General features: G+C 40.0%; 10 protein-coding genes and 1 long non-coding RNA gene across 41 annotated transcripts; 6 read left to right on the top strand and 5 right to left on the bottom strand.

Annotated features, from left to right (window-relative positions):
* The first annotated feature begins 260 nt into the window (after positions 1 to 260).
* LOC120500565 lies at positions 261 to 13,570 on the top strand. The gene is made up of 4 exons (XM_039705634.1): positions 261 to 474; positions 5,478 to 6,016; positions 7,304 to 7,370; positions 12,051 to 13,570. The coding sequence occupies exons 1-4, from the start codon at positions 261 to 263 to the stop codon at positions 13,568 to 13,570; spliced, it is 2,340 nt and encodes a 779-aa protein (XP_039561568.1).
* A 35,512-nt stretch (positions 13,571 to 49,082) lies between these two features.
* GAD2 (glutamate decarboxylase 2) lies at positions 49,083 to 88,353 on the bottom strand. Its single transcript, XM_039709242.1, has 16 exons — positions 88,151 to 88,353; positions 87,842 to 87,901; positions 87,544 to 87,696; positions 86,324 to 86,557; positions 81,472 to 81,562; positions 80,526 to 80,638; positions 76,704 to 76,819; positions 65,407 to 65,486; positions 63,547 to 63,601; positions 61,992 to 62,108; positions 60,833 to 60,897; positions 57,007 to 57,085; positions 55,179 to 55,328; positions 53,338 to 53,445; positions 52,313 to 52,402; positions 49,083 to 51,677 (listed from the first exon to the last, which is right to left on the bottom strand). Exons 1-16 carry the CDS (start codon positions 88,224 to 88,226, stop codon positions 51,504 to 51,506), a joined length of 1,761 nt encoding a protein of 586 aa, XP_039565176.1. The 5' UTR covers positions 88,227 to 88,353; the 3' UTR covers positions 49,083 to 51,503.
* Positions 88,176 to 91,078, top strand: LOC120502136. 2 transcript variants are annotated; one of them, XR_005627462.1, is made up of 3 exons: positions 88,176 to 88,300; positions 89,448 to 89,503; positions 89,586 to 91,078. It is a non-coding gene; the product is annotated as an uncharacterized LOC120502136 (long non-coding RNA). The 2 variants fall into 2 exon arrangements; XR_005627464.1 differs by having other exon boundaries at positions 88,192 to 88,315; positions 89,586 to 89,727.
* Positions 91,079 to 91,159: 81 nt separating this feature from the next.
* Positions 91,160 to 205,286, bottom strand: MYO3A (myosin IIIA). The gene is made up of 35 exons (XM_039709230.1): positions 205,194 to 205,286; positions 197,188 to 197,370; positions 192,163 to 192,297; positions 174,077 to 174,181; positions 173,207 to 173,306; positions 158,978 to 159,054; positions 157,421 to 157,566; positions 155,644 to 155,709; positions 155,094 to 155,249; positions 145,746 to 145,845; positions 143,022 to 143,138; positions 142,164 to 142,268; positions 142,000 to 142,083; positions 141,059 to 141,261; positions 139,177 to 139,275; positions 138,962 to 139,076; positions 135,455 to 135,581; positions 134,511 to 134,721; positions 132,549 to 132,696; positions 125,080 to 125,233; positions 123,777 to 123,865; positions 121,909 to 122,038; positions 119,466 to 119,545; positions 118,781 to 118,858; positions 115,671 to 115,876; positions 113,487 to 113,598; positions 112,701 to 112,863; positions 111,975 to 112,061; positions 108,741 to 108,864; positions 107,010 to 107,922; positions 106,209 to 106,347; positions 97,777 to 97,886; positions 94,990 to 95,030; positions 93,150 to 93,290; positions 91,160 to 91,282 (listed from the first exon to the last, which is right to left on the bottom strand). The coding sequence occupies exons 2-35, from the start codon at positions 197,353 to 197,355 to the stop codon at positions 91,168 to 91,170; spliced, it is 4,944 nt and encodes a 1,647-aa protein (XP_039565164.1). The 5' UTR covers positions 197,356 to 197,370; positions 205,194 to 205,286; the 3' UTR covers positions 91,160 to 91,167.
* A 92,542-nt stretch (positions 205,287 to 297,828) lies between these two features.
* Positions 297,829 to 487,851, bottom strand: GPR158 (G protein-coupled receptor 158). Of its 2 annotated transcripts, XM_039712117.1 has the most exons (12): positions 486,676 to 487,851; positions 472,336 to 472,441; positions 408,811 to 408,913; positions 401,425 to 401,642; positions 383,945 to 384,013; positions 351,709 to 351,818; positions 321,624 to 321,862; positions 310,379 to 310,517; positions 306,350 to 306,455; positions 304,244 to 304,390; positions 302,670 to 303,492; positions 297,829 to 302,543 (listed from the first exon to the last, which is right to left on the bottom strand). In XM_039712117.1, the coding sequence occupies exons 1-12, from the start codon at positions 487,545 to 487,547 to the stop codon at positions 302,044 to 302,046; spliced, it is 3,432 nt and encodes a 1,143-aa protein (XP_039568051.1). In that variant the 5' UTR covers positions 487,548 to 487,851; the 3' UTR covers positions 297,829 to 302,043. The 2 variants fall into 2 exon arrangements, with proteins under 2 accessions (XP_039568051.1, XP_039568042.1); XM_039712108.1 differs by having other exon boundaries at positions 297,829 to 303,492; positions 486,676 to 487,547.
* Positions 487,852 to 539,352: 51,501 nt separating this feature from the next.
* On the bottom strand, positions 539,353 to 551,408 carry THNSL1 (threonine synthase like 1). 4 transcript variants are annotated; one of them, XM_039708832.1, is made up of 3 exons: positions 551,379 to 551,408; positions 549,800 to 549,892; positions 539,353 to 549,304 (listed from the first exon to the last, which is right to left on the bottom strand). In XM_039708832.1, exon 3 carries the CDS (start codon positions 549,246 to 549,248, stop codon positions 547,023 to 547,025), a length of 2,226 nt encoding a protein of 741 aa, XP_039564766.1. In that variant the 5' UTR covers positions 549,249 to 549,304; positions 549,800 to 549,892; positions 551,379 to 551,408; the 3' UTR covers positions 539,353 to 547,022. The 4 variants fall into 4 exon arrangements, with proteins under 4 accessions (XP_039564766.1, XP_039564785.1, XP_039564774.1 ...); XM_039708851.1 differs by having other exon boundaries at positions 549,800 to 549,887; positions 551,379 to 551,398; XM_039708840.1 differs by lacking the exon at positions 551,379 to 551,408 and adding an exon at positions 551,002 to 551,281.
* Positions 551,409 to 563,495, top strand: ENKUR (enkurin, TRPC channel interacting protein). Its single transcript, XM_039708877.1, has 5 exons — positions 551,409 to 551,654; positions 555,072 to 555,217; positions 556,379 to 556,599; positions 558,339 to 558,485; positions 561,970 to 563,495. The coding sequence occupies exons 1-5, from the start codon at positions 551,581 to 551,583 to the stop codon at positions 562,141 to 562,143; spliced, it is 762 nt and encodes a 253-aa protein (XP_039564811.1). The 5' UTR covers positions 551,409 to 551,580; the 3' UTR covers positions 562,144 to 563,495.
* Positions 563,496 to 571,696: 8,201 nt separating this feature from the next.
* Positions 571,697 to 615,020, top strand: PRTFDC1 (phosphoribosyl transferase domain containing 1). Of its 6 annotated transcripts, XR_005627653.1 has the most exons (10): positions 571,697 to 572,400; positions 575,449 to 575,555; positions 577,508 to 577,691; positions 594,227 to 594,292; positions 609,089 to 609,106; positions 610,539 to 610,621; positions 611,031 to 611,077; positions 611,732 to 611,847; positions 613,042 to 613,118; positions 613,759 to 613,815. XR_005627653.1 is itself a non-coding variant. In XM_039711196.1 (9 exons), the coding sequence occupies exons 2-9, from the start codon at positions 575,507 to 575,509 to the stop codon at positions 613,804 to 613,806; spliced, it is 567 nt and encodes a 188-aa protein (XP_039567130.1). In that variant the 5' UTR covers positions 571,697 to 572,400; positions 575,449 to 575,506; the 3' UTR covers positions 613,807 to 615,020. The 6 variants fall into 6 exon arrangements, 5 of the variants coding, with proteins under 5 accessions (XP_039567130.1, XP_039567098.1, XP_039567106.1 ...); XM_039711196.1 differs by lacking the exon at positions 611,732 to 611,847 and having other exon boundaries at positions 577,513 to 577,691; positions 613,759 to 615,020; XM_039711164.1 differs by lacking the exon at positions 611,732 to 611,847 and having other exon boundaries at positions 613,759 to 615,020.
* Positions 615,021 to 640,688: 25,668 nt separating this feature from the next.
* ARHGAP21 (Rho GTPase activating protein 21) lies at positions 640,689 to 754,943 on the top strand. 6 transcript variants are annotated; one of them, XM_039704649.1, is made up of 26 exons: positions 640,689 to 641,156; positions 642,407 to 642,725; positions 687,729 to 687,911; positions 693,790 to 693,814; positions 704,929 to 705,021; positions 708,085 to 708,163; positions 713,975 to 714,029; positions 721,888 to 721,917; positions 723,423 to 725,376; positions 740,019 to 740,177; positions 740,333 to 740,435; positions 740,520 to 740,556; positions 741,054 to 741,179; positions 741,925 to 742,209; positions 743,299 to 743,363; positions 743,445 to 743,593; positions 745,090 to 745,232; positions 745,317 to 745,472; positions 745,580 to 745,658; positions 746,112 to 746,185; positions 746,271 to 746,360; positions 748,268 to 748,393; positions 748,586 to 748,627; positions 748,955 to 749,060; positions 750,804 to 750,835; positions 752,364 to 754,094. In XM_039704649.1, exons 2-26 carry the CDS (start codon positions 642,639 to 642,641, stop codon positions 754,092 to 754,094), a joined length of 6,009 nt encoding a protein of 2,002 aa, XP_039560583.1. In that variant the 5' UTR covers positions 640,689 to 641,156; positions 642,407 to 642,638. The 6 variants fall into 6 exon arrangements, with proteins under 6 accessions (XP_039560583.1, XP_039560574.1, XP_039560607.1 ...); XM_039704640.1 differs by lacking the exon at positions 640,689 to 641,156 and adding an exon at positions 641,865 to 642,314; XM_039704630.1 differs by lacking the exon at positions 640,689 to 641,156 and having other exon boundaries at positions 641,866 to 642,725; positions 752,364 to 754,943.
* A 4,853-nt stretch (positions 754,944 to 759,796) lies between these two features.
* On the bottom strand, positions 759,797 to 1,114,568 carry KIAA1217 (KIAA1217 ortholog). Of its 16 annotated transcripts, XM_039703559.1 has the most exons (23): positions 1,114,452 to 1,114,568; positions 1,093,404 to 1,093,501; positions 929,927 to 930,213; positions 862,685 to 862,765; positions 853,096 to 853,291; positions 838,287 to 838,485; positions 833,786 to 833,879; positions 809,639 to 810,471; positions 801,572 to 801,676; positions 801,093 to 801,142; positions 792,719 to 792,876; positions 786,100 to 786,275; positions 779,666 to 779,796; positions 779,279 to 779,426; positions 777,254 to 777,737; positions 776,281 to 776,461; positions 771,687 to 771,841; positions 770,936 to 771,082; positions 767,441 to 767,560; positions 764,467 to 764,544; positions 762,676 to 764,358; positions 762,099 to 762,221; positions 759,797 to 761,405 (listed from the first exon to the last, which is right to left on the bottom strand). In XM_039703559.1, the coding sequence occupies exons 2-23, from the start codon at positions 1,093,465 to 1,093,467 to the stop codon at positions 760,911 to 760,913; spliced, it is 5,988 nt and encodes a 1,995-aa protein (XP_039559493.1). In that variant the 5' UTR covers positions 1,093,468 to 1,093,501; positions 1,114,452 to 1,114,568; the 3' UTR covers positions 759,797 to 760,910. The 16 variants fall into 16 exon arrangements, with proteins under 16 accessions (XP_039559493.1, XP_039559450.1, XP_039559484.1 ...); XM_039703516.1 differs by lacking the exons at positions 1,093,404 to 1,093,501; positions 1,114,452 to 1,114,568 and adding an exon at positions 988,579 to 988,593; XM_039703550.1 differs by lacking the exons at positions 1,093,404 to 1,093,501; positions 1,114,452 to 1,114,568 and adding an exon at positions 935,229 to 935,467.
* On the top strand, positions 1,113,220 to 1,114,978 carry LOC120500560 (formin-like protein 5). The gene is made up of 2 exons (XM_039705622.1): positions 1,113,220 to 1,113,242; positions 1,114,426 to 1,114,978. Exons 1-2 carry the CDS (start codon positions 1,113,220 to 1,113,222, stop codon positions 1,114,976 to 1,114,978), a joined length of 576 nt encoding a protein of 191 aa, XP_039561556.1.
* The last annotated feature ends 38,455 nt before the right edge of the window (positions 1,114,979 to 1,153,433 follow it).

Genomic DNA, 1,153,433 nt, shown 5'->3' with positions numbered 1-1,153,433 from the left:
GGCAGCCGCTCCGAGGAGCACAGCCCGAGGCCGCACTTGCACCGTCCCGCAGGTTACGCCGGGAGACTCCGGGAAGGGACGGGACGGGGTGAAAAGTTTTTTCTGGATTTGGGATGCTGTGACGGTACCTGCACAACGGAGGGAGAGAGGGGCGTGGGGGGCGGGGTTGTCCGGCTCTGCGCACCCCGGGCTAGGGCGGAGGGAGAGGGGCATCGCCCTGACCCGCCGCGGCCTCTCTTCTCTTGCAGGCGCGGCCGGAGATGCCGGGGAGACGGCTGTGGTGGGCGCGCTGCTGGCTCGGCGTCTGCCTCTCGCTGCTGGGCGCGGGGGGCGGCTCGGCCGAGCCCTGCCCAGGCCCCCCGTGCGAGGCCGGCGACAGAGCCGCCCAGTTCGCGGGGGACGAGTTGGCCCACGCCGCTGCCGAGCGAGGCGGCGGCGCCCCGGGGGTGCAGCTCACCTGCGACGTCAAGCCAGGTGCGGGCCGGCGTGAGGGGGCCGGGGCGGGAGGGCGCCACGCACACCCCACAGCAGCACCGCCCTCCGTGGCACGCAGGGTTCCGCGGCCCGCGGAGCTCGGTGTGGTCACGGAGAGCCGCAGGTGCTGGGTCTCCTCCACCGGGCAGGTGTCCGCTGGGCCAGGGGGCTTCAGCAGCTCTGAGAGACCGGATGCAGGGACACCTGAGCGACTGCTCCAGAGCTCCTTGTTCTGGGAGAGTTAGGAAGAAAATCCAGCGCTGGTCTTCACACTATGTGAAGGAATTACTGCCGTGGCTCCTCTCTCTGCTCCCCTTCATCTCCCCTTCTTAAACACTTGCACTTAGGAGACCCAGAGCTGAGTAAACGTGGCGGAATCTTTTGTAGTGCAGTTTTTAAACAAGTTTAAGTCTCTCTTCGCAGTCTGGTACTTCTGGTATTCTTAATTTATAGCAATATCTCAAAAGATTTCCACGGAGTGTGTCCCATACCCAGACTGGTGCCATTGGTAAGAAACATGTTATTTGTGCCAGCCTGTCTCGCTGTCATAGCCAGGGGGAAAAATGGTAAAGTGTCTCTTGCAGTGCATTGTTCAGAACACTTGCCTGTCCATTGACCAGCGCAGCTCTGGTGAATTTGGTATCCATGTAGGAAGCCAGTACATCTGTGGTTACACTCGTAGGTCAGGAGAAGGTGTCTCTAATGGTCAGGGATTTGTGGATTTACCAACATGAAGAGCACCAACAGGTCTTTAATAACCACAACACAGTTTAGATTCTGGTTTAGTGCCTTGTCTGAAAGATAGCAAATATATTAGAAGAGTGATTTATTTCCCATTGATGTTAAAAAAGCTAATGAAAAAGCATGAAGAAGGTAATTTAAGCTTAGTCACTCATTTGCTTGACAAATGAGTGCTATGGCTGCTTCAGACACCAGAGCACATGCTAAGCCAAAAGTTACCAAGGTCTGCCTAGAGAAGTGACATCTCCTCCAAAGGAAGTTTCTGTACTTGGTAATTCCAGCCCCAGGACTGATGTTTAAGCTTCCCTGTCATAATGCAGTGACACTGTCTACCTTCATCTTGCCTGAAACTGTTCCCAGATGTCTTGGAGAACCTCTGTGACCAAAGGTGGACAGAAAACGAGTCAGTATGGTTAATTTCACTTTTCTCTGCTTCTGTGCATACTCTTCTTCATACCTTCATCATAAATGCCATGTCTCTGTTTTTCCAAAGAACCCAGGATATTTGCATTTTCTTTGTCCATACCAAAGTCCTTGTCTGTGTTATACAAGCCTCAGCAAATAGCAAGAGCATTCTGCTTGTACAGAGAAGCATAATACTTTTGGATGGTGCTGAAAACAGATATGTTGTGTCTCCATTCAAGTCTTACAAAGAGCATCCAGCTTGGCATAACCTCTTTCTCCAAACATTATCTTATTCTTTGGCTGTCTCTGGTCAGTCTGTGCTGCCCAGTCTCCAACACCATCAGCAGTTACAGCTAACATGGTGAGTTACATGCACCTCTCATCTCTGGGCTCTTAGGCTTGGGTCCTTTGTCACCTCTGATGTGCGTCAGAGGAATTAAAGCTAAAGGGTCAGAGGGTGAAAATGTTTGGAGACTCAGAGTTCGCTCTTTCAATTTTATGCTCTTTGCAGGCCTCATGCTGGGTGAAATCTTGGAGGAAGAGAAGTGTGGTTAGAAGTTGCCCTTAACAAAATCCTTGGATGCATCAAGAATGGCTTATGGGCAATGATGATCATGGACCTGTGCATTCGTCTTCCTGTGGCAAAGAGAAGTGTCTTATATATTGGAGAGAAAGCAGTGTGCAACACTGCCCACTAAACCATGTAATCTCATGGAAGGCACTGTCGACACGGAGCACACAGCAAGCAAACCTCTGATAACTCACAAGGTTCTGTGTGAGTTTTTAGATGAGGACCACTGCACCCCCGAAAATTCTCCTCTTGTGCTGCTCTCGCCTTATGCCTGCTGCTGCAGTTGGTGTGAATGAGTTGTGCTGTAGACATGCTTTTGTCCACACTGGACAGAGGACATATATACATGTTTTCCCCATTCCAAAGACAGGACCCAACCCAGACCTTCATAAGGCAGCTTTCTCTCCTAGGAGTGGAAGAGCAGCATACTGAATTCATCAAGATCTAGCAGAAATTCCATGTATTTGGCATCAGGAACAAAAATTAAGGCATGCTGACTGTCTTTGGTTTCCTTCAAGTCAGGGTATAGGCAAGCATCCAGCGTTCTGCTCTGCTTGTGGCCTCTGACATTCTCTGTGTTTCTCTGAGACCTTCTTTTAAGCATAGGTCAGTGGGTTTCCTACAGTAGCGCAGAGCAATCCCCACTGGCAGCTGGAGTCAAATCTTGCAAATGAGCATGGTTTGTATAGCAATTCCAGTATGGCTTGTCTACTGAAACAAACAGAACAAATAATGTGATAATCAGATCTCTAATCAGGAGAAATGCATTGACAGTAGTCTGGGGAGAGCTGCAACTCAAACACGTGTAATGTCCATGACAATTTGGACTTCCAACTTAAAAGCGAGTAGGTGTAGATAAGATATTAGGAAACAATTCTTTACTGTGAGGGTGGTGAGGCACTGAACAGGTTGTCCAGAGAGTTCACGGATGCCCCACTCCTGGAAATATTCAGGGCCAAGTTGGATAGTGCTTTGAGCAACCTGGTCTAGTGCAGGGTGTCCCTGCCCCTGGCAGGGGATTGGAACTGGATGTGCTGTTAGTCCATCTTCATTGGAAGATTAACTCTTCCAATGAAGAGTGTATCCATTGCAAGCCATTATTCAGTGATTCAAGAGACAGGTCAGTGACTGTTCCTGTCTTTCTGGGTTTTTAGAGGAACATTTCTGTCAAGGTACCACTTCAGCACATCACTAATACCAGCTGAATGGGATGTTCCTTTGCTGTTGACCTCTCCTCAGACAGCAGGAGAGCTAGAATATACTGCCTAGGTGACCCAAAGGCCATTTTTCTACTGCATTAATTCCCTATGCACAGGTGGAGACCGAGTGGCCCATCCCAGTCTATGTCTGCCAGCTTTGTGACGGTGCCTGAGTAGATTTGCAGTGATTCTTCAGTAATTAAAATATCCCTGCTCCAGTAAAATCCAGTAAAATCTCCTGCTGGAAAAAACTGTGTTCTGGTGAACCGAGTAGACTGTTGTTCAGCCTGTTAAAAAGCCCCATTCATATGGGGTTCAGTCTACTGAGATGCTTGCTGAGGGCCATGCCTGATGCCAGCCCTCCAAGGTACAGGCCAGTACCAGGGACTCAAGCTGATTCCCAGCGTGGTGTCCGTGTTTGCAGGCTCATGTGCGTGAGGCAGCTGCTTGTCACAGCCAGCACAGCCTGTCTGCAGGGTTACACAGACCTGCTGTCTGGAAGACTCCTGCCAGCTGCAGCTGAAGCACCACTTATTTTGGCCAGGTGAAGATGCTGGTGTGCAGGCTTGCAGTCCCATTTCACATCAGATGAGCCCATTGTCCCTGCTATTTCTCAGCAGCACCGTGGGTGCGCCTTACTTCAGATGAAACACTGGCATCCCAAAAGAAGGAATGCACAGAAACTGGGTTTTGTTTTCTTATCCTGGTTTTTGTTTTCTCAAATCCAGTATACTGCAAACTACCCTAATATTTAAGTTAGTGCTGAAAAATAGAAATTAATGTGTGCCTTATGCTGTGAGTAAAACTAACCAAACAGCAAAATATTTTGGGGACTCTAAACAAGAACTGGATATGGTCTTTGTTCATTGTGTCATCCTTCATGTTCTGTGCATGTAAGAATAAAAATCAGTGCTGCTTAAGAACAGATTATATGGATTGAGGATTCTCTCTGGCAGTATCCAGCAGCAGATATTGTAGAAAGTACAACACAATGTTTTCATAGATAATTTTCCCAGCTCCAACAGTTTGTTACTTAGATTTCCTGAATCTGATCAATGTCTATCTTTAAGCCCCAGATTGATTTTATTTTGAAGTTTTAGTGTGTATGGAACTGCTGCCTTCATTTAATGTCCTTTAATTCTTGTATTGGAAGAAAGAAGAGTCATTCCACATTTACTTGCTCTAGGATACCTGTAATATAGCACAGTTTGGTTTCTTTATTTTTTTTTCTTCCGATCCTGAAAAGTCTTACCTACTTTCTCATATTGCAGCAGTATCATATGTTAGATTTTCCTTGCTGCCCTTTTTGTGAACTTGTGACTCCTTCTATACTCCGTCTTGAGGTGGGGAGCCAGGACTGCATTCTGTATTCAGATGCTCTGTTGATTAATGTAATGTCATAGTGATATATTATGTTCTGTTTTATGTTCTTCTTCTAATTAGTCCCAGCATTTTATTTGCCTTTCTGAACTCTGTTGGGCATTGAACTGATGATTACGTGGCTCTGTAGCCCAACATCTATATCTAGATATATTACTTCAAGACCATTTTCAAGGAGTAATAATAATCTATAAGTATGACATTTGATCTAAAAAAAATTGGATTTTTTTTTCAGTGAGAACCTCAATTCACCTTTATCTCCTCTGAACTTCTTTTTTTGTCATTTTATTGCTGCTGCTCAGTATCATAGACTCCTTTTGCAGCTCTTTGCAATTGACCCTTACTTTTACTACCCTTAATAGCTCAGTATTCGCCACAAGTTTTATCACTTCATTTTATCACTTCTACAGTGAAAATTGGCCATTTACTCTTTACTGTGTTTGAACATGTACATAGGAATGATTAATCTGTTATTGATGCGGTGATTAATTTATACCCTGAAGCAGGGGCAAATGATGATTTCATAAGCTGCTTATGAAATGGAAAACCTTGTGGTTCCATGAAGGGGCTACAAAGATAGTGAAGGAAACTCACCTTATAATGATGACTTGAATTTAGTGAGACTTTTCATTAATTTGCTAAACTGTGTATGCCTTTGAAGAGACAATACAACAAGCTTGGACAATAATAAATCATTTGTATTTCAGGAGAAAATGAAGTTCCATCTGAAGATGCCCTAATACTACAGCTGCACCTTGCAAAAGGGCACGAGAAATTCACTGAAATGCTGAAAAGCCAACAGCAGATCATTGTTGATTTGCAGCAAAAACTTGCTGAACAGCAGCATGTGTTGGTTAGCCAGCAACAGGAGATTCTTGAACAGCAAAGAAAAATGTATGAGCAAATGGATCTGATCAAAGTCCAGTATGGAATGCTTTTTGATACAGTGAAACAAATGTCATTTCAGAGTTTGCAAGAAGATATTCAAAATTATTTTGAAAGTCATCTTCATGGACTTCAGAACCAGGTCAGAAATCATCTCCAGAAGTCATACTCTGTGCACAAAGTAGAAGTGGATGCAAAAGTGATTAATGTTGGGGAGTCTTTGCTGGACTGTGGCCTTTGTGAAAGTGATGAATTTTGCAATTTCCAAAAGACGCCTTCACATTGTGAAAAGTGCACATTGTGTCCTGCTGGTTTTTTCCAAATGGCTGAGTGTTCTGCAAACTCTGATCGGATTTGCCAGGTGAAACATAATTCTGTATCTTTCAGTTATTGCTTATGAAGTATTGTGTTGGACATATCGGGATAACATTCTGGAAATAACTACTTGGAGAGCTAGAGAAATCCAGTTTGAACCATGTTTTACTGAATAGGTCTATGCCAGAAGGTTTTTTTGTGTGTTTCTCTTTAACGTTTAGTCTTCTAAATGAGGCATTGGTTTGTACCTGTTGGGTGTGACACTTTCCCAAACCTGACAGCTGGCAGGACTTTGAGTCTTTTCGTCATGGTAGGAAAAGACATCCTAAGACATTTAGACTTACACATGCTAAATTTGTTTATTTAATTCCATTACAGTCTACAGGAGCTTCTAGACATCTCTGAAAGTGCAGGAAAGCTTTATTAAGCATAAGTCAGACATTTCTTTCAAAGTTTGGAAACAGAATGTTAAAACAAATGTAAGAGCTAGCTCCTTCTTAAACATAACATACAAACAAACATACAAAATATAATAACATACACAAATATAGAACATGGATACTTGTATTGTTAAATACATTTTATTGTAAAATACATTTTATTATACAACACAAAACTACACATGCAAGCAAAATAAGATTGTTCTTTGTTTGCTTTCTGTCCTTTAGAAGTCCTAAGATATATGGGTAACTTGATATTTAAAGCAGTATTTTGTTTGCTAAGGGTTGCTCCGGTTCTTAGCTTAGCGTGAGCCTGACCAGCTGGACCAAATACTGAGAACCTGAATGTGTCTGTCCAGTTCCCTCTCTGCTAACCTCAATTTTCTTTAAAGCTAGCATTTAAAGGCAAATGTAGGCTGTTTTTCTTTCCCCTCTGCCTGCTGTAAAGTGAAACGAGAGTTTGTTGACAGGGAATATTACTTTCTAATTTACTTTTCATGTGTGTTTTGGTTAGCAGCTTCCTATCAGATTAAATGTCCTTAAAAGCCTTTCCTAACACTGTCTCAATTGTTGCAATGTCCTTAAGATGAATTGATTGATGCCCCCTCTTGGGGATGTGCATCATAATGAGTGTTACATGTGCAACCCCTCTGTTCAGCTCATCTGCACACTGCTTGCTTTCTATGGCATCACACAGTGGTTTTGGATGCCTGGTTAAAACAAGGAACAAATCTAAATCAAAATTGTCCTGCTCTAACATGCTTACGGGATCAACCTGTTCTCCAGCCCTACATACACCTTTCATGGACGGAGGGATGTCACAGCCTGAAATGCCTGTTTCAAATTTAAGTTGTCATGTTAAACTGTTTCAGTATGATTCTTGTGATTTACAGGACAGAGATGAGTGCACTGAATCTCCAGGCATTTGTGGTGAGAGGATAAAATGCCTCAATACTCCAGGTAAGTTATATTCTCTGATAATTAGAGAATGAGAATAATTAGATCATCAGGAACAGGCCACAAAAATAGATAAGGACTCAGGCTTGTATGTTAGTGAGTAGTGACATGCACAGCTTGCTGGGTTTAAAAACCACTAATCTGTAAGTTGATAGCAGCTCTTGTGGACAATGAGCTATTTAGGACATTAATATCCCTTAGAGGCATTGGATGGTCCCTTTATTTTCATGGGGGTTTATATCCCCTTATTTTCATGGGGGTTTATATGCTTTGTTTTTTATTTTCTCTTATGACCAGACTTTCTTCTTGTTTATGCTGGTGCAAATAGGGCCCAAATCAAAGACATCGTTCCTGTTGGAGAAAAATAGTTGTCATTTTCCTTCTGATTTGATCCAATGAAGACTCTTATAAGACCTCCCTCCATTAATATTATTCTCCTTAGCAACAATATTGTCAAATACTGAGGAAAGATCAACAGTTTCCATCATTTTGGGATGCTTTGGGAGACTTTTTCAGACATTTAAGAGCAAATCTCCCTGGTGTTTTGCACTGCAGACTTCATTATTTTATTACATTCTCATGGCTTAATTTTTGGTCATCCAAAAAACCTTGAAAGGAACTGTGTGATCAAGCAGAGCATTTCACCAGTTGTGACCTGTACGTGAGGTCTCACAGTCAAACAGCCCAGGAAGGCCTTCATTAGATGCTATGGTTTTCCTCCTCTAGGCTTCTAGACTTGTAAGAAGGAGTGGCCTCTTTTGAGGGGCAAGGGCTGTTTTCAGCTGATTGTGAATGATTTTGTGCCTTTTTTACCCAGTCACTGGTGGAGAACAATATGGGAGCCTAGGAAAGGATTAAAAGAACATGTGGGTTTTCTTACTTTGCCCTTACTTGCTCTGGACAGGAGCTGTGTTGCGTTGGATGGAGTTACTACAAACACTGCAGTAAACTGGAAATAACTTGAGGAAGAGGGCACTTAGTGTTGCCTTGTGTGGTAAATGCTGCACACGAGGTACCATCAGTCTTACAAAAGAAGAGGGAAGGCATTTTTGGAGAGTCTTAGAGATGGACAGTTGGAGGCAAGACAGTTTAGAGCACAAAATTTGAGCCAGAGCATCGGAAAGGTGTAAGGCTTTGCCTTGTCTTTAATGAGACATTGTGTTGGCTCCTGTTTGTGTTTTGTTGGTTGGAAGCCCACAAGGCCTCAGCCCTAGGAAAGGAGAGCCACCAATGTGGTAGTAATTTGGTGTTGCTCTAGTCTGTGGCTTGGAAAAGGAAGGCTGTAATTAATTTATTCAGTGGGTTCCGTGGAGGGGAACCAGACCAAAAAAGGGTCTGTACAACTGCCGGAGGATCGTAAGTGAGGGCAGAACACTGCCAAGAAACAGATGGGTAGTGATGGTGTGTCAGACCACAGAAAGGCAGTAGCAATGTATTTGGAAGAAAAGGAATCTTCCCTCTCTTCCTCTTCTCCCAGTTTTAATAGTGGTGTGTAGAAAGCAAGTTATTACCCATCACCTGCACAGGAATCAATGTCTTGTCAATGTTGTTCTCATCTGTCATGGAAGAGAGAGTGTTCCTGTTATTTTTTGTTAGAGGTGACTTTCAGCCTCTCTGTTCATGGTAGCTCATTATCTTTCCAAGTGCAATTGACGTGTCAAAAGAAAGGCTGAAATGGAATGTCTGTTTTGGGTAAAGAAGGGAAGAAGAGGATGTGATGTGACATATGAGTTCCAGATGTTGCATGTGGTTTCTCAAGCTGCACGCAAAGGTTGTAGCATCTGTAGCAACTCTTGTTCAATGTGCAGTGTGAGGGGAGACAGAGCAAATAACAGTAAAGAATCATGTAACTAGGAGCCTCTCTTTCTTCACTCTTTCACTTTCCTCTACATCATACCTTCTTCCTCTGCTGCTTTTTTCACTTCTATATGGGATGAGAATTGTTGATTTATTTGATTAAAGGCTAGTCATTAAGTCATTAGTCATTCAGTGATAATTAAGGGTATGTAATCAGTGAAAATAGGGTTTGGTACATAATTTCCTTCTTAGACAACCATGGGAGAGTAGTCAGATTGTTTATCAAACAAATAGAATCAACCAAAGGCACTCTCCCTGGAAAGCTATGCAAAATAAAGGACTTCCTGTGGGATGCAGGGGGAAGAGGAATGAAAACCTTGACAGATAGTCCTGATTTGTAATGAACCATATTGATATGTGATGATCCAAATTTGACATAGAATGTTTAAAAAGAGAAGGATTCCCATACTTAATCTGCCCAAATGTAACCTTTGTGTCAGGCAGTTGTGAGTAGTAGCAGCAGAAAAATACATGTGTAGCTTACTGTAATTGCCTTGCAATTACCTGGCCTCTGTGAGTGGCAAGGGCTGGGGAATGTGCTGCAGAAAGACTCAATTTCACAAAGCCAGGTTGAGGACAGCTGTGCTGCTCACTGTGAAACCAGGTGCAGCAGTGCTCAGAGTAAGGAGCCAGGAAGAGGTGGCAGAGGCTGTAAAGTGGTAAGGAGCAGTAGCAAGCAGTCCCAGCATGCTGCTGTGGTGGTTTCTGATGGTTGGCTATCATTTGCTGCTGGGCCCCTTCTGGGCAAAGGGAAGGGTGCTACTTTTGCAGCTGTGGCTGCAGCAAGGAGCAGTCTGTGTGCTGCTTTGAAGTCACCTGTTTGAGTAAACCCAGGGGGAACACCTGCTGCAGTTCTAACCAATAAAGGACTAGACAAGTAAATTAGTGCATATAGCCATCACAAGTATTTGTGAAACATGATATTAGTAAGCACTCAAATATACACTAAAATGTTTGTAGAAACAAAAAGCATAAAAAGTGCTCCTAGGCACCACTGACGATTTTCTCTGCTGTGTGAACCGGCTGTATGTGTGTACTTAGTTCACCCAGTATTTCTCAGTGATGGTGGAGCTAGTGATATGAGAAGCAGAAGTGGTTAAGAAATGTCATGTGAGTAGATACATCATGGTTAGAACTGATTTCAAAGGGAAAGATTATCTGGGACTTTTCTCTGTACTCCCTCTAGAATGTTTTTGGTTGAAAAAAATGTAATCTTATTTATTTGGCTTTCGTTTCTCATAAAAAATCAAGACACTTTCAGAGAGGAACAAAGTGTTAAGTTTCTCTTGACTTTTTTTCAGATGGAAAAAATCTTACTGTTTTGCAGTGAACTCTTGATAAAATGGTACCTGATCTTAGAAGGAATATTCTCACATCATAAATTGTAGAGTCCTACATATCGATGTTGATGGAGGATCATCACTTAAGTAAATGAAGTATAAATAGACAAAGTGATAGGAAGGTGAATATATGAAGCCTGTATAAATTAACACAGTGTCTGGTGTTCTCTGCTGAATAATGCAGTATCAGAAGTGAATTCTAGCCAACATTCTGACCTCCCCTGAGGGCCAGGTTTGTGTGTACTTGCAGTTTGCAGCAAGTGTGGTGAGCTTTTCTGTCTGCATCGGGGGTTAGCATAGCCAGCCACACCCTGGGCTAGCAAGGGAGAATCCACTGTTGGGATCCATGCAAGTGCTTGTCCCAGTCTTAGAGCAAATCCAGCCAAGGTACAGGAAGTTTCCACCTAAAGAATAATGCAAGTGTATGACATAGGATCTAGATATGAAAGGATATTTAAGAAGTTCTATTAGAAAGATGATTATTGAGTTTTGATCATGGTGGTAAAAAAGCATAAATGACTGCATTAGTGATTAAGTTTTGAGGCACAAACTGCAGGTGGTTATTCTTTAGGATGCCTCAGATCTTGTCTGTTGATTCAAATCCTGAAATCTCCATGTACAAAGGTTTTGGGTTCTGGTTGCTCCAGGTGGAAGCACTGGCAGCTGGTGGGGCTCTTGGAAAGTTGCCACAGAAAATTACAGGCTGTTTTTAAAACCTGTTTTTTTGGTGTACATTCTTTGATCCACTGAGGTCATGGTGTACCATTTAACAGCACAAAATTGCTTTATGTCAAACAAAGTCATTTCAAACAGCACATGTATATTCTCCTCACTGTTTGCAGCAGTGCTTTAATTTAGCTTGATCACAGCCACTGGTGTCCTGTGTCATAGGGCAGTGGTTTTCCACTTTTTAAATGCATGGTCTACTGCATAATGATTTTAAGCCTCCTGTTTACAGTTTTGATTTTTCTATTTGTCCCTTGCAGGTTTTTAAAAAACAGCATACGGAGTAAGTGCCAGGGGTCCTTGTCCCTTGGGTTGCAAAGCACTGCTTTAGCAATCACAGTGACAGCAGGGCTGCCCTGTAGCATGGCTGGGCAGGCAGTGCACATTTCTCCCTGTGGAGGGGAACTCTCCATTAGCTGAAAGGAGCTGCTCAGTGTACCAGTCACCATGCCTTTTACATCAGAGAAGGAGCAATATCATTGTATCTGATAGATTACAGATTTTGGTTAGAGTTGCCCTCATGTAGCTTCTTTTTCACTCCTAACCATTGTGCTTTGCTTGGACAAGGTGAGTTATGCCTAATATTTCCTCTGAAATCTATCAAGGTTCCTTTAATAGCATAAAGTGATCTAACATCATAGATGTTTTCTCACTTATGATTAGGTATATATCAAAGATACTTGATATGTGGAGCTGTAGAGTTCTTATTGTTAGTATTTTAAAGGTATGACAATAAAAAGAGTCCATTTCCTATGAACAGGTGGTTTCCGATGCCTTGGAATTGCTGAGAAGGATGCAGCTTTGGGAATGTGTGGAGAGGAGTATTTCTTTAATAAGGAAATGCAGGAATGCCAAGCATGTTTAAAGTGTGAAGATGGAATGGTGGCTGTCCCTTGTTCCACTGTCAGTGACACGGTTTGTTCAGCAGCCAGTGAAAACAAACTCTCGGAGTCTTGGGCCGCAAACATCGTTCTACCCTCTGTAAAGTCTGGCATCTCTCAGGTCTACTCTGGCTTGAACTTGAAGATAAAAGGGAAGCTTCCCTGTGATATCCTGTCCACTGAAGAGAACAGCCTGGTATTCAGACAACATGGTCTGTTGTGGACTGACCTAAATTTTGCAGTAAAGCACAACTGCAGGAACTTTTTGCAGCTTTCCTTAAAGCTTAATGGCAGCGAGGAAGACTATGAACTGAGTGGTGTTCGGATCGAGCAGCCAGAAGGAAAGTATTTCCAGAGCACTAGTTTAAGCAGTGCTGCTGAAGTGGAGCCCAGCCAAACTCTTTCTGTGTATTTGAGGAGCCCTAATCAATTCTGTAATCAAAGCAAAGACTTAAATATTTATGATCTTAATACCCCACTCAGTTTGTTTTGGTTGTCCCACGACACAGGTGCTGTGGCACTCAGTGCACAGATGTCAACAGCCATGCATTACCAAACCAACTATCGACCTACCTTTAAAATAATTTCTGTTTCTGACCCTTATATGCTAAGTTTATCTCATGATGGTAGAGCTATAAAGTTCACTGAAACTGGTGTTGTCAAATTTGTGTTTCATCAAGCATTGTATTCCATGGGTCATACGTGTGTCCGGGAGGGCTTCTCCTTAATTTCTTATATCAATAGGAATGGTACCAACAGAGAATTAATGAATGTATTTAAATCTGGGGTAAATTACAGGGACACATCTATATCTGCTTCTGGGGCCACAAAGGTTGGTGCTGGAGACCTGGTTAGCTTTGAGATACTTTCTCCTGCACAGTGTAATGTTCGGTATTTTGGAGATAGTTCTGGAATTAGTATGTTCAGCCTCATCTGGATCCCTTCAGGGGTTTCTAGTGCTATATCAGCCACAGTTTCTGTTACAGGTCTGCCTACTGGAGCAGTGAGAAACAAACTACTGGATTTCACCCAGGTCTCATCCAATGAGAAACAGATACAGCTGGTTTCTTCTGGACAGCTTGCTCAGAAGTATTTCATTTTTACTGAAAAGGGAGTTGCCAGCATTGCATTTAACTTAAAGCTAATCCATTCGTGCAATGTGCTCAAAGTGACTCTCAATCAGTTGACCATGGATCACATGCAACCCACAGCAGTTGCTCAGCAGATTGGAGGTCAGATGCCAGAGGGCAGCATATGGACCAGTGTGTCCCTCCGTGCGTCTTTTGAAGTGCATAATGGAACATTGATATCAATTTCTCTTGACTGTGTGCGTGGAAGGATCAACCAGATCACTCATGAACATGGAACCAGTATATCTATTTTATGGATTTCATCTTAATTTCTGCCCAGTGAAGTTTGCATGGAATTGGGGTTTCAATTGTATATGGTTCTACTCTGATTCTATATATATTTGACACTATCCTGTGCTGACTTGAGCAGGTCATCCCACAAAATGCTCTCAATTTTAGGAATATTTAAATGTAATCTTAACTGAATGATCACTATTTAAAGAAAACAAGAGCTTTCAGTCAAGATTTTAATTCTGTTACCATCTTCAGACAGGGGAATGTGGAATTCAGATCAAATTCCCTTATTTTAATAAAATCTCCTCTTAAAATTGGTTATTTCTGAACCACAAAAAAATTGCAGGGTAAATAGCATTTAGTACTGTAACTGAAAGCAGCACAGTCAAATAGTTGAAACCTGCTTTAATTTGTTTTGTGCAACAGGCAAATAAAAAGACTAAACGTACTTTGGGGCTAATTTGTCTACATCTTACAAAATGTTGTGATTTCCATAAATTGAGAGAACATGCCTCAAATAGGTGATAATGTGGCAACACTGGAGTATAGATGCTTAATATTGTGGAAAGGGACTGGGTCAAAAATAGAATATTATTTTTACAATAAAAACAGTGGAACTCATGACTGCTCTAATTTCATTTGGAAGTAATCTGCATTTAAGTAAATTAGGAAGGCTTTTCTCTGTTTTTAGTTTTGCCAGTGAAAGGTTGCAGAATGAGAAGGAAGGAAGTCTCTTCCAACAAGGAAGAGCACATAGGTAAAAAGAAACAAGTATTAAAAGAATGTCCTAAAAATTAGACTTCTGAAAATTAAGCAAATTTTTATTCCATTATTTTTGAACAGCAAAATATTTTTCTGATCAAAATTTCCCATTATTCACAAGTCTGTTTATTTTGCCAAACAGGTACTTACATTTAAAAGGCTTTTTTTTTTGTTTTTAATCAAATCAGTCAGTTAATTAAACAAAATGGTGTATTCATTGACACTAATTTTTATCTTCTTCCAGCTCTTCCATCAAATGAATTCTTTCTTTTTCTACACTATATAGACTGTTTTATCCCATTTTCTCTCTCCTCTACAAATGCTTTTTCAATCTCCTTTCTCATTTCTTTTTGTTAGGAGTAAATGATGTACCTTTTCACATCTCTTTCCAGCTTCCTTTCAGCATTCCTACAAAAGGATACATGTTTGTGTCACAGATGTAACTACAGAAGAGGGATGTTACCAATGCACTTGCAGGCTGCCTTAAATTAACCCTACTGAAAAGAAATATTATGCACTATATAACTTTCATGTGTTTGCCTGAGTATGTATAGCTAAAATATATGTACATTACTGTGTTTTAATCTGTTTTGGCATTTGTTACACTGTTTCTGCTGTATAATGGCCTCCTATAATTTTCTGTAATAGAATGAACCCAAGTGCAAGACTTCCATCTGGTCATTGATTTAACTTGTGACATTATAACTGTGTCCTTAACATCTGAAGTTATCTTTCCATCACCGTTGTTTTCTTCAAGAATGCTCAAGGATTCAGGCTTTTGACAAACTGCTCTCCTCCTCCAAATGGAGAACAGTAGTTTTTCTTGCTTTCAGCTGCAAAATCTAAGCAGCCTGTCAGAGGACACCTCACTGGGCACTGTGTGGCAGCCAGTGTATGTACACAAACCAGTAATCCTGGTGTCCCCAAAGTCTGTCAGTGACAGAGATCTTAGTGCCTGTGTGTAGCCTGCCTCTCATTCATTCTTGCAAGGTCATGAGGAGGGATGAATTAAAACTACTATTGAAGGTATTCAACATTTGCACAATACTGTTATCATTACAGAGGGCATTTTGTAGTGGTAGAGAAGGACTTCTGGAATGAAAAGCATCTGTATCTGTTGTGTGCAGAAGAGCTGTGTTACCTGAGAGCAGAGCAGTTTTTCTGGGAACTTCACTCTTGGAGTCTGCTGAGACTGAACAAAGATTAAATGGCACAGGAGTAAAAGTTCTTCTGACACACCCATTCTTCTTTCTGTACTAGGGTGTATGTGATGTAGGAGAAGCTCTACAGAGAGCACACCTGAGTATTTTTATGGTAAGAGTTGAGGGAGAGACAATGTTAGAGAAGGGTAGAAATTATAGGCTTATGTTTTTGTTCTAGAAGAAGTTAAGAAAGCCACTTCCTCACAAACAGAGCCCCTCATTATCCTTTGCTGGTTTGTGCTGTGCAGTTCTGTTGAAGATTGTCACTCACCAGAATGACAGACTTAAGACTTTCTGTATTTAAACCTGTGTAGCAGAGATCAGAATCTGGTGTTAGAAATAACCTGGTGCATCTTTAGCAAAGTGCAGATGTTACTTGAATAGAAATAACATTTGTCTATATGTGGCATGTAGAAAATCAAATTGCATGATTTGTACGAATATGCTTTATTTGAGGGAGATTGTGAGATCAGTGGAGTTAAACAGGGAAGGGAATGATGCTGCAGTCCTGTGTTATGCATGCTGGTGGTACTTGCGTTTAAATGCACTATTATTAAAGGATACTGAAGGTATAAGGAAGGTACAAGTTATTACATTACAAGTTATTACATTATTACAACTGAGAGAAGTTCCAGAGAATAGATTCTTCAATGTAGTAAAACTTTTTGGACGATTCTGTGGGGAGTGCCCATAATTTCTCTTAAATTCAGAGTAAGTTTTTAGATGCACAGTGGCAGAAACATAGTAGTTGGCATCCATCTGGTAGTGGTAATGCATCTAGTAATGTTTTACTCATGTCATCTGAGATAAGGCACTCAGAGAGTGGAAAAAAAGTCTTATCCCATATGTATTATTGGTTGCAATTTACAGCAAGATTAGCTTTATTTCAAGCAAGAGAAGACTGATCATTGAGCCTCTTTTGAATCTCTCCCTTTCAAAAAAAGAAAAGCCTGGATCTGTCGTTGAGGGCACTCACTGACCTTGGTTATAGCAACAAGAATTTTAGTATGTTGGAATCAGTATAGATTTATGATAGCCTAATTAATGGCATAGTATATAGCCTTTGCATCTGTGAAAATTATATATATTGCCTCATACCATGCAACATTAAGTGGTGCACTATGTCCTGAATAAGATAGAGTTCAAGAAGAATCGATGCTCAATGAATGCTAATCTTATGGCACTTATCCCATTTGCTGTAATAAACTGCATGTTTTATTGACAGGTATCTTATTAATTATATTGACAAATTTAGAACTTTTTTATTATTTTTTCCATATTTTTTCTATTAATAGTACAATATAATATTGTGGAGTACGGAATTCATTTAAAAACTTTTATTTTGCATCTTTTGATGCCACTTTCATGAATATAGTTAAAATAGCTGGAGACAGGCTCTTCAATCTTTTCTGCCAGAGAGTGTTTCTAAAGGAAGGAGTCACAAAGTAACAGAGTAAGTATGAGGCTGGTAGATTCTACCTGTACAGAATTAGTTTAAGTTAATACATACAGGAAAGCAGGTGGTTATTTCACTGTGTTATGAAGATAATGGACAACTTGTTATAGAAAACTTGACCATTACAGGAGGAAAAGAATTTAGATTCTATAGTGCTACTTATACGAAAGAAAAAAAGATTTGGCTTACAAAACCTGCATTGATTTGTATTGGGAAACATTTTGCAAGTTTAAAGGTTTTACCTGAATATATTTATTACCTATGCAAATTTTTTATGCTTTCTGTCAAGTCAAAACTGGGAAGAATATGTGAAGTCTATTTTAATATTGTGGATATTCCTCTGTTCTGTGGTCTCTGCAGATTGCAGTACACTGTGAAAACAGTACTATTTTCTAGTGGTGCTTTTAAAAAAATTTTCTGTTTTGAAATATTACCTTGTTTTAAAAATACTGTTTAGATACTTTCCTCTGTTAATATTATATTGTAATAAGTTTTAAGAGAACTTCACTGAGATAAATAAAATGATAAAACTTCATTGGTATTCTTGTTCTGTTCTGAGGAAGACTAATGGTGGCTCTTATGTTTTTTTACCAATGATTCTCCTGGGGTCAGCATTTCACAGATGTTGTCTGAGTCAGTCACCTGTGCCTGCTGAAGTGGCACTAAACAGGAACAGTTACAGTGGACATTTCTAGAGATCTGCCTGCCTTCTGTTCCCATGGTTGTAATAGCAAGAAAGATGAAAATTGTCATTACAGCAGTGCAGTTTATCCTGGTCATGGCTAGTGCCCCACTAACAAAAGAAGAGAAGAAACAAAATTGTCCTGCCTTGGTGCTTCATAGGGTCTCTGTTACATGTGAAAGCTTTTATGGTGGTTTGGGGGGGATCCACATCAGACTGGTGCAGTAGCACAGCTGTGCTTCTGTCAGGGCCTGGCCAAGTTAAAACTCGTGTGTTCTCAGTAGAAACTTTACAAGTGTTTTAGATTGCACATCTGTTTCTTCTTTTTGGGGATGCTGTTGTTTATTGGATGTGAACGGAAAGAGAGGTGCTGTCAAAAAGGGATTACAGACATCATTAATGTACTCTAAATTACCCAAAGATAACATTCAGAGAAAAGAGGAAAGAAGTATTTGTGAAATACTTCCATTGAAAGTAGGACCATCCTCCTCCAGGCTGCATCAAAACTGCCTCTTCTCTCCTGGCCTTCAGCAGCTGACAGTGTTGAAGCCCTTTCCCTAACAGCCCAAACCATCTTGGTGTTTGTCTGCTGCCCATGATGGCTCTCTCAGGATCACCTTACATTTCTGTTCAGGGGCCTGGCGTTCCCTTGTACAACATCCACATGTGCAGGTCCAAAAGCACACTGTGCCACGAGCCTGGTGTCCCTTCCTCTGCTTGGAGGGTTTGCCTCCTCTGAAGATATTAACTGTGTTAGTGGCAGTGCCCTTTATGCTTTTGCTGTGCTGCCTGGAAGAAATAAGCAGTGAATGGGCTCCAAAACAGCTGAGTTGCCCATCTGCTGGACCTCAGCATCTCCCTGTCTGTATCTGTCTTTCCACTGGCTGGTTCTGGTTGTATGAAAGCCAAATAACTGTAAAAGAGGGATCCAAGAAACTTGTTTGCATTAAATAATAAAATTGCTATTGCTAAAACAGAGTTTCTTGTCCAGCTGCAGTTTGCACAGCTTTCCTCAGCCCTTCCTTGGAGCTCTGCATGCACATCCTGACCTGCAGGACTGCATCTTTTGTTCACAGGCTCTTCAAGGGGAAACGAGCTGCTCTCCAGACATTCTAGTGCAATCCAGTTAAATGGCATCTCTTGGAAGTAGCCTTTAAAGGCTGGATGTGATTTCCTGGCTGGAAGGGTGTTAATACCTGACTTTAGCAGAACTTTGAAGTAAAAGCCTGTCATGGTTATATACATACATACATACATACATACATGTATGTATGTATATATAATCATCTTGGTCTCAGTTAAATAACATTTTTTGTAAAAGAAGAACTGTGGAAAAGCAGTTTCGTAAGTTCCTGCATCTTCTTATAAAATTAATGTCTTCAACTTTCCCCTTTGCTGTTTTTTCACTGGAAAAATACAGGAATGAAAGAGAAATTAAAAAGAGAATATTAGGGGAATGGAGATAGAAGGGGAGAAAAGTGAAAGAAGGAAAAAGCAATCTCCATTGTTTAAGTAATTTCATGTATAAGAATTTAAACTAGTTTTTGTCAGAACTCCTTGGGCTTTCAATCAGTTGTATTTAAACATTTGTTCAATCACATGTGGCTTCTTTTCTGTCTCTTCTTTGAAGCATTTCCCACCCACCAACTTTTGTAAACCAAAGTAGTATTAGAGTATCCTGAATATGTTAAAGTACTTTACTCAGCTGGAACATTACGTTGGGTAATTTGGTTAATTAAATACCAGTTTATATTGGGAATTCTCTAGATATATTTGTAGGTTTTGGCATAGAAACCACAGTTTTCATCATTACCTCTTAACTATGTTTATATTGGGAACTGCTTCTCATTAGATAAATGAGCCTTCTCTGAGCTCCACGTTATCATCACTTGACTGCTAATGGTACCTTTAATTGTCCTTTGGGTATTTTTCTATTATATTGCAGTCAATAATCTAGACATGCACTAAGTGTCTTCAGGAGCTCTGTGCATGTGGAATGTTGACAGAGTGTCCTGGTCACAGTTAGTTCTTCCTGACTTGCTTCATTGTTTTAAATCACAAGTTGTGTTCAGTTCAGAAGTCCATGTGACAGACATGGGCTTTCAAAGCAAGTTTGGCCTGGTGAGTGATTTAGACTGGTAATCACAGCTGAGTTGCATGATTGCAGCCTTCTCTTGCAGAGTATACAAAAAATCTGAGAACACTCACAGATTAAATGCAGGTGTCTTGAGTAAAGAGCCAGAGGTTCTTTATATCAAACTCAAATAAAAGCCTCATACTCTACTCAGGAGGTAAAAATTTTTTAAAAAAACTTAGTATATGCTGTAAAATACACTGTTTGTTGAAGGAGAAGTACATTTGTTGGTTTTATTAGGAGAGGAGAATGAAAATGTGTTCTTTATACCAAGTAGAGAAGACAAATTGCTTAAGATGCCTTTATGCCTGAAAATGCTCTATATTTCATTTCTTCTTGAACAAGTACCTAGATTTCTTTAAACCTTTGCTTCAAACTAGTGCCACATCAATAACTTTAATACAGGCTTGATTTGTGCTAAAACCTTTGAGGATATTTTTTCCCCATGTGCCAGACAAATGTAATATGTTTTAAACAGCACTGAGCAGTCCTTGAAAAATAGTGTCGAATACTGCAAGTCTCCAAACAGGTACAAGCTCTGCTGTCTCAGGCAACAGTTTTTATCCTCACCTGCTTCAGCCTCCTGAAGCCCTTGTCCCAGGGTGGTCAAGCTTTTCCCCACCTTTTGTCTTTGCTAGAGGTGTGCAGTGACAGCTGTATTGGGTAGGAAGCTGCAGATAACTGGGTTTGCTTGCCATAATTGTTTTTTCCTTCTTATTTGTCCATTCTGCCTTTCATCCTCCTTTCGTGGTTAGCCATAAGGCTGAAAATCCACTGTTCCCACATCTCCACCCCTGATGGGCCCCTGCACATCTGCTCTCTCAGGTTTTGGTGTGTGACAGGGGTTTCAGTTCGTGGTTTGTTGTCAGCAGGCTTCCTTCTCATGCTCATCTGTGAAGCACCACATAAAAGTATCTGAAAGCTGAGATACTGCATAACCAGAGGTGATTTGTCCTGTTTGGACCTGTACAGCCCTAGGAGACAGGGAGGTGGCATTTTCATACCTAGAGAAGACCTGTTTCCATGACAGGGCTCTTGCAGCATTTCATGCTTTTGGTGTCACCCCTTGCTCTTGAGCTATTGATGTGCTTGAAAACTTCTCTCAGGTTCTGTGTTTGCACACGCCCTTGAGAATTCACTTATATCCTGGGAGGACAGGAAATGCCTCTTTTTGTCTTACCTTTGCAATTACTCCCAAAGCCAACTGTATGGAAAAGATCTGCTTTCATCCAGTCTTCCTGGCATTTGGTTTCCAGAGGCCAGAACACAAAGTGTGTTTTCTACCTTGAATATAGGATAGTAAATACCTCCAGTGTTATTGGTGTACTACTGATAAAGTATGTTTCAGAGCTGACAATCTCAGAATTTGGCCACCTCTGCAGGCATATTTAAATTAAAATGCAGGTATCAAAGTCTTTGAAGATTTGTTTCTGTCCAGGCTGGGCACAATATTCTTTGATAAGAAACAGGTTGGAGAGCACATGGAAATACTGATTAAACAGGCCATGATGGCTGTGGGCGAGGGACCCCTCCTGAAGCTCAGGAGCTGGCATGACTGAGGGTCCTGCTGCAGCCCAGCCCTCACAGAAGCAGGAGTTTGGGACCTGAGCACTCCCCAGGACATGCCAAAGTTTAGGAATGGCTGGGGTGTGTTGAGGTTATTTTGCTATTGTAGCATTTTTGTTGCTCATTGCTGTACTCCTAAATAATACTTTCCTTGGAAGGCTGCCTGTATTCAGTATCTAACAGCGACTTAAGGGAAATTTGTTCCAGAAGATATTGGTTTGAATATCTGAACAAAATGCCTAGAAGTTGCAGGTGATGAGGCATGGAGGTCTTCATGAAATGGGCTGAGTTTTCACAGATCAGTAGGAGCACAGGACACATCACTTGATAATAGAGACTTGATAATAGGCTGGAACTGTAACAGTTGCCCTTAGGTTTTGTGCTTTCAAAACATGCTAAACCCAATGCAAGTATCCAGCTAAGGTGTATATTAGGGATTGGGGTATTCTTATGGGTAGTTCCTGGCTGATAAATAAAAACTATTTCTGACTTAACTCAAAGAAGGCTTCCTTCTGTCTGAGCTGTAGTTCACCTCATCTGTATCCATATCACAGTGCCTCCCAGGAAACCAGCAGATACAAATTCACTGGACTTGACACTGATGGTGAAGTGTTGAGGGCTCTTGGTCACGTGTATCTGGATTTATGGAGTGAAATGTGAAATCTCCTCTGCAATTATTTCTTCCAGCTATCTGAAAGATCCACATGGATCTGCTCTCTTCTAATAAATAACCACTGTGAAACAGGGATTTGAATGACACTATTTTTGGTAAATTGAAAATCCTTACTTCATCAGTGCTGTGGTTACTGACAAGATACATCACTGAGGTCTGGATCAGGGAGCAGATAGTCTGTATTCAAGCTCCCAGTCCAGACTTTAAGACTAGAATACCCTTACCCATCACCAAAGGAGCACTGTAGCCCTGCTAACAGCAGTCTCTGGAGCTGAGCAGTGGCAGTGGCTGTTTCTACACCAGGAGGATGCTCCAGGCCCATCCCACCCAGAACACCTGGTGTTCCCATTCAGAAGCAGAAACTCACACACAACACTGACATTTCCTCTGCTACAGCAGCCCCAGCCCGTGTTGAGGAGCATCTCTCCAAACTTCACATCCTCACAAACAAGCCAGGCTGGGGCTGCAGCATGTGCCCAGGTAGAGGGGTTTCCTGCAAGCAGGAAAGGCTTGGATGGGGCTGCTGGAGCCTATTGAGGAACAGAGAAAAGAAGGAATTTTTCTGGTTCCAGGGCCATTAAATTCTGATTGTGTTCATGTTGCCCTTGAGGTGTTTCTGTGCCCTTCAAGCTGCTGGTAGAGGTTTGTCTGCTAGAGAGGACTTTTTTTTGTTTTGTTCCAGTAAAATACTCTGAGCAGGGCAAGGACTTATTTATCACTGCCTCGGCTGAGCAGTCATAAAAGTGGCAATAATAGTTAGTTGATAGGAGCAGGAAAAAGGCAGGTCTCCAGCCCTGGGGAAGGTTTTGACAAATGACTGCTCGCTGGATTGGAGGTGCTGCTGGCTTGGAGACAGATGGGCTCATCAGCTGTGTGCAGGTAATGCTACAGGTAAATGAGAGAAATTACTGTAGGTGTGGTTGAGGTCATTACAGAAACCTCTTTATCTGCCATTGGCACCTTTTTCCTTCATAGCTAACTCATTTTTCTTTGAAGGAGTGAGGGATGAATGAACTCTCTAGGCACAAAGAAAAGGATGTCTCTTGATCTTGGTGCCATGCATTAAACAGGTGTGTTTGTGACAAATATTTGCCCCAATCTGTTTTGTTGCAAGTTACATGGGCTCCTGACTTGCAATCAGTTAATGACAGATTTAGTCCTTTAAAAAATTTTAGTCTTTTCTATTTTCTTAAGCGTATCTCAATAGGTATCAGCTAGTATTAACTGTAATAATTTGCAAAAAATTTCTTTACAGATTTTTGTTGCAAGTTACACGGGCTCCCAACTTGCAATCAGTTAATGACAGATTTAGTCCTTTTAAATATTTTTGTCTTTTCTATTTCCTTAAGCGTATCACAATAGGTATCAGCTGGTATCAACTGTAATCATTTGCTAAAAAATTTCTGTACAGATTTAGGTGAGTGGTAATTGAATGTTAAACCCCCATAAAGTCCCTTTCAAGAGGAGACAAACAGTCTGTAGCTTGCCTTGTACAAGGTTTTGAGCAGTACAGATTTATGTTTCTCCTCTCATATTTCTGAATGAGCAAATAATTGTAAAAATAAATGTAATGTTTCAGGTAGGTATTTTGGGGGCTGGAGTCTATTTCTTAATGCGAGATCTATGCTGATGTGCCTTGGATGCTCTGAGGTCAAGTGAAGTCTTCAAAGACTAAATTAACCTGACAAAAGAAAATCCTCAGAGCAGAAGCTGTAAGAATGAAAACAGAGAAGGTCACAGTCACTCCCTTTCCTCATTTTCTGTGGATTCCAGCAAAACCTAAGTTTTATTTGATGCAACAGGATGTGTTGGTACTTTATTAGAAAGAAAAACATTATGGGGGGGAAGAAATCTGGGAATTCCTACATCAAAGACCTTGGAAATGTCTTTTGACTTAAGTTTTAATGGTAGAAATATTTAAGAGTGTTTCTAAAGGCAGATTGGATGGGATTCTGTACTCTTGGTATTCAATTTCTTTTTGCAGCTTGTTCATGTTTTAAATTTGAGAAAAAAAATTGAGAAAAATATTTCTCATGAGCAGATGAAGAAATTTCTTAAAGAAAGCAGGCAGTATAGATTTTCAAAGATTTTTTTAGCAAACTTGAGAAATATTTAAGAGTGTTTCTAAAGGCAGATTGGATGGGATTCTGTACTCTTGGTACTCATTTTGATTTCTTTTTACAGCTTGTTCATATTTTAAATTTGAGAAAAAAAAGAGAAAAATATTTCTCATGAGCAGATGAAGAAATTTCTTAAAGAAAGCAGGCAGTAGAGATTTTCAAAAATTTTTTTAGTACACTCATATTTTTTCCTTTTTGAGAACTATTGAAACAAGGTCTGTATCAATAAAGACAAATGTGTAATCTTCAAACATCTAAGTGAATTAATGGCCAGTTGCCTATTTTGTCAGACCAGACAGTCAAAAAGGAAGCAGCACTTTTGACAACCCAGCCAAAGAGTGGCAGGACAGGAGGTGTCATTTCCCCCTTGCCACTCCTCACCCTGTGCTATTGAGCCACAGTTTAGAGAACCCCCTGTTTTGGAGAAAGGCTGTTGCCCAGCTTTTGGAGGTTTTCAGAACAGGTTCTGACACTCAGAGCTCAGAACAGAGACACTGAACCCATCACACAGCCTGGAATCACTATGGACTACTCCATGCACTGTGGATGATTATTTGGCTCTTATTGGTGCTCTCAGTAGTTATCTCCAGATTTCTTAAAAAGGACTGAAAGCCCATTACCACAGCCTGTGTTTTCAGTGCATTTCCTGTCATTCACAGCTTGTCCTGGGAGTCCTGTGCTCTTTCTTCTTTAGAAATCTAAAAATTGTTTGTCTCAGCATAGCAATTTCTACTATAAGAGTAATGAGTTCTAATTGTTTCTTTGTTCTAAAGAGAACAAAATTTGCTGGAAATGTGATAGACTAGAAAAGAAAATTGAAATACAGAGCAAGGAAAATACAGCCTGAGCACTGGGTAGATATCAGATGGCCTCTTTCCATATAATTGGGCCATTCCTTCATCTTCCCTAAATTGAGAAGACTTTACCCTTCCTTCTCTTCCAAGTTTACAGGAAGCTGTGCTGGTTTGAGGGCAGAAGTGAACAGAGCTTGATAAAATGTCAGACTTTTATCGGTAATGTCTGCTCATTTCCTTATCTCTACCTTTCCAATTTTGTAATAAAGCTACTGATACGCAGATGAGAAGAGATTTTTCATATACCCTTACTTGACAGAGCCTTGAACTACATCCATGCTTCCCTGCTACATTCTGAGAAGGAAGTCTTGGAAATGAACACGGAACAATTCCTTGGCAGTGGAATGTATCACAAGCTGGGGTTTTGTTACCTTTACATTCTTCCCTGGCAGTTTGTTGTTGAACCACATAAAAGTCATGGCACTGGCTGGATCATGACTACAAATGCTGTTCTTGTTTAGATTTCACGGATCTTACCACAGACTGCTGGGATGACTGGGCTGGTGGCTCAATCTATTTGCTTTTGCTACTTTAAAAATGGGATAAAGGACCACTGCACCGCTGCAGGGGTGTTATGAGGGTAAAATGTATTCCTAATGGCTGTGAGGCATTCAGATGCAGTGGTAATGAGGCTATATGGATGTCTGGAGTGTGTGCTTCACTGCACATCTGAAGCAAAACACGTCTGTTTCCTTGGCAACACCTCTGCATCTGCAGCTGCTCTCCACTGGATGTGGAAATATCAAGCATCATCACTGAATCGCACTCACATTTTACCCCATCCATATTCTGCTATTAAAAAAATTCTGTTTGTTACACTGACACTGTGGGCTCTGAATGGTGCAGGCCCATTCCTCTGTCTCCCTTCCCTGTCTCCCTGCACCTCCCTCCCTCCAGCCCCTCTTTTCCTCAGCTTAGCCCTCTCTTCTGCTTACAGCAGAAGACTCGAGGTCAGCCCACCTTTGGTGGGAAGCAGCAGCACTTCTCTAAGCAGTGCATAAATAGGGTAATATGGAAACACATCATGTACATGTCCACGCACTGCCCTTGAGGAAATTATGACAACATGAACTTGCTGAACAACAATTAGTGCTGCCATCTGTTACTGTCAGCAGATGTACGTGATAACCTTGTGTTCACTTTCTTGGAAAGAGCTGTGTGTAGTTCACTTATGTTATCCATAAAATCTTTTCCTTTTTGCCATATAGAGGCATGTGATATTATCTAGCAGTTTTATCCTGAAGTGTTGTGGTTGTATGAATGCCTTTACATAAAACAAATATCACAGAGATCTGCAGCTCTGAGCTGTATGCAGTCACTGCTTCCAGGCCAGTGAGAGTTTGTATCCCATGGGAGCCCAAGGACTGCTCCTGTGAGGAGGTGCTCACCAGAGCCTGGAGCCTGTGCAGCCTCATCCTCCTAATACCACCAGTGTCTGTCCTCCTTCGAGCTGCTGTGTGTTAAGATGAGTGGTGGTTGCCCAAGATCCAATCCTACGTGTGGAGAAAGGCAAATGTGTTGTGTTTAAACAGTTGTCACCAATTCAAAATAAAAACGTCAGGTTTTAGGGTTCTTCTCGCTGTCAATCTATCCCAATTACTGTGTAAAGATAAAAGGGAAATACAGGAAAAAAGAAGTGTTGAAAACACACCTAAGTTCAAATTCTCATGCTCTGCTTATTCTCAGCACCTGCATCTCTTCCACTCAATTTCTCTGGGATCCATTGCTCTGAGCACTACTTCACTTGTCTTCACCTCTGCTCATGAACAGGTTTGCAGCTCTGTACATTTGTGCTGGGTAATGTACCGTGAAAAAATGCCTAACAAAAGGGTTAAGGTGTTGCAAGCCTGAACATAAGAATCAATTTCTGCTTAAGAAATGGAAAAGGAAGAACAGAATGTGGGCCACAAAGCCTGTTCTGTGAATCTGCCCAGTCATTCAGTGCTTATCTGAGCATGATATTACCACCATTGTATCTTTAGTGTGAGTGAGACCTCCATCCATTTTCTAAAGGCTGGAATGTGAATATATACAAAAGAAATGAGAATCTTCCTTATTTCTGACAAGCACTGAAGACAGATGAAGGAGACTTTTCTCTGTGAGATCTAGGAAAATCATCCTAGCAGTTCCTCCTTACAGGTTAATATTTATACATCTCCTTTTGCATAAAATAGGTTCGTCTCTACTAAACTCTGTTTTCTAGAGCAATATCTGCTGCAAATTAAGACATAAGGAATTGTTCTACAGTATCCTGGGAGACCATTTTCCATTTTAAAATCAATGCTAATTAAGTGTACGTATTTTAATGCTGATATAAATCAGTTCCAAATTTACATGCTGCCAATACCTTACAAAACATCATTTACTTGATTCTAATGAGCTCTTACCTCAGTGTATTTTGTGTGAGTAAATTAATGGCCTTTGTTTTTACATAAACATAGATATTCACACATATAGTATCTACATATGAAGAGGAGTAAAAAAAATGGGGATTTAGGTCTTTTGGCCAGATTTTATTGAAATTCCCCTTAGCTGTAAGACTACTTTGAAACCAAGTCTTCTAAAACATTCTAAGTAGGTTGTTGGGTAAAATCAGAAATCTCATTGTGTGTTTTTGTGAGAAGGCACTAACATAGATATCTAATTCTGGCAGAGTAGTCACTTTCTGCAGCCCTCCTGTAAGAATTCAAATTCCTGGAAGAAATAGAACTTCTCCCCACTTCTTACTATTTCATGCAATTAGATGTACTAATTTTTGTTAGCAAGTTCTATTTGTCTGAAAATTGTTAAAGGATTTGAGCATTTTCCCAGCAGGTATTTTAAATAGCTGATCATGGACACAGCAGCAGAGCTGTACTATAGGAAGTGTACAGAGAACAGCAGAGTGTTCTTTGCATTTGAGTAGGTAGCAAGAAAGCTTTGGCTATGTGACAAAGAGATTTTATGGTACACATGTCTGCTTTAATGAGGGGCAGGGTAGGAGAACATATACACATATACAAATGTGTGTGTATATATATACATACAGACAAAAATATACCCCAGAAATATGGGAGCCATATGGGGGAACAGAGTAATTCCCTGTACTGGGAAAAAGGCTCAAGTGTGACAGAAATCTCAGTGAAAATAAACTGCAGGATTCAGTAGGCACTTCTGCAAGGGATTAACAGAGCAAATGTAGACTTGCCTCTAACAAGAAACAGAGTCCCACATTCAATAAAAAGCAATTAGACCATTATATTTAGGTCATGGTAAAACTGTGAGAACCAAGGAAGCACACCCTTTCATATTATAGGTCATATTATAGTTGTGCACCACATTTCACATGGATTGGACTTCTAGATTGCCTCCAACTTAAAAAAAGCCCAGGTTTCTTGATTGTATGGTGCCTAATGGACTGCATTTCTGCAGGGAATCAAGTCAAGCCTGTGTGCTGCCTTCAGTGGCAAAGCTGGTTTAAGAAACTCCTTTCTTCCTTCATAACAGCCTTGAACAAGAATTGTAAAGCTCTGCCAAAGTTTACCACCTCCAAGGTGTGAAGGTAGGCCTGGTTTTGAGGCCAGGCTGTAAACCAGGTCACTGAAATGTTTAAAATAGCCACCAGAAGCTCCAGGGCAGATGGATTTGAAGGCAGCTTTGTCATCACCACTGGCACTGCATAACTGCTCAAAAAATGTCATAGCTGAGTCCAACTCCACAAAAGAAACATGGAAATCCATGGAAGCCTTTCCTTTCCTTCCAGCTGCCTGGTGAGCAGCTACTGGGCACAGCTGCACAGAGGAAAAGAAGCAGCATCCAGACCTTGGTTTAATGTGCAGCACCTCTGATCACACATTATTGGGAGCTACAGATTTGTTAGCAACCTGCAGTTGTTTCAGAGTTTCATCTTGACTTTTAGAGTTGTTGGTGGGAAAAGCCCCTGTGTGATTATTCTCAGGATGCTCTTTTCTGACTATTCCTGAATGGAATGTTAATTTTTATTAAAAGGTATTTTAATTAATTAAATTTATTTTAATAAATTAAAATGCTTCTTTCAATTTATTTAAAATTAAGAAGAACCAGCAAATTTAAAATTACTTTACATCTAAAAAGGTGTTTAATTTTATCCCAGTTTATCTTCACCCTTCTGCTGATAGACTTTGGCAATTGTTTTGAGAAGGAGTGGCTTAAAAACAGATGTAGAATCGTTTATGGACCCCAATGATTGTTCTTTCAGAAAACTGCCCTCTTGCAAATCCAGCAGTGATCTTTAATACATTGATTTATACTTTGACCTATGATTTCAGCATCTTCTAAACAATAATCTGGAATAGGAACCTTCTTGTTGGCAGCCCTCAAATGCTTCTGTAGGATTAAGGAACGTAGTCTTTGTGTCCAGATCTCTGATTTTGCAGATTTTGCCAAGCTGCTAGAAATGTACCCTGGAAGCAGCTTTGGGACATTCTCACTTGAGTTCCTGCCCCTACAAGCAGATCTGGAGCATGGAAGTTAAAAATCTCTATCATCCTTCAGAACAAGGATCACTTAGCACAATCTCAGTGGGGACGTGCCATAAGACACAATGTTCAATCTCTGTGTGCAGGCATTACCTTGGACCAGAACTAATTTTAAAGGTGCAATAATGCAGCAGTAACACAAGTCCTTTGCTGCTGGTGGGGCTACAAACCACTTCATGTATCCAAGAGATTTCAGTGGGTGTGATGAAGGTGAGATTTGGGCTGTTCAGGTCACTGTCAGTGTGCCTGGTTACAATGTTAGGTCATCACAGGCACACTGAAAATGGAAATTTAACCATGTGTCAAGAGGTATTGCCTTCAGCTTATGTTTTCCATAAGTTCATCTTCTTTTTCAGTGACTGTCACGTGTTATAATCTGTCAGTTTGAAAAATATTATTCCTTTGAGTCTATTCTTAAAGAGAATATTCTTAAAGAGAATCCATTCCAGTGGGCTGAAAGAGTTTAACACCATCATCTGCTCTATTCCTGGCTCACTGTGTGTGGGTAATTGCCTGGAATCCCAGCCTTTCCCATCTGCTTTCACTAAAGGACAGTGTATCTCTGCCTTTAGGAGATTGAAACCAGACACTTACTATTTGGGCTGTGACCATCAGGCATCAGAAGGAGACAACACTGAAATTTTGTTTGAAACAAACTAAGTGTAACAGAAGCTTTCTTCAGCTGAGTTGCAGAGTCTGTGCATGTTTAACACATAAATGAAGCTTTATGCTTCACCAAAGCCAAACCTCCAAAATATTAATTGCATTTTCTCTGCTTGAAATTGTCTCTGGAGAAGTACCCTAAAAATTCTAGTGGGAGGGGTGTAAATGCTATTTTTCTTTTCTTCGAAGACAAAGACTGAGCTTTCCTGGGGACAAGTCTGAAAATAGACAGTCATGAAGAGTTTCAGTTTGGGTGTTTCTTCAATCAATTTGTCTAAATTTGGCACAGAGCAGTAAGGAGGTTAAATGCCCAGTCATGTAGCATCCCAAACAACACAGGACACACACATTCACAGATACAAACACAAAGAGCCCTAACAAGAGTGGTAACAGGGAAGAAAGCAAAATGCACACCCAAAATATTATCTGCATGACTTGATGCACTGCTGGAAAATGTCCAGATTCAATGGTGTTACAGGAATACACAGCATATTGTTTTAACTTTTTGTTCTGCTTTGTTTTGTTTTGTTTTTTTTTTTTAACCACACAAACTACGTTTTTCTTGTATGTATGGATTTGTACTTATCCTTTGTAGTCCAAGTCTTCTTGCATTCAGATAGAGGCAACTGTCTTCATTCACCTAAAAGGCAACTGCATTAGGGCACAGAAGTACCTGAAAGAACTATTGAAATCTCTGAGCCTGAAGACTTGCAGGACAGTCCTGTGGATATCCTTGTGGACAGTCCTGTGGATATCCTTGTGGACAGTCCTGTGGATATCCTTGTGGATAGTCCTGTGTTTCCACCTGCCTTTACTTCTGACTGGTCCTGTTCAGTCTGACCTCCAGGAGCCTCGCATGCCTCAGAGGCACAGCTGTGCTTGCCTGCCATTCTCCTCACACTTGCATTTTCTGCTTCCCAAAGCTTCCTCAGGGTACCTTTGTAAAGTAGTGGATGGTGGTAGTTTCATAGACTTCAAATACTGTGATGAGAGACTTGTTTTATAAAAAGATTTTAGTTTTCTTCAATAAGTTTTGAAAGAGGTGTTAAAACAAATTGGTAATTAGTCATTCACAAGGAAGATAGTGCAACATTAAAAGTTTAATTCTGCTTCCAGCAAAACCAGTGGCAAAGTTCCCACCGACTACACTGGGGCAGAATCTGACATTTGGTACTTGACCTTCTGTCTTCTAAAGGCAAAGAGTTTTTCAGTGAACACAATGAACACAAAGATAACCACTAGAATAGCTGCACAACATTCAGGAACTAAGAAATTCAATACTCCTTGTACTTAAGAAAAAAAAATTACATGTCATTTGCTCTGCTCAAAGGAGAATCAGATTAAATTGTATCTTCTGAAAGCTTTTCTTAGAATAATGACTCAAATATCATTGTTCAATGAAATTGAATTACCAATATTGCTACTGTTTCTGTTTGTTGTACTCCAAAGGGTAACATGGGTAAGCAAATGCAAGAAGGCTGTCAATACATGTATCTATTCAGTACAGTACAAGCTCTAGGTGCAGCTGTGTGTAGAGATGAACCATGTGTGTATATATATTAAAATAACATGTGAATGAAAAGACATAAGCATTTGCTAATTATCTTTAGGAAATGGGCACACTCATACACATCACTCTGAACTAGAAGAAAACATATTTCCCCCCAGGATAGATATACCTTTGTGGAGTGAGGCTCACTAACATTGTTTTACTCAAAACCCTTATATTTTTTCAGGGGAAAAAAATAAAAGAAAAAGGGTCCAACAATAAGCACCTAAAAATAATAGTCCAATGTACATTTCCTTGAAGTATGAGATGGAATTAACTGAAGCAGAGGAGACAATGAAATGCTGTTGCCCCATCTCTGATGGAAAAAAAAAAAAAGGTAAAGGGTCCAACAATAAGCACCTAAAAATTATAGTGCAATGTACATTTCCTTGAGCTATGAGATTGAATTAACTGAAGCAGAGGAGACAATGAAATGCTGTTGCCCCATCTCTGATGGGGGATGCCTGGATAAAAGACAGAACAGCACCTCCAAGACTATGTCTGGCTTTGGCATGTGAAGGAAATCTGTGGGAGGGGTCTATGGAAGAGATAGTAGAGAAATCCAGTTTGTTGTGCAGAAAGGACTGCCCTGAGTGAGGCCCTGCCCTGCACAGCCACACCAACATGCAGCTCCATGAGCCATGCCCAGGACACCCAGACTGGTCACACTGAGGACCTGTGTGCCTCAGAGTCTCTCTTGTCTCAAGGCTGCAGATTTTGAGGCTTTATTAATGTTTTGATCTAGTTGGCTTTGTCCCAAGCTTCAGTCCAAATTAAGCCTCTAGTTTGCAATGCTGAACTGGCCACAGAAGTATTTCTGTTCAACTGTCTAGACATTAGGAATCATACTGGTGTTTTGAGATACACAGATTTCAAATGCTGATTGTTGTTACAACAACTAAATATACAAATATCCCTGACACTTTTTCACAAAAAAAACCCCCCAATCTCTTAGAGTTCTTACCACGTCGTGAATGTCTAGACATGACAGGTTTTTGCTTTATAAATATCCCTGACACTTTTTCACAAAAAAAACCCCAATCTCTTAGAGTTCTTACCATATCATGAGTGTCTAGGCATGGTAGGTTTTTGCTTTATAGGTGTTAAGAACAATATGGTTTTGCAGTGATTATCCAATATATCCCCTTGAAGAAAAGCACAGTTTAAGCAGCTGTTGCTGGCAGGCTTGTGGATGCACAGAGACCCTGGAATAAGAACAATTAATTAAGAATTAATTAATTAATTAATAATCAATAGAGCTTGTGGTGAGAAAGTAGAATGTTTTATGTTGCCCTTTCTCACAACTTTTCTAACCCTACATTTTTTCATTGGTGAGAATTTCTTGGTGCCCCTCTGACTCCAACTTGCTGCTGAAGCAGAACAGGAGCACAAGAAGCAATGTCCTTCTACATGCATAAATAACAACATGGAAGAGGAGAAAGCTCAGCCCAAAATATCATTTGCATATTAGTATACTTAAGAAGAGTTTGCAGTGAATAATCTCCTTGGCTTTTTTTTTGTATAATTTTGGATTGATTTTTTTTAAAGAAAAAATTACTTGCAAAATTTTCCAAACCAAAACCCATCAATTTTTCCCAAGGTAATTTTTTTTTGTTGGTAGAAACGTATCATTACCTTTGGCAGAGTCTGAGTATGCTCACACTTGCCTTTGCACAGCTACTTGAGCTTTCTACAGCAGTAGCAGGTAAGATGAGGGTCAGTAACCAGAAATTGGGGTCAGTTTTCCAGATATCACATTACATAGCTCAATCACTATCTCTCTCTAGAATGTTTCATCTAAAGACAATAAAGTTGATCTGCCTTTTAAAGCAAGGTCACTCAGTTCCTCCTGATTCAATCTCCATTCTGTGACTTTTTACACAAAGACCCAAGTAAGACTTGCTCACAGCTGTTTAGCATGTGAGTGGCTGTAGTTTGATGGGAGCTGATTTGGGTATATACAGAAAGTGGAAACAATGCTGAGTTAGTGCTCCAGTGCAGTGTCTTAATTTAAAGGAAAGGAAATTAAACCTGAAAAAAAGCTGCAACATCACAGCACGATTTCTCCTGTGGGAATTTTGCATACAGGTCCCAATAAATGTGTGCAATTCAGAAGCATATTTTCCTGCTGTCAGGTGGGAGAGATCGATGCATGAAGCAATTGGATGATGAATAAAGCAGCAGCAAAGAAACACTTGTTCAAGTGTTGTGAAGCTGCAGGGAAAACAGAACTTTCCCTGCTGTGCTGTAATGTTTGAGTTTTCCCTTGGGGAATTCCCAAGCCCTGGCCCTGACCCTCATGGAGAATGGCAGAGAGCTCCATCGGGAGCTGCTGCACAGGGAGCTGTGCAGCCAGCCAGGGGTGAAGGGCACAGGCAAAGACAGGGCTGAAATATCCCTGAGACCGACTCAGAGAGGACCCATGCAGCCAGCTCCTGTTCATTTGCATGCTAGTCTTCAATGCTAGTCAGCATTTTTCACAGAAGTTGTATAATGATGGAGCCCTGAAATACAGTCATTTGGTGACATCAGAGCAGTGAGATACAGCTCCTTGCCATTGCTGTCCAGATGATTTGTGCTTTTCATTACAGCAGTATAATAATAAAATCAGAGTCTGGAGAAGGAAAATGACAGACAAAAACAGACGCTTGCCAGTAGTGTGGTATGACAAAGTCCCTTGTTCTGTCTGGAAATATAATCCTTTTACATTTAGAAAGCTATTTAGTTCATTCTCATTAAATTTATTGGTAGGGTGACTTTATATAGTTTTGACAGAATGATTTGGTAAAGCTGGCAACTGCATTTTTCTAGGTGTCTTTTGTTCTAACTCTGAAATAGCCCACCAGGAAGCAAGCCTGGCTTTAGTGGTCAACTTCAGCAATTAGTGGGAGAAAATAGCCAGAAGATGCTGAGGTCTGCAAATTAATTCCTTTATCAGTTAATCACACCTTTATGGAAAGACACTGAAAGTCTGAGGATGTGCTACCGCAGGATCCAAGCTCCAGTACTTTTCTCTGTGTGTTTAAGGATCTATACTAGATAAACAAGAACACAAGAAAAAAAAGTCACATGATTGTATGGTTTGGGTAGAGGGAAGAGGCTTGACCATTGCTTAAAACAGAATAGTAAGAAACTGAAATTTAGAAAGGTTTTGATTTATTTTTTTTTTTCCAGTAGAAAAAAGCTGATGTCCAGATCACAGCAATTTGTCACATTCATTTGCAGGAAAATACATGAGTGAAAATCAGAGTAGGGGTAAAACTGCAAGAGGCTTGAGAGGGATGTTTAAGGAAAGGGGGATATCTTCAGAAGCAGAAACAGAAGATAGCCCCCTTAGGTAAACATTTATAATGCAACAGAGTTTTAGCTCAGGAGCCAGGGCCAGGCTGCTCATGGTTTTACACTGCACATGATGGAAACAGACCTTACAGACTCTGCAGCACAGCAGGGACAACAGGGCTGCTCAAACCCTGTGGCACTTCAGCCCCAGCAGGGATTCCAGGGAGCAGTAGGATGGCCCAGCCTGGCCTCACTCCAGCCCTTGGCTGTTCCCAGATATTGCTTTTCTTGCTCACTGATCCATGTCTGTGCCCAGATCTTAAGGGACATTTGTTCCAACAGGAAAGCCTGTCCTTTTGAGAAGAAATAGCTTTTCTGGTTGATATCCTGAAATGAGCAACAGTGCTGGTGACTATGCAAGGCTGAGAGAGGGAGCACACACCTGAGCATGGGCCACAGCACCTGTTAGAGCACCCACAGATACTGCAGCAGTACCCAGAGTAAGTCCAGAAGCAAAGACTGAGCTAAGTTAATGCTGGATAATTTCTTGCTACATATTAAAATGTCCCATTTAATTTAATGTTCAGTGTGTTGTGGGTTTAGGGCTTGGCAGAGGAAAGCCAGGAGAAGCATCAATAGTGTTGTGCTGTAGGTTGGGGCATGGTGCTGCATGTTGTCATTTAAACATTTGGCCACTTGTACTGAAAGGAAAGCAGAAGTACCTGCTTGCTATTTGAAGAAGAATATTAAAGACTATGAAGCACCAGATAGAAAATAAGGACTATGCTCAGAACACACTAGGCATTATTATCTAATGGTCACATGATTACTCAAGTGTTCAGTTTTGCAAGATTTTGTTTCTGGCGCTTTATTCAAATAAGAAGTAGGTGAAAAATACAGTAGGGTATGTTGGAAAATAGGGGTGGATCTGAAAATGAATCCTTATCTTTCACCATTTCATGATAATTTTATTTACAAAGAACATTAAACAAAATGAAATCTATTAAAAAATAATGAGCATATGTCTAAGAAATTACTCATACTAGAATCAGACTAACAAAATAGTTTCCATTTGATTCGGCATATGCAGCCATATCTCTGTAATTTTCATAGTAATCTGAAAACTGAGTCATGACCACTTCAGAAATATCTTTGTCTTCACTGAGTTTACAAAAAACTATTATGAGTTTAAGAACACAAGTTAAAAACTGAAACACATGGTTTTTTTTTGGTTTTTTTTTTTTTTTTTTTCAGAATACTGGAACTGGGAGGTAGTTAAAACTACAGTTCTTGTTTTTGTTTGTTTTTTTTCCCCCATTTAATCTCTGTGTAGTATGGCCTGTTGCTTACTAAATATTATGACTAAAGACAGCTGTGTTTATTTATTTTTTAAGAAAGTAGCAGCAAAAAAAAATTCTTGTTCTCTTTTAATTCACACTTAGAAAATGTAGTGATATCCTTGTAATTTTAGTACCTCATAAAGAGAAAGAAATCTGCAGCATATTTCTAAGCACTTTCCAAGTTATTTTGATACAGAGAAAAGTAGCAGATCAGCCACTGGCCATGAAAAGCAGCTTACTGGAGCGTGTTTAAATGCTAACAATCATTAATGCCTGTTAAATAATAGGGCACACATTAATAATCCACTTTTTCTATACATGAAGACACATAGACTAATGTCTACTCCGAGGTTTTCATCACCCTGGTTAATCTTCTCTTGATCCCTGTCCTTCTGCTTAAAACATCTCAGGCACATTCCATCTAAAGTTCTTCTAACAGAAAACATCAGCTTGGGGTAATGAATGAAGGACAGTGCTTCATTGACCCTGGCAGAGTTACTTTACTTCCATTTACTTTCAACAAACACTTGATTTCCATATATATGTTTTGTATATATATCTTGGGCTCTGAGCAGTGCTGTTACCTATTCATGAAACATTTTCAAAAGACTTCTGTTACCCCTGCATTATGGAACTTTGTAGGAAATAAACCACCCTGCAGAATTTACAGAAAATGTAATCCTGGCCACAGGAACCTTTATGGGGCTTCAAAAAACACAGGCAGGACCTCACAGTCTCCCATAAATGCTTTAGTTTCTAGGTTTTTTTTAATATAGCAGTGCAGTGCTTCTGTATTTACTGAATTTTCCAAAAGCTTTTTAAAACATTAGAGAGTCATCATTTTATAAGTAATTTAAAGGCATTTCATGCACTCTTCTCATATTCAGAAACACAATCTTCCTTGTTTAATTTTTGGTGAAGAATTATTTTGTCACAGTACAGTCCACCCAGAATAAGGGGCAGTGGCTCACTGTATTGCCCAGGGGCTGGGCAAACTTACACAGTTCAAATTCTTGTTTCTCTTTGCCTTCCTTGGAGAATAAATCAGCATCCAGCTTTTTGGAGAGTGGCTGGCAGTCCTCTCAGCCTTTGCCCTGGAGCATGGACCTCCAATTTGTCCATCTCTGTGCTTGCCTGCAGGTTTGCACCCATCACTCTGCCTGGGAGCAGAAGGTTGGAAGCAGTTAATTTTACAGCCTCAGCTCCTTTCTATCCTTTATGCATGCCCAGGATGGCTTTAAAGTTGAGTTCTAAAAAGCCAAATTGCCAGCCTGTGGCAAGCCTGTCCTCTTGACAAGTACAGGGTCGGGGTGGGCTCCACATTACCCACTGCCAAACGCAGCCACTCTGTCACTGGGGCTTGAGACCATGTGAAAACACCCATGCAGCTCTGGGGCCACCAAGCAGCAGAGACTGGCTATTGGGTCCTGGGACTTCTGGAGTCAGCAGCACTTCAGTCTCTGACTTCAACACAATCAGAATTTCAACCACCCATCAAATTAGACAAGTTGTAGGAACTTACTCATCTGGAGTTAGATTGAAAGCACCTCCTATACTTGCAATTTTAAATTTTAACATCATCTTGTGACATACACTGTCTTGATCTAGAGGAAAGCATTGCCCTAACAGCCAGCTCTGTGGTGTGCTGGGATGCTCAGCTGTGCTGCAGCCCAGCCCCACTTTGCTGCCTGTGGTACTTGCAGCAGAAGGCTTTGCTGGAGGTGGTGGGACTGCGCTCTCCTCATTCCAGCACAGCATCCTCACATGCCTTGACTTTTAAAAAACCTTCTCACAGGCTTAATTTTTATTGGAGTGGAGTTGAGAAATAAAATTATGAGAAATTTCTCTTTGTTAGTCTCCACCAAAATTAGCACTCCTCCTATGCTTCAGCCACTCCTTCTTAGCAGGCAATTAATGCCTGGATTGTGAAAGCTTGACTTCATGCCCTGCCTCAATCTCTCTGACTCACTCATCCCCAAACCAGTCCATGTACCTATGCTTTGAGCTTTTCTTTTTTAAGCTTCATTATGTAAAATATCTTCTACGGAAAATAAAATGTTTCTGGGCAGAAAGTTAACTGCAAAGTTCAGCTAAGGTGTCTTTTATTAACAGCATAGTATATTTAATTCCACATTGCTATTCATCTCTGTTGTGTGCCTCATTGATAAAAACATTATATTTGTAGACATACGGTAGTAAAATGTGGATGAACTATGATATAAGAGGAAAAATAAATACAAGAAAATTAGGTACTGATTTTCATAGTGCATGAAAAAGTGACTAGGAAAAAAAATTAGGAATCACTGTAATCATATATAAAATAGTGTTTTATTGTACCAGCAGCTTTCTCCAAATAGCCAGCAATGAAGAGTGAAGTATATCTCAGCTGTTACCAATATATTATTAGTCTGCTTACAAATGTAACAATTTAATTATAGAGTCCTGCATCAGCTTGTCTCTTTTAAAAATAATGACATTGAAGGTGAGAATGAAACAAATAATTTAATGTTAAATTATTCACCATCACTGCAAAACTCTAAGGTCTCCTGAATATAACAGAAATGCAGAGAAACTACAGGAAAGACTAACAGAGAACTACATCTTAATCATGTCACATTTAGTGGCCCTCCTGCATGGGTACCAGTGTGTCAGGTAAATCCTTCAGCTCTTCTAGGCCAGTGGAGCTCTGCGTTACTGATGTCTGGTGCTTACATCAGCTTTCTGTCCCTTCTCCTGTGAAATCCAGGCTTCTATTAAGCAGTCAAACCTGCCACTCACTGAAGGCCTTCTTCTTGTGAGAAGAAGAACCAGATCACAATCGTGTGTAGATAACAACTACCTAGTCTGAAAACATTGTGCTTTCCATGGAGAAAAACCCATCAAGCTCAGAAGGGCCAGCACATGATACCTTTTATTTCCCTCTGCACCCTAGTGCTGCAAACACATGACAATTGCTACCATTTGTCTCAGTGCACAGTTCAAAAATGCTTTACAGTCTGCAGTTGTGAGGGGAGGACTTTTTTCTTCCATGGTAAATGACTGATCTCAGCATAATGTGATATTGCAGCATTTTTTATGTAATATGAGCTTTTCCTCCTACTCCTTCAGCCAAATTCTTAAAAGAAGTCAGTGGAAGACACCTGCAGAAAATTAGACAACTTCCCCCCCTACCCTTTCCCCAATTTAGAAGCAAATTACAGCAAGTTAAAAACACATGAACAAGTGGCAGTGGGAGTGCCTGATTCCCCCTCCCCTGTCTCCTCCCATGGTTGTGTCTTGTGTCTGCACTGTGCATTTCAGCTCTTACCTCTGCTCTCTTCTACTCACTGATGTTTTGAAATTAACCATTTGGTTAACTTGGTCATCTTTCTCTCACTTCTTTTCAGCCACAGAGAGCTGTCCCTGGTCTCCAGGGTCGGAGTGGAGGGAAGGCTGCGTGGTCAGAGTGACTTCACTGCTTCACCAAATCATGTGTGTGATGCAGCACAGCGTCCAGGCTGCCTCCACCTCTGCAAATTCACCTCCAAGGAAACTCACACAGGGTGAGAAACAAGCTTATGACTTGATGAGACTGAAAGGAGGGAATTTGCACTGAGGAAAAGCCACACCCATTGCAGAGTTCTCCAGACTCAGCTTTAGTCGCTGTGCAGTGGCTGATGGGTGGGCAGGCTTAAGCTGCCTTACCCTCACCAAATTGTCACAGGCAAAAAGGTACAAAAGGACAGAGCTGATTCAATTTGCTGTATTCAGTGCACAAACAAGGCCCCATCAAGAGGCAGTGTGAGAGCACCTCAATCTCCAGCTGCCTCTTAGCTGGCTGTGACGGACCCTTTCCCAGGGGCGAGCACCTCAATCTCCAGCTGCCTCTTAGCAGGGGGTTGGCAAGTGCCTGGGGCAAAGGAGGAACTCTTCTAGAAATGAAGTGAGGTATGGTGGGAGAAAAGGGCCGAGTGGACTCCAAATACAACTTGGATCAAATCAACTTTGATTGATCTTCTAGCTATGCTAGACAGAAGTGTGGTTACAATCTCAACATGTTTGGGATATGTAATTTCTGAGATGAATATGGGCCATTACTTCTCAATTTTTTATTGTGAATCTTACCTGTGTAGAAAAATGACAAGTTCAATAGACTAAATAGTCCCCAGAAAAAGTACATTAGTTTTAACATTATTTGGTTGGTCAGAAATGAAATTGTGGAGGGACACAAATATAGTTTTTGTTTCCTCAACACAAGTTCATTCAAGTCAACTTGAATAGATTAAAAAAAAATATTTTGCATATCATGGAACTGAAAATCCATTATTCCTCATCTAAGTCTCTTCATTTTTAAAATTTCTTTTCTTCTTCATTTTTTAAATGAAGTTGGTATGTTTTCTTATTTGGACTGTTAGAGCATAGTAGTTACCCAGTTCCTGGTGCCTATTTTAATGTATGATAGTCACATCTACAAACTGAAATTTGCCTCCAAAAATGTGTGCAAGTCAGAAACCCTTTCATTATTCCTGTAGTCATTTGTAATGGTTTGGCAGCACCTTATCTATCTATAAAGCAGACAAATATCCAACACTGGGCACCACCTGCCACAGGGCATCAGGACCTAGCAGGATACTGCAAGGATGGGCAGTAGCTGCTTCCTCCCACTCCAGCTGACTCCAAAAGCAACTCCCTGTTTGGGCAACCCCTTGGCTGGGAGGTGAAAAGTGAACATGTGAGTTCTGCCCTGGGAGAGTTCCCTAAAAAATGGCTGTGGCTGTAGAGGTGCTTTGCATCAGCAGTGACAATCCAGGTTTCTACCTGGCATTTGCCTGTCAGGCCTTGCCTCGTCTCTGGGCTCAGCTGATTTGTTAGGTGCCACAGATGGCATTGAAACAAGTGGACATTAGTTCAGGCAGCCAAGACATCCTGTAAATCATGTCTCTCATAAACTCTGTCCAAGTCCATTTGCAGTCAGTAGGAATTTTGCCACAGATTTGGGCAGGGCTGGATGAAACTCAGCTTCTGTGGGTGGAGAGGGGTGAGATTCACAGCCACCTTCCTTCAACATATATCTGTCAGCAGCTGGGACTACAGGGGTATTTTATCACCTGTTCACAACTGCCCTGGGTTAATTTTCAAGGTGAGTCAGGGTGAGAGAGCATCCAAGATCATCCAGCTGGAAATATGAATTGGAGTCACCACCAGCAGGATCTGGCTTCTGTATTTCATCCAAGACTAGACCAAGGCTGTGCTTTGATGTGCAGCATCAGTGTCTGTCTTCCTTCTCCAGACACAAGGGAAATTGTACCCCCTGTCCTGCTGCCTTGGTCCTACACCCATCCCTACCCTCTCTCTCCCAGTGCCCTGAAGCCAATGCAGGGAGACTGTCAACTCCATGACCTGTTTTATCTGCTTAAAATTTTATAATATATATGTAAAGGAATTATTAGTGTGGTCAGAATACATAGGCAAGACAAACCAACAAATCTGAAACAAATTCAGAAGACTGAGTTTGTTTTCCTACTCCTGGTTTTAAGGAGTCAAAATGAGCACCCAGGCTACTCCTCCACCAGAACTGCTGGGAGTGAACTCAAACTCACCCGCTTCTCTCCCTCTTCTGCTTTTTATTTTGTTACATTCAAATTTCAGTCAAAATCTGGATTTCTGGTTCTGACCTGTCTCGTGATACTGAAATTTGAGAATTTTTTAGGACATTCCTGCTGCGTTTTGCAACAGTTAATGATCTAGAAGACAACCAACTCTATGGTTAAGGCAGGGTAGCAGCAGTCTGGGGAGCTGGCAGGTCAGCAGGCAGATCAGCCTTTGCCAAAGGAGGGCAATAAATACAGCTCCTTACATCTGCTATAAAACTGATTATCTGAGATCTCTACAGCTTTCTTGCTACAGTGGATTTCCAAAAAAATTACTTCCTGCTGATCCACAGCACAGACAGTCTTGAAAACTGTCACTGAAAGGCACTGCAGGCAGTCACAGATCAACCCAGGGCTGCTGCCTTGAGCCACAGAAAAATACAGCAGGAGGGTCTCAAAGAGAGTCCCTGGTCCTTGCCTCTGCTTCAAGTGGGGTCATTTGTTTCTTGCTTAACCTTTGTCCACCCTGTTCTGAAGACCTCCAGCATCCTGTGGTTTCCCAAGGTAATCTGTTTTCAGGCTTTTTTAGCTTTAACACCAAAAAGCTGTTTCTAGTATTGATTTGCATCATTCCTGATGCAGTTTGAACATGATGTTTCTTTTCTAAGCCTTCGTGACTACAAAGAAATAATCCCTTCCTCTCTACAGCAGTCTTCTAGATATTAGAGGACTTTAATAATAAATTTGACATGGTTTTTAGGCAGACAGTTCAGCTTTCCCTATTTCCTTGAAGATTATATGTTTTTAGATTGCTAATAACTATTGCTCTCTTCTTAACACCTTCCTGGAAGTGTGATGCCTAAAACTGAGTATTATGTCCTTGTTGAAGCTGTAGCAGTCCTCACTGTTGACTAGGTCTGAAGGATGACTCAGTCTGTGGTGCAAGCCATTTTCCCACTCATATATTCCAGGCTGACTCTATACTTTTTCTCTCTGATAAAACATTGTTCAGCAATAATTGAGACCCTTTTTTGAAAGGCTGTTACATAAAGCACCTTCAATCTATGACTGTGATTACTGGCAAGGTCTTGGTAGTGGGGGAGCTACAGGGGTGGCTTCTGTAAGAAGCGGCTAGAAGCTTCTCCACGTCTCACAGAGCCAATGTCAGCTGGCTCCAAGAGGAACCCACCACTGCCCAAGTCTGAGACCATCAGTGGGGGTGGTAGAGCCTCTGGGAGAAGATATTTAAGAAGGGGAAAAACAATGGTGGAGAGAGGAGTGAGAATATGTGAGAGCAGCAGCTCTGCAGACACAAGGCCAGTGCAGAAGGAGGGGCAGGAGCTGAGGCAGGAGCCAGAGGAGATTCCTCTGCCCCGTGGTGAGGCCGTAGTGAGGAGCTGTGACCCTGCAGCCCATGGAGGGCCACGGGGGAGCAGAGATCCCCCACAGCCTGTGAGGACCCCACCCTGGAGCAGGGGGATGCACCTGAAGGAGGCTGTGACCCTGTGGGAAGCCAGTGCTGGGTCAGACTCCTGCCAGAACCTGCTGACTTGCGGAGAGGAGCCCACCATGGAGCAGGTTTGCTGGCAGGATTTATGATCCTGTGGGACACTCACCCTGGAGCAGCCTTTTCCTGAAGGACTGCACCCCTTGGCAGGGACCCACACTGGAGCACTTAGTGAAGAACCATAGCATGTGGGAAGGACTCAAATTGCAACCCCACAGTGGAGCAGGGGAAGAGTGTGAGGAATTCTCTCTGCCCTGAGAAGGAAGGAATGGCAGAGACAACATGATGAACTGACTGAAGCTCCCCACCCCACTGTGCTACCACAGGGAGGAGGTAGAGCAGATCTGAAGCAAAGCCCAGGAAGAAGGGAAGGTGGAGGGGAAGGTGTTTTAAGGTTAAGTTTTTACTTTCTCATTATCCTACTCTGATTTGATTGGTAATAATTAAGGTAGTTTTCTCCAACGTATGTTTGTTTTGCCAGTGATAGTAACTGGTGGGTGATCTCTCCCCATCCTTATCTCAATCCATGAGCCTTTTGTTAAATTCTCTGTCCCCTGCCCAGCTGAGGAGGGGAGTGCTAGAGTGGCTTTAGAGGCCAGTGTCCAGCCAGGGTCAACTCACCACAGTCCTGCTTGAAGTGACACCCCTCACTTGTGTTTATTGAAACCCAACCTAGTTTTTCATCCTATTTTTCCAGGTTGTCAAGGTTGATTTGAATTCACCTGTTACCTTTCCTCTGTTCTTCCCAGACTTCTGCCCCTCCTTGCACCACACCATCAAGTCACTTGATAGAGTCTGTATTTCATAGTCTGAGTCATTAGTGAGCAGCTAGACAAAATCAGGTTTTGGACAGACTTATGCAGAGCTGTTCTCTGTGCCACCTACAGAAAACTCTCTGGCTACATTTATTAACCAGTTTTGTGCCAACCCCGTCACAGTTTCACTCAGATTACATGTCCACAGAAGGGATTAAGAGCATTTCTTGCACCTGTATGTACCGATGAGCACTTGGTTGGAGTGCTGGTGTGGGTTTAAATCTCATTTGACAAAATTAGGTTTGGACCTGAGACCTCATGATGTTATTTCTGAAAGTCCCAACCACCAAAACACAGAATGAGAGAGAAGACCTTCTCTGTGAGCCTTCCTTATCTTCAGACTATTTTTTCTGCTGTACCTCTTCTTCATGAGCATCAAATTAGTTCATGTTCAGTGACTATGCAGTAATACAGCTGAGGACGATGGACAACACAGTGCTCTGTCTTGGGGTCATGGTCTAGTGGTGGACTTGGCTGTGTGAGGTGAATTGTTGGAATAAATGATCTTAAAGGTCTTTTCCAATCAAAACAAGAGTACCTAGAGGGCTCTGTTACAGCCTGCAGAATGCTGTCATTGTGCATTACTCCAGGGTATTTTTTGTGTACCCCAGAGAGACCAGGAGTATTTTTTAATTACAATGTCCTCTGTGATGTAGAAGTCCAACTTGCTGCAGTATTGGTGCTGTCTGCTTAGATTAGACCCTGTGGTGACCTCTCCTGCCAAATGTGTCCAGTTTTCCATAGAAGTGGTTTAATTGGTTCCCTCTAAAAACCAGCCTGGAAGCAAGTGAGGCTGCCTACAATGTAGGCAAAGAGGAGGCTTTCTGTGCAGAAAATGTGAAGGCTAGTGATCAATAGCTGCAATTCATGTAAGAGTTACTGCCCTTAAATTGCTTTCAAGGACTGTAATACATCAGTAATTTCAGCTGTGTTACAACTGAGGCATCTGCAATCAGCTCCAATCACTGTGAGGCTTTTTGAGTTTGATAATTTTTATCTCTTCTTTCATAATGATTGTAGCTAAGCTAGCAGAAGAAAAGGAGAAAGTGTTTGCAAATTGTCATCTGTAGAAGACAAAGTCTGTCACAGGGACAAAAAAAGGGCAGGCTGTTTCAGAACCAATGGCAAAGAGGGGAGATGATCTGTGCATACCTCGTGGGTGCCAGTGTCATTTCAACAACACGTGATTCGCTTGTAGATTTTTCTGCAACACCAGCTCATATAAACATGAAATAAGAGAAATGCAAAGGGAGAAATGATTCAACACAAACTGAACTGTGATATCCACAAACAAGGCCCTAAGTGTGTACCTGAACAGAAAATTTTGACCACTACCATAAATTGTACGTATTTTGTATTTCACTTCAGTATGATTATTTCTTTCAATTACTGACATCTATTGAAATTTTAGTAAATGTGGGATGCAATCTGTTTGGTTAAGCAAGGAAAACACTTCTGTAGTAGCCAGTATTGCAACTCATTTGTATTGAAGGTAAAAAACAGAGTGAGAGATGGAGGCACTTTCACTATATCATAAAGCTGCCATTTGTCATTTGCTGTTGGATATGAATTCCTGAGGCACTTTATTGGGTCTGTAGTCTTAAAACAGGAAACAATTTTTTAAAATCCAAAGTTATTACAGAAAATAACACAATGATAAACTTCCAGTCTAAAAATTTCTATTAAAGAATCTACTCAGAACTGTCATGAATTTCACTGAGTAGCAGGATATTACTTATGGCATTTTGCATTGTATTAGCATCCTGCTCATTAGTATCACTATTAATACAGTTTAATTCTCAGTCTCCCAAATTTAAAATAGATAGACTTGTTTGGAGTAGCAGCCTAAAGTGTCGGTGCAAGAGTCAATAACCATAAGGGTTATAAGAGAGGGATAAGGGGATTCATAAGGATAAGGGGATTCATAAGGATAAAGGGATTCATAAGTCATTTCCGTGTGTTCTGATCCCAGCAGTGATGTGCCTGCTGCAGAAGGAAGGTGCACAGTCCCCCCTGCCCCAGGAGTCCTCTCTGCAGGCTCTGTGCAGGGCTGTTGTCCCTGTTTCTCTGAGCTTTCTGCAGCCAGGAGAATTTATCATGCTGGTGAAACATGCTGGTGGGAGCTGTCATGCATCTGGGAACTGGTGAAAAGAAACTACCTATGTCCCAAAGTCAATTTTATTGAAAGAGGAATCCAAACAGAGAATCACCTAAAAATTTTACATTTTATTTCCAGAATCTCTATTGGTCAGAAGGCAATACTGGTGAAAGAGAAAAATCATCATGTGAGACAAAGTCCTGGGAAAAGTTCTGTGCCCCAAGTCCTTTCCATGCTTTCCAGACTGGAGCTGACAGTGTTACAGCTTTTACTGCTGCCAGGTTTGGGCTTCCACTGCCTGCCAGTGCAATACAAACAGCAGGGGCTCATCTGAATGGGGAAATTAGCTGGAGCTGCTTGGCAGGGACTGCTGTGGAATCACTTTCCATGGTGGGCATTGCCTCCCAACAAAGGAGCACCTGGGGAGCTCTGCTGAGCAGTCCTGGTGTGTGCAATCCCCAACCACACGGCCCCATCCCTCTGTATAGACTGCCTTTAAAGAGCTGAGGGCTGCAGCTGACCCTTTTAATGCAAGTAATTTCCTTTTAGTTTCTCAGAGCAACAAAAACATGTTTACATCAAGTCCCAACCATCTCTTCTTCCAGAACCACTATCATTACTGGGGCAGAGGAGGATGGGTAGGAAAATAGAAGTTCAACAACAGGAGTGTAGAGGTGGGAGAAAATGGAATTTGAGTGATACAGGATTATATAAAATAATAACATTTTCCAGGGTAATGGGACAAATTAAGTACACTTACTCTTACACTCCCTGTCCTGCTTGTTAGTTTAATGTTTGTATCTTTCTGTTGCTATATAATTAAAATCTGACATGGTTTTAATGTCCAGTGCAGGTCAGATGTCAGTAACACACTAGATCCTGTTACTTGTAATGTGAAATCTAGAGTTTTAGAAACAATTCCTTGCTATGGAAGGTGAGGACTCCTTTAGAAATTTCACATACTGCAGAGCAGTGAATTGAACTTGTCCTTCCTGACCGTTGGTCACAGGCCTATGGAAAATTATCCCTGGGGCATTACAGGTCACAGGCTGAAAGTGAGTACTCTACAGGACTGGGATTAAGCAATCTGGGTTAACATCATTTAAAGTTAGATATTGGAATGCTTTTGGGATTCTCAGCATTACCTCTCAGAAAGAGGTAAATATTCCTTTTCTTCTAATCTCAGACCAAATTTCTTGCTCCAAAGTACAGTGTAAAATCTATACACCTGCAACCTACAGTGCTGTAATGAGCAGTGCCATGACTTTTAGGTGTTCTGTCTTTTCAGTGAAGAGTAAAGTCAGGCCTGTAATTCTTTCAGCTGCAGCACTTGGCTTCCCTTGATGGCTGAATTAGTCACTTTACTTAGGCTGGCCAGGTAGAAACATGATGGTTCAGACACTGTAGGACTCAGACATTAGCACATTAAAGACAGAGTTTCCTGGCTTTGTATGGGGCTTGCTTTCTATCTAGAATGAATTTCTTCTTGGCAGTTAGCCTGGCTAAGTCAGATAAAAGACCCACATCTTCTTGAGCTCTGTCTTGCTTTGTTCCTTCCTTAGCCATGCTGACACATGAGTCAAGTACAACTAACCTGATACTTAACCCTGCCTTCCTTGGAGATGCAGGCTGTTGGGCAGGCAAGGGGTTCTCCCTGGGTCCTGCCTGGAGGCCACTTGCAGAATGAGCAGCATCCATGAGGAGCCAAAGTCACCAAGAGCCAAGGACCACATCAGCCACATCCTTGGGTGGTCCATCATGCCTTATCAGACTAACAACTCAGTTGGGCTGACAACTTACTCAGCCTCTCATCTGTCCCTCAGCCACTGTCATAGCTGACAATACGGCACCAGGGCCAAGGATTTGCAGGGGCTGCACAAGTGCCCACCTACACTGGTTTTATCTGCATTAACTCCCCAGAAATTAACCACTGGGTATTGAGGCAAGCCAGTCACTTTTACAAGCCCAAGTTTCATCCACTCCTGTGAGGGTAGTGCTCAAAAAGGCTAAACCAGTGCTCCCCTTCCCAGTGCCTAATGGAGAGCTTCACTGAGATGGGGACAGTAACTTATCCCCACAAGCTCTCCCTCTATTTCCTTACAGATCTCCTAGCTGGGCTCTGTGCAAATATTCAGCACAGGTGTTAATCTTAAATCTGCTAGAGACTTAAAGAAATGGTAGAAAAAAATCCCATTTCAGACACGAGCTTCCAGACTGCTGTGGCTTTAACAGCACAGTTTAATTCTCTGCTGCTGGTATTGCACTGGGCAGCACTGCAGAGGGTGGAAGAGAAATAGAGCAGATTGGTGGCAGATTTTGAAGGGAGGAGGCCTTGGGCTAGGAAAAATCTAAAGATTAAATCTTAAGTTTTTATGTTGTTTTGTCTTTTTTACTTCATAGCCATTTTAAATTGTTACCATTGTATAGTCTGTGCTGTCCTGGCAAGTGCCCTGACTGCTTTCACTGATGTCCTGAAGGCTGATTTGAGTCTATGGTTAATTTGGGGATAAGTACTTGTGAAATAAAAAGACAAAAACAGAGCACAAAAAAAATTGAGGCTGTCTGAGGAGAAAGAAGCGACTAAATCTATCTTGGAAAGACAAGGTACAGGAATATCAGAGGGCAGATTTACCCTTGTATGCTGGTGCTGAGTATTGCCTCCAAAACAGGTCTGGAGTACCGACTCAGAAAAGGTCTGGTGGTGGAGTTGGTATTTTTATGTTACACTAGTGATCAGAATGCATCTTGTAATGAAAAAATCCAGCAGGAGACATAAAAAGGTCCAATTAAACATTCTCTTTATTGGGGCCTTGCTCTGAAATGGCACAAGTGATAAACGCTTAGAGTGCTCATCAGTGCTGCTAATGAAAAGACCCAGAGTCACGTGTTACACTTTTATTTGGATTTAGATCAACACCACAGATAAGATACTTTGGTCAAACACAAGAACAGATTGCTATGCCGCTCCTTCCTGGCTGCAATAAGTACAGTAATGTGTAAAAAAAATATGCTGGTTCTCCTGGAACACCAAATGTAAATCTTGGATTGGCACATACATCTAATAAATAAGCTGTTTGCACTTAGCACTTTAAAACGTAATTGCACATGCAAGATGTAACCAGGCTACTGATCACCTTTGTCATTGTCCCTGTCCTATTTTTACTTCATAAGTTCTTTGCTTGCCTTTTTCCTAGCAAGAAAAAAGAATATAATTTGCTGCTCTACTCAGTATTTCAGTGATTAATCTGCTGATTTTGACATGTTTAGCAGAGGTCACATTGAGGCCTTCCTGACAGAATTGGTATCTCCTCTACAGCTTGGCTTGACACACAGTGCAGGTGGCAATGGAAGTCCACTGAGGTGAGGAGAGGTGAGGGGCGTGCCCAGAAGCTGACGAGGAGAGGTTAACACCAAGCAAAGATACGGCAGAGGACAGCGTGAATGCAGTTCTTACAATATCAAGAGTCAATACTACTACCGCACAAATAATGACATATCAATAATATATTGTACAAGCTTATACAGCAACACATGTTGATTTGCAACATTGTACAGTTTAAATCTAAAGTGCACAGCCTCAATCTGAGGTGACAAAACAGTACTATCAATATAATAAAGGCAACACAATTACAGACACTATTTATTTCCTCTTACTTAATGTCCTCATATTACATTGAATCGATACTCCATTTATCTATTTTAGATGAAATTAAACCCACATTGCACTTCTTTTTTTGTCTTCAAGTATTTTAGAGACAGCAAAACCATATTGCTTTTCAAACACAAGTTGGCCATTTAGGCAAAGTTAAAACCAAAACTTTAGTAGGGTTATAAGTAGACAGGTCTAAGCTGCAGAACTCTTACCAACATTTCCATATGTTTGGGGGAGAAAAGATAAATTTAAGTTTCCATGCCAGAGACACCTCTAAAGCTAAGGAATGATGCAGCAAATAATTTCTGCAAGAGCTGTGCCCATGGTTTCTAAAGAGGTTGTGAGGCTCTGTAGGGATTGTTCTTTGGCAGATGTAGCCATATCTTGACTTCACTGTAGACAAGGATGGAGTCCAGCACTGTGAAAATCCTTTGACAAACCGGTCTGTACTGAGACCCCATCCCTGTCCCTCAGATTACAGTCAGATTTAATTTAGGCTTTGTCTTGCAGACCCTTGCATAAGAAATCTTCACCTTCTTAATGTAGCTGTGAGGTTTTCAATGTAATTTGGGACTGCTCACAGCAGAAATAGTTTTGAGATAAGAATTTACTCAGACGTGACCTTTTTTTTAAAAATAGGCTTTTAAAACACAGAACACAGAAACCATCCAAATACAACCTTATTTCAGTCTTGGTTAGCACTGTATATTGATTGTGCGTCTGCTTAGGCCACGTGGGAAACATAATTAGGAATAATAGCATCCTATTGTTGTACTGTAATTGATCTTATTAAGTGGTTGTAAGAGCTGCAGTCCTCTTGAGGTTTTTCAGTAACCAACCCTGGAGATGTACAATCCATATGACATGGAGAAAGAATGTATTACGTGGGCTTGTCTTTTAAAATAAGCAGTAATAAATATTCGAGGCACCTCCACCAAAAGAAAAAGAATCCCGGTTAATTTTCAGCTTCTGTACTTGCGGTTTTATAACCCATAAAAAATAAAAATATATAGTTTACAAAATAGGATTTTTTATATATATATATATTTCCTTTTGTAAAACTATACTTATTTAAATACATTTGAAATGTTGCTATAGGTAAATTAGAAATTCTGTTCTACTACTACGAAAAAGGCAAAATCCTTTCACTTTTAAACATACAGCATGTATATTCTGCATCTCACCACCCCCTCCCACATCCCCCAGTCTGATTTTGTCATAATTTTGGGCAACTTTGGCATCATTCAGCCTGATTGCTGTTAATTTAAAGTAATTACTGTGTTAAAATTAGGGGTAAAATTTTAAGTATTTCTGGTCTTCCTTATTTGTTTCAATGAAGCTTTTTTGTGCAGCTAATTATTAAGGAGGCATTCTAAAACTCAGGAAAGGACTTTAAAGGAGCCATGTTTCTTGATTTTAAACTGTACTCTACTCCAACGCCACAATATAGAAATAGATTTACTTTGGAACAAACTACAAATACATTCGCACAGTTTGTGACAACTTAATTGTCTACTTAGAGGTCCAGGAACAGGCTGTCACAGCAGTTATTATAAATCTTGTCCCAGGCGCTCTATTTCGTCGATCAGGAAGTCGATGTCTTGGTGAGTGGCCGCAGGGTTGGAGATGACCATCCTGAAGAAGTTCACTTTGTCTCCCAGGGGCTGGTAGCTCACCATGGTCGTGCCATACTCCATCATCCTGGCTTTTATCACTGGTGCCACCTGCAGAGCAACAGAGAGTAGGTGGTGATGACGATGGCTATTATTATTGTCATTATTATCATTATTTTCATTATGGTAATCAACCTCATTGTTATTAAAACAGAGTATACGTCCTTGTTTTTATAGAGGATGGAGAGCTACAAGCAGCTGAAATGAAATTACATCCAATATTAAAAAAAAACATTAACCTCCAGTAAGGAATAAATGTCACACTGAAAAGGCATTCAATTTATCTTGTTTCCTTGTCGTGCTCTTTAAATGTCTGGAGAAATTTCCCTCTGCTACTTCCTCAATATTGCTGACAGGGACACAGCAGCTGTTTTTTGTACTGTTCACAACACGGCTACAATTGTTTTCATAAGCCGGGGTGCTGTAGCACTGCTGAGCTTTTGCTGCCCTTGCTGTGTTTTGTGACTGCAGCTGACAGTACCTCCAGCGCGCAGACATGGAGCAAATCCGGGCTCTGGACATCGGGCACAGCCAGGGAACACCACACCTGGGGACTGGGGCAAGGTGGTGCCAGACTGGCCTGCAGTGAAAGGACCGTGGAGCTGTCATTTGCCAGATCCTCCCTTGCCCTGTGCCCTGGGAGATCACTGTGGGGATTGCCTGCCTGCAAGGGTTTCACTGCTCACCTTCATCAGGCGGCTCGTTCTCTCCTCGCTGTCCTCCACACCACGCAAGCTGGGAGGTATGTACCAGAAGCAGACGTTGGTGTGCTGAGGCTAGGCACAGAATAATAATGGTTTATGTTGTAAGAAATGCTCATAATATCTCAATTGAAATTAAGTTCATGCCTTCCCTCCCTGTCATACATCATCTTGTGACAGCAGTCAATGGTTTTCATTATTGTGGTCCACCGAGAGTCATCATCATTATTAATGCAGAAAAGATAATTTTAAGCAATTTATTCCCAGGGTGTCAGATGCAGAAACACATCATCCAGCTGGGCAAATATATTTATGCCTTTCTGAAAGGCATCTGGATTTTGCAGCTCCTGTCCCCTCCAGGGGCTGAAGGGATCTGTGGCTAAGGCAAGAGTCTATTACAGATAATTTAGAGGTGAGGACCGTGTCATTTACTTTTATTACATGACAGAATAATACAGAATCTGATTCTGTAAACAGGAGCCACAGGTGCTGCATAAGATAGTCTAAGATTTTCTTACATTTAATGAAATTTATTACTTCTCAATTTGATTCAGTTAGTTGCTGTATGCAGCAGCACAGCATCTTAGCTCATTTAACAACTTTGGGACCACTAAGCAAAACGGCATAAAGTGAGAACTAATTGACATTTTTTGTGCATTTTGTGGAGTACTGTACACCCACTCCTAACAGACCCTGCTATTAGGAAACTGCAACTTGTTTTTATAACAAAAGAGCTGGTTCTCATTGTGCCTCTGTGGGTTGTGTTACACTGAGATACTGGTGTTTGTTTCAGAAGAATTAAACAGAACAAACTGAACACTCATGCACAGCTGCCTCATCTTCCTTGTCCCTGCATTCCATGAGGAAGAGAGGAACTGGCACAAGAGGTTTTGTTACAAGGGTCCCTCCTTTCTGTCTCATGCTGTTTGATTTGTCCTGTTGGTAGCATCCCAATAGGTAATGCAGCAGACACTGTTGACCAACTGAGAAAAAGAAGTTACACTACATACCTTTCCATCAAACACCATTTCATACCCTTCTCTGTTCTTTATTTTATTGTATAGGTATTCAGCAAGTTCCAAGCACTTATCAATCTGTGCTTCAAATCCTGTGGTTCCCTTTACAGAGAGATGAAGAAAAGAAATTATGTAAATATCTGACCTATGAATTAAAAGGGCAAAAGGACCATGCAATACTTGCCAACTCATCAGCAAAAGTCACCTCTCGGAAGTCTCTGTGAGATCAAGGATCTGATTCTGTGCAATGAAGGGCACTTTGATAAGCAGAGCTCATTTGTCTCTTGCTCTTGCCACTGACACCCCCATAGCCAACTCCGCAAAATAAGCATCAGGTACTTGCTTGGTTCTCAGGAATATTTTGCTGAGAACCTGAATAGCACCTCAAAGGGTGCCTTTGGCAGATTTTGCAGAGAGGCTGAGGGTGGTTTTGGACAGCTTGGACTGGCACAGAGGGGGGTCTTCAGGAGGTGTTGAGTTCCAGACATGGGGAGTCTCCCATTATTTTCAGGATAGGGGATTTTCATCTTCCACTAATGATATGCTGGGGACTTTCCAAGAATATTTTTTTCTTTTTTTAGTTAAGCACAGAATGGGTAGATACAGTTTTAGAGCCCAGTCTAATGCCTGTGGAAATGCACACTTTGTTTAGATACTACCCTGCCTCTGTGGTGTTCTCTCTTCTTTTCTAACAGATACCATACAAACTCAGAAGCTGTGTTTTTAAGAGCTGCAGAAAAGCCTTCTTTTTGTTCCCTGGCAGAAGTAATAATACTCTCTGTGACATCATAATTGTTCCTGCAATCACCAACTGTGATGCCTCAAACAAAGGATGCAGCTTCAAGAGGGAGAAGGGGAATAAACAGCTGGAATAGATAAACTCCTTAAGAAACACACACCCTGTTTTGTAATGTTAATATTACAAGCAGAGTGTGAGAAGAGAAAAAGCAGTACAAGGCATATTGAAAAAATGGGCTTTAGGAGAAATGTCTCTGAGTAAAGGATGCATGTCTCTGCTAAATCTGTTCTGGCAGTGCAGAACTGACTTAAAAAGCCCATGTCATTATCCCTCTGTGTATAAAGATTTCAAAACAGAATAAAGGTAGCCCTGGGAGAAAGGCTTGGAGTAAAAGAGACATGTGGCTAAAATCACCTGCCACTCTGCAGACCCCAGCTAGCACTACAGCTATTGCATCCTCCTTTACAGACTCCCACACCTCCTCAGAGGTTTAATGAAGCACATGAGAATCTTTAAGGCTTTCTGGAAATGAAAACAGTGATGTCATCTCCTCAGAACCAACCTTAGGCAACCTGACACAATAGATAAAATAAATACACACAAGAACTTATTTAGCAACATAGATAATCATTAGAGCTAGTGTTCACAGATGAACACAGTGAAGACTTTTTGATAAGTTTTCCTCTACTCCTTCAAAAGATTACTTCACATCTACTGCATGCAATGAAACCAAGTATTCCAGTCTTGATTTGCCATGTATAATTTCTGAATATAATTAAAACATCTTTTTATTTCCAGAAATCCTCGTAACAACATTCCTAGGTATATGATTTATGCTGTTAGACTCCTACAGTTACACAAGGCAAATGCTATGCAAAGCCATACAGTTCAAGTTTCAAAATCATGTGTGCTGCTTTGAAGCTCCATCCTTAAAAGTATAAAACCCCCAGAAAATAATAATGTTCTTTCTTTCATGTTACATATGTGAAATTCAGGTCAGGTATTTTCTAAAATTGTGATTACAGGAAAAAAACCCCTCAAGTGTATCTGGTGTGCATTATTTTAATACAAACAAATGTGTAGCAGGCAGTCCTACCTTTGCCCTCCACATCAGCCATAGCTTGAAGACATCAACGTGCCGTCCACACTGCAAAGCCTTGTCCCCCGTGTCGTAGGACAGGTCGTAGTGCTTGTCTTGTTGAAAGAGGTAGGAAGCATGCATCTGATTGCAACTCTGCATCAATCCCTATGGACACAAGCACACAGGCACAGGCATGTCAGCACAGATCTGACTGCTGCTTTGAGGGTTGCTTTGGGTGAAAAATTACAAACACCCAAATTCAGATGAATATATGTCCAAGCGCAAAAGGAAGATCAAAAAACCCCACAAAACCAGACTCAGCTGATCAATGGATTAATCCCTATCAGTGCCCAAGATGCCTTGGTACCTGATCCAGTCAATGTGTAATCCACTCCCAGATCCACATAATTTTTAAAAAGCTGGACATTGTGCTTCCTAGTATTCTTATGCTTAATTTTATTTTTGAATCTTGCCTTTTATTCTTTGTTCTGGTTTCTTTTCCTCCTTTCCTTTGAAGGCTTCTTTTCTGAGTCAGACCAAGACAATTGGTGACTAATCTAAAGAATATCACAGCACTTTTCAATTGCTTTGGTCTCTAAAATTCTTTCTTTGTAGGAACAGTTCTTTTCTGCAAAGCCCTCAGCTGTAGATTGAATGCTTAAGCAAAGGTATAGAAAGCTTTGAAAAGACAGAAGAGCATATAGCCTTTAAAAACCCAGCTAGACCTATTTCTGGGCTGCAACATACCATTCTAAGAGGTAACTTTGTGGGAGGGACAGAAGCCAACAAGGTGAGGAAACCTGGCTCATGAAAGCATGAGGTTTCCTTTTTAGCTTTTTAAATAAAATGCAGAGTTCTGGCCACGTTCTGGCTCTAGTTAAGATCTCAACCAAGTTTATGGTATACCTTAGGGCTGTTGCCTAAAATGGCAATTTCCAGTCCAAGAAGAATCATAACATGGCTGTTTATCATCAAGTCTGATCTTTACGTGTAACTCAAAACTGAGATAGCAAAATGAGAGGGGGAAAAAGAATTGACTTTCTCCTAATCTGAACCATCTGTTCTCACTAGAAGTCAGGGATGGTACTGACTTCAGCTGGGCAGGCTTTGTCTTGGGGAACTGACCCAGAGGGCAAATAAAAGCCAGCTTCTCTCTTCCTAAGTGCAATCACTTTGTATACAATCTGTTGTACAGCTGTTAGCAAAACAGCAACCAGCTTTTTGATAGCTGGTCTATTAAGTGGTGGCTGTACAGCAGCTGTCCCAGTCAGTGATGGTTATATGAAAATTACAGGCTTGAAGGGTAATTCAAATTCTAGCACTAAATGAAACATTTACTTTTTATTCCAAGTGCACTTAGTGTTCCATTTTTACTTCCATGTGCCTCGAAGTGGATATATAGATCAAAGCTGGGTAGGAATACTATAAAAGTCTAGAAAGTGTAATGATGCCTCGATTCTGGACCAAATGTTGTGCTGCATGTAAACCATAACTTTCACCCCAAGAGGACCAGAGTTCACCTGCAGTTACATCTTCTGCTACACAGCAACCAGTGGGGTTACACTGTCATGCAGCCACAACTTAACCATGGACATTTAGAATGGAACATCACAAAACTCTGTACAGATATTGCCATTGATTGCCTCATTTTTGCTAGACATCTGCTTTAATTCCTTCTGCAGTCATGGCTGAAGCATATAAACAGAGATCTTTTCTCAGTTGCTGTTATAATCCTCATCACATTAGCAAGTATTAGCTATGGCACAGTTATGAAGAAAATATCCAGGATTTTCAGAAGTAAAATGCCAGAAAGAAGCAGAGAAGCACGAATATTGTGACTTACCTCTTCTCTTACTAGCAGGGCTGAACACTGCAGCGGGACGCCCATCATCTTGTGAGGGTTCCAGGTTACTGAGTTAGCCCTGGGATAGAAAACCACACGAAACTCAGACATTGTACTATGTGATGAAACCCCAGAGGCATTAGAAATAATTAGAATGATACTGAACATGTAGCAATACTTTTTTCCTTTTTCTGAGCAACCAAAGCTGAAAATAATCATGGCTGATATTAGGAAAGCAATGCCTTCACAGGGGACCTAATACACTCCAGTTGGCTTTTGGATGACAATCCTGGCAAATTACCACAGGATAATTGCTCTATCCACTAAATTTAATCAGCATTAAACTTTCTGGGGAGTCATCTATACTTTACAAACATAGGGCAAACTTCCTAAAAACACGCACTTGACTGATGAACTTTCTAAAATTGCACAGTCAATTAAAGAGGCAGATAAGAAGCTGGCAATCCAGCAGATCTCCCTCCCTCTGAGTCCAGTTTCATCAAGATTTTAGTAACTAGCTCACACAAGCATTTAAAAAAATTCCTTGAAATACTTCTGGGTATCACTAAGTCTCTGAGTAACCTGGAAAAGCTGGCCCAAAGTAATTTCTCTTGTTGCTCTGATGACGGTAAAATTTCATAGCTCCCTAATTTTTGCTTAGCTACAGCAATTCACACAACTACAGTGATAAGCATGGAACTGACCCATCTTGCCAGAAAAGAGTCTGATTCTGCCTCCCTTCAGGACACGTGTTGGAAAAACTTCTGTCAGCCTAGGTTTTGGGAACAAATGGAGGCCTGACACGATACAGTCTAGAGAAGAGGCATTTGGGACTGTGGTGAGGGTGGAATGGAAGATTGTCCAGTTGTTTATTATTTTAATTTTGTGTTATGCTCGACTGGCTATTTTATAATTATTATTGTTACATATGATGAGTTAGCTGATAAATGTATATATTTGCAACCTATTTGGCAAGCTGTCAAGGACACATAGTGCATTGACATTATCTAGTGCAGTGATTTGTATTTTGATGGTATAAATTGTTATAAATCAGTCAGCTGAGGCATAGGAATACTTAAAGGACCCAGGAGACACTTGCAGGTAACATTGATGTGAACAGAGGTGAGCAGGTTAGAACTAGCAGTGTTTTCCTTTGTAGGACCTGGAGACAGTGCTAGAGGTTTATGCACCTCCTGCCAAATTGCTTCCACTCCTTCAAAGCAAGTGACTTCAAAATTCACATGGACATCAGGCAGTACTTCTGTGCTTTCTTCTTTGCTATTTAAATGGGACTGTGCAAGTGCCTGATGCAAAATCTGTAGGGAACAGTCTTCCACAAGCAACATCTGGCCACTTGGCTTGGCTTTTTGAGTATTTGGCAGCTTTTAATCAGCTCAGTCAGTCATCTGATTACAACACCAAAGCTAATGGTTCTGAACATTCACTCAGGTCCATGAATTTCCCTTGATACGATACTTTTAAATTTTATTTGTGCCTATGCAAAATCAGATGGAAATTCTTTAAGAGACTTCTAAGTAACAATAGTGGTATGCATTTTCTCAAGAAAAAGGGTTACTTACTGACAACAGCCAGATGGGAATTATCTGTCTAAAACATTTAATTTACCCTACAGTCACTTATTTACCTAATTACATACCAATTGCATGCAGAAAAAGAATTAATTATGTAAAATAAAAATCCACCATTTTTCATTTGTTATCAGTTATTTTGGGCTTCTGTCATCAGTATGCATTTGAAGAAATTGCTGACCAAGACAAAAAGTAAAAAAATCTACAGGAATCCACAGATGTTTTCCAAAAGCATCTCATGTTTGCCCAAATAACTGAGCACCAAGAACCTATGGGATTTTTTGGCTATGGGTCAAAGATAGGAAGAAAAGGTTTTCCTTTACAGATTTCAAATGGATGACAGGAGAGATTAATGACTGGCAGAATTTGGTCCTGAGCCATCATGAAATACAGACTGATGCAGTCACTGACCAGCCACAGCCCCAGGAAGGATGCCCAGACCCTCTAAGGAGCACTCACTCACTGCACACAATGCAGCTGAGACCCCTGCCTGAGCCTCTGCACAGGGACACCAGGCTGGAACTCCTGATGCTGGCCAGACCTGTCTGCTCCACACACTGGGGCTTGTTGTTCCTTCAGGGCTCCTCCCAGCACCTTGACATCTGCCCTGGGGAGACTGGAGGGCATGGTAAGGACAGTCCTGCAACTCGTCCTCCTGTGGCAGGAGAATTTCTGCTGGGCTGACTGTTACCAGAAGGATGTGAGTACTCAGGGCACAGTGTGCTGCAGTAAATGTTCCCTCTCCCATCAAATATGAGTAACAGCTTCAGTTCTCTTCTACTCAGACCCGTGATGACTCCATTATCTACCATGAAAGGTGCTTAAAATGTCTGCTCTAAAGGTTCCCACACTTATGATTTGGACAAGCTGAAATGAACCACTGTTTCCAGCAAGGAGAGGAACAGCATTCAAAATACCAAATTTCCTTAATTCACTGCCAAGCATATTGAGATGGTACCTATCAAAGCACTTAATAAAATCCAGTGGAGTTCTGTATCTAAAGCTATTATGTGGAAAATGCTCCAAAGTAGATTAAACCTGAACTTCTTATTCCAGCACAATTTGGACAGCAATTTGAGAGGCAAACCCTTTGTTTCATACTCTGCCCTCAAAGACAATGAGGTAGATTTTTGCTTGCTCGATATTTGTCCTTTTAATGCATGATATATAAATCTGGAGTACTGTAGGCAGTCTTAACTAAATGAAATCATAGAATCAGTGAGTGCTTTCCAAATTTTACATGAGAGATGTATAAGAAAAGAACTGAATCATCAAGGTATCCTCCTAATCTCCAGGATCAGGATGAGGAAGTTGTTTGTGATTTTAATTGGCAAGGGACAGCAATTTGATTTAGTGATAAAGAAGGAAGGGAGTAATGCATTACTCTCAAATATCATGAGTTTCAGTAAATACAGAAATGCAAGTGACTCCATCCAGCCCAGTATACTGCCTCTAGAAAGTGGACTAAATAGGTGACTGGGAAGAATAAAAAACAGGGCTAGCACCTTTGAAATTTCTCTAAATACTCTCTGAGCTTCCACTCATTCGTGACTCACCGAAATCCTGAATGGTTTTTGTCTTTCCTTGAATGTAGATAAATCTCAACATCCTGTAGAAAGGATTTCCACAGCTTAACTAAATGTTTCTGACTAACCAGCTGTTTTTAAGTTTAAGCACAGTCCTTCCATCCTGGACTAGCATCACTTATGTTCATCTGCATTATCTGCAATGTTTATGAGATCCTGACTACAACTGTGTATATATTCAGGCACAGATTTACTGAAGACATCGATAACACAGTCTGGAGAGGGCTATTCTCTCCAGAAGAGACAGAACAGGACATCTGTCCTAACTGCAGGTGTACCCACATTTTATTCTTGAAGTTTTATACAAGTTTTGTACAAGACTTACAAGATTCACTTCTTAGAGAAATGAAATTGCTAATTCGTGTTGGATGCTGAATCAGAGAAAGCTGCAGAAACTATTCTGGACCAGTGAGTGTATGGTGGGAGAAGAGAGAAACAAGCATGAAATGTCTGCTGTTTATACTTCAAAACAAATGGTCACACAGACACTCTGCAATGCTGCTTCAACTGGAAGGACAGTTTATATGATTTCTCTCAACTGTATCTCAGAGCTAACACTGAGCCTTGATTTTTACAGACACTGCTACGGTAATCACAAGTATGTTAAAATGCATTTAATAAATGTCTTTTATTGATTCTAATAAACCATACCTTTCGACGCCGTTTAACTTCCATTTGTGTTTCCTTGACATCAGGAGCCCACCACCCCATGCTCCCTGGAAGGCAAGACAAATCATCTTAATGAGAGCTCTGCCTTCCTCCGTGATGACATCTGTGCCTTCCCATCAGTTTGGGACCCTTTTTATCTCACTGATGTGGCACATTCCAAAATGACCAGGCAGATGGGGCCTGAGGCATGAGCTGTGACAACAATTTTTTTGCAGTAGCTTGGAAGCAGCAGTTAATAGCCCTAATCCAGGCTCCAACCCTCATCATCTGCAAACCCTCACTCGCCCCCTCCTCTGACACTGGCACAGGGGCTGCCCCGTGCTGTAATTAACAACCTGCAGATCTGCTCCTTGGTCAGCTGCCTTTTCTCTTATAGTCACTAACTTATAATAACAAACCAGGCTGGGATCTCAGCTGCTATGGGGGATTTTCATCATGTTTTGGACCCACTACTGCTTGCTCTCTACTCATTTACTTTCGTCACAGAGATCTGGGACAAGCAGGCATTTCACATGACTGAGAAGTATTTAAGGTAAATACAAATTCTTCCTTTGAATGGACTGATTTTGGCTGACACAGTAATTCAAAATCAAGACTCCCAAACATACGGGAAGTCAATTACCAAGCCTTTTTGGAGAAAGGATTTGCAAAAATGACATAGAAGATATTCTAGGGCTGAAAGATGATCCTTCAGAAAGATTTCTTGGCAAGAGCCTGAATAAAGCTAAGAAGCCAATCTGATAAATTTCCCTAGCACTTGCATTAACCTGATCAGCAATTTGCAGTACTTTATTCCAGACAAATGTATCCTCTTCCTTATGTATTTATTTTGCAGCTGCTGCAGAAGCTGAGCCAGTGCTCAGTATAATTCTTACGTATTTCTTCACTAATGGCATTTAAAGATAAAGCTGAAAGCCAAAAGCACTCAAACTAGGTCAACTTAAGTGTCCCAGTTGCTACAAGTACAACTACAGTCAGAGCTCCTAAAATACCCCCCCTGACCTGAGCCTTTCAGAGGAGTGGGAAGTTAGTGCTTGAATGTTAGACTTAATTACAGGAACAAAATACAATGGCTTTTGTACAAGGTAAAATTAATAAATTAGTGTTAATACACCAGCCCTCCACGTATGATGGTACTTACATCCACGTGCATCCAGATTTTGTACTTCTTGCAGATGTCTGCAATAGCTATGAGAGGATCAAATGCCCCATACACTGTTGTCCCAGCTGTGGCACTCACCAGAAAAGGAACAAATCCCTGCAAGAAAGCAGAGGGATGTTATGCAGGGTCAGATGCTGCAGCCCCCTCATCCTGTGGCAGCCCCAACTCCCCTTGTGCTGCCCCACAGTGACCCCCACAAGTGTCTGCCAGAGGCCAGCCCTGCTCTGTTACACTGATTTTCTCCACGTTTAGACGCCAGCGATATTATAGTTTCTACCTTAAGGTGGCAGCAAACTTCCAAACCAGTATCCTCCATTTATTAGGATGCATGAGACAGGTAAGGGCTCACCAGAACAATTCTGCTTCACACCACCTGCCTGAAACAAGAAAGTCTGCACTGCAGGATGTCACATAAACAAACCTCAACCAGGCACCACGGTGAGAGCGGCGTTTCTGGGGGCTGTGCCCTGGGCTGCACTGCAATTATCCCAGTGAACGTCTGGCCATGCCGTGCCCCAGTTTTGTCAGTGGGAACATCGTGTCTGAGGCAGTCTCCAGTGTGCAGGCAGGTGTGGGGCTCCAGCCCCATGCCCAACACAGAGCAGGGATGCAGCTCTTCTAAGGTAAAGCAGCAGCCTCCAGAGGCCAGGGACTATCTCCCAAACTCCCTCTGCTAAATGCTGTGCCTCACAGCAGAGCACTCACCAGCCATCACTTCTGCACTATGGGGTCTGCTAAAATTTATAGAAATCTTTAATTTTAATTTCATTTTTACTTATGTTGATTTTATAAGGAGTACTTAGAGGTCAAGAGTGACTTTTTTTTTTTTTTTTTTTTTTTTTGGCAGAACTGGGGCTCAAACTATCAAAAAAGTCCAAACTTCCTTCTGCAACAGTCAGTAGGTTTGAGCGGCACTCTATCACCATTTTGCCTTATTTTTATTTATCTACTGTATTGCTTTTATTGGAAAAAAATGTGCTTTTGATGAAGATTTTTGTTATTAATCAGGTTTGCCTCCTGCGTGTCTAGTGAATATAAATGCTGAAAGCACAGGGCTGAGTTCATTGCATACTTTAATCGGATGTTTTAATTCTAGCTTCTCTCAGTGAACAAATACAAAAGTGTGTGCATTTTTAGAGATATGTGGATTTTAGTTTACCTTACATTGATTTGGTGAGTCTATGAAAAGTATTTTCAATTCATTAGAATAAAACAAATTCCCCAAAATGACGACTCAGGTTATGACAATATTCAGCTGAGAAGCTGCATCATAGGCTGATAATACAGAAGAGAAGGATGTTATGCAAAACATCATATAAAAAAGAAAGCCAAATAGCTCATGGATATTATAAAGTAGTTCTAAACCTATTTTCTTAGCAACTCTTGCCTCATTAATTGTCAGGCTACATTTCTAAGAAATAAATCAAAGCTTAATGGGCAGGCCTGTGTTGTTTTACCAAGGAAAGGAAACAACTGGCTTTACCATTCTTTGGGGGTTTTTCATCTTTGGAAGCAGAAAAGCTGGTAAACTTACTTTTTGTTTGGCTTCAACAATTCTTCTTTCAAGGTCTGATGGGATCATTTTCCCTCTGGAGCAAGAGAGAGCTATATCAGTAACTTGATCTTGAAATCAACTTTTGCTGCTACTTCTTCACTTAATAGGAAACCCAAAGAAGGAGCAAAGTAACTTTTTTTGGCCAAGATTTATGCTGCAGAAAGACTCTGTCCATCAGTCTGAGTTTTTACCCTATTTATTTAGTCAATATATTTGCATCAGTATAGTGATGGTAACTGAGAGAAAGAATATTGTGGCCACCCCATTAGAGGCTGATGCTGCTCCTTGGAGCCTCTTGGTCCTGTCTGAAGTTACAGTCCTGGGAATAAGCTTCAGTCTCCCAGGGGGAAGCTCAGCCCAGTGTCCCAAGAAGTTCACTGGGTGCCAAATCCCATGGTCCTCTCTCAGCAGGCACAGAAAATGCCAGAAGAGCTGCACAGCCTTGAGCAGCACAACTCAGTGGTGCTGTCAGCAGCTGTCTCTGTGCTCCCTTCCCAGGCATGAGCACCTCTCAGGGTGCCTTTCCCACGCTTTGGTGAATTACATGTTTGCATTTCCTGGAAGCAGGGTGTGAGAAGCTGCCAGTCTAGACTTGCTAAATGCACTGCCAGGCTCCTTGCACTGATGTATTTGCAACACCTCCAGTATGAACCATCTACTTCAGATTTAGTCGGGTAAGGTTTTAAGGCTAATTTAGGAAATCCTGTAAATTAACTAGGTGCAAGATAAAACGGTGATGATACTGAATATTAAGGCTATGGTTTTCTTTGCTTTGGACACAAGCAAATAACACAATAAAAGAAGAGGCACTGTGAATACCAGCAATACAAACATGATAGATTCTCATGTTACAGAAATAAAGTCTTCACCGGCTTTAAATGTTGTACATTGAGAATGCTATAAATTTTTAAAGATTTCTAAAACACTTTTTAAGGATTTTTCAGATTTTTTCTTTCACTAGGCCCTTATTTCCCACTGCTATAAAAAAAAGAACCTTAAAATGAAGTGGAAACTAATAAACATATTAGTTTCAGTTTTCTTTTGCATATAAACCCTTGAACTGTTTTAATGACATTTGGATGCATGTCCTTTTTAAAAATTATTAATTTATTGTAATTAAATACTATTGATTTTTAAGTTTCCATCCTCACAGAGCTTACAGTAAGATGGTATTTATTTAAGTAGAAATGGGTTTATACTTCTGAGTTGTTTTTTTTTTTGTGAAATCTCCCCTGCATATCCAAAACAGTAAAATATAAGAACGACTAAAAATATAAAGCTCTAAAAATTAACCCAAATTTTTCTTGCAGAAGTGCAAGGAAGGTCTAAAGAGTGTTCAGCTCCTCTTAAGCTCCTCCCAGACACATGTACATGATCAGAGAAAAGCAGCAGTAGTCTAATGCTCCAAAAATGTTCCTGGGATCATTAGAGGAATGAAGAAAATAAAACCATGTTAAAGGAGGGCAATGAGTTCCTCTTCAAAATATAATTTAGATGTTGATCGTTAATAGTTTCTGATTTAGTGAGACTGTGGTAGAAACATACACAGAACTGGGCAGATGCTTTCACCGCCCAAAATTTTTACCAAAGCAAGCGATTATCCAGCCCCATGTCACATCAACTAGATGCAGGATTTCATGAACTCCAAAAATGGGCCCATAAAGAAGCTACTAACAGAGCCAGTTCCTCTAGTGGGATAAATTAGTGTAAAGCTGATGAAGATGACAGTGCCATGACAAATAGCACTGCTGTCCACATCCTACATACTCTCTGAGATGAGCACCTGATGATCCTCTGTTATGCACCACAATAAAAGGAGAATTTGACATCTTTACTTACCTTTCATCACATCTAATCAAAATCACACTATCTGTACCAATACCCAAGGCTGCAGCTCCTTTCTTCACAGAAAAGTGACTCTGAAAAAATAAATTTATTATTATTTATTTCTTTTATTATTTCATTTAATATATTGCTCTTGCAAATCCTTCAGCAAGAAGTCCCATGAGACAGTAATTACATTCAGAGTCCTTTTGGAAACTGATCACTGTAATTTGAGGCCTCAAAGCAGGTCACTACCATCAACTGGAGGAACAACAAAATCACTCTAATCTGGAATATTACAGACACAACTGTGGTCCATGCTGGACCTTGGTGCATACCTGCAGCTTCTATTGCGTGTACAGATTCAGCTGTGACCTTGATTTACTGAAAGAAAATAGTCTTCCCTAGAGAATTCATTTAGTGTGTGATGCCCAGAGTCGTGTACTATAGTGTATCTTCTGCCCAGAGAAAAATAGAGAAACGAATACAGGAATCCTAATTGTGATGTCATGCCAGTAAAAGCCAGTAATAATTCCTACTAATAAACAGTGCTACTGAAGTTTAAAATCAGAATAGGGCTATTATTATTATTATAGTAAGACTATTAGTTAATCTCTATGTACAAAATAAAACGTGTAAGTTATATACTGGAGTGCATGTCAGCCTAATTTTCTCTTGCTTATAGGTCTTAACTCCCAAGCCAGTGTTGGTGATTCAATCCTGAATTGAATCCCAGTGACTATGATAATGCAACAGTTTTATATCAAATTATAGCCCCAAGAATCTGATTTTGTATTAACTCAAGCCCAGCTGTTAACAATATTGTCTAAAGTAATTTTAACTACAGTTTATTAAACATTGAAAAAATGGAAATTCTTTAGATACTACAGTATCATTAGCTTAGGATGTAACACTATAAAAAAATCCAGAAGACAAAAACCTAACAAGGCTTTTTAAGTGTTCAGAGTGTTAACGAAGGAAGGAAGACCTAGTTTGCAGCTCACGAAGGAAAGAAGTAATCACTATGGCTTTGTCAAGGGAGTATTTGCAAGCAGCAGAGAGCAGTAGGGGAGAGACTGGCACAATGTTACACATGTGGACTTCACCTAAAGGCCATGAGGGCACAGATTCACTGCATGCTAAAGGATTCTATGCATAATGAACACTTTGAAAATTACAGTAATTCTAAACCAACTTCATGAAGGAGGAAGAAGAGTAGAAGAACTGCAACATGTACATCCAACTTCAGAAATAAAAAACCTCTGTGTTAAAAAAATTGCTCAGGGAGTAGTTTTCATAGAGGCTTGACTGCTATGGTTAAGATTGCTATGGTTAAGAATTTCCAGTACAAACTCCTTTTTTTATATCCCTGTATTCTCACCGTTTTGGCTGAAATTCTTAATGTTTTCATTATGTCTGCTGACTTTTTCAATATCCAGAAGTAAGGAAGTTACTGAACTTTAAAGAAGTTCAGATTGCTCTTAAGACATGTTTCACTGATGATATATGGACAATTTGAAAATGCTTTCTCAGGTAAATATTTTTAATACTAGATTTATTTTTTAAATGCACTGGGTTGGTACAGCTTTTCCCTGTGGGACATGGCTGCAGTGCATGAACAATGTGTATTGAGCAGCCACTGAACACATTGCCTAGATGTAAAATCAGTTTTTGAAGTACTAGCACAGCAAACCACCCCAGTCCCTGAACTAAGCACACTCTGAAAAGTCAACATACACACACTGGACTGACTCTCACATGAACTGATGATAAATGAAAGGCATACTCATCACTTAGATGAGCCACAGGGGATTTGTGCCTGTCCCTTGCAGGTAGCCTAAGCAAGCTGACATCATCAAGCAGGCTTCCTCTACACTCAGGGGCAAACAGGCACCTCCAGGCAAAGATTCATCCCGAGTAAGGGTGGCTGGTTTGGAGGGGGTGCTGAATGACATCAGGTGAAGAAGTTTCTCCCCCTTCTCTCTGAACAAAGTCCTGTGATATCTGCTGTGAGAATGGGGAATGTACAGCATCTGCAGCCACCAGCACTCCAGACACTGCAGATGTTTAACACCCAGACATCATCCAGCCTATTGAAGCCGCTGCTCACTGGTATGTCCATCTTGGAATTTGCTCTGTTGTTTCTCTAGCTGGGAGTCACAAGGTGCTAGGAAGTATTTATACGCTGAACATCACAGCTCAGCTCTCACACTGACATTTTATATGGCATGTTATTTCCTTCACAAAACTGAATTTTGGAACAAATGCATTTCTATGAGTTTCATCAGCTTCAGTAAATTCAGTGGACTTTTTCCCAGCACAAATTAACTATAGATGACGGCTTGGATTGTGACCAATTCAAAAACCTCTAAACATCAAAGATACAAAAGTCTGTTCCCAGCCCTGTGGGGCTCCCTGAGCCCTATGGGGCAGCAGTGCAACTTTGTGAGAGCTGGGAGAAGAGCCCATGAAATGGTTATTGGCAGGAGGAGGCTTATAAAAAATTCCAGGTTTAGGAAAGTATCTTGGAACTTTGCAAAAATTGAAAACAGAGCAAAAATATTGCCAGTAAGGACAGTTCACAGATATTCTATATGAAGATAGACCTGAATTAATATACTTAAAAAAAAAAAAAATCTGTTTTTTATTCATGCATTACACAAACTGATGTGCACATACTGGGTGGTGTAAATATATAAATGCAGGTAGAAATTTAGGAGTGAAGAGGCACAGATATATTTCACTGGGGTTTAAGTCAATGACATTACATTCATTAATTTTGCTCCTTACTTCACCCTAGTTAAAAAAGATTTACTGTTGCAATTTGTTTTTCTACTAAAAAACCAGAACTATTCAAAGTGCCTTAAAAAGAAAAGACAGATTTAAATGGTCTACTATGAGGAAGGAAATTAAGCCCATGTGCTCAAAGGCATCTATTGGAATATGGCCAAGCACAGCTGCCTCGCTAAGAAGTCTCATGGCATTGCTAAAAGAGCACTGGGGGAAAAAAATGAATGTAGTGCTGATAGCTCAGTTGCCTGAAGGCTTTTTAAAGACTGAAGGGAATTCAGTGGTCAGAAACCAAAACTGGTTTACAAATAAATTGGGAGGAAATACAGAAGTCTGTGCACAGAAGGGCAAATGCAATTGCAATTACAATTACAAACTCTGAATAAGAAATAGCTCAATCTATGTATACAGTCACAGATATATGACTGCTGTTATGTTTTCGTGTTTTAGGGCAAGACCACAGGAATTACTTCAAGTGCTTGAGAGGCTCTGAAAGACCAAGGATGAAAGCAAAATGGCAAAAATATAGTTGCAGAACCAAAGAAAACTTCCACAATGGTAAGTATTAAACTTTGGTTTATTATTCCTGTGATGGTGCTGAAAGTTTGGTCGTCTGTGTAATATAACGGTAAACACAGAAAACTATAAAGGTCAAAGAGATGAAAAGGTTTGCAGAAATAAACCTGATCAGACAGAACTATTCACAGATGATTTAACTGGGCTAACAAGGAAGGACATTAAATGTGACCCCTTTGCAAATACCAGGGCTACAGACTCTTCAGACACACCAAGAAGGGAGCCTGAACACCACCTTTCAAAACACAGCTGTGTAAGGGTTACATGGATCTGAAGCCTTATGGTGGGAGAACCAGGGAGCAAAGGGAGGACAGGTGCAGGCTGCCTGATGCCTGAAGGAAAAACCAGGCTTGGGGGCGCTGGAAGTCGGGAGTTTCACCACTGTCCTGGGCTTGCAGACAGAGGAGGACACACAGGTGGGAACGGGCTGTCACTTCGGCCTCCTGGCTTCCTCCTTCCCTCTCTTCACACTCTGCAAAGGGTGCAGGGAAGACTGCAAATACATCCCCAGTAGAGAGGAACCTCATTTGTATAATTAAAGCAATGTGGTGAAGGAGAAGGAATGGATATCAGTGACTAAGAGCGTACTGACAGTCAGAAAAAAAAAATCGGTGATTCTGAGCCAGGGGAATTTTCCCTTTATCTAAAATTTCAAATGCTGTTAGGTATAGGTTTGCTCCCCAGATAGCCATTTTTACATGGTTAGCTTTGTAAGGTAGAGACAGTGTAAATGTATTACATGTGCAATAATGAATAGGCCCCCTGAAAAATGGAAGAATAATTAAAAATGCTATGATGCTGAAAAGTACAGCATTGTTATCTAAAGTGCTTCAATATACAGATGCTTCTATTTTTATAGCTTGCTAAATTACTTGCTCATCATCTGGCATGGTTGAAGCTGTCATGAACAACCATCCTAATGCCATGAGCCCCACAGGGCATGGCTGTTTTTTCAGATTGCTGCTTCTCCTTGCTTACATAAATCCAGAGTGGCATGAGCTTTGTGGAAGTGGCTTATCAGTAACCAGTTCCCAAATGCTGAGCAAGCTAAGACAGACATCCAGCAGCTGAAACCCCCCTGAAGGTCTGTCACAGGCAGCCTAGTGCCCAGGAGATCTGGACCCCCAGCCTCACCTTATCACCTACCCACCAGCAAAGAAGAACACACTTTCCTATTCACTTCTCTTGGGATTTAAGCATTGTGCAATCCCTGGATGTGTAGGCTGAGTTATTTCTCTCTTAATAATCTGAAAATGTGTTGCTAGTTTAGGCTTGCTGTTTGGGCTGCCACAAAGGTGGGGAAGAAAAGGTACCTCCAGAAGGCACTGATCTCTTAAGGCTTTGGCACCTGCTTTAAGACTTCTGTAGATCTTGCTCTTTTTTACTGGCCATAGAAAGTGTATGGACTAACTCGGATTAAATGTTTACACTTCAGGCAATTAACATTAAGCAACACAAATCCTATCTTTATCATCTGATTTCAAGCTACAGCTTCTCCTTCAATTACCTACAAAAAGAGCATAGTGTGTCCCACTCAAATTTTAAATACACAGCAATGTGAGATATATTTTCTATGGCTTCATTTACCTACTGCTATTCAATTTTTAAAGCTACTTGCTAGTACCAGGTGAGAAATGAGGATATTAATGTTCCTAAACATACTAATATGCACATCTTTAGCATTTTTCAAACACACAACTTCATGCTGCTTTTCTAATCGGAAGGACTCATTTGTTTTGTTTTTTTTTTAGTGCAGATAGTTTTGCAGCATTGTGTGTGATTAGAAATGTTGCCCTGAGTTCAGGAGGATACTGTGGCACTGTAAAAGCCATGAGGGATTTTGGTCAATACCAGATGAAGGATTAGACCCAAATGATGATTTTCTCCTTTAGGACTGACTGCACTAGAGCACTACTTTTCCAGAAAACGCTTTTGATTTGATTTGAATGGTGCTACCTGAGTTAAGTTGTTCCTCAAATAAGACCAAATTTTCAGTTTTCCCTGGCTTCAAATACCATAAAAAATAATTTTCTAGTTATTATGCAGTAAGTAATGCAAAGAAAAAAATGTGTGAGTCCACCAGTTTGATTTTAAGTTTCCTTAGGTGGAAACAAATCTAATTCCTACTTACTCTCTGCCCAGAGTGTAATTTACAGCTTTGTAGCCTATGCTACAAAATAGAAAACAGGACTTTCAGGCTCGTCAAATCTTCCTCTGGAAGCAGCACCTCACACAACACCCCTTGGACTGCTTTTGGCAGGTGCAAGTTCTGTGTTGCAGGGACAGAGGGCAACACTACATATCATGGAAGTGGTAGATTAGAGATCAGATTTTCATTCATTCCAAACAAAAACCAAGCCAAAATCTCCCACAGCCTATGTGAAATGGCCTATCAAGCTAAAGACACAGAATTCATTTTTTAATTTCCTTCTGCATCAGCACCAAGAAGCTCCATAGTAGGCTTCTGGAACTGTTCAGATAAAAACTGCCCAAAGCCACTCTTCTCCCACAGATACTGGAATCGTTTGACACATTCGCTGCAGCTAATGGGGATTATCCACAAAGGGAAAGCAGCATGCCTGAAGCTGAAGAGGTGATTTATTGCTAACTGCCTGCTCTGAACCAGCTGCAGTGTGGATGCCAAGTGCACTGTTGCTGGGAGGGTGCTCACCTCCCACCCCAGACAAGCCACCTCTCCTTCAGTGCTCACCCAGAGGATGAGGTTCCTCATCCTCATCCTCCAAGTGTGTCCAGCTCTCTGCAGTGGATACCTGGAGAGCCAACAGACCCCCCTTCAGTCAGCACACACCAGAGCTGCACTCCCAGTGAAGTCTTCAGGAGCAGCTACTTCAACACAGGAGCAGAGCAGATGGAAAGATGCTAGAGGCAAGGAGATTCTCCTCCGTGTCCTCTGTGATCTCTAACAGGGTGAAGAGGTCCCTTATTGTCAGATCAGATTGAATCACCTGCCAGTTCTTAGCTCTGCACTTGGTTTTTTAAACCTATGATAAGAAGAGTGTTGCTATTCCCTCACTGAGCACTGACAAGATGTTCCTTCTTAGGGGGCTTCTAGATGAGTGGGAAAGTAAGAAAGCTGTTGTGAACTACATGAGAACAGTTCTTGCTGGGTTGAAGAACAGAGAAGATGAAAAAATTTCTGTCTTTCCAAATATGAACAGCCTTTTTTTCATTCTCTGAACTGTGGATTAAGCCTATACAGTCCCTAATTAATCAAGCCCACAGAAATTCTGCAATCCTCTTTAAGCTATTTTCCTACTAGCAATGAAAAGGGCCAAAAGCTGTTTTGTGACTTGAACCCACCTAGTTCTCTCCAGCTAAACTTCCCCTTTGCACACTTTTCCTCCTCAGGGCAGCATGACTCTGTCCTTTTGCCTCCTAGGTGTAATTCCCGCTCCATACAATTCCCAGATAGTATTGGATACTCTTTAAGACAGTGCTGGCTGGGCAGGTCAAAATCACAACAGGGAATTGGTTAAAATTTAACAGGTCTTGCCTCATGGACAAATGGAACAACTAAAAGATTCTGAGAAGGCAGCTATCCCTTTCAGCAGCTTTCTCCATGCTGAGAAAGGGATGGACTCCTCTGAACAGTTACAGCAGCCTAAAGTTGATATGTTGGAACACAGGAGGAGGCCTTCACTTTAGATTTTTCATTGTGTTTGAAATGATAGACTGAAATAGGTTTTTACAAGTGGCATCCATCACTTTTTTTCCCCTCTGAGTCAAGGTCTCTTGCATCATGTGCAGTCCAGAACAGCTGCCCTGAAGGACATCACTGCTCCTGCAACAGTGCAAATGAAAGAAGACTGATGATGCCCTGATAAATACAGAGGACTGAAAGAAATCCTGAGTGCAAGGGTGTCTCATGAAATTAAACCTGAGGAAGACCTACCCAAGTAGTTGCAAAGTACTTCACCATCACTGGTGAAACAGAAACAAGCAGCACCAGAGTGTGCTAAGTGGTGGGTTGGGGAAAATTTGCCGGCTGGGAACGTGCACAGTTGGAATAATAACATAACCTATTTTAGGCACCAAAAGTGGGTTGTGTATATGAGGAGGCTCTTTATGGCCAGTGCACAGAAGTAGGTGAAGCCCTCCCAAAGGTGATTTAGAACATTTAAATTCAGGAATATTTAGGTTCCTAATTTGGATGCTCTGAGTTTCTCTCCAGAGGTACTTCTCTTCACTGTGCAGAGAGTGAGGCTCCTAATTTTGGAACATGATGCACTCCTAAATTAGGGAAGTAATTACTTAAAAGCTGTGAATTACTCCTCCTTTCCCTTCTCCCCCACTGGCAGCTGAACCTATAATGGCATCAGACTGAGCCGTATTCTGATTACAGTAGTAGTGGTGGCAACTGTGACACAACCTCATTCATTTATAGTACAGGAAACTCCAGATAGTAGTAGTAGTGAAAATAGAGTCTCATCTGGGATGCTGAAATTCTTCTCTGAGAATTGCTGATATTAAAATCATCTGACTGATAATTTCAAAACCAAAATCTCTGAGTTTCTAAACACACACAGTTACTTTAAGCTTTGTTTACTATCACACCATGCATGCAGAGCACGGGGAAATGATACTATGGATCTGCTGCTCCAGCTACATCCCTACAAATCTGTGGCGCCTGATCCCTACAAATCTACTGGACCTGAATTTTCAAACAGCTGGCTGAAGTCATCACAAAGCCTTTCTCACTGATTTTTGAGAGGTCTTGGGAATCTGGAGAGGTCCCAGCTTATTGGAAGCTGGGGAACATCATCCCAACTTCTAAGAAGGGCAAGAAGAAGGACCCCAGAAACTACAACCCTGTTTTTTTCACTTCAGTAGCTGACAAATTCACAGGAAGGATAATTCTGGGAAGTACTGAAACACAACACCTGGAGGACAATGCAGTCATTGGTCAGAGCCAGCACAGGTTCATGAAGGAAAGTCCTGCTTGTCCAACCTGATTTCCTTCTATGACAGGGTAACCCACTGATCTAGGAAACCAACAGATGTAAGCCTTCTGGACTTCAGCAAAGTTTTTGGTACTGTCTCTCACAGTGTCCTTCTGAAGAAAGCATCCAGCTCACAGCTGGACAACCCTGTTACCCAATGGGTGACCAACTGGATCATGGGCACAAAGGGTTACAGTGAATGGGGTGACCTCAGACTGGTGACCTGACACTACTGGGGTTCCACAGAACTATGTCCTCACCCCTGTGCACTTCAACACCTTCACTGGACACAGGACTTACCTGGTACTATGTACATTTGCTGATGACATTAAACTGGGGAGAGCTATTGACTCCCTCAAGGGCAGAGAGAGCCTGCAGAGAGACCTCAGTCAATTAAGAGGACTGGGCAATAACCAACCATATGAAGTTCAACAAGGGAAGTGCCAGATTATTCACCTGGGATGGGACAACCCTAGTTGTGGGCAGAGTGTGGGGAATGAAATGGAGAGCAGTGTCATGGAAAGGGACCTGGGGGTCCTGGTCCATGGCAAGCTGAACCTGAGCCAGCAGTGCCCTGGCAGCCAGGAGGGCCAACCCTGTCCTGGGGGCATCAGGCACAGCATGGCCAGCAGGGCAAGGGAGGGGATTGTCCCTCTCTGCTCTGCTCTGGGACTGCCTCCCCTTGGATATTATGTGCAGTTATGGGTGCCACAATATCAAAAAGACATTAAGCTGCTAGAGGGTGTCCAAGGAGAGCCTCCAAGGATGGTGCAGGGTCTGGAGGGGAATCCATATGAGGAGGTCCCTTAGTCTGTTCAGCCTGGAGGACAGACTGAAGGGAGACCTCAGTGTGGTCTTCAACAACTTCATTAGGGGAGGCAGAGGAGCAAGTACTGATCTCTTCACTCTTGTAATCAGTGACAGGACACGAGGGAAGGCATGAAGCTGAGTTAAGGAAGGCTTAAAAAAAAGTCCTTCACCCAGAAAGTGGTTGAGCACTATAACAGGTCTCCAGTGAGGTGGTCACTAGCACCAAGCCTGACAGAGTTCAAGAAGCTTTTGGACAACACTCTCAGGCACATGGTGTGGTTTCTGGGGTGTTCTGCACAGGAACTGGACTTGATGATCCTGATGGATCCCTACCAACTCTTAGTTTGCTTGTTCCATAGCCACTGTCTTTCAAGAGCATCCAACTGTGGCAATGAGAAACCTCAGTCAGGCCAAGGAGTCTTAAAGTAGGTAGATCATCAGCATGATGTGATAAATTAGACAAATGACATTTGCACATCTTAAGTGTCTGTTCAGGTCCTGCATGACACTTCCTATCCTAAAAAGGACGGTACTTCTAGGCCTCTGTATTTTCTGTAACAGCTTCTGCTGTTTTGAGGGTTAAACCAAGATCCCATATTCTTTGGGCAATTAAGGGTTAAAGAGTCCTGTCTTCACATAGTGCAGTTTCTTGACTTCTCCAGAAGATGAGAATATACTTTTTATAAAGCTTGATTGAGGAAGGGACAAAACTGCAATTTAAAGATACTTTTAAATTATAATGGATTTCAGATGCCATCCTATGAATTCTCTAGTATGTTTGATTTCTGAATGTTTAATTTGCTAAGGGAACTGCTTCTTCCCTGGCATGAAAACACAATTATTAAAGCTCATTTCATTATTTTGAGACTGTTAGCACAATTTGGGTCATTGTTTAACACTCCATTGCTATGAAAACAATGAAATACTCTAATGATTAATAGGATTTGTTACTTTAAATAATCATGTTGAACCTCATTTGCACGACTTAGGCTTGTTAATTCCATGTGGCTATTGTATCTCTAGCTGTACATCCAGCTTTGGAAAGTTGCTACTCATCTGTAGACTGTCCTCTTTAACTGCTATGGGGACAATAATTCTGCAACATGGAGTCCACAGCTATGTATCACATCTCATCCCATCCTACTGCTATGAAAGGCATCGTCTGAGAGATTTCCTCCTGCACTTCTGTGATAACTTTTAGGGTATTTTGCTCTTCACACTTGCACAGAATGGAAGCACATTCTATGCTAAGTCCAAAGAGACAGCAGGAGGACTTTGTTAGCGAACATGGACAGTATCCTGCTGAGCCTCAGCCACAAATGAGTCCTTTCTGGCTGAGCCCACACAGCTGGAGAGAAATTTAGAAGTGGACAACAAAGCCTGAAAGCAGCTCACAGCCCCTCCTGGGGATAAACCTTCCTCTTTTCTTTCCTTCTGCACCCACATTCTCCACTCTAAGCTGCAAGGAGTTCCAAATGGTCGCAAAGCCAAAAACAACCCTCACAACAGAGACTTCTGTATGGCTGTACAAAGAACTCTCCCACAAGGACTGCTCCTGTTTCTCTTGTGCCCACCTCCCCTTGTCCCTGGCACTGCCAGGTCCCAGCAGTGCCTGTGATGAGCCCCTGTGTGCTGAAGCTTTTGCTCACAGGCAGAAACTCACAGTGAAGCCCAGTTGCCCAACAAATACTGCAGCTGTTCTGCTGCACACACACACAGCATTGTCATATGACTGTCTTCATGTATGTTATCACCTTCTCATTAAATAACAGCAGGAGTGGTTTCAGCTGGAAAGATTTTGACTCAAAAGAATTTTCTGTTGCCCCAGAGTGACCCAAACAGATGACATTCCTGGCAGAAAGTGCTGAAGCCCAATGATGAGCTCTCCTCGTTTGATGTGGTCCTTACCACTCACATCAACATTTATATGGACACAAGTGAGAGCAAAGAAATAACAGTGGTTTGTAGAGACTGCTCTGCCTGGATTTCAGCCACAGAGAAGTGCAGAGAACATCTCTCTATAGATAAAAAGGTCAGCCTCTTCCCACGGTTTTATTCCCAGCGAAGGAATAACAGAAATGAAGACAGTTGTCAACAAATTCTTGTTCAGCTGTTTTCTTCATCATAAGTTCATACAAGCAGATGTAACAGATAGGAAAAAACAGAAACACCTACATGTTCCGATGTGAAGGCAACCAGTCTGGGAATAGCTGCCATTCCTTTTTCTTTAACTTCTGGGAACATCTTGAAACGTGCAATCAACATAGCATACATGTTAGATATGGCACCACCTGGAGTCCACAGTAATATACTGTTACTTTTTCTATTCATTGTAATATCATTTCAGAACAAACAAGTCTTGCTACAGTTTTTCTATATACATGTCTCTGCCTTGTGGCAGAAACACAGATTCTTCTTCCTGATGCTCCTCACAACTGGGCTGTGTAATAACAGGATCTACTACACACAAAAAAACACTTATGCAAAAAGTACCATTGCAAAAAGTGACTGGTGCTTCCTTTCATCCTCATTCTAACTACCATCTCTCCTTCAGGCCCCAGTCTTAGCTTTCCATGTGCCATCAACACATAATCCCCACTCTATTCCATCTCCTAAGCAGATGCCCCCACAAGGCAACTTCCTAAGGGATTTCAAAGTGTGACCTAATCTCTGCTCTCCCCTCCTAAACCAGGGTAGTATTTCATGCCCCAGCTTTGAGCAAACCCACCCACCAGCCACTATCTTCTGGATAAGTAGAATGGGAAGAGGGAAGAGAAAGGAAAAAGGGTCTTTCTATCAAATATTTTTCATTTTAATTGTCCTCTGATGGGAACAAGAGGAAAAGATTAAATGTCCCTAACACTTGCCTTAAAATCACTGGCATACATTCACTTAAAATAGCCATTTCAAGATAGGAATTTGACCCACTTCAAGATGGGTATCAGATCTACAGCTCTGCAGTGGTCTGCTTCTCCTTTTTGAGATTTTTTACAAACCAAGTCTCTGTGTCTAAAGTGGAGCAATGTTTGGCTTTACAGTAATGCTGCATGAGCACTATGGGAATATAATGCAGTACTTGAGGCAGATGCTGAGAATTTTTACATTTGTATGCACACAAACACACAAACAAACAGACATGTATACATGAAATCCATCAGGTTTATCCCATATATATATGTGTGTATATATATACACACACACAGATTGATTGTATATCCATGTTTATGCACATATGTTTATATAAAGCAAAAGTTTTAAATGAACAGGTTGAAATGCTGGTGAGGGAGAGTTCAACTATTGCAAAATTCATTCATCTAAAACTGGAGTGAAGAGCACAAGATGTGCATCTCCAGAGGATGGTTCAGCTCATCCTATGGCAGCTGTTTGTGGTAGGTGGATCTTGCCCTGCAGACACATCCCCACTCTCCCTGTAACTAGCCCAGGGTAGACACCCAATGCTTGGACAACCTAAGTGAGATAAGATAAAATCCATGCTTTGAGATGAAGGAAGCACTGCTGGTTATCTGTACTGGCAAATTAACATTGTTTGACTTTTGTAAGATTTGTTTTAATCTCAGTAGAGATATATACTGTTCCACAGCCCACACAACTGTGCCCTTCATGTCTAAGCAGCATCCTAGCTCTGCTCTTGCAGCGAGGCTGCCCTGCTGTGGGCTCTCCCTGACCTCACTGGCCCTCCTGTGAATCCAAGGGAAAATGCCACAGAAGAATGGCATTGCTGGCATATAGGTCAGTACAGATTGGGGTTTTTCTTTCCCTTTCAACTATCTTGAGAGATATGAACCTATTTCAACATCTTTCTTTAGAAATGACAAAACAAGAAATGGAGAGATTAAGAGGAAATGCTCAGGTACCTGTCCCTAAAAAATGCAGATGCCATGCAAGAGCTGCTATTGATGATTTAGGTGGCTGAACTAAGTTGAAGCAATTTGGTCTATCTTGTCCAAAGTCATTGGCTCAGTGTCAAAAGAATCAAGACTGAAATGTTAAGTTTCTTCAATACCAGGGTTTCCTATTAGTATTTATTACTCAGTCATTTAACCTTAGTTTACTCATAATCCTGCATTCTCCTTTTAATCCTGTAGTTGTGTTCACATCCACAGTTAATTGCAGCTAACAAAACACACCTACAGAATTTGAAAAAAATTCTGAGAAAATAGTCAGGCTTTTATGCTTCACATGTATTGATATTGTATATTTCATTCCAGAGAATTCAGAGAGAAAGAACCTTTTCTTTGCAACAGTAAGGTCTTCAGCTAAAGCCATGAAGTGAGAAGACAGCACAGAAATTATTTTAATTATTGCCTAAAAAAGCAGAATCTGCACACTGAGTATTGCTGCCTTAACAGAGAAAATTACAAAGATGCACTTTGCACAAACCAGAAATTGCAGAGAAAGAAAGACAGAAAGAATGAGAGGGGGCAGCCCTGCCAATGCCAGCACAGGTACATGCCTGCCAGAGAGCCCGTCCCCACACAGGTTTCAGCTCGATGAAGTGAGCTCTGACACACCAGCAACACCCTGGCCCCGTGCCAGGCAGCCCTGGCAGGGCCAGCAGCTCCTCCTGAGGCACACACCTTTCCTGACTCACGCTGTCTCTCCCGGAGTGTGCCAGACTCGAGCAGATCCGGCACACGCGCTCCAGCCTTTCCTTTCACCCAGCCCGCTGCCCTCAGAGCCGGCTGCCATCGCTCTTCTCCCACCCTGCAGCCCAGGGGGAAGGTGAGGAACTGAGGACAGCTGTACCCAGTCAGGTCAGGGTTGGTAACCAACCACCACTCAGTTTCCAAAAGCTTTCACTTTGGTCCTGGGCTCGTGAGACACTCTTAGATGCCAGGTGTGATGTAGGCCAAGGCTTTCAGGGGGATCTCTAAGCACCACAGTAAAAGCTGTCAGAGCTTTTGCTGTCAGGCTTTTTAACTAAGAACTCATGAAAAAGCAAAGTCAGCTCTTCTCATCTATTTCTCTACATCTGTGGAAAGGGCCAGAATAAAACTCCCACACCACTTTCCACATATGCATTCAGATGTGAGAAGCTGAAGACGAGCCTTGCCTGACCTTCATGGCCTTGGAGAGCCAAATGTCCTGGGCTGTTATCAGTGAGGCCTTCCCTCTACTCAAGAGTGCACTTTTTCTCTCTCCATTAGGTCAACTGACTTCCCTTCCAGAAAGGCTCCTGCAACAGCTAACAGTCTGTTCTCTTTTGACACGCCAAGATATTATACCCAATGTAAATTTCTTCATTATTTTGCAATTTCGTAAGATAGACAAGCCAAAATTTTTGAGGAATGAAATTACAGAGTCAGAGAAGAGGTGACAAAGAGTATAAATCAAAAGACTAAGTGGAATGATTAAAAAAATAAAAAAGCCTTAACAATGTTTGTCAATGACTTTTCTACACTAACTTTTTTGCCTTACTGACATGCCCTGACGAAAGCAGGTTTCTAAGCCTTTAAGCACTCAGATTAACTAAGCACCCAAGTACCCCACTGAGAAAAACAGGTCAGCTTCACATGGAAAGCTAACAGCATGCTCTAATGCTGGCAGGGTCTTCCTGACTCTACTAAAATTGCTGGAAGGTATGCTACGTCTTTCCCTGTTTGCTCCAATTTCTCCTGCGGTGATGGAGAGCTTTGTTGTGTTTCTTCCCTCTGTTATTAATAAAACAGCCTTTTTATTTCATGGATTCCATAAAAAGTGGGGGCAAAGCAAAACTGCAAGGCAAATGTCTCTTCTCATTATGTTTCCCATGTGCCATTACAGCTGCTCATCATGCAGTGCAATTTGCTCAAACAGACCCTCATAATCACATCCCTGAAATTCATAAACATGCAACACTTTATCTCAAAGAGGCCACTGGTGTTTACTAGCAAGTGTCCTCTCAAACATGCATATTTAATTATATTTACTCTTTAGCTGCAGGGGATGTCATATACCACAGTCTGAAAAATAGAGAAAGCTTGAAATATCATGTACCAGGTGAAAATATCCCATCGCCACAGCCCCCTGGCCAGCCAACCATCTCTCTCATTTTCCTTAGTGTGACATATTCCAAAAGTACAAACACTGGAGCAATTTCATAGGTGAACCTGAAATGTAGTAATGTCCATATTTAATGCTTTCATCTACAAAACTAACACATCTTTTTCCAATATTACATTACATTATAGCCACAATATACTCTATCTTATACTGGGTAGATTTCTGTTTCACAATACTTTCCACAGTCTTCTTTCTGATTTGACATCACACGTCTAAAAGAAGAAATGCACAGAGCACTGAAGAATCCATTTCCACCCACTTCAGTGAATAAAATCTTGCCCACCTCTTCCAGGCTCAAGGCTTTGCCCTTTGTCCAAGAGATGCTGGGCAGAGCCCCTTTGCCTTGCACAAACCCATGTGCATGTCTAGAGGCACATGTCAGCATTCCTATTCATAATGGCCAGACAGTGCATGAAGCTAAGCAAGTACACAAAAATGCTTTCCAATCCCAAAGTGAAAAAAACCCCATACTTTAAATTCCACATCTCTTTCTTACAAAAAGCAATGGCTTTCTGCTCCAGGTATGGATTGTACATAACCCCTCTACACGAATGCAACTGCTCACTCAGTACCCCTTTCATTTCACATATTTATGCATGCAAAATGCTGATCTGTATATATTTTTCGTGTGCTTTTGGGAGGCAGCACAACCATCATCGTATCACAATGATGAAATTTTGTAAATGATAGCCTACAGGACAACACTGAAAGTCTTTCTATAAATAACTGTTGCAACCATTTAAAAAAACAGATTATTTTTTCCCCAGCAATTTTAATATAAAATTATTCTTTCACTCAGATACAAGAACTAGTATTTTAGAGTATAACTGTGAAATTACATTAAATACCTATATATTAAATAAAAAAATCTTCTACTTACATATTAGTATTTGCTGCTGATGTCAGCCAGTCTGCCGCCAATCCAACCATGTCCAACCCAGTTGAAAGTTGATTAAAATATCTAGGGTGCCCTGCATAAGATGGAAAATGTTATCAAAAGGCTGATGGCTCTGAATGAAACTATTCAGTGCTGAACAGTGTATTTACCTCCATATTTCTATAGAGAAGGAAGCGCTTTCAAGGTATGAAACAAAGCAAATGGCAGTAAATACACTTCTTGAAAAAGGCAGGATAATTTCTCTTCTTTCTCATTCCAGAGTCAGTAAAATCAGAGTAATTATACTCAACACAGAATAATGAATTCCAACATTCCCTATTATCCTTTCAATATGCCTCGAAAATTAGCACATTGCTGCCTCACAAAAATAGCTGTTTGCTCCCGTTAGTGTGTCACATGTTGTCACTGGATATGGTTTTGCCTGACTAGGTTTGAAAGGCACACATGAGACACCATCTGAAAAGCTTGCCAGGACATATAACATCAGTGATGAATGGCTAATGATTGCAATAGACAGGGCGAAATGAGAAAATGGAATATTTTGGTGACTGCTTTGCACATGACTCAAAGGCTGATGATTGTACGAAGATGGCAGGGAAGGTGGTGGTCCTTGTCATTTCTTCACTGTCAGAGTGCAATTACAAATAGCCTGGCTACATGCAACTGTGATTTTAATCAAACACTATAAAAACAAGCACTGCTACCCCAGCAGAATGATGCACAGGACTATATTCAGTGAGCTGATAGTCTTTTTACTTGGTTAGTCTAATTGGCTCCTGTTTTTTTTTTTTTAAATCATCCTAGAGATTTTCCTTAAAAATGTGCCTAGAGCCTTTAAACACAGGAGGCATTAAAATTCCATTTTTGCTACTTACTTCCCGCAAGCCCTTGATAAGTGGCATAATTACTGGTACAAATTATGAATAGTCCACAATTACTTAAATGCCATCCAACTCGAAGGACGGAAGGCTCTGCTTGGAAAACACCTGTCCTGACCCTTAGATGATGCACTGTTATTGCCATCAGAGAAAACAAAAGATAGAGCAAGATGATTGAGGAAATGCAGACCCAGCACTGAGAGAAAACTTATCTTCGGTCTCCTGTGGCCTCTTATCAGGCGTGGACACATGGCTGGCAGAGCAGCACAGGGAATTGCTCCCCAGCTCCCACCCTGCAGCACACAAAGGCAGAGTAATCAAGCTGAGCAGGCAGATCAGAGCTGAGGATCTGGGGCAGGGGACACACGCACAAATTCCATTTGCCTGCAGCCTTAACCCGAGACCGGCCCTGTGCTATTGCCATCCAGCCTGATCGCATCTTGCACGGAGCTCCTGCTCTCACTGACAGGAACTGCCACCTCTCCCTGGTCTGTGCCGCCAAAGACAGGCAGCCAAAGCCCCTGAGCAGCAAGGAATGACACTCAGATCCAGCAAAATGAACTGCATCTTGCTCCCTGCTCTTCACGCTCTTGAGTGGGGTTGGTGGACCTAGGACACACACGCACCCTATCACCACCACCACAGCCTCTGCCATCCTGCTCCAAGGTCTCTGCCTGCACCTCCCCTGACAGAGGGATCTTGAAGGAGATTTCCATAATTTTAGCTTAGTTTCCATATCACAGCTGGACAAATTTCACCTGAAAGCAACAGCAAATTAGGAGCTAAATGCCTTTAGTGGATCGGGACTACAGGAAGACTCAAAGAAGGTTACAAACATTCCTGTTTTGGAAATAAATCCACACCAAAAAGCTGGGGAATAGCAGAATTTGCATCTGCAGCTGCAGTGTCTCAGCGGCTCTCTGTCAGCCCCACAGCCAGCCCAAGGCGACAGCCCTGTTGTCACTGCTGGTTTCTTCAAGCACACCTCCCAGCACAGCACCTGCCCTGGCAGCGCCGCGGAACAGGCCCGGGCAGCCGTGCCCCGGAGCGAGCGCGGTGGAGGGAGCATGGAGAGAGAGATGTCCGGACAGAGAGAGCAGCAGCTGCTGCTGCCGGGAGAGCCCCCAGCAGCCACACCGTGACACTGCCCCTCCAGCCGTGCCCTTCCCTTCTGCAGCGCGGCTGTAACGCGGAGGGGCAGGGAATGCACTGCCCCAGCCCGACCCCTGCCCCAGCTCCAGGGGCTGCCTGTCCGTGTCACAGCTCCCCGCCTGAGCTCCCTTCCCTTGGCTGGATGGAAAACTGAGGCTTTGCTTGAATACAGGCTCCACTGGCCAGGGAAGAAGAGTTTGTGAGAGCTGCTCAAAAATCTCTACCCGGGTGCCTCTGCCTGAAATAAACATCCTTTGTTGAAGTTGTTCCTGAACAAAGAGATACCGGAAAAGAGACCGGCAGGGTGAAGAACTGGTCGACAGGTGAAGATAGGAGGTTATTACTTAATGGTTTAGCAATACACAATTCATTCACAGATATCCCAGAGTAAACCCGGAGATGATGGCCAAGAACCAGGGCCAAGGCACAGGGACACCCGAGGCCGGGCTTTCCCCACTGAGGGCGTTGCCTGTGCCCCACACACCCTCCCGAACACACTCCCGGCTTGAGGCACGGGCATGCCCAGCGGGAACACCCGGCCTCCACAGCCCCCACAGGGAGGCGACGAGAAGGGCTGGGCACGGCTGGCAGCACGGATGAAGGCACGGCTGGCAGCATGATGGAGGCACGGCTGGCAGCAGAGTCTGGCCGTGCTCGCAGCACTGCCAGCGCCGGCGCCTGCCAGGGAGCAAGGCTGGGCCAGAACCGGCTCCTCGCACTCTTCCTGGAGTTTCCAAGCCATTTTAAAAAGCTCGTATTTCAATTCCCCGGCTCATTTTCAATTGTCCAGAGCACAGTAACTGAATTTCACACCCATCTTTCCCTGCATTCACAGTCACTGCCTTTTACATCCTCTCAGAAGAATGCTGTCTCTGCTGCTAAGGGGGCACAAAGCGTGGCTTCCCCGGGCACCCCAGTGAGCCGTGGCACGCAGGCAACACCTAGGAGCAACCCACACCTGCCCCTCGGCCGAAAAATCAGCCATCTGCCTCGCCGAATCCCTGGACCTGGGTATCCAGCTGCGAGGCTAATGCAATACAATTTATTTTTCAATCAGCCTCCCGGGCCGCTGCAGCCAAACGCCGCCCAGGAGGGACCGTGTCCGAGGGCGTCTGCGGCAGGAGAGGAGGCAAAAGCTGCCGCCAGAAACCTCACCTTCCTCGGAGGGTAATTCCAGTGTTTTACCCCGAAGCACATGCGGGAGGGCTCCAGGTGTAAGCCCCACGCATTTCGTGAACCCCCTCCCAGGCTGGGGCTGTCACCCCAGGGTGCTGAGGAGCAGCAGCAGCCAAGCGAGGTGGCTCTGCACCCCCTGGGCTGAACCCCGCCACGCCACCACATTTCACAACACCCCCCAGCACCCGTTTTCAGACTTCAAAAACATCATTTTCATCAAAACAAACTATAAAATGCCAAGATGGGAAAGCCTCCGATATTTATAGAGAGGAAGAGAAATGGCAACATTGTTTTGAAGGGTCTTTTTTTGGATACACAAAATTAAATGGGTCTGTTATGTGAAAACAGGCTATAACAAAAAACGATTAATGAAAAACAGCTAAGAAATCCTATTTTTTGATTTCCCAGAATCACGGATCCCACATTCTTCATCATTCTGTGCAAACACATTTCCTACGCCCTATCCAGACTGATCGACTTTGCTCCTCTGGCTATCATTTACCTAACTATTTAATCCACAATTTTACAAACATCTTGACAGCACCCGACCCATGCATCAAAACATGCGGATGGTCATTTCCACCCCTAAACGAGGAGGATTACACAGATCCCTCACAACCTTTACCAGGATCAGTCTGTTCTGTTCTCTTCTCAAAACCTGAGCTTTTTTTGTTTTCCTCTCAACCTCTAGTCACAAATCAGCCTTTTGTCTCTTTCAGTAAACTGCTTCATATTTATTTTAAGCAATTTCTCAGTATTTCAAATTCCCACTAAGAGCTCTCCAGACCCCCTATTATTTCCCAATGACAGCCGTAATTGCGGCTCCGCTTTCTGCCCGCTCCGCCGCAGTTTAAGGTGGCCCCGCTGCGGAGTCGGGCGCTTCCCCACGCCTGGGCGAGCCCCACGCTGCCCTCCTTCCCTCCACAAAGCCCACAGGGGGGCACGACTAACGGGGGATCCCAGGCAGGGAGGAGTCAACCCATCGCTGCTTTCCCCAGTGAAAAACAACAAATGCCTGTTAAAACAAATCGGACTTTGGTTTTATTGCTTGAGCCTAAAGTTGAGACTGAATCCTCGATATTTCTGTGTAAGGTTCTGCTAAATTCTCTTTTTATTTTATGTCTTGCAGGCGAAGTGACACACGGCAAATGGCCGCTCGGAGTTCGAATTTACAGGCCCTTTTGCTGTGATTTCGGCTGCTAAAGGGGCCGGTCCCTGCTGCCCCCGTGCATGGAGTCCCCCCGCCCCGAGCTCCGCGCCCGCCGCACCCCGCTCTGCAGGGAGCAAGAGGCAGTCGCGGGGCACCGCACGTGAAATGATGAAAAGGAACGGCAGAAAGTGGTGAAGGTGGTGCAAAGTCTGCTCAGTGGCACACTCGGCAACTCCGACGCACAGACGCATTAATTTTAAATCGGAAAGGGTGTGCGAGGCTGCACTGACAGCTACAGAGATGGAGCTGCTGGAGTGCTTTATCATTTTGGAAAACGATTTCTGCCTCTGCTAGAAATTGCTTGGAGCTGACAAAATACAGTCGCTGCTTCAATCTTTATCGTTTCAAGCTAAATTGAAATGACACCTTTAATCAATGGATGAGACCATACAGAGTAGAAAATGAGCATTGCTATTACCTGTTTTAATTGCATACTTCAGAGTTGTTCTGCAGTTCAATAAAATTTCTTCCAAGGTCTGTGGCTGGTCTGCCAGTTCCCAGTTATATTCCTGGAGCAGCTCATTTGGGTAATGGAAATCAATAACTTTTGTTGATCTATCAAAACTTTTCACCACATACTGAAGTAAAATGTCCACAACGTCTTGTAGGAAAGACATAGTAGTTATTTCTCCATTGCATGTCGGCAGAAGATCTGGGAATGGAGAAATTTAAAAGTTAACTTCGTTTTATGACCACATGCATAGATTCTGAACAAAGCCTTCTCCCATTTATGTTTACAAAATCTTTACAGTGTAGTCAATAAAAATGGGGTTTGTTTTAATTTGATAACTGAACTAGTAAGGTTGTATTTTGAGGATAACAAGATTTAACATCCTATCTAAATTCACCATTTCTGTCCACAGTATATTTCAGACTAATTTTTAAGACAGTGAGAGCAGAGAAACAAGACAAAAGAGAAAACGAATCTCACAGGAAATAAAGATTGAGCAACAAATGCTACAAGCAGTACCCTTAAAACTGTAATTTGCCTTGCAATAAAATACCTTCTTGGCGACTCTCCTATGCAAGTGACTTGTTGATAATTTAATGCTTTTTTCTGAGACAGTGCTGCACGGGGTCTTGGTGTACACAGAGCTTTTGTTTAAGTGCGATGGCTCAGTCAAAGCCAGTGGAAGCCCCTAATTTGGGGTCCCGGGCTGCCGAGCAAACGGGAGAATCCTTGGCTAGCACATGCCGGCGGGGAGCTGGGATCTATTCACTGGAGGAGACGATACCCCCAAGGTCAGAAAAGATGAAGTGCAAAAATATCTCGAATTAAAGCAAATGAGTAGGAGAGCGCTCTATCTCCCTCCTCCCCTCCAACCTTAATTACATCGCAGGGTCTTCAATGAGAGGTCGATGCTTTCAGTGCTCCTTAGAAAGAAAAAGCTGCTGGCTTCAATACGCGTGATTTTACTGCTTTGGGGTTTTCTTTTCGGGATTTTTTGTTGTTTGCGTGATTTTTCGCAGATTTGAGAAATGCCCGGCGGGGGCCAGGGCTGAGGGCGCAGAGCTCCGCCGCGCACCGCCGGACCTCCCCCGCCTCCGCGCAACGCGGGCGGGGGCGATTTCCCGACCGAACCGCTGGTTTTTTCTTGTTAGTTTTAGAGCAGCAGCCTGCCCCGGGAGCGCCGTTACCTGTTGAGTGCAGAAAGGCGTAATTCACGTCCGCTTTTTGACAGCCGCATGGTTTTTTGTCGCAGGTGCAGGTCGGCCTCGGCTCCGCTACCCCCGGGGCTGCTGCCCTGGCGCCGGTTTCCATAGGCTTCTCGGCATCTCCGTAGAGCAGGGCTTGACAGCGACACGGACACACGGCCTCATTACCGGGGCACCGACCCTCGTCCCCCGCCCCCCCGGCCCGGGGCAGGTCCCGCGGCGCTCCGAGGGCGCGCAGCCGCGCCCCCGCCGCGGGCTACCGGGGCCTCCCCGCCCTTACCGCAGAGTTTGTTTCCGATCCCTCCCGTGAACTTCTGGGCAACCTGACACCAAGCTCTGGCTGGAAGAGAAAATCGAGCGGAGGGTCCGCGGGGCGGGAGTGGGCTGAGGGCGTCTCGCCCGACCCCCGGCCCCGCTCCCCAGGAACCGCGTGCCCCGCAGAGCCCCGCGGCGCTGGCCCGGGCTCCAGTCGCCGTCGGTCCCCGCCGCCCGCACCGCTTCGTCCCGCCGGTGGAGCGGGGAGCTCCGGCGCCCGGGCAGCGCTGTCACGGCGGCTCCGTCGGGCCGGTCCCGCTCGGCGTCCTCCTACCTGTGCCGGGGGTCTCGGCGGCTGCGGAGCCCTCCTCGGCTCCGAAGGGCCAGAAGCCGGAGCCAGGGCTTGCCATGGCGGAGGCGAACCGGCGGGGCGGGCGAGGAGCGGCGATCTGCAGCCCAGGCGGCCCGAGCGAGTGCGCGGAGTGTGAGTGCGCGGTGTGTAAGTGCGCGGCTGCGCCAGGCGGCGGCAGGCGGAGGGGCGGGAGCGCCCCGGGCACGCGTGGGTGGGTGGGAGCGTCTCCCGTGGGCGCCCCCGGGGCGCGCTCCGCCGAGCGGCTGCGGCCGCGCCCCGCAGCGCTGCCGCCCGGGACGGGGCGGGCGGCTCCACGGCAAGAGGTGCCCGCTGAGGCGGCCAGCGGCGACGGCTGTGCTAAGGCGTGTCCGCAGCCTGCTGCATCGGAGGAGCGAGGGCGGCGGTGGGAGGACGGTTGCTCTCGGGGCTATAGGAGCTGCTTGAGCTGGGGCTGCAGCTGCCGTGGGGGGCGAAGGCGAGCCAGGGTGCCTGTGCCGTGTTCACCCTACCGACCGTCCGTGCGGCCGCATCCCGGCGGGGCGGGCGGAGAGGGCTGAGCCGCCCGGTGCCGCCCAGCGCTGAGCGGAATGGTAGTTTTCCAGGTCTTGGCGTAGGTGGCCGCCGTGGTCCAGCCTGGTACCTCGAGGGGAAGGTTGGGACTACGGGGAAGTGTCCTCAGTCCTTTAAGATGCAAAGCGAAGTGAAATCCCCCCACTACACCTCCTACTTTTGCACCGGGGCACCTCTGCACTTGCGACCGGGACGCTCCTGGGCGGCGGCACCGAGGCCGGGCCAGTCGGTGCCCCGGGCGGTCCCGGGGTCGGGAAGGGACAGCCCCCGAACCCCCGTCCCATCGGCCCGGCCACAGCCACCGGCGGGGGCCCCGTCGGGCCGGGCCGCCGCGGAAAAGGCGCCGTGGCGGGGCCCGCAGGGGGCTGGGATCCCGCTGTCCCTCCTGCTCCCGGGCAGGCAGGGGCGTCCTGGCTCCTACGGACGTGCTGGAGGAGCCCTGCGCGACCCCGCGGCTGCCCCCGCGCGTCCCCGGGGCGCTCCCGGGGGCTTCCTGCGACATTCCGGCTTGGGGACCCTGGTGGAACTGCCATCCTGGCTCCAGCCCCGATGGAGAGGCAGAGGGCCCGGCGGCCAGGCGGGAAGAGCACGAGAACAACTATTCCTGTTCCCTTCACGACGTCTCTAAAGACAACCAAACCTCGCTTTTTTCCACCCCGCCGGGTCTTCGCGGGAGCGTTTCCCTAACGCAGCTGCCTCTCCTCTGCAGGCACAGGAGGGATTTCGAGCCCTGGCCTTGGAGGGAGGAAGGCGGGACCACACCAGGTGAGAATGTGGCTCTGCCGGGATAGCTGGTCACGCAGCCAGGCCCTGTGTTCAGCCCGCGGCATCTCTCTGTGTTTTGTAGGCACACACACGGTTATGAGAAGTGCCCAACATGAGACCTCACAGAAATGGCTCCATGCTTTAAAACACTGCTGTGGTGGGAAAGCAGAAGAAAACCAGTCCAGGCATCTCTTCGTGTGAAATTACGGTCTGTTCCAGTTGCTGCATCACACTGGCTTGCACGTAGACAATAACTCCAGCTTTCCACGGCCAGAGGCTGCTGCGAGCCCTTCCCTGCCTTGCTCACTCATGCCCCAGTCCACAGTGTTTTGTCGGTTCTGGATGTAATTCAGACACAATCAGCCATATCACTGCTTTGTACATTTTTATTTACCGTTTCATTAATACATGACAAAGCAACTTTAGACCAGATTTCAAAATTTTAACAATTTATAGCAAATTTTACATTGCTGTACGTTTTAATCCGGTGCACAGCCTTGTAACTAGTTACAGATCAGGAAGCAATGGTTATCTGTCTCTGGGGAAAAGGCCAAAACCCAGCCCCTGTGGCTGACTGCTGCCACCAATTGTCACATTTAGGAGGGCTGAGGAACCGAGTAGGATCAGGCCTTTATGCTGGCATCATGAAATTTGCCTTCTCTTGCTTTGCAGCTGGGAACATGCAATTATGAATCCTGAAAGGAAGTGCTGCAATTATCTGTGTGGTTTCTGTGAAATAAGGTCTTTTGAATACGGAATCAGGGGGAAATTTGAACACTGGGGCTATTGCTTTTATTTTCATTTAATTTCTAGTGGAACTGATTAAGAATGATCATTACATTTCAGCAGCAATCAACCAGAGCGTGTATTTCTATTCCTTTCTTGGTACCCCAGAGATTAAGATTCCTAAAAATCTAATGCAAATGAGAACAAAGCAAACATGATTTAGAAGTTCATCACTTAGTCACAAAGCTCAGAGGCAGAGGAGAGGGCTGGATATAGTTCCCTAAATGGACATCTCCAACATAAAGATTATACATACAATATTGACCTTTAAAACTGGCTACTAGCTTTACAGTAAAGTCAATAATGAAATAAATTGCCATAGTATGCTATCCGATTAATTGTATATGTTTTCATTAGAGGGACACTTGACACAAACAGGTCATCCTAAAATTTAAGCAATGTAAACTAAAATAAGCCGAAATTCCCCCATGGTGTTCTTGTAATATTTTTTTTTCTTGTAAAACAATTTATTAGAAACAATAACTAAGGTTTTCTGAAGCTGAATATGGAAATTAGAAAGCTTAGCTAGGGAACTATAAAGTAAATTATTATTTTGATTGGATGAGACTGATGAAATGGAAAAAATAAATATGCACTGCTAAAAGTAAACTAGACTTAAGCTATTATAATAATTTTAAGATGTAGCAATGGTACATGAAAGAAAGCTGATTTTTTTTATTAGGGAAGAACAGGATATGTGACTGACAGTGTCCCTTTGCGATGGTGTTGGGCTGTAAACCACAGTAATTCATATTCACATGAACACACACATAAACTTGAAACATTGAAGATTAAAAAAAAAAAGGAAACACATGGTATAAAATGATAAAAAAATTATGCTAATAAAAGCCAAATGGCAGCAGGAACAGCAGCAGCAGCTAGAACTGCTGGATAAGGCGCCGGCGCTGTGAGGTCTTCCGCAGCAGTCGTCTGTAGTCATAGGGATTATCTTCAGCTTTGCTCTCTTCCAGGGGTCTTTCTGCAACCCTCGACCTAGGGATTAAGCACAGAAGTGTTTTAGAAATTAAAGTCAAAACATTTACCTTGGCAAACACTCCTAATCGACTGCTTAACCTCCACCCTTGTGGGGGAAAAATAAAAGGAGAAAGAAAAGAAATCAGCTGACTTTGCTAGGCCTCTTCCTGTGCTGCACAAAACAGGCACCTTGGAACAAACACATTATATGCTAGAAGCAGATGAACACAGAAGAACAACATGTTCTCCCATGAAGGGGACATAATGAAAGGACATAAAAACATTGAGAGCATGGGGATGCTTTGCAGTAGCATTTGCCTGATGGTTACTGCACCAGATTTTCAGCTGGCATAAATTTGTTTGCTCTGTATTTAACCTGCCTGTGGAGTTCACTGTAAGTGTCCATGTAATTTCATTTTATTTTCAGATGGCAGGATGCATTTTGGATGCCACCTCTGACAGGCTGGAATAGTGATGTGGCATCAGCTGTTACCATGGAGCAAGATTAAAAATAAAAGACAGTTATTTAAAAAGTAAATTACTCTGAAATAATTACAAACATTTGTAGTGTTCTATACTTAAGATGCCCTCACTACTGGTCCTATGCCAATGTCATAGGTAAACTGCTAAATAAAAAGTACTCAATGCTTCACTTCTTTAAGTAGATTGAAATGGCTGTATAGTCTTTATATCCTGGTGACCCTATTCAAGAGATACTGAAGTGCAGAAGTGTTTATTAATTGCATTCATCTGCCCTCTGAGGTAACTGTAAATTTAGAAGTTACACATATTTTGTTTCACTATGGCTTCTTAGGCTGCAATTAGAACAACAAACATTAAAGGGTAAGAAATTTCTTTTAGTAAACTCAGTAGCAGAACTTTGGCTCACCTAAGCCAGACCTCAGGGTGACAGATTTGGTGCAATTAACCACCTTAGAAATGCAACATTTTCTCATGGTTGTAAACTATAAGGTAATTCCCTGATATTACTACTTTTAATTACATGTCTTCACTTTCCTGAAACTAATTTAGATCCTACATGAAAAAAACGCCAGAAATGAAATACATAATGTGCACAAAACATTCTAAATTGTGAATGTTCCACAAACATTTCCTCTATTACTACAGATGCGTTTTCAAATTCAGCGCTCATCCCAGGCTTAGCATTTCTCTTAAGACTTTGACCTAGATAGTTCCCCAAGCTTCTCTTACATTTAGGAACATGCAAGAAGATACAGTTATATTAAGATACACAGATATGTGTTTGCATGTGCAGTGTGTGTGAGTGCACTGGCAAGAGTGAGAATAGTTCCTTAGTCTGGCAGTGGTCACCCTCTATGAAGTCTATGTGGGAAGAGAGGAGGTTGAACAAACCCTCCCTTTGGGGTTTTTCTCCTGGCTGTCCACCTTGGCAAGGTGCATGCAGGCTACAGAAACCTCTGCTGCTACAGGACAGCAGGAGAAGGAGGCAGTCAAGCTGGAGTCCTACCTGCAGAAAACATTAAGAAGGTCTTGTGCACGTCCATCCTGTTTAAATCCTAACTAATCAGAAATACAGTTTTTAGGTTCTGCTTCAGTTTAATTTTATTTTAGATCAGAGATGCGGAATGTCTGTCCATCTGGCCCTTGGGAAGCCAAAAACTGGCAGGTAGGCTGAACACCAATCATACTGGAATTTATCCCTCTTGCATGGGGAATATGTCAGATATTCCCATTTTGAGATGGGAAATTTTAGCTGTATTTTTTGTAAGATAGTTCAGCAAAATTTCATATCTAAAATAATAGATTTATGTGTAATTTGAAAGCATGTTTCTTTTTATTAATATTTTGAATATGTCAACAGGATAATATTTATTTTTTCCTATTAATATTTTGTCTGAATTACCTCTCAGTAGCTCGTAAAATGGAAGTCCTGCGCTCAACTGGGTATCTCTTCCTTCTTGTGGTAGTACTGCTGTCCTTGGAGCTCGAGTCAGTAGATGAAATTTCTTGGTAGTAGATATCTAAATCTAGCACTTTGCTCAGACTGTCAATAAATAAGAACACTAAGTTAACAGTTTCACTTTCCAATGCTGTATATTTTCAGCATACAAACCCAAGGTAGCCAAATACCATTATTCTGTTTATGTGTTGAGGATCTAAGGAAAAATATATAAAGGCACAAAAAATCCGTCTCTGAAGTGTGGCTGCTGTACAACAGATATTGAGATTTTTGAAATGCTAAATACTTGTATATATTTATAAAGGAGACACAACAGAAATTTTTGGGGTTTGCCATTAGACTCAGTGGAGAGGCATTTTTATGGTATAATTATTCTGGTCTATTTTAGATATTTCCTTGAGGAAGAGATGAATAATTTTCCTAAATGTTTCCCTATGTTTTTCTCTGAGTACAAGAAGACAGTGTAAATCAACTGGTTCAGATATGGGTGTCAATAATGTAGATATCTGTTATTTTGTTAAGCGAATGCTATCCAGGGTATTATACATACAGAAAAAAAATCAATCCCAACATCCATTTTAGAATGGCTAAGGAAAGAAATAATATCCTAAAAAGAAACTGAATAGAGAAGTTCCGAATTCAATCCTCACGTTGTTAGAATCCAGAAGTAATTAATTGATTTCACTTGCTGTGTTCCACTAATACAGAGTCAGCACATGAGAGAAGACGCAGTCAGGGAACTGGTTAACTTGATTTAAGATGAGTGAAACTAACTGAAGCTAACTGAGGCAAATGAGGGAAAACACTTTTTTCCCCTAGACTGGATTCAATAGGTGCGAAATTTTTTTAGGATCCAAATGACATGAGAAAAAAAGCTGAAAGAGACCAAACGTGGGGGACATGGACATAGGGACAATCCTTTAAGCTGCGGCACAATCAAGTGCAATTTAAACTGTGCTTGAATAGAGCTCAATGCTGTAAGCATATTTTATATAAATGTAATATCATGCAACATCCTCTAAGATACATATTTTAGCCACAGAATTTGTATTCTGCAACAGTTTGTACTGAGCCGAGGACAGTGCAGAGAGCCCGTTCATCTGGCAGCTCTGAGCAGGCTGCCATCGCACACGTGCTGCCACAGCAGTGCCTCAGTATAGAAACACAAATAAAATAAAACTAGGATGTATGTCAGGAGCTGCAAACCACATCTGCAGCACACATAAGGATCTAAGATATGGAAGGACAGAATACACCTATTGCTTCCTTATTTTCTGCAGAGATCCATCAAAATAGCCTAGTTACATTGGGAAGAAAACACTTCTGGTTCAAATTTCAAGGGCTACTCTTCTTTAGCTGTTATTCATAGTGATTGTCTTAATTTTTTATTATCTATTTCCAGACACTCATATATTTTTAGGAGAAAATTTTGACAGTCTTTTTATCTTAGCTAACAAAAAAGAACTGGTTGCCCATTTGCTTTGACTAGAATTCTAAGCACCTTCAATTATTTTCTGTGTCAGAACTATCTTTGATGTGGACCTTATCTTATTATAATGCCTGTGTTACCATGGTAAAGGACCATGTTTTAGGAAAACTGAATGGCTGAATTCTATAATGGATTTTAGTCAATGAAAATTGCATTTTAACTTTGTATACATGTCCCCCTGTGAATCACCAAATTACCATTCTTTTTTCAATGCTTTATTCTCCTGGTTGAAGTACAGCTAAAAACTATTCTAGAGTACTGGAGTGACAATAGTGAAAAAATGAAAAAAATTACCTTTCTTTTCTTGGTTTCCGTTTTTCATCTTGTATTGATTTCTAAGAAAATAAAAAATAATTAAAATACTAAAAGGAAAGCTTATGCAAACATACAATTAATCGGTGTTAGGTAGGAGAATGTTGTATATTTTTCAGTAAAAGAAATGATAGAAAATGAGCAAATGTCCCAGAAAACCCTATTTTAAGAACCTTTAAGACTACGAACGAGATTACCATTGTTGCTCCCAAATTTGTTGCCATACTGTGAAAAAAAAAAGCCGATGTAATGATGATCAGAACAGAAAAAGGAGATCTAAAACTTTCAAATAGCTATAACTGTTTTAATGAAGTTGACAACACTATTTCACTGAGGGGAATTTACTGTGATGCCATGAGAATTTCCATGAATAGTAGCAATGCAGTGGGAAGAGGAATAATCCTATTCTCATTAATGCCAACGTAGTCTTCACACAGGTTTAGTAGAATAAAATGGACAAAGGCCCCATTTGAAAACAATATAATAGGTGACAAAAGAACCTTTAGGATAAAAGATTTCTAAAATGTAGAGGAGAGAAGATTTATAGGGAATGTGAGTAATTTCTTATCTCTAATAGAGTTCTATCCCTACAGCCAAAACAATGCTATATTGCATCACCTTATTCTTGTTAATGCCAACGTAGTCTTCACACAGGTTTAGTAGAATAAAATGGACAAAGGCCCCATTTGAAAACAATATAATAGGTGACAAAAGAACCTTTAGGATAAAAGATTTCTAAAAATGTAGAGGAGAGAAGATTTATAGGGAATGTGAGTAATTTCTTATCTCTAATAGAGTTCTATCCCTACAGCCAAAACAATGCTATGTTGCAGCACCTAACACATCATACTTCAAAGGCAGTATTTTTTAGTGCAGAGTGTGGTCTTAATTGTGTTTTTAGCAAATGAGTGAAAGTGTATTAGAACTAGGGACTGTAAAGTCACTGAGAATCAGAAATCCTGATGGACTTCAGTATGCAGGCAAATGAACATGGCATATAATTACAAATGACAGGCTGATTTAAAGAAATATACCCCAAAATAAAATTCTCAGGTCTTATATGAACAGTGGGCTATTGTCAAGCTTCATTTATACCTGTATACCCCTGCAGGTCATCTGATATGCAAGGAGATGTGTGAGAATGTAAGGTGTCTAATTAATGTCTGTAGCACGATGTGAGAGAAACACCTGATTTTGCAAAAGATAGAGAATTTTTTTTTTTAATGCACTCATATTGTGTTTCTTCACCTTTATATGATCTGGCTTGATAATAATCTGTGAATGACCTCTGAAGGTCACAGACATTTTTAATAAGGTAGAAAATCTGTAATAGCTGGGAAAGCTGACTGCCCTCTAAAGCTGACTATCATCTAAAGTTAGAGCTTAATGACTTACCCAGGGTCTAAGAATTTAACAACTGGTAGGTCTCCTTTCTAAGCTTCAGTGTATAGATATTTATCTTGAACCTTTCCCTGACCAGTGAACTTCATGTCAGAAAGATATGTTTCTTTTTTTCACACCTTCTTGAAAATACGACTCATCAAAGGTAATATTGATTAATACCTTGAAAAACTGCTGCTAAAAAATTGATTAAAAATCTCCTGGCACTATTGCAGGTTTTGTTTGCACTGGTGCCATGGCTGTTTTCTGGTACGGAGCTGGCCATGTAACAGCTTAGCTCACAGAAAATACTATATTCCTGAATTTATGGTCTTAATTTCCTAAATAGGCATTTACTTCAGAATTGTGCTTCTCAAAAATTTCTGAATACAGATTGTGTCATGCCTTTCAATTCAGTCCTTTATCTCACCAATCTTGCTTTCACAAAACAAATTTTATTCTTACGTGCAAGTTTATTTTTAAGAATGCAGCTTCTTTTCAGAATATCACCGTTCCAAAGCTGTGTTATTTCAAAGTCCCAGAATAAAACATAGCTGTATTTGTATTTTTTTGGTATGCCAGACACAACCATCCCTACAGGCCCTGGTGACACCTTCTGTTGAAAGGAGAAGCAATTGCTATGGTTAGTTTATTAGCTGGGTTCTCACTGGCTGTTAAAATAGGTCACTAAGATACAGGCACCTCGAGCAAATCAGTTTAATTGCTTTTTTTGTTGGAAGTGCTTTCTGAGCTGCTTTTACATTTTCACTCTTTCTGCTTACTTTCTCGCCTTTTTTCTATATTTAAGGGCAGTGAAGTCAAGAGGGGAAAGCAGCACTCGGTATCTGAACTTGGACCAAAGGCTATATATAGAAACACTCAAATCCATTAGTCCTCTGAGCTGTTGGTATTTGCCAATGCCTTCATAATCACAATCTGACACATTTGTAAAGGAAGTTACAGTGTGCATACTAATACAACTTATTTTAGTATTTGCTCTCTCTGCAAGATCAAGTACTAATTTAGATGCTCAAAATAGCTCCAAACAAACGTGTGCCTCTCCTGGTTCTCTCCTGTGACTTACAAAGAAACGATGGAGACAGGGCACTTGATTTGGGTATTGAAAATGCAAATGCTACTTATGTCTATAATGAAAGTGTGTTTAGGTACAAAAGTAAATACTAGTCTGACACAGCTCCCCAGTCTGGGTAACTCTGTACTTCCATTTCAAGTCTCGTTTGAAATTTGAAGTTTGTGGCCTGCCTCTGTTCAGCAGGGCACGAGTTTTATGCTGCATTAGAAAAGAATAATGGGAATTGGGCAATTAGAAAGATAGTTTAGGTGGGAATTATCTGACAGTTTTAGCCCAGAAAAGCTTCTTAAACTCACATGTATTAGAGTGTAGTAGGTGGAGTCTTCTGGATTATTTAATGTCTTGGGCTTCCGCGGCCGTCTGGGGGGTCTCTGCATTGGGCGAGAGTCTTCTACTTTGGCCATGACTGTAAAAAAGCAGAAGACAGCAATGCTCATTTCTTCACAGAACTGAAGGCCTTTGGAAAAAATAGGAGAGAATTTCACCAAAGGGAGAAAAAAAATCCACATAGCCACTTTTACTTCTTGCAGTAATTCAAGTAAGCAACTGGTTTGGACATTTTCATCAGCAGAGAATGGGTTTATCCATTTGAGTCCTGACTGCCCACAGGGACAAATGCCACATAATGAATGCCAGGCTGGAACAGCCCAGAGGTCTGCCTGGCACAGCCTCTCCTTCTGAAGAGGGCTGATGCTCCACATTCAGAAAAGGGCTCTGAAGGGAAATGGCTACTGTGAGCCTTGTAATGGGGACCTGTGTGGCAGGGCTGATGTTTTTTTCAGACTTGAGTCAATCTTTAAGATGCTGAATGAGGGAGCTAGCATTAGGCTCTGTTTCAGAGGTCGTCCTCTACATTATCACAGTGAAGATTTTCCTCCAGGTGTCCTGCTGAGGCTTTTCATTTCAAGCCAAATCATGTGTCACTGGGCAACACAGCATGACCATGTCCATCACATCCAATGTTAGTGTACTCAAATTCTGGTCTCTATTTCTACAAAAAACTTTCTACAAACATGTGAAAAATGCCTTCACTCTAATAGAAATTAAATCAAGATTTTAACACAAAATGTAACTACTGTCCCCGGCAGTCTCCTAATTCAGAGTTGGACACTGACTTGCAGATTACATTGGCTAGCACATAGAGAACTATAAAAATATCTTGGGTACTTGCTTGTTGAAAATCTATATGCAATTCTGACAGTGCTAAGATACAGAGCTGCTTGGGCTCATAGGTAGTTTGTCACAGAGACAACAGTGAGTGCAGGGTTCCTAATGCCTAGAAAGACCACAGAACTGGCTCTGGAGGGACAAGAGATCTCAAATGTGCAGCCTGGTAAGCCTGGTCTCTTTCCCTTCAGCTTCAGCTATGGAAACGTTAACGGTGACAGCAATTCCTTCATGAGGAGGGAGAAGGGGATGCACAGCAGCAGAACACCAGTGGCAGAGATGGGTCATGGGATGGTGAATGAAGTCACAGCACAGAGAACAAACAGAGTGCCTAAGGTATCTTGCATTATCCAGTGAGGTTTGATCTTGTCCTAGTCCCATCACAAATATACTAAAGACAGTCCAGGAGAAAAAATGTCTCCTCATTCATAAATGAATATAGTGTGGGGTTGGAATGGGGATCTAGATCCCAGTAAATGACTAAAATGTGTTTTGCTGATATAATCAACTTCCACATGAAGTGACTTTAACACTATTTTGTTCCCCTGTGACCATCAAAAACCCTTTTACATGAAAGAAATAAAAACTCTCCCATGTACAGCAGGCATATTTTTAATTAAGGGTAAGGTAGCACAATAATTTAAAATGAGAAATGATCAGTAATACATCAGTGTTGACTCCGGCAAAATTAGCTGTTTAAGTTTTTTGTTATGTGTGATAAATAAAGGCTTGTAAAGGTCAAGGGTGTACAGAGAAGCCAGAATGAATAATGTTAATTTAAATTGTAGTTGGGTAATGATTACATTTACTGATTTAGTTTCTTATCTGAAATGCAGACTGCTTCTTCTATAATGAATGAACAAGCATCTTTTAAAAATTTTGCACCTAAGAGAACAATGGTGTTTTTCTAAGCCAGGTTACAGATAATACATGTTAAACAATGAATTTTTTCATTGCAATAAATTCATTTCAGTAACCTGTATTAAATATAAGTGTGATTCCTTGATTTCAATAGGTACAGCAAGCTTGACTGGGCTGTTAATGTAGGTTGTTGCTACCTTGCTGTATTTCAAATGGGCCACCTGGAGTTATCTGGCTTTCCATTTGTTTGAGAGAAGAGGCATATCTTCCCATTTTATTTTTAAACACAACAGGAGTCCAAAGTGGAAACACTACCTTAAAAAAATCCCTTAAAATTCAATGCTGTTGAATAGAAGCACCTAACTCCCTGTCTGTAGGACATTCAAAAATTTTGTCAGAGATCATGACTGCATGAAAATCTGAAAAAAGAAATGAAGCCAATTTGGGGGCTCTAGGAAAATCCCAATGAAAAGGCTCTCATTATGCCTTAAGAGTTTTTACTGTCCCCTAAGAATTCATCATTGTGTATGCTGTTACATTATTTAATTCATCAATGTCAAAGAGATAAAGCATTATTGTATTCAGATTACATTTATTCCAACTCAAATTACTTGTATACTTCTCGTGTGTGTGCTCTGCAAAGAAGACTGCTTTAAACATTCAAAAAATACCATTTTGACAATGATAAAGGTTTCACTAAAAAAAAAGCTTTTCATCTCAGCTCTTGTGTTGTACATATGTGTAAGCTGTGCAAAAGAACTGAGGAGAAAGAAATGCCATGTCGGGGCAGGCAGCCTTCTAAGCTTGGACCTCCATCATTCCTTTTTAAAACTGAATATAGGACTGAAAATGCATTTCTGAGTTTTGCCTGCAAATTACACAGTAAGGTTTTGCTTTCTTTGTTTCGCTAGAAAAGTGAAGCTGTGAGTTACTTTTTCCCTTAGATTTGCATATTCAGGGCTACTGAAATTCAGCAGATGTGGTAGCTACTTGCATGGTAGCTGTTGATGTGCTTTGGAAGAGCCAGGTTGGCACTACCACCCCAATCCTATTAGAAGGGTAAATAAGATGCACAAAGATAAATGGAGACTTGCTTAAGGCCACATCCTAGTTAGTCATTAGCAGAGCTAAGGACTGGAGGACTGTGCTGAGACTTCCATCTCTGCTGCCAGCACACACCTTGCTGTTGTACCACCTGAAGAGGTGCTGTCAGTGCTGGGACACACCCCTTAGGAGCAATGTGTAGGAGAAACTGGAAACTTTGATGTGACACAGACATTCCCTAAAGGTTAATCAGGAGGAAGACAGATTGAATAGCAGGTTGAAATGGGGGGTTTTCCTGCTCAGACTTTCCAAGTGCATCGAGTCAGTACTTGGTTAGAAAAAAACCCAAACTAAACCAGTGATGATAATAAAAGTTGATGTTCTCCATAAGAATAAATGAAATACAGAGTTATGGGTTTAGGAAAGGCATGTGAACAGTGTGGCTGTCAGATAACATTCAAGAAGGTTTAGTAAATCTAAGAAAAATTCTTTATTCATGTCAATATCTCAGCTAGCTCATTTAGCACTACCACAAAGGTTCCTACATAAGTTGCACACACACTCAATTCTACAACAAATTAATGCTTTCATACTCAGCCCTCACTGAAAGCTCCGAACAGGCTGAAATGTGTATACAATATGTATGTGTATCCTGAACACCACCACAAACTACATGAACTGAGGAGAGCTGCATGTGCTTGAAACGTTCAAGGATGAGCAAAAAATGTTTGAATAAAGATGAGTCAGTATCAAGAGCCCTTTAGGTTGAACTGTCTGTACATTCTGACATACAATGATAAGCTTGGAAGACAGCAATCTCGAGGAATCAACATCTGTGGAGGCTAAGGTAAATTAACTATTGCTTACAACAGATTTCATACTGAAGACTGGATAAATAGTGGTTACAGCTGTGATAAATATCTAAGGTCTCTATTTATTAAACCACCTGGAGGAACAGACAAAGCCATCTTCATGTCATTTAAGTGAAATGTTACATGCTTGACTTAGAACTGTTCCACATCTTATGGAGACAGAAGTATAAAGCCAGGCTCAGAATTAAGCAGGAAGGAAAACAAAAGGAAAAACAGTAATTGTATAGGTTTTGTACAGGGAGTTGAAAGTAATCAGTAAAAATGAAAATACAGCAACTGGAATTCCAGGACTTGATAACGAGAAGCTAATAGTTATTACTGCTTACAACATTTATGTGCATACCTTTTTACTGTTCTATTTGTACACAGCATGAGGATGCAACTACTCAAGTTTGGAATTTTCACTAAGAAAAGCACTGCTTTTCAACATTTTAGTTAGTAACTTTAGGTATTTTTAATTGATGGGATGTTTAACACAGCCAGATTTGCAAATTACAGCTGATGGATGCAAATTCTTAGCAATCTGGAAAAAAACAGAGGGATTACTCTGGCACAGACCTAGAAGTAGAAACTGCAAGAGACTGAGAACTTTCAGATTGTGTGCAGCAGAGGTTGGCAGTGTTTGATCTCTCACACCTAAGTGCCACAGCCCCACTGAGGGAAGCAGTTTCAGTCTCTGGCTGACACTAATACAGAATGACAGAATAATAAACATTGGAAAAGACCTCTAAGATCATCAAGTCCAGCCTTGACCACCTTGCCAGGTAGACCATGGCATGAAGTACCATGTCCTGCTGCTTCTTAAGCACCTCCAAGGGTGGTGACTCCACCACTTCCCTGGGAAATCCATTCCAATGCTTAACAACCCTTTTGGTGAAGAAATTCCTCCTGATGTCCAGCCTGAACCTGCACCAACCTGGTGCAGCTGGAGGCCATATCTTCTTGTCCTGCCTCCAGCTGCCTGGGAGAAGAGCCCAATTCCCCCTGGCTGCATCCTCCTTTCAGGCAGTTGTAGAGAGTGATAAGGTCACCCCTGAGCCTCCTCTTCTCCAGGCTAAACTCCCCCAGCTCCCTCAGCTTCTCCTTATTGGACTTGTGCTCCAGACCCTTCATCAGCTTTGTTGCCCTCCTCTGGACTTGCTTCAGCACCTCTCATTTCTCAGAGTCTGGTGACCTGGGATTACTGCTTTTTAAGAGAGGACATTTAATGGAAATGGCTGTATTCCACTTTCACAATCCCCCAGATCTTGTGCTCTGCCATGGATCTGAACAACTCCCAACACAGATCTTCTACATCCTGGCTGTGTGGTGCCCAAAGGACCATTCCTGTAGCTGAGAGCCACCAACCAGCAGTGCTTGCCTACCATTTTTCTCCAGTCCCACATCTCAGGGCTTCCTGGCTGACTACTCACTTGCAAGGACAGAAGTCTGGCTGGTGAATACTGCTCTGCTCAGCCAGTGCTACACATGCTCCCTTTCCCTTGCAAAGCCTGCCCCTTAAATTCCTGTAAATAATGCTTTGACAGCCTGCAGCAGGAGGAATTCTGGATGAAAACCCTGCTTGTCTCATTGCCTCATTTATGTGAAAATGTTCTCAGCTGCATCGGGGTTCCTCATACCATGTAAATTTAATTCTAAATATAGAAAATTCTCTTCCTGAGATTTTGTACTTGAACTGTCATTTAATAAGTAGAGGGATGAGCACTATGATTCATCTGGAAAAAAAAAGGAAAAAATTCCCTCCCATAATGATCAAATTCTCCTCACTTCAGGCTTTGATCTCAAAAAACTTGACAGCAGCCATTTGTGCATCTGTTCTGACACCACAGCAACCCAAGGCTCACTAGCAGTCCAAGGGTGCAGTTCTGGGGTGCAGCCATTACATTTGGCTGAAAGCATGTAAGAAGCAAATGTAACCTACTCAGAGATTCTAGTCACAGGGAGTTTTGTTTTTTCCAGGAACCTTGTGTGGCTTGCTTTCTGCACTTTATAAAAACAAAGAAACTCATTTAAGAACAACTTAACCTTGTGGATTTAAGATTAAATTAACCTTTTGCTCAGATGTTCTTTGAACTGCAAGCTTTGCATTTTTATTAAAAACAAACAAACAAGCAAACCATTTAAAAAATGTGACCATTTGTCACAGTATGCCATCAGCTGTCCCCTCAGTTCCTCCCCTTCTATGGGTAGCAGATGTAATAAAATATTTTATCAGGGGAAGTGGTAAATTGTGTTGCTGTACAATGGCCACCTACCCACAGACAAAGGCAGCCAAGCTCTCCTACCTAGCTATAAAATACAATTCATGTGCAATTTATTCTCTAAAAGAACACATATAACTAGTGAATCTGCTGAAAAAGTGTAAATAAATGTAAATTATCAGTGTAATTACAAATAGGTAAATACCATATGATTTAAAGAACACCTAAAGCTCAACAATCCCTGCCTTCATAAGAGTAGGACAGCAAAAGCAGCCATAGAGGGAAAGCTGCAGTAAAAGCATATCCTTCTGTAAATGAGTGTGTATAAATCCTACTGTAACACATAATGTCGGCAGGTGGACAGGAAGGTTCCTCCCTGTTAATAAGGCAGTGGATCACCTCATCTACCTGCTTCACTTTAGTATGACCATCTGCAGGATCTTACTTCAAATCTTTGGGGGTTTTGTAGATATTTTACTGTATTGCATAGAGGAAGAAAATACGATATCCAGAATGCTGGTATCTCCTGTGTTTGAACAGTACAACTTAAATGAACCCAACAGGCATATTGTTACTTAAATATTCTCTGCATCTAGTTAGATCATGTTTGCTATAATAAACATCTCCTTAAGACAATGCAGCTTTGTGATAAAGCCAGTTTCCAACTGGCTTAGAGTCAAACTGTGGAATTACTGTCTTCACTATCTTGTGCATTGGTCATAGCTGGAAAAGAAACAGTTTGCCTGTCATGTGAATTGCGTTCAAGTGTAGAAAAAGAAAGTTCACATTTCACACCAAGAAAGGTTTTTCAGTGGACAGGTTAGCACACTTTACCTCTTGAAAGCTTCTGCACTGGGACACTGCAGCGTGGCATTTTCAGTGATAAAGGGTAGTGAAGTGGCTGACTGGTCACCCCTTCAGGCAGGGTTGGAATGCACAGGTGACAAACCCTGGCAAGCTTTTCTCTCCTGTAAAGCTACTTAAATTAATAGCAGTATGAAGGGTAGGCTTCACTGCATTTTGCACATGGCAGGAATATACTGGTACATTTTCACCTGGTTCACTCGTGCAAGTGATGAGATTTTTAACTGATAAAGCAAGGATTTCTATATTCCCTATCCCTCTATCTACCACTTTTCTCTAGCTTCTGTTGGAAAATGTGTTAGAACCAAGAGGTATTCTCCTAAGCATACATTTTTAATTTCTCAGATTTATCTTGTCAAAAAATCAGCAGTATTTAGTAGAAAACTCAATATAAGACCATTAATGGCAATCACAAACCTTGCTCTGTCTTTAATGAAAGATCATGGCACTTAGTTTTCCATTTCCCATTTCTTTTCTCTTGCAGACTTTAGTCTTGGAAACAGGCAGAACTGCACAGATTACCTACCAGCAGCCGGTTTACACTTAGAGGTGCAAACACCAAGCCCTCATTTTAGCAGCTTGCCCATTTGAGAGGACTCCAAAGCGGGATTGAAGTACTTTTAAGATCGTTTCAATGTAGTCATGGGAACAGAAAGAAGTTTCATCACACATGACAACTGAATCCACAATGTTATAATGAAAATAGCACAACTAGCTCTGGGCAGTGAGAGACAGTTCTAGATCTTATCCCAGCTCTTCCCCAGAGGCAGTGCAGCGAACTCACACAAGCCCTGCCACACAAATGGAGACGCAGCCAGTTATCTGCCACATCTGCCCTCATCCTCCACATCTGCAGGCCAGGACATGAACTGAGAAAATTCCCTGTTACATCTATTCCAATAGAAGAGATCTGAGCAGCTCAGTCATTCTTTTGGGTCCTTTTGGTGGAACTCAGGTCTTAATGATCCGCATGCTTAGAATCCCGTGTCCTCTTTATTCTCCCAGTACTCTTCCCCACTGCCACCCAAGCTGCTCCAAGCATGTTGGCATTTTGGGAACCTTCACTGCCCATGTTAACCAGAACAGAAATAATTCTGGAGTGTATTTCTAGAGATCATACCCTCTTAAATGTGTGAGTTAAATGGATGCTGAATATTAAGAAAACTTTACATGCAATTACAATTCATGCAATACATGCAACACACCCACTAACATGGGTAGGAGTTACAGGTCTTGAATAACCTCAGTTGTATCTGTGGATAGCTAAAAATTCACTCAGCATATATGTCATAAACTTTAGTAAATTGTTTGACATATTACCTAAAAACCTGTTGTGTTTTGAAAGCATAGTCCCATATCATAGCAATAGCATACACAGTTGAGAGTTAAATGAGTTAACAAGAGCCAATATGGAATTTTACCAAATAAAAGTATTCCTAGAGATTGTGTGTCTAGATTCATTCAGCAATCCTAAGCAGCACTGAAACAAAAGACCAAAAATAAAAGGTAAATACATAAATCCCAACCAGATTTGGGTATTTCTCTGGAAACTGTGTTCCAGACATGTACTGATATGGGGCTGAGTACAAAAACATACAGCCAGAGTAATATGAGAAGCTGGAATTAACTCATCTACTTGTTCCCTGACATGACTAGGAGTAGCTTCTTGTCAGTCCTGTTTACAAATGAAATTCTGCCAACAGTAAGGTTAAACATTACCTGACTGACAAACATGAGAAGAAAGCCGGCCATTAGCTTGCTTATCTTTGGGCATCATCACAGGTCTCAGCTGATGGGACAATATCATTTCATTCAGTTTTTGCTGCAATGCTAAGTAATCCTCAGATAATTTTGATATCTGAAAAATATATTTTTACATTATTATAGAAATAAGTATACATGTTCCAAGGTAATCAAAGGTAAAATAGTGGACTAGAGAATTAATTTAAAAGGTATTGCTCCACTGATTGCAGTGCACACCCCTACCACATTTACCTCCTCATTTCTTAAAAAAATGAAGATGGGGAAAAAAAGACACACAGGAAACTCTACACTGCAGTCCAATCCTACAGCTACTTCTCATTGGTTCACACACGTGGGCAGATGGTGCCTTGCTGATGCAAGACTGCTTCTACAGCTGTAGGCATACTTCTCTGCATGTGTGCAAGTCTCTGACACTGGCACAGCAACTTTAGTTTCATTTACAGGGACATTTCACAAGTGCACTGAATTGTAGGGACCTTGATGGGTAAACAAACATTTGAAAGGCAAAGCTTCTGCATTTAACTTAAATCAGATTAACATTATTTTTGCCAGTACTCTTTAACTTTTATTCCTTCCTGAAAAGGCTGTTTTCTCTTGCAACCCAAAATATGCGTTTTCATAGAACACACATTGCAAAATCTCTGTCTTAGTTGAGAGACCAAAACCTTGGTGCCACAGAAGTCAGTAAAATAACTTTGCCATTCTGTCACTGCTCAGAGTATTATGCTCCACCTACATTGCTTACAAGCTTCTTACCTGTCTTGAAAAGGCTGCCAAATCACAGGCCTCTTTCTCTGAGTCTCCCTTCAGTGTCTTAGAGTCTTCAGCCTCTGTACTGGTTCTTTCCCTACCTTTCGTTGTTTGGGGATTGTTATTTTGAACATGTATTGCTTCTGTTGGCTCCTTTATTGTTTTCTCTTGACTTTTGCAAGGTAGTTTCCCTTCTTTTCTGAGTTGTCCTCTCCTTCTGTAACCCCGGTAATTGCTCTGAATTACCACTGCTGCCTTCTCTTTGTCTTCAGAACCTTGCTTTTCTGCCTCAGCTTGCTTCCATGAGCTTCTTCTTAGTGACTCTTTTCTTGTGATTCCTTTACCTCCTGTAGGCATTGCTGCTTCATGCTTTAGGTAGTTTCTTTCCACATCCCTGTCAGTCCTGGGCTGGACCACAGCAGATTCTTGATTTTGCCAGTCTGCACTGAGTGTGTCTTGATTATCTTGCTGGGGTCTAGGTTCAGCTGAGGTTTTGACAGAAGATTTTCTGGGTAACTCTTCCAAAGAGTCCTGTTCTTCACCTTCACTAACCTCTTCTACTGCCAGATTCTGCTTCACAGAAGCTGCCTCTCCTTCAGTAGATGTTTGCTGTTGCTCCTCTCCATTCCCTGTGTCACTGTACCTGGAGCACTTGCTGTCAGTGACAGCACCAGGTTCATCTTGAATCTCCTCACTCTCCACTTCTTCCAGTGTATCATTTTGAGCTGGCTGCAGTTGTGCTTCCAGGAATTCCACAGCAGATAATTCATCCTCTGCTATGGCAGCTGCTTCTTCTTCTGTTCTAGGGAGGGCACCTTCCACTTCAGTTGGACTTTCCTCGGGATCTTGAAGTTCTTCATCATTTTCCTTCTTGCTAATGGTTGCTGCATTTTCAATTTCTTGCATTCTAAGTGATTCCCTGAATGGAACAGAGTTTTGGGCAAAAATTACAGCTGAAGGAGATGAAGAATAGAGACAACTTTACAACTACCTTTGGTGGTCTTTGTGTACTAACTGGCAATTTGATACATTGCAACATGGGAAAGATTTAGTGCATATAGCTGAAATTAAAGATAGCAATTTCTGTTGTTGTTGTTGTTATTATTATTATTATTATTTTATCTCTTAAAGTAAAAAGGGATAATATTATTATCATCAACATCATCGTCTCTTAAGTTAAAAGGGATATCCCTGTTAAACTTCACAGAAAACTGATTGCCAGGAAGACAATCTAGGTTGTGTGAGTGCTGACAAAACAATAAAGAATTAATTTAAATGTTAACAAAAACATAAGGCATAAACCTCTTAGCATTTCAATAATATATATATACACAATCCTAAAGGTATTCTATGTTTCCTCTGTCATCACCTTTGCTTATCTGGAACAGTGACTTAAAATGAGAACAGTTCCTTGCAGATATCTATCTCATTCTTGTCGGAACATTTTTTTATTATGTGCTAATTCCAAAAAGAGACTCATCTCTAGGTTACATTAGCATTACAGGTAGGTACAGTATTGTTGCTCTTTCTCCTAAATTTGCCTTTATTCCTTGGGCTTGAAAAGATAAGAAAATGGGCTACTACCATAAAAAAACCTTCACATAAATATACATTACTTCTGCATACATATCTAGAATAATTCCAATTTTCTTCACTCATATCTTATAATGTTGTTATTCAGTGCTGTAATTACTGGAAAGGGAAACGTTTGAGTGACATAAGAGAAAATAACACTACCTCCTGCTTTTGAAGACCTTCCTCTCCTTATATCCCCTGTAGTGAGACTGAATTGTTATTGCTGCTTTGTTTCTTGTTTCAGTTAGTTCTTTTCTCTTCTTCCTGAGTAAGTATCCTCTGGCAACTGATACAAATTGTAATGCAAAACAACCTTAGGCAACAAGCAATGGGTGCCACACACATTTCAGACAGTCAAATACTAACAGCATTAAACAAAAGCTAATAAGGAAATACAGACCAGGGTGCCTATTATGATTATGTTTCATCTGAAATAATTCCCATAAAACATTTTTGAGATTTCAGAAAGCTGTACTCATTCTACATGAGGATACAAACAAGCTCTTTCTTCATATTTTGTTGGACTAAAGAAAATATAGGAAGATGCAGAATAAAACAGAAGCACAGAGCTACACAAGTGCCCCTAGAACACAGTACTCTGAGCTTAATGTACCTGCTTTGTCTGATTCAGGCAATTGATTTGACTCTATCTTTCATTATCATGGGAAATGCCTGATTATCAGCCTATAGAGATTACCAGGCTGTCGACTGGCAGAGGCTTGGAATTAGCTGAACATTCAATAGATCAGAGAGAAACTGAGAATTTTACAGCTCAGCAGTTGCAGAAGACTTAGCTCATGCTCCTTCTGCAAAGACTGATTATTCAAAATGAAAAGGCTCAGCATGAAAGATGTGCTAAGCTCCACAGTAACCAGGTGCACTGTGGCAGAGAAATTCCCTGCCTGTGCTTTGTGGGAGGCACAAGGTTAATTTTCTGGTCTGAACCAGAAATAAGGACTCAAACATGGGCCTTCCCTGGGCCATGTAGCTGCTGACACTGGGGCCTTGATGCAGTTGCCAGCATGTTGGTATCTGCTGCCATCTGAAGTGCTCAAGGACAGCAAAGCATCCACATGGAGCTGGCGGAAAGAACAGGACAGATGGGACTTTCTGGACAGGAAAAGTTGGGTATACCAGGTGAAAGAAAGCTGGAGGCCAGACCAGATAACCAGGGCATCTCGAATGACACTAGATACCAGTATGAGGGCAAATGAGCTGAGCATTTGCTGATTTTGAATAAAATTATTCAAACCTTAGGCTCTACTGACTATAACAGCAGTTTAGACACCTATATCCCATTTAGAAACATCTACACTGAAGTGTACTAATCAGAAACTGAATTGCATTCAGAATCTTGCTTCAAAAACTTTTGAACTTGCAAATAATTTCCTAATGGGAGCTGGCACAATCTCCACAGTGCTGTGATTTGGGCAAATCTGCAGTTCCAGGAAATCAGCACAAATCTGCTACTCCCTGGCAAAATAAAAATAACATAATGTTTTGTCAAAATATTTCTGTTGAACTTTAATTCTAAATGCAGTACCAAGAGTATGGGGATAGTGGATTCAGGTGACTTGAATGGTATATATGGACATGGTATATATGGGACTCTTTCTTCAACTCTGTTGAGAGTGTTTTGCATCACAGTGAAAAGGTCAAGTTCACTTGAAAATAAGAAGGGAGCATTAGCAGTCTGTTCCAACACATTCATATAACTTAGTGCTAAGTTTTATGTGCTTTAGCATTCCCCACTCATAACTTAGACCAGCTTGGGCTCCACTAGGTGCAGTCAATCAATGCAAGAAGCACCATATAAAACGGGCATAAATCACACCTTGGTAACTGGATATAGGATAAAGAAACACAAATACTTATTGGAAGTAGCACAATTGGATTTTATATTGCAATCTGACAGAGTCTTAGATAAGTGGAAATTGTAAAGCACTTGGAATAATTCTTGAGTTTCTTGGGCTTCTGAGACAATTCTCTTTCTATTTCCATATAAAAGTAATTCAACAGGAGTAGTTTTGAAACAAATCAAGTTATCAATGGGCATGGCAATATAAGCTGCATCTGGTCTTTTCAGACTATTCTGGTTCACTTCTGAGGTTTTCTGAGAAGTTTGTAATGATATAGTTTATGCTTTGTTTTCAAACTGGAAGAGGAGTTTTGTACTGCTTTAGAAATAAATGGGGGGAAAATGGAGAGAGCTAAGTAAAAATGGACTTTTGTCTGGAGTTTTGGCTTCTTGTGCACTGAAAAATTTGAAATGCAACTGCAGACATGACAGAGAAGGAAAAAAGAAACATTCGGGATATTAACAGAGTGGTGGTAAGTTTATATTTTTGCATTTGCTAAATATCCCTATATAATTGGCTGTGTTCAGATGTGTAATACTTTTTGGCACATTACTGGATGTTATGCTGGTTTTAGATTGTTTTCTACACTGAAGTTCTGCCAACTGCAGTGAAGTGATCTTCAGTACACACTGGTCCAGTGCAATTAACGAATGCATCTGACAATGATTAAAAGCAACACTGGTGGTGGTATATACTCATGAAGGCATATCTGAGGTTGTTTAAATCTAGATAGTCTGGGTACTGGCAACACTAGCTTATATTTGGGTTGCCACCTTTGCAATTATTGAAAATGCTGTGCAGATTTGTGCCAGCTGTTTTTATAGAATCATAAAATCACAGAATGGTTTGAGGTGGAAGGGATTCTAAAGATCATCTAGTTCCAACCCGGCTGCCATTGCAGAGACACCTTCCACTAGATAAGGTTGCTCAGAGTCCCATCCAACATGGCCTTCAGTCCTGTATCTCTCCAGCTGTACTGCTCCTGATTTCAGAGCTGCCTAGACTGTGTCTAGCTTGGGGATGTCTCTGCAGGGACAGGGAAAAACAAAGCAGGGAGGAAAAAGGGGTGTCCCATAGCAACACCTGGGCCCAGGGTCATTACGGCTGCAAAAGAGAAACAAAGCAATGGCAAAAAAGAAGTAGAGACATGAGTGAATTTACAGCTTGCAGTCTTCCCAAATATAACCATTACTGATACACAACAAACCCAATTCCTAACTGAGCAGCAATACACACATGATATGCAGACAGTGTTGTGTGGGTTTCAACAGTACTGTAGTAGTAGTACTCAGACTAGGAGTGACAAGGTTTGCTATGGCATTTGAGCATCCCACTTCATTAAGGTGGAAAATGCCTAAATCACTCTGAAGTACAGGTAACAGAATAGAGTCAACTATTTCAGCCATATAGACATATAATAGATAAGTTATACCTCAGAACATGCAAATGAGCATAGTCAATCAGTGTAGTGAGAATCTGGGTCAACATACTGTGTATGGATAACACGTTAAAAGCCAAGAAAGCAAACAATTCTTACTTGCTTGAAATTTGGTCATACATTCTTCCACTTTCTTATTATGCTTTGCATTTTTGTATTCTTTACGAGCAACAAACCCCCTGTAAGCTGAAAAGAGATGTTAAAAACTAGGTAATCCACTAGGTACAAAAAAGGATAAAAATACTCTGGAATTACTTCTATTAAAATGTTCATAAATATTTTGTAGGCTTTATGTCTCAAAAAACATGGCAAACAATCACAAATAGTAAATCCACATAAAAATACATTTTCTGGTTAATAAAGTTATTATGAAATAAATTAATATAAAACACAAGATAATCAGAATGTAAAATAAGATTATGTTTGAAAGTATTAAAAAAATCCATTGATGCCTCCATCAACAGGGTAATTTGCCTTATTATCTAGGACAGTTAATATATTTTGTTTTCATTATTACATTATACAATCTTGTCAGTGCATGCCAGAATATTATTAATATGAGTATCATCTGTGTAATCACATCCTTACATTCTTAAAATTGCCTTTTAAATATAACACTGATAAATGTCATTTCAGTAAAGAGATTGTCATAACCTGGTTAAAAGAAATTTTTTTTCATAAGAACAGATATGACCAAGTATAAGATATTTTGTCAAATGTAACAGCAGGAAAAGAGCAAAATCCATATCCAGCATGCACATTCATCTATCAACTGTACACATGCACTAGGTTTAAGCAAAATGGTAAATGTTTTAAAGCTATTACCTGACTGTATTTTAATAGCACTTTGTTCCCTTTGTTCCTTTATCTTTTTGTATCTCCTCGAACCCAGCCACCCTCTGACATAAGCTTGAATCAAAATGATCATGTCAACTGTCTCCTTCCGCATTAAATTCAGCTGCTCCACATGATAGTATTTGAGGAATACCTTAAAAAGAGAAACAAACAAAAGTTTTAGTTACTTTCCCAGCCCTTTATTCACTCAATCCATTTAACATCAGCAAGAGTTACAAGTTGGTTTCAAATGATGAACAGACCCTTCACTTCTAGTACCTAAAGGATAATTCTTAGAGATAAGTTTTCATTGTTTGGGATATTAGTTTACCTTACTCTTCTCTTCAGCATCTTTAGTCTGCTTATTAATTTTTTATGGCAAGATTTTTTAAAGTTTCAGTGCAAACCTTTGGTTTGTAACTATAAATCTGTTTTCAAAACTACAAGGCTGACAGTTTTGTAAACCTCACAAATCTAATGTACGTTACATAAACATGTTCCAAATCTGGAACCTTCAATTTCTCTGTTTCCCAGTTTTAAACCTAAAGCATAGTTTATTTACTAAATTGCTTTTATCAAGCATGAAACTCACATAAACCCTGAAAAATGAATCCAGCACAAGGGTAGACAACACATTCCTGGTGTATATTAAGGACTTTGCTTTTTAAAAAGAGTAGAGACCAAGAGCTACTCCAACCAAATGGGTGAGAAAACAAATTGTTTAATGTTAACAATGGCATACTGGAATGAAGAAGATACAGTATATTAAAAAATTACTTTCGTTTTTCCAAGAACCCAGTTGTCAAGGTGGGCTTTTTCCAAGATGGCAGCACAGGTCTCCGGGCTGACTGGAGGATCATCATTTGTTTTGTAACAGATGAGGTAATACCTAAAGACAAATGCATGATTCTTTATTTGATTAATGGAGGATAATACATGCAAATACATTTAAACCATTCTTTTAAGTAATAAAAACAATTGCATGAAAGAAAACATAGCACTGAAAAAACCAAAACAGCATATGAAAGAAAGTGCAGTTATTTATATACAGTACTAAGAAACTCAATCAAAAGTGGATGAGTGACATATTGCACACCCTGGAGGGTTTTTTAATTCTATACCAACACCAGAAGGTTTTTAAAAGAATTCAACCCAAGTAGAATAGTGCACCATTTCTTTCCTGCTCACTACATTCTGTGAAAGTGATTTCAGTGACACTATAAAAATAAATTTAAAGTGTTTTAAAAGCTTTTCTGCCTCAATTATATTATTTCATATTTAGAAATGTCATGAAAATATCCTGTCTTGTCTCATGTGATAGACCTTTGAGATACTTAATATCTCAATAGATGCTGAGATGCATTCCAGCTCTTGTTAGCTCCTTGGAATCAGTTTTTCAGATCCTTTTGGAATGTGTAAGTGCCATTGTGACACATCATCTGTAAGCACTTAATCTGGCAAACTCATTACTCAGAATTAATTCTGACTAGGAAAAGAGGTCACGATGCTCACTCATAAAAATTACCTGTGATACACCAGCTCAGCTGCTGGATAGAAACTACTTGTTTGTTCCAGGACTTTCCAAAATGCTCTATAACAAAATGAACCATATCTATCTTGGCTTTTTAATTTAAGAAAATTACATTAATTATGTGTCCTTCCTGACAGTACATTCTGGTTTTTTTTCTTGTTTTTCAGCCTTTAAACACAAAGCCTGGGTTTACCAGCTTTAAACAGTTTGCTCATGGAATAATAAAAAAAGAGACAATGCTGATTTCTTCATTATCACCTACAGTTCCCTTTTTTTTTTCTTTTTGTAAAACACAATGAATTGGTTTATTTTTATTACAACCAAACAATGATGCCATTATCTCAGGTCTACCTGTAACTCTCAACTATTAAAAAACCCCAAATCCAAAATAAGACATACATTTAGTAAAAATTCTTTTTCCTTTGAGGGCCACATCCTCAGTGCCAGAGATTTGTACAGCCTCACTGTAATCACAGGCACAGTCTCTAGAGAGCTACCCCGTTTTGTTTACTGCTTTTATCTATGTTACTTGAACAGTTAAGTTTGGTTGTTTCTTTTTTAAAATAAAATCTGTTGCCAAAAGCTACAGTACATCTTGTAGTGATAACTATCTCTTTCCATGCTGCACTCTTCTAAAAGCTTCATTCTTCTAAAACAGCAACAGTTCCACGATTATTTTTTCCAGAAACAGGGCTTTAAAAACATCCCTTTGCTATTCCCCTCTCATCCAATACACCTGCAGCACTCTGCTACTAGCTCTCTCTTTCTAGTGCACTATTTCTTTTAAGTGCTTCTGTCCAAATAGGTGATGCTTGCTTCTTCCCAGTTTTGATCTCCATTCCACACAAATTTGTTCTGATTGAGACAAATGCTCAGTGTCTTTATTTTTAAGAGAGAAGTAGAGATTTTTGGGGTGGAGGAAGAAGGTAGCTAAAGGAATAATGCAACCACACTGAGTTCATTACTCTGCTTCTTAACAGAAGTTACTAATACTTACAAATTATATTTTAAACAACACAATGTACTCAATGAACTTTTCAGCCCTAGACCAGGAATCCCAAATCATCATCTACCCTTGCACAAGAAGATATTGCACAGTGCTGAAGCTTAGAAGCTGGAGAAACTGTGATATTCCTTGGATGCTGTGGCTGCAAATTCTTGGCTTTAATTTGAAGTAATGCATTTCTAATACTCAAGTCCATGAAGCCTGAAAAACCATTCTGTGATTCATCATCTTCCCCTACTCATCAAAAACAGGTTACTAATCCTGTGCCTGAACTACTCTTGGTCATTCTGTCTATAACCTTCTTTGTCACAGGAAATGTCCTTGTATTTTTTTTCAAAGACCATGCCAAAAAACAATGCTGGTGCTTAACAAGCACTGGATGGCAACTGAAGGAGAGAAAAGAGCTTCTTCATGTTGATGTTACCGTTTTATGAAGTTAGCGAAGAGTATACGATGTGAATAACCCTGTCTTCGAATCCGTGCTGTCTCCAGAATTCCCGTGTAACGCAGCTGAACCAACACTTTTTCTTTGTCAAACTTGTTTGCCTGCCGGTCGTTGTTTGGCTTGATGCACCTGACAAAATGGGGCTGGCCAACGACCATTTTGGATAACAAATCCATCAGAGAATACTGCAAAAAAAGTAGCAAGAGATCTGTCATGAGGATACTTATCAAACTGGTATATAGGTCCATGTGTAGCTGAAATTTTACATAATATGATCAGAATCATGTCCAAAACCATTTACATGTCATTAAGCTGATACTTTAAGAGTAGATGACCCCCAAAAAATTCTAGCTTTTCTAAGCTACTAGTTTACAATACTTGTGAGAAACATTGATTCCAAATAAATGTACCAAATTTCATCCAGGACATTCTCACAGATTTCCATGATGTCCAACATATGACAGAACACTTACACTCCTTACATTTACTTGCTTATCTTGGAGCTTTGCTAGGTAATTACAGCCATTTTTCTTTTTATTGTTGTCACCTATTTAAAGACCCTTGTTCTCCCAGAGAGTTAATCATCCATCTATGGATGGGAAGTGCAACAGCAGCAAGCCAGTAAATATTTCAATTCCTTCATTAGGCTGGAGGAAAGGAAGGCTACCCCAGAAGAAGAGCTGATTGAACTGCTCTGATCTTGGTGCGTCCTGTTCATTGCATAGACTGATGGTGATCTTATAACTGCCCTGCCAAGAGGAAACTTCTGAGGAGGGCAAAGCTAGATGATCACAATTCCAAAGTTGCATTTTTTCCACCTCACCAGAGTACCAGGCTAGCAGACAGGATGCAGCCTGTAGCTCCCCATGCCAGCTGAGGGGAATCCGACTGCAAACAACCTTGACTGGTGTTTTAAAAAATTGCTTCATGGGAGGATCTTATTAAAACACAAATTTAACCTGACTCAACAGAAAGAGGTAGCCAGGAGGTAATGCAGCTCAGCAGTAGGCTGGTTACATGAAACCAGTGTAGGACGTCAAGAGCCATATGTTTCCTATTAAAATGTGCAATTCCCTTCTGGATAGAAGCTGCACCATACAGCAAAGTGCTTAATTAGCTCCATCACCAGTGTGCCAATTGAACACAAACAAGTAGGACACACTAATGGATATCTGTTTTTCCATGCAGTCTGAGGTGGCATATGCTTTTCTCAGTCACCCATAGATTTCTGTGTATGAGTAAACCAGTGGGGCTGAAGGTGGATTTTCAGTTAAGAGCATTAGCTATCATGATCTGAACAAGGATGTCCACCGCAGAAAATAGTATCAGAAAAGTGTAAACATAATTAACTCATTTGCAGCCTCTGATGCTAGAAGTGTTGATAATAGCATTGAATCATAGACATTAATTTGAATGAGATTCAGTATTTTTTTCCATCTAGAATATTCGAACAGTATATAGCTTTGGACCACTGTGGTACCTAAACTGAAATTATCCTTCACAGTCCACAAAGCTGTGTATCTAAAAAAGAGAGATCTGGCCTCTCATTGTTCTGACATAGATGTAAGTGAACTCCTACAGGTCATAAAATCATAGAATATATTGACTTGGAAGGAACTCATCAGGATCACCAAGTCCAACTCCTGGCCCTGTGGAGGACACCCCAAGAATCATACCATGTGCCAGAGAGTATTGTGCAAATGCTCCTGGAACTCTGCCAGGCTGGTGCTATGACCATTTCCTTGGAGAGCCAGTTCCAGGGCCCAGCCATTCTCTGGTTGAAGAACTTTTTCCTAATATTCAACATAAACCTTCCCTGATTCAGCTTCGTGCCTTTCCCTTATGTCCTGTCACTGGTCACAAGGGTGAAGAGATCAGTGTTTGCCCTTCCTCTTCCTCTCATGAGGATGTTGAAGGTCACAATGAGGTCTCCCCTCAGCCTCCCCTTCTCCAGGCTGGACAGACCAGGTGAGTTCAGCTGCATCTCATATGGCTCTCCTCCAGACCCTTCACCATCCTCATGGCCCTCCTGTGGACACTCTCTAGCAGTTTAATCTCTTTCTTACACTGTGGCACCCAGAAGTGCCCCCAACACTTGAGGTGAGGCCACTCCAGTGCAGAGCAGAGCAGGACGATCCCCCCCTTGCCCTGCTGGCCATGCTGTGCCAGATGCTCCCTAGGACAGGGTTGGCCCTTCTGGCTGCCAGGGCACTGCTGGCTCAGGTTCAGCTTGCCATGGACCAGGACCCCCATGTCCCTTTCCGTGGCACTGCTCACCAGCCTCTCATTGCCCAGTCTTTACACACAACCAGGGCTGCCCCATCCCAAGTGCAGAATTTGACCATTGTCTTTCTGAATTGTCATATGGTTGGTGATTGCCCACCCCTCTGATTTGTTGAGGTCTCTCTGCAGGGCCTCTCTGCTCTCAAGAAGCTGACAGCTCCTCTCAATTTAGTGTCATAAGCAAACTTGGTATTCCTTTGAGCTGTGTGCTGAATTCATCATGAACATTCCCTCAGCCACTTTATGGTTTGCTGGGAGAGATAACTAAACAAGAGTTGGAAATTCAGAGCAGAACCAACTCTGTGCACCATTTCAGATGCTCTTCACTGTTATTTGCTCTTTTAAGACCAGCAGCACAGCCAGTGCTTGGGAAGGTCCAGGGCACTGCTGAAGGATCCACAAGGATGAACCCTGGGCAGCCTCTGTGCAGTGACCATCAAGAACTTTCTCTGGAGCTCCTGCTTCCAATTGACTTTGCCTTCTTTCTTAAACTCTTAAGGAAATGCTATACCACTAATATCTCCCTTTATCTTCTTTGCTGGAAAAACAAGCAAGTGAAAGATTAATACTGATCGTCATACAATCAATGATGACAGCAATGTGGCTGTGTAATCAAGTACAGTTAAAGATGAAACATCACAATCTTCTCGAGACATTTGTACTGCACAGACTGCTGCACCATATATGCAGTTCACAAACTTAAATGGACCACTACTGATTCTAACTCAACAGGTGCATTTCAAAAAGTAAAAGAATAAACATTTCTTGTACTGTAGAAATATGTATTAAAAGATCTGACATCTTACTCTAAAATAAGAAGCAACTGTCTGTGTTTTCATGCTGGTTGTTTCTCTTGGATGATGTCCAGTATCTCCTGCTTCATTCTATAAAGATGAAGAAAAAAAATTACACTTTTAATCTAGTTTATCTGCAGTGCCCTTTCCAATGCCCCAAGAAAGCACCCCTCAGAGAACATAAGTAATTTTAAAAGTATTCTAAACAGCAAAAGTTACAGCATGATCACTAGCACAAATCAGTTACACCAACACTTTGCTACAGAATACACGAACATTCACACACACAAAGGGCACAGATTGGTAACAGAGCATCTAATAACTGCCACAAATAACAACAATGTCTGAGGTCCTCTTTGTTATTTCATCATCACTGTTAATTTCTAAGGAACGTAGCTATACTCCACAACAATATTTTAATTCGTCTTTTTGCTACAATACAGCTGGGAAATAGTATTTTTTTCCCCCTAAAGTTGTTATAAAACTATAGCCAGAAAGAAGCGAAATGTTAGGTTTTTACCTCACGGAAGGAATATGAATTGCACAACACAAAGATATCCAGCTAAACAGAAAAGAAAATGGAAGAGGGAGAAAAACCAAGCAAGGGGTTACTCGCTTACTTTCAATACCAAAACAGCTACTGCCTTTGTAGTTTAAATTAGGTTTCAGTGCAGAATCACAAAATCAGTTTTCTTACCTTTGTATGACTGATTGATTTCTGGGAGGTCCACATTTGATAACTGATTGTAGTTTTGCTTTTGGTGTGTGCCAGGTTACCTACAGGAAGATGAAAGAAAGTAACCTACCAAAGTGCTTACACCTCATCTAAACTAAGAATGATCCTGAACCACCTTATTCATGCCTCCAGTGTAACCATATAATTACAAAGGTCATTGCCTTTTTCAGAGTGTCCTCATTTCCCCTTTAACCCTTGGGATGGAATGAGCTCTGAAGAAGTTGCATAAACACAGAACATGATGTTTTTTCTCCTTCAACTCATATGTCATCTACTAGATAAAAAAAGAAACAAACAGACTGCTGTTTATAGAACGTAAAATAGATACATCTTAGAGCATCCATGTGGTTTTACCCTAAGAATGTTAGTGTACTATTCTAGTTCTAATGCTACATATTAGTTTAAAAAAAAAAAGAGTGCTAATACCCTTCTCTGGCCCTGAGGAAAAGTGATGTGGCATGACTCAAGTTTATACACCTAAATTCTACTCTTCACTACTCTTTCAACCGCCGGTAAAAATAAGGTTGTATCTTTCCACAGAACTTGCTGGAAACCATCACTGACCTCTCCTTTCTCTGAAATGTGGCTGGGTGTTTCTGGGTGTCTACTAGCTGACAGGGACCAAAACTGTCCCAGGGAGGCAGTCTAACCATTAATCAGAATGAGCAGCCCTGTGGGAATGTTTCAGCTACTGTTCACTGGCTGTGTTTGGTTTACTAGCACAGACAAAGTCTTAAGGCTCTAACTCTAGAATTCTAAGCCAAGCAATACCTTCATTATGATGACTTTGAAGGACTAGGTGTATTGACATGCTTTACATAGACACTGGTCTTTTCAAGGAAGAATGAAAATTCTGCTGAGCTTTCCATCATATCTCTCTGTGTTGATAAACTCTAAACATTGCTACATGCTGCCACTGCTTCTGCTAATAACATAACACCTCTGGGATCTCCCTCTCCACTGGGAGAGCCTGTATCTCTCAGTGCTCAGCTACTATCAGGAAGAGGTGGATAAGAGTTGGAATAACAGCTGCAAATATGTGTCATGGTAATGCATCTGGTATTATGTGATGATATCAAGGCCTAAACCTCCCTGGGGTTCAGATGAATATCACAGGGTGGGAAGGAAAAAGAGAGGATTATTCACAGCTAACTTTAGCTATCTGAAAGTGAGGTGTCTACAGGATCCCTGCTGTATTCAGTGGAGAGCGACACTTTCAGAGGAGATTTTTCCCATCCCAAGAGAAACACCTGAGATAGGCAGGATGGGTTGTGCTTTTAGTTTGCTATAGCTGGAAGGTTTGAGTCAGTTTTGAAACGCTACATGTAGTGTTTCACAATATTTAACAAGAAGACTAAAACAACCATCAGAGTTATCTTGCAAAACATGAAGACTTGGGATCAGTTCTTGGAACCATTTGGATGCTTACTTGGACTCTATGGAAATTATAGTTAAGTATATTAGCAGATATCAACAAGTCAAAAAGTTCAGGCTACAGCATTGAGCTCTGCACTTTCCCATGAACACTCACTTAAAATAAAATTCCAAGACTAAGTTTTGCATTCTAATAACAAAGCTCCCTTTGTAAAGAATAGAAGCCTTGCCAAAACCTCAGCTTCTGTAAGTTATGATAACATTTTAATTTCCATTAGGCTCTTCCAATTTAGCTTTTCTGTTCTGCTAGAAATATGTCTCCCATGTAATTGTACAAGAAAGTAATGTTGTAAAGTACTTACTGTATGGCATCAATGCCATCACACAGGGAGTACTACAACACAATAACAAACTGGTTGTAAGGAGACTTACCCATCATCCTGCAGTGGAAGGCAGGACACTTTGCAAGGACATAGTTCAAACCAGATGCAATTTAGGAGTAATTTCTGTAGAGCCAGTTTTATTCCTCCACCTCTACTTACGAATTTCTTCAGGAAGAGCTTATTACAAGGACTTTACAAGACTTATTACAGCTTATTTCTAAGACTGAAAATAGGGGAGTGTCTTCTCAGTCTTTGCAGCAGATGTTAGGAGCCCCAACCTTTGTTCTCTACCACCTAGAGATAAATTGCACTGCAGAAATTTATATATGCCCTGTCCAAAACAGGCCATTGACTTACCTGATCCTTCCTGTTCAGTCCCCAGCTCAAGAGATGTACTCCACTCCCTGTCTTGATCCCCTACCCTGAAGACAGGACCCTGAAAGAAGTCTCTACCACTTCCTTACCACTTGACCAGACCAATATCTCCCCTACAGCTTGAGATGGCTGCAGCTCCATTCCGTATAGATTCCATGGTTGGAAAGTGAAGTCACAAAGTGTCTAATGTCATCAGTCAGTGGTTATATGAAATTTAGCAGTGGTCATCACGAAGGCAGGAGAAAACTAAGAAGGTCACCACAAAGCAATACCTGTTTTTGTAAGAGGGTGAGTTACCAGCTGGCGTGTCAGGTTGTTTTCAGATGATCGCAGCAGCAGCACAATATCAGCTGGCAGAGTATCTCTATTTTTGGCTAGGAATCCACTTGCATTATATAGAACCTGTTTAAAAAGTACATTTATACATCTTGGACTTTGAAATGTAATTGTAAATTTAAGCTTTCTGGAATAGGGTTTTTACTTTAACAAGATATACAAATAGTTTTTCAGCCATCAGGCTCACTCTCACTTCTAGTCTTCTTTTTTGATCACTGAAAATTCTATCTTTTCAATACTGAGATATGATTCAAATCACTAAAAGCAAATCTATAATTCCAAAGTAGCTTGAGACATTTATTTTTTCTAATGCAGCTAGTAGTTTTAACCTGTGTGGACTTATCACCAGGACAAGCGTATTGCAGTCTTCCTTTACAGCTGTACAAGTGCTAGTGCACAATTAACCGTGCACTTGATTTCAACCACATCACACAGGATTACCTATATGACTGTACAGTCTTCCTGTGCTATTTATGTTATGCTGTGCTGGACCCAGAACTTAACATTCTTCCTAGGGATCTCTGTATTAATTGTAGAGGAAGTTTGCAGAACCACAAACTGCATATTGGCAACTGAAATCTCTCTAAAAATTCCAAGAATGGTGTATCTAAATCAAAAGGTAGCTTCAGGGTTCTATCTTGATGGTCTAAGAGATTCACAAGAAAACTTGACCTGTCAGGAAGGGTAGAAGATACTGGGACATATCATTTAGAAAAACCCATTACAGAACAACTCAGCAACAGTCTTAAATGATGAAAAAGACATGTAAAAGAGGAAATAAATTGCTCTCCAGTTCCACAGTAAGCTGGACTAGGGGTAATGAATTTACATGGCAACAATAGAGACATAAGTTAGACAGCAGAAGGAACTTCCTAATGTAAGAATTTTTTGAACACTGATGGGGCACTGGTGTAATTCCCCATCTTCAGTGGCTGGTAACAAGAATGGTAGAGGGAGACCTGGCTTTGCACTCCTTGCACTGAAGTATGCTATGCTGGTGAAATGCAACTCAGCTGGAGAGGAGGGTCAGAGGAGTTACAAGTGGCTCTTTAGCTGGCTGTCTTACTCCAGGGGTAAGGTATTTCCATCAGCTGACGGGCAGTATTTGTCTCTTCCCAGGCCAGCTGCTCCAGCACTGCACAGATCTAACTCGGTTTTTTTCCCATGACATGAGTGCTCACTCACTCTGTACTCTTCAGAAGAGCTCAGAGGGAGGTGGGAGCTCCTGCTTTCCCAAGGTAGGTTCAGGTGCCCAGTGCCCTCCTGCTGCAACAGCAGCTCCTCCTGTGTTTACTGAAGGAAGGAAGGAAGGAAGGAAGGAAGGAAGGAAGGAAGGAAGGAAAGAAACTGCTCCTCACTGAATGAAGCAGGAAGCAGGGCCTGCACTTTCTGTCTGGCTGATGACAAAGAACAGAACTAAGAAAGGCTTATGGTGTGTTGGAGGCAGTAGAAAGAATGGAGCTGGGTCCTGGTTACAAACAGTGGGAGCAAGCATGGTGCAGGACTTTGAGGAACTAAGGGGAAGAGCACTGAGTTGCATTACATACCAGTTATGTTTTGGGTCTTCTATAATACAGTCAATTCATTTACCTGTGACATTTAAGAGAAATACACTCCTGCTATTGTTTTTTTTTTAAATGAGGGATAAAAACTTTTCAATTTACTTTTGATATGTAAAGCACTGACAACATTCCCATGTCTGGACTGAAGAGACAACTGTTGAGAATCAACCCAGATGACCTCTTCTACTTCCTTCCAGCCCTGTCATTCCACAATCTCAAACTAACATCATCAGGTGTCTTACCTTTCCTGCATAATGATAAATTCCAAAGGTTAGATCTACTCTTTTGGGTCTCCAAAAATATTTTGATTTCAAATTATCTTCAAATTTTTCTGAAAGGAAACACATAGTTTATCTTACTGGAGTTACTGTACAATCATTCTCTTCTGAAGCCGTATCCCTCCAAGGAGATTTCCTGACTTCTCAGCCAATTCAGAGGCACAAAACAGACACTGGTGTTTTGAAGGACAGAGATACCATAATGGTCTTGTATCAAAAGACACTGGATAGAGGATATAGGAGCTCTTGGACAAGTTACTTACTTTGTTCCAATTTTTTAATGTGTGATCTCAGAAAATCATGGAATCATAGAATAATTAAGGTAGGAAAAGAAGTCTAAAATCATTTAGTTCAACCCTTAATCCAGCATCACCCTGTTCACCACTAAGCCATGTCCCCAGGTGCTACATCCACATGTTTTGAACACTTCCAGGGCTTGCCTTTCCAAGATTTTTATCTACATAAATGAAAAAATGCAGAAATTGTTCCGAACAATTCCTTGAGGAGTTGTGAAGAAACTTTCACGGATTGAGTGCTTCTGTACTGTAGACTAAAAAGCATGAGGATAAAAGAACAAGTTCATATAGTTGCTTTAACATGGGCATTGTTACTGGATACTATTATGTTTTCTGATTGGGTGTTGGCTAAAACTCTAATTTGACATTCTGCACATTCAAAAATGAGTAAAACCAGGATTTATCTGCACAGAAATACCACTGAAATAATGAAGTCGATACTAATTACAACTACTCAACAGCACTGAAATATTCAGGATCTGAATTACAATGACTTTAGGTGTTTTAATTTTAATTTGTGAATAGAAAACTCTCAGAAAGCATAATTTGCTGAAAGGCACTGAAGCATGTTTTCAGTCATTACTCTTAAAAAGTCTTAAGCTTCTTGTTCAGATACTGCTCATCAAAAATCTCAGAGCTAAGCATGACTGAACTTTGCAAACAGTGTTCTTGGTCTATGAACCTAGGGTTTTAACTCAGTTTGATCTTTACTCTTCAAGCTCTGCAGCAAAAGATTCCTGAAGGTGGGAGAACTTTAAACCTGGATCAGCAGCTTAGGTTCATTTGTACTCACCCTGTTTCTCTACTTCAAGGACACAACCATCCCAGCATGCATGTCTCCCTCAAACACACTGTGACACTGAAATGGGGGCTCACTAAAAGCATAACTAGCATGTAGTCTGAACTGTATGTGCCAAACAGAAATGGAAAAGAAGACAAGCTGTAAAACTGTGAAATGCACACATACTCACCTACAAGTGTCTGATCTGTTGCTTGTGGGAATCGACTTTCCTCATCCAGCAGAGACAATAAACCCATTGGTTTCTGCAGGAACATATCTAGGAGGGGCCTGTTGTCCTCATATTCTATAACTCTAGCATCAACACCTTCATAAAGGTATTCATTCTGCAGCAAGAAACAGAAGGCTTGCTTGGTCTGTGTACCCAGAACCACTTCAGAAAATAATTCACAAACTGTCAATTGCAGCAAATTAAAACTGCATTGAGAAAGTATGCCTCAGGGCTAATGCCGTCAAGGTTTTGCAGAAACAAATGTCAGCTGGGATTTCAGTTTTGAACATGTAAGTTCAATACTCACTCCTATGGCATATTTGGTTAAGTAAGATACTTTACAGGAATAGCAAGAATTAAAGAAATAGAGTTGAAGAAGATAAAGTATATTGTTTGCAAATAGAGACCTCAGGGTCTATTTATTTCCCTGAAATGTAGAAATTTCCTAACCATTTTGAGCTATATTTACATTCCCAACTCATTGTCCAGATCCAAGTGATGGCTAAGATCTACAGAAGTAGCTACAGGTTCCAGTGGCTTTACTTGTTCAATCACCCTCCTCAAACACCTGGAAAAATTCTTAATTGGAGAAAAAAGGTGCACATACTTTCTAAAAATTAAAGAATTGTGTACATACTTCCTAAGAATTAAATACATTGCCTCAGATTTGCTTCTAACACATTTTCATTCCTTTTAAGGACCTAGGGAAAGGTATTCCCCAAGATTTAAAAACAAGAGAAAAGCTGATGGCGTGGACTTCTTTGTTTGCTTTCTTTGTTTGGTTTGGTCTGGCTGTTTTTTTCCTGAAGACTGCAAATATCTGGATTTCTCCCAGACTAAGGAAAAAACAAAACCCAGATGTGTCTACAGTGCGTTGCGATGGTTTTATCTTGACTATAATTTAGATTATAGCTGGAGAATACAAGAATGACTTCCCTTAATCATTTAGCAAGGCAGAGGACAGCTGCAGATTTACCAAGAGAAGGTTGCTCTAGGGACTACCACCCCCCATTATTTTTGCTTGAATTAGGTAAAGCAATAGCAGTTTTCTACCACACGATGCTCCTGTTTGTGCCAAGGATGCCTTCAGTCCTGTGCAGGCTGTACTGTGAAACACAGAGCTTTCGATCTACTTTAAAATCATCCCTCTGCCAAAGGATAGGACTTAATAAGTGTTGTATTCATGTATGGTGTTAACATCGCAGTTTTGCCATCCTGAATTCATTGTGAGAAGAATGTCACAAAAATGAATGATGGCTAATATTAATGAGTTCAAAGACCTCTAACCTTGGAGGACCTCTCCTTATGTGTCATTCACTTGAGTCTGAGTGAGTGAAGGCAACACATTGAGCATTTAAAAAAAGAAGATCACTTTCATATACAACAGAAAAGCACCTATTTCATACCTCTTAATCTCAGAGAAACAACAAAAGGCATAAAATCAATAAGACTGGTCTAAAAATACAGGCACAAATAAAAAGTTTGATCCATTTGAAAGAGGACACAAAATATATACCTAAACCCTTCCAGTATCCAGATTGATGTAATTTCCCAGGACACTCTTCACTCTAAGGATAGGTTATAATTCAGTTTATATGCCACACAAGGGTATAATCAGTAAGAATCTCGCCTACAGCCCCATGAGGACTCCTCATTTGAGACAAATAACATTAACCTCATTCGTGTCAGAAGCAGTGGACGGGTGGAGTTTTGCTTTTTAATTTAATCAATGACCTGAGTAGCAGGACAAGACAGGAGAGTAACAAATGTATCACTGATACAGGCGAGAAGTTAATTATATACCTGTAGGAGCTGGTGGCAGAAAGGGAGTGAGTCTGTGTTATCTCCCAGAGATAACATGGGAGTAGGGGCAGGTTAACTGAGGGCTACAGCTACACAACATCTGACACACAGATGTTCATGGAACCAGCTGTTACTGTTTAGGATTATCTAGACTACCCTTATCAAGGAGGCAAGGGGAAGAGACTGCTCAGGATGGATCTATCAGAGGAGAGTGTTTCTGTGACACTCGGACTTCTTCAAACAAGCTCTCACAGCCAACCTGTCTAATCATAAACCTTTTCCAACTTCAAATGCTTGTGAGAGAGGCTGGTTTAGAGAGCTGATAAAAGTGTTCTCCTTGAAAAAGAAAGGAACTCTTAGAAGCTGTACTACTATGCTAAAACAGCAACACCTGCTCCCCTCCCTGCCCGGGCAGCACACAGGGCCTGACCTCCCAGCCTGCAGTGACCAGTCTGTGTCCTTTGTGTCTCACAACTGAACAAGTGTCAGCACTGACAGCTTTGGAGATGCTGCCAGCTTCCCAGCAGCATATGAAGGAGTTCACTCCATCATTTCCCACAAGCTCCTGAAGGACAGCTGATGACCAAGCCAGGCACCAGTGTGACAGATGACTCAGAAATTATCTGTACTACATTTTCTGATGTAGTGCTGGTTTCAACCACATCATTAGAATATAAGCAGCAAGTATAAAAGCTTTAATAATGGACATCATAAAACTGTAATGAAACAAGTCTTATTTGAATTAATAAGATGAATCAGCTACAGGATTTTGTAATCCTCTCCACAAGAAAGCTCCACAAAATATCTACTTCTTGAAATTCTAAATCATAATCCATTAGAAAGTATTCCTGTGGATGGGATGTCAAAAGGAATAATTGAGTTAGACTATTAACTGGGCTCCCATCTCGTCTTAGTATTACATGCTATCTTTCCTATGATCAAAACTATGTAACAATAGCTTGTACCACCTGGTTTCAATGGTAACAAAAGAATTACAAAATGCATTAGGACATGGTCTTCATGTTTAATAAAGTAATGCCATTTCACCAAGAACATTTTATGATGACACTTGGGTTTAAATGGGGACACCAGGGACTTACTCAGAAGGAACCTTTTCCAGCTGAAACTAGAAGATTAAGTTGTCATGGGAATGTAAAATAAACATAGCATACATTTAATGCAAAAAGTATAATCCTTCTAACTGACAGCAAACTTGCTACTTTCCAAAGTGTTTCAGCTATCTGCCATTACACTTTTTACTTCTTATGGGGGAATGACAAATGAGAGAGAAATAAGAAGGCTGTTTTGCTGAACATTGTGACCTGCAGATCATGGAGCTGACAGAAAGTAACTTATATCATTATCTAATATGTAAGGGGAATACCTTGAAGGACAGGACTGAAAGTCCAAAAATTGTACTTCACTTTATAGTGACCAAAAAAACCCCCTTGTGCTAGCAAAACAAAAAGCAGTGACTAAGTTGAGAGGCCACATTCTCTCCCCAGTCAGTTCCATTGACTAGTGGGAATTACACTATCTTAATCTTAAACTATATACCCATTTCAGTCTTTCTGTTAAATTAGTGAAAGGAGATTGCATTCAGGCCTAAAAGCCTTTATTCTTAAATGAAAATATTAATTCAACAATAAAGAATAAATTCTCTTAGTTTTGACTTGAGTTGTCCATGTTGGCCCACAGACACTCCATTCCAGCTGACACCCTGAGCCTCAGGTTGTGATAGTACCACTGCTCCTTTCTTCTACCCCTGTCACTACTGTGGCCTTTTTATTTTTGTGGGCCACACTTCTAAGGAAAGAAAAACTGTGAATGCTTCTCAGATTCAGAAACAGAAAAAAGACCACTGGCAATGATAAAACAATGTCACCTGCAACACTGAAAGTACAATTCAGCCTCATGAGTGTATTTACTATTTGGCTTCATTGGTCAAGTTGCCAAAATATGATTCACCTTCTCTGATGACATAATCACTACTTAATTCTAGGTGAACATGAGCTGATGACAAACTAGAGTGTAATCAACTGATTAGGCCTCAGCTTCCCACAGATCCGTCAAATTTCACCAAATTGCACGTGATGTGATATTGAACAGGGCAAAATAGGGAGAGGATGAAAAAACAATGGATTTGTACATTTTATGTCTCTTGAGGGAAGTATAAAAGAACTTAAATTCTTCAGGCTTTCTTCCTTGGGTAGATCTACAGGGTTCACTGCAGTGTTGTGTTACAGATTTCTGAGGGCAGATTTCAGGGCAATCTGACATGTCTGCCTGGCACTGCACAGGGCAGGCTTTCTTCCTTGGGTAGATCTACAGGGTTCAGTGCAGTGTCGTGTTACAGATTTCTGAGGTAGCACAGGACAATCTGACATTTCTGCCTGGCACTGCACAGGGATGTGAAGAGACACTAGCCTGGGTTCCCAGTGACAGGACAGCTCCAGCAGCACAACAGTCAGGGCTAAGGGAAAGCCAACAAAGATCTTGGTGACTTCTGGCATCAGCCTTCTTGTAAACATAACTTCTGTCTTTTAGAGTCTGTGACACAAACCCTTGCATATAAAGTCATTTGTAAAGTCAAGTAGGTACATCAGCAAAGAGCAGAGGTCATCCTAGTGTTTGTTTTACATCAGTGATATTTTTAATTTTAGTTTACAATTAATGTACATTACTGGTGTCAGCATAGCAGAGTCCTTACAGTGAACAGGAAAGTGAATAGGAAAGATTCTGGAGCCACCTGCTTTCTCAAAGGCTGTTTTTGTGATGTAAAACTGGGACAACCATGTAATAAATAAATGAAAAGTAATGTCTTATAATGACTATGAATCATACCACAAATCATTCTGTGCCACTGGGTTGTAATGCAGAATAACACATTTCTCATTTCCCGTCTCTGAAAGGAGCAGATTTATACTTGCATGAACTTAATCTGTATAGCTCCTTCTGAACTTCTGTAGTAATATCTTTAGAGACTGCTACAAGGTACTATAATGAAATTTGGTATAATCTGATGTAGTGGTTTGATGCAAATTAAGGTAGACAGTCACTTGGTTGGTATTACAGGCTGGATGTGGACACTTGTAATAGAAATATTAGAACTGGTATAAATGAAATATGAATGGGAATGTGAATATAAGCACCAGAAAAAATAGTCTTAAAAGAATAGCTGTGTGATAGCCTGTGATTTGAATGAAGAACATTTGTTCATAACAATAAAACCGAGGAAAGAGTCCCTTACAAGAACAGAAGGCCCTCACTTACATAAAAACACAGTGCAGAGAGTTAGTGAGCGGAACACTCTCTAAACCTGACAGCAGGAGCATGACTGCGAGGTTATAGCACATCACACACAATTTTCTTACGAGCCCACCAAGGAAATGGACTGTAGCCATAAAAATATATATGTTCCAAACAAGTAAAGCCAGATAATGACCTTGCCTAAAGGTTATGGATGCTGAAGTAAATAAGGGTTTGAGGGAAAGAATGATTGCTAAAGGCTGTAAAAGATATGTCCAGAAGCTATTTCAGCAAGAAGAACTTAACAGACATGATGAAGACTTGCCAGCTGCTGTCCATTATTCTATATGTCACTCAGAAATTTTCTTGGCCAGACCATTTGAACACAGACACCCCCCACCCCCCCCCGCCACACACCACGGTGCATTTTATGTATCTGTGAGTCAATGAAATCTGTGAGAGAATGAATGGAAATGGGTAAAATTGATGTACTTAGAGATTCTGTAAATAAAGATTACTTTTCCCTTCTATAGGGTCTGTAGCTGTACTAACTTCCTACAGGGAGAAATGGGCAAACTATATATTGTCAAAATAAGAAGTTAATTTTCCCCCCTATGTGCTCAGTAACAGAATAACCACCCTGACCATGGTACAGCAAAGCACACGCAGGGAGAAAACTGTTCCTACTGCACGGTGACACTACAAACCTATGCAATAATATAGGTCTGGCCAAAAAGTTCTGTAAGAGGATACCTAGAAACAAGTGAAGACAGATTACACTAACTTGACTCTAATTAAAAAAGAGAAGGAACATTTAAACAATATTAGGTGTACAGGAATAGGGATAAGAACACCAAGGCTGGTCTCTCAGCAACAAAAGGCAGCTAGGGAGAATGTGGTCCTGCTGCTGAACAAGTTTGTGGATGACGTGGAAAAGGCTGAGATATTCAATGCCTTCTTTGCATTGGTCTTGACTGATAATTCCAGGTCCCTGAGACCAGGGGAAAAGTCTGCAACAAGGAAGACTTAAACTTAGCATTTAAGCAAAGTGGACATATGCAAGTCCATGGGATCTGGTCAGTGCTTGGTTTTGACAGGAATAAATATTGTTGCTGCAGTCTGTGCTATTTCCATCTCCCAGCTGTTAGAAACAGCAATATCCAAGTGCCCTTCTTTTGTGAACTTCGGAAAGAAGATGCCCAAGTAATTACAGTAGATCTAGTTAAATTTTCTCTGGATTTTAGATTATATTAAAACCAAGGAAACACTTCTGTTGGTACTCTTGCACATAAATCTATAAAAACAACTACAAGATACATGACTGCAAGACAACATTTCCTGAAATAATCGGGAAGAGAATAAAACACTGAGCCACAAAAAAAAAATTGTCATATTACACATAAATATATACACCTCTAGACTGACACATGCATGTACATGCATGTACACACCTGCATACATAGACACATTCCAAACTTGTATCTGTCTTACATTAAAACAAACAGTGATTAACACTGACAAAACACTCTGTTTCTACTAACAATTAAAATCACAATTCAGGAGAATTTTCATATGTGTATCATAAACCAAATAATTTTAGTAAAAAAACAAAAATATAATTTCACCTATGGTTTGAATTCTGATTGTTCTGCCATAGAGAATTCTGAAATATTTAAATTTTCACCAAGATCTTTTTTTTTCCCCCTAAAAATGTTATTTCTTAAAATAACAATATTGAATCATGATTAATTCTCCTGAATTTATTTACAAAGTTGAGATGATTTTTTTTAGGTTTTTTCCCTCTCCAAATTAATAAACTTTTATATTTACAATGTTATTAATTTTCTCTGCTTTAAAGTAAATTATTTAGATTAAATCCATCATTGTTTAGCTGAGATGATCTAGTTTCTCAAGACGAAAAAATAATTGTGAGATTTGCAGTTTTTAATAATGGAATTTCAGTGTTCATTAAGTTTATTAGTAAACTATTATGAACCCTGCACTTTCAAAATTTTGTTACCACTCATTTACTGTTTTACTAGAGAATCATACATTACAATACTCATTATTCCTCAAGAAAACAACATAACATTTGCATCAATCAGATTATCCCAGTGCACAGTGTTATGTTGCTTAGTTACTGTAAATTTCAAGTTTAATGCATTTTATGTTGGCATTTTACTTGCAAATAGCAAGAACTGCTTCATGGAAAACATACTTAAAAAACATTTTTTATGATCTGCTATTTACAAGCTATCATGGAGAAGGAACAATGTAGTTTCTTGAGACAAGGTTTTATACATTCAGTAATACTGAAAGCTTTATATGTTTCATGTGTTTAGTAATACTAAAGTTTCATCAAAATAACCAACACATACCTGTTCCCAGGCAAAGACATGTTGATTGAAGTAGAACTGAATTTGTTCATTGGCAATGTTGATACACAGTTGTTCAAAAGAATTTTTTTTGAAGTTCTCAAAGCCAAAGATATCAAGAATTCCAATATTCAAGCCATCATCATTTTCACTGCAAAGATGAAATATACTTTTCATTGTTGTATCTTTTTTTTTCATTAACCACATTCATTACTACTTCACAAAGGGAAATCATGGGCCAAATCTGTACACCAGTTAGACAGGATAAGTTCTGCTGAACCAGATCTCTTTTAAAATGACAATAATTGTTTGAGATACATAAGTGCAGATCAATTCAAAGATTACTGCAATGCAGACCAGATACACAACAACCAAGTCAACTGATAAGTGAATAGGGGATGTACAATTTTAATTTTACACTAATATTTGTAAGTAATTATTCTAAAAAGCTGACTATAGTACAAAAACAACATGCAGTTCTTTTTGTTTCTCTTGGAATAACACCAGCTTTACTCACCAGCATCCTGAAGTTAAAGACTGTTGTCATTAAATATTATTTGTTCATATTACTTACTCATAACAATTAAAACTGTTTTGTTTAACATTAAAGTAAAAAGAATTACTAGCTAGACCTTTTATGTAGCTAAATAACTATTTTATGCACTGGGATGTGTTATGAATTTAAATCACCAATATTTTAAGTAGGGCATACTCAAGATATGCGATCACTTGTGCAACTGGAAGAAAACTCTAATACTTATTTGCTGAAGCAAAAAATTAAGAGGATATAATTTTATAACAAACTAAGGCTGACATTAGTGACCTTTGTAGGCAAGTAAAATATAAATCACATTCTTTCTATAAAACCTCTTTGAGGGGCTATCTGTAACCATTTTAAAATAAAAATTTAGGAAATCATAAATTAAGATTAAATCATAAATTAAGAATCAGCCTCAAGACACTCATGAATAGCACTTAAACCTCTTTGTGAAGTCCATCTCAAAAACGGAAGTTTTCATTGTGGAGAGATCTGAATTTGGTGACTATTTAATCTGTCTCAAAATTACATTTTTGATGAATAGACTGCTAAAATTTATCTGCCCCATTTCTTTTTCAGAGCTAATTACATAAAAACAGAAAATGCAAACTATTTTACTACCACAAAATCAAGCAAAATTTGTTTGGGTTTTTTTACAGTGAGCATTTCAGGTTGAATTTTCTCCCTCTTCACCAGCATAATAAGTAAGTATTCAGTTTGAAAAGGGCTCTGTACAGACAACTGAGAGAGGTACACAGGCTAGAAGTGCTGCCCCATCTACCATGGATTTCATCCTATCACTTACTGATTAAAGTTCTGTTTATTGTTGCTCTGTTATAACCAAATACTTAAAAGTTTAGACAAATTTTAGGATTGCAACCTTGGCTCTTCTCTGATGTTTAAGAAGAAAAAATCCAGGAAATTCAGATCTCCAAAGCTATTTGCTATTGATATGGTGTTTAAAATGTCACTTTTTAAGTGTGAAGTGGACAATACCTCCAATAAATGCGTTTAAAAACTATTCCCACACATGTATGAAACCATGCTTATACCAACAGTGACAACAGCATCAGTGTAAATAAGAGCAGAATTTGACCTGTGTAATCAACATGATGAATATCAAAATTTTACTCTGAAAAACATACAAAAGAAAAAGGGCAAACAGTTTAAAGGGTTAAAAATACAAAAGGAAAAAAAAAAGGGTTAAATCAGTAAAGATCAACAGGAAAACACCAGATGCTTTTGCCAACCATATCTACTGTATTTTCACTATATCCTGTGAAAGGGACAAACCCTTTTCAACATGGTGGGGTCATAAACAAAAAAGCAGCAGAGGAAAAGAACTTAATTACACTAAATGCTCTAGTGAAAGACAATATTATTACCACAGAAAGAATATCTCTTTATTCTACAAAATCTCCTTTTACCTTAAATGTTTGTCAGGTTTGAGTAAAGTGTTGATGCGATTGACTATCCAGCTGAAGAGGCGCCCGTACAGTGCTTTGGCCATGGCATCTCTGACATCAGTGGCTTTTTCCACAGTGTTGGGACGAATAATTGTTTCTCCTCGAGTCACTACACAGTGAGAGGTGAGGGCCTCTTGCAGTTCATCTGCCTGAATACACAGCAGGGATGCACCTGGGAAGGAATGTCACAGGCATAGCTCAGAGACAGATTTTGGAAGGTGACCATGTTAGAAGTACCCAAGTTGTGAGGTGTGAATACCCCTCTCAGTTATAACCCACTCATACAAGTCACTGCTGTTCTCCTTTGCTCCAAAAAAAGGGTGCTTCTTTCCCCGTTTCATAATATTTTTCTAAGGCAAGAAAACATGCAAGAAGATAGAGTGAAGACTTCATTATCTCCCCAGGTGTAATTACTGAGAAAGTGCAGCAAATTTCTGGAGAACCTTTGTCCCTTTGCCTCTTCTACCTCCTAGCAGCTTATAGTGTAAGGCATCCCTTCCAAAGAATTAGTGAGCCATAATTCCACAGGCAGATGTGGGGAACAAGAAATGAGCAGCTGAGAAAGAAACTGGGAAAAAAATATTCAATGTGTTAATGAGGTTCTCCATCAAATGTTCAAATAACCTTGGAAAAATACTAAGGATTTTTTCAGGCATCTGCAGTATTAGTCATGTTTCCTGTATGCCAGTGGACTGGTTAGTCAAATAAGAGGCATAACATGGAAATATTTTTTCTTTTTTGCATTTGAATTCAGGTGGGCTTAGAATTAATCTACCTTCAGTTTTTAATTATTCTTGCAAAATTTCTAAGTGAATACAGTTTTCATTGATACCTCTTACAATAAAATAAATTTGATATGAAAACACTAAAGAAAAACAATGTTAAATGAAGAAAAAAACACTCACAGTTCTCAAGGGCTACTGGATTGGAAATGTTGCTCTTGTCAATCATATGTTCAGATACTACTGCAGAAAATTCAATGTTACCCACGTTTAAAATGGCAGCCAGGACACTGTACACACTTCCAAGTTCCTGAAAAGTACATTAAAAGAATGCAATACTTAATAGCCAGGTAATTTTTCTCTGTGGTTTGTGCCGTGGGTATATGCATGTCTGCTGTTTCCTGCTGTTTGCCATGTGCCCACTACTTCTAGGAGTGCTGTTCTCAGCAATTATTCCCATTCTGTACTTAGCAAAGTCTTCAAAGAGTAAGACAGTCAAAGAGGGCAAGACAAACCATAGCCTAACCTCTCTTCTGTACTTATTGACAGGAAGTAATGAAAGCAAAAACAGTTGTGTGCTTACCCTCTTACATAGAAAGAATTCAGAGGTTATTTATATCTACCCTTCACTGTGTCTGTAGGTGCAAACATGTCTAAAGATTTAATATCTAGTTTAACAAAAAGTAGAAAAAAATCTGTATTGATGTTTCTTGCATCATGGAAACAAAGGTACTTCAAATAATAGGTCTATATCAACTCCCACCAATGTCATCAGAAACAGTTTCACTGAGGGAAGAGTGAGGCCTCACCTCTCCGACTTGGTAAAGCACTTTATCCTTCAAAATGTCAGATAGGAACTCACCAAAGCATCTTAATATGGACTTTGCTTAAACACATTTAGATTTCAAATTATTTAGGAGGTTCTGCCATGGTTTAGTTGGTAAGGTGGTGTTAGGTTATGGCTTGGACTTCATGATCTCAAAGGTCTTTTCAACCTAGTTAATTCTGTGATTCTGTGAAAATGGACTCTGTCACGGAAAAGGCTGTTATTACTCTGGACAGTGAAGTGATAGATACAGTAAATTCAGTACCTATACAAGAATACATACATTTCAAATAATATTTGGAATTAGTAAAATAATGCTTTCATTGCAGGTTGGACTTAGATTTTAACTTAAATTTTCATCTGAATAGTGAATGTTTATCATTATACCTGATGATCTGAGTGTTTTTTACTCAGAAAGATGTAGGTGTACCTGTAAAGCATACTAACAGTCTGTGACACTGTGTATTTTGAGGCATACAGTAATAGTATGTTTTGTAAATAGCAGGTTGAAAACTTTTGTAGCAGTTTTATAAGAAGCAGTTTTGAAAATCTGATTGGTATTTTATAACTAAGAACTTTTTATAATTGCACAGCATTTTATCCATATTATTCAATACTTTGCTGGTACCATGTCAGGCATCATTTACTCAGATAAAATCTCTAATTGCTCTAGAATACTTGAGCTTGTTTTCAACACTTTCAGAAGTTAATCTAGTAGTTAATAAATAATGATTCCAGTGACAGCAAGACAAACTGGGTAAGCTCACTCTAAAAAATTATGCTGAGGATAATTGGCACACAGTTTACTTAGGATTAACTACTCATTTTCATTTTAAGCTTAAGGACACAGTTGAAATGCAAAGAAATGGATAGCTTAACTTCTGCCATCATGCTGTACAATATGTATAGCTGCTGACATTTTCCTGCCCTTTTCCAGTGTGTTTGAAATCTGGCTTGATCTGTCTCATACAACATAATTATTGTTCCCCTCAGGCAGTCCTTTCTTACTAATTTTGCTGTGCAGCCTGAAATAAAACTGTGATTTTAAGACAGGGAGTACTGACAGTAGTTACTTTTAAAGCCTGTCAGTCAGTTAAAAGCAAATTTCAAAGAAATAAAGCTTTGTTTAGGTTTCAGTTTTAACTGAAGATTTTTTTCTGTCCATGGCTTTTTGCTAATAAAACACTGAACATGCTTATATAGAAATTCCTCTGTGCACTGGGACGAATGTCAAAGCTTAAGGCTGCATTACTAAAAAGTGAACTTGGGAAAGGAATTCAATGTACTACAGGATATTTTTTTCACTGAAAAAAAATTGTGTTTGCACATGTATCTGATATCAGAACATCAGTGGGGGAAGAAGACTCTTCCTTCACTCCTGCAAGCACAGCCTCAGACAGGTTAATTCACCCTGAGGAGGATGCAAGGCAGGCTGACATGGCTGGGGGTCACAAGTAGCCACAAGCAGATTGCCTATGGCACTCAGCCTGCTTCTGAAACTGCAGGGTTCTACAGGTACATAATTCTTCACAGATTCAGCTCCCAGTGGCTTGCTGAGTTAATCAAGTGAAGATCCATGCTAGAACTGCACAATGCAGCCAGTGACCTGGCTCTAACTGCATCTTCAATGTACATGGAAGGCCTCTTCTGGATGATCAAGATTATTGTTTCCACCCATCCAAGTGAACAAAAGAACTGGAAACAAAACCAGACTTGCTGCTTTTCATGCTTTGAATTAGGATTTATCAAGGTCTCTGGTGCTGTGACAAAACTGCTATCAGTGCTGAAACATGAATGTCCTTTCATGCTGCTTCTGGATAGGTGAAAGCACAAGTGAAAGGATGTGACACTACAGCTGTGATATTACTAAAAGCAGCTGCGAATAACATGTAGAGGAGAAAGAGACTGTGAACACCTTTGCTACGACAACCTAATGCAAAGTGACTCTGGAAGAACAAAATAGGTGAATACATATGTTCTGCTGCCTATTTCAAATATTTACATTGAGGGAAGCCAGGAAACATCAACTGAAGTGAGCAATTTTCTGTGAAAAGCTTCTTACCACATACAGTTTTGTCAGGGGAATGAAAACATACGTCCATTCTGAAGCACTAGTGCTATATTTCACAGATACTGTATGGATCATACCTTTACTATTTATATTGTTTATAAATAAAGAGATAAATGACACCTGTGATGCACCACTTCTCATAAGGAAAAACTAGGTCACAGGATGGGATTTCTTTCCTTTATCAATCCAGTCCTTTTTTAAAATTCAATTCTACCAAAGACAGACTGAGGAGAGGGGTTTAACAGCTAGCTGAGCAATTATATGAGATCATAAAGAAAAAATGGGTTCAGTTACTGTTTAGTGATGAGATTCATCTCCAAAGGGATTTAAGAACTTCATTCAACTTTATCCCCAGAGTTGTGAAAATGTATTGAGTTCATCAATACCCAGATCAGCTCAATGAATTTTTAGAACTTTCACCATGGACTTCATCTTAAAACTGAGATGAGGCTCATATTCACAGGCCTAAAATTATTGGCTAATAAACAGTTACAACATAATTTTCTATGCATTAAATTTGTTAAAATCTCTCTCTCCCCCCCACAAATTACTCAGCTGTGCTGTGTTCACTGATTTCAAAGCCTTGTTGGCTAATATAATTTTATTGGTTTACCAATGCCTTGAAACTTTAAAAATTTAAATGTTACTATATAACAGTAAGTTGACCATACAAGATCCTAAACAGAAACACAATATGCTAAAGGAAAAAGGGAGATTTGAATGCTTTATATAAGTTTTTCCTGATTAAAGTAGCTGGTGAAGCTCACAAAGGAAAAGGGTTATCAGCACTCACCTCCAGTGTAAAACCTATGACTTTGAAGCACTGTTCTATTAATTCAAACTGAGACTTATAAAAGCTATTGTTCATGAAATCTTGCACTATTCTGAAATGATCATTTTGCAGATATCTGAAAGAGTTGATGGATACAAAGTTAGAATGCAAATGAGGCTGAGAATTCAACACTGTGTTTCTTAGTAATCAATTTATGCAAAAATAAACTGCATTACCTGGGAGGTCTATATTCTGGCAGTTTATAATGTGCCAGTTTTTTCTTTTCTGCGAGACCAGCATAAATATAATAAAAAATATGGAAATTTTTCTCTCCTCTGAAACAACAGAAACAACAAACTGATTTAGTAATATAACCATGCTACATTTATTAATGACACACATACTATTACTAAATGTTATTTTAATAACAGGCACGACTCACACAAAGTGACAGAGGATTCTGAAAGAAGTTTTATTTGCTGTGAACACCCTTTTCATGCCATTCTGTTTTTGTCCTGACACTGCCAGGGTGGCTGCTCAGTGCTAAAGCAGCTCAGTGCTGCTCTGCCCCTGATGCAATTGGTAGATCCTGTGTGAGATCTTGCATGTTCCTCACCCACCCACACTGAATGGGTTGCTTAACTCCAGTTATTTTAAAAAAACCTTCTGACTGTGGGAGAGGTATACACTCTTGGTTCACTGAATGCAGTAGGTCTATTGTGTCTTTTAGTCCTGAACCAAGAAGCAGACATTCAGCAAAAGGGCCTTATGACTTGGCATGCTTTCCCTAGAAGCTAGATGCCCAAACCTAGGACAGAGGTTTATTATATATTCAAAGCTCCCATGCTCCTTATGAGAAAGAACTAGGTGAAAATTTGCAACCATGACTGAGCCCTGAGATGCCAGTCAGTCACTACTGAATGGCAAAAAGTAATCACGTTCAAACCCCTGCTTTGTGCAAGAACTTAGGTCTATGTCTCAGGAGCACCATTAGATCACAGAAACATAGAATGGCTTGGGCTGGGAGGGACCTTAAGGATCATCTAGTTTCAACTCCCCTGTCATGGGCAGGGACACCTTTCACTAGATTGGGTTGCTCAGAGACCCATCTAGCCTGGCTTTGAACACTTCCAGGGATGAGGCATCCTTAGCTTTCCTGGGCAACTTATTTGGGTGCCTCACCACCCTCACACTAAAGAATTTTTTTCTAAAATCTAATCTAAACCTACTCTCACTCAGTTTAAATCTATTGCCCCTTATCCCACCACTACATGATCTTGCAAAAAAGTCTCAATCTTTCTCACAGGCTCCCTTCAGCTGGGAGGTGGCTGTTTGGTCACCCCAAAGCCTTCTCTTCTCCAATTTTCTCAGCAGAGAAAAATTTCTCATAGCAGATGTGCTCCATCCCTCTAATAATCTTGGTGACCTTCTGTGGAATTTCTTCAACAGATCCACATATTTCCTGTAGTGGGGACCCAGAGCTGACCTGCAACACTGCAGGTGGGGTCTCACCAGAGCAGGGTAGAGGGGCAGATTCCCCCCCCGACCATCTGCCCACGCTGCTTTTGATGCAGCCCAGTGCACATTTGGCTTTCTGGGCTGGGAGGGCACATGGCTGGACCATGTCCAGCCTCTCACCCATCAGTACCCCCAAGCCCTTCTTGGCAGGGATCTTTGACCCCTAATCCCCTATAAACAAATCCTACTAGATGTTCCAAAACTGAAAACAACCAAACAAACAAAGAAATAAGCTACAATACTACATGAAATTTAGAGGAAGTAAATCCAAGTGATACACTTAACACAATACTCCAAAATCCCACAATGAAAAGTGTGTCTGAAATATTAGTAAGTTTGTAATTCTTTGCACATTCTTATTTTATATATCACATGGGCATTTTTATAAGATTTGTTTAAATAAACCAGGAGGCAATGAAAAAAAAAACTCTGGAGTAGTTTTCAGCTAGTGTACAGATTCATAAGCTATTCATATACAACCTTTAAGGAAAAAAATCCAGGTACCTCATTCACCTTTGTGTTTTGAACCAAAGTGATTTCCTGCATTATAGGCCTAGTCTGTAGCCCCCAAATTAGGTCAAATACAATTTTCATACTTACACTGCCTGGTGGACAACTCTGGATTTTTCAAGGAGGTACTCTGAAATCTGAGCTCCTACTACAGTGCCACCACAAGTGAATTTCATTTCCAAATATTTTCCAAATCTGCTTGAATTATCATTGATGATAGTGCCTGCATTCCCAAATGCTTCTACAAGGTTGTTCACCTGGAGAATCTTCTCCTGCAGAGTCCTGTTATTAGCCTGGATATGAAAAAGATAATTGCTTCCAATTATCAGTGATTATTCAAATTCATGCATTTTTAGGTGTTCCTTTAATCTTCTCATTGGTATTGTGAAGTGTGACATAATCAGGGCAGCTATTCCCATGGAAATTATATGGAGAAAAAGGCATATATATATATATAAAATTAACGCTGTCTAGAAGAAATTACACACATAATGATAACAACACTATAAATTAATTTCTACAGTTTCTGTGGTTTTGTGGCTCTGAGATGACCAATCTGCTTTTAGGATCCTTGTTAGCATCTGGTTACTGCTCCATTTCACCCTACCAATCCATCAGCTTGCTTTCCTCTCACCTCGGGCATGCTAAAAATGGCATTTCACTCAGACAGTTATGGCGGCCACTTCCCAGAAAGACTGTGTCCCACTGACAGCAATCTGGTTGTGGAAGAATGATAAACTAGAGGAGGATTTTATTTAGTACTGCTTGGGTGACTTGAAGGTACTCTAAACAGGGATCTAAGTCACAGCCCTCATTGCAGTGGGTACTTTTCATTGTAGAAACCCCAGCATATTTCCAAGTGACCCTAGGAGGGAGGAAGGAGTAGACAGATCAGCATCACGTTCTAATGTTCTTTGGAAAATGTGTAACAGTCTCAGCCCACAACCAATGCCCTGCCCATAGGTTCAGCCCTTTATAGCCAGGATAGCAAAGCCTTAAAGCCTTACAGAGACATCCCCTCTGCCACTTACCTTGCCGAGGACAGTGAGCTGCTGAACCAGCAGATGGGCACTTTGCGTCTTGCCAGCTCCACTTTCTCCAGAAATAACAATACACTGCAGAGAACAGAGCAGGACTGAGCTCATCACATATCTCTTAGCCTGGCAGAGGATGTAATTATACACCTCAGCCATACCTGATCAGAGTTGTATGTCACCATGGACTGATAGCCTATGTCAGCAACAGCAAAAATGTGAGGAGGGTTGGCAGTCCGTTTGGCTCCAATGTACAGTTTGGAATGCTAAGTGTAAGAAAAATAAAATCATTATCACTGTCCTTTAAAAACTTTTTTTTTTTAAGTTTGGTTTTATTTTTAGATTAGTGTATAGCATGCTGAGGCTTTCTGAGGGAGCTGTTACTGCACTCACTATACCATGAATCTGTATCTACTTAGGACTATAAGAACTGCTAAAAAGTGGAGTGCAATTTTCTATGATTTTAGCCCTGATTACATTATGAAACTCATTTTATTAGAAGAAAATTTGCTGTTGTCAGACATCACAGTTCCAACTTATTTAAATTTATTTGTGTTCCCTTCCTATTAGTATCTCTGCATGGTATTGATGTTAAAACTTGAGATCTTTTCTGTACCTGCAGTATCTGATAATTAATAACCCCAAATTATTGTATTATCTGACTTTAATATCTTTCCCCTTTTGTGTAATAGGGAGACAAATTCCCTTTTGTATAATAAGGAGACAGATTCACAGAAGTTAACATTTTACAGGATTGCTTTGTGTATGATCTACACTGCAGACATAAAGACACTAGAAAGTAATTATTTTGGAGTTTCTCATTTCTGTGCTGAAATTCAGCAAGTGTTAAGAATTTGTGTCAATGCGCACTTGAAAGAACATCTCTACTGGTAATTCTGTTTTTTCAGAGTAAGCTAAAATAAATCTCAAGAATGGTCTTACTTTATACTTAACACAAATATTTATATTTTAGTGGAATTTGGTGCTAGTTTAAAATAGCAAAACCTAAATTTTCACACCTGTGAAGAATAAATATCTATGTTCCGAAATGGATTGACAGCGATGAGAATGTCCCCAACGTATGTGTAGATCTGGTCCTTGGCATAACCCTTCTGCAACTGTTCCGTTACTGTATTCTGATGGAGAGGGAACAGGAACCATAAGTCACATGGAGGAAAAAGAATGTTAGGAAAATGTATAAAATATTTATATAGTTTCAATGGGTGAGGATGGGGAGGGAAGGTATTTATAGTCAGGAGTACAATGGATCATCATCAAAAGTGAGTAATATTTTCAAACACACCGGCATTTCTGATATTTTGTCTTACTTTGAACAGTACATACTTACGGATCCTCAAATGGCTGTAGCAAAAGGAGTTAATAAGTACTGCTTTCATTCAGTTCATCAGATGTTTCCATGAGACAGTCTTGTCTACATTTCTACTACTGAAGTTTCATGTAACTTATCAAGCAAGGGCCATTTGATTGAGTCCATAAGTGCCATTACAGCTGCTCTAACACTACTCTCAGTTATGATACAACACAGATGTTCAACTGCTTTGTTCCAATTAATGTAAACAATGGGGCATCTTTCCCTATTAACAAGCAGTCTCTGCTGTGATTGTTCTTTGCTGTTGCAGAGCCAGTTCCCCTGAACCAAGGGAAAAAAGGGCCCATTAGTGGCATTCAAATTTCTTGATATAATTTCCCTCATCTTCTTCTGCGTACACAGCTGGGTATATAAAGTGCCTGGTTAGGTTTCCAATCAAAACAGGCCACAGAGCTGAATGAAGAAATTCAAACCAGCCTTGAGACTAATCTGGGGTACATGTGAAAATATTTAAGCTGCATACCCACTGGAACAGACCAACCAACTGGCAGCAGAGGTCTACAGAAGGAATTGCTTTCCTTCCTCATCTATCTATTCCGTGTTGTACACTGTGTCCTGTTTAATACACTTACAAGACAAATTCTCAACAGCTGCAGAGGCTGTATTTCCTTCATGAGAAAACATAAGGAGAAAATCTTGGTTTTTCATTGCCTTGATAAACTTTTTGGTTTTGAATGCTCTCTTTCCTTTTTTGCCAGAACCAGATTCACGTTACAGAATTATTTTAGGGGAACTTCTGCCCTTTCTGAAATTATTTCTTGCACCAATAGAAAGAAGGTCTCTTGTCTTGCTCTGATGATGGGGCTATCTAAACTAGAAGAAAAATTTGAATGGAAGAAAGAATACAGTTCTGAGAAGCTGCCATTCATATGTGAAAGTAGTTTTAAACTGGATTTGATTTAGTAACACTACATAGTCAAACAATGCATTTAGACAGAGGCTTCCTTAGGACTTCCATGAGAACGCTCCATCTCTGAGGATATGGGACATATTCCAGTCAGTCTGGGGTTTTATTGTGTAATAAAATCTCTTTAGCTTGGATTGTTTATATGCATCATGGTAAAAAAAATTTAAAAAAAATCCCTACAACAGTGTTACTCTTCCCAATACTAAAAAAATGGTTAAACCTGAACTTTGTCCAGTAGATGAATTTTGGGTTAGTTCAATTACAATTAATTAAAGTTCAAGCTACTATAAAAAAAGCTCCTGAATAGATGGAAGATGTTCTGTGAGCTGTCAGCCTGATACAGTTTACCAGCTGAAGTGCCACAATGAATATTCTGGACTGACAAAGGTACAATATACCAGAGAAGTTTTACAGATAAGATAATGTGAATTATAGTCTATGCAGAGCCCAGTAGATGAAAAATGGCAGTTTGTTAACAACCACTGATGGCCTCCAAGACCTGCAGATAATGTACTGCAGCCTGATTCTAAAAAAATGGTTAAACCTGAACTTTGTCCAGTAGATGAATTTTGGGTTAGTTCAATTACAATTAATTAAAGTTCAAGCTACTATAAAAAAAGCTCCTGAATAGATGGAAGATGTTCTGTGAGCTGTCAGCCTGATACAGTTTACCAGCTGAAGTGCCACAATGAATATTCTGGACTGACAAAGGTACAATATACCAGAGAAGTTTTACAGATAAGATAATGTGAATTATAGTCTATGCAGAGCCCAGTAGATGAAAAATGGCAGTTTGTTAACAACCACTGATGGCCTCCAAGACCTGCAGATAATGTGCTGCAGCCTGATTCTTTCTGGTTTTGAAGCTTAAAGCATAAACACAGCAGACCTCCTCCCTCCCTCACGGACTAACTTTAGAACTTTGACAAACCAGTGGCATTTGTATCAGTTAATTTGGTCAAAGGCTCACCAGCAGGCATTGACAGATGAGAGGCTCAGCTGACACAAAATTGACCCTCATGCATTTCCCCACCAAAATAAGTCAGTGAGAACCTAGTCTGGGAGAGTATGGTGAGCTAGTTTAAGACAACTCTTGGTGCTCAAGCAACAGGGACAGATGGTCTTGGACCTAAACCAATTTCAAGTTAACACACTATTGCAAAATGGATACTTAGCTGTAATAAAATGCAGTGATATAAATCCCGTTTAGTCAAATACTGTTTGGTCAATGCCTGTAACTCCAGAGATTGTTTTAGCTTTGAGTTGGAACCTTTCTGACACAGTAAATCTTGTCTAAAATATTTGGCATGAAGTGGTGAAATGTCATTGTACAATTACACAACTGAAGTGTGACAATACAGTTGAATTTGAAAATCAACAGCAAACCATTGTGATTTAATATGCGATTGCTCCTCTTCAGGAAAACATGAAAAAAGAGGTTCTTACCTCATCCAGTACCTCCAAGGTTGCTAAATCATCTACTTCTTCTTGGTTTGAAACTAGTGACTTACTGTAGTTCCCTTTCTTTGTGTGAATACGTTCAAATCTAGAAAAGAAAGAGAGACAATCTCCTGACGTAAGGAAACACAGAGCAGATCTTGCATCTGTAACCATCTTGAAGGCAAAAACATTCTAGCTTTTCATTGCTCTGAATTTAAACACACAAATGTTTGAATAGCAATACAGAAGTCAACTTCTTGGTACAGCACAGCTGTACCAGACAGTTCAAATGCTATGATTTGATTCCAGAACTGCTACCATGAAAAACTTTGTCACTATAGATCCCTGCTTAGATCACACCCCTACATCAGCTGTAAGGCAGGAGCTTGGCAATACAAGTAAAGAAAAAAGAACATTTTTATAAAGCATGCAGGAGTGAAACTCTGGCACCAACATGCAAAAAGATCCTGCCAACAGTTATGTATAGGACATCATACCAGGGGGGTATGATGAAATAGTACAGCAAAGATGATGCAGACAAAGCACTCAGGACAGAAACACTTCTAGCTTAGTAATGACAGTACTCTAAAGTCTGGCTGAGATGACCTCACTATAGAGAAAAGTGCTATAGAAACAGAACCAGTGGGGTAAGTGAAATACATCTTGACCAAATTTTCTTGGACTTGCTAGGAGAGTAAGTTATACATGAGAAGAAAACAAAATTTCAAATATCTTTCTCACGACCAAACCATAAACCCAACTTTATGCAGCCTTATTTTAATTAGCAAGAAAATTCCCAGAGACTTGGATCATTCTTTATCCAAGAGTAAAGGCATTGCTAACTAGAGCAAACACAGCAGAGAATGCAAGGTTTACAATTCATATTAGTTATACTTGTGTTATGAGATGAGGGAAAATAAGGGAAACTGGATAAGTAACAGCAGAGTTCACAAACTAAATCAAGCTCAGATATGTAATAAGGCACAAGCACAGGAAAACTATTAAGTAAATCTGATCTCCTGATATGACCTCACTCCCTTTGACGCCACTGATGGGCAGGCACCTCTCAAACACAAGAAACATTTACCTTGGTAAACTCAGACAGCCAGGAAACTGTTGTGTGAAGCACTCACTCTTTACCTTGATCCCAGACAAGACCAGGGAAATTCTTTATTTAATTTTGATATTTGGATATATGGCATAGATAAAAGCAGGCAAGAATTTTGATGTACAGTGAACAGATGACAGAAGAAAGAGTGTAGTCTCACCAAGATGGAAAGTTAGAGTGAGTGAACATCACACTGATGAGGAAAGCTGAACACCCACAGATTTACTGCATATTTAATGGACTGTACCTGTTCCTTGAACATCACCTAGTTCATGAGTGCTGCTTCAGGTCATGCTGGCTGTGCCCTGATGAGGGATGTAGATGCAGAAACTCAAGCAGGCACCAATTTGGTGCAATAAGTATCTGCCAGGATTGAAAAGGGACTGGAAGAAATGGGCAAATTATGCCCTCCCAAACTCTAAGTGCCCTCACAATCTGGTTGATGGAAATCCAGACCAGAGTGCACTTCATCTATCACTTTCAATTTCTCTTTCAATTATTGTCTCTAACAATAATTCCCTGAGGATGACAGAATGGCCTGTCTTCATCCTGGTGCCAGTTTCTTCCTCCTTTACACAGATGCCTGATACCACGAGACGTTTTTAATTGTCCACAATGCAAAGACAGGTGCTTCACACTCACAGCTGACTAATTCTGCAACTTTAATATCAAGGCACAAACATGTAGGACTTCCCTGCAAGAGCTACCATAGTTTCACAGTTGCTGTGTCAACATCACAGCACAGTATCCAGTGAGGAGGCTAAGTGACCAGGAAGCAAAATGAACCAAAGGATTGACAGGATCTACATTATCCTAGGTTTGACCTATTCTTAGTTTTTCTTTGGAATCCAGTTTTAACATGAGAGCTCTCCTGATAGTACTTGCAAAAACAGTATGAGACCACTTCTGGTAGCATGTACCCCAGGTAGTATTAAAGAGCAGGTGGTAATACAAAGATTTAAATTAACTCCTCAGCCTTGCATAATCTGCTGCTGTTTGATTTGCATTTAGTAGCTAAAGGACGTTTCTAAATCCAAAGTCAGAGGTGCAAACAATATCCTACCCTCTCAATAGAAATCCATCCCCTCTATAATTCACACTCCTATTTACACCTCTTTGTAAAAGTTTCATTTGAAAAAAGTTAAATTTGGACAGCTGAAACAATTTATCCTTTGCACCTGTATGAAGGTCATTTTGTGTCCAGAAGATGCATCTAATACTAGTGTGACTTTGAGAGAGAGCTATCAATATGCACACAAGGGAAAGATGTGGGGATTCCAGGACTATGTCAAGCTCTACTGCTCTATTTTTCCGTTGCTGAAGAAGACCCAAAACAAAGCATCTGTCAAGCTTTGCTTTCCATTTCTGGTGGAGCTGTTACACATTGAACACATTTTTTTTTAATATGTTAGATCCTTAAATGTTACTGCAGATCAGTGAGAGAGTGGTATTTCCCAGGATTAGTTTCAATTATCATTTTTCGTTTAATATAAGAAACTAACAATTGCTGTGCAGGAAGGGAGGAGAATGCTCCAGTCATGGGCATTTTTCTTTTTCTATTTTTTTTTTCCTTTAAGGAAACAGATCTCTGTGTATGCCAGGGAAGTTTAATTACATAAAATCGACCCTCCTGTAATCCTCCTCAGCTGACATTATGAGCACACTAGCGCTTGTTGGGCTAGATTATATTCTCCATTCTCCAGAGTACACAAGAGTGGCAGATTTGCAGAACACAATATTTTCCACTTTGCTGTCAAAGGGCACAGACCCCTCAAGGGCAGTTATACTGCTTCACTTCAACTTAAAAAACCCCACATCAGTGCTGTTGACAGCAGTGCTGAAGTTTCATTAAGATCATGCACATAGACATTGTGAACTGAAATAACCATGGATCTCTGTTCTGCTCAAAAATATATTGGAGGCATTGGATTTTACAAGCATGCCCGACAAGCAATTCAGGCAGCTAAAGGCCAGAAACTTCAATGCAGTAAGGACAAGAAAATGAGTCAAGGTAGCATTGTTTCTGTGCATTCTCTTTCACATCAATGCTCGCCTCCCCCTACCTTATCTTTCAAGATTCAGTTAAATCAAAATGAGGCAACTGCAGCTTTTCTTCTTCAAATTGTCAGAATGTATTTAAAAGATTTCTGATAGTTCCAAAAATACCATGAAAAGGAAAGTGTGACTCATGATGCCCTGCTGAACTCTCTGCCTAAACTGGTTGGAGAATCATCTACGACTAAGAAGTGACAGTAAAAGGGCTGGCCTTAGCCTGAGTGTTCAGAAGAAACTAAAAATAATGAAGTTTTTGTAAGGTGAAGGTGGAAACAGCTGTCTACCTCCCAGCAGTTACAAACAGCAGCAAAATGACAAAGAAGCAACACAGAGAAACCTCTACAGGGTCTGTCATTGCTGGTGATTCTATTTCTCTGGAGGTTGAACAAAGCAGTATTAATTCACACTTAAAATCAAATTTTTTTCTTCACAGATATATCTTGTGAAATCTGTTAAATAAAACTAGTCTGCTATCTATGAAAAATCTGTACCTGACTTTAGAAAATGTAACACTTCAGTGATAAGCCTCCAGCTGCATCTGCACAATGCTTTGCAGATAAACCTAGGTTCCCCTCAGTATTTAAATGATTGACAGCACTGAGACTACAGGCTGCAGTCTCAGGGAGCTGTGCTGCAGCTTATGCAATGTTCCTGACAGCACACTGTTGCCCTGCAGAGCTATGGGGCTTTTGATTCAGAGGTGGCCTGTGCCCAGCTCTGCACAATCTGTTTGACAAAGCTTGTGCTGATTTCCATGTCCTGTAAACAAAGCAGATTATTATTCCTTCACAACAGCCTCAAGAAATAGCTGTATCCCTCACAAATTTCAGGGAGAAGTATGTGTTCTTAAGTGAGCAAATAGGAGATCTCTAAAAGGACTCTTTGGGATTAGCTCCTCATGAGTCAGGCCCAGGCCCTGTGCTCAGAGCCATATCGAGACGATAAAGGGGAAACTCCATGGGTATGAAAAGCCTGAAGTGTCCCACCTTCAGGAGAAATGAGTTGCTGAGCAAGTGGACTGGCACAACAGTAAAGTACCACTTGCAGAGCATTTCTCCTGAGGAGTTCTGAATGCAGGAGGAACATCTTCCTCCTGTTTTCTTCAGAAGGTAAACTATTCTTCATTCAGGCATTGCTGTTGTCCATTGTGTTATAAAGAAGAACATGATTCAGATTTAGAGAATTGTTTTAGCTATGTCACAAGATCTGCTTAGTCTAAGGCCTTTGCTCCCAGAACTCCCTACTGCTTCTACAGCTTGAGAGAAGTCTGCAGCACAGCCATCCTACGTAGGAGTGTCCTCAATGCAGAAGCACACACTTCTTGGTATAACAAAGCCCACACTGAGCTCCAGGAGAGGAAGAACTGGCCTGAAGGGATCAAAGATTGAACTGGAATTCCAAAGCCCCCCATTTAAGCCACTACGCCCATTCAAATGTCATCTGGAGACCTTGCCCAAGACAGCAGTGGACTCTGTGTGTACTGTCTTGTACTGCTCCTCATATTGATTTTGTCAAGTCAGCATGGTGATCTCCTACCCTCTCCTACAGCCTGCCCTGCAATCCCTGAGCTTCAAGGATTGCTGTCAGCTGCTTTCCACTGGCAGGATGAGTCAGAGAGATTGGGACAGAGTGAACATCCAGAAAATGGGTGACACAAGTCTGTGCAATCAGGAAAAGTCACGAAAGGAAACTTTATGGCACTCCCTGCTTTTAATAGGTGTCAATAAATTGATAACCACCTTTGTGCATGTTGTACATGAACTTCTGTGAAATTATCTCCATGGCCTTTCCAAACACTTAAATAGAGCAACTGTTTAGTACGCTGTTACTGATTTCAGTGCCAACGCAGGAGGACAAACTCCTAAGAAAATAACGCAGCTCACCCTATTCTATTTGCAGTAGAATAGGTCTCTTTCCTATAATTACTCAGAGAGTATATAAAGATAATTCTTAATCTGGGGACCAGAGGAATTTTCTGAAATCTAGGTGCACTGAATACCCCTCATATGTACAGCTCATTTCTGGAATGACTCACAATCCCCAGGAAATACACAATGTACTAATCACTGCATATTTCTACAGAGATTATTGTAAAAGCAGTCAAGAAGAAGACAGCCAAACAATTCAAGATAAAAGTCTTACAAGCCTGACTGTCAGGAGTAGATGCGACAGTTCTGAAGGTTGTTTCAAAGACAGCTATTTCTGTTGCAGAGTAAAATTCTTTACAATGCAGGGATATTTTCCCTCTTTTGGACTAGCAAGAAGTGTATTTTTAGAAGTGTTTTGGGGTATATGCTGCAGTACTAATTTTTAATAACTATTTTCATCATTATTTATAAATTTTAACAGCTATACTGCTATACTAAAAGCCTTTGTCAAGCTCAGGGCCCCTGTCCTGAAAGTGACTCTCCTCACAAAAAAACCACGAAAAATAATTACACTTATTATGCAACTTTGCCTGCTTCACCTCTTCTCTAAGGTGAATTTAGCCCATATAGCATATCTCATATAGCACATTTTACATATAGTTCATATATCATTCCCAACAACAGATTTTAAAGATGTTACAGTCAGGATGCTATGGGAAAATGTTAATGTATCAAGGGATATTTTCTCCTGCTATTCCTATTGTCATTTCAACTGAGTTCTGAGCTAGGAAAGGTTAAGTTGCAAATAGATATTTTTAGCATAAAAAATATGATGATTTTAGAGAAAAATGTACTGCATTTGCTCAAAGTAAAAAAGTGGAATTTTAAATGAAACTCATTGTTAGTATTCATGCTTTCTTGAGTCTCGAGTAGCACAAGATATTCTAGTGCTAGAACACTGCTCAAAGGCTACTGAAAAACCACTATTACCTTCTGTCACTTCAATGAAACCTGGAGCCAGGCTGTGGCAAATTGCCATCTAGTTTTATCAGTGATAATTGAGATTTCTCTGATTACTCTGGTGGTTGGTGGGCTCTCTCCCTCTTGTTGTTTCTTTTTCCGTCTCTTGAGAGGATGCAGTACAATGCACGACCTAAACCTTGGTTCCTCTTCACTAGAATAACAACACTGGGAAGGTTCTGAGGGCCCTCATGACTCAGTGACTCCTCAGTGCTAGAAAATACCTCAGGAACAATGGTGCCAATGGGAGGGACTTCAGAGTGGCTCCACTCTGTGCCTAGAGATTTCCCATCCTTCCTGAGCACACACAGTGCACAAGAATTGGATCTGAGGGTAAGGCCCTCTGCAAAAAACCCATGAGAACATGACACAATGTAATGAGCTTTTCTTTTTGAGCTGTATCAACTGCACATCCAGCAAACAGCAAGGTAAGATCACAAGCACATCAACAGACTACTGCTGCAGAAAGCAGTCAGAAAATTGTACCTCAGCCCAATGGGCTAAGAAGGTGACTTGATTTTGAGTGAAAACAGAAATGGTGCACATAATAAAAGCTAGTGGCTGGACCTCAGCTATTTTTTTTTTCTTTTTAAATATAAAACTACAATTAATGAATTAAATTTGATGAGGAGAGTAAACACATACAAAGAAAATAACCACATTCTTAATTTTCAGCTTTAACTCAACATTACCAAGTTTATTGACCTTATATTCCAATGCCCATTGGAACACAATACAGGTAGCAGGATTTCTTCCCTCAGTAGAAGGAAAAAATCTTTAATCCCTTAAGCTACCTGCCTCCCACTGTTGCTCCCATTGTCAAGAAGGAGGAGAGTTATGCCTTCAAATTAGGGACAGAGAGAGTGTGAGCTTCAGATCAGGAAGAAGTTTTACAAGGAAAGTTGCCAGCAGCTGCTGAAAGTTCAGAAATTTCACAGTAGGACCCTAACAGATCAGTGTAAAACAGTGCCAGAATAGCATAAACAAGAAAAGAGCAGCTCTTCCAGAGGACTTGTCACTATAACGCTAATGTCTTGATTCTAAATCAGATTTACATGGTACTTCTGTACAGACATTGCTTTTAACATAATTTGCTTTGTGCAGATTAAAGGTCAGAAGATACATATGATTAGTAATAAAAGACTTTTAAAAAAGCATGACTATGGAATTTAAAGGTCCTTGCATAATCTCTTATCATTCACAGCAGAAAAAAAAAATACAGATGCTGTTCTGCAGTCAAACAGTGTATTTCACAAAATTGCACAATCACAAAATCATTTAGGTTAGAAATACTACTTGTTAGTATTTTAAACTGCTATACTGAAATATGGGATATGCTCAGTTTAACCCTGCCATTTAAATTACACTCTGAATTAAATAAGTACATTATTTTGTACAGATTCAGAGAACAAATTATGTAATTTTAAAAACTTTATTATTATTTTGAAAGAGAAAATTCTGTTTTCCTTTGGGAAATTTGACATAAAAGTTACACTTGATCAACTATAAAAGCATTGGTAACTTCATCACATGGTAATATATTCCCTTAAATTCTAGTTCTCATGAAGAGCCATCAGCTTGTAAAACACAGTTTTAACAGGACAGAGAAAATACCAGTATATCATCCTGTTCTTGTACCACTTGACTGCTGTGTACACATGCAAATTGGGCCACTTTCTTTATGTTTGTATTGTACAGGAAACAAAAAAAGTTCATGTAGTTTGCTTTATGTAGCATTTACATGAAAAAAAATAAAGGATTTGAAAGAAAATAATATGAAAACAAAAGTGAGTTCTCTAAAATGGGTAAAAAAGGACACAATATCTAATTGACTAGAAGCTTGATTTTTTTCAAAATTATTTAGGTTTTAAAAGGACTAATATCACAAGAGTTAACAAGATTTTAATTAATATAACCTAGTGGTTTGGACTTTTTTTACCACATATAATTTCCCTCTGTTTTTTAAATAAATGCTATTTAAAGCCTGGATTATGCTGCTGGTTTAGTGTTCAGCATTGACTTCTAGTAAGCTTATTTGAATACAAGAATCTTTCTTGATTAAGCAAATGTCAAGTCTGCAATATATAGAGCGCATAAATCCAGTCTGAAGCTTAAATGTAAGCCAAATGCATAGTTTTATACTGTGATGTCAGAAAAGAGAAAGCACTACTCCTCCCATATCCAGTTAAAGTTGAAAAAACTTCAGTGTCATAATTATTTAGAAATATATTTTTACTATCACCTTCAAAGCATAGAGTATTCTCCAGAACTAGAACTGAAGACTGCTGTATATGTTGTTACTCTAAATGTGTGAAAGGAAATGTGGCAGATTTTAACAAGCTTTTTCCACACAAATGATAATGCCAAAATGTATTTTAAATTTTCATGTTCATGTTCCATAAAAACAAACAAAAAAAAAGATAAAAGCATTGTGCTTTTCCTTGAAGCAGGAGCAGTCATACCAGTAGTACATCAATACTATTCTACAACATTTCACATCTGATACATGCATGTACTGTATAGAGTTTTTTCAATTGTAAAACTGAGCCAAGACATTTTAAGTATTTTAAATAAAAGCCGTAAGGTGTTAAGTGATTTGTTCAGAATTTATATCACTTAGATGCTAGTTGAAGAAAGAAACTTTCCATTCAAGAAGACATAATGTTTGAAGTTTGCAAAACATGGTCTGCTAGGACTATCACTTATTTCAGTCAGAAACATCCAACTCCTGCAGGAACCTGACTAGCTGGTTTTAGCATACTTGCTCAAACAAAACAATAGCTGACCATACAAATGTATGAAAATGCCAAACATTGATTTCACCTACCCTTGGCTTTCTAAAAACTGGGGTCTAAGACTATATCTTGAGTCACAGAAGAAAGGGGAGGCACTTCTAAATATTGTTTTATCCCACATGAGAATTATGACACCTCTCTCCACTGGCAGTACATGGGACCCTCAAGTTTTAGCATACTTGCTCAAACAGAACAATAGCTGACCATACAAATGTATGAAAATGCCAAACATTGATTTCACCTACCCTTGGCTTTCTAAAAACTGGGGTCTAAGACTATATCTTGAGTCACAGAAGAAAGGGGAGGCACTTCTAAAGATTGTTTTATCCCACATGAGAATTATGACACCTCTCTCTTTCCATTGGCAGTACATGGGACCCCCACTATTAAACTTTCCATTTTTTCCATCTAAAGTTATAAGGGTTGAATCTCTCTCTGAGTGCTAGTCATTCTGAAACAGTGGAAGTATCAAAATTGACCCAGCTGGTCTACTCTTTAGCTACTTTACCTTGCCTTTTCAGTGACTCCCATTTGTTGATGAACATCAATAAATTCCATGAGTTGCCTTTGTAGCACGTTTTCTTTTCCTTCAATTTGCTTAATAAAATCATGCTGCAAAAGAGTAGATACTGTTGGACGCTTCTCATAATCTTTAGTCAAGCACCTGTGCTGGCAGAAAAAAACATATGATCATTGAGGATTCACAGTTAAGTTTTGGAATGCTTGTCTGGAGTTCATTCATGACTCCATAATAAATGTATCTGTCTTAATCAAAACAGCTCTGCACTGAAAACTGACATGACTTCACAGAATTGATGAGCCCAAAAAGTTAAAATTATTGCATTTTAAAACTAAGTATTTTTTACTTAGAAAATGTCAAGGGTGTTGAAATGCTATTTCATGTATAATTACAGAGCCTCACTTGGAAGTCAAATGGATTTATTAACTAGCCTTTTAAGGGAGAGTATTAGTTGCAACAGATTTTGACAAAAGATATTTTACACATGACATTTACACATGTTCCATATTCAAGCAGAGTGGTCTCAGTTGTTACTCACTTGTTAATGAAGTCATTGAATTCAGGTGACCACAGTTCAGGCTGCTGTAGCGTTGGAGGAGGATTCCTGCAAAGGTCAGTGTGGTGATAAGTTAATAAGCTACTCACTTGACAAAAACAATGTGTGAAGCCGGACTGAGTAATGAGTTTTAGAAGGCCACCGAAAAAAGATATTGATTTCCACTGGTAAAAAGAGCATGGGTAGATGATGCAATGCCTTATTGGTTCTCCTACTTTACATAACTAATAAGGAGAAATAGCGTTGAGATAATCTACCAAGTGTAGCTAAGAAACACTGTGATTTTTTTCAATCAAATCAATAAAAATAAATTAAACTAACAACCCATTATTCACTATTCACTTGTAATGTCAAGTTCCTTTTTCCAAGCCTGAAACAATATACTTTCTTAGGAGAAATTTTAAAAAGCAATTCTATTTTAAGTTTTCTCAGAAAAACTGAATTCATCAACTTCCTGAACAAAGTGTCCAAAGGAATTGGTTCTTTATTAATCATTCCTCATTCATCAGAAGATAATCAGAAGTGAAGGTTTAAATACAGATCTATTGTAAATGCATATACTGCTTTCTTTTCTATTGTTAGAGCTGTTTACTCTAGGTGTTATTTTAGCTGAAATGGTCTTGACAGTCTTCTTCCATTCAAAGATGCCATTTTCACTGAATAAGGTCGTGAAGACAAAAGGAATGGCCAGCCAATAGACAAGGTGACTTACTGTCTCTTTTCAATCAGCCATAACTGCTTTTCTGAAGTGCTGCTTAATGTTTACTCTATTGCTCTCAGGTTTTACTAAACAGAATGAAAGATTATGGATCTTATATTTGCTCTAGGGCAGAAAGGTGACCAGTACTTGAAAGAGTATAAGCCAGAAGCTTTTTTGAAGTCCTAGCTCCAGTGATTGACCACAATAGTTTGCAACTGCTTTTTCAATAGCAAGCAAAGGTAGGAAGACCATTCATACTCTGCTTCAGTGCCAAGTCAGTTAAGATTTCTTAAAACTAAAGGTAATTTAAACTAATTTGGGTGTCTTGGCTGAAAAGTACTCTAAGCACTTACATATGCTATGTGGGACTCAGCTGTTGTGGTACTGCTCCAATTCTTAGGATGAAATCCAGAAAATACTACTGTATGATCATTACCTGCAGACTCGGAGATTGATGTTCTTTGAAATGCCATAAGTGGCACATTGGTTACTTATATTTTCAGCTTCAAAGCAAAAAACACAAAAGAAGTTGCTATTTGCACTGCCCAAGGACAGCAACACTGGAACTGCCAGAAGCAGCACAAGCTAATGAAAAGCTTGTGCTAAATGTAGCCTAAATGTATGTGAGTGGGGGAACAACCTCTACTTCAAAGGATAGAAGATAAATATGGGACCTGTTCACCCCAGTGGCATATTCAGACTCTGTATTTCTACCATATGTCATTCTTTGTAACAGAATATATGAGACTCAAGCAAGCCCTGCATTCATGTGGCAGCAGCTCACTCAGGAGAAGGCCCTATGACTTTTTCTAAAATGCAGCTAAAAGTCAGCTCTGAACTTGTCAATGCGTACACATGGTTAAAGCAGAGCCTGCAGAAAATACAACTGGGCAAGGTATTTTAAGCCTACCTCCTAGTATAAATAATATAAAGTCCACAAACATACATGGTCTAAGTGTGAAGAAAGCAAACTTTTGGGAAGCAAAAACTTTTGGAAAGCAAACTTTAGGAAAAAAGTTCAGTCTAACCCATCAACAAACAAAGACATCAAGCTATTACCTTGGTATTTTGAAGAGTGCCCTCATGGGATGCAAATCAGCAAGAGGTGGATCTCCATCTCCCAGCTCTATTGCAGTAATACCCAGAGACCATGCATCACATCTAGCATCATAGGAGCTATCTAGCTGCTGCTCACAGGCAATCACCTGTTGGAGAAAAAGACAGGGATGGTTAAATGTCCACATTTAAGAGCACACCCACAGGTGGAGGAATCTCTTACAGATTACTCAGTGAAATAAACAGATATGCACATATTTAGAAAGCTAAAGCATCCATCCAATTGCTGAAAACCCCCCAATGTTTCAGCTAGAGAAAGAAGGTATCCATGAACACGAACACATTCTCCAGCCAGATGTTCTCTGATTTGGAGAAAGGGTACAAATCCATGGCTTTTTCAGCTGGATAAATTGCATCCCACAACAGAGGAAGTAGAAGTAAACTCAGCAACCCTACAACTCTTTATATGGATTATTCTTGCTAAGTAATTATGTAACTATACTGCTCTCTCTATGAAGTGAAACCATCAGGAAAGCAGAAGCTGGATTCACTATCTCTTACTGTGTCCTTATTCAACCAAATCAGCCAATTTCCAGTCAAGTGGATCTGGACAAAGTTCATTAGATCACAGCAAAGTATTTACCTTCAAATACATTTCAGCTTATCCATAATGCTGGATAAATCTAGAATTTTTCATCCCATTACTGCAGATCTAAACCAACATGCATACCATAAGTTATATGGATATAGCTACGTTTATGAACAGAGTGTATTGATAAAAATAAATATTTATAAACAGATGTACTTGCATGTGTTTGTGTGCACACAAATACTCGAAGTAGATAAGCTCATTTATAAGGAAATATTTTTCCTGTCTCAGCTTAAAATGTACCTGTATATTCTTCAATTTCAGTCAGGAAAAATCTCCACAGAATCATAGTGCATCTTCATTCATAATAACCTTTTCCATTTCTTGCTGAAGCAAGTATGGATATATAGTATTAACATTTTTTCAGGTGCAGAAGTCAAAAAATAGAAGCTATAATGTGTCACAGTACCATCCTGAGCTCCTTCCCTCCATGGGGAGATATCTATAGTTTCAGAGCTTGAAAGGCCGGGAAGTACCAATAGTAGCACTCTATATTCTTCAACATTTTAGTAAGGATTTCAGTCTTGCTCCCTGCCTCTAATCTTGTAATTTCAAAAACAAATCTAAAGCTATAATGTGTCACAGTACCATCCTGAGCTCCTTCCCTCCATGGGGAGACATCTATAGTTTCAGAGCTTGAAAGGCTGGAAAGTACCAACAGTAGCACTCTATATTCTTCAGTATTTTAGTAAGCATTTCAGAGTCTTGCTCCCTGCCTCTAATCTTGTACTTTCAAAAACAAACCTGATTTTAACTTAATTCTTGCAAACATGTAAGACAGAAAGGTTTAAAACACTTTTTAAAAGGACATTGCTGTTTCATTTGGTGAAAGGACCAGGAAGAAAGACAAAGAGCAGAAATGCAGAATACAGCAGCTCGAGTACCAGTGACAAAATGTTCTGAAAGCTGACCTCTGGAGCCATCCAGAACGGGGTGCCCACGGAGGTGTTCCGACGGAGACGAGTGCTGGTCAGCTGAGCAGACACACCTGGAAGAACGAGGGGAAGCCATCATCAGAGCAGTTTCCATCCAAGACAGCCCTTCTGAAGGGACATCCTTGTCTTGTCAAGCTACAACTTCCTGCACAGGTGAATCTCAGATACATCTTTCCAGTTCTCTGGAAAGAGAGGCCCAGTCCTGAAAGGTTCTCTGCATCCTTTTTTCCAATGGCTTCAGCAGGACCGGGACTTAGTCCCAAATGAGCATTTGATTAGCAATCTGACTCCATATATTTTGACTGGTTAATTAAAGGTTTTCTACATCCTGTTTCAAGAGAGCAGTAAAACACCTTAGGGAGGGTGGAAAAGTACTGTACCTTCCACGCCTTCTAATGATCCCTACTGACACTAACCCTCTGTTTAATTAAAAAAAAAATAAAAAAATATATATATTTCATGTTAACACTATAAAAGATACCTATTCTCCTCTCTTAACTGCTCTGCCATAAAAAAGAAACAACAAAACAGAAACAACAAAACAGTGAAACCTCAAAAATTCTTACAAAAGCAGAAGTCTCTCCATGCTCAAAGCACATTCTCAAAGCAACAATCCTGTAAATCAGCTTTGCAATATGAGCTGTAGTTTAGGGAATTAACTATTTCAGGCCAAGGGTTGGAAAGTGAACTCTGAAGTTCAAAGATTCCTGCAGTTTTGAGTTAAAAGACACTGAAATATTAGAAATTCAAGTGGGCTACAGCACAATTCTGAGCGGCCTGCCACCAATTTCCTTCCTTAAAAAACAAGGGAATTGGTTGGAAATTGCTCTAGTGCATGCAAAGGGGACAGTACAACACAGAAAAAACTGCCTCTCAGCCAGCATGCCCTAAACTATTATGGATTTATGAATCACAAATAATGGTGAAGTCCACACATGGAGAAAAACAGCCCTTCAGCTAGCAAGTCCTAAACTATTATGGGTTTGAGTAATAGCCAACAGTGAGGTCCACCAGGGGCATATTCTGAAGAGCTGATGCCATGGGTGGCCAGCTCTACATACACATGCTCCAGCCTCAGTCTGACTAACACTGGAGTTCACTTATTTTGCCTTCATACATACATTTGCCTTTTCTTTAAAATGTAAAATGACTTGGTTTCACTCTGTGAGCTCCATTTCATTGTTCTGAAACACATGAAGCTCCAGTGAGCACCACTGTCCAGTTTCAACTCTGTATTGTCTGGTTTGGAAATGCTTGACCTTCTCTTCCCTGAAAAGCCTGCAGACAGTTCATAACAAGAGCAATTCACTTTAGCTATCCAATGGGAATATTAACGAAACCTCTCTCTGGGCAGGGTTTAGCTGTTTTGGGGATTTTTCAGTATAGGTAAGAAACCATAGAGAACTTGATCTGTTTTTTCACTCTAAAGCTACATGTTCAGCTCTGATTCACTAAATATCTGCATTTGCCTCTCACAGAGAAGTATGCAACATCTGAAAATAAAAACTGCAAGAAATACCCTGCCTGTTCCATTGAGATAAATGCAACCAGTGTAGCTGCCTCCCTCTAGTCTAAACCAGCCTTGAGAAAGTTCCATCTTTTTCTCTCTTTATGTCTGCAGAAAGTCCACTACACAGTGTTATGCATCATGGAAAGCAGGACAATGTGAGTCTTAGCACAAAGTCCATCAATCCTACTTCTACTCAGCTAAGCAGGGGCTTTGTTTTTGCCATCTCAAGGAGTTGTCTGAGATCCAGCTTCCGGCTCACAGAGTCTGTGGCTGTTCTGAGCTCTCAGAAAAACATGTCACACATCACCTCAGCTCTGAAACCACTGCAGGGATGCCAATAGACATTATTATGTGAGATCCTTGTTTTCAGAGGGAGTTGAGGCTACTCTCCCTTCCTCCATATTGTGGGAGTCCCCTGTGCAAAGCTCTTTTTTTTCAGTTTTGGACAAGGATATGAGATTCTGATCTGCAGACAAAGAAAAAACACTCACTATATGTTTATGATTCCAGTGTCAGATTTTATAAATAATCATAACTTTCTGTAGAGATAAGGAACAAAATATAAAAGGTACATTAGTGTGTTCAATCTTCTCTGTCTATGCACTGTTGGTTTTTTTGCCTCTTCAAACTGTAATTATTAAATGAACTGAAGATTTTTTTCCTCCTCACCCTTCTTTCATTTCAGTAAAAAACTGATTTAATTTGAATTGTTCACCACTTTCTTTAGGCTCTTGGGGGTTTTGTGTGCTTTTTGTTTGTTTGGTTTTTTTAATCCTTTTGCTCTCAGCATTAAAGTGGCATTTTAGATTATGCAGCGTAGGTCTTATGACAAATGATATTTCCTTGGGCTTTTTCTGTGTATAGAGGAAAGATGATGTAATTCCACACTTAGTAACATTTCTTCCAGCATTTCAGTAACCAGTCAAGCATATAGCTGGCCACTTTTTTTAACCTACATATTTTCAAACAAAACCATCTTGCTCCTCCCCTCCACATTTACTACTGTTTTGTTGCAAAATGAGTCAAATATTATCCTAAGAAAATCTAAATTATGTCAAAAAATGATGTTTTATTACATATGAGTTATTTTTTCTTATGAAAGTTAAGAGCTTTATAAATATGTGCATTAGTAGTACCAAAGCACACCACCAAAAAGAAAATATTGTGCATACAGCTGTATTTCTTATTATTTTTTCAAGCACCATTTTACTACTAAAAACTGAAAATCAGGACACTTACACTATGAGTATACTATGAGTATTTTTCAAGGTTTTCATTGTGAAAACAGGCATATTGAAATAACCTTGCAAGTAAAGCCACCTGCTTCTGACCTTAGCACTCAATAAAAGAAAAACAGGGCAGAAATTAGTTCCCTATTATTAGGAAAGACTTGTCTCACAGTGCCCAATCTGAGCAGACATTACTATCTAAACTGGGAGGCTGTACAACATCCCTCTGTGATGATGTCCTGAGACAGCAGTATGCCCATTTTAGTGCCTGATGCTAAGGAAGGAAGGGCCAGCCCTAGTGAATTGTACTAATCTCCCATTTGACACAAAGCAGGGAGACTGCATTTATACAGAACAACCTTGACCTTACTCCCAAGGGCTTTCACTCCCTTAGTTTTCTTCATTCTTTATTTGTGCCTTCAGTGTACACTTCACTACCAAGCATCCTCATTGTGATCTTCTGCAGATTAAGAACACCATTAACTCCATCATTCCTCCAGATAGTGTCTGGGCTAAAAACGGCTCACACTCTTAACCCTACAGATCAAAACAGGCCAAAATGCTTTGAGTTATTTCCTAATATTTTTTTTATCTCCTAGGGAAACAGATGTAAAACAGCAGCAGTGTTTCACACTGCATTCACCTTAAGCTCTCTGGCAGGTATGTTTTGTCATTCTTGTTCCATGTCATATGATGCAAAAAGTGGCCTCTCCTTCCACAACTCTTTGTCCGAAGGTGTGACACCAGTATTTTATAAATCACTCAATTCCACCTTTTTTAGTAGATATGGAGGCACCATGTCCTAATGGTCCCAGGTTTTCCTTTATCACCTTAAGCTTCACTTTGAGAAGAAGCTACTATTCCTGTCAGGATGCAGACAGGGAAGTAGCTACTTCCCTCTCAACAGTGGTGGAGTTATAAACCAATTCCTCTGTAATTGCTGATACCCTTGACACTAATTTCTTTGTTTGCTTATTTCAGGTTGTATTGGTGAGGTTTTTCTTAGCATTTTGTATACATTTCAGATCAGCTGAATGTATACAAAATGCTAAGAAAAACTTCAATCATGCAATTCCTTCATACTACGAAATGACAAAAGACAACTGGGAAAGAACAATATTAAACCAAGGCAATTCTGGTAATCCAAATGGCAAACATCACAACACACCAGATATGTAACTATGTGCAACCACATATAGTGGCATCCCCACTAAGACTGTAAAAGGAGATCAAAAAGCTTCTCCCAGGTGTAATTACTTATCATGAATAGAAAGATATTTAATAGAAAATGTTAACAGACCATAAGGACACAAATGGTGGGTTTTATGACTTTACAAGAGATGATTCAGAACCTTTTTGAAACAATTTGATTTCTTATTTCAATATTCAAAATTCCTTATGGATTCTAAACTGAATCCAAAAGTAAACTTTGAAATTAAAAGAGCACAGAGGCTATACAGCTCAATAGTGAGCTGTTGTGAGAAAAGTATGCTTGATAACTGCTCAGTGATAAGGGCTCAATTTAAGTCTAGAACTAAAAATCAGATTCTGACCTATAAGATGGAAAAAAAGAAATAAGAAACAAAGTTGAAATGATGAGTCAAAAGTATTAGAATTTTCAGCACTATTTTATGTTTGAAAGTGTTATGTTATAAGGAAGCATGACTTGCTTTTCACAAATCCATGTCACCTCCTCCCAATCACCTTCTTGTCTGTCATAGTTTAGAAATTATTCCCAGGATTATTGGCTCCATCACCTTCTGTGATGTGACTGACCAGACTGTATTTCTCTGAAACCTCCTTCTTGCCTTTCTTGAAGATTGGAATGAAAATAATTTTCTTCATTGCTTCAGGAATCTCTTCCAATCTCCAAGATGTTTCAAAGATTATTGGCAGTGACCTTGCAATGACATCAGCCATTTCCCTCAGCACTCCTGGGTGCATCCCAACAGGCCCCACGGACTTGTGTTCACCCAATTCTTTTAAATGCTCTCTAACCGGATCCCTCTTTACTGAAGGTACATTTGCCTTGCTCCAGACTTCCCCACTGGTCTCAGGGATCTGGAATTACAAGTTAAGACAAAGTGGCAAAGAAGAGATTCAGTGCTCCACCTTTTCCATATCCTTTGTCCACATTCTCTATCTTTCTGTATTATTTTGATGTACATAGTGTTTTACTGTTGAAAACTAGTGTTTCCCAAACCCTCAGGAAAACACACACTGTAGATGCAAATTTTAAACTGAAATAGAAATATCCAAAGGGCAACCAAAAGGTCCAGAAAAATCAAAAGCTTAGTATTCAGGAAGACTATATATATAAACTGTCTTGGATATGACAAATCCATGGCATTTACTACAAAACCAAGAGACATGGAGTAAAAGGGGATAAAAAAGTTAATCTGTGCTATCAAATACAGGGTGTATTAAATATAAATGGACCTTAACGAAATGAAAGTCCAGTGGCTTTCATGCTAAACTCACCACAAGGTTTCAAGACAAAGAAAAGATATTTTAAGAATACAAGAAAAGTAACTTAAATCCTAAATCTGATACAGAATCATTAAGAGGTACATACTGATAATAAAGTGACAAACAGTGCCCTAAATAAAAGGCAGAATATTCAATACATTTCTGAGATATATAATCTTTTTTTTAAACAAAAGGGTTTAATACAACTTCTTTCTTTAATAAATCCAAGATCTTTCATTTTACAGACTGGCCTCCAGTAGAGCAGGTGACCAGACTCCCCTCCACATGCTCCTGCCAGCTCAGTGCATCACACCACCAATGATTCTAATCAAATCTCATGCTTCAGGGCTTCAGCTGGTTTCCTAAAAGGGATGCACAGGAACATTTGTTGTCCTGTTGCACAATTGGCCAGATGCACTTGGATAGGAGAACTACTCTTCTCTAGAGCCTCAGGGACTTGTACAGCTACACACAATCTGGTGCAGTATGATGATGAGGAAATTCCTCCTTCTCAGATGCTGCCTTTCTTATACTTTCATTTCAAACTGACTGTTGCTTTGACACCCAAAAAGGATGTTTTTTTCCCTCTGTATGGCTAGCAAAACTCTGGAGATTTTTCTCATTGTTCTATGACATGGTTTTCCTGTTATGATAAGCTGGAAACATCTATGCTGTTGGAACAGAATATTTAAAATACCTTGGGACTGGAATACTCCAGTATAAATAAGTCACTGGGTTCCATCTTCAGGTAAAAAATGAACGGATTTTAGTATACACAGATGAGACCAGAGAGTTTCTAATAACCTCAAAAGATGACTGTTTTGTGACCCATGACAAAACCAAGTGGAAGTCTTTGCTGGCCAGAAAGAGCTATTTTCTCACTTCATGTGTCTCTGCCATCTGACACTAGCTTTCAGCACCAAGCGTCTTTAATGCTTAAGCCACCAGTGACATCCTTATGTAAATTAACAGAAGAAAATATTTGAAAGACCAAGTGAACAGCTTATCCTGGATATAGCATTTGGCCACATGATTTCTGTTTTTTATTACTGGACAGCACAAAGGTTTTCATTCAAACATGGCCCCACCAAAAAATTTTCAGGACTAAGCCTTCAACAAAGAATTAAACATTCAACAATGAAAAAGCTCCACAGCTCAAGTCAATGCAATCCATCTTATCCCTGCTAACCCTGGGCTGAAAAATTTGGAATTATTACTTTGATTGTGTTCAAAGCAGTTTGACAAGCTGCTCATGAAGAAAGCTTTCTTTAAAGTCTTTTACTTTTATTAGCTTCTGCCATGTCTCCTGCTGCATTTTAACAGTAACATGTGAATGTCATGCTATATGGTATGCAGAAATGACAACACAATAACAGCCTGGTTTTGATCTGAACCAGTGAAGCAGACAGCTTTATTATGGTTGTATGCTAGAATGACTAAGACAAATACAAGTCTTGCTATGACTCACTGCTTAAAGTAAGCTAAAGGCAGAAAGAAAATTATTTTATTTTTGAATACTTTCAAATTAAATTATTTTAATTAATTGTTTCATTTTTGCAGAATGATTCAGACAGCATTTATAGCTAATGCAGGGCAAGCACAAAAGGACACACTAGGATATTCTGACTACTCCAGAATAAGTCATCTACAAAAGTTTGGAACACTACTCAAGGTCATGCTGAGCTCCTCTTCAGTGTCAGTAGGACATGTAAAGCTGGGAATGATGATATATATTAAAAGGGACAGAAACCAAAATGCCCCAACATTCAAACTTGGATCACTCACAACTGACTTCTCAACCTATTCTCTGGGCACAAGGTGGCTCTAGACTCCCTCCGTTGCAGCCCGACCTGTGCCACGTGCCATCTGAGCACAGTCCTTGGAGCCTTCTTGGCCTCTGCAATGCCACATGGCCCAGACACTTGCCAGGCTGAGCTGTGATCAGCCAACAAACCGCCTCTAACAAGGCTATTTGTGGTCATTTAGGTCATGTTAGGAATGGCCATAGCACTGTGTCACAGCAAGACAACACGAGAGCCAGTGATGTGTCACGGTGAAAGGATGACACCCAGTGCCAGGGTTCCTGCCCAACCTCTGACCAGAGATTTCAGCTGCTTTTTCCCCCACCAGACCAGCAGAAAGCTCCTTCATGCATCAGAAAACCAGGACAGCTGAACAATTAAAGAGATGGAATTATCAAGATGCAGTTGTACCATGGACTCATTATTCCATGGAGACTGTGCCCATTGTTTTGGACATGCTGTACAGGGTAACTGATTTTACTCCCCTTGTGTTGTCATTATAGCAGCTGCTGGCTCTACACTGCAAAAATTCAACCTTTTTAGTACATTCACAGAATTTGAAATATTTTGGCCTGTATTTCTGTATCAGAATAAGCATAAATATCATGGAACAATAGTTAAGAGAAACACCTGTACATTCTAACTCATCTTGATCAATTGTAATTGATTTCTAGTAGTGGTAAAGCACTACTAACAATCCGTAATTTGTGAGTAAGAGTGGTACACCACTGAGACAATACACAATGTTGGCAGAATAACTCTTTCTAGAGGAAAAAAAACCCCAGTGAATTTATTTTAATTACTCAATTGAATTATGAAATTAATACTTGCATTTAGTATTGCCCAAATGAAATTATGTATACATTTTAAAGTAAACATAGAATGAATTTAAAAATACACTACCAAAACAGTGTCTTGCCATTAAGTAGTTTCACCAACTTGAAATTTTGAATAATAATAATAAGGCCATGTAGGAATGCCAGTATTAAGATTTCTTTCTTTCCTTAACTTTTTGAAAGTTTTGAAAGACTTCAAATAGCTTTAAAGGAAGAATAATCATTCTCTCCATAGCAAAATAATAACCCAATTACATTCCAAACACAAAAGCTGACCTCTGTCTACGTGCAGCTTCCAAACTACAAAGAAGTAATAGTTCAAGTATTAAACAAAGCAATATCAGTATGTCTAAATAGAGCAATATATATTCCCTTCCCCAGTTCATTCTTCCCCCAATGAGTTGTATTCAGGGTAAATCTGTAGCTGATCCTGGCTACTGTCCACGACAAAACTGTGCTAGCTATATGCAAAGTGGGATATCTGAAACGGTATTTGGAATGCAATATTCACAGTCACACACAGCTTCTACATCCAACACTAATACAAAAGCAGAAAAATGCAAACTAAGTATGTTTAAAGTATGAAAATCACCCTACCTTCACTATATATTCCATTACTATTACAATACATATTTTAATTATGCAACCTATTTATCCACAGTTCTAAAGGAACACTTGAAGACATTCCATTAACTGCAGCACCACAGCTTGTATTTTTCCACCATCTCCCAGCAACAGTGAGATTGCATTACCTTTTTTCCATGTTTTCCACTGGAACCTCCTTTACATATTAAAAAAACATAGATCTTTCCTATGTATTGCTTATCCAGAGCCTCTAGTGATAGAGAGTTTTAGGTAGTATTAACAAAACACCTAAAAAGAAACTGAAAATGGACAGTGCCAACCCTTTTCAATATCCCCTTCCCCACAGTTACATTACTGGGCAAACTATGAGGAATCATGGAATCTCTTATGTCTCAAAGTAGGTTTGAATTCTAAAGATTTAATGAGTCCATCCACATTTTATTTTCCTTACGGGTACTTGAATATTTCTAATACCCATCTAGATGTCTGACTTTTTTTCCCAGTGACCTTTCCTGGTAATAACAGCAAAAGTCTAATTACATGTGGTATGAAAATATGTTTGATGCATAGACAGGCATGGCCTTCAGAAAGAAACAGTGCTGCTGGATAAATATGCGTTTCTTAAGTGGGGAAGTATAATTTATATTTTTTCTGGGCATTTCCAAGGCAACAGCTGCTCATCCTGAGACATTTCTAGTCTGGGAGAGCAGGTTTCAGTAGTCCTGAAGAAGTATGAGCTACCTGTGCTCCTGGTAAAGACTATCAGCCTAAAGGTCAATCCTCAAAAATATAGCTAAAGAGAAGTTTTCCATCAGCATTACAGTCCCCTCTTTTTAGCTAAAAGAATCACTTTGCCATGTGACTGTAGGTGTTTCACATAGCTTTTAGTGGAAAAATGGTTCTTTTCTCCATGGTTTTTGAGACATCAGCAACTTGTCTAGTTTGCTGATAGGGAGTTTTGTCCTCTAGGATCCTCTTTGTTAAAAAAAAATAAATATAAGCATGAAAACCTCTGGCTTTTGAGCTCCAGAAGCACTGAAATGGCAGGGGATTTCAGAAATAATTTCAAATAATTTCAAACTATAAGCATGAAAACCTCTGGCTTTTGAGCTCCAGAAGCACTGAAATAATTTCAAATAATTTCAAATGAAATGTCACTCAGACTTTTTCAGACAAAAGTTAAAGTAATAACAACAAAAATATTAATAATATATTATTTATCTTCTCCCATTTTCAAACAGCACATTATAAAGTTGTGGCTTAGATTGAAATTAATACATGAAAGGCTCTGTGCAGCATCCTGATTTCAAGAAAAGAAACTGAATTGAGAGGGACTATTCAAAGAAGCAAGTATTTGTCAGCAGAAGCAGATGTTACACCTTTAGTGTCCCATGAAATTGGTTGCAGATGAATGTATTAATTATTACCACAGATGAGGTGTGCTATGTGTTCAAATGACTCCAGGCCAGTTTTTTAACTGATGAAAAAAGATCAGACACTTAGATATTTAGGCAGCAAAGGCTGCAGATAAATTTGTCACATGACTTTCAAAACGTAGCTGGCATTAAATTAATTTCTTTAAATTTCATTACATTAATTTCCTGCACCTTTAGAGGCTAAAATTTTATTTGAAATCTGTCCTTTTAACATCAATCTGCTGTGTGCCACCAAAGTTCTGAAACAGATGTAAAAGACTTTCTTCACAGAATGGTAATAAGAAACTGGTATGGTAACAAGAATATAATTAGGAATATTTATCAAAAAAATAATTTAATTCACACCTTACTTGCCTCCAGTTCTTTCTATGCAACAAATTACATAGCAGTCACTTTTGAAAGTGCTACAAAGAATTTAATGTAAATGTATATTTTCCTATCAAATCTCTATCTTTTACTGAAAACATAGCAGCTTGAATGTAATACAACGATATAATGTGGTAGAGGCTATTCCTTGCTTGAAGTCTAATTGCTGCAATTCTCAGGCAGAACATCCTACCTCAAAGTTTTTCTATCAGAACAGCTTAGAAGCTAATTCCCACAAATGTTCAGGTAGGGAAACTGCCTTCAGTCAGCCTTCTCTTACTAAGAAAATATGGACTATTAATGTATTTAGAATTTTAATGACTTTATAGACTGAATCTGTGATCAGAGGACATTCTCACAGTAGATCCCTTTGGCTGGTACTCATTTCTGTAAAAAATAAAAATAATTTTGTTTCTTCCTGCTGATCTAAATTATCATACCAGATGGATGCAAGGCCAGAGGATGCATCCCTGGTAACAGTATTTCAAAATTTTTGTAGCTTAGACAGTTTAAACTAAAACTTTATCTGACAGCTCCTTGATAAGCAACTGAGTTCCAGAAGCATTGCTGTGGGATGTTACAGAATGGCCTGGGTTGCAAGTGGTCTTAAAGATCATCTAGCTCAAACTCATCTTCCACAGCAGGGACATTGTTCACCAGACCAGAGGTGAACAATGTCCCTGCTGTGGACATTGTGTCCCTCTGTTTCTCAGAGGCCCATCCAGCCTGGCCGTGAACACTTCCAGGGATGGGGCATCCACAACTTCTCTGGGCAAACTGCTCTAGTGCCTCACCACCCTCACTGCAAAGATTTTTTTCTCCCAATATCTAATCTAAACTTACTCTTTTTCAGTTTGAAGCCATTCCCTGTTGTCCTGTCCCTACATGCTCTTGTAAATAGTTTCTCTCCAACTTTCTTATAGGCTTCCTTTAGGTATTTGACTTGATTTAAGCATTAATCTATATTGGGATTGGTGTTTCTTAGATACCTGAATGTTACTGGGGTGATTAAACAATATTGCAGCATAATTTTAAGGGAAAACAAAAATTTCACTCTTCAGAGCAATCTGAGTGAGGCATGGCTGTGGGGCTGTGGTATTCTTTCGAAGTCTATCTCTTTAACTGCCAGTACCTCTAGAAAGACAAACTATTCAGAGAGCCTGGATTTTGGAAGAGATTTTCCCTACATTTTCAGTGTTACCTCAAGCAACTCAGTCTCTCAAAGTTTCAGATCCCCCACTGCTAACTGGGAATTAAAGTAATTTACTTCTCCATAAGGGTATTGTGATGGTTATCCATTACAGATTGTGCAGTGTTCAGAAACTATGGTCCCAGCATACATAAATACCTATGATACAATGACCACAAAGCAATGTGTATAAATTATGTCACAAAATGAAGCTTCTGAAAAGTTTGTACTGCTGTGCAAGGAAGGACTCACTATGGCAGAACACTACACCAAGCTCAAAGAGTACAAAAGCAATGAAGGAAAAAAAAAGCCATTTTCAAACATGATTTAATTCACTAGAAGGTATATTTTTTCACTTATGACTCTTAAAATGTTCCTAAATATACTTTAAAAAGAGGACAAAAAAGTGAAATGATTGCACAGCACACACAGACTAAGAATAGGTCTTTTTCTAGTTTCGTGTTCCGTAAGGCACTTCACAAGGCTGTGTTTCAGACACAGGGTTTATGTTTAGAAGAAAACCACCATAAATAGTATCAGGGGAGGACAGCAAAGGCTTCTTCAGGAACCTCTCATCAGCATCCAGCATGCAGGAGGATGGTGCAGATAAAGTTGTCTTGGGAAAGGCTCACTTCCTTAGTCATGTGTGTTTGGTGGTTGAAGGAGTCCTTGGCTCCCTGCCTCTGTTCCCCTCTCCACACAGAAAAGCTGTGTGCATGTTAGAAAGGGGGATGTGATTATTTGGGTTGGGATTTTTGTGTTTGTTTGCCCCATGTAAAAATTGGTTCAGCCTAAATCAAAAATTTTGCTTCTCCTGAGTATTTTGTGGGTGAAAAGGAAACTATACCTCCATGTCTATCTCATTCCGTAGCCTGTCAATTTTATAAGCTTGTATAATAAAAGATGTCTGAGTTTAAGTCCCTGATCCAATAAATGCTTGTGTACAACAGTCTGTAGCACGCCAACATGAGAGATTTTCATCAACTCACATTCCCGGCTCAAAAAAATTATCTTGGAATCTGATTAATGTGGGATTAAATCCCCTTAAGTAGAAGACACAAATCCCACAAATCCCAGCTGAATACCTTAAGCAGCGGCCTGCATGGTGAATGGTACATCTTCCATGATGATTTTATGAAGACTATAAATTTATTCCTCTGAAACTATTCATTATTGGCTTCAGATTGTTTTTCTTCCTGAGGAGGTGGGGGAAAGCCAGGGAAAATATCAATCTACTCTGAAGTAAAAGTGCCATTTGTATATTCCTTTGAGAGGATGGACTGAAGCTATTCCAGGACCCTTTTGAGTCCACATAAATGTGTGTGTATGTATATTTGTTTCTTGTGCATGTTCTAACCTGTATTTTGGCATCACAATTTTCCCCCAATAATTTAAGATTATTTTTCAATTACAGCCTTATCAGGAGATTGCAGTAACTGGGGAATAAAGAATTCAGGTCCTCATCCCTACAGCTTGTACGTTTTGATATCTGCATAAATGATTTAATTTTCAGAAGCATTGATCCTCTAATTGCCTCCAGCACCTTAAAATTTTTTTCCACTACAAATTAAAAGCCTGTGTGCAAAAATACTGGTTTTTGCCTCACAATAAACTTCCAGACTATCAGAAAATACTAGTAAGTATATTGCAGATGATTTAGGAAATACAAAGATTCTCCAATAGAAGATTTTATGTGAGGAATATAAAAGAAATACATGACATTTCAAAAGAATTACTAACCCTGACAGTTTTGGGAATTTGTGTGTCAAGTCATGAGAGTTCCATAAATACAACCTACTGGCCAGAAGATACTATACTGAAGACAGTTAAAATCCCAAGATTAGTTTAAACAATTGTTATATAGCAGTTGAATCAGAATCATTAACAAAATAGAAGGCCAAAGGAAAAACAAAGATTTTCCATCTGCTGAATTATATATATTTACAATTGTCTGCTGTGCTGTGAATAGTGACCAATAAATTTACTTTTAACATAAGAAGGCAGTGTTCTACCTGAACATAATCGTTCATAACAACAAGCACTGCAAATGCCCTTATATGAAACAAGAGTCAAACCTAATCTTTTAGGCAAATGACTGTGGTATTGCTGATAAATAACAGGTTGCATCCACTTATCCATGTCTCTCCTCTTCCCTTTTGGTGGTGACATCAAAGATGGGAGCATCCAAGACTGCTTTTAGGCCTAACAGGCTTCAACTGACCCTTTTAATGCCAATTCTCAGATTCAGATTTGCCAAAATCTGTCTTCCCCGATTTTAGAAAGTGGGGATTACCTATATAATATTTCCTCCTCTACTGCCTTCAAATACCTGTTGTTTTGTTTTAAATCAAATAAAGAAGTATATGCATCTGAGGTGGAGCTCTCCCATTCTTCACAATATCTATTCAGTTTTAAACACTGTCATTTAAAGCATGAAGCTTTTTACTATCAGCTCCTAATTTCACTGAACCAGTGTATGGTTCCTGGAGGAACTGAACACCAACCTTATTTTAAATCCTATTTTCTCACTTTGCCATTTCACTTACTCTGTGCCTCAAAGCACTTACTACCACCATATTATAATTTCTGATTTTTAGCCATGCTATTGAAACAGCTTTACCAAAATTACTAAAATTTCCATCAAGTTAACAAAAGTAATATTGGTTATCCAAGTGATTTTTAACAAAAAATTAACACAGTTCATATTTTCTGGTTTATTTACTCTATTCTATTTTCCATACCTCAGGTGTAAAACATTGTGTATATAAGTAAACATAACATACCAAAATCCACAAGCTTGACTCCTCCTTCAGTGGTCAAAAGGATATTATTTCCCTTAATATCACGGTGGATTGTTTTGTTTTCATGCAAGTGCTGAAGTCCCTGGAAGGCAAGATGTAAACATGAACTTTTAATAAAAGCTCTGTCCTCCCTATTACATTTGCAGAAACAACAAAGTAGTGGAAAAGTATGAAAAATACTTGAAACTTTTTTTTAATCCAAAACCACAGGGATGTCATTCTTATTGCAAAACCACTTGCCACATGATAAGGAAAAAATATTCTTTCATTGCCCCACTTTATGACAAATAGAAAATTTATAACGAAAGCAGAAAAATATCACTATAAATCTACATATAATACCTTCAGAGCATAAACTCAAAGAAAACTACTAAGATCTAAATTACACCAGAAAAGGTAAAATTTCATTATAAGAAAATTATAAATAAAGACAGTTGATCCTAATGAGCAGAACCAAATTCTTGTAACAGGGTTTGAATTTGCTGGATATTTGGATTATTTTACTATAAAAATACTTTGGATCCAAAAATAGGAGGCTGAACAGTATTTTGATGGTATTTCTGCTACTTCTTAAAAGAAAAGCAATTTTGATGCTGAGCTGTATTTACTAGGAAAATTGATCAATGGTCAGAAATCAATTTTCATTCTCTTAATAGTGAAATGAACAGATTACCTGCTATTTACCTTGCTTGCTTAAAAAGAACCATCCTAATTATACATTCCCCTCATTTCATTAAACACTGCTATAAAACAAGATAGTGAGCTGTGTTAGTGGGGACATGATCTTCATTCATCTAAAGAAAAAAGTATGAGCTGAATATTGACTGTCCTTTCATTGAAAGCCTATCTTACCATCAGAGCTTCGCGTAAAATGTAAGCAATTATAAGTTCATTCATCCTTTCGCCTCTCTTCAGAAATCCTTTCACAAGATCAGTCACAGATCCACCATTGCACAGCTACAAAACATAAGGGGAATATAAAAAGGAATTAAGGAGTGTTAGAGTAGCCACCTGGTTTTCATTTTCAGTATTTTTTTTGTATCTGTAGCCAAATGAGATTCTACTAAACTGAAAAAACACATATTTGTCCTTAACTCTACTATTTATACAAACAACATACACAGCAATTTTTGCCAATTATTTTTCACTACTTTCTGCATTTATTCTTCTTGTCCAAACACAAGTATAGTAGTGTATCTCTTTGTTTTCCTATATCCATGATTGCTTTTCACTGAAACAGAAGTAGATTACAATGCAATAAATTAGCTGTGAAGACATGTTTTGTGGGGCATACAAATTGCTTCTTATATTCATCTTGTGGAACTCACTACCAATGCAGATTATTACAGCATCAATTCTCAGGTACAAAAGCTATGTACAGTTAAAAATGGATTTAAGGCATCAGAAGACAGGCAGCAGAGAAATTTCCTCAGCATGAAACCTACCAAGGGTAAAGCTGCCCTTTTTGCCAAGCAGCACTTAACTCCTAGCACAGGGAGAAGTGATACGTAAGTCATGGGCATTGTGGAATATGATGAAAGCACTGAGGAAAGAAAGGTCTCCCACTGAAACAAGGTGTGCTGTGGGTGTAGAATTAATTATAGCCCCTTTTGCATCAACCCTGTCAGCTCCTTGTTCCAGATGTAGAGCCACAGTCTGCTCTGGTCAATCCTCTGCCACTATCCAGAGGAGAGAGCCCAGCCAGACTCCTGCAAACCCCTGTCCTGTCCCATTTATGTGAGGAAAAGAGACCTGGCCTTGCTTTCTAGAAATGATAGTGAGCACACATTACCAGCAGATTGGTTTAGACTGCAGTACTCCTTATGTTCATTTTTATAATTTACAATTTTTCTGCTGGAGGAAGCAACAATGTAACTTTAGTGGGTACTTACTACTGTAGGAGTTACACGTCTGCAAAGATGAAATAGGCACTTAAGCCCCTAAACTATCCATAATGCACCTGACAATACTCATTGATTGAAGAGCCATTTGCCTCTGTAAAGGAGTAGGTGCTTCCAATAAAACAGTAAAATAAACTTTAATTCTTACACCATATTATCATCTAGTAGCTTTTCACACGAAACTAAATTTCCATGTAAGATATTTTAACAATGAAGCACAAAACAGCAATTCCTTTGCACTACATTTGAAGTATATTCAAATCAAGAACATCATTTACCAGAAAAACCTTTCAACTGTGGAATTCTAGACATCAGATTCTTTTGTATATATGTATTTTTCATCTGTTTTTCTATACCCCTTCATTTTTTTTCTGTGCTGCAATTAAAAAAGACTTGCATCTTACAGTAAAAAGCATGTTTTATCCCTTTGTACCCAAACATAACAATAATTCTCAGACTACCTTTGAAACCTCTAGGCTGCACTGAACTTGTACCACAGGAATGCCTACAGAAATGCCATTCAATACATAACTCTTGCTGCAAGATGTGTCCCTCACCAGGACAGCAAAAGCTCTGGTCTGACAGGGGCTGAGCTCTATGGCAACTGTCTTGGAACTCACTTAACCTCACCCTTACCTAAGTGGGACAATTTGGATGCTTAGAGAGGGAAGAACTCATATGCTTAAATGATGGGATTAAATGCTTTGCTGGATAAGGATCAGATTCCCAAGCAGGATTTCCATTTATTGTCATTAGCCATGCTGGTCTGCCTTCAACACTGACTTTTTCAAGTTCGTTGTTTTTTCATAATGATATTTTCTTTTCAGGGTTTCTATCATTTTAACTTTGGCACATCACTGACATATTTAATCAAATCAAAAGGATTATGACAATTCTGGTTAATTTAAAGAACTTGAATTCAGAGCACTGAAACTGTCTGACAAATAAAAAACCACGTGAAATACATTACACATATGATATTCTTCAAATTATTTTTCTTCATTATCTCATATTATATTTTGCTTCTTACAGATGGATCTTTTTTCTTTACAGAGTTGTATACCCCTTCAATGTAAAGAAAACCAATGCAGAAAGAAATATATTATTTTTATAGGCAGAAGAAGGGAAAACTACACCTCAGAAATCACCCTCTTTAAGGCTTAGGCAGTAAAGCCAATACTGAACTTATTTGCCTGGGTCAGCTATGTTAATTTTCACTTTCTTCAGCATGTTGCTGTAACTAATTTTTCTACTACTCTTGTAAGATATAAATCCTCATAATGAGATAAATATCTGCATTGCAAGATAAAACTTACTTAAAATATCAGGTAATATAAGATACTAAAACTGTGATTATTTTAGACCAAGCAAACACTGAACCTGGGTATCTAAAGAGGCCAGATAAACAGGTCTTGAAATAAAGAATCCAGAAGTCAGCCCTACCACCATGGAAACCCTCCAACTCCCAAGGCAGGGTGGCTGCTTACACAGAGTTCAGCTGAGGATGTTATAGACACAGGTTCTTGCACACACACTGGACAACTTTTCTTTTGTTACTTCTGTGTCAAAGAGCTGTACTTTCACTTACATCAGACAAGAAATATTTTTCTGAGACTGCCAGCATAGGAGGAAGAGGGGGAAAACAGCTGGGTGTTAGAATCCAAGCAGCTATAAGGAGGAAAAGGGATTATTGGAATACCACCACAATTAGAAAAGGAGATTATGGCAGACACTGCCTGTGTGTGCTCTACACTGTGTGGGTGGGAGGGGGAATGATGACGACAACGATGACACAGGTTAGTATTAACTTTGTTCTATTTTTATCATCATGAGTAAAATCTTGTATATCTGCCCTAATTCCCTGTCTCTAATGTGCATTTTTTGGAGGTGAAGCAGCCACATGTCTCTAATCCTGCACATAACTAAAGCTGAATGGTAATTCTTTCTCCTGACTCAGGCTATCAAGCTGCATGTGTACTCAATCCAGAAGAATCATACACACCCCAGAAAGTCCCTCTTCTAATGGGTCCAGCTCTTCTATCTCAAAACAAGAAGCTACAGAAAGTTACAATATTCCTGCCCAATATGGTGATGGACCATGCTTGCTTGGGAATTTGAGTAGAAAGGAAATAAATTATCCTTGGGGATGTTGATCAAGGTCTAGTCCATAGAAACTTAGGAGTAAAAAACCCTGAATCATTAAAAAAATCACATAACCTTGATTTATACAATCCTTTAATGAGAGATTATGGGATAAACATTATTTAGCAGTACTGCTAGACAGAAAGTTTCCTGGGGTGTTGTTAAATACTGCAGCTTATAATTATGATATCTGCTGCATCTTAGTAGCATGCTGTCCACAGTAAAAACACTGTTAAGCCTCTTAGCAAAGCTGCTCAGTTCAAGTTAAGTCAACTGAGATGCTTGGATGTCAAGAAATCATGAAGGCAACAGAGATAATGTTTTAAAAAGATCTTTCCAGTTTTCAGTGAAGCATCTAGAGAAGGGAGCTATTACTTTGTTGCAAACATTGCAAACTTATATGACCAAATAGCTGATCAGTCTGTGACATTTGCTCTACAGCATTTGGTAAAATCTCCTCAGAACAACTTGATGACAGGGACTAAGCAAAGAACAACAAATGCACAGAGAACTTAGAACAGCCATACAGCAGGAGCTACGTGTCTGAGCTCTGCCCCAGGGTAGGGCTGCTCCCTATCCTGAAGGTCAAAGCAACTCTCCAGATCAAATGACCTTTCACCTGTCATGAGACATGACCTCTTCTGGGAGGAGAGGATCATAACTCTATTTTTCTGACTCACACTAGAAACCCACACACATTCTCTTGCATACACAGAAACATTTATTGTTTCTATATCAGCTGAAAGCCCCCATTTAGCTTTGACTATATGCAGCTTAAAAGGACAAACTCCTGGAAAGTCCAGCCTGTGAGACACAGGAAGGGAAGATATTTGTGATTATCCCACAGGGAAGTAACTTAGAAATTTCAGAACAGGGGCAATTTCCATCAAATTAATATTAGTCACTTATTCTATTGTCCCCTTGTGATTTAGAGGTATTTTCCTTACCAGCAGTTTTTTTCAGTGCCTGCATTGATAGAATGCAAATATTATGTGCAAAAACAAGCAATTAAAAGGAAGGTAAACTGAAGCCTTGAGGCTGCCTAAAATGGGGTGGAGAAGACAGACAGAATCTTCCTAGCGTCACACAGCAAAGGATGAGAGGCAAAACCCCCCCACTGCAAGACAAGAGATTCCTTCCTACTGGACATAAATGAAAAATATTCCCACTCAGTGAGTCTGTGTTACATCCATCCTTGGATGGATTCAAACTTAAATTGAAAAGACAAACCTGTAACATTTCAGTTAATAGTCTTTGAGCAAGGGGTTGCTTCCAATAACTTCCAGCCTCCATGCTGTACTTTTATATGGTTCAGAATATATGAATTTTACAATATTCAGTTCCTAGTCTGGATTTTCAGACAGCAGAAAGAGTGGGAAAGGATGAAGGAAATCTTGCATACTTAAACCAATGGAAAGAAAAATTTAATAGAAAGCTTGATTAATATAAAAGTCTGCCTTAAAGAGCTGTAGCTCTGATGGCCATGCATAGCTGTACCAAAAGAGGTGCTTAGGAATCTTCTAAAGTGGTAGAAAAGAGCTCCTCCCTTATGATTTTCTGGCACTCAAAAAGGCAAAGACTCATACTGAGATGACATGCAGTTCTCCACCCACCCATCTGCCACAACCATGTGCCACTGTAATTGAGCTATTAGTATGCTAAGCTATCTTCAGCAAAAAAAAAATATAGAAAAGTATGATCCTAAGCTCATGAAATGTCACTTGGAATTTCCATCACATCACAGTCATGCAGATGTTCTTTTTAGGTCTTAGTCACTCTTTACCTGACCCAGTTACACATTTCTCCTCTTCAGCTCCTTTCGATTCTTATGCCCATTGAGGATTGACTATCAGCTCCCCTTTTAAGAAAACCATCAGTTGCACTTTTGCTAGGGCCATTAGAGCCTTTAATCATCCAGCTGCTCCTGATTTATGCACCTGTACCAAGCTGTCAGGTACTGTTTGCTTGCATCCTGTAGTTGTCAAGGTGCTTTCATCTTACTTCAGTAGATTGGATGCAAACAATGGGATAACTACAATTACTTCCTTCCCTATCTTTACAGTCTGCTCAGACATAAATGACTGGGCAGCATGTCATGCATGCATAATTTATGTCATGAATGAATTACAGTTATGAAAAAAGTCCAACCTTGCTTTAACGGTATCACACACAGGAATGCTAAAACATCACAGGCATAAATCTCTATTTTTTCCCCTGTTCTTAGAATAGATCAACAACCTGACCTCTCCTAAGCAGCACTGCCAGTCTCTGAGCTTACTGCACCTTTCTTTCAAGACTGACTGCTTGAAAGTCTGTTCTGTAAGAACAGAAGATTCTTAGTTGTTGCTGGTTTGTAATCATAAAATTACAGAAGCAGAGGAGTAAAAGGGATCTCAAGAAATCACTTAGTCCACCTCATATGCACTGTGTAGAGACCTGGTACTTTCAGATATGGCAGATATATGTCTAACCTGCTCCTAAAATCTCCCTTTGAGGAAGATTCCAGTCTTTCTAAGTAGCCTGTTTCTGTGTTTCTCTAGCCTGATAGAGCACTTTTCCTGCTATCCAGCCTGAATCCTTTTTGCTTCCAACAAAACTGCATTACTTTTGCCCTTCCTTTCAGCAGTATCTCATAATAAATTATCATTATTTTCTTTTTCCATGTCTGTCAGACTACTGTCATGATACACCCTTTTTTTTTCCTTTTGTAGTCTGTACAATGTTAATTGTTGTTAAACCTTTTGAAATTCTCCACATTTTCCCAACTTGGACTGCTTCAATTTGCCACTGATGTTTGTCTCATATTTTGCCCAAACTGCATACAGAACTCCTTGGAAGTCTTCTCTTTGCTGAGAAAAGCTGAGCAGAACATAATTTCCACAGATTCTCCACTTTACAGAGAATCCCTTTCTGCAGAACCACAGCCTGGTCAGGTATGTCCCATTTCTTCTTCCTATGGATAGCAGTATTTTGCATGAATCTCTCTTCTGTGATTCAAAAAAATTCTCTGCTATTCACAACTGTGAATCTGGTGCTATTCCCCAATGTGTCTGTAATTAAACTAGGTATCTACTTCAATTTTTTATGTGGACTTTTTTCATCATTCAAGTTACTACTGAATGGAAACAGACCAAAAGTAGATGCCCACTTGAATTCTCTCAGCCTAAAAGTGAACTAAATCCAGTTTTGTGAAAAAGAGGTAATTTGTTTTATTGTTTTTGTGAAAGTTATGTATTTCCACATTTTCCTCACAAGCATGTCAAATGGGATCACATAAAATCCTCACACACTTATTGTGTTAAAAGATTACATTGAATTAATATAATTTGTTCTGGTCCAGTACAAATTGACCACTTATGTAATTGGGTTCTGCATGTTCTACAGTGGTTTCTATTAATTTTTTTTCTGGAACCATTGTGTGTATCAAAGTTAAGAAGATTGGTCTGTATTTCCCTAGGACATGATTTTTCCTCACTTTGTAAAGACATATATTAAGTATTCCTATATCTCATTTCTCTAGTAACATTTTCTTTGCCACTCTCCACATTAGACCCTCTGAACTTGTCTTTAAATGCTTTAGTTAGCATTTTTGTTTCTCCTATTGGAAGTCATTCTGAAATTGCATTCTTACTAGTCTCTTACTGTGCTTCTATTCTTCTGTGTACCAGCTAATTCCTTATTGTATTTTTAATGTGTTTAAAGAAATGCCAGCTACCCTGGTATTTTCCTGTGTTTTTACATTATTTTTCGTAAGTACAGGTACCCACCAGCTCCTGAAGCCAGCTAAAGCATACTCTAAGCTCATTATCTTTGCCTTGCTGCCATTTTTACCATCCTTTCTTTTCCTAGGTGAGTGAAAGCAACTATTTTGGGGCCTTTTCCTCCCATCTCTTTTCAAAAGAGATCTTCTCTCTTAGAACAGAACAGAATCTACCTCATAGAGCCATTTCCAGAGTCACTTTCTTTGCCTTCTCTCTCCAAATAAGAGCTCCATGGGCTGTCCATCTCTCGGCTCAGCTGTGACCAGTAATTCTTACTCTCTGCCTACAGTGAGACACGTTTTCATAATTATTACTGCCAAAGAGCACATTCCACTGACAGCACTTAACACCTACCACCCCTACTTGAAGGTTCTTGTGAAAACTTACAGGAAACTAAATCAGTTTCTTCAATGGGCTGAATGGTTCAGTACACAGCTCCTGTCTGTGAAGCAGAGTTTTAATTTCATCTCAAATGGAAGAAAGATGTGCACTGTAGCTCCTCTTTTTCCTAACTGGGCATAACAACCCATAACCAAAAGAAACCACAGCAATGGTTTCTCTATGCTTTTAGACAAAGTTGATTGCTTTCAATTTAGCATGGACAAAATGTATCACTGAAACAGGCATCTTTCCTGAATTACTTTGCTCCAGTGATCAAAAACCATGGGGTATTTATGATTTTGCTATCTTATATCATCTAGCACCTCCAGGGCTGTGTTAGTCACAGCCTCACGGGTGTCTGTTGCTTCTGATTTCTTTCCTTTCAGCTTGGTTTTTAACTTCTCATTTTCTTTGCCATGCACATGCACTGACAAGACAGCCAGCCAGAGGAAAAGTTTGCCTGTTTCATCTTATGCAATGCTGGCCTTCACAAACTAATTTCTCAGACAGATCACAGATATCTTCACATCATGGACAAAATGGAAAAGCCTCAACTATGCAATTATTGCCTAAATTTCTTCTTTCAAACTCAGCATAATTGAATGAAGCCAAGCAGGCTTTACATAAACAAGAAGAAAAAAAAAAAACAACACTAATCCCCAAAAGAAGGATTTTTCTGTTCTAAAACATTTGTAATATTGTGAAAAAAGTAAGAAGATGACAGTGTTATTACAAGGTTTAATGGATAGGGCCCCACTCAATTCCCCTTCTAGCTCATCCCAACACAAACTTTACATTACACCATCCCATATTTTATAATCTTTATGTTGTATTTACATCCCCATCAAGTTGATAATGAAGAAATCAATGTATCACCTGTCCACATCTTTTCAAAAGATTATACACATGAGGTGGTACCAAGTTTATTTCAAGCAATTTTCTGTAAAGCAACTAGGAGTGAAATATATTTAAAACAGAAATTCTGAATGAAATTCTACTATAGCTTCATGGCCTGGCAACACCATAGCACAGCTGCAATTTTTTATTAATCAAATAAATGGATTTTGCAAAAGAAGAGCTAACCTAACTACAAAACTGAGAGGCACTGGTCAGTAAAAAGCCAGGATTTTCTGAGCCAATACAAGAGGCAGCTTGCCAAGAAAGAAGATTTTGATAAAGCAAACTTAGTGCAAATCATCATTTTATCATACACAAAGAGCAGTGGTAAAATAACATTTAAAGGGCAGAACCATTCCCTTGCCTAGGGAGAAAAAACAGGGACTAACTTTGGGATCCATAATGACAGAAGTATTTCTACTGACTGCTGCCAACCTTAGCTGAGGCTCTAGAAAACACACAGAACTCCCTAAGCAAAGAGGGCAGCCCATGGTAACAGGAGGCATTTCACTGCTTTTATTTCCTGCTCAGAGCTGCATTACTTTTGTTCACTCTTCATCAGCTAAGAAACAGTTCAAAGCACCTTCCTTTTCTGTAGCAGAATTTCTATATTATTCAGGGTTCAGACAGTAGTTCCAAGTACTGCCATGTCCACACTACTCATAATCCATTTATGTGTGTTTCTACATGAAGACAGTAATTTAGTCTAATTCACTGTAATTTAAATTACTGCACTATAAATCTTCCCTATTGAGTTTGAAATCGTGGCTGGGGAAGAACAGATCCAAACAATGGGGCTTGCCTAAAGGCCACTTTTACAAAAGGAATGAAGCCAAAACCCACTCATCCCTAAGGCAATTTGTCTCCTCATGGGAGAGTGTGGGACATGAAAGCAGCTAGAGGACTCTGTCACAGGAGCCTATTAAGCAAGCACATTCTGAAGGATGTTCTTAAAGTAATTTTATAAGGCTAAACTCAAAAGCCATATTTTTCTTTTTTTCATATTTTAATGAACTACTGGAATGATTAACTCAAGAGACACTAGATTGGAAAGAACTTATAAGGCTAAACTCAAAAGCCATATTTTTCTTCTTTTTTTCATATTTTAATGAGCTACTGGAATGATTAACTCGGAGACACTAGATTGGAAAGAATTGAAATGAAAGTGTTTTGTGAGTCAATCTCTCCCTGCTCACTGTGTATGTATAAGGTCCCTGCTTCCAGGCTTTGATTTCAGTGAAGTCAGCAGCAACAAATGCTGGCATTATTTCTGGAGCCCAGGAAACCTTTCATCACCACTGATACCTGTCTTGCTAACCTCCCATCTCCTTGTTCCTTGCTATAGTACTTTTCTTCCTTAGTCAGCAGCTTTCATCCACCTCTGCCTGACAAAGAATGAGGAGGAGACCCCTCTCCCTACCACTGGAGTGCCTTCAGTTACTCCCTTTATAAAGAGACCCAGCACATAAACTGAGTGCAAAAGCAGCAAAATTGTTCTGTCTATCACACTTGAATGTAAGCACCTAACCATCAGGTGTCAGTGAGCAAACCCTCAAAGAAGGAAAAACCAACTCTTAGTCCAAGCATTCTTTCAATGAATGATGCTATTCCACATTACAGGTAAAGGAGGTCTGGTTATCTTGGATCTAATAAAAAACTACACAAATGTGGGTTTTGGTGTTTTGTTTCATTTTGTTTTTAAATTACTCTCCATCTTTGGTAAAAATTGTGTTCAAAAATAAAATGCACAGAAAGCAAAGTGATGTTAAATATTAGAATGTGAGAGGCATATTATTCCTATGCTACTGAATTAAATAGTGGTATTGTAAAACTATTTTCTGGGCTTCTGCTTTACTGAATGGTGGCAAAAATTGTTAGAGGTTACTGAGAACCAGTTTTTTGCATGTGAGTATTCTCCAGCAAGGTGGGCCACAACCAGTTTAAAAGATGCAAACTATGCAAAACAAAATGTATTATGAAATATTCATTATGCAGAAAAATTATGAGTATTTAGTAAAAGTTTGAAGCATCAAATGATAGTTATAGCCACACATCTTTGGTCTTGAAAAAATAGGATATTATTCCAGAATGAAAAATTGCTATAGTTGGGAAGCAAAGAGGGACATTAGAAATGGAGAACTCAAGCCCAATTCAGGCATGTAATGGATCAAAACATTCAGTGTTGGTCTGAATAGAGCAATTATAACCAAAGACATTTCTGAAAAATGACCTGTGTTAAGAAATATGAAAAAGCAATTTTCAATTGTTTAATTTTTCTGCTATATATGACATTTGAAAATAGCTAATAATATTTAGGCAAATGACAGCTTCCTGCCCTTCACTCAGCCTTTTATGAAACCTAAATGGACTTGTTATTTTCCACTATACTAATTGCCTGAAACATTACTGTTTTACAGCAAATACCACACACCAGAAACAGCTGCATATCTGTTTTCTTATTATAACTCTTATTATATATTCCATTAAACAGAACAATTTCCATTCAAAGCTTTTTTTTGAAATCCATAAACTTGGAGATGGAAACACATCTGCATACAGTAACTCCTATATCTAAAAAAAGCACACTGAAAACATGCCAAAGGAAAATCCTAAATAAATTATTAAATTGTCCATACCACAGGGTTCTCTATTTCATGCAAAAGAGAAGTAACTGATACAGTGATGTCTCTAGTTCATCTCAAGTAGGCTCATCTTTTTAGAGGTTAAAGAGAGTCTGGTCTTTCTTCAAGGCACCCCCAAAATTCCTGTGGGGCTGACTCCAGCCACTTCTCATTACTCAGGGAGGCCTCACCAAAAGAATCAGGTGACTGAATTTGGATTTTCCCACTCTTGCTAAACTGTCACAGCAATAAAAACAACACCAGTTTCTATACTTCTACCCATTCCTTATAGAATCATAGAATATTCTGAGTTGGAAGGGACCCACAAGGATCATTGAGACCAGCTCCCGGCCCTGTACAGGACAAACCCAAGACTCACACCATGTGTCTGACAGTGTTGCCCAAATGCTTCTTGATTCATTATAATTGTATGATTTTTTACAGAAAAAAATCTTCAGTCAAACGGAATTCAACAACTGAAGTCCCAACACCTCCAACAGCATGAATTTGTTTGCTGAAATTTTGCACGACCAGCGACTTCCCAGGCTCTGTGCTTTCCCTGCAGGCTGCAGAACCCGGGGCTGTGAATATTTTTAGCCAAATATTTTTGCACATCTAGGACAAGAATTAGTTGCTTTACAACACTGACGACTCTCTTCCTCTTCCATGCACAGAGAGGTGCCATGAAGAGTGACTACACCATTAGCTGAGAAAGGAAAAAGATCAAGCTAATGGAGAGAAAATGCTTTACTGCTGGCCTTCAGGACTTTTACACAGCACTGGAAATTTCAGCAAGAGAGAAGGGCAGAACTACTCATCCTGCTCTGAGTTTTGCTTTTTTGTGCCCAGCCTGCTTGGGCATAAACAGCTCCCTGAAGAGGTAGCCAGTGCCCGGAAAAGGAGCAGGGGATGGATATGGTTCTGGTAGGGAGAGTGTGCTGCCACCCCCACATGGCGAACAGAACAAGACCCTTCACAAGCCACTATTACATACATGCTGCAGGACTCTTTGCCCATTTACACTGGGATATGGGAATGAGGTGAAAGCATCACAAGCTTGGTCTAGGAAGATTATCTAGACAAACGGTTATTTTAAAAAATATGGATCTATTTACCTAGCACAGAGAAGTCATCAGTCTCCCAATATAGCTTAGAAAATCAAAATTAATGTGTCAAAATTAAATGAGTAAATATATTGCCATCAACTGCAAAAATTGAGGTGATTGTAAAAGTCAAAGAACCTGTCGTGGTTGGTTTGGGTTTGTTTTGCTTCATTGAGTTTTTTTGGCGATGATGGGGAGCAGGGTGGTATTTGGTTTTTTACAGTTTATTGTCTTTGTTTATATTTTACATCACCCAGACTTCTAGCTCTCAAACAGCTGAAGCCTCATTCAAGTTAAGGTATGTAACAGCAGTGATTTTTATTTTTATTTTTTTATAAAAATACCAATAACTGGATCTTTGGACAGTTGTTGCTCCTCTTTCGTAGAAACCACACTGCAACCTAAAATTGCACTAACATGTTAACTCCAAAGTAGGGAAAAAAAACTCCCATCCTCTCAGCAACTGGACTTGCTGAGACTGTTATTTCTTTACATGAACATACTCCATAGATAGGACATTATATAACAAAGCAGAGGATTGTTGTTGTTGCTGCTGCTGATGTTCAAATAAGGAGGATGCACTTCTGTGAGTTTCCCCATCTATTAGAATTGCAATGTTTAAAAGGCAACATGAACAGAAGCTCTTTCACATACAGTGGATCAGTGAAGGATCCAAGACTATTAACCATACAAAATTTGGGGATTAATTATACTCATTTTTCTCTGACAAAAATGCAAATTGTGCTGTCACTGTTCATTTATGAATCTGTGAGGAAAGTTTATAAATATTACATGAACTCTAAGGCTCTCTTTGTGACCACAGTTAGATTTGCAAACATCTGGAAGTATCTGATTTGCTAAATTTCTCTCTCCAAAAGAGCAGATACAACAGTGCAACAGCATTGCAGACTCACTCCAGGCCAGATGCAGCAGTGTACACATATTTTACAGCACTCTTAATTTTATATAGGAGTTCTTACAACATCTTCTGTTGGCTTTAACGAGTACTTATCCCTAACAAGCCATCTCCAACCATGCCATTATTCCTCTGAACCCTCACACTGGCTGCCCTTTCTCAATCACATCAAACATGAGCTGGATGCTTTACCTGTCAAAGCCCACAGCAGTGCTAATACCATATCTTATGGAAAAAAAGATCTATTTCTATCCTTGGTCAGCTCAGAGTAGTATCCATTACTGCGTATCTGAAGGCATAACGTGTTTTCCACTCTGCTTTGAAGGAGCAGCTAAACCAGAAAACCATAGCACCATCCTCCTTCAAATCCTCCTTAATAACTCTCCCGTACAACAGTGCTGACAAATGCTTTCTGCTGATTGGGATCACAACTGACTTCTGTTATCCATTCAGCTCTCCTTTTCCAAAGCTATTTGTTCTATTGGCTTAAACCTTTGAAGAAAGCTCTCTGCTATGAAGAGTCATTTTCTGACAGGAAAGGAGTGAATAACTGATACTCTACACATTGTGCTGGGTTCTTCATCTCTAGGCAAACTCAAGAATGGTAGGTCTTCTAAATGATCTCCACAAAACCAGAAAGGAGTTCTATGAGGGATCTGAGCTTGTTACATTCTCATTTCATTTAAACACCTCACCAAAAGCAACTGCCCTTGTGTTTGGTAAGTGGGCAGGAGCTGCACTGGTGGGCTACTGTGCGCCCGAAACACAGCAACAGTCTGCAGGCTGGTTCTCTCTCAGCTCTTACCCTGTTGCAAGCACTTTGGCAAGCTTTACTGGAAGTAAAGTAATAGTAATGGACCAACATAACCCTGGTATAGCAGGCTGGCAGTTTGATATACTGGCATTTTATTCCTTTTTTCCATATGGTGCTACATTTACAATTGTTACAATGTCCATACTCTGATTAACCATGGGTTTTCACTTTGTCTATGTTTGCAGAAAGAGTGGCAGGGGAACTGACGTACCAGTCTTCTGTATTTTAGTTTAATTCAAAGTCCTGAGAGCTTCTACTTACTGGGTGTAAGATTTTTTTCTTCTTTCTGAAAAACCCCATCACAAATAAAAGCATCCCAAGGACTTAAAAAGATCATTTAGACATTTGTACATTTCACTTTTTTTCCTCTTAATTTTAACTTTAAATGATCAAAGGTAAGTAAAAAATCTGAATCAATTCAGGCAAATTATAAATCAGCAAACATAGCTGCCAACTGAATCACAATAATCCATCATGACAATATTACTTCTGAGTTATCAGTGTCTGGTTAGCAGGTTCAATTAACATCAAGAAAAACATTTAGACAATGAAACTCAAAGTATACCACTTTGCAAAAAATCCAGAATTACACAAATTATCAATTTCTTCACTGATTTCTTCCACTAAAAGGTTGAGGGAAAGGCTAAAAAGACACCTCTTCAGAGAAACAGATTCCAAGCAGAAGCTACTCTACACTCCCAGATGATTTTTCTGGTGAAGATTACACTACATCAACAAAAGGTTCCACATGAGAACAAGGATAAATCAGATTCACTCAGTCTGGACTGTGCGCCTGTATAACTTGCATCAACTCCTCTGCAGGTACTTTTCAACAACAGAGCTGGCTAGAAAATAGAGCCTGCAATCCACTGGAAACTATAACATATTCTCCCTTCTCATATGAGCAGGAGTTTAAATTTCTTCACACTGAAATATAATTAGAATTAGAAACATTTTTGCCATGTTGGAAGCATTACATTCTACTACGTGGAATATTATTCAAATAGAAATCAGCATGTAATAGTGATACAAAAATTCACCTTGTATGCTCATAAGGGGAGATTATAGAGTATGCCTGCATCAGTATCAGGTTTAGTGTGTCCATAAATGCATACTAAATGGCATAGTCTGGGATGTAGTCTGTAATAGTCTATAATACAGAAATCATGGTTGCTGGAAAGCATGAGGGAAATGGGCTGCAAAAACGACAACAAACTCTTCCTAAATAGCATCTTCTAGTGCCACCACAGCACACAGAAAGTTGAGCTACAAGGACCATTGGCCTAACTCAGCAGGACACTGCAAATGTTCTTGAAATGTTCATGTACACACTTCAAGAAAAAAAGCAAACCACCTAAAAAGAATATTTTGTTAGTCTTCTTGACATTCAGCAGAGAGAAAGGAATGTGTTACTGTAACACCTGGCAATTCCCTCTACCTCTCCAGAAGTGAGAAGTGTCCATAATACTTCTTTGATATTACAAAACTGTATTTTTGGGTGGAAACTCATTCCTTCCAAAATTTTTCCCCTACCAAGATAAGTTTTAGTCCATTAAATAAGTTTGGTGGGTTTTTTTACTGTATAAATAATGCATGCTTCCTCTATTACCTATACAAATATATTGATGAGTATAAAATACACTAGCATACTTATGTGACTCAAATTCAATCAAATTCATCTCAAATAGGGTATGCATAACTTTGCATCTTTTGAAAATAGACTGAGATGCTTCTTAAAAGTTCTACTTGATCTCTGTAGGAAGTGAACTACAGAAATATGTTGCATTATGATTCTGGTTTACAGCAGCAAGTAAAAGCTGTGTAATACCTACCACTTACCTTGCTACGGCCTTTCAGCCTTCACTCTGTCTTGCCTCGGTTGTTCTTTGCACCAGGCAAGGCCTGTGCCATGTGCTCTCCCCACCTGTCTCAGACCTACACGCCCACCTGTAGGGGCCTCACACAATTCTTCTCTGCTCCATCTTCTGTCAGATGATTTCCAGCTATCTCAGATGTTTTCCATTCTGAATTAACATCCAGAGCAGAAAGAAATGGGCTGCAGCACACTCTGCCTCAGCTGTGTCATCATGCTGCTGTCTGCTGACATCAAACTGCTAAGCTGATTCATCCCAAATATGAGATTTCTTTCCAACACAGACTCAGTAGGACAGTTCCTCCTGCCTGAGTCTCTGGAAACACACGGCAAAGCTTAATGCACTCGGCAGGAATCCTCCTTCCTGCAACATTCTGTATTATAAATGTGATTAGAACAGCATTCAAGGAGGAGCAGATGCTCAGCTTATCTGAGTGCAGCCTACAGTGAGAAAGGCATTTCTGAACTGAGAGTCAAGAGTACTGTCATTCTGTACAGATGTTTTCTTGTTTCACTTTCATTCCCATAGGTAGTTATCTTAAAAATACATTGCATGGGACACATCTTAAAAAGCTGAAGATTTTTTCTTCTAGGAAAAAAAAAAAACCAAACCCAAACATCAAAATATATGTATTCAAACACTCCAGTGAATAAGATTTTTGGTAACATGCAGTGGTGATTCTAAATTCATTACTAAATGCTGAGTTTTACCATCTATCACAACCCATTCCTAGTTGTGAATTTGGGATTTGAGAAACTTTCTCTCCAAATAGTCTCGCCCATATATCCCACCAAAGAACAGAAAATGAAGATGATTGAGTTTTACCATCTATCACAACCCATTCCTAGTGGGATTTGAGAAACTTTCTCTCCAAATCGTCTTGCTCATATATCCCATCAAAAACCAGAAAATGAAGATGACGAAAAGATACTCATTCTTATAAACTGCAGGATACCTTAATTGCTGCTGTGAAAAGCAAACTGCAGCTGTAAAGGTGCACACAAGCTGATAAGAAGATGCCAGTTGAACAGAGCTTATAAACTGCAGGATACCTTAATTGCTGCTGTGAAAAGCAAACTGCAACTGCAAAGCTGCACACAAGCTGATAAGAAGATGCCAGTTGAACAGAGAAATCTGTTTCATGACAGTTTTCTTTCACATACACTATTATTAATAGGAAAGCTTCACCGAAGTCAATATTGAATTTTTTTTTACTGCTTATGCATATCTACACCTACCAGCTGAAATCCATTGCATTCACAGATTTGCATGTGCAGTGACAGGAAAGACTGTTCTACACAGTCCAAAGTTGCATATGTACAGCTTGGCTTAAAAAGAGTAAATATAAAACATAATCTACATGGAGGCTCATGTTTTTCACATAAAGAACATAATTCCATGTGAAATATAAAAGTTCAAATATGAACACTTGACTGTTTCCTCCCAGCTTCAGCCTGGCTGTTTGGCATCCATCCTTTACAGAGCAGAAGTTTCACAGATGGGAGTTTCCAATGCCCAGCAGACATAATGGACATCAGATTTTCCAAGATGCTCACTTCACAAAGACCTGATACGTTTTGATGTCAATCTAACCTAATAATTTGTTATGATTTGCAATGTAAACCATTGTTAAAAACATCTTCCAATGGAGCACATAAGAATTTGGAAGAGATTTTTTTAGACCTTACACATTGCTGATAGCTTGTTTCTAGAATTTGGTACCATTGTATCATTGAGATATTTGGAAGGAGATTTGTATTTACTCAGCTGACAAATCATAAAATACAACCAATTCTTCAATCTTAACCTTATCAAACTCTGATCAAATGACAGCAAAAGTCTTGATTCCTAGGAAAAGCACACCATTGGTCAGAAATATTCTTCATTTTCCTTTGGATGCAAGAGGAAGTTTTTACAGAACAGGCTGTGAATCTATAGAAACTGTAATGATCAAGAACCTTTGCTCACAGATTACTCAAAACTAAAGACAAACACATCTTGCTCTGAACTTAATTTGAGGAAAATTAAGTGCTCTTCTCCTGCTGCTGTCAACAGCATTTGGGCAGAAGCTGCTTTTATTGGCTTACTTATCTATTTGTGCATTTACCTCCCACAGAAAAAAAAAATTCAGTTAAATAATTTCTATAATTTCATTTGGAAAAAAAAAATCACTGTGTATTCTTTAACTACTATGTCATATGTTACTGATATTTAAAGAAATGCTACTACAAGAAGATTCCCATGGCAAGCCTTTCACCAAAGAAAGATTTTAGGTAGCAAATCCTAAGAGTTTATTAGAATTTATATCCTAATTATGAAGGCACAGGACTATCAGTGTAATATCAAGATAAGAACACCGAGCAATTTAATCAGAACAGTAAAAAGACTAAACAGCAGCTTTTATCACTTTGCATGCAACTACTCTTTAAAAAAAACATTACACAAATGACTTGCATCTCATTTATTGAGTTTATACTCAACAAGGAATACCAACTGGAATAAACCTCCTTTTTTTCTATATTATTTACCTCAAGAACTAGCCAAAGCTGGTCTCCATTTTTCACATCTTTCTTATAGTACATGCCGTAGAATTTGACTACATTGGGATGATCAGAGAGAGCTTTCAAAATGTTGTACTCAGCTTCAATTTCTTCATCAATATCCTAGTGTCACAAATGAGAAATACATAGCAGTTAACAAATAAATAACGATAGCCAACCACAAAGTATTTTCTGTCAATTCAAATGTAGTTTTGAAATTATGCAAAGAAAAAAAAAACAAACAAAAAACAAATAGAACACAAATATACCATTTATAAAACCAGAAAGCCTGGTTCTGTTTAGTGAATACAAAACAGTTATTTTTTAAAATTTTATTTTGTCTTTATTAATTTTGACTAATGAACATGTAGGGTATGACAGAGCAGCCCTCAGGAAGGAGCAAGGGTCAGGGAGAACAACAAGTTGTCCATGAGCCATCAGTGGGGTCCAAGAAGGCTGATGGGATCCTCAGCTGTATTGGGAAAAGCATTGCCAACAGGTTGAGGGAGGTGATCCTGCCCCTCTACTCAGCCCTGGTGAGGCCACACCAGAAATGCTGTGTCCAGTTCTGGGCTCCTCAGTGCAAGAAAGACATGGAGCTAATGGAGTGGGTCCAGAGGAGAGATATGAAAATGATGAAGGGATTGGAACATGTCTCTTATAAGGAAAAGCTGAGGGAACTGGGCCTGTTCAGCTTCAAGAAGAGAAAACTGAGAGGAACCTCAACAGTCTCCAGAAGTGTCTAAAGGGAGGCTGTTAAGAAGATGGATTCAGGCACTTCTCAGTGGTGACAAGCAACAGGATGAGTGGCAAGGGGCAGAAACTGATGCACAGGAAGTTCCACCTGAATATGAGGAAAAAATTCTTTATTGCATGGGTGACAGAACACTGGAACAGGTTGCCCAGAGAGGTTGTGAAGTGTCCCTCTTTGGAGAGATTCAAGAACTCTCCAGATATAATCCTATGCCATGTGCTCTAGCAAGACCCTGCTTGAGCAGGGAGGTTAGATCATATGACCCCATCACTGGTCCTTTCCAACCTTAACTGCTCAGTGATGTCAAGGCAAAGCCAGAGCAATCCACAAGCAGGTAGGTATGCAGATGCCTTGTGAAAGTACATGTTACTGTTTCAGTCTTAATGGTAACCCCAGCTAGAAATGGTGCAGCTGGGACTACCTCTCTGTCTCGTTGTGCATGAACAAGTATGACCGCAGCCACATCTTATTCATTAGCCATCCCACTTTCCAGAATTATCTGGGAATTCTTCTCATTTTCTGCTGTCACAGAAGCTGGTGACATCCATGATCTTTCTGGGTTCTCCTACTGGACTATAATAATCATGGTTTTTTGTCATACTCTCATTACAGACCTTGGGTTTCTTAGTGAGGGAAATCCCTTTGCAGGTGAGATATGAGGACCCGTTTTGCCAACAGATGCACTGGGAGCTGTGCAAATCTCTTCAGGCCAAAAATGGACACAGGCATTGGCAGGCTTTAGAAGGCATTGGATGACTCAGGTAAACCTTGCCTACGTGTGCACTGGAATTGCTCTTTGAGGGATGATGATTGCACTGCATTTGAGTCATGCTGACAAAATATTCAATCCCTCCTGACAACAGATAAAGGCAAATATCTGCAGCCATTTTCCCCTCATTGTTTAGATCTCAAAAAAAAAAAGGTTAACACACATGTTTCAGACTTAAAACATTTTCCAATACAGTTTGCTATTGACAATTACACAAAAAAGACGTGAAAAATCCATTCTAGAAGGCTCCCTTATGAACTGCACTATCCATATTAATGGATTTCATATCAGTGAAAAGCTCTACTCAGTGCCAAAATCCTGCCTCAGCAGGGCCAAATAGAAGGGACCGCAGCAGAGAAAGGGGATGTTCTGTATTCCCAATGAATGATGCTCCTTCTCATTCTCTTCAACACACCTGCCTCAAGAGCACTGTGCTCACTTGTTTCTTATACAGGTCTCCCCTATCCTATTCAAGTTCCTCACAGCAGCCTTTTGTCTTGAGACCAACTTGACTGTTCTCCAAGAACTTCCTCTGTCACCAGTATCTTCATGAATCAGACCATTAAACTTTCAAATTAAGATTACCAGGATAAGTCTTCTCACAAGGAAGGATTTTAGAAGTCTTGTTATTGGAACAACTGAAAAACAGCAGGAATTTTCCTCTTTCTAAAAAAGGAGAAACTCATTTTAAGGTATTTTTCCCTAGCACAACACAGAATACAGAAAAAGAAATACAAGGAAGGAAGAAAGAACCAAAATACTGAAGATAGCAGCGAATGGAAAAAGAAAGAAACAGGGATGAAGACAGAAAACACATGTGGCAAAAACAAAAGAAATAAAAACAAATACAGTCAAAAGCCAAAAATTAAAAACAAAGCATACAATAGTTTTGACTGCCTTGGGGAAATTGGAAGAGAATCAGCCCACTGTCCTACTGTGAATTCATAGAGGTTTCTATCTCCTGAGGGCTACTGAGATTTCATGAGATTTTTACAATTATAAGGAGAAATTAAATGACAGAATATTCATTCTGTGCCTACCAAAATGAAAATTAATCCTCGGTTTTTTATGAAGGAAAAAACTTGAAATATTTTGTTGAATTTAGCATAAAATTTACCTTTATAAAAAAAACTATTAGAAATGGCAGACTGAAAATTTTCATCCTATATATAGGATAATTTGGCTAAGAGTTCTAAAGTACAATGGTATTTACTTATCGTCCTAAGGACAAGCCTAAGCCTTCTCAGTTCCATCTTCATAAATTCTCATTTCAACACCTTTGCTTTCCAGTTTCAGTTTTAAAAAGCTGAGCTGTTATCCAGCAAAAAGAGTTTGTGCACTAAAGCATTAAACATTAAAAGCTTATTTCAGTCTTATATCACCCATGATAATGTAGGTTCCCAGTTTAATTTCAAAACATCAGTTAAATCAAACCATGTTTCTTCTGCTTTGTTTCCTGTCTACCTCTCAAGAGGCACGATTTTGAAACAATCTCCAAAGAAAAAGAATTGTAAAATGTAAAGAAGAAAATACATAAAGTATCTCTTCCTTTATTGCAATGGCTCCCTCTGCAGCCATTATTAATACTTTCAGTTTAAATAAAAAGAACTCATTTATTGCTTTCTCTTTATTTCCAATATAGGATTGTCATTTTAGCAGTAACATGGAGGTACAGCAGCTACTCCAGACACCCTGTAAATAGAAGAGGGCAAAGAAGAATAGTGTTCTTAGAGTAAAAAACATTTAGTTAAGAGTCAAGTCTTAGAAAACTGATGTTGACTGCACTACTGCCATTTTTTCATTAAAATCAGGAACCTGTTTTCATCAGTTATACATTTGCTCACCTTCAATTTCTTATATTGCATCTTTATCCATCCTATTTCTTTCATCTCTATTACATCCTATTTCTTTTTCCTACTTAATCTATTTCTCTTTCCTCTAGCATCAGCTTTACTGTTTCTTTTTTCTTCCTATCATCATCCTTTAATCTTTTTCTGCAACCTCCAAAGTGTACAGATCATTGAAAGTTTCACTGATTTCCTCAGGAATTCCTGCCATAGCCAGCTGCCACTTAAGAATCACTCCTGAACACTTCTGAAGCACAGGAAAGCAAAAGCATTTCCTGCCAAACAAGCATTTAGATGAACACCAATCACAAGGAAGTCATGCCTATTTATTGTAAGCACAAGAACCTTGTTTACAGAAAGCAATAGAGGCAAAAATAGTTTCCAATACATTTGAACTCATCAAGATGCTTATCACTTGGCAAGTTATGTTTACTTTGGAAGAGGTTGTGGTATTGAATTGAGATGAGCACCCTTTTGTTGCTTTGAAAGCATGCTGAAATAAAAAGCAGATCAGCAAGAAACACAGAATAGATAACAGAAGACATTATGTTTGAGATGAGCACCCTTTTGTTGCTTTGAAAGCATGCTGAAAAAAAAAAGCAGATCAGCAAGAAAGACAGCATAGATAACAGAAGACATTATGTTTTCACCAATGTATTTCACAGACTTTTGTGTCTGTGGGATCATAATCTGACAGTGTGTGATGTGCATAGGTAGAAGAGCCCCATGTGGCTGTGCAGCTCCAGACCTGTAGGGTCCACAGAGCATGGCATGCTCACCCATTTCTGCCCAGAGGTCATGCCACAGAAGCACACACCTCACAAACCTCCACTGGGAGTGCAGAAGATGAGCTTAAAAGGGCCTCTGAAATATGAACAGCTGCTTTCCCGTGTTTTGGTCTCAAGAACAGTCCCAAGCCACATGCAGCACCACTGAAGTCAATGGGGTGTGCCTGTACAAACCAGGCTAGTGTTCTTCCTTATTCTTTGAGCATTAATCTGCCACCCAACATATGTCAGTTACTGAGAACAAAACTGTGCTCTACGACTTCATAATTTCACCTCCCAGTTGCCTGGTGCTTTGTGTGTAGAGCTAATCCCTTTGCATTTTCCATTTGAAAAGATGGATTCCTCTGTGAAACCTACTTATTTTGGCACATTATGAAAACATAGAATGAACAATAACAATAAAGTATGCTATTTTATGTTCGAAGCATGTAACTCAGCTACAAGCGTGCACTCAGATGCTTGAAGGTACAACTTAAGTACTTAGAAGTACCTAACTTCCTTACTGGCCAGTATGTCAAAAACTTTTAAAAAGGAAAGGTAACAACAATAAAAATAGAATAAGCTAGGACTCCTAATATTGGAAAGGAAAATAATCAGCTCTGCTTCCGAAAACAAGAGAGAAGGGGTAACAAAATAAAAGCGAAAAAGTTTAGGTATATTTCTGGCTTTTACCAAAAGCAACCACTTCCAAGATCACTTATGTTAAGAAAAATGCACTGACAGCTAGCCTGATACATAGCAGGTGGAAATAGTTTATTTCACTGTCACTTCTAATACAAATTATCTACAAAGATTAAGAGAAAAAAAAAAAGACTACATAAACCTACTATTAACCAAGTAATTAAAGGAACTTACATGAACAGGATCCAAAATTTTGACTGCTGCTTTGCTGCCATTTTTCTTATTTAACACCTTGAAAACTTTTCCATAAGTTCCTTTGCCGATAGTCTCAATTATTTCCCAGGTATCTGAAGGATCTGGAAAGCTATCAAATATTATTGTTTTCCCAGACAACGGAAGCATCTCAAATGATGGCTCCTAGGAAAAAGAGATGGCAGTGTACACTCAACAAATGGTTCATAGCAATTCGCTTCCTAGAAATGGGAAGAGAAATACACATCCTAGCCTCAAACACTAGAAATGTTTTTGTATATAGTGTGCATGCACAGATAGCATAATGAATAAGAACTGATGCACTTGAATTTCCCTTCATTTGATATCATGTTGACTGCACAATATCAAATGAAGGTATGTGCAGTGAACACAGGATCAAATGAAGGGAAATTCAAATGATAATTTGAACGAAAATCAAGTTTGAGTGAAGCCAGTTACCCATGCACTTCAATGAATATATATTGTAATTCTGAGATCTTTGGAGGGAAAGGGGAATGACAGTCAAATTCATAAAATTCCAAAGGATTTAGGTCCATTACCAAGAATCAGGCAAGAAGTGGAAAGAAACCCACACAAAACATCTTAAATAGGTTAATTGAAACTTTTACAGCAAACAATCACTTTTACAAGCCAACTCTTAGGATGTGAATTATGACAGAGATCTCAAAAGGCCAAGCAGATCTAAGTGACAGATCTTTTCACTAAGCTATCATCTTCTGACAGTCAAGCACTCTCAGTCATGGAAAACGTGCTTACCAATGTACATCCTTTAACAACTGGTTTACATACTGTAAAGGAAACACCTTTTACAATGATTGAATTGCATCCATCACTGACCAGGTTGCCCCAACACCCTGGTCCATGACAGATACAATTCACCAGGAAACCTGCAGCAGTCTGTTGGTACTGCAGCCAGTACTGGCCCAGCTCCTGGACTCCAAATACTGTGGGAACACAATGACCCAATTTTACCTGATCCAATGAAATCTCTCTTAACACTGCTCCAGGTTGAGGTCAAAGTAAAAGATCAAAATTCAGAGACATACAGCTGTAATAAGTATAGTCTCAGAATCATTCCAGATTCAAAACTGGCTTCTTTCTTCTGTCCCACAGGATTCAGAAAGACTCGACTCAGGACACTGACTGTAGTCTCTTCCTAAGGCATGACCTTATGCCTAGTCTTTATCCATGCTTTGGGAGCTTCACCACATTCAGGCAAAGCCATTTCCTCCCCCAAAAAAGAACAAAAATGAGTCACAACTTTCTTTTTCTTTGCCTTTAAAGCAGTGTTCAAATACAATAATTCTGTTGGCATTTTTTATTCACTTCATGCATAAATGCTTTGTAATTAGCTTTTGCACTCTGCGGTAATTAGGAGACTACACCAAACAATAACTAAATTTAGGATGATAAAGGGATGAGGATTCATAATCTCAAACCCTTGCTTTGAGGGTTTCATTAATGATGGCATTTCAAAATTTCTCATTCTAAGCTTTAGTTTTTTTAATTGAGGCTAACTATTTGTTTAAGATCTTACTGGATACTGCTAAACCTGTAACTAGTGAGTTCTTTTTATAAGAGAAATAAAAATAAAAAGTTATCAAGAACTGAGGCATCCAAACCATATTGAAGCCTGTCTACATACAGACTATTTTCTACAGAATATGTAATTTTCCATTGAAATCTAGAGCCTGCTGTGTCTCACATGACAAGAAAACACAGCAGCTCCTGACCCAGGCAGTAGGAGATATGCAGCACTGAAGAAAGGAAGATTTATTTCTTCCCTTTCAAAGATGAGCACTTCTGACACAGGAGGTCACAGAACATTTCACATATTTAGACTGTGCCAGAACCAAGCTGGGCACTCTGATACCTTGAATCTTCAAATATGCTAAGGACCACCCTGCTGCAGGGATATTTTAAATGAAGCAGAACTTTCCAAGAAGTAACATTCCAACCTGATGCTTCAGACAGCCTCCCAGGCTTCATTAACTCCCTAAACATTGACAGAATGAAGCTGAAATTCATTGACTCCCAGTATCAATTGCTTATTTGTCTGCACAGACTGGTACAATGAGAACTGTTAAAGGGCTAAGGAAATGTGATCCTGCAGGTGTTATTTGGCTACCAGAGAAAAAGTGCTAGAGAAATTGCCATGTGCTTCTGTTTTCTTTTGAAAATCACAACAGTTGCACATCACCTAGTCTTAAGAAAAGTCACCACACACTTAAAAAATATGCATTCAGTAGCTGTTATATTTAGTTCAATAATTTAAGAGTGCTATTCCAGAAAAAATTATTCACCCTAGTTCTTTATTTTGATTTGCAGCTTCAAAATGATAACTTGAATAAATGATAATGAATACCATGTTTCCTCACTTTCACCAAGTTTAAGAACAAGTCCCTGCAGATAAATTGTTTATTTTTCACTTCTACTATTAAAAATACATTAAATAGAATGATTTCAAGTGTTCTATTCTGGATGATGGATAATATTTTATTACATCTCAGTGAAGCTGTCAAACTGATAATGATTTAACCTCATATTTCAGCAATAAATTGGACTGGTCCTGGAATATGTCTGAATGTCCAACCAACTAGATAATTTATCATACCCTTCATCATTAAAAATTTACTTAAAAGCCACCACAATTTATAACTTGATCCAAACCTCTAAGCTGGGAATGTACCCTTGAACTGCTAGAAAAAAAAAGAACTTTTAAAAATATTTCTGGTATGTTCAGTGTGACAGTTCACTCACCCTCTGCTCAGATTTTGGCTAACCTGCTGGTGAGGCCTGATGGATGCTGGGCACAGTGCCAGTAAGTCAATGCAAGAGCACCAAGTAGGCAGACAGGTGGCCTGAAAGAGCTCAAGAGCCATTCTGAGCATTATGCACCATTATCACTGGCAAATCTCTGTCTCCTGTCATCTTTCCTGTTGCAGTTTCTCCAGAATCTGCTCACTTATAAAAAATGGTGTAGGTCAAACCTTCAAGCTGGAAGGTATAAAATATCAGCTTACCCAAAAAGCTTTAGAAGCAAATCCAACAGGAGCTGGACTCCTGAGGCCTTCCTGCTACTTGGTGTGATAAAGGGAACACTTGTACTGTGACAGAGGAGAAGGGATAAGCAGTCTCTTACCCCCAGCTAGGATTTACTTTTTTGGTTTCACTTAGAGGTGTACCAATTAAGAGTTATAGGTTATAAATTACAAAACCTTATGGCTTGCATGGTACATAAATAAATTCACACGATAGACTGACCTAGGCAAAAGGGGATTGAGCCCCTCTTTGTCATGTTAGTTATAGTTCTTAATGAGTTCACGAAACAAAGTTTAAATCACAGAGTACATTGTCCTGTAAGTTTGAGAGAGCCAAACAGACTGACACAGCAATTAAATTCAGAATATTCAAGCCAAGGAAAAAATAGATTTGGAGTTCCAACAAAACAAGGTTTGGGGTTTTTTGGTTTGTTGGTTGGTGGTTTTTTTTTATCTGAGAGGGGGATCTGGTGCCAGTCATAAGAACAAACTGGTTGAGAATTATTTTGCACCATTCCTATGTGACTTTTTGCTTCACATCAAACATATGCACCTTACACAGAGGACTTCAGGCCAAATATCAGAGATACCCAGAGATGCCCTGTTCAGCAGCTGTGCTGACAGACCACTGCATTCTCCATCATTTTCAGTATCTAATCAGTTTGCAGAGGGAAGGAGAAGCCTGCTAAAGAACACAGTATATCTCCTCTGGACTATCCCATTGCTGGCAAGGCAACTCAATGAAGTACATTTATCACACCCAAAGCTTCAGACACAAACCAACTGCCCTGTGGAAGGCTTTTTAGTCAAGGCCACCGAACACTAGAGACAACACAGTCACATGGGAATAAGCAGTTGGTTTTGCTTCTGCCGGCAATGGAGCCTGAAATTCACATAGACTATTATGTGTTAATCCAATATTTTCACCACTGTTTCATACCACTTAACTGCGTAACTTTCTAAAAACTTCCCCCCCCAACAGTTTCCAAACAGACCTTCATCTCTCTTGGATGAAAACATACCCATTTCCTCCATAAAGAGCCAATAAAATGAGAGCTCCTTGCCTCGTGTCACTCATCTTCCTCCACACACGGAGCCTACAGGATTAGCAAAGCAGACATCTATTCACATCTAATGACAATGAATGCAGCCTTTAGGCTCCCATCAGCACCTTGTCTCCTGGCTACCACAACTTCCTGGTCTTGAAAACTGGAGCCAGGACCTCATCAGTTCACTTCAAAACACACCTACTGAGGTTGTCTTCTGGTTTATTTACTCCCATCCCTCTCTCCTTGACATTGTAAACATTCCTTGTGTTTAACCAGACAGCTCCTGCACACATCCTACCCTGAAATGTGCCAGACATCTTCCTCTATGTCACGACTGGCAGATGTCAGGTGCCAAGAACACTGGCACACATGGCATATCACGTCTGTTACCTCTCTGAAGGTGACACAATGCATTCCCTCAGACTGTGAAACTTCAGCCTCTTGCCTAATGTATGCCAGAAAAGTAATCACCCTATCACAACCAAAACAAACAAAAATAGACAGCTTATCATATCAAATAAAAAACTCCATCTCACCTCACTTTTTCACCCCCTTTATTACTTTATTCAATATCTAATTTGGAAGTTCTTTGGTCTGGCACTGATCACAAGGCACAGTGGGGCCTTCAAATACTTAATGCAATGGCACAATGAAATCCCAAACCACATTTCTTCTTATTTCATGAGTTATGCCACACTGACAAGTACTTAATAAGAAAGTTAAAAGCTGCCACACGGAATTCTCACAAGCCAAAAAGCATGAGGCTATAATATGCCCTTCATTGTACTAGCACCTAGCAATTTCTGGATAAATAATTTGATTATTCAGCTAAGAGCATGGACTGCAGCTTAGATTCTCAGCTAGAGCTATAATGAATCGTTTATACAGTATATTATCTTAGCCATCATTCAAAGAGTAAGTTTTGCTCTGGAAATTCAAATATCACCCCCATTCAATTCTCAGGGAATATCTGGCCTCTGATTTCAACAGTGATGCAACCTATATCTGAATGGGAACTATACTCAAATCTAAGCTTGGTGTGAGCAGATTATCTAGCTTGGCCATTAGTTAAAGATGTGTTTGGAGACTTGCAGGCTGTTTTTTGTTTTGGGTTTTTTTTGTTTTTTTCTTTTTACTTCATTTGTCAAAAGCTGAATGCACTTAGGATTATAATTTCACTCTAAAACAACAGATTTGCATAATTACACAATTTTTTTACTTTCCATATGTCTAGACAAATTATCCTCTTCAACTGGATATTAATTTGCTTACTACTTTCTACTCTATATACTCCCCATTGCTTTCAACTGTCCTTCCTGTCTGCAAGAAACATTCCAGAGGGAAAAAAGATCTCTTTAGTCCCAGCTATGGTAGATGAAGAATAAAAATCAACAACTTTCTCTAACAGTCAGTCCATGTCTTTTGCTGTTGTGTGCTTGCACCAGTAAGAAAGACACAAGACATCAATTTAGGTCGGCTTCACCTAAGCTGATGTGCAGGATACACCTATAGGAACCTAAGTTATATGTTATAATTCCATTTCAAAGAAATAAAAAATTGATTCACCAAACCTGGTTAGCATTTATCTTAGCATAAGACAGCTCAGTCTCCAGACACTGCTGATTCTACTGGCTAAGGTTCTGCCTACAACAGGAGCCCCGTTACACTGCTTCAGATGTTAAGGTAAATTAATTCTATCTACTTAAATGCTGGAAATAAAAAGTTTTAGCTTGGCAACTGACAAAATGAGTATCAGCTCCATACTACAGACAGGAAAACTGCAAGCCAGCCACATCTCATCACCTGAAAACTGTGAGGCAGCTTGGCCATTGTCTGAAGGCAAACACCATGCAATGACACTGCCAAGCAAACTTTGAATCCAGCAACCAAACCCTAAATTAATATAACGCAGGAATAAATGGTAATGTAAAGCATTTGGACGCAAGCTGTGGTGATCAATTTAGGCAATATATCTCCTGGGCACAATTCAAAGTACATACACCAATCTTCAGGCTGTTCATGGAAGAAACTGACCTGGTTTTGAGGCCACTTTTTAATGTTTACTCTCTGAAAGGCTGGGTAACTGCTTCTTCTGTTTCTAAAAACACTTTTTTTCTTCAGTGAGTGTTATCCAGTGACAACTTTCCCAACAAAGCAAGACAGCTTCGAGAGACATTTGATGCCTGTGGACTCCTTGACCTTTGTAAAACTTCTACACGCGGTAGAGAAGCAGTACTGTGTGGTATCAGTACCTGATCTCCTGCTATTGATAAATGCATATTGGGTGTCCACACTGACATTTCATCTGTGGATTATTATTCAGCTGATCTTGACATTTTGACTTGCTGCAGACTCAACTGGCCAGCCCTGCTCACAGGAGGCTCCAGATCTTTGCTCTCTGAATGTTCTCAGAGTAGATGTAAGGATCTACTTCAGTTCTAGGTTCCACCTTGGTTTCCATCCTTTCCCTGCCATGCCCCACAACAGTGAAAGTCACACGGCACGCTGAGGCTTACAGTTCTAAGGTAACTCCATCGGAGGAGGGGATTTTTAAGCAACAGATTAAAGAATCAGTGAGTGCTTAAGCATCCAATCTATTCTCATGCATAGGGGCTACCCACTAGATTGCAATCCTTCAGAGTTTAAACATGATACAAGTACACACCCCAAACCTTTTTAAAAGCCAATCTTTAGTTAAAGAAAGAGGCTATGAAAAGAACAAGGAAACAAAACGCTAAATTTAATTACTGTCATTAATTTTAAAAGGCCTGATGTTTTGGAAACAAATGATATCTAAAGATTTTGGTAGCAATTGTCCAACAGACAATATTTTTGCAGAGGCATTACAATCATGAAAGAAGATTAATAATGGTAGGGGGAATTGTCATATTATATTTGGACTTTGTGTCACCAGAAGTAATGAACTGACATTAGCAATCCATGGACTGAATTATACCCAGCTAATTTTGTGGCTCCTAGAAGAGAGGCACTGCAAATGATGAGGATAATTTTTCAGTGACTAAACACTAGATCAATATATTAGCAAATAACTTGGTTTTCAAAGCTAAAGCATCACTTAATTTTCCTATTTTAACACAGTAAACCTTATAAAACCATAAAAGCCAATACCGCTCACTTAATATTTCTCAGAACTTCTAACAAAAGTGGCAACACAAACTTAATTTGGCTGCTGTATCAATGAGCTCTGTCAGGGCTTGAAATTAAAGTGATACAGTAACTTGATAGCAAGGTAAGGAAGACATTGCAAACAAGCAAACTTGCTAGCACGTCGCATTAGCCGAAGAAGTTGCGGGGTGTGAGCGCACAGCGGGCACGGCAGGGCTGCCCACGCGTCCTGCCGAGCCCACGGTCACGCCGTGCCCCGCTCCGGGAGCGCCCGGCGGGCCAGGCGCCTCCCCCGGCTCCTCCGCACGCGTTTCTCATCCAGAAACTCACTCACAAAGGGAAAAAAAAACAAAGCAAAACAACCAAAACCAACAACAAACCACCAAAACAAAACAAAACGGAGGGGAGGGAAAAAAAAAAAAGAAAAAGTGTAAAAAAGCAGGATTCATCTGAATGAGAGACCGCAAGAGCCAACCCGCACAATCCCCGGTGCCGGGAGCTCCCGGCTCCGAGCAGCCCCCGCCCCGCCGCCGCTGCCGTCCCGTCAGCTCCGGGGCTGCGGCGGGAGGCACCGGCCCGGCCCGGCCCGCGCCACCCCCGGGGGCCGGGCCACCCTCCCGCGGGGGCCGCCCCGAAGCCCCTCGGCGAGGCGTGGCCGCCGGGCAGAGCAGATCCGCCAAGAGCCCCCTCTCAGGCACCGGTGTCGGGACTCGCCCCGGTGCCCTGCCCGCCGCTCCCGGTCGGGGATTACCCGCAGCGAAACCTCCGGTCCCCTCAGAGCCAGCCCCGCCGAGGGGGCAGGGGCCGCGCCACCTCCGGCCTCCGTGCTTCGGCTTCGCCCTCCTCCTCCTGCGGACGGCCCCGGCCCGGCTGCGGTCCCGCCTCGGGGTCAGCGGCGGATGAGCGCTTTGCCCCGCTAATCCCCCGCAGGCGCCGGCAAAGCCGGCAGGGCTGGCCCGCCCCGGCGGGGCGCGGCGGGGGCGCCGGGGCGGCCCAGGCTCCCTCCCGGCGGGACAGCCGCGGCCGCTGGGCATCCCGGGCCGGTCGCCCCCGGAGCCGGGGCACAGCCCCGCGCCCTGATCCGCCCCGCGGGGATTACACGGCGCTGGGCGGCCGCCGAGCCCCGGCGAGGCTGCTGGCCTGGCAAGGGAGAGCTGCGCTGCTTGAGGGCTGCCCATGGCTGCTCCTCGGGGCTGCCCATGGCTGCGCTGCCCTGAGGAACCTAATGGACCGACCTGGCGACCTGGCCCTCTAAAATAATTCACATCTGATGCCTGCCCCGAGCTCACGTTAGCACCTGTTGCAGAGAGGTGACCGCACCGCAACAGCACAACACAATTGTAATAACGTAATACCAGGGTGAAGCTGCAAGACAAAGTACTCAAAAGTTGGAAATGGATGATTTTAGAAGTACAGCTGCTATATGGTACATGAACCAGGTTTTAATTATGCTGGTTACGTTTTCTTTGCAAGATCCCTAACAAATTCACTGCGAAGAAGCAGCAAAACTCTGTCAGCACTGGGTACCCTGTACCTCCATCAGAGACTATATCTGTTGATTTTGTCTCCTTTAATTTTTCGGACAATATTTGAACGTGGTTTTTGTTTTCAGACAGGTTTGATGCAAGGGGAACTGTTTCAGAGCTATGTTTTACATCTTTCTCAAAAGGAGAGTCGACAGCAGGTAGCTCCCCCTCCCTGAGCAAAGCTCTCATTGCTTTCAGTTGTGCTTGGGGAGTGCCTGGCACCCCACTGTCTTTGGGCTACGTGTCTAGTGGATGGCAAGTCATATGCAGAAGCATGACAGTCTAATCCTCTGATCATGCAGAAGCTTGGCCAGAGTGCACCATCAGAAAAAGGCTAGAAGTCTTTCAGTCAGGTGCAAAAAGGAGTGATGGGTACTCATAGCTCTTCTAGAAAGAGCTTGCATGCATCCAAGACCTGAAACAAGGAGCTGAGAAGTGTTTAGACACAATCACAGGAATCAGAAAAGACAGCAACATCAGTGATTAGCTGATATGTTCCTTTCTACTTCTACCAGTGCTGTCTTAAAGCCACTGCTGCCCACCTCGTCTAACTCTCAGTGTGTGCCAATGTTATCATCCCTTAGCTCTGAAGATACAAAATTCTCTATGAGCGCTCCCTCTGTCAAAGGGACCTTAAAGGCAAAACCCCATGACAGGGCTCAGATAAACCACTTGAAGTATTGAACACATTATGTCTTCTGCATTAATTAATTTTTCAGGTGAACTGTGAAACTCCAAAAAACTCGTATCTGTTTCATTTAGGTAATCCTGAACGATATATAAGTAATGGCAGCCTGTTGCTGCAGAAAGGGTCCTAGTTTAAACCAGATAAAGTTTAAAGACCAGTGTCCAGGGCCTATAGAGCTAGGCACTGTTGAAACAAACAGGGAATTTATGCCCTTAGGGAATCTGTGTGTCAGATGCACACAGACAATGCTGGAAAATTTAGTCATGAAATGATTACATGACAGTGTCATGCAGCCCAGCCACATTCCTCCTTTATTTTCACTCCTTGTGTGTTCTTTTTCTATCTCAATCTGCCTTGGCTGTTGCCCCTCATTTTACCAAAAAATTACTGCTTTGCTTTTATCTAGGAAACCTTTCAGATGAGATTTCAGGGTTCTAGAGTAAATATGGGTATATTCTCTGCCCCAAAATAAATTTGAAAGAATTAAGGACAAATAATATGTATTGACAATATCCATATATATATATATATATATATCTTAAAAGATAAATGAAGTGTGATCATCTCCAGCTGTACCTGGTCACAAGACACCATCTATACTACACTCTCTTTTTAACAGATTGTGATTAATTAGTTTCAGACTTTCTCCTTGCCTTTCAACATGGTTTTTACCTTCATTAGAAGCATTGTGTGTGCAAGTCTGAAAACTATTTTTAAATTACAATGTGACAAATATGAAAACAGTATGAACATACAATCTTTGAAAGCATCTTCAGCATTAAATTACATTAGGGAGTTGCTTTTAGAATGTCATACTCTTTGTTTTTAAAATGTAATGGACCCTTAAGACAGATAAGTATAATAGACATCTTTTACTGCAGAACTGACTCATTCAGATTTCTACATTCTTAGATACTTCTAATAACAAAAAGGGGTGAGGGGGTGGGAAAGATGCCCTCGTGATTAAGGCACCAAATTAAGGCTATAATTTACTTAAAATAATATTTAATATACTGTGAAAGATCATGCTACATCCAAATAAAGTGAGGATGCAGATGGGCAGGACACGGTGGACCCTCCCTAGAAAAGAAGGTCCTTGGCTGCTAGGCTCCACATCCTGGGCAGAGTTCAGCCATAGAGAGTTTGTGGGACTTAAGACATATATTCCTGCTTTTCATCTCTTTTTCTCTTTATAATTGATCTTTTAATAGTATTCTACTCAAGAGGAGTTGTTTTGATAACTAATGAAGTACATATGCAAATAGCAAGTGATACACAAAAAGATCAGGAGGTATATAAATGATAACTTAAGAAAATAAATAAGCATGCTTAACTAGCAGAAGACCAGCACTATAAGAATTAAAAAACTTACCTCTCTGGGGAAGTGCTTTTTGACCTCTCTGGCTGCTTAACTGAGCACAGCCTGTAGCAAATATAGGGAACTCCTCCCCTTTGGTGTTTATTACAGAGAAGCAGTACTTCCTGCAACACCTGAGTAAATATCCTCTAGGAAAACCACCACAGAGTTGGTCTACGTCTAGCTTAGTATTCTTTTGATCATTAATACCATCTACCATAATGAATTATCAAGGATGTCCAAAAACATAAGTTATTTATTGAATGCATAGTTTTCTCTAAAGCAATCCTGAGCTTTGCCAGATATTTTCTTTAGTTGATCAAAAGAGCTCTGTAACCCCTTTTGAAGGTCTTAGATGTGTGATCCTTGTAATCACATTTAAGGGGCTGGTTAGCTCAGGAGATTGTTAATAGGATACAAAACCTTTAACATCCAACCCAGATCATTGCAGATGAAAAGCTGTGACTATCCAACAGCTTTTTCATGTCCCATGACCTATCTTAGTTCCTAAAGGAGAAACATTTGTATTCCTCCAAATTTACAGAATGTGCTTTTCAGACTTGTTTTTAACTGCACATGTAATATGTTCCATTTGACAAATGGGAAAATAGCTCAGTGGCAACTAATGAATCCAATTAAATCTGCAGTCAAAAGAATTTTGAAATTTCCCATTTTAAAACTGTCTCCACAGTCTCAACAAGCCCATAAGTGCAGAAATTGCCAGAAAGTGCCAGTGGTTTAGGAAGCTGACAGTTCTTCATTAAAATGTGTCTCTGTAAGTCCCTGTCATTAGACCCAGGAGCTGCACATCTAGCACAAAAGTGTTACCTTTGAATGGTGATAGCCTAACTCATGCTTATTGATTCATATCCCATAGAGAAAAAAAAAATGTTACAAGTAAAATGTGCAAAGCATTGTATTGAAATTTCACAGCTGTTTCTATTTCGCAGGGTTTGAAGAAGCAAAGTTTTAGGGTTTTGCAAGTGTTGTTTTCCATCTAAGAAAGTCCTAAGTTAGACACAGCTTGAACTCATGTCTCAAATTCATTTTTAAAAAGTGCTCTTAATTTTTTCAAACAAAATACTGGAAAAAGATGCATTGGAAATTTTGAGATATAAAACCTTTTACAGTTCTGAAAAATTGCAGTAGAGAAGCTCAGGGACCAAGTGATAACTGCTGAGAAGTATGCTGTAAAATGTGTCCTGGCCTTTACTTACTTAGTACCCTTATCCTTTTCTTGGAACACACTGATCACTAAAATAACATTAAAGGATTTTGCTTACGTGCAGTGATGTCAGCCAGTAAGAAGCTGTTGGGACATCTGAGGATTGCTGCTTTCTGCATACCTGGAGGTAATAGAAAGTGCCAATCTAGAAAATGTGCAGGTAAATATCTGGGGTTGTGGTACTGCCATTTCCTAGTGTGCATAACATATCCCTCAGTCATGAAGCTGTCTTAAAAATTGTGGGATTGAAAATTTAAACAAAGCAAAAAACAACGCCAGTAACATGAAAATATTAGTCACATGGGTCATCTTGTTGGTCATCTTGTTAATACAGCAGTTCCCAAACTAACTGCTTAGAGATTTCAGGTTTGGTTTTTATAGGTTTTTTTTGCAACATTTTCTTGAATCAGTTGTGCAGAGCTTCTCACTTGTATCCTGGAATAGCAGTGCTTATCTTATGAGGTGTTATGTGCATTTTTTCAGAGTTGTTGTTCTTCCCAGCCCTTGAAAGTTTTGGTGATCAGCAGGTAAAATACCTATTAAACAAATACCACTATTGACACTACTAAACACAAGTGTACATAAATAGGACTGTGAACGAGCATCAGGGTATTGATAACTGAAGCAGTTAAACTGATTTTTGATATGTGCATCTAATTAACATCTAGCATTCATTTTCTTCAATTCATTGCCTTCCAGGTCCAGCTATTTAACCATTTTTTAATGGGGCAAAGAGAGGTTATAATAGAAGACTCCGTGTTGAACAAGTGTACTTTTTCTTCTGTCTCTGAAGGGGCAACAGTGCACAAATGGAAGAGTTAGCCAGCAATGATAGATGCCATTTTGTACAAATCAGATGGAGAGACAATTTTGCTAGTTTGGTAGCCAGAGCACACACATTTCTGTGCAGGCACTAAAGACATTATGGTTTATCTAACACCAACTTCTCTCAAGACTGTATCAGTTCCAATAGTCCTGCCAAGAGTCACAAGGCACCAGATCCTTATCTGTGGATTAAATGGATGTTGAGGTTACCATTTGGAAAAATTATACTACTAATCCTCATAGTAAGGAACTGTAAAATGTAATTTAGGTATTCAGCAACAAGATGGAAAAGAATGGTAACCTAAGCAATTTCATGAGCTTTATTTGGCTATACCTTCTTTTAAATAATATTTTTTTTAAAGCAACTACCTTGATTTTGAATGGGAATTACTTGTGAGGTTTGCAAATTTGAGGCTCAAAATACTGTTCTTGGACAATTTGAAGTTTGGCATATCACATAATGTCCAGAATACTTCCAATGGATTAACAGAATGTGTCCAACATTCATTGTTTTCCACATTATTTTCCCCTGTTTCAGACATACCAGTAGCTTGCTGTCAGTCTATTCCTTCCCTTGGAGGCAACCATCACACTGCCAGACTTCACACACTTCACAAACACATGCTTCATTAATCCCAAAGAGTTACAAAAAATAAATAAAACCTAGAAAATTATTTTTCTTTCAAGCAAAAATGAAACAGACACAAAAAGAGAATGACAACATAATCTGAGAATAACCTGGAAAGCTTGTTCTGGAGTTTTTTTCCATTATTCTATCCATACTATTTTGAGGTCCTCAGCCTCCTAATCTAGAGGCATGCCACAAATGAGTTTTTATAAACAGGCTATTTGTGAGCCTGTCATTAATCTCTGATAATGTTCCAAAGATAGCCCTTGGAGGATTTGGATTTGTCTTCTTTTTCTTTTTAATCCAGTTAGGGAGTATAGCAAACAGTGACACAAACAGGATTACGTTTGGAAGGGTTCTGTGCCTGGTTATGTGAGTGGTGCACAGACACAGACACACTGAGTTCTGCTTTTCTGCTCTGCAGTTTGTTGTCTTCCCAGCTGCTCCTCCTCTTTTCTGGTTGATTGTAAACACATTTGAAAAAAACCATATATTTTATTTTAAAAATCAGATTAAAAAAAAATAAAGGAGGAGGAGGGAAGCTGTGTGCCATCCTGGTTTTAAACTTATCTGTCTTTGTTACCACATTTGTGTCCCAGTGCTCTCCTGAATGATGAGACAGCCTTGTAATCTCGTCTGGTAGCAGGAGCAGAACCTGAGGTCCTCTGCTCCCACAGAATACTTCCAACATTTCTGTGGTGATGGTTTTTAGAAGCAAATTGTCATTAGGATTTTGTAGGTAGCAAGTATTTTTTGAAATAAAAACATGAATTTTTAAACACTGAGGATGACTTAAAACACTGAAATGAAATACAGAAGGTACCAGTATATTGTCCACTTCAGATCACCTTCAAATCAAGGCAAAGAATTTAAAACAATGAAAAACTGTTAAAGCATCAATAATTCTATGTTCCTAGAAGTAATAATTGCATATTGATTATGGCAGCTGGTGTGCTAAATCTTCCAATTGCTCTATCTACGATAATGTCTCTCCATTATTTGTAAGTCCCTCAATTTCTGACATTAGCTGCAAACTGTATCAGAAAATAATTTTGCCTCCCAGCTATTGTCAGGAATAAAATTATTTGGGAGACAGAGTGATACAGACTTCCATTAAAAACATGCCTGGTTTTGAATGGTTTTTAATCTCTTAAGATTTTGAAACCTACATGTAGCCAGATTCAAGTCTATCAAATGGTGATGGACTGACTTTGTAGATTCTTAGGACTAACAGATGATATCTAGAGTGACTGGCTTTGGTATTTCATGTAAGTTGTTATAGGTAGCAAGGGTTCACATTTAAGAAGATACCTGATAATATATTCTGTCAAAACCACTCATAAGACAATCAAGATAAACTTAATAACCTCTTGTGTTTTTCTGACTAGAAACTTCGTTTTTAAATATACCGTATCTCTATGTTATGGTTTGCATTAAAGTCACAGAATGCATTTTTTAGGAAGTTTATGTAACGTTAGGTAGTATTGATTCTGCTGCTGTACACTTATACTTCAGATGGTATCTGACATGATTCAATATGAATTATGAGTCACAACAACATGGCAGTGTTAGTCGTCCAAATTAGCTCTGAAGGTTTCAATAAACAAGATATAAATTAAATGAAAAAGCCAATATTCAAAACCTCAAAACCAACAGTCAGTAAAAGTCAAGTAAAATTTTTTCTCCTTCACATTTTCTAGATAAGAAGGAAGACTGTACTCTGTGTGTTTGTTAAATAATACACCTTTGCAAAGCTGAGGTAAACTTATCTGGCTGTTCTTTAAAACATTTAAGTTGCAATTAGTATAATGGTCCAGCAGTTTCTGTGTCTAGCTGCCTTTCCAGTGCCAGAGTTAGAGCTTCAGTCTGCCTTTTAAAATGTCTTTTTAAAAGGGATTGTTAAGGAAACCTGAAAATGAGCTGTAATGGATCTAACCCTGTGGAAGTTTTCGGTACTGAAAGTGAAAATGGTCTTTATGAAAGTGCTGTAAGGCACAGGTTGAGTGGCATAAATTATGTTCCTCAAACTCAGCAGCCTTTGCAACTGCTAATGCTGAAGTCTCAGAGGAATGGATCACGCAAAGTTAAATTTAATTTCAATCCACCCAAGTTATAAGTATCATGTAATCAGCACCAAACAAATCAGGTGATGGGTTTTCCCTTACAGAGTCCTATGTGAACTGGACTTTGAACTAGTTTTCACACCATAACACAGTGTCTCAAGGGATGAGAGAGTGGGGTTGAAAGTGTGTTGCTGGAAGTAAAGGTAGGGCTGTTTCACCCCCCATTACAAAGGTAGCACTGAGAAGAAGAACTGTTTCTAAGATATGATCTGGCCTCACTCACAGGCAGTCTGAAGCACAGTCTATTCTTGACTCTGTGACCATAGTAATATTCTCTTCATCTAAGCTCTGTATTTAATACTATATATAATAGAGATATATAATAATCTATAATAACTAATGTTCTTTTCACCTTCTTGACCTGTCCTTACACAACTGGGAATCCACACACTATTTAGAAAGACCAGACCATAAATCCTTATTCCCAATGTCAAGCCAGTCCCAAATGAAGAATTAGGATGAGACATTTCATATGGGGTTGTCTTATCCCATCTCTGCCTGTTACAACTCTTCATGCACCTTTCTTTGATAGAGCTAAAATTGCTCACTGATGAAGGTCCAACCCTAGACTGGGTAGCCCACAGGTTTGGTTCACAGCTGTGAAAATGTGGTGTTCCTGCTGCAGCCTCTTGACCTCAGGATTAGGGTGTTTTCCTACCCTGTTGTTGCCTTACACAATCTCCTGTGGAGAACATCCTCAGAACAAGCCAAGACTGTTTGCTTTATCTCTTTTAGCTAAAACATACTAGTTAGTCATTGTTTTCACACACAATTGAGACAACAATGATTTTTGACTTTTGATAAGTCATGCAGAGGTCAGGGCTGCTGTGTGCACTGCCATCCTCAATCAGCCTGTCTACTGCAGAAAGGTTGTTCTCGGAGATGGTTTCGTGTCCTGAGGTTCTGACTTTGATTGTGGCAGCTGCCTTGCTTAGCAGGCACGGTGGGATGCAGAGGGAAAGCAAATCAGAGCAGCAGGGGAGGCTGGTGCTCACAGTGAAGAGCAGGGCCACCCACCGCTCCCCTGCTGCCATCTGACAATTGAGCTCGGATTTCTACCTTCAGGTCTGCTTGAATCCAAAGAAAGGAGCCATGTGTAGCAGCAAATTGCATACAAACTTTCTGCAAATACAAACTTCTTTTTTGTTTGTTTGTGTTGGTTTGGTTTGGGGTTCTTTGTTAAAACAGACTTCATCTTAGGAGAAATTCCAAATGTCACCTAGGAGAGCTTTGTGTGCATTTGCCATGCAATGCAAGCTTCCTGCCTGCTCTGTTTGGGAGTCCTGGAAGGACAGTGAGCCTGACTCTGTGTTCCCTGGGCCTGTCTGACTCAAGAAACTCCCAGATTTGTTATGTGAAATCTGTGTCCTCTGGTTTCATGTTCAGAATGCAACTGCATGAAGTATCGAATAGCAAATTACTGTGGTTGTGTGAGGGAGTTCACTATGGCAGTGTTTTCTGACTGGGGGAGCACGTGTGTGTTTCTGATTATCAGATGCACCTACTAAGATTTGCATTCTTAACCCCAATGCCATTCAAGCAAACAGTAAAACTTGTGTGGGTTTGGAATGGGCTGGGGACTGACACTTGACAAGCAATACTTTTAAAAGAAAATTAGTTATTTCCCTTATTGCTTTTTAGATGTAAGACAACAATAAGGAGCAATACTTTACACTATCTGGTACTGTTTATTCCTAGAATTTATTAATATGCTGCAGTCCACATGCACATCATCAGCCCATTGCCAAAGGTGTTGAAGTAGGCAGTAAAAATCTCCATGCTCACAGGCAGCAGGCAAGATTTTGCTTTTGAAATGTGATAGAGAAGACCCACTGCACAGAAAGCATCAGAGATCTCGGATGGCTGTCTCAGAAGGAGCAAGGTGCAGGATATGATGTGTTTTGCACCTGTTATGCAACAGAGAACAATTTGCCAATTAATTCAGGTAGAAGAGATAACATGTCTTGGATTTCCTGCTCTTAATTTATTGAACAGCTAAGCCCTTGGGACTAATAAAAAGTATTTCATCCGCCTGCAGGAGGTTTACAGTTTCTGATAAAATAGAAAAATACCAGCTCTCAGAATGGCAAAGTATCTTTAACTGATGCAGACTTTGCATTGAGAGCATTTGTGGTGGGCTAATTAAATAAATGTTCTACCTTACCTTCAAACTGTACTCCCTGATGGGCAAAATGATAAACAACAAGGTACATGGGTAAGCATTTCCTTATTTTCTTACCATTGTTTCTTGACCAGCCTTGAGAAAACAAGGTAGGAAATAGCCTTTCCATCTTCCACTTTTTTTCTGGCGCATAGGTGATGGGAGACTTGAATTTCGTAGGCATTTTTTACATAGGATTGCATCCTAGGACCTAGATGACAAGCTCAAGTGTTTTAGGTACTAAACCACGACTGAGAGAATATGAATACAAAGGACTCTATGTGTTCACTTAGGAAATAACTGAAAATAACTCATAAAAGATTAATTCACTAGCCAGTTTCTTCTTCTCTGCAGCTTCATTATACAAATTGGAAGAACAGGTAATACAATAGAAAGTCTTCTGGCTTGACAACAAATTCCCAGAATCTTCTCACTTTCAAACTAATAAATAAATCAAATGTTCCTTATTCATGAAGATGCCAGTACCGTCTTACAATGCTTGCTGTGATGCCAGGTGCAGTTTAACTAAAACATAGGGCCTTTTTGTTTTTCACTTGAGGACAGAGGGCTTATTGAGGTCACCGGCTGCTCTAAAAGTGATAACATTTTTTTGCAAAAAAGCCATTAAAAAAATCAATGTTGAGTTAATGTTCTTCAAAGAATTGGGATTTTTAAAACTAATTCTTGTTTGTACCACATTTATTGAACTTCTTCTGGAGGGTCTGTACCAAATCTCATATGATTATGCATCTCCTGCTTTGTGGTCTTCTTGCGCAGTTATGATAGGATTTATTTATCAAAGTGCCAGTGGAGTTATGATCAGATAGACTAATGAACCACTGTCTTGCCTCTTTTAGTATATCCATTCTCTTTTTCTCTCTTTTCAAAATAGGCATCTCTCTCATCTCAGTAGTTTTGAGGACACATCCTCAGTTGGTAAATTCTGTTTCAAAATGTAGTGAGGTTCAGTCTCAGTTTTATCATGAGATTCATGACTGAAAGCTTCAAACCAAACTGCAGACATGTCTGTTTTTTTAGTTAAAATAGTTGTACTTTCTTCCACAGACGGGAGGCTGTATCCACTGAGATGTGAGACATCACACATGAGATTCATATTACAGAAAACTGAGAACCAAACAAAACCTGTTTAGTTTGCAAAGTAGCTGAGGTTGTAGTCTGTAAAAGCCACCCGCACTGAAGTGCCTGGTGGTGAAGTCCCCCAACACAGAATGAAGTGCTTACAGTCAAAGACATGGGAGTTTCACGTCCAATTTCCAGCTTTCAAAGAGCTTCTGAGAAGCCAAAGTCATTCATGTGTCTTCCAGGTAAACCTCACTGGCAACACCTTCTTACAATTCTGACCGGAGCTGCTCAAAAAATTAATTTCAGTTTCTTTCAGTCTTCTTTGAGTCTCCATTGTGTTGGTCACCCTAAGTCAGGTTTGTTGTCATCCAGGTTGGTTGTCTTGGATGTCCTTGCCAGTACCTCAAAGGCTGTTCACATAATAAGGGCCTATGCTTCTGTTCTCTGGATAGCTTTAAATAATTTTTCTTCTCATGTATCATATATTCTGCAGTTTCTAAATCTAACTAGGTGAAGTGGGATGATCAGTCACTTTAACTATTGTTTATAATTTTGCCTCTGTAACTTGAGCAGATTCCTATTCAAGTAGAGAAACAAGAAAGTTACATTAGATGCTCAGCAGAAATCTTTGTCCAGTTATACATAACACTGAGATTTTTTTTCTGTCTTTTTATACAATGAAATCTTTCTCAAAGGGAAAAGTAGTAATGGAATGGTTTTATTTACTATTTTCTTCCTGTTTGCTGTTTTTTACATGTTTACTATGTACTATTCTCTGTATTTGCTATTTCTCCATATCTCTGGATCTCTGGGTTGAGGTGTTGTTTGTTTCATTGTTTTTTAAAGAGACAAAGACAAAAATGTGGAGTACAAAATTCAAGACTCGTTATTTTAGAGAATGCTCCTCAGTGCCAATACAGCGTCACTCTCATTTCTTCAACAGGGTGACTTGCAAAGAATCCAACACAGCACACTCAGGCTGCAACATCCTTTTTTATTCATTTCACACAGATCTGTAGACAGCATCCAGCTTCCTCCAGAACAGAATTAGGTCTGCATTGCTACTGCATGACCTGGCTAAACGTCATCAAAATATTTTTGCAATAGCTCCTATTAATGCTATTAGGAATGTGACATATTAATCTCTCATGTGCAGGGGAGAGAACAAATCCATTCAGTTGCAGAATAAAAATACTGTTAGTGTTTGAGGAACTATAAAAACCTGAACCATTTAATAACAGCAACAATCATCAGAACAATAATTTTGGCTAGTTAGAACCATGCAGTACAGTACAAATCAGTACAGGTACAAAGATCATGCAGTGAGTCCCCCTACTCTTCCACCTCTCCTGAGATGTTTTTTATTGTTCTGTCATATTTTTAAATTGCAACAGCATTATTCCAGCTTCTAAGAAAACCTGGGAATGCATAATATAATTATTTAGCCCATTGTCAAGGCAGAACTGAAGAGAAGACAATGAAAAAAAACTAAGGTAAAAAAAATAGGTCTTGATTACCTTAGTTTTGGTAAAACAAATTAATTTTGCATTGATTTGTTTAAGCAGGTATTTTCATCCTATATTCGTGTGTGCTTATCTGAAGTAATCAGCAAGTTACTCGTCAGCTATTTTCTGGTTTTATAGTGTGATTTCATACCTTTTTCCCAATAAATATTATTTGTTTATGGGAGCTCAACCATAATCCAAATAAAGCAAAATTAGTCTGAAATCCTGTGTCTTTACTTTTATCTCAGAACCAGTCTTACCTGTGTATCTTTTAAATTTCTAGCTCCACTGTTTAAAAATGTTAACTCTAAAAGAGAACATTATAGGGATAACTGTGAGGAAGATTCAAATCTGTTGACTGGTTAGTAGAGGACACGTAGGTATCTAAACCAGAAAAAAGAGTAAAATCAAATGTTGGGAGACATCTGAAGGTGCTTTAAGGACGGATTAAATTCTGGGTCATAGATGTTTAAATGTTTTGTATGGGCTTCTAAGAGACAAAAGTTTTTTGTCCTGTTCTGCCACTTGTATATTCATGAGTAAATTGCCACATTATGAGAATGTGTCTGATGTTGTGAACCAGCACAAACCTCTCAGAGGCACATTGGGTGGCTTCTGAATGTCATCCTCTCCTGGATATATCTGCCCAGTGAAGGGGACTAGAATGTCTTGCCCAGGAGAGATCCTAGGAATGCCTTGCTGTCTACAGGTGACATATGGAGTTGAACAGGCTCACAGGGGACTCAGACTGGCTGGGGGCACTGCAAGGATCCGCTGCTCCTCAGGTTTCTCCCTACCAGTGCAGTGGGAGCATGTAAAAAACATCCCAGAGGCATCCTATGGACTGAACAGGAGGACTTGGGAAGGCCCTTCAAGGGCCCTTTTGCCTTCCAGTGGACATGCAGCCTTGCCTGGCTGGCACACTGGCAGCACTTCTTGCTGGGAATGGGAGCTAACCAACTCAGGCAGTTTTTCTGCATACATTTGAATGCCAAATATAGTTCTGATTGCAACAGCATTTGCTAAATATATAAAATATAACTTACGGCTGTAGCCAAATTCAAAGCCAATCAAGAAGACACTAGAAAAGACACCAGCTAAGACAAGTCTCCTCTGGTGCACTGAAATAAAATTGAGCCCTGTGCAAAGCAGTGGGTTCCTTGGTGGTCTGCTTTGATGCTGGCTGGTGTTGAGTCAAGGGACACATCTGAAGAGCTCTGTCCTGCTGTCTGAACTGAGTATTGCCAGTGGGGTGAAGTTCGGAGTGTCTCCTCACTGGCTGGTGTTGAGTCAAGGGACACATCTGAAGAGCTCTGTCCTGCTGTCTGAACGGAGAATATTGCCAGTGGGGTGAAGTTCAGAGTGTCTCCTCGATGTTTGGAGACCTACCTTATGCAGCCTATGGATGCCTTGGAGGTCTTCCAAGAAGCTGAGGATCCCAGACAACAAAAACAAGTAATTTCTTGAGGAAATGAAAGAAGATAGCTCATAAGGGAAGAGCTGGCCAACCACACTTGAAGAAAATCTTCAGGCACTAAAATAATGTAACCCTCCTACACTTCCTGTCACTGCTACAGCTGCATGAAATTTACTTCTGTTTATACAATTTAGCATACAAGCCTGTGTTGTTTTTGCATGGCATGGCTCTTGGTAGTGGGGGGTGCGGGGGAGCAGGGTTGCTTCATTTACCAAAAAGTGTAGTCTGGCCCCCCTAGAGGATATATGAACACTTGTGAACTCTTTCCAAAAAATAGTTTCAAAATGACAGTTCATCTTTCCCCTACATCAAGTTCATTTACTATAGTTTTCAAACCTGTAAAAGACATTTTTCTTGTGATTTATACTGAACATTTGTTTGGCTCCCCTAATTTGTCTTCTGGCCTGCAATTCCAGCCGCATCCATCATGCAGTTCTTTGGCTAGACCTGAATCTTGGCACTCTAGGAGTTTTGTGGTTTACCATGACCCTGTTATGGTAACATTCCATTCTGGAACCAAGAGCAGGGCAGCTTCTGGGGCTAAATTCATAGACTCCCTTCTTGCTTTAAAACATCCAAAATGGAATTTCTAGATTTTGGCTACAAAATGTAAGCTCCCACCTGTCTTTCTGGATGTGATCTGATGCCTCACAGACAGTTTTTTTACTATTAAAAAATGGGTGGTCATGCACGTGGATTCAACACCACGTCTGCGAGTTATCTGAATCATTCTTGTTAGCCTAAGTAACTCTCCTTATAAAGGTCTCAGCTGATCTCATGTGTACATAAGAGACAGGCATTTGCATCCAGCTGGTGGCTGCTGTGGGGTGCTTTTTCTGTGGCTTTGATCTCCTCACCAGCATCTCAGACTTCTGGCAGGATCAGAGCCTCTGCTTTAGGAAGGAGGGAGGAGGTTGCTGCAAGGTGCTTCATCTGTCACTCTGGCTGGTGGTTCAGTAATTTATTTTCTTCCCCTTTAATCTATGTCCTATAGAAGGTCTAGAAACTTTATTTTCTCACTTCTGCCTTGAAGCTGCCCTCTGTCACTATGAGCTGCTAGGATAATTTCTTTAAAACTGCAGAAATGGGAAGAGGACTTTGTAATAATCTCAGATCTATTTTGTCACATTAGCCTTGGGCTTATATTTGCATTTGAGGCCAACCTCCCAATTTTTCCTGCTCTCCCAGTTTTGACACTCTGTCTTGAGTATGAAGTGAGCCAAGTAAGCCAAGAAACAGCAAAGCATTGGAGGATACAGTCGGCTGAAGCTCAGCCCATGTCTTGACAGGGCCCATGGCCATAACCATCTTTGACAAAGTCCTGTGAGGTTCTCTACTCAGCACTGGATTAAAAGGAAATAGCAACTTATCCACTTTAGAATACCAAAACAAAATTGATGGAAATGGTGATGTTTTAGGAGAAAAATGTTGTGCCAAGACAGTGCAGTTTTACAGCCAGAGACCTGGCCTAGGGAACGAGTCTGGAACATTCATGGTGTGTGTTTGTCATCAAGTAAGAAATGTTATCTAAGAAAAGCTGTCAGAGACTGAGATATCCTTTAATGAAATCCAAAGGAAATACAGAGGGAAAATTGTATAAGGATTGTCCAATCATACATTCATTTCTGTTTGTATAACCAGAAACTCCTTTTGAGTGGAGACTAGCTAATCACATGGGTTTAGACAGTCACACACCACAGGCTGTGGTGTGACGGAGCTTGAGCTGCAGTGTGCTCACTCAGCATGACTTTCCAGATCACTGAAAAACACCGAACAGCCATGGCCATGGCTCCAGTCACTACTACAATTTCCTTTGCTTCATCAGCTGATAGCATATATCTACATCTGCCTGTGTGCAGTCACATGGGATGGCAGGAAGTCCAGAGCAAAGCAGTAAAGTGTATTTCACAACTAAGGCAGCCCAACAGATATGTGTATAGGGTAATGTGAGAAATATGCTTGGCAACTTTTGATGGAAATCATCAGAGGCAAAGGTCCAAACATCCACATGTTTGGTGGGTGAGAGACAAAAGGCCCTGGGGTAGTTAAAAGAGCCATGATATGTCAGGAAACTAAGACAGCAGAAACTGCTATGAGACTGTCTAATAAACATCCTGCTGCCACCAAGAAAGAAAATTTGGCTGTGGAGACAAGATAGAGAACTGCACCAATGCTACAAACAGGAGAGACTGCTGAGCCTGCAGGAAAAACAGAAAGCATCTTTTTGATTTCTATCTGGAAGTGCTTCATCTTTATAGGAACAGTGCAGGCTCACCCAGCCAGCTGGGACTGTGAAATAGCCATCAGAGTAACAGGCTCTGTGAGACAGAATGAGCTATTTGGTCTTTCTGTTTTGTGAATAAAAATAAGCATTTAAAATTTATGATGACACCCAGTGTTAGTACCTAGTATACTCAGTGTCCCCCCTTTTACAGTAGCTCTGCACAGTATTCCCCCTTAACTCCATGTTGTTGGATTCTTGGACAATTGAATAATATAATTCAGGCAAATGACTTCTACTAAATTTTTAACAATTTTTAAAAATTTTATTTTAATTGCTATGTTACAGTCACAAATCAATGAGTTGCCAGGCTGCTAATGAACATTCAATGAAAATATAGGGCAGTCCCTCATCTACAAAGGATAAAACCATCTACCTATGGTGTCCATTCTCACATCCCCACAGTTAACCAGGTGGTAAACAAAACATAAGGGTTTATCAGCACTACTAGGTACATTGTGCTGTCTGTGCAGGAAGGAGTCAAGTGTTATTTAATTCCACATCCCAAGCATAACAAAAGAGGCTTTTGAAACCAAACTTTGTATTTAAAAGTACAGATGTGTAGATATACTGCAGGTGGATGGGTGGTGGTTTGTAACTCAGGATGGCATTAACCAAAGCAATACCTTCTGTCCAGGAAAGATCATACATAATGAACCATAGGAAGAAATATTCAAAAGCAGTAGAGTACCACAGAGTGCTTTGAGCAAGTCTCTCTAGAACACCAAAGGACAGAAAATCCAAGGATCAGCTTTTAATCAATGAATTAATATGTTGTCAAAGGTCTGATCACTGCTAACGTGTTTTGTATGGAAGAGAAACCTCGGCACCTTTTATCTCACTCCATGAGCACTGACTCATCTCTTCTGCCTACATTAAATATCTACTGAACTAATACAAACCTTCTGTAAATGTCTCTCTTCCTTAAAAGAAAGGGGTTTTCTGTATTAGATCTGGCTGCATTTTTATGAACCAAGATAAATGAGACTTGTTAAGACACTCTTCAAGCACTTATTCCGGTTTTCAGACTTGAAAAATCAAGCTAAGTACATCAGTAACAGGACGCATTCAGCACACACAGCACCTCTGTCACTGGATCATTATTCCTCCCCTCTGGGATTAAATTCCGTGGACCTTGTCCTGCAAGTCTTACAGAAGGTAATTAATGAAGAGAGGCTATATGAAAAGATAAAATTTTGTATAAGAATGAAAGATCACATACAGAGGACCAATATGTCTCTTGATTCCTCTCATATTTGCCTCGTAATTGCTTGCTGAAGTGTTAGGATATGAGGAAGTCCAGGTGGTCTGTTAGCTCTGCCTTTTCTCTAAGTGCTCAGCTAAACTTTTCTTCAGTCTGATCCAACCCCTTTCTGGAATCAAAACTCTATGACTTTAAGCAGCTTTATAAGGTCATTAAAACTTTAACTACTGCTTGTAAAGAAAATTCCAATTTTCTTATGTGCAAGAGATTTAGTTTTCCAAATTATATCTGCGTATGTGTATATAGATGTTTTCTGATACTGTATTGGATTTGTGTGGCTGGGTTTTGGTAATGGTGGGGGGAGAGGGCGACAGACTACAGACGTGGCTTCTTTGAGAGTCTGCTAAAAGCTTCCTCCATGTTTGACAGAGGCAATTCCAGCTGGCTCCAGGACAAGCCTGGAGCTGGCCAACCCGAGCCCATCAGCCATGGTGGCAGCGCCTCTTCGATAATGTGTTTAAGAAGAAGAGAAAAAGAAGGTTGTGCTCAGAAGCAATTGTAGCCAGAGAAGAGAGGAGTGAGAATATGAACCACAAATGATTCTGCAGACACCAAGGTCAGTGGAGAACGAGGGGACAGATGTGCTTCAGGCACCAGGGCTGAGCTTGCACTATGACAGGTGATGAAGGACATGGTGAGGCACCTGTGCCTCTGCAGCCCATGGAGGAGCCCCGCAATGGAGCAGGTGGGTGCCCAAAGGGCTGTGACCCTGTGGGAAGCCCATGGGGAGCAGGTTTGCTGGCAGGACTTGTGGCCCCATGGGGAGCCCACGCTGGAGCATCCTGTTCCTGAAGGACTGCAGCCCATGGAATGGACCCACACGGGAGCAGGTCAAGAAGCACTGGTGCATGTGGGAAGGACTCATGTTGGAAAATATCATGGAGAATTGTCCTGTGGTAAGCATCCCCTTCCCCAGACTGGAGATGGGGAAGAACTGCTCTCCCATCAGAGGAAGCAGAGACAAAACCAATGTAATTAACTGACTGTAAACCCCATCCTGAGAATCAGGAATAAAAGTTATTCCCGATTCTCAGAATGGGGAATAAAAGGAAGGAGAAAGGAGGGGGAAGAAGGATCTGTTTTATTTTCATTATCATACTCTGATTTTGATTAGCAATGAATTCAGCTAACTTTCCCAAATCAAGTCTGTTTTTTTCATGATGGCCACTGGTGGGTGATCTCTTCCTGCTCTTATCTCAACTTATGAGCCTTTTGTTATATTTTAACTCCCCTATTCAGTTGTGGAAGGGAGTGATGGAGTGGCTTTGGTGAGGCCCTGGCCTCCAGTCAGGGTCAAAGCACCACAGATATACAGGCAAGTTGTCCTTCAAAACAGTCAGTGGGTCGGTTTGGACATTGCTTGACTACTTGGAGTCTTGTGGTTCATGCCTGGGACAGAGTACACACTTGTTCAGTGAGTGATTAATTTTCCCCTATTAAGGTTCACCTTGAAATTTCAGTCAATAATACAGTAAAGCAGAACTGCAAATGCTCTAATCAGCTGTATCAGCACCAATATTTGCAAAGAGTATCATAAGGGACTTGATTGTGTTGCTGTGTGCAGTAAACTGCTCCAGTAAAATGCTCTGCATTAGGGGCAGGTTACAGCTAACACCTGGCAAATGGTGTGAACCAGGCTGGAAACTGTAATGATCATACAGTAGCATGTGTGTCGTATTTCAAGAAATTACTTCTGTCCACCCACAATATTGTTTTAAGTAAAGTACTAAATGAGCCCATAGCTCAATAGGTCTGTGTGAAATATTTTAACAGTCTAACTGTTCCAGAGGAGGCAAGGCTAAGGGCGAGTTGCAATGTCCATATGTGCAAGAAAAATCACTTCAGCCACATCTGAAATTGAGTTTGCCAGTGTAACTCCTGGAGGCTGATTACAGTTCATACTGAGGCACACAGCAGATTACCATGACCAGGTGAAATTGCAGGGGGCATTTTACTACAACAGGACACAATCATGCGAAGACAAAATGGGAAGTTGAGCCTAATGATCCTTTCATATGCCAAAGGTATATGTGGTAAGAAATCACAGACAACCCCAAATTTCTACAGTGCCAGAAGTATCTCTCCTCGTTTTGTAAAACTAAAGGGATAGTAATATGGTGTTCCTAAACTATTCTAAGGTGCCACATCAGACTGACAGCGAAGGAAGAATGCTACCTGCTGCTTTTTTGAAGGATCCAGGCCTCCTTCACTCAGTCACTAACCCAGGCTGGCCATATTTATATTAGAACTGATACAGTCACAACCTATGCAGGCAAGTCTGGAGAAACAGCCCAGGCAGCTAGAGATAATGCCACAGATCATAAATATAAAACAATTATTATATAAAGTCTCTGAAAACACCTGAAGCTAAAAAGTGGCTATGACCATTTAGTGACTACATAGGTTTTGTCATCACTAGGGACATGCCAGTGGCATCCCAGACTACATAAAAAATAGTGTGGTCAGCAGGACCAAGGAAATGTTTCTCCCTCTGTACTCAGCACTGCTGCTCAAGTTGTGGGTCCAGTTCTGGGTCCCTCATCACAAAAAAGACATTGAGGTGCTGGAGCATGTCCAGAGATGGGCAGTGAAGCTGGTAGAGGGTCTAGAGAGTGAGTTGTATGAGGAGAATCTGAGGGAGCTGGGGGTGCTTAGCTTGGTGAAAGGGGGGCTCAAGGAACCTTATTGCTCTCTATAACTGCCTGAAAGGAGGGTGTGGCTACATAGGGTCAGTCTCATCTCCCAGGTAACCAGAAATGGGACAAGAGGACGGCCTCAAGCTGTGCCAGGGGAGGTTCTTGGACATCAGGAAGAATTTTTTCACTGAAAGGCAGGTTAAGCATTGGAATGGGATCTTCAGGGAGGTGACGGAATCACCATCCCTGAAAGTGTTCAAGAAACAACTGGATGTGTCTATCGGTGCTTTGGTTTTGTTGACGTGGTGGTGTTTGGTCAAAGGTTGGACTTGATGACCCTGGAGATCTTTTCCAACCTCAATGATTTTATGATTCTCAGAGGGCATGGCAGGCTGTGAAGTGCCTGGACTTTCCCTGTCAAACCCTCTTTGCTTTTTTTCCAGTGAGTAGAAGAAAGAAGAGTCAAGACCTAAAGAGTCTTTCCTACAATGAAAGGCAGCCCTGCTTTAGAAATCACTAGGAATCATTTTTCAGACAAGGACCATCGAGATGGCAAGAGAGCTAATGGGCAATGGTGAGTAGGGAGCAATGATTTTTCTGGGTCCTTATGCAGGGAGCCCAGCTTGCCATGGCCCAGCAGAGGGCAATCCCAGTAAACAGGAATCAGTACTGTTGCTGGGGTTCAATTTCACAGCAAAAATAAAAGGTTGAAAAAATAATAGAGCCACAGATACCCAGCTGCTTGTGCCCTGGCCCCTGCCACTCAGCCTGTGAGTGAGTGTGAGGTGGGAGCTGGGAGCATGGAATCTGAGGAAATGGCCCCATTTCTGCCAATTTTGGGTCAGCTGGTGACCTCAGGAAGTGTGCCCCTTTCAAAGATTTAATGGGATCATGCCCTGCTGGAAAGAAGAATTCTGAAAAGCAGCCAAATTCTGCAGACATATGTATATGGAAAAATCTAGGAAGAACTGTGCTACACCTTGGGTTTGCCTCTCTTTTTTTCTCACTTGTAAAACGTCAAAACTTTTCTAGGTCTGCTTGGAAGCATATTTGCAAGTAAAAGAAAATCAGAGCAGCTTAGTAGTCAGACAATTTCTGGGTGCTTATTTCCACTAATAAATGAAGTGACTCACTTCTAAGCCTCTGAGTACACTGAGTTTACTTTCCTATGCGCTGGCATCAGCAAACGTTTTCACCGTAAAGCATATTAGCTAGTCATAAGCTTTTTTGCCTGTAATTTGATGCAATGTGTGCAAACCCCTGCTCATCTACATAGGTACTTGTTTGTTATTCTAGGCAGTTGATTAGCACTGAAAGCCAGAGACACCACAGAAATCACACAATATCAATGTGTGCAAACCCCTGCTCATCTACATAGGTACTTGTTTGTTATTCTAGGCAGTTGATTAGCACTGAAAGCCTGTGTGAAATATTGTGTGATTTCTGTGAGACACCACAGAAATCACACAATACCAAGAGTCACTACACCACTTTTCCAAATAGAAGGGAACCTAATTGTTCTTAGCAGTATAAACGTACACGAGAGAGATCATGGAAAAAAACACATACCTATTTGAGCTAATGTTGCAAGAAGGCTTTTGATGTTCCCTCCATCAGCAGCACTGCTCAGTGAAGGACCTAAACAGTTGCACTACGGTAGACAGACCTGGCAGAGACAGAGTCATGGATGAATGCTGTGAGGTCTGCAGTTTCTTGGCCAGCCAAAGGTGATTAACACAGCAGAGACCTGTGTACTGCTCCTTAAAAGCTGCTGCAGGAAAGCAGGCTGGACGGGACAGAGATAATTCCAGGAAGCACCATTAAGTGGAGATCTATAGCATCTGGAGAGGGGTCTCTTCTAGGGCCACCTCTTGTTCCATGCAAGGAGGAAGAAATTGCCTGGGATGTCTTGTGGCTTTCACATAGGCTGTCATTTATCCTACACTACCAATGGGTTCAGAAGGAATGGCCTCGGAGGTACATGTTCAGATATTTTCTCTCTGACTTTTAGATCTTATCTCTTTTAGATAAGATCCACAAAATCCCTCAACAAAGGAATACAATTGCTGAACTCATCTCTTCATCCCATCCTTGGAGAAAATCTGCTAAAATGCAAGTCTTCATGAAATTATTTACTCCAACACTCCTAAAAATATATATTTATTTATGTATGCAAATAGATATAGATATAGATTATACAGACTAATAAATTATACTTATAAAAATTATATATACATGTATATATAAATAAATATATGTATATATAAAAAATGTATGCATTCCATACCATTTCCCTAAGCATCCTGATGCACTATGTCTTATCTATGCTCATCAATGCATAGTCAATTAAAATGTCAATGAGATTTAAGAATTGTTTAAAACTTGGCTGGCTCATACAGAAATACTCCTTCATTTCATAGTCAGCCTAATGTGGGTTAGAAAATCATATCAAATCATCAAGTTTATCTCATAAGCCCTATAGAGAAGGAAATAATCACTAGAGAACCAATTTGACATCAGCTGACTATTGAATTAATTAGTAGAACAAGAAAGATGAGTATAAAATTTCTACTAGAAATAATTTCTACAGAAATCAATAATATCACTAATACACTGATCATAAAAGGAAGCTTGGTTTTATGAACACTGCACTGCTTGTTTCATTTGAAAACTTCTTCAAAACATTTTTTCAAGCAATTAAGCAAATATTTTTGCTTCATGTGACAGCTTGTTATTAGGAAACACAAAAGTCGAATGCTGTCAATGATACAGTGAAATGACTGCATCATTTTGAAATATAAATGTAATACAAGCATGCCCTTTCAAACCATTTTAGTTAGGCCCTGTGTGTGCCATTCTGAGTGCAGTGACTTTTGCTGAGGACTTTGAACTCAGCTAGAAAATATTTTGGCCACATATGTAAGCATGGAAGGCATGGAAATATGTACTAACATTTTGGTTGTATCTATCATTCTCTACTGAAAGAACAAGAAAGAAAATATTGTCATTTTCTCATTTGAAGGAAAGTGATGGAAAGAACATACCAAAACAGACCAGAAACAGACAGATTATTGAAAGTGTGATGATAAGAAGGTTCACTGATGATAAGAGAACTGCAGAGATGGATGATTTCTACTGTCACATTTAAAAATCAGATACTAAAATTATAGTTGTGTAAATGAATTGATGTTGTTCTGATACCAGTGCAAAAGTGAATACATAAATAAAACCCCCACCATTTTGAGTTTATCTCTTATAGTTTTTCAGGCTATTTTTTTCTGGTGTTTTTTAATTGTACAAATGTACTGGGTTGCGGCCAACCATTATCTATTCACAGAACTGATGATTGGCACCTGCCTGCCCCCTTCTCATGTGGAATTGCCCATTCCCCAGCCCAGTGTAGTCAAAATGCTCTTTTTTTTCTGATGTGTCCCCAGCTCCTTCATATTAATCACAGTGGAGCTTGTGACAGTGGTTCATGTCATGCCAGGCCAGAAGAAACTCCTTGCCATCAAGTCCTGTATGCCTTGTGCAATGCAGAGGTCTGGTGGATGTGCTGACCCTGGAGATGTGCTGTGTCTGAGGCTGTGCCAGGGGAGGTCAGCTGCTTTAAAACACATGCACATCTGAGGCTGAGGGGTTGGCCCTGAAGTGCTTCATGTTATTGTACAAAATAGCCCCACAGCAAATGGGGCCTGCAGCAATAACCCACAGTGCTGACAAAGTGTGTAAGATAGGGCAGATCACAGAAAAAAGTTAATGTACGGGCTGTGGTAGTAATCTGTTACTGAGAATATCTGCTCAAGGCATTTGCAATTTAAAGATATCCTGGCTTCTGGGAGCTTTTCTCTTTACACTCTTGAGTGTCCTCTCCTTCCAGAAACTTTGGTCACTACCCTCTATTTTGTCCTTTTCCTCTGAGCTGTCAAAGTACCTTCAAGAAAAGAAACATTAACAAAAGTTCCTCCAAGGGATTCAGTTCAGGAGAATTCAGTCCCTTATGTCTAGGGCAGAGCATGTCAGTCCCAGCATTTCCATCCTCCTCTCTGGTCATCCTGTGTCTATTTTAAACTTTGCATCACTTCATGTAATGTCTTCTGGGGTTCTTACTGGTGCTGAGAGGGTGATCATTAAACTTCAATTTCAATATATGATGTGCTCTGGTATGTGTGCATCTCCTCAAAATCTCAGCAATCGGATCCTCCAGCCCAGTTCAGCTAGGGACACATCCAAGGGGGAGTGTGAACACCTCCTCCACAAGGGCTAGCTCTGCCCTCAGGGCAGTTGCCACATAGACAGCAGACTCATGACACAGTTCAGGTGGTGTTTACTGTACCAGGGAGATAGATACCCAGAGTCAGGAAGGAAAGGTCCAAACTTGAAGAGGATGACTGCTCAGAAAGGGCAATGCAAACAACACAGGAATGGTGAGTTTGGACCATTGTAGAGGGAAAGGAGGGGCAAAAAAAAAAAGATAAGTGAAATGGCATGAGTGGAAACACTGACTTTCCCGTGGAGTATGGAAATGTCATGGCTGATCCAGATAAAAGTTACAAATATTAATTAAAAAATAATCTTTGTGCAACTGCACAAGCAACTTTGTGCAGAGTAAGAGGTTCCAATGCTTTGTATCAGGTGATGATGTCACTCTTGTTATGAGCATGTTTTTTCACTGGAAGGAAACACTGAGTATTTCATACTGCCACTAAGCCTGAGAACAGTTATTGCAGTACACTGGAACAGGCATGGAAACATTTAGGCAAAAACCTCTGTTAGTTTTATACAGTCAAATACTTAAAGTCTCTACTAGAATCTGGTTGACTCCCTGGTTTTCACACAGGGCTTACCCACAGGCAGTGAATCAGACTCAGTGTTTTGCAGTTGCATTCTACCTTTGAACTTGGTAATTCTCTCATCTCTTAATCTCCTTTTCTGTAGGAACTGGCAGCCTGCCTGGCTTTAAGCAGAAGCTCAGGCAATGATTTTGCATTTTTTGTGTGTGTGGCTTTTTTTTTCCCCATTTTTAGGACACGGCTCAATCTTGAGTTTTGGATCTCCCTACTGATATTCAGTTGCAATGACAGATATAGGAAAGAAAACAAGTTACAGTCAGTCCAGTCTGTCTCACAGACAGGTGCAGTTATTCCCCAGATTCCCATGAATTGTATGATTTCTTTGATTGGCATTTGGTAAAAACAACAGTGACAGCTATATATCACAACTATCTATTGTGGCATGGTGAACAGTTATTTCCAAGGACCACAGCTGATCCCTGAGACATTGCATACAAGAATCAAGGTATCTGTCCTCTGATTAGATGTTGTGCTCTGCTTCCTCCTGCACAGAGGTGGCAGACACAGGTCAGATATATCCATCTCACATTTGGGCTGTCCTTCAGGTTCTCACTCCGTGTTATAGCATAAGTTTTTGGTGGCAGGTTTTTAAGTGTGTATTTTGAGATGTAAGAGACAATCTGGAACATCTGAAAGTTAAATCAGAATTGAGATCTTCCTTACTGAAGGCAGCAGTTTTTGAACAGTAAAACCATGGGTTTTGTTAGGGAAGTTCATTTTTTTCCCTCAGACATCTGGGCTCATAATACTTTCCCCAGACTATTAAAAAAGAGGAAGACATCTTTTATCACTCTTCCAGTGTGGCCTCTGAAGGACTTTGGCACATTGCTGTTAGATAAAATCTGTCTGATTCCTGAAATACATCCTGACTCCGATGTGGTTCCTGATTCCATCCATCCAGTAAGGTTTCTACCTGATCCTCTTCCAAGCAGTGCAGAGGAGAATTTTCAAGGGTATGAAGAACATCTACATCACTCCTGCAGCATCACATGAAGTACACTCTTAACAGAAATATTGTGGATGAAAATAGCAATGACTCTATGATGACAACAGTGCTTTTGACCTTGGGATTTACTTTCCTAGTCTTTAATGTTCCTTTTTATCCTTTAAAGTGATAAAACTGTACAAAATCCTTCACTATTTTTTGTTTCTCCTTTTTTTAACAGAATCAGCCACATATAAATGGTGGGCAGAAAAGACATCTAAGGAACTGAAATGTCAATCTCTTTTTTTTTATTGCTGACTCTTCATTATATGAATTATTAATCAACAGCTTGAGGCTTGAGGATGTACAGTGAAGAGATAACAGAAGTTGCTTAGTAAGAATTAGGTTGGATCCTTGTCCACTTGGAAACCTGGAATTTTCACTGTGATGGATAAAGATGTTGAACAAAACTAGCCCAGAACTGGTCCACACTTCTCCTCATCTTAGAAAGGGGCTGTGAAACACTAGTGCTTGCTTCTTGCTCCTTATTCAGCTTTCAATGTGTAAGGCCTTCACTCTAATCCTTTCTTTAATATTTTAGTGAACAAACCCAGACAATACAAACTGTCCAGATGCTGGGACTGATGGGTGGAAGCCTGTGCCCTGGTGTGGCTGGTTCTTCTAAAAAATTTGTGTCTTGTAGTGATGCATGTCTTGCCAAGTGCCAGGTAACCCCAGCACAGCAGGATATTAAATGCTGTTTTTGTTGTGAAGAAATGAAAGAGGGCCAGTGACACAACAGAGGAGACCCTAATTGAGAAGAAGAAAACTTTAGCTGACATTCAGAAAAGGAATGAAATGGGCAAAGAAAACTGTGGGGTTGGAAGGTGCAGCATGTAAAGTGAGTTAGAAAAGCAGCTGCCATCAGTACCAGTGACTGATGTACAGGTTCCAGTCAGCTGTGAGCATTGAGATGTCCAGTCTGCCTCTCTGGCACTGTCTGAGGAACCCGTAAGGAGCAGTAGATCAGCGGAATTTGTGCACTCTGTAAGAAACAAAAATAGTTATTAAGAACATTTTTCCTTTGAAATGTTCAAAGCCTTAATGCTGTGTTAGCTTCAATGGGGCATCACCTTCAGATAGAGACATATCCTACCAACAAAGCAAACAATCCTCCAAAATCGTAACTCCAGATATTAGATCTTTGATTTTTTTTTTTTTTGGCTATGCTAATTGCAGCCAAAATAAAGCAGGTCATCAGTGAGAGATGGCCTGAATACCCTTTCTCTGAAAAGGGTAAGCAGAGATTTAGCCAAACAGAGTGATTTTTTTGAAAGAAGCAGATGTAGAAGGAGGCTGACATTGATAAGTCTTTATCACACACATCTGCATAGATTCATAAAATATGAAAAATGGTGAAAAAATAAGTCAAAAGCAAAAGTCTATGAGATTCATTAATCAATGATAAGGAGTGAAACGATATAAGAAATGAAAAAGCACAGAATAATGACTTTGACACTTTATCACATAAGACTGGTGTATTATTTCATAGTAAGCAAAAAAAGAGAAAAAAAAACAAAGGAAAGGTTTATATTAGCACAGTTGACTCCTTCTTCATAAACTGTGAGGACTGAAATAACTATTCCTACAAGAGAAAATGAGGCTGTTACTGGTGACTGAGTGGGCAACAGTGGAAATCTCCCAGCATGTGCAGATTTGTTATGTAGTAGCCAAGAAAGGCAGAGATAGAGAAATACATAAGAGTAAGTATTGTTCTGTAGTTTCCATAGGGTAATTGCTGCCAGCCTAGAGAGGAAATTGAAATTATGTGTGGCTCAAAAGATGGTTGTTTCAAGAAAAAATATTAGTCAAGGCTTTGAAAAGTTGTGTGAGAGAAATAGAATGAACAAAAGGTGTGTGTTAGAATACTCCTACGCCTGTGAAGAAGTTTCCAATGGGTTGGTACTTCTGCCCAGATGGCAGATTGCAAATGAAATTATGTGTTTTAAAAGTAGAAAGAGATCACCAGTCCTTTAGTTATGACTTCTTGAATAATGTAGCTGCAGACTTTCATTCAAGAGGACTTTCTTTGAAAAACTAGTATCTTAAGATTTCAAATTGAGAAACCACTACCTTTCTTTTCCATTTACCTGAATTATTAACTGGCACATACCATGAAGGGCACATACAACATAATAAGGACATGGATTTACTGGAACAAGTCCAGAGAAGGGCCACAAAGGTGATCAGAGGCTGGAAGCACCTCTCCTATGAGGACATGCTGAGAGAGTTGGGGATGTTGAGCTTGAAGAAGAAAAGGGTCCCAGGATATCACAGAGCAGCCTGCAAGTACCTCGGGGGGCTATGAGGAAGATGGAGAGGGACCTTCGACAGGGGCATGAAGTGAGAGGACAATGAGGAATGGCTTTAAACTGAAGAACACTAGGTTTAGATTAGATTTGAGGAAGAAATTCTGTACTGTGATGGTGGGGAAACACTGGACCAGGCTGTGGATGCTCCATCCCTGGAAGTGTTCAAGGCCAGGTTGGATGAGGTTTTGGCAACCTGGTCTAATGGGAAGTGTCTCTGATCATTGCAGGGGGATTGAGTTAGGTAATCTATGAGGTCTTTTCCAACACAAACCATTCTATAGTTTGACAAGTTGACATTGTCCAGTTCTAATTTCTCTCTATTTGTGGTATTGCCTCTGTGTAATATGACAGTTTGACTAAATACTTTTATTTCCTGAAAAAAATGAACCTGTGCTCATCCGCTCCAGATGCTTACTGACAGGAGGCAAGTCATATTCAGTGGTATATAAAAGTTAACAAAAACATTTCTTAAATATTACTGTTCCACATTGTTGTATTTGATAACTTAGTTGACAGTGTTCAGTTCCTTCAGATCAAATAGCTTTTCTCTCTTACTTCTTCTTTTTCTCTTACATAAGTTCTCTCTTGGCCTCCTATCCAGACTTACCTTATAGAAAAGAAAAAGAAAAAACAAACCAAAAATAGTTTATTAGTGCATCATCTTGTCAATATGTGGTGAAAATTGCCTTTTGTCTACATGTGACATGTCAAATGGGTGACATTTCTCTCAGTCTGTAACAGTGCACCAACAAAACATTTCTACCTAGGATGCATGATATGAGTACACTTTCAATGCAGAAAGAGTAAAGAGAGTGTTGTCTAAAGTAAAGTAAAATAGGTTTCTAGATCTCTAATTCTACTCTGCCTTTTCTGGAAGCATCTTCTCCCCAGCTTGTAGTATCCATTAGAGTTGCAATCAAACAAGTCAGCAAACCTCTCACTGATTATCTTCTCTGACTCTTTAGAAACATGAACCACAGAAATATTATATTATATTATATTATATTATATTATATTATATTATATTACCCTGTACCAACTTTCTCTGCCTGCCCTGTCTTGCACAGGGCACACGTGCCTCTCAAATCACCTGCCATCACACCCTCCCACTGATGCCCAAGTGCTGAAAACACACCTTCCTTCACAGCCAGCACCGCCCTGATCCTTCCCTCTTCATCCCCCATCTCCCTCTGCCCTGCACCACAGCTAACTCTGGCCCCAGCCCCTTCACACCTTGGTCCCTTGCTACTGAAATTCCTCTTTGAAACTACAGGCTCTGGAGAAATTTTGTCAGGTAATAATAGTACCTATGTAGCTACGTGGATTAAAGTTATATCTTATTGCTATTAATGTCTTATTCATATTTGAAAAATACCTAGACCAATCAGAAAAGGAAACCTGCCTTTGTGATATGGCCTTTGCTGGCAAGGCTATTCTTCTGCATAGTCTCAAGGATTGAAGGTAATTCCATAGAGGGGGAGTTCAGACAAATCCTATCCCTCAAACAGGAATCACCTTAAAGGTCTAAATAGTAAAAAGATTTATTTAGAAGACAATCTCAGAATGAATATATAATAATAGAATACATAAGGAAGAACTTTCAAAAAGTGTATTACAAGGAAAATATCTGCATTTGGATTACAGGTTAAGAACGCAGTTTATTATTCAGTGTAATTTAATTGCTTTGTTACTAGGGGACACCCAGTCATAAAAATGCCCCAAAGCAGCTCTTTACAGGGGGAGGGTATAAATATGATCATGCAGCTGAACTCTTCCATTTGCTGATGGATGCCCAGATACTAAAAAAGGGAACCACAAACCCTACTTGACACACAAGCCCCTTCTGGTAGAGGAAAGCCCTTGTTTATGTAAATACCCCTTTCTAGCAATTTGGAAGCAGCTGCTAACCACAAGTGTTTTAATTGCCACCACACTATTTCAATTACTAATTTTTGAATTGTTCCCATCTCTCTATGGATGTGTTGCAAATTATTGTAATTTATTATGATGGACAGCATTAGAATGGCATCTATTAGCACTTCTATAGATGAAAGACCTTCCTAATGTCTATTAGCAGCCCCTGCAGGTGATGACAATGATGGAGGGGAGGCACACCATCCTACATCTACTGTGAGTAGTAATTCAGCCGCGGAGTTCTGAATAATTACTTCTTTCAATTTGTCTGGGTTTTTTTCCCCTTTTGTTTGTCTCTCTTCCAGACATAAATATTGAAATGTGTAAGTAAACTCAGTCATCCTAAAATTCCAGTAGAAAGAGTCTGCAGTACTTTACTACATTCAAAATTATTTTAAAATCAAGCATTTTACAGAAAATGAGCTCCTCATATACTTAATGCTAATTTTTGACAGTTTGTTTCGAATATTAAAAGAGAGCAAGTTAGGTTTCTAAAAGGTAGCAGGAGGCCTATTACACAGTGGGTGGCAACACAGAATGGCATAGGGGAGAGACAGCTTCTCTACAACCTTAGTGACCCCTGCAAGCTGTAAAAATCAATAAGAGAATCCAACCAATTAAGGGGTACTGAGAAGTTTACAGAGGCTGAAAATGGAACTGAGGGATACAGCCATTGATTTATTGTCATAGTGTGTTCCCAAATAATAGATTTATAATTCCGTTGTTTGCCACTGGATTCTTTTTCTTCTTTAAAGTAATCAAATACAAGGCCCTCTTCTGATGCAGGTGCGTTAGGTAATTATCCTTGTGAAAGGTGGTTTTGTCCTCCTTGCTCTTTAAAATACTTGAAGATTCACTTAGACAAAAAAAAAGACTGGAAACAGCATATGGCTCAGTAGATGAGAGCATAATTCTCACTCCATTTCTGTGGGTGGAGGAAACATAAATGCTTTTTAAGGAAAAAAAAAATTGCAAGAAATGGGTTTCCTGCTATCACTCCTTTGCTAGACATAAATACTTCAGAGAGTATTCTCCTGAAAATTGTTATGGTCTTGGATCCATGCAGAGGATGGCACCAAACCTTGCTCACTTCGATGACATGTCTGTTCTCCTAATGACCCAGCAAGTGTCACACCTCATCCCTCAGCTGCTCTGTGCTCCTGCTCCCTCACAAGACTCCTTTTTCCTTCTATGTACCCAAAGAAGATTGTTTCACTCTAAACCAAAGGGAGCATCCTGCAGCAAAGCAGGGGTGAGGCTTTCAGGGCTCTCTAATGACAGCAATACAGGACCAATGACTTCCTGCAGGTGTACTGCTCCAGGGCCCTGGCTGGCTGATGTTCAGTTCAACAGCACTGCTGCAGGGCTTTCTGTCCTCTGTGTGTTTGGCTTCACACTGCAGAAATCTGACTGCTTCAGTTTTGATGTTAAATAGATACACACTTGAATGAAGAGGTCCTTGCCTTGGTGTCACAGCAGGAGTGATAGATGCTTGCAATCAAGGTATTGCAGCCAACACACAAAGCAGCTGCCTCAGTTTGCTTTGAAATACATCCACATTCTGGGGAAATAATCCAGAATTATCTTATGTTTTAACCTCTCTGGCATCCCTCCTGGCTGGTCTTTCTCATTTCTTGGACAGTGGAATGCTTCAGCCCAGTGCAGGTACTTTCCTTAGATGGGAATTTATGTGCAGCCCTCATTGTATTTCCAAACTTGAAGATGCTATGGGAAACAACTGAGTAATTCAGGATCACTTTGGGAAATGAATGGGTCCATTGTTTGAAAAAGTATTTTTCTCCACTTTGTATTTCATTAGAAATGTCTAGTTCTACCAAAGAAGTAAGACACAATTGTGTAATTCATGTCTTACTGCCCTCTTTATTCTGGCATACAATCAGGGGGCTCTGAACCTACAACAAAATGCAATTTCTACTCTGATTTTTTTCTGAACTCTGTTCCTTCTGCTGCCCTGCCCATGTCCTTTTTCTTCCCAAACAAGATCTATTTGTGGAATGCAATGTCTCTGTCTTGCTAGCACAAGCACAGGGTGCATCTAGAATGAAATACACCTTAGCTGACAATCTCAGTACAGGCAAATTTAATTATTTAATCCTCCTTTATGAAAGAGGGGCTATGAAGCTATTGGAGAAGCAACAGAATGAGGATAAGGCTGGGTTTAAGAATGAGGAAAGAGGAACAGTGAAAGGTCCTTAGCACAACTATTCTGCTGCTGCTGGTATGTGAAAGAGGGCAGTAAGTGCTTCTGGGAAAATATATCCAGATCATCTGAAAGTAACTGCTTTCTCTGCTGGTGTTCACATCTCCCTTCCTCAATGCCAGCAGTTGCCATGCAGGGCTGCAGGGCTCAGCACAGTCAGAGCAGGCAGCAGGGCCATGGCTGGGTGACAGCCTCACAGTACCACAGGTAATTGCTTGCCTTGTCTTTGTGGGTCCTGAAAGCTGCTCCTAAGGACACAGAAAGTTCAACTGGAACTTTTGTGTGTGGAGATATCACCCTACTTAAAGCAGTTTTCTCTAAAAATCAATCTGAGCTGCTTGCAGACCCTTAAATTTTTCCAAATACATGCAAATTCTGTCTTAAGGGTCTAGAAATCACTTTAAATTTCTTTGGTTATATATGATGGAAAGTGGTGAAGATTACTTAGTTAATCTTTGCAAACACTTTAAAGATAAAAAGTGTCAATTTTTGTGGTAGTAGCAAAAAATACACCCTTATGTTATTCATTTCAGTAGACATACCTGCACTTCAGAGAAAGCTGAGAAAGTAAAGGGGAGGGAGCACCATTGGACGCATTGCTATCAATTGCACTCCACTGCTTTGCATTTAGTTAGCTGAGATTTGTTTATTCATCTGTTTGCTGATTTAACTATGTGACTCTCCCAAAGCCAAATAAAATTCTGATGCATTTTCCTGACTAACTTATCCTTAAATTGCTTCTTTATCATTTACTGAAATATAACCATGCAGAGTCAGTTCACTGATCCCAGTGACACTGAGGAGTTTCAGCCTTGCTAGCAGCTAAGTGGCACTAATGTGATACTGAATTTGGGAAGCAACTTATTTGCATGGAAGAGCTCTTTGCTCAGCTGTAGTTTGTAGTCTGTGGAAATTCAGCAGCATCTACTGGATGTAGAGGCCCATGAGCTTTGTATTTTTTAAAATTTTCACAAAAGGGCTAAAATAGTTGCTATATACCAAATGGTTTCACAAAGCCTTTGTCCAGCATTGGCATAATCCTGTTTATAAAAAGACAAATATATTTGGTGTTTTGTAACATACAAATGAACAGAAAAAGGTAAAGTATCCCACATTCTCCCAAACACACAGAAAGGATTAAAACCACCTATTGAAATGCAGATATTTTACAAAAAATTGTGCTACTTCTTGTTAAAGCAGTTCAGGGTTATGACTCTGCCCAGTGATATTATACAAAATGAACAGGCATAGCATATTCTTGGTGATTAACCATTTATTTTTTTGCTAGATACTAATAATGGAATACATTTTTCCAATTAAAATGATAATAGCTATTAATTTAAAACTGTCTTAACATGACTGATGCAATTTCATATTGGCTAATAATTTTCCTCCATTTGTCTCTCACCTATTTCTGTGTTGCCACTTAGTGTTAGTGAAGCGTGACCCTGCCAGATGTGCCTGCAGAACTGAAATGAATGCATAGCAGCAGTGAAAGCCTTGCAAGCCCTTCAGCTAATTGACATTATTATGTGTACAGGAGGATGCAGGAGGAACAGCAGAACAGCAGTTTGTTTCTCCACCAGACTTCCACAGCCATGTCATCCTGCCAGACTGAAATGCCTTTGTCAGGAGATATTCCCACTGGTTTAGTGTGAACTTTTAAAGATTCAAATTCTATATTGACAAGAGGATCTTAATCTTTACTATATTTACATGTTTTATTAGAATCCAAGCAATTGTCCTGGGTGGGATTATGCAATTTAACTTTATTTGGATACAAATTTTGAAATCCAGGGCATAAGAACGACACTTTCCTACCTCCACACATCCCTCCTCATTCAAGGGCCACCTAATGGGAGAAAATGTCAAGTAAGACACAATATTTTTAAACCAGTATAACACACACTTGTCTAACTTACGTTTTGGGGTTTTTTAATCTCTTAGATACAGAGCTGCCCTTTACTTTACAAATATCTGTGGATGCTGATGCTAAAGTTCAGAGGGATTATTTACTTTAGGCAGCAGCTCCTCACAGAGGCAGCCCTCAGTTCCAAGGCTGAGATGGGTCTGAGTCCATGAGTCTGAGAATTTGGTGGTAGCACCTGGAAAACAAATTCCTTTACTACATGCATTGCTTTGCTCCAGATATCTAGACCAACAATGCCTCAAGGATACCCCACTGGTGAACCAGCTGGGAAATTGTCTAGTGACCTGCAGAGAAAACACATTGCCTTTTCTCTTGCTGTGGTGCTCAGGGAAAGGAGCCTAATCCTCGGACTACTTCCTTTCTCCTCAAAAGCTTTCTGTGTTGCATGTGGCAGGGACAGCAAAGATCAGGAGTGCAGCAACAGCCGGTGTCCGAACTTGGCTGGGAGCCATGGAGAGGATGAGTTGGATGAAGCATTGGCTGGACATGGATGGGGCAGCCTCAACAAGACAGTCCTGCAGCAATCCAGGATGAGCTGACTGCTGCACAGATGTAAAAGTGAGCAACTGAAGCTCAGCAAACTGAGCAGTTTTGGAATCAAACCTTTTTAAGTAGGGAGAGTAATAAGCCATGGAACAAATCTTTATATATAAAGTGTCCTTGCTGCCACCACTTGAAAATGTAAAATAATGGGTTTCTTTTTAAAAAATATGCTCTGCTTCCTCCAGCTTTTGCAGGTGTAATGACTGGGTAGTTCAGACAATGATGGGAGGGATCCTTCTCCTTTGCAATATACAACAGTGAACACAGCAGTCTCTGCCCTTACAATAGACTGGCCTGTGTGTCCTGTGGCTCCTACCAGTTACATCTCAAAATACCTTCAGTTTCTCATCTAGCAACATTTTCCTGAAACGGGGAATAAGTAGATAACTTCTCTCTTTGTTGGCAGGAAGAATGGCATGACAGAAGCAGTGGGTGCTGAGGGCCAGATTTCCATGCTGCCCACAATTGGTGACCACTTTGGGCAGTCTCCAAATGCCCAGGGCTGATCAAAGCACCTGAGGTGCTCCTGCAGAGCCCAGCTTCTGCTCTGTTTCATTCCTGCAGCGCCCAGCTTCTGCTCTGCTTCATCCTAAAGGGAGACACTTTGCAGGCTCTCAGATTACCCTGCATGACAGGTGGTAATGGTTTCCTTAAACTGCAGTCTCATGGTCAAACCACAGTGGTGATGTGGACACACAACCACTAGCCTGGCACAGAAATACCCCAGTCCAGGAGAAGCCTTGACTCTGATAATAACCAGCACTGGGTCCTCAAGAAGCAGGAAAAATTGCATCTTGTGATTCTCATAGCCAATAGCATGACATTTTGATATGGACTTTGACTTAATCAGTTTTGAGATGATAGCAGAATCTGGCTAATCTCTAGAACATATGGTTTAAGTCAGTTATGTAAAAAGAAAAATATTTACAACACTAGAAATGCTGAAACATATGGAATATTATTTCTAACAACATGAAATACAAAGTTGCTCAATAGCAGTTCTTGTCTTCTCTTTAGCAAGGCTATTCTTAGTCTTCATTTGTTTTCCAAATGACATTATTATTCAGTAAATAGAATATGAAGCCAAGGAATTTAAATTGCTCAGTTCCTGGCAAACTTTATTCTCATCTTGCTCAATAATCATGATTATAATGATTTTATTCATAAGTCACATTAAGTTTTTCCCTATGGTAAAATTAAATGCAATAGGAATTGAATGATCTGTTCCCTAAATGCAATACTTCTTACTCTTACATGAAGCAACTATATTTATGCTCTGGATAGTCAATGACTGAATCAGAAATAGCTATTCTGATGAACACTGGCATTCAATTCTTCCTTTTATTTTTGTTTCATAGCAGAAGAAAATGTCAGTCTAATAAATTAGAGCATTGATATCTCTATCTATGGAGATCCCAGAATGCCAGAAAGATTGATACTAGATGGCTGGATGCAGAGTAATCAGTGCCATCTGGGAGATCAGAATCCAGAAGTCAAACATGACACTGAACAGATTGATTTGTGTCATGTTTTATTATAGAACACATGCCATCAGCTCTTTACATTTCCATCAGACTGAAGGGGACCAACTTTAGGACTAACTTTGGAGTGAACATTTTGTTGAATTGGGATCTCCTATAAAACCAAAGGCTGGACATAATTTGCTGAGATTTTGGTTTAGTAGAAAGTAATTTCTTACAATTGGACAGAAACTCTAAAAACCATACACCCAAAGAAAGTACCTGGGGTCTGAGGTTAGCATGCAAAATGGAAAAGTCACATCCTCTCAGTTCACTATTGCCTAGTGAAGGTATATTGGGATGTGCCAGGACACCTTCTGAAGGAAGCAGGCTAACTGCATGAAAGCCAAAATAGTCTTTTCCCTTTAAGTGAAGCAGATGATTTTTGGAAGTGTAGGGCAAGCAGAGCACATTCACTCTGGCAAAGAAGACAGAGAACAAGCAGTAGGAAGAGCTGCAATAACTTAAATCAAAAACTTGCAGCCTTGGGAGATGAATGACTGATGTGTTTGCAAAAGGCATTGCAATGTTTTTATATTTGCTTGGCATTTATGAAGGGTCAGTCTTCCAGGTTTATACTTGTCACATACAGTAAACTGTGAAGATTTGAGGGAAGAAAACTTAATAAATCTGCTAAGGATCTATGAGTATAAAAGATTCTGTCATACAGTGGCAGAATTTACCAGAGATATCTGCATTATTCTGGAGAAATGCTCCCACAAAATTTATGGTTATGATGTTCAGCAGCTCACCAAACCTAAAGCAAGTTTGATAATGGTATAATATTGTATATTGCTTTAATTGAGGCTATGGCTGTCCATGACACAAGTCTTGGAGAACAAATGTCCCCACCAGCATTTTGAAAGCAAAATTAGTTAAATGCACAGGATCACTGAGCATAAGGAGGTTGTTTTGTCCTATCCAGGTGTTGTGGTTTGACCCCAGTCAGCAACCACGCACATGCAGCTACTCACTCCCCCACCAGGGATTGGGGAGAGAAGTGAGAGGGTAAAAGCTACAAAACTTGGGGGTTAATATAAAGACAGTTTAATAGGGAAAGCAAAAGCTGTGCACACAAAGAAAGCAAGGAATTAATTCACTTCTTCCCATGGGCAGGCAGGTGTGCAGCCATCTGCAGGAGCGCAGGGCCCCGTCATGTGCAATGGTTACTTGGGAAGAAAAATGCCATAATTTCAAATGTTCCCCTCTTCCTCTTTCTTCCCAACAGCTGTATATACTGAGCATGATGTCATGTGGTTTGGAGTATCCTTTTGGTCAACTTGGGTCCCCTGTCCCAGCTGTGTCGTCTTCCATCTTTCCATTCACCCCTAACTTCCTTGTCAGTGCAAGCCTGCTCAACAATAACAAAAACATCTCTCTATTATCAACTCTGTGTTCAGCACAAATCTAAAACACAACCCTGTACCAGCTGCTGTGAAGAAGATTAACTCCACCCCATCCCAAACCAGCACACCAGGTTACCATAACACAATAATAAAAGTTTACTGGAGAGTAAAGCAATGTAGCTAGACTTGCTACATTGTGTCTGCCTCACAAAGCATATTTTATGTTGTATGCAGAATTTTCCTAAAGTTTTGCCACGGAGGTCCTTTTCAGGATTCCCTTTTGACAGCTTGGAAAAATTGATGCCCATTTCCTTGGGTAGATTGAGACAGGGGGACTTATTAGGCACAGGAGCACAGCACCACATCACCTGGCTCTCCTATCAGTGAACAGAAGGCAGTGGGCAGAAGCAACTCTGACAAGGCAGATGTAGACCAGCCCCATCTGAGATGTGTGGGGCTAAGGCCACACTGAACCCCTAGGGGCTGAAATGCCCAGGGTAGGCACATTGGGCACTAAGCAGTCCTCCAAAAACAATAGTTTGGTTTGCTCAGGACTCTGTCTTTTGAACGTAAACCTAAGCAAATAATGACACCTATTACTTTACTAATTTCTCTCTCATTTAAAGTACAGTAGATATCAAGAATCCATGCCTGTCTAGTTTACCAAGAATCCATGCCTGTCTAGTTTACCAAGAATCCACGCCTGTCTAGTTTATGCTGAACATACAGCCAAAGGAAAATGTGATCAGTGTTGAAACCATATTCCCCCAAATAACAGAACTAATCCCATAATTCAACAAGAGCACCATGGAAGCAGCACATTTAAAAGAAAAATAAGGCTTTTTAAACTTATTTCTGCATACTACATACACACATGTATTTGCATGCATGTGTGTATGTAGTGTGCAGAAAAGCTTTGTACATGCAGCACATTTAAAAGAAAAATAAGGCTTTTTAAACTTATTTTGGTGTATTTGCATGCATGTGTGTATGTAGTATGCAGAAAAGCTTTGTACATACCTGTGGAGTGCCAGATACTCCCTTATAGGAGTCCTCTTTTTTTGCCATGAATTTACCTCTTGAACTACAGATGGAATAACATTAAGATTTACAAAGCTATTACAAATGACATTAAATTTCATGGGGATATGTATTTTAATTGATAGCCATAAAAGCAGTGCAGTAAAGGTTATCTTGCAACTATATTTGGAAATCAATTTCATAACATCACTTAATTCCTCTAGAAGATATCTTTAATCAAAGAAAATCTCTGATGATATTTTTACATTTTATCTGAAAGTGACCCTATTTTGTCTTGTTGTGACCTTCTCTTATGCATGATTCAACAAGAATGGGAACTCATTTACTTCCCACAGATCCTTTTGCTTCATATATACTGCATAGATTTTTACCCCCAAATAGACCAATGCAAGAATATGAACACTGTCTATGATTTTTAAACTTATTTTGGTGTATTTGCATGCATGTGTGTATGTAGTGTGCAGAAAAGCTTTGTACATACCTGTGGAGTGCCAGATACTCCCTTATAGGAGTCCTCTTTTTTTGCCATGAATTTACCTCTTGAACTACAGATGGAATAACATTAAGATTTACAAAGCTATTACAAATGACATTAAATTTCATGGGGATATGTATTTTAATTGATAGCCATAAAAGCAGTGCAGTAAAGGTTATCTTGCAACTATATTTGGAAATCAATTTCATAACATCACTTAATTCCTCTAGAAGATATCTTTAATCAAAGAAAATCTCTGCTGATATTTTTACATTTATTTTATCTGAAAGTGACCCTATTTTGTCTTGTTGTGACCTTCTCTTATGCATGATTCAACAAGAATGGGAACTCATTTATTTCCCACAGATCCTTTTGCTTCATATATCCTGCATAGATTTTTACCCCCAAATAGACCAATGCAAGAATATGAACACTGGCTATGATATACAAAAATCCCTGCTTAAAAAAGGGCTGGCATGTAATGGTGCAGCTGATTGCAAAGTGTTGGAAAACTGTGACAGAAGGCTCACTTTTTTCCTTCCCATTTTTTTGTAAAATAAAGGCTTTATGGGGGAAATGTGTGTTGACAGAAAACAAAAATAATGTTGTAGTGTTGTTTACTACAAATAACATAAAATTGTTTTTGCCATTAAAAACAGAAGAAAATAAAGACTGTGCTATTTAGCTTGTAACTCTGCGTCATGTCTCTCCCCAGCTGCCACTGGACAACCCACATTTTGCCATCAGCACAGTCTGTCCCTCTCTGCTATCAGGTATCCACAACCTGAATAAAGGTATTGTGAGAAATACCAATTTAAAAATCTCCCTAGGCTGTGTAAGAGCATCACCATTTCAGGGAAGTGTAGCAGCTCGGAGGGTGATTTGACTGGCAGTGGTTGTTGCAGTTTCAGTCTGTGTTTTCCCTTCTCCCATATTAAAACACACTGTCTGTTCAGCTGTGTGTGGTTTTGGGAAGGCTGGGTCATACAAGGCTGCAGGGCTGTCTGTAAGGGTGTCTGCAGGGTGGCTGTGATGGTGCCTGTGGGGATGTCTACAAACATGACACCTTTTTCCTTTTTTCAACATGACAGTTACCGTATTCATTAAATAACTTACCCAGTAGTCAACAATGAACAAGTGTGCGTTAGGAAATGTATCCATATTGTTCATGGAAGCGCAAGTGTTAGAAGCACTTTCAAACATGAGAAAGGTGTGAAATGAGAGCCCTGGTAAAGCTCATGTTGTTTTACCTTCAGTGCTCTTGCCCAGCATGTGCCCCAGCCCACCTGTGCTCCAGGTCCAGGCTGGAGACATCGGGCTGTGCTAGTGACACCCAGTTACAAATACCTGTGCAAAAACATGAGTTTGCCAGTGAGCAAAGTTATGGAGCAAATATGGACAAAGCCAACTGCAACAACTTGATAAGATCAGATAATTTCCAGCCAGCATCAAGAGATCTAGACATTGACATACATGGTGTCGTGAATTTAGACAGCCAAAAGTTCTTGGATGACTACTGAACAGTGGGCTTGTCAAAGTAGTTCAGCTGCAAGGGAGAAAGAAAGATGGCTCTGGCCGGAACATTTTCATTGGTTTCAAGGTACAAAAAAGAGAATAAGTGACCAGTTTTAAAAGCAGAGGTGATTACGAGCGGGGTGAATGGTGCAGTGTAATCATAGACAACCTGGAAATGGAATGAGCAGGGAGGAGATGTGGTCTGCTGATGACACAGAGTTATTCAGAAAGAAAATACTAGGACTGGTTATTAAGAGCAGCAGAAGAACTGTGCAAAAAAAAAAAAAAAAAAAAAAGGAAATTAGATTGAATTCAGATAAACATAAAGCACAATGAAAACTTGTTTGACCTGACCATTTGCTTAACAAAAAAGGAAAGAGTTACTCTCTAGGAGCACAAATGTCCTGGACAAGGTGAACATAACAGCAAGGAAAGAGTAGATGAACTTCAGAGGAAAAATTCATAGGCCCAAAGCAAATCAAATAAGGGGTTTTTCCCCCCATGATGTAGAGTAAAACTGCTATTCCTTGCTGCAGAATTATGTTTTCTAAGTGTCATTTCCACAGGATCAATGAAATAAATTCCACAAAGAAAAATCCACTGACAAAAGTGAAATATATATTTATTTCTCTCTCAAAAAGTGTCAGAGGTGTAATTTTTCAGAGGCTGGAATGGTAGAGCTTATTCCAAGCTTGCCCTGTGCTTTTACTGCTCTCTAGCTGCTGGGTACTGCTCAGAGCAAGGCCCTGGGCTGACTGGGGCCGTGATCTGGCCACTGCTACCACTCTTGTCAGAAATGTGTTGAGCAATAAATACACTTTCCCATGTTTTTTAGTAATTATTTAAATGCAAATAAAATTAAATATAAGAAAATAATCGAAAATAGTAGTGACAAATTTCTGATCACTCAGTAGTGGATCCTGTGGTAGCTGCTGTCCCACTAGGGTCTGTATGGGAGATACATATCTTCATATTTTGTCCATCTGTCCTAGGCTTGAACCTTTTGACCAATGATCAGACTGACCAAACAGGGACTTTCTGTGAAGTTAACCTGCAGTGTTCAGCCTGACAAAGAGGTCAGAACTGGTATTTTATAACTGACCCAGCTCTGCAGCTCTACTCTGCCAGCACAGAATTGATTGGAACCTGGAGGACCATCATGTTCATATTAATTTACCAGCTAGAATAAATGAAAAAAATTTGCTTGTATAAGATAACCAAATTAAATAATTGCTGGCCTTTATACTACTGTTTGCAGTATAAAGGCCTTTATACTACTTATTTGCTTGTATAAGATAACCAAATTAAATAATTGCTGGCCTTTATGCTACTGTTTGCAGAAAGCGCACTGGGGCTTTGTTATTCTTCTGTTATTTCTTAGAATTAATTCAGATTAATTTGAAAGCTCCTGAAACCTTTGCACAGTATTAATGAGATCATGCCAGTTCATCAGCAACTTCAGTCAAGTTTTTTGAATGCATAACAGGTATATACCCTTCCACTAACCCCTTTGAGAGCTATACTTCCAGTGAATTAAACACAGAGTCTGAAAGAGTCAGAAAAGAAGAGATGGGGAAAGAGAAAACAAACAAAATTGAGTGCCAGCTTAGTGACTTCAGAAGCACGTAATCTCCCTTTGGTCCCTGGTTAAAGGCCAGACAGCCTTGGTGAAAACACATCTGACTCAAAAAGAGGAACCTGAACGCTGGTGTACAGAAAAACACAAAGCATTGTGACACACCCTTTGGGGGGAAAGTGCGTGGATTAAATATGAAGAAACAAGTGTTCTCCTGAGGCTGATGTTTTTAGTCATCTTCTGGAACCACATACTGTGTGATATATTTAGCATATATGTTATCTCACAGTTCTGCATTCAAAAATCCTATAAAAACACATCCTACTAAATTCTGGTGTCCTTTTCCAGAAAATAATTATATCTTGGTGTATGTCTTCTTTAAAGGTTTGTGGTTGACTAAAGGTTCCTTCTTCAAAAACCAGACATTGAGAATACAGCACTGCCAAGAAATCCTAATCAAGATTTAGAACAGCCTGTTGCTATGGAAATATCCATGGCATCCAATATGACTTCTGCTGGGCTAAAAATAGGTTGAAAAAACAGGAAAGTCTGGCCTGAGTAAAAAAAAGCAACAGAGTAAGCAAATTGAGTGAATTACATCAACAATACATTAATGGTGAAAGTTTAGGCTTTATTAGTTATACTTTCATTGGCTCATTTTTGCCTGCAGGCAGAGGAACTGCCTCCCACCAGCCTGGGTGAGTACAACAGAGAGGAATTACTTGCCCCCAAGTACCCAAAATGAGTTCACTATTTTGCTGAGTATATGTTTAGTTGGAGTGGTTGTTTCTGCTCTCACTCAGCAGTGCTGACACTAAGGGTTGGGAAAGCAGGACTTAAGTCTGCAAAAAATAATGTAGTTTCTGGAGAGAAAAGGCTCCCTGCTCTGGGGGACTGAGTGAACGGGGACTGCAGTCAGGGCTACTGATTATTCTCATGGGTTGGCAGGGCCCCATAAGGTCTCAGCCCCACAGAAAGCCTGTAGCAGTTTATTCTACATCCCAAATTAAACCAGGTGCACTGCACCAGTATCTTTTCAGCCCCATCAAACTCCAAGACATGGTAGGCTGCATCTCCAGTCCGCCCATCTGACAACCCTCCTCTGACAGTTCTGTCCTTTCAGCTCCATCACATCCCATCCATTGACCTAATTTTGACCTTCTAATATTCAACAGCTGTGCCACTTAAATTGATACAAAGCAGCATGCTGCAAGGAAAAAATTGACCACAAGTTCAGGAGTAGCAGGGTCTGATCCCAAGTCTATTACAACATCAATTCTTGAGACTCTTGAGCCCTTCTTTGTTTAGTTTGATCCCTAGTTAAAAGATTACTGAAGATTCAAATTGTCATTTGTGCCTGGAGAGTTAATGTCCTTGCAAGTGAATCAGGATGATTTGTACCTCCTTCTGGTCCTGGCTGTGGATATTTGCCATTCCAGGTAGATCTCATCACTTTGACAATGCTCAAGAATGTGGAATCAATTTAAAGATGAAAGCTCAGATGATGGAACAGGAGCTGAGTGGCTCGTGACAAGGATGATGTGTAGCACATCCATTTTGGGGCTGTTCATGGACATATGGAGACTGTGGGTACAATGGGGACTGAATTCTTTACAGCAGTGGCTTTACAGCACTTCCACATGCTGGGCAGGATTGCCTCATACATGTATAGTGCAGCTGCATGTACAAAGTGCAAATGCTGCTTTTCTGTGTCCCCTGCACCTGGATATCTGATTTTAGATATTGCAATCACCTGGCTGCTGTATGTTTTTGGAGAAAAATGTGATATTTGATGTACAACATGGAAAAACCATATTATACAGGGTGCTTAAACCTAGTGTTGGCAGATGGATCTTGGAAGTCTTTGGACTGTGCATTATGAATCTAAATGTTAATATCCAGCTGATCCAATGCAGCTCCTTCTAAGCCATCTTATGCCAGTGATGACCACAGTGAAACTACTTTTACAAACTAGAACAAAATTGTCTAGTATTTCAACTTAAATTTCCACCTTTTAATTTAACCTGATATGGCCTCAGGATCAAAAAAAGAAACAGGAAGAATTAAGTCCAATATTGGTAGAAGGACATGCTCTAAAAGCCTGATTATCCAGATGGAACAGATAAATCTGTTACTCTTTCTCTAAATATCAACACTGCATAATTAGCAGCTGCTAAAATAATGGAAGCCAATTGAAGAAAAACATGGTATACTCTACATTCATTTATTAAATACCTTATGTTTCCAAACAGAGCTTTCGATATTTGCTGCAAAACTCAGTAGCTTCAAGCTTTACACAGCTGAGCAAAGATGACAGCACTGAAATGAGCTATTACTATTTCCATCAGGAAGATATGGGGAACTAGTCTGTGTCTTTGAGGTGAAAATATATATTCATCAAATGGAAAAGCTTTAAAAAGCAGCACTATCTAAGATATCAGCATCCCGTCTCCCTTGGAGACAGCTAAACCCCATATTTATCTAAATTATCTTGGTAATATGACAGAGTGATTGCTCACTAATGGTCAGTAACAGTTTTCTTTGTCATTTTCCTAGTCATTACCTCCTCAGAATGAACTCCAGAATAAACTGCTGATGCATCGTGACTAGAATATAAAGCTTATCATCACAACAGAAACCATTTCTATTAAACTCACAAACCTGTACATTGGACTTCTGACATTTTCATTTAAAAAAAATAATACCCCTCTATTACAAACTCTAGAGATGAGCTCTAGATGAGCTTAGAGATAAGGTATAATAAGATATCTTATTCTTAAAACAGAAGTAAAGTAATATTTATTTTGCACAGGTGTCTTCTATTTTCTTTCTTTTCTCCTCACAGCTATTCATGCACAGGAGCCACATTCTCTGCAGAGAGCACAGCTCACACCAGGCTAGTTTTGTAGGTACTGTATTTCATAGCCCATTCAGCTGCATGTTTTAATTTGGATGTTTCAGTCTATTTGCCCTTTTTCAGGAGCTGGAAAGAATCACTGATTACACAGTCTGCCTGAATCTCATTTTCCCTGCTGAGTCTGAGAAAAGCCCTCACAGAAGGCTTGTGCACATGGCAGCTGCTTGACTCCTTCTTCTCCTCTCAAAGACTGGAAATTTTCAGTGCTAACATCCATTGTCTTTATTTCAAATTAAATGGGGCCGATTTTTTGAGCTGCCAAGATGGAGGGGACAAAAAACTCAATCAGAAGAAGCCAAAGTGCTGCCATCTGAGGCTGCCTGACTTTGACATGGTGCATCAGCCTAGAAAAACAGCACCAGGGTGACCATAAAGCAGGATTGTATCTTCCCCAGTGTTACAACAAATGGATGTATACTGATCCTTCAGGGAGTCCGAAAGGCCAAAGTGCTGGGGAAATGCTGTGGAGCTTCTTTCTACCCTGCACTGTCTGACTTCCTTTTCTACAAGACCCAATCCTGTCTGGTGAGCAAATGGTCACTGGCACCATGGGCAGCCAGAATGACAGAGGTGCTTCCTCTTGTGAGCTGTCAAATGCTCTTCTTGCAAAAAAAATTGCACAAGCTATACATATAAAAAGCTATCAGTGCTACTTATAAGCTCTACTGTAATTAGAGGGAGGAGAGAATCGCAGCACACTCTGACTCCTAAGGAAGTGAGACCCACCTGGAAAGTCTGATATTTCTAAGTCATTAGGGCACAAGGAATCAAAGAGATCAAATTTTTATTTCTCTTATAACAGGCTACCAAGCCACATGATTTCCCTTGAAGTAAAGAAAATTCTGTTTATCTTTGCTCCAATGCTTTGGGGGATAGGAGCATTTGTGATGTTATCAGACAGCACTTTTTGGAAAAACTTGGATGCATTAATCACTGCCTATTCTTGGGGTCAGCTATGAAAGGCACCTCAGGAAGCTCTGTCCCTCTTTTTGTTTTGCAAACTGTGCACCTGTGGATTAGCTAAACTGAGCAATGACCTGAACTCCATGGTCATGAACTCCAACAATCTGACCTGAACTCCGTGGTCTAGCTAGGTTAGCAGACAGCTCAGGGAGGAGCAGCCCTGGGCTGGGCTTCTCTGCTGAGAATCCTGGGGCTGTGCAGTGCTCCCCTCACCAGGCTTTGGGCTTGCTCGTGACAGTGGATGATGCAAAACACTTACTGCCAGCAGCTTTCAGGCACAACTTTGCAAGAAACACAGATGTATTCTTTCTTTTTTAAAGGGAGGGGAAAGACATGAATCTGAAGTCTGACCATGATTAGATTTTTCAAGTCGGGGTTGCTTCATTCCTCTTGCTTTCCCTGGAAGGAGTGGTGAAGGTTTGCACATTTCTGTCTGTGTGCAAAGAGCAGATCTCCTTGGCAGGCAGTGTATTTGCCTGATAGTGAAGGACTGGCACAGAAAGGAAACATTTTTCCCTGCCAAAGTGTTGGTGCATGTCTATTCAACTTCTGTTTTCTTATTTTCAAAAAGCCATCTACCATCTGAGTGTAATCAGTCTCCTTGAGGGCTAAGAAACAAAAAGGTGAATCTGCTTCACTTGCTGAATGGGCCATGAGGGTAGGGCTAGGGAGCTGTGCTGAGCTTATGTGTCCTGCCCCCATGGAGTGAGGGAGTCGTGCCTTCAGCGTCTACAGGGAGAATTCCCACTACATCCATGGATTAGCATAAACTTGTTATCTATTAATCTGAAACTAGATTAATTTTCTATAAGAAACACAATAGGAACCTGAGAGTGTAAAACCCAACAGGCTGAGCTGGACAAAAGCTGAAGTGAGCTCATTGCCATATCTCCAGTGCCCAGCACTGCATAAGTATCCACATCTGACATTTGCTGGCAGCAACTGATTCCACAGTTTCATTATGGATTCTGTAGCAAATTGCTTCATCTTTTGAGACTTGCTGGAAATGTCATTTGACATCCTTTAGTTGCCTTTTAGTGAAAAACAGTCACTACCTTTTCACCTTCTCTATATGTCTCTTTCCCAAGTCAGGACTTTTAATCTGATTTTATATGGAAAATATTCCCACAGACAAGATTTGAATGTTAAATGACTAATTTGCAAATCAAGTAACGTAATGAAATGTTTTTAAATAAAGCTAATATGCCTCAGAAGAATACCTATTTTAAGATGGAGATCAGTTCAGATTGCACTGAGATAGGTAAGATTATTTTCACTGTTTGATCCTTTGCTCTTGGGACAAATTAAAACACTCAAATATTTGAAAATATATATATTGCAATAAAGAAGCAGTAAAAATATCAGCAGGAACCACCTAAGTATGTGTGGGAGAAGTGAGAGGAGGCAGGAGGAAAGGGTGTAGGAGTTTAACCTAGCATAGAAAATTCCCTCCCCAAAATAATTTGAATGAAAAAATAAATTAATCTATTCTACATATTTCCCATTATAATGAGTTGTTTTTGCTTCAGGCTGCCAGTCATTTCTGCTGACAAGGACTCCAAACATTCAGATGTCTTGCATCATGCTATATTGCATGAACTAAAATTAAATGTAAAAGATGGTTAAAAATAGATACTGAAATTTTTGCTAAATTTATCAACTAGAAAAGTGGCAAGGGCTAATTTATAAGAAAATAATTTCATTCTCCAAGGTGATTTAGTCTATCTTTCATGACTGTGTCTAAGAAATTATCAGGCCATGTCAGCAAAATAGCTCTTTTCAAAACGTGCAGTAGATCTGCAGACAGATGTTTTGCAGGAGATTTTAATGCATGTTTGCACAACCCTGAACCCAAGTTTGAGGTGGCCTTGCTGGGGGAAAAACAAGGTAGAGGAAATAGGAATACATGACAGAAATACCACTATCCCAAACTGGTGAAAGGAGAAGTCTCATAAGATGCCAGCCCCATGCCTGGGATATGCCCTGCTGGTGACACCAGGGTGCCAAAGGGGATTATCACCCAGGAATGAAGGCTGGGGGTTCCTCAGGGCATCCCCTCTGGCAGTGAGAGCACACAGCAATCACTGCTGAGCACATGGGGTGCTTCCCTTATCAGCAAGGACTCTGAAATGGAGAAAATATATCCTAACTTTCATCATCATCATCATAATTATTATTATTGTTATTATTATTATTATGTACAGGGAGAAAACATTATTAGGAAAAGAAGTTTTGTTATTTTAAAAATGAATGGGAGGTCTTTTTGACCTTAAACGACATGCACAATTCTCTAATCCTCTCAGAAGCAGCCTCATCACGCCACACAAACCATTTAGAGGAACTCCGGGCCACTCTAAAATCAGGGGGCATATGATTAGCATTAAACCAAAAAGCATTTTAATCCTGCTGCAAGATTAAAAGGGTGCTGAAAAACAAAGTGGTGTTCCTGTTTCCCTCTGAACAAAACATTTCATAGCAGCAGGAAGCTCTAGAGAGAAACACCTGCACATTGAGGATGATGAGCATGTGGCTGGAGGAATTTTCCAGCTTTTATCCATCCAGATATTAACTCCAGGGCAGTTGCTCCAAATCTGCATCAGCCTCACTGGAAACCAGCTCTGGTCTCCAGCCATCAGACCTTGCTCAGTTCTCAAATGGCTTATCTGTAACTCCCTAATAGAGAGGCTTACAAATAAGTGGCTCAGCTTGGTAAAAGCCACTTTATAAGCTGCCTGCTACAATACAAAGCTTCCTTCTTTGATTAAAAGGTACTAAATTTATGGGAAGACAGCAGTGATACACCTTCCTGACTCTTATTGGGAAGAACCTGATTTATGAGCACAGAGAATCCAATAAAAATATATAGATTGAGTCAAAACCTTTTTGGTGGAGCTAAAAAATATGCTTTTAGATATTTGTAAATTATAAACTGCTTCCTGGACTTAGAGACACAAACTGAACACTTTTAAAAATCTCTCCCTACCTAAAAACTGTAAACAGGGGACTGAAATGATCCTATTTAATTATAACACCTGGCTGACCATCAGCATCCTGGGCTATCTCTTGGTGCAATGGGATCAGAAATGCTCTGAAGGTGACTATTTCTTTACTCAGGACTGAGGGATCCAGGGTGATCAGGCTTCTATTTTTTACAATGCACAAAAATACCTCAAGCTCCTAAATCCATGCCATAGGCTGAAAATGTAAGGAGGCATTACTGCCATGTTGCCATTCCTTTGTTGTTCTATATGTTGAATTTGGTCTTGAACCAAGACTGGATAGGGATTTGCCCTTATTATGCATCAGTTTGTTCAGTATCTATAATATATGCCATGATAAGAAACAAAATCCAGAGTGCTGTGCTAAGATGGAGTACCTATATTTATTCTCTTATCCATTTTCCATTGTTCATGGCAAATTTCCACTCCAGCTAGTGGAAATTATAGTATATTGATGGAAGATGATTCAAAATCTGGAGAGAGAGCAGACAGAAAAATCAAAGGGAAACTTCTGCAGGTTCAGCATCTTTATTACAATATAATAGTATCAGAGTGTATATTTTCTTTTGAAGACATTCCATTAACATGTCACTTGCTTAGGATTCTTGGATTTAAGAAAAAAGATCTTAACCAGCACTTGATGGAAAATGTGCTGTAGGAGAGCCTGGTGCTATGGTAACAGAGCTGCATGCCCCTGTGAGCTGCACTGAAGCAGGAACCATCAAACACCAGCTCTGCTCCCATCCAGTTCCACTGGAACAGCCACTGTCATTTCAAGCATCATGAAATCACTCCTTTTGTTTCTGTGTCAATGCAGGATCGTCTTTCTCCAGACAATTTCCCTTCAACATAAAATTTTTAAGGAAGCATGCATAGAAATTATGTCAGTTAAAACTGAAAATTTCTTTGAAAATACTCAGGGTTGAACACCCAGGTACCTACTTCTGCATCTTAGATTTACTCATGCTTTTATTACCCTACTTCGCAAATTGCTCATGAAATACAAGGAACTAAATGTCTATGCCAAAGATCTGAAAACAACAGACACACTTTGCCCTGTATTTACCAAGCAGCCAGTGGCCTCACAAGTCTACATGTTTGAGGTCTGGTTTCAGGCATCATAGTAGGTGTGTGCAGGCAGATAGCAATTCCTTCATATAAACCTCAATGACCATTAGATGTTTCTGAAGATGTAAGCTGCTGACTGTTCAAATGGAAGTGGTGGTGGGATCAGGGTGCAGTGGTGATTGAAAACAGGTATTTCTAAACAGCCCCAAATCCCTAAGGAGATCGCCTGACTTCAACCATAAACCTCTGCAATTATTTCTTAATTTGCACTTACTTTCAGACCCTTGGATAGTTTCATTGATAACCAACAAACAAACAGACTGAAGTTGCTAATTTTAAATTGATTGCAAATGCAGCAGTAAAACCAATTAAGCCTAGTGTTCTAACTCGATAAATTGGTCACAACAGAGAAGGGAAGGGTATCTGGCAGCTCTGTGTTTCTAGGGCACATGTGAGGTAGACCTATCTTCACTTTAGGAGTTTAATTTGGCTGCTGTGTCCTCAGAACTCTTGTTGGCTCTCCCAGCTTCTGTATCCCATGGAGAAAGGTTCTGTAGGTAAAGACATGTCCCATCCCATGTGAGAGCCTGACTCCCTGCATTGACATCTTGGGGAGGCCTGAGGGACCAGGGTGCATCCCAAAGAAGTCTGCAGAGGAGGCAGCTGTTCTCTGTTCCCAGCCTGGCATGCTTCTCATTCATCCACGAGACCATGGAATCTGGGAAGCTGAGACCACAGGCCCAGCAGAGGTGAGCAGGGGATAAAGCACAGCTATAACACATCTTGTTAAAGAGAAACAGCCTTTCCATTTATGATTTAAAAACTGTTCTAGAAGCCTGCTTTCATCTTTTACCAGACAAGACAATAGTGCTCATTTTTCCCCTTTGAAAGAAGAAAAATGGAGACTGCAAATAACACTGTAACCCTTAAAAAATAACGGCACAAACACTGAACAAATGTACTGAACAGCACTTCAGTAAAGACCTCCAAGTACATGAATACCAGACCTAGATGATGTAAGAGACGGTTAAGAAACAGGATTCATCTCTCTCATAGAATCTTTTTTGCAAAGAAATTACTTTCTTTTTGTTTGCAAATTGCTCCTCAGAAAGTTGTGCCTAGAACTGCAGACAGCTCAGGTTGCTATTGCAGCAGTTTCCTCACAAGTGAGGCATACCTTGAGAGCAAGTGTTTACACATTCAATGTGCAACGCAGCAAGTATCAATGCAGAGGTGCAGAACCATAATAGGATATTGCTTGTCCAACTTCCTTCAAGTGTTTTTGAATGCTATTAGGTCCTGGTGGGACTTGCCATTTGATAAAAGTTAAGTAAGTGCATGGATTATAGCAAGAAGTGGGCCCATGTCATTATAAGAACACTACAGGACATCTTGAAGATATTTATAGTGACTTTCAACCTGCCCATGTTTACAACAGGGTGCTACCCTTGCTGTCCTCTTATCTCTCTCCAGTTTCCTCCTGCAGTGCTCAGGCAGCCATTGCCCTCCTGGCTCTGAAGGGTGGAAACCCAGAGCAGTGATTGTGGGCAGCAGCACAGAGCTACTTCAAAAACTCACTCAGAGACAGAGCAGCTGAAAGCAAGCTCCCATCAGCCAAATCTGTGTCTGATGTGCAGGTCTAAAAATAACCCTGCACTGTCTGTGAGAGGTGAGAGCCCATTGCAACCTCCCCCTTGCCTTTGCCCAGTGCATCCTCACAAGGCACAGAGCAGTGGAGCTGACCAGGGTGAGCCTGCCCATGCCCCCCCGAGGAAAACAAGCAGCCACTGAAAAATGAAGGCAGATCCTTGTGCGTGGTGGTTCAGTGCAAATAGTTGTCCAGGCAGCAGCCTAAGACAAATCAATATCTGTAATAAGGCTCATCATGCTCCAATAACCGCTGCAATCTGCATAGGAAGACTCATGCTGGATGAAGGGGAAATGTATGTTCCTCAGGGAAAAGGCACTTAAGAGTAAATTCTCATTAAGTGAAAATTATTTGCTGATGAAAGATTAGGCCAGTTGGCAACTGGACAAAAGATGGGTGTATGGCAGGGAAAGAGCACATAATGTTTTCTAATAGAATCAGCTGAGGTTTGTGGTGGTGATATTCAGTGTAAGCTGCACTAAAAACTGCAGCTTTGCTCCCAAGCATAGCTACTTTTTAATTCCTTTTTAAGAATTTTCCTAATATTTTCACAGAAGGAAGCCAAGACAGATCTATCGGAAAATAGCTGGAGAGACTATTTTTATATCTTTAATTAAATATTATAAAGAAGTACACTTCTGAGAAAAAAAAAATGTTATAGTGTGGGGTTTCTTTGCCAAATGTGTGGTTAGGCTGTTAGAGATAAGAGCATTTATGATTTTCCATATAGATCTGATGAAACAGCTTCTTCATTTACATTTCAAGGAAGGAATTGGATGGGTGAATTATGCAAGAAAGGAAAATAAGACAGAAGAAAAAGAAAGAAATCAAAAGTGAAAGGAACATCATGCAGCTACAAATACCTCCTGGAGTTACCCTGGAAAGAAGAGCATTCACAGCTCGCTGTAGCTTCACGCCTGACAAACAAATGTTGACCATTTTACTCTGGAAACAAGAGCATGCATTGTGGTTCAGGGGCGAGGGGGAGGGTTTCAAATGCTTTTGTTACTGAGCATTGGCTTCACACCACTAGTTAATGGCTCTTTAGATGTGCCCTGGCAAATAACTCTTCCTCGACAAAGCCGAGGAGGGACACAGCCACGCAGAGAGCGCCTGGCTGCCATCAGTGTCCATGGGAGGCTGGAGCATCCCTGGGGATGCTGCCGATCCCATGTCTGTGGCACTGCACCCAGCGGAGCCGGCACCGAGACCGGCACAGAGGAAAGATTTGCTCTCCCACCATTTTCTCCGGGCACAAGTAAATGAGTGAAGCCCAGGCTGGGGAGGGTGTGTGGCCCTGCCTCCTGCCACCTGACCTCGCAGCCATCCAGCCCTTCCTTCCCTCCCTTCCCAGGAGCAGCAGGGAGAGCCAGCAAACCCAGCTGGGAAGGGAGCAGCGTGGCCGAGACAAAGTGAGTACGATGATTTAAACGGAGCGAGCTGGACAGTTGTCAGTGGAAAGGAAATTAGTTGGAATCTAAATCTAACTAAAAGAAACGACCCAGATTACTGACACTGTAAATTGGATTAAAATGAAATCCTACGGGAAAATCGATGGGAAGCGATAAGTGAGCAAGTCAAAATGACAGCAGAAAGAGGCAGACGCTCCCTGAGAGCTTATTCAAGAGAACCAGTCACAAGTAGAAAAGAAAATTTAATTGAGACAATCCAAATCTAAATGGCAGAAAAATAAGGGGAAATTGGAAGAGATTAGAGAGAAAGCCCAAGGAAAATATTTTTTAAGAAGGTTATAAATCAGTACACAAAACAGAAAATGGGAGGGAAATTAAAGAAAGGGAAAAGGCAATTTTAATTATGTCTTAAAGTAAGTGAAATTAAGTGCCTGGGAGTAGGTTTTTATAGGATGCATTTGTTTACGTGGAAGTAGACTTTAATTGACATGAAGATGTTGTTTTTCTGAAAACAAGCTGTGTTTTTTTTTTACCTCTGTGTGCTGTTACAAAGCCTTTGAAATGTGTCCTCACTCCGTGCTCTGAAAAACACCGGGGTTTTTTCTCTCTCTTTTCCTTTGCAGGTTCATCCCTTACAGAGGAGCGGCTCAAGGCAGTGGGCAGCTGGAGCTGCCAGTCTTCTGCCAGCTCCCACGAGGGGCAGAGAGCCTGTCCCAGGGTGAAAAGCTTTACCTTTCCTTGGCTACACCTACAGAACCACTAGATGTCACTGTTGTTTCATAAAAGACAAAAATCTTACTGCGATCTTTTTGACAGATAATGTTTAGTACATAAATATATACATCTTTCCCACAATTTTCTGCACAAGGATTGAAATTACAGAAAGTCTGTGCAGCCTCCTGGCTCTCACTCACATTTTTGATGACTATTTTTATAGAGACTCTGTTTATAGGTCCTTTTGTGGCACTCCAAGAGGCATCTCTTCCATAAAGGATTGCTTTCTGCTGTGGTAGATGTAGAGTGTGGCAGAGCTGCCACAATAGATTTCAGTTGTTTTGGGGTTTCTTTTCTTCCATTTAGTTTATTTCCAGGGAATTATTTTAACTCACCTTGGCTGGGCTGATTGCAGAGGTGTGAGCTGCCTGTGGAGCAGCAGCATCTGGAGCTGTCTGTGTGGAGCCCAGAGAGCTGGGCACTGCCAGGGCAGTGCTGCCCATAAATCAGGATTACCCTGGAGGTGTCTGCTTCCCTCCCCTGTTACAGAGTGTGCAGAGCCTGACCCTAAATCTCCTCTACTGAGAGTCAGTGAGAAACTCAGACCCTATTCCTTACAGAGGGAAAAGCTCTTTTTTCTTCCCCTTTGGTTGCCTGGGGTTATATTTAGCTGGCCAAATGAAGACAAATAACTCTCTTTAGAGTCAGTGAAGAGGAACAGGCCATTCCAGGAAAGTGATTCATCCCATCTGAAAGAACACTTGTAACAGACAGGTGAGGTAGGTAAAGGCTTTTAGGCATCTGTGTCTGCCGAGTAACACCGCAGAAACCTTCAGTGACCAGTCACACACGATTCCTACCCATTGTTCCTGGTATAGGCACTTCTACGGCAAGTTTTTTGTGAACCAGTAGGCAGACCTTTTCTACATAATCTCCACTTCATTATTAATCATCTTTGAGGCAACCTTCTACATATTTCCCTAATGCTGAACATGCCAGAAAAGGCCCACGATGCCCAGTGACTCACCCCAAACTGCCCATCAGGAGCTCTGCTATGCCCATCCAGGGACTGGGAATGAATCAGGAGAGCCCTCAATAGCCCTACTGAAACACACCAGGAGCTGACCCAACAATTTGGGTCAGCACTGCTGTGCCCAACAAGGCTTCTGGTGCTATTTCATAATCAGTGCTGCAGCTTAGGGGAAAAAAATAAATCTGTTGGTGGCAGCTACATAGACTTCTGTTTCAGTCCCCAGCTCCCAGAGGTTTATCTGGTACACTGAGGACAGCAAAACTGTTGTTACCTATGACAGGACATGAAATGCAGTGCTGAGAAAGTGTTCCTCTATTTGCATGAAAAAAGCTCAGCTCTGTAAACTGTTCTCCCTCTCACATCCATTTCAAGCAACAGTGTTATAGACTTCTTTAAGACATCATCAACCACCCCCAGCATGACTGGTCCATGCAATGAGATAGCAACTGTGGACTTCGGTACAGAAGCAAAGTGTGAGGCTCCAGCTCCTCTTAAGGTGCTCTTAAGAGGTCATGCAAGCTTAAACAGAGTAAATAAGGAGAATAAGAAATTTCTGACAGTTGCCTGTATGGGAGAAAATTAAAAGAAGAGACAAAGATTAAGAATAAATGCCTAATTCCAGTGAGGAGTTAACATATTTGGGGCTAAAGGTCATGAATGCAGACTGACCTAAGAGATTTGCCAATTTTAATTAAAAATTATGCTAAATCAACAAGGAGGAATAATGTGTGCTGTGCAAATTGAACAGGAGACTCTTAAGTCCCGACTGTTTCTAGCAGCACTCTTCTAATTTCCTATCCATAAATAGAGGAGTGTGGAAAGACTGCTGTCATTTAATACAGCACAAGCAAAATGTCTGAATCATGCAAAGTTACTTTTAGGGAATTGAAATGATAAGACATTTCTAAAAATAAGGCTTTATAGAGTAACTGCTCAGAGTGGGGCTCCCCTGGGGTGTGATAGGCAATTCCTCCACTTCTCCACGGCACAACCCTCTGCCACCACCTGCATCTCTGGGCTGCTGCTACCTACAGTGACAAAGGCAGGAAACCTGTCTCCGCAGTGTGTGCACACGCACTTTGCTGCACCGTCTAGGTCTTATTTTGATGGCCTCCAGGAGGTTTGTACCTGCCTGGCAGCCCGGGGCACTCCTTGGGGGTGCGCAGTGCCCGGGGCTCAGCCCGGGCTCCCCAGAGCACCCCGCTCTCCTTCGGGGGCTGCCGAGGAGCCGGGGCTGCCGTGCTGCCTGCCCGGCCACGGCCCGAGTGCCGACAGCCAGAGCTGCAGGCACATCATGTGCATGGAATGGAGCAGCCTGCAGTGCCCAGAGCGATGTGAGAGATGCGGGGCAGGGTGAGATCCCACCGCGCTGCCTCCCCAGCGCAGGGAGCAGAGTAACACCCCTGCAGCCTCACTTCGTCCCCAGCTCCGCGGCTCCTCAGGACACAGGGCAACACTAAAAATATCAGGTTTTCTGTATTTGTCACTGTATGAATTTCCCCCTAATTTGGTGCTATTATTCCCATCACTCAAAATCTGACTACAGAAGGTGGAACAAGCCTGATCCTTCTCTCATGTGTTTGCTTCCCAAGCTGTTTCACGGTTCCCGTGGCAGTCGTGGAGATCTAACCTGCTTCACGCTCGTGGCTCGGGCACTCGGAGATTGTCACGGGCTGGGAGCCTTTGTCCCTCCATGCTGCACAGCCCAGGGAGGCTGGAACAGACACGGGCCCGTGGCTGGCCCTGCGCGGGGACTCAGCCGAGGCGGGAGCTCCTCCTCGCGGCTCCGAATGGGGAGCCCCATTCCCGCTGGGAGCGCTTCGGAGCGGGGAAGCGGCACCCCGGGAGCGGGAAGCTGACAGCATCCCTGTGCAGCATCGTTTTAGAAAGCTTTTTGCATTTGCTCTTATCTCCACGAGTCATATGTATGCAAATTAAACACGGCTGGTAGCAGCTAAATAGGTATTTCTTGCCAGAAATACCTGCTCTCTGGGGTTTCCATCCTCTTGCGTTTGCAAACTGCATCAGATGCCGCATAAGACATCCTCCAAAATGTGCTGACACTCATACCAGTATCAGGCAAGAAGTTCCCATCCCTCCTCACTTTTCCCCTTTAATCTTCTTCTTTTTTTTTTTTTTCTTTCTCCGCCATGATTTTAGGTTTTTACTTTTACATTTCTAAGCAATTAATTTTTTGGCTTCCATGTAGGATCAACAGGTGTGGAACGACTGATACGCTCCATCTGGTTGCTGCTGATAAGGTAATCCTGGGAGTTGAGGGCAATATCTCCAATAAGCTTAAACCGCAGCAGCCTAATCTATCTGCAAGGGAGAACAAGCCCGGCAGCCAATATTGTTATTTCACAGGAACAACTGGGCACAGACAGTGCTTTCACAGGAGAGGTAGGAGGGTTTTCACCCTCCTATTTTTCCCCTGGGAGTGATGATTCACTCGGTGTTGTCGTACCCCCGCTTAGAAAAAGGAAAAGCTTTGCTTTGAAATTTGCCCCCCAGACCCATGATTCCTGAATCAAATAATCGCTTTGCTGCTTTTCATCCCACTCATGGGTCCTTATTTAATCTTCCCCAAGGCAATGGGAAACTGTTGGCTTTGGGTTGATAATAAATACTATTTTCTGTAACTTCCATAAACTACTATAGCTGTTGAGTTCTGATGTGGGGTGTGATGAGAGCAACGGGGTGTGCTTGGGGTGCCCCCTGCAGATGAAGGGCACTGCCATCTCCGCTCAGGTTGGGGTTTGTGGTGGTGACAGACAGTCCTGACTGTCACCACAGGCAGGAACACTGTGAACGGTGTCGCCTGCCCTTCGGGTGCTGTCCCGGGCTATGGCACGAACCCGGCAGTGCCGTGCCGCCAGCATCACAAACCTACGCCTGCGCCTTTCCTGGCGCCCATTTAATGGGATTTCAGCCAACAGCTTTGCGGTTTATGTATCGATGATTTCTGTTCTTAGCTTTCACTGTGTGCTTACCCTGTTCAAATACCTCCTCTAGTTTTTCCCCGAGCCAAACTCGTGCTGCGGGTCAGCATCCGCGCCGACAGCAGCCAGAGGCCGCGCCGCTTCCCGGGGAGCCACGGCAAGGAGCAGCGTGTTCCTCCTCCCCAGGGCATTTTTAAGCCGGTTCTCAGAGAACAAGCGGGCAGGGCTGTGGCAGACACGATTCCCGAGGGCAGGACGGGGTGATCCCGCCCCGTCACCCAAGGGCGCTGCTGACGGAGGCTCCCGGCTGCGGGGCTCCAGCCGTGAGCACCAGCGCTGCTCCTGCAAGCACGGCGCTGCTGGCGTCCGCGGGAGCCTCGGCATCATCACACCGCACAGTTTTGTCTTTGCTTCTGTCAGCCACACGACATTACAGCGCCTGATTCAGACAGCGAACGCGCTCCTCTGTATCCGAGCGGGCACAGCCGGCAGCAAGCCCTCAGACTGGGGGCGGAGGGGAAGCGGGGAGCATCCGGGCTCTCCTTCATGAATAGTTAAGCTTTTCCTGGTTTATACCTCGAGCTGATGCTGGTGTCAGACATTACCCCATCTGCTGGTGAGCAAAGCAAGAAGCTCGCAGCAAGCAGGGGGAGTTTCTGCATCTTGCTCCCCCTGCCGTGGACAGGGGTCTCGGCCTTTCTGGTACCCCAAAAGTACTGGGAGCCTGGTCCTGCCAACCCACTGTGGCGAATCCCTCTGCCTCCACCCACTGCTCGAAACCAAACACACTTTTCCTGCCCCCTGGCAAGGTTTATGTCATTCCTGGAGTTACCGGTTGAAAAGTTAAGATTAAACATACATAGTTGATTCTCCAGAGAGAGCTTCATCTCTGTCATCTCCCTTCTAAATCCCCAAGGACATCAGGACACAGAGACAAGACTTTCAGCTCCCAGGTAAAGAAACAGGGTTGCCTCTGCCAGCACTTTTAAAATTGACTCTTCAGAGAAGTGGCTCTTTCCCCTCCCTGTTGTCCTCCTGCCCAGCCGAGGTCAACCCCAGCAGGAGGACTCCAGCTGCACCCAACTCAGCATCCCAGTTTTTCCATGACCCTGCTGACTCTGCCACCAGTGAGCTCATACTGGGTGCTCAGCTGAGCTGCTCCTCTTTGCAGCAGACAGCAAGTGAGGAAGGAGTGAGTTTCAGTAATTACATGGAACAGCTCACGTGATGCTCACACACATGCCTTTTGGGACAAGCACAGGACACAGAGGTGATGGGAGGGGTCTGTGTACTGTCAACCCATCTCAGAATAAATGAATGAATAAAGCCAAAATTCTGATTACTTTTGCACCTGGGTAGCTTTACTGGGTGTTAATTACATAGTGGAAATGGAGCATCCATATAAGCAAGATTCAAATCAGTCACTGATACTTAGCTCTGCTTCAGGTCCTCTCTATAGTGTTGCTTCTGCTGAAGTGAAGAATGAAACAAAGAAGGGAAAACCTAAATAGTCATTAATGAAGAACAGTCCTTATTTAATCACAGCTTTCAATTCAGACTTTGCAATTTAAACTTCAGCAATTGTCTTCACAATTTTGGCATCTGCTCATCTCAGCCTACACACTATCTCTGAACTAACAGCACAGCTTATCTTTGCAATTAGGCATTCAATGTAGCAACAAATCTTCAATTTGGTGTGAGTCACTCAGCTGCTAAATCAAACAATGTGTCACTAAACAAACCAGTTTCCTCCTGACCTCACAGGATGATAATAATGACTTGTGAAACCATCTTGAGATTTCCTTGGTATAATTTGCTGGTACTTTCTGACACATTCCTTTTCATAAATATAAAATGGGTTCTGCATTAGAAACAAACAACTGAGAGTTGTTAATACCATGGAAATGTAAAAAACTTATCTTAATACCAGTTGCTAAAAAAGCAAAATAATTTCCTGCTAAGTAAGAGCTGTAAGTACAGAGTGAGCCAAAGTTACAACTGCATTGGCCTCAGCAGTGCTGGCTGGACAGGGTAGGCACTCCTGGTGAAAACAGGAGCTCCATGCCTCCATATGCCTGACACATACCTGCTGCTCTGCATCACAAGTCTTTGTATGTGCAGTCCATTAATAGAAATAATCCATAATCTTCATCGCAATGTAGTCAAGATGACATTTGGCGCCATAAAGTACCTAGAAAGTGCACTTCTGCACTCAAGAGAACACCAATGCTGGGGTTGTTGTCGTGTGCAGTCCCAGGGCAGGCTGGGCTCCCAAAATTCTCACCACTATTTCAGACAGGTGAAATTTCTGAGAATCTGGATTTGGAGTCATGGTGGATGCAGGTGGTTGCTTACATTATCATTGCAGGATAGATCACAATCATTGCAGAAAAGGCAATTACTTAGAGAGACCCTGAAAGGATGACAAATCTCATTTGTTTTGCTTATGTGCATTATAAAAGTTTGATTTTGCAAACCTTCTCTATCATTAGTACCACAAGCTTCACCAGCTTCACTTAAGCAGCCCAGCCTTTTCTGGAACAGAGTCCCCTCCCAGTTGTTCTGAGCCTGAAAATGCTGCAAAGTTTGTGAACCATCTCATTAACAGACAAAAATGAAAACGAACTGACTCCCTTTACAGTGGAAGCATGATGGGTATTTTCAATTTTTCCTCCTCGACTTTTTCCTCTGCCTTTGCATCATCTGTGAGCTTAGTTTCGGCATCTTTTGGTCCTTTGCACTATACTTCATGTAATCCTGGCCCATTTTCTTGCAGTCTCTAAATTTGCGAATTTTCTTTTTTCTTTTCCTCAGCAACCATGCCCTGCTTTTCATATGTTCCCCTCCAAGTTTTGTCTCCCTCCTCGACTTTTTGCCCTGCCTTTGCAGCATCTCTGAGCTTAGTTTTGGCATCTTTTGGTCCTTCGCACTGCACCACATTTCCTCCCGCACCATTTCCTTGAAGTCCCTAAATGTCCCAATTTTCTGGTTTTTGTGATTTCTTCAGCTGCATTTCGTTTGATCATATCTCCTTTCCAGAGCGTTTGTAAGCCTTTCTTTTCAGGGTCGCAAGATTTCGTTTCCCTTCCCGAAAGGAAATTTCATTTCCTTTCGGGAAGGGAAACGAAATCTTGCGATTTCAATGGCAATCAACTGGGCAATCTTTGGAGCAAGTCCCAGCGCTTGAAAGCATCCCATGCCTTTGGATGGCTTTGGGTTTGGTGAAGATTTTTTTTTTCTTTTTCCCCTGTATCCATGCCATGGCTCTCCTACTTCCCCTCCAAGTTGTGTCTCCCTCCTCGACCCTTTGCCCTGCCTTAGCTGCATCTGTGAGCTTAGTTTTGGCATCCTTTGGTGGATGAGATGAGGATGAGACCATATGTTTCAATACCTAACTTTCAAAATATTTACTGATGCTACAGAAAAGACTGAAATGCTCAAATGTTGTGACTTACATGTCAAGTATGAGTTTTATGTGCTGGATGGCATATACAGCCTTGTGCAAGTTTTAGTCTATTTCTAACTAATCTGTAATAAGTAACTGCCATACCACTGGTAATTTTCTCTCCTTTGGAGTTTTTAATTATCCTAAAGTTCTCTTAGTTTGGAAAGCATCCATTAAGTGCAGTCAGCATTGAAATGAAGAAGATGAGCCTGAGAGTACCCTCATTTATACCAATAATTTACAATTTTTATTTCTTTTTCAGAGTGAAATGAAGTTTTCTGTAAATCATGACCAGCCTGTGATGATTAGCTGAGTGAAAATCCACAACTTATAAAACCTGTATTATTAGGTAACTGAGTTAAGTGCCTCTGTGCTGGTGGATGGTCTCACGGCTGCTCAGAGGCAGTACTGCCCTTGCCCCAGGGCACATGTCCGTGGCTGGTGGGGCAGTGTCACTCTGACAGCTCTGCTGGGTGCTGCAGCAGGTACAAATGGTCTTTCAAACCACACAGTTCACATCTCTTCCCAAGCCTGAGGGGAAGGAGAATTGGCACCTTCATGAGTGGTTATAACTGCAGTTGGCTCTGCTTTCCTCCCTTTGCATCCACAAGCCTGAAGCAAAATGCCCTGGATATGGTGGGCAGGTAGATGCTGCTTAAATATCAGCAGATACTGCCTTGTTTAAGAAGAGAAAGTTTGTTGAGCTTTGTGTGATTATCACCATTTTCACTGCTCAGGAATCCAAAAGCATGTGTATAATGTGACCAAGCTCTCACAGGTTTTTTGTGATAAGCCTTTGGCCAAGGAGTAAACAGGTAAATGCCATCAGAACAGTGACAGCACACAGCAAGGGCCATGCTTATACTACTGCTGGTGGAGTACAAGAAGGAAACCAAAATGCATCATAAATCTGCATTGTAGAGTTGCAAGGCACCCATGCTCACAGCTGGCACAGTTCAGGATGTTGAATTGCTCAGACTGGATACCCATAAGGATAAGCAAACTGGTGATTACAGCACCTGATTTGGACTGTCACCATGCCACATGTCCTAGAACATTTTAGTCACCTACTTTGCATTTGTACAGAGATGCACCAGTTTTAGGAACAAACATTTAAGGTGGAGCTTTTTAAATTAATATTCTTAAATGAGGCACAGGACAGCAGACAGTATTTCTGTTTGGGGCTTTGACACAGCCTGTCAAAAGGAAAAGCTAACAAGGCTGGCTCCATTGTGGTGATAGCACAAAACATATTTAAGATGTGAGATAGAATTTAATATCTTGGGGGGCTACTTTAAAAAGATAATCTAACAGCCAGCTAGTCTATTTTGCAGCTGGGATCACTTACACTCACTTGGCAACAGTGTTATGGCCATGCTGGCATCTCCTCAGTGTAGCAGCCTGCCTTCATTTCATTTTTTTTTTCTGCAGCCTTTTCATGAGGCAACCAATTGCAATTTGGGTTGTGGGTGCAGGTGCATCAAGGAGAAGGTCAGCCAAGGAGAAGGGCTCATCCTGCTGTCTTCTGACAGTCACACACCATTGGGAGTAGGTCAGTATGCACTGTGTGCATGGTATCCCAGTGCTGGGTGGAGCAATCATGATCAGACTTGTGCTGTGCAAGGGAGAAAACAAATGGCATAGTCCTCTAGATTTCCTTGATGCAGAAAGAAACTGCTTTGTTTATTCTTAGTTTGTGGGAAAATAAAAAAGCCTCACAGCTCTAAGAAGAGTTTCCCCATCTTTTACGATTTTGTTACATTAAGCTGTTCCAGTTATCCTCTCCTAAATTTGCAAGTAGCTGGAAGTCAGTGGCTTGGTTGTCTTTGACTACCTGTGTCTTTGCGTGTGGTTGAATTCAGCATGACAGTAATCCACATCTGTATTCACATGTCTGTGAGCTAAGCATGTAACCCACATGACAGCAGCAGAGTGGGCAGCAGAAGTCAATAATGTTGGTGAAGTGTAGGGTGTGACTGAGGCTGTCACAGATTTGGTTTCCCTGGCAGAGTGGGCTCCATCCCTCTCAGGCTCCAAGAGCCCAAATGAGCAGAGCCATGTTGGTTGGTTGGGAATCTGGCCATGGAACTGGGTCAGGCACCTCTGCTCTCCCTCATCCTGATGCAGCTGAAATTAGTGGAGCCCAGATCTCACTGGCTACAACTACATTTCAATGACTCGGACAAAAGCAGACTCCCACTCTGGATGATGTTCCCCCTTGTCTGGAAACCTTGCAGGGCCTGGATTTTACAAACACTGCTCTGTTGTGCCTCCACCTGGGGCTGTAACTGACCAGTATCCCCCGAGGACCAAGATATTCCTGGGCATCCCTGCTGACTTCCCTGGCTCAGTGGGGGCTTCTGGCCTTGCACTGGTTAAAGGAAGGCTTTGTGCTTGCCTGAGGCTGCATCTGAGCCCCAAGTGCAGTTATCTTTAAATGAGCATGTACATGATTAGTTGGGTAGCTTTAGCATTTAGCAAGCAAAATCTTATGCTGAAAACAACTGGTTAATAGTTTAAACATCAGGCAGAGAAAATGCTGCTAAAGCAAAATTATATAATTTTCAGTCTTTTACTGAACTTTGCCATCTACTGTGGTGCTTTCACAGGGAGTCACCCTTCTGCCTCCTGGCTTTTGTAGAATACTATATTTTTTTTAAGGAGCCTTCAAAAACTGTGTAATTAACATTGTTTTCTGTTTTCCTGACATTTATTTATCTCTTTTGTCAGTAACCAACTGGCAGTGAAGTGGCCTGGACTCAATTTCTAAGTATTCCAATGGAAATTATTGAATTGATACCAGTTTAAGACTCCATCTGGTCTCCAGGGAAGCCTGCAGTGCATTGTCCACATATCACAGAAGAACAGTGGTGCTCACTCACCAGCAAAGGGCTCCCAGTGTGCACACAGCTGGACTGGGTGTGCATTTGCTGGGCCATCATGGGTCTGCTGCTGCTCACTCCAAGAACACCAGCCGTCCCCTCCCACCAGTGATCTGATCACTGCTGTGCTGGGATGGCATAAATACCTGTCTGGTTCTGAGAAGTCATGTAAAGCAGGAATGTTTTCTCCAAAAAGGCTATATGGATTGTACCTGATAGCAGGCAGCTTCCAATATCCATGACCTTATACATGGGATTGAATGTCAGTTTTCAGGGCAGCTTATATTTACTACCAGAATAGGCTAAATGCCTCCTAGCTAATTTGGTTTATTCTATCAGTAAATTTGCCTACACTCCTGAGGAAGTAACGCTGAGCTGGCCAGACTGGCTTTCTGCATGACAGATCAAGATCCATATACTACCTCTGAGTTTGTGACTGTTCAGAGCAGTCAATGTAGGAAGATGTGGTGTAGTTCATTTCTCAGGGGCCATGCTAAGTTTTCAAAGGAAGCAAAATGTCTATATAATGTTGTCATTGATTGTTATGAGGGGGGGTTTATATGAAACAATTCCAGTTTTGGATTAGGGGAGCAACCGATGGAGCAATTTCATTGCTTGTCTATTACAGAATGCCACAGGAGGGCAACCTGCAAATTGTAATTTGTGCTGAGTGATGGTAATAGAAGTGTGAATTATCATCCATAAATAGGGACTGTAGGTATCACAAAGGTCCTCTCTGTGTGTACTGATTTTGTCTGGGATGGAGTTTATTTCCTGTGTGGCAGTCCAGATTTGTGGACTGTGCTTTGGACTTGTGACCAAAGCAGTGTTGACAATATACCAATGTTTTGGTTGCTTCTTAATAGTGAGTGCTTGCAAAAAATGCATACTTTCTATACCTGTTCCTTATGTCATGCTCCTCCTTCAGCAAATATGGTGGCAGTGGCCAAGAAGCTGGGCAGGGATAGAGCTGACCCCAGCTGACCAGAGGGATATCTCATACTGAATTAAATAGTACTCAGCAATAAAACGTGGAGGTAAAAAATAAGAAAAGGGGGATATTTGGTGCTTGCCTTCTCAAATAACCATTATGTGTGATGGAGCCCTGCTTTTCTGGAAATGAGAAATTTTGACTCTGGGATCTAGGTATCAGGTGCAGGAATTGCTGATCTGATAGTAAAAGAGAAAGATGTGCTCTGTATCTCAGAAGAATGCACTCACAAGGGTCTATTTTCCAAACAAAGCAAAACTTCTCATCTCCATCCACATCTACGCCTCAAAAAGATGAAGTCAGAAAATGCATAGAAGCTTGAGCTCTTTAACCCTGCTGACAACAGAGGGTGCTGGATGGATTTCTGTGCTGGGATATAAGTGAGCTCAAGCAGCAATGCCAAACAACGTTTGTACAGTGGTTTGTGGACATATTGTGATCTACTTGTTTCTGTGTCATTCAAAGTAATTTCTTTACAGTGTCAAAGATACTTCTTTACATTGTCACTGATTTCTTTGCTCCTGTGAAAAAGCCAGTGAGTTGGATTTGATGGGGATTGCAGAAAACACAGAACTGGCTGTTTTCCTTCAGGAAAGTCCCTGGCAGGACTGACTCTGAATTGCCAATGTGAGCAGCCGTAGCAGAAAGAATGGCCAGAGCCCTGTCCCCTTCATGGCCACACAAACTCCTCTGCCTTCCCTCCTCACTCTGCCCCTGCCTCTTGGACACAGGATTATTTATGTTTTCTCAGACATTAGGATGGATCTTTCTTTGAGTGGACCAAAATGTGAGCGATTGCATCTTTTTGATAAAGTCTAGTTTCTGATATGGGCTGAGTGTTAATCTTGACAGAAATTAAAAGTATAGAAATAAAATAGAGTCAGTGTCAGTAAAGAGTATGTTTGTACTGCTATTGTTACAGGAATACTGAAGCCTGTTTTAACTTATGTTAGAGAAAGACAAGAAATAGTCTAGAGTCTTGAACTTTAAGCCGTTGTCTGCATCTGTCCAGTCATCCTTGGTATTTCTGTCATGTCCATGTCTGTTCCTGTGCTGTTCTCTGTCTGTTCTTGAGATTTCTCTTGTCTGATTTAAGAAAATTAAAACGTAAATATTTCAGCTGAAATAATTACCTCAGTGAAAAATCAGTGGCTTAAGACAGTCCTTAAGAATTCACTCCCACCTAAGGCAGGCATTTGCAGAGCAGAGGTAGCTAACCCCTCACCACAGAGGCTTCGAGGTGCCACTCATTGTCCTGATGGGGTTTCCTCTCTCCTCCACAGCTTTCTCTGCTGACCCACTTTCACTCATGTTTTAGTTCCTTAAGGGTGGCTCTGGGGAGGACAGGAGGGAGGCAGGGTTTCCCAGTGCTGTCTCCTGGCTGCTGGAGCCCCATGGCTGCAATGCCACCTTGGGGTGTCAGCCCAGAGTCACAGCAAGTCTGGGGACCTGACAGACGCTCTGTCATTTACAATGTTCCGATCACAGCAGCAGGAGGAGAAGTAACATTCCTGCAGGGAGGAAGAAGGTGGAAGATGTGCTACCAAAACACATTGCCATCTCCTTATGAGAGTGATGTTCACCTGAGATGACAAGAATGAAGGAGGCAAGGTCACATGTTATTATTATAAAACCATGTCAGATTTGGTCAGACTTTACCTTCTAAACTAGAATTTTGTGCTATTTGAATGCTGTTTTGCCCCCACTACTGAAATGGGAGGGAGCAGAAGATGGCACATAACTGTGTCATGATTTTCCCCAGATCCAGAGTAGAAGTATTTCACATTTCAAATGTAAATTAAAGAGGCATCAGGGAGATGCTGCAGCTGCCAAAGCAGAGCCTGCCCTGGCATCCACATCCCTTCCCCTGGCAGATGCTCTGTGATTCTCTCCCATGTCAGAGCAGAGGGAAAGCCTGCACTGGGCACCCAGGTACCCAGCACGTGTGTCAGAGCACAACTTGTTTCACTCACTTTTCTCCCCATGGACCAATGGAGACTGTTTTTAGGGAACACCTCACACTCTCCTGGGCAGTCACATACATCTGCAGTGCTTGCCCTGTCACATAACTGCTTGTCTCTGTAGCTGTCATGTGGAGGTTTAGTGGCCTTTTAAAATTGTTATATCCCAAGTATTCTTGTTTGGCATCCCAATTTATAAGGGTGAAATATGAAGTTAAGAAATTGGGGTTTGGACTAATCTCAGTCTGGCCGCTTATTGAACTCTCAGCTGAATGTCTCGTAGTGAAAGCTTTCTTTCAACTCACTGAAAGATGCTGTGATCTGCCTTGGCAACATCTTATTAGAATGCCAAGAACAAGATCAACAGCTGTGCTGTGATTTCCATTCCTGGGCTGTAAGTGTCTGACATTTGCTCACTCCAGCCCTCCTGCCACCACACATTGGACTTCTGAAGGTCCCTTCCAGCCTAAATGAGGCTCTGGTTTTATGGCTGCTCAAGCACAGATTTCCATGCACAGCTCTGCAGCTTGAACTGAATTACTCCAAATGAGGGCATTTGTTAAACATGTCCTTTTAGGGTATGTCAATGCTTTCTGGTTTCTTTCCATAGATCTTTCCTTGAATAAAATATCTGACAATCTTTTTTCTAGTTACGTAAAAGATTTATTAATCTCTTTTTCTGAGTAAATAGAGGTATTCTTTATGAAAGAGGGGGAGTGATGCTTAATATGTTTCCTGTTTTGTACATTGAAATTAAATCTAATAAGTATTTTTTTTTAATTACTATATTGCCTTCTAAATTACATGTGCATGGAAAATTTAGAGACCTTTGCCACTCGGTATCTCATTTCTTCCTTCCCAGAAACAAACACATTATTATTATTGATATTGATATTTCCATTGCTCTTTACCCACCACAAAAAAAAACAACAAAAAAACAACAAAAAAAAAACTTATACAATTTTAACCACATTTTGGTGCCTCTTTTTCATGATATGGTTTACAACAACTCAAGGTCAGGCGGCAATTTTTCATAGGGAGGCACACTGACTGAAGGAGGAAGAATTGGTATGCTTAGAACAACTTACTTTGCAACAAAGCAAATCTGGAGTATTACTAAGAGGGCAGACTGAAGAAAAAGGAATATTCCTTATAAATTTTCTGTGGAAATCCAACTTCAGAGGTGACTGGATGAACTTGTCCTAAGCCAACTTCTCTCCCTCAAAGCATGACTGAAATGCACATTGTCTCATGCTCTTTGCACAAAGATAAAAATTTGAAGCTCTAAGAAATACCATTCCCTGATCATCTGGAACCTCACTGAACTCTCTGGCTCCTTTTGCCTTCCTGCAAAGGTTGTGGGCTTCCCTGTCACCTCACGTGCCATCCCCACTCAAAATGTGTTTTAGTTCCTCCTTGTGCACAGCTCAGCCAACAGCAGCCCTGCAGATCTGCCAGGGCCCCTCTGCCACCCAAACCTGCCCAGCTCCATTTTATATAGCCTCAAAAACATTCCCATTTTGCTAATTTCATAGTAAGTGCATGTTTTGAAACTGAGGCAGAAAGAGGATGTAATAGCTGTGAGAGAAACAGCTGCCACTATGAAAAATGGTGCCAAATCCACAGGTTGAATTTCAAACATGAAGAAAATACGTGTGACTCCAAGGGTTTTGGCCATGGGGAGGAGCAACGGCTGCTGCTCCACTCTCCTGTGCTCTTGTTCCCACAATGGGTGAATATTTTTTTTTTTTAAGACTTCATTTTAAGTCTTTTGTGTAAAAATTTTGCAGAGTGACGCCCAGCTGTTGTAGGTGGAGCCCTGCTGAATAACTGCTCACCTGGTAAAAGCTGTCACTTTTAAATTGTTCTAGTGATTCTTCCTTTGATCATAATGTTTTCAGTGATATCCTCTTCAAACAGTAGCTGCTACCTACACTGATAATCTTAAAGAATACCTATGCTTTCATAGTGTGGGGAAAGAAAGTGGCTCCAAATTTTACAGTATTTACACTGTGGCATTGGCACTTTTAGTTACTACTCTCCTGCTGTTAATTCCTGAATATTTAATTTTCCTCTTTGGCTGCTATCAGGAGTAGAGTTGAAGTTTTCTAGGATTCTGAGAAGTTTTTCTGACTTAATCAGGGGCCATTTACCATTTGCAGTTTGTATATTGTCTCCTGCTCACTTGCCATTCCTGCAGCAAGGGTAAGGCATGGCCACCTGTATGACCTGAGAGGATTATGGGGGCCCCAGCAAGGTCTGGCACCTCAGTGCCATCAACATCCTGGCATTAAAACTTTGGCTATTTATTTAAAATTAAATTCCCCGTTTTTCAATCCTGAATTTGTGCTCACTAACTTGTAGGCTAAATGCCCTCTTGGAGTAAGAGGATGAGTATGGAAGTGATAAGGGACTGATGTATCCCAGCTGTTACATCCCCACTGTCTCTGCTCTACTTTTTGTTCCTTCACCCTGTGCATTTTCACAAAAACCAGCTTCTGTTTTTAAGATGTGAGACCCCAGAGCTGCACATAATGCTCAGGTAGATACTGTGCCTTTTCCCTCTGCATCCACTCTTGTTTGAGAAGATGATTTTATGGGGGTGGAAAGTGTGGTGCTTGTTAGCCCATACCTTAGACTTGGTTAAATAGTCCCATCCTCACATTGCCTATAACCAATGTGACTTTATGTCTGTTTGCAGACACATTATTCTAAATATTAAACTTTTGCTGTCATTCTTTACTTACAGGATCTCAAAAGTACCAGAACATGAGCTACAGATGCTATGGTTTTGTTCTGTATTATGAAGTCCCTTGAGCCTCACGTGCCTTGCACCCAAGCAGAGCCCAAGGAGTCCACAGAGTTGCTCACAGGACAAAGAGTATTTTAAGCCCCCACCTTTGCTTTTTGCCCTGTTCTTTACCCTTTGTTGTCCAGTGCTTGCAAACCCAGAAGTAGGCTGTGGTGACTTGCTCTTCCCATCCCATGCCTGCTCAGAGGGGGCTGCCCATGGCTGTGACCGTGCTGCTCACACAGTTCTCTGCTCTCAGTGCCTGTGCCCGCCCTCTGCAGCCTGGGTAAGGGCAGCCCTCGGGGAGGGTGCTCCACCTGCACTCTCACCGCCTAAAACCCAGGTGCAAAACACCTGTCCTGGAAGCACAGGCAGTTCCTTTTATTCTGATTACCAAAATGTCTCCTGGAAATAACTGGGCAATACAGTGAAGAGGAGGAGAGGCATAAATACTGTGTAGCATCCTTATATATTCACTTACTTACCTTGCCTCTCTCCTTTCTATTGTTTTGTAACCATCATATAAAGAAAGGATTTTTTCCTTCCACTGCCATCTGTGTCTTTTACTTTATGTTGCAATAGATTTGGAAACCACTTGGGGGAACTTTTCCCATTGCAGTTAATTACAGGTAAAAACTGTATTATCAAAAATATGTACTGATCTGACTCAGCTGCTTTTATAATCACTGCATATCACAGAAACCCAGCAGATTTCACTTAGAAATGTCAAATACTTAGGACATTTGCAGATAAACCATTATTTAGATTTGTTACTCTGATCTTATAGTTTGGGAAAGTTTGATTTTGAATGAGTGCCTAATTAAGCATTGAAATGGCACTGAAAGACCGCTTTCAAATTCTTGAACTGTATCAGGACCTCACAAATGGGGAGATATTATTTAGTTGCAAAATAGGACTTGATGAACAGTTAGGGTAATGTCACGATAGAAACTGCTCGTCACATATTCAGTGTAGCTCTGGCATGGATTTTCCCGCTCACAACTGCTTTATTTAAACAGCGTTCGGGCCCTCCCGGGCAGAAGGGGCGGGCGCAGGGAGCGCAAGGAGCGCGGAGGGGTGCGGAGCGGCCGCGCCGCCACCAGGGGGCGCGCTGCCCCGCCGCCAGCCTGGAAACAATCCCGAAATTCCCGAAATTCCCGGAATTCCCGAGATTCCGCCTGCCGCGCGGGACCGCGCCTCCTGCGCGCTCCGGGCGCCGCCAGCCTGGAAACAATCCCGAAATTCCCGAAATTCCCGAGATTCCGCCTCCTGCGCGCTCCGGAGGCCTCCAGGAAGGGCCTCCGCGCTCAGTGCTGAATGGCTCCGCGGCGCTGCGCGGGCAGTGCCCCGGGCCCGGCCCCGCAGCCCTTCCCTGCCGGTCAGTGCCGCTCCCGCGCTCCCGCGTCCAGCCCGGCTGAGGGAACCCGGCGCTGCCCCCGTGTCTTTCACCCACAGTTCAGTTCTGCCCCTCGGATGTGCCCGTCTCCTGCCCGCCCTGCTGCCGTGGGCAGCCTTGCCCGGCCAGGCTGCCCAGAGTCTCGTGTCTTTCACCCACAGTTCAGTTCTGCCCCTCGGATGTGCCCGTCTCCTGCCCGGCCAGGCTGCCTAGAGTCAGGTATCCCTGCATTTCTTGGGCACCGGGATCACAGCGTTTCTCATGCTGTAATTTTCCCCCAACACTCCAACACAGTAGTCCAATACGCTTCTAACAACGGCAGGAATCATACTCAGTATGAGGCCCAGTCACGTCCCTTTATGCCTCCAACTACACCTAAGTCCAGGAACAACCTTACTTAAATGATAAATTTAGGCCTCAATTTATGGATTTTTACAAATATCTATATACTTTTACCTGTGGCAAATCATGGAAATATCTGAAACTAGTGGAGCTAGGTCCATGGCTGAGGTTAAGCATGCAGGTGATTGCTATCCAGGACTGGGGCCCTGACCTCTTAGTCTTCGTCTTCATCTTCATCTTTGTCTTCCTCCTCACCTCATGGGGCCATGAGGGGAAACGCTCTGAGCAGAATTTTTATTTGTGAGGATGTTGAATTCTGTGGCAGAGGCACCAGTGTCAGCCCCTGGGCCAGTGCCCAGCGTGCAAGTGACTGGAAGAAACTGATGGATCTGTGTGAGAGGGAAAAAAGAGAGAAGATGCAAGGTGAGCAGGAGAGAGGGAGAGAGGGACAGCAGGAGAGAGAGGAGAGGAGAGGAGAGGAGAGGAGAGGAGAGGAGAGGAACACATATATGCAAAGATAATTTCAGCGTTTAGTTTTCATTTCCCTTTTTAGGTGAGAGAAAGAGAGAGAGAGAGAGGAGAGGAGAGGAGAGGAGAGGAGAACACATATATGCAAAGATAAATCCAGCGTTTAGTTTTCATTTCCGTTTTTAGGTAAAGGAAGTCTGATGTTCACTTGCACAAATCATTGCTCCCCTGGGAATTGGGTACCTGCAGTGTAGCTGCGACATTTCATGGTCTTGTGTTGTTGAACCTGAGGCACACTGTGGTGCCTAAGTGCTGTTGAATAATCTGGGGGTGTTGTATCAGCTTTTTAAAGGCAGAAAAGCATTTCTTTAGGCTGTGATGAAAGGCTTTAAACCACAGCCACCAATGCTAAAGAGACTTACTAGACCTCACTGACAGCCACAAGTGGGGGAAAGGCTCCCCAGAGGGAGCAGGCTGGGCATCAGCAAGCACACATATCCTTGTAGAGAAGGGAAGGTTGGAGGCTGGGAGGAGGAGCATCTGTCACTTTGCTGCTATTTTAGCACTCTGCATCCAGCAGCCAAGCTGATCAGAAGCAATCAGGACAGGGGTTTGATGGCCTGAACTGCTGCTTCTGTGGAAAGTGGATTTCATCTAGGTCTCCCAACTGCCCAGCCATGGGAGATGCTCTGAGAGGGGCATGCACACAATCACCATGGAATACTTGGCCCTCCAGACTACTGCTTTCCTTGCTGAAGCCATGGCAGCACTGTTCTTTGCACTTCCCACAACAGAGACAGCACTCCCCAGAAAGGGAGAGCAGCACAAGGAGTGCCTTGACTTCTCAGTTTAGCCACCTTTTGAACCATGACCAGTGCTGATGGTCCTTTCCTCTGGCTTCTTCTTCCAAGATACATATATATATACATTTAGTTATTTTTAAGGTTGGGGGTTTTTTGTAATAAATATGGTTTTGTGGTCTCTGTCAGGTCCTTGGATAAATCTCAGGGAGCCAGGGCAAAGCTGGGTTTACAAAGCCCACCCCCCTTGGTGGAAGTTTATGATTTGGATTAGCAGAAATTTGCACTCCTCAGGGAGCCAGGGCAAAGCTGGGTTTACAAAGCCCACCCTCCCTTGGTGGAAGGTTATGATTTGGATTAGCAGAAATTTGTACTGTAAAGACTTGGCTTTGACTGGACTATCAGGGGATTTCTGCCCAGGAAAAACAACAGATTGGCATTTGGTATCTCCCTGGTATGACTTTATAGTTAACAGGAATCAAAAGAAATTACCATACTGGAGCTCAGAGGCCCAGAGCTGTCTGACCAGCTCTTGATAGGATTCCAGTTGCTCAGCAGCATTGGGAGAGCTAAAGAAACTCCTGAGCTTCTAACTGGGACATCTTGAGCTTGAGGATTTATATCACCATTTGAAATGTTTGAGTCACAGCAAACATTATTTCTATTATGACAAATTTTTGAATAGAGATTGAAATGATAATTTTTCTTCTTGCTGTAGGAGTACACGTTTTCCTTTGCCTCCTTGTCTAGAGGCTTAGGGTTGCCTGGTTACTCTGACTCAGAAACTCTGTAAGGTGTCTCTTGGTGAAGGAGCAGATACAATTTGGCAATTAGAGAAGCTTGATTTGTCATCTAAATGTAGAAATCCTTAGGAAAAAATAACCATTTGAGGAGCAGTTGCACAGAATCCACAGTGAGAGAACTCTCAGAGCATACATTGGTACCGAACATTGCTGGTTTGCTTATTGTAGAAGCATGAAGGTCGTTAATAATATATGCAATAATTAGGAATGTTTTTCAGTGTTCAATTAATAGAATCCTGTTCTTAGCATATATGAATTGCAAATGTGATCAGAAAAGCATTTTTGTTGAAGAATTTCCCCATGGACTGGTGCTATAAAAAGACTCCATTCAGCCAGCAATCTGTTCATCTCGGGCTGGAGTTAAAGGTACATGATACATTCAGGTGAGGGCCCCAGCACAGCCAGGTAAAGCCTGTCTTCTCTGCTTGAGTGTGCACGTGGCTACATTTATATTTTTATATGGTACATGTGTGCCTATAAATGTGGGCAGATATTCTTACAATTATGTATTTGTGCTGATTTGGAAATTTGTGATGGTAGGAATGATTTTACTTTGTGAAGTTCCTTTAGGACTGAAGCCATGTTGTTTCAAGAGTTGCTCCATAGATAGATGCCCCTTGGTTGTATGCATTTTGATGCATCAGAAAACACTTCAAGAACACAGAGGGTTATTTAATGGTCAGGAAGGTGAGGAATGTTTGATGAAAGTCAGATCTGTGGGCCAACAGTTTTGCTATCCAGGGACCAGAAAGGCTCAGCTAGCATAAACTCTAAAAGGTCAGAATTTGATTTAATGAACTGAACTTTCAAGACAAGCAGTGTTTTTCATACAGGATATCCCCTCAGGCTTGCTTTATTCAGATAGCAAAAAAATGCAGAACAAATAGACTGACAAAAATGTCCTGGTTTGTATATCTTGCATGTTTTTAATCAAGTATCACCACTATACACTTAACGGTTAAATTTTGGATACCTCATGCTGTATTTAGTAGGGGTAGGGCATTACCTGTTTCCCTCATAGCCTTGTGTTATGCTCAGTACTGTGTCCTACATCAGCAGGATCTGAATCATTGTCTGCAACTTGTGCACCACGTCTGCTCACAGTTTCACTTTGGACACAGCCCAGTTGCAGTGGGCTTAAACACCTCCATGCTGTCGGGATCTCCCACTTCTCAGTTGCCTTTTTTCAGCTCTTGAAATGCAGTGGCGGCTGTAGCAGGGAAAGAGAAAGCCACATTGTTATTAACAAATAGGGATAACTCAGGAAAAACATACATCACCCAAGGTTATTTTCAGAGTTATATAACTCACTGTAACAATAATTTTAAATGTGAAATGGTGAAACTGTTAGGTAGTCATGGTATCAGGAGGTTCTTGCCAGAACTTTGATAAAGAAAATTGATGGCTGTCTTATGAAAGTTTGTTGGATTTTTGTGGTTTGGATTTATTTATTTTTTTTTTACCAGAGTCAATTGCAGTTAATGAAACAATCAGAATACATATATATTCAGCCAGGCACAAGGTAAACCCTACAATATTCTCTACAGGAATGGTATGTAATCTGCTTACTAAGTACTGTGGGAAAAGTACAATAAAATGAGATCATTTGCAGATAACACTGCCCTCCAAAAATAATTACATTAAAATATAAGAAATGCAGAACAGTTCAGGAAGCCTTACTGCAGCAAAATTAAATGAGTAATGAGGTGGGATATGCCTTGCAGAGAGTGTTGGTTGGCAGGAATAATTGCAGTTTATGTTAATCTGAATTAGTTCTGCTAGTTAAAAACTTAAAAACCTGGTTTGCAGTCCAGGAGCTTGAGGGGGATCATGGGCAGCTCCTCTGCTGTGCTCCCTGAGGGTCCCTCCAGGCTGCACAGCCTCCCAGGACAGGCAGGGCCCCAAGCTTGGCAGTGCCTTTCCTACCCCTCAGCATGCAGTGGCAGCAGGGAAGGGAACAGGGAAAATTAGATTAGGAAGAATCATAGAATGGAAAAGAAAATGGCCTAGGAGCTTGCACTGGGAGTTTGGTTTTGCAGATCACAAATCGTCAATCCGTGACCAGAAAAATTAAACTCTGGTCACCACAACAATGCAGGATTTAACAACAGGAGAATGAACATAAGGATACAGATATTGTGAGTGGGGGCTACCTGCTGACAGGCTGCTTGTTCTGTAATGACCCATGAAAGCAATGATGACCTGTTTGTGTTCTCCCTCTAGATTCCTTTCTGAGAACTTTCAGTCAGAGGTGTATTTATGTTTCTATATTAAGGTTCACTCATGTTAAACATCATTATTCCAACCCCTATTATAGTTTTGACTGGTATATCTCATGTTCTATTTTCTGAAGACAATATCCATGTTAACTCTTGGAGTCATAAAATAGAAGGAATTTCATCAATCTATTTTGTATGTTTTCACTGACTTCATGTGTGCAATGTAATTTGTCTATACAGATAGTATATTTAGGAGGACTTAAAAGAGAAAACTGCATATCAGAGATACATTATATTTTTATTCCTGTCTGTAAAAATTATTTATTTATTTATTAAGAATTACACTTCTCTTGAGTGAGAAAATGGTCTCACATCTTTTACCAGTCACATTTTGACTTACAGTAATTGCCATAGTAAGGAGAGAAATTGCATTTCCAGATTGTCTTTCTCCAGCAAATGACCCAAACATGGCATTCACAGAATTTTGGTGCTCCCTATTGAAGAGGAGGAAGGAAGCGATAACTCCCAAGTGGAAAGCCCAAGGATAAGAAGGATCTATTTCTACCGCAAATTTCTGAGAGCATCAAATGCTTCTTTGTAACATGGTGCTTTGTATCATGGTGCTCCAGGAAGACTCATTTAACAAAACCACCTGAAATATACACAAACCCCATACAGAAAAAAAAAAATCAGATTCAAACTTGGATGTAAAAAATTTACAGAGAAATAAAGAAAACACAGTGGAGAGGGGGCTCGTTTCTCAAGCCCTGAGAGACTGACAGTCTCCCATCAAGATGAGGTAAATAATTATATTATTTTTAAAATTACAAATTATTTAAAAATACACTTGCCTCAGCGTTGGCCTAAACTGCAGCCCTTGGAACAATCAGGCTGGTGGCAAGCTGCTCTTTCCTGCATTTCTGATTTAATTTTAATACGAGAAAAGGGATTTTATTATTGCTATTTCTTGCCTAATGAATAATCAAAGTTTTTCACATCTTTGGATGGAAACATGCTGGGACTGATTTTTTTCCCTAGTTTATGCCCACTATTAATGCATTCACATATGAATGCATTCACAGCCTCATAGGGGGGTAACATTAGTTGAGGCTCAGAGAAAGTATAAATAAATTAATAAGAGACAGCTGCAAATACACATCCATATACATAGCTGTGAGGTTCTGGCCTCATAATTGGAGATCCTTTTTACAGATTTATCCATGGCCTGGTACACTTCTGGCTTCCTACTGTGAATTAGTTTACCCTTTCTTAAAAGTCACTTTGTTACCTATCTGGTGCATAATATTAATGATGTTCTCAGCAAATGAGGAGAATTATAAACACCAGTGATGACGGAGAAATAATCAAGGATCAGGAAGTTTCTAATGGGAAAATGGAGCCTCCCACAGAGAATTCTGCTTAAAATATCATCTCTTACTAATTGATATAGTCACTGGTGTTGGAGATATTGTTGTTTTGCACCTGATTTAAACAGAGTTCAATGAATACTTTAATCAGACTAGGAATCTGAAGTGTTTATTGTGGGTTTTTTTTCCTGAAAGAATGTTGTAAAAAGAGTATTTTAGAGATGCTGAAAACTCAGCAGCTAACATCAGTAATGCCCCAGCTGTGTGGGAAAGGGCTGGAGCAATGTAGTTTCATATTATTAGGCAGCCTAGATACTCACCCAGGTATATCCACCTTTGCAAGAAAGAAAGATTTTGATGATTGTCTGAATTGTTACTTCCCAGAGACCAGTGCTACTGGAAAAGGTGGAGGAGATGAGAAGAATTAACTCACCAGTGCAGTGAAGGGGTCCTTATGAAACCTGCAGTGGGGTGGGCATGGATTTGTAAGATTTCTGAAATGTAGCAAAGTCCAGGCTGAGTTTCCCAGGCTCCTGTAAAGGATTAAGGGCACATTGCAGTGGATTTTCTTGTGTGTGAAGCTGTGAATGCAGAGTGACAATATTCACACAGGACCCCTGGGACCCTGGAATCCATTCCTGACAAAAAGTAGGCTGCATCTATGTGTTGCTGCATGTAGGAGTTAGCTGCTTCTCTGCCGTGGAAATATCCTCCTCAAAGTTATTTTTGTATAGCCACTCTTTCTCTCAGTATGTGCAAAGCCTAAAGTTTTAATTGCCTCTGATGTTTGAGCCTTTAGGATTCATGGTTTTATGCTCCTCCTTGCAGCTATTTATTTCATACAAATTCATGTAAACAAAAGCTGATATTTTTCCAATTAATAAAGTCCCTTCATTTAAGTAAGGAAATTAAAGATACACATTTCTATCAAGGAACTATTTATTTCAAATGTCTTCCTGCATTATTACTTAAGGGTGTAGGAGGAGAAGGAGAGGGAAGGAATGCATTTCTCTCTGATTCAACCACAGAGGTGCAAAACCTAAGTGAAGCCGCCCCTCCAGCTCCCTTCCTAGCAAACAATGGTTCTTGGACACAGTTTTAAGATCACTTTTTCATCTTATTGTTGACTTTCTCAGCATTGTTGACTTCCTCAGCACTAAGTTTGAGGAAGAGAAGTAATGCCACACAGAGATGTGGCTTAGTGGGAGATGGCAGCAATAGCTACAGGAAGCTTTTTTATGCCTTTCTGAAAGCAGCATATCAAAGGGTAAAAGCTGAGCTACAGAGGATGCTTATTGTGCCAGGACAATAGCACAGACACCCTCACTTGAGATGGTTAAGGTTTATTTTTCATGAAGCCTTTCATACTGCTGCTGGAAAATGCCATCCCATTGAATGTTTTGATGACAATGTACTGCTGTACCTTTCCTCAGCAGGAGCTTCTTGAATTCATAATGTACACGTGGTCAAACAAGAGATGGCAACGCTCCAGGATGCTGCCATGATTTCCAAGCTGCAGTCACTCTTTTTAAAATTAAGATTTTTTAAAATTAAGCTTGAAAAAAAAACCCCAACAAATAAGCATAATGACACTCTCCATAGAACAGGGTTTTTATTTCTGCAGCTCTCCTTAGTCCATCTCTAAAGTCAACACATCTCGGAGAAGCTCTGTCAGAAAGAAGGAAGTTGGATTGCTGTTGCTAGAGGGGCAGAGCTGGGGTTTCCAAGGTGTTTTATCTATCTTTAATCTAAAGCATTGCTTTGCTTTCAAAAATACTCGTGTTTTAGATTTCAAAAAGAGGCTGGATTCATAAGTTGCTACAGGTTTTCTTGTAACTTAAACATTTTAGTTCTCCAGGCTGCTGCCACATATGATGAACCTTAACCATGTTCAGTACAAGCCTAAGCATACAGTATATTGCCAGCATCAATCAGGACTAGAGCTGCAATACCAGACTCATCTACAATAATCATGCACACATGTACATGCATTTTGTACACTGGTAACCTCTGAATGGGAAAGTCAACACCATCAGAACCTTCGTCTGCTCTGGAAAAAAACACTGCCAGATGTGACCAAATAAACTGAGACAGAAGCCCACTTGGATTAGCATCTCTTGCCAGAGTACTTTGGAGTAGATAGGCTTCTTTTTACATTAAAGGATTTCTAGAACAAGGCTGATGTTTCAGAGCTTCTGATATTTCAGTCTCTTGTCTAAAGGTCTGCCTGCAAAAAGCAGCAGTTCACTCCATAGTGACTCACTTTAGTGGATAGAAAACCTCCCCAACAGCACTTCATTCTGAGTCACAGTTTTCCAAAGTAGCATTTATTCAATGTACATGGACTGACTGTCATCTTACTCGATCAATTAAATTCTGGAGCATTGCGTAAACATCTCTGAAGAAAGGTGCAGTCTGATGGATTTGCAGCTACAGTGGTGATAGGATACATCTGCATAACAAGAAAGTTACCATGCAGTACCAGCCTCCTGCTTTTAGAGCTTTTGGTTGGAATTTTTTTAAAATGACTGCTGTTATATGTCAGGGTCTTTAGGCAGCACCTAGGAGATAAATCAGGGATAGCTGGATATAGTTGTATATGATTCTTTGTCTGCCCATCTGTGTATTTAAATGCATATATATATATATGTATAGATACACCATACACAGACATATACATACATGTATATACATGATATATATAACCACATGCACAATCCATTTTTCCACAAAAATTGCTGACCATTTTGGTTGGCTATTCCTGAAAGTATAAAAAAAAAAAAAAAAAGAGAGTGAGCTTGAAGACTCCAGGCAGAATTGTGATCCACTTCTGGCCACCTACTGTCAATTCTCCCAGATGCATTCTGGCTGAAATCAAAGCAGCTTTCTTGGGGCAGGAGAGCACAGCACAGTGAAGAGCCCAGGGTGGCCAGGAGGCAGGTGAGCGACTGCAGGCACAGGGACAGCACAAAGAATAATGACTTCACTCACTTACTGATAGCAAACTAATTGCATTGGTGCAAACTTGAGACTCCCACAAACTTCTGTAAAGTGTTACAAGCATATTCAAAATAAGATGAAAATGGATAATTATCATTCTGGAATATTGGGGGGAAAATTACAGCATACCCATTAAAGTTCTATGAAACTTAGCAATTACAGTTACTGACAAACCTGACATACAAAGGAGTTTTTACTCATAATTAAGTACTAATCCTCCTTAGCAGCAATCTGGGAAGAAAATGTGGCTTTCTAAGTAAACACAACAGTGGGGTTTTTACCCCAATTAGCTTTTAGACTGGCATGTAATCAGCATTGTTTCTTGAACTTGAACCTTGACATCCTTCATGTGCAAGAGAGAAATTAATACCATCACAGAATCATTTAGGAAAAGATCCTTAGGATCAAGTCCAGCTGTTGACCCAACACTGCCAAGTCCACCACTAGGCCCTGTCCCTAAGCACCACATCTACACATCTTCTAAATACCTCCAGGAATGGTGACTCAGCCACCTTCCTGGGCAGCCTGTTCCAATGCTTTGCAAGAAATTTTGGGGGCTGTTTTATTTGATGTCTTAGATATGGGGTTTAAGAGGAGACTGATTGTGTCCGACTCCATCAACTTTACTGATTTTATGTCTGTAAAGGGGACCCAGGGAGACTCACAGAGATGGCTCTTACTCAGTGGATACTATTTTGGGGAGTCTTTGCAAAGTAAGTTGATGATACTTCCCAGTTCCCTCCCTCATCCTTCCTACACATCTTTCATGGTGGAGTTCTCTGTCTTGCTACTTTTTTCCCCAACATGGGCAGTACATGAAAATCATGGCTCCTCTTGGTTCCCAGCACAGATTTGGCTGGAATGTGGTGTGAAGGGTGGTTCTCTCAGTGACCCACTGCAATCTGTACAGTAGGTTTGACAGAAAGCTCCATTTCACCTGCCTGCACTGGGCTCAGCCCCTTCACCAAGCCATGATGCCAACCCCTCCCACATTAGATGTGCTGAAGAGGTGAGAGAAGCCTCTCTGTGCACTGTGATGACAGAGCACATCCCAAGCTGTGGAGTCCTGCTGCCATTCAGAAACATTTGGAGCCATTATTGTATTCCTGAATGAAGACATGGGCACAGGAGAGCTGTCCTTGCACATTTAAGCAGGGTTAAATAGAGAGTTTTAGTGTTTGGAAGAAGGTCAGGTCTCATCTGTGTGTGGTGGCTCTGGTGTCTGTTTCTTGAGTCAATGAGGTCATTGGGGGAATATGGAATCATGGTGCTTGACCAAGGTGCATTACTGATGTAAATAGTTTACTACACTGATGGTTGCTATGGACTGCACCTATAATGCAGGGCAAACCACAGCATTCATGCTCAGAGAAATGTATGGATATTCATTTCTCAGAGAAAGAATGTTGTTTTGTTGAGTGGTGTAGAAGATTGGCTTCAACAGCAAGCAGACCAGCTATGTATCTTGGGAGGTGTGATCACACTGCATATATCACACTTGTGCTATGGCATATAAGTTTCTGAGGAAGAGAAAGAACTGAAATGGCTAAGTAGATGTGCTGATTTACCTCAGTGATAAGTGACATTTCAGGGGCAGAACAAAGGGGTGGTTGGATCTCTGAGTGGGTTGGAGTATGATGTACCATTTTTACCCTCACCATTAATACAGTGAATCTCAGCTGCTCCTCATAACTTCACACTAACTGTCCAGCTTTCTGCACTTGTTTGTGCATGGAGCATCTTTAAAGCCTCACCTTGTATTAAGCATGACCTGCCACAACATTAGCATTATGACCCATAAACTTTGTGGATGTCCATTCTCACTGTCATACAGATTTTCAACTGCGGCAAATTGTAGACCATAAATTCATCGTATCCACATTTAATTGTTTCCAGTGCTGGAATAATACTGTACTACCTAACACTTTATACCTATGATTAATAGCCTTACTATTCATCTCACTATACACATACATTTTACTTGATACTGATAGTATGCTGACTCCCTTAATTTAGAGTGTTATTCCAATGTTTAAAAACTATATCAATTTCAAGTGAAATTACAATCCACATATTATTTAAATAATTTTAAGCTTCCAGTCACTTTACATGACATCATTTCAATTACATCCTTGATCAATATAGAGAGCATTTAGTCATAAAAGAGAATGAGTTAGTCAGATGTACAGAGTTTTCAAGGTCACTGTATTGTTAATAAAACTTGTTAACTGACACAGGCATTAGTCATAAAGCTGAGTAAATGTAATGATTAAGCCACTCACAGCTCCTCACCATTCTGTTATATCCTGTTTTCTAAAGAGAGAATTTTTATTGTGGGGCCTAATTTAAACCTACTTAAGTCAGTGGAAAAACTGCCTGTGGCTTTGCTGGGCTTCTATCAGACTGCCACTAAATAACAGAAGCACACTCATGAAAGGAGCAGACAACAGGCTGGTAACTCAGGCAGACTCCTACACATCAGCTCCTGGCACAGTCTTTAGCTGTAACGTTCATCTCAGCAAGACAGATGGAGCTTGACCAAGCTCTAGGTGGAACTGTAATTACATTTTATTCCTTCAGACAACTCTTGCTGCAGAAAGCACAACATTTTCCCTGCTGCAGAAAAAGGAGAATAATTACTGTTTGAACTTATTGGGGGGTTTGGTGATCCCCCAAGGGTAGGCTGGTGTCCACTTGCTGGGTGCAAGGGACCAAATGAGAGTACACATACAACATGCAACCACACAAGGTGTGCAATAAACAGAGTGAGCAGTATCCAAATGGACAGACTTCAGTTTAATGAAAAAAACCCTATTCAGCTCCTGGGAGAGATCACAAAAGATAGAGCTCCCTTTTAATGATAAGAAGTGCATTATTTCTGTGTACATGATCACTCTGTACTGAATACTGTCAGGTACAATGGGTTCTGTTTAAAAGTGAAGGATTTTTTCTGGCCTGTGTCTATTCTGCCTTACTCAGACAGTAACCAGTGATGTAAGATCAGGCATTTGAATTATCCTTGCCTGATGAAAAGTTGGGAGGCTGGAAAGAAGTTTAAGGCATTGGCAGTGCCAATATATACAATACAGGATGAATCACATCCTATGTAGGATCCCACATCTCACCTAGAATGAGACATCTTGGATACCTCTAAATCTGAGACAGTCATCCTAATCTCCCTCAGAAAATGGATAGATGGCAACTACCTCCTGTAGGCACTGTCTTTAGTGTGAAAGGAATGACACCACTGAATGCATGGAATATACTGAATAAGTCTCCATTGACCATGCAAGGGTCCAAAGCAGCATCACCTACATGTAGGTTTCTACATGGGGAGGTTCATTCAAGGCAGTCCCAAACACCCAAAAGCATCTGCTGTTGGGTACCACAAGGCAAGAGAAACATCAAGTTGCCAGTACACAGTGCCACCAAAATGGGCAGAATCCCTCCTTGGTGATGCCAAACCACGACATTCACCCCTGAGGAAGCTGAGTCTGCCACAGACTCTGAGGGAGCACAAAACCCTTCAGTGAGTAGACTGTACACTGCAGTCCATGTCAAAGCCCCCTGCAGGGCTGTGTGCAAGAGAGAATGTCCAGTTAAATGGGCAGCTTGCTAACCAGAACCGTCCTTACATGACATGTATAAAAGGTGTCTACTGACTCCAAAGAGCAGGGCATTAAATTCACTGCAAAGTAGCAGGAAACAGGCAGTACCTCATCCAGAAAGCTGATCTGGTTAGGAGCAACAAGGCAGAGAAGTCTGGCAGGGCTGGGAACAGCAGAGTGTATGAACAGTATCATCAGAACATCCCACAGCAGAGGGACAACAGCAGCAAGGTCAAAGGACTCCTCCTCCTGGTAGTAAGAGTAACAAAGGAGCATTCAATACTAAATCCAAGACACTCAAAGGATGTATCTGGAAGGTACAGCTAAACACCAGCAGAGACTTTGTCCTTCAGCGTGATTAATTTACCAGAACCACAGCCCCTGCTACAGCCAGCTGCCACTGAAACAGCTGTTTCTAAACACAGCAAATCCTAATCCAGCATGGTCCAAAGAAAGGAAAATCATGGGTTGGGAGCTGGACCTGAAAAAACAGCAGTCTGCACATGGCTACATTGCTGTCAGCAAAGCATTTAGAAAAAGGAATTAAATCCAAAATCAATACAAAAATCAATCAATACAAAATTCTCTTAAGAATCTGTTGTTTATGTAAGGAAACAAGTATGGAGCCTTCCTACATTATTGTAGAATTCCTGGTTCATGAATCAGTACCAATACATGCAGAATTTAGTTTCATCAACAGAATTATTTTAATAATTTTAAATTATTTTTATCTCTTTTGTATTCTACTTTTCCCTGAAAAATACCCTTTATGGATCTTTAACAATATCTTAATAGGCAAATATAGCTGAAAAACTGTGGAATATTTTTTTTTAGTGTCAGTGATGTGTTCATTATACTCACGTGACAGTCATCCCTCTGCCTCTTTTGCTTTTGTCTTTGTCTTCCCATAATCGTAGGCTGTAAAGACTAAAAAAAGAATAAAATTGGCACTTAATTTTGCATGTGCATTTTTGTACAGTTCCCAACTCAACCTAAATGTATTCAATGATGCTGTCACTCCTGCCTGTGCTGCTCAGGGAATTCAGAAAGGCTGGGGAGGATGAGGCAGAGGGGGGTTTGCTCAGGTGGGCAGCAGTGTCTGGAGCAAAACACGTGTCCATGGGGAGAAGAGAATTCCGAGCAAATGTCAGGGAGAGGGGTGATGAATGTTTGGGATATCAGAATGGAGCACATGGGTTTTGCTGGTGGCAATTATTTTGAAGCTGGAAGAATAGAAGAAAATAGGGGGCTTTAGCAAAGGCACAAGCACAGACCCAGTGGAAAAGGCAGAGGAAAACTGTAACACAAAGTTTCTGTGTCTCATGGAGAAGCTGAGGATAAAAGACAAGGAAGCACGTGGGAGAGATGGGGTAAATAAGATTTTTGAGAACACCTGAATTCTTAGGGCTTCTAAGTGTCTCTTGCTTTCAGTGTCCTACTTGGAAGCAACAGGTTGAGCTGACAATACCCCTGAAGGAGAAGAGTTCTAATCAGGCTGAGCAAGTGCTGGACATCAGGCATGAGAAAGGGGTTACAAAAGAAAAATGCAAGTGCAGGAGACATCTGTGCATCTGAGGCAGTGTTGGTACATGAGCTCCTTGTGATCACTCTTTGTAAGAGAAGAGGGGGAGAAAATGCAGCCCTTGAGGAAGATCTGTAGAGAATACTAGAAAGGAGGATCAGGAAATGCAACTAAAGCTTTCTTCAACATCTGACTTACTATGCATGAAAGTTGTCACAGTGACATTAAACACAAACAAACTGGCTGCCTACAACAGATTTGATCTCCACATTGTGCCACAACTTGCTTTTCTTCTGAGCAGAGTCAGCTCTGTTTAACATAGCCCAGCTATTTTAGTTAAGAATGGAAAGAGGAAGCCTTTGATATAATTTATTTGAGTTTACCTGTCTCCGTGGAATTGAATAGAGGTGAAGACTTGCTGAAATTAAACAGACATATAGAACTGTACCAGATGTACCAGAGACACGAACACCCAAGATCCTCCCTGTGACATTTGGATAGTATTTGAAGAAGCAGGGAGTATTTTTAATTTGCTCTTCATGTGTACACAGGAATGCTGCAATAGCACCAGCAAGCTGTGCAGGTGGGCAGGGAATTCTGGAAAACTTGCCTGCACTTCTGCTAAAACCAACAAGTATTCATTTCCCACATCTAAACAACTCAGGAGACTGTATTAATTTTCATATAGGAAAAGGTCAGGTCACTTCAGCTTTGAGTTCATCTGGGTTTTATCTCTTTTGCTAAGAAAAAATGCAAATTATTAAAGAGCCAAGAAGAAATTTCACACAGTGCAAAATGGCTTTCTATAACCAAGCTTGCATAATCTGAAAGTTGCTTCATGAATGACCTTTTACTGTCATTCAACACTATATACTCCTTTCTCATGGAGAAGGTGAGGAGCAGGATCATACATGAGTTTCTTAATGCTGTCAAAAGTACCTGAAGACTGTAAGATTCTATCTGCATCCTTTTTCCCATGAGTAGGAAGCAGTCAGGTCTTCTTCACACAAAGATAGAAAATCAAAGCACAGGGGGACTGGGAGCCAGACCAGTATCTGTGTAAAAAAAGTGCCCTTTATTGGTTTGCCAAATATTACATTGGGAATTTACAGCTAGGCAGAAAGGTGGATATGTGTGGCTTTGTCCTGGTTTGGGACAGGGGTGAAGTATTTCACAAGGATGGCCTTAGTCTGTATGAGAGCATGATTTTTTTTAACATAAAGTGGAATGTTTGAAGGAAATGAGAATAATAGTGCTGCCATCTGCCCAGGACTTGAGCTGGGGAAAGTGATTAAAGGGAGCTGAAGGGAGCTGAACAGCCAGGAGAAAAAGCTGAAAAGAGCTTTAGTTTGCAGCACAATGCTTCTGGCCTCTGGCTGAAAAGAGAGCAGAAGCAAGCATAAGCCGCTGCGACATTTCCAATGAAAAGACAAACCTTTTGTACTACCTGCAGGGGACAAAGGGCAGTAAGCACCTGGTGGGACCACCAGCTGGAAAGCAGGGAAGTGAAGGGGCAGTGGCAGCTCTTGGAATGATGAATGCTTTTTTGTTCCTTAAGAGTTTTGTATCAGGTGGATTGCTGACAGCAAGTTTCTGTTTCCCTGGTATGAATATGAACCAGATCCTGACTTAACACAGGCCAGCTTATTCACTGGCCTAGTTTGTATAGCCTGTGGACTCTCCATCCCAGTCTGGCTGAAAAGGTGTTTATGCTGTCAAAAGTCTTCTTTCCTGTTTGGCTCTAATGACTCATTCCTGGTAATGCAAAATTAATTCTGGATATTTTCAATGCATGGTCCTGTGTGTTGTTACCAGCAGTTTCCCATGCCAAGAGTCCACCTGGCTTCCCACCAGCTTGTTTCTCCAAGGAGCTGTACAAGGGAATGGACTCTGTTGCTGACTTTGCAGATTTGTTATTGCCATTTGTAAAGATTCAGCATGGCATCAAAACCAATAATCTAGTCTGTCAGACTGGAGTTTTCAAGAAGTCACTGAATTCAGAGAGAACTGGAGACTAAATTCCTTCTCTGGTGGCTTTGAAAATCAGTAATTTCTGTGCTAAGAATTAACTTTTAGTTTGCCTCTCATTCAGTAACTGATAATATCTTTGTCCTCTAGGTCTTCTTTTGGGTCATATTAAGTTACAGTAGAAAATATGTTTTCCATGTGAGGAGACAACAAATGAGCAGAGAAAAGTGGGAGCTCTGCCTAAGCAGCCCCTAAAATGCTGCAGTGCTTTTTTTATGTAAATGTATTTCCTTTTATAACCTACCTGCTTGACACTTCAAACATGCACTCACTTTTGAAGAAACGATATCCAAGTAATTTAATTCCAGAAAAAAGGCAATTTCCTGCAAGGTAAAAGCAGGAACAGCATAAAATAGTGTATAAAACCCAAAAATCTTAAGCAGGCATGGAACTTATACATATGTGGTTTCTGCATCCTCTGTTGAAATCCCTCCCCACTGGGTAATTTTTTTCCTTAGTAAAAATTGAGTTTGGGGCAAGAACTACAAGATGCATACTTCTTTCAGCTGAAATCACAGGTATTTTTAGTAGATGGAATGCACAGAGCAGTATTTGATCAATTGTCAGAAATGTACAAGTTTTCTCTAAGCTCCTTAATACTCTAATAATTGGTTCTGAATGTGAAAGTAATAAATAAAATCCTCATTGTTTTGTTCTGTTTTCTTCCCCAGAGAGGCCAAGGTTTTCACATTTTCACACTCACATTCTCAACAAAATAAAGACTATGCAGTTTTATCTCAACAATTTTTGATTGTTACCTGCCTGCCCATTATATTGAATTGTAATGTTGTTCCCAAGGAATTAAGAATACTATCTACATTTACCACGCAATGAATAAAACACCAAAGCAAGTAGTTTAGCAAGTAGTTTAGCTTGTGTGTAAAAATTATTGTCATACATGAATGGGATGGCAAATCCAAAACACCCAATCCCTTTCTAGGCAATGATTGTTTGTAACAGGACTTTGCAATTCTAGTTGTAATGTAGACAACAAGCAGATGCATGGAAAGGTCATGCAACTGCAATCTACAATTCATCTTAAATCCTAGAAGGAAAAATGCATCTAAATTATACCTAGAAAGTAAAGAATGTAGCTTTATGTTACCAATTCTTACTTACTGCAATTTTGTTGGTCATGAAAACAGAATAAATAATTAACCAGAATAAAAATAATGAAATCAGTATTTTATAATATTTAACTATTTCTGAAGGAAAATTCCATGAATTGTGAAACTATTCTTTCTGACTTCAAATACAAAAAATTTTGTGGGGATAAAGCTGGCCTTGCAATGGAGCCACTAAGATACCAATCAAGTTTGTTAGCAAGTTCCTGTAAAATAATAAAAAAATCATCAGTGATAACAAAACTGCTGTAAACAAAGTGAAACCTAAATGTTGTGAACCAAAAGCACTAAAGTGAATATAAACATAAAATACATTGCATAGAGAGTAGCACAAGCCAGTTTTGCTGGCTTACACAAATGCTGTGCATTTGCCAAGGGTGTCATAAAACATGATGTGGGAACAGGGCTGGACAGGTAGCTTCTCCAGTGCTGCTGTGATTTTCCTTTGATGATGTCTCCAGGATGACTGCTTTGGAACTACACTGTTCTTACCCCCCTGCAGATTAAAAAAAACTTTCGACAAAGACATCATTATATGATTCTATTTTTAGCACTGAAGTATGTCAAACCAGCCTGGTTTTTATCTGTAGTACTGCAGCCAGTCTAAGCTCCCTGCCAGCATCATCTGTCAAGCAGTACCACTAATAGTGCTCAGAGTCAGGCAGCCTCCACCCTGCCCTGCTCTGGCAGCCCTGCAGCATCCAGACCCACCTCATGGGCACTGCTCTTGTCACCTCTGCAGAGCAGCAGGGGAGAAGGTGCTGCAGGGAGTGCTGGGGGTTTGCCCAGCAGATCAGCCAAACCCAGGTTTTTAAGTCTACTCCATGATTCAGCATCATTAAAAAAAAGGGCACAGCAGGTGAACTGTAAGCAGGAGAGCAAGAGGTCACACATGTGGGCATGGCAGCCCACGCTGTGGTGGGACCAGAGAGACATCTGCCTTTGCTCCTCCTCTGAACATCTCCCCAGCAGCCAAGAAGCAAAGGCAAGCCCTAACTTCACACACGTTTTATACCCAAAGATCCAAACAACACCCAGCAGTTTGCATTTCATTAAAAGACTCCCATTATGCAGGCTTAGCAATTTTCTCTTTTAATTGCTTCTAAAAGCAGATACTTGTCTACTGGAAAACCTTGCCTTCTGCAGCTACAAGGCTGCAGGGATGATTCTGTGCCTTCTATATAAGATATGTATATCTATATTACACAGAATACCATAAATTCACATTTCAAATATATATATGGCTATTTTGGGTACAATGTAATGTTCTTTTCATGCTTTGACACAATGCAAAATTCAACCTAATTCATATATATCCAGAAATCTAAAATCCACTAATTTTGTGGTAAAATGTCCAGGGTTCAGTTTGTTTGTACACTTTCAGAGACTAAAAGGGCTAGCTCATAAATAAATGAAACAGAAAAAAAGAAATATCATCTGCATAAATGGAGAGACAATGTTTAATCTTCCAGGAGTTAAAAGAACCACAAGATTGAATATTGCAACATGATGACAGCCTGCCAACCCAGTGAAATAATCAGTATCTTTTACTAAATTTCAAGCATTGCTAAAGCTAATTTCCAAGATGATGAAAAATCTCCTACAGAATTGGAAAAAAGTTGGCTTCAGCCTGTCAGAAATTCTGTTTTATTGTAAAGATGCAGATTCAGCTTGAAATAACTTCTCTGCAGACAGACAGAGACTCTGAAACCCCGTAACCCTGAATCAAATCAACTGCCTTTTTGAAGAATTGCATTCACAAAATGCCCCAAAATTTAGAATTTCTTTAATGGTTCCTTCAGAATCCAATCCAGCACTGACATTAAAAAAATTCCTCAATTTGTTAGGGGAAAAACATTACCATTTTTATAGGCTTTCTTTCAACTGTGCACCAGCTCAAATACTCACTAAACACAGGCAGGAAAACTTCTTCCCAACCAGCTCTAAACAAAAATTATTTTCCTCATCACTTTGTTACCATGGTAACTCTGGGCTGTGGGGTCAGAGGAAAAGCCAAATGCCTTTTTATTTCAGCAGCTGGTGTTTGTTAGGAGGGCTTGCCCAGAGGTATGTATGGTATAAATGAATGTGTGTCCTGTGCTTCTGGGCAGAAGCTGGAGCTGCCTGGTATCTGCCTACAGGCTTTCCAGAGGATGATGGAAGAGTAAGTTCTGGTAGTGAACACTCTCCGTAGCATGATGGGCTCATTCAGGAGGTCTCCAATCCAACCTGCTGCCCAAAGCTACAAGATCAGGGCTTTATCCAAGAAAAGCTCAGAGGATGGGAATGGCACAACCTTTGAGTAACCCTCTCCACTGTTTGACTTCTCATGGTGAAAAAGATTTCTGAGTATTCATTCTGAGCCTCTTGCTCAAGCCTGTATCTCTCTTCACCATCACCCCTGTGAAGTGCCCATCTCTCCTCTCCAAACCCTGTCCCTGGGTGCCAGGCTGACGATGGGACACCCCCCACCCCAGCCTCTCACGGCTGTGCAGGTGCAGCCACATGAAATTCCTCTCATGAAATATAACAGGAGAAGCAAGAGGGTGTGTGAAAATACATCTCTGGATGATTCCAAAGCCACAAAACTGTGTAAATAATTTCCTTACTTATTAAAACCAGTGAAAACTTTAGAAGTGGGGCTCAAAAGGCACCCATCACTTGAGAGAGCAAAGCTGCCCTCAGTTTGAGCTGAACACCCTGAGGTAGTACAGTGAAAAATCTCCAGGCCTTAATTTTCTGGTATCTGGACTTCTTGCTTTCAAAGCACTTGTATACAGTTCATTTAAAGAACATAAGTAATTCCTTCCCTTCTTTCCATCTCATGTTTCCATGACACCTGACAGCTTGGCTCAAACTGTTATCCAAATGGCAGCTTTCCAACCCAGGAGGCCCTGGGACATGTGAACACATACATATGCCTGTGCAGGAACCTACCTGGACTTGTACCTCAATAATCAGTCATTAAAAACCACCAGGATGACAACTGAAAATAAACTAAGTGAGCCTAAACTATCTGTATTTATGCAGACATAAGAATGTACAGAGGTTGTGCTGGATGAAATGTTCATGTGGCACCATATTGAGCAGTGGGTGATTAAGGTAAGAGAACTGGGTGATTATGCAAAGAGAATTATACTACTTATCAGCCATCTAGAGGTTAGGGATTTAAGAATTTCTTATCCACCATGTTCAGGGATCTTGATGGATTTGTCTTCCATGACTTCTCCAATGCTTTTTGAACCCATGATATGCACAGTGATCTATTAAAATAAGCTCCACAATTTATTTATGACATATGCAGAAGAAAACTTCATTTGTTTTAAACTGCTGCATGATGGCCACCCTGGGTGTTCTACAGCTCCTGCACAACAAAATCCAACAAATTCCAGACTCCTAATTACCTTTGAATCATTCACAATTTTTTATAGGTCTCGTCCCTCTTTCTGAGTCATCTCTCTCCCAAGGTAAACAAGTTACACAGCTGCCATTCTCTGTCTCTCATATTTTTTGTTCCCTTTCTTTGTATCTTTCCTATACCTGTTAGACAGATATTTGAGACAAGGAACTCAGGCATGTACACACATAGTACAGATGAGCTATAGGATTTTACAATGACATCATTAAATGTGGTCTATTTATTTCCCCTTGTTTTCTAATGTTGTAGTTACCATTAAATTCAAAAGAACATAGAATGGACTCTACAATTTTGACCTGAAAATTGCAACCACTGAGAAAACAGAGCTCTTTCCCTAACATGAAATCCTGAACATAGTACATATCTGCTCCGATGAAAATATAAGGAAAAATCCAGAAAATGATAATGGTATGATTTGATCATAGAAGCTGTAAAGTTAGTTACTTTACCAGTTTGATGGCAAACCCATTCAGTTTGGATCAACTTCAGAAAATCACAACACAAAAGTCTGCGAACAGATTTAATATAAATGTGCTTTATTGCAGAGAAGTTACATTATTTACATGCTGCAACACATTACAACATAAATCTATCAAGTATTTCATGGTGGATGCTGTTGGTTGCCAGATAACATTGTCATAAGAACCACATTATAAAGTGAAGAGACTTACAGCTTTATATACTCTACAACTTGGAGTAGCTAAAATTTTAAAAGTCAAAGGCAGTGTTTGCTCAGGCCTGCCTGTTGTCATATGCATGCAAAAGCCTAAGGAGAGCAAATATAAATGTCTTGTCTGGTTTCAGGTCTATGATGCCACCAAAGCTGATGATAAGTGTGTACTGATTTATATTTTAAAGCGCATAATCTTGCATAAATTATACAAGTCTAATAAGATTGGTATAAATCTAATTACTTATAAACCATGACTTAGAAATGAAGGAGAAATGCAGCTTGCACATGCAGTTAGAAGGACAACCTAGCAAATGTTTGTGACCTTCATGTTTATTGTCTTTTCTCTTAACAGATCTGCTAGAGAATATCTTTATAACATCTTTACTCTAGAGTTGCACTTCTCTTTGCTAAACAATGACAATGAAATTCCAGAAAAAGACATCTAAGCAATCTAGTCAATATATGCTGGTGGACAAAAATCTATGAAATACAAACCATTATTTATGTCTAACTTAGTATGTCTTCATTAAGCAATGCTTCTAGCAGCATCATAGTGAAATAGGATAGTTGAGTGAAGTTTGGCCCCTCATTTCTTAAATGTGAAATAATTTAAGTCCCAATTGAATCTGTAGCCCAAAGAGCAGTTGCTTAATAAACCGGGGAAAGCTTTTTTTGTTTTCTAAAGGAAAGTTTTCCAATTGTGTCAGGAGACGGGACTAAAATGAGCCTAAAGAACCACAACAGACAGTTTTTAAGAAGTGAGGGAAAGGGTCAGGACGAAAGAAATCTAAACCAAATGAGAATATACAAGCCAATGCCTTCCCTGGTTAACCAGCCTTTGCTTTTTGCTTTCTGTGCAGCTGGGCTGTTTTACACCAGCCAAGGAGTGGGCTTTGTTTCTGTGTTTCTAATGAAGTTATCTTTCCAAACAGAAAGAAAGGGAAAGGAAACCAAGCAAGTACAGATATACAGCGGTGGCACAGACACAGTCATGCACGAAGGGCTCGATCCTGCCAGGAACACAAGGGGCAGTGGTACTGGGGGGACACTTTGCCGATGTGGAGCCCCCCGTCCTCGGTGCACAAGGCACCCTACACGGCTCCTGCAGGGCAGTGTGGCCTTGCTCAGCTCCGAGGTAAAGGATGGAGGGCCAGATGAGCAAGGGCACGAGGGCTGGTGCCTGTTCCTTGCAACCATCTGTCTCCAAGAGGCAGTGAGTACGTACAAAGATCTCCTTCCATGATCCCTCTGTGGATGTCCACTTCTAACCTCACAGTCAGGCCCCCCTAAAGGAGCCAGGGCAGCCTGCCATAAGCTGTGCCCCCGTCCCAGTCCCCAAAACCACTGCTGAGGCTGCAGAACTTCCCTTCAAGGACAGGAGAGGTGTAAGATTGTCACCATTTCAGCAGGTGTATTTAAAATTGTGTGTTTCTCTGCACACAGGGTCAGTGTGCTCCTGGAGGCCTCCCAAAAAGCTCTGTTCCTAGGAAAGACTTCTCCTGGAAATTCAGGGTTATTTTCCAGAAAAGCTGATCAAGTCCCACTGAAGCTGACATGACAAGTTACAGACAAATCCCACGAGTGTCTGGGACTGGGAAGGAAGAATCTGAGCACACCAGCTCTAATCTCAACTCTTTTCCACACCAAGGACAGAGCTGGATTTGGGCTGCACATAGGATGCCAGTGGTGCTGTGTGTACAAAGTGGGTGCACTGATGTCCAAAGCACCCAGACTCATATGCCTGACTCCCTTTCATGGGTAGAACAGGGATTCTGGGTTGAAGGGTCCCAGTCAGATCTCCTAGACCATAATTATGCCCTACAAAAAGAGGGATGGGAGAGTCAGACAAGCCCAGGGTAGTAAAGACCTAAGCCAGCACATCCCCATGGTGGAACTGAGCACTATCCTGGATAACCAGGTTGGCTGGGGCTGTTCAGTCACTTAATCTGGAGCTAATGAGCAGAATTTATAAGTGAGGTAACGTGTTTAGACAGCACCAAGACCTGAGTCACCTGAGCTGGCTCAGGTGTTGGCACATGTCAGGTTTGGGCTTAGCAGCGGCAGTAGGAAAATCAGATCCATCTTGATCTGTCAGTCTAGACATGCCCATAGAATCCTCTCCTTTTTAAAGGATAGAAAAATCCTCATGCCCAGGTTGTCTAAATCCCTCTGCTCATTGCATTTTTTCTTAAGCCACTTTTTCTATGATGCCACAAAAATCAGTTTATACTACATACGTGTATGTGCATGTGTGTATTAGATATGACATTTATATATATATATTAAACATATATAAATATCTATTTTTATATATATTATATATATTAAACAACACATTCTATTCAATCATCCACATTTCATGTTCTTCCACCAAATCCCATCACTTCTCTCAAATTGCACAAGTTCTTTAGGACTGAGCTGTCTTTGTTTTGGAGTACACTACGTACAGCCAATTCCTGTGAACAGCACTTTACTGGTACTGCATTGAGATGGCTGGGGCTGTTTAATTACTGCTGATACTCCTCAGAAGAGTTCAGCATGTCCTCAGGCCCTGATGGTGAACTGTCACTAAGCCTCATTGTTGTGAATGGGCCACCTATGAATTAAGCTCATATGCACGATGAGGACTGTAGCTATTGCTGAAAAGTAGCACTGTATCAAACACCAACTTTTACTGTAAATGTACATATAAATGTAAAAAAAGTCAAAGCATTTTGGACACTTGGAGAGAGATGCCATCATTTTCATTCCCAGTATCGCTTACATTTGCATGTATGGGGCAAGAGTAATATTTTGGAGTTCTCACTCCAAGAGCCAATTTTTTGAGGTTTGCCAACAGGGGTAAACAGTACAGGGTTGTTCCATAAATAAAATATCTTCCAGAGCTGTCTGGTATTAGTAAAACATGTGATCATTTCTGGGGTATATTCATTGTCATTCTTGCTTGTCTTATTTAACAGGATAGGTTCAGTATGAAATACTGAACAAGATCATCACCATCGTGTTTAAAGTAAGATTTCTCGTCTCTGAGATGATATTTTCCAATTAGTAACAAAAAACCCAGATTAGTTGTCCTACCAGCTAAGACAACTGAATTTCCACCATTAACAAAGTCTATGAGCATTAATAGGGAAGTGCATAACTTACTGCATATAAAACCCCTGAATAATACAGTATCAAACTATAAATATAAATAACAGAGAGTAAACAAACAAACAAAAAAACCACTATATAAATTACAGGAAAGAAAAAAAAATCTCCAAAGCCCAGAAGAATTTCCCAATATGAATTATGACTTACATAGCCAGTGAAAGATTACTGCAATTCTATATATAAACAAAAAGGTCTACAGCAGGTATTTTAACTTGGAATTAGAAGACAGTATCTGCAGATTGCATAAATATGTTGTTGTGTCACATAATATCAAAGTTATTTGCAAAAAATTATACAATCTGGAATGCTTTAATATGAGACACAACAATGTACTTAAACACACAGTAATAAGAAAATGAAAGTAATAATTTTACAAAATATTCTTGGGATGCATTGAGTTATCAGTGCTATTTAGATTAAATATGTAAAGTGAAAAGTCGTCACTTTAATAAGCTGCTCGTTGGTACCCCTTTTTGTCATCAGGACATTTTCTGTGTTCCACTTCTGCTGGATCTTTAAAGTCCCAAGGGCAATTTACAGCCAGTTACATCATCCAGAAATAATTTGGTTAAGATCTACACTGTGCGTTTGTTATCATCTTATTATTTTTTCTTTTAAAAGAAAATTGATTTCACAAAGGCAGATTTCTTTCATTGACACAGTAAAATCCTTGGAGCAGGGACCATATTCTGGGCACTGCTAATCACATTGTTGGCACTCAACATATAAATAATAACAACAATAACGATAATTTACTTTGCTTAACTCCTACATATTTGTAGTGCTGATTCCCTTGATTTAAGTGATGCTCCTTAGGAATTTTCAGATCCTTTTAGCCTAAGTCCTCCCTCTGTCTTTCCTGTTGTCTTCTCAATGTTGCTACTCTCCTCAGTCCAAAAGCCTCTTATTTTCGAGGTGCTGCTGTTTTATTTGCACTTATAGCAGAGGTGTTCAATAAAGCTACACTTCTTTCTGCATTTGGTAAATCTGCTGTATCATACTCCCAAGGGCAGACTTCAGCTCGAGATGCTAAAGGTTGCTGAACGTAACTACTTGGCTTATGGGAGTTAGATGAAAGCACATTTCCCTCAGAAGAGGCAATTTTTTTCTGTTCAGCCAATTTATTGAGGTTTTCCTTTTCTGCTGTTTTCTGGGGCAGCTCCTCCCGCTCTCCAGCACGGGTGTTAGGTGTATGCCTATTAACATTCTCACACTTCAGCCCAGGAGAGACCTGGGAATTTGACTGATTTTTCTCATTTTCAAAGATCTGCTGCTCTTGTGTCTCCTGAGTGGCTGCTTCTGCCTTCTCTGAGCTCTTTTGATTTGACTGTTGGTGCCCCTCAGGTGTCTTCAGCTTATGATGAGTCTTCCCCTTTGGCTGGGAAGGGTGGTTTTTCTCTGGCTCTGAGGAAGCAATAGACACATGTTTTTGAGCTTTAGAGTCAAAAGGCACAGGACCAGGAACTTGGTCATAGATCTCCCAAGGACAAACTTCTCCTATGTTGAAATTGTCCTTGTGCAGAGACTTACCTGGGCCTGTGTCTGGATTTGCAGGTGTTTGACCAACCCTTTGCTGTTTAATAATTCCAGATTTATGGGTTTTCTTTGTTTCCTCAGACTGGGTAGAGTTTTTCCGGTGGGAATCCTTATGTTCCCCTTTATCGGAGGCTGAGTGCTTTTTGCTGGCCTCCTTACCCTTCTGCTGAGATTTATGAGATTTAGTGCTTTCTTCTAGACTTTGCGTTTTACCCGTGAGTCCCAGAGTCTTTTCCTTGGCACTAGCAATAACACTGAGGGATTTTTGTAACACAGATGTTCTTGGATGCAGAGGCTTCTTATCGGCACTTAAATTATGCGCACTTACTGATTTGCACACCAAAGGGACCGATTCAGTAGAGACAGCGTCAACCTTTTCAGGAGCATTTTTGGTTAATTTGTTACCATTCAAGGAGTCCAGAAGTGTTTTCTCAGAAGCTATAACTTCTGCACTTTCTGTAGTTAAGCCATTTGGTTCTTCTGTTTGATCCCTAACATGATCGTAAGTGCTGTGGGACTTTTTTAAGGAAAACACTCTGTTTTTCGAAGTATCTTCTTTTGGCTTTGCAGAACTCGTGGAATCCGGTGGGTTTTTCTTCAGTGTGGCCAAGTTCTTCACAGCACTGTGCTCCATCAGGTCCTTCTCATCCCTGGAGCACTGCCTGGTGACTGTCTCAGGGATTTCTGTAATACGCCGCATTATCGAGCGCCCCAAGCCCTTTTTAGAGCACCTTTTTTTCTGGAGATGTGGATTATTAGCAATCATCTTTTTCCTTTTATAGATTTCAAGCTGAGCATATAGTTTCTTCAACTCATCCTGCAAAGCAAAGTGAATGGCAAAACTAGTATTCACACAGTGACTACAGTCAAACAAGCAGACTGACAAATGCAAGACCTATTGCTCTAAAACAGGCATTAAACTTATGTCACTGTCTTTTCTAATTCTTGAATATGCAATTTTTCCATCAACTTGAATCCCATTTTTTTCCACTTAAAAAAAGTTCAACTCTTGTGCACAAACATGTCACTTTCCACAGCATGCACACTTCATACTCATTTATGCTGTTTCAGATTTCACAATGCTGTAGTGCATGCTTTCCTGCTGAACTCTATAGCTGTTTTTGTTCTGATAACATAAGGACTTCAATAATGTAAAATAAGAATAAAGTAATTTTCTCCATTAATCAAGTTTTTAATGTTTATCTTTATAGTTATGTATGCTTATGTATATGTTACATACAAATGACTAATTAAACTGAAACCAAAAGCTGTTTGCACTTCAAAATAATTCAAAGAATCTATGTAAACTGAGTAACAGCTCTTGCTGAGGATGATTCCTCTTACTTAGCCACCACTATGACTTTTACTACAGCTAGTGGTGCAGCATCTCTTCACACTAGCAAATACTACATGAGAGTTTACATGACCTGATACCACAATCATAAAAGATCTAAGCTGGCATTTTTCATCTAATATCTGCAAAGAGAAACAAATGCATGCAAGTTGGAGTTTTCTTCTAGGAAAAAGTGTTCTTGAAAACAAATGCTATTTAAATGAGTTCTATGTACCCGAATATCTTCAGGATCCAAACTATGTTCACTCCATGCTGAGTTGATACTGCTGTTCAGATAGGATCCAGACCGACCCATATCAAGCTCATCTTCATAAGCTTCTGTAGCTATATCATCTCTTGGGTTATTGCTTGAATGTGAAAACTGCAATAAGTTTGCACAAAAAAAAAAATGTTGCCATGAGTGCAAAAGTTTACTTCAACATGTAAGAGCTTACAAGAGTTTTATGGTACAATGACCCTTCTAAAGATTTGTGTGATTCTCAAATTCAAAACATTACTTAAGTTTCATTTGCTTAAGTAGTGTCCTATAAAGTCACAGTATTGTATGGAAGGAACTCTTATTAATGATGGCTTAACATGATAAATTTTAGAAATTTGCATAAGGAAAAAAAAAAATCCCTACTTATTTTGACATCTGTTTGAACCTCTTTAAATGGCATTTCAATTAAGCTGGCATGAAAATAGACTTTCAGACAGTTCCAATAAGGCTGCTAAAACAGTAAAACACTATTTTATACAATACACATCTTAATAATCCTGCAGAAAGCAATTCTCTTTTAGATCCTAACCCTGAAAAGGAAGACGTAAGGTAGGGGAAAAAAGCCAACAACAACAACGAAAGAAACTAATACAACAACAACAACAAAAGAAACTAAGGAAAAAGTAGATAAATTTTTCTTCTATGTTTCACCAGATCCTTGAATTAGGAGTTGGAATGAGGTTGTCATTATTGTTTTGTTCATATTGATTCACTCATCTGAATTTACTATTGTCCACACAGGCATCTGTCTTCAGGACTTTATGAATAGAACTCAACCTTGTGAATCTTAATTCTCTGAATTCTTTGGTGTGTTGGAAGAAAAGTCTGTGCAGTGAAACACAGATAATAAGCTAAAAATCAAAATACTGATCCATAGTTATGATTCAGCTTCAGAAAGGTCAACAAATTTTCTAGGCTAGTTTAAAAAGACATCTCTGAAGATGTATAATATCTCTGAAGATACGTAATAAAGTACATAAATATAAAATAGAAAATATAAGATTATTACTAAAGACCAGAAAAGTAATTTAAAATAAAACAAGGTTATGCAGTATTAAGGCTGCATCAATGGGTCCCTTGTCATGACTGTTCAGTGTACATATATTTGACAGCCATCAGCATACCCTGTTCTGACACACAGGAAAAAGGCAGGAATAGCAGCTTCATTAACCTGAAAATTCTATCAACCTGAACTGCTTAATGCTCTTTCTTCATATATAGGTTTCACCTTTACTGCTATTGTGACTCTTGAGCTTTTGATTAATATGATCAGTCATTTCAAAACCCATTAGAAAGTCATTCCTTCTGCTGGGGTACTGTCCTCAGAAGGAAGTTCCACTCCATTCCTGGGGACTGTTGCTAGGGCCAGGAGGAGCCACTTGCAGATCTCCTTCCCCTGGAGCTTCTGGGGGCTTTCTCTGCCCTTCCCTGGCTCCTGCCATCACCATCTCCCTGTGCCCCCACACACCTCTCTTGGCTCCCAGCACTGCTCCTGGCTCCCTGCCATGGCCACGTCTCCTCCCAGTGCAGCATGTCTGTCCCAGGCTCTGACTTGCAAAGGGTTCTCTTTTTTCAGCCTGTAACTGCCTGGTTTAAATCCCTACCTCCCCATCTCATGACTAGTCCAGCCTACAAGAGTCCAGTGGTTCTATGCCCTTGCCAAAATTGTGTCTGCTCTCAGCAGACATGGCCATACCAAGAGTCCAGTGGTTCTATGCCCTTGCCAAAATTGTGTCTGCTCTCAGCTAACTCTAGCAGCAGCATGGCCATACAAATACCTTAAAAAAAAGCACAATTAGGCAGGATTCTTTCCTTCTTGAATTAGTCATATCAACATTTTAAGTACTTTAAACTCCTGGAATTTTGAAAGCTGAAATAAAGAAACTTTGAAAATGTATATTTTTAAAAAATAGAAATAATACAGCTTTCAAGGTAAAACAGCCAAATTTTACATCCCCCTTTTCTATCAGTTGCTGCTAGATTTACCCAGAAATGCTTCTGCATGACAACATTTCTCTTCCTCAGACTTGGCAAAAGAAAAGAGACAGCAGACTCAAATACCTTAGGGATCAGAAGTAGCCCAACAGTGACTGTCACAGTCAAATGTGTGTGTGCAAAAAACAGCATCAGCATCCAGTCAGACTGAAGTCTTGAAGAAAGAATGAATCTGAAAATAGAATACAGGGTTGCAATTCACTGCATTTCTCCAGTGCATTAGATTTAATATCATTAGTATTCCTTAGGTTTTTTTTCACTGAATGGCCAAACACAATTGGTTTTGTTCTGTACTGCTTTCATACAGACTAAAAATTACATCCACACACTTTCCCTATATACTAAAATTTCAAAACAACTCTGAAAACAACCAATCAAGAAACCAAAATATAGAAAGAAACAACAGACCTTAAATTATACTGCTTATTCCATATTTCTCACTCTATTGAGCTGTCTTTTTGGTTTGTGTATATTGTCACAGTTTCTTTGGCCTGAGTTATGGCAGCTTACATACATCAAGGAGCTGAAGGGATGGTTTTAGGTTAACACATGTACTATGATGAATTGCAGTGCACTTTATAAACACAGGATGTCCACAGATCACAGCTATTGAGTACAGCTGATAAGCCATCCAAGGAAGAACTGAACTGAAATGCATTTTAGCAGGCAGCAGAGAAATGATCTTTACAGCAGGACCGCCCAGCTCACTGCTGTGGGATCCAAGAGCCTGTGAATGCTTGGAAATGAGTGGCTGAACTTGTCAAAGAAAACAGTTCCTTGCTGAGCTTTCTAAAGGAGTGGTAGGAGAAGCAGTGCAGTTAAAGCTGAGGCATGCTTGGCTTGTCTGCTTTAGTGAGCTCCCAAAGCCAGGAGCAGTAAGCAGTGCAACGGATGAGCGGATGTACTGCAGGCTTGCAATTTCCAGGTTAACAAAAATCATTCAGATAGAAATGACATTTGCAACTTATCCAAGTTCACAGATGCACATTTTGAAGAAGCTTTTGTTAACAGAAATAGTCTGGCATGAAACACTGGCTTACATGCTGTTATAATACAGTCATAATTACTTGTTTAATACTTTGTAAATGCAACATTTTATGAACACAACAAAATATCCCAATTAATTAATTCCTAGAGAGTTCCTGTTGCTTTGGGGTGTGAGGGAACATGAGGAGGCTCAGGCCTGAGATTTAGTAAACTGAACACAATTGCACTGATGAAGATGACATGAGAAACTGATGGATGTAACAAATAACAGAGCAAAAAGTGAATAGAAGTTACAGACAGTGCTGTAAGGGATGGCAAGATTTCACAGGTGGTTAATAGGGAGTCATTTGAGAGATGGCTAAACTTCACAGGTAATTGAAGGACCTCAGAGGGAGCAGAACTTGCAAGGTCAGTGGCACTGATGTAACCGTATCAGCAACAGCAGATAAGATAGTGATTACCTAGATAATGGCATCACAAATTCCAAATTTGAGTACATGTGTAGGAAAACTGTGACCAATAGGAAAAGAATAAAGAGGGTGGATTGTTTATTTGGAAGACAAGGACTGGGACAGATAGAGAATAAGGTAGGTGAGGGAAAAACAAGCATGGAAAGAAGGTGGGGGTGGAAATGGCTAGTGACATGTAAGCAAGTTGTCACTGAGCTCTGTACCTGACGTATCTCCCATCTTCTGTTAAATCCTTATGCATGATACCACTCTCTGCATGGTGCATGTGTGCATGTGTGCATGTGCAATTGATGAACAAACCTCAGGCAGCATGTGGGTGGCCCCTGGGAAGACCCAAAGTGCCAGCCCAGGTCCAGCTGCAGAGGAGGAACAGGAGGAGGCTGTGTGTGGGACCTGCAGTGGCCCCTGTGGCCAGCCAGGTGTTGTGTGACTGCCCCACCATGGACTTGATCAACCTGCAATGGAGCCAGCAGCAGACAGATGGGAGAAAGCACCCACATCCTGATGGCCACTGCATCTGCTTATCCTTTAACAGATCCACAGATTCTGTGAAGGCTTTTTTGCTTGCTTTATGGCAGAGACCTTGACTGATTAAGGCATCCATGCCATACCATGCCTCTGAATGCAAAATCACATTTGCAGTAGCCATTCAGCCCTAGCAAAGATAGGATTTCAATTTGAATGAGATTTTTTCCAGATAAATTTTGGGTTTCTCAGTAATATTAGAGAAAGAGCAATGCAGAAATTTAATATTATGATGATCTGAAGATAATCCAAAATCCCCTGTTTCTGAAATGGGAATACTTTCAAAGGAAAACAAAATGCAAACAGTTCAAGGTTTTATTTAATGCTCACATCAATCTTCCATGAGCTTTGGGAGTTTTCAGACTGGATGGCTGCCTTGTAGGTGTCCTTCAAGGCTCCAGTACTTTCAACATCATGACAATTCAGGTATGTCATATAAATCTAAGTTTTACATTTCCGCCCTTTCAGTTGCATCCAAAACTTGGCAGGAAGACAGAAGCAAAAAAAAAAAAAAAGGGATTAAGAGTTGGGCATGCAGAAATGAATGGACATAATCTGAGGAGGGGTCGTGTACATTTTTTTTCAATCGTATCTATAAACACTACACAATATTTCTTCAACAAACCAGCATATATCAGACAGATGGGAAAGAATCAATACAAAATGTACATAAAAAAAATAAAAGAAGGAAGAATAGGATCAGCAGACCTTAGGCTGCAGGCACAGGATTGTCAATAAGACAAACTGAAAGACTTAATCCTTTTTGTCTCCTTCATAAAGAATGTATTAAAATGCCACATTTTCCCCTTTTCCCCTTTCTTTCATCCAAGGTTACTTGCCTCCTGTTCTATTGTTAAAAGAAACTTGCAGCCTACAAAAATACCTCTGAACTGTGTCTTCTAACATGGCTCAACATACAGTTTAGGAATATAAATTAATGGGGGGAAAATTGACTGAGAAGCTGTCACATCGGTAATAATAAACTCAAAAAATAATAAAATAAATGTTACATCTATCAGGAATGAAAAGGAAAATGCTGCCATCAAATAAAGATTTTAAAAAATAACTTTGCAGATGCTTATGTTAGGGAATATAGATTTTCAGTGCATGTGGGTGTTGAAATACAGGGTTAGGAGAAGGGGAAGGGAAAAAAATGGCATGCCTGAAAAATGCAGTGAACTGTATAACAATGATAAGGGAAAGGAGCACCAGGAAGGAACAGAGATGAAGGATTTGCTTTGCTGGTGTTTACTCAGAAAAAACCATGAAAGCAAAAATCAAGAAGACAAGGAGAAATGTTAGTGCCAAGACAGACAAAGGAACAGAGAAGAGTATTTGAAGACTGTCAATGAAGTAATGTAAAAATAAAAAAAGATCTTAGAAGATAAAGTCTGTTAAGAGGCAAAAGAAGGTGTGAGAATGTCAGAAGAAAGTCTTAAGTGTTTTTACAGGATGAGATGAAACTCATGTTATCTTCCTCTTTTGCATTTTCTAGGACCAATTCATTTTTACAGGGTACTCTGTAGGAAATTTAGTAAATTTTCATGTAGCTCTAGCAAAGACCCTTATTTATTTGTTACTACCCAAATAATTTACAAGTATGAAATGCAAAGCCCATTATAGACTTCCTTAGAAACATGGGCTTTTTATCACTAATACAGCATTATATGTGTAACAATTTTTTATGTCAGCATATAAAACACTGTGCTTCATGCCCAAACCAGTACAATAATCTTAACACATAGCTGCAGCTCACCAATCTGTTACACATCAGCAAAAGTTCATACAAACCAACATTCTTACCTGCTGGTTTTCTAGGGATACAAAACAGTGAGTGGTATGTAGATGACTGAAGACAGTTTTTTGCTATACCTAATTTATCACATATACTGAATTTTGATCTAATATACCTAACTATACTGAAAAAACCCTAATTATAAAATTGTATATTCTTGGATCCCATGGGAACAGTTTTAAGTTTAGCAAGCACTTAATTTGCAGAAACAAATATTTATAAGACTTTCCATTATCCTACCCCATTCACCCATTCTAAGTTGCACCATAGGAAACCTGAAAGATAAATGGTTAATTACTAGATCTACAGATCACTTGCCTAATTGTATGGAATATAGCAGAGATAATGAGCTCATTGTGAACTGCAACAGCCATATAACGTGGCTCATGAAATGCTGATGGGACTGTCCGCACTGCATAGCAGAGATAAACACCCCACAAGAGGAATAAAAATTCAGCTGTGAGAAGAACAAAAAGAAATAGTTTGCAATTAGTTTTATAGATGGAAGGAAATTTGAAGCACTACAGTATCTTCTGTATGTGTGAGTATCTATGCAAAGACAGTACACAAGTACACACATAGGCAGTCAAACTCTTTTGGATATTGTCACTGTACATGATATATTTGGTTTTAATTTTACACATCTTTTTCCACATCAGGAACCCTTGCATTTATAGTATTTCAGTTTACCAACTGACAAACTTTGAGACAATGTCTAAAAATGTCTTGCTTGCTTTTATAAGCAGTACTACAGAAGTCTGACATCACTTCAAACAACGTGGATTTTTAATTGTAGCTCTAGTTCTTGTTACAGAGGCAGATATAGTGCTACTACCACACTATATGCTTTTCAAGACAGCACTTCCATTTCAAAGGTTTATAACTTAGATAAAACAAACTATTTTGTGTTTATAAATTTCCTCTGTTCAAGACAGTTAATTCTGCTGGTATCCATAATATGACAAGTCACTTCTGAGGGTCTAATGCACTCTAAAGCAATAATAAGTTTCTTTTAGGAGAAAAATAGTAAAGGAAGAAAGGAGAAAAAGTAATGGTGTCTGGATCAGCTTAAACAATTCAGATAGAGATAGCTCATCTGCACCCAGCAGTACACTGACTTCAGCTTCCAGTGGACATCCTGTGACATCATTTTGACCTTGATACAAATGATTTCCTAACCACCTCAAAAAACTCCCAGAAAAAAAAAACCCTACAGCTCTGTCATGCAGCTATGAATAGAGCAGGTGCCAGTCCCTCTTGCCTTGCAGTCTGGGTTGACAATGCCCAGAGTTTTGAGTGTCACCCAGTAATGAGCAGGTGCCAGTCCCTCTTGCCTTGCAGTCTGGGTTGACAATGCCTGGAAGAGTTTTGAGTGTCACCCAGTAATGTGCAGTTCCATGTTAGACCCCTGCAATGCCAGCACTGCTCCAGACCAGCTTCAGAAACAGTGATCCCATTGTTACTCACACACTGCTTTTGTCTTGTTGAATTTTTGCAATAGAAACTACACTTAAATGCAGTATAATAGAAAATCAATTATTTTTCAGGCTTTTTTTTGCCAATAATTTTTCTATACTGTAACTAAACCTGGTGATCAGTGACATCATCCTGTGGAAGTGGTCAGCAAATAATTACTGGTCTGGTTTCAGTAATGACACCAATGCTTGTGAACCCCACCATTAACAGCAGACTAAAATATAATGTCAGCACTGGATAACTCATTAGAACATGCCCTCCAGTTCCTCTACTTTTAGTAGTTCATGACTGCTGTAACTTACCTATAATATATTGTTAGACCATTTTGAAACTTCAAATATTGGTATTAATTTCAGGTAAAACCAATAAGAGAAAAGTCTGGATAAAATTAATTCAGTCATATCTCTCCATGCTATGAGAAGAGCTCAGTTTGAACTCTGAATAACACTTTGCACATTTCTTAATGAAAAATATATGTCCTATCTCCAAGATCCTAATTTTACTAGAACACATGCTCCACAGACCCACAAGTCTTACCAGTTACATAAACCCAAACATCTGAAGGGGCATAATCCATCCATACTGCTGGTTTTGTGATCTTCCTCACCAAATCCTAACAATAATAAACTTTTTGATCTTTTAGCTAAGTAATAGTATGATTTGAGGCCTTACTGAGTGTCAAAATGAAAAAAAATCTTGGTATGAATCTTCTGAGACTGTATACATGCAGGTATGTTTTTCCCAAATTACTCATACACTTGGCCAAGCTGGCTTCTACTTCTGTTTAATTTCTAGAAAATTAGCTGCGCTATAAATGAAGTCTGTTATTCTGCTTTCTTCAAAACTCCTGCACAGAATTACTTACAAAGCCATATTGATCCTGAAGTCTTTCCTGACCAAGTGGAATACAAAACCGGCTTCCAATGAAATAAGAATAAAGGTTTTTTCCAAATCTTAACAGTCTGGGTTTTTTTCTTTAGGTAGTCATCTCACATATGCAGAATCCTGGCACTGGAATGTATTGCTCTTCAAATGTCTGTAATTTATTGCTTTAATTGCTCCATGATGATTTAGAAGAAATTGAAAAGCAGAAAATTGTTAGAATTAGGCTGCTAAAGCCATGTCACTATATCTTACTGTCCTGTCTTCTATGGAAACCCTTCATACTAACACTGTTCAGCAGGGCTCCTCTAACATGCCAGACAACACCTATTTCCTCACTTTTTGCCTTTGATTCAAATTTCCCCTGCTCCCCAACATGATCAGCAGAACTGAATGATGAGCTAATTGTGAAATAACAGGCACACACCACAAAACCACCCAGGGCTCTTTCTCAGCTGAAGTGAGAAGAACCCCAAGTTTCTTTCTGACTAAAAAGATGAAAAAGATCAGTTACAAGTGCTAACAGAGGTTGCGAGTTTTAAAAGGTTTGGCTTTCAAAGAAATAAAAAAAACCATGTAAAATTTCATTTGCTGAAGGTATTCTTACTTGAACTAAAGACTGAAGGCCAAATTTTGCCTACTTTTAGAAGAAAAAATAAAATTGCTGTAATTTTGAAATAGTGGTTTTTGGGTTGTTTTTTTTTTTTCTTTGCATACAGAGCAAATGAAAACGAAAAAAAAAACATACTTCCATTAAAAAAACCCAACAAAACTCTTACAACCTTATTTATCTAGGCTAAGTAGGAAGGCAGATAACATCTGATCTCCAGATCTGATTAATTCTGAAAATTTCAGTTTTCAGTTTCACAATCATAGTTGCAAGGAATTCTTAAGACAAAAAGCAATTTCAAAGTATTAATATACTGGCGCATAACAGTAGTTTGTACCATTCAGTGCATAATGCTTTTAGAAAAGCTTTACATTTAGAGCAGAGTTGGCACTCCTGTCTGCAGATAATAATTACTGCGACATCTGGTATGGAACACAAATACGGAAGAGCTCTTAAAACATAAGGTAAAATAACAGAGTTCCTTTACTTGCTGAGCCCAACATTACAATAATTTCATCAGCAATGACAAAACAGACTGATAGAAAACTGATTTATTATCTAAACCACTAATTAAACAGATTAAATGTATGATGTAAAAGCTGTGTTTGGAGGAGAAGTGAAGTTCCTATTAGCTACAGATGGTTAGTGCAATTTGCAACAAAAATCTGAAGGTGTTAAAAATTTTTGCTGTATTTTTTTCCTACATGGCCTTTTTACATTCTCAATATAATGTAATATATGAATGTATTTATTACTGAAATGAATAACAAAGATATAACTAATGATAGATAGATAGATAGATAGATAGATAGATAGATAGATAGATAGATAGATAGATGGATGGATGGATGGATGAGTATATCTGGGCACCATGCAGCAAGGTTCTAATGTACAGTTCATCTCTCTCTTAGATTGTTTATGGGACACTAGTGACTGCTTTGCAACAAATATCTTTAATGGTCAAAATCTATGAAATGTGATATGAAATTCCTATTTGGCTTGCTGAATAATTTTTCACTAAAAGTCTGGTGTAGAAAAGCGACTTTCTGATCACTAAAGGATTATCTTAGCATACTGCGTACCTGTCAAGAGAAAACTCAAAGCTCAAAACACATGGTTTTGTTCCTATGATTTAGCACAAGGCTTATAAATTATCCCATTTCATATATTAAGCACAAAACCCAAAAAACCCTCCTTTCCCCTTCTGAAAAAATTATGGAAATTCCTCGGAGAGAGGGCTGTCAGCTGTTCTCTGGACAGAAAATGCAGAGTCAAAAAAAATAAAACATAAATAACTCTGAAAAACACCTTGCAGCAGATTTTCAATAATTGTCCAAAACAGGCATTCAGATTTGGGAGGAAATCTCTGATACATAAGAGGTTAAGAAAAGGCACAGTTGCTTTAAAGGCATAAATGGATGCAGAGATGAATGGAAGGTAAGAGATGAAAATGTAAAGTGACCTCAATATGTCATGTGCACAAATGAATTAGTCTTTAAATATCTCTCTTAGTCACTACCTACTTCTTATCCACAGAACCTTTTATCTGGTCTTTGCATTATCTGATCAACCTGCTTAGTATATTCGTTGGTGCTTAAAAATCAGGACTCTTCCTTGTCTTCATGATGGTGATTATGTTTTTGGAAAATGAAGCAATTTGGAGCACTTAGCTTGATCATCCAACACACTGGGCCAGACTCGCCTGGTGCCACTGGCCTGTTACAATGAAGAGTGTGCCATGTCCACTCACTTGAGATCTCTTTAGGCCACTGCTCATATTCTGCATCCTCTGATAATGAAGGACAATGACATATATCCATAGTTCATGGTATGTATATGCTTTACAGAATGGGATGGACTTAGGGTTGTTACTACTGACTAAGTCAAACTTCCTCAAAAGATCTGGGTTAACATATTTTCTAGGCTTTGCTAAACGTGCAGTGGTCTGTGTTGCTCTGAGCAGAAGCAAATCCCCACGTTAATCACTGCTGCTTTCACTCCTGCTATGCAGATGTCTGTACTCCACCTAATCAAGGCTGCCTAATGAAGAAGGCTCTGCATTTTGTTGCAAATGACATTTGGATGTCTAGTGAACGACAGGAAAGACTGCAAGGGGGGAAAGTGGTCTAGCACACATGCACAACTGACTTCTAACTCTGCTTGTGCCTCAGGCTCATATTCTCATATTCTATGAATATGAAAAAAATGCATTTGAGGTCCCCATTCAATCCAAATTTTGCATAGGTCATAATTTTTGCAGAAGTGGGAGCATTTTTCTTGCTATTTGGGTGCCAAATACACATTTTTGCTGTGATGTGCAGTAAAAATAAGCACACAGGGCTGTATTTGTAGCCAGTGAGACCATAAAAATGTTGCAAATATATTTGAGTAAGCTCTGTAACTAAGCCAAAGGCATTGCAACGTGGACAACCATATTAAATGGACCATATAACCCTAATCTCACTGTGCCTCAGCTCTGCCTGTGTAAAATGGGGATAATGCCACCCTGCCATTCAGGACAACAGTGGAAATAAATTTACCCATATTTGTGAAGAGCTTAAGTCCTAAAATGTGGGTTTCCTTCCTGCCATGGTCAGGAGAGAAATGTGAATTATTTCAAATTATCCTGGTTGCTTCTCAGCCCTCCTACCCTGACAGAAATGCCTTTCTTTTCATTCTCTTCTTCATGCCAGCCCTTCGGTGAAGATGGCTGTGAGCTCTCTGGAGCCAGGACACCCATTCCTGTGCTCACTTGCACTCTGCTGTCCAGGAGCTACTCGCAAAAAAGAAGACAGTCCTGAAAGATTAAAGCCCATTTTCATGGCTCTGTATGAAGCTTTATGTCTGACTACACTTACTTGTTTAAAAAGCACCACCACAGGCCAAAACCAGGCCACTGCTCCCCAGGGACTGTGACATTAAAGCTGTGACTTGCCTAAGTTCAGTTGGAATTCTGAACTCTACACTCTTGATAAAATAGTACTGTTCCAACCATTATACCATTTTTAAAACTCTAATTACTGATTACCACTCTGCTTACATCCATAGCACAGCTATGACAACTCATCTATTTCTCTACCACACTTCACTACATTTTAAATCCCGCTTACTGAGATGAAGTGAGCTATGGATCTGGAAGCACAGCTCTTCCATCCGTTCATTCACTCAGGGTGCCAGCTGGAGCTGAGCATGCACCATTTTAAAACTGGAAAAAATTGTGTCCTCAATTGCTCTTGTGTTGCCAGCCAACGCAATCTCTTTCTGCATCGCTGTGTCCAATCTCCCACCTGGAGAGTTGCACCATGTCATAGGAGAAGCATTTTTCTTCAACTGAAAGGATTTTCATATATTTCAATGAACTGTGATTACAAGTCTTTAGCGTTGAGTTATTCCTAGCAAATTATAAATTACCAGAGGTTTATCTGTCTCTCCAACCATATCTCAGCATCATTTTAATTAGCTATGCACAGCAATAACGAGAGCTATTTGTGGTAAAAGAATTGATGGTGCCAGATTCAGACTTTTTTCCCTCCTAGAACTTCCATGGCCTGTGGCTGTGAAGGCTGAGAGAGAAGAGTGGGGTCCTTGGGCTGGTGGGAGGCACAGCATACTCTGTCCCCCACACCGTCACAAGACTGCCTTGCAGGTCTACTCAAAGTGAAGCAAGGGCCATGCAGACCATGGTCTGTGGGTCCTGTGGGTTCAGGGTGCCCTAGAGATGGCTTTTGCTGGCAGTGGAGACCTATCCACTGACCTGGGTGTGAGCAACAGACCAAGGAGTCTCACTGCACTAAACACATGCCAGTCTCAGGTCTCTAGGAATTCCTCTAATTTTTGCACTTATTTTAGCCCTTCTAATAAATTATTTTCTTAATTCCTCTGGAATTAAGGCTGTCCTGCCTCATGACTTCCACAGCTCACTGTTGTTACTAAACACTCTTCCTGTCTCCATATGCCCTACCCTATCAACCTCTTTGCTTGTGTGTGGATGAAAGAGGGAGAACAACATCAGCTGAAAGCTGGCTGAGTGTGGGGCCTCTTCTCTCACATCTTAAAGAGGACGCAAGCAAATGCCAATGGCATCCAAAGTACTTAAAGTGTCAGAAAGATTTGGAGCAGTACCAGTAGTGGACCCCAAAAAGAGTGGTGCAACGACAAGAGGAAGTCAGAACACCTTCCAGCCTCTCCCAAACCACAGGGACTTGCAGAAGCAACTAAATATGGCATTCACCAATACATAAACACATGGCCCAGGCAACACAAACATGGTTTCCTGAGCAGAAATACTTTGTAGAAATTATGCCTATGTAAAGGGTATGGGATTTCACTTATCATATAGCAGGTAACAAGAGAAAGTAACGTTACTGCAGGGGTTAATGCAACCCAAACTGCTAAACCTGGGGGTTCCAGCAGCACTCCCCATCTTTGGTGCTGTCCCTCATCCTCTTCCAGATTTACCTTATCCTAGAGATGAGTGCCATCAAACTGCACACAGTGCTGGAGATGGGGACTGTGGAAGGATTGCTGAAGAGGTGTACAGGGTGGCAGGAGGAGTGATTCACAAGCAGAAAAGAGACAGAGCTGAAGGTACTTTGTAAAACACTGTTCTTCTTCTATTTCTGCTGCAAACATTTATACAACCCTGGCCTTATCACTTAGAATAAGCTTTTCACAAGTGATCACTATTTTTACATGATATATTTTTTGAGTACCTAACGTGAGAAATGAAGCCAGATCCACACCAGTGCTGAATTCTAAGTATCTCCTGGTTGTGCTTTCCACAGAGGAGGCTATAAACAGTACTCTGAAAAAACAGTCCCTCCACGTCTCAAGACAGACACTGAAAATGGATAATTTTGGCTTTAATCTTTGTACACTGATGCTAAGGGGAACATGTTTAAAAATGCCCATTTGGAAATGAACAGTTCTTCATTCACTGCGTGCCCTGAACAACACACACCAAATATGGCATAGGGCCACATCAAATGGAGATAACAAAGAGAAATAATGATCACTCATTCACTGAATGCAGCAGAGAGCCTGTAGAAAATTTAATAAAGGGCCCTCATAAGGATGTATTACAATGCCCTAGCTCAAAACTGTATAGGTAGTCTTGATGCCCAGAGCATGTCCTGGCACCTCATGCCCTCGTTAGATGCAAAGATTGTGTATGTTGAGCATCAACAAATGAACGGTGATAGGGAGTTCTTCTGGGAATAGTCAAAAAATACTAATTTTGTTCCTTTTTGTGGCTGAGAGAATGCAGTAATTATGAAGAAGTTTCATATTTGAAACCCTCCTGATGCCCAAGACCCAAAGCATGACCTGTGGATGTGAGGCCCACGGCAGCAGCTCAGCACAGTGGAGCAGCACTGCTCCTGCCAGCCAGAAATCAAACAGGTGCAGGGGAAAAACATCTCCCTGTCCTTAGTTAATACCTGTCATTCACTTCTGGTCTAAATAAAAACTGAAAAACACACACAGAATGCATGGGGGATTTTTAAAAACTTGCCTATCCATTTGGGGTGAAACTGGCCCTGCTGAAGTCAGGAACATCCACCTGTCAAGATTTCTCCTCTGCTTTTTGTTTGTGCTTGTGCATGCATGTTTATCTCTCTGCCTGCCTTTGTCTCCTCCCTGGGGCTTTGTTCATTAAACTTATTATATTGTCTCTTTTTCCAGTTTCTGGGAAGCTCTTTTAAATCCTGGTACAATATCTGTTACACTTATAAGATTTTTTCCCCTCAGGATAAAGAACAGTAGTTTGATTTGTGACACTGCAAGCCCTTAGGTAGCAGAAGTTTATCACTTGGACTTGTTTTCTAAGTCAAAATCTGATTGTGACAGGTAGAGGTATAGAATATATTCAGGCCATTGAGAAAAGGCTTTGTGGGTAAGTATTTTCAAGGCCTCAGGTCTTTCTCTGCAATCTCAGACTGTCAACCATGCCATGGCTTTTCAATGAGACAGATGCCCTGACCTTGAAAGGGATGCAGAAACTAACACTCAGGAAATAAAAGAATAAGGCAAGTAACAAATAAGCTACCCACAAGTATCCAACCCTAAGGAAAATACACACTAACATACAAACCCAAAGGAAAATACACAGTAACTTACATTACATTATGTAGATAAAGTAAGATTTACTGAATGCTAATTTTTCTCATCAGCATATCACAGAGTACAGAGGCAATGCTAGAAACAGTGATAACCATTGTGTATAAGTCCCTACATCTCTCACAGAGACCATCCTCTTAGACTTAATGGAAATGTAAATATAAAACATTCACTGTAATAAAAGTCTCCGGAGACAGAGTCTAAGTAGCACGATTAGTATGGAAAATGCTTCATAAATCCCAATTCCAATAATCTCTGGTAGCATAAAGGATTCATCTCATTATGACTTTCTAGCAGAGCCTTGTTAATTCTCACTTCACTAATCTGTGACCTTGAAAATCTCCTGTCTGCATTTCAGTGAAGTGTTGACAGCCAAGTGAAATAGGGAAGTATTCCAGCAAGGGCTACAAGTGACAGAATATATTGCAAAACACTCACTAGATTTATATAAAATAATGTGCCTGAAAAAATTAAATAAAATAACAAGGCTTTAATCAATTGCCATCCACTATTTTTATTTTAGCATTTGAAATCAAATAGCAGAATCTATCAATTAATTTATTATATATTATATTTTTGCAAGGCTGTGTTTTATTCCTAACATAGGAATAAAAGGAATTCTGTGTTAAGGATATTACTTCTGACACATTTCTGAGATGAAGTAACTAAATTTGGGACTAGTTCCTATTGACTGTAAGCTTTTGAAGCTGCTATTAACAATAAAAATCTTGGAGTCACATGCACACACACATACACACATATAAATAAATAAATTTTTATATATATATAGACCACACATGTTACCAGTCTTGTAGGTGCACATCTCTTGGTACCACTAATATGATTGCATAGTTTACTGAAGAGTTGCATAATTCTCTTTATGAGGTAGTGTGGGTAAGAAGACAAAATGACTGAACAAAAGAAATTCTGCCCTATTTTCCAGGCTCAAGAGCTCACTTTGCTTCTACTATCCCTGAGTGTATTTTGAAAAACATTAAAAACTCTTCTAAATGTAAATATACCTTAAAAAACAATCCTTACTTTTTTCAAAGCTTGGCAGACAGCAACTTAGGTAATTTTTTGCCAAAATATATAATTGATCAGAATTAGGTATTAAGATCTGAATTGTTAATCACTACATCACCAGAATTATAAAACCCAGAGACTAAAAATATTTGTTGCCATTATTCAAAAAACCCCACTAACACAATATTAATAAAATTACACTGTCAAGTACACCAAAATTTTGATCCAAAATGGGTTAGTGCAGATGACATCATGATGACAGCATTTTTGTTAATTTTACAACATCTCTGCCAATACTACTATTCCATTACTGCAAAGCACACCCTCCAAAAGGATCCAAATTGAGATGCATTTCAAAACACGCTCCTTTCTACTCTTCTCTGCATGGTCTACAGTGAGCATATTGCCAGGTGGGGTACCCCTGTGCCTGACTGCCTCTGAGATCTTACAGAAAGGAGAGGGAAGCAGAGCACAGGGGCACCTTGGAGCCGTGGAAGCTCCTCTGTGAAGCTGGCAGCAGTGTTTTGTCATACACTGACCTTCTGCATGCCAGTCTGAGAGAAAACACTTCTGTCCATTTCATCTGCACTCTCATGTGGAAAAGCCACCATTACCTCTCCCTAATCCTCAGTAGCAGGGGTCTGTCAGCAGGATGTCCATGGGAGAAACAGAGAAATGGCAGAAAAGTAGGAATTTATTTCAGATTTCAAAACACTGAGGTATTTGAGACAGTGGGTGGCTAGCCTGGGCTGTACAGGCAACACTGGTTCTAGGTGGAAGCACTGCGTGGGAGAAGGCACATCACACTGTTTAGCTGAACCCTGGCACAGGAAACCCACTGCTTCTTACAGAGTTAAGGAAACAAAAACTAATCTTTTCTCTGCTTTATATGACTTCTGCAGGGCGTCATTCTTAGCTCCTGTGCCTATTCCATGCACTGAAAGCACATCTAACAAATACATCAAATTGGCACGTTTGAGGTTCATTTCCTGTTCCCTGTACTTTGATACCAATTTCTGCAAGGTTATGAATGAATGGTGGTGGAAGTTTTTTCCCTCCTCACACAAGAACTCTGCCCAGTACTGTGGTGCAAAATCAAAAAGCCTTCATTAAACTAGTCACCATTTCCCACTTCAATAGTAGAAGAGCCATTGAAGAGCTCCAATAGTAGAAGAGCTACTTCTTGCTTCTGCCTTCAAAGATGAAATGACTTAAGCACACATCACTTTGTTGCTACAATCCAAGTTACAAACCTTTGAAAGTCATAGAAGTGTCAGCATATTTTGTTTTAATTCTCAGCCTATTTAAAAACCCTATATGCTGATATTTTACTGCTGTAGTTCTTACATATTAGGCAGTCTGACAAAACTTTAAGATATTCTAAAGAAGAAGAATTAAAAGGCAACCAAACTTTATTATAGAAATTAAAGATAAGCTAGAAAATTAACATACCAACAGCCATCATGTAATCCCAGCGGTCTATGAGGCACATATTGAAGATCAGGTGGTCAGATGTTTGCCCTTGACCAATGAGTGGAATGTTTCTCTCCAAATTTTGGGTTATTGCAGAAGTCCAGCCAATGAGAAACCAAAAGACCACCAGAAGAATAACAGACAGCATCCTCATCACTCTCCCACCTGTCATATATGGAATACGCTGAGCCGTTCGCGACAGGAATACCTTCAAAACCCTGAAAAATTCAGACAGTGCAGAATTGAGAAGAGCATTATAGTGTCACAGGAATTAGACTTCCATTTTATTTCCGTACCAGATTATTTAAAAAACAAATCAACAGTCTTTCCTCTGACAGTATGTACAAGAATGAAGTTTGGAACGTTATTACTTTCATATTAATCGTATTTAAATGGAACTGATTGCTGCCCAGAGAGTGTTACATAGCAATAATAGAAAATATTAGCTATGCTTATGTTAGAGACACACATTTACAGGCTGTCTTGTCAAGCTGTTTTGTACATTCCATCTCCCAGTGGAAGAGTTCTGTCTTTGAAAGATGAAAGGTCATTTCCATAAACCAGCAACTATGTATGTGAAACTTTATTCTGTTTTGATGCTGTCTGCTCATCCCCAATCCTGCTATTTCCGGAGAACAAATTAACACTTCTTAGATTTATTTTTTTTCCCACTGAGTTTGATGCTGCTGAGACAATAATCTACATCACAGAAATAACTATGGAAGGCACTTTGCTAATTAAATGGGGTTTGATTTATTTAGAGGCAACAACATGTTTTTTGAGCTAGGACAGAACCAACATAAGAAAAGCCACACCACACATCAAGCACTTATACCACACAAGAGCTATTGAACACATAACACTTTAAAAATAATTGCATTTATTATCAGGATAAATTTACTCCCACAAGAGCTGTTCAAGGAAATAGCACCTGCATTTTCTATCCATCACCACCTGGTAATGCAGAAAAAGTTCCTCCTAGCAGCATGAGAACACCACATTTGAGGAAATCCCCTTGGGAAGAAGGAGCAGTTTGATTCTTCATGTAGCACAAAATATCTCTGTGCTGCCTGCACCATGGGATCTGCCAGAAGCCTCTTCTGGGAGCACTGCAGTGCTCCTGCCTTGGCCCTGCTAAGCTGACAAGGATGAGCTCTGAGGAAAGGCTATCATGGAAGTTTTTATGTACCCAGACCATTAGAAGCAGATGGGCTGAAGTTTAAAGGCTGTTTTAGACACTGGGGTGAGGAGTCTTTCAAAGTGAAAAGTTCAACTGTTCCAGTGGCTCCTGACTCCTGAGAATGAGCATGACCAGTCTTGATATCCATGAAGAGACAAATAATCATTGAGTTTTCAGTATCGTGATGATTTTTTCTTAAAGTTGATTTTTTAAATGCCCTTGTCAGCTCTGAAATTATTTCAGTGTACCAAGCATCAAGCCACCACCCAAGACATTTGACAACCAGGCCTGCCTTTTCAGCAACACAAAATCACACTTCTGATTAACATTTATGCTTGTATTGTCTGAGAGAAGGCAGAAGCAGTGTTGCCTCTCAAACAACTAATAGAGCAGTGTCTTAAAGGCAGAAGCACAAAAGGTTTTCCACATCCATAACAATGAATCAGCATTTGACTACAAACACAGCCTTCACAGCGTGCATTAGGTGAAGTCAGAGATCTGAATATGTTCAACATTATTCAGCTGTTTCCCTCCCAACAGTCACTCCACAGGGAGTCACAGTTTTTGATCTTTCCATGTTTGATAGATGTTCTGCTCTCCCTTTACAGATGCTGAGTGCCTTATGTTGGAAGCAGACTCCCAAAGACTTCATCAGGAGAGACAGAAAACTCCATGGAAGCAAGGCAGGCTACCTCCCTCTGCATTGCTCAGCCACAGCGCCCTTGTCAGCTCTGAAATTATTTCAGTGTACCAAGCATCAAGCCACCACCCAAGACATTTGACAACCAGGCCTGCCTTTTCAGCAACACAAAATCACACTTCTGATTAACATTTATGCTTGTATTGTCTGAGAGAAGGCAGAAGCAGTGTTGCCTCTCAAACAACTAATAGAGCAGTGTCTTAAAGGCAGAAGCACAAAAGGTTTTCCACATCCATAACAATGAATCAGCATTTGACTACAAACACAGCCTTCACAGCGTGCATTAGGTGAAGTCAGAGATCTGAATATGTTCAACATTATTCAGCTGTTTCCCTCCCAACAGTCACTCCACAGGGAGTCACAGTTTTTGATCTTTCCATGTTTGATAGATGTTCTGCTCTCCCTTTACAGATGCTGAGTGCCTTATGTTGGAAGCAGACTCCCAAAGACTTCATCCAGGAGAGACAGAAAACTCCATGGAGGCAAGGCAGGCTACCTGCCTCTGCATTGCTCAGCCACAGTACTACTTGTCCAGGGCAGCACTGGTGAACCCTCATTTTCCAAACACTAAATTCCTGATTTTTTCTAAAATCAGGAAGCAAAGGCTTCCCTTCTACCTGTTGTAAATGCTGGTCAATAGTTAGCTTCTCTGAAGGGAACAAAAATTTATTATTTTTGTAATGAACTGGAATATTTCACAGCTATAATTTGTCATTTGAGAAAAATTGCATCATACATTTTTATAAATGTTGAATTATTAGAGAAATCACACAAACCAGCTGAGAACTATTAGAAACTTTTTGTATTTTGGCTCCAAAGTAAATTCTTGATGATTCTGCTGAAAGTCAACATGTGAGCCTATTTTGGGCATAATAAAGCAGAACCCATTTGACTTTTTTCATTACTAGTTCATTAACTGCTGCCTGCGAGACAGCTTTCTAAGGGAGAGGTGTGGGCTGCTGCTATATTATTTACCTAAGCACAGTGAAACAAATATTTTTCTATACAGCAGTCAAACCTCCTCCAATTTGGATCAAATCACATTTCTTTTTTTTTCTCCTCTTTTTCATAAAAATAAGTATTCCCCACCATGTCAAACCTCCTCCAATTTGGATCAAATCACATTTCTTTTTTTCCTCTTTTTCATAAAAATAAGCATTCCCCACCACAATAATTTCTACCTTGGACTCGTAGGCTTACATGGAAGCCAACTTTACACTTCCTTTCCCAAACATTATTTTTCTGAAAAGCTGTAAAGAAAGTTGCATTAGGCCAGTAATGTTGCAAATCTCCTTTTCAAAGGTTGTGGTATAAAAGCAGTCAAGCAGAACACAAGTTCCCAAGTTGCAATTCCCTTATTCTCCTGCCACAATGTGAATCCAAAGCCTCATTGCTCACCACCTCAGCACTGACTTACATGCTCTGTCTGCTCTCATCTTCTATGTATTATTGAACATGTATCAAAGCAAAGACAACTGCCCAGGAGTTCCTCTCCCAAGGGCACATCATCTCACCAGACTGGAGGGTCACTATCTTTCCTGTACCTCTGACTCATACAATCAAAGTTCACTGTAGAAAAGTCAAATCGCTGTAGTATGAGACCAGACTGCCTCAGCAAACACTTGGTGCTTGATTACTGGTACCCTCTGTCAGAAAACAGGGCAATTGTTGATTCAAATCCCTGCCCTGATTTCCAGGTAGACAATGTTCAAGGCCCCCTTTTCCACTCAGTTCAATATCTCTACGCTGGGTCAAACTAGCTATTGAACAAATAGAAGAGAATTCTTACAGGGAGGCAAGAAGTGGGGCTGGTGGGCTGCATTGCTGCTAGGAAATCAAATATGCCCTGGGTCATCCCTGGCACTGAAGCCAACTGGCAGAGAACATACTATTATTCTCAGCATTACAATTCAGCAGGACAGAGGATGGAGTCCCAGTGCCCAGGAATGTTCTCAGATGCTACTTAATTTATGAATGTAGATGTAGCAGATTCAAGTTCCTGAGCAAATTCATGTTTAATTATGAGTATCAAGTAAGGCAAACTCCTCCTGTCCTATCTACAGCCAAATTACTGGCAGTGCCAGTCAGTGCCCTGGTAGAAGCTCAGGGGTCTGTTTGAGACATATGGTCTCTGATCTAAAACAGAAGAGAAAACTTAACCATGTTCCTCAGCATCTTCTAGCTATACTCCCACCTAAAACCACTCAGCATATACAACCCACTTTTCTGCACTGTTGTTGGATAATTGAACAATCATTTCCAGTGACATGTCATCAGCTCTGTTTACAGGCAGATCAGACAAAACAGTGCAATGTGTTTTACCTGCTTTTCTGGAAGACAGCTGCCTTCGAGCAAAGCTTTGACTCACAGACAGCTACAGCCAGGATTAAATCTGATATGCAATAGCCATTCCCTTTACAGAGTAAACAGAAGGTGCAGTTCAGGCTGAATGAACTGCCTGGAGACCACAGCACATAAATCCCAGCTCTGCTGGCTGCACCATCAAGACTGGGGAGAATTAAGCTACGTGGTCTGAGGATTTTGTTTGGCGTGCCTAGCTTCATATAAATGGAGAAGGGGAGGGCTTGGCTGCAAACACTGAGAGCCAAGGGAAGCCCAGCAGCTGGGAAGGGAAGCGATGCTGCAAGTGGATCTGAAGCAGAGAGACAGAGCATGCTGGTTCACAGGACTGGCTGGGATCACCAGCTTGGAAACACCAAGTGAAGCACATGGCTGCTGCTGTAGTTATATCCTAGGATGCAATATGTAACTTTAGAAAATAAATAAAACCATATTAAACTTTCATGTCATATCAACAAAAGATGGTCCCCAAACTACCATGACTGCATAAATAGCAGGAACTACAGGTGAAGGATACTGCTTTCACAGCAATGACCTGGCAGTTTGTTTCTTTTTTATTTCTAGCATCTGTCATTTTGTGACTCAACTGAGTCATTCTGTCAAACTGCTCTGTTCCAGACTGGTGATTTTTGTTATGATACAAAAGCTACATCAGAAAGATAATGGGTCAGGACCTTCAGAAGTACATTGCCCTCCTACAGTGCAGGGATTATGTCTTACCTACATTTCTGGACTAACAGTGAATATGCCACTAGTTATTTTTAGTTAGTAAACTGATGTGATTCTCCTAAAAGTGAAAAGGTACCAGTGGGACATGTATGGCACCATGTCGATTACAAAAGAGTGCCTTCACTTCACACTTGACACACAGACACACACACACACATAAATACTGGGTGCAGGTATAATTTCCACATCAGGAAACGTGACTGAATAAAGAATATCAACACTTAAGGCCCAAGACCTCAGAAATCATATTTAGATAGACTCATACCATGAGTTACTGGCTCCCACTGGAAAGAATAAAACCCATATGAGAAATGAACAGCTTTCTAAACAATTTCCCAGCTGAAAGTGTCCAAATTAGTAATTGTCTGCTTCCCAAGTGATTTCTCAAGACCTCAGCACAGAACAAACTAGAAGTGCACCACTGAAGAGAATACTCTTATGGGATGATCTTTTGCTTTATTGATTCTGACCACACTGAACCTGAGCAAACCTGGACTGAGGTGTGCCATGCCAGCAGCACGACCACAGCAGGGCAAGACCCGCGTCATATGCATCATGTCCTGTCCACTGAAAATATACAACAACTAGAAAAAGAAGTTTGGGCAATTATGTGGGTGTATGGATACTTCTGAGAGCCCCCATCTTGTGTGTAGCCAGCAAACTTGGCCACATATCACTGAGAGCCATCATTTTATCTCAATTCCTTCACACTATGCATGTAACATCTTACAGTATAAACAATAGGAAATCTCCCACATTTTTTATTTCAGAAAAGACTTTTGTAATAGCAAATACGTGTCAAGAACACTGTCATGAAAGATAACAAAAGCTTAGAGGAATTGACTAACCCACTCAAACGCATTGGATTTTGTAATGGGTAACAGAGCACAAGTGTGCTTGGCTTTTATGCCCAAGAAGGCCAATGATGTCCTGGGGTGCAGTAGGAAGAGCTTGGCAGCAGGTTGAGGGGGTGACCCGTCTGCTCAGCCCTGGTGAGGCCACATCAGGAGTGCTGTGTCCAGTTCTGGGCTCCTCAGTACAAGAGACACACAGAGCTCTGGGTGAGTCCAGCTGATGGTGGCAAAGATGACTGAGGGACTGGAGCATCTGTTTTATGAGGAAAGGCTGAGGGAGCTGGGGATGTTCAGCCTTGAGAGGAGATGACTGAGAAGGGGTCTCATCAGTGTCTGTCAGTACCTAAAGGGAGGGTGTCAGAGCATGGATCCAGGCTCTCCTGAGTAGTGCCAAGCAACAGGACAAGAGACAACAAGCAGAAACTGATGCACAGGAAGTTCTACCTGAATACAAGGAAGAAATTCTTCACTGTGCAGGTGGTCACACTCTGGAACAGGTTGCCCAGAGAGGCTGTGGAGCCTCCCTCACTGGAGCTATCCAAGAACCATCTGGATGCAATCCTGTGCAATGTGCTCTGGGATGGCCCTGCTTGAGCAGGGAGGCTGGACCAGACGACCACTGTGGTCCCTTCCAACCTGAGCCATGCTGTGATTCTGTGAAGGCTGGTCTGCACACTGAGGCCACCAGTGGCATCACAGGCTTGCTCCATTGTTACAAGAAGAAGAAGAAGCAGTTCTGTTTCTAAAACATTTTCTGCAATGTTTCTGCTGCAAATACAAATTGTATTTACTTTCAAAAATGTGATTTTGAAAGTAGAATTTCCTTGACATCTTCCCTAGAGTTTTACAGTGATTTGCTACTGTGGGAAATTAATGCAATACAAATTTATAATGTATGGCTAGAATAACAAACTGTGAAGATGCATTTTACCTCAGTGCCTGGTAAAATTTACCTCTAATAAACAAAGAGACGTGTCATGACTTAATGCTAACCTACTCTGCACAGAAGTTTCCTAGATCATTTTAATGCTACACATATAAAGGTAATCCTACAGTGCTTGAATGAAAGCTCCCTTTCTGCATAAACACTGACATAATTTCCTGGAGTTTGAGCAGACTGAGGAAGGTGGGAGGAAAATCACATGCAGTTCAAGGAAAGGCTCTGGGTATTGGGAGGCAACAGCACAACAATAGATTTCCCACTGCAATCAGAACCACTCACTCACTCCCATGTGAGCAGCACTGGACTAACATTTTCTTTCATATTTAATAACATGGAAAAGGTCTAAAAATATTACTTGCTTTGATGAAAATTTATTCATTTGAAGTAGCTTTTGTCTGCCAACCTGTAAGTAAGCAAATCTGTAGTGAGCAAACAATGTTATTTCTTTAAATGTAGCCAAGGATTCTGACATTTTTCATGCTATGCATAGGTTTTATTTTCTCCTTTCACCTGCAAATCTAAATTCCCACCTGGGAAAAGCTCAATTTCCTGGTGGATTATAGAACAAAAAGCTTCCTCTGCCTGCAGCCAGTTCCAAGAACTGCAGCTGGAGTCTTTTGGCAGACCAGCTGAGCTTTGCTTTTCCCCAGTGCCTCCTTGCTCCCCAGCTCACTGCCCTGCTGCCTGCGTCTGTTCCAGCTGCCTCCCAGCTCCCACTGCAGGAGATACTGAAACTTCTGCCTCTGTGTGTGTGTGTGTTGCTTTTTGAAGTGCTTTTGTTTATATCACAATATCATCCAGGTAGGTCTCATCAGAAATGGCCACTCCTCAACAGGATTTGCCCATCCTGAATGTGTGCTGATGGATGTATTAAGCACTGGCGATCTGAGAGGTAAGAAGGCTCAACAAGGGGACTTTCCATGTCACGTAACTAGGTTTCAGTGATGCAGACCAAGTCTCCTTATTTATTAAATCCTCATCTGCTTTGTGCTAATTATCTCTTCTAATAAACCACTTACTGCACTAATACCCCCACGAATCCTGCTGAGATTAGCAGAACTAGCAGAGTGCCAGTGAAACGTCTGACACTCCGCTGTCAAACTCTGGTGAGGCAGAGCTGCTACAGAGCACACTGTAAACCATTAAATAAAAAGCCCATCAGTGTGTGCCCAGACAACTAGCAGTGACATATCACACAATGGTTAGGTTTGGAAGAGACCTTAGAGATTGAGATTATCTTTCAACCTGGTGATATCACACAATGGTTAGGGTTAGGTTTGGAAGAGACCTTAGAGATTATCTTTCAACCTGGTGACATGGGCAGGGACACCTTCCACTAGACCAGGTTGCTCAAAGCCCCATCCAAGCTGGCCCTTAACACTTTAATGTCTCCTCTTTGTCAACCACTTGGGCTTAAGGTTGCATCACACAGAGCTCATGACCACAGAAGCTGATGCCTAAATTTCTGAAAATCCCAGGTCCTTGGGACAGGCACAAAGCCATCTCTTTCCAAGTCTGCTATTGAATGGTTAACAGAGCCATTTCAGTACTTTCCTCCTGACAGATATGTTTAAATAACCACATCCCTCACTCAGTGAAAAATTGGGTCAGCTCCTCAGACAATTTTGTCCATAAACAAACCAATCTTGTTGAAGTGTTTCCTTCATTCAAATTTGTAGTGATTTTGTGACCAAAACTTTACTTCAGACGTCCTCGAGACTCCTGCCACTAGTCGTTTGGCCTAAAGATTCAGCCTATATAAAGTCTGGCTAAGTTAATTAATTCATCAGGTAGATTTTCTCTTTTTTGCAAACCAAAAGCCAGTTCTTTACCCTAATCAAAGACTTTCAGAACAGGCAGTACAAAAGATCTCAAGGTCAATATTTATCAGGGAGCTTACACTGTGAAAACAGATGCAAGAACTGCCTCCTGGTAATCTTTTCCTACAACAGGTCAAGAACATCTTTAAGGTTTTCATTCCAAAATTTGCTTCACAGACTACTGTGGAGTTGAATGTACAAAAGGCAACTCCCCTTGTGAACCTGGCTCACGATGTTTCATTTAATAAAGACTGATGAGTAAAACCAGCTGGGATGAAAAATTCCCCTCCTTGTAAGTGCTGCTCTATCTAACACTGTTTCTCTACCACTGAAAACATTCACAGACAATTTCAACAACCTTTCCAATTTTCAGAGGCATTTTCTAGCATCATCCATAAGATAGCTGGGCAAAACCTCATGCCAAAGCCTGTACTTTTGTTCTTAACATAGTCATACTACAAACAGGGAAAGTCTTGAAATGGATAAAACCCAAATCCAAACCAAAGTAAATTTGAGACTGGCTATTTATATTGATGTACACAGATCACAGTGCTAATAACACCAAGGACAGGGTTTGTTCCCCTCATGGGCCATTCACTTGAGAGCTGGACTTGATCCTTGTGGGTCCCTTCCAGCTCAGAATGTTCTGTGATTTTCTTTCCTTTCTTCTCCTCCTTAGGTTTACTGGCAAGCATTGTACTTCTGATCAGAGAACGATAAGTCCCACTTAAAAAAGACAGTACTTTTCCAGAATTTTTAATGTGGCCAGAAAACCAAAACACCTCACTCCTTTTAAGCTAAAGATGGTAAATATTCTGGTCCATTTGCATGATGTGAAAAGTTGCTGCTTTAATAAATATGTAGCAATCCACTGCAGCTGTACTATGTTTTTCACCACTTCTATAAATGCATTAGAATAATTTATTCAGGTACTATATAAGAAGAATCTAAGGCTTTTCACTGCATCAAAAAGTAGTGAATAAAAATGTAGTGGACTTGAGTGAATTATAATTCACTCTGCTAGCAGTCAGTTATTGAGGACTAAACTATATATCCATAGCATATTTACAGATCACTATACTTTGGTTTTTGAGAACAGCACTAAACAGTAGTCGGCAGCTGAAGAAAAACAATCATAATTTCACAGATAAATTATTTGTTTTCATGTTCACAGACAGATACTACATCGTTTTACCCTCTGTATTCTACTTCACTAGTGGTTAATGCAATACTGTAACTGTTAGTTTGGGTGTGCTACATGGTGGGTTTGAATAGGCTTTCACTAAAAATATCTCCTCCTTTACTTATTTTTAGTCCTAATTACATAGCAAGTTTCTACACTAAAGCAGAATAAAATGAAATGTGTTGCTATGTGATCTCTTTTGTCTTATTAGCTGTTTTACCAAAGTTAAAAACTATTTAATAGTGTTCTAATAATATCATACAACTGTGCTACTGAATTTTCTAGAGCAGCATCTGAGATCCTGCAGCTTGCAGGGCAGATATAGCTTTTCATTCCACCAAGGCTGGCAGTTCATTGCTGACATCCCTGGGACCCCATTAATGCACAGACCAGTGCAGGGGTTTGCATGCTCTCTACATCCCCAGCAAGGAGGAGCTTCCCAGCCCTGCTCTGAAGGAACAGGTACATTGATTTACAAGATCTAACCACAGAGTCTGGGTTTGGATTTGTCGTCACAGAAGCTTCAGTAACCTACTGATTTTTTTGAACATTCCACTTGCAGGAGATGAAAAGCAGGAAAATGGATTTCTCCTTGGAAGTCAGATTCTGTTTCCTTTATAACATTTCTCATGATTATGAGATTTTCTCGTGGATCTTCAAATTTTGTGTGATGTCTGGCATTATCTATATTTGTAAGACATTAAAGATGCAAATTTTTAAGAAACAATGGGGTGAGTAGACTTCTCTGATGAAAGTGCTGTTTTGCTATCTACAGACTGCTGAGCAAGCTCAGATCTGGGGGACAGCAGCAGGTAACAGTAGGAGCCCTGGAGCAGATGCAGGAATCTGGAAACAAAATTCCAATAGAAACAGAGAAGATTGTGGACAATTTTATGCAATTTCAGAATTCAAGAATCTAGATAAAATCAATGCCACCCTGCAAGAGCATGGCACACGAATCAAGAATTAGGCACAAGCACTGCTGCTTCTGGTCTGCTGCATCTCATTGCTTTGAGGTTTTCTATTATAAAAATAAGTCACCTGATTGACTCATCAATCACATTTTCTGAGTTTTCTCTTTGTCTTTTTGGCGGAGGATCCTGCAGGAACAGATGCACACAGTGCAAAGGTGTCACTGACTGTGGGTCCAGCTGCATTTCCAGAGGATGTTCAAGAGAAGTATTTTTCAAAATAAACTGGCTTAATTATACTGCATTGAAAAAAAATCCAGTAAAAAGCAGGAGACTAGGAAAAGAATTGTATCTGTAAAGCACTGACTAGAGCACCATACACAAAATCTTTTTGCACTAAACTGTCTCCTCACAGATTTAGTTGCAAGCATTTACTTCCTTTGCTGCTGTGCAATGTGGTTCTTACACACTACTTTAAAATGGCAATTCATTATTAAAGATGCAGGAAGCAAACATCAGCAGTCAAAGGGACAGGAGCCTGTCCTGTCTTTATACACTGCAACAAGCCACCATTTTTATGCCCTTATATCTTTTGGAGTATGTTTTTGTCCTTTCACTTGTCAGAGTGTTTCAGTGCTGGAAGTTACTGTGAACTGGCTAAATTGCTTCCATTTTGAATGACCAGAAGCATGTACATCTTTACATATCCAAATGAAGCCATCTAAATGTTCACTTTTTAACACATAATCCCCCTAATCTTATCACTTCATTGATAATCATAAATATGCATTTCTTTTGAACCATGAGGACAGAGGAAGAGGATACACTGAAAGGTCCAGTCTTTGATGAGTTATGTTCTCTCTTAGATACTTTCATTGCATGTCAGATAATGAAACAGCTCACATGTAGCAGAAAGAACTTGTCTTGACTATTCTACTTCCTTTAGGTGTGAGAAAGAGTAATAATCACACCCACTGGATACAATCCTTCCCTCAGACCCACAGTGCAGACTGCTGTACTTAGCAGAGCTCAGAAGAGGTGCTGGATTGCCAACACCCTTATTATGTGATGCTAAATTGACAGGAGTTAATGAAATGTGCTACAGAAAGACACGTAACTGCATTATTTAGTTAAAATATTTTTTGCTAGTTTTGTGCCCATTTTAATAAAACAAATGTTTGTCAATTTATAATGTGATTGACAGGCAGCAGTGTTTTGTATCAACTCTACTTTCAAATGAGCTCTTTATCAGCACTGTGTTCTCCTTTCATTTGTGGAATAAATATTAACTTTATCTCATGGTTGTGCTTGCAGGTCTCACGGCTAAGGCCTTCATGGATATTTGAAAGGCAAGTTTATTCTTCAGCTGACCTGCAAAAGATAAGATTCAAACTACTTTTATAACAGATAAAGTCAGGAACATCTCCACCTCTCACAACATACAGCAGTGTCAACCCCAATAGAAATAGAAACCATAAACTATGTTAACTTCATTGAATAAAATTTCCACGTTATAAAATATTCTTATTATTAAAATATTCCTCTGTAAATGTGCACCTGGAGTAACTTACACGGAATGGAGTGAAAATGCTGGCAAGGGTATTAAAGCTCATCAGGCATCTGGGGGAGTTACTACATCTCTGGTTCACTAACTCACAGGATAGCCAAGGCTGGAAGAGAGAAATTGAGAAATTCTCTGACACAACCCTGATCCAAGCCAGATCAATGAGAGCAGGTTACTGAGGATCTTGTGCAGTTGGGGTGGGAGTTAACAGACTATGTCAAGCATCTCCTACAGAGGGGAAAGCAAGAGACCAGCTGCTGGCATGGAGAGCAGTGACCTCTGTAGAATAGAAAGTCTAACATGAAGTTAAATAGCAAAGGCTTCCACAGAAGCTTCATGTCTTTCACTGCAAGTTCCAGGCTGTCAGGAGATACTTAACATGAGGGAACAGCATCATATAAAAATATGCCTCTAATCTGTCAATACAGAGGTGCAGATATGGCTATTAGATGCTGCAGTACACTTACAGACCTCCCTTTGCTTTCCTAGTCATCTTATTTTGCATTCTCCACTCTCAAAAGCAACACGACAAAGGTTCCAAGCCTTCATTACTCCAAACCCCTGTCTTTTCTTCTAAATACAGATGATGCAGAGGACAAACAGACTTTAGACAGACATGACAGTCACATGAATTCCCTGACAAATTGCCCAACTTGTTTCCTTCACAAAGAAATTTAGAAAAAAAATCTACAGTAAAGGTAAGCAGACCAAAATAGAATTTTTTTGGTACTTTAGTATGCCAAACACCTCTCCTGATGGAAGAACAAGTGCCTGTGTAAGACAGTGAACATCAGTATGTGCAACAGTTTTTCAGCTAAAGCAGAAAGCAAATTCTGGTCAGAACAAGATCAAAAACAGAAGAAAGAGAAGAATGCATTTTTTCAGTTTATAATACCATAGTAACAAGACAAATAACTAGAGAATCCAGCAGTCAAAAAGCCCCAGTTGTATTAAACTGACACCTGATAAAATGCATCCCTATGGATTCCTGGATTAGCTTCAGCTTGACTTGTGCAAGCAGCACAGTACACAGCAGTACAAAAGAACCCTGTTTTGGCATATAAAATAAAACATACAGTTATAAGAAATTTAAAGAATAGTAACCCAGAATCATCGTACAATGTCAGCAATATCTGATAAAAATTAATTCTTTGATAAGCTTCCATGATCTATCGCCAGGTAAATGCTCAATCAACTATGTTTACTCTCAGCATGTGTGGCAATCAGAAAAAAATGCTAATTAGGTTTATCATTAATACTTCTGAGGAAGCTACAGTTTCTTGGAAATTGGTTTCTGAATGTCTGTCTGAATTTAAAGTTTGTGAAAATAATTGAAGTTTCATGTCTTTATAATTCTGGGCAAGAACAATGCCACGAAGCAGCACATTCCAGGGGCTGACTGGCTGGAAAGCAGCTTTGCAGAGGATGACTTGGGGATCCTGGTGGACATCAAAGATAATGAGCCAGCAGTGTACCCTTGTGGCAAAGAAGGCCACCATCCTTCTGGACCATACCAGGCAGAGCATGTGCAGCAAATTGAGGGGAGTGATCCTGTGCTTTCCTCACCATGGGTGGGACCAGAGCTGGAATGCTGTGCCCAGCTCCAGACTCCCCAGTACAAGAGAGACATGGACATCATAAAGATCAGCCCAGGGAAGGGCCACAAAGATGACTGAAGGACTTGATCACCTTGCAGAGGGGAGAAGCTGAGGGCTGGGGCTGTTCAGCCTGCAGAAGAGAAGGCTCAGGGAGAAACTCACCCATGTATATAAATACCTGATGGGAGGGAGCAAAGATGATTGAGCCAGACACTTCTGGCTTCCACATAAGAGACCATGGGCACAAACTGAAATCCTGAAAAATCCTTCTACATGTAAGAAAAATCTTGGAGAAATTCAGAATCTGATTGCACATGGCTCAGAGCATTCTGATTTGCCTGAGCCTGCTCTGAGCAGGCGAGTTGGACTCTATGATCTCCAGAAGTCCTTCCCAACCTCAGCTTTTCTGTGACTCTGGAAGCTTTGTGCAGTTGGTACAGAGGTGTATAGATGGAAGATACTACATTTTCTTGGTATGCTTTCTGTAACAAGCTTTTTTATCAGACCTTAAATCTTAAAATTTAATATGCTTTAGAACTGTATTAGTACTTAAAACTCAGCAGTAGAAGCTCTTTTGTATAACTTGTATAACTTATTCTATGATGATCTTCTGAGCTTTGACTGAACATTCTACAAAGCATCACAAATTATGCTCTCAGGGGCCCACTAAAGTACACACTTTCACTTTTATTTTCAAATTTATTACTATACAGCACTGTCACCCATTCTAATGAAGAGGGAAATGAAATTACTCAGACTCCTCTGCATGGTTATATACATCCCTGCAACATACAACTTCAATAAATGAAACATTCTCTTTGTCATTCTGCAATAAAATACTCAAGTTAAAAAAAAACAACTGCAAGAAATACTGACTCTCATCTTCTGTGTTTTGTCTCACAGAGGAAGAAATAGCATCATCTGACATGCTGAATTCCACGAACTGTTGTTTGCTGTTTTCACCATAAAATAATGAAAAAACTTATAATTTTAATTGCAGTAGAAGGTTTAGTTGTCAAGAAAAACAAGAATAATGAGAGCTAATCTAAATGCCACAATTTTCAGGACAAAAGAGCAACAGCTGATTGCTATGAGATAGATAAAACACTCCTGTATTCTCACTGAAATCAAATGTAAAAGATGTAAAAAATACAGACACAGGCAATCTACCCACAGGCAGTCTAGAGTAATGAGACCCTACTGCCAACAACATGGACTGAACAGAATGGGAGTGAAAAGCAATAAGCTTGAAACTCCCATAGTATCTGCAAAGATAATAAGGGCAGAGTCCTGTCTTCCCTTTGTGGTCACATACACATTAGAAGTGTTGATAGCCAAGCTGTTTTTTAGAGAGTAGTTGTTTAAAAATAAATATTGAAATTAGAGAGACATCACATAGTGCTAAGAAATGCAGTGGCAACGACCTTGCTTCAGAACAAATAACCCAAGGAAGAAAACAGGGGGCAAATGGGGGGAATTAATAAGACTCCTTTTGAATTAATAGTCAGACATTGACTCCAATTCAGACCTGGTGACATCTACGCAACAGAAGAAACAGATTTGGACTCTTGAATATAACAAACAGCTTAAATGTGGTGTTTCGTGAAGCATGAAGATGAAAATAAAACAAACAAGCCTGGTCTAACTGAGCATGGAGACAAAAAGTATCAGAACACACACTTTGTTTTCACTGAAAATAGTCTTGATACATAATTTGGTTTCTGTATCCTATCTGATAAGTCTTGCAAATGACTTTGATGCCTCTGACTTTTCATGCTAATGATGCATGAAGACAGAGCTGAGGCTGTCCAGGGCAGGGCATGCTGCCAGCTCTCCACCCACCCCAGCCTGTCAGGGCTGATCCAGGCTGCAAGCCCGGGAAACAGCTAAGCTTCAATGCTCACTGCATCCTGAGAAGACAGCTACAAAACCTGTCTCGCTGGTTTTGATTTCCAGTACCTTTCAGGGTACTCAGTTTTGCTGTTCTTGACAGTCTTGTGTTTATTCCAGAAACTGATGAGCCCATCCAGGAAACCCTTCTGGGATTTGGGATAAATAGTATTGTTTGGGTTTGCAGAATGACCTTTGTCAGTGACTTTACTATGTCACTCACTATGCTTCTAGTAAAAAGGTGCAGAAAACAACTACACAGTCCACTGACTTGATTCATAAATATCACCTTTTTTCTTACAAAAAAAGCCTCACAGCTGAAGTCTTAAGGGCTTTGGGTTGGGCTTTTTGTTTGGTTCTGCCTGTGCACTCTGGCTGGACGGCAGATGTCACAGACAGGACATTCTGGCTGCCCTGTGACTCTGTTCAAGAAGGTGGCAGCTGAGGGGATCTGCATCTTTGGGAAGGTGTGGCAGAGAGCTGCTGCAGCTGGTGGCTGTGCCTCTCCTGCCACACAACACTGGGTTGTGCCCACTGGGTAAAGCAGACTTTGGCTCTGAATGATTTCTGAACACTGCAGAAGGAAAACAAACAAAATGGAGACAACTCCCAGTTCTCTGTGGCCAATCTACCTTTCTGAGCTCAAGCAGCAGGTTAGATGCTTCACAGTGCCTGGAGTGAAACCCAAGCAAGCTGTGCATGTGCAAGCAGGAGCACTGAGGTGTGGGCAGCAGGCACTGACAGTGGCAGCAAGCTAAGGAACTGCTGCACTGACATTTCAAAGTGTAGGACTTCCTTCACAAGAGTGGTATTTCAAACAGACAGCCCAAAGAAGGAGGGAACAAGAAAGTTTGTAATGTACCTATGAGAAAGAATTGGTCTCGTCATTTGAGGTGGAGAAACTGAGCAACAGACCTCGTTGTGGCTGACATCCAATTGAAAAAAATTCAGAAAGGGATTACTGGGATCCCAGAATTAGCCATTCAAACAGCCACTAGAATTTGTCTATCAATTAAATTACCCAAAGAGAACTTGGGATCAGAAGACCTCTGGGGCAAAAAGGCATGTGAAAAAATCTACAATAAACACTGTACTGTACCTGATGGTGCTAGACAAGACATCTATATTCTTGAAGCACCAGTCATAGTGTTTCAAGAAAAAGATGCCTTACCTAGAGCTAAGCCTGTCTGAAGAAAGACTGAGGAGTGACACAAGCCTGCCTTACACTCTGCACAGGACTAAACCAGCAATGCTGCTGACTCCACAGGAGTGATGAATGAACCAACAAAGTATCATAAGATTAAACTTAAGGTGATCTAGGGCTCTCAAGTCAAAATGGTAGCTGAAATAATGCCTAGAGCTCAAAGTAAATGCACAGCTAATGTAAAATAAGTGTAGTTTCAGAGTTAATTAGTGATCAAACATCCTGTAAGCTGGCAAGTTAAATACACATATAGATAAATAGATAATTGGATATTACTCCATCTCTAGCTTTTACCAAAAAAAACCATGTATTAATTAAGAGGACAATGACATGTCTCCTTCTTGGTTTTGCTCAGCTTTGGAGAGGCAAGGAACAAAGAACTGAGGAACATCCTGGCAGAACACAGCACATTCATAAGAGTCCAAATGACCTACAGTTTCATGGTGATTTATGCTGCTTGCCACAGGGCAACAGCTTCAGTGGAGAGAATCACTTGGTGCTCTGACAAACAAGCAAGGAGGTAGGTAGCTCTGATTCTTCAGAAGGGAAATAAAGACAACTAAATGTGCAACCCAGACTCTGTAAAGCTAAATACAAATACCAATTTGAAAGAAATACTTGGGTGCCTTAACAAGGGAAAACCTGGAGGACGTGGACTAAGTCAATAATAAGGCAACTGTGCAATACTCTTATCTTCAAGAGACATTTGGGGTATGACACAGAAATGCTGTATTAGCAAAAAAGCACACCAGTATCAGGACTGGAAGCACCATCCCTATGTTAATGAGATGCACAACTCAGCTATTTGTTAAGAGTTAGGTTTTTTCTTCAGTTTCGTCACAAGTTGTGCCAAGGGAGGTTTAGATTGAATAATAGGAAAAATGTTTTCCTGGAAAGGATTGTCAGACATTTAAACAGGCTGCCCAGGGAAGTGGTTGAGTCATCCACCCTGGAGGTATTTAAAAGATGTCTGTGGTGTGAAGGAACACGTTTAGTGGTGATCCTGCCAGTGTTAAGTTTATGGTTGGTCTCAATGATCTTAAAGATATTTTTCAACCTAAATGATTCTATGATTCTGTGTTTGTCACACTGCTGCAGGTTTCTATGGCTTTTAGGTACGCACACAATGTATCTTGTGGAAAAAAAATCAAGTAATAGCATTTGTTTGGGTAGACCTGCCCCATGCTTCTATGCATGGCACATATTCACATTCTCCTTTGGGCAAAACAGTTTATCTTTGGCAAAACAAAATTTTCAGCCAGAAACATAAAAGCCATTTGTTAGCACAGAAACCATTCAGGAAGATTCCAGGGCAGTTATAACAGTTGTCTAAGAGCCTAAGAATCTCTGATGAGACCTAAGAGTTCTGAGCAAAGATAAACAAATACCAAAATGCCACATGAGAGCAACAGTAAGCACAGAAACAAAGTTCAAAGATGAGTATAAATAATCAGTGGGCATCACCATCATGTTTGCCACCCAAATTAAAAAGAGCATGAAAACACACAGAATGGTCAGCACGGATTTTGTACCTTGCTCACATCTGTGGTCCTGATGGTGCAGCTGCGCAGCACACGTGAGTGCAAATCTCAATAAATAATGCAAAAACCAGTAGGAGTTTGTTGATTGGGCTTCCAGACCTGAGGCAACATCTTAGGAAGCAAACAAACTGAGCACTAACCAGTATTCCAGAGGAGCACTGACAAAATCTCATTACAAGAGACTGAGCCAGAGACAAAACTGGACATTACTTAGTACATGTTCTGGCAAACTACATTTTCATACATTCATACATGGCAAACCAGTCAATGACTCTTTTTCCTGGGTACAACAGTGTCATGGTTTGCCAATCAACAAAAATGGGCTTTTGCTCCTCACAGGCCAGTGGTAGCTGACACTCACCAGAAGCCATCAATTCCTACTTTAACACAAGTTTGACAGTCACAACCTACAAGGATCCCAGAGCAACACACAGGCCATTTTTTCAACTAGCAAAGAATAATTTGCAAATTGAATAGAAACTTAGAATTGAGACTTGGTCATTGCAGCCACATTCTCCAAAGCATTTGAAAAAGTACAGAGGAGCAAAGTCCAGAGCTGGATTATGTTAATCCGATTTAAAAGAAAAAAAAGTCTGTCCAGTCTAAGATAGAAGGCAGACTTATTGCTGAGGCAAGATCCTGCATAAAGCAATTAAGGCTTTTACTAGGGGATGGCTGGGACAGTGTCATTCCAGCTCTTTTATCAGTTTCAAGACTCTCAGCACTATATGGAGTTTTGTTCAAAGCCAACAAGAAAGTGATTTCTGAGGTGCTAGAGAATTACCTCAGGAATATATGATGATCATTTACATACTGAAAGAAACCATAGGGGAGCTAGAAAACACATGGCTTAAGAAAAATAATTTAAAATATTAAGTTTTAGTACATAACTTCACAAAACAGTAGCATGTAAAAAGTTCTAAAAGCTTGTCACATGGAAAAATTAGAAAAGCAAGTCAAGGAGAAGAACAGATCTGCAAAAATGTGCCCATAGATTTGATTGCAACATCTGGAATGAAATAGTTCATAGATTTTTAGCCTTATTTCAGTAAGACCACACATGCTTCTACATACCAACTTTCTTGTTACTAGCCCTGGTGAAATTGCAAAAATGTGCCCATAGATTTGATTGCAACATCTGGAATGAAATAGTTCACAGATTTTTAGCATTGTTTCAGTAAGACAATGGTACCACACATGCTTATACATACCAACTTTCTTATTACTAGCCCTGGTGAAATGCCACAATACCTTCTGACATTCCTCTTTGTTTAGAGGCCATGAATTTATGTAGTTTGAACTGAAGTATGATTTCAGACATATAATGCCTATTTGCATTATTCACAAGTGAACAGTAGAAAACAATATCAAAGAAATGCTGAAAAACATCCATGACAAAGGCCCTGATCCACATACAGCAACAAGGCAGAACCAGTGAATCCCTGGTTGCCAATGCCTGACATTTTTTAGAACAGAATGATGAAAATAAGAATACGTGCACTGGTGAGGACTGATACCAGTCAGAGAGGCTTAATGGTTGTATAAGAAGGCAGGCAAGGAGAAACAAAAAGCTTGGTAAGATTTGTGGTTCCAAGAGTGGCTGCACTTCCCAACAACTCATTTCAAGACAGAGCTTGAGGCACAGCCTGCCGAGAGCAGGGACCTCCCCACCAGCAGCCCTGCACTCACACAAAACTGTAACCTCCCCTAGGCACACCTGGGAGGAACAGGGAGCATCTCCCCAAAAGCCCAGCACGGGAGAGAAGGATTTTTTGCTAAAGAAGATCTCAGAAGAAGAACAGACATCGCTGCAGCAGAGTCAAGAGCAGAACATGGCTCCACCAGGACAGCTGTGTTGCCCTGAACCACCAGAGCACAGCACTGCTGACGGCTGGCAAGAGACTCAGAGACCCCTGAGTAATGCAGCTCAGCATTAGAACTCCCAGCCAACTTAATTCACACATTGGAAATAGGCACTCAAAATTTTACACTAATTGTTAACAGCTAGGATTTTTAGATTTGCCAGAAACAGAGGCTCCAGCTTAAACCATATACACTAAATGCAAATGTGAACAGAGGTTCACAGTGTGCACACAAAGGAGGTAGAAGTCAAGAACATCCAAAACTTGTCCTGTGCTGTAATACTCTAGAGCAGAAAAACAGTTTTAATTTTTAATACAATTTTTTTGGTAGTGAATATTAAGTGAAAATGTTACAGATCAGTTCTAAAAGGAACAGCTTAATACTTACAACTGAATTAATACTGAAACTTTCTACAGGACCTACTGTGTATGCATTCCCAGGCTTTAAGCAGTTAAGTCAGCATTATCTTGGTCTTTCCAGCTCAGATCATGGATCCAATATATCATGTGTAAAATTCTTACAGCATCTTGTGCCTCTTTCAGAAAATCATCTATGAGGATTACTCACCAGTGTGCAGAGCAGTACAATGCTAAATGAGGAAAATGAGCTTTACCCCTCTGTATGTTACAGCAGAGCAACACAGCATTTTATGTCACCAGCAGTTGGTTACCACTGATCAGATACTCAATCCTTAAAGAACATAATGGCAATTTTTTTTTTCATTCTCCATGGAAATCCAGAAAAGAGCAACTAATATGTGAGAATATTTGGTCCAGGGAGTGGTACCAAATATTGGTACACCTGGTGGTACCAGTTGTTCCCCAGTATTTAAGATCTACATTAGAGTAAGTGATCAGGAATAATGAAAGTCAAAGCAGCTGGTACATTCCAACAAACAGTACCACTATCTGTCATTTCAGTCTATAAATATGCTTCATATCCTAGTAGATCTATACTAGAAAGAATATTTAAATATAGTTTTTATCGCATGTTTGTAAAACAAAGGCCAGGTATTGGACTAACCACTAAATTATACACCTTGATCAGTTGTATAACACACACCATTACACTTTTCTATTGAAATTCCTGTCATTTGTAGTAGTACTTAACTACAGAATCTTCCAAGAGAGGAATCAGTCTAGAACTGAAAGCAGCACAAAAAATTTCTCATTGCTCCTCTAATCTATTTGGATTTTTCAGTAGCTAAACACCCTTCTGAGAAAAATGTATGCCAGATTGCTCATTTGAATTTCTCTGGCTCTGGCTTCCAGCTACCAGTTCTTATTAAACCTCAGTCCAATAGATTAAAGAGTCCTTTGTGACTACTTTTCCTCTCCCTGCTCATTTATACACCACAGAAGTTATCTCTCAATCTTCTTGTGGATCTAAAAACCAGATTAACTTCCACAGTACCAAGAATTTTTCCAGCCCTCAAATACTTTCTGAACCACAACCACCTATTGTGTGTCTCCTTTAAAAATGAATCTCAAGAATAGGACACGCTGCATTTATATGAATTTCAAAGATGTTGCCTCCTGTTGTAAAATCAATTCCCTACTGATTAACCTCCTATTCTCCATAACTTTTTGTCTTTAAATAGTTCCTAGTTATAATTTCCCCTTTGGCTGCACTCAGATGCATCTCTCTGACTGAGACAATAACACCATGGACATGGACATGGCAGAGATGTTTAAAGCTTTCATTGTCTCAGTCTGCAGCTGTCTCAGTCTGATGGGCTAAGGCCATGGACATGGACATGGCAGAGATGTTTAAAGCTTTCATTGCCCTTGTCTGCAGCACTGATGATGGGCCAAGAGGGTCCCAGTGCCCTGAGCTGCAGAACCATGGCTGTGAGAATGAAAAACTCCCAGCTGACTCTGAACTTCTACAGGATCTGCTCTGGATCCCTCTAAGTCTATGGGGCCTGATGGGATTCATCCAAGAACACTCAAAGAGCTGGATGATTCATTGCAAGGCCTCTTGTAATGCTTTTTGAGCAGGCTTAGGAATCCGGGGGATCCCAGCTGATTGGAAGATGGCTAAGGTTGTCCCACTGTCCCAAAAGGGAAGATACTAGAAACTACAGGCCTTTTAGTATCTCTTCAGTGACTGGTAGAATTCAGGAGATTATTCTGCAAGTTACTGAAAGCCACCTGAAGGACAACATGGTCAAGGGTCACAGCCAACATGGATTCACAAGGGGAAAATCCTGCTTGTCAAACTTAATTTCTTTTTATGAAAAGGTAACTCACCTAGTTGACCAAGGAAAGCCAGTTGATATAATCTTTCTGGACTTCACCAAAGTTTTCAATGCTGTCTCTCACAGTACCCTTCTGCACAAGATGTCCAGCTCACAGCTGGATAAACACATCATGTGATGGGTGAGCAGCTGGCTCATGGGTCTGAAACTGAGAGGAGACATCATTACAACTTCCCCACGAGGGGAAGAGGAGGGGCAGAACTGATCTGTTCTCTGTGGTGACCAGAGACAGGATCCAAGGAAATAGCCTGTGTTTGTGTCTGGGAGGTTTAGACTGGATATTAGGAAAACTTTCTTTACCCAGAGGGTGGCTGGGCACTGGAACAGGCTCCCCAGGCCAGTGGTCATGGCACCAAGCCTGTCTAAGTTCAAAAAGGGTTTGGACAGTACTTCAGGCTCATGGTGGGATTCCTGGTACTGTCCTGTGCGGGGCAGGAGTTGGACTTAGATGAATCTTGTGGATCCCTTCCAACTCAAGATATTCTATGATTCTAGTAAAAAATACTTTTCATTATAGACTTGCTGAAACAGAATTTACTATTTCACCAAGCTTCATTACCCACAAATTTTGTGAGTAATCGTTTTGTTCTTGGTTATTCACTGCAACTGAAAATGCTAAATGGTATCAGGCTTACTGCTCATCTTTCACAGAAGCCCACCAGAAGCCTCCTCTCCAGTCATGGTTTTTCACTGACAATCAGTGGATGTGATCTGCAAATCTGTGCTTCCACTGTGATCAGCCTGTCTGTGAGTCACATCCTTCACTCCCTCATCCTGCTCCTCCACAAATAGCTTTTTCCAGTACTGCAGTGTAATGCCTGGTTTTTCTTTTATGCAATAATCCCACCCAGCAAAGATACCTAGTTCCACTGACCAATTCCATCCTTCCCATAATAAGAAAAACCAGTCTGTGGAGCTATTATTACTGGCATTGCAAATGCATGCACAAATGCACATCTGCATGGAAGGTATTGCCTCACAGCACAAAGTTTTTCTACCTGAGGGAGGTCCTGGACTTGGATATCCTTGGAAAGGACAGGTTCCAGTTACAGCTCTGAAGCCCTTCTGCTATCATGTTAACCTGATGTGCAAAACCAGTCCTTTTTCTGCCAGGGTGCTCTTGCATGCCATCAAAAGACATCTGAGAGGTCTTGTGATACCTGTGGATCATTACAAAGTGCCTTCCAACCCACTGCTGGTTTCTTTCTAATCATGACAACACTGTAATTGAATATTAAAACACCAGATAATTTCTTTATCTTCTCTTTGAACTTTCCTAGCCAAACTCAGTCTGCTATGATATAGCAGAATGTTTGCTACATTAAGGTGATTAAAACACCAGCCCATGGAACTGAACAGCTGCATCTACAACAATTTATACAAATTAAATATTAATAGGAATATGGATGAGAATATTTTCTAGGATCCCAGTGCCCTATTAATCTTAAATACATTACATGCTGCTGATTTTCTTGCTTAAGATAACATTTATTAGTCCCATTTCTACATGGTGCTCCATCAAGATTAATTCTTCACTGTGTTTTTTTAACAGCACTGCTACATTTTGCTAGTTTATACATAAGAAAGTAGATATTTTATTTAGAAATATGAAACTGAACCACTATACTGTCTAGTTAAGGCTAGTTATTGCTTGAGAATGGCAGGGATACAAAAGAACTAAATAGGATTTTAATAATGTAGGTTTTATTGAGAAAAAAAGCCACAGTGCAACAGAATGCGACTCATTTAATCTAGAAGAACTGCAACCATAAGAATTGCATTTTGAATGTGCATCATGCAAGAATGCCATATGGGGTTTACTGTCTAAATCCCTGTTTTGTTGTATACCATAAAAACAAGTAAACAAAGTAGAAAAGGTTTGCAGCAGACATGAGGCATGAATTATACTCATGAAATTAATTAATTCGGTTAAGGCATGCTAACAAGAAAACAGATTTTTCCATGACTGGCATAATTAGTGAAACTTCATTCCTTATGAACTCCTACTGTACATGCAGACACTTTTTCAGCAAGCCCAGCTTTCTCCCTCCCTAGCCTGCATCCCCCACTCTTTCACTCTGTACCCAGCCCCTAAAACCCTAATTTCTCTGCTATTTTCTCCAGCAGCCAGGCCTGAGGCACAGTGTGGGAGCCACCAGCACAGTGTATCCACTGACCACCCAGGGCAGACCAGACCTGCTGGTGCTGTGGGTTTCAGCCTTTGCTCTGTGGGACCATGGATAAGGTCTGTTTTCTGCCCCAAAACCATTTTTCACAAAGATTTGTAGGATTCAGTCCATACAACATCAGGTGCCAAAACATGCCACTTCTAGGAAAGAGACGGAAAAATGGTTGGAATAGTTATAGAAAGCCCTATAGTGTAAAAATCTCTACAGCTTGACCTACTCCTTTTCCTGTATTGCAAATAGACTGAAATCCTGTGAGTCAAGTTAAAGTAGTAAAAACCCAAGCAATGGGTTTTTACTGCAGTTAAAGCAGTAAAATCCCAAGCAATGGCAATTCAACAAGGCAGTATCAGACCAGAACTCTGTACACTCCATTTCTGCAACAGTAACATCTGCCTTGAAAACAATTTTTCCTCCTTTTATGTGAGGTAACAACAACTACAGAAATCACTATGGACCACATCCAGTGGCAAATTCCAACAGTGAATGCATCTGTCTAAAGGCATTTCACTCTCACCTTCCACAAGAAAAAAAGGATAATTCAACAGGAAGTAAATCCTCTACTTTTTTTGAGTGCTTAACCAACCAAACCATGAGGGCCTGAACCATTTCAAAAAACAGGGTTGTTCAATGTTACAGATGATGCTCATCTCACTTTGCTTGCCAATTTGAGTTACACAGTAACCACTCCTCCGAGACAAAACTTCTCTCTGCAGTGCTTCACCACTAGTGTTCCATTCCATGGATCCACTGGGTAGTGGCGTATTGGCACTATGGAACTGTCACCCACCGGCCCTATGACCTGTGAAATATTGGCCATGCAACAATCCAGCCATACAGGTTCCAGCTGCCACGGTACCTTCTGCCCCTTTCTGCACCACATTCCCACCAGACACTTTTAGACAAGGTCATCTGTATCCTCTTTCCCAGCCCCAGCTGACCTAGGGGAGGTCATATATGCCATGTGTTGTGGTTAGGAATGGTATTCCCAAATTTAGTGTTCCCACTGTAAGACCCCAGACCACATGCTGCTTGCTCACTTCCTCCCACCTCCCCCTGTGGCAGGATGAAGAGAAGAAGTGTAAGCACAAAAAGGTAAAAATCACAGGATAAGAACAATTTAGCAAAACAGCAATGAAATAAGAAAAGAAACAACAAGCAATACTAAAACCAGAGTGCACAAGTTAGGCGAATGATTCACAGGCAAGTGGTCCCCATGTGCCACCCACCCCGCCCTTGGTTCCCCCTGCACATGGTGTGAGGCATATCCAATAACCCTGGGTCCTGGCTGTGCCCCTCCTGGCTGATGTGGCCAACTTTAACCCTGTCCTGGCTGGAACAGGACACCATGTCCTCGCCACTGATGCTTAAACAAGCAAACTGACATCTTCTTTGGGCTCTCTGCTGGCATGAGTCTCCTCTTCAGTAAGATATTGAATCACAACCCAGAGAAACACAGAATCATTGGATTGTTTACGCTGGAAAAGACCCTTGAGATCATCAAGTCCACCCATAAACCTAACACTGCCAAATGAGTCACTAATCCATGTCCCCCACTAAAACATGCCTCTAAACAAGCACACACTACCCACACTGGTTTTCTACTCCTTTCTTTACCACCTCCAAAACCTGTAGGAAGGTCCACTACTTGCTTCAACTGTACCAGATGGCAAAGCACAGCAATATAATCTCAGCACAGCATTTAGATAAAATGCAGAATTGCATCATAGTGTTAACATCTTGTCCTTCCACTAATACTCCCATCCCACCATCACTGCTTACAAAAAAGTGTGCATTATGTCATTGTCATGTTTCTCATACCTGAAACATCACCTTCCCCATACCTTCTCATCCTCCTCACTTTCCCACTTTCCATTTTTTCTCTTACTAATATCAGAAATGGAGATTCCCATAAACTAGAGACCCCATTCCTGAGTTTCCTTTTCCTAAAATATCTGAAAACTATCCTATGTATACACACATAAGTGGATACATTTGTCTGTATGTATGTATGTTACTTTGTTTCATTCTTACACTTTAGTCCAGAATTAAGGATTCTGTATCAATCCTGACATGGAGGTGACAGAAGTTCGCACAATATTAATAGTAATGAGATAACCTGTTCATAAAACACAGGGCTTGAGAAAGGACACAGAGAGTCTTCAGTTACAGAAATATACTGAAAGGTGCCACATCAGGTCCTTTAAACCCAAAAGGTTAAATTTGAAACATTATTATTTCTTGAGAGAATTGTTTTGAAAAAGTCATTGTTAAGGAAAGTATTGTATTTTATGTTCATAGCTCTTCAGCTAGATTTCTTAAATTAAGCTCATTTCCATGCCCCTATCCTTCCACCCCCATAAACATCAGCTCGTTATTTAAAAAATGCACAGTGAATAAGAAAGAGGCAATTAAGGATGAGGCACTGTAGAAATTGTCTGTGACAGGTGTTCCAAGAATGAATCAGTACATGACTTCCCTGTTCTTTTACTCTTCCTTAAGCATCTGCTTTTGACTTCTCTTCTGATTTCCCCTTGATGCTTGACCCTAACAAAACCTCTGAGAACTCCTCAGGAAGTGAGGAGCTACAGGAAAATTTTAAAAGCTACAAAAACCCCAGGCGTGTCCAGTGACTCCTACCTGGCTTTGGTTAACCTTCACGCTCCATTGCTACTCAAAGCATCTCATTTGTTGAGAACTATAGCATTAGACTTTCTCATTATCCGTAACAGTTACCTTTACACAATATTGGTTTTCCCATTTAACTCAGAAAAATCACAGGTTCCTTGCTGGCAATTGGTTCTTCCCCCAGGCAGGGCACAGCCTAACTGCAGGAGGGAACCAGTGCTTGTCAGGAGTATCTGTCACGTCTGCAATAAGCCATTCCTCAACCTTGTACGACTTGTGGATTAAATTAGATCTGCCAAAATTTTCTACCAAATTTCTATTAACATCACATTGTTTCTAACAGCATAACTGCTGTGAATGTGTATAATAAAATATATATCTAACTTGACTCAGTCTTTTGCAAGGCACACTCTGGGACTGAGATTTCACAACCAAAAAAGACCAGAATATTACTAATGTAGGAAAGAAATGGTCAGGATATCTGGGTAGAAAATAAAAGATAGACTCCTAGACAAAGTAATTCTAGATTAACATACTAAATAGTTTTTTTCCCTTTCTAGATTAACATACTAAATAGTTTTTTTCCCTCTTTGTGTTACACAAAGAAATACAGAATTATTCAGAAGGGCAGCCAATTCTCACAGCAGGACTAACAGGGAATCCAGACCAGGTTGTTCAGGGCTTTATCCAGTTGGGTCTTGAAAACCTCCAAGTATGGAAATTCATAACCCCATGAGCAACCAGCTGCACTGCTTAAGCAATGACACTGAAAATGCTTTCCTCATTTAACATTGCCCCTGATATTCATTCATATTGTGTAAAGTTGAAATCTCCTATTTAAATTTGTCAGTCTTTTGTTCTCCTGCTATACACTGCTGTAAAGAACCTGGCTTCACCTCCCTGTAGGTGTTGGATAGCCCATGTTAGGTCCCTCCAATGCTACATTTTCTTCATGCTGAACAAGCCCTGCTATCTCAACCCCTCTTTGCAGGACCAGTGCTCAAAGCCCCAACCATTTTGATGGCCTTTTTGATGTGGTGCTCAAAGCCCATTTTGATGGCCTTTCACTAACTCGTCTAAGTTCACTGATATCTGGACACATCATTGCAGATATGGTATGAGTAAAGGAGAATAATCACTTCCCTCAGCCTTCAGGTTACTGTCCCATTGATGAAGTCCAGTCTGCTGCTATCCTTCCTTGCTTTGTGATGATCAAGGATGAGGATGTAGTGTATTCTTGGCTTCTTATTCAATTTTGTCTGTTTTGTTGACCCTGTCAGCACAGGTGCTAAGTAACACCAAAAAGCTGAATGAGCAAAGCAGAAGACTTTTCTGCCCAATTTTGCAACCTATCCTCATTTAATATGAATGGAAGATCAATTGTCCTGTCAGGATAGCTGCTTCCTCATATCATGTACAATCATATAAAGAATCTGTTAGGATAGCAGAACTGCAGTGACAACATGAGCCACCCACAGTCTCAGGCTTTTTATCTATCTGAGCTATAGATAACAAAGCATCCAAGCAAAGTCACCAGCTCCCTCTCTTCTCTACTGCTCTACTTGTTTTACTTTTTGCATCAGAAATTGTTCATCCCAGAAAACACTATGGGCGTGTGGAATTTTCTTGGTCATTTTCAATGCAAAGATGTGGCCAGGCACAGCATTTTACAATTACAGTTTACTAGCCTAAGTGCACACTTGCAACTAGGAACACAAATTAAAGGGAGCTGCAAGAAGGAGCTCTGTTTTAATGGGAAAACAGGGGTTTCCACATAATATGTGACAAGTCAATAATGCATCAGGAAAGACAAGATATTTTTAGTTCTCATTCAGTTTATAAGCATAATATCAAACTTCCTCTATCTAACATGCCAACACAGTAATGAAATGAAGATAAAAAGATGAGTGACCATACTCCATCCAATATGTTCAAGTATCAATATACTGCTTATCTCTTTGCTTGAATACTTACAGAATGTATCAGTAATTTTTTTCATTAAAGTTTAAAGAAGGATTTTTTCCAGCATACACAGAAAAGGCTTCCATTTTTAAGGGGACTGTTGAAGTGGGAATTTAAGTTGGGCCTCTAAATCTTAAATCTCTGAGTCACATGTGAATGCACTGACAACCCCACGGAACCCAGAATCTGCCTCATATTTTTGCTGACAGGTACTGATGCTTGTGAGTGTGTAGCTTGTCTGCTATGATTGCCTGAAGAAAACAGCCCTTGACATAAGAGCCATATGAAAACACACTAAGTACACACACTGCTTTACCCACCATTGCTGTGTCTAAACTCTTCAAAAGCATCTCTCTATGAACACTTCACAGAGAAGCTTTTGAACACTCTATGAATACTTCTGTATTTTCTATATTCAAGGAAAACACATTCACCTCCTTTGAAAAGGGATTCTTGCACAATTTAACAGTTAATGTATACATATTTTTTATCAAATCCTGTCAGCATTCATAGCTCTCAACTCAGATTAGTAGCATATAATTTGAGCAGCAAAATTGAGGAGAAATACACGGTGGGTTTAAAATCAGAAACGGCACTTGTTTATGATAATATTTGCAGTTCTTCCATCTAAGTACCCACACATATTGCACATACTCCCACAGATATGGAAATTAATATGTGAAATACCTGTGCAGCTTGAGTGTCACAGTTCCATAAACAGTAGCAAAGCCCAGAAGACGAACCCATCTTAGGAGAACACAGCGAAATATACTTGGCTCAAAATACAAAATGACAACCTATAGAACAGAAAGATAGAGAGAGCTTCAGTACTGCTTCCATGAGAAAGTAGTTCTTCATTCAAATGCAGAATAGTTGCAAAACAGGACAGCAGACACATTTCAGCTCGTACTGCTGTATATTTAGATTTTCTAGTAAAGCATCGGGATGATCAGATCAACCAGCTGGCACAGTTCTAGGCACCAACTCCTTTTTGAAGGGAGCTGGCAAAAGCCCTGTGACAGACTGTGAAGTGACAACACTTTTAAATGCAATTCCACTGACTTTTCTTAACTGAGTGAAAACATGTACCCAGAGAGGAGGATAGAACAGACAAGGACTTTTTCCTTGAGCAATTCAAGTAATATGCAGCTGGTTTAATTCCGGTTTGATAGGCTGTATTTACTAGGTTACACTTCAAAGTCACTCCTAATAAACCTAGCAAAATGATAGCTGCTCATTTTTCTCTACCAAACTAAAAATGATTGCACTGGCCTCTTTCTATGCAACATATGAAATATTTAATGACACATTTAACTCTTTCTTCCCCATATATTTCACCTAAGCTATATCAAATCTGCCTGTGCATCACAACTTTCTTAAGGAAAATAACCTTTTTGTTCACCTATGCATTTCTCTAACCACAATAAAAAAATGTCCTACCATGCCCTGTCTACCAAGGACCATGCACAAGAACAACACTCCATAAGCAGTAAAAGAAAGCTACTTCTGTAGGTATAGTGCATATAGAAGCTTCACTATCAAGTAAAATACTACTCTTCTCTAAAACAGGATTGCTCAGTAAATTCAGTCACAATTTGAATCAGGAGTCCATTTCTTCTCATTCCAGCAGACCTTGTTCCTGGTGTCCTGAGGGCTGATCCCATATTTCTTCTCCCTCATCTGGTCCCACCAGGAGCCTGCTGTCCCAGGGATTTGTTGGAAAACGGCCCCTACCCCACATGTAGACCCTGCTTAGTCCAGCAAACTTAGATCCCATGCATTCAATGTGTCAGACCAGAACCTGGTAAAACAACCCAGTGCACCATAGTAAAAATTAATTAGGTAATCCTGGTCTAGAGAAATAAAGCGCTGAAACATTTCAGGCCATCTGTCACAGCTTCATTTACAGTCAGTACATTCTGGCAGCAGAGGTAGTATTGTGCCTACTGGCTGCCACATATTATTTTCCTAAGTAAATGCTCTTCTGCGTGGGAATTCAAGTTCAGGATATTGGCCAAAAGCCCAGGACTACATCCTTTGGGTGACATAGACTTCTTTAGAGAGTGGGGGCAAAAATGGCAGACGTGGGCTGAGAGAGATGGAAGCTGCTGTGCTTCACTGGAATGCTTTTTTATACAGCAGAATCAAACTATTCCTTTTAAAAATTTGATTTGCTGAATCAAACTGTGCTGCAAAATTCAAGCTGCTTTTTTCACTGTTATTGGACTGACAGAAGGTACTGAGTTATAAGGGACCCACAAAGATCATCAAGTCCAACTACTGGCACTGCATAGGACACCCCAAGAAATGCACCATGTGCCTGAGATATTGTCCAAATGCTTCTTGAACTCAGTCAGGCTAGTGCTGTGACCAACTGCCCTGGGGAGCCTGTTCCACTGCCCAACTATCCTTTAGGTGAAAAACTTTCTTCTGATTTGACATGCTTCAATGTAGACATTTTCTGGGATTCTGACAAACTGTCCATGTAGGAAAGGCAGCAGCTTTTCTCCTTGCAAAACCAGCTGGAAAGCCAAAATGCATCCACATATGCATGACCATGCTTGGGCAAACACAGCATCCAGCAAAAAGTTTCTCAGAAAGACCTGAATGGCAGCAATGACCTCTTATCCTAATATACAGTTATATAGATTAGGACAGTTGCAGAACCTGAGCAAAGTCTGTAGCAGTAACTTGTCTCCTGAGGTTTGCTGGGGGGTAGAAAACACCATGTTTCATCTTTGATTCTTCTAAACAAGTAAATCAATGTCAAAAAAAGACTGGCATACAAAGACTCTGAACATTCCAAAGTTGATTTGAAAGCAGAATTTTTCAGATAATTGAAATGGGAAGGTCTGAAAACTCTCCAGGCATAGAATTTTCTGAACAAGGGCTACAGCTCTCTTTGCCATACAATCTGACACAGCAATTTCATCTGCTGCTGCTTGTCGAAACATTAACTGCATGTGTCTAGAAAATCTCATTGATTTGCATTGAATCATTTTTATGAGCAGCTGAGGCATTTGGCCTCATATCAACCAAGAAACCACCACTTCAAATGCAGCCTGGTGTGAGCTGGCGTGACAGCTCACTGGGAAGGCTGCAGAGACAAGACACTGGTGGAGAAAACTGTTCTCATTTTCCCATTTGAAATGGACACATTTTAACTGCTCCTTCACCCAGTGGGGAAGGATACTGCAGAAGTAAGACTTCATTCAAGCTTGAGTCTCTTTTGGATCTTCCTGTGTTTAATGATGAACTGTAACAGTGCCTTCACAAGGGCCAGTGTCCATTTCTACTATTCTTGCACATGGTCTGTCATGGACCCAGGCTTTGAAGAGCCAGAATTGGAATATGTACATTTTGCTTTCTTCTTAGGCATTGCAGAAGGCTATTCTAAGCATATGTCATTCCCATCAGGGCTCACCAGGATGTTCAAGTGACTTCTCTCTCTAAGCTCTTGTCAGAATTATGTCTCTTATAAGCACCATGAATTTTAGAGGAACAATTTTTAAAATGAACAATCTTTAATGGATTGGAGCCAAGGGGCTACAGAAACACTGCCCTGGAAGCCTTGTTCAACTTTTCAATGCAAGTGGCATACAATTCTTGCAAAGAACCTGATCCAAAATATGACTGCTGCACTCCAACCCTCACTCTCCCTAGAAAAAAAAACAAACAAACAAAAACCCTCAAAAAAAAAACCCCACAACAAAAAAACCCGCACCAAACCAAAAGAAAATAACCAAAACAAAGCCAAAAAAACCCCAAAAAAACCTGCACCAAACCAAAAGAAAATAACCAAAACAAAGCCAAAAAACCCCCTACAAAACCAAACAAAAAGCAACAACAAAACCAAACCAAACAAAAAAAAAAAAAGAGGAACATAACACAGAGAAGAAAAAACCCCCCAAAACCAAACAAAACCAAAAAAAAAAAAAAAAAAAAGAGGAGCATAACACAGAGAAGTCTTGGGTTTGTTTCACAGCAGCCTCTTCTACCTTATCAAAACCCCCACTTCCTACTGTTATGCCCAGAGCTAAGTCTTCTTCAAGTGACAACAAATGTGCAGCAAAAGGTTGCTGGGCTCCAAGTGAGGCTCTTAGGATGAGCACCAGATACACCCACACATCGAGGCTGCTCTCAGCAGAACAAGGGAATCCATCAGTTCTAAAAGACTACTCTACCCACTAAAAATCTGACAATACTTCATTTTCTATTTTTGCACTTCTGATGCAATCGACCATGATCTTCTTTAAAATGCTGGGATGTTTTGCTGATGGATGGAACAAAACATCTTTACTGTACATAAAGAAATGTGTTATCCTCAGTTTTGCCAGCTCCTGGCATCCACTTAAACACTAGACATCAGCTTCTGCAACTTAAACAAAGAGATCTGGGGAAAATTATTTGGAAACCAGAAGAAGATAAGCCCAACAGTGGCTGCTCATGTCCCAGTTACTGCAGCTGTGCATGAGACTTCCTGAACTGTGACTTGTCTTTGTCATTTGGACAAATGCATTTAGATGTTTGCTTTTAAACTCAATGTGGCTTAAGCTATTACTATCCTTGCCAAAACATTGTTCCAGTAGTCACGCTACCACTTGTGGAGTCAGAGATGAAAAGACTTCCTAAGGTCACCAGCTAGCTGTCAAGTGTGTTTAGAGCTGGAGAATTACAGACAGGGAAGAGGGACTTAGCCTGCTGACACAGCGATCAGCCAGCTCAGCTATTCATCTGACATGATGAACAGACACACACACACTCTAAACACAACAGCTGAAGTCAATAAAAGCACCCCACACATGAGAGCAAACTTTCCTCATCAGGACAGGTAGGAAAGTAAAAGTGCAAAGAAAACTAACACAGAACATCTGAACATTCAAAAACATAACAGTTTGTCCACACACACACACACAAAAAGGAATTAATGAGTTTTATAGGCTCAATGGCATTGTTTCTTAAAAGATAAACAGTATTTAGAAAGATTCTTAAAAAAAATCCACCTTATTACAGCCCTATAATATTAATAGTGAGAAAAACTGTGCATTGCAAAATGCAGTTTCAGGTTAATTTTACTGTGCACATTAAAAGATGGTTAACTCTGCCCTTGACCTTGGCACCAGATGCAGGCAAAAACACTAATGCTGTGCACCTCCCCACGGTGCAGTGACTGGGATTCACTCTGCCTAAATCAAATATATAATTTCTTGCTACACTGTTTTGGGGGGTCTAGTAAATCAGACCTACTAATGCAAGTTCCACAGATAACCCACGGATAAAAACAAGTACCTTGAGAAAGTTCAGCTACTTGGACAAGAGCTTGGCCTAAAGGCTTCAAGTACACATCTCCATTGACTAGAAAGGCACTACAGCATTTATTTTAGGGAATTTGCTTCAATATATGTCAATTAATAATCTGTATTAGGAGGACTAAGGCAAGCACTTTATAGCCAGCTGTAACAATTTTGTAATGTATTTAAGACAAGTACTTTTTACTTCAATTCTTAAGCCGTACAAGTCACACAAATAGATCAAATACTCATCTTCCTCTACAATCATCAAATTGCTATACTTCACATTGAGAGGAAATGGGCAGCACCATAATGTCTAACAGACCAGAAGCCAAAGAGCTTTAAAAAATACATGTATTGCCAGTGCTAAAAATCCTAAAACTAAACAGGAAAAAAATTGAGCAGGACCTTAACTCCAAAAATCCCTAAGTGTTCAAAATTTTTTAGCTCTTTTTTTTGCCCTTGTTGTAGAATCATACTAAGGTTTAGGCTGGAATGGAACTTTAAGGATAATCTAATTCCTAGCGCTGTGGACAGAGATGTTATCCATGTTGTATGGATGGAAATGAAAGTCAGAGTTTAAAATTTGAATACCAGCATCATTTGCTGATGGATCTGAGGTACAAGTCACCCACTTTAGACAAAAGTGATGCAAAAGTAATAATTTTTTTCTCATTTGCAAATAACCAAATTCATCTTAAATTGTGCTCACTGAAACCAAAGAACTTTACAGGAAAACTATCTACTTTTTAAAATTGAACTTCAGAATTTTCTCCAAGTACTCTGCACAGTTCAATGCAGGACAAGACACAGCCATTCAAGATAATACCATTTGGGCTAATTCCATTAACAAGCATCTAGGAGATACTGTGAAGAGATCCATATGATCTGTTCCACTGCCCAACACCATCTGTCCTTGCCTGACTGCAACAGCTGTCTAGGGCTGTCTCTAGGCAATTCTGCTATGCAGCAAGCCATCAGACACTTCCTCTCAGTGTCCTGCCGTGCTGAGGGATGGGCAGCCTTCCTCCTTCTGCCACGTTTCAGTAGTTCCTTCCAACACATCAAATATCCTCCAGGGTACATCAAGGCACCTATTAATGCCTCAGTCCTAACACTGAGAAGGGATTTCCTGCAGCAGAGATGCTGTTTGCAATGTTAGATAAGCTTGCCATCCAAACTCACGACAGTCTGGCACTACGCTTCCTAGGAAAGGGACCGATCCTCTTCTGTGTGGGCACAGTGCCATCTCAGCAGATGGGGTGAATGAAGGCATTCATGAGCCTCTGCACACTATGGGCACCACTGCTCGAAACATGAGTCACAGCTCAGATCATCTGCTTAAATATGAGCGAAGGCACAGCTCCTCATCCAGCCCTGTGCTATCCACAAACATTTCCGGTGCAGCTACACACAACATCTTAGAGGTATGATAACAGCTGAATATATACTTAGCCTAATTATGTAAGAACATTTCCTTCCATTTCCATCCCTTTTTTTTAAACCACATGTGCTTTTTAAGACATTATATCTTACTATAATAGGCTTGTGAGCACACAGTACCATCAAACCCTGCTATCCTTGCAAATCACAATTTTGAAGCAGAGCTGCACTGGATCATTAGCTCAAGTGCCTCTGTAAAGCATACATTTGCTGCACAAAACCACAGTAAATACTCAGTAGGTTTTATTCTTGCCTCTGAATTGGAACTGAATCAACCTCCCAGTATGCAGCACTGGAAGCACTTTGCTGCTGGGGGAAATGCATTTCAGATAAGATGCATGTCACAAGCAAAATCCTTGCAGCCATTTAAGTAAGATCTTCTGGGTTTTCTTCATAAAAGAAGACAAATTTTTCCTCATCACCCACACAAAGTCCAGCTTGAAATTCTGCCTGCTGAAATCTTCTTTTCCCTCCCACTATATTTTCAGCTGTAGATACCGGTGTTTCTTTCATTGCCTATTGTACAATATCTATTAATACATATTAAACCCCCGTCTGTGTTTCAGCAAAGACATGTCTTGCCTGTAAAGTCTTTTGGAAGACCATGACTCAGTATAAGCACATAGCCACCAGCACCAGTGTAAAATAAAAGGGCAGACTTCAACTTCATTTTTCATCAGAATGCTCTGCTGTCACTAGGTTTTATTACACTATGGATTCATCTCCATCAGGCAGTAACAATAGGTCTCTAAAGTTCTTTATGGAATACATATTTTACCATGGAGATCATTTAGCCCCCTGAGAGATTTAACTGGAGATTAAGCAAACAGAACCTTCAAGATTGTTCTGGTTTGACAAAAGACTGCATACTTAGAATGTCTTTTTACAGATGTATCTTCAATTATTTTCCCTCTTTTTTTTTCCCTTCCCGTGTTCATAAGGGAAATATCAATTAGTTATTGACAAGACACCCTGAATAGGTTATTTTGAGGAATAGAAACATCCATTTTATTTCCAAGATCCTGTCATGTATTTCCTCCAATTTAAAGAGAAAAAGTGATATGCCACAGATCCTACCAGCTCTGGAAATATTTATTTATAAATGACTTGAACACATGGCCTGAAAATGCACTTATTCACCGTAAATTCTAGCCTTTGCTTAAGCCTTACTAATGATCCAGCTTCACTGTTCCTACTTCCTTTGGTCTAATGAATAGTATTCTAAAATCAAATAATAAAAAACTAACATATAATCCACAACAGCTTTAAAAAGAGACATGCTTGCACTCTGTGTTCAGATTTGATCACAACAAATGACTTTTTATGCCCAACAAGGCCCATACAGTAAAGAAGAGCGATACAGGACTTTTTCCTAATAAAGCATAAAACTTTGTCACAAAACAGTTAATTGGCTTATGAGAGACATGAACTGATGCACTGGCTGAACTGGTTATAAATGCTAAGGGTTGAAGGGTACTCCAAGTGTCAACTCACAACCAGCAGGAGAAAAGAGATACAAAGAAAGACTGCATACCAGGTCTACACCCTCTTTGGGGAAAAACAAAGCATAAAAACAAGTATTACCAAGAGGACTAGACCTCTACCCCAGACTGCTGTGGGAACCCTCTGAGGCTACACCCTCTTTGGGGAAAAACAAAGCATAAAAACAAGTATTACACCAAGAGGACTAGACCTCCACCCCAGACTGCTGTGGGAACCCTCTGAGAAACTGAGAAGAAATAGAAATCACCTTGAAACACTGGATTATCATGTATGTTCTCTGCATCTATTTCCCAACACAGAGACCATGCTTAGCTTTTCAGTGCAATGGAATAAACTATGTAACTTCAGCTGCAAACTTCTCAAATACAAGGAGAGATTTCAATGCTACTGGCCCAGAGAGTGGTGATGAACAGGTAAAACATGATCCTTCAGGAAGTATGAGGTCTCCCAGTCTAAGGGGCTATAGGCACTGAGGTGCTGGAAGTGGAATGTCCAGTACCTTAGGGGCAAATGTTTGTCCAAGAAAGGTGTTCTTCTTGACCACTGCTGGTTATTGGATGCTTCTGTAGAAGCAGTACAAGACAGGGATAAGATCAGAGGCTCAGAAGTTCCACTGAGACCATGCCTAAGTGTAGCACAATGAACAAACTACCCAACACTGGAAAATCCAGGCTGAAAAAAGAATCTATTAGTTTTAATCATGTCCCATGTAAGGCAGAAGAGAAAATGAAGTCTGCATTGCACAGTATGCTTTCCTTGTTCTCACTCCAATGTACTTTTAACTCACCAGTACCATAAAGCAAAAGAAGCAAATTAAGAAAAACTGACCTTCTTACCCATCTGCTTTGATGTGCCAGCTATTTCTCTGTCTTGGTAGATGTCTATCCCTCACCCATATGTTTGCTCCCTCCTGACAAGCTCAGAGTCTTTAATACAGTTGCCCTAAAAGTAGCCTGAACAGCCTCAGAAGTCAGTCCCTGAGGACCCGAGAGTTGGCTCATCTCAGCAATTCAGACACTTGAACTGGCCAGATGAGGACTTGGCTGCATGTCTGAGGTTTCCACTGAAATCAAGGCGCTGCCTCAGACAGTTTAAAATGTGTTTAAACAAGATTCTTCAAAAAACAGCAATAACTGTGTTTGAAACAATTTAAAGCCTCCCAGAATCTACCTAGCTGTGTACAGAGCAAAATGCTTTTCCTCACCCACGTAAGTCACCAACCACAGCCTGAAAGCACAAAATTAATGCAGAGTAATTGATCTGACTTTAAAGATACTTAAGGGCTAGTAAGAGAGTCGGAGCTGTTGACTTCACTGAAAGGCAACTACCCAAATATTTTAAAAATACCTGTCTTCCTGTCTTCAGAAAGAGTGCTGAGAGCAGTGTATATAGATAGCACTGATGCTCTGCACTGTTTCATTCAATGTTTTCAAACTTATATAAAAGGATCTTCAATTACTTTCCAGTTAAATACTGAAAGATACATGAAAATGTGGGTTTCCTGATCAAGCAAATGGTCAGATTTTAAGTGAAGATTATTAAATGTGATCTGCCAGCAGCACCTGAAAGCAGAGATGAGCAGGTGGGGCATTCAGGGCTCCAGCCTCATGCACACTAAGGCTGAGAAGAGAAGCACAAGTGAAATACAGAGAAGAAGCTGAGCTCCTTAATCATTCAAAGCTTCTATTTTCATAGTTCGCAGTACATTCAAAAAACATAATTCAAAATTAATAGAAATAATTTCATCAGGACGTTTTATCTCAGCAATGTATAGGCATACCAAAAATTGTTCATGCTGATGCAAAATTTAAAAGTGGAAAATCAAAGGAAGCTGCAAAGTCAAAATATCTTCTAAAATATTTGCTTCTTCTGCCAGTTAACTTTTATAATCCGATTGCTTCTTTCAGTTTTTCAGATACATCTTCTTCCATGTGACCCGCCACTTGGGTAAATCACAACTGAATGTCCTAGTTTATCTACTTCATATGTGAAAAAAAACCCCTAAACTTACTTACTGGGTGCATTACCTTCTCTTTTCTTAAAAGAAAGGTGGCAACCAAAGAAGCAAAAAGAGAAACATTTTAACAAACTGAACCATGTCGAATGAAAAAACCCTGACATCTCTTCAGCCTATTCATTTGCCAAACCACTGACTCATTTTAATAATAGTTTTAAAGACATGTATTCTCATTATTTTATTAAAACCAAGGAAAATCTAACAATTAATTTTAAGACCACATCTGTGATTTTAGGAAAAAGGAATCTTTTAAAAACATAATGGTAAAGTAGTCTATATTAAAATAAATCTTGCAAGAGCTGAAGCTAAATCAAGACATAATACATTAAATTATTCAGAGCAATTTGTCAAGTATACTTAATGCAAGACACAGGTCATAAAAGAGACTCACAAAGACTTTAATATCTTGTTGCACTACAGCTGAAATCCCTACAAATATACATTGTAATGTATGTGTGGGGGGTGTTATTTGAGTGTTTTCAAATAGTGACTCCTACCTGAGGAAAAGAAAGCATGCAGTATTTGGAGTTCCAAAAATACTTATCTCCTTCTCTTAATCAAACAAAGTCAGAGAAGTATTTAACACAAATTTTGGTGAAAAAAAGCTATCTGATGGTTTAGGTTCTTCAGAAATACCTCCTTCCTTGCTGCACATGTTCTCTCTGAACTACATGTTGGCAGGTTTGGGAGTTAAGGTAGGAATTTTATTGTCATCAACTATTAAGATGGTTATTTGGAAAAGGTAATGGGGGCAGACCAAGACTTTGAAATACTCTGCTAAACCACAGCAAAGAGCAGGACAGAACTGTCTGCTATCCTCCCCAGGATGATTTTTGTTGGTATTTATTTTGACAACACGCAATTTCGAAAAACTCTCTCCACTAAAATACCAGCCGGACGTCTCAATCCAGCCGGTGCTGATTAGTTTACTGCAGACATCTCTGCTGGAACTATTGACTTTTCATTTCCAGCTTATGCACCTGTAGCAACAACAGCAGTGGGCACAAGCCAGAGACCACGGCGTGACCAGCCTCCAGAAGAAGTGCTGGGAGCACTCCAACTCCTAATGTTCCCTAACGAAGACTGGATGTCTGTCTGATAAATCTGCTTTAGGTAAACTGAAGCTACTGGTAATTGGATGAATTGCAAAAATGAGTGACATACTCTGCTGGCATGATCTACATTAATCTTCAATCTACACTAATCATATCAAGCAAATTATGTTATTAACATAATTAATTCATTATGGGTAATTAATGAAGTCCAGAAGAAGCCAGCCACATCTGCAAACTCAAAATCTACTCCAGTAGAAACTCTTGTAGAAACAGTAGAAACTATGGAAATAGGAATGAAACTCTATTTTTCTTTCCAGTAGGAAGATGTTCTTATAGTTTTGAAATCACATGGATATGAACATTTTTACCTTCCAAAATAATTGTTTGGACAGTTTGGTTGGCTGAGAGGGCCAGAGTGCCCATACTTTTCTGGTCTAGTCAAAAGGGAAAAAAATGTTTAACAGAAATCTAGGCACAAAAAATATTTATACCGTGTTGAGCAGTTATTGAAAAATTATTATAACTGAGAAATTAAAACAAATTTAGCAAAATAAATTTCTATATTCAAGATGATCAGGTTCTTCTGTTATTTTATTTCAGTGACATATGCCACATATGCCAGGTGATTTTTAAAGAACATATTAAAATTAAACACATGCTTACACAAATATTTGAATACATATGCACTTAAATATAGAAATAGATTTGGTGCATTTGTTGTGATTTCTTTTTTGCCTGTAAAATCATTATTTCCTTTCAAAAGTTGGTTACTTTCCATGGACATTGATTTTAAAGCGCAGTGATTCCAAAGTAGCATAATTTGAGTGTATCTGTCCCAATATTTTCTGCTTTATGAAAAGCAACACAGATCAGTTTCAGTTTCCTGCAATCCTAAGCAGCCCTGAAATACATTTTATTGCAGAACAATCCACAGGGCATCTCCATGAGCCATAAAACACTCTTTCTCAAAGCCTTGCTCTCTGTATTCACTCTCCTCACCACATTCAACTAGGGTGCTTTAATATTATAATCCAGCTATTTCTACTGGGACTGTGAATCTGGAGCAGAAGTTCTACACACCTGAGCCAGGGAAGACAAGTGAATCACTAATTCCAAGACAGCCCAAGCTCCCTCTGTATTCAATGGGGAGCACTGTAGGCAGAGGCCAAACCACATCATCCTTCTACAGACACCTGAGTGCTGACCTCCAGAGGTGCCTACCTCCTCCACAGGCTAAAGGGAGCCTACAGTTAAATGTGATGTTCAGAGTTAAAATTAATTAGGGAAAAAATCACAGCAATAATAAAAATAACAATAACAATAACAATAACAATAACAATAACAATAACAATAACAATAACAATAACAATAACAATAACAATAACATAAGTAATCACTCCAAAGTTTTAAGCCACTCCAAACATTCAACTAGGGTGCTTTAATATTATAATCCAGCTATTTCTACTGGGACTGTGAATCTGGAGCAGAAGTTCTACACACCTGAGCCAGGGAAGACAAGTGAATCACTAATTCCAAGACAGCCCAAGCTCCCTCTGTATTCAATGGGGAGCACTGTAGGCAGAGGCCAAACCACATCATCCTTCTACAGACACCTGAGTGCTGACCTCCAGAGGTGCCTACCTCCTCCACAGGCTAAAGGGAGCCTACAGTTAAATGTGATGTTCAGAGTTAAAATTAATTAGGGAAAAAATCACAGCAATAATAAAAATAACAATAACAATAACAATAACAATAACAATAACAATAACAATAACAATAACAATAACAATAACAATAACAATAACATAATAAATCCCTGCACTGCAAGTAGCCACTCCAAAGTTTTACTCAGAGTTTTCAGTACTCCCTCTTTCTCAAGTGCAGGCATCACCTAGTAACTTGTCAGACCACGTAAAGCCCATCCATCAACTCTGATATACTAGAGAAGAGAACAAGCTGGAAAAACCTTCAGAACTAATTTAATATTTATTGCTATTTTGAGCTGGATGTCTCAAAGGAAGAAAATAACTTCAGAACATTGAACTGATTTGGAATGAAATGGACCTAGAACAAAAGTTATATTTCATGGACTTTAAGGCAACTTTTGAAAAATGCAGAAACACAGAAATAAGATGGTATAGAAAGTAATAGAGTAATTAGCACATTAAGGGCCATGTTCTTAATGGACAGGTGACTTTTCCATTACAGAAGAAAAATTAAAAAGTCCTAAAATGGAAAGCACTGATCTCAAGATTAGGCATACAAGCTGTCATGGAGCAATCTCAAGCAATGTATTAGCACCAAAGTTGGATGGACTGAGAGGAGCCTGAGAAGAGCTCTTCATTACAGACCTCAGAAGAATATTTCTTTAAGAGTTTGAGAACAACATACTCGACTCTGAAAGAGCAGTCTTCAAAAGCTTCAACATGTGTAGGTGGGAACCAACTAAACAGAACAATTCAGAACAGAAATCTCTCTTTGGAAACACTGCATGGAAATGGAAAGTAGGAGAGATGAATCTTGAAGCAGATTTTCAGGAAGTTGAGTGTAGACTCAAAAAACTTTAGGGAGTCTGTGGAGATCACTGCACAGTTGATCAGAAGGCTGAAATACAATGATGCAGGAAAGAGAGGAATCAAGTTGCACAATATGGAATTATTAACTGGGAGAAACTAAGGGTAGCAAATTCTCCTCTTCTTGGAAACAAAACTTCATGACACCTCAATGACATGTATGGCTGCTCATGACCTGAACAATCAGCAACAGTAAAATCCCTTAGGAATAACGGGCACATCTACAAATATTGCATTTTCATATTGCATTTTCTAGCCTTTGCATACATTCAGATTTTCCAGAAAATTGCATTACCAATTGCACTTATTGATAAATTCTTAATTGCTTGACATTGGTAATTTCTTTTTCAAAAAGAAAGAGACACCACAAAACCATTTGAGATAAAAAGGTTGCATTAGACAAGCATATCTTTGATATTTAATATCTTTGTCAGTTATCATTAAAAATCTGATTAATTTTCCTCACATGGTATCAAATCTTTTCAGGACCTAAAAATTTGAGCTCAGAACAACCCTAGGACTTCTAGTTTGTTTTGCTACATTATGCTCTCTCTGTAACTTAGGGTTAGTTTAATGTGATTGTAACTGCCACTTATTTCAAACACGTACATTAACCATAAAGAAATTAATTTTGAATAAGGAAAAAAACCTCAGAGGAGCAACTTTTTATTATTTTGAAAATTCAGTCGATTAGCCAAAACAACACACCTGTCTGCAGTGCAACAATTAGCAGGTTTCTGAGGAAAGCTCTTGACAGTGCATGATTTAACCTGGAGAACAACCAAACTCAAGCTACGTTTTCTCAGTGACAACAGTTGAGGCCCATATGCTACTCTCTGCTCATACCTAAAAATAACCATTCCTTGAAGCAGTTATAAAGCCAAATCACCCCATTTTAACCAATATGTAATCTAACCAATGGGTACAACACCTTTCCTACTGCTCTGTAGTTGGATTAACACTTTATACCCATTTACTGCTGCTTAATGGAGCAATGTGAAATGGAACAGTAGCAGCACAACAGGCTGAACACCTCCCATGCTATGGCATCCTAGAGACAAATCAGTAAAACTTTCTTCAAGGTGGTACAAGTCTGTGTCTTCTGAGCCAGAAGAAGACCTAAATGTCGCATCCAGAAGGAAAACATTAACAAGTGGAATACTGAACAAAAATGCTGTCCATAGCCTGGGGGTTTTACCACCTGTACTTGGTAAAGAAGTGAAGATTGCATGGTGTACTTGAAGAAAGAGTTCATGTCTGCAGCCCTGGTGAAGGAAGATGTTGTCCCGTGGAGATAAACTAGGCAGATGATAAGCACAAACCCTTCTGTCTCCAGGACAAGCAAGCAAAGCAGGCGTGCTGCTGTCTGTGCCCCTGAGTGAGCACACTTTACTCTCATGTAAAGAGTACCTCATCTGACCTCAGGGCACCAAAATTGAGCACTGCAATCTGTGATTGCAATGCTTACCCAATGGCAAGCTGAGTGCTTAAAGACATCCATAATTAAAATTGAAGGTGTATGAGGAAACACATTCCCTATTAATGGCTAAACTATCCAAGCATCTTTGGTCTCCTCCTTTGTGAGACACCAACCAAAATACCTATAACCAACCTGCTGGTTCCCTCCTGTTGCTGCAGCTGCAAAAATAAGGCATTTTTCTTTTTCAAAAAGAAAGAGACACCACAAAACCATTTGAGATAAAAAGGTTGCATTAGACAAGCATATCTTTGATATTTAATATCTTTTTCAGTTATCATTAAAAATCTGATTAATTTTCCTCACATGGTATCAAATCTTTTCAGGACCTAAAAATTTGAGCTCAGAACAACCCTAGGACTTCTAGTTTGTTTTGCTACATTATGCTCTCTCTGTAACTTAGGGTTAGTTTAATGTGATTGTAACTGCCACTTATTTCAAACACGTACATTAACCATAAAGAAATTAATTTTGAATAAGGAAAAAAACCTCAGAGGAGCAACTTTTTATTATTTTGAAAATTCAGTCGATTAGCCAAAACAACACACCTGTCTGCAGTGCAACAATTAGCAGGTTTCTGAGGAAAGCTCTTGACAGTGCATGATTTAACCTGGAGAACAACCAAACTCAAGCTACGTTTTCTCAGTGACAACAGTTGAGGCCCATATGCTACTCTCTGCTCATACCTAAAAATAACCATTCCTTGAAGCAGTTATAAAGCCAAATCACCCCATTTTAACCAATATGTAATCTAACCAATGGGTACAACACCTTTCCTACTGCTCTGTAGTTGGATTAACACTTTATACCCATTTACTGCTGCTTAATGGAGCAATGTGAAATGGAACAGTAGCAGCACAACAGGCTGAACACCTCCCATGCTATGGCATCCTAGAGACAAATCAGTAAAACTTTCTTCAAGGTGGTACAAGTCTGTGTCTTCTGAGCCAGAAGAAGACCTAAATGTCGCATCCAGAAGGAAAACATTAACAAGTGGAATACTGAACAAAAATGCTGTCCATAGGCTGGGGGTTTTACCACCTGTAAAGAAGTGAAGATTGCATGGTGTACTTGAAGAAAGAGTTCATGTCTGCAGCCCTGGTGAAGGAAGATGTTGTCCCGTGGAGATAAACTAGGCAGATGATAAGCACAAACCCTTCTGTCTCCAGGACAAGCAAGCAAAGCAGGCGTGCTGCTGTCTGTGCCCCTGAGTGAGCACACTTTACTCTCATGTAAAGAGTACCTCATCTGACCTCAGGGCACCAAAACTGAGCACTGCAATCTGTGACTGCAATGCTTACCCAATGGCAAGCTGAGTGCTTAAAGACATCCATAATTAAAATTGAAGGTGTATGAGGAAACACATTCCCTATTAATGGCTAAACTATCCAAGCATCTTTGGTCTCCTCCTTTGTGAGACACCAACCAAAATACCTATAACCAACCTGCTGGTTCCCTCCTGTTGCTGCAGCTGCAAAAATAAGGCATTAGAAATAGCAGCCTTCCCCAAGATTCCTCTTTTGCATTCCTGGCACAGCTCACTTGCACGGTCCACAAAATGCATTCATTAACAGATAACAAAACAGCAGAAGGAGGCTTTCTCCAAATGTTCCAGTCCTTCTTGAGCACAGGGGGAGTCCTCCAAGCATTTCATTGATTTATCAAAGAAAAGTCCCACCTTCTAGCAGGAAAGACGTATTCCACTGCATTCCGTTGCTAGGCAGTCCTCTGCACTTAACTGCAATTATTTATTCATACGAACTTCCTTCTCCACCCTCCCTACCAAGATGTTTGTGGTGTTGAATAAACAACCGTACAACAAAAAGAGCATAAAAGCAGAAGGGCAAAATATTTAAGAGCAAAATTAATAGTTGTCACCAGAACTAAGAATGAGACAGCAAAGATAAAGATGGCAAAGTCCAAAAATAACTGGACTCCAGGGGGCCAGGGAGAAATACAGCAATTTTTTAAAAGAGAAGTCAGGCTGCTAAGATAGATAGAGAGATAGCAATGAGATAAACCAACCAAGTGGTGAGACCCCATATGTGAGACTGCCCCAAACAAACATTTCAAGACTCATATTTAGTTGTGGAGCTGTGAGTACTCAGAAGGCCATGACCTTCTTTTTCTTCAAGGTTCTTGAACATTTACTATATATAACACAACTATTTATGATTTAAAACAAATCCATTCAGGCAGATTTTGACAGGATTGCTTGTGACATGTCTGAGAAAAATGCATTACTTTAAACAGTCTGAGGAAATAAACCTAGCAGATTCAGTGTTTCATGCTACAAAATGTCATCTAACTTTATGAAAGATATACATGGAGGGTAAAAAAAGAACATTTCTTTGAGCTTGCTTAGATAACTCAAGTTAACTCAAAATCTCAAGAATGTCTGCTTGCTCTCTAGACCAATAGAGCACTCACTGTTCAGCAACAGGGACTTCTCTGTGATCAATATAGTTTCTTTCACATTGAATGCTTTCAGCTTTTTTCAACTTCTTTCTGTTCTTTAACCTATTTCTTAATGATTTAAGACTAAATATTACTTGAAGTTAGATAAAGGTTCCTAACTTCCTGCATTTGTTGAAAGTAACTGAGAATTTTTCTCCTCTTTACTGTTGTCTCAAGAATTCATTCTGTTAACTTGTTTAATCAGATCCATTATTATTATTATAACTATTAACAGTAACACATAATAATTATGGTATCAAATATAATTAGTTATCAATTTCACATCTGCAAGTTCTTGATCCCATCTGATGTCTGCTATGCACACTGGAGAGTCAAACCAGAAATTAATGCCTTTCATAACTACATCATGTGATATGAAGGGCTTTTTAATGTTAACAGGTTAGCCCAGTTCACAAGCATTTGTGAAAAATATAATATACTATAGGTTTCCTTTTCAAATGTAGGAAGCACTGATGTCCCTTATCCTAAACAGACAAAATATCCTGCCTGAGAAAAGAAGTGCTCCTTATTACTTGTTAATCCCACAACCAACAGCAGTAATTACAGCCCATATGAAGACATCTCAGCTCAGGATCAAGACAGATCAAGTTTCTTGTCCGGCAAATCTAGTAATTTGGAATGTGTTTTGGTTCCAGAAGAGTTACATGAAGAGCAGCTAAAATAGAAATTTTTATTTTTTATGTAATCTTGGTCTTTATTTTTTTATGTATTCTTGGTTTTTATGTATTATGTACATATATTATATGTATTTTATGTATTTATATATGTATATAGTATACATATATTTTATGTATTATTTTATGTATTCTTTCTTTATCTGAAATTGGCAGATATCTTATTGTTGCCAATAATTAACTTATTAATATTGCTTAAGACTTACATGCTAAGCATTTAGAGTATGTTTCTGAATCAGCTATCTTTCAAAATTCCTGGGTCTTCAAACAACTGAGCATACGATATTCTAACAGAGCCTTACATTGAATTAATGGCTAATAAAAATGTTCCTTAGGGTTTTAAAATACTTGTTGTGACAGCATTTTGCCTTCTTGTAGCAACAACTGGTGATTACTTGAACAGAGAGTGCCTGCCACTAGGGCAGTAACTTATGTTGATTATGATTTCAAAGATGTAAAAATGCCTTAAGGCTTGGAAAGTAGATACAAGTTTAATAAATACGAATATAAATAGCTGACTAAATAACCCACTACACAGACTTTTATAGATCAGTTCTCTACAGATTTCAAGGCAATGCCATCAATAAAGGCAGTAAAAAGGATGAGCTGACTAGAGGCCAGCAAGCTCTGTCAGATTTCTAAAAAAACCCACATTTCAAGTGTTCAGCACGCTGGTGATGCCAGACTAAGAATTTAAGAGAGAGAGTTGAACATTAAGAATACTTGCTCTATATATAGCACTACAGTATGTGTTGGGGATTAGGTTGTCAACAAATTAAGCAAGATTTATACATTCAACAACACACTGCTGGAATATATACAATCTTTTTGACTCTGACTAATGTGACAACTTACACACTTGGATTGACATAGAAGAAGAGATCTGGAGACTAAATCATAGATCCATGTTTTAAAACTGTGATTATTCAGAGCAAATTACTTCCTACAGAAAATTCCAAAATTTAAAAGGAAGATTAAATTTTAAACAAGATACGATACTTGAAGGAAAAGAGGAAAGGACCTCCTTATGCCAACATAACTTCTTTTACCTTTCTTCCTAAAAGTCACAGAACCACAGAAAGTGAGAAGTTGGAAGGGACCCACAAGGATCATTGAGTCTGGCTCCTGGCCCTGCACAGGACAGCCCCAAGAGTCACAGCATGTGCCTGAGAGCATTGTCCAAATGCCTCTGGAACTCTGTCAGGCTCTTGCTGTGACCATTCCCTGGGGAGCTGCTCCAGTGCTCAGACACCCTCTGGGTGAAGAGCCTTTTTTTAATATCCCACCTAAACCTGACGTGACACAACTTCAGGTCATTCCCTTGGGTCCTGTCACTGGTCACAAGAGTGAAGAGATCAGTGCCTGCCTCTCCTCTCCCCTCACAAGGAAGTTGTAGCTGCAGAGAGGTCTCCCCTCAGTCTCCTCTTTTCCAGGCTGAACAGACCAAGGGACCTCAGTCACTCCTCATACAGCTTCCCTTCAAGACCCTTCACCATCCTCATTGCCCTCCTTTGGACACTCTCTAATAGTTTAATATCTTTCTTATAGTTATCTTTTTTTATATTTCTTGTATTAATTTCATCACGGTCTGCATAAGTACCAGCATATGCTATACTATGTATCTCTGTGTGATATACATGTAACATGTTTAAACATTTCTTTCCGTGAAAATGATCAAAAATGCTTTGATCATACAGGAAAAACTGTGTCAATTTAAACTTAATAGAAAAAATAAGTTAAAAAATTATTAAGATCCCTTTATAAAAAATTATTTCTTATCCAAACTTTGTACACACCACAAAGTAGACCCAAACCTCTTTGTAGCAAACTCTCAATCAGCAAACACTGTCAGAGATGAAGCACTGCTGCTGGAATGCAGCCAGACATGGCAGCAGCATGGGGAATGCTCTCCTCTCAGAAATTCCTAACACAACTGTATTCCACCACAAAGCACCAAGACTGCAGCACACCCAAGGAATGCACCCAGCCTTTGTGGTGGATCTGCCCACGTGCACCAGTGCAACACATTCAGAGTATGTCATAATTTATCTGTGTGCATGCTATGACTACAGTTTGCATTTCCCAATGCATTTGACCCTTCAAGATTAATTTTACAACCAATGACCCTGATAAAGTTTCCAGGTATTCCAAGTAAATGCTTAGTTTACTTTTGCCTGCTTTTTGGCTCACTGCCTTTTCTACCAGCCTTGAGTCAATCTCACACAGGACATACAAAGCAAGGACCCTTACTGTCTGCAATATATAAGAGAAAACCAGACAGGCAACCCAGCAATCATTACTTGCCAAGGGGTCTAAGGACTAAAGATTCAAGACTATTTGCTGTGTTCAGTCACAAAATCCTTGTCTAACCTAGCGTGTATCTGAGCCCTCCCCAGCACACAGGACATACAAAGCAAGGACCCTTACTGTCTGCAATATATAAGAGAAAACCAGACAGGCAACCCAGTAATCATTACTTGCCAAGGGGTCTAAGGACTAAAGATTCAAGATTATTTGCTGCTGTAAATAACAAAATCCTTGTCTAATCAATCTAGCGTGTATCTGAGCCCTCCTAACTCATGCCAGTGCCAAACACCCAACTCCCTTCTGAGCCCTCTTCAGCTGGTAATGTGTAGGATCCAGTCCTGCAAGACTATTTGCTGTGTTCAGTCACAAAATCCTTGTCTAACCTAGCGTGTATCTGAGCCCTCCCCAGCTCATGCCAGTGCCAAACACCCAACTCCCTTCTGAGCCCTCTTCAGCTGGTAATCTGTATGATCCTACTGGCAAGGCCAAACCAAGGGGCTGAGTAACCCTACTCAGACCATGGAAAAGCAGTTTTAAATCCCTGGTTAGAGAGAGTCCAAAGTCTCTTACGTGTAAAGGCATGCCCCCCAATGAGGCAGCTCAGGGATCTGGAGCTGGCCTGGCTTCAACTCACGCCAACAGAGCTGCTCCAGTGTACATGGAATGCTTGAATGCATTCCCTGGGACAGTCTGTACCTTTTGAGATCCGGGCAGGCCCCTAAAAATGGACAAATTCAGCATTCCATGTCCATTCAGAAGAGGAGAGAAATATTCATTTGAGTAGAACTGGGACCTCTTCTTGCTGTTGCCCCTTCACACTGGCAGCTTTTCCACTATTCCCTCTGTCACCTTAAATCCCACAGACTGATGCTTTCCATCAAGTGCAAGGAATTTTCTTCTACTATTTCCAACTGCTTTGTTTATCATCTAATGCATGTCTTCTCATACAAGTTGGGTGCAGCTCCATAGAAATTAGCAGAGCAGTTTCACATGGAACTAGTATTAGGCTTTTTTCTGTTAGTATTTTTATGGCTTAATCTTTTCAAGCATAACTCAAATATTCTCAGATAATTCTCATAAAGTACCTATACTCTCTAGAAATATAAAAACAGTTGCATGCTACCAGTCCACTGAAGATATGAGAAATTCACCATTAACTGTGTCCTTGCTCACACCTTTAATAAAATATTTTTAAACACTTTCACTGTTATTATTAGTAACAGTCATTTGTAATGTGATTCTTACCCATTGATCGGGACCCTGCTGTGCACGGTGCAGCCATGCCAAACATCCCTGCACCAAAGGGTTCATAATTTAAATATGAGATGAGAAACCACACATCAATACAGAGGAAGCAAAAGGAAAGAATAAAAGATTTATCTTCTACAATTATGTAAGTGGTGTTTTAGGCAAGGAGAAGAAAGCTTACAAGGAGTAGTGAGAAATAACTGTAGGCAAGCAAAGAACAAGCACTGAATGTACAATCTGTGGTTTTATAAATATCTTCTATAACATGTAGTCGTGACAATAAGAGTCCTGACTGTACTAAGGTAGAAGATGTCATTTGTGTCTTGTTTTCATTTCTATACTGTTTGGTTGCTCAATTTTGGATTAATTTTCCAGCTTCTATATTGGCCTTTTTGCTGTGTTTTAATTCTTGGGGGAAAGTTCTCTATTCTCTTTTCTCACAATCATTCTTTTCCTTTTCTCTTTACATTGCTTTCACTGATCCAATCATATGCAATAAGGTTCTGGCATCCTGGCTTGTTTAAAATATTAATATCAAATAGCAATGAAAATTGTGAATGATTGAAATAATTTAAGTTGGATAAATTATCATGTAATGATATGTGAGGGAACTGCATAAAATGTTATTTTATTCCACTTACAACCTTTTGTGCAATGAAAGACTAATTTAATCCTTTTATTTTTCTGTAGGTATTTTGTCCATATGTACTACCTTGGAATTCCTTTAATTTTTTTTAGCTTGGAAATCCTGCCATCCATTTCTGACAAGAGCTTTGATCAAATTGACATATTTCTCTTTGCTTTATTTTTTTCCCTCAAAAATGTGCAGAACTTACTGCATGGCATCATGCCACTACAATGAATTTACTTTGGATTCAGATTTCAGAGAGATTAGCACATGGATACAGATATATTGGTTATGAAGGACATGATATTTCCTAATAGCTTCCTCCAAACTTGCATATATTTACAGATCTGTGCTTAGTCCCATCCCACAAAGGGAAAATCTAGAAATTAAAGAGTTTGTATAAAACACAGTTTGCTGAAAACAGTGCTTTTTGTATGTTATTCTAATAAGCAGAGTTATATCTAAGAAATAACAAAGTTTTTAGCACATAGGAAAAAGCTGGTTTTTGTAATGACTAATTGCTTGCTCTAATGAACACCTTTTCTTGCATCTGCAGTACTATTGCTGTTTTTAAGAACAGAAATCTCATCTCTCCCTACTTGATGTGATGTACATTAAGACCCAGGCACTAGTGGTTTGAATGTCTCATTTTCAGAAATCCATCTGGCTAGTTACATGGCAAATTTTTGACCGGCTGGCTCCTAACTCTTCATTTTTTTAACCCTGGCAAACTAAAATTTTGATATTTTTGTCAGATGACTCTACTATTATCAGTACTAACAGAAATACAGAATAGCTTGTATTTGTTGATGTGTTTTGATAATTTCAGATTGGAAATTATATGTTATATTGTAAACTTCTCTCTATTCTCATAAGTGTTTATATTACTTTTTCCAGTTACTCTCTACAAGCAAAAAGCTAATTTCCTATTTACATCAGATTATATGTGGTCTTGGGTTAAAAGCAGTGATTAAAATTCTACTAATCTCTTATCTCAGAGTTTAGAAAGGATATGTTTAGAAGTGCTAGACAGTAATAAAAACTTTGCACTATGAGTATTATAATTCTGTGAAATTTTTCCATTGCAAAGATTTCACTAGTTGTCATATACTTTGCTTGCAAACTGAAAAACTGCTCAAGTTCTAGCAGTTGATATTAAAAACCATAAAGACACCATTGCCTGCATCCTCTCAGTTCTCATCTTGCAGAATGACTATGGGCAGCCTCATCTCTCATGGATGAAATCTTTCTTAAGGATCACTTCCAAAAACTTCAACTCTTCTCTTCCTCCATTATAATATATTGAATTTCCCATCTCTCCTAATCATTAACCATTAATCACCCTTCACGGTGCAACACTTAAAATCTGAGTAGATGGTTAGGAAATACCTAATGCATTCATACATAAAAGAAGAGAGACTGAGAAGAAAAACCAAAGGAGAAAAAACCCTATAATTCAGCTCCTGTATTATTCACAGGGAACAGGCTCTGAGATGGAGACTCTGTCTTTTCCTTTTGCACTGTGTTGATGCAGAGTAATCTGTCAAGTGAGAGGGAAGATGATAGGTAGGATATCATGTTTTATCACTCACCTGTACATATTACACTGGTCAATGTCTTATCCTAACTTCATATTCTAAGGCATGGGGAGTTATAATATTGCCAGTTGCCCCTGACAGCATTGGTTTACAACTGCACCCAATTTCATACTAGAAACAGCACGGTAGTATCAGCTTATCTAACTCAAGTCTTGCTCTAGCATGAACTGCTTCTGCTTTCATTTTGCTTCAGATTCTTGTTGATGCAGATCAAAAAACCACAAAGCAGGCAACAGCTGAATCTAGCAAGTTCAGCAAGATTAGACACAACCTACAGACCTTTCACTTGACTACAGCTGCTGTTCCTTGGGTCTTAGGTATTAAAGCATGAGTAAACAAAGAGAAAAGGCATTTGATGGAAAAAAAGGAACATGTCCCCAACTTTCACTGAAAGACACTTGGATAAGTCAAAAAGAATGACTGAAATTTATATTCCACCAACACACAGTCTCACAGGTGCTAAACTACTCAGACAAGGTAAACCACTGATGCAAGGGCTATGCCCTACTGAAAATATGTATGTGGTGACTAAAATTTTTTAGATTTTCCTTTCTGGCACAGCTCAATCATGGCTCATCTATACTATCAAAACCTCTTGCATCTTTGGTTTTAAAATTTAATAAAAATGCTTTGAAAGTCTTTTCTGTCAAAGTTCTATCACATATTTTGAACTAATACACGAGAATGCCTTTTTTTCATGTGTCAATTTTTTTTATAAATTTAAGTCACTAGAGTAAAATTCAAACATATTCTAAGCATCTTGCCATTGACTCAGTTCACTTGCCAAGTGATCAATGTGGTCATCAAAATGTTTGGCTGAGAAAATCATTCCTAGTTTATAAGCACTGAGACCCAAAAGGAATTATATAATGGATATACAAAAGACTAAACATAAAAGTGTTATATAAAAGACTTTCTTCCTCTTTTCTAACACCAATTCAGCAGAACAGTGGGCCAAATGAAGGCTCTCACTGATTAAATTTTTTCAACCAGGCGTTCTTCAGTAATTCCTTGGCATGGAAGTGGCCCTGCTGTGTTCTCCTGCTCGAGTGCTTACCAAGCACCAAAGGTTCAGCTTTGGAGAGCAGAGCAATGAGGATGGATTATTAGAACATGGTTCCAGGCTTTAGTAAGGAACATACTATGAATATGTCCCAGCACTATTTTCCTTCACTTGAATATACCACACTTCACCCTCTGATAATTTTTGTGTTTTGAAGCTTTTTGTGATCAGAAAATGTTTCCCTACACGTTCACTTTTTAAATGTAGCACATTTTTAACTTGTGCACGTGTTACTGCTCAAGCTGTATCAAAAAAAAATTAAATTTCCTGACTAAAAATTGTGCACTGTTTTTCAGGACTGTAGTCTGGTTTTACATCACTTCTTTGAAAAGAGTGTATTAATGTAGAGTTTTAACTACAAATTCTTGTTTGTATAAGTTTACTCAGGCAAGTTACTTCAGTGGATTTATGAGTAAAGAGGAAAGACCACAAGATCTTGCTTCTGCTCCCCTCACTATAAGATTTACTTCTCTGAATGAAGGGCTGGCAAGACTGTACTACATAAAGTGCCTGCAAGCTGACAATGCAAGATATTAATTTAAAATAAAAGGGTCAACGAAAACCCAACGTGGCAGTTGGCTCAGGTCACTGACTGCTGTCCTTTTCTCTCCTGCTCTCAAGCCCTTCACACACATACTTGGCTATTCAGTGAACTCAGACTCGGAAAAATGTGCCTTTTGAACTTAGTTCTCAAAAGAAGCTTTCAGAGCAGCAAAAATAGCAATGCCCTCCTACAATACCTACTGCACCTTCAAATCCATGGAAGGGGAAGATCGAGTTTTGTCATGGTATCACAAGTAATGCCACAGGGATGAGCATGGGAGTCCAAGATGTGAAAGAATAGTAAATCAGTATCTGTACCTTCACTGACCTACCTTCAGCCTGCCATGTAAAAGCCCATGATATGTTCCAGCAACATCCCAGATTTTATCACTATCCAAAAAAGCTACAACCATGTGACTTTATTGCATGCCTGCACACCGCCTGATTGAGTAGTCTCCATCTCTGCAGGTTTTTAAAAAAATAAAGCCCTTGTAACCTTGTCTTATATGAAGTCCTACAGCTGACTGTCCTTTGTGCAGAAGTTGGAGTAGAAGCCTCCTGAGGTTCACGCCAGCTTAAGGTGACCTGGGAACACAGCACACAAACATACACAAACACAGAGAACGTACACAAATAGTCCTCACCAAACTCCACCTGTATAATCTCTTAGAATTTATGATGTCATGGCTCTACTATGCTCTAGCATAGCTCAACTGAGTTTCCAATACCTTAAACTTTTGTGATATACACAGAGATGCCAACATTTAACTAAGATCAGGAGACATATAGCTCTGCCTAATCACAGTTCTTAATGTGGATAATCACATATACAACAGCCTCTAGTTATCTATCTCCCTGACAGTAGCTGCCAAAATTTTTTAGGATAGCTATGTAGACTAGTGAGAACAGAATCATGAAGAAGTATCACATGTATCTTATTTTTCTGACATTTTAAATAAATGTATTCAAAAAGCAGGAAATATTCAGCGCTTGCTTCCTATCAGTAAAAGCAGTCATAAACCTTTTTCTTAGCATGGTTCAGGGCAAGGACACAAGTGTTTCCAGTACCTATGAGGTTTCTGTACTTTGTAGCCTGTAACCCAGAGGCTACACCAGGTGACTTCTGGTTTTTGCATTTAAAACATGCTGGCTCTCAAAAAAAAGGTATTGGTTTACTGTTGCATGTTAACTCCAAAAAGTAAGTTCATCTGACCAGGACACTGACCAAGAGAGACTAACAACTGCATCATCTTCTGCCTGGCTTCCTCACCTCTATGCCAAGCACACAATATACATATAAAATCTTTGCAACATGGTATTTAAAATCTGCCTTTTGCATTGGCTGGACATCTAACTCACTGTGATCCAAATAAAATAAAAATACTCTTTCCTATACTACTGTGGAAATCTGTAGTGATTATTTTAGAGCAGATATTTACACTTCTTATCCTTGGACTTCAGTGACATGAACACCAAAGACAGACGTGTTCTTTACCTGAAGAAGAATATAATGATGAGTGTTCATTCTAAAAGGTTGAAACACTATTTTGTGAGTAAAGGCCATGTGGGTTATATCCTGACAAAGACTCAACCTGAAATATCTGGGATATCAGAGCAGACTTACAATGCTAAATGTGTTGGAAAAAGCAAATTTTTCAGTTGGCCTCAGTGCACATCAATATGTATGGAATAAACAATGACTGTGCTTTTGTAACACATCCCTTATTTGAGAGACAAATGCATGAGTATTTCACAGCATTCTATTTTCACATTCATTAATGTCAAAACCAGAGCTTTCCAGTGACCTTGCTCTGCTGAGGACTGTTATCACTAATGGACCTATCATAGTCTCATGCTCCCAAACTTCACGGCTCATTTCTTCCATGCTAATGCACATACAGATCATTTGAGGGGAAAAAAAAAACCCATATCCATATCTAAGCTCCATGACTCCCCACTTTCTATAACTTCTCATAACACAAAAGGATAGGTGATTTTAGCTTGAGTGTGAAAGAAGGAATAAGGTAACCCCAGAAACAGATCTTAACTCCTAACACATGCAACAAGATGTCTGAGCACAAAGTTTTTTCCAGGATTCACTACTCAACTACTTCATGGGCATTTCATGGGCATTAGGAAGTCAATGCCCCCCAACCCGCAGCTGCATTTCTCTGCACTGGTAACAATATTGCCTTTTTTGTAATTTGCAGCTTGGAAAAACTGTAATGAATTTGGCTCTATTTTTTTTTTTTTTTTTTAGCCAAAGGAAAGGAAGACTGAAAGAAAAAATTGTAAGTTTTTAGAAAGATACTCTGTGGCCTCCAAAGCTAGTCCATCTTATGATCTAGCTGACATCACTGTTACAAGATTCAGCCTCACTGTCTAACAACTTTCACCATACTTACTTAACTTTAATCACTGACTGTAGAAATTCTATCATATCACTATATCATGCAATCCATTGTATGTATTTTGGAGTTTCAGTCAATGCAGACTAGCAGTATGGGAACTATTTCATATATCAGATAATCCTAGCTGCCTAGGGCAGAATTCGACACCATTTGAGGCAAGTACCTCAGACTTCATTTATATTCCCTGAAGTGTTTGCCACAATCCACCCCATCTTCAAGTCCCAAGTCTAAAACAAGTCATAAAAGACCCAGTTCCTCTTCAGAATTTGGTGACCATAGGGTGACTGTCTCAGCTATGGATGCACACATAAGAAACACAGACTCACAGAATTTCATTTGCAAGGGAGCTTTGCAGGTCATCTGGTCCAGCCCCCAGCCCAAAACTAGGTTATGTTGCTCAGACCTGGGCCCAGTCAAGTCCTGACGCCTCCAAATTTCATAAACTCTGGACAAAAAGTTTTGGTAATTGACAATCCTTATCAGAATCTCCTATTTTTCAACTTGTGTCCACCACAGATGTCTAAAATCACCTGAGATCTGACCTCTATATTGCAATTAACAAGCTACTCTCTTAAAACATTTTGCTCCTGCTCACTTTATTTGAAGGTCTTTATAAAAAGAAAAGAGTTTTTAAACTTGTGGTAGCATGTTCCAAGCATTAGCAAGACAGGGAGTTAATAAAGGTCTAAAGGTTTCAAAATGGTGTTTCTGGACAAGGAAAGTAATGAGATTCCTCCCCTCAGATGCCAAGCACAGAAATTAAGGGACTCATCCATAAGACAGTTGGGTTTTGGCTTTCTGTTCAAAATCTAAGAATGAAGAAATATAAACAAAATCAATTAGAAAGTCTAGTGTTCATTTGGAGGAGATCAATTGATAATTGGAAAGACTAAGTAAAGGCAAATTAGAGATGTTACCATGACATTACAGAAAATATAAGAAATGAGAGTTTCAGAAATGTGAGCTGCCCAAGAACTTCTGAGTAAAATCTATGCATTTGTAATAGACAAAGCTCATCTGCCTGCTTATAATTCAGGAAAGATCAGTGTTGTTATGAGTATAGCAGAACTTGAATAATAAATTTAGGTGGAGACCATCATTTGCACTTCCCATTTGGTTAGAAGGGCATTGTAACAGCTGTTTTTCTCACCAAAAGCAGCTGACTGGTGATATTATTTTTCAATTAATGATGTTACACTATGAATAGATTACTGCATGTAGGCATGAAAACAACAACAATTAGTGAAAGAAATTCAGCAATGTAACAAAGTAAGTTTTGGTTTTCATTTAATTGGAGGGTAGGGAAAGTCAGAGATGGAATAAACCCCTTCTAGACACAGTGAAATTTGTATGCTGAAGGCTCTCAAAACAATCCGAGCCAGACTGAGTAAACAGATCTAGAAAAAGAAAGAATTAGGGAAGTGTAGAAGGGCAGAGAACAAAGATGCCAAAGACTTAAAGCAGTGTTGAGAAAATCTAAGGGGATTTTGTTTTTTAAACAAGAGTGTAATTTTGCACTGAATGCTCAAATGAATAGAGATTTCAGTTATTTAGAACTGAAATGCCATCCCTAAGTATCTTTACATTGTTACATGCACTAAGCCAAGCTGTGTAATTCCACACTTGGTTGATTGTGAAAGTAAAGCTTTTTAGTTTTACATTCCAAATCACAATAGAAGAAGAGATGATACCAAAGGAAAACAGCCTTATGCTAAAAGACAACACCCTACTGCAGTGGTGCTTGTGAACTGCATTCCATACACTAACTCACATTTCATACTATCTGTGGAAAACACAGCCTGATTTGGTTGTATATGATGTGAGATCTATATTAATTAGTCTTAGAGCTCTAATGTACTCCTCTAGCATAAAATAAAGATCAAATCAAATAGCTGAAACAATGACCTCTGGGCACATATTACTACGTCTTTCCCCACACCTATAGGTCACAAAATCTTCCCAACTCTTCTTGGAAGCAAATAAAAACACCAAATAACATGAAGGGGTAAATAAATATGACCCATGAAAGATAAATCTGCTTTGCAGGTACATGACTTATGACCAACATGTATAATGATATATTTACTCTACACCCTGCTATGAAAGAATATGTGTGTGAATGTCTGCTGATGAAAACAAGACTCTTTCAAAGCTTGTGTTTTCTTTCTTGTGTCATTCTGCTCTGCTTTGTGCTCCTTTCCCAGACAATAAGCAGGTAAGCACATTTAGATTCTGTCCATGTACAGCAAAACATCAAAAGTTCACATTCCAAAGGACCCACCCTTCATAATTCACACCTTGCAGCTTTTCTTTCTTAAAAAGACTATGCCTTATAGCTTTCACACATTTACTGTTTCCCTGTCTTGCCCTGAATCAGAAATTGATGAAAACTTCCTTGCAGTGAATTGAGGGACAAAGATTTTGGAAAGCTGATCTTTCTGATCTTCTTTGATTTTACAAAACCATATTTTTCTGGTTGGTGAAATTAGGATTAATTTCTCTGCCTGAAAATGCAAAGGACCTCCCACTATCACATTTTCTACATCCCTCCCCTAAAACCCTCAAAATAGAAATGATAAAATTGCTCTCTTTCTTTTTCCTGAGTCTGTAGGAGTTACAGCCTGATTAGTAATTCCCTGTATAAGAAAGAAGAGTGCCCCAGCAAAGAGCGTGGGAACATAAAACTGCTAGAAGAGAGAAGCCAAGTCTTACACTGTGCCTATTCATTTCTAATAGAATGTGTTCTCAGCAGACAGTTTTGTATAGTAGGAGCTTGAGATTTGCAGAGAAAGATAAGCTCTGGTCAAGTATCTACATCCCGTATGGGACATGGGCTACTCAGCAATTTCCTACAAAATTTTTTTCCTCATAATACATCAAACTGTCTTTTCACACTTGTTGTACATTTAACATCCTTAATGTCAGTGAAAAAGAAAAAGGGACTTAAATGTTAGTGAAGAGCTGAGGGGACACTTGGGTTATTGAACTGCTCCCTCCCAGGACCACTTCCTTTCTTCTCCCTCTGCATTTAAAGGTTGTGGATGGTCACCAGCATCCAACACCATGGTCCTTCAAGTCACCTGCTGAGAGAAGTCTTTTTCCACAGCAAGAGCTCAGTGTCGCAGGTGCTGAGCACCTGAAGCCAGCCACCAAAGGATGTTCCTCCTTTGTGAAGCACAAGAAATGGAGGAGCAGGACAAGAACTGGGAAATGCACTGAAGGATGGGTGACAGGTGAGCAGACTGCAGACACAGTTCTGATGAGCTGTGATGAGGCTTCTCACACTTTGGAGCTGAGGCTGCACAGACACTGACTGGTTCTAACTGAGCACCTGCCTGGGGAAGCCAACCCAGCCCAGGGTTCTCTGAGAAAGCGAAGAGGAGACAGCCATGGAGAGGAAAGCCCTTGCATAATGCTTTATGCTATGAATATGCTCCACAGCACTAACTGAGGAAGCAGTGCATGGACTTTCTGTTCTGTTCACTGAAACTAAATATGAAAGAAGCTCTGAAAACCCATGGGAGATGTATTTATTGCAAGTTGCAAAAAACTTTTGTCCAACATGAAAGCACCAAAAACTTTAATTTCCCTGACTTCTGCAAAGTGAAGGATGAAAAAATACATAAAACTATCCTAGAATTTTTTCTTTATCCACACACTTTTTCTTTAGAACTTGAAAGGCCCACATTATTTAAAAAAAGAATGTATAGAAATTCCACTAGGGTTTATGTTTATTTATAGTATTCTTCACACATTCTACTGCAGTTTATTTCCTACTTGTTCTGCAGCTACTGAAGAGTATTGTTATCCAGCTCATCTTCCAGTAACTACATGATGGTCTGTCAAAGCACAAAAAATTCTGACTACTGAGGGAAAGAGAACATAAACATATTTTAAAATAGTCCAAAACTCCATCTTTGATTGTCTCCCAACCTGCTTGCTTTCTATCAACTTTATTCAATATACACTTTGATGTCTTGCTTTATCTAGTCATTACTTTGGGTTTATGTGGCAATTAACAAGCTCAGCTTTTCTGTGACTTTTGAAAAGAAAATGTACACATATTGCTATGAGTTTTGTGATATATTTCTCATGTGATTATGAAATTACTTTTTTTTTCACTTACAGGGTAAGGGTAATGCAATCTAATTTTCCCAAAGACATGGTATTGAAGATGCCACATACCTTCAGAGACATCAAAATACATGCCAGTAATGCACTGAAATAATTTATCTCATTTATACTACATTCCAGAGAAATATTTGGTATAATCAGTGTCTTCCTTTTACATACCTTGCTTTTTTCCCCCATACCATAGATCAGAGAGGTGTTGTCTTTCAAAGCAAAATCTCATCTTAATCCAGAACACCCAAAAACTTCCAATTAAATCACTGGTAATTTTTACCAAATTTTAAATGGAGAATTATTACAAATATAGTAAAACATTTGAGTGTTTTTAAGAATATTTGAAGAGAACAGCACATTTTGTAATCAGATTAAACTAATAATTAATAAATAGTTTTTACATTTATATTTTCACCTGAGTCATTCATAGAGCGTTTTAAAATGTCAGCAAGGTTATAATTTTTTTTAAGAAGTTATAGTTTGACTTACTGGGAAGTACAGAAGAAGTGATCCAAAAAGAATGGTTTCCAGCAGCACCAGCCCTGAAGCCCTGATACTCTAGAAGACAAAAAACAACACAAAATATTAGAAAATTGTCTCAGTGTGTCATTTTCCTGAAGGTACCTTCATTTTTGTCCGTGTAACACTTCCACAGTAAAGTTTATTAAGCTGTCTGTCATGCTTGCATGCTCCACACTCTTTAAATCATAGACCCATTACAATGGTTGTGTTTTACAAAATTAAATTTAAAATATCTTTCTCCTATTTTAAATACTATTCAACAGACATTACCTGGATATGATCTGAAATTGCTACATTTGCTCTCAAGTGTCAAGACTTAAGGATCACGGGAATTACAGACATGAATTTAACTATAGAATTTGTTCTGCATTGTTTAAATTCCAAGAATATTTTTGCTCATTTAATATTAATGACTTTGCTTCCATAATAAGTATGAATAATCTACAATTTTAATTAATATAGTGTGCTCTTAGACTGCAAGTGCATTTACTTTTCCTGAAATTTTTGTACAAAGATGTTGATCCATTGACTTCTCAGGATTGTTAAATACTATGCCATTTCTTCACCACATGTTGGTTAAGGAAACCAACATGGTTTTCTTAAATCTTAAAATTGTAAAAAAAAAGAAAAAATCAATAATTTTTCCTAACACAAAGTGTGTTCCAATAAGTTTGATGATTTATGTACAGTGCAACTGTGCCTTATCTTAGAGACAAAACATCAACACATGTGAGAAACCTAAATGTTAAGTGAAGGGTAGATGACTCAGAATGGAGCACTGCAAAAGCAGGAGTGCTTTGCTGGTGTGTGAGAGGTACAGCCCAGGCAGAGGCTGTGAGCACCAGAGGAGGACCACGACAAATCAACCTCTGTTTAGCAAGAAGCTGGGTTTGAGTCACACAAGGGAAGAGGCCAATAAGAAGCAGCTCCTGAGAGGTGGGATAATGCTGTTTATCATGCCAGTGCCCTCCCTTCCACGAGTGGCTCCAACATCATACAAGGCAGAGGTCAACGAGATCATGTCTCTCATGATTGAGAAATACTCAAACTACTAAAGAATATTTTCTTTTCTTATTATGTACAAAACATCCTTATATACCAGAATGACCAACAAAGCTAATGAAATGAGTTCCATATAGAGAAGACAGAAATTATCTAAAATATCTAGAATCCATTCAACTCCCATGTGGACATTCTTTTCTAGACAAGTCTTTCACATCCTGATCAGTCTTTTATTATCATGTTTGTTTCTGGGCAGCACGATCATAAGATAACCTCTGGGACAAAGAACTTCACCATTTCCAGCTCTTCTTCCATTACAATAAGTTATCCCATGATTTTTTTTCTCACATGTGTTCTGGTAGGGACCACTCTCTTCATGTTTGTTTCTGGGCAGCATGATCATAAGATAACCTCTGGGACAAAGAACTTCAGCATTTCCAGCTCTTCTTCCATCACAATCAGTTATCCCATTATTTTGTTCTCACATGTGTTCTGGTAGGGACCCCTCTCTTCAATTCTATCTATTCTGCCTCCTGCAGAAGTGTAGCTTACAGAGCAACTCTGGAATTCAAAATGGGCTTGAATCCAGGTTCTGACTATACCTTCACCTCAGTTTTTGGTACCAGGAGAGCAGGGGGTTTCACCTAATGTTTACAGATATCACTGCTCTTCTAAATAGGATTCCTTGACAAATGGAATATACATTCTAGCAGAGATGAGGGCTATCCACAACGATGAAAAGCTCAAATCTTCCAACATAAAATAGTACAACTTTTTTTTTATATAAGTGTACAGAAAATAAAAAAACTGGTTGCAAATTGAAGTATTCCTTGACAAATGGAATATACATTCTAGCAGAGATGAGGGCCATCCACAATGATGAAAAGCTCAAATCTTCCAACACAAAATAGTACAACTATTTTTATATAAGTGTAGAGAAAATAGAAAAACTGGTTGCAAATTGAAGCATAAGAATTCTCCCAAACTACATTTTTGAAATGGTTGGTTTTCTCTACTACAAAGAAAAAGAGCTATTTTAACACTTGATTTTAAAATATTTTTATTTCTTCTATAATGACCACTATAGCCCAAGAAGTCCAGGATGAAAAAATTATCCAGCACTGAAACTTTAATAACAGTGATTAACTAAAGAGAAGAAAACCAAACTAAAGCAGAATGTTTCAAAATTAATTTACTAAAACTATTTTATTAGATATACAAGTATTTTCGGAAGTCTGTGAACAATAGTGTTTCCACTGAAAGCTGAATTTTCCACTGTGCAGACTTTGCAAATATGGGTCCCTAAGGCATGGCTGGGTGCAGGATCACAAATGCTTTACTTTGTGGGCATCTGCAACATACACAGCAGTGAATATGCCCACACACCTCAGGGAAAAAAACCCCTTGCTCCTTCCTCCTTTAAGAAAAAAAAAAAACTAAAAAAGGAAACTGATGATAGCCCAAAGTCTCCACCAGCCAGTGTCCACCAATACAGGCTGCATGAACAAAATTCTCCAATGGAATTCACAGAAATTAGGGCATTCTAGGACATAGCCCTGAAATTTCATGCACTGGGAATTTCTTCCACTTGGGTGTAATATTGCATGCTTTTTCTTTTTTTTCTCTTTTTCTTTTTTAACAGCTGCTTGGAGTGTTTTGCATCTGTCTTGCTTGTTGGCACTTATTTTGCCTTTATTTATTTATTTCTCTGGCTGTTCATCTTGTGTTCAGTTTGTTTATTGCCACTTTGTCTGTGTGTTCACCTCCCATTCAGGGTTTCATTTCTGTCTTTACTTATTTGTGTCAGTGGAACTGTCCTTTCTGGATTTCCTTGTCTTGCTCAAGGGTTGCACATTGCTGACACCTAAATAATACTGCAATTTATTTTGTTTCTAGCTTTGTACTAATTTTCATACTTAGCTACCCTATACCATTCACTTATCTAGGTCTGCAAAGAGCACTGTTTGTGAAGGACTGATTCCTGCCTTGGGATTTGCTCAATCTTCCGTCCATCCATTCTATCCAGGCCTCATTAGTAGCCTGTGAGATAAACAGTCATTACTTATCCTTGAATCTCAGAAAGTAACACAGTAATTTCTGTGTAAAATCCTGTTAAGAAAAGAAAGTTATACATGCTTTTTGGCCACTGCTAAAGGGTCCTAAATAAATGTTTAATAATAATTTGCACAAGGGAAATTTTAAAAAGTGTAGCTGCCCAAGTTGCATCAAGTGTAACAAAACAAGAGCTGAATTTATGTATAAACAAGCACAGAAGATATTGCATTTCATCTGTCTGTGGTCCTAAGCAATCCAAGAAATACAACAGCATAAATTAGCACTGAATTCCTGAATGCCATCACATAAATCAGTGATATGAGTGTCAGAGTATTTTCATAGTGGAGAAAAAATAATCCAAAATAAATTTAAGTCATTCTGTATTGGTTACATTGTGTAATACTGAATTAACTGAACTGTAGACTTTTGGTGTCAGTCCAGGAAGACTGCAGGTTCCTCCAGGGCCACATGTCACTGTGTATTATATGAGCATGGTACCATGGAAACCTACTGAGGGGAAAAGGTTGGCATATTTTGATTTTTTTCACTTTTGTTAAACAGTTCTGCCACTTCTGTAATATAAAGAATGGCCAAAGAGGGCTGTGATTTACAGAAAATTTCCTTTTACAAAGGTGGTTTCACCAGAGTGTAAGCTTGCCTTTCAGATAAAAAAACGCATATCAGAAACCATTAGAGAAAAAAAAATCAGATACACTTCTTTAATCTGAACTTTGAGATTCATATTTATTAAACTGGAAAGTGTATCTACACTCCATATGTAACTGGAGAGCACATATGGATACAGAACGGTAAAGAAGCAAGGAACAGGCACAGGTTTGCTCTGCTGTGCTAAGCTGATATATTTGAGGTGACTAGAAAAATTACTATGCAAATTGTCTCAAAAGAAGTGCAATAAAAAGTGCAACTAAAGGCAGGTGTGAAGGCAATGTGCTTGCTCTGCAGTGCTCCCAGGAGAACCCTCCTGCTGCAGGTCTGGCAGATCCATCCACTCTGCACGTGAGGACATGGGAGATGTGATGAGACCTTACAGGAGTGTATTCCCAAATCCATCTCTTACTTCTATGTAAATCCTTCTTGTTCAAATTAGTTTTCTTCCTGGTACAGGTGGTTCTTTACTTCTATTAAATTAAAGAAGTGAGAAGATATTTTTGTCAAGTTGAAAATACGTGGTCTTTAGTGGAGCTGGTTGAAATGCTTTATTACCAGTTGCTCTTCTCACCAAGATACACCTTCCTAATGAACAATTTTTTTTCCAGTATGACTATATTTTTGTCTTGATTTCCATGAGCTGTTTTCCTAAAGCCCATTGAACCTTTTTCCTCTGTCTTATCCCATATACCTTTTCCCAAACACAAAGACACTGTTATCTCTCTTAGAGAGAGAAAGAGCTCTCTTGAAAGAGCTGTGTGGAAAAACTAAACTTCACAAATTTTATCTCAATTGAAGTTTACTTTTAAGAAATAGAATGCACTGATTCTTGTTTCTGTTCTGTCCCCAAGGCTGAGCAGTAGCAAGATGTTTGGCTCTTCTGTTCAGAAACAGAAGTTGGACTTCCAGTTCCCAGACATTGATACCAGGAGTTGCAGAAAATAGTGAAATTTCATTGTGGTTGCAAACCTCATAATATTCACACTTGGAAAAGGAGTATTTGGACTAAAGAATGGGCATAAAAACAACTGGAAGGAGTCCTCTGAATCCTCAGTACCCTATACCAGTAGTGTCATAAGTTATTTATTGTCTTCATAATAAACTCAGGGACTGATTAGGACCACTACCCATGAAAATGTAAATGTCAAATTCCATAATAAGGCTTTGCTTTAATTTGATTATTGTTGGTTGAGGTACAAAATTCAAACAACTCATTCTCAGCTAACAGCAGGAAAAACTCTTCAATTCAAGGGAGAAAAATTTCTTTTGAAAATTTCTCCGTAAAATAATGAAGAGGAAATTGTGTGTCCCGTTCAACCTTTCATCACACTCACAAATATTTTTAACCTATTTGAATCATAGCCTCCTAATAGAATACAGATTTCAAATACAGAAATATTCACAGCAAAGGCCAATTTTCCAAAAACAGGATTACAGTTACGGGCTGCCACTTAAACTGTACTGACAAATTGTCAGAATTTTCTGGCATTTGCAGGCTTTGTGCAGCATTCCTAAACCAAATAAATATGATCCTCATGTTCTCTCCTTTCTCTTTCAAGCCTTTAAAGAAGACTTACATGAAGGTCAATTTTTTTTTTCTATTACTACTTATAGTTGAGCTCAAACAGAATATAATTATTAAATTTACTTTTTACTTGAAAAAAAAAGTCAGGAAGCGCAAAGGCCATCAATCATAAAGCAATTTCATTACAAGTACACAAGATTTCAGGCATCCATGAAATCCTCAAATATTTAATTTTTCAATTCACGTGGACCTTGATCCTTTCTTTTATATAAGCAAGGAAATCTGTTTAGATATATCATGATGAAGGTAAGGTGTTCTGCATTTAGAAACATGGGCATTGCTGCATCTAAGTTGCACTACACCACCTACAAGACAGACATTTGAGAAAACAGTATTTGCTGGTGAAGAACCCTCACAATAAAACTGATTAATGTGCCAGGGACATATTTTCTTATAAGGGCAGAAACTCCTTCCTTGGGGACATACTGCTTAGATCAAGATACCAGCTTCTCATCAAATAGTGGTGAATATATACATGAAAGAAAATCAGTAGTGAGGTAAACACCTAAGTTTAATTTCAGTCTATTCACATCTTCATGGTTAATTCAAAACATGAATGTACAATGACAATCATCAAAAATCTGGATCACTTAAAGTGTCTGTCTCACTAGATTATGCATTCAATTAACAAATTAACACATAAATTAAATGAAGATCCAAATACATTACTTTTAAGAATAAAATGCACTCTAATAATGATAATTGCCTAATCACCAAGAGATTAAATTGAATACACAAAAAATCTGATGAAATAGGAAACCAAATTTCAGGAGCAGGAGGCAGGGCTCAGTATGTTCCTCTTTTTAGTTTATAAATAGCTTCACAACACCTGAACTAAATTTCAGTTTTCTTATTCAACATGGCCTCACCTATTACAGAAGATAAACCACAGCTCAATAAAATTGTCTGTATAAACTGTAGTTTAATCACACAGAGATAAACAGTTTATGGTAAAATGATAGAAAAACCAACCTGACTGCAAAGTTCGAGATTCATAACATCTCAGAAGAGAAAACCTGACAATTATGTGAGAACCGTTAGAATAAATCTGATTACAGTAAAAAAAATTCTCATTATTTTCATGACTTATAAAGCAAATAAACTATAGATGAAAATCATTATCATAATTTCAGATCAGTCAAAACCTCATACTTCTGAAGATTTTAAATCCAACTTCAGTTTATTTTGTTCACTTTTCCTTTACAAGAGCCAAGCGCTAAACCACTCCACAAGAATACCTTATGATGTGTCTGAGAATTCCTAATCCCAAAAATGGTGAGATTGTTCAGCTCTTCAGAATTTATTAAGGTATGTAATCTCTCATTAAGCTTAGATCATGGAATGTGTGTTTCACTGAAATGAAAGCATGTTTATTTGAAGGAAATACTGCTATGCATAATTTTTCTTCCTTCCAGTGTATTGCTGAAAGGCCCAGCCCCAGGGATGCCCCAAGTTAGTGCAGACCCTGCACAAGGAGTTAGTGAAAATGGCTGTGCTATCTGCACAAAGTGAAGAGTTTAAGACAAGGGGCACCATAGGGATAAGGGCAGATGAGAAGAGCATTGGAACAACAAGGCAATATCACATTTCAGAACTAGCAATTAGTAGTTAGTCCCAGCCTATCATTATCCCACTCTAAGTCAAATACTTTGTCAGCACTTGAATCTGAAGACGTGATATGGAGAGCAGGGAATGCTCTCAAAAAGCCTCCACCAAGCATGAGGAAAGTATGAAGGGAACAAGGGGTGTTTTCTGGAAAAGGTAACAAGATGAAGCTGGTGTTGACACTTCTGCATCAAAGAAATGGCATTAGGAGACAGAAAAAAGCTCATGTGGGAGCTGAAAAAAACCCAGAGATACACAGCTCATGTGTGGTGTGAAGAGGGAGATGCAACAAGGACAGCAGAAAGTGGCAGAGCAGTAAATCATGGGCAGCATCATTTCAAACAGACAGGAGCAGGCTGTGACTGCATCTGCCAGCTGAAAGGACACGGCAATAGTCAAGACACAAGACACCAAGCTGAGACAACCAACTCAGGGCTGCAGACTGGCAGAAAACTTTTATTAAAAGGGAGCTCAGAAGGAGTTCAACAAGGCTCAGACACAGCCAGAGACACAGAGATCTCCAGAGTTCAAAATGACCTTTGGTAACAAGCAGGTTGCTACAGTAACTATGAAAGCAATAGCTGGGATGTCCTAGAGGGAAGCAGGAGGAGATCAAGGTTTCTTTTCTGCTATATTGAAGTTGAAGAGAAGATGTCAGAGAAAAATGTCATGATTTTATTCCAGAGAGGGGGAGGCATGGCTGTGACAAGGAAGGCAAAAGCAATGTGACTGTGTTCATAGCACAAAGTTCTAATGAGAAGCTGACAGCATGAGCCTGCTCCTAAAACCTTCAACTTTTACCCAAAGAAATGAAGAAAAGAATGAAGAACAGGAATATGTTTTGGTCTGAGTGATCTGTGTTCAGCTTGTACCATGACATAGCCAAAACCAACCAAACAACCAAAATACTAAAAACAGCACAAAGTTTCTCTAAACAGTCTACCATTAACTACAAGTTTTGCAGTTACAAATATGCAGTAAAAAAATTGCAAGACTTTTCCTAGAATAAGGTTTCCAATGCAGTTTTATTTCTGCTATTTGAAAGTTCTCGTGCTACATTTGTTTCTGGTGTTTTCTTTCCCTGTTTCTTAATTTATATTACTTCTTTCTTCTCTCTGGGTAAAACTTCTAAACAATCCTATTTTCTCATCTTCATAAGAGCTTCTTCTTAGTTAAATTGGTTTTTCAACATCAAAATTTTGATGCTTAAAACAAAAAGAAAGGTCTGCTTCAGACCTAAGTATTCTCTTGGAGAGGGAGGCACACTAAAGACCTCATGTAAGCCACCAGGGACTTTGCTATTGCTATTGATTGTACAAGGAAGGTTCACAGCAGGATACAAGTCCAAGACAAATAGCAGGATAAATAAATAATGTTGCCGTTATTCTGCTGACATGATAGGAAATCTCTTCCCAGCAAATCTGCAAATGCCCATTCAGGAGCCCAAATGAAACTTCAGATAAATGCAACTGTCCTGAAATTTCTGCATCAAAGAATCAGTGGGGAAAGCTTATTACCATGTGACAGACCATTCAGTCTACTCAGACACCCTATAAGGGCTATAAATACAAGACTCAGCAGGAATCAGAGAATGACAGACAAGCAAAAATCCCAGCAGTTTGCTCAGTTTAATTGATGACTCCGAAACAACCTTGGAAAAACTCTTCTATGAGGTAATAGTTGTCATTGTTGGAAAATACTTGCTGGAATTCAAGCATTCAATTACTTAATTTTTCATAATTTATTTTTAAAGTGAAGTCATAGTGTAACAGAATTAAATGAACATAGGCCTTCAAGGCTGCTACAGCTTTTTCTTTGTTGACAGCTATATACTTGCCACAACCCTACACTGAAAGTGCACTACCAGCTCCAGTCATTTGAACTTTGGGGCTCTGTGTTGCAGAGTTTTGTTGAATACTGGTAGATCAGAAGGCAGCAATGATTCATAGTCCACAAGGTCTTATGCAGCAAAACATTAAGAAAACAAAGGCCAGGAATCTGTTTCAAAGTCAAACTGGAGCAAATGTATCACAATCCATGGCTGATTGACATCACTTTGAAGGCAGTACACTCCTTGAAAAACCATGAATGTTTTCCAGATGGGCCCTCTAAGGTGCTGTGCAATTCAACTCTGTAGAGACAACATTGCCTTAACATAAAGTTATATAGAAAGACTGCAGCTTTTGAATCCTTAGAGCTACGGCTGAGTATTGATGAAAAGCCATTTTTATGACCTACCTTGTCCATTAGGAGTAGACTCTATCTAGAGCAATTTTTTTTGCTTCCTACCACCCTGCTCTTCTCATTAGCTCTTCTTTATGAGGCTGAACTGAAATCAATGAACATATTTCATATCTAGATCTTTATTTTCACTTCAGTTTTCATTAGGCCTAACGTGTCTGTAATTTATTTTTCCACTCGCAAGTACTTGATGCCTCTAAATTGTGTATTAAATGCAAATACATACTCATGTGAAACCTTTGGCCTTTTGAAGTGAATACAAACAATACCCTGCAAACACTGCAGCCATGCCTGCTGTCTTTGGGTACTCCAGCAGCCAGTACATCCTCCCTGAGACTCAACTGTTGCTGCAGGCTAATGGCCCCTCCACTTCTTATCTTACCAATATGGCACTCCTAAATTACTTATGTGGGAATTAAGAAAGTACACCACCCCTAAGGGCACATCTTTACTACACAGAAAACTAGGAAGGGACATGCAAATAAAGGAAATGAGGATTCTAGTAAAAACAACAGTTTTGAAAACATCAGCAATGTCTTTAAACTTGCACACCTGAAGACTACAATAAACTTCCTGAGAAATCACAAGAAACGAGGTTCTCACCCTAGCATAGGATGAAGACAGGGTGTCTAATGCACTGCATTGAATGTGTATATGCTGAGTGAACTATCAGGTATGCCCACCAGCACAGCATGTAAAGGCAGCTGCTCCATCTGCACAAGATCTTCCCTCTATCAAGTTTCCACTTCAGCTGAAATGTCAGAAATTGTTGTCTAGGGAGAAAAAAGCAGAATGTGCACCAAAGATGAAAACCACCCAGGCATAAGCACATCAAGATACCACTGTGGAGTAAAAAAAAAAGGAAAAAGGATTGGCTGATTTACATTAGAAAAAGAGGTATGTTTGCAAAGCCAGCATGCTTTAATATTTAAAGATGTATCACACATCAATAGCCTGTGATTACCTCATTCTGAATTACTGTATCCTATTGCGGCTGCAGTACGGGAGAAAAGACATTCTTGATTTCTCAGTATTAAAAAGGGGAACTACAGCATAAATTTGCATGTTGCCTTTCCAACTATGTGCAGTTCTGTGCAGTGTTTAAAATTGCACTGCTTAGTGACTATCTTCACAGTTTTGAAATCATATTTAGCAGAACACTTAAAGATATTTACATTAAATAATAAAATTGGATAGTGGTGGCAGAGTGTATCTAGCCACCCTGAACTCCAAAATGAAAATCTGTATTTGACAGAATAAAAACCATACAAAAACAGTCTGTAGCTATTATTTGCCACATTTCCCTCAAGAGAGGGAAAATTATTTATTCCTGTTGATGATTAGGCATATGGTCCTATTAACTCTATTTACCTTGATTGGTGTGCAAGATATATATTTTCTCCCTCTCATTAAAAGTATTTATATTTCTGTATTTCCAACAGTTCCAAATGTTCATAAAAGGGAGGTTGTGGAGGGTAGGGGTGGAGAAAACCAGTACAATAAAACATAATTTAGTTAACATTTTCAAATATTTGAGATTGGAAATGGTCTTGAACAGGGCAAAGTCCTTCATTCCAATGGACTCTGTCACAGCCCTTCATCATTGTTAATGCCATATGACAACACCCTTCCAAATTACTGTGTTGAACTCTAAGCATTTTTTCCACTATTTTTCAGAGCTGAAAACAACCTCTTCCAGGTGTGCTCACTACTACCAATTTTACCTTGACATGCTGGGTTTACATCCAGAGACGCTGGCCACAGGTGCATCAGGCAGATGGAAAGCCCAAATCCTCTCTCTGTTCCCCAATTTCCAGAACGTGGCAGCACTACGAGGTGGTGAGATGAGGGCAAAGTAGTTTGGCTTTAATGCAACTACTGTGAAGCCTTTAGCATTGATCTGAATGAGAATTCCCAGCAAACAAGACCCTTCTGAAAAGGTCTAGCATGAGTCAAGGCTGGCAGCACATTCTCATCCCTCCTTCATCACAAAGCAGCAATTAGTCTCTTCCACTCTATGGCTGAGATCAACTTCTGTGCTCTCTTTGCCAGTAGAGGCTCTTGGCATTTCTTAAGGGCACTTACAATTCCTCACAGCAGTTGTATTCTACCCGAGAGCTCCCTGTTTGAGGTGGTAGGCTGCTATGCAAAGGTCAGTTATTTTCAGCTCTTCTTTCCCATTCATTTGAAAAGGCAGCCTTATAACTGATGAGCCTTTTAGGTTTTTTGCAGGTAATGTCCTTCCACAGTCCAGTACTCAAACAAAAACATGATTACAACACAGCTGGTTTTCTATTTAAGGCTCTGGTAGATTTCTAGCCCTATGTTAAGTCTAATTTTTTTTTTTAATCTGATTTTTGTTCATAGTTATTAAAATGTTCAGTTTCTTTCCAGCAGTTTTGCTACCCTTACACTGCATGCAATCAATGCTGCAGTTGGTCATTCCCTGTTTGAGCTCTCCCTTGGTCCACACAGCACTGCTTACACAGATGAATTCTACCATTTTGTTGATGCTTTTTCTTAGAAAATCACTGTTTGCAGCGGCAGCGATGCACCCCTACAACTGTTCAGCTTCTCATTTTTGAGAATATTTGTTTTAATACAATTTCTGTCCTTGTGTAAACAGCTACTTTTGTTAGCTTAGCCTCATATTTTTGGATGTGTTTTTTGTAGTGATGCTTGCATTTTTAAATCAATAATAATGCCACAGCACATAAAGATGTTTGCCAGTATCACCTTGAGCTGTTTTGTTCCTTAGTTGTTCAACTTAGAGAATGTTTTGAACCTCTGTATACAGCCATGAGTAAGGCTGAAAGTTGTTCTGCAAGATCCTCGTACTCAAACTCTGTCAAAGCCTTTGACAAACAAGGAAATAAGAGGAGCCTGTTCCTTTACAGGCTCCTCTATAAGGAGATTGTAAGTCTGTAAGACTCCTCTAAGACACATAACACAACTATCAAGAGCACTGAGCCTGTTCCTTGTTTTGCATCTAGCGTCCCTTTCCTTCTCTGACACTGCAGAAGCCTCACCATCTTCCCAGGTCATATTCAGGAAAATCACTCTGTCAGAGCAGTCAAAATAGAATTCCAACATTTTTACTACTGAGGAAAGATCTCTTTTTCCCCGGCTTCATCACAGAATTCCCTCAGCGGCATTAAACTGGTGCTGTCAGGTGCTGTCAGCTTTTCTGATGGGATTTCACAAACTTTCATGTCCCTTGAGTTTTCAAGCCTCTTGCACCTTGTGTCAATACCAGGTTCACGGCTTCCAGCCTTCACTACTGATTGGCACAAGGGCTGTCCACAGAAAAGACTTCTTTGAAGTGATCCACACATCTGATTTCCCTTCCGTATTAGCTATGAATAATTTTTCCTCTTTTCTCTTTGTTTGGCACATTTCCCCCATTTACTCTCCTGCTGAAATGCTTCGCCTTTTCCCATTATAGCAGTAGCACCTCCTCTTTATCTATTATATTTTTCATCTTTTTCTGTGTTTCCCTACAAAGCTTTTCACTAGTGGTTTAGCTTCTGCTACTCCTTCTGTGCCTTCTTCCAGATTTTTTTTTGTTCTTATCATTTTGGAATTCTTCCTTCTCCTGGCAATGGGCCACCTTTTCTGCCTGTGACTTTCTCCAGTTATGACTCCTGCAGTTAAATAACATTACTGCTGAGCTGATCTCAGGGCTGCTGAGTCACTTTCACCTGTGTTTGACAAATCCTCCAATGAATTCCACAGCATTGATCAGAGCTTTGTCACAGGATCTTTTTGTCATTCCATTCTGCTCTTTTGGCCAATTTCAACAACTCCTTGAAGTCGCCGCTGTGCACTTACATTTACTGGTTGGCAATGGTCAGATTGGTCAGTGGTAGCAGTAGTTTGGATCAACTCTATTTCGGGTGAACAAGCTGAATTTTGTTCTGTCACCTATCAAATGTGGAAGTCTACATGAGTAACTATAAGGTTTTCAAGAAGAGGCATGAAATCTAACTTAATGATGCTTTGCCAAGAGAACAAAAGATATTCTGGTTTAGACTCTAGTGTCCTATCTCACTTCACAGCCTGTGCTGCATTATTAAAGAAGTAGACAGTGATCCTTCCTGAATTATCCTCCAGGTTTCCAGCAATAAAATTATGGCCTTGAAGCACCAGATATTTCACCAAAACCACTGTGTTTAAACACCCCAGAAATATAGAAACATAAATAGAAATATATAGAGAGAAATATCCTCCATGATTCCTTCCTATCTGAATTGCTTTATACTTTGGGATCTGTGATATTCTTTGCCAGTGAGTGACATAAAGCAACTAGAAGTTTTGTAATGCAACTACTTCATTTTTTAAAAACATTTGAGAGATCCCTTGATCCTTAATCCCTGTAGTGATACCCTAAGAGGAACCATGAATATATATCTATGTTTGCACATCAACATCTCACAATTGTACACAATTTTATACCATATTTCCTGCCCTGTCTTTTCCTTTGCCACCCCTCGGTTACCTGCAAATAGTGCAGCTCACCTAGTCCCTTGAGACCAAAATTTTAAGAGCTTTTGGTGGCAGACCTTGGAAGAAGCACTCTCATATCCACATGCTCATAATCCCTCTACACAGAGCTACAAATACATTTGTAGGGCACCACATTCTCACAAAAGCCCACTTCCCACATTTGCCCGTGGACCCAGGAGTTTTGTTATTTATTACCATAACTCTGAATTTCCAACTGTGAAAGTTGGACCTACTGATCTTTAGTTGTTGTCACTATTATAAGGAGTCTTTATAAATACAGATGTCACATTTCCTATCTTCCATTGCTCCTCTACTGCTATTAATGTAAACTTAATGCACAATAAATAGTTTGGCAGTTTTCTAGATAGAAGTCTGAAGAGGATTCTTCAGAGGAACCTTAAGAAGTTCTAGAAGATGAGACTTAAAACTTCAGAGACTTGTAGAAGTCCCTCCAAAGAGAAGCCTGGCTTTTAAAAGCCAGTCTTCTGGCTTGCTATAGGCTATGCCTATTTATTACCATTCATTTTGTCAAGATCTGAGTGGGAACTCATGAGCTGGTATTTACCAGTTTCTCTGTACAGTATTATTATTACGGCCTAGGTGAGTAACAATGATCATGTCAAAATGAAAGTTGTACCATCACATTTTGTCAGCAACACTTTGGCAATAATCGTCAAAAAGGTCTCTGTTCTCATGGCCATGCTCTGTGGCAGTTCAGGGCTCCATCTTTCATCACCTGCCTTGGATCACACATATATTCCACACTGTTGACAAAACTAGGCCAATGGCAATTCTCCACTGTAAGTACTGCTTGGTCATGAAAAGTTCAACCAGTGTCATCTGAATAGCTGAAGTACTTCACTTCCCTAAAATACTTATGATCTCTATCTGCTCTTACTGGTACATTGATCTTTTTTAAGACAAAAATATGTCTTGTCACTTCCATCATAAGCTGAAGGATGCTTAGGAACCTTTATCATTCTTTTTGTGAATTATTATATATCACTGCCAAGGTGCCTGGGGTGTTTCTTCCTAAGTGTTTTCTGTTGGCAGACCTTTGACTTTTCAGGACTTTAGTTTTTTGAAGGTAGTAATTACCAGGAGCCCCCATGAAGTAGAAGCATTGAGAAGCTTTCTGCAGTCACTTTTACTAAAGAGGTAACCTGATCCCATTTACCTTTTGATTTTACTGCTCAACAGACAGATCAAAATGTCATATATCTACTCTTCATTCCTTTCAGCACTGAAAAGGCCTTCATTTAACATCTTTTATTTTCAATTCCCATCTTTTGCTCCCTTAAACACTTTGAAGTTTGCTTCTTGATATAGTAGCAGTATGCTGTTCTTTCTGTTTAAACATTGCATTAAAAACTATTTTTTGCAATCATTTGAATATTGTAGTGCTACAAGTGGGAGGGAATTGAAAGAAATGCTCTTCTCTGACTCCCACACAGCACAATGGAAATGAGCAGTTTAACACAGCAACTCTAATCACAGACATATATACTAACCTAATTGTGGTTTGCTTCACTAACAGTTGGAAATTCTCAAAAGGGCAGATATTTTGAATATACTTCAATATGTGTTCTTTCATTTTCATGATTTTACCTCCTTGGCAGAGCGTACATAGTAAGCTACTAGTTTTCTTCCTTCACTCCAAATTTCTGTAATTTCCCAATGTAACCAGCAGTTTCCTTATGCAAATACTCATTGTTCTCAGTATGTTTGCCATTCATACAACTCCTCATTTTATGGTAAACACACAAGACCTTTTTCATGCTGTACCAACCAGATAAAAAACACTAAAGGAATATCCAAGAAAAACTCAACTGAATGACATGAAAAGCAATGAAAAATCTATCAGTTTCTATTCCTTGAAAACATCAATCATAATGGAAAGGTTTGTTAATCACCATATTATCTGTTTTGTCTCATGTTTCCTTCCCTTTTCTTGTGAGATACACATTTAGAGAAAAGTTAACTTTCCTGTAAGGTACCAAAACTGTAATTGAATCCATCTCTGGTCAACTGAATGAACAGTAATGTCTCCAAGGCATAAGATTCTTTCAGGGAAAAAGAATGCTTTTTTTCATTACTGATTCTCACTCATTTATATGTCATGATCATCAATGGTAAGAGGGAACCTGGAAAAAAATAAGCACAAACTTTTTCCTAATGACTGAAAAGCACTTCAGAGACAATGAAAGATGCATATATGCCACTTTAGTATTGCTTTAGTATTAAAGATTCAGATTCCATGTGTGTCTTTACTCATAGACTACTTTGGAGAATTGACTAATCATCACAAATGTAAAAATGTACTTTTCATCACTAGCAGGTTTTGTGAAACACAAGATTTCTGTGTTATGTCTAATAAAGATATATCTTTTTACTCTAGCAGATATCTATATCAAAACATATGTAAGTGTACAAGTGCAAGACTGAAAATTAATTTTTCAACCTATTTGTGCGTAAATATAAATATTTCCTATAAAATAATCAATATTGTGGTGTACAAAAAAGAAGTCAAGCCCAGCTTGCAATAGCTGCATATCACTTTCCAAGTCCAGAAATAGTTTTCACTTACAACAAATGCTTGTCATGATGTTGTTTATGACATTAAAACTGAGTAACATTACCAGATTAAAATCTCACAAAATTGGAATTAAGTTCTTCTGCTAAGTTAATGTCAAGCGACTAAACAGATGCCTACAACAAACTTTTCATAACAAAAAACTTTATGAATACAATTAAGTCTGTAATTTGAATCATTTAATATAATATCATTAAATACAAAGACACTGTCAGAAACAGAAGAGATAAAAAAAAGGAATGTTATTGCTCGTTCTGTGATTTCCTGGCAGGATATTAAAATCTTTCAAAATGAGCCACGCATTTGTAACACAGACACTGCAGGATCAGGAAGACTGTGGGATCAAGTGTTCCAAAAACCAAAATGGAAATACTTATCTAGTTATAGAAAGTGGATGAAGCTATTAATTTCAATAACGTAGCATACTGTGTGCACACCTACGTTTCCCAAATGTAGGTACCGAATATATGCCATCTTCAGTTAATTTCTTTTTAGTAAATTTGAAGTTTTAGAGAATATTCTGCATTTACTGAGGCAACAGTGAGATTCCAAGAGATGCTACCCAATTTTCAGTGAGGTAAAAGCAGAAGGTTCATTAGCCTAGTACATAAATGCTGCATCAGCAATTTACAGATACTCCTTAGTATACTTTTTCTTTAGTGAAAAAAATAATAATCTTTAACCATAGAATCACATTTAAACTCTCTAAGAACTAGAATTATTCAGAAAGATTTCTCTTTGTTGTAATTATTTTCCATCTAGTCTCTCAAGTCTCTCAAACATATTGAAACCAAACATCATTCCCAGTAGTGGTAATGCAGAGACTTTCAAGATCCCAAGTTTCTAAAATCCCCATGTCCCTTTAGATATGTGCATAATTAATTGGCCTGATTTTCCAAAATTACTTAACAGTTTTCTTGATTTTTGCTGAACATCTATAAATGCAAGCATATTTCACTGGAAGACACAAATTGCTCAGGGCCTTTTTGGGTTGTTGTTTTGGTTTTTTTTCCTTCACCAAAACCACATAAACAATTCAGGAAAACATTCCTGTTTGGAAATCCCATCCTCCCCCTGAGCTGCACTCCTTGCCTGAGAAACTGACCCTCCAAATGTGAAGCTGTAGAACTGAGATACACGAGCATTACCAGGCAGTGAGGAGGAACCCCCGAGTTAGAGACGCGGGTTTACCTTCGCCTTGCGGAAATGGTAGACCACCAGCATGCTGATGAAATCCAGCAGCATGCAGAGCGTCTGGAAGGAGATGATAGCCAGCCGTAAATACTTGTCCTCCTGTGCATAGCAGGGAGTATCATCTGTGCAGAAAGAACATCCTTCTCTGCAGGGCAGGCAGGTGTAGACTTCCTCTGACAATTCACCACCTGAAAAGCGATTTTCTGCATCCTTTCCTGAAAGTAAGAAGAGGGAGGGGCGACACCTTTAGTTGTAGGGGATGGGGAGTTCATCACCAGTCCTCTGCTGGGCTTCCTTTCCTTCCCATTCTTTCTCAATATGTGACAAAATAGCTTGCCCAGTGCTGCTTTTCCCACTGAACCATCCTTTGTAACATTCAGAAAATGCAGACCAATGAGGGAAAGTGAGCTTATTAAATATCAAATGCTTTCCTGTTATATTTAAAGTGGGATAAATCGACACAGGAAATTCTATGAAGATTTTTGAATGGGGAAAAAATTACATTAAATATTTGGGAATAAGGAATGGATTTTACACAGACAAATGAAGGGCAGACCCATTAACTACCTAATGCTCTTAGTACAAGCTCTGATCCCATTTCAGATTGTTCCTCAATTTTATAAAAATGCTATCTAATGAATTAATGAGCTTCAAATTAGATTAAAACCTTCTTAATTAACACTTGTTCAACAGGCTGTTGCATGATTGGACTACTCTGTCCCCAAAGCAAAACCAGTGCACTTGGACTAAGTATAGTATTCCCTCGTTCACACAAGCACACCAGGAAGTAGACACACCTATTTTGTCTAGGAAAATCAATGACTCTTGAACTGATCTCCTATCCATCAATGTGAACCCATCAAGAGCACACACAGAAGGATTCCTAATTTTTCTGATCTATGACACTTGCCATAAACCCTTGTAAGGCTGCTTACCCTACAGGCCATGAATAGAATTAAAAGGTGAAAGAGAAAGGGGTGAAAACTATTATTAAATAAAATGAAAAGAAGAATTTGTTGAAAATGTTTGTTATAGGCAAGACAGCCTTAGGAGCTCACAGAAACAACAAAATGTGGCTGAAGCCAAACCAATGGGTGTGTTATAATGTGTGACAACTCCTCTCACTTTTCACAATTCTAGAGAGCTGCTTCAATTTCTTTGATCAAAATTCTCCTTCTCTGTCAGGGAAAGTAGCAAATCATGCATTGCTGAGTCCTTCAAGAGACAACCTATTCCACCTATGCTGCACATACACATGGGTTTATGCAACTCTCTTCAGACTTTTAGCTTGAAGCAATTGAAGCAGAAAGTTTTCTACAAGGGTAATTACTTCTTGCTTTCTCAAATCCGTGTCCAAATGTGCATGAGCACACATCTGCTGCCAGGCAAAGCCTGAGAAAAGGACAGAGGCCACGCTCCTTGTCCTCAGTGTAGGATGCTTCACTCCCACATTCCAGGGTGAATAGAGAACAGGATGGTATTTCTCATGCAGTTCGTGAATTTCTCCTTAGAGCTCTATTCTGAACTAACATGTCAGAGACCTGAATATAGCAGAGTAGTGCTGACTCATGTTGTAAGTCAGATTTTTAGATACAAGGAGTCAGCAAGAAGAGATCTTGTGCTTTTTTGACCCAGACTGTGTGAGGTAGGAATGGAAATCTTGGAAAATAACCATGCTTGGGCATTCCAAGCAGATGGAGAATCTCTAAGGAAGACTAATGTTGAAGATATTCTACAACTGGAACTTCTCTTCAGAGCACACACCCATGGACCTCAGCCCATTATCATTCCAAGAGCTTTAGCAGAAACCACCTTCATCAAATCCAACAGCAGATCCCTGCTTTCTTAATTACAGCTAGAGCAACAGACCCACACTGTCCTCTGCCAGAGACAGAAGCCACAGTCTCCCTTCTCCCTATCCAGACCAAGAGGGCATTTCCTACTGTCCAAGTTTTCCACTTCATTTCCTCAACATTTAAGCTCATGTCACCCTTTCCACCACATATCTGTTCCTTTATAATTTCTATAGTTGCCCTTCAATTAGCCCATCTTTTTAAAACTTCACATTTCTGAGCCCTATAAGCCATTTGTTAATATATTTTTATTGTGTCAACTAAATAAATTATTTGCACTGTAAAAACTTACACAGAGAAAAAATATAGTTCAAGACCCACAGTTATGAGACTACTTGTCACAAATATTATATGAATATGGCTTGATAATTTTGCATTATTCTAAACTTGATGCACTTACTTTATTTCTGAATGTTGAACCTTGAAAGTCATTGCAAATACACTATATTCCATTTTATCAAGCAGTTTCTTAGCAGAATGATACGTGGGAGTGTCTTCATGTGGATGCTCATCACATACTCCAGGGATAACAGTGAAATAAACAGTTGCATGCTGAAGTGAATATCCCATGGATATGACTTCATAACACAACAGCAAGCTTTTGTTTAGCTGTGTCTGGTGTCATGTTTAGAGACTGGGATGGGCTGCACAGGGAGGTGGTGGAGTCACCATCCCTGGAGGAGTTTAAGGAAAGACTGGATGTGGCACTCAGTGCCAAGGTCTAGCCTAAGGCAGTGTTTGGTCTTCATGGACTCAATGATCTTAGAGGTCTTTTCCAATCTATTGCTTCTGTGGTATGGTGTGTTGCATACAAAGGGAGATCACTGACACACATCTTCTGCACTGGCTGCACTGCCAGCCAGGACTGATTTTTCTGTGAATATCTTTTGACTATCAGATGGAGGTGGAGGTGTCTGAGGAACAACTGGATGAGGCACTCAGTGCTCTGGTCTGGTTAACAAGGTGGGGATTGCTCACAGGTTGGACTAGGTGATCTTAGAGGTCTTTTCCAACATACTGGATTCCGTGATTCCATGTGATTTTTCCTTAAAGCTAATAAAAGAATGATCAAAAAAATTGGATCTACATGAAATTTTTCATAATGCAATGAGGAACAATTAACAATTCCGATGTGTTTGGGGGTTTTAATTTTTTTTTCTCCTTGACAAAAAGAAAGAACTTTTCTCAGCCCTTCTAAAATAAATTCTTGGGGAAGAACCGTTCATTATATTTACCACCGACAGGGATCTTTTCCACCCACACCCTTGCCATGACTATGTCTCAGGGCACAGCTGCCCAATGAATAGTTGAACATTTCTGCCCTTTTTGTCTGGTCCTGTCCCCTCACCAAAGTCAATGTAACATCAATTCAAGACACAGACAGCCCAAGTCAAGCCTGGAGTACCTCTAACAATACTGCTAGGCGTTTCATTGTGCCTTGTCTTAGCTCAGCAGTTCTTTAGGATTAGATGTGTCCTGCAGTGAATAAAAACAATTTTTCCTCCTCAAAAGATGACAAAAGATTCTAGACACAGTAAGGTAGATGGACAAGAAGTAATTTCTGCTTTGTGTAAGGCAGTAGCAGTTTCAGCACTGTCACAAACGAGATGGAAGCAAACACTGTGCTGCAGAAGTTAAAGCTGAAAATGAGGAAGGTGTAAAAAAGAAAAGAAGAACAGAAATAAAATGTAGTAACCAAAAAATAAAAAGGATGAAAATTAAGGTGAAAAGAATCAAGCAAAGTAGGTGGAAAATAGGAATAGGGACACAAACTAAAATGAAGTATAATAAAATAAAACAAAAAGCTTAAATGTTTCAGCTATTTCCATTCCACCATATTTTTTCCCTAGCTCTTCTCTCTTCTATCCCAGTCTTATTTTTCTGTGTGATTGGCCCATCTGTTTTTGAAATGTTCTCCTGAGGGTAACTCTTCGTCAGCTTCAGTTCTCCTAAGGACACTTTTCCACGCAAGGGATGCCTCAGCAGCTGTGACATAGCCAGCTGAGACCTTCCTGCAAAGTGAGAATGGCACCACAGACTGCTGAGAGCCAGGGCAGGGACTGCTTTGTCCCAAACCAAATCATCCTGCACTCCAGTCAGAACTCAGCACATGAATACAGAAAGCACAGTGCATGCTGAGCACTGAGCAGAACAAAAGACTGATTCTGCTCCTGTTCTATAATAGAAGAAATTAGGAACACTCCAGTCGCATCAGCGATGTTGCAGTAACTTGGTGAGAATGTAACTGGACCTCTTGGCACCAAAACCTGCTCACCAGCCATGGTCATAAGCCTCACTCCAGAAGGGGATCACTGAAGTCAGTGACAACCTTCACATGTGCAAATATCTGCATGTGCAGGCTCTGTTGAAGAAACAAAGCCAAAGGGCAGGTGCAAAAAATGAAAATTCCTGTTGAACTGAAACTCCTCTTGGAAATTTTTATGTGATCATGACAGTGTTAGAGACAGCAAAGTCCCATATTCAGACAAAAGAGACACTTCTGTTACAAGCAGGGCAGGTTCCACATCCAAACAGCAAGAGCTGGGAATTTCTGCAGTATATGGATGATGCATTGCTAAAGGGAAAACTTCAATGCTGAACAAAGCACCATTGCTCTGCTAAAGACTTTTCAATGCAAACCTGATTACCCCATAAGGCAGAGAACAGAAGTGCTTTAGAGAAGGGTGTTACAGGAATAAGTCATCATCAGTTAGTCTATTCTATCTATACTAATAGTGCTACCTAAAAACGAGCCATTAGGAGAAAGTGCATAACCATGTACTCAAATACTTACAGGTTAATACAACCTGTGTATATGAAATGTGGCTTTTTCTAAAATCAATTTCCAACCTCAAAAGACACCCTGGAAGTATGGTAATAATTTTGTTCCATTCTAGTATCCAAGGTCCTCATTAACACATGCAGAAAAATAGAAAGGTTTTACATATTTTGGCACCGTCAGTTCTGAAGAATGAACAGAGACTTGGGAGCGAAATGCCCTCCTACCTGGCTTCTTAGCCTGAATTCCAGCTGTGCCCCTGTTCCCCACTCTTTGGGAATCTGCAATATGTGCAGCCTTCCTGGGAGCAGCAAGACCATGGTGCTTTAAGACAAGAAAGCAACTGATTTGCAGAATCTTTCCTACACAGGACACTGTTTATGTCACTTTTCAGGTTCCCACAGAGCAAACCAGTAAACTGTGTGGAGTGTTCAACATCCCTGCAAAGCTGTATTAAACAGTTACCATTCAGACTCAAACTAAAACATTAATCTGGGCTGAATGCAGAGCCTTTCCCCCACTCAAAAGATGGAGACTTCAGACACAATGTGGAAGTGCAGTTATCGATATTTTGCTATGGTGCAAAATCCCAGCATCACTGAGAAATGCTCCCATTTCAAGACACAATACAATTCCATTTTGTACTTCAATTGAGTGAAGTACAAAGCTTGTATTTTTTTTCTGTCTATCTCCTTTCTGGTGTCCTGCAAATCTTTGCTGCCTCTTTATTTTCTTCCACTAGGAATACTTTCTAAATTATTAACATTTCTATTCAGTTTCATCTCTTTCATCATCAGATTTCACCAACCTAGCTCCACAAAGAGATCTCCAGGTCAGACAGTTTTTTGTCAAAATTGCTTGCAGAATTCGTATCTAGAATTCCTATGTTAACATCATTTTGAACAACCAAATACATACTACAGCCATTTTAGCCATGTTATTTTTTCCTTTTTTCTTTTTACAGAATGCGGCTGTGTGACAGGGCCAAGTTTCCTTTGAACCACAGGCTTTTCTTATTACTTTAGTCCTTTCCAGTCTCACTGTTCACTTTTTTAACTCATCTATACAACTTGGCGGATGGAGCTGCATCTGGATGAATTTAAGAAGTTCTTCACTACAGTTTTAAAACTCAAGTTACCTCAGAGCAACAAAGGCTTACATCAAACTGGCCCCCTACATCCTACAATATCAGCATTTACAAACTTCTTTTAGACAAATTTCACTTTATTAGGAGCTAAACAGCCATTTTAAGGGCCTTCATTCTATAGCAAATGCAGAAAAGATAGAAGTATTGCTTTTTCCATCTAAAGACAAATTACTCCCTGGGGAGCCATGCTCTTGATGCTGACAACAGTTGAAACCTAGATGACTAATACATACCAAGCATATATATTTTGCACAACTGACAGGAAATAAAGTTAATCTCATCCCTAATGATCAGTGTTGTTTCCATCTCTAGCCACATTTTTTTGTGTGTGTTCTATGGCATTTGTACAAAGTCATTTTTATATGCTCTCTCATGGAATTAAATCCTAACTCCACAAGAACTCATCTCACTTCAGGAAGAACCAAACATCCTAACATCCAAACATCCTTACTCTAGCAACAGATTCACACAGGCCAGAGAACCAGCACTATCACAAGGCTGCCTTCTGCAACACGTTACCATATGAAAAGAAAAGGGAAACACTCAGCAGATCAACTGCTGAACAAACTGTGCTATTTATTCTACAAATATGCACAGGAGACATTATATCCCAGATATATGTATATATGTATGTTAAGTGATGATTAGTACTAGAGGTATTTCTCTTGGGAAACAGAAACAGCAGTTTTCACACAAGGCAGAAGGTAATACACACAGTCCTGGACCAAGCTCGGTTAAAGTCAGGCACTGCCATTCCCTGGATATCTCACACAAACTGATCTCACAGTGAGAGCTGATGACATGAACCTCTGGCTAAAGGGTGGTGCAAAGAAGCTGGCATGAGATGAACCTGAAAGCAGGAGCCAGAGAAGGATGCCTGTTACTCCTCCAAGCAGCAGCTCTGCTGTGACTGCAGCCTGAGCTCTACCAGTACAAGTGCAACAATTTCAGCACAAAATCCATACACAGATTTGGTCACATGATGACAGTAACAGACATCAGCTTTGGGCATGCAGTTTGTCTATTTTCCCTAGCATCAACCAAGTCCTGTTTTCCTATTGTGGGCAATTCAGTCTAAGAATCATGCAATGTGTGTCCTGGGCATGTGTAGGATGTATATTAACCACACATCCAGGCTTGAACCATCTCTATTACATCATCAGCATGTATTAGAGTTTCGATGCTCCTTTGAATTCTCCTTTGCAAATGAAGTAAAATGAAAACAATTAAAGCCCACACAAAGCCAGAGGCTAGGGCATTCTAATTTCCTCTGGCTAAACAGAAAATGAGTAGATTAATTTCCAGAATACTTGTGCATGAGCACAGATGCCAAAAATCTCTATTTCCCCTTAGCAAGGCTTCTTTTCATGTTTTTTAATTTATTTACAAATCAAATATTCTTCAAGTGGGTATGTTTTACAGGATCCTCAAGAGTATCATGAATGACAAACCAAAGGGCTAGAACTCCTTAAGTGATTATATAATCTGAGACTTGCCAACCACTGGGATTTTACTGTATAACCCTGACGAGGATAAAAAGCAGCCCTGCATTATTAATGCTAGCTCTGTGTTCTTTTTTTTTTAACTCAAGCAAAGGCACTTACTCTGAAAGCTGTTCACTGAGAAGATGTTGGGATGATAGAATCCAGCCTTGCAGATACATTTGTAGGCTCCAAGCACAAATCCAAGGCCTTTAATTGGCATGCACTGTGAGAAAGGAAAAAAAAGAAAAGTCATGCAGATGATCACACTACTGTATACTCAGATGTACATTCAAGCATAAAAACATTACAAGATATGCTGAGCAGACTTCTAAGAACAAATAGGCTCTCCTTCCAGACTGACAGCATTTCCTCAGCAGCTTTTCCCACAGTCATATATCAGCTAAGCTTTTCTGCCTGCTCTTCATCTCCAACAAACAGCAAAGACAGCTATAATCAAGCCTGATAAACTGACCAAGTGACAAATTTGATCTAGGCAGGACATTAGCCAGCTGTGTTTTTTTCTGCAGGGTTTCCAGCAGAGCAGGTGGACAGGAAAAGGATAAGGTAGCCAGCTGTGTTTTTTTCTGCAGGGTTTCCAGCAGAGCAGGTGGGTTTCAGACAGCTGGAGCTCACACTGTGTGAGAAAGAACACAAAAACCTGCAGCCAAGCCCCAACCTTCTGCTGGCAGCACATGCTGGTGCCCCCACAACAACAGCAAAGTGGAGCTAGCCCAGCTAAGAAAAAGACAACTATTTGTTGGAGAAAATGGCTGCAGACATAAATCTGACCTGGCTGAAAGAGAAAAACCTACGCCAACACGAGACCCATACTTTTAAAATATCTTGTAATTTTTCGAGGTAGCAATATGTGAATCAAGTTTTGTTTAAACTCAGCTTCAGTCTTGCTTGGTTTTGACATCAGGTCAGCCACAGAAAACTTATTACTGTGACAGAACATCTACTGTCAGACAATTCCTGCACATCAAATGGACTTTGCCTAGTATAAAGCAAAGAAATATAAAGGTAGAAGCACTTGTAAAATTATTATTCCCAGTACAGTTTACTTCACCCATCAGATGAAAGTAGACCACTAGACTAGATGCCTTTACCGTGTACATAGGTGTACCTATAGCATAGCTGTACCATGAATATGAACTAGACACTAGCAGTTCCTCAGTGATCAATTTTTTTGAATGATTTAACTAAAACAGCCTCTGTCCTCTCACCTCCATATTTTTCACTTGTTTGTGATCATCTGTGACTTTAGGATATGCTTCAATATCTAACTGGGAGGAAGATGCAGAGGGCAGGGTTCAGTAAAAAATACCTGAGTATAAAAAAACCAAATGTACACCAAGAGAGGACAGTCTGCACTGAAGGCACTCTAGAAAAACACAGGGGAAAAAAAAGCTAAGAGTTTCTTATTATCTCAAATTTGAGCTCTGTGACATAATTCTGCCTGATGTTAGGGAAGCCACTTTGCTTTTCTTTGCCTCAGTTCCCCAGACAGCACCATGTCTCCTCTCACCCTTCGCCAATCTGATGGCAGTGCTATCGGAAACAATTAGCAAGTAGGAAACTACTTATGAATGAAAATTCATTCAACCTTTGTATAAGCATGAAAGAAGGAAAAAAAAAAAGGAAAGAGAAGGCCCAAAACTTTTTTTTCCACACTTTATCTTCATCCTGCAGAAATGTGACTGTTGACAGGGTGGAGGACGGGACAAACTGAAGTGGGATGAGTGTGTGGGAAAGTCCAGTGACAGCCAACGCTCTTTAATCAAGCACAGAAAGGTAGTTAAAGTAGTAAAAAGACTTTTTCAGATAAAAATTCTGTTCTGCATTCTGGCTCTTTGCTTTGCAGGATGAAGGTACATGCTGCTGTAGAGACTCCATTTTCTTTTTGAAGAAAAGGAAGAAAATAAGTAGATCCTCCTGTATTATGTGAATGTTGCAGCACCTCAAGTTCACAGTCCTTTGCTACTGATCAAATTTATAGAATCACAGAATTGCTCATATCAACTATGCTGCAGGCTCATGAATCTGTTCTGCATTAAAATCAGTGCTTTACTCTCAAAAGCACCCAATATTCATACCAAATAAAAACCTGTAGCTTTTATTTTTTTGTCTCTGGCCAGACTACAACTTGAAAATGGACAAAATACTTCAAATGCTGTCATCTTTCACTGGTCTAGGACATTATCCCTTTTTCCAGAATTTGGCAGCTGTAATACAGCTTAAAAACCATCAATCAAATTGATTCTTGCAGTCCATATGATCCCAGACAAAGGTGTAATAGGGATCAGAATATCATGTTGACAGGTGGGACGGAGAGAAGGAGAGAAAGAAGCCTAGATCCCTCTAGATGCCATTTCAAACTCTAAAATTCCACTGTGCTCAATATTGTATGGGAACAGAATTATTTACAGCCTGACTTTTAAAAGAAATTGCAGCACCTAGGCAGGAAAAAACACTAAATACTATGAGAAGCCAAAAATGGGAAAAATACTTTCTCTGGAAACAAAAAACTTCAATCTTTTCACAATAGAGTTAACAGATTATATTTTATTAACCAATGGTGACAGACACTATGGTGAAAAAGGTAATAAATAAACTGTTTTCTGCTGTACGAAAGGAGTTTAGCAAACAAAGTCCAGATTTGTTTGTTATGATTATTTACCTATAAAGGCTTTTCTTGGCTGGCTGTAGGTGAATCTACACAACACATAGCAGGCACAAGCAAGCAGCTTTTGTCCTTGTCCTGACAAATGGCACCTGGTTCCAGTGGCCCCAGTGGCAGACTCTGAGCCAAGCCTGGCAAAGCTGTACCAGCCCAGCCCCCAGCACTGGCCATGGGCTTCAGACCCTCGGGAGCACAGGAACTGAGTGATGCACAACAGGCCCTGTAGACACATTAATCTGCTGCTAAGTTACTTAAGATTTGATCCATATAGAACTTAGCATTGAATAAAAGCAGATGTGTGAAAAACACCTGCTTCCACATAAGCAAAAAAAGAGGAAGCATAAAACTGACCTGGTTTCCAATTTCATTATAAATGTGAAAGCACAGCTCTGGGAAGAAACCCACCATATCCTGAGTATCTTTGCCTCAATAGTAGTCATCATCTTTCAAAAAATCATACTTTAATCAAGTGAAAGATGCAGGTGGCTACTGAGTGATGCTTCACTGGTATGCCCTTCAGGACACAACACTCCTAAATGGAATTTGTATCGCTTTAACTTCCAGTTCTTATAGCTGGTTTGGTTGCAATTAAGATCAGCTTTATCATCATGTTTGCTAAAGAGAGAGTAATAGGTGTCTGTAGAATTCACAGAGTGCATTTATTCCACTTGTCTGTTCCCTGGTATTAGATTTTCAGCTTTACAGTATTAGTATAATGTAATGACTCCAAAGCTTTTTAGAGTAAGCTTTAAATGTTCAGCTCAAAAAAACTTAGATATTCTACGAATATTTATCTTGAGATTATTTATAAACAAATAGCTCCTGAATCAACACAAGATTCTAACACATTTAAACACAATATCTAAACCAGGTTTTTTTAAGTCTGTATTGGTTTAAATTTATGCTGCTTCTTGTAAAGGATGAAATTGGTAAAATCTAATTTGATAAAGATTATCTCTGTTGGAAAGAAAATAAACCCTTCAAATAACCTGTGCAATTGCTTTGGAAGTCTGAGCCAAATCTTCTGGCACAAGAAAGACAAAACCCTTCATCAGATGTGATTAGCCAGAAACCAAGTGACAAAGTATTCAGCAGACATAAAAAGCAGGTGAGACATCCAGAAGGGGAGAACAGGGCAAAAAAATCAAGTAGTTTAAGAGAAAGCATGTGGCATCATGTCCCACATGAAATTTAGAAACTCAGATAAAGGGTTAAACATATCCATACTGTGGCATTCTGGAGCATAGGGAGCAAATCAGTAATTTTACAATTTAAGAAAAAAAAAATACTAAAAATAAAAATACAGCCAGCCTTCAGTTGGGTACTTCAAGTTTTTCAAAGAGCAGCTTTCAAAAATCTGTATTTCCACATGCATACAGCAGTGAGAATGTCTCCCTTTTCTTAAGTCACCTCCTTCTTCAAAGGACGAAGTAAGAGCAATTTCATGATAGATAAAACTTAACAAAGATAACACAAGTAAGCCCATGTTTCTTTTCTCTGGTTAGGGGCAGCACATAAGGGATTTCTAGAAAATGCAGTGAATACAGTAATTCTGTATCTGGCACACAACAGCAGCTGAAGCAGGTTGGTGTCCTGCAAAACCCCTTGCAGGAGGATTTTTCTGATACGGTTTACCACTCAAGTGAAGCACTTTCACTCATTAAAAAAACAAAAAAAACCCCCACAAAAACAAAAACACCAAAACAAACAAACCCTCCTACAACAACAAGAAATAAAGAAAATTAAAAAATATAATTAAGTAGATAAAAGCCAAAGTCTCTTTGCCTAAGACAGTGACAGCTGTGGCATTGAAAAGGCTTTACCCCTTGTCTTTTCTCACTTCATTCACCCTTCAAGACCAGAGTGCTGTGTTACAGTGTGTTTGCAGCCTCACAAGTGAGCAGTGAGCACATCCACACATCCAAGAACCTCGTGCATCACCTGGAAGGCCCTGCTTACCTCCAGAGAGCTTGGGAGGCAGCCAGATTGCCAACCACACTACTCATTAATCTTTCTTTTCAAACACAACATTTTGGTTCAAAGAGACAGGACAGGGTTGGACACTCTATACTTTCACTGCAGAATTATTTAGGCCCTGTAGTCCCTCTCCTTCTTTCTGAATGCATTGGTGGAGTCAATTACTTTTTATATTCAAGTTAAAAATGTGTTTTCAGCAACAGGAGACTTAGAATAACATTGAGTTTTTTAAATCTGCATCAGTCAAAGCACAGCAACAGCTGATCTGATTCACCTTAGAGCAAAGGGAGTTCTCAGGACAATATTTGTTTTTATAGTTTGATGCTTTGCTAAAAGTTCTTCAGTGCTTTTTAATTTGGTTTTTCATTATACCGATTTTGTTAAGCATAGGATGAGAATAAATAATGATGGACAGGAGCCTCAGCTCATTCACACAAACAATGATAAGTGACACATGGCTACTGACAAACCATGAGCAGAAAAGTTAATGTCATTCACTAAATGTAAGGGACTGTAAAGTCTTTAATATCTAATTAACCTCTTTTCAAATGTGTCTCAGTTTGGTGATCAGGCTTGTGTTTGAGGACACACAGGATTGACACCCTTCTGCTTCTCCTTGTCTTCAATGATGATGATGTTATCAGCCCATTGGTGGACACACACTACAAATATGCAAATGCTAGCAAAAAAATTAATGGTGCAAGTGGAGCATTTTCCAAAGAAATGAAGGGAGGAGATCAGAAATATGTACAAATCATAGTACCTTCTTGGAAGATGGTGAAAGGGGAATAAGTTTAATTGAGCAGTGTTTGAAAGCAGGTTACATGGGGGTCATGGTGGGGCTAAGGAGCAGAAAACTCATCAACAGCTGTTGTCATGCACATGGAGAACCCAAGGTCAGCTTACAAACTAAGCTTCCCACAGTCATGATCCTTTACAGACAGATCAAAATACAACAGTTACAGCAATTTTCAGAGGATGGGTAGCTTGGACACTCATACTGGTTCTCAACAATGATATTTTTTAAGACAGATTTTTCATTACTGTGGAAAATATCTGTGCAGTCTACAATCAGACTACTTCAAAAATAAATATCTCTTTATCTGATAGTCTGGAATTGACATTTATAACCTGAATATTATTTTAGAACACATTAAACTTTTCTTCTGGTTAACATACTAAACAATAAAATTACAATTTTATTACAAAGTCTTGTCTCCTAGAAAACTCCACTGCAATTACAGGGGAACCTGTTACCAGACACCAAAGGGACTGAGAATTTTATAGCCATTAAATAATGCAGTGTAATTAATTCAAAGGCACTTTCTCGGGGCCAGATATCCTTGGCTTTGAAGATGAGTTAAGACATTTTTCACCATTAGCACAGGTTAAACTTCATTTAGAGCAAAGTTTAGTTCACTTCCTCAGTGTCCTAATTAAGAGAATTCTCTTCACACTGTCTCTATAACCCTTCCTTCCTATTACTAGGGTAATTCCAGGTTCTACACATGGGCAATACTGGAAATATCGAACATTATCTGCAGTTCCAGAAGCTGTCAGGTAATACGCCAAAACACACAGAGGTCCTTTACCTCTGCATGTCTGGTTCTGCCAGCTAGTTCTGCATTCATCTGTAGCTTGGCAGCAACTGTTGCAAAGTTTGCCTGGAAGATGAGCCACACAGTGAGACAGGGGATTAAGAAAGTTTGCCAAAATCTGCAAGAATATGAGTCATTTCCGAAATCATTTGGGGCAGGGGGGAGGGGGTGGGGAGGAAAGCTGTATCTATTCCTGATCCCTACAAAAGATGCAGTGTTTTAAGAAATGCAGAAACCCCTAACTTTGTGTTATTTACCGATGTAGATTTTTTAACCAAATTTTCAGCTGGCCCATCTCTGCCAATAAATGCAATTAGTGTTCCTATGACAATGCAAACTAGTTCCATTCTGAAATCCATTGTACACATTTATAAACTTTATTAAAAATATTTGTTTACAGTACTAAAAACAGACTTTCACATTTTCTTCCAAAGGTCAACAGGAAATACTAGAATAGCCAATCCAACCCAGTAACTCATCAAGACAATTGTGGTGCTTAAGCACAGAAAAACTTATTCAGAATAGGAAAGAGTTACAGGGGTTGGGATGCACAGGAATTGCACAGCTCATCCCACAGAAGGGCACAGCCAAACATCCAGGAGACTGCACTGTTCTTTGGAAAGAGTCTGACTGCTGAAGTGCTTCCAGCATGGACAGCCTGCTGGCTCTGCTAGCAGGAAAGGGAAAAAATTTCCTATGGTTCATCCAAAAGCTAACAAATAGCTGCCATAATCAGTTGGTAATTTAGACACATAATTCAAGGAGAGGAATAAAACGGTGGAAAACAGTACATGATATCTTAATAAGTTAACGTGGACAACATTGCTAAACCAACATTTTCTAGCCAGCAGATGTATCTGCCATTTCTATTGCATTTCCTAGCAACTATTCATGCAATTACTTCTTTATTCCTAAAACATGATTTTTAGGCTGATTCCACATACTAGCGAGACATACATAACTACACTGAAAAGATCTGCAATACTTTGTGTCTGTTTTCACAGCCCACAATCACTTTCTGGACTTACTGGTTCCAGACAGTCCAGCAGGAGTCAGAAACTTGCTAAGTTCCCCCAAGCCTCATGAAAATAACATCCTGCTAGAGAAGAGGTACCGTCTGAGTGTCCCTGCTGAAGGGGAGACGACATCACAAGGACATACCTTTTATTTGACACCAGAGAATGCTCTCTGAATGTGCCACAGTCACAAGGAAAGCTTTACCTGGCACTGGTGCCATCTCGGACATCAGTGAACAGCGTAACATCCTCACAGACAAACTCAGAAAGCGTGGACTGGATGAGAGGACAGAGAGGTGGATTGAGAACTGGCTGAATGGCAGGTCCCAGAGGTGATAATCAGTGGCACAGGGTGTAGCTGGAGCCTGTCACTAGTGGGATCCCCCAGGGTTCAATCCCAGGCCCAGTATCAATGGCTTGGATGAAGGAGCAGAGCCTCCTCAGCAAGTTCACTGTCAACACAAAGCTGGCAGGAGTGGCCAATACCCCAGAGGGCTGTGCAGCCCTTCAGAGAGACCTCAACTGGTCAGAGAGATGGACAGAGAAGAACTGTCTGATATTCAACAAGGGCAAGTCCTCAAGGATCATCTGGACACAATCCTGTGCAATGTGCTCTAGAATAATCTGGCTTGACCAGGGAGTTTGGACCAGATAACTCACTGAGGTCCCTTCCAATCTGACCCACTCTGTGATCTGTGATAAGAAAATATACTAGGAAACCAGGCTATAATAATCTGATGTTCCTGTTCCTTGGTATTCAGCCCATCTTCAGGACTCAGCCTACTTTTCCAGAGGTTTTAATTACTCAAGACTGCCTGGAGTCTTGAGTTGAGTCCAACTGGGCAAAACTGAGTAAGTTATGTTCCTAGTTACAAAATTAATTCTTACTGAAATTCTAGTTGAGGATTTTGTGTGAAACCTGGTTGAGAATACAGCTATATAAAGGCTCAATCAATTCTTCCCTTTTATAGTGGTGTCACATTAGACAGAAATTGAAGGAAAATACCCACCTCACTAGTACATAAATGAAGACACAGTATCTTCTACTACAAAACAGAGTCTGACATAATTGCATGAGTCTTTCTGTCTATTTGCTGGTCATTGGTAAAACTAAACTCTCCACTATGTTCTGTCCATCAGCAGCATGCATTTTAAAAGCACATTTCTTTAATTTAAGAAGACAGCCAGCCAAATCCCGCATCAGAGTGCTTCCTCTGTCCACAACTTGATCAATAGCCTCTCATTAATTTTGCTTCATTCTGAACTGTAGCCTCCACAGTTTGACAATGTGTCAACTCATGGGGAAAGTTAATCTTACTTACAAGATACTACCAGAATATGGGTTTTCCTACTTGTCAAGCATATTTCCATGCTCAGGCACAAGTCTCCCATCATCAGGGTTGGAATGTTCCTCAGAATTAAAGTTCCGAGCACAGTTTCTGGGTTTAACCATGATCTGAGCACTGTTAAATTACAGATTATTCTTGATTGCTTTCAATCCCACAGTGAGAAGAAGCACCATATTGTTGCTGTCAGAAAAAGATCCTCTCCAAATCCCACTACTTGACAGCAACACCTTCACACTGATCTCCACAGCCTGGAGCTGCACGCTCACTCACTATGAGGCACAAGTCCCACAGAGGTGCTGCATGTCCCACTAGAACCATGAAAACAGAGCACCCACTATTTGCCAGCTATTTGACAGCTCATTCCACCTCTTCTTCAGCACTAGGCAAGCACAAGAGTTTTTAAAAATGCTTTGGGAAAGACAGTTAAACTTTTGGGCAACAAATCAGAAACAAAATGTTATAACAACCTAACATGAAACAGCAACATACTTGATAAATTCATATCTGTCTAATTGCTTACTGATTCTCATCCAGGACACCTCAGAGATCAACCAGGAAAATGAAATCCTGCTTTTTGCTCTGAATACTTGATTTTTTCCTGCAACCTTTTCCAGATTTGATGGAAAATGTCCTAATTTTGAGTAGTAACTCAAAATAGGCAAGTCCACACTTCTAGGTCTAAAGCTAGCTAGAGGGTTGGTGATCAAGCCCCATATATGAAGCCATCATATTCTAGACAGACACCTTGAAAATATTTCCTCTATTCTTCTGCTTCACTTATTTCAAATCTAGATTGTTACTATTTTCCAAAGCCAATGTAGCTTTGATGACTCATATCTCACTCCTCCATTGCCTTCTGGAGATGGGGGGTTTGGCCATGAATGTAAATTCCTTAGAAATTTCATTCTAAATGGCTGCTTTTGATATTTAATGATGCTTCTCTCTGTCCATCATTTTTCCTTCAGGTTTGCACTTATTCCAACAAGGCTATTCCTGGGCCCTGGTGATTAAAAGACACTTTTCCCTGTTCTGCTCAACTGCCATTTCCTGCCCAAGCTGAGCTCCTCCTTCATACAAGGCTACAACCTTCCTCCATTTAACATTAGGAAAGCCACAGCTGTTCTCTGAAGGTCACAGTGTCACATGAGCTTTGATACAGCCCTGTAAGGAGCATCCAGACTAAAAATAAGGGTTGTGTCCAGATATGGATAGGAATGGAAATACTCCCTTGTCCCATCTCCAGCAGGGAGTCCCTGTGTCACAGAGTCCTCTCACATCCACAGGATCTCTGAGATGATTCTGCTGGAGCACATCCCCCACAGCTTAACTGTCCCAGAGCCTGCAGCAGCTTTGGGACACTGCTATGGCAGGGAATCCACAGAACAGTCCAGACTCCCAAGTGTGCCAAGGCGGTTTAAAATCTTGGTAGCAGCCCTCCTCTGTTTTGAGATCTTTAAGCAGGACAGCTTTTTTCTGTAGAAATATGAAGTACTGATTCCTGCTTTGGAAGAGCTCCAACCAGGACAGCTTTCTTCTTGTATTAATCTATAGTATAACTAGTCTTCACCACAGAAGTGCAGCCACATTTAGTCAATCTCCTGAGATGTATAACACTACACATTCCAAAGTGATGGTTAAGTTCAAGTGTAGGCTGGAAGGATGAATTTATTTTTTTTTTCAATTTATTCAGTACGCTGTTTTCCTTTGGTTCAGCAGTGCCCTGTTTTTGAGTCAAGGTCCCAAACCTTGGGACAGATTGCCCAATTCCAAAATAAGTTCCCTGCTAACCCAAACAGCAGATGGCCACACCATAGAGGTATACAATGATGTTCCAGCTTGCGGCATGAAGCTAAAGCCAAGCATCAAACAGACTCTGGAACGAGAAACTCTGGAACTTTGTATTCCTTCTCCTGACAGGGTAACTACTGATAACACTATTTGAAACACACATGACTGCAAATTTGGAAGCCATTTTCCTAGAAATCATTAAGAATGCCAGAACATTCAGCAAGTTTACTTGCACTGTAATTATTCCTTCCTCAAGCGCTGGCAAGAATAGTGGTAAAAGAGTTACACTAAAACTGAGGAATCAAAGTAGCCTTCAGGAAGTACAGTACCTATCACTCACCAATTCTATTTAATGAACTTGCATGAAAACAGGGCTTAATGAATAACAAGTAACATGGTATATCATCTGAAGAGAAAGCAAGCTGGAGTTTTCTCTCTATTATTCAACAGCTGCCAGGAGCTGATTCACAAACCATGATGGACTGGATTTTTTCAGACATCATTAAAATTAAGAGCGAAATTGTTTTCCGTTATTAATTATAGAAATGTCCCTCTTGTTTTCCGAGCTCTCAGAAATGGTGAAACGGCATCTGGTAGCCATACACTGTAGACATATAAACCTCAGCAGACAATAGGATGCTTGGAAGAGTTTGCCTCAGACGGAACCAAATGTCAAGTTTACTTTCCATGTGACAGAGCAAATCCATTTTTATTGGAAGGCACTACAGAAATAGCACCAAAGACCTGCCAGCCTTAATGTGACACAGGCGTGTGCACACAGGAATCCATTCTTGCTCTCTATCATTACTTTTTAACTCTCATTTTGAAATAACTGGAAGATGTGGCAACAGTTACCACTTCTATCCACTACCAAAATCCTGAAGACCAGTGAAGCTACGGCTGGGACAAACCAAGGCAGAACCAAGTCCTTTCCCACAACCACAGATTTTCATTGGTAACATGTAGATGTTGTAAAGTTCACAATGGAAGAGGAAATTACTTACAGGCTAAGACAGAAAATTTCTGGTTAGTAACTTCATTAACCTGCAATCTAAAGACATCAGATTTTGTTTCATATTTATAAATAAATACTGCTCACAGTTTCATGGGTTTACAATTTCAGAGCAACAGTATTATAGCAGAAAGGCTTGTAAAATTACCTTACTACCATGTTTTCTGTTACTGCTTTCCCCTCTCTGTCCTTTTGTCTCTCATCTGCAAAATGCAACACAACACTAAGTGCATGGGGCTTGAGACCCAACTCCCCAGAAAAGCCTCCCCCCTCATCCCCAGGAACAGCACAGACTCTCCATTGCCTCACTCTCATTGCCAATAACCAAACTCATATTTCAAACATTTAATGAAGCAAGACACAAGTCCAGGAACCAGCCCATTTAGTCTGAAGAGCCTTTCCAGTTCAAATACATTGACCAGTATTTCTGCCAATCTTCTAAAAGTGCAAATAGGACACAAACTGGGTCTTCCAGATTTCTATCCCGAGACTTGAAAAATTCCATCTCAATGATTCACTTTATTAAAAGAAACAAACACAAACAACCAGGCACAACCAGGTAAATTGTTTTAACATGGTTCTGTATGGTAAGCAAATTATAAACCAGTAAAGTTTGTAGACAAGAGTTTCTATTGAATTTTCTTGAGTCTGAGCAAACTCTCAAAATGTATTGTCATTGTTTCATAGATTCCAGGCAGCTTCTGAATTCTATAAACTAATATTTTAATTCTATAATACACTGAATGCAATCCCATAATATGATAACTATATCCAAAAGTTCAATCCTAGTTATCTTATCATAGGATTGCATTCACTGTATTATAGAATTACAAAACTGCATGAATGGACCACAGCAGAAGCGTATGGTGAAATCCTACTCTCTCTCACGTCAACCTTTCAAGTGAGTCAGCTGCAGAATATGTAATGAAAACCCTAAAACCCAGAGGCAAGGTTTTGAAAGCTCAAAATATTCAGAAACATCAGAGGAAAAAGCAAAGCATTCTCTGCTGGCAGAGCCTGCAAGCTTCCAGGTCAAGTTTGGAGCTTCTTGGCTAGGTTCAAAATGCTCAGAAGTTCACAGGCATGGTCAGTCCAGGACAAATGCTTCCACAGACTGTCAGTGTCACCTACGCACTAACAATCCTTACTTATCTCTCACCAGGAAATGTTTCCTTTACTTATTTACCTCTTTCTAATTTACTTATTTTTTATTTACTTTTTTCTTTCTCACTTGTCTTGTAGATGATACATCTTTTCCTTATCTATGGGCTTCTCTGGGGTGGGGAACTTTCTTTTTTGATCCCACTTTCAAATTCTCAAAACATCTTCAAATTAAGGATTTCATACAGCCTTGTACCACAAGAAATGTTTTGTTGAAGTAGTTATTTAGGTTGTTTAGTCAGCATCATACCTACAGGGAAATATAGTTAAAAAAAAGGAGAGAGAGAAAGGTTTCTTGCCCTAAAAAGCAATAACTTGCTCACTCTAATGTAAATATTCTTAAAGTATTCCTGTGGCATACAGAAAGTCACTTGACAACCTAAATTGTACCTGGGTTTTGCCATCTTTTGAGACTGTTATGCTGCTTATAATTACTCTAACTTGTAAAAAAAAGAACTCAAACAGTTAATGTTAGTAATGATGCTGGTACTGACAGAACAAGTTACAGATACTAAAATTAATTCTATTCACACTAAAGCAAATTTGGGAATTGTATTGGGATGCACTCAGCATTTGGCCACTTTTTAACTTACAATCCACCATTTTTATAGGCTTGAGGTACAGTGATTAGTTTTGTGAACATGAAGTTCCCTGTGTATGGTCCAAATGGAAAGAAGGCAGTGGGCAATTAAACACCCACCTACAGAACACGTCCCTCCAGCAGCAGCAGGGGAGTGCCAGTGCCCCTTCATCTGCCTCCAGCTGTCACAGGGAGACAGGACAAGGGTGGGCCTGGATATACTGCACCCCTCAGGCTTTTTCTCTTACAGTTTCCACAGCTACAAGACAGGTGATTTAACACAGAAACTACCTTCACCTGTACTCTGTAGCACTTTACAAAATTTGACCCAGGTATCCTTACAAAATATTGTTAAAACTCTCTTTCTCTCTAGAAATATACCACAGGCTCCTCAGTCACATCTCCTAACTAACTCCTATTATAAAACTCCAAAATAAATACACAGAGAGTGAAAAACCCTCATTCTGTACTAATCTCTTATCAAGAAAAGTAAATACTTCTGTCAATTTACAATAATAAATATGAATTATATAAATTCCACCTGATTAATAACCATGGACAGTTAATATAAAGAAGGACCCCATCCAGTATCTTCCTCATACTTCTTGTAATCTCTAAATCTTCCCAACAAAGCCTTTTATCCTGTGCTGCTGAACACCAAACTAGAACTGAGGAAACATATCTGAAAGGAAACCAGCTTTCAGTGGCATATCAAAAGCAGCTGTTCATTGAAACACAGCAGTTTATTGAAAAGGACAATTATTCAGGAAATGATTAGTGGCTATTTTCAGAATCACAACAATATGCATAGGGCTGCACAGAACAAAAGACATATACAGTCTTTGTCACACGAGGTTTATTGTAACAGACACTTGAAAGACAAAATGAGAAGGATCCAATTCTATTCTCATTTGCCCTTATTTTAAATAAACCAAAATTCCAGTGACTCCAGTGCTTCCAGTCACCTCACTGAAATCACTGGATAATGGTGCTTGAATCAAACCCACTTTGTCTCCTTCTGCTTTTATACTTTCATTTATATTCAATTTCTTTAATATAAATTAATTTGTTGAGACTATTAAGAAATTATAAAACCTAAAGAATGAAGATCACCTCAGCATTAAGTGCCACCTTTGACACCAGCTTCTAGCAGATTCCTGAAGGATGAGAAAGTAGGGCAGCCCTGCTACTATTGCCAATTAGCAAATAACACTCATTAAGCCACATGAGTTCCCAGGTCCCCACCAAATTCCAGCTTTACCAATGAATACTTTCCTAAAACTTTTGAATGCCAAAATCTTCCTTTTCAATCCACAGCTTGAGCAAGCCTCTCCCTGCTGTAAACTGCAAACTCGCCTTGAGGTGACAACCAATTGCCAAGTTTTATCAAAACAGCTGGATTTCAATGTTAGCAGGTGGGAAAAAAAACATCAGCTATTCTTGAACTCAAAGAAGTGGACTGTGGGATCTTTGAGGGAGGAAATGAGTTATACAATTCTATGAGTGCTTTCCATGAAAACCAAAGACCCTTTGGAATATTTATTTATAGCATCACTTGAGATTACAGTAAAAGCTGGTTCAGAATACAACTGCAGAATGGTAAAGGTTGGAAGGGGTCACTGGAAATCTCTGGTCCAACCACAGACTCTCTGGTCCTGCTTAAGCAGGTTCCCCTAGAGCATGTTAACTGGGGCTGTGACCAGATGGTTCTTGAGTATCTCCAGTGGAGGAGACTCCACATCCTTCCTGGGCAGCCTGTTCCAATGCATGGCCATCACACAGCAAAGAAGTTCTTCTCATATTCAGATGGAACTTTCTGCAATCAGTTTTTGGTTGTTGCCTTTTGTGCTCTGCCTGACTCCCATTTTATTAGATTACCAAAACAGCTATTAAGTTGCAAAATCCTCTGTCTGAAAAAAGCAGGGTTTTTTTTTGCCAGAACTGACAGCCCAGACCCTTTCCCTGTCAGCAAATTAGCTGTTTTTTACACAGCAGTAACACTCACCTGAGCTGTGAGAATTTCCCATTTCAGTCATCACCCAGATCTCTCTACAGACAGCATCCTCACCCTTTACTGTGGAAACCCACTGTGCTTTTCATGCCCTAACTAATTTTTCGTGAGAGCTACCTGCTGGACTGGAAATCTGACCCATCTGCCCCAAAGCACAGGTTGGGTTTGCCCACTCCCCCTCCTGTCTGCAGCCTGTTTGTTGCCTTGGGAGGCTTCCCTACCTTCACAACCTGAAATTGTGCTAGTTAAAACTTTCTCCTTCCCACTTCACATAGTCCTTTATTCCACTTTTCAATTCAGTCTAAGACATGCTTCTTAATTTATATAAAAACTGGGGGGAAGTCACTAAACACTTGACAGACAACCACCCTAGAATTCATATTCCTTACATATCTCCTTAACTGGATGTGTCAGCAGCTCCTTAGAAATGAAAATCATTGGCATATTCTTCCAATTAGGATCACTTCTCAGATTTCAGTCAGGATTCAATATATCATCCTTTAAAATAACTTTGCAAAATTCTATTAAACCCTTTCACAGAGGTAAGAAGCACTCTACACTTGAAGACACTAACTTCAGATAGATTTTTTCCTCATTTGCTCTAAGACAAGTATGTGTCATGGCTGCATATGTCTTATGGCTACAACAGAAATTCCTTCTTTGCATGGGAGAGTCTTCCATCTTCCCCATCCTGATTTACTTCTTATTCTGGAATAAGCCCTTGGATTCTCACGGCTGCTTTGCTGGTGTAAGAGACAACCAAAAGGAGCAAGACAAATAAAATATAGCCCTAAAAGAAGGTGCATAACAAAGCTGTTATACTGTGAAGATGTCAAGCGTTTCTCAGATTTTGGAGGAATCATTTATACAAATATTTAAGCCCTCAAAGCCAAAACATTTACCAATCATTTAGACATAATCATCTTGTCACTTACACAGAGCTCAACAAACATGTCATTGGGGAAACCCCACAGTGTAATTAACATTGCATTGAATGACAACCGAAGAAAAACATTCTAAGCAGACTCATTCAAACCTGAAAGGCAGCGTCTACTATGTCAACACTCACTTCACCAGGAAGATTGATTTTCCCCTTTATTTCTCTTAATTGTACACATGTAGCTTTCAGTTTGATTTCATTGACTATTTTAATCATAGCTTGACTTTAAGGTTTTCTGTTTAGCAGTTTTATTCTCAGGAAAGCAAGAGATAAGCCACATTGTCTGATAGCACAGTTAAGAGATCTGATGGTCAGAATGGAGTGGAAAGAAAGCAAAACTTACTGTACTTACTTTTTATTAACTTTCAATTTTGTAGGTAAAATTTTCAGAACAGTAACCAACAGTAACAAACCAAACAAAACAGTAAATGCTGGTTCCACTCCAATAATCATTATATTTTTCTAAATGTACTGTCCAGTGTTCTGAAGGAACTGTAGCCCCCCAAAGCTCTTACTTTTCTGTCAGTGTTGCTAAATTTCATAGAGCAAAGCAAATTGAAGTTGTGTTTACCTAGGTTACAATACATTTCCTCTACATTGACTGCAGAGATGCAAGCAGAGCTATCTGTCAATGTACCATTTTAAAATATAGAGACAACTGTTCTCTAAGCAGCACAGCTCTAAGCTCTGAGATGCAGCAAGGTCTCACCAGCACATCTGAATTCTGCATAAAGTACTATTAGTGTCTGATGAAATATTAATTACAAGAATGCAGTTGAACAGCATTTAACTGAGGAAAGGCCATCAGCAAATCGCAATTTTTCTGCCAAAAATACCTAGCACAGCACTATGTTACTTTCTGCCCTATTTAATATGGATCACAAGGAGGTAGTAAGTGGTCTGAAAGCATCAGTCCTACCCAGTGGCAAAGGCTGTGGTCCATGGTCCTCCCCAGTTTAACCAAACCGAATCCTGCCTAAAATGCATGCCTGGGAGATGTGAGTATTAGTTATTTCAACAAGAGCAAGAGGAAAATGTTCAGTTCCAAAGAGAAGTTAAGCCTGTACATGGGAAGCCAACAGCACAGATGTTCCTGACCCTCCATGTGCTCCCCGTCCCCTCCTGCCTGGCAGAGGGTTTGTGTGCCTGCCCTCGCACCCAGCTGCCTGTTTGGGGTCCCTGCTGACTACCCAGGGACCACAGCCATCCTTCCTCAGGAGGAAAGAACCATCTCCCCAGCTACCCACACACATTTCCTGCAGTCATCCTCACCAGCAGATCAAACTGAAGACCCTTCCCACACCTCCTGTCATGCTGAGCTGCTTCATGCCCTATCCCATGGACGTGCACCAGATCTGAATGCGAGTGCTGATGGCAGCAATGCAGCTGTGACACCAATTTTTCCCTAACAAACCTATGTCATGTGAAGGATATATCACAAATACTTGAATTGCACCAACTGAGGAGAGCAGAACCAGGGCCTCCATTGAAAAATGGGAGCTGTTACTGTCTTGCTAACTTACAGCTATGAGATATGGGCTGAAGGAAAGCTCTAGTACTACCTTAGGTCAGGGCTGAGGAAATACTTTTCAACTATTATTTGCAAAATAAGAATTGTCTGGGTCATGTTTAAATTATTTAACTGTCTGAATCCACTCCAGTGAAAAAATACTGCTGAGGAGAGGGAGAGCTTAAATTTTGTATGATTAAAAAACTGATTCAATAATGGCTGCAGATCTGGTCGTTTCCAACTGGGCACTTAAAAAGCAGGAGAACCTGCACCTACCATTGAACTGTGCATCACAGGTACAGCTCCTTCTCTTGTGCTGAAGGACCCTAACTCGCAGCTCCCATCCCCAGAGACTGCTCCAGCACTCAGAATTATTCTGGAAGTAGTTTGTCTCAGATTCAATAGAACAATGGAAAATAATGATCTCTGAGCATTTTATCCAAGTGTCTAAATGTGCCTTAGAAAAAGCATCTCATCTCTCAAATGCACCCTTTAGCTACCAGACAGCTAATCCATTCACACCTCCTTGGTGCTTCCATGCCTCATGGCAGCACTCTAAGTAATTTATTAAGTGACACTTAGTAGGGTATAGTTGAAGCATCCCATTTCCTCACACCGAAAGCCCTGTTACATTTTTTATCACACACTTCCCTCCTCAAGGTGCCCTCTCAGTTTTCATGTTTCACCAGACCACTGAAATAATTTATAGCACTCACGAGAGCACTGGATGGCAGACACATGATCCCTGCCCAAGGAACTCACAGCCTGGAGAAGCAGGCAGGGACAAGGCAGCAGGACAGCAGAAGCAGTCAGTGTCAGCATTTCTGAGCTCTGGGATATTACCTTCTCAGGCTTTTGCCTGAGAATTCACTTAGTGCTGCATCCTCTCTTGTCTGCCTCCTAGAGCACTTGTCTTTCAGAAAGAGGCGTCTTCACAGTCCTGAGCTGCATCTGCAGAAATTACTCTGCTGACCTTTTCTTTTCCATTTTTTAATTTCCTTCAGAATATTTTTCTGCTTCTGACTTTTCCCTTCTTTTCAATTCTATTGTTAGATCAGTTTGATATGATTACCACTTTTGATTAATGAATGAAGGACAAACTCAAACACACTGTTCTTTCCAATAACACAGGTCACATGAATTGCTTAAGAGCTAAGAAGTCATCAAACAGAGGCTTATGGAAGCTATTTTGCAAAGAAACTACACAATCTAAAAAGAAGAGCAACTCAGAAGGCATCTTTATATTGGCTGGAGAAGTTGGGCATCCTCCAGCAAAATGAACCAGCTCCCTGCAACTCCAAACAACTTCTGTCCGCTTCCCCAGGCACTTTGTCTCCAGAGATCTGTGTCAAACTTACAGTATTTTTGTGTCATCAGAGCAGCTGCTAATGGAGAGCTGGTAAGCTCCAAGGGAAACAGAAACAAGGCAGGCAGGCTGGTAGAGCACTACCACACTAAGTGCTCCCAAGGGCTCTGTGGGAAGTGCTTCTCCCACCTGGGCTTTGTAAGAAACAGTGCTGCAAATAGCACCACAGGCAAAGGTAAAAAACAACACCTGGGGACAGAATTTGAGAATGTTTTTTCAGTCCACTCATTCTTTGCTTGCAGCTGCTGTAAATCCATGTGAAATTGCTCCATATGGTCCAACTTCTTCAGTTTCTACACTGGCTTTTAGAGTAACAGGACCAGCTGAGTGTGTTATTTTTCATTTTAGCCGTTGCCTCTGCATTAAATAGGTTATGTTGAATGCTGAGGGAGAATGAACAAAAAAGATTTCTTCTTAAAAGCTACCTGTATAGGATTAGCCTGCTAGGAGACAAATGCCAAGGAATCTCACACTGGACAGCCTGGATTCAGGCACTCTGGGAATGCGGACACCCTAGGAGAGCACAGGCTTTTAACTTCAGATACACTGCATCCTAGCTTACACTCGTTCGTACTTCTTATAACTTGTTATATGTTGTTACTTGTTGTTATTTGTTACTGCTCATCTCCATAGAAATGAAAGTATTTACGTCTTTTTAAATAACTGCTTTAGAATTTTCAAACATATCTTACAAAGGCAATTTAAAGCATTCAGCCTGTGTTATTTAAGCTGCTAGAGCAGAGAAGCAAACAAACCAGTATGATTCCCTTCTTTTCCTAATGCATTTTTATGCTCTGCATACTTAAATTTTTAGCAATACATTTTTTAAACTGATAAATGGAGACCTGCAAGAACTATCTGAACATTACATCTAAGACTACTGCACCATTTCTGAGGAGTCACAGGGAAGAGCCTAAATTTTCTTCTGTAGTGTTGCCCTCCTTTCCTTTCCTATGTTTTTCAACTTTTTACTGTGGTGATTGAAAACAAAATTGACCAAGAAAGCCCAACAATTAATTCCAGAAGCAGTAATTGCAAGAGAAATTTGGTCTAACAGATTTAAAACGGGCTAGAGCTCCAATGTCCCTGCCTCACACAGTCAACAGTCATAAATTCTAACTCATTCTTTGATATCAGAAGCAGGTTGCTGATGCAGACAGATCCAGTTACACCTGGGAGGTAATGAGGTGAAGTCATTGCATGGGAGAGAAGAAAAATACATCAGCTGACTATGCAGCATTTAACTCAATGGCTCCCTAGAGGGAAGCATCAACAGCAGGGGTGCAGCTGACAAGTGAAATGCTGCTTTGTGTAACACTTTACTACCCATTTGTGTGCATATAGTGACAGCAAATTGTCCAAGGGCACAGAGGAACAGAGCTCCATCAAAGCAATCTGCAGAGGTACCCTTTGTGGTTAGTAGGCAAGAATTGAGCAAGCTCATGGGCTGGCACAAAGCTTTGTCCCTTGAATTTTGTTAGAAATTATTTTTTCTGAAAAATGCCTGTGCAGGTTGTGCAGTGCTTTATAGTATTGACAGAATATAAAGTCCCTGCTTTTAGACCTCAGGCTATATAAAGGGTGCTTGGCAATAGGATTTAATATCTCTCCTGCTACTCTGGATGCCTTTGTTACCACCTAAAAAAAAATCTCTATAGTCTGGTTTCTTAATAGATGTACCTCATCTTTTACTGTGAGCTCCACTTCAATCATCTCACGTGGCTGGAACTCTGACAGCATCTCCTGCCTGAAACACATAAGTCACCCCACACCTTTCACCTCATGGAGAGCTTCCCCTTTCCTCCACTCCTTTCTCTTCATAAAGCACACAAGACCAGAACATATTTGTGCCTTCAATGTCACAAACGGCTCAAAATTTTCTGTGAGATGACCTGGCAGTCAGAACATGGTTGGTGAATACATCTTTTCCATGGGAATCCAGACTAAAATTACAACAGAAATACATCCAACAGTAACACAGTCTCCCTCCACTCCTGTCACTCACAGAGCTAGGTTTTTGTGCTTATTACCCACTGAGCTATGAGACTGTCCCAACTCAACCTGGATGGCTGACCTCTGAAATACTTCCAAGCCAACTTCCAGTTTAGCAAAATTGTGATATTGGAATGCACTGACAAATTTGACAAGGTCTAATTCTCTTTATCCCAGGGCTGCACTAAAGACAATTAAAGAGGGCTCTATTTCAGCACTTCTTTACTGTTGAGCTTGTAGATTTCTGGAATCACAACTTCAACTGTGTAACCTAGATAGAAAATTGACTGTAGAAATATGGAAGTTTCCTATATGTTTGACATTTTATCAGTTTAAAGAAATCAGAAAAAAAAACCCCATTCTTTTTCTTAGAATTATCTCTAGCATAGCTTCCACATTTTGTAGAAGCACTGCCCTGGCTGAAGATTGGGTCACCTCACTACAACTAATCAAGAGCATGTCTCCTTTGTCCAGCACACCCATTTGTGTGAAGTACATCAGATAAAAGTCATTACATTAGCACACTAATAGCTGCTGCAAGTAGCCAACAACTGAAAGAAGAGAGGCACCCAGGCACCTACTGATTGATGGCATCTTGAAAAGACAGAGAACTGCCCAAAATGTGCTTTCTGAGCAAGGGGATTATAATATATAATTACAATACAATAATTTCCAACCATTTCAAAGCAGCAAGGATCATTATACAATCCAAACTGCTTATCGATTGTTAATTAATTTGATTATCGGGAGCAGAAACCAGCATCCTGAGCAAAATTTATCCAATAGCCTCGCCACCAGATACCTACCCTTCCCTCCTAAAAAAAAAAAACAAAAAACAAAAAACAAAAACAATAATTGCCATAATTGTTTCTTCATTAACCCTTCCCAACAGGGAGGTCACTAATCTGCAGTATAAAAGAATCTGTCCTAAAATCCAAGTATCCAAAGACAATACAAAGCAGCCTAAACACTTTGGTAAGTACCACTGCCCTACTCCCAGCCAAAAAACACATTAGCATTTGATCCATCATCTGCCACCTTTGTAGCCTTACAGCAAGCTGAGCAGCTTTGACCTGCATCCTACCAATTTGGAGATCACCGGAAATTTGAGAATCACTGGAAATTTCCTTACAGCTAGGGGACTGCTGCACTTTGTTGAGACAGACCTTGTTAATCAGATCAATCTTACCAAGGCAGCAGATGCAACTTTACAGATATAATATGAGAATGGATTACAGAGAAATGCTTATGAACAAAAAAAAGTACTTTCTAGTCTTGTTTTCCTGATGGACTCGATTCAAGACATTCTGGTTTGCTATGTTTAAAAGCAAGCACACAGCAAGGAACCTATATTCTTTCTCCCACAAATGAGGAACATTGCTTTACTGTTCTCTAAGCAAAGCAACAACAGTGTCAAAAGATTTCTAGGAGAAATAGAAGTCAGAGTCTAGGACACGGCAACATCTATTTTCTTTTTCCTCTTAGTAAGTCTCCAGGGTTTTATCAATTATTAGATGCCTTCACTAAGGAAGAGCTTCAATGTCAGAACAGAAACACATGAATAGCAAGAAAACATAGGAGTTGAAGTGTCAAATCACTAAGGTAATTTTATAACTTAAAAAGTAAAATAAAGTTTGAGGTTGACTAGATCACTATTGGGTTTTGCCATTATCTTTACTGACAGTTAAAAATTTCTTCGATTTATGAGCTGTTACTCTTTCCAGTGAAGATGCGGGTAATGCATTTGCATTTGTGCTTAGCTCTCTGTTTGTACTTAAGATTTGTTTTTTGGTGTATTGGGAAATTCCAACAACACTCCAGTGATTTCTAATTAGCAGATATGTATTTACACTTTCAGCTAAATTAAGGAATTTTTTTTGTCTGGGAATTATGTGATTTTTCATTTAATTTCATAGTGGATGTGGCCTGAAAGCACACAATACTGATACTCTCTAGAATTGACTATCATTAAGAGGATTTGAATTTTACACATCTTCATTTTTGGTTGGAAAGTTCAAAAAAGCACTTATTTAGAATAAAGTGCTTCTATTAGGACCATTGTACTGCTCTCATAAATAAGAAGTCATGCTTTCTTTAACTCTCTATCAATATAAATAGCTATAATTCCAAATATACATTATCACTCATAAGAATGATTATAAATCATTAAATGGAAATTTGATACCTTTTCATAATATTTTTGCACACAACACTGGGGAATGATTAAAAGCTTCAATGAATCTCCCATTATTTAAACTCCCACATATAAACAGCTAAACAGTTTACCAAAATAAATAATGGTGCAAACAATGACAACCAAATGGAAAATGCCTAATAGCTGGATATTTGTATGATAAATAAGAGTACAGAAAATATGAGACAAATATGTTCCAAGAAAACCAAAAGAGATTGCTTGAATTTGGAATATTACGTTGTGGAAAAAAAGAACAAAACATGTCTACAAAGTCAAAAGAAAAAAAAAAAGAAAAAACATGTCTACAAGGTAAATTTCTAAAACAAACCTGTACATTTTTCAGGTTTTTTTCAGTTCTAACTAGTATGCATGAAATAAATGAACAAAAAAAAATTAGTAGTAAAACCCCTCTTGTCTTATTACAGCATTCGAAACATGCTTTAAACCAATATCAACATGAAGACATAACAGATTTCTGTAGAAAAGTTCATAGCATCCTGTTTTCTTTCTGTCTTACCAGATAATTGGTTGCACAATATCTTGCTGTTGGTTGTTTACTCCTTTCCCATTTCATCACTATTTTACACTGCTAGATTAAGGTTACTCAAGTAGTGGTAGTTTCCTTCTTTTATTTTTCTTTTTTCCTTCCCTCACAAGATTAATTGCATATTTATAGCTATCACAAATCTTTCCCAGACCATATGGAAACCATTTCAATCTGCCCCAGGATCATTTCTGTCATTTCTGGCTACTCATTTCCATCAGAAGCTGTTACCCATCCTGTTATTCACCATAAAAGTGAAATGCAGTATTACCTCTTCAATACTTCACACTTATGCTGGGCTTTGTCTCCTGCCATTTGACCAATTTGTGGCAGCAATAAGATCGCCACCTTAGAAAGTTTTTAGAGAAACTCTGCTCATTCAAATGATGCAAAGCAAGTCATCTCACTCATAAATGTATTCCACATCATTTTACCAACTGTATTATTAGACTGCCAGGAGTATGTTTATGTATAATCCAGCGATTCCAGAGTGTGGAAACCAGGCTTTGGAAACATGAGAGATCATTGGCCTCTCTGCCATCACTTCTAGACTAAAAAAATCATCTTCCCATACTTAGAATGCTTTACTTGCAGAAGGCATGAGTCTCAAACACAGGATATACCTGATGCTTTTCAAGGGAGTGCAGCATGAAGTGTTAACAGTTTTCCCCCAGCTCTGCCGCAGCTTCTGACTGACGGGAAGGAGCAGCTGCTCTCTGGATCTTTCCAGTCCCAGCCCTGCCTCGTGCCATGGCTCCCAGGAGCCCCCCTGCTCAGTCACAGCTCCTTCCTACAAGGGACATCAGCCAGAAAGGCTGCTCCTGGGAAAGCTGGGGCAGCAAACTGCAGCCTCGCTTCCCTCTTGTGATTCCCTTTGTATTCCGATTTTTCCAACACAGCTCACCAAGATGTACATCATGCCAGCAGGTAAGGACCATTCCTGATGACCATCTTGTGACACTCCTGGGGACATGCCAGCCTTGGTCTCCATTGCAGACTCCCTGGACTGTCATTTCACAGCCCTGCCACCAGCTGCATTTCTCAATGCTCTGTACTGGCTCCTTTCCCTACCATTTTCTCAAGTTATAAACCATAAACATTACACATCTACTTGCTCTGAATTCCGTGACTGATTATTCCTTTACAAATCACATCCAGCAGTATACTGTTGCCATTTCCAACTAAATTACCTGTACTTTTAAAATTTTTTTTTCACATAGCAATAGACTTTCTAGTACAGCTTGTCTGACCACATCCTCTACCTCCACCCCATGGTCCTGAAATTCATATTTCTGCGACCCTTATAGGACTGTTTATCTCACAGCAGAAGCAAAGAGAAAAATTTAAGATGGCCCAGAAAACACTGAGATAGGCAAAAGAGATAAGCAAAATCACACAATAGTGTCTGTAATTGTACAAGCCCAAGGCTGCTGCCTCTTCATTCAGGACACAGGGTGGACCTGAATTTGGGACAAATCTCAGTGCTGACAGTGCCTGCTTTCTGAGTAACCTTTGCTTCATTTGCTGCTGTAGTTGAGTAGGATGCTGAGAATGATGCAAACCTTGGAGGGTTTGCAGGATGATTTCATGGTTCAGGTAACTCTGCAGTTCAACCTCCTGTTCCAGCCTGTGCTGCGAAGGGTTCTGGAGCTCACCCTGCCAGTGAGCTGATCCAAGATTCTGCACATCCAGAGCGCAAAGCCCAGGCTCATATGCCCTGTGCAGGAAGTCAGGCTCTCGGTTGCATGTAAGGTGTCTGAAATCAGTATAGTGAAGTATTAAGAACATTATTTCTACTGAGGTCTGTTTGGTTGAACCCCATCATAGTCAGGGATAGCTCATGCCCTGTCTCAGCAGCTGCTGCAAGGAAGGTGTGCAGCTCAGGGCACTCCTCCTGAATTCTCTTGATAGCTATCCTATGAAGATGTAGAAAACAAGAGTTTTCCAAGAGATCTAAAGCCTGGGTAGAAAGGATTTTGATTAAACCAATCAGCAGAGATCAGAAGAAAGAAACAAGTGCCCAGCAGATGCCATTGGAATCACACATTTTGCTGCTGTGAGGGAAGCCAGCTGAAGCAGTCTGATAATCACACAAGGTATGATCAGCCAGACAGGAGCATGAACAAGAAAAGATGACGTACAAACAAAGCTGATGAATAAGAAATGGAAAATAATTCCAGGGAGAGCTATCTTAACAGTGCCTCTAAAACTTCTGTGTAAATAGTCCTTCAAAGGTCAAATCATGAGAAATCTGAAATAAATGTTAGGCAGCTTTTCACCAACTAGGAGCATCCTGCAATGGAGCACCATCCTCCTGGGCTCACCAGCTGCTCATTCACCCTGCCAGCACACAAGTCACACAGACCCTGACACCACTCAGCCCCAGCAGCAGGAGCAAGCTCTGCTGGCTTCCCTGCACAGCCACCCAGTCCCAAAGCTCTCTGCACACACCAGCTACATCTCGTGTGGAGGTCACCCCTGCCCCTGGCTGCTGCCTTTGCCAACAGATAAAAACAGCTGCAGCTCTTCCTACGTATTTATATGCAAGCGCACTGCTCCAAATATTTCTGCATGGCCTAGCAAACACAAGGTGTGTTGCACACTTGTTTACTTACCTAATGCTAGAGCTAAACTACTATTCCCAGTGGTGTTTTATAGTTGAATTAGCCTGCAAATATTCTAGGATGCACACCGTGCTGGTTTATTTTTAAACAGGCAACTACTGCATTTCATTCTAGCAAGCCTTTCCTTTCATTCTCATTAAAGGGGAAAGCTGTTTTCACAGGGATTCATAGAAATTGAGTAAAGGGTGCTATATATATCTTATGAATCCTGTGTGGTTCCCAGCTGTTACAAGCCTCCAGAGTTAACAAAAAACAGGAAACACCCAGCCAACATTTCAAACCACTTAGGGGAAAAAAAGCCCAAAACCCAGAAACGAGTGTTGGGTGTTCATATGTTCTTAATGACTCCAACACTAACCTTTGAATAAAGTTCTGAACAGTTTGATGAGTAGACGGCATGCACCAAGGTGACAAGAAGTAAGTGCCCTCAGACACAAGTCATTGTTTTCCTCCCACTTTTTATGATCTCTGACCCTGCTCTGCAGTGATCACACACTGCAGTTTTCCTTTTATCTAAAAAAGACCCTGAGAAGGTTACAATAGGTGAAGTGATAGTGCTGTAGACATAGCCTACTTCTCTTTTTGTGTGGCAGCTCTCTGAAATACTCATAAAATATGCATGTTTTAAGCTTCTTCATGGCACTGACTATCGTGCTACTTAGCTTGATGAAAGCACTGCAATAGATTTAAAGAGACACTATCAACTAGTTTGACTCAAATTTAGCATGTATTTGGAACTGTTGGATGTTAAGTCTAATAACTACAAAAATGCATGTTGAAACAAATAACTTTAATACAGAATAAACTGATTTCCTTCAAATTATCTTACATAATGTTGTTTAGCCCCTTCCAAAACATGACCATAACAAAACAAGTACACTGTACAAAGAACTATGTAAACTCTGTTACAAAATTAAAATTATGTAATTTTTTAATTACTTTAAATGCTTTGCTATTTTTGCACAAACATTCCCAAGCAAAGATCTTTCTTTGCTCCATTGGTGCTATTTTCTGAAGAGATTCCTCTGAAGAAAAGATAATACTGCAGGGAAGCTCAACCATCTTGATTAAATCTGAAAACTTCTTGGCCTCAGTGACATAACCTTCCCCAGCCTTCAGCTCTGGGTATCCATCCATTACTTCAGTCCACTCAGGACAACATCCAAAAATGGCAGGTGGACTTCAGCCTTAACACTCGCTCCATGACCAACCCAACGAATGACCCACTCACCCAGCCCCTGCAAAAAAAGTCAGAACTTGTGTCATACAGTACTGAAGGCCCTTGGTCTGTTGACAGAGTCCCTCAACACGAGCTCACCAGGCTTTTACACTCTTTGAACAGATGCTGACACCTGAGGAAGGTGCAGAACTGAAGTACTCCTGACCTTACTGCAGCTGTACCTGGCGGGCACGTTGGTGCTGACAGGAGCGGGTCCCTGCCCAAGGCAGCTGCTGTACTTGCCTAGTTGAGCATCCCCCCACCATTTTTCTAGGTGTTTTTGGAGAAGAGCACTTGCACAGGACACAGAAAGACATAGATTTAGGTCCCTCGTGTCTGAACATGGCTCAACCCTCACCATATAAACCCCAAGAAAAACCATTAATCATCCGACTCGGCAAAAGTGACAGGGATGAAGGGCAGGAGGAGGTAAGAGTGCTCCTCAGCCATGTAGCTGAAGTATTATTAAACACAATTAAAGATTCCTTGTACGAGACCCAGGAATTACATTTGCAGGAGGAAGAGGACAAGTTTCTTCCAGATCTAGTGAGGTCTCTGGCCATCTGGCTCCAGAACAGAGCTTTCCACAACCCTTTTCTCCCATCTGATTCATCTTGGTTCCTTGGTTAACAAGGAACAAGTCAACAAGGTTAGTGTCCCACCTAAGAACAGCACTAGCCAGGTGGCATGCTACTCCTCTGATCTAACAGTTTTATATAAACTCAGAAAGAATTGGAATCTGGTCTCCTTCTTCCTGTCTGAGAGCTTTAATTACTGAGCTATTGCAGCACAAGAAAACTAGTTGGAACTGTTCCTCCAGCTGTGTTTTAAATTAAAAGAGTGGGGCATGGTGAGGTTCCATGGGAAAACATAAAAAAAGGCTTCCCACAATGCATGGGGGGCTCGGCATGACAGAAAGAAACCTCTTTGCTGCCTTCAGTGACTTGCCAGAAGTCACACAATGGGGAACTGAATCTAAATCTGCCTCCTAACCCAGTGCCCTTTCTGCTGCATCTTCTGACCTCTCAACTTCCAGTGCTGAAGTAGAGCTCAGACACCCAAGATTCCTCAGTTTTACTTTGGTTTGCCTTGCAAGCTCCTGAAGCTCTTCAGCACATTCAAGAAAAGGACAGAGGAGAGAAAAAGCCAAGCAGGGGAAGATTCAAAGAGAAAACCTGTCCAGCCTTTGGGGAGCCTTTTCAGAGTGCATGTCTGTGGTCATATTATCAAAGCAAAACCCATTTTTGCTGTTACCACTCTCCTCTAGGTCTTTTGAAGAGAAGAAATATCACCTCACAAAAATGGTAAATATTGTAGTTTATACAGCACATGATCATTATCCCCCTTTGGCTTTTGCTATATCTGCTGACATGCTTCCTACAGCTATTGGAAGGTAGAAAAGCTTCTTATTTTCAGGCATCAGCTATTTCAGCCTCCTAAAGATTTTTCTATCTATTTCTCACTGTTAACTTACAAAGAATTTCTCTTTAACAATCTCCTGAACTGCTTTCCATAGAACTTGGCAGTCCAAGGAAGATCATCAGCTAATGTCACCAGAACAATCTATACTTTATCACCATCATCTTCTTCCACTTCCTGTCTCCCCCAAGAAGATAAACTATCACTTGAAGATTTTCCCTCTCATTTGCTACTCCTCACTATTGCTTACTTAAAACTCTGTGCTTCAGAACATTTCCAGTGTACAGCAGATACACACTGATAGAGAGTAGGACAGTCTTAATGCCAGAAAATTTGGAGTGACTCACTCCATGAAAGCAAGCCATGTGAGTCACAGCCATGATGACTCAGAAGCCTGAGAAGAAGGCACCTTTCTGGGAGGAAGAATTGAAATTGTCCTACTTTTCCAAATATATAACTTAGAGAGGAGCTTCCCATAGGGGCAGATTGTACCAGGGGGAGGGGAGGAGCAAGGAGTGATGTAGAATTATATCATCAAAAAGTAAAGAGACAACATGTATATTATTGAAAGAAAAGAAACCCACCAGCTACATGGTGACTTGTCATACTTATTAGATCTTCCATTTAATACATAGCTTCCTCCTTTTCTTGTTGTGGGAAATTAAATGGAGTTAGGTTTTCTGTTGAAGTGCTTGGTTGCCGGACGGCATTGGCCCTTCAATAATGATTTCATGAGTGACCACAAGGAAAATAAAATTCTAAGACCTGCAGTTCGTTAAAGCTGTCAGCAGAAGTGGATAAATATGACACATTGAGTAACAAATTTCAATGGTTTTAGCTGTAAACATAGTTGGGCATTTATTCACGGTGCTTCACACAATGGTAGTAAAAGAATCAGATAGGAAAATCTGAAACAACATGAATTTATAAGTCTGCTTATCATAATTTATATATAAACTAGAAATTATAAGTCTGCTTATCAGAAACTGTGCAAAGATCTAAAGTCACAACCCGCAGAAGTCCTGCTAATTCCCATCTATGGATTATATGTGATCAGACTATGTGAGCCACAATGTGCAACAGTTTCCTTTTCTAAATAGAATGAAGATGGTCTCATTCATTTTTTTACTGTTGCCCACAGGGTCTGCACTGCTGTTTATTAAACTGCCCTTTGAGTGCTTCCAGTGTTAGAATCACTCTATTCTTCAAGATTCAGCCCCTGCTGCCATGTTTGGCATCAGAAATCTGATTTTTCTTCCTTCAAATTGACCATCATACCCATGGCTATTCTGGCAGTGTGCTTTAAGCACACTGTCTCATGGACTAGACTAATCAATGGCTGTCTCTAAATCCCTTCTCTTCAACCTGCTTCCCATTCCCCTAAATTTCTTTTTATGTTTCAATTCCCCATATTTGACTTAAAGTTATGAAGCAAGGCAGCTTCTCTTAAAACCTCAGCAAAAAGTTTAAAGCTAATACATTTTACTTGGGAAGACTAGGAATATCTAAATGAACTCCTGAGGGCCTCCCAGTCTGAATCACTCTGCGAGTCTATCAGATTGATAGTCACAGTGCCTCAAATAAAAAGCAGCAGTCTGTTACCCCAACATAATTTTGACATTTTTCTGAGACCACATCAACATTTGAAGGCACATGCCTAAAGCACGGGCAGTCACACAGAGGGCTGTGCAAAAGGCTGGTAGTGTTCAGATATTTCCCAAGGAAAGGAGGCACATAAAGATGCTAAGCAGACAGGTCTTGCAGATATTCTCTGGACAATCTACCTGTTGTTAATTTTCTTGAATATTTAGCCTGACAGTCAGCAGGGCTGGCTCCAGCTGCCATTGCTGCCCTGGCTGTTTATTTTGCTTCAGACACAGCTGAATTACTGATGGCCTTATCATCATCAGCTGGTAAAGGTGGGTTTGCATTAAAGCTCGGGGTTGAAAATTGATGCAGGTAACTTACCTGCCACAATCTCTTGGCAGCACTTTGTGGCAGGAGTGTAAGTCTCTGAGAGCAGGGACATACAGAAGGCTGGGGGTAGCAGTGCTTCAGTCTACCATACACAGGTTTGCTAGGAAATATCTGCCAATTCCCAGGACTTAAATTCAGATAATTGTTTGTCTTCCTATGGATGCAGATGGAGCAATGCCCTCCTTTGACATTTCTATTGCTACCTCAAAGGTATTTGTAGACCTTGGTAACATTTTCTACAGCAGCATGCTCTTGTGTGTGCTCTGATTCCAGGGTGCCTCAGCTCAACACACTTGAAAAAGCCCTGTTAACAAAAAGACCAAGTGACAGCTCTCTCCAGAAGCAGGTCATGGGGAGGAAGCTGAGCCCCCTGGTCCCTTTGCACAGCCAAAACATTCAATCTGTCTCCCTGACTCTTCTTCATTAGGAGATCTGTGGCAGGCATGACGCAGCAAAATTTCCATAGCCTAATAGAAATTTTCAGACCATCTTCTTGCAGATTTTCTGCTTCAGTTGACACAGACATATTGCCCTTCAGCTCTCACAATTTTCTATACTTTTACCTCTTAGAAACAAGCTTGAAGTCACACCACAAAGCACTTATCTTGAAGCAGCAAGTAAAGGCAGCTTAGAAGAAAAAGCATAAAACATCAGTACAAAACAAGCCAAAGTGACTTGCTGATCTGTGTGTATACATGTGACTGCATGATACTGCTGGTTTTTCTGATATACATTACTAGAATCAGTGGCTTGAGGGCTGTCTGCAGAAAGAGAAACAATTGGGATTAGAGATCCACAAAATTCTCTGACACAAGTGTGTTTATATTTGCAAAAGCCCTATTTCCCTGAGCACAGGAGGAATCAAACAGCAGGAGGCAGTGGGTGTGTGGATGCTGCAGGATGCAGTGCAGCACACAGATACCATCTTCAAACAGGCTGGCTGCCACGCTGGGAAACAGCACTGCCACAGCAGCAGAGCGCCAGATTGGACCAGCACATCCACCCAGGTTTGCATGCTAACTCCTTAAGACTTTCAAACACTTTTTTTCATTAATTCCTGGTTCCCTGGCTGTAGTGCTAAAGTCACAGTCAGTGTGATGGGGCACACTGAAACAGGTTGGTGCTGCTCTCAGCCAGTGTGCAAACCATGTGGATAAGGTTCAAGCAGTAGCAGAGGCTGAGCTGCCTCCCTCGGCAGAGCAGTCAGCACAGCCAGGACTGAACTCCAGGCTGCCCTGAGAAAGCACAAGTTTTCTGAGCCAGAGTGGCTCTTCCCTAATTTGGGTGCTCTTTTGTATTTCAGCATCTTCAGTGTCACTGCACGTCCCCCTGCTATTATTTCTCCCACTAGCCAGAATAACTTATGTGAGACTTCCAGAGCTACTGCAAAGTAAGGCTGGGATGGAGAACAATGGAGTCACTGTAGCTTAGAAAACCCACTTACATCTCAGTACACACATATTCTTAAGGAGAACCAATAAACAGAACTTCAGCAGCTCCAGGAGCTAAAATCTGGATTAGGCTCAATCTGTGAACCCTCCAGTCTCCCAGTCCAAGAAATTTTGCTCTTTCTTTAGCTCTTGTCATTCCCTCTGCAAAAACTCACTCAAAGATGCCGAGTGAACAGTGAACAATTATTATCCCCTGCATCACACCCCACCTTTACAAGCTGCTTCTGCAGGCAATTGATAAGATCCTGAGATACATCAACAACAGCAATGGGAGCTGCTGCACAGCAGTGCTAATGCCTCTATTAATCTACAACCTCCGGCCAACATTCATGGTCCTCACTAACAGGACACTCCAGGCACAGCTCAAATCAGACATAATTAGCAGACCATGTGTCTAATGATAAGGCATCAACACATCAACACTATTCAACACCAAAATTACTTCAGAACCTCAACTCACAAAGGCTGTATGTTTTAATTATAAACCTATTTATAGCCTTGATAAGAGGATAAAACTAAGTCCCTTCTGCCTACCCCTGACTGCTGAGCACATGGATGCTAAAGATCTCCCTTGCATTCAGGGATCAGGATAACCCATTTAAATTCTTTAAAATAATATTGCTTACAAAAACCTCACAACTCTTGGCATTATGTTTTAATATAAATAAATAAATACTGCTAGAGACATCTGTCTATACCTTAAGGCACTAGACCAGTGTCATATTAAATTGGAAAGAAAAGGAAATTGTAAATGGTTTTCACTGCTTAAGAACACAACTCAGAATACAACGGTATTACATACCTAATACATAGACAATTGTAAACATATTTTGAAGAAAATTACAAGTAATACCTTTTATAAAATGTTCCTTACTACAAAATATGCAGAATTATATTGTGATTTTTCTTGTTTACACAACCAGCTGGAACATCATGTAAACGTATGTGGATAAAGGAGCAATTTGACTATATCTTTCATATCCTAATGTTGGGCTGCATTGCAATTGGAAGAATCTATGGAAACCTGCAGCATGTCCTATTCAGAAGTTATCTGTATAAAACCACTTTACAGTTTATTAATTCTCACAAAGTAGTTGGCTGTACCAAAAATGGTGTCACCATATTTCAGGCTGGAATTACAGCAAGATCATTCATTTGTAATCAGATTTTCAGAGAGAAAAAGGTGTAAGAGAGATGGGTGACATTAGCAAAAACAACCCCTCCCAAAGTATTCTCTATTGCAAAACATTCTCAAGCTCAGTATCCAGAAACAGTTTATTAACAGAAGAGTTACCAAAAGGTCAGGTGAGAATTAGAGAGAAAGTAAAAATAACTAAGCACAGCAGACAAGGAAGACTCCCGCTAAATTCAAAAGTCAGAGATGTGTCTTTCAAAATCCTGCCTTGCTAAGCCTTCCTGAATCAATAAAGAGATAAGCGAGATAACTTCCTATCACCTTGTCCACAATTCCCAGTTCAAAATACAGGTTGGTTGTTCAGTCTTAAATTCTTGCATTGCAAGACCTAACATCCTTCTCCCGCTATCCAGGAGCTTTGCAATTAGAGCTTCAAGAAATACCCTGCATGATGAGCAGAAGTTCCAGCACATTTGGATGGGACTGCTCAAATAAACTTTAAGAACATCTGCTCAGAAAACTCAACCCATCTTTGTGTTTTCACATGAGTAATAAGCTAAAAATGGATTGTAAGTGGCCAAATTGTGTTCTCAATCAAACTTAAACAACTTTGGTGATTTCAACACCACTATGTAATTATCTCAGCTGATATGAAACACTTCTGCCCATTGGGAAAGAAGTTGCAATATTCACTCTATTACAAGATGAGGTGCTTTCATGGTTGATATTCTCTCCTTTCATTGTCTTTTCTCTGGTAATTTTATTTCCTGCTAGTCTTCAGTCTGCTATGATTTAGCCATTTCAGATCACCGTGCACATTTTTCACCAAGTTAAGAATTGCAGTTTGAAAAAACTGCAGTAGGAAAAAGGCAGAAATGGACAAAGGACAGCATTAGCATACATTTAATCCACACAAATAACTCCGTTCAGCCCAACAGCAGAGTATGAGCTAGTCACAGTCATGAGTAACAAAGTGATTACCAAAGGAACTAAGGAATTTCTCAATGATTAATCTTTAATTTCAGATGGTAGGTTTCTTTCAAAGATACTGAGTTCAGTTACAATTTATCAGACTTGACAGCTTTTACTTACATCTTAGAATAGATGAATTTCCTCCACAACAGGAAATACTGAGTGACACTTTATGCTTTGAATTATGCAGGTGATCAGACAAGTTATTTGTATTTTCTCTTTGTGGCCTTGAAATTGGTGAGCCACAGCTGAGGCCATGATATGTGATTTGATGTAGCCTAGATTTTCCAAATTAATATTTCACTTTACAGACTGGTCTCCATCCTGAACAATTTTAAGGTGGCACACTTCATCAAGTTACCAGGTCCTGACTGATCCCAACACCCATTATTCTTGCATAGGAAGATGTTTCTCAGTTTTGGTTTAATCCAAGTCCAAACTTAGGAAAACATTTCACGTATGCACAAGCCATAGCCCTAAAGTAAATTAACAATCAGGTTTAGAATGTATGGGGGAAAAGAAAACAAAACCCACCAATATTTTCTTTCAGTAACATTAATACATTCATTTCTATAACTACTAATCTGCAATTATTTTGAGACAGAGGAATACAAAGTGATTTTGTAATCTTTAGCATATTATGTTTATGCCTTTGAAGAACTCAAAGATTAAATGTTACACTGCAAGATTTGGTGAACTCAAATTTCCACATCTCCCCACAGAAAATCGTTCAAGGCTGGGAAAGTTAATATCTCATGGGCCAGCAGCAGCAGAACGCTGGCTGTGCTAATGGAACACAGCAATTCTCAGTTACCAAATGGTAAAAAGCATTTTATTCTATTCCTGGCAAGTGGTACAACAGCAGACATTAAAATCACATAATTTCATTTTTATAACATTTTTACTTTCCTTTCCCCTTATTTCAATTTGGATGCAATATTAGCAACCAATAATTCAAGTGCAGCCAGAAATAGAAAATCAGATCCTTGTACTAGCCAAGAATAGCTTAAAAAACATTTCAAAGGCTATGAAGCATTAACCTTCTCCTTTAATTTTTTAGAAAAATTGTTATATACTGGATCCTTAAGATATATTTGAACTGGGAGGAGGCAAGATTAGAAGCAGATATCAAAGGGTCACATCTCACAATTCACAGTAAGTAAATACTCTGGCAAAGGCATAAATGATACAAGGTTACATAAGAATTTCCAAGTATACCCTAAAAGCTCTTTCTGCAGCAGCACCATAAAGCACTTTGTAACCAACTGCAATATACTCATTATCTCATTGCTTTTACACTGCAGTAACCACAATAATGAAAAAAGTGTCATTAAGGCTAAATTTGACCAAGTGGCAGCAAAATGGAATAAATATAAGGCTCTATTCAGGCCTAATCTAGAGGAAATTTAAATCTGTAGAGTTAAATAGAATTGTCCTACTTTCTGTCTCACTCTAAAGGATTCTCAAAATTGACCAAAAAAAAAAGATTAGAATCTCTTTTAAAAATTCATAGAAACAATACAGAAGTTGTAGTAATCTTCCAGTGATCCCACTACATATGAAATTTGAAGTCTCTATTTCTTCAATACCTACACAGAGATTTTAAGAAAAAAACAAGAATTTTTTATTCAATACTTTGATCTTAACAATCTTACCCTGTGCCAATGGCGGTGTAGAATGATATTCTGAATTTGTAATGTTACTGTCCAATCCAAGCTTCTGTGAGAAATCATGTCCAAGTCTCCTTTCAAACACCCAAGTGTTTGTCCAAGTGCAAACCCAAGATCATAGGAGAACCCAGAGTATCTCTCCATACCAGTGAAGGGATTTGTCAGCACTTTGGCATTACTGCAAGGATCATCAAAGGTCTTATGATCTCTTGACCATTTTCATCCAAAGAAACCACTTCAAGTGTCTCAGGGATGTTGCCAGCTGAGCATATGGGCAGTGGGATTTTTAGCTGTGTTATTTTGACAGCTCAGCAAGGTCTCAGACAGCTTGATATTTCATACATTGAAATAACATATAGTGCACCTGTCAACAGGCAAAACTGCTTTACACTGAGGAGAAACTATGCTAATTGCACAAACCTGTAGATGAAATAATAATGATGATACCAGTAGTACAGACAGGGTTGAGCAAGCAGGTTGATCTAGCACAGCTAACAAAAAATAGAATGCTTTTCGTTAAACTGCTGTACATGTTGCTTTAACTGAAAATAACTAGATCTGGAATGACAGTATATATTTTTTGTTTACCATAATAATCTGAAACAGCTACAGACTTTAGGTGTACACAAAACACGAGGGAATAAAAGGACAAAATTTGCCATATTTTTGCACTGGGCACAAATATGCAGGTGAAGCATGAAAAGTGACAATTGCCTGATGATCACACTCTGGGAGATGTACTGGGCAAGATGTACTGTCATTATTATGCAAAGAGAAAGTATCTCTGGTACTTATTCTCTATAAATGAAGATACTGGATAGCAAAGCTGAACCTGTGTGGGCTCCTGGAGGTGCTGAATCTGTGGTGGAATTCTGCTGTTGGATCATGTTCATGGCTTAATGGTCCTGAAATCGTAGAGGCTAAAAGGCAAGAGCAAGCTCACAGCTCGCCATGGAAAGCTGCAACCTGCAAAGGTGCTGCTCAGCTCCAGAAGAGAGTACCTGCATACTGTGAGAGCTGCAGACAAGTTACTAAGGCCCCTTGTTGGTAGGAGTTACCAGCTCAGGACAGGCAGCTCAAAAAAAACTGCAGAGAAGAAATGGTCATCTGCTCCGTTTTCTCATCCTGAAAACCCACGCTTGTGTGGAAAAGCCTGTACACCTGCAGCACAGCCCCACATGAGCTGACCAGTGGGCCAGGCATGCATTAGGAACCACTCCTGGCTTGAGGGACAGCACAAGTTGACTGTAGCAGAACTCAAGAAGCTATTAGACATTGACAACCAAAAGTTAAAAACATATGCAGCAGACTTAGCAGAAAAATAAAATGTAACCATACTCAGCAGAAGGATAAAATTTCTTAATTTACCCATGTATTTTTGTACAATTTGTAGTGTGGATTTTCAATTTTAATATGATTTTTATAATGTTTCTACCTCTAAGACCTCCCTGTACAGTTGTGTGTGTCCTGTCCAAAATTTGCTTTTAAGAGGACTCAGCAGAAGGATAAAATTTCTTAATTTACCCATGTATTTTTGTACAATTTGTAGTGTGGATTTTCAATTTTAATATGATTTTTTATAATGTTTCTACCTCTAAGACCTCCCTGTACAGTTGTGTGTGTCCTGTCCAAAATTTGCTTTTAAGAGGATCTCTTAAAAAAAACCAACATAGGTTTAAGATTCAATAAGGTATGGTGATAGAGAACAAGGGAAGACTTCAGAAAATGAAGCAGAGAAATGACTGAAATTCCAGAGCAAAGGAATTTCAGTGCAGAACTATTCAGCAAACAAAGGAACCCCCTCTTCTTTTTGCCACCTGCTTGATGCCTTTGGTACCTTCCTTCCCAGACGGTCATTATTATGAAAAGAGAAAGTATCTCTGGTACTTATTCTCTACTTGTGGGGGAAGGACCAAAAAAAGTAAGATGTTACCTATTGTATACAATAATAAAACAAGCATTGGAAGAGAAGGACAGTGAAGGATAGTGTTCTCCTAACAGCCTGAAAAAATAGGGACAGAGCTGTATCCAAAAGGCCGCAACAAACAATTAAAGTGGTTGTAGTCAGTAGCAGAGATTGCAGGGCTCTGCCTGCCTGGGCCCTCGTAAGAAAGTCAAAGCATTGCCACAAAAGTCACAGCCAGAGAGGAACCTGAATTGTTTCTGGGTCTCTCAGCCTGCTTGCAGTGATGGGAGGCAACATCATATACACTTAACAGACTAATCAATGAAATTTCTTCCATTCAAAGAGTTATGTGCATGCTCCAGTGTGTATTTATATCCAGCCACTTAACAAGAATTTTGCATAAATGCTGAAAGAATATTCCCAGGAGAAACAGAAATGCTCAACATATTTTCTCAAGAAACCACCTTCTAACTGCATTTCTCAGGTGAACATAGCAGGCAATTAAATAAATATGTGAGGGTCAATAAGCATGGACTAAGAAAATTTAACTAATATAGAGTTAATCCCAAGGAAGGCAGCTGAAAGTAATGAGAAAATAACCAGCCTACAACAAGAAGAAAAATTGCAGATCTTTTTGTCACCACAGGCATCTACTAATGTCATATCATCCTGGGAGATAGTAGATTCTGCTTTAAAGTAACCACTGCTATGAATACACAGGGACACATCTGACCTGTACCTGAGAGCCCAGGAAAGGCACAGTCTGATGTGCACACTTTGGGAACAGCACACTTTGGGCTTGGAGGCAGATATCAGCCACCACGAGCATTCCTTCCCCATTCCAACAAGGAGTGCAGTCCTGCACTTCTTACACACCACACACAAAATTCCCTCTAGACACCCAGCCCATACTGTACAGAACTGTTTTTTAAAAAATCTCTGAAATTAAGAGATACTCACCTATTTTAAAAATAAAGCTCTACTTTGATTTTGCTGCATATCATGTTTTAAATTTTAAAGCTTTTGCATTTTTCTGTTTTGTTATTTGGAGAAAGGAATAAATATCCTTTTCTGTTAAGCTTTCTTTAAAACTGTTTCTCCAAAATAAAATTCAAATCTTCAACAGCTCTGTTATGTACACACATATACACACACAGAGCCATGCCTTTCACATCCACTGTTTTAAAGACAGCCCTCACTCAAAATCAGGCACATTCCCAAGACAATTTTCATCACTCTATCCATCTAATGAAAAATTGTGCTGTTTTCACTAATACAAAATAAGAACAGAGATATGTTCACCAGGGAATCCAAAATCTCTTCCCTTTCCTATTTACTCACCATCTCAGCTGGCTGTTCCTTTCATGAGCATCTCACAACTATGTGTTTCATCAACATGAAATTCAATTTAATGCTTAAATGGTAAAAATAACCAGACATTCATACCAAGAACAACTTTAGATTTTTCATTCTGATTTTACTCCCATTTGATTTAGTTTGAATTATTTTCTGTTTATTTTTTTGGTAGCTGATTAAATTTGGGAATTATGCTTGATGACAAATTATGCATTCTGCTTTTCAAACACTATCCAGTGGGTTCTGCTGGTGTTTACCATACCAGACATGTATTCCAAGTAGTGTTTTCACTGACTCTCCAGCTTGGCAACATCCTGCTTCACTACAGGTATTATTGATGGTTTCAAAACAACAGACCCAAGCAAGTGAACAGGGGGGGCCAATTCACAATTTTTTACAACACAAGTGGAGGCAGAAGAAAACTATTTTTTCCCCCCACAAGATGTACTGTACCAAGCAGGGGTGAGGAACTAAGACTTTTTACCCCAGTCAAGTCAGCACTGAACTCTGATCAGCCTTGAAAAATTTTGTGCGTGTCGATTTTCACAGAGAAATCACAGACATGAATATTAATAAAGTTAGTGAGTTTGCTGTTCTCAGCATAGCAGAATATCAGCTCCAGGAAAACAAAATTTCATAAGTCCAAAGACCTTCCAGTTGTTCTACAGAATTATCTTTCTTCTGTTACGTTGGAGACAGACTAAGCAGATTATATTTGCTTCAAGTTTTGAAATGTGCCTATCAAAACCCATTACTACAGCAGCAGCCATTCTTACTAGGAGCATTAGCCAGCAGAAAATAACAAAACTGTTCAGACACGGGCAAGAAAATAGAGCAAAAATCAGAAATGAGCAGAGACAAGAAAAGGCTAAAAATATCAATGAGCAAATTTCCAGACATAACCAAAAAATACAGTAATAGAAAACGTCCATTTTTCAGCAAATTCTGGTTCTACACAGGCAATAGTCACTAATTAAAAGCAAAATATATTACACTATACATGAATGGAGTAAACTCTCAGAACTTGGTTGAAAAAGCTGAGAATGCTTTTGAAGTTCCTACATCTACCCTTTCTGTTCCAACAGAGGCAGATCTGCTTTTCCCAGGCCAACAGTTATATCAAGATGAAGAACTGTCCTAACTCTCCAAATTGTAAAGGGCTCGCTATTTTTCATATAGTTTTCAATTTATGTTTATGACAAGATTTATTTTGAGTTCCCAGGTTAGCCTTTTGGAAATATTTAACTGTACCACAGAGGAGAGAGAGAGAGAAGCATTTGGATGACAAAAGTAGCCCAGGGCAGAAGCAGGTCAGCATCTCCAGGATAACGGAGATCCAACTACTCTGTTTGGAGTGTGGGTCAAGATATCTAAAAAAGCAATTAGAAAATATTTAGTCCTAACCAGCCTGTGAATTGTTCCCACAGCTGATCTTAAATTGTCCAATTGTTCACTTACTGTGATCTCTATGCTCCAAATTACTGACTGAAGAAAAATGTGTATGGGTGTCTCTAGCACAGAAAAAAAGGGTGATGATATGGCTACGGAGCAGACAGGAACAGGATGCTGCAGCTCTTTAGTGACTCATTCATTTGGCTGGACCTTATTAATTTGTAGGTCTTCAAAATTAAATGCTGTCAATTTTAAAAGGCCACAGAACATGCAATAATCTGTTTTATCAAGAAAGATTTATAATGAACAGCAACAGCTAATATTTAGAGGCAATTTAAACACTCAATGAACAATCTTAGAAATACAAAGTAATTTCTTCTGTTACTAAATATGTGCTTTTTCTTCTCCCATTTGCAATTTTTGTAAATTTTTTCCCTGTATTCCTTATGGCCACTTAGTAGATGTGACAGGGATGTGTTCTGTGTGAGGTTCCACAACCCAGTGCAGTGATTACATTTCACATTCAAGCCCCAGAAACCACTTAATCCTACAGCTGCAGCTGGAGGGAGGGGAGTAGTTTGCATTGCGGAAAGAAAATATCATGCCCTGAGAAACAGCATAAAACCATCCTGACCATTTCCATTAGGATGCCAGGATATTCTGTTTCCAGAACTGTCCCAGCCAGCCAGGGGGGTCTAGACCTGTTATGTGGCTACTGCAGACGTGAAGCTTCATCTGTGCCGTGGTTGCTGGTGCTGCCAGGCTACTGCTGAAACTACAAAGGAAAAAGTGTCTGTCCAACAGGCTACACTGCCCTTCTGCTACAGAAATATCTGCAAACATTTCCCACCTTTATGAGCAGAACAAAATTTTACCCAAAACGATGATTCAAAGTTCTTCAGTTGTGAAGAACAACAAACATTAACTCCTAGAAGCAAGAAATCCAGGGCCAGCAGTTTGAGTAGTGTTACTCAAGTCTTCTGATATTTAAATGACAACTGGGCTTGGAGAGGCAGCTATATATTGAGGATACCTAATTTAAATTAATAATTCAGTCACCTGCTTCCCCCAGCAGCAAATGCATAAGTAGTTAATATAAAAAAGCCTCCATAAAAGAGGAACATACAGGAAACTCCTCCTGTTGTTCTAGGAAATGTAGAGTCCAACTTGGAAAACCACTGTTTAAAAGGAAGGCATAATCAAGAAAAAAGTGCTTCCAAGACTACACAGGAAAAATAGGAAATTCATAGCCAGTTAAGGAGGTTCACAGAGCATGCAATCTGAATTTTACACCTAAAGGAGCTAAAACAGATGAAAGAGTGTCAGGGAAAGCAGTTACACAGAACACGACTGAAGTTCAGGTCTTCAGAAGATCCACAGGAATCTGCTGACTGCTGAACTTGAAATCAGCAAAAGGAAACACTGAAGCACTTCTGGATGATTAGAAATCAGTGATCAAAAATCATCACCAATTACTCTTGACTGCTATCACAGCAGAGTTAATCCTGACATATATCAAGATGGGAATACTGCAAGAGGGAAGAGACAACATTAATATCATATTGTGGCATTCATAAAGCTATAATTAAAAGGTAGCATCTTGTCTTAGCATCCAAGAATCAGAAAAGATAAGGACAAATCAAACAAAGAAGTCAAAAACTGCTACAGAAATGAGTTAAAGGCTGGGAGATAATCTAATTTTATTAAAAAATAAAATTGCAACCAATTATTTTCAAAAATACTTTTCTGCCAGACAAACTTCTATTACTGGTTGCTTTTATCCAACAAAATGTTCTGAGTCATTTCAATTATTAGAAATTCAAGCTACATAAACTCAAAATGTAAATAAGTTTATTACTTTTGCCAGCTAGAGACTTTTGAAACAACCTCTTGCCTCCTGTAATTGGTAAGAGATGACTCTTAAGAAATTCAACCATGACCAAATACCTTTATAGAAACCTTACTGAAACTAAAGGAGTAATTACAAACGTGCCGTACAGACAAATGAAATTTTTTAACTGAAGTGATACAAAACCAGTGGTTCCTCTCACTCCCAAGTTTCAAAATTCAGTGCATGAGGGCAACTTCATTGATTTCAGGTAATTTATCCAAGATTCACTTCAATACACCTGACATGAAGCACTGGCACAGGGACTGCGTAACACATCATAGCTGACAACATCCAGTTCAATCTGAATTAAGTACATTTGGAAAGTTTTAAGGAAAAGGGATATCTAGGCAAGTTATATTGTTGAATATTGCCTCAGAAGGGTCTTAAGTAAAATCATTTGGTATTACTCCACCTGCTATATTCAGTGCTACTTTTTAAGTGCAGCAAAATGTAATAGACATACCAGTGACAGGCCAATTAAAAAAATAATCACAGCTGGTTCAAGCAGGTTCCACCTGCTTAGGGAAGCATCCTAGCTAAATACTGGAGCATTATGGATCTGAAAGTGCAGTTCACTTCAAATTTCCATTTATTTTACTTTTTCACATCAGTTACAGATATTACAAACAATACTTGCAGTAATTCATTTTCTAATTTCTCAAGAGAAGCAAAAAGCTGAGTTAAAATATCAATGCATAGAGAACTTAAGAAAACCACTTCCTATTTCACTAAAGGCTCCATTCAAGGATACCAATCAATTTGTAAAATTTTCGCTTTCATAAGTTTTTATCCACTTTTAAGTCAAAATATGTAAAAAACCTAAAAGGCAAACATTCCAGTCACCTGAAATACTAATAGATAACATAATCTTTGACTATAATGCCACAAAAATATCAAATAGTGAAGTAGGGATATTACATCATCTCTGGATTTAGCCATGGTGAAGCACATTCTGGGATGTGTGCCCATGCTTGGTGTATACATTTTGTGACAGATCAGTGTTACACACTGATGAGTAAATCCACAGAAAGACCCATAAAAATGAGCTGAACACCACAAAATGGGCTTTCCGAGAAGACTTACTCCATGATAAAAAAAGGCTGAATGGTTTAGATTGAAACACATTTTCAAAAAACAAGGCAAACTTCATTTGATTACCAAGTATCAATAGCACAAGTTAGCCAACAGTAAAGGAGATACAGAATAAGAGACGTCTTTTTGCTGAAAAACCTACCATGCCACCAAACAGCTCATTTTCCAATTGAAACCTAAAAACAAAAGGGGATTTCCCTCTCAGGAACATGGTGAGACTCTTGGGTCCCTTTATTTAGTGAGAAATTATTGAAAGCTATTTTCAAGCATTTTCTTTTATTCTTCCACCTTCAGTCTCACATCTTGGCAGTCTTCATGTTTCTTAAAATATAGAAACACTTTAGGCTGAATAGTACTTTTTGCCAGGCCTAGTATTAGCTGATTCCAAGGGATTGCTTGCTGAAAAAGTCAGACTCAATGATCCTTGTGGGTCCCTTCCAACTCAGCAGGTTCTGTGAAGCTGTGCTGCAGAAGCGGGGTTTGGGTTTTGGCTTTTCTCAGGAAATGACCACACTGAATTGTTTCACAAGAGATGTAGCAAAAAAAGCCTGGGGTACTCTCTTTCAGTAATAACATGAGAATGGTTCTTGTTCAGTCCCTATGCCTGCTACCACTCCATGATTTTTAATTCTCTCAGTAATTCAGTTGGTGCCTTTGATTTCTGTTTGCTTCACCTTTAAATACTTACAGTCTTTGTGTCCTGCAAAGGTAGGAGACTGTGAAAGAGCAGCTGCTATTACAGCTGCAGTCTATTACAATAATACAGTGAACACAACCATTAAAACTTTCCTGAGAACAAGAGAAAAACAATCTGAAATAAAAGTAACAGCAGACTGATGGAATATGGCTATTCCTTCTGTAAAAATGGATAGCAGAATCCCTTAGGGGTTTTTGACTTAAAAATATAAGTCTGTTTTTATTGTTCATGATAGGTAAGGCTAGCTGTGCCTAGGGTGACAATAAGAATAATTCGTCCTAAGAAACAAATCAACACCACTATTCACTAACAATAAAAAAATATAGAAATAAATTATTTTAGAAGCCAAAAAGAAACTTGTAAAACTAGATATTTTTCTTGCCCTTATGAAGCCTTAATGAAAAATAAATCTTTATCCAATGGCAAACCAACTGATCTTAATGGGGACAAGCTGTGGATGCAAAGGGCAACAGATCTTATCTGTGTTAACTGCCTAGTAAATGTTCTTGTTTCCTTTTTCAGCAAGGAATCCTCAGAATCAGCTAATACCAGGCCTTGCAAAAAGTACTGTTCAGCCTAAAATGTTTCTATATTTTAAGAAACCTGAAGACTGCCAAGACATGAGACTGAAGGTGGAAAGATAAAAGAAAAAAAAAATCCAAACTTGAAAACAGCTTTCAATAATTTCTCATTAAATAAAAATTTAGGTTTTAAAATATACGCTATCTTGTGTAACAAAGAAATCAGCATTCCTAGATTCTGCAAGTCTTATATTAAACAGCACTTTTTTCTAATAGCACCTTGCTATACCCATTAGCCTGTGAATTGAGGTGCAACTAACCTAGAGCAGGGCAATCAGCATCTTTCTCAGAAAATGCAATGGAAATTGTCCTTTGTTTCATTAAATTTGTATTCACCATGCTTCTAACAACAAAGCTATGATACAATTTACACACCATTCTGAGTACATAAAAAGCTTCCCATATTTCTACCAAGCAATGGTAGAGACAGTGACTCGCATCAGTAAGAAAATTCTAGTATTTCTTTCTGTTCTATTAAAACTAATAATCAGCTCTACTACTGTGACAATGCTGACAAGACAAAAACAAAGTAATTTTTACTTAGTAGGGAGGATATTGTTTTCGCCAGAGAAGAAAGATTGAAAAAATTCTGAGTTGATAACAAATGAGAGCCACAGGGCTCAACCCATCTCTGATTTCCTCCATGTCCCCACCATGAAAAAAACTCTAAACATGGCTTTCCTTTCCTGAGGAGTCTCACCAAGCTCATTAGATGATATATAAGCACTCTCAGCATTCTTTGTACGCCTTTATCAGTCTTCAAATAAAAATGGCCTGCTTTGTGTCTGCCAAACATAATTAAATCACTTAGTGTTCAATTACTGAGACAAATGCTGACAAATCCATTTGATTACCACAGACAGGCCATGCCATCCATTGTGGTATTTTCCTCAGGTTTTTTCCTCTTGATATTGTTCATACTTTTTGGACATTACTTAGATGTGGTGTCCTGTATGTATTTATGCAACACTCAGGGAATCATATCTTCAGCATGACCAGGAACAGCTCAGCTGCCTGTATCTAACCAGGCAGCACAAAGACCTGTGTGAATTGGTGTAAATTGCCCCAAATTCTGTGTTACTGATCTTTCTTCACTACTGCTGATAACTGGTGTAGGCAGATGAAAGTTGTCTTATGGACGAACTTTTGTCACTTTCATCCTTACTGGAGTGTGAAAATATCTTTTCCTATCAAACAAACCTTGTCAGTATTACAAATCTTCTCCTGGAGGCATATAAAACATTCACTACAAAGATGGGTAGCCCACAAATCCAAAGAGATGCTCTTGTATACTTTTTTGATAGAAGAGAAGTTTTACAGTGTGCTGAACTCATTTCTTCAGTCATTCCCAAGCCAGACTTCATATCAGGAATGCACTTAAACTTGTGCTGAAAATTAAGGTGGTATTTCAATACCACTGAGGTTTAAGCCCTTGTATCCTGATGATGGAATCATAGAATGGCTTTGGGCTGGAAGGATCCTGAAAGATCATCTTGCTCCAGCCCTGCTGCCATGGGCAGGGACACCCTTCACTAGACCAGGTTTCCCAGAGCCCCATTCAACCTGGCCTTGAACATTTCCAGGGATGGGACATCCACAACTTCTCTGGGCAGAAGAGGTCTGACCTAGGACCTTGAACCAATCTGAGAAAAGACTGAAGGTCAGAGTCTTCATTTGAGGGTGAAAGCCAACCTCATTGTTGGCTCCTTTATTGCTGGTTCTCCTGTTGTTGTTTGCACTGTTATACTGAAACAAGGCTTGCTTCCTAACATGGTGGGATTTTTTAAAATAAGGTAATTAAGGTCTTACTACCCTACAGGCACTAAAGACAACACAGATAACTGTAATTAAATCCCCAAGAAAAGCAATTCCTTAAATTTTTAATACACTCATAGAAAAAGAATATTTAGACTGCTCAGCACCTATCTGTCACAAAGGAACTGAACTTTCAAAGTCCCTATGAGCAGAGCTCTGCTTCCAAAAACAGTTTGTGTATTTATAGTTATGCTTTCTGACCTCCTTTTCTCATTTTCTGGTGGGAATACACAAACTTAAAAAAAAAAAAAGGAATTTAATTATAGTAATGGTTCATAAATAAAAATTCCATCTTGGTACAGCCAGCATACAGGGTAAGCCCTTGGTGGCCCCTTCACAGATTAGGTGTACATATTCATTTGCTTACCTTTCTTTACTGCTACCTAGTGATTAATTGACAAATACTGAGGCGACATGCACAAAAATACTTGGGAAAAGCAAATTCAAAACAACACCTGGAACATTAAAACACTGGACTGGAAAACATTAAGACACATACCTGCAGTTAATACTCAGTGTTAAACAATACTGAATTGTTGAAATTATTCTTAAGTTTGGTCTTGCAATAGACCTGGATATGAAGAAATTTCAGTCAAAATTGCCCAGAAACATAAGACTTGGTGATGAATTCACAGCCTAACTCAGAAGCAGTTCCTTGGAATCTGTGCAGTCACATTCAAGTAAACCCTGTATAAGCAAGGGAAAATGTAACTCTTTATTAGCCTATCAGCATTAATCTTCAAGTATTCTACCATTCCTCCCATCAAGGTAAGAGTGAAGTGTGAAACAAGCTGCAAGATATGCTCGCTGCCACAAGGAAATTTAGCTGGGCTCTTTCTTAGAATGCCTAATTCTCAAATGAAGTGTTTCTCATTCCATCCAGGCATGCAATTATGAATCCATTACTGACTGTAGCAATAAAACAAATCCACTGCTGGAATTCTGAATTAAAAGTAGGTCCAGCTTTTTCAATTTGGATAAACTGACCCTGACTTGACATTCTTACCACACAGCACTGGCAAAAACACTGTAAAAATTAAAAGCAGGGGGAAAGAAGAAAAAAAGAGCTACTAAGTGCAGGACCAAGGGGGTTTTATCTTCTTCTTTAAATGGAATGAAATAGATCATATACAAAATGTATGAAATGGGAGCAACAGAGATGAATAATGCATCCATTACTTGTTTGCATAATGGAGTTATTTGATCTACTTTGACTTCTCAGGCAGAGCAAAACCAAAACATAATGGTTTTCCCACCTTCTTCCAAGAAAGTCCTCAGAAACTCCTGTCCTTTGAAAGGCCACAGGATCCTGCAGAACACTAATGAATTTCCAGATGTTGTAGGTATGCCTGTAAAACAGCACAGGTGATTTTGCCCCCAGGGAAGAAAGATAACAACCACTGGGCATCTCTGCCTGATTGAAAGAGTGAAGCTCCAGCACTCAGGCAGGAGGTGGCACACAAGTGTCCATTTGTGCTCAGATGGCACAGAAAATTTGCACAGGGGAAAGAAGAACAAAGGTATTTCAGGGGGGTTACTTTAACAGGTCTTTTTGCCCATAAATAACGTATACTTTTGTGAACTTTTAATACAGCAATTTCAAGTGTTTTAGAAAGCTCTGGAAACTTCTAAATTTTTTCAAGTGTCTTTGTCACTACTTTATGATCTCAAAGGCTGTTTGATAATGTTCAATCATTTGAACATTCTGTAGTGAAAGGTTCAATCCTAAGCTGAAGTCAAGGGCTGCACTCTCCAATGAGGAAAAGTTAAACACCTGACCAGACCAGCTTCTGTTGACTTTACCTGTGCAGGTACACATGGTACTGCCCATCTTTTTTCTTTTCTTCTTTTTTAATATTTTAAACTACCCTTGAAAGGATGACATTCACCTCAAAACCAAAAGACACCCTTCCTCTGTGGCTCCTCTGCACTAATTTTCTGCTAGGACATTCTGCAGTAGAGAAGGAATTTTCTGCTTCTCCACTGCTTCTCGGCTGTCATAAAAAATTACAGCCAAACATCAGTGACAAAGAGGTAAACTAAGACATAACTCTTCAACCATAGGATATTTTCCCCCTCATTTCATCCCAAAACATAAGTTATCAGTTGCCAAATTTCTGTAGTCCTACAAATAGTGCTTGAATTCAGCACACCAGAACTCAGAAGGTTTGGTCCAGAGCTGAGCAGGGCTGCCTGGCCTGCCCAGACTGTTAGAGTGACTTTCATGTAGGATTTTAGGGTGCAGGCACATGGCAGAGTTGAAAATCCTGAGATCATGTGTGGACAAACTAACTTTACAGGTGCTCATCAGCATTGCGATGGGAACAACTTCTTTTTCTGCTTTATCTGAAAACTGCTGAGGAATCCTTGTCTCCTGTAATGGCAGAACTATATTTATTGGACAAAAAAGTCTTATTACAGGACAATGTCAGCATGTCAACTTTCATTCTAGCTAATCTAAACCAGGGACTCACCAATAAAAAATACTGCCTGATAGACATTTATATACAAGTCTAAATTTAGTCTAAAATGTAAGTTAGTTCTGACCTGTGTGTAATAACTTTCTACAGAGTGCTCTACAGAACAGAAATAGTTCACTTGTCTCATTAAAGACAATTCCATTATTGGGATTACATTTTTCTCAGTTTACATATTTGATACTTAATAAAATGGCTCTTTTTCCCCCATCTGATTTTAGTTAATATTCTCAGTATATGCTCTCTCAAATAATCCAGAAGTAAGAGGCTCCTGTCATTTATCTTTCATTATACGATTTTTTTTCTTTGCTTTGCAACCTCTTTCCCTCATTATTTCTTATATATGAAAGCACCTTTACTTACTACTGTAAATTTTGAGTTCTAGGGTTGTTTTTTGGTTTTTTTCCTTAAGAAAGGGTGATGCTGAACCATGTTGTACAAAGCAATAGTATGTGGCTTCTCTGTCAGAATTTGCTTGGGTGTATTGACAAACTGGGCATCTGTCCTTTCAATGTACATTCCAAAATGAGGGTTTTTTTCAGCACTCCTTCAAAACACTGTTTTTATCTATTCCTCTTTCTCCCAAAGAATTGTTTGTCTCTGTCAGAATGCCATTAACTGAGATTCCAGTTCTGATGGTCCTGAATGTTGAGGCACAATCTAATCTTCACAGGAAGGGCCCCTGGCACTGTTTCTTCAGGAGAAATTATAATGAGAATATATTTTATAATGTGTCAGAGTTGCTGTAGTTCTATAAAGCTGTGGAAACAAATATTAAGAACTCTTACCTAAAAAGCCCACTTTTACTGGGAAACCGTGTGAGGGGTTTTACATTACAGACATAAGGAATCCAGACACATTTATTGTCACGAAAGTAAGTGCTCCTAAAAGCAACTGTAAATCAGACTAGAAAAGGTAACCAAGTATACTGTACTCAAGCCAAGGAAAAGGGATGGGAAGCTTGGAAAGTAACCGCTCTTTCTCATTATTTCAGTGAAAATATTTATTAATACAGCTAACAGCTGCCAGCCTCCGTCTCCAAAAGGTATGCCATTAACTTAATTCGTGTATAAGGACAGTAATTTACAAATGAGGCTGTACTTGGCAGTCACTTTTGAGGCAATTTAAATATCATTAGGTGTTTTGACAACTCACCAACCTTCCAATACATAACCTTTTCCTGTCACTCAGAGCACAGTTTCTCGAGTCACCTCTCACAGGATCAGTGCTAATAGTAGTTTAAGGCAGAACCTACCTCCTACAAGTAGAGAAAAATAGCAAAAAAAAGAAAATTTAGTCTAATGTTCACTGTTCTAACTCTGAACCTTTTCCTTACAGATGGCCATGGTGATTTGAGGTGAATGAGCAAACTGTACAAGCTGCTTTTAAAAAGCTGGGATATTTCTTTCATCTGTCCTGAAGAAGATTCACTCAGTTCATGTCTGTAGCATTTCCTCTGTAAAAGCCAAACTGCCAGTCTCAGGCAGGCATCCAAAATCTAGTTGTTATTTTTCTTCTTACAGACTATTTTCAGGAAGAGATGTGACCAGTCCAGTGGAGTTCCCCAGGAGGAGCATAAGACCAAAGACACCTATGATAAAATTATTCATCATTTCTGAGACTTCATTGTATATTTTAAGATAAAAGTGTTAGATGATATATGACCACCTACAATAACAGGCCACATGAATTCAAAATATCTCTGTCTGGATTCCAGTGGCATGGCTAGCAAGGGTTTTCCAGGAACATATCTGGTCTGCATTTAAACACCAGACAGAGAAGAAGTTGGGCCACATTTGTGCTTGATTTCCCCAGTTAACAGTGCAAATATCCCCAGCATTGCTATGTATTTGCACTCAGAATCATCAGGACAAAATAAATAACCTTAGAAAAGCTGCAACTCCAAAGCCTTTCAGTGAGTAGTCAATCTAGAGAGGAGAAAAGCAAAAACAGATTTGAGGCAGAGTTGCACACAGGTAGCAGCCTTTACATCTGCATAATTCCCGAAACAAGGAATACAACCAAAGCCCAAAGCTAAGCTAACTAGAGACTGCAAATTAAAAAAAAGACTGCAGACTTAAGAAAAATTTTACAGTTGTCTGGGTTTGGTTTTTTTTTTTGAAAAAGGCAACATGTGGTGTAGGATTTGACAAGGTGAGAACGTAAAAAGAAAAGGGTCTGACAGTCCCAGTTATGACACTGTATCAAAAGGTGAAAAAAAGATTGTTGGTAACATCCTTTTTAAAAGAGGAAGCAAAAAAAGACTCCTTTTAACACGCACAAGGGCACTCCAGAAGTCAGAATGAAGGCCTGCCAGAAACCAGACTGATCTCAAGGATTTGGATCATGTCCACAGAACTGTATTTACTAAGAGCATGTTGCTTGTACTGATGGTTAAAGTGAACACAAAGATCAATAGTACCTGGAAAGGTGATAGAGAGAATGATCCCCTGAATGGTGAGCTGATTAGCCTTGGCTGCTGGAGGGAAGAACACATCCCACCTGCCTTCATTCTCCCTCCAGGATCTAAAATGCCTTTCTATAGAGGATGCACTCAAAAATGCTGGTCACAGAACAAAGCACAACTGGAGTTCTGAGGGCCAACACAACAGGTCAGCAGCTCCACTCCTCTCTGCCAAGATCACAGATTACTGCCTCTGCTCTTCAGCATCAACAAGGGTTCAAATGATGTTAGTGAGAACTGTCTGCATGCTACAGACTGAAATTCCTAATGTAAAGCTACTGCTATAAAGTCATACAGCTATGGATGACCTGAATGGATAATTACAAACATGGATAATTACAAACATTCTCACCCAAAATTATTTGGGACTTAACCTAGGCAAGAAATAATATGGGTGAAAAAACCTGCACAAAACACAAGGGCTGTTCTTTGTAACAGTGTTTATGTCTTCGGAAAAAAACAAATGGATTGGAGCAAGAGCACTGTCAAATGCTTTGTTTACAATGACAAGCGAGATGTTCTTTCCTTGTAATAAGTTTATGGCAGCAATGTTATTCTTTCATGTAACTCTTACTAAAAAGGTAAGTGCACAGCAGTTGTACAGAATTCATGCTTTCCAAGCCCTCCTCTTCTTCATCACTGTTTCCTGGATGGGACTTTGAAGGTTGTGGCCCCAGTTTATGGGGACAGCTTCTGTGGCCCCAGCGATGTACACGATGCTTCCCACCCACATCTGTGACCCATGGCAGTCATTTCTTGTGTTACACACATACAAATGCAAACACAATTAATGTAAAGCCTATGGAAAATTCAGTGAGAAGTAAAGACTTCAAAGTTGACTCAACTGTTACAGGTATTCCAATCCAACATTTTCACCATTTAGCAGTGTTACAACAAAGATACACAAATAGGGAAAACACTTAAATTTGCTGCAGTATGACAAAGATGCAAAATGTCTCTCCATACCATCATGTAATCACACAAGAAAATATTTGTAGGTTACACTTGTAACAAAAATGACTGCTAAAATGTACCATTTTTTAAAAACTGTGTTAGAAAGCAGTTAGAATAATACACTTATACACAATTAAAAGCAACACTCAATCACCTATGGAAATGAAACAAAGCTAAAATGTGCATCTACCATGCAAAAATATATCTTCCTTAAGTAGCTTACTGAATAATACTTCAAGAGAATTGCTTTTTATTCACAGTCTATGTAGCAATAAAGTGGTCCCTTAGACAGCAATCATTATTATGGAGAAAACCCAAATTTAAAAATTCAAATTCATTCTACTACTAAGAAAAAGGAAAAAAAAAATCAGTCTCACCATTTTTCACAAAAATATTCCCAAATATTCACATCAGGATGATAGCAGCATTTAGACATTAATTTCCAACAAACATCATATACTAGTTATCCATATAAAAATTCTGTATAACTGAGCAACCAAGAAATGCCTCCTTCATCTAGTGTATTTACTTTGAAGGGCAGTGGAACAATGGGAATTATAGAGTTTAAGCTCTACAGAGCAAATATTTGCTCTCACATGCTTAAAACCAATTTGTGCCATATCTTGTATATTTTGGAAGGTAATGATGTCTTATCATGGCTGGTAAAAGTCTACAATTTCTGGAATGCTGCTTTCTTTGACTTCCTTTCTTGGAAGAGAGATAAGATGCTTTGGCTGAGCTAAAATAACAATGTGAATACCCAACAGCATGAGATAGACTGATTAGTGACAGAACTGGACAAATGGTATCAAAAGTTTCTAAACTTTTCAAGAGAAAAAAAAAAAAAGGCATGCATTTGATGGGGCTTTGACTGGTATATAGGTTTCTAGAAATATTCAATATGTATCACAAAGCCATCTGCCATTATCATACAGCAAGACCCTCTTCAAGTGTCCTTTTATCATTTTCTCCCCGTAAGAAAGCATTAAGATAATGCACATTTTTAATCAAGTTTTACCAGTCTTTCAAATTATATAATTTCCAAGAGAAGCTACCTGAAATACATGTTTTCATATTTCAAAATTATGCTTATTAAAAATGTTCATTCAGGGAAATGCACTGCTCATGTTGCTTCATTGCATTTCAGGATAAAAACAAGTATCAGAGTGTCTAAATTTCAAAAGAACCTATAGCAATTTACTAAACCGCCCTAGCAATCCTCTAACTCTAGGACAGTATTCTATACCTTGTAGTCTATTTGGAAAACATCCAATTTATAATGCAGCATTTGTTGTCCGATTAAATGCAGCACCAAATCTATATTTTACATCTTCCATCCACTCAAAGATTTAACCATTAAATACTTAGATAATATATACGAAGGGATAAAAATCTTTCAAACCTTGCACAAGCAGCAAACCAGCATAATTCAAACTTTAATGTTATCTCTACTAAATCAACTTTCAGAGAAGTTTTAAAAATAAGTTGAGATGCTTACAGCTATTATCAAAAAAAAATAAGAATCTGCATATATTGATTCATTTTCTTCTATTGTAGTAGAAGAAAGAAATGTTGAGCTTGTTATAGAAAAAGTGTCTAAAGGAAATGATTTCTCAGAAAACTTACATGCATATCTTCACACACTTATTAGAAGTTTTATGGAAAATAGTGATGAGCAAAAGCAGCTGGAAATGGAAGAGAGTCTTGACACAAGTATAAATAAAGCAGAGTGGAAATGCAAAGCTCAGAAGGGATGCCATGTTTTCTGGACATAAATCAGACTGGAAAAATGAATCCTACAAAGGATGAAAGAGCAGCTGACCACAGAATCACCCAGCAGCTGAGCCTGGAAGGCACCTCAGAAAATCATCCAGTCCCAAGCTCTACTCAGAGCAGGCTCAGCTAAACCAGGCTGCCCAGGGCTCTGAACACCACCAGTGGTGGGCACTCCACCACATCCATGGACAACCTGCTCTGGTGCTTGACTACCCTCACAGTATAATCAAAAAAGGGGTTTTTTACTGCTTCAGCCTGAAGCCCTACCTCTTGCCTTGTCACTGACTACCCCTGAGAGGAGTCTGTCTCTCCTTCACCTAGAGACAATCCCCACAACCCTCTCCTCTCTATGCTGTACAGTCCCAGCTTGCTCAGCCTCTCCTCATTCAGCAGTGCCCCAAACACCTGATGTTTGTGGTGGCCCTTGGCTGAACTCCTTGCAGAGCATCCATGTCTCCTGAACGGAGGAGCCCAGAAGAGCACACAGCCCTGCAGAGGAAGCCTCCACCAGCTGGTACAGCTCTGCCCAACACAGCCCCCAAGGCTGCAGGCAGCAAGAGCACCCAGCTGGCTCATGGTCAACGTGGTGCCCACCAGGACCCCCTGAGCCTTTTGCACAAAGCTGCTGCCCAGCTGCTCAGCCCTACAGCCTGTGCATGGGATGAGGAGCAAAACAAGGACCAGTGTCCCTCTCCAGCCTCTGTAACAACTCAGCACAAAGCTGCTCTGGCAGAGTGCCTCTGTGCAAAGCACCAAGCCATTCACAGCTCCAGGTACACCTATATACAGATGTTCAGACACACACATTTATATGACGTCCATACATGTGCACACCTACACAGGTTAGCTGTAAAAATATAAAAAACATACAAAAATATTTGAAGGTTGCCAATATTTCAGTTTACTAGCTATAGAGAAAGTTCAATTTGTTTCTCAGGTCAAGCCAACTGAGTTGGCTTTATTTTAAAATGTAACAGTAAGGCTATAACTGGTTATGATGAAAGATATGGGACTCACTTTGCTTAAATTAGAATGCATGGTTATACTTCTTCATAGATACTTTTCCCTAGCCAACCATATTTGAAAGAGGAAAAATTATTAAAATGTTCAGATGGAATTGGTGGTGAAAAGAAAGTAGCTATTACATTCTGACAAATAGAGATCAGTAAGCAAATCCTACTACCTATTTCATGCAAGTAAATGAAAACTGGTTGCCTTGAGAATAGTGGTGGTAAATCTGGGGACCAAATTTAACTTCAGAGAGATTCTGATGCTGCAGCAAGAAGAAAACAGGGCAGTGCAACAAATATTGTCTGATTGGTCTTTGAGCAATATCTATTTTCGCTCACCATCTTTTATAAGTTAAGGAATAATCAAAGACAAATATCTTACTTATCTTAGGTATTTTATATACATACAATGTTTGGAAGACAAACTTTTTTCACTTTCTTTTCACTACTTTTTCAGTAATAGAAAAAAATAAAATCCTTATAGATGAACAATAAAGAAATGCAGTAGGATAAAAATCAGCTTACAAAATAGTCAAAACGCAAAAAGGCAGTAATACTCAAAAATCTGAAGATCAAAAATCAAATGTTCTGCATCCCCATATTAGTACTGATGCTTAGTATATTCATAATCTCAAACAGCAATGGACAAAAAAGTCAATAAAGAAACACAAAAGATGATTCTAAGTTTAGTAAAGACTAAGAAATTTCCAGAAGACCAGTCCTTGATGGCCATCAGTTTACAGTACTGGCAAATGGAAAGCAGAAGAAAAAGTCATACAAATTACTGAGATTTAAACAAAAGCATAGATAGCCTAAAAGCAGTCATTTTTTGTTTGCAAAAAAACATTTACCTCTTAACAGAAATCACCAACAAAAATCACTATTTGAATGTCTAGTGCTATAAAATTGTGCTTAAAAATAAAGCTAAATTAGGGTTTTTTTCCCATTAGTATTATTACTATGATTCAGTAAATTGTTTTGAATATAAAGATTCAGCAGCTATTGTTCCCAGTTTTTCTTCATGAGAGTTTTAATATGTTTTCAGGCTAACTTTAATTTGTTATAGAAGAATGAATGACCTTTATTCTCTCAGCTAAATTAAACTTGCCTCTTGTGTAGGTATGATAAACTACAAAAAAAGCAGGAAAAACAGTTACTACAGTTGATAAAAGCTTTTTTGAAGTGAGACAGAAGTTTTTATGTATTGGTTAACTTTCTCAAGTCTAGGGGGAAAAAAACCTATTTTTTTTTCAAAGAAAAAATTAACTGCAATATGTATGTATGAGCAGAATTTTCCTATTTTAGCTATGAAAAAAAGCCCTCTGCAGTATATTACCTGAGTAAACTGATAGTTAACTCAAGAACAGAGTCTGCACAGTTCATAGGAAGCTCTGTCTTTTGCAATGACAGCAACAGTGTCTTTATCTAAGAGGAGTTTGGGTGACTTTATTTTTGACCAAAATTCTATCGTAAGTCAAGATCACTAAGAAAACTATGAAGCTCATCAGACACAGATTTCAAAAATATATCAGGATGCTAAGTCTTGCTGGAAGTATCTGGAGCATGGTGTGGGCACATGCTGTGATGCACCCCAAAACCCCATTCTGAAGATGATCCAGCCTGAGCCCTGGCTGGAGCACATCTCAGTTCATAGGCTTGGCACACCTCTCTGCACAAATCCAATCCTGAGAAGGCAATTCACACACCTGACTGGAAGTATCTGGAGCATGGTGTGGGCACATGCTGTGATGCACCCCAAAACCCCATTCTGAAGATGATCCAGCCTCAGCCCTGGCTGGAGCACATCTCAGTTCACAGGCTTGGCACATCTCTCTGCAGAAATCAAACTCTGGAGAAGGCAATTCACACACCTGGAGATCACCCTTCAATTCCAGTCTATCAGTTTAGAGATAATAATTTTGCCTGTGGGCCAGCTGTAAAACAGGGGTAATAGTCTTTGTATCACCTCACAAGATAAGCCTGTCAAATCTCTCACAGAATGGACCAGATGCTTTGAAACCAAAATGGTGTTTATTTATCTAATTGCATATATCTAATTGTGCTTAATGCTACCAGAAGCACATTTCAGACATGATACAGGCCTCTGGACATAGTGATAACAAATGAGAACTCTGAATGAAGCTGTGTTCTATTTAGAAGCCTGGGTTTGCTACAGCTTCTGCCCTTTCACTCTGGAAAAGGCAATTCTCAGCCAGTCTGCCATGAGAAAGGTGCAGCCTGGCTACAGACCCCACACTCCTCACTGCCAGGCTTTTTGTGCCTCCCAATACACCCTGATGTTCCTCCTCTTGCCCCAGCCACAGTTTTTCAATCTCTCTCCTCTCTTTTCAATCTCTCTTCCCTGCACCCATCCCACTCTCCGCAACTTCCCCTCTGCTCCCACCACGTGTATTTTGTTCATGTTTCACCAGCCAGCTAAACTTCTGGGCCTCATCTCTTCCCAAACGCAACGGGAAGACGCACCAGCACAACTAATCAGCATTGCCTGACAGGATCATCTGAGCATCTCTGTTCAGAAGAGAAAGATCCAAAAATTGCAGTCACAGATCTGAAAGAACTGGAAACTGATGTAGTGCTACATCACCTGTCATATGCAAGATAAACCAAAAATCTCCGAGCTATTTTAATTTGACAGACAACAATGTTCAGCCAACCATCTACCCCTTTTCATGTTTTAACTTTGGGGGAAGGAAAAACAGAAGCACATAGAACTGACCCAGATGAATTTAAATGCTCAAGTTAAGACTCCTAACTAGGATGAAAGGAATTTTTACAAAGGTTTTCTTCTTTGAAGAAAACATTGATAACCAAGATTAGCTCCTGCAAAACACAGACGCATTTAAATTTTTTGTCTTTAAAGCAAAGATGCTGTAGCTAAGCAACCTGGCTCTTCCTTAAACTGAAAGCTGGTTTTCATAGCACCTTGTTTATCACTAAGAACTCCGACAAACCTCCACCTTATTTTATGTAACAGTGTCTGGGGGAGTGCCAGATTAGATCTGGTTTACTGTCATAAGGGGACTTTTCCCATGAACGCAGATGATGCAAAAGTTATTTTTAAAATAGCATCCAAAATGTTTTTTGGATGCAGGCTCTTCAAATACCCTGAGCTGTTGGAGAGAACAGATACACCTGTCTGCTTCTGAACCCAATAAATGCTGGCTATATTTTCTTTACCTGCATACTGAAGTGAGCCACTGCCCTTTCTGCCTTAGTTTCCCCCTTCAGCACAGGATTTGATATTTAGTGTTTGTTTTCTACCACCAATGATGCTGTTTTAAGACAAAATATATCCTGACATGCCCTCTACTCTGGGAGGGTACTGCTCTTATTCTGTGTTGAATGCAATCTGCAGCTTCAAGAATGATTATTATTACCAAATTAGAAGCTAACTATAGCCCATAAACCCATTCACTCAGACTGAATCACCAAACAGCTTTGATTTCAAATTCTTCTAATTCTGACTGCACTTTTCCTAATGGATAGGACAGCAAATAAATGCAAGTAAAAAGCAAAATCAATGACACTGAGTATCTGAGTATGACCCAGTGGGTTATGACTTCAGATGCTAATCTCTTGCCACAGTTCCCCTCCCACAGACTGTGTACATTAATAGCCTTTTCCCAGTCTGACAAGGGCACTGAAAAGCATTTGCTTGAAAAACCTGGAAAGCATTGGGTAACCCACACCCTCCCTCCCAACCCATCCCCATTACAAGTCTATTTTTAACCAGCCCCTGCCTCCCCCTTGCTCAGTTGCTTGTACACTTGCATACAGTATACTAAAATATGATGGACCCAAATGTTTTGCTAAACAATGGAAAAAAAGATTTTGGCTGCACTGCTCATTTGTTTTCCCTTCTCAACTGGTTTTGTGTTTGCGCACAATAAATAAACACACAGTAGGCCTATGCATCCTTCTACAAACACAGATATGCAGCCACTGTATACAGACAGCAATGCAGCTTTCTTGTTTACTCTGCTTCCCTCATTTCCTCCAGATATTTCTGCACGCTGTCATTTGTGGAATACTGTTGAAACCCAAAGGGATGTCAGCGGAGCCTGCCTCACACTGCAAGCTGTTGGCAGGCTCATTAAGGCCAGGGGAACAGTGTGGAGCCTGCTGCCACTGCCACAGACTGATGCTGCTGGCTGGAAGGATCCGGCCGAGCTCAAGGGGCCACACCAGCTCATTTCTTCAGATGCTCCTCAGCCTTGACATTATTGCTGGTGGCTCCACAAGGACTCTAAAGTTGTTACTAAAAGTGCCAGCAGCTGCTGTCAGCATTTATTGAGAAGAAATCCAATATAGTAAAAGTCTTCAAGGGTTTCAAACAGGGTAAAAGTGCATGTTTTCTTACTCCCATTACCAGCCATGACTGTACATTGTACAGCACTGCCTGTACAATGAAATTACTTTGCATTTGTTATTGGATAACTACACTTTGTTAATTTCAGACTTGTCTGCATCGTTTTATGATCTACCCAACTTAATTATTTCTAATTCTGCAGATATTACCTGCCATATTTGTTGCAGCCCTAGGGAATCCAAATATCTTGCCCAATAGCTTTTGGGGAAGCCATCACCTATTTGGGAGTCAAGACAGAAGGCAGGAAGCAGAACGTAGCTCTCTCTCACAGAAGTCACCTGGCCATCAGCCTTTTTTTGGCTGATTCAGTTATCGAAAGAAAGGAGAAAAGCATAACAACAATAGACTTTAGCCATGGCTGCAATTTGGCTTTCCTGTGTTAAGTATCACCTAACTTCCTGCTTAATTAGGTTGAGCAGTGTTCAGTTACCCTGTGGTTTAAGAAGGGCACTATTATTCATCTAGACTGATATAAATCGGGGATGTATGTGTATTGCTCACAAAAGAGAACAAATCAGGAAACAAATCCCTTACATATTGGGAAATTAAGTAGTCAAATTAAAAATGAGGAATTCAAAGGTCTTAGTGCTTGTTTTTGTTTCTGTTTTTTGTACTTGAGGGCACCATACATAAAGCAAGATATTTAAGATCCAACAATCCTAAGGAGCACCTAAATCTAAGGACAGATCAAAGTTTAAGGAAGATTAGTATGTCTCAGCATATTGCATATCTGAATCACAATATTCCTAAATCACTCAACCTGACACTGGTTTTTCCAAACAAGGACTAGCACTATAACTATTCCATCACAATCAGGTTGTTCTTGATGACCTTCCAAAGACAAATCCCTGTGCCACAGTTAGCATCATCTCCTAATACTGCTGTGCCAGACTATGTGAAGGCAATACAGTACTTTCAACAACAGTCTATTTTCTGGAAGAAGTTGGATCCCATCCATGCCTTCCCTTTTTTCTGTCTAGCACATACAGACCACTGGCTTACCATATGTTTCCATGCACCTCCATCTCCCTCATTTCAACTGATTTTTGTTTGGAAAATAAACACTTCAGAACAGCACAGAAAGTAGGAAAAATTGTCTGCCATGTGTTTAGTAGATTTTAGCCACTATAAAAGCATTTTGATTAATCCATAACTTTGGTCTTTTCCTCTCATTCTTTCATAAAGTCACTCTCTATTTTCTACCATTAGGGAAGAAGGGAGCTGCATTTCCAAAATTCTTAAATATTGAGCTTTATGCCTTTGGTTTAATGGTATTGGTGGCCTGGCCCCATGGTATGGGCTATGAAGTAAACACTTTCAGAGCCAAGTCAGAAATTCACTATGGCAAAGGATTATCAAACAGTCTGCACAGAGGCTATGCTGCAGTAAATACTCAAGTTACCTAACAAAACTGAAGTGAGCACGGAAGATCTAAATAGAGCAGAACTGGAAATCCAGAGATCTCCATTCTCTTCCTACTCTGCTGGAGCCAGACTTTGTAAATGGGGGCAGAGCATTCAACCATCAGCAGGCATTTGTTTAACTCTTCCTAGGTAGTTAAGAGAGAGCACAGGGAATATGGTTTCATTAGCATTTATAAGCAAAACTGTGTGGAAAATATTGTTACCCTTACTCCACACAGTGGGTTCCAATGAAACAAGCATGAAAAGCAGTACGTGGGACTTTCTCCTGGGTTCAGCTGTGGTAGTTTCTGCTCAGTGGCTGTACACTGCTGTGTTTTGGATTCTCTGTGAGGGTAATGTTGATAGCAACAGCCAAAACACCAGTGTGCTAAGCAATGCTTGCATTAAGTCAAGGGTTTTCCAGTTTCCCATGCTCTGCACAAGAAGCAATCAGAGCCAGGACAGCTGACCTGAGCTGGCCACAGGGATATCCCACACCTGGAACATCATGCCTGGTGGCACATATATATAAACCGGTGAAGAGCTGGGCAGGAGGGGTCACTCGCTGCTGGAGGACAGGACAGGCATGGGTCAGCTGGTGATATTGTGCACCACGGGTTGTTCTTGTGTTTAATTTTCCTTTTTCCCCCCCATCATTATAGTAATAGTATATTATCATTATTATTGCCATATTCTATTATTGCCATATTCTGGACAGGACAGGCATGGGTCAGCTGGTGATATTGTTGTTCTTGTGTTTAATTTTCCTTTTTCCCCCCCATCATTATAGTAATAGCATATTATCATTATTATTGCCATATTGCTTTGTTTCTATTAATAACTGTTCTTATTTCAACCCACAAGCTTTATCTTTTTTCCCCAGTTCTCCTTCCCATGGCAGTGGGGGCAGGGGAAATGAATGAATGACTGCATGGGACTTAGCTGCCAGCTGGGGCTGAGCCACAAGAGACCTAGGACTGCATTTTTTCCCTTTTATTCTTGGTTGCAGAGATGCAGTTTACAATTCCATCCCTCTACTAACATATTTTGCTCATAAGACATTAGGAGAAGGAGGAGCACATGCCAAAGTACATAATCGCATTTGGGATAACTAGACTGTATTAAAAAAACAAGGTTTACCAGATCACATGGGAAGCAGTATTTTCTTCTAGGAAGAAACAGGAGTGATTTAAAAAGTATTCCCTTCAATTCAGAAGTCAAAAAGTATTTGGTGGAGAAATAATTTTTTTCACTTGCAGAAATATTTAGTCTTTATCTAAGACTTGATTTTGCATTTCAACTTTATTTAATGAAAAAAAAATCTAAGAGAAAAAGACCCAAAAAAAGATGTTTACAAAAATTCTGAGTTCTTCTTGCTCAAAAATGTTAGCAGCTGAATTCATCAAAACCAACTGTTTTCCTAAATTTAGACTTAGCATTGATAAATTGGCATTTTACAGAAAATTAGGCAAACATCTCCCGACTTCTGGTAGACAAATGTCAATTTCTCCTACATTTTAATTGTCCTTTTCAAAAGCACAGAAGTGCACAGCTACCACTCTCACAGAGAACAAATGGGTGCCTTTGAAATCACCTTTACACAGGAGAACTAAAAGAAAAATCAAAATATATTTTGTTTAAAAGTTTCTTTGAATACATATGACAGGCCAGGGCGAATGATCTATGATTTGCTGACAGATGGAACCAGACACAGACCTTCAGAAGAAAGGGGAAGCAGGAAGGAGCTGAACATAAACATTTTAGTCAGCTCTGTCAAAATGTTGGCATTTCTACTAAGAAGGAATTACAGTATCCAATTCTGCCTGTTATTCTGTATCACTCTGTAAAATGACCATGTTTTTCTGAATAATTACCATTAGCATTTCAGCTACTTCTACTACATTTTGCAAAGTTGTCCAAGCAAAAGTGACACTGACATTAAAATTCTATTTTGATTTTGAGCACAAAATAATTGTTTGACTTGCAAAGCAGAACCTCATAAATTATTTCATTAGTAATCTTTTTCCCTGTAAGTGTTATCTCTTCACAATAACTTTGCTGCTGTTTCAACATCAATAATTCTGAAATGCAGGCACTCCTGAAACTTATGCATTCCACAACACCTCACACACAAAGATTCCTCCAGCCAACCAAACCACATTCAATGTCAACAAAATACATAACATTTATACTACAGAGCACTGCTCAGTGTACAGATTTATTACTGAAGTGGTCCCTTAGGGACAGACATACCTCAGAATTGTTGAGATGACACCTGTGTGTCCCTGAGAACCATCCCTCGCTCGAGCACTGGTCAATGTCCACCTTCTGCAGATTGATGTCGACTTTGACAACACCTCTGAAAACAGAGAGGAAACAGCCTTGAACACAACCTCAGAAATAGGTTAAGCTTTTTTATGATGCTGTAGCCTGAAAAGAAGAACTACCTCTTTCTTCTAAATATGGAATTTGATAAAATGTGTAAAACCAGAAATGTTTTGTGCTCCCAGAACCATAGTCACAGAAACATTCTTATTTTAGACTTTACTGAGATGTATTATGGACAAAAGCTCAGTAAATCTAACATATTAAGACCAGGGTGGCAGTTAAGAACAAGTTGTATGCTCAAACAATGTAATGCCCTTCACATTTTACTGCGCAGCAAAGACCCAAAATAAACACAGTGGAAGACCTGCACTATTTTTTGCCAGCAACCTTCTCAGCCAGTTCTGAGTGCAAGGTATCAGACACTGCACCTCAACCCATACCCAGCAAAAACTACATTCTCCCCTTTGCTCCAGGGAATCCTATTTGCCAAAACAAATGGCAAAAGCCTTTTTTTGTACCCTCCCCAGAGACAACCCAGCCTCCAAAGACATTCAGGCCTCTTCTCTGCAGCTCAACATCCTCCTCCAGCAAGCATCCAAGCCCCCTCCCCACATCTCTGCCAGCTGGCCCCACAATAAAACCTTATACAACTGAAAGCCACCAATAGACCGCTGATGTCTGTGAAGGAAAAAAAAAGTTTCCTACATACACGTGTCCTGAAGGACCATCTAAATTGTCTAAGTCCTATACCAAGAAGTCTCTAGGTTTCATCATCAACATTTTACTTCAAAAATTCTTTTGAAAGAAAAGCTAACAAGCCAATTTCAAGGCTGACACTCTATTGTATAAAACTTGAAAATCATCAGAAGCAAAAAGGTACAAGACTGTAGTTCTACATCTTTAAAAAAAAAAAGCCTTCAAGGATTTACATATTCTTCAGAATGACCTAAAACATTTATAGCAACATTTTGTCAGAGCATGTAATCTATGACTGCTTTGCTGTAGTCCAGACTTGACAAAAATGTCAATATGCAACTTTTAGTTGCTAAATCATTACCGAACTCATTCATAGTGGATGAATGCTCTGTGCTAATTTCTTACATCTAGAACACCATTCCTTTCAAGTCAATAATTTCAGGCACTCAGAACAGATGTGTTCATTTCTACAGTCTGAACTTCCACAGATACAACCACCATCATCTCCCTTCTTTCAGGCTGTGAACCAACAAGGGCATGGCCCAGCCTCTATCCCAGAAGCACCTCATTCACCTCAAAGTGTGTTCCCTATTTTAATTAATGCTTACAACACAATAATAGTAACAAGTGAGCTACAGAGTCATATATTTGAGAGGATATGTAAAAGCACAATTAGAACAGAAGAGCGAGCTTGATCAAAACCAGGACAATGCTGTTCCCTCATATCTAACCCCAGTACAGCTAGAGTCCACAACAGCTAAATTTGGACATTCATCTTCAGGCATGTTATATAGTAAAAGGAAAAACACAACTCCATCATGTAAGTGGTCAGAAGAATGCATGAGAGAATTACATAAAACAGACAGTAGGAAGTTAGACAGTACAGGAGTACTCAATCCCACTCAGTCTCCTGACTAGAATCTAAACAATCTAATGCTGGGCACATTTAGAAATTGCTTGAAATACTTAAGTGCTGGTTCTAGCAAGTTAAATTTAAAATAGCATACACCACACTTCTGGAACATTCTGATATATTTTTAGTTTTTGCCTTTGTACACTTGTTTTGAACAGCAGTTTCACCAGGGACTGCTCAAACCATGTTTCTACTCCAAGGAACTGTTTTTAACATGTTCCAGGTAAGCAATAACCTCAAGAGGAAAAACTGACATGCTGCACAGATTATCTCTTTAAAATGCTGATGTCAGTGGATTACAAATTTAACCTGGCAAGAAGATGCCTGATTCAGATGCCTCTAGTAGTAGAGATAACAGACCACTCATCTGGTCTTGTGTAGATCCCACCAGGTATGTTCCTAATGTTTTCTGGGCCTTTATGAGCTAGTACAAATATTACTGTGTGGGCTGAGGACAGGACCTGTTCTGCAAATGAATACTCTCCCCATGGCAGGCAGCAGGACCAGGACCAACACTACTCCCTGCTCTCCTAATTCATGTTATACACCAGTCACATTGGCAAAGCTATCAAGGATTAGCATCATCCTGACTACTCCAAAGAAATCAGTTTATACAGGAAAAGCAGTGATGATTCAATTTTAACAGAAATGCAACCCATTCACCTGAAGCACCTGACAGAAGAAGGTTTTATTTCTTTTACATGGAAAGCTTTTCCCTTGTGTACATTTTGTTTTTAACTAGTAGGATAGGAAACTCGCCTTTCCCCCCTCAAACATTTCTGCAAAGAGAAGTACAGATTTCAAATAAAGGACAAACTAATCACTGCCAAAAGAGAAAAAAACACCTTTAAGAGTTTGCTGTTTGGTATCACGAGCAAGCCAAGCCCTATAGAAGCAGAGTGCCAGTAAACAAAAGATATTTATATTTTCCAAAGAAAACTTACCTAGGGGTTACTTGTGAGAAAGACAGCACAGAAGCCAGAGAATTTATGGTCATTAAGTACACTGAGAAGGCATTTGAGTATGGCCTTGTACCAGAAGTGCTGCAATTTTGGAGAATTCATGGCACATTCCAGTGGGATAAGCATCAGAAAGCAGGAGAGCATCCTAACATTCAGAGCCATGTACTGGAAAGAAGGGAATATACTTCTGGACTTCACACATCAAAACTGATTAAAGAACTTGCATCCTTTGAAAGCTCTTTAATACAATTACTTTGTTAAAAATAGATGTGAAAATCAGATTCATACAGCAACTGTCATTGGAAGAAGCCTCTTGTGATCAATCCAATCAGCTCAAAGCAGGCTCTAAAGTTGGGAGTTGTTTATACCTTCAATAATGGAGACTTCACCATCTCTGGGAAATCAGATCTGATTTGTGACTGACCAAACTCACAGTGTCCATCAGAAAAAAGATTTCTGATGTTTAAATGAAATTTCTTGTATTTCTTGTATATCCCTCTTGGGATTTCCATCCTTTCATTGAATAAGGCTGAGAAAGGTCTGTCTCTCCCTCCTTTACAATTTTTCACTGGGTACTTACACATGAAATACCCCTGGAGCCTTTTCTTCTCAAGGCTGAACAGTACCAGCTCATTCTGTCCTTCTTGTGTGTCAGATGCTCCAGCCTTTAACTATCTGTGTGGCCCTGCACTAGGTTTGCTTCAGTATATCCATATCTCCTGTGCTGAGGAGCCCAGAGGTGGACACAGCACCCTTGATGGGGCCCCCCCACCACAATGGGTAAAGAGGAAGGACCATTTCCCTCAACCCATTGGCAAAACTTCCTCTCACCAACCAGGAGCTGTTGGCTCTCTGCCACAAGCACACGGTGATTAACGTCACACTGGTCACATTGATTGGTGATTAATGTCACACTGGTGCCCACCAGGAGCATGTCAAAAGTGACTGACCTCCAACTGGTCAACAGCTATCTATACACAGAAGGCTGCTGAGTTGGTTAAACAAAATTTCCCCCTCAGAAATCCATGCCGACTACTCCCAATCACATTCCTCCTCTTCATGTGTTCCAGAAGGGGTTTTCATAGTGATTTGCTCCATCACCTTCCTGGGGACTGAGGTGGGACTGATCAGCCTGTAGTTCTTGGACTTTCCAACATCTTTTGTCACAAAGTACACTTCTCCATTCAGTAGCTTTCATTCCAAAGACCTTGGAAAAGACCTTTAAGGTCATTGAGTCCCAGTCATTAACCAGACACTGCCAAAGTCACCACTAAACCATGTCCCCGAGTGCCACATCTTCTAAATACCTCCAGGGATGGTTACTCAACCCCAGCAGCCTGTTCTGATGCGTGACAATCCTTTCAGTGAAGTGAGTTTTCCTAATAGCCAATGAAAAACTCCTCTGGCACAACTTGAAGACATTTCCTCTTGTCCTGTCATTTGGAAGAGACCAACCCCTACCTCACCCCAACCTCCTTTCACGCAGTTGCAGAGAGCAGTAAGGTCTCCCCTGAGCCTCCTCTTCTCTGGACTAAACTCCCCCAGCTGCTCCTCATAGGACTTGTGTTCCAGACCCTTCAGCAGCTCCTCTGCCCTTCTCTGGACTTGCTCCAGCCCTTTTAACAGCTTTCCTAAAGTGAGGGGCCCAAAACTGAACACAGGATTTGAGGTACAGCCTCACCAGTCATGAGTACAGGGGAATGATCACCTCCCTGGTCCTGCTGGCCACACTATTGCTGATATAAGGTACTCATGATCACAGTCATGCTCAAACAGAGTCTCCATATTCCTCCCAGGTTATCTGGCCCTCTTCCACCTGCACTTTCAATTTATGCTTAAGTTTTGTCAGGATCACAGTTAAGCCATCCAAGCTCAAAAATATTTTCATAATACTTCTTTCAGAAATACGTCAAAATTCTATCATTTCAAACTAAACACATGTTCCTTTTGCTTCTCTCGTACTAAAGCTTTTCTTACAAGAATGTTTGTCTTTCACAAAACCCAATCTTCATTAACTCAATGCAAACTTTTTTACCTACACTCTTCTCCCATCTGCAGCTCTTCTGTAGCACAACCTGAACTTTTGACATGGCTAAGTTGTTCTGGTTTTCCCTCTTCCCAGAGGGAAGGGCTTTGTGAGTTTCTGGGGTGAAAATCTACAGCAAGAAGAAACAGGCCAGTGCGGGAGCAGGAAAGCAATCACAAGCTGCCATAGGATTTCAACTGTTTCCCCCCATGGTGCATATTACCATTCTTTTTTCACTAGACCTCTGCAATACATGTTTCATAGTAGCATCAGAGTTCTGAAGTAGTGCCAGAGTCTGAAACCATCTGAGGATACAGCGCTTTCAAAAGCAAAGTTTCTTTGCACATATATGTGGCATTTATAACAGGTGTCATGGTGGTACAAGACTTCTACTGCATTCATTTGAGATCCATTTTAAAACACCATCTCAGACTTGTACCCCACTGCTATTACACAGAGCACACTAATATGTACACGATAGATTTCTGAAATTCATCTGTGATTAATACAGTAGCTGGCACAGCCTGTTTAGCCACCCACATTTTCAGTTATTTTTGATTCAGCATTCAGAAAATGGAACATATGAAAGAACACATCCTCCTAGAATGTATATGGACCAACTCCCTGTGTTATATTTATCGAACTAATTGGGAATAATTGCAGTGCTGCTATCTTGGTGTAAGCAATCAAGACAAATATCAAGGGTGTAAGAGTAGACTCAGCCTGTCAGAGTAACACATTCATCCACACTGGCAATGCTGCCTGGCTGAACACAAGCCACAGCCATAAGTTAATAACAATATTACTGGTAATTGTGGACCATCTGGCAGGTAAGTATATTTTGTTAATCCCCTTGAAACAATAGATATCTGTTTCCTGACACAGTTTTACAGTTCTTACAAACACAAAAGAGGATCTAAGGATTGTATGTCCGTGTTAAACATGCAGTTCAGAAAGAATTAGTTGAATTATATATAAGATAATCATTGAAGAATGATGTCATCAAGGATTTTCTGTCAGGTCAGAGGTTTGATTTAAGAGGCTTTAATGCCTGTCTGTATTTCCAGTACTACTGTTTGTTGGCATGCTGCTTGCCTTGAAATCTGTGCCAAAAATTGATTTAAGCTTATTTTCCCAAACTACTAGCTATCTTGATAGTTTCAGTAGTTATAATATTTCATTGTAACAACATGTTGTAAAACCTATCTACAGAATATTTTTTTTGCCTCTACTGTTACATCATTAAAAAAAAAAATCAGGGGAACATGTTCTTTGGGAACACATTATTTTTCTCCCAGTCAGCTCAATCCAGAACTGTACAAAACAATAGCCTGCCAACATTTAAATGGTGATAAGCAGTATCCTTGTGCTCTAGATCTTCAAAAGCTTTTTTGGCACAGAGGTCATCACAGCTCAGCTAAACACGCAGTTTGCCCTCTAAGTTTGTACACTCACTTTTGTGCCTGTAAGCATTGTGAGTGCTCACAGTTAAGGTATAAGGGATGGTTATCATACACTGAAGTGGGCATCATCACCCACATCTAAACAGCTGCTTAGATACTTGCTGTCATATTCATTCATTCCTCCATGCTGTCCTTCATAAGTCCTCTTTACCAGAAAACAAGGAGATAAGAAAAACAAGTTCTCTACAGCTGTCAGAAACCTGTAAATTCCCACTCCTCTAGACAAACACACACTGTATTTTGGACAGCAAATGTTTTCAGGGCAGATGCCTTTTCTGACCCCTCTCATTTTGGAGGTTGCTGCTTTCAAGAACAATAATCTTCAAATACTGAATTCTACCTGACACCTGAGGCTTCTCCCATGTACCATCAACTGAGCACCCAAAACCAACCCTGGTGTCAAATTCACAAATTAATTTCAGCCATAAGTCTTACTGACAAACAGCAGCTTCTGCAGGTTCAGCTTGCCTTTGAAAGTTAAGATTTAGGATTCTGCTTCACTTGGACTTTGTTAAAGTTCTTACTGTGCATAACCAGCCAGACTCACAAAAGGCTACTGGGACATGAGACAATTTTGGCCTGGTCACAGAGTCACCACCAATCCCTTACTAACAGGACACTTCCTTAATTCCTCAGCCACAGCATGACTGCTGCTTTTCAACACACATTTTCAGAGGAGAGCCAGCTTCCACTAAAACCAAACTAAACAGTAAGGTACAGCAGAGTGGGCACATAAATTAGGATTCACCTGCAAAGAAAGTGTCTCTAGGCCACTTGAAACAGTACTACAAGGGCAGAATACTTAAAGCTGAATTCTACTGCCCAAAGAATTATTTCAAATTTAAATCTGCCTTCATATTTATGGCACACAGTGCTGCCTCCCTGGGGATATCCCTGCGGTTTAGTCAGAGTTTTTTAGACAGGCAGGGATGGTTTGGTTTGTTTGTTTTTTTTTCACTAGAGGATGCTCAAGTGCTCAAGTTGCTGCTAGCATCTTAACTCTGTCACAAAGCATCACCTGCTATAGGAATGCCAGGTGTCAGTGATGGTAGAGTACCACTCACATTAGATTATCCCTATGAAATGAGGTCTTGGAGCCAAATTCAGGTTACTTTTTTTAATATTTCCATTACCATCCATTGAGTCAAAGAGGCAGGTGGAAAGAAAGGTTCTCAAGGAACAGAGCACGACTGAAGAAAATACATCAGGAACACAAAGAGCTTTTGAAATAGAAGAATCCTACAACAGGATGGATGGTCACAGCCTAACTGTACTAAATCCTGTGACCCTGAAGATATATTTAAAGGTAATAAGGTAATTTTAAAACTGAAAAGTAAAAAAAAAAAGCCAACCTCAAAAAAAAAAAGTAAATTGAAAGGCATAAACCTGGGCAAGGAGGAACATACAAATTACAAGAATGTAAGACAAAACCAAGATATTTTTAGAAACCGCATGTTAAAAGGATAGGCTCTACTAAAAACATTTGAAATACCTCAAAGTAGAAGGCTGAAGTAGAATCCCAAACACAATACACAACCAAGATAGAAAAATTGCTCAGAGCAGAGACAGCTTTTGACAAAAATGAATTATGTTCATCAGTCTTTAAAGAATCAATGAAACAAAATTCAGCTTTCACACGCAGGGAAGTTAACAAGCTGGACTTCACAAATGAGTGGCCAGTGACAAAGTTTGCAAGTGATAAAAATGCTTAATATAACCCACAACTAAACCTGGCTGACACAGAAAAGATGCAATAAAACACTTTGGGAAGTATTCATTCAAGAATCTGTGATCTCCTGATGAATTTAGATTCATGAAGTGAGTTTAAAACAAGGAAACTATGGAACCCACAACAGATGGCTCTAATGGAATATATAAATATATTATGGAATACAATACTAAACTACATTGCAGAAGACAAAAACGTGTTAAAACATGAATAAGAATCATGAAGGTCAGTTTAATATATATATTTACTATCCAGTAATTCAGATAAAGTCTGAAAGAAAACAATTTCTTTTTTGTTGCTTATCATTAGTAAATTGGACATAACCAGGACAGAAGAACTTGACATTTTTCCTTCAGTACCTGCCAGAAGCTGCTTTTGGAGCAAGGGCCATGGAAACCTTTTATTTGACCTAACACAGCAATATATTTTTTCTTACATTTAGGAACATTTCTATCTCAGCCCACACTCAAAATAGAATAGAAGACAGCCCTGGAGCTGAATCCCAGATAGTAAGGACTGCCCCATGTCCATCCCCTTCAAAAGGGCTTTGATAACCTGCTGTGCTGGAAGTCTGGCCCAAGGGTGATGGAGGTGGAAAACACAGGAGTTGGAAACAGAAGTTTGACCAAATAAAAAAATCCTTGTATTGCAATTTAGCAAGTGCTACATAACTGTGGACATGATTGCAGTATGTGTTTCAATCCTCTCATGGCCATATTTAACTTCTTTCTTCAAAGACCCACTTCTATTTCTCCAATACTGAAGAAAGCTGAATCATGGTTCTGTAAGAGAAATCCGTATTTATTGTTCCCTTCCTATGTTTCATCAACATCTATTTTCTATCCCTATCCATGACCTCATAAGAAAAATGCTGGCAGGGATGTAATTGCCTAGAAAATACTTAAAATATCCTGAGGGTTTCCACAGACAAACACTGGTGGAGACTGTTGTCTTAACTTTTGTTTTAACTTCTTTTCAGGAACAAAATTCCAAGACTTTCAGAAATTCTAGAAAATAAATTATTCCTTTTCATTTTTGAAACCTGTTCTAAATCCATCCACACCTTCAATCAAGGCCAGGACATGTTATAAAAATGTCAACCTCACCATTTTAAAATATTTTCTGTATCATACAACAAATGACATATCACAATGTCTCAAAAACTTTAAAAGTCTAACTAAACAATTAAAATTAATTTTAATTTTAATTTCCAGCTCAGTACTCAGACTAAAGAGAAATTGGAGGAAACTAAAAAAGGGGGTAAAGGAAGAAATTAAATGATGTCTAGAAAAAAATTAGCCATTCTTAAAATTCTTTTTTTCATGTCTACATTTGTTTGGGTTCCTTTACCAAGCAATTTAACAGCCACAAAATATTTAGCAGAATAATAACTTATATATTACATATAAACCCTAAGAAATTACTTATTTGTCATAAATACTTCTACCTTCATGGTTTAATCTGCCTTTAGTAATGTTTCTTTAACTAAGAGTCCCATCATAGTCTAACACTGGAGTGGTCCAAGTAATTGTACAATAGAAATCACTACATTACACTGCCTTTAGGGAAGAAACAGCTCAATTTAACTGTGCAGTACAGATTATCTTTGCAGCAAGGGATATCTTTCCAATAACAGAGAGGAGCAAACCTCTGGAAGACAGAAAATATTAAGCCATAGCAAAATCTGGCCAAAATTCAGAACTAAGTTACCTGTAAGTGACCCATAACAAGACTCCATTAAAAATAAAATATAAAAACAAACCCAAAAAAAATAAAGTAAAACACACAGCAAAAACACCCTCAACTTATTCAGCTTGCTGATTGAGTACCTTTCTGCCAAAACAGACATTATTCCATTAGATTCTTCCTAAAAACCTTAAAAAAATAGTAAATGCTGCACTGGATGTGCCAAGAAAAAAAACCTGCTGGAATATGGTGGGAGGGAGAAAGAAAGCCAGTGCTTTGTATCCTGAAGACAATCTGACCTCCACAATGAGAAGTCATGCAAGACCAATGACCAGTTCCCAAAATGTAGACGTATTTCAACACAACGTTAAAGAAAATGAGAACAGCACATAAGGGAACATTTTGAACTGCAAAAGCAGCAGCTCATTCATCAGAGTTTGGGGATAATTGATGTCACTGCACAAGCCTGAAACAGTGCACATGAATCTGACTAACCGTGCTCAGGAAATACTGGAACAGGACTTGAGCAGAGGGACCATGGCAACAGAGCTTATGACAGAGACTAAAGAAAGCCAGTTTGTGTAGTCTAGTAAACAAAGGTGGTGAAGGGGCCACTGCCTATAAATAAGTCAGGGCAGTAAACACCAGCTAAAGGTGCTAAGTCAGATGGAAGATGCTTCTGGACCGGAACAAATGCATGAGAACTGACTGCGAGTGAATAAATTCAGATCAGAAATCAGAAGGCATCCAACCCTTAGCTCCAGCATGCAGTGAACTGAAGAGTCAAGAGGGAAGCCCACCCACTTAAAGATGGAGATTTGTCAACTGATGACATTCAGTGGGCTTGTGACAGAAGAAGACTGACTCGGTGACCCAGGAGGACTTTTTTTAAACTTGTGTGTTCCTATTAGCTGACTATTTAGTCATCTTTCTTCTAGATGAAGATGTGATCTTTCCCACTTGTCTCCTGGACTGCTAAAGCAATGAAGACCTCTCATTTCATTCTCTAAGAGCCAAGAAAATATTTTTTAGAAATCTTATTTACAGCATGCAACTTCTCACACTCTTCCACTTTCTCAGCAGGGGTCCAAGGAGGACAGTTGGGTCATCACATACCATAAAATATGGTTCATTCTGACCTTGTGATGGGCAGTAGCAGAGGAGGGGCACAGAAGACCTGAAACAGATGCTCCTATGCTCTACCCCCTGAAGCACTACAGTAGCAGAGTGATTAGGCACATTGGGCCATGAATTTCAGCTGCAAACAGCATCAGTTTAGACAGGAGGGATGGGTAACATCAAGTGATTACTTTGAGTTGCTGGGGATTCTGATTTCTGAATGAGAGCCTACACTGCACCTCATAAGCAGGTAGCAGTAATGTTCTCTCCATGCATTTTGGGTGGAAAGACCAGCAAATACAGACAACAAAATACCAGCAAGCACTGCTAAGAAGCTGCAGAGAGCCAGCACTGCTAGCTTGGCACTGCACTAGGCTAATGTGGCCCTGAACAGCTTCTGGTACATTTATCAGTACAATCAAGTTGCCTTTGGTTTCTCCACTTCTTCTCAGTTCTTGTCTACAGTGTTGGTCATGGCAAGACAACTCAACCACATCCTCTCCTTGGCCTTCACTTGGGGCAGCTTGGCACTAATCTCTTGGGAAGGGAAGAGGTGAAACTGAAGACAGAGGAGCTGTTTGCAGGAGCCCCCTGGCCTGCAACATGCCCATCCTCAGGCCAAAAGCACCGTAACTCCCCACAATGTTAAGAAGAAAGTTTGCTGCTTTGTGCTGCACTTTGGGAACGTCACTGACAACAGCACTGCAGTAGCAGCACACACTGAACACAGCCAGGAGTAGTTATCAGTAATGCCCTCATTGTTCAGCACCAGTGTTGCCCTCATTAACCTCTTCCCATTGCTATTCCCATGAACAAACCCATCTGTTACTGCCACAGAAGAGATGCCAAGCAGGAGCAATGGGCTTTTCCTTCTGAAATGTGAAAGAACTCTCTCTCATGGATATAGCATGCTCCTGGAATGTATCTCACCCTAATGTATCATGCCTTAAACCTAATGTGAGCAAAGAAAGTACAAAAACTGTTAGAATAATATTAGAGGCATACACTAAATTCCCATTCATGATATCACACCAGACTACTAAATGGGAGGAGCATGGTAACTGATTCATTGAAATGTTTCCAACAGATGGTTCAAAGATACATTTTTGGGAGAACCAACATAGCTGCCCCAAAAGATGGAGGTTAACCAACACTGGTTTTTCATATGGACCTTAAATAAGAATTTAGTCAAAATATTGTGTCACTCAAAGACTGACAGTGAGAGGAAGTAAAGCTTACTTCAAGAGGCATTTTATAGTAATTCACACACTAATTTTTCAGTAACCACACTAAATGTTACATTTTTCTATTATGTGCTCATACTTTAAACCATTTCTTCTCTTAAAAATTCACACTGAGGCTGTGTACCTATTAAGTATTAAAAACACTGTGTAAATATTGAGACAAACAAGTCTTGGAAGCATATTTTGTGTATACCATTTTCTGTGTAGCTGAGAAGTTACTTTCTCAATATCCCAAGTAATAACCTTATATTAAAGCCCATCTTTCATCTAGCATACCTCAAATCAGGAACACAGGAGCCATCTTTCAGCCTTGCCAGAACACGTATGTATTTATAATTTTACTTCTTCTACCTGGTTGTTTAATAGTTTGGCAAAAACCATAACCCATTTTTTAGAAATACTTAGAAACTCATCTCTGTTGATACAGCAAATCTTTGTTAGTTTTGTCCTAACTGTTCATTATAACAGCAACAGAACACTTAGAACTTGCACAGCATACTCCATCTCATGATCTTCTAAATAAGAAGTGGTTCTCCAAGCTTAGACGAGCTCAGTGAATGCCCCTTGAAGTGTCAGAGTTATAACAGGTTATTCTGTTTCTTCAACAGAAGTGACCCCCACGTGGCAAGCAGAGGCTGGGAAGATGAGGCAGGGAAGGAAGGCAGTGCTCTGCATTGCATCCAGGAGGACATCTACTGGCTGCCGTGGTTGGCCAGGGTTACACCAAAACAGACCTGGTGTGTTCTGCACACCAAAGCTATCAGATCAGAAACCTACACCACTGAGATGTTTCCTGGCATCACAGAATCTTGGCACAGAGCTGGGATTGGAGCTTTTGACTCCTTTCCTTAAAACATGGGTTTATTTCCTCTTTAATTAAGTCAGGATTGATGAGTTAAGCTTTTTATCAAAATTTATATTCTCAGAGAGTTGGTTTGTGGCTGCCACCAAACCTCCAGCCTAGTGGTTCTGCCAAACTCTATCCCCAACAACAGAATGTCAGCCTACATTAACTTTCATCCACATCCCAAAGTTCATCAAACATTGAACATTGCGTTTCGATGATCTCTGACAAGCTTCCTGATTTCTCTGGACTCCCTAGAGTCCAGAAGAGCTCTACAGTAGACCTATTCCTGGGTTTTGGTCTCAAGAGGAATTCAGCAACAAACAGCTGAGCTCATTTTACCTTAACCCTATCATCCCCATAAGTGTGAAAATTTCAGGGCAAAAAGTAAATCAACAGAGAAATAAGCAGCCATTACCCATTCAACAAATTTTGGGTTTTTTCAGGGATTTATGACTGCATTCATATCTCTTTGATCACACTGGATTTCAGACTAAGCCAAGAGAAACAGCATTCGCAGACACTATTGCCTTGCCACCTAGGTGTGGAAAAATCTCTTTGGTGTCTGCTACGCTCTTATCAATCTTTACCTGCTACTGATTCATAGCACAAAAGAAATCCTGTACTCCTCTCTCATCCTGAGAAATGCCAGCTGCTTCTGGGCAGTGCACATTCCCCACAGGACAAAGCTACCTGTGAACCCCTCACAGGAGTGCCAGGGGAAAAACTGGCATCTCACACTCCACAGGTTGCTCTCATTCTTTGAGCGAATCTCTCTTTGGCGTCAAAACACAAATACACAAGAAAGAACCTTTTTCTATCTTCCTCTCTGTTAGTTGCAGTTCAGTGGGAAAGTACATAAAAGCAACAAAAAGTATATAAAGCAATAAAAAATAAGCAAACCTTTACATATGCCAGGTATCAAATATAAAGCTGGTGGTGCAAAACGAAAGCTTTCCTACTGCCAGTTCAGATTGTAGCCACATGAACTATGACAGAACATCAATCACTAACACTTATTCACCTACAAGTGTGCTGCCACTGACCAGGCTCGAGCACCCCACAGTGGATGTGCTCTGGAGACCAGAAACAGCAGTTCACCAGCACCAGTAATGTCATTCATTACTGCGAATGTTATTTCCTCGCAGGTTAAAAGCATAGCTGGGGTCCAGCTAGGTTCAATTTCGCTGTATAGTAAGAAACAACAATTCAGTGAGCATTTTCCTCTTGCAGACACAGAGAAACTTCAGCTGGCAGCTGCTGCTCGCCTTCCCCCACAAGCACACTAGGAATGTAACCCACATGCACGCCGGCTCCAATGGGAGCAGGTAGAGCAAATGCTGTTTTAGAGACGGAGATGACTGCGATTCTTTTAAGGAGCAAGAGCTCCGGAGGCTCGAAGGTACAGCTCAACAGGGAGGCCTGAGGTTCTCTGCGGTGTGACTGAGCAGCCCGTGCGGCAGGGGTTGATCAGGTCACCCAGAGACCAGAATGCCCTTCCCTAGGAGGGGGGCAGAACCAAATCCCCATCCCGCTTCCCCCCTCCCCTTCTCGACAGAAAGGAATGGGAACACTCCTCTTACCTGAACTCGGGCAGGAGGTTTGGCCGCAGCCCATAAAACGCCGCTGAGAGGGTCACTAGCCAGCCGGGTTTGTAATTCCCATTCTCACACTCCAGGTATGGTGAGGACCACCTGATGTGGTTCTTATCAGCAGTGAAGCCCTCCCGCCGCTTCCAACTGTTTTCCAAAGTTTTGGGGCCCGTGTTTAAGACCTTCCTGTGCAGATGTGGCCTCCACTTGCGCTTCAGGCTGTGGAACCACTCTGTTTCCACAGAGGCATTGGCCAGGCGGTGAGCCGTGGAGGACAAGTCCTGCAGGAGGACCTGACTCTCGTGCCTGCTGGCCTGGAGAAAAACCTGGGGAGTGGAGGAGAAAGGCTCCGTGCTGAAAGTGATAGCGGCCCTGGAGATGTTGGGGTCCTCCTCCAGCAGGCTCCTGATCAAGGCGCGGTACCACTCCAGGTCCTCCTGCAAGTTCTGCTCCCGCGACTTATTGCTCTGGAGGATCATGTTGAGCAAGTTGGTGGCGTGGGTGAGGGTGCCCAGGGCACCGTGCAGGGAGGGGTGCGAGGTGAAGCGCGACTTGCCGGCGAGGCTGGCCAGCTCGTAGCGCCCGGAGCAGTTGGCTCTCCGCAACTCCCGGGAGTCGCCCGTGTAGAGGAACGAGGCCACGTCCTGGGGCACCTCCTCGGCGAGCCGCTGCGCCAAGATGGTGCTCTCCGTAGAGCGGCTCCGCGGAGCCGGCAGAGGCTCCCGGCTCTTGATGTGGTTGTAAATAGGCTGCTTCCCTCCGAGCGCCCGCTCCCGGCCGCGCACCGCCTGCCCTTGGTCGCCGGCAGCCCCCAGCCCGTGCTGGGCGAGGAGCAAGAGGAGAAGGAGCCGGAGCAAAGCCATGTCCCCCGGTGCTGCCGGTAGCGCCGGCACGGCGAGGCGGCTGAAGATGAGCTTCGCGCAGGCGGCCGCGGCGCAGGGGTGCGAACGCGCAGAGACGGCCGAGCGGCAGCGGGGCGGAACGCGACCCCCGGCCCGCGAGTCACCTGTGGCGGTGCCGCCCGCACCCTCCCCAGCGCGGGGCTCCGCACAGCCCCCCGGCCGGAGCGGAGCGGCGCGCAGCCCCTCCGGCGACAGCAGAGCCGAGCCCTCCTGCGCCTCCTCCCGCCGCGGCCGCCGCGCTCACTGAGCTCCTGCCCGGCGCAGCGCTCCGCCGCTCCGCATCCTTCGGGCGCCGCTGCCGGAGAGGGGGGCCCGTGGCGCGGGACTGCCACTTGCTGCGGGGATCGGCGGGCGGGGCTGCTGCCGGGGAGCCAGCGGACAGGCGCCCGCCTCCGCCAGCGCTCGGCTCTGCAAGCGAGGACGCCCGGCCGTGGGAGGACGGATGGTCACCGGGCGGCTCCGCCACGGGCAGCCCCACACCGCGCGGCGCTCCTCGCCGCCGGCCCTTATAGGTGTACGGCAGGCAGCGGCCGCCCTATGTGGCCGCCTCGCCTGTCAGTCAGCCGGCAGCCACTCACGGGGCAGGAGGACGGCGCCGTGCGGTGCCGGGGGAGGCGGTGCTGCTGCCGCGGAGAGGCGTCGAGGCACCTGGCTTCACCTGCAGCCGGCTCAGCTTGGGACGGAGGCGGGGCGGGCGCCCGCCCCGCTGGGAGCCGCTGCGCGTTCCCGGGGTCGCTGCGCTCCGGTCGCGGGCGGGGATCCGGGGAGGCCCCGCCGGGCTCGGGGGTCGCGCGTGGCAGCGACACCTGGTGGCCGGGCCTGGGGCGAGCGGCGGGAGCGCGGGAGGGGGGACAGGGTGCCCGAAATCCCCCCTCCGTGTCTTCCCCTCCGCTGCGGGGAGCAGGAGAAGCCCGGCGCTGCGGGGGAAGGCAGTTCCAGCTAGATCCGCAGCGTGGGCTGATGCCTGTCAGGGCTGCGTGCCGCTGAGGGGAAGGCGCTCCCGCTGCCGGCGTTTCTAGGGTGGGCGGAGGGGGCGCGGGCCGATCCTCGGCTGCCCCGGACGCGTGGGGCCGGCCGGGCTACCCCGGCAGGAGGCGTTGGGCGAAAGGAACGATGTTTGTGTGGGAATGGGCGACTGCGCCTTCGGGATCTCGGGGCCCCTCGCCCGGGCTGCCGCACTGGCCTTGGCCGCCTCAGCGGCCCCCGGCACGGAGCGCGGCCCCCGGCACGGAGCGCGGCCCCCGGAGCGGGCGCTGGGCCGCCTTCCCTCCGCCTGCAGCTTCGGTGGCTGGCTGCTTGTATTTCTGTAACCATGGTCTGTTTTTCCCTTAGTCTTCTAACTCCAAGGTGCTAATTCCTACAGCTGTTTTCAAAAGTCCTTAATCCAGTGGCTTTTAACACTGACCTTCAGGGCACCTGTGTGGAGCCGAGGCTGATCACTCAGCTTTCCTCCTGCTCTGTGGAAACCCCCTTGGAATGATACAAATGCTTAGAAGACGTAGTTAGGCTTTTCCAGATAAGCCGTCATGATTAGCAATAAGGATGTAGTTTAGTAAAGCATTTCAACATGTGTTTAATTTCGTACATTTTCTTTGGCAGAATTGTGGACCTGCTCAATATCTTACTAATGGATGAGGGATTTGTGACAGGAGACAGCAAAGGGTGAATTTTGGAGGAGGTGGTCCACGGCACAATCTCCTAACTACATTCCATTCCCATTTAGTATAAAATTCCATTTTGGAATTCAAGAGTCCAGATGAAAAGAGTAGTAAAAGAGGACCATTTTTTTCTTCTTTTCTCCCCCCCCCCCCCCCCCCCACACGTGCATGCACATCCTAGGAGCAGATTTCAGTTATGCAGAATATATGATCTAATTTTAAATCACTGATGAGTTATATTTGCTCCTTAAAGCATAATCTTATTTTAGAATTATTTGAAATGATACTTGACAGAATAGTCACTGTAAGATAGCTAAATGTAAATTACATTTGCAATCTATATATCCTACTGATGCTCTGCACTTTGTCTTTACCTTTAATAATTATAATATTGTTGGTTAAGAGAGAAAGTTATAAATTCTTTTTGTCTCTTGCTGCATGCAGTTGAAGAGGATATTCAACATGCAAGAATAATTTACTTATACTGAACTTTCCCTCAAGTGAATAGTTTGTGAGATTATTTAGAAACTGCTTATACTGAGAAGCTCAGAAGCTGGTATTTGCAGTTTAGCACAGCACAGGGAGTCTGTATTTCCAAATCTGCTCTGAGCAAATACCTAAAGATGCATCATTTGCTGTGGATAAGAGAGAACTAGGGCTTTTGACAGCAGCATCTCTCAGGACTGAGCTAAAGTAATGTGGGATCTGTTACAGGGAGAGATATCACTGGCATCATAAATAAACACATTTTTTTAATGTTGTCCTGGGCTGATTCTCTTTATTGACAGACAAGGGCTGCTGTAAAGGAAAGGTTAGTTCCCTGTTGGAAATTCACTTTCCCTACTTTAGCCTGACTGTTAATACCTGTCTGAATTGCACTGGGCCTGCTCAATGGCCACATTCACACATTCTCAGCATAAGCAACTATCCCCTTAATGTACTTGCGTGGTAAGTTCCTTGTATTTCCTGATCACCTCGTGGTCCTTCCACATACCCTTCTACAGTGGCACCCACCACTGGCCCTGCCCCTTGTCCTTCACTAACATCCCAGAAGCTGCAGTTCTTAACCCAAAGGTTTGCCAGGAACAAAGACCCAAACGGGTTAGTAGTGCACACCTTGAGATGCTGGAAGTCTCCCTTAATCTCAAGCATTAGAAGTCTCTCTTTCTCCTCTCCTATCAGTCTGCTCTGGGTGTTTGGTCTCTCTGCTGGCACTTCTGAGTCAGAGGGAGAGGATGAGGTGTTTTTTGAGAACTTTCTCACTCAAGGTGCCGGGATCATGGCTGGTCTTGTACACCTGTATCACTCAGGGTTCAAAGAGGCCTCCTTTATCCTGCAGGGCTTCCTTCTGCAGTCAGTTCACAGCGATCCCAAACAGCTACTGTGTACAGCCAGGTCCAAAATGAGACACAAACAGATTTTAAGCCATTGCAAATGTGCATCCTCCTAGTGCTTTGTAAACACTGTGCAGTGGGACCCAAAGCCTACCATTCAAGGCCCAGATCCAGGAAATTGGAAATATAGAAATATAGCATCCTCCTAGGTTAAGGAAATCCACCAAATATATTATTTACATGAGTCTACTAAGGACTGGGAGAGGTGTAGAAACTTGTGATCTTTGTATTTTTTATTTTAATATTAAAATGCATTAATATTTCTGGACTGTTATATGTAATTAGCTGAGTGTGTCAGAAATCTGTTCAGCTGTGATCAAGACAATGTGAAAATGGACTGGGAGTCCCCTGAGACACAAGATTACTGTGACTGAATAATGTTTCCTATGCTCCTGCCTCAATTCTGCCAGAGGTGCTACATCGAGCATCCACTGCAAGGAATCAGGAGGCATCTGACCACTGTCCTGAATATTTCTGAGTTGTTACAACTATTGCAATTGCTTCACTCAATGTACTTGTACATGAAGCATCTCAATTCACTGTATTGCCTATCAGGACTGAAGTCAGCTCTACATGAGTCTAATTACAGTGTAGAAAGAACAGTAGTGCAAAATGGTAGCTGTTATTTACAGACTAGAGGAAGTGTAACCTACTTTCTTCAAGTATGGCCTATGCAAAAAGATCTGAACTATTTGAAATGCTAAAACATCACAATTACTGCATTGTTAAACCAGTTGGGAGCAAGGAAAGACTGCTTTAGCTGTGAAATCTATCTAAAGACTCATTTATTAGTGTTTGTCCTAAACTATTTAGGAGTATACAGAGAATACACACAAGAGTAAGTACCAAAACTTTTGACATTGTGTTGTATTTCTCTCACAAAACTGAGACAAAATGTTTATCAAAATTGTTGCTTCTAGTATTTAAAAACACATGAAAAGTAAAGTATTCCTAAAAGTACTCCTACTTTTAGCTTGAGTACTTAAACAAGTAACATTGTAGCAGCATGTCCGTCTGCCAATGACTTCTGATCCCTTTAGTTAATTTTAGGTAAGTTTGACAGAAATCTACAAGCTTCTACAAATGTACAAGCTTCTACAGCTGGATCAAAGAAATCAACCCATGTTCATTTTCATGCTGAGGGAAAAGCTTTAGAGTGAATTCAACAGTTAAATAGTCTCTTTGGTCTTTCCTTTGGCCACTCATATTGGCCAATAAGCATAAATAAACCCCCAAAACAGATGGAATATATGGGACAGCCTCCCTATCCAACAGGGAGGGGTCAGCCAAGGGTGCTGATGGGGTGGAACTCAAAAAGACAAGGGGGAGCTGCAAGTACTGTTAACAGTGGGCACAGAACCATGAGACTTTAAGAAACAAAGCAAAGAGTCCATGGGGGCTGGGAGTAGTGCTGATATTACAGCAGAGGGTGAGGGAAAGAGTGAACACAAATCCACTGGAAACCAGGCTTTGTTCTCTTGTTTTCTCTCACAAATGAATTTAAACCATCAGCTGAATATGTCAGGAGAAAATAGTCAAAATGCAGAGTACTAAAATTCATACTTAGAAGTGGACAAAAGAAGCAGCAAGAACTTACCTGTCATTAGTGTTCCCTGGTAGTGAGAAATTCCAACCCTCTGGATATTTTCTTAGAAACCTTGGGACAGAAGGAATCTGACAAAGGTTATCTAGTAGAGCATTCAGCACTGCAGCAGGACTACGTACAGCACAACTGTCTCTGGCAGGGGCTGGCTTGCATGCTCTCAGAGAATTTCCAGTCAGGTGAACCTCACAGCCACCCTAACTTCCTTCTCCCACATTTCATTAACTTAGCACCAGGTGTGGGGTGAGGGGACTCCTAAAAGTCTTCTTTACTTTCTTTGTTTCTTTGCCTTCTTATCGGAGCACAATCACCATAAACTAGTATCTGTCTGCAAAAGACCACTTTGACTTACTCCTCTTTTTCTTTAGCTGGGCTAAATTAATCAAATTTCTTAACAGGCTATGCTTTGCTTTCCAAAACTGATGTTGGCACTGCTGTTCTCTTCTTGACTATCCATTCTGTTAGCCTGCTTCTCTAGGCATCCTAGACAAGGTCTCCATCATGCACCATCTCCAAAAGATGTAAAATTCTCTGTTAATACACCCCACGTTGAGGTCTGCCTGCTTTTTCACCTTCATCACGGTATTGACCACTACTCAAGTCTGTAATGCTGAGCAATCCTCATAACCTTTTAAAACATTCTGCTTCCCAGTTATCTATTATCTATTTTTATTTGAGGATTTGAGCTCTGCTACCTCTAGGTAGTTTTTTTTGTACTTGTATTTGCTAAATTTTACCAAAGTGATTTTAGGCAACCTCTGATTTTTCCAAATTATATTTATTTCCTATTGCAATTTTCAAAATGCTTATAACTATCTCATTTTTTTCTTGTAGTCACTTGCTAATGATTTGACCTTTTATTTCCTTAGCTAATCTGCTCATTAACCTATTTAATACAATGTATCTGAGATCAGAACCTTTCAGGAACCTACTAGAAACATCTTCCTGGTTTGAAAGTACTTACTTTTGAGAATTAGTTCAGGAGCAAATGCTTAACCACCCATGAATCACCTACACAAGTTCCTTAGCTTACTGATGAGAACCTCAAGCTATGTATATAGTGAATGCTGCTGATGCAGATCTACAGCATATCTGCTGCTTTGTCACTATCTGTGAAGTCATGGATAGTCAAAGAGGAAAATTCATCTTGTTTCATGTGAAGTTTTCTTGACAAACTCAAAATGGCTAATCTTAATCAATGTATTAATTTTAGGTGATTACTAAAAAGTAGTTTAATAATTCTTTTGTGAGTCTTCTGGTGATATCTATTTAATTAGTTTCTTTATAATTTCTCTCATCTCTTTTTCTGAAAATACATAGCATGATTTTTTTCCAACTTTAGAATCTCCCCCCCAAACACTTGAAATAGCAAGTGGTAGTATATGCTTGAAAGATCATATCTTATCTCCAACAGAGAATGTTATTCTAGATTAGGAGAAAATGCCAGAAAACACATTGATGACTTTGATGCCTAATTGTATGTGGAGAACTTGCGTCTGATATGCAGATGTATCTAATATGCAGATGCAGACTCTAGAGTTTAAATAAACACTATTGAAAAACTTTGTTAGCTTGTTCACAGTTGGGAAAATATGAGGGATGCTGAAATGCATGGCTAAATATAGTCCATATAAAATACAAATAAAAATACAGTCCACTCTGCTTGTACTTTACAGACATGATGCAAATGTTGGGAAGCGCTGTGCACATGTACTGAGAGCTGGTGGTGCCTCTGTGGCAGGGACACACAGTGTAACACACCTGCACTGAGGAGAGCAGCACTGCAGCTCAGAACACATACCCAAGGCAGTCAGAACCCTGAGCCAGTTTCCACTAATTCTTTATTTGAAATTAAAACAAATATAAACCAGAAACTCCTGTGTTGATTAAGGCAGTATGCAGCAAATGGAATAAATTACTAGCACAGTACCTGAGCTGCCTTCACAAAGCAAATCCCACTTCCCCTTAATTTCCAGTGCTAAATAAGGACATTAAATGGGCAACACCCCTAATAATGGTAGAAGATTCACTGCTAAATCCAAAAGGACACATTAGTGTTTCTGCCCCTGTTTTACAAAGCCTAAAGGCTGACATGAATCCCTGCACCTGCAGCAAAAGCTGCTGGGCTCAGACCCTCAACCATCCCTGGGTGAGCAGTAACACACGTGGAGAGGAGGCGTGCTCAACCCCCTGATACTCTGTCTTAGCTGCAGCAAGAGCAGCATTCATTCAAAGGGTAAAAATATTTCTTGTCCTTAACCACCTGACTTGTGTATTTGAGTACGGATTAATGGATGTCTGCTGAAGCACAGGCAGAGGTGGTAGAAGTGCTTATCTTTGGACTAATAGCCAGGGCCTAGAACATTGCTATGGCAAGTGGGAGGTAGAGACCCTTCTCCACAAGAATTTCAAACCAACAACTTTGAGGAGACAGCCCAACAGCAGTCCAGCACCTTGTCAGGGTCAGAATGAAGCAGGCTAGAAATGAACAAGAGATAAACGCACTCAGATGAGATGAAGGAAGAATCACCTGAAAATAGCTTAAAAATCATTATAAGCATCACAAAATAACATCTCTACCAGGACATGTTACATGAAGTAGCTAAGTTTCTTCTGAGCACCTAGGTTTCAATAATGAACTAGTTGATTACAATGAGCATTCAAATTAACACAGTACTTTTTAACAAGAACTATCAGGAAAGAATAATCGCTGGGAGAAGAGCACAGACAAGGTGGGTTTATTTGTTCTCTTACAACAAGAATAACATTCATAGTACTTCCAAAAACATCTGAAGAAAAATTAATTTTGTTATCAAGCAATAAACCATGAATGCATGCAATCCTGATCCACTGTGTACAGCAGTAAATTGCTGGCTGTTGTTTTCTTCCTTGCTGCTTTAGGGATTTAGGGCATTAAAAATATTTTTTGAACTTTCAAAGATGCAACCCACAATATGATGGCATGGTAACTACTTTGATTTTAACTTTATGTCTAGATGAAGTATTCTCCCTCCCAATTATTATACCAATTACTTTTTTTTTTTCAAATATATTTCAAGGAATCATTTTGCATTTTCTCTCTGTTACATAAAACAACAAATTGTCATCTGATGTAGATTAGCATATCTTTACTGAAGCCAATGCAATTATATAAATTTATATAGAAAAGTATTTGCCCACTCACCTCATATACAGAAGGAAGAATACAGAATTTCCATTAAAATGTTACAAAAACCTACATCCTGTTACATTTTGTTCTAAGAATTTGCAGATGTCAGCTAATGGAAATAAACTTCAAAGGGAGGAATAATTTGAATTAATTGGGAGCTAAATCACAATCTCAAAATAAGTTCTGTTTGGTTGCTTTATGCTGTGTTGTTAAGTGGGTCTTTTAACAGCTTTGCTGTTTCATGCAGAGCTGTCCACTTGAAATCAGAAGCAAATAGCAGAAGCTACTGATCATGGACCATGAGGTTTGAGGCAACCCTTGATTTCATACTGATAAAATATTCAAAATAAACCCTCAGTTAAAATGCTACTTTTTCTCTTTCTTCTTGGAAGAAACAAGATTTATGGAAGAAAACCAGACTCTCTCTCTCTACCCCTGTCCATCTGCCCCATTCCACATTCAACAGAAAAGCAAGAGGTGAGACAGAGTAGATTTTTTTTTTTTGAACAGTGAGTAAGAGGGACATATCAATGATATCAGAGGTCTTTCTACCCCTGTCCATCTTTCCCATTCCACATTCAACAGAAAAGCAAGAGGTCAGACAGAGTAGATTTTTTTTTTTTAACAATGAATGAGGGTGACATATCAATGATATCAGAGATGGAAGGAAAAAGTGGAGGCAAAGAAATTTGATTTTTCTGACTATTTTTTTTTCATAATTGTAAAAAGAGAGGCTCTGCTTTACTATTGGTCAGACAGACTTCAGTCTGGAGGAGAAAGTTAAGGTGTTGGAGGCAGTACAGTGAGAAAAAGAAAATAATGATACAGCCTTTTGTCCTATGTACAAGGCTCCAGAACACCCATGTTTTTGATTTAGGAAAGCAGTTTTAATGGACAAGAAAGCACAGGCCAGATAAGCTTTGGGCCAAGCTTCAAAGTCATACAAACCCTATAAAGCAGGGACAGCAGATGAGGGATGAGACAGTCATTTGCCATGCCAGTGTTGGGGTGGGAACTCTGTAAGGCTGATCTGGACAGTCCTCTGGCATTGAAGAGGGAGAAGAAGCATGACATGAAGAAATAAGGCAGGCAGTGGGAAGGAGCAGACTGACAAACACACTTTCAGATCTCTCACCACCAATGCCCTTTATTTGCACCTGTGGTGTTCATATTTCCAATGTGGATGACTGGTCACTAGGACCTACAGTGAATAAAGATGCACACAGCTACATCATTCATACAGATGGTAAAGAGGTCTTGTGGGGCTAACAGCTTTTGGTCTTTGAACTCAGAAAAAAATCCCTATAGAAGAAATAATCTCTTCAGCCAATCCAGCGTTCCTCCAGAATTATCTTCAGAATTAATGTCAGTTCAAGATCAAAAGGGAATTTTTTTACATGTCTGTAAAAATGGGAGTCTTGAATCTATGAGTTCAACTGAGCAAGGATGACATTCAGCAGAAATGGCTCGTTCCCCACTGATTCTAGAAATCAGAGGCTTCTGAAAAGATTGAAAGCTAATACTGATGAGGTGCAGGGAGGATTCAGCCATTATTGTCAGGAGGAAAGCTACTTCAGAGGAACATTTCAATTTACCTTCTCTAGAAAGAGTGATTATTTCCTATGAAAAAACCCAACCTACTTTGCAGCAATAGAAAAGAAGAACAACTGTTTTTCTATATCTAACCTCACCCTACAATTCCTCTCTCTAAGGCAGAACATAGCCAGTGGTTTAGTTTTTGCATTTTATTACTTCAATTACTTTTTATAGTCTATTCAAATAGTAAAATCAAAACAAAGCTATGTCAGTTATACACTAAGTTGTAGCTTCAAGGACTTGTCCATATTCAGTTTTCATCTAATAGACTGTTGATACTTGCTTACTACAAATCATAATTTGTGCAAAGTGCCTATTTTTCACAAATCCTGTCCAACAGTGTGGGATGGGTTTACTTGACATGTCTTGACAATATTATCCAGCTGTTGTTTCAATCTCTGGAATACACACCAAGGGCAGACGGAGGGGAGGACTTGGGACTTACCCGTACCTTCTGCTCTCTTTCATTTAATGTTTGCAAGGGACAGCATCAGTCCAGTGCAGGGCTGGATGCCTCTCTTTTGCCAGCTCAGGCTAAAATACTGTCTCTCTCAAGGATCAGTGTGCTTCTTGATCCCCACTGTGCTCCAGAAAGAGAATGATGGTCACTTGTTAAACCGGTGTCTCTTCTGACTCAGCTGCACCAAATGGCTAAAAGCACGGAAGCCACATCAGTGTGTCCTTTTCCAAGAGTGTAAGTTGTGGCCCACTGTGATAAGTAACAGGACTGAGTCTGCGAGTTTTCACAGACAGACAATATTTTTACCAAGAATAAGTTTCTTTTTCCTTTGCTGAGATACAGTAAATTTACTGATTCTGAGTAACCTACGTAAGGGCACACAGTTGTTCACATAAAATAGACTTCCAGTAGCTGTAAGAGAAGCCAGACAACTCTAGGTATTTTATTGAAACACAAATTACAGCTTTCAGAGCAGTAAAAATACTGATGGTAGTAAGATAATCCAGGGACCTATTCTGACAAGTGCACTGTTGTTAGTGCTACTTCCCTATTCAATATTACTTTTTTTTTTACTTAGACAGCTGCTCTGTCTAAACTCCATCTTCATTTTCAAATAGATGAAAAGGCTAAAATCTATTTACACTGCAATCAATAGTAAACCACTCACAGATTTTGCCAGAGTCAGTATTTTAGCCTACACTGACAAAGGAGAGAGACCATCAAGTTTTGCACTAGACCGATGCTGTACCTTGCAAACATTTAATGTCAGGGAGGGGAAGATGTGGGTTAATGTAGCTTTTGACACTATAAGTTCTTCATTCTGTCCACCCTTGGTGCATGTTCCGAAGTTTGAAACAGCAACTAGATAAGAGACAGATCATGTACATCCAATCCTGTGCTGTTGGACAGGATTTGTGGAAAGTGGGCTCCCTTCACAGATAACACTGCTGAGGACAATTCAGGTCAATGTCTTTTTTTCACTTACTCACAAAAGAATGTCATCTGGTTGTACCCTGCTGTGATTAGAAGCCACATAACCTTCAGCTTTGCTTTCAGCATCAGTCATTTGTAGCTAATAATTTCAGCAAGGGTAAGCAGCCTCTGTGTTGCTGATTCTTCTGAATTACGATGTTTCAGTTAAAAATCCTTTTGGAAAGTGAGACTTGGTAGGTTTGGAAAATTCACTACATTCTAATTTTTTTTCCTAAAAGATATCAAAGAATGATGTTAAGAGATACCTAAATCATCCATTCTCTTCCACAAGCTGGAGAGGCATCTTCTGTCTGATAAACCAGAACTTATCAGCCATCTTACCTCAGATCTGCTATTTATACTGCCCTCCTGCAAATGTGTTATCACTGCCCTGCACGCTGTTCTAAGGCTTTTTCCACAAAACCTGCAGATTTCCACATCCGAAATGAGCACAACCCAGATCAAATCTATACAGAGGCTGGAACTGAGTCTTCACTTTGGATGGCTGTGTGTGGGTGTGTGTGCATGTATGTGTATTTGTGTAGGCGTATCAGCATTCATTGCTTAAATTTTGTTCCTGCTGTAAAAATGACTTGCATAGAGGTTTATTTTAGTACCAAATTGCAAGGTTAGTTCATTTTACAGGATGGCAGTTTAACACATTGGGAGAAGAAGGGAAAATAGACTTTTTTTCCTAAGATCTGCAGTGTCTGTGATCCTCTGCAACAAACAGAGCAGAACAAAATTCTGGTGACCATTTTGATGAAGAAGTGAATGTGCTCAGTGAGCCAACAAGAAGCAGTCAGGGAAATCAAATATGAGACTAGACAATTTTTTCCTCTTCCAGCCATTCTATTTGACTTTCTGTAATTTCATTTAAGACAGAAATATTGTTCTTAAGGGGGTTTAATTCTTTTTAAATTAAATATGCTAAATTAGTTTGTGAAGAAACATTTCTCTGTAAAAATCAGTTGCAATATTTGGTGAGTCTATGCGTTCCCTAAAAGTAAAAGTAGCTTCCTTCTAACAATACAAAGAAACATTCTATACCTTTTTCTCTGAAATCTCCACAAAGTCTGTATAGAAATAACCACAAGAAATGAAGACCAAAGTGATGCCTCAGATTTTAGCTTTTATATTTTCCAGATTCTGTGCTGCTTTTGTGTATAGTTCTGAGCTTCATATTAAGGAATTGTAAGCTCTCTTCAAGAGTATCTAGACAAAACAATTCCTTTCCTAGCTTGGGACCAAGGACAACCACCCAAATTTCAGGTCTAAGAGCATAAACGTGGACTGAAGAGAGAAAAACAAAATGGATGGGACTTCATACCCTGAAGCTATAATTGGACAATTATCAATATGCTAATGGCACAGAACTTATAAAAGTGTGAGACCTTCTGGCCGGTCATCCATTCTGTGACCATTTTGGGTCCATTTTGGGTGTAGCCCTGCCTGGGCTCTTGTGCTGCCCATGGTGAATCCTTTGAGGCCTTTTAATAAATACCTACTTTATTCTTTAACTCTGTCTAGCCTCTGTTCTAGGTCAGCCTTCACAAGACATCAAAAGAATGAAGACAAGCTGGCTTTAGGGCTTCACTAAAGCCATTAAAGATGGGAGGAGAAGGGCAGTGTGCCTTCAGAGCCTGCGCAGCACTGTGGTTTCTGCTGGGAAACTCAGCAGCTTGCAGCTGATGGGGTCCCTCCATCTCTGCGGCTCCAGGCAGGAGGACTCTCCTTTCCCCCCTCTGCCCAAAGGAAATATTTTCTCTTGGCATTGTGATGTACCTGTTGGGCAAAATTCACATCATCTGCTTAAAGTCCATCAGATCCTCTCTCTGCAGCTCAGCGTCCCAGTGTCAGGGTGAAATTTCCACCTCCCAGTGGGACCCATCCTCCAGGAGCATGTATCCCAGTGACCCCACCCTGATGCCAGCACAGAATTGTGTGCTCTTGCCTGGGGTTCACTAAGGTCTGCCTGAAATCAGGCACAGTTAAAGGAGAAGGAGGCAGCACCATTCAGTGTGACACAAGCTCAGGTTTGGTGTCTGGGCGTGCTGCTGCAGATGTGTCTGCTATTGCATTTGGCTTTGCTGAGAATAACAATGCTTTTGTGCTGCTGACCTGTCACATACCAAACATATCAGGTACTTCTATTAAACAACCAAGTACTGCAAAAAAAGTCCAAAACTGGGGGGGAAATCTCTTGCCTTCTTGTTCTGGTGAATAGCTTTGATCCTCTGATACAAGTAAGTTCTCTGCTTTGGTATCTTCTGTTGCACTCTTACATATTCAACTATGTATGTACACACACACACGCACATCCACATGCTTTAAACCCTATGGATTGTCCTAACCATGTTCCTTTTATACTCCATCCCCATCTGCATTTTCAGCCCTGAGAGACTCAGTTGCTCAGCTGAGGCAATGTCAGAGCCAGTGTTTGCAAGGACAGGAAGAGGAAGGTGCAGCATCTCACACAGCTGGGAAGGAGTGAGGGGCAAGAGAGGAGGAAAAGCCCTTCCAGCATTCCTGTTATGTTCAGGTGGAGCACCTAACAAAGACTGCAGCAACGAGAGGCAAGGGTTAAATCAGCTAAGCTCCAGGGCATACCCTCTGACTGAAGCTTGCAGAACTTTTATTTTTTCTCCACAAAGGTGTGCAGCCACTTCTGCTGTGTTTTCCACTGCTTTTCACTACATTGCAGATGTTCCCCGTCACTGTGCTCTAGGCCATCAGACTTGATAAATTCCTATTGCAAACAGAAGATAAGCTCCACGTTTATCAAAGTGGAATGATACCAAGCCTATTTTCATTTCTGCTACTCCAAGAATATGCATAATGCATACATTTTACATTTATGCCAGTTGGACTCAATTCTGCATCTTCCTGCCAGCTGAAACGATTACCTTTGTTTCTGGCAGGGAGATGATGATGCTGTATTTACCTGAACAGGCTTTTAACTCATGATACTTATCAGCTGCCTGGTATTTTCTGGTTTGAGCCACCTTTGTTTTGATAGTGAAATGTGTGTGGTCCTGTCAGTAGCAATGGTAAAACACCCTCCATAGACTCTTGATCTTTTGTCTCTCTTGAAATTTTGGCCCCTGTGGGAGTCATCTGTGACAGGAGGAGTGAGGGCACAGTCCTGAGCAGCACCACTCAGCCTACACAGGTAGTGCAGACCCTGGGAGGGTGCTGGCCTTGCCTAGCACTCCTTCCATGGCAGTTTTAGGACATTAATGCCAACCTGGGAACATTTCCAACAGGCTTTCTGGTCACATCCATCCTATTCTGTTCAGAGCATTTAGCTCTATAGGTGCAATCTGCACTGGGCCAGTCAGTCTCCAAGTGGTCCCTTGGCTGCTTCATAGTGTGAGACAGCCTATAACTCTCATCTGAGTTTGCTCGTCAGCCCGTAAATTCAGCCATTTCAACCTTAGCTGTACCTCTCTAAACAGGATATCTCTGTCTCTATCCCTCCCTACTCTGCATCCTCACTTGCAGCCAGCCCTTGGATGTTGTCTTATTGATCTTTTTCCCGTGTTCAGTTTTTCCAGTTGACCACCTCTTCCATTTCTTGTCATCTGAACACTCTTCTTCAAATCATTTGTAAATCCCTGGTACTCTTCCATCTTTGCTATATCCCTTCTTCTCCTTTTTTTCTGTTGATTATGATGGCAGAATCCTTGTAATGGCACATTTTATTGTAAAGTGATAATATGTGATAGTAAAAATTTTAAATCTCATAGTTCTTTTATTCCTCCCTCATTCCTTTTTCTCTCGTTATCTTTTCCATTGACTTTCTTTCCAAGCCATTACATTTTCATTTCCCACATTTTTAGAGCTCAGCAGCACCCTGCTATTCCCTCTGCAGCTTTGCAAGCTTTGGAGTTTTCCCCTTCTTTTTCAGAGGCAGCGGCCACTCTTAATCTTTGCAGGAGCTGTTAATCTCAGTGCAACACCTGCCATCTCTTGTGGCCCAGCTTCTCACTTTGTATCTGGTCTGCATTTGCATGGTCTAGTTTTCAGCTATTTTTCCTGGTGTCTTTCATGGCTTTCCCCAGATAATTTTTTATCTGCTCTGTACTGTGACTCCCTTCCTTTTTATCCCAGAGGCAGAAGGGCCTTGTTAGCTAGTTCTGTTCCATAGGAAATTTCCTTTCAATGTTTTCTTTTAGAGAATACCAGATTGCAAACACTGTTAAATTTAGCACACAGCTCTCCAGATCCTGATGAGTTACAGCACTGGAGAAGGGTTTGTGCCCTAAAGTTCTTATTTATCCTTGGGGTTAGTACCAATCAATTCTGTCTAGCTCAGAGGTTTTGGCCCTCAGTTTCTCTCTTTTTCCATGTCTGTACATCTATGTCAGTTTTGAAAAGGGTTATTTCCCTAAAGATTTTGCACCACTGCTCTCAATCACTCACTTTTGCCACTAAAATGCAACTGAAAGCATCAATAATAAATTATGCCTCAAAATTCCTTAGTGGTGGAGTTTCCACAGCCTTCCCTAGAAACCAGATGCCTGCCCCAGTAGCCTTGCTTATCCCTGTTGCAATGTCAGTCTATTTTTCTTGTGCTAACACAGTGGGCTTTGCAGGTACCATTTAGATTTTGCACACATCCACTTCCAGATTTCTTTTCTCTGTGTTGAGTTACCACAGGGACTTCAATCCTTTTCTTCTCTGGTCATGTTTTCTAGACCTATGACCACTCTTGTGCTGTCTCCTCAGGTCCCTCAGGATCTCTCACCCTGCCAGATTACTCCCACCAACACACTAACACTGCTCTACCGAAGAGAAGCCTTTGCCTCTCTGTTAGTCTGCCCATTCCCCAGTAAATGTTGTGCTTACATTTTTCTGTATTAGAGAGGAAATCTCAATGTTCAGAGCTGTGGTTTGTATATATGATCTAAACATAAGTCTGAATTCTTGTTAAAACATTTTGAAGCATTTGGAATCATTCTGATATCATGTAGCACGTTTCCTTCACTGCTCAGCCACCCTTTCAGCAAAGGGAATCTTGCCTTTTCCTAACTCTTAATTCTCTTAGCAGTGACTTTGAGCTGAGGGCTCCCTTAGTTTCACTGTCTATTCCTCTAGTCTGCAAGACTTTACTGCTGAGAAGCTCATTTCATTTTCACTAGCAGTTTTCTTTCTCCCCAAAATGGCAGGGGTGTTAGGGGTTAGTGGCAGGGATTTGTGTTATCCATCAGTATTTCATTCTAGAATTTCCTGAAGACATATAAAGGGCCAAACACACAAAGTTCAGTGCTGTATTTCTATTTGAAATAACAGAAGTATATAAATCCACCTACAAGTGGTGACCTTTCAGGATTTGAAGAATTAGATCACATTGAAAAAACTCTGATGGATGAAAAATATAAGCGTAGGGAAAAGTAATATCTGGGATCCCTGGTGTAATGTTTTCAAGAAAAGATTTTATAGCAGTTATTTTACCCTTGATTTATTCACACCTTTTGCATTTATCCTCAGGGCAAAGTGCTCAAACTGCTCATAAAAAAATCCACATTTGGACAGATTTTTCCTCTAATGAGGTGCTGGCTGCCTGTGGTAGATTTTTCTGAGAGTCCTGTCAAATTTCTTGTTATGACAAAGGTTGCAGCTAATGTTAAACCTGTAATTTCCCTACAATAACTTTGTGGGTCCTGATGGTAGTGTAGAAAATGAGGATAGCCCGAAGGGCAACACAGTGAAATAAATTGTGAGAATTTGCTCTGAGTAAAGGCTGTTGGAAGTGGGTGTCCATCCACAGACACACACACAGAGTAGGTTAAGGTCACAGTGTGAACTTTTTGCACTTACATTTTTTGCAAATCTCAACAGAGAGTCTATTCCACTTCTTAAAATTAGCTTAGACATTACTCTGAGAGAACCGGAAAATCTGAAACACCACTTTTGTGATAGATAAATCCAAGAGAATGAGCAACACCACACTTCTTGCACTCAAGATTCCTTCCTCTGTAAGTTTTGCACTTAAGTCACATAAGGTCAAATAAGTCTTTCTAAAATTTGTCTGTTCCCCTCCTTTCAATAGTTTTGCTGGGTAAAAACTATCCTGATTGCTGGACCCAGAAAATGTTGGTGAGCCCAGTAGTAAAAGGCAATCCTCTGACATGGCAGTGAGTGGAGTTTGCTTTTAATCCTTAAACTAGAAATTTAGTTTTCACTTTGTTCCTGCTTTAGTGTTAGCAATCTCCTTGGCTATGAAGAGCTTTTCCTATGAAGCTTAACAGCAAGAATAGTCAATTAATTAATTAATAATAATTTGCTGAGAGAGGCAAATCCCTAGAAGTGTTCAAGGTCAAGCTGGATGGGATTCTGAGCAACCTGATTTAGTCAAAGGTGTCCCTGCCCGTGGCAGGGGGGTTGGATTCGATGCCTTTTGGAAGGTGCCTTCCAACAGAAACCATTCCATGATTCTGTGATTAAATTAATACGGCCCAGCCTCAAGAGCGGGGCCAGCAAACACCTCCGGGGCGGGCGGGGAAGGGCTCCCGGCTGGGATTTAGAGCCCGAGCATCCCTGCGGGAGGCGGGCCCGGGCTGCAGGGCGAGGAAGGAACATTAGGGGGAGCTCCGTGCCCTGCGCCCGCTCGGCCGGGAGCGCGGCGGGCGGAGCCGTCCGTCCGTCCGTCTGTCTGTCCGCCCCGCGGCAGGGCCAGGTTCAGCGCAGAGGCTCTCCTGCTAGGAAAACTGGCCGCCGGCTCATCCCACCCCTCAAAGCGGCCAATTACCAGCGATGGTTTCACCGCTTCTGGCTGAAAAGTCAGAAATGCCGCAGACTTAATTACTGTCTTTGCATCCACCACCGGATTAGTTAATGAGAGCAATTATTAGGCATGGGCACTTCACGCTCCAGGTTGTGGCGCTTATACAATGAAATGTTTTGGCATTTTCCCTGCAATTTTCAGGGCTTATTACCCAGACAGTTTACTATAGTAATTATGCAAGAACATTTATTATTTTCATACAAGCTGTAATGTGCATAATTTACTTCATAAATAATCATTAGAGAAGAAATGGAGAAAAAGTAAAAGAAAAGTTCTGATTCAGAGGAGATGGGATGAATTTGAGTCACAGAGAATGAATGCGGGCAGATCACAGCAGAGCAGTTGTGGGGATGGGCAAAGATGGATCTTCTAGAGAAATGGAGGAGAGACTGGAAGAGACAAATTCTGTACAATTGACTGCTAGGATCACACAGAGGGATTTTTAAGTCTCTTTTCTTTTTTTCTTTTTTTTTATTAGACAAAAAGATCAACTCTAAGCTATTTCAACAGGAAAACAATAAAATGCTTTACACGAAATGGTCTTTTACGCATCTTACAATGCTTCCTGCCCTTACGAGTCCCCGCAGACAGCAGCAGAGGTCGCACAGCAGCCCGCGGTTGTGCCTTGAAGCGCGCTTTAAGCACCTCAGACAAAAGGAGGAGGCTTTGTGTTTGGGTTCTGTGTGCACCATCTGCTGAGAGGAGACACACAGACTTTCAGAAGGCTGCCAGCTGGCTGCCCATTCCTCTCATTTCAAATAAACATTCAACATGTTTTCAGTAAATTCTGAATGATGGAAGCCTGCTTTTTCCTTTCTGCAGTTCTCACTGAAGAGGGTGAGAGCTTTTTTTTCTCTTGGCCATGTTATGTATTCCAGCAAGATGAACTTTCACTTCAGACTGTTACTACCTCATACAAATAGCCCACATGAATTAATATTCATTATTAGGGTGTTTTATCATGAACTGTAAAGGTCTAATTAGTTCTTTGAAGCATACTAAAGAACAAGACCACTTAATGTTCATTTACTGAGCCTATACCTGAACTATTCCAAGCATGTTTCAATAAATAAAGTCATTTTAAAGAGAGATTTTTCTTCCTAATGTGTTTAATTTATAAAAAGCGAGGAATGCAGAGAGTTCTGGGGTGAAATGCAAACTTTACACTACCTCAAGTGCATAGTGATCCCAAATGACAAGCAAATGCCATATCTAGGTACAGGACACGAATAAGTATACATCCTTCTGTATATAGCAAAGATCCTGCAGCCAACACTGGGTGTCTCAGTTTTATGTCTGGGATGATGCTCCTCATCCATGGACATCCAGATGTCCATGTTTTAAGTGAGCAGGATGGAGCATGGCGTGTCTGGCATGGAGGAAGGTACTAAAAGCAGCACAGACCCGAACCACAGGGTCACACTCAGCAGGAATGCAATTCTATAACACCACTTCCAACTTTTTATCTCAATGTGTCCTAAATAAAATCATGGGGACTCTCAAAGTTGTCGGAGTACCTGATCCTCCCCGCCTCTTTGCTCCGTGCCTCAGTGCCTGTGAGAATACTCAAGCAATCGAGTTATTATTACTAGAGGAAATTCCAGAGCGTCAGCTATTGTCTGATAATTGCTCATCTGAATGTTCTTCCTTGCAGGACGTGTGAGGTCATTTTCCCCTCTTCAATTAGCAGATAAGCAGTCTCAGTCCCTTTAATCCAGAGAGGTAGACACAAACAATTGCTGTGTAGCCCCAAGATGTAACGTCCATTTTGTCTCCTAAAAATCTTTGCTGATATGTGCTGAATGACCACAGAAGCTCCACTTAACACACAAACTAATTCTTAATTTCAGATTCTTAACCTGTCCTGGCACTTTCTTCCATCTTCTGCTTTGCATCTTGAATAAAAGGATGTTATTTTTATTATTATTATTTTTATTTTATGAGTTATTCATTATGGTTTCATGTATTACATGAAGGTTTCATGTATTACATGAAGTGGAAGTACCAGGTTTATGTCAAAGGACTCAAAGCAGTTTGGGGTGGTAAAAGACAGGTGGACAGACAAACACACAAAATACAGTATCCTTTGAGAAACCTGGGTAAAAATACTCATAACAGCAGCCTGATCTTCCAGGCAAATAATAAGGTCAATAAGTTTTTTGGGGTAGATTCTCTTATCACCTCAGTAAGTTTATGTAAAATTATTTCACATGCATAAATCCTTACAGAACCTTACAAGAGGTCATTTCACATCATCCACTGTTCTAAGTTTATCTTTTCCTTTGTTGATATATATTGTTCATACATCAAGGAGCAAAATCAAAAGCATGGTGGTATTTTACATGTTTAAAATCCTTTGGCTTAAACCACAAGATAATTCCCTTCCCAGGAGAATGTGTCATTTAAAAAACTTCTTTCACCCTCCACCCTCCTCAAAAATGTTAAAAAGAAAAAAAAAATCATATCTTTAGCTCATTTCCTTCTGGGGTAGAGAAATAACGTGAGTGAGAGTACGTGGGAGATTTGTGACCATTAATTTACTGGCAATCCCAATAGCCTGTCCAGTGAAGAAGGAAGGAAGTATAGTTCATCTCAACGGCAATTCCTATTGTAAGAAGTGTTTCACATGCTGAAATGTTCCATATGACCATGAAAATGCATCCTCATGCTACTAAAAACAGACTAGGAAATTGTTACTTACAGAAACATAAGCAAAAAAAATCCCAAAATAGCATAAAAGAATGAAGAAAACTATTAAGTTAAGGAAATTCCAAATGAAGGTGGTAACTACATCAGCCAGTGGCACAACAAATACAGTGCACATAAATAAGGCAAGACATAATAAAAGGTAGATTTACTGAGGTGCATTCTGCACAACTCATATCCTGCTGCATTACTTCCTGTCATTAATTACCCCATCTACATCCAAATAATATCAATCAGCCAACTGGAAGCACAAGTTAATGAGCAAAATTTCATACTCTGGGGTCAAGTTCCTTTTCCTTCATTTGTCTTCATTAGCAGCACTTCACAAGGCTTTTCCCCAAATAGAAGGCAGTGAATTTTAAAAGAAGAAATTTTAAAAGTCGCACTCAAGAGTGCTCAGAAATAAAACTGCTGGATTAGCCTCAGAGCTTTCAGGATGAAATGGAGGTTGTTATTGTTATTAAATGAGATTATCAAAATGAGGTGTCTTGCCTCCCTGATTATTTTCACCACCTGTAGTCTTGACCCATTTGTTGGCACCTTGGCATTGAAGGGTACACAGAAGCTTTACCAATTGCTGCCTGGTCTGTGAAGTGTGATAACATTCCATTTCTGGTCCCTCCTGTACAGTACACTGCAGTCAGTGAGTTTCTCTTCACAACCTCCCATCCTTTCTTCCTGCTCCTCCTATCCTTTCTTCCTGCTCCTCCTATCCTTTCTTCCTGCTCCAGGTCTTTTCTCTTTTCTTTCCAAGTCAAGGTAGGAACAAGGCAAGCAAGGCCACTGCCAGTATCCTGTAGCATCTGCAGAGCAATGAAAGAGCAGTGCAGCTGCGGGACAGCCACACAGATGTCCTCTTCTCCATAATCTGTTCCAGGGAGTTTCCATTTTCTCCAGTTCTGTTGTCCTTCCAGAAGTCATACACACCAAGATCCTTCTGCAGATTCCATATCCCTTAAAAAGACAATTATGGACAGGAGCTGGAGCAGCAAAGAGAAAGTGAGATATTCCTGCATTCATTCTCCCAGGAAATCTCTTTGGTTTATGTAATTTCTGCTTATGAGCTGCTGGGGAACAGAAGGCAGTGTCTCTGGTAGCCCTTCTTTATCAGTAGCCAGAGTCACTTTGAAACCTCTTCCCTTGACCTACAGGTGCAAAAATACATCACAGGCTTATAGTCCTAGGAAATATTCCTGTCACCAGAGATACAAGCCAGTATGGGGTGGAAGTGCAGCATTTATTCAATGGCTCGAACAGTTTGCACACCCATGGGAAGGTTGGAAGCTTCAGCATCACTGACAGGCAGCACTAGTTGTAAGTGTTGGGAGATTAAATGTGCACACTGCACATCTCTGCGCTGAGGCAGGGACTCCTGGGTTTTCCAATGACCCTGTACAGAAGAATCTCAGACTCATCCCTCATGAAAATAGATGTTTCTTCTGAGCTGTTCCTATTCTACTCAGCACCAACACAGTCTGTTATAAAAGAGCAAGGTGATAAATGACAAAAATCTGTTCTTGCCTTACAATGTTTTACTTGAGGAATATAAAAAAGACTTACAGGGATCAAATGGAGTCAAATAAACACAATCAAAACCACCCTGTAGTGTGGTTCTGCCTACACATAAAGGAACAGGAAAAGGAGAAAAGATTTGTGCACTTGGAGTTAGGATGCCAAGGTTCATCGTGTCAGTGAAATTCAAGCAGTTGGTGCAGTTAGACATCTCCAGCTCTGTGGAAGTTGAGGGCACTTGCAGGGATCAGACTGAGGTGGCAAGGAATGGTTTCCTGCCCACTCCACTGTCAGGATGCTTTTCTGGATGATCTTGGCCAAAGGCCTATTGCAACCTCTGCCTGCTGCCAGCTCTCTAAGAAGGGCAGGAGCATTTCAAAAAACTAACAATAATATGTGATTTTTTTTATTGCAGATCTTTCAGCACTGACCTCTCTAATGTGCAGTGCAACACTGTCCTCTCTAAGGAACAGGTAGGGATTGAGTCTCGTGTTTATGGCACTCAGAAGCAAGCTGATCTTTGTGAGGATGTGACTGACCCTCCCAGGAGAACCACTCATTTTGATACTCTTTGGTAATCCCAATGCAGTCTTCCAGAGAGCCTTTAAATCACCCAGGTTAAAAACTGCAGTATCATTTTGAAAAAGAGCCTTTTCGAAAGAATTATAATTACTTTTTTTGTTTTATTCTGTGTGGAAACCCAGGGCACAAGGAATATTTTTCTGTCTGATCTCAGGTGTCCTGACCCCCAGGGGAGCACTGACTTTGACCCTCATTCATGGAGAAAATTTCCTAGACTTCAAGATAGATTAGAATCCACAAAAGTGTGGAATAGACTATAGAGAGTAGTGTAGGTGTATCAGTTGGTGAGAAATTTATGTTTTGGGATTTTTAGTATGTTGTGGATGGAAGCAAGTTGGAAGGAATAGGCTGTTGTCCTGAGTTTCTTCATGCTTCTTCTTCCTTCTTCATGGGTTTGGTTGGCATTTTGTAATTGGGCAGAAAAGTCCACATTTCAGGTTTCCAGGGATCAGTTACTGGGTTAAAAGGGAAAATAATCCAGGTGCCAGTTCTTAATTGGGTAGTTTAGTCTTAAAAGACCTTGTAACAAAAGATAGTTAGCCATTTTGTGCCTTGCTAATGAAAAGCTGCCAAACTCATGGTTGTGAGACTGTTTTACTGATAAGAAATAATAAACACCTGAGTCCCAACATGAACTACTGTCTCAAGTGCCTTCAATCCAGACCCAGAGAAATGGATAATTCTTGAACCTGAATTTAATCGACAACAGCTCCTTCCACAAAAGAGTTTCTTTCTCAGCTGCTTGGCTAATCTCCTTGTCTCCACACAAAACCTCTCAGGTCTCTGAGTCAGAACACTTTCAGGTCCAGGTCAGGTTGGTGGCAGGTCCCTCCTGCTCAGAATTCACTGATCCACTGAAATAAAGTCAGATCCTGCCTTGGTGGCAGCTGCTGAGAGCGAGAACAGGCGACACCAGGGTGCTGCAGACTCCTCATGGTTCAGCCACCTCTGCACAGCAGCCTTCTCCAAGGACAGACACCGTGGACCTGGAAAAGGAGGCACTGGGGGAGTTGGTGCCAGAGCATGGTGCTTCCACAGCACCAGGGTCCAAAGGAGGCAATTCCCCACCAAGGAACAGGAAAAACTGAAAAGTCCAAGATGCACAGTCCTACCCAGAGGCTTTTCCACACAGCCCAGCTGGGCGTAAAAAGGAAAGGCTTGTTTTGGTGTTTTTTAGTTTATAAGAAGGCCTAGCTGCAGAGCCTGAGTATTTAATAGATAAAATAGGAAAATTTATTTATTTAATTTTATCATACATTTTCTTGGAAAATCTCAAGATAATTGAAATGCCAGACTCTAAACAGAAAATTATTTCTGCACAAAAACAGATGCTGAGCTCCTGGACCAGTCTCTGGAAGATTAGTGCAGCTTCTCATAAAGAAGGCTGTGACTTCTTTTGAAGAAATCTTCCAAAAGTAATTTGAACAGTTCTCTCATTTCTGATGTTTCTAGATCCCTACATGGTCTCTGTTAAAGAAAAAAATAAGTCATCCAATGTTTTGGCCCTGCAAAGAATCTGTATTAGTGACACTGTGATGGCCCTAATGCGACAGCTATTTATTGCTATTGATTTTCTGTGGAAAATGGACAGAATTGTGTAGCCAAGCCTGATAAAAAGGATATAAGAGGGATTTTTATACCAACTGTGTAACTTGTCAGTCATTTATGCTGGCAGGTTGATGGTAAGTCAAATAGTTTTGGAAGCCTGTCTATCAGCAATTCATGAATCTCAGTTAAAAACTTCTATTACAAACGTGGCAGTACATATTAAATCACAGTATGCATGCAGTGGCAACTACATATTAAATCACAAACTTCAGTTTGTGAGGCTAATGTGCCTTTCTTGCCACTGTCTTTCCAGTTCTTTTGAGGAGCAGCTGCCAACGTTAATGACAAAAGGCAAATTTCAAGATTTGCTAAAGCTTGATGTACCTCCTACTCAAAGGGAAACCTTCTCCAGCAGAGAATGTGGCCAGGTGAGTAAAACCAGCTAGTGTCTACTCAACACTGTGATGACTTGAAACATCTGGTGGCCTTGATCAAGGGTTACATGTTAGGCTAAAGTGAAACCTCAAAGCCCTAAATCTGTGAAACCTTCTTGTTGCATGTGTGCCACTGAAGCAGTGGGGCAGGTGTGGGGCTGTGCTCCAGCACAATGACTTGAAACATCTGGTGGCCTTGATCAAGGGTTACATGTTAGGCTAAAGTGAAACCTCAAAGCCCTAAATCTGTGAAACCTTCTTGTTGCATGTGTGCCACTGAAGCAGTGGTGTGCTCCAGCATGGGGCAGGTCACTCACCAGGTGTTGTGCCTGTCTGTGATCCCTCAAAGAACTGACAGAGGCTGAGGTGAGCCAGCTGTGGTACATGAGCACTGAGCAGGACACACAAACCAGGAAACTGTCACATGTGGCATTAAAAGACAGGCAGCATGATAATACTAATTATTCAATATACAATATTGTGGTGGGCCTTGGTAAGTTAAGTCATAGTAAGCAATCTAGATGCAGTTTAAAGAAGGAGAGGTAGAAGAATTTGAGTGAATGATACCACAAGCCTCAGCCTTTGATCATTCTAATTAATGTTAATGGGCAATAAATTAACAGGAAGGCATTAGAGGCAAAGAGTGTCAGATGTGAGTGGTAAGCCATGACATCCTATCTGTTGGATTAACAGAAAGAAGCTGGACTGCAAACAGCAAGGAGGGATATCTGCTGGCCTTAAAAAGAGAGATAATTTCTTATTAGAGGTAAGCTATTAAAGGAAGGAATCAGCCCATATCTGAGCTCATGTTCAAGTGAAGATTCCTATGAGCAAATGGCTTCGGAGCTTCCTTAGAGCTCAGGTAAATTCAAATAAGAATTCTCCCCTGCCTGAGAACTGGCCTCCTTATCAGTGAGTGATCTTGAAGGTAGAGCTCAGAACTTCTGCCTGTAATTCTCACTCCTGGGCCTGTTATCTGAAATTTAGTACTGAAGCCTTATAGAAATTCTTTTATTTTAGCTGTAGCAGATCACCGTTTTTCTACTTTTTTTCCATCCACAACTCTGAGTGCAATATAGGAATGCCCTTCTGTTGAGGGCATTCCTATACTTTATTCCTTTCAGCTCATGTTTACAGATCAACAGCTGCAAACAATAGGATCCCACTTAGCACATATTTAGCATACAGCTAATATAATTAAGTCATTAGAAAAATGCATTGTAGGAATATGAAAAGCCATAAAAAATGCATTGGGAAGGAACTGGATTGTAAAAGATCCTGATCTCATCAGGGTAAGAAATCTGCAGTGCAACTCTGGTACCAGGCTGAAGGCAGAGGGAGTTTGGTCCTAGGAGGATGTGGCTTCAGAGCAGGCTCCAGCACAGCTGCCCGTGATGGTGGGGAGCAGCGCCAATGGTGACCAGTGTTCATTGTCACTGGTGGCTGTATGGGGAGTCAGCCCTGGAAGGGGCATTTTTTTACTCAAGATGGTGAAAAGAAACCACTTCACCTCCTCAGCTGGTACCCAGCAGGGATGCAAATCCATTGACCCTGTATGACAAACTTAACCACCCAGTAGTTAAAGTTCTGTGAAGAGATGTGCCATGAGATGTGTGAGGCAGAGAGTTTGTGCCTTGAAAAGCTGCAGCCAGACCAGGTGGACACCAGGCTGGAGCTGCCCTGCCAGCACAAAGAAGGTAAATCTCATTGTGAAATGCAGCCATCAGGTCAGCACCAGTGCTAGGACAGGACCAGTGGATGGGGTGTGAGCTTCCAGTGGGCGTGGGAGTGCAGGGGAACTGCTCCAGCATGCCCTGGGAAGCTCTGCAGAAACCCTGCACCTGTGGGGATCAAAACAAGTATTTCCAGCAGCTCGGTGCAGCTCAGACCTGGGTAACCTGATCCCATTTATCTTGTGCTCCATTTGAGCAGGGTCTAATAGGTCTTTTAGATGGAGCCTGATGTCTGTGTTGGGAGAACAGGGAGAAGGAATTTGACATGAAGCACTGATGCAGTGCCCATCCAAAGGGGCAGAGGCTGCATTGAGCTGAGTGCCCCACAAGTGCTTTGGCCTGTCTGCAGCTGTGTGGCACAGCATGGCCACAGCTCGCTGACTGCCACCTCTGGGCCAGCTGCCCTGCCCAGATGACTGCAGCAGCATCATTCTGGCTCTCTGAAGCAGTGCCCACGGGTTCACTGAATTTTGAACAGCTGGACAAACTCACACATGCACAGTGCTTGTTGCTGTGGTTCCTGTCACCACAAGGGAAAAATATTAGCATATGAATTTGGGTGAATCCACAGCTTGCAAAACAAACAAAAAGGAATACAAATATATTACATAGAGAATCTTGTGATTTTAAGTCAATCTGTCCCCTAGGGATCAGGGCTAATACAGCTAAATTAAGTCTATGCAGTGTTTACTCACTTTTCACTGCATGACCTAAAAATCCAGGCAGTAGATATTCCCACTGGACACCACTCTGGCCACCTGCATGTTGCCATGCTCATGGTGCCCGTGCCTTGTCCACAGTCACAGCTCACAGCAATGGCCTCCTGGGGTTGTCCCTGTTGTTATTTATTTTCTTGTCTTTCCAACATCTTCTTTCTTTCTCCCAGAATCTGCCTTTATGCCATCCCAAGGCTCCAGCCCCAGGCCCAACAAGCAGCTGTGTGTCCTGTCAGCTGCTGACAGTCATGTTTGCTTCCCTTGAAGTGTGGCTAGTTCCTGGCAATGTTGAAGCTGATTAAAACTCTTCACAAGATCAGTTGATTAATCAGGACAACAGCAACATTGATCAGCAGGAACTAGAACATAGTAAGTATACAGGAAGCCCTAAAGAAAATTTTCCTTAATAAATAACAGCCTCTCTTTCATCAAGTCTGGAAGTGTCTCATTCATGACTACTGAGCCAGTAGCTTCCCCTCCAGCCTCCTGGCACAACAGAGTCTGTTCACTATGCTGAAAACACTCAAAGAGGTTTGTCATGAAACCAAGAAAAAGCAATACCCTAACCATGACAGAATAAAGACATTTTTTACAGTGGAACCACCTTCCCCAAGAATATGGTAGAGTCCCTATCACTGGAGGTTTTCAAGTTGGGCCAGTCCCAGGGTGCTAGATAGGGTTCCTTTTCCCATAAGAGGACGGACCAGAAGATCTTTTGTGGCTGCTTCCAACATGGGCTCTTCTATGACTCTGTAACAGAAGTGAATATGGGGTCCTGAAAATATAAAGCAGGTGATCAGGCTGCACAGATCTCTGTTACTCTGTTGGCCCTCACCAGCTGTACCTCTGAACCCACTGCAGCCTGGTAATGTGGGCAATGCCAGCCTCTGCACCCCCTCAGCTGCAATGCCTCTTTTTCCAGGCAGCTGCAGCAGCCACCAGGACTCGGCAGGGGCTGGGAATTTGGCTGCATACCAGGACCCCAGCCCAGGGCAGAGCAGCTCCAGGAGCAGAGACAGGGCTGATGTCTCCAAGGCTGAAGTCCTCTTCTCTCTCCTTATCATGATATCAGATACAGGCAGTCTGGCATATTTCTGTATACAGAGAGATCTAATTGGATTTGTTATAGCAGTATTTGCATACATTAGCATCACCACTGACACAGAGTGGAGTTGTTGCTATTATATAACTGTCCCTCTTTGGAAGGAGCTGTCCATCAGCCACCTACAGTGCTGGCAGGAGGCATTTCCTTGGCAGAGGGGCTCCTGTAACCTGCTCTCCTCACCACTTGTTTGACAAACAGTATTGTATCAGCCAGGAGACTTAGCTAGCTGTCACTGTGAGGACACATATCTGGTCTACCATTAAAAGGGAAATCTCTCTGAATTTATATGTGTATAAATGAAAAAGGTACTTTTTCAGCAACTTCTTAACCTAGCTAAATTCTGAGCAAAGTGATCTAAATTTTCCATTAGAGATTTTGTTGTGTTTTGTAAACTATATTGGAAACTGTGAGCACTCTCATATACAGCTTTAATCAGAAGCATGAACTGAAGCAAAATTTATTACATCAGTTATTCACAACCTTTTGAAATGTATGGAAATTTATAAACTCTGTAGCATGATCAATAAGTGGGTGGTGTATTCTGAATTAGAAGACTTTTCATAGAATCATTTAGGTTGGCAGAGACCTTCAGCTTCATCAAGTCCAACCAGTAACCCAGCACTGGTGAAGTCACCAGTCGCTGTGTCCCTAAGTGCCACAGCTACTTGAGATTTAAATGCTTCCAGGGATGGTAACAGCAGGGTCTTCCTGGCCTGCTCCAGTTCTTGACAGACCTTTGGTGAAGCAATTTTTTCTAATATTCAGTCCAAACCTTCCCTGGAACAACTTGAGGCTGTTTCTTATTGTTACCTGGGAGAAGACACCAGTTCCCAACTTGCTTCAATCTCCTTTCAGTTACTTGTAGAGAACAGTAAGGTTCCCCTTGAGCCTCTTTTTCTCCAGGCTGAGCACCCCCAGCTCCCTCAGCTGCTCCTGATCAGATTTGTGCTCTAGACCCTTCACCAGCTTTTCTGCTGTTCTCTGGACTTGCTCCAACACTTCAATGTTTTTCTTGTAGTGAGGGCTTGAAGGGATTGGATTAGATACTAGGCTTTTAAACTGGTTTAATGCATTTTTTTTTTCTTTCAGTGGAAGATGAGCATACAGGATGACAGCCCTAGGAACTTTATGCTAACCTCAGCCCCTGACAATGACATCATACCCTTTGTGTGCCCAGATGAGGTCAATTCTGCTGATGAAAAAAGAAAACAGAAAATTTCTGAAAACAGAAAATTCGTGAATACTTTTTGATACAGAGTTTGCCTGGAAAGTTTTAAACACGAGAGAGATACTAAATTTATAATTATTTTAATTTTTTTAAGTTATACTGTGTATTTGGTATGCAAATACATGTCTCATGGAAAACAAACCATGTTATCAACCTGGGAGGTGCACTCCTTTATCGCAAAAGTGTCCTAACAAACAGGACTGAAGGTCACAGATAAGGAGCAAAACCTGACCCATTAATGCCTATGTGGATATCACAGCTAATGAAAACAGCAGAGCAGCTCCTCAACCTGCAGAAGCCAAGGCTTGCCAGAGACACATCCCTCTGCTGCACCAGAGGAATTTGCTGATTAGACTCCCAGGGTCTAATCGGTAAACTGGGTGCTGATGGATCCTTCCAAGAGACTGGGGGTAAATGCATTTGTGACAATCTCAATGAGAAAAGCAAGGCAGCCCCTGTTCTCAGCCTCATTAGAAATTAAACTTGTAATGGGAAAATAATGGGAAAGGTGGTGAGATACTGTCAAAGCCCTGTCAAGGCAAAAGCCAAATGTCATTTCTTAGGCAATGCTGCTGTATTAAACAGGCTCTGTATCAGAGTGCATTATGGAAAGGAGGGGCAAGATAGACAGTTTGACAGCAATTCAGTTACTTCAGACAGGCAGATCACTGCCCAGTTTTTCTGGAGAACAAGTATTTTACTAATTGATAGAACATGCCAGTGAGTGAGCCTCTGACTCACAGACCATACTCAAAACTCCCATTGAAGGCGTCTGCCAGTTACACCAAATGGCTGCGGGCAGCATTCTCCAGGGGTTCCTTGGGGCTGCTGTGGGAGGGAGAGGGTGAAGGGGGCATAGCTAAGAGAGGTTTTGAACAAGGCTCATTTCTTCCTTCTCAAGACATATGGGGATTAAAGACAGAAGACACAGTGATGCTCTCACATTCTCATTTAGACCAGTTTGGTACAGCCCTAACCATTTCCCAGCAGTGGATTGCACATATGTGTGATATATAACATGCTCAATATGCTTTCTGGAGACATCTTCATCAGCACAGAAAAGGAGTCACAACACAGTCAAGCTTGGAAAGTATGTGAGAAACCATTTTAAACCCAAGAGGAAGGGCATCAGAGGACATGCTGAAGTGAATTCAACCACCACATTCTTCAAAATGTGTTCTGGGCTCCATTGTGCCTGCAAACAGAGGATCACTCTTCTGCAGAGTGAGAATATTCCCAGTCAGACATTCAGAGTCTGCTGCAAGCTCTGAGACACAGAGCTGGATCATCCATCCACTGAGCTCCCTCTATTTGCATAAAAAACCCAAAACCCTACCTGTGTCAGACATCAACAGAAAAATACAGCTGGCTTTATTAATTATCACCTGTTAAAAATGAGCAGCTTTTAAAAACAAAGTCATGATTTGGAGAGTGCAGAGGTAGCCCTTCAGAAACAAATTGTTCTACCCTTTGCTCCCCTTGAAGGAAGGTGTCTGGCAGCTCCCTGCACCTGGCATCCCAGAGCCCCCTCTCTGGAGAACATGGTGCTGCAGAGATAAAGAAGCTCTTACAGCAGCCATTGCTTCCCTCCCAGATAAGGATGACTAATAACTCACTCAGCGGGTCCCTCTATTTTAGAAGTGCCATTTTTAAAGGCTTACAATTAGTCAAGTCTGATGAAGGAAAATACCATTTCTCTGGGACTGGCAACCAGCTGAGAAAGCTGGTGGCCCCAGATGAATGAATTAATCCTCATCAGCCTGTCCCCAGAGCAGTAAATCAGCAGAGGTCACCAGGCTCTGAACAACAGCTCACTTTTTCCAGAGCGTGAGCCACTGTGCACTTGTACCCAGGGCACTTTTAGGGAATGAGTCCCCATCCATCCACCAGTATAAAATCCTGCCATGACTAACCTGCCTGTGAGACTACCCAGACTGCTAAGCCCTAATGTGAGATTGTTTAATAGGTCCCTTGGTCTGGTTTTTACTGAAAGCTAAACCTACCATCCAGCTGGATGGGCAGGGAGAAGGAATGTCAGCTGGAGGAATGTCAGCTGTCAGCAGCCAGAGCCAGAGTGCTTTCAGCAGAAGGGAGGGCAAAAGCATCCTCACCTCAGCACCTGCTGCTGGGGCCACCTGGCTCTAAAGAGAGGCAGTGCCTGAGCTGCCCTCACTGATGTTTCCCCAAAGGTTGCCCCCTCCAGCAACATGGCTGAGCTTGGTGCCTTCAGCTGCTGTTCTCCTGCACTGCTGCTAATGCACAGGATAGAGGAAGAAGAAGCACCTGGAGAAATCCCAGCAGCAAAGGCCAGAGTTGGGATGCCTTTCAGGAGGAAAGTAGAGCCTTTCCTGTTGCTGCAAAGAGCTTTTCTGCAAGCAAATCCCTCAGGGAAGCAACACCAAAATCTAGAGGCAGAAAAACAAAGTGGGTTTGGCAACCCTAAGGCAGTGTCTCATGCATCTGGTGAAGGCAGCAGGAGGGTTTGGCTGCAGGGCAGCTACCGAGGGGCCTTGGCTCCCCTGCTGCACCAATCCAGGCACAGTCACTGCCAGACAAGGAGAGACAGGAGCAAGCACACAGCTCCCTGCGTGTCAGCAAAGGGAAACAACAGTCAGATTAAACCCTGCAGACTTCAGTCAGCACCCGCTGCTTACGCCAAGAATTTCAGGCTGCAGATAGAGGTTGTATAGATGTTTACATGCAGCATTTTAAATCAGTTCCTGTGACTCATCATAATACAAATATTTTTCTAGCTGAATGTAGACATACAAAGATTACCTTCGGAACAGCAGCCACATTTAACTACTGCCATGTTGTAAATATCAATAATTAAATAGTAACCATTCTGAAGATCACAGGAGAAGACAGCAGACTATACTTATGATGCTGAGAGAAAAGGGTATTTTTTCCTAATAGCTCTGAGAATGTCTTAGAAAACCATGTCATGAGAGTGCATGTTTTCCATAATCTAACAAGCAACCCCTCAGCTTTTGAGCAAAAGCAATGTAGAAGATTAAACCAACAGTAATTTTAAAAATTCCATTAAGATAAAAAACCTCATGGAATGGCACTTTCATTCTGCATGTACATGATCTCTACTGATTTACCCAGCCACATTTCCTACCCAAAAAACCTTCATCTGCCAGCCCCACAAAGGCAGTAGCACAAGAGGAGAGCAGCAGATTCTGTCTGCCCTTTGCATCATCAGGAAAACTGAATGCTGCCTTCTATCTTTCAGCTACTGATGTACATACAGTGCAAAAAGCCAGCCTGGCTTTCCAGAATACAGGTGATGTTTAAAAGGATTGCAATGAAAAAATGTCAGTTGTAAGCTGAGCAAATAGTCTGTGGTGTTTATTAAAAAGATAACAGGCCACCCCACAATTGGTAGCTTCAGTTACAGCTCTAATACTGCTTGTTTTACAGAACAGAAGGGGAATTGGGAAATGGTACTGCAACACAAAACCAGGCAGGCCACCATTTAAAGACAGATTAGGTAGCTACGTTATGATCTGCATGAAATGAGCTGCTAATATCACCCCACTTTGGAGGCAGCAGATACTCCCATTAGAAAAATCTCCACCAGAGCTATCATTTTTCTTACCGGAGGCAATTTAGTCCCAAACCTCCATCTGTTCCCAGAAATGGTTCTTCTGTGCAGCCCATGGACAGACAGGAATGTGGATGACCAGTCTGCACTCCTCAAGTGCCATACCCATTCCACTTCACAGGCAGGCACAGGAATTCAGCCTCCTGGAGACTCAGGAGCAGCACTTCTAACCATGCAGCAGCTCTTTTTGGTAGAAGAGCTGCACCAGCATGTGCTGACATGGCACTGCATATGATTACAACCATGTACCCCCAGACATGGTCTACTCCAGGATGAAGGTTTGGATTTGTTTTGGTTTGGTGAGGCCACTGTGGATTAGAAATCAAAAATCCCCTTATTCCAGAAGTGGGGTTTCCCCTGGGGATTTATTTCTGTGTATCTATATTGGCTTACATGTACTAGAATAAAAATATTGGTGACTGATAAATATCCCTAAGCTATTTGGAAGTATAATGTAAACAAAAGAGCATGGGTAAAAGGGAGGGAAGGATTGGAGGGAGAAGAGGCAAAGGGATGGTCTGTTTCCCTGCTCTCCAAACAAAAAAATCTTGGAGCTGTGTCTTTAAAGTAAAATTTTCATGGGATGCAGACATCCCTTTCACATATGCTTTATCAATTCCAGGAAAGCTGATGAGACTCCCCTTCTGAGAAAGCAGGTGGCTCTGCTTCCATCCAGCTCTTTGAAATCACCTAATGAGATCATTTCATCCAAGAGACAACTGAAGAGCCCACACTGCACAGCAGCCACGGCGCGGCAGAGCAGTTGGAGAGTGAAGGGCGTTCAAGGTTTCAAAACCACATCCTCCCTCATCTCGACATAATCAGATCAATGCTGAGGTGGTGTCTGCAACCCTTGGTGTCTGAGCCCTTGTCAGCTATGAAGACAGAGCGACCAGTCAGTCAGTCGGCAGCCGGTGGTGAAACAGGGAGCACTGCAGTCCTGGAGAGAAAGTAATGAACCTTCATTTCCACTGCTGTCTGCTCTGTGACAGATAAAAACTAGACTTCACTGCCGAGTTTGCCAGGTGATAAATTCAGGTTCCTTTAAGACAGGAAACCTGGAAAATGCCTATGAATGCTGTCAGCTGTGAGTGCACAGCAGTGACCTTGGCAGTGCCCCTCCTGTCCAACAGGAACAACTGAGCAAATACAGAATCATGGAATCATTTAGGTTGGAAAAGACCTTTAAGAACATCAAGTCCAAGTGTTAAACCTAACACTGCCAAGCCCAACACTAAAGCATGTCCCTAAGTGCCAGATCTACATTTTCTAAATACCTCACTGTGCTGCAGAAGAGTAAAAGCCAAGCAGAGACCTCACTCTAAATGCTCTTAAAATTCATGTAATGTCATACAGCAAATGCCATCCCTATAGTGTCAGGAGATCTGTTCTTTCAGACACTAATCTTTTAATGCCCTTAAAGGAACAGCCTGCCTATTTTCACAGTCTGGCAGCATTTCTCAGTACATCTCTGTACTGAAACCAGCATGGGTAGCAGGTCGAGGCACTTGTTTCTGCCCCTCTGCTCCACTCCTGTGAGATGCCACCTGGAGCACTGAATCCACCTCTGAGATTCCCAGCACAGGAAGGACATTGACCTGTGGGAGCCAGTCCAGATGAGGGCCACCACTTGACCATAAGGCTGGAGAGCCTTTGCTATGAGAAAAGGCTGGGAGAATTGGGATTGTTCAGCCTGGAGAAGAGAAGGCTCTGGAATGACCTCATTGTGGCCTTCCAGTACCTGAAGGGAGCCTACAAGAAAGATGGAGAGAGAATTTTTACAAGAGCATGTAGTGACAGAACAAAGGGCAATGATTTCATACTAAAAGAGAAGGCCTAAATTAGATAGTAGAAAGAAATTCTTGTCTGTGAGATTTGAGAGGGACTAAAGAGGTTGCCTAGAGATGATGGGATGTCCCATCCCTGGAAGCGTTCAAGGCCAAGTTGAATGGGGCTCTGAGCAACCTGGTTTTTTGGAAGGTGTCCCTCACCACAGCAAAGGGGTTGGAACTTGATGATCTTTAGGTCCCTTTCAATGCAAACCATGCTCTGATTCTACGGTCTCCCTGGCTTTTGGGAAGCCAGCTGGAATTCAAATTCTTTTCCTAGTTTGTCTCATCCTACTCAGGAGAGAGTGTCATTGCTTGGAAATCAAATACAAAATTAATGTAGTAGATTTACAGCCCTTCCTTGGTGTCAGGTTTTGGCTGGGCAGGAGATGGGAGAAAGATCTTCTGTTGTTATTCATCAGTAGATGACTTAGGACACAAGAAGAGCTCTTGACATATCCCTCTTATATCTCCTCAGATTTACAGCAGGACTACAGGGCTTGGTGAGCTGATTTCTGCCAGGAGCTATTGCTTTTTCTGGCTGTCCAGAAGTGATTATCCAGGGCGGAGGAGTTTGAGGTGGGAAGTGCATCCCTCAGGCACTGCTGAGCATATTTAAAGCATGAGATAGTGGGTTCAATAGAGGGGACTTTGTACAGTATCTTCTTCCTGCTGAGCTACAAAACACCAAGGTAACACAAATACCAACTGTCTACATCACAGTTTAGGTTGCTGTGCTGCAATAAGATACTAATTTACTTGGTTTTGATGAGGATAATGATTTTTCTACTTATACAGACAGTGCTGGATTTACACTTACTTGAGGATAAGCGAGTTTAGAAATGTTAGTAACTGGGGAAGCAGAGAGGGAAAGTTCTTGAAGGCAGAGAGCAATGAAGACCTAGAACAACCAGCCAGGTCATTAAGTCTCAACCCCTGCTGTGCCACAGCCCAGATGGTGTCATCCCTTCCAGATGCCAGCCCCTTTTCTTTGGCAAAATAGCAAAGTGTTTGCTTTGTGAAAATCTTAGAGAGCTTATTGCAAAATCTCATTGTCTGGGGGTTAAGAGGTTTCTGACTGAAATGCATTCTGTGTATGACCTGTCTGAATGCCAGAGTGTGGGCTGGTACTGCTCTTTCAATAGATGCATCTCTTCTTTCTCAGTGTTCTTCCTTTCATGTATCAGCAGGCAGGGAGAGTGGTTTGCTGGACTTGACATATCCCTGAGATTTGCTAACAGAACCCTGCAAGGAGGTTGTGAGACATCTGTCAAATGGCAGAGCATCCTTGCTCTCCTGTCCATGATGATGGGACAAAATCTGAGACTCTCTGATGAAATTGCCCTGATGGAGAAAGAGAGCAGGAGTCAGAAGAAGGTCTGGATAGGTCATGAGCCTGCACTGCGGCTGAGGCACTTTCCTTCTGCCTGTCACTCAAGTTAATGGTGAGAAATGAGTGAGTTTTCTATTATGATTTCTTGTTGTCATTGTCATCTACAAAATATGCTGTGTTTAAAAGAGATTCATACAAATATTTCATTACATCCTTTAAACATCACTGCATATTGTCCCAGTATGAAGAAATAATGTCAGGGCTCTGTTTTGATCAGAATTTTCTCTTGTGGGTCATCTACTCTTTATTTTGCTCTTATATAGAATCCATCCCAACTAAAACCCTTCAGGAACAGCATCTTTAAAGGGATGTAGTGATTCCACTCCTGAACTCTGTCCCCATGTCATTGTGGGGAGGATGCCACTGTGGCAAGCAGGCAGGTGCAAAAGGGCACCCTGGCTGGGGAAGCACTAAGGGTTGGCACAAGTTTGTGTTGTTCCTGTTCTGCAAAGCTCCCCAAAGGCTCAAGGACATTCTTTAAATTCCTTTCTCCCAGCACAGTTGTTTGATAACCCATAAATAGCTCCTTTTCAAACACAATGCTGAAAGCCCCATGTAATGAGCCAAGAGTGAAAATGTTTCAGTATTTAAACACTTTATTGAACTTGCGGAGGCCAAAAGCTTCAGTGCTCTGTTCAGATTTAAAATAAAAAACAAAACCAAAGTCATATTCAAGGAAGGCTATTTCATTCCCAAAGTTTCCATAAAACAGGGTTGTTTTCCTTCAGTCATTACAAATATACCTACAGAGCACAAAAGGTCATGAAAATAGCAAGACAGAGCTGAGCTGCAGCCACTCTATGTGCTTTCATGAAGTAGTCTTGGAGATTATGGCCAGGGTCCTTACATTCTGATACCTAAATATACAACTGTGTATACTGACCATGACAGAATTGCCAGGAGCCTTTATGTTCAGAGCTGGCATATAATCAACAATTTCTAAAAGAATCTTCGTGATGTCTAATTTTGGGCACTAAAAAGCAAATCCAAGCAAGCACAAGTTTCTTATGGAAATATTGAGATTTATTTTCTGTCAAGTGTCATTCACAGGGTTGCTTTCTTCTATGGCTGTGAAGGCAAGATGAGGGAACACTGACCCTGAGCTTTCTTGGTATTAATATCATACAATATTACCTTATAAATATCACACCAAGACATCCAATAATAACGTGGTTATCCCACGCTGTTCATTCAGCACATCCTCCTAGCAACATGATGTCAATTTTTTGACTTAAAGGCAAAGCAATGCTTTTGGAGAAAGTGCTTTGCAAAGGAAAAGAAGAATGTTTTGTCCTGAAGACTATCCACCTGTGCCAACATGTGTGGCCTTAACTGCCAAGCACAAGTCCTGGGACGCCCTTCTGTTGTGCATGCCTGAGCAATGCTGTGCTTCTGAACTCCCTGCCACAGATTAGCATTATTAGCAGTAATTTCATGTCACTAGATGGTAATCCATGATAATATCAGAGTAAAATACCTGTTATCAACTTGCCTGTGCAATCTAGAAATGCTGGTTGGTCATTTTATGCTGCCAAAACAAAGCCCTCTGTAACACAATTAACATTTCACATTAAATGCTCCTGAGTATCAAGGATGTTTATTTACCTCCTAACCTAGCCTTACTCTGAAGCATGTGTTTACCTTTCCTTTTAAATGACACAACCTGTTTGATTAGTTTCAGTACAGGTTAAATCACCACAGGAGATGAGGGTCTCCAGGAGAAACACCTTCCCTGCTCTCTGCATCCCATCTATCCTGGACTAAGAGACTGAAGACATATTGCACTCATTTTGGTGATAGCTGCTATAAATATTAAGAGGCCTGTGAGGTTTGGAATATCCAGCAGAAAGCAGCCATGATAGTAAATCATGATAAACATTTTAGATATGTCTCACAGCTAATGTGAGACATATCAGCTAATGTGTTTTGGGTGAGGATGTAATCATGAAGAGCAGTAAACTCACTTCCAGGTCTCTCTTACATAACTATCTTGCACTGATAGATGGTGGTTGAAGGTGCAATTGGGTCTTGTGATTGCTCCCTGTCTCCAGGTACAGCATTAACCTCTGCAGTCCACTGAAACACAGCCTGGGAATTCACTGACGGGACTTTCCCACCCTCACTTTGCAGAAAAGAAATCATCTGGCATCCCTGCTCGGGATGCTGCCATCGCTCCCAGTCAGGGAGAGGCTTGTGCCTCCCTGAGGTCTCTGCTCCCACCTGCCCCAGCAGTGCTGTGAAGGCAGAGACAGACATGGAGGAGCTTGTTCTTCTCCTGGACTGGTTCTGTCTCCTGATTCTCCCCTAATAAAATGACTTCTTGGTTTAAAATATAGTCTATTGAGTTTTCTTCCAGTTTTAGGAAATTAGATTTGTTTTTCAGCTTGATCTGTATCTCTGAGAATTTGACCAGTTTCTCAGTCCAAATGCAAGACAAAATATTATGACGATTTTCTTCCTTGTGGAGGGTGTAGATTCAACTTTTTCCAAACATCTTCCTACTTTTAGTAGAAGATTTTTAATTCCTCACTCACATATCATTAAGGATACAAAAATGAGCAGGAACTGTGAAAGACGGGACCACTTATTTGAGAAAGACCTTTAGGTGGCACACATGGGATTTCTCCAGCTGGACAGAGAGTGCTGCAGCTGTAGGGCAGCTGAGCAACCAACCCTCGTGGTGCCTTGGCCACAGGGACCTTGTACAGTGTGTGTCACAGGGGCTGGAGAGTGGCTGTGTGTCACAGTGACACGCTGGAAAGAACAGCAATAGAGGCATCCCCAGCCACACAAATCTGGAGTTTAGACAAACTCAGGTTCCCCCCATTCTGAAGGAATGCCAAGAACTACTTCTAACACAGAAAAATGGGCATGCTTTTATGCACTTTGCAACATTAAGCCTGGAAACATGAGAAAACTGCAGGTCCTTTTATAAGCAAGAGAACAGACAAACTCCCAAAAGACTATGAGGTGCTTCCCTGTTGCTGAACTGTGTTTCTCAGGAGGTGACCCTCTGGCAGTGCTGGGATCCCCCAAGCAGCTCTCACATTTTCACATGTTCCTAGGCAAGGTAAATGAGAGGGAGGTTGGTCTAGCATGTGTAACTCCTTTCACCTCCTGCTCCCAGGCAGCATCTGCTGATACTCAAACTTAGTAGTCAAACAAGAATTCAGATTAATTTATAAAATTATACTAAGGAGTTGAAGATAAAAGATTTAGTGTCCTTTCATTTGGGATATAATATAATATAAACCAGTCTCACTTTCAGAAGTAAGACTGGCTCTAGCAGTCAGCAATAGACTAGGCTTACAGACATACTGGTAATTTACCAGTCAGGAAAGGGAATCCCCTCCAGGCCAATGTGGAAATTATAGGTGAAGAGAGAGTATCTTTGCAGTGGTGACATTAATAGCTCATTTGAAAATTTTTACTCAAATCTACTCACTTCAAAAGCTCAGCTTGGGAACGAAGAGAGATATTTTTCAACAAAACATTAGTCTTAATTAACAAAACGTAACCAAGATAAATGAGCTGAAAAAACCAGAAGCAGACAAAACTGGTGAGGCCATTAAATCAATAAAAGGAAGATGCTGAAACTTGGAAGGCATCCGAATACAATCCTGCAAGTATTCCAGGGCAGGGTCAGAAAGGGATAACAAGGCAGTCCCCGGCCACAGGAGCAGAGTGGCCAGACGGTATTGACACAGACAGTCAAACAGCAGCGCAGCCACAGCAAACACTGCGCACGAAGGTGGGGAAGAATTTTAATGAGTCATTTCAGTCTCATACATGCTACGAAAAAAGGACTTGGCATTGTTCCCAATGACAGTGCCCTCCAGATTAGAGACTAAATCACAGCATCCTCAGGGGAGGATGAAAAGAGATAGCAATAGAGTGTCTTTCTTTTTTTTCTTTGATCCTGATGTACAAATAGCAACATGTGTGCATGCATAAGAGCAACGCTGGAGCATAACAAGCAAGCTGAAGAATAAAATAAAATAAATTAAAAGAAAATAAATTAAAAGAAAAAAAAATAAAATAACATAAATAAAATAAAATAAAATAAAATAAAATAAAATAAAATAAAATAAAATAAAATAAAATACAGAAAATAGTGGACTAAAATAGATCCACAATAATGTTAGATTATTTTAAGACATTAATTCAAAGTTTTATGAACATTTGTAGCAGGCTGTGCACTTTCAGGTAAACACTAATTTATTTGGCAGGTAGAACCCCTTTAACAGAGGATTTTCTGATGTCTTCAGCAGGACCAACACCCCGGTTCTCCCGGTAGATGCAGATGTACCAAAGCAAGTAGCATCACATGGGATGACAGGTTCTGCCCCCAAACCATCACGGAGGAACCGGCGTAGGCAGCGAAGGCAAAAGGAACAAAACGCTCTTTAGGCATCAGGAGGCACCAAAAAGCTCAGCTGCTCTCCGCAGAATACCCGCAATATGTTATCAGCGCAGGGTAAATGAGTCAGATGCTTCCCCTGGAGCCATGGCACGGCAGGCGGCGGGAGCAGGGCGGCAGATGGCTGCTGGGGGTGCCTTTCTGCCCGGAACAGCGGCAGCGAACGGAGCGTGCCCCGAGCCCGGCCAGCCCTTCGTGCCGCGCTGCCGGCCCCGGCCCGGCCCCCCGATCCCGGCCCTGATCCCGGCCCCGGCCCGGCCCCCCGATCCCGGCCCCGATCCCGGCCCCGGCCCGGCCCCCCGATCCCGGCCCTGATCCCGGCCCCGGCCCGGCCCCCCGATCCCGGCCCTGATCCCGGCCCTGATCCCGGCCCCGGCCCCGCCGCTCCGGAGCCGTCCGTGCTTCCCGAGCGCGGCCCAGGCTGCCGCGCTGCCTTCCTGGCCCTCATCCTGCCTCAGGCCACTAAAGTACGGTGAGCTAAGTCGGCGAAACTCCTGGGAAAGCCTTCTAATACTCTTGTAGGGCTGAAAGAGAAACGTGCCGGTTATGCCACGCTGTGCCGCGTAAACCCTCCAGGCGAGCAGCACATGGGCTTTTAGGAGCGATTTTTCTGCTACGGGACTGTGGGCTCGGCCCCCTTGTGAGAGAAATTCCCCAGCCAGGCTGCGGAGCCAGGGTGCTTCATCTGCCACTGCCACCGCTTCTACAAGGACAGGCCCTCTCACTGCTGTGCCATGCGCTTCCACTTGGTCCTGTTCATTATTAGCTTTTTATAAATAGGTGTCCTGCAAAACTCCCTGAAATTTAGCACAGTGGAGACCTAGGCATGTACAGTGCTCATATCCAGATGAATAAATGCCCGTTGAACTGTGCATGGGTCTGTGTGATTCCAGATGTGCAATCTGGGTGCTGTTCTCGTGCCTTCAGATAAAGGTCTTCAGCAACCCTGAGAGTGCACACCAAGACCACCTAGAGTGTCACCTGGCATTGGACAGACACATTCATCCTTTCAAGGTTCCTGTCAAAATAATCAGGAATTGGAACACTTGAAACCAACTAAGTCTTTGATAGTAAAGACTGCAAACTCTTTGTTCCCCACCAACTTGTGAGCTGTGATTTTTTTTTTTTTTAACCAGCTGGAGAGGCTATCATAATTTTTGAAAACATAAGGTAAATCTTCCACAAAAAAGGTTTTACATTATTTGGGCTTTTTCTTTTATTTTTCCTCGGGTAGAGTAAAAAACCTGGACTGTTTTCTACATCAGTGGGTTCCCTCAGATTTTTCACTTAAAAATCAAAAATATTAAATTTTGCCTTGATAGATTATTTCTATTTTTTATTTATTAATTTTCCTGTAAACAAGACTGACTGCTTAATGGAAAGTTGTCTCCTGTGTTTCTCAAAGAAGAAAGTAGCTGCTGTCTCAGAGGCAGCAGTAATTGCTTGAATGGCAATGAATAATTGCTTGGTAACAGCCAGTGCAGGGCTTTGCTTTTCACTGGAAATCTGTTCCTGACTTAGAGACTAATTAGCTACTGCCAAAGGAAAAGGGAGACTTGCAGAGCTGCTCCTCCACTCCCATTCCCACTGATTTGCAAGATGTTTCCTGACACCTTCCAATCCCTGACCAACCTGATTCCAAAGTCCTCCTTGGAATGTCTGCCTATCTCCTGTGTACCCTTCCTCTGTGACAGAATTTAAAACCACACTGCATTTTCCCTGTCTCCAGAGCAAAATAAAACCCTCAATGCTCAGCTAGCATGGATGAGCTTTCCAACTGGGCAAAGGCTTTTTCTTTGGTCGATGAGTGAACTGTACTTCTAGTAAAATATAAGGAGTACTGGATGGGAGAAAGAGACCCTGGGGCTCCTCTTTCCTCTGTGATCTGCCCACAGCTCTCCTCAGTCAAGGTGGTAATGCCAGGTTAACTTTGCCTTTGAAACTTTAGGAAATCAAGACTTTAGATCAAATCTCTCTCTGCTATGTTCTAAGACAATCCTCTCTGGAAGAAATGAAGACCCAACTCATAGGGTTACATAGATACACATATACTCAGAGAAGGTATTGGAGGAAATTTCAGGAGTAACTTTTCTGTGATTATGTAATTAAATACTATATTACAAATGGTATCTGTAGGGAAATTGAGCTAAGGCTGCCTTGAAAGTATGACTTGGTTATTTTTTAGTAGCTGAATGTTTGACTTTGGAACTGTAGCACTTCTTTAGCTAAGTTTTCATGTGCCATATCAGCAGGGAGCTTCAGTAGCTTCAATCATGGACTTGACAAGCATCTCCAGTGACCATGTCCCTTGTTGTCTTTCAGCTTCATTACACATGGCAAGCATGATGGAGATGGAAAGAGTGAATGAGAATTTTAATTGTTTTGGAAGGTATGATGTCCTGTTCATGCTCACATTTAGAGCCACTTCATGGGTAGCTATTTTAGGCTGTGTAAAACAATAATGAAAAGGTTAAGAGGGAATGTCATGGATAATTGTTTTAAAGCTAATAAATATATAATTAATTTTAAGCCTGCATTTTGCAATAATCCAGTCTTGCTCCCACTGGACTCCATGGCACTTCTGTGATTCACTTGAAATGAATCAGGTTGCAGAGTTGCCATAAAGTAAAATCCAACACTTAATTAAACCCTTTTTTCTGAAATTCCAGGGTTGTTGTCTTCAAAGACGCACAGTAATATTAGTCCCACACAGATGTAGATGCTAATGTTACACAGTCAGTCACACAGCAGGTGATGAACAAAACTAAAATAATTCACTCCTGCTTAAATAAATGAACTTCAATGAAGTTTAATTGAAGTACAATTACAGGTTGTATTTACAGTAGAAAATTTTAATTTTTATTATTTACAAGAGAAATTCAGCTTCCTCTTGCAATCCATTTTTAAATGCTGTTTGGACGCTGTATTTTTTTTTTCCAAATAAAATATTACCTTATCTATATGCACAGTTAGCCTATCTGTTATTGCCTTCCCTAAATGCCCAAATTAGCCCCAAGGCTTTCAGCAGTGCAGGTAAAACCACTCACTGCAGGGAGTGGGACAGGCAGCTGTGGTATTGCAGCAAGGGAAGAGGGTGGTTGGAGGACCCATTGCAAGGTGAGATTGAAGAAGAAGTTGAAGGAAAGGTGTATGGTATGCTCTGTGAATGAATGGGTGGGTTGGTTGGTGGGTGGTGGGGTGGGTGTTTGGAAGGACACTGTCAGCCAGTGGGGCAGCAGGATGGGGCAGACAGCACTGGAAAGCAGGACCCAGAGCCCTGTGCTCACCCCAGGCATGACACCCTCGGCAGGGCAGCCGCCTTCCCCAGTTTCCACACCGGGGAGGCCGGGTTAGTTTTGATGCCACAACAGTCACACAGTGGCACGTGGCTTCTCCTGCACCTCAGACTCAGGCCTGGCATCTGCAGATTTGTGAAAACCTTCAATGAATCAGGAGTGAATTTTCCCAGTTTTCTGTAAAAGTGCCTGGCAAACACAGAAAATGCACTCACAGCTTTCATCTTCTAACACAGACTCTGAGCTACTGTGTTTTGGGTCTTTTTTCCATCAGGACAGCCATACCAGCAGATTGGTTGTAGGCATCATGCCAGTCCTCTAACACATTCTGATTCCCTTTGGACATGTTGTGTACATCAGTGGACATTTGCTTTGCATCAGTATTCTGGGTTCTGGTTCACAGATGAACAGTGTTGGAACTTTTTGTGGCATAAAGACACACAGATCCCTTCCAAGAGCACAATGATTTCTAGTAGTCAGGGTACACTAAGCGCTGCTGATTTTGTCTCACAGCAAAGAGTTATATTCTGCCTGATAATTCAAAGTGTTTCTTTTGGAAATTATGTTTTAAAAGACCCAGCAAACTGAAAATTAGCAGTGATTTTCTTTTTCTTTCTTTCCTTTTTTTTAATAATAAAAGCAACTAGCACTTCCAAAAATACCCTTGTTTATGTATCAGTTGCAAGCCAGAAACTGCTCTCAAATTATCGCTGCTTGTAGGAAACTGCCTTAGCTTTACAGATACCAGAACAAAGTGCTTATTTTTGTTATCATGAAAGAAAAACTCCTATGTCCTTCAGCCTGCCAGTATTTCAAAGCCCATCTGAAGCAGAGCAGCAGGTGTAGCAGTTTCTCACAGTCAGTGAAAAGAGTGATGATGAATTGCATATATTGCCCCCAGATCCCTGCCCCTCCTCCAAAAGCCAATCTTTCAGATTAGGCAGAACACAAACAGGGCTGCACAGGACCACCTGCTCTCCCTTGTGCTACATAATATGTTGTCTAAGCTCAGATGTGCCTGGAAATGTAGTGAATCCAGTTCAAAAGAGGCAGCTAAGGGCAAAGGGGTATAATGGAGTGGGCTGCAGGACAGGATAATTTATTTTCCAGTTGATAGACTGCTGTGAGTCTCTCTCCAAAATGTATCTTTTGCCTCTTTAGCAAGTGCCCAAAGCTATTGTACAACATGCAATAACATTTCTGCCTTCAGCTTACACCAGAGACTGGTCTCCTTAGAGGAGTTTGGGCAGCAGCAGTTTCTACACAGCAGAAGCTCACAGTGTGACTAGGAAGCCTTTTATTCCTGAGCACCTTTGTCTCTTTCTGATGTACAACATTCTACTTTTCCAGGTTCCCAAGTGATTCAGCCATGTGGGCAGTTTAGTTCACTGGATATATTTTTATATTTTGTCTATATCTACTTCACACTTTGTATCTTTTGAGACCTCTCAATACTATCATGTCTCACTGCTACTTTGGAGATAACATTTATGGGGGTTTTGTTGTATAGAAAATCATCCAAGTACAAAGTTTATAGGCCAGATTGAGGTCATGTCTTTCTCTGTAATAAACAGCTTTCAATATCACAGTATTTTTCTCCAGATAAAAGAAGGTCCTTTTTACAGCTTTTTCCCCCTATTTTTTTTTGTCTAATTATCAACCTAATGAAAAAACTTCCATTTATTTGCAGCCATTGTACTCATATCTGAAGTTTTGCTAGAAGCTCTAGAAAGCAATTGCTCATCCCTTGTACACCATAATATTAATATCTTCAAATAATTCCCCTACATTAATGAGTTATGAACTTCCTTCTTAACACTACAACCACTTCCCTGTCTTCTGCCTCTGCCTCTTTGTTGATTCTCCATCATTTCTTTATTCCTCTCTTCAGTTAAGAATACACAGAAGTAATTTCTTAACCACTTTAAGTACAAAATTATATCTATAATTTCTTTGAATGTTACTATTTTTCAACCTCCAAGTTTTTTCTTTAAATGTCAGTTGGAAAACAGCATGAATTGTTCATGCATTTAAATCTACAGCTGAAATCCACACAATGTGGATATAATAAAAATTTGATTGGTATGGGTATTGATCGGTCTGATTGCAACTAGTAAAGTAGATGCAACTTCCACTGTATGCCAAAATGGATACTCTAACAAAATCAGACATAAATCCTGTTCCAAATCTGCTCCTCAGAACTGACATTTCAGGGACATCTAAATTGCCAAACATTTTATTTTGGCATCTTCATTTAAAAACAAACAAATAAAACAATCAGCAAATAACAAACCCAACCAAACAAAAACCCCTCAGATTAAAACATATGGAATCAAGGTATACTTTCAGTCCAGCTTAAATTGCCCAGGTTATCTGTTTTGTCCAATGCCCTTCTGCTTGCTTAATTACCTGGCATCAGAAGTGAGATGAAGAGACTGGCACCAAGAAACATGCTGCTGGTAAAAAGGACATGAGAGACAAGGAGATGCAGCATGTCCACTTTGGTCTGAGGAGTTGCAGAGCATGTGCCAGAAGCCACACACACGTATTTCTTCCATGGCCAGACCAAGTGAATACCAACAGAAGTTCAGTAAGGCTTTGGCTGCATATCAATGCCATCTATACAAATAGTGCATCCAAACATGGAGCTTATGAAGGCTGCTCCCAAAGTGACACTCCCAAAATGAGATGATTTCTTTAATGAGAGGGATCAGAAGGCAGCAGAGAGACTGCCATGTATGAATAGAGTGTGCTTCTGGAGACAGCTGGTGACTTTGGCTGTGACAGCAAGGTGGGGAACCTCTGCCAGGGCCCAGCAGTGACTGGTGACTGCTGTGATTGGAAACCAGTTATTTTCACCTGGCTTTACAAGCAATTGTGCAGAGCATTTTGGGTCCCCAGTCCCTATCCCAGCCCCAGACACTCACATCAGGGCTGAGAATGTTTTTTCTTGCTCCTCCAGCCCTGATACCAAGCTGGGTATCACCTGTGGGTGGCCAGAGGGTTGGCTGGTCACTGCAGCCACTCCAGGGCCACCACGCCATGCCAGTGTGGACATTGGGGTCAAGAGCAGTGAGAGAACAGCACCACATGCCAAGTGTGCCTTGGGGGTTGTATGATTCACAGAGTGAAATGAGAACAGTAAAAGGGTATCAAGAGGCACTTTTGTCCACAGGCTGATCAGAGAAGCATCCTTCAGACAGGTCAGGAAGGAGCTGATGAGATGAGGATCCATATGGAAAAGAAAAAGGGAGAAGGGAAAAGAAGACAAAAGAAGTGGTTTCTGTTGCTTTTTATTGGTGTTACACACTTTGTATTTAATAACAAATGTCTTTCATTCATGTCAAAATACCCCAGTAAATCAGTACAAGTCCTCACAGCTGCAGAGATGCCATTTTCTAAGCCTTTGATTCCTCCCTTAGATTTTTAGATTCCATGTCAGTATTTGTCCCCAATCCCCGAGACAGTTTCCAGCTCAGCACATTCAGTTCTGCTTGTTTTTACTTTTCTTATCTTGCACGGTTTCAGTTTACAGACTCTCAGAGCTCAGTGACAGCTTCCTCAGTGACAGTGAACCAAGGTCAAGCAACAGAGCTGCACAAAACCAGCCTGGGGTCAAGGCCAGCTGGAGCCCTGGGCTGCAGGAGCCCTGAACCTGACAGCACAGCTCAGGGAAGTTGAGTGGTCCCTCTGTGACATCAAACTGGCTTTGTGCAGGAAGGACAACAGATCCCATCTGGATGTGATGATGCAGCAGACTGGTACCCACAGGGATCTCTTTCTTCACTGGGATGCACATCTCTTTCAACACATGATCTGAGATGCACCAGTCAAGACAGCTCACACTGATCCAGTGAGCATGATATTCCATGCACAACAAACTGAAATACATATACAATCTGTAGGATGTACATTATATACACATGTGCATATATATATAATCATACAACTTCAGATAGACTGCTAAACCATAAATCCTCATTCCATGTTAAACACAATTTTTGAATAAAAAGTTTAAATAAAAATTTTAATTCTTTCTTCCTCTTTTAGCTCAGAATTATTGGCAGACAAAAATAGAACCACTCCTCTCAGCCCCACCTCCCCAAAAAGCTGTTTCCCTGGTACCTAGCCTCACTGCAGCAGGCCTTTACATCAATCTCTCAAGAAAACCACAGCTCCACTTTTACAGTAAGATATTAAGGCTAGGAAGCTTTAGTCATGGCCATGGTTAAAGGAATTGTTTAAAGGGTTAGAATTTCAATCTAACCCTTTAATTTACAGACACTCAGCAGAATTGTGTCCAGCTTCTGAGTATTCACTGGGTCTGATTTTTGCTGCTCTTTCCCCTCATTTTTTACTTTCTACAGAGTGAAGTCTGATTTTAAAATTTTTGTGTCATTCATTTATGAATCTGGGTAGGAGTAAGGTGGGGGGAAAAACCCCAGCATCCCCTAATCAATTTGAAAGCTTGCAAAAATCACCACTTTCAAGCTTTCTGAGAAAGATATAAACTTATCAAATATCCTCACACTCATGCACATGCACCTCTTCTCCTCTTAAGTAAAGTTATAATAACAAAATCATGTCTTCTGGTTTTCCTTTTCACTGAAAATTGTTGCATACATACACTTTTCCTTCCAGTCAGAACTCATGGCAGTTTTTAAAATTCTGCTGAAATAAGTACAGTGACAACACAGTGTCACAACACAGAATGACAACACAGTTTACAGAACTTCAGCATGAACATTTTAAAGGGCACCTGATTCCAAAAGGGAAATAAAACTCTTGATTTGCATTCCAAGTACCAGCCTGAAAGGAATTTAATTACATTAACTACAAAATGCTCATTACAAGATTATTTTTAAGATTCTGTATTTTGAGTTGTAATATAAAGAGAAACTTATCCTACAAAGACTGATTTTAAAATGTCCCATTAAAAGGCTTAGAGAATTAAAAAATAGTTATGCTAAAATGACTTTATGATAATGGGTGACAGTGAAGAATTTGAGTGCATAACAGAGACATCTGCTTCACAAACAAAAAAAATAACTAAAGTGGTCTCAATGACACTCCAAATGTTGCTTATTTCATCTGTCTGTCCTCTAAAACCAGATCTACACACAGCATCATTCCTAACAACATTTAATACAGCTATCAAAAAGGGGAAAAAGTAAGGCAATGTACAGAAGGGAATTTAGGAACACAGGACTGGGCAATTGTTTCTGGGGAACTCAAGACAAATGCATCACAGAATGGCTTTCATAAGCTGATCAAAATACTTCCTAAATTAAAGTGACAGGAAACCTGTTGGAGGAGAGTTAAGGGACAATGGAGGTTAAAGAGACCAATTTTTGTCTTTTTGGTCCTTACCCACACAGCCACAGTAGCCATAAGGCATAATAACTCATCAGTTGCTCAGCTGCACAATTACTTTTAAGGTGTTCAATTTATATGTAAGTTGATTTATGAAGCAGATCATGCAATTAATGCAAGGGAAAAAAAACCTCACAAATGAAGACGATGCTTCTGCTGCCCCTGAACTGACCAAAGAGCCACCACCATGGGTGTGGGAGATCCACTCTTCACCCTGAGGCTTTGCACAATAAGCTAAGTTCTCACAGAAGGCAAATTTTATTTTGGACAGATTTTTTAAAAAGTGACTTATATTTCTTCCATCAGCTGTCAGCTGTGCCTTACAGAAGTGAGTAACAATTTGTTTGATATTGGGAGATTTTAGTAGTTTGTGCAGTAGTTTTCAACTAGCTTTTATACTGGCTCTATACAGTGCTGAAAAGCTCACTTTGCACTCAATGTCTTCTGGCTCAGCTTCATCACTTTGCACTTTGAACAGGGGTTGACTGGGTATTAGGCTTGAGTTGTCTTTACTAAAAGTAATTTTAGTGTCAGGCCAAAGTAACACAGTGAATAACTCTGTTTGCACTCAGATCCCTCTGAGAAGGAAGGGAACTGGACTTATAACTATCTCTTTTCATAGTAATAAATGAGAAATAAGAAGATAAGAAAAGTAAGAACTTTACCATCAGTGACCTAGGAGCACAAAGAATAAGGTGCTGGCAATTCAAAGAACAAGGTGTTGGCTGCACACTTACTGGAATCAGGACTTAAAAGCTAGATCAGTTTGAACACAGTTCATTCAACAGTTTGAAAATGTAACATCTTTTTACCTTTTGCAAAGGAAGTGAGAACAGTTTTTTCCATTTTCAGAAATCATCAGTGTATCATTAGCACCCAATATGAATTTGGAGAATCCAGCATATGTTTTTGATAACAGATAAAGTAAAATAATACAATTTGGAAGTACATTAAATATTTAAGTATCTGATAAGTTTCTCAAATGTGTAGTTGTAGATTTCTGAGACTAAGGAAGTGAGAGACTGAAAGAGATTATGTGATTAACTTGGGGAAGCAAACCTTGACTCTTTGTCTTCCACCAATTTAAAACCCACATGAAAATACTTTATAAATCTAACATTTTTAATAGGCAGACCTGGTCATCTACTGAAGGTAAACAATTCCAAATTTCCCTTGGAGTACAATCATTCTAGAAAAGTCTTTCATCAAAAAATGTTAGCCAGAGTGATAAATCACTTAGAACAATAAAATCACCTGCATGAGCAAACACAGCTTCTGTCAGTAATTGTGCTTCCTTGCCCTAGGCATGAGTTTGTTACATATGGGAAGTGATAATACTTGTGGTTACAGTTCCCAGTATCACATTTTCCTTTCCCAGTTCACACTTACTCATACGTATGCTTATCCAGCAGCAGTTACATAAGATGCAATTCCCAACATTTATAATCCACCTCTTGCAAACAATAAACTGCATCAAATTAGCCCCTGACGTGCTTTGTACTATCAAAGCAATTTGCAGATCCATCATGAACAGGGCTGTTATTTGTCTGCAGTCAGTACAGCTTTTTTTTCTGACAGTGTTACCTGCAAGTGCTGGGTTATATGAACTTACAGTCGCTGTCATATAATTGAGACATCTGTAGGAAAAGGGACAGTTCAGCATCATTTTTTCCCCCCATTTCTGGGAGTTGGAGTACATATCCATCTGATTCAACGTCATGAGATGTCCCAGAAGTGACATCAGCGATGCTCCACACTACTAATTTCTTCTGGTGATGTCACCCTACACATTACAGCGTTTTTGGGGACCCTGAACCCTGCCCCTACCTTGACTAACCTGTTCCCTTGCATAGCTGTGTACAGTTCTATCTGCAGACCATAAGCCCTTTCCACATGGCAGCCACCAGAGTACAGAATGTTTCTTTCCTTTTTTTTTTTTTTTGGGTACATTTGTTTTTCCTATATTTAAGTCTCCTCTGTGGGACAGATTTATTACTCTTCTCAGTGGAACATTGCCCTCATTTACTCACCTAGTGCTATGCCTAAGTACTATAAAGAAAATTCAGTGTGTAGCTTAACTTGAAAGGCAACAACACCATATCATTTACTTCCTCATTAACTTCATAATTATTATATATAACTTTTTTTGTCTGGCCATTTCCACATCCTGGAAATAGTAATTTTCACCACATTTCTTTAAAAATTGCAGCATGTGGGAAATGTTCAGGTCCTCAAATTTTATTGGCAGTCAGCATGAGATACTACCAGCTCAGAAGGTTTGCCTCGAGTCCTTGCTGCCAGATGGAACCAGCAGGTAGGTTCTACCAGCTTGATCATCCTGAAAGTGAGGTTTTCTGACTGACAATTGCTTTCAGTGAACAGGAATTCATACTCTGTTTTGCAAAGCCATCTTTGAGAGATGACAGAGGTACAACAGAATGTTAGGGAAAAGAACATCTGCTCAATGTCAAACAGTCCCAGTAACTCAGCAGAGACTGTCATTAGTGTCAGCCGTGGTGCAGCCACTGCTCTGTCCTTTCAGCTGTGTTAAGTGGAAGGAACCAAACCCAGAGAGGCATCACTGGGGGTCAGCACATGGAGCAGAGGGATGAGCAGGAAATGCATTAGAAAAAGACTCCACAGAAGTTTTGCTACCACAAAACAATAAATCAAAAACCAAACAATTCATATTCCTTTCTGTTGCCTCAAAATAGACTTGAAAAAAATGCCACAATTTACATTGGATTACAGTTTTAGCACAAACCTTAGGTTAGACCTTTTTTTTGCAAACCAAAATGCAAGTAGGGCACCAGCTAGAATGGAAATACAAATGATTATTTAGCTAAGGTCTGATCTTACAGAATCAGCAAAAAAAGCAAAGTAAGATCAGAACCTTAACCATGGGGGAGAAAAGTATCATATGCACATCCCTGCTATATAAAATCTAGTGCACTTGCATGGGTTTAGCAGGCTGTATTATACTCTCTTCATGCTTGTATCTAAAGAAAAAGAGTAACAAGGTATTTGAATTTAACATACAGAGACTACAAGAAACTGAAAAAGATATAAAGCCTGAAGAAAAGCAGAGCTGCCCACTGGCTCTGTTATCAACTTGGGTAACAGCCATATGAAAATAAGTTGCTTGGTCATTGTAACATTAAACTATGAAAAATCCTCCCTGCAGAGCAAGACATCATTTATACAGCTTTTCCCCATGAACACTGTGATCTGCCCTTCCTGAACCCAGAACTCACTACCAGCTCCATATGCTGCATCACGTTCAAAGCACCACACACTGGGGCTTGCATACAAGACCATGGTATTATTTGTGCTCTTGATTTAAAGAATTTTTAAATTATTATTTTAGACTCTTTCACTAAAGCAAAATTGATTCCAGCCTTACAGCTGAAAGGTCTCTAGTAACATATAATGTCATGAATGAATGTGCTGTTTTGTAACCTGGAACCATCACGTATTTCTGGATACTCCACACATCAATGAGTATTAACCTAATTATCATTAAGGTTTCTTAATTACTCTTAATAACACTTTATAAAAATGAAAACATAAAAAGCATATTAATACTGCAAATGCTTAGGACTGCCTCTCACTTAGAGCTCTTCAAAAAGTGCAAGTGACCGTGTCTATCAAACTCCTGTTAGGAATGCCACCTTGTGGAGACAAGCTGTATGGAACAACGATTCTAGGTAAATTCCACTAACATTTTTACTTGTAAAAAACTGGTTTTACAGAAATAAGCCACTCTTGCGGTGTTTCAAAACTGCATCGAATTCTTTTATTAACCTTTCTGATAGAAAAATACTGTGAATATGGCTCATCTGTATAAAATGCTAATTAATTATGCAGGGAGCACTGGTGTAATTAGGAGATGGGATGCACTTATTAGCATTTTAAACAGAATCAGATTACCACAGATACTTAAAAAACAAGTCCACTAAATGCCTGCTCTATTTAGATATAATTTAGTGAATTAGTTAAAAATGTAATGAAAAAATACATTTAAATCAAAATATGTTGCTAGAGCAGAACCTATGAGCACATTTTACCTTCTCTAAGCTTTAATTGGTATATAAAAGTTCAAGTTTAACTATAAAAAGGAACCATTGGATTTTTCCATTTGTCATATAAGTCTTATTATGAGCTGAAAATGAATTGAAAATGGCCATTGGATTACAAGTTGCTTGTAAAAGCTGAGAAAAAAGTGACCCAAAAGCATCTAATAAATTTGAAAAGATCTCCAACTTTTAAAAGCTCAGAAAATAAATAATAATTAGCTACATTCAATAAAGCTGACATTTACACAGACACTTTCCTCCTGTGCTGGTCACCTCATTTTCATAATGAAAGTATATATAGCCCAAACCATCACAAGGCGTATTGTATAATGAAATTTAAAACTAATGAGCCATATCCTAATAGCCATGAGTCAAGTCAGGGTATGCATTAGTAGTCCATTTGCAATTCTCTAGAGACAGAAAGAACAAGGCTAAACATATCCAGTAGCCTATTTTGCTCTGTGTACTGATCACACCACAGCAGAACTGAAATTAGTTCATAATCTCTATCTCTCAAACCTCTGTGAAATGCTGTTCATGCTTTTGTTAAAGGCAAGTTACTCCTGGGGCAGCCAAACACCACTTGTGATTTTTTGGTTTGACCTCTTTTGTAACATGGGTCTGACTTGTCTGAATTAGTCCTCTTTCTATTAAATCACATTTTTTCAGGAAATCATCTAATATGTCCAGACCAGGGATGCCTTGACTGTTCTCTTACATACTTTTATCTCTTTTTGTAACATGTCCTTCTGCTTAGACTTGCTGGATCACTCTTTCTCTGCTAGGTGGAACAGCTCTTTATTATCAATTTTTCTCTGACGATGGCTCATCTAGGTGATTCTTCTTTCACTAAACTAAGCAAATTCTGGTTTTTGAGTCTCTCATGCCAGTGCTTCTTTTTAATGCTTTTATTGTTCTTATGACTTTTCTGTCCAGCTTCCCAGCATTACTGAAAATTTTGACTACTGGAATTGGGCATAATATTCTTCCAAAAGGTTACACCAAAGCCAAATACAGACAGCAGTATTTCTTCCCTGGCAGTATTCCCATTTCTAACCTCAGGTTCTTTTGGCCACAAGGCATGCTGAAATTTCATGCTCAGTTGAGAATGCACATCATTTCCAGAAACCATTCAAAGTCAGCATTTCCTGCCACAAATTGTTCAACTTGCTAAGTAAGTTCTCAACTCTCTATCCTCCTAAAAACACAGGTCTACTTTAGGCCAGAGTAAAATACAAATTGCTTACAGCTCCTAACAAAGCAATTAATCTTGCTCTGATTAAGTAGCTCCTTAGTATTTAAGTTTTGTGGCATCTCTAGATTTGAACAGTCATTACTTTATTTCCTCCTAGGTTCTTAATAAACACATTAATTCACTGAAACTAACTGCTCATTGTGGTTTCAACCATTCAAGTAATTTTTAAGCCCATGATCCTGAAATGATATTAGAAGTGTACCAAAGTTGCTCCACATCAGCTAAGAGACAACTAGCTCATCTCTCCACTGAACTAAAGATGAATAAGAAAAGTTAAACTGCCAGAGATTTCCTTTTCCATACTTATCCTCAGAATACAGGCTTTCCATGCAGCACTGGACAAGTCTGTGGTGCAATGTAAACAGTGTTCAGACATATGCTATTTTTGATCTGTGTTTCCTTTTTTATACATACTTCCTTCCAGAATGATGCACATTATCTCACTAAAATCTTAGTCTCAGCAAAGTGAATTACTAGATTATCACTAACTATACCCCTAACTTTCAAGGAAACACAGAATGGAACACTTTCAACACTTAAGAATATCGAACTCTGAAACCACTTCTTTTAGTGGATTTTCTTTATAGCAGATTGGTAAGGATTTACAAAGATTTGCAAAGGAAGTGCTATAGGGCTATATAGGTGCTGCAGTGTTTATTTAGGAAAAAATACAGTGGCTACAAATGAGTAAAGTGTATTTCAGGGATGCCAAACATAATATACTTAACAGCAATATCTGTTCTTGATGTCCTTGAAAGCAAAGCTGACCTTTTGAACAACAAAGATCTTCCCTGTAGAGTTCCATCAGATAAAATTTTTCTTCACCTCAAAAGTGAAAATTCCTTTTATATCATAAAATACTAAGAAAACAGAATTATCTTCTGATGTTCTATTCATCCTTTACCTCATGTCTTCTCCCTGAGAAGAAGGGCTGTGACTAAAGGCAAGTAATGAGCACCTGGTACATCTGTAAACAAAACAAAGTATTTTCCACATAAATATTCTTATAAAAAGAAATGTAAATATAGACGTTGTATTTCTTCTTACATTTGTTAAATTTGTCCCTGAGGTTTTTCATATAGTAGGAAGTGTTCATCAAAGATTTATCTATACAGAAGAATAACAGCTTAACTAAAGCAATGCTATTACTCTGGATCATCAAAGCAAGTGGAAATGTGTAGATCTGCATGCTCACACTCTGTCACCCTGGATTTTATTGACTGATACTGCAACATCCTGCTAGACAAATAGGAGCAAACTGTGTATACAGCAAACCTAAATGGCTTACAGAGTCTTACTAACCAGCACAATATAGATTTGCTTTTCTGTACCATTGGCACACTACTTTGCTTTAAGAAGTTAATAGAAAATAATGTATGACAGCATTCAGTGTGCACAGTGTCTGCACCAAAAAAAGACCAAAAAAAGGGCACTTATGCCCAGTCTTTAATGCCTTTTGAATCTTTCATAATACTGACAGTGGGGAAAAAAAGGACCATAACAGTAGCACAAGATTTGCTGAGCCACAGTATATCACTGACACTAAGAAAATCTGGGCTAGGAAGAAAGGAGGATTGCTTCCCTCACTATCCTATTTTATTTATCCATTTTATTAATGCTTATATTTTCCTCAGCTGAAAAATTTTGGAAGATACAACGATCATGAGAATTTTTTCCAGAAATTATCTGGAAACCAAGATACTATTGAGGTTCACCCATATATGAAATTGATAAGCCTGATGTAGGAGAATACATTGTGCATTTGAAGCACTGTTCCTAAATAGTGAATTGGCACCCACAGCCAGCTATTCTGAGCATGCTGGAATTTTTTTTCCCTTCCATTGCTACAGGCCCTGCAGGACAGAATATTGCACACCACAGCTACCAGAACACAGCATTAGCACCAGCTCACAAATACTGTGTACATCCAGGATCACAACACTACTGCAGCATTTTATAATGTTCATTACTAGGCTCCACAAGCAGATGTAGTGCAGGAAAATAGTTTACTGAAGTTAATCGGAGTCCAAAATTTAATTATTTTTGAAAATTAGTAATACTATATTGTAAAAGCCTTTAGACATTCTGAGAAATGTATTAATATTGTAAGTGCTCATAAACCGCTGCCCTTAGACACCATAAGTCCCCATTGATAGCCCTTACTTAAGTACAAGTGCTCATTTTTTTACTTATTTAGTTTATATTGACTGTGATAATGGCTCATGTGATAGGAAAGCAGCAACCAGAAATTCAAACCATGCTTGGGTTACTGCCATGAACTATAAAATAATTTAGTCATGCCAAAAGAAATCCCCTGCTAGTTTAGTTCTGACCAGTTTCTCTGACACTGAGTTATCTCAGGGTAGGATGTTGACTTCTAGTCTTACCATGTTTAGAATCTCAGCTCTTCCCTTTCAGGTATTTTCTACAAAAACAAGTTCTTCTTTGAAGATGTTTCTATAAAGTATTTTAACAGTTTGTGACAAACAGCCCTGTGATTTAAATGGCATTAAGCCCCATGGAACCAAGTACTGCAGGATTTCCTTATGCTGAACCCAAACCCTGTCCCAGTAATTCAATCCAGGCAGTTGGGTTTGTTTCATTTTGGGTTTTTATTTTCAAGATTTAGAATCCTGGTTTTGTACTGAGCTTATCCAGAGAAAGCATTAAGGTTTTTTTCCACTTGGAATTACCGTAAGAATCAGATTGAAACATAAAGAAATACAAGACTTATCACTGATAGAAGCAGTGCTTCTTTCTTGGCAATATCTTTATGTAACTTTTTCTTACGGGACTTGGATTTTTAAAAATTATATAATCATGGTCTTTCCCAGGTCGTATTTGGAAAATGATCAAAATTCCCCTGCTCTATGAGGACATTGAATGAGTCAGATCTTTTCATACTACAGGAGGTTCAGGGGGCACTTCAGCACAGCTGTCCAATGCTTCAGTGGTGGTTGGGAAAAGATTGAAGGCTGTCTCTTTACAAGGAGCCATATGGAGATGACAAGGGAGAAGAGGAGAAGGTTGCATCAGGAGAATGTTCATTTTGGTATAAGAAAGAAATTTTTACAGTGAGAACACTCAATCACTGGAACAATATCCCCAGGGATGTGGAAGGGTCTCCATTGCTGGAAGTTTTTAGGACATAACCAGAGAGGGTGCTAGATAATTTCATCTAGGCTCCATTTCTTGACAAAATGTTGGCCCAGATGATGTTTTCAGGTCAAATCCAACCTGATCTGTTCACAATTCCATAAAAACAAAAAGTTGCAGAAATAGTGACTAAGGTTTGAGCAAAGAACTAGAAAGGTCCTAAAAAAGTATCTAAGAACGGGGGAATCTAGAAAGCTACTGTGTCACACCCATGTTCTCAGCTACATTTAATGATACTGTGTACATAGTCACTGTGGCAAAGGCACGTCATTCTTGGGACTTTTACTGGAAGAAATTACAATTCTTTAAAATAGTTTTCTAGATGGTGTCTTGTTCACTTCTAGTGTGGCAAAAAGTACAAGCAGGCACACAGAGGAAGCTATCAGATACAACAGTTCAAAGCCTCAAGTGAATCTTGACATGTAGGAAATGTTGCCTACTGAAGAAGCAAAAAAATGTTATCAATTACCAGGTAAATTGAATCTTAGTGGGAAACACAACTTCCTGTAGCTGTATGGCCTTACATCTGAAGACTCAGCTCTTTAATTCTAACTGCATGCCACTCAAACCTTTCAATACATCATTTTACCATTTCTCATAGTATGAAATATAGTTTATGTACTTGTGAAATATAATCTTCAATTAGTAGAATACATTTGTCCATAACCACATGATCTCCTAGGACAATCCAGTCTAATTTTTCTTCAGAAAAAAAACCAGCAAAGAGCCTGTCATTAGCAAAACCACACAGATGTATTTTGGGTTACATAATGAACACTTCTGATGCTATCAGGCTGGAATTCATCCTTCACTTTCCTTGATGAGATGCCAAGTAATTTGGGAAGCTTCTTTCTTACATTAATTCATGCAAAGCTTGAATAGAATAGAACATCAAGGAAATTAACTTAAGAAAAAATATGAAAACATAAGTAATTAGAACATGAAAAGCAATATGATCTCAAAGATAAAACATAATACAAAAAATATATCTAAATAAATGAAGTCTGTTTCTTATTTAAGAAGACAGCTGTTACCACTATCAGATTCTTCTATAGTACTAAAAAAGGATTTTAAAGTTGAAAGTTCAAATAAAAAAACATCTAGGAAAGAGACTACAAGACACTGGAGGAAGAGCCACACCTCAAATATATTAAAAATATTGAATTAGGTATTCTATTTTACAGAGGAAAATATTTGTGAAAAAAGGTGTTAAAAACAAAATTACCAGATTTTTATACTTAGACACTGGCAACACAATACATAAAAAACATTATACAAGAAGGTAATATATCACAAAATTCAATGGTCCAAGGATTAACAATACAAGGATATTTTAATCTTTGTAGTGAAATCAACCCTCATTAGTAACATATGAATACCATTATATTATTATGTTTCAGTGCCCTAAGTGAAATGAGTTAAAGTTTAATTAAACATCCACTGACCAAAGGTTCACATCACTGTTGCAACAAAACCAGAACTATTAGTTCCAGAAAGGTCAGACTTCATTATGTCCCCTTCTGCTGAGGATGCTTCAGGCTTGTGAAGGAGACAGCACTGCCAAGGAGAACCAGCAATGCTGGCATCTCTGCTGTGTACGATTTGCAAAGTGGTATTCCAGTTTTTTACACTCTAGTTTCACAACCTTTCGCTGCCACTAGAAATCTCACACATGTTACTTACAAATACTGTTGAAAGCTTGACAACTGAATATAAAACTGTGAGATATGCTGTGGACTGGACACAGGCCAGATGAATGATGGCTTTAGTAAAGCATGCAGCTTTTAAGAAGGTATTGCAATTGTGGACATGGATCAGTTGCTCAAAAAACTTTCATAAAATGATTTTGAATTAAGGTTTCTATATGGGACATCAGCACATTCATATCAGCAGCACAGACCTGGTGATCCCCATTTCCTGTCTTTTTCAGAGCCTCTAACAGGCCCCAGTGGATTGGAGGCAGAGCGCTGTAAGAACTCAGCAAGTGAAGCTGACTTAATGGATTCTGATTTATTTCTGCAATCCTCAAGGCCCTCAAGATAGCAGGTGCAAACTTAGAATAATGAGCTGTAGATGAAATAATAATTGGGCAAGTTCTATCTTGTAATCGATCTGCAACTACTTTAGCAACAGCTGTGTGTGTATCCAAAATATATCCTGTAGTACTGTACACAGAGTGAATGGCAGCCAGACAGTCCTCATCAGAGCACCAGCCAGCCACTAAGTCCTGCTGAAGCTTTCCAAGTAGATCTTTCTGCAGCTGGAAGTGGCCCTGATTTTCCAGCTGATTAAATAATTGTGTCACCAATTGTCCATCTTCATTAGCGATCAGGTGTAAGTATCGCTCAAGATTGGAGGACTTCAAAATATCTACTGCTGGTGAAAAACTGGAAATTAATTTTCTTCCCCTCAAATCATAAACACCTGTTCTTATGAATTCAGTCAAAACATTGTTTTCATTGGAAGCACAAATACATTTCCTAATAGGAATTCCCATCATTTTAGCATAGAAAGCAGCTAACATGTTGCCAAAGTTTCCCGTAGGAATGCAAATATCTACAGGGCTTCCAAAAGAAATAATACCCTGATGAACGAGATCAAGGTATGCAGAGGCATGATAAACTATCTGAGGAAGAAGTCGTGCCCAGTTTATGGAATTTGCTGCAGCTAAAGCTGTTCCATATTCTACTGTAAGAAAGCCAGTAAAATCAGAATTAGTAAAGATTTGCTTTATAGCTGTCTGGCAAAAATCAAAATCTGATTTGACACCCACTGACCAAGCATTTTCCTTCTGACAGCCAATCATTTGTGATTTTTGAATTGGGCTTACTCCATCCTCAGGAAAAAAATTCACCAGAGCAATTCTCTGTTTGTCAGTGTCATGGAGACGACTAAAGCCATCTAGAACAGCACTCCCTGTGTCTCCTGAAGTAGCTACCAGAATCAAGTAATTGCAGCTTCTGGGAATGCAGTAGGCAAATAAATGTGGCATCAACTGTAATGCAAAATCTTTAAATGATGCTGTTGGTCCATGAAATAACTCAAGAAGGAACTGATTGCCTGCCAGATGCCTAAGTGGGGCAACTTTAGAACAACTAAAGTTTTCTCCATAAGCAGTTTCAATAATTTCTGCCAGCTTAGAAGCAGGAATATCAGCAGGATGTATGCATCTTTCTAGTATCACCTGGGCTCTTTCAACGTAAGTTGCTTCTATCAGACCTTGCCATTCTTCAGCAGTGAATTTTGGAAGTCCTCTCTCAGGAACAAAGAGTCCTCCATCAGGGGCTAAGCCCTGAATAACAACATCACTGAAATACATTTTATGAGAGTCTTCTTCCGTGCTCCCTCCAGACCTACTAGACCTCGTTGAAATGAAAGTTTCCACTTCTGAGTCTTGGTATCTCTTCACAGCATCAAGTACCTTTTGTGCTACAACCTCTGCTGCAACATCCCCGCCACAAAGAACACGGATGTCAAACCACCTTTTGTAGAACTGCTTCCTGAACTGAAGGACGTCTTTGAGAGAAATACCAGGAGACAGGCCCGCGATACGATCCATCTGCTTTGATTTCAGCCTGCTCATAATGACTGTTGTGGGCACATCCAGATACACAACTATTCCATTTTTCTTTATGTGCTGCATGCCAGCAGCATGCATTGGATTGGACCCACTAAGGGAAATTACACTTCCAGATGCTGAGAAGTTCAACAGGGCTTTTCCTTCCTCCTCTAGAAATTCCTCATAACCAACGGCCTGCAGTTTTTCTGACACGCTCATATTCCAGGTTGTTTCAAGGACATCATCATCTATGTCTATGACAGGGCAATCCAGTTTCTGGCCCACTATTCTCCCAGTCGTTGTTTTCCCAGCACCTGGAGGTCCCATCAGGATAATGTTTTTCTTTCCAAGAAGAGAATGACTTGAGAACCATGACTTCCATATCTGTGCAAATGCAACAGGTCTTGAAAGCATGAGTTTTAAACACATGCTAGAAAGACTGTTCTGGGTTATTAGTCTTAAAGGCTGATATTGAAAAATGTGAAACATCTTCTGATGAGTTATTGTGGTTTTCTTCCAAGACAACTTGACAATCCACTTAACTCCTTTGGGAAGAAAACAAAAAAAACCCCAAAAAACAGTAACTAGTCCTTCAGAAAATATCTAAGAAAAAGCCCTCAAGGATATAAAATTCAGAACAAGAGTTTAAACATAAATCCAGCTATGACCCCATCACTGCCAAGGAGGTATTTTTCAGAGTAAGACTCATTCCCCTCTCCTGCTTAGTTCCAGCTTGTTTCCACTGACAGACCCAACGTCAAAAAGACCATGTCCTCAAGGTAAAAAATGTCATCCAAGCCTAACATTACAATACTGTTTGCAAATAATATTGCTTATAGGAATTAAAAAACAATTTGTTTTTCTTCTAGAAGACTTGTTTTTAACTACACATTTATAAATAACAATTACCTTGATTACCTTCTTGTAATCAAAATGCTACCAAAACATGCATTTGTCCCACCTCCCAAGAAAACTTTGATTATCTTTAATCCTTTCTTTCTAAAAAATGCAAGACCCACTTAAATATGCAGAAAACTCACAGTCTTGTGCAACAGCAAGGCTGGATGAGTTGCATTCAAATCTCTTCCTGAAGGGATGGAAACCAAGCAAGGGGTTTTTGAAGAACTCCTATACTGGAATTGTATTGAATGTAATTTGGGGATGGAAAGAGGAGGAAAAAGAGACAGAGAGAAAGCATGAGGACTCTAACAAAAAAGTAACTAAGAAGGATGGATTTCCAACAAAGTAAGAAACTCCCAACATTGTGCTTTGTTTACTTAGAGAAATAAACATCAATATCAGCACTAACTAGAGCACATGATTTGTCTGCGACGTTTAGAGCAAAAGGGGAAAGATTCTCAAAATCTCCCTAAAACTGTGAGGGGGGCAGGGGGAAGAGCATTTGCTCACTTCCACGGGAAGTTGAGTTTGTGAACAGTAAATCTCTGTGTTTGCAGCGAGTGCTGTGACCTGGAGGATATGCTGTAATTACAAGGCATAGATCAGAGTAAAGATGGGCATAGAGTGCTATCCAGGTTTTTTCCTCAATCCTTGCAAAGTATAAGGGAATGTGTAGATGCAATATAGTTTTATAAATGTTTAATCAAAAAAGGGTTTTAAAAACCTTTATAAACACTTACTAAAAGGAAAAAACAAACTTCAAAGAGTAATTGTAATATCCGGTATTGCTCTAAAAGTGTACTGCAATAGTAACCACTCTAGTGCATACATAAATATGTGTATTTTCTTCTTAGGGACAGAAAGAGATCTCCATACTAAACTTGCATTATGTAGAAAAGTAATATTCAGGAGTAAATAAACCCAAACCCAGTATATTTCAGTGACTTTATTTCTTTACTGTAAGAATCACTTCAAGCATTGTGTGTGTGAACTAAGGGAATGAAAACCTTGCCAAGCACAGAGTCCTGCCCCACTACAGGGCAACTCTGAGCTGCAGTCAGTTGGTGTGCATTGCTCAGATAATGGGTGTAACATCTGGGCTGCCTTGTGAATTTGGGCCATAGGTATTGTTTAAAATCAATTTGAGTTTTGCACTCACGTACATAAAGTACATGTACATAGAAGGCTGCAAGCATTGAAAACAACCCATTTCTTTGAAATTATTTTTTGTCCACTGGGAAAACTTCAACGGTAGAAACAGTTAAATGATCCACCCACCCCACTTTAGATACAACTCCCTGCCAAAAGGGTGGGGTTGTGGCAGCACAGCTTACACCCATACCTCCAGTAACATTTTGCTTTGGCTATTCAGCTCGACACGGACGTGGACAGCACCGATGTATCTTTAGCCGTGACCCCCAATTTTAACACTGCCGGTGACAGGTGCTCTAATGAAAACTGGGCCTTGCTACTTGCAGAGACACGAGACCAGCCCCCGCACCGAGCTCCTGCAGCGGCTCCCTGAAGGAGTCAAAGCGCGGATGGGAGGAGGAAGCCCGACGGACCGCACCCACCCGGCCGGCCGGCACTGCTGCGGGCTGCCACCCCCGCTCACCCTGTCCTGCCCTGCCCTGTCCTGTCCTGTCCTGTCCCGTCCCCGTGTCCCCGCTCGGTCCCACCCCCGCCCCCCGGCGCCCTCAGCGCGGCGCGCGCACGTACCGGCGGGGGCGGGGACCGCTGCCACAGGTGCCGCGTGCCCCGAGCCCCGCGGCGCTCCCCGGTGCGGACCCCCCAGCGGGGTGGGTGCCCCGAGCCCCGCGGCGCTCCCCGGTGCGGACCCCCCAGCGGGGTGGGTGCCCCGCGTCCAGAGCCCCGCCAGCAGGCGAGCGCTTCCCTGTGCCCGGGCTCCCGCGGCGGCAGCATGGCCACGCAGAGTGCCCGGGAGGGCGGCTGCGAGCCCCCGGCCCGGCCGAAGCAGCCCGCCAAATCTGAAGGGTACGTGGGTGTGACGGAGCTGCCTGCAGGCGAGGCGGGCTGGTTCCGGCAAGGCAATGCGTCTGGCGGGGAACAGGTTTAAAAAAACCCAAACAAACATAGTTACTCCTGCTGCTAAGGAGTCACTGACATCAGGAGGGGCATTGAGGTGCTGGAGTGTCCAGAGAAGGGAAGCGAACCCGGGGAAGGGTCTGGAGCACGTGTCCGATGAGGAGCAGCTGAGGGAGCTGGGGGTGCTCAGCCTGGAGAGGAAGAGGCTCAGGGGTGATTTTATTGCTCTCTACAACTGCCTGAAATCAGGGTGCAGCCAGGTGGGGTTGGTCTTTTTTTCCTTGGCAGTTAGCGACCGGACAAGAGGAGATGGCCTCAGCTGCACCAGGGCAGGGTTAGATTGGACATCAGCAAGAGATTCTTCACGAGAATGGGTGATTAGGTACTGGAGTGGGCTGCCCGGGAAGGTGCTGGAATCCCTGTCCCTGGAGGTATTTAAGGAAGTACTGGGTGTTGTCATGTTGACAAGATGGTGTTGGACTTGGTAATTCAGAGGTCTTTTCCAACCTAATTGATTCTGTGATCTGGGGGTTTACAGTCTGCTCCAAGAAGTGATGAATAAGTTTGGTGTCTTCAGTGACATCTTGTTAGCTCATAATTTACAAAGCACTCCTGTGCACAGGAATTACATGACGTCTTTGTTATTTGCACTTAGAACAGCTCAGTGAGCAGCGGAAAAGGTGGGCTTTCCAGTTCCATACTTTCTGTGTTTCAGGTATATCCTCCGACATTGTTTCTTTTGCTTCACTTTCTTGCCTCTTGCCTTAAAAATATAAGAGAAGGCCTTTTGCCAAGAGTTATGCAGATGTGTTGTTTTTTTTTCAAGTCCCTATTTATATAAAAGGCTGTTACACTTAGCGTCTTTAGTGAAAGGGTAGGTTGTAACCCAATAGCTTTAAAACAAGTAGATGTATCAGTGACACTCATTAGAACAAAGATAGTTATCCTGTTTCAGGTAAAAGGATTCAGACTTGTGAGATTCCTAGTTCTGAGTCTTTCCCATGTAAAAGTAGATCTTTAAATTTTGTTTGTGAATGGATATAGTTTTGGACAGATACTTTTGAAGACAGAGGAAGGTGAAAGGACAATATGGTGAGGCATGCAGGCTAAATCCATTCCTGACTTAATACCGTTCAGAGATTTGGATACTCCATGACCATTAGGTTCAGTTTAGGCAACAGATTCCTTGGTTTAGATATAATCCGACCTAATCCCCTTCTGATCTTATTGACTTCTGTTGTCACCACACTTGCAGCTTAGGTTCACAATGTGACAAATATTCAGCTGATAACAGACCTATTGAACCTGGTTAATAGCATGATTTGATCAGTTTTAACTAATGCATACAAAGTCTCCTTTGTTATATGGGGTTTTTTTTCCAAATGAAATCATATACATTTCTCTCTCAACTGACTGGAACTGCTCATGAAACCACAGCAAACATCCTCATTTTCCCCAACTTTGATATCCCACGTTGACACCTAAGGAATAGGTGTCATCTTCTGTCTTCTAACAGATATATTATCTCTTTTTCCCTTGCTAAATGATGAGCAAAGTAGATTCTGATGTTGGTCATAACCATGTTTTTTTCCTTGCAACCCTCTTGAGCCCTGTGATATTGAGCCACTTTCTTAGTCTGGAAAGTCACTGGAAAGATAAGAGATTCCCCCCTCTCTTTGTCCAAAGGAATGTCTCTAGCTGTCTACAAATGTTTTCACCTCAGTCCAGTATGTAAGAAACTCAGTGGCTTCTCATGCATTTTCTCATTCCAAGACTGTGAACCTCAGTAGGTCAAAATTTGCATAAAGCCAGTGCCTTTCTCTCCCACATGCTCATGATGCCACTTCTAGAAAATGGTGAGGAATACTATTATTTATCGATTTGGTGGGTTTGTGCAATGTCTGTTGCTGTTTTTGCCATGAATTTAACAGAAAAAAAATAAAACCTCGTTCCTTAAAATTAGAAGTATTTCAGGAAGTACATGTGATCTTATGCAGATAACTCTCTCTCTCCAAATCAAAAATCTCCAAAAGACAAAATAAGTCCATATTTTTAGTGAAGTCCTCTGACATGTTCTAATGTTATGATCAAGTACAAATACATTTATTGGACATTTGCAGCTCATGGGCAAGAGTTTTTGTCAGTGTTGCTACTGTGATACGTGTTCAGTGGCCCAGGATTACATGGTTTCTTTCTTCCTATTTCAGTATTTCCATAGAATGGGTTGCACTACATGTAATCTTTTTCATTCTTTTTTATCCTTACTTGAAAACATGGCATAGTTTTTTTCATAAACACTTTTCTGTAAAAGAAGCACAGTTTTTCATAAGCTTTTGTCTACCATAAATTAATACGACATGTTTTCTAAAGATGGGCAGATTATAAAAGTACAGTGAGGGAGCCTTTGCTTCAAGAGCAGGGAGTTCTGCTTCCTCAGGCAAACATCTGTGACAGCTCGATCCTTCAGATAGAGGCAAGATGTTGCCAACGCTAATGATCAGCACTTGGTTTCTTTTGGAGATTTAGATTAAAGCAGAAGTTATCATGCCATATGCAACATTAGACCAAAACAGCAGTGTGTGCATAGCATGTTCACACAGCTTTTCATGTCTGAGCCCTTACTGATTTTCACATCAGCTGTTTCAGTGCCAAACGCACCCGATTACCATTGTCCAGGATCACAGCTCCTGTCTGTGTAATATAAGGAATCTGCAGTGTGCTGTGCTGTTTCAGAGTGGTCACCCAGCTCATCTCTCATAAATGTCTGTAACAGATGGTTCAACTGGAACATTGAGACAGTGATACAGTGGACAGTAATAAAAAACCCTGATGATCAAGGACATCCTGTACAATTCTTGACTGCATTTGACATATTTTCTTGAGCATAAATCATAGAATCATAGATAATGCTGAGTTGGAAGGGGGCCATCAGGATCCTTGAGTCCAACTCCTGGCCCTGCACAGGACACCCCAAGAATCACACCATGTACCATAAGGAGTTCATGTAAGCAATACTCAAGTTTATTTACAAAATTTAGGTTTTGTTGGATTTCAGAATGTCTGTTTTCAGCATATATATTTGGTATTTATTTCCCCAAGTGTGATAATCCTGACTTCAGAGACACAAGAACAGAAGGAAGAAGCAAGCTAACTTCAGAACCAGAAAGCTTATTTGTCAGTGCACTACTAGATTTAGCCTTAGCATGGAGGCTGTGTGAATGATGGTCTTTATTTGGGAGAGAGTACAAAACAAAAACAGATTAGGCTTTTACCATGAGCTACTGCAAAAGAGTATATTCTTTGAATAACTATTTAGAATATTTTTCTGACCCTTAACGTCTTTATGGATATTTTTTAACCTCTAAGGTATATATCCAAACTTAAACAACTCGTGAAACATGAAGCAGAGAAAAATAAATCTCAGTGGAAAACTATTGGGCCAGCAAAAGTTGCCGTGCCATCTCCAAATGATTTTCTGCAGAAACGTTCCAAGGAACCCAAGGTAGCACCAAGTAAGTATAGACAGGAAATTTATGCAGTATAATGTATTTTTTAGAGTAGAGAGTTACATCTTCATGTCCTACAGTACTACGTTATGGCCAGCTATCGGGGTGTAAAAACAGAAGTACTGGTTTGTGGGGTCAGTATCAGGACCCCTGCTGTTGGAATCAGTATCAGTATTGTTGTGGGGGCAGTATCAGGACCCAGCTGTTGTAGGAATGAGCTCTGTCACTTGTGACATTACACTTATTTCCTGCCAAAGAGGAACATGAACTCAGATGACTTGGATCATTATTTCTGGTAATGATAATGAATTAGAGTTATGTCTAGTGGGAAATATGATGGGAAATAATTATTCTTAATTGCTTACTATAAGTGAGACTACTCAGGATACTACTGAATTTCTGTTGGTGCCTTGGAGAAAAGATTACACTCAAATGGAAGAGAGTCTGTATTCTCTGGAGAAAGGATTATGAGAAGGTGTTTATAAGGATTAGGGAGCAGCAAGAGCAGGGCTCTTCCTTAGGGAGAGATGAGTCAGACATTGAGGGCAACCACCATGGGGACTGGGCAAAGATCTCACCAAGAGAGTGCAGTCCCACCACGTCAGGCAGGCCAGCAGAGCGGGCTGGTGAGGAAAGTCTGTCCTGTCAGTGTCCCACTGGCCATCAGGCAAAATCAGGTTACAGGCCAGGTCCCTCCACTGATTCCATACAGGAACAGGACTAGGGGCAAACATGGCTGAGACAGCTCATCCAGGTATTGACAGGTGAAATGGGGCTGTGAGCCCAAGGGGGTGGGGTGGATGCACCAGGTGAGACTGGACAGGACCATTATTGCCCAAGGGCTCTGACAAGGAGCACCTCTACTAAAATTAGTTATGATTACATTTGAAAAAAATCCTGTACTACTGCAGTTAAGAGAAAATGAGTGACAAATAAGGAAAACCCATCTGAAACACCACAGTATTTCCTAGGTTATGAAACTTCTGTTAGGCCAAACAAACATACCTCACAGTTCATTGACAGGCAGTTCTTTCATTGTACTTACTGTTGGGTTCTATTTTTATGTAATTCTGTACATCGTTTTTTTCCTTTTGAAAAGTGTAATAATATGAAATTGTAAATCTCTTCACATTTGTTGCTGAGAATGTTTACATGCTCTATTCACAGAAAAAAATGAAGAGGATGGTAAAAAATTGCTTCCATTGTCAGTGCCACCCAGGACATACCACCCAGTTACTCACGTTAAAAAGAATTTTATAAATAAAAATGCACTTGCTGTTATGACAGGGGAGCCTAAAAAGCCTCGACATTTTTGTGTTGATACAAGACAGGGAGATAAATATCTCCTTGAACCTTCAGGACTTTATCCAAAATACATTAAAAAAAAGGTATGTTTTATTAAATTATATTGGAAACACTATTCGTAATGCCTATTTTAGTTTCACTATTGCATAGAAACCATGGCTGTTTGTGTTGGACCTCTTGAATTCATCGAGAAGAAATCACTGGCACTAGATTTGTGCCTTGCCTTTGCTCTGTTTTCATTTGCTTATGCTGTCGGCCAAAAAAATTTGCAGAATGGTTGTTCTAAAGCAATGGCATATGTCTTGCATTGGGAAGCCAGGGAGAGTTAAAAGGGGAGACATGGAATTCTGTGATGAATGAATGTTTGCTGCTTAGAAAAGACAGGCAGGGAACAAGAGAAGGAGGGTTGCTCTTTGAATGAAGGAGCTGTTCAAATATATGGAGTTCTTCTATGAAACTGGCAACAGGCTGGTTGAGCCTGTTGGGTCAGAATCAGAGGAAAGGCCAAGTGTGTTTGTTATGGAGCACCCAGTAAGGTGAGGTGCTGGATGAAAATCTCTTTAAGCAACTTGAGGAAATCTTCAGATCATAATGCAGCTTCTTATGGAAGACCGCTCTCCTTGACTGCTGAAAGGATAACACAATGGCATGAAAGCAATCAGAAAAGTTTCCTAAAGCATGTCAGCAAAATCTTTCTTCACAGATGGTGGATGAGGCAATCAATGGTCAGAGTCTTTGGGTTCTGCTGCTTACAAACCAGGAAGAATTGCTCAGGGATGTGATAATCAGTTGTGGTCTGGGTGGCACAGACCATGTAGCAGCTGCAGACCCCGTCCTGTTCAGGGAGCCAGGTGGTAGGGTACTGACTGCTCAGCAGAGCAAACAGCAGCTTATTGGGCATAACTGGTCAGTAGGACCCCATGTGAGACAGCTCTGGAAAGCAAAGACCTTGGGAGAGCTGACATGCTTTTAAATACAACCTCCTCTGTGCACAGGAATAGTCCATCCCCTATCCAGGAAAATAAGATCTATCAAGAGTCTGGCTTATCTAAACATGTAGCCCATGACAGAGCATTAAGAGATGACATAAGACATGACTTGTGACAGAGAAGATGCCAAAAAGAACCTGAAGCCCTTGCAGTACTTTTCCATGGCTAAACATGTACATAAACCATGCTAGTCATGGTGCTACCTGACACTAAAAGATTAGTGAATAATTTTGCATTTAGTAGAAAGAAGGTAGACGCTGATATCTTTTGGCTAGAGGAGCTTCATTTTACAAAGGTTGAGGTAAAATAGGTGTGTTTTCCCAAGAATGTCTGGGATATTCAGAAGTTATTTTTTCCCTCACTGAAAAACATCAGTATGGAATAGTTTATCCTTCTTAACTAGTCCAATTTTCATGTATGTGTTCTTGTATGTTGCAATGTTCAGCAAAAATCAGGAAACAGGAAGACCTTTTAAAGACATTCTCTCAGGAATGTTTCCAATCATAGAAGCTGACACTGTATAAAAATGTAAAAGAGGTCACTGTCATGAACAGGTTTCAAACTCCTTGCTCAACCAGCAGTTCTTATAAATAGACATTTTGGTTTCTGGATTCTGTTGAGGTTGTGAAAATAAATTGAAGGGAATTGTTTTTCTCAGGCTAAAAAGATAATCACGTTTGACACTTTTAAGAACATGGTGATTTAGGACTTTAGTGCTCAGTAGCACAAATTGTTATTTCAAGCAATTTTTGCAAATGTATGGATGAATTACACATATCTCTTTGTTTCCTTCTTAAAAGCACATAAAAGGAACTTCTTTCTTCTCCTTATAGAACTATGGTGTTTTACCAAAATATGTGATACAGAGAAATGAAGAAATGAAGAGAGAGGAGGAAGAATACCAGGCCAGTATTTTGGAGCAACTGAAGAAGAAAGCCATGAAAGCTCTATCTGAAGAAGAAAGGACAAATGTTCTGAAGGTGCATATTTTGATTTAGTGTAATTGGTATCATGTCCAAAAATTAAGTACAGTAATGTAAGTCCATATAAATAATAAAAGTATACTTTTTTGGTTTTTTAAGCAAAACAAATTAGTTGGTTACTTTTTCACTAGATGGAGCTGTAGAACAGTCGTATACAACTGAAAGGAACTGATCTAGCTACTGTTTTAATTGTTTTCAATTCTGTTTGGTCCTTATTCACATTAATGACTTCAAATTTCAGTGAAACTTCAAAGAGCAGAAAATCACCAAAATGGATTTAGTGACACTTATTAATGGAGAAATACAATTTTTTTCCTAATGCAGAATATTTCTCCTTTTATTGGCAATTTCTATCTTCACATTGTGACCTCACTGATTAAAGCATAATGACTTGCTTTAAAATGTGGCAAAACCCCCCCCAGAATTAATCTGCAATGTAGGCATTAAACTATGACTGAAAATTTTGTATTCTGTCAAGTTGTTCTGTATACTGTCTTTCATACAGTTTTATTGCACAAGACTTTTTAAAGAGAATTAATACCATAAAAGAAGTAGAGCATAAAAGAGATTTCTTAAAAGTATATCCTGACCTAGAACTAGAATTTTTCTTGACCACTTTTTAGACAAATTTCCTGTGAAAATTAAGCTTACATGACTGTGATATCTGTATATCAGTCTGTCCCTTAATAACTTGCTCTTAGCATCCACCTGAAACAAATTAATAAATAGATGGACAGCTCAAATATGCTGAATGCCCACAAAAAATATCTAGAGAGAAAACTGTGTCTAACTCTCTTGCCTGAAAGACAAACTGGTTAATTGGCAAGATCTGAAATGTCCAGCACATGGTCTTTTGCATATACAACAAGCAGTAGAAGCAAGGAAGGAGTATGGGAGAGAGATGAGGGTATTGCACTGACAGCAATATAAAGAACAAAACCTCATGCTGTTTTGAAGAAGATTGAGATATTTTTATGGTGAGAAAGGCACGGGACAAGCTGATGGTCCAACAAGTTAACTATGCAGCAAAAATAAATGTGCAAAAAAGGCATGTGAGTCCAGCTGCTCACCATTCTGCATTTAGTTTTATTAAAATGATGTTTTATATTTTCCAAATAGAGGAATGCACTGAAATATTATTTTAATTTTTAAATTTTTTAGATTGTTTTTATTAACTCAGTATTTATTTTAATTTTTTTTTCAAAAACATTTACACTTCCATGGGCTTACTTATACAGTTATATTGTCAGGAGGAATTAGTGTCCCCAGGGTATGTGGCTTCTACCCAGGGCTCAGCTGTAGACATTTGGGAATTTCTGTCCTTTAAAATAATTGACATTGCTAGTGAACACATGTGCACTATCTGATTTGAAAGAATACGTGGCAGTAGATGCCTGAGACCAAAATCAAGCCTCATGACCTTACAAAAATAAAGGGAAGAAATTTGTGCCAACATTTTTTGAACTCTTCGTTGTGCTTACTTTGGTAGGGATTTTATGAGAATAAAAGAGAATGTTGATAAATGCAGTACATACTTCTCAGTGATCCAGCATGTATTAGAATTCCATATATAGAGCTGGATATTCAGTTTGTGATCTAGCAGTAGGAATAGTGGTCAGCATATTACATTGTTGGAGGAGCTGTGATGGAGATTTTTATATAGTCATGATCTGCTTTTGATCTCTCCACTTTATAGGGATAGAGCAATTTTGATGGATGCTCTAATATTCTAAAATTCATTGTTTTCAATTATTTCCAAGCCAGTTCTTACTCATGTACACAAATAAGGATTGTTTAAATAATCTATGAATTACTCTTTTATGAAAGTTTTTGAAAATATGAGATTTATTTTTATGCCTATATATTTGTAAACTGTGCCTGATGCTTGGTAGACTATGAAACTTATCAGAGTACTTTACAGTCTTGGATAGCAAAAACAAGTATTGTTACCAGACAGTAGGTAAATATCCTTGTTGCTCTAAGTTTCACATGTAGCAGTAAGGTTTTTAAGCTTATGTATATATTTGTATATGAAGATTGTTGTAATGAGCTTTATAAGAAACACTTAGATGTTTAATATGAATATGCAAAAGCATGAATTGCTATGCAATAAATACACTGGTTTGAATTGTTAAAATATTAGTTCATAATAAAGATTAGATTTTTCTTAGTGTTGGCAGGAGAGTTAATTTTTTTTCTGTTAATCAGTTTATACAGTCAACAAAAGACAAGTTTTTAAGCACAAGAGCCCTTGAGTTCTGAAATAGAATCAACAGTCTTCAAAGCTAAATATGTATAAAAATAAACCCTCTAAATTTAACTTCAGTATGTTCATCAGTTAGCCAGACTGTGAGAAAAGTGTTTAATGATAATGGAGGACATGAGGTTGGAAATCACAGTGTGCCATAAAATCAGTGTGCCAGTTGAATCCCGTTTTAGTTATGGAGGAGAGCTGAAAGCTTTGCCTCCCAAGAGAGTAATTTCACTGCTTTATTTTTGAAGATACTTTGTGATATCCTCTAAGGTGACAGAACTGAGAGCCATAAACATTTTTGAGAACTGTTTTCTCAGCAATAGGTGTGTTATTTACTGATTGCTCTCTCAGTTCCTCGTTAGTTGTGATTATTATGTTCACCCATATAGTTTTCATGGGGACATTTGATGCACTGAATAAAGTCTACTAAATCCTCACATACATGGGGATAGAATGTGTGGATTTTGATTATACTTTTGAGGAGAGAAAGTAAGAGCAATGGTTGCAGTAATTGTAAGAAGGATATAAAGACAGGATGTAAATTTTATATTTCTACCACTATCTGGTTCCTTTCAGTGTATGTTGGTGGATAAAAGTGTTGTCTCTGGTGTGTCTGTGCCTCTGATTTAACAGTTTTATGAATAAGTTTTGATTATAGCATTTTTAATTTTTTAACATAGAATTTTAGTCTCAAGGTTTTATATATGGAAGATATGGTTTGCTTTATCTAGAAAGGTAGTTCTTTGCACAGCAGCATTCAAGAGAGGTAGTCGTTATTAAAATTATTATTGATAGGGTCAGTGACAGTTAGGGGTTTTAGTCCAAATGATAAATAAATTGCCCATAGTTGTTACCGTAAATGTAGATTAGAAGGGGAATGCAATTATATAGTATTTTTTCAAAGTAGTTTATAGAAGGTAAAGTGTTGTGGAATCAGTTTGGTCTGAACAAAGTCTTGATTACAGAAAATTAAGCTGATGGTGAGAGGGCCTGAAACTTTGCTGAATTTTGTTGAATATGGCTGGAGTTCCAAGTATCATAACTCTTAAGGATTTAGTTTATTTGGTCCAGTTAAGATGATTATACATTATTAATGTACTTATCTTGTACTTATTTTGACATTGCAGTGACACTTAGCAAATGTAATATAGCTAAAAAACCAAGTAGTTTATGTACATATTGTTCTTACTTTTTCTCGTGTATTTCCTTTTCATGTAATGGCACCAGGCACTGAAAAAGAACTGGGAGGAAATAAATCATGCATATCAGGGTCTTCCAATAGTAACAGACACCATGTACAAGAGGATGCATAAAGAAGAGCTGGAATTAAAGCTGAAACAACTGGAGCATGACATAGCAGCAATTGAGAAGCACAAAACTGTCTACATTGCAAATGTGTAAGGACTGTTGTTCAGATACTGCCTCTTTCCTCCTTTTTCTCTGTCCCCTCATCTCCAAGAAGTGCCTCTCTAACTTCTCAGAAGATGCTACTGTCAACTATTTAGAAGGAAATATTCAACTAAGTATGTAGCAACTTAGAAAAGTTGTTACATATAACTCTTATCTGTACAATTCCCCAAACATTTTGAAATAAAATGCTTAACTAAACTTTGAGTATGAATAATGAATTTAATTTATTATTCTTTGTAATTTTTATTAACTGATGAGATTTCTATAAACATCATACAGAAAGCATACAAAACACTGTTTCGTATGTTTGGAGTACATTTCCTTGCCTAGCCAAAACAAAGGGAAATAATTGGCTGCTGAAGACGGGTTGGTAAATATAACTTCAGGACGGAATGGCTTCTGGACTATATATTAAAGAGATGTGCTTTACTTAAAAGCTTGAGTAATTGTATTTCTAAACAGCTTGGGTTCTGTATATTTTTGTGTACTTATTTTTTGTTACCAAAACCAATTTTTAATGTGGAAACCTGTAATAGTGCAGACTTCACACAATACAGACACCACACGTGTTTTTACAAGTACATAATTCCGTAATACTATAATAAATCTACAGTTAAATTAGGAAAATGTGTTTGGCTGGAATTATGTGTGTACTGTTAGAATGAAAGCAACATACAAGCATCTGAGTCAAGATTTAGACAAAAATTATATCAGCACACTGTCTCACAATTGTTTGCATAGAAGGAAGAAATGGGGTTTTTTCCTGCTGCTTATCCTTTGCTTCATAGAATCGTAGGTATGGTTTAGATTAGAAAATATCTTTTCCAGCCTTTCAGAACACAGCTTTTTCTGTATGGTGTCAATCACTACCACCAGCAGCTGTTGTGACATCATCATATCTGACACCAGCAAAGGATAAAGTAAAAAATTTGAAATTAAGTATGAAAACCCAAATTTTCCCATACATTGAGTTCCTTTTCTAAATTTGTCAGGGAATGGCTTTGAAGACTTCACAGTGATTCCAGGTTCTATTTCTTGTGCGCGTTATATTTTTCTATGACATACACCAGGAACACGTGGGTGAGCAGGAATGCATATTTTCTTATTTGTAACTTATTGTTAAGCAATCATGTTTATTTTTGAAGGATATAAGCTGGAAGAAAGCTGCAGATTTGTAAAATGTGGATTTAATATATTTCTTACTCAAAAGAATGACACACTGTATATTTTAACAAAACTACACTTAATTGTTAGCACTTAATATTATGTGATATTATCTTTTAGTGAAGTACCTGATGCCCCTCTTAAGCAATTCCGTGTAATCAGAAAAGGCTGTTTATATTGGTTTGAAATTAAAAAAAAAATTTAAAAAATATTTGACTCCAAAAGAGCATGCATTCCCACTGCCTCCCTCTCAGCCTTTATTTATTTGCAGACAGGCTGATTTAGGTTAGGATCAGTATTTGGTTCTTGCATTTATCATCAGCGCTAACTGTACAGAAATACAAAATAGATGGTGGCCCATCCCAAAAATTGGGATGAGCAGCTAGGCCACGCTTAGAAACATTCATCATTCACCAGTATAAAGGACTGGTTTTTAACATTGTCAGAAGTATGTTAATACATTATTGGGAAATTAGGAAGTGAATAGGAAGGGATGCAAAAAGTATTCCTGCTTAACAGAAGAGGAAGAGACAAAAGCCAGTGTCTCTCTGTAGCTGGACTGTGTCCTTCAACAATGCTGTGGCATTTTTCTCCTGAGCCTCATATAGCTGTTTGCAGGTAGATCTGCTGCATGTTCCCCTCATGAGACATGTGAATTGCTTCTGTCACCCTAAGGAGAGGCTGTACCCTGTGGAGAGGCTTTTGGTGTGTATTCCATGGGACCTGCCTACACCTCTGATTATGAAAAAAAAATATAATGAAAATAATTGAAAATGCATGCAGAAGGATAATGTTCTTACCCTTTAGCTCTTTCTGGGAAATGTGACAAAATAAATTTCCAGAATTCAAAGAATGTAACTCTGTATTTATACGTTCAGGAAATGCCAGTAATTGAAAATATAATGTTTGTGAATCAACTAATATGTACCATTGGTATAACAAAATGAAAAAAATTAATAAACTCAGTTGTTCTGATAGACTTGTTCCCTCATAAAAGCTATTAAATATTAACAGAAACAAATTTGTCCACAGGCTAAAAAGTGGCATTACCAGTTGAAACATCCTTTAAATTCACTAGTCAGTTACTAATAATCAATGAAATAACAAAGACTATAACCAAACTGCTTCAGTACTTCATAATTATAAAATTGGTAATTTTAAATTGTCCATATTAAATTGGATAACCATAATAAAACATAAAAAATGGGGCATGAATAATCTATTGGTCGGTAAGAGTTACGTTCCCACAAACTGAAAATATTTCCTGTTGGAAGTTGTGCATGACAAAGCTGTGTATCTATTTTTTAAAAATAGCAACGTGAAATTATGATGAATATCTCAATGGCTTTTCTTGAGAATGAAACTATTTATATTCAGGAAGGAAGGGATCAGATATGGCATCATCACAACAGAGGGAGTTCCTGATTGCCTCGAGCAAACAGCTCTGACAGGAGCATGTGGGCTCCATGTGGCTGATCTTGGAGCATGGTGGCTTTTTGGGCTCTATGCATTCCTGGAGACTAAGTCTGGGACAGTTCTTCAAAACCTAGAGAGGTAACCTCATTCCCCTCACAACATTCAGTGGGAAAAATGGGATAAATTCACCACTAAATTAATTTTCCATTGTCTCTGTAGGTAGGTTTTTTTGTGGGAGGGCATGTTCTGACTGACCCCTTGTATATTTTTGTGGAAAATTGGTACTGCAAACTGCTGCTGTCATGGCTCTGCTACAAAGCTAAAGTCTGGTCCTTTCATTGGCATACATTTCAGGCAACACAATGTATCTAACAATTTCAGACTTAATAAAGGCAGACATCTTTCAGATAAAAAAATTTCAAATATATGCAGATTAATAAGATTCTAGATAAATGCTAGCCCTAGTCCACACTTTCATCCTCAACTTTAGGATGCTTATAATATTAACGAATAATTAGAGGAGAAACAGGTGGCAAACCCTGTTATTAAGGTCATCTGACATTTCCCACAGTCAAGGAAGGCAGCTGCTGAGCCCTGCAGCATTGTCCACCCCAGGATCCAGGTGTGTATTGAGCATGACTAAGCCAAGGAGGAATGGCCATTCCTTCCATGAGTGGCCATACAAGGTAGTGATGTACACTTGACCCCATAAATGCCTAGATTGCAGGGTTTTTCATACTATCTCTATCTTCCTCCTGCTCCTTCCTGTCATGCAAAGTTATGTAAATAAAATACAAGTAAATTCACAGTTCACCTTCCAGGCTAAGCAGTGGCATTATGGTAGGAATGCAGCATGAGTTATTTCTTGTGGTTTTTTCTTTACTGTTTAAAGGGTGCTGATATAAATGTGACTTATATTGCAGCAAGTTATGAAACACAATTTTTTTACAGACTGTACCTCCACAAATAGTTGTAGACAGGCAGACATAGCCAAATAGTAGCTGTATGCTGGTCTTGTTGATGCTGCTAGGAGAGTGAACTTCTGTTCAGTCACAGTACCAGCCTGTGGTGTTAATTCATTATGCCATGGCAGCCTCCACATTGACTCCACAGCATGAAGAAATTCACAGAAACATGCAAACACTGGAATAATTTTGTATTCAAATTTTTCCTCAAGTGTCCTTTGCAGTGGTGCTCACCAAAAAATTTAACAAGAGCTGAGCTGCTGGTGAGCTGAAATAAGGGTTAATCTTGTGGACTTGTGCAGTTTCCTTGAACTCCCCTGGCACTGTAGCCTGTTGTTTCTTGCCTTAGATTGTTAAGCTATCTGTCATATAGGTCATGTTTTTCTCTCTTTGCTTGGTGTCTTGACACAATTTTGTCTGTTAGTAGAGCTCTCGTGTGCTTATAATAACAGTAATAACAAATATGATCATCTGGGCATGAAGACCAAGCAGTAAGATTCTTGTTGTTTACTAAAAGGACCTGTTTTCCAAGAACCCTCATTTCATTTGTTTCAGTAGGAGTTGAAGGAAGAGAAATGAGATTTAAAGCACTTAATGTATTCCCTGGAGCAATATGATTTATTCATGTCTTTGTCATAGCATGTTTTTGAAATGCAATGGTAAATGACTTATACCTGGCTTTTTCACTGGTAGCCATTAATACTGCATTTCTCATTTTTGGGATTTCTGACATGCAATTTGAGCCCTTCTCTTTTAAATACGGGATATATGTGCCTAAATTTAGAACTATGATTTGAGCACTATGGAATAGTTTAAAAGCTATTCATTACTCAAAATTACTAAAATTAATGGTGAATTTAATCTTGCTAGGTGAGAGACCCCATGTGGAAAATTCAGGTGATTCAAATCCTCTAATTTCAAGAGCTGCTGTAAAAATGGACAAGTGCCTCTAGAACTGTTCTTTGAGGTCTATTTTAAAGGACCTCATGTTGCTTTGAGGTCCATATTCAAGCTGTGGAAGCAATGTAGTAATTCTCTCTTTGGAGGAAAATCTCCAGTAGTGTTCAACATGTGGCCCCAAGCACTGCACAAGGGAGAAACAACCACATTTTGTTGTTTTATCAGGAGGAATTGTCTTTTGCACAAACAATAAAATTAGTAAATGGTCCAAATCCAGCATTTCATCACCCTTGGGTTGTGGGTCATTCTGTGCTGCAACAGAGTACAGAGGCTGTCCAGCCATGAACAAGCACTGTCCTATGCTACAGGAGAACTCTCAGGACCAGACTCTGTTTTTCAATACACTTTTGTTACTGCACTGTCTATTCTAGGCAAGCTATGAAGTATACAAAATTATAGCAAAGATAACTGAGCTATTCTGCGGGGGAAAAAAGCCCTTAAACTGTTACTTGTTTAGTTGTTCAAGACACTCTGAATTATTTTGTCTGGCAGACCTTCCTAGATTTGTTTTAATTAAGAAAAAATAATTTAGAAAGAGGGATGAATCCAAGTGAACAACCTCCTTTAAAAAGAAAACTCTAACAGTTAAATTCATTACATTGGGTGTGACCCACTACATAGTTACAACTCCCTGACTAGTTTTCATGGTCACTCATGATGAATTTGTCATAGGATATGATGTGAGCAGCATTCCTTGAAAATAGTGCTTTATCATTTGAACGTCAATACCTCTAAATAGCTGGTTAGGGTAAATATTTCCATAATATCATAAAGAATATAAAGTTTATTCCAGAATTGAAGGACAAGAGGAAATTTCTGTTTGCATTTCTTTCAGCTATAAGGACTTTATATTAATAACATGAACCTGAAAAGCAGGAAGGGTATCTTCAGGAGCCAGGAAATTGCAAAGCAAAGCTCTCGCTGCTCTGGTTTGGCACAGTGAGATTAATAACAAACAAAAATGTAGTTTTGTATTAAAGATGTTTATCATAGACCAAATAAGTCAAAGCCCAGCGTTCTGTCAAGCAGTGCCTAACAATGATTTGAAGGTTATAAATATTAAAAAAAATAGACTAACATCTTGAATGGCTTTTAGCCATTTTTTTGATATAAAAGTTACTCCAGTTAATTTTCAAAGCCTAAGTCAGTCAGACTCAGTACAGGTTAACTGTGACCAAGCTTCCCTTGTACATCTTTGCTGCAACTGCTTCAAAGCTAAACTTTCCAATTCCTCTAGACTGATGGTAATTCTGCTGAAGTTGAAGTAGACAGGAGCCAGATTCCAGCCTGCAGTGCCACTCTGTCACCTGCTCTAGTACAGGAGTCACAGAGAACAATGTGCATCTCTTCTGCTGCTCATCACAGGATGCTCCCTAGCCCTGCTCATGGGGCAGTATTTCCTATGGCCTCCCTGTGTTCATTACTGTAGGGGAATGGTTTGAAATCCTGCTTCTTGTTCTCCCAGATATCTGGAATACTGTCTGCCAGACATGTTCTGCTGTGCTCAGGGTCTCCAGCAGCCACCCTGTGACTGAGTCACTGCCTCAGGTAATACACAAGAACTCAAAATTCTGGAATATATTAAAACTGGATATGCAAACAATTTAGAATTGCTTCCAAGATGCCCTAAAGTACTGTACATATGCTAGACTTTTGCTTTTAATAATCTCTTCAGCAACCATTTTACCCAAAAATGTCTTTCTCTGCCACAACTGGGTGTGTGTTTGTGTTGTAGCTTACCTTGCAACCACTAAGAAATGCAGGTTTATGCTTGATAAGATTGTTTACAGTTCTGCTGTTCACATAACAGCTGCAGCAACAGGCAGAACGAGAAAAAGAGCTCTTACTTCATCCTCTAATTGGCAAGCTTCTGCCTAGGTAAGCCATACCTCTTGAAATATTCTGGATTTTCATGCTTTTCTTGTCTAGTTTTGGTGTTTACATATTAAACTGAGTTGTCAAATGTTTGTTATAGCTTCTTGGAAGCAGAATACATAATGCAGTTGTAAAGGTTGCTTATATGTAACTCCATAATAATATTTGCCTTGGACTGCTTTCCTGGTATATCCCTGCCCCCAACCTTTTCTTTTCAGTATTTCTTTACATTAAAGCTGTGAAAGGGTGGGCATGTCCTACTTTTATCAGTAACATGGTAAGAGAGGAACAGATGTCTAATTGAAATTATAAAGTTGTGTAAAGGCCAAAAGCATAAATATATTCACACGGGATTTGTGTATCAGTCTTAACCCTGCTTTGTTTCTCTGTGTGTCACTTCTTCCATCTGGTCCTTTATGGCTCTTGGCTATGTGTCCAGACCTACCCAATCCTACTTGTTAGTATTATCTACTCTTATTTTCTTTGTTCTTCTCCCCTTTGATCATTTCCCCTGGTTGTGTATCTAGAAATACTTATTCTTTCCCTCCTATTTTTAGTTCATAAACAAACAGCTAAACAAAGATAGTAAGAACATTCTTCAGAATGTTTACACACTTTTTCATAGTTAAACCCCAAATCTATAATATTCACTAATCATATTTTGGCCCTAATTAAAATACATTTTGAAAGTCTACTGTAAACTCATTCATTCTATACCAGTTCATACTGTAAAAGTAAACATTCAGTAAGTATACACTCCTCCATAACAAAATCCTTAGCAGCTTCATTTCTATTATGAACAAAGAACCTCATTAATTCTGGTTTCTACTAATTCTGTGAGTTCACAGAACCATGAATTTGTGTCATTTGCAAAAAAACTAAACAAAATGTATTACCTTTTGTGCCAATGAAAAAATCTTCCATGGAGAAGAACAGCTTTGTGAGCTGGGCGTGTGGCTGCTGACAGCAGTACTATTGACGTGTACCCCAGCTAAATTTATCTAGTTTTTAATTTCCTTACTCATATTTATTGTTATTAGCAAGATATGACACTTCATTACACTTCTTAAGTGAGCCCTGTAAAATTGCTGGAAGATAAGAACATCAAAACAAAGACTCTACAAACACATTCATCCAGTCTTGATGGGAAGAACAAACATCTCCTGCTTCAGTTTTCCAGCACAATGCTGGAGGAATTTATCCTGCTCATGTTAATGCTTGTCAAAGCATTAAGCCTCTGTTTGTAGTTAGTCAGAACAATCTCTCGTATTGCAGTAGTCTGATAAAGAATATGGTTAAAAAATACAGAAAGTTCTGATAATAGTAACCCAAACAGTCAAAGGTAGAAGAAGACAGTCCTCATATAGCAGTGGCAGAATTGATTTGAGTTTCTAGCTGTAATCTAAATAACTTCAGATCCACAGAGTTCAGCACTGTGACATAAATACAACAGCACCTTCATTGGCAACTTGGTGGTAACTGATTCTGACTGTGCTAGTTTTAGGGCAAATATGGACTTTAGAAGGCATTCTTCTAAACAAGAAGAGTCTTCAAATCCTGGAAAGTGTGGATACATATCAGGAGCAATTAACCCAAAGATCAGATGAAACATTAAACTTTCTCAATAGTTGTATGAACTGTTGACATGGAATTGAAATGCAAGTCTATTTAGGGATTTTTGTCCATTAGGAAAATCTCTTAAGCATTTTACAAAAATATTTTTATTTGGTTTATGTAGGTTTGTACAAGTCTGCATATGCTGTTTATCAGATTCACTACTTATTATTTTATAGCACTGTGAACAGGAATTATTTTTCTCAGTATACATGAGTCTTGATATACAGGCACCACTTTGAGGCAGATATATTCTGGACTTCTGACACTTTGTAAAACTTCTCTTTTGTTCTTTCAGACATGCTGTCTGTTGTAGCAATAGTTCTTTAAAGAATAGTTCCTTAATTCATCAAAAAACCTTGACTTCATACAAGAAACAAAACATTTATCACAAGATAATCCTCAACTGCTTTAGTACTTCACCAGATTTTAATTAGTGATTAATTTATAGAAGCAGTCTTAACACCAGATTCCTAAGAATTGTCCTATCAGTTCTAATTTTTCAGGATGCTCCTGAAAACTAGCCCAGATCAGACACCAAACTCCCTGTGTAGACATACCCATAACTGCTCCCTGGATCCATCTGTTGTGACCAGAAAAGTCAATGACCACATTCTAGAATAGCAGTGTTCCAACCTGAAATGTTTCCTACTTGGTTGGTGGGAGCCCCTCAGGTATCACTAAGAATATTTCACTATGCCTAGGTCTCCCCTAAAAACAACTTTTTCTTCCTTTAATATTTTCTAGTATATGAATGGCAGAATTCTGCCAGCTGTGTATTTGACAGATTGATACTAGAAATTACAACCAACTTTTAATTTGAAGAAAGTAAAAAGCTCTATTTTTATCCACAGTGGGCTGTGGGCTACCATTTTCCACAAAAGACAGAATACAAAAAGGATGGAGCAAGTCCAAATCTGAACTTCATATATGGGAATGTAAATGATCAAAGTAAGCCAAGAAAAAAAACAAGCTCCTTCTCATCTGTGAGGCAGTGAAAGTAAACTATTAATAATAATTTTAACGTAATTGGAAGGGAGTGACAGAGCTGCACTGTTCCTGGTACCTGATCTGTTCATCTCCAAGTGCACAGAGCATAGGCAACATGGGCATGGGCTGGGAGCACCAGGAAGGCACAGCCTGCCCCAGCATGTGCACGGGGGTGGGAAGGAGCAGCAACTCCAGAAGACAGCGAGGATGGAAAGTATGATTACTGAAATGTTGGAAATTTCTTTTTCTTCCCTGGAGTACAAGAAAATCCAGTTAAAACGGCAGTTTAAACCACACCAGCTTAGTATTATCATTAACCCAGGCCAGGCCCCTTGGCCAGCCCTGCCCGAGCATTTGCACCATTCTGACCCTACCTATACCCGCACAGCTTCCATTCTGCACGTTGCACCGTGCACCCTGCATCCCTCAACCTGCATCCCGAACTCTGCATCCCGCACCCCGCACTCTGCATCCCGCACCGCCCATCCTGCATCCCGCACCCTGCACTCTACACCCCGCACCCCGCACCCCGCACCTCACACCGCACCCCGCACCGCCTCAGCCGCGGCCCCGCCCCGCCGCAGCCCCTCGGGCGGGCGCGCGCAGGAACATGGCCGGGCAGGGCGGCAGCAGCGCTGGAGGCCGCGGCGTTGTGGTAAATGCGGAGCGCGGCACGGCCCGGCCCGGCCGCTCGCCCCTCGCCGGCCGCGGTGCCTCCCCGGTCCCCGGCCCCCTTCCCCGATGCCCCCCGGCGCTTTGTGCTGAACCCCCGCGCCCTTCTCTTCCCTTCCCTTCCCTTTCCCCGCTTCCTCGGGCCCCCCGGCCGCCGCTTGGGCCGCGTCCCCTCACCCTGCGCCGGCCCCGGCCCCGCTGCGGCTGCCGGAGGGGGACGGGCGTGCCGGGCCGAGCCGCGCCTTTGGCTTCCGCCGTGAAAACACGGTCCGGTACCACCCCGAGCGGCTCCTGTGGCCGTGGCTGTGCCTCCCCAGGCTCCTTGAGTGCCGGGGATGAGGATCCTCAGGCATCCCGAGGTGTCTTTCTGCCACCGGAGCTCTGGGAGGCCCCTGGGAGTCTGCGGGCGCCGTGAAAGAGCGCTGGGCTGCCCGTGTTCTGCTGGGGCTGGAAACAGCCCGAGCCTTGGCAGTGCGTGTGCAGCGCCTGTAGGCATGGATAAATGGTGCAAAAATGAATGAATGTGATCCTTATTCTGATAGACACCCCAGATTCTCCTGTGGAGCAAATGCCATCACTGCCACCGCCTTCGGTATGCTCTTATTTTAATGTGGCATTAGGATTTTAACAGAAAGTTCCAGGTCAGCTGCCCAGATCATAGCCCAGGGCCCTCTGTGTGGGCAGTGGTCACACTGTCCACTCCAACATCCCCTGCATCCCCCTTCTGAAGAACCTGTCTCTGTGTGTTCGAGCTCTGTCTGAAAACACCGCACATCAACCACGTCTCCTGACACCTGTGTAATAAATGACATTCCTTAAGTGGGTGACTGAGCATATCACCAAACAACATGAGTCTATTGCAAAGAAGGACATGAATGTGCATGACAATGTTCTGCTGCACTAGTTTAATTTTTTCTGCTCAACTCTCCAAAAACCCAACCAGCAGTAAGTCCAGTGCAGCATCATTTAAGTTGCAAAAGCTGGACTTTGCTTCGTGCTGCTTGGAGCTGAGGACTGAGCTCAAACCTCACCTGTGCTCACTTTGCCAGAGGAGAAAACAAGCAACATTCTTCTAAGTTTTGCAATCGAATGGCTTCAGCTTGTCTCTTAGGCCTCAGGGGAACACTTTTGGATATTGTCATGTATTTGTATTCCTTTTTTATCCATTCACACCAACTTTTTAAAGCCTTACTGAAGAATATCTGCTGGGCTATTCAAACATGCAAAGCCTGAACTTTAAAAGTAGGTCTTTCTTTCACTGCAGGAATTTTTAACACACGAGTATGCCAATGTATTTAGAATATATATTTACTTATCCAGTTGAATATTGGGTTTTTTTCTGAAGCAATCAGAATTTTTTCCTTCATCATTTCAAGGGCTTTTTAAATTCTCAAACAAAATAGTCTTAAGAATTTACTTGAAAATTGTCTTATAGCATAACACTGTGAGTAGCTTTAGGATAAATGGGAATTTCTTAGACTTGTTGGGAAGTACCTGTTTAAAAGAAAGAAGAATATGAAGTATGCTTATTATATCAGACAAATAATTAATTTGAAAGTACATGTGAATTTCATCTTATTTGTCAAATGCCAGCAAGCACTTGTAAACAAAAACTTCAAGATTATTGTAGAGTTACACTGTTTATGTTCTGCTGTTCTAGAGAACCAGAAGGATAAATGGGAGAATCAAAATTTCATCCTGATCCTGTTTTATAAAGGACTTACTGTAACCTAAAGTAAAAGTTATTGGTTTGTGTGAATTCTAAAGCAGCTTCTATCCATTTAATTTCATCTGCATCACACTGAAACCTTGCAATTTGACAAGAATGCAGAAGTAAGCCGCCCTGACACGGGTTGCTAGTGGGTGTTTGTAACACTTAATGAAATTGTTTCAGTTTGCATTAAAATGCTTTTGAACAGGCCGTTCATTGCTACAAAATGTTTAAAAAGTTTCATCCCCCCCATGCACTGAAAAAGTAGGTGGGAAAATAGTCTTTCCAGGCCAACTGCAGCAGTGTTTCTGGGGCAAGACTTGCTCTAATTAAAAACCTCGCCAAGGAGGATATTTATAATCTCCTGTTTCTATGGAAATGAGGAACACAACTAAGTAACTTTTTCTTCTCTTTTTTTGTAGTTTCAAGGCTTGTGTAAGTCAGGGGAAAAGCTTTCATTGATTCCAGTGATCTCCCAGTCATGCCCTTCATGGACAAATATTCAGTAGCCAACAAGTAACTTATTTGATGCAGAAATTTTTGGGTAGAGTTAAGAAATCATGTCAGTCAAGGTGCCTGTAGCTGTCAATGAATATGCAAAAAAAGCCCCCAAGCAGCCCAAAATCCACAAGGCGGGACAGTTTCAGAACAGCATGAGGCAAGGCTGTGTCTGAGTTATGTGGGAATGTGGAGGAACAGCTCAACATGCAATATGTTATCTTAGCCAAAATTGCGAGAAACCATTTATTTGTACAATAAAATGGTAAGCAGAGGTTTCAGTGATGGTTCTTTAAAGATTATCTGAAGCAAAAATGCCTTTAAGACATGCACTGCACGATGGCAAGTCTGCCACCATTTCTGCTTGTACTCAATTCCTGTAGCCAAGCTGTAGAAAGACAATGTGTGACTTGAGGAATATGATTGTAAAGAAAACCTATTAGGTGTTGCTTTTTATCCTGAACCAGTATTGAAGCAAAGCTTTATAATGATTTCAAGGTACCTTGTGAACCTGCAGGTCCTGTTGTTCATAAGGAACAGGGAAAATGTTTGTTTTGGAGTTTGTTTCATTTTTGTGCTGGTGACTTTGCAATTCATAGCTTTCTGAAGCCTTCAGCCATTGTCTAATTTTTGACTTTCTTAATCTCTACCACCATTGTATGTTGCGAGATCTAATCTCTGTATTCTGATACTTACAAAACCAATGTATATTAAGTGTGTAAAATATTTTTTCTGTAAATATATGGATTTACAGACTAGTTTCACAGTGAAGTGAGATGCAAACATTTTGTAACCACTTATCATTGATGACATCTAAATGAAGAACCTCACCTTTGGCAAGAAATACAGTTTTTCACTGATTTGTACAGATGTCATCCATGAACCACATAAATTATTCTCCATATGTGCTGTTTCATCTGTAAAATACTTATCTATTTATTTATTTATGTCTTTAAGTCATTCTAAATTAGAAATGTACAATTTTTGTATAGAATTTTATGAATTTTAATGCCACCATCTGAATCTCCCATTGGAAAATCCCTTCTTACTGGCAATATATATACTATATATATATATACACACATATATATACTATATATATACATATATTTGTACTTTGAGTTTGAAAATACTTAGAAAGTTACTTTTGCCACTAGTTTAGTATTAAATGTTTCCTTTGTCTGTTCAGTTGTTTGTAATATCAGGTGACATTTCCCGTATTCTGTGGGTAAAAAACTGTAGCAGTTGATTTCTGAGTTATACTAAGAAGCAAAATATTTAATGGCAAAAGCAAAATAGTAAATTGTATCTGGAAGAAAGTATGGCACACAATGGATCCATCCAACAGAGTGTACTAGAATGCTGATTCTGTATCAGTTACATAATGTCAAACACCATGAAGTGTTCTTCACAGCACTGTTTGATATTCAGATTTCAGACAATTGGCCTGGATACAGTCTGGATTTGTTCACTTACCCTCAGCACTACTATGGTGACCTGGAATACGTGCTCATTCCTCATGGCATTATTGTTGACAGGTATGTGTAGGTTGAATGTTGCTAAATAAATTGTTTGGTCAGTAGTACTATTCTTTTTTATAAAGGCTGTCATCCATATACAGTGCATGTATGCTCTTTGTCCTAAAATATTTTAAGTTAAAAACTTGCATATTTTTCTTTAGAAATGTAAATTAGTACATATTTGTCTGTCCTGGAGTTCCTACACTTTTAACATACAAAGTGGTATTTGGAATTCATGGAAATTTCTGCTGCAAACAATTTGAGGAACAATATAAAAAATGGAAATTAATCAAAGAAATGTTTATTAGTGAGAGGTTTTCCCCATTCTCAGACTTGATAAAAGATGATAAAACACTATTTTATTAATCTTCAGTAAAGTAAGTGATCCTAGTTCTTACAACACTAAAAGGAATTATATATTTCAGATCAAGTAAGATGAACTAATATTTGTAATATCTTCTATTTCTCATATAAAAATATACTAATTATTACTATATGGAATTTACTACAGCATTAAAAATAAAAGATGTGGAAATTAAGCAACAGCTGTTTCTCATACTTAGTATGTTGTCTTCAATCTAGAGCTTATTCTTTTCTGCTCCATGAACAGATTTCATTGAAGTTCAATCAATGTACTTATGTAGGGGCAAATTGATTTCTGTGTTACAGTTGGTGGAGAAAGAAAAAAACAACCAAACCTGAAAATTTTAATAATAAAATACATGGGACAAATTATAGGAATATTTAATAAATTGCATCCTGTCAACAAATCTACTATCACTGAAACTATTAATCTAATTCAGAGATCTATCAAAGAATTTTCCAGTGGAAGTATTTACAGAATATAATGCACTGAGCTGTTTTTCCTCAAAGCATCAAGTGACATTGTTAAGTTTTCTGTTAATACTTCATTACACCTAGAAATTACCCAGTACCCTATTGGGAGTCTAGAAATTCTATATTTAAAGTTAATATTTGTTATTTACATTTATTATTAAGATTAATATTTATTATTTTTATCTTGAAAATGTATGTAGCATTGCATGGCAGAAATGTGTATCTTTTGTTTCCAATCATCTGCCATATTGTGTTTGCCATGCAGAATTGTCAGAGAGGATAGGTTTGGTTGGGAACCCCACAATTCTGGGTTCACTGGAGCATTTGCTTGGTTATTTGCCTGTGTCTGACCTTGAACAAGTCACTGAAGCTCTTTGCACTCTTCATTTCTGCTGTATGAAGCAGTGAGCTGTACAGAATAGTGATAATATACACTCTTTATCAACTTTTCACTAATGCTCTGTTTCTTTCTAGTTCTTATGTAGATTTTTCTTAAAACTGTAGGGGTAGCATCTTCCAAAGCCATTCAGCTGAAAGTTTCAAATATTCTTTCCTATCTTTCACTTAATTTGTTGTTCTTGTGCCGTAACTAATATAACAAGTTAGGGGTTTGTACAGGCATATTTTATACTGATAATTCCTGTGAGGTAAAATGGAAGGCTGGGTCACATTCTTTTCTCTTGAGTCTCTGACATATTTATGAGCCCAAAATATGCTGAGATGCATAGGTCCTGTTTGTATAGCTGGGGAATTTATGCATTTAAGGTTAACTAGACTCAAGTGCTTTGCAACTTGCATCCATCACTCTGTATTTGCCATCTGTGAGCTGGATCCAAACCCAGTCAAGCATTGGAATGGACTGTCCTGGAGGGTGGTAGAGTCAGAATTCCTGGAGGTGTTCAAGAAATGACTGGACATACCACTTACTAGCTGACATTGTGGGCATCAGTCAAAGAGTGGGTTTGATGATCTTGAAGGTCTTTTTCAAGAATCACTCTGTGATTCTGTGAAGTCAAGGCTACTGAAGCAATGCCAGTCAAGCTTTATACTCACCATAGTGTTTGTAAAGCATACCATGAACTCAGAGCGTCTGCATCTAAAGTTATTTTATCTCTAATTCTTTTTTTGCCCAGGACAGAACGATTGGCAAAAGATATTATGCAAGACATCGGAGACAATGATATTGTGGTTCTCTGTGTCCTCAAAGGTGGCTACAAGTTCTGTGCTGATCTTGTGGAGCACATTAAAAATCTTAGCAGAAATTCAGAAAGGTTCATCTCCATGAAAGTCGATTTTGTTAGACTGAAAAGTTACCACGTAAGTCAACAACTGATTTATGTAGATTCTGGTTGAATATCGTAATGAATAGTTGACTTTTGCATGTGACATTTCCACCTCCATTTATAAGAAAAACTACATGAAAAATATTTTTGTTTGAAAAACCTGTGAGATTTTCTTAGAAACTGATATCCCTTATACTTTGTAGATAGTATGAATAAGGATATGAAGCAGCCTTGACCTCTGTTGTTTTATTTAGTCTGTCTTTTACTTCTGGGCAGATAAGTATTCAAATTTCATTCATGTAAAATGCCAGCATTTGTTTGTTCTCAAAATCCTTAGCAGTTCTGTCAAGTTAATTTCATATTACTGCATTTTCCACCCCCACATAGTTTGGCATAAGTGCAAGGTGGTAAATCTATGTCTTCTTCTAAATGTTTAATGCTAAGTAAATGAAATGCTTTCATCTTCATAGCAGGCAGTTTACATAGTAGCAAAATATACCACCAGATGATGATAGTGTTCTACAAGAAAATGCAACAAGCCATTCAATCAAATCCAGTGTTGAAGTAATCATCAAGCCCTCCTGTTATCTTCAGAGGAAATTATGCAATAATTCATCTGTGTCACTGAGGATATGATAGTGAGATGACCAGCATTTTTAGAATCTCTAACTACAATTTCTTATTGTACAAGTTATAAATTTATATTCTATCTTGCAGTGCACATTTCAGGGTGAGGGAGCATCTCTATAAGTTGTTGTAGAAGTATCTGAGGAAGTACACTAAATAAATAGAGTGATAATAAGGTGTCTTGCAGAAATGCAACTTGCTGTGTCCATTAGTTCCCACAATAACTCTATATCCTTTCCACAGTTTGTTGGCTGGCATTGTCTTCTGACCTCAGTGACTATAAAGTTTTCCCAGCTTTCACAAATCTTGTTTGACTTTTTTCCAGTGTGGAGAAAAACGTGAATGAGAACCTTTTGTAGCCATTTGGTTAGGATTTGATCCTAGGACTTAGGTTTCAAGGATTAGTTCTATGAAGCATGTGTGAAATACTAATATTATATATTTTCTAGGTATTCAGCAACATTACAGAAATAATTAATAAATTATAATATTATATAATGTCTCACATAATGGCACATGGAAATTTTAGTCCATTTTTTTGCATAGTTATAATAGCACTTCAGTAACACTGCTGAGCAAATAGAGGAATTACTTCAATTGGGTTTTATTTTGCATCTGGCGTGTAGGTAATGCACGTGCTTTTCTTGCAGAGTTATCGCTTATCCAGTATGAAAATATCCTAGTTCTAAAATTTCTTTCCTTGTTGTCAAATCTTATTAGCCATAGTAACCCATAACCAATGAATGGCAGGACGTGTACTGCAAAAGTGTGTAAATTTTCACCTCTTTAGTTTAGGAAATAATGTAAAAGCTTGTTATATCAAGCTGAAACAGCACTAAGAATTTTATTGTGCAATTACCAATACTAAGTCCTAGATAATCTTAGCATTTAGTGGCTGTGCATATTTTGGGTCCCAGCCTCATGCTGTATCAGAATGGTAGCACCTTCCCAAGAACTAGTGCCTGCATCTGCATTTTTGAAAATATATTCTTTTTTCTGTAACTACTTCCAAACAGGTGTCATGTATTTAGAGGTTGAAGCTGTCCTTGATTTAGTGCTTGGATCAGTGCTTGATGCCTGTCTGGTCTGAGAAGCTGAATGACACTGCAGTAGAAATTTGAAATTACATTAATATTGGTAGATGCAGTCCATGAGGTATGCATAAATGTAATGCTGACTAAAGCCCCAGTATCCTTTGCATCTTGAGTTACTTTTGTGTCCTGCAGGTTTTGGAGAATGTCCCCTTGTCAGCATAGCTGGGCTCAGATCACTTGAGGAACTTGCTGTACCTAGTCTGAGTGACTCTTTATCACAGCCTTATATGAAACTCCCAAATCTCCATGTTAGTTTATTCTGTAATAACATGTCTTTCTCAGTGTTTTACACTTTAATCAGAGGCAACAATTACAGCTTTAGAGATAAGATTCTACTTAAAATCTTGGAGCACCACCAGTTCCACTCCTTTGTTCTCTTCTGTGTTTTCTGTTCCACTTTCTAGTAAGGCTTATTACTGCCCTCTCTTTTTATCCCTTTTTCATTTTACAGACTGTTCTTCTCACATTATTTATCCTGATTCCTTCTACTAACTGTTCTCTCTTTCTCTCCTGAAGGGAGTCCTGCTGCTCTCAATATGCTTCCTTCAGACATGTCTCCCTTCCCCCCTCCAGCTGTTTAAATCCAGCAACTAATTTCAGCTCAAACTCATGGGATTTTTGTATTGTCTCATTCCAGCTTCAATATTGAAAGGTTAGTTGATTTTTAGGGGCTGTAATTCAAAGTGGGATTTCTTGGTTTAACAGGATAGCAAAAATGGGCTGTAATTGTGACCCAGAGTCAGTTCTTGGCATCATTGAAAGTACCCCTTAATTACCAAGTATCAGTGGAAAATGCTGTACTCTTCTGTTTATCATACAGACACGATTACAGGAAAAGGAGATTGCAAATATGACCAGTTTTATATGACTGTTTTTCAAACCTGCCATGATATTACAGAATTTAGACTTCAGAATTTATACTTAATTGATATGTTAGGATTTGCTTTCATATTAAGTGGCTGAAAGCTGGGCATGAGTCTTCTTTGTAAGATTTCTTCCTGTAAATTAATTGATAAAAAAAAAGCATAGCATATTTAGATTCTCTGGATATTAATGAGATGATTGGCTACTTGTACTGCCATAATCAGGATGTTTTTATCTGGTTTATAAAATATTGTCATATGTGCCTGAATATTTTTACATTTTTGTGAGAAAATTTCCTGTATTTTACAAAGGGCAGATTAAAAGATAACCAAGATAACAGTTAGAAAATATGATTTCAGGAGTAAACAGATAGGAAGCATCATGTAGAGTTAAGCATAAAAGTCAGGAAGTAGATAGAGAGGAAAACCAAATCAATTTTCCAGATGGAAATATGAATGAAAAGCAGCAACTCTGAGTTTTAAGAGGCAGAGAAGAGAAAACATACACTTTTTTGAATGAACTCAAGAGTAGCAAGGCAAGAAGTATAGTAGATAGAGCAAGAAGCACTACAATAGTCCTCATGGGAAATATGATGAATACATAGAAAGGTGCATGCCACATTTTAGGGGAAAACACTGTATTCTGGAAACACTGACATGAGAACTGATAGAATTTAGCAACTTTTTAGATATTAGGTTCTAAGATATTGGATTTTAGTATAAGTCAGGAACAGTGGGATTGACTGCAGAGATTTTTGAATTTAAAACTGGATTAATGAAATTTACTGTATTCAATTTTTACCATGCTGATTTTTTTCCTGAGTGATTGTTCTTCCACAGGGAATTGGAGTTCTGAAGTTGAAAACGGGTGAGGGTTTCAAACTGTATTCAATTTTTACCATGCTGATTTTTTTCCTGAGTGATTGTTCCTCCACAGGGAGTTGGAGTTCTGAAGAAAACAGGTGAGGGTTTCAGTTTGAAAGGAGAATTTAAAATTATTTTCAGAAGCAGGGTATGTTGAAGTCAAAGATGAAAAGTAATGGTGGAAGAAGTTGAGTTGGGGAATGTCATCTAAGGAAAATGTGACCCTAGCAGGAGAGATGGTGGATCCAGAAATTCCATAATACATTTGTGATATTGATAACTTCAGGAGATTAAAGAGCTGATTAGGAAGAATCCAGAAGGAAGTAAAACACAGAAATTAGGAAGATGTTTTAGTAGGGTTTTTTGAATTAAATGATAGGACTAGACAGAAGAGAGGATGTTTGAGGATGAAGCAAAAGAGAGAATGAACAAAAAAGTAGAAGGATGTGGATGTCATGAAGAGAAGGGCTGAATAGGATAAATTTTAGTAAAAACACATACTATACGAAGTGTAGCAGAAGAGTATCATAAACAATAATTAGAGCTTCTCTTTGTTGAATGTGGAAGAGATGGTTTAGGACAAGCTGTAAAGGTAAAGATTCAATTACAACTTCAAGAAAAGAGGATCTTCTGGTTTAGCAAGTCTAATCTGCAACCAAGAGATACAACAGTATCACCTAATCCTGTTCCATGGCTATGCCAAATGTGACCTTTAACTCAAACTTCAATTTTTAAATGGAATTGAAAAAATTTAGGAGAAGTAGAGGAAGTATGAAGACTTTCTTGAGAAGTTCTCAGCAACCTCTCAATAGAAGAGAAGGTAAATGCATGTGAATTAAGACTTCTTTAGTGGATAGATGATAAAAAGAAAAGGAATCATAGTAAGAGTCATTGTTGAAACTGGTGGTAGGGACTGATAGAAGAGGGGAGAAACACCACACACTTTTATTAGGCAGACCAGTGTGCTTTCTACATGCATTACTACCTGTTCTTGTAAAATGTTTAGTATTCCCATATGGTTATCCATAGATATCTATCTAATTCTCTTAATTACTATATTTTATAGAATAGATATGATAGTAAAGCTTACATCTTGGGGAAGGACAAATGAATCATGGTGGCATAACCTTTTTTCACTGAAAACCATGGAGAGGTAAACGAGGAATGAGATTGCTACTATGCCTTAAGTCTGTGATTTGTTTGGTTATATGTGTGGACTGAAGTGGCAGAAGAGCAGCCATCTCTGTTATTTTGAAATGACATTGTTATAACAAACTCTGCTATTTTGAATAACTTTGGGACCCCACCTGGAGGACTGCATCCAGCTCTGGAGTCCTCTGTACCGCAAAGACAAGGATCTGTTGGAGGAGGTCTGGAGGAGGCTGCATGCATGATCACAGGTCTGGAGCACCTCTCCTAGGAAGACAGACTAATTCAGTTGGGTTGTTCAGCCTGGAGAGAAGAAGGCTTTGGGGAGACCTTAGAGCAGATGACCAGCATTTGAAAGGAGCTTACAAGAAAGGTGAAAGGGATATTTACAAGGCCATGGAATGATAGGACAAGGGGAAATGCCTTTAAATTGAAAGAGGGTAGGTTTAGACTAGATAGAAGGGAGAATTTTTTTATTGTGAAGTTGGTGAGGCGCTGGAACACGTTGTCCAGAGATGTGTTTGATGTTCCAAATATGAATGAACTTGAGAGGAAACTTCCAGAGGAATATGTAGATTTGGTCAATTCGTGTAATTCTTTCAAATGAGTACATTATTTATGGCTTCCAGAACATAACTAATAAAAAAATGTAAAAATATGACTGCTGAATTGTAATCCATGCACAATAGTTACATTGAATTCTGTTCACAAACAAATCCATTGATATGATCTGTTTCCTCTTCAGCCTCCAGTTGTTTGAAACATATTGTTGGTTATTAGTCTTGGCATAAACAGGACTACTAGTGCTGCAAGAATCTGAAAACAAGCAACAAAACAAGCACTGTTTAGTAGAAATCTGAATGTTTGTGCTATATGAAGCCATCTCAGTAAATAGTTTTGCTAAATCTCTCTACTGTAGGAGTAAGGAAACAGAGGGATTTTATAATAAGTTGAAAGCTTGGTAAATGGAGTAAAAGGATTTATTTTTCTGCCATGCAGGTTTCTTCTCCTACACCAAATGAGTGTACTTAATTCCTAAAAGACTCAACAGAATGAAGCATCAGACTATAATCAGAGTGGTATAAAATGTACATTCCTACTTTTCGTAATAACCTATTCCTATTCAATATAATTTTACTGTATGTAACTTGGCTTTTTTAAGATCACTATGAACTTTGCATTTAAAAATAATATGTTGAAATCCTGACACTGAAAAAGCAAAATGTTTTTATTAATTTAACAACATAGAAGAGAAAACTGTCTTGCTTGCATTTAGTGATTCATGTCATTACCCAGACTCTACACCAGTGTTACAATGATTGTTTATCTCCATTGCTGTGCCACACAGGAGAACACAACTTATGATCTCCTGAGAAAAATATACATGCTGAGATGAAAGAGAATTCACAGTAGTTTTTGTACTTACAAGTTTTCTTTTGAGCAAGTTGTGAGTTCTCTTTATTTTGCTTCATGTACACAGTTTAGCTGATGACTGCATCATTATATTAATGCTGACTAGCCATGGAAGAATTACAAATTGGAGCCTACCTGATAGAATGAGTTCCTGTCAGTTTTAAAGCCAAGTTCTACCATAATTTCACAGGACTGAACTCCAAATTATCTGTGAATTATACATTTGACCTGCAAATAAATAACTTAATTCTAGGCAAAAATGTGATTTAATTTGAAAATTAGTGATTTGTGGTTTATTTAATTTGGAGAGAAGTTGTATGTGTACTAGACATTCAAAAACTAAAATATACTCATAACCTTTTTCAGATGTATGTCTTGCAGTCACCACTGCAGACAGTGAACAACTGTACAGAGAATTTTGCAGCATGATATAGTTTTAGATGCTAATGGGCAGCAGAAACATGACATAATTTAGTCCATGGATTTTACAGTCAAGTTTGTTGCTGGTCTGAGAGATATGTTCTGTTGATTGTAGATGGTGTTGTCAGAGAGATGTCTTATGGGCAGGCTATGAGAGAGATTTGGGAAATCTGCTCCTTGAATTGCCAACGGGTTTTTGTCTCTGTGCACTTTCTTTGTCTATGAATGGATACAAAAGCATTTACATTCTGAAGCAGTGGTATCTTTTTGAGTGGAAGTACCATGAGATGCTCAGACTTGCTAAAACAAGTAAGTAAAAGGTCTTTTAGTGCTCTAAGCCAAAGACAGTCCCAAGTCTTAAGCAGGCATTGGTGCTCTCCCTGTATCTCTTATTCTTCAGTTATTTTCTGAAATTTGGTAAGACTTGAGGTGGTCAAGAAGGTGATGAACAGTGGAAACAGATAATATTTTTCATGAATTGAGTGTTTAGAGATACTACAATTCACAGTTCTCCAAACTGTGTCCAAATGTTCCTTTTTCAAGTGTTAAGACTTGTTTAAAAATAGAATATTCTTCATGAAAGAAAAAAAAAAAAACAAACACATCAACCTACAGCAGTGTCTTACTGCAAAATATCAACCTCAGAGACACAAACTTTTCAGAGAAATAGCTGAAAATGTGTTAGTAGTGGAAGTCATCCCAAAAGCTTATTCTTGCAGCTAGCTGATGAAATTTTAAAATAAATTCACAAAAAATGTAATGAGAAGAATGACAGTCTCTCGTTAAATTGTGGGTGGTGTTATGAGAGTAGCAGCACAATTCAGGCACTTTGAGAGTAAACTCTCCTGCCAGGTTAATCTGTGTATCAGGTGTTGTGGCTTGCTGGGAAAATTCAGACACTGGAGGTGGGTCTCTTTTCTGATTGCACCTGCACTGGCTGGAACAGTGACTGTCTCCACTCCTCATGGGCTGCAGTGCCCTCCAGGCAGTGACACTGGCCAGCTCAGCTGCTTTTGGGCTCCCTAACCTGTTTCAGCCCAGCTAACAGAAGCTGTGAGAGAATTTCTATTTGGACCGCTTGAGCTTGCTGGGTTTGTTTTTAGCAACCCAGATGCACACATGCATCTCAGTAGTCCCTGCCAGAGGGAGACTTACAAGCAGCTGGGGACACTTGTGGGCAGTAAATTCTTTTAGTCAGCACAGTTCTTGCTGGAAAAAAAGTCTGCCCATAGTCAAGGGACCCTCAGTACCATGTGTGCAAGCCTCAGACTCACCCACTGCTTCACCTGAGAGGTGCTTCTCAAAGGTATCAGGAGTGTGGATATTTCAACTCTAGTTATTTTTGTATACCAGCCTAGTTTTCATAGTCTTCTAGGATAAGCTGAAGAAGGCCATACTATATGGAATAAAATGTGAACTTAAAAGTCAGGTTCTTGAAACTCCTTAGGTCTGGAGGCAAATGCTCTCCTTTCACCTATGTGGCATCCACAGCTTCCATTTAATGTGATGGCAGAATTGTGAGATGTGAGAACTTTAATTCATTTCTTGCTCAAAGAAAGTGTTTTATTTTGTGCCTAGGGGCTTGGGATATTACTTCTAATGTACGTAGGTGTTAATTTGTGGGCATAGTTCAGGAAAGGTCATGATAAGTCTATCATACAGTTTAGCCAGTTTATCTCTAATGTAAAACTTACTTATAGAGGATGATCTTGTAACTGTATGCATCAGATAACACACCTACACATCACTTGAATATGTTAGCACCATCTGAAATCTTAGTGATTTTTTTAAAGTATGAGTAAGTGTGTCGGTGACTCACATATGAAAGATTTGGGGGAACCAAACAACTCAGCCAAGGGAGAACTGAGTAGGAAGTGGCCTGATTGCCATGGGGACAGAACTAGAGCAGATGTGGCAGTGAAGGCAGAGTGATACTGAGCTGTCCTACAGCTTTTCAGAAGTATCAAAGTATTGTTTTAAAGCATTTATGGAGCATATTAAAGCAAGTAACTACATGTTTTTTAAGATATTTTCCATTTATATCTATCATTTCCAGCTTAGGTATTATCTTCCTTTATACTGATATATGATTTTAGCTATGGAATTATTGTTTAAAATTTTTTAAAAATTTATTTTCCTATATTGTGGGTTGCTACTGTGTTCTTGTGGATTTCAGATCTAATACAAACTCCACAGAGGTATTTTCTAATGTTTTTGAGAAATTTGTGTCCCCAAGGGTCATGTTTTTTCTTACAAGCTGTAATGTTTTCTTTTGAAAAATGTTTTCTAACTTGAAATAAATGTCTTGGATTACAGTAGATTGCATAGAGTAGAGCTACTATGTATAAATGGAGTTTAAGGACTGAAGTTCCTTTTTCTTAAGGTTTTTTTTATATGAATGGGGGTTTTTTTTTTGTGAGCTTAAAGCTTTGGTATTTTTAAGCAATCCAGGTTCCTGAAATCTTACCATTTAAGACTGTAGATGTTTTTGAAACTGGCCACTTTTAGAACAGATTCAAATTATCAAGAGATTTTATTAGAAACATCCAACTGTTCATCCTTTCAAAGAATTAGATTCCACTGGATGCAGTATTTCTTGTAAAGCAGTGGTTTCTTATAAAGCCTAAAATATTGAAGTTTAGTTTAGTAAAATGTTTTGTTTCATATTCTGCCAAAAATATACCAAGCTATACTAAGTTATGGCATTTGCAGCAATAGTATATGTCATCCTGCTTCATGGGTTTTGCAGTGACAGGGAGATAGGATCTTATGTATAAGATAGGTCCAGAACTTAATGGTCACTAATCCTACTGTAAAAATAAGATCTGATGAGTTTGAAAAGACTGTGACATGTTTATGCGTTGGAAAAATATCACATTACTTGGACGCTCGCAGTACCATTTAATATGTGAGTTTTTCATATTAAGGTCTGAAATGGGGCAAAATTAATTAAAAGAAGGCAGAGGGTTCTGATTTTTCTCAAGGAATTCGATGACTCCCTTTTACTGGCATCTTAAAAGCTGTTTCTTAAAACAAATCATAACATGTGTAGTGTTTGTGCAGTGTCACACCCCAGTGAGTCTGTGAGGCATAAACCAAAAGGGCTCCTCTAAAGGAATATAGCAATAATTGGAACTCCTCTGTAATTGCCGTGCTGATTTGTGTGACAGATACAAAATTCTTTTCCCTCCTCATTTGATAGACAGAAATTAAAGTATTTAAATAAAGAAGGAATTCTATAAAACAACTGTGCAAGAAAACTCACAAAGGATATGCGTGCTGTTAAAAGTTTCCAAGTTGCCATTAGCTAAGGGACTAAACACTAGTATGGAAGAGAGTGCTACTGATTTGTGAGAATCAATGATAAGCTAAGCTCCAGATTGCTGGAAGGGACTAAGCATCTGACTATCAGACTCATCTTCTGTCAATTTGTTTACACCTATTTATCTGTTTTCTAAGTCTGTGGCTATTTAACAAAGTTCAAGATTCTTCTTCTATCTCTGTTTTATCACCAGATTCTAGGAGCTAATGATAGTCAGGGTCTGAATGTTAGCACTTTGTGTTTATTCTAGAGAAAGCTGTTTTCTGGTGTGCTTGCAGAATCCTCAAGTGGACAGGGGTTTTATTACACAGTTACAAACTCACTATATGTTTTTTCACAATGTCAATTTACTTCTGATCATTAATTCACAATGCAGTTTAAAAAATGGGCTAAGATCTGCATGTGGATGTAGCAGTGTCCAAGCTGGTATGCTAAGATCCTCTGTTGAGGCTGGGAAAGATGACTTCTAGTTCCACTGCTGTAATGTTCATTCATTTAATGTTAAACAATAATTGGGCAAAGGACAGATGCTCCAGTTATTGTAGACTTGAATCCAAATGGACATTTTCCTACCCAAGTCCAGTGTAGCTGGCCATAGTATGATTGATGACCTTGATGACTTTTGCATGACTATAGCAGGATGAGAATTTTCCTTATGCTCTTTAGCTTGTGGAGCTGAAGAGGAAAAGCACCCCAAGTCTGCTATTCCAAGACCATATTGCATTATTATCACAAAATATTACATTATTATCACAAAAAGTAGACACCCTTAGCAATGCCTCCTGGCAGCTCAAAAGGAGTACCTGTGTAGGAGTATGGCAGTTCTGGGGGGTATGCTTCCTAAATTTTTCTTTTACCTGTAAGTTTTAAAATTTATTTGCTTCCCATCTGTGTAGAAAAATTATGTGATCGGAACCTTACCTTACATGACTGAAGAGCCCTGTAAAATTGTTACTGCCTTTTCTCATCCTGGAACATACAGAGATTTAATTTCTATGTTTTAAATATTGTCTTAGAGAATAAAAATGAGCTAGATTACAAGGAAATATCAGACTATAGTATGTGAAAACTAACCCGAGTTTTGAGGATTTATTGTGTTTCTGATACACATACAAGTCTAAACCTTTGCTATAGTACGTTATTGATTCCAGTTCTTGCTGATCTTTTTAAGTGTTTGTTTGGGTGCTGTTTCTGCCATATGGTGATATGTGGTGTTGCAATCTTACTGCCTCATCCTTAAGCAAAAGAACCCATTTAACCAATGCTAATCAACTATATAATGTTTAATTGCTAAATCAGAAATTAAAAAGTGAAACAATTTATTGTCTGTAATCCTTATTAGCCAAGTTAACTGGTCTGATTCTGCTTTGATTTGTGACAGTTTGGCCCTTTTTTAAGATAGCTTACCTTCCTTGGATTAAATACAAGAAGGCATGCAGGAGTCCTGCTACACAAAAAATTGCTGAGTGTCTGAACAGATGATTACAAGCAATTAAATTTATTAAGTTTAATAATTTACTGATTCCCAGAGTCTTGTTAAAGCTCAATGACCTGCCTTGCCTTTACAGTAGGGAAGAAATATACCCAGGTGTTACCACAGGTCAGCTGATAAGGAGTACCTTGCTGTCAGTAAGTTCATTGTTTGTCTTTCTCTGTCCAAAGCCAACTTCCTCATTGCAAAACTCTGGCCTTCCCTGGAACTGGATAGACTAGCTTGAGTTTGAAGCAGTTCCAAACCTGAGTGGTGGAGCTTTTAGTTAAGGAATAACAACAAGGAAGAAATAGAGTAAAAAATAATTAAATCTTTACGTGAGTTACATTGTAGATCTACCCCTACAGAAGTAAAATATGTCTTACACTGTGGTAACTAGAACTCTGCTAGATGTACATCTACAGCAGTTTAAAATTTGCTGTCATCTGTTATCCTGGCAGTAGCAATAAGGCCAGGCTCAGTGCAGCACAGTCAGTGGTGTGCTCAGCTCAAGAAGACAGCTTTAAAATTCTCAGAGCTGCTCAAAGCTGTCAGTGCTTCAGTGCACATGTACCTGTACATCCTTGCAGGAAAGGGGGTGTCCTGGCAGTGGGTGTGTGCCACTTTACTGGATTCCATTCCCACTTGGCTCAGCATTGTTGGATTGTTTACAAGGTACTCAAGGCACCTCTTAAAAATGTATCAGTGACCTGGCATTTGACTATTTTGAATGTGGGTGTACCCCAGAGGTTGCAGTCTGGCCTTTGGTATACATTCGATTCTGGGTAAAGGAAGGCAAATTTTCCAGTCTTTACTGGGAAGTGATCCACATCATTCCCACTCGTTTATACTACTTACTACTTGTCCTCTGAACTATCCTGCTTAAGCCTGGATAGTCCTTCCAGCTGTCTGCCATGAAAACTGACAGCTCATTTTCTACACCCTTGAGGTCTTTTATCCTTAGCTGTTGCTCTTGAGAGAAGAAACCCAAAATTGTATTGATTCAAGTGGATGTTGTTTCTAAGTACAACATTTTATATACTACCACTCAACTTCTGCTGATTCACTGAGGATATTTTATAGCCTATACTTTAGGTATCAGTTCGACTTTACCTATTCAGCAAAATAGGTTAACAGATCCTGTAGATGCCATACTGACACTTTCCTACCAACTTATTAATATTTTGAAGTATTTCTCAGGAGGCAGATTGTAAAGCATAGTACATACTAGGATCCCATAGTACATACAAGTGAATGGTCTGTAATTGATTTCTTTTTTGGTCAAAACCTTCCTGGAAAACCCAGTTGTAGGAGGTGGAATGATGGTGTGAAGTGAAAGAGAGCTGTCCTAATGGGAATTCCCAAGTTGGAGGATCTGCTGTATCACGCAAGGGGACAAAAACAACATAGGACAGGCCTGATGGTCACATTCTTCTTTGTTTTGAGTTTCCCTGATGAATTTTGGGAGAAAAGGTAACTGCATTATTAAAGAAATTCCATATGAACGCTGCAGACTGTAGTAATTAGATGTGTGATAATGACCATATTTCATAATTCAGTTATGCATTTAAACATTTCTGTTAAAGCTGCTTTTTTTGCCATGATTAAAGAATCTTTGTTTCACTGAGCCCAGTATTAATGTATTCCAGATTCTGTTTCTTCAGAAGAGTAACAGATGTTCACAGTTTGGTGCAATTTTCAGATGAGCAATTCTGTTTATAATGAATTTTCCTGAGACCACCCAACTCATTTCACTTGTAACTTGAACTATGTCCAAGTGTTGATCTCAAGAGATGTAAAAGAGATGTAATAATTCTGTGCCCCACCCAGTTCAAAACACATGACTTAGTATAGATGGAATTTAAATATGTATACTTCCAATCTACATAGAAAGCTAAAGTTTTATCTTGTATGCTATGAAAAATGGTGGTAGAAATAACATTCTTGCTTTAATTATCAAATATTACTAATTAGAATTAACTAAAATTATAAAACAAAGACGAGCAAGTGAAAAAACACAACCCAGTAATTAAAACCAAAGAAATTGAGATTTATCCTGTAAAATTCAGATTCATTAAGCACCAAAAAAAAATAGAAATATAGCTTGGGATGAGGTGTGGGGATGTGACACAATGCATCACATCTTGTCAGAAACAGCTGCAATGAATTTTATGCTACATTAACCAAAATATAGTGTGATTTAGTGCTGTCTCTATCCAAGCCAATATATTTAATGTCAAATATTAAAAAAAAAAGATTGATAGTATTTAGGGATTTTAGAAAACAAGTATTGAGGATCTTTGGACACCAGAAAATGAAGCTTTAATTCATATTTCTGCATTTATAAGAAATCTCAGAGATTCAATTATATCAGTTGGAACAACTCACAAAGGAAGAAAGAAGCTCTGAATGACTTGAAACCATGAACATGAAACAAACAGTTCTGAATTGACATTAATTGGTACTGAATGAAACAGATTTTTTTTCTTTCCTGACATTCATTGTACTTTATATTTAACATTTAGTGCAATGTTATTTTGAGATTATAAACTGAGAACTCAGAAAAAAAAGATGCACTGAGAGGTTGCCATGGCAACCATAGTGTGCAAATGATTATGTGAACATTGTGATCAGGGTAATGTCACACCATGGTATTGAGCCTTGCTGTTTGGCAGGTATGTATTTTACAACATAAGTTAAGTGATAAATGTAGATAGTTATAAATGGCATTAAAATCAATTATCTGAATTTATTTTTTTAGCAAGAGAATTGCTCTCCAGTGTGACACAAGGAATTTTTTTTTTTTTTAAAAATACCTTGGCTGGAGGGTTCTGAGCTGCATATAGAAAACCATATAGAAAATGATATGGTTTTTAGACACCATGAATACTAAGCCTTGTCCTTTGCCAGCACTCATTCTCCAGTCAGAACACCAGGGTTTCCATAAATGTGTGCAGTTGTGTCCCAGAGCTGGTGTGTGAATGCACAGATTGACGGGATGCTGTGATCCCCCTGCTCTCAATGGCTTTTGTGTTTGCTTAGCTGCTTGCCAGCAATGAAGATGCTATTTCAGCATCTTCCTTTCAGCTGAAGCCAGAAATACCAAATGCAAAGGAAACAGTGCTGCTGCGAATACTGTAGAAAGAAAGGAATTTTTTTTTGTGAAAAATAAATAAATTCATTAATCATTGCACCTCGCTGTTATATATTTTTTTCTCTTAACTAGCAGCTTAAGGGCAAACTGCCTCTTCAGTAATTTTTGTGTGCTGGTTGCTAATGAAATTCTACACTTTCTCATTTGGAAATGAAAAAATATTTTGTCAGTGCCTTGGTTACACATGCTGTGGTAGATATTAGAAACAATCTGCTTTTTATAGTCTTATAATAGTCTTGACTTGAATACATGCCTGACTTTTGAAGAGTGACCTGTCTTGCTTTACAACAAAAGACTTGTGCTTTTAAGCCTGAACTTAAAATCTTCTCAATCTCCACTTTTTATTTAGTTCTAAAATAATCTTCTGAGGAAATCAGTTACTTGCTTTGTTGTTGTTTGGACTTTTTTTTCTGTCTTTCTTTATGAAAATAAAAGAAATATTGAAACTTATATTAGAAAACGTATGGGATATAACCTTCATTGCTGCCCTAGCTCTGTTTCCCAGGAAACGGATCAGAGCAGCATGAAATTTATCTAAAGCTCCCAGATCCAGTGCAGAAAAAGTGAAGGCAGGTCTAAAAACTGTCTTTTAAAGCAATGACTGCTAAGGACCTCTTACAAAGCTGTGGTGTGAGAGTTTTGTGGAGAGTAGAGTCTGAGTGAAAGCCAGGGAGCCTTTTGGTGGGTCTGCAGAATGCAAACTTGGAGAAATTCTCATCTGGGCCATTTGAAAACCTTTGCTTACAGTTGCTCAGGAAGACTGTTTTAACTTAGACAATCTATTCCCATGAGGACCACAAACAGTACCTGGGCTTGCCAGATTGTTTGTGATCAGGTATCTGCAAAGGTGCTTGGAAGTCCCCAAACTTCTGCCAGCTGGGCTGTGAGCATGGACAGGTGTGGTTCCAGCTGCACAGGGGGCAACTCTGACCCTCTGAGTGCAGCCTCTGCTTGCCCTGCTTTGGCAGGGGAAGAACAGCTGTAAATCCCTTAGTCCAGTAGATCTTCACTCATATTTTAAGTCCTGATGTGCCACTATTTATCTGTGGAAAAACATTTGGCTTCAGAGTCCTGGATTTAGGAAATAAAAGCAGAGAATCCAAGTATTGTATATTTGTTAGTTTTTTGTAATGATGAAGCCCCCTGGTGTTTCCAGTAAACCACAATGTCACATTGTGGTACCGGAGCTATTATTAAAATTGGACTAATGATATCTTCCTATGGGTAGGAAGATTAGATTAGCATATGCATCAATTTGGCAAAAAACTCACATTAACTTTACTTATTTCTGCTCTTGGTTTTTCTGAAAAGTTCATATAGCCTGGCTATGACTCTGTATTTTTTAATTTGCCACCTTCTTTAAGGCCTCTTTTGTCTTGCCTTAAAAGTAGGGCTTCCATGTGTCTTCTTTATGTGATCTTAAATTCATGTTCTGCTGATATTAAATTTGAGTTAGAGCTGGTTGAGAATTTTCCATCAGAAGGAATTTCAACTAGAAATGTCTGTAAAACAAATTCAGCAAAAAAAGAATTCTTCAAAAAATAACTTTTTTAACAGGAAAATCAAAACATACTATTCTGTGGCATTTAATTCAACCTGATTGGTCATATTTAAGTAATTGACCTCAAGGATTTTATCTTTGAGTCAGTTGAATAAACAAAGCTCTGGAAACTGTATGGCACACTGAAAATATTTTTGATCTTAGGTGATAAATTTTGCAAAACTTTTTCCCCTGAAGAAAATGAAGTGAATTCCTCCAAAAAGAGCTGACATGTAAGCACATTTAGCCCGTGTTTCCAAAAACTGTTCCAAACTAAGAATGTGCTTACAGGTGTTTTGTCAAGTGTTGAGATGCTCCTCCTGTCCTCCCATTTTGAAAGGGATAAATATGTTACTCAACCCTTGTCATACTAAGAAATAGCAAGGAAGGGAACACTATTTTATAAAGAAAGATGCAACTTTTTCTAGTCCAGTAAACACTAGAGTTTGATGTTGGCTTAAAAACAAGCAGGAGATGCAGGAAGCCACAGTAAGAAGTGAGAGTGTGGTTTTCTTGTATGCCACTACTAACAAGCATTAGAAAATATTCATAACTAAGACTAGTAATCAAGATTTTTTTTTAAAAGGTAACATTTATATTCTTATTTTGTACAGTTATAACCAATTTCAAAATTTTATCTTTCTGCTTTCAGAATGATCAGTCTATGCAAGATATGCAGATAATTGGAGGAGATGATCTTTCAAAGCTGACTGGCAAGGTTTGTTCATTTTATATTTAAGAAAGAAAATAAATTCACTAAAAATACTTGAGAAGAGCTATATAATTTTTGTCAGATACTAATACTGGAATCAAAGTTATTTATTCTTCTGTATTAAATTGCTGTGATGCCACTGCTTTCAGATTGCAGATGCCCATAAAGGTCAGAATGTAGCCTCTCCATTCTTGTGCAGGATTTCCCTGTTACACATGTACCATCAGTGAGATTGTGGGCATAATTTGTGCTGTAATGTTTCCCCTTAGCTTGTTTATGTCTTGGTTTTTGTTGCCTTCAATGGGTGTGTACAAGCAAAGTGCATCTCTCTGTTGAATCAGCTCTGTTGAATTCAGCATATGAGTTTAATACCATTTTGCCTACTGCACAAAATTCAGTTGTGGAGCCTTTCACTCAGAGAATCAAATGGGATTTTTTTTATTTCAGCATCAGGCTGGCTATATGACTGAATCTGCACTAAGCTTGAGCCTTGTGATAAGGTGAGAGAGTGATCTGAGGCAGTGAAAAGGCCATTTTCATCCAGCCATGGTAATACAAAGCAGTACTTTGAAGAGGAAGGAAGGCTGATTTCATTAGGCAAATGGTCTGTGTGGCAAATGGTCAAAAAATGGATTCTTTACTTATGCATTAAGGCGACATAATACCTATCTCGTTATTTGTACTGTATGTGCAGTCACTGTCTTATTAGGTGGGTCTAGATAATATCAGTTTCTTCAAAGCACTCAAATGGAGCACTAGCAAACTCATTTGTTTTGTTGTACTGCAGCACACAAGAAAAAGAAGAGGAAAACAACTTTAAATATTTCATTAATATTAAATAGGGTTTGATGCAACTAGAACTGAAACTTTAAAAATGCTGTTATACTCAGAATCTTTTAGTGATATGTATGCACTCAATTTACACTTCTAAATACTCCTGCTGGGTGTTGTTTCCAAATTACCACTAAAGTGCTAATCATATTCTGGGGAAATATTAATAAATTTGCTACTTTCTAATATTCAAACACTGGAGTTACCTGTTTTTCTATGATGATTTTGCATATGTTTCTCTACCTCCCAGGCAGAACTGGCAGTGCATCTTACTTAACATTTCTATTTTTGAACACAGTTCAAACACTTCCTAAACTTCCAGGCCCAGCTCTCCTACCCCATCTTCCAGTCCCAAATTTCCTTGATTAATGGTTGCTGATATTAATATTATTTCCAGACATGATATTTTCAGCATAATTTGAATTCACTGGGCAAAACATTACTTTTTGCAAGACTTTTGTGTCCACATGTGTATGAGAGAGAAGGAAGATTTCACCCTATTAAGTCCTGCTCTTATCAAAACTTAAGTAAATTGTTTTCTTGCAATGAAAATCCTGGTAATCTTTTTCTCAGTGGCATGGCTCTCCTGTTCCCAGCTATGGAATGGGACACAAAATTTGGCTGTTGAAAAAGCTGAGAGATACTTGGGGAGAAGACTGAGCAGCAACATCGTTTAAGAAACTGGGCAAGGAGATCAGGAACTGACTTTTGTGTCCACATGTGTATGAGAGAGAAGGAAGATTTCACCCTATTAAGTCCTGCTCTTATCAAAACTTAAGTAAATTGTTTTCTTGCAATGAAAATCCTGGTAATCTTTTTCTCAGTGGCATGGCTCTCCTGTTCCCAGCTATGGAATGGGACACAAAATTTGGCTGTTGAAAAGCTGAGAGATACTTGGGGAGAAGACTGAGCATAGTTTAAGATACTGGGCAAGGAGATACTTAAACTACTTAAACATAGTTTAAGATACTGGGCAAGGAGATCAGGATCATGGGTGGGTGTGAGGCGACTGTTTTGGGAATAAGTTGCTGCTCAGGAGGGGAGCCCAGTGCTGGAAGCTGGGTGTGGAGGCTGAAGGGAGGCAGGAAGGCAGAGCTGGGACGGAGTCCCGCATCTCTCATTTAGGCTCTTACATGAAGGGAGGCAGGAAGGCAGAGCTGGGAATGCCAGGGGAGCAGACACTCAAAGGGCCTGTTTGGTGTTTATATGTAGGGCTGTCTGTGACACAGCTGATGTAGGAATAATGAAATAGCATTTTCACCAGAACACGTGAGAGCAGGATTCCCTTAAGACTTATTTTACTGTTTAAAAAGCTGGAATGCAAAGCTTAGGCTCAAATGCTCATGCTTGCATGTCTAAAGTTGGATACGTGAAGGAGTGGCCTATGTCCACAGATGCCAACTCCTCCATCTGTTGTTGACTTCAGCAGTTAGAGCAAGTATTCAGCACATTTTACTAATCAGCCATTTGTGGGCTGATTCAGAGCCTCCTACAGGCCATGTAAATCTTTTCCTTGAAGTTTTTTTAGTACCTCTCTTTAGCTGCTGGCTTTTAAAACTGCCGGTTCAGTAGTCATCCAATGTTACTGAGTGAATTAGTTGAAGACTTACTCAGAGAATTCAGCTTCTTTGCTATCGAGCAAACTGTGTTCTTCCTCTGCCTGCTTGGAGTACTTAATAAGAAAATATTGTATTTACATTGAAAAATTAATATACTGAGTTAAATGTCATTAACTTACTGATCATGGAATTTTCAAAAGCTCAAGTGTGGGCTTGGAATATAAATTCCATTATGTTTCTGTAAAGTTGAAAAGTATCAGTACAAGTAAACAGTTTGGAAACTTAGAGAGAAAAGCTTCTGAGATTTTGATGTTGAACTGCCTTTCATTAAGTAATAATACCTGGAACCTCAGCTAGCCTTTAATCTTAGTGAAGAACTAAGGCATGTTTGCTGCCTGTTGGAGAAACAGATTACTGAGTGAACATGCTGGTATATAATAATGTTGGTTTGGTTTTTTTTTCCTGAGAAAGCTTAAAGAAAGCAAAAAAATTTAAAAGCTAATTAGAAAGAGGCTTATAAAGATAGCTCTTAGTTCTGTTAATAGCTGTTCAGAATAGTATCTCCTCTGTACTTCTCTACAATATGCTTTGGTTTATAAAATTATTATAAGCCTGGCAAAAATGTATAATGATTTAAACCACAAAAAAGTGAAATATGATGAGAGTTGGCATACAGTCCCAAACTGCCCAAATTGTTACCTGAAGAAAATCATCCTCCATTTGAAATAATTCTTCTGTGAAGAAGGTCACTGTGGCAAGAATGAAGTTTTCCATGGCACAAATCATTAATTAAGATACTTGAAGAATGAATCCTGAGATAGCTTAATGCTCTAATGCTTTGTAAGCATTTCTATCCAGAAAAAATATAATTTAAAAATCTCTCATTTAATCATGTAAGTAGTGAACGTAAAGTTTCTCAGTATCTGATTTCATAGTAAAGTAGTTAGTTTTCAATTACTTTAAAGATGAAATGCACACTTGTTTGTAATGTTTGTAATGGGGAAAACATTTTGAAAATGGGAGATAATCAATTACTGTTCAGAAATCTGTTTCGCAATAAGATGACAATGAAAATGTATGGAGATAAAATGAAAGAACAAATAATATAACCCTGCTTAGTATCAATACTGTAACCATACTGTATCACACTGTAAAAATTCCTAACATATTTTCAACTATTTGTGACATTTGAGCAAAGTAAATTTTAAAGCATCTAGAAACTTCAGTAGGTTCAGCTGTACCAGAGTTGTGAGTAGCACTGCCATTTATCTCTTATATTTGTATGCATGTATATTTTGTCTGAAGAGCTTAGGATCTGGTTTTGTTGTCCAAAATCTCCAATGACAGGAATAATTCTGTATACCACTCCATATGTAAAACATGTCCTGCGACCTTTCAAAAAGCTCTTATACCACTTTGACTTGTCTCCTTGCAAATGAGAAAGTCAGATATCATAAAGTTTATATATTTTAGCAATTAATACTCATTACAGTTGTAAAATATATTTTATGTCAAACTTAGATACATATATACTGTCATATATAGAAATATGCTATTTCTATATAGCATAGAAAGTGAACAAAATAATCATTATTAGTTTTTAAGTTAATAAGAACTTCAAATTGAGACAGAGTTATACAGTTAGTACTATAAAATTATGGAGTCAGTGAATTTCAAAATTTCTGTCAATGCTTATGTTCTGTATGAATTCCCTTTGTTCATATTAAGTACATGTTGTTGACAGCCAGTGGTTTTGTCATTTTCAGTATAGTGTAGAAGGTCATAAATAGCCATCAAGAAAAAAGGAAAGTGAGTATTTGTGTTTTCTCTGCACTTTGTTGTGTTAGTTTGAGCACTCCATCCTCACTCTGGTGGTCTCCTAAAATGACTGATCAGCTCATACAAAAAAGAAGTTTCACTCAGAAGATATCCTCCATGCAGCTCTTCTCAATTCCTTCTGGTAGGATTTGGCCTATAAAATCTCCAAACTTCCTTTATATGGTTTGCCTAAATCCATTTATCCACTGTCTACCATTTTCTTCCCCAGCTTGTCATTTGGGAGGATGTTCCAGGAATATAAAGCATTCTCACTTTCTTCTCTTATGCCTCTCATTTCATTCCTATTTTATTGAACCATTTTCTATGCATGTCATAGGCTCCAGCAACAGTTCTGAAAGCTGTTTCTCTATCATTCTCCTAAATATGTTAGCATGTCAGTATTTAATAAACCATACATGTGGCAGCAGTCTAACACAATGTTCTATTCTCTAGATTAATATATATTATCCTCACAATTTCAAGTTTGTTTCTCAGAATTCTATTGGTTCTATACTTATTATTCTCTCCATTAGTATTCACTGTGTTGACTAATGTTGTGATTTCTTCCTCTATATGCATTCCTTTCCAGAGTAATACCCGTAAATGTGCAGAAACAATAATGCCATTCTCTTTAGAACATTATGTACAAGAGATTTATATAATAGCAATATACAAAATTCACTATACACTTTGGCAATAGTCATGTCCCCCATTCACCTCAGCATGTTACTTTATTCCTATCACACATGCAGCCTTGCCTTCTTCATCTTTTCAAAGGTTGATTTTATGTGTCTTGAAGCATTGCATCTTCAGTACCTCTGCTTAACTGCCAAGTTTAGTCACTTCTGTTCTGCATTTTTTCTTAATTAGATTTGATACTGTCTATTCTTCTGACAGTTGCCACCCTTAACGGTTTTTTCCAAAGCAAAAGACACTAATTTTTCCTTCTCCAAAGTCAATCACCTTTCTTTGCACTTCTTTCTTAGATAATCTGTTCTACTGTTCATCATTATTTTCTTTTGTTGCTCTTGTTGTTTTGGAGAAAGGAAAGTATAAAACAACCTTTACAGCCTTCCTATCCCATTTTTCACATGGGCTCTGCTCAGCCACTGTCTGCCTGCTTCTACATCTTACCTGTTAATAATCCTATTTCACTTTTGTCCAGAAAATCCTCATCCAATTCCAGATGACTGGAAGTCTGTACTTCTTCATGCAAGTGAGAAAATGGATACATGAGTCATTCCTGAATTACCTCTAGATTAATTTTGGCAGTTTGTTCTACTTTTCATGCACAACAGAAGGATGCTGTGAAGATGGCTGCAAGTGGAACATGAATGGGCCCAGCATTCGACACAATGCTCTCTAAGAGCAAAGCATCAGGTCCTCCTGATGTCCCCCACTCTGTTAACTCTTGAAGACTCTGAACTTGTTTTACACATTTTAAATAGCTGGAGTTTGTATACATGGATTCTTAACACATTAACCAGTTTACTCCCATCAGCAGCTGCTACTGATGAAATGAAGTGTCTGAGAAAAAAATGTTTTTGAGATGTTATATCTGTCCTTCCAAGTATGTCGTAAGATGTGGATGAGTCCAGCAGAAAAGATGAAAATCAGACATATGTGACTTTTTCTAGACCCCTGTAGAAAGTTCCTAGCTAGATGTCTCATTTTACAGAAGCCTTTCATATTATTTTCTGACATTATGATGAAGTGTTAATATCTATGGATTTCATTCCTGTGTGCATAACATAAAATTATTTCACTTCTCATAGGAGTCCTTGTAGCTTCCCTTGAACCTCTTCATTGAAACTTGATGCATTCTTATTTAATTTTTATTTGATGGTGATTCTTCAGCTCTATGGCACTGTCATAAAATGTCTTGTTTAACCTCTGGTACCTGAGCTTCCCAAATATTATGCTAAGAAAGCAAGTACTGCATGTGTGATGAGTAAACTGATAATCCATTAAAAATTCCGTTTGAAGAATCACATTATCAATTTATGTAATTCTGATGATATGGAGTACACATGAAAAGGTGTCTTCAGAAAGAATCTAACTGAAAATGCAGACTACTGGATGGAAATTTATCAAAAGTGAATCAAAATACTATATTGTTGCTTTTTATCCCAAATGTGCTTTCACTTGTCAAACTGGACAAATAAATGAACTCACCTTTTCTTGACACTGTGTATTCATGCATAATTTGCAAGCTGGTATAACTAACAATATGTTACAAGTACTCCCAAGTAGTTTAAGAATAGTTCTATCCAAGAAAGAGACAGGAAGGAACTCAGGATATCAATGAGGATTTGAAGATAAAAGTATTTCCATCAGTCCAAATTATGCCAATCTTCCCACATTAAGGTTCATTTTATTCCCTTTGTTTTTTTCCTTTCCATGACAGTTAATTGGCCTGATCACAAACAGGGCTTTGTTTAAAGATTCCTTTCTCTTAAGGCCAAAAAGCATCTTCTGGGTGATTAGAATGAAGGGTCCCAAATGATAATTTCTTCACTACAGTACCTACAGTGTATCTTTAAACAACCAAAGATTTTGATTTAGAGGCTTGATGGAGAAGCCTCCATATATCAGGCATGTTATACCAATAGTCAACTGTCTTCACTGCTAAAATGGTGAACCTAATTTTCTTTTCTGAATTTGAGCTGTTTTTTGTCTTTTACTGTGGCCTTTTTTAATACCTTTGCCTACTGGATTAAGCTGTTTGCCGTAGTCAAATTTATATTGCCATATGGTTGCATATTTGCCTATCACGCAGTCATTACTTAAGCTTCTTTTAGATAAACTAATCCATTGGAAGCCTGCTGTACAGTACTTGCATACTGTAGGATGTAAATGAGACAAGGTTTGAAGGTGGAATTAACAACATGAAATTATTAATAGGCAACTGATCTAGTTGGAAGAAATGAAATTTCAAGCATGCAGATCCTTCTGTTGGTCTGAATAGACTCAGCAAACATCAAGCTAAGTACAGATTGGGAGAAACTCTTAATTTTAACCTAATGTAGTAGTCAGACAATTTGGGATAAGAGAAGCAATTGCCCTACATAATCACCTGCCCTGTGACCAGAGGGGCAGATAAAAATGTTAAGAATTCCTCTGAGCTAAAATAAGAGAGGAAATTATCAGCTGTGGAACACTGATAAATGAGTTGAAGGGCAGCTGCAGAGAAGGATTATAATGTGCTGTAAAGCCACTATTTTATTCAGTCCATGATTTCAAGTGCATACAGCAGTTCTGAATTTTTGTTCCCAGGCTCAGCTGTTGAAGGTATTTTGTGGTCTCTCTCAAGCTGTGGGCTGAAAGGTCAAAGTTCTTTTGTGAAAAATGTTCCCCCACTGGGAAATGGGCTGTTAATTAAATAAAAGCTATTACTTCCTGCTACAAACTTTACTTCACTCTAAGGTATTTTTTTCAGTTCTCAAATAATTTTTCTTAGTTTTAAGTTCTTTCTGTTATTTTCTTTCTATTAAAGAAAAAAAAAGGTGTGTATGCTATTCTGCTGATTTTATGTTGAAACATTTAAGGAGAAAATACCCTCTTTTTGTACCTACCTGATTTTCTTGCTATACATGTGAGGGCTGAGTTTGTCCTCTTAGCTGTAGTGTTGCATTAAATGCAGTTGTTTATTTGATTATTAACGTATAGTTTCAGCTTTCAGGGAAATACTCCCTCTTTCTAAATGTGCAACTTAGAATTTTTACCTTGTTAAAATTTCACATTTTATATTAATTCAAAGACACAGTTTTCCTCAAAGTCTTACTCTGTGCTACCTTCAAAGCACTACTATTTCACAGCGATTCTTCCAAACAGAACATAAAATCCAAGTCCAGAAAAAAAATGGTTATTCTTTTCCAGGAAGATGAAAAATAATTTCCATAGCACTTACTGCTGTCAGGCAGACATGCTCTCATTACTCTGCTTGGTCTTGTTAGCTGACATTGTTCCATTTATTACTGACCTGTGGGAAGGTAAACAATAGAAATGTATTGACTCAGTGCCGGAGTAGTTTTCATCTTATGGCAAGTCAGGATTTTTTTATATGTACAGTAAAAACAACATACTTTCCTGCAGGATATAAATGTGTGTGGCTTTAAAAAGCAGTAAATAAGAGATTTTCAATTTTTGCACGTTTTCTGTTCATTATTTTAAAAAAATTAACATTCACAGAGAGTTCTCTTTAGCATAAGAGACAAATTCACATTCTACCTGGGGATTAGAAATTATTTCTTCCTTATTTTAAATAGTACTAGTATTGTCAAAAACCTTCTTTTTTCAGATGACCCAAGACATGCTCCTATGGGCCATTTTTACTACTGTCTAGAAATTTATATGGAAATGGAAATTTTATTTTTGTGGAGATCAGCTCACACCACAAATATTATTTCTGCTCAGTTCAAATGTTCATGTACAGAGCTGAAAGCTGTGTGTCCCCTGATCACTCAAAACTGGAGAATTTTAAACTTCACAGCACCCCTTTCTAGCCAAAACCACAGAGGGCAATTTTAGGACCAGTGCTCTTTAATGTTTTTATAAAAGATGTGGACTCATAAATTGAATGTACATTAAGAAAATTTGCTAGTGATGCTGAAACAGGAGGGGCTGTGAACTCCCTCAGAGGTAGAGGGGCCTTACAGAGAAATCTGCATAGGCTGGAGAGCTCGCAATCACCGGTTGTATGAAATTTAACAAGATTCTCCTTGTGCTTTCTCCTCTTTGTAACAGGGTAATCCCTGTTATATGTAAAGACTGGGGAATGAGAGGATGGAGAGCAGCACCATGGAAAGGGACCTGGGGGTCCTGGTCCATGACAAGCTGAACATGGGCCAGCAGTGCCCTGGCAGCCAGGAGGGCCAACCCTGTCCTGGGGGCACCAGGCACAGCATGGCCAGCAGGGCAAGGGAGGGGATTGTCCTGCTCTGCTCTGCCCTGGGGCAGCCTCACCCTGAGTGCTGGGGTCTGCCACAATGCAGGAAGGACTTCTGATTATCAGAGTGTGTCCAGGACAACCAGGTTGGTGCAAGGGCTCAAGGGCAAGACTTCTGAGGAACAGCTGAGGTCACTTGTGTTGTCCAGCCTGGGGAAGAAGTGAAGGCTGAGGGGTGCCCTCATCACAGCCTACAGCTTCCACAAGATGGGCAGTGCACACAGCTCCCTAGTGACCAGCAACAGGACAGGAGGGAATGGAATGAAGCCATATCAGGGGAAGTTCAGATTGGACAGTTGGAAAAGGTTCTTCACTGAAACTGTGTTCAAGTCACTTGAACAGGCTCCCCAGGGAAGTGGTCGGGGTCTGAAGCCTGTCAGAGTTACAAGAAGCACCTGGTCAATGTCATATGGTTTAGTTTTAGGTAGTCCTGCAAGGAGCAAGGAGTTGACTCCTTGCTCTTTATGACTCCCTTCCAACTTGAGGTGTTTGACTCTATTGCACCAGCCTACCTTCTGCCAGCTACCTGGTAAAAAGCTGTGTAAACACAGAATGAATCACATCCAAATCTATGAGCTCCCAGCCATCCCTCTGATCTATCAGTAATGGAAGCTGATTCTTTTGCAATGTTGATTCTTTTGCAATGACTCAATAGGAAGGTGTTTCATTCTCTGAAGCCAGCATCCCTTTTTATTTGGACTATGTATGAAATCTTTCCAGGACATATTTTAAAAAACTGACTGTACTCTGTCTCACTCTAAGATATATTAGCACCATTATTAGATTTCTGGATGTACTTCAGAGATTGTATTGGTGAACATGGCTCTACTCAGAAATTAAGCCATCTTTAGTCTAGTCAACATGTCAGTAAATATTCCTATATCCTGTTCTCTGAGTTTCAAAAGTAGACAGAATCCAGAAGGCTGGATTACTTTTCTTTTCATGTGGTTTCCTTCTTTGTAATTGCCTCAAATACATCTGAAAGGACAAAACATTCTTGACCTATGTGGTACAGGAGCTTCAAACACACATACTTGAGAAGGATCCTTTCTTCAGTGTTCTTTAGCTTCCTATTTGTCCAGCTATCAGTGACTGCTGCAGCACCACAAGCTGATGAGTTTTGCCAGTCCCCTGCACACTGGCTCACATGGGGACTTCACAGTGAAGCTGAATAAGGAACTGACCTTTCACAAGGTGCCTTTAGGATGATGGTGACATTACTGACAATGTACTATGACAATTGACATTACTGACGATGACATTGACATTACTGACAATGTACTAATTTGTTGTATCCATTGCATTCTTCTTTCATCCTCTGCTATCCATCTGATCAAGGATAAGCTAATCTATTTCAACCAGTTTTAGTTGGATATCACCGCTATCTAGTCTCTGACGCTGTGTATCAAAACATTTCTTGGCAGTTTGCAGTTTGCTTCTCCACTACTCTGCTATTCCATCCCTTTTCTGAAATCTTCTATCTGCAGACTGCTCCAACAGTAGAAAGGTAGGGGATAGGCAGCATCACAGTCAGGTGCCCAGCACAGTATTTTGTAGGAGAGGGTTTGTGTACCAGAGGGTGGCAAACCACTCTGAATGCCTTTGGTCGTAAGCAGCAGTTAGTGACTGAAAAGTGTGGAGACTTTAGGCACAGTAACCCTGCATAGTGATAACAGAGATTAAAGTATCACTGAACAGTTAGGATGCCTGCTTACTTATAGTTATGAAATGTTTTCATATCTAAATATTTTATAGTGGCTTTTCCACTGCAGAGGCCTTACCTACAGCATTTCCCCATAGTACAGAAAATCCTCATCAGTGTTTTGGAAATAAGGAGAATGGGCATAATACAAAACAGCATGTGTGTTTTCTGGCCTAGACATCTTATAGGAACTTCCTCAAGGTATATGATTTGCAACATATAAAAATATGAGATCTTACACTTCAGCTGAAGTCATGTGCAGGTGACTATCACTCCTATAGCCAGACAAACCTTTCAGGAATGTCTGGATCCATGCTAATCCTCTTTCCTTCATATGAGTCATTTGTGATAAGGAGACACATACAAAATTAAATTTCTATTAGAGAGATGTGTAACTCTTGGAAAGCTGTTCTCAAGAAGCAGTTAATTATGCTTCACTGTCAGATGAGATACATTAAAGCACGCTCTCCAGGGACTATACAAAATTTAGTTCATGATTGAAAAGATGAAATCAGCATTTAATGGTACTCATGCTACCTGGAAAAATGCTACAAGATATTGTGATCTTAAGAAATTATTTTAAGAATTTGGCTCAAAGAATGACATGTAATGACAATAAAGGTGAATCTGTGTTTATACAGAAGTAATCTTTTGCATAAATGCAAGTGAGGGAAGACTGACTCAGCAGCAGTCCTGGAGACAAAAGGTGGATCACAAGTTGCACATGAGACACCAGTATATTTTTACAAAGGATGTAACTGTTGTACTGGGATACATAGAAAGGAGGATTATTTATAAAGCATACAAAGTGGTTCTTTTATTCCTCTTGACACTGGAAAAGACTTTCTGGTTTGGAACACCACAACTGGAGAAGGATTCTGACCAACTGGACTGATTCCAGAGGAGAACAAAAGAGTTATCAGAAAGCTAGGAAATATAACTTGTGAGAAAACATTAAATAAATAGAGGTTGTTTTATCTGAAAAAGAGGAAACTGAGGAAATATGTCTTTCAAATATAGAAGAGAAAAGAGAAGAAAACAAAGCTTTTTCCATGTTCTCTTCAAAATAAGTTCAGGCCAAATATCAACAGAAGTTTTCTTATTATATCTTTGCTCTTAAATAATGAGGTATTGAGGCACATACCCTGGGGAGATTCTGAAGTACTCATCATGTTCTAGAAGAAGTGAATCAGATATCTGTGAAGGATAATTTAAAATTTCTGCTATAGCCCAACAGAAGATGATCTTTCCTAGTGTCTTCAGACACATTTTCTATTATGTCTATGATTATTTTTTCTCACAGGTTAAATAGTAAGGAATATATAAGGACATACTCCTCCCTATTGGTTAACCCAAATTCCATGGCCAGGGAGGCTGCTGTCCACTCATTCTGTCCAACTTTGTGATTTCCACATGTGAGCATGCAAAAGAATCCCTTGATCCTGACAGAACAGCTGAAGCAACTGTACTAGCAAAGAAACTTATTTGTCTGTCAATTAAATGTCCCAGGACTTTGCTTTTGTCTCAGTCTGTAACTACAATAACAGAGGCACTAATAGATGCTAATGGCCATGACCTGTGTCCCCTGGGGCCTCTGCTCACACCTGTGGGCACAGGAACACCAGCTCAGCCCAGCGCTCCGTCCACGCCTGGTCTGTGCCGTGTGGGTACCGACCTCCAGCTCAGCTGCAGCCAGACCTGTGCACTCCTGCCAACACTGACCCAGACCCTGACTCACAGACTGACTTTGTTGGACCTGTCTCAAGCCTGTAGACCTGCCTTGAGATCCGTGGGCTGTGTTTGATCATGGTTACTCTCGCTGAGCCTGGCACTAAAGGGTTCATTTCCATTTTTAGTTCTGGTGAGGTTCTTTCCTTGTCAACTCTTTTGCTCTCTCCTTATATCATATATATGTGTGTATATATATATATATGTGTGTGTGTCTGTGTGTGTGTGTGTGTGTAAACAAATCAATATTTACATATATCACCAGCTGCACAGGTTCCTTGGGGTGGTTAAGCTATTACTCCTGCGCATTGTCTTCAGGTGTCCACTGACTGAATCAAGTAATTTCCTTATGCCTCAGACCCAGGTGTCTTGAGCTAGTTTTCAGAAATGTTTTTCCCACTTATGACTTCATACAGGAAGCCAGATGAGATCCAACTTGGTTTTGGATCCAAATGGTTTCCTTCAAAAATTGTGCTACTGCACACCTGTCATAAGCTTTTCCTGAACATGGTTTTGGCTTTTCATCTTATCTAGACAACTGATATACTTCCATTCTTTCTTGGAGGGAGAAGTTTCTAGAGGCAGGGTATCTTCAGACTTTTGTTATTAAGAGGCCTTTAACTTTTTGCCTTCACAGGACTAGGTGAGATCCAAAGTTGTTTGTGTCAGCAGCTGAGAGGTTGAAAGTCAGGAGTGCCAAGCAGGATAACCACCAGTGAAACCTGTTATGAAAACACCAAAAAGGAGCCTCCCTCCAAGATTAATATACATTCCACCAGAGCTCAGTCTAAATTAGTGGCTTTCTTGAGTGGTATCTCCATTGCTGACATTTGCCCAATTGCTGCCAGGAGTTCCCTCCACTCCTTTACCAAGTGTTTTGCCATTTCAGAAGCATCCAGGTATAATACAGTGTGGGGTAATATGTTTCTGCAGTGTTTAATGCATGAAGTATGCCATGTTTCCCTACCAAGCACTGTGAGTGTTAGGAAGAGCTGCAGTATGAATATGAATATAAATATGGATAATCTATATTAATAATTTATGGGTTGAAGATTAAAAATTACTTATGTATCAGTTATTGAAGCTGTTAAAGGTGCTGGTTGTGAGCACACTCCTTTCACACACTCCTTCTCCATGTGTTTGAGTCTCTCTTACAACTCTCAGCCTTGGGTTTCTGTTATGGAAAAGGAAGTTAAACAGTCTCCATGTTATGTATGTAGCAAAGCCAACCAGCCTGATAGAAAGGAAGTGGAATGTAAACTAGGCTGGTGGATACTGCATGGATGTGAAACTATGTGGTCCTGAGGTTTGCAGGACACACAGCGTGCACATCTATGTAAGGTGTATACACTGATGGATAGATAAAGGTATTTGTGAAATAACTTTCCTCTTGCTACTGCAGGTTTCACTTCAGAAAGTAGATCTTAACGCGAGATTGTAAGAGTCCATCCTTTTGATCATGCATATGATCATGCCTACTAATAAATAGATTTTTATTTCTTCTAATAAGGACATTACATCTTATTATTGCTTTTAGTAAAAGAACTGAAGTCTCCTTAGACATTGTAATTCCTAGACAGTGATGAATGATTTCAGCAAAAAGATTCAGCCTGTGTGATGATACTGTCATAAAGCTTGACATCACTGCTCTTGGCTGGGCCACTCCCCTTCTCTTCAAAAAATACTGATTTCAGCAGCAGTATCTCAAGAGAAAGAGGGTGCTTTGCAGTATGAGAGTGGGTTTTACAACTTGGCCTCTAATCCTTTACTGTGAAGTTGCTCGGGTGTGGGTGGAGGGAGGAAGAGCATTTATTTCAGAGAAGGAATATTATTGCTGTATTCTCATAGTGACATTGGAAATAATATTTTAGTGAACTATAGGGTACACTGCAGTACACAGCTAGAGATGCTGGAATGAAGTGAAGCTCATTCTATTTGGATTTCTTCCACCTAATTTTATTTTCCAAAGCTTCATCCGTTCTTGGACAAAGAGGATAATCTAGACAGAGCTGAATTAAGTTGTGGTCCCTGACTGCAGGGCTTGCTCTTATGACTGGCTCTTTTTCAGGGCACAGAAATGAAACAGGAAACTCCTTGTGTCCTACTGTGTTGTACATATGCACATGGACCAATCTTCATTTCCCTTTTAAAAACATCTGTTTATTTTACTATGTGAATATTATGTAATTGTATTCCTTTTTGTTTGTTTCTTCCAGAATGTTCTAATTGTGGAGGTAAGCTGGGTGCTTATGTCATATTGTACTTGGATAAAGTCACACAGCCAAACCATGACTGGCTGTTCAGTTTCTAAATCCTGTCTGTGTTTACACTTCTCTCGCTGGGAGGTGGTGAAGAGGGAGAAGGGTTGATTTGCTTAATGGCCTCTCAGTCTTTTTGCAATTGCATGACAGATCAAACTACATTGATGTCACTGGTGCTCTGCCTCATGATACCCACGAGTCTTTGTTTCTGCCTCATTTGATTTGTTCTTTCTATGGTTTCATCAACTCCTGTTCTTCAAGTTGTTCTGTTCCTTGGAGAACAGTGAATCAACTGCAATGATGCCCTGCATTTCTCAGGTGCATGACGTTGAAATAGTGGCCCAGCATATACTTTACAGCCCCAGGGTTGTTCACAGTCTGGTTGGGAGTATCAGTCATTCCCTCAAGGTCCCCAGCTCCTGCATCCATCTCCCCACCCAGCAGTGTCCCCAGGGGACAGCCCATCACAGAGCTGTTGCTGCTGTAAATCAGCAGTTTTCAGCTGTAGAGGGAAAGAACATGTCACCTCATTGGTGCCACAAATTCTCATATAATTAAGATAGGTGGTTCTCTTTGAACATGTTGAATAAGCTCCTGGGACAGCTAGAGAGCACATTAGGATCTGCCTGGCATATCAGAACCAGTTTCCTTGTGTGGGAAGTAAGCTGGACAATATAATGAACTGTACACCGTTGAAATTTCTTCTCTTAGCAAAGGATAGAAATAAAACCATCAGCCACAGAGATGGTTGGTTACCTGAATAGCTGCTAAGAACTCCAATTTACTCATTCCAGCTGCTTTAACAGAAATTAAAAATGTCCACAGCAAATTTCATATTAAACAGCTGGAAGACAATGACAAGGTGTTGCTAATCCACCCCCAAAGTTCAGGATCAACAGCTGTGCTCCACAGTCAGTTTTCTGGCCAGGCACCTATTGATCTTATTGAGATTATACTGGATGTGGCAGCTCTGGAGAAATAATATTTGTACTGTGATTTTTACTGTGTATTTGCTAATACAACAAATAGGGCAGAGTTAGCCCAACATGGAGACATGGTGACATGCTGTGATCTCAGGCATAATATGAAAAGTCTAATAATCCCTGCATCCTTGCAGTGCCCAGTAGAGTCAGCTCCAGTCCTGAGTTACATCCCAAGTACTTGCAACATAGCTGTTTTCAAGAGGAAGTGGACAGTCCTTGAACTGATAATTTTATGAATAGAAAGTGCTTGCTTCAAACAGTGTAAGCTCCATTATAACCTTTTTTGGATGTGGTTTACAATGCACTGGAAAAATAAATCATTTCTACAAAATAAGAATGTGAAACTTCTCAGTCATTGTCCAGATTTCCTCCTTTCAGCCTTCCTTTGTGTTTTACTTACTTTATTTTTCTTGTTTTATAAGGATATTGTTGGAACTGGAAGGACCATGAAGGTTCTGCTTAACAATATAGAAAAATACAAACCAAAAATGATTAAAGTGGCCAGGTGAGTAAAATGATCACAAAACTTAGTAATTAATTAGTCTAGTCCAGCATATTTTCCAGAGCAGATTCCCATTCAGACATCCTGCTTTAACTTGATGCTGCAGTATGAAGGAGAGCTGTGCAGAGGAGCTGCCTGGGTCACTAAGGGGAGGGTGAAGGAAAGGAGGGGAAATGCTTTTGTATTGTTCTGCCTTGGCAATGATCCTCCAGCCATTTCAAGACTGGCACTGATGGACTTGGCAGGGGAATACACCCAGCTCTTCCCTGCAATCAGGATGTTGTCAGGAAGAGAAACAGAACAAGAACAGGGACTCACATGGCTCAGATTTTTGATAAAGGGAATAGTTTTATGTGTGCTATTCAGTTACATATCTAGATTTAAATGGGGTTTATTTTATTTTTAATTACAGTTTGTTGGTGAAAAGAACATCTCGGCCTGATGGGTACAGACCAGATTGTAAGTGTTCTGAAAATCCAATTAACAGTAGAAATTACCACTACTCTGTCACTTGCCTTTCATCACATTCTATGGACTGCTAGAAGCATTATAAAATACCAATTGTCAGTGGGTCTATGGGATGCAATGGAAGGATTTGTGTAATTGTCATTTGGAAAGCCTACCCGAATTAGGTTTTCTGCAGAATACTAACTTTATTGGGAAATCTTGAAAGGGTTTAATTTTATCAATGAAAGGTAAGTGTTTTATCTTCTGTCTCTGACAAAAAATATCCAAGAGAATATCCATTTCTTCTTTTTCCTTCCTCGTTGCATCTCTCTGGAGGAGCTGCAGTCTTCCATCTGAGCATGAAAGGTGTTTTATTGTGACTAAGTATTAACAAGTTTTACATTTTTCAATTCAGAAAAGCACTTCTATTTTTTAAAGTTTTATTGTTCAAAGGGAAAACTGATATTATACTTAAATCCCACCTCCTAAAAAGCAGAAGAAAAATTGGGCTTTTTAAACTTTCTCCTGCTGCTCAGTTTGCACCACACCAGCACCACTTCTGTCTAAATTATTGGTCCTTATAGTGTGTTATGATGAAGCTGTAAATGGAGCTATACTAAGCAATTACCATTTTAGCCTTAATTAGAATAAATGATGTAATAACAGGTATGTGGCTAAATACGAAAAGAATAGATCCATCTAGAAGAGATCAACCAGTATTTGCTACTGAAGAAGTCTCTGGTCAGCTGAGCTGGGGAGGAGGGTAGAAGGAGAGTAGGCAGGTGAGTACCAGGAGGCAGCATGAAGGGCTTTGATTTGGGATGTGGGAGAGAGGGGAAATTGATGAAGCAAAAGTTATTTAAATGTTAGGCATGGCTATGAGGTTTTAGCCCTGTTATCTGAACTATGGTCCAAACATTTTGTTGTACAACTTTTTACACAGTGGAGTAGTACTTTTAAACATTTAGAATTTAACCCAGTAAAACTAAGGCATATATTTGACTGGATTCACTAATGTTAAACATATAAAAGTGGCAATAAAATTACTTAATGAAGGATAGCTTTATATTTTTATGTATTAACTTTTGAGTGAAACACATTTTATCTTTGTTTATTCATAGTGTAATGAATTCTATAAAACATCAGAGATCTCTTTTGTAAATCACTGACAGTGGTGTAGCATTTCCTCACTTACCTAAATTCCAAAGTGCACATAACCTTCAATCTTAAATAACTGAATAAATTCCTTACCTGAATACCTGTAGAATTTTTTATGTGGACCTATTTTTGTGTCTGTAAGATTGGGTTTTCCTCTAGCTATTTAGAGAACAATTTGGAAAGAGTCTACCTTGTTTTATGTAGTGCTGATACTGCACAGACCTTCACACTCAGAAAGATGCATGTCTGTGCTTGGCTTCAGGTGTGTGAGCTGTATAACTGAGGTGCACTGCATGCGTTTACTTTGTTAAGCATGTGCTTGAATCTTCATAAAATTGGGACTTTAATTTAAAAGCATTTTACTTGTTTTGGTAGCATAAAATATGAGATAGACTTTGCTATTCTTAGCAGAAAATATATAGATCTCTGAAAGTTACTTCTGATTTAATATTCCACATTTTTCCATCATTACTATGATATAGGACAGTGATCTTCACACATATACACCAATGGAACTTCCAAATGCAAGCAGAATGTTCCAGCTCTGATTTTGGCTTCCTTCCAAAATGTGCCAGTGATAATTTTATACAAAATCATCCTCTCCTCTCCTCTGACTGTTCACATCCCTTTCACAAGTACTCTGTGACTGGGAACTGGTTATGGGAGTACTGCTGACCATGATGTCTCAGTCAAAAGTAACATAGCCCCAGCTGACTACATATAAGTAGAGTTTGTTTGTTGAGAATCACACATTAATTTAAGGGCTTATAACTGCCACTGATCTTATATTGATGTGTTTGTTATTTGTCTCAATACAGATTACGGATTTGAAATTCCAGATCTATTTGTGGTAGGTTATGCCTTAGACTACAATGAGCACTTCAGAGATTTAAACGTAAGTTTCTTATAAAAAAAATTTTTAAAACTCATTGATCTACTTTTTCTATATTTATTTTCATAAATATCCCACAATTTTTCTCCTCCTTGGGGCCCTGTGGAGGTGTGTCTTTGACATGGCTGGGATTTGGAATCCTTTCAGTGAGTGCAAAACTCCCTGCAAAACCTCAAATAATCCAAAGGAGTTCTTGCTCAGCACTGTGAACAGTTCCCTCCCCCTAAGAGTTCCCTAAATTTCCATCTTCCTTCTTCCTCTCATGAGCCTAGGGCTTCTCAGATCTGCCATTTCCAGTATGTGCAGAGACAGCAGCAAAAGTGAAACACAGGCACAGGTCAGACAGGTGTCTGAATACTATGGTGCCTGTCCCTTTTCTCAGAGAAATGAGGATGGAAAAAAGGTGCAAACCTTTCCTTTGCTTCTTGTGGCACTCCAAGGGGAGCATCTCAAAGCTGGGAATTCCAAGTGGGAAAACTTGCTGTAGCTAGAAAGTGAAATCAGAATTCACTTCCAGATGTCTGGAAAGGAAAGAGTAATCATAAGATCACTAGGTTGGCCAAGCCTAAGTATTTGTGAACAATTAATTAATAATTAATAATTTACTCAACCATACTTTTGCAATCTGTTCTGTTTTTTTCAGCACATATGTGTTATCAATGATCATGGCAAAACAAAATACAGAGTCTGAAGCAGTAACATCCACACCTGAATATTTCTGTGAAGCAGAAATTTGACTACACTCCCTCAAGCATCTCCCAGAAAAGCAATTTAACTGGCTTGTATGTCTTTCAACTCAGTATAATAAGGGCTTTACTCTAGAGATGCTGATGAATATTTACAGAAGTGAGAGGTCTTATCTAAAATGTGAAGCATAGGACTTTTACAGTTACTACCTTTATTAAGTATTAAAATTACCACCTAAGATGCCTTTTGACTAATAACTTGTCTGACTCAGCTCTCATTGTGAACACATCTTTTCTTTGCTCAGTTCTTCATTCCACCCATTGCAATTCACGTACCTCACTGTGTTGCACAAGATAGTTCAAAAGTGCCATTCTGTGCATGAGAATTATTGTACAAGATTTTATTGACTTCATCATGCGAAATTGAAAGCATTATTTTGACTTAATTCCACAATTCAAAAGTTTCAGTGGAAGTTCTGTGTTGTTTTGCAGTTCATTACCCACTCTTCAAAACAAAATTTTAGCTCTCAGAATGTGCTGAATTAGGCTGCAGGTCCAGATGAACCTTTGCAAGACACTGTTGATCCAAAATTGGAAGATATCATGGTTCTGGTATGCCATATAGCCATAGATCTGACCTGTTTAATGTGCTGAATTTTAATCAAGACAAACCAATGCCAGGCAGGTTTGAATTTCTGCATGGTATCCCTTTCTTCTCTAGGACACAAACAAGTATAAACATTAACTGTGTTCTCCTGAGCTGATATTCTTAACTAAACCTCATTAAGCACAAAAGTTTAATGTTAGTCAGACAATTTTTCAGTTATTATTTGATTTTTGTAACATGTCTAAGTAGAGACTTTTTGTAACCATCTGTCATCTTCAAAAATACACGTCTGACAATGCAGAAGAAGTCTTGTCTAGGAAAAAAAGAAAAAATATATAGGGCAACACAGAAAACCAGTTAATGCATGAGTGTTGTAGACTCTAGACTCCTTCCTTTACAGATAATGTTTGAAGATGTTTGTGAATTTTATGTACCGTATTAACTGTGAAAAGTTTAATTCTGTATTAAATATAAGTGTTCTTAACAACTTCCCAAGGGAAACCAATGCAAAGTAAGTAGCTGCGTATCAGTGGCTTTGCTCTGAACTGTGAGAGGCAGATTGTTACTAGCTGCAGATTCCTATAAACTAATAAAAAAAATTAGGAATACTTATGACATTGCACAGTTGTTTGTCTTCCTGCTTCGGCATATTTTGAACATCCCATAAAAGCTTTTAAAAAAATATGCATTTACCTGGTAAAATAAACATGGTAAAAAAACTACAGGTATGTATTCTGTCGCTGATAAGCTATTGTTATTTGGATGCATGATGTTAAGGGACTGAAAAACATCAAAGAATTGTGGTGATTGCTAGAGAAATGCCTTAGCTCATCTCTACTCCTTTAACTTATATTTCAAAAGAGTTCTGTTGAGTGAATTTCTTCTGTTTTAGAGAATAATGCATACCCTTACAGACCCTGGAAGAAGCTGCTGAAGAATTTAATCCCTTTTTGTTTGATGAGAGTGTAACGTTTTTCTTAACACTTCTGACTGCTATGGATTTAGCAGTAATGACACATTGCATAGACTGACATGCTTAGACTTAGGCTTAGTGCAAGATATCCATTAGGTTATTTTTTTCCCTCTCTTCTTAAAAAATTACAGTCCAATTCACCTTGCTACAATTATCACTGTTCAGCAACAACAATAAAAATTTAGTGAGTGAGTTAGTGTAAAATTAGTGTGAAAATATGAAGAACTGTAGATACAAATAATTCAGACAGTGTTAAAATTGTTTAATTGGAAGACTCAGATTATTAAAATCTACATGCTTAAAAGAAATGACCAGATTTCTAGATATTATGAGAACTGGAATGTTTCTTCAAATTCCATTTCCTCCTGTTATCATGTTCTTAATATTGTGAAAAATGACCATACATATTTCATTAGTGAATTTGCATGTGGAATTATTCTGTGAATAAGGGGGGGGTTGTTCTCTTCTAATGTCATATTGAATTTTGTACCTATATGTATCTGAGCGTCTCCAGGTATCTCAGCTGCCATCCACATCACTCTTTGCTTGGAAAACTTCCACCTGAAAAATCAGCTTTCAATTACTTTAACAATCAGACTCTGAAAATCATTAGTGTAACTAAGGGAACAGGCAATCATGTAGGTATGACTGATTAATATTGGATGCTCTTATTGGGTACTCTTTGGTGTGCTCAGAGAATTTATTGTCTCGTGTTTTGGTAATATTGTTGATTCCACTCCTTTAACTAAAAGGCCACTAAATATTTTTTCAGTTGTGGTTGCATTCTATGACCCACAAAACTATGTTTGGGTTTTTTAAATAAGTTCAGTAACATCTGTTACATAAGAGGAGAAGATGTTCTCTAAAATCCATTATTTTCCTTGGACATTGTGTTTATGGGCAGGCTTCCATTTTTATCTCAATTTTTCTTCTTGTGCACTTAACACCAGTATCTTTTCCCCACCTGTTGAATACAAATTAGCATGGACAGTAATTTTGTTTAAAGTGACATAAATACTTATCAGCCATCAGGTTTTAAACTTTATTAATTTATGTCTGATTCCAAAATATCCATAAGTGATTTTACGGAGAGAAGGTCAAACTAGGAAAAATAATTCCTGCACCTTGGTTAACTTAATATAAATTAGGATTTCATGTTGCAAACAATAAATATGGTCTGAATATCTAGTAATTTCTGCCTAAAAAATAGAATTTAAATAGTCTAAAAGGTCTGTAAGATATTTTTTCAATTGAATCAGCTACTGTACTCTTCTAGTTAGAGCTGAACAAAGTAGGAAACAGTGTCTGTTTGATTGATTGATGGATTGATTGCCCTAAGTGTTATATTTCTTGACCATGTTATGTTAATCCTTGAAGTGTTATTAATAAAGTTGTATAATGTAAAATTCCAACATTTCTCCCCAAAATAAAATACTAATTGTATGTGATATTCAACTGCAGAACAGTCTTGATCGGTGAAAGTCTGAAATCATCAGAGTTTATACACTGTGCATAACAGTTTATACTGTTATGCACAGTTTTATATATTAAAATGCTTCACTTTGAGATGTACTTAGGTCATGAGTCATCACTATTGATGATCTATGTATCTTGATATATATATATATAGATGATCTATCTATGATTCTTATATCTATAAGAATCTGTAAGAATAAGATGTATTTAAATACAGATATTTGCAATTCTAAATTATAATATTTCTTTATACTGACGAAGGCTGAATCTGCTTCTCTGCATGTCTTGCATTTTGATTTGCTCATTTAAGAGAGTAGTGAAAACCCTTATTGTAATTAAACTTGTTATACATGCAAACTGTAATTGATTCTACCATGAAAACTTTAATTTTCAGTTTCAGTTAAAAATCAGAGTCCAAAAGAAAAACAATACAGGGTTGTATAGCAAAAGACAGAAGGATTCCTTGCCCTTTTGCAAAACCATCATATTGGAGGATGCTTTTTCTTTTACGTTTTAAATGTTTTCCAAAACCTCTCATAATCTAAATGGAAAGATCTGCGATGAATGCAGTATCTCAGTGTACTGGGAAAGGTATCCTAAATTCTTCTTCTCCTTAAATCGTAGGGAGAAATGTAGATACATAAGTTAATGTAGGTGTGTGTTACCTCAGCTCAGCCTTCCAAGAGTGGCTGTACCCTCCACATGACTAAGGTGGCTGAGTCAGCCTCCTCCTGTGCTTGTCTCAGTGTCCCCATTTGAAACCTTGTAGGTGAGAGAAGCAGGGTGCTTCAGCCATCCTTTCAAAACATTACTATACAGTGGAGGGAAAATAAAAGCTTATATCCTAATTTCATGCACTTTTCACAGTTACTTTTTTAATGCCACATGCCTTCCTCTGGGAAGGCAGCCTTGTACAGCTATCCCAGTACCTGGCTGAAATGTTTGTACCACTAGGGAATGACTGCTGTCCTTGCCAGGGATATTCAAAGCAGTGACAGCACCACAGCAACACTTAGACAGCTAGAAAAGTTTGGTCACAAGCCATAAACTATACTATGGGATTATTTTGTAGTGTTAAAAGGATAATTATTTGTGAAGAAACAGCAATATTATGCACTTATAAATGACCAGAAGGGAAAGACACCCCAAATAAGGAAGGCATTACAGACAGACTGAGGAAAGGTTGTCCTTTATTTTGCAGAAAACACACATGATTTTTTAGAAGGGAAAAAAGGAGACATTAGTTCTGGGTGAGGCTCCATAAGCCCTTTGAAGGCTGTCAGCTGTAGTTTGGATGCTTGTGCTGTTACGCAGAGCTGGCTGACCCTGCCTTCCTTTCTGTCAATAAACCAGTGCTTGGTTTCTTTGTACCTTCACACGGACACATGCGTATCCGCAGCTGAACCTTTCACTGCTGCCAGCAGTTGTTTTGGAACACCAAGGGGTTTCCAAATGCAGAAATTTAGACTCAATTAGTTAAATACTTGCTGTCAAGCCTTGTTCCTTCTGCTGCTGCACGGAGCAATGAGCTACTGACAAACTATTGGAGTCTGCAGTACAGCGATTTATGTCTAATACTAAGTTTTGGATACTGTTCAGAGGATGACCTTTAGTTTGTTTCAGGAGTGGCATGAAAGTTTTCCTCTGTTTTTCCATAGCAGAAAGAGACAGAAATTACTTGTAGTACTGTAGTTCTAGAAGTCTGTCTTCAACCTGCATGATTGGGCCTCTGATAATGGTAAGAAAGGGTTGTTTCTAACCATGACACAAAATTTCATTAAATTAACTGCATGTGTTCAAAAATACATTGTTTCTACTGTTAGTAGAGCTTTGTACATTTATCAGTGCTGTTAAGTCATGAGGTTACACAAGGGACAGCTTTTGCTGGAAGACATATGTTATGCCTTCATAGCTATTGAATTTGCATAGAAAAACATTGGAATTTAGCTAAGATGTTTTGGAAACAATGCCAAAAACCAGTTATCTTGAAGTGCCTTTTCTCAGCAATCTTCTGTTTTCTTAAACTTCTAGAAGTATTAGTCTCTTTTCTTCAGATTTCTTATCTGCAGTTACACATTGGTTTTATAATCTATTTTATCACAATGTCTTTTTAACAAGTCCTTGACAGTCCTGTGTTTTTTAAGGATATTCACAAATGCCTGTAATTTACCAGGAAACTTCAGCCCTTTTTCTGAAACATTCAAGAGCAGATTTTCAAAGGTGCTTATGCATCCAAGAAAATTGCATAGGATTTCACCCACTTGGATAGGTGCCTAGCTGCATCCTTCAGTGACCATGTACCTTTGAAAATGTGTTTTTTGCCTAATCTGGATAGACTAGGAAAATAAGCAGTAACATTGGAATGAAAGCAGGAGGATATCACAACAAAAAGAAGAGGCAAGCACAATCAAGTCATTCTTTCATGTGGGCATGAATATCTCTTTGTCTTTCTGAATCATGCAAGTGCTTAATTGATTTATTTGTTTGGGTTTTCATGAGAATTATTGTAGCAGTGTTTCTGCCCTTTCTTTGGAAATTTGGAATGCAGTGAGAGTGCTCAAAATTTAGCTTTTGGAAATAATAACTCGGCATAAACATTAGCACAGAGAGACAGAAAACAGATCAACTACAAAGGAATATTCAACAACAGTGGCAGAAGAGTCAAGGAGAGTAAAAAATGAAGTGTCATTAAAAAACCCCTAAGCCATAGAGTATTGATTGGAATGGATCCACCAGTGGGTGTACAGGCAAGATATTAAAATTGGTTAAATATGACCTGCTGAATGAGTGTGGAGATGGGAGTTTTCTGCTGAGAGCCAGTTTGGTCATGGGCCCATTTGTGCCATATGGGGAAGAAAACCATAATAAACTGAAATTGTTTATCTTCCTTCAGAAGCATTTCAGATAATAACATGATGCTATTAACTGTGTTCAAGCTTTTAACTACAAACACCCAACTGAAGCTTCCAGTACTATTTTGCCTAAGCTGTAGACATGACAATCTCAGCCCTGTAAAGTCAATCTCAATCTCTCTGTTTTAAATTTAATCAAGTACTAGACACTGATGTTACTCCATTTGTATAGATTCCGGTGTTGTTCATCACAGCCTCTCTGTCCTATTTTCTGAGATTTTAAGATCTTTTCATCTCAAGCTTTACCCCTATTCCTTACAACTTAATTTATCCCAATTCTTCTTAGCCTATTAACCAATTTACAAGCTTAGCAGATGCTGGGAAAGAGGTGAAGAATGATCTGCAGACAGACACTGCTGAGTTTGCAATCCTAAGAGAAAGCAAAACCCACAAAGTGCTGAGATACTCTGTGGGGTGGCAGTCATTGGTCTTTAATGGGAGATTTTAAGAAAAGTAGCAAATATTTAACTTTACGGGGGAAAAAAAATCTTTGCTTTGTATCCAGAAGTGTCAGAGTGGAGGTGACTGCATTGCAAGGCATGGAGGGAGGATTTTGTGCCACCACCACTGTCCAGTGTGGTTTTGTTTGCTGCCAGAGCTTAGAGAGCAGCTGGGGCTGGAGGAGCAATCCAGTCAAAAATGAGCACAATTAGCATCCTCCTTTGCTGCAGCTTTTCTAGCTCCAGTACTCAGACAAACACAGAACAGAGTTTACCCCGGTCAGGTCTGGCACATTGTTGATTCTGTCAGGCCTCAGCCATATCTCACAGCAGTCTAGCCAAAATATGCCTCAAAGTATTTTAATATTTTCCCCACACAAGTCACAAGCTGGAGTCCAAAGCTAGCTAGTGTTTTCCTGATTATGGTCTGTTTATTTATAGAAAAAGAGTCAAACATAAAAAGACATTTCCTGTGCAGGAGGGAAGAAGGAAATCAAGGGACATCATGGCACTGCCCCAGGCAGATCTGAAGTCTTTGCTTGGGAACAGATTTACCATGGTTATTTTCCATCCCCTAAACTGTGTTTAGACTGTCTCAACTTCAGCAGTCTCTGAGACATGTAAATTATTTTACGCAGAAGGACAACAGTATTTTGTGAAGCCAAAATAAGTAGTGAAAACTGTATGTAAAGCTGCTTAGGAAGGAGTGCGTGCTCTCAGTGTTTGGATGGCACACTCACCCCACACACACAATCCCCGTTCCTGCAGAGGAACACAGACCAAGAAACAAACCATCATTGCTGATACACCCCAAGTTAAGCCCCTACAGAGTGTGAGCAAGATTGCACCAACAGATTTTTGTTAGTATAGATGTACACATGAACATACTATCATTTTCAATATGGATGTTATTCCAAACATCCTTTTGGAGTCCTTTTGCCTCCTTTAACATGACATCAGCCTAAAATTAGGAATAGTGGTATTATTATTAACTACAAGAATGTAAATTTGGGCACAAAATTTCATACATCACAAAATGTGATGGGAAAGCAGCCACGCAGTTTGAAGTAAAGATCACCACAGGTTCATCCACCAATGTTTTCTTGAAGTCTCTGCTGTTCAGGTAAATCTTCATTACCTGAGCAGACAAAGGCACATTGTAGCTCTTCTCAGCCATTATTAGGCAGACTTTCCAAATTCATAATAACTTAAAAGGCCCATTTCCAGTAAAGCAAAAAGAGTAGAATATAAACTCTTGTTTATGAATCACAACAATCATCACAGAGCACAGCTGCTTTATTCTCCTCTGCAGTTCACCTGCCCATGAATTCCAAGGCTTTCTCCCTTGAGGCTCTTCAAGACCAACCTGGTCTGCCTAAAGCCACAGTTTCATCCACAGCTATTATCCTGCCAGAGCAGCCAGAACCTTTGTGTCTTCCACCTTAATTTGCTAAGAGAAACCCTTTCCCAGCCAAAGCACTAAACCATGTAAAATTATAATCAGGAGTGGCCACAAAGTACTGGGTACCAGCACAGCCCATGGGGTGACAGGCTTGGGTTGAACTGGGATGGGGATGGTGGCATTTTGCCCTGCCAATCTTGGAAGGGCTGGGCTGGGAGGATGAGAAGGACAGCCACAGTCTTTGGTTTATGCAGCAGCCAGAGCACCTCATCAGAAGCACAGTGCTCCCTCAGGGCTCAGAGCCTCTCATGGCAGCTCCCAATGTCAAGTGCAGCACCCTGCTGAGATCTCCTGCTATTTTCCAAGCTCGGCTCCCAATGTTAGAGCAGATGGAATCACAATTTAAAACTGTAAAGGTGTAGGAGTTAGCTTTTCACCAAGAACAAGCTCTAAATAAAAAATGTCATCATGCTACCTTTATAAACATCCCTGCCCTTCTCCTGAGGGTTTGTGCTGCTCTCCCTGGCTGCTGCTGCTACCTTGGTTCAGCTTCTTTCCAGAACCAGTTTTTCTCACCCTCCACTGGCTCTGGCTCTTGCCTGTAACTGCTTCATAAATGTGTGTTTTACAGCTCAAAATTACCATTCCTGACCTACCACTCCCTCCCAGCCTGTGGCTACAACTGAAATAATAGGGTGAATGAGGAAAAGTTATTTTGAAAATCAAGAAAGTAGGTGATTTCCATGTTTAGGTTTAATCAAAATTATAGTACCAAGATATGTGAAATAACAAGGCCTGGCTGATATTCTCTGCTGCTGTTGAAAGAAGCTGCTGCCTTCACTCCTTCAGACAGTTTTGATATATAGCAAAATGTAGTGTCCTAGTAGGTAACACTGGAGTTGTTGCAAAAATGCAGAGCTAACAGATAAATATCTGCTAACTTGTAAATAATTACTTAAGAATTTAGAGTTTGGAGAGATTTTGGCTTTTAAAAAATTTTCCTCTTCTCTGACACCCTTTGCAAAAGTCCCTTGCCAGCTTATTTTCAAGAGTCTTCTAATTAGTTATTCCAGGAAAAAACACATTTATCATTTGTTCTTTTGTCTATATGTTCACCTAAGTTGAAAAATTTTGGGAAGTTGCCATCACTCTTCTGAGTTAATTAATATCAAATTTGCTCTAAAAGTTAGTTTTAAAATAGGTAGTTAAAAATTCAGGTGTCCCTATCTGCATGAATTGCTTTGTGAAAGACAAAGATAATTCTTATTTATGTATAATGTTCTTCTAATAATAGTTGTTAGTAGAAATGTGGACATAGAAAAACAGCTCAAAATAAAAATCAGTTTTATCTATCCCTGTTTTGATAAAGTCTCAGCTAAAAGGTATTTTTATATTTCTCCTATTCTCAGTGATTTTCCAGAATTCTACCAGAACCTCTGTGTTCAGTGTTTTAGGTCAGTAAATTTTAGTTACACAATTCCTGCCTCACTGCATATCAAGTGTGCTTCATTAGCTCTACTTTACTGACCTTAGAAATTCCAGTTAAGGGACTCCTCACAAGTCTGGTTTTATCATAGGATTCTCACATTTTATACTTCCAGCAAGTATATTTCAAAGGTGGCAATGCAGATTGCTCATCCATTCTTGCTGCCCTGCCTCATGCTTTCCACGCTCCTTATTTCTCCTGCTGCATCTTGTGTGTGTTCTCACTGGATCCTGGTAAAGTTCTGAATTATCTCAGCAAATGGAATTGTTTCCTCTTGCTCCTGTGACATTTTATGGCACAATAAGGCAGCCTTGAAGTGACAACAACTGGCTTCAGAGGAATATCCTTCATCATTTCAGCCCTTCCGGCCGTGACAATAGCACAGAATATGTGCTGGGCCTCATCTGAGTTCCTGCTGCAGATTTCTGTGGCAGTGCCAGAGGTTGCTGATGTGCTTTACCCAGTGCATTGCAATCAGGAGCTGTCTCTGCAAGCCCAGGTTTGCTTTCTGGACTGGGCAGGACCTGCACAAGCTTTACAGGCTGCTGAGACCCCCAGCTCGCTCCCTCCCTGCACACAGGCACAGAGCAATGCCGGACACAGTCCGATGTCCTGGGCCCCTCCTGCTAGTTTTAATTGTTTGCAACACCTGGAGAAACTTCTGGAAGCCCTGCTTCTGGATTTAGTCTGTTTCTCCTGTGCACCAGCTTTCTCCTCTTTGTCTTTATAGATCTGTCAGCATTTTCAAAAACAAGAACTTTTTTTCCTGACAAAGCCAGATTCTTGGCACATTCTTTCAGCATTCCTTTGAACATCCAGTCAGCAAACAACATCACAACACTTGCCTACCCCCTCATTGTTTCCTGACCCTGATTTATGAGAGGTCAGTGTGATAGATGTTTAAACTAACCACAGGCTCAGTTTATGCCAGATCATTCCATCTAAGCTTTCATGTCATATTAATAACAATTTTTAAAAATTCTATTTCAATTAAAATCAAAAGCAACAGCTGTATGCTTTCAGCTCCCACCCAAATATCAGGTATTGCTGAAGGCCAGATTCCACCCCTCTTCTCCTTTCTGGATATCATCTTCCCTTCTATATCTTCATATTTTCAGATCAGTCTTGAAAAACATGGAAGCTCATCTAATTGAGTGGGCAGCCAAGTGCAGTGACATGCAAGAGAAAAGCACTGCATTAGATAAGACTGTTACAGGTTGGGCCCTTGCAATATGTCTGAGCTAGCTTTCACAGCACAAATTCAGGATGTGGGCAAAACCACAGATTTCTGTTTCAAAAATTGAGAAGTTACAGGCATGTATTAGCATGGCTTTCAGGCTATGAGGGAGTTTGCCACAACAAATGAAACCAAGTTCTGCAGGGGCTGCGGTGTCCCTGCTTTTCATGCCCAGCAGTGGCACTGCACAGGGCACAGTGTCCTGTCCAGCAGCAGCACACAAAGGGGATGCCCCATCACAGCCCTGCCAGCTGTGCTGGGGTTTAGCTAATGGGCCCCTTGCCCAACAGATCAGCTGCTGGATCATACTCTGCTTGCAGCACCTTGGCCTCTTCCTAATCCTACTCTCTTTTTCCACCACTGCATTTCTTTTATTGTCTTCCTGTATCTTTTGTTGTATTTCTAGCTGTGCTTTGTCTTAATTTTGCTGGAGCCAGCAGCCTTCTGCTGGACTCTCAGACTGAAGGATCTGCTGCACTTCCTTTCTGGTCTCGCAGGACTGCTGCTGAAGCTTCTGGCAGAATTTCTTTCTTGTAGCTTTTTTTTCCCCCCAGACTCTACTGAAATAGCTGTTTGCCTTTCCAGTAAGAGATGCTGCATTACTACCAGGAGCAGGTGGTTCTTGTTTCAGAAATTCCTGTCAAGAAACTGAAACATGTGACATCTTGTGAAGCACAGATTCTTGCTGTCTGTCCTGACAGTTTCTCTTATCTTTCTGAGCTGAAGGCTGATCCTTAAAATGGATAACTAAGTGATATTGCATACCATGCCACTACAGTCCAGCCAAATAATATCAAGACAAATGGCTTAGGTGGAGTCACTTCAAAATGCAGAATTAGAAAAATCACTTATATTTGTATTATTGCCTTCCAGATGAATTAAAAATTACATAGCCTTACAGCTCCTAAATCAGTTTAAAATATCCTAATGTTTTATAACCCCTGATTTATTTTCTTCTTCAAAAAGTTCAACTTGAGATCCTATTTGCCATTTTGCAGCCGTTCTTTGCTCCTGCCTGACAACTAGAATGCAGGTGACCCTAGTGAGCTACCAGGCACTTCAGCTTGTTCCAGAACAACTGAAAATGTACCACCTTAAATTGGGTAATCTGTCCAATGAGAAAAAAAAATGCATAAGTGAAAAAAGCAAGAGGTTATAGAGAAAACTAATTTTTAAATATGTATTACAGAAGGTTATCCATGGCAAGAGTGGATATAGGGTTTAAACTTCTACAATTCAAAATAGGAATGTCTTATGCATTTTAAAATGTAACTCTGGGCTCGGATGTCTCTGGCTAGGGTCAGTCTATTTGGCATTATCTGAACTGAGCTAGCTGAAAGGAGATTCTGCTGTCTCCAGACGAGTTCTTCCAGTTTCTACCACTAGCCATCACATAACAACAATAACTTTACACTTAGCTCATGAAGATATGCCAGAGAATTTTCTTCCACACCTCGCTGCAGTCCAGATGGGCTGGAAGGCAATGCAGTGTCCTGGGAACAGCCATGCCTGAGCCCATAGCAACTTTTTGTCCTACTTAGTATCTGAATGTCCTTGTTTTCACTGGTGTGCAGAGGACAGGAGCCTGGAGCTTGTGTGCGTGCTGTTGGAGTGGCCCCTGATAATGTCAGTGCCACGGAGTTACAGCCATTATCCCTGATAAAAGCAATGTTCTCCTGCTGCTTCCTCAGTGTATTCACAGCAAAAGAGGAAATAGTGTAACTGCAGGTGTGAGGAGCAATGCTTTCTAAGGATGCTTTAGTCTCTCCCACCTGAAAAAATTCTGTCCTTGGCTCTGGTTGTCCATCCAGGTGCTCTCTGCTCCTTGCTGAGGGTCTGCTCCTGGAGCAGCACATCATTGCTCAGAGTTTTCTCCTTCAGTTCTGACCTAAGTCTTCCCTGACTCAGCTCCTGCCATCTGTGCTCCACTGAATCAGCGCGCTTGGCTCATGATGTCCATGGAGTTCAGAACCAGAGGCAAGGTGAGTCTTTCATTCTAATTTTAAATTGTCACTTTAAAAACATTTTAAACTTTTATATGTAAAACTCAGGTATATTAAAGACAGAAGCTTGTGGGGGAAAGAGAAGGAATTGTGCATCTCTCTCGCAGCTTCCTTATAACGAGGGCAAAGCAGGAACAGACTGTTCTATTAATGTTGCATTTTAGACTGAGCTTCCAGAAAGCCCAGCTGTCTGCTGAGGGTCCCACAAAAGCCCCTATTGATTTATTTCCAGCTAATACTACCTTCCTCCTCTGATCTGTCTCCTGCTTTCATGGGATTTGCTCAGGTTAGTCTCCATTCTTTCATTTGGCTTCCAGGATTCTATTTCTGCTTTCACATTTTTAATCTTTCTTACAAGGTGTTAAGGGATCCTTACTCTGTTTTCAGCATTTTCTGCAAATTCAAGAAATAGCTGTATTCAATCACCTCATCTTCCCTTTCTGTACTTTGCCTCTGAAGGATCTCATCATAAATACCATTTTGGCAGCTTTCTCCATGCTTATGATTCACCAGCTTTTCTACTTCCTATTTGTCACATTCAGATATTTATGGTAATCTTTTAATGCCACTCCACTAAACACATTTTTCTTGCAACTCTTGGGCTTCTGTGTCCTCTTATTATAGGAACCTGATTTTGGTTTCTCACATCCGTTCCTCCCACCTTGTACAACTTCTGTTCCCATAGTTCTGATATGGGTAGGAAAGTGCTGATGGGTTTGTGTGGGGTCACCAGTCACTGTAACCTAAAAAATATGAGCAAGTCTCAGTGAGGTTTGGTGAATGGAAGTAGATCAAGTCTTAAAAAGATCTTTTAGGACTAACTTGTACTAGATTTTACTCATATTTTTCTTTGTTTTTTCTTTTTATTTGAGAAGGTGGACAAAACATAATCAAGCCTACCAGATTTTTCTAAAGACAACTGTATCCAACTGTGAAGGTGTAAATACAAAAGAGAGGGGCTGAGTTCTTGGCACTGACTGACAGGGAATAACTGGGAGTAATGAGATTAAACTGAACAAAAGAAAACCACTGAAGGTTGAACATCAGGAAAATATCCTGACTGTGTCTATCAGACCATGGACTAATTTCCCACGGGAAGAGGTGGAAACTCCATCTCTTGAGTAATTTAAAATTAGAACAGATAAATCACTAAAAAACAGAGGGCTGGGAACAACCCAATTGGAATTGGAAGGGGATGAACCAGACACTTTAGAAAGATGTTTTTAGTCTCAGTTTCTCTTCCCCTGAAATTAAATAACAAGCCTTGTTAGGGTTTGCTCACATAGGACTGACAAACCTGCAGCTGCATGTGTTCTAGTCATTGTGGCCAGGTTGAAATGCTGTTGTGACTCTGTCTGATCAGTTCTCTCTGCTGTGGCCACACCACAGCTAAAGCCTAGCAGGGTGACCAGAAGACTCCTGTACAGGCTCTCCTCCTCCCCACATCACAGGCCTGGTTGGCCTGTCCCTGGATTTTTCTGCCAAAATCCTTTGTCTTCCATGGATTCCTTGTTATTTCCTATAGCACATACCCTGCTGGGCTGAGCTCCCCTAGATGGCAGAGCTGAAGCAATTTACAATGCAAAATGCTTTACAGAGCCCTTCTGGAGCAGGGACTGCCATAGCCAGCCCTCTGGTTTCTTCAGAGCTACTGGCTAGAAACAGCTTCTGTTGCCATGGGTCACTTTTTGCTGCATGTGAGAGATGCTCCAACTCCATGTGCAGTTAATGCAGTATCATTTTGGCCACAAAACTATATTGTTTCTCATAAACTATTCAAGTTTCCAGTCCTCAAAAACAGCAGGCCAAAAAAATGGTTAATTTTTTTAAATGGTTGCAAATCCTGGGGTCTAGAGACATTGACTTCCTGAAAAAATCAGCTATAATACACTTGTGCAGATGCTTGGAAAAGCAACAAAGGTGGTGAGGCAAGTTCAGAGAAGATACAAGTGACCTTCTTGTGTATTTACATTTTCTTGCCTTCTGTTACGTAACACGAGGGGTTATCCTGTCAGCAGCATCAGTCCAAGCAGCACTGCTCTCCCTCCACACAGCACTGCTCTTGGTCCACACTCAGCTCTTTTTCCAACTCACTGAACTCTACTGCAATGCATTTTTTTGGGGTTGAAGTGCTGAGGAAACCTGAACACAAACCGGGTCACATTTTGAGGATTTCTTTTGAAATTAAACACATAACTTCAAGTTTAGGGATCTGATTTTAAAAAATACTTGAGTTCTGTTATCTCCAGAACTGTTTTCATTTTCTGTGGTTTGCTGAAGAGGACAATAGGTCAGGGGCTTTTTGTGTGTCTTATTTCTTTTTTAGCTGAGCAGCTTCATGTCGGCTACTGAATTTCTCAGTTGGCAAAAGACTTTTGTTTTACCTGTTGTTGGATTAGCATGAGATGCCTGAGAGTCTCCCACCTTAGAGTCAGAAACAAGTTAAAAATACTGACAGTGGCTGTGGTAGATCTATGGAGGGGAAAAGGGAATTCCTTGGGAAGCAAGGAGATTGATCGGAGCTATTTAATGAGTCTCCTTTTGTTACCTATCTGAAATTGTAAGTTTAGATAATAAAACACAATCCAAATCAAGAGCTGTGAGTACAACATAGCAAAAAAAAAAATTGTGTTTATCAGCGATCAGTTCAGAATCAGGCTAACCTTCTTAGCTCTGAATTTATATAGCTTTACAGTTTGTTCCAGAAGAATTTATTTCTCCCGTAAGGATTATTCTGTTTGCATCCAGTCTTTTACTGAGAATTTCCTTGTTACTCACTCTATGTTGTATTTTCCATTATTTTAATCTCTTTTTTTCCCCCTGAATTTTATAATTTCTATTTTACTCATCTTTTATTTTCTCCAGCTCATTTCCAATTTATTTTACCAGTTTTGTTAATTTTTTGCTTCTTCCCTGTGTCTTATCTTTATAATCACTGTCTATCTTTTTTGATTTTCCACAGCGCAGCTTCTCAGTATCAAATACTCATGTTGCAAAATTTCCCCTTGTATAAAGATCAACAGTAAGTTAGCTGGAAGTCATCCGTGTTTCATTATATTTGGCACTGAGAAGTGCAGCTTTTAAAGAGCCTCCACCCTACAGCTGCATCACATCATTGATCCATTTAAATGCACTAATCTAGCCAAAAAGCCAATGTTTCCCATTACAACCTGTCTCTAAGTGACATCTATGTGCTAGTTTAGGAATAGATCTTCATAACAGAACTACTTTGGAGGTAAACCAGGAAAAGATATTCTGGTTCAGTGCTGAACACTTGCATGCTTTTAACCTGAAATAAGTATGGAGCTGTGTAGTTCCATCCAGTTATGTAGTGGGTAAAATAAACATTGGGAGTGTAGCTCACTGAATACAAATTCTGCAATTATGGGTTTTGTGTATGACCATTTAGGTGACTAGAATTTGGCTCCTGCATTGGAAGGGATTTCTTCACATAAAATGAAAATTATTAAAAACTCTGAAATTCTCAAGGAACACAGGGCAGGAGATCTAACATGTGACTAATATCCCAAAGGCCCTCAGGTCTTTATAACAGTGATCATAACAGTATAGCTTCATGAAAGGAGTAATGAGGCCTGATCTGCCCCCGGGCTAAGACAGTGGGATGTGAGATGGCTTCTGAGTTAGTTTGACTTGGTTGACATAGTTATAATACTGGAAATCCTGGTAATCAAAATGAAGGGTCTTAAAAAGAAAACAAACTGGGCCTTACAGCTCCTGTGACAGAGACATTTTGATATAAGCCTCATAGAAGCAAAAAGGGTTTCTTACAACAAAGAAGGAAAACACACAGTATATCCTATAGCACATTAATTATTTCAAATATGTCTATGTTGAAATAATGATCAATATCCTGTGCAGATCCTCCAGTGTGATGCTGTCTTCCTACAGTTCCCAGGAGCCGGTGGGCTGCAGGACCCGCCCGCGGCACCGCTCCGCTCCAGCAGCTGTCACAGGAGAACGGGAGCGTTTTATAACGAGAGAGTGGGCAACTGTAATTTGGGTACTCAGGAACTCGTGGGAGGCTGTTTCTTGACTCCAAAGGCAAGTTGATAAATGAGAATATACAGTGGGAGATGCACAGGCTTTGGAACACTTTGCAGGAACTGCTACCAGGAGATCCGCGGGGGCCATACCCAGCTACTTATGTCTTCTGGCACCTTCAGAAATACTATGGTTTCTCCTGAAGGACCATCTTGCTGCCAAATGCTTTTTGCATGTGTTCAATGGATGTCTGAGTCACAGATTCTACAGTGCTAACACTCACAAAACTAAGTTTATTTTTGATCTCCTTTCCAAAACTTCTTTTCTAAATCATAATTGTAGTCAACAGCACCTTTGACATGCCTTCCCATAAAGTGAGCCTTAAGACAGACATACAGTTAAAGCCCTGAGTTGTATTTGCTTTCTAAATTAACATCCAGGCTGTGATAAATGTGGCAGTGTGGATAACAAAGTTATTGTTTCATGCTGTTTGCTGGCAGCATCAGAAGAATAACTGCAGTGGTCTCAGTTCAAGTCACACACGACTGAAAAGCCTCCTCCTGTAGGGTGGCCTTTGTTCTCAATCCCAGTTCCATGAAAAGAACATGTCTCCAATCACTGTCTTGTCCAGGTGAAGAAGATAAGGACTTAATCACTCCTTCCTGCAGAGTAGTTTAAAGAATATCTGTACAGGAGCTCTTTCTATGATGCTGTCATACAGATATAACACGAATAAAAAGAAACTCCAGCCCTCATGAGAATGTGTACTTTGAATTTAGTTTTAAAGCCTTTGGCACATAATTTATAATGTTTCTTCACCTCAAGAGTAGTCACTTATATCCTGTTTCAATATTTTATTTTTCTCTGGACTTACACACAAGTCAGTGAAACAGATCTTCTAATAATTTCCTGTGATAGGGGACACACTGCTCAATTTTCTATTACAATTAAATGGACCAAATTTCTACATTAAGAAAAATTGTATGTACTAGGTATATTGTTTCCAGCATCATAACCATTCTTGATATAGTTTGTGACAGCCAGACTGCTAAATTTTTTAACATGATGAATGAAACTAAACTGAAAATCAATATTTTCTTTTACAGAAGCTTTCAAAATACAAGGCCTGGTACCTTGCTCAGAGTAAAAAATTCTTCCTTACTAAAGACAAACTTCTAGTAATACAGATCCTGCAGCACAGTCACAGTTGCTCTCACCCCACAAAATGGCATGACAATCTATAAAGCTAAAGAATTAGAAAATAACTAATTAACATAATTGAAATGTCTCAGTTAATATACTTGGTTAACAGCAATGTTATGTTACCAAGAGAAAATCCCCCTACACACTTGGATGAAAGCCTTGCTGTTACCTCATGTCATATTTATTTCTTAATATAGAAATAATTAATACTTTTATGTATACAGTTATACAGAGCAGAATTGCACAGCTGTCCCTGGCTAGCCATCAAAGGGATGTCTTTTATACACAAGAATAAATTGTTACTTTTTCTGTAATTCTCCCAATATGAGGGTGGACAAAAAGAAAGTGGGCTAATATGTCATTGCAGTTGCAGTAGTCTGGGCTTTCCCAGAAGTCACTGGAGAGAAAGAGGAGCCCTGAGAGGTTGATGCAAGCCATCTTACGTGCGGTACGAACGTGCCTGGCCAGCTTCTTTGTCTTTCATTGACTATTGAGGGAGCACAGCTGATTAGCTCAGATCAAATGAATAATTTATAGATGGGTAAAATCAGGTGTCATGAATACCATCCTCAGTGTCTAGTGCACAAGGAGAGCACAAGGCAAGCAGAAAATTTCCCTTGCCTCAGGATATTACAGGGTTGTGTTATTAAACTCCCTGTTTGCCCAGAGAGGGAGTCCTATTGCAGCCAAATTTGTAAGGATTTGCTTTCTCCTGGAATAAACAATAGTGGCTGTACAGGAACACCTGTATCTGCAACAAGAGCCCCTCATTCCTGTCTTCACATTGAGCTAAACTGAAGGTGAATAAGACAGTCATATTTTTGAAGGAGAGTACCCAGCATATACTTTGATGATCCATTAATGTTTTCAATATTTCAGCAGTGCTCCTGCTCTGAATTGGAACCAAAAGAAGTCATTTCATTAAAAAGAAGAGAGTATGAGATCCATTTAATTAAAGCTTTTCCAGCCAATACGCTAAGGAACATTTAGATTCTGCAGGCATCTTATGTATAATCAATGGGAATTGCATGAGCAGAAACTGGAAAAGCTTGCAGGAAGCCGATGTAGAATGAGCAAAGGCTGCAACAGACTAGACCCCAGATTACAAGGCTGCGGTATTTATCAGAGAAGAACCAAAATATGTGACTACTGTTGAAGAGTGGCAGGTGAACCCTGACATGGTTTAAAGCACCCTGCCAGTCTGCTCTGCACCAAGTGACCCATTTGATAAGAATAAGGTGCTCCTGCAGGAGCAGGATCATGGACCAGCACAACCCCATCACTCACAAGTACCAGCCTCCCTACAGCTGGTGTCCCCTCCAGCTGGGTCAGTTGTTCCTATGCCCTCTCTCAATGCAGAGCAGCATGAAAAGGAAGGGGGTAGGGCACTGTTTCATTAGCACAGCAGTCTGTGAAATAACCATTTAACTTCAGGTGCAGCTAAATCAGGGAGCTGTTTGAGGTAGCCATCTTCAGGCAGCACCAGCATGGGCCATCCTTTCCCAGTGATCCAAGCAATGTGCCTCACTCTCAGCTCTCATCCCTGTTCTTGTAAGAACAGTATTGTCATGAGCAAGAAGAGCATAATCCTCTGAGCTGGAGTCAGAAAACACATCTTGCAAGAGAAAAAGCCAAAAGATGACTGCTGCAGTGTTTCCAAGTGGTTCACCCGCTTCGCTAAAGCATCTAATTATTGGAAGGGACTTGAGCTCTGCACAGATGTTATTTACCTCTATTTTGAAATGCAAAAAGTTGCAGTAATCTGTTTATTTTTCTTTAACTCTTTTGTGCTTTGGAAGTCTCACACAGTTCAAAAGGCAATATAATTAATTTTAAAGAAAATTATTGAGCTGCCAGTGTTTTAATAACTGTTGTTTTATAAAAGAAAACCACAAATAAGGAAAAGCAGATTAAATAAACATAGAAGCTATGAGCAGCACACAAAACAAGCTTTAGTGCATAGAGAAGTTTGACAAATGATGACTGCTGCAAATCTTCACTTTTTCTCTGGCTTTCATCAAGATTTCTCTTAAAGTTAGACCATGTCTCCAGAAGTACAGCCTGACACATTGCAAATGGAATAGAACCTGTTGCTCCTGCAGCTGGTCTCACAGGGGATGAAAGAGTAAACAGGAATATGTATATCGAGGGGGAGGATTTTCCTTTTGAATGTCATTTATATATTAATCAGATAAAGTTACTCAGGCTAATTACCTTTATAAATATTGTAAAATACCTGTGGCCCTCACCTCAGGTAGTCATGTAGACCTGAAAGCTAATAGTCCATCCCGACGTGGTCAAAAGGAAAGAACACTCTGAATATATCAAAAATATTAATCCCTGTCCCTAGACATCAGGGAAAAATGTTGTGCATTACTGTGCTCATATTTTGTTTTGTATTTTGCTTAGGCCCTAAGGACTGCCTTGAGAATTAAACTAACTTGGACTGCTTTCCCTTGCCTCCCTTGCAACTCTTTGGTCTAATCCTGAAAATGACCTTTGTGTGGACATACTTTGCATCCACATGGAGCCATTTGGAATCTGGCGCATATGAAACAGCACAATACTGCAGCAAAGAGTATATCTAATGAGTTAAAATATTTGGCTGCTGCTTTTTTCTGGGAAAGCAGTTCTGAAATGAACATCCGAGGGTGTCTCAGCAGAAGACTGGGCTGAAAATATTCTGTAAACGTGGCTTTGTTCCTTAGCTCATTACTTTAATTTCAACTTCTCCCAGCATTATGTTATTGCTGACTAGATTTCTGGATTGATTTTTTACTAGATTTGAAGTTCTAAGTCCATTGCCAAACAGGGACAAACTGGTAGAGGGTGCTGATGATTAATTTAGTCACACTAGAAACGTGTTATACGTAATGCTTTCTTCAGTTAGTTCAAAAGCATGTTTCTTCTTTCCATACTACAGTTTGCTTAGGCAATCAGTACAGCCCGTTCACAGAAAACTAATGAGCATTTCTGTTCATTAGTTGCAATAATTTACATGGCTGGATTCTAACATTGTTTTTTTTTTTTCTGTAAAGGCAGAAAAACCACTTGGAACCTGAACCCACTCCTGGGTGTCCCTAATTCCCACAGCTGTCCCTGTGTTGGTCCCTAAAGCTAGAGCAGAACCAGTCATTAGATAGTATCTTTAACTCCAAGCAGCCAGCATCTTCTGCAGCATTTATTTAAAGGGTTTGTAAAACACTGAAATAGAATTAATCCTGTACTTTCTTCTTCTTGAAAGCAGCATTCAAACATAGTCCTTTTTCTGGAAGCAGGATGTAGCTTGCTCAGGAATTCATAATATTTTTTTCAGGAAGCTATAGTAAAAGTTTAGTTCTGTTACAATACCAAAGATATTCCTAATCCAGTCTCTTCTGGGAAATTTATAACCTACAGACATAAACACAATCCAGCTTGCCTTGCACATTTGGTTTGGTTTTTGTTTGTTTGGTTTTTGTTTTTCTTTTTTTGTGGGGATCATGCTTCTCTGGATGCTGTCTCCCCATTTTCCATCTCTCTTTTTAAAAGCTTCAGCAGAAAGAAGGGTGGTGGGAAAAGCAACCAACAACTCCCCAACCAAGCAACCAAAAAAAACCCCCACCCCAATGTAATATCACTTTCAGAGCCTAGTCCCCATAAATAGTAATCAGCTTACAGGTTTAGGCACCTTCTGGCCTTTGAATGACTCCTGCTGTCCTAGAGAACATCTCTTGTGTCTCTTCAGTGAAAAGAGAGCTGAGCAGCCGTCAGTTGGAGTAAGTAGCAGCACATGAAGTCAGGTTTAGAAGCCAGTAAAAGCCAAGTACCTGGTTTCTACAGGGTATCTTGCAGTGAGGTTCTGATGAGCTCAAACTGAAGTATAAGCTCTTTGGACAGAGTAGGTAAAATGTGGGAGCAGCAATTGACACATTGCCTTGGGGTGGGGCATGTAATTTTTGGAAGGAGGGAGAGTTTGAATGAAATCCACATATTCATGTGATATGTCTAATTTTTACTCCTGAGCTTTTCCTTAGTGCCTGAAAGCAGTCTTGATCCAGCCCAGTTTTAGAGGCAGAGCTCAGGAGAAAGCTGCCACACTTTGTGTATCTAAAGGGAAGCAGTGGATAGTCAGAAAAAATACCAAAAGCTGGCTAGCCTGAACTTTGGAGATGGCTGTTAGCACCTCTGTGGTAGTAAAACAAGGCTTCGCCAATCAGTGGATCAAGCTGCTGATTATGTGATAAAGCAAGGAGTGACAATGCTGTTGTCAATTCCTCACCAGCTACTTCCACCTAAATTGTCATTTCAGTAGTTAAACAAAACATTTTACAAACTAGGGCTGATTTATTACCTTCCAGTCAGAAGCACAGAACCAAACACAGAGCTGTTATTTCAGTAGAGGAGCTAAGGTGACTCAAATCATCATTTCACTTTTCTCTGTCATTCAGGCACTTAAATGTTTGCTGTCATGGCCAGTTTTAGATGGGTTGGATATTTATTGTGTTGAACTCTTTTAAACTGTGTGTGTGTGGGAGGGGAGGGTTTCTGAGGGAAATGCTGCACATGTAATAGTCCCTGCTGGCTTTCTAAAACAAGTTAACATTGTTTGACCTAATGTGAATAAACCCTCAGCAGAACTGAGGCCGATGACTTTATCTGTTATATTCTGGCTCTTCTAATTTAAAACAAATGAAAGAATGTAGATGGTTTAAGTGAATGCAGAAAATATTGGAGTGATTTTTTTTCCCTCGACCTTTAAAAAATTAGGAAATCCTCTGAAAACAGGCACAGCATCTTTAGAAACATTGTCACTGTTGTTACTCCACAGTGACAGTTTCCAACAGCAAAGCAAGAAAAACATGTTTTACTCTGCTCACAGAGTGTGTCAGTAGATTTTCATTGCTAGGAACCCAAGTTAAAAGTCTTAAGTGAGTTCTGCTGGGCTCCTCCTAACCGTAATCTTGCTTACTCAAATTTTATACTGCAACCCATTCTCCTGGGCTCACTGAATTATACTTGAAATTGTTTTTGTCCCTGGCTGGATGATAGTAAATTCCTACAGGCTTGAACAACTTTGCCTTTTTTTACAGAGTACCAAGTTTGTGGTCTGAGCTGTAATACTAATGCTGCAAACCCACCAAAATGTATCCAGCTCCAGACTCAGACTAGCGGGGATGATTGTGTGAGCAGCTGAGGCTCACTGCTGTAAAAGCTGTGCCAGCCTGCCTTGGTGCACATTGGTAGCCTCACACAAACACCTCTGGGTCCACCTCAGGAAGACTGGCAATGCATCAGGGATGCTGGCCAGGAGGAACAGTCATCTTCCTGTCCACTCCTGGCTTCTCTTTGTGCTTTGGACACTGTTAGTCTCTCCCCATCAGGAGTGGCATGCCGACACAGATCTCCCTTTACACCGCAGCTTTGTTGTCTGAGAAGACTACACAGAGGAGCAGAAGACACATCATCTGAGACACTGGTTTTTCATAGCACAGGTAGCTGGTTCCCAAAAGTGGACAAATGCCAGAAGCCTTTCTCTTTACAGGGCAGCAGGATAAGAACTAGATGTACAGACTTCTACCCAAGCTGCAATGCTACTCTCTGTTGGCACCCCCAGGCAATGATTTTTCCTGAGAGTACTCTTGCAGAATTCTGTATGCATTTAAAACGGTGTCACTTCTAACACCCTGTGACTGATGGAAATGGCTGACTGAAGCTTCAGGATGTCATAACCCTCTCTTACTATGCAGCCAGTGGTAGGCCTTGCTGCAATTCTCTCTGGCAGTATTCTGAGCACTTTAAAAAGCATCAGTATCCAGGGCCAAGTGAGGAAGGTGTGATCTCCTGTGAAGAGAAGACTGAAATAAAAGAAAGGAAACACATTTTTAAAGGTTGAGTGTAAAAGGGGAGCCAAGATGTAGGCATGGCAGCAACGATATTTATTTCTGTTGCCTGAGTATTGGTGATAGGAACATCTATAGAGCAAAAGGGGGAATATTGTGATATGGTTACCAAGAAAACAGCCATCACTACTGATGTCTAAGATGACTACTGTACTAGTGCTGGACAGGAAACAGATGCCTGTATCATGACTAAATCACAGGAATTTCAATGCAGAAATCTGTAAAGCAAATGCAGTAGCAAACAATGGTCACATTACTGTGTAGCTATAGTAATGATTTCATGGCTTTTACATATCTAGGAGGGAGTGACTATTATCTGCAGTATCTTGGAAATAACAGTGAATGAAAAACATATGTGTAATCCAATCCTCAAATCCCCATGCTGGGAAGAGTCTACTGAATTGTTCTTGGGCACCTGTCAGCGTCTTTGGGGAGCAGGGACACTGTTAGGCTGATGCCAGTGATGAAAAGCCTGTAGCCAGGCACACTGTGGTGCTTGCAAACACTTCCTGCAAAGGTATTTCTTATGTCCAAAACAACATAACAGAGGTGCCCAGGTTCTGCCTGAACCTCTCAAAGCAGACGCTGATCGTGAGATTAAAGCCACTGGCAACTATAGCAGAAATTCTAATCAGAATGGTCATTACCTCAGCAACTCCTAAAAGTGACAATTTCTGAGGGCAAACATCAGTACAAACATCTGCTTGCCCGAGGCATATGTCTGCCCACTCACTCCTCCTTTCATCCCTAAACTCAGGCCCTCTTAAACTTGGACGTTTTTCTATTTAACTTTTCAGACTTCTCCTTAGGAGAGAAGTCCTTATCCCAGCACAAAATACCTGAGATTTACTGCTATCTCCTACAGCTGCCTATCTAATCTATTTTACTCAGGTACTCCACACTAATCTAATCTAAAGAGTCCTGTAAAAATCCTGCTCTCACTTTAAGTTCTTTTTCTCTCCACTCCTGTTGTTGTCTAACCCAAAAGCTGTGCATTTGGGACTGGCTGGGTCTCCTCAGTGTCTGTGGCACCTCAGGTCTGACATACCATGGTGGTGAGAAATGAGAGAGCTTTCAAGATGGCAAGGACAACAGAAGAACTGCTTGGCAAATTAATCGCTTCACCTGAGTGCAGGTTACAGGTCTATGCACTTGTGCATGTGAGAGGAATGTGCACTGTGCCCTGCCAGAGGCAGGTGCTATGCACCATCTGAAAAGGCGACAGCTACCAAAACCATATTTAGTGCAATGAAATTGAGTCCTCCAGTCTACCTGGCCAAGCGAATTTTGATGTAAGCAAATTAGCCTCTAGAATATCTATATTTGCAACACATCAACACATTCACTTAGCAAATGATAGTTTAAGAAGACAGCCCAATAATTGTGCCACCACTGACCCAGCAGAATGGGCAGAACAGAATGACTGGGTACCCTTTAGCCCCCAGACTGCAGGACAGGCTTAACTCTGCCTACCTGAGCAATTTAAATTAGCTGCTAGACTTTGCACTGAAGCGTCTTGAGATGTACTCAGAGATGTCTGCAGCAGCTCTCCTGTGGGGACGATTCTCTTTAGCAAGGAGTGATAATAAACAGTAGGACAGTGCTAACACTTTAAGCTGCTGCAGCTGCCTGCTAAGTGAGTATGTGTCAACACCTTCAGACTGGAAGGTGAGAAAGTGAAATTATAGCTTTCAGTTACCCTATTTCTGCTTTTGCAACCCCTTCTATTAAATAAGTTTCAAGGATGATTAGGGGACTTAAAGGTTTGCTTGTGTATTATGAATCCAAGATACTGAGTACGTTTTTGAAAATTTGTGTCCTTCTTCAAGCTTGACAACTTATGACACCATATTTATAATAAAAAAATGACAGCGAGATAGTCTTATACAGGGATGTCCTAAAAACAGTCCAGTGTCTTGAATAAAAACATCTGCCACTAAAAAACCAGAACACTGTAATATGAGGAAGAAAATTAAGTACACAGTTTAACAAAGTTTTGTATAGCCTGAATTTGCTTTTCATAATTACATAAACATCTCAATCAATAATGAGATCTAGTCCCTCAACCTAGCAATGAGTAATAAGTGATTCTAAGATCAAATTTTCCTCTGTCATGTTTTCAGCTGTTTATTAAAGTTTGAAAGCTAAAGCAAGAGAAATTGATTGGCAATGTAAAAAATAAAACTGGAAGATTTGTCTGTGTATTGATGTAGCTATACTGATATGGAAACTTATTAGATAATATACTCAGAGTCCACTTGTAGTTCAATCTCTCCAAGACATTTTGTAAATCTGACAACATTTTATACGGGTATTAGTTATGATGCTAATTTATCTTTGGAGGCAGTACTGTGTCTCCTATTGAAAAAAAAAATTATGAGTACATGAACTGATTTTCTATACAACATGGATTCTTGATGGTGTTCTGCAGATTGTCATGATGACTCCAGTGCAAAGAACAAGATGCTGCTGAGCACATAGCTACACTTCTTGGCTCTGTTTGATAACAGAATCTCAACAGAAGTGTCCCAACTGTTCCCCTTCTCCACTCTTCAAAACTCTCAAGTGATTTTAATTCTGGTCTTTTCAACTTCTTGACAACCATTGTGCAAACAATATTGTAAGAGTCTTCTCTGTGTCTGGATGGCAAATAAATCTTTTAATGTTGTAGGACAGTGAGAAATAATTAGGGGAGCTGGGCAGAGCCTTCCTGTAGATTGCCAGATGGACAGCAGTGTGCTTATTCAAAATGTGTATGTAATCTCTGGTCCAGGTCAGGCTCAGCCACAAGGTAGTCTTTAACATCAGAAATCTATGAGGAACTTAAATTCAGAAACTGCCACACATTTTTAACTATATATATGCCTTATGAAATGCACAACACGCAGTATTGTAGGCAAGCACCTGGATTGGTGCGACAGGCTGTGAGTTTTAACACCCTTTTAAACTCAGCAGATGTGACCTTGGTCGACAATAATTAGCATATGGGCCTTGAGACTTTTCCTCCAGCTACTGGAAATAAGCTTATTCCTCAGTTCTCTGGATACCAGGATTCATCCCTGCTGACAACATCAGCAAGTTGCTGATGGATAACCAGGAAAGGCACCTCTTTTCAGCGATTGCAATGTTATGGGCAAGGGTAGTACATTTTAAAAACCACAAACCAAAACATTACTATTGTTTTCAGAACACAAACAAGACACAATCCTTCGTTTCACTCAATTCCTTACCAATTCTTCCAAATGCTTTGTTTTTCTTTGTTCCCTGACATAGAGACCTTACTCGTCCAAGCTCCAGGCTGGAAAACACAATCCTAAAAACCGAAATTTCAAATCACACACTCCGATGATGACAAAGTAGAGAAAACGCCTGCATTTACCGCCTTCGCGGCTACAACAAAACCAAGTTCGCCCCCCCGCCACGGGCTCAGGGGCGGCTTCGGCCGAGACCGTCCAAAGCCAGCCGAGAGGCGGTGGCGGTCTCGGTCCTCCCGAAGCCAGGTGCAGGTGGAGCTGGCGGCAGAAGTACCAAATGCTGCGTTAGGGCGGAAAGTCTGAGATCGCTGCCGTGTGATCACCACGAAAACGCCCAGGGAAGCGGCAGCAAACGCCGCCGCCCCAGGCCGCGCTGGCGGGCGGGGGCCGGCAGGGCTCCGCGCTCCCCGGGCGCAGGGCGGGTGCCCTGGACGGCAGCCGGCAGCCAGTTCCTGCCCTCGCGGTGTCGTCTGAGAAGGTGGGTGCATTTTTAGAGGGAAGAGAAACCGCCAGTCGGGAGGCAAGGGAAGGGGACATGCTCCCCCATCAGCAGAGGCAGCGGGAGCCGCCAGCATCGGGAACGGCGGGCCGGGGGCAGAGCAGGAGCCCCGCGGGCTGCCAAGGAAGCGGGGCCGGCTGGGGGGCCGTGAGGCGGCGCCGCCGCCGCCCTTCGCGGGGTCGCGTTGCCGGCCCGGCGGGCTGGGGGCGATGGTCTCCCGTTTTTGTCAGGGCGGGGGCCGCCTGCGGCTGCGGCGCTGGGACGGCCCCGGGGCCTGCCCGGAGATGGGCTGTAATGGGTCGGGACAGAAAGGGGGCCGTGCCCGGGGAAGCGATCGCGGTGGGCGGCACAGGCGAGGCGGCACAGCCGCGCACAGCCCAGTGCCTTCGGGAGGGTGCTAGCTGGAGTTCTCCGCTGCTCCCCCCGTCGCCCAACCCGGGCCAGTACCCAGGTAGCCGGGAGAGCCCTGGGAGGAGCCCGGGGGGGCGCAGCTGGCGCGGAGCGATGGCCCCAGCGCCGAGACGCCCTAATTGCCGCCGGCGGGGCCGCAGCGGCCGCCGGCTGCCGCTGTCGAAGCGAAGCAACGTCTGTGCGGGGGGAGGCCCGAGGGAGGGGCGCGGGCGGGGCGTGGGGCGCGGTGGTCTGATCGCGAACGGCTCCGGCTACGTAGACGGGGGGAGGGAGCGGCCTGCGAGCGGGGCAGACCCGCGTAAGAGACAAAAGCTCGGCACGGCCTCGCTGCTGTCGGAGGGGTCTTTTGTTGCCACTTCTTCATCGGGGTTTGTGCGCTTTCTGCTGCCGCCCCCCACCCCAGCACGCCGCTGGATACAAGCGGGGCGGGATTCGTGAGCTGGCGGCGGCTTCCGCCCGGCCCGGAGAGCGAGCGGCCCCTCGGCCCCCGGTCCCGTCCTCCTCGTCCACCAGTTGATCAAAGTTCGGCTGGGCCGAGGCGGGGAGCGGCCCTACCGCCCCTGCCGGCCGGGGCTGCCCGGACAGCGCTGCTCCGTCCTCGCTCCCTCCGGCGGCGTGTAGTGAAGTAGGAAGGAGCGGACACCTCCCGCCTCTCCCCGCTTGCCCTCTCCTCCCCGCGGCTGGGGCTCTGGATAGGAGGAGCCGGAGGAAGAGGAAGATGACGGAGTGGGTGCAATTAGCCTAACAAGGGACGGGCGGCGGAGGCGGCGGCGTCCCCGCGCCGAGGACTGACACATCTGCTCTCTCTCCTCCTCCAGCCATGAAGGCAGCAGCCGGGGAGCGTAGCTGAAGCCCAGGGTCGTTCCGGTGCTGTTCCCTATGGCAACCGCGTGAAGGGGCCGACCCGTCCCCCGGCGGCGGGGCTGGGCTGGCCGAGCCTCGCCTGGTGTGCGCGACTGGCTCCGGCGTTGGTTCCCTCCTCCCGTCCCTTCCCTTCCCCGATGTGGGCTCCAGAGGATTTGCGCCTCCTTTGTAACCGGGAATGAAATAATGGCGACCCGGTGGGCAGCGGGGCCACCCGACGGAGATGGAGACAACGAGCCCCCCCCGGGCGGCGGCAGCGGTGCCGGCGGCCAGGTAGGAACGGCAGGGACGGGCGGGGCGCGGGCCGGGCCGGGCCGGGCGGCCACCTCCCGCCGCGGGGAACGGCTTGGCTGGAGCGGGCTTAATGGCCGCTCCCTCCCGCTCTCCCTCCCTCCCACTCTTCCTGCCCGCCCGCCCCGGAGTTGCTGGGAGTTGGACGCTGGGAGTGGTGCGGTTCCCCGGCAGCGGAGGGGAGGCAGCCGCCCGGCCGAGCGCTCGCCGCGCACTCGGGGCACCGCTCCCGGGCCGGGAGGCGGCGGCGCCTTGGTTGCCTCACGGGCCGGGCGGCGGCTCAGCTTCCCGCCCCGCGGAGCCGCCGCCGCCCTCGCCCTCGGGACGGAGGTTTCCCCGGGGCCGCCCCTTGGGCCTCTCGCCCCCCCGGCCCCGCGGGCAGAGCGTGGCGTGTCGCTCCCACGCCCAACCTGCCCGTCCTGGAGGAGCGCTTCGCTGAGCGCTCAGGAGTACGGCTTCGTGCCTGTCACACTTCTAGCGTGGTGGTTTTCAGTAGAAATAAGGGTCTGGCCTCTCTCTGCTTGTACCCAGTGCTTGCCACTTTCCTGTCTGTCCGTAGCCGCTTATATTAAAGATATTTCTATCCACAGCATTTGTTGCTGGAACGATCCTCTGTGTGTTTAGTTCAGAAACTTAATAGCATGCCCTATGGTGGCACCATTGCATGTTTTGACTTGCAGGACAAAGTTTTTAACACAGAAGCGTGTCTGATTTTTCTGTGCTCCCTATTAATGGTAATGTCTCTGAAAGAACTATTAACTTTAGATTCAACAAAGTACATTTAACAGCTTCAGTAGACTTGTTTTCAGATTTGTCTTAAACTTTACTTACAAAGGCAAACTTGATTTTGTATCTCTCAAAATTAGAGTATGTATGTTGTGCTGAAGAAAATGCCGATTTAAATCCACACAGGGCTGTGAAATATATGCCCTTTATGTAGATATCCCCCCTTTTGTTTGCTGAAGTTGAAATACAACTGAGTGATTTTTAGGCATACAGGACTGTAATTTAAAAGTGTGGGTGATTTTTGGGTTTGGTTGTGGTTTTTTATTTTGTGTGATTTTGTTTTTTTTTCCTTAGGACATGAGTTTTAGTTTACTGCTATCTTGAATTCACCCTTTTGCCTTGGTTTGGAAGTGTCACATATGGCATTGTAGGATTTTCCTTTCTGCTGTCGCCTCAATTAAGACGTTCCCACAGTCTCTTAAGGCCAGGTGGGTTAGGTGAGGATAAAATCAGTTTTAAGTAAGAACACAGAAGATGTTAAGACTTTGTGATAAAATACAGCTGAAAAACAGTGCCATGTTTGGAGAACCTGTTCTTCAGTACTGTTCAGGGTGTGTGGGAAGGAGGAGAAAACTGCATGTGTAAGGGTAAAAATTAATATCTACTTTTTAATTCTGTAACATTGAAACTTCTGGTCTTTGGCACTGGCCCCTGTCATAATCTACCTCTCCCTGTGGCGGTAAGCCTTAACAAGGCCTGTGGCACTACTGGAGCTCATCGTGTTAAAGCTGTCTAATTGGGGACTACTAATAGGCGTGGAATTGCAAAATGGACTGCGCTGCCTGTTGTTTTGCCAGGTACTTACATGTTGGAGTTAAAATGTAACTGGTAGAAAACATGCGCTGGGACCTGTGATTGCCTTAATCACAGCAGGCCTGATGTAATCTTCGCTTGAACTTAGACAGCCCTGGTGAATGTCTGATCAAGGTTGCAGTGCGTTCTCAGCTGCCTTCGTGTAATATTGCTGCACGTTTTAAAGTTCAATTTATTTTCTTACAGCTTTTTTCTCACAGATTTGTGTAAAATGCCCAGAGAGTGAGAATTTATGGCTTGACATCTGCTCTGTTTGATGTGATAGTTACTGTACAGTGCTTCATGTGCTATATGTGAACAAATCCCTTTAATTGAAATCTCTCATGTTTGTATTGAACAGTAAGAATGGCTTTTCTGTTTAAAAGATCAGAAAACACCTTTAATGAAAAACAATTACTATAAAAAGGGACTTCAGGTTTCAAAAAAAATGCTGCAATTGGCAGGAGTTTATAGTACTTAATACTGATGTGCAAGGGATTAGCAATTTTGGGAAATGATTTATGGTTTTGGGACACTGGATCCCATATGGTGTTTGCATTATAATGCAGTAATTAAGTAATATACATTTAATGCTTAGGTGTAGATATATACACAGCAGGCTGTCATGAGGAAGACTCTGCAGGCATAGCTGTTGTTCACCACAGTCAAGGGAGTTGCAGCAGAAATTAAGACTTTCAATCAGTTTAAGTTTTTGGAAATGCACAACTGTAGCCATCAAGGTTTGAGCAAGAACTGAAAAACTTGTGCTCTGTCTTCAAGGTCAGTGGTCAGACTAAGAAAGGGAATGTTTGACTGAGAAGTGGTGCTTCTGTGGGTCTTTGTGTACGCAGGTAGGAGAATAGAGGACATGCGATTTGCGTCCTCTGGATACCATGTATGTTGGTTGATTAATTGTGTTTTGTTTTGGACGCCTGCCTACTCTGATATTAAGTTCTGTTTGGTCACGCCTTGCTATGTTTTCTATTTTTATTTTCACTTAAATTTTTTTTTTGTGTTTTCCCTTTGACTTGACGCTGTACCTGGTGGTCTTTCTGAGCACAGAGCCCCTTGACTGAAAGGATTGTTGCGAACAAAGATTGCACATTCAGGCTTGCAGGCTCCGTCTGAACATGGAGCGCCTGCTCAAAGGACAGGTCACGTATTCTGGGCTCCTGGGGGAGCTGGCAGAGAGGGCTGGGGACTCTCAGGGCTGTTTGCCATTCTGTTTGAAATCTGACACACGTTTACAAATGGAAGAATTGCTGGGCTTATGTTCGTAAGGACAGATAAGTGAGAGCATGTTCTTCCTGGCTTTTAGATTAATAAGCGTTGGCTATCTCTGTTCTGTCAGGTTGTAGCAGTATTTTGCTGGAGAGTTTAAGCCCTGCTGAGGTACAGGCAGTACTGCTTCAGTCACAACATCCCACCTAGAGGCCTGTCCACATTCAAGGCTGGAACTGGTGCCTTCGTTAGTGGAAATTTAATTTCCCATCCTTTGCCTAGAAAGGCACAGCAAAAAATGCTTTATTTTTTTTGCTTTTCTGTTCCTACTGTTTTGTGTTTAAAGAAGTGCTGTGTCTCTTTGTGGTGTAGTTTACTGTTAATCTGTATTAAAAGTACATTCTAATATTAAATGCAGATTTAAGAAAATATTAAGCACAGTGTGTGTGGCCTTAAAAGCTAAATTTTAATTCTTAACAATACCATTTCCTCAGTTTATGAATAATAAAATGAATACTAAAAATACTTTATCAAATAATTTTATTAAGACGTTTTCTTTTGGTTTAGTTACATATTTTTGTTTTGCTTAACAGAAGAGTTGTTAGGAATAGTGAACAGTCTTCAGTGATTCCCAATAGCTTCTGTGTTTGTAGAAAGTTAGGAAAGTCATTTCCAAAGACTTCTGTAAAAAAAAAAAAAAAAGAAGTTGATCAGTACTTGCTTTGTAATCACAACTGATCAATTCAGAGAAGAAGAAAACTCACAATATTCTTACTCCTACACCTTATCAGAAAGAGTGCAACTGCGTAAACTGAAGACAAGCATGTGCTGGGGTCAGGAACTAGAGAAGGGCAATGATGGCACTAAAAATAGAAAATCATTTGCCTTCTCGCTAACAATAATGAATAGATCGTTTACTATTTTAACAACCCAGTTGGGATGACATTGGTAAATTTCAAGTGGTGACTGCCAGGTGTTACGGCTCTCTGCTGTCAGAACAGAATGTCAGTCTTTCTGTAATTGTGCCTGTAAACATGTGAACTGTTCTGGAACTCTGTGTTGTTGGGTATTGATGCTTTTTCTATGCCTGATACTCAGAGGCTGGAAGGTTTAATCATAATGTTAAAGAATGAGAATTAGAAAAATCCATTTATAAAATTTTGTGTGTCAAATAGTACACAATACTGATTGTTAAAAGTATACATCACTTAGGGTGATAGAGAATTCTGCACAAAGCTTCCATTTAATAAATTCAGTATAAATACCAGCCTTACCTGGTGTTTTGGTTGCAGCTGTTCAAAAAGCTTGAGTCAAATCCTGTTTAATCATGCAAGCATAATGCTGACTTCTGCTCTGATTTATGTCAGCATAAGCCTAGGATAATTTGACAAAACATGGACCTCTTCCATGGAGAAATGTTATGTATTTGCTAAGTTAGAATATGAAGCAGGAAGCAGTTTCTTCAAGAAAATGAAGGTATCTGTCTTCTAATGTAGCTGCTTTTAATGTGTTTTCTGCAGTGACTTCTTGCTTTCCAGTTATACAGCTTAGTTGGTTGTACCACCTTGGTATAGTTGTCTGAAAAAAAAAAACTTTTACAAGAGAAATGCAATGGACTGAAAGTATCTTGAACCGTGTCCACATGAAATAACTGCTCTTACTGCATGCAGTATATGCATTAAACAACTGAACTTGTTTCTTTAACAGGTTTGACAACCATCAAAGCACTAAGTTGACTTTATCTGTATAAGCTGTTTTTAGTGATTTTTATTAAGATGCAAAAATAACATCTACTTCAGACATATTATTTAATGTAATTTGTATTTACTTACATGCAAAAACAATTGAGAGAACAGTTGGGGAAGAGGAGCTATTAATCTCACTCACTTGTATGCATTTGTGATTTTTTCCTTCTTGTGTCTTTGAAAACATCTTTATGTAGGTGGATAACCAAATCATGACTGAACAGTATGGGCTCTGAAAAGAGTAAAAGCTGGTATATTTTTCTTTAATTCTGACTACATACATATGTGTCTGTGTAAATGATGATTATATTATAAACTTGTACAGCCTGTGAGCTTTACTAAGAGAAAAAAAAATCTTTCCAAGGAAGTCTTAAGTAACAGTGTTAGGCTAAGCTGTTAGGAATATCTACTGGTGCTTTGTAGCTGCTGTTTTGGATTTTTTCTCTGATAACCAATGGAAGAAAAAATTGAAATTTTCTAGCATTCAGAGGTTGTATGCTGTTCTTCCTTGCAGTTGTTTGTATGCTAAATTGCCTAGAATAGGAAGCAGATATAAAAGATTACGCAATGATGTTAAATGAAAACAAGATTTATGTATTGTGGTTAACAGGAGTCATTGTTTTTAAAAAAGCATGAGTTAGTCTGGTGTAAATGTTGAGGCTTCTAAACCACTTTGAAACAATCAGAATTGACAGTACTCCAGACATCAGTCTGGTGGGCTGTTAGATACAATTCCATGATTGTGGAAGCTGTCAGAGCCTATGATCTCGTCAAAACCTTGAATTTAGGGCCTTGCTACAGAGGAGGTGTTTGTCTGCTTGCCACAATAGATAATGGATATATACTAAAAATATGTTATGCTAAGCATAGTATTCAGATAGTGGATGTGAGTTATGCTGTCTGGTCAGATTGATTTCTTTCTACAGAAATATTGCAACACTTTGCCTGTTTATAATACGAAATGTAGATTATTGTAAATGCTGTGTTTTTCTGCTGTTCAAATCCTTCTTATGCTTTGTAATTTTTATTTTTTTTGCAAAGACACTCCATGGTATTTTTTGCCCATCACCCAGTAGTAGGCACACACAGTAGAAGTACAGTGGGTAGGAGCAATGACATCAAACAGGCTTTGATTGTGTTCGTATCAGAGGCCTGACACATCTTGTAAACCTCAAAGTGCATAATCTTGGAGTTGCAAGGTGGGATTAAGCTGTTTTATGCATACAGTTCCTGGGTACATAAAGGTTATTTAATGGGACGACTTCGTCTGTGGTGTGTTTTTTCTTTTTGTTGGGTGTTTGTTTTTCTTTGATATGGGTTTTGGTTTTTGTTTTTGTTTCTTTTTTAAAACATGGTGAAGTGCATTCTTCATTTACACTAGTTAGATGGGAACTCTGGCTCTCCCTGTTTTGTTGTTTACTTTGGTAACATTGAAACAATTTTCTGAATTTACTGTTTGATGACTGCTGTTGGTTTTGAAGAAAACTCTTCTGGGGAGGTGATACTGGAGTTTAGTGATTGGATCACTTGGGAATGGGATGGTAAAGATGAGGCACAACTGTATGCTTTGTTCTCTGCATCTCTGTGCTGGGGGCCTAGAACTGCATTTTTCTGAATTGGTGTACCCTGTTCTGTATGCCAGGGAATTGTGATCCGCAGAAAGTGTTGCTGCTTTATATTTTCTGTTCTAGATTTTTGCACTGAGAACTTGTAGATAAGTATTTTAGTGAAGCCTTGGGATCTGTTGCTGCAGCCCTCTATAGCCTGTTTGAGAGAGCCTGATACAAATCCCATTAGTAAATATTGGGTGCTGGGCATGAGAGGTTCTGTGTGGGCACTCTGGAAAAACACAAACAGCTGTTTAGATTTTGACTCTGGCTTGCAATTCTGAGTATGCACCTTTGGGAGTGTAGGTAGTAGGCTTATTTTTGTTCTCAGTTTCTTTATTTCCATGTGCCAGCAGCTGCTGCTTTGGTGAGAGTGAATGAGGTGCCTCCTTAGAGGATATGGCTAATTACAGATTGTCTGTTGGTGGAGGGGGGCACTCTGAGATCGACATTTTCTTTCATGTGTCTGGCATTTGCATAATGTGTTAGGACACACAGTATGGACTGCATTAAGCACTAGCAAATATGCTGTAGGGAATAATCTTGCACTGGCATCACTAAATTGGCTGGATGACACAATCTTCCATATTTTAAATGTTGAGGTTTATATTTATCTATTTGAAGGGCCAGGGACAATAAATTAATAGAAAACCTTATAAACTGAGGAGAGAAATTTTAAATGCTTCTGAGTAACAGTTGCAGTTGGTACAAATAGGTCGAAAAGAGAAACCTGAAGTTGTGAGGGGATTTCAGTTTTTGTTTGCTGTGGGTTTTTGGTTTTTATAGTTGGCTGCTTTGTGGGGTTTGTGGTTGTTTTTGGGAGTTTTTGTTTTTTTTAATTGTACTTAATGTAAATGGCAGTATGCCCTCCTATTTGTATGTATGTATATCTTTTTACACTTTGATGAAATACTATTTCTTATTAAAACTTCATTGCAATCCACCCACCCTTTAAAGGACTGTATTTTGTTCTCTTCTAGTTAAGTTTTTAATCTAAATATTTAGGGCTTTTTGTGTTGCGAAGTTCAAGATATAAGAGAGTGAACAATCCTGTAATAAAAAAGGTTTAAAAAAATCAAAGCTTCTTAAATTATCTTAAATAAGTTAGTGTTGAATGTATCTGTGTAATTCTCGTAATAAAAAAGGTTTAAAAAAAATCAAAGCTTCTTAAATTATCTTAAATGTTAGTGTTGAATATATCTGTGTAATTCTCTTAGTCTAAGTCCAGGGGCAGAAAGGACTAAGATTCAAATGCTGATGAGATTTAAAACTTTGAGGTGAATAGGGGTCTTGGATGCAACTTGTTCTGTCCATGATTATCTTAAATGTTAGTGTTGAATATATCTGTGTAATTCTCTTAGTCTAAGTCCAGGGGCAGAAAGGACTAAGATTCAAATGCTGATGAGATTTAAGACTTCGAGGTGAATAGGGGTCTTGCATGCAAGTTGTTCTGTCCATGGGTGAGGTAAAAGAGAATCTTTTAAACTCTCAAGAATCCCTTACAGATCACTTGGCTTGTGATGTAGGTACAGTCTGCTCAGTGATACATTCACAGCATTGAGGTGAACTACTCAATTTTGAAAACTAAAACGGAGCTCAGTCTACAGCTTAAGTTGCAGTTTTATATTGGAAAACTGCACAAGGAGAGGTGTTGTTCAAAAACTTGTTTATGGAGCTAAAGTCATATGGATTTCAAACATAACACAATTCCAGGTACTTTTGAGAAAAATACAACATTATCACTTGTTCAGGTCTGTCCAGATGTAATAGAATGTGGAAGATATTGATTTCCTAAGAAGCTTGACAGATACTTTAATACAATTCTTTCATTAAAGTCTGTGGTGGTTTAGGCATGTTTAAATGTCTATGTCCTCGGTTCCATAACATTTAAGAGGGCTAGAGGTCAGTCAGCATTTGCAGGAGTATACATAGCTATCAAAATATCCTTTTGATGCAAGAATAGAGAACTGAAACATTTTCTTGTCTTGTTTTGTCCAGCAGAAGAAGCAGCATATCTAGTATGTGCTCCTCAAGCAAGTGACTCTTCTTACCTGTGGGTTCTGACCTGTTTTTTGTAGGACAAAAATCTGTTTAGGGTTATCTACAAAATAAATGCTGCAGTTTTCATGGAACAAGCTGTCCCATTGCACTTCATGCTTTGTTGTTGTGCTTTTCTTCTAATTTTGATGCAGCTTTAATAGAGAGCCTGTGACTCCAGTGAAAAGCATTCCCATGTATAGCTGCAAACATTTCTTACTCATCAATGGCTGCAAAATCTGACTTGTTCCTTCTTGCATGCTTTTAAAAATTTTATTATCCTCAATCATCATGGTAAAAGGTGAGTAAGTAAACTTTGCCTGGAGTAATCAGTTTTTGTGGTAATTTTTCAGGCCTTCTGCTCCATTCTCTGTACTTACATTGTTTTTGTATGGCGCTGTCTACGTACAGTCTCACGCTTTCTGTATGCTGTAGTTATATTTTAAAATATGTTGGATAAGTTGCTTTGGAGTTGCTTCTGAGGTGGGATTAAAACACGATCTTTCTTTTCATAAGGAAAAAAGAATGAATGGCTTGTGTGCTGCTCTGAGGGTATTAAAGTTTCCCATCTTGCCAAATTACCAATAATATGGAATTTGGAAGAGTGAAACAAGTGAACATGAACAACCTTCAGTATTTGCTGCAGTCTGTGTATCTGAATCAGATGCTGAGTAATTCAGTATCAGTAAGTAGTTTGGCAAGCTGGTATTCTGATCCTTGTGTCACGGAGGTGATCTTACAAGCTCATTGATTGCATCTCTTTTGATGGCATTTTAATTTTTTTAAAACATGAGAAGTAGTATTCCCGCTTTTAAAACATACTGCATACAGAACCAAAATGGCCCTTGTAGCTGAGTCTGTGCAACAAAGGGCTTTTTCTGCATGAAATGTTATGAAATGTCATGTTGTATAATGGAAGCTGGCCAATACAAGTAGCATTTTGTAGCCCATGCCCTTTAGGTGTTGGTTTTTTTTGTGAGTTCAAAACTGTAGATGTTTTTGAGTAATTTTCTCTCCATTTGCACTGTGGCTGAGGCTATGATTCAGCTGTATATCTAAACAGATCTGGTAACTGCTGTTTTCATGAATTTAATGGCAATGGAGAGGTAAAAGTGCTTCTTTTGTTATTTTTCTTTGTAGAGAACTTTTGCCTGCTGACAGTTATTCAAATTAGTGAAGATGAATTGTCTGTGCAGAAATGCTGAAGGACTTTCTTCAGCTCTTGTTGATGTAAAATGTGCCTAAGTGTCCAAGTATTATGTCACATAGAAAATACTGAGAGGTAATGATTAACCAGGAGCTCATGGGTGAAATATTAAATGTTCTGGCAGGTAACTCCAAGGATTAAATAGCACCCTAATGCTTGGTGTTGTTCAAGAGAGTAAATTGTCATCCATTTCCTAATAATTTTGGACATGTTCTCTGTTATGCCTCAGTATATAAATCCATAGTACACTTGGAGCTGATGTGTCTGGGTCCCATCTCTCTTAATTTTTCCCCATCTCAGAAACAATATAGTAGGGCAGGAAAAGTTGTGGAGAAAGACTAACTATGATAATTGAATAGATGGAGTTGTGTCTTTATCAAAACTTGGCAGTTTGGGAAAGAGGAGACTAGAGACACGTGATGTTGAGATGTTGTAGCTTTCTCCGTCTTCATCTTGAATTTCTCAGCTCTTTACTGAGAAGAATGGATCAGCTCTTTACTATCTGCACCAAGAACTTGGGGTGAGATCAAGCAAAAGGAGATGGTCCTTTGCATAAAAATTAATTAAACTTGTTACTCTGCACCTTAATGTTTTGAAAGCTAAAAGCATGTGTGTAGCCTGGATATATTTTTGAAAGAGCAGTGCTTTTAGAATTACTTGGTACCATTGTAGTGGAATGAATTATGGATTTATGAATAATTAAAGTTGGGAGGATAATCTAGTGATGCTTGGTTTTGTGTTCTTTCCTAGTTATTCACAGCTATCAGCATTTGGTCACTCTTATAGTCGGATCTTCGATCTGATCTACAGGTGTTCTTACATGCTACAGTGTTGATTCCATAATAGCTCATCAGGATTCCTTCTGCTTTCAGGAGGTTCTGTACCAAGCCTGATGAAACAAGGCAGCTGTTGGTGATCAGGAACAGGAAATGGAGTTTTTAAAATATTCAGAACTGGGCCTATTTTTGCTTCTTGAAGATAGCAAACTTATGTCTTTGGTTTTACTTGGTTTTGTTAAAGTTGTTGCATCATATGGGTCTAATGTTCTCCAGTTTTAATAAGCTAAATGAAATAAACCATTGCCTGCTTTTGTGTTCACTCCATCTCTTCTCCATCCCCCCTCCCAGATGAAAGAGAGCTCAAGGTGATTGGGGATTGTACACACAAATTACATATGCTGTCGTATTTTCATTTCTTTTCTACTTGTTTGCAGTCAGACAAGTGCTTTTTTTGCCTGTGGAATAGTTTTCTGTGCCACCTTCTTAGTGGTCTGCATTACATTGCAGGACTTAATTTTTGATTCCAGATCTTATTGCAGCAGCAAACGCAGTAAACCACTTAGATCCTATTGGAAAACTCCTTTCTCCTTTTGTGGTGAGTGATGCTGCTGGGATTTCTGTTTGCTGTGGAATAATTACTCCTCTTTAACTCTTATTTCTACAGCTTAAGGGAAGGAAATGGCACTTTTAGAGGCTACACAGCAAGCTACATAGCTCAAAAAGGAGTGAGACTGGGTGATGTAGGGATAGGGAAAGGACTGGAGGGAGCAGATCCATCTGGCAAAATGAAACTTCTCCCCATCACAAGTCCTGAAAATCAGTTATCCAGAAGGTAAGATAAGAAAAGGTAAACTTCTACCTAAACAACTGAGAAATGAGATGGCCACAAAAATAGTTTTGTTGAGTTGGGATTTTTGCCTTTTGTGGGTGGGTAGACAAATAACCTCCACCCCCAAAAACTATTTTTAAAGCTAGATCTCAAATGTTAAAAGGCATTTGTGGCTAAGATGGTTTCTGGTCTTGTAATCAGTGATTCACAACTGAGAAACTAAATTCTTTAATGCAAGTGAGTAGAGACAGTGGTAATATTAGACAGTTACTCAGCAAGGCGTGTTCAGGGTAAACAGTCCTCACTGGTAAGTTTGTCTGTGGAGAATAATTTTTTCCTTGTTTTATTTAAATTGTAGACTTGGATAAACTTAGGAAAAAATCTTGTATTCAGTTAAGAATTCAGTAATGCCTGTTTTTCACACTATCCCCGTGTGAGTTTATTTGGGAAAAAGATTCTCCCCTTGCAAGTCCCTCAGCATGTTAGCCTTTATACATTTCATGGCCAGCATTCAGTGGCTTAAAGTTTGGATGATGCAACATCAGTAAGTGATGTAATGGTTGTCTGTAAGCTTCTTTGCAGTTCACAATGGGAATCTGAAGTTTGGAAACCAGATTATTGTCTATGTTAGGTTCTGTGTCTGCTGTGAGGGGGGTGAAGCACGAACACCACAATCATCTTATTTTGGATAGTACCAAAAAAAGTGAATAATGATGTTTTAGTGTGGGGGTTTCTTTTTGTTTGTGGTTGTTTGGTATGTTTTTTGGTGGTGTGTTGCTGTATGGACGGTGGTTTGTTTGGGTTTTTTCTTTTTTTAATTATTGGATTTTTAAAAAATTCAAACTATTAATACTACCAAATGAGTTAAGGGAAGGGCATTATGTGTGAGATTAAAACCAGGATTTGTGGAAGTGACTTGACCTTAAATTCAGTTAATACTGTGGTGACTTCCCCCACTTGGATAATCTGGTCTGGCAGATTTCTCTTTCCTGCTTAGGACCCAAGATACCTTGAGCTTTCATTCCTTGGAAAGTGCCTCTAGTCTTCCCTACTTTTGTAAGTGGAAAAGCTGGGATTACAAGAATATGTCCTGAACTGAATGTTGCTCACCTTTTGAAGGCATGAGGAACAATGGTTGTCCTTCTTTGTATTCTTTATCCCATGGCGCAGTTGTTCTTGGTGGAACTTGATTTCTTTATTGCAAAGACACTTCTCATTTGGGAAAGAAATACAACTAGTTGTATTTTGGAATGACTCACTAGAGAAGGATCTTCCAATTTATTCTTACTGCTTAATGCGGCTGTTCTGGCCTATGTGCACATTATTTCACAAGCCTGTTTTTTGCTGTTACCTTATTTACAAATGGCTGTTCCAAAGTGGCAGTAGAGGCTTTATTTTTCCATTACACTGTTTTGTACTTCGAGTTCTAATGAGTTCTGAGAAGGTCCATTGTATTTATTGTTTTAAATGGTTGAAGTCCAGACTAGTTTTTATTCTTAAGTGCAGATTTCCATTAGATGATTTCAGAAATGATAAAAAATATGTCAGAAGACATCTTGTGTTATTTTAATAAAAGTTTTGTTAATAATCGGTGAAAAAAAGCATTTGGTCTAATTTAAAATATTTAAAAAGGGGGGAAATTACATTTATTTATACTTTATAAATAGCCTGTACAAGTCTTTTCAGCTGGAGATGGTTCTGGACTTCAGCAGGCTTTGCATCAGTGTTTCTAATAAATGAGCCTTTGAAAAAAATCTTTAATTCTTTTCAAAATCACTTGTGCCTATTTTGTTCTTTAATGCTGACTGCTTTTTGTATTATGTGCTAGGATATAAATAAATAACTTGAATTGTATACTTTCTTCAAACCTTCTTTTGGAGAGATCAGTGTCAGGTTTAAGTAAAAATATCCCAAGCAACTGACATTTCTTCACTTGTTAGAGTAAAAAGCCTAAAAATACTAGTTCTTTGTATAATGCAAGACCATACATGCTACAGAAAATCTGACAAGCTGTTATATATGAAGTCACAATGTAAAAATATAAAGAACATAAAAATAACTGTATATTGAAGCTAAACTCAGTGGAAGTAGATACATTTGTTTCAGGAACAAAATGTTTGTCTTTTTGTACAACTCCTTTATTTTTAGTCAAATTTAGAGGGTGAGAAAGCTTGTCTGTTTAAAGGAAATCTGTGAAGAATGAGGCCTGCTTTTTTGAATGTGTGCAACTTGAAAGTGTTGTAGGTATGTCTCCAAAGCCAGGCAGCTAAGACTCTTTGTTCTAAAAGTAGTACAAGTTGTGAATTTTCAAAATGTAAATTTAATTTTAAAAAAAAACCCCAAAAGCAAAACTAAAAGAAATTCATGAGCATCTTTCCAAAGCAAGTCATGGACTAAAGTATAATTACACTGTATCTAGTGTGTCCTTCTAGCATTAACAGACTTTACCTGTTTTAAGATAATTTTGTCTTCCTGGTGTGGTTTTGTTTTCTGTAGCTACCACAGGATTTTGCCTGGAGTCCACTGCTGTACCTGTAGCAGCCTCTCTTCAGTGTTAGATCTATGACTTGGGAGTTTCTGGGCCTCTGAGAGCAATATTGAGGTGAATTCGTTCTTCTGTTTCCTCCTTCCTTCCATATACACATGTGATTATATGTTATAATTGTGAAAGTGGTTGCTGAAGCCAGAGAAGGAATGGATACACTTTTGTACTTACACTGAAAGTCCTGTGTGCATGTTGGCAGAGGGTATTGCAGACTGTATTGGACATGAACGGGTAGGGGGTGTTAGGGATTTGTGTAGAATGTAGCACTTCACCAAAAATAGTCTGAACCTGATTTGCCTGCGGCTCCAATTTGTGTAGCTGCTGTAAAATGCTTTCTCACTACTGAAGATATGGGGCACAGACTCAAAACCAGTTTTCGCAGTCTCAGTGAATTACTGAGGTTGGAAGGCACTTCTGAAGATCATTCAGTACAGTAAACTGGAGCAGGCTGTCCAGGATGGTGTCTAGGCTGGTTTTGACCAAAAGTATGGAGACTCAACAGCTTTTTTGGCAACATGTTTCAGTGTTTGATTGTGCTTATAGTAAAATTCAGGGTGGTGGTGGTGATACTTACATGGGCTTTCCTCTATTTCAGTTTGTTTCTGTACATTTTCTAATTTCATACTTGGCCTCCAGCTGCACCTCTTCCTGTTGTTCATAACCTCTTCTTTATCTGGCCCTTACTTCATTAGTTTGTCCATAAGAACCTAATAAGAGACAGTGTCAAAAACCCTCCTGATAAAAAATACCTGCTACTGTAGGTATTAAATTACCTTTTTACTGCAGGTAAAAAAATACCTGCTACTCTCATCTACCAAGCCAGTCAATTCTTTACAAATGGCCATCAGGCTGATTAAGTAGGTTTTATTTAATTCTGGATAAATCTACTTTCTTGTCCTTTGTATTTTGGAAGCCTTTCTTGTTGCCTTTCATGTCTGGTATGAGGTGGAAATCGAAGTGGGTTTTGGCTTTCCCATGGGCTTTGGCTTTCCTAACCCCTATTGCTGCATGCTCAGACAGCGTCTTTGTTTCTTCTGGATCACCTGGATTATGCTGGTGATCCTTGTACACTCCAATTTTCATCTGAGCTCAGCCAGAATCTTCTTGTTTGTCCATGCAAGCCTCCTGCCACCTTTGCTTGATTCTTTGCACGCTAGTAAGGACCATTCTTGAGCTTGTAGGAGGAGATCAATGAAAATCAACCAGCTTTCCTGGACTCTTCTCCAGGAAGCTTCTTCTTCCAAGCTGATCAGTGAGCAGTCCTGTTCTGTGCAAGTCCAGGGCTGTGAGTCTGTTACGTGGCTTTGCTCTCTGCTCTCATGATCCTGAACTTCATTGTTCACAGTCTCTGTAGCTAAGGTGGCCCCTGACCTTCCTGCTCCCAAGAATTCTTCCTTTTCTGTAAATATGAGGCTTAGTAGATTGCCTGTTCCTTTTTGGAATGTCAGTCACTGGCGTCAGAAAGGAACTGTTAGCACATTCTGGAAACGTACTGGATTGCTTGTGTTCTGCTGTGATGTTAATAACATTATTAAAAATAATATGTATTTTATTGCATATGTTTTTGTGAATAACGTAATTCTTCTGAATTGGTCTTGTACAAGGGAAAGCCCTTACAGGCTGTTGGCCAGGAACTTGTACAGGGGAATTAAATGCAGAAAGAGGAAGTTTCATTAGGTGATTAATCTGTTTCATCATATGACATAATTTGAAAGCCAGGATGTAAATTTGATAAGAAAGAGGTTTGGAAAAGGACTGTTAAATAAAACTGAGACAAGAGCTTGCATTCCTGCAGTTAAGTAACTTTTAGTTATTGCTGATGTCAGTTTAGTATTATTGATGTAATTTTTGAAATCTGGTTGAAAGTATTTTGGTAAGTTGTGCTGTCTTTGTCTTGCTGCATCTTAGTGGTGTGCAGGTCTCCTGTTGTGGTTTAACACATGATATTTCATGCAAACACACCCAGGTCATGGAACTTCTGCCATTTGACCTGAAGTTGCTGAATGGTGATTTTTTAAAAAAATAATTTCTCACTTGAAAAACAAGGTTAGGAAATACATTGTCTTTTTACAGACATAGTAAAAAATGAAAGCAGAAGCCTCCAGAAGAGAGCCAAATATTTTTGCGCAGGCTGATTGCTGTCACTTATGTAATGAGGAGCTTGGCATGTGTGTAGTAGTTCATGATTGGTGGGTCACAGTGTGTGTACTCACACTTGGGACAAGACTGGTAAAATACATTCTTAAGATATACTGTGAGTTTAAAATGGTGGTAGGTGAAATTTTTGTTAAGGGTAAAGACCTGCTGCTGGCTGAAAGAAGGTTGTGGTGACACAAGGCAGCCTTTCTGCAGAAATCTAAGGAACTCTGAATTTAATTCGTGTGACTTTGTTATATAACGAATAGTTAACCTGTAGTTTTCCACTGATCAGCCTCCTGCTTGTTTCTTGGTTTCTTCTAGTGTGTTGCTTTTCCTCCTCTATTCTACATACTCACTATGTTGTTTTTCTTTAATTTCTTTTTGAATGTTGTAGTTTTCTATAACTTGTTTCCTAGGATTTTTTGGCTGTAATATTAGTACTCCCCTGAGTACTGGCAGAAGTCTGTTACCTGATATGTTATGATTGATTTAGGACTTGCTTGTTAAAATAGTATGTTTTTCTTGAAATGGTAATTTCATTAAGTTTCAGTGGCACATTAATTTCAGACTTTGAATGTAGCTCTCACAGACTGTCTTGAACTTGTTGATGACATTTTGCGTGGGGTGTTCTTTTTCATATAGAAAATGTGGTGGTGGCTGAACAGTTTTTTGGTCTGTTGGAATACACTCACTGGTTCGGTTGGTTTTATGTACCATATCCTGGGTTTGTGCACCTGAGTTTGTCTTAGGTTGTTTGTATCAGTCTTTAGTTATTAAAAGTTTCTTTGAGATTTTAAGTGCTAGTACATTTATTCCATTTTTACTAGGAGTCCTTAGAGTGGTAATTTTTTACCTTTTCAATTAGTTCTGCACTGCAGTGTTAAACTTTTCAGTTAAAAAATAATTAAAAAATCCTTGACCCTTTATTTTATCCAGCTTTTTTTAGACAGGGAGTCTGTTGCTCATTGATGAACTTTGTGCTTAGTATTCAGTACAGAGGTTAGTTTTTAATGTGTGACAGATTATTCATGTTCAGTTAAGTCTTTGTGTGCATATGTATGTTGTCAATCACACCTACCATGCATCTTAAAAAGAAGGACCACTTTATGCCCTCTCTCATCCCTTCTCATCCTGTCCTCTTCCTACTGAACTGTTACTTCCTCCGTTGCTGGAGTTTCTTTCCCTTTAATGAGTAGAAGACTTAAGAAAGGCTAGGGAATTACATGCTGGTTTTGCAGCTCTGGAGGTCGTTGATCCAACACTTCAGTGAGGGGGGAAAAAAATTAATATTAGTATGAGTAGTGCTGCTGGTGTAATTGTTGTCTGTGCTTGTGTAGCATATCTGGTTGGCCATACTGTTCACAACGTTTGTAAACATTTATACTCTTTAATCTCTGAACATTGTGTTGGTTTCAGTCCCAATCTGTTTGCCGTTGTGTTCCTCCCAGGCGACCATGCCCAGTGTTTGGCCTTCCATGGGACATGACAAACTGGAGAGAGGGAAGGCATTCAGGGCCTGGAGTGCCTGCCTGGACAGGAGGCCCCTGACCCCAGCTTTGCTCACCCTGAAGCAGGGAAGGATGAGGGGGCAGCTGGATGGGGCCTTCAGCCTCTCTTGAAAGGGAAGGGATGAGAAAATGGGTGTGGTAAGGCAAGCTCCAGGTGAACACAAGGAGAAAAAATTACTGTTCAGGGTGTTGGAACAGCTTGTGAGAGGTCCTGGAACCTTCCTCTTTGGAGACTTCTGGGACTTCACTGTATGAAGACCACAGCAGCCTTTTAATTAGCAGTCTCCAGTGTCTGCAATTAGGACTATGTGTTTGTCGCTTTTTTTGGGAAGAAAAATGTTTACATTGTAAAAAGTCTTACTGGCATGTCCTTTCTAATGAAAATGAGATGTTTCTTAATATATTTATGTGATGAAAAGGACACCTGTCTGTGCCTATAGATGTCTTCAAAAAAATCTGAATTCGATTCAATACAAAACACTGGTGTGGCTTTTTTTTCTTTTTTTTCCCCCTGAGTACCACCTGTATAATGCCTCATGAAGATTATATTTTCAGTATAAAGTAAAGCTCAGTGAAATTGTGTTATTTTGGACTAGTCTGTTTTAGAGATAAAGGTGTTTTAGGGATAAGAAAAAACTAAACAAATTATGGGTCTTGGTTTTAAGCCTGTCTCAAGAACTTCAATGAGATGACTGCAGAGGATGTGGCTTTTCATCACCCAACATGAGTTTTTACTAGGGTGATGATTAGGTCAAATTTATGGTTCTTCTTTATTGCCTAACTTTGGAGGATGAAATTTTGGTGAAGAAAATGGGAATCAGGTTGCCTTTCTTAGGACTGTTTTGTCTGTGTGCTTCCTGTATTAATAGCTTTTTTTCAGGTTGGGCATTCAGGAAAAATGAAGCATGAATTTGCTTTCTAGAGTTTTTTTCTTTCTTTATCCTTACATTGGGGAATTCCAGAGATTGTGTTTTAATCTCAGTTCTTGGAAACCCTTTGTATTTTTTTTTCATTGTGCTTTAATTTATTAGTGTAAATAATTCTCTCTGTCAAGATCTTGGGAATAAGGACTAGAAAAAATGGATCTCTTAGAGATAGATCTGAAGGAAATGGTGGAGTTAGGATTTAGGCCATTGTACCACAGCCACCTTGCTTGGCCTTTATTTTTTAATGAGATCAATGGATGTTATTGCTGATTTCTTAACATCATTAGTTATGTGACTGTTTGTGTGCAGGGCTGGAGATAGGCTTGGGAGTAGCTCTTGACTTGGTGGGATGGAACCCTATTGGCCAGAGTTTTGGTGTGGCTCTTCTTAAACCTTTTCATTAACAGCAAACACCCCAAAATATTTTTAAGCTTAAAGAAAATAGATTTTGCACAGCTTTCTCCTATACAGAAAGCTGAAAGGAAAACAAAGTTATTTTATTGGTTTAGAAATCAAGGGAATATATCTCTGTTTTCTGCTGACTAAATCAGAGTAAGTCCGTGCTTCCAGAACTGGCTCCAGGTGAGGCTTTTTATTTATTGGTTTTCTGTCGCAAATTGAGTAAAGATGATATTTCTCAGAAACCAGTTCCTTCTAGTTCATAGGTAGGAAGTTTTTCTCCAATCTCCTCTGAGGCCTACACTTCTGGAGGCATTCTTAGTAGTCTCTGGCTGAAGTGGTTCAGTGAAGGGGCAAGCAGTAGGCTGGCCAAGCCCATCACTTCTAGAAATGTCATGTGGGCTTGAGAGATCATTTGGAAAGTGGAACTTACTGTTAGTTGGACTTTTTGTGCTGATGAATGGTAATGTGCTAATATGAGCAACTCCTGGTTTTTAAGATGGTTCCTATATTTAGGGAAGCAAACATTCTCCTTGTCTTAACCTTTCAGAGGGTACATGGCTTTTCTAAGAGTTTTGGAATGATGAATTGTGCCACCAGCATAGTGAGGTTTAAGACCATAATTCTAAGCGACACATCATTACTATGATCTACTTAGATACCTTCCCCACAGAGCTGCATGTGTTGAGTTCTGTGGTTTTTTGCAATCAGTGTATTTCCCTTTAGTGGTGAGCAGTAAAAATTACCCTGGGTTCACAGAGTAATTGAAATGTTGAGGCCAGAGGGTGAAGCTATTGACTTCCTCTGTAAATGTAATGGGGCAGTGCTTCTAGTTGACGAAAAGCAGGTCTTTGCCAGTGCTACAGTAGTGTTTTGCATACTGTGTGTTTTTGTCATAAAAGTTCCTTATATCCTGTGGTTAAGAAATACAAAGGTTTTAAATTCCATTGTATGAAAGAATTCTTAAGTATTGTGTCATGTCTCTTTCATGCCACAGCTAATTTGCCTGTTACATACAGAACAATTCAGACACCTGGCTTCTCTGCACCTTGAATCGTTTACCCATGCATTGCAGTAATTTTACATAGTAATTTTTCACATTGCATCTGAAAATACATTACGTTTTCTGAACTGCAAAAAAAACTGGGATTTCAGATGCACTCCTTTCTTGAGGAGGAAAGTACAGTTTAATCTACTGGAAAATGTGTGTTGATCAGAAAAAAAAGTTTATTGTTCCACCTGTACTCATGATTTTTTGCCAAGAATATTTCTGATTCCATAGTTTTCAGTTATTATATTTTTTTCTAAAGAATGTATATAAGCATTATAAGATCAAAATGTATTACAAGCTCTAGCTTATGATTCTGCAAGTTTCTTCTTTTACTTTTCTTGAAAGGATCACAATATCTGCACAATATCTACAGTTTCTGTAGGATCATTGCATGCTGAAGTAGCAGAAGGCACGGTAGGTGAAAATGCAAGGCTTGTTTTCTTCAGGCAAAAGACAGTGTCAGAAGCAAGTCTTGTAATGGAGCAAAGAAGTAAAAATTCTTGAATCTGATTTCTTTTGCTCATGGCATCAGTCTGCCCATCTGTTAGTTGCTCTGCAGTTGCTCTTGAAGATCCCTGGCCAATTTTGGTCAAATTTCAAGGCAGGAAGATGGTCTCAGAGATAATGAAGTGCCTGGAAATTCGGAGTCACTCAGTAGGTAGCGAAGCCCTGGTTAATGCCTTGCACTGTAGGTGAGGTGGGGGAGCTGTTGTGGCCAGTCAGCACATGTGTGACTGCCAAAAAACCATTCTTTCCCTTACAGGGGATCTGACAGGATGAAAGAAGATGAGAGCGAGTTCCAAGACGTATGAAACCGAAGTCAGTTCTACTACTCATGTAGCAACTTGATATGTTTAATTTGTTTCTAAAATAAACCTTAAGCCTTCTTAGAATTCCAAAGCTCCCTGGAAGATTTGTTAACTTCTTCTAAAGGGTATTTTCTTCCAAGTAAATCTACCTTTGGATGAATGAAGGCTTTTGAGAAGAGATGGAAATTTACACAATGGTGGGGAAGGGCTTTGATCAAGTGTATGTATTTTATAAAACAAAAAACAACAGAAGTGATGAAAGTTAATTTCAGAGTGCGTCACATGACTGATTTGATAACACTGTTCATGCAAAACTGGCCTTGTTCCTAATAGAAACAATTATGGAAAAACTGAAGGAAAATCTGAATTTTTGAATTTCTTCCACTTATCTAGTAATCTCTCTAGGCAATTTACATATTATAGAGAACAATCTTTGAGGTTTTTTTAAAAAGATCAGAGTTTAAGCCTCTGAAAACACAGCATATGGAAGCCTGGTTATAGGGTGTATATATATATTTTTTTTTTTTTTAATTTTTTTTTTAGTATAGGGAACAGGAGTGTTTGATTTTGTTTGTTTGAGGTACCTCATCTTCATTCAAAGGAATGAAAGCTTCATCAAGTTCCAGACCAGCTTCTGGCAGTGTGCACGTTCAAAATCTGGGGACAGTCAGAAGAGAAAGCTAGGCATAAGACACCAAGCTGTATTAATTAACAAGCTGTTTTTATTTAACTCTTCTTCTCTTGGGAGTGACAAGTGGTGATACTTGTTTCTCTGCTGGGTTCTGTAGCTGGAGTGTGACAGGTCTCTGTATTGCATTATGTTGTCTGTAATCAATAAAAGTTGCCTGACAAATTTGAAAACCTAGCCCAGACCCAGAGTAGCTTTATTTGTAGCATATGTTAGCTGGTATATTTACACTTTACCATCCTACAAAAGGAAAGCAGAGGTGCAGATGTGAAAAACGTTGCTCATTAGTAATCCTGTATCTTAAAGTCTCTGTCCCCTGCCCATGCATCTGCAGGAAAAAATGTGCTGGCAAAGGACTTTGGACTGCACTGAGTGACTCGGTGTAAATAATGTTTCTACATGGCACCTTCCTCTGTAGCATTTGTGTAACACTAACAAAGTGGGAGTTCTACTCAAGCTTTACATTTGAGACCACAGGTGGGAGAAGGAGAAAGGCTTTTGGAAAGGCTCCTGGGAAGGGTACTTTGAGATCTCTCTTGGTGTGGAGGTGAAGTGGCCAAGGAGGGTGTTCAGCATCACGGGCCTCGCCAGCTGGGGTGCAGCAGCCTTAGAAAGGTTTGCCCTAGGAGCTTAGGCTTCTTGCTCTGTGGGAGACCTACAGGGAGGTGTTAAGGAATGTAATGTTCATTTAAAATTTTTTTTTCTAGGGTTTTTAGAACATATGTACAATGACTGATTGTTACTTGAATTCTAAAAGAAACTCACATTGTCATTCTGAAGTCTAACACCTTGAAGAACTAGTTCTGAGTTTGAAGTGTTTTGAATCTGATAGTGCAGATGATAAAGTTTAACACTATTAGATAGCCAATCTGTAAGGGTAAGTTATCATTTAATAAAAACATTTTTTTGTTATTTATGGGGAAAAAAACCCCAACCCTGTATGTTAAGAATAGCAAAATAAGGATGTTCTATGAAAAATAGCATCAATAATGCTGTGTTATATGTTTTCCAGCATGCCCAAACTGATTTTCTGGGTTTGTTTTTTGGTTTTCAGTTCAGTCAGTGAACTACTTAAGTGAAAGAAATGTTCAGAAATTTTTTGTTGTAGTTGAGATTAGACTTCTGCTTTCTGAAGTTGGAGCTTACCTTTCTGACTGAGAGCTCAGTATATTCCCTTTCTTATTTCACTGGTGGACTGCCTTCCAGCTGAGGGAAAAGGAAGGGAGAGAAAGCAAATGTGATTATTTTGCTAGCTGATAAACTCAAGTTGCTTTACACGTGCTCTAATAATTTTATTTTAAAGAAGATTTTATTTTTCTCATTTTAGCTGGCTTCAGGAAGAGCTCAGCTGTTCTGATTGGCAGTTAGGTGAGGCTATGTTAACTTCAAAATTTGTACTTGGTGTTGAAGGACAATTCTGCTGTTACTCTCTATACATCAGAGTTGTGCTTTGATGTAGACCATGTAGTCAAGTACTGAGAACATACTGTTCTAACAGAAATAGGAGGATTTTATTGAAAATGTCTTAATATTTCAATAGTTCTTGTGTTTACCAACAATAATATTTTTTAATTCTGGTTCTCTTACTACAGTCTGAAAATTCATAGAAGGCAGGAATATGTCTGTGTTCTGATCATGCTGGCACTGTTTCTGGAGTGACATGTGTGTTGCTTTCTGGAATTGTCTTTCAGGAGGGTGGTTCTCTGTAAACAAACAGTTCAGCCTTCTGAGCACCCCCTGGTCTCAGTAAGAGGGTAGTGGGCTGTAAGTGAAGGCGCTTCAAGTGTGGTCAGAATTGTTGATTAGTTTTATCCTAGCCTTGTATTTAGAGATTGCTAGATTATTGAGAAGACTGAAATGTATCATAAGAGATTTGCTATCTAAAAAAATGTCCCAATAAATGGAAAGGATTTTCTCTAATCACTAGAGGTAACACTGTATTTTCCTGTGAGTTTCTGTAGGCATTAATGTATGTAGGGATTCTGTTTTGTTACAGTGGAAATTTTAGGATTCTGAAGCCGTGTCTTGAGCTGGCAAGTAACTTAATTCTGGCTTTGTGTTGGGATGAGAAAATGGCTGAGCATGGCACTGCAGTGTAGTGAAGAATGGAAAGACTACAGGAAATCCCTGTTAGAATTCTTCCTGTGGTGGTGCTCAAGCCACTTGTGAACCCATGTGTGTTCAGATTGGATCACTAATACTGTAAGTGAAAAGCCTTCTGTGACAGAAAATGTGTGTGTTGTTGATATCAAAGCCATTGTATTTGTTGTGAATCAATTTAGATGCTCTTACCATCATTCCTGCAGATAAAAATAAAAAGGAGGAAGGCCCGCCTACTTTCTAACCTGATCATGGCTGCATCTTTGCTGGTGTGTACATTGTTTTCTAGGGATAGATTCAGATGTAACCTAGCAACAATTAGTGATCTATCTTATAGTTATTGTTTTCATGGGGACAAATAAGTGGTGGTGGGTAGTGCATTATGGTAGGAATAAGCATTGCAGTATTTTCTTTCCATGTTTTGATTGGACATGAAAAATTACCATATAGAGACATTTCAAATTAAATCACATTGCATTTTGTCTTGGACTGGAGATGATGTAAACTAACCAGGTGAATAGTACTAATGTGATCTAAAATGCATTTGACAACAGACTTTCGTAAAACTTTTGCTCGGTTTTGCTGTTTTAATCCTCTGCTGACGTAAAAACTAAAGCTAATGAGAGCAAGTGGACACTGAAACAATACTGGTATAGTTGTGTGGACACTGGATTAGACAAACAGAAATTTCCACAGGAGCAGTACATTTGCCACCCAGGAGCTTGCAGGTGGAAAACAAGTGATCTGCTCTTGAGAGACGTTGAGCTTGTAGGTAGCAGTGATGATAGCTTCAGTAAATTTACATGTTCTCAGGAGTTTGGTCTCGTTAACACTCTAAATGTTACCAAGTGCTTAATGGTGTGACAGAAGTATGCTTTGCATGAGAGTACATATGGCTTTTATTTCTTGCTCAGTCCTCACTAAACTTGGCTGTGCATTTCTTAACTAGAACAGTGTTAAAAGCTTGCTTCCCATTTCTAAAGATTGCCAGCTGCTTTACTAGAGTGCAGTTTGAGGAATCAAAGTATATTTGAATGTATTCATTTTTATGGGATAACATGCAAAATGATACTTTCCTATAGCTAAAGCTAGTAAAAAGTCAAGTTTTGTTTGGACGTTGATTGTTCTCTGAAACAGAGATCTGTGGCTGAATGTGTCAGATAAAGAAAAGGAAATGCTAGAAGTTGGTTAAAGAAAGGAAACACAGGACTAATGTACTGAAAATGGCTAAAATCCAAGGAAATGGGCACTACTGGAGCTTAACTGCTGAACTGAACTGATTGCTCAAGAGAAAAGGACTTTTCTGTGTTGTGACTCAAACTGACACTTGACAGATCAATCCTGCTATTGCATGTCCTTCTTGGAAGCAAACATGATGGTGTAGTTGTCTTGAGAGTCAGTGCAGGAGAATTGTGCAGCCAAATTGATGAGTACCTCACTGCATGAGTTTTTAAAACAATTACTAGAACAACTCTGTTTATATGATTTAGATATTGTGAATTTGTTTGCAGGGTGATGGAATGATGTGTTTACAAAATGCATCATAAAATACGTTGTTGAATTTATCTAATGAGCTTATACATTGATAAAATACAAGTTGCATTTATGCAGAAGAAAAATGACAGTTATACTAATCTCAGTTATTTTCTTTTGCCCTTAGTTTCTGAAGGAAAACTGATATATCTTGTGTACTCTCTTAGTTTCTCAGGTTTTGGACTAAAATGCCAGTAGAATTATAGCAGACTGGTATGCATGTGTTAAACAGCCTGTAATGGTACTGTGCCACCCTTTGTACCCTGCATTTCCCCCCCCCCCCATAAGGTTCTCTTGTGTTTCTAACTCGATGAACTGTGTTGCATCTTAAAAAGGAGTTGTTACAGAGGGAAGGAAACAGTCCAGATATTTTTTTCCACTATGGAGAGAGATGGTTTTTATATTTACTGTTTCTTCCTTTTTTTAAAAATGTTCATAGATTTTTGTAACATTTTCAATGATAGGAGAGAACTCAGAATGGAATCATATTTCAGCTTCGTCCTGCTGTTGACTTGGTTTGTAGGAACTTTTTTCCTTGGCAGTTTTTGTGACCTGAGCAATGAAAACACCTTTTCTTCAGACACATTTTTCCTTTTTTGTTCTTGTGCACTTCTCATTTTCATTTGCTAAACCCCCCCACAATGTTTCCACCAGATCTTCACCATCATCATTGTCAGTCTGCACTTTGTTAGTAAAGGGTTTACCCTTTCAAAGAATTATTGCAAGTTCTGAACAGCAGATTTCTGGTACATGCTTCACTATGTGCTGCCGGTGTGCTCTGACCCTTGTGTATGGTTTGTGTATTTACTTGTGTAGAAAAAGCATCCAGAGTTTTAGGGAAATGGAAGCCCTTCCCTTTCTGTGAGTATTAGCTGTTTGTTTCAGAAAGCTCACTGCAGTTTTTAGAGAAAAGTCTAGATACTTGAAGGGCACAATTTTAGGGAAATTGTGCCTTTCTAGTGTTCCTTTTAAACTTTCTTGAATGTGCATACAAAGATGGAGAGTTCTGAAAGAGTTGAGGAAGTTGTTTCTGAGCTGTTTTTAGTTTAGTTACCTCAAAATATTGATGTCTTAAACCTGGTTTTTAAGAGCGGGAGAGAACATTGGACTTTGCAACAGATGTGAGAGGACATTGGATAGGCTCTTGATTTTTTTTTATTTAACAAATTGCATAGTTGTGGTTCAGCTTCATTGTGTTCTCGCAATTCTAAGTGGTCCCTTCATTATTTAAAGATGCAGAAAGCTGACCAGTGGTAGAACTTCAAAACCTGGATGTCATCATCATCTATTTTTCAGTCAAAGCTCAGTGTATGGTAAGGAGCTCTCTGGGCAATTGTGTGCTGGGCTCAAATTGTCTCTGGACAGTGAGTCCTGTGGTGCCTGCTAATGTTGATGTATGTCATCTGGAATCCTCTAGTTATGCCATGGGTGCATCTTTAAATGCTCTGTTGACCTCCAAATTGAGAAGTCAGTGTGTAAGCATTGCTTTTTTATTTTGAGCATTAATTTATATTAATGCTTACAACAGAAATTATATCAGTTTTACTTCTGCATTAAACTTTTCCAAGAAGGGCATTGGTAAAATGAATGTTGAAAGCAAAAAGGGAAGAAGACCTATCTTGATTTTATGCCTTTTAAAAGGAAGTTTCATACATAGTAACTATGCTTAGGAGGAGTAAAAATGGTTTCCAAAAAATATGTTGACAGTAAAGAAAATAAGGTTAGAACAGGGGAGGGCTGGATTAGTGGAATTTGATTTAACATGATGCCAGAAAGGAGATTTATCTCTTGTAAATGGGGGCATTGTCAAGCTGGCTGATGATGATCAGGAACAGTTTTCAGTAACAGCAGATTCAAATTTACGAGTATAAAGACTGACTTGGAGAAAAACACTGAGACAGTCCATTTTAAATAATAACTGCAATTTACTGTTGAAGGTGCTGCTCTTGCTGCAGTTTGTAATCTCCTTTTACCTGAGACACCTGAGTAAAAACTCAAGCTTGAAACAGCTTGTCCTCAGGCTATTCTTGTGCCCACTGGAATTTACAGGCATTTGGATACTAACCTTTGGCAGCAGCTGACAGGCTAAGACTGACTGTTTCTGAAAATCTTCTCCTACTGCTCTGTATTGCTATTTATGGTTTTATCTCCAGTATTTAGACAATTTTGCATAAACTGTAGTGGTGTATAAGCACTGTCCAGATTGTAGGAGATAAAAATAGGTTTATGATTTCCTTGAAACGGATTTGAAAATGAATGGAAAGTAAAGGGTAAATAATGGCTGTTGACTTTATGGAAAGAGTTACACAAATTTGATTCTGAGTTGTAACTGCAGTTTTTTAAACAACAACATACTGTACAGTAGGAGATTTGTAATATAATATGTCTACTTTATTAGGAAGTTGAGTGCTTCATAGGAAATAAATATGGAGTGATATTTGATGAATCTAAAATAGATAATTGATAATAAAACCAATCACTGCAAAATTGTACCACAGTACTGTTTAAGAACTTGGTTGATGTTGATTTTAGTATAGAACAGCAGTCTTCTCTTAATTTTCCAGATCTACTTTCCCTCTTCCCTCTGCCTTATTTAGTTGGTGACAGCATTTTTCCAGTCCAACAAATGTGCAGCTGGCTGCATTTCCAGCCATGTGTAGGCTGCCCCACATGCTCTGCCAGCATCCCTGCTGCCAGTCCTGCAGGGTGCCAGGTCCTTCCTCATTCCAGCATTGCTGTCCTGGGGACTTCACTGCCTCAGTCTGCTCCGGCATCTCTGCAGTAACCCCCTGCTCCGTAAAACCTTCCCAGACATCCTCTCCAAGATTTCTCAAGCTTGGAAAGTTAATGGTGTCTCTTGTGAGGAAGTGTTATCTGTTCCACCTAGTAATAGTTGCTAAGCAGGACATTTCTTCTAGCCACATGTCATGTCAGCCCTGTCGGCTTCATTACAGACCTCTAACTGGAGATGTTATTGTTCTATTTTTTTTTATGTGAGAAGACATTCGTTTTGTGCTGTGTTGCTGTTCTCCCTTTTGCACAATTAGGTGTTGTAAAGATAATAGAGGATCTCCTGCCATATCTCTCTTAAAATGAACCAGAACAGATTTTTTTTTTGTACACAACAGGGTCTTGGAAGTTTTCAGACTATTCACATTGGCAAGAAGGGAAGAGGTTGGCTTGGACTCTGGTATTAATTTCCAGGGTCCTTTGGATGAGAAATTGGAACAAGATTTTTTTAATTTGGTTTGGTTAAAACAAATGAGGCCTTATTTGTATAACTGTCTCAGAGTTAGAGCTGCTCTTTGGCCACACCATTTGTTTAAGTCTCATGTATGAGTTTGTTTTATTTCCAGGCTGCTTTTATAGCACACATTTTCTTTGCCATTTGAAGTACTTTTCAGTCATTTGTCCATTACTGAACCGAAGGGTGAATTGGCCACTTGTTCCTGTAGCCTTTCCTCCATCTTTTCCCAAGACAGTTTTTGGTCCCTTGCATCTCAAGGATGTTGTTAGATAATTGTATAATTTAAACTGCAGGTTGTTCTAAGTTGGTTCTGTGACTAGTCTAATAGTTTGTGTAGTCACCAGATAAAATGTGTATGTTTCTGCAGAAACACGTTTCCTGTTTCTGAATCTCACTTTGGAATGGGAATATTAGGTAAGCAGTCAAGATAGAGTAAGTGAGGTTCATACTAAAATAGGATTGTTGTTTGCAGATTGCAAAAAGGGAATACATGAAGGAAGGAATGAATTTTTCCAGTATTTCTTCAGTTTCTTAGCCCTGATGTTGCAGCCCTGAGCTCTAGGATTATCATCCTTCATTACAGAAGGCTGCCAGCATATCTGTGCAATGCTAACAGTACCTTTACAGGCTTAAAGAGATGTCTGCTGTTTAAGAGTAAGTACAAAGTAGGTAAACCTGTATAATTTTAATGAACACTGTGATGTTCTCCTGACTTTGAAAAGTTGCTTGTATTGTGCTGTTTTAAAAGAGGCATTCTAAGCTTTTGAATCTCATATGCAGTATGGGGAGTCATCATCACAACTGTGTCTAAGGAAGTTTTAAGATTCATATGATGTGAATTATGACACTAAATTGTTTATATTTGGAGTGATTTCAGCAGGAGCAGAAAGGAAGGGGGTAGGGAAAAGAATAAGTACAGTTTGAGAGTGCCTTTGTTTGCTTTAGTGTGGTTTCTTAGGATGTTCTTACTTCCCATATATTCCCAAGAATGCATAATTTGTCAGCTTCGGAAGTATTATTTTGAAGAATGTTACGCAATTCTGTCAATTTATCTTGTTGACTTGACACATAGTTGGGGTGGGAAGGGAGACTGAACAGGAAGGAAAGTCCTTGTTCCTGAATGTCGTTGCTGCATAGCTCTCATATCCTCGAGCATCACCCGGACAAAAGCTGAGTCAGAGCACAGCAGCACTGTGCTCCACAGCAATGGCCCAGTTCAGGATTTTGGACTGCGTGATCAATCACAACTGGAGTTTCATATGTAACCTGTACTGTGCATGGAGCGATCAGGTTTGTTGTTTGCTTATCCTTGCTTACAAGATGATTATATAATTCAGTATAAGGGGAGAGCAGAAAGGCTCTGATTGATCTTTTCTCCCCACCCCCAGTCTTACTGAGGATGAACTGTTAGAAATGCTGTTATTTACTAAGGAGTTTTCTAGAGTTAGCAAGCATACAAAACATGATTTGACTATATAATTGCTTTTTTTAACACTTTGAGTACTTTAGTTTGTTCTCTTTAGACCTTATGCTTTGAGGGATTTTGTTTAATGCATTGCACAAAAAGGTAAATATTGTGTACAGGAAGGGGGAGATATGCCAAGACAAACGAAGTTTTTATTAAATATAAAATTGATTTGTGTTTTGTTGCTTTAAAAAGACCGAGCACTTGGCTACTTCAAAATACTTGATCATGAACAGGATTAAAATAAGTGTGGGGGGGGGAGGTTGTTACTCTGATTTTGTTTAATGCATTGCACAAAAAGGTAAATATTGTGTACAGGAAGGGGAGATATGCCAAGACAAACAAAGTTGTTATTAAATATAAAACTGATTTGTGTTTTCTTGCTTTAAAAAGACTGAGCACTTGGCTCCTTCAAAATACTTGATCATGAACAGTATTAAAATAAGTGTGGGGGGAGGTTGTTGCTCTTTTTTCTTTTAATATGTAGGATTAAATAAATCACAGGATGCTATTCAGTTTTTAATATGGACAGATATACTTCTTGTTTGCTACTTTGCTGTAGAACTGGAGGAGAAAAAAGCCAAACAAAATTGCCTGGATTCTAAATGAAAATGTTTTAAAATAGAATCCAATTACTAAAGCCTTTTAAATAGTGTGTGCAGTTGTAATACTACTTTAAAGTTACTCTAAATAATACCTGTATTTCTCATATAGCATTCAGCCAGTCGGTGAAGAAAATTTATTTAATTTTTATTTGGTGTAAGGGGAAGGTAAGCAATCCTTATAAACTTGCAGTTTCAGTACAGTTACTAGGATGGGTGATTCTGAATTTTTTTCTACTATGCATATAGGTCCTTTGAAATAATCTGCAGTTCAAACATGCCTGCAACCCCTGTATGTTATATCTATACTGAAGCTTCTTAATCAGGAAAATACACTGCAAGGTGATTGTGGTGGGGTTTGGTTTTGTTTGTTTGTGGATATTGTTTTAGTTCTTTTGTTGATGATGCAAAACCTGATTGATGGTGCCTGGGTTTTTCAAGTACTCTAGTTAATGTGACAGGTAAAAAGTATCTTCTGTTGAACTTGAAAAAACAGAGGAAACATGATACATTGTCTTAATTTTTACAGATGCCCAACTATTTGATCTATTTGCTTACATATATATAAGAATTCACCTGTCCAGTCAAATGCAGTATGACAATTGCTTCCCATGCTTCACGGGAATCAAGAAGCAATAAGAAAAGGCTTAGGATGTGGGTAGTCCTGCAAAGTTCTAAAATGCATTTGATATAACTAGAAGGAAGGGAAAAGAGAATTGCTTTTTGAGCATATTAAAGTGAAAGGTTTTAGAAAACCAGCACACTATCCCCCACCCCAAAAACCAAACCCCAAGCACTTACCCTTCAAAAAAAACCCCAAAAACTTCTCCAACAAAATCCAACCAATCAAACAAAACCCAAAAAAGAAACAAAAACCACCAAAACCCCCTCACCTCAATGCAGAACAGGGTTCACATAATCTAAAAGCTGTTTCTTACCAATAGGGAAAGAAGAAACAATCTTTAGATCAGTATACCCTGAATTAATTGCATGCTTGAGGTGGTAATGGTGCAGAACTGTTTGACCTTGCTAGATTTTATTAAGTAGATTATTCAGTTTTTATGTGTGTTTGGGGTTGTTTTGTTTACTTTAACTGAAGTCCAGTCTCTGTAAACTATACAATTTAATGAACTGTTGCTGATACTCTTCTTTGAAATGAAGCTGGAAGTTTGTTTATGGGATGTTCCAGTGCAGCTACTCTGTTCCTGCTGCATGAAATGCCACGGCAGAAGTGGAAGCTGCCAGGCCTGGGGAGAGGTGCATGCTGCTCCACACAGCAGTGCTGCTCTCCACCTTTCCCACCTCACAGTGCCCAAGTGGGCTGCTGGTGAGAAAGCAGATGGGCGACTTCTGAAGTATGTGTCACTAATAGTATCTCAAATTAGGTTGCAGTCATTCTAAGGATTTCTTTTGTTTTTATTATTCACCACCCACTCCCTTGGCTCTGGAGTATGTACTTCCCAATGCTTATTTTTTTAAAACAGGAAGTGAGCAAGTATGAAATAGCAGGGATATTTTCTTCTGTCTATCATGGTGGTTTAAATTTTAGAAAATTTTCATGGTGTGAAATTAAAGTTACTATGGCTGGGCACACTTGCCCTTTGTGCAATGATACAGCCAACTGTTATGTGTATTAAAATATTTTCAAAGGATATGCAATGTTTTATACTAAAACAAAACCCCTTAAAATAAAATTATTCTGTGATGTAAATCAGCAAAGTTCTGTTGGCATCAGTGAATTGCAGTTTTTAGTCCAAATGTTGGATGGGATTGATTACTATCACATGGTGATCCATAAAGAACAACTCAGAAACCTTCAGTGACAATTAAATCGATGCTTGCAGTTTTTCATCCTTTACTTTTTGTTTATGGGAGAACTGCACTACCTGTGTTAAAAATATTTCTTAAAATAAGGTATTACAAAGTACCAAAGTGTCTTGCTTCTTGCGTGTGTTGTCTGTGACAGTTGTCTTGTAGGACATGGGGTAGATTCAAGTGTGACTCTTTTGCTGATAATTCAGAGCTTCAGCATGACTGCAAATATAGAATCAGTGAAGCCAAGTAGTAGGTAAAAAGTTTGTATCTTATAGGGGATCTTGGTACACAGCTTTGTGTGGAAATTGAAGTTTCTACTTATCCAGATTGCCCTGACAGTATCATAGATGATTAATCCTATTTTTAATATAGTCTGGTCTTGGTAAACAAGGACTTTTTAGTGGTTTTTCCTAAAGAAGAAAAGAGAGAGAGAGGGTGTGAGCGTGCCTTAAAAAGTTAAAGCAATTTTTTTTTCATATGATAGTCTGGTGTTTATGGGGTTGTAATTTTGGAATGATAACTTAGCATGCTAGCTGTGGTCCTAGAGGAGTTCCTCAATGAATGTATGGAAGAGCTGGGTAATATTATTCCTCAGTAAGGTATGAACTAGGCTCATCTTCAGTAAGATGTAATAGGAGCTACTCCCTCTGTCCTTGTAAGAATGTCCTTTAAGAGCCTCCAGCACATGAGTAGACTCTGGAGATGCCTGATATGTCAGTTGAACTTGTGACCATGATGAGATACAGTAGAGCAAATATGCCTAAAACAATAAATTCCACTGCTTCAGATGGTTGGAAGAAGTACTGGTAGGTAATATAATGTAGGTGATACAGTGGTTTTGGATTTTTTCCTTCTTTTTATCACAAATGCCTTTCTTTCATGTGTTAGATAAAACAGTAGACCACAAATGGAGTGTAGGTTGTCTTCTTAGCAGCACACAGCATAGGTCAGCACTGTGCTCTGAGGAGACTTCTGTTAGTTTGAGGAGAGCAGATCAGATCTTCTCATGTCCTTTTCTCATTGGTTCTTTGATGTACTGCATCAGGCTTTTTTTAAAAATCTTATTGCTGCACCCTAGCCTCTAAAAATAATGATAATATTCTTTTAGCCATGTAAATACTTAAATCTTGGGATTTTCAGCCAGGGATAAGTATTTTGCAAATTCTGTAAACTTGCAGTTGGTCAAATTTCACTGCACAGGGTGGGCCTCATCATTGCAGTTGTTGGTCTTGGAGAAACCTTCTCATCAAAGACTGTTTTGATGTACATGGAGGTTTGTTATGTGCTGGCCTAGCAGCCAAGGTGTCTGATTTCTGTTCTTTTAGCTGGAGTTCATTATTGCAGGCCGTGTGTGAGAATGCGATGCAAGCCCAGCTCTTGCATCACCTTCATTCGAGCCCCAGAACACAGCAGTACTGCAGCAGCTGCTGCACTGCAGCTATTTCCCTTCCTCTGGAGAATCTCCAGTGACATTAAAAATGCTTTTCCTCTTCCAAGTGTGTCATTTGGAGGATGAAATAACAAAGGTGTCTGCATTTCTTCTGAGATATTTGCAGCTGATAATGGTTTTGAAATGCGATATTTATTATCTTACTGTGCTCTTAGTTCTATTCATCTTCTGCCTCAGAAAGGAAGGGAGGCAATATGATAAAAATCTGTCTTGGTAGCAGTGCAGGGTGTGCTGTTTTCAGTTTAAGCAAGAAGTGTAAAATCATTGCATGAAACAGCTGGTGACTTAACTCATTGTGGAAATTCATATTGCTGGAAAAATATTTTGTAATGTCCAGAAGTACAGGGAAACAACTTGGCAACAGTGAGCAATTCAAGCCACAGTAATAGGCATGCAAAGACAAGTAGTTCTTAAATAAGCAAATAGATTTATGTTAAAATAGATTTCTTCTCTCTTCCCACTCCAGCCTCCAGACACAGAAACAAAAGCAGATTTAGTTACCTGTGTCAACCATTCTTACTGACATGTGCAATCAAACTGTGAGGAAATATATGCAGGTCACATATGATCATGTCATAAGTCAATGTTGAGGAGCTTTTGGATTTGCAGTTAAACTGAAAATCCTGTGGACAACTTTCTCTTCTTTATCCTCTTAGTGACATCTCTGGGCATAAAGATTTAATATATTATTTCAGACTGATGACTTCACACTCCTTTTTTAAGCATTTTCCTGTGCATTGTATCTTTGTAAAAGAAGTTATTCACTGGAAAGGCTGCTTTTTTCCCTCTGTTATATATGCACAATAGATTACAAATTTAGAGGTCAGTCCTAATTTAATTTGGGTGTTTGAATATGTGGCTTTACATCTGTGTATGCTAATTTTACCTTACTTTGCTTTATAGTGGACAAACCTTTTCACTTCTAGGTTTAGGACTTTGAAATGTAGAGAGTGTGTTGATAGGCAAATTATATAGAATGTTGAAATTAAATGTCTTGAAACACAGGACCAGGATTGTTTTTAAGTGGTGAGTTTGCAGGAGTTTATGAATGAAGTCACTGTATTAGAGAGCTTTAACACTGAGTATCTCATGCTGTATATAGATCTGTTTAGAGGTTATTTTTGAGGTGGGAAGCTGTGTATATGGGGAGGTAAAGAATCTTGACACACTGGTCTTTTTTGTGTTTTGAGCCATGTTCTTTGTGTTAAAATTCCTATGCTGTTATTTAGCTTTTATCCACGCAGTTGTTCTTAAAACTCCCCCCATATGTCTAGGTAAATCTACAAATGGAGTCAAATTTTGGAATAACAACCCACGTGCAATAACAATGTTTTAAAGGTTACTGTTTAGGTTTGACATTGAAGGATCAAATCCCTGATCTTCCAAAGGCTTCTGTTTGGCTTTGAGCAGGTTCAGAGACTTTTCTGGTATACATGAAATAAAATCCCAAGTAGAGCTGCTGTAGTGCAGTACTGAATGAGCTTAAGCCTTAACAGCTTGAATTACCAGGAGGTACAGTGATGCACTTATGCAAATGAAGTGAGGTGTCTAGTCTCTAAATGACCTCATTTTCTTGTTTTTAGAACAGAAATGAGCATGTTCTGTTTAGGTTGCAAAGTTCAGTAGTTTCGGTAAGAGAAGGTCAGCCTCATGCTTACATTCAATAGAGAGCAGGTACAAGGATGCACTGTCCCACTGCTCAGCTCAAAAGCAGCAAAGCTCTTACTCAGTATTGTAGCTGCATCCTGGAGAAGCCTAGTCAACACAGAGGTTTGCCATAGGGACAAAGAAGCTGTGGAAAAATGGTTGTTCTCTTGGTTATTTTGGTCAATTTTATCTGTGTCCCTTGTAGAGTTAATAATTTTTTTATTCAAGTCATATTCTCTGGCTGCAGTGGAGAAAAACAGTATGGAGGGAAGGAAATACATCGGTAGCTTCAGGGCTGGTTGTACTTTCAAGTGTGGAGCATCAGTTTATTGAAATGGGGTCTGTGCAGGTGATTTTGGTGATTTTATATTTTGCAGTGGTTTTGGTTTTCTTGGAGGCTTCTGCAAAGCTATTTAACATGTAAATACATTTGTGCTTATACTATGGTAGAAGTGTAGTGGAAACGATCTGGTATCTTGTGTGTTTGTTAAAGACCAGGTTGTTCTAGAAAGCAAAAAGAGTACAGACTTCACTGACACTCATTTCTATTTTTGCAGTAGTGTACTTAGCTGGGGACAGAGCTGGCATTTCTTATTGTCCTCTCCCCGTTTGTAGGAAGCAGAATGGGTCATGGGGCAGCTCATAGTCTTGGATCTGAAAAAATTCCTATAGGTTGAAAGAGGCAGCCAGCCCTTGACAGCTGGTGACTGTGCAAGGTGCTCTCACCACTTCTGTTAGACTGCTGAGAGGATTCTTGTATATTGTGTGGAGCAACCTCAAACATTTCTTCAATGCTGAGGAGCAGAAGCATGCTTTCTTTGTCTCCTGTCTCTGATATTTCCAGATTACACTGTAAAGTGAGGACAGAGAATTTCCTATTCTTAACAAGCAATGACAGAAGAGCAGAGAAGGAAAAATTTCAGTTTAGCTAAATTAAGATCACATGATATTTTGCTGTTGTGCTAGCTACCAGCCCTGCAGATGTTTCCTTTCTTTCCAGTTTAAGGATGTAGCTGTTAAGAGGGGAGGCTTTTGCTAATGGGTCTGTAAGAAAACAAGGAAGCTCTCAATTTCTCTTTGTTGTTAATGTTTTTCTGACTAAATTTAATATTATGAACTCCATGTTTGTTGCTATGAATAACAAATTCAAGATACAAAAAAACCCCCACATCATGAAAATAGTTTGCATCTCTGTCTTGTGGAGTGTTTCATTATATACTTTTTACTCTGCGAAGTCTTAGCGCTGTTGCTAGAAATGGGCTGTTACTCTGTGGCAGTATAAATTATTATCTGAAGTACACTTAAATAGCTTTGTAAAGAATCCCAGTCAGTTAGTACACTTTTTGGATGTGTACAAGCAAATATATGTGTATATATGTACACACACAACACAGTATACTTAATTTTGTGTGTATATATGTGTATAAAACTAAAATAGACATATGGTAATTTAATGAATTGTAATGTGCTAAACTGGGTACTGTCTAGAGTTTAAAGCACTGTTCAAAAGGTCCAGCTATCAGAACTACCGTATGAGAAAACCAGAGCTTGTGCTGTCTAGAAAAAGAAAAAAGTTACTTTAAGTCTAGGCAGCGCTTAGTATGTTGGAATTTTCCTTACTTCAAAGTAGAGCGACTCTTTCTGAATCTTACCTGGCCTGGGAAGCTGAAAGCTGCTTTCATTCAAGCAAGTATGTCTAGCTAGGCCTTGTTTGCAGAGCCACTTGGGGTGTTACTGCTTTTAATCCAGGAAAACTGAAAGATTTTCAGTTGAACAGACACATGGAGGGGACATTTTTGAGATATCCTTGCTGTAGATAGCCTTCAGCTTTGCTTTTTAGGTCTAGTGGTGAGACTGACATAAGCACCAACTGCATTACAGAGCCGCCTTTCATGAGCAGTAGAGTGCAGAAAGGCAAGTTTGAGCTGTGTAGTAATAACATGCACACATGGAGGTTTTTACTGTTTGTTTTCTGTGTATGCCTTGACCTTTATGAGAACTGAAATCCTTTATCTTGGAAATGCTGTTTCTCCTTTGAATGACTGTGTTTACTACAATGCTAGTACTACAGAAGTAGACAGAAAGTACACAGAAACATGTATCCCTCTGTCCTGCTTCCAAGCCCAAGCCAGCTCCGTAGCCTGCATGGTGCTTGACAGAATTTTATGTTTCCTTCCCTGTGCCTCCCAGCCATCTGCCATGCTGGCACAGATGCTTTGCTTTTGAAAGGTCGCAGATTTCCCACTTACTTCATGCATTGAGAGTAGTTATGTATTGCCATCTTAGTTGTCTTCCTCCATACCTGGTTTTGGTTTAGGATATGATTTATGTATTTTGTTGAATTAAAATGTTCAGTCCTGAGATGCACTTGAAAGTTTGGTGTCCTCACTAACCTCTGCTGCAGGCAAGCAGCTGCTGGATTTGTTATTGAACTATACCAGCTTCTATTCCATCTGGTGGGATTCACAGTCCTGAAAGACAGGTAGGTTTGCTCCCAGGATGATGTCCTAACACATGCCTGAATTCAATTTGGTTAGTCCACCAAAAAGAACCCAGCTAAGTGCCATAATGGTGCATTGAAGTGGTAAGAGGTGAGCTCCTGTGAGGAACACACCTAAACCGTGGTCGCTCCATCAAGGGATGCTCACATCTTTATTGCCTTCCCTTGCTCTGAATTTTTTCACTGTCGGTCTCTGCAAGACCCATGAGGGGGCTGAGAGAGGGAGAACAGCTCATGGAGACCACCCTGCTGTTGCTGGGGCTGCTTGAGTCCCACCTCACCAACCCAGGTGAGCAGCAAACAGGAGGAGTGGCATTGCCTGTCTTCCTTTTAGTCTTGTTGTGATCGCTAATAATCTGATTCTGTTTTCTTGTTGTTTGATATTGAACCATTAATTGTAGTGAAAGTCTCTACTTGTAGTCATAAAGGATTTGCGTCTTCTTCAAGTGGTAGTTGAATTCTTTAGTTTGTTTGCCTCTATTACCCCTTCCAGTTAGTGCGTCCCACTCAGCTGCTACACAAGAGAAATGTTAGTGATGAGGTGTCAGCAAATATCCTGCACTTCGTGCATGCATTACACTTGCCTGGTAAGAGATGAATGGGACCCCTAGTGATTCTGATTTCTGGTGTTTCCCTGAGTTTGGGAGTTGAAGTCTTCCTCTGGAAACTCTTATTTTTTCTTCCCTTTCCCTCCAGCACTTAACAAAGAACTGTGGCATGGAAGAAGAGATGTGCCCCCAGTTCCAAAACCAGACAGCAGTGACCCCAGAGTGAGGGCCCTGACTAGACCAGCTTTTTCTGTCTCTGTTAATGCTATCTACTGATGATTTTATGTGTGTGAACTCAGGCTGTGTTTATCTCCACATCTCATCTTGTGGTGAGTGTGGTTCTGTAGCTGTTTGATCTTTGGAGCTTTGAGGGTTTGTTTACATCTGCATCTCCAGTTTTAGGTGCTTCATGATGAGGCAGCCTCCTCTTGGTAGCTACTGAAAACAGGCTCAGCAGTTGCAAGCACTGAGGAACCAGGTCCCTCCTGCAGCTTTCTTAAACATAGAGCACTGAAGTGGCCAGGATGGAGACAGGTAACTTCTGTCTGGTGCTCCGAGGGTCTTGTAACCAGTCAGAGATCTGTTAGGATCCAGCTGAATGGGATCCATTTCCCTGTGGCCCATTCTGCAAAGAGGAATCCTTAGAGATGTTCTGGTGTAGGAAACTCCTCTGTGCTTCACTGCATCTGTGTCTCAAACTGCCTGATTTTTATGTATGGGGAATGCTCTTACAGTGTCACTCTGTAGATAAAGGCTTTCTCAGTGGAGTGAACTAATTTCAATTCTGTGTATCAGCACAAAGTAAATGTCAGCAGCCACATAAATATATGGTCGATACTGTTTGGTTGAATGTATTGTGGTGTGATTCTGTATTGCATTTTAGTTGTATGCTGAGAGTTCAGCTCATTATTGGATAGAGGGAAACTTCTATTTTTAAATTACAGTGATTTATTTCCGCTCGGCAAAGTTCACTTTGATAGGTGTTGATTACATTCAGCCATGCCCAAGTAATGTTTGTATTTCTAAAAGGTAGACAAGAAAAAGGATGTACTTTTGGATTGAAGTAGGTAGGAACAGTTACTTATTCTTTATTATCTGTCATCAGCTTAAATCTATAAATAAATTTAACATTATTCATTTTTTTAACTTTGTTGCTTGCTTAGTGTGACAGGTGACACTGGAGTAGCATGCAAAAATGAGTGCTCCAGTTTGACAGTAAATAATACTGAAACATTTGGGATATTTGTTAATTAACTGTGTATGCTAATTTTGATGTTAATAAAGGAGGGACTTTTAATAATGAAGCTTTGGTATTATGCATGCACTGCTGCATTCGTCTTTGGAATTCGGCTGAGAGTTTTTTAGCAAGTCTAGCATGTACAGCTGTTAAATATTCAATTGGCATTTTTCTCAGGGTTTATTTGTCAGTTTTGAGGGGTTTTTTGCCTCTCTTGCTTTCTGCAGATTCTAGATGCCTTTTATTTGTGGTGTCAGTTACCATCCACAATCTTACATTGAGGATTTTTATAGATTTCCTCATATCTTACCAGTTTGGCAGACTGATTTCTGACCATCCATGTGGTTTTGGAGAACAATGTTGATTATACTCTGTAGCCGTCTTTCAAGGACCTAAAATGATGAAACACTTCTTTGAGGGAAGGACACTGTCAGTATATATCCTGACAGGTTGTATTTCCTGCCTGAATTTTTGTCTCTGTCAACATCCTACCTATTCAGGGCAAGATTACAAACTTTGGTAAACATAAGAGTCGGAAGTTTAGAAAAGTGGGTATTGGACACAGAAGCCTAAAATGATTTGGGTTTGGGGTTTTCTGTGTTCCAGTTGTCTCTTTGCAGTGATGTTTTTCAGTAAGGAATGAATGTATTTCCTGAGGCTAAAAATGATGGAACTGATTTATTTGTTTTGAGAAGAAGGCTGTGTTCTGAATACCTGGAAGATGGATTTACTTAATGTCAACTTTGTGTCAGTAATTACTTTTCTTCAGCTGGGAATAACTTCTGTATAAGATGTTTGTGCATTCCAGCGTGAATTAAAGACACATTAGAAAATTACCTCCGAATTACCTTTCAAATTAGAAGTTACCTCACTACATTGTTAGACTGTTTCAGTATGTGATCATAGTATTTGGATTTATAAATGTGACCCATTTCCCTTGAAATATTGGTTTATTAGCTTGAGAACTGAAAGAAAAATACTCAATTTACACCTTGCGTGAGTGATCCTGCTTCTCAGGTGCTACTAAGATAAAATACAGTCTTTTTATGCTCTATATGCATTCCTATGCTGCAAATAAGATGTAGATAATGTATCTCAGAAAAGGTTGTATAATCTTTTATATGGCTGCCTTATAGGTAAGTTTTTTCCTACACATTCAGTAGGCTTAGTCAGAAAAAGACCTTTTTACTTTTTCTTTATTAGCTTTTTAAAGAATCTATTTTGTTGTCACATTAAATAAGGCAAGACTGTCCTAGAAAAGCCTTTTTCTCTGCAGTAGCAGATATTTAACAGGGCAGTTAGTGAAGTGATAGTGACTGAGTACAAAAATGGGGAAAGCAGATGACCCTGTACAAGAAATATCCCTGCTTTCAAGTCAGTGTAGCTATATTAGAGCATCTGGAATATTGTGCCTGTGTCTCAGGAAGATTTTAGGGATTAATAATTATTAATAAATATTTTTTAATTTGGCTTATGTCAGTAATTACTGAAAAGCCCTAAACATCTCACGATGGCTGTTGAATCAGTAAAATTGGGTGACATCAGCTCATTTTCTATTCAGCACATATCAGTCTAGCTGAACGGCCATATCAGATTTCACTTTTCTTGGTAGATGAGCTAAAAGTTGAACATTTGCTAAGTGCAGCTGAAGCAGGTGCTGCTTAGCACACACTCTCCATGTTGTGACTCAGGTACTGATAGATAAATCCTCTGGATGGTCTGGTGGTGGGGGAGGTTGTTTGGTTGTTTTGAGAGTTGGGGTTTTTTGTTTGTTTGTTTTAGTTTGTTTTTTAAATACATCTGTAGGCTCTGAAAAGTATAGTGTGGGAAACCCTTACATCTACAATGAGACTTCTATTTACAAAATTTATTTGTGAACCATTTTGTATGGTAAAAAACACATAAAACAGTTTAAAAAGGTAGCAAATCTGGATGCCAGTCCCATGCCTCATTTCTTTGAGAATAATTTTGAATTTGGGTACTGAACACAAAATAAAGGCAGAAATTCATTGCTCATACCAACTTTAAAAAGGCTTGAATAATTTTTCCAGAATAGATGGTACAATGACAATGTATCAATTATTTCTTGTGTTTTGTTCACCTATGAAGACAGTGTTCAGAACTTAGACCATACCTGTTTATCTGTTTAGACAATCAAGATGAGTATTTATAGCTTCAATTGCAGTTGCCTACAACTGTCACATAATGATTTTTAGCTTGTACAGTACTGTACATTGAGGTCTGTAAATTGATCAGAAGATGAAAAATTAGAGGGGCTTTAGAGAGCATGCCGGCTGGATGTGTTAGCCTTTTTTGTTATTTTAGACTGATATAATGGGAAACTATTGCTTTGAGACTTAATTTGAAATAATATTCTTTACAAACATTAATGCTACTTACTGATTTCACAAAATTCTGTTACTGCATGTTAAGCTGCCACTGATTTATGTAGTTTTTTATAGTGCCATCTGATTTTTCATGGATGCTTTCATTGCTCAGAAAGTAGGGTTAAATACAATATTAAAAACAAGGTTTATATTTTACAGTGCATTTAAGCATCTGTTGTATGTCCTTGCAATTGCATACAACAGGAAATGATGCTTTGAGATACTTTGTGCAGAAACCTTGTACAAAAAATTCCCTAGGGAAATGATGCTTGAATCATTTTTAGTAGCCTGGGATTCTTCAGTCCTTGAACTCAATTGCATGCATTCTGATTTGGATTTTGAGGACTGAATCTATAGAGAAATAAACATACAGGTCTTCAGTAGGGACTATGGCACAATGATCTTTGTTTTGTTAGATCTTATATGAAAATGAAGCATTCATTTCTCATTTCTTGTAATGCAAATGATTCCACCCAAAAGACATATTCCCTTATGGATATGTGATACTTATATATTTGTAACTTGATATTTGATTTGCAAGGAAAACGGTAGGGACTTTGCCTGTGCTAAATATCATCTGTTTCTTGCTTGCTGTCTTGCATCTTTGTTTTGTTTATGTTTTTGAGAACTTCTCTTGTTCCTTTATAAAGCTTTTTCTGGCAAGGGATATTCTGGTGTGTGTGCTGTGGTTGGAAGTGTCAGAGGGTTACTGAACAGATGTTGATTCTCTTTATAAATCAGATTGTTGCTTGTTTGAAGTGGTGGCTGAAAGTTGCTATTACTGAACAAGTCTCACATTTATTACTGATACTACTGGCTTTTTCTGTTACCCTGTTGGCAGACCTTGCAGGGGGTCCAAGGTTGGCATGAAGTTCACCTTTCCCTTTTAGTGTGCTCTTTCAAGAAATAATTATTTGACTGTGGGTTTATGAGTAACTTCTAATTCAATAACTTGTGTATGCTAAACGTTTAAATGAAATTACAAGGAAATTAGAGGTTCTCTTTGCTGCACTGAAATGATGAAACTTCCATTTCTAAAAGCTAGTGAAGTTCTCTGTATGGGACTATTTTGAACGGAGGTTGCAGTACTTCTGTATGTAAATTATAGTCTTTAGTTGTTACACATACTAAAACTACCTTTTGGATAATTAAGGAGGTTTTTGATAGAAAAAAAGATGTGAGTATATTGAAGACTTGGATTTTTTCAGTGCTACATTTAAGCTTGCTGTTTACCTATTTCTAGCTATGGGTGTTTGCTTATGGACATTTTTCAATATCTGTGGTTGTTGGATCATTTGAAACTTCGTATCATGTGTTGTGTATAAAAAACTGAGAGAAGAAACAAAAGATTGCAAGGGAATATTAAATAGATGGGTTGCTGTGAGTCACTTGATAGAGGAAATCACTGTCATTTTTTAGAGGCCAGTGATATTTTTCTTACTAGGAGCTATTTCTTTTGCCAGTTTACTAGGATCAAAATGTTCTTACTGGCTCCAGTTTCTGCATGTGTCCTGAGACTGAAAGCCTGAAAAGCGACATTTATATGTGCAGAACTGATAAAATGCTCTTGTGTTCAGAAGCTGAACAAAGTGGTTAGGAACACCTCAATAACAAACTCCATCCTTAGGCTAAAGGATTATGTAAATTTTACTAATCTTTGCATTGTTTGAACTTTAAGCTCAAGCCTCTCATCTTGGCAGTTCTGCAGTGCTCACTAATTTTTTGTTCATTAGTCATCTAATTGCAGAGTCTTCTCTGTTTCACACTAACACTTTAAAACATGAATGAAGATGATAGAGGAAGACAGACTAGGCTGTGTTGGAGTCCTTCACATTTATAACTCTTCTTTCCAAAATCTACCATTAATTCTTCCAGGCTGTTTGGAAGAGCAGCTGTCAAGCTGCTCTGGTTTCTCCATGTTTTCTTGTTCCTGAAGCAGCTCCATTTTTTGGCTTGGCTGTAGTGTCCGTTTGTATGTTTTTTTTCTTGCTGAAAACAGGGTTGTTGAAGGTAGGGAGGCTGGTCTTTGGAGCACTTGCTGCTAGTATTTGCTCATTCTCCCTGCTGGACAAAAGCAAGATGTGGATTTCTGAGAACAGACTGTAGCATCTGTGGATAAATGTGTTGTGTTTTACATACCTGAATGCAAAATGTTGTTCTGCTGGATTAAGTCTCACTAAGGAGCTGCAATATTTTCCTTGTATAATGTGTTGGTCTCCTTGTGGTTAGAGTGGAAATGCTCTGTGTTCTCTGTAGATGTTGGTTGGAGTTGCTGAGTCCACCTTGCCAGCTAGCACTGCAGTTTGAGATTCCAGCTCTAAGACTGAAGCAAAAGAGATTATTTTGGAGTAGGACAGGGAGAAACTGAGCAGTAAATTCTGGCACTGATCAGCCAGTTGCTGAGCCACAGCAGCAGAGCTACTGGAGGACAAGAAGGCTATTATTTCTGTTTGAATACCCTTTGAATAGGCTATAGGCTCTGGTATCTAAATTTGTTTCACGCATCGGTGAACTAGAATCTTTAGAGGAGGGTCATAGAATTTTGCATGCTTTCTTTGTGAATCCTGCCTTTGAGTGCTGGTGTGACACTCACTTTGAAAGTTGAAATGGAAGATTTTGTATAAGGCTGAGAAAGTAGATATTTTAATATGTTGCTTGAGTCATAGGTATATAAAACTACCCGTAAGAAAAAAAAACCACTGCAAGATTGCTTATTTCTGTATGAGAGGAAGGATTGCAGTAGGACTGTAAAAGGAAAGGAGCTTTTTTACTTTTGTGTTTAGAATTTGCATACTGAAATGTTCAGAGACAATACCTAAGGGTGGGAAAAGCAAAGGTGAAGTAATAGATATGACTAGGGGAAAATGTCTTACTGGAGAAGTTTAACCAATTGCATGTTCTGTTTTACTTGTATTAAGTCAGGAAGTAGTAGTCAAGAAAATCATCCCTGAATTGTGTGGGAAGGAGAACTTCATTTTGTGCTTGTATGTGTGAGATATGTACAGCCAGAAATGGGGTCCCGGAAGTCACATGTTTATCTCTAAATAGAAGGCAAATAAAACGTGCAAGCTGGCAAACTGTACGCATTTCTTATGGTTCCTTCAAGTCTTTCATTGTTGAATGCTGATTTTTTTTTTTAATATCTAACCTCATTTAAAATTTAAGTGTTATTCTATATGCAGTATGACCAGAGGTGCAGTGGTGTAAAGGGTGCTGCTTTAGCATACACATTTGAAAATACTAATGATCATCAAGTTATTTTGGTTATGGGGGGAAAAATTCTATTTTCAAGTGTACAGGCATGTCTGGGAATTCTTACTCTTGTTTTCTTTTTATTTTATAATGATCCACATTAAAACTCCTCTGCATATCTTCTTCTCTTTTAGGCATCAAAAAATAAAGATGCAAAAGAGCAGAGTGAAGCTATATCACCATCGGAGGAGGAAGAAACTTTCTCTTGGCCTGGTCCTAAAACTGTCGTGCTAAGGAGGACATCTCAGGGGTTTGGCTTCACCTTAAGACACTTCATCGTTTACCCTCCGGAATCTGCAGTTCAGTTTTCTTTTAAAGTAAGTGGAATTAATAATCAAGCACTTTTTTAATATAAAGCCATGTACCTTTTAGGGTCATAAATCCTGCTTACTTGAAATTAAATGCATTTATAGATCTGTCTGACACAGATGAAAGATCCCTTGTAAGGTGGTTGGGGTCATGACACTGTTTAATAGCTGTTTGCTGATCTGTTCCAATAAAATGGAATTGACTGACTTTGTCAGTTACTTAAAAATAATTGTATCATGGATAAGAGCAGTGGTCATTGCAGAACAGGTAAGTATTTCTCTGTACAGATTCTTTTTACCCAAAGCCAGTGTCATTACTTAGTTTGTACCTGTTCTGAAGTGTAGACTTGAAGGGTATGAAGTTTGGGTTTCATCATCGTTGTTGTTGTTCCCCTCCCCAGTTGAAGTTTGTCACACCATCACATTAAGAGATGAAGATTGTTTGCCTTGGTTTCTAACTGAGTATCCTAAACTCAGTGTACATTAGAAAGACAGATTTTGTTTCAGTGTTACATTCTTTCTGCTGAAAGATGATCTGTAGTTGAGATGAATATAAACAATATATACTGACCTACATTAAAAGACAACTTTTTAAAAGTATTTTACATTTTTTAAATTAAAAGCAAGAATATCTGAATGTTAAGTAGCTAATTGGTCTTCCTTGCTCTAAGCATGTACATGTTCTTTTTTGTGACTGAAGCTTTTGAAAGTTGCTGTAATAGGGGGTGTTGAGAAAAAGTCCATTTAATAATGAGAGGAATTTGAAAATTGAGAGAGGGTGTTTCTTAGTGAGTTCAAATAACATTTGCTCATTTTAAAGGGATCAAATGTAATAGTTTTCATGAGCCATGCTACCCCTCAGTTTTGCTTTTGCTTTTCCAGTTAGGTAGAAGAATAAATTCTTACAAAGCTTGGGGAATGGGTGCTGAAGCTTTCTGGAAAGAGCATGAAGTGAATGTGTCTCTGCAGGTGTCTTGCAGTAAAGTTGTCTGTCTTTGCCTACCCTTGGTGGCTGTAAGATTTCTTTTGAAGTAGAAAAAGCTTTGCAGAAGAAAGTTGGCACATTTTTCCAGTTTAGTGCAGCTATTCAGCCTTCACTTGAGTGCAGAAATTCTCTTCCTTGACAAGGAGTGACTGAAGTTACGTGGAAGTGAAATTATTAGCAGTATCAGATGATCCCAACATTTCTGTCACTAGCACAGGTAATAGCAGTCTCTGGTTGAATTCAGTGTGAAACAGAGGAAGGAGGGTGGGGAAGCCTCAGCCTTGAGCAGAACAAATGACATGCACTTGTAGGATCTCTCAGCAAGAGCCCCTATTTGTGCTGAGGGTGAAAATAAGTAGGATTAGCCTCCTTAACTAAGAAGTGACTGGATATGTTTTGGAAAAAAGCCATCACTAGATGTCTCTGAGGGAATCAATATGTTTTTCACATGCAAAAGGAGACAGGCACAAGGAAAGGGCATTATAAAAATGAAATATCAGTTCTTCCTCTCCAGTTGATATCTGATGGTTTGAGAGACCCAAGCAGTTCATAGTGAGCCCAGCACCTTGTCTTGAAGCTCTTAACTCCCTCTTTTTCTGCAAGAGAGATCTTCATGCCTTCTTAATTTTTTTCTCTATTTCTTCTCTGACATTTAGAATCTGGTTCATTCATTCCTATTTCTGTCTGATTTTGAAAAAGAAATAATGAGATGATTGGATACTGTAACACCTTCTGGTGGATTCATGGATTCAGTTACGTATAAAGATGATAAGGTTCATTTGGACAGAGCTCTTGTCCTGAACAGTTATATTAATTAACCTGAATGCTTATGTTTGCTTCTCTTCCTTTTAATGTCCTTGATGTGAAGCAAAAAAAAGTACAGATCTTACTACTTAATGAGTATTCATAGGGTGGCTTTTGTAGAAATTTATGTACCTGGGTTATGGTACGAAAAAATGAAATTCACCTATTGCCAGCCTGATCCTAATATGAGGCAAATCTGATTTTTCAGCTGTTCAGTAGGATCTTTGATCAGATAAGGTTACCAGCTAATTACAGTCTCTGTCATTGATTGTAAGCTTAAGTATCAGTCCTCTCTTTCCTCATTGATCAAAATTGTAAGTGCCTCAGAAGTCACAGATGTTTCATTTTGTGCTCCTCAAAGGAGTATAATAACAACGAATATAATTTGGTTTTCTGTTTTTAATCTTGTAGTAGTCTTGTCCCTCCTTCACACCTGAGGATGCAGCCACTGCTGATATAAGACAGAGATTACAGCTGGATGTTGAAGATGCCCTTTACATAACAGCTGGAGTCACTCAGTCCTTGACCTGCTTCCCAGAGCCACAGCTCCTTTGTTATCACAAGTGTCAGTGTGATGCTGGTGCTTTCCCTCTAGATCAGTGCAGAAGTCTCTATTGTTTACCCCAGGGTAAAAAGCATTCCATCTCCTTTAAATTTAGTGTTTTATTCCTCTCTGTCCCTTCCCCCCACTCCCCCTAAGGAAAGCTTGCCCTATGATCTCTTAAACTTTACTGCAAATCAACATAAACTGGTAGAGGTAGTGAAAAGAAAGATAAATGTGTAAAAGTGCTTTTGAACAATCTTTCCACATTCTTGTGGATATATATGTTTTTGATTTTTTTTTAATACTTACTGTAGGTTCCCATTCAGAAATACTGGTGAAAATGTCTCCATTTAAAGTTCTGCTCCAGTTGCTTGTGTTTTGCATGTTTGAAAAAGCTGTTAATGAGTCAGGTGGAATCCTGTGGAAAGAGGAGAACAAGATTCTTCGCAAGGGGTAACAGTAGCATCTCTAGACCATAGAGCATAATACTCTTAGCCTGCAGAGTGTGGTAAAGATCACACCACGGGTGCATAGTCCATGGGAATAGGGAGATAAGCTTTCTGTGTGCTGGAGAATGCTGCTGCTTGGAAAGCCACTGAGGTGGGTTTTCTTGGAAGCAAAGAACTGCATGCCGGAGGATGTATTTGAGTGGAGTAGAGTGGGCATTACTTTATAAAATGTATAATCTGTTCTCTGGTTAGATGCGTTTGAAGTGATGAGTTTTTAAATTTTGAAAAGTTCAGTGTTCTAGTTGTTAGTTTAATAAAACCTTTGTTCAGTTGTAAAGCCTTTTTGTTTATTGTCTGAAGAATTCACTGCAAGGAAGGAGATCTAGGCAGGTCTGCCTCCAAGATGTGGCTGACTGCTCTGAGTCCCAAAACACTCTTGTCTTGATACATAAACTCCTTATAGTACTTCAGGATGTCAGGTGATTTTTTTTATTTTTGACACCCTTTCCCCATGTGAAAGTGATCGGTTATGATCAATTCAGGGAAGTGTCTCTGCATATTTTAAAAAGGAATGCTAGTATGTTGCATTTTGATTATTAATATTTTTATTATCTGTATATAGTATTTTTATATCTAACTCATTTAGCATTCCATATATATGTAGTGGTACAGATCTAGGTCAAATTCAGGGTATTTTGCCAAGTTCTACTATCTTTTCATAGTTCCTGCATAAAACAGCTTTTTAAGTACAAATCAAGGATTTCTTTTGCACCATAATTGGCCTTAATAAACTAACTTATAAACACTGTGATAGGTTATGGAAAAATACTGTTGTCTGGTCAGTCTGTTGGGAGGGACAGCCCTGTGTGAAAAATGACCTTGGAAATGGAGGATGTGATTTGACACATTTCATTTTGGCAGAAGCACTTGGCTGTGCTTCTGTGGGGACACACACCAAACTGGGAATAGCTGCACATTCAAGAATAACCCATTTATGTATTGTGCTTGCTTCCCGTGCCTCCTTTCCCTTAAGAAAGTGAATATGGAATGTGTGGAAGATTCCTTAAGCTAGCATTGCAAAAAACAAGTGTTGCATAATGCCTTTAACATGAGGTGTTCATTAGGATTTGTTAGAAGCACACAGTTTCTGCATGTGATATTTGTTCTCCCAAGTTCATTTATCTGAGAAGCAAGTAAGTGATAAATTCTTCTCTTCAGGTATGCGTGCAGCATATACTGACATGTTGCCACGTGTAAGGGGTGAATGTATGAGGGAAAGCTGGTTTCAAAACAGTTGTGTTATAAAGCATTCATTCCATTTTTCAAAGCCTGATCTCACTGGCTTGATACCATGAAAAACTAATGTTTTGCAGCTGTCTTTGGTAACAGAACTTTGCATGACCAGTGACAACACCGACAAAACCCACTGCGGTATTTCCTAAGTCATGGCATTTCTACATTAGCTGAATTTTCTCTTCAGAAGCGTTTGTTATATAGCATCAAACCAAGTAGCATCCCATACATGTAACCCAGATTTTTCAGACTAGGAGTTCAATATTTCAGGTCCTAAAGATGTTTTTTCACTTGACAGATAGGGCCACAACTCAAAAGGTGCAGAAGTTACCCATGTCTAATTCTGGGCTGCTGATTGTAGTTCAAAACTAGCTGACAGTTACAGGGCTTCAAGAGTAAGCAGTCATGGTGCTTACCTTCTAGTGTGCCATTTTTACCAAAGTGTGGAGCCAGGACTGTTCAACTTAGAGATACACTGTCTGGGCAGCAATGACAATTATCATGGCTTTTCAAAAGTAGAATATATGCTAGATTTTTGTTAACTCTCTGTTTTGGGTTTGGGGGAATTCTCTTAATGAGTTCTTCTATTCTTTGTTCCTTAAAGTTGTCTTTCTGTAATACCTTCCAGAGCTCCAGCAGAACTTTTGTATTCCTTGTAAGAAATCTATTTCTGCTAGGACAGGCTTGTCTTGTCCTCACATTATACAGTGTTCATATCTGGGTCTTATTTTCTCTCTTTCTTCAAGTCTTTCTCTCTTGAATGGATTGTTCAGGTCAGTGTGTTTGAGCTTATATAATTTGAAAAACATTGTGATTTTGCTTTAAATACAAAATAACTAGAAATTTTGAGTTAGTCCATCTAAAAGTAGGAGGAAATACCCAGGTGAAAATTATTTCTATGGTCATTTCCTTGCTCCTTCTTTCCTTCAGGACAAAGCTGTTCTAATTAGCTGAGATGAGTAGTTAGAAATATTTTTTCAAATACTAGCTGTTAGTCACAGAAATTGTATTTGATTAAGTATTTATTACTCTATGAAGTTTAGAAAGCAAGAAGATATTTTCCTAGTTAGATGATTTTCCTTCTTAAATGGTAGAACTTTGTAGACAAGGTTAACCATGATCTTCATACCAAAATGTTGACAAGAAAGTAACATAAGTAACAGAAGTAACATAAGTAATTTTTTTTTAAATTTTTTTTTTTTTAGTTTAAGCATGCCATTTTCCCCCAAAACTTTCCAGTTGTGTGACTTTGGGATCAGTGTGCACAAGGAGACTCTTCAAGGTTGTTACTAAATAGTGTTTGGGGTACATGTTTTCCCCTAGTAGCAGTAGTAGTACTGAAGGCAAAACAAGCTTGGTTCAAATTTCAGGAAGCATATTCAGACGCTGCTTACAAAATATTTTGTATCTCTTGCATGTATAGCTTTGAATGGTGAGGTGATTAAAGTGTAACCTTTCCTGCCTGGCTTTCTGTGTGAAACATGCTTGCAACAACACAGAGTGCAGTAGGAGGCTTCATGGTACTGTTTCATGGGGTTTAGTACATTTGTTTTCACATAATCCTGTTCATGTTGTTTCTGTGGGAATGTTTCATGGGATTGTGATTAGTTGTTTTTAAAATAGCTATTACTCTACATTCTCAGAATAAGAGCCTTAATTCTCTAAATTAAATAGTTGTGGAGAAAGTAGGAGGTACCAAAATACAGAATTAACCTTTACCAGTTCACTTCAAGTCTTTGTATCTCAGAACTGCCTGTGCATTTTTTTTTCCATTTATTGAATTTTTAATATGCACTCTTTCTTCCTCTTTAGGATGAAGAGAATGGGAATAGACAAGGTATGTCTTGTTTTTACTCTCTTATAGATCCAGTATATTGAATGCTTCAGCTGTGTAATAGACTTGAATTGCTACCTAAGAGCTTGAAATCTACAATCACTTCAGTGTGAGCATCAAGCTCATTGATCAGTCACTTAATTCTAGGTTGTGCCAGTCAGTTCTCCTCCATTTTCATAGCTTTCTCCCTCTCACATTACCTTTGTCTGCTTTCTTTCTTTTAATTCACTCATGAACTTATCTTTCATAAATTTATGCTAAATCTCCATCCCAGTTAATTGAAGTTTCTCTTTGGTATTCAGCTGTTTTCTCATCCACGCTTCCTTATTGCTGATATCTTACGGTTCCTTTAAAAGAGTGAAAAACATGTTGGTTTAAGGAAGGTGGTTTCCAGCTTGGGACCCCGTTCCCACTTTGTTTCCCCGGTCTGTCGTGATGGTGGGGTACGGGGGCAGTGGGGTTGTGTGCATTGGGAGTGGCCCTGCAGGGTTCCCTGGTGCTCTGCCTGCCTGCCAGGGCATGCAGCTGCCTGGGGGCAGCCTGGGCTGACTGCTGCTTCTGTGGTGGGTTCTCATTCCTAGCAAAGCATGGCACCTGCTTTGTGTGCCTTTAAGTACCTCCTCTAGTTGGAAGACAAAGAATATGTCTGAATTCCTGATTCCATTTACTTTGTGTAGCTGTGATGTATTAGAAGCATTCTGGGAAATATGAAGTTATTTGAAATTTCTTACTTTTCTCTTGGAAGTAGATGGATTCATCCATTTCATTCTCCTAGTTTTACTCAGCTGTCATCACCTGCGTATTAAACAGTGAAAAGTTAATCTCTTCCTGCTTCTTATCACTCCCCAAACTTGAAGCATTCTTTATCTGTTTTAACTTATAAAAAGGAAAATTCCTTTCGGAAGGAAGGGAGTTATCTTTTGTGGCAACCCAGTATGGAAGACACCACTTGTGGTCTAGAGAAAAAAGTTGTGTGGTTTTTTTGTTCTTACAGGGAGAGCTTAGGCAGCTAAAGATGTAATGTAGGTCTGTTTATCTAAAATGTTATCTGAGAGCTGTTTTTCAGTAGAGAAACAGCAGTGAAGAAATACTTGGTTCACCATGAGACCTGTAAGGTGGAAACAAGATTACTTTCTGGAAGTTTTTATGTAGCTTCTAAACCCATGAATCATCAACTATTGCTTATTTATAACACCATGGTACGTTGTATGCCTTGAAATACAGATCAAAGGGCACAAATGCCCTGAAAGTTAACAGCATTCTCAAGGAGAGAAGGTTGGACTTGTCCCCCTGGAAAGAGAAGAAACAACTGTGAGGCAGAGGATGTCAGTACAAATTAACCTGCCAATTTTGTGTATTAAACCTTTAAAAACAGCAAAATGGGACGAAGTGTGTTTGGCACTTTTCTCCAGTATTTGACGTGATCTTTGGGGGTATAGGGTGGATGAAACTCTTTATTTACATTGCTGCAGGTTGCCTGTTCCCAAGTAAGGGGAGTAGGCAGCTTGTGCGGTGAGAATGAGGAAAAACGCCCGTCTCATTTCGCGTGTTCGCAGCAGTGGCGTTTGTTCAGCAGCAGCAGCAGCAGCAGCAGCAGCAGCAGTGGGGCAGAGTTCCGTGCGCGGTTATCCCGGGATTGCTGGCGCGGAGGCTCCGCCGGGAACGGCGCGGCCGGGGCCGGGCGCGGGAGCCACCTGCTGGCGGGTGCCTGCATTGCAGCCAGCTGGGAACACCGGCCTCTGTGAATCCCTGCCCGAATTAAGGGAAAACACCCTGCTGAGAAACACTTCTCTTTTCAAGTTTGTACGTGATGATTCACTTAATTCGCTTGATCTTTCCTATCTGAAAGGCTAAGCTAAGGGGATCCGTGCATTTTGTTTTTGTGAAGCAGTGTGTGCCAGTGCAACAGTGTCTTTTTTTGTCAGTTTTCAATGAAAACTTATAATTACCTGCCCTTTACGCTTTGCCCTTGTCACAGATTAAGTTTACCTGTTAAAAATGAGAGTTTCGTATGAAATTCAGCATTTATATATTTGATTAGGTGAGTGTGGATAAAAGCATCTCTATTGCTATTGCCTTTCATTGAGACCACTTGAATATTTTTCCAAAGGATCAAAGCATCTAATTAAGTCTAGAGGGTAGAAGATAAAAGCATGTAGCCTGTTTGATGTATTCTAACAGTGAAAGAAATATTTTTATATATTTTAGCTTCTGGTATAGAATTTTAGTATATAGTTAGATCAACTCCTGGCTTGCATTAATCTTCCTTTTGGTAAATAGTAAAGTAGTAAAGTTTCAAAGCATTTGTAATGGAAGGTAATGCCAATTTGTGCAGGAGAGCTCTCAAATAGGAATGACACCAGAGGGAGATGGTGGCCTAAAAGCAACATTGGTTTGTCAGACTAAGGAGTTGGGATGCTGTGACCAGGAGACACCTCATGGTCAACAGCAGGGACAGAAAGGGACGACCTCAACTGTGCACATGAACAAGAGGGAGCCTACAGGACAACAGCATGGAGCTCTTTTCCAGGAGCTCGCTGAAGCCCCTGCACACTCACACAAATCCCACAGGAGAGGGCCAGGGTGCTGCAGTGGATGGGTAGAGACACTTTGGGAAGAGCAGGTTGGGAGCCCATAGGGGTTGAGTTGGCTCTATGGTCCAGTTGTGAGAACAGCAGGGAGGCATGGAGCTCTGGCTTGGGATGGATGAGGAGCTGGCTTAGAGCCTGTGCCAGGATTTGTGGGCAGTGTTTTGGTGGGTGTCTGCTGCTGCCCTCTCATGGAAGAAGTAGCCAAGGCTTTCTTCAGACAAGCCATGGAGACTTCACATATGCACATGCTGCTTCTTGAGGGGGACTTCAGCACCCTCTTACCTCCTGGAAGGGCATCACAACAGATTTACCCTAAATATTTTGTCATTATTATTTTAAGGTTATCAGTTCTTTTCCTACTTTCACTGCTCCAGGTTGTTGATCTTAAGGCAAGTCACTGAAAGGCTTCTCTAACAGGTGCATTTTATCAGAAGATAGAGGTTTTCCACAGTGGATTCATTGGTCACTGATTGGAAACTTTTACCAGCTTCTACTGCTTTCCAGAGAATCTTTCTTATACTGGCCAGCCTGTATTACATATTCTTTGGAGTTGTTACTCCAAGAAATAACTTGGAGTATTTATTTTGTGTGTTTTGAGGGTGTGTTGCTATCAGTTTGCTAGTCTTCCTATTTTCTGGAGTTGCCCTATTTCAATACTCAGTTGTTTATTTAAGTAGTATCTCACAGGTAGAAGTCCTCCAGGAGAGCATATTAAAAATATTTGGAGCCAGACTGAAAAATACCTGTACCTATTAAAAACCTAGAGTTCTTATTAAAAACGTGCACCTGTCTGTCAAGACCTAATGAATGGAGCTGGAGGAAAAGTTCATGCCATTTGATTTGATTGTGCATTTATTATGAGTCTGTCTCTTGTTGTCCTTCAGACATTACTGAAACTGTAAATACCAAAACACAGGTTTTGTACATAAGAAATTAGTTTCTTGTAAATTGTCCTAAAACGTGTTTAAAAAGTTTTGGCTTGGTGATTAAAGTGAACAGTGGTAAGCATAAAAATATACACTGACAGAAATTTTATCTTCCAGTAGAACTAAGCTATTTTGTGTCTAATACAGTACCTGAGAATCCGGTATCATTATAATCCAGTATCTTTTTAATTTAATAGTATGATGTTCTTGCTTTTGTACTTTTATCTGTATTTTTATGTGGAAGTACCTGTAGGAGCTGAAAGTGAACAGTGGTAAGCATAAAAATATACACTGACAGAAATTTTATCTTCCAGTAGAACTAAGCTATTTTGTGTCTAATACAGTACCTGAGAATCCAGTATCATTATAATCCAGTATCTTTTTAATTTAATAGTATGATGTTCTTGCTTTTTGTACTTTTATCTGTATTTCTATGTGGAAGTACCTGTAGCAGCTAGGAGCTCCTTTTCCCATAAAAATGAAAGTCAGCCTTAGGTATACTATTCAGTGTATTTTTCTGTGGAGACCCAGTGTGTGGTTGTTCATGAGACCTTAGACATGTTTTTACTGAGAAGTCTAGAGCATTAAACTTTATCACCAGGCTTTTTTTTAATGTGCCTAAATATGTACAAAAGTTTCTACTCTTCAATTGTCTACACTAAATAGTTGCTATTTATAACCTGTCCTTCTTCAGCTCTGTGCAAGTCTGCTTTGGCAGGGTAGTGCCTTTGAGAGAATGGTGGAAAAAATGCAGGAAAATGTTTTTTCCTGCATTACTGCTTACATAAGGCCTGGAGTTTTTAATATTTCATTTCTTTTAACAGACTGTTGATTTCTGTAATGTAGTTTATGTTCACCCAGGATTTAATTTAATCCCTTGTTTTTTTTAACATCATGGTCTATCAGCTCAGCCTGTTATGAAATAAACATATTGTGCCTGTGATGATGGGAACAAGGTAGATAAGAACAAGAGGATGAATGTGAGAGCAAGTATGTAGAGAGGTCATAGATGGCTGGGGTGTTAGGGTCCAAGGCATATGATAGTAGAATTAGGAGTAAAAGACAAGAGGTGTGTAAGGGAAATGCTTCAGGACAGTAAATAGCCCTTTTTTGTGGGTTTTTGATCCAAATTAATTTTTTAACACCTAAATGTTGAGAATGCTAAAAGAGGGCTCACTCAGTTTTCCACTGAGACCAGAGCCTGATGATTCCTTGTTCCCTTATAGTACATCCAGAATGTCTGATGGATTCATTTTCCAGCTTGTCACATGTATAATGTTTCTCAGTGGTTTCTGTTGAGTTCAAATCATCGTTGACTTTGAATTAAAACATGAAGTGTAATTCCCAAGGATTTAAGGGAGAGTCCATAGATTGACCACTCCAGATAAAAATTGTATTGCTCTATGCTTATCTAATGACTATAGTAAATCCTCTAGACTAATCATAGATTAAATTTTAAAAAGGTACATTTGAGAGAATTGAATAAAGTCATAGTAATGGCAAATGATGCAATGAGAAAACAGAGTTTTGGAGAGTTTGTAACTAAGCTGAAACTGTGTTACATATTTTCCATAACACTGCCAAATTATTTTCTCATCTTCTCTCCCTACCTTGGCACATAGATAAGGTTGAGGTTGTATTAGTCAAATGGTTTAACAGAAAAGTAAGCAAAAGAAGAAATACCATTTTGGAGTTGCCTAATCAAAATGCCAGAGGTGCTTTGAGAAATAAGAACGTATTTTTCCTGTGTTAGAGAGTTGAATGCCAAGTGTTTCTCTGTTAAATGACTCAACGGCACTAATTTACTTATCACATTCTTTCAGAGGCTCATCCCTGGCTCTGTATTTCAGCTGGTGTTTTTCAGTTGAGTGCTTTGAGCTTGACAGTAGGTGAAATAAGCTCTGGTGGGATTGGACTGAGACCTTCGGACTCCTTTTCCAGAGTATATTGCTAGTGAAAAAATGCTTACTATGTATGAAACTCACTTTGTAGATTATAATATGCAGAATGATCTGTAGTTGGCCTCTCTCAGTTAGATGTCATCCTGACGGGTTTGTGATTTATATTTAATTAAATTTAACTTCAGTTAATAGATGTAAGTTCTGCTGTAGTTTCAGCAACCTTTTTTGAGTAGTTTTGTAGATTAACAGGTTTTTGATTAAGTAATCAATTTGAAGCATTTGCCATGCTGTATCTGTTCCCCTCCTTTTGCCTGAAAGGCATCCCAGGAATCAGTGTCACTCTGCATTGTTGAACCAGTGGAGCTCAAATGCCTTGGATACCCAAAAGCATACTTGTAGATCTTCATGCTCAAGAGGAATGTTCCTCCTCCTTGAGTCAGAGAAAGATGTGCATAAGAACCTGTCTTAATTGATTAATCTGAGGTGTTTCATGAGGCTGGTTTCTTAAATGTAAGAGTGAAAGTCATCCTTTTGCTATCTGCTGAGCATAGGGCTGGGAATAAAAATGTTCTATAAGAAGTTATTTTACAGACCTCTGTAGACTTTATTGAATCCCTGTGTTATGAGGATTTCTGAGCACAGTTCAGCTGTCTTGAGCAGAAGAATTTTTTCTTCTCCCCTTGAGGAAGAGGAGCAATAGCATGTTTTTAAGCAGTGGCTAGTTGGAGAGACTTTGTATGAAAGTATGTATTATACTGTGTTTCAGCACTTGATGGTTTGTCTTCTGCAGGTCAAAAGGAAGAACTCTGTTAGCAATAGCACTTTGGCATGAGATTATTTTTTCTTCTTTCCTTTCCTGTTCAGAACGTAAAGGTTGTACTTTTCATAGTCTTTGTGACTCAGATGTTTTAATCTGTGTTTTATATGAAAAGGTTAATGACTTCAGAGAAATGAAGTGCTTGTTGCTATGCTGTAGTGTGTTGGTAGATTAGATAGCATAATTTATGCCATGTCATTTTGTTTTCCAGGTGAATCATAGAGCAGTACAGTAATACTGTCTGCTCTGCAATGAGTAGCTTAAAAACTAAGTCATGGTTACTGCATTTGATACAATACTAGTTATGTTCCTTGTAGCAGCTGTATTTCAAACTAGATTTTTAGGGGATTAAGCTGGAATTGGTGTCTAGATACAATTAATTGCTGTATCAAATTTAGGGGAGTTAGGAGAAACTTTACTGAATACCACTCCCCAGATGTAAGCCAGTTTTAAATATTACCTAGTGTTAATTCTACTGTTCCGTTTAAAAGTAGTAGTATTTTTTAAAATATTTCCTTTTATCAGGGAAAGTATGTTTGAATTCTGTTATTTTGTAAATATGCTGGTTGCTAGTGCAACATATTCCCCTCTGCCACTTGTGGCCTCTTAAACATTTGTCAGGAAAGCTTCCTTTGTAACTTTGCAAAGGGAGATTTGTTTTCTCCTGTCAGACTGTGAAGGCATTATTGACTTGAAGTCTCAGCTCATAGATCCAGGCAGTATAAAGGTTAGATCATGAATGATTCCATGATACGTGCTATGAATAAAGTCTTTATTTTGCAGTCATTTGAACAAAAGTTAAAACAAGGGACTAATTTTAGTCTCTAGATTTTACTGTGATCTCTGTGGTTATTGTAGGTGGCATGTAGTCTCTGATTAATTACAAGATTTGCATAGAATTATGAAAAAACATTTTTCTGGTCCATTGGCTCAGAAGAACCTTGTTGCAATAAATTGGTTTTCTATACTTGCATTGCATTTGATTTTCAGCTGTTAGTGCTTCTTCATGCTATATTTTCTTAACTTTGGTTGTCTAGACTAAGGACCTTATTATTAAGACTCTCCTGATTCCTTACTATCCTTGTTTAAGCCAATGATTTTTTGTCTTGAGCCTTCTCAGTACTTGGATATTTATTTTTATTTCCTTATTTCTGATGATGCTGAATCTCCAAATTAAAAGTTCAGACACCAGTTTACTTACTCTGAAGTTATATTTTCATTTGGATAACATCATTGAAGGGGGTCATTGCACTGCGAGCAGTATTTTAGTTGTTCTGTTAGCAAAATTACACTACTGCCTGGACAAAAACTTGCCTTTGAATTTATACTGACTGATGACCATTTACTCATGCTGGAAATTTTCATGTGCTTACAAAAGTGGTACAGGAAAGGACAACTTGATGGGCTTTTCAGTTTCTCATCAGCTGAATTGTGTACTTAACAACTTTATTTGCTTTTTTTCTTTTTATTGCCCTAATGTAAGACAACACCTCTCTTTATAGCTACATTTAAGAGGGAATGAAGTACAAATGAAGTTCTTTTTACAGAAGTTGTGCTTTTCATCTGTGCATCTTGCATATGTGAATGTGTTACTGCAGCCTCACACTTTGTCTGTTCTTTGTGTGTGCATGATGTCTTATTTTTCATTTGCAGTTGAAGATTTGGGAGAAACTGTTGTATTTGCTGGTAGCTTGCAATGTAATGCTCAATTAGAGTATGTTGTTTTGTTTACAAAAGTATGAAGAAAGAGGAAGGAGGCAAAATCCTAGGCAGTAATGAGCATTGGAAAGGCACAAATAAGACTTATGTCTTACAAACTAGAGGTCTGAGGTGCTTTTACTGTTCTTTGTTATATCACATTGTCAGGAATTGCTGCTCAAAAAAATTGGTCTTTTTGATATTAGAAACAGAAATTGTGAATCCTGACAGTACATAGTGCAGAGCTGGAGAACTTGAGGTAAATCTCTTGGCTGTGATATTCTGTTCTAGATTGTGGTGTTCAGGAGGAGGGCAGTTTAGGCACTCATTTCTAGGCAGCATCTTGCTTTTGCCTGATAATTGGGTGCAGACAGGACCACATGGAGATTTAGGCATAATTAAATCTGAGTATAGTGAATGTTAAATTTTGAGACATGAGGTGAGTTATTAGATAATCCATTTTACTTGAGGTTTTTTTTTTTTATGATGATTGGGTGCACATTTTCAAGATTTATTCCCCTCAGCTGGTCCGAAAAAGTACTGTTAGCTTCTACTGTCAAAAAATATTGCTTAGCTTTGCTTGAGTTTCAAACTCCCAAGTATAAATGCACATTGAGGTTATGTATTCAAGAAAGTTAATTTCTATGTTACTGATTAAAAAAGATTTGGTTTGTATCCAAATGTGTAGAAGATCAAAGAGAAGTGAAGAAATATATTTATCCACCAGAGCTTGAGAGTTCTGATTTCTTCTTGTTTCTACTTGTATTTGGATACTGCTGAATTGTAAAATGAACGTGCAAATGTAATCAACATTTTGAACCTTTTATCCTGATTAACCAAGTTAACGTGCAATTAGCTTTCTGAATTGATTGATAAAATAGCTGTGGAAATGTGAAGTGAGTGCCTGTAATGTGCCCGGTGTAGCTGACAGGCAGGTCAGATGTCAGGGAAGGCTGCAGTCTCTGGTCTCCATAAATTGTGGCAAGTTTCCCTTTTTACTCAGAGGTGGGAAGTGTATTAAAGGAGTTCTGTGCTGCATACTGAATGGGAGTAGCTTTGTCTGCCTGACCTCTTGATTTGCATGTTCAGGTATGGACCAGGCATAAAGCAGCATTTGAGTGTTAAGCAAACTAGCAGTGGGCCACTAGCATTTTTTTAGAGAGTATTTTATAAAGGAAGCTGAGGTGTGATAAATTAAATGTGCCATGGAAGCTGTATTGTTTTTATTTTTCTTGCCACTTTAGGAAATGTATGTGACTTCAGTAAAAGATAAGTGACAGCACTGGAAGGATGTTTGGTGATCCTAGAAAAGGTCATATTTTAACTTCATTCTTGTAAGAGATTGAAGCAACTTTTTGTTCATGACATCTGGGTAGATTAATCTTGGAGCTTCTCTAAACTTGCTGAAATGTTACTGGCTTTTTAAAGGACAAGACCCATCACATGTTCAGTGTCTATTTAAATCTGCAGATTAAAAATGACAGATATTAACTTTGGCTCACAAAGAGCATTTTGTATGTCTTGTAGCTGTATCCTGCTAATCAAATTTTAAGTATTTGGGGACTGAGCTGCCAGCTGGAGTTTCTTGATTTGTAATTCAGTTGCTTTATATATAGTATTTATCTGATTCTATGAAATAAACTTTTTTAATTATTTGCTCCCAATTTGGAACTGTTTTGAGAAGGCCATTTAGAGCCATATGAGTAAGCCATTTTGTTAAACTGCTTTATGGTAAAATGGCAGGACATTGAGGATCTGCACAATAAAGGCATTAGGCTAAAACCAGGATCTGAAAAATGTCAATCCGAGTCGCAGGGTGGTCTGGTTTTTTGAAGTTTATTAAAGTTTTTCAAATGAACTTTGCCACATAGAAATTGAACTAAGAAAAAAGAGGTTAATGGGGCACCTTTTTATATTCAATAAATACTACTGTGATTTATTAAACATTTTAGGTGGAACATTTAAAGCTGTGGGGAAAGTATTTCTTCCAAAAATTGGGCCATTTGTGCCTAAGTCAAAGGTCAGTCATTTTAGAAATTGTTAGAACCTAATGATGCCAGTTTTAAGGAGTTTATCAGCAATGCCAGTTTTAGGCAATTCCTTTTTTCTCTTGTGCTGTTGTTCCTTCTTTTCCTGCAGTTTAAGCCTCATCCTCCTTGTCTCTCCACTAAGCCGGGGTGTCCTGCTAAAGTGGAGCACAGACCCAGCTTATTTTTGTGCCGTGTCAGTTCCCCGGGCTGGCTTGTCCCACAGCCTCCAAAGGTGGCACTTCCTTGGCTGGGAGCGTGCAACAGGGATAGAAACTGGAGCCAGGAGTTGGGAGTGGCCACGACTGTGTGTGTTTGGCTGTAGCCTTTCAGGTTCTGCCACTGGTTCTGTGAGCACTGGACCATGCAGGGCCATAATGGATGCATTTATTTATTTAGTTTTTATTTCTTGGTGGTTTTCTTTGTGAATATTTGAGGTTTTTGGGGGTTTGGTTATGTTTTTTTAACTTCACTGGCATAATAATTCAATCTGTGAAGCTGTGTAGAAGCTGTAAAATGGCTTGCTCTAGCTGTGTGCAAATGTAGGACAGCTACGCTGTATTTTAGCCTGCTGTATAACCCTGGAGTTTTTTGTTTGCTTTACTGTACACATTCCCACCCTCCTATCTTGATTTTCAGAAGCTGTGGCTACTTAGCAAAGAATTACTTAGCTTTGATGAGAGGCATGTAAAACCAAAAGGTGCCTGTGTTTCTGGAAGTGTAGAACTTAAGTGTGTATTGAGAAAGCAAGAAAATACAGCTGTACGTGGTTTTTAACTACTGTAGATTACTTGAAGTTGTGTATATACAGATATTTACAGATATGCAGCATGTGCAGACATATGCTATGCATACAATTTGAATTATAAATTTCTTTTTGAACCTCGGTAAATCTTCAAGAAAACTTTAGACTTCATCTTGGAGTTTCTGAAAAACACTTGGAAAATCACTTTTGTGGCCCATGAGAACTGTAAATCAATGTTACTTTTTTCCATCTAAAGGAAGATTGTAAATTCTTATTTTTCAGTTTCCATTACATTACTATTTTTTGTATGTTTCTGTGAATGCAGCAGGATTGCATCCTAAAGTATTTTAAAATGAAAACTTTGTAATGCAGTATAATGAAATGCTATTAAGAGATATTCTTTCTTTCTCAGGAAAACAAAGAAATAGACTGGAGCCAATGGACACCATATTTGTTAAACAAGTCAAAGAGGGTGGACCTGCTTTTGAAGCTGGGCTGTGCACAGGTACTGTTCAGTAGCATGTTTATGTACGTGATATAAAATACATATGATTTAAGTTTGCTACTACATAGTTCTATCTTCCATTTAAACCTTTTTCTTTCCTTCAGAAGCTTTTAAGTTGTCCTCCAGTGTTTTTCACCTTGGAACATTGTTTTACTTGTAAAGGCATTAAAGTCTTAGTCTTTTTGATTTGCTATCTTAAAGAGAGTAATAAAATACATTAAGAAGAGGAAAAACAGGTAGATAATACCTGTACACTCCTGTTTCTTTGGTTTGGGACAAATTGGTAGCCTGAAAACATTCAGGTCTTCAAACATTAAATAAATTTTTTCTACTCTACTTCCTTTAAATCAAATAGGAACAGTCTGAGTTCCTATTCTTACAAAATTCTGATTGATTGCTCATTTAATCAAACTGGAGAGCAGAAAACATGGAGGTTTTTTGTGAACTGTGTCATACCTTTACTTAAATGCTAAAAGAAAAAAAAATCTCTATTAGAATAGAAAATCTTACAGGTGATAAAATTACATACATAGATGGATGCCACTATGAACACGGGTTTCTTAAAAATAGGGCAAAACTTCTCTTCTGTGAAAGGTTTGTGCTTGTGTCAATAACGGGGTGTTGATATATTTTTGGAAAAGAGTTATGTACCTCAAATTGACTGGAATAGAATAAGTTTTGTATGTTCTTTCTAAAGAAATACAAAGTTCTTAGGTTGATCAGTTTAAAAACAGTTCTAGATCCCACTTGTACACCATAAGGTAGTTATTTAGAGAAGGGCTACTTTGGTAAAATTTGATTGCTATTATATAAAGATGTTTTGGCTTGATAAAACACAGCATATGTTGAATTTGTACAGAGGAACCACCATGTTAATTTCTGCTCTGTTCAGTGTCTGCCAAATTGAGAGATGAAATCTGTAGAGAATTTTTTTTTTTTAGCTATAGAAGAGATTTTTAGGAGCCCAGAATAAAGAGCAGAAAATAAATGAGAGAAGACATTTTTAATAAGTAGAATCTTCTTAAAAACACTGCTTATAGCAGTTACATCTAATTAGATCATGTCAGTATTTCTTGTTTATGAATTTTAGGGTGAAATATATTACTATATTTCTTCCTTAGTATTATAAAACACTCAGGGAATAATCAGCCAGGTAGATTGCTTAACCTCTCATGCAGAAATTCTATACATTTCTTATTTTGCAGAATCAACTGTTATTAACTGATTTTGGGGTTTTTTTGCTAATGTAATTTTGCTGTTTCATGGTCACACAAATGAAAATACTTGAATATTCAATATGAATTTAAGAAATTTTTTGTCAATTCTTGTTTCATTGCTGCAAGGTCCTTTGTAATACTGAAAGTTTCAACATAAGTTTCATCATCCATGATAAATGAACTCCATTTCTGGCTGCTTCTCACCAGAAAACTTGAAATATTCTTGCAAATTTGAGGAACAGATAGATAGATGTCTTAATAGATAGAGAGATATCCTAAATATAAGACAGTCCATTCGGAAGTATTTTTGAATACTCCTGTAAAATCTTCTTTGTTAAAGTTAGAAAGGTAATACTTCTCCCATATTTAACCTCTAAGGCACTTCATTAAAAAATGGACTTTATAAGAAATAGACTTTATAGAAATACTGAAATATGAACAGCCAAAACAGATCTGTATTTCCCATGTTTTGGTCTTCATGCTGTTGCTTATCTATATGCAGGAATATAAAAAAATAAAATGTGTGTGGAAGGGATATTGATTAATTTCTACTTTGTTCAAAATGCGTAGCAGGCCACCAGACTGATGGAGAGCTGTTAGAAAAAGCCTTCATGTTTCTGTATCCTTTTTTGCACTACAGGCACTGACTTCCCCTTCCTCTGTATCTGAAACAGAACAAAGTTGTACTTGCAGAGTTGTCTGTGCTCGTGTCACTTATGTAACCAGTTCTGCAGTGTGTCCCCAGCAGATCTTTTGGCAGATCCATGGGATGCCTATTTCAAGTAGACTCATGTCACTGCTGTGTGTAATCTAGTCTGCTTCTGTGAAAAATAAAAGCTGCACAAGTATAGATAAAATTATATGACCTACTGTAATGATACTCCTAATTATAGTTTTTAGTGGGAATACTGACTAAAGATGTGTGGCAATGTAGCCCACATTGCAGGCTGTTCTTAAAAAACCTGGAAAAGGGCCAGTTGAAGTTCCAGAGAAGGATCTGGTGTGTTCTGGGGAAGTTTGCAGTATGACCTAGCCAGGACAGGGTTCAGAGCTTGTTGCCACCAAGCTTGCTTTCATTGCTTAGGAAGCAGGAGAGAAAACTCAGAGTTCTTTCAGGCAAGAAGGTAACTGTTGGATAAAGGGGAATAGGTAAACTTTTATAAAGTTGAAAATATCATACCAATCTTTTGGCATGATGTTTACTTTGTGTGTGGAGACAAAATTAAAAAGTCAAATCTGTGTAGTTTGTTAATCCAGGGGGTTTTTATGGGGAAACTCCACAGAGCACAAGCATTAGAAGCATTATTGTCCCCAAGACAGGGTGAGTAGTCAGGGCCAGTTTTCCCTTGCTTTAATTTGATCATGCCAGAAAAACAAAAAGGGCTTTTAGTTTCTAAAACTAGTGATGAAAAAACAATTCCCTTTGCCTCATTTTGCACACGTTCTTTCTTTCAGCTCTTCTTTTTCCAGTAGCTTTTTAAAGCTCCCTGCCTGTAATCCTTCAGACCATTTTCTCCATTAGGACATTCAAGATAACTTTCTGCTCTTCTGATCAGAGATGTCTTAAATACCATTTGGTCAAAAGAACAGTATAGGTTTTTCGTCATAGGCTAAAAAGAGCTCTACACAATGTATTTGAAAATTAATTTATGGGTGTGTATGAAACTCTAAGTGAGGAAGGTGTAACAAAATATTTGGAGAAATAATTTTTGGTTTTTGAGGAAGACTACCCTTGAATTTAGCATATGGATGTTCTTGATTATTGTGAAGTATAGAAATACAAAATAAAAACTGTTTAAAAAACATCTAGACAAACTAATTTCAGTTATAACTTTTCCTTCTACAGGTGACCGAATTATAAAAGTCAATGGAGAAAGTGTTATTGGGAAGACATATTCTCAAGTCATTGCTTTAATACAGAACAGGTAAGATAATAGTATTATCATTTTATTAGTATATAATAGTATTGTCATTATCAATTAAGTATTATATTATGTATAATCATTATACTTCTTCTGTACTGAGCATGAAATGACCATTTATGGTAGTTTGGAGAAGTCATCGTATTACTGCATTTTCATTAATACACACTCAGTTTTATTATTTCTTTTTTCATATATTTGCTGATTGCTGAGAAAAGTTTGAGAACAGGTGCACTGAATTGTACCACAGTCCTTTTATTGTTGGTACTTATCCCTTGTTAGCAAATAACACCAAGTGTTATAGAGAAAGTTGGAACTGAAATAGACAGATTAGATATATATACATGTGTCAATTGGAAAAAAAGATTATAAAATCCACTTTGCTTATGAGATCTAAGAACTAGAAATCAGCATATCTGGTGAAGGAAAAATTTATGCTAGTGCACACCTGCAGAATAATTGCAGTAAGTCTTTGCTTACCTCTTACCTTATCCAGCAAATTATGAACCTTGCTCAGAGTTGAGAAAATACTGATATTTACTGCTCCTTCAACTCACAAGCACTTGTGAAATCATGTCTGTCATGAGTCTAGATACTCTTTCATGTCTACCTCCTTTTTTACAGTTTTCTTGGTGTCAATTTCTGTTCTATAGCAACAAGTCTTCAATATAATACTGAGTTATGTGGCAAAAAGATGTATTATGATCAGCATGAAAGAATGTTTTCTAAGTACATCTCACGTGTCATATTTTTACTGGCTCATCATGCGTTAAAACTTAGATATGCCTACTGTTCAGAGAAGGAAAAATCAGATTCTGATCTTCCTATTCCAGTGATGTCTTTATTCAAGATTTTGTTCAAAATGTGTCCACCTCGGTTGGTTTGTGTCACTATGGTTTTGATTTAGATGTTTGTTGTTGTTTTGGGTGTTTTTATAATCAACAAAATGGTATTCAGAGATGTGATGGACATGGTAGACTGAAACATGTTTTGTGTCATGCTGTCTGTACAAGAGCTGAACAGATGGGCTTTATTTCCTTCACTGGACATAAAGAAACTATGCATGGCAGTGTTATTTTGTATTTTTACAAGGAGCACTATTACACAATAGTGTATGCTCAAGATACAGTATATGCCCAGCTATGTAGATCAGTCAATCAACTCTCTTAATCCAAGGAAGAGACCAGTCACATCTTTGAGTGCCTTGTGTGGTCATTGATTTTTAACTCTAGGTGTGCCAGTGAATCGAGTGTGTTTTCAGTGAGTGTAGGTAGTGAACTATTCAGGACTGAACCCCTGCCCACTGTGGGTGAACTGGGGACACCTGAACAAGGCCTTGTCAGTGATTATCTAGTGCAGCCAGGAAGGGTGTAGCACACTGGTGCATCTATCCCCCTGATTCCCATGAGGGCAGGGAGGATGAAGGGATGCTATTGTGTTAGGAGAGAACAGTTTGTCTTCTCAAGCCAGATGTGTACATCACAGAAGATTGTAACAAAAGGTCATGTGTATCCTTGAGCATTTTATGCAGCATATTCAACTATCAGGAAGTCTACAGCTGAACCTCTTAGGATAAACAGATAAATATTAATTCTGATCCATAAAGAGAGCTCAGACTCCCCATCAGGTGCATTTTGTAGTTTACAGACAATACTTCTCATATGACTAAAGAATCAGCTGTCTCTCATTCTTTGCTTGAGAACAGTATTTTTGAGCTCAGATCAGTTTGGTCTGAACATAAGCTTTTTTACTTTTTATGCTGCCATTTAATGGCAAATTAAATTGCATTATGGTGCATGCTGCTCTTGCATTAGCATTGCCACCTGGGCTGGACTGATGGTCTGTTATGCCATTATCCTCTATGATAATACAAAAAGATATTATAAAGATTTATTTGAAGTCTGTGAAAACACTGAAACTACAGAGTGATTGAGTGGTCAGATAATACCAGTCCACTTTCTAGAAATCCTTGGTTCAGGAAGTTGCTGAACCACGGGGTTTATCTTCATTGCTTGATTTAGTAATTCTTGATAGGTTGGCCCTGCACAAATTCACTCTTGAATGTCCTCACATTAAAAACACCCAGTGATAACAGTTTTTGCTGTGTTTTGGGTCTTAGCTGATCTCTCATCCTGCACACCTCAGCTTCTTTAGTTGGCCTTGTGAAAGCAGCTTGCTGAAAGGCCTTTTGAAAGGCTGAGTTGTCCGCTGAAGTATTTTTTATGACTAAAGACAGTTTTTTTCATAGTCTTCATAGTGTTGTATGTTGGTTTTCTAGACATTTTGATTGCTGTACTTTTATTGTTTTTAATTACTCATTCAAACATATTGATGAGTATAAATGCTTCTTTTGTCATTTTACTTATCTTCAGAGCAGTTTTTAAGGTTACAACACATTTCATCCTCTCTTCTCTCTAAAGAGAGGGCTTACCCATTGCTCACTGTTCAGCTGTTTGCAATAAAACTGAGTGCAGGCAGACTTTTTTAGGTTACTTCTGTGGCTCCATTTTTATAGCTGCTTATTATTTTTCTAAAAAGTTGTTCAATTTTAGCTGCTTGTCTTCATTATATAATGCTGCAGACATCAGAACTTAGCTGCTTTAGATGAAATGATACCCGTATCTTCCAGTGGGACTTAAGGATGGGGTATAATTCAGACATGCCGAACATTACTGTTCCCAGAAAAGTTTCAAGCTGTGTCTGGAATGTTTTCTATTTTCCTCTGCTTGGAGATAGCAAAAATCCTAAAGTTACACTAGTTATTTCCTCTGGGAGATGAAAGGCACACCTCAGAAGCGTTGCTAGAATTAACTACAGTCCTGTAGGATTAATCATGACTGCACTTTTAACTCTACGTTTCCTACTTTTTGCCAACATTTTCTGGTTTGGTCCATAAAGAATTTTTTCTTATCTGTTTACATAAATAATCAACTTGGAGATATGTTGATTGCTAACATAAACTCTGTAAATTATTTATTATTCCAAATAAAAGAACAAACAGACTCTGATTTGCAACTTCTCTTCTCCCCCCCTTCTTTTCTTAGACTGGGGAATTTGAATGATTGTCTATTCTGCTTGTTTCTCTTTTCAAACTGTTCTTGAAAGTGTTTGGATTACTCAGAAATGTACAGAATTTAGCTACTGAATCTTTTTCATTAATACAAAATATTCAAAATATCTAATACAAAATAATGCATCAGAAGATAGACTTTATGATTACTGCTTTAGTTTGATAACTTGGAATCAAGACATTGGAATTTAACTCTCCGAATGTGCAGAACAAACAGACTCTGATTTGCAACTTCTCTTCTCCCCCCCTTCTTTTCTTAGACTGGGGAATTTGAATGATTGTCTATTCTGCTTGTTTCTCTTTTCAAACTGTTCTTGAAAGTGTTTGGATTACTCAGAAATGTACAGAATTTAGCTACTGAATCTTTTTCATTAATACAAAATATTCAAAATATCTAATACAAAATAATGCATCAGAAGATAGACTTTATGATTACTGCGATAACTTGGAATCAAGACATTTGAATTTAACTCTCCGAATGTGCAATGAAAGTAATTGGAATGATAAATACCTCTGAGAGGTCTGAGTACTGTGTCTGGTGCTCCAGACTATCACTTTGTGTGGTGGTTCTTAGTAACACTTCCTAGTTCACAATTTGCATTTACATTATGTTGTGCAATAAACCAGAAGTCCCCCTTAATAATTTTTGTTTCTGATACCAGAATTTAAAAACATCCTGAGAACACATCACAAAATTTGAAGTAGAACATCCAAATTGTCTCCAAAAGGTTCTTCAGGCAAACAGGAGTAGAATAGTTAAGTAGTTATTAGAGTTACATGTAAAACATTGTTTCTGAATTGAGCCCTTTAGTTGTCTGAATGTCTTTTAAAAAGATGTTAATTGTGTAAATTGATTTAATGACTTTCTTAAAAAGGGGGAGGAGGAGAAACATGCAAAATATTTCAATGAGTATGGTTTGTTCTGTGTCAAATTGTATTTTTTTGTATAAAAAGTATTGCAAGAGGAGCAATGCTGTCATATTTTTGACATCCAAGGTCTTCATCCTGCAAGTAAGAAGTTGTCTGATATGATTTTTACATACGTGCTATCCATCTGTAGAACTGAAATCTGAACACTTTGTTAAAAATGCCTCAAGCTGTTTATGCATTCAGTCAGTATGGGAAATGCTGTTGAAGTGCACATAAAGTCAATGCTCCCTTGTTTCTTGTAATTCAGTGTTTTAAAATAATCTTCACTAGGCTTTTCAAGACTTACATACCTAGGTGTGTGGAGACTTAAAAGAAAAAAACAACTTAAATCACTGCTGATCTTCAGTTTTAAGACTAAGGTTTTATGTTGATGGAGAACACTCTTTTCCAAAATGAGTAGTGGTTTAAAAAGGTTGTGAAACCAAATACCCTTATTCTGCCTTTGGAATTCAGCCTTATGTCTGTGGTTGCTAGAAAATGGAAGAAGAACCACAAAATAGAAACATTTTTCACATAAGAAAGCATAATAAATCACACATTACATTTTGAGATGATGGCTTTCTTTTCTGCACAAATAAACTGAGGTCCCTTGTCAGTGCTTTCATAGGCTGATTGGTGAGCCCTGTAGTTGGGCCAGTCTTTGTGCTGGTTTTGTCTTTCCTCACATTTGTACTAACCAGTACAGATGAGCTGATTTCTGAGATAGCCACGTAGGTTGCATTGATACTTACGCTGATACCAGTCATGGTTTTTTAAATATCCTTTTTTAATTCTGACATGTGAGATTTCTGAGTAACAGTCACAGTAACTTCATTTTGGTTTTTTGGCCTCGTTATAATAGGCTGTACATTAGTCTTTTGCAGCCCTTCTCTGTACCTGTTCCACTTCACATTTAATGAATGTGAACAGATTATTCCATTATCTCAGATGAGATAATAGATTCATCTATTTTATATCCAATGTTAACAAGCATGTGCTTCTCTCTTGCTCGTGAAAATACCTAATTTCTGATAGGTGCCAACTGTGGATTTCACTGATTTTTAAATATTTGACTGTGTAGCTGGTACATTGTACATTTGATGTCCTGATTTTGCTAGTGTTTGAGTCACCCTGATAAAACTATTCAGATTCCTGGATCTTTATGCTGCTGCTGCTTGTGGTTTCAGCAGCTCAGATGACGAATGCAGCACTTACAAATAGCAAGTGTCTTTAATCTATATTTAAGATATCATCTGAAGGACTGTTTAAGTTGATCTTGCTAGGAGGTGATTGGAGTGGAAAGGTGTAGGTCAGTACTGGCCTTGGTATTGCTCCTCTTTTCAAATGAGTCAGTGATTATGATGTCGCCACAGCAGTTCTAAAAAGTGCTAAGAAACTTTAGTTTTACATGGAAGAAAGGAAAGTTTAACTTTTATTCACAGATTTGTCACATTGTTTTGTCCAAGAAGCTCTAAACAAGTAGTGTACTTTAGGACTTAAGGAAAAAAAGAGGAAATAAAACTACCCAAACCAGTGTGTTGCTTCAATAAACTGGCTCAGTCAGATTTCTCTTCTACTCTTACTTCCTAAGATTCTAGAGGAAATCCGTGTTTACTTTTGTTGTGTCATGTGTGTGTCATAATAACTGAGTATTGGAGTTTTTGAAGAGGTTTCCTCTATGGAAGTAAATGGATTATCTTTGTAGTAAGAAATTAAAATCTCTGAGTGTTCATCTGTGATTTTTTTTTCCGTTTCTTTCAGTGACAAATTATCTTTGTAATAAGAAATTAAAATCTCTGAGTGTTCATCTGTGATTTTTTTTCCATTTTTTTCAGTGACAGCGTATTGGAACTTAGTGTTATGCCAAAAGATGAGGACATCCTTCAATTGGTATGTTTATGAAGTTTCTGTTCAGAGAGTATATTACCTAACAAAAATGTTCTGTTGTTGGTTATAAAGTCTTTGAAGTGTGCTGTCAGAAAATAATTAGAGTTAATATTTATCTCTTTGTAACTCCTTAGATGTTTTCTTACCTCGTTGCTGTGCCTGAAATTTCAGGGGAATCTAAATATAGGGAGTACTGTCTTCACATGTTATTTCTAGCATGTTAAAAAATACATCTTGTTCATATTTTATTGTAATTTGGATTAATTTCATTATGTTTTATGAATCACATTGCTTCCTTTAACTAGGTTGTCCAGTTCTAAAGAATTTGAGTTTAAAAACTAGCATATGAAGCCTTTGTTAATAACTCAGTAATTGTGAGTGGACTAAGAATTATGATGAATTGGCCAAAGGTTATTACCAAATTTTTTAATTGTGACTGCTGTAAATGTTTTGTTGCACTAGTGCCTATTTGTTCTTTATTTCAACTGACATCCTGCATGTGTAGTAAGATGATTCATCTCCTATTTAGTGTCTCTAAGTCCAAAAGAGTCTTGAATAATATATGACATGTAAGTGCATATTGTGGCAAATCATAATAACACCTAGTGTATTGATATGCTCTAGGTTATTTTTAATTGGAAGCAGAGGAGAGGAGATGACAAGCAGGGTAGATTTTCTTGGTTGTAGTTGGAAAAGTGTATTTTCTAATACACACAGAAGTAGTAAGATGACTTTGTGTTAAGAAAAACCTATGGGTTTCAGTAGCTGTTTTCCATTATTACAGACCAAATTAAAGGGTAAAGGAAAAAAAACAAAAATACTTTTGTTTGACATTAAAGTAAAGGTAGATGCTAGTACAGGAACTCTCCAGCTAGGACAACAAGCCAAGATTATTAGAATAGAAGTGATATTTTGAGAACATTTGATAAAGACATATTTCAGTAATCCAACACAGAAAATGTTGGGGGCAGGGTGTGAGTTTTGATTGAATGAATAAGTGAGAGAGAAAATCTGTTGGGGTGTTTTTTGGTGGTTGTTTTTTAGTTGGTTTTGATTTGTGGGGGTTTTATTGTATTTTTGTTGTTTTTTTTTTAATCAGAACTGTGAATATGTGTAAATGCAGGAATAATACTAACATTTACATTATCTGAATGCCCTATACATCTAATGCAGTCTTGTAGCCATAATAGTGTAAGAATCTGGACAAGGCACTATTTGTAGTTTTAAAGTTAAACGTTTGTATTTGTCTGGATGAAAAGGTCTTAGACACATCATCTCTCTGCTGGCAAAACACAAAGTGCAAACTTCAGGTGAAGTAGACATGAAAAATAATGGGTTGTATATAACTTGTTATATCAACAGGAGAGATGTGGACAAAGGGCAAAAAAGGATGATTTTTGCCCTTATGGGTTAGGAAAGGATATTTACAAAAAGAAAATAAGGTCATTCTCCATGAGAAGCTGGAAGGGTAAAGAAAAGAGGATAATACCTGACTGTGCATGTTCTAGGAAAAGATTGGATTTATGAAAAATCTGGAGGTGTCGTTATACAAAAGGTCCTTCTGAATTTTCAGATGTGATAAGAATTGTGAGTTTTGTATGAGAGGTTGCTCTCTTGAAGATAGAAAGAGGATTAGGTTTGACAGGTAAAGTAATCTTTTTGCAAGAAATGCTTTACATTGACCCTGTAGCGTGTGCGAGTTCCTTCAGTTGTTGGGTTGGGTCATGATACAGAAGGATTTTATGCTAGTGTTTGCTAAGATGCATTTGTTTGGGATAAAGTGAACTGCCCTTGAGGGCTTCCAGTTGCACATAGCATTTTCCAGGGGAAAGCCATGGAGGCACAGGTGTTTCCTGTATCCATAAGGCTGAGCACTGGGTGTACTTGGGCCTATAGGAAGTGACCTCTGGTAGCAGCAGTTTGTTCATTCAGTCCTGTCACAGAACACTTCAGTATATATGCTTCTAAGTGTCAGTCTTTGATGGCTGAGCTGCAGCTTGTGAAGAAAAAGATGATAAACATGAATTGCATCTTACAACAGAGTCTTGTCAGTTGTGGCCTGTAATTGTATCTGTTTTAGCCCACCACACAGGAGGAAAGATTTTGGCACTTCTAAAATAATGTGCAATCTTTTGAGACAGTATATTCTCAGTAACTTCAGTAAAATGAAGAATCTGTACAATTCCTCTGAATTATAATAGAGGAAAAACACCTGAAGTTGCGTTATGTAAGCTTTTATAGAATGTTAAATAACTTGTTTTCTGTGACATATGTCACTGTAAATGTCTTCAAATGGTGTTGCTAATTGTAAATTGATGTTAAATACCAGTATGCTGTAAAAATAGCAAAGCTCCAGGCACTACTGGATATTGTAGTATGAGCTAACAAGTGGCATATCTAGTGCAAAGAGCATGGAATAGTTTCATTATATTCAAGAACGATGCTGGTTGTGCTAAATTTTATAGTACTTGGCAGTCTACTCCATGTGCTCATGACTGAGGGCTAGAAACGCAGTTGCTTGTTTCTATCCTTAGTTTGCTATTTATAAACCTTGACTTTAGTCTTCAGAAATATCCATATATGTCTGTGAACCCCTTGGTGTATTGAATTTCCAGAAAACAGGGTTTCAGATCCATTCATCAATAGTAACAATGAAGTGGCCCAATCCCCAGGCCATGGCTCTCTGTGGCATGTGAACAGTGCTTACTTGGAAGGGAATTATATGTGAAATCCTACCATTAGTGAAACCAATGTCACTTTTGTTTGCTCTCTTGTGTGATGTTGAAAATGTCACTTTGTGGATGCGGAAAAGGATATTTAAAGCATCTAATATCCATAACAAAATCTTGAACTCTTGACAGCTGTGTATGTGTTGGTTTTTTTCATGTTCCTCTTCAAATTTATGATAAATTTACTAAAATTTATCAAAAGAGATTATTTTGAAACATTTTTAGATATATGACTATTTTTAAGCTAGGAAGAGGAGGATTATTTTTATGTCATGTTATCCTTGGTGTTTCAGATTTGATGCATCTATATGCAATTTCTGTAGCATTCTTAACCTTTTTTGACAGAATTTTGGCATCTTGTAGGTTTTAGTACTGCTGACTTCATGCAAATGGAAGACGCATTTAGGTCAACTACAAATAGTTCATATTTCTCAAGTGTATTCAGTGAAATTGTTGCTGTTTTGTAGACTTTGGATAACAAGTTTAATATTAAAATACTGTTTAAATTTTGACAACTTTCCAGTTGTTCAAAAGCTTTTTTGGTATGTGGAAAATACTGAATGTAAAGGTGCTCCATAGAGTAAATTGAGTTTTCTAAGCCTATTTACAGATGAGCATTATTATGAGTATTGTCAGTATGCTTTGCTGTGTCTAGCGTGTCCTCTGTGCAGGACTATTGGACCATTTTTTCTGGGAATGTTTCATGTTGGAATGTACTTACTTACTAACTGTTCCTTGTGTATGTAAAAAAGAATACAGCCTTCAAGTCACTGATTTTCTAGGTACCAGGCACTTGAAAATACCACTCTTTGAAAAATGGTATATTTTATATGATCTGCATTGGAGCTGTTTATTTGGAAAGTTATTTGTAATGTACCATAGTAATCACTATATATGATGCTTATTACAGGTAAATATATGTAGATATTATTTTGTAGATGTGTATAACTATACTGTGTGTAAACATACATACTATAGGTAAGGTATCCTTTTTTTCACCATTCATTTTCTAGCACTTTTCTCACTACATGCTCACTCAAAAGTTCATTTTGCCTAACTTTCAGCCTATCTCCGATAGTTTCATTTCTAAAAAACATTTCCTTTCAGGAATGGTCCTTAAAGGTAAGAGGTTACCTCTATCTTAAGTGTTGTCACCATTACATTTTATTGGTGTCCAAATCTGTTGAAATGTTCCTTAGCCTTCCAGAAAGAACTGTGCAGTTTTATTTACAGAAAGATGTTATTGAACGTTCTATGAAAAATGGTAAAGGTAGAAATAAAATGGGGCTGTTTACTACTGTGTTTTTGATAAATTTAGTTAAATCTTAATCTTTCCTTAGAATTACAGACCAGTGAAGCTGCAGATCAGTAACTGAAAGTTTACCACATTTGAACAGAAATGTTTCTTCTGTCACAGATAGTAGGGGAACCAAAAATCCTAGATGGGAATGACCAGGAAAATGAGTAAAAGTCAACTGAAGCACAGATTTTCTTTTTTGTTTTTCCTTCTTTCTAGTCAGGTGATATGGAAATTTCCAGTATATTTGAAGATCTGTACAGGAGAGAACAGAGTGCTGCATTATCATTTCTGAGTTTAGAATTTTTGTGGGATTTGGTAGCTCTCAAGGCCTTGTAGTACCCTGAAATTGCCAGCTGTACACCTATAGTTAAAACAAAAAAAGAAGGGGGGAAAAGCCCCCTCTAACAACAGCAAAAAGAAAAATAACTTAAGTGAGGGAATGTATCCTAGAGGTTTACATGCCCCGGTAACCTCATGTCTTTGGCTACAGGTCTGCCCACAGTTGGCTTCAATGTTAAAGACTGCCAGGTTAATTTTGTTTTTCTTCTTGTGACCTTCCAGTTGCATCAGACTTAGTGGAGCAACATGGCAAACTGTGAAATACTTTCATTTGCTTTATCTTTTAATAAAGATAAAGATGTTTTTCTAAGTAGCTGTATTTAGAGACTTGGAGCATTTTTTTACTTCCAGATTTCGTGCTGAGTTACTGATGTGCACAGAGGTTAATATTAAAGCTGTGGCAGCAAGTACAGTGGAAGGCAGGGTGTGGTGTGGAGACACAGTGATGACCTAGAAGAAGAGACTTAAATTTTGTTGTCAAACAGTGCATGCTACAAAATATTTTCATCAACCCTCCTAACCACAATTTAGAATTTACAAGAAAGTCTTTTACACAGGTTGTATTTGGAAATTGGCCTAAGGCATTAAATTTTGTATACTAAAAATGCACTGCACTGCCTTTAGGAAGAAAGGGTATGCGTTTTTTGGGTGTTTTCCCAAATAACATTATCTCACTGTAGTGTTTGGGTGTTTCAGAGTAAAACAAAAGCACTTGAGCTCTATTACTAACATTCTTGCCAGAACAAACTGTAACTAGAAAATGTTTCCTTTTAAGAGAGCGGTGAACCTTTTCTGGTGTGCAGTTTCATGATGACAGTGAGATTGGGTTAAGACCAGGGAAGAAGAGAACACTTTACTAGTAAAGAAAGAAAATCTGAAGCCAGACTAGTTCGAGAAGGAAAGAAGAACGCCTCAAGCTCAGTCTTGCTAGGAGTTGGGCATGTTAGCTTCTGATTCATCAAAATGCTTATCACCAATTTAGTGAATAGTTCTGTTGAAATTGGTGTTATTCATCCTGTAGTGAAGTGGAAGGTAGCACACCCATCCTCAGTAAAACACAGGGCTGTGTGTTTTCATGATTTGGGCTAATGGGTGTTGGTTTAAGCTCTTGAAAGTACAGGGTTTCCCCATGATTCTTTCCCAGAGGAATCCTCATGCATTTGGCTGTTACTGTTCTAGAATCTAACAGCATAAAATCAGGGGGGTAAAAGTGGGACCAAAGCCCTTCAACTGAATTTTAGGTGGTTAATTAAATACCTTTCAAAATTGTTTATTTCCTTAAAATCTATGTTGTCTATCATATGGCATGAATGTTTTACCTTAGGAGTTAAACCCTTAGTGGTTCTACAGTTTCACAGTAAGAAATTAATCCTTTACCATAGGAGTTTGCAAACTTTGTGCAAGCACACCAGATTTCAAGGTGGGAAGAAATAGTACCCAATAACTAGAAACATGCTGAGTTCTTACTGTAAGAGCAGTAATTTTCTTCTAGTAATTGTTACACAGCTGTTATCCGTCAGAGCAGTTAATATCACTCTAAATTGCTGCATTTGTATGGTAGTCTTCTGAAACTGCCATTGTTTTGAGAAGGTGAAAAAGAGCTCATAAACATCTAGACTAATTTTTGGATCATGTTGGGACTTCTGAATATCTGCTGAGTATCCAGTTCTGGAAATGGAAATGGTTTGGCTGGTGTCTGAATCAGGAGCATCATTAACCTGGATATTAAAAACCATTTTTGTTACCTAAGTTGTGAGCCTTTTTTTTGTTTGGTTGATTTGGTTTTTTTTTAAGACTGTTAACACTAAAAATGCAGCCATACCCTAATGACATTTTTATGAATGTGTCCTGTTGCAATCACAGATTAAGGTAGCATTTTTCACATTATTTATTATTAGAGAAGCTAAAGAAAGAGAGTAATACTCAAGCTGTGTTTTATGTGGTTGCAAAATATGTTAAATATCAAAACAATGTATGAACTAATAAATACTTTGGTGTATTTCACATTTCTTAGTCTCTAAACCTCTTCTAAAAATCTCATCACTTTGTGCTTGAAGTAGTTAAAATATTTCATTAGTAAAAAGGCTGATAATACATTCTTCATTGTGACACTTGCAGGACAGATCCATCAGTTTCTTTGTAATTTGCATTATTTTCTGTAGGCCATTGTTCAGAGTTATGAAACAAAGATATCAGATACTCTGTGGAAGTATGACAGTCCTGTCTATAAACTTCCTCTTTCTTGGAAGTATGCTCTGCTTTGTTTCAGTGCTTTCTTGGGTAGTGGGTGGAATGAGATTAAAAGGAGAAATACACTTCCCAGTAACTGTGTTACACAACTGGCAGTCTGTCTGTCTGGATATACCTACAATAATGGAAGCATAATTTTTTGGGGGAGGAGGAAACCTAGCTGATCTCGTGGGAATGCTGTCTTCTGAAGGTGATATTTTAATACCTGTGATAAATTCTGTCAAGGGCTGAGAACTTATTTTTATACTCACTTGTAGTCTTTGGCTACAATCAGATCACACGAGCTTTGTAATTTAGCCTTTCTGCTGTCAAAGTCAATGAAGCCTTGTTTGTCAGGGGAGTGTTTTACAAAAACATAAATGGGATATTTTCTGTTGATTTAATGTGTGCACATCCCAGGGAAGGTGGGATATCAGCTGTTTTATCAGCTATATAAATGGGTAATGATTTTCTGATCAGGGGACAGTTGAATGCCGGTTTTTGTTCGTCTTGCATGCCAGAAGGATCTCATTGAATCTGTTTTTCAGTCTTCAGCATCTGTTTAAATTTTTTTAATTTAATTCTTCAGCCCATGAAGATCTTAAATAGCCATTTATTTAAAGGTTTAAAAATATTAATCTTCATATGTTCCTTCCCCCCATTAAATGTGTCAGTGGAAGCCTGTCCTGATTTTTACTATGGGTGGAGGAAAAAAAATTATAAATCACATGAGGAGAGTATTTCTGCAGCATCATTCCTCTAATTTCAGATGTACAGCCTGAAAGCAGCTGCAGTCAGCTGACAGTTGGTGGTCATGCTCGGATATACGTGAGGAAGGGGCGTGCTGTTTTAAGTGCATAATAAAGCCGTTGTTTCGTCACCAGGAAGCAGGGATGGATGGTCGCAGCCCGGGGAAATGAGAGACAGTGATGTTGCTGTAGTGGAAAGGAAATCTCATCGCACGGAGCCAGAGCTCTCTGCAGGCAGCTGTAGGGATGCACAAGGCAAAATGGCACAAACGTATTTTGCTTTCTGTAAAGGTACAGGATAAACGTAAGGAGCAGATTAAAGGCTGAGATGGACATGCTCGCAAGGAGGGTGAAGTTATTTTTTATGCTCTACTGCCTTTTATGTCTATTGGTACCTTCCAGTGAAATCAGTGAAGCTGTATTTTTAGCTTGCTGTAGTCAACATCAATATGACAAGATAATTCTATCTTTACATCTGTAAGCAGTTTTTACTGTGTTTTCCTGTTTTCTGCCAGCTGCAGTTTACAAAGGATGTCACAGCACTGGTAAGAAATGTACAGTAGCCATTTCTCTGATGGTTTTGTAAGGCATGTTTTTCTTAACGATTTGTGAGAAGCAAGACTATGAAACAGCAAGTTTGGTAATGAGCTAGACAGAGCTGATTTTTCTTCATAATGCTGACCTCTTGATTTGTGGTTTGTGCCTGTGTTATTTGGTCTGTTTTCTCTCAGTGTGCTTTAATATTTTGCATTTCAATAATGCTTGGTGTAACATTGCAGCAATATTGTAAATGCCTCGCCCTCCTCTCTACTTTGCTCTCTGGTAATTTTATGGCTGCACTTGGGCTTTTATAACTGTCTGCTGTTAAGGCAGAGCACTTTGATATACTGGAATTGAGCATGTTATGATTTGAACAGGAAATGCTGTGATATGATAGCACTCCTAAGCATATAAAAGCCCTGAGAAATTATTTTACTCTTCTGTTACATTGGCAGGCTCTGCATTGGCTCTTTATTTCATTATGTTCAAACTGAACCAAGTCATGCTGAAGTTGTTCAATAATAGAATATTATTTAAGTATGCTGTATGCTTTTCATTGATGTATTATTTTGAATGTTCTGATAATTTCACAATGACAAATCCTGCTTTCAGAAATGCTGCAGAAACGTACTAAGTGTAATATAACCATTTTTTTCTTAGGAGTCAGGTTGTTATGCATGAAGATGCAAAGTGCACTAAGGAAATTAGGGATTTCAGTTTGGGTTTCACTAGTGCATGGACAGTGGTGAATATGAATTTTCATACTATTTTTACTTCAAAGTTGAAAATGCGAAATACCATTAATATTTTTACAGTAAAATTTGTGTACCATGTACTTGCTGTATCCTGTAAAATATAAGAAGACTTACAGGGTGTTGGCTCACAAAAATATGTTACTGCTTCAATTTATTCATTATATGTTTAGGAACAGTAGCTTTTATGTAGAAGACAACTTAGAGGTGTGTGTGTGCATGTATATTTATTTGTCTGTACTTTTCATATGTACTGCAATAAGCAAACAGAGTTGTTTTATGCCCTAAGTGTATAGAGAATTTTCTAGTGCTAGTTGAATTTATCATGCAGCATTTTAACCTATTGAGTGCTGTGAAATTCCAGTTTCCAGCAATGGGAGGCTTAAATGAGAAAAATATGTGAAGTATCATGTTAGAAAGCAGAATTAAAGGGGCGAAAAATACTGTGTTGTGTGCTCGTGGATTTTGAGAAACCTGACTCAGTGCCCTGCTTGCAGTATTTCCTAGAATTGGTCATCAGTTCAGATTTTTAATTGTTGAGGGAAGGAATGTATGTCATGATGTTGCTTGTTCTGTTTCTGCTCACTAAGGGGTTGGAATGCTGGTTTTATCTTTTGAACTAACATTGTCTGAAATTAGAGGGAGTGTGAATTTTGAACCTGTGTTCCCTTCTCTTGAAGCTTGATCATGCAAATACTAAATGGCGAAGTTTTCCATCTCACTCACTACTGAATACTCACTTAATCTTCTCTCCACAGGCGTATTCCCAAGATGCCTACCTGAAAGGCAACGAAGCCTACAGTGGTAATGCCCACAACATACCTGAACCACCACCAATATGTTATCCACGCCTGACTTCTGCAGCCTCTGTTAAGGCACAAGCTGGAGACAAGCTCCCTTCTGACTTCTCGCTGGGGAAACAGCAAGTCAGTAGACCAGTCCGGGCATTGACACAGCCAGAGAGGGCCTACAGAATGGAAATACAAGTGCCTCCATCACCAACAGACATTGCAAAATCAAATACAGCCGTGTGCGTTTGCAATGAAACTGTAAGGACTGTTATTGTGCCTTCTGAGAAGGCTGTAGATTTGCCGTCTTGCAGAAATAACCATGCTGGTCCATCACACAGGACAGAGGAAGTAAGATATGGCGTAAAAGATCAAAGCAGTCTAAAAGCATGGACCACCACATCACCACCATCTTTAGTGTCCACTGCCATTGTACTTCCCCAGACTCCAATAACAAGACCAGTTGATACAACTGTAACAGTAAGTAAAGCTTCAAATTATGTAGTATGTCCAGAAGGCATCCCAAACACTAGACCTTCTACTCAAGCCACAGACTCACCTTCAGTCTCTACTAATCACTACAGTTCTCCGACCTCTCACCAGCACATAGACTGGAAGACCTACAAAACTTACAAGGAGTACATTGATAACAGGCGCATGCACATGTATGGCTCCAGAACAATACAGGAAAGGTTAGACAGCTTAAGGGCAGCTTCTCAGAACACAACTGAGTATAATCAGGTGGTGCCAAACCGCACTGCTTCTCAGGTACGGCGCAGGAGCACCTCTCATGACAGGGTTCCCCAGTCTGTCCAGATCCGGCAGAGAAGTGTATCCCAGGAAAGGCTTGAAGATCCCGTGTTGATGAAAGAATGGCCACGAAGTGCTTCACAAGATACTCTAACTTCACCTTCAGCCAATGCTAGAAATCACAGGGCTCGGTCTTGGGATTATCTCAGCAAACAGGGCGAAGTGCTAGAAAATTTTCATTCTGAGAATATGATTGCAGATGCAAATGGAGATAGGAGAAAGACTTACAAATGGACAGGGTTTACCGAACAAGATGATCGGCGAGGTATTTATGACAGATCTAGACAACATGCATTTCATATGTCCCTTCGAGGTCAAAATTTTCCTGTTGCTCCAAATACTTATATTTCAGACAACAGGAGAACAGGTAGTAGAGCTTCTCTGCCTGGTTCTCACTTTCAGAAAGTTTCACCAGATATTAAAATGTTACAGCCTTCTCGTGATTCGCAAACTCCTGGGGGAGTTTCAAAATCTGCAGGTGTTTCACAAGAGAGGTTGTGCCTCACACCAGCCAGAAATTCTAGAAGTAGCTCTCTGAAGAACTCAGCTCCCTATGCAGCAAAACCATCGATTCCCCTTAACCAGGGCCTGGATGCTATTGCCAGCAAAGACCAAAGAACAGTAAATCACTTGCATCAAAGCAGTCTGTTAAACCAACAGTCAAGGATCCGAGCCGAAGGTGCCCCAGATCACAAACCAGAAACTGGTAAAACCATCCAGCCCTCCTCTCTGGCTCCAGCTTCTGCCAAACTTGTTCAGCCGACAAGCGAGTGTTTAACTACCTCTGACAGCGTAGATGGTTCCATCAGACAAAAGATTCATGGTATTGAAAGGGAAGATGTTCGTGAGTCTGAAAGTCTGCAAATGGATGTTCAGGGAAATGACAAAGACACAGTGGTCATGCGGGACAAATCACCTTCTGGCCACCAAACTCCCCAACCTCTGAGGCATCAGTCCTACATTCTTGCTGTAAATGACCAGGAGGCAGCCTCAGACACTACCTGTTGGTTACCTAATGATGCTCGGAGAGAAGTCCACATAAAAAGAATAGAGGAAAGGAAAGCATCAAGTTCCAGCCCACCTGGTGACTCTTTGGCTTCAATTCCATTTATCGGTGAGTTAAATTATTTTGGTGTACATCAAATGCTTTTCTCTCCTAAAGGTGATGAAAAACAAGATGCCAGGGAGCTGACTGCTATACCTGTACCCTGAGGTTGAGAGGCATGGGAGATTGTTCTCATCTAAAATAACTTTGGGTTGGTAAAAGGAAAAATATTTTTCAGTGGAGAAAAACAATACTCTGTTTTGTTTGGGGGCCCTGGAAAATGAATGTAAAAAAGCCCACAGTGATGTAATATTTTTCTAGAGTTTTCTTTGCCCTCTGGGTAAGTCTGTGTTACATAACTCCATCTGGTTATCACTCCATATAATGTTGTGATGTTACATATGTGGACAACTGGCATTTGCAGCACCTTTCAAATAATTTTACTTCTCTAGTATAAAACATACTTGAGAATCCAGTACAGAGAGAATATGGATGCAAATTCATATAAGAGTGATTTGTGGGGAAAAAAGAAGTTTTTCATCTGAATAGGTATGGTGAAAGCTTTCTGAGACAGATGGGGAATAGATGAAAGCTGTTTCAGGTGGAGGGATAGCAATAAAAAGAAGTGGATTTTCAAGTAAAGATGCTAATACAGATATGAATGAAAGGGTTTGTGGAAGAAGAATCCGAGAAGGCAAAATTATTTGCCTGTGTGCTGTGACACAAACAGGGTTGGAATTACAGAGAGCTTATGGGAAGGGCACTGAAGAGGAAAAGAACCAGAGGAAGGATTGGATATAGTAGAAAAAAAAAATTATATTGAATGTTGGATATGTGATGAATTACTGTCTTCTGCTGAAGAGAGAGTTAGAGGCAGAGCATTTCTGTTCTATCCAAGTAGTCAATGCCTCTGTTGTCTTTGTCCTGCTGTTGTTGTTGGGTTGGATTTTCTTTTGTTGTGGCTGATTTAATCCTTTGTAGTCTGAATGTCTGTGCATCATTTTCCACAGGAGTTGATTTATATCTGACTCACTGTGCTCTTGAGTTTAGTGTAGGAAGTATTTAGAAAATACTGAATATAGAATTTTGATTCTCAGACTTATCTGTGTGAAAAACAACTCTTTTTAATGATCTTTTTTTTTTTTTTTTACATATTAGGTTAAGGGAATTACAGATGCAGTGTCCTAGCATAATTGTCTTCTCTTGGGATCTGAAGCAGTGATTTTTTTCCCCTAGCATTATCTATAATATCCAGTACTAGTTGAAAGTGAATAACCAAAAAACAGTGAAAAGGCTTTGTGTTCATTAGAAAATGGAAATCATACAAAAGATACAATAATTCTATTCTTTTGACAAAATCCTGGTAAGACATTAAAAAGTACTTAGCTAGCAGATACTGCTTTTGTTGGGTTTTTCATTTTGAATGGGGGTATAGATCTTTTTCCTTCTTGTTATTACTGGATGCATCAGTGTAATTTTAGATTCTTCTTCAGACCCAGCCAATCTTGCTTTAAGGATTAGAAAAGTTTGTGAGGCATGTAACTGATCTTTGTGCAGATTTTTCAGTACTCTGCCTAAAGTCACTGTTGGGCTCCTGACAAACATTCCATGTTTGCTGGAAGTATTTTAATCCCATACAGTTGAAATGTCATGTTAAAGTCAGATCAAGATTGGTAAAGCCAAGCCCAACCTTTTATACACCATCTCCTTTCTTGGTTTTTTCAAAGATTTCCCATGAACTTTTATTTATTTGACTTGCTTCCATATTTTAGAGAAAAGTGTTGATTAAAGTACAAAGAAGCCTTGAAGTCAATGTCAATGTGTTTGGTAGCAGCTGAGCAGTTCAGAAGGAGCAAAATTGTAACTCTCCATTGCAGCCTCTTGGCATAACACCACATGGGATAGAATTCTTACAAGCCTTTTAGAATGGAACCTCCTGAAAGTTCCAGAAGTACTGAAACCTGATGCTTCTAGAGCCTGGGCACTGAGTCAGCATGGTCCTTGTGGCTGTCTCCCTAGGAAGAAATTCCTGTGCCAGTACAGGGGCTGTGCAAAGTTTCTACCCCAGCTCCACCACCTTGAGGAGGAAATAATGAATAGGAAATAATGAATATTTCCTTGAGGAGGAAATAATGAATATTCTCTCTGAATAGAAAGAGCATGAGATGTTACGAAAGTGGACCACTTCTTATGTTAGAGTTTATATGCATTATTCTAACTTTGCTTGTTCTGCTGTAATTATGCCTAATTACAACTTCACCTGTTAAAAGCTGTACTTAATCAGGTGGATAAAACCCTAGATCTGCTTTGAAATTCAGTTAAAGGCTTTTTAACTCTTCAGGTGGAAAATCGCTGGGAGTTTTGGTTTAGGGTTTTCTTATGGGTTTTGGGTTTTTTTTTTCCTTCTCCCATTATTGGAAAGGGTCTTACTTTGAATGAAGACATATCTTGGAGTTGGCAAATGGCTTTATTTCCCTTATGTTTATATCCATGTAGTAGGGTTTTTTGCATTCTTAGGTTTTATTGGATAGAGCTAATTTAATACAGTTACTGAAGTTACTTGAAACAGTAGATACTTGGAGTAGTGCAAAATGTAAATTTGGGGGAGGGTAACAAATATCTTCCAAGGTCACAGATTGCTACCTTTTAAAATACGTAGTGTTTAAAATATTCATGGTGTGTCTATTTTTGTCACCACCTTCTGCTTGTTAAAAGTAGTAGATATGGCCAGGACCATATTTTGGTAGAAATTCAGCCAGGAACAGTTGGCTTTTGCAGCTGTATTTGTGGCTTCTGAGAACAGCACAACATCAGGGTGATTTTAGCTCTAGGTAAGAAGTACAGTGCCCTGCACCACAAACAGAAAACCAAGCAGAGTTTCTGTTGAGCTTCCTTACAGCAGATTCTTGCAGGGATCATGGTGAGTTACTGAAGAACTGCCTTTTGATGTTAGGCCTTTCAAAAAGGTAGTTCAGAAGCAGGGAGATTTAAATTTCGTATGTAATTCAGTCATAGAAATGAGAGATCTGTTCAGACCAAACCTACTAGGTAGCTGTAATAACATTTATGGGAGAAATGGATTTTTTGGAAAAAATTAGGTAAAATATTGTGTGTTCAAACTCTTCAGGTAAGCACATGTTCTTGTGGGATAATGAAGCTGCCAGCTTTACAGATAAACATACAGTGGTATTGCAGACTTTGCTACTTCCCATGTGCTACTAAATGCAGGATATTGTGGTTCTCAGAAAGCTGCTATTTCTGTTTCAGGTCCAGAGAAAAGCTATGTTGTTAAAGTGCTCTTTATTGTTTCAAACTATACAAGTTAGTCTAGTGACAGTCTACTGTTTTTACCCAGAAAAGGTCTCACCTGTTCTCTAGACTAATAAAAATACCATTTTCTCTATCAGTGACTATATTAGCAATTATGGTGTTCAATGTGCATTTTTCAGACTTGCAATATTTGCACAATTTCTGTACTAGAGCACAGCAAATTGTAGTTTTCTGACCTACTGGGTAATTTTTTGGATGAGTTAATCTTCACTGGAATGGAAAGTAGAATGCTGCCTAACATCCTGATAGACGTGGATGACAAGTGGTGTCTCTCAGGAGTCCTTACTGGGACCAGTGTTATTAAATATCTTAATTAATGACATGGACAGTGGGGTTGAGTGCACCTTGGCAGATTTTTTGATGACACCAAGCTTGAGAAGTGCTGTTACCACACCTGAACGATGGGATGATCCAGATGTCCAGGTCATCTAGAGGGACCTGGACAACTCAAAAAGCAGGCACATGGGATCTGATGTGGCTTAACAAGACCAATGCAAGGTGCCCTGAGTCAGGGCAACCCGTGGTATCAACACAGGCTGGGGAATGGACAGAGTGAGAGCAGCCCTGCTGCTCTCAGGGCATGGGGATGCTGATGGGTGAGAGGCTGGACATGGCCCAGCCATGTGCACTCACAGCCCAGAGAGCCAAATGTGCACTGGGCTGCATCAAAAGCAGCGTGGGCAGCTGGTCAAGGGAGGGTGAGACCCCACCTGCAGTGCTGCAGCCAGATCTGGGATCCCCAGCAGGGAAGATGTGGACGTGTTGGAGCAAGTCCAGAGGAGGGCCAAGTTTATTAGAGAAATGAAGCATATTTCCTGTGAGGAAAGGCTGAGAGAATTGGGATTGTTCAGCCTGGAGAAGAGAAGGCTTTGGGGGGCTGTAATTGTGGCCTTCCTCCTGAAGGGAGCCTACAAGAAAGATGGAGAGAAACTTTTTGCAAGAATGTGTAGTGAAAGGACAAGGAGCAATGGATTATTTAAGCTGATAAAATATGAGGAGGAAGCTGTTTACTGTGAAACACTGAAACAGGTTGCTCAGAGAAGTTGTGGATGGCCTATTCCTGCAAGTATTTGAGGCCTGGTTGGGTGGGTCTCTGAGCAACCTGGTCTAGTGGAACGTGTCCCTGCCCACAGCATGGGGCTTGGGTCCCTTCCAACCCAAACTGTTTTATGAGCTTTGTTGAGAAAACGTTGATCCAGAATAAAGTTCTTTTAATGCATTTTGTAGACATAAGTGTGTAGTATGCATGTCTGAGATTTGCAGCAAGGTTGAAAATATTTTTTGCTTCTTAGAGTACTTAGTGTAGAGTAGAAAGAAATGTAAAAGAGGTTAATCCAGCTCCCATACTGAGTTGAGTGAACTACCCATAGGAGAAAAATGGGGGTGCTGCTTCAATACTTGACCTGATTGCAGCATGTGTAGCTGTCAGACCAGCTTAGTGCTTTGGCCATTACTACTGGGTGGATGTTCTTTCCAACTTTGCAGAGGCCTGTCATGTGAAAATTAGTTGTAAATGGATATATTTAAAAACCGTAGCCTAAATATCATATCTTGAAATTCAAAATTGTTTTAAAATAAAGTTCATAGCCATTCTATTATAGAGTTTTTCCTTAGGCATCATGTAAGTACTTAAGATACAGTAGCATCATGTAAGTACTTAAGATTTTTCCTCAAAGGTGCGATCCCATTTTGAAAATATTTAGCATATCCTTACCCTAGAAAAATTTTAGGTGACTTCATTCCACTTTTAATTTGAGAATAACTGAGGTAAAATTAGCCAGATAAAAATATCTGACCAGACTTTGATAACACAAAAATATTGTAAAAATTAGATGAGTGTTCTTCCTGTGACTGAAACTTATATGTTAGGAAAGGTGTAAGAACAGGACAAGGATATGTGGTACTTAATGTTGGTACTTTCTATTCTCCCACTATTTGCGCTTTAAAATATCTCTGAGCCAAATGTGATTTTAAGTGTACCATAAATTTCTCTATTCTCTTCTGTATAACAGTAAAATTTTGTTATCCAATCCCCTGTATTGATTTAAATAAAGATTTGCCAGGGATTTCATAGTTGAAACTGCATGATATTTATTCCCTTAGTGTATGTCTGTGTTTTCCTAAATCATGTCTCCTGTTGACTAAATTCACAGTGTGGGTTGAAAGGGTCCCTAAAGACCATCTGATTCCAACCCCCTGCCATCAGTGGAAACACCTTCTCTTAGGTTGCTCAGAACCTTGTTCAAACTGGCTTTGGACACTTCCAGGGATGGGGCATCCCCAGATTCTGTGGAGAACCTGTTGCAGTGCCTCACCACCTTACAATCAGTCTCTCTATTGCTTCTACCCTTTAGTGCAGGGTAGAAGCAATAGAGCTTCTATTTCTATTTCAGCACAGCAATTTCTGTGCTGGTAATCAGACACATTCTGCTGTCCACCCTGCTGTAAAAGCTGATCCTCATGCTAATTTTCAAAACCAAAAAATTTGTGGTTTGGGAGGGGGTTTTGGCTTTTGTGGTTGGTGGGGTTTTTTTGGTTTGGGGTTTTGGTTTGTTCTTATGTTTTTGTGGGGTTTATTGGTGTTTTTGCTTTGTTGGGTTTTTTGAGGTTTTTTTTTTGGTTATTTTTTGTTGTTTTGGTTTGGTGTTTTTTTTTTTTTAGTTTTTGGGGTTTTTTTTAAATTTCATGACCTGTTTTTTTACAAACATGTCATAAATAAAAGTGCTTGGCTACTTGCTAAGTAGATACTTACACTTACTAGCAGATAGTGTAAATGTACCTGGTTTCCAATGAGTTCTGCTCAACCCTGTTTTTCTACTCAACCCTGGGGGTTTTTTTGGTGTTTTTTTTATGTTGTTCTTGTTGTTGTTACTATATATTTTTTTAAAGTCTATTAACTAAGGAGTTAGGAGATGAAACGTTCTAAACCACTACAATTAGTTAAGCTTTTCAGGCAACTTTATTATACATGTGATTGAATTTATCTTCTTTAGTGCTGGAAGTAGGGATGTGTAGCTTTACCTTATCAATACTTAGCTTTAAGTCCTAGGTAATGTACTCAATTCCAAGTAGTTTTTGGAAAGTGTAAAGACTTTGTCTTGCCTCAGTGGATTATGTGCCATACTTTCCCTATCCCCCCTGTACATCTTAATGCCTCTCTGCAGGCTGCTGAGGCTTGGAAGATGACAATGTGAATAATGCAATTGAAATAAGAAAATAAATTGATATGCTTGCACAACACGCTATGAAAAAAAGGTTATGATGGTAGGAATAGGCCAAGTTAGGGGAAGCAAGCAGAAACATTCTCATAAGCAGAAAGGAAGCATTTGAAAGAATGTACTCATTCTGTTTTCTCCTTATGAGGAGGGAGAAACTCAAAACCTTGGACTTGTTCAGCAGAGATTGTGGTGCATCAACTCAAAATGTGTGGATATCTTCAGGGCAAATGGTGGCTGAATACTGATGGCTGATATGGTGTGTTTTAAGGCACAACTGCTAGCAGTCAAGATGAAAATCTTCAGCTATTGTGATAATTTTCTTTTCTACAAGTTATTGCCAGCTATTCCAAACTATGAAAATATAAGTGCAATTGCAGTAGAGATTAGGGCTGACAAATGTTCATTTTTGAGGACTGTTTCTTCCATTGTTATAGTGATGGCATTGGAACAGCTTTTAACATGTCATCAGTGTTTCTAAGATAAGCATCAGTCTCCAATTTTTTTTTCCAGGGTTTTAGAGTGTGGCCTGCCAAAATCACTGTTGCTCCAGGCTGAACATTTCAGTGTTTGTTATCCAAAGAACAGTTTTTAATAAAATCATCATGGTATTCTGAAGTATAGCGGCCAAAGTGCAAAATTACAAATTAGTTTTTTAAATACCCTTTAAATGCTTCTGTAACTCAAAAATATTTTTAATTAAAACTTAAAGTTGGGAGCAATCATTCATGACATCTAGAAGAGTTTTAATTGAGGAGAAGCATCAGATTTGTTTGATAGTAATATTTTCAAAGCATAAATCATCCTCAGTATATCATTATAACTTCAAATAATAATTGCAGGTAAGGGAATGCTGTCGGGGTTCTTGGCAACAAAAATATACCGAGAATTGTGCTTTTTGTTGTGATGGGGTAATATGGCAAGCAGGAACTTTTAGAATTGCTTTGTGTAGAAAGATAGTTAAACTTCTGTTTGACACTGAAACAATAGACTTTCATAGATACAGTTTTTACAACAGTCTGACATGAAGAATAACTTTGGGAAGCCTTTTCTGTTTGTGTGAAACATAGTCAGTATAACAAACATATTATTTACTTGAGTGCATTAGCAGAGGACTAGATGTGATGATTCAGGAAGGTTTTCCAGTCGTGTGTTTCTGAGGCTTAGAGCCATGAATGTGCTCAGCATGCAGACCTGTTTCCATTCTATTCCTTTGGCCACATGAGGATAATTATGTAAAGTAGATATATGAAGAAGCTCTTTGTAAAGACAATTAGTGCTGGAAGTACTTAAAAACTAGCAAAAAAATTTTAAAGATTTTTTTTTGAAAAAATGAGATAGCAGATCATGAGGAATCCCGGCAATAGAGGTGCCTTTTTTCCAGATCAGGTATTTTAGCTTTGGAAGTCAATACATAAGGGAGTTTTTACCCTTGCAGGCTGAATTATAAGATGCAGCAGTTTGTACTGCAGGATTTGAAACAAGAAGTCACTGCTATGGGGCATTTATTAGTTCTTTGTGCTGTCTTATATGATGGCAGAGTTAATTCCATAGTGTTTACTTTGATTCAATGATTTGTTTTTGTTTATTGGTTGTTTCTGGCCTTCTTACTACTGGTGAAATTGTATACATGGTATGTTTATTTGATTGTCTTCCTGACAGGCTTTTAAGAAAAATAGCCAACATTAGTGTGTCTGTGTTTACCTTACTGGCAGCTTCTTCTGGGGTTCTTTGAGACAGACTTTTTTTTTTTTTTACCTCCTTGCCTGTGTCTGTGGATGAGGATTTTTTTCCTAACCTCTGTTTTCTTATCCATGCTCTCTCCTTCCTTTCTGCATTCTTCTTGCTGGTACTGCTTCCTTGCAGTCTCTGTCCCCCTGCTGTGCTGTCCCTTGGTCTACTTGTGCCTCAGCTGCCTTTTCTTTACCCCTTGTGTCCCACCTGCTGCTGAGTTCAAGGAAGGACATTGGTGCACATGTCTGTACTTTACAGGAAGTGCTGCCTGTAGCTGGGGCCAGTCTAACCCAGGAGGCACAGAAGGTGTATTAGACATAGGGCAAGATTTTAAAGCTTTTATCTACTGTATTTAGGAAGAATACTTCAGAGTAAGGTATTGTTGGTGCATCGTGAAAATGCAGAGCCTGTCGTGGTGTCGTGTATTGTGGAGTATGTGGACAGGTCAAGGTTCTTGACAAAGGGCTGAAATGCAGTAAGGCAGTGCCTCTAAAGCCAGTCCTGCAGGGTTGCTGGCACATCCTCTCAGTCCTTCCATAAAGAGAAGATTAGGGTTTTTTTAATTCTACTAATGAGTGCTTGATAGTTTGTTCCTTCTTTAGTTACATAAGCAAATTAATTTGACATGCAAGATTTATTTTTAAATTGCATCCCAAAGCCATAGCCTGTTGTTGGAGTGAACTATTGAAGAAATAGAGAGGCAGTTATGAGAATACTTACTGTAGTGGCTGTCAGGTAGATGCCATTTGAGTCTAGAGGGAGCCTTGACATCTGTGGCTCAGTTGAATGAAAATGATGTTTTTAATGACTCTTGTAGCCCTTTGCTTTGCAGACAGCAGCATGAGCTACCTCTGGCTTTCTGTGGAAGGCTGGGCCTTTTGCAATTGATCACTGTTACATTTACACAAGATCTGAGTAACCAAAACTGCATTCAGTATTACAGGAGTATCTATAAGCAAATACCTAATCCAGGAATTTGGAATAGTTGTCAGAAAGCCAGTAATATTAAAATACAGTTATCTCCTTCAACACATGCATTTTGACAAATTGTATGTTGGGCAATTTTTTTGTTTCTGGGGGTGCATGCTGTCTCAGCATTCTTCATGGGAAATGTAAAGCTGTTTTAAAGTGTGTATTACTACACAGCTGTTACATTTTTATGACCTGAATCTTTAAATCAGGTAAATAGTCTTTGATAAAATACATACTTGTTGAATTAAGCTTTGTGGCCACATATTCATATTTTTTGTTTAAATTGAGATGCACAGTTAGTGTTTTAAATAGTGATGTGGTCTGCAAAACATTTACTAAATAACACAGTTCCTTCTTAAGGCCTTTTGAGGTGTTGAAATATTGCTTGCAAGACTGCCATGCTTGAAGGGGAATAAATGTGAAGAATGACTTCAGCTTTGGGAAGCTAGGTTTTTTTCCAATAATTTTTTATTACCAGTGAAAAAAAGCTTTGGCAAACTGAATCTCTGTGGATTGGAGGAGGAATCACCTTTCTCTGTTAATAATCCCTATTAAAGCATCCCTGCTGGTGGCTGTACCGAGTCTCTCTGTGAATTTGTTTCCCATGTGTGTATGATTCAGTTAATTAAACAGCTTCCTTAAATACCTCTCTCCCTTGCTTTCCCACCACCACAAAAAAAAAAAGGAAACCACAAACCAGCCAAAGCTCAACAACAAACACAAGCAAACCCCACAATCACTACTAGCTTGGATAAAGAGGGCATTCTTAAGACGGCTCCAGTGCAGCTCAGCCCATACCTGTCCATGCAACCCAGTGAAATGCATCTGAAGGCAGTGCCTAAGTGTTCATGTTCTGCCTGAAGGCTGGCTACAAGTGGTGTTCTTCAGGGCCATCTTGTTTAATGTTCATGACCTTGAGAGGAGATAGGATATGCTTCTTAAGTTTGACAACACTAAACTTAGACTCTCCTGGTCTGTATTAATAAGAAAGAACACATCCCAGAATATTGAGCGAAATCTCCCCCTCTATTTGGCACTTGTTGGGTAAGAGCCCTTACCATCATGGTCTGAATTCAGCATTAACACTGCCTTGTGGGGAATGTGAGCCTAAGAGACCTTCTGAGGCTTGCCTCCACCTGAATAATTCTGAGATTCATTTAATTACATTTGAGGTTCTCAAAATGTGCCCCCTTTTGTGTTCCTTTCAAACCTTAATGTTTAAGGGACTGTTCAGGAGATGGGATAAACAAACACATGAAATGCTATATTAATCATGGTAAAATTGTGTTGTAGCAACTTAATAGGTTATAAAACGGATCTGTGGGTTTTTTTCTGTGATTTTGTGTCATTTTCCTTGAATATCTGATAAATTGGTTGATACTTGTTCCTTTGCTCATTCACATAGTGGGGTTAGTATGTCCTGTTCGTCATGCTTTGCCCATTAAATTCTCAGTTTTGAAATCTCTGGTTCTGCCTCTGAGCCCATTCTGTATACATCTCTGTCTGTATTAGGTTTTTTCACCTTACCTACATTGTGTGCAGATGCTCTCTATCTCTGTAGGTCCCCAATCTCCAGCTGCATGGCGATACAAGTGTACTTTGATACACAGATTTCTCTGTGCTTTAGCTGGAGGATCAGTCAGTTGTGGCTGGAGCTGTGTTGTATTACAAGTTTTCAGTGTCTTACCCCCATAAATTATTTTGCATTGAAGGGCTCTTCCTGAAAATCATTAGTTGCAACTCTTGACCAGTTGCAGTCTCGTGCAAACGGAAGTGACAAGTGGCGTCCCCCCTTGGCCAGAGATGCTCTGTCACTGTGGTGGCTTGGTTCTGAAGGCCAGTCTCTTGTGTCACTTCATACCTAATAATGCAAAACAGGTTGTGGTTGAAAAGTATAACATAACGTAGTCCTGGAATAACAGAATCATATGGACCCATCAGGATCGTTGAGTCTAACTCCTGGCCTTGAGCAAGACACCCCAAGAATCACACCATGAGCCCAAGGGCATTGTCCAAACCCTTCCTGAACTCAATCAGGCTTTGTGCTATGACTACTTCCCTGGGGAGCTGTTCCAGTGCCCAAGAACCTCTGGGTGAAGAACGTTTTCCAGATTATCCCACCTAAACCTCTCCTGACTCAGCTTTGTGCTGTTTCCTTGAGTTCTGTTGCTGGTCACAAGAGTGAAGAAGAAATCAGTGCCTGACCCTGTTCCCCTTGTGGGGATGTTGAAGGTCACCATGAGGTCTCCCCTCAGCCTCCCTTTCTCCAGGCTCAACAGACCAAAGGACCTCAGACAGCTCCCCTCCAGACCCTTTACCATCCTTGTGGCCCTCCTTTGGGTGCTCTCCAGCAGTTTAATCTCTTTCTTACACTGTGGCACCCAGAACTGTCCCCAGCACTTGAGGTGAGACCACTTCAGTGCAGAGCAGGACAATCCCGTCCCTTGCACAGTTGGCAGTGCTGTGCCAGATGCTCCCTAGGACAGGGTTGGCCCTTCTGGCTGCCAGGGCACTGCTGGCCCATGTTCAGCTTGCCATGGGCCAGGACCCCCAGGTCCCTTTCCATGGTGCTGCTCTCCAGCCTCTCATTGCCCAGTCTATACGCACACCAGGGCTGCCCCATCCGAGGTGCAGAATCTGGCACTTGCCCTTGTTGAACTTCATATGGTTACTCAGCCTTCTAACTTGTCAGTGGCCTCTCTGCCCTTGACAGGAGTTGACAATTTAATATTGCTAGCAAACTTACTTGGTATTGCTTTGAGTCCTGTGTCTGGGTGATTAAAATAAAGATGTGGATGAGAACTGGGCCGAGGATGGATCCTTGTGGAACCCCAGTAGTGGCAGGTCACCAGTCTGAGGTCACCCCATTCACTGTAACCCTTTGTGCCCATGATCCAGTTGGTCACCCATTGGGTAACAGGGTTGTCCAGCTGTGAGCTGGATGCTTTCTTCAGAAGGACACTGTGAGAGACAGTACCAAAAACTTTGCTGAAGTCCAGAAGGCTTACATCTGTTGGCTTCCTAGATCAGAGGGGTAACTCTTTCGTAGAAGGAAAGTAGTTGACAAGCAGGACTTTCCTTCATGAAACCGTGCTGGTTCTGACCAATGGACTGCATTGTCCTCCAGGTGTTGTTTTGCAGTACTTCCCAGAATACTCTTTTCCATGGAGTCTTTGACCTTTTTGTTGCACATATTTAGAGAGATGCCAGTAATTTGAGGTAGGAAAATGAAAGAGAACTATTTTGTGTGGTTTCTCTTCTGGCTTGTTTGTTCTGTGCACTTCACTGCATTTTGGACACAGTCATTTCATTGGTGGGTGAGCTGAACACATCCATTCACGTGCTGTGCAAGGAGTTTGGGGGTGCAAATATGTCAGTCAAGGAAACTGAAAGGGTTGACAAATATTGCAAGCACGTGAAAGAAAGACCAAAATACAAGGAATATATGTACTTGTTTGGGTTGTTTCTTACTAGACAGCTGCAGTACTAGACAGGCGTTTGCTAGTACATTAAATTAATAGACAGAAACTCCTATGGTGTGTGTCGTGATTTACTCCATCATCACTTTATATTACATAAAAGCTTGCTATTAGCTGACCTTCAGCCTCTTCAGGGACTGAATAGTTATGCCTCTCCTATACCAATGTCATTTACAGTTCCTCTGAAGTTTGCATATTTCTAAAACAACTTTAATTTTGATTCATCTGGGAATTAGATCCACTGTGAGGTAATAATGATTTGAATAATTATTGTTGCATTCAGGGACTTACAGACTGTTCTTCCTCATCTGAATTCTTGGATTTAAGTGTTGTGGGAAATGCTGTAGTGTTGCCAGACATGTTTGTGTTCACAGCTCGCACAGATCTATTCCAAGTGCTAGTGTTTTTATAACTTTCAGGAATAGAGACTATGGCATTTGAGATATGTCTGTTAACATAATTATCTTTAACCTGAGCCCTTCCAGTCTGCGTGGTATAACTCAATCAACTGTGCAGTGAGTGATTATATTCTCTAGTCAATGTTCGTTTCAGGGAAGCTCAGCAGATTAAAAAAAAATAGAAAATTGAGCTGTTGTAGGTTTGAAATTGACGTACAGCTGAGCCTTTTCCTGTGTCCTAGTTGCTGTTGTGAAGTCATCTGTAAATGCTTCTAATTTATCACTTTGGATGCAAATAAAACAAAAAGTTTTTGATTGTAGTGTCAGGGTTTAGTGTGAATGCTGTAGCTTTTCTTTTTTATTAATGTTTCTAGTTTGCAGCTGGGATTTTTGGGATATACTTTAACTTCAAAAGTTACTATATTTTTCACCGCAGACAATTTAGAGGCATGTTACTGCTAAACTGTCCTGTACTTTGTTTATTGCCTTGTTCTAAATGTACATTGCCAAATTTTGATGGTACAAGTGCTGCCTTAACAGAACTGTTAGTGACTGTTGGAACAGCACAATGCAGCACACGCAGTTGTGTTCGCACAAAGCAAAGAATAAACCTCTGTCTGTGAGTGTTCATTGGTTTCAATAGGCTTTTCAGTAGCTCTGCATATTACAATTCTTAGCACCTAGAGTACATTCATATTCATTAAGGCAGTACAGTTCAGCCCCTGCTCGTGACTTGATTTTTTTTTTTGTTTTCCATCCCCTCTTCTACCAGAGTGTGAAGTAGAATGATTTTTTTAGTGCTGGTAATGTACTCTAGAAGATGTTATGGCTCTTTTCTCATAATGATAGCAAATTCATCTTTTGGCTTCTTCCATCTTGTAAGAAACATGTTAAATACCAGAATATTTAAAGCTTTTTGGAATCTTTCATGATGACCCTTGTGGCTATTGAGACTGAGAGGTGCTGGGCATGTATGGCATGCAGTCGTTTCTATGAACAATTAGTGGAAGAACTGATTGGTATGTAGTAGTCCAATCTTTTAAAGGTCTGAATACTTGCTGCTTTATTTGAATGTATGGAGGATGGGGGGATTGGTTCTTTGAATGCTAGTTGGCTGTTTAAAATGCTTTTTTGTTTGCTTGTAACTTGGCTGTTTTATTTGAACATTCTTTAAACCAAATGGCTTTTGATAGTCTGCCCCTGTTTTATTGTAGATATCTTTTGAGTTCAAACTTACTGATACAATAAGTGTGGGTTTTGCTTATGCGTATAAACAAAAATTCTCTACTTGCAAATAATATTGAGAGACTATTTCCTGTTTCCTTTGCACACAGCAAAATCAATGATTTCTTTGCCTTTATTGCTAATCTATAATTATCATCCCTATGAAATGAAACAAGCTTCTCTTAATGAAAAAAGAGTACCTTTGACAGTGTGAATTAATTGGACCCTTTTGTTTGTTAGAATGACTTCATGTTTAAGATATCTGATATTCCAGTAATGAGAAGTTCAGACAGCTATTTGATTTGAGCATTTGATTTAATGCATTTAATATGTTAATATATGGCATATTACCTTTGTAGATGAACCGACTAGTCCTAGTATTGACCATGATATTGCACACATTCCTGCTTCTGCTGTTATTTCTGCATCTGCTTCTCAAGCACCAGCTATAACAGCTGTTCCTCCCAGTCCTACATCTCCAATCCCTTTAATTCGGCGGCAACTTTCACATGATCATGGTGAGCGTTGATTTCATTCTTTTTCTCTTGCAACTTTTTTCCTTTCACACTCTGGAGATCAGGAGTGAAAATTGTAAACTCTTTATTGCTTGAAATAAATCGCAAAAATGTAATTCAGGTTCCTGCATTCCTCAAAAATTTCTATTTCTTTGTAGAATCCATCAGGCCTAGTGTCCTGGATAGCCAGCCTGCCACAAAAACTGAGAGATCAAAGTCATATGATGAAGGACTGGACGACTACAGAGAAGAGGGAAAATCGTGAGTTCATGGAAAAATTAGTTAATTTGGACATCTGCTTTTTTAACTAAAATCTCATTTTAACATTTGTTTTTCTTTCAACAGATCCATTAAGCATGTGTCTAGTTTAAAGGGCATTAAGGTAGGTAAATATATATATATATAGCAATTCCTAAACATTACCCATGTTACTGCTGTGACAAATGGTTTGAATTATACAGGTCTGTTTTATGAAGTGATGTGCTAAACAGACAGGAAGTTTTTTGGAATTGCTACTGAACAAATTGCTGATGTATGCATCATATAAGTAAACATGGTCTCTGTTTCCCTGGACCCATCACATGGTCCTTTTTTTTCATTTTTCTCAGTTTCTGTAAACAAAGCATATTAAATATGGTAACATTTTCTGCAAACTCACTAATGAGAGTCTAAGATTCATGAAGTTTCTCAAAGTACTCTTGGCATGTGCAAGACATATGTAAGTTTATACACTATTGTGTGTAAACTTTAGAAATTGTGTTTTTCTGGGGCCATATTCCTGGGGACATTTTTAAAGTGAGAAATATCTTGAACATAAGAACTGTAGGCAAATGTCTATAGAATTACACTGTGGGATTCTTTCTGTGATGTTTGCTCTAGGTCCCAGACAGCCAGAAATCTTCAGAAGATTCTGGTTCCCGAAAAGATTCTTCTTCAGAGGTGTTTGGTGATGCCTCCAAAGAAGGATGGCTCCATTTTCGACAGCTTTTTACAGACAAAGGAAAGGTACCTGTCATGTTTGGGTTTTTAACCTAGAACAAATGCTAAGCTGGTGACAAACAAAGATAAGGAACTTCAAGCCTTCCTGTTTAGGTTTTTTAATTTTTTGGAGGGGATAATGTCATCATTAAGAATGTAAAAATTTTATATCTGTTAGAAATTTACTTCAGTCAATTCCTCAGCTTTGTCTACAGACTGCTTTCCAGACTGTTTTAAGTTTACATTTCAAAGCATCTGTTGAAGTAAACTAATTTCTAATGAATTTCTAATTAAATAATAAGAATCAGTCCCTTGGTAGGTGTAGTTGCATTTTTTAATTCTTTCCTAATAATGAAAAAAGTTGTAATTTTTGTGAATGTTGCGGAGTTGAGTTCAAATTAACCTGCTGCACAAATACAGACTAATGCTTTAGGAAAACTGGGTGTCTGGAATTGCCATGGTGTGAAGATGCCATTCTGACTTGGAGAATGCCATGGGCAAGAGTTCACTAAATACCAGGCCAGAAATTGTCTCATTCTGTTTCTTACCTGCTGTCACATGTGAACTCACACTCAGTGCGTGGTCTGGGAGGGCAGGTTGTGGAGCACTTCAGTCCTCTAATGGAGAGCAATTAGTGAATCCTACTTGGTGAAGTCCTTCTGCCAGCCAGGTGGACAGCTTTTCTTTGTGAAACTTTGGGAGGTAGTTTTGCAGTCCAGAAAGGGGCACTGTGACAAGTAAGCAATCTGACACCTTGGTTGCTGTTTTTCAGCGAGTTGGTGGGAGCATTCGGCCATGGAAGCAACTGTATGTTGTTCTTCGAGGTCATTCACTTTATTTGTACAAGGATAAAAAGGAGCAAGTGACCCTTTCTGAGGAAGAACAACCTATAAGCATCAATGCTTGCTTGATAGACATCTCATACTGTGAAACCAAGAGGAAAAATGTATTCAGACTCACCACATCAGACCGCGAGTATCTGTTCCAAGCTGAGGACAGAGATAATATGTTAGCATGGATTAAAGCAATACAAGACAACAGCAACTTAAATGACGAGGTGATTGTATAATATTTAAAGCAGAAGTTGTAGTTTTTGCATTTTAATTAAAAATGTATTGTGTTTTCTTGTAATTAATACTTGAACAGAAGAATTAACTTTTAATTTACCAGTTGACCAAAATGTGAACAGGAACATAAAAGCAAATGAGGTGAAAGGAAGGGTAACTGAGTAAATTAATAGAGTTTTAAAAAGTTGATGTAATCATAATCAGAAAATAGGTGTTTGAAATAAATTAGTTAATGTTGTTGCTAATTTGACTAAAGATAAACTTTATGGCAAACTGATCTGCCAAAAATACCTAAGCTTTTTTAAAAGATAATTGCAGGATTAGGACCAATGTGATGCCTCTTCAGACTTGCATTGCAGGGTGTGTGCAGTAGTACAGCGTGAAGAGTTTCCCAGTAGTTAAAAAATGAAACTTTGAAGAAGCCTGTTTCTCTGATTAAAAGCTGATGTTTCTATGAATTAAGTGAATGCACGTTGCCAAAGGCAAATATCTGCTATTGTACATAAGGTATCAATATCTGTCCTGATATTGTCCATTGTGTTTTCATTGCAGTGATGAGCAACAGAGGAGTATTTTTATGTCTGTGGTCATGCACATCTACTCAGATTCAAAATAATTATCCAAAGTATTACACAGATAGCAGATTTTAATTAATGTCTTTTTCAGCTGTATTTGTAGTAGCAATTTGTTTTCTAAGTACTATGTGCACACAGGATTGGATTTTTTTGAGTAGTAATATCTGTTTACTTGCGTTTTTTCTGTATAAACTTACTTTCAATTTAAGAGGTATTAATTATATCATACTGCTTTGAAAACAAAAACCTGTAAATAGCAGTACTTGATTTGTAATTACTCACTTATATTTTCCTTGTGTTTTTTCAGTGTTTTGTCTTTACTGTTCTCAGGAACTGCCTCTTAGGATGTTTGGTTTGGTTGAGGGTTTGGGTTCTTTTAAAGTGGACTGAATTTTTGAATTCTATTCTTCTTTGCTTACCAGAAGAGTTAATCATATTCTGAAAGGACATTTTTTTTTTTGCTATTTTGTAAGATTATAAAGTATTTCTCAATTTATTTTATAGGATACTGGTGTTACTAGTAGAGACCTAATTAGTCGAAGAATTAAAGAGTACAGTACAATGATGAGGTGGGTGAATTATATGTTGCCAGTGGTTTTTGTAGAGTTCTTATTTAAATTCTTTCAACTGAAGTAGTCTCTCTTGTTCAGTTCTTCAAGCAGCAAAACAGAGCCATCTCCCAAAACACCTCGCCAGAGTCTGAGTATCAGACAGACTCTGCTTGGAACTAAAGCAGAACAGAGGACTCAGAGTCCACATTCTCCTAAGGACGAGACAGAAAGGAAGCTTCTCACTAAAGGTCTGTATGTTTTGTGTATTTCTTTAGTTCCCTTCTGCCCCAGTGGAAGGCCATCCAGGTGCCCATCTCAGGTCTTTTTTATACAGATGCAAACTAAGTATTAGCCCAGGGTTTTTAAGCTGCAGCTTTCGTCACTCATTTCTAGGAACTATTTAATCTCAGATCCTGAAACTTTTATTTTAGTCCCCTCTCAAGAGGTTTTTGTGGGGTTTTTTCCCTTCAGCTCCATGTGGGGCTAACAGTAGTAAACAGAGGTGTTAGGCTTCTTGAGAGCAAAATGTTGCTGAGCTTTGGAAATAATTTTGTGTGTAATTCAAACTTCTGTCTCCAGTTGACTTCGCAGTGATAAGGTAAATTTTTCCGCTAAAGTGCTTCTAAAGTATAGAAGAGATTTTTTTTGGTCTTAATTTTTAAAACACAGGAGTCAACTTGTATTATTTTTTCCAGAACAAAATTAATGTCTCCCTAGCTCTATGACTTCTAAAAAAGTCTGATGAGCTGGCACTGCAAACTTAAATCAGTATATGAGCTCCATCAAATAGGTTCACAATCTACTCTTTTTTTTTTTATTCTCTTTTTACTTTTTTTTTCACATAGTGTGTAGACATATAGTACTTCACATCAGACTGTTGTTTAAAAAATGTTGTGTACAAATTCAGGCAACTGGATAAGCAACCACTTGTGTTCAACTACTTTGGAGTGATTCAGTCTTGAATTTAAGCTGTCAGTGAATTTTGTTGCCAAAAAACATCCCTTTGCTTCTGCAGTGCTACACGTTACTAAATTGCACATGTTGGGTACCTCTCAAATTTACTGAAAGAATATCTCCAGAAATAAGAAAGAATTACTTACTGTGTTAGATGACTTGCAGTGCAAGATAAATGGGAATTGCAATTTGTTACAAGAATTCTATAGGAGAGGTAAACAGAGAAACTGAACTTTTAATCTGATTTTTGGATAGAGAATATTTTAAATGAGTAATGTTTGGAATTACTTAGGAGTGACTAAAATCTGATGATTTCTGAAAGAATGAGTAAGTCTGCACAAGTGTGAGCATGGCTCTAGATTCTGATGGGTATTTCGTGCAGCAGTGTGATTTCATAGAGACTTAGTGTTGTGCTACTAAATGTGGATTTCAATTTTTTAAGATTTTAGTAGTTTATATAAATGTCAAGTTTAAGTTTAGTAGTTTATCTACTTTTACTCTTAGAATGATGAAATGCCACAGTAGCATCCAGCTCCTTGCTTTTCTAAGTTTGGGGTGTGATTGTGTTCAGATTTATCTTTTGAACCACAGAAGAGTAACAGAAGTTGTGTTTAAGGCAGACTAATGAGTTGCTGCATAAAGCCAGGCTGGTAAAAGCTGAAAACGCAGCAGGTGTCACTTGCTTTTTGCAAATCTGTTACCTGTATTTACAGTCAGTTTTGTAGCATAAATGTTCTTATTTTTCTTCTTTATTTTCTTTTTTTATTTCCACTGTCCTAACAACAAAAAGATGAGACAAGCCCACCAAAAGACAAAGGGACATGGAGAAAAGGCATTCCAAGCATTATGAGGAAGACATTTGAAAAGAAGCCCTCTGCTGTTGGAACATTTGGTGTTAGACTAGATGACTGCCCTCCAGCTCATACCAACAAAGTATGGAAGCAGAGTTGTTCTTTAATTGGAAATTTAAAATACTTTTTAAATCACTTACTTATCCGTACAACTCTTTTTTTTCAGTATATTCCACTGATTGTTGATATATGCTGCAAACTGGTTGAAGAAAGAGGTCTTGAGTACACAGGTATTTACAGAGTGCCTGGAAATAATGCTGCCATCTCAAGTATGCAAGAAGAGCTCAACAAAGGAATGACTGACATTGATGTTCATGATGATGTAAGTCTTTAATCACACCATTTTCATATTAAAATCTCCAAAACTTTTGGTTGTGTTGTGATCATAGAAGTATAAAGCATGTCTGACCTTTTCTTTTGAACACGTAGAAATGGCGTGACCTGAATGTGATCAGCAGTTTGCTGAAATCCTTCTTCAGAAAGCTCCCAGAACCCCTCTTCACCAATGGTAGGTTGTTTTCATTACAGTTTTGTCTTTAGGAATTGCAGTTGAACAGTTGTCTTACAACATTCAGATGATTTGAGAGAAAATTTAGGGAAATCATCCCCACTCTGCATTAAACGTTGTCTTTCCTAAAGAATAGGGAGTCATAGTGATCATCCTAGGAATGAGAGGTGTAAATATAATTTCTGTGATGTGAAGGGATTATGAATATGCAACTAAAAGAGTAAAACTTTCAATTCCACTATTGCAGTATTCAGTGAAAGCTGTTGGGTTTTTTTTCCCTACTGTCATACAAAACATACACTTACAATATAATGGGCTAATTTTTGACTTCCAGAGGTCATTCTTTTATGTATGTTACTAGTGTTCAAGGGGGAGTGGGGCTGGCCGATGGGGGTTTATATGCATGCATCTATGGACCTAAAAACTTGTATATAATTTCTGCTTTTTTAACAGACAAATATGCAGATTTTATAGATGCCAATAGAAAAGAAGATCCTGTTGAGCGTCTGAAAACACTGAAGAGACTGGTAAACTAAAATCTGTTGTGTTATAGGTGCACTACAAAATTAGCATTAAATGTTCAGTGTTCTGAATAGTGATTGTTTGTTTCAGATTCATGATTTACCTGAACACCATTATGAGACTCTCAAGTTTCTTTCTGCACATCTGAAGACAGTAGCAGAGAACTCAGAAAAGAACAAGGTATTAGAAAGAGTCATATAATGTATTTTGGTTTATCTCATTAAGTCTTATTTTTGTGCAGGATCATTTCTAATTAAGGTGATAGTTTATCGTTGTAGATGGAAATTAGCGAGCGTTGCTATGTGAATAAAAATTTTTGGAATAGGCTAAGTACTCCTGTAGAATATGCACATGTTTGGTATGAATTAAGTTTACTCAGGTGGGTAGTCAGTCTTTTTAACTCCTTGCATCATAAATTTATCCCAAGTCTGTGAATTTCCTGTAGTCCAATCTAGACACCTGTAAGACTGTGCCTGGGCAGGGTACAGACGAATAATCCTGCTGACAGAGGTAGTTCACAGCAGCTTTCTTTGAAGCCTGGCTTCTGGATGCTTGAGAGATTTTTAAGACTAGGGCTTGGTATAGTCACTTGAGTGATTACCCTATAGATGCTATTTGGCTGGTTTTAAGAAGGAAAATTCCTAATATAAATGGTGGTAGTTCATCACTACTGGATCTTTTTCCACCACTAAGTATAGGTTTTTGTAATTTCCATAGGGTGGAAACAGGTGGTTTGTGTTAAGTGCTCCTGTGCATGCTGTAGTCCTTCAGTAAATAGTAATCAGTGTCCCCTTTGTCAGCTCTCAGGAAGGGGTAGCTGAGTGCAGAGCTGTCCATAATGTGTGCTTATGGATGTTTACTTCAGGGCAGGTAATGTGGTAGCTTGGCTACCAATGTGCAGGGTACAGGAAAAAATTTGATACGATTGATGGTATGTAGAAAAGCCTGTGGCCAAATCATTTAAATAATTTTAAATAATTTAAAAGATTTGTTGAGGTGAATATGGTAGGTTCTGCAAATAATACCTTCCATTTAAATATGAAAGAAAAGTTATTTGTGTGTTCATTAAAAAAATCAACAGATAATAAATTGTAGTGAAATTACAGACACTATTATAAGGAAGTTATAGTAGATGTCATTTTTAAGTGCAGTGCCTAAAGAAAGCTTCTCCCTCATTTTACGGTTTTGGTGGGCTGTATAAATGTTGTTAAATACTGCTAATATTGTTGAATGTATAAGGATAGATGAACGAGGTGTTGTTACAATTGTGAGACTTGTCAAAAAACACAGTTCAAGAGAGCATTAGGGGCTTGTGTCATGTTTGCACCTTAATTCTGGTAAGCACAAAGTCTTTGCCTCCTGTATATTACCAGTTTATTCTATACCAGAACAGTAAACGCTTAACTTAAAAGAAGTAAGCAAAAATAGAAGGTAAGTTCTGCTGCTGTTTCTTGAAATTATTTGTCACAGATATAACATTAGTCATATATTAATTCACTTCTAAAGTAGTGACCTGATCACACAATGCTGAGCCTGTCTCACAAATAGATGTCTTGGGTCCATGTTTGTTCTGCCACCTCCTCTGAAGTTGGTGCAAACTGAATGAGGTCTTTGTCAGTAGATATAATACAGTATTTGACTACCAGCTTAATTTTGTGTGTCTGTCATATAAATGTTTTCAGGAAAAAAAACCAGGGAGCTATCAATGCCTTTTTACAAAACAAAAAATTCTGAAAACATCAATGTTTCTTTAAGGAAAGAAGAAGAGATTCCCCTGAAAGTGTAAAGAATATGTCTGGGTTCTTGAGTTTTCTTTGCTTGTGGAGCCATTTGGTTGCAGTGGGTTAAGGAAGGCTGGAATTCTGAATTGCAGGAAATTTTTGTATATTTATTGCACCTGCATATAGGAGAGTTTTGGTGTAGTGTAGCATCCTACCTGAGTCAGTAATGCATTTTTTAAAAACTATTTTGTGTCCGTATTTTAAATGGTTCTCATATATTTTAATAGTGTTATATTAATGTACTTAGCCCATATTACTGTATTTTCTCATTATAAATATATGATCTGGAAATATTTCATTTCTTAGATGGAACCAAGAAACCTGGCAATAGTATTTGGTCCAACACTTGTGAGGACATCAGATGATAACATGACACACATGGTTACCCACATGCCAGACCAATATAAAATTGTAGAAACACTCATCCAAAAAGTAAGTGGATGCATTTCATTATTGAAAAAATAAGACTGTGCACAGATCAACCAGCTTTTTTCTCATTGGGCCAGTTTGGGTCTGGTATTTATCCATCAAACTCTCACTTTCAGTAAAATCTATGTTTGATTGTGCCATGTTTGGGTTTTGAATTTCTTGTGGGGTTTTCACCTTTTTTATTTTAACTTCTAGCATGACTGGTTTTTCACAGAAGATGATGCTGAAGAACCTCTTGTAAGTATTATGGCATAAATACTTGTGTTCTAACTGCCTTAGTTTAGAATCTGCTTCTGCTGCCTCTAGAACGCCTGTATATTTTTTACTATGTCACTGTATGGTTTGCTCTTCAGAAGCACCTCTTTAGCTTTCCAGTCCTTGTAGTAATGTATTCTATTTCTTTTTTAAAAAGCAAGCCATGCATTTGTTTTAAAAGCATAAAGGAAAATAGGACACACTTTCCTCGTGTTCTTCAGGTGAATAATGCAGTTTTCTAAATGCTGTTGAATCGTAATGAACTATTTGTGAAACGATGATGAAGAGATCTTTGTTTATTAACTGTAGACAGCAGTTCAGGAGGAAAACACTGTAGAATCTCAGCCAGTGCCAAACATAGATCATTTACTCACCAACATTGGAAGAACGGGAGTATCTCCTGGAGACGTATCAGGTAACTCTTGCCTGGACAGTGTTAATCCATAGGCTCGAATAACCTACTCTGTTAACTCAGTGTAACTCTCTCTTCCTATTTTCTTTTACTAATAAAATGTTTTCCTCTTTTCCAAAAGATCATTTAACATTTCTTAAATACTTGAATTGTTGATAATCATGCATGATACGATTTCGAAGACTTTCTTTGTCTAACAGGAATTTAATAATGAAAAGATGAGGCTTGCACATAGTATTTTATTTATTCACAGTATCCATGCAATCATCATCGTGAGGTCAAGCAGATACGCTGCTATAAAGTGGTTTGTTGTGATGGCAGACTGATCTTCAGTGGTGTACTAATAGTGCTCCTTCCCAACATTAGGAATGCAAAAAATTGAGTTATATTTTCTTGTCAAGTGATGGACACTTTAGTATGTTGCACTATGTTTATACTAAAGCTGGTTTCCTTTTGTTTATAAATGCCATCCTCTTTTGTGGCTAAGGATAAGCATTACAGGCTCTTTTTTGGTGACTTTTTCCCTTCCTCCCTTCACTCTACTATTGCACTAACCCAGCATGTTGTATCCCACGAATGTTATCCCTTGGTCTCTAGCTTTTGTTTCAGTTTTCAAAGGGTTGTTCAGCACTTACTGAAACAGTCACTTTGTACTGATGTTGTAACAGGCGAAGTGGGAGGAGTCTATCACACGGTGATGTCATTAGTGGATTCTGTGATGTCACTGATGGACAGCTGGAACTGTAGGAAGAAGGAGGACTGTTGCCCACACTGTAGCTGTCTTGTCTGCAGAAACCCCCGTTTCTTGTAAATGGAAAAAACCCCAAGTTGATCTGTGCTGTAAATTTTCTTTTAAGAGTATTTTAAACAGATCAATGCTACTTTTTAAAAGTTTTTCTGCTGTTTCTTGTTATCTCTGAAGCAGACCCTGAGGAGAAATAGCATGGTATGGTCTACCAGTCTTTCTAGTCATAAAGCATTAGCCATGTGTCAAAAAGGGGTGTGGCAGGGGGCTCAGCTCTTTCTTCCCAGGGAGAAAGCCCCGAGTTCATGTTTTTTAGTCATTGTGCTAGCCCCTTCCTACCCCCTTTGTAATTGTATAATCTTGGGTTTTGCAAGACAGTGAAACTATGGTGTCCATTTTTCATTTCATAAAAGCGCTTGTTGTGGGAAAGTCCAAAACTGGTAGCTGCTGACATCTAGACAATTTAAAAATAAAATTTTACCTGTATGTAGTAAGAGGTGGAGAGAGATGTATAATTGGGGATTTGCACAGAAAATATTACTTAATTCCTTTAAAATCTCACAAAAAGAGTATGACTACAAGATTTGTACCTAGGGAGCCAACTGTACAAAGACACCCAATTTTGCTTTGTGTGTCCTGAATCTCAGGAGAGTACACAGTGCCATCCTGAAAAGGTCTCTCAGCTGCGGTTTTGCAGGGGCTGTATACTTAAAGCATTGAATAAACATTAGTATTTCTGTTTTTTATTTTGAAGAACAGGGCTCCTTTGCCATTCCTATCATTGAGCTGGTTCTGCCTACAATTCACAGCATCCTTTCATGGCGGTGGCTTTCTGTGGTGCAGCTTGCATCTTTGTGAGCTCTGACTATTCACTCTGTTCTGGTTTTAATTTGCTTCACATCTTGTTCTGTGCTTGTCTTTTTCATAAGTCCAGCATTGTCTGTAGCAACAATTAAAAAGTTGCCCAAAACTGAGCAGTATTTTTTTTAATTTTTCCACAGATTCAGCTACTAGTGACTCAGCAAAATCTAAGGTAAATAATTTTCTGATATCATATAGTTACAAGCTTCTGAAATATGTTAGATGCTTTTTTTATTAAATCGCTGATATGCAGGTGTACTATAGAGCTTATGTAGAATTTCTTGAGTAAGTGGTAGTACTGTTTTCTCATAACCTATTTTTGAAGTGTTACAATGGAAAAAGACTTGTGTGCAGTTAGCTGCATTTACCAAAGCAGTCAGCTGCACACAGCAACAGCTTTTTGTTCCAAGCTCTCACAATTGTGGGCACTTACCTCCTTTTTGCATCTCATTTAGTAGAGGTAAATGTATATATAGTGTGTTCCCTGTTGTTGGCATAGTACTAACTCACAGAGAGTATTTATGTTTCTCTATTTCACTGAGAAAAGTATACTTAGAATTCAGCCTGATCTTCTGGAGGTATTACTCCTCCTCTAGGAAGAAGGCAAAGGCTGTGGTTAAAGGTTGCTCTGCAGAATCTCCCTCAGAAGTGTTGCTGGGCTTGGGAGGAATGTCTCATGAAGCAGGGGAACAACACTGGAATGGGGGCATTTGTTGAGTCCTCAGTTCAGTGACAAACCTCATGAGACACATGTGGTCTGTCCCTCATGTGGCCACACCTTTGTCTCCTGGGCTTTGTTCAGTAGTTCTGACACTGGGTGTCTGTAGCACAGGCTGGCAGGGCAGCACACAGCTGACCCCAGTGAGGCTGTGGCACAGCTCTGTGCTGGCCTGCATTCCAGGTGTGGCACTGATGCCCCCCTGGAGCTGGGAACAGGACTCGGAGCATCCTCCTGGTTCATTCTGGGGATGCCAACATAGCTGCTCTGTGAGGAGGTCTGGTGGCTCAGCTGTTTCCTCAAAAGAGCCCAATTTCCAGGACACCACATCACACTGCCTGTAGCAGTGAGGCTCTAAGTAGGAAAGGTGCTTAGCTTTGAAGGGGCCAGGTGGTAATGTTAGAGTATTGAAAATAGTTTTTAATTAATACAATGGAATAATTTGGCTTGTACTTTTATTTTTTCTGTGCCATTTTAAAAGTAAATTCCTCTAAAATAAGGAAGTTTATTTTTAATTTTCTGCACTTAAACTAGTTATGAGTAACATTCATTTTATTGGCAGTAATTAATTGATACCATTTACAAACTCAGTCTGAAAGGTGAAAGATTAACTAAAAAATTGAGCAGTTAGCCTTTTTGAATAGGTAAGACCTTGAAAGGAGGAATTATGAAGCATATATGAAGCAGTTGCAAACCAGTCTTGAGAAGGTTTTCTTACTCTAGTGGGGCCTGCTTTATTAGTCAATCAAAAAATAAATGGTAGTGTACACAAATCAGTCTTGGCTAAGTGGAAGGGACTCAGATAAAAAGTGGAATGCTCAGGAAGGAAATTGTCTTCTTGGGCAATGTCATTTCACGTACAGAAAGAGCATGTAAATATTTCCTGAATGAAGATGCACTTTCTACTGTGATGCTCAGGATGTGTTTTTAAACTGTTTCAGGCTTTTTAACTTTAATTATGCCCTCTCCCTTTTTTTAACAGGGTTCTTGGGGTTCTGGAAAAGATCAGTATAGCAAGGAACTGCTTGTGTCCTCCATTTTTGCAGCAGCTAGTCGCAAGCGGAAAAAAACTAAAGAGAAACCACAACCAAGTAGCTCAGAGGATGAGTTGGATAATGTGTTTTTCAAGAAGGAGCTTGCAGAACAATCTCGTGGTGACACAGCAAAAGAGAACACAGCTAAAGGGGAATATGAAAGAGAGAGAGAGATAGGGAGAAAACAGAGGATGTTTGTCCTGAAGGAAAAAGAGAACAGCAGTAAAAAAGATGTGAATGTTGTAAAGGATGAAAAGAAGTCATTAAAGAAAGAAAATATCCTGACAGAGGAACCTTCACTGCCTTACGATGAAAAATGTACAAAATCAAATACCAACTGTCTGCAAACCATGCAGAAGAATAGCCCAAAAATGCCTATTTCACAATCTTCTTCCCAGGTTGAGGAGACAGTGTCTGACTCTGGCACTATGCTAAGCACTTCCTCCCAGGCTTCCCAGCACAGATACTCATGCAAAAAAGTAGCCAGCCCTGAAATTAAACACAATGAGTTTTTAGCAGCTGATGTGAGCTCCATCACCTCAGATTACTCAACTACTTCATCTACCATGTATCTGACTGGTTTAGATGCCAGCATGCTGAGCCCTGAGGTGCAGTCAGTGACAGAAAGCAAGGGGGAAGATGCAGATGATGAAAGAAGTGAGTTGATCAGCGAAGGGCGTCCCATGGAGACGGACAGTGAAAGTGACTTCCCTGTCTTTGCCACCAGCGCTGCTGCCGAAAGGCTGTCCAAAGGGAAAGGGCCAGAAGTGGTAAAGACCAGTCGGAGGAACTCTGAAGAAAGTGAAGTAAGTTGTACTGAGGGAAGTTCCACGCCAAAGTTAGAGAGTCGCAGACTTTTTAGCTCACACAAACTTATTGAATGTGATACACTCTCCAGGAGAAAGTCTGCACGGCACAAAACGGACAGTGAGGGGTCGGGGGATGCGAAGAGTGAGAAGGACTTGCCTACTGTGACCAAAATGTTTGACATCATGAAAAAAGGAAGATCTACAAGCAGTTTAGCTTCATCAGCCAAAAGCGAGGCTGACAAACAAGAACCTACGTGGAGACTTAAGATTACAGACAGGTTAAAGCTGCGACTCAAATCATCTGCTGATGATATGTTTGGAGTTGGGAATCAAAAAGCTAACTCTGCAGAGACTGCAAAGAGAAAGAATATCAGGCGAAGGCACACACTTGGAGGGCAGAGGGATTTTGCTGAAATAAGTGTCCTGAATGCTTGGAAAGCTCAAGAACCAAGTCAAAATAGAGAGAGAGAATCTGAGCTTTCAGCTGTGACTCGGTTGAAGCCAAAATGTCCAGCCCAGGACCTCTCCATCTCGGACTGGCTTGCACGAGAGCGTTTACGCACTAGCACAACTGACCTTAATACGGGTGAAACTGGAAAGCCCAGACTTGAGAACACAAACTTAGCAGAGGTATCAAAGGGAGAACTGCCCTCGTCTGCAGAGATGCAGGCGGATGAAGGCAGCTCTTCCAGCAGCTTGACTTCAATTAACAGAACACCACCTTCGGGACCATTTCAGCCGCCAGACCAGGTAAATGGTGAAAATTATCAGAACATGAACAAAAACAACTTCAGCCCAGCAGTTGATGCCCATCCTCATAAACTGTCTGGGACCCAAGTGGTTAGATCTCGATTTTACCAGTATCTTTGAAATGGGGAGATTTGTCCACTGCAGCAATTCATTAACTTACCCTCACACTTCCCAGTAACTCTGCGTGTGTGTGTGTGTGCGTGTGTGTGTACATATATAAATATTTTTTTCCTGTACTGTTGTTGTTATGCAGCCTTCATTTGGGCTGGTTTCATCAATGTGCTCTGTGGAACGTCTTCACAGTGCATTACCACAGCCAGAAGAACACTAAAGTTAAAGTATATATATATATTTTAAGAAAAAGTATATTTGATGGCTGCATACAAATGTTGAACAAAGCATCTGATGCAACATGCTGTGTAGTGTATACATGGTTTTCTGACTGAGAGTTGGCCTGGCATTAGTATGCAGGAAAATTGTTCTTTTGGTTTAGTCACTAACAAGTGCCTCATTATAAATTCATTTGGTTTGTTAGGGTGCCATATTGCTAAATTAGAGAAACTTATTACAAACAAATAAATGCATTTTACTGTTAATGAATTTCATTACATTTTACAAATGTTAACACAGGTGGCTACAGAGCTTCCATTCCTTAGGCATTCCAGTAAATATTGGAGTTTTATATTTCCAGTTTTAATACAGATTTTGAGTTTTATGTGACTTGAATTTCTAATCTTTCTGTAAAATAAGTAACTTAACTGTACATATTACATGTGTATCTTTTCTTCAGATACCAGATTTGATATAAATGTTGTAACATAGGCGTGTAGATAGTGGATACTGGATGGAACTGGTTTCTTTTATTGAGAATATAATTCTGCATGAAGACCTAATGAATCCAAACCTGTATCATGCCTGTGTGCATACCCACTTAAACACTGGAAATAAAATTGTTTTGGTGACTCTTTTTGTGATTCGAATTCTTTCTGATGAACGGGTCTGAAATGTCACGTTTATAAGTTGCAGTCAGTAACTGCACTTGGGATCACCAGACCTGCAGTTCCTCCTGGATGAAGGACACCTCTCATCAATCTTTTGTTTGTGGGGCCACACTGTGCAGGTCAGCAGGTGAGATGCAGTCGGTTAAATGTTTTCATCTTTATACATAATTTGATTCTAAGGTACATAGCAAGTGGGTTTATGTTCAATGTGCAGGTTTTGTAAAGTCAGAATGAACATCTGTATCTGCCAGTCAGGACAATACTGTAGTTTGGGTGTTAGATTTTTTATAATTTTAACTAAAAAAATGTGTTTCTACCGTAAAAACTATCTGTGTCTGAACTCTATCAGTTATATTTTTTTTTTTTATTGTATGTTCTTCCACACCTACTTGAAAACAAAGCAGCTGTTTGTCACTTTGGGTGTCCTTGTGTCTTACACTATTCCTTGCTTGGCAGAGGATTAAACCTCTATCAGTGTGTCCAGTTACTGTGAGGAGAAGGAATTGTGGTCCTGGGATGTGTTGGCTGATGTGCTTTTAGGCAGACCTCATTTCTTTCCTGAGGGACTGTTACAGTCCTGTGCTTTGATCTGCTGTGCTTCCGATCCTTCTGAGAAACCACAGAAATTGGCTGCAAAGAAAAGTCCCAGATACAACAGCTGACCTCTGTGAAAGTTGTCACCACATAATTGGGTGCATCTAATAGCAGGTCCCATAAAAACGAGCCGTGTTCTTGTGGTGTCCGTGCAAACTAAAATGTCTTTTCTCTCAGAGCAGATGGGAGGTGGGTGCATTAGCAGTGTTTGGGTGTGCAGTGTCAGGAGGAACGGGTGTGTTTTGTGAAGGGCAGAGGAACTGATGGTTTTGGTTTCAGTTGTAACAGTGAAGTGTACTTCAACATCTCACTGGGCTTTCAGAACACAGTGCTGTGACACTTCTAATGCTGTTCATCAGCGAGTACCCATTGTCTTTCACTGGAGCTCTGTTTTGTCCCATCATCAGTCTCAGGAGCTCATCAGGGTGTGCTGAGCACCCACAGGAAGTCACAGGGGTCTCTCAGTGAAGGAGTGTGCTTAGGGAGGGGCACAGGGGAGCCTGGGGGTCTGTACCTTCCTCTGCTTTGACAGCCGTTTTGATGGGTTAATTTCCATTTTGATGTGTTTATAGATAACTGATAATTTTACTCCTGAACCCAGACATGTGGCTGTCAACTTTCTTCTTTGAGAATGTAGAACAGTAATTGTATTAAATGAAGAAGAACACAAGATCATCTGAAAAATTAGAAATTTAAAAAACAAACATGCAAAACATGACTTGTATTGGCTGACAGTGCTGCAGGCACAAATTTATTTAACCTCATCATTTCATGGTATTCTCTGCTGCTGCACTGGTGGCATGGAACATGTAGGGGAAACCCGTGACATGGGGGGAGAGATGCAGGGAGCATCTACCAGGGGTGTCAGGGAGAGCAGGTTACTGAGCTCCCCCTGAAGAAAGTAGTGAGTGACTGCATATCTGAGTCTAGAAAAACTTTTTTTTGCTTCTTGAAGACTGCCAAGATTTGGGTCACCTTAAATTTCAGTCAGTGTGGCAGCTGACACAGTAGAAATCTTTAGGAGTCATTGCTATGCCCTGATCTCAACAGCAGCTACCTCAGACCTTTATCTGTAGTGCCTTCTTTACTGTATTGGGGATTTTTTTTTTTTAAGAGAAGGGTGACAGTGATTGACTCAAGAAGGGAAGTGCACAGATACAATAGACTGTCCTGAGGTGGGTACTGTCAGTGTTCCTCTGGAAGCTGGATTCAGTGGGATGGGGAGCTCCCCAGGCTTGCAGAGCAGGTGAGGTGGGCAGGCATCACTGAGCCCCAGCTCAGCCACGTGTAGCCGGGGCAGATTGCTCTGGGCTGGGGCTATGGCTGGGTTTTAAATATTTCCACAGCTGAAAGCTCCACAACTTCCCTGGGCAAGCTGTGCCAGCATTTGGTCATGGAGCAAAAAGGGATGGTTCTTTTATGTTTAAACAGAATTTCTAAACATTGCTATTTGACCTTTTTTTGTTTCTGTATTTCATTAGAAGGATTCAGACAGGCTTGGAAAGTACTTCTGGTCTGAGGACTGTTTGCAGCTGTGAAGCTGCAAGTTGTTAGGGACAGGATAAGCTGAGATCTGATGGAGAAAGAATAAAGTGTGTGGGTAGTGTTTGGATTTTTTAAATGGTCCCTAACAGCAATTCAGTGGTGATCGGTGGTTTAGTCTGAACTGCCTTTCTGGAGCGTGGTAGCTGGAAGGTGCTGTGTGACTGCTTTTTAAGACTTTAAAGGGCTTGTTACAATCCCCGTTAGTATCTGTCACAGCACTGTTGATGTGGAATTAAGACATGGCCACAGTCCAGACAGTTTCACACCTTCTTTTGTGCTGCTGCAGAGCTGAAAGGGAAATTCTTTGCTGTGCTGCACATGAAGGGCCTCGGGTTCCTGTGCAGCCTCTGAGAGCCCCTCTACTTTGTTCAGGCAGGACAAAAGAGTTTGAAATGTGGCCTCATTTACTACAAAAAGCTGTGGTTTTGTTCCCAAAGCCAGGTCATAACACATTCACGTTTAGATAGTAATTAGCCAATTAATTGGGCCAGCCTTTGGAAAGGGGTATGGGCTGATGTGTGGCCTGGAGGGGGAATGGCTTAAAGCTGGGCTGCAGTGCACTCTGAAGTGTTGCATGTACCTGTGGCTCCCAGGCATGAGACTGTAAAAAGTCTTCCTTAACCATCTGCTATTGAATCCATGAATTTTTAAGCCTGCAGGAAGGGCTGCCTTTCAGTGGGGATCAGATGGATTTTGGCCCTGTACGCTTCCTATGTCCTGCACATCCTTCCCTTTTCCTGCTACATTCACCCTTTTTGGCTCTGCCTTCCCACCTCTGTGTCCTGCCCAGCACAGGCGCTCTGTGCTGTGTCACTTTGAGTGGTTTTGTTTTTTCCTCCCTGTAGGAGGAACGGGCTGACACACAGATGATGCTTACTCTGCTCTGAAGTCCTTGGCTGGCTCTGACTACAGCAGGAAGCAGGAAAGTCCCGCTCACCTTCCAGCTCCTTCAGTGAGCAGCTGCTTCCCTGCTGGATTTCAGAGCGGTGAGGCTGGGGGCTGCTCTGCTGCTGCAGTGGTACCTTTCCCATGGCTTGACCCAAACTTCTGTGGCAGCCACCTCCACCAAAACTGCTCTTCATAACCAGTTTGCAGTGGAAAACCTGTCTTTTTCACTGGTGTCCAGTTTTAAATTCTTCTGTGTCCAAGGAATTTATTTACAAGCTTGATGGTTTTGCTGAGTGACAGCCTGTGAAGAGCTCTTCCCTGCCTGTGTTTCTGAAAGCCTGATAACTCCATTGCTGGACAAGTAGGATGGAGAAGGAATAAACACTGCCTGAGCTGTGACACTGGCAGTGCTGCCTGTGCAGTGGGCTATGAGCTGGCTGAGCCTGCTGCTGTTTCCTGGGGGTGCTCACAAAGGAGCCAAGGCTCGGGTGGGTGTGGTGTTCACTGCCTGATGGCAATTGCACATCACCACCCCAAGCAGTGAGCGCAGCACCGCGTCACTGCCCGTGCGCACCCATGGCTGTGCAGGGCTGTTGGTTCATTACACAACCACTGTCCGTGTCTGAATCCAGCCAGATACAGAGAATGCTGCTGCAGCCCCTCACCTGCAGGGGCTCTGAGAAGCAGCTGTGGGAGCAGTGCCAGAGCCACGGGGGACCCTGCCTGCCAGAGCCATGGGGGACATCTCACTTGCCATTACAGACAAGCAGTTAGTAGCAAGTCACTGTTGTTCAGTAAAACAAATAGGAGCAAATCCTGCTCCATCCATCATTCAGCTCAGCAGCTGTGGGAGCAGTGCCAGAGCCACGGGGGACCCTGCCTGCCAAAGCCATAGCTCATGGGGACATCTCACCTGCCATTACAGACAAGCAGTTATTAGCAAGTCACTGTTGTTCATTGTCTGATCTTGGGAGGTGTCAGACAAACAGGAGCAAATCCTGCTACGTCCATCATTCCGCTCGAGGTTCCATTTGGGCTGTGTGAAGGGGGAGCAGGGTACCAGAGCTGGAGCTGTGCGTGCTGTCTGTGCCTGGGGAGCTGGTGACAAGCTACAGCACCGGGTCAGGCGCGTTCCCTTTGGAGCCGGGGAATCCCGCACTCCATCCGTGAGCAAGCAGGGATCAGAGCAGGCCCTGCAGCCCCCAGCCCCGCGGCTCTGCCCCGGCTGGAAGGGAAGTGGCTGCGCTCCAGCGGGTCTGTGTGGGCGCTCTGACCGTGCCCCAGGCTTCGCTTTGCCTTGGGCCCCAGCCCAGCTCGGCTCAGCCCCTGTGCTCTGCTGGGCCTTTGCTGTGTGCCAGAGAGGGGATGGCAGCCACTGACCCGCTGGAGGCAGCCTGTGCTGCCCTGCTCTGAGGGATGGCTCAGTGCCTCTCCTCACCCTCCGAGGGCACCGCCTCGGAATGGGGCTCCTAGGAAACTTCCCCTATCACAAGGAGAAATAAAACAAGGAATACCTCAAGGTGGAAGGGATGATACCTCATTCAGTCACTCAAAGTTTTCTTTGCTTGCTGGTTTTCTAACTTGGAGTTCCAGCTTTTTAATAAGCTTTTATCAACAGCAATCCTGCAAGGCCTTTATCAAGGCTTCCTGCAAAGACCCCATTTTGAAATTATAACCATGTATGGCCTTAATCTGGGGAAAATAAAGTCAGGTTTTTTTCTAATTCCTTATCACCCTCAGGCGAACAGCCAATTGAGCCCATCCGAAAAGTTACTAGTGACAAATACAAATATAGAAGCATGCAGCCCTTTATTTTTGTAAAGATCTTTGCTTATCATAGTTCTGTATATTACATTATGTGTTATACAAATAAATTTATTTACAAAACCATTAGCTATGCAAGTTTCTTGCTCTTCTCCTATTTAATTGATATCCATCTTTTTCAACCCTTCCCCATATATATTTTTAAGCATGCATAAAAATTAACTTTGGTGTGGTAAAACTACTCTATGTGCCCAGCCACATACAGTATTTATTTATTTATTTATAGATATTTATAGATATGTACAAAAGTTTGCCAGTATACAGAACAGTACTGAAGTGTACATTTTAAAATCCACAATGCAATACATTAATGGGCAACCAGGTCTCAGTAAAATAAAAATGAAGGAAGAAGGGTGGATTGAGCTAAGAAAAAAAGTAATCAGCAACTATCTATATGTGTAAAACAATTTATTTTTTTCCTTATCTGTCAAATTCTTAAATATAATCTGAATGGCAGTGCAATAAGTTGAGTTGCCTCATACACACATAAGACCAGTCTTGTTCTGTTTCTTGTGCAGAGGTTTACTGTCCAGCATACTACTTTCAAATGTACATTACAATAGTATCAAAATGTTTTGGCAAAAAGATCTCGAAAGGAACCATGACATTTGTTGACAAAAATAGAAATCTGTAACAAAGCTAAATAACACCAAAATAAAAGAAAAATATTTTAGTTTCAGTTTTACAGTTGAATATAATCACACTTTAGTATATCTCTGTTCACTTCTAGACCTCATAATGAAAAATAGCTTTATACAAAACAACTTAGTAAATTTTTAACCATACAATTCCCCATGCTCAGTACACCACTGTGCACACGCAGTCAAGTTCACTCACACACCTTCACACTTTTTTTAAGAGGTGCTGCCTATAGAAAGAAAATGCTCTTTTATCATTACAACAGCAACTGTTTTTTCCAAAAAGCTTCACTCTAATCTAGTGTAGTAATTCAGTATTTAGCACGTGATTAGTATTAAGCCTCCAGCAATACAACAAAATGGTTACATTCCCTGGTTAAAACATTGGCTGCGGATTCCTTGAACAAAAAGCCTTGGTGACCTGGCAGGTGTGCTGTGCTTAGCCTTTAGGATGGCTCCTTGACCGTGGATGGGGCGGACTTGCTGGCATTCCCGTTCTGTGCCTTGTAGCTGTTGAAACTAGGGGTGTGGATTGTCCTGATGCTCTTCATACCTTGGCTCAGGGAAGGGGGGGAGATAGAGGAGGGGGGGGAGGTAGAGGAGGAAGGAGGGGCTGGCCGGCCGTTCTGAGTCTGCAGCGAGAACGAGAGGTGGTGACCTTTCCCTGGGTAAGTGGGGCTCTGAAACTTGGAGGAGCCATTAGAGACAGAGGGGATGAGGGAGGTAGAGTAAGTTATGCGACCTGTCTGAGGACCGAGAAGGGAGGAGGAAGGAATGGAGGTTTTAGTAGGTGGATTAAGAGGGTTAGAGCTGTCACCGCTAGAAGCAGGTGCTGAGCTGCTTTTCCCAGAAGTGGGAGAAAAGGCTGGGATCTTAGAAGCGGGTAGGGTAGGAGAAGTAGCCTTATAGTCCCCACCAGCTTTCTTAGCACTTCCATTAGCCTGCAAATAAAGATGTCAGGAGACAGTTTGTCAGAAAGCCAGTAACACGATAAACCAACAGGACCTGGGAAAACAGCCCTGCAGAGAACCAGAACTAACAGTTCGAGGCCTGAGCTAAGTCCTGCAGCCATGGACTGGACCTGGTAGAAAACCCAAAGTGCCCAACGGAGAGTGCATAGAGGAAGAGCCAGGAGAGCTTTGTGAGAAGGCGCGACCTACGTGTTACAGAGCAGGCAGTGCGCGGCCCGCACGGGTTAGTGGCACCCACCGCCACCGGTTAGTGCCAGGCTTCCTGCAAAGACTCTGAACAGAAGCATTCCCAGTCTCCTACAGAGCCACCACATTAACCAAACGGAAAGTAAACAGGTAGTTGACATCTTAAAATTACAGCTGAATACCACAGTTAAAAAAAAAAATTAAAAATAATAAATTAAGGAAAAAAAAAAGCCAAACCCAATAAACAGACAACCCAAAACCCAACCAAACAAAAACAAAAGCAGCAGGTGTTTTATTGCAGACATGCATGCACAAGCATGGTGAAAAGATCAGTACTGTCATGCCCCCAGGATCCAGGATGTCCAGTTTGACCTCAGGCATCCGATATTTGGTATAATCTCAGTCAGTTACTGGAGTTTTTAAATAAACAAACAACATGAAATGTCCATCCAAACACCGGGTTTAGGGTAAAACTACCTGTCTGTATTGGCGTGGATCCTGCAGCTTGTGCTGTTTGCCTGATTTCTCCATGCTTCCTTGTCTAGTTTTTGACGCCATGGGGACTGGCATCCGGCTGGTCTGGGAGGCAGCGCTGGAGCCCTGCGGGAAGGAGCGGAGGGGCAGGGAGGGGAGACAAGGAGGAGTGGTCAGTGCGAGACTGCTGGAATGGAGCACTGCACACCATGCGCCGAAACAGCCGCAGTACTACATGCAGGGAAAGTTCAGGAGCTTCACACCGCGGGTGTTAATTTCCAGAATCAAATGGAGAAAACTGCTCAGCTACTGATCAGCCTGGATTTCATGTCAGTGACACTCGTCATTTCACACAGCGGATTATTCGACCCAGCTCCCCTGCATTTGCCCATCACCAATCAGCAGCAAAGATTTTAAAAAACCCCAAAAACCACTGGTCTATTAGCTGTTAGACACCTCGTGGGGAGCCCAAACAAGCCACCTGAAAGGAAGCAAACAAATCACAAGACCGTCTTGTTTAATGGTGATTATTGCAGATTTTAGAAAGCAGCTGGAGGTTTGATTTCTGGGACTAAGGTACCTTACGTGAAGTGGCTGGGAGTGATGCGGGGGGCTCTACACCAGCAAGGCTCTCATCCAGCACTACATGCTCTCGGGATGGGGTCTCTGGTACTATCTGGGCAGAGAAGGGGACAATGCTTCCCTCAGAGGTGTATGTGTTTTCAGGGACAGGTTTTGGACTCATTTCACTGATGGTGTTTTCCAGCTGCTTTATAGTCTGCTCAAGGCTGTCTAGTGTTCTGTATGTACTCTGTCGAATTTCATCAGTCCTAGACAGGGACACTGCAGCTCCGGAGGGGCCCTCTTGCTTCCCAGAAGGACTTTTGTCACTCTCCTCAGACTGAGACCTAGTGATTTCAAATCTCTTTGCTTCCTTGTGCTGCTTCAGGGCCCCATCTTCCTCCTCTTCTTCATAGACCACAACCTGCAAGGTCTTCTTCCCAGTCTTGGTTCCTGTCCGTATTGCCTGCGTCAGAGCGGCCAGCTGCTTTTTAGGGAATTTAAACTTAAATTTTTTCTTAGAATCCTGCCTGCTTCCCAACTGATCGGCAGAGTCTGAGTTTGGTTCTGTGTTTAGCCCATAGATCTGACGGTATTTGTTAAAATTTGTCTTTGTGCTTTCTTCCTCTGCAGGAGGTCTGCTTTCTGCAGAGTCAGACTGAAGGTTAGACAGGTACGGCCCCTGGGGACCATGAGCTGCAGAATGCTCTGTGGCTGCATTTCTGTCATTAGCTACTGGTGACTCTTCCTTCTGCCTCTCAGAGACTTCATGTGCTTCATTTTCTTCCTCCTCCTCCTCTTCTTCTATCTTTTCATCCGTCATCATTTTTTCCAATTCCTCATCACATTCCTCAAAAATTGTAGAAAGGCGTTTGTACGCTGACCTAATATCCATCGGTTCATCAAAAATGATGATGACAGGCTTTTTGTCCAGACACACCACTGGCTCTTCGCTGTCTGTGTTCTCAGGGATGCCCTTCTCTGCTGCCACATCCTTCCTGGCGTCGATGTTGACCGTTTGCACATCTCCTCCTTTCCGGCTCACTATGTCATGGACTTCCCCACTCGAGAGCACCTGGACAGCTGTTTTAGTAATCATGAAGGCAATGTTTTCTGTGGGTGGGCTGTCTTCACTTGGAGAGCTGGCTGGGGAGTCTGTCTCTTCAATGCTGCCCACACTGTTTGCTCTGCACACTTTGGGTCTCAGCACAACCTGACTGTAGTTGCCTGCAGAAACTTCTTGCTCCTGCAAGGAAGGTTGAGGCCCCGCAGCCTCCTGCATATGCCTCAGGAGAGGGGCAACGCTGGTGATGGGGATGTGCTTGCCCGTGCTCTGCAAGGCTTCACCCTGAGGCACGCCCTGGAGAGCATCTCTTGACAGTCTGTAGTTGGGCTTTTGTTTTCCAGTCTCGACGGCTGGAAAATGTGATCCTAAGATATCTTGAGCCCCTCTTCGTTTGTCCTCCTCTGGCAAACTGACGCCAGACAGGTTTGTGCTCATATTCTGAAGGTTTTTGTTAGAATAGTCTGTACTGTCTACAAACAAACCCTTGCTAAATGTAGGACTGTCATTCATTGAAAAGCCACTTTTACTGTCAGCTGTACTGGATGAATCAGAACCCAATTCTTCTTCAGTTCTCCCTTCCCTCTTCTCTTTAGGATGGTCACTATCTGTGGGAGATCCTGTTGTAGCCCCATACACCTAAGGGGGAAAGTTGGATTACTTAGTTATTCAGGGCTTTTATCTTTACAGGACTTTTATTTTCCCCCAAGATTAACCTCAGGGGAAGCGCAGACCTCGTGAACTCACCACTCCATTTACTGCTGCAGAGACATGTCTCAAGCTGTCATCTGATTTCTGTCTTTCTTCAGGGCAAAATTCCAAATTCTGGCAGAACAGTGCATGATGTTACTGCTTTGTGCTATGCATTAGGTCAGGATGGGACGTTACCTTTTTTTAACAAGGCCTCCAGAATATGCATAAGCACATTAATTACCTTATTTCCAACACAGTGCTCCATGACCTGTTCACCTTCCTGCTAAACCCTGCCAGCCCCACCATGATTTTATAAGATTGAAGCTGAAAGTCTCACAGTATCTGCTCACATTCTGCTGGGACATGTCAAAGGGAGGCTGGCATGGAAGGGCTGACAGTGAGTCTGGCTTGCCTTGAAAGGAAGTTTTATACCAGTAAAAGCTGATTTTCAAGTTACATTTTGCTCCTTCTAATGCTGGTCACACCTGAGCAGTGCTGCTCCATCACAATTAGTATCATTACAGTCTGAGCACTTCTAAATCCTTGCTGCAGCTTAGAAGTATTCCATCAGAATTACCAGTGACACCCTGTGGTGTCTGTGGAAGTGCAGAATGAAACCTTGAGCTACATTCACTTACAGCAGAAATGCCAAACACCAAACAGAGAGGATATCCACTGGCTCAAAAGAAGTATGTTTATTCCCAGCAATGAAACTTCAGGGGGACTTTTTTCTTTATTTGCAAGTGAGGACCCCTGGAAATGCTGTTTCCTAACAACCAGGCTTTTCTCTGGGGCTTGGTTTAAGTGCTAGTGACAACTTAGGAGAAACACCAATCATCAGGATGAAGAACTGAGCTGAGGAGACACCAGGACGATGAATAAGAGAAATCTAGAGTCAAAAGACAGCTCACCAAGAAAGAAAGTAATTTGGCCTCAAGTGCCTGAAGGCAGTGAACCAAAGCAATAACACTGACATTGCTTTCTTGAGACTGGGAGCTGCCTCCTAACACACCACAAGGACAGATTGTACTTATGTGAGCATCAAGACATGCAGAACAGTCAGGAGCACTGCTGTCCCAACTGAGATGGACGAGTGATGGTGCAGAAATCCCCAGGTTGGCTGTGCATGCACACCCCATGCACATAGAGGTACACCAGGTCTAGTTTCTACACCTTATGTGACAGTTTCTTATGTACTCTTGGAGGATTTTACAGAAAAACTTTACTCACAATCAAAACACAGAAGCAAGAAAGTCGCTCATACACCAGAGTCACACTTCCACAAAGGCTTGTTCAGCAGTAACAAGGATGAGCAGCTGCTTCCTCATATTTCTAGATGAGGAAGAGCTCTCATACAAACCAGCACAGCAGCAAGGCCTCAGTGGGCAGGCTGACAGTCTGAACATCGTGCTGAGAGGCACTTTGGGAACCAAACTCCAGGGCTTGTGATCCCCTCAGGCCCTGACCTGCTCAGTGCTCAGCACCTCCCAGTCCCACAGCATGTCAGACACCCAGAATTAGGCCAAGTCACTTAAAGGCACTTGTTGCCTCTGGATATGCTGACTGTATATCTTTTTATAGCATGTTCCACTTCTAGTTCCAAGCGCCAGTGAAACACCTCACAGTGTCCTTGTACAATGTGTCTTATTTTAGGAACTTCTGCTTTTCTACTAAAAAAATAAAACCACAACAAAACTCATTTCCTCAATGATTTTATCGTGACTATAATGTTCCATATTTAAAGCCAATAAACACTCTGTCACGTCAGATTACAAAAACAGATCTCATTAACCTTAATTTCCTGGATTCTGTGTTATTCAAATAAATACCAGTTTATGGCAATTACTTGGCAGCACCTTTCAAAGAAATGTTTGTGCTACAGGATATGCAGTGTTCTGAGTGACGACCAGGGATTTCATGTAAAAATATGATCTTCTCATTCTGACAACAGCAGTAATGAGGATGAATTCACACTTTTTTTTTTTTTCTCTGTAACACTGTTGTACACACAGAACAGTTTGTCCCTTTTCCCTCATACCCACGGACCTGCACCCTCGCCCAGCCAGCTGTTTGCAGCTTTAGACCAGAACTGCTGTTTGGGCAGCTCCAACACAAGTCCTTAAGTGCAAATGCCCTGACCTGGCAGCATTTGCATACACAAAATGCAGAAGAGGTCGAGATGAGAAGGTTGAAACGCTGTGCTGAAGAGCTGTGTTTCCTTCTCCACCATACCCACCTTCACTGCAAACTGGCATTTGGCTGACAATTTGTCATGCCTGCACAGACCCCTAACCCCAGCAGTGATGCAACTCATTATTATTATACATAACAGAGAGGTCTGCAAGGGCAAAGCACTTGTCCTTTTCTTGTCCTGCACATTGGTGCATGCTAAGCCAAATCAACTCAATTGGCACCTCCAGTCCATGCACAGCTGTGAAATTTAACCTTGACCTGCCTACAGCCCCAGGCACACGGCACCTCTTCTCAGTCCCATGACTGAATTTTGGGCATTGTCCTTCAGCATAAGGGCAAATTCCTCCCATCCACTTTGATTCTCTGTCATTCAATACACTGAATGGGATTTCTGAATATCTAACAACTATTTCTGGAACCAACAAATGAAACAAAATAAAGCACACATTCTCAAACTGGCTCTAGAGACTGAGAGGAACCATTAACTCCCCTCAAGCTTAGGAGAGATGTTTCACCATCCATCACCAGAACAGCTGGGGAAGGATGTTCTAAGTAGTATGAGCATCTCTGACAGAAACAGATGGACCCTGTTCTGATTTCACAGAATGATAAAGCTTCATGCAACCGTTGTACTATTGCTGATGAGACACATAATACAGTTTAATACAGAGCTCAGAATGAGCGTTTCTGAGCCATATGGAGCAAAAAGGAAGGAAACTGCTGGGCAGTGGTGGGTGGGGGTTAAAGAGAACAGGACACAGGATGTAAGATTAGTTTTGAAGGAAAGAAGGTTATGCCAAGACCGGGTGGCATGTCTACAATTGCCACTTGTTACCTTCTTTTCCTTGTGATGCATTAAAGTCCCAGGCCTTATGTCTTTAACATGTGTATCATTTCTGGACTGTTCAGCATGACTGTTTGAGTTTACATCCATAAAAGAGCACTTCTGGAAAGCCTAGGAAATAAATACTGCAGGTTATCAGGAGACCAAGAACTTTTACACAGAAATATCTGGAGATGACCAACTACAAAGAGAGCACTTGTTTTCAACAGTCACAGCTCAACAACCTTTTCTACAAACTGATGAGATAATAATAGAGATTTCAGACTATCAGATCCAGAGAACCAGGGCATCCCTTCCAGCCTCTCAAGACTCTAACATCCTGCTGACCTCAGTGCTTCCTGTAAGGAGGACAAGCTTGATTTCTGAATTTGCAGACAATGGAGACCCAAGGAGGTGCTACAGACTATCCAAACTCAAGTAGGAAGCCCATGACAAACTGGGGGCTTGTGACAGCACCTATTTCCTTGTGGCCAATAATGCAAGAGTTACATAACTCCACTTCTCCCACACAAACTGTTATTAAAACTTTAAACATGGAGATGTGCCTTTGTCACAGTCTTCAATAATGAGCCATAAATTAACTGTCCCATCCTGTGGGTTTGTGGGCACTGGCCTCCCACCACGCATCCTCCAGGGCATGGCCTAGACTTTTCAGCCATTTATTTTGCTATCCTCCTTTAGTTTCCTTTGAGTTTCTCTATCTAGCTGGCTCCCAGATCTGGAAGAGCAAAACTATCACTGCCACAATCACCGTGCAGTGCAGGCAGCAAATGTGCCTCACCAGAATTTCTGCAGCCTCTACTGGCACATGGCCTGCCTCCAGTGAGCTGTGCAGGGAGCACACAGCAAAGAGGGGAGAGTGCTCACAGGAGTCAGGGACACCACGACATGCAGTAAGATTCTATTGTTGTACCATGTATTAGGGAAATTATTTGATTCCTGGCAACTCATGGAATTAATAGCCCTGATTACAGATTAGAATCAGGCCTGTTCTTTAAATACTGTATTCTTCATATATATTGCATGTTTATGCAAAATCAGAAAGGTAAGGATAACAGAAAAAATCCAGTGCAAAAAAATCAGGATGTAGACTTTCTTCTGGTTTTCCACTACATGCTATTTGTATGTGTTAACAGACCAGAGTACCTAAGATGACATGAAACGAATAGAAAAAATAGTCTCGCTCCTCACAATAGAGCATATGGACTTTTCCCCAACTTACCCATTTGTGAGACCAGTGATGTGGGTTTGAGTAAAGCATCCTCAAAGTCCTTCAGACTTTAGAGTGTCAAAAAAGCTATTTCCCTTTGGTATTTTTTATCACCTTTGATCTGAAATATCTATAACAGTCTCCTAATAGTTTGTGCTACAGCCACTGATTATTATGATGCCTTTTCCTGCTACATTAAAAATCTTCACATTGCACTCAAATTTCTTCTGAAACTTCATATTCTTAACAGGCTTTTCAGATGGGAGACACATGGATACTTAGTCATGGAGGCAGCAGCACAGTGTGGATCTCACTGATCTGGTACACAGACATAAAAACACGCCAGGTTCTCACATCTACTCCTGAAGCAGACACAATTTTGTGGCAACATCACTGACCTGGAAGCTTCTGCAACTTGTTACTGCAAGTCCTGTTTCTTCCCAAGGCATGAAGTTGTGGCCTGGTCAATATGTTGCTGCTTCTCATGTGGACTTTTTATTCAGCAAAGATCTATGACCATTAAGTGATTGCTATCATGTCTCTGCTGTCATACTTCACTGATCTGAATTAAGATTGTTTACACAGTAAGGATTTTAAATGTATTTCCAGGCTTTTGATGTAAATGCAGAGAGATACTGTGCCTGTTGCTGCTTCCTATGAGACCTGTCATAGCAGCAACACCTGCATCAAGGTCAGTGATTTTAAAAGCAGACAGGTCTCATTTATGCTGCCAAAGGGGTTTTTGGTATACTCTGAGGTGCCAGATTTTTATAAGAATGTTGTGTGATGTTTGATCAAATGCCTTACCAAAATGTTTATAGGTATACAATTCAGTTTAAGCAGTCAAACCTGTTACTTGATCAAGAGTGTTGCTTCTTTTGACAGCTCTCTGCTCCATTACATTGTGCTCACTGGCATAACTGTTTATGTCTGTCCTTCAGTTCTTCAATGACTGAATTCCGTATCTCATTTTCCATCTTTTTCCTATGACTGACATCAAACTAATGAGCACGTAGCTCTCAGATCAGGCAATTTGCCCCTTCTATAACATGTTAAGCTTCTAAAATATACCTGGTATTTGGTATTGGTTTGAAATGAGTATTGCTAGCCCACAAAGCTAGCATTTAAACACCCACTCCCTGCTGAATGCCATTCCCATGTCTATTTCTCCTCCTCAGCTTCCCTCAGCCACCCTTTCCATACCTTACCCTTCACTTCACTGTCCCCAGTTGCAAGGCAGAGGTTGCTTTCCTAGAGACAGAGATGCTGTGACAGTTTCTGTGTCCCCAGCTCTGCTGCCTCACTGGTCATCAGCACACGGGGGGGATAAGGGTGAACTTCTGCTCCCACTCCTGCAAACCAGCACTGGTGGGTGAGAGCTGAGGGATGGAGCAGGGTGCACCCCTCAGACCTAACAGTTACAGCCCAGTGCCACACACCTCCTGTGCTCTGAATGCTCCCTGGGTGGCACCAAGCAGCAGGTGGACACCAGGGATCATCTCATGTTGTGACAGCCCACACACCTCCTGTGCTCTGAATGCTCCCTGGGTGGCACCAAGCAGCAGGTGGACAGTGCTCACGTTGCAACAGTGCTCTAAAATACCAGAAGTTACAGCCAGCTAGGCTGATCCACACCTCCCTTCCTCATGTGGGCATGGAAGAGGGCAGAGGGTGCCCCTGGGAAGCTGGGGCTCACTGATGGTAGCTGGAATAGTTGGCATTTACTGCAGCATTTTCATCACTGAACTGTCCTATGTGATGTCAAGTGAAGGACCAGCAAGAGAACACTCCTCTATGCCACTGGCAGAGTGATGTACCAGTTACACCCCACCAAATGGGCAATGTCTCAGTGTTCAAACATTCTGGGAGACTCTGGACCATAGCACAGCCCACCCGGAGCAGACCCAGTTATTCTCTGTTCCCACCAAAGACAGCACACATGGCAGAGGCTCTCAGCACCATCCCAGTCTGGTCCTTGTGAGCAACACTAGGCCAGGGACAACCACACTGAATGCACAAAAATGTTTTACTTGTCCCACTTCCATGTGTAGGCTTCTCCAGTGGCAGCTACTGCATTCTTAACCACTGTCTCAGCTGCAGACATCTTGAACAAAATTTGGTAGTACTTCCAAAAACTGTACCACTCAGTGCAACAAAGTGGTCGTGGCTGAGGCTAGCAGACCTACTTTCCTTCATGTTCTGAGCTAGAAACTGCACTGAGGCCCTAGAAGTGGTACTGGGCACAGGTGTCCCCATGTGCAACCCAAAAGGCATACCTGTAATTCTGCCATTATTTTATCTCCTTCCTCTTCCTCTTCATCTTTTGCAGCTGGTGCTACAGCGTGCCCTGTGCTCCGAGACAATGCCTGGTCCTCTTTAGGGGCTTTGGATTGTGCTGTTTGCCCAGCATCTTCACTGCATTCCTACAAGGGGATGAGAAGCACAGACAGGTAACACAGCTGAACCCTCCTGATGCAAAGTAAACACCCAAAAATTCAACACTACTGCAACTCTTCTCCTACAAGGTCCCTCTTCCTGCTACTTCACCAGTTCAAAAGCAACCAATATTGCTGATGTGATTATATGTTCACAGATTAAAAAGCTTCCTAAATTGGACTTCCTACCACTTCCTTCCCCAGAACAGATGGGGAAAACAAGCCCAAAGAAACTAACTTGCAACATTTCTGTAAAAACACTCTCAAATCTGACCTGATCTTCCCCATCTGTTTAAGGCATGCTTTTTTTTTTTATTTTTAATCTTCTTACCACTCTAAATGAATGCAGTCTGTGACTTGCCTGCTGCATTGCTAGGAGATAAGAGCAGCACGACTCCTGTAAACAGAACTGATCACATCTTACTTGCTCATTTGGCCTAACAGAACTGCATCCTGGTGAGCAGTTTCAGTAGCTCTCCAGGACACATCTCTGCCTCTACTTATTTTGTGGTTTATAGGCCCAAGCCTGTGCCTTGTCTCTTTGCCAACCTCTCATCAGGAGTTTGGCTGCCTAGAGTATGAATCACTGAACCTTGAGAGCAGCAGCCTCTTTCCTGGCTGTGTAGATGACATCTCCTGATCTCGTTGTGGTCAGTCCTGACCCTGGCAGGTAACTGCGCCGTGGAGGTGGAGGAGGTGGAGACTTGGTCAGCTTCTCATTATCCTGTTCTCCATCAGGAGCTTCTTCTGCAGGCAAACACAGCAGCACAAAGTAAGCACAGGTGAAGGAGATGAAAACAGTATCTGCATACCTGCCTCAACTGGAAAGGAAAAAAATGTCTTTAAAGGTTTGGTTGCTGAATATATGAACAGAAACACGTTTGGTATTCAAGTGTAACTGCCCTGAATGAAAGGAAACAGTGCTGTACTTGCACAGAGAAACGGGATCACTTCCCCCAGAGATTTTCAGCAGAACTCCTGTCCTCTAGGCCACTGTATCTGGGTGTAGCCATCGGTACAAGTGGGACAGCAGGGCGCACGTGTGAAGGAGCATGTGAGGCACAGGTTCTGGGGCTGCTTACAGACAGGGCCCCTCAGCCTCCTCTGACAGCAAGGCCACTGACATGGATACGATGAGACACCAGCCTGGAGGCTTCTCATTGTTCTCAGCAATTCTGAAGCAATCAGCACACTTTCTGCTCTGCCTGGGAGGTGCTGCTGGCAAGGTGCAAGGAGCTGAAGAGTTCTGTCCATCTCACATTGGACATAAATAGTTAAGTTCACACAAAGGCTGAGTGAAAATTCAAGCAGTACTCTAGAGATGCCATCCCTGCGTTTCAGTGAGTCCTCTCATCTCTGAGCAGGGCAAGGGATCACCAGAGGCAACTGCACTTGCTCCTCTTCTTAGGGAGCATTTGTTTTCACTTAACTTGCTATAATTCTAGGAATGTACAGTTTTGCCTTTGAATTACCATATAAAAGCCCTATGTATTTTTTTCTAAGCCAAAAAGATTCAAATACCAAATGAAAAAGCCAAGCAGAGCCAGCCCTTGCTTTATGAGGAGAGTCGTCCCAGAAAAGACCAGTTTCAAACTGGCATTGCCCCTGAGGATGCTGCCCCACCAGCTGCCCCTTCCTGCTCCCCACTGTCCCTGGACAGCATTATTTCCAGCAGCAGCATTACCCAGCTCATGAGCTGTCCCTGTGTGTTTCTGGTTACAGGCTAAGTATCATAAATATGGCAACAGCCACTGTTTTCACACTGCTGTTTACAGTGTTTGTTTCCAAGAGCAAAAAGAACAACCTTTCTGCAGCTACTCAATGTTACATAAACAGCTGGAATAAATATAATCCAGAAAGATAAAACATCCTGCTTTTGGGATTACCCAGCTGTTTAGGGCTAAGTGTTCCCTCTGGGGAAATTATTGCATAACTGCCCACTCCTGGGCCTCTGCAGGCTCCTCCAACACTCCAGCTAGCCCTGGGGACTGGATGGAGCCCTTGTCTGACCCGGTCTCATCTTTGTTTCCTTCTTAGCTCAAATGTTCTTTGAAGCTGCTTAAGCTTAAAGAAATGTTCAGTTGTATTATCTCCCTCCCTGGTTATCTGGCACTCACTTGCCAGATTGCAAGAAGAGTGAATTTCCAGATGCACTTTACATTAGACCACTTCTTTGGTCAACACACACCACTCAGTTTTTAATTACATCAGATGTACTTCTGCTGTAAAATCAGAGTAATTCTCTAAGATGGTGTTTAGCAGACTATGATGCAGGGCTTTTGCAAATCCTTATTTCTTTTAATGGGCACAACCCATTGCCCTCAAACTGGTAGTGACTCTGATTGCAAGAATTCCAAGTTTTTCTCACACTTAATGAGAGCAAGGTTGGATGAGAGACACAGAAGGCACAAAAAAAAATATTCTTACCATCTCTGAGACACTCATCCATCTCCATCCTCAAAATGGGAGATAAAACACAGGCAAGAAATATTGCCACTGAGTGTGGCAGGTGCACTGGTTATTGAAGGCTAATCCCTCTCACATCCCTTAGCTGGAGTCATTAAGGAGAGGCTGTGATGGGGTTTGCTCATGGTCAGTGCAGTGATGCCAGGCTGCACATAAAACTTCAAAGATGAATTTCTATTTTATTTACTAAACAATTATATTTCTGCAATATAAATGGGAAGGGAAAAAATTTAGAGGAAAAAACATTACAGGGGAGATCTTATTCTGGTTTTTATTTTTTTTCCTCTGGCAAATTTAAAGAGGGAGGAGTAAATGAACAAATTTAACTCATTAACCCTGAGACTGCCCATGAACAAAACCTACACATTGTGGAACCTTCTTTGGTGCCAAAGGGCTCAGCAAACAAAATGGGAGTTGTTTGTCACCAGCTGTTTCACTGAACTGCAGAATTTTTCAACAGGTACAGATAGATGGAAACTAATTGCTCTCACCATACAGACTTCCAGTTGTACCAAAATAAATCCAAAAGGTTTCAAAATAATAATGCCTGCCTTGAGGCAGTCTCTGCAGTCAGACAAACTCTCTTTAATGGAAGTTACTGATCACTTATCACTTGCAAAAATCAGGGCATTCTAACATATGAAGGCACAAAGAGAGATGAAGAAGACAATTTCTAATGTGCATGCTAGGGAAAAAAAATCACATTTTTCACAGAAGACTCGTAATACAAAGATGAGTTAGAGTCAAGACATTAAAGAAATATTTACATAGTCATGTGGAAAACTGTGTAAAGTGTGTAATTTTATTTTTGTGCTTTGCAGAGAAAAAAGAAGAGTTTCTTCACTGGAAAAGGCTCTGTGTGGAGTATGGATGAGACACAATCTGGCACACGACCTTTCTGGGTTCTGCAGTTGAGCCAACAGAGGGCTCTGCTCATTTATGGCCAAAGTTTTTTATGTATTGTATTGGTAGCTAGGTGGTCTGTCTTTTCTTATGCTGCTCAGTTTTCAAGTCTACAGCAGACTGGTACTGAACTTTTCATCCTCAGTCACAGAAGAGCTGAGTGGTATGTGAGATATTTAATCAGATATTAAGGAACAGTTTTGCTGTTCCTGTATTTATGTTACTATTGCAGGATTCATTATGCACAACAGAAGGCAAATGTCTCAATCTCATCAAACTTGTTCTTCAATCTGCTGGCTGCACACTGTGCAAAATTGTATTCTAGAAGTGGATTAGCTAACTGTGTGACTTAAAAACTTCTCAGTTACTGTGCTCTGCACTTTTTAAGATGTCACAGCTCACTGCACCCATATGGTACTTATTTGCACTGACTTCTTCTATTTATGCCACACATTATACAAGCTAATTGTGTTGATAGCCAGTAATCTCACTGAAGGGTGCCAGAATTCTAAAATTATTTTATGAGGTTCAACAGAATTTATTTTAAACATGTATGTTGCAAAACATCCAAGAAGCCAAAACTTGGCAGCATCAAAGGTACACTCAGAACAAAATGCTGTGTCTGAAAACATTCCTCCAAAATTCTATATGAATTTGTCTACACAACCCTAGGGCATTGATTTTCAGCTTTTTACCATGTTGGCATGCCAACACCTTGAGTGCAGCATGCAGCTCTGACCTCCACAGCTCCAGAAGGACAAAGTGGGATTAAACAAGGGCAACTGAATCCAGCCTCTAGGGAAGGGAGCAGCTGGCCTGGATGGAGGGACCAGAAAGGCTGGAAGTTCACAGTTTGAAGTCTGTGGGGCAGACTCCAGGTGAGCTCCAGGACATTATAAAGGTTTATCCACTGCCTTCATGATTGTATGAATGAAATGAAGAGCTGTTATTTGCCAAACTGGAGGATATTAGAGCTATGGGGAACTCAGTGAAGCTGGTACGATACCAGTTGAAAAGAGATGGAGGAAAGTTCCTTCAAAAGATGGGAGCTTGCTGCCACAGCAAGAGGATGCAAATTGCATAAGCAAGTATCGATGAACTGCTGGATAAAAGTTCCATAATGGATATGAAAAGGAGAAGATTTGTATATTCCCTTTAAAATCCTGTGGGGGTGCTGGAATACTACGAGCAGACTGCAGAAGGCAGCTGGGTTCTGTGCTCCCCACACACAGCATCTCCAATTGCCTGTCAGAGACTGAGCTGGATGGACTTGCAAATGTAGCTGGGCAAGAATTTTACAGCTGATATATGTTTGGCTAATGGGATAAATCCAAGGTTTGGCTGACACATCTTTTTTGCTCCTTGGATTTTGAATAAATTCAGACATGAGTTTGTATGTTAAATTGTGAAAGAAATAGGACTGGAAGGACATCTCACCCTCTTGCTACAACTAAGCAGCTCTACCTATATAATTCTAGTTCAGTGCTAGTCTAAACCATTCTGTCCAGTAATGGGGACCTTGCATCCTCCTCATTGCCTCACGCAGCTTCAGTGCTCCACTTTCCTTATCTTTATGAGGTTTTTTCCTAATGCCTAACCTGGATCTTCCTGCTTGCAATTGCCAGCTTTTACCACTGTTCTATCCACACACAGCAAGTTATTCTTGCTTTTTAAAGCACATTTTTGCCTATTGAGAGATTGTTTTGTCCTTCCTCAAGATCACAGCAATCTATAAACTGAAAACATTCTAGAAAGTAGGAAAAATAAGCTCTCCAGATATACAATTCTTTAGCACCCTTTACTCTAGCAAACCTTACCTGAGACTTCTAGCTTTTCTGCTGCATCTCCTTTAGGCAGGGCTGCTGGCTGAGGAGGCATCTCCAGGTTAGGAATGGACTTCATTATATTGGCCTGGGCCTCTTCCAAGAGCTTTTCAAATTCCTTTCCATTATAGTGATCAAGGTTTTGTCTTTTCTCTTCCCACTTCTTTTCAGCTTTCTAGACAAAACCAGTAAAGCATCTATTTATTTTTCTGATTTCCACTGTGATCACTTACTTAAAAATAAATTCAATGTGTAAACATACAGGTCAGTATGGATAGATTCTTTCAGTTCTAGTCAGCAACTAAAGGAAATACATGAACAGTAACTGCACACTGTTCTGACTTGTATTGTGCTAGGTTTGACACAAACACATGCCAGACTGACAGTGGCCACTGGTCACTAAAGGAACAAAGGCAAAATTTAAATCTGCCTTACTACATCACACTGGTGATTAAAGTGTTTGTCTGTAATAAGTCACAGCACTTCACCTCTGGGTTTTCCCACAGGAAACTACTGGAGCTTCACACTCTTTCACTTTTACTTCTCCATAACAAGGGATATAGAGATTTAAAGAGTGAACGAAATCCACGTATGCAAGTGTTGCCAGAGAATTATATGCTATTGGTGAAAAGGTATTCTAAAATTTCTAAAATAGAATTTTGATTTTTTTCAGTAAAGACAATTTTAAAAACACAGTTACCTAATTTTGGTTACATGTAATTTTTCTGTTGCATTTAAAATCACAGAATTATTTGGGTTGTAAGGGACCTTTACAGGACATCTAGTCCAACCATTCTGCAATGAGCAGGGACAAAATCAGAGGATATCTTCAGAAGTACAGTGTAATTAGGGGTTAAGCACATAAATCCCCAGAGTGCATTTAAGAAGTCCCACCTGCAGCCTCAAGAGTGAGACTGGGAGCTCAGACCCAAAGAGAGGACAGCTGGTTGAGTGGAATACACCATACCTCAATTGATACAGCTCGATTTCTGGTACTTGCACTGTGAATTTCCTCAAAGAAAAGGCTTTGCATGGTGGAGCCATTGACAGAGACCTGTGGTGCTGGTGTGGCTTGTGCGCGCTGGGATGCTGCCGTGGGCTCTGGGGGCGCCGGGGTGGCCAAGGGGTGGCCACTGGTGGGCACAGCTTCGCTGTGACTGCCTGCAGAGGGAGAGCCCTGGGCGTGGGGGAGCAGGGCTGCCGAGTGCTGGGACTGCTGGATGACAACAGGCGAGCTCTGCGCGTGATGGACGGTCATCGTTGAGAAGGGGACGACTTCTGACTTGACTGACTCGGATGGGACTGCTGCCAGGCTTTGCTGTGCGTGTCCCTGCGTGGGCTTGTGCTCCTCTTGGTTTTTCAGCGTGTCAGCTGCACTGGACTTTTCCATAGCAGAGTATTGCATGGCTTGGGATGGATCCACACCCCTCAGCAGTCCTTCTGTAACATGTCTGCCCAGCCAAACCGAACACAACAGCACATGGTCAGCACACAGGCCAGTCGTGAGCAGTATGCAACAATCAACTCTTGCAAAGAAAAAGCACCAAAGTCAAAACAATCAAAATAGTCGTTTTTTATTTCCCCGATGCCCTCAGCTGCATGATTTTATAGCTTTCTCTCAGAGTCAGGAGCTCAGAATTTTAAAGAGGCTACTCTAAATAAGATGGTTTTGCCTTCCAAGGTGTTTACAAGCCTTCAGTGATGTACTGGCAGTTTCTCACCAAACCAAGAGCTACAGTGGGTTGATTTTAGAGTGAGCACTAGAAGCATAGAAAAGTGAAGCTACATATAATGAGAGGCAGCAGTCTGGCATGTTGTCAAAACAGAGCTTCAAATGAAGGTTCTGCATCACATGTACTTCACAAAGGTCTTTCCTGTCAAGAGTGTGGGGTAGGATGAGCTGAGGACATAAAAAAGCAACTATTTCTGGCAGCAAGCTGCAAAATGTCTGAGCTTCTGAGTGTTGCAAGCCATCAAATGCCATGAGTTTTCCCATTTTTGAAACAGACTTTATGAGGCTTAATATGCAATTTTGCTGCAAAAAAATTGGTAAAACTTTGGTATGCATAGCTTATTGTTCTATTTTCCTTTGCAAGACAGGAAATAACTGTAATAATTTTTAAGAAAAGAAACTAATGTGAAAGGATATAGATGTTTGTCTGCATGGAAGAATAAGTGATGGCTCTTAGAAAACCTGTTACATAAACCATTTTAGCCATCTGCCAGTACTGCCAAATCCATTTTACATATGCTCCAGGATATATAGAATCACTGGCAACACTACATTCCTTAGCATAATGGTACTGACAATAGGTACATGACTTACATTTTCCTGTAATTGAACTAAAATTGAGACCACCACCATTGACAGTTTTGGGCAGGAATTAAATCCAATGCTCACTGAGTTAAATAAATCAGCAATCATTTGCTGTTCAGATATTCTGACAAACATGGATAAACACTGGCACTTAGTGGACATTAAGTTTCATCTAATATTTCAGCTTTCTCTAATGCACCTTCCTTGCAAAGAAGAGCATTCTTTCAGAAGGTGTGGGATACCTTTATCCACTTACACTACTTTCCTATTTTATTCCTTACTGTTACATTTTAGGGAATGAACTTTTCAGTGCCAGAGAATGTTTCTCTTAGCTTAAATTGCTGTAAATACCAAACGTTAATTAGCTCAGGTATGAGACTGTATGTTCTCTCATCCAGGCACTTCCCAGATCTGAAGTGCTGACTTGAGAGGCACCTAGTCTCAATTTTAAGATCTCAGTGACTGAGGCTGTCGGTCAGAGTGGACTCATTGCACAAGGCACAGGAAAGGCTAATTTGATTTCCCTTGAGAGAGCTCTAGGATTAATCTATAAATACTTAAAGCAAGCTGAATTTCTCAGATTTGCCACAGGCAAGGGGGAGACCACAAACCCAAAAGCTATTCCAGCCCAGCTTGAGGAAATTCTTTACGCTTGAAGAAAAGAAAAGAAATCACCTCCTGAGCATGGTAAGGACATCGGTCATGCTGCGCACGCGTTTCAGCAGGCTGTCCAGCTTGTGTGGCTCCTCCTTCAGGAACCTCACAGCTTCTACCTCAATCCTCAGGATCGCTCGCATTTTGTTTTGCAGTGTTGGGAACTCTCCTGCAAGGAAAACAATTGTGAGGCTGAAGAGGAAATTATGAAAGCCCTGGGCAGTAAGAGACGATTGGGTGAATGTCAATTACTTGAATTTCTGTCTCTCTCCAGAGGCCATGCAGCAAGCTCCCTAATCCCAGCTTTAAATCTTTTTGGAAGTGAAAGTTAATGCCTCCAGATCAAAGGCAAAACTGTTCTCTGTGGATAAAGGAAAAGAAAAAAAAGTAAAAAGGAAAAGTACATACCTTTTAGGGTAGCAACAGCTTCTCCCACTTGACGCAAAAGAAAGGCTCCATCTTCAACATCTTTCAGTGTAACTGTCTTGCTGGAAGCAGCAGAGTCCTTCTTCAGGTCTTCAACAAATGTCTCCAGCTCACTGGCAAAAGAAATAACATGGACAGACAATTTAAGCAGGACTTTCATATTGCAAGCAAATATATGTAAATGACTAGAGTAAACTAAACCAGAAACCTCAACGGTGGCACTTTTAGATGTGACACCACAGGCTAAACAAATGACAGGATACCATGAGGGGAGCTGAGAATGCTGGACACTCACAGCACAGGAACAGGCCAAGTCACTGATTTCTGTGACAGGCTGCAGATGTGCAGAGCATCTTGACCTCAGGGCAGCTGTGCTACAAAGGGCAGGTGGGCTGGTGAAACACAGGAACAGCCAGCAGCCCTCTGGGGATACAAGTGCTCAAGATAGACATTGTGCCACTACATCCAGTACTGGTTTGCACCTTGTGCTTTCTCTTTGTTGATGACATACAGAGAAATGCCCAACAGTTAAGAAACAATTCAAAAAACTGGCACCAAAGGCCTCTTGATACAACCTTATTTATCTGCCAGGTACTGCCAGACAGGACACAGGATCCTGTTTCTATGAATAGCCAGAGTGAAACAGTAAACATGCATTGTGCGCAGCTCTTGCTCAGCATTTGGATTTAAGAGTGAATCACTTTGGATGCTTTTTCCAACCACTGCCATTCTGTGCTTATCCCAGCTCCATTTGGTGCTTCCTTCTCACCTTTCCCAACATTTTTTTCCAGTCTTTTAATACTTCACATAAAATTTTGCAATACTTGAGACACATAAACTCTGGTTTTGTTTGGGAAGGAGCTACTTCTTTCCATCTGAGCTTGAGACAACATTGCTTTAACTGGAGTTTTCCACAGATACATAAAATTTTCTCAAAAAACCCCCAACCCTGAGATGCTTTTAGCAACTACACAAATACCCATGTAAACACCTTAAAAATATCATCTCTTGAATATCTAGAAGAAATTTACTTCTATTACGATACCAAATTTACTCACAGGAATATTCCAGGAAACAGTTTAATGGTAGATAGAAAAAAAACGCAAAGGAAACTCTGAACTGACAAATCAGTTACTAATTTGAACCTAATCTTGGGCATCATTTTTCACATCCATCAGGGATCAGTTTTGCAATTGCTGTAAGAGAATCAAGGTACAAAGGGATTGCCAGGAAGCCTGCCCTTTGCACCATCTCCAAGTCTTGCTTTCCACGTATTTCCCTTCCACTGCCATGCAAAGCCAATCATTTCCCAGACCCATCTCAGTGACATGGGGAAGAAAAGTAGGTGGCCAGTAATGGGATAAAAATGAAGACAATTCCTTACAGCACTATTGTACATGTAGGTCAGTTTAAATCAGAAGCACAGTCCCACAGAACAATCCATGGCAACACAACAATATTTCTCATACACAGAGGAACAGAAACAGCATCAGCATCTGAACATTAAGCATGCAGAGCAGAGAGTTAATTTCAATCTAAAACTAAGAACTTTAGAAACTAAAAAATTATTTTGAATTGAGAATCCTAAGTTGTGTCCGAACAGATCACAAACAAGTGGAGGTAAATGATCCTGGTCCCACTTTAAGACCACTTCTCCCAACGTCCCTGCCTTCAGAAAGCAGGGGGAGTCCCAGCTCCCCCCAGCACAAGCAGACTTGCAGGAAACAATCCATTGGACCACACGATGGCAGCAAGGGAACACTTCTAAGGGTGCTTTTCCAGCGGCAGAGGCTGCTGAAATGCAGGTATCTGCCTTTGCAAGAAAGGGCACAGAAACACTCCAGCAGGAACTGGAGGAAGAATGTGGCCTTCTGTCACTGTCACTAAGGCAAAGGCTCCTGCTCTGCAGGAGGGTGCTCTGCAGCCATGCATCCTCCCTAGTCTTCATGCCCTGGTACTGGCACTGAGGCTGGGCACTGCTGCTTTGGGAATCATGGGGTATCCCTTCTCCCTTTTCTGGATCAGCACTGGAAAAGAAGCTTCTCAAATATCTGCATCTACCCGGCAATAAAAGAGATAAAGAAAGATGCTTAAATTTGTTCATGGGTAGAAAGACCAGAAAGGAAAACACAGAACAATATTACAATGTTTGAAGGACTTTGAGGTGGCTGACAGTGGTCCACTTTCCCCTTTGCTCTTTGAGCAGAAATGGGAAGGGTCATCACAAACCCCTTTGATTCCATATACTGTCAAACAAGACAAGTGATCCTGAAATTACCCAGGGGATACCACATTACACTGCTTCATGCAGCTAACTGCAAGGCAAAAGAAACTTAATCCCTTAGGACCCAAAGCCTGAAACAGATTTGGTGGTCTCTAGAATTTCTTTTCTCTCACTGGGGAAAACACTTGGCTTTACAGATTTGCCTGAGCAAATTAGCATGACATGCACATTAATGCAGTTTCAGAAGGCTAATATAAACAATTTTTCTGCATCTATATTCTACACGGGGAAGCTGAGGCAACCCTTGTGCTGAGACCTTTCTTTAGGCAAAAAAAAGCCTCAGAGGATCTGCCTCAGACTGCAGTATCAGTAGAACAGGCTACAAAACAACTGACAAAATTAATGGTAACAAATCACCCAGACCAGATGGTATTTGCCCAGGAGTTCTATAGCAACTCAAGGCTGAAACAGCTGAACTATTAATGCTAAGCATCTAACTTCTTGATTAAAATTGCCTTGGAACCAGATTAGTGGAAAGTGTCATAAGTGTCATAAATTATACGAATAAAAATTTTTAGTGGTATGGGGATATCCTGGGAACTGTACTCTGGTGAGACTGACACTTAGGTGTAATGGATAGGTATAAAAATACAGAATAAAGAATCAATGAACAATAAATAAACAGGATAAATTTGCTGTGTTAGGTAGAATTAACATGGCTTGTGTAAAATGAAGGTAAGACTCAAATCAATAAGCAACAGAAGCATGGGGACAAAGTATACCACAAAAGGCTTTCAGCAAGGTGTTTGAGAAAAAGATTTCAAGAATGCAAAGTTGCCATGAGGAAATTTCCATGGATAAAACACTGAAGCAAAGATAAAGTTGCCATGAGGAAATTATTTCTTGGATAAAGCACGGAAGCAAAGATAAGGGATCAATGAACAGCTAACTCAATGAATGTACTTTGCTGGTGGGTTCCACAGGGATTGCTGCTAGGGTTGTTGCTTTTCAATATACTATAAATAATTTAGAAAAAAGGATGAATAATAAAACAAAACAAAAAAATCGCAAAAGGCCATTATATTATTCAGGGAAATGCAAATGAAAGGTGGCTGCAGAGGACTGCAGATGGACCATCTGGTACAAACTGACCAGAAAACACCAAAGATTAAATTAACTCCTAATACCTGTAAAGTGTGCTCATGAGAAGAGGAGATACGAAACCAAAATCAACCCCACCTAAAACCAAAACACTAAGGTTTTATATGCAGTGATGATCTTGGAACTGATGATCATCCATTGTGAGTGAGACGTTGGCTATTTAATGCAAAGCTCCTGTGGAACATGAGGACAGGGAGATCACACCATGCACGAGGTCACAGTGTGCCTGCAGCAGACAAAGCTGTTGCAGGGCTCTCCTGTCTCCCATCCCCACCCACAGCTCTGCACCAGAGTTAGAAAGGGCAGGGAGAAAGGCAACAGGATAATGAAATGTAGAGAAAGGCTTCTAAAAGAAGGTTAACTAAACAGTCTAAGACTTCTCAGGCTGGAAAAGGCATGAGTGGGGGAAAAGGGAGAGGAAAGGGAGTGTCTATAACATAATGACTAGCATGGCAAAGGTGAATATTCTGCTTTGCATTATTTAAGAGTCTGGGGACTGACTGACAGATGAACAATGCAAAAACAAACAAAAGAGATTCTTCTGATATACTTTCCCAATTATCTGCTACTAGTAGCCCTCCCAGATTGCTAAGTGAAGTTTTTTTTTCATGGAGCATGGTTATTATTATTAAAAAAAACTGATACTTTTCCTAACAAAGTATAAATTGTAAGGTACTATGGATTGTATCCAACTAAACAGATTAGATGTGGCTATAATTTAAACACTGTGCTTGTAACTCCCTTTATTAAAGTGTACAATATAGAGTGGTCACACCTCTAACATGCTTGTTATGACATAAATACTTCATTGCTCAATGTATCACAGCATTGTAATTTATCTTTCTAAAGACAAATCTTAAAGGTAAATCTTAAATCTAGTATCTATAAGTGCTATATATAACATCTCTAAATTAAGTCAAAAGACTAGATTAAAAAAACCCTACACATTTAATTCTGAGTGTGTATTTCACTGTCACAAGTGTACGTAAACACTAGGTTTAACAGGTTTCATTAGATAACCTCTGACAGTAATCCTGCTACAGCTGTGGCACACATGGGCACACTTCTGTTAGCACCACTATGATCTGTTGAGCAAGCTTTCTGCTTAACAGAATCCTTGCTTTGTACACCAACATTTCTGTTGTTCACAACATGAAACTGCCGATATGTTTATTTCCTTATTTCACAGAATCACAGAATGGTAAGGTTGGAAGGCACTACAGTGGGCCACCTGGTCCAACCTCCCAGCCCAAGCAATAATCTTCAGTTGCAGAAGGGAGGACTTTTTAAGCTAAGATCCACCATCTAAGAGTAGTAAACACACTTTTGTAAGTATTGCAGTAATCCTTAGGCTCCAGTGTCTCACATGGAGACAGTCTATGGAATTAGCCTTATGATTTAGGAAAGATCAAGAGGGTGACAGTTGAAATTCTAAAGAATGGCAAATTTTGTGACCTGTTGCTTTGCATTTGTTTGTATATCTGCAGTGGGACCAGTTTAGCTGTAAATGCCTATAAAGAATATTAACCTTTTTCTCAATAATGCCAGTGACATTTGATGGGTAATTCTGTGCTGTATGCTCTTACTATGAACAGCCATCAGCTGCTGAAATTATTATTGTTGTCACATGTGCTTTTCTTTCGGGCTCTGACCCTGCAAATGAGCAAATGCATGACAAAGGAATCTCATTGCACACAACTGATTGAAAAGAAATGTTTGTTTCTAGCATACCTCTAAAAGAGGTGAAGTAACATTTGAATGATTTAAGAAATTTTCCTGTAACTTTAACAAATGAAGTAGCAGAGAAGTAGCAGAAACTATGGGAACAGGAAAAATTCCAAGACCAGAAAAAAAATTCCAAAACAGACCCATATTGCAATCCAAATCCTGTCCTTAATGAACAGCTGTAACAGTGAATGCCATTGGCACTTTACCTCACTCTGTATCCATTTTACGAGGCAATGCCATAAACAGCCATCACACAAATTGCTCCCTCCATAGAGAACAGACAATCCAGGAACTTGGCAATGAGGTATACAGGAGTGGAGTGAGGAACAGGAAGGTAACACCCAACCTTCTCTTTACAGATGCACCTTTTTTATTACAAACAGTATTAATCTGACAACTTACTGATCAACAGGAAGGACTCACTCTCTTCAGCTGTCAGGAACTGTACTCTATGGCTCTCCAGTCATAATTTTCAATGACAAGCTGACTATAAATTTTTTCTCTATTATGGAGCAATTCTTTAGGTGTGAAATAAATGTGGCAATGAGAAATAATTAGTTATATAATATCTTACAAACATGAGTGTTAGAATTAAACTGTTTATTAATTTCAGCTTTATCTTGCCTCCTGTTGACTCTGAACTAAACCAAACAACTTGATCCCACCTGTCTTGGTGGGCCAAAGTTCTGGGGAAAAAAACCAGAATCTTCCGAAGGGCCATTCCATAACAACAAAACAAGGTACACAGTTCAGCAGATGGAAACCTCAGTGAGTACATTTTAGACAAGGACTGGCATTGCTGACTGTAATTAAAAACTTCACTCCTCTATTTGAGATTCCCCTACCTCTCCCATGCAGTAGCCAAAGCACTTACTATTGAAATCTGATTTTTGTACTTAAAGCCAAACTCATTACTTTCCTTTGAATCCCTTTGCTCTAGAGGAAATTCCTCCCTCCTTCCCTAGAGCATAATACATAAGGCTGAAGGGGAGAGCTAGGGGAGGGAGGCTTTCAGAAAACAGAGGTGGGCACAGTCCTTACAGTCATCCCTCCCTTTACAGAGGACTTCTGAAGAGGTACAAACTCTTGGTACTGCTGGGATTTACCCACTGGGCTGTGCAGAGAAGGACTCCCAGTCAGGACCAGTGAGTTGAGCAACACAGGCATGGTTTTACAGGCAGGGAAACATAGCTAAACCAGCATATACAAATGCAGTTTACCTGAAAACAGTGGTAGAAGTTTCTACTTTATGGAAGAAAAAGACAGATAAAAGCAATACATTTGAAGAGGTTTCTTAACCCACCATAACTTCTTGACAATCTTTTCCTCCTCGCTGAGGTATTTCTGCCTCTCTTGCTCCACCAGGTTGCGCTGTCGCTGCACAGGATCTTCAAGCCTCTTCACTGTTTCGATCACTTTGCCATTGATTTCTAGCTCTGCTTTCTTCACCATTGCCCTCAGCATCTCCTGGTTCTGCAGCTGTTGCACAAAAGAAATCAACTTCAATTTTTCTGCTTGACTGACATTCCTGGCAACAGAATACATTGCAGAGCTCAGAAGGTTGGGATAAACACCATTCTACAGTGAGTGAGTGTTTTTAAGTTCTTCTTTCCCGCTTTAGCTGTACCTATAAACATCATTCCATGTATATATATAACTTCCAGTTTCAAACTGATAAAGAAAATCTGTTGGGATCAGTATATCAACTTCAATGCATAACTTCTGCAAGGATTGTGGCCCCTTTATTCTGCTTGATTCAACATGAATCAGAATTAATTACATCTCTTGAGAATGCTGGATGCTTGACTTCCACCTTCCACATATCTCACAAGTTTATGCATCTCACAGCCCATACGTGCCTAGTGGATAATCCCACACATTAATGTCATGGCTGGAATGCACTGCTGTTTTCAGAATGGAGGTTTTCAGTCTCTCAAGTGGCAGAGGAAGGACTGTAACATGTGGTGTAATTTGGTACAGGCATGCAGCTCTCCTGCAATGCACAAAACCTCTTTTACCCACCAGAACCACCTCCCCCCCTTTATAATATGATTAATTTTCTGAGAACTTCAAGTCACACCTTCTTTCATGTCTTAGCCTGATGTTAAGTAACTCAAGCATTAATTGTCTTGCTGATAGTAAGCTCACAGAGCAAAACACAGTTAAGAAGGCAAACTAGGCTGTACTCTTCTGTGGGTAGCCCTGGAGCAGCTACGAGCCAGGCTCACAAACCAAACCTGTTTAAGTCTGTTGCGAAAATCACAAGATTCAAAGTGATAAGCAGGACTCCACCTAGTCACAGTTTTAGGATGGAGGCAACATGAGCAAACTCTGTTAGCCCAGGAGCCACTTCACACTGTAAGATTTTAAAAAACATTACTGTGTTAATTGGGAACAAAATTCCCATTTTAAAACTAGCACTTGAATTGTCAGCTGTCTTCTAAACATCCAGGCTTAACAGCCAAATCACATTTAACACATAAAATAAACCCATGACCTAACAGGAAGAATCACAAAAATGGGATACATACAACATACTTATTACAGTATAATGCAGTAAGCCTTCTTTAAAATCTATTTAAGAAAATTCATGAGAATAAAAAAGAAAGTGCCTTTGCTGAGACAATTCTTTTCAACCAATATGGGCATGGGAGAAACAAACTAAGTTCCTCACTCATGATTCTTCAGTCCCTGTGCCTGACTCTCTTACTCTCTTCTCCAGCTACACAACTTCGATGAGAGGGAGGGTAACACCTCACTGCAGGGGTGAGGGATGTCTCTGTGTGTGTGTGTGTGTGTGTGTGTGTGTGTGTGTGTGAAATCTGAGCTGTGACAAGCAGGAGAGTTAGTTCAAAATTCAGCTGAAGAGATGTGTCAGCTATTACTGAAAAAAATGAAGCTGAAAAACATTTCAACAGCACAGAACTATATAAATAATATCTAGATTATTTTGAAGACAATATGTATTTTGTATGTACATTTTCTGCCTGATGGGATTAATGTTTGGATTTGATAAATTAAAATCTCTTACTGCAAGGCCAGCACAACTACTTGAGATACACACCTCTTTTATTGTGTCATATTTTCAAGTAGGAAAACCTAAATGAATGAATAAATGAGTGAATGAGCATGTAACACCTCAGTCACACAATTTATTCCCAGCTCTTTAAAAAGTGGGAAATTTGACACATGGAAGTGAGTTAGGATCTGTGAAACAACTGATCCGAGGTCAGTGAGAAGGTCAGTAACAAAGTTAGACTTAAGTCTCAGGTGTCCAAAATTTAAGTCCTTGATGTTCCTCAGCTGGTAATAGGGACTTCCACTAATAGCAAAACTGAGTATGTGTGAGTGTGTGAGGTTGTGAAATGGCAGGCACATGTTTTTTCCTATTATGGGGGTATGTAGAAGAGCTATATTTATTGTGGTGATGTGTACAGCTAAGGTGTTTGTCACCTCCATTTATGAAGTGCTTGAACAATACCAGGAAGTTTCAGTCATAAAAGTTCATCTATTTCTGATAATGAGGACCAGGAATAAAAATGTAACACAGCAAGATTTTTTTTTAAATCTTGTATGTTGAGGACTCCCAAACCTCAGCATTCGGAGTGAGCTCTTTAAGTTTGGAGCATGATTCAATCTTGGTATCAAAGAAATGTTTTTACTGTTTCTATGAAAACTCATGCAATAATTGACTAGTTATGGAAAACCTGAGCTTGTTCATGCCTGGGGAACAGGGTCAGAAGATGAGAAGGGAGAGGTACATATGGGTTCAGAGAGACAAAAGAAAGAACTGTGGGAGAGGAGCAATTGCATCAGTCAGCAGCCAAAGAACAGCATGAGGTAGGGAGAGCAGGAGCAAGAAGAAGGCAGTCTCTGGCCATCACATTTACCTTTGTGCTCTGGAACTGAACTTCATTCTTACCTTTCTTCTGCCAGCAGAACCAGATGTGAGAGTCCCTGGCTAAGTGCACACCCCACTTGCCCCTCTGACCATCTCAAGCAACAGATGTTTTATGGATCTGCCATAGTTATTCTGGTTTCACAAAACAGAACCTTTTGTACTATAAGCTTGCTTGAAAACAAGCCAAATAAACAATCTTAAACATTCATACCTGAAGAGTCTTTCTTGAAGCAGTACTGAAGCTCTAAAGGCACATGCTAAAAGTAAGGAAAACCAATGCAGGCTTTCCTGTCATCACCAAATGGCAATTTCTTGCTAATTAGAGTTACCTTACATTATGACAGCAAGCAGCAATCAAACAGAAACAAATATAGCATGTTTTTTTTAGAATTCTAGCATCCTGTCATACATTCTTTACCCTTGGTTCTCACTTTCCACCTCACCAATCTCTCCAGATACCCTCCTTGCCCCGCTTCTTCACCTTGTGCTTCAGCCATTATTTTTCACTGCTCTCACACAAGTACCCCAGCTCTGCTTCTGGTACCCACTCCAAGAATAATCTGATAACTAGTTCAGTTCACTTTGAACCAATTATTATCAATGGATAGGTAACTAGAAACCCAAGTACTGGTTCACAACCCTGTTCCTCATTAGGAGACAAGGATGACCTGCCCAGTGGGAGCCTCCCACCTCCCCATGAACTACAGTGCACAGCCACAAACAGGAGCTGGCTGCCTGCAGCTCAGGACCTCTGTAGAATCTAAGTATCTAGTTTCTGAAGTTTGTTACCATGCACTGATTAAAACTAGTGTCTCCAATTCTACAAAGCAACTCAAAATATATTTGAAGTTCTAATTCAAAGTTACACTTGTGAAACTGAGTATCATATACCATTTATGACAGTGTTGTTATTTCGTTCTCCGTCCTTTCTGCAGCACTCATTTCCCTGCAAACAGTGCACTGAGTGCAGGAAAAGCATGCATGCATACATGTTCCTAATGGGGAACATTAATCATATCTAACTGTGATCCCTTAAAGTGAGTTCAATTAAAGAAAAGAAGGAGTAGACAAAAAAATCCAGTGCACACATAAGCTAATGATATAAACTATGTACATGTACTCCAAGGTTTGGTTCAAAGCTGCTACTAAGAGCTCTCAGTACCTGCCAGCACAGAATTAACAACCCCACTAAAGTCATCATGGGCTCAATTCTTACCAGTGACAAATCCATTCAGGACAAAGGCTGGGTTACAGCCCATCCCGGGCATTGAGGAAAACTCCACAGCACAATGAAACCAGTCTGTCCTGAATGCCTCTGAAAACCAGAGCCCTTAGAACATGCAAGTGTAGTAGCAAGAAGTGTATACAGCCTCTAGCAACAGCCATGAGGTAAACATCTGTGTGCCAAGAATCTGTGTTCAAAATCCAACCACATCTTAACTTTTTGGTGGCATCTTATAATATATGCTTATCTGGTGTGTGAGTCAATACATCTGGATCCATTGCTGCTGGATATGGTTTAAAAAGAAAATTTTGCCAGCACAAACAAAGAATACAAAAATGAATGGGTATTTTCTATCATGTATTTCTCTGATTCTGTTAAGAAAATTAGTATGAACTTACAGTGGTAACATCAATCAAAAATTAAACAATAGACATTATTAAACATAGTTTTATGTCCTGATCCTGTTTCTTAGTTATCCTGCCAAATTTTGTGCCTGTGTTTTTTTTTTGAAGTGTTTCTTCTAGTCTGTCACTGTATAAAACATTCACACAAACAGGAACAAACTGACTGCCAGACCAGAAGAAACAGTGAAATTGAAAAATAGGAAGCACTGTCAAACATGAAATGAAAACAATCTGGGAAACCAGAAAAAATACTTTTTCCCTTCTACTTAGAATTATTTTTGAAAAAACATAGCACAAAATATTTCATTTAAAATGTGATATTGCAACACTCTTCAGTTTAAAACACTGCCTGTTCCACTTGCTGCCCTACAAACTGTGAGCTTTTTTTCAAAATAGTTGAGGAATGCCCTGACAGAAACTCTCATCAATGGAATTTATGTGTAACATACCAAAGTTTCCCTTGAGCTACAGGTTCTTCCAACTGACTATCAAAATTTCTCAAATTCTCACTAGCTCAGTGCACCAAGTTTGCTATAATTTCTGAATTAAGGGAAGCCAGCCAGAGTTAATGAGCACACTCGGGATATGTCCTTTTTCCCTTCTCAAGACCTCCTTGGCAGCATTGATTTGTGCAGATGGTAGAAATTTCTTCACTCCTGTGTGCCACAATGTTATGTCTGATCAAAAGCAAGACTTCTGCCCCGGGCAGGGCCGTGGAGACAAAGCTCAGGCGGGGAAATGCCACCTCCCTGGTGGGCAGCCCTGTGAGAAGGATGAACTCCCTGCCTCCAAGCAGCACTGCAGCCTCCAGCCACTCTGAGGCCACACGCTGAGCACAGCTGGGAGCCAGACCGAAGGCATTTGCCAAGAGCTGCATTTGGCACATGGTGTGGAGAAGGACAGAGGGGCTGCAGTGGTTTGCAGCACAAATGTGGAAAAATATGCACTTATACATAATGTGCCAGGGCAGAGATCACATGCCAGTGTCTTCAAGTTAGATGAGGAACACGATGGCTGGCACGTAGACAGCATTGCTGAGAATAGCTTTTGAAAGGGACCTTTGCTATTGGAGCATACTCATCCTGAACTGAAAATTTAAATACAGGGGAGCTGGATCACAGGCAGAAGTCACCTGACCCAACTCTTTACTCCAAACATCTTCTGCCATCTCTGCCTTCCCAGCAAATAGAGCACAGGACATTGTCACAGGACCTTCAGTTGGACACATTTTCCTATACTAATGTTTACCTCACCCTTCTGCTCCTTTGCTGCATGACTGGTTCATAATTTAATTTCCTTTAGATAGGGAGGTGAAGGTAAAACATGCTCTGAACTCTGATTTGTATTACCACTACTGTGTTCTAAAATTTACCAACAAATCAAACGTGATTGACATGGTACCATCACCCTGGTTATAAAACCAGTAGCTGCAGCCCTACAATAGCTAACACATGATGTCACTTTCTGGGTAAGGAGAACTGGCAGAGTATTGAAGCTTCCCCCACTGTCCACTTTGTCTTACAAGAAAGTGCTCTGCTTTCTTTTCCATCTTCTGAGACAATACACAGACAAAACAAAGTTTCCAATTAAGTAAAAGGCTGAAGACCTGTACAGCTGCATATGCTTATTTTTACAGTGTCTGAGATGAACCGCATATATTTATATTTGCAGCATGACAGTATGTGCCAACATACTATTTTTGTTAACTCTTCATTGGTTGTATTCTTTCTTGCAGGTTTGGAGGTGTTGACATGTATTAGGAAGGTATTGTTGAAACCTGAATGTAAGTAGGACACAACAAACCTTTGTACCAACATTTGAAATAACTTTTTTTTTCTTACTGTTCAAGCTGGCTATTTTTCTGGGTTCTGTAAATACTCTGGACTCTGTAAATACTGTAAAGACTCAAACTCTGGCTTAATGCATATCTACTGATCCTCAGCTACATTTGGGTTTCCTGACATCAAAGTTGTTTATTCAGGGACTTAAAATCTGTCTCAGCTGTAAACAGTATGGAGCAGGAACATGGTTCTTGTGACATGTTTATACAGCACATAGCATAGCAGCATCCAAACTTGAATCACAGACTTGATATTACTGTAATATAAATAGTGCTTTAATGTATAGAGTCATCCAACAAAGCTAGAAATTAATTTTTTTTTCTCAGTATCTGAGCAGTAGTTTAACTGAGAATTTAGCTAATTCTCACACCTTGAAGACTATGCAAGCTTTTGTGTCTGTAGTACTTGGGTCTGCCCTTTGCTAGAACTCTGCTACTGAGACTCACTTGTACAAAGGGTAAAAGAGAGAAAATGAGAGAGAGGAAAGGAGGAAAAAAGGCATTTGCTGACAACCCTGCTTTTTTCCCAGCATTGTCCTGGGATAATCATACCTGTAGCTGCTTCATCTGGTGCAGCTGCAGCCGCAGATCCGACACGTTGCGTTTCATCCCGTGCAGGCTGACGTGCATTGCTGGGGCTCCAGCAGGATGGATGGCAGCTGACTCCCCAGCTCCCAGGGCATTCTTCCCCCCAGATATGTTGGCAGCACCTGCAATAAGCAGCAGTACAGGTTGAGTTCACAGCAGAGAAGGTGCAAATATGATCCCTCCTCTGCCCACTGAATCCATGGTATTTCACACAGAGGGATGAGAAAAGCAAATGACAGATGCCAGCACTCAATATTAACAGGGAACTGGCACATCCTTTCCCAATGTATTTTGACGGAAGGCTGCACAGTATCAGGGTGTATCAGTGCTGGAACCTCAGTTCTACCAGAGCTCTGCATTACTCCAGGACTGCTTTCTACCACATGAAGTGGAGATGGGATAATAAGTTACAACTGCAGATTACACAAAACAGCAACAAAGCAAATTGGTTCTGAAAGTAACTTCAGGATTGCCCTCCCAAGAGATGTCTGAGACCAAGCTGATGCAAATTCATTTATAGGACTCCTGAACTACATATTTGTTGATTAATCATCCTAGGAGATGGATTCAGTCAAGCTGCCAAATATGGGGAAAATATTTCTACAGAAAATCTTGCTTCACTGCTTAAAGAACAATTGCATTATTTCTAGCAGGCATCTCCAACAACAACCCTATAAAACTAGAGAAATTAAATGATGGTGTGCCAGAGGCTCTCCAGCCATGTTGCATCCACCCTTTTAGTCTGTCAGAAAGGAATACAATACAACACAAGGAAATGAGCTGAGCCACACTCTGAAAATAATGACTGTTGTCCTCACAAAACTTTCTTAAGAAAAGTTAAAGAATGCTGTTCTTCTACACAGGAACAATGCCAAGCTTGTTCTTTTCAGTCTCAAGTACCTGGGAAGAGGCTCTAAATAGAGAGAACAAGAAAATTCCAGCTCATCAGCTAATAGAAATGTCAGCTCCTTCTCACAATTTCCACTTACACACCCATATTCTTCAAATTTTTTTCATAACGTGTCCCTTCCCTGCCCCCCCACTCCCCCAGCAGACAAAATGACAGACTATCAGTATGACAAGCTTCATTTTTTAAGTCCAGTACTTTGTAGTCCTGCAAACTCTTCTCATCATACTGCCAAATCCATCTTATTCCTTGATCCCAAATGGCACAGATGGCTGCTGCTCCCTGAACTGCGGCCCCTCACTACAGGAAAGACATTGAGGTGCAGGAGCATGTCCAGAGAAGGGCAACAAAACTAGTGAAGGGTCTGAAGCACAAGTCTAATGAGTAACAGCTGAGGGAGCTGGGGGTGTTCAGTCTGGAAAAAAGGAGTCTGGAGGTCCTCATTGCTCTCTAGAGCTGCCTGAAAGGGGGTTGGAAGGAGGTGGGAGTTGGTCTCTTCTCCCAGGTAATAAAAAATAGGACAAAAATAAACGTCCTAACGTTATAGCCAGGGAGATTTAATATTAGGAAAAATTTCTTCACCAAAAGGGTCATCAAGCATTGGAAGAGGCTGCCTAGGGAAGTGGCTGAGTCACCATCTCTGAAGGTATTTAAAAGATGTGGTGCTTAGGGACCTGGCCTGGTGGTGGACTTGGCAGTGCTGGGTTAATGGCTTGACTGGATGATCTGAAAGGTCTTATCCAACCTAAATAATTCCATGAGTCTATTCTATGATTAGGTCATTCCCTATTTCAATTTCATCCTTCTCTAAGATTAAAAAAAGAAATCTGAAGAAAGAGAAAATAGCTCATCAATGGATTTACACAGGGATTTTGGTCATCATCTGCTCTCACAAGCACACATTCTATCAAGTTTAATGAAATCAAACAAAAACCAATGTTGTGAGCTTTGCCTGCTGAAGGCAAATTTTCAGTGCACTGAAGTGCATGACACATCTTCTGACTGGAATGAGTACAACTCCCAGAGTGGGAAGTTCTCTCCCCATGCTCTCATCCCTCGTAGTCTTTTGAACTGTTCCTCCAAATGTGCCTGAGTACAGCTCAGCACAACACCACAGTTACTCCTTTTCCAACAGGTGTGGATACCTCAAACACAACCTTTGCAAAATGCACCTGGGGGAAGCATTCTTAAAGGATGAAAATAATACCAGCCTATTTTTATTTTAAAGAAAAGGTTTTTAAGAATCCTGTTTGTTACTTTACCTTCATTTGCAATTCTGCTCAATAAAAGCACAGGCCCCTCTGGCTGGATCCATGCTACATACAGTGTGCCATGCTATGAGCTTCTGGAGACATGCTCAGACAAAAAGCTCTTCTAGCTTGGTGCAGGCTGTTGTAATACTGTCCCTGAACCTGCTCCAGCTAGATCTGCTTGGTGCTTCAACAACAGCACTTGTCATTACACTGCTGAGCAAGCTGCTGCACATTTTTGCTATACTCCAGTATGATTCAATGGTCTCTTGACTTTCAAAGAGCTCCTTAACAGAAAGCAACACTCAAGAAATAAACAGTCCTTGTTCGCTGCCATTATGTACCCACTCCATGCTTCAGTCTAATGTATGCTCATACTTATCTGTCTACATGTACACTGCATTTTCTCCTACAGTCAAGCATCGATTTCCCTCCCACATGCACTATTTTTTGCCCTTTTTGTTTAAGAGAATGGTATTTAGTTCATAAACCTTACAGACAGAAACCACTAGAGAGTCTGAAAAATGTGGATAAGCCTCCAAGAGTTCTGATCCCTAGCCACAAATCTGGACTATTTTTGAAAGCACACCTACCTTTCTGCTGTTCTTTGCCTTAAGCAAAAGCTCCAAAACCTCAGCCCCTGACCCTGTGAAGAGGCAGCCAAGGCATGAATCAGACCCCACCAGTCCCTCCCCCATGCTGGACCCCAGTCAATTCACATATTTTCTCAGGAAGGGGTGCCTGCTTTCCTTTTAGTGTAGATGGACTGTGATCTGCTTCTGTAAGCAATAAATGTCTCCAACTCCCTACAAAGCAGCTCTCCTCCTTGCTGCTGCCTCAGCCACCTCTTTTCTGCATTAGGTGCTCTTGGCTGCCACAGTGTCCCTGCTGCAGGGTGTGCTCAGAGCCTGGGAAATGTGCAGTGGGACTGTGACTCCAGCAGGGGTGAAACGCAAGACACTGAGTGAGCAATAACGATCAGAGCTGATTTCTCACATATTCATATTTTCATCAAGAAAGAATAAAAGGGCAGCTGATGAGGGGCTGCTTCAACTAGGGAGTGTAGCTCACTGTTGGAAATAGTCCCAGGCTGTAGCCTTGTGATTAGATGTGAGGCCAGATGGATTAAAGGGAAAGAAACAGCACTGGCTCTTGGGTTTTTAAATAAGCCCCTTCTTGAGCTAGGTAAGGGAAATTCTCACCTCCCACCATAATTTTCTAATACTTTGGACAAATTAAAAAAGTTAACTTTGAAAAAAGGCTAATGAACTAAGCTGCCATTTTAGAGTACAAAGAAGTGCAGAAAGAGGAAAGGTTTGCTGTGTGCTCAGGGGATAAGGATCCCTGACACTTGACCTTTGCCGTGGTTGCAAAGACACTGCTCTCCTTCTGTTTTCCAGTTGTTTTTTTCCTAAAATCCTAAGATTTTATTTTAAAGCAGGTAGGCACAAAAGGCCATCAGAAGACACCCTGCAAATTAGTTATTTCCCCTGCAAATAACTAATCTAATTAAAGAGACACAATATTTTCAAGCATTATTTGTTTGTTATTAGATGGTACTAAATCAGCCTCAAAATAACAAAATATTCTATATATACATTAGTGTGCAACTTCACCTCATTATCCAAAATGAATTCAGGATCATATTTTGTCTGCAAATGCTGACAGAGTTCTAAGACTAGCATGATCTGTCTTTGAATCTGAGATAAGCAAGCAGATATGGACAATGATTTAATTCAGAGGTCATCACAGCAAGAGTCATGCATGTGAGAAGGGCACACAGATATGCACAGATGACAAGACAGTTCACAAAGAATGAGGAATCAAATCTGAGCCCTATGTTGGTAATACTTTTCCCTGCTGCCATCTTCCTCTTGTTTTGTATTGGTGGTGTTAGTGCAGAAAATTGTACTCCCTGATCCCCCTCTCATGGAATACTGAAATGTCTTCCTTCCTCTTCTAACAAGGTAGCAACTAGCGTCTTGTTTTGTATTGGTGGTGTTAGTGCAGAAAATTGTACTCCCCGATCCCCCTCTCAAGGAATAATGAATGTCTTCCTTCCTCTTCTAAGAAGGCAGCAACTAGCAAAAAGCTATTGCTTTTTTTGGTAATCCATGAAACAACTGATCCCAATTTAATAAATGAATCCAGGATTTAGTCTATCATCAATCTCCAGCTGATGGACACAAATATGACAGAAAAGAGTATGTAAGTATTTCTCAGGGTATTTGTTAGTTATCTCATGGTGACTCTTACTAGTATGGTTTGGTTTTAGAACCACGTGTTGTTTCTAAATCAAGAGTTCCATGATACTATTAATGTTTCAGGAACTGAAGCTCTTTATAAGGATTCAGTCGTGGAATTTCTCCAACATCAGCAGAAGAGACATAGCCAGTCTGTGGAGGGTTACTGCTCTTTCAACCCATCCCCCATGAAAGAACTGAGCCTAAAGCAATAAAAGATAAGAAATGCAGACAAGCATTGTCATTCCAGACTCATTTTCCTCAGTGAAAAAGCTGGGTTTCTTCAGAGTCCTTAATATTTGGGGTTGAAGAAGCCACTGGCTTCTACAGACTGGCACAACAAAAGCAAGTTAAATACAACAATTTGGTTCATATGACATATCAGAGTATTCACAATCTAGCTATATAGAGTTATCTAGGGTTTAGAAAATTTGGCTTCTTTCCCATCCCAAGAGATGTAGTCTATTTTTTGTACAAAAGTCTCCCATCATTGGAACATATACTATAAAATACAATGTTGGCTCAACATTGATGAGACAATATTATCTTGCACAGATGTTTTATTTTTGAGAATGGGAAGCAATTCACATTTTTGCTTATCAGAGCTCGAGAAAGGACTGTTCAATCAACATTTTATACCACTTTGTCTTTCAAATAGTCTTTGAAATTGCTAAAACTGGTATCTCAGTGCACAGTTGTCAAGTAGAATTGTAAAGTGAGGGAGTCACTGCCTAAATGGCTATAGTAATAAAGATTGGGGCAAATTGAAGAACAAAACAGTGGTCAGCAGAAGCGTGCCTAGCTTCCACTGGCATGTTTGAACCCAAGTATATTTACAAAAAGGAGAAATATTCTGTAATATATTCTGGCAGATTGCCTAATTTTCAAGTAAGCCAAACTGCATTGACTCATTGGACCATATCCTGAGCAATTCCAGGCACAAAAGCAAGGAAATATTCCATTATACAAGACTATTCTTTTATACAGCACTCTTCAGTAATAGCTGTTGTGGGTTACAATACTGTAGTGTACTGGGGTCATCACACCTTGTTTTCCTTACCTGCTACAATTTAATTTTGTGGTTGAGGAGGACAGGATATAGAGATGCAGGTGCTGGAGTTACAACTACACTTTGTAGCACTGATAGGGATCCTTGCAGACTGCTGGCTGCATGGCTGTTCCCATTGTCCTATCCCCTTCTCCCACGTGATGAGAAAGCCATCTATAGCACAGCTGAATGTGGAGTCCTTACTCATGTGCTGGATAGGTGCATGGCCATGTGACAAAGCCAATGGCTCTGTCAGTAAGTGACAGATGATGATCTGGCCTTTGACAGTAAAGTAAGTCCCCACACTCCATCTCCCCCACCATGGTTGCACATGCAGCTGTTATATGTAATATTGTCATTTCAGGGACATTTTGAGAATGGGAAGCAATTCACATTTTTGCTTATCAGAGCTCGAGAAAGGACTGTTCAATCAACATTTTATACCACTTTGTCTTTCAAATAGTCTTTGAAATTGCTAAAACTGGTATCTCAGTGCACAGTTGTCAAGTAGAATTGTAAAGTGAGGGAGTCACTGCCTAAATTGCTATAGTAATAAAGATTGGGGCAAATTGAAGAACAAAACAGTGGTCAGCAGAAGCGTGCCTAGCTTCCACTGGCATGTTTGAACCCAAGTATATTTACAAAAAGGAGAAATATTCTGTAATATATTCTGGCAGATTGCCTAATTTTCAAGTAAGCCAAACTGCATTGACTCATTGGACCATATCCTGAGCAATTCCAGGCACAAAAGCAAGGAAATATTCCATTATACAAGACTATTCTTTTATACAGCACTCTTCAGTAATAGCTGTTGTGGGTTACAATACTGTAGTGTACTGGGGTCATCACACCTTGTTTTCCTTACCTGCTACAATTTAATTTTGTGGTTGAGGAGGACAGGATATAGAGATGCAGGTGCTGGAGTTACAACTACACTTTGTAGCACTGATAGGGATCCTTGCAGACTGCTGGCTGCATGGCTGTTCCCATTGTCCTATCCCCTTCTCCCAAGTGATGAGAAAGCCATCTGTAGCACAAGCTGAATGTGGAGTTCTTACTCATGTGCTGGATAGGTGCATGGCCATGTGACAAAGCCAATGGCTCTGTCAGTAAGTGACAGATGATGATCTGGCCTTTGACAGTAAAGTAAGTCCCCACACTCCATCTCCCCCACCATGGTTGCACATGCAGCTGTTATATGTAATATTGTCATTTCAGGGACATGTCAGTCATAGGATAAGGTAGTGAGTGAGGAGTATTTGGGAACAGCAGTGCCAAGAAATGGCTGCTGGTCAGATGAACCACACCGTTCTGGTGGGCTGGGCATGACTTCTCAGGGAATCTCTGCTTTTACTTTATATAAGGTTGCTTTCCCAATGAATATTATTTCATTTCTCATTTAAGTGAGTGCACATTTACACATGCACACACAAACTACTACATAATTCAGGTTCAAAAGGACCTCTGGAGGCCCAAACTCCCACCGAGAGGGCCCACTGAGATCAGGTCCTCTGAGTGCCCCTCACCAAGTATCTGTGCCATCTGTACTTGCACCAGTACCCACCAAGTACTGGTACCATCACAGGGAAAGCAGAGAGGCTGCTGTTTGCAATGCACTACAAAGAGGAACACAAGGCACTGTATGTGCTGGTTGTGAGGGTTTCATAAGTGCTTTATGTGAGGTGAGGCCTGTGCAAGTGGGAAATGACATAAATTCTCAGTCTGTAATGACAATGCAATAGGGAAAATTCTGAAGACCATTTTGCAGCTGTTTTGAATAATGACAGACTTTTCACTATATTGTCTGAAACTGAAAAATTACAACTTATTTCTTCAAAGCTTTAAGTAATCCTCTCCCCATTCAGGAAGGGAAGAGTTGGAACAGCACCAGAGAGTGGCTTGGGAGCAAAGCTTCAGTACCAGGATTTCAGTCTCTCTCTTCCATGTGGTTGATAGTTTCCAGGTCTAGTTTGGTTTCTGTCAATTAGGAGGACACAGAGCAACTCCAGACAAACAGGAATCCTGAACGTGAGCTAACATCTCCAACAGAAAGGCTATTTAGGAGCATAATAGGTTTGTTAATAAATGTGTGTGGTTTACTACCTGCCGGGCACAGACCTCCCTGTGGGAACAGCACTAGCAGGAAGCAGGGAACTGCCTGTATTTGCATTCAGTACATGACAAAGGTGAAGAGGAGGCATATAAGCACACGAATACCCTGGGACTTCTCCAGCAGCAGCCCGTACACAAAGAGCTTCAACCACATGGAAATCTTCTTTGTCAACAGTTTTAACTCAGTCTTTTACACACTTAACAGCTCTCCAGGTGGGATGCTAAAACAAGACTGGCTCTCACTGGCTTCATAATTGGTGCTTACTCAGAACAGTTTAGGTGCACACTAATAATCAGGAACAGATCAATGTGGCTTAATTAGGGAAAGTGCTGCCTTGCTGACTGCTGTTTCTTGGTGTCATTACATCAGTAGTATCGTAGTGACAGATGGACCTTAGAAAATGTTCAGGTGACAAGAAAAGGAATTAAATATTTAGTCTTCTATAGCAATCTGGACAAATCTAGGGTTAATGAGAGATATATATACATCCTACAGACAGGATGAGTCACTGGAAAATTCACCAGATGCAGAGGCTCTGCATCTCATTTAAACCATTCAGCACAGGTGGGAAATTCATTCCAAATACCAACTCAACCTGTCAGAAATTCCTCTCTCAAAGATGTGATCAACTCCCATATCCTGCACTTAAACTTCAGTTCTGACAGTACAGCCATGGAAATTTAAGTAAATTTGACATTTGCATAAGCTGGGATGTTCATAATGTTAGAGCTATTAATATACCTGAATAAGATGTAAATTAAAAGTGAATTATCTTACCTGTAGTGTCGGCACTGCTCTTGCTGGACACAATTTTCATCATCTTCTCACTAAATAATAACAAGAAAAATTGTCATTTTAGTTTACTAGCTATTAAAACTGTAGTGAAGTTTATAGTCAACAAATTTAATGGCCTTGTCTAACATATATATTTTTTTTCATTTAAATCACCAGTAATTTGTCAGTCATCAGTAATTTTTTCTCAAAATCACCTTTTAGTAGAAGTTAAGCAACGAATGGAGTATAAGCAGTAGAAAGCACAGAGACGTAGCTACATTAATTATTTTTATCACAAAGAAGAGTAATGCAGTTAATATCCATCTATCATTTGGCATATTCTTCCTCTCTGCCTAGCATTCTCATGGAGATGATTAAGAAACTTAAAAATGATTGAGCATTCAGGATTTTTTTACTATTACATTCAAATATATTTTTGTTGATTGATTACTAAAATCATGACAGATGAATTCTGTTTTTACCTAGAAGAATCTTTGCTATTACTTGTATTTGGCCCTTTAAAAAGCGCAGACTGAACAAGACCAGTTAAACTGGCAATCTGTTTCTCCATGGCTTGTATCCTCTCTCTGTAAGACAAGAGAACCGTTTGTTAAAGCCACATATATTTGCTTTCAGACTTGTTTTTCTAGGTGAATGATTACCACAGGATTGGAAAGACACTACAGAGTTTGTGCAAAGGCCCTTGGGTACAGTTTGCATATATCTTATTGCAGCAGCTTACCACATCTCGGTTTGGACAGCTTTGGCATCATAACAGAAAATTAAAAAACAAAATCTGCTTAGTTAAAAAGAACAAAACAAACCACCAAGTAATAAACTTCTAACGACCTCACAACACAGACACCTAAAACAATTTGTTAATGCCACTTGGAACTAGTGAAAAAGTATTTTTCAGCATTACACGCATTTTCTCTTTTACCTACACTGGGCCAATCTTTTTGTCTGTACTTAAGGTTTCAGGATTAGACTTTACGCTTCTTCTTGTTACTATTTTTACTTTCCCCAGACCCAGAATTTTTGTCTGGGAAGCATTTAATCTGCCCAAGCTGATGACTTTCAAGTCCAAATCCTTTCCACCTGACATCATGACTATCTGCTTTGAAAAGGACAGAAATATGACAGAGAGGCACAGGACACCAAATGCAGGCTGCGCAGCAATGTTATAATAAAACAGATTTTCTGTTGTGCACATATCCCGAGAAATTCCCAAAAGGCAGAAGAAAAGAGATGTAGAGTTACAATAAGTATAATCAATGTTTTCCATAGGAACCAAAGGTCACTAAACAAGAATAACTTTTTTTTTTGGATGCAAAGGCAAACATTTGTGTGTTTATCTGTTTGCATAAATCCATATATTAGTCAGGTACCAGGGGACTTCCTCAGTCGGCTCCAAAGCAGCCTTTTGCTCACACAGGTGCCTGCTTCTACATGCCAGTATGTCAGTGACACACCACAACACATACACACATCAGTATGGGACCTTCTGAAAAGGTGTCCCTCTATTACAGCAGTTAAGCGTGTGGGGAGACTTGCAGGAGGAAATTCTAACAGCAGGCTGTGGTTTTGGAAGATGACTGGGAAGAAAACCACTTGCTTTTTGAGAAGTTAAGACCAGCAGCAGCGACTGATGACAGAAGATGGGACACAAACTCAGACACAGACTCAGCATGCTGCACAGTCCATCCATCACCATGGCAGCGTTCTGTGCACACGGGAGCAGCCAAACTCTGGCCACCCCAGCTGCAGGTGCAGTTTGGTGGCCAAAGCAATAGCATCAATCAATAAGAGTCATATAAACTCAAATGTAGGTACCAATAACAGCCAAGAGCAAGCTGACATGACAAAAAGCAAGTAACCAGCCCTCCTTGCAGCCAGATGGATTGTCCAGGCTAATTATTTCATTCACATTCAGGGAATTAATGAGGTTTCCTGTGATAGCACACAGATACCATAAGCCAGGAGAGACTCAGAGACACCCAGAGGTTGAGAAAACAGGGCAGCAAAACAAGTAATGAGATGCTAACAGACACAAGCAGGGAAGAAGAGAGTGCTCAGTCAGTCCCCAGCCAGCAGACGTGTTCTTACTGCGAGTTAATGCAGTGCACGCATCTCACTTTTCTGTCTTCATGTTGAAAGGTATTTTGAAGGGTGATGAGAAGACAAGTGAATCTAACTTAATTCATTTCAAACCAAGAAATACGTTACAGAATTTCCACTATTACAAGTTTTAAAATAAGAAACTGGTGCAGGCTACAGTAACCTTTGGAACAAAGACAAGTACTAAAACCCAGGGATAAATATACTCTAACAAACTTTAATGCAGCATTTTTGACACTTAATAATGAAAACTTTTTTTTTTCCCAGATAATCATCACAAAACCATCCTGGAACTAAGCTCAACTGGAAGTCTATCTGTTTTACCAATCCATAAATATGATGGTTTTTTTCATCCCACATTAGATAATCTGGAAACAATTTTCTGCTTCAAAAGATATTATGGCAACACAAAGCTGATCTTGTCCTTTGCCATGAAATCTAGGAAAGTATGTTGTTAAGAGGGAGAGGGATGTTCCAAGATAGGAGACGATGAAAAACGAATGAAATACTGGAATCAATTGCACAGAACACATTATTTTTCATATGGTAAAAGCATTAAGAATGTGGAGAATCTACATGTGCTCTGGAGTTGCTCTGTTAGAAACCAGGCAGATTTTTCCTGTAATAATTCCACTGTAACACCCAGATTTGTTATGGCCATTAGCATGAAACATTTCAAAAACAGGTGTCTGAAAGGTGCCTTTTAGGAATTAAATAAAACAACCTGATTTTCAGAGATGGTTGGACTGAAGGTGGTGGGAGGCAGCACGTTCCAGCATGGGCAGGGAGGGATGCAGGTGGCCTGGTGGTGGGGCTGTAATCTGGGCTGATGTGGCTGCAGGGCTGGTGGCCCAGTTCTGTCACGAGGTCCAAAGGAGCACGGACAGGATCTGCAGCAGACCCCTCTGCCTCCAACTTCCTTATGAAGGGCTGGAGCAGACTCAGCTCCAGGAGGGAGAAAAAAATGCTTTCCTCAAGCTGTGCAAGGCCAGGGATGTCAGCATTGCCGTGACAAAAATTGTGATTTTTGGTCCTTGGCATTTGTGTTTTCCACCTCTCACTGTGCTCACTGCTGTGGAGAGGGAAGCTGGGACCAGCCTGTCCCAGCAGCTCTGCCTGGACACGGCAGGCCAGAGTCCCATGGATGGGGCAGACAGGGTTCCCTGGCATGGGACAGGCTCCAGTGACACAGGGCAGGCCAGGATGTGGAGCACTAGGACAGAGGGCAGACAGAGAACAAAGTGGTGCCTCTGCTTGGTGCCACCAGAAGGGTGGTAGCCCAAGAAGAGCCAACCCGTCTCTGCTCCCAGATTAATTTCCCAGATAAAGCTGCATCTCTCCACCACCCAGGAAGAGCAGGGAGGGTCCCTTTTATAGCAGTTGGGAAAGAAATGGCTATTTTATCAGCCCGAGCACAGAAAGGCATTGTTTCACATTGTTTTCCTGTGAATGTTGGGAGAGTCAGAGCATGGTGGGGGAGGAAAGGAGAGGACAAGGTCAGAAGCGACGCCCAGCAGAACTCTGTCAGACTTGGCTTTGCCTTCTCACAGACCCTGGCCAAGAAGGCAGGGACAGGCCACTTGCCAGCCCTCCTCTCCCCAGCAGCCTGACCTACAGCTCTGGCTCTAGGTATGTCCAGGAACTGGGGCCCTGCCTTAGCATCTCAAATTCAGCAGAACCCTTACTTCTCTGGGGACCATGCACTGATGTGTCACATTTCAGATTTCTTCCTTACAGCTTCACTGATCTTTCATGTTACTCTTTCTATTGCAGTTAACTGGAAGTAATTCCAAAAAGGAGTACAGCATATTGCTGAATTGGTATCCACCTGTCACAGCAATGCTATTTAAGCACGACATGTTTCTTGCATGTTACTTCCCTTTCCTGGGGACATCTTTAATATTCACATCACTGAGAAGATACTTCATACACACGCAGAATAAAACTGATCTGTGTAACTGTTCATTCATGTTCCTGTCCAACCCCGGGCTGTACAGCACATCACCCACAACAGATGTACTCAAACACCAAATCTGCACCATGAACTACCTGGCACACCTTCCTGGAGAAAAAATTTTCTGTGACTTCCTATTTTATGGTTAAGCTTCAAATGAAGCAATGAAAAGGGGGTCAGAGACTGAGAAATACACATTTCTTCCTATATTACTCTATGATACAAACACTTTACAATTTTTTTTACCTCACTGGGAAAAGAAAGGAAACAGGAGTAGGCTGTTTTTCCCAATGACTTTCCCAGAACCAAGTGAAGGTGTCTTACACTTTATGGCAAAGTCCCCCAAAAGAGATGAGTGGGTTTCTTGGAAGGGTGGGAACCAAAGATCAGCAAAATTCTTCTGTATTCTGCTTTCTTCCCACAAAAGGATTCACACAGGTGAATATGTCAGTCCTCTAAGGAGAAGATTTAACTCAAACCTTCTACATCTTGAGACTAAAGAGGAAAAGGAAGCACACCAGCTCTTACACTATTTGACAACTCTTATCCCAGAGCCTGCATCTCATCTTCCTACAAACAGTTCCTCTAACACAAGGAAGACAAAATACAGTTTACCTTTCCTCCATCATGTATAGGTCATTTGACTTCATTTTTTTTCTGGCTGGTTATTCAACACCTTTCACAGAGGAATATACAGTTTTGGCCTTGTGAAAAGTGTCTGAGACTGTGTATTTGTCCCTTATAAAATGCTCACTGCATTGCTGATGGAGTCTCTCACTGTTCAATAACTTTACAATCTAAGGTAATTTTTCCTAATGCATAGAGTGCCCATGTGTACTGCAACATATCAAACTATACAGTGGTTTTGTGGGGGGAACAATATCTAATAATCTACACATGGCCATTACACTTTAGTCTTGAACTGCAAGCCATGAGCCAATAATGTCATCACATTTTTTGCTCAATCCAAATGTCATAATTTCTCCCTAGTATGGCATAAAAAGAAGAGGACAAAAGTTGTGTTCAGGCAGAAGAGAACCATAGTACACCCTGAAAAGGCTTTTCGGGAAAAGAATTCTATATTCTAATTCTATATTATCTTGCTGTTTCAGATAGAAGCATTTATTATATATATTTAGCACTATCAAATAATCTAGAATTTTGCAACATGTGTTATAAATGCAAAGATTTTAAGTTAAACAGCATTTAATTTAATGTACTTTTGGATAAACAGCTTATTTTTCCAATTTACCAACATTTAAACATCTGCTTTGCCTGTAGTAACTTTCAGAAATGTCCCACAAGATACATAAATGAGCCATCCAAAAATATGACAGCAAATTGCTGTTTAAACAACTCATGCTCACAGAAAAATTTACTCATTCTTCCAGCAGACCTCAAATTTAAGAGATGATGTCCCTTTGAAGGTGAACTGCTGTAACCTGTTGAAACTTATAATATTTTTCTGCATATAAATACTAATATCTTTTATTTATTTAAATCTCCATGAATTTGTTTCTTCTCACTGTTGTAAAAGAGCTTTACATGGGACTCTTCTGGTAAATGAATTAACTGTGAGAATTTAGTCAATCCTTTATACCACAGAAGTCGTTATCTTGGAAATAGCCAAGGTAAAACAGTTATAAGAAAGCATTACATGAAGCAATTAAATTCCTCTCAACTCTGCCTTAAATAACAGGCTTGATGAAACTGGCTTCCAGTGTCAAATTAAAATGGGAAACTCCAGCAGAAGAGCTCAGAAACACCAGTTTTCATCTCTTGTAGATCCAAATCTGCTGCAGTTAAGGTCCCAAAGGTAATGGAACCATTTTGTTCAACAAAACCAGGAGGTTTTTTCTCATCTCACAGTCAATGAGAGATCTTATCTGTTTTAAGTACCCAACATATTCTGATAAAGTACAGAGATATCCCAGTTTAGCCTTGGACTGCAAAACTGAAGGAGAATTGAGATGAGAAGAGAGATTCACTTTTACTTCCGGCATTGTCACTATCCCTTTCAATCTTTCCCCTGATTTATACTTAAACTTGCATTGTCCTGAGGTTGTGACAGTGCTACTTCGAAGAAATTTCCATCAAGTCATGATACAAGAGATGTTTTTTTTTGCTCTCAGCACACTCCACTAGGTATTAAAGCAACGACAGTGCTGAGATTATGGGTTTGGTGCCTGCATGGTCCTCAGCCTGCTCTTGAATGAGTCAGGATGGGGAGTCTCTCATGCCACAGTGCAGAGATGAAAAAGACCTCTCTCCTCAGTAGCTCCAAGGCTAGGAGCTCCTCTGCCCACAGCTGACACCTCTGCAGGCAGGCTGACTGAACTCACTGCCACCTGCTTGCTGTGGCCTGGCTCTCAGGCACTTGGCATCAGCAAGTGGGTAACACACAAAACAGAGAGCCTACAGCTCATTCACCATGCCTGGAAGAGAATGAATTCAGCCCCATCTCTACAATCTCCAAAATACTCTTTTTCACAGAAGCAAGCCCATACTGTTTATGGGTGTAAACTCTAAGTCCTACACAACAAGGTAGGGGATACCATCCTGCCATTATGTACATCACTCTTCAGGTACCCCTAACAACCTTGTAACAACTCCATCCCGGAAGAAGCAGGAAAAGAGCACCTCAACATGGATAACCCCTTGTTTACTTTACTATGGTTTAAACAGTGTTTGCTTTCAAAGTTCATGAAATTATTATAAAGCTAAATTAAAGCTTAGAGCATTTTGTGTTTGTAGAACTCAAACCCAATTCTTAATATTGCATGCAATTTGCATGAATTCCTTTTGATATTTACAATTATTTTTAGAAAGTCACACTTCCTCAAGGTTAAAAAAAGCCACACAACCCATAAAGACAGCTTTCAAAATTATTCTTTCAGTGCATGTGACTAAAATGCACCATGCTGCATTTTAAGGTCATGTATTTATTTGAATGTGCAATTATGCAAATGCTGTTTTCTTCATTGTTAATATATTCTGGGACCAGGATTAAAACACCTGGTGCAAAACTCCCTTTCAAGGAGCTGCAGAACTATAGTTTCTCTTCATCCATTCACAAACAAACACCCTTGTGCATATCTGTGCATCTGAGTGAACAGCTGAGATGCCCAGAAGTAAGACAGAAAATTGTACAAACACAGAAGTTTTTGGTGTCCTTCCTTATTTTCAATTCCTATAATGAACTTTGTAAAATTTTCAATCTGTAAATGGATTAAAATTGGCAAATTTCCTTCAGATAATTTCCTAGATGTAATAATGGTGGCTTGAAATGAAACGCAACTTTCTCTTGGAAACAGATACATAAAAATCCAATTTCAGACTGTAATATGCCCTATCTTGTACTCTTATGTCATAACTACCAAGCTATAAGCCTGTAATTTTTTTGGGTGGCTGTTTTTCTTTATATTCTTCCATTTTTTCCCCACCAGTGGACCTCATGACCCACTTTTTTTCTGGCCAGGCATGGTAAGCAGCAACTGAGCAAGCTGCTTAGACAGAGGGGAAGCCTAGGGTCTATATGAAGCTCTGTATCTTCCCAGTGGTTAAGGCAATCAGCAGTTACCTTTGGCCTCTGTGAGCTCAGCATTTTCCAGCTATTCATCTTCACTTCCCTAAAGAGCTCTATAAAAGTTAACAGTACAAACAATACGCTGGAGATTAACACAGCTCATATAAATACACAGCAACCGCCTGGCAGTGCAATGATTTTTCTCTCCCAGGGCAGGGTCTAAGGGAGAAGAAGCCTTCACAAGCCTGTGTAAATTTGGTCCTTAGAAAGACAGGAGAGATCATTGTCATCATTGCCATTCCAATAAAGTTAACAATAGTCAGGTCACTACCTACTTGTGATGCTGGAAAAATTATTGGGAACAGTATTCATGTTTCGATTTCTTCCCTGGGACAGACTTGCTTTTCTCAGCAGTTTCCCCCTCAAGGAAGATTATTGTAAACAACTGTCCTATTTTTATGCAAATTCACGTTTTACAGGAGATAAGACAGTAATGATAAATTCTTCCCATTTCCTAACACTAGATGAGAAAAACTTCACTCCATAAAGAACCAAAATTGTAATATCAGAGTGTCATTCTTAACGGGGGTGAAAAATATTCCCTTATTAGCAGGAACAGAACATCATTTGTTCTTGTAACATGATCTGGCTGTCTGCAAAGAAAAATCCCAGTTAATCATTTTATTTTATTATATTTTTTCCAATGACTGAAATTTACACAAATGAAAATAACTAGGGATTCATCATGGGTTGACAATACTTTCAAATTAATAATGGATGGTGTCACATCTTCCCTAAATTACTAACTACCTTGACAGACAGCTAATAAACACTGCAGCAGGGTGCAGCCACCTCCTACACATTACATTGTCCCCTGAGTCTTAAACGACAAAGGACTGCAGATTAGGAACATTTCTCATTTGCATAAATTAAGCCCCAGCTCTGCCTTACCTTGTCTCCTTGTCCTTGGGCATCGTGGGTGACCCATAGCCAAAAGCCTGCTTGTCCACGGGAGAGGGCATTGCCTCGGCCATGCCTGGGAGGCCAACAGCACTCCGCGCTTTGGCATCCACAAACACGGGCGGTCCTGGCTCCTTTTTGAAGGACTGGCGGCTGGGGGAAGCCCTGTCAGGCTGGATGGTGTGGGCGGGAATGTGAGGGCCATGGTGAGGATGAATATCGATCATTCTCATGTCAGCCACCCTGTGAGGCGAGGCTGGAGGTGTTTTAGAGCCAAGAGTGGGCAAATGGCTCTCCGGGTACTTCCGTGACTTTTGTCTGTACAAGGACTGCTCCAGCATTTCAGGCTGCATGGAGGGGTTGCAGTAAGTGCTCGATGACCTCATGGCACTGCGATGGTAGGTCACAATGTGGTCGGGGACATCGAGGGGGTGTCCGGAGTGCGGTGCGGCCACACTCATCCTGCCCTCGTGAAACAAGTAGGGGTCACCGTACAGGCTCTCATTTCGCATCAGGGTAAGGTTTTTGTTACTCATGTCCTCATCTGGCTTCACGTCCCGTCTCTCCAAAATGGCGCTTGGGCTGGGCGATATCGAGCGCGAGGCGGGCACGCTGGACAGCCGGTCCCTGGGGATGGTGGCATTGCCTGGCACACCCATGGGCCGGCCCCCACCATAGGGAATCCTGGATGGAGAGGGAGGCATGGAGTGGGGCACCGGGGTGGAGGGTGGAGAGCTGGGCATCGCGTGCAGAGGGTGTGTGGCAGATCCAGGGCGGGAACCACTTGGGCCATCTCGTCCCGTATAAGCAATTTCCCTCTGCATCTGGAAAGAAAAGGAAAAACACCTCAGATACAAAATCACTGAATGAGCAAAACATGATGTGGGTCGTCTACAGAAAATTAGGAAATAAAAATAAACCCTCGAGACAAAATAATTTGACATCTGTACAAATAAAACACTTTGGGACCTCAGTGCCTAACAAAAATAACAACTATAAATAGCAATAAAATAGGCTGTATGTTAAAGGAATATGAGAGGTTTAAAGATGCTTTCACTTATGCAAATACCATCTCACTCTAATGTGATATTCACAGCTACTGAAGCTGAAATCAGGGGTTGTGGTGCCAGGTGTTCCACGCACATGTAGCCAGTGACAGACTTACACAGTTTATTGATCAGACACACAGGCTAGAGTTCACTGATTCCAAAGCAGGATAAAAATGCTGATGCTCTGGCATCACAAACATACCTGAAGTCCTTAGACAAGAAAAAAGAAATATTACAGCTAATTAGCCATTTTCTTCAGTGCAGGATATAAGATTTTGCTAATGACTTGATGTGGCCTTTCTTACACAAAGGATACACAAAGCACAGTAAAAAAACACACGCATTCATTGACTGTAACACAGTCAACTTATATGAAAACAGTCTGACCCTATGTAACATGTGCCATTGCAAAGATAAGAGTGATTCAGAGGGTTTGTGGAGCACATGCTCAGAAAGTCATTGAACATTTTATCATAGTTTTGCAAGCAGCAGCAGTAGGGAATGAGCAAGCAAAGAAAAGAAAAGGGAAACTTCCAAAACAGATCTATTAGTGCTTTGTTAAGAGAGGCTTGGCAAAAAATCTGCAACGGACATGTGCTTTTGAGAGTGTAGAACCTCACTGTGCCCAGCCATGGCCTATCTGGATGGCTGAATGCTGTCAACAACAGACAGGAGAAATTCTCCTTCTAGAAAGCATCACGTGCCTGATCTGGTGCCCTTGGGGCGAGGTAGATGAACAGGCAGATAAAAAAGTCAGCTGAAGACTAAGTACACAAGAAAAAAAAAATTATAATTTCTAAAATTCATGCTGACAATTTTATCTTCCCTCTCCAGTACCTCCAAGGGATTGTAGAAAACTGTGTATCACCAAGCCTGACTCCACATTCCTAAAGTTACAGAGCACAAAATAATGTGGATGTTACTGATCTGAAGTCTACACAATTTTTCTCCCCTCTCACTCCTTGCTTTGATAATGTGGCTGGATTCATTGTAGTTACAGTGATCCATGGCAGATGAAGCAAGAGATTATTCCTGCCCCACCACAGGTTTTTCCACTGGTAAGGGAATTGTAGTGTCACTATATAAACAATAGCTTTTCTTATCACAGCACGTTCTGCACTCAGGAATTAGAAATGACGTTCCCCAGGGCCAGAGATCAACAGTATCAGGTATTAGAAAGAAGAAAGGAGATAACCTGATTGTGGCCACAGCAATAATAAGTAAGTGTAACAGAACAAAGGTGTGTACTGGGATGGGTCATAAATGAGCCAGACAGAAATTATGAAGTCAAACAGGAACATGGCATAATTTTTTCATTTGCACAGAGAATAAGTCTAGTCTGGAATTTTAAGTAAGATATAATTAAAATATAACTAAACAGTATTAATCACTTTATAAGACGGAATTCAACATAGTTTTCTACTGGCTTGAAGAACCACTGCAACATACTAAGCTATATTGTGTGTACTGACTTTAGCCCAGGGCCAGCAGAACAAAATGACTCCTGACTTGAGCAGCTTTGGGATCCTGTCTTCAAGGGCAGGCAGATACAGATGTTTTACACCAAGAGAAGAACCCAGAGAAAGAAAATCCTCCTAGATTTCTACTGTACAAGCTACACAATGTCCTGTTTAGTTGCTTCAGATAAAGCTACAACAGATGGAATAGTATCTGTGAAAGAAACCATAGCCACTAGGATATGCTGGGTTGCAGTGAGAGGAAAATTCCAATGTTATGTTGCAGAGAGGAGAAAATTTCCATGGGAAGATTTGAAAGCAACGGGTTTAATTTCCTTCAACTTCTGGACTTCATATTCCTGTATATGCTCATTCATTTCTCATAAGTCAAAGCAACCTGTCAAAGAAAAATTCCTATTTTCCACCATAACATCATTTAGATGGAATACTTGTAAGATGGAAAATAATTTGAATATGGGACTTAGCTATTGCTCAAAATCTTGTGTCTGAGTACTGCTGTATGTAGCATTATTTACTTTTGCTTTGAAGTAGCACTTGGAGTACAGAGCCAAGTACAACCAAGGCTCCCTCGGGCTGGGCAGGGCACAAACACCTGGGCACCCAATCCCTTTCGGAGAAGTTCACCTGCTATTTTAAGCCAGGACTCAGGCCCTGGGTGGAGTGTACCAAAGGGGAAACTCCTGGAGCCAGAGAGTCCAGGGTGCCCAGGAAAGATTTACTGGGGCATGTGGGCTGGGCAGGGACCTGAGCTGGTCACCAGGAGCCAGGCAACTTTACTCGGTGGATTACAGTGTCTTCTGCCACGTGATTGGTATTTCCTCTCTTTCCACTTTTCTCTCTCCTCCAGACTCTTTGCTAATGGTAGGTTTAAAAATGTGAAGGATGGTCTTTTCTTCCTTCTCATCTGTACCTCTTGGGTGTGATAGTCTGGCCACACCAAAGAGGAACAGATGAGAAGCAAGAAAAGATCATCCTTCACATTTCTCTTTCACCACTCTCACATATAGCCCACTTTCTGTGCTGTTTTTCATCTTCTCTCCTCTACCACAAAACCCCCATGTTGCTCAATAAAACCCCATACTCTTCTACACAGGCTGTCTTGAGCCACATGTTCCTGGATTTCGCATGACTCAGGGACAGAGAAAAAGGATATTTGGTTTATTTGAGCCTCTAAATACTGGGTATTTAGAAGCTCAGATAAATACTGAGCTATCCCACATGATTGCTTTGAGGGCAAAAGCAAGATTTTTTAGTGCAAGCACAGGATCATGTGCTTTTCAACTGCAGCCATGTAATATGTTTACCTGAGGGTGGGGTTTTCTTTAGCACATAGTTCTTCCTTGTTCCTACTGCCTATAAACCTTACATCCTTGAAATGGAAACTTGTCTTATCAATCCTTAGGTTAAAATACGGCAAACAGCTACAACCATTTCTGTATAAAATATTTGAGGGAAAATCACATCACTGAGAATCTTTCTGTAGTAAAACAGATTACACCAGGTTTACACATCTGCTGTGGAGGTTTTTGGTCAGTTGAACAAGACTTAAGTCTGCAAGACACAGATTTTGCTAGTTTTTTTTTAAACTGAGTCTCTATATGCTAAAGAGTGAATGTTCTGTAAACCCAGTTATGTTCTTTACTTCGAAGCTTGCTGGCACCCTGAATAATTTGCTATATTTTGAAAATGTCTATATGCACAAAGTCAGCAAACCAGTTATCCATCCACCCAGGTGGGCACAAGGAGCCTCGCTCCTGATGGCTGCACAGAGGACAAGCAGAGCTGACATCTCTGCAGCTGGGGGCACGCAGAGCCATGCCTGCACACACCAGGACAATGCCAGCCAGCAGGGAACGCCAGCCAGGAGGGCAATGGGGCAATGCCAGCCAGCAGGGCAATTCCAGCCACGGCCCGGCACCGAGCCTGCCGCTGACTCACGGGCACCGCACCAACCCTCCTGCTCACCGTGCAGCCGGGTACCAGACACACAGCCTGACTCAAGCCTTTATCTGCTAAGATCTCTACGTGAAACTCGGGCAAAGGGAAAATTAGGCCAAGTTTCTGACCTGGCAGCCCTTCACTGTGCTCTCCTAGGCCTCGTCTACATCACCAGAGAACACAGCAACTGGTTTTGCCTCAGGATTTTTAGACTGCCAAAATACCTACACAAAGCATGTTCCCAAGATGAAGATCAACCATGCACCCTCTTGGAGACACTGGGGAGTTCCCAACAGACTCCATTAATCACTTCTCAGCCATGTGAGCTATTACTTTTCTTACTCTCCCTTTGACACCCTGCACTTCCCTGAGGAAAGTGCTCCTCTGCTCTGCAAGCTGACTCACCCAACAGTAAACAGGACACCTGCAAAGAATTTTATTGAGACCTTGGAGTCTATGATGAAAAAGCTACAGAAACACCAAGTACTGATACAATACTGATAAATTAAACTGTAGAGAGATCTTTTATGAAAATTGCTCAACATAAAAAAAAATCTCTAAAAGGAAGGCAATCCTTTACTTTTCTACACGAGGAAAGACTTAATTAAAGAACTCTCAATCCAACAACAATAAAATCCATTCGTTTGTTCTCTGTTCTTAAAAATAAACTGACAGCTTCACTGTACTAGTTGTCCAAACCCCTCAGCTTCACCATTAGTTGCACTATGTGATAACACTTCTGTCATGACTGATCTTTCATTCCAGTTGGATTTGGAGAGCTGAAAGAACAAATCCACTTTGGAAAAAAATTTTTTTTTAATATTTGAAAATATTGTTAATATTTCTAAAATAAGATAATTTACAATAAGAAAACGTACACTTGAAAACTGCAGAACTGGTAAATAGTAAAATGAGAATTTTAAGTATCTGTATCAAAACTATCTGTCTGAAGCCAAATCAGACATCACTGAGAGGCTGTCACACTTGTCTCTTCTTGGTTTCTCACAGACTGCCTTCTAGCACCTATAAATTTCCACATTCTATAGAGGAAAAAAAAAAACCTTGCTGGTTGCAGTTGTGGGTTCCTTCAGCTGCCCAATGTCACATTTGAAAACTTCAAACACATTGGCATAAGTTTTAGCTGTTTCTGATCAGAAACTTTTCAATTATATGTACATTCAGCAGACAACTCTAATCCAAGAGAGCTGAAACATTTAATAAAAGCATCAGTAATGACAAAAGTTGGAAAAAAAACACCCAGCAGATTTCAGTCAACAGCTATGTTATTTCTTAGACATCCCTGAGGTGTTCTAGAGCTTTGGCTTTCCAGATTCACAGACCTGGGCCAACTTGGTCGGAGTCTGATCTGGGGTAGGCACCCCAACTTTTCCACGTTCTCTTCAGCAGGGCGGGTGCTTGGTAGTTTGGGGTTACCAAGCAGTGAAACATGCTGGGGTTTCAATGGCCATCACTCCTTGGCAATGCTTCCAGACTAGAAGTTTACTTGGCAATTTTGGTTAAGAATGGGCCCTCTGATGCCCAAAAAAATTATTTCAGACTATGAAACCACTGTCCTTGCCTATGTTGGGACCTGGTCTCAGTTGTATCCGGCCCCACAGTACAAGGTTCTAGAAGCTGCCAGGGTTCACAATTGTTTTTCATTATGGGAACCACATGCTGGTAAAATAAAACTGATTTCAAACATTCAAACTTCCAATGAATGGGGAAGTCCAAGACTCAACTAGCTGTTCTTAAAATGTTTCATATATTTCTATTATTTTTTCCTGGCTAATTTTCCAGAAAAGGAGTTGCAGAGCTCCCTAAGAAATCTGAACATTTATAATTAACTTCCCAGTATTAACATGCACCTAGGTTTCAGTTCTTCAGTCCTTTTGTATAGTTTTGGTATAAACTATATATAGTTTATATATAGCTGTAAAAATCTCTGTATTATGGTGAAAGGAGAATTGAGATAAAAACTCAGAACATCTATAAAACAGGAACTTTCTCTTTCTGGGGTCTGATTACATATATGGTGGATGTGTCAAGAGAATAACTGGGTCTTTCTTCTTCCATTTATGCTCTTAATTCTATGTTTTTTTCTTTCCCTTGATGAACAGCAATACAATCAGTCAATAGAAGATGTTTCTTAGTTTAAGTCTGTGATGTTTAGTGATGGAAATCATCCAGTCCTCTAGTTTCTATGTTCATAGATTACTTTTTATTTTCACCAGGGTCAGCTAGCTAGAAGTTGACATGAACAATATAGGAGAAGCAGAAGGTGATGCTCACTGTCTTAGAAGATGGAATTTAGAGGACATTTTAGAGGAGAGGAGGCATTCTGACTGAAACATAATTAAGTGTTGTCACCATACTACCCAATGTCACTGTGACATCCAGTCCCCATATCTTTCTCCCAGTTGTGCAGGTGTGCACAGAGGTTATGGCAAAAGCACTATTTGATACTCACAAGCAGAATTTCTAGGATACCATACTGTAGTTACCAATACACTGACTTGAAGCTCAGACACACCATCATTCCCCTTGCCATACCACAGAGCATCAAACACATTCTTAACATTATTTTCCCTTACTTTACACATATATGTTTAATACACACTTGTGTATGAATCCAGTCCCTACAGCAATCCAAATGTTTTACCTCAAGGTATTTTACATGTCTCAGTATGTCCTTTTATATCCCTGACTACGTATAAGCTTAATTCATACCATATCCTAAAGCTCCTATGGGGAAAACAAAGAATACCTAGTTCACTTTTTACTGAACGTAAAACAGATCCATAAAATTCTAAGCTAACCACAAAACAAATGTAATGGTAATATCAAAAATAATGTTTGATTGCTTCACCTTGCCTGTAAGTCAATGCGCATGCTGAAGAGGGATCATGCAAACAAGCAGAGAGAAGAGTTTGCAGTCCAAATCCTACATGGTCTGCTCTTTTGGACATAACTTCTTCAGCTATCCAGATGCTATCCTGAGTATTTGTTTTCACAATTTAAAATACTAGCACTCTTACTACACTCTCAGACAACGTTGTTGCCTATGGACCAATAAAACAATTTTTGATAAGATCTTTGCGTTGAAGCAATTAAAGTCACTTACTGTTTCTTAAGGAAATCCTTTGAATGGCTACAGCAGTGAGATGAACATTTGGTTCCACTTCTTCTAATAAAGCACTTTTTGTTTTCAGTCTTGAGTATCAATCCTTGGTCTATGGTATAATATTTTGTATATCCATGTCTTCTGCAAAAAGGTTTTCAAACAGGAAAAATGTTCCTTTTTCCCTCTGCTCACACCAGGCCATCTTGCTTTATCCAGTCATCTAAGTAATGCTGTTTCAATAAACTGAAGTACTTTTCCACGTGACAAGCCTGCAATTTCTCCTCCCCTTCGAAATTAGTCACTAAATAACCTCCTTGGCATGTCACCCAGTCACAAACTGTGCAACACTATGTGATTCAGTCGCTCAATCATTTTTTAATGTGTGCCTATAAGATGCATAGAAAGAGACTAACATACTGGAGTGAACCACAAAAGAGACTCGCAGAGGGGAAAGCCATAAATAAAATAGTGAGTAACCTCTGTTTCAGTAACACAGTGCATTTCAAAGGCAACACTATGAGACCTATACATATTCATTTCCCAACAGGTGAAGACCTCTAACTATTTAGCAGACCCAGCAGACAGAATTCTAGGAAAAAAAATTCAGCAAAATAAACCTTAGAAGGTTTTCACCTCCTCAGATTGGTAGTGCCACTGTAGAAGGAAGCACAAGCTCCTCCCCTGGAGGAGCTGTCTACTCATTAACCAGGCACCTGAGCCACTTGGATAACCTGAACTTCGGGGTCCCCATAAATCAATCTCATAGTTATCTCTGCAGCACACCACATAAGCCATTGTGATTGGTTGTTTGGTTTGATTTGTGTTTTGTTGTTTTGTTTTTTTTTTAAAGAGGAAATAATAGAAAAGATAAATACATTTTCAAAAATTAGAACAGAAAGGGATGCTTTACTCCCTTCTATCCCCTCACACAAAAATACCATAGAATATGGAAATTGTCTCCTTAAAAAGACAGCATTTACAGTCTAAAACAGATGACACTTAAATATCATAAGGGAAAATCTCATGACACAAACCCTTCCCAGTCCTGCAGTTATCTTCTGCTTCGGGGGGTTGGTTCTTTGGCTCTTGATTTGGATTTTTGTCTGATTTTTCTTCTGTGCAAGTAAAAAATTGCCTGTATAATCATAAATGGCATTCAAAGGAATAAAAATACAATTTAAGCATATGACCCTGAGCTAATACTGCTGTACAGAATCAGCCCTAATGGGGGCTTCACAGTACTGCTCTCAGTCTCAGCCACTAGTGAAGGAGGCATCATTCATTCCTGCTATGAAATGGCAATTTGACACTAAGTATTTAAGTAAGAGGAGAAAGATCAGAGCAGAGCTGGTAGCCAAAACTAAAAATCCAGGTGTTCTACCCCTTACTACCCCCAGCCCAGCATCAGAGAAGTCTTCCAAATTTTTAGACAGCTGCTGTGAATTCTGATTTGTAATGTATGCCATAAATTTGTATGCCATTATTGATCTTGACTAGAACATTACAAAATTTATATGTAGTGTAATGTAAACACTTTTTTTCAGAAATTAAAAGAAAAATTGTCTTAAATGCTTACTTTTCAGTTTCCGCGAAAAATATTTTAAAACATTATTTTTATTAAATATTTGCACTAGCTTTATTATAAAGTATTATTATGGCACATAAACAATGTTAAACCTATTTATTTTTATTTCAAATTTAATCAGTCAAGGCTTGTTTCTTGCAATGTAGGGGTAAAGCAGTATTTACCATTCAAGCATCTGGTTTATATTTGGCAGGTTTAACTAACCAGTCAAGCATCCCCTTTTAATGAATGGATGTATATACTTGACCTAGTTAAAAAGCTGCTTAGGTTGGCAGACCAACCAGACTCAGAAACATCAAGAGTAAAAAAACAAGCAAATTATCCTAGAACACTTTATTGCCACATGTGCTTTTCAGCAGTTGCAGAGAATATTCTTCTATCCATGTTCTTTCTTACAGGCTAACAAACCTGAAGTGAGAAATCATTATGCTAAGATGCAGGATAAAAAAGATGATTGTATTTTGCTAGGTTTCCCTGCAATGAATTGCAAGCTCATAGGCTGCACATTTTCAGTAATTGGACTCTAGCATGACAAAGTATATCCCAGAACATCAGACAGAGATATAACTAGCTCTCCATACAAGTGACATGACATTCATGTATGTCTGATGTATACCACAAGCTTTTCATTAGATGAATTAATCTACTTTTAATTTTAGAATATATAAGGCACAACGTCACAAGTTATACCATTACCAAGGCTGTAATTTAATTTGTAGGTTCTAACAATGAATACAAACAATTCAAGCATCACTTTCCATTTCAATTACTTTATCAGAGCCCTCAAGCACTATCTAGCTTGCCATTATTGTATTATCCCATGTACAATTACTTGCCATATATTTGTTTATAAAGTATTGTACAGAAAAAGAACTTCTTTTCAGTTCAAGCCCCTGTGTAAACCAAGGGCATGCCCCTAAGAGGTACAACACCCTGTGCTTCACTGAGACCAAGCCTGGGAGTTTAGGTTAATTTCAGACTTTAAAACTGACATTAATATCTATATTAATGATAGGCTCAAGTCACCACAGACCTGTAATGCCAGTCACCCTCCTTTCTTCTAAATCATTAACAGTGTTGGTCTGTTGAACCTTTCCATCAATTTACTCATCACATCAATTTATTTCTTGCTTGTTTCCCTCATTTTGAAGCAGAAAAAATGTTAGAGGCTAAGCATCAGTAGAACACACAATTATAAAGCCAGAGAATATTCTGAAGTCTGCTGTGGGGTATAGACATGTGGCATAGACATAACTTATTGCTTGACTGTTGATCAAAGATCTTTCTGCTCCTGATAACAGCTCTTTTGGTTTCTATTCCTTTAATACTACTTTCATGGATGGAATTAATTACGTAGTTAATGCCTTATAGTGCTGTAAACAACTGTTTCCTTGACAGAATACAGGGAAGCACTTCTGGTGATAGCTGGTCACTAACTCAAGACTTGGTTTTGTTCTCAGCACTCCAGAACAAAGTTTGTGATGGAGTCAATGGGGTTTTGCTTAAATTCAACAAGTTAGTTCAATCCAGCAGAATCCAAATGGAAAGACAGTTCACTGACGACAGCTTTTAGAGCTGAACTAAAAAGCAAGCATATTTTCTACTGTATTTGGGGGTTTGGGGCTACGATTTTGGGTGTGGATTTGGGGTTTGAAATTTGGGTTTTTTTCTGCCAAGGAAGGTCTCATGCCACCTCACCACTCCTATCACCCACCCAGCTTATAATTTTGATCCAGGAAACCAACAGTTTGAGATGACAAAGACCAGCCTGTGGAGTTGTCTGCAGGATCTCCCAACTCTGCTGGCTCTGATACACAAGACACATGAAGGCAGCTGGGGAGCTGCCACCAGCATCTTTCTTCTCTCCACTTAGGCCGGTACCATGACGAGGTCAGTTTCTTCCATGAAAGGAGACTGATGCTTAGCTTTGCCTCCAAACACTCAGAAGAGAAGAAAAAAAATGTTCTTACCTCATCCTGATCCTAGTCTCAGCTGCTTCCCCATGGCAAAAATGAGGGAGCAGAACACAGCCCCTAAGCTGCTGTCCTTCACAAAGTCACCCAGGTGACAGACACCAGCAACCAGCCAGACTGTGCTGCTGCCACTGCACTCCACTCTGCTCTCCACGACCCTGAAAAGCTCTTTCAAATTGACCTTTACTTTTTCACATCAACTCTCCAGACCACTGCCCATGTTTATACCTACATGTGTGGTGTTTCCTTGAAGACTGAAAATCCTACAGAAGCTCTTTGAATTTGAGAGGCCAAGCTAAACAAACAGGGAGGGAACAGAACAGTTCTGGCTGCCTAACATATACTGGATTTGAGACTGAGTGCAGACCACACTATCTTCTCCTAAACATGCATATTGTTTGTACTCCCTCTGTTTACTGGTTCCAAAGGCATGCAGTGAAACAGATATGCCTTGGAGTAAACAAAGTACCATAAAATTATCTTATACTTATTTCAAACTCCCTAGTCCTTACAACATACATGCAAACAAACAAACAAAAAGCTCTCTCACGCCACAGAGCACATTACTACTGGCTAGAATGCACCACTATAAAGGGGACAGCAGCTTTACTGCTGCCAAAGCAGCACTCTCACTAGAACACTGGAGCTTACAGTGTGGACCAACCTGTGCACAAAGTCTTTGAACCAGCCCACCACCACACGAGCATCTGAGCTCCCAAGAGAACAGTGTTGTCTTGTAACCTGTGTATTAATATTATCTATACACACATGCATATATGTTTTGCATAAAAGCATTAAACTTTTGGTCTATCTTTGGTGATGGCAGATCAGTATAATCTGAAATTTTTGATTTTTAGGGATTCAAAAAGTTAAAGGCAAACAAATAAAAGTGGGAAGTCATCTGCTGGAAACTCTATAAGCCTCTCAGTTTTTGTTTTAAGTTTACTAGAGCAAATATAGCCAACTCTCACTGGAGTTGCATGAAGAAAGTTCTGCAAAACTGAACTATTACGTCAGGTCTGCAGTCTGTCTCTCTACCCTGTAATTCAAACCTCATGCTTCTCCGTTTTCTCTGTCCTGATTTAAGCAAGGACATTTTCCTAGCTATACGAAAGTATCACAGCATGTATCGCAGACATATATGCATTAAGCACCTCTCAAAAAGTCAAGAAGCAATATTAATTGCTCTGGATTGAGGATTTTTCTCACCTAATGTTTCATTAAAAGAAAGTCAGCCAGACATCCTCCAGAGTAAGCTCATTCCCCTGAAGCTGGGTGGGACAAGCTGCCCTTTTGCATTCCCAACCTCTCACCACTGACTGCAGTGGGTGGCAATTTCTTCATTGATTTTAGAAGGATTAGATTTTTTTTTAAAATTCTTTATAGTGAGCCTGCCCATATGTCTTTTCATTTAGCTCACTTTCTGTTCTGTTTCTCATCCTACTTTTTTTCTTCTTTATAAAAAAGCTGAGATCCCATAACTACCAAGGACAATGATGACTTCATTCCATCGGCTGCTTGCTGGTCCATGCAATGGACATTGGTGTGATCTGCTTTGGAGAATCCAACCTGACCTGTGGTTCCTGTTTTATTGAACTAAAAATGAAGCATCTCTCTCCTGAAGCTGACAATAAACATTATTTATTTCTCAGCAGAGCAATATGGGAGGACATAAATTTTCCTCTTCCTCTGTCCTATTACTAGTACATTTATTTATGCCTAAGCTTTCTAACTTTTAAAATGCAGAGAATGGTTTGTGGCATGAAATAGTTCATAGGTAATGCAGAAATATTAATAAAAAGAAGGAAGTCATATGTTGCAGATATTTTACTAACATTTAACACATGACTTGGACTGATGACCTTAAAGATCTTCCCTGAAACAGGGAAGAGAGACAGGAGGTAAAGAAGTATTATGTGGAAAAGTAATAGGGAATTCACAGTGTAGAAGTACAGAAGAAAGGAAAAAAGACAAAACAAAAAGGGAATGAGACGGTGTGAAGGATAGTAACTAGAAGTTTGTGAAAGATGAAAGAGAGTAATATTGGAGATGGAGTGCTGAAAAATTATTACGGAAACAAGAAAGGGATAACAAAAAAGGAAACAAAAAAAGAGACAAGCTGGGAAGAGAGGAATTGATGAGAAAAAGAGGAGTTAGAGACTAGCGTATGAAAAAAAAGTCAACAAAAAATTCAAAGAAAGAAAAAAACAGAATAAGTGGAAAAATGTGAACTAATGCAAATTTTCTTCAATGCTAGAATATTTCGCATTAGTTGTTATTACAATTCTGTAGCCTAGCATAGTAGGCATGGTAGGGAGAGGGAGAGAGCAAGAAAGCAAGGAGAAGAGAGACAAGAAAGAAGAACATCCAACATAAACTTTCTTCATTTTGTTTAATATTCTGAGGTTTCATGGGTTTTTTGGCAGATGTGGTCAGAACATGAGGGTGGTTTTTAGGAAAGAAGTGAGCAGAGTACTTCAGGTAAATGCCAGCTAGAGTGACCCACAAATGCTTGAGGACATGGGCAAAGAAGGTAAGACCACTGCTGGCCTTTGCAATCCACTCTCATATTCAAAACAAAGATATTAGAGATGTACTTTAAAGCTATAAATGGCTTTTGAAACCCAGCACTCAGTTCAGCCATTACCACTGAAGATGTAGTAAAGGTTCCAAACAGCTTCATTTCCCCCAGACAGTGCAAGAAATAACAGCTCTCTACAAGTGAGGCCTGAATGCAGCATCTCTGAGATTTCCATGCAGAGGAACTGCGTGCTGAGAGATAACACTGAGCTGGCTCCTTCCTCTGTACATGTCTGCTGGTCAGTGGGGGACAACAGAAGTTCTGGTTTGATTGAACCATCACCAAGCTCTGACAAGTGATGGGACATGTCATGTTCATGCACATGTGCACACAGCCCTTACTTCTCAGAAAACCTTCTCCCGTATCAATTCCATCGTGTTATCAATCCCCTGACCACACAGACTTATGACCCGCACATCAAGAGCTCTTTGGCCATCATAATGCTCAATGGCCCTTCCCATTCCAAAACTGAGGTCACCTCTCTTTCAGGTGTAAAACAAGAAGCAAACAGAAAATTAAGAGGAAAGCAGTATCACTCTACTTCCCATAAAATGGTGAGCTTACAACCTGCCTCATCTTAAATACAGCTCAAGGAATGGGCTCTGTATTTGGACTAGGCTGGTTGTACCTGCACTGAACCTGCTGTCACAGATTAAGTGTCAATGAGAAAACCTTGACAACACACTGGCTGAACTCTGCTTGGAAGGGAATGGAGCAGAAGGCCACTTGGAGCCTGACCCAGAGCCATTCCATGAGAGCTTCCAGTCTAGCCACACTTTAGGCAAAGTGAGCAAAAAGATGGATGAGATGCAGCACATTTTGCACTGGCCTGTCTGAAATCACAGTGCCTCTGTGTGGAAGTTTATTTCCCCAGCAGCATTTCATCATTTGAGCTATCTCCCTTCTACCAGTCTGCACTCCTTTATTGCTGACTGGCAAGACAAACGCCCAGATCACTTAACAGGCACTCATTTCTGCCTATTTATGTATTTAATTTCCTATGAACAAATGAAATGTGAGAGTTAAAAAAAATATGTTTAGATTATCCAATTAAGCAGAGAGAAGTTAATAAATTTCTCATGCTTTATTTTCCTATGCTTCCTTCGTGTACCATGCAGACAGAATGGTAAATGCACTAAGAAACCTCTTGGCATTTCAGCCAAGATTTTTCAGGGTGTTATCACAAATGACAAAAATATAAACACACTAAAACATAACACATTTCAATCCTAAAAAGGTTGGATTTACATAATTACATCACTGGTTGCCAATATCCACATTTATCTCATCAGTATAGCATGGCCCACCCATCCCATAAGCTATTCAGATTGTTTGGATTGAATGTATAAAAGCTGTTACTGATCTATTTTTCTAAAGTTAACATTATGACAACCCTCATAACCAGTGCTGCATTCAAACCAATTGTTGCCTTTGCTTGCAAACCAACTGCTCCTTTCTTCAGATTTTCCACTGATGCTTTTTATGGTAGAATTTTCTGAGAACAAACAGAGTAATGTAATTCATGAAAATGCAGAAAGCATTTCCTCCTCCCTCCCCATTCTCTTTGAAGAGATGAAGGACACCATGTACATAACATAGACAACCACCACCAATGAAGGGAGCCAAACCCTTCAGACCAATCCCTATTTCAGCATTTCCTTAGGGCACCACAAAACTGATGGGGTCATCTCTTTTTTTTTTCCAAAAAAGGAATAGTTTCAAAGATGTACAGTTCTGGTACAGAGCAGCATTTTTATTTGGTTTAAATATGCTGTGTATCAGATTTCTGCTATTTAAAAGAAAAATACTTTTAGTAACTGCACTCATAAATCAAAATAAATGCATGGCTTTCTGACTCCCTGTACTAACTCAGTTCTTCTTTTTGTTCCATATTTGTATCTCTTCTCATTGCACTGAAGACAACTAGAACTGAACAAGTTGATAGAGTTAAATGAACATAAAGAAAGTATAACCCTTGGCCTCACATTACCAAACAACTGAGTCAAAATACAATTTCTATTACAGATATAGGAAATGGGTTGGAATGTAAATAATATAGAAATATTATAAAACAGAGCTGAGAGTCAAAAGACATAGGCAGCATGTTTATACACCCGTTTCTTCCAATATAAGAACACAGAAAATAAGAAAAAATAAGTTGCTGTGCTGAGCTTTGAAGTCAGCACCATTGGCAGGAGAAACGGTCATGAAAAAGCTGACATTCAACTGGATTTTGCAATGCAAGTGTCCAAGCCACACCACAGTTCATAGCCATAAGGTCAAACAGCATTTGCAATTTTATGTCTTTTGAAATGACAGAAGCGCTATCAGTGCATCAACTAAGAGTCTTAGATCACAAACTTCTTTCTACCCTCTTTGAATCCTACATTTTGTTTTCCTTTTACTTCCTTCTATCCCAAAAATAGCCAAATTGGTCAGCATGGCTGAAGTAAACAATCTGGTTTACCCAAAGGTCAAGCTATCTATAGCAAATATTAAGTGATACAGGGACTAGGCCTTTACCCAACACACCCATTCAGTCTCTTCACTTAGTCACAGGGAGTTCAAATTTGCAATGATGTAAGAAAGACATATACTCAGACAAAAAATAATTTCAGCATCACATCATTTCTCATGGAGTCCTATTGCGTGCTGATATTTGCAACTGTCTTGCTTTTGCCAGCTGAGGCTTTTTTTAACCCCAGATCTTAACCTGTATCCAAGGAAAGATATTTTTACTGCTCATATTTTCAGAAGACTGATTAGTTTTCCAGAACCCTTATTAGAAAAAGTACAATCCAACATGGAGAAGAATCAAGATCCTCAGATGTATAACTGTGTTTTCTTAAACACCAGGTAATGGTTTAAGGAAGATAGGGACAGAATTAATGCTCTTTAGTACTCATAAGACTAATGACTAATAATAAAACTGAAGTAAAGACTCAGCAGAAAGCAGAGAATCTAGGCCACAATCATGAGCTAATACATTTTGGATTTGTGGAAAACTTACTGGAAAAGCTAAGGTCCTGCATGACAAAAGAATGGCTTTTTTGAAGAAGAAGAAATATTGTTGCTAACCTCACTTGATTCTGGGAACCATGATAGCAAAATGCTCACCTTCAAAAAGTGATTTTTAACCCCTGGTCAAGTAACAGCTCATTTGGAAAGCTACCTGGAAGTCATAAAACTTGACTGGACTTTGAGTTGCATGACTCCTGCAATTAAGATACGCTACCTGGTTTACAAAGGAGGTAAAGAAGGACCTCCCCTCCTCATAAGGGAGGTCACAGCCATGATCATTTTTACCATCTGTCAATGTGTTCAGGGAGCTCTGGCAACATCTGAGTCTGTCAAGTATTTAGGAATTTCAAGTAAGCAGTCAAATTAGTGCAAACTGTTCTACTAAAAGCAAGGAAAGCAGGGGGGAAAAAAAGAGCAAAACTTCTAAAGAATTGGCACAAAGAAGAGTTATGTAAAAAGAGGTGGAGTAAGAATAAAACCAGAAACTAGTAGACAATAAAAAATGGACTCAAATCCAATCCTTATGTTTTTATTCAGGGCAAGCTCTCACTGAAGGCAGCAAAATCTTTGCCTGAGAACCTCATATGTACAAGAGACAAAATTTCAAGTTCTAATGAAGGGCCAGAAAGACCTTCACCCAAAGGAGATAATATGTTGTCTGTGGATAACTTCATCAGCTGCAGGGTAAGCTCTCAGCAAACCTCAACATGAAAGGCAGACCAGCTTGAATACAGGCCTGTTAGTGGGAAATAAAGAACCCTCCCCCTCAAAATTCCACTCTCTGGAAGTTTCCAGGTAACTGGTTTGTGATATCTACCATATGACACTCCTCTCAGGCTGACTGGGAGATCATTGCATGGGTGTGGCAAGCTCGTGTTCCTTGAGTGGTTTCATATCAAGAATATGACACTTCTTTCAACAGCAGTTTCACATAAACTTAAAATCCATCCTCATTATTTGAAAATTAAAGAAACCCTAAAAAGTGTATTTTAAAATGTTGGTATAGTAATAGTATCTACAAGGTTATATTCCTTATGCATACATATATTCTCTATACATACATATAATACTATTCCTAATGTTTGTGAAATAAATAAAATACACCAAAGCATAAAGCCATCATATTAAAAAAGCCACAGTGGAGTATCCATCCAACTGTTACACAGGATCTCTATCTTTAAACAAAACAGCTTTGGGCTAGAATACATTTGAGATTAATATACTGTTTTATGTGCAGCTAAAAAAAAATAATTTTTCCTTATAATTCTATTTTTTTTCTCCCTAATTTAGGCATTGCACAGCAGTAGGCATTGTGTATCAAAGGACACATGAGTGAAAGAGAACACGTACATTTACAATCTTTCATCACATTTGATGCAGGTACTCCTCGGTATCTGCAGGTCTGTAGTTGCATAAATAATTGGTAACTACTGAAAACTCACTCAAAGCAAAAGTAGTAAAATCCATATCAGTAAAAAGAAAATCCAGAACATCAGAGACTTCTTTTATAAATTTTGTTCAGATCTCAGCAAGATTTGTAACAGCAAGTAGGAAAATAACTGTTCATGTCCAATATGTAAGTTTGAAAACAGACATAAAATCTAAGAGTAGAAATTGGTTGTTTAAAGAACAATTAAATATTTATTTTCTCACACAGATGAAGGAAGAAGAAACAGTTTTCATTGTTCTTATTGAAATTCCCAGTTAATCTGAAAATACATTTTAGTCTGGAAAATTAAAAAAAAAAAAAGAAAAAAAAAGGAATTATATATCCTTCATTATTTATAAGCATCATCTTACCTTACATCTCGTGGCGAGTTCTGTTTCTAGATGGCTTTGGCAGGTATTTAAATTCAGAATTAGTTTCAGCAATACGTGCCATTAAGTCTGCTCTTTAAAATAAACTGCTTTTTCTCTTTTCGTCAGACAAAGTATGTGGCCTAAAAGAGCTGCAGCGTCTCTGCTCAAGAGATTTCATGGACACTCACAGGCTTTCTTTCCACTGTATGAAAGTTAAATCTGAGTAAGGAAGGCATTTTTCCTGTCCCGGAAATCAGCATAACCAAAACCAATGCTGAGCTAATGAGAAATGTTTCTTCCATGTGTTCTGTTTGGCAGACACCGCAAGTCATATCAAGGAAACACGTGATGTTTATAAATACAATATGGCTTATGTTGTCATAACCTCTCAGTGACAAAAAGAGCATTAGAAAAAGCAGACAGCAAAACAGCAGGAGAGATGAGATTTGTATCATTTGGAAGGTCTCTATCAGATAATAGAGGTATTAGCAATTGCCTTTCATTTTGGTTTTTTTTTTCCTTTTTTCCCAAAAGGAAACAAAGTTTTAAAGTAATAGGATCAGAAAGGTAAACACAAGGCAAGTTATATAAATGCTGTCCTATAGGCATCCTAGCACTAAAATACATTCACCCAATTTACTGCTTGAATTATTTTCCAATAAATACTTTTGTTCTAAATACCTCCATGTAATGCAAAGAGCCTTTTTTTTTTTAGCTGCAATATGCAGTGTAAAGATATAACTGTGGCAGTGTTTGCAACTTTTATGCTTATTAATGTTAAGATCATAAGCCATCCAATGAAAATAAGTTAAAGATGCTGGATGTACGTTTACAGGTACCTTAAGAACACAGAAGAATTATTATACTTTTGTTATTTCTCTATCTTTTCTGCAAAGCAGCACTGAAATTTAGCCTCCTTGGAAACCTTAAATTCTTGGGCAGTTGTTTGAGGGTTTCTAGTACTTGTAGGGTATTTTAAAATTCACACATTGCATCTAGCTCTAGAGAGTTAAAATGTTGGCAGCCTACTAACCAGTCACTTTCAGGGGAAAAATGAAAAGGTGGAGGTGTGCAATTTCAATAATAAAAGCTATTTAGCACAAGTTTACACAACTTAACAAATGTCTGCCTCATTTTCCTATACAACTCATTTTAACTCCTCTCACCCTGGCAGCCAAAACCCCCACTGCTGTCCGGAACATTATAATCTTTTTGCCGCTCTAACTCCCACAAAATGTGGAATTTCCAGGTACTCTGCATGGCCCCAGCTCAGCTCTGACTCAACTTGCCCTAATTGTTCTTTCTTGGAGAAACAGCCTAAAAAAAATTCCAAAACACCTCAAAGCATACCTCAACACAACAACCACCACAATAAGCATTCTTTGGATATTCTAACCTCACCCAGCAGAAATCTTATGCAAATCAAACAATTAAGTGAAACCATGGTAGGTCTAGGACAATTCAAAATAAAGTGTACCTCACAGACATTAGGGCAGGTGGATGGGAAGAAGAAGACTGCCAAGTAAAATAGCCAGTAGTTTGTATGAAGTAAAATCTCCCTCCCAGTTCTCAAAATTGGCTGGTAGGTGAAGCCCAAAACCAACCACTGCATAAGCCAACATTATTAGTTTCCAGCTGTGCCACCAGAAACACTGACTAGTTTCTATAACAGGGGGGGAGATGTAACTTAAGTTTCTTTAGCCTTTAGCCACACCAGAAAAGGAGGGTGTAAAGAAAGAGGACAGAAAATATGCTGTGCACATTCAGTGGGGGAATCATTTCAGCTCAACAGCCCAGGATGGAAGGAGCTGTGTCCATTCCCTCAGCACCACATAAAACCCCACAGGCAGTTCCTTACAGCCATGTCCTGGCACTCAGCCTATGCCAGCCTATGCACCACGGCTGAGTGAGTGCCAGCCTGGCCCTTCCCCTTCCAACCCACGCAAATCACAAATGGCAATTCCAAGGGCACAGAGCAGCGTGGCTGTGTACATGCATTTACACTGGAATTCAGAACAATGCCAGGGAGGAAAAACAGACCATCTAAACATTTGTTCATAAGACAGTATTTTGTCAGAAGAAAGTATTATTGCACAGACAGCTAGAAAGTGCTGATAAATGATACAAGCTCAGGTGAAGCAATAAGTGAATGAAAGGCAGCAATGGGAAGATATATTTAAAAAAAAACAACAGCTGTTGCAGATTTACAGAGTACCTTTTGGGAAAAGAAAAATAAAAAAGAAAGAACACAAGCACAAATATTCAGTGAGACAGCACTATGTGGCTACTTCTTGCTTAGCAGCATTTAACATGGCAGATCTGCCAAACAGACCATGCTCTATGAGATGGAAAGGGCCAATACCAGTAAGCAAGTGAGGCACTCAGAAGGATTTCAAGGAAAAACTTTCCTTTAGAGCTTGGTTGGACCCTCAGCCAATTCCCCTTTCTCAACCACAACCCACTCAGGAAAAAAAAAAGCATGAAACAAAGAAGGGCAGGAAAATTAGAATTAATGGACATGAAAGCTGAATGGTTCAATAGAAGATCTGAAAGTTACAGATCCCACATTCTTCTTGGACATTTTGAGTCTTCTTGTCCATATGGGTAATACTTAATACTTCAAGTATTACTGCCAATTCTTATACAGGTCTAACATCTGTTTGGTAGTTAAAACAGGTGTTCAAGCTGGCAGCTAACACTATTTTCTTAGATTATTTTGGGCCAGTTACATGGAAATTATTATAAAGCGCAAGAATAGAAGCCTGAATGTCATCAAATCCAGGGATAAACATTCCAAAGAGACAAGAAGACAAACAGTAGAAAAATCTGTAAAGGCAAAACTTTCCCAGTCACCAGAAAAATAAATCTTTAACTCACAGATGACAGGAGACAACCACACTGACTATCAGCATGGAAAAATATACTTACAATGACTAATTCATTATATTTTAAATACTGTTTTTCAATGGTCTGACAGTCAGCTGCTTTTCTGTAGGTATTTTGAAACAGTTAAACATGATGCCAGGCACACATCCCCGCCTTCCCACTGTAGTGAATTTAGCACTCATACATCATATGAAATTGATGATCATCAATTTGCCTAATGCAAAGATATGCAAACATAAAAGGAGAGATATGAAGCAAAGGTTTTTCTACAATCTTATGGGTACTCTGCAATAGCAGTACATAAAATGTACGTTTTTCACTTAGAACCCTCATGTTTCTGCCTCCTTTACTCTGGTTTGCTAAGGAAAGAGGGATAAATAATCTGCGTGGATACTGGTGGTTTTTCTTCTGCTGAACTAACAACCTGTGCGTCCCCAGGCAAATTTGAAAAACCAGATTTAACCAATGAGTAGAAAGACTACTATGTCCCTATAAATTTTGCCAAATTAGTGATTTGACAGAAGATCCTACTGTACTTCTGCCAAAGAGAGAAACAATTGTAGTGTGGGCTCCAGCTTTTCAGACTCCAGAGGACGAACACTGGAGAATGTCATGACTTTGGGAAAAGCCTCAGTTAGGACCTGAGTGTTGCTGCATAAGGAAGAATCCAACAAAAAGACACACATCCTTAGAAAAACAGGTTTCACTGTTTCTGAGCTAAAGAAATCACTTGTTTCCATGCTCATAACTTTGAAGTGCAGAAGTTCACATAGATCAAAGGGAAAACTTTTTGCATGTTTCTCCACAAAGCCCCTATGAACATCCTGGCTCTGACTTCACCTCTCAGACCAGAAAGACAAGAAATCTGCCAATGCAAAGCAAAAGCCAAAAGAGAAAATATGTCTTTTGCTGGATGCACAGAATTTCAAAATGGCATCTTTGCATTTCTCTAAAGTAAAACACAATATTCTGCCATGAAAACATCACCTCTGCGAAGGTCATCACTGTGTCACCATTATTTTTTAGTTATGGCCAAAAGGTGCTAATTAAGATATAATCAGGAGACGTTAAGTGTGCATATCTGTTGTACAACATAGGATTTTAAAAGAAGCAATTCAAGTAATTGCAGTTTTTGCACAGAGGCAGCACCTGTGTTCAAAACAACTCTGCTAGGCAGCAAATGCCTGGAAGAGGGCCAAAGAAATAATTTTTACTTTCAAATATATGTAGTTAACTACAACAGTACCTTCAAATAGGCCTAGAACACACAAAGCCACAATATATACCTTCAGCATTCACTGTACATGGAACAACAGTAAAGGATAATTTTATAAAGCCACAGTTACAAGCACTAATGTCATAATGCACAGTGACAGTACGTCACGCCTTTGAATATGAATGAGATGTATCAGATACATCCAGTTACTGCCACAGGAATATAACTAGAACTGAAGAATTCCAGGATGTTACAGAATACACAAAAAAACTATCACATCATCTTCCCTTTGAAGCACATCCATTTCCTTTCTCATGTTGTGTTTGCAGCAGTGTGAAAAATAAAGTAATTAGACTTCTGACCTATCCAAAGGACCATTTTATAACTGAAGTGCATAAATGAGAGGTGGTTGAGAATAGTGCCTGTAAATAAATTATTTCAATCTTTCTAAAATATTGTGGCCTTGAACTGTTGAAACACAAGAGATACTTACACAAATATTAGAAATAAAGCAGGGAGACATGCTCAGAATTGATAATGAAGCCAAGTAGCAAATGCACAGTTAAGGAAATCACTTCACAGGAAATTTTCTGCATAGTTGAATCAGCTTGGGAACGTACATAAAAGCCACAAAGCAGGTAGGACAGTAGTGGCATTGTCTTCTGGCCCCATGGAGTTAATTTGGTTGTACTGTTTCCTGTGGACAGACCTAGGATGGGTGGGGAGGAGAGGAGGTTGTGTAATCTCACCACCACCACCCCCCTCTACTGCAACGCCAGGTGCAGGTAACACGGTGGAAGAGGTGTCCACAGCTGCATCTCCTGCCCTCTTGGCACCAAGGTGGGAGGTAACAGTGCAGGAAAAGACAGACACAGTGAGAGAGAGAAATGTTCCAAATGCATTCTCTGTAGTTTCCTAATACAAAACATTCACCTGAAAATACAAATATACTCATCCTTTTTCAGTGCAGGTAGAAAATTTAGAAAAAGACAAAACTATTTACACCACAGTGAGTATTTATCAGAACTTCCTATCCAAAATCATAATTTACAAAGACTTTCAGTAGATTTGAAGAGAGGTACAGTTGCTCAGCCACTGGAAACCAATCCCTGCTGAAACTTTGCTGAAGTGTACTAACACTGTGCCATGCTTCACTGTAAAGGGTTTGCAAACACAGAATAGGAAGCTGTAAAACCCTGACTACTGTCTTTGTCACAAAATACATAATTAAAAGCTATGTTTTGTTCCACATGCTTTATTGCATTTAAACAAGATCAAAAAACAGTTAATGCCCAGGGCAAATAATTGGAAAAAGAAAAGCAATTAAAACACATTACAAGAAGCATTATTTATTCCCTTTTCTGTATATGTGCCTTATGTATACCCCTGATTTTCTGAATTGCTACGTACATATTACATTTCAGAGTTCAAACATTTAGCAGAAAAGCTGGAGGAAAAAAGAATATAAATGCAGCATTAGTACTTACCCTTATATCTCCATTTACAGCCCTGGAAGTGTGATTAAATGCATGTGCAGGGTCTTTGTTGTAAACTTTAAGGAAAGATCGGTCTTGAATATTCCTGGAATTAAAGAATCAGCAATGACAACAGATGAAAGCAGTTTTATTTACTTTGTTGCCTGAAAGTTTCAGGTAACAGACAAACATAGTAGGTCTGCAGTCGATCTATAAGAAAAGTGTAAATGCTATAACTAAGACACACACAAACAAACAAAAGCCTACTTTGATTCTCTTTCCCATGGGAAGTATCATTCTTTCACTAGAACTCCACACCCATAAAAATTAGATAGTGTTAAGTTTCTTTCAAGATCCTGCCATAGAGTGAAAACACTTTGAAGACAATAGAACTTCAACATTTACACAGCACTCAAAAATGTTTTAGTTAATATTTACATGTTTTATTGTGCTCCCAGCCCACATAAAATTTTGCTATTCTAAGAAGTGAGAATATCAAAAGAAAAGCAGTCTTTCTAATTGTAATGAGGAAATTTTAATTATCAGCTTGTTCACAAAGCTGAAAAAATCCACCAAAGCTGAAAATTCAGTTGTAGATAAATTCTTCCTCTAAACTTTATCTATAAGAAAGAAAGGTTTTAAATGGAGAAAGTATTGCAGAAACAAATTAGCAAAAATTTTGATGAGAGCTTACACAGAAATAATTTAGATGAAAAGCCCTACAAGAATACTTTTTTTTTTTTTGTTTGGACTCTACACTTTGTCTTTGATTAGTTAATTTTTTAACTACTACATTTAGGAAAGAGATGACAGTTTTTCACTTTGTTTCAAGACCTACCTTCCAATAATTTTATCGCTTTGACACTTGCCCTGAGCTCTGCTGATTTCTGGTCCACATTTAATCAGTAGCAAAACCTCCAATCTATGCTCACATCCTTTCCAAGCTGCGATTCCTTTCATTTCCCTGTAGTGATCTCTAGAGAATTTACTTACACATGTGACTGAATTCCTTTCCTCCAGGTGCAGCTACAAGTCTAGTGAACTGATCTTAATCACCTGGATTATAATTTAAAAATGAAGGGAAGGATTGTTGGGCAGGTCCAATTTCTTTCTTACAATGTCATATTACAATCAGTGATTGCTTTGAATGGGTTTCTAGTCAGAACTTGTGTTGCTGTTGCTGTTGTAGATGTCAAGCAGTTATTAAAGAAGCCCTGAAGCTTGAGAGACAGATCAGTGTCTTGTGTTTAAGAACTGGAGGGCTGATGAGAAGTTTAGTATTTATGAGTGTTTACTTGTAGACTGCATAGAAAATAGCTACCTTGCAGCAAGTTCAAATTCTTCAATTATTTATGGTAACATAAACTGTTTTCCATCTTGCAAATGTGACCCTTTGGTTTTGAGACCTGCACTGGGAGGCTCAGTTACCATTGTCTGCCTCGGACTTGGGACTATGTTCTTCTTGATACAAAGAAAGCTCTCTCATCTTCCATTCAAGAAATGGCATATTTTTCACTTAAATACATTTTGTTTGCTGTCTTTTGTGTCTGATGGCTGTGAGATGGTACCTCAAACAACTTTTTTTTTTTAAAAGGCATTTTCCATAAATATTTCTTGTAGAAACATGACACTTTAAAGGAAAACATTGCTGCAAGGCAAAGCACCAAAATACTAGGCATTTGATCTCCGATATGAATGTATTTCACCTCATGTTGCTATTCTAAGATAAACATTACTGATAACAGGTATGTATTACTGTAAGTTTATTATTACTATAATTTGCATTACTGTAGCTCCCAGATGCCCTTGGCATGTTCAAAGGCCTCACTGATCTGTGTGTGCTGTGTAAACACCCCAGGAAGATAACTTTTCACCAACTTACAAGGTGAATAGGAGTCACAAAAGACAATAGAATAGCTGCAGGAAGATAAGGGAACCAAAAGAACTCAGAAGATCATAGTCTCCCCAGCCAGAGGAGCAATAAACAAATCCTGGAACAACGGGCATACTCTGAGTAGGCAGTGCAACAGAGAGAGTGGCAAGGAGACCAATGCACTGGTTTTGCAGATGTCTGTGGATGACACCTTCCAAGCACGTTAGAGAGAGGGAGGGCACTTCTTTCAAAATTAAAGATGTAGAATTCAAACTGGCATTATTCACCAAGTGGAAGCAGATGGCACTTGGTACTCAACAAGAAATGAAAAGTAGCATTGAAGTGGGCTTGGAGGAGCCTTCATAATGAAGACAAGTGGTTTAATGAGATGGAGAAGATACAGTCAAAGGACAAGTGAAAAATAAATGCATGCAGAACAGTCTGCTTGTCAAACTAGGAGAATGATCTTTGTTGCTTCATTTGAATGGGTAAGAGCAAGTAAGATTACCTATTACCTGTGCCAACTGCCAAGAAAAGCCAATTACAGCAGTGCTATTAAAAAGTTGAAGAATTACATGAGTGGTTTTTTCTCTGTGTGATGGGAAATGAAAGGCTGTAAAATAGTGATGTTCTGGAGCAAAAATCTGGAGTCTACACTAGATGCAGAGCCCTGAACCACTTTAAGAAAAAGATTGGGCTTAAAGAGAAAGACAGGGCTTTGTCCCCAGTGAGAAGAAAAACTAGATGGCCTAATGCGAGGCACAGAAGAACATGGAGCAGCCTCTGAGGGAGATGGAGAGCTTAAAGACCTGACTGAAAGCCCTCTGTTTAAGGGAAAGAAAGAAGAGGATTGAAGAAAGACAAGGCAAACAAAGGTGAGAAAAAGGATGATTCATTTTGTCTGTTCTCTGAGAGGAGACACTGACAAGATCTTGTGAAGAGTAAGGAACAGAAATGGAGAAATTGTTGTGGGAATTATTCAAAGGTGCTGAAAATGCATGTTGTGGACTCCATTAACCTGGAAATGCTGAGGTTTCCTAAGTGAGAAGGCTGGCAGAACTGAAGGAGGGAATTTTGTTATGAAGGAAGTCAGCTGGGTTGTGGGATTTCCTCTAGAAATGCTCGACAATACAGGCATAGGAACAGAGGAAGCAGATGTTGGGGTTGAGCCAGGCCTGAGACTGGCAGAGTGACGCCTGCAATGGGAGCAAGGGAAAAAAGGTGGAGTGGCATTAGGATAATCAACAACCACATTCTCAAGGGCATGAAGTCATAAACTGTTAGTCTGAAACTCAAGGGAAGATGGAGGGATAAAGGGCAAGAGAAGGAGCCGATGGACTAGATGATGGTTGGCAGTAATGCACTTGGCAACAGAGATGTAGTAACCCCTATCAGGAGTCAATCAGTTGATCTGATCTTGTGAATAAACTGTTTGATGTACAAGAAACTTGGGTACATGTTGAAAGATGATGATGTTTCATGAAAAAAAAAAATCAGATGGGTCTTCATATAGGCATTACAGTGGCCAAACGGGTGTGGCAGTCTGCAAAGCAAGTAAGATTAAAAGAAACTGAAATCCAAGAGATTAGCTAATGACAAGACACTGGACAGACAGCCTGAGGAAAGCAAGACAGAGGTGAGAAAATGGAGTGAGGTGCTGTTCAAAGATTAAGAGCAGGAATGGGGAAGTTGCATTGGGAAGGGCTAAAAAAGCTCCAACTTGCTCTTTTAACTACAGCATGATAAAGAGGAATACCTTAGCCATAGGATCTCCAGAAGAAACAACAGTGGACATTACACTTCTCTTGTACCACAAAATTTTTCTGCATTAGTGGCAGACTAGCAGAGAGCAAACAGCTTTTCTGTGTTCTCCTTCATCTTCTTACACAAAAAATGGACAAACCTCTCTCCATTTTTATGACAGTTTATTTATGAAGTGTAACATGTCTGTGGTGTACCTGAGAGCTTTATTTATGCATCATTTGGGACCTCCTAGAGACCCTGAGACCCTGGAACTTCAACTGAAGAAACCTGGTTAATTAAGAAGCTGCACTCCCACAAAATAAAGGATAGAAAGGTGAACCATGTATTGACTAAGCTCTAAATTAGCAAAGTGACTGCATCACCTGCTGCATCCTGACATATAATAAGAAGGTGCAGCAGTGGTCACCAGTGCCACAGAGCTTTGGCTGTGTTAGATGGCTCAACTGGCACCACTGAGAGGACATCAGTGACATTCATGTTTGTTACTTCAGGCTCATGAGATCAGGCTTTGCACTCCCAGCAACGAAACAACCTATCTTTGCTGTAAAAGTTTATTCTGTATTCTATTTTAAATGATTGTGTCTCTGTCAAAATTCAATAAACATATTAAATATGTGAACTTTTGTACATTATACAAATATTTCAACAAGGCATGCCATTTATCAGTGGCTTGTGCAATGGATATTGCACCTACAGCTAAGAGTATTGTCAGACCAGACTTCCTGGATTACTGAGATACCACTGAACATGCCTTTATGTGTCAGGCCACTCTCCATCAGATACTTATCAACCCCATTCCTTTCTGTTCTATAAGTGCACAACAAAACAAAAAACCCCCAACCCCATGAAACCAGCAGCTATAATTCCATGTCTTACCTCACATCACACAATTCATAGTATATGTTTCTGCTCTCATCCTTGATGTAAATGGCGACGCTGGGCGATTCCAGCATTTTCATTGTCAGCTGCTGGGGAAAGGCACTTACAAAAAGGGCACGAATTGTGTCTGTGCTTGTGATTTCATTCGGCATCCTCAACTGTTTTGTTTCATCTCCATACTGAAGATATAATACACCTGCAAGCAAATGCAATAGGAAGTTACATATTCTTAAATGCTCAGTAATGATCTGGTTTCAAAGTCTATGTGGAACACAGACCAAGCCCATAATGAGAAGAGAAAAACCAGCTCACACTCTTTAAAAAATAAAGCACATATGTCATTCTCCTTTTCAACAGACTACTGGAATAGCACATAGAACAATTATATGGTTTGGTCCTGATGAATGTGCTAGTCCCAGTACTGAGATGCCTCTCTTCAGTTAGATAAAACAGAAGTTTACCTTACAGATCCTAATGGAAAATCTCAAACACAACAAGTTGGCTCTGCAGTGGAAGTTGTTGGTAAATCACAAGGTACTTTTTAAAAAAGTAGCTGAGGAAGAAATTTATCCTTTTATAGCATTCAGCTTTCCCTACACATAACCTCACACCAATAAAACCAAAATTTTCATTTTAGCTCAAGGAATTTTATATTCACAGTTCAATTTACTGGCATCATGTAGCATAAAGCCTCAGGTGAAAACTCCTTCCAGGAGTAAAACTGAGGTATCCCACAACAAAAAAAACAAGAGCAATTTTTGAACCTTTCACTTTCACAGAACCATTAATAATCATGCTTAGTGCTCGGGGAAAAACATAAGTAATCTTAAATGCAGAATTGCAAAATACAGACATTCTTATTCACTCAAGACAGAACACCTTTCTGATACAGCTATTTTCAGGGAAAGGGAGGCTGTGATACATTCAGTGATGGAAAGAAACATGAATCATACAGACCAGGGACTGAGGGAAGGGGTATGAAGTACCTCTTCCATGATGCCTGTGTTGGCCCTGCCAGGCCTGTACTGCATGAGTGTGGCCCATGAGCATTGCTACAGCCCAGTCCCATGCCATGGTGACCTCCTAAGCTCTCCAAGGACTAAAGCACTCAATTAACAGAAGAAATCAGTCTGCATTTGAAGGCGTTGATAAGTTCTAACCATGCTGGGTCTAGCTCCTAAAGAAAAACAGAGGATCATCTCACGAGCATCTCCAGAGTGGGAAGGTTTATTAGGACCTGCACAGCAGCAAACAAGCTGCCACAGAACTGCAACTAAACAAAGCAATTTCCTGGGATGTACAGCACTAGATTCAGAATCAAGTGTTCAGCTGAACTACTTTGGAGACAAGGAGATGGGGACTACTAAGCCCAGCTGAGTGCACTGCGCTGTTTCAGAGCCATCTCAGGTATCTCTGTACAACACTGGATTGTCCCAGGAGGAAACACCTTTACTGTCTTGCTGTCTATACAAGATGGAGCAAGTGTAGCTTCCACAGTGGTGTAAAAAGATGGCAGATCACAGAATCACAGAATGGCTGAGGTTGAAAGGAATCTCTGGAGGTCATCTGGTCCACTCCCACCCCACTCAAACAGGGACAGCTACAGCTACTTGTGCAGGACAGCATCCAGACAGTTTTTGTGTATCTTCTAGGACAGAGACTTCACAGCCTTTTTGGGAAACTTGTGTCAGTGCTTGGTCAATCTCATAGTGAAGAAGGGTTTCCTGACATTAGGGGAAATCTCAGGTTTCATTTGGTGATTATTGTCTTTGGCCGAGTCACTGGCATAAATGAAGAGAGACTGGCTCTTCTTTGCCCACTCCCTTCAGGTTCTTTTTTACATTGACAATATTACTGCCCTTGAGCCTTCTCTTCTGCAGGCTGAACAGTCCCAGCTCTCTCACCCTGTCAGAGCAAAGAGGCTCCAACCAAGTTAATAATCCTTGTGACCCTCTACTGGATTCTGTCTGATCTGGAAAGATTCTGTGCTGCCAGGCCTTTTCACCGACCAGTATTTAATACAGGTGGGCTAAAGTCTGGCAGAGCATTTTACACAACCTGAATTCACCTCAGCAGTTGCAGTGTAGATGCACTGTGAAGTTGTTTTCCCATGACCAGTATAATCAGGAGGATTGGGAACACAAGGCCCCCAGTGCAGTTGCCATCAGTCATCAGCAAATCTCAGCAAATCACAAAATTTAGATGGTAAGTCAGTGAGTCACACTTGCAAGTCAGCAACAGGATGGGCACTTTGTGGTGCTGAGATACAAACATGGAGCGAAAGCAATGGGGAAAGCTGAGTCCTAGAATACAAAGGCAATTAATGAAAAGAAAAGAAGGCATTCCAAGCTAAGATGAGCTCTGTTTCTCCTTATTCTTTAATATTTTCGTTCCTGTGTTTTCTGTAATTGCTGTGAAGGAGGGCAGAAACAGTCAGATGTTCCTACAATCAGTGAGTAATTCTGCTTGCACTTAGGGAAGGAAGATGTTAACTTTCCTGAATACTAAACAGACTACACAGCATTACCTATTATTTAATATTGGGATGCTTTTATTAAATAGAGCTGTTAACTTAATCTTCCTATTATTATCAAGAGCTGATACTTCTTTCTTCATTAATACTGCAATCAAACCCCATATGAATCCTACTACAAATTTCCATTTTCCTTTGTCTGGAAAAACTTTTTCAGACTGAAATTAAACTAGTTTTCTTTCAAAGACTGAGAGGAGTTTTCTTATTACTTTTATTTCTAATGCCAATATTTAATGAGCTATTAAACTATTTTTCTCTTTTTTAATTATAATTTGAGACATAATTTATTTCTTTATGTTCATCATTTATGTCTTTATGTTTCTAGGTAAAATTGTCTTTTTAGTGCTCAAATATTCTCTGCAGCTAAACATTCTTCAGGATTCAGAAACTAACTACATTTGTAAAAAAATTAAATCAGTTAATTGGATTGCATTTATTTCACTTTTCCAAGATATTCAAAGACATACTCATTTTTTATTTTAGCATTCAGTTATGAAAAATTTCTTCCTTATGAAGAACATAAGGAACCTTCTATGTTTTGGCATTTAAACTTTCTTGGATTTAGTGGCAAAAAAAAATAATCTTTTTTTGGCTAAAAAGATGGGCTTCGCATACCAGCTTTGCAGTTGGGTGTGACTCCCTTTTCTGCCCAGTTTAAAAGTTAGTGCCAAATTTAGAAATGCTAGTTTTGCATGTCAGACCATTAAAACCACACTCAATATTGAGCTACTGAAACCATTAACACAGAATAAGTGGCAGAGCTGAAAAATCTTCCTTACACAGAAATCAAAATCACTACAGAACAGTCTTGATTCTGCCAGTGCTTCAATGCTCTCACAAAATACTGATCTCCAAAGCAAAATCACAGTTGTCCTTGAGTCCTGAATTTTCAAAGCAAATATGCATATTATGCCTTAAAACACAGACAGCTTAAACATACAACTTGGAGAAATGTTTTGGCCCCAATCTCACTTGAGAAAAAAAAGATGTTTTCAAAGGCATAATCAATTCTTTTTTTTTTTCTTTATTCTCCTTTAAATCACATGCCCTTAAAAAACCCTACTGCCTTTCCTCAAGTTGTCTGATCCACATCACGGTACAGCAATGCTTGAGGGCATTTCCTATTTGACAGAACTAACTGCTCACTTCTAAAAATCCTTTTTGAGCGTGACAAAACAAAGAGACTCAAAATCCATTAGTTAAAATCATTCACAGTATTTTTCTTCCACACATTGCCCAGGTGAAATTCTGAGCACCGACAATACCCACAGGTTCCACTTCATGTAAACTGCTGGAGCTCTGAGGTGTGTTTTACCTTCAGCTAAAGAAAATCACTCCCATGGAGATTAAAGCAAGAAGAAATAGAATATAACTTAGACATGGTTTTTGTTCGGACACAGAACATACGTCAGCAAAGCTGCTGGAAAGATAATTAAACACAAGGGATGTTCCTGTCTCCATGTTCCCTCAAGTCCCTCTTGCACTTACTTATGCTTCTGTTACAATGGATTTATCTGAAACATGAAGATTGTGCCCATTTTTATACATAACAAATCAAAGAGGACTATGAAATTCCCTGCTGCTCCAGGACAAGTATGAAGATGACTGAACAAGGTAACAATGCCATGCAACAGTTCTGAAAGTGCACCTGAGACAATGCTGTGGTTCCCACTTCCAAGAGCTCTGAGATACTGCCAGCCCTGCACTGTCCTACAGCTACAACACAAACCAGAATGTTCAGCCATCCTCTTTGTCATGTAGTATAACTTAGCTGCAGAAATACCTCTGGAATTTTTGATCAGTCTTCACCTACAAGCAACAGACCACAGACTTAAACACAGGCCACAGCAGAAAACATTTGCATGTAGGCCTCAGTAGTATCAGCCTGGTAACAAATTGCTTCACAACATTCCTGTCAACAAAGAGGTATGCTTTAGAGAAGGGAAATTAAACACCCAAGAGGCAAAAGAACATGTTCAAAGAAAGGTTTGCAAGCATCAAACCCAGATCTGATGATGATCCTGTGAACACACCACATGACTGCCCTTTCCTTCCCTACATACAGAGCTCTTTCAAAACACTGTATGTTCTGCTCCTCTTTATCAATGGTCAGTGGCAGGATGTGCAAATTATTTCATAATTTCTCTCAGGGCTGATCTACATGAAACACAACACAGTGTGATGACAGATGCAGAGTCACCCTGACTCGGGTGGCTGAGCCCATCCGCGCTGGGTTGGGATGCCCAGAGCAGCCTCCCCGTGCCTTTGGCCAGCACAGCCCTGAGCTCAGGCACACACACCACGTTCACAGAAAGGCCTTCAGCTCAGACAGTGCTGCTGAGCTGCAAAACCTGCCTGGGAGCTGAGGACATGTCCTCACAGAGTGATGGTCAATCTCAGCTGAGCACATGGGGTCTAGGCTGGCTTTAGAGCACAGATCTGCATAACCACAGTAGGGTTGGCACAGAACCTACACTGGTAAGACCATAACTCCTGAATCACAACTGGTAAAGGTTTACTCCTTATGGCAAGAGTTAATGTCATGCAGGTGTCAGGACACTACCCAGCTCACATCTCTCATCATCTCCATCACACACACGGTGCTGACCTAACCCTGACTAAGCACCACATTATCATGGTTATATTGCTAACAAAGATCTCCATGCAGGGCAGCTTACATGCTTAAGAGAACTTTAATCACCGTTAGCTTTTGTTTAAAGAACAAAAATTGCCGTTAGAAATACGTTTTTAAGAGAGGAAAGTTAAATACCTGATAAAACAAGAATAAGTAAACAAACAAGATTGGGTCCTCTTCTGTGACCTTTACAAGTATCTGTTAATTCTCTCAAACTATGGATTTTAAATGGAGAAATACAATTTCTCACACAATTGTCTTATAACAAAGAAGAAAAAACTGAGGCAGAAAGTTAAATAACTCCTCAGTTGAATGAAATAAAATACAGTTAAAGCTTACATTTGAGTTAATGAGTTTCTTTTCTGTGAAGCTACAGGACTCCCTCTCTGTAGGCAAGATGTCTTTACAAATTTCTGCACTGAAATATCTTACTGGCATTTGGCAATACCTTAATCTAGCTGAAGAGAAGTATTAACTGATAAAATCTGCATTTGGCTGGTGTAGGGTGCTTGGGCACTGGAGCATTGAAATCCTCCCACAGAACCAAAAACCACTGGCATGAACAAGGCACTCCTACTCTCTTCCAACACAGCTATTGCATGTATCCTCTGGAAATTCTGTGTCGAATCTGAAAATTTCTAGTAACAGTAAAGCTGGTCAGACTGCAGCAATCAAAACCTGGATGTATTGGGAGCTCTGGACCTCCCTGAAATATAAGGTGCAAAGCATGGTATAACTAAAATGGGGAAAATGCCATTAGATTAGTTTCACTCTTTACCCCTAACCATCAATTAACCATATCTTTTTGAAAAGATGGGCAATCTTTGTCTTTTCATGCTGCTTGAGCTTGATCTGCCACCACAAGTCACTGTCTCGGTCGGGACATTCCCTCATGCTGAAGTCAGCAGCAATGGTAACAAGCAAAAGTGAGAAAAAGCATCTTTGTTTCTTACTTATATTTATGTGAAGCCATTACATGAGACTTGCATGAGTTTTAAAAGCTGAAGATAATCTTTAAAGTCTCAATGATAACTGTTTTTGTTGGGGCCAGGCCTTTCCTCAAAAGTGCATTTTTAAATTTTAATTTCTTATAACTAAGATTTCAAGATACTTCCATTTTTTCTTTGCTTTTGACAAAATTGTCATATATAAGACTGTAAAGATAGCATAGGCCCGTATTGTTGGTCTCTGTTCCCCATCCCTCCTTCCCCCCAGCTATCTAATAAACAGAGCAAACACACATCACCAAATTCTGCCAAAGTTATGCAGACACAAGTTTGTAACAGTAACAACTCTTGCAGCATGGAAGAAATTCCTCAATATTAAGTTCTTACTTTCCATACCCTGAAGACTTAACTCTCCTATTTCACCACACAGTTTCAACTAGTCTGAGGTCATTGCCATGATCCTTGTGGTATTTCTAGCCTGAAACATTTTAATAATCCATAGCCATGAAGCATTAAAGTCATGCAGGCCATGCATGCCTTTGGAATTTTGCTCCATTTACCAAATGGTCTGTATTTACAGCAGGAATTCTCTTCAATAATTCTGAAGTTACTTCATTTCTACTGTCAGTTGCAAATCTAGGGGTTGAGCCTTCAGCATTTAAGAGCATAGCTGGTTAGGGCAGTACACCAAAAATTCACCTCTGTCAGCTCTAACAAACAGCTTGACTTTGTGTGAAGCCCTCACAAGCTACTTTAGACAGGATCTTGGAACCAAGACCTTAGTTTGAATGATTAAGAAGAAAAATGCCAAGAGGCCATTTTCAAGACTCACTTCAATTCATCACTATCTTCATGTATTGGGGGACCAAAACTGGACCCAGTGCAACCTCACAAATGGTGAGAATAGGGGAATAATCACTTTCCTTGACCTGCTGACTAAATTCTTCCCATAGGTAGCTATACAGCATTCCCTTGCTGCCAACACACAGCCACCTTGTTGTCATACCCTAAGTCCTTTCTGCAAAGCTGTAACCAAGCCAGCCTGTCCTTGCCAGTATTGTTCTGTCCCTGGTGACAGGCTGCATTTGCCTCTCTGGACTTCCATGAAGTTCCTGCTAGACCATTTCTCTGGCTCATTGGGTCCCAGTGGAGTGGCCATCTGACTATTCAGCATATCAAATGCTCTCTCAAACTTAGTTTCAGACTTGACCCTATTGCTGGTTCATTCCATCTCAACAACAAGGTTTCTGATGTCAAAAATCACTGGCACAGAGTCCAGCCCTGAGGAGCACAGCTAAAACCCAGCTGCCAGTTACACACTCTGAAGGCCACCCCTACCTCCCCCATTTGGCTACAAGGAGGCTATAGGAGATATGAAAGGCCTTTTTAAAGCCAAGATAAACAACATCCACCACTCTGTCCTCATACCCACAGATGGTCTATTCATCATAAAAGGTAATTGGGCAAAGCAACGGTACAAGCACCTATCTCCTATGAAACAGTGAGTAGTTAAAAAAATATCCAGAAGGACTCTAATCTATAGAGCTGCTCAGACCATTGCCCCTATTGTCCCAAGAGAGCACCCTAATCAGCAGCCTATCAACAAGCTTCTGATGCAGTGATTATCCTCTTATCCTGCTTGAATTGGGTACTCTGTAGCCAGAAATGCAGGAAAGAGAGAACAAGAACTAATAAAAGAGATAGTCTTATATGACACCACAGAGATTACATTATTTCCCTCTGGGAACAGAAACCTGAACTTAGGCCCAGCATAGCAACTATGCATTAGAATCACTAATTAAAGACATAAACAGTACTGGGAGCAGTGATTAAATCTAAGAGCTGTCCTCATTCAGGCACTTGCTGTCAGCCCTGGCAGCAAGTCCTAAATACAATGTGCTGAGGGGCAGGCTATGCATCTCTCCTTGGCTAAAGTCTTACACTTGCAACGCGTGGAATTGCAATATGCTTTTTTTCCTTTGCATACCCATGTCAAATGGAAGGCTCTGGTGTTGTGCGACTTACTGTATTAGAGGTAGACTTACAAATTTTACCTAACACAAAAATTAGATCAGATTTATCCAAGTGATAGCTCCTGTCCTAGATACACCCCATGGGACAGCTCCATCTGGTCTCCTACCTTTCCTCTGAAGGAAGGAGACCTGTACAAGCTACTCCAGCTGCCAAATCTGTCTTCCAGCAGACTCCAAATACTGAAGGCTCAAACTGCTGCTGCTAAATCAGAATATGAAGTGATGGTAGAGCTGGATAAAGACATTACACCTTTTGTGAGGGCATTATTTGGGATAAAGAGAAAAGCCACTGCCACCCTGACACAGCTTTATTCAGTTCATCCAGGTTGTACACCCATTACTCTATCTCTCCTAGTATCTTCAGCACTTTTCATTCTGATTTATTCACATTGCAAGGTGCTGAAATAGGAGTATTTTGTCACTAGGTATTACAACACTGAGGCAGTGTTTTTGCTCAAGGTCCTTCAGTATTATTGCAGTGCAAATGAATAATAACGTTTGCATTCAAAAGTCATTTAACAGATATAGCAGTGACAGACACAGACTTACATAACTAATGGATTTGTTTGGTACACTGTACATCATCTACTCCAGTATCACTGCAATGAACCCATTAGGTCCATGCTGTTACAACCTGCTGCAATAAAATTCAGCTCCAGTGTGACACAGCATCTAAAACATCCTGCATATCAGCTTTGTGGTGGCAGACAGAATGTGCCTCTGTTGAAACAGTATGTACTAAATAGTATCTTGCTCCTTGGAAGTATTTTTTTTCAGGTTCTCCCCACACATTTTATTACTGGAGAAAGAAACTCCTAAGTAAACTGTAATTGTGGGCACAGGTGCTGGGAAGTCACATATTTCACTCTCTCCTATACCTGCCTTTCATATATCCTGTACAGACAATAAATGAAATATGATATGTCAATATCATTGTTTACATTCTTTCACTTTTTTGTTACAAAACATTTCAGGTAAGAGGTGTGTGGTTTTTTCCTTAGTTATTATAATTTGAAGAAAAGGGAAAGAAAACAAAGTCTTGGAGAGCTGGAAGGAAAACCTGAGCTACATTAGTGTATTATAATTTCCTAGGGTCTGTGTTTCAATTCATTAATTGGAACTAGTTGTTTCAAGCTGTTTTTCCGATAGACTTGTCAGTCTCTGTTAAGCCATCTGACCACAACAGCAAATATTTACATGACCTTTTTGCATGTTGGCTGCTTTGCATACACTACAAAAGGCAAGATAGGGAAAATTCTTTAAGATGTCTGAATACATTAAAGTTTTACTCAGCCTTAACTTGAAATGCGCTTCCCAGGGAGTTCCTCTCCCATGAACTAAACTGAAGTTCTTGCTGACTTCATTAGGCTTAAGTCATGCCCTAAGGAATCAGAGGGCAGTGCCACCACTAGCAAATCACAGGTTTCTCACATAAAGTCTATGGCCATTCACACAACTTGTGTCTGATTTTACATGCCTATGTTAAATTTCTAGCTCATAAATAGTAAGTAACAATTAATTACCTCCAATATATCAGTCTACCTTTAGCATTTATATTTTTCTCTGTGTATCTTACAGTATCTTGCCTACATATGAATAGTTATTTCTACTGCCAGCTGAAAAGCAATGATCTGTCTCTCTGCAAAGGTTTTATTATGAGTGAAATTGTCACTGTGGCACTGACTTTCTTTTGTAACAGGCTTTGAGAAACATCTGCAAGAAATGCTATAAAAGATTGAGGCGTTATGATTATAGCCAGTAATGGCATTTCCATATAAGGTGGCAGCAAACGAATTAATCAGGCATTAAAATCTGTGCGTGCCAAAACTTGGGTTTGGGGGCTAATAAATAATAATCAGAATACTCCATGATTGCTTAAGACCCTCCCCATGCCAATCCTTAAGCATTTGTATAATTTAACTCCTTTATGTAATCCCTCCAAATGCAAATAAATGTAAATGTTGGCAGGCTCAGACATTTCTGAAGAGGCCTTTTCACACCATCTAACTTTAGGCACGGGTTTATCAGCAGGGAGCCCAGTCCCCCTTTTCTCCTCATCCATCTGGACTGGAGTGGTCGGGCACCTTGGCTGGGGCGCCCTAAAAAGATGATTGCAACCCTTGAGCCATAAAGCTTCACCCTCAGTCACTACTCAAACCCAACTCTTTGTGCGTTTATGGAAATCCCCCCTGTACCATGTCCTTCCTTCATCATGTCCTGCAGGAGCACCAACAGCTGTGGCTGCAGTGGGAGTGGTGACCACAGCTGCCCTTCTGGGCTCTGCCCCGGTCACTCCATCACCACCCAGCATGCCACTTACCAGGATACTGCCCTTTCCAGGCTGCTCCCATTGTTTGGACTGATGTACCACAGGAGAGACCACAAGTGAACATATTTGTCAGCCTTCATTTCACTGAGGAGGTACCGGAGCAGGGACAGCAGCGAGCTGCAGCGCGGGCACAGGCGGTGCTGGCGCAACCTCACTGGATGCCTGTCAGGTTCTGCTTCCTCCAGGCAAATTGCAAGTGAAGTTTGCTGAAAGCTTTTGAGCACTTTCCAGGTTTCAGATGATTCTCACTGACAGTTTTGCTAGATAATTTTTTTCCCACAGTTATCGCACTGGAAAAGCTCCCAGCTTTCAAATACGTATTTTAAAATACATTTATTTTTCTCTTGCACAGTGAATTCATTTATTTTAATATCTTGCTTTGTCTCCAGTCTGCACAATGGTGAAGCAAGTGTTGATTTCTAGTTTTCTTAGCCAAGAAAGACCTTAATTTCAAAAGCTGTGGCTGAAATTTTTAATGGGCCCACAATAGGAATATTGTTTTCTAGGTCAACTCCATGTGAATACCATGTCCTGTTAGATTAGTCCTGACTGACAAACCCATGATAGTGAGGTAGCCAAAATGCATTTGTGTTATTCCTTCTCAGGCTCCATGTTAATTCAGACCACAATTTGAAAACAAACTGACTCATATATAGCTGGTAAAATAGGAGCCCACAGAACAATTAGAATTTCAGAAAGAAACATCAGTTTTTTAAAATGTATTGAGATATACGACGTAAAATTAATAGAAGTTTCTAAAAGTTCATTATTCTCCTTGCTGAAATTATGTTTGCTTAGAATCAAAACACATTTTTTATTTAAATTATATTAAATTAAATTAATAGATATGGAAAGTGAGGTGATGATACACAGATTATTTAAAATCATATGACTAGAAGTACGTTCATGACACTTTTAAAACTGAAGTTATAAACAGTTTCCTGGTTTTTTTTAAGAAATAAACATTCCCCTTTTACAGTTGGAAATAAAAAGGACCACAGCATGCAAAGCATCTCAAAAGTGAAATTTCAGAACATTGCTGATGGTGTTGCTGGAACACAGTGGCAGAAGAGATCAAAAAAGACATAATTATAAAAGAAATGCACATAATATTAACAATAATAATAATAATAATATAAAACATAACTATTATGGAATACTTTTTATCTTTTAAAACAAACTATTTGTTACTAACTGGTTCCTGGAATTACTTGAAAAAGACAGATTGTGGGGTGATGACAATATGTTACCTCCTATTTGACTAGTATGATGACCCCTTAACCCACACACGTATCTGTGATCCCTCCTAAAAACTATCAAGTCAAATGCTTCATATTACATTGCTTCCCTGTTGTTTGCTTACTTTTTTCTTTCTTCTGCATTTGGCCTGTTCTTGATGGGATAAGCTGGGACCTTGTCTGTGGCACATGAAAGACAGGGTGTTTTGCAGGGTCTGAAATCCTGGGCATTAAATAAAGTAGTGTATCTTCATGTGGCTGTCCTCTATTTCAGTACATGCAAGAGATGCTAACAAAAGGGTTTAAGAATTAACTACTTAAAAGTGAACTTATGGTCCTCCCATCTTAGCAAAGATATATTGAACTGCAAAATTTCAGGGCAGCAATGATAGTCAAGTGTCCAGGATGGTTTCTGGATGAACAACAAGTGGTTATAGCAGCACTTCCCAGCTGGAGAAGAAATGACCAGAGGGAAATGACAGGCCAAAGCAATCAGATATGGCCTGGGGGATGCAGATGGCAATGCGATGTTTGCTGTCCCCTCCAACACAAGGACTAAGGGGCATAACCTAGAGCTGATAAATAAATATAAAACAAAGCATAGGAAAGCAGTGGTCAGGCAGCAAACCAACAGAAACCTCCTGCCAAAGTCACAGGTGCACTGTGGAGGATGCGAAAAATTTACATGGGAATGAAAGGAGGACTGAACAAATACCTGGAGGAGACATCTCTCGATGGTTATTATAGAGGTAGAAACCATAACCAGGAAAATCCCTAAGATGAAGATACCTTGAGGCTGAAAACACCTGGGGGAAGGATCACACATACCCACACAGAGAACTGATTCAGGACAGCCAGCACGGGCAAGTCCTGTCTGATCAAGCCTTCTGCAGTGGGCTTCCACAGCAGTGGACAAGGGAAGGGCTACAGATGCCCTTTATATGGACTTCTGTAAAGCCTTTGACATGGTCCCCACAACATCCTTCTCTCTAAATTAGAGAGATGGATTTGATGAGCGGACTGTTAGATGGATAATTAAGTGGTTGGATGGTTGCATCCAGAGGGTAGTGGTCAATGGCTCAGAGTCCCAATGGACATCAGGGGCAAGTGTTGTCCCTTGGGGTCTGTACTGGGACCAGTGTTATTTAATATCTTAAAAAGTTACATAAATGAAGGGATTGAGTGCACCCTCAGCAAATGTGCAGATGACACCCAGACGCATGGTGCTGTTGACAGGCTTGAGGAGCAGGGTGCCATCCAGAGGGACCTGGACAAGCTCAAGAAGTGGGCATCTGGGAATCTGATGTGGCTTAACAAGACCAATGCAAGGTGCCCTGAGTCAGGGCAACCCCTGGTATCAACACAGGCTGGGGAATGGACAGAGTGAGAGCAGCCCTGCCCAGAGGGGTTGGGGGTGCTGATGGGTGAGAGGCTGGACATGGCCCAGCCATGTGCACTCACAGCCCAGAGAGCCAAATGTGCACTGGGCTGCATCAAAAGCAGCGTGGGCAGCTGGTCAAGGGAGGGGATTCTGTCCTTCTGCTCTCTTGAGGTGCCACCTGCAGTGCTGCTTCCAGCTCTGAGGTACTCAGCCTGCACAGTGGGGCTGGACTGTGAGTTCCAAAGGCTCAACCACTTAACATCACATTGAAGAAAATAAAAATTTAACAGAAAATCCTGGGGTGAAGTAAGCCATACTGAGGATGCCCTAGCCAGCAGTGACTTTATAGGCAGTATAGTACAGTATAGTAAAAATAATAGTGCATGTAAATATACATGTGCTCTTAAAAACACCTCAAAAGCAAAAGTCTAATCCAAGTTGAAGTATCACAAATTTCTCCTCCAAAAGCCCAGGAGGTGACCCAGGAGGCTGTGGGAGGGCAGCCATTTGTGAGCTGACATGGACAAGGATCAGCTTCTTGTTTCCTGATCCACTGCTCTTCACTTTTCAGCTCTGGGAGAGTAAGGGACCCCCTCCAGCCCTGTTTTCTTCACACTCGTTGTATTTGTCAGATATCATAATACTCTTGACAGAAACTGTCTTAGATTACTGGGGGACGAGTAAACCACCATGACAAGCTTACAAGCATGGTAAGATTTACAGTCCAGTCTTCGATTTATGTCACTCTGTATATTGGGAGATGAGCCTACAGGAAAGCAGCATTTCAGTTTATTACCTATGAGCAAAACCTGCCTTCTCAGCAATCCACAGATGAGTTACGTGTCTTCCCACAATGCTTTAACTGCCCTCTGGTGTCTTCCCTCAAAAGAACAGCCTTTATTCACCATCCATCAGCTGAGCTGAGTCTCTGAGACAAAATTCACCATCATAAAAGGAGCTCTGGTTCACAGCTGGCAGAATTCAACCCCGAGATATGGGAAGAATGCAGGAAGCAAAGTTGTCCACCTGTGCTGACACATTTCTCTTGTCACTGTGCAGATGGAAGGGCACTGGCCCAAAGTAAAGGGCATCTCCATCAGCATATCCATTCAAATCCTCAGCCTGGAAAGTTACCACCACACAAATACAAACCTTTTCTGTAAGATGGATTACTAAGGCAATAATATCTCTAGGTTTATTTCAACTAAGTCTGGCTTTGAAGAGATGACAAAGTGAGAAACCTGTGTTTGCTGTCTGAAAATGAGGTTACAACCTTGGATTAAGTTCATTACCAAATATTGTGCAGGCTTGGTAGGACGTGTTTGCAACAGTGGGTTTTAACCATAACTTAGCATTTCATCTCCCTCTCCTTGCATTTCTACTGTGCTCCTATCACACTTTCAGATCTTATGAAAATAATATCTAAATAATATATGAATAATAATATATTAAATAAATATGAAAATATATCTAACCATATATGAAAATAATATCTAACAAATAAATATGAAAATAATATCTAACCATTCCCCCAAGTTACTCAGTATCCCATACAGAGTTCATTTCCAAAGAACAACCTGACATGAAAAACAGCGTGCTACCAAAGTCTTCACTTTTTCAAGCCCAAACTATTTAAAGCCTGTTTTAAATGCACAAATGGAAAACATAAGACTAAACACAGAATGGAGAAGGACTGGAGCAGGCTCTTACCCAGTGATCTTTCCTTTGTTTGGTTTGCTGACCGCACAACAGGAAGACTTGCCCGCGTGCGGCTGCCCCTGGAAAAGGGGGTTGGAGAATCACCTTCAGACATGACCTCTAAGGAATCAGCAGATGCTTCAGAGAGGTGTTCTGTGTGGTCACCCAAATTGGGCTGTGGGCTCTGGGACGGCTTCGGGCTTCTTGTCTGCAAAACAGAGTATTTCCTTATTAGTCTACTGAAACCAGAGGGTGGGAGGAAAAAAAATATCAAAGATAAGAAGGAAGGAGTCCAATTCTTCAAATTCTGGTATGCTGGAGGTCACTTGTGTAGATTATTTAGGAAAAGTGTCCTTGCACATTCTGCTGCAGTTTTTACGGTTGTTTATCCACATTGCAAATTTTGTTGCTAACAAGGCCCTGAGGATACGACATGTGCTGAGGAGATGAACAGTAATGCCACTCTCCATGTCCACACAAACAAACACACACACTCTAAATTTATCAAATCTGCTAAGAAAAATCCTCTGAAAAGCAGTACAGTAATGGAGTTGTGAAGCTATCAATTTCAGTATCTTCTGCTGTGCCATCTATGCAAGGTCCAGGTCATGCAGTATAGCCAAAATAGCCATCCAACATTTCTAGTTGAAACCACAAACAATTACCTTTCATTTTGTTGCACCAGCATAAATCAGAACTGTCTTCATTAACTGACCAAATTAATTATGACTTTTACTGGGAAATCATACTAGTAAATTGATAAACACAGCTGCCGGGAAAAAACCCAACTCTTCCAGCAGGGGAGAGATATGGTTTCATTTATGCACTTCTACCAACTCTTCACGGTAGGATATGGCTAGTAAACACACATTCAGTAGGAAATAAAATGTCCTGAACATTTTTTGAAAACTATAAATGACATTACAGTCATTTCCACAAAAAGGGGTTGCTTTAAGAAGCATAGTCAATACTGTGTAGTGAAACTCCCTTACAACCACATGTACTATTACTCTGGAAGAATAATTTCCTGGTCTCTCTCACTCAAACCATATCACAACAAACGGGAACATACAAAGCAGAAATTCAAAGCAAAGCAAGCTTACTAGGTTCCAAACCCAGTATGTAAATATGAACTTTATAGACATCTATAATCAGCACCAGACATAAGATAGCATTAAAATTGTATGTTTTTCTCTCCCCTATCATTTAAGGTCAGATGTTATTACGTTAAAAATCCCCTGTATCAAAATCAACTTCAACTCTAGGTTTGAAGATGCTGTCAAGATCCAACAAAAATTATGCTTCTTTCTGGAAAGCTAAGCTAACTAATCTTGCTGACATCTGTTTCTTTCAGTGGTTTTTCAAGTGAAATGAGCAAAAGTCATTTCAGCATCACATAATATTCCTTATGTGACTTTGAATGTATGATGAACTTCAACTTTTATTACATTTTCATTAGCTGGCAGCAGAGGGCTGTTCTTGCCAAGTTGTGCAGTTGCTCACAAATTACAATTATTAGCTATACCTCACAAGAAAGTAAATCCTCCAGAACTACTCACTTTCTAAATGCTAATATAACAACAGTAGGTACTATGCAATGTCCTGCAATGAAATTGTTCAAGAGCACTGAATTTTATGCAGGACTTAAAGCTAACAACATTTGCTCTGAAGTATGCTTTGAAGTGCCTCTGACATGGTCAGCACTAGTCTGCAGGTTGTAAATACAAGGACTTGTGCCAGGAAAGTTACAGAAGTGACAAGTGACCTGCAAACACAGAAAAGAATCTGATAAGTCAGTACTTCTCCATTCAGCTTTCCAAAATTGCTCGTGAACCATCACTGTTAAGTATTTTGTTTACACGGGCATATTACGGAAGTAATACCAAGCCAAAACATTACAGCTCTGTCATTCCATGTAGTGATTAAAAACTTATCTGTATAAATCCACTAAAAGGGAGCTAGAAGGCATATAATTCTCTTTCTAGAAAACCACGACTAAAAGAAACAAGATTTTTTAAAAATAAAGGCAACAAAATCAATCTACAAAAGATCCTTAGTTTCAGAGTTTGTTGGGAAGGAGATTGCTTTTGTTTCTTAAAGAAAATATATAGTGATAAAATTAAAATATGGATCGAGCTTTATTTTGCTTTGCTTTTGCTTATTTTTTTCTCTTCAACTTATAATAAAATAATCCCCAAATGTCACTTGAGACATGCAGTTGCACACGTATTGTTCATTGATAATATGAACAGATGTATAGTTGAGCAGTAAGGGGACACTTTATTACCAAAATCAACAGGCACAGATTTAGCTGAGCATTTGCCCAGCGTGTCCTGTGAATGCACAGATGGAGCCAACCTCAGCAACGCTGTGTTTCTTTGGCTGTCCCTGGGGAAATGCCGTAGGACCTAAGACACAGCATCCCAGATCCCCACAGATGATATGATGTCATTACTGCAGCTAAATCTGTTGGGTCTAGCAGAGATCATTTTCTCCATAGCAACCCTCATAGTGCTGTACCTCGTACTGGTGGCTAGAAGGTGTTGATAACACACCATTATTTCTGCTACTGTTGAGCAGAGCATGCACAGCTTAAAGGCTCTCTCCAACATTCCCTCACTCACCCAGGAGGCTGTGGGTGGGCAAGATCTTGGCAGAGGATATAGTCAGAAGGGCTGACCCAAATGACCAAAGGAATATTCCATACCACTTGATCACTGTTCAGCAATTAAAGCTAAGAAAAAGGAGGACGAAAGGGACCATTTGTTACCACATTTGTCCTATGGAGCAACTGCTACATGTACTGAAACCTCACTTCCTGGGAAGTGCCTGGACATCATCTGCTGCTAGGGAATAGAGAATACTTTGTTCACTTTTGCTTCCACATGTGGCCTTTGCTTTTTCTTTATTAAACTGCATCTATCTGAAGCCGTGACATTTTTCCATCTTATTTTCTCCCCTGCATTCCAGCAGAGGAGGGGCGAGTGGCTTGGTGGGCAGCTGGTGTTCAGCCAGGGTCAACCCACCACACTAAAAAAGATCATTTTTGGCAGCCCTTGTTTCTCACCACCAATGCTGCAGCTTTCTGAAGCAATCCAGAGGCACATCATGGATTCTGCTCAGATACAAAGCCCACCCTTCCTCTTAATCCACTATCTCAAAACCAGAGGAGTTCCACTCTAGCAAGCGGAGTGACACCAACATAAAGCCAATACAAGCTATAAATGAGATCCACCAAATACACCCATGAAGATTATGGAAGGCTTCAAGTTATTTGTCAGGCTAAACTTCTGTAAACATTACATTCCAAGATTCTGAATTTTAAGCAGATGCTAAAAAAAAATTCTCAAACTCGGCAACAACAGTGGGTATTCAAGAGAGATACGAAAGCAGATTTTATGGGAAAGCATTTTTGTTATTGGAAACAAGCACAAGGCTTGATGCTACTTAATAATCAAGGGGATTCCTAGGTAAGACTTCTTAGGAAAACCAACTCATGCAGTGGGGAAGGAAACTGCAACAATTACAGAGCTGTAGCTACAAGTACTTTTAAAGATTTTTGAAGAAAGCTCTGTAGAAATCTTCACTATGGTCCAAACTTGTAATAAGTATTCAGGATGTTGATTCTAATATCAAATAAGAAAAATAAGACAAATGTCAAATAAATACTTAATAAGTAATGCCATATATATTTTTTCACTGAATGATCACTAATATTAAAATAATACTTCAGCAAGTGTCATTTTAAGGACTTTTCAGGAACTAGCACCCAGTACAAGCTTTCACAAAATAAATGTTGACCACGATAGTCAATGTTTCAGGACCTAACAGAGGACCCAAGCAGAGTCATAGTCTAGACTGCTGCTATGTGAGTCAGATTGGTGCTGTACCAAAAAAATCCTGAAATACCTAACAGAGAGGAAAACTCAAGATATACCTACTAAGGAACAGCATTATCCAAAATTAAAATGTGTAAATAGAGACTCCAGAGAGGCAGACAAACTGAAGGAAATGCTGGCACATTCCAAGCCACCTCAGGGATGGGTGCCAGAAAACAGAAGGAGGTTCAGAAGGAGGCAGCAGGTCTCTCTCCCCCCTCTGCCAAGACCAGTTAGGTTACATTTCCTCAGTCAGCCATGGTCTTTCCCCCCAAGCTCTATGTTAGGAGTCACTCCCCTGAAGGTTTCTTTGTGCAACAGGGTTCCCCTGAAGGTTTCTTTGTGCAATAGGGTTCATCTTTCACCCAGATGAGTAGAGCTGACCTTCCTTAAGGACTTCTCTGATAAAAGACACTGTCTGTGCTAGTTCTGGGTTACAAGATCACCAGAAAAGATAGGCCAAAATAGGGGTGGACAAGTCTGGTGTAAACATATGTAATTACACAGAATGATGATGACTCTTTTACTTGGGACACACTATTTTATTTACAAGGATACAGAGCCTTGTAACCTTTTCAGGGTATATAAAGTATAGCACATGGAGCTAGCAATTACAGAAGATCTTTCAACCACTCTTGGAATCTGACAAAGAGTTAAAACTGTAGTTAATCATGCCTCATGACAGACATCTGTCTGCTACAGCTTGGCAAAAGAATGCACTTTCAGTACATCTGCTTTAGTCCTTTCGCTGACTCAGTAAAAATAAAGAAAAAAGTGCAAGGCTCTTTAAATGCAGTAAAATTGCAAATAATTAGGAATAAAACCTGAAAGTACCTGAATAATGAAAAATTAGATACTGCAGAGATGCCAATGTAATGGGCAGTCATGGAGTAGCAGAGATTTTTCATCAAGTTCTCTGCATGCCACTGCCTCTGGTCTTCTGCTCACATTTGTCCACACTAATCCTCTCGTGCTTTTGTTCTAGCTGGTTTTATGTTTATGCTCTTCATAGAGTTCTTCTATGCTCATTTCCAGTTATTTTTTATACTAATCTATATAACAGAAACCTTTTTTCCCCCTTTTCCTTTCTCCTGCAAATTTGCTTCACACATTTCCATAGACAAAACAGAAATCAGAAAAAAAATTGCACAACCTGAAGAAAGTTTTAATTTTGCATCTCTCAATCAATTACCACTTTTTATTTCTTGTCTCCAAGAACTTCCTTAGCCCTTATCTTGACAGAAATTTATCTATTCAGGATAATAATTTTACATATCTTGGAAGTTGCTAGCACTCCTGGCAATGTACAAATGGTAAAGGCACCAAAAAATAAAACAGAGGTAGTAAAATATATTTTTTCAATCATGTACTCTAACAAACATAGCATAGGCAGCCCCCCTTCCCCCACATTTAAGAGTCTTCTTGACATTTCAAACAGAGAGGAAAAATCAGTAGAAAAATGGAAGCCTACTCTTCTTGACCTTCAAGTAAACTTCATGTCGTGTGACATGTACCAAAGATGGACACGGGATATGTGACAGAGTGCAAATAGGCATATAAACAGGTTTTTTCATGTATGATGAGTTTAACTCTAAAGTATTACCACGGCACATGAATTATTACTACTGCAACAATGCTTCTTCATCACATTATTGTTGTCTGAAGGATGGATCTGCTTTTTGCACAGATACAGTCTTTGGGTTTCCATATTAACACAACAAGGTTTTACTTGCCTGGACATGCTATTAGCAACACATTACTACTGAAGAGAAAGCAAATACTACCCATATTATCTTGTTTATAAGCATTTTCCATATTTTTCCACAGCACTTTCTCAAAAAAGTTAAGTGCTTATACATGTCTATATAAACTGAAGTTCATATTACCTCTGTGCAATTGATGTATTTGGATACTCTGTCTCACTGGCGGAGCTGGGGGCGGGGAGATGACTCAGCAGCTGCACGCAACCTCAAACCATCTCTCATGACAAACTCACTTCTGTGCTTTTGCTGCTTTTTTAGCATTACAAGATGTAAAAATCTACGGCATCTTTCTTTGGGATGCCATCAGCTGGAAATGGTACCATGCCAGGAGCAGGCACATGCCAGCATCCGTGTTCTCCGGAGCTGAAGAGAGTGGGAGGGCAGCTGCCCACTTGCCGCATACAGATGCTGTAGGTGTTCATTATACTCTTCCCTGGTGACTGCTCAGGGACCAGCACACATCTCTAGCTTTCATTTCGCTATCTTGAACCCAAACTTTTCACTACTTTCTGTTGAATCAGCAACAACGAGTCACAAAGCCAGTTCCTTCTCACAAGCATCTCAGTTTGGTGACAATATGGATTTCTACGGTATGAATGGCCAGAATTATTTCCTGTTTGATAAGGAGAAACGCCTGAGCCATGGCTGCCCACCACCCTAGCACTGAAGCAAGGTACCCCACTTGCCTGGAGCCTCCTTGGCTGGGAGGCATGTCCTGCGCTGGGAGCTGCCCCTTCCGCAGCAGTGCCGGCCGCCTCCTGCCCCGGGCACGGGAGCGATGCCAGCCGGGCACAGAGCCCGCCCCCGCCACGGAGCAGAACAGCGCATTCGGTGTGCTGCCAGCCCGAGGTGCTGCCCAGAGCACACCTTCACGTGCTCTGAGAAAGGCAGGAAACAGACCCAGAAGAACTTTTCCAAGCAAGGTAAAGAAAGCATTCCTCCTCGCTCCCGTGGTGAATGAGGAGGGAAGACACCTCAGCCATCCGCACCTGTAATGCTCAGTCACAGCCACGCACTGCCCATCCTGACAGAGCCTGCATGCTCCAACGAGTGGACATTTTACTAAATTTGGTGAATTTATTGGAAGGTAAAACTCCTCTGCTTATGACAGGATCTTTATCTACTACTCTCTATTCACTGATGCTGACCCCAGTTTCTTCCACCTAGAGGTAAAAAAACATGTCTAATGATGGAACAGAGTTTATCTGCCATATTTTTAGGTTGTAATGATATTCAAGTCATCCTAAAAATCTGCACGTTTTCCCACGAGCTTTGCTAGCTCGTGTTGGTGGCCAGCTGCATGCTCCCTGCTGTGGCAAGCTGCCAAAACTCATTTCTTTTAATCCTGAGTGCTGTGAATCACCAAGCAGGACGTCCACAGGCTGTTCCCCTTTGGCAAGGCCATGGCTTGCTCTTCAGCGGGTTGATCCCCAGAGTGAGCAAAAAAAGTTTTTCATGAAACTCTGTTATAAATGACTAACATAAAACAACATTTTCCAACTTTATTTTTAAACTGTAAGCACCTAGATAAATTGAAACCTGTTTTTCAGGAAAGCTGTATGTCTTTAGTAAAGATATTCATTAGGAGCAATAAAAGCTGGAGGTGCTCAGCACTTATGCTGCCAGACCTCTTATTCAGATGTTTAATTGCAGGAACTTGCATTTGAAAATGCTGCCCTAAGGAACTCAACAGCCCGTCTAAGAGCAGCTTAATTGGTCCAGACAAGTCCAGACTGAAATATGCAACATGCTGTGGCATCTCTCTGGAATACGTGTAATATCAGAAAACCCCAAGCCATCCACATTGAAGCGTAAAAATATTGTGCAGTATGTTTCTGTCCAAATCCAAGGTTTTCTTTTTCTACAAACACCTGAGATTTGATGGTAGAAAGTGAAGTAAAATAACAGAGAAAACTATTAGTCACTCACTAATAAAAATCAATAAAAAGCAAGTCATACTTAATGAAAGAAACCTTTAAAGTAAAATAATTTATCTCTCCGCTTTATTCTAATCCTTTGTAACGTGAATAATTTATTCACACATGAGAGTCAAATTAAAAAAGCCACAGGTCACCTCACTATTTTTCCCTGCCAAGGCTTCTATGGGTAGGTCAATTTTCCTCAGACCAAAACTGCGTCTTTCACAGTCTCTGTCATATTCTTGCATCACAGCTTCAGTTTATTATTACTTTGTTTAAATAAGTTATCCATAAATTCCAGCCTGGACATCAGCATTTTTCTTAATTAAGACCTTATGGCAGTTTCAGTTGGAAGCTATTTATCTTTTCCCTCCTGAAAAACTCTACTGTGAAGTATTCACAACCCAGCACGACCCTTTGTTCCATCCAGGAGATGGCTGCGTTTCATCAGCAGTGGGTGAGGTAACTCCTACCTACACAATCCCCAAAATCGCCATGAGAACTGTGAAGATTAAAAGGGATGATTTAAACAAAAACTATCATTATGCTGATTAAAGGGGAAAGATCTTTACATGCTTAAAACCACATGCAAAAAACTAAGGAGGGGGTGTGAGGGAAGAATATATACCAGATGCCTAAATGTACCTAGGGGATAGTGAGTTCTGATTCAAGATTATTTACCCATCCCGGTTCCTCCCACACACGTCCCTAAGGAAAACAGGAGGAGGGTCTGTTTCTGTGGTGTCTGTTTCCCAAAGCAAAGGAACACCGTGCAGCGATCCTGGAGAAACCTGTTTTTCTGTATTTCTACAACCTGAGAAGGCGCTCTGCGTTAACATGCTATTTTTAAAATACCCGAAGAAAAGAGCCAGGGGCAGGAGGGCCGGCGAGCGAGGTCAGCGGGCAGGGTGTGCTGCCGCCCGCCGCAGCGCTGCTCGTCCCGGGCCATTGTCCCTGCTGGGGGCTGGCAGCACACCCACACCACCGACTTAATTTTAGCCTCTACTCGTGGAAGTAAACGTGCTGAAGCACTTACGAGAGCTTGTTGCTCTGGCACCTAGGAGAGTTACGGGGCTGCCGCAGGACACAGGCTGTAGGAGCTTCTGCTGTTCGTCTCTCCCAGCTCGTCACCTTGCTCTGCTCCTCGTTTTTCCCTCCCTCGAGGCCACCTTGGCGAGGGAGGAGAAACCTTCCTGCCCTCCGCACCTCAGCCTCTCCCGCCCTTCCCTGTGGTCCCGTGTTTATTGGCCTCCTTAAATCCTGAGAGGGAACCACAAATCAGGTGCAAATGAGCTGTGCCTGCTGCGAGCCCTCGCTCCCGGCTCCCCCGCGTTATCTTGGGGCTGTCATGATTGCGCTCTGGGCTGCAGCAGCAGCCGTGCAGAGGCTCCTCTGGTGTGCATGACAAGGCCTGTACACACTCACTGCCTCCCTGGGGGAAAAAAAGGGTAGCTGCTGTAGACATCCATTCTGCATGGCGTTACAAGCCTTCTAGAAATGGAAGAGAAGCTCAACAGGATGAAAGGTGAGATACAGGTGACTTCAGAGGTACACTGTGCATATAAGATAATTCTGCAAGTTGCAGAACTAAGATTTTTTTTTTGCATGCTCAATACAAAAATATTACTGCTCTGCCCACAGAGCTGTCCTTAATTTTGCAGCAAGTTCCTAAGCCAGTTCCAAGTATGTATATAAAAGAAATGTAAAGCTGCAATTGGGACAGCGTTTAGGAATCACTTCTCAAGGACCTCCCACTGAATTCTGGTGGATTTCAGAGCCTCTAATACAAGAGCTTAATGTCTGTCATGCCATTAAAGGAAAAGTCAGAATTAAAAATATTGTCAGAGGACGCACATGCATCACACTCCCATATGCAATTAATCCATATGCATAATACTTCATTGCTGTGAAATACAGAGAGACAAAGCATGCAGATTCATATTTATTTGAGAATTTTAGTTGTGAAGCAAGACACACACAATTAAAGGGTAACAAACTCAATTCACAGCAGAGTGCAGAAAAAAGAAAGTACAGTACTAACTCTCTGAGAGGATTCAATTTTCATCATGTACCTTTGAATGTCAAGTTCTGAATGAAGGGAGACCAACATGCACTGCAAAACCTGTGGATCAAAGAGAGAAAAGAAGGGGAGGGGGAGAGATAATTGTTAACAGGAAAAGAAAAAGGAGAGCAATAGAAATTTAAAAAGAGTAATGTGTACATACTGAAAGTATACTGAATAAAGGAAGAGAAGAGAGAAGCACTGAAAAACAATGAAGGAAATGCACATGTGGCAGACAACAATACGCTCTATCAATACTTAATGGCCAATATTCTCAGAACTCTTGCTGAACTCAGTTCAGATGTGCTACATGTGGTTGTATGTCAAAGAAACAAAGATGTTCTAATATAAAAGTTAATGGCTGAAAGCTGAGTCATAGAAATTCATACATACATATATATATACATATATATAAACCACAACTGACAAGTAACAAAACATTTCTTCCTGAGAAATGATACAGCTCTTGGCTAGAATTAGCAGCAGTCATTACACTTTTGTGTTCATTTCACACTTACTACAGGGACATGGAATCCTTCAAGCAGAATGAGAAATACTGTGTAACTTATGAGTAACCACAACTTAAAAAAGAATAAGAGAAACTATGGTATGAATAAAAAGTCTTTGCCAATCACATCTCTCCTTAAAATTCTACCTCTGATCTTGAACCCTAAGAATGTGAGAATTTGCTAAAAGGGTTTTAAGGGCCAAAAAAACCCAAACATTTTTTTCTCCAACACATGAACGAGATGCTAATTGGAGGGGAAATTGCCTACTGCTGTTTCAGTTCACAGAGGTACATGTCCTGTATTTTCCTTAATCTTCATTTGTGGGTAAGGAGATTTTTGCAGAGTGGTCTAAAAAAACCTTCTCTAAGCAATCAATTCCTCCTTCAACAGAGTCAGGCTCCCACAACTGCTGCTTCCCAGTTCAGAACATACAGCTATTCATACCAGGCAAAGAAATGCAACTGCTTTGACAACAAGGACGTCATTGTTAAAGAATCTTATTTAACAAGTAATTATAATGCCAACATCACAATTAAGAGAGTAATTCAAAAAATCTTTTGAATTTTACAAACCCAGAGGATATGAGCATGTGAGAGCCGATTCTGGGGATGAGATAAGCAGCTTATAAGTATGCTATAATTTTTCATGCTTTTGTCCATTGGATACTTTGGAAGGGCAGTACCATTTTATTTTAAAGAGAACAATAGATCATTTTTCTCCCTATGATACCTGCATAATTTAGAATTGTTCAAGTAAAATGTGATTTTTACAAATAAGCTATTTATGCAAACACAGTACAAATTAAATGTAGCCTTCCGGCAACAACTGGAAACATTCCAGTTCCAAACCACAAAGACAAAACAGTCTGTTGCTAATGTCTCGGTAATACTGAAACTGTACTGGAGTTTTTCATGTTTTTATAATGTTACCACCCCACATATGCAAACCTGAGAAACGCTCCTTAGCTTTTATTAAACAATTCTCTTTAAAAAGAAAAAAGAGAAAAGGGTTGTATAAGACCAAGTCCCTTCTCAATGCCAAACACAGAAGACTTCCAAGCAAAAAAAATCATCCTGAATGTTTGCTTGCCATTCAGGCATCATTACACATCAAGAACACACGTCAGAAGGGACATTACTCTGCCCAATGGCAGCATTAAAAGTGTGCAACAGTCACCATTCCTAAAGCCATTGCATAGGATCAACTTGAGCTACTTAGTTTCTCAAACCTTGTCACCTCATGGAGGTGTCGATTATGTCACTTTTCTCTGGACTCTCCTAGTCCCAAAGGAAGTGAAACATCAATTCTGACCTCAGAGTGGGTAAGGAAATGAGGATGCTTGAGGTAACCTGCAATACTTCTCACCCTCAATCCAGAGAAATCTCTAGCCCTTGCCCTTCTCTCATCACAATACAGTATTTATTTTAAAGCAAGTAGATAAATGAAGATATGCAGTTAAAATACATAAGATGGGTCCACCTTACATCCAGAAGTCTCTCCTTCCTCCTGCAGGAATTGATTTGAAATCATATGGATATGCTGCTGGATTAGGAGCTAGTGTTCTCTGAATAAACACAGCCTTGCAGGAAAAAAAGAACTACTCACAAATACAGAACCACAACAGCAGTGCAGCAGGAGGCTTCTTCTACTCCTGCATAAGGCAGCACCAGGAGACTAACAAGGCGTCTGTGGTGTTGTGTAGCAAACTTCAGATCTCCTAAAGAAGATCCAGACATGCCAGTGTGGGAGAAATATAATTAAGACCATTACTGCAGCCCACGTAAAGACCTTATTATGAATGAAATTTGAAGACATTTGGGTCTGAATCCAAACCTGAAGCATGGCTTCCTTTGGACATTTCCAAAATATTTCTTAACTGTCTGCATTTCTCTCCAAACTCAACACCACACTGATGCCTTCATCAGCACTCCACTAACCTCAGGGGTATTTAAAGATGGAAACCAATAATAATCTCTTTTTTCCTTTACTTCTGGATTGTAGAGGAGTATGATTTTTTCCATCTATCAGCATGCATATGGATATATATAGTCCACAATGATGGGAAATGAATCCAAGGAGAGCTTTCCAATTTCCAAATGCAGCAAGGGCTGCAATCTCTCGACTCCAGGGACAGGTTTCTGGGACAATCTCCTGTCTTCTGCTTCCCTCACCAACTCAGTCATTGTTCCAGAAAGATGAGGCATCAAAACAAATATTCAGCATGAGGAGAGAAACAGGATGTTGGAGCAAATCCCACACAAGATTAAAGAACTCTGGACTTCACTTACTAAGAAATAAAGAACTATAGAGTGCAGAACACTCAACTAACATGCTCTGAGCAACCTCTGCTGGCCAGCAGATAGGATCCCATGCCTTCTCCTAAATGGAGCTGTACAAAGCCTGTGATTTCATTTTCATCTATGAGTGCAGATCCTTAATTGGCTTGAATGAACATTACTTGACCAGCTCAAACAGTGCAAGGAAAACCTGTGAAAGGTGGGCCCGTCACTTCCCAAGGAGATGGAAAAAGACTGGGATTTCCACTTTCTGTTAACCAAATACCCTCAGAGCACAGAGGCTCCTGTTGAAACAAGTGTTATGCTTTTATGAGTTGTGGAAGCAAATAGAATACAAGAGGCACCAATGCTTGTACATGTTGGACTGGCATGCAAAGAAACAGATTAATACAAGCAGATGGGCATATAAAAGTAATACATAGAAAATCAACAAAAGAGCATAAGTAGTTTCCTGTGGAAAAAGGTGGAAAATACTAGAGGCCAAGAAGAGTAGAAGCTGGGGCTGGAACACAACACACAACTAAGAAACAGTTGCAGAGTGTCACTACTGGCATGTATGAGCAGGAAGGGGTGTTACATTTGAGAAAATTTTGGGAGCCAGACATCATTGTAATGAGAAGAGTACCAGAGACAAAGGAAACAGCTGCAAAACATGTTGCTTTTGAACTTTAAACCTAAATGGAGCAAGTGGTGGCCCTGGAAATGGGTGTAGAAGGCTAAGAGTCATAGGAGGAAAGCAAAGTTTTCCAGGAATGTGCTGAATGTCATCAAACAAAGACATAAGAAAAGTCTGGTGAATACCACTTGTAGTGCCCAAAGGAACACGCAGCAGTTTAGGGAGGACAAGGATTAATACCCTGAGGCTGACTGACTGTATTAGTCATTATCCCGGGGCCCTCAAAACAAGGGTGAATGAACTGCAAGTCTGCCTTGTGGGATCTGCTTGCTAAGCAGATCAAAGGAGTGTATTCACCATTTTAAGCAGGATCAGACCTGTTGAACACTGAAATTCTAAGTCTCCAGAGGAAAACACAGATGCTTGAGACATTTGTGTTGATGATTTAGTAGGAGACATCTGTCCCCCTGAGTCAGTCTGAAATAATGTCACAGAAGGGTGTTAAGAGCACAATGTGCTCCCTCCGCAGGAATGCAGCACTGCTGTTCTGGCTGGCAGTGACATACAAGCTGAAATGCCTTTTCACTGGCAGTACTGCAGCAGAGGAGCATTTTAAGTTTTCCCCTTTTTTCAGTCTGTGTAATATGCCCTTGATTTATGCTTCTGATGGATTTCCAAAAGGAAGTCCTTACAAAAGCAGAATACATTAAACACATTACATTTATCATGCGTCACCCAGGAAGATGACACTGATGTTGAGAAAGCAAGCAGCTAAAATCAGAGAAATACAGGAGTACAGAGTGAAGCAAAGGGGGGCTAAGCCAGGACCCCAGGACATTAGGATGACAATTTGTGTTCCTTGGGTTTACAGTCTCTGGGTGAAATCCTGCAGAGACATGCAATCAGCTGAAGCTGCAGGGAAATGATAATCAGAACACAAAGGGCTTGAGATGAGTATGTAGATGATGATATACAACTAAATGAGATGCTGACTCATAAGTCCTCTAAAACAGCTTGAAACTGAAGGAAGGAAATGAGGATCAACTGCCTATTTCCTGTGCGCAATGGTTTTGTGGGGAGGATGCGAGAAAATGGTGTTTCTCAACAATGCTGGGATGGGAAAAAGTGAGGATAGTAACTCAGCTGGGATCAGGCCAAAGAGGTTCTTCCAACAGAAAAGTTAAGCACACAAGTATCTGCCAAAGAAGGGAAAGGGTGAAGCCTTTAATCACATGAAAACACAGTCAATGTACAGGATCAACTGCAGCGAGCTACACAGCACTTAAACAACTGCGGGGGTGAGGGGCGACACTCGTGGTGATGGCCAATGACAAATGGTGCTAAAGGAAGCATGGAAACAAAAAAAAACCCCGAAATTCAAACCAGGAATGCACTCAGAGAGATAGCAAAGGAAGAGGTCTGCACAAAACGTTATGACTTCTTATGTTTCAAGATTTCCATTTTCCAGGACACTCTACATCCACATATCCCTCAAGCTGCATACACTCTTTGACTCAAAGTCATTGAACAGTACAGCTGAAAATGACGTATGTTAACCAGGCAAACTATTTTGGTTTTAATTTCCAAACAACAACAACAAAAAAAAAAGGGTCTTCTCTTCATTGTTGATTTCCTCTTCCTCACAGTTCTTGTAAAAAATAGCTAAAACTTTGTGTTTCATTTTAGTGAGGATTAAACTATTATTTTATATAATTTCATTTAATATATATATATAGTAAATTTTAAAAGCAAACACCCAGAACAAGGAAAAAAGTCTCAGGGGAATTCAGATCACAGTCCAAATTATACTTTTTCAGAGATAGAAAATATTTACACCTTTAAAGTAAAAAATAGTCTGGTATTCACAGGGTTCACAATTTCTCCAGGGTCACAAAGCCTTCTCCATTTTCTTGTTTCTCCACCCATGTAGAGTTGCTGTTTTGAAACACCTTATTTTTGCACTGCCTCAACATAACTACAGTATTGTATCTGTACTCCAGTTCCCATACAATAGCAAAGGAAAATGTAACTTTTTGTTCATCTTAGATGACTTTTCAGGCTAGTGTTCTTTAAGCAAGAACCTGCAGGGTATTGTATATTTCAGTGTTGGCTTTATGCTTTAAGTATATAATTAAACATATAATTAGGAATAATCATAGGAAAAAATCCATTAGGCTCTTTTCATTAATGAAGTTAGGCATGAATAGATTGTTTGGTTGCTCTTGGGGCCTAGCACCTACAGAGGTGGGGGCTTATCAGACTCTACTCTTTCCACATTTCACATAAAAGTAACCAAGACAATACATAAAATATATTCTTCCTGTATTTATGATTTGTCTGTCCCCCCCTACAGAATTTAAGTAGCACTCTGCAGTGCAACATACAAACCCAGACTGGTTGGTGCAGGCTGAAGAAAATTCAATGACTGGTCCTAATTCCTCTGAGGTAATCTGAACCTGATTTGAATCCATGAACCTGCACTTTAATCAGTCCTTTGTGATGTAAAATTCTATATGCGAAAAGCCTCCATTGTACAGACCTGGAAAACTGAAGAAACATTGGCTGAAGATCTCAAACTTGGCTGCCTAATGAGGCTTACAAGTTTTCAAGGAGGTATTTCCCTGTGCCTCCTACTAATTCTGGTAAGATTTGCATGAAACAGACCAATTTTCAGTTAGTGGATCAATTGGGAGTTTTCAGCCACTGACATGTAATATCTGAGATAGCCAACAATTTAAATATGGATTCAGAGACTAAACTTAACTGAGTGTCAAGAAGATTGTTTACAATTTTTCTATATTTTTCCCCACTGTTGGAAATTGGGAAAATTAGACAAATGCAGTATTTTGGTTTCCAACAGTGTATCTCTGCTATTATTCACTCCCTTCCTCCTATCATTATCATCTCTTCTTGGAATCACAATATATTGCTGAAGATAAACAACAAAAAAATATTATAAATCTTTATAAAGGAATAAAGAAACAATGATGACCTAAGAAGGAAAAGATTTTCATGAGTTGTCTCCAGTATTTTGAAAAGTAAGAATAATAGAGAAAATGTGATGTTTAAAGAACATAGCTGTTTCTCTCTCTCATTTTTCTGTGGTATTTTTCTCCCAACTTTATTTAAACAACTGGCTGACCTGGTTATTCATACAACAACCATCACTGAAAAGCACAGTATGGTGTATGCAAGAACAACTGATAGTCTACTGAGAACAACATCCTCTGAAATGCAGGAAACTGCATGGACTTGTCATCTTTCATTGCTTAGACTTAATAAGTTCTTGCTTTTGGACTTCAATTTTTGGCTTTCAATATTGATTAAATGTACCTATTTTTTTAGGCTGTGATCTGCTTATCCATTTAAACCTGATAAAAACTACTCAAAGTGGTAAAAATTTGAATTACTTCCAATTCAAAATTATAAGGTTACAGGAGTTGCTCCCCCGCCCCCCCCCCCAAAAAAAAGGTATTTACACAGAAGACAGTATAAACAAAAATGTCTGCACACATTTTGTTCCACTTTCTTGCTGTGTACTTCCAGAAGAAAAAACAACTTTAATGGACAGGTTTGCTAATAACCTAAAGCCCACAACTCCAAATGATGGTGTCAGCCAAGAAGCATCATTTGAACTACTGCCCTGGACAACTTTAGAATGGGGTTTATGCAGGAGAGTACCTGCCTGTCAGGATGCCTACCTCCTTTTCTGCCCAGCTTTTATGAAAAAACAAAACCTACTTCAATGCTATGCCTCAAAGCTCTTGATTACTTTTAAGAAAGTAAGTTGTAGAGCAGAAACAATTTAGAGAACACTCGTCGAGGGTAACCTGGGTAAGAAAAATCAATGGAGAACTGCAGTGGCAACCTCATATTTTGGCAAGTCTTACCAAGTATTTCTGAATATACTAAAGCATTAGGAAATTTAATTAGAATTCCCTTGACCACAGAGAAATGGGTGAATAACTTTGATCCAATCCTAGCTTTCTATGGTCTGAGAGTTAACAAGCTTTGGTTCCCATTTCAGTCATAAAACCACTTTTCCTGTCCTTGGCCCACCATGTACAACAGAACTCACAGTACCTTTTTACCTTACATGGCTTCTGCAATAATTAACTCATGAACAGTTTCCAGCACACTGCAGGGAAAACTGCTACAGAAAAGTATTACATTTATACACCACATTAAGTTTGCTCTTAACCTCTTGTAAGGATCACTGTCTTAGCACAGTAGGAAGGTTTTGCTAAGCAGTCTCCTACATTTTCCCTTAGAACACCTAAAACTTTGAACTACAACATCAAACGTAAAAAGCCTACCTGTTTTATGATTAACTGAATTTATTATCTTCCATTCTTTCTTAAACACATACTTGTCATCTGCACAATTACAAGAGAACTATGAGCTCAGAAATGCCTTTGTGCAGCATACACCAGCTTACAACTGAATAGTCAGAGAGTAATTAGAGTGGAATCCAGGAGAATAAATCAGTTTTACTATCTCATAATATCAGTTATCTCATATAAGTGAGACAGATAAATATCAAGTACATATAATGTTACACACAAACGGTGAGATTCTGCAAGGTCCCAAGTGATTCCCATTTTTTATGCAATCAGATATCACTGCTATGATGCTAGGGGCTAATTATCTCCAGCCAACTTTAGGCTGTGGAAAATTATTGTGACATCACTATTGCAAAGCAACACTTTAAGTTTTCATTGGTAAGAATATTTACATATTAATTTAATTTTAAGATTTATATATAGATAGTCAAACACTATATATTGTTCAGACGTCTTCATTGCAATACATTTTATTATGTACTTCAAAACTTTTTTCTTAAAATTATCTTCTCACACTTAAGGCATACAGTGTAAACTCAATAATAAACAAACCATAACACCAGCCCATTAATCAGACATGTCAGTTTAAATATATCCTATTTGGGAACAAAAGCAAATGCTACTGGCTTTATAAACCTTACAGAACAGGGAACAAAGCTAGAGTTGGATTTCAGAAGTTGATGTCATCATTGTTCACAAGCCAACACAGGCTTTAAAACTGAAAAGAATCTACAGTATATAAAATAGTTTCCAACTTGTAAGAGGCCAGGCTGCTCACCAGTGGATAATAATCTGTAGTAGAGTTTAGGCTTTTTTCCTGAGGACAACCTGGGGGAGGGGATCTAACACATTCAGGCAGAACAGAATGTGCAATTCTGTATTCTTATGTGCTGTAAAGAGAAATGTCTTTCTAAAATCTCATTTACTTGTATTGTGCATACCTTCTCTTCAAATGCTTAAACATTTCACAAGTTGGGATCTTTACACAGAACACCTTTGTTCCCCAAAAACCTTTCTGGCTACAGTGCTAGCATCATTCTTAAATGACAAAGTATCAAAAATTAGGAGAAAACAAGTCTAATATCCCTGAACGTCTTCAAGGACAGGCTGGATGGAGTTCTGAACAACCTGCTCTACTGGAAAGTTCCCTACCCATAGCAGGAGCTTGGAACCAGATGATCTTTAAGGTCTCTTCTAACCTAAACCATTCCATAATTAGTATGAGCCAATAGATATCTTTTCTGCATATCAGAGAGAGGTGCAGTGACAGGAGTATGTACATTTGAATTTTCTCTTTCATGATTTAGTTTTCTTTCAGAACATATATACATTTTAGAACACAGTATCCTTAGAACTGCTGAAAATTTACCAAATCAAATCCTAAAACTCTGAAATTAAATAAACGTTAGTAGACAAAACCAGATGAGCAGTACATAGCTTCTTCTGCTCTTTTGTGACTATTCATTACTCAGTGCCTTCCCTCTCCTAAATTTAGCAAAAGAAAATGTTATCTGTTCAAACGAAAAAGGGTATACACAAATATTTGAAAAAACTGTCTCAGTTTCTTCTAATTACATGGCACACAGCCCCTAATAGCCAATAAATACTGTAGACAGAACATAATGTAAGTTTGTACTTGAGATTATCAATTTGCCTGGTTACTGATACTGCTGAGAGCATGTCTTGTGAGTTATAAGTATGCACACAGAAGGAATCCTGACTCCACAGAAGCTCATGGAATGTGTTTTAGTACAGGCATCCCTACAGGTTATCATCTTTAAGTGTCTTTAAGCCTCAAAAACAGATTTGAAAGATTCAAAGTGAAGAAATAATGGGCTCTAATGTACTGTTCATGAAGGAATCCGAGACTAATTTGCTTTCCAGCAGGTGATTCTGTAGGACTTAAAAAGCAAAACATACTGGCAGTGGTCTTCTAAGATGTGTCTGAACATGGATGAAGGTGCCTGGTCTTGCGAAAATAAATGTGTTCATAGACTCTACAGATACTCCATTGTAGCTTTGCTCCTGGTGTTTGCTGTTGGTCTTGGTGTTATCTTGGAAACTAGAAAATAATTCCTATTTTGGCCATGGAGCAATACTTACGTTTTTTGGGTCTGTGTCCCTCATCCTTCCCTTTTCTGTTTGTTAGATGAAAATATAACTTGTTTCTTCAAACAGCAGTGAAATGTATATTGTCTATGTACAATCATCAAGGCCTTCTATTCTCTGATACAGTTTTTAGCAAGGAAAACTCTGTGCTGGCAGCTTACAGCATCTAAGTGTGCACTGCAGAGGTGCATATTTTCCCTTGAGTGTCCTCAAGAGATTAACTTCTGGCATGCACTGGTATCAATTCTGATTGAGAGAAATCATGACCCTGAGATATAATCAGCAGTACTATCCTATTCAGCATGCTGTTCACAACATAAAGTGATGACAGGCATCGTTGTTCCCAGAAATAATATCCAGGCTGACCAGCTAGAAAACATAGATCTTACACTCATCCACCCAGAAAGGAGATTCAAAGATGGTTTATGTGGGAGATAATAGTTGTATGACAAATATTCCATTCTATAGGATTTTATATTTGATTGCTGCAGAAGAGAGACTGAGAAACTTTTTTTTTTTGTTTGGGTTTTTTTTTTTTTTTTTTTTTTTTGTTTTGTTTTGTTTTTTTTTTGTTTTACCTGAAGGTTCTGGGCTAAAGTAATTCAAAATGGAAGAGGTACTCTGATTTGATGAACTCAAAAGGAAATACTGAGTTCTTATGAAGACATGAACATATTCAAGAGTTCCATTCACACTGATAGTGTTACTCCATTATCCCTTTAACCCTCTTAAAAGAGTTCCCATCCTCAATCATTTTTCTCTACTTACTGAAATTATCAGAGGTATTATTTCTCTATTTCTAAAAGTCAAACAGAAAACCCAGTCTGACAATGAAGGTGGATTAAGGAGAATTCTGTGAAAGCAGATGTTGCAGGGAGTTCACTGAAGGTTATGTAGTGTAAGAAAGCCAAGTGGAAAAAAAATCCAGTGGATGATCATATCTGCCCTGACATGCATTGACTGAGCTTTCAGTTCTGTTTATCTCAGGAACTGAATAAATGGCCAGTAATTTCAATAGTGTCCAATAAGGCAAGGGTGTAAGTTGTACAATGATGCTGAAAGAAATAAGATTATATTTTATTTTTCTGAAGGAACACTGAATTCTAAAAAGAAATAATAATTTGATAATTTCAGAGCTATTAGTAGATAATTTTATGTCATATATCATTCTGCCAGAACTCTAACAGAAGAAAGTAGGGCACAAGAATCCAGCAGCAGCAATACCTAGATGTCTCTTCTGATTCACTGGTGTAATTCAAGAAATTGATGATTCCACAGACTCCTTTGGAATGTGAACTGAGGGACTGTTTCTTGATGTTAGAAGTAATGGTTTAAATTCTTTCACTATATCTATTACTTTTTCTTATAAATTTCATTTAAAGCTCCATGTCTGGAAAACTGAAAGCTTTTTAAGAGATTTCTCAAAGAGGAATTTCAGGTACTGGATGGTAATAATTGTTAGGACAGCATTTTGCTGTCCTAATTTCAGAACTCAAAGCTCTGAAGTTTAAATGCATGTGGCTACTTACAGAACATTGAGATAAGTCAGATTACATGATTTATAAATTAATGATCTAAAATTCTATAAAAATGCATTTTTCCTTTGAAAATGGAGACCCTTCTTTAGTAAAGGTTTGACTAATCATAGTGCATAGAGCTCCCCAACAGTATTGCTCATGCTGACCTTTACAAGGTAGCTTCTGTGCTGAAGGAAAACAGAAATTTCTTTCCCAGGAGAAATGAAAGGCAGACAGTAGAAAAATATGAAGAAGAAAACCCATAGGTGAACATAATCCAGAAAAGTATGCTTCTAAATTAACTACACATTATATTTTCTTCCTGAAAAGCAAATTAAAATTTTAAAAAATATGTTTGTGGGGCCTAAGAGTACAAAAAGCCTCACATATGTTTTCAGAAGCATTCTGTAGACAATTCTAATTCAATCTAGTTAACAGAACCTGCCTGTCTTGTTTGCATGAAATACCTAAAGGAAATGGAACAGAAACTGTTGTGAAACTGTGCAGCCCTCTTTTTATGGCTTGGTAAATTCTAGACAAATAATGACAACATATGGTCTAGAAAGAATCCTTATTAGATAGCATTTGAAATGGGGAGAGGGGAAGAGGGAACAAAACAGTACTCACCCTTTGAGACCTTTCTTCTGAGGATCTACAACAGACAGCAGCTTATTGAAGTCTGCAACTCCAGCTGCACCATTTATTGTGCAAGGACTGAGACAAAAGTGATACCATGGCCCAAGAAACATGCAGAACAGTTTGCAAACTCCTCTTACTTTGTCAAATATATACTCCAAGCAAGCAAGCAAGCAAACAAAAAAAGCCCTACCAAATGTTAACCTTCACAAGGTGAACAAACTGATTTTCAGACAGGCTCTCAAACTCTGCACCTCACATTAATAGGTGGGAAATGCCTGGTTTTGGCTGCAGGGATGATAAAGACAAGCAGCTATCAGCCACTTTGAACATCCTTGGCTCCTTGAAGCAGAGGCCATAAAAGTCAGTTCTGACTCAGATAAGCTGGCTACAGACCTCTCCTAAATTGCCCCACACTGGGCAGTCTGAAGGAGCACTGAGCAGTGGGAGCTCCAGCCACACATCCTTCACTTGCCTGGTGTCTCCTGTAGAGCTGCCTCTGCTCAAATCTCTGGTATTTGGCAAATCTCTGGTATTTTGGCAAATCTCTGGTATTCTGGCAAATCCCCAAGCAGCAACTTTTGCTCATTCTCAAGCTACCTGATTCATGTTGGTGCTGGGCAGGTCACCAAGCAAAACAAGGACCTCTGGCCCACAGCACAGGAGCTCTTCCAGTCCTGGCCTGTGTGATGGCACCTCAGCTACACTTGCATGCATTGCTGCACCCAGCACTGGGATGGCTTATAGGTGAAAAGTCTCTATGGCAATCTATGGGATGGACTGAGCTTCATTTGATCTGCAGGCAAGGAGAAGAAAAGTCAGGCACATGTGAAGAGTCTCTCTTCCTCTAGACTGCCACAAGCCATCAAAGGGACATAGCTAGGAATATGTGATTGACCTTACCTAGCCTTCACATAAATCTTACACATATAATCTTTTCCGAATGCTTTTAGTATTTGCCTTTTTGCCTAAAAGCAATAATAAAGCAGTATTTTAAAAGTGTATCACAAGATACTAAATCACTTGACAAATTCTTGAAAGTATCTGATCTTTTGGGGTAAGATAAAGTACATCTCTTCCACAGTCAAAACTGATGAGACCACAAAGAAGAGAAAGCCAGTAACTATGTAAACTGAAAAACCTTCCTGGTGGGTATGGAACAGTGGGATCAGGAAGGGCAACTCTTCCTTTAGTCACTGTAATTTGCAAAGGTTTCTTTGCCAGAAGGGGGTCTTCCACTTCTTTATCGTGGGAAGTGAAATAGCAATAAAAGTAAACTGATAAAGACCTGCAAAAATGGTATGCAAATTTCTGCAAGTAGAGTCACAACCTGCCACCTCAGAGTGCTGCATTCCTAATGCCTGAATCTGCTATTTCACAACATCCTGTATGAACAGCAAAGCACATGTCCAAATTGCAGCTCTCCATTCTGTGCATATTCTTTCTAGACTAGGCTTAACTCATTAGAACTAAGGAAAACTCCAGAGACAATTTATATTTCCTTCATCTGTTGGAAAAATAGAATCTTCACATGAAATCTTCTATCAGTGATTAGGAAAAAAAAATCTAGGAGGCAGAAATGGGATAGAATCCTTCTAGACTATTTTACAGTTGAAAATTGGCCAATTCAAAGAATAATTTTTAAAGCAAAAGACCATGCTTCATCTCTTTTCCAATTACTATTTTCTGGTTAGTAAGTAGGACCTCCCCACAGCTTTCCCAAGGCACTGTACTTTCAAAAACATTGTATTTTAGTAAACTTACTGGCAAAAGAAGCACATTTCAGTATGAAAGTATAAAAGGTTTGCCAATTATGTTTCAGGCTATCATACCTTTTCTTGATTTTCTTATGTTAACTGGAGTGGTGCAGAGGAGCACACAAAAATGCTTACTGTGAAGAACATGCTTTGCTAGGAGGAAGAAGTGAGCTATTCATACAGTCAAATTCATTGGTACAGAGCTGACGTGAAGTCTAAAGCACTAATGTTGTATTTCTATAAACTGGAAACAAAAGCTTGGAACTCTGAAAATAAGTAGCTTTAACAGTCTGATTTCTAGAACAAAGAGTCCTCAAAATGGCCTTAACTATTAATTATTCATTCGATGCCATAGAGAATAAAAAAAATATAATGCCCTCTGTCCCCAGGCTTTGCTTAGAATTTTCAGTGGTCATTTTGTTTCTGACAAAGAGGTCTCACACTAGTCAAGCAGTCAAATTCTGCTAGCCTAAGTCATGCTGAACAGTGATTAATCCTGCAGTAAATCTCTGTGAATTTCTAGCATTGAAAACAAACAAAAACAGAGCCAGAGTGCTAACAAGAAACCTCCAACTACTTTTAAGTAGGTGGAGGCACAGCTGGTGGTGTCAGATGTTCAGGGGATTTCTTCTGTATATTTTGTCTCCCAAGTTTTAGATCTGTATTTTCATTACTCACTGTTACCTTCATATTCTTCCCTCTATTTTCTTCAACTGGTGATTCTTATGGCCATGTCTTGCCCTACAATACTGTAAAGCCATGCAAAGTGAAGAAGTCACATGCATTTGGTGACTTGTGCATTCCCACAGACCACTGTGACAAGGAGTGAGGTCGCCACAGAAAGTAGCTCAGTGTCACAAGGCCTGTGAGAGTGACCCTGATTTTCAAAGCAAATTGCTACTTTCCATACCGATTCACCTTTGCTGGTAAATAAAGCCCTCATGCCAGCTGTGAGGAGGAGAATATACAATACCCAGCATTCCACACTTTGCAACACTCTGTTACCACTCTGAAGGCACATCCTGAACCATGGGAGCAAAGTGTCTGGGGAGGGAGATTCCCTTAAAAACTTTATTCCTGGTGCTGAATGCACAGGGTTATACAGGAGGGAGGGAGCTCAGCTAGTTTTGCCTGTAAGCCCTTCCAGAAGTGTTTGTGAGGAGGCCCCTAATTTGTAAAAGTTTCAACAAGCTGAAGGAGACACAGTGCACAGTGCTAATAATTCTGCTGAAATACTTCAGGTCTTCAGCAAGGCTGAATTATTCTGCACTGTGTCCCTCAAATGGTCTGAAACCTTCCATGTTTATATAATACCAGATACCCCTTCAGGCAAAGAGCACTCCACATTTCAAAGCAAAGTCAAATACCAAAAAATTATTCATTTGGAACCACAGGAAAAGTTCAGACATGTTACTGAGCAGATTTCACTGAAGGCTCTAATGATCTAATCAGGGGGACTTAATTGCATCTGGCTTTGAAACAAAGCCCAGTGCCCAAAAAGGAGAGGGTTTCTCTGCAGAGCAGTAGCAGCTCCCAGCCCTAAGAGGAACTGAAGTGAGAAAGGATCCACACAGCCCACAGATAACTCTTTGCAGAAGCTCCATTGTTGTAACAAGATCATCTGGAACTGCAAGCACAAACAACATGCCTATTTTTGGAAGTACACTTGATCTATTGCACATGTGGAGATCTGAACACCTTTTGAGAGGGAGAAAATTATGAGGTTATGAACATTTGCACAACAATTTGTTTAACAGCTCAGAAAACTCATGAATAATAATCTGGGCTAACCTTTTGGTAATCACTTTCTTCCTGCTATATAAAATGCATTGTTTGAAAACCATCATCATTGCTATCTTTTTTTCTGTGCTCCCTCTTCCCCAATATGTTCTTGTAATTACATTGCAACTGTGCTCTGAAGGATGACCTGAAGACAACTTTTGAAAATTCTCTTTGTAAATCTGTAAACAAAAAAATATAGAAAAACCCTGTGGTCCAAACAGCCCTTTCCATTGATTAAGGTGTAGAGTAGCACTGCTTTTATTTTAATTCAAAGGGTTTCAACAGTTCTTTGTTCGTATGACTATTTCTCCGGTCTGCTACCCTATTATTGGAAAGATTTCATCTCCAAGTGTGACAGAGAAGCAGAAAAGCTAGTATCCCACAACCTGTTATTATAAATTTTCTGAATTTTTAAAAAGGTGAAAATCAGAAATGCTCACATTCCTGTTGAAAATTAAAACACACAAACCAAGAATCGGTTAAGAGCAAGCCACTACTCAGAACACAGGCAATGGGGCTAATCCAAATTAACTCCTGTCAGAATAAAGCAAATATTAAACGCCCCCCCACCAAAAAAAAAAACCCAAAAAAAACCAAAACAAACAAACCCCAACCAAAAACAAAAATAACAAAGCAGCAACAGAAACAACAAAAGTAACAAATCAAAACAAAAGAAAAAACCCTAACCAATACCTATTCAAGTGGATAGTTTTTCTCATGCAAAAACATGGACTCCAGAGAGTGTGCATCTTGTCTTGATTTTGACCTGTTTGGAACATGATTAAAGTTGGGAAATCCTGCTTATTCTGATGAATTAGATATTAACTAGAAGGCTTCTCTGGGTCTTTACAATTCAACACTCTTTTCAAACTGGGAAAGAAGAATTGGAAAAAGAACAGGAGTATATCCTTCAATTTCAGCTTGGTAAGCAGTGTCACCTTCCTAGCACTATTCAAGAGTTCCCTATTCCTACAAACTCCAAGGCCATGAAGGCCCTCCCACTCCAAGTCATCTTGAGAAGTCAGGACTGGTTGAATATGCAGCAACAGCTCCAAGTTTTTCTGAAGTCTGTGCTTCACATGCCCAGCTCCTCAGGATCTTGCACGGGCCGTGTTCTTTGCTCCTGCTCCTGTGTCTCGGCACTGGAAACTGCTGCTTTATCGTTTTGAGTTAATAGGTGGATGTAGATCATTTTGTACTAAGAACATTGTTCACTATTTCCCTATCATGTACCATCTGCTGACTTATACCACCAGCTGATCTTAGTGTTTTCTTCCAGCTGAAGCCCCAGAAAACACCAGTCTGTCTTTCCAAAATCACTGGATATACTGAAAATGAGTGTGACCATCCTAAAAAAATAAGTGAAGTTGGATCCCAGCTCCTTCATTCCATGTAAATTTTCTGTAAGACTGTTTCGATTAATATTGAAATAGTCTAAGCCAACATTTATTCTCAATGTTCAGCTCATAAAAATATGTAAAAAATTTGTTATGTCTCTTATCATTAAAAAGCCCTCAAATTACAAAGACTGTAGGAAAAAACTTTTTAACTTGAGCAACAGTCAATATAAGTAAACTCCTCAGACCAGATATCAGGAGAACAAGAGAGTTAGAGAAAAGAGCATAATTCTGTACCTTTAAATGGAACAAAAGAAGAAAAAAAATGAAAAGCTTAGGTATGGGCATGCTGCTGTAATAAAATAAAATAGAACTAAAAATCCCTGACACAAGTAAGCAAAGAAAAAATAAAGATAAGCAGTAGAATATTTGCTCTAAAGAATAAATGGCTTTTTGGCTAATAATGGAGGTTATCTTTCAAAAATACAAAACATGACACATCTCTGTACGGTGATCAGACTTCAGACACGTTTCCTGGAGCCTATCTACAAACAATAAGATTAAGCCTTGAAAAAATGTGATGAAAAATAAAAAAAAGTTATTTTGCTGCAAAGCAACTGGAAATGTCCAAATGGAAAAAACAGATAACAGGAGAAAATATCTGAAGGTAAAATGTGAACCACAACTGTTGGTGTCAAATGAGAATAAATAACTTGCCCTTAATGTCCCCAACGGGATGTACCCCTACCAAAAATGCAATTTCTCTTTTATCCATTCCTAGAGAAACTAATTAATTAACCAGATTAATCACAATAATCCTCTACCACCTCAGCAAAGACGCACAGTTCACTTTACTAGACTAGGGAAAGATCTCTGAATATCTGTTCTCATAAAGGAAGTGTGTAATTCCATGTGCATACATACTCAGATGAAACTGCTGTACCTACTTGTTGGATCATTAAAAACAGAGCTTTTACTGGCAGAACACAAAACAAAAATTGAAGAACATAAACATATAAACATTGTGTCCTACAGCCTGAACTGCTGCTTTTGACAGCCTAAACACCAAATGCTTTGAACTCAGATCCATGTGGGGCACAGTGACAGGCATGAGCTCTTTCTGTAGGAATTTGGTGTGTGGACATGGTCTGCACAGATCTGTCCATTCAGTGTATTGGTATATTTACACATAGAACTCCATGCTAACCAGTGTGTCTAATGATGTATGATTACATTAGTAAATACCCCCAGTTTTTAACAGCTTTCCCTTGTGTGTCATCTCTAATTTGACAGGCAGACACTGTGAGCTTTTTACCACAACTATCAACAGGAAACCTTCAAAAGATGTCTCTCTCCTGAACTAGGAAAATAAAATATTAACACATGAAGTTTCTTGACCAAAGAAAGTTTAACATGTTAACAGATATTCAGTCTGTTTGCTGTTGAACTCAGTCACACTAGAAGGTGGATCATTAATCATAAATCCATATCTGAGTTTATAATGATCTCTTTCCTATCTCAATGCAGAGCAGGTCAAGTGCTATCTTTTTTAACCTGTTTCAGAAAAAATAATGAATGGGGAAGATAAAAGAACTGCTGAAAGTTTCTGAATAGAACTTTCTCCTTCAGATCAACGTTTGAAAATCATTCCCAGCTGTTAAATCTGAATTCTTAATTGTACACAAGAGGCTGAAGAGAAAATAATCAGCAGATGCAGCTACAGTTTGTCATATCTGTGATTATCTATTCGCTTCATGATTTACGGTTTTCATCCACTTCTGGAGATACTGGCACCAAATTTATTCTTCCAATACTGCTATCTGTGCACAAGTATTTAATTATAGGCTCCCTCACATTTTCCATGGAATAATTCTTGAGTGCAGAATGCTGTATTTCAATTCCTGGAGCTTATAGTCTCAAAAATCAGAAAAAAATAAAAAAAAAAAATAAAAAAAAACCCAAAAAAAAACCAACCAAAAAACAAACCAGGGATTCATGGTGGCAATTCCATGATGCCAAAAGCTCAGCCCCACTCCCTGTGCTGCTCTGGCCACCTGAACACCCACTTCTCCTAGAAATTCAAGTAAATCCAGCCAGAAGGGAAACAAAAAAGGAAAGAAGTAAATGTATGGGGAAAATAGGCTGGTGAGGGGGAAAGCAAACATCAGTTGGGGTTATCCCTTTTTTTTGACATCACGTTATGTATTCCATCTGCATACCCCAGATCTCAGACAAGTCTATAAAATTATGCTCTACATATGCTTCAACATGTTGGTTAAGGGAAGCAATTTACAAAGAATTCAAGCCTGAACACTTCTCCATTTACAGCCTTTAATCATGATGCCTTCCAAGCATGTTCACCTGAGTGCTGGGAATAACATGGTGCTTCCAGGTGTGCAGAAGTGCACCAGGACCTCCTCATGTCTGGTGAAGCCTGTGTGCAGACAGTGAGGGTGACAGCAGGGGCTTCCAAGCTCACAAATGTGTTAGCAATTTATTGTATAGGTCTGTGGCACTTTCATGTCAGAGAGGCAAAAAAAATGGATATTTAACCCAGTAAATTTTGTTGCTCCGTAACACAGAAGCCATTACAATATAGATGAGATCTGGAATCTATTAAAAGACATAATGGAAAATAAAAGCTAAACACATAAATAACTCATCCACTTGGAATTTCTTTTAAAAATATTGAAAGGCATTAGACACAACCAAGATTAAGTGTCTGTAAAATATTTTTTTTAAAAGAAACGTTTTTTTCACCAGGACATATGAGAACAAAGCAACATCTAAAACCTCAACAAAGTGAAGCTTTATTCGTTCTGCCTAGAAATTTTAGGCTCCAGCCTTAACTCACTTTGTTCCTCCAGGATGTGGTTGGCAATTATAGTGGTTTAGTTAGGACTTTATCTATTATGGTAAATATTCACTGATGGTTAAAGATGGCCAGACATTGAAATATCGAACCTTTCAAAACCAAGGGCTAAATGTCAAGGGTGCACTGAGTATACACTGGACTGTGGGAGTTTGTCTTCAACGACCAAATATCATGTATTATTGAAGACAAGGTTTCTTTAAAACAGATGGGTCAATGGTATGGAAATGGTTCTGAATAGACTGCAAAATTTAACCATTAACCATAACCATGCAATGAAAATTAGTTCCAGCAAGCTATATTTTATGCAGGAGAACTTACATCTCATAAAACAAAAATCTTTTCTTGTTAAATTATTCTAATGGTCACTTAGCTATCTTTTGGAAGCGATCAGAATGAGAAATGTACATATACAGAAATTCTGTATATATACAATGGCACTGATTCAATTAAACCTTTAGCTATGTATTTTATCTGAAACAGTTACATATGGAAAGCAGATGAAGCAAGCTGAAATTATTTTTTTAAGCTAAAATCCTAATTTAAAAAGCATATATTCGGTAGAAATACATCTTCTGTTAAATATACCTTTGTTCTTCAGTGAACTGTAGAATATTTCTCTGATCATGTATACATTCTATGAGCACTAAACTAAGGCAAAAATCTCTAGAACTACTTAAATAACCACAATATATAATCTCCCCCAAAGGCACTTTGTTTATAATAATTTATGGTTTTAACATTTCCAGACTACACAGAAGTGGTGGGTTAACATACCAGCATAGCTGTGGACTTCAGACATTTAAAACAAACACTGGGTAACGACCCTGCAGTGTGGCAGTGACTGCAAGTATGAAGGGGCCACACAGCAAGTGGCATTCCCCTCTGCAAGTACTTGGGCACTGGCTAAAGAGAAGACGACTTAGAATATCTCTGATAATTGCACTTAAAAACTAAAAAAAATTTAAGGACCTTATGATCATGGATATATGGCAGGAGGGCATAGTCAACAAACACTCCCTAACCAAAGCTAGGGACTATCTTCTTTGATGGTTTCTAGCAGTGGTGGATCCCTGGCTCTCTGGGTAGCAGAAGACAGGATCCTGACCTGGCTTCTCCAGGGGCTGCATCTAACACCAGACCTGCTGAGCCAAGGGCCTCATCACTGGGCAAGGAAGTGGGCTCGATCAGGGCAGTAATTTCAAACAGGATCCCATTTTCTAGGCCTCTAGAGATTGATGCGTGCTCTGAAGGAAAAAAAAAACAAACCAAAACCAAACCAGCTACAAAGTAATAATTAAAAAAACTTCTTACATTCTCCTAGCAAATGCAGTGTTGGACAATTCAGCCTGGGGTTTGTGAATTGGAAAGGCTTGCCCTGGAGTGGCAGGCTGGCATGGGCAGCACAGGGCAGACGGCTAAGCCTGGAAGGCTGTGTTGGATTCTTCCCTGATCCACAAAAAGTCCATGGCTCTGCCCTTGGGAAGCAGCAAGCCGTGCCATGAAGTGGAGGGCAGGCAGCAGGGCAGCCCCTCTTTCTGCCTTGTGCTGTTGAAGCAGAAAAAGGGGAAGCAGAGGGGCTGAAACTGCAGCTCAGAGGAAAACATCTGAGATTAGGATCCCTTCAACTTCTCCTGGATTGGCACCAGCATCTTTGCAGCTCCAGCTGCCTGAACAGCTCTTGCCTTTACTTCCAGACTATGCAGGCACAGAAAACTGCATGGTACTTCTGGCTGTCATCAGGGGACAGGGAAGGGGAGACAATGACAATCATCTTCCAGATGAGACAAGGCTTCCAGTCTGAGATAGGCTCCAAGAGCCCGGAGATCAGAGGAACAACTGGTCTCCTGAGCAGAAAAAGGAACATCCCAGAGTCCTTTTCTACAGCTATACTGGGTGATCAGGGTAAGGTAAAAGCATGAAGTACACTGAAGCAAAAACCCTCTGCAGGTACAAGAAGGAGTAAAACACACATACTGCAAAGAGGACAACCTGCTTCCCAGGAGATGCACAGTATCTGGCCCAACAAAAGTACCCAAAGTTTCTAGAATAGTTATTTTAGTTTAACTACGAGGTGAGCTTTTCCTTCCAGTACAAAAGTTTCCGTGATGCAAAAGGTCCCATGCTGAACTTGACCTGAACCCAATGTCTTTAACAGCAGAGAAAAAAAAGATGCAAGATTGAGCAAGTCCTTTGAAGCACTTAGTGTCTGTTCTCCACCATAAAAGATACTTTAGCAGATTTGACAGGATTTCTAAGGGTGGAAGATCATCTATCTACCAGGGTCTGACAACTTTCAAATTTGTTCCAGTGAGGTGTTTCAGGAGCTCAGGCACTGGAGCACAGCAGGCTCTGCTGATCGAGGGCTGCTAAGTTGAGGGAGTGCCAGGAGTGAACCACAGGAGACAAAACAGTCACTGTGAACAAACTACTAAGTCCACACTTGAAAGTCTTCAACTTCTGCTGCTTGATCTTATTTTTTTTAAAGGAAAAAAAAATACAGTTTCACAATCCTAACAGTTGCTCTATAAATAATGAGATGAAAGGAGAATATGGAACGATAAGCACTTAAATATTTGCCTCATAAGCCATTAGTGAGGAAATGCAGCACTATGAAAACAATAGGTCTGGACACCAGCAGTATTATTCTGCTCCCTGTGCCAAGGAAAGCAGACTTGCTGAGCAACTGAATTCATGCTCCATGGTGCATTTCATGCACTGGTAAGAGACCACTAACCTGCACAGGACTGTCCTAAAAACAGTGTGATGTCCACAGGTAAGGAAGCACCTTAAGAACAAAATCACAGTGGGGTGACATTAACCATAAAACATATGTTCTCCTAAGCAGCCCAGGAAGGATGAATGAATGAAGGTTGTGGACTCAGTAAAAGTGGATTCAGTACAGATATAGCAACCCTCTGGCCAGTGACAAGTTTGTGCCTCAGTTTCCACACTTCAAAATAAAACTTACTTCCCAATCTACAGGGATATTGTAAAACTTCAGTTCTTTATTGGATATGACAACTGTCAAAAACCTTAAGGATGTAATAAATTACATTACTTATTATATGATTATTGATATGCCTTGCCATCAGTTAAAGAGTTTTGCTTAGGAGTAAGCCAAATTTTTTCAACCTTACATAATAAAGGAAATTTGTGAGACCTTTGCTGGTTCTGCCACCAACAAATGACAATCTTTAAGGTCATAGTTTAAAAATGTTTTAAAAAACACAAAACAACAACAGACCATGAACTCTCAATGCTATGCTGCAACCAGTATATGAAGGGAATTCAAAGTAAGAGCAGGGAAGCAGAATTACTCCTCTATGTGACACTGACAGGACCATAAAACAATGCAAGCTTAGTTCTGGAGTGTGTGTATTTCAAAAGTAATGTTGAAAAAATTCAGCACATTCAGAAAAGAGCTGTAAAATTCTGAATTATGGATGATGCCAGAGAAGTTCTCCCTTCAGGCTTTGTTCAAAAGAATATGAAAAAGTGATAATATGGAAATCTATGAGAAATTTCTGACAAAAGAGTACACTTCAATTCAGAAGAAAAAGTATGTGAGACAGGCAAAAAAAAGTTATTACAGCAATCAGTTTTGTCCTAAAGTGTAGAGATGTGCATTTTCTAATATTAAGGTATATTTTTGGAGGTGAAACCCCAATTTTAGTTGATGGAAAGAGCTGGGACTTCAGCAGAACAAAAATCAGAAGCACAAGATTAACTTTCATATCGTTAAAGAGAGCTTTAAGAGCTGATATTTGCTCATATTTTAATTTGTTACTTATTACTAGTTCTAGTTACCATGGTATTAAAAAAAGAAGATCATAATGGAAAAGGTACAGGACATAGGGGCTTCCAACAGTTTAACTAAGGTGTTTAGCAAGAAATGGATGAAAGTCCATACATTACTAAGTATGGACATAAGTCCATTTGTGTTTTTCAAGAAGATTGTTGAATGTTGTTTAAAGGTATGTAACAAAGGTATCCAAATGGCATATTCCACTGAGCATAGACAGAAAAAACATCATAAAGGAGGATGCTGGGTCAGCTGTCAGTTGGCCAGTACCTGGGTTTTGCTGTGATTATGATTTACAGGGGTATATCAGCCACATCAACCTTCTCAGCTGGTATCAGAGCACCAGCTTTCTGCCTGAATTTAGTTTCAGTGAGCACTAGTGACACATCAAAAGAGCATTTAACAAATGCTCTGAGTCTATGCATTTTCTCTTCAATTCACAACTAAGAAACTTCCTCACCAGTTGGGCTCAGCAGCTTTCTGCCACAAGATAAGGCCCTGAGCATGTTTGAATCTGGTTTTGTGATGCAAGATTATACTGAGAGTAACCTCAGTGGAAATGTCAAAGTGAAGCAAAGCAGGTATTTCCTTTGCACCTGCATGATGCAAACAATGCAAATGGATCAAAAGAAGAGCTAAAGCTTGGTTTTACTAGAAATCAGTCAGGCATTGATGAGACAGAAGTTTGTTGTGAATGTAGCTGTTTGAAGTTATCTGTGTTTTAACAGGGTTGTGGTTGCAAACGAAGCAGCAACCTTGCTGCTGTTCCAGTGGCTGTGTCATTAACAGATAAATTCCTCAGACCATCTATCTCCTGGCAGAGAACACAGTGCCACCTGCAAATACACAATTACAGCAACTGCCACTCAACTGCACACAATAATCATCTACTCAAGTTCCAATTTAGTAATGAAACCTATGGGAAAAAGTATTCTTTTTTGGGAAAAACATTTTCATCTTTTTAGATGACCTACACAGTGAAAACCACAGAAAGGAAATGTTGTCTTGTTCTGTCCCCTACATCACTCCAGTAAAACCAAGTTGGTTTTAATCAGGACTGCAGAAATCCGACTGAAGTCAGGGACTGAATGAAGTAATGTCTCACAGCATTTTCCCTAAAAGACTATCCTGCATGAAAAAGTAATGAGGAATCAATGGAGTTCATGCTGAAAGGTCAAAAATAATGACTACTGTGTAAGCAATATAGCTCACAAACATTTGTATCCATGATACAACTGCCTTTAATTGGTCTGTTGATATGACCTGCCTTCAGTTTTATGAGCTTTCAGTTTTGTCCTACAACAGCCACAATGAGAACATTAAATCTCCGAACAACCCAGCTCTTGTAATCCTAACAACAACAGTAGGATTAGCTCCAGATACAGCAATGTCTAATTGCCACAAATATGTATTTGTTTTTATCATCACTGGCAGTCCACAGTCCTATTACCATCTAAGAAACTGAAAACACAGCCATGAGAAACCTTGGAGCTGACTCAGCTGCTCTAGCAACTCCACACAGAAATTTCCAAATCACTGTACATCCTGCCTGCTGAGCTCCTACAGAGAGGATAAAGGGAGTCAAAACGTTAGAAATGTGTGTGTTTCATCTCACCCAGATGAGTGGCTTATGCACACCAGAACAATTCCAAGACGTGAGGAGCAGCATTTAGCAAACGGGACATGCTGTTCTCTGGTGAGCTATAGATAGCTGGGCTCAAGGACCTTATACAAGTTTAAAAAAAGTTCCTGGAGTTGCTTATATGAGTAGCAGATACCACATACAAACTGTGCTGTTTAGTCCCCTAAGACACAAGAGCTACTGAATTAAGAAAAAAAGAAGTTGCAAATAACTGATGCTGTTCATCTCCATTCTATTAAAACACATTACTGGTTAGAGACCAAATAATAGTATTTTCCTGATAGTGCACTTTTCCTTTTAGCTTTTCCAAAACTGAAGAGGCAAAACAATTTATGATCAGAGAGTTGTTTCAGAAACATGTAAGCTGCTTATAGTTAAATATTTCCCCAATAATTAAGCAGCACAAAGAAAAAGATAAGACTGATTGATTAACACTACAGATGAACAGAAGTACTGCTTCCTCCTTATTAAAAGTTGTGAAGTTTAACAAATATTACTCTCTGAATAAGGAAAGAAGACTATTTTTCATGTTCTGCCTTCATTCAACACCCTTAGTCTGCCAGGAACCCATGGGCTCCTCCTAAGGCAGCAGCAGCAGGTGCCCAGTAGAGATGGCCAGAGAACTGGGAGGGCAGTACCAAAGTGTTTCATTGGAAAACAGAGAAAACAGAATACATAGTCTCATAAAAACCTGCTTTCTTCTGAACCTACTTGATCACTACCACACTCAAGAGTATTTGGGAAGTAGCTCTTCTCTGACACACATGGTCTCTTCAAGGACTCCCTTTCTAGCAAATTATTTTGATTGTCATGTCAGTATTTTTCTTATTTAAACCTCCCAAGTGCTAGTGGGGTATGACAGGAAAGATACTGCAATTTCTGCAACATCATTAGAGTCACCATTTTCAACACTGCCAAAATGTTTGTTTTGAAGTAAGTTTCTTTATCCTCACTTTTTATTTGTATTCAAGAAAGTGTTACTATCATTATTGGAAGATGATACATAGGCTTTGAAAAGTCTGAAATATTTTTTAACTAAAACTGTAATTTATGAATTAAATAAACAAATATTCTACACTATACTTTTATCCTCACTTTTTATTTGTATTCAAGAAAGTTTTACTATCATTATTGGAAGATGATACATAGGTTTGAAAAGTCTGAAATATTTTTTAGCTAAAACTGTAATTTATTAATTTAATAAACAAATATTCTACACTATACTTTCCTAGGCTGTCATTACTCCTGTTTCTTCCTTCAACTATCCTACACAAGCACCCCACACAGTACATATTAAACACATGTATTTCCTTTTGAAGGAAAAAGCATAGGATAATTACAAGAATGTTGCAAGTACATACACATGAAAAAACGTAAATGAAAAATATATACAAGTTAAAAATTTATAAATTAATTATAAATTCCCATCCTGAGAAAATTGCTAGGAAAATAAAAGTACCAATAAGCAGAAGCCTAGACTGCAGGACCACAGCACGGTCACCGCCTTCACTGCCCAGGTTATTAACAGCAGCCCCAAACCCAAATGGTCCCAATGCCAGAAGCCTCTTCTTGCCTCTCCAGTGCACTCAACCCTCCAGAGGCTCCAGGGGGGTGTTTTAAATGCTACAGTGTCATTAAAGCCCAAACTAACAATCACAAGCCCCATTTACACTGCTAAACAACATCACAAGAGCAGTAGGAGGGAAGAAACAACTGCTTTGACTAGAAGGCAGGTTAATGGCCATTGAAACCAGTGACCTGGCCAGGGCACACAGACATTTCATGGCTCACAGGTTGGCCCAGTGACAGAGCTGTTCTCTGGCTCAGCAAGGCCAGGATTTCACCTCACCATGACTTTTGCTTTTCTGGTAATCATCTCTCTCTCTTTTACTTTCGGAAATAGATGAGACATGCTGAGAAAAGTAGCATAACGAAATGATGACCATACATCTTTTCCAGCATCAGCATTTTATTAGAGGGGTTTGTTTGCCAGCTTATTTTTACAGGAGCTCAAGAGGCCTGACTGCATATTTGAGAGGCTGTGCTCTGTTCCAGTTTTTAATGACAAAATGCCAAAGTTTAACATGCAATGCCAAACATTCCAGAAACCTCCAGCACAATAGCCACTTTAAATGATGTCTTACTTTTCCTGCATTGTGAGGCATACACAGTAGCAAAAATGTTCTCCTCCTTGCTTTTTTAAAAACATAACACACAGTAATGACAACTACCATTTCAACATGAGAAAGCAAACAAGCAGACTCCAGCTCTTCAATCCCGTGATGTGCAAAGCTAAAGATTTGTAGTAAGTCACATATCTTAACCTTTTAAGTACATTAGCATGTACTGTGTATACAGACATGCTAAACATCAACCCCCAAGCCATATATACAGGGATTTGTTTCCTATGTTGGGCAGTGCATGATTTGCAAAACACTGAAAGTGTTTCCCCCAAATCTGCTTTAAATTGCCAGAAAATGACTGTAAAATTAGTATGTCAAACAGGAACTGAGAAATAACAATAAAACTCCTTCTGAATGAGGCCAAAATCAAACAAAAAAATGTTGAAATATAATATAACATGTTTATATGGCATTGTTAGAGATGGTGCCCAGCTGGGGATTAGGTTTCATTGTGCACAGTGCAGTATACAGGCATTGAAAAGCTTGAAGCGGGCAGCAAAATCCACTCCAAAGCCACAATAATTAAAATGTGTGGTCAAAGTAAAAACGTTAATGGACAAAAAGGTTGCAAAAAGAAAAAAGACATGCCATTATGGTTGGTTCAGTAAGGTAGCAATTAGCATACCAGCTGCCCAGTCACTCGTGAGTGCTGGACAGGCAACCTGACAGACCTGAGTTACACAAGGCGTTGGAAGAGGGTGTGTGAGTGACTTTGAGGAGATCCTCATACAAATGGAGAGAAACATGTGGGAGTTTGGAAACGATGATGTAGCCTCGGGCCTTTCAGCACCTCTCCCGTAACTGTCAGTGCAAATGTCAAAATGAAGCACTGTCATTCATAGCAGATGAAATGCTGCTGTAAATGCTTCTGAACCTGAAACACAGTGGACCAAAACCCACTAAAATAAGGTGATTATACAACGACACCACACCACAGGCCCCACTAAAGCTTTATGCATTGAGAAGCTCATCTAAAGATAAATTCACTGGATGTCTTTCTAATGATTGTGTTATATTGTCATCACTTACAAGAAGTTTCAACAAGCCACTTCATTCCCCAAACAAATGTATAAACCCTTCTTCTTGTTACTGAAAATATACCAAATCAGAATGCAGATTTCCTGTTTAGGTGCAACTAGGAAAAAAGTGGGGGATATCAGCAAGAAACTGCAAGCTATTGGAAAACTGAGGAATTTGAGTCTGTTTGGGTAGAAGGATATATGGGTTATAAGAGAAATTAAAAGCCTCTAGTTCATATAATGGTTTTAACTTAAATGATGTCTTTTTCCTTAATTAATTTTTTTTTAAGAAGAAAAAAACAAAGGAAACAGAAGTAACGACTGTTATGTCTGATATTGCATATATTGCATCCAAGAATACATGCCCTACTCGCATTCTTCTTGCACACAAATTTTAATTTCTTTTATCCCCACATAGTAGAAATCTACCTTCTTCTCAGTGTTTACCCAGACAAGGCAGAAGACACCACCTAGTATGACTGCCTGCAGTTTCAACAGTGTTACTCTTGACATCCTCATGTACACACCTTCAAAGAACACGCACAATCACAGGGCAAGAGGAAGGCAATTTCTGATTCCTACTGACATATGTAAAAATAATTTATGAATGGACATAAGGTTATATACATATATGCATATATACATACAAGCATATGTCACACAGTTACAATGTCATGGAAAGGCTTATTAAGAGTAATTTCTTAAGGCAGGTGTGCAATATGGAGAACACACTGCAATCAATTTTACTTTGTGTTTTATGGGACAATCTGACATGTCCAATTACTCCATTTCAGTATGGAACTCAAAGCAGACACAAAATCCTACGCAGTACCATACACAGAGCTCACTTTTGCAGTGTGATTGAGTTAGGAACTCCTAAAGCAGACTCTATGATTATGAACCACTCAACAAAAAAGCCCACCTAAATTATAAGCTATTCTAAGCAAATGAGTTATCTGTATTTTTTCATCAAACACATTTAAAATATTTTACAGTAAGCTTTTTTTTCCCCTTCTGTCCCTCCCCAACAGGAACAGATTATGATGATTATATCCAACTAATTCGTTGATGATAACTCACAAAAGTCTTCCTAAATTATGGCCAAGAAAAACAGCCCTGCCCACATAATAATGCAAAGCATTACTTCACATGTCTGGAAGAATTTCAGAGTTTCTACTTCTGTAGCTCTTGCAGATCCATTATGGTAGAATATCCAGCTATGCAGTATCTGGTAGTAGCTACTTTATAAAGATTTTGTAGCTTTATAAAGTTACTTGCACTCCTTTTTTTTGTAAATTTTTAAGTGCCTTTGCTCTTTTGCTCAATTACTAAAATCATCTTTCCAATTAGCTTTAGAATCCAAATGTGTTTAAAGCCTTTTCTAGGCTTTAAAGTGGCACAAACTTCTTAAGAAATTGTCTTTCTTTCTCTGAAAAAGCTTTTCAAACAATCCCTTATCAGAGATGCTTTCTTACATTCAATTAGGTTCTTTTTGCTTGTTGCAAAGGCTGCTGGGCACACTGACACACATGCTTATACAAGTTCTGTACTACACAAAAGCTTTACACATGGCATCCACAACCATCTGAAAGCACCTACATCAAAAGCAGACAGGGACAAATGGACACAGATATTTAAATAGGTTTTGCCACCTTATCATCCATGCTGTTAACCATGTTTAAACTAAAATGCACCACATGAAATTCTAGAAAGCTCATATGTTAATTTATACACTGATTATTTCTGCAATATGATGACACCACAAAGTAGTAATGTAACTCTAAGTGTACAAACAGTGTAACCCAAGATCTTCTTGGTTTGCTCCACAGTTGCACTGGACAGAAATGTAGTTTCATGCTTGAAGCTCAAGAAAGAAGTAGCAAGAGTCTTCAAACATACGGTTTTGTGCTTGTGTTAGTGACTCCAAGCACAGCACTACTGCAAAGGTCCTTGTGCACCTGGCTGTTTTCAGTGAAAACTGACTGACTGATGCAGAAAATGTGATTACAGGGTTTTACATGAAAACAAGATTAAGGTAGAAGTCACAGTGAAGAGTGATTTACTAATGTAATGTTATAATATAAAATTTAAGTATATGGTATATTTTCAATATATTAGCTGTATTTACATGAGCTTCCCTTTATGGTCAGTCTACTCCCAGTACAGCGTGAAGGACATCAGGACACAAACAGTGACACATTTAGAACAACCTTACCGTGGGAGTGTCGTGGATGCTACACTTCCAGGTCTACCAGTTTCTACAGAAGTGCTGTGGTTCACTGCCAAAAAAATTCTTACTTTACAGGTAATGTCTACGCTGGTCACAAAACACGCAAGTCCAACTTTCTTTTTTACACTGTTTGATTAATTGCAAGTCAGGTAATTTTACTGGAGATAGTGAACCCAGAACTGACTGCCAGCACCAGCAGCTGAACCTGACAAGGGATGAAGGTGGAACCAGACAAACCTCAGACAAGCCATGATCATGTCTGGCTTTCAGGAAGACAGCTGTGGGCCAGGCTCCACCAGGACATTTCTCTTTCACAAACAGTAACAATGTTTTATTCTTCTCAGAAACCTGACAAGAGTAAACTTGACTGATTTTACTTCCAAGGCAAACAAGGAGCATGCCTCTTTAACACACCCTAGTTATAAAAAGAAAATTCTCTTGATAATAACCATGTGGTGATAACTCTGCTCATTATTACCAGGGTTTTGTCATTTCAAGACTTCTCATTTCCTTAAAATATCGAAGTAGATAAAATATAAAAGGCTCATTTGTGTAGCACAGCAGTAGTTAATGTTCATTACGGAAGGCAAAGTAATCCCTCTATTGCTGGGGTCCACAAGCTCCTGTGGTAATTGGCTGAAAGGCTCCTGGCAACTCTTCCTCTGGAAAGGAAACTATTCCCCTCGTATCTGCAGGGCACAAACAGTTGATGTGAACAGTGCCCATTTCTCCTTAGGTTGGTTTTTTTTCTGTTCCCAAAATAAAATAGGTATTAAATAACGAACAGGAAGGAAGACCTTAGAGGCAGGAGCTATCCTCTGAAGAGTCATCATATAAGCACTAAATTACCCTCTCAACTGCTGCTTGCAGGCAACAAACCCTTCTCTTGGGAGCAAATAGTACATAGGACTCTTCTCCTGACAAACACAGAGTGGAGGGGTGGGATGGTGTAAGCAAACTGAGCTATGGAAGAATCCTACCCACCAAACAGAAAGAAAAGACTCTTTATAGAGAAGAAAATAAATAATAAGGGAGTAAACTTTATAGCTGAATTCTTTTCACCGGTAACATATCACTGTAATGTAATTTCTGAACGCTCCCAATACATTTTTCTTTCCTACCCTAATTTCAGACACACTAGAAACATAAGCATGGTTTACAAGAAAATAGAACAACTATGATATTTTTTTCCTCATTCCTTTAACCTGCTGGTCAGGCAGGTGTCTGTTTGCCACTGCACTGCCCTTGTACTATGACATACAAGAATGAACATATTTATGCTCAAATCTAACAGACAAGAAGTGCTCATAGATCAGTCCCCAGCACATGAAACCTGTCTGCAACCTTCTAAGGAACATTTAATTTCTCACATCTATTGAAAATGAAGGTATTTTTTATTCAGATGGCAGTTCAATGTCTCCCTGTCTCTCCTTAACTTTGCAGAAACTCACACATGCTTAACTTCAATAAACCTGCCTAATATTTGTAGTACTATAATACTGGTGCCTTTAAAGATAAATTCATGTATAGGAGCCTGCAAAATGAAATCTTTAGGTAAGACCAAGAAAAAATATAGAATGAATGAAAAAGTGTGTATAAAGGAATTGGTAAAACCTGCAAACAATAAAAGGGAGTAACCAGCACATTAGTGCCTCTTGCACATCCACAAATACTTTGGAAGGCAATGAAAATATGGGTACACACAGAATAAAAGCTACAGACAGAACAAACACCTTACCTTTGCCCAGCTCATAAGGCCCAGTTTCAAGCTACAGCTAAATCAATACAACACTAGATATTCCACATCAATTTAATGATCATAATTGAGCACAAAAATATTTATGCAGGTTTCTATATTGTTTTCTATCTCCAAGGACATAAAATTAATTCCCATTCATGTATGGTAATGTGTGGCAATGTAATATGTAGTAATATAAATTAATTTTCTTCAAGAAGTAAGTTTTTATCACAGTACACTAAGAAATATTTAACTTATAAATTATGTTCTCTTCACTTGCTTCCAACTAGTGCAAGTGTAACTCGCATGCCTTTTGTAAAGCACAGAAAAAGCTGCAAATCAATTTTTGTTACTGATTTTCTACCACTAGATGCCTCTTAAATAAACATTATCTGCCACTTTGACAAAGACCACTGTGTTGCCACCATTCAGTGGAAGGAGTTCAAGTCACATGAAACCGAACTGTCCAGGGAGAAAAAAAATAGAGTTCTGCAATGGACACAGCTCTGGAACTTGTTATGCCTTTCATTTATGTACTTTGTCCCCTAACCCACCACGACAGAGTGAGATGAACCTGTACTCCCTGCACTCCCTGCAGAGGAAGGACAGCCCCAGGTGCAGCTGGTCTGCAGCAATGTCTGTGCCACAGGCTGCAGGGGCAGTGTAAATCGGGATTACCTCCTCTGCCCAGTGACCTTTAGGATAGCTGTTCTCCTTTTAAACTTAAATAAAATCATCCAAGATCATTTTGCAGACGAAAAGATACATTCTCAGTCACGTGAGCTTTCTCCTCCTAGGAAATGAGTCCAAAAGCCAAACACACCAGTGCAGCTGCTGAGCCCGTGGACTGCAGGCAGGGCAGTAAAAACAGACATGTGGCTGTGGGGGGACAGATGAAAAAAAGGAGGTGGCTGATGCTGACAGAGAAATCAGCTCACTACATGCTAGTATTGTCCCAGGAGCTGATCACAACATCAGTGACTGGGAGGGGGAAAGAGGAAATCCTAAATTACTTACTTTGCTAGTAAATTAAGATTCTTAAAAACATTACCAAAAAAATCATGGATCTATTGAAGTCAAGACATGCTATGACATTAATGTCAATGCACTTGCAATTTCACCCTCCTCTGTATGAGGATACCAGCATGAAATTTATTATTACAGTCTGGAATACAAGATTTCATTGGATGTATTGGCTTTCATTTAATGTTTAAAGTCTGACTTAAATATAGAAAATAAATGGTGACTCTGTATAAGGTTTCCATGAATTTTAGTTCATGATTTTGGCACAGCACCATGGGCTTTACTCTGTCTCTAATTAGGTCTGCACTCATTTACTTAAATGGGATCTACTCATGTGTCTCTGGAGGAACAAGTGAAACAAATGGTTATCGCGTGTCTGAATAAATATTTCTGCTATTCGTGAAAGAGCTTCAGCAGTGATCCTTTGGAAGGGCAAAAATGAAGGATTACATCCTGAACTAATCTAAGGCTGAAGGAACATTATTTATAGCTCAGCTGATCTAACAGTTCAGCATAGCTGGAAGGGGGGGCAAAATCCTCAGTTTTTCTGCCCCCATATATATTTCTGCCCCATCTTCCTTCCTATGCATAAGAGGAAACAATTTTTCTTATTCCCCAACAATGAAATAATTTTGTCCTGGGAAAAGACAAAAAAAGTATAAGGAAAAGAGGGGAAAAAAGGATAGTCAAGTGTTAGATCAATACAGATATATAACTTTACACTGAATTATCCTTTCTGCTGTAAAAGTTAATGGAAATGACCTACTTATAATTGTTGGATAAATGGCCGGCCTAAGCCTAAGAAAGAGGAATCTAGTGGCCCTGGATACCTTCATCTTCCAGCTGGAACTTACACGGTTCAGTGAAACTTGGGCCTTTCTGCTTCAACAATGCATCTTCATAGCTTTTAAGAAAGCAAAATCTGGAGAGCTCTGCAGGAGCTCCACTCCTCACTGTGGGAATCTTCACCTCTGGGCCCCAAGTGGGGTCTGCACGGCACCCCAGGGACCCTGGTGTGTTACCCAGATGTGTGTGCAGGGGTGACAGAGACAAGTGATAAAGGCAAAAGAAAGCCAGTGTCTCATGCTTCACAGCAGAAGTTAAAAAAACAGCTGAGAAAAGAATGTAATGTTTTGATACGGGCACATGAAGCTGATGGAAAATTCACCTGTAAAAGTATGTTTCATTTGTTATTTCCCCTATCAGCATTATCTGCACAGATGTATGGGCTAAAGCATTTCAACAGCAAGTACAAATGCTGAGGGAAAAAACTGCATCTAAGCTTTTATGTCAAATCCAGCCTATAATTAACTTTGCATAGTTTTGACAGCTTAATTCTATAAATTCCCCAGATCACATTTCAGATCAGGATTGATGGAAAAAATGTGCAGTACATCTGGAGGTGTGTGAACTCCTGCCCTGCCAAGATGGCCAATCTGTGTGCCAACACCAGCACCTGGGCAGTGCCACCAGCTGGTAGGGCAGCATGGTCCTGTCCAAGTCATGTCACAGGATTTTGAGGTTCTGAGGCAGCAGGTTGACTTGGCAGCCTCTAGAGCACTGATGGTTCTCCTGTCACCCAGCCCTACCCTCTCAATCAACCACTCATGTATTTACTAAGGAGGATGGCACCAGGACAGCCCACCTGGAAAGGCCATGGGAGCACACCAGCAAAACTGTTTTTGCTGGATTATCACATTTCTGTTCCTGACTCACAGATATTCATTGCAGGTTAAGGATCTTCCCTGAACTGTCACTTTGAGCACAAGAAGACAAAATATCTCATACATTTCTCTTCTTCCCATGCCATGGGTTGCAATTACTACAGGGACACATCCTTCAGGACACATTTTCCATAACCTTCAAGTCTGCCACTGCCATGAAATTCTCCACTGATTGTTTGCAGCTGTTTGTGAAAGAGCTGGGCCACATTACTGTTTGGTCTGAATTTAAACATTGTCATTCTGTTTCAATAGATGGATAAAATTATGACCATAGTCCAAATCCAACATTGGGCTTCCCATGAAATTAATGAGCTCTGGACCAGCATTACATTAAATTTCAGTGTGAAAAGTATTTTTTGTTTCAAGCTGTTTCAACATTTAATTACAGGCTGATTAGACATTAACATAAAAAAACCTGTCATAAAATCGACATTTTCAAAAATACCATTGTAATTGTGTCAATTTCCATTCTAAATTAATACTATTATTTAAACAAGCAAACTGTAGGACAAAGCTATTAGCTGCTACTGCCATCCAAAAGGTGTTATCTGACCTATTAATCAATTACCTAGATAAAGGTAAAATAGTCTCAAGTTTCAATTACACATAAAGAAAGCTTAATTTAAAAAAAATCAATTTATATTCAAGACAAAGTTGCACTGCAGGCATGAAAAAGTATAATATTTTAGATAATTGGTTTTAGGAAAAAATACAAATTACAAAAATATCTTCAAAAGAAAGTGTCTTTAATTGCATATAAAGTAGTTTATGATTATTTCCTGTAATTAAAGTCAAGATTTGCTGGGACTAAGCCTTTTTGCAGATGAGTAAGGTATTTTTGATTCACACAATCCTCACTAAACCAGAAAAGCAGAGTAGTTGCTGTATTTAAATGCATGATCATAGATTTTGCTTTTCATGTGTTATTTAAATTCAACCAAAATGTAATTACAAGCCTTTTGGTAAGATCTGAAAGAGCCATGACAAGGCTGACCAGATGGCCTCTTCCTTGCCATGGCACTGGCCCTGGTCAGAAACCCCAGTTTATCTGGGTTTCCCTCCCACATGGTGTGGTCCCTGCAATGAGACAGAGAAAGGATAAGAAGATGGAAAGGACTCTCCACGCCCCTTGGGGTGGTGGTGCCATGGAGCCACCTCTGTGACACTGCAGTGCTGCCCTGGGCTGTGGAGCAGCCCCAGGTCCTGCCTTCACTGCTGCTCTGCTCCCTCAGGAACTCCACAACTGCCTGGTCTTTGACTCTGCAGTTTTTAAGAGTGGATTACAGGCCACTTGGGATTCAGCTTCTCGGCAGCCAGCTTCTAAAATTTGGTTTAGGAGTGCATTCTGGTGAGATCTGAATGAAACGGCCCCAGGAGACACAGAGATATATTTTTAACTAGTGTGGAGTAACCTAAGTCACAGTGGGCAAGCTTATCAGTGGCCATTAGATGCTAATATGTCTGAGGACTTGCTTGGCTTGAAGGCAGAATCCCTTCTTTCATTCTACCTGCTTCCAAGATCATTGGTAAGTGATGGCCTGTTTTTATTCCCTTAATAGAGATTTATTTGTTAGACTTAAGCTAAGGTGTTAAAATTTATATTGCACTTTAATTTCTTAGGAACACCATGAATAAGAACCTTCTACTTCTCTCTAACGCCATCAGTGTTCTGGCATTCCTCTTCCTTTCCACATGGTCTCTGATGAGTAAAACAAATTTGAGACAGTCCTATGATCTCTTAGTGAGTAACAACTCCAAAAGAGGAGGAAGTGACCTTGTTTTCTCTGCCTAGCATCCTCCCAAAATTCCTGTCAGTATCTTGGGGACATAGTGCGCTCAACTGCCACACAGATCACCTCTCTCAAATATGGCTCCAGAAGAACAGTAGACCTTAAAATCTAAACACCAGGGGAAGGAGAGCATATCTTGAACATCTGTGAGAGAGATCAAGTTCCAAATCCTTCCAGGCACCTTTGTGGCAAGTGAAAGCATCTTCCCTCAGGTCTGCATTAGCACTGGAGCCTTTCTACGACAGTGACAAGATGCCTGATTCTCACTCAGCAATACTATCCTTCTTTACCAACACTTAGAAGAGACACAGAATTTTCTCTTAAAAAGAGCAATATCAAAGAATATCTATTCCAGATTGAGATATGCAGACAAACAGGAGAACAGGACCAGCAAGTTCAGAAGTGTCATGTGTCAGGCAGTTCCACCAGACTAAATTTCTTGAAGAAAGGGAAATGCAGAGTTCCCTGTCACCAGGCTGAGTGACAGAGCTTGCCTGCCCTCTGTATTAAATCATCCCCATTTGTGCTTCTGCTCCACATATCCTCAATTCAGTGTCTGCATCCTTTCTCACAGGCATGCTCTGGAAAGGTTCTCAGCAGCTACAGAGAAGAGGGAATGAGGGTGTTCCCAGGCAGAGCAAGAGGCAGTGACCTGCCATTTTAGCACAGAGGTTTGCAAATCAAATGTGACATGAAGAAATGCAGGGCACAGTTTCATAACAACAGCTCAGCACCACACCAAAGGCAGCCAGCAAGACAATATGGATGCATAACTCAGTTTCTGACCTGCCTTTTTATTTCCACCCTGCAGTTATTGCCTTTCTAACAGTAGCAGGTAACAGAGGTTTACTTGCTTCACCTCTGATCACAGCAATATGCAGAAGTATGTCCCAGCCTCTCTTTTTTGATCAAATCATCTGACTCCAAATCATCTGACACCAATTTATCCCCTGCAAACTGAAAAGCTAGCAGAGCCACAGGACATGGTACAATTTCACCTTGCAAATGCTCAGAGGCACAAGGATGCCTTTGGGAGCTGCCTGAGGAGCTAGCCAATGACCCAGAGTGCAGCCAGGAAAATGATTAAATTTAATTTGTTTTAACCACCATTTCTATATGAAGGCTCATGTTTTTCCTGAAAAAGTTTGGGTTTGTATTTGCTGTGTACAACAGTTACACCTCAAGGGGAATGTGCATGTATGATATTTCCTGCTACATCAAGGAAAAATTTCCATTTATGCAATGAAACATTCCAGCCTAAACTGCAACCTCTACCTATTTTCTCTGTTACAAAGACTTTTCCATTAATAAAGTATGTTAAAAATACAGGTTAAAAAAACGTTATAACCCCCTCTCTATACAATTTAATGTATAATTTACTACATTTCTTTCTCTTGCCTTTCCCCCCACACCAAGACTTGTTTCCCAGAGATCTGCTCCTCCAGCAATGTGCCTCAGGGACTGGTTGGAGCCTTACTCTTACTGAGAAGCCAGAAATCAAACAAGGCCACCTGTCCCTGTCCTCTCCTTCTCCCAAAGGAACACCTCAGGACAACTGAGCCACAAACAGCAGAGCACCTTTCTTCTCAGACAGGAGGCAGAAAACGTGGATGTCTTTCCATTCCTTCTGAGCCTAATTTTCTGTCCAAAACACTCCTCACTCCATGCCCCCGCATCTGTAAAACTTTATCTCACTTAGCCCTTCCTTCTATGCTAAAGCTTTGTAGTTTATGTTGTGGGAGAGGTGTGTTGGTGGGGTGGTCAGGCAGCCGGGTCACACAGGCTAAGGCTGCAGCCACTGCTGTCTGAGGAGCAAGCTGCAGGTCCACAAGGCCCCTGAAAGTCTTGCAAAAAGAGAGGAATGTGTTTCCTTCATTCTGTTCTTCTAGAAATGGGAGATATCTCTGCCTCACTGGGGCATGAGTAAGTCTTCCTTCTGTTAATCCAATACAAGCTAGCCAGAAGGAGGCTGCTTGTCCCAGGACTGAGATTGGAGCTTCAGTGTTGGTGATCAGTGATGGAACTAAGATGATGTAGGCAGGCATGAACAGTGCACTCAAATGGCAACATTCACATCAGCTTCAACAAGAGTTACAAGACCTGGAATTGCAACAGATTTTTTTTATTTTCATAAACCTACCAGCTTTTCTTTCTCCCTCACATCTTACTGCACTTGTCTTTAAATCTTGCCAAAGTCATCTTTGGTTGACATTTCTTCTGAAGCAATCTCAGGAAAATAGAAGCTCTGAGTTAGAAGGTATTAAAGAGTCTCATGGTGACAAAAAGATGCAGCAAGTCTGTTTTCAAGTTGGAATTAGAAAAAACCATGTGGTCACACCAAGAATCAACTTTGCCTGTATTTTAAACACAGGTGAAAACTGTCCACTTCTGGATGTCATTACCTTATAATTAAAAAAAAAATAAATATATATATATATTACTATACTAAGCTACTAAGCTATATACCAGACTATTGTCAATTCTACATATTTTCATCTTTTTAAAGGCTTGACAAAATGCCCTTCCTTAACCACTATAAGCCAATATCCCAAGTTGCTCCCCACTGGCCACAAAACCAGGAAAGAGAAGCAGAAAAGCACTTGGCCACAAAACCTCAAAAGCAGCTCAGACACACTCCTCTGCTTTGTTCTCAGGGCTTACAAATATATCTCAGTCAAAATAATTCATGAGTAAGCAGACTATGAAACACAAATTTATTCTTTTTGCTCTTCAGCTAAAATAAATTCTAAGAATTTAAAGTCCTTATACTACCCTTATCAACCACTATCAAAGGAAGATTTAGTTTTGAGTAAGTCTATAGAAAGAAAGAGATCATAGGTCACAACTCTTTACACAGTTCATTTGGGTTCTGATGATGTTTTGTAATCAAAACAACACATAGTGACAAAGTGCTGAAAACCAGCAGAGAGACACTAATAGCATGTCCTAGAATAAAGATCTTTACCCCCATAAATAAGTATCCAAATGTACACATACCTTGGATAGCAATCTTATTGAACAGTCAAGAATACTTAGTTAAATATATTACAAAATGTTTTCTCTTGCACACGTATGCATTCCTTGGGGAGAAATAGAAGTCAGACCATCAAATTCTATTAGCATTACAAATATCCTTTTCAGTAATGTTAACTTACTCTAAATTGAATTTATAATAAATACAGCCCCCTTTATAAATCAGTATCAAGACATCTTCTCTTTCAACTAAGGAAAAGTGGTTTACAGTGATTGGGTTACCTATCACTGCTGTGGATTTACAGTTATGTTTTCTTCTGAAAAAAAACGAAACCAATCCTAATCAACCAACCAAACAAAAGGCCAAAGTATGGACCTAAGGTACACTATGTGAGCAAGAGGATAAATAAGACACAAAGGAAAATTTTCCCTACATGCTCTGTCTAATGACTTCATTTATCACAAGCACAACTTTTCCAAGACAAAGTGCAAATTCTAAGTCAATTGTGTTTCTTTAAAGGCAATAAAGCTCAAATTTAACAGTATGACGAACTGTCCCTTATGTTCTTGTGCTGCTCTGACCTGCTCTAGCCTTCTGACATTGAAGTTTCACAAGTTCAAGCTCAATGTAGCAGGACAAGTTCAAAGGTCATATGTAAGATGATATAAGCTGCATGTCACTGAGTAGGTGACAAGTTTAACTTAGTACGACATAAGGATGGATGTGGATGGAGAACTGTCAATGCTACACTCCCATCTCCCAATCCTCAGACTGCCACACCTGGAACAAAGCAAGGAGGCTTTTACAAACAGACCTTTATTTGTACTGCAGACCAGCTACTGAAAAAGCCTGGAAAACTACACATCCAAGTCAGGGAAGAAGAAGGTATAAGCACCCTCAAGAAACAATTCAAACAATAGCATGGTGAAGGAGAAATTCCTGACAAGAAAACAATTTTCTAGGAATACGGAAAACTATTTTAAGCAGGATATTGGGAAGCAAATAGAGAAAGGCAGCCTGAAGAGGTTTGGAGAGCTGGAGACTTTCTGGGCTCAGTGCTTAAGGCAGGGGACTCAATTAGCAAAGATGTTACTTTTTTCTTTCCTGAACCTGGTTTTTCTCCTGGTGTTATGTGGTACTTCATCCTTGTCACCCAGGGGTTACTGTGGCCTAGAGATTATTTCAGGAATAAGAAGGACTAGACCAAGGGTCCAGCTACTCCAGTAGCCCATTTACACGACCAGCTTGAATTAGGTACCCAGGAAATTGGCTAAGAACAGTGATGCAAACAGTGATGCTGCTCCAGAACTCTCTCTCAGTCCCTAGAAAATTGCAGTTCTGTAATTTCCTGTTCTTTCCTCCCTCCATCACATCTCACTCAGTCATCTAACTTCTCACAGCACTGACTTGTTCCTGGAGCTACTCCCTTAGATCACTGCTTTCCTACAAACACTGTTCCCCTGTCCTGTTACACCATTTTGTCATTAGAGACACCTGGACAATTACTCAACTTGTGTGAGCATAAGGAAAAAAACCATACACGTTTTCTTCACTTCAAAATATTAAAACATTTCCAAAATAAATAATCTACAGACTACGAGTCTTAATTCTGGTGTTCACAGAAGCTCAGTCTTTTGGATTATTTCAGCCACTGTCCCCTCGTGGCTCAGCAAAGCAAATCAAGTGAAGCTATATAGTGACATATTTGTGTTAAGGTATATTTCCCACATCCTAGAGATAGTATTTTCCTGATTATTCAAAGCTGTGAGAATGCTCTCAGATCACCAACATAAGTACTGTAGTAGCTTAGCATATTTTTACTGTTTAGCAAACTTCAAGATTGTAGAAGATGTTAAGCTACCAGACGTCAAGCCTCTTTCAACTCTGAACTGGACAAAAACATTCCATTTTAAAGACCAGCTTTGAAGTACTCAATCACAAGTACCTAGCCCCAAATTTTTGACAAGAGAGTGGTTACTATGTAACTGCAACTTAGTGAATTTGTACTTTAGAGATTTAAACTGCATTCTTATATATCAATTTTTTACGGAATTCAATCACAAAGATTCAAATGTCCCATAAATCCCATCTTTCAAATATAAGACACCAACTGATAACACCAGCAATTTTGATACTGTTGTACCTATATATCAAGCATCTTACTTCACAGTGCTCTCAAGCACCTACCTCATAGCAGAGGTCATTAAACATGTTTGTAATAACCACTATTTTTCCACACACACATAATATATAGGTAGATAATGTGTAAATAGTTATTATATATAATAAAAGCTTTCACATGAGGATGCACTTTAGGTACACTTCTATGATTTCAAGGATTTCTAAGGGTCAAAAGTTCTATGAATAATCATGGTTCTTATCTGGTCTTTATGTAGCTTTTCTGCAAGTTATCTGCCCAGTTTAGAATACTTGCATATTCTTATCTGGTTTATATTAGGACAAACAGAAGCACAACCAGCCCCCAGTCAACATTAGAAACCACAACGACTTTAAAGTAATGGTCTTTCATTGCAAGCAGCTGTTTACTAATAAACATCTACATGAGAAGCCTTTGAAGGAAAGTCTGTAGGAGAAAAAAACAGTACTTAAATTAATAAGAAAAAAATAAGACATGTAACTAAAAGCACTTCTGAACCGAAAACGTCTTTCTGGCATCCTTCCCAGCTAACATTTGATTCTATGCCCTGTGTGATATTTTATATATCCTCATTTTTTAACTACACCAACCACATTTTGCTTCTTCCTTCTACTGGTTTTTGCACTACTCCCACAATGGTGTCACTATGTAAAGGAAATGCACCATAGAGTGCTTTATGCTATTTGTAACCTAATTCAGGAAGCTGTTAAAAAAATATCTAAAAATCCTTAGGTATCTCAATATTATTCATGAAATAGGGCAGGATCTGCAGTAAGAATTCTGAATTTTGAACTGAGTTTTGCGTAGTTTGTGTTGCCCCACAAGAAGTGTTTTTTTCAGCTTTGACCCTAAGCTCTAAAAATTGTAATTTCTCTAATTAGCTAACATCATGAAAATTAAACAAGAAGTTAGATGCCTACTTCCTCAAAGAGCTCAAACTTTAAGAAAAATAAGTAAAAGATGTCAATGCACTAATTACAATTTTTTAGAAGACAAAACTATTCAAACACGGATCTTCCCTAACACTGCCCCAGGGCACCTACACCTAGATTCCCACAGGGTGTGTGTTAAGTATAAGCTTATCACCTTTAAAAATCAGTGGGCATTTTTAAGACACATGTCATCTGATCCATTTTAGACAACTCCTTCAGGGTGAGCACAGAACTGAGATTCCACTCCCTAAGGGGAGCCTCTATTAATTAGTGAGATTGCTTGTGCTAAGCAGCCATGCAGCTGCACCCTGTTAGTCCACTAAGATGCCATGGTAGGCACAGATCTCTCAGAGGAATGTGTCAGTTGGCAAGAGGGATCTAAAGGCAGAAAGTCTTAAGGAGCAAACTTATTCAAGCAGCTTGTTCAGGGCTTAACGGGTGCATAAAAGAAAGCAAAAAAAGCAAGCAGAGAAACATGCTGCAAAACAAAGGGAAAAGTGTAATGGAGTGAGCAATAGTAAATGAACTCCCACAATTAGTTTGCTGGAAATAATACTTGGCAATGGAACTGAGAACTTCAGAGAAATGCCTAGTGCTACACCCTGTCCACAAAGAGAAAACAAAAGAAATCCACCAGGAAATTGTTCATATTTCACTAAGCCATCCCTATAAAAGCAAAAAAATATGCTCACAAATATTATCTAAATTACTTTAACATACATGGCTTATGCATGTCATCAATGATCTGAACTTACTGTGAGCTGCCTTGCTACCTGGGGGAATCATTCTAATCCTGTAAATCCTGAGGAATTGTTTAAATAACTGAAAACTCCCAAACATCTCATCATGTAAAAACATCAGTGTCATCCTTCCTCGTTCAAGTGTCTCTTCTCAGTGTAAGTACACAGCTGTCCTAAAGGATCAAGTTTCATCTTTCTAAGCCATTTCAGTTGTGATGGATCCCATACTGAAGTCTATAAACAGCCTTAGGTACATCATTGGTTACGAACTGGTACATTTCCTAACCAACATCATTAAAATACAAGGCAGTTCACTGAACTTGGAAAACAGTAAGAAATTACTCTCCAGAGTGCAACATCTGGTAGAAAGGAGGAGAAAAACACTGTTTTCAAGAGCAAGACATTTAAGAATTGGAGGATAAACCAAAGCCCATTAATCTATCTCCACCCCCATGTTCAAAATGAAAAACAGAAAAAATACCCTTTGGTGCTTCACATTAGGAAGATACAAAACCGAGATGTCTTCCATCTGTTTTGTTTGCTGTTTGTTAATAAAAAAGCAAAATCACTCTGTTCTTTATTTTTTTAACTCTGCTTTCAGCAGAAATCCTGAAGGATATCTTCAGACCTGTAAGTCTAAGGTTTTTACACTGTTCTTGTCCCATGCTATTTGGTTGCCTATCAAATTTAACTACTCTGCCTTAGTGAAGCAGTATCTGAGCTTTTCAGACATTATTAAAATGATCCTGACTGATTTTACATGTATCACAAATCTAGCTGAATTTAAGGAGCCAGGTGAGGAGGTAGTTTCCTCTGTGCTCCTGTAATAAACTCTTGACCTCTCTGATACACTTGTGAATAGCCCATGGTCTTTCCAAGCCCCTGCTGTCCCCAGAATCTGCCAGCAGCCACAGACCACCAGACAGTGACAGCACTGGCCACGACCCCTCTGCCTCATCCTACAATAGTGCACAAGGAAATAGGGTGGAATTGGATATACTGGACATTTCCTTTCACTGGAAAAATTCTTGCTGCTTCATCAGAGCTTATGGATCACCTGCACAGTCAGAGGAATCAAAATCCCACCTGCAATGCCTTGGAATGCTGGGAAGGCTCCTTGGCCACTGCCCCTTAACTCTCATTGCACAAACACTGCTGCGCACACTTTCAGCCACCTACTGATCTTGGATGAAGAGCTAAGACTAAAGCTTGTCTTTCCTGGGGCCAAGGAGTGTTTGAAGCTAGCAGATGGATATCTTTTTTCCTATCTAAATGTATCCCTTGTTGTACTTACAGGTCTGAAGAGCCACCTTTGGCTCAGTTCTATCTGGGTAAGTTTTTGTTCTATTTCTCCTTTTATTTTTCAGAGAAAGCCTTCATGTCCTGGCTCACCAGCTGAATGAGTTCTAGTTAACTTCACAAAACTTAAAATAGTTTCTGTAATGGATGCTACTCTCTCTACATATTAAAACTGAGTATAAAGCTTGTCACCACTTTTAAGGGACATAAAAATGCTTTTAAAATCCATGTGTGCCGATGTCAAATTCTTTGTGATTCACACAACTTAAAGCCTTAAATTTTGGACATTCATGACTGCAAACCAAGGCAGAAAGTGGATTTAACACTTGGGTTTGTTTTCCTAAAACAATGTCTGCCTTCATTTTAAACCAGCATCACATATTATAATACCAATCTCTTTAAAATTCTCTCCCAGTGGTGGAACATGTCTTTGCATTTTTTTAAGATAGAGTGAAATTTTTATGTTCATTTAAATCAGGAGTATGAGTTTCCTTAACTTTCAGCAAAGAAAAGAATTAAAAGTAAACATCTTCTAAGATTTGTTTCCCACAGCTGAAATTTCCTTATGCACAGTTGAGTAAATCATGTCTCTCCATCCAAGTACAAACATGGTTGCACAAGTTAACGTAAATAGTAAAACTCTAACTGCTCCTCAGCATCTTGCCAACTTTCAATGCAAGTGCTGGGAAAGTTGTATCAATCTTATTAGAAAGAGGAAAATATTTTCAAATGTGCTATTGTTTCACTCTTGCGACACAACAGCACAGAGACACTCCTTCAAGTAGTATTTCCAGTATTTAAAAGAATTACATGGACTTTTAAAGTGGTATGAACTCTTGTCCTCAGCGTCTTATTATCCAAACAGCTTTATGCTGTACAAAATGCTTAACTGGCAGCTATCACAAATCTGCATACACAGGGCCAAACTCCCCTCCTCTCCAAGCCTGAATACAAGAGACTTCGACAAAAATGCTGTGGGAGAAAGTTTTCCCATGGGAAAGGTCATGTGGTGATTCCACTGACCCTGGCCACTGGCACGAGATGACTGAGGGACACTGAAGGTCACTGCTACCCTGACACACTTGGCTGATAGCACAGGGCCACAGGCTGTCCCTGACATTTCCCCAGACTCATTCATACTTTCACAGCCATCCCTCCCCTCCACAGGCTCCCCAGCCTCCCCACAGTCAGGGGAAGAAGGAATCTTCTGGTATTTTATGAAGGAAATAGCTTAAAAGTACCATTTATATACAAATATAAGATTGCATTAATTCAAATATACAACCCGCATGCATTTCAGAGAAGTATTTGGTAGCTGGCCTCACTTCAGTGCTTTCAGGCAGGAGGGGGCCATGCAAGCCAAGCACAAGTCCTGGAAAGAAAGGGTACACCACAGACAATGCTGATCCCTTCAGACCATGGAAAAGTGGTCAGAAGGCTCCAGATGTGACAAAACTGAGGCTTCACCAAGGGGTGGGACAAAGCACAGGGCGAGTATTTGCAGAAAGGATGATTAATAAATGTTGTGCTGGGTTTGTCACAGCAATAGAGTCAAGGGGATGGAGGAAAAACACTTCTGCACCCCAGTGTGCTTTTTTAAGAGCTTTACAAACTGAGTCCCTTAACATGGAATTTAAAATGTCTTCCATAAGTGTAGTGCTATTCCCAGTGCTCATGTGGCACTAGCAATCCACAGCCTGAGAACTACAGACTGCACCCCAGTGTGCTTTTTTAAGAGCTTTACAAACTGAGTCCCTTAACATGGAATTTAAAACGTCTTCCCATAAGTGTAGTGCTATTCCCAGTGCTTATGTGGCACTAGCAATCCACAACCTGAGAACTACAGGCAGAAATGATGACAACCCAGGGCAAGCATCAAGAAATACTGGAAGCACATTTTTCATCAGCCACAAACCTCTGTACACAGCCTGGAGACTTTGTAGAGAACATGACCCAAACTCAGGAAAGTACAGACAGAAACCCAGTACTGCATAACACATGTCAGGGTGCATTCTGGTGCTGTCTTCATCGGTAATTAATTGGCTGAGTCCATCATCCACACCCTACAGGTGTGCTGTAGCTGTCAGCAAAGCTCGAAAAGCCTGTGCAAAATAATACTCAGCCCCACCAAGAACTCTAATAAAAGCAACTGTACACTTGAATCATTAGCACATACTCTGGATGCTTTGTTTTCCTTTATTTTTACCATGACAGATGGAGAACTGAAAGTGACATGTAGACTCTACTTCTATTTTATATAACAAAACATCCACTTCTATTAAAAGAGAGAAACTACAGGTTCAATTTAATATTAAAGGGAGTCTAACATACTCTTGGTATAAGGAAATGTTTTACATCACAATTATCTGAGAAACAAAATATAACTTTTATCCTTTTGAAAATTTCAGTTCAAAGACTGCTTCTTTTTATAGGTACTTAAGGAACAATGTTTTGGGAGCGGAGCTTAAGAGACTCGGTTTAACAAAGTAATGAATAATGTTAAAGAATGAACTCCCATGCTCATGGACTTAGTTCTCGACTCAGCTGCATACATGTGGCACACTTTTCATCTGAAACTGATAGAAATTTTCAGTCTATATTTTAAAGTAGGTACTTCTCATGAAAATATGAACATTCAAAGCACTTCAGTATTCCTCCTTTTGGCTGACACAAAATTCCTTCACAGCACTTCAGAAATTCTACTTCCAAGATTAGGAAATACCGCTAAAACAAAGAGCTTCTTTTTTTTTTTTTCAATGCAAAAATAAATAAATATAGTAAATTAAAGTTTGAAAAGGTAACTGCTGAGACTGAGAAAATTGAGATTGATTTGCTTCATTCAGACTGAAATTTTAGGGAAAAAAACCAAGGAAAATGTTCTGAATTCTTGGCAACTGAATTTCTTTTTTACTAATTCCCTTCCTCTGCATTTAAACACCACTGAAAGACCACAGAGATAATTTTTTTCTGCTTATTGTGCTGAGCCAATGCAGCTGACAGTGATATTGCAAACCTCTGGAGTCACCCACACAAACATGGAAGGCCCACCCCTGCAGCATGGGGGAAAATTAGTTCTTCTCATTATTACTGTCAAGCTTGCTACACCTAATGCAATAGCAGGATACTTACAAATGCAGATTGTCTAGACTACACAAAGTATAAACTGGATAGAGGCAGCTTTTTTCTTAAACTTAGGCTCTTATCAATTTTTATTACAAATTTGATTTTCTCAAAAGAGAAGCAAGATGTAACAAGAAAGAAGGAAAGAGGCACTGAAGAAAGAAAGCAGAGCTAGATTAGCTACTTTACAACTGACAGCACTACCAATTTATCCCTCACTTGATTGGAAATTGTAAATTACAAAAACTTTCATTTTTGCTGATGGTTTGAATAAAGAAATTATATATTATTGTGTACATATATTTTAAGGTAAATACAGTTCAGATGGTTTCTGGAACCATTAGGTCAAACCCCAAACTATCCATCCAGTGGAACGGAGACCACAGAATGGGTCGGGTTGGAAGGGGCCACAGTGGTCATCTGGTCCAACCTCCCTGCTCAAGCAGGGTCATCCTACAGCCCATGCACAGGATTGCCTTCAGGCAGCTCTGGAGTAGCTCCAGTAAAGGAGGCTCCACAGCCTCTCTGGGCAACCTGTTCTCGTGCTCAGCCTCCCACACAGCAAAGAATTTCTTCAGGTGGAGAAAGTTTCCTGTGCCTCCGTTTCTGCCCGTTGCCTCTTGTCCTGTTGTTTGGCACCACTGAGAAGAGACTGGACCCATCTCCTTGGCATCCTCCCTCAGATATTCACAAATTAGGTTCCCCCTCAGAATCCCACACCTACCTTCAGCTGGGCTACACACACCTCAACTGCAGCCTGAATTCCCCAGGCATAGGCATGCAGACCTCCTGTACATCACTTAGGGAATCCTTCCCAGCTCCTAGAATTAAACTGCTCAGCAGCAGCTTTGAGCAGCACTCAGTCATCTCAGTCACTGGGTTCAAAATGCTCCCCTCCTGCTGCAATCAGCTTTGGTGCACAGCTTTGGTCCCCTTAACCCCTTCTGAAGCTGTGTGTGCCTTTCTGGCACACCCATGTTATGCCCACGGCCTATTGCACTACACGTGCAATCTATTTGCTTACCTCATTTTTTTTCATTCTGCTATGATTACAAGAGCAGATCAAGAATTATTTTCTGCTTAGAGATTTCCCATATTACTTTAACATAGCTCTTGTCCTTTTCTTGTTTCTGACCCGAGTCCTAACAGAAATTTCTCATTCTCGGACTATGTCACTTTGCTCTAATTTTCCCTTGGAAAACTCATTCTGATTTTTGTCAACACCTTCTCCCAGACAGACTGCCATTCCTCATTCTGCTGTGCCCACAAATAATTACCAAATGGTGCAAAGTCCCATTTTTAGGTATACTTCTATCCATTATGGAACCTTGCTCCAGTGAAGGGGTTTTTTTTCCTCCCCCTTACCCCAAAATAATTTGGTGGTGGGTTATTTCTTGATTGCCAAGGTGTACTGTAGTCTTGTCCTTGTTCACAAAAATTTACTGTACCCAGATCCATTACTTGCAAGTGACAGTACATGGAGAATCAAAGGGGGACTTTGGTGGTACCTTACAAAGTATCCATTTCAGGGCAGACAAAGCCTGGGATCTCTAATATTGCCAAAACTCTTACTGCTATAAGCAAGAATTTTCCCAAGGAATAACTGAGGTGAAATTCAAAGTCTTGGTCAACGTAGAAAACTCCTCTGAATTAAGTGCATCTAAGGCTGGGGAATTTTTGTGGTGGCAGTCACATAGGCCTTTCTTGTGCTTGTTTATGATAGTTGTATCTTGGAATCCTGGCAAGGATAGATTAATATTCTAACTGTAAACAGCAAATACTATTTACCCTAACTCTACCTTAATTTTATTCACTGACTTTTTCTTGTAATATTTTGCTTACTACTTTTCTTTTTATTTTAAATTTTTAAATATTGAAGCAATTTTTTTCTAAAACAGCTCATTCTTACTGCAGTCCTATATTAAAAAGCAGCTGGGTCAAACTCAGTTTCATACGAACAGTGCTTGAATCATTAAAATTGCATGAATAGCCAGGAGTCTCAGTTGCATAACCAGGGCCAAGGAGCAGCCAGTAAGTCTCTGCCAATCACCCCTATTCATCAGCAACTTTTGTTTGACTAAAGCATGCTAGAAAAGCAACCTGTCATAGTTCAAAGATTTAGAGATATGAAGAACCTCTTGCTTCCCTTGATAATTTGCCAGAATAATGAATCATTTCTATATGAAAAATACTGTGCATTACTCATTATTTGAATCTGCCCAGCTCTCCAGCTATAACCTTTAGTTTCTGTTATGATTTTTATTGCTGTTCTAAAAAGCCAATATGAACTCAGTATATTTTCTCCTGCTTCCAGAGAGTTACATTTCTTAATCAAGGAGGATCTCTATTCTGATTGGGTCAATGGATTAAAAAAAAATCACCGTTCTCAGAAACAATTTCATGGATCTCAAATCTTTTGGATGTCCTTCTGCAATGTTCCCATGGTTCAACATCCCTTTTATAGCAGGCATTCCTGTCACAATGCACATCCAGAGGTAAGGCTACCTTTGAGTCCTAATCACCGTCTTCCTGGAAAATAATTCCTTCTTTTTTTATGATAGTGTCACACTAGGAACTCTTGTGAAAACAGAAAGATCAAAAGCTCCTTACATTCATTCCAGACTGACCATTTTCCAGGGTAGAGTTTACCTTGTTCCTGGAAATTCCATCTGGAGAAGTGGTGGAAACTCCTCCACTGGCAATACTCAAGACTCAGTTTGATGGGTGTGGATAATCTAATGTAAATCTCTGCTTTCCACACCAGTTCAGATGCCACCCAGAGGTCCTTTTCTACTTAGGCATTACCATGACACACAATCACACATTGCTCAAAAGCAGTTACTCTGTTCTCCATTGCAGTTTTCAAAAGCTGAGACAAAACAAAGTCATCTGACCTTGTGGGTTTATAATGCCACTGCTGGTTCTTTCAATACCAACTCAATGTCTTCTTCTGAAGTCTTAACCTTACCCATGTAGTATGGCAGTGTATTAAACACTTACATCGTTTATTTACACTATGCTCATGACCATTAATTAGTTCTACTCTTTAACCCTAGGAAGTGACTTTGCAGGCTGCTGCAGGTCTGCAGCACCAGAGCACATTCACAGCAAGAACTGTGAGCAGAGCACACATTTGTCTGTGCACAAACACTGCACATTTCCTAAGGTGGTTACTTGGGCCTGACAGTTCATTACCTCTGCCTTTATCTCTCAGCCAAAGAATATGTTTACACATCTGACTAAAATCTTTCCTTGCCTGTTTTATTTGCAATTTTCTTTGTAAAATCACCATTCTCTCACTTGTTTACAGAATTGCTTGCCAAACTTCTTTGTCTATTTTATTGATGGAGTACTGAGGAAACAAAAGATAATGCCATATTAAAACATGCTCTCTGGCTGGGATACAAGATACTGTGTACCTACTAGGACAATAAGTCATACTCCTATGGCAAAAGACTCTATTGCAATTGCTGGCAGCTTAAGCAGGATTAATTTCTTCACCAAAGTCCAGATCCCATGAAAAAGAAAAATTTCTATAAAAGCTGCCTGTCAATATATTCCCAAGAACTGTTTCAAGAGATGACATTTACCTTTCTTCTATATGAAAAGTCTTAACTTCTAGCTGTATTTACCTCCTCCCAAATGGACCCATTACACCAAAAATTTACAAAAAATATAAAATAAGATTGAGTACCAAACTCCAGCTGGCAAACCAGGTGAGAGCACTTTACTACCAAAGTTGGAAGAAATCCATGGATTTCTTCAAATGTTAAATGTCACCTGTTTATCCCTGTGCTAGTCCCAAGGGCCAGCAATTCTCAAGGCAAATTTCATTTTCCTTGAAATTTCTGCACAGAAAAATCCAGAGTATGAACCTTCTCCTGCCTGTGTCAACAGGTAAATCATATTCTTGATTTCAGTTTTCAAGAAGGAGGTATAGAAACTATGCTGGTATCAGGCCTAAAACCATGGCAGATGACCTGTTCTGGTAGTCCATCCCTACTGGAGGCTAATACACCTCTGGCTACTCTACCAGGGGTTGACGTTGGGAAGACTGTATTTTCTTTTTATTTTCTTTTTTAAATTTTTTTTTCTTCTTATTTTTGGGGGGGTTTTTTGTTTTTTTTTATCTTTCATAATTCAGATAATTTCCTGCTACAATAATCTTCTCTTTCCAGCTCTCAAGACAATGATCCCTAAGCACTTGCTGCTAGTAGTATTTCTGTAAAGGTCACTGTACTCTACAAATGATTTATGGCAACCTGTAATGTAAGAGGGAAGACAAAAAAAAATACCCTGCAAAAGAAAAAAAAAAGCAAAGCAACTGCATCATGGTTTACTCTAATTTTGTTTAGCTAACACTGTGGCTGAACAAACTCTCAGAAGCTTTTTGGCCTGTGAAATAGTATCTGCAAATCTTTAAACAATGTGCTTCTTAATGGCTGGATTAACTCAAACTGTACAAACCCCCTTAGATTAAAACTGCACTGCTTTCATGTGAAGTAGCAAGGCAGTGTGTCAGGGAAATAAATAAAGATTTTGTCCTGTTAAGTCTCAGCCTACCAAGCATGGAAAAGGGGGCAAAAGGCCTTGTTATGTGGCCTGTGATCTTACCCCTTATCCTTTTTGACCAGCACAAACTGTCAGGAAAGAAATAGCTCTGCTGATAAGAAGGACTACCTCCCTCTCTTTTAAGTGGAAGTATAGTAGCTGTTCTCCTTCATCAAACAGAGCTCATAGTGCTGTATTTATTTAAGAAATTTTCCAATATGATGAAATATTAACTTGTTTTGGTTTGTCATTTTGGATTAGGCTGAGGAAAAGAAGTACAACTCCCACAATGTCTCCAAATCTCAGCATCATTTTTCTTTTGATCAGTACACTTTGGACTTACAGAAGCAAATTGCAATCATATTATCAGTCCAAAAAAAAACCTGTTGAAAAAACAGCACTTGTATTAACATTTTAATCAGATGCTTTTGAAATCATCTTCAATGAACAGCAGTCAACTCAAACACCCACCTGGGACAGCGAAGTCAGTCTGATGTTTGTATATTCCTACTTACTGAGACCTTCCAACAGGAAGAGCTCAGTTATGAAAAACCAACTGCCTGTGTATTTACATGGAGCTTTCAGGAAAGGCAGTGGGGGAAAACTGTGCCTTTCTACATTGCTCACAACCAACTTCACTTCCATGGGGGATATCTGAGCATCATGCCTAATGTTGTCTGAAGCAGGGGCCTAAATGAGAAACAACTGGCTGATCCTCCTTGATGAGAACAAGGTGACAGGAGAGAGAAGAGAGATCGCATGGGCTGAGTCTGGGCAAATTTGTTCTTTGCAATGCTTCTTGGTGCCTGAGCTTTCAAGTGATCAAATAGCAGAGCTACAGTTGTGACTGCTTACCTGTCTGTTATGAACAAGGAAACTGGAAATTCTCCCTTTTTTGTGAACTAAGGCAGTCTAGTCATGCAAAAGACAAACTATGTGCTTTTACTGAGCATGACACCACAATATGCTGTTAACCTTGCACTGGTGCCAGTCAATAGTTTTCAAAAGGATTTTAATGGTTTTGCTCTTCAGTGCAACACCCAACACACCTAGGATGGACTCAAAGCAAAACATTCTCCTTGCCTCATCCAGGCTTTTCTCCCCCTTTACAGCACTTATTCAACTTTCCCTCCCTCCTGGATTTCAGATAAAATTACTTAAATCTGGCTGTCGCAACAGAACGCAGCCAGACTCAGCCTCGTTGCTGAATTTGGGTGAACAAAGGTAGGTGATTTTGTGGGTTGGCAGAGACAGCAATATGAAATCAGGCTGGCTGTTCTGGTTAAATGAGCAGTCAAACAGTATGTAAGATTAGGTTTCCAAACATAGCTCCCTGCCATACACTGAGGTAAGTAAAACCAGATCATCGCCCTCGTCTCCACTGAAAGTATCTGAAGGCAGAATGAACATTTTGAAATTATGACTGCACTTTAAAAGACTTCTGAAGGATCACAGAACCCAGACATATAAGAAAGTTTTCAAACCACAGGGAAGATAAGCTGAAAAACAAAGAAGTAGTGGCTAGACAAACCTCACTTGAAAGGCTTGATAACTTTTGTCTGACTGCTTTTGCAGAGGAAGTTAGGAATTAGAAAAGCTATTCTACTCTCAAAATCTAATACTGTATTCCTAAAATAAAAAAAAAAAGAGAGAGAAAGAGAGAACAGAGAGAGAGAGAGAAGGACAATGACAAAAGCACAGACATTTTGGCAGTATCTAGGGAAGTTTGACAAGTGGCAGCAGAAAGCACAGAGGAAAAGACCACATAAGTTCTTTTATTGTGGAAAATACCTAGAATTCCATGTTAATCTTACCACAACAAGCCACTGAATGGTTATCTAAACTGCCCCTGTTTTGCAAGGCGACTCAATACATCTGTAGATTTTACCCCACATTAGTTTTAGTCTGGTGTGTTTAAAAGGCTACACAGCAACTCAATCTAATCTAGAAGTTTATGCATCTTCTTACAGTCATCACAGAGAGTGTGATGACACTCAAAAAAATCTCTTTGGTATCAGTTCAGAATTACCTGCCCCAGTTGCTACACCTAAAATCACATTGCTGTGATACATCACAAACAACATCAGCCCTTTCTCTGACAGTACATCACTAACAGGTCTTGTGAGGAATACACAAAAGTACATTAAAAAAAAACCAACCTACATAAGAAGCATCTCACAAGGACCTGTTTGAGTACTTGTCTTTTTTTTTCCCCCTTCATTTCCTTAGGTCTCCTTTTACAAACTGTGGAAAGTTTCCTTAAATTCCAAGCTGGCTTTGCCTATATACCACAGCAACAAAGAAAACTGTCTAATATATTATAAGTAGAACTATTTCTTGGCAAAAGAATCTCTCTTAGACAGGTTTAAGTCATGCAGAAACAAGACTGAATTTGTGAGTTCACAATTTCTTTAAAACAAACCAATACATCCTGTCACAGCAGGAGGAAAAAAAGATATGTCAAACCCAAAATATTACAGCAGAGGCAAGAGAAGACACGAGAAAAAAAGTAGCTTGCTCATCTTCACTATTCAAGTATCTTCAGAGTAGAAGTCTACTGTTTTCTAACCCTTCAATTCAGAAGAGGCCCACAAAGTCCAGAGTCCTGGAAGACTTCCAGTAAGAAGATTAAACCTGCATACAAACATTCTCTATAATTAGAGAAGAAAGCATTTTGGTTTTTGAGCAGCATATGACAAGTTTTAAAACCATGAGATAAAATCAAATTGCATTTCAACGTGGTTCAAGAAGCCTTTCTTCTCTAGGCTGTCAGTTTCCCTCTTGAGAACATCTCATAACTACGGCAGTAACGTGATGATTTTTGCACCTCTCAAAATCAACTTAGAAGTATGTACGGACAATAGGATAATAATAATAATGAACACTTAAGGACATTCCTTCTTACAGGGAGCAATGTTTTAAATATAACAGCTTATCCAAAAGCTTCCACTCTCTCTTACACAAGCCCCACAGAAGAAAGCCGTGGCTCTTTCACAGCTGTACCTGTCTTGCAGGAGAATCACCAGAGGAGCAGCAAAGAGCTGAGAAATTCCTTTTTCTTCTCGGTTGTGCCGCAGGAGCACGAGGAGTTACCTCCTCCCCAAAAGCCATCTCCTCAGCAGCAGACTGCTCCCAGCATGGAAGGGCAGAAGCAGGAGCAGCACAGGTCCCTCGTCCTCCTGGTGCAGCTTTTCCATAGGTGTGCACATGCGGCAGAGCCTCAGCTGATGTGCAATTTCATTACACATCCGGGTGTATGAATGAGTCACGTATAAAAAATACTGGTTTCTCGTGGCTGCGTGTTCGCACACGGGTGGGGATTGAGCAAATACATTCGCACATGGGCTGCAAACTACCCTTTTGTGACAGGATTAATACCCAGGACCAAGGAGGTCACAACTCAGCAATGGAGGAAGAGGGTAACACATGTGCAGTAAGAAGACATGGAAGAGCAATCAAAGTGACACAAATAGTTAATGCTGTGGTGAAGTATCTTGAATTAAGCTACAGCAACAAGTATAATACGTGACCTCTGCAGCGGTCCTGCACTACTGAAAGCCATTCCCTGGCTTCAAAAAGAAACCTGACTCCACATGCCGCAGGGCTCCCGGCTCGGAATGGATGAAGGCATTGCTGAGGGCGGGATTAGCCCCGTGGGCCGGAGCGGGCCCGGCAGCTGCCGGCCGTGAGGGAGCCGCGGGCAGCAGGTGCCTGCGCGGGAAGCGCCGGCCGCCACGTCCGGTGTGGAAAACACTTGGTAAAAATAAAATAGAGGGGAAGTACACATGAGCCAGAAATGAAATGCTTGCATCTGATATCAGAGGAAGAGCACGTCGGTCAGGCAACCCGCTGGGGGTTTGAGCCAACTGTACCCTGGTCAGCAGGAACATTTTATTGACATCAATAGCAGCACCACGCGGGCCAAGAAAAACATTTTTGTGATCTGCGCCTCCTTGCTCCACCCCATCCCACCCTTCTGCGATGTTCTGAAGGGAGAGGATCTCCACTGACTTCCAGAAAGGCTTGATGCTGTTTCTATCACGCTCTCATTTAAATTCCCCAGTGACAGACACCACACGAATTGCCCCTGGTAAAGCAGAGTCCTGCAGAAAGCCTCCTCTGCCCCGCTCACCCAGGCAGGAGCTGGCAGAAGGCACCATCCTGCCTCTGTTCCCAGTGCTGTGCTTGCTATCAGCCAAAAAGGGGGCAGCTTGGATTAGCAGCTGAAGACAAATTGGAACGATTGGGATCCTCTAAAAAACCCCAAAAATACTGCAGTAGTTACTGCCAAATCACGGTAATTGCATTACTGTGGTGATCCCGTTCTAGGAACATGGAGATTCTCCCACATCCCTGGGTAGTAGACATTGACATAATGTTTTCTGTTTAATGCAAAGCTGTTAAACAATTTTTAATATGAAATAGCTTTAAAAAAAAGAGATCATGTGATATCCGTAATGAAAGAGTGAAATTGGCACACAGTATCTGTGATGTTTTGGAGTGGGTTTTTCTTTACCGACTTTTAGGGAAATACATAATAGATAGAAATACAAGTAGATCAAGAATTTACTCAAATTATCACTTCTCTGTCAAAAAGAAGAAAAAGAAAAGAAACAGTTTCTTTAGATTACCAAGAAACTTTACAGTAACGTTCCAATGACGTGTAGTTTTAAATTTTTTTTTCTTACATGATCCTAAAAAATAATTCTTCCTTCCAAACAATATTTCTTCTCATTTAAATCAACCAATCAATGTCATGCAGTGGTTTATTTGTTCAGCCAATGGGAAGTAAGTGACGTTTCTTTTTCCTTATTCTAATCAAAGTCAAATATTTGTTCCTTCTGTGAGTAGTTTGCTACTAATTACAACAGTCTGATGTATAGTATTTTGTGTTACTAAAAATAGGTCTACAAATTAACAAATGCAGCTAAAATTATGCTTTCAAAGCACAGTGGAAGAAAGCCCAAAGCTCATACATAAACATTGACAGCAGGTCTGTTTCCAGACTTTAGACACCCACATACCCACAACATAGGTGCAAATTGGAAAAGTCTCTGCTTGTTCATCTGGGAGGAAGCGTGTCTGAAATGAACATATCATGTAGGATTTAAAATCAGAATCAGCTTCTTTCAAATAATAAAAAAACCTTTTAACTCTGTTTTTTCACTCTTTACATTTTCCTTTTGCTGCGTTCCTCCTTTCTTGAAAGACGGGTATCTCCCTTCCGACCAAAGAAATATTTAGCTTCAATTGAAATTGAAGTAAAACTAGTTTTTCTCTTTTGAATTAAATAATTGCAATGAAGATAGTTTATTAAAGGTATGTGTAAGAAATGTGTAAGAAACCCCTTAGAAGCTGAAATAGTCTTAAAACTTAATTGAGCCCTGGAATTTTCTGTCATGAGACATTAACACAGTCAAGAATTCAGCAGTACAAAACTGGACATTCATGTAGGTATCAGGAAGATCCAGTCTTACAACTAGCAAGAAGATAATTTTGGAAGATAAATCTTGAGCTGTGGGACAAAATAATCTGTAACTACTAAAGATGAGAACATACATGATGGCTGATTATCTCACATCCACCACCTACCAGGTGTTAAGAAATTGCCCTTAAGGGGCAAAACTCATAGTGAAAAACATATTATTGATCTTTTGGATTTTGTAATCCAAAGATAAACTAAGAGAATAGCTTCTCTCTTCCTTTCCTTAACAACTAATTTTGAATTTTACACGTTGTGTTTTTCTTAAGTGAAGTGCACCTATGGCAGTGTATTGATCAGCCAATGAAAATCTTTCCTAAACTGAAACAAATGGCACTGCTCAGTGCTTTCTAAGGCAGCAGTCTCCTGGTGAATAACTGGAATCACTACAATCCCCTGCACAAGAGGCCACACAAAATGCAGCAGCACAAAAGGTACTAAGTGAGACAAAAAAATCCACAAGACCAAAAGAGGACCCTTCGAAAGATTCTTGACCAACCAAAAGTCCCTGCATTGACTTGCCACGTTAAGACGCAAAACTTGATACCACAGATTCTGAATTTACTGAACTGGCACAATTATCATGACTGGGTGATTATTAAAAACACACATCTCAGGGGCAGCTGTCAGAGTCACAAGCGCTATCCACAATTTTAACAACAGCACTGTTTTTCCTGGTGTACTCAACTCATTTGAAGAGAAGGGAAATTGGAATGCATGTATATAAGCAATTGGTTTCTCTTATTTACTCTTGTTCTCCTATTTGAACCCAGAAAAGACATTTAAATCCTGGTGATTATGGTTAAACCAAACCTGTTAATCAGGTGACTTCAGTGCAATCTGCCTTTGTTAGAAAATCAACTGAAAAATGCTGTAAAGCAGTAGCAATAGTCCAGAGGTACATTTACTTTGCTAATGACTGACATAAATATGTGCTCCCATCCCAACTGAGAATGCACAAATAGCACAAAAGTGCTTCCCAGTGAGAAGCTAACAGGTCTATTCAGCTGTAACATGAACAACCCAAGAATATTCACAACCATTTGCAGGGAAATGGTTTTTGGACACAGCAAATTCACCATTTCTGAGGCTAATCACAGGTCACCCAGGGAATTATGCTGTCACCAACGCACTAACACCAAGCAACCTGCTGCCCTCACCCAACACCTCTGCCTGGCTGTGGTCATCTCAGCCAGACAAGTGCTCCTCACACGTTCTGCAGCACAGCTCCAGAGCTGTGGCCAAGTGAGAACGCCTGCTCAAAACCAGCGTGGCCAAGAGTGTCTGCAGGCCAGAGCTTGCAGGTCTTCATTATCACTTCTGTGATAACAACAAACTTATTGTGCTCTCTTAAGTAAATAAGGGGCTTGAAATTAATTTTGGGATTTAGGGATCACAGACAAGCCACATGTAGAATGGTATCCTGAGGATGCCTCCCATGCTGCTCATCCCTGAGCTGGCAGGAGGCAACTGGAGGTGCTTTGGTTTAAAAGCAGCATTGGAAGAGCAGTGGCAGAGCACCTCTTGTGCAGACACTCCTCCGCAGCACTGCTGAAGGAGCCAGTGCTGCCCTGAACCCATCCCCAGGCAGGACCCTGTTGGCTGTTTTGGTGCAGCTTTGGGCAGTCATCCACAGAGACAACCCAGAAAGAATGAGGGCTAAACCGAGTATGTGCAAAAACACACCCATAAATGCCTCAGGACATTTTGGGCCAGAAAAGCTTAAGTTTCTGAAACCTAAGGAATCTCAGGTGTCTGCAATAACTGGGAGATGTTTCCACGGGCAACACTTTTGAAGGCAGCTGCCTGAAATATGCTTTAAGGGATACCAAAGTCCTAGATTCTTTACTGGATTTAACAGCAGGTACTGGAACAAGATCACTGCAGGCATTTACATAGCCAACTGTATACAAAGCATTCTAAAAATACTTTTGCTTGTCATAAAATTAGATTATAAAAATATATGTACAAAATTCACATGAACAAAGGTAAGTACAAACAACTACCTGGGACTTCTGAGTTACAAACAATACACACTATTTGAAATGCAGAGGCGTTGCCACAGAAAAAAAGTTACTAATCCTGTTGGGGCAAAGTAACTGCACTGGTGTGTGGTTTGCATGGGGGAGGGAAGGGGAAAAAAAAGGAATTGCTTTATTAGTCTTTTTGCAGCTTTGTTTTGTTCGCTTTTTCAAAAAAAACCAAAAAAACAGCTTTTCAAATTACTTTTAACTGATAGATATAAATGAAGAAACTTAAATTTATCAAAGCAAGTATTAACAATCTAGTTAAACTTCATTTACTCCCAGAGATACCTTAGGGCTAGTAGTTTAATATGTACCTTAATAGGTTGCCTTACTTTTATAAACTAGAGGGTAAAATTGGAAGACTTTCCACTGAGACATTCTATTAGGAATATTCTTCTTCCTCAGCATTTTCATTTTGAGTGAATACAAAGTAAATCCACTTTACTTTGCTAATGAACCAGCTCTTTGTTCATTTATCTATCAAGCTATTTATAAATATCTTGCAATCACAGCACTATCAGGGGGCTAAAGAGCATGTTTCAGTTCAAAACAAATGGACATGTCATCTCATGTCCTTCCATAAACAAAAGCTAAGGGCTTGGAATCCAGCAGAGATTTAACCTCGTAATCACGTTGCATATGTTCATTGTCATTGCTTTTCTTAGGTGCTTGTAACAGTGTAAAATACGAGCAGTTGCCCTTAACTTAGAGCAGCCCTGAAAGCAATAAATTGTTGCACCAGCTGTAGGTGAGACAGGGGACACGTGTGGACACTGGGGAGGGTCCCCTCCTCAGCCTGCTCTGCTGGGCTGCAGGACCTGCCCAGGGACAATGGGGAGCTGCTCTCTCACTGGGGCAGGGAAGCAGTGCCCATGGGTGGAGAGGAGGCAGCAACTCACAGAAACCTCCTCAAACAACACAGAAACTTTACTTTTCCCCCTGCACAAAAATCTACAACCTATGCTGACACAACAGCACGTTCTGGCTGCGTGACACTGACTTCTCCCATTCAAACAGGCATTTTTTGGTGACACGTTGTGTACAGCAGTATGTGAACCAAGTGGTAATTCAATGAAATTGATGCTCCCAACTAGAAAAATGTGCAGCATATCCAGATTAAAATCACATTCTTCACATTTTAAAACGGAATATAATTTTTCACTCTGTTTTTTAACTCACACACACCAAAGAAGTGTTCATGCAGTATTAACACTAGATCAGTTTCTCCCTACCTGATTCCATGGCATCAACCAGCAACAGTGTAATGAACACAAAATATGCTAGTCCATTTTACACATTGTTATTTGTACATAAGCAAGTACTAAATAACTAACACTCAGACTCTGGCAGAAAGGTTAAATTGAAATGAAATCTAAAAATTTCCCATTAATAACTCAATATATGGATGTAAAAGCAAAAGAGTTGTGACTTAAAAAGAAAAAAAAATCAGTTTTTGAAGTGATTTCTTCACTTGTAGTGCTTTCAATTCTTTCACTTTAAAAGTCACTACATTCCAAAAAATGTTTATTTAACCTTGCCTAATCAAGCAATGCAGAATATCAGAAAACCTTTACACCCTGTTTTTTCACCTGGAATGAAACAATGTGCTTACCATATTCCGCAACCCCCTCATTCCCTAAATCCTACTGAGGATCTACATGGAAGTGAAGTTCCTCTCCAGTTTACATCTCTCAGCAGCCTTAGGCACAACATGACTATTTTTTCTTCTCACCTTTTTAAGCTCGGGTGTTGTTCCCACCCTTTCCCACCCAGACCGACCCGTTTCCATTCCACACGGAGCCATCTGAACCAAGGGGACACCGTAGCCCCAACGCTGTTTCCCGTTACCCCGTCCCACCGTGCCAGCCATCCCTTACCTGCTGGTGTTTACTTGATCTGCCCTGCCTGATGCGAGCATGAAAGTGGTTGCAGCTTAGAACAGAGGGTGTTTACTGTCCCTCCAGAGGGACTGAAACTATCCCCTTTTGTTTATACCTCAAATCCCAAAGTCCCCATAGCCTTTCTGTTGCTCGACTTTCACCTCCAAATATGTTTACTCTCTACTAACATGTTTTTACCCAAGGAAAAAAAATCTATTAAGAAGTGCTCAAATGTTACCTATGATATCAAAATATACACTCAAAGTCAGTTTAACCAACTGATACTGTGATTCAGGTAAAAAACAAAAAGTTTTAGTATTGTAACAGATATCAAATCCTGGAATAAATGCTGTTATAATTTTAGGGTTCTACTTTAACAGTTAAAGGAGAGACATCTGGCAATAATCTACAAATAAATACAGTGTCTCCATTCTTAGTTTCTCCTCCAAAACACTACCTAGGAAATTTTTGCAGCATGATTCATATAATCAACATGATACATTACAATGCCTTTCAAATAATTCCGAATTCTTAGTTCATTCAATAAAGAACTCATTTTTGAAAGAGAAAAGGGAACATGCCCTGCCAGAAAACTTGCTTTATTGACTCGGCCCTGCTGCCAGCAGGAACATGGTGAAACAAACTCCAGGATTTCAAAAGCATTTTTTCACAGCGAGTGCAGAAACAGAAAGAGGCTTATTTACCGAAATATGAGATCCCACAGGTGAGGCCAGAGACAGTCTGAAATCCTCTTCTTTTAGTTCCAAAAGTTTTAATTTATGATGAAATCTGTAATAATCCTTTCAAGCTTCCAGGTAGAACGCACGCCATATCTCAGCCGTGTTTTCTTTCACCCTTTTGCAGAGTAACTTTGTTATTTGCATAAAGCTTAGTCCTGGCCTATGGGACTTTTTGAACATCTACATGTTAGATTAGCTGTCTTGACATGCTCTATCAAGCATGACATCATGGATCTCCATGGTAACCTTAGCCACACCTGCCCAGATGCCAGAGTTACCTGTCATGTTCAGACCTAAATGAGCATAACAAAAAACGCTAAACCACCATTTTCTAGGCAATCAGGCCTGCAAAGGCACCGGAAGGATTTGAGTTTTGTTTTTAATTGATTGAAATCTAATTTCGTTTGCCAAGAAAATTTCTTCTTCACGGAGCACTGCCTGAAGCACTAGATCTGCTCCTGACCCTTCCACACCTCCCAGCCTATTTCCTAGTCAAACAAAAACTGAAAAAAGCTGTGGCAAACTTCTTCCAGCTCACTTTCTTACCGCAGGCTCGCGAGCTCCAGCTCAGAAAAACTTGTACGCATTCATTTTTGTTCTCTGCCCCTCAGAAAGGTTTTTTTAGAGGTGACTTGTAAAACAGGTTCACAGCAGGGATTACCCCCTCCCATTGCCAGGTTAGCATTTTAACCTCTTAATTGCTAGCTCCTTTTCATGTTTGCAGCTACAGACCTAGCTTTTACACTTGTTCCTGCTTTTCTTTTCTGCTGACCGGAGTCAACCTCACGTAAGCAGGTGACCATGTCCTTCCATGAGCTCCACAACAGATGATTCACACTGTCTGAAACTGAAGACATCCCAGACTGTTTTTTTTCTTGCTTTCTTTTCTTTCCTAACTTCCGTGGGGATTACAGTAGCACCTTCTTCTCATTACCACAGGTGAGACAGCCTTGGCAGAGGTAACGTATTTAAAGCTCCTGCAGAAACTTGCATTACCTAAAAAAAATAAAAATTCTTCCTTGGCTTTACAGGCTTCCAGGTGGAGGGAGCTCTGGTGCCCAGCTGTGGACTTATCTTAAAGGGGGAAAAGCTGCAATGTGAGGGTGAGCTGCTGGGCTGTGGGTCACAGAGATGTGGTCACTGGGCACTGCATTCTCTTGTGCTGGGGTGCACAAGGCATGTCTGCATCCCCCCAGGGCTGCTGCAAAGTCATGCTCCAGTTTACCACAGATCAGCTTAGCTGCAGGCTGTTTGCCTTGCTGCAATATCCCAAGCCCCTTGTGCAAACAAAGATGGCCCCTGCCTCTGTGAGCTTTCCTTTCCAGAACAGGCTATCACAAACAAGGCAACAAACCTTCGCAGGAGAAATGGTCTGTGTGCACAGCTGAGAGGTTTCAGGTCATCACATTAGCTAACCATCAGTAATCCCTGCTGGCATTTTACCTGGCCATGATTGTACTTCTGATTTGTGGCAGATTATCAGGAAGAGAATTGGGTCCTCAGGAGGCACATCCAGGGAGGTATTTATCTGAATAAATGAAGCCTGGAGGAAACCATTAGCACATAGTGGAAGATGCAGACAACATTCAGCTGCCCTTGCTGGTGGAAGTAGGATGTGACAGCATATATAATATTTTTTTCCCTGATGTTTATTTCCTGCAAACAAGGAGTCAGTTTGCCATACTCAGATAATGGCTAAAATGGGCAAGAGAAGCATGTCCACAAGAAGAAATCAGACAATTACCAATCTTGATTTTCTATTGGTGGTGGACAGGGTTTAGAGCAACCTGGAGGAGAAATTTCATACATATATACAGACACACACACACACAAACACACCAGGGACTACTTGCTGACTGTAAATACGGGGGTATTTTATGTTTCAGCTGCACCATTTGACAGAGAGATTAGAAAACAGTGTTGCATTAACTACTATCCTTGATAGGTGTCCTACAGTGGGGAAATTCTCACCATGGACAGTGTTGCTGCTTTCTAGATATTGGAGCAGCTGAAGAAGTAAGAAGGGAGAAAAGGAACCTGGAAAGGAACCTGAAAAATAAATTCTGACATTTTAATTGGAAATAAGACACTTCAAAACATGTCTTCCCATACATCTTATAAATTTTGTTTGTGATACATGTATATGTTATATATGCATAGCTACTACATGTGCATGTAGTTTGTCTTCTATACCACTGCTACACACTCATATATATAAGGGTGGAAAAAAGGAAGCATGGATTCTAAACATACATATACACCCTTCAAGGCAAAATTATACTGTAGCCTTATTCACGGAGTGGCTAAGAAATCACACATTATACGTACACATACAGGCACACAGACACAGCTGTGTGTATATATATATATTTATACACACATACCTATGTGTATCCATATACACATTCTTACATACAAACACACACACCAAATACTGATACATGGGTGCACACACAGAGACACAATTGGTAAGAAAATCCCCCTCTGAACTAATGCTATGATCATCATAGTCTCACTGCATCTGATGAGCCAGACAGTTGATACATCACATGCCAACTAAGCAACTTTCTTACAATCAACTTGTATTATTTATTTCTGCATGTTTTCATGTGGTTTTAGTTCAGTTGATACTTTTTAAAGTAAGGCTGAATGGCTGGAGTCTTCAGTATTTCCCACTTCCAAGAAATACATTTTGATGCTCTAATAGTAGTTTTAAAGTTATTTTGTTTTAAAATTGTTAAAAAACTCATTACACACAACACATATAATACATATGTCTAATCACCAAAAAATAGAAGCAGGAGAATGAATTTTACCCTCAATAAATTAGCAAGGAAGACACATTTTAAATAAATATCAAGAGCAGTTACTGCATTCCTTCTGTAATTTACTGCCTTCAGAAAAGGCTCAAATTACAAAATGTGTAGGGTGTAATGCTGTAGGCTGTTCAAACTAGGTTTGCAGTGTCTGCAACACTGGAACTAAATATTTACATGACTCCAAAAGATCTAATCTCTGGATTTCGCCCCCCTCCCACCCCCTTTATTTAATTTGTATGCTATCTTTATCCACCACCCAGCACATTCCACACAGTCACTAAAGTTCATGGAAGAGATAAGTGGGGAGGAAAAAAAGTCAAGACTTTAAAAAGAAAGGAGTACAACTGTTTAAAAATAAGGAATAGATCATCCTCATTAGAGCTGAAGTCTTGCAGCAATTTTAGCTGGATACAGATGGATTCTAACAGTGATAGCACCTGGGATCTCTAGAGACCCTGTAAAAGAGAAGTTCTAGGGGTGAGTTAACAAATTACAATCTTTCCAAACCTGTAACAGTCTGATCTTCAAAGCCTCGCAAGTATGCAAAGCTTCAAAGAAGCTTGGAATTCACTGAGAGCTTCCATAACAGAGTACAATATTTTTCCAACTTATTTTTATTCCTTATTTACACTTAATTTGCTGTTAGTGCTGAAACACCTATAAGCCACTAAGAGAAATAAGCTTCTACAAAAAGGCTTGCTGTCAATCATATGTTAAACCAAGAATAACGAGCACAAGATTCTTTAGACCAAACTCCAAATTCTGATGCTTGATTGAAAAAAAAATTAATTATTGAATAGATTATAGATTGTGCGAAGAGACTAAACTCTGTTATTGCACCCAAAAGCAGAGCCCAGAGTAAGGAAGAGATCCTTGCACGGCAGTCTCTGAATTCAGAAGGTTGGCGTGCCGCAGCCTCCACCTGCTCTGAGAGATACATCAGCGTGTCACCTCTCCTCTGACCCTGCAATCCCCTGCTCGCTGCTGGGAAGCAGCTGCAGGCAGAGGCACACCACCCTCAGGTATGCTGCTGACAGACCAATGTGGGTGTCAAAGCTCCCTGGAGGAGGCAGACAGTTATGGGTAAGTCTGTTCTGTTTGCATTACAAAACTCAGAAATAGAAAAGAAACCAAATGAAAGGGTAACAGAGCCAGCTAAAGCATACAGACACACTCTGCAGGTATTTTCTTTTCTCCCAGGCAGTGGTGCCAATATTCAAAGTGTAACAGAAGCCAGCAGCTGTTCCATATTTTCCTTTCAGCTGTGAAAAGTAGATTGAGACTCATATACTAAGATCAAGAGTCTCACCTTCATTCCTTTCTCTGTGTATGCTCTAAAAAAAAATGAAAAGCTCTTCAGAAATGTCAATTTCAACAAACAATTCCAAGGTAATACTGAACAGATTTATTTTGTTTCTTTGAATTTCAAGGCAACATCTGAATCGCAGGCCACATCCAAAAATTTTTTCATACTCTGTTACATTCTCACCTTTTGTAATGAGGTAACACTCAGTTTTGTAGGAGTTATAAGGACTGCTAAACACACATGATACAAATTTGACTTCCTTACCTGATCTCTTAGTCTCTCCTGGTGTCCCATTATTGCTGTGGCATGGTGGGGATATTTCTGTTTCAGATGCTCAAGAAAAGCCTCTCTCTTCCTGTCCATTTCTGAGGTTTGCATTCCCAGTATTTCTTTGGAACTGCGAGGGCCACCTACTGTATGTCTTCGGGGGATGTTGCGGGTGGGCTTTGAGCTGGACGAAGTGTGACTGCTTGGGCTCGAAAGCAGCTCTTTAGATCGGAGACATTCTGCATCGTCCAGTGATGTTACATGCAAACTGGGTTTTGCCTGGTCTGCAAAGAAACAAAAACCAAAACCAAACATCGTTTATATTATTAAAAACTTCATATCAACATTCACATTAGTAGCAAAATGGGTAAAAAGATTGATATGAAAGCTAGGTACTTTAAAAAGTCTGGTAGTGTGCAATGGCATGTTCTGCATCATTAGGCATACACATATCATGGTAAGTGGCCCAGAAATAATCCCTTATATAAGCTATGCACACACTTATCTACTTTTATCACACAATTGCAGTATTGCCTCACGGAAAAGTGGGTATCATTAAAGTGGATGTTCCTTTATATCAACTTCACCTATGTGACTTGAAAAGAAGATCTGACAGGGCCCTTATTCCCTGACCTTTAAGATCTACAGGATGCTTTCTACAAGAAGAAACAGATTTCTTCAGTAGGGTCCAGTACACTTATTGGCCCCATAACTTGTATACTTAAAGATACAAACTGATAAAATTCTTTTGACAGAGCAGGTTTGTAATCCTTAATCTTTTTTTTCAGTGTCTTTTCAACATGTTCTGAAACACCTAGGAAATAATAAGAGGGTTTGGGAGTCTCTTTTTCCTGATTTTTGCTGTGGTCTGGTTTTAAATTTCATGGATCTCCCTCAGATTTTATATGTCTCAGGACAGCAGGCTGGAAAATTCTACATCATTTTTCCATAAACCATTTCTTAAGAAATAGAATAAAAGCAAGTTCTGTGTGATCTAAAAAAGGAAAAGAAAAACCCTCAGATAAATTTTACTACTTTAAAATCTACTTTAAGACCAAAGACCACGACGACATTTGTAAAGAGATAGGCAGACACTGTGGGTATGTAAGTGCTGGCTTATCTTCAGGTAACTCTGTAACATGAACCCTCTGGTGCTCAAAAAATTGCAGACTGGAGCCTTGTTACCTAATACCTTTGAAAAAATCCCTCACTCCTTTGTCAGCAAAGGAAAAAAAAACCCCAAAAACTAACAAAAACTTGAAGTACTGAAAAGGCCTGTCCAAGTCTTATGTGGCCTTCCTCATCTTTACCAGACAGACTCAAGCTCAGACACCCCTGAGTGTTAACCCTTCCCAGCATCTCCCTAGGAGCAGGGAGCTCCTTCTTCTACCTGTTTGGAACAAATCTTTATTTCTCTCTGTCTGACACTTGTTGCCTCAGAGCCCCTTATCCTCTCCCACTGACGTTTCACCCATGTGCTGCCTTTATACAGCATCACTGTTTGGAAACAGGCACCTACTGACTATTTTTTATGGTTCAGTCACTCATTCTGACACTGTGTGTTGTAGGCACACCACTTGCCTCACGATTTTATGCTGAAGATTTCTCAGCTTTCTGGTGTGCATTGTCAATTGCCTGCCACGTGCCATGGAACCTCAAGCCCCAGTAATAAAGCAAATCCTCCAACACTGGAGCTGCTGCTGGATATCCCACCAATTCACATGGGGAATCAATTTCCTTGGGTTCCATAACAGAACTTGGCCCTGGACAGTCCTCAAAGACTTTGCACGTTTTGTAAACTCCCTAAACTGCTCAAGGGCTCCAAACTTCTCCACAATGCCCTCTTGTTTGCATTCATGGAAACCTGTCCTGAAAGCAGATGCAGGCACAGGGGCCCAGGCTGCAGGTGACACCATGGTTTGATGAGCACAGAGCTGGACACAATTTTGTGAGCAGGTATCGTTCACAGGGAAGTCTTACTCTCACACAGATTCAAAGTGTCATCTGTGGTCTTCACGACACCTTCTAAGACCTTCTTAGCATCACAATCCTGGTTAAACCTCCAGAGCAGCAGCCTCACTTTCCTGTACAAACTTGCATGCACTCGACTTTTTCATGCACAACTCAATTAAGAAACATCCATCCTCTCTGCTTGTTGAAAAGTCATGAGCCACCAGGTACACTGAGCTTGTTTGAGAAAAATGGCAAACAGGAAAGTTTTGCTTGCATGAAGCCAGCATGGGTACTCCTGATACACTCAGTGAAAACAGTTTCTGAAAGCTGCACAGTCATTCCACTGGATTTTACATGGGAGGGAAACTAGGTGAGTTGGGGCTGGATGGAATTTACCGTCTTTAATTTGTTGTGCCAAGAGCCTAGAGTTTATATCCCTCAGGCTGCTGGAAAGGAACAGACATAAAAGAAGGGATTTTCTTGGAGCTGGAGGGAGTCAGCATGAGCACAGGTGACTGAGTGCAGCAATTTGGTATAAGCCCTCAAAGTACGGTCACAGCAGCAGTTTCAATCACTGAAGTGATGGCAGGCACTTCCTCAAGAAGGCAGGTAAACCTGTGCTGACAAGCACAACCCAAAACTCATGAGTGTGTATTTTGGGTCCTAAATCTCTCTCATGCAAAGTCTTTCCCGACTCTGCACTTCCGTTATTTCAATAGCTTAAGAAAGAGCTAATTATTTGGCACATAAAGAGACTTATCAAGTAAAGTGTTTTACCACTGTTTGTTATTAGGTGAAAACTTGAAAAGGAATCAAAAATAACATACTTTTCTTACACTGTGTTAGAAAGATCAACAAATTCTCTTATTTTTTGTTCATATATTTGGAAAATACTGCCTAAATACCAGTGAAAAGAAAGGAATGCAAACTATGCAAACTAATTCCTCATCTTGCCAGAAAGCTGACTTGGGCATCCAGCAAGATCCTGACCTGCATCATTACAGCACATAGCAGCAAATTACTTTCTTTGCAAACCAAAATCTATTGTGTTTCAGTATGGGTCTTTACTAACTGCTGAAAAAAAAAAGTTTTGGACCACTTTCTGGACAGGGATAAGTGACTTCATTGTCACTTGCCTAGGGCTCAGCACTGGGCTGTTGAAACTCCCCTGTGGATCTCACAAGTTCTACAGACGCTGTGTTTGCCACAGTGCCATAGGGAGGAAAAACAGAGAGATTTTCTGATTTTGGAGTGCTCAATAACATCGTGGGTAAACCTTCCATATCTTCCAAGTGAAGATAAATAGGCCTAGCAAATCAATCTCCACAGATAACTGTGAGATGTGTGAAACATCATGTGATGGTTCCCAGATGAGTGCTAAGAGTAGGAAAAGGATAAATTATGCAAGTACCCTCCTTGGGAAAGGAGCAAAGAGAAGGCAATAGAAAACACAGAGGTGTGAGATAAGCTTGTCTCCCTCTCTCCCTCCCTCATTTTCAGAAGCTAAAAGTTAAAGGTCTTTCTGTTCAATAAAGCAGCAAGTCTGGAGGGCAACTAAATGCAAGAATTGCTGATTGACAGGAAGGAATTTGGTTATCCAAAGGCATGAGTAACTCTTACACTTGATTTGCTTCCCTGATCTGAAAACAAGTTTCAAGATTTCTTAACATCACCAACATCACCTATTACTCCAGTAAAGACCCAGGTCTGCAGTGTAGAAGGAGTATGTCTAGGATTAGCAGCAAGATTACCATGACAGATTAATGGCTGTGAGCTAGGAGAAAAAGAATAGAAAAATTAAAAAGTCCTTTGATATGTCCTGGTATGTAATTCTTCTAAGTCACACCCTCCATGAAGGCTACAAAGGTCAGGAAAGTCACTTTGCTTCATTACTTTAAATGCTATGAAGATTTTAATAGTCCTGTTTTGCAAGCCAGGTGACATGAGAAAAGAACATTTTCAGAATAATTTCAGAAAGGAACAAGCGTGGACCTGACTCATACTGATACTGTGAAACTGAGCCTTGAAGCAAACCCCGTACAATACTAACATTTAAAAAAAAAAATGGATTTAACAGCATGAGTCAAACCAACCTCTGTTACATTTATGTTAGCAGTAAATGTGATATTATTTGGAATTGTTCTAATTTACTTCACTGTCTTTACAATTAGCTCTCTTTCCAATGTAAATTTTGGATAGGGGCCAAAACTACTACATTTGGTTATGAGCTTTCAGCACTCAACATTTTTGGGAACCATAGAATCAGTCTGGTCAGCCCTCTGTTTTCCTAGCTCCATATGTATCTGAGGCAGTTTCATACAACCCCTGCAGAAGAAATGTGTTACTGAAGGCGTTTTTTTTCCCTAGTCAGACACATTCTTGAAGTGAAAATTTCCGTCCCACTAAACATAAACACACACAAAGGTTATCGCAGTGCTCAGTAATTTTACTTAAAAATAATTCAAAAGACCATAAATCAATTATTGAACACCCAATTAAAAAAAAAAAAAAAATGAAGAACATTTAGTTTCCTCCTAAATTGCTAATACACTAGTTGTTGACATTCCATATTCGTAAACTTGTGTGATTTTTTTTTAAACCACGTGAACTATTTGTTTCACAGAAGCACAGTAACACAACTTTTCCTGAAGTGTCTTTAAGGAATACAACATGCAGGAAATGGGAATGTTCACAGGTGCCCCACAAACACTATAACAGATATAGATTAGATTAGGTGTTTGTCAGGCTACCCGAATGTTATGCTCCACGTGGAATGGCCCATGTAGAATTCTCCAGGAAACAGTTTTCGTTCACATTTTAGGAAATAGATAGCACAGCAGTGAATGTGTGAATGCACGGCGGCTAAGACAGTCCTGGCTTCGCTCCAAAACAAACCCCAGCGGTTTCACTCAAAGTAAACTAACCCTGTCACAATCTGCCGTGGATCTCCCTCTTTTAACAGACACCCCGAGGTAAAGATGAGCTCAAACCCACTTTTACGAAGGAATTGCTATTCCTCTGCCATAGCTGAGGCTGGCAGAGCATTTAAAGGGAAGGGGACACGCTTCCCCCACCGCAGCCTCCGCACCGGCAGGATCCCGCATCCCTGACAGCCATGCAGCGTGCTCCCGGCTTCGCAGGGCACACAGAAATCTCTCCAAAGAGAAAGTTAAACTCACAAAGTTTCAGCGTTAGGGAAATGTGCACAGCAGAGCCATTAGTACAAGAAAAAAAAAAAAAATTTTTTTTTTTTCATGCATTCTGCCTCCAGTTATATAAAACAGCAACGAGGGACATGCTTAAGCGTAACTCCATCTTTGCCTTACTTATATCGCCGCTTACTTACCCCTCGTCTGCCTGCTGTCTGCTGGGCAAGCCAGGCACAGCTCAAGTTTCTGGCTTTCATTTTCCTCCATTGTCCCTGCCTACCGCACAAGCTCCCCTCTCCAGCTCGGAGCCGCAGCGGCCGCAGCTCGGGAGGAAAAGGAAGCGCAGGCCGGCGGCCGGAGCCCCGCAGCCCCCCAGCCCCGGCGGACGCGGCCCCGCGGGGCTCCGGGCCCGGCCCCAACAGGTGACGGCTCCGCCGCCGCCCCTAGCCGGCCCGCCGTGTGAAAGGCAACATTTCCAACGCGATTACAGGCCTGAGCCTCCGCTGGAATCCGAGCCCGCAGCCTTTTAAATCTCTGTCATGGGACAAAAGCCTTTCCACACTTTTTTTTTTTTTTTCCCCCTAAGCTCATAACCACCAAGCCCACAAACATTCCTGATAAATGCTCCTCTGTCTTTTTTAGCGTCTAGTTTAAAAGTAATTCATTATATAAACTCTTTGAGGTTTTGTTTTCAGTTGGATTCTTTCAAACCGCTCAGAGAATGAATTGGGAAAAAAAATCAAGATACAGGAATTCAACTTTAGCGAAGCCAATAAAAATGAATGGTAGCAATATGTAAGCAGGGACTTGGGTTAAGAGGGATTTCGAAGGCTCGGTAGCAAAACATATAGAAACATGTAACTAATTCTCTTTTGGCAGATCAGAGGCCAGCAGCCTGCATGAAAATCAATAGATCTACCAGGCTGCAAAGCAAAAAAATAGTGTGGCTCAGAAGGATGAGATCAAATCCCACAGATTCCAGCAGATGCCACATGTGTTGATTTAGCAGAGAATATCAGACTGATTTAGTCTATCCAAATCACAACACTGAGTCAGAGATGGTGGAACAAACTTAGTGTTGAGTTACAGCATCAAGACCAGAAAGTTTATCCACGGACAATTTCTGAACTAGATTAAGAACAAAGCATAACTAAGATATTAATAGAAATAGGCAATTTCTCACTTAAATTCATACTCCAACACCAGGTAGCAGTATCTTGCATGTCTTTTTAAACAGACCTAGTATAATATGGTCTTCCAAGTTTTCTTCAGCTCTGACTTCAATATAACATCAGCCAAATTGTTTGCAATGACCTCTCAACTACCCAGTCCAGACAGGCTAGGAAAATTCCCCTACATTTGCTTCTACATTTCGATCTGGCAGAAATGTCATCCTGTCTACTTAGATTATTGAACACAGAAATATTTTGTGTATATATAAATTCAGTACAGGAGCTCTAGGAGGATCACTCTCCTCGTGCTCCTATCCTCTCATTTCCAGTCAAAAAAAAAAAAAAAAGGCTTTTGAGTAAATTACAATGAACAATTGATAAATGAACAAAACTATTGTTCATTAGATCAGACATACATATTCTCTAGCACTTCAGAATCATTTATTTTCCTTTTTAACAACTAATTCTATATGGTCTTGGAACCTGGCAAAAGTCCCAGAAATCTGGCATGAAAAACATAGAAAATATGAAAATACGATTTAAACATTAGCACTGCTATTTAAGGTCTGCAGTACAGTGCTCCCAGCAGAATACTCCTATAGTTGCCCTGCAATTAAAGAAAACAGTGTGATTTTATTTAGAATAGTGTTTTCACTGGCCCTGGGCTCCTCCTGCTCATTCTGATTGTGGACTATTTTAGGAGGAGAAGTGATGGCCAGCCATCCCACTTATCTGATGTTTCTTTTGTGATATGAAGGAATGTGCCTTTAACACCAAGGTTTTCCGAAGTCTGGACAATTGCAATGAGCCTCTTGCAATTTACATTCACAGCCAGCTGGAAGCATGAGAGGTTTCTTGCAGGAAGAGTGAACACTGAACACCACCAGCTTCAAGAAATGTAAAGTAATTCAGAAACCTCTGATGGACAAAGAAAGCCAGTGCAGTTGCCTGGAGCAGCACCATGAAAGCCGTACCAAGACATTATCTGTACACAGGGCCCAGAAACTGAGAGTTCAGAAACTAAGGGCATTTAAAAAGCCCTTATCCTAAAATAACACAAAAGAAAGTACAAAACATACTAGCATTAAATGCCTTAAAGGAAGGAACTTTTTCAGGCTTGTACAAAACCAAGGTTAGCTGTGGAGGTCAGTAGTGATTGTACCAAGAACCTTAATAAGAACAAAATCAGTGCACTCTAGCTCCTTAGAAGGCTTTCCCTCCATCTGTGGTGGGGAAAAATACCTAGAAAATTAGTCTAAGACTAAAACAATGATGACAACAACAGCAGCAACAACAACAATAATAATCATTAAATTTAACTATCTCCTTTTAGCCAGCACCTTTAGTTTCCATAGCCAAGAGCACAAGACAGAGTTCATCTCTTGACTTTCCCAGTCCCAGTGAGCAGCCAGGTGCCCCTCGGGACAGTGCCAAACTGGTGTGGAACTGCTGCTTTCATGGCCACAGCAAGATGCTCCCAGTGCTGGGACTGACAGTAAATGGTATTGATAGTGCTGCTAAGGGGCCTGAGCAAACCAGACACCCAAAATATAGAGATGGTCTAAGAGAGATTGGTTTTTTGGTTGTGGACCTGTCACTTGAAAACTGAGTGTTATCTTATGAGAACTTCTGCAGCTGCAGAAAGTAGTTTCTCAAACAGGATTAAAGAGTATTGGCAAAGGAAGAGACTAAACACGGCACACTTTGGTATCATCAAAATCAAACCAAACCAAAGAGCCTGCCCCTAAACCATAATATCACGCAGGAAACATAATCATCTCTGCTACTGCACAGGACAGGGAGCAGTTGAGACAACAAGGTCTCAAAGCATGTCTCATTTTAAAGGAAAATCCCTTGGTCTCAAGCTGGATTTAATTTGTGTATCTAACAATGCCATTTCTTAAGATGTTACTGGAGTCTGTTTAAAGAATTCGTGGAACTCCTTTAGCAGCTGGAGACAGCCAGAACCATTATATTATTAGGCTCAAATAAAGAGCACCCCAGTACAGAAACTGGGATGAATCACTAAAAACAAGTTAAATAAACTTGATTAACCAGTTCACAGCACGCAATCAGCCCTTGTTTATCTGTGGGATCAACAATAACAGTGGTTCTTTTTAATTACTGTGCTCAGATCTGGGTCCATCAATATCAAAACAATGCACAGAGAATAATTGCCAACAGGTTATGATGTTTTAATTGTGTTTAAAATTAATGTCCCAGAGCAACTTCAACACTTCTGGATTTAGCATGTGCGTAAGAGGAACAATTAACAAATACTGGCTGCACTCAATTAGTCAAGTTTATAATATAAAACAATGACTCCATGGCTCTAGCAATTACTCAGAACTAAAAATCTGGGAAGGTAATTATTAATAGTTAAATCATAAGAAGTGTTCCATAATTAAAGACTTGTCTCAAGGTCCATGTGAAATCCTGTAGCCACTGTGAAAAACGTCATGAATGCTCTCCATAGGAACCAGCCTGACAGTTTTTAACCTGTTGTCCAGAAAAAAAAAAATTAGACCTGGAGTGGTGAGGCAGAGAGGAATAATGAGCACTCACAATGCAGCACCTTTCCAAGCCTTTGTATGGCCAGAGGTGGCTTGGGACTGCCCCGCAGGAGGGGAGCATCACAAGGATGCTCCAGCGTGACAGAAAATCTCCCCTCTGTACTCTGGGGAATCATGGGTGGCTATTCGCTACCAAGGAGTCAGATTTGAAATGGAGAAAGGAACTTAATCCAGAGAAAGAGCACTAACTGTGATGAAGTTCTGATTTCCTCCTTGGACAACACAGAGCAGCTTCAGGGGTGCAGCTCATTTGAGCACACCTCTGTTCTCATTCATGCTCAGCATCTTCACTGCCAGGCTGGGTGGTTGTCTCTCAATGCTTAAAATTAAAATAGACTCATTTCTGAAAGAAGAGGATTATGTCCAGATAGCATATTATCAAAAAAGATACAACAACAGCCACTAACTTGTTCAGGCAAAATGAAAAAAAATTCTGAGGGCTAGCAATACGAATCCATGTAAATACATCTGGAGGCAAAGAGGCTTAATTTGTAAATTAATTATCTATTGATTAGGTATTGTACAAAGAATTCTAAATTATAAAAATATGGAGGGGGGTTTTATGATCATTTGGTCTCATCCACTTAGTAAGAGATGGCAATGAAGTGGGTCCTATTTTTAATGCAAGCATTGTGGTTAAAATATTCAGTGCTTAAATTAAAGGGAAACATCTGAACTTGATTTTAAAAAGTACAATGACAATCAAAAACAACTTCTGGGATTACTTATCATGAAGTTACCTTCCCTGTTAAAAATCTGTGGAGAGTTTCAGTATTTATACACTGTACATTCCAGTTCAGTTAAGAAGTCTCATGCTTGTGAGGAAAAATTAGCTCAAGGAGTGAAATAGCAACACTCAGCTGAAGCAAAGAAGTAAATTGAGTATGAGTTTTTCTGCTCATCTCCACAACAGAATTTCATTGTGTCTTGTCAGACCTACAGGTTTTACTCTTCAGAAATGTTCAGAGGCTTAAGAGTGGTGCCATGAGCTAGGCTTAATCACTAAAACAATTATACAAAAGAGTGACTAAGAAGTTGAACATTAAATATTCAGGCAGAAGATATATTGGTCCTTCCAATTCCATTCCACATACAGCTCTGTGAAGTGGCTGTAATCACCTGTCATTTGGCATTGCCAAGCTGTCAGACACTCATCTCCAAGTAACACATCAATCTTCATGCTCTCCAAAAGACATTTTGTTCAAGTTCACAACTATCACACCTGGACTTAGATCATGTTAAATAGGTTATATTTTCTGTTTTCCAAGTTTATTTTTTTCCTTCCTCTTCCTCCAGTATTTCAAATAAATGAAAAGGCCTGAAAGCAGTAAACACTTTTACATCCCCTAAATCAAACTGAGAAAAAAAAAACTGTGGTCATCATAAAGAAGTGCTAACATTCTAGTGAGAAGAAAAACAATTAAAAAAAAAATTAAAAAAAAAAAAAAGAGGTGATTCTGTTCTTTCATCAATAGCTTTGTCTCCCTCTCTAATTTGGGAAATCCTAACAAAGCTAACGGTAGATACACTTTAACATGATTTCCCTTTCCATCGCCCAGGGGAAGATGGAACAGAGCTAAATGAGCATAATTACAGGATCCATGTTTCTGACTCATGCAATGGAACACCTTTTTCAGCTTTTGTACCCTCCTGCTGTCATCCCACCACACCAAACTACTATTGATATGACTACCCTGCCACCAGCACAGCCAGCTCGGAGCTGGAGACCCTGACATGGCTCAGCTCCTCTGCCACCTGCCAGCCTGGACAGCCCTTCCTTCACACACCACATTTTCACACAGGAAGGTAAGGAAAGAGATCAGCCTGCAAACCCCAAAACAGAAAATATGATCATGTTTTTGTAAGGTACCAAACAAATTACTCTGTGAAAGACAAAATATGCCTTACATTGCAGAAATTTTAATCACTACAGTTTAATGGAATAAAAAGCAACATGTGTGTGGGAAAGAACAGTGTAGGGGATTGTTTCTGAAGGAGGTGGACAAAAGGGAGGGGGGAAGGCTGCTTTAAAGTCCATCTGCTCTACAATCAAATTCTATTTCTCCCCAGTGTAAAGCATTTTGGTTTTGATAAGTTCACTTTGGACAAAGTGACTCAAAGACAGTTCTGGCTGAGTTTGGATTCAAATTGATACAACTTTTTAGCAGTGCCAGAAGAATAGACTTACTGCTTGAAACACTGATTATCACTGGTTTCATGGACATCTGCAGGATCTGGTTGTCAATTTATGAGGCAACATGCTTTAATGATCAAAAGTACCAGGAGCTGCTCTACACAAAGTACATTTATACTTTGAAATAATATGAGAGATCCTTAATTTCAGCTTTTACCATGTACATGATAAGATTGTTAGGTGATTGCTTGAATAAACAGGAATACAAAGTATACTTCAATTGAGACTGGGTTCAGAAATAAAGTAATAGTTCAAGTTATGCTGTGATTACCATAACCACCTACTTATCATCAGTATTTCTGATAAATAATCTGCCACCAAAAAAATTAAATAAAAATTGGAAAATAATGATTAGAAATATAACACAATGGCACCAGTGTTGCCAGCCCACAGGATTCACATAATTCATTATGATGGTCTTTCTCAAAAAGTAACACTTTTGCGAACACTATTCATTCTATTCATCTCTGGACTGTACCCAATCATATATCTGACTTTTGTCAACAATGCCACTGGGAAGAACTAGATTTTTTTCTAAGAATCAGACTAAAATAAAGTGAGAGCTCAGGACCATTGTGACTTAATGAGCTGGACATTTAAAATAATTTTTACTTCCTGTCCCCACAACAATGGCAATACTATACAAGAAATGAAAATCTGAATATCTGAAAAGAGATAAAGACAAGTAGAATAAATTCATACAGCTTTGCTTCTATGCAGATCTGGTTTCTAACCCATCAGGATGGTCACAAGTTGTGGTATGTAAAGCTTTTATTTCTACCCTTGCAGGGCACCAGCCTCTGAAGGCAGATGTAAGAGCAGATGTTTAATGTAGACCTTTCAACTTGTAAATGTATCAATAACCTCTGCAACAGTATGTACATCTCCCTCCTTCAAAGTGCCTCTCTGACCTCCCCAGACCATGCTCATGCTATTATTAAGACTGCTGATTAGTAAGAAAGCAATTGGAGTTGACAGCAGTGGCACTGCTGTTCTTTTCAGGCCTACCCTGTCTGTTCTGCTGGGATGCACACTTACTAATTCACTCTTCAGTATTTAGGGTTTCATAGCTTTAGGGCAACAGGGACCATTTGATTATCTTGTCTGATTTCCCATCAGAAATCAGACAAGATAATCAAATGCCATTGAATTTGATGTAGGATCCTCACAAAAGCCAAAAGCTTAAATGAGATGAAGAAGATATTACTGATCTCAGGACACCAGTGCTGCATCTGCACTAGCATTTGTTTAAAACCCCACCACACATGCAATGAGATCCACCCAGATGGTCAGCATAAGAAAGTGAAGGACATCAAACTCCTGTCTGAGGGAGCTTAACCCTGAGCCGAGTTCTCTCCTCTGCCTTTAATTCCCCACATGAGATATCTACCTTAAGAAACCCCCAAACCATCCTAACCAAAGACGTGATACACACATCCAGTCACTGTCTCCAGCACAGTCCGTCTTTTATGCATGACAGAAAAACCTGAAAGGAAAAACACCTCAAAACATACCTGTGCTGATGTACATGGAAGGGAACAAATCCTACTGAGCACTGCACGTTATCTGCTGAAAGGTGCAAGCACGACAGTTTATAATCACTGCCTTTAGTGCAGAGCTGCCACTGCTGATGTTTGAGGGTGTTTCAGCAGGCAGGACGTGCTGATGGAGCTGCTGACTCGGGCATACCACGTCCAGCAGCAGCAGGACTGCCACAATCCTCCACCCTGCAGCAACCACCCACTAAATACAGGCTTTCTTGCTCCTCAGATGGCTCAATGGCTTTGCAAATATACCTGTTCTCATTTCACACACTATGTTACAGTTAACTAACTCAAGTTTAATTACCCTCAGTGCTAAGAAATTGCACCCTATTTCTTCATGGCAAAGTTGCCTTAGCTGCAGTTTCCAAGGATCAGTTTTATTCCCCTTTGTCAGCCAGACCCACCAGTGCTGTATGACATGTGCTAGGTAGGAAAACCATCTCATAGCCTCCTCCTCAGTCACTCACTCCCATCAGCTGAGCTCCATAAAACTTGCATTATCTTTTTGCCTCAGTTTACTTTTTGGAAACCAAGTCTTTGCCTCTCTTCACTTTTCTTTCCAGTATCCTCATCATCTCCTTGCAGTGGGATTGTCACAGCCCATTCTTCTGAACTTAATATACTAACAGTAAGAAAAGGGTACATGACCTAAATTTACGTCTGAAAACACTGGTGCAGCTGGATGCTGCATGACTACAGAGAGCCCCCAGGGAAAGGAGACCTGAGGCTGGGGCACTCTGCCCAGCCAGCACGGGAGCCTGTGGCTGCAGCAACCTGCTCCCAAAAAGGGAAAGAATGTTTCAGATTTTGCAAAGGTAAAATGTCCATACACAGAGTAAGATGCAGTGGCCTGATTCACGTCATATCTTATTCCTCCTACAAGGGGAAGTCTGCTGCTCCTGTGCAAGAAGATAAAAAGGGAGGAAAAGTAACAAAGCCCTGTCTCATCAGGCCACAAGAAGCATACAGAACTGCCTGGGGTGAGGACAAGAATAAGCAACGTCAGCGTAGGAAGGTGTCATATTGGGTTTAAGCTTTTTCAGCGGTAGAGTCTCTGTCTCTCTCATGAATAAATATATAACCCAAGACAATTTAATTCCAACTGTTCTGTATTTCTTACAAAAACTTTTCAAACCGCAGGATGACTCACAGGTGAGCATTCCACTGACAACACAAAGTGACATTTTATTAGGTATGTCCCTTTACAAGCTCAAGTCTGCACTGAGATATACAAATATGTCTCCTAACATAGCATATGCCTTTTTCCTGCAGCACAGTGCAGGATAGGGAACAGGCAGTAAGTAGTGACAATGACAGCTTTTCCTCAGTCCAGAAGAAAAGGCTATTAAATATTAATTGGCATCATAGACAGCTTTTAGTGCATATGTAAATTCTACAATACTGTGATTTCCAAGATTCATTTGCAAAATAAAACTCTATAATTTGTTCAATTTTATTTATTATTTTTTTCAGACTATTATTTAATCTTTCATAATTAATAAAATAAGGTCCAGTAATAAATTCCCATTTTTTTCTCACCCCTCTTTTGCCTTTTTCTCTAGAACTGCCATTAAAAGATAATAGTTCAAGACTGCAGCTGGAATGATATTTAAATCCTTTCACCAGCTGGAGGATATTCTGGGCAAAGTGCTAGAAGGAAAGAAGCATCAAGATCTCTTTGAGACAAGATACAGTATTACTTACATGCCTCCATTTCAGTCTTACAAACCCCTCTCACAACAGAGAGTAACGCAGGAGTGCCCTTGGAAGAGGATGAAGAAGTAAATGAAGGATGAGTTTTCAGCCCATGAATAGTATTCGTGTAATGCTTTTAGTCTGCTCTTCTGCACTGTCTCCTAAAGTGCCTAAACTCAGCCAGAAAACACAAGCTGAACACCGCAGTTAGGGGTAAAATGCTGCAGGCAGTAATTATCAATCACTTTCTTTTCCCAACCATCAAAGAAGGTAATTTGTTTGTTTTCCCCACCCAGCAAGGAAAAGACTGGGTGGTCTTCTGACTTAAGTCTGAGAAATATTCCTCTCAAGGACGGGGCTACCCCAGGCCTCTTGGGCAGCATGAGGTCCTTTTTCAACACGGTCTTACACTGTATTTGATTTTAGCCACAGACATTAAGACTGTGGCAATATTTTGCAAATCATCACTAAATACCTTTTCTTCATAGTGCCATGTAAATCTCGGGAGCATTTCCAAGAAACGAATAAAGGCTTGCTTGTGGAAAGGTAACATGTTTCCAGTTCCTCAGCTGTCTTCATCAGCATGGGACTGCCATGCCACAGAGATTTTTTATCGCGTTAAAGACTAATTCCCCTCCATCTTGCAGTAGTTGTCACCAGTTGCAAGAACATAGCAGCTTTGTTCAATGTGTAAGTAGCTGTGAATTCTGATGCTGTTTGATTGAGGGAGAGACATCCCAATTAAAGATTAACATAAAAATTCAGCACCTTGCAGGAAATTCAAACCATTACCCTATTTATTTAAAAACATCTCTTGGATTGCTACACATTTAGACTTCAAAAAATGATTTAAATTTTATGTTTCCCCATCCCCTTCTTAAACAGTGTATTTCTGATAATACCTATGCTGAAAGCCATGCCAGTTAAAGTTGAAGCTGTTTGCGTACTGAAAAACCGAAGTCATGGAATGTTCAATGTTGCAATTCAGCCTCCCTTTGCAGTGAAAGGAAGCTGGGAGAAAATGGGACAGGAACCGGGCTGAAAAGCTTTCTGAAAGCTGCAGCTGCAGCCAACAGCTGAAATTTAAAATCAGACATTATTTTCTCTCCTCATCTTGTGGGCTCTGCTACAGTTTCAATAAACCACAAATTTAGCCACAGAGGCACTATCGCTTGTAATTTTCTTTTGCTGATGGAGCTAAAATAAGAACCATTAACACTTCCCCAACTTCAGAAAGCAGCGTATGTCACTCTCCAATAGGGCTCTTGACAGGTTCCATGTGGACGCGTTAGGCAAGTAGCAACCCCCAAATGCAGTACTGTGAAATTAGCAATTTAATATTGCAGAGAGAACCTGAAAAACAAGATCATATGGGTCAAGGAAAGCAGAAGCAAGAATTGCTGCCATTTCCCAACCCAGTGAGAGAACAGACCTGTGATGGCCAGCAGACATGGCTCCCTTGGATTTCCAGAGGGCATGTAGCAACATCCCTCCATAAAGAAACAAAGAGAGGAGATCTTCCCACTGATAAAAAACTGAATAAAGATAGGAAAAACCCAAACCCATTTTTGTAGGTACAAAAGCCAAATTTCCCTGGAGATGCAGATTATCAGTCACACAGAGTGGACTGGTTCAGGCAGCTCTCTATATTAGTGAGCTGAAAAAAAGGGTTTAAGTGAGGCAGCAGAGCTTGCTGAGTACATTCTGATATTCAGGGAAGACTTCAAGGGCTGGTTAGAAGGAAGATACTTCAAGATTTACTGAATGGGTAGTAAATTGACAGATTAAATCCCATGTAGACAAGTGTAAAGTGATGCACATTGACATTGAACAAACTATTGTTGCTCAAAAAGAGAGTTTGAGGTTATAACCATTTTTGAAAATTTCAGTGCTCATTAGTGATTAAAATACCAAATAGCTGTTAGAACATGCTAGCAAATTAATAGAAAATAAGGCAGATAATACCATTATGCTACAAATCCACAGTCCACCAACATCTTGAATATTGCATGCAATTTTAATTTACTCCAGGTCAAAAAAGATACAATGGAAATGTTAAGAAAAAGGCAGCATGGATGATCAAAGTTACAGAAGAGTTTCTTTACAAGGAACATCTGAATTATGTAGGACTCTCCATTATGAAAACAGATGACTCAAACATCTGTTTGAGTCTATAAACATGAGTGACAGAAGTTGAATGGAAAAAGACTGGTCATTGTCTCTCTCAATACCGACTGTAGGGTCATCAAATAAAAGAAGTAAGCTAATGATTCAAAACTACATAGATGTGAATATTAATTTCACAGAGCATTATGGAAGTGCTGGTAAGCTGGGGAACTTCCTGCTGCAGAACATTGCAGTTACTGAGTCAAGAGGAGTTTAAAAAATAAAAAAACAAGTTAATGGGAAAAAAAAAATCCATTGAGTGCTGTTAAGAAAAAGGACATAATTCTTAGTTTCCCTCAAGTAATCTTTTAATTGCATATTTCTGGGAGCTGGGAGGATATTCCAGGAGTATGACTACATACTTTCCTTGATCCCACATCCTTCTTTAGGTAACAATCACCAGACAAGACAGGTCGTTGGGCCTGGTACAACTGCTCTTACACTTCATAAGGTACAAGAAGCCCTAATGCTGACAGCAACACTTCATAATACGTGCTAAACATAAAGAAATGGAAGCACATTACGACAGAAAAATAGCAACACAAGACCTAATCGAAATACTCTGCTCTGTGGTGAGAATCACATGGAAATCTCCTCCTGAAGAGAAGATATGAGAAAACAAACAGCATACAAAACATTAAGTCATGTCTCATCTGTTGTAGAAAACTGTCTACACAGGAAAGTTGGCGCAGTGGAAGCTACAGAATGAATTTGCAGTGCCTCAGCTATTCCACAGAGGTGACAGACAATGCAGGGTAAATCTTACATGGCATCAGCACCCAAGGCTCTGCATGCCATCAAGTGTCAGATGTGTTAAACCTTTTGAGAACAGGGGATCTGTGCGGCACTGGGGGGCTGAGATCCTCTTTTCTCCTGCACCAATTCCCTGCTACCGAGAAGCTGCTCTGGAGGACTGGAGGTGTCCTGAAGCACAGTGTGGCACCAAGCCTCCTGTGCCCTGCCTCATTTCTCTGGGTATGGGACCACAGGCAAGACTGTGCAGATCAGAACACAATATTCCACAAGGCAGCACTAGGATCTAGTAGATCATTGGTAATTTGCTTGTTTAGAAGCATGAAATCTGAATATCTGCACACAACCTTGCCATGAAGGCATCATATGCTTTTGTTCCTGTAGTTCCTTGGAGATTTGCTCTGATTATTTCCTATTTCAGAAACCACCTCTATGCTTTCTCTGTCCAAGGAAACAGGAGATTTATTCTTTTTTCTTTTTTTTTTTAGTCAGGAGACATTTTTCAAGGGCAAAGAATAATACACCTTTTATTAAGCAGTGATGCACAGTAAGAAACTTTTTACTAGCAATTTCTCAAGGAATGTTATAACTGGCTGACTTGAAAGAGACCTATCCAAAATCTCATTCGATTTTCAAGTACTTTAGCAAGCAGTTCTTACAGAATTATTGAATACACAGGAAAGCAATGGCAGTTTCATACCTAAGATTATGTACTTGTGTGCTACCTGCAGAAACACATCAGAGTGGTAAGGAGCACTTGGAGCTACTGCTGTAACAGGGAGCTCCAGGGATTGTTGCAGCAGACTCTTTGTCTTTGTAAACATCTTATTTGCATGATTAACTACTGTTTCTCAAGTGATGCACATATGATATACAGTGATGTGTCTCAGTAACTCCTGACCCAGAAAATATGAAGTAATAAAGAAAAAAAAAAATCACAAAATCTTCACAGGTGTGGCACGCACACACTTCGTAACACCTTGCATAAGCAGCCTTTGGATACTGTGGTTTGTGTAGAGCAGACAAATCTGTCCTCTGCTGGAGACCAGGGCTCTGCACGTGGCCCTGCAAAGGTGGCTGCAGGCTGCCAGATGCACCAGTTGTTCCGGAGATGTTTCACAACCATCTGCACTACTGGCACTGCAAATGACAGAAAATAAGAGTGCTCTTTTCTAGCTGACAGGACACCACCTTAGACACCACCAAAGAATCCCATTTCTTCCTTCTTTTGAAGGGAAGCAAGCCTGAGACACCTCACTTAGTCTCAGCCATCAAAAATACAAGGAAATATCCAGCTAGTATCCACTTAGTAACCAGAGAGGTGAAAGAGGAAATACTGAAGGTAATTCATTGCACTGAATCTAGACCCCTGTTTTAAGATGGGGTGAATTAGTCTCCTGAGACACCTCTCCATGACTGCAGAACAGCATACACATTAGACTAAGTGCTCAGCACATACAGGGGACAATATTAGAGGAGCTGACTCTTGCATGCAGCAGAGCAGAGCATTTATTGTTCAGTGGGCAGCTCTCCAGTGGAGGTAGTGGTGATCATTTGAAAAAATCTGCACATATGACTTTTTGGATGGCATGACACTTCCTTAAATACTTCTGAGAATAAAATAAAATTAATTTTTTATTTGGAAAAACATGTACTCTTTATGCATGGAAATATCTTGTAATACTCCTTCCAACATTTCCACAATGTTTTAGACAGTGAGTGATTCCCATGTAAACTGTTTTCCTCAAGAGCCAAGCACACATTTAATTCTAAACTTTAGGCTCATGTTCCAGATTCTCTGTATGAAGACTTTGCTATTTCTATTTTTGCCCAACACTTTTTGTCACACTGTTTTACTGCCAGCAGACTAGACAATCAGTTTCTTAAACACTTCTCTCTTGAAACAAAACAATCCAACCCAGATCATATTCTGAGGAGACTCTCACTACCACAAAATGCTGTTTTACAAGGCTGAGGACGGTCTATCTTTCCCTTACACTACATTTCTGTTTGCAATCTCATACCAGATGGAGTTGTTGCATGATTCCTGTCCAGACTTCGAAAACCCAAGCATGAAGCCTGCTCTTAAAACTTCTGTCAGCAACACTTCATGAGTGGTCGCTGTGGCTGTGCCAGAAGGGCTGCAAACAGCGCTTCCCTCTGCCCTCTGACCCCAGTGCATGTGGACACACTGCAGCACCCTTCCCAAGCTCTGCTGGGCTGCCTGGGGATCTCAGCTCTGTGCAGCACACGGAGAGGTGACACCCCTCTCACACCAACACACGTGTGCACCCTGCAACTGCCTGCTCAGCTGCTGCTCCTCTCACCTCCTGCCTCATCGTCTCCAGCAGATTTTGCTGACAACATTCTTTGCTTTGCCTCATCTAGCACCCCCCCAAGAAACACAGGAAGAAAAGCTATTTATAGACAAAGGCATAGTTTAGAAGGCTGTGGTTTTGAAGCTGTTGGTAGCTGGATGGAGTGGATAGCTGGGTGGTGAGAGGCTGAGAGCTGGCCTGGGGGGTTCCAGCAGCTGGAGGCTGCTCAGCACCAGCACACCAACAGGGAGACTGAGAGCCCACCTCCTGCAGGCATGAAGCTGCTGTCCCCCAAAACACACAGCCCAGCAGCAGGAGAGGGAATTCACCTCCCATCTTGATATTTCATCTCAAGACTTGTCCTAGGTTTTCACTCTGTGGCCATGACCCAACTGTGCTCAATGTCCTGCCAATGAAATGCAGGCAATTTTTGCAAAACTAAACAGTTTCATACCATGGAAAGTCCCAGAGCTTAGATAAAATAGATTGATCTCCACCCATTGTCTGTTTCAAAACTTCCTTCACAGCTTCAAATTACAGCCTTCTAATGAAAGTATGGGGAAATCAGATGACCAGAGAAATCAGACTTTGACAATAGAGACACTAACGACATGCAAACCACTTTTTTTTTTTTTTAAGAAGTTCTTTTAGAAACTTTCATTTGTCTCTCATCCTCAATGAAACACAATGAGTCCCAAAAGAAGAACATGCAGAAGTATGTCCTGCAGGCTCCCTGTGGCTGGCAAGATCCCCATATGAAAGTCCAGAAACTTAATCAGGCCTGGATAAGAAAAGTTAAAGCTATTCTTAGATGCTGCTTTGGAAACCACAAACTGATTCTGAACACAGAAGAGAAGGCCTCCTTGAGCGTTCTGAAAGAACTTAAAATCTCCAGTCTTTTTCTAATATCTCATTTTCAGGGTGAAGCCTCAGGCTATTGGCTCTCCCTACAGCCTCAAAACTGGCAAGACCACAAGAAGTTCTGCTTCAAGCCAGTGTCATAAGATTGATTAAGCACTTAAAACTCTATGTAAGATCTCAGAGTAGGCCATAAGCAGAGGTACCTTTTACTCTGTAATACCCATGACACTTTGGTTTTGTAGCTACACGATGATGCAGGCACACACACTTAGCACACACTGCAATGCCATCAGTGTAAACTGCTAAATTCTGAAGGAAAATGAAAATTTTATAACTGCTTATTAGTTATTGCAGTTGGTGTCTGATTGAAGATAAAAACAAAACAAAAGGTAAAGTTTTAGACTAAATACAAGCTGTGGCGCTGGCAGAATTTTGAACTGATCTTATAAAATACCTGCACATGGGATATTGAGCATTACTTCTTAATGTTACTTCTTACTGTTCTTCACAGGAACGGTGTTAGATTTAAATCCCAAGAAGGCATTAGTGTTACTTATGGAAAGAAAAATACCCAAGGGATATATAGCTGATATACCCCCCAGAAAAAACAAAAACAAAACCAAATATCCCAAAACAAAACAAAAAAACAAGCAAACCCAAAAAACCTCCCAAAAAAACAAAAACAAAACCAAATAGCCCAAAACAAAACAAAAAAACAAGCAAACCCAAAAAACCTCCCAAAAAAACAAAAACAAAAACCCCAAACCAAACCAAACAAACAAAAAACCCCAACAAAACCATAAACCAAAAAAACAAACAAAAAACAAAACAAAAAAACTTAACACTTAAATTTGACTTGGCAAAGTCTTTACACATATTGGATAAAAGACGTAGAAAACAGATGCTCCTTCTTACCAGAAGCCAAGATCTTCTAATAACCCTACAATTTGTTAATCAACTAACATATGGTACTGCTTTAGGAAAACAGACCATTTTAATTTTGCATTTACATGGTCGGTTTCCTACAAAACTATTGTCAAGATTTAACCACTGTTATATAACCTAGTAGTTTTTATTCCTATACTTTGAATAAGTCAGAAGTACAAAAATAAGAAGATAATAACTTTTAATCCAAACAAAATATAATTTTTTACGTAGTATTCAGTCATGAATAAATTTCCACTTACCATGCTGAATCTCACCAATTTATAAAAATCACAACTTGCTGCAAAATTATGACATAAAAATTCTGTTGACTTTGACTTAAAATCCACTACATTAAGTTTCTTAGGGCAAAGCAAAATTGTCAAGGCGAAATTTAGTGTCCCTTCTTAATATCTGCACAAGGTGGTTCCCACAAATACATAACTTCATTAATGTGTTTTAACCTCTATTTTAAATACATAAGAAGCCTTGCTGTCTCCTAAAATGACACCAAAATATCCTTACACAGAATATATAACTTCTAAATATTATTAGGTTAAAAATTTAAAAATTTTCTGGTTAGGTTTATTTTTTAATGAATGTTATTAACTTAAATTTAAGTTTTAAATCACTACGCCTCTGCTGATCCAGTCTCTCTCTGACTGTCACTGGCTTAATTTACCAATACTCAGCTGCTGGGTCTTAACAGCTTCTGCCACCCTGACACAAATTCAGTGCCAGTCCATTCACAATGTCACATACCTTGCACAAACCTACTGCCACTCAATCTGGGTGCCAGGTGGTTTCTGCTGCTCAGCCTCCCGTTGGAAATGGGACCAGCCTGCTCCCCAGAGGCCTTTGGCAGACCCTGCTCACAGAGACAGCAGCAGCTCCCTCCAGCTGAGCTGAGTCCAGGTGGTGTTTGCCCCACAGTCAGGGTCTCCCTGCAGTGCCCCAGGGTCTCCCTGCAGTGCCCCAGCGTCTCCCTGCAGTGCCAGGGCTCCTCACAGCCCCACCTGTGCCACGCCTGGCCAGGACCACTGGCCAAGGAGCCCAGGCGTGGGGCACTGGGTGCTCCGGGTGCTGCAGCTTCCAGAGGCTCCAGAGTTTTCCTGTGTCACCCTGCAGATGAGGTGACATCAGAACAGCTCTGCTCAGAGCATGGACAGGAACGACTGTCTCTGCCCAGACAAGAAAACTGAGCAAGAACAAGGAAGTTTGGCCGAGAAGGTCTATAACATAGTAAAGCTCATGAAGAAAGCTTAGGAAGGCATTAATGTTTCATGTTTGCTATTTAAATTAAAGATAGGCAGTTTGGAATGTGTATACTTATTCTGCAGTTTGAGGCCATTAGGAGGACTTGTTTTTTTGCCTGTTTTTTCATGCTTTTACCATCAGACACAGATGTAGCACAATTTTAAAAATACTTTCAAGTACTTGCATATGGAAGGTTGTTTACAAGTACAAAAAGAATTGGCTTACAATGCCACTTCTCAGCACTGGACATGACAATGCATTCAATTCTATTTAAAGGAAGAGAGAGTTCTAAACTTTCTGAATACCTGAAACACACTAAAAGCACTTAACATGTTTTTCAGCAAATTAACATTTTTTCTGTATTTTCAATGGCAGAATGAAAATGAAAGTTGAGCACGTGAATCTCTGAAATTTCTCTAACATTTGGTTTAAAAGTTTAAATTTGGGCTTTTACTTGCAAGAAATACAAGGCACAAAGTTACAGCAAAATAAAGTGATTTAAGAAAAATTAAAGAAGAGAATGCCATAACTTTTAGTTATTTGATACCATTCAAAATGTTACAAATTTATATAGACTGGAATACAGATACTTATGTTTATTAAATATTAAACTTTGAACTATGCCATATATACACCTGTATTCACAGTCACATAATGCTACAACTCTATGTTTCCCAACATATCTCTCCTTCTCTAAATTGCTCATCATCAATTAAATTATAAACTCTATCAAGACTCACAAGAATTTCCTGCACAGCATGTGATATAATGGTCCAATGAATTCTGCTGTCAGTTTCAGGCTATTACTCATCATATAATAAATGATACTTTAAAATGCATTACAGAAATTCTCTCTCAGTTAAATACTTGATTTTCACTTAAATGTAGCAATAATCTTCTGAAAGAGATGCATGACTGACAGAACATTAAGAGTTTCACATATTGGCACACATATCTGACAGAGATCTTTAAGAAATTCAAAGCAGGTTCTACTGTCTGCAGAAGATGAAAGTCCCACCTGGCCAAGTCCCAAAGAGATCATGGGATAGGATGAGGAATGTGTCAGTGCTGGAATGTGTCATGCACATACATGGTGGGGACAGTGTGTATGAAGGTGGCTCACCTGGGTATACAAGCAGTTTCATGAGCAAACTCACACCTGCAGCAACATTCTTGGCTTGAAAGGGGTTGCAGAGAACACTTGATAAATTACCTGGCAGAAGATGTTTCTACAATCTCCAGCTTTTTCTCATTTAAAAAAAAATTAATTATTTTCTTTGAGTTTTGCTGCATAAAAATTCAAGAATTTGCTTTCCAAACCTCAGTTCCTATGGGTGGCAAAAGGAGAAAAAAATGTGAATTTTCAGTTGTGTGAGACTTTTGGGGTGCAGAGCCTCTTTGGCTTTTGTATAACTACAAGGAGCCCATAAACAGCAGTGGAATCACATCCACTGGGATGAAGACAAATTTCCTACTGACAGCTGAGGAGCAGCAGGGAGGCACAGAGAGGTCCTGGGCTTTGTTTTACTGCACCCAGGCTGCCTCCCTGAGTCTGCCCTGTGGGGAAAGAGCAGAGGGCAAGGGGACTTGAGGGGACACCCACTGTGCTTGAGCACACCCCATGCAGCAGGAGCACCTTCCTCCTGAAATGGAGGAGCACAAGGGCTGCCATCGTGCCTCCACACCCAGGTCCACATGGCCACTGCTCCCAGCATGACAGCACACACTTCTGGATGAAGGACAGAATTAGGTATGCCTTGGACACAACACTATTTTTTTATTAAAGCAAAAGAGAAGTGCACCTAGACAAACACTCGCATTCTACTCTGCTCACCTAAGGTATCTAACTCTGCCTTGAAGGAGGTCTGGATCACTGTATTATTGATATTTAAACAGAACCCTTGGTTCTAAATTGTTAGTGGAAGTACCCTAGAGCTACCTGAAACATCTGAAAAGATAACAACATTATAGATTTGTGGATGGGCAAAATTACCTCTGTCTCTTAATCCAAGATGCTGGATAATGAAATGCACTGCTGGTGTCTCTCAGAGGTACTCCAGCAGCTTAGTCTGGTGCTTTGCAATATTTAGCAGCAGCAGATCCGCTGTTGTTTTCTTTTCTTACTGAACATTCCACCCTTGCTGCATCAGCAAATTAGTATCTACTGAGTTCAAAGCTATTACACAATACCCACAGTCCCTCCCCCTTAACAAAGAAGATAAAACATACAAGGTTTAAAATAAAATTAAAATTCTAGGTAATAACAATATGTATGAAATCAAAACTTCATTTAAATTTTTTCACTTACTGAACTATTCTCCTCCTCCAGCAGAGCGTTCTGCACCAGTTATTAGGAACAAGAAGGGAATTTCCTCCTCCTCAGACTATTCTTGAAATAGATTGCAGTAAGTCTTCCTTTCCAACCCCAGCCTTCAACAGCAAAAGGAAGCAACTCTCAATCTACCGGCAGGAAAAACCTCACAAACTAAAAAAAACCCAAGTAAACAACCCCCATCCCAAAATTTTGACGATCACTTTATTAAATGTCAACAAAGACGTTTCAGAAAGAAGATCTCTATGAGCTGTTTTAAAAGACTTCCTACTGTAGAAACCTAATTCATAGCATAATGCCTGCTTGTCTTGCCTTTCAAGTCCGGAAAGCTCTTTGTTAAGAAAGATCACTTGTAGCAAGGAAACAAGTTTTCACTCACTCTCTCTGTGTATTTTTGTAAGCCAGTCTTGTAAACAAACCAGTGATAGTTTATGGATGCCAACAGAGGACAGATTGCCTTTGCCATGAATGTTAAATTAAAATTTCTACATCAGCCCCACGCAGCCTTGCAAGATTTGGGAATTCACTCCATATGGCAGGGTCAACAGTCAGAAGACAGACAATGACAAAAAGGTTCAGGTGGCATCAGACTCCTGACAACTTTATTGTCATTAATAGGCAAGGAAAAGGCAAAATATGTAGCAAGTGACTGTATAAATGTGCACTGCACAGCATGGAACAATCTAATTTCAGGATCTCAATTAAGTGGAAGCCAAATCAATAGCCAAGGCATATGCTAGACCCAGAGATCAGCCTTGGTATAGTAATGATGAAAGGTGGGCATTAGCTGAATTCAACAACTGAGAAAATAGAGGGTCCTTTGGTTTCAGGGATGTTTGGGTTTGCTGGGTTTTCTTACAGTGTCCTCTGTCTCTTCGTCACTTCTTCAGCCTGGAACACCTTCTTTCTCTCATAGGCCAAAGAAAAGGGCTTTGCACAACAACTTGCAAAACTCCCTCTCAGAGGGAGCATCAGTATCTCTATCAATTAAGGGATTTTGGAAGAGAGATTGATGCTGCAGCCTCAGCACCTTAAGAAAGGTGGAAGGCCAGAATTGTCCCTGTCAAGTCAATGCCTTCACCCTGGGATCTGATATAAAATCTTGAAAACTCGGCAGTTCTGTGAGCACTTCAGCCTTCACTACCTTCCCAGGACTCTTCTGTGGAAACTGTGTGGACAAAAAAATCTTCTCCACAAGATTTTTATGTGGATGGATTGGTAATCACAGGCTTCTTCAATACAGCATGCCACTCCTAGACTCAGCAATCCCTCACTCATATCTTTTTCTGACCTTGCTGTAGACTTGGAAAACAGAGAAACCATGATCTAGCCTTTTAATACTAATGTGTGAGGTGGAAGAACTGTAACAGCACAACAGGATCACCTTCTATAAGAAGCAAGAGATAAAGAAAGTCCTTCCTAAGGACATACCTTCCCCCATCCCTGATCAATTTTAGACATTCTGATCAATGATCAGGAAGATGAGAGTGCTCTGCACTCCTCTATGAAGGTTTTATTTGCTGTATCTGGAGCCCAGGCTGCTCATGTAGGGGTTGAAGTTCCATGACTACAAGTCAGTCTGTCTTATCTTTGAGAATAACAGACTGAACTAGAAATCATCACCTCACTGTAACAAAATGTTTTTTTCACAATAGAAAATCACAAATTATGGGCAGATGCTCCATCAGTGCAAAATAATCATCACAAACTGAAAACAGAAACTTGGAAAAACAAAGTGTGCAGGAAATCCAGAAAGAAAGGCGTTGGGGTCAACATGACAGAGGAAAAGAGCTGAAATTGAAGGATACTCTCTACTGGGAAAAGTCTGAAGAAATACAGGAAAAATATTTCCACAAGTCTTCTGGTAAAGAAATCCTCCATTAGGAAGCAGGGAAATAAAAATGCTCCTGGGGTAAATGCAGAGAGAGGTGTCTGGTAGCTCATGGTTACCTGCCATCTGATTAGCAGTGAATGCTCCTACCACAGGGGCAGCAGGTATGAAAATGCGCTGTTACACTGAAATTCTGTCCTGGGAAAGCCTGTGTCAATACTTTTAAATGACACTAGCCATACTTGCACCTCCCAAAATGTCAATAAAATTTGTTACAGATTAATTCAGTTTATGATTTTTGTTTCATATGAGAAAAAGGAGTGCTGTCTCAGAGTAATTAGGTTGCCATACCAAAAATCCATGTTCATTTAAATAGCAGACTAAATGCAAACAGATGCTGTCTTGATTTCACATTTAAAGTCCAAGACAGTGGTTCCCAAAGCAGGGTCCCAAACTATGTATGGCCTGTTGCAGGGCTCTGCAAAATTGAAATCTCATTTTACAGTGCCCAAAAAGCATCTTTGGGGAATAAAGGGAATAAATTGCAGCTACCTTTCTTACACACATGAACTTTGCCTCTTTTTGGAAGAGAAATGGAAGGAGGATAGTAGCAGGACCCAATAAGAGACTGCAGCTATTTTGCATAAAATTGCTATTTAGCAGTGAATGAAGTTTTTATAATGTTTTTTACCATATCCTCATTTTACTCATCCTGTTATCTCTGATTATGGAGTTACAGAAGGTAATACTTTTCTGTTAATACTTTATATTTTTTAAAAGAAAGCCCATTCTGACTGTAGCCTTCTCTGTCAGAGTCACCCTGGACACAGCCAAGGCGTAGGTGGGTAGAAGCAGCCACTGCCAGAATCATGCACCACAGCTTAAACAGAGACTCAGAACTTTCATTCCAGCTCTTCCAAAAACTTGGTGTGTCCCTGTTTTGCCTTAATTCTCTTCCAGGAAGCAGGGGTGTAACCTGTGACAACTTGCTGTTGCTGTGCGTGCCCGTTTTGCTGCTACAGAAGCATCCTTTGAAGGTTTATCTTTGCACTCCTCACCAGCAGTCCCTTAAATAACCCACTGTCACAATTTCATAAGTGTCCTCTGAAGTGATACCGTGTCAGTATCATTGGGGACATTTGTCTCGATGCAGATAACGCTTTTATCTCAGCTATACCATTCTTAAAATTAATAAACAAATTATTTTAATTCTGGTTTTGATAATCCTTATGAAACAGAGAGCAAAAATTGTATACAGATTTCATTCCATCCTCCAGACAAGCTGAGCCAGATCCAAGGGGGAGTCAAAAGATGCCTAGAATTCAGAGGAGGGAAGAGGCTTTCCCATATCCAATACACAGCAATCCTATCACTTCTCCTCACACCTCCTTGCTTCTTGGAGCTCTGTCCTCGGCTCTCACAGCTGAGATTTTCCCATCTCTATCATCCCAATAACCTGCATCCAAGGCACCACCCTGGCAAGAGGAAGCCAGAGACAAAACAGCACAGTCCAAGGTGACAAATACATGTGAACTTATGCCAGTTCTGTGGTGACAGCTCAGTACCCGCAGCACCTCTAGCTCATGAGTAGATTAAGACCACAGGACAAGAACCCAGGTAGTGCTCAAAAAGGTCTCAGGCAGTTCTCTTGGATGTATGACATTTAAAACAAATCCTGAGTGGGTGCTGCCAGCCATCACTGTCTCACTGCCTGTGCTGGAGTGTTTGGCATCCAAGAGGCAGGGAGTAGGTCTGATGCTGAAGACATGGGCATCACATGCGACTCAGCTGAACAAAGGCTGCTGAATGTCAGTAAAAACTGGTCACTCCTGTGGCCTTAAACAGAGGTTTCTGAGATTACAATCTTTTTAGAGTCATTTAACTTAAATTCTTATTCTGATCTGGCTGCATTCCCACAAAGACAAATTATACCAGTTATTAAATTGGTGTAAAAAAGCTACATGGTACTTGGAGTACTTTTGTCAAACTAACCAAGTAAAAAACTTATAATTTAAGAGCCCAATAAAACAGAATAAAGAGAGCTCCACCAATGGGTTCAAAAGCAAGCAAAAGCTGAACAAACAAAGAAAAACAGAACATCAGAGAGACAGAAGGCTGGGAAGCTGCTGCTATTGGATTTGCTAGGGAAGGTTTTGGTAGTGGGGGCAAAAGTGGGCTACAGGGGTGTGTTCCATGGGAAGCTGCCAGAAGCTTTCCCTGTGTCTGACAGAACCAATTCCAGCTGGCTCCAGAATGGAACTGCTCCTGGCCAAGGCTGAGCCCATCAGCCATGGTGGCTGTGCCTCCTGGATAATGTATTTAAGAAGGGGAAGGAAATTATTGAACAGAAGCAATTGTGGCCAGAGAAGAGAGAAGTGAGAATATGTGAGACAATCAACTCTGAAGACACCAGTAAAGAAGAAGAGGAAGGAGCTGCTCCAAGAAGCAGAGCAGAGATTCCCCTGCAGTCCGTGGTGAAGAAAGTGGCGGGGCAGGTTCTGTCCCTACAGCCCACAGAGGTCAGTGGGGGAGCAGAGCTCCCCTGCAGCCCATGGATAACCCCACCCTGGAGCAGGTGGATGCCTGAAGGCAGCTGTACCCCCTGAGAAGCCTGTGCTGGAGCAGGCTCCTGGCAGGACCTGGGGACCCGTGGAGGGAGGAGCCAGCTCTAGAGCAGGTTTGCTGGCAGGACTTGGGATGCTGTGGGGACCCACGCTGGAGCAGAGGTGAAGAACTGCAGCCTGTGGGAAGGGTTCATGTCAGCTCGGTGGAGCACTGCCTGTGCTGGGAGGGAGCCCACGCTGGAGCAGAGGAAGAGTGTGAGGAGTCCTTGCCCTGAGGAGGAAGCAGCAGCAGGAACAATGTGTGATGAACTGACTGCTACCCCCATTCCCAATCTCCCTGCACTGCTGGCAGTGGAGGATAGAGAATCAGGAATAAAGATAAGCCTGGGAAGAAGGAAGGGTTGTGGTTTAAGATTTAACTTCTCATCATCCTACTCTGATTTGATTGGTAATAAATTAGACTAATTTCCCCAAGCAGTTTGTTCTATATGTGATGGTACCTGGTGACTGATATTTCCTGGTAATTGTCTCAACCCACAAGTATTTAATTACATTTTTTTTCCCCTGCCCAGCTGAGGAGGGAAGTGATAGAGCAGTTTTGGTGGGCTCCTGGCAACCCTGGGGTTGACCCACCACACTGCTCCATTAAAAAACAATAAAATGGAAATTCATTATAGTGAAAAACATTCATCTAAATATACAAGACTAATAGGAGAGTATTTCTGTAATATTGTAATAGTTTTAATGTGCTAGTATACCTTTTTAAAATTAAGGATCATTGACTGGCAACAGCTGAAAATTAGTAGTAAACATATGACCCAAAAATTCTAATTACAAATAAAGAAGTGGTTACTGAAACTTCAAAAAGATATATATGCATTGCCTGAATCAGAATAGAAATTATAGAATCACAGAATGGTTTGGTTTGGAAAGGACCTTTAAAGATCATCTAGTCTAACCCCAAGAGCAGAATGGAGAAAAAAAATGGAAGTTGAAAGACAGTGAAATGCAAGTTATATGAACCTCTGAAAAGATCATATCAAGGGCAGAGAGTGGTGGATTTTGATTCACAGAACTGCATCCTGAGGATGAACAGTGGAGAAGAGGAAGAAGGTCTCACTGTAATTAAATTAATATAGTAACCTCAGCTGTGCTATCTATGAGATAGATTAGAATCAGGATTCCTATTGTAAATTAATCTCTCAAGAGAGGGCATGGAGGCAGTAGAGGAAAAAGGTGCTGTTGCTAAAATAAAGGGCCATTCTGGAATCAATCCATGTTGGTCAGAGAGAGCAGACAGCCATGTGAAGCCATCTGATTTGGATGGATATGTGCCTGACTCAGAGGAGACACAGCTCTGGGGAGTTTTCAAACATGAGGGAGAAATTGAACGCACAGAAAACCAGACTATCCTACTTGCCCAGCTGCACAAGCAAATCTGGGTTGATTTGTTATTATTACATGAAAGTTTGCTGTGCTGTTATACACATACTAAGAGTGTTGCAAACATTTTTGCTCAAAGCCATGAATTTACCTCATGCATGCACTGAAATACAACAGGAAAGTGCATGGCTCCATTTATGCTGTCTTCTTTTGCCTTTCTTACAAAACTGAAGGAAAAAAATTGCTCTTAACAGAAATACATTGTCAGAGTTTGGAAGTAGATCTCAGATAAAGCAACTCACCTCTTCAAGGGAGCAAAAGTCAACTAGTGAGAAGCAAAGGAAGAAGCAGCCGCAAACACCTAAAAATAGAAAGTCCAGTAGGAAGTTCCCCTACAGAGATTTAATCTGCTATTGTACTCAGATCCTGGCATTAGGAGTTAAAATCGACAAGAAGCTATCATCTTTAATACATCATCTCCTTCCTACTGTTCTTTAAAGCAAAGAAGCTGATTAAACATCCTGCCACACTCCGGTAACCCTAACAGCACATTTCTTCATCTTGCTCTGAAAAAGGTCAGTCACATGTTAAATTGCTCTTCTTTGTGTGAATTTACTCAGCACAGGGCTAAGTCAATAAGGGCTGTACTTCTGATCTTTTCAACAAACCAAGCACTAAAAAGTAGGACATTGCATCTTATTTCAGAGGGATGTTAAAAATTCAAGTACTTCTTGCTCTTTTAAAAAGTCTGATTTTACATTTGCTTACTGAAGATCCACATTAACCAGTGTGGTATATTTTACTAGAATATGAATATCTCTCAAAGCACTAAAAAAGCAAACACCTTTACCTTCATTTTATAAAGCAGTAATGATCTTAAAGGTTATAGCTTTATTGTTCCCTAAAATGTAAGTATAAAATTCAGAAGAACATTTTAAGGCTTTTCAAGAAAAGAATAAAACCAAAAATACAAATGTGAAATTATTAGACATTAGCATATATTAGCATTTATTTTATTTAAGAAGTAGTATCAATCCATACCCACTTCTCTGAACAGTTGAACTACAGACTAAAAAGAGATCATTTCTATACAACTGACAAATTCTCATTTGTCAAGAAGTGTAATTATTCTGGGGAATACAGCAGTGGGGAGAGCAATTTTTGAGGTTCTTGCTGTTGCCTGACAATTTTTTACAGTTTTTGTGCCTTTGGGTTCCTGTTGAAGTTGGTTGGAAGACATGTTTTAAAAGGCACAGGGTTGAAGGTTCTGATGGATCATATCTTTTCACATGAGACAGAAAGGCATAGGTTCCAAAGCACACTTATAATAACCTCCCTCTCACCCGCATGAAAATAAAAACATGTGGCTGCTCTAGATTGTCATGGCAGCACAAGGGGTCAAAAAACCAGAGGGGGATTGTGGGAGGATTTTGCCAGACATTTTCCTACACAGAGAAACTGCCTGGCTATTACATTTCCACCCTTTCAGTACAGGAGGTGTTTCGAGTCGTAAAGGTCTTTGTTCTTTGCACACCAGAAATGCTACAATTCTGGCTAGGGAAAGGAATGATGGCCCAATCAGCTTTCCAATACATACAGTAAGTATGAAAATGAAGGTGATTTTTGAGTTGGAAATCTATGAGTGTGATTCAACACCACAACTGCCCTTTGGGACAACAAGGGAGTTGGACTGGACAGAGGAATTCTCCTTCCACTTTGTGGGCTCCCAAACAAAAGCAAGTTGCCAGAAGGTCAGAGCAGCACTAAATCCAGGCTTGTGAGCTAAGGAACTCCAGCAGCCCCTGGCACCCTCCCTCCCTGTTAGCCCAGAAGGCACCTGTGCCCCAGCCTGGGGCTGTGAGAGGGACACTGCTCTCCAGAAAGCCACAGATGAAGCTCTGGCATATTGTGCAATACTGCTGGGTCACTGAATACAACCTGCAGTGTAACTGTGGTTAGCAGACATCCACACTCTGGGTTTTACAGGATCTGTCAAATGAAGGTGAAAGGCAGTACTGACCTTCACCACAACTCCCTTGGTTTTTTGTACTTTAAGTACAGCAATCTGGATGAGTAAATGGATACACTCCATGCCACCCTGGAGTACATTAGCTGTGCTCTCTTACTTGCATCTAGAATGTAACCAAGACCTTTAACTCCACTCCCTTTCCCTTCTCTGTGGGCTTTAAAGCAGTAATAGGTACCATGTTTTGGCACCACTGGTAGTTTGTCCCCTTGGTATCTGTGATGGTAAAAAAAGGACAGGCAATTATTTATGGCTATCCACTGTTAATAGTGCACACAGAACTCCTGATTGCAGAGGAAGCATAAACCCCTTCCTCACAGGATAAAAACACAATATATCACAATCTGAATACACAATGCACTTATTGCTCTTAGTATTTGCACGTGGTAACCTTTGAATCGAATAATACAACCTTAATATTCTATAATACAGTGGTAATAGAGAATTTCTTTAATATGCAAACAAAAGAAACCAATTCTGTCATGTGAAGATACTGTTCAAGATACCTCTGGAGCATCAATTTTCTTATTGTTTCTCAAAAAGATGCACAGAAGCACAGAACTCCTCATATTCTCCTTGCTATACACACACACTGCCCAGAGACACTGGGCACTCATGCACTAAGAGGTGACAGCACCTCTGGAAACTCCCTCACAGAATGACAACAGAGAGGGTCTGCAAGAGCCCAGCAGATAGGAAATTAAGCAAACCAAATGTGTAAGAGAGGAGCAAACGAAATTCTTGCAGCCTCGCCTGTTGGGAATGCAAGGACCACTTGCACAAGAAGGACCAACCTACCCCACACAGCTCCCACCAGTACAATGATGTTTTTTGCAATGGAGGATTTTCAACATGTAAAAGAAATTAGATTTATTTGGTTTTAATTCCGGGCTCCCAAGACATAAGCCATAGCTTCATGAACTTTAACTTGTTATGAGGTGGTAATGTTGCTGCAAGAAGACATCCCTTCTTCCCTCAGCTGCTCACTTCCAGTCACTGTCCCACAAACCTCTGCACAGCCACACACTGAACCATGACAGCTCAGGAAAGTGACCCTGATGAAACTAACCTAAAAAAAATATCTCTTCTTTTCTTTCTCTGGGTTAGAGGTTTCTCTACAAAGCATAGCTCACACTGAGACTCTATTAGAAAGGAGGAAAATATTAATTGTATATTGGGTTAATTAATAAAGAGTGAGTTGGTAAAAATATTATTCCATATACTTTATTGGAAAGTTAACCACAATTTTCCCCACCAATTCCAGTAACAATCTGGATGCCTTTTAATGTTTTTAAGTTAATTAAAATTTTCTTTGATACTGCGCCTGTTGGGGACACTTAGTAGGTGTGCTGAACATAAGGCACAGAAGATAATTACTTTACTCTACTTGGCAGAGGTACCTATAGGTATGCTGGTCTCACTATATCCAGTCTCATCTAGTCTTGAAAAAAAGAGGTCTTGAACATGTTCAAGTCAGAGTGAGAGCTCTAACCCCCCCAGAAAAGTGCAGCCACTTGTGGTGCAACATATGGCAGCAATCCTGTGTAAGCAACATGTACAATAATTTTTCAGAGGAAGAATGAAGAGGAAGATCTCTGACTGAAACTGAAGAGAGATTTATCCCACGAAAGTATGCAGCACATCATTACCCAAACCAGAACAAAGGCAGGTCACCAGTATTCAAGTGTTATATGAATACTTCATATATAACTTTAACAGGGAAGTGTCAGGGATTTGATGTGATGTCCATGTGAAATGCCAGTTATAGTTTGCACAGTGCCATCAGACAGACAATGCAGTTTTGCTGAGAAACTATTAATTTAATGTCATGGAAGCAAAATATTAAGCTATGAGGTTCCATTATACTCAGAGCCTTTGACCCTGGTTTATCCTGGAGTTCAAGCCCTGATAATCTATGTGCTTGAAGCTTCTTGGTGGATAATGGAAAATTCTGCTCCATTTCCTCGGGGACTTCATGCTCATTAGTCACAGCATACCAATTAAAAGCTTTGTTAGAAAACCAGAGGAATGTGACACAGCACATGTACAAACCAGGAAGCTTCATTCACATATAACATGGATGAATGGCTCTGTATGGAGAGCCAAGCATTGCATTAGCAGGTCGTGTGCATCAGCCTGCAAGATCAACAAAAGACATGCAAAAATTTTTAAGTCAGCACTCTCACTAAGCAACGAATTTTCATTTTGAACAATGGGAGTTATAGTATTTTTCACAGCCCACACCTTCTTTCTAACTAAAGGTAAAATATTTTAAAAGTTGAATTTTCTCACTTTGCTAGTTTGGCAATTATCTAGCAGGAAATCACTAAACATCATCAGCTACTAACCAGATTATTTTCCTAACCATCAGAGGTGAAGCTGGGGTTAGTGCCCTGGCAAGCTACTTATGACTAGAATAACAACCATTTTCAAAAGGGATTATTGCCACTATGAACCACTGTCAAGTATCTGTAACAGCAATTCTCAATTAAGGAAAGAATAGGACTCAGCGTCTGTGCTCTGATCATGCAGTTAATAACTGACTCCACCTCAATCAAAACAAAAGTGGGATTTAACATGCAGATTGATTTTTGCAACAGTTTATGTTACCATTCCATGCTCAATCATTTATTACAGATTTTAAAAAATAACGGTCAGCTATAGTGGTAAAAACTTCAATTTGCTGCATTTTATTAACTCTTTAATGCTACTGCAGCACTTCCCCCTCCTGGGAGCAGCTCAGTGAATGAGCTGCTCCCAGGAGGTTTTAGGGTTAACATCTCCCACTGACAGCATGCTATAAACCCAGAAGAGGCAATAGCTCTACCTTTCAACTTCTATTTTTATTTCTACATTTCAAATGCAGCATAATAGAGATGTTTAGCATATTTCTTATATTATACTATAAAATACTTTGTAAAATATTCCATCTGTGACAGGGATGATCACATTAGAGTTCATTCCTCCTCCAGCACACTGGGAACATCTCTTTTTTCCTGCCCTTTGTCTTACCAGCACATCCTTACATCCTTTATCCTTGGGTATGGCAGCTCACCAGATGGGGCCAAAAGCCAAGGTAGTGACCACACTGCCAGCACCTCTGCAGGTCCCACTTTGCCCTGGGGGTCCTGGCAAGGGACAGGGACAGCTCTTGCCCCATCTGACCAGCACAGTGCCAGGAGGTGGCCAGGGGGAAACAGGCAAGAAATGATCTTCTTTCTTACCTGAGCATCACCAAAAATTGTTGGCTATGGTCACTGGTCCCACCAAGCATAGAAGAAGCCAAACTTCACTCTTAAAAGCCGCTCCTTACAGAAATCTTAACTCAGTATCCTTTCTTTTTACCTACAAGTAATTGTGTCTAAATTTAGGACCACTTAAACCAGATAATTGTTCATATTGTATGAAGGAAAAGCCCACTTGGGCAAAGCACCCCCACTCCCTCCCCAGTTTACAAATCCCCCTGTCAGGAGTGGTGGCACTGTGCTGCCTCGCTGAAGGAATGGGCTCGGCTGGGCTCGGAATTCCTTGGGGTTGGGTTAGTCAGTGAGGTCCATCGCTTCAGAGCACAGCCCCACTGCACTGCAGGCCCTCCCCCTCTACACCTGGCAGGGACCCAGGAGAATCTCATGATGACCTGAGAAGGGAATGGCATCTGCTTCCTCCCCAGGTATCAGAGGAAAGGTGGGAGCAAAGCCGGTGATGACTCAAGAGAAGTTATGAAGGCAAACGAAGTGAACAAAACGGCTCCTTCTCCTTCCCCAGCACCTCCCAAACCCAACTGAGACTTTCTCTTTGAAAGGCTGTGGTTTTCCTCACATTTAGATCTGGTGTGAAGCTGCTCAGTGGTGTACTTAGTGAAGGTAGAAATACAACATGAGAAATGAAATTACAAATACCCGGCTTCTTTTTATGAATTCAAAGAACAGGATTAAAGCTGCTCAGAACACCTATTTTTTCAGTTTTTGCAGAGCTTTTATTAAAAATCTATATTCTGCTTGGAAGATGTGAGAAGGAGACAGAGTAGAAGCTCTATGGTATTTTGAACCTAAAGAGCTAAGATGTCCTTTGGTTTAGCAGAGCTCTGCACCCATATCCCCACTAAAATCCAATATAAACTTTAGAGTCTTCATTTGCTTTTTGGATTTTGACCATTTAAGTTACAGGCAGGTAATATTTGCACCATTTTCATTTTGTAACTCTAATGCTGACCGTCTTTTTTCTTTTCCTGGAATCAGAGGTTTAAATTTGCATTTAGGATTCCATGAGCTGGAACACCAAGAAAATCTAAAACTAGAAAAAGACATAAGACTTTTTTTTTAATATCAATGTTAAAGGCAGTTTACCTCAAATGATATATTCATGGGTTTGCAGTAATACTAAATAAATTAATATGAAAGTAATTTAAAAAAACCCTTCCCCAATCATCTTTTTTTCTAGATCAGTCTGATGTCTGCTAACACACCATCCTAAATAGTTTTAGTAAGGTAATTTTTTTCTTAATGTTTCACCAGGGTAGCTCACAGTCTCTCACTAAAGCAAAGTATCTACTCCTTTATTACTCTAATTTTTCAAGTTGCCTTTGTATTTGATGGATACAGCTGCATGTGAAACACCATTATCTTAAGAGAGTTATACTCCCATTCAATGACACATTAAACACATTCTCTTTTTAATGGAATTATGTTCTAGTGTAACTGAAAATAATTGAAAAACTACTAGTATGTGCCTATTACTCTAATCACCTACTTAAAAAAATTGTGGAAATAAATTACTTATGAATGAATGGAACAAAACTACAGGATAAAATATTTTACTTCAGATACCTGCTTACAGCCCATACCATAAAAGTTACTAAAAACACCCAAAATACATGTATATAGACAGATTGAATAATTTCTCTATTTTCATAATGAGAAAGATGAAAATAAGTTTCAATATTAAAACAAAAGTAAACTACGAATCAGTAAAATAATTCTTCCCTGTACAGGGAAAGTACTTCATACTTTATTTACAGTAGCAGAAGTCCAAAGAAAAAGTACTTACTCCTAATTTTCTTGTTAAAATAATCCAGTTCTTCCAGTTAACAAACAAATCCAAAGCACTTGAGAGTTATTTGGTGAGATTTTTTTCCTTAGGGGATTAGTGAAATCTCTTGAGCTTTTTCCATTCTTCTACATTTCTCATCATACCCCATTCTAGGTTAAAAAACCCCCCAGAACTTTTATTAAAAATACGTGTCTTTCTAATGGATACAAATTTAAGGCAGCAGAATCCCCCGAACCTTTGAACAGATCCCTTGCACTCCCAGTGACATTTATCACCACTTCACTCACACATGTCACAGCAGTGTGAGGACATCTGAAGGAAAAGGAAAGGAGCTCTGAATTTGTGTGCGCTAAAGGTTTTCCTGCTCCAGACTCCCTGCTGAGACACAGATTCCAGGGATGAGGAACTGACTTGCTCAGGGTGTCTGTCTGCAGGCACCCAGAGCACGAGGGAGGGATGCACACCCAGCAGTCAAGGGATGTGCTGGCTGCCTCACCAGGCCATCCCCAGTCCCAAGCAATGCTCATCCTCAATGCCAAAGGATCGCTTGCTACTTTCTAATTTTCCACATTCAGAAAATAGTCATTTTTCCAATCACATTTCAGTTTATAGAAACACATGAAGTTACCTGTGGTGCACCTGGAGTCTGTGCTTAGCTGCTTCTCTTCTTTCCTGTCCACAGACATCTGTCCTTCCCCTCTTCCTTATCTAAGATAAGCAGCTTCAGTTTACACACTCAGTACCTTGCAAAAGCATAGTCTGGAAAATTAATTCTTGAAAGGATTAATATTTTTTCTCCCTCTCATCACAAATATGTTTCTGCTTCTGTAGGCAACATGTTCCACTTTGCAGACAGAGGGGGCACTGCCTGCTCTGGCAAGAGCATTCCTCTCCCATACAAAAGGAAAACTGCACACAGCCCACTCAGGAATAATTCTATTCACCAAAGTAACATGGTCTGTCATATTGGCGCGGCCATCTGCAGGCAAACCAGGGTGAAAAACCTCTCCTTGCCTGCCTTTGATTCAATGGTGCAGTGCATGGAAACCCTTGCAAAGACGCTCTGAGTTCTGAAGGTGTTCATTTCACACTATCTCATAGAAGCATCCTATGAGTGCAAGAATCAGTAATTTTCCCCTTGAGGAGTCAGATAAATCCCTTCCCTTCTAAACTTGTCAAAGGTTTCTTCCCTACCATCATCCTCCTGTGTCATACACGGGCTCCTCTGCTTCTTGACTGCCCAGTGCAGGGGCATGAAAAACATCATTTAGCAACTCGGATAACTCTGAAGGGCAACCAGCTTTATATTATGCAATGGCAGGGAAAAAATGGGCTACCTTTCCCACCCCTTGTTTTAAGGCAGATGTGGTCTTCTGGCTTTCACAGCACTAAGCTGACTGTGTTATTTCTACAGCCATGGACTTGGCCATCAAAGCATTAAATTTTCATCCTCAGGACCACGTTCATTCACTCGCACTTGATCCAAACATAGACAGTGGTCCATCACAAAATTAGTAGAAAGAAAAATATGCAGAGAGAACAGGGGAAACAGCATAAACTAAAGTCAGACACAGTGAGGCAGCAAAGGGAAATAAAAGCTTGTTACAATAGGGAGATTAGGAGCTGAGAAAGCTGAGGGAGGGCAAAGGAAAGGTAAGAGAGTAAAACAAAATGAAACTAAAGGAAAGAAAAACATAATTAATAGAAATCACAATTTACATCTTGAATACAAGACAAACTTTGACAGTCTGTCTCACACATGCAACCACAAACTGCATTATAGAAACCTATTTTCATTGGGGATGGTGAGCTGGACACTCTGTTGACACTGTATTCTGCTCTGGAAGCTCAGTTTTTCAGGGGCTAAAACTATGTCATCCACGTAAAGGAAGAAGGCAAAGTGGGGAAACTGTATATCCAGATATGAAAGACAAGAACTGACTTTGCTAATGTTGATGAATGTATTACCTAACAAAAAGTTATGTAACTTCATCATTGCTTAAATAAACAAGCAAATGGCAAATCTGGCTATTACAGATTGCTAAGGGAGAATTGCCTCTATTTATAAATTTCAAAAAGGAAATGTAAGTTTTTAGATGTCCTTTCTCCATTGGTTTAGGGGGTTTTTAAACAGAAAATAGAACATTAAACTTGGACTGTCCCACTTTCAAAGTTGGAGCTATGTGGTCCATCTCCCCATACAGACTACTCTCCCAAGTAAGAATTTGCAATCTCTCTCAGTAACTGAAGCAGAGAAGATGATTTTAGCTTTGATAATGATTGGCGAATTTCAAATAAGCAAACCCCAAAAGTTCAAAATGAATATTCAAATTCTGTTGCACAGCATGGTCTGCAAATTGAGGATAGAAATCTCAGATGATAGCTATCTTAGATCTTCTCCAAGATACTCCGTATGCCCCAGTTATGTCTAAGCAGGAAATAACACAAAACCCACCAATATATTTAGTTATGAAATACAGAGTTGTTCTGAACATTCAAAACAAAAACATTAAGGGAGAAGATTCACTGAGAAATCACAAACTTGCAACGAGGCTAACTTCATAATGGGCCCATCCCTATTCCACCTACATTCCTTAACCAGAGTATCATTTGCAATTCCCGAAATAAGCGTTCTCCCACCTGCGGCGAGTCCCCCTGGTGACTCACCATTGCCTGGCAGGGAAGTCCCCCGCATGCTCCCACCCAGGGTGACCTTGCCAAAAGCCTGAGAACAGTGCATATCCAGGGCAACGCCACGTCCACGTCTGCATCTCTGCAGGGCTCAGGCACTTGCCTGGCACAGGTCACTCCTCCCCTGCCTGGCAGTGCCCAGCTCAGCAGGGATGCCACTGCTCATGGGCACAGGGCCAAGCTGGCAGGCACGGGGACATCCACCCCCACCAGGTCTCTACACCAGATTCCCATCTCAGCTCCACCATCATCACTGAGCTGGAAGCAATACAATTGCATTGACGGAGCCAAAGTTCCAAAAGGCACTATGTGTGAAGCAGGACTACCCATTGGCAGAGGAAATGGCAGGATAACAGCAGCCCAGCAGAGCTCGAGGCTGGCTCCTGCCCTGTGGCAGCTGTCACAAATGCCACCCTCCCGCAGGAATCCTCCTGCCTCTCTGAAAACACTGTCTCTTCTAAACAAGACTGTGGGCAATCGCCTAATATTTTCCTGGGATTCATTTATTCACCAGGCTCTCCAAGTCTGTGTAAATGATCATCATTTACTTGAAACGAATTGGAAAAAACAACAAACAAGCGAAACACTTAGCCAATGCTCTAGCTCCAGGAACAATCACTGTATTGTTATCTTTGCCCTTAGAAATCTTCCGCCACGTATCGCCTGCAAGGACAAACAGTTTGGTGGAGGGAGAAAGTTCACAGCATGCCATCAAAGTTAGAGGTTTGGTTTTGCTCACATTATGACTTACACATTTCACAAAATCAACAAACAATTTACGCTATTTCAGATATGGATCTTTTCCATCTCAATGGGACTTAATTCCTTCAAGCTGAAAAAGGAAGCCCAAGAAAACCAGAATAACTAAAGTGACATTATAGGAAACATAGCCTGAGGCTGCCAATATCTTTCTGTGCTGTTGTAGGAAAGACTGCATTACTGAGCTACACCAAATGCCATTTCCAGCAGAAACCTTTCCTTCTTTGCTGCCATGAGGAGGATTACATTACACAGCACTGCTCTAAGCCCATTTATACAATTCTACTTTTTAAATCGAGCTATAAAAATAATCAGCTCAACTTCTCATACTAATCATAGAAATATTAATACAAGGCACTAACTACTCATATGCTGTGAGATTTTCTTCTCTATGCTAAATAGGAAAGTAATAAAGTTTATGCTTCCCATAAGTTGCAAGAAATTGTGTTTTATTGCAGAAAGGTAACATCAAAAATAATTACCGTTATAAATATACAGCAAAATATAGTCACATTTGGCATATATCAAGGTTTTATGTGAAAAACTTAGCAAAATGCCAGCTGCAGAATGGTTTTCCTTTTTTTTTTCCAGATGTACAGTGTAAAAATCACTTTTACTAAAAGAAAGCAGAAAAAAATGTTTAAAATATTTAGAAATATAGGTAGGTTTTAATGAAACTATCCAAACAGTAAAAAGGGGGCAAATTAGTCTAAATCTCCCCAGACAAGAAAAATTCGGTTTAAAAAAAGATTGTGGAATGTAGTTTTTGGGGATATCAGCATTATACGGGGCTTTCCATCCTTCTGAATCAAAAACACATGAGTTTCCTAATTTGCAAGTATATCACAATGCTACCTTTACCAGTATTATTTTAAAGTCTTCCCTCCCCATCTTTCCAGTGTCTCCTTTCATTAGGAAGACAAATCAATTTTATTACCAAATCCCTTCCCTGTAGGCACTACATGGCACTACATTATGTATGTTTTTTCATGAATCAACACTTTTTTTTCTAAAAATTAGTCAGGTGCCTTGTCCCACTGTGCTTCATATTTGAAAGCTGCCTAAATTTCCAGCCCACAGATTCTCAAGATCAGTGTGCAATTATTTCTTTTTGTGCTAGAACTATCTGTTATGTACAAATCCTCCTCTGTGAAAGACAGCAACTGTATTTCCTTTCAATTTTCCTTTTTACAGAGTCAGACAAATTAAGGATTTAATTCTCCCCTCATAAAACAGTCTCTCCCTTCCCCAAGGCACTTTAGAAACCTGCCTAGGCTCCTGAAACAGTTTGAATTTACGTTTATTAAGTATATATGATCACACTGGCACAGATTTTTTTGTTTGTTATACTTCACACATCCCTTATACCAAGCAGCACCAAGGCTTCCTTGCATGGGAAACATATTTCCTTACACTGCCAGATGAACCATGCTGGAATCAAATCTGTCCACTTCCACAGAAATGCCACAGAGGCATTCTGATGCCTCAGTTATCTTGTGATTAGCACTCCCATGCCTGCCCAGCCTCTCCCTGATGCAAGCTCCCAAGCACACGACCCTTCACTTCTGACAGCAGCCTCTCATCCCCCTTGCACTATTTTCCAGCTCATATGCTCACCCCATTTCTTCTAAATGAAACTCCACCTTTCAGCATAATCCTTCTGGTAACTTGTGTCATCAAGACTTCTTTTTCCCAGTATTTTTGCTGCTTTCGTGGTAAAATCAGTGAAGGAATAATTTCCTAAGACTGATCCCACAGTCAGTCCTTGGGAAAAATCCTTTGGTGACTTCCAACCCATCTTCCAACTCCAATTTTCCTTCTACTTAAATTCTTCATTCTCTTTTCCCTCCTGCAATTCATTTGTAATTCCTATGTTAACAAATCTCTGCGCAGCAGATGACAAATACAGTATTTTACTGAAGCCCATGTGGATATGTCATTACTTCTTTTGTTTAGAGAATTAACTTAGCTATTTTTCAACTAAAGGTATCAGCTTAGTCAGGCATGACCTCCTTGTGGAGATCCTACATTGTATCTTAACTTACCATGTTTTGTGTCATTTGCTGTTTCTTTCTCTAAAATATTTTTATTTTTTGAAGAAGATTTTACATACTATTGACATTACAGTAATGCTCTTTAATGGAGTAATTTTTTTACAATGTAAATACTATTTTTCGTTTATTTCCCCAGGTAATACCAAGTGATGTGTTATATTTATTAAAAGTACTTGCTTTTGGAATTGCAATATTATGCAAGTTCTTGGATGTGGATGATATGGTCTCTTCTGATTGAAACAATTACATAATTTAAGTTTTGCTTCCCCCTGGAGGTAAGAATTTCCATCTCTGCATAATCATTCCTATTAGATGCCCTGCATTTGTCCCAGGTTCAATGGAATCATTAAAATATGAGGAGAGCTACCTATTACGTCTAAAACCCATCCATCTAAATCACCATTAATGTCAAAATTCTAGGGTTTTTTTCTACTGACTGAATTTCCATTCTTCTTTACTTTTTGCAATTTTTATTTTTAGAAAAATAGTTACATCTTTGTTAAGTAGCTTCTTAGACATTTACAATTCATTCTCATGTTTTCTGAATTATGTGGTACAGTTCTCTGTATAGGCCAATCCTCTTTCCATTACTTTCAGACTCCTTGCTTATGCTTAATACTATTTTTAGGATGATTATTTATACAATGAAACATGGGGAACTGTTTTACAATGTATCTCAATTATATATTTTTATTATTTCAAGCCGTTTTTTGAACCTTGGGCTAAGGATGACATTCATGCCTACCTTATATAGTAGTCCCTGCACTTTTAATTCCAGATAAATTAACTGCTGCCTGCAACCTCTCAAATATTTGTCCACTGGAAACCTTACAGACCTGTGCTGGTTTCTGAGTCATTCTCTCCCTGTCTTTATTCCCATCCACGTCTGGATTACTGTGACACTATCTCAGTAAAGCTTTTTCCTTAGTTTTTCTTCTTTTTTTTTTTTCTTTATTTATGGAGGTTCTATTTTCATCCCATCTTCCCTTCCTCAAAGCTTTATGCCCTTAACATGTGCAGACACCCAACTGATTCTACTTGCCAACACAAGCCTTCCTGGACACATTGCCATTTTTTGGGGAACACCTCATTTCCCTTTAGCATAGATAGCTTCTCTGCACCTGCCTGGATCCTTACATTGATGCAACAACAATTTCACAATTCACACTGACCTCACCCAACTCTCAGCTAGATGAGATGGGGTTTTTTTCCATAACTAAATCTTCATGTCAAGATTTTTCTAACAATGGAACTAGCTTTTCCTTGCTGGCTCTCACCTCATAATATCATTCCTTTATCCACTTTTGCAGTCTCATTTGTCCAATTTTAATTTCTCTGTGCCTTCAAGGCTTGTACAGGCATCACATGGGTCTCTCTTGCACTTTCTCCTGTGTCCCTTTTCATAAATTTAAAACTATTCTCATCAATCCCACAAAATAAGGAAGCTGCATACTGTCCACCCACTGACAATGACCTTATTTTGTTTCTGACATATAATAATGAAGCTGCCTAAAACTTTCTTGCTTTCAAATCTTCTCTAGGGATGATGTACTGAACAGATCTATCGGAGATCATCTCAGCTCTCACCTGTGAGATTCTCCATCTTTTTATGGTCCTTGTTGATCCACTCCAATAGGAGTATCACAGTCATTCTTCACTCAAAATAGCATTTTGAGAACTTTTCCCATTCCCTCCTGTTTCTTTCCAGGCTCAGGTATCTCATACCATAACAAGCAGCAAATATTTTACTCTCCAGATCCCCTTCTGTGTCCCCATCTGGTCTCTGCAGGTAATCAATAATGATCACAATATAAACTCAACATATGCATTAATTTTTAAAGCATTTACATTTTAATTTTTTTCCTGCATCTGACATGAAGGAACTCACTTGGATGCCTGTGCTCACAGGTTTTTTTTTAAATTTGCTTTTGTAATTTAATGCACCTAAAATGCTGACAACAGGAGAGAACACTGAATAATTTTAAAGCAATGGTCTATTAATATACAGTACATACTATTTTAATGCATTAACAATAACATCAGACAGATTCACAGCCCAGCCAAAAATTCAACCTCTTTACTTCTCTCTCATTTTAGTGTCTCTGAGTCCAATTACAGTCATCTATCAGTACTGTCATAAAGTAACCCAGATCTCAAACTACCCCTTCAATGCAGTCTAGACTTTACCAGATGGAATTAGCAGTACGATCCCAAAGCTTTCTCCTATCTCTTGTTTCCCCAATAATTTATAATGAAGAGACTTTCATGAAACCAGAAGAGTTGTCTTTAGATGCATTACGCTCAATTGTCCAGATACAACATTTATAAGGCATCTCGTACCATACTGAAAATACCAGAACTTCAGCTTAGCAGGGAGGAACATGCTCCTTCCAGAGATCCATTTATTTTGAAGTCAGCATTACAGCATTCACTAAAGTGAACTCAGGGAGAATGAATACCCATTTTATGTAGCTGAAGCAGTTTTTAAAAGATGAAAGGAACATTCTCCAGGATGTCTCACAGGATGCAATTCCTTTAACAAATGGCATGTCTGGATTTAATAAGTGGACACATTTCTTTATAAACTGCAGAAACAGTTAAAAAGGCTTTCTTTGGAGTCAAATGTATTGGAAAGAAGGTGGAAGAAATACCAGAACTTTTTAAAGGTAATGTTTACATTACTATATTAAGATGAAGTATTTCATAAGATACAAGCATACTTTTAGATTAACCTAGCTACAAATTTTAAACCTGGTGTTAGAGACAGTAGATACCCACCAAGCCAGAGCGTGTTACATTATTGTGACACTTTGAGCATGCTGATATGTTGCTGGTCAGTGTTATTTACTATCATTATGCAGACACCTGCTCAGCAGCCATGCAATAAAGCATTAGAGTCCTCATCACAGCCTTGCAGCCCATCAGCTCCTCAGAGGAGACAGTGGCAAGCTGGACAGGCTGGAGAGAGAACTCTGTGTCTCCTGCAGCCATGGGACACAGAGACATGTCCTTGGCTGGTGAAACAGGAGTGTGCAGCCATCAGAGGGAACCTGGCTGAGGAAATGTGCTCTCCAGCTCCTCACCTGTCCAGAGGGCTGCAACAGGGCTAATTACACAGCAACAGAAGTGCTCAGGCTGATGACAGATGAAGGGCGCTCCAGCTCTTACAGATAGATGAAGGTGAGAGCAAAACCAGACAGATAAATAAGGAATTGCATTACTCCTACTCTGCAAGAATTTTCTTAAGGCTAGGAGAAACCATAAATCTTGTTTGCTATCAAACAAAGCCTAAGAAGTCTGTAGCCTGCATATTGAGTGAGCAGATGAGTGACCAGTTAAATCTAATAGTGCAAGTCACTCTTCTTCTCCTCCTTACAGATGGTTGTCTCACATATCAAGACATATCAAAAAATTCAAATCCATATATCTATGAATATGGACTACTTGATAGAACTGCTGAAAACACATCACTTTGGTTTGGCAAAATCATGTGATAATTAAAAACATTTATGACAATGTTTAGTACCAATGCAGATAGGTGCAATTCATACTGACTGCATCATCCAAACCCACTATTTTCTTTGGGGTTTTGTGCTCTGTTGGAAATCCAGAAGAGCTCTGACAGTTTCACAGCACTTCCCTTCTGAAAAAGTACATAAATATCTTGTGTAGCTATCAAGGTTCTTAAAAATGCTGCTGATTTTACAAGGCTTGCCTGTGCAAAGATCACATAACATAATAAGTGGTAAGGGTGCTTGCTTTCTTTACCTCAAGTCTATATAAGTCCTGTTTCAGTGAACAAGAAAGTAAAACAGAAAAGCTCAGAGCTCACACGTACTTCTTTCAATACTTGGAAACATCTAATCACAAAATTAAAGCTGAAGTACTTGGAACTTGTTTTGAAGTTACTGAATGTATTCTTTTGAAATTCACTGAAGACTAAAAAGGTATTTATGTCAACTTCTGTACAAGTAGTTTTGTGATAATTTAAAGGGATCTCGTACAGTATTTTTATCATCTTCAACACAAGTGCTATCAGATGTTAATTCAGTTTTTCCATTGAAAATACCAGTAATGTTGTCTGCATGTAAATCACCTTTCATTTAAAAAATTCAGAATCCTTTACAAGGGCCTCAAGTATTTTAACCACGTATCATCACGGTAAAAAGAAAACACAGATTTTGCCACCTATTCTGTCTTGTTGAGAATTCAGCTTCCAAAGAAGCTCCTAACACACATCTCATCCTCTTCCTTTACAGCTCTTTTAGTCCACCAAGCAACCCTTACCCCAAAAGACACCTGTGGTGTGACTGAGGTAAGGCAGTCCTGGCTGTTCCATCCATTGGCACAGGTTGTGTCTGTATTTCCACTTACCAAAACACATACTTTTAAAACATATCTTTTGATCAGGGATCCTCAGTCCTGGCAATGAGCAGATTGCCATTCCACACTGACACTGCCCACAGGTCAGGCAGTGGCCACTTCATCACATGTCATCGTGGCAGCTACAGCAAACACATGCATAGAAAATTATTCAAACTGTAAGTGGACCTATACCTGCTCTTAATGTCCTCTAAGCAAACATCCTCTAAGAAAATCATAAACAAATTTACTTAGAATCTTTTCAGAAGGTTAAGAAACTCCCTTTAGAAATAGTTCTGTCACAATCTACAGGGTTTTCATCTTATATGTTAGCTTTTCTAATGATGCAAGAATATCTAGTACCATCAGCTGGCTGCATTTCCTTGCTGCTACAGAATACAATGTCTCTCCTGGAGAGATAAGGACACTTGGGTAAACTTCCTCTCATATCTCTCCAGAACAGTGTCTGACAAACTGCTGAATGCCTGGGCTCATCGGCCACACATCCTATCAGCATCATTTTAAAATGGTCAGTAACCATTGGATTTGGCTTCCAAACATGTAACATAACAAGACTTCTGCTTGAGAGATGATATTTTATCAGAATTATTATATTAAATAAATATATTTAAGTTCTATAAGATATAAAGATATGAGCTGTTGCATGCCATTGAGCAGCACAAAACAGCTCCCAACTGTCAGGAATGTCAATGTACTGATAAGCATTACAGAGCTTTTTGAGGAAGATAAAAACCAGCTGGTGTTAGGACTGTGAGCTTAAACATGCTGTGATGAAGAGTGAAAATTAAGGCTGCACCTGCTATTTTCTGCCAATATTTTCACAGAGGGCTTGGAAAAATCTCTATCATGTCATCTGGAATAAGGCCTGTGCTTATGGACAGAACAGAGACTAAAGAAAAACCAGTGCTTTTAGCTGCGACTTGTCATTTAAAATTTAACTCCTGTGTAACTACTGGGAGGAAAATACAGAAATCATTATTAAACTGGTACTGTAGCTCATCTCTGTGTATCTCTAGGGGTCAACTGTGATGGAGCAATGTTCTCTACCATGCACTAGGGAAGCAGCCTGGAGCCTCCCACATTTTTCTCCTAAAGCCTTTGGCTTTGCACTGGTGGAAATTTCCTTCTTTTGACAAAACATGATTTTCTGAATTTTCAGTGATTAGCTGACTAAAAAAGAAATTAACAGGCAGTCCATTTTTGACTTGAAAAATTACAGTTTTCATTCAAGGCTGAACAGGAATTACTAAATACAGAAGATGACTACAGGCCACCATTTTTATCTCTGGATGCATAGTTTAGATTTAGCACATGAGTAAAAGGAGAGATCAAGGCTGTTGCCACTGGTATTCAGTCCTTGAAACTGGAGGATATCGCTAAATGAAGCTCCTAGATGATTTCAGGGAGTAGCTCCATGGCATCCAGGACGAGACAGCAACTCCTAACACCCCCAGAACAAGGAACAACATCAGCATTAATGTTAGAGGAGGTCATGTCAGGAAGGCACCCAAGGGGATTTCATGCAACTAGGAACATCACTGAAATCTTTAATTTACACTGCATTAAAATAACTTGCCAGTCAAGCAGGAAGGAGTTGTTTTGTCTGCTACAAATGACCCAGCTAACAAGCAGCAGCTGCCCTGATGCTCTGTGTCACTATTCCCTAATTTCACCAGTTGTGAAGACAAGCATTGCAGTGGGTTACTTACAATGAGTCTCTACAACTCCACCATAATTTCATAGCAAATACTAGTTTGTAAGAAGGTGGAAAACAAACAAACAAAATATTACATAAGTTAAGATCCTCTTTGCTATGCTTTTTTTTTAATATTAGGACATAGTGGCATCTGAACAAAAGTATTTTTCATGGAGAAATACTGTATGGTTGATCAGAAATACTGTATGATTTAAAAATGCAGAATTAGATTACTTGGCATAAGTATTGTTTGTACCACTATTTACTTTATATGTAGTGATACACATCAGTTTGATGATATTAAAAACAAACCCCAACCAAACAAGGTACTATAAACCAATGCTTTGTCATCAGCAAGTAAGTCCTAGTTACACTTTTTTCCTACTTAAAGTTATCTTTTTTCCTACTCCTGAGCAGCTGATTCCAGTCTGATATTTACTCAGCAATAACTACCACCACTGTGTCTCCCAGAAACTCCCCTGGGAGCTGCAGGCAGAGGACTCCTGTAGAGGTGCACACGTGCACAAACATCACAAAGGATGCCCTGGGGCCAGAACCTATTTAAACCATCATTAAAGGCAGTACAATTTTAACTGTTTGATCTGGAAGGACTTCTGAGGTTGTGTAGAGATAGCTTTCCATGTTAGTAGCCTGATTTGCCTAAAAGCTGCAGCTTTGCCCACACCAAGGCTCTTACCCAGCCATGGAGAATGCAAACCATTGCAGAATGCAGGGCTGTGAGCTACAGAGCCCTGCAAAGGAAGAGCTCAGTTAGTTCTGAGAGGTCAAGGCAGCATTCAAAGTGATATTTCACTTATGGTAACATGAGAGGTAATTCAGCACAAAGATAAACTGAATCCTGTAAGTGCATACACTGTATAACAATGGGAAACAGAAAGGTGGTGGAGGAGCCCCAGATAATGACAAACAGTGGGCACAGGATCAGTAGGAAAAGCAAACAGCACAGTGAGATGTGCAGGCTGGAAAACAGCCAAGTGTAACATGTGAGTTTGCATGGCTAGTGCATGAACTGAGTGCCTGGAATGTCCAGCATGTGAACGAGGCCATTTATCATGCACTCAAGGCTTCATGGAGAAATCTGTGCCACAGAATAATAACTTACAGGTCAGCATAAAATGTGTTTAAGGGAAGCTAGATGTTGGTCTCAAACTGCTGGATTAATTTTAATGCCTCCAGGTGCTATTTGATCACCCTCACTAGTGATATGCTTAGTATTTATCCTCTGCCCTAATGAAATTGGCACATGAGAGACAAAGAGGTTGTAATCTCCTGGCTGTGGTAGCCATAGGGGTATGGGGAGAGGGGGACCATCTTCAGACAGGCAGAACATCATTGGCAAAGACACATCTGCAGCCTCAAAAGAAGTTGATGCCCCTTCCAGGTGATAGCCAAGGTGCAGCCAGGCAGCAATGCTGTCTGTGAAGCTTGCAGGTTAGCCAGGCAGTGCCTGCACCTCACACAGCAGGGCTGCACTTACACCTTCTCTGCCCAAACCTCTTTTCCCATGTCTTCTAACAAGGGGTGCTTAGGAAGTTTAATTTCAAACAATTAATGAAGTCTGTCTATGCCACATCTAGATGCTGCAGAAGAATCTGTGTATTGGAGATAGAAGGCTGAGGAGAGGTCTCCAAAGTTTTCACTGTAAGGGAAGTTACTCATATGCTGAAGCTGCAGCAAGGGCCTTAGCATGTTCACAAACTCAAAGTATGAGGCTCAAGATAAAAACTTTATCCGGGGCAGGACACAACCTCAACCTATGTCAGCAAGAGATGGCCATCATAAAACTTATTTCCTAGTAATAGTACAACTTTGCCTGTTCTTAAATGTCTGGAAACTAATACCCTGGATGTGTTCAGCCAGCTAGCTGTGCATTCCAGATGTTTCAATTTTTCAAATGTTTGCAGCTTTGCCTTTTTTTCTTTCTTTTTTTTTTAAAGCAGAATAACTGGTTCATGACTGGGCCCTGAATGTTTTCCCTTTTCTTAAAATGAACAGCAGGCCTGGGTAACTACTTATTGCCAGAGGAAGGGCAAAGAAAAGATGGATCCATTACTGAATGGGAAAAGACAGTTTTTAACAAATGGTGTGGGGCAAGCAGAATTTTGAATGCCTTTCTCATATCAGACTTCAAGAAGAGGGTCAGCTGTGACCATGTGTCTTCCATAATTAATACCAGCAAGAAACCCTAAAAAGGAAAGGAATTAAACCAGACAGTGTGCTGGGATCTTACAAATCTCATCCTAGGGCACTACAAGAACTAACAGATGAATATTTCTGCGTTCTTAATATTCACCTGAATTCACTCAGGATGGATGAAATTCCAGAAGATTTGGAAAGAGCTGATGTTGTGTCTTCACTTATAATACTAGAAAGGATTCAGGAATTAAGATCAGCTAGAATGATTGTCTTTCTGGGTCAGGGGAAACCTTCAATGCCTAAAGTTAAAACATGATTAACAGCAAAAATGGCTCTAGGAGTTAATCAGAAGCTTAAAACATTACCATGCCATTGTGCAAAAAACCTGTACTTGCACTAGGATTTATAAACATGTATCCACAATAATTGTAACATAATCCTTCCACTGCACTCAGGATGGAGCACCATGTCCAGCTTTGAAAATCCCATTTCAGAGGATGATGTGAGCTAACCTGAAAATTAAAGGAAGTTTGATCCATCACTTAATTAGCAGACAAGAATAACAACAGATAGAGATAGGAGTTGAATTTTAGCCTAGAAGGATACTACCAAAAGAAGTCCTATAAGTTCATCCACCAAAAAGAAAACATACAAAGCTTATCAAGTACATGTTAAGTACGTGAACACTGCCATTTCTTTTCACTGTATTTCAGTGATGTTCTTTTCATTTTCAGTCAAAAACCGCTCGACTGTAGAAAAACTCCTGTCTTGATATCATACAAATAAACTAACACAGAACTCACTAGTAACTTTTTAACTTACTAGAATATCTACAACATTAAATAAATGGATAAATCTGAAAGTTATTCTTTCAATTCAAAACACTAGCTCTTGTTCTGATAAAAGGGTACATTCAAAAATTATACATCCTGTATTAATAGGGTCAATTCTGGATAGAAAAAAACCCTGTTTCACAGAAACAATCAGGCTTCAGGGGATTTTTACAGTAGGACTAATATTTCTGAGCCTTCTCATTCAAATTTTGCTAAATTAGTTCAGATCTGCATGGTACTGTTTGACTGACACCTACTGAAATCTCTAATACGGAAATACTATGGTTCCAATTAAGTCATGTCACTTACGTGACATTCTTACACTGTTCCAAATGTTGTATATACATGAAAAGTTACATACTGTGTATAAAATATATACCTACATCCTAAAGATGCGAAAGTGACATTGATATGTTGCTTTATGGAGCAAGAATCCAGTGAGGAACATTTAAATACCTACAGTCTGTGCCATCCATTAATTCCCTTAATTCAATCTCAACTTCAAAACCTCTGACAGATTTCAGAAATATATAATTTAAGGAAAAATGAGCATTCAAAAATTATTAAAATAATTACTTCATTTTCCCAAAAACTGTATCCTCTCCAAAATTTCCTCATCTATATGGTTTAAGCTTTTTAAAAGTTGTGGAAAGAATTGGTGAAGTTTTTGCTCATCCCTCATGCCCTTACAGCAAAACAAACAGAAGATCGTGAGCTTCCCAAGGGGATGTATAGAGCTCTCCTCCTTTTCCTGCCAGGTCCCAGAGGAAGAACTTTTAAAGTGGATATACTTTCTGCAATTGAAAAATAGTTCTGTAAGCAAGGCAACTACTGTAACTTGGTTTCCCAAGCAGCTTTTTCTTTTATTGTTTTTTATTTTGGATTGACTACTGACTTGGTAAACTGAATTATACTTAGGCTGCAGTATACATTCTATTTCAAAACATTACTATCAGAATTCATGCAATCTCATCCATAATCTGAATTTTCTCTTCTAGTGAATAATGGGAGCTGTGAGCTCCAACCCAAGCTTGTCCCTTGGGTATGGCTTTTATGAGGTGTCACCCACACGTGAACTCTCTGATGTGCAAGGAGAGTTGAGCACACACTGCAGCTCTTCCCTGAACACAATATCAATCAGGTCTTCCTTCTCCACCCAGCCAGCAATTTTCCACAGTATTATTGAAAAATATAGACAGGTACTATGTGACAGGTAGAGAACAGCATATCCCACACAGCTCAGTGTACACAGTGTATCATAGAAATGCAGTATTTTTGAGACTCTTACCTCTCCATCATAATTGCACAAATTCAGATAATGGGTAAAAAGGTTACCAATGAAAGAAAGCCTGCTGGGTATTTTTGACATGACCAATTTTTGGAGGAAATCATGCTTAAAAAAATAGCTAAAGTGTACTTTATGCTTGGGTCTGAGTCATGATCTCACAGCAAATAAGAACAGAGGTAGGCCAATTATTCTTTACCTAAACAAATGTCCAGGCATTCAGTTTTCAATAACCATAACTCCACTTTATATACTGCATAATCTTAACTGGAAGGAGGCATGTTCAGCTGCCCTATTCATCCTCAGGTGAAGTCATCTTTCAGCAGCTATAGAAATAAATGTTCATATAGGCAATTCAAAGAATGTCTATGGTTTCATGCCTGGTCTCTGTTTCTACATTGTAACTATAAATTCCAAGAGTTACCTTAATAATACTGTTTTCCAGCTAGAATTTTTTAATCTAGATTTATTTTGCAATCTAACGGCTCATGTTATTTCTCTATTTCTAATACTAATATACTAAAATGAAATAATATTGTCCCTATACATTATCAAAGTTATGTCTCAAGCTCAAAATTTTGAGCTATTAACTGTATTATGCTGCACATCTGATACCAACTCTAGTTTTACTATAGTTTTTCAGACTACTACTCTAAAAGACAGTAAAATTTTTGACTTTTTCTTTTTTTTAAGATCACAGTAAACCTGCATTTCAATTTAAAAAAAGTATTGGTGGTAAAGAAGAAAGCCAGCATTAAATTTGTGAGATAATGAACATTTGTATATACAAGTACTGCATATACAAGATCTGTCTTCTCTGCCCTCATGAATCTAAAACAGTTGCAGAGGAAACGAAAATACTGTAGGCTAAATACTTACATTCTTTGCTTTGCTATTCTTTTAATAATGAACTTCCTTGGATGGCAAACCCCTAGTCTTACATGTGTTCTGTATTTGTAGGTACATCCCTGTCAGGAAATGCTGAGAAATGGAAGTTCCTGACAAATAAAGTTCTTGGCCTTAAACATTCCATAGATATTACTCAAATGTCAGACAGAATAATTTCCAAACTTTGGCCATTATTCTACATCTATTTAAAAAACATCATGTTCTTGGAGATAATTAGTAATGCACATATGGGTTATATGGTCACTGGAGTTTGTCATAAAAACAAACTAGGGAAAATATAATTAATTGCACTTTCTATGGTGCCATTATTGCTTGTTTCGCATGAAGAGACCACAGTTATGAATCCCACTATATCCCCAAAGTCCTTTTAGCCCCCTTCTAATAACTAGGGATGGAACAAACAGGTTTTGTCTAGTTTTGGATCCAACTGAATATGAGATAACAAAAGGTTTAGACTAAAAGTATTGGCCTTGCATTCCAATCACCATGAACTGCAAAGCAAAGGGCAGAGGAAAAACCAGGGAGGAAACTGTAATGGAGAAAAATAGAGTGAAAAATAAAGCAAAGTGAAGCAATGTGAAGCCAAGTAATAAGGCAAATATCAAAACTCAATAAAAGGGCACAGAGAAAGGAAATTGAAAAGACAAACATTAGTATATTCTCTGCTTTTCTTGGAGGAAAGTATGGGTTAGAGAAATTCATAAAGTTCTCCAATCAGTAACACATCCCAGAGGTGAAAAAATCCTATTTTAATTGATTCAGTCATGAAAGTGAAAATTAAAAGAGAAAGGTTTACTATCTCCATTTTTATTTAAACCAGCAAATCCTTAAATGATGTTCAGTTTGCAAAAAAAGTCCCTCACCAGGTGGGAAATGCCAAAACTCAGACTGTCTCTGCAACCCTGTTTCCCACTCTTGGTCTGAAGACCAAGCAACAAATTTTGTAGCCTGGGTCTAAGTTTATTCCTCATTATAAAATAATACTTCCTTTCTCTTTTAGCAAGATGAACCTGGCATCCAGAGAAATTATGGTCTAAGTTGTCCATTAAATTCAGCTGAAGAGTAACAGGTAAGTACAAAATGACCTTCTTGAGTCCTTTGCATTAGACAGTATTTCACACAATAAAATTGCAGCTGGCACTGACTTCAGTTACTGTTATGTGGTTTCAGCTCTGCAAATCTGAACCCATGGTCTCAGATTTGCACACCCAGCAACTAAACCAAAACACAAATCCATACAGCCAGCATTTCCTTGTGAAAGTGGAAGCAGTACGTCTGTCTGTGCCACACAGCCCTCAGTGGCAGAGATCCACTCTGACCTTTAATGGCTTTACCAAGCAGTACGTCTGTCTGTGCCACACAGCCCTCAGTGGCAGAGAGATCCACTCTGATCTTTAATGGCTTTACGTACAAGGACTGCTTTTGTCTCTGCCTCAAGCTGCCCCCCTGCTAAGAGACCCCAACTTCTCAGTTAACTACAACTCATCTTGCACAATGCACGGCAAGAATTCTGTAGAAAACCCCCCCAACATATAATGTAATTAAAAGGAGTCATCATGCTTTACAGTCCTTGTTAAAATTATAGCCACAATTTTGTATTTCCTGTCTGTTAAGCACTGAGCTTTGCTGGATTGCTGTCTGTCAGCACCACTCATGCATGTGATCTCTTTGGTAATTGAAAACTTTCAAAGAAACCAGAAATAGCGTTATGTTGCCCATGTAAAATTCCACAGTAGAAATGAATCCAGACAACCCAGCTTGATCTCCTGGGCACTGACCAGGATTTTAAGGCGTAGCACATACACACAGCCATGGGGTTTCACTGACATGACACAACAAAGAATGAAATTTTGTCAAACCCCTCATCCATGTCAGGCTGTTTAGGACCCCACTCCCCATGTGACAGAGCCTCCTGCTCCCACTTCTCCATTCCAGCCCCTTTGATCCACCTAAGAGCCATTCCTCCTTCACCATTTTTTTCTCCTCCAAGCCCCAGTCTTCTCCCCACAGGAGCTTTCTGCCTCTCCTCACTATGCTTCCTGCTTTAGCCATCTCATTCAGCCTACACCTGCCCTCTGCCACCTCTTCCACTTTTCCTGTTCACCACTTCAGGACCACACAAACACCCTTGGCTGCTGCTCATGCTCTCTTGTGTTACCCAGCCTTACCCCAGAGCCCTGCCTCGTGGCTTCCATCATATCTCCTGTTCCTCCACCACCCAGGTCTGTACCTGCTTCTCACAAAACATCTTTCAAATCACTTTGGCCAGTCTTTGGACTTTATTGGGGGTCATCCAGACAGTCCCACTTCCAGAGAAAAAACCCCACACTGTGCATTTCCATCACCCTTATGGTATGCTCCCTTCAGAAGTATCCATATTTGTTCTTCAACATCTCTTACAAAAACAACTCACAGTAACATAATTAAAACAAGCATCCCAATGCAGAAAGTCAGTACTTAATAGGGCTCAATTCATGCTCAAGAAGACAGTAAGTGTAAGCTATAAACACTAAAAGCACGTGCCATGTTGCAGCACTACTGATATTCACTAAATTTCCCTTTATAGAAATTTCACCTAAAACTCACTCTAAAAAGTGAGTGCAACCCTTGCTTGAAGTTGTAAAGCATTACATAGCCCAACAACACTTTGATAAATGAGTAAAGTGATAAAGGAACAGAGTGCCATAAAAATCACATCCCATTGAAAGGATGCACTTTTTGTACTATAAATCCCACATGATTTCCTTTTCTCAATGTACCAAATAAATGAGGGAATGCAAAGGGAATAAACTGCTATTTGAAAAACTTTAGCTGGGTGAAAAACATACTGTTACAGGATTTTCTATGAAAGTTTTCAAATTTTAAAAACTTGACTGGGAAACATAATTTACTAAAAAATCAATAAATATTGGTTACCAGGGCATAAAGAATTGTACGTATGGTTTTTTTTGCTCTAAAGGTTTTACTTTATTGCAATACATCTCAAGATCAAAAATTAGTTTCCACACTACATTGCTAAATAAGCAAGAGGTTCTATGAGTGAGACCAGTAATGTAAGCCCTCCCACCTCCAGCTTTTCTATTTGCTCTCTTCTGCCATTAATAAAGTGCTTCAAACACAGTTTCCTTTGTAGAAACAAACAGATCATCCGTCTCCCTGAGTAAGACTAGGTGTCATCACTTTTCCCTTCTTTGTGAAATAATAAAAGTCATACTGCAGGAAAAAAATTCTTTTAAACCTTATTCAGGTGGGAATAAAAACTGTGACCTTGGATGCCATGTGTGTGAAATGAAAGTACAGTTTCAAGTTACAAAGGTCTATAATGTACACTTCTTTTTCCTATGGATTTAGGATGGAAGGACAGCAATTTTTATTCTGTACTGAAGGGATTCTACTTCTTGTTCATATTTAAATATAAACATTATGAAGAGTACAATTAGAATAGTACTACTTTTATTTCTTGATTGAATGGCAATCTACCCTCATTTTACACCATGTAGATTAAATGGCTACTTTTAAATGCAGTTCTAAGGAGTGCTGTCACAAAAACTAAGTTAAAAAGAGGCAGTGCTCCTGCAGCCCACTGCTCACCAGATCAGTGAAAGTAGATTGTAATCTTACATTATCCTCCACATTTGTTTGCATTCTGAAAGCATATAAGCCTTTCCAAATACACTTGATCTGTTTAGTTTTTATAAAAGAAATAGTTGCAGCTGCCTTGTTAGGACCCATAAAGAAGAGTTTTACTTGCAGGGTTTAAAGATGTCTATTTTCTCTTTATTTTCCCCTATTTAATCTTTCTCACACTTCTCACACTTCAAACCATTATTTCAAATAAAGCTTCACAATACAGTGGCACATTTAGACTGTAAAAGATTTTGATTTACCATTTTGACAGCTCAACATTTTTAGCTTGTATACAGCACCCAGCCAAAACTGAACAACAAATATATTTTGAGCCCTTTTATTTTCAAAACAAATGCTTTATATGCAAGAATCTGTTGTTTAGAAACAACACACACACACATACACATATATATCCACTATTATGCAATAACTGATGCTTGGGATTCATTAAAAGCACAATGATTGCAAATGCAATTGATTATTCTTTTTTCAGCATGAAATTACCAGTTACCTTTCAGGAAAGGAGCCCTCCGTGGCACAAGCCTTTCTGTGATTTCCACCTGCTCTTGCTGATGCTGTTTAACCAGGTTTCCTTCGCTGCCAGCTCTCAAAATCTTTTCGCCTAGCCTAATTTTTCGTGATCGGCTGTTAAAATCTTCTTTCCTAGACAAAGGCGATTTAGGAGCTGTATTAGCCGACACAGGTCGAGCCAAGCGAGAGGGTTTGGACATCCTGCCTGTGCAGGAATGTACCTGCTCCAAAAGCAATGTCTAAAAAATCCTTCTCAGCTCACTTTCCAGCACAGAGGCTGGGGAGTTGGTGTGTGCAGCGCAGCTGGATGTGAAGTGCTGTGCTGCCAGCCTGATCAGTTTTAAACACCGAGCCTTGGGTGGTCACGCAGTTTCCCAGACCTGTGGAATGCAAATGTGTGCTGGGGTAGAACAGATGCCTCTGTCCCGGTGCTGAGCCCCAGCCACGCTGTGGGGAGCAGAAGCTCTTCCAGGGAATGCCCCGAGCTCCTGGTGTGCCCTGAGGAGCGCCCTGGCACCAGGGGAATGCTCCACCTACGCAGGTACAGCGTGAAAACCACCCAAGCACGGGGCCACCTCCGCCTGTGGGACCCTCCCGCGCTCCTCTCCCAGCCCTCTCTCTCAAACAAACACTTTCTTGTTTCAGCAGATTTCCTCGCAGTGCGCCAAAACCACACTGCTTCAGTGCTATATGGTAAATGCCTGATGTCAAGAACACATTTGTCTTTGAGTTAAGCACAGTGCAAGCTCAAATTGGATTAAATGATGCATATTCTCCTAGCACTGTATTATCTAACTCACCAAAAGAAAGGGAGGACTGACAGGAAATATCATCTCTCTTTGAAAAATGGCCCAAATTCCTTATTATCAACTGGCACTGTTTAGGAAGCAACACTGCACAGAATATTGCCCATTATACTTTCCTATTTCAATGGTACATATACATCTAGAAAACCCCTGGCTTCTTGCACACTACAGATACTCATGTTCTTTACTGACTCTCTAAAGAAAAAATTCCTGACCTCAGGCTACATTATATCAAATTTCAGTTCCTGGGTGCTCTTCTTTGAAAATGCCCAGGCAAATCCTGCCTAACTTTCTCTGCCAGCTCTGTGCTTGTGAATGCTGCCAAGACAAAGAGCATTTGGTCACATGAAAAGAAAATTCCATTCACCATAATTTTGGAAACAACTTCTAAAGAAAAACAACACAGCGCAAACAAAAGAAAACATCACAGCTACAGTTACAGTAAAATCTTCATGCTGTATTTTAAAATGTACTTCTCAATATCCCAGGCAACCAGTATGCTGCATCTCTAATAGAATATGAGGGTCCATTTTATTTCAAAACTAGAACAAACACAAGCAAATCAATATTTCACAAGCTAAAGTACTAACAGCTATTTAGGAGAAATGCTTAATAAGAAAAAAATGAACAAAACGTGACTTAATTATTACAGCCATTCCTCATTTTCTGAGATGGGAATTGTGCAATGCAGTAAAATATTTTTGCGAGTTATTTCTATATTTTTTCCAATTCTCCTACATTAAATAGGTAATTGTTTATGCCCTCTCTATAAAGCATGGTGTCTATTGCTTTGTTGCCCCATCAAGAATGGGCCAGATTAAGTGCAATACAGCAAGCCTTGCCAGGATATTATTCTGCATATTATATTATCAACACAGAAGGAACCCTGAGTGGGAAGATTTCTACTCACAAGGAGAGATCTGAGAGGCATGAGAGTAACTGGGCTCATTAGCAGTGCTCAGGCACAGCAGGTCGTGCAGAAGACAATGAAGACCAGAAACAGGGGTGAAATAGGATGATGAATGGAGAGTTAATCATGGAACTGGGGTAAAGAATGAGTGAAGAAGGAAGAGAAAATGTGAAACCCAGTATGCATGTGACAGCTCAGTTGTACTGAGCCTAAGAAGTACTGTCATTCTCTCTCAAGATCTTGGACTGTTTGACCAATTGTAATTTTTAATATCTTCCATTATGATTTCTCATTGTGCAAGCAGACACAAATGCTGTATACTTAAGAAGCATTTTTAAGCCGTGACAATATGCCTCTGACACTACAAAGACATATTTTAATTCTGCAAAACACAGAACAATTGTGAAATAGAATCCAGTCCTGAGTGACAATAAATATAGTATTTCAGTTTTTGAATCACTACTGCTAAAGCAAAATCCAACAGAGATTGCTGTACATGACACATTCACCCAAATTCACCTAAGCATCCTTATCACAGGCTGCTCATGGAAAGAATGACCTCATCTGTGAAGGAGAATCTAATTATACAGTCATAAATCTCTTATTTCAGTATTTGAATCAGTACTGCTAAAGCCAAATCCAACAGAGATTGCTGTACATGACACATTCACCCACATTCACCTAAGCATCCTTATCACAGGCTGCTCATGGAAAGAATGACCTCATCTGTGAAGGAGAATCTAATTATACAGTCATGTTACCTGTAATTTAAAATAATTTCTAAGCAAAGCAAAGACATTGTGAATTCAAGATTTTCCTAAGTCTCTCTCTAGTGATGTAGCAAGAAAGATGAGGAAAGTGAGCTCCATCCATCAGCTTTTGCTAGGAAAGGCCCTAAGTTTTCCATTTGGATGCTAAAATGACACTTCTGCACTGAAAGAGAGCAGCGACATCCTGGTTTTGACAGGAAAGCTCTTTTTCTCACAGCAGAGACACAGCCCTGCAGAAATGGGGGGAGTCAAACACCTTCCTCAAACACGGGAAATTCCTGGAATACTCCAGTCAAAGATGGCCATTTTCAGTAATATCTCAGCGTCTGATGGCACTGTGTCACGTGAGGAGAGGCTGGGAGAGCTGTGCCTGCTCAGCCTGGAGGAGGCATCTTATCCTTGTGCATGAACATCTGATGTGGGTGTAAAGGTGGGCTCTTCTCAGTGGGCCCAGCAGCAGGACCAGAGACAATGACCACAAATTGAAACACAGGGGGAAAAAAAAGAATGTAAGGCTTTTTTATGGAGTGAAGGTGGTCAGACACTGGCACAAGTTGAACAGGGAGAGCATGAATTCTCCTTCTTTGGAGATAAGCAGCACCCAACCAGGCACAGCCCTGACCTGCCTGCTGTAGCAGAGCCTGACTGAGCAGGGGCTTGGACTAGGCAGTCTCCAGAAGTGCCTTCCCACTCCACAGAATTATCAAACTTTTCAGAGGCTACTTATAATCTGGAAGTTGAAATATATTTTCATCTGTTCAACAGCAGCTGTACAACCTTTCTCCAGGTTCTAGCAATTTAGCTATCCCACGCCTGACTGCCACTTCTGGGAGGATTTGCTTCCTTTCTGGTCATTCATCCCTTTTAGCTTCCTGCATTCTATGGCACGGTGTTCCCCAAAAACTGTCCTCTTTGTTTGTTTGTTTGTTTTAAAGGCTCTGAGATGTGAAGTTGGTGATTCCAGCTATCAGCATCAAACTCTTAAAAAAAATCCCCCAAAAAGCCAAAACACCAAAAAAACTCCTCCCCAAAATCCCACAAAACCCTGAAATAAACCATTCCAGGACATAAGCTGGGGATGCTTAGCTGACTGTGTTTCAGGCTGGATGTAGACACAGTAAATCAGAGCACTCTGGGCTGGAACAGCATGAGAGTGCAGCCAGGGCTGCTGCCAGCTCCCCACCACCCACCTGCACAGGTCCCCCCTCCCCAGCCCAGCTGCCCTGGGGGCCTGGGCTCCTCCCAGCTGTGGGGCAGGTCCCTTCCTGCCAATCCCTCCTCCTTCACCACGGGTTCTTATTGAAGTTCCCCAGGGAGCAAGTCTTTCATCAGCTCTCAGGCTTTTTGAAACCCCAAGCTACTCTTTTGAACTAAAAAAACTCAAAACAAACCCACAAAACCGAAAATAAACAAAGCAAAAAAAGCCCCCAAACAAAACGTTCAAAACAAACCCAGCCCTTCTCCCTTAGATTTCAGATAGCAACTTCAGCTAGATAGAGACATCATGTTGAGGTAACTTACCATTCAGCAAAAAGCAGTTCACTTTGTCAAGTTTTCATCAAGGAAGTTTTCTAGTGCTTTGGGTCAATGAATAAACTCTGTCACAGCCTCACACAGCCGAAATTAATATTAAGGGACCAACAGTGCTCTGAATAATCACATACATACATAAACAAGTAATATTTTTAGAAAACCATACTCTGTTTAAAATATTGTCCTTTTAGTTTTAAAACTAACCTCTCCTCTTTCCGGCCTAGAAAATAAATTGCTGCTGAAATATGACAACAAGAATTTGTTAAGAGTTAGCAAACAGAAGGCATTTCTACCATAGCATATTAGATAGGTTATGATACTGCTGTTAACTTCAGAAATGTTTGTGCCCTCTGGGATAAAAGAAACGTGACTATAGATGTTATTAATCCAAACAAAGCATTTGCAAAGCTTGAAATTTCCTTTTTTGGGCAACCATGGAATTCTAGTTTACATTTGCACATAAAGAGCTGGGGAGAGGAGAGGATCCCTTGCATGTGAACCAGGAAAAATTGGGAGCTGGTGCTGTACAGTTCAGGATGTGGCGTTTTCTCAGCCTACCAAATCCTCCCCCCAGATTTTGGCCTGCAAGTATCTAAAGACAGAAAGGCATGTATGCAGAAATATTTCAGCTTCAGCAGACTCTTTCTAAACTATTGACAGGCAACAACTGCTACACCAGTAAATGGAAGTTGCAGGTGCAGAAGTTAAAACTGCAAATTAATGAAGTCTTCTCTTTACAAAATTACGCAAGTAACCAGATGGCACAACATTTTCAGCATGAAATGAGAAATAAATGTATAGGCACCAGAAGAACAAGATCAGTGATGAAAACAATTTCAGATGCAAGTCACTGATAGGTATGTAATGTAATAATAAAATAAAAAAAAAAAAGCTTGGTGCTTCAGAGAGCTACATTTTCCAGTAACTGAAGCATGCAAAATTAGTGACAAGTTAATTTTGCAGATGTTAAAGCTTTCTTAGAAATATGTACAGTGCTTTATTTCTCCATATATGATTTCTGAAATAGTTGCATAGTACAGAAGATGCTTCATATTCAATATATTGAGACCCATTTTAAAACATTTCCAACGGATCTGAAGACATTCTGGCTGGGAAAATAAACCATACAAAAGGAACCTAGTCATTCACTCAAAGACAAGTAAACCCCTCCAACAGAAAGCAAACTGTATTTATGGCAAGTCCTGTTACTCTTGAATATGGTCTTAAAAAGGAAAGTCTGTTAAGGCCTGCTCTAATATAATAGCCGCCCAGAAGATTCTATAATTAAAGCAGAGTTGTCATTTATATCAGGAAATTCTGTTCCAGAGATTTACTACTCAGCCATATAAATTTAATCTCAGTTCCAAGTCTTAAAAAAAACCCCAAAAAACTAACTCAGAAAAAAATCCTTCAGGTCTACTATATTTCCTTTTATTCAAAATTTAGAAAATTAAACCATAGCAAAAACTTTCTTAAAGATAAAAGCATTTACAGCTGTAGAATCTAAATACCTTATTCTGCCACAAACCCAGGAATAGTAAGGGCAAAGTTAATTTTCTTTATTATTTTATCACTTCTGCATCTTATTTTGCTTTGATTCCAAGATCTTAAAAGTCCTGGTTTGCCTGAGTACACAGGTCTGTAGCTCACTATTGAAGTGTTTGTAAAGACTGAACTATGTCAAGGTTATGGTTTTTCTAAAGCAGTGCAGGTACAACACTACTGTCCCTCACCTGGTGCTGTCCTTTGTATGGTTTTTCTAAAGCAGTGCAGGTACAACACTACTGTTTATTGGTGCTGTCCTTTTGACAATTGCTCTGGGGTCCCTTCCCTGCCTGAAGGGTTGTAGGAGCCCAAGCACACTCAGTCACAGGTAACTGCATTTAGCAAAGGGTGCATCCACTGAAGAACAAAGCAATGGGGCAAGTGTGTGAAAACACAGCTTTTCATGTTTGAAATGTTTGCCAAGATTGTTCCTGAGATTTCCAATTGATGCCAACTCTGATGGCAGGCCAGGGTGCTTCATCCTGATGAGTTAATCACTAAGTAATTCCAGACAGAAAAATCAGCTGTGAACAACTGCCCATGCAACTCATAACAAATACTTTTTTTTTTTTGCAGAATGTTACCTTTTTCTATATATCAGCCATCCATGCAACTCATAACAAATACTTTTTTTTTTTTTTCAGAGTGTTACCTTTTTCTATATATCAGCCACTCACAAAAGAATACAAAATTCAAATATTTATGCCATATTTAAATTATTGCTAAACTCTAGCAAAGTGTTCTGTGATTTGGCTGTTCTTGGTGCCATACTGGTTGGCTGTAATAACTAAAAATGCTAAAATCTCCACAATCTTGGTTCAAAGCTTTTTCGCTTGTTCTGATCTTTTAATCAAATCAAATAAGAACTTAGGCTCAATATGTTCTTAAAGGAATACCCATTAACTATAAATCACAGCAGATCATCACTATTATTCCTTCATTGTTAAGTAACATGTGAATACTGCTTTCCACATCTGCAGTTACTTCACATGAGATTCTTAAAGCATTTGAAAATGTGCACAAAATTATCTTTTGCCAGATTTCTAGCATTAGTAGTTTCTTGATAAAAGAGAAAAGTGTTCCACTTTCAAAGTCTCTTCTGAAATTATGTAAGTGAAACTATGACTGGCTTAGTCTTTATAGCCACTATAAATAGGGAGGGAGAGAAACAATTTGTAACACTACACTGACATTTTACTCTGAAGAAAATGTTAGTTTCAAATGTTAGGTGCTAATTTGTTTTAGCATAACTGCAGCCTTCTCTAGCTTTTTGAATCACCGTTTTCAAATGACCACCTCTTAATAAAAGAATAACCTTTAGAAGAGCTCTAACACATCAAAAATACAACACAGAGAACTTAAAGCTTTACAAAAGAAAAACTATGCCTTACAGAAAATCAACCCCTTATGATGGTTTAAATGAAATCTTGGAATGAAGAGGAGATAGGTAGGTAGCAAGAGCAGATTGGATGTGTCAGGAGACAGAAACACAGTCCTTGACTGACAGAATCCTGTTCATATGGTCAAGGCACAGATAAGTCCTTTTCATTGTTTCAATACTCCACTTTCATCATGAAGTTCTGCATCATGCACACAGTGGGGAAAAATAAGTAAAGAGAAGTAAGCACAAAATGAATGAAGGGAGGACAATCTTCAGGCATGAGGGCAATTCAGTCATATCTCACGTGAAGCATTTTAACTGTTCCTCATCCAGCAAGGCTCCATCAATAGCACCTGGGTATGGGTGCTGCAGTGCTCTCGTAAGGAGGAGCAAACCACCAAGAAAAGAGAACAATGGGAAGACAATGGTCAGCCTTTGAAGATGGTGGTGAGAAGGAATATCTCTGTAGGGCAGCTGTAGGTCTGGCATTCTTGGCTGGGACTACCACAGTCTTTTTCCACCACAGACCTTGGATGTAAACCTCCACAGGTCTATGGAAAGCCAAAGGGAAGTAAGTAGATATAGAACCCTTTATAATCAGGTATTACAATAACATTTATTTGGGGGTTTTTTAAAAGCAAAATAATTAGTCAGCACCATTTGAACTGCAGAAATACCCAGAGAGTGTTCCACCAATCCAGTGTCCTTTTCTCAGAAGTGGCCCTGGAAGTGAGGATTTAGTGAACTGCAGAATATAAAATGTATTTTTCTACTTGTGAGACACAATATTTTTCAGACGTCCATAAATGAATATTTCAAGAAGATAATCCAATCAGCTGTCTGTGATTTTTGTGTGGTTTTGGCCATTACAGAAAAGGAAAAAGTACTTTTTCTTCCAAGTCCTGTTTAAAATATGCATCATCAGAGTACAGCAAGCTTTAATTTTTGCACAATTTTACTTACACAGTGCAACATATATGATGCACAAGGTTCTTTCCTGTGTCAAAATTTCAAGTGACTGGTGCTGAATTCAATCCTTTCTGTCACTCACACTGTTCTTACAGTGAGATAACAAGTGCCCTATAATGCTGACTGCCTGGGTTTGAGTGAACTGCCTGTAAACAGCCAGCTGCTTGATCCCTTGCTGTCTGAGCAGCTCTGGAGAGATGAACACTTTTGTTAAACAACAATATAAAATCTTCAACTCCATTTATTGTGTTTCTATAGCCATAGGTAATAGTTCAGGTAGTCCAAGTTTGCCACTACTCCTCTGAAAAGCACAGCCATTGCACCCTCACCTGCTCAAGCCATCTGGAAAGACATTTCTTGGTTACAATCTGCCCGTACTTGTAGAGACTAAATGTTCTGAAATCTGGAGATTTTATGCAGATTGCTTGATGTCCTGCTTTGCTGGACCATATTTGATGATTTATTACCTTATTTACATTAAATGACAACAAATGTTCCCAATTACTAGCACCTAAGAGTGAGGAGATTGCAGCACATAGCATGCTTTAGGAATGCAGCAACTGTTGTTTCCTTTATTTCTGGCAGATATTTGGGGTGGTATCCAGGTTATCCTGATGGATCCTCCAACCTGTGTCCATCATCAGACATTGTTCATCAGAAACACAAGAGGAAAATCTAATTCAGTGATCAAACAGCAGACAATAGCAGATGGCAATGAAGTAAAGAAATCGGAAATATTAGTCTTTCCAACCAAGAAAAATCTTGAAAAGAACTAATAACCTAATCAATAAAAATAAGGGCCTACGAAGTATGTTAATAAAAATCCCAACCTATTTTCTGAATATAAAACTAAACTGATGACCATGTCAAGTACAATATATAAATATAAAATCTTCTTTAAAAAAAGGTCAGTGGCCATTTTAAAGTAGGTTAGCACAAGTTAAAGTAAAGAGGACACTGCATGACCAGCAGTTCTGCCTAGAACCATAAAGGAAATTGGTCAAATTATGTTTTTAATGTATATTCACTTTCTCAAGGACAACAAAATTTACTGTGTTCTACCAAGAAGTGTTCTCTGATCTGACTGTTCTTGATGCTATATTGGTTTGCTGTAATGACTAAAAGATGTAAAAAACATTGAGTCTTAGTTCAAAGTTGTTTCACTTGTACTAATGCATTAATCAAATAAAGTAAAATTTTGACTTCAGTATGTTCCTGTTTGATCCCAAAGCATTAAAATAAGATTGATGTTATAAGGATTGCTACATAAAGAACAGACAGACATGTACTTAAAAACACATGCAAAGAGAGACAGAAATAAAATTGGTGAAAAGAAGGAGAAGAAGAGCAGTAATTCCCCTCTGCTAAGAGCTCCAGTGCTTTTAATGGGCACCAGTCTGCTATCAGGGAGATTTCAGCCAGTCTGACCTGAATTCCTCCCACTGAAATGCAACCACCACATCTACCATGTTACTGTATATGAACCATAAAATAAACAGAATAATTCAGAAGCTATTAAAAATTAATGTTACAAATTCTGAGAGCAAGCCTTCATGATGTCCCTCATTTTAATAGTCCTTAAAATGCCTTTCAATGAAAGGGTCTGTAGGGGGAAAGACTGGAATAACTTGGATCAAAAAAAATCAGGTTTTTTACCTCAATAAAGACTCCTTGAAGGGGAAAAATAGGATGTGAGCAACTTCCATATTTAACATTAGAATTAAATGGACCTTTTAAAACTTTGCTGGACTTTAATGACAAGTTTGTAAATTATTTACTCCCATGAAAAAATGAAGTTTTGCAATTGGGAATTCAAATAACTCCCAGATAATGTATAAACCGAAAGAGAACTATTGCCTTCTCCTTTAGATAGAAAAGCTCTGCAATGCTAACAGCCATAAAACATGGTGAAGATGGAGGCAGTGACCATAAAGGTAGCTTTAAGCAAGTAACACATTTCAGGTCTAAAAATGAGACCTTAATGTATATTTCACATAAAGAAATGTCTTCCACTGACTAAAATAATCCCATTACCAATCACCTGCCAAGTATGACACACACCTTAATACTTTTGAAGAGCACTTTTACATGAAAACAGAAAAAAAAGGAAAAAAATTGATTAACAATGTTTTAGACATTTTCAGCCTAAACTTTTCTTTCCAAGCTCTCCACAGTTTTGTACAGCACAAACAAATTTAGCATCTTATTCCACTAGCAGAGACTACCTCAATTTCAGACTATTTTGCAGCTAATAAGATCACAGTCACATATCCCTTAATATAAAACAATTTCATTCTAGTTATTGAAGCCAGCTATTTAGGGTTCTACACTCAAAGGTAATTGCACAGGTAATTTTAATTTGGTGGAACCTAACCATATAACGAGTCTGGTGAAGATTCAGGATTTAATCCTATAATTTCAAAGTGACCTATGACTTATTTTACAGCAGCTGTTATAGTGTAAATCAGCCTTGGTTCCACCTCCAGCTCAGCCACCAGATTCTGCAGTTAGAGTTGCTTCTTTGGTGGTGATCTCCATTTGATGGTGATCTCCATGTGGTGGTGATCTCCATTTGGTGGTGATCTCCTATTTATTCAATAGAGCATCAAGTTTTACTGCCCTAAATACAAAACCTGTCAAAACAGGAAGCCTTGCAGTTTGCAGCCTAATATCATCCACCAGATGCACTGGACATGTGAGGGTGAGGAGGCAATTTGGGTGAGAGAAGAGGAAAGTGATTAGGATAAAAAGGGGGGAAATTCTGACAGCTATCACAGTTCTACTACATTAGGCATATTTTCAAGTAGAATATATGATGATAAGTTGTTACAGAAATGGGCTGTGGAACACAAGAGGTATGTCCATCTACCCACCTTCCTGATTGCCAGGAGCTGCCCTGAGGATTTTCTTTGTGGAGCAGCTTTGGCTCCCCTTTCCAAATGCCTGACAGAGCATTAGGGAAGGGACCCCTTCATCCCTCCTTTCACGCTGGAGCACAGCCCTGAACAAGCCTCGGGGCCAGAGGAAGTCAGCACAAAATTCACTTAAATCTATGCTCAGGTAACACACGAATGTGATCCCCTGGAGCCTCTTTGACCACAGCTGTGATTACCATCCATTATTCCCAGAAAGTTTATAATTGGCTAATCTTTTTATTTTGGCTTCTATGAAGAATGCAAAGTCAAATTTCAACAGGGTGCTAATGGAGACATGCAAACTGCAAAGCACAAATCTCAGATTTACTCTGGGAGAGGTTAATACCACCACACCCTGAGATCTTATCTAATCCACTTTTCTTTATAGCTAATATTATTCACTAATCAAAGTGTGTTATTTTACCAATGATTCATAAGACTCTAGTAAAATCATAAACATACCAGTTAGACTTTGGGTAACTGTGTGGTTTTATTTATTTCTGAAAAATGTATACTACTGATGCAGAAAAAAATCCCACTTTCCTAGCAATACAAATGATGTAGTGGCAGGCTGGAGTGATGGTGTACTTCAGGGTGATTTGTTCAGCAAAAACAACAGGTGTAGCTGGTGTTTTCCAGCCATAAATCTTCCCTTTTGCAAGCTAATAGTAGGTTGCCAAGCCAGTGTGTACCTCTATAGATTATGTTACATAAAAGGAATTTTTTAAAGGTGCATAATTGTCACAGAAGATTAATTTTAGATTAATGAAGAATTTAAAGAACAGTTAATTAAACCCTCAAAAAAAGTCTTTTATTAATTTGGGACAGAAATGCCCATTTCATTTACAGAATAGCAATTAGGATAAAGGATAAATCAATATGTTTGCATTTGTCAATTACTGTTATTCACCAAGCAGAATTTGTAAACTTTGATAAAGCATCTTCAATTCCTTCAGTCCTTAATTACAACTCATTAAATTTTCATTAACTTCAAGCTCAGTAAAAAGGAATAGAAATCGTTGATGGTACCAGTCTTGGCAGGACCATGTTAGATGCCAGAGATGTTCTTTGTTTTGTGGAAGTTACTTGTGTTTAGCCAGTTATGTCATTGCTCTATCACAGCAACACATCAAGAACAGATAAGAAAATGTCCCACGTCTCTGAATTTAGGTTCACTCCGTGTACACTTTAAAGCTTTGAAGCAGCTTTTAAGATAGCATGTCACTTGGACTTTTAAAGAAAGGGACAGTGAATTGTGAAAGATAATGTGGAGATTATTCAGGAGTGCCTGCGCTGCAAAAGTGCAGCCTGCATCTCACCCTCGCAGCTGCCAAAGGCTGTGGGACCAGGGTGGCAGTGGTGCAGGAGACCTCACAAGGAACTGGGATGCTAAAGGCACAGAGGAGAAATTAACTTGAATCCGCACCAAGATGGAAGCTGTGGGAAATCCTCCCTCAGGAAAACTCCCTGCTGACCCTGGGGCAGATGAAAGGTCAGACCAAGCTGCTCAGGCTTTGAGAGCCTCCACAGATGAAACCTGCAGAACCTCCCAGGGCAACCTGCACCGCTGCTTCACCCTGCTCGGATGGAAATGATTTTTGTGATACCCACTCTGAATCTCCCTCATTCTGTTTTCTGTCTGTTGTCTCCAGCCTCTCACCACACACAAGCAGCAGTCCTCTCTTCAGTGTGACCTGAAGGGATGCAAGGTGCCCAGTGTGGCATTCACATTCTCTGAAAAAATCCCTACACCCAGGATTTTTCTCCTGGAAAGCTGAGGAGCCTCAAAGAAAAGGAAAACAATTCTTATCTCATTTGCTTCTCCTGTGTTGTATTCATGTGTGGAATGTGTTTGGAGATTGTTTACCCAAAGGTGATTGCCTCATTGGATTCTGGTGTGAGTTGTTTTGACTCAGTGACCAATTACAGCCAAGCTGTGTCAAGACTCAGGAAAGAGTCACAAGTTTTCATTATTATCTTTTCAGCATTCAGTAAGTCTCCTTGCTGTATTTTTTAGTATAGTATAGTTTCGTCTTCTTTAATATAATATAGCACTATAAAGTAATAAATTAGCCTTCTGAGAACATGGAGTCAGATGCATCATTCCTCCGTGCCACAGGGGTCTTCTGCAAATACAATACCCCAAGGTGCCCTGACCCCATGCGAGCCAGCCCTGCTCCTGCAGCTTTCCCCCAGGGCAGCTGCTCCAGCCCAGTGTTTTCAGGGCCCTGGTTTATGGTGTGTGCCTGTGCTGGAAGGCACTGAACTGGCAAGGTGCAGGTGAGGTTTAATGAGTGCTGAGCAGGGGCACTGATTCCTCCTCTCAACCTCTTGGCCGTGTCCCTGTCCATGGGATCCAGGACATGTCTATATGCTGTCCCTGCATACAGACAAACCACTTTTTCATTTGGACATTTGACAAATGTCCAAATGAAAAAGTTATGATTACGATTTTTTTCATTTAAAGTGAAGGTGACCCAAGAAAGAAGCATTTAATGGAGCAAGTACAATAATCAGCGTGAAAGCTGTAGTGGAGATGTAGGGAGAGGGTGAGAAACTGAGCACTGCCCAGAAAAAGCTCTTTGCACAGCATTTTCAGAGGTATTTCAAGGATAGACTGTAAATTTAAACATGTAAACAGACAAAGAGGAAATTAATTTTATGCACTAAGGAAAAAACATAAACCCTCTCATTAAGAGAACAAACTATTTGGTGTCCATTTGGTGTCTATTTTGGTGTACATTGATTTGAGATGGCTGCTTTCCTTCTTTGGTCCAGCGCCTGATAAAATGGTGTTAGATGAGAGTCTGATGCATAGTCCAATTTAGTGAATCACAGTTTAAAAAAAGAACTTCAATATCTTCTGAACTACATATAAAAAAAGTGTACTTAAACTAATTTTACATTACAGCATTTCTATTTTTTTCTAAAATCAGATTTTCCATTACATATTAGGGTATTTTCAAAGAGATTTTTAAATGAGACCTTTGCTATTAGTCTCCTGCTATGCAGCTTATCTTGGTTTTAGATACCAGGTGACAAAGTTTTGTGTGTTTGTGGCTTTAGCTTTTCAGTAGATGGGGCAGGTTTTTAAGCTGAGGGTGTGATTTGGACTATTCCAACTTTCTTTTTTTATGCACTTGTTTTTTAATGTGAGACAAAAAATTTTTTTGAGAAGGAAATAGCTGTCACCCAGAACTCATAAAATGTGTAGATTTTTGGAAAGGTTAAAATGGAACTCAAACATGTTCATTTATCTACAGCTTTCTGTAGTATGTGGAATATTTTTTTTCATAAAACCGCAAGAGAATATTTCTTAAAACAGTAGTTCTCTATAGAATTTATTCAAGAGCTTTTCTTATTTTGCCAGCAGCATGGAAGCAGAAGTGCTTTGAACCCCTGTGTGTTCAGTGGTTAGACTGTGCAAGTTTTACAAATGTCGTGTTGAACTATGTAGTATAAGAAGGTTTCAAAGCACACATATATATAGGTATATATCTGACATTAGTGAAAATGAGGTAAATATGGTTACCATATAATAAAGTTAAAAATTTAAAACTTTAAAGTTAACAAAAAACAAACCAACAACAAAAGAAGCAAACAAATGATACTTCGCAGGGTAATTGCTGACTGCTTAAAAGCAAGATCTACTTTTCTCCTTCCTCCAACTCAGACCCAGACCTCACACCCAACCTTCAAAGCAAACCATAAAACATTAGATGGCCCAAGCCTGTCAGTATTTCGGAGGCATTTGGACAATGTTTTAACTTTTGGTGAGCCCTGAATTGGTCAGGCAGTTGAAACTGGATGATCACTGTAGGTCCCTCCCCACTGAAAACAGTCCACTCTATTCTATAAAGACACCAGTTTTCTTCCAGACTGTTAAATTCTGCAGTAAATTGAAAATTGTACAACACTACATGTAAGACATTAAAAAAGGTAACAGAAAAATATTATTCTGAACACTGTCACTCATTTAGCCTTATGAAACATGCACATTTGCACAAAAATCCAGTGAAACAGAATTTGGATATAGTTTGTAGCATTCTACACAGAATGCTGCACAAAACCTATGTGCCTGTGGGATACCCACTTCTTGTTACTCCACGTGCACCCTCTCCTCCTTCACCAGGTCATTAGGATAATACTGATAATAGAAAATTCTGCAAGCTTAGCACCACAGCTTGGCAAGAACATTGCTGCTGTTCCACAGTGAGCTGGCACAGAGGCCATGCTGACAAAGCAGAGCAAGGCTCAGCCGCTGCAAGCTGTGCCCAGGATTATGTTCCCTCACTCAACAGCTGCCTTCAATCACAAAGCCCACACTTCCTTTTCCAGCATTATTCATCTCATGAAAAATTGTCGTTTTCGTACTGGCTTGACATAACCCACGTGGCTGCTCAGCAACATCTTACATAGGTGGCCATTTAAACCCTTTTGCACAATAAATACCATATGGGAAGGTTGGGGGACAGGCGATGTTCAGTTTGAGCCAAACTAGTCCTATTTTGACTCCAGTGCTCTGAGGAAAACTGACGACACTGCCCATGTGGGGGTCTGGTGCAGAGTGGGTGAGTCATGACACAGTGTCACTCCTGAAAACACAGCCAGACAGGGGCAAGTAAGGGCTTGTCAACTTCCAGGCAAGTGAAAGTTACTTGGGCTGGTACAGCAAGAAAAGCCAACTTTTTGAGGTTTTCTGTAGGATAGAAGAAGTAGAGGCTCTCATGGAGACAAATGCCACCCCAGAATTATTCCATTAGCAGCAACTCAAAACTTAGAGTTTTGAATTCTGTTCACTTTGAAGCTGCTCGCTTGATACCTATAATTTCTAGACAGTATTGTCAATATTTGTCATATTTCCAAAATTCCACAAGTCAAAATGCAATGCATGCATTATACAAAAATTAGAGTAAAAAGGACTTTCATCCAAATTGAATTCAATGCTTTTTGTTGACTGAGAGACTGAAGCTTCCTAAAAGATCACACCAGATAAAATTGAAGAATTTTTCCTACAGCAGACACAAGCAAAACACAGAAGTAATATGAAACATTTCAAATCATGAAGAAGACATGAACTGTAAGTTAGCTGCAAGTGTCAAAATTACAGTAGGCAGTCAAAGAGCACAAATAACTTATTTTCCCTCATGGGTACATATGAAAAAGTAAAATTTCCAGACATACGAAAGCAAGTGTAGTATTGTATATATGGAATGAAATTTGCCATAACAAGTACTGAGGTTTTACTTGGTGCAATCAGCTCAAATTGGTGGTCTGCCACATCCCCTGATCTTTCACAAGGTTTCTTTTAAAAAATCAGGACATCACCTGCTATTTCTTATGAAATCCTATGAAGTGCACAGAAATCTAAGATAATGACAAAGAAGCCCTAAACCAGTTAAAGGTGTCTGGATGACCCATTATCTTCTTCAGAAGTTTCACACAATGGCTGTACATTAACAAAAATTGCAGCTTACCTGTAGTCCAAGATGAAACCAAATTCTCATCTAACGGCTCAGTCACAACCCTGAAGCCAAATAAAGGCTTTTTTTCCAATCTCCACAGCCTTTCAAGGGACTGGCAGAATACGTTGTGAGTGGTCACCCTGAGAGTGGTGTGTTTGTGGCTCACAGCTTGGGGCACGCTGTGTGCAGTGACAAATCTCTGCTGTCCTCTCACCTCAGTGAGGGGCTGCCATCCTTCTGCAGAATGTTTGGCTGTTTTCTAAGAAATTAGCATGAAAAACTGATACAAGTCAAGACACCGTAAGTTTGCAAAATCTTGGTTTTCTGAACCAACCAAAGAGGAAGCAAAACACAATCAAGAAGACAGATGCAGGAATTCTCCTCCCTACACAGTGCTTCATGCTGGGCAGATTTAGAAAGGTGCCAAGAAAACACTTAGTCAAAGGCTACAGTGCCCCATGAGGTGCTGAGACAGCCTCAGCAATCCTTCACATAGCTGCTAGCATGAGCTGAGACTTCTAAGGCTTCTGATTTACGCAGTTAGGAGATCTTGAGCACCATCTGACACAGAGCCCATATCAGAACCTTCTGATTTATTCCCACTAGGGTTGACTCAGGTCAGTCTTTAAATATATCAACTTCAAATCCAGCTTAAATCACAGGCAAAAAAATACCTCATGTTTTGTCTACCAAAAATACTGGTATCTGATTTTAAGGACTCACAAATCGAATTAAGAGATGCTTGTTGTAAAATGACATGAGGAAACCAAAATAAAAATCCTAGAAAGGATTATTTTAAGAAAAATTGAAATTATTTATTAACAAAGCAAAATTGCTTGTTGTAAAATGACATGAGGAAACCAAAATAAAAATCCTAGAAAGGATTGTTTGAAGAAAAATTGAAATTAAAGCATTTATTAACAAAGCAAAACATAACTTACAGCCTCCTTATTTTCCCCTCTCTTAATCTTGGAAGCCAGCAGTTCTTACCAGTATTGTTTATTGCTGAGGTATTGCAGAAGTCACACCATGGGCAAAACCTGCTTACATTACCCACATTCAAACATTGTAATAGCACAGGTACATCAGCAAGGGGTTTGCCTTATTCTGTGGTTTGTTCTGCAGCTAAAAACCACTTTCTACATGTTGCTTTGGAATCAAACTGGTGATGAGGAGAAAATTTGTTTCTGGTCTGCAGCCTCTATGACAAAGTCAGTTAAAAAATCAGGACAAGGGTAGTAGGTCAGAGCAGCATCAGTTCAAGTCTCCTCTGAGCACATGCAGCTGGTATTATATATATATATATAAAATAGATCATAGCAGTAAAGTATATATATAATATCAGTGTGTGTATATATATATATATATATATATATATCTCAGTATAATCTGATGGCCAGTGTGATGCTGTGGAACACCTTCTGCAGATACCAAGCCCCTTCTTATTGTAACAGAGCAAAGCCAACTGAAGGACTAAATTAAATAAGATCCTCCAAATGTGGGCACCACTGTCCCTGAGTTTGATTGACCTCAGTGCTCCCATTAATAGCCAGGCTTCTTCCAGCCTCATTTTAATCCCTTTCCTCTGCTTCACTTGACAGACACTGGAGAGAGTCACAGACACTCACAGATCCAGCCCAATACCCCTGCAGATCCTCAGATAAGAATCAACTGCTGGCCCCTCCGTAGAGGTTTGTTTAATTAACCCTTTCCTTGTGCCACCTGCCCCAAGGCTCATGGACTCTGTCACAGACACTCAGGGTAGACTTAAAAGGTTGCTTATCCCTCAACTCCCAGTGACCTCAAAGGAATCTGCAAATACTTATTGTTTCTGACAGGCCATGTATTCAGATTGATAAACACAACACTGTCAGATGGCAAAAGAAGTTCTATTTTGATTACAGTTAAAATGAATTAAAAGCATTCAGCATTTCCTGGTGCCCATTTTAGGCACTTGAATTCTGAATTTCAGCTGAAACACTCATTAAGGTGATCTATGCCACCTTATCTTTTCCACCCAGACAGGTCCTTTGGTATCTGTCTTTAGATCTTTACCTCTTTAACAATTGTTTGTATTCAAACTAATCTTGTATTTGGTATCTCCCCTCCATCAGATGACTTACAGAGTCTAGTTTTGTCCTACCTGCATAAGAGACAATTTTTCAAAACAAGCACCACTTTTATATAATCTCTGATGAAGAAATGACTACAGGCACATGGAAAAGAATGCTTCATCTGAAAAATAAATAATGTTTAACTGCATGAAATAGAAAAAGTAAACTCTGTTTTTACAAAAAACACCTTTCTATTTCAATGTCATGAACAAATGCTTTTTTTTCCAATGTGAAATAATTTTCTTTAAATGAGGGGCTGCAGATATGCTTAATCAAAGTATTTGCCAGAACAAGAGTGGCATTCACAGTGTGACTGCTTTAGTAGATTTGTGCATAATAGGATAAATTCAGCTGAAGTCTATGAAAAAATTAAACAAAACAATTCAGAATATGATTATTAAATTTATTTCAAGTCTGAGTACCACTGCAGAATTCATCCCACTGCACTGACATTATCTAAAATCTGTGTGATGTTCTGCAGTTGCAGTATGGTATCCCAAAGTCATCTCAGAGGTACAAGAAAATAAAAAGTTAGGCAGTAACGTCCTCCTCTCTATCAGGATGTTAATGGAGTGTGAACTATATCAAATGAGAACAAGGAAGAACATTTGCTGCAAATTTTACTCAACAGCAGTTCAAGCTATCATACATCAGGAAATGAAAATAAGAGGTGAAGAGTACACATTTTACTATTTCAACAAGCTATTCTACTAATGGAAAAAAACCTTTCCACATAAAAAGACATTAGACTATGCTGACCATACACTTTCTCTCTCCAAAGGGATGACTGGTGATACAGAGTTGTGTCTACCTCAGTACCCACAAAATGAATTGTCAGTTGAAAACAACTAATATTCTTCTACTATATTTCACAGACTTGTTTTACAGCTTCTATTTTATGATTCACAGGTTAAAACCAAGTTCCTGCTGTATGTGAGAATCTTTTTTCCGTGACCTTGAACACTACAGAAGTTATGAGACATTTTTTGTCATACTTTCATAACATCTGCAGCTACAATATATGGTCTGTCCTACCTTTCAGGAATACAGATTGATGCAATTGATCTGCTTATCATATCAGTTTTAAGGCAGCAAAGAAAATATTCTTCAGAAAGAAAAAATAAAGGTAATAATAAGGAACGGGTGTTCAGATCTATCAACTCACAATGCAACATGTGTTATGTGCATGGGCTTTGGGCTAAGATTCACGTGATCTTAAGTTCGTTGTTCAAAAAGCTGATGGAAATATTTCTGGATAACATGCAGTTGCTGAAATTTTTAAGTAAAGTAAAACTCTTACAGCTGTATAAATATTATGAAAGTATATATGTTACTCATATTTTTTTTCTTATGCAGACTTTCAGACCACCAGAGGACTCTGAGTTCCTTCAGCTCTAGAGTCAGACCAACAGCATTTCACTCAGGGATGCAAATTCAAGTGCAAGTAACCCTTTACTAAGGGCTCTACTACTAAATAGTTTTTGCACCTCCATTCATGAGAAATAGAATTAGGTTGTATGCAGATATGTTATGTAAAGCTTAGATTAGGGACCAGCTCTATGGGGGAACCCTATTCTTTGCATCAAAGTCTTAGCAGTGCTTTGGTATTAATAGGGACAGCTGAATATTATTCCTATTGCTCCCATATATTGTCCAGCCACTTTGTAATGGATATAGTGCCTTTTTCAACTTATCTTTTCTCACCCCCTTTGGTTTCTCTTCTTTTTGTCTCTCTGTCCTTCCCCACAAGGACTAAATCATCCTGTATTTTTCAAAGTAACCTGAACCTGGTATTTTCTACTGCCACTTGCATCTCCCTCTGATCCCACTCGTCTTTGAACAATGCATTCCCCCTCTTCCCTTGACAAGCCCAGGTCTTCCTCTCCACCTGTAGTAGTTGCTGTTCACACAATACTGAAGAAAATGCCTGTCTCTGTGCACAGAGTCCATCCCCATTTTATTTCTTTAAGAGAGGAATTACATAAGAACACAGAAATTAGCTAAAAGAAAGCCTGAGTGATAAAATACTAAAATATGTGCTTCTGCCAGGCTACTTCATAGACATCATATAAGAAAGGTATGATTAAAAGCACAGCAAATGAATAAAAATAAAACCAATCCCCAAACCCAAAAGCAGTCTAACACTTCTCCCTAGTTCTCCTTCTTCAAAAGGCAGTATGAGGAAGAGAGCAAAGAAGGCTATCAGACATGAAAAACATTCTTCTAAAGACAAACTATGCCCTAAAAGGAAAACAGAACTCATGAATGGGAAAGGAAAAGATTACATGAGTCTCAGCAATCCAATACAGGGAGTAAGTAAAGCAAAATCTTTTACTTAGTGGACATTTTAAAAAGTATTAAAGTATTATGAAACAGAAATGAGAAACAACAGAAAGCTTCACTCTATATATAATGTTGCAAAGTAATAAAAGCTACTGCATCAAAAAAACCAAAGCAAAAAAAAAAATTCCAAGCCATTTAGACATTAAAAAAAATTAGCAAAAATAATTTGCAGTCTGTTCTTCAAGCAGCAAAGCAATATTAAGATTCAAAGGACATGAACTAAAATCTGATGCACTGAACAAAGGAGGAAACAGTAAAAGCACTAAAAGCAAGCATTTAATAACCTCTCCTAATCAGGCTTTAAGAAATGTTTGAAATATACACTGACCTACTTAGGATGGTCACAACCAATCTAAAAAAAAAAAAAAAAAGGCAAAAAAGCCTGAAGTCTGGGAGCTGCTCAGTAAAGCCAACAATTCCTCTTCCATTTAGTGCTGGATAACTTTGAAAAATACCGCTTTTCCCCACAAATACTATCTCACTGCAACACTACTAATAATCATTTGAGTTCTGAATTAATCTTAAATATCCTGTTTCTGCCAGAAATGTAATCTCCTTCAGGCCAGAGAGTGCTGTGCTGCTGCAAGCTTACATCAGCATCGGGCAGCTCAGGGCTCGCGTCAGTCTGTCCCGCCACCTCTCCCTGGGAACAGAAGCAAAAGGAGGCAGCTGCTGGAGCTGGGGAGGTGCCAGCAGGCAAACTGGGCACCCCCAAAATCTGAATGCAGTCCACATGCCTCTAAAGGTCAGCTCATCCTGGCCTAAGTTATCAGACAGGGAAGAAGCCAACTCACAGATTCAAGGTGTGGGCTCCATGCTCCTGGGCAGCTTTGCCTCTCCTGCTGCCCTTGGGCGCTGCTCCCCGCTGACACCGTCCTGTCCCCACAAGTGATGAGTCCACCAGGCAGACCTGATGCTCTGGCCCGCTGCAGACCAGTGTAACACAGGGATTGTGGCACATGCAGACAACTCACAAAAGCAGCAAAGTCAATTTTGAGCTCCACTGACTTCTATATTTTGCCTTTAGGTCAAGCCTGTGTCTCTAAAAATAAGTTTCTAACCTCGACCAGGTGAATGTTTCTATCAGTGGCACTGAAAAGAACACCAAATGTGTGTTACCTCAAATCCTGATGGAAATGAACCCATAGCCTTTCCAGCAATGTCAAGGAGGAATTTTAGAGGGCAACTGAAAGAATAAATATCCTAAAATCCTGCAGGACAGAAACCCACTGGGGACTCTGAAATTAAATAGGTAACACAGGGAAATAACTATGATCCACCATCTTCTGCAGTCAGAAATGAAGATGCTTTCAAACACCTCCAAAACTAATATAGTGAAAAAGTAGTTATCAGAGTAAATATTTGGCCTTTCAAAACAATTCAATAATATCTTGGAGTCAATGAAAATTACTACAGGTCTAACAAGAAAGTAAATATTCCTGCAATCTTGCTGAGTAAATTATAGCAAAACATGGATTTGAAAGGACAAAATTACATATGTTGTGTTTTAGAGGAAGACACAGCTACAAGGATTCACCTCTGTGGCTTAAGCAGGAGGGGACAGGAGCTGGCCCTGCTGAGCTGGGTGCCTACAGATGCATGGGCTGCTGTGCTGCAGAGAAGGCAAAATCAAAACACAGCAGATCAAATGTGCTGGACTATTAGCTTGTTATTGCGATGAGAATCCAACATTTTGATTATCCACATGGGAAAAAACCCTGGCTAATTTGAGGGCCATTTCTCATTTTGCTCACAACACAGTAAACTACAATTTATCCTCTCCAAATATATCTTAAGCATCTTTTAAATGATGGACTTCCTTTACTGCAGCACCATTAAAATCTGGAGTACAGGTTGCATCCACTTGACTATATAATGCCTATCTAGGCATCACCATATGCAATAGCACATAGACTGCTGGCTTCATAGCGACACAATGTTCAATACTCTTTCATTTAATTTGGCTTTCTACTGAGAAATATCAGGCACCAGACTGAAGACACCAATGTCCTAAGTGGGCATTGAATATTATTTGATCATGAGCTCTGGAAGGTGGGACTGTCACTTGCCACATGTCTGCACGGGCAGTGCCTGGCTCCCAGGTTATTCACACACCAGGCTCCAGCACAAGGCAGACTCGGGCAGTAGGGTTTGCTTTATGCTTAGTGCTGGGAAAACAAAGGTAGGGAACAAGCAAAGGAAGAAAGGAAATTCCCAAGCCAGCTGTTCCTCAATTCCCAAAGAGCCCTTGTGGCCTTGCACTGGAGCAGCAGGAGGCTCTACCAGCCCTGGCAAGCTCCTAGAAGGGAGCCCTGAATAAAACAGTCAAGGACACTTCTATTGTAACACCATTAAAATCCCTGGGCTGTGGTATGGGTTGTTTCTATATATGGGCAGAGAACGTAATAAAAAAGTACATTAATTAACAATTTGACATGTGAGTGATTGTGCAGCCAGGCAGTGAAGGCTTTAAAGCTTTCCTACAATCCTCTAACTTCCTAGAGCAAGTTTTACCAGGCATTTCCTCTCTTGAACCTAAAACCAGCTTCAGGACCTGCTACAGGGTTGGTAAGGATGTGTTTTCACATGGTGGTGAAGTTCCAGCCAAGACTAGGGGGGGTTTTGTATTGCTGTGAATGCTGAAGGTTGGCTATTTGTTCCAGAGATGTTATCCTTTGTATTTGACTGTAAATTATGGGGAAAAGAAGAGAAGAATGGAGGTGTCAAGATTTACAGGTCAGTAGCTGTATGAAAGCAAATCCTTAGCCCCTGCCCAAAGCTTGATCCATTAAAACACCTACTTTTAAAATATGTGATTGGTATGAGCACCCTATAACTGAAAGTGTTTTTGCACACATTTACTGAGTTTTCATTTAATATGTCTTTCAACGGTTGAATAGGCAAGAGATCATGTTGCACATAAAAATAATAAAATCACTTATCTGTAATGTTTTTCAGCCACTAAAAAATATTCTTTCTGGTTTTACCTAATGTTTCTCCAATTTTCTCCCCTTTTCAAATTCCTGGGAGCAAAATCAGTAAAAATTTGTGTAATAACAACCTAATCTTGTGAGACACAGCACTTCACAGTATAAGATAAAACCTACCAGTGTAAGCTTATTTAAGTTTCATCTGGAAATGAAAGCACTAGGAGAATAAAAAACCCTACATCTTTTTTACCCATAGCTAAATATTTAGCTTTTCTAACTTAAAACCAACATTAATCTAGTAGACTTAAGCAAAGTATCAATAAAATAAGGTAGGTACCTTATGACTGAGGGATGTGTTCTGATAGCAACTCTCCAGCTCCTTTTGCAGATTCAATTAGACTACCTGCATTTTAACAAATGGTTTGGAGCCTCTAAATGAAGATGATAAAAATATCTATATGGAAATACTTTGATATGATTTATTTAATTCAACCTGGGGTATTTTTCCATTTCAGGGACAGCACAACTTATTGAGGCAGCCATGGCCTCCCTCCCCTTGCATAAATGAAATTTTTGAATTTACCGCAGTTGATGGGGCAAGGGAGAATCCCTGGTCAAAGACAGTGAGTAAACAGCTGCTGCCAGAAGGAATAATCCTGGCTGCAGATGCCTGTGGAGGGCTGTGCTGGCAGCCCATGCCCAGCGTGGGAGCCCAGCCCCAGGGACCAGAGGCTGGGGCAGCCCCAAAGCCCATTCCTGGGTCTGCTGGGTCAGCTCAGGCACTTGGACTCACAGGGTTCTCCACTGCAAAAGGAGTGCACAGACATTTCTCAAATGCCTATCAAAGCAAGCAGAGGTTTGGCTTGCTTTATAATTAGCAGCTCTTTGAAGCATTTCTGAGATCTGGAATGTGGAAAATGAGACCAGTGGCCTAAACCTTGCAACTTGAGTTGCCAAAACCATACAAGCACACATATGTATCTCTAGTGCTATTTATCTCATTTGCTGCCATGCACACATACATTTATAAAGTACACTTTGTACACACACACACAGATCTTGTCCAAGGCAACTCAGTCTTTGACTCACTTATTTACAGCCACATCTCAAACAGAATTAACTGAGTAAAATCATGTTTAAAAAATGTAATGTGCATGTTTTGCACATTAGGAGGGATATTTTAACACAACTGTCTTGTCTTGGTCATTCTTCTCTACATTCAATTAGCAAATATTTTTGTTTTACAGGAATGTTCTGTAAAGCCAATTTAAATATTTTTCTCATTGACTTGGATAAATATGGAAAAATATAAAGCACTGAAGAAGGCCAAATGATATACAATAACTGCTGAGACTTTACATCAGACAGGAAATGTAAATAAGGAAAGATGGCATAATTGTTAGATCACAGCTGCCAATAATTCACAAATATTAACAGTTCAAAATAGAATAACATTTGGTAGAAACTAATTTTTTGGGTCTACAGTGACCCCTTTCAAAATACTGCAAAGAGTTTTAAATCCTGTTCTCCAAGGAAAACCTCATAACTTTCAGCAGAATCTTTACTGCCTTCTAGTATTTCTGTCAGACTATTTATTAATCATTATAATATTCATAATACACAGAAGCTTACTATTTTTAACTCTCAATATTCCTATGCATGTAGTTTGGCTTTGTCCAATCATTATGTTTCTCCAGTTCTAGTAATATCTTCTCATTCCAACATCATAAAGTGCCTGCTTTCCTGGAATGTTTAATCGAATTCTTATCTATGTTTATTATGAATTACATCCCAGACATTTGTTTCCCTGCTTGCTGGTCTTTATTTAAGGGACGCTTTACAGACAAGCAAACATGACATGCCAATTCAACAAGTTTTTCAGTAATTCTCATTTGTTTTAATTTTGTTTATTTTTAAAATCATATTCTTTTTTCTTTTTTTGTACCATGTTCCTATTTTTGAAATGTGTTGAATTAGACACAACAATTGCAAGTGGTCCATAAAATTACTGAGATAAGAGTGAATAGCTTTGCAGCTAGAGTTACTTCTTTCATTAGGAGACCAAATGAAGAAATGAATTCACATTAAGCTTTCACGAAAGAAGAGAGATGGGTATTGCAACATCCACCTTCTGTCTCAGCAGAAGTGAACCAGGCAGAAACAAACCTGACAGGAAAAAAACACAGGTAAAAAGGGATAAGAACATATACACAGAACAACTATGTATGCTCATTGTCCTGTCCCAGGAAAACAAACTAGAGAGATACAAATTTCTCTTACTATTGTAGTGGTGTTGTGATATTTTTTATTTCTTTGAAGAAAAACTCCTGATTTTATTTTAAGTCCCAGACAGGAAAAAAACACTAAACCAAGCACTTTTAAAGGCTGCTGCTGACAGCAGCTCTGTCTTAAGAAGAATTTGGCACCCTTACTTCTCCAGAATACTTCACATTTTCATTTGACTTACGGAGGTCATCTTAACACCACTCAGTTTTGTAGGTACTTGATCTTGTCATCAAGGCAGTGTATCACAAAGTGAAATCTGTGCAGACCCTTGCACAGGGTTGCTGCTCTCTTGCACTGCAAGACATTTCACCTAATAGTCCAGGAAATCTCCCTTCCATCCTCTGGTACTTGTCCATCAGCAACCAAGTACTTGAAGTGCAATAATTAGTGGTGTTCTAATGTAAACGTCACATTATTCATTTTTTTTTCTTTTTGGTTATGGGAAAACCGAGATAGGAATCTCAGAATTTTTATAACATACATAATAAGTATATCACAGTCTCACTGATTGCAGGATCATTTATTCTGAAAACATGAATAAGCACGGTATCTGGATACAAGGAATAAAAGTATTGACTGTGTTGTTCTGACAAATACTAAAATAGAAAGAAAGCAGAATAACATTCTTTTAAATGTTACAGGACCACTATAACTTGTACAGCAATATACAGTTTTGTAATGTTTATGATTTTATATGGATCTTCTCCTGGCTAATGTGCAAGCTTAATGCTGACTAACATTATATAAAAGTTCTTTGATTTAACATTTGTAAAACAAAGCCGAGACAAATTAAAACTCAAAAATAAAAGAGGCTTTACCACTATTCCTACTATTAGTTCATAGGATTTTCAATATGGGACTTGACCCTTTTTTACCTGTCTTACATAGGGTCAGTTGCAACACTGATATTTAAATTAAGTACTAGGAAGGAGACAGATTGAACCTGTTAACAATATCAATGCCACCTTATTTCACATTCTATAAATGGAAAGACCAAGAAATAATTTAATTCAGTAACACATACACAACAACAATGCTGGAATGAATCAGAAGGTTGTTGCCCTAGGAAGTAAATTTCACCAAACCGAAAGCTCAAACAATTTGGTTGTTTATAGTAAACCCTTCACCAGTTACTTTGAGGCAGCATTGCCACACATTGGCTCATTTCTAGGTTCAGCCACCAGAATTCAACAGAATTAGCAACTAGATCCTGCTCCTAAAAATGAAGCTTTGTGTTTCTTAAGACTCTGCACCACCACACTTTTGGTACATTAATGCAGATGGGAAGCATCACTTCACTCTCTGTTGAATTACTGGCACATTTCTCAGAAAAATGCACCCTTGGTGGGCAATGGGACATGGCCTCTAAGTGCCCTACAACTCACTGTTCAAGTGGGGAGAAGTTCTTTAAACCAACAAACAAGTATATATTCCTGCATAGCAATCATACCCTCCTAAAAAAACGCATCATGTGCAAACAAAAAAAATAGATTAAAAAAATTTACGGCAACAGCGTTTTTTGCTCTTTGTATTGCCCATTTTGAGAATTTCTCCATGGTAACTTGCTCTTCTTCTCTCGGTCAATATGATACATCCTGTTTCAATTCAGCAGATGTTTCCTCTTATTCTTTTCTCTAAGATTCATTATTTATTCTACATTAATATGTACTGCATTGCATCTGCCATCTGCTAACCTAGGCACATAAAATATCAAAATCCTTTTATACTCCTCTGCAAGGTCCCTCAAAAGTTAGTGCTCCTCCTAAGCGAGCTCATCCGGCTTTTAGAGATAAATCCTGGAAGAGCTGCCCAGGCTGGGAGGCCCTGTGCCTGCAAGCAATCAAACTAGCCCCAAGGACAACTCATCATTTCCAAGGGTTCCAAACCTGCCCACTAAGGACAGCATCACTCTCGTGCTCACCTTCATTATTTCTCAGACAAAATGAAATAGAGCAGCACAGCTGTGAGAAACACTCATATGTGTCAGAACCACCAATACAATAGGAATACGAATAGCATTAATGTCTGGATGGATAGTGAACATGAGCATTTCTAGCTTATTTTAAAAACCTCTCACGTCGTGTCTTGTCTGGATTATATAGGCTGGAGTGAGAACCTGACATGAGATAAAGGAATGGACTTGTACTCTGATAATTATTTAAATTTAAAATATAGAAGCAGTCCTGGCAACAGAGAATGGCATAGAAAGATGCTTCCACTGATTTCTAAGCACCTTAATCACTGAATTCCTAAAGCACTTAATTTAGAGTAGGGTTGAAATTCTCTGTGGAAAGGAAAACATTTTACCAAAATCTCACTTCCATTGTAAGCACTTTAATCACTCTGTTGATGAAGTGACATTAAAGATAAACCACCCTCCTCTGCATTCCCCTATTAGATAATGAAACTTAGACATAAATGGCAGATGATCATCTCATCATCAGCTATTCTAAATTCTGGCTTCCCCCCTGCAGGCTTCCCTGCACTTCAACAGCTGCATCTGCCATTTGCACCCAGAACATCTGGATACCAATTTGAGGTGACTCCTGTTGTGATTATTCATATTTCTAGACTTTCAGGGGAGGGAATTGGGGTGGGTGGCCAACACTGATGACACCTCCATGTTGTGTTTGTTCCAAATGTTAGCTAGGAAGGCAACTGCACAGAGAGAGGGCTTCCAGAAACCTTGCACTCACTTTTCATCTCATCAACTTTATTAATGAGCTTCCCCTGCAGCTTGTCATCTCATAAGGTCTAACTCTGAATACAGGAATTCCTTCAAGGCTGTGCAGTACTTTCTTCTTAGGAAAGACAATCCCACTACTACCAGCTACTTTTTGCCAGACCTTCAGAGCACCTCTGGTCATTGTGTGGCACTAAACAGCAGCATGCTCCAGAGCTCTGTGAAATTAAGCATAACTAAAGGTTATCAGCCCCTGCTACTATAATTAGAGTCACTTAATGCTTCTCCCAAGAGCATCAAGTGAGACAGACTAGTCAGTGAGTTCATTGGATGAAGAGTAACGTGCTACTCATTGAAAAGCTACTGCTTTCCTACCATCCCAGTGTCAGCAGGACCACAAATTGGAGGGAAACTGCAGCCTTTGAGTAGACCAGGGAGCTCTCATCACTCTCAGTTGCTCCTCTCATCACTCTCAGTTGCTCAGGTACAAACTCCACTTTTGGCTGGAACCACAACTGTGTAATACTTAGTAACAGGAAGAAAAACCCCACAGAATTGTTTCTCCAGGGCAGTCACAGGCAATAGGTCAATAATCCTCACCAATTCTGACAAAACACTGTGTTTGGACCTAATGCAAAAAAATCCCATCTGTGCATTGTGTCAAAGAATAAGGAATCAGAGCAAGTTCCAAACCTTACCCTTCTGCTTTTCATGAGATTCTGTTACATCCGTGGTTGAGCAGAACCCAGATTCACAACATCAAGACCAGGAAAAAAGAAATGGCACTAAATAAATCCTAGTATAAGAGTGGAAGTTTTGATATTAAAGGCCAGAACTGTCTTAAGTGGGGAAATATATCTCTTCATGTGAGACAAGATTTATCTCCTAAGCAATCAGGCATAAAAACCTGAATAAAGACATGTAACAGACAGGAATGACAGTCTGCAGAACTTTCTGTCATCAACCACAGCACTTTGTCTCTTTTCAAACAGAACCCAGGGAAAAGTCATCTATCTATCAACATTCCAGAGTAATCTATTAAACAATGAGATGCAGACAAGCACCCATATTTCTTTTCTTCATATTCACTGAATGCTCCAACTTAGTTGAAGATGCCTTGGATGAAATACAAGTTTGAAGTTTGTCATATTAAACTACATCTTAGCCGCAGGCCACAAAGAGTGACTGATTAAATTAGTACTTAATTCCATGGCATGCTATAGCCCTGTTCATATAGTCAGAAAATGAGCATAGTGTAGAAAAATTTGCTTCTCATTACATAATATTGTAATTTTCTAAAAATTGAGTCTCTAGAGAAATTAAAAATTACCTTCTTTTGCTCCACTAGATGAAAATTACACCTTCAGTTTTACCCAGGTACCTGAATTAGTGTATCTACAATTTTGCAGGTAAAAGTAATCATCAAAACTAAATAAAGACACAACATGTTTGTCCCAAGAAAGAAGCCATCCAATTATCTTTTGCTGCTATCCACTTGCCCCCCTGCTGTCTTCCTTGCCTGTGTTGCTGGTTGGGAGTGTGGTCATTGCCCAGAATCAAAGTAACCTTGCAGGGAGAAAAAAAGGGGTCTGTGCAGGATTGTCTCTCTCATCATCCACAAGTGTTTACTTAGAGCTGTCTGGTGCAAAACAACTATTCTTTAATCAGAGATGCAAGCAGGTTTTAACAGACCTACCCACCCAATGTTTTATCTCAGCAGACATCTTCCTGGCATGTGACCCTCATTCCTCTTCTTGCCAAAAGCAATCCTCACACCCCCACCCTGAACACTTACATTTACAGACACTCATGATTTATGTTAGAGGTAGAACACCTGAGTAGAAAATGAAACATTTATAGACTACTTCTGAAAAACTTCAGATAGAAGCAAAAATACCTTCACCTCTCAGCATAGCAAACAACCACCAACACCACTTCCAAGAATTAGAACCAAACTGGTTTTCTTTTTAATACATAGTTCAAATACAGTTTCTACAGCTCAAGAAAGATAGCTGTTTTGGCAATACAAAGAATTTTGAGGGAAGCTTCATTTCTATGAAGTGTTGTTTGCTGGAAGTTGCTGGAAGTGTTTGTTGACATGGAAAGTACAGAGAAAATTACTCACATATCAACTGCAACCTGCACTTTATCTGTGCACGGAGCACAGATTTCCCAGAGGCTCTTTTCTCCATCATCCAAAATGCAGAAACACAAAGTTTTCTAGAGGTCCTAATAAGAGTTGAAATATCTGATTTAAATGGTCAAATGATTTCCAAATAAATAACAAACGGACAGAAACATTTCAGAGGGAGAAATGGTGGCTTTGGGGCACAAAATAAATGAAGGCACGGCAGCTGGTAGGCATACACAAGAGATAGAGGGAGATTGAAGTAGATATGGTAGAGAATTCTACACAGAGTCAGTAGGAGAGTGACTTTTCCAGACACCTCAAAGACCAGAACAGATTCTCCTTCAGTTTGGAAGAGCTTGAATATATGACTCAGTTAAAGCCTGGCTTCTGCTCCATGAAAGCTTCAGCGACAGAAGTCAAACGCTGACATACCACAAGGCTGGTGAGCTGCAAGGGAAGCCCAGGGCTCAGCCTGCACTGCTTTTCCCAGTCTGGAAAGCAAAGCCAAAGGCAGACACAAGTTCTACTTCAACCTCTGTCATCACAAAAAGAGAGGCAATTGCAAATCTACACAAATTTAGAACCCTAAAATGAGAAGTACCCCATAGTTACAGCGCACATGCCAAAGGATTGATCTGGTCATCAGATGAATCTGGAGTGGAACCCCTCCAATGGAATGGGCAGAACAGTACCACCAGTAGCTGTGGATCAGCAATGATTCAGCACAGCCCAGAGATAACCACTTGTTAACCAGAAAAAATTATTTTCTTCCTCCTGAAAGAAGCAATTGCTATCTTTTACTTTAGAACAGGCATTATAGGATATTAGACAAGTTAAAGCTAAGATAATGTAGTTGCAGAACATCTATTGTTTTATTTCGATGCCAAAAAACATAAAAGAAGGTTGCTAAAGCAGCATTATCTCTGCTGAGCTCTTGGGTAATTTTACACCTCTGCTTTGCCTCTTGCACACTGCCTGCTGCAGGGTAGGTTAGGCTGGTGTTTGTACTGCTGTATGCAACACAGGACCATAAAACAAGCACACAGGGAACCTGAACCAGTTTTGCCATGGGACACTTAACTTCAATATTCCTTGAATTGCTATGATTTTTAACACTATAACCTTAAAGTTACATTAGTACAATTTCCTGCTTTGAAATATGTAGTCATTTTACACAACTTAATATGTCTTCTTGTAAACGTCATCATTTTTATCATTCCTCAGGCAACCCATCCCTCCCAGCCTTCAAGCATCAACATCTAGCAATGTGCCCTGTATTTGACAGGCTGCTTTGTTACTTATTCATATTTATTATTTCATGAGCATTTAGCCCCAAGGCACCATCTCAGCCACATATCCATTTACTTATGGTCTACAAGAACTTGTAAGGCCTTGCCTGGCATGAAAGGGAACACAGCAATTGTTTCATGTACATTCAGTGCTTGAAAGAACTCACCCATTTCCTTCATTTCTTTAGTCTGATCCACAACTTGCACCAAACATTTCAGATGGGCTGAGGCTAGAGTTGTTATAATTAATGTCATAAATTTTAAAGGGTTGTATCATACTTACAATCATAGATTGTAATATATTATTATAATTGCACATGATAAAAAAGTGAATTTCTAATAGATGTTTCCTTCTATGTTAGACATTGCAAAAAATAACACCTGGGCATCACAAACTTGCATTTACAAATGTAGTTATGGGTTTTTCAGAAGCATTACTGAAATGTAAATAAATAAAGATATTTTTTTTCTTCATCATCTTACAATTTGGAAACTTACATCTCTCACCTTGAGCAGAACAGATCCACTACTATAGGCATGAATGCAGACTTGGGCCATAACACAAGTGAGGTTTTTTATGTTTATACATAATTTTCAGGGTAAAAAAGAAAGAATGAAGGAGCAGGGAACAACCCAGCCATGACACACCTGCAATTGGGAGAGTACTGGGTAAAATAATTTAGAATTTTATCACCAAAGTTCTCACCAACACATTAACATCCTTCTAGTATAAAAACCTGCCTTTTACATTGTCATGATTCATCAGAAGAAATAGGCAATTTTGTAGGACATGGGGTAGCAAGGACATAGCTGTCTCTCTACAGATCCATGAGAGTTTAATACATTTTCTCATTTGCTTGCTGTCCACCAGCTCACAGACATTGCCCTGACCTGCTACGAGGAAGCAGAGCAGTTCCAGAGGTGTACCTTGGCTCACCACGTATGCATCCTGTCAGAAAAGGCATAGCATGCTACACAGAACCATTAATAGTAGCTTTTGTCCAGCTGGATTAAGTACAGAATTAAGTACAGAAGTTACTCTGGAGTAAGTTCAAGTTTGCAGTACAGTATGTGTGCGTGTGTGTGTATATAAATATATACATGTTCTTTTATGCCTTTTTCAAAACACACTTCACAGAGTAATAGTATCTATTCATTGTTATAAATCATTGGATTTGAGTGCAATGACATGCAAACAGGACAAGAGAAGGGTATTTTTATAAGGAAAAATATGTCCTTTTGGAAACATTGCCCTTTTGGGTGTAATATTTTTCATAAACAGCAAACAGAGACTCTTTGGAAGAGTTCACTTGAATGAGATTTAATGGGGTGGAGTTACCTATCATGGATAATATGAAAAAGCACAATCTGGCAAAGAAGAACCACTTTCTAAGAAGCACTAAATAGTTTAGCCAACTGTATTATGACACTAACACAACCTAACAGTCCTTTTTCATGCACACTGCATTCACACCTTGCTCCACATTACTGCAGCCTTCATCTTCCTATCCCTCCTCACTCCCTCACTATGGAAACACCTCATCAAGAAATGTGTGGCAGCAAATCTTCTCCCATTTCTCGGATCACACCACTACCATCTTCAAATACTTTGACTTGCCTCATTATGACTTGCCCCTTTAAGATGAAGTTGTTACTTCCCAGAGACAGAGGCACGAGGGGGACATGAGAGGTGAGCACACCAGCCTCATCTCCCAGCCCTGGTAGGTGGCTGTCCCTGAGCCCTCACCTCAGCAGCCACCTCTGGGGGGAAATGTTCCTGCCTGAGCCAAGGCCAAACACAGCTGGGCCATGGGAGATGGCTTTTTGCAGGCCTGGGAGGGGAGAGAAGATGCTGTGGGTGTGCTGACCACTAGCTCATTTTATTGCAGAAGAGGCTCTGGAGGCCACCTCGAAGTGGATCAGAAGCATTAACTGGATCTACACTATCTAAATGGCTTTCCTTCAATTTTCATAACTTGTTAGCTTGTTTTGTCCACATGCAATCATTTCTTATATGTAGACTGTCAAATATGGGGCCTTTGAGGAGGAAAATAAAAGAAGTTTGTACTGCTGACTGACCTACATTCCTATGAATAAAGTTTCTCTTCCTTTCAAGTTGGTTGTACTTGGAAGAAATACCCACAAAGTATACTGTGTTTGGGGAAATAAATTCAACTGATTCTCTATTCCCATACAGCTGGTATTTTTTCTAAGGTTATTTTTACATAGGCATTTTATTATTTTCAATGTTGTTCTGAACTGGAGGACATTATTTGCTGAGGAATTCCCTTCATAATTTGAATTTAAATAATCTAATAGATCTGAAGAATAATTAATGGTGGATATAGGGTAGGCAAAGAAGAAAGTCTGCATCAGGACCAGAAAAGCAGGATGCTCCCATGCTATTGCTGTCCTGTTGGAACAGCAACCGTATCTCCACCCACAACTATGATGATCTGATCTGTTGGTGCTTCTTTTGTAGCCTGTCAACAAAGCTAGGAGCTCCTGGCCTGTGACATTAAAAATATCCCTGTCCTAAAACAAATAACTTAATTCTTTGACTTTCTGAAATGCAGCAGCAGGAGGTTTACTCTTAATGAGCAACCTTTAGTACCACAAGATTCTGTCCAAAGATTGACTCAATAGATGCTATCTTCATCAGGATAGAAATTCAGAATGCTAACTTAATAGTCTTGTTTACTAAACTCTGGTATCCAGTTTGTGGAGTGGACTTTTTTATACTCTAGCTTACTATTATTTTATATTTTTAAATACTACAATATTTGTTAAACATAATTCATTTGTACCTCTTCTACCAGTAATTTATCCTACTTACATCATCCCTGAAAGGTTCTTCTGACAAACATGTCTGATCCCTAGTCCAATAATATCCAGAGGAGGATAGGATAACACCTAAGAAGTCACAACTTTTACATCATTGCAGACTCTGGATACTCACTCATAAGATTGCATAGGACACACCTGGTTTTCTCTAAAATCCAATTGTGTTTACACCATAAATTTTATCTGGAAGGCCAGTGTGAGGAAATCCATCTATTCATTTGGGTTTTACTGCACATACCAAGTGAGTTTCAAAGTGTGAATAATGCTACTGGATATTTACAGTTTTTATTTTCCTTAACTAAGGAATTAAAACCAGAGACAAGTTAACTCCTTTAGCAATGGGAAGGGGACAGTGGCCTGAAGGGGGAGAGCTGCTGGCACCATCACATGGGATTTAGTAGATTATGCCAGTGACTTAACAAACAAAATGTTTAATGAATGTCTGGAGTTTAAGGAAAGACTGTAGGTGGCACTTAATGCCATGGTCCAGCTGACAAGGTGCTGTTTGGTCCTAAGTTGGACTCAATGATCTCAGATGATTTTTGATTCTGTGATCCTATTTTAAAAAAACCCTAGATGGAACCAGTTGAAGCACTCAGTTATTTCAGCTTTCAAAAAGGTGTGAGCGATGATCTCACAATTTGCTGATGAGACAGGGAAAGCCACAAAGTCATCACATGCCAAGAGCTCTCCTGAGAGCTCAGACATAGCAGAAAGAAAGTCCAAAAAAATAAAATATGAAAGTGAAATTTAAAACCTACTCAAGCTGTACAACAGACTAATTCATTCATTATTCAGAAGTACCTAATCTCCTAGGTACTAAAACCCAATAGGTGACTCCTTACTTAATGTTTCCAGGAAAAGTTCCCGGTGTGTTAACCTTAATTACCCACATATATGCTCAGAGTAGACAGGCCTCTGCTGATCAGCTGTGCTCCAGGACACGCAGGCTCCAGCAAACAGCTCAGATCTGTTAAAAACTGAAAACCAAGATATGGCCAACACTGCAGCAGTGGCAGAAATGGTGGAAGCACATGTATGCCTCTTACATATTGAACTACTGGATAAGCATTATTTTAAAAGCAAGAACTGTCTTGGAAACAGGGACTGGGCAGATAAATCCTTCAATCCTGACCTTCAAGCCTGGCTCTGTGTTTATTTGTTCCATGACTGTGGAATTCTTGGCTGCAGGGTGACTCCAACTCAAAGAGTGGACATTGCTTACACCTTCTCTGTCCCTCAGCTGAGATCTCACACAAGATGGGCAGGCTGACACTCATGGCTGGGTCTCTCCTCTCAGGTATTTGTGCTCCTTACACAACTGACGTGCCAAGGCAAACACCTAAGGCCAGCAGGCAGGATCTTCCATTCCTCCATGTCTCCAGAGATGCAGGTCTCCAAAAGCTGCCCAGGTTGTGCTGGGCTGGATGGGAAAGGATCACCCTCTGGGATAAGCCATCTAAAATTTCAGTGGGCAGTGCCTAGATGAGACACTAAGCAAAAGGCTAGAAGCCATCCCAAAGGGTGCCCATGCAGTCCCAGAAGAGCCAAGTGACAACAGCAGACCCTTACCTTAAGCTTCAGTTATTTTAACATCTGGAACAGATGTTAGTGTTACTTATTGCTGCCCACTCAAAATTAATGTGTGCTATAGCATGATGCTCTTGAGGGGGAATCAACTTTTTTGATATTTATTATTAAACATGGAATAAAGCTGAGAGTCTCTGAACTACTTTACCCACAGAAACTGACTGCTTGCATTCTTTTCTAGGTCTCAAAGAATATTAATTAGGAATCCCATAAACATAAAACATTGGGTTGTAGTTTGTTTTGGTTTTTTTCAATGTAGATTTTGGACTGCATTTTCAGAGCAAAAGCATACCATTAGTTAAACAAAGAATTTTCAATTTCTACTGAGACTGAGATATATAATTACCAAATGCAGTGAAAAGAGGTAAGCAAAATTGTTTAAATTTCCATATCCTTATCACCCCACAAAAAAACCCCAACCCCTTAGTCTTACTAGTAGACCTAACCTGTAACAGGACTAATGAGGCAAGGCACTTTTATCAAAATAACAGTGCTTGCCTTCATACTTGCATTTCAGTTTTTGTGCTGAATATGAGTCAATGTCAATAGATAGGTATAGAATTGATATTATTCTTAAACAATCAAAAAACCACTACCTAAATGAGCAAGAAAGACAAGAAAACACTTTCCAAAATTCTCATTTTTCACCTCTTCTCACATGCTTAGATGTGTAAGTACCCAAGAAGAAAGAAGCCTTGCTTTCAATTTCTCCTAATACTTGTTTTATAAAATATCTTAAAAACTCCTCAACCCACAGATCTGTAAATGAATAGTCCTGTTAAATTTGCATGAATTGGAAATGAGAATGATGGCTGAATGACAAAAAAAAAAAATCCAGGAAGAATTGTCCTCATGCACGGATTGAGTTGCATTATCTGCAGTCTATTCAAAGCAAACCATGGAAAAGGAAAAATAAGTTTTATCCAAATTACAACTAAAACTAGGCTTTTACTAAAAAATATTGATACAGAATAAAATGAGTTCTGGCTTCATCTCCTTTACTTTGCTGGTAGACTTTCTGCATCTAATGCAAGTGAAAAGTCACTGCAGGTTCACTGAGCCTCAGGAATTGCTTTGATGAGGCATAAGCCCACTGCAGAATGTTAATATATTTTGCTTCTGTTTCATTAATTTTATACTGCAATCTTTTATGTCTACTTGGATTTATTTACAAATTATTTTCAAATTTGAAGCTTAATAAATAAAAAATATTTGTATCTCTATAACAAATGCATCATTAAAACACAACAAATAAGAACGTCAGTACTGGAGAATGCAGGCACAAAATTACAGTAATTAAGGTACACTGAGAGAACAAAGCAAAATACCATTTATGCACTCCAGTGAGCCACAGCTCTGTGCTAAAAGACAGAGAAATGTAAATGACCAGTCCTCAAAATATGCCCAAAAGAAGGGCCAGCTCCATTTATGGCACCTGTCAGACTCAGAGTCTGGCCCAGGCAATTTCACTCAGAAAATTGAGATGTGTAGGATATTTGAACATGCAGATCCAAGGTGTAATTTTATTCAGTACCTGGCACTCACCTTCCAGTGTTCTCAAATGTATTTTTTTGGTTTCAATTCAAACTCAAAAGTATAAAAAAATTCTCCTTTCTTGTGACAGCAGAATGTATCCTGATATCAATACAGATAATGCATCTTCCAAGGGATCAGTTGCAACTCTGCTGTCCTGAGATGCCAGGCATCAAGGAGCTTTATCACAGGGCTACAAATATGCCCAAAATCCCTAAAAATCATTAATAATGAAATACTCACCATCCCCTGGGATTCATGATGAGAACTTAATTCAGAGAGGTCTTGAGAATTCAAATTTGGAGAGGTTCCAAACACTTAGACCCTGATACACAATTTTAAAAATGTTTTAAATTTAAATATGCATTTATTTCACAGAAGTGAACACTTTATATGACCTAATTTTGCTACATGGTTAGCCTGAGATCAGGCTAATGCATCAGATAAGACACAATAAAATTGAATTTTTTTAATGGAAGTTGCATTGTCTAATATATTTTCTGAGTACTGTCTTTCTCTCAAAAAATAGCAGGTTAATTGCATGTCCTTGTGAGTTGTAGAAATAGATTAAATTTGGTATATGAGATTACTAAACAGCTGGAAAGTAAAACATCCAAAATCCCAATACAGTGAGTTGTTTAAAAGTGGTCCTTTGGCTTTAAACAAAAACATTGGAAGAGACTAAAAAAAATTATGTTATTAAACACTTGTTAAATCAGGCTTACCTGATAAAATTTACTGCCTGTAGTATCAGAAATATTATTACTACCAGTGAAAGAACTACTGGAATCTCAAACTACAGCCTTTAACTGTGCCAAAATACAGACAACTGGTGACCCATTCAGAATATTTCGGAAGTGCAACTGAAAAGGCTGTGCCATTGCTAGGGAGCATTTTTACCAGAAGATTTATGATAAGAATGAAAGCTCATGCCATCCTTTTTCACCCATTTAATCAATTTTTCCTTCTCCTGGAGGTGAGATAGCAGCAGCTGATGTGGAGGGGGCCTGCTGGCAGAGACCAGAAGAAGCTGCTACAACTGATGCACAATTGAACTGGCACTGCTGCTCTCACCACTCCCTCCCCCCTGCCTTTTTAAGGCACATTTTTCATGACACCAAACCAGAAACATGTAAACACGAATGGCTGCTACCTATATTCTGATTAAATCATTAATAATGTGAACCAGGTACCAATCCAGTTATTAAATACTTCCTGACATCTGAGAATACCTCAAGAGCAACTAGAGACAGACCATTAATCTTTTTAGATTGTCTCTCTATATACTGTGTAAACATATCTTTTAAAATTGCATCAGTAATTTTTACTGAGTTCTGTTGCAGTGATATTAATTATATTTTAAAAAATACATAAATAATATAGCCCCAGATATGGTTACAGACAAAGACAGAGATAGCCCCAGCCATCCAAGAAGTTGTCACATGAGATTACTAAATCTGGTCAAACACTTCCAGAGAAGTACAAAGCACTTGGCTTTAAATCTTGTGAGTTCTTCAAAGTTTTATTCTGAGATATCAACTAATCAGAGGCTTTTCTCTTCAAGAGGTGAAATAATTGCTGTCCATCATCGCCTGAATTTTTCTGCCTGCTTCTTGTACTTGTATATATGTCAGACACAAATATTTGCCTCCCATAAGCCTCGCACAAATTACAGGGAAAAAATAAAACGATATCACTTTATTTACATGCAAGTTTTAACCTTTTCAGTTAGATACAAAAGATGCATGTAAATAATTATGAAAAAATATTTTTTCAATAATAAAGGTGAGCTCCTAAGGACAAAAATGTGAGAACTTATAAAGCTTAAAAAAGAGTGGATTAGACTTGCTCAATTATCCAAGGGTTTACTGAAGGCACAGAGCACAGTGACACTGCATGTCTGTAGTATTTTATTGTTCCCTTAAATTTCCGAACAAAGAAAACCCTATGGAAGGAAAAACAGGATTCCTTTCTATTTCTCCCTCAAAAAAACCCTTACATGCACATTCACCCAGTGATTGCTTTCTAACCTCATCCTTGTAAGCAGAAGGAAAACCTGCAGGTGAGAATTTCATCGCAGCCAGGTTAAGCAGAAGGACTCAAGAGTTGGCTGAGCTTCACACTTTTTCTGAAGAGACACTCTTCCCGTTCCTCTACCCACCTCCCTTTTATTGCCAGCATCCTCTTTTAAGTGGTTAATCAGACACTTTTCCTCAATGTTTTCCTTATGCCCTCAGACTGTGATCAAAGGCGCTGCTGCATCCCTTAGCAGGCAGGAGTCATTGCTCTCTTGGCTGCTGCTGCTGACAGCAATGACTGTAGGTGCCTCTGAAGCACTCAAAAGGCAGCAGGAAAGTTGATGTGAGAGGAGAGGATACACTGTTAAAACAAGAAAATCTGAAAAATAATACATGTTTAAGGTATCACTACTGCTTTTTCCCTAGCCTCATTATACTTACTCATAAAAATCAACCATATTGCCACCAGATAACCTCTGAAAGATGAAGATCTTCCTTTAAAGCCAAAATCAGTGTAAATAATTATGAAAAAAATAAAATAAAATTGCTTTTTCTCTGGATACATCCTATCTGTTGTCACATTCAAATAGCAGTTTTTTAAACACAGCCTAAAAAGTGCATTTCTGCCTCTGCCGCTTGCTCTGCCTTTGCCTGCTATCATAGAGCAGCTCGTATCTGTTGTCACATTCAAATAGCAGTTTTTTAAACACAGCCTAAAAAGTTCATTTCTGCCTCTGCCGCTTGCTCTGCCTGCCTGCTATCATAGAGCAGCTCCCTAATCTCCCACTCAAAGCTGGTCTGTAGTTCTGGAGCTCAGCTCAAGAGGAGGTGGCTTGGCAAGCGTCTGCCTTGCTGCTGAAACTGGGGTAGCTCCCCAGCGAGAGCAGAAGAGAACAAAGGAGCCTGTAATGCTACAAGAGGACTACAAGGAAGCACAGGAAGGAGCTCATTCTTGTTTGGAAACAAAAAAACCCAAAAAACAAAACAAAACAAAAGTCCCACCCAAACGCTGAATTAACATTATTAAGCAGTTTCTTTGTTGCAGCAGTCAGAGCAGCAGCACAAATGGCCCCAAGAGGTGCAGGCAATGCGGATCTTGTACACACACATGCAAAAATACATAAAACTTACCAGTGCTACTTTGTGCTTTTGAAAGCAGAGAAATAACAAGTAGTCCTACCAATTAGACTTTCAAAAGAGCATAAATAACTCATGTGTTCAAACTCCACAAAGTTTCAATGAAGTTAACTGCCTTACTTCTTTTGAGGCTTCTTTAACCTACACAACCTTTAACCTACACTACTCAAAAACTTACTGGAGATTAGACAAATCATTATGATTAATGAGGACCAATTCAGAAACAATCAGGAAAAAAATAAAATCATTAAGATATTGAGCTCTACTTTGAGATACTGAAAACAAATTACTGCTGAAATTCAGAGCTGATGTGGAAGCTCTGCATATTGTGTACTCACATGTCAGGGCTTTGGCAGGCAGAAGGTGCACCAGCAAGCTGTCCCTGCCCACATCACCTATTAATCAACCAGATTCGTATGAGAATGAGAGACCATCCAGTGAGATGCAAATTTCCTGAGACTGCATTTCATCTTTTTCCTCAGCAAAAGAGGATGAGTAACTGCAAAACCTTGTTGTTCCCCCTTCTGCTTCTATCACCACCATCAGGACTTTGCGAACGAAGACCAAGTGTGTATAGATTTAATCCCCACTGGGCATTTGCTTTATTCCCCTGACTGTTCTTACATTGCAGACACAGTGAAAGTGACTGCTGACTCCTCTGTCTGGGTATTAGCTCAGAGGCAGCAGCACCAGGTCAACAGACACAAGTTATGCACCAGCCAACTATTGTGCCACGTCCAGTGTGAGACCACTTAAACTGCATCTGCTAATCCCACAGTTCTGCATGCCCAACACAGACAAAGCAGGCGAGGCTGCACCTAAACACCCCCATTCCCTATAGATATAAAGAGGACTTCCCTTTCTAACCCCAGGGATTGGAGTCTGTTGTGCAGCTTCATTTGATGCTGTCTTGTTTTTCTTTCTGAGAAAATCAGTGCTTACAATGTGCCAAATAAACTTCCCCCCATGCAAAAGTACAAGGGAGATTCAAAAAACTGAAATGGTCAAAATATTGTCTCATCACCATTGAATAAGATCTTCCAGTGCTGTATAGAAAGCACTTCTGGTAAGAGTGACTTCCCCTGCACTCCCTTCCCTGGACATTCCTGACAGCTAGGGTATATTAAACACTTTAAATTACTAAAACCTCCAGGCACCCTGCGGACAATCCATCTGTAACAAAGGCCAGTAACTTCTCAATGAAGATATTCCAAATATCCAATAAAAATGAAAGATTATGGAATGGCATCCAGAATGCTCCTGGTCCTCAGGGAGCCAAGGTCAGCATGGGCCTTCCCTCACTAAACACACTGTGCTTTCATAACTCTCATTTATATAGACTATATGAAATCACCCACTTAGGAGATTTAAAACCCACATCTCTCCTTAACCAAAAACAGAAGTGGAGTAGAGACACAAAAAGTTCTTACTAGCAAATGATAAAGACACTCATAGATCACAACAGATGCAGTTTTTATTACTAAAATGTTTAAAGATCAAGAATTTAAATAACCAGTTACATTGTTGACATCCATTAAGTATAAAAACTCGGTTTCTAGATGCTACGTGGAAGCACACACTCACAGAGTACACTGCCCTACTTTCCCTAACATGCCTGTGTTGAGGGGTATCTACATTCACCTAAAGCAATGCAATAGGACTATTTTAAAGTGCAGGGCTTTGAACAATTTTTAATGCTATTACTCATCTGCACTATAACAAGTTATGGAAATAAAGAGGAGTTGCAGCAAGCTCAAACAGGGACACACATTTGAGGCATGAGGCTGTACACACATGGCCACATACACACCTCTGTGTATTAAACTTAATTTACACAAGATACTTCCCATGCAGCACAAATATATAAAATCACCTAAAAAAACCTTCCTCTAGTTTTCAGTGGATAAGGCTAAGAAGGATAAAGAGGTTTGTTCAACTACCATTCTCTTTTCCTCTTCCTTCCTAACCAATGTAACCAATTGTGCCTTGCCATGGAGGATGCTCACAGAAGGCAATTTCAAAAAGGAACAAAAAGACTGGGGGAGAGAAGGACACCATTATGCAGCTAATGCCTCACACTGGCACTGTCAGCAGCAGAGGACAGACATCCTTATGACAGGATTAACTCTGTCTGTACCTCCCACCATCCTCCCCCTCTGCAGTGCATGGCTGTGTACAGAGGATAATCACAGGAGCAGGCACCAAAATATTTAGCAAATGTCATCACTGCTGGGAGAGGTGTCATGTTTGCATCACCAACACAGGGAGAGAGGGAAGGGAAAGATATTTCTAAAGACCAAGCAAACCATAGCTGGTTAACACACATTTGCAGCATCAAGAACTGGAAGGTGGAAATAACAGTGATGACAAGTTTGACACAGAACAAAAATTAGTTGAGTGGTTCATGGAAATACTGTGCATATGTGCACACTTGCCATTTATAGCCCTGCATGATTTTTCATGATTGTCCTACTTTCAAAACATTTCAGTCTTTACTGAAACTTTTCCACAGTCTAGGCTATGCTTATATAAACCATAAATTTGTAGATGGCTTTTTGCTTTCCAAATTATTATTTTCACTAGTTGCTTGAATAATAAGTCCATGCTTGCAGAAATTTGTCAATTTAACAAGTTGTTTATTAATGAGAGGCCATCAAGGTTGGTTAGTTAAAAAATTCAACAGTCTGGTTTAATTACATCAAACACAGGAACTGAAGTGGCCTGAATGCACATAAAACACTCTGGGAGCTCATAAACACAGTGTAAGAAAATCCATAAAATTCCCAAGTATTGGTTTGTGTGTTCATTGCACATTGACTCACGCTACTATTACTTAATATTTGATAGTATCAGCAAAATGATTGGGATTTTGTAAACATAAATAGACAAACTCACCTTCAAAAAAGCATTTTCACATTGGCCAACAAAAAGAAGATAACAGAATGAAAAAACAGATGAGATAAATAAACTGGGATAATGAGAACTCATTACATTCATCACTGTTAAGTACTTAGATATTGCATAAATTCTATTTAATATAAGTAGTAGGCTGGTCCATGTACTTCCATGAGCTGTGCTTTGATTATGAAGGTGAGACCCTTTTGTCCCTCATCCTGAGACAGCATTAACTGGAAACATCTGGGTTTAACCTGTCAGACTGACCAGACAGATAACACCAGGGAAAGCAAGACCCCAAAGCATTGGGGAAGTGCAGTTTGAAGTGTCAGTGCTCAGGGGTACCAACAGCATCTGGGTGAAGGATACTATCCTGCCATGCACGACACTGGCAAAGTATTCCTCAATCTTTTCTGCTGAAGAGCTTTCCCTAAACAATAAAACTATATTTCTGTGAGGAAAAACTTCTTGAGAAGTCAAAGAAATGGTGAATGCTTCAGCCTGATTGAAAGGTTTAGGAACTCAGATGACAGGACTCAAAACACAGAAGCTTGGTGCAAATTCTTTAGCAAACAACCCCAGGCTGATGGGACAGAAAAAAAAAAAAAAACCACAAAAAATGAACACAAAAGCAGAGGCAGGAGGCAGTACTTCACACAGAAACCCCAAACCCTACAGCCCCAAACGTCAAAGAGGTTGAGATATCAAAGTTTTAAACTGGGAGAGACTGGTGCTCCTGTTGTTTTGGGGCATGGTGTAGAGGGGATTTTTACAATCACACATTACATAGACACATTACAGGATCTGGTAGCAAGAAGTTGCTTAAGACTGCACTAATTACTACTGCAGTGGAGTGGCAGTCTTAGAACTGTTATGCAAATCTCAGTTTTCTGAGCAGCTTTACAGTAAATATCAAGTATTGCATCTTTAAAAATGAATGTCATCATTTTGTAGAAATTTGTTCTTTAAACTTGTCTTAAAAGAATTCATTAAGATGACATAAGAAACTAATTGAAAGTGGGAAATATAACTTGTTTTGCAGTTAATTCCAATCTAGATTTCAGGGAGATGAGACATTATCTGGCTTTTTCTTGTCCTATGGCTCCCTCTCACTGGAGCACATCAAACCCAATTGCATTATTTACACTCCCAAGTATGAATCAAAGTCCAAAAGGTTTTCTATAACACAGATAAAAGAGCAGAGCACAGACATGATCCATCACACAAGTGAAACACAATAAAGCTTCAACCCTAGGCAGGACATCTGTATGCTATGCTGCAACACGAAGCTTCCAAAGCCCCCAAAGTCTTTGAAGACTGATGTGGCAATTCAATTTGATGAAAAGGCCCATATTAAATTTCTTATATAGCATACAAAGTGAGTTTATATTTCAGTTTTGGTTTATAATGTTTAATCATGAAACATCTGAATCAGCAATACGGGGAGGATGGTTCTCTACATCAACATGTCTTCTTTTTGTTTGCCATGTTTAATAAAGAGCACATTTATGAACCCCTCTGTGGGTTTCAGTCTCTTTGTGGAATTCAGACCAGAAACGAGGTAGAAATTGAGAAAGGTTTTAATGCAAAGGGATGAGTCATTCAAAGATTTCCTAAATATTTACTTGCCCTACAGGAATCACTTGATGGGTGACAGCAAGTTGGGTAACAGCAGAGAAGTGCCCCCACCTCTCCATTTGCAATGCAGGGCTGGCACAAAGGCACACACAAAAGCTTCAAAGGTTGTGAGGGGCTGTGGGCACATCTTTGCATGTGTATGGGCACAGGAAGCGGGGGGGAAGATAGCAACACAAATTTTTCTGTCCGTACTTTTCTTTTGCAAGAACAATGCAGAGAGATTACAAAAGGGTGCTTTCTTTGGACCTGAAGTGCTATTTGGGAAATGAGTACTATTTTAAATAGTCCCACTATGTTGTTGCAAATAGTCCCACTACTTAATGAAAGGTCCCTTTTTATTACCTCATGCCCAAGTGACTATATGAAACAGTGATGGGCAAACATTTTTAAGCAAGTTTTTTTAAATTCAATTTTCTACATCACAGGCAGATAAAGGCAACCTACAATGTGAATTATTTTGGGGGGAAATGGGTGGTTTTTAATATAGTAACAACATCAGCCTCAGTCAGGTAATATTAACTTTAACGACACCTCATAAAACTGCATAACTTTAAAATCTTAAATGCCAGAGAGCAGACACAGCAATAAATATTGATGGTGGGAGGGTGTTGCTTTTAGGGCAACATTTTTGGCTTGTCTATTAGTACCATAAGCGTAGAAGGCTGCTCATCAACACAGCATTTGAAACTCTTCTCTTGATACTCCTTTGGACATCTGCAGCACAGAAAGGGTACATTGTGAAATCTGTTGAATTTTAATGCATTAGAAGCTGACATGCCACAAGGTCTCCATTATTGGTATACAGTGTAATGACTCGTTTTGTCAGGTACTTAATGTGGTGGCAGAAGGAAGTTTTGGGTCACAGGCATTTATTTCAGTGGAATGTCCACAAACACAGCCTAGAAGGGAAGCAACCTTCTATGGTCATGGTATTATTTTAAAATTATCTGCCTACATAAATATGACAGTGTCCCCTATGCACAGTACAGTGCTCCTAAAAACATGCTTCCTTAAAAATGTGCATCTTGAAAATGCTTATGTTTGCTAGCTGAAAAAAAAACCAGTTATTAACAGTGCTAAAACCAAGAATGATTTTTAACTTTATCAAATCACATTAAGAATGCTTTTAATTTTTACACTTTGGTTTACACTTATAGCATGAAATGTACCCTTTCTCCTAAACCAAGAAGCCTGAAGGGCACCAGATTAGTCTAATACAGAAGCTTGCAAGTGAACTCATTGCTACCGAGCACAGGCTGTGCTGAAATGCTCTCACTGTTCTCTCTGCTACCCTCTAGCGAACAAGGAAAAATAAGTTCCAAATGCCTTTGAATCTTACACTGAATGAAATCTTTAACGGAGTTATTAATCAATTCAGTTTTCCAGTTTCAGACTAAAATAAAGACCTCTCTCAACAGCACTTCTGGCAATTATTTTTCCTGACTTTGTCATGCCATAAATGAGGTGTTTAAGACTGAAAACTGCCTTTAAAAACACTTTTTTGTTGAGGAGGTCATGGAATTAGTTGATCTTAAGGTCTTCTCTCTGCATTCAGGGCCTTTTTTTTCCCCCAGTGATACACATTGATAACAGTTTAAAGCATTTTTTTTCAATTGCAACCAAGCCTTTTGAAGTTTTTTGCTCATGGTGAAGAACTATTTGTCTTCTTTTTAGAGGGAATATTTGGAAAGGAGGATGCAGGGGGGAATGAAGCACTGAAGAAACTTAGAGAATTTGCAGTAATCTGGTATCTAGTGCCAGACACAAGAAAGGGGTATTTCACTGAACTGTTTAAGAAAAGTGACATTCAGGACATATTGTGAAGGTTACTACACTGTTACTGTTTGCTGTTCCTCTACACCATTTCTAGCTCCTTTCCTGCCTCTTTCTGAGGATTAAACAGATGGTAAACAGAAACTAATGCCTGTGTAGCTCACCATCTGGCTAATAGATGCATTTTGCATAGGCTCATTAGCATGCTTGTTCCATTCCAAGTCCTCCATAACAGTTTCGTCTCTGTCTGTATCATCTTGGTAACATAGTTAATAAATGCAAAATGCATATACAAAGTTGCAGTTCATGTGGAACGTAATCACAGCTTTTAACTAACCAAAACATCAGAAATGGGACTCGACCCAACCCTCCTGAGCATCAGCTGCATTTGCTGTCTGGTCCACTTTTTTATTATTATTTTATCCTGCTTGAATATCTGCCTTTAATTTACCACTGGTTCATTTTTTACCTGAGATGCTCTCTGCAAGAAAAAGCAACCGCTAACTTAATCTTTATAATCATTGTTTTACTTAGAGGGAAAGGCAAATAAATCATTGAAAAAAATACCTTCAAACCTAAGCTTATTTGAAGTATAGCTTGGCTGGCTTTTCCCTTTATAATTACCCTGAGATGCTTAAAAGGAAGAAGAATGGCAGGGCTAATTTTAGCCTATTCAATAGCATTACACAGTTCATCAAGAACAGGGATTTTTTTTTTTTCTCCTTGACCAGTTCTGTCCCCATTTAATAACACTGGTCAGAAGGTTCAAAACTTGGGTTATTCAAGCTCAGCGAATTACTGCTCAGAAGTGGCAGTGTCATGACAGACTAACAGTCAGACAAACACAAAGTCAAAAATACACACAGGTCAGACTGAAGGTGGGATTCAGCAACAGCCAAGTGGAAGTCAAGAACACCAGCACTGTAAATTGCATTAACCAAGGATGTGCTAAGGTCTCTCCTCAGCTACTTGTGAATCATCAGCTTCAAATGAAAATGGGAAATATTCAGAGAAAAATTCTGCTCACATTCACTAATATGTTATCTATGAGTGTTTTAATACAGTTAGACAAAATAGTAAAAGCATGAAAATCTTATGCCAAATACTGGGGGAATGACAGCAAAACCAGGGGAGTGGAGCCTGCACAGGATTAGGATGCTTCATCAGCACGTCAGCTGCTCTAGAGCCCATCACTGCACCACACTGCAGATGTGGCTCAGAGGCACAGCACTGCAGGCAGCCCAGACCCAGGGCTGGCCTTACACTGCTACTAAGGTTTCAACAGACAGAGGCACCCACAAGGAGACTAGTTTGTCACTGACCTGAAATGAACCCAACACCATCAGATTTTTGTTAGTTTGGGTAGTACTATGGAGCTAATGGAAAGGGAAGAATAGAGAGGAAATAAGAGTGGAAGAAGGAATGGTGGGCAAGAAAGGTAGGCATGAAGGAGAAGAATATCAACAGAGAGTGAAAATTGGTTGAGAAGAGGGAAAATCTAAAAATGCACAAAAAATGTTGGTTGCACAATCCAACAACAGCAAAGCTGGAAGACTAGATATGCCCAGTAATTTTCAAGAGATAGCATTTCAAATGCACCAAGGATATGCTGCAAATAACTTGTTTATCCAGTTTTATCTACATGCAAATACAGCTCATGACCAGTTTCCAGAGAGCCCAACTCAGAAAATCTTTTTTAGTTATGGACAGCAATGCAATTTCTGACTGTAACGCCATCAGTGAGACTACACTTCCATAGTGGTCTGATAGGTTTTGTCCCAGTTTTATTTGGCAAGACTATCACTACTCATTTATACTTGCACATTGACGTGAAAACATAATCATTTTACCTCAGATTACTGAATTACCAGCATCACTCTAAGAACTCTGGTTTTAAAAAAGAAAACTCTAGAGAGAGCTACATTAACTCTGAAGACAGGTGGCTAACATCAGCTCTCTTCCTAAGACATTGCAGACCCTCAGTTTCAAGTGACAATACTGTCAAGTGCTTTGCATACACAGGTTTTGACTTTAGTCATCTAAGTTTTAGAATTCCTATATGGTGCACTGGCAAAGTCCTTCAATTTTTAAAGTGCTGTTCTCAAGGCAACAATGCATTACTTAATTCCACACTGGACAAATTCCACCCTTCAGCAGGAAGTTCTGTTCCAAGCAGAATTTGCAAATATCAGACCCAGTAAAAAAGAATAGGAAAAAAAAATAAGTCTGGCCTTTTTTGTAATACCAACCATTCATGTTTCCACAGCTCTTTTCCAGTCCTTTGTACTTCTGCATCTGAGCTGTACTTCTTGGCTATGGGCTTCACAGTGTTCTTCAGAAGAAAATGACAGGCAGCAAGATAAAAGGGACATTTAAGGGTCCAAGGACCAATTTTTCTTCACTCCAGACAGCACACCTGTTTCAGCAAGCTCCCATCCACAATCAGTACCCCATACCTGACATGGCAGTATTTGGACATAAGGCTCACTTTTGCACCAGGGTCTAAATCAGTACAAAGAAACCTTCCAAAGACAAAAAAAACCCAACCCCCTAAAATTCCATATATGAGGCAATTAATTGAAAAAGAGTTAAGTTGTCTAAACTGACTGCTGTCTGGGCCTGTGTTTTTGGCTTTACAGGCAAGGTTTGGGTAGTGGTGGGGCTACAGGTGTGGCTTCTGTGAGAAGCTGCCAGAAGCTTCTGCTGTGTCTTGGCAGAGCCAACGCCAGCTGGCTCCAGGACAGACCCACCACTGCCCAAGGCTGAGCCCATCAGGGATGGTGGTAGAGCCTCTGGGATAAGATATTTATGAAGGAAAAGAAAAAGTAATTGGGCAGAAGTAATTTTCAGCCAGAGAAGGAGTGGGAATGTATGAGAGCAACAACTCTGCAGACACCAAGGTCAGTGAAGAAGGAGGGGCAGGAGGTGCTCCAGGCAGCAGAGCAGAGAATCCCCTGCAGCTCCATGGCAGGGACTGCAGCCCCTGCAGCCCACGGAGGACTGGAGCAGGTGAGTGCCTGAAGGAGGCTGTGGCCATGTAGAAAGTTCAAGTTGGAGGAGGGTCCTGGCAGAACCTGTGGGAGACCCATGCTGGAGCAGGCTGTTCCTGAAGGACTGGACCCCATGGAAAAGACCCCATGTGAGACACACACTGGAGCAGTTAATAAAGAGCTGTAGCCCCTGGGAAGTGGGCTTCAGCTAAGTCTGGGGAGGGCTGGTTCCAGGGGGAGGGACTACATGCTGGGCCAGGCCAAGGAGGAAGCAGCAGCAGAATCAGCATGTGATGAACTGACCATAATCCCCATTCCCCTGCACTGCTGGAAGATGGGAGGCAGAGAACTGGGAATAAAGTTAGGCCTGGGAAGGAGGGAAGGGTGGGGGAAGAGTTTAAGATTTAATTTACTTGTTCTTACTTACTTGTTGTCCTACTCTGATCTTTTGATTGATAATGACATCAGTTAATTTCTCCAGATTGGGTCTGTTTTGCCTATGACAATAATCAGTGAGTGATCTCTCCCTGTCCTTGTCTCAAGTCGTGACGTCTCATTGCATTTTCTCTCCTCTGTGCAGCTGAGGAGAGTGATAGAAGAGATTTTGTGGCACCTGGTCTAGCTAGGGTCAACCCACAACAGGCTGCTGTCACAAATAGAGTGCACCTTTCTCAGCAGTACTAATCTGGACTCATTAAAGGTCACCAAATAATTCTGTATTGGTGTACCAACAGTACCTACAAAATAGGCCTTCTGAGTATAAATCCTTTCAATAGCTGATGCTGTGCAGTTGATACAGGGGCGATGCACAATTCTAAGGTCTTCAGCAGGGATTAAGAACATTTAAATCAATGAGTTCAATCAATTGGCACATGTTCACAAGAAAAAATTCAAGAAGGGTGTGGCTTATAAACGACATTTTGCAATGCCCATCCTAGGTGGGGATTAGAACAAATACAAAAGGATAATTACTATCTAATTAGAATATAAAGTTATGACATTGTAGTCTGCGCTTAGCCTGATAATACTAGAGATACAAAGCAAGAACCCACTTAATTATTACAAAACTTGAACAATAAAGAGATGAAGAAACATTTTCTAGAACTGAGATTCATCTCAGCAGAAAACTTTTTTTTTCATTTATTTATATTTTAAATCATCAACATTCCAAATCAGGATTAACAGAAGTAGGGGTTTCTGAGGCAAAAAATAAAACAGATGGGATTTCAGATAAATCAAAGTATTGTATATGATAAAACCAAATTTTTTATTTCAGGTGATTTTAGCTTCAAGGAGTGTACACACAACATAAAAATGGCAGTACAAATCTAGAAATCTCATACCACCTTGCCACTGGTGTTTTTAAGAGAAGCAGGACACTGCTTCTCTTTCCCTCCTCACTGCTCCCCCCACCACAAAAAAAAAAAAAAAAAAAAAAAAATCCAAAGCACCACTGAAATATTATTTTTCTACCAAGGCAATTTGATTTTTACCAAACGGCATTTTCCAGGAGAAAAAGAACAGCACGAAAAAGACCCTTACCATTGCTTTCTCCAAAGCCACTCCTGTGGCAATGCCAAGGGGTGTGCCAGGCTGTTAGTCAGACAGCTCTACCAGAACCTTCGACTCCCTGTCTCCTACCAAGCCCTGCCCTGTTAGAACAGATACAAAGCATGCTGCCCACCTTTTGCTTAGTTCATTCCCAGCTTGCTGCTTACAGATGGGGCAAAATTACTGAAGCCATCTGGAAATATTATGATTATACATTTGCAGAGGGAAGTCCGGTGGTTCTTTCCATCTAAATCCTATTATTTTTTTTCTGTTCAAGGATTTCAAATGTGGGTTTTTTTAGAATACAATAAGCCAAATTCAGAACCACTCCAGACAGAAGTCCTGCCAAAAGCAACATCCACAGACTGAAAAATGTTCACTGCCCACCAGGAGCAGTGCAGAGTCCATCCCAAACCAGTGTGACAGGCTGAGCAGCAACCTGAAAGCAACCCAACTTCTGTCACTCAAAACCCTGAGCTAGGAAACCACAGGACAGTGTCAAATGCTTTGCACAAGCTCAGACAGGTGGTGTCTGTCACTCCTTCCTCATCCACCAACACCTTTACCTCATCATAGAAGGCCACCAAATTTAGGTCAGGAGTTATTTGCCCTTCATGAAGCCATGATGGCTGTCACAAATCACCTTCCAACTTTCCATGTGCCTCAACACAGGTTCCAGGAAGATCTGCTCCATGATCTTGCCAGACACTGGGGTGAAACTGACAGGACTGTGTCTTCCTTATATTCCTTATTAAAACAGGCATTATGTTTTCCCTTTTCCAGTCAGTGGAAACTTAACTGGACTTCTCAAATATGACAGAAAATGGCTTAGGCACTTCATCTGCCAGTTCTCTCTGAACATTTCTCTCAGATGCATTTCATCAGATCTCATGGACTTGTGCATCTTCAATTTCCTTAGGTGGTCTCTAGCCTGATCAGCTTCTAGAGTGGGTGGTTCTTCCTTCTCCCAGTACACATTTGTCCCTTCTGCAATTTAGGAAATGTGGCTAGAGTACCTGTCAGTGAATACTGAGGCAGAAATGACATTAAGTATCTCAGCCTTCTCCAAATCCCAGGTAACAAGGTCTCCCATTTCTTTCTAGAGAGGGCCTACTCTTCCCCTTATCTTTCTTTCACCACCATATATATATATAAGATTTTCTTGTTGCCCTTGATGTCCCATTATATCAGCTTTAATTCTATCAGGGCTATAGCTTTTCTAACCAAATGCCTGGCTGGTCAGACAATCTCTCTGTGTTCTTCCCAGGCTACCAGTCCTTGTTTCCACTCTCTAGAAGTAGGCTTCTTTTTTGTGTTTGAGTTTGTCCAGGAGCATCTTGTTCATCCATTCAGGCCTCCTGGCGTCTTTGCATACATTTTTTTTTATTGGGATGTACTGATCCTAAGCTTGGAGGAGGTGGTCCTGGAATATTAATCAGCTTTCATGGATCCCTTTTCCCTCCAATGCTTTATCCCACAGTATTTCACCAAACAGATCCCTGAGGAGGCCAAAGCCTTCTTTCTTGAAGCCCAGAGCGAGCTTGCTGTGCCTCCTCCCTGCTGCCCTAATGATCTTGAACTCCATCATTTTATGGGCACTGCAGCCCAGTCTGCCCTTTGAGTTTCACCTTCTGCATCAGCCCCTCCTTGTTGGTGAGATCAAGATTACTCATAGCATCCTCCACATTGGCTCCTCTATCACTTGGAGAAGGAAGTTATCAACAACATTCCAGGAACCTCCTGGATTGCTTGTGTCCTGCTATGTTGTCCCTCCAACAGCTGTTGGGGAGGTTGAGGTCTCCCAGAAGGACTGGGGCTCATGAATGTGAGGATGCTCCTGGATGTCTATAGAGACCCTCATCCACTCACTCCTCCTGGTCAAGTGGCCTGTAGCAGACCCCCACTGTAAGGTCATCTGTCCCTTCCTTCTCTTTAATCGTGACCCAGAGCTCTTGGTCAGCTCCTCATCCATCCCCAGGTAGAGCTCCATGCACTCCAGCTGGTCATTATCATAGGGAATAACACTCATTCCTCATCTCTGCCTGTCCTTCCTAAAGAGCCCAAGTCCTTCCATTCAAATACTCCAGTCATGGGAACCTCTGACCACTGATGACAACCAGATCACAGCCCTGCAGCCTTCACACATCTCTGACTCCTGTTTATTCCCCATGCTGTGTGTGTTTGCACAGATATTTAACATGGGTCCCTGATGAAGCCACGTTACTGACTGCAGTGGCAGCAACTCCTTTGTCCTGTTCTTCAGGTGCTCTCCTGCCAATCTGTATGATCCCCCTCCAGGCTCTGGGCATCTCCTGCTGGCACTGGCATCAAACTGGTAGGAGTGGGATAGATTGTGGTTCCCTTCCCTTGGCAATCTTTCTTTGAAGCCCTCTTCACCAGCTGGGCAAACCTATGATGAAATACTGCAGTTCCTTCTCACCACAAAGACATTATTATTCAGGTGCTTGTATGACACAGCAGTAGCTCATCTGCTGCAGATAAATCTCTCCATCTCTTCTGATTTTAAAAGGACAGCCAAATGGATTTCTCCACACAGCTCCTCCTGTATTTTAAATAAGCTGGTAGAAACCTTCTATTCTCAGACTGGTGGGAGCCAGTACAAACCTACACCTTACCCTGGCAATATGAACTTTGCACCTTGCACATTGCTATTACCAAGAGTCTTACAGAAAATAAGAAGAGTTCTGGGTAGTTTTGCTGCCTATCAACAATTTAAAGCATAAACATCTTCAGTCGAGCACCTTTGCCCATGTCTATCAAGAAGAGTACCTAATTGTCCCGCATTGCCACCACCACCAGCATTTCAGAAAATAAAACTAACCTTAACCATAAATATGCTCAAACAAGCCACAAACTTACCATAGCTTTTCAAATGTTGCCCTCACTGACAGGCCAGGGTAAACCCAAGGAGAGCTCCACAGCTCTTATCAGCTTGAATTCAAAGGAGGGAGAGAACAGCAACAGGATGGAGCAGGCACAGGCACATCAGGGGAGGAAACTGAGACGCTCCTTCTTGCCTCACTGGGATGTAGCAACTTCCAGTGATTGTAGCCCAGCCCTCCACCAAACTGGTTTGTGTCTTGAAGGGTATGCCAGGAAATGAAAGGCTTGTCATGCACTTCTGCTGTGGCATCATGCTTTCATACAATTTTCAGCAATACATACATTCAGAAGATATATGTGACACATGAGCCTTTGTTAGACAGATGTGAATAAGACATGAATATAAAACTAAGAAACCATCCTTTCCAGGCACTCAGCCTCCTGTAGGCTGTAAATATGCACTGTTAATGCATGGCTGTTATACAATAGCTGTCCTGGAAAAAATATTGGAATTATACATATTTGAACCACTCACAAAAGAAAATTTAAGCTTAAATTAAGAGCAGAAAAATAAAAAGACAGTTTAGATAGAGAAAAAATTCTTTACATTGAATACATACATGCAACTCCTTACAAAAAAGTTCCTATTTCTTGATCTTCATAAATTGTTTATAACCATGTTCAGTTAATATATGGATTTTAATTACTATGAGACAATGATGAAGGTAACTCTTTAGCTCAGTAATATTCTCTCTTGGATCACTAACTAAGCTCCAGAAACTAAGGAGGTAAAGTGAGTTCCTACCTTACTGCTTTCAACAAGATGTGGAAACCCTTCTGCTAAGAACCCTTTTCATCCACCAGGCTGGGATGTCATCATGACCTCTTGTGTCACAGCTGCACTGACAGAAATCCTCATCCTTGCTCCTTTTTCCACATAAAATGAACAGAAAATACAGAGAAGTAGAGACCACCGGCCCCAGAAGGACAACTGCAGGGATCTCTGTACTGCATTTTGCAGAGTGGGGCTGTGCTGGGTGATGGAGTGTTTGCTGTGTCCAGAGACAAACCACAGACCCCTCACAATTCAGCAATTTATTTCTAAGTGTGCTGCAGTTTGTAGGGAGACTAACAAAATTCAAATAATACAAAAACCTATGCAAACCATGCTGGCACCACCAGACAGGCCTAACAGCCCACCCTCCCCTGGTGTGTGACTTCTTACTGTGTTCCTTCCTCATAAAATTGTAGGTTAATAGAATAATTAAGGTTGGAAAATATCTCTAAGATCATGGAGTGCGGTTTTTAACCCAGAATCACTGTGCTCACCAGTAAACCAAGCAGTCTGCAACAGAATCAGCCTGAAATCCAGAACAGGCAAAACCCATCATCTCTACAGTTCCACACAGTGCAGGGTCCTGCAAGCATCATCCACCATTTATTCCTGCCAGCACTGCACATCTCTGTACCTTCCTTCTTTCTAGACAGGAAGCAAATTAAGCCTTTGGAAAATAGGAAGTAATTTACATACAGTATTAATGCCTCTTGATGCAACGTTATTCGATATTTTACTCTTTGTTGCTTCACATCAATTACAGTTTCTTAGGTTTCAGAGGAATGTTTGTCCAGTCACTGTGCAAAGCCAAATATTAAAAAAAAAATCTGCTAATTTCTTAAAGGAAATTTATTATGTATTTATAAGCTCATAGTCCGGTAGATCTCAGGTATTTTGGAATAAACTAAAATACAAAAAATCATTATAGACTACGTTCTGCATGCAAAACTGGCAAATCCTACAATTTCTATCATCAGTTATAAAGATGAATAAAAATTCTTCTAATCAAACAAAGGAAGTCAAAAGCTTTCCACAGAATTTCTCGTAAATTTAGTCAGGTTACTATTAACGTTTTATATCACCTTGTAAAATTGAGACACATACAGACTGCTGCTCTTCAGCAAGTACTGTTTGCCAAAATGGACTTTCATTTTCTCTTCCATAATTAATTCATGTTTAGATACAGGTGTCTAGAAGAAAAACCTACACCTGAACAGAATAATGGATCAGCTACAGGTTTTACATTACTATCTTTAAGAACTCAGTGAGAAACTAAAAATCACATAATGATGAAATGACTTTGCCAAGGTTAAGCAAAATGGGCCTGGAAAAAAATGGAATCAAACCTTTAATCACCAGAGCCTACTTAACCACAAAAGTCAAACTTTCACTCTTTTGAATATGGGAAAAAAAAAAAATCTGAGTGCTTTCATAACCCAGTAGAAAGGTATAATGTAATCAGGTACTCAATAAATAAATCCCAGTTTACATGCAGTGCTATGTCTATTCTGCCAGTATTGACATATGCCTACTTCTCTAATACTGACTGCTTTTTCTCTATTTTAATATTAATATATAACAATTTTATTCAGATTTGATATATAATAACACCTTTCTCTGAAACTGGACCAATTTCTCAATATATTTTTAAAGTAGTTTTTTCAAAGCCTGTAATAAAAATTTCTTTGAAATTTACTCCATCTTTTCCTAACTCAAAAATATCAGCCTCTAATGCTATAAAGTCCAAGTCTAGAATCAATGCCTGGTTTATTTTAGTTTTGTGTGTCCCACTTTCAAACCAAATGCTTCTAATGAGATTAAAAGGGGAAAAAAATCAACTAAACAGAACAACTCACCTGGGCATCATAGAAGATCATTTCAAATCCATATAAAAAGCTTGCCTGGGACAGTTCTAGCACTGAGCAATAACATATTGGCCACAAGAGCCTGTGGTTTACTCTAGTACTGGGATAATGGAAAAAGCAGAACAATAAATAAATGATCATTTTTTTCCACTTTCACCAGTGTTGCATGGTATGTTAAAACATGTAAGCCTGAACTGCATAAACATCCCTCAAAAATTGTGTATAGTTTCTCTGTGCTGGAATGTTTCACTGAGTCCTGCTAAGAGATTTGCAAGGTTGAGTAGAAAAACAGAAATATCTTCTCTGTTTCTCATATGAGGATCACAATCTCTTTGAGGTACCTTAGGAACCAGCAATGAGAGAGGATCAGAATGGGCAGTGGCTGCTCCAAGGTTTGTTTGAGTCCAAACAATCAGATTAAGATCTTTCTTGGTGTCATTAATGATAACAAATATGATGATATTAGTTCCCTCCTTGCTCATCAGTGTGAAGGCATCTTCATATATCTGCAAACAATTCATAACCGTATTTCATGAGCTCTGGAACTGAAAGAGTCACTAGCAAATAAGGCTGGTGCTGCACTGGTTTAGTTCTATTAAAAGAAATAAAACTCAAAACAATACAAAACCCCCACACTTGTCTCATGGACCACATACATTTAAATATTTTCCACTGGCAAATTGTTACGGTCACTCAGATCTGTCTAAATGATAAAAAGAGAAATTAATACTAGAGACTTAAAATTAATTTTAATAACATCTATATTTTAGTTCCAAAATAGCCACACATCACAAAGCATTTATTTCATAGTAAGCTTTGCAACCCAACAACACTTAATTCCTTAAACACAGAACTACTTACCAGCCTACCAAGCTTTTAGGAGTACGACATTAAAATACAACTTACAATCCCAAAAGCCAACACAAGGAAATGGGAATTCTTGTTTACAGGATAAGGCAACTTAAACCCGTGTACAAAGATTATGCTTTACTCAAGACTAACTCCCCTTTCTGTTTTGGAGCAAACATTGTCAGAGCTCTGGTGGTTTAGGGCACACCAGAGGATGTCCTAAGACAGCTCAAGGCTTTGCCTGCCAGCAGCACAGGTGCTGCTGTAGGAGTCTGACCTGCCCCACAGTTGTTCCTGGGACACTCCGACTGTGTTGGCTGTACATCTCAAGGCAGACACACACATTTCTCTGTGTGACTATCTCAGCCTCCTCACCTCAGGTGATGGCAGTTATGCCATGGGATACTCAAAGAGAAGGAAAATGACTGTGAGGATTCACCCAAGCTCAGTAACTGTCCTCCTACTGTCCCCAACTCCTATATGTGCAAATTACTCCCACTTACAGCCTTCCTGTTCCAGTGGAAATCAGAGATGATACTTGAACTAAGCTGTTTTCCACCAATCCCTACTTAACCTACTCACAGCCTGTCTACTACACAGCACCTAAGGCAGCCTGTAGGGACAGCAAACTCCTCAGCAGGCTTAGCAAAAGTTTCTCCTGCCATAGAATCACTCATAGGGCCCATGTTAGGTGTGCAGGTGTTGAATGGAGCCTTCAAGGGTTTCCAGCTTAAAAGCCCTTATGGGATGGGAGCATTTTTTAAACAACACAGAATCTAAAATTTAGAGAGAAATAACTCTCCCTGAGATTAGCTCAGCTGGTCAGAGCAGGGTGCCAATAACACCAGGGTCATGTGTTTATTCCCTGCATGGGCCATTCACTTCAGAGCTGGAGTTGGTGATTGTTGTCACAGAATATTCCGTGACTCAGGTGAGATCTTTATCTCCTGTAGTAATGCAATAGCTCCTTGCTGACACGACTGGAAGCTAACTATCAAATAAATTACATTTTTAACGTCACAGTACTTATTCTTTGATTCTTCCTGGACACCAATTTATCATCATACTGAAAAGACTGAGAATGCGATTTATAACCAGACAATTGGCCAAGACAACTTCACACAACGTCACCATTCACATCATTAGTGGTAAAGCCGGAATGAGTAGCAATTCACAAATTGTTTCTTTGCCTAAAATTCTACCTACACAGATAATTTAACCCTTCCTTAGACACCTTGCCTCTCTGCTGGTCTTTGAAATTCAACAATAATAAAGCCTCAACCTTAGGTGTATGCCTTCTGTCATGTTGTAAAATTTCCTTCTAGATTTTAGGAGACATAAACATTTACAAACCTTCACATGCCTTCTTGAACAGACCAGAAGCAATTTGGTACAACTGAACACAAATCCCTTCCCACAGTCAGGTCTTGCTACCTCTCTGCTCTACTGAGATAGGGCAGTCACCTATCTGAACTTAAACATTTACAAACCTTCACATGCCTTCTTGAAAACACCAGAAGCAATTTGGTACAACTGAACACAAATCCCTTCCCACAGTCAGGTCTTGCCACCTCTCTGCTCTACTGAGATAAGAGTTCAGATAGGTGATTGCCCTTTCTGGAGGATAAAGGAGACAGACCAACACATGGAATGCTTGTGCAAAACTTTAACTTGAACAGCTCACGACAGCATTGGAGAAGTCGCCTGGGAGAGAGCAGCTTCCTTCCAAAGGGAGGGCAGACTAAGGGGCAGAATAAACATAGGTCAGAAAAATTTCATCTCCCAAATCATCTTCCCCAGTCCCCACTGCTCCCTTTGTCCCTGAGCTGCAAGGTCCTGGGTGCTTTCAGCAAGACTTTTTGGGCAGGACTTCCATCACTTCCTGCCTCACAAAAGCCCCCAGCTCTGGCAGGGCCAGGGTTGCCAGAGCCCTGCTCCAACCTCCACTCACATTTTAAAGCTAATGCCTGATTCAGAAAATGGTATTCTTTAAGAAGTGCCAGAAAGTTCATTTATACGTGATTATAGTTTTCTAAACTCCTTAAAATTCAGAAGTTGGAGCTAATTTCAACATTAATTACCCAAATATTCAGCCAAATTGCTTGCCTGCTCCCAAGTGAGGAGGGTAAAAAACCAGACTCATCTCAAGGTTTGCAAACATAATTGCTTTGGCATCCATAGTTGTGAAGTAGTGACAGCTCCTCATAACATAAAATTGATTTGAATATTCAAAAGTTTGACTTCAGGGATCACTGGAATTAATGTAGTTTTCCTTTTTTGGGGCTTTTTTTTTATTTTATTTTTTTGTGTTTAGTTCTTTTATGAAGTAAACTGGACATTATGCAAATTTTACCCAAATAACAGTTACACAGAAAAACTACATACACAAACATAGGTAAATCTATGTCATCAACAAAAGTTATTAGAAACTCAAAACAGGCAGCTAGACTCAGATGCAGGAAGCAGGTTAATGTTTAGGTGCTTTTCTAAATACTTTTCAAGTTCACTTCCATCCTTTAAATATAATTTCTCTACCTTCCAAAACAGCTATGAGTGGTACTTCCCCACACTTTATTTAGTACTTTGCCATGAAAACAGAGGAGCAAAACATGCACACAGCCCCTTTTGAATTGGATTTTAATCCATAATTATATCCCCGTTAGAAAATATTCCTATTGTAATGTGTATTAAACTTTCTTTCATCTATTTGTGCGTGACTTCTGTCAAATATAAACACAACTCTGTCATTTCAGAGCAGCAAAAGCTGAAATGGTTGAAAAGCACATAAAAACAGACCTTTTGTGTACACCTGCTCCATGTTTCTGCTTCAAAGAAGGAAAAATGAAGAGTTTTCTTCTGCACAAAAATATACTGTAAACAGTGCAATTGTTTGACAATTTTGGCAGGTATAATTTTGTAAGAAAAGCAAAAATATCTTAATATATCTTAAATCGCACAGCTGTTCTGCTGTGTTGAAAACTTCACGATAATTCTGAGGCTGCTGTGCCTATTTTCTACAGGGAAAAAAGTGTATGTATATACATAATTATTTCATTCGAGTCCTCACGAATTAGCATCTCCTCTTTCACCTCCCTGCCGCTGATTAAAGCATCACTTCTTTTCCCTAACCTACACTCCACACACTTAACAAAGCTGTGGGTGCCTAAATGTTCTCCCACTTGACATGTCGGAGTCGTTTTTAAGGGTCTCGTTCACAACTGAACGCCTGTAATTTCCCACCATGTCCTGAGGCACTTTCCTAAACTGTGTCATTATCTCGACAAGTCTTCAGGGATAGGGCTAAACAAGGTTTAAAATGTTATCTGCAGGGGTCCTGCGGGCTTCTTAAAGAGTTTTTCTAGTTATTTGGGTGCTTAATATCAATGGGGGAAAGTGCTTTTATTCTTTTTCATTTGGCATTATCTTTCCACCACCACGTATTCTCCACAACTAACAAAGTTATTGCCCACTTTGATTTGTAGAAAACCAGCAAATTTTTATTGCCTCTTGTATCTTCTAAAAATTTCTATAATTAATTTCATAACACCCCCTTTCACAGAACACATTTTTCCCTGAGCACTTCCAAAATCACTATTAGGAAGGCTCTTCTCACTTATTATATGTTTAATCTTTATTAAACCTTACCTCTGCTAAATTTTACCAGAGTATTGTAAAAACTTTCAGAAATGGAAAAAAAAAAAGAGCAAGTTCCTCACATCAGGCTACACATGACGCAAAATGCCCTTGAGTAATTTTTGTTACATTAATTATACAAATACTTCAAGTGTACAGGAGTAATTTTTTCAATTTCTTTTACCTCTATTCACCACCATCTTATTCAAAATGACAGCCATTACATGTCTCACTGTTCCAGTAAAGGGAAGAAATCTGTAACCACACAAAAAGCTGTACTTTTTTTTTCCCTCCCCCTCCTTGAAAATGCACTGCAGAACTACTCTGAACATCTGGGCATGAAAGGGAACTGCAATGGTTTTTGTAGTGCAAACAGCTCAGCAGAGTTACTTGCCTTCATTTTTGTCTTCTTTACAAACTGACAGAAGTGGGGATTGTGTCTTCAATCTTGGGGATACATAGTACATGAGCACAGGAAAAATAAAGAGTGACTCCTTCTGCTTTTGACTGAATTCGTGGAATTATTTCAAACTAATAGGGTGACCCACAACTTTTGGCCAGACTTTTGGTAGCTGGGAGTCTGGCCATTTAACATTAAAATCTGTCAAATTATTGAAAATTGCAATCAAGAGATAATTTGAGGTTAGAATTCTGGCAGAAATAGAAATGCTTCTTTGAAAGACATCTGCACTTACAGGTGTTCCTGTCTGTTTTTTGGTTACATGGATGGGATTAGGCAGCACTCACTCTCATAGAAGATAATACTTTCAAGTCCTTAAGCTTTTAAGGCATAACCATCAAATGATTCAACTTTCTCTCTTGATGTGAAGCCTGAGTAAGTCATTGGATGACCAACAGAGATAAATCAGGGTAGCAGAAGAAAGAGGCTCAAGGGCATTTTGCATCGTGTGGAGCCTGATGCTCTGGCTGACACAGGAGCAGCTGCTTACACAAAAGGGTCAGCACTGATTTTTGTGAGTGGGCTCTGGCACAGTGTGGAGCTCCCAGGCACACCGCTGGGTGGCTGGCACTGAGACCCTCTTCCCAGCAAGCAGGGGCTGGTGGTGTCCTGGAAAAACTGCTCAGAGTTGGAGCTGAGCAGAAGACTCACACTAGGGGGTGTCAATGCTGTGCTGCTGTGAAGGCCAGGAACACAGAAATCCTGCACAGCCCATAATATCGTTCTTTTCCAAACTCTGCAGCAAGCACCCGACAGCCTCCCGTTGGAGAAATATGTTCCCTGTGTTTGTGTGCTAACTTTGATAACAAGATGCTTCTGTAACTTTGAAACATGTCAAACCAGAAGAACAAGCAAGATTCCAGTCAGCCACAAACCAAATTGACATCCCAGATACCATCTGGCCAGAAGAAACATGTCAAACCAGAAGAACAAGCAAGATTCCAGTCAGCCACAAATGACATCCCAGATACCATCTGACCAGAGAGAACATCACTGTAATTTCAGTCTATAAATTCTGGATTTGTACAGTGGTAATGAGTAAAATTCCTTGGCCATATTTTGTTTTCAAAGGTAAAACTTATTCTTTGCCACATTTTCATACCTACTGAGATCAATAAAATCACTAAGTGAGAATTAGCAATTAGTTTTCCAGGTACAATACAGAATAATTTTTTTAATTCTCTGTTCTGGTTTGAAGAAACATAAATAATAAAAACATGAGAATTAAAAATGGAAAATTGAATATGGATTCCAGCCTTAGACAGCTACATCTTTCTCGCCCACATAAGACTACTTCTAGCATATCTCACTTAATAAAACAGAGATAAAATGTGGGAAAAAGACCACTATTCCTATAAATTTAGTGATACTGTATCATAATTAATAGAAGATTAGTTGATTAATACTCAATTAATTAATAGCCTGGTTAATAATAAATAACAATGAATAAATATTATTGGCAAATCGTCAATAAGCTGGTAAGACAAATCAGATATTTCTACACTTCATATTTAGACATTTTAGTTTTCCTAAGTCAGGCAACTTCCCTTGACTACATGATAAAACCAGCCACAGCTAATATAATTTAAGGGTTAACAGTCTGACTCTGAAAATTAAATTATTAAATTTATTTTTGTAGCAGAGTAATTTCTTCATTAAAACACATAGCTGATTTAAGATTAAAATTGATTAAATATATTGTTGAATGATACAATTACGATACCACAAGTCTAGAAAAAAAACATTAACACTTCCAAAATATTTCAAGGAGAGCAAAATATTACCATGGGACAGAAATCCACAACATTTTGGCCTAATACTACCAAAATAGTATTACTTCTCATAAGATTACAGATTAAATTAAATTTGTCCAAACTAATTTTTTACCTACAATAGGTTGTCTTACTCTTTAGAATGGGATTTTGGAAGGAGGTTCAAACATTTCCTATTCTTAAGCTCTTTAACATTAAATTTTATTTATAAGGTAATAGATAGTTAAATGCATTTCAAGAGGATTCTTTGACCTAATTACTATGTTTAGTGAACTCTGGTATTTTTCTCCCCAGTTATTTATTGGTATCACAGCAGAAGCTCAATCAATTTCTTCCCTGTTGACAGAAGGATTTAAATGTCTGTCTTGTACATATTCTCAAGTGCTAGCAATGATCTAGAACATTATGAACTATATTAATTTATTTCTATTTTATCTTGAACTACTAAATGAATAGAAAGAAGAAAAACTGTAATTGCTGAAGTGATTTCTGGAAAGTACCCAATGGGGAAAGGACAGCCACTGACATGGACTTCCAGCACAAACACAACCAAGCAACACGGGGCAGCAATGAAAGCTGTGGGTAGATAATTACTGGCAAGCAGAGAAAAAAGTGAAGCCCCTTTGCCATTTAGCTGAAACATCAGCCTCCCAGCTGTGCAGCTGCTCAGAGCCCTCTCAGAGCATTGGAGAAATTCCCAGATGGGGATTTGCTCCATAACCTTCCCTGCAGAGTCCAATGCAGGAGGCATTGTCAAGCTCAGCCACAGAATTTACTACAGAAAGTGGAGTCACCAGGTACAACCCAAGCTGCCACGTGGAGAGAACAGATAGCATAAATCACCTTCAGTTCCTACTTTGAGTAAATTGCTTTCACCCATCTTGACATCCCACAAATTTGTTTTGCAAAGCTGGAGTTATCCACAAGTGATCTCTCCTGAGCAAACTGAAGAACAGCCATACCTGCTTGTATAGAGAGTTCTCTCCAGACAAGTCATGTTACTTTCCGCTTGTTAGTGCTCCTGCACAGACTCATGAGCTCCCACACTCTTCCAGAACCTGGTAAAAAGTTACACCCAGGACGGGTGTAACTTTCAAAAAGTTTCCTATGCTGACTGCTGAGGTCAAAAATATTTCTGTGTGTCACAGGACTACTGACTGATGCTGACACAACTTGTACCTAACCATCCTTGAAACACTTGCTGGGCTAAACTTTCAGCATAATGATTTTATATATGCATTAAAAAAGATGTTGTAACAGTCCATCACAAGCTTCTTTCTGCTCCATAACAGAATGTGAAACACAGGAAATGAGAAGTCAATTGCTTTTCTGTCCATAGATGAATGAGCAAGATGCCAAGGTTGTGTAACAAATGCAAAGCATTCATTCCTTATAAATCAGAATATACAGATTCACTATTTGTGCATTCCCTGAAGTGGCAGAAAGGCACGATACATTTCAAGGTAACACACACTGAATTTGGAAATCAGTCTAAAATGTGGCTACTAACAGGGGCATCCAGATACTCACCTTCAGAAGGACTTCATCCATCTGATTTCTTCTTCAAACTCCTCCCACTTTCATTATTAAACACTGACTTTTAAAATGCAATTTACTATGAGAAAAAAAAGGCTGACGTTGAAGAAAACTCTTCAGAAAGTGTCTGCATTAACTCACTACTCAGGGCTTTTAAAACATGCCGGTTTCACAAGTCTTTGCCAGTTTGGAGACAGCCAAATTGAAGTTTTCAAAGTACCTTAGCTCAGTAGCAGCCCCCAGGGCACTGGGAAACCCCCACTGGGATGTTTCAGAATCCAACACCAGCCAGCAGAATCACAGGCTACAGCAGCCAAACCTCTGCTAGGAGTTCACATCACCACAGGAAAGCACCCACTCAGTTTCCAATTCAAGGGCAATTTTAGAAATTAAGTAATTTTAAATCTATAGCAATAGGTGCCCAATAAAAACTAAGCAGGAGCTTATTATATGTGTTCAAAGGGAAATATATGTGACTTTTACACAAGACGATTCTGACACCCAACTGAAAGCCCAGAGCAAAGCCCAGCTGGCTGCCTGTGGTCTGGGGAACTCTGCCTTGGCAAATCCATTCCCAGAACACATTGGAGGGGCAAAGCTCTGAGCATTCTGAGACCAAATTGCTCTGTGTTTTGACAGACTTGTTCCATCCTGCAGATGCTCATGACAGACCCCGAGACACTTCAGCATACAAAGCAGAGATGAGTTTAATACTCAGTGGGGAACAGCAGGTGGCTGTGTGAGATGGAGAATTTTTCATTAATTCCACAAAATGCTTGTAAATGTAAAAATGTTTATATTTGGGTTCGTGTGATGGTGGTTTGAGAGAGACAGGAACGAGCCAAGTAAAATCTCCTGAAAGAAAGGTTGCTGAGATTTTGATGCAAGTCAGGAAAAAAAGTTCCAAATAGTGACACTATAAACTTCTTCAAAAGAGAAACAGACCTTCATCTCTATTTTGTGATAGAAGAAATAGGTAGAACACAGCAGAACACAGCTTAGCTCACGACTACAAATATTAAATTGTAGGTCTCTGGTCAACATTGTCAGAGGAAAAAAAGAAACCACACTTAGAACACGAGATGAAAACAATTCTTTTGTAAGATATGAAACTAATAACCCTCAGGAAGTAAGCTATGTTTCTGAAAGGAAGGACATGAAGAAAACCCCTCTTCCCCATGTTCTCACCCACTAAATTCCTCCCTCTTCAGAGAGTGACAATTTCATATCAGACTACTTGTTCAGGTAGGGAAATCAAAGTACTGGCAGTTTCAATTCCACCAAGCTGCTGCATTTGAAACCTGTGGTTAGCACATTTTTTCCAACACTAGTTTTTCTTCAGAAACTGATGTGCAGAAAATACATGGCAAACCAGAAAATTTTCTTGGAAATACAATTTGTGTTTGGAGACAGAAAAAGTAGTTCACAGACATGCTGCCATGTAAATTTTATATGTGTGTGTATATATATCTATATATATATCTGTCTTTGAACTGTGTATATATATATACACACACACATATATGCTAACACATTTGAAACCTACACTTAGGGGGTTACTTTCTCCTGGACTCAAAACCCTTTACCTTTAGTTAGGAGAAAAAAGAAAAAGATGTTTTCATTGTAGTGGCATGTAGGTTTTCTGCTGCAGCCAGTCTGTATGACATTTCTTTCTAAACTAAAATTCTTTTTTTGTCTTCAGGCTATTGTGTAAACATACACTCCGTGTTACAGCTGGTATTGTTTTCTACAAATGAATTCTGCTACTGCTACAGGAAGAGACAACAATTGTTACTTGGAGAGTGACCAAGTTGCAACTATTGCTTTAGTTTGGGGTTTTTTTTTATTTCTCCTTCCATTCTTAGCTCAAGCTGTTTAGAGCAAAAAGGACTCTTCTTCAAAACAAAATCCAGATTTGAGGATGGGTACAAACTACTGTAATGTCTGAGTGTGTGGGCATCCTTACCACTCTTGTGAGATTGACAGGAGCCTCAGAATAAAAAGGATTTTAAGGTGCTGCAGTGAGTCCAGAGGAGGGACACGAAGATGACCAGAGGGATGAAGCCTATCTCCAGCAAAGACAGGCTGTGAGAGGTGGGGTTGTTCAGCCTGGAGAAGAGAAGGCTTCAGAAAGTCCATAGAACAACCTGCCAGTACCAAAAGGGGGGTCTACAAAAAAGCTGGACAAGGACTTCTAAATAAGACATGCAGTGATTAGAAGAGGGGAAATAGCTTTAAACTGAAAGAGGGTAGGATTAGATTAGATATTAGGAAGTGTGAGGGTGGTGAGGCACTGAATAATTTGCCCAGAGAAGTTGTGAATCTGTCCCTAGAAGTGTTCACAGCCAGGCTGGATGGAGCTTTGAGCAACCCGGTCTACTGGAAGGTGTCCTAGCCCACACCAGCAGAGGTGGAACTGGATAATCCTGAAGGTCTCTTCTAACCCAAACCATTCTTCAAATCTAGAAGACTATTATTTCTTGACCAGTAGTGCACAGTACTTGGAAAGACCAGAAAGTATCTGGGTATGTCCAGTAAAGCACACTTCTTGCAGCCACCCCCATTTCAGACAGATCTCCATTTCAGCAATTACTTTCCTGTAAGCCAATGTCTTCTCCCTCAATACCAGAAAGTTGCACCTTCAAACAAGTGCTGGCAGGCTCTAACCTGCAGACCCCAAAATCAGCATCCCATCCCATCAGACACATTCTCAGCTCAAAATTTATTAAAACCAAGACTGTTAAACACAAAGTTGGTATAAAACCCTCCTCAATAAATTAGATGTCATGGTTTGGAAACAGTTAACTGCCTTACTGTTGAATTAATAGTTTCTTTTCCTGGTTTGCTCTGCCTGGGTCACCTTCATGCTGGCCATAGAAGAAAACAAGCCTTCTATTTCTAGACTGGGAAAAAGGCAACATCATAGAGGTATATAAAGGGAGGTTCATCTTTCTCTGAACTTCATGCACATGATAGGCAAGTGCAGACTCAACAACAAAGCTGCTGCGTGGAATGGAGACCAATATGACCATTCCTTAACAGCAGAAGAGACTACCTGAGCTGCTGACTCCATCCCGAGCAGCACACGTGCCCAGACAAGAGGATGTCAAAATCCATCCACACACACACTTAACTCACAGCATGAGCTCCAAACACTCTGCCAAACCCATGACCTATGACATGAAATGCTACCAGTGTAAGCCACAAGCACGGAAGAACCAAAGGCATAACTAACTAAGAACACTACCAGTAATGAGAATTTCTTAGGTTAAAAAGCTCAGGTGATGCTAAATGATAAATCACAATCCATATTTCAATGCACAATAAAGTTTAAAAAAAATCAGAAAGTAACTCCTAGATTAAAAGATCCAGTCCAAGTTTCCCTGTTTCTCCCTTTCTCACCACACAAACTCAGCCACCAGCTAGCATTACTACCTTTGCAATTGCAGCTAAGTCCCACTGTCTTGTACAGCTTTGCAATCACTGCATCCGAGATGACAAAGCAGTCATTTAAGAGAGAAGTGGTCACCTGCAGTCAGATGTGCAGGGTCACCATTGCCAGAGGTGACCAGAGGATCTATGCTTCAATCAGAGCCCATCCAAAAAGCTTTCTCACGAGCTGTGCCTTCCTAGCCAAGGCAGCCACACCAGTTGGTGAGTGCATCCAGCAAAGCCAAAGTATTTCTGTAAAACCTGTTTGAGTGTTTTGTAAGAATTACCATGTGATATCAGAAAATACAGCATGGCCAGTACCCACCCAAAACCCACAGGTTTCTGAAGACCTTTTGCCTGGCTCCTCTCCCAAGCCCTATTTTTGGACAGTTTACATCTGTCCACGGGCTTCAATAAGGATCTGTTTAATGATAAGGGCAAATATTCCTGAGTAGGTTCCCTCTTGTGGAGTAACTAGACATCCTCTGTGTTTTTCAAGGATATGGGGTAAAAATTCATCATTAATCCATGTGGCACTTTTTCTGTGGTGGGTGAAGCAAAAGGTTCAAAGCCCTTCTCACTCTGAAAACTCTCAATTCCTTCAGGTCCTTGACCTCACACTGCTTAGGCAAAAAGTTTCCACTAGATGGTGTGGGATATGTAGGACATGTAACTCTATATTACTAGTAAATACACATTCAGTAAATACTATTTCCCCAAGTTACAATTTTAATTCCTTTGCCTTTCAGGGGAGAAAATTAGTTTATAGGAAAAGCAAAACACATACCTGAATAAGCATTAATTCTACTGAGGATGCACGCACACTGGTTTTCCAGGAGGATAAAAGCAGTAACCCTGAAATCCTATTATCCAGTGAATTGCCTTAAAAATTAAGCATGCCATTATTACTTTGAGTAGGAAAAAAAACCCCAAAAAACACCCAAAAAACAAATCCATTCATTTGGAGAGGATAAATATTTCTCTTTTTTTCCTCTTGGGAAGAGAAAACACTAAGTCCAAGAGAATGCAGAAACCCCTGACATTTACTCAGTCCCATCTCAGCCCATATCTGAAGGGCTATTCTGCTTTGAAGATGTGACTTTCTTACTTAGGAATCTTCTATCAGGGGCCTGATGCCACAAGTTCTCTGGCCCTTGGCTGTGTCAGCATGGCACACACAGAGCTCCATCCCTCTCCCTAGAGCTGTGACAGTGGGGTCTGGAGGAGGAGGGAAGGAAATTAATTATCAGAACTGCTATGAACATTTCAACACTGATGCTTTTGTAAGAATTAGTCTCAGATGATCTACGCAGCTATCACCAAGAACTTGATGAGGCTCAGATACAATATAATTGTTAATTAAGACATAATTTCTTCAGAAAGTTGCATTATTGAGTGCAAAGGAATGAACTTAGCTTGACTCTTGAATGAATTTGCAGAGTTCAGAATAAATAATAAAAAATAATAAGAAAAATAATAATCCTCACATATCTTTAACCTTGGCACATATTAAAATATAAATTATGAAGACAAAAACCCCCATTAAATCCTACTGATATTTTTAGGCAATTTTCAGTGCTGAATTGCATGTTGAGTTTATACACTGTTGAAAAAATTGCAAGCAAATACACCTATCTAAAGCAGAAATGGATTCATTCCTCTCTAACTAATAATCAGAAATAACAAAATAAAGTCCAAGTGCTACAAGGAAAAGAAGTGGAAAGCCATCATTTTTTTTCTTTTGGGTGGAGCTCTTTGTGCCTTCCCTTTCTTACTTCCCTTAGCTTCCCAACTCTCACTCGAGTGTTTTCTGAGCTCTGTTTCTTTCTTCCTCAGACAGTTACTATTTTCCCTTGCAGTTTCCCCAAGCTGTTCCTTGGGAAATCTCATAAATTTACATTTTTTAATTGCTTGGGAGCTACATTTGAGGGTCTTTGCTTATTACTTTATAACTCATTGCCAAGCAGGCCAGTTACAGACTCAAATGAAGAGGTCATTCAGCTTTATTTTTAAAAATCCATGAGGAGACAGTGATACTTATGGAGCCAGACTATCTGGCAGCAGATGCACAGAATTACTTTATCAGGAGTTCTTGTCAAAAAATGTCAGGAGTTTGTGATATTATACACTTCTAGAGTTAACTATCACAAAACAGGTAGCTCAGAAAAAAATAAGTGTTACTTGCCTATCCCACTTCAACAAAAACCCTGTGGGAAAAGTTTGTTCAGTATCCTCATAAATTATTAAAAGGAATGTTCCAAGGAAGGGGAAGAAAGGGGGAGGGAGGGCCAAAAAAGTAATTTCATAATAAACTGGATTTGCATGACTGCAGACATAATCCATACCTGCCTCAGGAGGGGCTGATGCAGTGCAGTCACCCCAAAACCACCTCTGTCCTACTGCCAGGTTGTGGCATGCAAATGTCAGGTGCTGGCTGTGAGAAGAGCATCCTAAAAAGCCATCACCAAGTGGGCTACAGCTGCCACTCCTGTGCTAACAGGGGAATTCAGGAACAGCAACCACTATTTTTACCCTCCTGTGTGGTGCTCTATAGCAAACATCAAGTTTAGCCTGTCTTTGCTTCTAACAAAGCCAATGTAGAACCTTCTCAAGGGCTTCTGTGTCCCTGATTCTTACTGTCCTTTACAGGGACATCAATTACAGCCAAATTCCTACTCCCCTATATACAAAAGGTTTCCAGGATCAACTCCATCTATCCTATAGCTTCAGCTAATCACAATTATCCCTAAAAATGCAGTGGTTTGTCTGTGAAAAACAGTAGATGCATTTCTATCTTTAGAAAATCACATGTTAAAAAAAATGAAAGGTAAGATGACCTCACTGGGTAGCCTACAACATTTCAGTTTTTAAACTTTCCATGCAGTGGAAATTGCATTTTCAAGGGCCAGTCCCTGACACCATGGCTGGAGTGAAAGCAGAGGACAACCTCCAACCCACAACACTGAAGTGCAACACAGCATCATTAGAGAGCATGGGAGAACAGATTTTCAGATAAGAGTTAAAGGACACTGAGAACAAGAAAAGATTATTACAGTGATTACTTGACACATAGGACAGCCCAAAGAGATGTAATACAGCCTTGTACAACATGGAGAGAAGAAGAGACTAGTATGCAGGGAGCAGACAATAAAACTTCAGACAGAAGTATTAAAATAAGAGGTTATTTTAAATCCATACATGTTACTCTATAAATTACTTAATTACTGCAAAATATTATACTAAAATATAATTATTTCCTTCTTCCTATACCAGCAGTCCACTCACAATATGAGATGATACAGACACATAAAATCATCGACTTAATTTATTCTTGCATAAATAAAGAAAAATCCTATTCACAGGACTAGAGCTGCCACAGAAAGGAGACAGCAGCAGACTTGTTCAGTATCAGCCTAGAGCATCGCATCAGCAGACTTGACCCAGCCCGAGGGCCAAGGCAGCAGCTCCAAGCACAGTCCCTTCCCAGTGCTGCACTCCGGGGCAGTGCCCACTGCAGTCTCTCAGCTCTGAAGCCTTGCACCCCCAGCTCTGGCCCGTTCATACCCCGGAGAGGCTGGCCCCTTGCTGACTGGGAATCAGAGCTGGTTGTTCTGGGCCACTCTGAGCTCTACGCAGCTCCTGGAGTTCACACCCATGCCCTGATCCTGCTTGCTAGCTCAGGTGGAGCCTACAGGAGTGCCAGTTTCAAGCCTGAGCTAACACAAAGCTCTATTTCATTTTGTGATTTGCTTTGCTGAGGTCTGGACAAGCTTTGGGGGTGCCACAGCACCAAGACAATTACAGCCACTGGAGAAAGAGCAGCTAACTAATCAAGCCCAGTACCTTGTTTCTCCTCAGAATTAAATTTAGCTCCTTTTAATTTATTTGCTGAGTTCCTTATTACAAGCACTTGTATTTTTTGCCCTTGACACCCTCATTACAAAGCTACTACCCAGTATTTTTTTTAATAGATGTTCTTTTCCATTTCTATTTTAAAATGTCACTCAAATGCAATGTCCTTTTCTCCAAAATGTCTCCCTTGGCTTCAGATATGCATTCTAGATTTGTATGATTCCTAAGAGGGGAAAAAAATAGACTTCTATATTCAAGCCACTTTTTTATCCAAGCAGCACAACCTATCTATTGGACTTAGACAAACGAAGGAATCAGATTAATGCAGTCTGTCCTTTCCAAACCCAAAACCTTACATGCATGTTTGTACATATCTTTCCATGCATTTTAATCTGTGAGAACTCAATCCAAGCCTATTTACTGGAGCCAGCTGTTTTAGTGGCCTCATTACTTCCCCAAACCCACATCTCAATAAGGTTGGGGAAGCTGCCAAAGGATTTGGCTGAATCTCTCACAAGGCCACATGACAAATGGTAACTATCATTTTATTATCTCAGTGATAGGAAGGTCTGGTTGAATTTTCCAGCTCTGGATGATTAAAGAAGAGTGGTGAGTTTCTGCTTTCCACCAACCATGACAAAGAAGATTTTGACTGGACATTCAGGCATTTCCTGAATGTGCAACACATACTCTGTCACCTCCAGGCTCAAACCCTGGAATTCTTGGTAAATCAGACAAAACCCCTGGGTATTCAAACACCAGAGCACCTGCTGACTGTTACATTCTTGAAATAAGAATTTGAGCCTCTGAACTTTGCACTCAGCCAGGACACTGCTGGTTTTCCAGCACAGCAGTTAAGTGAAGACACTTGCTCAACATCACACATCACAAAGAGTGGCAATAGAGGCCACAGAGAGCTCCAAAGGTGCTCCTTCAGAGTTCAAGCTCTCTTCCCCAACACCTGAAGCTGACTGGTTCACTTTCAGACTGCAGAAAATCAGGTTTTTGATCAGACAAATGGGAATGGCTGAAGTTCTCCAAGAAACCCCAGGATGGAGTGCTCCTGAGAGAATATGTCTGCTTTAGTACCTGCTTTCATGCAGACAGTTGTTTTGTGGTGACCATTACTGCATTTCAGTGGAGAATTAACCCTACCTCGATATTCAACTGAAAGAAAAAGATTGTTCTTTGTTTTAATTATTTATTGATATTTTATGAGAAAGAAGGAAAATTACATATGAGAATAAAGAAGTTCAAGTTGCTTGACAGTATCAATTTTCTCCAGTTCTTTTAGAAAATAGTAATTTCCAATTAATTGCACTAGAAGGAGTCCAAATTATGAGAGCTTTGGCCCAAAACTTTATTCTGAGACCTGTCTAAAATGAAGCCTGATGTGCACTGCCTGCCTCTCTACAGCCTTCTGCTTGCAGGCCCTATCATTGTGTTTCCATCACTTCTGACGTGTTACTTAAAGTGCTGCAATAAAAACAAGCAAGACAATGTGGGACGGGAAAGAACAACAACAGAGGCATTTAAAAAGTCATGCATGAGGCAAGGGATGTCTGAAAGAGCAGGAAAATAAGAAACTGCTTCTGTGCAGAACTGCTGCTACTATAAGACAGCACATAACTATCACAAAATCCATGCAAGACACATGAGATGGCTTCTAACTGAATTTCTCCTACCTTCAAAAAGTATTTCAGCTGACAATTTTTCAACTGCCTGACATTTCAAGCTTTTCCTCTTACCTCAAAAAAAATTTACATCTCTGAGCTCCTATAGATGACCTTCCAGAACACCAAGAGAGAGATTCTGCTAAACATTAAAACATTTACATCTAAAAAAATATACGCTAGTTAGAGTTTCTCTGATCCTGAGTTTTACTCACCATAACACTGAAAAACAGCTCAGCAGCAGCTGTACACTAAGGGGAACCCCAACTCCACACCACCAGTCCAGGAGCCAGGAGTGGGCCCCCAGCAGGGACAAGCCTGAATGAAGTGAAATGAAAAGTCCACTATTGCAAGATTTCCTGTAATTCTGGCAAGTCATCCTGAAAGTTTTGCTGCTGACTACAAGTGGAGGCCTCCTCACACTTGCTCTTCAGCAATGTGGAAATCATCCAATGCCCAGGATGCATCCAGACCACACGGAGCCAAGCGAGAGAAGCAGCACCTCTGGTGTTCAGACACTCACATTCCTGCACTGGGACATGACACAGAAGTAAATACAAATGGAGTTTAAAGCATCAGACACGGAGAGGAGAAATTAATTCTCTGTATAGAGATGACTAAAGAGCTACAATCCTACAAGGGTCTCCTCTTTCTCACAGGACCATGCTCTTCCCACCCTCTCTCTCCTCATCAGACTAAGGCTGCCCAGGATATATTGCTTCAGCCATTATTAAATATAAAATCAAACTCATCCTTCCTAGCACAGATCAACAACTAAAGAAATTACCTCAACAATACTCTCAAGTTCCCAGCAGTATCCAATTCAGTGTTTATGATCCATTACCCAAGTATCTCACCAACTATGTTGTCTCTTGCATATTTATTAACTATTCATGTTCCAAGCAATATTAACCTTAAAAAAAAAAAAAAAAGAGTAGCAACATTTACACTTTTCCTTTCCAGAGTGCCTCCAGGCACTTGGCTAGAATTCAAACTTTGAATTTAGTGCTCTAAATTGTGGGGTGTTTTCCTATCAGGCTCCTATATTAGACTGCTGGCGCCTACCAACTCATAAATTTGTCTCTACTTTTTTAGTGTTTTTCGCACATCTTGTCTTAGCAAAGGTTCAAAAGTTCAGTAGAAAAATACTACTTATCTCTGTGTTTGCTGGAAAGTCTTATGACAGATAATGTCAAGAAATTTAACACAATTATGACAACTAAATTACACAGCACCACATAGATCTTGTAAGGTTCCAGAAAACATTGTAAGTAATTAACTGTTGTTAAGAGGTTTACACTGCCTCACCAACACATACTGAGACCTAAATCTCAACTGCTAATAAGTGCATCAGTAAATTTTGTAAGGAGACAGACTGCATTACACCATGGGAGGATGTCACTTTGTCTGCTTATTGCTTTCTTAATTGATAAAGGAGTATTAACAACTGATTCTTTACTAATCTATGCATCCTGGAGGACTTGGTAAAAGATTTTTCCATAGTACAAGAAGCCTGTTTCTCCTTCTGCCCCATCAATACCCACCAACAAAGGCACAGAGAGAAAATTCTAAAATACCTTTTCTTGGAGAAGATCCAAGTGTGGAGGGAAGCAAGCACAGGGTTACAACCTTCTTCTGCTTGGAAGAAGTTATTTTTCTGTCAAGTGGGATAGAATATGCCACCTGGAACAAAGGTACTTTGAGTGTACACAGAAAAGCATGCAATGCATGGGAAAAAGGAATAGAAAAAAAGCAATCCTCCTTAATGGACAACAAGTTACCTTCACAGATATTTTAAAGTGTTCTTGATTTACAAAAATAAGCGTGTGAATAAATCTGGGGGGGGGGAAGAGAGAAAAAGTTAATAAAATATACTAATAAAAATAGAGTGGCTGTCTCTACTGGATTTTCTTCAGTAAATGCCAGATATTATATGCAGAAATAAAACCTAGTCCACATTACTTTTCCCTCCTACTTCTTTCAAGGAATCTGTACAAGGAAATTGAGCAAAGAGTATCACCAAAAAATTCTTAATTAAATCAGTAAACACATTCAAGCGCCAAAATCAGTAATTCCCTATAATCAAGTTTTCCCTTTTACATTGGACTAAAAGAAAACCACTTATCTAGACACAGAATATTTATTTTTAAATTCCAAACTCACATGTACACTCCTAGCACTTGTATCTCTGAAACTCTACGAGCAACAGACTTGGGTTGGTAACAGCTGAGTGGTTTCCAACTTACACTCCTTCAAAAATTACCATCCACATGTACAAGTGTCCTACGGCTTCCTGGTGATGTAACTGCCTAAACAGGAGCCAATAGTACAGGCCAGATACTGACAAGTGTCAGTTAAAATAGAAAAAAGAATTAACCAACCAATTCTCCTAGGATAAAAAATCAATTGTTATCTCTTATTAATTAAGCTGGGACAGATTTGGTTTGTTTGTTGCCTTTTTTTTAAAATGGATTGGGATGGCAGGATCAGGTTGTGGTAGCAGAGGGGCTACAGGGGTGGCTTCTGTGAGAAACTACCAGAAGCTTCCCCCATGTCCAACACAGCCAATTCCAGCTGGCTCGAGGATGGGCCCAGCACTGGCCAAGCTGAGCCCATCCGTGATGGTGGTGGTACCCCTGGGGAATCAAATTTAAAGAAACTGCTTGGAACTACTGCAGACCCGAGAGGAGTGAGAATATGTGAGAGCAGCAGCTCTGCAGACACAAGGCCAGTGCAGAAGGAGGGGCAGGAGCTGAGGCAGGAGCCAGAGGAGATTCCCCTGCCCCGTGGTGAGGCCGTGGTGAGGAGCTGTGACCCTGCAGCCCATGGAGGGCCAGGGGGAGCAGAGATCCCCCACAGCCGGTGAGGACCCCACCCTGGAGCAGGGGGATTCCCAATGGAGGCTGTGACTTCATGGGAAGACCACACTAGAGCAGGGTCCTGGCAGAGCCTGTAGAAAGAGGAGTTCATGCTCGAGCAGGATTTCTGACAGGACTTGCTGTCTTGTGAGGGACCCATGCTGGAGCAGCCTGTTCCTGAAGGAGTGCACCCATGGAAGGGACCCATGCTGGAGCAGAGTGTGAAGTCGTGTCCCTGGAAAAGACTCACACTGGAGAAGTCTGTGAAGGACTGTCTCCCATGGGAGGGAGCCCACAGTGGGAGGGGTCCTCTCCCTGAGGAGGAAGGAAGGCTAGAGACCATGTATGATGAGCTCACCACCGCCTCCATTCCCTATGTCCCTGTGCTGCTGGGGGGAGGAGGTAGAGAAAATGGGGAGTGAAGCTGAACCCAGGAAGAAGGGAAGGATGGGGGGAAGGTATTTTGAGATTTATCTTTTATTTCTCATTACTCTGCTCTAATTTATTACCTATCAAATCAAACTAACTTTCCTAAGTTGGGTCTGTTTTACCCATGACACTCTCCTTGTTGTTATCTCAACTCATGATCTTTCGTTATATTTTCTCTCCCCTTCCTAGCTGAGGAGGAAAGTGATAAAGTGGCTTTGGTGGGTACCTGGTGTTCAGCCAGGGTCAACCCACCACATAAAATCCAGTCTTTTTACTGGAAAAAAATACTGTGAGAGTGGGTTTGTGACAACATTTTAAAGTTCCCTGGAAATCTTACAAAGGTAAAGGGAACAAAAAACCTTCACACAAATGATCTGAGCAATTTTAAATTTATTCTATTCCTTCCTAGAATAACAAACCTAAATCATTGTTAGAGCCTATGGAAAGAGGCCCTAAAATGACATAATCAGTGTCACTAGTATGTTTCCCTATTCACTGAAAGAAACTGATGTTGAACATTAGGTTGAAAGTCTTTTCAGTGGTGCGGTGCAAATACAAATACTTCGTAAAGTTTTCAATGACTCTTCATGGAATTATTAAACAATGTCTACAGTTATTAAAAAAGCAGTTTCAAGTAAGACAAAATGACCTTGAGTTACTACTTGATGAGCTACTGAGGAAAGCAAATTTCATTAACATAATGCATTCACCTCAAAAAAAGGAAGCACACACATATTTGCAGTAGTAAGCGATCCAGTTCCACTGAAATAAGGAAACACAATGTGAGTACTTAGGACTCACTCAGTAAAACTACTACCCCAGTAAAAATTACTGAATGTCAGAGAAAGATCAAATGCTAAAGCCAAAAGCATACACACAGTTCTAAAGGGAACAGGAAATAATACTCAAAAAATCTGGAAAACATCAAAAAGTGCTCAGGGGGTGTAATACAAGCCATTAAAAAAGATAGCATGTTTATTAGGATGAACTGAAAGACCATCAGTCTCCAAATGAGAGTTTTGATGATTTCAAGTCACAGGCAAACAACATCCTGAAGGAAAGCAATTGTTTTGTATGCAAAGTGGTGGAAACAATTATCAGTGGTGCCTTGGCCCTGCAGCTGTAGGATGCACTACACTCTTATTCACAGCCTTAAACACAAAGGATTAAAGTGACAGGAAAAGACAAAACTCCAGCACCAGGCAGTCATCTCTGAGTTAGTAAATTAAGCAATTTGTTCTGTGATCACAAGGACAGCCAGTGTCTGCAGAAACTCAGTTTGAGACTGAAGAGAGTAGCTGGCCTTTCATCTGCAAATTATGCAGTATTGTGCTGCCACATCTAAAAGACATTAAGTAGTGCCAAATCTCATTCGAGATGGTTCATCCTTTGCCTCTCTCCATGGAAATGCTATCCAATTTAAGTCACAGTCCTGTGCTTCTAGGACACTGCTGTGTGTGCACATAACCAGCTCCACTCACCCAGCACAGCACCCAGGAGCTGCTCCAGAGCCACCAGCAGAAACTGCCACGCTGCTCTGCATCCTGTATCCAGCACTTCCTCCAAACGCAGCCCTGAGCTCCACCTCCACCATGGATCTCCCAACATAAAAGCAAAACAGAAATGAAAAAGCCACCCACAGGACTGCCCTTCCCCTCAAACTGTTCAAGCATTTCTACTTTAGAGAATACAAGTTCTTTTTTCTCCAGAAAGACTTTTCAGCCTACCTGTGAACAGAACCAAACATTGCAGACATATCAAAGCAGAAAACCAAGCATAAACATTACAACTGATCAGTGTCTTTCCAAATTCAAGCTTATTCTTTTCACATCTGGAAAATTAAATCTTTTGGGATGGAGCGGTTTCTCCACCCTACAGCAGCTCATGCTTGGCCTACCTATGCTACCTACAAAATGCATCTTCATGAGCTTTTATTGGCTTTCTTAAAGCATCTGAAGAGGGTACTAAAAGTTTCTCATTTTCTCAGGTTGTATGACATGATTATCTGTCCACCAAAGTACACATTGGAGTATAAAAGTGTCACCATGCACACCAGAGGTATGCACTGATAGAGGTTTTTGATCAATGTAAGGAGCCAGTGAGCAGTTTCCTGGATCACACTTCTCCCTCTTCCATTCCTGTACTTCCTCCTACACTTGCAGTGCTCTTAAATAGAACAGATGCTCCTATGAATCCCACAAGAAGCTGTTAATATACAGTTAATTCTTCGCAACATATGGTAATAATAATACTCATCTGAGTTAGCAGCTGCTGGCAAAGGTCAGATGACAAAGCCATTGGCCTTTGCATGATATCAGCTGCTTCTGCCCTGCTTCTTCAGTGGGTGGGGTGAGTCCTGCCTATGCTCAAGGAACAGCCTTGCTCTCAGGTAGTAATAGTAATTCACTTTAAAACTCTGATACAACTATACCAACAATATTTTTTTTCCAGTTTTTTCTCTTTATGTTCTTTTCTGGTTGGAGAACCAGAAGGGTTAGGCAGAAAATCTGCCCAAAGGCAGCATCTGTGTAGTCACAGCTGAGGAGAGAGCAAGGAGTGTGCCAAGCAGGGAACAGCAAAGGAGAGAAAGTCAGAGCAAGTTTAGCAGGGCTTGCCAACCAGGTGATCCCACTGAACCACTGCTTTGCAGCCAGCCACAACCAGGAGGACAGTTATTGCAGGGAGCTGTAGAAGCACAACCCAGAGCCAATGGATGAAGAACAGCAGCCTGGAGGACAGGATTGGAAGAAATACAAACACCAGCCAAACCTTCAAAGATCAGGTGTGCAGCCTGTGTCAGTATTTTCAGACCAAAGCACTGCCTCACACCTGGGTTAGCGATGGCCCATCCATGTCCTTACCACCATTACTCCTGCTGGTGCCAACCATTCCCAGCACATTCCCAGGAGCAGGAACCTCTTCCTCTACATATTTTAATACATCTCTATTTTTCTATGTCTAGTAATTTTCCTACTTGCAGCCCTCCATGCTCTCACTGGCTGACACCCCCACATGTTGCTGTTTATACAGCATTGGTGTTTGGAAACAGGCACCTACTCGCTTCCTTTCATAATTCAGGCAGGCAGTCTGACACCCTGCCTACCACTTGCCTCAGGATTTTATGCTGAGGACTATTCAGCTTTTAGACTGTGTTGCAAATTTCCTGCCATGTCCCACAGAATGCCAAGCCCTAGTAGTAACACACCAACAGTTTATTACTACTAGGGTTTGGCATTCTGTGTGATATCCATCAGTTGACATGGGGAAGACTTTCCTTTAAATTTTACAACAGGACAGGACCTTGAAAGGCCCTCAATGACCTTGCATGTTTCTGTAAGCTCCTTATACTGCTCAAGGACTCCAGAATATCAAAAACAAGCACCCATTTACATTCTTGAAAACCTGTCCTGAAGGCAGAACTGGACATGGGAGCCCAGATTGCAGGCAGGACCATCCTTTGCTGAGAACAGATCTGAGCAAGATCTGAGCAAGACTTTGGGAACGAGGAAAGTTCTGCTGTCATGCAGATTCAAAATGCAATCTCTGATCTCCCAGGACTGGAGAAAGAACACAGCCCAGCTGTCAGAGGGCAATGAAGATCCAGATCTATATGCAGTAGCATCATACACTACCTGCTGTGCTTTTACACCTCCATGGAACTGGCAGCACAAACTGTAGGATCCTGTAGCCTGAAAAATGAGGTTTCTTTTTGTGTCCTAAATCTCTCTCATTCAAAGATGTATCAAGTCAGGAATATTTCAGAATATGTCAAAATACCTTCAATTTTGTGTTGTATAGAAACCATATGCATGAAATTAAAAATGCTTCCCTCTGTTCCACACACTCCTTAGTTCACAATGGAAACACAGGATACCAAAGCTCCCATCTGCTTTTGCAGTGCTAGACCCTAAAATATTGGACATAGCTTGGAAAGGTCTATAAATCTTTCATTAACAAGACCTTAATAAAAAAATAATCTGTATAATGAGCTAAAGATTCTCAAAATTACATACAAAATCCTACTGGGTTTTGTTATTAGGTTTTACATCAAAGCCATCATACTCTATCTTATGAACATTCTGAGAATAGCATTTCAATTATATATGCAGTCTACATAACAAAAAAAGTTAAGTGTATTTTTCATCTAAAGTATGTACATTTAATGTACAATCTTTCAAAGACAACAAGAGCACATACTTCAAAGCAAAAAAAATAACAGACTTTTTCCTTTTTTGTGTTAGACTATTATGAAAATTCAAGCAAAATGAAAAAGGTATAGCTATCATCGCTTTTTACCTGAGCGATTTTAGAATGCATCAAACAACTAAAAAAGAAACATTCCATCTATGCTAAATGTCACAAAGAGCCGTAGTGCTCTAATGGGAGTGGGGGGGGGGATTTCTTGTATATTTTTTAGAAATAGCTTATTCCATTGAAAATACCATCTTCCTTTCACTCTATAAACTAACAGAAGTCCTAGGGCCATATGTTTAAGTACTGGTCCCCTTTAGGACACCTACAGATACATTGATGCCCGATCAACCAAATTGTCACAAATTACAAAACCTGCATTAAGTTTATGTATATAAAAATTTGAGTTTTATATAAAAAGTAAGTTAACTTTGTGCATAGAAAGGCACAAGAGCAGACCTGTTAGACACTGAGCAAACAAAAGTACTGCTATAAAATTGATTGAAAAAAGTGAAAACACATTAAACCTAAAAACGTCACCTTAGAAGAGCTTCATGCAGAAATTAATTCAAAGTTAGGGCACTTTGTAAAATCACAACTGAAGTACAATAGCAACCAAGAAACAAAGTGTTTTATGAAGCTCTTCAAGTTTCTGCATATGTTTCTACTAATTTTTATTGCAAACATCAAGAAGCACTAGCAGATTTCTTCAGCCAACAAAGCAAAAAAATTGGTGCACTAACTTACCTGCTTAGATATATGATATTTGAATACAGAATATTCAGTTTCTTTTTGGATCTAGTTTACTTAGAAGTCAGGCCCAAAGGTGCCTAAAAGAAGCACTTAAGTCAAAACTGTATTTAAGAACTATGTGAACATGACTAGCTTCCTGAATATATGGGGCATGCAGAATTCCCACTAAAGCCAAAGAGCTTAATATATTTAAATAAAAACAAGGACATGTAAATAAGATGCACTCCTTCCAGCATTCACAGGCTAATGCTGGCCCTAACTGTGCATGTAAGGTATATTCCCTTCCATTTCCAGTTTTCATGTGACTGGTTCAGATATAGAAGTAAACTGAATGAGACCTTGAGGTTTAAAAGCAGATCACAATTAACCATTATATTATGGATACAAGTGTCATTAAAGTAATAGAAATTCCATAACTCCTTCACAGAATTTACTCACAGGAAAAAGGACACATGCTTTGGATGGGAAATAATTTCTAACATTTTATAAAATTCCTCTCTTAATCAAAAATCACAGGTGAAAACTGCCTTGACTCAAGCGAATAGACAGCTGAAGGCACACTTAAAACCATAGGAAGTCATCAAAATAAGTTTTAGTGTCAAAAGGAAAAAGAACAGTTAAGGTCCAAGGGAAAAAAAAAAGATTTTTTTAATGAACACATGGTAAACAGTTTAAGTTCCAAGAACCATAAGATATTACCAAGGTCACAATCAGTAATATAATTTAAAATTTGCTGTGAGGTTCCCAGATTTCAGTATGGAATATTACTCTTCACCTTCTCACATGAGCAGATTTCTAGACATACTGGCATTGTGTTCAGATAATAAAGGTAATCTCAAGAAAGGGGAATCATTTTTACCAAAGACCTTCAAAACTCTGAATTACACAAGAATTAACCTCATTATAGGAGTCCAGTAGGGTTTGTTGTCCTTTATTTACTTTGCTAAAAAGAGTGAACTCACTAATAAACCCCTTTCCTCATCCCTGCTACTACCATAACAGTGAAGTTACATAGGCATGATTTCTTACCTTTAGGAAAAGCAACATAAGCAGAATAGTCATAAATCTTTTTATCCAGAAATGGCTAGAACATTTTAAAATTACATTAAGAATCAAAGATGTATTTTTATGTAACAAATTAGTTTAGGATGTTTATCTGCCCTTCATTTAATTTACACGTCTTGAGGTCTCCTAAATTAAAGCAGTAAGTGCACAATCAAAGATGTATTTTTATGTAACAAATTAGTTTAGGATGTTTATCTGCCCTTCACTTAATTTACACATGTCTTGAGGTCTCCTAAATTAAAGCAATAAGTGCAGTCAATGATAGAATACTTTTTTAGATTATTATTTAAAGATTAGTAGTCTTAAATCTGGAGCTCTCTCTTGTTAGAAATGGTCTTATGACACTCATTACCAAGCTTACTTTAGGCAGTTAAGAAAATTAAGTCATCACTGGCATTGAGTAAAATCTTCATGTGGAAAAGGACACCTCTTAGTTCTATTGGATTTACCCTGGAGATGATCTACTACACATACTTCCTTTAAAGCATATTAAATATTAGTGAAAAAGGTAAAACTAGATGCTTGCAAAAAACATAGCAAGCACTTCTATGACTATCTTATGCTGTTAGCTTCCAATTTTTATGCCTTTTGCTCATTATTCCTCTATGTCACTCCTCAGCTTGGCTACAACATACTCATGTCCTACTGAGCATCTGACAACCTCTTCTGACAAAAAGCTGGTAAGTTTTGAGCAATAAACACCTAATGTACCAAACTGCATTCAGGGCACTCCAAATTCTTGTCATGTCATTCCAGCAGCTTTACTCCTCTTAATCTTTGGATGGTTTCCTGCTTTTTTTCAGACCACCTATTTCCAGGTGTGCCAGATGAGAAGAACACAGACCTTCTGAAAACAGATGGTTTGACAGAGATTACACATTTCTGGGAAACTCTTACCTTCAATGGGAACTCACATCTCATTCCGAAAAACTTAAGGGTAAAATGTTTTAGGATGATCTCAAAAGATGGAAAATATCCTAGGCAGCATCTTTTATTCAAAACACCTACAGTTAACACAAAGTATAACAAAAATATCAGGATCTTATGAAATTTAAATAATGTGCTCTCAAGTTCACACACAGCTGTAGAGAAAAGTTATAAGCTAGAAAGAGTAGAAACACCTCAATTTGGCAGTAGGACCAGAGCAGGAAGCCCTCTGCAACCAGGCAGGAGTGCTCTGTAGCAGAAATCCGTGGCTGCCTCCATGGCTGTTTGTGTCTAGTTTGCCTTCAGAACACACCAACAGCACTGGCAATTACAGAAATAGTTTTTGAAATGTGAATATGGGTGCTCTGAAAAACTGGACTGAGACCAATAACTCATTTTGCAGACATCCAGCTAGTTATTTGGATGTTAATGTTCTTCAGCCAGTAAAACCAAGACTGCATTTAAACCAGTTCCCTAAGAGAGAATAATACCATTTCCTCACTGCCTACCTCATCAGCCACCTAATGCTTCCCAAAGCACTAAACATTTTCAAGTGCAAATATTGCTATACCTCCAACTGTTGCTATGCAACACTACATCTTATGTTTCCTAGAAATATGATGAAAATTGGACTCCTGATCCTTAGCTTAACTACTATTACCCACCACCATATCATACATGATTAGGATTAATACTCATTGAGGAAACCAGGTTATAGTCCTCAACAACTTACTTACAGAATCCAGGCTCTACTCCAACATATTTTCACCCCTCATTTAATATTTGACTCTTTTTTGAACATGACCCACCCTGCAATTTTAAGAGGAAACCACCTGAGCTCTTCATTCAGCTGTATTATAGTCATTTTCCTTCAGAATTACTCCCACAACAGTACCAGGTATGTCTTAGGGATAATTGTATTTTATGGTTATAAAAGTTAGTGTTGCTAGAATGCAAGAGGAGTAAGAGTACAGTGCACACACAAGGTTTATAATGCAGCCCTTCTCATACCTTCAGGAGAAGGAATCCCACCACAAACAATCCCACACCACTCATCTTCAGGCATCCTGGACAATAAATCACCATATCAATCAGCATAACCTCAGGAGAAGGAATCCCACCACAAACAATCCCAACACCACTCATCTTCAGGCATTCTGGACAATAAATCAACATATCAATCAGCATAACTTTCAGAAGCATAACTTTCTTTCCGCATAACAGCAAGAGGGGTTTTTTTTCCTTCCTAAGGCAAATTATTTGCTCCTCTGTAGACATGCAGACATATTTAGTGCCACTTCTGGGTAATCAGCTCTATCAGACAGATGGTGTACTTTTTGAAGCAAGTGACATGGGCTGTTTGTTTCACCCCAAATTGGGGCAATTCATTCTGATAAGAATTTAATTCACAGTTAATAGAGATTGTTGGCATCTGGTTTTATATGAATTGATTGCACAGAGAAATCAGGTCAGGATCAGCTCTGGGTAAGGAGACTGACAGATCTAACAGTGAACTCCTGTCAGTACACATCAGCATGAAATGTAGCTAGCCAGGGTTTGACCATGCCCCAGCAAAGACAAGAGGATGTGTTATGTTTGCCCACACCAATGCATTCAAGAAAACAGTAGAAAAAGGAAAAGACTGGTAAATGCTTTGCCATTTCACTTGGGCAGGCACATCAGCAGCAGAGTCCTTTTCACCATGTCATACAGCCATGTCCCTGGGTGTCACAGTGCCTCAGCTAAGACGAGAGCAGTCAACAAGAAGTAATGACAAGACTGATACAGTTACACATAAAGTATGCATTAAAAAAATTAAAATTAAACCATTTTAGTATAGTAGATTCAATTTCTCAAAATATAATCAAATATCAGGATCACTGAAAGTTTTGAGGAATTGCACAACATTCACATTGTATTTACAGTAATTTCCAAAGCCATTTTCAGCAAATTGCTTCACCTAGTTTCTCTTCCTGGATTTACTAGGTGAGTGCTAATTACTTTGTCACATTACAAAGCTTGTAAATGAAGCTGTCTTTGGGAGAAAAATCATCTCAGTTCAAGTTAAAACTGCAAATAGGTTTTGAGAATGTGAACAAAATTATTACCAGACCTCAAAATATTTACTTTCAGAATTGGCATGTGCAGGGTACAAGACTACAAAACAGATGCGTGGCACAGTAGATTGTCTATCCTTTACATAATAATACACTTGATACATATTCTATTTTCTATTTAAATTATTGTATAGCATCTGGACTAGACCATTTGAAAGCAGAGTTATTACTCTAATACAAAATGGACATCTTCCTGCACACCTCAGCTGTTTTCTGACAATTCTGCTAGAGTCACAACCACAATAACAAAAATGGTTTCCCATCAATGAGAAAAATCAGTTCACCATTTAATAGTTTCATCATATGAAGTTCATTATTCACTGAAAATTAAGGGAGTCAGGTCCCCATCTTACAAAATCAGCATCTAAAACCAGCCATTTATGCTGTTCACTGATTTTAAACAGTGCTCCCAAGCCTAAACACTGGAAAAAATATCTGACACAAGAAAAAGATGGGGTTTAGCAAAGGAAGTTCAGAGGGGTTTTTATTCAATCACATATTCACATTTTTCAGTAATGACAAAGGCAAAGAATTATTGGTGCTCATGGAATTAATGCTGCATCTCCCACAATCACAGGACTTGGAGATGAAACTGCAGATAGCAACACAAATTGGGTAAAATCCCAATAGCTACCAGAACTCAACCAAAGCATTTCAATATCCCCATCACAGCCAGTAGCCAATGACCAGCTGCAGGTGACACCACACACCTTTGTGGCTTTGTGACCCCTTCACACAGCATTAAGTGGGATCCACCAACACCTGTCCCTCTAAAGGTCCCATGGGATGGTTCATGGCCCAAGTTTATGGTCAAGTTTCTTTAAGCAGAAGAGCAGGAAGATTCATGTTCTTTCTAATGCATCTGGGAACAGCAGAGGAGGTCAAGAAGGGGGGAAAGGGAAAGAACAAAGCCAGGAAAATAGAAGGCCTGAAAACTTTGTTGTTGTCCTCCTTCAAACACTGCAATATGCAGAACACTTAGAGGTCAAAAAACTCCAAAATTCCTGCAGACTGAGACTGAGTCTTCAGTTCCACTAAAATCTGGGTTTGCCTGAAGCAGTTATTAAACTTCAGCAGACAAAATAAAGGGAGACTAGAAAATTCAGTTCTTTTTTCTGGTGATCTGCACTTCTTTGGATTTTTACTTTAATGTGGAAATAGGAATTTTTGTATGGCTTGAGGTAACATTTGCTGCACAGAGAGCACCAATCAGAATGTTTTGCTCTTTTAAAAATAAGACATGAATATAACCTTTTTTAAGAAAACCAGTCAAATATGCCAACGGCATTGCAAAATTGTGTCTTTTTGAAACAGCATTGGGAGAAAAAAGTATTTTAAACCATTGTTAACTACCAAATTTAAGTTCTGTTTGACAGTAGGCAATAAAATCTAAATGTGAATTTTTGTACTAACTGAGGAAACAGTGGTGGTTTTTACATGGAAATTGAGGAAACAGTGGTGGTTTTTACACGGATATTATTAGAACAGGAGTTTGGAGCTCCTACCAAACATTCAAAATACAGAATGCATCATCATCCAGTACATTATGAGTAGAGAAGGATCCTCCTAACACTCAGCCTCGCTTCATACAGGTTTTGATTTGAAGCATGTTACTCTGTACTGTACTTTGAAGGACATTGTAAAACCTGCACTTCATTACTAATGTCAAATTTAGCAAACTATTGTGACATTTCAAACGTAAAAAATATTAATTCCTTTATGTGATAGTTTTATAGTAAAATAGCAGAAAGTAGCTGCTAATAATTTCTGATGTTTCATCAAAGTAAAACTTGTAACCCTCCAAAATCTTTTAAAGTATGTAAGTATGCAGTATAAGCAGCAAATAATCTCATAAAAAAAATGAAAATTGATGTAGAGCTCTGACAGCATAAATCTTCAAGTTAAAACTGCATCAGAGAAAGATGGGGGGGTCACATTTTATTTCAGAAATGCCTGGCAACCTTTCAGCAGCTACAACAAAAGGACAAGGCTCATTTTATTCCCGTCTTCTTTAGCAATCTGTGAGTACCACTGAAGGCCTCTAACAATTTGTGCAACTGGGAGTTATTCCATCTTGCTAGTTAGCCTGGAAAATGCTTCCAAAGTGGGCCATACCCTTCTGCAGGGCACAGTGCTAAATCAGAACTCAAAGTCAAGCCCTACACATCTACTGTTTCATGGAGGTCAAGTTCAGGAAGGACTATTCAACCACCTACTCTGAAACCCTGCATTGCATGAAACATTCCATTTCTCCCTCAATCCCACTTCAAGCCCAATGGCTCTTAAGACATGCCAGAGAATGTTTGTCCCACAGGTGGAACGCCTGTGTTACACAGACAGCACTGATGGTGTAACAGGGTGGAACACTGACAACCTGGGATCAGTCCCAGCACATGGATGAGCACCAGCATACCTGATTTGGAGAAGGGAACATTCCTTCTAAAGTCCCAACCTTAGGAACACATGGGTAAGAAATGTCACATCTTCAGAAAAAGCAGAGTACTCTGTACAGCCTCCAAGCTTTGACTGCCCCTCAGACTGAAGTCCCAACCTTAGGAACACATGGGTAAGAAATGTCACATCTTCACAAAAAGCAGAGTACTCTGTACTCCTCCAAGCTTTGACTGCCCCTCAGGGCATCTCTGCTGCTGGGAACTTCTGTAGCTTCTGAGAACAGCAAGAAAACCCAGACAGAAACCCAACCCAAATATATTTGGCCAACAAAACATCAGTTGCAGTAAATCCTGGCTTAGGCACCTGAATCCAGAGGCACTCACAGACACCAAGCACAGAGCCACGAGGGTGTAAGCACATTTGGGGAAACGAGCAGTTCTGTTTTCTCTGTGGCCCACCAGAAGATGTGCAGAGGCTCAGATCACAGCCCACAGGGCAGCTCACTGCTGCTGAAAGGAGTGCCACGACTTAGCAAGCTTAGCAGTGCTTGCAACAAAAGGCCACAAATGGTGAATTCAGAACTAAGCAGATAAAAATGCCAATAGAAAGGTTTATTCTAAAAGAGTGCATTTCTAATATTTCTGTGCTATTTATGTTGAAACCCAGTGGAAAACTGCAAAAGAAAGTCTGTATTAGGAAAAACTTAACTTCATAAATAGTAAAATCACAGATATCTCTACAAGTACTTTTACGGATACACCTAAGAATTCATTGTGATTTAAGCCAGATTAAATATATGAAGCTAAACAATACTAAAGAGTGCAATTATTCAAGGATTATATAACAATTATTTACTAACTTTTAATACTCCCATTTAAAAAAGTGAAAAAAGAGAAAGAGAAAAAAGGGGGGCAGGGGAAGAGAACAAAAGGGAAAAAAAAGACTAAGTAAATAAGGAGTGAATGCAGCTTTGCATCATGAAGTTTGAATGGCAATCTGTCCACTGCTTTTCATAATCAGAACAAACTTGTTTTTTCCTTCAGACTGTTCTCACATTTCTCTCATGCTTCACACAGTATTACAGTGACCATTACTGTAACCATCACTTTTGCTAAATGAAAGAGCAATACAGGATTCTACCACTGGGAATATAATAGACTAAAAAAATTAGGAAAAAACCCAACTGCAGCAAAATGAAACCAACAAAAAGACTGCAACACCCTTTCAATTGCTAAGCATTTTTCTTTGTGTCCTGCCTTAGGTGCTGTTCAAATCCCTCTGAACATCCTGCCATCTCCATTCACCTTCTTTCAATTGACAAGGCAATTTTGCACAATTTGGCTATACAGGATCTTCTCGCTTCTGTTTATTCACTCTCCTCATTTTCTGGGGCTCCTGGACAGAAACTAAACATGCCAAAGTATTGTTTTCTCTTAATACTGCTCCTTCTCTCAGTGTTTGCCAATTTCCCCAGCATAGCAAACATGTAGTGTTGTGACTACTGAGCACTTTATTATTTGCTATATTATAGCAAAGAATAGTACCATGAAACTTTCTTGCCCTCACATTTGTATTCAGCTCCTGTGCCTGTGTCCCTCCCTCATTCTTGTGAATGTTTCTGAATTGCAGCTGGACAAAGGAAGAAAGGTAACAGCTTTGTATTTCTAAGAGAAATGAAGGTACCCAGGAGGCTCCTAGGATCTAAATGGTAAATTGTCTGGGAAAGGACAAGCAGCTGGTAGCATGAACCTGCATTTCTTATGTGACTTTAGCTTGGGACAAGCAGAGGCAGCCTTTATTGTGCCAGGATGCTTATTTTCTGTAACAGGAGCAGTAAGCAAACCTCCTTTCTCCATTCCCACTTCTCTGAACAGTGTTAGAAGTGCCTTGTGGTTCCTGACAATGAAAATAAAGGTTATTCAGAAACATCAGCTGTGTCTGCCCTGCAGCCTAAAGCTGAGTTTTGTTGAAGTCTGATGGGTGACCGCAATCACTGCTGGGTGGTACCACACCAGTGCCCCTGCCATGCAGCAGGGCTGGTGCACAGCAGCAGATGCCACAGGGGAGCCTCCACACCAGGAAAGTCCCAGCACCTCCCTCCATTCCAAACAGAGCTGAACAGTGCCCCAGCTGCCCCCTTAAACAGAAGGGCTTCGTTCTCCAAAGTGCTTTCACACAGAGCACACACACATTCCCTCTCCTGCCCATTTCTGCATATGACTCCTTATACCCTCATCTCGTGTTCTAACAGTATTTTGTCAGTATTTTGGGTCGATGGGGGAGGGTAGCAAATGAAAAAACAACAGGCTCTGCCTTTTGAGAAGATATCTGACCCATCTCTGAGGGGATGTAAGGGACAATCTGTTGTCAGCTTTTGGAGGACAGGTCCTTTTTGGATAGAAGGAATTTTTGACTTTACAAGGTCTTGGAAAGGAAAAAGAAATATTTCCTAAAATATTTTTAAAACACTTTAACAATAAAAAAATTCTTCATATTGTATTCCAGAACTTTTCTTGCACTTCTAAATTAGTTTTAAATAAAACTGCTTTATACCATAGTTAATCAACAGTATTTCTGAGGTCAACGAAAATTCCCTTTGTGCCAATGAACAAAAAAATTCTAAATGCTTGTTCTCAGAATAAAACTGGTACAAGCTAAATATGCGACAGCTAGACTATAAAAAGCCCACCATCCACTCTCACCCTGTCACTCCCAAGCAAGAGCAGCCAATTTGTGACAATTAGCACGTTGTGCACAGCGCGGTTCACCGGGCCCTTCGCGGGCAGCCGGACGGATCCCGGGCGGTGTTCGCCTTCGCGCTTATCGGCCGCGCTGACAGGAGATGCCGGGCGTCTGCAAACACCTCCTAAAACATGCAGCAGCTTGGCTGCTGGTTCTACCTGTCAGCCACTTCTCAGGAAGCCCTTATCAGGAGGAAGAGCACTTAATCACAGCTCTCCAACAGCTAATATTAAAGGAGAAGACAGGATGACTTCTGGCAAATTAAAGGCAGCTGGATTTATCACCCTCTCCCTCATGGCCACACTGTTTCCCAGACCAGTGTGGGATAGCTTTAATCCTTTGCTATAAGATAACGACATATTTTTTTTTCTCCTTTTTCAGTTGCCTTTTCCATGAAAGGCTGGGGCTTAACAAAGAATAAGCCTGCAGAATTTTAGCTTGCTAATGCAGGATCTTGTTCCTCAATCCATAATTTAACTTATACTGAATACTTACTGGAAAGGTATGCCTACACGACATACTAAAGGTATAAAATTTCTAAGCAGCACCACATTCTGAAAAATATTCACCATATTTACTTAGTAGCTAAAAATTGCTCTTGGATGCATCAGAGATGACTTAACACAAAAATATCTTAAATATAAATGTATACATATAAATAATGCATAATAGATCTCAAGAAAATAGAATATATAGATATAAGATCTATAATACAACATCTTATCGAGAAATTAAATTAGTTCTTCAGGGGCTGTGGTCCTCAGATATACCTTAACAGATTTTCAACAGGTCTCAATTTCTCCTTTTAAGAAAAAAAAAAAGTGCACATCTAAATGTGACCTAGAACTCATTTTGCTTCAAAAACTTCACAGAAACTTTTGACAGAAAAAAATGCCTATGAATTTCTACTTCTCCCTTCCTTTACTAATCCTATCTCAAAACCAAAAGTTTTCCACTATATATTTTCAAGAAATTACTGCATCAACAGCCTGACAAATGCACTCTTGAGAAGTGTGAATGACAACAGCCAGGAAGCTGGGTTCAAACTCTGATAAATTAGTCTGACAAAGAAGATTCTGAGACATGCATAGAATTGCAAAATCAATTTTCCTCTTGAGTCCATTAGCAGACCTGAATAAAATAGTTCTGACAAATACAGCACATTCTGACTGACCACAAAAAAATTCAACATTGGAATGCAATCTGCAGGCACTCCCGGAGCTGTATGGAAAATAAACATCTTACAGCAAGGTTTGCACTGGATTGACAGAAAACTAGAGGTAAACTTTCAAATCACAGCATCCACATGCTCTGGATTCTGTAGCTTCACTTCTCAGCACAAGCACTGCCGCAGCATGCCAGAGATGTGACGAGAGGATCAGGGTGCACATCTGGAAGGCGGAGCTGTGCCAGCTCTACACATCCTCACTGGGGCTCGGCTGCCCTCTCACCCTGAACTCCCCTTCCCACTGCCAACAGCACTTTGCTGTGATTTGTCAGCAGAGAAGCCAAAGGAGAGAGAAGAAGCTTTTCTATTCTGACAGAAATCAAGCTTTGCTGATTATCTTGTCCTCAAAAACCCAACACATCAGAGGCTAGTGCTGCAGCAGTGATGACTAACCTGGACAGCTGCAACATTTCTGCTTACTCAAGAAGAACCAAGAAACTGCAATAAAAAAGACCAAGAAGATCAACATATACAAGCATCCCAAAGAGAAGCAAGATTAATTTTAAATAGTGCTAAATACTTAAACAAACATGAAACAATAAAATATACCATAAGAAAAACAAAGTACATGTTAACATACTCATGCCACACTGTACCTCAACACTGCACCCAGAGCTCTCAATTTTTATTGATTTTATTTGGTAGCTGTGTCACATAGAAAGCAGTGCACACAAGCTTGGGAACCCTTCAAATTGACATTTCATCAAAATGAAAAAAACCTTAAGTTTAAACTTTCCCCCTTTATTTGTGATACACAAAACAAGGTGTATCACTGTAGGACATGCTGCAGCAGGAACTGGTGTGGGTTTCAGCTGGAAAATGAAGCCCCTGAAATTCAGGTCCATGCATCCAGTCCCAATACAGGCAAAGTGGAGAGCTGGGCCTCACTCCAGCCAGAGCAAGTGGCTGTGCTCCAGATGGCTGCATGTCCTGTGACATTTCACTCCTGTACAAGACTGTAGCTAACAGGAGCTGGAGAGCAATGGGGCATTGCCTTGTTCTTTTAGCTATCAAACTTAAGAGCTGTGCAGAACATCACAGAATGGCTTGGATTGCGAGGGACCTTAAAGATCATTTCATTCCAAATCCCCTTCCATGGGCAGGGGCATCTTCCACTAGAGCAGGTTTCTGGTCCATGGATACAATTCCTTCCATCTTTAGGGGATCCTGAACTCGTATCCCCATCCTTGTGGAGTATGCTCTGCAGTACCAAGTGCTCCAGGACAGGGACTCCCCTTTCCCCTTACCTTTCTTTGGGAGTCTGCATCACAATATACACACCCTGCTGAACAAGGGGGTCACAGGGGGGGGCTCTTGTTCTAGGCAGTGCCAAGTGGTCACAACAAACAAAACCCAACAGTACCACCAAACAGTTCCCAATACCCAACAGTTCCACAAAACTGTTACTGATGCCAAAGGACGTCCCTTCAGGACAGCATCAAGGGAGCCCCTCTAGCCACAGCTCCACAAACTTTCCCAAGGTGAGATGGCACAGTTCGAATTCTGTTGTAAGGCAGAGATTAGATTTGGAATTTGATTTTTTCCTTCTAATATTTCACTTTTTAAGGTAAGGACATATCAGTCTGTGGGTCACTGAAATGTAATGACATGCATTATAAGGAATTATTTTTAAAGCACATTGATACAATAGCCACGGAACTGTATCAGCAGTGCAAGAAAAGCCTACACACCAATATTCACATGTTTTATTAATATATTTTAATGAGACTAAAAGCTCACATACTTTCAGGTTCCCATAAGTATAATGTGGGATACATATGAGGATGAAGATTGCAGGAGCTATGAGGGTTCTCAGGTTCCTGGGTATAATAATACTGATGGCTCTGGAGGAAGCCTTCCTATGTACACAGCACTATTTCAAGGTCTTTCACTTCTTCTGATGTAGATCATTTGGTTAAATAGCCAGAAGAGAGAGTTATCAGGTTGAGCAATTGCATTGTTTTCCTTGGGATAATTTGAAAAGTATTTGCTTTTTAAAAAGTCATGCTGCATGCATGCAAGAGACAGAAGAACACTAAAAGGAAGTAATACCACAAGAGATGTGGAGAAGGAGGATGGCTCCCTTCAACCAAACAATATATTCATCAATCATGCAAAAGATTTTTGTTTGGCTTTTCTCTTATTTCCATGGCAAGTGCTGCCTCTCTGGCATAAAACTCATCCCAAGGGGTTACACAGATCTTCCCCAGCTTTCTGCTTCAGTCAGCACTGCACTGCATAAAGGAGACTCCTACCCAAAGATTCCACATGATGCTACTGACTTTTCTGTTCATGATCATCTTCCAGCTTTTTGGGACATAAAGAGATAGCAACTGTGCAGTTATCAAAATCTTGACTTCTGATTTCTAACCTGTTTTTAAATATAGGATGGACCAAAGACTAGGCCTAAAATAGTTAATGGTTTTTCTACAATAAATGTGGATGTGTTGAACTACTATTGTATTTTTTAACTGAGAGACTTTCCCACTATGCACTATTGAAAAAACCACTAGCTGTCAATGAAGAGGCTACAATAACTTCAGAGATCATTTCTGTTCCCTGAAAGCAGGCTCAATGTGATTTTGAGTGGACAGTCACTACAAAAATTATTTTAATAGTGTGCTGGGCTACTGAACTCCAAATCACACAAAAGGCACAGACAGCCCCTAGGAATTTCAATTATCACTGGTATCTGTGGCACACATGCAAGCAACACTGAGTTTACTTATCCATTGCAGCCAGTGAATCTGATGAAGCTGATTAAATAACTCAGAGATTCATAGAGATTAATCCTGAATGAAGTTACACAGCTACAACTTCACCTCGGTAAAACACAAAGCAAAGTAATAGGCAGAAACAAGCCTCTGGCAAGTTTGAGGATGATTTTTTGTTGTCACTCAAAGTACCATTAAATGATGGAGAGTGGGCAGTATTTATTAATGGGGTCATTAATTTGAGAATCTTGCTAGAGAGCACCCATAAGACCAAATGCTTGTACATAAACATAGCACTGTAAGTAGCGAGTTTTATTTTCAAGGAGGTACTTGCAAGGCTAATCCATGATTTCCATTTAGAATTAAATCCTTTCTATGCAGAAACCCTTGTTACTAACACGCAGAAAGTGCATTTAAGTTGCTTATAAAATACCTATTAGGAAATTGCACCTTTCAGAAAAAGAGCAAACAAGCCATGCTGGAAGGGAAGTTACTGACTTTGTCCACTATTGTACAAGGCAGAATTAGCAAAGGTATTCATGGCTGGAGCATTCACCAAAATGAACAGTTCCCAGTGCAGTTTTTCCCCTGTTCTCACAAGGCATATTTCTCACCCTGTCTGCCAGAATTCAGATCTGTTTTAGTTACAAGACCATCTGCTTTTTGAAAGGCTTTTTTTTTTTTGATGACAGATGGATGAGGTTCAAATTCTTGTTGTAAACCAGCAATGAAATTTTACAATTCATTGTCTCTGCTGCTTACTGTCTTGCATTAATTACTTGAAAAAAAGAACTCACATGGGAAGAGACAGTTTTCTGAATGCATACAATTTTTAAACCAAAATAAGCATATAAAATAAATTTCTGATGCTTTAACTACAAATGGCCTAGCTTCAGGTTTGTAACCTAGTTCTGTTATCCTGTATTGGCTCAGGTTCTCTTTCATGTCCCAGAATAAAGGGATGTGGATGCAGAGGGAGTACTTTAAGGAGCTATCTACAGTGTTAGATAAAGCATCATATTTTTCCCTCCAGAGTCTCACAATATCATCTGGCTCTTTCAAAGTCTTAGTTCTTCAAGTCTGATATTTGCAGAAGAGACTCATATTTTAAAAGTTCCCAAAAAACCCCAAAACAACAGACTTCTAGCCTTTAATATTAAAGGAACAGAAACATTAAAAATTGCTAAACAAATATATGGGTTTTGCTTAAAGTTTTACATGTTTAAAAAACCTCTCAATTTTTATTTCCCATTTAATACCATTTTGCAGTGACAAGCTTGGAACAGCAAACAAGCCTCCAGGATACCACTAAAATGTAGTAAAAGGGTACTCACTAATGCCATGCTGGCAAGTCTGGCAAGCCTTGATCTGCACGCCATAAATCCACTAGCCACCAGCTCCCTGGTACATACCTCAGGAGAAGGGAAGTGTCAGGATGTGTGTCGGTCACAGGGGATTTGGGTGTCCTGCTGCTGACCGCAGCTGCGTGGGGTCTGTGCCCTGCTTCCAAACCAACACCATGATGTTTCCCTCAGACTCAGCACTGGGATTAACCACCAGCCCCTGCCAGGCATGCACATAGCTCCAAGCAGGATGCACTCCTGGATTAGGGAGGGCTTCAGGCAGAGCCCCGTGTCTGCTGCTCTGCTGTGACAGAAGCCTTAATCTGTGTGCCGACAGGGCACGGACCCGAGGGGAGCCAAAGAACAAATAATCGAGCAAAATGCTAAAACCCCCCCAGTTCACATCCCTAGTTATGCCACAGACCCGTTCCACCTGTGAAAATGGTGAACTGCATGCCATGTTTACATGAATTTCTCAACAGAGATGAGTGGTGCCCGCAGAGCTGCAGGCCCCGGCCGCGCAAACACGCACTGCTGGGAAGGGGCACGGCCGGATCCCAAACCAGCACAAACACTACCGAAAAATCCAGCCCAGATCAACAACACTTGGAATCTCTGTCCTTTATTATTCGTTCACTGTGGCTCCTTTGTAGGCTTCAGTCTTGGTTTCAATGAAGCAACTGTTTAGAGAAAAAAAGAAACTCTAAGAAGCAGGGGAAGCGTGACAGCAGATATAGAAGTGAAAAAATATCTAACAAGTGTTTTGCTCCAGTTACTTCTTGATTTCACAGAAAAATCAAAAGCAGATGCTTTATTTACTGTTCCCATAGTACTGTTTATTGTGCCTTCATGTATTTCCTGAAGTTATTCCCATTTTTCCCCTCTCATTTACTAATAAAAGAAATGAAAGACACAAATAGTATAGACATGGAAAAGAAACAGACAAATGAGACATTTTTCATCATGTTAAAAATAATTTTCAAGACAAAGTCCCTACTAACCATGTTCTTCTCTGAGAGTAAATACCATAATTACTCATCATAACAAGTACAGTCTAGATGCTTCCAAGCCTTCTAGAACTACCAGGTTTGTGGGTTTGGGGGTTTTTTAGTCTTTTTTAAAACCCACCCTAAATCCAAGAAAGTACATTTATTTGCACAAGTATTTTCCAGCACTGCCATGATGACTGCTCAACATTCACATCCACTCTGGAGCTATGATCATACTCCATGCATTCTTCTTAAATCTTGATTATTTTAACAGAAAAAGAATATAACGGAAGGAATCTCTGTATTGAAGATATTTGTCCTGAAGTCATATTGGATACCAAAGTGGTCAAGACTATATATTATCGAAGCAGTTAATTTAAAATTAAGATAGCAATAAAAATGGTACAGAGAAAAGCATTTGAACATCACTGACAAACCTGACTGCTGTAACATTTTCCCCATATTATGTCTCATCATCAAAAGTCCAGCACTGATTTTTTTTTTTCCCCAAATGCTGGGATATGCCAAAGGGCAATTTTAAAACAACCCAGTACAAGATGTTACCGATTGATACTTGCTGCATTTTACAGCATTTGCTTGTGCATCACACTGCTCCACAACATGCTCCCCTGAACCTGGGTGGCAGTGACAGCCCTGCATTCAGCTCCTTGCAGCTCACCAGATATTTTCAAGAAAATTTTTGATAAATCATCTCTGCCTCCCTCAGCACTCAAAGGCCAAATAATCTCTTGATACTTCAGCAATGCCTCAGTTCATGGCAGAAACTGGATGGGAGACTCCCAGTGTTCAGCAGAGGATGACTGATGCTACTGACCTCTCCTAGGCTGTGGCCAGCAATCAGAAATACATCAGGAGCTTCATAGCATGCCCCTAGACCCTACTGAAAACTAAAAAGCTATAGGAATAGTTCAGCCCCAAAGTTAGTACAAAACCAACTAAACAGAAAATACAGAAAGTGGTGTGTTGACACAAAATCAGGAGGGAGCTTTGAGGGAGAATGTAAGGCCTTTCCAACAATAAACACTGCAGAGGAGCACTGGCAGTGCAGGTTGGGATGTTTCCTGAACATGGTGTTAGATAAGAGAGGGACAAAACACCTTCAGGAGAAAATGCAGAAGTGAGGGTTTGGTCCCAGGTTCAAGCTACTGACACAAAATATCAGACCTCAACCTGATTTGGGCAGGAGGCCCTGGCCATCACAACAGACTCACACCAATGTCAGCTCTGCAGGAATAACAACCAGCTGATCATTAACTGGTGGAAGTTGAGCAAATAAAACTTCCTCACAGAAGCAGTGGGAAGTCTCTCTGTCCTGATACCCCCGTGTTTGGCCCCCATATCTTACATTAATGGAAGGGACTTCAGCTTCCGACTAGGATCCAATGTGTTTCTCTAATCACACTCCCCACTGCTAAAAATACACATTCCTCTATAGTTCTCACTGCAAAACTACCTACCCTCCTCAAGTTCGGAGGATCAAAAATCCACCCTCCCCTATTCAAGAGGAAAGTAAACATCCTTCTTGGAAGGAGTAATCAGATGGTCAGAGTCCAAGACACCTTTGCAGCTCATGAAGAACAAAGACAAAGAAATTAAGCAGTTCCTCAAGATGCCACCTCAGGGGAGGGCTGGCTATGTTAAAAGACAACACTTTTCTCCTCTTCGGAAGGTTCTGTAAATCCTCTTGAATAGAACAAGGGAAAGAAAGAAAATAACACTTCCTCAGCTCTTGGTGGTGGGAATCAACACCCAGCTGGGTGAGGACTCTGCTTCTTAGGCTACAAGCTGGGGTCTGTTTTCATCTTCATGTGCAGATGCATCTGCCTTGAAAATGGGAAAAAGACTGATTGCCTAAGGAGAAGCACGGTGCCCTGGGGCTCACCTTGAGGAATCACACATTCGCTGTGCTAACACTGCCCAAGTCATGCCCGTGGCAAACACTGTGCCCAGCCTCTGGGTCACTGTGATGGTAGGTAGTTTCCTTATTGACATTTCAGTGGAAGACACAGCCTGGGGAGGAAAGGGTAGAACTATCATCTCAAAGAGCAGATAAATTTACGTCTCCAATTAAAATAGACAGCTTTATGATTATACCAAAAATGTACGAGGGCAGTGCTGAGAGCTACAGAACTGAGGCTACAGTGAGTGGTAAATGAATCTGCTCCAGCATGAAAAAATAAGGAGGAACACAGGACCTCTATCACAGCTCTCTTCAGTGTGTCAGGATCTAGGAGCTACTAAGAACTACATCTTGGAGCACAGAAAAAGGTAAAAAGAGTCTTGCAGCACTTGTTTTTACAGGCCATCTGCCTCTCTCAGGATGTTGCACTCTTCAGAAGAATATTTTGCAAAATTTACTTAATATATAATTAATATCCTTGCAGAGATAAGGAAATGCTCTCAGTGCCAAGTCTCTTGACTTGCCAGGTGTGAGAATGAACCCGAACTGATGAAATAAAGATGCTCACACATACACGTACTTTGTAAAATACTTTTTTAAAAAACAAGATAGAGCTTAAAAGATCAGGAAATTGTGCATTTGTTCAGGATGCAGTTTCCCCCCCATAAAATTCAAGCACCTCACAAGAACATCTGTGACACAAGTATCCCATCACAGGATGGTTGCTGTTATTCCAGAAAAAAAAAGGAAGGAAATTAATAAAGAGGAGGAAAGGGCTGATAAATAAGTGCATTAACTAGAATGTTTTCTTTGATTTCCAAAGAAAGGTGAAAGCAGAAAAGAAATGCAAAAACCACACAAGCCAGAGACACACAAAAGAACAAGGAGTGAAAACTGTCCTGAGAACAACACATTGGCAAAGGAAAAATCTGTAAAGAAAAAAAATTCCAACTTATTTAAATGACTGAGAGAAAGTCAAAATTGTTTATCAGGTACATCTGTTTCCTTATGCACATAGGCACAGGAAAGACACAGTGCAAGTACCTTAGGCACACTCTCAAGGAAAGTCAATTTCCAACTTGGGCACTTAAAATACAAACACCCAACATAAATATATATGCAGAGATAAGGACTCAGAAAAGGAAAACTTGAAGTAAAAGATACCAGGAGCACACACATACACTCCCAACCACACTCAGGGAAAAAAAAAAAATTGAAAAGCAGAAGTGAAAAGAAAAACACCCTCTGAACATGGAGGTTTGGTAGATGATGAGCATGTAATGCAACCAGCCAAATATATGTAGTGAATATTCATAGCAGCAGGAAAATACCAATAAATAGCCACAAAGAATCACAAAATTCCCTTCAACCCCATCATTTTCATAGGGTTGTTCAAGAACAAAGTCCAGGAGTGGTGCCATGGAGGGAGAGGTATAGTAAGTGCTGGGTTGATGAAGCTCAAGCTGCTCAACAGCTTTCAACTCCAGCTAACCCAGCTACTCCCTTTCAGCTCCTAAAATCACTGTACTGTGCTGCAGCAAATGTCCAGCTCACTGCTGAGAATCCACACCAGTTCAGCCAAGGCTGGGAAACTTCTATGTGCTGTAGCTTTGCCCCACCACATAGCCATTCCCCTTTTGAGATGAGGTTGCCTAAAACAAACCTATTGCATCTGGTATAACCAAGCTGATCAAAATCCGTTATTTTCAAAAAGAAGTGAATGCCAGTCATGGCTGGCATGTGTGAATCAACTGACTCCCAAAAAAGCTACTACTGGAAAGTGTTTGCACCATTAAAACAACCATAAAGCAAATTTATACTGAACTACATCCACCCTCTTCCAAATAAAATTAATAAAATGAATAATCAACTATGGAAGGAGTTTAAAAAAAAAAAACAACAAACAAAAAACAACTGAAAAGATATTTCCTTAGAGCAAATACAAAAGGTTGTAGAGTCACTAATAAGAGATAGAGGGAAGGACTGAGACACCACCTTCCCAGACCCCACTTCAAAGCCTTGCTATCTCCCACCTTTGGCTGGAAGCAAAATCCCAAAGGAGAGGTAATTTTCAAGTACTAAACCTACTTTCAAAAAGTGCTTCAGATTCAAAGAAGGTGTCTCCCTTCTTTGACTCACAGTCCCTCAGAACTACAAACACAGCAGTAAGATGAATTTAAACTCAGCCTGTCTCAAGACAGCCAGTAATAAATGCAAAGCATGGTGAACAGAAACAACTTCAAACATTTGAGCTAATGGCATCACAAAACCTGATGATAAGGTAACTCCACTGGTCAGATCTCAAGATTAGAGGAGCAGGTTGCTGATATCATCCACCCAAGATGCAAATAAGAGTACAATGCCTCTGGGGGCACAGATTGCAACCACAAACCTCAACACGTTTATTTTGGCTGAACAGGACCTGGTCATCAGTTCAAGTGATCACTGCCAGTGTACTGATATTGCTCTGCTGACAATGATTTCACACACAGCTTCACATCAGCATGGATGACACAACAATTCACATTTCTTCTTAGCAACAGTAATCACCCACCACTGCTCCAAATCCTCCCAGAGACACTGCCCCAGTGCCCCAGCCCTCAAACACCAGTACAGCCCACAGACAGTGCTTTCAAGATAAAGTGGTCCAGTTTAACAAAATAACTTATTAGCCCTGACCATGCAGACAGATCTCTCAGCCATGTAGTTTCCACCTCAGGGGAAGGCAGGACAAGAGGCTCAGACTTCCTCTGAATTTTTGGGCCTCTAGACAGAAATGCCTCTTCTTGCAATTATCTCCTCCCAAACAAGATGATGGGACAAGACAGGAAATAATCCGCTAACAACACAGCTTTGAAAGATCATTTCCTGGGAATCAGACTATTTTTCAAAAGCAGCAGCATCTTTATCCATTAATTCAGACACTAACAATGGATGTCCACCACTGGATAAGCGAGCTGGCACTTGCTAAAGCAACTACAGTAGTAGATCAAAAACATAAGTAGTTGGCCTTGGGGAATTCAGAGGCTCAAAACCCATTCTTGTCAGAACCTAAATGAAATCCAAAAGGCAACAGTCCATCAGTTTCCCAAACCAATGGTCTGAGGAGCTGTCCCAGCATCAGACTGCATTATCTATATAAAACAGGATAATTTCTTCTTAGCTCTGCTTGGCATATTCAGGCTCCAGACTGCACAAGATAGTTCTTTGTTGTAGAAAAACCAAGAGAGAATATTTCTTCATGTTAGGTACAGCTCTCCTTCTTTCCACGTATATAGTTAAAGCAAATGATCAGATGTCAATGAATACTTTAATTGCCCTTCCTCTTGAACAGCTGGATCAATTCCTAGAGCCATCCCCTTCGACCCGTGGGACTTGTTGCCAGGGCTATTAGAAGGATCTAGGTCCAGAAGTCCACAGTTCTGTCTAACAGCTGACAACCATCTATAAAGCCACAAACATTAACATGAAAATATCTAGATTTATTCCCAAATATAAGAATTGTAAGCAGAGTTCTCTGTGTCAGCAAGACTCCCTGGCAGACATAGTGATCACTGATAAAATCAAAGGCCCAAGTCCAATTCAGACACAGAAAACAACCAAATGCCTTCCTTAGAGATTCAAACATGGGGTCCCAGCCACCCACCACACCTTACTTTTGCAAGAGAAAAATGATACAACTGGAGTACCACACAGAGAGTAATTGCTCCATAACAGGTAGGCACATGTAACACATTTTAGCAGTACATGGAAGATGTGATGGGGCTCATAGCACATGAAGGAAATCAGCAGTGTTCATGGCAGGAAAAAAAAAAACCAACCAAAAAACTTTTCCAGAAATTAATTTTTTTGAAGAGAGGAGCAAGAGGGCATTTCAGATTCACCTCCACTAACCCACCTTCCTCACCCCAATGTTTATCTTCTGTGTATATATATATATATATAGAAAGACAATGAAGGTGTAATTCACAACTTAGGGAGCATCTGCAGCTCCTGTTAGTTCTGCCTTTATATCCTCCCCATCTATCCATCTAACACATAATCACCTCTCCAGAGGAAACTGACACAAAGCACATCAGAAACAAGAAAAACATGCATCCACCACTTCCAAACAAACAGCCCTCCAATGTACGTCTCCAGAGGAAACTGACACAAAGCACATCAGAAATAAGAAACACATGAAGAAACACTTCCCAACAAACCCCTCCCATGTACATGAAGCCAGGAGAGCATGGTAAGGCACACAGGAAGGGACAAATGGGACCAGCCCATGTCACCAGGTTTGTGAGGATGGGCCACGTGAGCAGGCAGCCTTTTCCACAGCAAGGATGAGGTTTCACTTACCCAGCTCTCTACAGGGGAGCGCCACGCTCCAGCGGGGCGGCCGGGTGGCTCTGCCATGAGGCATTCCGGGGCATCACAGCACAGCAACTTCAGGAAACCTAAAACAGGAAAGGAGCGAGTCAAGAGTGAGTGTGCTAAAGTCCCTCTGGAAACCAGCGCTGGTGGCCTCCCACAGACAGCCACAGCTGAGAACCCTGCAAACAACGCTTCATGGAGGCTGACTAACCAAAACATTGTTTGTCAAAATGCAATTAAAGCTGGAAGTATGAGCAATTTAACAGCTATTCACTTCAGAAAAATATTGCAAAGATATCAAAACCAAATATTTTTAACCCAGCAGAAATGCCCTGCAGCAGCTGGGTGACAGCAAGGAAAGACAGTCAGGTCTTTGAATCCTATTCCCCACACACACCCCCACTCCCTTGCCATTGTCTCTGACTGGAAATGTGATTTTCCCTAAGATTAGAATGCCACGTGGGAAATGCAGAAAGAACTGTCTGTATGTCCACATAATGAATGCATTCCAGAGACAGGGAAGCTGTGATGACTGTGACTGACATTGGTAGAAATCAGCCTGCAAAAGGGTATAAAATGCTGGAGTCTGGGCCAGCTGGTCTCCCAAAGCTGCAGGCAGCTTCCAGGTGGATCATACCCTCACCCTTTCCCCAGGCAGAGACACCTGCAGGGTACATCCAGACTGAAGAGAGGGAGCACACACTTTTGGACAGGTGAGTAGCAGCACCAAGATCTGATCATGTGCAGAAATAAAATCCAAAAGTAGACACAAAGGTGCTTTGTAGCCTTGTAATTGTGCATTCTGCAGGCCAAAGACTGCAAACATGTACATTTCTAATTGAACCTGCTTATAGTACAACCCTTTAGACCTGATTATATTATACACTGCATTGGCAATATTTAGATACTGTATTAGCAATAGGTCTAACCACAACCATCCACATAATCAGTGTCATGCTTCTCACACCTGAGTCTTGTCTCTACTACGCTGACACAAGTTAGCAAACAAATGATCCAACTTCTTAAAGCATCAGCTACCTTTCATCACAAGACAGAGCTGACATATGCCCAAAGAAATTCTGAGCTCTCAGCATTTCTAAAATTTTATTTCAACTTTATTTCACCGATACTCATTTCCAAACTGCATCCATTTGTTAGTTCTAGTCATTTCAAATAAAACATATCTTGAAGCAAGAAAATAAAAAAGAACAACAACATTCTTTTCATCACTCAGGAACACTAAAAGTTTAAAGATTATCACTGCCATTAATGTGATTTAGGTTCAAGGTGACAATACCTTGAAATAATGACCATTATTAAAGTACACCAAACAATGTCAATCTACTGAAAGGCAGAGATATTATTATACAATTTTCCCTTTAACATGCATTTAAGTGGTTTAATGGATTTTTCCCAAACTTAAAGACAACATTTCATATTCACAAAGTCTTGTAGGCTGATAAACACAGCCTATGATCTCAAAATTTCAAAACAAAAGTAGTTTTAAGAACACTGCTTGACAGTAGGGAATCATTGGTCACACCTGCCAAAGGGTGGCCACATTAGTGAGCTTCCCACTACCCTAAGAGAAAGCAAAAGGCAGAATCCCAGCTCCTCTGCCTCTCCTTGCCCCAGTTTCCCATCAAAAGAGCATGGCACTGGCAAAATGCTCCAGTATTACCTCCACATCATTTTTTCAGAACAAGCCCAGGCAATTTGTTAGCAAGAACCACAGATTCACATCTAGGATTGAAAGGACCAAAGTACTTGAACACATACAAATAAGTGAGCCAGGAGAAGGAAAAGAAGACAGAGAGGATAGCTGGGTTTATGTCTTCAGAACTGAGAACAGCAACACAGCTTATTTAAACCAGAATGCAGTCTGCACAATCACAACTGGCAAAATCAAAATCTTTTGTACAGGCTATACTTGATTAAATTAGTTTAATTTTCACTATAAAATTAAAAAATAATTACTGGTTAAAAAAATAACAAAATATCCTTTCTCTAAGGAGTGCTGTAGTTGGAGGAGAACATAGTTCATTCTTCATACAAAAAAAGACGAGACTAAATTGCTTGAACACAAAAGATAACTCAAATTCATCTACCAAGTTGTACCCAGCAACTCTGTAATAATTGCATACAGAACACAAACATGCTTTGTTGAGAACTCACAATATCTAATCAGCTATAATTCCAAATTTTATTTTCCATTTGTAAATTACCAAGGGAGAAAACTACACAACAGGGATGTAAAATAATATTCTAGCTGGAGATATTTTGCTAACACATAAGCTGCTACCCACCCCTTCTCTAATGCCTGCAAAGCTCTTCTGCTTCAGAACTTATTTCAATTGTTAGTTTCTCTTTGAAGGTATTTCAACTATAATGCAAGCAATGCTCTAATGAATTCTCAGTGCTGTGCTATCTTTCCCAAACAGTTCTTTTACGTCGTCTACAAATTTGGATGCTGAGATGTACTTGCTACACTCATGTGCATCTCTGTTCCTGAGGAATGTCAATATTATCATCAAGTGAGATGTTTTGAAGTTTTGAAGCTCAAAAATAAAAAAAATAAACACACCCAAAAAAGCCCCAAACATACACCTTCTACAGGTTGATTGCTTACTCATTAACTGGCAATTAACCCTTCTCAGCCTACTCCACCTGCCCAGTTGTTGACTGGTCCTGCACAGGTCTCTGGAGCCAGGGCAGGGGGTTTGCAGGGTCCTGTGAGTGGCACAGCCCAGACAGCGCCCCACCAATGAACTTCACCCCTCTCCCCTACAAGGTTCATCCTCTGAGTAAGCAGATTTGGCAGCTTGCACTCCTCACCCAACTTGCCTCTGTCAAGAATCATTTTTCAGATTCACGAGTAGCCACTGCCACCCTGAGCTCCTAAAATGCCAAGAGCTGCCCCAAAGATCCTGCTGTACAGTGATGTACTGGATACCTCAGCAGGAAGCAGATGGCACTTGCCTCATGCTTGGAGCATCCAGAGACCACAGCTCTTACTGCCAAGGGACACTTCTGACATTGTCCCATGTCATGCCTTCCCTATGATGGCATCTGAATACATTTTGCCACCAGTTAAGGTCCCACTGTGACAAGGACCCTTCTGGAAGGGCAGAGGCAGTGGCAGCATGGCTCAGGCCTTTGTCTCCTGCTGCAGCAGTGACAGGGAGGCTTTTCAGAGAAGGAAGAGTATTGTCAGCTGCATCTGTACACTGAACTATCCAAAAATCATTTAAGTAAGTTAAAAGGAGAATATTATAAGAGGAAAACAAAAGGCTACTGGTCTGCCTTATGAAACAGATTTCTTTCTTTTTTTTTAAGCTAAAATATGCAGGCCAACAGTCAAGGGAGAAAATGCCTCATTTTTACCAGCCCGACTGCAAGAGCCATGCCAAGCTCACTAAAAATGTAAAGGCAAAAAGAAAGCCAGAAATTCCCTCTATTCCAGAGCATTCAAGTAATTTATCAATGAATGAAAGAATTAAGCCAAAATTAGAAGTCTTTTTGACACAGATAATCATCCTGTGTTCTTTGAAGAAAAGCAAACATTTCCAGGTTGTAAAAGAGCAAGGACAAAAATGTCTTTTCTTGTGCAACAAGCAGCTGACAATTTTATACAATAAATAATGCTATTTTATAGTAATAAGTACAACATCAGCAACACAGTAAAGTTAACATATTAACACTGACAGAAATTCTCTGTTCTCTATTAATCTACATTCTTTACAGATGGTTATTTATAAAAATTAAACATGAAACTGAAAGGTTATCTATGGCCATATTAGCAAACATCTGCTTATGATTCTGATTTCATGTTTGCATGCTATTCTTGGAAAAGCAACCCTTTTTAAGATGTACCAGATGTGGCCAAGTGTTCTTAATCGTAAAATATTTGTTTCAGCAAGATAAAAGTTCAGGGCCAGGAAAGAAATCACATATTCTGCAAAGAGCAACTGCCTTATACTGCTGCTGCTGGATTCTCCAGAGGAAAAGCGTTTCTGAAGAGGGAAAAATGCAGTTTATTTAGTGTGCCACTACAGATAATCACTCTTATTTTTAAATATGAGACATTCAAATGTATAAACATGGACTCAGTTTCAACTTTCAAGCAGAGAAGTTCTGCATTACAAGAGCTGCATCACCTATTCACCCTCGGCATGGGACTGATGCAGTAACCTTCAATCTCCAGTGGCAGCAGCTTAAGCAGCCTTCCACAAACTGACTTTAGAGATCTTGACTTGCTCCCCAAATGGCCCCGCCAAGTTTTCTCCTGCTCACAAGAAAGAAACAGTTCACTGTGGGATGGGAAGGTGTTGCAGGCAGCAGATGAGAGCTATAGCACACAACATGAAGGAGTCAACGTAGACCAGACCAAGGAGAGATGGGTTGTTCAATTCTTTCTTACTGTCTCCCTATAACCTAGTAACTGCTTAACCTATTTCCTAAAAGTAACAATTTTTTTCAAAGGGTTCTGGTCCATGAAATTATTTGTTAATTATGTTTGATAGATACCCTTGGAATGAATAATACTGTTAATCCATAGGAAATAGACGTAAAAAGAACAGAAAGGAAATTAACAACAGAAAATATAGACTAGCTGAAGATTAATTTAATGGCAAATAAAGAGATTAACAATTAAAATTAAATTAGAAGTGTTAAAACTTCTTTATACATCTCAGAAAACTGGGCTATCCCAGTATTTCAAGCCTCACAATTTGCTTTTCACCCTCTTGCCCCACTAGTTCACATGCATTTTCAGATTTAGATTAAGTCTCCAAGAAGGGAACACACCATCCTTCAAAGAGAACCCTGGAAGGTACAAGAGTTTGAGCATGGTGGCCAGGCAGAGAGGCTGGCAGGTCCTCCCCAGAGGTGCAGGGCCAGGGTCCTCACCAAGGCTCCCCATCTCTCAGCCATGCTCTTCCTGGCACCACAACAGGTTTTTCATTCATTGCCCAGATAACATTTGGGACCTGCAGAAGATTCCTCTCCACCACCACACTAGGATAAAAAAACAACAAAACACCAAAAATTTGTAAAAGTGTGTTTTGCCCTCTTTGTTGCCCCTTCCATGAAGCACAAGAATTCAAACAGGGTGCAAATACACAAAAATCTGTCACCACACATACAAGAGGCAGGTCAGAGAGCTGCCTCGTGAGAAGGGGGCTCTGTTGAAGGGAAGGTTATACCTCAGTGAGCTATATAAAATGTAGCTAATTGAACTGCATAGCTCAGCGTAAACAGGGAAGAGCCTGCTTCCACTTCCCAGCCATGGGCCAAGCAGAGATGGTGCCTGCAGACACAGAACAAAATGCAGAGCAAACCTGAAGCCACCCAAGCAGGAAGGCAATGGCTCAAGGACTCTTCCTGGGACAGTGGGAAAATGTAGAAAAATACACAGTAGCAATGGAGCAAGGGCAGAGGAATAGAAACACCAGAAGTCATTCATTTAATGCAAAAAGCACAAGCAGATCTGAAATCCTTCCAAGCCTCTTCAGTGATGATGTGTGCTTTTGTAAGCAGAAGGAGCTCTTAACATACTTTCTGCTTGAAATGAATTCCTCCTAATGGAATTCATTTCAATCTAGAGCTGAATAGCTTCCATTTTGGATATATGAAAGCATCCAAATGGTGTTTCTCACACACCTCTGCACCTTTGACATCATTTCAGATGCACCCCAGACAGATGAGCAAGTCATATACACACAAGTGGTACATTAGCTACAGTGAACAGGAACATCTGCATTTAGCTAAGGTACCTTGAAATCAGTAATGTAGCCAAGAAAAGAACTATTTTCAGCAATCAGACAAGTCATAAAGCTATTATTAATTCATATGATTTCAGTCTCTGTTATTTCTTAAAATTCTTCAGGATAGAATCGTTTAGGTTGGAAAATACCTTTGCAGTCATTGAGCCCAACTGTAAACCCAACTCTGCCAAGTCAGATTTAACAATAGAAACCTTACCATAACTGCATGGCAAAAGTCAAACAGCAAGAGAAAACTATCCTTGGTGAAAGTGAGTAAAAGGGCACCATACACTATATGAGTCTTAATAGACACACCTTAAAACTTTGTAGAAAGTTGACTACCCCTAGAAACTGAGTCATGGGAAGAATTCCTAGACTCCTCAGCTGTTGTTATCCTATTGCAAAGGTTCCGTACCTTCTCGGTGATATCTCATGAGCAGCTCCTCACAGCACTGACTCCTTCTTCTCAGCACAGCCAACAAACTCCATCTCTCCTCTGGAGCAGCCAACCTGCTCTTTTATAATACCCCTCTTAACCACATCCAGCTGTGGCCTGTTAAGGGCAGGCTTGTTCTTAATGCTTGATAATTGTCACGGCTGTAACTCTTTAGAGGTGAGATTACTTTCACCACTATCTCTAGTCTCCTACCTTCTATCTATCCACACTCAGCCAGCCATCAGCAGGGCACAATTGAATTTGTCTTACCCTGTCTTCAATCTGCTCGGAAAGACTTACTAAAACAATGTTTTAATTTAATGTCGTCAAGTATACATCTCAAAATAATGTGATTAATTGATAAATACACAAAGACTTCTTTCCTCTGCTTCTATTGATATTAACTTGTTCAGAATAGGTTTCCCAGCTGCATCTGGACCACTAATTTTCACACAGCTCTCAAATGAAAGTATGTCAGCAAGACAACTGGTATCCTTCCTAACATTCATCACATGTTTTCATTTGGGTAGCACCACTAAAGACAGGACAGTGGAAACAAAATATAGAGTGCTATACCCTCCCTCTATCTGCCACACTGAATTCAGGGTACCTGTAGATGTTAAAGCAGTAAAAGACTGGAAGCAAGTCTTCCCACCAGTGCTCCTGTTATTGCCAGCAGCAGAGCTGCATTGATGCTACAGCAGCAGTGGCAGGTTTTCAAAGAAGCTGCAGCATGTACAAAAATGCCTTACACAGCCAAACAGAAAATCCTCCTTCCAGTTTCCTCTGGCTTCAGACTAAAGAAGCAAACTCAAAACAATTCATGAGCACACAGGGAAAGGCAGATGCCTTGTTTCTACCTGCACTAGAAAACGTCATGGTTAAAAAGTTCTTGTTGGCATAGCTTCACTGAAGGCTCAGCAGAGGATCTGAGCACTCTGTTGATGGTGCAGCACTGGACAATGTAAGATTAAATCTTACCTGCAAATGCAGCTACTCCAACTCTGAAATGCACACTAGAGTGTGTTAGTGAAGATAGAAGAATTCTATTTTAAAGAAAGATGACCAGTGATATATTATTATATCACCAAAATCATTAATATTTTATCATAACTGTAATGTCATTATTTCTTGTGCTTGAAAATAAAAATGAGAAGTCAAATTTGTTTCTGGCATTTTTTAAAACACAACTCTTAGCACCAAAACTTCTACTATTAAAGAGCAATTCATAGCTGAACAAAAACCAGTTAATGCAGTGTTCCACTAACCTTCAGAAAAGCTGTTAATATTCAGGATTCTGCACAGCAGGGTAGGGTTGAGAAATTAATCCTTTTAAAGTTGAATTTCAACAACTGACAAAGGCATGTGTTAGCTGAATTCTATTTATGGCAATCATCCAAATATCAAATAAAGTTTTCCTGGCTGTGCTTCAGTCATCCCCATTTACAGCTAAAGAGTACTTTTATAAATGTAGACAGACAATATAAAACCTGTGTCTTGTTTGCATCCAGATCCACACATCTCAGAAAGAGAAAACATTACTTAGTAATTGTCATTTCAAGAAACACACCAGGAATGACTTATTGAAAAGTCCATCCTGTACAGTTGTAAACTACAGACAAAATCCCAGGAACTCTGAAAAGACTACTAAAATATCACAGTGGACAAGGCAGAGCAACTAAGGAATGACAGAACTGCACATATGTGAATATAATAAGGTATCACTCTGCTAAAGAGTTAAACACTTCAGCAATGTATTTGAAAGGCTTTAGCACATATAAGGAATAGAATTTACATATGCATATTTCTCTCATAAACAACACAAAAAATAGGAAATGGTGGTGGTGTGGAAATCAATCTGTGCACGACATCTTGAAAATTAAAAGTGTAAAAAAATCCCTGATGTTGCCATGTTTTAATCTTACAGCACACAGGAAAATTAACTAAGCTTGTGTGTGGAAAGAATCCAAATATGCTATGTATGAAAATTCAATTAAGACATTCAAACAGCTTCATTTTGCCACACAGCACTGTTGGATACAGTTGTTATAACAATGGCACTTCCTCATTCACAATTCTATACAAAACTGGATTCTAAGGGTTCTTGGTTTTCTCCCCATCTTCACATTCTATCATTACAAGGATTTCATTTCTCAAATGCTCAAAGAAACCCAAACACAGTATGACCAAGGTATATCAATAGCAGCTATTAATCAACTGTTTTAAAACTTTGCTATGGTTACAAAGTCAAAGTTCACCAGAAACAGAGAGGTGATGAGGTGCTCCAGCCAGTCACGCTGGTTCCTTAAGTGCAGTGCACCATTCAAATTCAGACGTGCACAAGTCCATCTGACCCTCTGCTTGTTTTTGTCATCTCTTATACTTGCTGTAGAACAAGAAAGGCAACAGCAGCAATGTATGAATATAGGCACTTGTCCCTTTTGAGGCTACACCACAATATTTGACATGAAGAATTAAAGCATGGAGGTATTCAGACAGATTGTCCCTACATTTCAGCCATGTCTCAGGGTCGGTATTTTGTTATGAACATGGATGTAGAGGCTAGGTTTGTAGGATTTGATGGGTCCTAGTAGTTCCTAGCGGGATGTTCAGCATCTTGAGCCCACAAACTATCTTCACATTTCATCTTTACTCATTTTAGAAAAGCACTGTTATTCAAAGGTATTTTCTTTCATCATCCCCAAAGGTAAGAAATATTTATGCTTCGTGCAACCATTTTGGTTTCTACTTATAACTCAACTACTATGTTTGATAATAAACATAATTTTTGAAAAGAAACATGAAGTACTGTTTGCTAAACACTACTTTATGACACAGTTAAAATAAATGTATGCTGAAAGCCTGACAACTGTAACACCACTGCTAATAAACTGAGTGATCAGGTATATGAAACAGATGTGTTCCATGAAAGCAATGGAGCTCAAGACTCTTGTATCACACCAGTTTCTCTCTCTGGTATCACAAGATCCCAGACCAGGAGGTAAAACTGTACAAACACTCAAAAGGGAGCTCAAAGCATGGCATATGAGTCCCAGGCTTCCTGCTTAGCTTTCTGTCACATTCAGCACCACAAACAACTACTTTGAACACACTCATGATGGAAACTGAGGGGAAAAAATAAAAAGAGGAAAGTGAAAAAGAAGATTATAAAAAACACCTTTATAGTAAGAACCTGAATGATATAGCAGAAGCATATCTTATGGACAGCATTGGTTCAAAGTAAGCTTTCATCAAGCACAAGGTTATACAATTCCATCTCAGGCTCTGCATCTACAGACTTTGTTCTTTCTAAAAGCAGCACTGCCAATGCACACCAAGCTTCTCTTACAGTGCAGGTAAAGATGGGTGCAACTAAGGATGTGCATACACAGCCAAAAGCAAACCTGTGTCATAAACACTGCACCTGAAAGGAATTCCTCAAGGAAATAAAGGTGCAGGTTGTTTGTAAAAATGGGTTATAAAACTATTAAGCAAGTTCTACAAATACGCTCACATATAGGTCTCAGGAGACAAGGAGGAACCTAAGCTGATGACAAAATATAAGTGAAAGATTCTTTTCTGTACTACAGAGCTAAAACACCAACAAGAATTGGAGGAAGACAACAATAGAAGCCAGGGGTGTAACTGCTCTGGAACTGCCACTTTGTGTAAAAATCAAGGCAGGCTTCAACATTTCAAACTTTACTATTTATTAGCCCTCTTCTCTGATAGTAGCAAACCATAGGAAAAGAAATAATGAAGTTCAGAAGAGCACTTGTATTGTGACACCCTCCAATTTCAGACAACTAGCTCCAGATTTGTCACTTTCACCTTCCTCCCCCACTTCACAAAGCAACTTGCACAACCCTACCAGTTAATGGTCACATTAGTAGGTCCTGTTACCCTATGAAGGGAGAAGAGAAGAAAACACTCAGCGTTCAAGCTCACAGAAGCTACTGAACTCTGCAGCCTCCTGTTTTCTAATCATTCTGCAGTGCTACTATCAAAACTCCTGATTCATCTACTGGAGGAGCAGCAAGGGGCAGATGTGTGCAGTGCATCCCTCACTCAGCACTGCTTGTCCAGCATGGCACCTCCTATGAGCCACAGCAAGCAGGCAACTGTTAATACACACAGAACCTAAGTGTTAATTCTGTCCCTGAGAACTGCTAGTTCATTAGTTCCAAAGTTCAAAACTAAAAGCAGCTATAAAGCGTCAGTTCCATCAGTCCCTGTCTTGCTAGAGTTATCCATATAGAAACAAAAAAAGTTCTTTTGGAGAATATACCAATAAATAAGTAAATCACCAAACCACAAATGAAGTATCAACCATTCTCAACAAGCAAATTGCTGTCCTTTAATATTTAACCATGCAGGAAAATTGTGGTTTGACTATATGACATCTTTAGGACAAAAAAGCTATTTAGGAGACTACAAACATTTTTCTTGTTGCTTCCACATGACAGAAAGTCTCAGTTTCAGTTACTCAGCTGTGTAAAACAAAACTGAGGGGCCGGGATGGTGAATAGAAAGTTCTGCTCATGCTTGCTGCAATGAAAAAATGCCCTTTATTAGTACACACATATTAGTTTGAAATTCTTCAAAATCAATGCATCAACTAAACCAATTACACATTTCATCAGTTCAGATTTAGTACCTGACATTTGCTGAACTGTTACACTCACAGTAATTCAGCTGTCTGGTTATAATGAATAGCTCACTTTGCTATATTTGAATGTTTCATGTGATATTCAACCATAGAATAACTAGCCACAAGGTTTTAGGATTTATGCCTCAGTGATTTTTTTGTCCTACATTACAAATTTGTTTGTACATTTGGGTTGGTTTATTTCAAAAAGGACAGTAAGTGTAATGTCTGTACCTTTCTAAAGGTACAGTTTCTTTCCCCTTACTTTAGAAGGGGACAAATGTGTGAAGATGAGATTTGGGCTCAAGTTGCAGTACATCATGCTAGAAGTTACTAGACGTGTCAAATCTCACAAACATAGCCTTTACATAGAGGTCTATAATAAAATACTGAATCTGAGAGGTGACTACAATATAGTGACATTTTGTCACTCTACAATATGTTGACATTTTGTCTGAATACCTCTGTGCTTGAATTCTGTATGTCAAATACCATTGTATAGCCTCAAAAGGAAAAAGTGGCTATATTTTTCATCACTACCATTGGATTTCATCTTGTAGAGCAAGTGTAAGGCATGGAGAAATAACCCTATCAGGAAAAAAATTGTGCAAATCTTAAAAGGCTTAGTAACATTGTTCTGAACATCAGTAAACTGAGGGTCAGGAGGACTTCTGTGAGTCTGAATTCAGAGGGTGCATTGCACCTAAGGAACTAGCATGACTGGCTAGAGCGCCGGATTTGCTCTGTGTTTCTGGTGAACTTTGACTTTGAAACCATAGTAAAGTTTTAAAACAGTTGATTAATAGCTGTTATTGATATTCTTTGGAATATCAATACTGTGCTTGTATTTCTTTGAGCACTGGAGAAATGAAATCCTTGTAGTGACAGAATGTGAAGATGGGGAGAAAACCTGGTATCCTTAAAATTCAGCTTAGTACAGAATCACAAATAAAGAAATGCCATTGTTATAGCAACTGTGTCCAGCAGTGCTGCATGGCAAAAAGATGTTCTCTTTGAGGGAATGGGCAGGAGAACTTGAGGCAGATTTTCACTGACTAGATTAATCCACCAAAGAAAGAATAAACAAAATTGTGGTTTAAATATTTACACCACCGTACTTCAATCTTTGAATCTTAATAATTTTCAGCTTATTTGGTGCCCTTTGCAGATATTTGTTCAGAATTTTTTAAATGTCAGCCATAAAAATAAAAGGAGTAGGAAAAAGTACAACTTTATCACTCGTTAAAAGTTGCCAGCAGCTCTCGAAACCGGCAGCCTGCAGAAGAAAGAGACTCTTGTTCTCGCCCTGCACACAACGCCCCGCGTAACCTTTAAAACTCCGCTGGACACACAGGGTAGCACTGATGCTCCAGCCCCGGCCCGCAGAAGGGCAGAGAGCTGCGGAGCTGCTCTGCCCGAGCCGCGGAGCCAGCGCGCCCCAGCAGCACAGCGCCCGAGCCCGAGGGGCAGGGGATGCTGAACGCCTCCTCGCCGTGCCACACACCTCCTTCACTAACCTCAGAGCGCCCCTTTCTCGTGTCAGTCCTCCCGAAAACGCGAGGGGGATTTTCTCCATAACAGGTTAATTTTTATTTTTTTAATTGAAAGCCATTAATTGCCAGGCTGGATGCTAGTGGATGGGCTAATTTTTTGTGAATGATATAAAGCGTTCAGAGGTCTGGTCTTTATTGAGCAATCCAGACACCAAGCTCTGTGCCAGAGGCCATAAAGAGAACCCCATAAAAGAACTGGTTACAAGGTTAGCATTATGAAATAACAGAAGAACAGTAATAGGATATTAATAGCTACCAATGGACACACTAGGTTTACAAAGAAAACTTGCAACATTTAACATAAACAAGACAACACCTTGAAAACAATAAAAAATGAAAAGGTTAACCTACCAGTAAATCTGCACCTATGAGTAGTCAAGGAAGGCAGAGTGGCCTCGCTGCATCAATTGGAAACTTTTAGATGTTAGTGCCATTGTAGTAATAACATCAGAAACTAATAAATGGTCATGGGTCGTTAGACACCAAAACAATAACTCTAGTCAAACAATTCCAGTGCATGCTGGTGCTCTGTTCATATTAAAGCAAACATCAAAAGGAAAAACATCTCAGACTCAGCCACCTCCAAGCTTTTGCCCTCAGGTTTTCCCTCAGTCAGCTCCATCCATTAGGGCCTAAAGAGGAGCTCAGACAGGAGGCTAGAGTGCAACTCCTGCCTTTTCAACAGCTGTATCATTTAGCTGCTTTGAGGATAGTTAATGATGCTTATTAGCATGCTGACAGATGATGTATCCATCATGAATACCTTTAGTGAATACACCAGCAGCTACACACTTCAGTGTAACACAGATAAAGCCTGAGAAACTGCATCTGCAGACACTGAACTCTAGCTCAGTGGCACAGCACTCATAGGTCCAGTTTTCTCAGCATTGCCATCTCTTGAAAAGAAAGGAAATAGCTTTATGCTTTCTTGCCCCCAAGGATGTTGTGTTGTTCATCCAGCTGCAGAGTTTTAATAGGACACACATAAACAGACCTCAGCAATTACAATGCTAGGGTGCAGAAGCGGGTTTAAACTTACTTAGGCTGAGGATTTGCTGAATGTTTTTCTCATTTTCCTGCCAAGTGATGCTGAAAGTGCTAACTAGGGGCTGAAATAATTTGAATTCCTCAAATTACCACTCACAGAATTACCTAGTACATCTTAGAAGAACCTACTATGGAAGAACTGCTAGTTTGAAGGCAGCATTGTACATGAAACTCTGCTGAAAGTGCTTCAAACTAACCTGGTCTATCAGCCAAAAAGCCCCAAAGTATTCATAATCAGGCCTCATGTTTCAGAGGAGCAGAGATAAGTCAATTAAACAACTTTTCTAGCTGCACAACACAAACAGGCAAAGCTTTGGGAGCTAGGTCCTGGTCTTGGCCCCACATTTGCTTTGCAAATGCTAGACTTTGAACTTCTTGCACACCCAATACTTGGCATTGCCTCATATGCCTAAGCTCCATGGAGACAGGATATCAAACAGAACACACACAGCATTCCCTCACTCTCTGCTCCTCCTGCCCCAAGAAGTGCATTTCTGCTTGGATTCCAAGGCACCCAACTTCTCTGTGTGCAAAACAGCCCAAGCACCTAGGTGCTTAAATCAGGGAACTGATCCCCTTCTTCTAAAAATCAAACCACAAAACCACCTGACAGGCAGCACAAAGAACCGAGTCAAGATCTAACACAGGTGCACACACCAAGCCCACAGGCTGGAGAAACCTGTGATCCCTACGGGCATTTTCACTGGGAGGAGGGTCAAGCAGCAGCACAGGCTGTCCTGAGAGATTTGAAAATGGATGGAGCCTGCACAGACGTGACTGAATCAAGCCCTAGGCAGCCAGTTCTGACACCACAGCTGCCCCTGCTGTCTGCTGGAGGCCACTCTAGAGACATTATGAGGTCCCTTCCAGCCTGATTCTTCCCATGAGTTCTTTCTATACATGCCACAATGTGTCATGCCATTGGACTTTGATGTTATTCTAGCCCCTGGAAGGTACTATTATGGAGTCACATACAGATCAGTTAAAAGTGATTCCATTTATAAGCGTTTGTATCCTCCCATTTTCAAAGTTCCAATGTGGCACAAATTTTCCTTATTATTGGGAAGAGGCAACACAAATAATTCTGAAAATACTATTAACTAGTACTACAGTTCTTCAACATAATATCTGAAGCAAGATGCTTGAAAAGCAATTTATGTATAAAATGCACTGTCTTCAACCAAATTTTACCTCACCCCAAAATAAAATTATGAACTATTCCTACTGGAAACAAACCAGACAGTAGACCACAACTCTTTTTCCGAACAAAAATATTTTTCTGTTTTTGAAAAGTCACTATACTATGAACTAGATCTTACAATTTTGTGATAAACATTACCTTTACTAAATAAAAAATTTTAAAATACTGCATTCTTTTTAAAGCCCTAATTAGGGAAATAATGTTGCTTTTTTATGGCTATTTATTAGACACTATCTGAATTTCAATAATGAATTGTAATTCAGCACCATATCATCTATTTATATCCACTGCTCTGAGCCAACAGCAGCTTACTGCATGATTTTGAAGATTTTGGCCAGGATTTCAGCATAGTTGGCAAATGCAAGCTGGCAAGCTCTTAGGTAATTAAAGTCTTTATAATTATTATACCACCACATACAAGAATGATAGAAATGAGACTGGATGAAATACAGAAATCTTGTAGTCATGCTTACAGCACGTGACTCCTTCAATGTTTCTTTGGTGATTTTACAGTAGCATACTACAACTATCCCATCGGTCTTTAATCTGAAAATGTTTAAGTATTAGCTCCATGTTTCAATTATGTTAAAAGAGGATTATCCATACTAAAAAGTGGTTTATTCAAACAAATGTTACAATGGAAAGCATTTGCTCACTAATGTTCAGCCAAAGTACTAATTACATACTCCATGACTGAGTAACAAATACGTATAATCCATCCTTTCGGATTTCAACATGAAGACAAATAACTTCCAGAAACTTCTTCCAGCAAACCTTTCCAAATAATCTCTGTACAAAGTCATAGCAATAAAGGATAGAATAAATTTCCTAATCACAGAATTCAGACTCCTGCCAGACAGAATGCTGTTTCCAAGGTAGGACTTGTCATTACTAAAGCAATATTCAGTCCTAACCATCTTGCAGTCCATGCTCTCTTTTACATGATCCCAAGAGAACCTTCTTGCTTTTCTCCATTGGCTTCCTAATAGCCAAAAACACAATGCTGGCATGCTTGCAGAGAGCCTTCTATTCCTCTGTTTCATGCAATAGGACAAGAAAAAAATTTGGTTTAAACAGAATATAGTGAGTTCATTATGATGAGAGAAAAGTATTGCTATGTTTCACTGATAAAATCCTTCCTAGGTCAAAAAGCTATACACAATTAGTTTCTAAAATGAAAATCAGTAAATGCTTAACTATAGTAGTCTTGCATACTCTGTTGTACATTATACCTGAATAATGCAGCAAACCTGAATTTATGCAATGCAGTTTCAATGTATTCTAAGGAAAGCACAGAATAGGGTATTAATGTTAGCTACACAGTGAACACCACAAACTGTAAATTAATTTATAAATATGTATTTTGTTTCCCAGAAAGTCTTCTCTGAGGCTGGGACTCCAGCTAGGAAAAGGTCTGTCTGAACTGCATATCCAGACTCAGGGACAGAAGAAGTGCAGCACCCACCAGCATCAGCTGCACCAGGAAAAGAGGAGGATGATGTGGAGATGTTTGTGGTCCAGAACTCCTAAATCTGACATGATTAAGTTGTTTTCTTCCAGAGTTAATGGGTCCTTCAGTCAGTAGTGCTAGCAGGGCTTCCTTCTCCATCCTTGTAAAGGTAATTAGGATTTCAAGGTTTCTTGTGCTCATACTCTTTTGGGATAGAGAACACAGAAATACTGAATGAAAGGAAAGAACCAGGTAGGCCAGCTGAAGAATAAAATGCCAGCTTTTGTGAGTTTGAGCAGAACAAATTTGTTTAAAGCATCTTTGCAATAAGCAAACCCCTGAAGTTTTTGGTTGTGATGGGTTTAACTTGGTTTAAATTGCATCTTTCATCAAATAATCATCACCAATCACAAAGATGTTAAACCCTCCCCTAAAATTCCATCGCAAAGGAATCCACATTTTTTTTTAGCAACACTGACTGAGCACAGGAGAGAGCCTTGGAAATCTCTATCCCTGGAGATGCACAAAAATTCCCTGGACAACCAGCTCTAGGTGGGCTTACTTGAACAGGGAGGTTGGACAGGATGACCTTCAGAGATCCCTGTCCCCCTTAGCCATCCTGTGCCTCTCAACCAAACTCCTACCAAAGCCTACAAAGGCACGATTTCACATCTCACTGTGCCCCAGGAAGGGATGTAGAAAAGTAATATATGTCTTATAAGACCTAAAAACTGATTTTAGTCTATATGGCACAGGACAAAAACAAAACAAAACTAAAACCAAACAAACAAAACACACACAGAGAGAGCTTATATTTTAGACAATTTGGGAGCTAAAGTAAAAAGTTGCATAATGCTACAGGAGAAAGGAAGAGATACAGGAAAAGAACGTAAAGCTACCCTGTTTTAAAGAAACACACAGTCCACGAGATTTTACAGACTTGCCATTAAATTGCACAAATCCAAACACTGTATCAAGTGATTTGGAGATACTCCAACCTCTCAAGGTTTCCTGAGATATTTTCAGTGGGCAACTACAGAAGGGTTTGTTTTCTCTCTCCCAATCCAAAGAAATTGGAACAAACATTTTAATATCACCTTAATTTATAAAAAAATGAAAATAGAAGGGAGAGGTTTCCTGAGATATTTTCAGTGGGCAACTACAGAAGGGTTTGTTCTCTCTCTCACAATCCAAAGAAATTGGAACAAAATGGATAACAACCAATCATTTTAATATCACCTTAATTTATAAAAAAATGAAAATAGAAGGGAGAAGCCCAAAAGCAAAACAAAACAAAAAACACCCAAACCACCACCAATATTTACTAATAAGGGATGATCTTGGAATAACCACTGCACTGTCCCAATTCATTATGTCCTTGACAAAAAAACAGTTCTTTCCCTGGCATTACCCACTACCCTGGGACAGACAATGTTGTTATCCCAAGACTTAACAGTACACTTTAATGTTAACAACAAATATCTCAGCATATTCTTTTGTGTATACAAGTTTAGAGTTATTTAATTTCATGCTGGCTTGGAAAACTACCATTCCATTATTTAATGAATTCTGAAGCATTCAGGAATATAGCCAATTCCAGCTGATATTGGATAAAAAAATGGAAGAAACACTATTATTCAACAGTGCTGAGGGAGAAAAAAAAAAGAGAAACAGTCTTGCATATATATAAACTATGTATACAAGTTCTGAGGCATCTTTAGTGAATCCAAATCTACGAACACAAAGGACTTAGAGATAAATATAATTCAAGTGTTATGTGCAAGTCTTCAGTGAATCAGGACCAAGGACCACACCTTCTCCAGCCAGAGGGATTGAGATGTTTGGTATCACAGGCGAATGTCCCTTTGCACCACAGAACAACACATTTGAGGAAAAGCAATTTATTTTTTGCAGAATTAAAGAATCACTGATGCCTAGCTGGAACGCACTGCTTTGGAAGAGGCCCAAAAGCTCAAGTAATTGCAATGGACTGGAAAGGCCTTCACCCCCAGGTCAGCAATTTACATTCCAGCTGGGCTATTTATGAGACAAAGCAGTTACCACCAACCACCCTCTGAATGCTCAAGTTGCCAATTTCGGTACCATTGCCAAGGTGCAAACACACACAGACACCATGGAAAACCAGTCACATGCACTATTTAAGTAGAAGAGCCCAGGACTGAGGTGATGCACAAATTATTTCACTGGTTACCACAAGCCAGCAAAACTGGTCTTCAATAAAATTCCTCTCTGTGGGCTTGAGATTCTGCCCACCACGACAGTGTCAAATACAAATTGGCATAAGGAATGGTAAGTAAAAATAATGTCATTCTCCATGGGATTTAAACTCATTGCAGTTTGACATAAGTGATGAGTCAAAGAGAAAAGAAAGTCCATATTTTTTCTCTTTCCCTGCCAGCTAACATTAGTTCCACCCCACTCTCCCAGTTATTTCTTTAGTTTTCCTCCCTCTCAGCTTGCTTTGCGCCCTCTGCTTACTGCTCCAGAGCACAGCCCTTTTTCTTCATCCCATGTTTACCACCCACAGTCTACTTTCTCCTCATTGCTTTCTTCACTGCTTCTGACTTAACTTCCAATAGACTGCAAACTCTGACTAATCAACGTAACTACTGTAAAAATGGGCAAGGTTTATCTCTAAGACTTCTGTATCTTTAAAGCAAATTTTAAGCACCTAGGTTCTCAGTACATGCATAAGTTTTTCTGCATGTTTGTAAAAACTTCAAGTGTGATCAGGATGCAATAGAATTTTTTTAAAATTTTTTAAAAAAGCAAAGCATCAACCATGGCTGAGAGTTAGAACAGGAACTAGAAATAAACATCCTCATTTTCAGCTCTGAGTGAAAGACAAGCTTCAAAATCATTAACTGTCTCCTTTTGCTTACAGCAGGAGGTCACAGCAAATGTCAAACACAAGAGAGCTGTTCAATTAAGGGCAACCTTACAAAATCCAAACTGTTACCAACAGCAGCCTAGACGTCATCTTTGCCCCAACAAAACCACTGCCCAGTCAGCCCCTATTACACAAGGCTTCACACTAAAGGCTGCCAAGCTTTAACCTTCAATGAGGAGAAATCAATTTAGTCAAGAAACTAAACTGCCCTACCAGAGCACTGGTTCCTTAGGCATATGTAAGAAAAAAAGAAAAGAAAAAAAGGCAAGCTAACTTTTCCCAGCTCTTTCTATAGCCTAAACCAAAACCTACACACATGGATACCAGTACAGCAATTGATTACAGAGCAACAAACAGGACATTGCTATGTCAAGCACTGAATGTAGGTAGACAGCAAATTAGCTAATCAGAACATCTATCTGTTAAGGAAAAAAGAAAGGCATAAACCAAAACCAAATAAACAACCCTGACAAAACCAATGATGAATAAGAATACAAAGGCAATCCTTTCATGGGCTGGTGGCAGGGGGGTAACCAAATACAGGAGTTTTATTTAATGTCTATTTTATTGTTGCATAGTGAATGCTTTAGAAAACATAGCTAATCTGAATTTAGAATAATTTTTCTGCCATACAGGAAATATATATATATATATATATATATATATTTCCAGATACAGAAACATTAAAAATACTCAACAATAAACTTCCTCCTCTTATTGTGCAATGATCTGAAGATGTTTTTCTACAATCTAAGCCTGAACTATGGCATTACATAAAGTTTTTGGGCCTATGCACATCTGTGAGAGCTCCAGGTATACACAGGACAAAATCAGAGGAGGTTCTGGCTGCAGAAAGAGTTGTGCACCATCAATGCTGCACCCTGACCACTGTACATACAGCACGATCAGCTGTGTGCACAGAAATTCCTGCATGCATTAGTTTGGGTATTATCAAAAGAATCTGAGATTAGGTTTGGCTTGGGGAACACAGAGTTAAGAGAAAATAGTTGATATAGTTAGTCAGAGATCTAGCTTGATCACTGTATGAAAATGCCATTCTGAGAGAGCTAGAGGACACAGATTTCTGTGCATACTCACTGCACTTCACACAGTTCACAAGGTCAGAAGGAAAAAATAAATAACATGGGTTTGATCTCTAACATGCAGAAAGTCAGTTTACCAGAAGTCTGCAAGATTACATCTTAATGCTTGATATTATGCAATACTTTGCCTAATAGTCTAACTGTGCTTTCCCAGTAAGCAAAAGCTACTGTCCAGGCAGCCTTCCCGAGCTCCCAGAGATGTGCAAACGAGAGCTGCTGATTTCCATGGGCAGCATGCAACGCTCATCTGCAGAACTCCAAACAAGGATTTTGAAGGTATTAGGACAGAGAGAGAGCAAGAAGTTAAAGCACACTAAGAATGACTGATTTTAAACAGCAGCAAAGATATGCAGCACTAAACATGACATTTAAATATTCTGAAAAGCTGACATCACCATACTGCCCAGTACTGCATGCAGGGGCTGAACTTTGCCAAGCACGAACAAGCCAAATCCTGCTATTCTTAAAGCTAACAATAGTTTTGCTTGAACTCCAGAAACAGCAGAAAAAGTTGACTCTCGGCTGAGAATAGATCACACCTCAGGGCACATACACGGGCAAAGACATGCAAAACACCCCATAGAAACATCTCCCAGACCCTCGCACGGTCCCCGCGATCAGAGCAGCAGGTCCAGGGTTGCGGACCCCGCACTTGGAGCGCTCACAGAGCTGCGCTTTCCTCCCCAGGTCTCAGAGGGAAAGCTCCCGACTCAAACTGCACATTCCTAAAGGATTTAGGCTGGGGTTCTCTTCCTCCAAAAAGCACAGTCATTTTGTTGTGGAAAGCTTCTGACAGCCAAAGCATGCGATACACACAACACCACGCACACCCCACACCCCCCCTCACGTTTTTCGGGAGAAAAGCGGTTTCTGTGGCACTCCAAACTTCTAAGCTTGACACATTCCCAAGTTTACTCACAAGCGGAAGACTCGCAGGCACAGGCGGGCACAGGGGCGGCCAGTCCGGCCGGAGATGCGGCGCTCCCGAGCCGGCGGCTCCCGGGGCTGCCGCCGGTGCCTCCCCCGCGCCGGGAGCCGCTCCCGCCGCCCCGAGCTGCTGACGGCACCGGGGGCAGCGCCGACCCCCGCCCGCTCCGCCCCACCTGCCCGCGGGGCGATGGCGCCAAGGTCACCCGCTCCCCCGGGAAAGCGAACTTGGGTGGGCACCACTCACTCCGGCGGGGCCGGGGCGGCGCGGAGCCTCCGCCGGCTGCAGCGCGCAGGACGGGCTGCGCGCCCCCTCCTTCTCCTCCTCCTCCTCTCTCTCCCCGACGACTTTCACTTCACCTGCAGGCAGCCCGGCTGCGGCGGGGCGGGCGGCTCCGCAGCTTTCCGCGGGACCGCAGTCACTGCGGCAGCGCCCTCCCGCGCCGCGGGGGGAGCGGGCCCGCCGCTGTCCCTCCGCGGGCCGGGCCAGCCCTGCCCTGCCCTGCCCGCCGCCCCTGAGGGGGAGGCACGGACCGTGCAGCTCCCAGGGCCCTCCCAGGCCCCTCCGCCAGTGCGGAAGCAACGCGACCCTGCTAGAGGCGACCCCCGCCCCGGGATGCTTCCCCGAGGCGGCTGCTTGCCTGCAGCTGTAGGGTAGGGATTGCCCCCGTGCTGCCAATCACCTCCTCGGCGAGGGGCTATAAATATTTATTAGGCATCCTAATAGCCGCATCTAGCTAAGCGGAGCGTTCTAGTCGTGCCGCTCCTGCGCTTCGAACCTCCCAAAGCAGGGCTACACCGGCATCCCTGGAACTCGCTCCGGGCTGGCCCCACGCCGGGAAGGGCTCTGCTGCCCCAGCCAGGTGCAGAGTGCGCCAGGGGGGCATCGGCCTGTGCCCAGCCCCTGAAACGTTCCTCTCTCCTTCTTAAGTGGTTTCCATCAGGGTTTCCATCAGACTTCTATGGGAACATGGTATCAGCAGTTCTGTTCGGACAAACTGGGCTTCCACACCCGAACTGGGCTGTGGAAAATATCTTAAGCAAGAAGCTGAATGCATGAGGAGGCCAGAAACAAGAATCTATGCAGTTATCTATGTAATCTGATGGAAAATGGGGATGAGAAGTTATGGAAACTTTCAACAATTTCATGCATGTTTTTAAAATATCAAACAAAATAGACAGGGTCTCAAGACAGAAAGAAATTTATATGAAGGAAAAATACTACATTAGTCTCTTCTTGTGGTGATTCCCCCCCCCCCCACCCCCCATAAAAATGATTCTTGATGCTGCATGGAGCAATACTGGTATTGCAATCTTGCAATACCAGCTGCAACAACTTCTATGCTTGTAAGTTTTGTTTATCTGAGAATTTAAGTAGCAAGAGCAAGAAATATCAAGACAGGCACCATTTAGAAACTCTGATTATAGAGTCACAAGCTTGCTTTAGTTTATGTTGATGGAGGATGATGCTTTTATTTTGCAGGTATGTTTAAAATGGAAACTGATAGTAATGCAATTTAATTTTGGTTTCTGCTTTTCTGCACCTCCTGTTCCCAACTAGCTGACACTTCTGTCTGGAAGGTAGACAGCCTGAACTTGGTCTTTCTATCAAAAGGCATGAAGGTTTGCCTGCATATTGTGCTGGGCAAAAACCAGCAGCTACGAAGTTGAATAATCCACTTTAAAAAGAGATAGAGCAGCAACAAAACTTCAATAGTGTATATCCTTCCAAACTTCACACTTGCTCATATAAATAAGATGGTTTCTGCATCTCCCTGTGATTTTAAAGTATGAGATGCTTTAGAGAGGTCTTATTACCAGGACTTTGGTTTTGCCAAGTATGATACACTGCATTTATGCCTGTGGTAAGAGGCAGTATTTGTAATAGAGCAGTGCACAAAAGCTGCAGCTGAGCTGAAACTCAGTTGGGCTCTTCACTGACCAAACAGGGAGAGAGAATGCCTGTCTTGGAGACTTCCAGTCCAGACTAAGCAGACAAGACAGACCAGTGATGGCAGGGGAAACAGAAGCATAGGAAGGTGAAATAACTTACCCAAGACCATGCAGGAGGTGTCTCTGGTCCAGCAGCCCACACAACACTTCCAGTGATGCCAAGCCTTGCTTTAATTGATGCAATGGTGGACTGAGCACAGTCCTGAAAATCAAATGTAAAAACTGTGCTTTCAGTAAGACTGGTGTTATGGTGTATTAATTTATTGAAGTTTTCCTCTTCTTCTCACCAGCTCAAAGCACTAGCAGCAAAAGGTATTCAATACAATTTCATGCTGGTGTCCTGAAACCAGGCTATTTCAGTTGAGTTCTCCTCTTTCTTGCTAAATATACCCATTTCTTGCTGAATTGCAAAATTAATGAATTCAGATTGGGTTTTCCAAGAGTTAGTGAAAATTATTGCTACTCCACTGAAGATACTTATGAACAGAATAATTTTTGAATGACATTTGATTTTACACACCAGAAATAAAAGTAAGTACCTTTATGCCCTATATGCCCTTATGTAAAATACAGTAGTTGTGGCTTAGTGTTTTATCATAATATTAAATACATTTTTCCAGGTTTGAGTTTTTTTCCTCAAAGTAAGGCTAAGGACTTGTTTAGTACCATTATAATGCCTCTTGGGCCATAAATTCATACACCAGAGAGGGTGATTAATCTTAACTGGGTAACTGTAAAGGAAACTTCTGAAATATATGAAATTATAATAGTAACAGCATCATTATAATAAACTCAAAAGAGAAAAAATGCCTTTGCATTTAACAATGCTCCAGATTATTTCATTCCAAAACATCTGAAATTATCTACCTCAGCATTTTCAAAGGAAGCAATTCAGCCCAGCTGACACCAACTCTGTGTAATTTCTTTCCAGAAACATAAGAAGGAAGCTGTGAGGGGCTGGAAGGAAGATGCTGCCTTGCAAGCAGCCATCTAAACACTGTCATGTGCTGCACAAAGAGGTCCTGCTGCAGATTTTGCTCTCACCAACACCAGCACTGAAGGGCTCCTGCAGTCCCCAGGATGCTCCCTGAGCCTTGCCAAATGGCATGACTGAACATCCCACAGTGACTTGTACGTGGAAAATTACTTCCTCTTGTAGGAAAATTCTAGTGATGTTCTTCAGATTCAGTACAGGACCAAGGTCTCTGTCTGTTGGCCTAACAAGAGGCTAGAGCCCAAAGCCTTTTAAACATGTATTAATTATTGCAGCAAATAATTTATACCAATGGAGACTGCGCTGAAGAAATCCTTGTCTGGGGTTGATTCAAACCCATTAATAATAAACTTCAGATGACCTTAAGAAAGCATATGCCAGTCTATTCTTGAAATTTTTTAATTGTTTTGAATTGAAATCTTACATTAAAATACTGCATTTTCAGCTGCAGACAAGTACTTATTTGTTTGTGTATTCCTAATGAAGTAAACAAGTTTTTCCTGCAGACAGAATAAAGGCCTTAGAGATGCTAAAAAGTACCGTCTTCTCCATTCAGTGGGATTTTTCAAAAGGAATTCAATTTCAATATTGTCTTTATGTAAAGTTAGTTATTTGATATCTGTTAGCTGTTCCATACAGCTCCTGAAATGCACAAACAGGAAGATACCCAAATGCAGCCATTCATGAGTGGAATGCAGTAAGCAAAACATTGAGTCAGATGGAAATATTCTATTATAGGATGAAGATGTACTTTGGTATTCACAATAGAGTTCTTGTGCAGGTGTGTTGTGCTTCCCCAACCCTTTTACAAGAAAGTTCTAATTGTTGATTGCACTCTGAGAAACTAAGGGAATTTTTGTAGCTGTGATATCCATAAAATTTCTGCATTCACTGATTTTATTGCTCTACTGTTTTCCTGAGACAATCATGAGGTTGTTTTAAGTTACTGTTACACCTAAAATTTATTAGCCAAAGCACAATCTGCCTAAATAATCCCTTCTGTTTTCCAAGAGTCAGGTAGGGATAAGGAGTATTAAAACAAAACAAAATGAAACAAACACCAAGACCACCCCCTTAAAAAAAAAAAGAAAAGAAAATAACACCACTGAACAAACCAACACAAACTTCCCCAAAGTTTTATCACCTTTTGAAAGAGCAGAAGGTCTGACAGAGTATTTTCATTCACTCTTTCACTTGCATTTCACCATCTGTTCTTCTACAAAGGAATGTCTAACTTTTCTGAATGGGGGCTAGATACATTCTCTTGATCTCTGGGTCTGTGCAATGACTTTCACACTGGGCAATGAAGTATTTCTAGCACCTGGATTGATTAAGCACAGGATTGCACTGCTGCAGAAGCACTGAGGGAAGGCGCAGCTCCCAGAAGTCGCTGTTCACAGCAGCAGAGACACTGCAACAGAACCAAACCCCTGGGGAGGCTCTGAACTTGCATTTTGGCTTCTGAGCCAAATTCAGCCCCTTTGCAGCACAACCTGGCAACCACCTCAATGAGGAATTCATTTAGCCTTTTACATTTTCTGTGGCTAGAGCACTTGTTTTCTTATGGAACAATCTTCATTAATATTTTCCTAGTTCAGCTCTCCAAGCAGGGAGCTCTGCAGAAAAAAATGTCCTTCAGAACTTTCTGCATTTGGAAAAAAAAAAAAAAAAGAATACTGCAAGACACAATCTCATCATGGCAACATTCTCCCCTGTTTTGGAGCACACAATACTCCTTTGAACTTCAACCAACAGGGGGGAAAGAAGATTTTAGAAAAATTAGGAAAATACACAAAAACCATTTCTGTTTATCAAAGATCATCACAGCGTTTTGCAACAGTATGTAGCAGAGCACTCAGCCAATTTCAACAATGTTCTAAAGCAAGAGAGAGGTATCAAAAATAATTAAATTCCTATGAAAAACAACTGCTTCGGTGTCCACACCCAGGACAAGACAGGCAGGATCCAGCTATGTCCTCTCCAGTGCAGCAGCTTTTCCCATGGTGGCTTTTCCCTGAGTTAGGAGTTGTTCTGGAATGCTGGCATTTTCCAGGAGCCACTGGGAAACACAAGGTCAAGTCTGTGTCAGGTGGCCAGATTTGTCCTACGTGTAAGCTGTGTGGACACAGGGAGAGTCCAGGCTGGGGGGTCAGAGGAGCATCTGCAGCTCTAGCATCATTACCATCATACCTCTGATGTGGGTGTTTGCCACACTCCTGGACCTAATTCTAAACTTGCATTTTCCTTCTGGACCTAATTCCAAACTTGCATTTTCCTCTGCTTCTATTAGCAAAAGCCCCCAACTAAATGTTTCATTTCAAGGCCAAGTGGCCTTCTCAGATCCCTCAAAGAACTGAAACTTGTTTTTGCCTTTCCTCACCCTCTTGCTTTAGCCAAAGGAGGACTGATTGACTCCTCACTTTGGCACTGAAGTAGAAATGGGCAATATTCTGCCCCTCCCAGCAATTCAGTTTCACTCACTTTACAGTTTAAATTAATTGCATCTTTTCTATGCATTGCTAAAGATCATTGGGTTTCTGCTGCTACATGACCTTCAAATAATCTAGTTTTGAATAAAATATATTGAAGAAAATATTAGAAAATAAAACCCCACAGATAAGTGAAATTTTAGGTTTGAATTCTCTGCTAGACTATGTCCACAAAGTTACAATAAAATGCTGAAAATTACAACATTTCAAGAAAATGGAAATGAACAATGACATTAGTGTTATCAGGAAGACAATGAAAATATTCTCAGTTCTTTTCCCAGCTAAGTCAGGTGCTCCCTTCCTCACTTCAGTAGAAGTTCATTTGTAGATGAGAGAAGACGAATAAGAGGAATATGTTGGAAAATAAACAATATTTTTCTGGTAGGATATTGAAGTCTCCTAGTTGTCAGTTTTCCTGGGGAAAGTCAGAGGATGGGGACAAATGCTGTATCCTTGCCTTCACTAGCAGCTGATGGCATAAAGATGTCTAGATGCTGCTGAAGCATTGCCAGTCATGGTTTTGTAGCAGGAATTGACCAGGAACTGTTCTGCAGGGTAAGAAAGATGCCAGAGTGAAAGGACTGTGTGTGTGTACACCTTTGGGTTACATGTCTGCTGTCGAGGAAGGGCAGGCAGCTAAACTCCCAATATAAAACCAAATTATGGAAAGAATACAAAAAAAGGAAGCTCACTCTCTCTTCACCTGTACAATAAGAACTAAGAAAAATTCCTGAAACACTAACATGAGTCTATATTTACACTGTCAGATTTCCTCCTGGAAAACCATATCTTTTAGACATTATGGGGTTTTAACTATGTGTGGCTTTTGGTAGGCAGTTAAAATCCCTTTTAACTGTTCGATTTGTAATGGTTTGCTTTTAAAGGTGCTGAAAAAATTGTGTAGATAGTTCTCAGCACAATCTGAAGCCTATTAGAATCTAATATTTTTGTAATAATGCCCCTACACAGATCCCACAGATAATGATGCCTCTGTTTGAAAAACTTCTGACTGGAGATAAAACAACCTTCTTTCAAGGAGAAACTATGACAACCTGAAGTCCCCAGTTTTGAAAATACATAACTGGGAGGATACAACCAAGGTATTAAAATCATGGATGATATAGAGATGAAAGAAATCATTATTTGTTCTTCATCATAATCCAATATCTGTAATCCACCAGCTGAAATTAACCAACTTCAAGTTTAAAGTAAAGAAATAACTCTAAGTAAGACAATATTTGACTCAGCCTGAAATACAAATGTTTTCAAAATCATTTAGGTTTTTTACAACCAACATCCAAGGAAAGCTGTTGAATATAGTGATGTGTATGCAGTATTTGCATAGAAGTCCCTAAACTGATATAAATATGTTGCTTATACTTATTTTTGCTCATACTTACTTTCCCATAGTGATCTGCCACTGGTGACCATTAGAGAAAGTGTACTGAGTCAGGTGGGCCTTTGCTGTCTTCCAATTTCATTACTCTTACCTCATGATTTAGAAGTTCCCATCAAAAGAGAAGCACTTGTGATAAAATGCTAAAACTAATGGTGTCTTTTTTGACTTATGGAAGCCTATGACAAATACATCAAGCATAAAATGATGTGCTTATACATTTATTTCTAGATTTATAGAGTATTCTGTTTTATATTTTGAGTAACTGAGATAGTGCTCTGAGTAGGGAATGTTTGAAGATGGAGCACCATCGTGAAAACAGGAAATCATTATATCAACACTTGGAGCTCCAGCTCCCAAAAAAGAAGCTCTTGGAAAAGTGGCTAATGGTACAAGATTCATTTTATGTACTTAATTATTAGCTACTGATCAACATCTCAGAATAGTTTATAACTATTGACAATACCTGTTGCTTAATGGGGATTGTTATTTCCAAAAGGCTAACGAATCACACATGTCAAGACTGCATGTGTGATTACTATAGAAAATAATGTACTTAAACTGTGTTTCTACATAATTCATACACTAAGCCAAGATGACATGCTGTCTTTTGAATGGTGACAGTGGTGACATGATTCAAAGCTAAAAATTGTACATTCAACCTCCATAACAAGTAGTAAGACATTGAAGGTTCTTCAGCAGAAAATGTTTCTCAAATTGCGTTTGTGCCTGGAGCTAAAGGAGAAACATTACATAGACAGGGTTTGCACTTTAATATCTGTACTGTATTACATTGGTCTGCAGTTTATACTGGTTCCTAGAGTTTTTGATCCACAGAAATCAGTAAATGCTGGATTCAGTGATGCCCAAAGAATTGCACAGGTGTGTTTGGTTACCATCCCTGCCCACCAGCACACCATTTGAAATCGTCAGCCACCAATGCAGCTACAAACTTGCAACAAAAGCTGTATTTTCTATCATTCTAAAATGCTCTACATGATAACAATTTTGTCAGGACTCAGATGAAACATTTTTTTCAGCTGAAAGGCACAGCATCACTGTGTGGCAAAAGGAATGGGAAGAAACCTTTCCCCACTACCAGAAATTCCAGCAGTTTCCTTTTCCCAGCTACCTTGAAATAGTTCCCATATCAACTGTCAAACCAAATTGTTTTGCCAAGACTGGAAAAGCTTTTGTCTTTTGGATAGGCTGCCTTCACACACATGGTTTTGTGGATATGCTGTGCACATGTCATGCTCTCACGGAACCATACAGACGACTGAGTTTCTCAAGGCAAACTCTGCTGACACAGAAGTTGCTCTTTTTTTTCTTTTTTCCCTGCCTTTTAAGACTCATCCTATTTGTTTGGGCATACAAAAGTTGCTGTGGATAAAAAAAATACTACTGTGACCTAGATAGGTACCCTTTAAGCACCAGTGGTCTCAGCTGAAAAATCACAATGAGGTACTGAGTGCTGGTACTATTGAAATGTTGTTCAGTCTTCCCAGAGGCATCTAATGCAGATTCTGGTTTTGGCCACACCACATAATTCTTTTTTTTTTTTTTCCTCCAGGCTAGTAGGCTAAGATGGAAGATCTGAGAGGAAGATAAAGCCATTTGAAAATAGTAGTTTTTTTGGTAAACAGGAAAGTGCTGTTACTCAGTGGTTTTAAGATGACTGACTTGTAATTTTAATATTCCATTAGCAAGAAGTTTTTGGAGGTACAATTTTCCTCTTAGGTTGGTAGCATTTTTAGAACATACCAGAATTGTATGAAAGAATGCTGCACAGAAGGAAACAACAGCAAATGGAAAATATTGAATTAATATTTTATTGCAGGCAAATGAGGCTTTTTTTAAATTATACCATCCAGACAAGCACCCTTCTCAGTCTGAAAATGTGATGTTGTTTTTCATATATCTTTTGTAGTGGCTGACTTTAGCTGTATAGTCTTTACTATTAGATGCCAAAAAGAAACCAAAATAATCTGAGGTCAAATGAATAATCAGGGAAGAAAGGATCTGTGAAAACATTTTCTAAATTATCTGCCTTACTTTGAGGTTCCAGACAGCCTGTACTGCTTTGATTATGCTCAAGGACTTGGAAAGCATGAAGCAAAGAGCATGGTGAACCACAAAAAATGAAGGGGAAAGGCACAGCAAGTGCTCCTGTCCTCGAGGAGCAGGATGAATTCACTGCTACGTGCATCAATCACTCTTTGCTGCAGGGCCTTCTGAGGGGCACTACACAGCTTAATACAAAGGAGAGAGACATAACTATTTGTCTGCTTGGTTATGTTCTGCTGCTTTGGAGTGTTTCACAAAGGGTAACATTCACTGCACTGCCCCACTGCTTTGATAGCAAACTCAAAGTCTGAGGTAGCACTCTGCTGTTCCAATTTCTCTCCAAACACAGACTGATATTCATTGCTGCACCACACATTGCAAATTCTGTCAAACATTCCTGTGGAACTACCAAAATTTGTAAAGTATTAGATTTCTTCTGAATTTTGGAACCTGATAAATTTAATTGCATTCTATCACAAATCTGACTATCTATCAAAGATCTGCTACATATTCTGTAGAGAAATACCAGTAAGGCAAACCCTTGTTCCAAGCATAGAGTCCCTCCACACTCAGGTCTGGAAATCATTACTCACATCATGACTGAGCAGGATTTTCTCAGCACAAACTTTTATACATACAGACAGCTTTTGTTAAAGGTATGAGGCAGGTGGGAGGGAGGCAATGGTTATATCCATGTGATAGCTGCTATCAAAATCATCTGTGCCTAATAGATACCACTGGTGCCAAAGCTTCAGTACCAAACTGCTGCAGGTGAGAGGACAGCTTCAGTTTTTCACTGCTGTCACCACACTTTCTGGTAGAAACTGAAGCCCTGGCCATCCTTGTGCACTGGGGGCTCTGGGTCCAGGGAGGTTATTCCTTATGCTGAGGGACAGGCAGCTAAGCTAAATCCAGCCTTTATAGGACAGAAACAGCCCAAGCAAGAGGAAAATGATCCTGTAGCTTACAAGCACTCAAACATTGAGAGTTCCCAGTACCTGAGCCTTCCCTGCTGAACATTCTATTTCAGCCAGGCTTACCTGGGTCTGCCATGCAATTCCCTCACAGCTGCAAGGACTTCAAATGGCCTGCAGGAAGACCTGCAACTGAATATTCAACATTCAAAGGGTCTTACTTCCTTTCTTTGTTTAATAGGAGCAAAACAACAGTAAGAATTCAAAAATCTGTACATTTTTACTGCACTTAGTTCTGAAAATCAAGAACAGAAAAAGCACAGAAAAGAACAAATTCTTTACTCTCGCATAATATTTTAGGAAATTATACACATATGAATGCTTTGCTTTCATTGTAACTTAAATAGAAAAGCTGCTATATTTTGTGGATATCTTGTTCCTTTTATTCACTTGTTCTCTATCCTTACTTTGCAGTTTATATAACATCTGCTAATATAACATAGGTTTACCTTTTTTCTCTTCTATGGCTTCATATATTAAAACAACCAGGAAAAATAAATATGGTCTTACTCTAAACTTCATATCTTTTCAGCTTTCCTAGTTAACCATGCATCTCGTTTCTCCATTTATTGTGGAATAGGTTCATGCGTATTTTAAAATATGGAACTTAAAGCTTTTAAGAAATTCTGTAGACAAAATTAATTTTAAGACAATATTCAGCAATATTTGGAGATGTTGGAAATGGAAGTTGAGAATATCACATTAAAAATAAAGATTATTTATTCCAACCCAAATTTAATTTAAAATGCTGGGTTTTTTCCCCTAATACATCTTCCTAGTTAACCATGCATCTCGTTTCTCCATTTATTGTGGAATAGGTTCATGCGTATTTTAAAATATGGAACTTAAAGCTTTTAAGAAATTCTGTAGACAAAATTAATTTTAAGACAATATTCAGCAATATTTGGAGATGTTGGAAATGGAAGTTGAGAATATCACATTAAAATAAAGATTATTTATTCCAACCCAAATTTAATTAAAAATGCTGAATTTTTTTTTCCCCTAATACATTAATAAAAGAGCTAATTATTGCTGTTTATCCAGGTGTCTGAGTGTTGTTCAGTTAGGGTAGGGAGGCCAGTCATCACTTGACTCTAAATCTTCCAGGATCCTCCAAGTACCTGAAACTCTGTTTGTTGTTTGGCTGCCTCTGGTTTAAGTCCCAACATTTTTTCCACTATACCAGGCAATGTTATGCATGTTGGTATTTTTCCTATGATGGGCAATGTCCCTTTCATGATAAATGTGCAGTTTATTTCACAGGTTTTGCAAAGCAACTCTCAGGCAGTAAAGCCTCACTAACCCTTCTGACTTGGAAAGTGTCTGAGCCAATTATGTAAAAGCTGAATGTCTTTGCCAACTCCGTTACCCATCCAGCTCTGTCTGTAAACAGATTATCCAATTTTATACAGTTTCTGCACCGGCCACTTTTGGATTTGAGTTCACAGAGTGAAATTCAGGAATTTTCTTCTCTTTCCAGCCACATAAAAATGTTAATATCTTGAGAATGTATCACACAAACAATAAAAAAGATTTTACGAGCACGGTGCTAAGATGAATAGCACCCCCGAGATGTGTTGGTGTTTATTAATAATAGGCTCATTTTAAGCACTGAATATATTTTTGTGTGACATAAAGTGTCCTAGCAGAAGGCTGCTGCCATGCAGAGCAGCCCACGCCTGGCAGCCTGTTGTCAGAGCAGGTGAAAAAATGGATCGGGCTGGTTAGATAAGGCTGCTCTCCAGACCCATCAGGAGACACACTTACTCAGTGCTTCCAATTTATTTGCAGATTCTGTTAGCTTAGTCCATTAATTCCAATGTGGATTAACAGTTTGACTGAATTTGTAGATAAGGCAGCCTCATTTTTTGAAGTGCCCAGCACCCAAAACATTACTTGAAATCAATGGGTTATGGGAGTGCACTTAGTACCTCTGAAAATTAAGTTCAAAATTAACTGTAGATGTAAAACCAGTGGCAAATAATTAATTTGAGCATCCTTCTAATGAAGTCAATGACTATAGTTTTATTGATGTTATTTGGTATAAATCAAGCTCCCTATCAGGAGTATCTCCAGTGATTTTAAAAAATGAACTTTCCGTCTCTTTTAAAGATGCTCTGTAATACATTCCCATACCTTTACCATGTAGTGCCTCTATCAAGGAGATGTTTTGAAATTTTCTACATTAAGGCTAGTGCATACACCGAGCTAGTTCTGTTCACTTCTCCAAAGAGATTTAAAAGCTTCTTTTAATAAGAAACTGCTGGATATTATTAGTGTCCAGTGGTACTGCTTTGAGACCCATTCTGTTACAAAAAACAGGAGGGATAGATTTAAAAGGTCTTCAAGAACTATCAAAATTGTGGTGAGAGATGGATGTGAGACACATTGGCACCATTTTATGTGAAATCCACCACAAGATGCTCACGTATTTCAGTTTCTGCTCAGCCCTTATTCACCTGCCTGCACCAGCCCCAGCAGTAAAATGTGATATATACTTCAAAAGAGCCTAAATGAGTTTTCTTCCATTCCTTCTGAGCTGCCTTCTTCAGCAGCAAACGTGAAATGTAACCCTTGGATATGTAAAGGGCACATTTCTAGTAGTGTCATAGAACTTCACATTTACAGAATCACAGAATCAATCCACAGGTCCAACCTCTGGCCAAACACCACCATGTCAACTGGACCATGCCATGTCCACTCTTTCCTTAAACACCTCCAGGAGCATTGACTCTGTCCACTGTCCTGGTCAGTCCATTCCAACATTTAATCAGCCTTTCTGTGAAGACATTCCTCCTAATGTCCAACCTATCATGTGACCTTCATGTTAAAAATATGTTAAAATCCAGTTGTGATAATGCAAAGGTCTGGAATTTCTATCTCATATATTCAATAATTCAAAATACACCAAGGAATACAAGATGTAGCACATTAGTTTGGGGCTTAAAATAATCACAACAAATCTTTATCTAATTCCTTCTTACAGAGAAGTAGGCTGTCCTTTACATCTGAGCAGAGCAGGGCAGACACTATGATGGTTCAAGAGGAATTTGGAGTCTCAGATTTAGGACCAAACAGTCCCATTTTTAGAGGATCTCTTAAGCTTCTGTTAGACTTGCTAATCCAACAGTCAAACAAACAAATAAACAAATAAATAAATAAAAACCTAGAGGGAAATTCCTAGTGAAAGATTGTGCTCCTGGATTTTGTCATGTCCCGAGCAAAGATAGTTTTTCCTGGTCCTTGAAGTGCTCTTTGCAGCAGTGTAAGGGGCTTATTTGTGGCTTGGGACTGGTCTGAACAAGGAAAAGGCAGCAATCCTCTTTAGCTCAAGATGAAGCCTTGTTAAGTGCTGAGAAAATGTTGCACATCCACAGCTTGTCCGTTGGGTGTTTTCCACAGGAAGCTCTCTCATGGCTATTTAGGCATGGTGTGAAGTTGCACAGTCTGTAATCTATTTGTATGACCCTGTACATCATTTCTGCAGCCCCTGTGCTGACACACGTTGTGCTGCCTGGGGTAGACATGCAAAAAGTCTCCTCCTCCCCACAGAGTACCACAGAAACCACCAAGAACAAGTAAAACACAGCATCTTTTTGCCCTTTTTCAGCCCCTGTGAGATTCTTCTCCTGCCTTTTGTCCCTCTTCCTCCCTCAAAACAAGCCAATATCTCCCACCTCCCCCAAAAAACCCAATTCCACCCCCAAAAGCCTCCAAAAGCACAAACATGCAACCCCCCAAAAAAGTCCCAAACTATCAGGAAGACATCTCTTAGCAGGAGTAGAACAGTTGATTGAATAAGTCATCGTCCTTCTCATTTGCAGTTTTCTCTTTTTTCCCCTTTATTTCCTCATTTTCCTCCATTTTAGGTTATCTTTAGTTTAATTAAAGTTAATTCAAGAATTTAAATGAGTCCAATTATATTTTTGCCTCATTTCAAAGGATAGCTTTAATTCTAGAAGCGAGAAAAATCAGAAAATGATGCATGTGTGACTGCTCTTTTTCCCAGAGAAAGCAATTACATCATCTTGTTATGGATCCATGCATTAAGACACATTCACTTTAACTTGTCTCCTTAGACTGTAGGAATATTTTATACAAGGTAATTCAGACATCTTTATGTAACACAAGAGTCTGGCTAACGTTAACATTCAAGCAGTGATGACAGAACATATACTCTCCTGCATTTTGATTTTCATAGATACCTACTCTGTAAATATTCAGACTCTTCAAGTTGGAAGAGTTGTTATTAGCTGTATTTAAGGATTGGATCTTTCACTTGTCTTCAGTTTGGGGAAAAGGGACAAGGAAAGTCACTGCTAACTTCCTGGTTTCAAGGGAGATGAATCAGACATTGTCCTAGCACATTCCCATGGGGCCACCAAAAAAGCACAGGCACAGAGGAGAAACACGTATCACCTTTCTCCTGCTGGCAGCTGAAAGCTTCATTTCTGAATAGCATGGGGGGAAGTCTCTGTCTTGAGTAATACTCAGCTATGTCTTTGTTGTGTTGATTAGTCATACAAAACACATACAGCACAAAAGCACTGGTGCACTGGGAAAACTGAATTTCTGTGAAAAGAAAGCTCAGGTTATAGTTCACAATGTACAACAGTTTCATGGGAGAATGAACAGCACAGATATCTGAGAAACAACTGGAGTGTAAGGTACTTTTTAGAAATATCTATCCTGACATTGCTGGAGTAAGATGATCAGCAGCCCTGTTTCTGGCTGTTTCTTTGCAGGATTTCAATGAGAATATAACCATGCAAGTCCCTGTCCTTTTGGTTCTAAAGGCAGCTTATCTATTTACTGCAGCTGAAAGCTCTGATTTAGAGGTGTCTTGCCTTTCTGCCTTCTGGGTTTTGTTGCTGGTATATCAGTGCTCATTCTCACACAGACTTGCTTCACCATTTGGTGGCATAGTACCCATCATTGCAACAAAAACAATCCTCTACCCCAACATTATACCATAGAAAATATGTCAATATTAAAGAGCTTGAGCTCTAACTGTTGTATTTATCAGGTTATTTTATAGTTCATTATGTAAAATCAGATCTTTGAAAGAGCTCCCTGTCTACAGCATCTTTCTTGTCCATTCAAATCCCTCCCCCTCCATAGACTCTTACGTGTTTCACATAAGACAAGCTATGAAATAATTAACAACAGTTACAATTTGCTGAATAACTTTGTGCTTCTTCATGTAAAGCCAGCTGCCTCACTTTTATGTGACTGATTTACCTGAAAATTAACTAGGAAGAATATTACATGTTAAAAAACTCAACGCTCTTCAAACAAGATCAAATAATGCAGCTCTACTTTCAGTGGCCATCCTTTGTAGACTCTCTACAGAGAAACTTGTTGGTTATATAATCTGTCAATGAGATGTTTGCTTTTTTCCATAAATTTAATTAGGTTTTGATAGGTTCATCAGTTTTCATCTAAATTATTTTTGGTGAATTCTAATTGGTTCCTGCTGTGGCTTGGCAGCCACATAACTGATCATATGCCTATTTAATCCACTCATGGGATATTTAACAAATTGTTAGCTATTTCACTGTGCACTGAAGTGTAGCTCTACCAATTCTTTTTTCCTGTCACGCTACTGGGGCTATTATGACAGTCCATTATGTGATTTATTTTGTGAAATAAATGTGAAGTGTTGCAAAAACAACAATACATCATCATCTTTACCCAAAATAAAAAAAGGTCAAGAGATATCTCTCTGCTTGTACATGCAAAACACTAATACCTTTTTTTCCAATCTGTGGACAGTAGTTTACTTTTTGTGACATTAATGCTCTAAGTAAGACATATTGCAGTGAAACAGTTATGTGATAATTCATTTTATCCTTCTAAAATAAGTACTTAATTGGTTAAGAGGAAAAGGAATAGGCCTATTTATCAGATGTTTAGGCTTGTCTACCTGGGGAAATAGCCTGGAATAGTTATTGCATACTAACTCTTCAGGAGGACATTCTTAATCCATAGTGAAATTGTGCCTGTGTTCAGCTTAACCCACACTGGGAATGAGTACAGACTGATCGTTACCCTTTGAATCCACCCTCTGCATTTATTCTGCAACAACTCCCCCACACAGACAAATTTTTAATGAAAATAATGTAAAGAGTTCAGAAACATAGCTGTAAAACTTAGTTTATCTTTTATGCAGTAAAATTCCCACTCTCCTGCCCAGGATTCAGCTTGCTAGGCAGGACTAGAGATTACTTGGAATGTGGAAAGATGTTTCAAATAGGAGTGCCTGAGGTACAGGTCCATATGCTCCCTCTTTTCCCCCAGTTGCCCAAATCATTTATCTTAGGTGGTGTTGAATCTTCTCTAATTTTTGGAGGTGCTGGGGGGGAGGGGTTGTTTGTTTTGGTTTTGTTGTTTTGTTTTTTTCTATGGAATGTAGAGAAGAGTACACATGATGCTCTGGAATTTATGGTACTCTCTTCTGTTTTTCCTAGTAGGATGTGAGCTGCTTGTGTGCTTGGTCTGCAGAGCAGTCCTGCAATACTTCAGCCCTCGAAGGAGATGTGACACTCACTCTTCCTTCTGCAAGCACAGAGAGACCTAATCAGTGAAATAATGGTTTCTGGTCAGACCTGTCAGTGTGCAACTTTGTTTCTCGCTCTCTAAAATAAATCAGGGTAATGATGCCTGTAAAATGGTGTGAAATTTTGAAAGACAAACATGATAGATGTGAAATCATACTAAATCACCTTCTCAGTAGATATATCAAGTTTTCTCAAAATGTGGTAATTTCTGCGTGACACAATTCACATAATGTCAGACTTGAGAAATCCATAACTCAGATATCAGAAAACAAGACAGAGCTGTCAATATGCTAGTCCAACAAATGACTTAAAGTATTGTTGAACTTTGCTGTAATTCACATGCCAACAGAGACATACAGCAGCTTCTGTATATCCATGTTTTCTTAACAGCCCGTAGTAGGTGAATACACAAGTGCAGTAAAGCGCTGTCAAACCAAACCATTAGGGATGACAGACCCCAGCGGATTAAGTCATGATGGTAAGGTCAGTGGGATGTGAAACTTGGCTAATGATGTCATGCCCTTGTCAGCTTGCATTGGCTAAACACGTTAAGGTTTACCAGCAAGCCCCATGGCTTAGTGAGCACTGCTGAAGGGAATTTTGACCTGAAATAGGTCAACGTGAGCAGAATACAAATACTTGTGCTGCAAAGACTCTCGTTGAAAGCTGGCACTGCTAAAGCCAACGGGAGCTTGGCCAGTGACCTCCGTGAGGCCAGGATTTTGCCCTTTGGCTTCTGTGGATATGACATTCAATTAAATCCCTTCGCTTCTGTTCTGTAGATTGGGTTTCATCATATGTCATAAGACATTTGTAGATTGCAAGCTGTGGAGCAGCGAACAGCATCTCATTAAAGATTTGCAGAGATACAAGAATTAATGGGACCCCAGTCCTTCCAGGGCCACCTCACACAGGCTGAAGAACAAAGCAATAAAAGAAAGCCCATCTGCAGTGCAAGAATGATTCTGCTGCAGGAATTAGCTAACGTTTATCATCTGAAAACGAGTGCCCAGGATGCTCTGTGCAGCTGAGCAGAGCAGTGTGGGTAAGTGTAGAGGGAGCCACAACCAGCTTCCCCCTGTCAGAAACCATTACGGTGAGCAGGGCTCAGAGAGAGGAGGTCTCTGAGCTGAGACCTAGCCACTCTGACAGCTGGTGCTCCAGGAGCCAGCCAAGTATTTCCAAAGGGGAAAGAGGCACTAAAAGAGGGGTTGCAAAACAAGGCAGGGTGAAAGTAGGCTGTATCTCTTGGAGAGACAGAGATTAGTGATGCATCTTATGCTTCAGATAAACAGCCAACCTTGAAACTCTTGTCTGTCTTGCAGAGATGGTGATTGTGTTTTATGGCAGTGTGGTTTGGTTTTGTATCAACGCTCAACGAAAAAGTACTAAAGCTAGCTCCTTCAAGCAGAAATTTTGTTTGTTGTGGGTTTTTTTTTTACTTCTAGGCATAAGCATTAAATGAAAAAGTACTAAAGCTAGCTCCTTCAAGCAGAAATTTTGTTTGTGGTGTTTTGGTTTTTTTACTTCTAGGCATAAGCATTGCTAGGTTTACCAATTGAGTGAAGCAAAAAAACACCTCCATAGCCAGAGCCACAAAAGCCAAGGAGCAACATGCTCACCCTCAGGAGGCCATCAGCAGAGATTCTCAGACCATACAGCACCACGTCTAAAATGCTGTTCAGGCAGAATCTCCTGCAATTTCATAGAAGCACAGGTCTGCCCAGCTCTGCTTAGCACATCTACAGGCAGTAGAAGGGAGAGGGTAAAGGTATTATATGTAGCTCTTCTTCAGTGCATTCTACTGTGACACCTTTCAAAGCAGACTTCTAAACTTCTCCAAATTTATTTTTAGAAACATTTTGACTCAAGAACCTTAAAGCTCAGCAGAGTCCCAATGGCAAGTGGCTATGAAGGAGTTACAAATCTCATTCTGACACTCAGTCCAAACTTAGATTCCAATTAACTTAGGGTTTGGGGTTTTTTAATAGCAAATACGCAGTGGCTAAATTTCCTAGAAGGTTACAGTATTTAAATTGTACTACATTATTTGCCTTTTAAAAAAATTTTTTCCCCTAATGTGGTAAATAAAACAAGGTAGGAGGAGATGGAATTGACTAATTCTAGAAATGTGGAGCCTAAGCCTTAGATACATTTAGGCAACTAAAACTAAGGAAAATTTCAGAAGTGCCCAACAGGGTAGATGCCATTGCTTCTGCTAATGTCAAAGTGCCAAAAGAATGGCAATCTGAAAGATGAGGAATAGTGTATTATTAGTGTCAGTGTCAGAAAATGTTAATGAGTGACATTATCACATATTAAAACAGACACAGGGAAGTAGCTAAGAAGAAGCAGGTTTCAAAGAAGGAAAATCTTCTACTTGACAAAAGTTTATGTCATTAAACAGTTTAGGTGTGCACAACATCTCTAATAATATTTATTTAAGAAAGAGAATTTCATGGAATACAGTGACCTCAAAAGATAGAGTAGAGAACTAGCTAAGAGTAATAACCTTCTAGTGAGAAGGCAGATGCTGTCAATCAGGAAAAATTCCAAATAAAAAAAGGAGCACAACAGGACTAAGAAGTGACAATTTTGTTTTCTATTCCCTCAGCTTTCCAGGCTGCCCATGAACAGGCCCATGGGACAGACCTGGGGCAGGGACACTGTGAGGTTCCTGGGACTGAAATGAGAAGATCCTTCTCTGAAACCTGAAGAGCCACATTTTGCTACTGATTTAACCCTCCTCCCAGTTTCAGTGCACATACAGATAAACCGCCAAAGCCAGCAGTAACAGAGTAGATAACATGTTTCAACAAGACCTAGTTCAGCAAAATTTGAATGATTGTGAATATCCAAAAGCAAAAGGAAATTTGGGGAATTTACTTACATTGTGAATAACCAGAAAGAATCAGAAATAAAGGCATGAACAGGGAAGATTTCTGGGAAGATGAACATTTCAGGTAGGACAGAGAGGAACATAGAAGCTTTCTCTCAACAGGTACAAAGATGAAACTACACAAGAGAGGATTGTTGCCATCAGCAGGCAGAATAGAAGCATGTCCCACCACAACACACCCCTAGCACAGAACAAGAGCCAAGAGATTATTTTAATTCACAACCCCTGTACCAGAAGCTGAGCAGAGTAGTCAAGTTACCAACATGGAAATGCTTAAACAAACAAATGACTGGACTATTATTAGTCAAGGAATAGTCAAGTCCCCAGACTGGGGTCTGGGCAAGTACCAAACCAGAAGTACTGAAGTTAAACAGCAAATATCAGCCAGAAGCCAACACGAAGGCACAAAAAAGAGCTGTCTGTGGAAGAACAATGGAGCAACCAACTGGCATAAGCAATAAAGTGAGCTACAAGTCAGATATTAGCAGGTGAGAGGGAAGGCATCCGAGTAGTTTCACCTAGCTAAACAAAGAGAAGACTAAAATATTACTTCTGTCCATCTTACAGAAGCAACTTGGCACACTTATAAAGAAAAAGGCATCTAGTTATTTAGCATACAAAAATGTGTCAGAGGAAATATAAAAATGTTTTTGCAGAAAAAAATCAGAATATGCTGTATTACTGTTCTTATAGATATATATGTAAGACCAAAAGAGTAAGAAATTGGGTGTAGAAGTGTGTTCAGCTGCAATCCCATATATTTTCAGGATTAGGAAAATCAATAAGAATTTTCCTTTCTTTACTAATGTACAAATAAAAAAATAATAAAAAAAAAAGATCAAAATGAATGCCTTCAGCAAAGTTCCCTTGTTCCTAGTTTCAGGCCAGTAAAAAAGAGTTTGAAGAACAGTTTTCAGAGGGCGTAAAAACCTTCTAATTAATCATTTCTTCAAACACATCAGGAGCAGGAAGCTATAGAGTTTGTAGGCCCATTAATTGATCAAAGTACAAAAGGAACTTTCAGAGAAGATAAAGAAGAGGAGGAAAATTAAATAATTTTTTAGAGCCTTGAAGGAGTTTGGGGAAATATCTGGGCTGGAACCTTTCTTCATGCATCAGAGGGGATATGTCAAAGGAACTACTTCAGAGTGAGTTCATTTAAAGAATCTATAGAAGAAATTGTCAAAATTAAGGTAAAAAATCATCAGGTCCAGATGATTTAAAGGCTGACCTACTAAAGGAAGCTGCAAGGCATTGGAGCTGTCATTGCACAGCAGGAATGGAGGATGGCAAAAGCAATGACAAATTTTCATGAGTTGCAAGGTGTATCTTTAGCACTGTAGCACCTCCCAGTTTGGCAGCTGTACCAGAAGCATGGGCAGGACTTAAATAAGAGGATATTGGGAAATCACAGTACCTCAGCTCCCTCCAGGGAAGGAGCTTTCAGAGAGGGGAGTCAGGTCTTCAAGCCAGACAGAATTCTCTGAAGGTATCCAGTAATAGACCCCATTAAGAACATGGGCAAAAAAAGGCAGAGGAATGGCCAGGCTGGGTTTGTTAAGAATCCTGTCTCCTAAAGTGAATGCCTAGGAAAGAGAAGACAACCAGGACAGATGTACAGGATGTTCCTGATGAATACTCCTAGGGTTTCCAACCATTTTAACTTCCATGAGTGCTTTAGGCAGCCTTTGTTTCTGTACATTTAGTAACCTTCACTGGATTTGTGACCTGTGAACTGGACCAGTCTGTCCCTTGAATCCACAAATGACAAATACTACCTACATTAAGTGGCAACAAACTTTGAAAGCCAACTACAAATTGCATGAATAATCATTTTGCTTTTTTAAATTTTCTAAATATGGCTGCAAGAAGTGTCCTTCAATGTCCCTACTTTAGGTACAAGAAGAGATAGTGAACAAGCAATTCCCACCCTATCCTGCACACACTGTTTGTGATTCAATCTCTGGAATTCCTGAGAAGTATTTGACAATGTCCTTCACCAAAACCACAGTATAGGAAAGGAACTCTTTTGAGGGACAAGTAAAGAGTTAAGGTTTAGAAAAGGAAGAATAGTAATGAACAACCAATTTTCTCCATGCAGAGAAGATATCAGTAGAGTCTTACTGGGGTGTGTGATAAGTCTGCCCTGTTCAACGCTTCTAAATTACCTGGAAAAGGAGGTGAACAGTAAGATGGCTATGTTTTCTGTTGATAAGGATTTAGCTCGTGAAAAAAAAAAAAAAAAGTACTGCAGGAAGCAAACTGACTGGATGATTAAGTGGAAGATGACATTCAAAATAGATAAATATAAAGTAGCATGTACAAGAAAAACAATCAACTTTATATACACAGTGGCAGTCTTTAAATTAGCATTCAGGAATAAGATCTTGGAAATATAACAGACAGTCTATGATAAAGTGTCAGAGCTAAATGCTCAGGAGTAATTAAAAAAAAAGGCAAATTGAATGTGAGAAATTATTAAGAAAGGAATAGAGAAGGGAGAGAGAGAACATCATCCCATGTTGCATAGGTATGGGGCTACCACACCCTGAATACTGTGGGCAGCTCTGACACACCCATCCCCATAGTGTGCAGCAGGTCTGAGAAGGGTTCAGAAGTGGAGTATTAGGATGACAAAGGTACCAAGTGGTTTCTGCATCTAAAGTGATTAAATAGATCAGGCATTTTCAGTCTGAAAAGAGGTGACTGAACAAGACTGTAAAAAAGGTCTATGAAATCACAAGTGTGTAGCAAACATAAATAAGGATCTTGTGTTCATTGTCTTTTCTAGTGCAAGAATCAGAATGTATCAAAGAAAGACAAAAGATGGCAAATTCAAAACAAAGAAAAGAAATAAAGCACACAGCTGTGAAAAGTCTTTCCATAGGCTTTCGCCAGAGTTTCCCAGGCTTCAGAGAGTGATGAGTCAAAAGAGGATAAGTAAAAAACTCAATCCATTTCAATTAAATATGCAGAAAAAATGTGTATCCTAGGAGCCATGGTTCATCAGGAGCTGAGATATTATGCTGGGGAAGGGTTTATGGCTTCCCTGGCTCTGTACTTCTCTCAATGCATCTACAGATGGCTGCTATCAGAGAGAACATAATGGATAAAACTAATCTTTTGGCTGTGTAGGTTTAGACTTTCTTGTGCTCGATCAATACACTCCAGCTTTTAAGATTCACAGTTAGTAAAATACTTTTATTTTTTAGTCTAGTGAACCTATTTGGTATGGGCAACACTGACAGACAGTGAACATAGAACCCCACTGCACTATGACAGTGATGGGGTTTTTTAGTGACTCTTTACAGTTCCACTCTTGATAGCTGAAAGATCCCTCGTGAAAGAAATAAGTAACAAATTGACAGAGGAGAACTGCTTCAACAGGAGGTCTAACTGTAGCATGTCTTCAAGTCTTCATGGATGCTGGAGATGGACAGTTATGTTGACCCCGGCACATTGATTTTGGTGCAGACGGAGTTCATCTCTTTCATTGAAGACATAGTTCAGTGGTAGATATGGTGGTGGTGCTGGGTTAACAGTGGGACTTACTTGATGATCCTAAAGGTCTTTTTCAACCTTAACAATTCTACAGTACTCCTCAATTTTAAGTACATCAGATATCAAGAGGGTAGCTTAAATTTTGGTTTTTACTTTGTAGTAAGCACAGACTGCCAGTTACAGAGCTCAGAGTTCAAAGCTTGCTCTGCTTCTGCTGAATTCAGTAATACTGGCTGGCACTATTTCATGGCATTGATGCCATTAAGTCCTGGTTCTTTTCTGGGGTCCCAGCTGGGAGGAATAGCCAAGGGGTTTGTAAATGGGCACATCAATGGCTCAGGTGCAGAGCCTGAGAACAGGTCAGGGATTCTGTAACATTTTCATAGTAACAGGCTTGACTGAGACACACAGGGGACTAACACTTCCTAATGTCTTCCCCACCAAAGAAATTAAGAGCAACAAGATGTGCCTGGCTTTGCTTTGCTGCACAGTGTGTGATGGAGCAGGCACTGCTCTCCGTGCCAGTGGCAAAGTGGGGACTGGCTGGGAAGTGTTCAGGGCCACAGGACTGGGACCCCAGGGCACACAAGGGTCTGGCACACGCTCGTGTGTGCACACACAGCCCCAGCAATGAGGGAACAGCAACCAGGCTGCTCCCCTTCAGGGCAGAGGCCACTTCCCCACCACCCAGCCCCCAATGGGAAACTCCTCAGGCTGGCCAGAACCTCTGTTCCTATTTACTGGGTATTTACTGCACCTACTTACAGAAAATCTAGAGTACTCTCTTAACCATAATTGCACAGGGGAGAGGAAAAGCCCATTAAACTGTGATCAGCCAGACTGCAGACAGAATTTAAAACATAGTCCTACTTTAAGGCAGTACGTGCAAAGCCATCCTACCTCACATCTCTAGGAAACTTTGACAATCCAAGGACCATCCTCCTCACAAAGAAAGCATTGCTTCAAGCTTTCAGGGTTACAGTGCCCCAGAAGTTCCAATTACCTCCAGCTACAGTTAGTGTTAAGCACTCTGAAAATCAGAGCTTTAAGGGCTTGATTTTCATTGCTTTTACCTGAGATGCAGCTGAAAATGCTCAGCCCATTTATCCCATCAGTGGGAAAAGACACTGAAGTGGTGAGGAAATGGAAGGAAACTTTGCTAGATACTTGCTAGTATCTTAATAAACTTCCCAAACTGGAATTTAAGAATGCAAACAACTCATGGCTCAGAACTGGCAGCACACAAAGTCTCAAAGAAAAATGAAATAACACAAGAAATCTCCATGTGTTCTTAGCCAGATAATTGAAAAACATCCTGCAAATTGTTCTGACATGTTTTTGAACTTGCATTTTATTCTGTGAATTGATGTTAAACTGTGACCCTTTGCTGGGCCATTTGCAAATAGAAAGCTTGTCACATTAAATCATTCTAAAATACAACCACATTTACATTCCAATTTTAGTCTGCATTTCCCTAGTGATGCAGACAAAATAAGAGTTTTCTTTAATTGAAGTGACTCTCCAGAATGCTAATGAACATTTGATTGAGTTTGGACATTTTCATAATTCTGATGTTCTTATTTTGCTGACAAAAATTAAAAAACCAAGGATACAGCTGACCTCCTCAAATGTCCTCCTGTTCCACAGAAGGAAGTACACAGGAAATTGTTCTGGGGTTTGTTTTGCTTCTTTTTTTTAATTACAAAGGCTGTTTCACTTGTCTGGATATTGACAGAGGGTGATAGGACAAAACAGGAATGAGCAAAGTTATCTTGTCTTTGTGTTCATATTTGCTTGTTGGTAGGTAGGTTTTTTGGGGTTTTTTTTGTTTGTTTTTTTTTGAGAGCACAGACTATGTTGAACTTAGAAGGGAGAAATGTAGTGTGGTCATTTCTGTAGTGGCTTCAAGCTGGCCTCTTATCACTCTCTACAGCCACCTGAAAGGAGGCTGTAGCCAGGAGGGTGTCAGCCTCTTCTCCCAGGCAACCAGTGACAGGACAAGAGGACACAGCCTCAAGCTGCACCAGGAAGTTTAGGCTAGATGCTAGAAAAAAATTCTTCACAGAAGGAGTGGTTCAGCATTGGAATGGGCTGCCAGGGAGATGGCTGAGTCACAAGCCTGGAGGAGTTTAAAAAAAGACTTAATGAGGCACTCAGTGCCATGGTGTAGCTGACAAGGTAATGTTAGGTCACAGGTTGGACTTGATGATCTCAAAGGTCTTTTCCAACCTAGTTTATTCTGATTCCTTTCTTTGTAAGGCAGACTTCATAATAAACAGAAGCAGAAAATGTGAAGGTTTTTCAGCACAGTGTTTTGTCTGTACCACTTGACAAATTTTATTTTCAGCAGAATCAGTGATTAGGCCAAATGCTCCCACTTGCATTATACACAGTAATGCACACTCCTGCAGCAGAGCAGAGCAAGGTACAGCCAAGAACAGGGGCTTGTGCTCTGGCTTTGCACAGCTGCCAGTGATCACCCACCCTGGGCAGCAGATGAGAACTCACCCAGTGTGTTTGCCTTCCACGTGGTACAGCCAGCTCAATCCAAGCTGCTCCTCCTGCCAGAGCACCCATTTCTCCACCATGGCACAGCCAGATCAGCTCCTCCCTCCTCTCTCCAAAACCCAAGCTGTATAACCAAAGATGTAATATTACACAAGCAACACAAATGACTGTTTACTTTAAGAGTGATAAAATGCAAATAACATGCAAGTCAGTTATTCTCCAGAGTTTGTTGAGACGAGAGTCATGTACAGGGTGGATGGCATCTGGAGACAAAATGGACAAAGGTCCCCAGGACCCAGGAGGGGAAGACAAGTTGCTGACACCACAGTTGTCTTGGGCAATGGGGACTGGTGAGCATCATGCCAGGAGGCCTTTCATACACTGGAAAACTCCTGGAGCCCCAGACTGATCTCTCTTTCAGTCTTTGTGCAAAATAGCCATGTTATCATCCTCTTTAGGGAGAGCATGATCCTTCAGCTTTGTTTTAGAAATTTTAAAACAAAGCATTGTTATGAACAATATTTTTCTTTGTTTTAGCATTTCCAATCAATGTGTGGGAGTTAAAGTGTTTTAAAAAATGAAACAACAGACAAAATCAAAATGTTTTTAGTCAGTAGTTCAACTATCTCAAATGTTGATTGGAAAGGAACATCACAGAATCACAGAACCACAGAATCCTAGAATATGCTGAGTTGGAAGGGACATATGATGATCATTAAGTCCAACTCCTGGCCTTGTGCAGGACAATCCCAAGAATCACACCATCTGCCTGATAGTGTCCAAACATTTTCTGACCTCTGTCAGGCTTGGTGCTATGACCACCCCCTGGGGAGCTGTTCCAGTGCTCAGCCACCCTCTGGGTGAAAAACTTTTTCCTGATATCCAACCTAAGCTTCTCCTGACTCAGCTTCAGGCCATTTCCTTGAGTCCTGTCGCTGGTCACAAGAGTGAAGAGATCAGTGTCTGCCCCTCTTCTTCTCCTTGTGAGGATGTTGAAGGCCACAATGAGGTCTCCCCTCAGTCTCCTCTTCTCCAGGCTGAAAAAAACAATTAACTTTAGCCTCTTCCCATATAGCTTCCCCTCCAGATCCTTCACTATGCTCATGGCCCTCCTTCGGATGCTCTTTAATGGTTTAATGCATTTTTTATATTGTGGCACCCAGAGCTGTCCCCAGCACTCAGGTGAGGCAGCCCCATCTCAGAGCAGAGCAGGACAATCCCCTCCCTTGCCCTGCTGGCCATGCTGTGCCTGATGCCCCCAGGACAGGGTTGGCCCTCCTGGCTGCCAGGGCACTGCTGGCTCAGGTTCAGCTTGCCATGGACCAGAACCCCCATGTCCCTTTCCACAGTGTTTCTCTCCATGCCCAGAAATGGACATTGCCCAGGAAAATCAGTTGTGAGGAGAGCAAAAGCATACCTGAATAAACCAGAGCTGACACAGACTCTTCACTCTATCACCTAACCAGTGTTACAGATTCAGAAAGCTGAGATCTTTCTCTTTGTCATGTCCTTGTATTTCCCTGTTTAATTCAGAAGTCATAAAAAAAAAAAACCAGACAGATGTTATTTCACTTCCCCACAATTAAAGGACAAGTGAATCTTTGTGGAAAACCTGCCTCTTGAGCTGCCAACTACGGATGTGACAGGCACAGAAGCTCCCCTGAGATTTAAATACATATCCACAAAATTTTGCTTACTGTCCAAACACAGTGTTTGAGTGACTGCTGATATTGTACAGAGGTTTTCAGCTTTAAGAACAGTCTCAGTTTAAGAAGGGGGAAAAATAACAAAACAAAGTAAATCAAAAACAAAACAAAAGCAAAACCAAAAATTTAAGAAAATATTAAAAGAATTTTTTAAAAACCCACTACAATTTTTTCATGATTAACATTTTCTTCCTTTTCTTCAGGCTATACAATATGACAACGTGGAAATACAAAATGCTTTCCTTCTTTACTTCATCTTGCATTAAAACAAGGAGAGCACTTAACATTTTACCAACAGAGAAGTGTGCTGGAAAAAAGTATTCCTATAAGCAAGCCATTCTCAGAGCAGAAGAGGAAGGGCTTGCTGGCACCAGCAGGCTCAGCTGTTAGCTCTGCACAGACCTTAACAAACGTGTACAGCCTGCTATAGGTAATTAAATGTTGAAAGGCTTATTTTGGAGAGCAAAGCCTGCTAATTCTCTGCCTTGAAAATATGCTTGTAACAATGGCAGGGCTTTTTTTAGTTCTAGCTTCACGTTAGCACAAAGTGCAAGGTTATATCACACTTCAATTGATTAAGTGCTGATCGCCCCAGTAGACAGATTTGATTATATTGCAAGTATGAGCCTGGAGAGAGTAATTAGTAGTTTCATCCTCATTCTGCATCCTCAGTTCCACATTTAGATTATGAGCAGAGCCTTTCAGGCTTCTTAATTTATTTTTACAAGGTATCACAGATCCACAGCTGTTTGGCAGCAGATACAGAAAAAGGTATATTTGTGAAATGAGTTGAGCCCTTAATTATTAAGGCATTTCTTGTTTTGGTGACCTCCATCCTTGTTCAACTTATCTGTAGTCACAGTCAGCAATAGCTGTGGAAGAAATGGAGCAAAGACAGCTAAACTGTTTAGGCAGCAGCATTAATGCTGACTTTGATGGCTTGCTTCACCTGTTCACTTTCTTCTATTTAAAATTGTCATGTGGCTAGCAAAGCACTCAGGAAAGTTTACATTTGTCCAGTCATGATTTTCAGGACAAAGATTTTTGTCCTTGACTTTTATTCTTTTGTCTTGCAGGGACACAGGCACAAAACCAGGTTGTGAATTGTATGCTAACCTGATGTTAATAAGAGATAAGAATAACCTCTAACACCCCGGCTGTCTCTATAGAATATTTCAGTGTCTAGTACCAAATAATGCACAGTATAGATGCAATTTAAAGTGATGATAGAAAGAAAAAGTATTTAAATACTTTCATAGGTAGCATGCTCATAAGTAGCCCCCCAAAGGATCAAAGGATCTTGGTAGGAAGAATTGCTGACCAAAATGCAGTACACATAATTAGTATTTATCAACCTCAGTAGATTTACTTAAATGCCACAGGTGGAATGGCAAACTGAAGTATAATTTTTGGGATACTACAGGATTGCATTTATTTCTGTCAGTATTTTCTTCCAACTAGTTTAGGGCTTTGAGTGCAGAACATTGGGTCATTTCCATATTTCCCAGGCAACAACTCCTACCTGACTGGCAACAGTGATCTATCTTGACTGAGCTGTAGCCTCAAGAGAAATGTCTTCTGGAATTTGAACATCTACATTGATAGCAAAATCTCCCTCTAATGATTGCTTAAAATCTAGAAATACATATTCACTTCAGAAATATCATTCCTGAAGGTGATTTGTCTTTATTGAAAACTACAGTTGGAAATCACAAAAGAGGTTTGAATATTACTTAACACATTCTCGTTTTAAAAAGTCATGTCAGCAATGTGCCACAGTCCTAATTACTGCAGAGAAATTAGCAAAGAATTATATGCAAATAAATGAAGATAATCAACGTTATTAGCACATTTTGCTAGTCAATCATTTCAATTGCTTTAGGCTATGTGACAGTATTGATATGGGAGAACCAGCTAAAAAAAAGCCAATATAACTTTATCATGTGAGTACCCATCATTTGCATAAACATTTCAAATGTAGGTCTGAGCCATGTGGTGTCAAACTGGGCTGGCTCTGGTAATTTATGTTACCTACATTGTGAGCATGGTTTGGTCTGAAAAGTGGGATTGTCAGTTCAAGACATTCTATTTTTTGGTTTCTTCTAGTGTGTGTCTATATAGTTAAGATATTTCTGTGCTGGGTTTTTGCTTCAAGCAGTATTTGTTACTGGGACTGTCTGGTTTGAGTGCTGCTGCCTAAATGTGTCTATCATTTCAGGGTGCAAGACTTGGAGAAATCTGTTGTTTTACCAGCATTCAAATTCCCAATGGCAGAAGAGACAAATCTGGTGCTGCCATATTTTGACACAATGGCTGGTTCTTGCTTCTGAGCTGCATTTTTTCTGCCCTGTGATAAATCTCACGACTTCTTGATGGCTTTTTTTTTTCTTTTTTAATTTCTGGGAAGAAGAATGCAGTTTATTCTTGTTGGGTGGAGACTTCTATTCTCACAGCACAGTTTCCAAGAATTCACTTTTTTCTGATCTTGCTCAAACTGCTCCAATGACTGGGAGGGCATTGTCCCCTCAGCATGACTCACAGCCTCCAGGACACCCAGCCAAGGCAGATTTGTCTTTCATGGGTGTTCTGGGCTTGGTGCTGAAGTGGAGATTACTCAAAGGCCCCAGGAAGGAGAGAGAGACAGGAACCAGTTTCCCGGGAAAGCTGAGGCTTGATGCTGGAGGTGAAAATATACTGCCTGCCCAAATGGAATGGGGCTGAGCCAGAGGGAAAAGCAGCCTGCAGCTAAAAGAGGATGTGACCAGCTGGTGAAAGAGGAGTGACTGGGAGTTCAGGAGAGCAGGAGCCAAGTAGAGAGATAGACCTTGGGAGGTGGGAGATGCCTCTCCCTGCTCAGGGGGGCCCTGGGGCTGTGGGGAAGATGGGAACAGCAGCAGCAGAAGGTAAACTGAGGCAGGCACACAGGAGCAGTGCCAGGCAGGAAGGTCAGGAGCAGGAGCAGAGGTATTAATCTGGATATTAATCCTGCTGACACTTGCTTTTTGTTCACCACAAGTACTTGCCCAGTTAATTGCCCTCCAGAGATTCACTCTCCCCATCTGCAGGACCAGGCTTTGGGGACTGTAGTTCAAGGGAATGATTGCAGGATTTAAGCACACATACTCAGAAAGAAAACACAAATGTAAGCCTTTGACTGTGGTACAGCTCTCTCACACACACATGCTTAGCTATTATTTTAGGACTGTCTCTCTCGTTGTGCCAATACTAGCACATTAACCTGTTCAAAGGAGCATCCCCAGGCACTGGAGCTGTCAGAGCTGCCTCCAACACAAGGCTGGCCTGTGCCACCTCCTGTTCCCAAACCATCCCTGGACACATATTTGGAGTTAGCACAGCCTGGGCTCCTTCCCATCAGATGTGACACCCCAGGCCTGAGGGAATCAGTAGAGGTGGGTCAGCTGCCCTCTGGGTCCAGGTACCATCCTGGGCACACTCAGCTGACAAGTTCAGACACAGCTTTAATATGACCCTGCAAGCAACTTCTGATTCATTGCTCCTCATGCTTGGTGATGTTTTTAATACATGTTGTGTCTTAGAAGAGTAAAAATTCCAGTGGCTGATTTTTCACAGATTTGCTCAGCTCTAATTAAGCTCCTAGAAGCTGCCTCAGATTCAGCATCCACAGAAATTTCTTACAGGTATTAGAATGCAAGAACCTAGTTTGTAGTGCTGCATCATACAGCTCCAGAATGGTGCCACTCTTACAGTAGTAAGGATTATTTCTTATAAGGCCTTCTATTATTTCTAATATTTGCTCAAATCATTGTCACAATTGCAAAGAATTTTGATGTTCACTTTTATCTTTGTAGATTGGATCCTCCTACCCATGACTCAGGCCTGTACTTGGAACATTTCTTCATTCATGGGAGCCCTCAATTCATTAATTAATTCATTCATTCATTTGTTCATTCAGGTACCTCCTCATGAATTCATCCCTCATAATATTCCTTCATTTTTTTTCAATGGGTCACAACTTCAGGTATTGAAATACTGCACTACTGAATACTACTTCTCACCTGTGAAATGAGAAATACTTGGTTTTTGCAGTTTATGGATTATAAATGACAGAGGAGTCACTGTTGTCATAGCCTGCAGAATCACCACATATGTACACACGTAGTGTTTCTAATGTTGCAGATATGGAACAACAAGATTCTTCATTATATTAAAGCAGGTATACCCTGTGCCATTTTTTATTTATTTTATCTCATTATTCCATTAATGAAATTTTTAGTTGTTGCTGGAGTTTAAAAAAATTTTAGGTGTGTCAACATTTTTTCTACCATTCAGTGATGCTTTGTCTTTTCATTTGTTAGATTTTAAGAAAAATATTTTCCTTTTTATATCTTTTGTCTGTTCAAATACACTGATTTTGTTCATATTTTTCTAGCAGAAATCACAAGCATATGACTGAATCCAATACGAATCAGGATACTTTGTACTTTTTTATGCGGGAAAATGACATAAAATTTGGAAAAATAAAAAAATATATACTTTGTGCTACATGCTAATAATACCACAATCATATGCTGGGTCTTTATTTTTCTACTTCTCTTTCTAGATGCAGTTTATAATTTATATACAATAAATTCATTTACATAACAGATTCACTGGGCACATTTAAATTCTAAATAACTGCCTTGAACAACTGGGATAATGCTAGAGCAAGAACAAAGTAGAGGAACTACTCAGAGCATCTTCGAGTCCTTGAAAAGGAGAATTATTTACAACAATTGCCAGATTAAGGTAATTACAGTACCAATACACCACTCTCAAATATGTCAAAGGAATGTGTATTTTTAAATCAAGCTAAATGCCTGTATAGGCTATTAGGATCATTTTATGATGCTGTTGTAGCTGAGACAACATCTCACAACAGCTTAAATTTATATCTATAATAATGGTCTGCTTTGTTTAATACATATCTTTGCTAAATTGGTGTGGCCTTTCTATTTTCTGATGCAGACTGGTGGCAAGGTGTTTGTTTTAGGAGAGAGGCTCTGCTCCATAACGTTGTTTGTGCAGACTGTGCAACGTTACCCTCAAGTGTTTACTACATGGGGCACTAAAACTCAGATTTATGCCACATCTTCAGAGGTGGTAGTCAACTGCAGTTGCTATTGCAACAATTCAATTTTTGTGTAATACACAGTAAACCTCCACTGAGAATGGTTTTATACTCTTTTAATGCACTCCATATGCTGAAAGAAATAGTTTGAGATTAAGGGAGGCTTATGGTAGACGCTGGATAAATTTCTTGTTTTCATTCAGAAACCCCAGAGGCAGTAACAGCCCAGTGCCAGCATCACACCCAGCTCAGGGGCAGGCTGGCTGCCACCTCTCTGCACCATCACATGCACCCCTGCACAGGGGTAGTGCAGCCCCAAAGAGATTTAAAGTCACCCTCCAGCCTTCTCTGCACCACTGTTTCTCACATCTTTGCCTCACCCACCCAGTCTCCCATTCTTCTCATACATTTCTTGTGTTTTCTCCCCATGTCCCAGTTTTGTACTACCCAATATAAAAAAACTGCAGTAAAGAAACTTCTCCTCTAATACTTCTGCTCTTTCTTTTACACTGGCATATTATTTATGTATACACAAAATTACAGACCTATGTGATCTTTCTTACCCATAGTCCTCCAATTTCTGTCTCATTTTTATGTAACTTAATAATGTGTTTGGCAGTAAAGGAATATAAAACAACTTTTTATATTGAAAGTGAAATTTTAAAAGGAGATGAGCCAAAAAAATTCAGAGTTTTAGATGGATTCAGTATCTCAATTACTGACTTCAGAAAATCAAAAGGGAGCCAACAATGCCTGTAGAGAGGAAGGCAAGTGTACCTTATGCTGGGCAGATACATAGGGAACAATGCATCAAACTTAAAAAGCAGTTTCTCATGCAGGTGGCCACCTGAGATGTACAAGCAGGGACAGTAGCAGATTGGTTTGTGAGGCGGGCTTTGTTCCCAGAAGAAGGGAATTGCCTGTGCTCATGGAGCAGGTTGGATAAAAGTAACTTCAGCTAGGACAGATCACAAGAAACAGAGCAATATGAAGTCCCTCAGACCTGGAGGAAACAGACTCACCTCTAACCATGCAGCATAAATCAGCTTTTAGTTCCCACTCCAGTAAGTAATTGTGACTCATTTTGTACAGGTTGCATCAATAGATATAGCCACAGATCTACAGTAGAAAATAGGAAAACCCAAAAAATTTATCTAATTTTGTATATTGGGAAAATCAATGCACCAATAGTCATAGAAAATCCTGAAGTAACATTGTTCAAGGACCAAGAAGAGCCTGGCTGCAGCATCCCAGAAATATCAGAGCTAAAACAGCAAAGATTTAAGAGAACCAGAAATGAAAATTGCAATAGTCAGGTCATGTGGTGATTTGGATTTAGTTGAAGATTTCAAGAGAGCAGCAGCTGGCACAGATCTGGGTAGAGCAACTCACAGCCCATCAGGCAGAGTTCACTGAAAGGCAGACAATGTCAAAGCCAACTCAAGATATCTGCCTGGAGAATGAAGTAGAAGGCAGATTTAAGGGAAATAAATATATCCCAGAGAAGAAAACAGTCAAACAAACAAAAATGTGTAAGGGTGGAGGAAGTCCTTTCTGAAAGTAAGATTGTGGTGTAGTCTGGAAAGTGAGACAGGGAATAGCAGAGGGAGGGCTGGGTTCTAGAGAGACACAACAGTGCTGTTAAAAACAGTTGGAGCAGTACATTTGGAGACCACTCTGAGCAACATTAAATTGAATAGCATTCCCCAGAGAAAGTGAACCTTAGTGAAAAAGCCTGGATGTAACTCACTTAGAAAAACAGTGTGCAAATAAATAAATGTTCCCGGAAGAAACTACATTACCACCGGAATTAACTTATGTGAAATTTGTCAAGTTAAATGCTTCAGTGATACTGGTTTTGCCATATGTTTGTAATTTTTTTCTTGCACAGCAGCTGGTATTTTTCTAGGATGTTCAGGTCATGTCCCTATTGTCTAACCATGACTAGCAACATTAAAACATTTCCCAACAAAATAAAGTCTGAAAGCTCTTTCTTAACTAGCTGCACATTATTTTGTTTCTTTCTCTTTGTTCTTCAGATGCAGCTCAGAAAAGTGTGGAATCTTCTTCAGAAAATCAATCCCTCTTTAAACAATTGCAAGTCCTTTTTTTTTTTTTTAAGCTTAATCACTTTGCTGAGAACATGTCTGGGAATTGAAGACATCATTATCAATGTCTTCCAGGGAAATAAAAGTGGGTGAGAAAAAAAGGGTTACAGTGGGTCTTGCTGCTGTAGCAGAGCTGGGAAGGCCAGGCAGCCTCTCTGCAGCAACGTGGGCTTTTGGCTGCTGCAGTTAATAAACAGGGACCTGACAGACTGGCATGACAGCTCCTTCCCTCTTGTCAAGAAACTGCTATACACTATCATCAGTGGCTGCAAAGAAAATGTAAAGTTTATCCTGAAGCTAAGAAGTGAGTAGTAAAGAATGGGGACATGGCAGAGTGAGAGAGGTGGATCAATTTATAAAGCAGGTGGTACCAGGCAACACACATTCTGAAAAGGGCCAAAGCAAAATGATACACCTAAAAATAAGAATGGTGGCTTGTATTATGCATTAATATTCTCAGGAAAATAATTGCTCTGCAGGCTACATTGTGTATAACTGATTGAACAAGAGCTCTGAGCAATGTACTGTCATCCAAAGTTATTTTTGGACTGATAAATACAAATATACCTGTGAGTTTGTAGACGTCTTCAGTGGGAATAACTTTAAACTTTATTCCTTGTCCAGACACATTTGAAGGGGTTTTGCATCCCTCTCCATGACCAAATGGAAAGACTTGGTGGCTACAGTCTAGCAGTTATGTTGCATCTACAAGTTTTGAGCATGCCTGCATGCTGCATGAAAAATTTCATGCGACCCCAAGGTGGAAATTACCTTTCTGTGTCTTCCACGTGCATATGGGTCTGAAGGACTGCTGAAAATGCAAAGATGACAAAGCCAGGGGTAGTGCCCTGCAGTTTCCAGCACAAAACCAAAAACTGTTCCCTGCATCAGACTGGCACAGCAACAACAACTCTGCCACATGACAGGTTTGTAGTGGAACAGCACAGCTAAAGAACAGGCAGATCTCTCTGGGCCAGCAGATATGTCAGTTCAATGGCTTTATCTCAAACAGTCCATCCTTTCCTACACTGTTTCTGTTATCACACTGTTTTCTTGAGCAGGGAGACCCTGTCTAGTATACTCTGTTCTGATATTCCAGCTACTTCTCCTTTCTAACCTTATTTTTTATGTTTCTCAGCTGCTTAATAGGAGCCCAAAACATGTTCTGAAGTGAGGTGCCACCAAAACTGTGGATACAAATCTCCCTGTGTCCATGGAGGTGCAGGAAAGACATCCTGGAAAGTTTTCCAGGAGCTGCTGGCAGTGACAGTGTGGGTCTTACATGGATCTCCTCATGCCCCCGTCATGCCAGGCTCTCCCAGCTCTGTGCCAGCCTGTGCACCAGAGCAGCCAGGGACACCTGGACAGCAGGGAGGAGGTGGCTGGAGAAGAGCTGTAAAGCTCCAGTCATTTTGGTACCTATCCATGGGGCAGGGCTCATCTAAAACCAGTCCTTCCCTGGGGAAATGCCTTGAAAGAAATCAGGGGTCCCCAACAAATGTTCTTGCACAGGGTGCCCTGCATGGACGTCTCTGGGGTGTGAAGAGGCCAGGGAACAGATGATCCACCCTCCCAACCTACCCCTGCAATGGTAACTGCCTGCCCAAGCTCATTGCACACATTGCAATGAGCTCTGCTCAGAAAAGGGCAGAGTTTATCCCAAAGCTGTGCCAGATGGAACCACCACTGACATTGCTCTGCCTTGAGACCTGTGGTGGCTGCAAACTCCAGAGCCCCCTTCCCAGGGAGGCAGCGTGTTTCCATCCCACTGCTTGCCCCTGTGGCTTATTGAGAAATTCCCATCCCCTGTGAGCAAACCAACCCTGGCAGGAGATAAAGTCCAGTTTTAAAGAACTACTGCCTTGTTTTACAAGCACTGAAAACCAATGAAGCTTGTCCTCACTCATTCAGACAGCCTGTGTATTCTTTCGACTTTTGTCTGAGCGACATTCCTAAATTCCTCTCTGGGAATTTAGGGGACTGCCAGCACTTTGGGGTTTGCTATTTGACGGTCAGTATTTCCACAGGGGCTGGAACAGGGTGTGTTCTCCGCAGCTCCTCCAGGGCAGCAGTCAGGGTGCCAGTTCTCATGCCCAGCTCTCCCCCATCCTCCCTGCAAGGGCAGGAGCGGCGGAGGCCGGGGAGCGGGCTGTGGCCGCACAGCCCCGGCACAGCGTGTGCAGGGCCGTGGCACTGCCTGGCTCCTCTCCCGGGGCTCCGAGCAGTGTCCGAGCAGAGCAGAGCGCGGCGGGGCCAGCCCCAAGTCCTGCGCAGCTGGAGCGCAGCTGGAGCGCAGCTGGCTCGCTCTGACCCCAAATCGAGCAGCACTGCAAGCGCCGAGCTCCTTCTTAGACCACACAGGCAGCAATCTGGAAATGACACATCTCTTTCTGGACACAGCCCTTCAGCAGAAGAGAGAAAATCCCTCTCCTTGTCCCGGCTCATCCTCGACCTGCTGTCTGGCTTCACTGCATTCAACAGGATAAAAAACATCTGGCTGAATTTCTCTTCCCATCTGGCCTGATCCTGTGGTTTCCCTGCCCCAGCTGACATTTCCTTCCTCTCTTACTTTACAAGGAATTTTTCTAGTCCTTCCTACATGTTTTTCAGAATGAACAAGAATTAATGAGCACCTGTCTCTGCCCCTAACTATCTTTCAGTTTAATAGGCCTGGCGCTTCCAGTATCCAGTTTAGGGGGAAATTAAATAGAAACATGACATAGCAGAATCTTGAGGTATCACACAGAAATTTAAAATGCTAAATGGGTGAGGAAGTCTAAATTTCCTGTGGGGAAGGTAAAGCATATTCTCTTTGCTAATGCTTGGGGGATTATTTAAATGCCTTAACCTTTAGGAAGCCCTAAAGATGTAATACTTTTTTTTTTCCTTCCCTCTAAAGAAGAGCCCTGCTTTTTTAGATTGTATGTTAAAAACAGAGGATGAACTATTTAATTTCTTTTTTAAGATTGCTCTGAAAGCATATTTCAGTAATACAGCTGGGAATATAGGATTTATGGTTTTTTTCTGGAATGTTACATAGTAGGAGCATCTGGAAGTTACATCTAGGGAACAGAGTGATATATGAAAATAAGGGGAAATGTAGGCAACATGGCATCAGGGAACAGCCAAAGACTAGAAAGTCTTCAAGAATTCAGCACAGAAAAGAAAGGTGACTGTGGTTTCTAACCTGCAAGATTAGCAATAAGGATTTAGTGATCTGGATGCTCTTGAGACCATTATATGAGCATACAGACAAAATGAAAGATACTTTGATCTACAGTTCCCATTTAGGAAACCCTAAAATTAGCTACAGTATGTCTGAGATGCTGAGTGTATCTCATAGACCACTGAGCAGGTCTGTAATTAACTTTGGTTCTTTGAGTGCTAAAGGACATGTGATGGATTATCATTCAGACAACAGGCCTAGAAAATGCAGCTCTGTCATGGATATATTAATACATAATGCTCCCTGCTAATTCTAGCTCAGTTATGTGGTTGATATTTGGAGAAATTGCTCAATTTGGAAAACACTATTTTTAATTTCAGATTTTCATGTTAGGATACACTGGATAAAAGCGCACTGGAGAACGAGAGCTAGCAGCAAGTGCTGAAAACACAAGGCCAAGCTCAGGATCAGAGCCAGGGGTCTCCATTCTTATGAAAAGAAATTTATTCTAATCAAAGAATATTTTGGGGAATCCTCTCAAACCAGCTCTAGCTAAGGGCCAGAAAGTGTTATGGCCCAAGGTTTCCTGACTCTCCCCCCAGCCCAGGGCTGTGTCTGCAGTGCAAAAGAGGCAACAGGCTGAGGTGAGGGAGGCACTAAATACACCCTTCTGCCACATCTGCCAAGCACCACCTGAACACCTGGTGAGTTAAAATGTCCCCAGAAAGGCTCCCAGAGTTAAAAGTGGCCTGAAACAACTTCAGCAGGGTCCTGGAGCACCCCATTGTCAGGAAAAATCTGAGGGAATGTTTTAACTCCTTGTTATTAGACAGCATTGAAAGTTTTACTGTATTTCTAACAAAAAATTCTTTACAAAAGGGACAAAACATTGAGGTTTCAGTTCACTTTACTGAGCTTAGTACTATTAAATTAAATATAGTTGCTGAGAAAGGTTCACAGCTCTTCAGCACAGAAATCTTATTTCGTTTATAGTACCACTAGGTGGCTCAAAATGAAAGCAAAAAATACACCACTCACCACTTAAATCCATGACCAGAATGAACACACACGACTTAAAGACTACTACAAGCTATCTCATAATTGTCATGCTTCAAAAATTTCTATCAATCACCAAGTTCCTGAGGTTAGTGATAAATACTCACTTGAGAGAGCAGAGCTGTGACATGTTATAGCTCTTAAAGACAGATGTTGCTTGTGAATGTGTGGGAGAGCAACTTCCAAAAGAATAATTTGTATTTTGCTCCTTCTCAAAATCAATTGCTATTGAATGAAGTTACCAAGTGACAGAGAGTGATAGAAGTTGTTTAAATGCATCTAAAGAACAGCATTATCACATTACTGTATTTTAATTTGTTTTAACAAATCATCTGAAGCAGTAACTTGTTTTGTTTCATAGTGATTGCCCTTATTTATAACAGCAGCTTATGACTTGGGGTTTAGCTTTCCATTACACATTGGTTTAGATTAAGGTCAAAGCTTGCAAATCAAACCCATCCCTACTTGAAAGTAACTTACTGATAGGCAAGACTCCTGGGTATAGATA

This window comes from Passer montanus, unplaced genomic scaffold (genome assembly GCF_014805655.1).
Source record: "Passer montanus isolate IOZ18808 unplaced genomic scaffold, ASM1480565v1 scaffold10, whole genome shotgun sequence".
NCBI classification, from domain to species: Eukaryota; Metazoa; Chordata; class Aves; order Passeriformes; family Passeridae; genus Passer; species Passer montanus.
This window is presented reverse-complemented; position numbering and strand designations above follow the sequence as displayed.

Coding starts and splice junctions, on each gene's coding strand:
- LOC120500565 (XM_039705634.1), top strand. CDS start 261: ATGCCGGGGAGACGGCTGTGGTGGGCGCGCTGCTGGCTCGGCGTCTGC. Junction 6,017..7,303: donor ACTCTGATCGGATTTGCCAG/GTGAAACATAAT, acceptor TGTGATTTACAG/GACAGAGATGAGTGCACTGA. Junction 7,371..12,050: donor AAAATGCCTCAATACTCCAG/GTAAGTTATATT, acceptor TCCTATGAACAG/GTGGTTTCCGATGCCTTGGA.
- GAD2 (XM_039709242.1), bottom strand. CDS start 88,226: ATGGCAAGCCCTGGCTCCGGCTTCTGGCCCTTCGGAGCCGAGGAGGGC. Junction 57,086..60,832: donor AAGTTAAACGGCGTCGAAAG/GTATGGTTTATT, acceptor TTTCTATCCCAG/GGCTAACTCAGTAACCTGGA. Junction 52,403..53,337: donor AAATGGTGTTTGATGGAAAG/GTATGTAGTGTA, acceptor TTCTGTGCCTAG/CCTCAGCACACCAACGTCTG.
- MYO3A (XM_039709230.1), bottom strand. CDS start 197,355: ATGCTTCCGTTGTCTGGGAAAACAATAATATTTGATAGCTTTCCAGAT. Junction 132,697..134,510: donor AAACCTGACAAACATTTAAG/GTAAAAGGAGAT, acceptor TCATCTTTGCAG/TGAAAATGATGATGGCTTGA. Junction 115,877..118,780: donor CAGTTGCTTCTTATTTTAGA/GTAAGATGTCAG, acceptor CTTTTTTTGCAG/TATTCTCTGATGGATTTGTT.
- GPR158 (XM_039712108.1), bottom strand. CDS start 487,547: ATGGCTTTGCTCCGGCTCCTTCTCCTCTTGCTCCTCGCCCAGCACGGG. Junction 384,014..401,424: donor ACCATTTCCGCAAGGCGAAG/GTAAACCCGCGT, acceptor TTTGTCTTCTAG/AGTATCAGGGCTTCAGGGCT. Junction 310,518..321,623: donor GGATTACATGATGGCTGTTG/GTATGTTAATTT, acceptor TTCTTCTCACAG/CTGAATTTTTATTCCTCTTG.
- THNSL1 (XM_039708832.1), bottom strand. CDS start 549,248: ATGTTTCACATTTTTCAATATCAGCCTTTAAGACTAATAACCCAGAAC.
- ENKUR (XM_039708877.1), top strand. CDS start 551,581: ATGGCCACGCAGAGTGCCCGGGAGGGCGGCTGCGAGCCCCCGGCCCGG. Junction 551,655..555,071: donor CAGCCCGCCAAATCTGAAGG/GTACGTGGGTGT, acceptor TTAACCTCTAAG/GTATATATCCAAACTTAAAC. Junction 556,600..558,338: donor CAAAATACATTAAAAAAAAG/GTATGTTTTATT, acceptor TTCTCCTTATAG/AACTATGGTGTTTTACCAAA.
- PRTFDC1 (XM_039711164.1), top strand. CDS start 572,326: ATGAATGTGATCCTTATTCTGATAGACACCCCAGATTCTCCTGTGGAG. Junction 575,556..577,507: donor CATGGCATTATTGTTGACAG/GTATGTGTAGGT, acceptor TTTTTTGCCCAG/GACAGAACGATTGGCAAAAG. Junction 610,622..611,030: donor AAAATGATTAAAGTGGCCAG/GTGAGTAAAATG, acceptor TTTTAATTACAG/TTTGTTGGTGAAAAGAACAT.
- ARHGAP21 (XM_039704630.1), top strand. CDS start 642,639: ATGGCGACCCGGTGGGCAGCGGGGCCACCCGACGGAGATGGAGACAAC. Junction 693,815..704,928: donor AGAGAATGGGAATAGACAAG/GTATGTCTTGTT, acceptor TTTCTTTCTCAG/GAAAACAAAGAAATAGACTG. Junction 745,473..745,579: donor ACATTGATGTTCATGATGAT/GTAAGTCTTTAA, acceptor TTGAACACGTAG/AAATGGCGTGACCTGAATGT.
- KIAA1217 (XM_039703550.1), bottom strand. CDS start 935,298: ATGGAGGAAAATGAAAGCCAGAAACTTGAGCTGTGCCTGGCTTGCCCA. Junction 930,214..935,228: donor AGACAGCAGGCAGACGAGGG/GTAAGTAAGCGG, acceptor GTTTCTTTGCAG/ACCAGGCAAAACCCAGTTTG. Junction 777,738..779,278: donor GTCCTTACCATGCTCAGGAG/GTGATTTCTTTT, acceptor TTGGCTGGGCAG/ACATGTTACAGAAGGACTGC.
- LOC120500560 (XM_039705622.1), top strand. CDS start 1,113,220: ATGCACATCTGTGAGAGCTCCAG. Junction 1,113,243..1,114,425: donor CACATCTGTGAGAGCTCCAG/GTATACACAGGA, acceptor CAAACTTCTAAG/CTTGACACATTCCCAAGTTT.